The 1,124,422-nt window shown below is 39.3% G+C and overlaps 15 protein-coding genes, 2 long non-coding RNA genes and 1 other non-coding gene across 43 annotated transcripts in view; 11 read left to right on the plus strand and 7 right to left on the minus strand.

The window, feature by feature from the left end:
* Positions 1 to 37,149, plus strand: part of SIPA1L1 (signal induced proliferation associated 1 like 1) — a 155,391-nt gene extending 118,242 nt beyond the window's left edge. For 3 of the 5 annotated variants that reach the window (XM_087721734.1, XM_087721744.1, XM_087721736.1), the window contains 12 exons: positions 1,129 to 1,410; positions 10,848 to 10,997; positions 12,605 to 12,723; positions 14,928 to 15,046; positions 16,287 to 16,732; positions 19,813 to 20,049; positions 22,593 to 22,758; positions 29,332 to 29,554; positions 30,692 to 30,838; positions 31,960 to 32,074; positions 33,175 to 33,253; positions 35,107 to 37,149. In XM_087721734.1, the coding sequence (XP_087577860.1) occupies positions 1,129 to 1,410; positions 10,848 to 10,997; positions 12,605 to 12,723; positions 14,928 to 15,046; positions 16,287 to 16,732; positions 19,813 to 20,049; positions 22,593 to 22,758; positions 29,332 to 29,554; positions 30,692 to 30,838; positions 31,960 to 32,074; positions 33,175 to 33,253; positions 35,107 to 35,250 (2,227 nt within the window). In that variant the 3' untranslated portion in view covers positions 35,251 to 37,149. The remainder of the gene's footprint in view (positions 1 to 1,128; positions 1,411 to 10,847; positions 10,998 to 12,604; positions 12,724 to 14,927; positions 15,047 to 16,286; positions 16,733 to 19,812; positions 20,050 to 22,592; positions 22,759 to 29,331; positions 29,555 to 30,691; positions 30,839 to 31,959; positions 32,075 to 33,174; positions 33,254 to 35,106) is intronic. The other 2 variants (XM_087721751.1, XM_087721762.1) reach the window with 2 other exon arrangements.
* A 58,651-nt stretch (positions 37,150 to 95,800) lies between these two features.
* On the minus strand, positions 95,801 to 100,825 carry LOC106548431 (uncharacterized). 2 transcript variants are annotated; one of them, XR_001313518.2, is made up of 2 exons: positions 100,713 to 100,825; positions 95,801 to 96,276 (listed from the first exon to the last, which is right to left on the minus strand). It is a non-coding gene; the product is annotated as an uncharacterized LOC106548431 (long non-coding RNA). The 2 variants fall into 2 exon arrangements; XR_015697548.1 differs by lacking the exon at positions 100,713 to 100,825 and adding an exon at positions 100,054 to 100,252.
* RGS6 (regulator of G protein signaling 6) lies at positions 100,169 to 379,350 on the plus strand. Of its 5 annotated transcripts, XM_087721793.1 has the most exons (19): positions 100,282 to 100,305; positions 114,201 to 114,301; positions 121,042 to 121,071; positions 232,244 to 232,343; positions 270,335 to 270,385; positions 272,343 to 272,449; positions 276,157 to 276,208; positions 281,105 to 281,169; positions 286,860 to 286,936; positions 289,658 to 289,739; positions 292,201 to 292,275; positions 292,738 to 292,836; positions 293,298 to 293,359; positions 295,490 to 295,600; positions 296,437 to 296,562; positions 309,952 to 310,138; positions 323,243 to 323,332; positions 330,867 to 330,920; positions 340,701 to 342,620. In XM_087721793.1, exons 4-19 carry the CDS (start codon positions 232,265 to 232,267, stop codon positions 340,749 to 340,751), a joined length of 1,368 nt encoding a protein of 455 aa, XP_087577919.1. In that variant the 5' UTR covers positions 100,282 to 100,305; positions 114,201 to 114,301; positions 121,042 to 121,071; positions 232,244 to 232,264; the 3' UTR covers positions 340,752 to 342,620. The 5 variants fall into 5 exon arrangements, 4 of the variants coding, with proteins under 4 accessions (XP_087577901.1, XP_087577910.1, XP_087577919.1 ...); XR_015697540.1 differs by lacking the exons at positions 121,042 to 121,071; positions 330,867 to 330,920; positions 340,701 to 342,620 and adding exons at positions 377,907 to 378,061; positions 378,595 to 379,350 and having other exon boundaries at positions 100,169 to 100,305; XM_087721775.1 differs by lacking the exon at positions 121,042 to 121,071 and having other exon boundaries at positions 100,169 to 100,305.
* Positions 379,351 to 381,342: 1,992 nt separating this feature from the next.
* Positions 381,343 to 589,938, minus strand: DPF3 (double PHD fingers 3). Of its 7 annotated transcripts, none has more exons than XR_015697543.1 (13): positions 589,887 to 589,938; positions 490,531 to 490,691; positions 472,019 to 472,126; positions 443,637 to 443,764; positions 440,320 to 440,415; positions 436,231 to 436,309; positions 433,558 to 433,695; positions 413,504 to 413,632; positions 408,893 to 410,162; positions 401,016 to 402,143; positions 393,217 to 393,307; positions 387,233 to 387,345; positions 384,606 to 384,622 (listed from the first exon to the last, which is right to left on the minus strand). XR_015697543.1 is itself a non-coding variant. In XM_087721813.1 (11 exons), the coding sequence occupies exons 1-11, from the start codon at positions 589,916 to 589,918 to the stop codon at positions 381,759 to 381,761; spliced, it is 1,137 nt and encodes a 378-aa protein (XP_087577939.1). In that variant the 5' UTR covers positions 589,919 to 589,938; the 3' UTR covers positions 381,343 to 381,758. The 7 variants fall into 7 exon arrangements, 3 of the variants coding, with proteins under 3 accessions (XP_087577939.1, XP_087577958.1, XP_087577963.1); XR_015697541.1 differs by having other exon boundaries at positions 393,217 to 393,336; XR_015697547.1 differs by lacking the exon at positions 408,893 to 410,162 and having other exon boundaries at positions 384,607 to 384,622; positions 393,217 to 393,336.
* Positions 589,939 to 646,293: 56,355 nt separating this feature from the next.
* Positions 646,294 to 658,150, plus strand: DCAF4 (DDB1 and CUL4 associated factor 4). 3 transcript variants are annotated; one of them, XM_014075951.2, is made up of 14 exons: positions 646,295 to 646,561; positions 648,756 to 648,867; positions 650,253 to 650,353; positions 651,091 to 651,248; positions 651,537 to 651,619; positions 652,320 to 652,428; positions 652,833 to 652,976; positions 654,275 to 654,324; positions 655,048 to 655,127; positions 656,034 to 656,129; positions 656,203 to 656,300; positions 656,832 to 657,008; positions 657,103 to 657,217; positions 657,778 to 658,150. In XM_014075951.2, exons 2-14 carry the CDS (start codon positions 648,758 to 648,760, stop codon positions 658,029 to 658,031), a joined length of 1,575 nt encoding a protein of 524 aa, XP_013931426.2. In that variant the 5' UTR covers positions 646,295 to 646,561; positions 648,756 to 648,757; the 3' UTR covers positions 658,032 to 658,150. The 3 variants fall into 3 exon arrangements, with proteins under 3 accessions (XP_087577989.1, XP_013931426.2, XP_087577985.1); XM_087721859.1 differs by lacking the exon at positions 646,295 to 646,561 and adding an exon at positions 647,574 to 647,661; XM_087721863.1 differs by lacking the exon at positions 657,103 to 657,217 and having other exon boundaries at positions 646,294 to 646,561.
* A 1,214-nt stretch (positions 658,151 to 659,364) lies between these two features.
* On the minus strand, positions 659,365 to 679,444 carry ZFYVE1 (zinc finger FYVE-type containing 1). The gene is made up of 12 exons (XM_087721877.1): positions 679,127 to 679,444; positions 677,406 to 678,233; positions 673,903 to 674,407; positions 672,159 to 672,373; positions 669,768 to 669,874; positions 668,405 to 668,513; positions 666,389 to 666,486; positions 666,171 to 666,288; positions 665,420 to 665,590; positions 663,733 to 663,913; positions 661,889 to 662,002; positions 659,365 to 660,983 (listed from the first exon to the last, which is right to left on the minus strand). The coding sequence occupies exons 2-12, from the start codon at positions 677,901 to 677,903 to the stop codon at positions 660,751 to 660,753; spliced, it is 2,349 nt and encodes a 782-aa protein (XP_087578003.1). The 5' UTR covers positions 677,904 to 678,233; positions 679,127 to 679,444; the 3' UTR covers positions 659,365 to 660,750.
* A 2,775-nt stretch (positions 679,445 to 682,219) lies between these two features.
* On the plus strand, positions 682,220 to 726,381 carry RBM25 (RNA binding motif protein 25). Of its 3 annotated transcripts, XM_087721887.1 has the most exons (20): positions 682,220 to 682,348; positions 683,354 to 683,431; positions 688,770 to 688,887; positions 689,096 to 689,145; positions 690,531 to 690,701; positions 692,559 to 692,616; positions 693,762 to 693,922; positions 696,617 to 696,799; positions 698,587 to 698,640; positions 698,902 to 698,985; positions 702,714 to 702,988; positions 704,589 to 704,787; positions 705,187 to 705,276; positions 707,651 to 707,724; positions 718,455 to 718,605; positions 719,884 to 720,208; positions 720,454 to 720,728; positions 721,577 to 721,675; positions 724,868 to 724,915; positions 725,055 to 726,381. In XM_087721887.1, exons 2-20 carry the CDS (start codon positions 683,393 to 683,395, stop codon positions 725,145 to 725,147), a joined length of 2,547 nt encoding a protein of 848 aa, XP_087578013.1. In that variant the 5' UTR covers positions 682,220 to 682,348; positions 683,354 to 683,392; the 3' UTR covers positions 725,148 to 726,381. The 3 variants fall into 3 exon arrangements, with proteins under 3 accessions (XP_087578013.1, XP_087578027.1, XP_087578019.1); XM_087721901.1 differs by lacking the exon at positions 698,587 to 698,640; XM_087721893.1 differs by lacking the exon at positions 683,354 to 683,431.
* Positions 712,019 to 719,889, minus strand: LOC148049678 (uncharacterized). Its single transcript, XR_015697554.1, has 4 exons — positions 719,440 to 719,889; positions 717,538 to 718,039; positions 716,723 to 716,806; positions 712,019 to 713,794 (listed from the first exon to the last, which is right to left on the minus strand). It is a non-coding gene; the product is annotated as an uncharacterized LOC148049678 (long non-coding RNA).
* A 3,433-nt stretch (positions 726,382 to 729,814) lies between the features above and the next one.
* PSEN1 (presenilin 1) lies at positions 729,815 to 769,345 on the plus strand. 4 transcript variants are annotated; one of them, XM_087721914.1, is made up of 11 exons: positions 729,815 to 729,976; positions 740,171 to 740,281; positions 745,365 to 745,618; positions 748,000 to 748,141; positions 749,776 to 749,843; positions 751,509 to 751,729; positions 756,226 to 756,324; positions 757,785 to 757,871; positions 758,813 to 758,986; positions 763,652 to 763,770; positions 765,958 to 769,345. In XM_087721914.1, the coding sequence occupies exons 2-11, from the start codon at positions 740,198 to 740,200 to the stop codon at positions 766,111 to 766,113; spliced, it is 1,404 nt and encodes a 467-aa protein (XP_087578040.1). In that variant the 5' UTR covers positions 729,815 to 729,976; positions 740,171 to 740,197; the 3' UTR covers positions 766,114 to 769,345. The 4 variants fall into 4 exon arrangements, with proteins under 4 accessions (XP_087578040.1, XP_087578046.1, XP_087578051.1 ...); XM_087721920.1 differs by lacking the exon at positions 729,815 to 729,976 and having other exon boundaries at positions 739,950 to 740,281; XM_087721925.1 differs by lacking the exons at positions 729,815 to 729,976; positions 740,171 to 740,281 and adding an exon at positions 744,122 to 744,257.
* A 5,810-nt stretch (positions 769,346 to 775,155) lies between these two features.
* On the minus strand, positions 775,156 to 855,047 carry LOC106556905 (uncharacterized). The gene is made up of 3 exons (XR_015697559.1): positions 854,962 to 855,047; positions 778,089 to 778,841; positions 775,156 to 776,136 (listed from the first exon to the last, which is right to left on the minus strand). It is a non-coding gene; the product is annotated as an uncharacterized LOC106556905 (transcript).
* On the plus strand, positions 798,545 to 883,121 carry PAPLN (papilin, proteoglycan like sulfated glycoprotein). Its single transcript, XM_087721945.1, has 28 exons — positions 798,545 to 798,688; positions 809,416 to 809,478; positions 822,392 to 822,507; positions 830,738 to 830,798; positions 833,067 to 833,169; positions 838,181 to 838,311; positions 842,391 to 842,514; positions 843,317 to 843,397; positions 845,499 to 845,671; positions 847,407 to 847,530; positions 851,891 to 852,017; positions 854,952 to 855,017; positions 859,026 to 859,233; positions 860,223 to 860,399; positions 861,051 to 861,207; positions 863,022 to 863,108; positions 866,638 to 866,902; positions 866,993 to 867,107; positions 867,602 to 867,731; positions 868,697 to 869,330; positions 869,459 to 869,596; positions 870,383 to 870,507; positions 870,848 to 870,986; positions 873,636 to 873,773; positions 877,358 to 877,485; positions 878,677 to 878,785; positions 879,070 to 879,245; positions 881,141 to 883,121. Exons 2-28 carry the CDS (start codon positions 809,422 to 809,424, stop codon positions 881,287 to 881,289), a joined length of 4,038 nt encoding a protein of 1,345 aa, XP_087578071.1. The 5' UTR covers positions 798,545 to 798,688; positions 809,416 to 809,421; the 3' UTR covers positions 881,290 to 883,121.
* A 5,250-nt stretch (positions 883,122 to 888,371) lies between these two features.
* Positions 888,372 to 959,254, minus strand: NUMB (NUMB endocytic adaptor protein). 3 transcript variants are annotated; one of them, XM_087721978.1, is made up of 11 exons: positions 959,143 to 959,254; positions 921,078 to 921,220; positions 908,689 to 908,763; positions 904,705 to 904,737; positions 901,933 to 902,007; positions 897,976 to 898,116; positions 897,135 to 897,336; positions 894,535 to 894,834; positions 893,364 to 893,513; positions 891,889 to 892,044; positions 888,372 to 890,850 (listed from the first exon to the last, which is right to left on the minus strand). In XM_087721978.1, the coding sequence occupies exons 2-11, from the start codon at positions 921,201 to 921,203 to the stop codon at positions 890,135 to 890,137; spliced, it is 1,974 nt and encodes a 657-aa protein (XP_087578104.1). In that variant the 5' UTR covers positions 921,204 to 921,220; positions 959,143 to 959,254; the 3' UTR covers positions 888,372 to 890,134. The 3 variants fall into 3 exon arrangements, with proteins under 3 accessions (XP_087578104.1, XP_087578112.1, XP_087578095.1); XM_087721986.1 differs by lacking the exon at positions 959,143 to 959,254 and adding an exon at positions 958,958 to 959,081; XM_087721969.1 differs by lacking the exon at positions 959,143 to 959,254 and adding an exon at positions 921,363 to 921,515.
* A 14,365-nt stretch (positions 959,255 to 973,619) lies between these two features.
* On the minus strand, positions 973,620 to 1,010,862 carry HEATR4 (HEAT repeat containing 4). Of its 2 annotated transcripts, XM_087721997.1 has the most exons (17): positions 1,009,364 to 1,010,857; positions 1,006,555 to 1,006,742; positions 1,005,624 to 1,005,761; positions 1,002,747 to 1,002,947; positions 1,000,481 to 1,000,627; positions 995,628 to 995,816; positions 993,577 to 993,737; positions 991,492 to 991,596; positions 990,965 to 991,083; positions 989,975 to 990,155; positions 989,317 to 989,386; positions 986,294 to 986,483; positions 984,706 to 984,784; positions 982,990 to 983,161; positions 982,329 to 982,390; positions 976,973 to 977,177; positions 973,620 to 973,865 (listed from the first exon to the last, which is right to left on the minus strand). In XM_087721997.1, the coding sequence occupies exons 1-16, from the start codon at positions 1,010,281 to 1,010,283 to the stop codon at positions 976,998 to 977,000; spliced, it is 3,102 nt and encodes a 1,033-aa protein (XP_087578123.1). In that variant the 5' UTR covers positions 1,010,284 to 1,010,857; the 3' UTR covers positions 973,620 to 973,865; positions 976,973 to 976,997. The 2 variants fall into 2 exon arrangements, with proteins under 2 accessions (XP_087578123.1, XP_087578126.1); XM_087722000.1 differs by lacking the exons at positions 973,620 to 973,865; positions 976,973 to 977,177; positions 982,329 to 982,390; positions 984,706 to 984,784 and having other exon boundaries at positions 983,017 to 983,161; positions 1,009,364 to 1,010,862.
* Positions 980,417 to 982,312, plus strand: RIOX1 (ribosomal oxygenase 1). The gene has a single exon (XM_014055052.2). The coding sequence runs from the start codon at positions 980,467 to 980,469 to the stop codon at positions 982,303 to 982,305; it is 1,839 nt and encodes a 612-aa protein (XP_013910527.2). The 5' UTR covers positions 980,417 to 980,466; the 3' UTR covers positions 982,306 to 982,312.
* Positions 1,010,863 to 1,020,432: 9,570 nt separating the features above from the next.
* LOC148049679 (acyl-coenzyme A thioesterase 1-like) lies at positions 1,020,433 to 1,024,766 on the plus strand. The gene is made up of 3 exons (XM_087722005.1): positions 1,020,433 to 1,020,969; positions 1,021,897 to 1,022,099; positions 1,023,977 to 1,024,766. The coding sequence occupies exons 1-3, from the start codon at positions 1,020,507 to 1,020,509 to the stop codon at positions 1,024,577 to 1,024,579; spliced, it is 1,269 nt and encodes a 422-aa protein (XP_087578131.1). The 5' UTR covers positions 1,020,433 to 1,020,506; the 3' UTR covers positions 1,024,580 to 1,024,766.
* Positions 1,024,767 to 1,051,616: 26,850 nt separating this feature from the next.
* Positions 1,051,617 to 1,055,752, plus strand: LOC148049680 (acyl-coenzyme A thioesterase 1-like). Its single transcript, XM_087723695.1, has 3 exons — positions 1,051,617 to 1,052,175; positions 1,053,103 to 1,053,305; positions 1,054,799 to 1,055,752. Exons 1-3 carry the CDS (start codon positions 1,051,617 to 1,051,619, stop codon positions 1,055,390 to 1,055,392), a joined length of 1,356 nt encoding a protein of 451 aa, XP_087579821.1. The 3' UTR covers positions 1,055,393 to 1,055,752.
* A 15,983-nt stretch (positions 1,055,753 to 1,071,735) lies between these two features.
* On the plus strand, positions 1,071,736 to 1,077,156 carry LOC148049681 (acyl-coenzyme A thioesterase 1-like). Its single transcript, XM_087723782.1, has 3 exons — positions 1,071,736 to 1,072,355; positions 1,074,577 to 1,074,779; positions 1,076,229 to 1,077,156. The coding sequence occupies exons 1-3, from the start codon at positions 1,071,746 to 1,071,748 to the stop codon at positions 1,076,829 to 1,076,831; spliced, it is 1,416 nt and encodes a 471-aa protein (XP_087579908.1). The 5' UTR covers positions 1,071,736 to 1,071,745; the 3' UTR covers positions 1,076,832 to 1,077,156.
* A 26,889-nt stretch (positions 1,077,157 to 1,104,045) lies between these two features.
* On the plus strand, positions 1,104,046 to 1,109,251 carry LOC148049682 (acyl-coenzyme A thioesterase 1-like). The gene is made up of 3 exons (XM_087722013.1): positions 1,104,046 to 1,104,738; positions 1,105,662 to 1,105,864; positions 1,107,622 to 1,109,251. The coding sequence occupies exons 1-3, from the start codon at positions 1,104,174 to 1,104,176 to the stop codon at positions 1,108,216 to 1,108,218; spliced, it is 1,365 nt and encodes a 454-aa protein (XP_087578139.1). The 5' UTR covers positions 1,104,046 to 1,104,173; the 3' UTR covers positions 1,108,219 to 1,109,251.
* The last annotated feature ends 15,171 nt before the right edge of the window (positions 1,109,252 to 1,124,422 follow it).

Below are 1,124,422 nucleotides of genomic sequence, written 5' to 3' on the forward strand. Positions count from 1 at the left end.
TAGACATATACATTTACACACCTTTCATAAGAGACAATAAAAAGCACAAAGGAAAATAAAAAAAGACCAGAACACATCCTCCAGAACCCAATGTCCAGATAAACGGATTAACATGAGACAGATAAGCAGAAAACAATACTTCTATTAAGGAACTTCCCCAAAGAAAATCAAACCACCACCAAGACTGATAGGGCAAGTACTATGTATAAAAGGGAACTAAACTCCACAATCACCAGCACTGATGATGTCACCTAGATAGGTAATGAAACAACTGCGAACAAGCTTAGAGAGCCTCAAGGACTTCACAATTCAAACCTGAGTTACATATATTTTCTTCTGTTGGAAACAGTGTATGTTATTTTAGAATTCAGTGTTACAAGGTTCAAGTGTCACTTTTTCACTGAATTTTGAATGTTTGGTGTTAATTCTTTATTCAGTTTCTTGAGACTTACTTTTGGATATAGATTAAAATGTGTGCCTTCTTCAATAAGCAGGGGAGATGTTTCACTTCCTAGAAGCTGATGGTTTTCACTTCCTAGAAAATCATTAGATTAAACTGAGAAATTGGAAGTGATGCCGGGTTTTCCCAAAAATATGACAGGGTCTTATTTTCTTTTGACCCCTTAAATAAGCACTTGGCCTTATCTTCAGGGAAGTCTTATTATTTTTGAGGTGCAGGAGGCGGCGAGCATGGTCACTTCATGGCTGCTGCTGTGTTGCAGTATTTTCAGGGAGGGCTTAGGGGAGGGCTTATTTTTGGGGAAACGGTAGTAGTTTTTAATGATGCCATCTTCCTATATGCATCTTCATAGGATGGGGCAGGAGGAGAAATGTTTAAACATATGTTGTGATTCAAACTCTGTCCCTTTTGCATTTGCACTGTGATACTGCGTACAAGGGATAAGGCTTGCATTGTGATGACCAACATATATTTTGTCATTCTGGAAAAAAACGTGGTTTGCTCCAGACATCCCAAAAATACAAGCTACAAGTATTACGCTTGAAGCTAATTTGCAGCAATCTATGAGTTTCATACATGTACTTATACTGTTTTATAACAAAACAATGCACTGCACATGTTTCTCCCGTATTTTACACTTGGTTTAACCTTACTTTTCAATCTTTCAGAAGTTTTTCAGAAATTCATCGCATGCCAGTAATGGAATACAAAATGAATGATGGCGGAGTTCCATACGAGCTCAAATTCCCATTCAGAAATAATAACAAGTGGCAGAGAAATGCTAACAAGGGACAAGCATCTCATGTTCAGCAAATGCCATCACAGATGCAAAGTCCAATTACCACTAGAGTTGCTTCAGGGAAAGGTGAAGGAAAAATGCCTCCTCCAGATCGGGCCGCCAACATTCCACGTAGTATTTCTAGTGATGGCCGTCCGCTGGAGAGTAGAAGGTATGATTCTAACTTAAGAGTGTTCTTTTCAAGTGCAAAATTTTTAAATCCAAAATACAGGTAGTCCTCAAACGGCCACAATTGAGACCACATTTTCCACTGCTAAGGTTGTAAAGTGAGTTGCATCCAATTTTACAACTTTTTTTGTCATGGTTGTTAAACAAATCACTCAAGTTCTTAAGTTAATTATGCTGTCATTAAGCAATGGCTTCCCCCCATTGACTTTGCTTGTTGGAAGCTGGCTGGGAAGGAGTTCACATAAGACGATGCAGCCTTCATAAATACATGCTGGTTGCTAAGTGCCTGAATTTTGATAAGTGGCTGTGGTGATTCTTCAATGGTTGTAAGTACAAGGATGATTGTAGATTTTTTTTCACTTCAAACAGTCACTAAATGGTTTTAAGTCAAGGACTACTTGTATAAAGGGAGTGTTAAATAGATAGTTCTTAAAAGAAAATAGTCACAAAGCTATCCTTTCATTTTTAATCAGACCAATATTTGGAATCTTTTAAAAAGGCATTGAATTAACTGAATGATTATATTTGTATTCTTTAAATAATTCTTGTTCTGATTATGACTTATTCTCAATTACCTTTTGAAGAAAATGTAATTGTTAACTTACTGTTTGCCTCTGATCTTCCTAAGATCTTACCTATCCAGGCCCACAATCTTCAGCTTCAGGTGTGGCATGTCCGTTTGCCCAATCTCTGAGAATAAAACTAGGTTATCTACTTGAGCACCCATAAAGCACCCATTTTGGACCTTATTTTAGAATTCACTTTTTCAATTGAAGAAAATTTATAAAATCTCTGGAGCGTGTGTTCCTTCATTTCTTCTATTCACAGTTAGATTAACATGTAAAAAAAATGAACGTGGTTTATTCATTCCATATCTTTCTAAAATTGACATAACATAAAGGAAGTATAATTTGAAATTTGTTAGTATTTCTTCAGTCCTCCAGATGTAAAAATAAATAAAGGGGAAAAGTCAAGCCAATATAGTGAGTTAGTTTTTATATTTGTTTATAATAATTTAGTGTTTGGTGTTCATTTTTCATATGTATTATGAACTGAACCTTTAGAAAGGTGATCTAAACATATGAGTGTTAATTCCAATTCTTAGACTGATACACAATCATATATTTTGGTTGTCATATGTTCTGTCAAAATTCAGCAAAATTGAGTTTACCGTTTTGATATGACAGATTGTCTCTCCAACCGCTATTCTTACTTTTTAAAAGAATAAACCTTAGAGTTGAAAATAACTTTTTTTAAAAAAAAGATCTATGTCAAATGATATAACAGCAAATACATTTCATGGTAATTTCTTCTTCTGAAGGCTAGTAGATTATGGTTCACTTATTGCTCCATTGACGGTTTACTTGTTTTTCATGTGTACTAGAAATGTTGTCAGTTTATAGTTAGTTATAATTTGGTTGGTTGACCGATTTAATTTATGATAACAAAGTGATTAAGTGGGAATGATGTCCGCTACAGTGGTAGTTAGGAATAGACTGTATTGAAGGAAAAAAATGAAATCAATAATGCTTTGTACTAGTGGAAAATACTTAGGTTTGCCAAGGTATGCATTTGTTTTTGTCAGTGTACTACACTACAAATCTTGGGGGAACAGAGGCTAATGAGACATAAAATAAGAGAGTTGAAGAATGTCCAATCACCAAGAAAGAGTAACAACAGATAACTAGACTGTAGTGATACTGTTAAGGAACAAGCACAGAAGATGCTACGTAATCAGCAAATGACAGCTCAGAAAGCACCAAGGGCTCCGAAGTAAAAGCTTAAGTAAGCTTAGGTTAGTTTATTAAAGGAAAACCCAAATAAAATAATCAGTATATCTGCTGTTCATTGTAAATGGTAAAATGTTAGCAGGGAAAAAACAGACTAACTCAACTCAGAATTTCAGAACAGAATAGAGCTGGAAGGGACATTGGAAATTTTCTAGTCCAACCCTCTGCTCAAGCAGGAGACTGTATACTATTTCAGAAAGGTGACTGTACAGTCTTTTCTTAACCCAACTCGCCAACCCCTCCAGGACAAAAAGGGAAACAGAACCTTGAATAAATTGCAGTCAGCAGTGACTAAAAATTGGCAAATTAGGAGCATGTGGGCTGATCGGATTAGGGTTCTTAGCTTCAGTTGTAGACTGCATATCCATCTTCCTATCCTATGAATCCATCATCCTTCCTTTCTGTACCTTTACTTAATATCTAACAATGTCCTTTGTTCCAATGGTAGCATAAGGAGTCATAGTAAAGGAAAGGCTCCAGGAAGATTGGGTAGCAGGCCAACACACAGGTCACATGAAGTACAGTGAGTCAGAGGACTAAGGACTCAAGTCTTGCCCTATTCACCCAGTAAGACTTCTGGATTTATTCTTGACTGAAATTAGGAACAACCAAAATGTTCAATTCTTGCCAAATTATAGTTCATCCTGAACTGTTTGGCAGAATTTCTGAGCTGCAATTTGGTGGTACTTAAAAGTTTGCGAACTGTTTTGAATTTTTAATATTTCTGAATAAACATGATCTAAAAGATCTGTTTTCCAGATATGAATCATTTTCCTCGATAATTACATGAACAAGAATTATGTTTTTGATTAATTGGTTTAATTGAGTTCTCTTTATCTAGTGTCAGAATCTATGTGGAGAACAGACTATGCTTTAAATCGTATTTATGCAGAAATAATAATTCAAAAGGGTTCACAAAGTGGGAAACCACTTTTAGGCATCACTATGTGTTTTGGGTTTCTGAAACAAAACAACATTTTTGCAAAAGGGACACCGTGTTGCACACTAAGCAATCTAACCTCAATGCTGGGGAACATTCTACAATAAGAGTGTGAAACTCATGACACAGTGGTGTCACATGATGTATTAGGACTTTTTTCCGCTAAACCAGGCATGGGCATGGATAGCACGAGATGCATCCAGCCCATGGGCCGGGAGTTTGACAGCCCTATTCCTCAGGATCAAAAAGTTGATCTGTAGGCATATTGAAAGCAATGAAGCAAATACCAATAGACAGTATGTATTTGTCAAGAACGAATCTTGCCGAGATTAATCTTATTTCATTTTCTGATCAGGTAACTTCCTTAAGAAATCAGAGTTTACTGAATGAATGAACAGGAAAAGCAAACAGAAGTTTGGCAGGGGAATAAGATGAGCAGAGGAAAGAGGCAGAAAAGAGAACAAGAATCAAGAAGATGGAAAGTCTAATTTAGATTTAGATTTTAGATTTATTTATTTATAGGCCGCCCTTTTCCCTGAGGGGACTCAGGACGGCTTACAATCAAAAAAGGAAGGGGAGTGTAGGACAATACCAAAAAGAAATGTGCACAAAGTAAATTAGACAGTAAAACTCAACATTCACTCAGCATTCGGGAGGGGCGAAAATAAGATTATCCCCAGGCCTGACGGGCTAGCCAGTTCTTGAGGGCTGTGCGGAAGGCCTGGACGGTGGTGAGGGTACGAATCTCCACGGGGAGATTGTTCCATAGTGTCGGAGCCGCAACAGAGAAGGCTCTCCTCTCTTGCCCATCAAGCTTATCAAGAAAGATGAGAGTTACTTGAATTAGAAAGAGGAAGCTTTTGGAGGTAGAGTGGGAGCAAGGAACCTCCAGAAGATAAGAAAAAGTCATGTGGAGGAATGTGAGAGAAAGGCCCAAGTCTGTAAGGAAGAGCTTTTATACTGGTTGTGATTTCTGAAAAAAATCATGAAACTGGATCTCTGAAAAATCATGAAAGAGGATTGGAGAAAAGGCAAAGTTATTCTTATTTTCAGAAAGGGGGATAAAGAGGACCCAGAGAACTGCAGGCCAATTATCTTAATGTCAATAATAAGCCAAATTTTAGAATGTTTTATTAAGCAGTTTGTGAGCTTTTCCAAAACAATGTATTGCTTTGCAGGAGCCAACATGGGTTTATCGAGAATAATTCTCGCCCAAACAATATGATCTCTCTTTTAAATAGAATGATAGTCTGGTTGACCACAGAAATGTGGTGGATAAAGGGCACCTTGATTTTAAAGTATTAATTAGCATTGCTCCCTACACCACTCCGGAATTTTAGCAAAGATGGGAAAATGACTAAATTATGCTACCACTAGATGGATAGAGGCGGTTTAAACAATAATATCTAATCCATATATATCTGTGGCTCTATGTCAAAATAGGAGAAAGTATGAGTCTCATGTTTTTTCATATTTGTAGATTACACAAAAATGTAGGATATTAATCAAATTTCAGGAGGACATTAAGCTGTAACAATAAGCGTAAATCAGCACGATGAATTTCAACAAGGACAGATGCAGAGCCCTACACTCAAATGGGGGGGGGATCAAAACTGAACATAGAATATAGGGGTGGTGAAGAACATTAATGGCAGCAATATGCAGAAAGGATCACAAACTGCAAATCTGCAAGAAAAACAAATATGCTGCATTAGGAGATGGTGAATTCTATCGTGCTGTAAATGTTTAAAGGGGTGGGATGGCCAACTTTTGAGGATGCTATAATAGCAGATTCCTGCAGTTACCCATGGATTCCAACCCCTTACATTCTGTAATTATTTATGTTTCGTTATACTCTACAAGTAAAACATGACCCTTGTGGCTTCCAGCTAAACATGCCATAAAAGCACTAAATTGATAGTCTACTCCTTTGGAAACATTGCTTGATACTTCATTAACTCACTTCTGTACATATGTTATCCAGCTAATTTTGTAATTTAATTCAACAACCATAGAGATTTTTGGGAAATCAGAAAAATTATACTGTGGAGGCAAAGGCAGAGAACAAAAGCATTCTGCCAACGCAGAAGCAACAACAGATGTAAACATTTTAAGAAATCCAAGCAGAGGATTTGCAAGAAATATATAAAACCTCAGCATGAAGTGCAGAATAATTTTTTTTATATAAGTATATTTGTCCTACTTTTAAAAACTTTTTTTAAAAATGCAAAAGCCCAGAGCCTGGTTTCACTTAATATATAGACGCCAAGCTGGAAAAATGATCTAAGCTTACTCGTTTCCATTTATTGAATCTCACAATTGCTGAAATTGTAACCTTGCCTCAACACACAGTCAAAATTCATTCCTTTGCAGCTAATATTGTAAGGAAAATATTTGGGACTAAATCTCCAGTGACTTATCCATGGCTTAAGTACCGATTTGAACAAAATTACTCAATACATCAGGAGATACCAGTTGCATTTGGTCTATTTATTTATTTGTTGTGCTTAAGGTAGCATTTAAACATTTTTTTAAAGTTAAGTTTTCCTATCTGTATTAGCTGATTTAATAGCGGCTATTTGCTTTCTGAAACCACCCAGTATTGTATCAGGGCTCACTTCCATATTGGTATTTACACAAAATCATTAAGAGAATTTGCCAGAAGAAAATAAAATGAACCATTTTAAATAACTTTAACCAACCCTAATTAAAAGGATGTTGTTGCTTGGATTATCTTTACAAATTGTTGATGTTATACCATTTTGGTCATAGGGATTACATACCCTAATTTAAGTCTTTTAGTCAAACAGTATCTGCCATACAATCTTTTTCTAATACACTGTATTTGATTTAAACAAATAGCATTAGTGATATAATTTATCCTGTAGATGATTGGACTGGTTTGTATGAAGGCGAACCTGAACACAACTTCCAGAGGGCACCTATTGTAAGTGCAGTAGTCCCGGATATTTTTTGACAACAAGGACCAGTTTCATGGAATACAGTTTTTCCACAGACTAGGTGTGGAGGGGGGAATGGTTTCGGTTTCACTAGCTCATCTGCTGCTTACTTCCAGTTGTGTGGCCTGGTTTCTAACAAGCCACAGGCCTCTACCAGTCCATGGCCCGGGGTTGGAGACCCTGGTAAGTATATGGGTTGGTTGTACATTTTAACAGTAACACTATAAAGCTATAAAATACTTTTTTAAACTACAAGGCATTATATTTTCTAATGCCTTTGAATACCGTTGCAATCAAGTATTCACCATATTTCTGTTTGTATGGGTGCAAGAGACAATTTTTGTTGATGTATACAGTATCTACACTAATTGGTTAGGATAGGTATCATAATGTTGCTACTACTGGGGCCAGAATGTTAGGCAAATTCTGCTATTGATCTAGTTTTACAATTGGGATGTGTTGCTTATCCTAGCTATCCTAGATTATTGTTAACACACACACACGCTTTCTCTCTATCTGCTATATTATGCTGGTATGGAAAATGATATTTCTTATTTTAATGTGCATGAAGATTTCTTACGGATTAAGAATCCTTAAGGATCCTTCTCAGACAAAGAAATACTTAACATTAAAAGCATGATACTATATAGACCAAGGATATGGAGTAGAACTTCAATAACAGGAGGAAAGAAAAATCACAAAATGCCAATAGTGTACATGAGAAATATCACAATTTATTTCAGCACCTACTAAAGTGTTATCACTTATGTTGGGCGTCCTTGAATGATTTGTAATCTTTTGTTTTCCTACCACTAGTTTTTAAATATTTTTTACATAGTGTAGTTTCTTTTTATCATTATATGGTAATAATTTTTGTATTAATAAGTGGTACAGAAATATATTTAATAAATAAAAGGATGATTGTATGATCATGAGCCATCAAGTAAGTGTCAACTCTTAGAACCATGTAGATATATTTTTTTTCATGAGGATTCTATCACCAAACAAAATTATACAAAATTATTATTACTCTGTTAGTTTGCATTTACACTGAAAGCTTCTGCACCAGAGACATATTCCTTTTGTGTCTAATCATATTTGGCCAAATAAAGTTTTCTATTCTGTTTGGCCAAATAAAGTTTTCTATTCTGTTCTGTTCCATTCTATCTTCTCTCTCAAGTCTGTCAAAGACATACCTTTCATCACTGTAACTGAATCCATCCACCTTGCAACTAACAGCCCTTTTCTTTCATTCTACTTTTCCCAGAACTATAAACTTCTCCAGAAAGCTAGATGTTTGCATATCATGTTTCCAGAGTGTAATTTGGCAGGGTCATTTGAGTCTTGAGTAGGAGTTCTGGATTGACTTATTTGAGATCCATTTGTTTAAATTCCTGCCATAGTATTCTCAGGAGTCTTCTCCAACACCAAAGTTCAAAAGGAACCAAGTTCCTCCTATGCTGCTTTTTCACAGTTCAACTTTCTCTTCCATAGATTATCATGGGGAAAACCATGACTTGTAGCACTCTGATCTTTTCTGATTAAGACATATCTAAGAATCTAAATATCTTTTCCAATACCACATTTGTTATCCTAACAAGTGCTACTCTAGTGTATTACTTGACTACTGGTTCTTTTCCTGTTGAGAGTCAATTCTAAAAAGCAGAAGGTACCTATCACTTCAGTATCATTATGGCCAGTTTTAAGCCTGGTTGCTGTTGTCATTAGTTTGATCTTTATATTTAAACTTAGTTACATTTTTTCACTGCTCCTTGATTTTCATTATTAGAGCTTCCAGAACATGTGCATTCTCAACTATCAGAATAGTATAGAAAGCATAGATAATTGTTGTTTCTTCCTCCAGTATTAAAACCACATTCATCATCTTCTAATCTACCTTCCCTCAGCACTTATTCAATATATACTTTGAATAAATATGGGGATAGTGTGCAGCCTTTCCTCACTTTTTTGCTGATCAGAAGACTGTTTCACCATGTTCTATCCATGTTCTAAATTTTGACTTTCTGACTTTTATATAAGTTTTGCATGAGGAGATGTTTTGGCATTCTCATATTTTAAGCACATTCTGCTACCTGATATGATCAACACAATCAAAGGCCTTCCTATAATCAACGAAGTACATATATGATATTTTTTGGCTTTTTCAATTATTTAATGTGCATCAGAAATAATTTCTCAAATTCCATGGCTTTTTCTAAAATCAGCTTCAACATTTGGAACGTTGCTTTCCAAGCTGGACTCTAATCTGTCTCGTGCGGTTGTAGGCATAATTTTCCTAGCTTATGAAATAACATAATGTACCCAAAGAACAGAAACTCTGCCCTTGTGGTGAAGGTAGCATTGACATTTGGGTAATGTATTACTCTGCTGCCTCTTTCATGGAACTCTCCAAAATGTACATCCTCTTTTTACTGATTTGAGTTAAAATATTCACAGATTCTCAACCATGCAAATTTAGGAGCTGCAGTTTTTTTCTGGATATTTATTGAATGTGGAGAAAGATGGTTTAGATTATAGATGTAGCCATAGATTTTGCTTGCTTGTCAGACTTCTTCAGGGTTGCAAAATTTTCAAGGATTTTTTTGTTTTTGTTTGCTTGCTTTGCTTTGATCACTTTTATAAATAAAAACATTGAATGTGCAAATCAAAAATAGAAGTGGGGTTTATTTAAGGGGATAATAGTTCAGGAATGCTCAGAGTATAAATAAGTCTATTGATTATGCTGCATTGCATGCATTTTTAACAAATGCTTTGAATACAATGGCTAAGGCACAAGGATAGAAACCAAGAGGCTGTTAGTTTTAATTCTGCCTTAGGCATAAAATCTGGCTGGGTGACTTTGGGACAGTTAATGTCCACTCAATTCTTCTCACAGGGTGGTTGTTCTAGGGATAAGAGGAAGAAGGAGTATTACGTATGTTCACTGCCTTGAGTTGCTTTAAAAATATAACAACCAGATGTTAAATATATTAAGGTAATGATTTAATAGCTGACCAACTGCAGTAAGGCTATAAACTGAGATGATGCAATGAGAATGAATTAGCAGGGTTATCACTTTAAGAGGCTGTCTATATAAGAGAGGCCCTGTGAGGACAGTTTCTCTTCCAGTGCGTGCTTGTGTTATTGTTGAAGATTGATTGATTACCTGGTTTTACCTAGTGTGTGTGTGTCTGTGTGTATATTTATAGATAAACCACTGTTTCAAAGACAAAACCTCTGCGTACTCTATTTTGCTACTGAGTTGTCTCACAAAAGTAGTCACACTCTGCATACTCTGACAAAATTAATAAATAATCTAGTAATTATTAAGTCATTTCTTAGCTTTATAATAAAGTAAACTTTGAAATGCCAATATTGTATGTTCTTTTATCAAATACCTCAATTAAAACACATTTTTTTTAAAAAGTGTTATAAATCCCTTGTTTATTTGAAACCTGGTTAAAACAGGTTCTATTTTCATATTCTTGCATGCAAAAAGCAATTCAGCAAGTTTATTTTTGCAATCCTTGGAAGCATTTTTCCCCTGTGTTCCTGCAGCCTACTTCATAGGGAATAGATTTATAAAAGAAAGTGGATAGTGTTCTACAGCTGGTTTTACTTTATATTGTTGTGATGAATTCATGCTGCTGATGTGGCAGTTCACATAAAATGTTACCTTTTTGATGTTCGTTTAATAATGCAAAATTTGGAATTGTCTGTATTGGAACAGATTATCTCCTGGTTCTGATGTCTACGTCACGGTGTCCTCCATGGCATTAGCAAGATCACAACAGTGTCGTAACTCTCCAAGCAATTTATCATCCTCAAGTGAAACTGGCTCTGGTGGAGGGACCTACAGGCAAAAATCTATGCCTGAAGGGTAGGTCTCATATTGCTTTATGCTTAGATCTTATTCTTCTTTTAATTTGCTCTTCAGTTGTTTTCATTTGAGAATCTGAAGAGAAAAAAAAATAAGGATACTTGGTCCTATAACAAGTGCTGCTCAGGTCTTGGCCTCTCTGTTCCTCAAACACAAAAAATAGTTAAATTAAAGGCTAGTATTCTGGTGCCTTGATTTCATAGTTTCTTGTATTGCCACATCTGAGGTAGCATCTTGAAAAACTATAATATCAGTTCTTTGCTAAAAAGTTAAACATTCCACATTAAAACTTGCTTAAGAATGTTTCTCTGCTTGTGCTGAATGTATTCACACTGACACAAAAAAAGATATGTTCAGGACAATCGTTTGCCCAAATCTCAACTTGTCTAGTTATTTTGCTATAACATAATCATTCATCTTCTTGTCATCTCCCTCTTCAGATATTGCAGATGTAACTGGCAGTGTTACATATCTTCATTCTTGGCTTCTGTCATACTCTTGATTAAGCTCAGAGAATGCAACTGAATATAAGAAACCAGTTTAAACCAAAAGCAGTTGTTCCCATATTGTGTTACTGGGCAGATTAGAAGTGTTATTGGTAACAAAATGTTGTATTAATTGTGAATGGCAGCCTCTTAAAAAATAGGAAAGTGAGCATATACAACAGCTACTGTGACTGAAAAAAAGTCATAATGTTCTTGACTTATGCAGTTAAATTCCTACCTATATAATTATTCAGAAGCAACAGGTTTCTAACAACCTATCACCATGTACAAGTATATGGTATCCTTGTACTTGAATATTATATTCAGTGTCTTAAAATCTTGTTATCCTTTAAAAGGCTAACAAAAATAATTAAGAATCTGAAATAATTTCTTCATAAGAAAAGGTTACAATCCTGGGGCTTTTTTATTAGGAGAAATGGTTAGTACAATAAGGACAAGATAGCATTGTGCGGAAGAACTGGTTAAAGAAGTTTTTTCCCTCTCACATCATTAGCGTCTAAAGCTAAATGATAACAAAATAAGAGAGATAAGATTGCTATCTTATACTACACTACCTCCTCCCACCAAAAAACCCTTGTTTGCATTAAAAAATAAATTTCAACTTAGCAATTTATGTTCTTATGGACAGACAAATTGAGGATAAGATTGAATAGCTACTAGTCATAATAGTTGCATGTTGCCTCCAGATCCAAGGCACTGTGAGCTGGAATAATGGTTGTTGTTACTGAATGGTAGGAAGGGCCTATGACTCTCATGACCATTGTTGAGTTGAGTAGCATTCTTCTTTTCCTAAGTCTGTTCAAGTAACCAAGTCATTGATACCACCTTGTTTAATCCCTGCCATCTGACCAACAAATTCTTTACTGTTAGCTCTGTCTTTAGTCTACTTCTTCATCTAACTTTTGTCCTCTGTCTAGTGGCTAATAACTCTTGCTGAAGGTATGAACCTTAGGGTAGCATATGATTTTTGCAAATCAATGATACAATTGACTGTAACTAACCATTTTGGGATGGTTGAACTGATTATAATCCAATACTTACAAAACATCTTTGAATGATATCCCATATGCAGAGTGGAATAATTGAGATTCCTTTACACAGATTTGGAATGAGTAGAAGATCTCCTGCCTCCATTGATAGACAGAACACAGATACCAGTGGCAGTGGCAAATCCACCCCAAGTTGGCAGAGAAGTGAGGATAGTATTGTTGATCAGATGGGTGAGTATTTCTTTCTTGCATATATTCTGTTTCTGGTACCCCAAGGTGACATTGGCAATCCATTCATATGCAATAAACATTTATCTTTTTTGTTTGTATTAATCAGAATGAATTATCATAACATGTATGCAACATTGGATGGCACTTATTTATTAGAACTAAAATGTTTGTAGGGAATAGATACATCATAATAGTCCAGTCCCTGGAGTGCTTTCACGGATAGTTGTACTATAGACATACTTGGCTTTATTCATGCTTATTTGTTTTAGCCCATGTACTTTGTTCCAAATATAGCATCTGGTTCATCAGCTTATTTTAATTTTCATTGTGCTCCTTTCTGACAGAAAGGGGTGTTCAGATAATTGTTTGATATGCTGACAATAATGTAAAAATGCAGTGAAATTTGTATTTAGTCAAGATATTTTCTCCTACTAATGAGTATGTAATTAGTTAAGATTTTAACTGAAAGAAATGTTCTCAGCCATGCAAATCCTCAGCATTCAACTGATATTTATTGTTGAGTCTTTGTATGGAGTTTTCAGCATCCAGGCCTGGTTCTATAATTTTTGTGCTTGAATCTATTACATTACATACCACTAAGATTTTTGAAATGATAGCAATTTAATATCCTTCTATTACATCCGTAGTGCATTGTGACAATGCTTTAGCAAAGAAGCCAACTAAGCCAAGCTAAGAGCATGGCTCCTTGGTGGGCTGTATAATGGAAGAAAGCAATATTTCTAGAAGAGTTTTGTATCATCATTTAATCTTAATTGTTGGGGACAATATGCTGATGCTATAAACCGTTTAGAGAGGACTAAAGCACTATGAAGTGGTATACAATTCTAAGTGCTATTGCTATATTGGATACTTGAGTAAAAAACACCAAAGAAATTTGGAAACAGATTTGCGGAGTAGAAATTGGCACAGGTCAAGCTCAGTTTCTTTAACTATTTAGAAGACCAAATGATGGGAAAATAAACATTCTGATAACAATTTTACCTTGAAAAGCAAACCTTTTATGAAATGCTACATTGAAAAGCAAAAAGATATTAAAGTATAGTTTTCTCAGGTAAACAAACATTTTTTCTGTCCTATCCTGTTTGACAATAATCTTGAAAGTAATCCTTTGTCCTGGACAAACTGAGTGATAGAAAATGGCATAATGAAAGAAACTGAAACTGCTCTAATTATGTTTATACTTATAGTAGATAGCTACTATGTTTTTGAGGAGAATTTAGGATGTAGTTAAATATTTAGTTATCACTTAGGGGCTGGGAAGAATTTTGAAATTAAAATACAGTATTGAGTTTCAAAATGTATACTTTGTTCTATTCATATTAAATCCATCTAGTTATTCCTCATCTCCCTCCGTGATCTACTTAGTAAGGAAAAAAAACCTGTGGATTATACATATCTGTAGTTTCCATTTGAAGAAACTATTTCAAGCACATTTGCTTTTTCATTTTTTATTGTGGTGATGATAAATGTGTGATTTTGCAGTTCATATATTATATGTTGTAGTTTTCAACATTAACTACCATAAAGTTCTGTTATAAAAGTACAACTTTCAAATATTTTTAATTAAAAAATAAAGGAGATAAGCAATTTGGTGAAAAAAGGACTGAGTACAATATTACCTCTAATATTACCTCTAAGGATAATATTACCAATATTAGCCTCTCTTACAATGGGGTTTTTTGTTATTAGACAAGTATCATTTTATACAAACCTAAATAACTGTATTCTTATAATTGTGAGTTATATTCAGCTGACATAATCAGGCAATCTTGCTAACAGAAGCATATTTTATTGAATAATAGATTCAGACAAGACTCCATTTTGGGCAACTTTCCTGTCCCCTCTTGATTTCTTATTCTGCCTCTTTTATTAAAATGTATAAAGTGGAAAGTAAAAAGGTTGCCAAAAAAAAATGCTGAAAATCCCCTACCTTGCTATTCCATTAAAACAAGCTTCTGATAGGGACAAATGATCCACAAGTGGAAAAATACTAAATAGATACAGCCTGATAATAGCAAAGATGTTATTCTTCAGCTTTAAGTCAGCAACGGTAGAAAACAGATGTTGTATTCTGCTTCTGGTTCTTATAGACTGGCAACAGATTCCCATTTTTAAAAAATTCCAGGCAATAGATTTTGTAAGTCTCCTGAATGAAAACACCCTTATTGTATGCTATATTACAGAAGCAACATGCCATCTGCCTGCAATGTCCAAAGTGCTGCCATCCTTCAGAGAAAGTCCAACAGGAAGACTGATGAGACAAGATCCAGTAGTTCACCTATCTCCAAATAAGCAGGGCCATGTAAGTTCATCTTCCATTTTTATTCAAGATGTCTTAATTAAAGTTATTGAAAGATAAAACGTCTCTTGAAAATTTGTGCTTTGCCCAAATTATGGTTGCTTCTCAGAGAACAAATACGCAGCCAATTTATAATAATCTCATACACTAATGAAAATACTTCCCTGCCAACTTAGGCAGAGTTTAGCTTCAAACTGTAATATGACATGTACTATGATCTGCAAATTTTCTTTTCAGAAAAATAAATAAATTTGTAGGATCTATCAACATTTTTACAGGAAAATAATTCTTATATCGATCCTTAGTTCTCTATTAATATAACTAATCCTTTGCTTGATGACCCTAATTGTGATTGGTAATACCTTTGCTAAGCAAGACAGTCATAATTCGAGAAACATCAAGAAGGCTGCTTAGAGTTATAATATTGCAACTCTTTAAGCTATGGGGAGATAGTTTGACCTCTATGCAGATTTGTAAGAGGTCAGAGTAAATTCGAGATTTATACATTGGGATTACAGGTAGTCCTCAATTTACGATCACAATTGAACCCAAAATTTCTGTTACTCAAGTCAGACAATTATTACATGAATTTTGCCTCATTTTACAATCTTTCTCACCACAGCTATTAAGTGAATCACTGTGGTTGTTAAATTAGTAACACCATTGTTAAGTGAATCTGGTTTCCATTGATTCTGCTTATCAGAAGGTTGCAGAAGGTGAGCCCAAGACACTACAACTGTCACAGATATGAGTAGTTGCCAAGTGTCTGAATTTTGATCACATGACCATGGAGATGCAATGGTCGTAAGTGTGTAAAACAATCAAAAGTCACTTTTTTCAGTGTCGTTGTAACTTCAAACTCTCACTGAATGAACTGTTGTAAGTTGAGGACTACCTGTATATAAAATATTCATGAAATCTTTTTTTCTAATATTTAACCATTTTGTACTTTTTAAGCATGTTATGAAAAGTAACACATTTAAAGAATATATTAAATTTGCATGGTGATAAATTTAAATTAAACACTTTAGAGATCTTTCATTGTTGTCTTTTAAGGGATGTTACAGGTTGATACTTCTCTAGTGGTATGTAGAAGGGAACGTTTCTCATTTTATGTTTGTAGATGGTTTTGTGTATTTTCCTTTACTATATAATTTCAATAATGAGCAGGTCATCCCACTTTATATGATTTCATTCCAAAATGTTGAATTTAATTCAAAATTTTGTGTGTGTCTATATATAGTCCGACAGCCACTATTCCAGCCACTCGAGCAGTAATACACTGTCCAGCAATGCTTCCAGTGTTCATAGTGATGAGAAGTGGTATGACAGTGGAGATAGGACTGAATCAGAGCTGAATAGTTACAACTACCTTCAAGGCACTTCTGCTGATAGTGGCATCGATACCACTTCATACGGTCCCAGCCACAGTAATTCAGCCTCTCTGGGAAACTCAGCAACATCGCCCCGATCAGGACTTATAAAAGAAAAAGTGGCATCACTTTGGCACAGTTCCAGTGAAGTGGTCTCCATTGCAGATCGGACTTTAGAGAAAGACAGCCACATGATGGACAGAAAAACAGAATCTTCACTGAGCTTGGATATCCATAACAAAAGTCAACCATCCTCCAATCCTTTAACAAGAGAAAACAGTGCTTTTAGCCTCAGTGATGCTGGTTCCCATGCAAGGTAATCTTTTAAAAAAATTATACATCTGAAGGCTCTTTCTATATATTTCTAGCTGCTTTTAGAAAATAACTATAGACATTACTTAGCAGCTTGAGCAGTTTGAAGAGATGCTGTGCAGAGAGTTTGAAAATGCAAGTATGTTTGCTCTTTCTTTTAGTGGATTGAGAATCACTCCATCTATCATAGGAGTTCTTAAACAGAAGTGTCTACATCATTGTATGAAATTTATATATTCTGCTTTTGGAATGGATGGCTATAATAAATCTCCATAATAATATTAATAATACATGCATATGCTAAATAATATATTTATGTGGTAACATTGTATAATAATAAATCTTCCTTTGAAGTATAAATTTTATGGATGGGTCTTGGCATTAATATGAAAGTGGTTCAACATTGCTGCCTTCTCAAATATTTTTAATTTTTCAATCTAGCCTACATTTCTGGGATTTTTGGTGACCTTCCACCTGGGAAGAAGTGCTTAGGGGTTTTTTAGATTAATTAGATGCTACATAATTAGTGTGTAATAATAATGTTATATTTGGAATATTGCACAACAGGCAGTCACAATTTATTTTTCAGATTATTTGTGAATTATTGATAGGCTATCTAGGAACTCCTATGGAAAATGATTGAACAGAATGGCTTGAACGTACAGGAATTCAACTGTTAACTTGGAATTGTAGAAGACATTAGTAATAGTTAATGTTTACACTAACTGACAGCACATGATATCATGAATAAAGACTTGAGTCTAAACTGTTCGGAATAATTGTGTTACTGATTTAAAATTAAAATTAATTAATTTCAGATTAAAGCTTTTCTAGAGTACTTTAGAATAAAAGTATTCCTTGGTCTTCGTAAAAGTCCTTTGTTTTGTTTTGGATCACAAGTGGAAAGAACTAGTAGTGTTAATTGTATACTTACCAAACTGAGTAGTCTCTATGTCAAATTTGGTTTATGGCTATGCCTATCTCCTTTAAAAATTTGTACTTGCAAAACTGTGATGGCATTGCAAAAACTTTATTTGCTGAACTTTGCTTCTCAAATTCTTGTGACAAATTTACAATTTCTGACTTTGCAACTTTTCCTAACACTTGGAGAACTTTGCTAATGTCATTCATTTTATGTTAAAATCAGTATTCTAAATGAATGTATGTGCTGATAATGGCAATGAATGATGATTTTAAATTATAAAATGTGCTAGCTGCACGAAATTTCAAAATCTTATTCTTCCTCTGGTCAAACTATAGCATCTCTATCCCACTATTAAGTTAAAATGAGATGTTCAGTAAGTGATAGGCATGTCAGCAGCCAAAATTGTCTCAACTGGGTCAGCCTGAAAGTTCTAATTCCCTGCTAGACTATAACATTGCCAACTTATCTAGGGTTGTATCATGTTGAAGCCAGAAGCTAAAATGAATTTATTTATTTATTTTTTATTTATTTATTTATTTATTTATTTATTTATTTATTTATTTATTTATTTATTTATTTATTTATTTACCAAATAACTTGTTTTGATTGCCAAATTGAAAAGACCCCCTGAAGAGTTACATTAAAAACTCAATAAAATAATCAAGATATAAAATGTAGAAGTATGCAACTTCTTAAGAAGGTTCTAATGCATTATGTTCTGCTTGTGAGGACTCCATGGACCATAGTTTGTCCCTTGTGGAAACAAAATATTAGATTTGATAGTTTCTAAATTCATGACATGAAAAGAAGTAATTTATTGTGAGTAATGTACAATGTTAGCTAAGTCATCCACTGGTATTTATCTTTAGAAAATATTTGAAATCTGCATGTTAGATGATATATCTTTTATTAACGCAAACCATGCTGGTTTGTAGGGAAGCAGACGATATGGCATATTTCTACAATTAGTTGAGTCCTGGAATTTATGAAGGATTAATACATTTTACTAAACATGAATAGGTGTTTTTTTTAAAAAAAATCTTGTTATAATTTTTTGACATGTTAGGAGTTTCTTGCCTGTTAAATTCAGCGTGTAGAGCTAAACAATATGATAAAATGGGCATACAAAATCTCTTAGCGTTGATCCTTGCTTTGTTGGAACCCTATTGTATTATAAAAAGAAATGAAGAACTTTTATAGATTTTGGAAGAAGCTTCAGTAATTCAACAATTGGACCCAACTTCTCTCCTAGAAGTTATCTACTCCAAAGAAAAATGTCTCATCTGCTTTATCACTGCCAATAATATAATTAGTGTTTCTCTTAAAATATTGTCTTTTATCCAAAGAAAGGATGAAATATGTCTTTTCATAAAACATCTACCATAAGTGAAAGTGAGCGATTCTCTTCCCTTTTAACTTTTTCATCTTCCCTCAAAATCTGCTTTGGAAAATTTTTTAATTTTGCAAGGTGCACAGCAACAGCAAGCTAGAAAAGCAAGTAGAAAGTTCTGTGGTAAGTTTAGGACTTCTTCTCATGTGAAATTGACATCCTTCTTAAATTAGAAGTAGTCCTTATGTAGTGACTTCAATTGAGACCAGTAACTCAGTTGTTAAGTGAAGCAGTCGCTAAGTGAAATTGCAACCATGATTGTGATCTTTCAACTTTCCTTTGCTTTACAAACCTGTGAAGGTCATAAATCAAAGGACTGGTTGCATGGTTATTTTTTCATCACAGTTGTAAATGTGATGAAGAACTATCTGTATCATTCTTTTGCCAACCAATGACACTGTTGTCTGTTTACATATAATTAGAATTGCCCTTCAGGGGAAAAAAAAACATTTTCTATATTTGTGTGTGTAAAAATTATTTCATAATTTGTCAATCTTGCACATAAGTAATTTCCACCTAGTGCTGTTAGATAGTCATAATTTGCTTTCCTCATTAAGATTGGCTCTAAGAATAGATTAGGAGTAGGTGTGTTTGTAGTAGTGAAGGCCAGGTTTTATTCTTCAGTTTAAATAGGTTTGAATCCTTTATTCTAATATCGTGAAAGGAAAGCATATAACAATTGTATTCTGTGTTACAGAGGGCAATTTTGAAATGAATTGCGTACAATGAAAAATTATACAGTTTTGTCTTTCTTATGCTTCTTTCCCAGTACCATGGGTTCCCGACATTCTGCCAGCTCCATTGTTTTCACCAGTGCCAGAAGTTCACCTAAAGAAGAGCTTCATTCTGCCACTTCCCCACAGTTAGCACCTTCTTTCTCCTCTTCTTCCTCCTCTTCTGGTCCTAGAACTTTCTACCCACGTCAGGGTGCTACTAGCAAGTACCTGATTGGATGGAAAAAACCTGAAGGGACAATAAACTCTGTGGGGTTTATGGATTCGAGAAAGTAAGATCATTTTGGTTCTATTTTAATGGGTGTTTAATGGGTGAAAAGGCCTCTTTGTATTTTTCTCATGGAAAACTTTTAAGAGGGTTAAAAGGAGTGGCAATTTAAGCCAATTGAAGGGCTTTTAAAAGAAAACCTCCCAAGAGATTTATTGTCTGCTTTTCATTGAAGTACAACTCAAATCATTGAATTAAAACTGTTTAATTAATTCAATGTACTTAGAAAATGTTCCTTCTCTTTAGTCACTCATTTCCTTATGGCAAGCATTTTTTTAATTATCTCAAAATACTAAAACACCACAGTCAATGTATATTATTCTTCTCCCATGCCCACCCCCTCCAATTTTAAAATCATAAAGCATGCAAAAGCTTTAAAAGGTAAGATCTCAGATTATCTCAAGAGGAATACTTTTCCCCAGGATCCCCCCCCCCCTAAACTAAGTGAAATTAGAAGCGTTTTAAAACGTTATTAGTTGGGCTCTACAAATCCTGATTTGGATTGCCAGGAAGGAAAGGTATGTAGGCACCATTCATTATTTCTATTCAGAGACCTTGGAACAGATTTAGAAATCATCTAATTTGTTCTAGGTTGTGTATAAATTAATTAAAAGGGGGGGGGGGAGATGCAACTGCTTTTTCCTCCAAACCACAACACAATTGGAACTACAGGGAGAGAATCTTATACCTGGCCCATATCAGAAATAGCGAATGGGATATGTAAAGCCCTTTTGTTAACATGAAGTAGAACTACCCTACTTAATGCTAATAACCCTTTGATTAAATACAAAGAGTAAGACAAGCAAAGAAAATCAAAGCATTGATGTCTGACAAGTAACTTTAAAAATATTCAAATGAGTTACATGTGTTACAATAACATTTTCCCACTTACCCCTTTAGTTTTTATACAGAGCACTTGTCTTATGTCACAATAACGCAGTTGTGTTTAGAGCCAATTAGTTACTGAAGAACTTACATACATTTAATCACACAGATAAAAAGTTAATCATAGATCATTATTAAAAAACATAGTAAGATGAAAGGAATAGATCTGATCTAGGTGTGCATGAAAATCCTTTGATTTTGAAACGAGGGAGAAAATCACTGTGTTCTGGTGGTTCTGCCAGAATGTTTCAGATCACTGTTTGGCAAAACTGAGATCCATCTAGTTTAACAGCTTCTGATTTTTGGAGAAAACAAAATCTGCAGATAAATAGAGTACGGATGGTGCATATCATCCCCTCTATCCTTTCCTCTTCACAATGTAAATTGTGTTGCATTCCAGCAAAACCTTCTCTACAATTTTCCTGGCATTTTCCCTCCTCCACTCAGGCACTACCCCTGTTACTATCTGTATTGCAGCCAAGCATATCCCACTGACCTACCTTTCAGCCCTCCCAGAAAACACAACTAGGTGAACTAATTCTACTTTATTATAAGCCTATATTAACAGAATCTTTCAAGTCTGAAACTACAAACTTCCTGCTGTCACTTTTCATTGCTTGATACATTAGGGCGAGTCCTTCTTAAGTTTCTTTCTCTGGCCACTAGGAGCTGGGAGCTCCAGCCTCTCTTGTCTGATTGTTTCCTAGGTATTATCTCTTTTCCTCATTCCTCAAGGTCATCTACACATTCCATTACACTACCTGTCTCCTGCAATTTCTGTCCAGCATCTTCCTTTCTCTGCTTCCTCTCAGCTGCTGATGCCTTTGGCTCCCCCAACCTTCAAAAATCACTTCTGTTTGGATCAAACAGTCTTGTTTTATCTGCACATTTCATTTGGTGCACAGACCAGAACTCCCAAAATATGTCCAATTATGTGTGAGCATGAGCCACTTCAAACCACTTCTTCCCTACTTGGAGGAATATGCACACAGAGCAATTTTGCACAATGCTTAGTTTTAGGTAGCCACAGTAAGACAGATGGTGTCTAAGCCATGATTTCCAGGAATAATTACTTAAACTAGGACCAGACACATGATGAAAGTAGTCTTTTGTATGTGTGCGTATATCATACATTTTCACTCTAGCATTGGAAAGACAAAGATTGCAGGGTGAAAGGGACCATATACAGATAAGGATGTGTTTTGAGGAAAATTGAGATCTCTTCCCCTCTCTTTTCTATGATATGCCCTTTAAGGACTATTTCAATGCTCCCCACCTTAAAATGGCAGGAAACTGTCCATTGTTCTTCACAGTTGTGGGTACAAGGATTCCCAAAAGCCACAGAAAGGGGACTTTGAGAACCACAGGAAGTCTTGTAGCCATGATACATTTCAGTGTCCTTAAGCACTGAAGGTATTGTGAAAGCCTTCTGATGGTGATGTGGCTAGGGTTGCTGTTGTTGTCATGCGCTTATTTGTTGTAACATTCATCCTTTTTATTTATTAATACTAAATTATTAATGATAGTTATTAATACTCAATAAAACTCAGTTTTTCCAGCTATCTAAATAGTCACTTTCTATTTAAACTTTCTCTTAAAAAAAACAGACATGATAGAAGCATTTTTGTTTGTTTTGTAAAGATGCATTTCTTTTCTTTTAAGGCGACATCAGAGTGATGGTAATGAAATGGCACATCCTCGGTTGCGTGCATCAGCCAGAGATCTTCGAGCCTCACCAAAGCGAGCATCTAAATCAAATATAGAAGAAGAGTTGAAGAAGCTAATAGATCTGGATAGCCCAACACCCGAATCTCAGAAAAACTTTAAGGTATGACTTTCAGAATTATCAAATGGAATTGTGCTGAGAAATACATTCAGAGATAAGCTAGTAGTTCTGTATTTCATTTGTAGTTAAAATCATAGATAAATTCACATACTCAACAATATGAAATGGAATCCTTGTATCAATTAATGGGTCTGTTTTTAATTTAAAAGTATGATATACGGTATTTAATAAATTCAGCTGATGTTTTTTGTAATTAATATTGCTTATTTCCGAAAATGCTGACTATATCTTGCCGTAGATTAAACATTTAACCTTATGGAGGTATTATACTTACTTCCTTTTTTTCCCCAGGACTCAATGCACAATACTGAATTTTATATTGAACTCTGCAGAAAAGTCAGTTTCTCTACTTAAGGCTGATTATGCTTAATTTGTTAAATTAAGATAGAAACTTCCTAGAAACCTAATCTATAGAGGCAAGCACAAGGCATTAATACATCTAACAATGTTTGCACTCACCTCATGAGTAGTAATTTCATTAGTAGTCCCATTTTTTATCTTTGACCTTTTTGTTTTTCCCCACAATTTTTCTTAGAAAAAATGTAACTTTACCATGTTCGCAGCTACTTCCAAGAGCTATTCGTGCTAATTGAATGTTAATTTCCACATTTCATTTAATTGATCAGCTCCTTATTTTTTCTGATCAGAGCACTTAGTAATGATGGACTGAATAGTTAGGACTTTTCTACTGCATCTGCATTTATAATTTTATAAATGGTTTCCCAAATTTTGAGGTGGTTACATATATTAAATCTGCTCAAAACACTTCTTGGATTCTATAGAAGTACTTACAAAGGTTGTAATGAATAGCATTGAAGAAAATGCCCAGATTTCCGAGATCTCCGCACTGAAAACCACTGAGTTAACCCTTCATGCCTGTCAGACTAAATGGTTTCCACAGCAACCATGCAAAGGAGGGCACAAGAAACTTCTTTCTTTGCTTGTCAAAATCCCAAACGGCTTATTAAAACTTCTACTGCGTACAGATTATTTTTCATTGTGTTGTCTTTAAGGCTGATGTTTTTTTTTGGGGGGGGGGAATTACTGTAAGCAAGGATTCCACCATCCCTCCCATGTTTTTTTTTTACTGGCTTTATGATGGAAATGATGAGTATTCCTTTCATGATTTATCAAACAAGTTGTTATCTCTTCCATAAAATCCCTATTAAGTTAAATGATTGATTATTGCAGTTGGTGGCTGGTAAAATGTCTGTTGTGAAAATGTTTATAATCAATATAATCTTCTCTATTTAGATGATAGATGGTTGCCATTCCATTAAACAAATGCTCTGCCAAATGTATGACACAATTGCTATTGTAAGCCTTTCTTTAAATATGCTTCCTCTTAATGAATAAGGATATGTCCTTGGAAAAGATTAGCTGTCCTCTGCAGAGTGTATTGTTTCCCCCCCTCCCCCTTTGATTTCCTTTTCTCCCTTTACCGTAATTTAGCTTCTCCTCTTTCCCAAAAAGAAAAATAGGGAGATAGTGGTCATGTTTTTTTTAAAAAAAAAACTAGGAAAGTTTAAATGAGGCAATGGAAGTGTTTTCTCATCTTCCATTGGCAGATTGTCTATAAAAGGAGGAGGAAGAAAAATGACCAAGGAAGAAATATTTTTGCAGCTGACAAAAAAAATTATGACGTTCCTTTACTGCACCTATTTTTATTTTTTAACCCAGTCCTCTTTTAGTGGGTAGGAACTCTTATGACGTGTTATTCTACAGTGTGTACAAAATGATGATCTGATTGTCTATCAGATTTGGATATTTGCCCATTTTATTTTTGCTGAACACTTATAGTGGAAACAGGAGTCTCAGTCCTTATTTTTATACAATGTGAAGGAAGGAAGGAAGGAAGGAAGGAAGGAAGGATAGATAGATAGATAGATAGATAGATAGATAGATAGATAGATAGATGATAGATAGATAGATAGTTTTCCATTCTTTAAATATCTCTTCTTTCTTAGAAAATCATGTTTGTATATTCCATCATATTTCAGTGCTTTCAAAACATCTGGAGATTATAAATAGATAACAGTTAAAAAGAGAAGCATATACTTTTGAACACATTTTCTAGTGGCAAATTATTTAGTAAGTATCTGATTTTGAGGTTAATTCTTTTTTCCCCCTAGAAAGTTTTTTATTTTCCATTTTCATAGCATATAATCACATATATACTATTAAATAGTCAATATCATGTTGTATTATTAAGTAATTACATCAATTCATCTTACCATCAATTACCAAAGGGGAAAAAAAGAAAAACCCAGTTATTGGCTCTTCTGCTCTCCATACACCATATTTATACCTTATCCGACACTTTCTTCCCCCTCTCTCCTCCCCCTTTCTACATCCTGTCTTCCCTCCATCATTTTCTACTCTACTTCCCCTGCCTTTCTCCTTCTCCTCTCCCCCCTTACCACTCCTCCTTATACACCTCATCTTCTCCCTTCACCCTCTCTCCTATCCCTCTCTCCTATCCCTCTCTTCCTATCTTTCTTCTCTCCTCTGCTTCCCACTCTTCCTCTAATTCACTTGGTGCTTTTCAGCTTCTGAGCAAACTCCCTTTTGTGTTGATGGTATTTATAATTCCATTTCAATATACATAAAAAAGAAAAAATAGCAGTATACATGTACAATCATAATACCTTAAAATCCAACACCCCTCCTCCAACTTAGTAAACTCCACTCCCTGCCACCCTCCCCCCCAAACCCCCCCAACCTTCCCTCACCCTGACTTCCCAAACAGTTTAAAATATACTTAAAGAGAAAGTAGAAAGTTAATTACGTCTTTGAATTGAGCTTAGCTCCTCCTTGCTAGGCTAACTATAAACAATTTGTATCATTTCTGATCTTAATCATAAGCTATCTGAAATTTCCTAGACCCATATTTATTTTGAATATAGTCAATCCATTTTTCCCAGTCTCGTTTATATCTCTCGTTTGAATTATCCTTGAGATATGCAAATATTTAGCCATCTCTGCTAAGTTTGTGATTTTCAATGTCCATTCTTGGATAGTAGACAAATCTTCCTTCTTCCAGTATAGTATTTTTGTCCAGAATACCTTAACCTTTTTGTAAGTCTACCATGTCATTTAATTTATATTGATGTTTTTTCCCAACCTGCAATAAACACTCTTTAGAATATGACTTTTAAAATTCTTATCCACCTTTTTATTATATAACAAATAAGCAACCACTATATCTCTTGGTAAATGCTCTCTTGCCTGCCAAGAATTAACACAGTTAATCACTAGTCCTAGGTTAATTCTTATTACAAACTCAGTCAGTGGATGTCTAGGTGAACATACTTCCTAGTTATGTAACAATATTTGGTACCGATGATTGAGAAACTTTGGTGATATACTCAGAGATATAAATATTCACATCATTATGTAACATGCAAGGGCTAATGTTATGCTATTGAAAAAAGTTTCTGCCATAGCAAATAGCAACCTTTTAGTATATTTCCAGATCATGATATTTTGCATCATGTATCAATAATGATCTCTGTATTCTGGTGGGATTTCAGTATCCAGGCCTCACTGAAAACATTTGAGTCATAATAATAAAAACAAATATTTTGAAGTCTATTTATGTATTTTTCCTATTGTAAAGAAATAACTGATAAAGTGTAGAATATTCAAAATCTCATTGAACTGAAAATGACATTTTAATATACATTCAGATTGTACATTTCTTTGAATTCATTTCTAAATAATGATGTGAAATGTGGATACATGATACTACCTTTCTTAGCTTGTTAAAGCAGCCACATTCCCCCCCCCCCTTGAATTGAATAGCTACCATGTGGTCCTTGCAAAAGAAAGATGTGTTTTTAGAAGTCATAGATACTATGTCTGCACCCTCATGTAATTTTAGTAAGAATTCTCATTATAATCACAAAACCTAATACAAACTAAACTTAGAGGAGAAGAGAAAGAAAGGATAAAAATGCAAGGAAAAAGAAAATGAAAAGAAAAAAGTAAAATCGTGAAAAAGAAGCAGAAAAATATCTAAAGAAGTGACTTCCAATCTTCATCACAACAGGTATAAAGAAATTTAGTGACTCTTTACTCCCTTCTAAGCTTACAAATAGTTTCCTCTCCATCCTATAGCCCATCCTTTAACTATAGACAATTCTATATAGAATTGTCTTTTCAGTCCTGTTGTTAGCAAAAAGTGCAAAAAGTCCATAAAGCATTGCCAGGAATAACAACAACAATTATTTTAACCTTGTTCAAATAAATTTACTTTATGTCCCTTCTTTTTACTTCTAACAGTTTTAATCATTCAAATATTGTCAAAGGATTTGATTTCCCTTCATTTCTTCCTTGTTCCATCACCCCTCTTTAACTAACCTCTTTTGTAAATCCAATATAAAAACAAATGCCCAGGTCCCTCTCTTGGTTTACCATTTGCATTTTCCTTTTGAATTTTAGGACATCAACCAATTTCTTTTGTAAATCAGAGAAATTTTCTTTTCCAAGTCATTTTCTTGGCCTGTCAGTTGTAAATCTAACTTTGATACCATCTCTACATAATTTATTCAGTAATATCTTTTTGACATAAAACAATCCATAGAAGCAGATATCATTACTTACATTGTTGATGTGGCTATTCTTCAAAAGTCTCTTTCAGTATTTTCATTATTATAATGGTTATTTTTAATAGCCTTGCTTTTTTCCTCTACTTAAATCTTTACCATCTAGGGTGCAGTTTTTAAATCCTGAAATTGCTTATCTCTATATTTATTTATTTATTTATTTATTTATTTATTTATTTATTTATTTATTTATTTATTTATTTATTTATTTAATTGGTTTGTATGCCACCCACTCTTGAGAGACTCAGGGCGGCTTACAGGTAAAAAAGGAAGGGGGGGGGGGACATACAAAAAATAAAAAACAACATTAAAAATTCCACAACATTCATAACTTAGGATGGGACTGGATTAAATCAACAGCCCCAGGCCTGCCGGAACAGCCGGTCTTGGTCGCTTTGCGGAAGGCCGGAAGGGTAGTAAGGGTCCGGATCTCAACGGGGAGATCGTTCCATAGGGCGATGCATTTCTTTTTTTAAAAAAAATAGCACAACTATTTCTTACAAAAAGCTGTTTTTTATAATTAAATCCAAAGTCTTATTGTAAATTTCAGTATTCCAAATTTATCTGTACTCTTAACCTGTATGTAATTTTCTAAGATCAAAATTTTGTTTAGTTTCCTCTGTTTATTTCAAATTCTTTTAAGTTCTTAAGCTAATAATTTTTTGCTTGTTCAGAGTTGAAAACAAACTCATCCAATAAAGTTTTTCAAACCTGTCATTCTGAGGTCCATAACAGTTTCAAAATGGTTAATAGACAATTTCTAAAAATGATCAGAAAAATGATTTGGGAACCTAATATCCTTTAAAAGTCTATGCTACAGTTACATGCAAAATGACCAATTCCTTCTTCTCCTGGTGTTCAGATTTGAGGAAAACCCCTGTCCTGCAGTCTCCTCTCAAGGAACAGCCTTCTGGCACACATATGGGTTGTATATCTGTGCTCTCCTTATCTGGAGAGGTCCAAGGAATCAAACTATTCACTGGTTCCTTGATCTTTGTTGTGGTTGTTGGCTCCGCTTTCATTGAGCGATGTTCAGTTCATCATATCTCCTCTAGAAGTGATTTTTATCACTAACGTCTAATAAAAAGTTAATGATAAAAAATCAAGTCAAATAAATAATACTATAATCCCAAGGAAGCCGAATAAGAAAAGTATCTCAAAACTTACGTGTAACTAAACATATCTATAGCTTAGACTGAAAGACTTAACACAGCATAGCCAAATCATTGGAGTTAAATGAAAAAGATAGCTCAACTCATTAATTTTATTGTGTGGTCACAATATAATTGAAGTTAATTTTGAAACTAAAGGTCCAGCTTTTGCTGCACTATCATATAATGCTACCTTTTTAAAATAAAAAATGAGATAATTACCAGAATAAATTATTACTATCTCACAGTATACTCTCATGGACAGAACGTTGGTGGGTAAAGGAAGTGGAAACTGCAACAGCATTTAGGTGCAGAAATAACAAATTAATTGGTTGTTTGTTTTTTAATGTCAGACTTATCCAACAGGTACAGGTACATAAGCATAAACCTGTTTCCACTAAGGGAGTGTCCTATCATTTGTGGATTCCAAGACTTCTAAAATGCTTCTAGTTTGGGAAATGCCATACAACAATAAAGCGATCTCTTTTTATTTATTATGCAGTCCCAGTTACCCTTCAGGAGATTAGGATATACTATATTGTTATCAGCATGAGAATATTACTAAAAAACTGCATTTTTACACTTTTCCAATATGTTAATAGGGACTTTTCTAGTACGTTTTTCTACAGCACAGGATAAACAGGAATTCTCACAGCAAGCATTTAATTTTGATGCAGATTAACTGCACCTCTAGAAACTGCATCTCTGAACCCCACCCACGATACAAAACCTATTATGAATGGCTCATTTTTAAAGGGAGTGTTACACATTCTTGACTTGTGTTATTCTTCTTTCAGTCTCCCTTCCCCACCACTCCTATTTCAAGGCGGGCCTTGCAGCGAACTCTGTCAGACGAGAGTATTTATAGCAGTCAAAGAGAACATTTCTTCCCCTCCCGAGCTTCCCTTCTGGACCAAGCTCTTCCAAACGATGTTCTTTTCACCAGTACATACCCGTCTCTCCCCAAGTCATTACCACTAAGAAGGCCATCATACACATTGGGAATGAAATCCTTACATGGTAAGTGAAATGCTACATCTAGATTTACTATACATGTTTTGTTTGATATACATAATTATTGTTATTACTATATGCTGCCCTTTATTAGTAATACTCAAGGTGCTTCTGCATCCTATTTTCCCACAGCAACTCTATAAGATGGATTGAACTGAAAGAAAGTGACTAGCCTAAAGTCATCCAATTGGCTTTCATGCCTAAGGTTAAACCAATATTTGTAACCTGCATTTATATTTATGGCAATCAATTGGCATTTATGAATTATTCATTGCTTCTATACCTTTGGAATTTAGAATACTGTAGTCTGTTGAATTTCTTTTAATTGTTAACATTTTAGCTAATTTGGAATGTTGAATACTCTTTTTCAAAGGAATGCTGCTTGATATATTATTGTTATTATTACTCTGGGATAGTTGTGCTCTTTATTTTTAGACTCCTAGCCCACCAAAAAAAATTGATCCAGCAATTGGAAAACAATGTTTTATCTGAAAATGCTAAATATATACAGTAACTTTCAAATAGTCTTGCTTGATTATCAAACACCATACATTGATTTACCAATTGTTATTAATCTTTTTAATAATAAATGAGATGCATTATAGTAAGATTGTGTGGTAACATTTCTGGGAAACAAAACAAACAAGCATATAATTTTAACCAATCTTTGAGGAAAAAAATGCTGGGGAGAAAGCGTGGGGGAAAGTGACCCTTTTGAACTCACAGCTAAGGTAAACTGCATATATTCTGAAAACAATTCATATGTTTGATGACTACAGCAAGCAGAAGTCAAAAGAACCAATTGTGTATCATGGCCAGTTATTCTCACAGGGTTGTTGTGGAATAAATAGGAGGAGAAAAGATGTCCACTTGAGTTATTTATAAAAATAATAAAGGCAGGATAAAAAAAAATCAAATAAATAAACAAAACTTATTTTAAAAAATGCTGATGCTTTTCTGATTGGCAGAGTTGGGGAACATATCAGTAGCAAGCAAGGCCAACTTGAAAAATTGTCTCATCTAAAAAAGGATGATTCCATTCAGTCTTGGTTCTGTCTCCTAATAAGAGTTATTTGTTTTTAATATCTACCCTAAGTGCTTCTTTCTTCCTTCCTTCTTCTTTTTCTATCCCTTGTGGTTTAGGAGAGTTCTCTGCCTCTGATAGCTCCCTCACAGATGGCCAGGAGCAAAGAACGCAACCGATGCCAGATCCAGGGCTCATGCCCTTGCCTGATTCAGCTTCAGATTTAGATTGGTCAAATTTGGTAGATGCTGCCAAGGCCTTTGAAGGTAAGAGTTAATTATTTCTGATGTTCTCACACCAACTTACAGGTCCTTGTTTATTGTTTATATCACTGCTTTGTACCCCCAGCTCTTGAGACCCATATTCAACTTCGTTGATGACCGATTGCTGAAATACTGTCTGCTTTCTTTTGTTTATATGCTTCAATTATTATTGGTGTTACTGGATTCAAACTCTGTGGTTTCACTACAAATTCTACATTTGCATCTATAGAAATTGCAAAACATAACTTTTTACACCAGGTCAGAAGGAGTAAAAGGAACACAGAATTTTAAGTGATATTTTGATCACAGCTGAAATGGAATACAGGTAGCCCTTGATTTACAAACATTCATTTAGTGACCATTCAGAGTTGCAATGGCACTGAAAATAGTGACTTGTGACTTCTTTTCACACTTATGGCCATTTCAGCATCTCCATGATCACATAATCAAACTTTGAAAACTTGGTAACGGGCATGCATTTATGACAGTTGCAATGTCTTGGAGTCATGTGATCACCTTTTGGATCTTTTGAAAATCAAAATCAATGGGGAAGCCAGATTCGCTTAACAACCATGTTATTAATTTGTACAAGGGAGAATACACAGCAAACTCAGCAAAGATACATTGCTTTTGATGTGTATTCCCCATTGTGTCCCTGCTTAGTCTCTTGAAATCCCTTCCTGTCCAATTAATGTAAATGTAAACATTAATCCCTTCTTGCTAATTAACTCTCTCTGTGTGTGTGTGTGTGTGTGTGTGTGCATGCGCGCACGTGCATTCCAAAATGCAGGGGGATTGGAAAAAGGAATGCACATTCATGGTTATGTGATTTCCCACTTAGCAACTGCTTCACTTAACAACAGAGATGCCAATCCTAATTGTGGTAACTAAAGGAGAACTACATATATGTTCATTAGATTCTAGGAATTACCTGCTCTTAACTGAGGAGGACAGATTATATAACTCAAAGGCAAAAGTGTCAGAAAGGAATTAAAAAGTTACCATAATTACCCGAGGGGTAAATCTTCAACTCCTCTTACCAATTTTAATTTTACTATAATATGCTTTTACTGTAATACTAATGGAAAGGAAATTAGCATATGTGTTTGTCTTTTTCTTTCCAGTCCAGCGAGCATCCTTTTTTGCAAGTAGTGATGAAAACCATAGGCCCATCAGTGGTGCCTCCAGTAATGATCAGGCTGAAGATCAGCTTTCTGCACAGATGAAGCCTTACACTGAGTAAGTGACCCACTAAACCATCATGCCTCTTATAAGAAATCTGGGGAAATTATTGTGCAGTGGAATCTATAAATCTTAGAAATTTAGAATATATGCACTCTGACCTATGGAAAACTGAACATGTGATTTCAGCATCAGGAAGTTTCTGAATATTATTTGAGGTGATAACGTTATCTAAGAATCTGAAGTTCATTTCATTTAGTGATTGTGTAATTAGTAGAAAAGAGATATGTTCTAGACAAATGGGATTTTACTGTAATATTTACAACAAAGAACACACACTGTTTTTAAGTCTTTTTAAAGGTATATAGTATCATCAACTCTATAAAGACAGGGCTGAAAATTATGAGATATCTGAAAGTACTTCAGAAGTACTGAAGTTATTGTCTTCATATAGCACTTAGACTTATATACCGCTTTACAGTGCTTTAAAGCCCTCTCTAAGCGGTTTACACAGTCAGCATATTGCCCCCCAAAATTTGTGTCCTCATATGCCAAGTATATTTTAAAAATTCCTACCATTAATTCTGTAAAAAAGAATATGAAATAGATAATTGCTTCCACGGGGTTAATGCTAATTCTTGTTATCTGAAACATTGATTAAAGATGAAGTAAATTTACCATTGAACTAAATTCTGCATTCATGCCATAAAAGGCCTGGAAAATTAGAAGACTGCTGACATTCTTTAACCAGAATTTGCTGAATGAAAATGTAACATAATTATCCCTAATATAGCAGGTTGAAGCCACTCATTTCTATAGCATATGATGATGAATATATAAATTTTTTTTTTTTAAAAAAAGTGAAAAAAATGAAATTGTTGTTAAATTAGTTGTGTGTGTATGTATATTCTTACAACTACTGAAAAAACAACTACTGAAAAAAGCTTGGAAATTTCTCAGAAAACAATAGACTATATTAAAATTAGAACAATGAAGAATTAGACTCTTTTTAATTCAGCAGAGTTTTTTTTGTTCCCTGCTAATCATAATGCAACTTCAAATTATAATTAAAAAATAAATGTACTGCATAAAGTAATTAAGAAATAAATATTAAGAAAATGTTGCAACTCCATTTTTGTTTTTGTTTTTTCCTGCAGTAAAGAATCACCTCCTCTTGCTTCTAAAGTGAACCAGCTGGAGAGTATGCTAAGAATATTGCAGGAAGATTTAAAGAAGGTAATTATATTTGTTTCAGTATCAGCTTGTATTAAATATTCACTTTGGCTCAGTTTGGTTTTCTGTCAATTGATCACATGATAAATCTGCTTTTGGAATAATAGTCATTTTAGAATCACCATGAAGTCCTGAAGATATTACCGTAAACTATAGGTTGTTCCAAATACTGTAGTTATTTTGCAAAATAAGTGGTGTCCAGTCCAGTTACATTTGTAAATGATTTGATTAATCCTTTGTGTATTGCCTAAAAACCTCCAATAACAATCGGTATGATTTTTTCCTCCATAATCTTTCGACTTCAATTATAAATAACAGTCTTTTGTTATTTTCTCCAGTTTTTCATCAAGTCAGCTGTATTCAGGGATCAGTGAACCATCCATTCTTCTTTTCTCTAACAGTAATATTTGATATATTACATTATAAATGAATTCTGAAAAGTCACATTTCAGTTCTCCTCAGTTTTCAATACAAAGTTGCAAACTATAAAGCCAAATGATTACATAAATTCCAGTGGTCAATTTTTCCACCCTGTAGTGGAAGTATTTATAGTTTGCTTGAATGATTTTCCTGTGCTACTAATGAAATTGTATATAATTTCATCTCTAATTTTACATAATTAGCATTATTGAAAATATACTCAGTTTTGGCTTTAATTATATTAATTTGCAGCACTTGTTCTGGAGCTGCCATGATAGTCCCATCAGTTTCTTTTTAACTGTTCCAGATTTCTGTTTTTTTTTGTTGTTCTTGTTCTTATTGTCAAAATATGTGAAATTCAGTGATTATTACAGTGATGGGCAACCTTTTTGGCGTGGTGTGTCAAAAATCGGCAAAAAATCGAGCATAACTCGCGTTGTGTGTCACTTCGACAAAAACATAATTTTGCGCAATTTATAGTTTAAACTACAAAAATGTATAATTGCAATATATAATTGTATTTAATAAACCAAAAACAAATTATTTAACATACCTGCTTAGTAACTTCTTTGTTCATCAGTCGATTTCGTCTGTTGCCCTTGATATTATTGAACTTGTTTGGGGTGCCGTGAACCAGGGCTGTGGAGTCGGCTGCTTCCAGCTCCACGTCCTCATCAACATGCCGCTCCAGCCCGCCCCTGCTATGAATATTCCTAGTGACGCAAGGGCAAAGAATATGAATATTCATAGCGGGGGCGGGCCGGAGCGGCATGTTGATGAGGACGTGGAGCTGGAAGCAGCAGACTCCACAGCCCTGCCGTGAACTGAGATAAGTGTGGTGCGGTCGTAACCGACAGTCCCAGGAGTAGACTCTCTGTGCCGGCCTGACTGGAGAGAGGCGCGCACTGTTCCCGCGCTCCTCTCCTGCGGGTCCTCCCTCGCTGTGCTGATGACGTGTGTGCGCACGGCACGCACGCCTTACCAGCAGCCCCTGCGCTCAGAAAGGGGCGGCGGTGATACAGTAAGTGAGTGTGGGCGGGGGAGATCACACAGATTCTTTCATCCTCGGCGGCCGTGCAGGAGCCGAGGATGAATCGCATGAAATCCTGTGCGTGTCACCCCAAATGGCTACGCGTGTCAGCACTGACACGCGTGTCATAGGTTCGCCATCACTGGATTATTAAAATAGGGATTCTTCAGTCTTGCTTTTTAAAAAAAAAGATATGTTAGTAGATCTCCAAAGTATATGTTAGAGTGGAATAAAAGTACTATGTTTTTTAGAAAAACTGACAAAATATATTTGTCATCAATTTAAGAGGAAAAAGTCATGACCAGTTTGGAAAATCTTTGTAAGAAACATCTGAGCTTATATTGCCAGTAATATTTATGATGTAAAACCCACTGGTGATATCTGGTGTTTTTTATTCTTCTCTCAGGAAAAAGAAGACAAAGCCAATCTTCAGGCTGAAGTACAACATTTACGGGAGGATAACTTACGATTACAAGAGGAATCGCACAATGCCTCTGAAAAATTGAAGAAATTCACTGAATGGGTTTTCAACACAATCGATATGAGTTAATAGCACATATGAAACAAACGCATTGGCAAAAAATATCTCTGGAGTGGGACTCAGCTTTAACACCATCTTAAATTATATAAACCCAGTCAGAGCACTTTCATATGTTTCATATTAGGGGTACCTTTTTTGTTGTTTTGTTTTCCTTTGTTTCATTTTAACATATCTGCAAGCACCCAGAATAATTGCAGATCAACTATCAGTGAATGCCTTTTATAGAAAAAGAAAAAAATAATTTTAAAGGAAATAAAAAATTAACTACTAAAATGTGAATGTCTTTAGATTTTTTGCACATTCTCTTTACCTGTCCTGTGTAAAATTACTTGGAAAGTGGACTAGAATAACTGTCCATTTGCCTCTAATTCATTACTTTGTATAAGTTTCAGATTAATCTGCTTCATTCTTGCTGCTTTGGTAAATATTTCAACAAGACTTTTTTCCCCAATGCTTCCTTTCCATTGTTTTGAATATACTACAGGCAAGAGAGGTTGTTAACTGTCTTGCGTGTCTCTTAAGAATGCTATCTCCACACTTGTATAGAATCATTGTCCAAAGAATATCAGAATGTGCACACACATCCATGTGTGTATAAAGTGTAGCTAGCACAAAGCTATGGATATGTCAAACTATCCACTTATTTTTTGCACATCTATATAAATTTGATGCTCCCAAATGAAACCGCTTGAGATAAACATTGCAAAGTAGATATATTAAATGCATATTTCTTCTCTGGAAAAGAGAAAAAATGCTACTATTGTAAGAATTATTCTGTCTTATACCAGCCAGGAATATTTCTTTCAGTGGTCCCTTCTAATGATTGAATTAATTTTTCATAAATACTTAATTCCTGCTGTCTGAGAAATTATTGATAGCTTTCAGTGGCTGCTAGAATTCTTTCTTAGCACCTTTACTTATATAGAGATTTTTTTTATATATGTGCACACACAGATTAAGAAGTTAAAAATGCAAATCTATATCTTTTACTCTGGCATAAATATGGCATAAACTAATTTTCAGTAGTTTTCCAGTTAATGCCTCAAATAAAATAATAATTGGACAACTGTTATTAAAACAAGCAAAGTTCCTTCCTTCCCCCCTCCTTTACAAATTTATTTTGATTATCATATTATGGATTTTTCAATAAAACTGGCTATTGTTAAGTATGTGTGGTGGGAGGCTAACTTACCATAGAATGTCACACCTGCAGGACTCTTTAATATTAGGGTGGGGAGGGAAAAGTGTGTATACAGCAGCCTGCTAAACATTGTTTGAAGTGACATATGGTGAATTTTAGTTTGTGATCTCCACTGCATGCAACTGTGATAATGCTCTTTGCACATTTCCACACTTGGTAAGAACAGCCCATTTCTCTCAGCTTCATAAATTCTTTTTTCCTTTGTTCCGGCTACCATTCTTTGCTGGAAATATTCTTAACCGCTACCATTGAGTCTTCCTATCCTTTTTTGATATGCATTTTCATAATTCTTAATAATTATACAAATCCACATGGTTTGCTTTGACCTAAAGCTTCATGTGTGGTGATCATCCCATTGGGATGTATTGTTCTGATTATATCTGGGCCATCAAAGAGGATTGATTTGAAAGTATTTCTGGAGTGCTTCTGCTAGAATATATTTTAGTTGGGTTCTTCCCCTCCCCCCCCTCCTCCAAGTAACTTGTATGAAGGAGATCTATATAATGCCTGAGGAAATTTGTAAATGGGAAATATTGCTAACAACTCTAAGCATCCTGATTTTTTTTTGTTCTCTAGTTTTTGGTTTTTTTAAATATTGGGACTTGGGGCAGACTATTTATTAGAGTTTTGCAACAGAGTTCTTGTATGAAGCCTCTAAACGGCTACTTGTAAAAAAAATTCTGACAATAAAATTCATTTTAAAAGCTCTTCTAGAAATAATGTTTTGTTTGTTTTTATTCTTCAAATTCTGATTCTTACCATGTCATTAACATTGAAATCCACAAATGTGAAAATTAAAACCACTGAGAGGTTTTCCGATTTTTGCACAGAATCAAGTTGGGTGTGGGACCATTTACCCCACTGTACATTACTAAAATCTGGATTAAAATACCTTAGCAAATCTATCTCTAGATAATTGCTCCCCCTATCAAGCTCTCTTTTAGTTAAGAATTTGTTAGAAAAGTATTCTTAACTACCATAAAATTGGGTTTTTTCCATTCTGTGATACACATTCTAGAACGTTGAACTCCTGCTTTTGACCTATTTGACATTCTTTTAGCTATTTGAAGAGTAACATGTGTTCCCTCTTGGTCATCTCAAGGCTAACAATGCTTAGCTACTTTGACTTTTCTTCATATAACTTAATTCCTTGTCTCAGATTTTCTTCATTGCCTTTCTTTAAATCTGTTCCACTTAGTCTGAATCTTTCTATTGTGTGTGGGAGGGTGTTCAAAAATAGACACAATACGATGGGGAGTCAGTTAATAGTGAGGTGGAATTTTTCTGATTTGGAATTATACTTTTATTGGTACAGCCTAAAATTTTCCTTTTTTTTTACAGTTACAGAATTTTTCACCACTAGAAAGTGTTACTTCTGTTTTCTGGAGACTTATGAGTAATGACATTAAACTTACTAAAGAAAGGGACAATATTCTATCCCGAGAAAATCTGCAGATAAATAGAATTGTCATGGTGGAGCATAGTGCACTTTAGATAAGGTGGTCATAAAGCAAAAGGAATAAATTATTCATATGTTTTAGCAGGTATTTTAAAAGTCATTTCTGTTTATCACACAGATGAAAGACTTGGCTTCTTAAAAGCATTTAATATAAAAATAATAGACATGTTGCCCAATTTAGAGCACAATTACAATCAGTTAAAATTTTAAGTAATATAATTGTAGTTACTTTTCCTTGCTCTAGAACAGTGGGTCTCAACCTTCTTAATGCCGAGACCCTTTAATACAGTTCCTCATGTTGTGGTGACCCCAACCATAAAATTATTATATGTTTTTTTGGATTTTTTCAAAAATAATGTGCTTTCCGATGGTCTTAGGCGACCCCTGTGAAAGGGTTGTCTGACCCCCAAAGGAGTCCCGACACACAGGTTGAGAACCTCTGCTCTAGAGAAATCTCTTATTTCTCCAATCCTTTAGTTCTATCTCCCTCCCTTGGATGGAAAATTGAGGCTTCTCAGAAAATCAGGACCTGATTTTCACATATCCTATAAATGAGTTGCATGGATGGGGGAAAAACTGACAAAATCCAGAAATCTCACAAGATAGGAAAATAAAGGGTAAAAAAATAAAACCTGCATCTTATAATAAAATCTTCATCATGTGAACGATCATAGGCAAGCCTTGTTTAAAGAAGAGAATATTCTTAAATATTAGCAATTACTCAGTGGGGAGACGAGAAGTAAAACAGGACAGAGATAGAACAAACCAATACGCTTGAAGAGGCTTCATGACAACTCAAACTTAACTTGCAATATGGCTGCTAATGGGAGGTGTTTCTGAGATGCCCTGCTAATCTCTCTCTGATTCACTTCTATTTTTACTCGGGGAATTACATTTTTAGAAGGCTGTGAATAGCATGTTTATGTGTATGTCAGCTTGCAATGGCATAGCTTAGCAATGTTAAAAATGTGGGTAGAGAAAATATTGCAAACATGTTAACCTCAAGTACATTAGCTATCAAATCTATGTAAACAAGCTTGATGAGCCTCTGGCTCTCTAAATGCTGCTAAACTATAATTCTCAGCATCGCATGCTTTTGGTAGCGTAATTGGGGCTACTAGGAGGTCTATCTCAGTGTCTACATGACCACAGATTCTGCACACCTGACCTAAAGGGCCATTTATTTACAGCATGCTATTAAAAATTTGGCTTCATCATTTGGGTTTTCAGTCTTTGATTCTAATCTTATATTGCCCTTGAGAAAAGTTCTGTTTTATATGCTACTGTATAAAAGTGGCAGGAATCATTCCCAGCCCAACAGTCTAAAAGTACAATCAACCAACATATAAAGAAATTAATAAGCTGTTGGCTTCTGAAATATTTCCAATCAGAAGGAAGTAACACGTGGCTGAGAAGCTATAGATAGCTATCCCTATATATGGTTGTATTAGTTTGGCATTTTAAAGGTAAAACAGGCTTATCTCTTAAGCCAAGCATGCATGTCTAATAATAGCAGCAATTATATTCCTGTACTGCAACATAAGAGATCAGAGGTGCAGAAAGAAAGCAGGAAAAAATTAATGAATCCAACTATTTCCTAACATTATGCAACATTTGAAAGAAGTGAACTGTTAATAGAACTGAGTTCATATTGTATCTTTTGAAAAATATGTAGTTTGTCCTCACAATATCACTACAAATCACATTTGTTGCAAATAAAATCCCTCTGGATTACAATTGTATGATTGCTTTCTAGCAAAAACCTGATTTTCTTAGGGTTGGTCAAGACATAACTGGCCTATTGAAGATTTGTTCATTTTGCTTTTGTTGACTCTGAATTCATTCTGTAGTCATTTTAACCACCCAGCCAGCAACTAAGGAGTTGAATTAAAAGTGCTGAGGAGGTCTATCCTATTAAAAACTCAGGATGGTTAACCTTTTCCAGACCGAGTGTCCAAAGCGTGCGAATGCGTGTACAGCAGAACCCCAAAATGCAATGTGTGCCTGCCCCCACATATGCATGCATCACCCCCAAACCCCGTGCATGTGCCCTGCCCTCTGTGCATGTGCACATGGCCCTGTTCATGCACCCCACCTCCAGGCATGCATAGCAGAGACCTGAAGACCAGCAGGCCAGAGGAAGGTGCGCACACATGCGCAGCAGAGCTGAACTGGGGTGACGGCTTGCATGCCATCAGAGAGGGTGCTGTGTGCCACTTATGGCACACATAGCATAGGTTCACCATCACGGGAATAGTCAATTCCAAAGTGACCTCACTTGGTGAAATACCCCTCAGAAGGTCTCACAGTGGCCCAATATTAGCAACGCAATGTCAAAAAGGCTTTAGTGGCCAAAGCTGTTTCCCATGAGGGTGGAGAGGCTCCTGTGTCAATCTGCTGAATTATCATATGCCTTGACTAGCCTGCACACCTCTCTTGGTAATCCAACACTTCAGTGAAGGGAAGGGCAGCAAAGCATTTATCACTTCATTTATTATGGTCACTATTGTAGAAGTTCAGCAGCCTCAACATGGTTAACCAAACTCCCCGAGAGACATTTGGGGACTAAGAAATGTCACCATTCTGCTGATTTGGAATAATGGCAATTTTATTTTGTTCTTTGATTCTAATCTTATATTGCCCTTGAGAAAAGTTCTGTTTTATATGCTACTGTATAAAAGTGGCAGGAATCATTCCCAGCCCAACAGTCTAAAAGTACAATCAACCAACATATAAAGAAATTAATAATTGTTAAACGTTTATGAACTTTTAAAATAGGGAGTCAAAGTTTTGGCCAATATTTAAAGTTGCAAAAAGCCATATTCCATTGGTCTTTTGTTATTAACTTCTTTTTTAAAATAGAAATGTTTGTTTTGCAGTTGACATTCAACATGAGCATGAAAAAACAGTTGCTGGAAATTTATCTGCAGCCAATGTAGAGTCTCCTTGGAGGGACTGCTTTGAGCAGAAACACAACTGCTGCACTCTGTAATTTTTATTGTCCAAGTGCTGCTTCCAGAGAGAGATTTTTTGGGGGGTGGAGGGGTAAATCTTATGCACTTCGTTACCTCTCATTGGTTCTTGGCCAAAAGATGTAGGACACATTGAACAGACGGTACCGCTAATAATTTAAACAGGTTTCTTCCCTCATTGCTGCCATCCATCTTTGAGGACTGATATCTACCTAAGGTATAGCTTTATGCAGCATTTTAATGTCTGACTGCTCTGACAGTAGAAACTGGTAAATAATTTATGAAAATTATTAGCCCCTAGGAAAGGATTTCTTGCTGCAGTTGCAGATTGCATCCCTTTGTTTTTCCCATTGCTCTCGCAGTGAAAGAACTTATTCCTGCCAAATGTAAATAACATGTCAACTAGTAAATTAGAAATATTCAAGTCCAACTTCTTCTTCAGCTATGAATTATTCATGTTTAATTCCCATCTATTCCTAGCGTGAAATGTCGGACCTGGAAGCTAGAAAGTCTCTTGGCTACAGTGTCCAGTCTGTATTATAGGCAAGGATGCTTACTTGGCACCAACTCTTAAAATTTCAGCACCGGGCCAAGTCATAAGTTTTCACTTAACATTTATCACTAGAATTTCCAAAATAGTTTCCTTCAACCTGGTGTCTTCATAAAAGTGAGAGTGGAGAGTGCAGCACATCTGGAGGGCAACAGATTGGGATGGAAAAGATTTAACCACTGGGTTAGGCAGTTCTTAACTAAAAGACTAAGGTTCTCCTCGCACATATGTGCTAGTTGTTCCTGACTCTAGGGGGCGGTGCTCATCTCCATTTCAAAGTCGAAGAGCCAGCGCTGTCTGAAGACATTTCTATGGTCATATGGCCAGCATGACTAAACGCCGAAGGCACACGGAACGCTGTTACCTTCCCACCAAGGTGGTCCCTATTTTTCTACTTGCATTTTTGCATGCTTTCGAACTGCTAGGTTGGCAGAAGCTAGGACAAGTAACGGGAGCTCACTCTGTTATGCGACACTAGGCATTCGAACCACTGAACTGCCGAGCTTTCTGATTGACAAGCTCAGCATCTTAGCCACGGAGTCACTGCGTCCCCTGAACTACTTAACTACTATTATGATATTAATATATCATATACTACTACTATGATATTTTCCAACATTGATAGTTTTTAAAGGAATGCATTTCATGAGGGATAATGTTAATCAGAACAGCTTAATCATCTCAAAAGGATACCAGCAGATGAAAATATGAGAAAATAACTATCCCATTTAGATGTAAACCAATATGCATACAAATAATAAAATTCAATTCAATTCAATATTAGCCTTGATTTGTGCACAGTCTGTTTTACATTGGGGCCTTTATTTTTCATGCCCTTCTTAACTTGAATTTTGAATTTGTCTTTCTGCCCACATTTCTGCATTTCATCATGGTCTCTTTTCTTGGCAGTGAGTTTATCTAGATCTCCAGAATGCATACAGGTAGTCCTTGATTTACAGGAGTTCATTTAGTGGCCATTCAAAGTTACAGTGGCACTGAAAAAACGTGACTTATGACCTTTTTCACACATACAACCATTGCAGCATCCACAAGATCATGTGATGAAGATTTGAACCCTTGGCAACTGACTCATATTCATGACGGTTGCAGTGTCCTTTTGGCAAAATCAATGGGGAAGGCCAGATTCACTTAATGACCGTGATACTAACTTAACTGCAGTGATTCGCTTAACAACTGTGGCAAGCGAGATCTGTGATAAAATGGGGCAAAATTAACTTAACAACAGAAAGATTGGGCTCAATTGTGGTCCTATGTTGAGGGCTACCTGTACTTTTAAGCTAAATTACATTTGCTGAGAAGTTACTTAGCACTCGGACACATACCATACTAAAATCTTATTCCAAATTTATGTGGATTCTTAACCCATTTATGATTTTCAAAGATCATGGTCTTATCTTTTTGCTGTTTATTTCATTTTTTTTATTTTTAAGCTTATGATTAAAATGTTCTTTCATTAAGGATTGAAGGCAAACCCATCCAGCATCTTCAAACTTGTTAATCTGAAGGTCTCTGTTATCTTAAAATTAGTTAACGAACAACTTCTGAGTGTGATTGAAAAGGAAGTTTGCAAACGTAAGGTCTTTTAAAAGATGCTGACTGCAGCTGTGAGCTATTTTCCCCCTTTTAATATTTAATTGTTATTATTCTATAATTTTACATTTTTAAGCCTAATTTAATTTTTTTTTACATTGTTCTCTTTATTGATTATATTGTACACCATCCAGAGCCCCCGTTAGAGGGAGTGGGGAAGAAAGAAAGAAAGAAAGAAAGAAAGAAAGAAAGAAAGAAAGAAAGAAAGAAAGAAAGAAAGAAAGAAAGAAAGAAATTCACATGCTCAAAAGTGAGTATTCAAAACCCACCAGGACCAGTGTCTTGCAATCTCCTCATGAGTAGCAACTCTTCAGAATACATTAGACTTACTCTTAGAATAACTTTATTGTCACTTGAATGTACACTAATTGGCATACATTAAAATGAAATTTCATTGCATACAACTCTCAAAGGGTCACCACCTCCAATATACACGACATATACATGACAAAATAAATACTAAATTATGCACAGACCAGAGGTGGTATTCAGCCAGTTCCGACCAGTTCTGGAGAACCGGTAGTAGAAATTTTGAGTAGTTCGGAGAACCGGCAAATAGGCTGGCCCCGCCTCTGCTGTCTCCCAGCCTCCCTGCTGATCTTCTTTGGTTGCCCTGAACAGGAGAACGGAGCTGGAAAGCAGGTTAGCGGGGTGGGAAGGGAATACGGATTTTGCAGTATCCTTCCCCTGCCATGCCCACAAAGCCACGCCATGCCCACAAAGCCATGCCCACAGAACTGGTAGTAAAAAAATTTGAATCTCACCACTGGACAGACCCACATATATTATGTGACACAGAGAAACAACATAATCTAGTTTGGATGTACATGGCAAGAAAAACAAGTCTTACAAGTTTACCAGACGGATGGAAACAAAGCTGTTACAGAATCTGGTAGTCCTGCTAGAAATACTTCAAAAACATGTGAGCAATCTCCCATCCTCCATACAGGTCCATACAGGCTCCAAAGAGCTGGTGTTCTTGTCTATTTGAAAACACACCAGGACCATCATACCCGGGCTGCAAAACTGAAAGGCTACTGTCATGGCAACATGGAAGACCATTGTTATTTGGAGAAGATCAGTGACATATTTTTTTCATTGCTCCTTCATATTAAGAATCGTATTATTTTCATTTCGAGCTAACCTGCTTGGGTTTTCTGTTACTGAAGAAAAGAGAAGGGGAGATTTTCATATAGCTGCAAGACTTATCTGTGAAAGTCTTGGACTTTTGAGTTATGCGCCACCCAGTCGAAGATGGGTCTTGGAGTCTCGTGACCATAGAAGCAGGGCTCTGAAGTCATGATGCCAAGTTTTAATAAAAATCTTAATACTGACTTTTAAACTGAGGAGCTTCTGCCCAGAACCTAGCACTGGTTCTGTGAAAGTTGACAGCCGTTGGGGTATCTCTGCTGTTGTTATTGAGAAGCTCTCAACATTTTGTAAGGTAACTTCTTGCTTGGCATGTATGCTTTTGATATTATGCTTTTAAAACTGTTTGTTTGAGCTAATGATAAAGCTAAAAAATCTCTTATTCACTGGAGTGTTCATTCTGGATCCAGAAGAACCAATTGCCTGGGCACCCGATCACTGTCCTGACACGTAGCAAAACAGCTCCTGCAGGAGAGTAAACAGATGTTTTCTGGGTCTTTATGCTGGCATCTAGTGGCTGCCCAGTTTACTGCAACCCACATATGGTAACCCTCAAAAGACCCAATTTTATTTTATTTTTTAAAAAAAAAGCTCCCCTAGGAAAATCAACACAGACATACATTATACATGTTCACTTAGCTGTTGGAAGAAATATCCATCTGGTTCGGTTCCAAGCTGGGAGAAAGGCACTGTAGACAAAATGGAGGCTGATTGGAAAGAGCGTTTAATGATGAAGCAGAACCACATGGAGTTGAGAGTGGTGGGGTTATACCTGCTATTGGGTTTTGTATTTGAGAGTCCTGTTCCTGTGCAAGAATAAGTATTCTATTGGCTGTTGTCATATTCCTATGGGGTCATATAGGGGTCATGGAAATCCTAGGTGTTTGTGTGAGCTCCCTAGGTGTTTGTGTGAGCTCCTTCATGGAAATCCTAGGTGTTTGTGTGAGCTCGGTTGAAGTTTGAATTGCTGTGAAGGTAATGCAATGAATGGTAGTGGGTTAATCCTATTATGTCTTGAAGGATAATCCCATCATCTTGGAGCTGAAGGTCTTTTGTTTTGTAGATAGGCTGGCCCAGTCTTTCTTAATGGGCACAAAATACCTGCTTTGAGGGGGGCTATTAAGAGTGAGTCTGCTTCCTGCCTCTAAAAAAACATGTTTCTCCACTTCTCATTTAGGGAAATATAATATTCTGCCTTTTTAATACTCCTTGGAATATTTCATTCTTCAAGGAGGGGGACTTCCCACATACCCCTGTACCTTTTCACTGCCCAAGAAAGCTTTGAGATGGGATATTTTGAAACAAGAGAGAACATGAATGCCACCATTGTTCACCGCATTGGCCCTTAAAACAAATGGTAAAATGCCTCTTAGTTCCAAATAATTCTTCATTAATGGAATAATCACAGGTAGAGTAGGAAAACTTTGGGTAGCAGAACCTGTTGAGGATCTCACCTGCGAGGTGCCGGAGGGACTGAATCTTTTACCATTAAGTGTGCTTTTCCATGAAGTACAGTTTCCTTGATTTTTCAAGAGAAATGTTAACGTCAGTAGCTAGCAACATCTGCATTGGTATTCTGGGAAAATTCATTTCCTTATGGAAAATATGGAGGAGCGAGTAGAGTGAAAAAGGAACTTTGTTTCACCAGAAAAAGTCACTAGCACCATCTTGTGTTGACTTTTTGAGCAAACCTAGCAAACAAATACAATATTTGAATTAAGGACAGGCTTCTGCAGAGATTGAAAAGGGAGTTGCCTGCAGGCTTTTTACATTTCCAAGTAATCCCATAAGGCTTCTTCTCATCAATAAGCTCCAGTGACTGGGTTATGGAAATGGTATTAGCTGCAGGCCATTGTAAATTGTCTACTGTAAATTGCAGTGTTACAATATTCCGTGGTTAGATTTGATTTTGGAAATGGATTCAAAAAGACTATGACAGAGAGAATGGTGTGCTAGCTTGAGACCTTTCAGGTGCGAAAATGCTGGAACACAAATTGAGATGAAGTGGAGAAATGCAGAGCATAAGGACTAAATCAGTCTAAATTTTATTCAGCTTTTTCTTCAACCTAATTTCTAGCTGCGGCTGATGCTGTTATTGCATGATTATTATTATTCACAGTCAGCCAGATGTTCAGACTGGATTTTACATGTTTACCTAGCTAAGGACTTGAGATAAGCATATATGGATGTTTGATGGTGTTAAAGCTTTGCTGCAGGATGTAAGCAATTCTGCAAAAGTTGCCTTTTGCAATTGACTGCTGGTGATTCATCAGTGCTAATGATGTTCATGTGGTACTCCAGATGTTCTGGGATTGCATACAAGGCACCTAGTAGAAAACACTACTAACTGAATTGGATTTTCAGATAGCTAAAGGTACTGAGTGATGTTTAGGGTTAATGCACTCCATTGGAAGGTCACAAGAAAGTTGTAAACATTTTTGGGTGGATGATTACAAAGCCTCACCGTAGTAAGAAATATAGTTTAAGTCTCCCTTAAATAATCAGAATTTTGGGGGAGCAGCAACAGTGTTACCCTCTCCACCCAAGTATGGCTAACACAGAGACCATATATGGTAGGTGCAATATCCATGTCAAAATTTAATCTAAGCACAATTGGGGGGGGGGCTTCTATATTCTGAGGTTGCATTAATTCCATGCTATATCCATGATAGAGACACCTGTCAGTTAAGATGTGTCTGAGTGGTCAGTGTACAATATATATTAAGTAAGTTTTCACACCACACCCTAGGGTAAAACCACACATCCTTTGTGTTTGACACTCATCCAGCAAGCATGATCCTTCAAAAGAAAATATTCTGAAAGAATAGACATATTTTCTTTCTTCAAAAGAAAATATTCAGAAAAGGCAGTGATTTCCCCCTCCCCTAGTCATCCCTCCTTGAACAAAAATAAGTCCTCTGGCACTGTCCACGGCACAGCATTCCTTATTATTGCATCTATTGTCTAGGTTCATATCGTGGTTTGTGGCTAAGCAACTTCAGGCAACTTTGTGGCTAAACAATTTTGGGCTAGTTTGCCTCTCATCTCACCTAGCAGAGCACGGCTGGCTGGAAACTGTAGCTTCATCTCCCTCATGTCTTGCTCTTCTTCTTCTTATTTTAAGTAGTTCAGAAGACCTTTGCAGTTCCCACAATTAAATGACAAGCTATTCATCTGAGTAGCTGAAACTTAAATCTCATCAAATTCTTCTGAGATTGGAAAGAATTGACTCTTGATTTTCTTAGCAAGGTCGGTTGCCTCATCCTGTGCTATATTTTTGCCACTAGATGGAGGAACACACTGCACAATTCTCTCTTGAAATGGGTTCTCCCTTTTTCCAGGCACTAATGTGCAAATAGAAAATTCAGCAGGCTCCATCACCATTAGAGACTGATGTGTACTGAGATTATGATGCACAATTTAAGTAGCGTAGTCAAAATGAGTGAATTGGTCAAGGATGATTTGTGACACACCAATCCAAGGGCAAAAGGCTAATTCATATTTGGTTTTTCCATGACACTTGGTCTATATAATTTGCAGCATCTGCGGACTTACGTTTCTGTTTTCTTCAACCTAATAATTCTGGGCTGAAACCGCCATAACTCAGTTTCATATTTGACATTGTTGGTGAAAAGGTGAGCCATGGTGAAACATGTTTGCAATGAACTTTTATGCAAATTGTGGCTGTTATGAACGTCTCACAAAGTTCTTATTCAGATCTCAGTCCTGGCGGGAAATTATTTGATGAATTTGGATCCATGCTCCAAGTGACTCTCCTATGCTACAACAGTTGCAGACCAGTATTAGTTGTGTCAGCTCAATGGCATGGTTTCTTCCCATAATATTTTTGATCTTGCCTAATTATCACCAGTGGAATATAGGCCCTGGAAGACTAGTGTATCCATTTTGTTCATTCAATGTACGATTTTCTAAAAATGTACCCAAACTGGAGGAAAAATGGACAGAAGGAAAATTTATCATGCTACTCTGTAATGTAACGACCTATGTGCTGTGAAGATACCATTCAGGAGTCTTTGGAGCTCTTTGAGCTTGGCTATTTTCCTGCAGACATTTCATCACCAAAACTAGGTAATATCATCAGTGCTATCAATAATTAGCACTGATATTGCCTAGTTTTGGTAATGAAATGCGTGGAAGAAAGCAGCCAAGCTCAGTTAGCACCAAGGACTCCTCATTTCAACTTTGAGGTACAAATATTCTCCTTTATAGATACCATTCAAATATCGATTAAAACATTTCAAACATAAATTGTTCAGGCTTGTATAAGGCTAGATTTTGGGTATAAACAATCTCATAAGCATCCCAAACTTGCTACATGATGAGAAGAAGTTTTAGCCTTTCTAACAACAAACCAGGAATTTACTATTGTTACTTGATCTTTATTTGAAATGTTACTTAACACTGACAGATGAATTAATATTTTCATCAGTTACTTGGAGTTTGGAAGGTGGGAGGATGATTTATTTACCAATATACTGGTCTCTAAAAGAGATGTGGTGGGTCAATGGCTAAGATGCTGAGCTTGTTGATAGAAAAGTCGGCGGTTTGGATCCCTAGCACCATGTAACAGTTTACTTGTCCCAGCTTCTGCCAACCTAGCAGTGCAAGTAGAAAAATAGGGACCACCTTTGGGGGGAAGGTAACAAGTGTTCCATGTGCCTCTGGCATTTAGTCATACTGGCCACATGACCATGGAGACGTCTTCAGACAGTGCTGGCTCTTCGGCTTTGAAACAGAGGTGAGCACCACCCCCTAGAGTCAGAAATAACTAGCACATATGTGCAAGGGGAAACTTTTCTTTTACCTATTATACTGGTCTCTCTCTATAGCAGGACTGCCAAACTCCTGTCCGCAGGCCACATGCGGTTTATCGAAGGGGGGAAAAAAGTCCTGATACGTCATGTGATGCCGCCATGATGCTGTGAGTTTGACACCCCTGTTCTATAAAGTGGTTAAGAGATATCTGAAGTGCATCTGGGAAGAAACATGATTGAAGAAAAGCTTCTCTGGAACGGTGACTGAAAACTATAAAACTCAAGACAAGTCTGAAAATATTAGATGAGTTTCCTCCAATCCTTAGCAAAAGAAGTTTTAAATACAAGTTTTAGGATTTATTGTTTTCCCTTTGGAATAAACAGCAAAAGATTGGTTAGTACTTGGATTTTGGAAAGTTAGAAAGAGACTAAACGTTCTGATGAATTTGAAGTGATTTTGGAATTAACTATAAGAATCCTTATCATAAGAAAATGTTTTTGTTTTGAATTCTTTTTTTTTTAAGTATGAGATTTTGAAGGTTGTACACTAGAGGGAACTAGAAGGACTGCACACTAGGATTTTGTAAGCTGCCCAGATCCATTTGGGGGGGGGGGGTGTTAGACAGAATAAATTTTCGCTGTCATCCTCCTCCTCCAGTATAATAATTTATTCCCTTGCTTTGGATCCAGTTCCCCTAGGTTTTTCTTCTTCTCATTTTGGCCTGCCCCACACTTAGACAAATATCCTTATTTAAACTTAAGTGCCAACTTGTTTTTCATGGAAAGTGCTATACCATGTATTCACATCTTTTTGCCTCATTCCATCAATCAATAAACTTGTAAGGTTGTAAAGAAACAAAAAAGTCTGCAAGCAAGTAACTAATAAAGTAAGAAATAGCAACCAAACAAATTGCTCAAAAATTGTGTCCCTATATATAAAAGAGCAGGAGTTGTTACTGCAGAAAACTTTGTTTACATAGATGGAATTGCTAATGGAATGAAACAGCTTAAAGAAAATAGGAAAATAAAAAGGTTTAAATTGAACTTTACAAGTCAGTAAGCTGGGCGTGACATAGTACAGGTAGTCCTTGACATACAACAGTTCATTTAGTGACCATTCAAAATATTCCCCTAATCATATGATCAAAACTTGGATGCTTGGGAACTGACTCATATTTATAATAGCTGCAGCGCCCCAGGGTCTTGTGATCACCTTTTATGACCTTCTGGAGAAACTGGATTCATTTAGCAACTGTGTTACTAACTAAACGGCTGCAGTGATTCACTTAGCAACGGTGGCATGAAAGGTCGTAAAATGGGAGAAAAATTCACTTAACAAATATTTCACTTAGCCACAAAAATGTTGGGCTCAATTACGGTTGTAAGTTGAGGATTATCTATAGTATATTCACAGCTTGAACTCTATGCACATCCTAATTAGATTTGTACCTCCCTAGTTTCTGAAAGGACAGACTCAACAATTCCTGTAGAAGCAGAATATAAAAAGTCCAAACAGCTCCCATTCTAACTAGTTATACTAGCTGTCTATGGAGATTCTCAGTCATCCAGGTCCTGGTTATCCCAAAGGTGCTTTCTCAAGAGGCAACTGGACTTTCTTGTGTTTCTTTGAAGATGTTTCTCTTCTCATCCAAGAAACGCTCCAGAGCTGTAGAAGCTTCTTGGATGAGAAGCGAAATGTCTTCGAAGAAAAATCAGAAGGTCCAGTTGCCTCTTGAAAAAGCACCTTTGGGATAGTTATACTAGCTAACACCTGGTGTAACACCAACTGCTTTACCTCAATTAACAGAAGAGCACACATCTGGTGAATAACGAATGGATGCCAAAGAAGTATTTGTGCTGTGTTTGTTTCCACATGTAATCCTCAATGCATTTTACAGATCTTCACATGAGAATTTGTTCATCAGTTCTTCAGTCAAGCTTAACCTTTTCTTCTGACAAACATAAGAAAAGATATAGAGGAGATAACATGGAACAAATGCAGAGCAAGATCAAGCAAAGCAGTAATTTAAATAACGATAGTTCCCCCCCCCCCAACAACAACTTTGGCTTGGCTAGCCTATTGCATTCTTACTGTAGTAGAACATGGCCTGTAGAACTGTGGCCTGTAGAACTGTGGATCATAATTGGGCCTTTTAGCCCACCTTATTACTGTCTGGTGAACAACTTTTATTATGTGTCTATCTACCATCATTAGAAAAAGCTGCACACTGAGCACATATAGCTGTAAATTCTGGGAATTGCAGCCTCAACAAATCTGAAAATTGGTAAATAAAGAAGGCTGAGCTGGGTCTCTGTTGTGTGGTGGCAGGAGCCATGGTTGGTGGATTGTATTATGTTCCATGACTCACCAGTTGCTCCAGTCAGACTTAATGATGCAAATACCACTTTGACAAAGAAATCCAAAATAATTGCAGACTTAAATGGTTTGTGCTCCTATATTTCATTTATCTTACAGCACTTTTCTATGAAGCTGTAAATATAAAAAAACCCAAAGCAAATCAACGTGTTAAAAAAATATCACTATATAATTTCTTTCAATGAACCTGTCAGTAAAGAGCCCCTAATGAGAATGACCTTTAGAAGCCAATTAGTCTTAGTAGAACAGCATAATCACATTTAAATAATGTTTCCCCCTTTAACTAAAAGTCCAAAGGAAGCCCTTTGCCATTATGCACATTTAAAGAGCACATGCTACCTAACTGTTCTCCTCCTACATCATCTCTTACCCTCCTGGGCTGAGCCAGCCACTTGGTGGCCATCCAATAAAACTGAGCTGGAGATAACAGTGGTTGGTGCTCGTTGGAGTTCATATTTCTTCTACGACTCAAAATTCCTTTCTTTAAAGAAAGAATATGTATAGCTCAACAAACTAAGATTCACCAGAACCAGCAGCATTTGCAGAATCTCACGACTTTCATCAGGATGGCAAAAACACCATCGTTGTATTATAATAAGCCTCACCCTCTTGGGAGGGATGCAAGATATGACAACCATCGAAAGGAGTTAGACTTGCTTGCTTCATAAAGCTGCTTTGGTCAGTGTGACCTCCATTTTTCAGTTCTCAATGCCCCTGGCCAGAATAATTTGGGGGGAACTTTAGGATTGTGCATGCTTTGAGTTTAATCTCCAAAAGGTGCTTCAGAGCATGTGGGAACACAACGACAGTATCCCACCATTAAAGTGGCCATGGTGGTTTTTTTCTGAGATCCTGAGAAAAGTTGCTCTGTGAATGGATTCTTACAAACAGCAGAAGCTTGAAAAAGGACAAGTGAATCTGAATAACAGAATGGAAGGGACTTTGGAGATCTAGTCCAAGCCCCTGCTGAAAAATCAGTTCCGTTAAAGCTGAGTAGCTCTGAAAAATATTTTTATTTTATTTAGTTTATCAAACATGTACAAAATAACAGGTGTAAGTATACATAAGGACATGAACAAAGAAAATGAGTACAAATAAATGGGGAACAATAGGATAGGGAAGTTAGGCACACTGGTGCACTTATGCACACCTGCTTTAAGACCTCTTAGGAATGGCATGAGGTCCATGGTAGACAGTTTAAGGTTGAAGCTGTGATGGTTTGAGGACGTAACAACGGAGTCAGGTAGAGCATTCCAGGCATTGATCACTCTGTTGCTGAAGTCGTATTTTCTGCAATCGAGTTTGGAGCAGTTTATCTTGAGTTTGTATCTATTGTTTGCCCAAGTATTATTGCAGTTGAAGCTGATGTAGTCATTGACAGGTAGGACATTGTAGTAGACAATTTTGTGTACTATGCTTAGGTCAGACCATAAATGACGTAGTTTCAGGTTGTCCAACCCCAAAATTTATATATAATAAGAGATTCTATTGTGAGCAGAGGATTATTAATATAGATACAGATTAATATATATAATTGAGATATTAAGAGTTTAAAAATAATTTAAAATAATTATTAAGATATTAAGAGTTGTATAGCAACTTTTGGAAGACATGGCTATGATCCTGGGCATGGGCACTGGAGTGTTAGGGGCATAATGTGTTGATCGTTTCGTCTAGACTGGTTTGGCTTCTTGGCTATTGTGTGCATTGCTGATTTTTTTTGTTATATGTTGTCCTGTTTTTAAGGCAATGAACTACCCAGAACTGCTATTATAAGATTGCTGGTCAAATAAATTTAATAAATAAATAATTGCACACATATACGATCAAAAACTTGTTTTAGACTACCCAGGTGAACCGAGGTAGCATCCATCCACAATTCTTTAAAACAACCTCATCATTTCCCAGAGTTGCATGGCCAACTTCTGGAGTTGCAGAGTCGTTTTGGTTTAACAGGTCTGAGGTATTCCAGTGCTCCAAAGTCCTTCTCTGTTTTTGAATATTAACTGCTGTCCAGTTCTTTAAGCTATTACTATATTTAGAAATTAACTTCTAGATGTTTAATGCATCCAGAAAAATACTAGAGTTCAAGATTATCTAACCAGTAAATACATTTCATACAGGATGGGGAGAATCTCTCCTGTGTGTGTCAATCCTGTAACCTGCCCAGAGCCTAAAAATAAAAATCTAAAATGAGGAAAGAACAGTAAAAGGCGTAAGGAAGTATGGCAAACTAAATCTATCACCCTACCAATCACTCTTGAATAGCAAGCTAAGTGCTCATTAAAACAGGTTTATGGCAAAGGTCATCTTCTGGCAGATTTTTAAGTACTTCTGCAGAACCTGGGAACATTGTATGTTGTAGCAGTTAAGTGTCTGAAAGCAGCAGGGAGACCTAAAATTATCTTGTGCATCCTGGATATTCATTCAATAATGGTGATATGAGGATGGTGAACAGACACTGGAGAAGAACCTGTTCTGTTGTTCCTGTGTGTCCAGAGTCATTGGGGCATTGTCTGTGATGGCCGGAGGCAAGGCACAGAGGCAACACATTCAGCTGCCTTTTTATTGCTCCAACTTTCCCCCAAACACTCCCAGGTTATGGCAAGTCCTAGAGCAAAGTGATTACACAACCCCCTCCCCCTACACACACATACTCCTCCAGCAGCCTCTGGCTGCAAGTAATCCAGCAAACTACTGTGAACACAATGGCTGCAAAGTAAGAAATTCAGTAGGGCAAGGGAATAAGACAATGAGTCCAGTAAGCAAAGGAACACAGCAATGGTTTCAGGAACCAAAAGAACAAGTCAATTAATCTAGGAAGCAAGAAATAAAGCAAGAAGTCCAGGAAACTCCAAAGGTCGGCAATGGCCCACAAAACTCCATGAAATTCAGTGTTTGTTTCTGACAAATGCCCCTCCCCACAGGATCTCCTTAAGTCTCAATCCCCAGATGTGCCTTGTGAAGAGGGCGGGATGCTCTTCTCCCGAGCGTTGGTCTGGTTGGTCTGCACCGTTCCTGTCTCCTCTGTACTCTCCATGCTCGGGGATCAAGAGGGGGTGGTTCTTGCTCATCACCTGAACTCTTTTGCTCCTCATTTCTACTGCCTGCCCTCTTTTGGTCACCCTGGCCCTATTTCTCCCTGCTAGCAAGCCTTCCCACTCCTGAGGGGCCCTGGCCTGCCTCCTCCCCACATTCCTCTGAAGCCAATGAAGCCGCTCCTACGGTCTCCCTTGGCTCCAGCTCCAGCTCATCTTACTCTGCAGATTCAGGCTCCAATGGGGACATGACATTGTCTCTCTGGATAGGGGATCTTCCTGTATTGGGCTTCAAGTTTGTCTCAGGAGAAGACATGACATCGTGACAGAGTAAAGTCCTGTGGTGGATAGGTACTTCAAAAGATTAATTAAATATGCCTTAGGGCAGTGACCCCCAATCTTTTGGGCACCAGGGACCGGTTCTAGTGGAGACAGGATTTTTCATGGACTGGAAGTGGAAGGGTGTATCTTTGCATGCTGCCTGCATCCTGCAAATGAGGCTATACTTGTTTGCATGGCCTGGGTTCTGGCATGACATGGACCAGTGCTAGTCCATGAACTGGGGGTTTGGGACCCCTGTCTTAGGAAGAAACAGAGTACCTGTTACGTTACCTATTGGCAATAAAGATTTGGAATATAACTAAGTCCAATTTGTGGTCTGTGTCTGCTACATGCTGTTTAATGAGTGCTTTGACCTGATCGTATCCCATGCTGAGTAGACCTGGAGAGAAGCTTAAGATTTTAACACTCTTTTTTCCCATGTAGACTGAAAAACATCGCTTAGAGGGGCAGGGGAAAAAAGAATGTTTTGAGGCAGTAGTTCAATATGGTCACTCACATTCTAGCCTCCACTTTCATGAGGCCTGTCTCTTGGTATCACGGTGGCATTAGGCACTTATTTTGAGGCTTGAAGGGCTAATTTTAGAACTTTGAACGCGTTCTAATGGTGCAAAAAGAGCCTATTGGGGCTCCATAGAGAAGTTGTGCTTTGGTGTCAGGCCTGCAGCCATCTTTTCTTTTGGATCTTTGGCCTGCCACACTTTCTATTATTCTACTATGCATTTTCTATTGTGGGAAAATGGGAGGGGGGAATGTATGGAATTAGATGGTATGTAGCCATAACAAAATTCTTTCTAGAAAGTCAATGTTATCATTTGTCTTTGCACCTTTGCACCTGACCAGAACTAGATGGGTGGAACTGCCAGCATGACAGTGGGAGATTGGACCATGTGATGGACTTGTGGGTGTTGGGGCAAGGTCTTGAACTTTCAACTGGGTGGGGAAAACTGGGAAGCTTTTAGATTCGAGTTGTCCCAGATGTGCCAACATGGCTCTCTTAATAAATTGGACTCTGATTTAATTTTGGATGCTATTTTTTGCATCTTGGAGCGAAGGGAAAGGACGCGACAAGCGGGTATGCATCAGCAACCTTTATTGAGGTCAGAGTAACTACGATTCAACGTGGCGTGGTTCGCGCCAAACATTTATACCCCCGGGTTTGAACGAGGAGCCAATGGGGCGTCGAGTAGCTCGACCTATCAGGGCGAGGATTGAACCAGCTCCGCCCGGGAACCAATCAGAAAGGGAGTCCTTATTCCCGCGCTTGTATTTCCCGCGCTAGTATTCAACACCCCTCCCCCCCTAGTCAAAAGAGTTCCTTAGGAAGGGCAAACATAGTCTTTCAAGTAGGCGGGACGGTGACGTTCTCGTCCCGACCTTCGTGGCTCCCCGGCGGTTGTCGTCGGGGGGGAAACCGCCGGCGGAGGTGTGTCCGTGGTGGGGCGGTGAATCTGCGACGCGGTCCCAAGAGATGGCGCTGGCCCCGGGCCCGGTGTCCGATGTCCGTTTGACCGGGGTGGTGTCTCCGTGGCAACAGGAGCGTCCGACAGTGGCCCCGTGCAGTCTGGTTGGGGGGTAGGTTCAGAGTCTCGATAAGGGCTTCGAGGAAAGGAGTAGCCGGGTGAGGCGCGTCTGTCCGAAAAGTTCGTATCGGCTTGTCCCCTGTTCCCCGGGTGGAGGCGGTCCGTTGGGGGGAAGGTCCTCGAGGGTGGCTCATGCTGAGAGCGGGTGCCTGAGAGGGTCGGGCCGTCTGTATCCGCGGGGAGGCGTCGCCTTAACTGGTCCACGTGGCGCCTCCATTGTGTTCCGTCGGCCAGGTCGACCCTGAAGGAACAGGGGCCAGTCAGGGCTGTGATGGTTGCGGGAACCCACCGTGGATCCCCAGAAAAGGAGCGGGCCCATACAGGATCCCCTAGCTTAAATGTGTGGGAAGGAAGGGCCCCCAGGTTGCTCGGCAGATCCCCTGCGTAAAGTGGATGGAGCCTGTCTAGGGGGGTTTGCAATCTCCTACCCATCAAGAGCTCCGCGGGACTTTTATTAGTCGTTGGGCAGGGTATGGAGTGCTGGCTCAAGAGGTAAGCCGCCACTCTTTCTTGCCAGTCGCCCTGGTCCATGCGGCCCAAGGCTTCTTTGGCTGAGCGAACTGCGCGCTCCGCCCGGCCGTTGCTAGCTGGGTGATAAGGGGCTGTGGCTGCGTGTCTGATTCCTTGTTCGGCCAGGAATTCTTGGAACGTGGTGGAGGTAAACTGGGGCCCGTTGTCGGAGACTATCACATCCGGTAACCCATGTGTGGCGAACATCTTGCGAAGGGCCCTCACTGTACTCTCTGCTGTGGTGGAGGTCATGATTACCAGCTCCACCCACTTGGAGTAAGCATCGACTACTATCATGAAGTTTCGGCCGTGGAAAGGGCCGGCAAAGTCAATGTGTAAACGGGACCATGGGCCTCTAGGGATTTCCCACTCACGAGGGGCGGCTGTGGGGGGATTCGGCCTAGAGTTTTGGCAGATCCTGCATCGGCCTACGTAGTCTGCAATTTCCGAATCTAGCAAGGGCCACCACACATAGCTACGGGCTAAGGCTTTCATTCGCGCTATGCCTGGATGGTTTTTGTGGAGTGCGGGCAGGATTCATACCCGCAGGGCTGTGGGGATTACTACCCTATCCCCCCAGACAAGACAACCCCCGTGAAGGGCGAGTTCGGCTTGTCGTACTTTAAATGGTCGGAATTCTTCCGCTACCTTTTCCGCGGGCCAACCCCTCAAAACCCATGAAGCTACTTGGGATAGGACGGGGTCAGCCTTTGTGCAGGCTGCGACGTCCGCGGCAGAGACGGGGAGGTCGGATTCGGCGATGGACAGAATAGAGAGCGCGGGCACGTGGGCTGTGTCCGTCTCTGGCAGAGGGCAACGGCTCAGGGCGTCTGCGTGCCCTAGCTGTTTGCCCGGACGGTATAACAGTGTATACGAATACGCCGTTAGGAACTCCGTCCAGCGTGTCATGCGGGGAGACAAAATGGGGGGGGTTGGCTTGTCGCCTGCCAGTAGCCCCAGGAGGGGCTTGTGATCCGTGACAAGGGTGAAATTCCTACCATAGAGGTAGTCATGGAACCGCTTAATGCCGGACACTGCAGCCAGGGCTTCTTTATCGATTTGGCTGTAGTTCCGCTCCGTGGAGGAGAGTGTCCGGGAATAGAAAGCTATGGGGGCCTCTGAGCCGTTCGGGAGGACATGGCTCAGGACCGCCCCTATGCCATAGGGAGAGGCGTCGCAAGTCAGAACTAGGGGCATCCTATCGCTATATTGAATCAGGACCGCCGACGAGGTTAAAATGTCTTTTATAGCCGCGAACGCGTGCGCTTCACGGCTACCCCATTGCCAGGCCGCTGACCGGTCAAGTAGTCGGTGTAGCGGCTCAGCTAGCGACGCCTTGTGGGGGATAAAAGGGGCGTAGAAGTTTAAAAGCCCCAGGAACGCCTGCAATTCCGCCCTAGAGGTGGGTGCGGGTGCGTTTTTGATGGCGGCGACTTTGGAAGGAGTGGGGTGGATGCCTTGGGCATCAATGAGGAACCCCAAGAATTCTACTTTGGGAACAGCAATTTCGCATTTGCTGCGCTTTAGTTTCAGTCCTGCCTCCCTAAAACGTGTGAGAACCTCCCGCAGTGTTTTCAGGAGTTCCGAGTGGCTGGGGGCTGCGACCAGGACGTCGTCGAAGTAGGGAACGACGCCTGGGAGCCCGTGGAGCAACCGCTCCATGAGGCTCTGAAAAATCCCCGGGGCAACCGAAACGCCGAATTGGAGGCGGCGGCAACGGAAGGCCCCGCGGTGGGTGACGATGGTCTGGGCTGTAGCCGCATCGTCGTCTACGGGAAGCTGCTGGTAGGCCTGTGCCATATCTAGCTTGGCGAAAATGCGGCCCTGCCCTAAGGAGTGGAGTAGGTGTTGCACTACGGGAACCGGATATGGATTTGCCTGCAGGGCCAAATTGATGGTCGACTTATAGTCGGCACATATTCTCACCGATCCGTCGGGTTTGACCGGGAGGACTATGGGGGTTTCCCAACGGGCGTGATCTACGGGCTCGATTACCCCCTGCTCTATAAGCTTATCAAGTTCAGCGTCTACCTTTGCTCTCAATGCGAAGGGGACCCTGCGTGCCTTCAGCCTAATGGGAGCGACCTGGGGATCAAGGCAGTGGGAAATGGGGGTGCCCTTATAACAGCCCAATTTCCCATCGAACACATCTGCGAACTCATCTAGAACGCTATCTACGGTGAGGGGAACTACCCTGTGCACCCCTTCTATGGTGAGGCCCAAGGCGGGAAACCAATCCAACCCAAGGAGAGCGGGCAGATCGTTCCTGACGATTAGAACTGGGAGTTTCCCCTTAAAATCCCCGTATTCCACCTGGATGTGGAATATTCCAGCCGTGGGAATCCCATTTCCCTGGTAGTCTAGGAGGGAGACCCCGACGGGGCGCAATTTGCTCTGGGTAACCCCGGGACAAAGGCGGGAAAACAAGGCCCAAGATAGGAGGGAACGGGAAGACCCGGAGTCCACCTCCATTCGACAAAGCTGACCTTCGAGTCGGACGGCGGTGCTTATTTTGCGATTGCCGGCGGGAACGTGGGACGCCTGGTAGACCACGCAGTTGGCGCGGGAGGGCTGGTAGGTTGAGTGGCAGTCCTCAGCTCGCCTCGCAGGACGTGGCTGTTGGCGGCGTTGCGGTGCCTGGCGCTGGTCGCTGGGCTGCATAAATGATGGGGCTGGCACGAGAGCCCGGCAGACCCTGGCGAGGTGTCCTTCTCCTCGGCAGCGGCGGCAGACGGCAGAACGGAACGGGCAGGATGCGCGGCTGTGGCGGCCGCCGCATCCGCGGCAAGGTGCATTTGAGGCTGGCTGAGCGGGCGTCGGTGGTTGCTGGGGTGGCCTCCGCTTCGGCTGCGTCCTCATTTGTCCGACGGTTTCCTCCTCCTCCTCCTCGTCTTCAGCAGGAGAGAGGTCGTCGACGAGGTTCGTCTGGGTGGAAGGCCCCGCGGCGGTTTGCGCGGGGGTTTTCAGCTGGAGGCGTTCGATGTCGGCCGTGGATTGTTCGGAGAGCTCCGCTGCTCGCGCGGTCTCCACGGCTTGCATCAAGGTAATTTTGTGATTCCGGAGCATGCGGCTGCGCAAATGCACGTCGCGGACCCCGCATACAAACTGCTCCACGAGGTTCTCCTCCAGGTCTGCAAAATCGCACTGGGCGGCCACTGTGCGCAAAGCCTCTAGAAACTGGCTGATGGATTCGTTGGGCTTTTGCACTCGGCGGCGGAAGGTGAAGCGGCGCGCGATCAGAGAGGGTGAGGGAGCGTAGTGGTTCCTCAGCCTGGACATCAGCTCGTCCCACCCAAGTTTGTAGGCTGGCCTCGGGGCGGCCAGGGCTCTCGCAGAGGCGAACATGGAAGGCTCACAGCAGGACAAGAAGAAGCTGCATTTCTCCTCGTCGGTCTGTGCCTGGTTCTTCGAGGCGATTAAGTAGCACTCGAAACGCTCCATGAAGCCGTCCCATGATTCTCCGGCGGCTCCGAATGGCGCGAAAGGAGGAAGCGATGATGCCATCGTGGTGTGGAGCCAGAGAGAGAGAGGAAGAGGGCGGAGAAAATTTTGCGTTCGCTGCCGGAGTTCTCAGCTTGAGGATAGCGTTCGTGCTGGTTCAGACGCGGTGGCAGCTGGCTTGTTCTTCTCCGTGGTCGCGGGAATCGGAATCCCACCCTCGTCGCCAGTTTTGCATCTTGGAGCGAAGGGAAAGGACGCGACAAGCGGGTATGCATCAGCAACCTTTATTGAGGTCAGAGTAACTACGATTCAACGTGGCGTGGTTCGCGCCAAACATTTATACCCCCGGGTTTGAACGAGGAGCCAATGGGGCGTCGAGTAGCTCGACCTATCAGGGCGAGGATTGAACCGGCTCCGCCCGGGAACCAATCAGAAAGGGAGTCCTTATTCCCGCGCTTGTATTTCCCGCGCTAGTATTCAACACTATTTGGAATCCAGACATTGGTTTGGCTTCAAATAATTTGACTGGCATGTCCACTTCCAACAGTGGTGTCCAGATAGACTTCCTGAAACTATGCCTCCTGGGGAGATATGGCAGCCTACCATGGTTGGACTATTTCTTTCAGAGCTTGATGTGACATGCCAGAATGAGGCTGATTCGTTGGATTTGACTACCTGAATCAGTTGTGTGTCCAGTTGGTTTTCATGACCAGCAATTGCTTGTAGCATCTCTTCTGTCAAGGGAGGTCTTGTGCAGCTGATAGTGTGGTATTAAAGAAGCTTACGAGATTGAGATTGGGATGCTATACCCATCCTTTTGCAGATCCTGACATCTTCCTGCACATCCCTCTGGACTGTCCTATTCCCAGATTAGATTGTTGGAAAACAATGTTGTCAAGGATATGGTGTTGTTCTTCATCTTTTTCTGCCGTCTTAAATTGTGGCCGTGTAGTAGATAGATTTATGCCATACATGGATGAGGGCAACACATTTGAATATGGAGTATTAATACTTAATAAATGCATCATCTATAATAAATAGCAAGTATCCCCCCCACTAGGAACACCAACTGTTTATGAATACCAATGTGAAACAAACAGCCCTAAAAGGACTGATTTAATAAAGTCCTTTCAAGCTGAAAAGCTTAAAGGGACAACAAAAGATGGAGCTTCAAACCATCCGTGAAGTACATTGATCTTCATTATTCCTCTACTATGCCTTAAATTCAGTGGAAAGCAGGTCGGGCAGTGAGCAGATTTGTTTGCAAAATTCCAGAAAATGTGTCAGAAATATAGTACAGTAGTTTTAGGCTGGGTTAGCTAAAATTGTACTATTTGACAGATATGGTACACCAGCAACTAATTGGAGCTGCAACAAAAGAGCATGGAGGTGGGAGGGCAAACAAATAAAAAATTGTTGGAGTTAAGAACACACACAACATCGCAGGTCTGCCCACTGGTGAATGAAAAGAATTAGAGACACACCGGTTTATTGCCTACTCAGTCAGGGTGATTCTCAGTGGTGGGTTTCAAAAAAATTTGTAACCTCTTCTGTAGGTGTGGCCTGCTTTCCGGGTCCACTGGTGGAACCTCTTCTAACTGGTTCGGTAGATTTGATGAACCGGTTCTACCGAACTGATGCGAACCGGTAGGAACCCATCTCTGGTGATTCTTTCGTGCTACATGTATCCTTCTCACCATCTCATCCTTTCCAGCACCTGTTAATCCCCAAGTTTGTTCTCCCTTAAGTAAAGTCACTTTTGAGTTGGGCTTGAAATCTGTGTAAAACCTATGGATGTATTTACTGGTAGCTCTTGATTTATGACCACAACTGAGACCAACATTTTGGTTGCTAAGTGAGACATTTGTTAAGTGAGTTTTGCCCCATTTTGCCATTTTTCTTGCCACAGTTGTTAAGTGAATCATTGCAGTTGGTAAGTTAGTAACCTGGTTGTTAAGTGAATCTGGCTTCCCCATTGACTTTGCTTATCAGAAGGTCACAAAAGTTGGTCACGTGACCTTGGGACACAGCAAAGGTCATAAATATGAACCAGTTGCCAAGCATTTGAATTTGGATCACATGGGGATGCTGCAATGGTCGTAAGTGTGGGAAAATGGTTATAAGTCACTTTTTTAGTGCTATTTTAACTTTGAACAACAAACTGTTGCAAATCAAGGACTACCTGTATTTAAAGATTTTTATGCCACTTTTTATTTTAAAAAAATCTTGTAGCAGTTTACAATTAAATACAAATTGCTAAAACAGTAAATTAAAAACTTAATACAAGTATTGCCACAGAGAGGAGGAGATAAAACTATTTTCCAAAGCACCTGAAGGCCTAATAAGGAATAATGGATGGAAACTGATCAAGAAGAGATTCAACCTAGAAATAAGGAGAAAGTTTCTGACAGTGAGAAAAAAAAACAATGGAACAACTTGCCTTCTGAAGTTGTGGGAGCTTCATCACTGCAGGCTTTCAAGAAGAGACTGACTGACATCAGTCAGAAATGGTGTGATGTTTCCTGCTTGGGCGGGGGTGGAGGGGTGAGTGTTGGACTAGATGACCTAAAAGGTCCCTTCCAACTCTGTTAATCTGTTATTATTTTCTTTCCAGCAGCATGGAAGTGCTTGCCCTGACCACCTTCCATGATGTTTCTTGGACTTCACAATCTATAATTATGATTTTTTGGGGGGGGGTGCTTTCTCATCCAAGTACTGATCAGTCTTGACTTTGTCTAGCTTTTAAACCTCGATTTCTTGGTTTGCAAGCAAAAAGCTAAATTTATTTAGAAATAAGCTCAGGCTACTTAGCCTGAAAACATGCAAGGAAATTTGGCTTAATCAGATGACACTTTCAGATGAAAATTGGGTGCATATTCTGGCAGTCATAACTGTTGGATTATGAAGGAGGATTCAGACGAAACACCTCATTTTATTTTCACTTTTCCTATTGAAGGGGGTGGGAGTGTGTGTGCACGTGTGTGTGTGTGTGTATTTGTTTGTTTGTTTGTTTGTTTGTTGGAGTTATATGCCGCCCTTCTCCCAAAGGACTCAGGGTGGCATACAACATTAAAAAAACCTGTGTGTATATACTATCAATTCATTTCTATTGATGGTGGCATGTAATCAATTATTATATATAGAATTTGGAATATAGAATTTTATAATCAGAATATATAGAATGTATAAAGATATGCAAACACTTCGAACAAGTCACTGAACAGCTTCACTGGAATATCTATTTTTTATATTTAGGGGAAAATTACTATTAATCTCATGACATTTCAATGCAGAAAGGATCATTTACATATTCCTACCCCCAAAAAGAACAGGATAACTTACTTGCCACTAGATTTATACAGCCATGGAAACAAAATGTTCCTTGTTTGAAGTCATGTTGGGAAAGTGAGAACTTCCCAAATGTCTCTCAAGCTGGAAGCATTGATGACAACCCAGCTATTCCCTTTCCCATTTTAAAATTAGACTCAGGATTGAGTAGAAAAGCACTATATCCTGCCTTAGCATTCTTTCTGCATTGTCAGAGTCCAGAGACACACTTGCCTTTAGTAATAAGCAACCCCCACCCTTCCAAACTTCCTATGGAGGATCTAAGTCAATTGCCTAATTGAATTACAGATTCTCCAATGCAGTTTCATAGCAGAAAAAAGTAAATAATCTTTTAAAAATAACAATCCCCTTTATCCGTTTTAAGCTTTCTTAGGTCATCCTTTATTAAGCTTTTTGCCAAATATTTCTTATTCTTTAAATCTTCCTTTAATTTTATAATCCTCCAAAAAGAAACTCAGCAAGAGGTACTCTTATCTGCTGCAAAAGAAAATCTCTCACACTCTGTAGAAGAATAAATATGCCAAACGGGGTTATGAAATGAAGTTTGGTTGGCCTTAATGTTCATAAAACTTCCCTTCCTGGAGCTTAGTTATAGGGAGTGACTGTCCAGAGATCAATTGGCTTATTTCATAATTTTGTCTTCATCTCGAGAGATATAACTTCCTACGTTGGCCTTCTGGGCACTGAGCTCCAAAGCGATGCCATCTCCACTCTTCCAGAAGATTAGATTGCCATTAATCCTCACTGGAAGTCACAGGACATACTTTTATATAATTAATAACAATAACAAAAAATAAATAATACAATGAGGATGATAATGTTGGTGATGGTGATTATGATATTTGGCACTTTTCTAATGATGGTTTGAAGACATCAAATCTATAGCAATGTACTTCCTTGCCTACTGGACCAGTACAAAACCAGGAAAACTAGATATGCACTCAGTATCTTGGGAATCCTGGTTACAAACAAGAAATGGCTTTTACAAAACAGCAATATTAAACTCAGCCAGCAATCCGAACACAGAGATACTGTTCTTGTTATTTCAGAGTGAGGGCTTCCTCACAGAGATGTATATATGGAATTCCAGCTGAAATGTCTTGAAGGTGGATGTTCAAAATCCAGATAAACTTCCTTTTACTGGGGAACCCCACCTCACCCTCCACATCTATTTTAAGAATCTTTTGAGCATCTGGATTTTAGATCATCATTTTGTCCTAAGAAATAGATATTTGTATTTGTATTTTATTATTTGTATGCCGCCCTTCTCCGGGAGGACTCAGGGTGGCGAACAATTCAAGGGGGAAAAAGGGGAACATAAAAAGACAATAATAAAAGTAGACAACAGTCGCACAACCATACATGTCAAGAGGGGAGGGAACTCATCAACCCCAGGCCTGCCGGCAAAGCCAGGTTTTGACAGCTTTTCGGAAGGCCTGGAGAGAGGTGAGGGTCCGAATCCCTGCGGGGAGTTCATTCCAGAGGGCCGGAGCTGCCACAGAGAAGGCCCTCCCCCGGGTAATAGCCAGGTAGCATTGGCTGGTAGATGGCACCCGGAGGAGGCCAACCCTGTGAGATCTAATGGGTCTGTGGGAGGTAATTGGCAGCAGGCGGTCTCTCAAGTACCCAGAGCCAATAAGCACTAAATTGCACCCTGTCAAAAACAATGAAGCCACGTTTCTAATTTGCTGATCTCAGCATATGTAGTAAATATTCTGAATTGGATAATCCATATCTTTGGCAAGCGAAAATTAATGCCTGCTACTTAGAGGCCTATTGGCCCCCTCTACAGGTAGAAATCTTGATCTCAAATGATCACAAAGAACCTCATGGGACATACATCCAGCGGTGGGATTCAGCCAGTCCGCACCTATTCGGGAGAACCGGTTGTTAACTTTCTAAGTAGTTCAGAGAACCAGTCAACATCAACAATAAAAGGATAAGTCGTTTCTTTTTGAGCCTGAGAAAATGCATGCCACATGTAACCCACCCTAGAAATGCACATAGTGCTAATCCTTAATCTGTTGTACTTGGTTTGAGTTTAGTGTGTCTTGAATCAGCTATTTTTGTATGCCATAATGTCTACTTTATTACAAAATGTGAAGTCGTTCTATTTTGACTTAACCAACAAGCCAAGGTTAAACAGAAATGTTGTTTATAAACTAAGCTTTTTCTCTTTACAGTAATCAGATAGGATTTGCAAATATAATTGGCTTCGATTCCCTCCATTCTGTTTTTAAACTCCTCCTTTGACATCCCCCATCCCCACCCTATTTGAGCTAACCACAAGGTGCCCAGTTAAAGCTGAATGCTGTTTGTGTCATTAGTTTTTCACTTCTGGAATGACTTTGTGTCTAGTAAAAATCCTAACTATCTTTTGCTCTAAGGCCGTGATGGCAAATTTATGGCACACGTGGAAGCCTGCTAGGCCCAAAACGAGGTGCGGGGATGTCATGCGTGCATGGGGGGGGCAAGGGTTTCGCATGTGCATGTGCAGGGATGGGGCGCATGGGGATGGGTGAGGTTGCACATGCATTGCATTATGGGTATGGGCACAGGTGCATGCTGTCACGTGCACACACACGGTTTTGGCACATGATGACAAAAAGGTTAGCTATCACTGCGCGAAGGTGTACTTTATAGTTTGATTACTCATTTCTCTTATTTCTCATTTCTCTATAAAATACCCTTTTATAGCATGCGGCACCTCTTACATAAGATCGCCTCTGCAAAACAACATAGTTGTTTATACACATCAATATGAAACACATGATTGACAACCTATCACAACATATCACTGCCCTATTTTATGCGGCGGTTACTGTTAGGGATGTAACCCTAGTCTTGGCTTGGCAATGTATATGTATAAGCATAAGCCATGATTGTAACAAATGTATCTGTCACTTTAAATGCTAGAGAGATATAATTGGATGCTATTGCTTTAAGCAGCCATAAAAGGAGGAAGGAACTATTACAGTTTTTCCTGATGCTCCTGATTCTCGTGATTGTTACTGATTGTTACTGACTGTTGCTGTATGAGCTTAGTATTTGGAGAGAAGACCGTGCATTTGATGGTGGCTAGTCTGTATAGTAACTGTAACGTCAACATATTGTAAATAGACTGTGTATATACTTCAAGACTGCTTATAGTCTGTTTGGAGACTATTTATCCTACTTTTGTTACGCAAGTAAAGCTATTCTTTGTTTTACTTTCAGTGGCTATGAGTGACTATTCAGCGGCTTATTCGTTACTAACTTCTGCTGCAGAACTCTAGTCTCCTAACGGGGATAGACTTAACAGTTACTATTACCCAGTGACGTGCGGTGAGGTTGATACCTGGTGAGGCTCAGCAGGGCAGCGGTTGGCCTCGGCGGGGGGGGGGATTTGCATCGCAGGAGCAACCAAGCGCCTGGGTCTGCAGCAAAGGCGCTTGGTGGCTCCCGCGATGCAAAGTGCCCCTCTGCCCCCCCCGCTGTCCCGGCTTGCATCCGCTGCTTCTCCAAGCTCCGCCGCTGGAAGTCCCAGATCGCCTCTGGGGGAAGGCTGAGTGAAAAATGGAGCGAAGCTTCTCTGCGGCCTCCCGGCGCTGCCCAGAGGCTCTTGCAGGAGCACGTGTCAGCGGCCGGCGGCCTGGAGCGGCCCCGGCTGTGAGACAAGGGAGCACTTAAAGCAGCCGCTGCCGCCGCCGCCACCGCCTCTCCTTCGCCCGGCGGAGAGCCTCTGGGCAGCGCCGGGAGGCTGCAGAGAAGCTTCGATCCGCTTCTCACCCAGCCTTCCCCCAGAGGCGATCCGGGACTTCCAGCAGCGGAGCCTGGAGAAGCAGGCTGGGGCAGCGGACGGCAGCATCACGGGAGCCGCCAAGTGCCCAGGTCTGCAGCAAAGAGGCAGCCTCCTCCTTCTCACCCACTCCTCTCTCCTCTGAAGCACACCCCGCCCAACGTAAGCATGCTCAAGAAGACACGATTGGCTGCTTCCAAATCAGGAGGCGGGAGAATTAGTGCCTCTTTTCCATCTGAACTTCTTTGCCTTTTAATTCTTTATTAACTTTTAGAAGGTGAAAAATTCCTTATGGAAAAGAAGCCCCGAGTTCTCTCGCCTCCTGCTTTGGTTAACACTAAGCAGACACCAAGCCACTGTGAGCTGGAATCTGGTAGCAACTATCTTGGCTTTAATTATTTTAAAAAATATATTTAAATTTCTTTCTTTTTCCTGAGGAGACTGGTGAGGCTCCGCCTCCCTTGCCTCTAGTGACTGCACGTCCCTGCTATTACCCACAGAATACAGGTAGTCCTTGGCTTACGACCACAATTGAGCCTAAAATTTATGTTGACAAGTGAGAAATTTATTGTGAGCTTTGCCCTATTTGATGACTTTTGTCGCCATATTGGTTAAGTGAATCGCTGCGGTAATTTAATTTATAACACCGTTGTTGAAATGAATCTGGTTTCTCCATTGACTTTGCTTGTCAGAAGGTTGTAAAAGGGAATCACATGACCATGGGACACTATCATGAGTGTAAGTCAGTTGCCAATCATCCATATTTTGATCATGTGACCATGGGGATGCTGCAACGGTCATAAGTGTGAAAAACGGTCATTGTAAGTGATTTTTTTTCAGTGAAGTTGTAACTTTGAATAGTCACTAAAAGAACTGTTGTAGGTTGAGGACTACCAGTAGAAATTGAATGCATATCTATTGAGCAGTATAAGGTATAGAAAAGGACAAACAGAATGAAGTGACTACCGTATTTTTCAGAGTATAAGACGCACCTTTCTCCCTCAAAAAAGAGGCTGAAAATCTGGGTGCGTCTTATACACTGAATACAGCATTTTTTGCCTCCCGAAACCCCACCCCCTTCACCAAAATGGCTGTGCAGAGCCCGTAGAAGGCTTTCAGAGAGCTCCTCAGGGCTCGGGAAGGCAGAAATGAGTGAAAAGTAGGCCGTGTTTTGCTCAATTTTGCCCCCCCCCCAGCCCCCAGGAGTACTCTATAAGCCTCCTAAAGGTTATGCATGCATTTTTTTTTTTACAAAAAACAGGCCCTTTTTTGTGAAAAATTGATCATTTTTGCTCATTTGGGGGGGCACCCCCCAGGAGCACTCTGCAAGCCCCTAAAGGCTATTTGTGCCTTTTGGGGGGGGGGGAAACAGGCTCGTTTTCATGAAAAATGGGCCCATTTTCATGAAAAATGGGTCATTTTGGGGAGGTTTGCAGAGTGCAAAAACTTTTTTTTAAAATTTGCCTCTTCAAAACCTTGGTGCGTCTTATAGTCCGGTGCTTCTTATACTCCAAAAATACAGTAGTTGCCAGTTTTATCTTCCAGATAAACCAGACAGGAAACAGGACTAGATGAATTCATTCTATTCTTTTTGTTATTTAAGGCCACATTAACAGAATCCTCCAAGTGTGAAAGTACAAACTTCTCGCCATCACTTTTAATCATCTGAACAATTAGGGCGAGTCCCTCCTAATCTTCTTCCTTTGACCGTTAATCCACTAGGAGTTTCTGCCTCTCCTCTCTCATTGTTTCCTCACCTCTTATGCCAAGGTCATCCACACATTCCTTCACACTACTCTGAAACCATCCTGGCATTTGTATTTGTTCAGTATAGATTTTAAAATAATAATAGATGTTGCACCTAAAAAGTCAGCATATCAGTGGGAATGTAGTCTTTCTCTGCTTGGTAACCATCTTGGGATGAACGGATGAGTGAGTTCTACTGTCTACACAATAATTAATTCCCAGTGCCTCCTATTCTTTCTGCCTGCCCCACCAAATCTAGGAGAGAAAGTAACATGTTCTGGATCCCTTCTATTAAACTAGTGTTTTTTGAACTTGACAATTTAAAGGTATGTGAACTTCAACTCCCAGAATTCCCCAGCCATTACCTGCCCTGTGGAACATTATCTCCCCAAAGATTCACATGCCTCCAGCCTAGTGGTGGGATTCAAATTTTTTTACTACTGGTTCTGTGGGCGTGGCTTGGTGGGCGTGGCATGGCTTAGTGGGCGTGGCAGGGGAAGGATACTGTAAAATCTCCATCCCCTCCCCACTCCAGGGGAAGGTTACTGCAAAATCCCCCTTTCCTCCCAATCAGCTGGGATGTGGGAGACAGAGAAGAGATGAGGACAGGAACAGTCAGAGGTGGTATTTACCGGTTCTCTGAACTACTCAAAATTTCCACTACTAGTTCTCCAGAACTGGTCAGAACCTGCTGAATACCACCTCTGATCCAGCCCTGATAGCCAATGGCAAAGCATTGAATATCTTTGATGTTCCCCTAGATATTTGGGTCAGACTGAAAATATGCTCTGCTACTACAAATGGTTCATAGCTGATGGTGTACTATCCTGGGATGCCAGGGGGATAGGTTTGATTTTAATATGGTAAGCAGCCCATGTGTGAGAACGGTGGCTATATAAGTGATATAAATAATAAATGAAAATAAATATATAAATTGCCCATGGTATTTTACAGGGACTGAATTCTCTACCATAGCAGATCTCCTCATTATCTCAGAGATTGTTTTCTCCAAGATTACAAAGGCATAAACAGCTATTTAATCTCTATTCACCATGCACTAAAGATCTGTCAAAATAGTTCGCTGGTAAGAATACAGGGAGATTTTGCTGGGAAAGCATCTATGTGACTGGGAATGCATTTTTCTGATCTCTGAAACTAAATGAGAGTCACTGATCTCAGGAGTCTTAACACATATCTCAGATGATTACAAAGTGCAGTCTTTATTCTTCCTGCAAACCTTCATATTCCTATTGTCCTTCCTGAACAACTGCTCTCATTTACATGCACTCTGAACCCACCAATTTCAACTCTGTGTGTGTATGTGTGTCTGAGTCTGTGTCTCTGTGCCTCTCTGCATTGTAGTTCTATTTAAGGAAAAATAGCATACAGGAGTAGTTAAAAAGAAGCCTTTTCATGAATATTTAACCTTATACACTGCTCCACAATGCTTTACAGCATTCTCTGAAAGATTTTCAGAGTCGGCCTATTGCCCCCGCCCCCCACATTCTGAATCCTCATTTTACCAATCTCAGAAGGATGGAAGGCTGAGTCAACCTTGAACCGGTGGGGATCAAACTCCTGGCAATCGGCAGAACTAGCCTGAAATATTGCATTCTAACCACTGTGCTACCATGGCAAATATAGCCAATTATAAATAGCTAAAGTTAGCAACTTTATTGTCCATTACTATTAGAGGTGGGTTGCTCCCAGTTCGGTCCGGATCGGGCAAACTGGTAGTGGCAGCAGCGGGAGGCTCCACCCACCCAATCCCCCTTCTGCACATGAGCACGAGCGAACCGGTAGCGCTGGGATTTGAAACCCACCTCTGATTACTATGTTACAATAATCTTACCAGACTGCTTCGTTTCCCATGGGAACAACCAGATAAGGCTTCACGGATCCTGGGTAAAATCAAGCTTATGTCATCTGTGGCTGTGCAACGACTCCAAGCTAGGCCCTCACTTGACCTCCTCCTTCCAGCTCATCTGGCAGTTTCCCAACATCAATGATTAGTTTTAGTTGCAGAACCTTTAAATGCTTTTAAAATAGAAATACAGAACTTTTTTTTTTAAGAACAAAAACATCAGCTTTTCTTTAAGAATTCAAGTTATCACATAGAGTATTCCTCCTTCAGCTGTATTCCCACAACAAGAACAACCAGCTGAAGAAACCCAGGCTGAGAATTAATGACTGCTCCCAAATTATGCCATGTTCTTCAGCAGTTGGAGGTGGGCTTGAACCGGAACAAGCCTTCCACAGGGTGCCAAAAAAGTCAGGATGGCAACTAAGCTGTTCCTTATTAATATGCATCACATGTAAATTTAACAAAAAAAGAACAGAGCTTTGATCAGGTGGTAATGGTAATGGTGATAATGCTCATCTTCAGATTTTTGATGACACGTGGATCACCCAGAATTTGGAGTTGTTCCATCTTAGTCTAAACCTCCCAACTACTAATCCAAATAATTGCAGGTATGGAGGGTTAAATCAGGTTGGGTGGGAATTTCAACCCCTTCACATCTTGTAATGTATATCAGAATGTAATTGGGGAGTGGCGATCTCTCAAAAAATCCAGTCCCATGCCATGAAGGATTTTAAAATCAGCACCTTGAATTGGATTCGGAAGCAAACTGGCAAAGCAAGTCACTGGGCAGAGGTATAATATGTGCCATTCTAGAGACATGCATAACTGCACATACCACCACATGTTTGCATCCTCTGAAGCTTCTGAGTACTCTTTAAGGACAGCCCCATGTAGAGCCCAGGGCATGGATGATCACGAGCAGAGCCTGCAGTGAAGGGAGGCTAAGAATGAAGCAGTGATCTGAGACAGTCCAGAAGTGGTATTCAGCCAGTTTTCTCCGGTTTGGGCGAACTGGTAGCGGTGGCTGCGGGAGGCTCCGCCCACCCACTCTGACATAATGCGGAAGCACTGCACATGTATAGAAGTTGGTGTGCATGTGCAGACATGGGGCACACACTCACATTTAGGAACCGATAGGGAAGGTAAGTGAATCCCACCGCTGAGACAGTCATTGGGTCTATGTCTAAATTTCACTGTACATGCAGGTGAAATGCAGGCATAAAGTCTTATTATCCCCATTAGGGAAGGGCCAAGTTTGAGTCTAAGAGTCTTTCTAAGTCCTGTTTTGATGCCCTGGCTTCCCTTTTGGCCATTTCTTTTGGCCCTTGCAGAGACAGTATTCTGCTCCTACAAAAGTGATGCTACAACAATACCTTCTTTCCCATCAGACTAGCAAGCTGCTTCAGCAGTAGCCGTAATTCCAAATCCATTCACAGGCAGACCATTGGGACAGAACTGCCCTACCAGCTACTTATTCTCTCCGTTTTCTCAGAATGATGAGCCTTGATTATGTTCTCAATACTCCTCTACCATCATCAAAAACCAACTTTGCTCATTCCAAATGCATTCATCTCTGGGCCGTGCCTTTTGTGCCTTGACTTTTTCTTCTAACATCCTCCCCTGCTGCTGAAAGATGTCTCGGCGTTTCATCATCCTGCTTTCCATGATGGCATGCGCGCTCCATCCCAGAGCATCTCTATGTTGTCAGCAGGGGTGGTGAAGTCCACTGTGCAGTGATTTGCTTCAGCTCATTTTTAAGGGAATCCTCCTACTGACAGTAACAAAGTTGCTTCGCAACATAATGCACAAAGCAACATGCGGTAAATGCCTCTTTAGAATTTCTAGAAACCCAGGAGACAGCGCCATTGGAATCCCTGGAGGGGTGGGGCACTTGAAATATATTAATTTTTGACAGAGTGGTCCTGCAATTAACTTACACCATGACATTATTTAACGCTGTGAGAACTTCTAAGCTTGCTTCTCATGGGAAAACGCCAAGGCTGATGCACTTAATGCAAAAGTGGGTTTCTGTGCCTTAAACCCTGCGTTGTAATTTTAGGTGATGTCCAAGTAACAAAAGTTTCTGCCTGAGTTGTCTCTCTTTCTGCTACTGCTGCTTTCAGACTTCAGGGACTCTGGTGGGAGCTGAACAGAGTTCTCAGCTCACAGACAAGTCAATCTCCTTTTCTCCCTGATTTTTCCTTGCTGCTGATTTTCCATGCTGGCATATGACAGAGGCTTCTCACAACTGTTAGTGGTGCAATTCTAGGTGGAATTTTTTTCAATGTGGTCTGTATGAGGACACTGGGGTAGTATAAACTGATGCAAAAATTGGAGGAGGGCATTTGTCCCTGAGCGATGCAATCAGAAACTAAAACCAATATTTTGGAAAAAGACCAGGAAAAGTTTTTAGTGACCACCTGAAAGCCTAACAGATTTATGATGGCATAAACTTCCATGCATGGGATCCTTATTGCCATGAAGTGTTCGTATGGGTTCCGAGTAATGCACCCATTGAAACCAGACCTCCAAGGCAGGTAGATTCCTCTAAGAACATGGTTATTGGATCATCATATCAGCACAGCTGGTGAAAACTAACTCCTCTCCTCCCTCACCAGCTATCTGTTATGATGACCTTGGTTCCCACAGGAAAACTTTTTATTTTGACTGAAAGCTGGCCTAACTACTCCCCCCCCCCACTTCTCCTTCTTTCTCAGGCTTTGTGGCAACTGTGAGGCAGGATAAGATGGCTTCAGCCAGGTCCACTTCCGAGTTGACAGCATCATTTTTCTGAAGTGGTTTGCCCGTGCCTTCTTCCTAGGGCTGAGAGAAAGCGATAGGGCCAAAGTCACCCAGCTGGTTTCATGCCCAATAGCAATAGCAATAGCAATAGCAGTTAGACTTATATACTGCTTCATAGGGCTTTCAGCCCTCTCTAAGTGGTTTACAGAGTCAGCATATTGCCCCCACAGTCTGGGTCCTCATTTCACCCACCTCGGAAGGATGGAAGGCTGAGTCAACCTTGAGCCGGTGAGATTTGAACCGCCGAACTGCAGCTAGCAGTCAGCTGAAGTGGCTTGCAGTACTGCACTCTAACCACTGCGCCACCTCGGCTCTCTATAAGGTAGGACTACAACTCAAAGTCACCCAATATGCTGTGACTTTAATTGTTACACCAAACTGATTCTCAGCAATGAAAGGTGGGGGGAGGATGTTAAAAAATGGTTCAGTCCAGGAGTCCAATGCGCTATTTCATTTAGGACTTCCATCATAGGATGCTTCTCCTGGTCAGACAAGGCTTGTATTTCTACTTCAGGGGTGTCAAACTCAAAGCCCAGGGTCTGGAATTCTCTGGCAGAGCGTGCCACCACAGGCACCCCCAACACGAGCAACGGTGAGCTGGCCATGCCCATCCTAACCAAGCCCACCCTGCCCACTCGTGGTCAAACACAACCCTGATGCGTCCCTCAATGAAACTGAGTTTGACTCCCCTCTTTTACGTAGTCAGTTTGTGGTGAGGGAGCGTAGAGGCAGCTGAGCATTCTTCAGCAGGCTGAGAGCTACGTGCACTATTCTTCCAATGAGCCATCACGTTCTCTTATAGCAAATAGGGTGAGATCACACTGCAAACAGAGGGAAGAACAAATTGTGTAAATAAGGAACAGATAAATATGTACACAATTGCTTTCCTTACTTTAATTAACTGCGAGATATGAACCCCCGCATACGCCTACTTAGAGTAATTTGACTCTCTTCACAGCTCATCTTATTCCATAGCTTTAAATAGGAAGATGACAAGACAGGCAGTGAAGATTTGCTAGTGGGGAGAAGGGAGAGAAGTGGGTGAGGTGTGTGTGGGGGGGGTGGGGATGTTGGGAAAGAGAGGGATGAGACAGAGAAGCAACAGCTCCAGGCAGTGGTGGGTTCTAACCTGTTTACTATCGGTTTGCTGAGAGGGCTTTTTGCCTGTGTGCTGATTGCTTCGCTCACACGCACACTGCACATTGTGCGTATGCGCAGTTGACTGAAAACTGTTCTGTGCATGCAGAGAAACATGCCGGCAATGGCAGAGGAGACCAGGAACCGATTTGGGGGCATGTCAGGCCTGGGTTGCTGTGGTTCCAGCGACTCAGGCCGCCCTACCACTACCGGTTCGGGCAGACTGGTCCAAACTAGTAGGAACCCACCACTGGCTCCTGGTCTAAGAAGCCAAGTAGTAAAAGAGAGTCAGTGCTGCCAAATTCTAAGGAAGAATCCAAGGCTAATGAATGATGTACTTGGCCCCCCAGTGGGAGACATGTAATTTTTAGGATATGAGTTGCAGACCTGTGATTGAAAAAGGTTAGGATCTGCTCATGCCGAACAATGCAAGTAGTCCTCAACAGTTCATCTTGTGACTGTTCAAAACTATATAACAGCACTGAAAAAAGTAACTTATGACCATTTTTCACACAACCGTTGTAGCATCTCCATGATGATGTGAACAAAATTCAGATGTTTGGTCACTGACTCATGTTTATGACGGTTGCAGTGTCCTGGGGTCATATGATCACCTTTTGCAACTTTCTTACAAGCAAAGTCATTGGGGAAGCCAAATTCACTGAATGACCCTGTTACTATTGGTAAATCTCGAACCTGAGTCAATAAAGACGACGTGATGGCTGAACAAGTAACCGTTTATTAACTATGCAAACACAACAGTAACCAGACAAAGACGCCTCAGGAGCCCGTCTGACAGCTATTTATACCGTAGCTGTCAGACGGGTAGCCAATCAGATGGTGGTGTTTTTCCCGCCTGCTGGCAGGCACACCCCAACCAATAGAAAAGACTTCTGCTGTTCTTGAGATGCGCCGGCCATAGGTCCGAGGGCATAACAACTACCTTAATAACTACAATGGTTCACTTAACAACAGTGGCAAGAAAGATCGTAAACTGGGACAAAATTCACTTAACTAATATTTCAATTAGCAACAGAACTTTTCAGTTCAATTGTGGTCGTAAGTCGAGGACTATCTGTATTCACATGAATGCCTGCAAGCAAATTCAACTTCAGACAACTACGTGGACGAGTGAGTCCATGCAGTTTTAGCACAGAAGAGGCTTAATGTCACATTCTTCTGGTATTTTTGTTCTCTTCTTAGTCTATTTTATAAGCCTGGCATTTCCTGGTGGGATCCCATCCAAGTACTGACTTGGCTGCCTGACTCTACTTAGACTTAGATTAGAAAAAAGACAGTCAGATGCTGCCACCTGCTGAGAAAACTGCCTTGGATCTAATCCATTGAAATGTATATACTAGAATTAAGTTGAGGCAAGTACATGGGATATGTTCCCAAAAATCAAGATGACAGCAGTGGCTATTGTTAATGTGCATCACATGCAACACACATAAAAAACAGGGGGCGCTTGTTTTGTACCATCTTTGGCATCATCTTGACTTTTCCACCATACTGTGCAGACACCCGTCTCCTTGATTAGTTTTTAGATTGTGTTTTCTTATCTTATATTACAAAGTAGTATGGTCAAAATCTTTAGCACTTTTTCTTCTCTCTTTCTTCTCAAGCTTCATGGTAAAGCTTGCACATTTATCTATGACTGTTGATTGAAGTAATAATGTACTTTGAATTTATACTTCAAGGTCAAGCAAAATATTAGACCAAGAAGACCAATAGATTTAGCAATAAATGAGCTACCATGAAACTACAGTGGCTTAAACTACACCGTATGGCTTATTGTCAAATGATCTGATTTCTGAAAATACTTCACATGCATTTTCATAGACAGTCCTGAGAAGTCTCAATATAAGAGGCTTTTTGGATATAATTTTAGAAATTATATTCTACCCAAAAAATTAGATATTTTGCTAATTTGTCCATCCATGCATTTAGAATCATGTTAAATTTCCTCCTGCACTTCTGCATTTGATTTTTCTTGGATAGAGTTGGAGTTTAGGCTAATTGTTCCGTAGTAGAAGTAAATTCTCAATTTAGCTTGGTTTTCTTGGGTGAATTGTATTCTGGAAGGTCTGGGCCTGATCTTGCCCTATTTATAGATTTATATCTCAACTTTCTTCCAAGAGTTCTGACTGCTGGCATTTTCCCCCTTCCCTTCCTGTATGATTTATCATCTTGCTTGAAGAGGAATTTTACAGAACCTTAACACTTGCATATCATTTGAGACTGTATCTATGAAATCATAAGCACCAAACGCAACAAATGAGACATAATCATAGAAGGGATGGAAGAAACCTTGGAGATCACTAATCCAAAATTCAAACATTGTTTTTTTTCTTACTAAAGATTAGTTTCACTAGCTATCTAATCAAAGCCATACCCATTCCAAAAGTCCATTGAAGATCCTTGGAGTCCTGTAGTTCTCTGCTCCACAAATGTTCCCTGTTTCCGGTGTCCACTGACCAAGTAAAAAGTGGTGGAAATGGATGTATTTATTTATTAAATTTATATGCCATCCATCTCACCGATAGGACAACTCTAAGTTGGATCCCAAGTGCAAAAACTAGGATTTGGGTAAAAGTGACAACATCTCAGAGGAGGTAGGCCCATTCAAGGAAGAGACCAAGTGAAGACCAAGATCAGTTTGGAGAGTAGTTGCTAGATTAGAACCTGGGAGGTGTGAATTCTAAGCTTCCTTTAGGAGTAAAAACTGGCCAGGTGAGTTTGGGGTCTGTCATTCTCTCTAAGCCCATCTCCCAGGTATGTTTTGGGAAAAATAGGAGGCAGGGAGATTATGTGCATCATCTTCAAACAGAGGGATAGAATCAAGATCACGTGAAGTGTTAATATCACTTTAGACTGCATTGGTAAGGCCACACTTGAAATACTGCATTCAGTTTTGGTCACCACGATGTAGAAAAGATGTGGAGACTCTAGAAAGAGTGCAGAGAACAGCAACAAAGAGGATTAAGGGACTGGAGGAAACGTATGAAGAATGGTTGCAGGAACTGGGTATGTCTAGTTTAATGAAAAGAAGGACTAGGGGAGACATGGTAGCAGTGTTCTAATATCTCAGGGGCTGCCACAAAGAAGAGGGAGTCAAACAGTTCTCCAAAGCACCTGAGGGCAGAACAAGCAGCAATGGGTGTAAACTAATCAAGGAAAAAAGCAACCTAGAACTAAGGAAGAAATTTCCTGACAGAACAATTAATCAGCGGAACAACTTGCCTCCAGAAGTTGTGAATGCTCCAATAAATGCTGGAAGTTTTTAAGAAGATGTTGGATAGCCATTTGTTTGAAGTGGTGTAGGTTTTCCTGCCTAAGCAGGGGGTTGGACTAGAAGACTTCCAAGGTCCCTTCCAACTCTGTTAGTCTATTTTATGACTAACAGAAATTAAAGGTTGGATGAATTCTAAGAAATAAAATGCTTTATTTAGTGGAACCTCTATCAGCTAGCATTATCATTTGCATGGTCTTCTTCAGGGTTTTGGAGATGATGGAAAAAAGATGCACCGTTCTTAAACAAGACACTAAATATATCTATTGTTAAAAGTTTGCATGCACAATACAGAATGAGACATAAATAAGCCTATTCTTCTTCATGGGTTTCATGAGAAATGTATGTCTCTCATTCATTCTCTTCCCCCTTTCTGCTAATAGATGTGCTTTCTGGAAAATTGTTTCTGCTTCAGAAGAGTCTAGTTGTCTGCACAGATTCTGCTCTCCTTTTTCCAATCTCCTCCAAGGTAATTGGGTTATTGAACTGGAAGCGTATTTGGCATTGAAAGACTGAAAAGTTAATAGTCAGGCACAACACAAGAAGGTTTTTTCTTTAGGAAAAAAAATTGCCAGAGAAAATATATTGAAATGTTACAGTAGATTTATTTTCTTTTTTTTTTAAAAAGTGACAAATTCCATAATTGATGGAAAGAAGAAACATTCTGTAAATGCAGTGAGCTTTTTTATGTTCTGTTAAATATATAATAGCCCTGTAATGAGAACTGAAAATTCAAACTGTTTGTATTTGAAAAGGTGCAGTGCAGATCTATTATCTACTTTTCTTTTTAGAACAAGAAATTGACTTCAACTTTCCTATTTAAGTGTGATAAAATACTTCTCTTACAGTTATTGCAAACACGACAGTCTTGTCAGGTAGGTCATGAATGCTAAATTTATATAAGCCAACTGTCCCTGCTTCCTTCAGGCAGAAAATACCCTAGTTATATGCTTGTCCTTCAGAAAGCAAACAGCATTATCTTGTATGTCACTGCCCATGATGTAAAAGACAGCCGTCGGAAGTCAGTGCAAAGTTTTCTGGAAGACAAATAAAAGCTTCAGAAATGAGGGAGTTGAAAATATTCCATAAATCAGGAGTTTGACGAAGTGAGGGGAAATAGAATGATTAGGCAGATGTAGATTACATGTGAGATAGATTACAGATACTTTATCAAATAACCATTGTAATATATTAAAAACCCATTGTATTTGCTGGGCCTTCTAAGATGACCTGAAACCTTCTGAGGAATCTCCATAATCGTCTTGTCTTCCCCTCCCTTCCCTCCTCTGTTATTCCAATTTAAACCCAACATAAGTTTAACTTCTCCATTCATCTGAGAAGGGAGTTGTAGTTCACAAAAACACATCCATTTTAATAGAATAATGTCTTGGTCTAAAATGCCACCAAACGTCTTCTGATTCTGGACTACCACTGACTAACAGAGCTCTCTTCCTACGAAGAAAACATTCAGGATTACCTATATTGGTTCTTCAGTGGGTGGATTGGCTAGTCCAGTTTGTGAGGAAGTAATGCTACACCAGGGGTGGTTTGCTGCTGGCATTATTGCTGGTTCGGTGTGCGTGCAATTTTGTGTGCATGTGCGCATTTGTCCATAAATGCAAAAAAAATATTGCTCTGCACTTGCGCAGAAGCAAAAAAAAAATGGCAGTGCCTACAGTGGCGCTGGGAGAACCAGTTTGGGAGGCGTGGCAGACCTGGGTTGCTGCTGGTTCCAGCGACCCAGGCTGCCAAAGTACTACCGGTTTGGCCGAACTGGTCCAATGTGCTACACAGTAGGTCAACTGAAGAAGTGCCATTCTTAGAACTTTTCTTGAGTTAACCTTTTAGGCAAATTATGGAATATTAACAAGGCAACTACAAAGTATCAAGTCATAAGGTTTATGTACTCACTTTCTTTTATTTAGGAAATATTTATTTCTATAGCAGTCCACGTCATTTAAGTGATTCTGTACATTTCTAACATGTTCCTTGGTTAATTGATGAAATAGTAAAATATTAGCACAATTTTCAAGTTGTTGCACTTCTACAAGCTAACTATAGTGAACTTAACCATAGTTGGCAGCTTTAACCCAATATTATGGGTTCATACAACACATTGTTCTATAAATTAACTATGTATGCTGGATTTACAACACATGCTAGGTGAAAATGTGGCTGGCACTGGTCTTTGAGGCAGTGCTTATGTGAGCATAGCCATAGAATAGGTCAAAAAAAATAAATCAGGAAAGTTAGGAGAATTAAATCTAATGGTGTAGATTTTAACCAGCTAGTGTAGCTTGGAGTCAATTTGAAGACTTATAAAATGGCCCACTTCTTGTCTGGATATGCTGCTTACATCTTTAATGCACCAGAGAATAGGATATCATGAGCTATCTAAACTTAAAAGGACAGCTTTTCAGTGTGTTTGGTTTCCTATCAGAAGTGATTGGCTGCCCTACCTCCGAAGGCTGATTTGGCTCTGGCAATTTACTTCTGTCAGGCTTCAACTGACAGGAAGGCAGGACTGGAACCAATGAGATAAGTTCACAAGAATCTGCAAACCTCCGCTGAGCAATTTTTTATATTTTTTTTTACTAAAAAGAAATTAGGAAGGTCTAAGAATCCCAGCACCTGCAAAGTGCTGAGAGCAAAACCTATTTATTGATTCAGCTTTCAAACACTTCTGCACCCTTTTTTTTTCTGTTGCTCACTGCCCCTTCCTGTCTGCTCTTCAGTCCCATGTTTTGGGCAAGCTATGCTGTCCATAATTTTGTTAATGGCTAGAAGAAATATCAGGCCGAATTTATTCCCAGAACTCAAGTCTGAACAAATTAGCTCACACTAATACAATTCACAAAACATGCTAAGTGCTCTGCTAAACAAATCACCTTATGGCTTAGCAGAATGCATGACCTCAACCTCAAAAGACTGTTTGCTTTCTATATTGCTCTCTTTTCTTTTTCTCACTAGATTCAGCATTTGCCTTTTGAACTTAGTTGTAGAGCTGTGGAAAGGCAAGCTTGGAAGGGATCTTGCAAATCATGCAGTCCACTTCTCAAGAACTAGAAAGGCAAGAATTCTTTAGAGATAACTATCCAGATTCTGTTTAAACATATCCAACATTGGAGAGTCCACTCCAACTATCACTGCAATCTACCTCATGGCTGAATATTTTGCCCTCTTAGGATTTTTTTCTCCTGATGGTGAACCAAACCTGCAATTAGTACCACTGTTTCTTATCCTACCTTCTAGAATAATTCTGAAGTATTTTGTCCTATCTTCTATCTTGTAGTATGTTACTCCTGTCAGCTATCTTAGCCAGTTGGGGTCAGCAAACTACTGGAAAGCATTTTTTTGTTAAGGTAATGAAGATTTAATAGCTGACCCACTGCTGTAAGGCTGTAAACCAAGATGATGAAATGAGAAATAGTCAGCAGGGTCACTGCCACTTTAAGAAGCTGTCTATATAAGGGAGGCCATGTGAGGGCGGCCCTTCCTGTGTATCTCTCTCCTCGTGTTCTATCTCCATTGTAGTTCTCCGTGTAGAGTTGAAGATTGCTTGGTATTTGCCTAACACGTGTATGCATGTAGATATAAGTCTTGTATATAAACAGCTGTTTGAAAGAAAAAATCTCTGTGTACTGTATTTTGCTCCTGGGTTGCCTCAAAATAGTAGTCATGCTGTGCACACTCTGACATTTTTGCTTGCACTGTGCCATGCGCTTCCATCGGCCATCCTGTATGGCAAGTATAAAAAGATATCATTGACTGAAAGACTCTGTTCCTGTGGCTTAGGAGAGGTGGAGACCATTGGTCACATACTCCTTCGAGGTTCTTTTCACAGAGAGATGAAAACAAAACATATTTTTCCAATAATTGCTAGGTATCCTGGCCATTTCAACACTGCTTATCTCCAGTGGCTGTTTAAGGACGAACAGTCCATAACTACAGCGCAGGTGGCCAGATTCTGCGCAAAAACACTGGGGATTTGCTGAAAACATGTGTCTAATTCACCATAGCCATTTTATACAACAAATGTGACAACCCATTGCACTGCGTATTCCTTTCCCTTTTAGTATTAAACTGACTACAGGACACACAGTTTATGGATTGTAATTTTAGTATAATTAGACCATGTATAATTGATAGACTGGATTTTATCATAGGTTTTAGATGCAATTTATTATTTTATACTAGCATTTTTAATTGTATATTTACTGTTTGTTTGTTCTGGTCTATGACTGTAATAAATCGAATATCTTGTAGTATGTTGCACACTAAACACACTCAGCATTTCCAATATTTTGCATTAGTTCCAGGCCCTGTATCATCTGGGTGGTCCTTCTTTGGACATTTTCCAGTTTGTCAATGTCTTTATTAAAGCCATTGCCTAGAACTGGACAGCTGCAGACTAGAGAGGAGTGCCTCTGTGTAAACTTTGAACAGATGCTATGTGGTCAATATATCAAGTAACAAAGTCATAATGTCTACTCAGAAGTAAATTCTCTTGAGCAAGATTCAGTCCCAGATTATTCATCTTCCTGGCAGCAATTTCATCACATGCAATTTCCTCCTGATTTGATTGGATATTTATTGGTTTTTATTGATTCACATAGTGCTAAACCTTAGAGGCAAAAAGTGAGTTTCGTGACATCTGAAAAACAAACACATTCATGACTGCATAAGCTTTAATGACTAGAGCCCATTTCATCACAGGCATGGAAGCATCAAATGGCAGGTGTACTCTCTTTGTCCCTCTCTTATCCACGGATTTGGGTATTGGCCAAACTGTACTAAAATACAAAGTAGAATTTGTTGCATTCTTAAGCAGTCCTCTTATCATTGTAACGAGGAGGGTGGGGAAAGAAACTGGGGTAGATAATCAGCAATATCGAAAGCTTTGCTCACGTTGTGTTACAGTGAAAACAAAAATGGCATATCTCTATCCCAGCCAGTTTTGGAGATTTCCCTTTCTCTGCAGGCATACACAGAGGTTTGGAAGAGGTCCCTCCTGCTAAATGCTGGAATGTATAATAATGGATGGTGTTAAGAAGGGAAAGAGAATGAGAAATGTTTGGAGCCTGCAGATCAGTGGCTTCCAGAGGTGGTATTCAGTCACTTATGGAGAACTGGTAATGGAAATTTTGAGTAGTTCGGAGAACCGGCAAATTGGCTGCCCCTGTCCTTGATGCCTCCCAGCTGATCTTCCTTTGTTGCCCTGAACAGGAGAACGGAGCTGGAAAGCAGGTTAGTGGGATGGGAGGGAATGGGGATTTTGCAATATCATTTCCCTGCCACGCCCACAAAGCCACGCCCACAGAACCAGTAGTAATTTTTTTTGAATCCGACCACTGGTGGCTTCCTAAGTTATGCATATAAAATTTCCTTTAGGACAGTGTTTTCCTCAACCTTGGCAACTTGAAGATGTATGGATTTCTACTTCCAGACATTTCCAGCCAGAAGGAATACTGGGAGATGAAGTTCACATATCTTCAGATTGCCAAAGTTGAGAAACATTGCCTGAGGAGAGCAGTCACAGAGATTGCTCCAGAGGACTTTCAAAGTCAAAAATGGCAAAGCCTTTTAGGCTGTTTTAATCAAAAGTGGTGATCACCTTAGAAGTCTGGCCTGTGGAAGATAATGTCCCTTGATTTGTTTCTGCCACAATGATTCAGCTTCCCTTCCTTTCCATATGAAGGTAATGACAGCAACCTAATTCTCAAAACATTTATAAGGGACCACGAAGGATTTCTGAGGAGCTTTAAATCAAAACTGTAGTTCACTGCTGTCAAGATAAGTGTATTCAACCCTTTTTGTGACTCCAATAACTTGTCTTTGTTACCATCCCATTATGCTCATCTAAGATCAGTTTTTCTGCTCTACTCTGATCGGCTAAAGCTGCTATTAACAAAAACACAGAAAAAGATATAGGCAGTTTGTGTGTTCAGCCCATGGTTGAGTATAGGCATAGTTCATCATCTTAATTATGATTGAATGTGCAATGTGGACTCAGGAAATAAAATTGATATAGTAAACCATGGCAAAGAAAACCAAACTTTTATCAATGAGTCTTTGTAATGTGTATGTATGTGTGATTGAATGATGGATGATGATGGTTTATTGCACAGTCAGCAAGATGTTTAGAGTGGGTTTGGCATTTTTATCCACTTATCGAGTTTTTCACAAGGACCTGGGATAGGCAATGTTGTTATTTAATAATCTTAAAGGTATTATCACCGTAGGTAAGTTGTTCCACATAAAGCTGCTTTTTGCAGTTGACTGATGGTGTTTTCCATGCTGATCATGTTTGAATGGTGCTCCAGATGTTTTGGCATAGCATCCAAGGCATCTATTACTATTGGTACTAACTTTGCTTTCTTTTGTCACAGTTGTTCTAGTTCTATTAGCAAGACTCTGATTTTGTGATTTTCTACAGTTCTTTCTCTTCTATTCTGCTGTTTCCAGATAGTGTCACATTTACTATTCAGAGGGTTTTGTCTTTCTTAGTGACAATTATTAAGTGTTTTCTGGCAGGTGTTTTATCTGTTTGAATTCTAAAGTTCCAAAGCACTTTAGCTTGCTCATTTTCTATTATTTTGCCTAGTTCTTGCTGGCAGGCAACTGGTTTTTCTTGCAGATCTTCCAATGCACCATTGTTGCTAGTTTATCATGCTATTGCTTGTAGTCAACATACAGAATCTCCTTAAAGCAGCTAACTGGGTAGCCCACTGTTCCTTCACCTTCTTTGCAGAGGTAACATTTGATGTCTGTTGATGTCTTCTCAATTATTATATATGTTAGTGTCAATTGTGTAAAATTAGGCATTTTATAGAAGGTCCAGAAAATCTATAGAATGTCAAAAATGGGACGTCAACGTATGAAACATTTAATATTTCATGCATTTCCTAGGCCAAAAAGGCAAGCCAGTAAGATACATATGCTCTCAAAGTCAATGTGGATCATTTTAACCTTTATCCTCAGAAGGATCATTTGTTATAAACCTCATTTCAAAACTTTATAAAAAAAATCAGAAACCTTATATGTACAGTTTCATGATTTTACTGTTTCTTATCCACCAGTAGCTTTTATTTGTTTTTCTCTCTGTGTGTTTGGTAATATCTTAAGCTATACCTTTGGAGGGAAACTTTACTAAAAAGATAGTGACTGAAAGAAGAATAAACTTTGCCATAATCTCTTCTGGGATGAAATTTCTTTCCTAGATTTATCTTTAGAGAGATGCATAATTTTTTAGAAAGCTGACTCGCTGGAATATGAGAGCACTCTCAACAATTATTCTAAGTCTGCTTTTCTACACGCTGTGCATTTTTTTTTGCAGTCGAGCAGTTAAAAGTCCTTTTTTTAATTAAACAAGTTTGATGATTTTTAATTATTTACTTCAAACTGGATTGATAGGAGGACCAAAGCTAAGATGACTTCAAAGCTTCTACAAGAAAGTGAAAATCCTGAGTTGACGCAACAAATGAAGTAAATAATAGGGACATGAAGGATGTTGAGACATGAAGATTGAGTTCAGATTGATTTTGTTGTGCTTGGTTTCCTAACAAGAAATAAATAACTTTGGCAAAAATCAGACTGAAAGCTCTAGGAAGTTCAGAATTGCTGTTAAAAGAGCCCAGTTTAGCTAAATATCTTAAATAAAATAATTGCTTTAATTTTGGAAGAACCATCCCCTCCAAACCAGTGATGTTAGACCAAGCATATTTTGATGTGTGATGTGAAAAAAAGCCAATAATATGGTTTTTCCACCCCCATGGATTCAATGATACAGGGCCAAAGTTAGTAAAACCTCAGCTCTTCAAGATTTTACTGTTAACTTTCATCAGTCAATCACTAAAAATTGATGTCATTGCTTACTGGTGGTTTCTGCTCCAAGCAAAAGAAAGAAGGTACTTTTAAGAATTAACATATGTCAATCCCTCCCTGTCTCAGATCCTGGAAACCAGAAGAATTGCTCTTGCTTGCTTGTGGGTTGTTCCGGCCATACCTCATGAAATGCTTTCTTGACTACCAAAATAACACCTAAAAATGGGGATCTTTGACTGCAGAAATAGTGCCTGTTGATGTTCAAGTTCATATGCATCTCCACAGTTGAGCAGATCTGCAGGCATTATTTTCTTTTTAATCTAATAGCTAAATTAGATCAAGGTAACATGCTGTTAGATGTGTGCTATGATGTTGCTTTTGACATTACTGTGATAATTTTAGATTATGTTCATGTTTCAGTTGTTAAGGTTTTAATGTTTTTATGAATGTAAACCACTATGAATTATATGAGTGTTACAGTATCTGTAAGAAACAAATAAATGTGGGTGTATGGGGAAGAGAAATTAACCTTTCCCTCCAAACATTGTTCTTAATTTCTATGATAGCTTTTGCTTGTACCTTTCATGAAAAGTGAACATTGTAAGCCAACCCCCCCCCCCCCCCAAGTCTCTGCACCTGATAAGAGAAAGGTCTTGCTCTTGTTTTTACAATCAGGATTAAAAATAGGGGACTTCATAATATGCATTTATACATAACCTATCATTTTATTTTTATGATGATCCTCTTGTGAACTATGCTCTCTAACCAGACATTATGCATCACTGCCGCGACAGATATTAATATCTCGAATCACCTAAACTTTTGAAAGTGGATCATGGGGAATGAAGAGAGTTGAACCCAAAATTTCTGAGCATTCCAGCATTATGTCAAACTGCCAGTTGGAGAAAGATATCCCTTATGCTTGGGCAGGCGGCAGAGGTTGACATTTCTAATTTGGCCGAGGCTTTTATAGGTTTTGCAAGTCTCCAGCTAATTGCAGGCTTGGCTGGTGTCCCAGCGCTGACATTACTATGCTGGGTTATGTGGCAGTGACTGTCTCTCGCAGCTCTAGAGATCACTTCTCCCTATTTTGCCCCTTTGTTATCAGTGCTAGAGAATGTCAGTTGTCTGGGTTAAGTGTTTTCCTCTTCTTTACTTTACAGACACCTACGGCCTCTAAATTCTGTACTGTAAAGAATCCAAACCCTTCACACGAAGCCCATCGAGCTTTCTTTGCTCAGACTTTCTCAAAAACTTATTTTCTGGTCTACGGATTATATACATTGTTAAGGTTAGATATTCCCCCTGCTGACAGACTGCAAGAGGTTTCCACCAAGGTCCTCTGTTCCGATGGGAGCAGAGGTTGAATCTCATTGGCTGGGAGGTCTGACAGATCCCTTTAAAAGGGGATGCTGTCCGACCATTCCTCAGCCGGATGTTTACTTGACTTGCAATAAAGAGCTGTTGTTACGAGCCTTTGTGTGCCCCCTTTACCCGATCTAACAGTTAGTGATAATGTTTGATTGAAACAAAGAGCATTGCAGATAATTTTGAAAACCCTCACAAGTGAGGAAAACAAAGTTTATGTTAGACAGCTTGAGGCCAGAGGAGAAGACAAAAAGGGCACAAAATAAATATGAATAAATGAAAAGAAATATATGCTGAAGTAGAAGTAATTCATCAAAATTTTAGGTGAAGAAATGCTGATTGTATGCTCATGATGAGGTTTCTTTTAACTGGAAAGCAATATTTTATTTCTAATAGGAGTGTTGACCTCACTTTGAAGCAATATATATACCTCTATCAATTGATTTTAACCAGATGGAGCTATTCATTGTCTAAACAAATCTTTTCAAATCAGCTTGTGCTACAGACTTGGAAGAACAGATTTCAACATGTAAAGTCCAAGTAAAATGGTAGGAGAAGAACTGTAATGTCTACTGTTTAGTGACCATCAGCCACAATACAAATCTTTCACTATTTACATATTATTTTAAGACAATCAGCACTATATTTATAACCCACGACATGAATACAAAAGTATACATCTCTGAACTTCTCCAAGAACATCAATCCTGAAAAGGCAGCCCTCAGCTTTTGCTTGAGACAGGTTTACAATAGAGGGGAAGTTATGAAACTTTTCACATCATTTCAACTTGTTTTCCAAGTTAAGTGGAGGAACATCTGGATGGTGTATCATGTCATCCTGAATGTCGGAATATACAACAGAGAAAACTGTCTGAGATACAGGGAAGTTGGTATGTGTGTACCTGAAAGCCATTTGGAAAGGAAAAAAAAGGTTTGTTAGTGGCAGAATAGATTGTGTTCATGAATATAAAGATAGACATTATAATACAGATAGGCATCAGTGATGTAAAATACTTTATTTCAATCAATTACATAAATGGTTAATTACCGGTTAACCTCAATCTGGTTACCTAAAAGGATATTCTATCCTGTTTGATCAGAGTAGAACCAGAATATGCAATGGTTATTTTAAAAACAATTCACAATCTGAATTTAATTGCTCATTGGTGATTGTAGTCCTAATCTGAATGAGGAGCAATTATAATCAAAAGTAGAGTTATGTATCTAAAAGGAAGTGTTCTAAATCAGTTTTCATTAGCAGATTCTAGTAGATTGGATTAATGGAGAAGAAATTTAAGAAGATTAAGACTGGGTTCATTAATCCATCAAAACTTTGCTCACAACTCTTAAAGCTTCAAATTCCTTTTCACCAAAATTTAAAAGGCTGCTGTTTATTAAATGGGTGCAGATAAACCAAAATCAGACAGAAGAGTTGTGCCAATTCAATATAGCCAGAAACCATTCAAAATATACAAGAGAGAAGCAGAGGAAGAAGGATTGGCAATGACACATACATTATGTCACATAACAAGCTGTCCTTGCTATTGTGATGTTAGTTGCACAAGCAAAAGGATACTTTTAGGTTTTCTGTTTGTTGCACAGTGACGATCCCATCTCTGAACTGCCGGAAACATTGAGACATTTTAAATGCAAAGATGTACACTTTGCAATTGAAGGAAATATTATTTTTGAACATTTGCAAAGGCACCTGATGCCTTGTTTGCCATCAGGTGCCTGAGCAGTTGCAAAATATGGATCTAAATGCACTGCTTCATATTTTGCATTGAGTTGGCAAATGATATCCATATCATGGCCTTTCCCAAATCATAGACACCTCTCTATTGGCTGGGATTGTCTGCAGTAAAACAGAACAGTTTGGTAGCAGTGTAGCCAGTTTCCTGAAGATGTTGCAATGGTTTGTTTTTAATAATTATATTTCAAAAGATTGCGATAAAGGACATCCTTTGATTAGTCCTATCAAGAGAAAGTAACTGAATTCTAGCAGCCCCTGCTGTACATACAAATTGCACAGAACATGCACAATACAGTACAGAGTTGATCCTTCCCTAATTTGACAACCTCCAGATAAGTTGTGACTGCAATTCTCTATCAACCATTCTGGCTGGAAATATTAAGAATTGAAGCCCTAACCTATTTGAAGGGAGCTATGTTGAAGAATGCTGTATTGGCATATTAATCTATGTAAAAGGAGAAGACTCCTCTATAGTGATTAATATTTAAAACTCATGGAGCATTTAGGTGCTGAAGTACTGTTTTATTTTGCTTTTTGCTAGTCCCTAAGGATGGGATTGAGTAGGCCACTGAGACATCAGGACATTCCCATGACCTCTAAGAACCAAAATAGCATTTTTCTCTGCAGAAGGCTAATTCAAGTCCCGAACAAACATTCCCCTACATACATGGAATTTCATTTGGAACTAATTTGAATGTGGGTGTTTTTCCATTGCCCATAACCTCCTATAATATTTTGCTTTCTTGCCAAATGGTACATCTGCTTCAAAAGAAAGAAAGAAACTTGTGTTTATTCAGTTTTTTTTTGCATCTGTAAATTATCAGATAAAAGAACATACTCATTGCGGATAATAGACGGTTAACTCTACAGATATCAGCTGATTTAACTCTAATTCCATCTCCCCAGAGGCACTTTGGAAATGATTCCACAGGAACATTTTTTTAATTAGCTACAGCCATGATCTTTGGACAGAGTTTATAATGGGCAAAACCTATTTCTGCATATTTATTATATAAATAGGAACTGTAGTAGCCTATGCACATTTCTTTCCACCTTTCCCAGCATTAGAGCCTTCTCCAGAGAGTCAGGTCTATTCATTATACGTCCAAAGTAGGATAATTTGAGCCTGGTCATTTGTGGATCAGATGTTGATTTGTTTGATGTTCCATTGGTTTATTTTCTTGGCATTCTCAGCAATTTTCTCCAACACCAAAGTTCAAAAACATCAACACTCTTCTTATATTGCTGAAAGTCTAACTTTCAGTTCCATAGAATGTGAAGGGGAATACCGTTGCTTACACAATTCTGATCATTTTAGGTACAGGCAGGTAATGTGATGACTCAATGGTTAAGATGCTGGGCTAGAAACGTGACAGCCTGAATTTGAAAACAAACATTGGGCAATGGGGTGAGCGTCCATCTTCACTAGCTCTGCCCACCTACCACTTTGAAAGCATGCAAATGCAAGTAGATAAATATGTACCACTTTGGTAGGGAGGAAACAGAGATGGTATTCAGCAGGTTCTGACCAGTTCTGGAGAACCGGTAGTGGAAATTTTGAGCAGTCCGGAGAACCAGTAAATACCACCTCTGAATGGCCCCGCCTCCATCTATTCTCTGCCTCCTGAGTCCCAGCTGATTGAGAGGGAATGGAGATTTTGCAATATCCTTCCCCTGGAGTGGGGTAGGAATGGAGATTTCATAGTATCCTTCCCCTGCCATGCCCACCAAGCCATGCCCACAGAACCAGCAGTAAAAAAATTTGAATCCCACCACTGGAAGGAAACAATGTTCCGCAATGTCATGCTGGCCATATGACCACATGGTCACATATCTTCAGCTAGCAGTGGCTCACAGCCTTGAAAGGGAGATGAACGTGCCCGCCACCCCCTATAGTCAGCAATGACTAGGGGACTAACATCCACAGGGATTCCTTTCCTTTCCTTCCTTAGGAATAGTCATATCATGGCATTTGCATACCATTTCCAAGGCCTTTTACAGGCTGCTCCACCAAGTGCAGCATATTTCTTGACTGCGTGTTCCTTTATTCTTGATGGTTGAGCCTAAATTCAGATGTTATCTACCACTTCAGTATCTTCATTGCCAATTGTAAGGCTGGTTGTTCTACCTGATGTCATTAGATTACCGGTACTCTTCTTTATATTTAGTTCTTTATTTCAGTGGCACAGATGGAATGGTTTTCTCCTTTTTAAAATCTTCATACATATGCAGGTAGATGCAGAGTGTTTTATCTACATCTTGGTGAATTTGCATGCTTCAGTTGAGGCCATAATGTCTGCTTCATGACTTTTACAGCTCAAAAGATATCTTCACATTCCTTAAGGAGGAACTCCTTTGCTTGCATATTGCTGTTTTCCTGTGAAGGAATATTTTTTTCCCCATTTTGTACACATGAAGATTAGCAGCATCTAAAACCTCCACCAGAATTGCACATGTGTTAGCCTTACATTGACTGAATTTTGGTTCATATTAACATGATCTGCTATCAATTTACAATTTGGAACAAATCAAATATTGCATCATTTGAACACGTACAAATCCTGACTTAAGTGTAAATATATACAGACATTATAGGTTAAATATAACCATACATTTAAATGCCCATGTTTAATTTGGCCCAAGGTTTGGTAGAGTTATTCTACCATATCTATATGTTTAAATCTTTTTCTATCGCTGCTATGAATGGGTTAAAAAAAAAAGTATGAACCATATGTTTGAGTACAACATATGTTTGAATATAGCATATGGTACCAGAGAATAGGGAGTCCTCGACTTACAACCCTTTGTTTAGTGACTGTTTGAAGTTTCAATGGCACTGAAAAATAACTTACAATCGGCCATTGAACTTACAATTGTTGCCGCACCTCCATGATCCTGTGGTCAAAATGTTAGCACTTTGGCAACCACCTGAATTTACTTCACAACCCCATGATTCACTCAACAGCTGCAATGATTTGCTTAACAACTATGGTAAAAAAAAGGTCCTAAAATCAAGTCGTGACTCGCTTAGTAGCCACCTTGCTAAGAATTCTGGTCCCAATTGTCAAGGGCTACATGTATCATAAAATTTCATGATTTTTTTTTAATATGCTAAAACCTAAGCAGAAAAAGAGAACAAAATGGTATAGAAAACATTGTCAGTATTTTTCCGAATGGCATTTGACTCTGCATTGTGTAAGAACAATCTTTATTCTGCTTGTAAAGTTTTCATCCTTACTAATCAATTCATTGCCTAAGTAGAGGTATTAAATATTTACAAAATAAGCAGACCTTCAGCAAAGAGGTTGAGGCATTTAGGGTTCTAAATTTATAGCACAATAGCAAGTCCTGTGTTATCTGAACTGACATTTAAATGCAATTGACAATGTTATATAAAATGCTTTAAAAAAATTCTCTACTTACTGTAAATACAAAAGATGATATGGTAGCTGATCATTAAATGCTCTAAATATACTTGATGGAATTAAATATATATATATTTAATTAGATTTTTACAACCCCTGGTAAGCCCCAATTATGGGAGGAAGCTAACTGCTTCCATCATCTGTCAATCGGCTCGTCACAAGAGTCCATCAAATTCCAGTAAGGGTATGGCTAGCTGATGAGAGCTAAATAGCTTGAAATAGATCTATACTAGTCTCCCTTTATTTATTTATCAGCACAAATTAAAAAAAACACACACATATATATATATGGCTGGCTTCAGCTGATAAGGAGGAGACCTGGCTTCAGCTGATAAGGAGGAGACCTGTGGCATAATGGCTAAGACGTTTGCCTAAGATGCAATACAGCACAGGTTCGAATCCCAGTAAGGGTATGGCTAGCTGATAAGAGCTAAATAGCTTGAAATAGATCTATACTAGTCTCCCTTTATTTATCAGCACAAATAAAACACACACACACACACACACACACACACACACACACAAATCTGTAACCTTATATCTATCACTTTTAACAGCATCTTTTCCTCGGCCAATGAAATGTAGTTTTAGTCACAGGAAACAAATAGAATAGGATAGAATTCTTTATTGGCCAAATGTGATTGGGCACACAAGGAATTTGTCTTGGTGCATATGCTCTCAGTCAGGCATGAAATCCTCTTATTTTCACTACCAGTTTAAAAGCAGAAGTGTGTGCACATCTGGGCATGTGCAGAATCTTCTGCATATGTGCAGGTCTGTCAGGGTGGGTAGGCAGAGCCTCACACCTCCGCCACTACCAGTTAACCTGAACTGGTATGAACCAGCAGAATACCACCTCTGCTCTCAGTGAACACAAAAGAAAAGATGCATTTGTCACAAATCATAAGGTACAACACTTAATGATAGTCATGGAGTACAAATAAGCAATCAAATCCTACTTGGAAATAATCAGTATAATATTCAATCAATCAATATAGCTATCAATATAACAACAATCCATATATAATATTTAGAATGCTAAATGCGAGGGATTATTTTTAAGCAAGGAACCAAGTGAATAAGCAAGCAATTATAAATAAACAAGTTTATATTTCCATAAGCATCCTAAAATTCCAAAATTATAGTTTGGATCAGCAACAAATCATCATCCAACTTGTCAAACAGTCCTATTCATGCAAAATTTTTTTTGATATGGACACTGAATACTATAAAATGATTTAATGCAAAATAAAGGCAATAAGTATGAAAGGCTTTGCATGTACAGATAGTCCTTGAGTTATGATGGTAACGAAGATTGGAATCTCTATCACTAAGTGATATGGTTGTAAAGTATGACGACATAAGATTACATTGTTTAGGGACAACAATATTGGCACTGTCAGTTGCTGTCATTAACCAAATCCCCCAGTTGTTAAGAGAGGATCCCTGGCTTGGCCTGCCTATCCCCTACCAACTGGCTGGTCCTGCTGGCTTTAATAGGACAAATTAATTCAGGCCCTGTCAGAAAACGGTAGGACAAATTAATTCATGCCCTTCTTTCAACAAATTTATTTCAATCTTTGCATTTTATAGCCTTTTCTCCTTTGCAGTCCTTCTCTTAAATCTCCAGGATATGTGCAGAAAAGCAGGAAATAAAATTGGACGCATGACTGCAAGGCTCAGAAACACGTGATGATAAATGTGTTTTGAGCCTGTAGAGGCTGCTTTAGAAAGAAGATATTACCTCCTTTCGCAGGTAATTTACCGATTTTTCTTTTTAAAAAAATCATGTACAGTATATGACATTAAATTTTCCAAGAAAAATAAATCAAACTGGAATATTGCCAGAACTAATATGACACATTATCTTGCTGTATGATGGAAAGGTGAGGGTTGGGTTTTTTTTGTTTGTTAACTATTATAGCTGAGCACTAAAGCCACTGAAGCTTGAAAGAATATGACAATTCTGCTGGGTTTTAATACAGGATGGCTTTATTATGTACTATTATTTTGAGATTCCCATACAGCTCACTCCTCTTTCTGTATTAGCCTAGACTGAGATATCTGATATTGATGTGACTTTCCCTCTATTGCAAAGGGACTTAATAAATTAAGAGTCTTTTAAAAATCAGATTAAAATATGTCTCAGGAAATGGGTTTCTAAAGCTCTTTCCTGGGAACTTAATGGTACTTTAGGGGTCAGGTGGAGAATTATACGGAATAAGGCTAGCAATTAGCCACACGTAAGAAGTCGTTTTTGTCTTGGGGTAGATGCAGTCTGAAGCTGGGGACCATTAAAGTCTTTCCTTTATTATAGTCAGGGCAATTTATGACACCTGTGGAACAGCCCTCTACTAAAGCATGGGGCATAGATCTATTTGACGACTGAACCACTGCATGAGTCCAATACAGCCTTTTGATTTTCAGAAGTTACCTGGTTAATTTCTCAAGATCCAAAGAAATTTGTCGCTTCCTGGAATTTAGGAGTGACTGGGGTCTTAAGCAGCATTGTGATGAAGTGATTCTTTCTTATTCATCAATTCAGGGAGTTCTCCAGCTCTGTGTATATGTATCCTTTCCTTTTATTCAAACAGAATGAATATCTATATATATACATGGCTGTGGGGTGTGTGTGTTGTGTGTGTGTGTGTGTGTGTGTGTGTGTGTGTGTGTGTTCCAGTATAACACTGGAATGCCTCGAGCACTTTCAACCATCTATGATACACAGATGACTTGCTCCCTGGAAACAAATACTGTGGGAGTAAGACACCCCTAACACCCCCCAGGGTGGTGTTCTGTTAAGATACAGCCTGTTGTGCCTTAAAATGGCTTCTACTCTACTTCCGTAAAATGGATTCTACTGAACAGCACAGTGGAGTTGCCATGGTAATGGCTTCACAGTACTCCACAAGGGGGCTCGCTCTGGTAAGGGGGGAAATCCAACATTAGAAATTACATTTGGTCCAGGATTATTTTTGAGGACAAATGTGTGGCTTAGGATAAATAAATAGCCGGGCAACGCCAGGTTATCAGCTAGTTGAAAAAGCAAAACAACAATATAGATATTTATTTGTTACATTTATTTGCTGCCCAGCTCCCTGTGTGGTCCACACTCTGTGGCTTCCCGTATAGGCTTCCCATATAAGTATGACATGTCAACAATACTGTTGAGGCTCTGACTAATCAACCCAAGCAAATCAGAACTCTGAGACTTGGCTTCTTCTCAAAGGTCTTTTTTAATGAGTACATCATATCAGCACAGCTTGAATGAAAAACCAAATCTCAATCTTTCCCGCAGTTTCAGTATAATTAAACTAGGAAATAACCCCATCTCCAAGTGTTACAGGTCACGTTGGCCAATTGGGTACTTCAGCTACTCCTTTCCCAACCTTAACTGTTGCCAGTAGAGATGACCTTGGTTCTCATGAGAAACTTCTTTGTTGTGTCTTATGGATTCCAACCTCCTTCCCCAATTCCTCCTGTGTGGCAACCGAGGAACAGAAAAATGGCTGCAGCCAGATTCAGTTTGAAGTTGACAAATGTTTTGTACAACTTTTGAAATGACCATATCTTGTCCATACCTAATGTATATCTGTAGGGAACATCTTCATCCTCACCAGTAACACCAGATCTTCACACAATTGAATAACTGGTCCATAAATTTTTTTTCACAACATTGAAGGACCATGTCTCCTAGAAGAAAGAAGGATATGGAGAATTTATGTTGCCCAGCAGTAAATTTCCATGTAATAGGTATGTAGGATGAGTGTTCATATACATTAAACCCTGTATTAAAATTAGTTCATGGTTGAACTATGGGTCCTTCCTGCTCTCTGGGCTTGGTTGCAAGAAAACAATTGAGCCCAGAGAGCACCAAGAATCCATAGTATTATTCTCATTGTATCTCATTGTATCACACAATTTACCCAATGGTTCAAAATGTTTTTGTTGGCTAAGCTGAAATCTAAGATCTATGGAAATGTTTGATATAGATGTTTAAGACAATTTTCCATTGCATAGAAAAATGGATCTCTAAATCCTTGTTCTGCTTCATTTTTAAATTATTTATGTCAATCTGGTTTAATAATTACAAATATTTATAAAGATTAATTGTTGTGGGTTTTTTATCTATTCGATACAGTGATCACCTCTAATAACATATGTATCTTTGGTGCTCAAAATGTCACTAATACAGATTGATATGTGACTAGATGTAAATTCCCAGTGGATAGCAATAGACAGATGTTATCTATCCTGAGTTGTGGTGGTGCAGTGGTTAGAATGCAATAATGCAGGCAAACTTTGCCAACTGCCAGCAGTTCAATCCTGACTGGTTCAAGGTTGACTGAGCCTTCCATCCTTCCAAGGTTGATAAAATGAGGACTCAGAGTAACTCTGACTCTATAAACTGTGTAGAGAGGGTTGTAAAGCACTAGGAAGCAGTATATAAGTCTAAGTGCTATTGTTATTGCTGTCCTTTAACATGGAAAATGATTTTAAAAATCATTATCATCCAATAATTCCTTACAATGTTAATGTTCCTTGCAATGTATTATGGTTTTATGTCATCTTGTTGCCCAGAGCTATGTACTTAAAATGAGCAGGGATATAAATTTTCTAAATAAATAAATAATAGATTTAAAGTAAATATTTATATCCTCAGATTGCTGTCTCATGCCCCTTTACAGTATTTCTATTCTGTTGGGAAAGCCTAGGTTGGAAGAATATTTGATGGGATGATGTAAAGGCTTTATCATTTTAGTCTGCCTTGGTCACTTTCCCTTCAATATTGTGTCCAGTTCTGATGAACATAAGATGTTAACAAACTGGATCATGTTCAGAGGAGGTCTATCCACATTTTGAAGGGATTGGAAACCAAGTCCTATAAGAAAGTTACAACATTTAGGTATGTTCAGCATATAGAAGACTGGGGAAAGGTATACTATCAGTTTTTAGATATATAAAATAGTATCACAGATAAGTAAGAGTAACGTTATTCTCCGTAATCTTGGGGGAACAAGATGAGAATAAATGGGTCAAAAGTGCAGTTTTCAGATTAGATAAATTACTACTAATTGTAATTTTCATGGTTAACCCGTGGGAAAGGATGTTTATGCAATAGTAAGTTCTCCATTAGAGCTCATCAAAAAGAGGTTGAATAATCCCCGTCGAAGGTATTTTAGCAAATCCATTCCAAATTTATGAATCTAACTCAAATGTAAAACATATATTTGCTCAAGTTCGTTAATAATGAATATAGGATAGTAAGAATGCATACTTTTGTCCAATAGACTTCAGTATCTTTGCAATGAAGAACTGCATGGAACATTTTGGGTGTGTTTATTTCTGGGGAGCCCATCTGAAAAAACAGGTTTCAGTACAGGTTGCAAAACGGAGTTTAAAGCCACTGCAAGGTCTGTGTTTCTCCCCTGAAATCACACAGGTAGTCCTCTACTTACAACTATTTGTTACGGACCATTCAAAGGTACAACAGCATTGAAAAAAGTGGCCTACAAGTCCCTTCAATCGCTACACAATCGTCCACATGATCATGGGGTCAAAATCTAGCTGCTTGGCAACCAGCAGACATTTACAATGGTTGCAGCATCCCAGAGTCATGTGATTACCATTTGCAACGACCAAAATCAATGGGAGAAGTCAGATTCACTTAACAACCGCAATGGTTCGCTTAACAACTGTTGGTTGTAACATTGGGTATAACTCACTTAACAACCACCTTGCTTAGCAATGGTTCCAACTGAGGTCAAAAAAGGAGGATTACCTGTAATTTGTTCCTGGCTTTTAGATTGTGAAGAATTTCTTTAAGCTACCTGATAACTTTAGCATCTACCAAGAAGAACCTTAACGTCCTTCTAAAATATCTCTCTTCACTTCCCAGACTGTGTGTTTTTCTTCCTCAGATAGTCTTTTCTGCCCTAAAAGACAAATCCACTGTTCAATCACCTTGAATCTGCTTCTCTAAAACAAAGATGACTGTCAATCTTCAAGACAGTCTGTTCATGATACCAGTGAAACAAACTGCCAGCTTTGCCTGCAGGATTTCTTCAAGGAAATTTATTTCTTCTGAAAATTCTTTCAAGTAGAGGACATTAAATTGCCCTCGAGTAAGGAAAGCAAAAGCAGTGCTTTTACCACCAATACTCTTCTTAGCACAATTCAAAAGCAATTCCATCTTTTCCCCTTAACAGACTTGCTTAATCATGAAAAGCCCACATTTGGCTTCATTAAGATCAGTGGATTGATACATCCTGGCCTACGGAGCCAGTGTGCTCTAGTAGTTAAGGCACCAGGATAGAAACCAGGATATGGAAAGTGCTAGTTCTACCTTAGGCATGAAAGCCAGTTTGGTGACTTTGAGCTAGTCACTCTCTCTCTCTTTCAATCCAACGTACCTCACAGGCTTGTTGTTGAGGTAAATATAAAGGTAAAGGTTCCCCTCGTACATATGTGCTAGTCATTCCTGACTCTAGGGGTCGGTGCTCATCTCTGTTTCAAAGCTGAAGAGCCAGCACTGTCTGAAGACATTCTCCGTGGTCATGTGGCCGGCAGGACTAAAGGCGCACAGAACACTTTTACCTTCCCACCAAAGGTGGTTCCTATTTTTTCTACTTGCATTTTTTAACATGCTTTCGAACTGCTAGGTTGGCCGAAGCTGGGACAAGTCATGGGAGCTCACTCAATTATGCAGCTCTAGGGATTCGAACCCGCGAGCTTTCTGATCAACAAGCTTAGTGTCTTAGCCACTGAGCCATCACGTCCCTCTGAGGTAAATATAGGAGGATTAAAAGTTGAGCTTTCCACACTGATTAGTAAACCTGGCTTGCTGAGATGGAAGTTCAAAGGCTGCCATCTTTGCACCTTCTCCAACTTCAACCCCCTCCAAGCAACTTAGACGAGGGTCCCATAACTCAAGTTGCCAGACCTGTATGTAGTGCAGCTACTGGTGAGAGCTTCAGCTTCCTCCCAGTCATTTGCAGAATGCGAGACCATCGGTTTCTTCCCTACATACAAGCAAGCTGCGGAAATCGAAATCAACCAAGGACGCGGCTACGGAGGAATCGCTGGCTAGGCGGTTCCTTATAAGGCCAAAGCGCTCGCCCGCTCAGCCGCTCGCCCCGTCCGTCTCCAGGTGGGAGCAAACAGCGGCGCAATCCCCCCCGCGGCCTGCAGAGGGAGCTGCTGCTACTGCAGTCAAGCTGCTTCGCCAGGGAGAAATCTCGGACTTCGCTTCGCCTTCGGTGTCCGCCTCTCAGTCCGCCCGAAGCCCCGAGTGCTTCCTGGCGGCTCCCCGAAGCGACGGGAGAGTTATGGGCAACGGGTCGGAGTGAATGGGGAGAGACGGCGGGCAGCGGAAAGCCGTGACCCTCCGGAGCATGTTCTTCTGGCTTACTCCAATCCTTCAGGGTCCACCTTGGAGAGACGGAGCCCCCCGCCGCATCCCTGACTTACCTCGTTTGTCCGCCGGTAGGCGCGTCCAGGCAGACCGAGCGTGTCTTGAAGAGGCGGCGCGGGTGGTGGGAGCGACAGAGAGCCCCGCAGAAGCTACGAGGAGGCTCTTTGCATTCCGCCCGCTTTCTCCGCGCTGCTTCGCCCCAACCCCGCCCCACCCGAGCCCTCCCGGCCATGCGCCAGGCTGGACTCTGCCGCCCAACCGAAATCTAAAAGCAGAAGGGGACCCATCGCCGAGCCTCGGTTGCTAAGGTAATCGCAGTTGCCCTGCAACGGTATTGCATGGTCTCCCTCTCCCTCTCTCTCATTCTCCCTCCCTCTCTCTTTCCCCCCTCTCTTTCTCTCTCTCCCTCCCTCTTCCCCCCTTTCTCTCTCTCCCTCCCTCTCTCCCTCCCTCCCTCTCTTTTCCCCTCTGTCTTTTGCGCTTTCGTTCCCCCTTTCTGGAGACCCGATGAGACGGTTTGGCCTGCCTTCTGAGCCCACCGTCGTTCCCGGGGGTGCAAATTCCTTTCGGGAAAGGTGGGGAAGAAGAAGTCGCTCCGATAAAATAAAATATATATATTTAAAAAAATGGGTAGTCCGCCGTGGGCCCCTGCGCCGCCTTCCCGTTTTGTCCGATTCATAGAAATCCTAAGGAGGGAAGGCAAAAAAGTGCTTACCTGGCTTCATGAGCTCGGCTGAGGGGGGCGGCAGCAGCCCTGCATGCCTGCATGCCTGCTTTCCGGGGGTGGGGGGTGGGGGTGGCTGCAGCCGAAAGAGCGGAGAGTTTGTTTGAAACGCCTTCGGGGCTCGCCGGGAAAACCGGGCGCTTGCGAGGCGAGGGTGGCGGCGAGCTCCGTAGGACAATCGCTAAGCAACCGGTCGGGCGAAGGGCGAGAGCAACGTTGCCGGGTGGCGGGGTTGTGATCCTCCCTCGTTGCCGTGCCAGTCGTGCGGTTGGATAAAAAGAGTTAGATCGGTCGAAACTGACGGTCGACGGTCGTTCGAATGGAGGACGTTACTGCGGGGTTTAGTCCACGGTTGTTAATCGAAAGCGGGGTGGGCAGTGCAAGAAACCAGGTCACTTTTGCGTAGAGCGGAGAACTGGCTTGATTTTAAACTAGCTTCGCAGCCAGAAAGAGAACACAACGAAAAGCAACGGGGAACTGGCTCAGTGGCACATTGGGATCTTCTGTAGCCCAGGGCAGGGTCAATCATCAAATAGCATTTTAGGCAACCGGTTGCTTGATGGGGCCAGGAAACAAAGGAAAATAGATACAAGCTGATCAACTCTCTTCCTGCACTAAGAAACACACTTCCAACCATGTCCCTCTAAAACCAACAGAACACTTCTGCTATAATATTTCACAGTAATAACTTTCACAAGGGTCTTCTAAGAAGATCTTGGCAATGAATAGCTTATGTTGTGCAGAGTTTCAACAAGCAATCCAAAAAGGAGGAAAAAAAGTGTGCATAAAAATAGGATCCATATTTGCTTAAATGCAAGCCATGCGGGCTGTGGGTTAAGTTGCCTCTTATTTAGCTGCACTGTATGTGCTCACACTGGAGCCCCTGAGTTAGGAAAGAAGCTTGAATGTAAAGGTTTTGTTCGTTTCCTTGTGTGTATATCTACAACTAGATGTGAAGAAAGTGTTCTTTCTTGTAGTAATGTGTGATTAGCTCATGAAAGCTTCTGTCAGTTCATAAAAGCAGGTTCAGAGCAATTTCAGATACCTCACATCTCTGAACTGTGGGAGGTACAAGTGTTAAAACAGTAGCAACTGGGATTGGAAAGGGAAGAACAAGTTGTTTTCATTGTTGCTTTAGACCAGTCGTTACCAACCAGTGGTCCGTGAGAAAATTTTGGTGGTCCGCAGAAAAATTATTTAAGTTATAAATATTGCACTAAATAATATTTTTTTAAAAAAAATCATATTAGTGGTCCACTGGATTTAAAATTATGAATTTAGTGGTCCCTGAGGTCCGAAAGGTTGGTGACCCCTGCTTTAACAGGTCCGTGGCCGGAATTTTGTTACAGCCCTTCTGAGATGCTCGCTTTTGATAATAGCTTACATTGATTCTTCCTAAACTCATTTATTCAGAAGAAGCCTTTGTCACTTATCAAGGTGACACCAAGCCCTGGCTGTGATTGACGGCTGGAGTTGTTTATGCTTCTTGAATAAAATGCCAAAGGGGGGGAAGGGTTGTTACAGGTTTATTGATGAACCACAAATACATGGTTGCTGTATAGACCCTCTTCAGTTTGGTGAATGCCATCTGAAAGTAAACAAGGGTAATTGAAATCTCTGTTTCCAATATATTTATCACACAAGGATTGTTTGGATTGCAACTTCCTTGTTTTCTTTGCATATTTTCACCTCCACTCTAGAAGGAATAGAAGTATATGAATCAAACCTTGCTTGCCAGGTTTTGCTTGGGGTTTGTTTTGATATGTATTGTTTTTATGGTTGTTTTTAATTTTAATTTACCACTCAGAGTCACTGTAAGTTGGGCAGCTATATAGGTTGAAGGAATAAAAAAAAGTAATCATACTTAATGTCAAGGAGTTACGACCTTCTCTCTGTTGAATGTCTCTCAGAATTCCGGGAACTGGGGAAATGATTGATCTAATTTACAGGGAATTGATGGGTGAGATGGAGCAGAATAGTTGAGAACAGTCTCTGCTTCTTAATAGCCTTGTTACAAAGACTGGGAAATGCTGGGTTCAGTGTATGAGAGATGGGAAGAGCTGAAAGAGAAAGTTGGGAGGGGACCATAGGAACCCGAGAGCCTCTCTTCAGTGTTTCTATTCACCTGCTTTCCTTTACCTGTTGAACTCAGTAGGTCAGCATGATATTTGAAATGACACTGAAAACACCCCCAGCAATAGAATATTCAGTTAATTTTTTTTTTGAGTTAAATGGTATTTTCATTCAAATCAACTTTTCTTTTTTTAACACCCCCCCACTTTTCTTCCACGTGAAAAAATAACGAGAGTGCAGCGGTAATGCGAACATAGAAAAAGAAAAGCATTCAGGATTCTCCCCTGCAAGGGCTACCACTGACCCACTTGTCTTTTGTCTCTTATGGAACAACCCTACTAAGTGTTGGATCTCTCTGCTGATTGCAATGCAAAAACCTGATCTCTAGCTGAACTCTTTGGAAGTGTTGTGGTCCACCGGCAGCCTGTGGAGCTGGCAGCAGAGCTGGACAGTGAGGAGGTTGGGGAAGAACATGGGCCAGTCCTGGAGTCTGAGGAAGGCTCGGACGAGAGCTCTGCGTCGGAGGCAGAGAGGGGACCAGGGCCATCTGGGAGTTATGTGCTACCTCCGGAGCCTTCAGAGTCGGACATCAGTGAGGCAGAGGAACAGGGGGAGTCTTATCCCGAAAGACTGTGGCAGAGACTTCTGTCGGGCTCTTTACAAACTGTTTGTGATTATGGGCAGTGAATGAACATAATTCACAGCTGTTGAAATAAAAACAGGGTTTTTCGGACGAAGCGTGTGTCTCAGGAAGCCTAGGTCAGAACAGGATGGATGAGATTGATTATTTATTTATTTATTTATTTATTTATTTGTTTATTTATTTTTCATGGCTTTGATGTGGAAAGCTTTTTATATAAGTGCAAGCAATTTCATGCTGGGTACCTCTGTTTTGGTTTTTCTGTAGTGTGGCAGACTGATTTTTGCCAACCATGCATTTTTCCTTTTACAAACTCTTCTGGGAGCAGCATCCTTGATGGAGTAGATGATACATTATTCTAATTTGATGGGTATGTTAAAGTAACTCTTGGCCCATTATTATGCTGCGGCTGAGAATAAAATCACTAACACAAGATGTACATGCACAGCAAGGAATATAGGTGTCCAGTACTATACCATAGAGACACTTAGGCTTACAAACATTTAACTCTGATTTATTTATTTAGCCTATGGCAAAAATGTTGGCAGACACACCACAATTACATTTTCAATGAGAAAATATGCAACAATTTAACCCTTTATTTAAAATAAATACAATTGTTGTCTGTTTTATTTAGATCTAGGCTTTCTTCTAGAAGCTCAAGACAGATAGAATTTCCCCCTCAATTTTATCTTCACAACCCTCCTGTGAGACAGACTTGATGAAGAAATTGTTTGAAATGTAGTATTTATTTATTAAATTTATATCCCATCAATCTCAGTCTGTGAGTGACTCTATAACAGTCCAAAAGCAGTAGAGTTCCATGGTTAGATGGGAAATTGAAACACTGTATTCCAGATCTTACTTTGACATCTAATCATTACATGCCCAGAATGGAATAGGGGCACTGTCACCAGACAGAAAACCAGGAAGAATAAGTAAGAATTGGAGCATAATAGTCTTGATTAGAGAAGACCACCATTCTCTTCATCTTCACAAGTAGTAGAGGTTAATGTACAATAATACCTGGATGGTTACATCTTACCCATCCTTGATTGAAACATTTTGTACTTCACAAGCTTTCCAAATGAGGCCTCAGATTTGGAAACCTGGTCAATATTGAAATAAAGCTTCCAACAAATCACATTTTTGAAAACATTGCCTGTTCCTAAGAGGTGCAATTTGCAACAGTACAGTCACACTTTGGTACTTGATTGCTTTGAAACTCATCAAATTTGGTACTTGATGCATTTTGACGAGAAAACTTTGTCCCGGTACTAATCCTTTGTTTGGTACTCAATGCACAAGGTAGGACTTGTTGGTGTCAGTGACTTTTTATCCTTCCCAGCTGTAACGAAGGATCACGTGTTAGACATGCAATAGCTCTTGCCCTGGGCACATCCCCTTGCAGTTTTGCCTGAGCTTCTGTGGCCATTTTATGTATTTTTGCGCTTTCCCCCCTTATCAATACAGGGAAGTCTCCTGAAGTCTCCAGGGGGCGAAAAAATTCCCTTACAAGTAAAGTGAAAGTCCATTCCTGAACTTCCGGGTTGCCCGTAGGGCCATTTTTTCCCTAAGGCAATATTCCTGGGTTTCCTATAGGGGTGTTTTTCCTGAAGCCTCTGGAAGGTCTCCAGGGGCGGGCGTGGGAGGCTGTGTTCGCCTTCCCCAGGCTTCTAAAAAGCCTCTGGAGCCTGGGGAAGGTGAAAAACGGGCCCATTGTGTGCCAAAAGTCTGGGGGGGATGGGGGGAATCACACATAGAATATGGCTGTGGGCACGACTGCTTATGACCCCCCTGTGCTCCCCTCCTTTTGGCACGCGATGGGGAAAAGGTTAGCCATCACTGGTGTAGTGTTTTGTTTTTATGGAAAATGTGGGTGAGCTTTAGATATTTATCAGTTTGCCAGAAAGTTGCCTTTAAATAATATCATCTAAAGCAAGGCCAAAATTTCAGGTGCATAATTGCTTTATTTTGGAAAATAAAATAAAGTTGTTTTAATTGGACTAGACCAGAGGTCTTCAAACCAGCCCTTTTCTTTTCGCTATGTTGTGTTCCAAAGTTTCACGCAGCACACCTAGTCCACGGAGCCTAGTCTTACGGGTGAAGGCATTCAGGCTTTCAAAGTGACCCAATGTGCGTGGATTTTGAAATAAGGCTGAGAAGAGCATGAAGGGGATGGTGAGGTGAATTTCTGAGAGCTTGCAGATGGGTGGGCTGTTAAAAAGGCAGCCAGCAGAGTCATGAATGTTGCGTCTGGTTATAAAATTCTCATTTATTAGAAGCAAATTGATGGAAGTCCGAACAGGTAGAAACATTAATGAGCAAAGCTCTGGGCTGCAACCTTCCATCATTTTTTTTTATGTCTTAAGAGGCTACATCAATATGTTTGAGGCTGACTCTTTCTTTGCAGCATACCAATTTCTCCCAATATTTTTAGGAAGAACAACAACAAATGAGGCTGCTTATTTCTGGATTAAGAATAGAGATCCTCAGGTTTATGATATTCAATAGGTGATGTTGCATTAATAAGCTAAACTACCCCACATGATTTCTCTGAGGATACAATGACAACAAGGAAGACAGGATAGAGCCGTATATGCTGCCTTAAACTCCCTGGGGGAAAGGCAGGAGAATGTAAACAAGTCGCTCTGCTTGGAACTGAGAAAGGGCTTTTCCACAACCCTAGAGATTAGTTAGCTTCAAGCCTCCTTGTGTTATCTAGTGCTGGTACTAAAGAATCAGATATTGGATGAGTAGCGGTAGGAAAAGGAGAAGTCATAACTGGGTTGGTTGTGGAAAGTGTTGGAGAAAGATCGATGACATGCGGACAGCTACTTTCTCAGTAACATTTCAAAACTGGAAAATACAGGTTACATTTCAGCTCAGATTCACCAGATTCATCTGGAAGCTAATTTGAGGGAGGAGAAAAGGGCCTGACAATCAGGTCAACTGCTTTAAAATAATTAAATGCTGGTCTCAGGAAGATAAGTTCAGATTTTGATGTTTGCGTTGTAAAGCTGTAGTTTTGTATAGGCTGTTTGCCTCTGATATTGCTAGAACCTCCAGAGTTCTACCAACAATTTTACCTCCTGTCAAAGGTATACTGAATTCTTGTCTCCAAATTCTATCTGGACATGCATAGCAAAATCCATGCTGATGTTTCTTTCTTGACTCTCCCAACAACCAAGAATAGCAAAGGTAATAAGTATTGGGTAAATATCTGGTGTGTCTGGACTACAAAAAAAAAACATATTCTCTTTCTCTTTGATCATACCAGTTTTATAAATACATGAAGGGTTAAAGAGAGGAGATGGAGATATTTTTTTTCTCCTTATTAATACTAGACCTGAAAGATTAATGAAAATGATAGCAAGCATTTTCAAGTGAAGGTGATTTTGTTCCTTTATAGAATAGCTTCAGGTTAGCTGAAGATACTTTGATGTGGTGGCAAAACATTTCACAAAAGTAATTTGCTTTCCGTCCAAAGGAAAAAAAAAATTCAAGGATCAATAAAATTGCTGATATATGTACTGCTCTGTCATGAGTATTAACCAAGTTCTTTGTGTAGTGTCACTTTATTATGGTTAGGGCATTAAAATTATAGGTCATTTAATGGATTTATCTCTACTAAATGCATTAAATGAAAGCATTGTATGAAGAAGACACTGACTTTATATTTCGAAATATTTTGCATCTCAACTTTGAGATTCCTTTATATATTCTAAATATTAACCTGTTCTCCATGAATTTGGATTTGATTTTAGTTTTGTGGAACACTGCCCCACCAAATCGCAGTTTTTACATATCAGGTCAAGATTGGGTTGATTTCAGATTTCAGATTGTTTGTTTATTCATGTCAGATGCATCACAATTAAAATAAGGCATACTATAACAGCCTTATTAGTGTACCTTATTTGAAATGGTGGAGAAAAGGCTACCACAATTTACCAACAGCATATCTCTATTGATAAATCAGTTCATTTTCTGAAGCAGGAGTGATTCCTCAAGGGAAGATGATTTCACACAAGAAATAAGCAACTGCAATTTTATTAGGCTACAAACTGATACTGAAAATCTGGATAGAGTACAGGAAAGCTAATATTCTCAGTCCTGTTTTCTTACAAATGTCAGACTCACAACATCAGCGAACCTTCAAGTCCTATTTTGAAATGACAAGTTGTCATGTCAAATAAAATCTGTAGTCAGGCTTGGGAGTTAGGTATGTTCCTTTCCAACTGAATATTTTATTTTATTCAGTTAAGAATAAACATTCTAGCAGTTGGTTTTGTAAGTGATGATCAAGCTTAGTTCTGGGAAACAACTTTGCTTCTGACTACTGTATATGTATATACTGTGTGTTAGATAATTTTGAAGCATACAGATAATAGTGAATACACAAAAGGTAGGCATTTCTCTTGTTACCCAATGCTCTGCGTAAACATCACCTTAGCAACAGTATTTGAAGTCATAAATAGAAGATTAATGAATAAGATGACAATTAAACCATAGGTTTAATGCAGAATTGACTAGAGATGAAGCAATATAGTGACATAACAATTCTTTAGTTGTAAGAGAGAGAGGGGGGGAGGGAGGGAGGGAGAGAAAAAGAGAGAGAGGTTTCTTTTCTGGTAGAGAATGAAACTGCTTAATTTAAATCAGGTTATTTGTTAGATTTCACAAAGTTCTAGCATAAAATTAGAATATTCAAACTTAAAATACATATTAATTTGGATAAATGGAACTGAAAAGTATTAAAAATAGATTTGGTTGAAAAATTAACACACTAACAAAGAAGCCTTTCATGAAGTACTGTTTTACTTATGTTTGGTCTCCAGTTTTAGATATGTTAATAAAATAATTCCTGATGGAATAAATGAATATGACCATTTGGATACAAATATTAAAGATGGGCACTTGAAATCTCACCTGTTTCCTAAAGTTTACAAATTAGTGTTTATATGCTCACAGATTAGGTTATACTTGCTCTTGTATAATTTTGCGGTTTTTGCTCTTCTATTTATTTTGAGGTCTTTTTATTAGTCTTTAATTTTTTTAGCATTCTATTGAAGCACAGTTGGTTTAAATAACTATTTTAATAATTCAGGTAAAGGCAGAGAAAGATCCCAATTGAAGCCCTAAAGAGTTTATCTTAAGCAGGACTAGGGTAGATAGATGGACCAATGCTCTGACTTGGAGATAAAACATGGGAAGACACAATAGCTGAAGAAAAAACAAGTAGGTAAAATCAATCCCATAGAGTCCCATTGGACTCAATTATACATCCTAGTTAATATCACCTGACCAGCCATTCTTTCTGAAATATATCCCTTATAAATAATTGTCATTTCCCTCCTGTCCTTCAGAGATGGCTTAAAGTGTTATTCACACAAATTGGAATAATCATTCCCCAAGGATTAACTTCCCTGTTAGAATCCTTGGTAGTTGGACCTTCCTAAGATCGATCGGAAGCATTCTAATCTCTCTTGCTTAGGTTCTGCAGGTAAATTGTGTAGAACTATAAATCCAGTCATCCTAAACTGTATTGATAAATTCATTTGAGATCATTAGTGATAAAAGGGGTTTCACTGTTGTTGATTTTTGTTTTTAGACCTGATGAGGATTAAAGTAGGGTATGCACTGCCATTTCAAACGGGGCCATTGGGATATATCTTGAATTGTTGATAATATCCTTTAGGATTATATTTTTAGTGCCCAAAGCATGTCATTCATCCAAGGAATAAACTTGAAGTTTCTGGCTGGAAGAAAATATCCAACAGGATGTAGTTCAGTGATGAGAAAAGCGAGGACCTACATTTATGGAAGGAAAAATCAGATGCACGGGTACTGGATAAGCAGTACTTAGTTCAAAATTGTGAGATGGTTGTAGGAGTTCTGGTGGATACTGCTTAAGTATGAGTCAGCAGTGTGCTGCAGCTGCCAAAAAAGCCAACATAGTCCTAGGCTGCATCAACAGAGGGATAACATCAGGATCATGGGAAGTGATAGCACTGTTCTATATTTCACTGGTGAGGCCACATTTTGAGTACCACATCCAGTTCTCATACAAGAAGACCTCCAATGTCCCTTCCAGATGTATGATTCTATGATACCTACCATGGCAAGTAAAGAAAATTTTCTCATAAAATATTGCTTTTAATAGTAGTCCTTTGAATGTGAAGGCGAACTCTTCAAACATGAAAGGTTAAAGCAATCCCTCCCAATCTGTTCGGCACAAATGTGTATATTCATTTATTCAGTTGTATTGCCAATGGCTATGCAACACTGCTGAGTAATATCCAGTTAATACAGCAACAAATAACCAACAAAAATTAAACATATATGCCTGGGACAGCACATATATTAGAGCTGACCACACCTATTGGCCTATACCCAGGAGGAAAACCAAGTCTCCAGTCGCTTATGGAAAACTAGCAGGGTTTTTGTATCTCAGGATGGTTGCTCTTCTACAGGACCAGCACAGTTTTCCTCATTCTCGAGGCTTGCCAGGTGAAGATGACAAGAATTGTCATCCAAACATACAGAAATAGTAGCTTGGAGGGAAACAACATTTGAAGCAGCTTTTATCCATGTATTGTTTTATGATGGGTTGTGGTAATTCCAGTCTGCTTCCACAAAACAAAATGGTAGAGAAATTTGAGCTGGAATAATCATTTATTTGTTCTGCCGTTTCTGATCTATAATAACACTTATTTCATTTACACAGGTTTGAATAATCTTCATATTATAGAAAGGGTCCATATAGAATGTTAATAATAGAAATGGAACTTTAGCCCCAGTTTCCAACACCTGTTGCTCAAGCGGGAAATCTCTTTGGGAGGAAAATATTTTATCAAATTGCCCCAACTCTCATGTCAACTTAGCATGTGTTTTGAGCATATTCCAAGCCACTCTATTTTTTTTCTATTTTTTGTTTTGAGCATATTCCAAGCCACTCTATTTTTTTCACCTTAGTCCATATTTCCATGGATAGAAGCAATTTACCTGACTGAATCATAATAAGTGCAATCCACTTATATTCTGTCAGATGTGCATCTTTCTGCATAATTCCATTCCAGTTCTTAATGCAATTTGTTATGAGTTGCTATAGTTAGGGCAGTTGAATTTGAAGAGAAGTTTATATAATCATTTGCAAGCACATTTTTACGTCCTGTTTTTAATTAAATTGCTTCATAGGGATCTGGATTTGAAGGACATAATGAGATTTGGAACATGTCTGGGTGAACATATAGTGCCTGTTGGTTACACCTTAAGACAAATGCATATTTTCTTTTTGCAGGACTGCCTACCACTTGCAAAACCCTAGATGAGGACAGACTGCTTTAACCTCTTTCCAACAGTGAATGTATGACCAATGTCAACTTCAAATCTCTTTTTGCCTTTTGAATCTAAATCACTGCCCAGTGATAGATTTCTGGGTATTAAAAATAACCAAGTACAATTCTATGTCTACTCAAAATGAAGTCTTACCGAGTTCATTAATTAGATATCCTAAGCTATGAGAAAGTCCCATTGAACACAGTGAAACTGTCTCATAAATATTCATGTATAAGATTGCATGAAAAAATACTCTGATTTATTTAAACATCCTTATCTTCAGGCATAAAATAATAGAGCTCATTTTTTTGCATCTTCTAGATAAATGATGCAACAATTATTGGTTACGGACTGATATCTTTTTCCAGGGTTTTGCTTTTTAGCAAAAATATTAAATGTTCCCTTTTACCTTCCCCCATTCCTCTAATTAGGCATGCATGCAGTCATGACAGAGTTTAATACATGTTGTATTCTGATATTCTGGAGTAGAAGTAATTTGTTGGTTTTATATTGCATGGGAATTAACATCTATTGTTAAATATTTAATTGGGCATTTTTGTTTTGTGCTTCTTCTCGATATAATTCAAAGAGGACCTATTTCTGCCTAAGCAGTAATATAATGGAAATGGCTCACTGGGAGCATGGCTAGTAGAGTCACTTTTGCAAGATTTTTCCTTGAAAAGAAAAAACTGCTTTCCATCTTTTTCAGCAGTGACCAATATATTCAAGCATTTTGTACTGTCACTATGATATTTGGTTAAATCCAGGGCATATGGCAGTACTTTCCAATCTTTTTCCTTGGTTACCCCAAATCATTTTTGTAGTTCAGCAAACAGTAACGTTTTGTTACAAAGGCAAGAGTGAAAAATCCTACCGTATATACTCGAGTATAGGCCGACCTGAATATAAGCCGAGGCACCTAATTTTACCACAAAAAACTGGAAAAGTTATTGACTCGAGTATAAGCCTAGGGTGGGAAATGCAGCAGCTACCGGTAAATTTCAAAAATAAAAATAGATACCAATAATGTTTTTGAATATTTATTTCAAAGAAAAACAGTAAACTAGCGGTGTATTCAATGAAATACTTCACTCACCTCATGATGCTGATGTCCCGCTGTGATGATGATGTCCCGTGCAGCCACGGGAGCGATGTCCCGCCTCCTATGACACACGGCACAGTGATTCCTATCATTGGATCACTGTACCAGAGGAGGTGGGACATCGCTATGTGGCTGCTTGCCATAACAAGGAGGAGGTGGGACATCGTTGCAGAGCGGCAGGAGGGGGAGGAAGGGGAATCGTAAGACAGCCCTGCATTACATTAGAACGTGAGGAGAGGGGATGGTGCGGTGCGCGCTGCGCGGCAAACTGACACAGAGGGAGGGGAAACTCACAGGGGCACTGGGCCATTCACGAGTGTCACCCAGCGGCATGGCCCCGCCCCTTTTTCTCCTCCATTTCGGGCAAATTTTTCACTGACTCGAGTATAAGCCGAGGCGGCTTTTTTCAGCCCAAAAAGTGGGCTGAAAAACTAGGCTTATACTCGAGTATATACAGTACTTCACACACTGCAGGAACTTTGAAACAGCAATAATTGCATCATGGCCTCCCCAGCTACTACAGGACATTCATTGTAAAATGTTAACAGTAAATACGCCAAATATTCTTTTCTTCAAATAACGTTCTGCATTGACCTAAGCTCAGTCATTTGCTCTGCAAAACCATTAATTGGGTATGTTGTTACCCAACGAGAAATCACTTTTACCCAATTTTGGATAATTTAGCCAGACCTGGGAAACGCTGGCACACTGCAGCCTCCACAATGCCTCTTTCTGAAATGTCTTCCCCCCCATTTTATTGCCTGACTGCATGAAATAATTGTGAGTTCAGTGTGCTAAGAGATGAAGTATAGATTCACTGTTAAGATATTAGAGCTTTTATTGATTGGAGTAGTAGAGGCTACATTTCTTCATTATTGAATGGTACACTGTCTTATATGCTTGATTACAACTGAGATAGTATCTTTATCTCAATTATCTACAATACACATTAAAAGTATCACGTTTTAATTTTCTGGATCTCTTTTAAAAGATTGGTGTCTCATTGGTTATGAAGGAAGATGCAGATTGTTATTAACTTTCTTAATTTCCCATCAGTACTTTATCTTTCTAAAATTTTATTTGTTCCACATAAATGTAATCACCTGGCATATTTAAATATTTTTTATTATTGGACTCATCACTATTAGCAATGCAGCCTGGGAGAAAAAAATATTTTTGGTGTCTCATTGTTTCATTGTAAGTTTAATACAGTTTAGTGCTCCTACATTCATGTCCTCTTTTTCTGGAAAAAAACTTCTGTTTTCTGAAGGATGTCTTCATTTTTGGATTCTGCTTGTCAGTCTCTGGATGGCCTTTTGGACTTGGCGATCCTTTTTGTGAACTATGGTATAAAATTGAAAAATCAGTCATAAAACTTGAGCTGGTGACATGGCATCCCCCACCCTTGATATTGTGTCACCATTCTCCCACCTCTGTTTTTCTTGGAAGATTAGCGAGGGAAACCGTAGACTTGTGGCCAAAATGGTTAAATATTTGTGAGGTACAAGAAAAAAGCAGGCTGCCTATAAGGAAAAGAGAAGTTCCTGGGTTCTTTCCGCTTACTGGAGAGTTCCTTCTGCTTTGATTTTATCTTGGAGACTAAAATAAATGCTAAAAAGAGAGTTCAGGTTAAGTGTCTTCTCCTTCCAAAAAGTTGACATTCATAAAGCCCCCACTGTGACCACTTCTTTGCCATCCTTGCACTTTCTGTTCTTTCTATTGCTTTACTTTGTAGTTGACTGTGGGATACAAAGATGTGGTAAGGCTGTGACTACTTTCTCAACTTCTGCTGTTGATCAAATCAGCTTGCTTTGTCTGCCATTATGGGTGTTTGCTCACCTCCAGAGCAAGATAATATCCTAGAAGTTGCCACTGAGTAATTTTTTTTCTTTTTGCTTCTTCCACCAAGTTGTCCATTAATCTTCACAGATATCTGGTAGCGTCCACAATAGCAGAATTCTTATGAAAAATCCCAGGAAACAGAGTGTGGATGTGGACTTGATTTTCTTGTCACTAAAAGATGACCAAGAGTTTTTTTTTAAAAGCAAAAGAAAAGAACTCTATACTGTAACAGAGTCCACAAACTTATTATTGCTTGGTAGCATATAACAAAATGATTTCAATTGGGTTGTTAATCAAAGCAATCAAATCCTTTCAGGCAGCATATAATAGAATATGTTGACAGGGCACATTTATTTCAGGAATAAAGCAGGTGAGCACATTTTATTTTGAAAAGCCTGTTATATCTGTGTATTTGGTTTTGAGATTCGTTCTATAGGCTGCTTTTCTTATATTTTACTATTGTATACTATTCTTGTCTTTGCAGCCTGGTTGAGAAGAGTTGCATTCATCATGGCCCAAGGATCCAGTGACATGGATACTGCAGAACAAGAGGACAGTTCTCCAAATATGATTGTTTACCGAAAGGTAAGAAATTCAAATGTCATTTGTAACTTCTATGCTAGCTTCTGAACTAGATGATTAAGGAACCATTAACTCTTTTAAAACCTGCCTGTTAATATACGTAGCCCTCAAATTATGACAACAATTGAGTCTGAGATTTCTGTTGCAAAGTGGTGCAGTCATAAAGTGTGATGCAATGGTAGTCAAGATAATTCCAGTTGTTGTTGTAACCCCAAGACACATGTGTCATTAAGCAGAAAGTGGAGGATGTCCCAGGGGGTAGAGGGGTGGGGAAAGTCCTGTGAGGCCGTGTACAGGCTGAGCATGAGTTGGGGGGTGCATGTGCTACAGTGAGGCACATAGGCAAGGAGGCTGGGAAAGGAGGGTCCTGGTGTCTCTGTGTGCATGAGTGTGAGTGCAGGAAGGACTAGTGAAGGACAGTGCTGGTGAGTTCCTGCTAGTATGTTAGCCCATGGAGGCTGGGGAAGGAAGACACTGGTGGGTCTATGCATGTGAATGAGGAAATGCCATGGGGAGACTTACCCAAGCATCTAGTGACCTACCCTATTAGTGTCCCCATTGACTCTAATTGTGGGAAGCTGATGGAGAAGATCAGCAATCACATGATTCAGGGGTTCTTACATTGGTGAGAAATTGACGAACTGGTTTTGTTGAGTGTCATCATAATTTTAAGCAGTCGCTGAATGAATGGCTGTAACTGGAGTGCATGTGTATTTTGCTTTGGTTTATTGACCAATCTTTATTTAGTCAGCTAAAGGATTTGTTGGAAAGTTAAAGTAGACCATCAACATTTAATCCATTGTTATACAAAAATTCTTTAGCAACAACAGTCCCTTGCTATGTTTTCAAGTGGGTAGTGAGTAAGAAAGGAAGTATGTAAATCCTTTCTCCATAAAAGCTTCATACTGCAGCTTCAGCAAAGATGACATTTCCCAGATTCCCAGCAAACAAACAAAATGGAGACCACTGTCTTACAGTCTTCTCACAGGGAGCCACTGTATGGAGCACTTGAGGGCAGTCCTGGCTCTTTCCTGTAGAGGAATTCCAAAGCAACAATCCATTCACCAGTTCCTCATTCTACTAAGGTTATCTCCAGTCCATCATTGGTTCCCTGGAAGCCAGTACACTGATCTCTTCAACAATGTTGTACAGTTATGAAAAATGGAATTTGGGAATAGGGAATGAAGAGAGCCAGTCTGGTATAGTGGTTAAGAGGCTGGGCTAGAAAGCAGGTGACTGTGAGTTCTAGTCCTGCCTTAGGCATGAAAGCCAGCTGGGTGACTTCATGTCAGTCACTCTTTCTTAGCTCAACTCATTGTACAGGGTTGTAGTTGTGTGGAAAATAAGAGGAGGAAGGAGTATTATATTTGTTTGATGCTTTGCCTTACTTATAAACCAATAAAACTGGAATTAAAATTAAAAGAATTAAAAATAAGCAAGCCAGTAGAACAAATTGTGCTTTTTCAGTGCATGCTCATCCAAATGGTTGCAAATGGAAATTGTACTTGAATCCGATCAGTATTCAGTCCTATTTTCTGGAGGAATTTTGCAGGATTAGCCAGGATTGGGTATTGTGATGTCCAATTGGCCTCGAGACAGAGTTAATTTGAAGCCACGCCTCTGTGCTCCTTGCTTCTGGTTCTGTCTGGCCGAAGAAAGAAAGGTTGCTTTTGGTTCCTGATTCTTCCAAAAACAATCCAGTGCCATCCTGCAAATTCCTTCTCCCTGCCTTCTTCCCCTTGCCTCCATCTGATACTTGGAAGCCTCCCCTTGGTGTGCCTCACTCCGGCCGCCGGTAAAGGATTTAAAAGTTGCTTCTTGGGGCTTTAGAGGCAGGACGCCATTACCGTGGCCATTTTGGGGCCTCAATTCCTACAGGCTGCATGGGCTGGGACAGAGGCTACTATGAAGCCTCATTTTCATCCCTGCCTTCCTGGGTGGCCATCCTTTCTACAGCGGCGGCAGTGGCAAGGCCCTGCAGGCCCAGATTGACACCAGGAGGCCTGGAGCTGCATGGCTTGCAAAAGGGGCAGGAAAGGTCTACCAGAGGCTGATTTCGTCACGTGGAGGCCGTGAGTGATTGGGGAAAGCTGTTTTTGGTCGCTGCTGTTTCTGGTAGGCTGAGTCTGGTGGGGCCCTGACCTGCTGCCATGGCAGAGGCAGAGGAGAGGCCGGATTCCCCCCCCCATGGTCCCCTGGGGAGGGAACCTCCAGTGCGGCCCGAGTGAGGCCCACAGCCTCTGTGAGACTGCGAAAAACTGCAGCAGCTGGAAAATCCTCCAAGGCCTTGCAGAAGGATGAGGAAAGGAGGTACAGGGCCCTGGAAAAGCAGGTGTCCAGGGCTGAACAGAGGGGTAGGCCTAGTTCTCCCTTAAGGTGTAGATCGCCCATTAGATCCAGGTCTAGGTCTCCTCACAGGGAGGATTCCCTAGTGTATCTCAGGGATATTTCACCTTCCCCCACCACCACCACTCTCCATGGTGGAATAGGGCCCCTATCTAAGGGATCCTTTTCAGTGCAGGGGGGGCAGGGGGGATAGTCCCATCAGGCCATCATTGGCTCCACAGTCTGAAGGCTGTTCACAAGAGGAGGAGGAGGAGAATTCCTTCGTTAGAGACATGGAGCAGCTTCCAACAAGCATTCAGAAGTTTATCTCCTCTGCAATTTCACATGGAATTTCTGCTGGGTTACAGAAAGGGTCTGTGCGACCTGCAATGGTGACAAAGGTCCCTGGGGGGGTGCCACTGCTCAGGCCTGGCCGAGACCTTCCCCCTTGGAGGTGTGCCGGCCTGTTTCTCCTTCTCTGGTTAGTGAGGGTTCCATGGCGGGGGATCAGGTTCAGAGAGAGGTAGATATGTCTGATGGTGAGGATCCCTCAAAATCTGAGGCACCAGCGTTCTTTGGTTTTTTCCCTCCAGATTTATTCAAGTCACTGTTGCGCAAGGCCAGGGCCACAGCGCAACTGGATGATATGGAGGGTGCCAAGTCAGGTGCCAAGGAGGGTGGTCCAGAGAAAAAGCCAGAGGATTGAGTTTACTTAGAGCCTCCTCCAGCAAAGGAAGACATCCCTGCCCCTAAGTTGTTCCTAGAGGTAGTTAAAAAGCAGTGGGAAAAGCCAGGAACATTTCCCAACCCCAGCAGCAATGATAGGAGGTTCTTTAACATGGAATCTAGTTTCTCTGAGGCGTTGCGGGTGCCCACAGTGGACCCTCCAGTGGTGGCATTGGCGTCCACGTCAACGGTGGTGTCCAGTGATGTGGCTGATTACTTGAAGGCCGAGGACAAGAAGGCGGAGCTGACCCTTCGTAAAACATTCCAGTCTTCTGCGTGGGCCATCAAGGCAGGTGCCTCTGTGTCGTTCTTCAGCCGCACGGCTATCCTTTGGCTACAACAGATGCAGGAAAGGATTCCGCCTGAGGAGGTGCGTACTCATCAAGATTTTAACAAGCTGCTTGCTGTTGCTCAATTCTCTGTGGATGCCACTCTGCATGCCATGAAGTATGCCTCACGGGCAGTGGTGGCCTCGGTGACCTCCCGACATCTCCTGTGGCTGAGGGGGTGGCAAGCGGACAACAAGGCAAAGTGGCACCTGACATCATCACCTTATTCCGGGGATCCCTTTTTGGTACCCCGTTGAACCCAATCCTCATTGAGGACAAGAATAAAAAGAAGGTCATGCCTACGCCCGCAAAGAAGTCAGAGCAAAAATCTGAACCTTACTTTTGGAGGTCAGATCAGGAGGCGCAGCACAGCAGGTATTTTCCGAGATTGGATAGGCAGTCGGATAGGCACTATACCAGAGATAGGCCTAGGTTCCAACCCCTGGGGAAGAGGCTCTTTTGGGGAGGAGGTGGCCATCCCTACTGCTGGGGCAGATAGGTCAATAGCGATCACACCCATAGGCGGAAGACTGCTTCTGTTTGCTGACACCTGGGCTGAGATTACCACTGGCGCCTGGGTTCTGAATACCATCAGATTTGGTCTGCGCCTAGAGTTTCTCTTCATTCCGCTGAACCACTTTCGGACGTTTTCGGTCACCAAGAGTAAAGATAAACGCTCTCTCATGAGACAGGCAATCCGACACCTCCTAGAGATTAGGGCGGTGGAACCGGTTCCACCCGACCAAGTGGGGTCAGGTTTCTATTTCAACCTTTTTGTCGTTCCGAAGAGTTCGGGGGGGATGGAAGGCGATTCTGGATCTCAAACTGCTAAATTTTCACTTAGTCTATAAAAGATTCAAGATGGCATCACTTAAATCCATCTTGGCGGGGGTCAGGCGTGATGACTTCATGGCCTCCATCGATCTGACAGAGGCTTACCTCCATATCCCCATCTTCCCTGGCCATCGTAAGTATCTCAGGTTCTCCTATTTAGGTAGCCACTACCAGTATAGGGCCTTACTGTTTGGCTTGGCCTCGGTGCCTTGAACCTTCACTAAGGTCCTAGCCGCAGTGGCGGCTTACCTCCGTGAGCGTTCTATCAGGGTCCAATGCTATCTCAATGACATCTTAGTTTAAGCAGCATCATTTGAGCGGGCAAGGGAGGATCTTTCGTTGGTGGTATTCACACTACAGCAATTAGGTTTTTTGGTTAACCTAGATAAGAGTTCCCTCGTTCCCACCTCCAGGATTCCTCACCTGAGGACCATCATAGACTCTAAGCTGGGGAAGGTGTTCCTGTCCCATGACTGTAAAGTTAGTTTGTTAGCCTTAATTAGACAAGTTAGAAGTCAACGTTTTGTTCATGTAGTAGTGCTCTCCAGCTTGCTGGGGAAATTCATTTCTTACATAGACGTGGTGCCTTGGGCTCGTCTACACGCATCTCCTGCTGCATCAGAGGTCAAACTCCAGCAATTCCAAGGAAAAGGTTCCAGTGACACCACAGGTGCAGCTGTGATGGAGGTGGTGGCTCTCCCCAGTGCTACACGAGGACTGCGAGTTCAGGAAGCTGGAGCACCTCATCCTGACAATGGACGCCAGCTTGTAAGGGTGGGGAGCTCTCTTGGAGTCCCGGATGGCACAGGGGCGTTGGACCTGGTTGGACCTCCAGCACAATGTAAATTGGCTGGAACTATGAGCGATTCACTTGGCATTGCGGCACTTCAAGGACCATGTTCGGGATCAAGACGTCTTGGTGCTGATCAACAATGTGGCTGCAAAAGCCCAGGTCAACCAACAGGGCAGCACACACTCCAGGGCTTTTCGAATCGAGGTGATGGCACTCAGTGCCTGGGTGGAGAGGCATCTTCGATCACTCAGGGCAGAGCACATCACAGGAGTGAACAACCATCAAGCTGACTGGCTCAGTCAGGCCACAGTTGACCACGGGGAGTGGAGCCTTTCTCCAAAACTGCTCCAGGCCATCTGCTCCAGGTTTGGCCATCTGAAGATGGAGCTGCTTGGCACACCGCAGAACGCTCAGGTGGATCAGTGCTTCTCTTGGTTCCTGGCTCAGGGGACGGAGGGAGTTGATGCGCTTCGGATTCTGTGGCCAGAGGGCCTGCACTACGCATTCCCTCCCCTTCCCCCTTCTCCCTGGGGTAGCTCGGAAAGTGATATCCGAGAAGGCGGAGCTGATCTTAGTGTTACCCTACTGGCTGCGCCGGGTGTGGTTTGCGGACCTAATGTGCCTGTCAGTGTCAGGGAGGGATGTGGACCTCAGACAGGGGAACCTGGTGCATCCCGAGCCACAGTGGCTGCAGCTAGCCATGTGGAGATTGAGCGGGAGTGCCTAAGGACCGTCCAGCTTTCACAGAGGGTGATCTCCACAATTGAGGCTTCACGCAAGGGTTCCACATTTTTTTTTGTATAAAAAAATGCACCAGGAGCAGTTAGACAATTTCTTTATTCCTTTTTCTTCTTTATCTGCCCCACATTTTCCCTCCCTGTAGAGATGAATGTCTTGGTCAACTTTTCAAGGTCTTCACTTTGCATTCCCAAAATGACTCCTAGAGAGCCTGTTTAGTATTTGTTAGATCCTATGCTCTAGCATTTAAAATCCTTGCTTACATAAGAATATCTGTGCTTCACAGTTGTTTTTAGAAAATAAAAAATGATTAATGGCTCATATCACAGGTTTTATATGGTCACCTACCTAAGAAAAGTTGTAGATAAACTGGGTGGGTAAGTATTGCCAAAGGCTGTCATAGTTGCTAGGCACAACAACATATTGTACATTTACTTTCTCCTTACACACCCATAGTAATCATTTTGGGAACAGTAAGTAAACATTTCAGAAGTGCTGGCCATCTGTGAAAGACCAACTTCATAAATTCCAGAAAATATGGAATGCCATGCTGGATTTCATCAATGATTTGAATTGAAATCTACTACATCTGGAAGAGAAAAGTTAGAAGAAGGTTGATCTAGTCAGTCAAGATATTTCACTGATAGGACACTAGATAAACAGATTTATTGTACATAATTAATATCAGGAACCTCAAAAGCTGAACATTTCAGTTATATTCATATATTTAACTTTGGGTCTACCTCTAGAATTATAATTCTACAAAGTCCTTGAATTGTTGTCAGACAATATATTAGTAAATTTTAAGAATAATAAATTATGCATTGTGCTTGGGTATTTATTCTGCTCTAATTGTGTGCTTTTCTCTCTCAAGACATATGCTGTTTTAGAGTAAACTTTAACTTGTCCTTAGCAGAAGGAGGATGATTAGAGTATGTTGTTCTGAAGGCAATATATAATTACTTTGCTTTATTTTCTTATTTCCTATTTTTTAAAAGGGCCTTTAAAGCTGAATCCTGTAAAGTAAGGTAATATACATAAAATCACTAACCTCAATATTATTAAAACATTAATTTCTAACAGGAGTAAAAACAACAGCACAGAGCTTACTACAGCACTACAAACACTATCATATCACATTTGATTATGATCTTAGCTTCACTAGGTAGACTAGAGCAGAAAATCAATTCCATAAAAAGGCTAAAACTATTTTTTATTGAGACTGGCTACAATAACAGAAGTTTGTTGCACGTTTGGTTAAACTATACCTCCCCCTAAGCTGACTGGAATAAAAACATCCAAATTGTTCATTTACAGTCTATCAATGGAGTTACTATTGTAATTTCTGTTCAAGGAATTATAAAGGTGCATGTTCAACTGAAAGGACTTACTCTCCGGTACCCACATCACCTTCACAAATTGGTTATTGACTAGCCTATGAGCACCACGCTGAAAAAAAAGTTTGACCTAGGTAAAGTAGATTGCAAAAAATGGGAATAGAAAATGTTAGGATGACCACAGTGAGATCTTTGAAATAACAGGTTAAGGAATCAGTCAGTTACGCAGTAAGGTGCAATAACTTGGCCTTAGCACAGTCAAAATTCTAGCAAGAAATTAATCCTAGGTATCAGCTGGGTGAGAATTTGTTCTTTTTATGAGTCAGAATATGGTCTTAGTTCCAGGGACACTGAGTTGCCTTGGGTGAGTAGTAGCTGTTCCTTTTCTGGGAGTTCTAAAAACAGACATGCGGAGTAAAAGCCACTGACCTGTAAAATAAGCTTAAATTGAGATGCATTAGTTTGATGAGTGTCCCCAAGGGATTTCAAGCAGGAGTGTTTTCTGACTGGAAAATGATGGAAGTACAGAAAATGATCCTCCCCCACCCATTACTTATTCCATTTTAAATCCTTCCCCCTGCCCCACAACATTCACTGAATACTTTATAAGGCAGGCAAGCAATACTCCTTTAAGTATCTATAGATTTGTCCATATGATTTGAAATGAACACCAAGAAGCAAAAATAACGGAAATGGCATTATTATAAAGGCTGTAAGTGGAGATACTGGTATAACTAGATTTTTGCATTTGACTTCTTGCCTGAAATATTGGAAGAGAACAGGATATTACTATGGATCCAATGTGAAGGTCCACCTATAAATAGATCTAATTGAATGCAACAGAAAACAGGTAGTCTTTATTAAAGAGCTATAGGAAATCAGATAGCACAGTGCACCTTCCTTAAAATTCATGAGATACTTACAGTTGCATCTTTTGGGCTACTCCTGAAATTTTCCCCGAGATTTCTCTGGATAAACTGGATGAATGATTCTGTTGCATTCTTCTTCCCTCCATCTTCCCTCCCATGTTTAAAACAAACGTAATTTCCATTGTTTTAATTTTAATTTTGTTCTTTTAAATACTTTTATTGTAAAGCACATCCCTGTGCAACTGAGTAGGAAACATAAGATTGTATTAAGGAAATAATTATTTACAACTACGTATGTATGTTTTGGCTTGTGCTACCCAACAATTATTGTTGGGAATAGGCAGCTGAAGGGGAATTAGAGTAAGTGCTCAGGGAGAAGCAATGAAAAAAAAATTCTTGACTTTTCCCCCTGAAGCTATTAGTTTTGTTTTTTTTAAAAAAATGGGAAAATGAAAAAGAGAAGGAGAATGGAAACTTTAATTATTTTCTTTTAGAATAAAGAATGACACAGGGTGCTAATATATCCAATATATTTTCTTTATATACCTTTCGTTCTTGTTGTTAGTTCCCACCCTTTGCGACCTCATGGACAATGTTTCTCCATGCCTTCCTGTCCTCTACCATCCTCTGGAGTCCATTTAAACTCACACCTACTGCTTCGGTGACTTCATCCAGCCACCTCATTCTCTGTCGTCCTTTCTTCTTTTGCCCTCAAACTTTCCCAGCATTAGGCTCTTTTCCAGTGAGTCCTTCTTTCTCATTAGGTGGCCAAAGTATTTGAGTTTCATCTTCAGGAACTGGCCTTCTAAAGAGCAGTCAGGGTTGATCACCTGTAGGACTGACCGGTTTTGTCGCCTTGCAGTCCTAAGGACTCTCAGGAGTCTTCTCCAGCACCATAGTTCAAAGGCCTCAATTCTTTGGCACTCAGTCTTCCTTATGGTTCAACTTTCACAGCCATATATTGCAACTGGGAAAACCATAGCCTTGACTATACACACTTTTGTTGGCAGGATGGTGTCTCTGCTTTTTCATATGCTGTCTAGATTTGCCATAGCTTTCCTCCCCAGGAGCAAGCCTCTTTTAATTTCTTGGCTGCAGTTCTCATCTGCGGTGATCTTGGAGCCCAGGAAAATAAAATCTGGCACCGCCTCCATTTCTTCCCTATCTATTTGCCAGGAATTGAGAGAGCTGGATACCTTCCATACTTAGGACTATTCAGTGTAAGAATAGGAAAGCTTATCTTAATTTGAGGAAACAATTTTCACAATCCAAAGCCTATCAATGAGATGAACATGAAGTTTCAGCGGCAGAATTTGTTGATAGAGGCATTAATTTTCTTTTTTTTTAAAGTCCTAAAAGTTTGTAATTGAAGTCAAAACATACTGTACCTGTAATAAATATTGTCCCCGCTCTTTTTTTGTTAATTCTTAAAAACAAAAAAACTACCTTGGAAGACCATAACACATAACTCTGTATTTATGGGAAAAAATCAGAAGTACTGTTACCATCTGTGGGAAACAATATATTAAAATATTTTTAAAATTGACTTATTTAGTAAAGAAAATTATCTGAATAAATTATACTTGAACATTTAATAAAGGTAACAGCCATCATAACCTATTAGTAGTGGTGGGTTGCAGATTTTGTTCCAACTGGTATGGTTGGAACAGGCTTGCTGGCGTCCACGTGGATGCGTGCAGCACGTGCATGTGTCATGATGCTTCTGAGAGCCTCTGCAATGCTCCAGCTGCTCAGTGGAGCATCGCGCAGGCGCTGTATGCGCTGTGCACGTGCGCAGAAGCGCTGAAGATGTAAAAGGACAATAAGAAGGGAGGGTGGGCGGGTGGGCCCTCCGAAGCACCATACCGGAACGGTATCTGGTGCTCTGGGCTGGCTCCGGTACACCTGTACCAGGGCATACCGCCTGCAACCCACCACTGCCTATTAGTAAATTAAGTATAAACATTAGAATTTGTGTTCTTCAAGTAGAAAAGTCAACTTAGATCAAAGAAGAATGCAAAATAAATGTTATACTATTTTAGTTTCCCTCTATTTGTTTAGAAAAAAATGATATGGCCTTAAAATTTCTAGAATTTTTACAACTTTAGGGGGTAAGGAGCTGCAAATTATAGCAGATGTTCTGCTCCTGTTGAACTCTGGCTGAATTGAAAAAGCTGGCTAAGATTTGTATTCTCGGGACTATGGCTAGGCGGGGAAATGAAGGGAGAAAAATTCTGAGAGCAAGGCAATAGCAAAGTATTTCTGTATTGCTAAGTGTGTTTAGAGAGTGACTTTCCTTTGTTTTTTTTAATGAATTAAAAATACAGTACTGTATCAGAGCTTTGGAAAGTTCATCACTTCATTTATAATCCTTCTGATAGATAATATAATGAAAAGGGAATTTGAATTATATGATAATTGGATGATACTGCTTAAAGCAATCTAGCCTTCAGGATTTCTAGCCAGCTTGATTCGAAATTTTCAGAATGTTGATTAAAGATATCTGAAGAACACCAAGGAGAAGGTCAAATTCAGCAGTACATTGAATGCATTATTTTTATGCTTGCACCAAACTCTCAATATGACATTGTTCTGAATTATATCCTGGCCCATTTTTATTTCAAAATATTTTTAGTCTGCTGATTAATGGAGCTATAAGAGCAGGACACAAAAAGAATTAAAGTTCATTTGGAATTATAGAAAAAACACAACAGCATAAAAAATTCAGCATGCTGCAGCAAAATAAATTATATCATCATACAGTCAATTCAGCTATTCCATAATAAACAACACGAGTGAATGATCATGTCTTCAGCTGTTAGCAGAATGAAATCAAAGTTGACAGCCTTCTCTGTGCAGGATAGGAAAAATGTCATGATGGAAGAAGACATCTGTCTGGTCATTTCCACAAAGTCTTCAAAAACACTTTGGGTATATCAAGATGGAATATGAGCTAGGAAAATGGCACAGACTTTGAAATGATGCATAACTATGAAAATATGTGGAAATCATTTCTCATTATGAAATTATATGATCATGTTCATAAATAGTCATCTTTAAATTAACTTTATGTTAATTTATACTAAAAAGCAAAAAAAATCAAAAACACTTTGAAAATCAACCAATTTCAGATTTGTTCAGTTTTAGCCAGAAGGAAAAATATCAGAAATATATGATTAGGATACAATCTTTTCATATTGATCTGGTCTCATTTAGAAGTTGATCATGCTGACTTGGATAAGTTTACACTGCACTGCAGACATTGAGCATGAATTAGATCTTCCAACTTGCATAATAGTAGCAAGTCTTTCAGAGAAAGTTGTCTTGTGTTCAATACACTGCTGATATTTTTGAATAGGTTTAAGATTTCAAGGTTTAAGATTTCCTGGACACAAGTTTTATGACTTTGGGCTAATAATTCCTAAATAGCTGTGGGGAGAGGAGATTAAGCAGTGAGCTTTGCTGTGGAAGCCAAGGATGAATGACTAAGGCCATTTGATTAACCTATGCTTTGAAACATCTTTTTCCTAGGAATAGCTCATTTCTCTCTCATTACATATTCTAATTAATCCTGGGATGCAGTCCAAAGCAGTGCTTTTTAGTTTAGCTCAGCATTCTGTATATAAATCTCAAATTACTGCTGACAAAACTGATGTTAAATAGAAATCAATGAGCATTTTGTTCTTGTGTTTTCCAGGGTGAACTCTTTAAAAGAAAACTAAGATACTTGATATGAAGAGGCTCAAATTAATGGTTTGCCTAATGGTTTAAATGAGCAAATTGCCTCCAAGGGCAACTCACTTGAGGAGGGCATCTATTGATATTTCCCTCCTTTTCAGATCCTTCCCAGAACCTCACCTGTATTGAAAGATCCATACTTTAGCTCAAACCAATTCATTCTGTACCTGCCTTCACATGGAGAAAGAATCTCTTCTCACTTATTGTCTTTTCCTAGCATGAGATCAATGCCTTTAAGGAATGAGACTTCAAGAAGGTCAGGATTTTGAAAGAGCCTCTACCTAAATCTTGGTGAGGTGGAAAAAACCCTCATATCTCAAATAAGGGGAGAACTGTGCAATAAATGCACCATTTTAAGTCCTTTATTTGGATTAGCCAAACCAGTTATATGACAAGTCTCTACTTTCCTGAATAACACTGCACCATCCTCTAAAATATTGCTGAGAGCCCTGAATGAATTAAAATCCAAATTTTAAAAAATCCTCTGTTGTATTGTTTAATGTAGTAATGACGGCGGTGTTAGCTAGTTTTTACCAGTTATACCAGTACAGTGCATAAAAATGATGTTAGATTCAGCTTATACATAATTTTCTGATTTATTGACATATCAGCAATAGAGTATTTTGCTTGATTACCAAAGCAGAAGTCAGTCTTCCCAAAGATGCTAACTTACAGCCTGGAACTTTCTATGGAACCAAGGGTGCCAGTTAACAAGAAAGGAAGATAAATAAAAGGAAGCAGCAACAGCAATGAAAACCTGGCTAACAGCAACCAAGTGTTCACATTATCTTGTTCCAATGGGTGCAAAAAATCATGAGCCGTTCAAGTGAGTAATACGTAACTAAATAAGCTAGGGTGACTGACCGTACTAAGTTTATTTGCGAAGTTCTGCCTTCCTTTCTTTTATTTCTTGAATTTTCCTCCCCAAAAATTCTTTCTATGTCTAGAGATTTGATTTTAAAAAGGGAATTCCTTATTAAAGTCTTCCCCGCATGCAAGACCTCATTCTGGTCCTGGATTTCTGCTTCATAATGCAGTTTGTTAAGTTGTGGACTTTAGGCAGGGAGATGCAAAGAGTTGCATTTGTTTCATAGAGCTGGAGCTTCTCTATATTTCATAGAGCTGGAGAACTTTAATAGAAAATCTAAACGCATCAGCTACACAGATGCATCAGGAGGTTGAAGCAAACTAGTGATAATCTATGGTAAGAAAGCCATAAAAACAATCCCCCCAAAAGAGTCATTATGAGCTTTATTGAATTATAGAAAGGCCTTTGATTGTGTCAGTCACATCAAGACCTAGATCCCTGGAGAAGGTTGGGAATAGTAGAAGAAAAGAATAGAAGAGGATGACCAACAGCAAGGTGGAGCAGTGATGAGCCCACCATTGTAAGACCAGGTTAGGAACGAATCATCATGGAGAAACTTTACATGTTCACTAAGAGTCAAGAGCAAAGTGATGACATATAATAATTCAATTCAATTACAGTGTGAGAATATAAATAAATATCTCATCTAATTACTATATTCCTTGGGCTGGTTTCTATATGTAAAACAAGAATTAGTTGTTATACTATATTTGTTCTGATTTTTTTCGTCTATACACAATAATTCAAGGCTATTCAATATTCCAGATCATAAAATAGGGAATACATAGTACTTAAAACACAAAGTTTGCTCTTTTAATGAAATTCCTTGATCCTTTGGAGGTTCACTACTGAGTATTAACAATTTATCTTATTATTTTTTAGAAGACACAGTTGAGTATTGTAACTGTTGAAAATTGTTTTATTGTTTGGTGAATTTCTAAATAATGAAAAGTACGAGGAAAAGATTTAAGAGGAAGGAGTTGTTTTGACCTCTTCAAGTAACTGTGATTTTTATTTGCCCAATCCTTTGGGAATCATGGGAGTTGAAGTTCAGGAGATTTAGAAGAGTTCAGATTAAGCAGGAATTAAATGAAGAGCTCATACCTGATGAACTCACGGATTGTGCAACCTAGGTACAGTGTCCATTTAATACAAAGACTAAAGAGGACAATCTTATTAAATGCCAACTATAAAGTCTCTGAGAGAAAAAGATGAAATGACTAGAAATGGCTGGAATTAATTTTTTATTTAAAAGAAGAGGCTGGTTCCTTTACATGCTATGTTGTTACTTAAAATAACATTTTTTTAAAAATAAAGTTTCGCATTTCCCTTTCTTTTTTTAAATTTTGGAGCCAAGTAAAGGATAAAGCAGATTTTTGTTTTAGTACTGTACCAACTTTGTCAAAATAAAAACTACTTCTTGTTGGGAAAAAATTAATTATTGATGTTGCCATGCTTTATAAGATATTTATATATTCACTTGAGTTCTGTCTCTTTATTTATCTGGAGAGCAGCTGAAGTGAGAGAACCAGTGGTTAGCCTCTCCACTGAAGAATATCAAGCACAATTCCTAAAACTGAGCAAGAGATGAACCATAGCAAATGGATTCATATTAAATTAGACCAGTTAGTTTGATGAAACTAACCGGTCTAATTTAATATTGGTACGATGACCTGGATTTGCATATAAGGTCCTTTCTCAGCCTCCTATCTGTTCTCAATTTGTTTGTAGGAATTTATAGTGTTTCTTAATACATATTATCCAGGTGATATATTACAAAATTATTTTAAAAAACTGAAGTCATTAAAACAATTGTAAAAAACTCTGATAACTAATTATCATCTAGATCCAAGACCCCTTATTTTCTGGAACACCATTTGCTTATGCAGTGACATAAAAAAAATAGTTTGAACATGCCTTTTTCTACTTTGGGGGATAGTTGGGGATGGAAATGAGATAAGGCAATAAATACAATTTTCAGTCGTAACTGCTGAAACTAATGAAAGGGCCTGAAGACAACCTGGTTTTTGTTATGTCCGTAGCAGTGTCAGTGTGTGGGAGCTGAAGTAGATTAAATACTCCCAATGAATCTGAAATTTGTAATCTGATTTGACCAGTGCCAGAGAGTATAGCTTCTGGTTTAAAAAAAGCTTTGCAAGAGAACATGTAGGAATTGGGGAAAAAATCAGTTTAACTCAGGCTATTTTGTGCCATCAAGACAACCCATTGCTGTGACTCCACAGCTAACTTAATCTCTCCTAATATTATAACAATACTTTGCTGCCTAACCTTTGAATGTTGCTGCAGATGCTGTATTCCACTAAATTACAAATCCTCTCTCTTAGTGACTCTTAGGTGAAAGTAAAGGTTCCCCTTGCACATATGTGCTACTCGTTCCCGACTCTAGGGCGCGGTGCTCATCTCCATTTCAAAGCTGAAGAGTCAGAACTGTCCAAAGACATCTCCATGGTTATGTGGCCGGCATGACTAAATGCCGAAGGCACCCGGAACACTGTTACCCTCCCACCAAAGTGGTCCCTATTTTTTCTACTTGAATTTTTACATGCTTTTGAACTGCTAAGTTGGGAGAAGCTGGGACAAGTAATGGGAGCTCACTTCATTACCTGGCACTAGGGATTCAAATCACCGAACTGCCGACCTTTCTGATCGACAAGCTCAGTGTCTTAGCCACTGCGGTCCCATAGAGTGGCTCTTAGTGACTATAAATGGGTTACGCAGGAGTTTATCTCTTGTATTGCTATCTGAGATCTAGGTTGGGGGACTGATGTCTAGTGTCATCTTTATTTAGACAAATGGCTCTGTGATCAGTTAGGTTGCATCTTTAAGAGTTGAGAACCAGGGTATGAGCTCACAATGACTTTTAGATTGGAAAATGAAAATGGTATCTTGTATACCTAATAATGTTTTTTCACAATCATGCTTTCTAGGTGCGATGAAAACTACAATTTTCATTGGTCTCACTGGCTGGGAATATTGCTTTTGTGAGACCAGGTGGTCCCACAAAATAACATAATAAAATATTTATTACATGTATAAGACTGCCCATCCTGAGTGTGTAACCCTGGGAGTCTAACAATTAAAAAGGGAATTAAAAACAGTAAACAAAATTATAAACAACATAAATAGCACCCAAGAAACCAATTTTCAACCACCTCGATAATCATCTCAGCTTAAGCAAGAAACAGGCTCACTGATACCATCAAGTCCAAACTTAGTGGGAAAACTGAGTAAAATAAAAAATATATATAATGGTGCTAGGAAAAAGATTTCATAATTTAGTCTTATTCCTCTAGTAGCCAAAGCTTTCGTTCTTAAATTGAATGGAGAGTTCAGGTGTACATTTAAACCTTAAACAGGTTTACGCCTAACAAAGGATAAAATAATTACTACTTATTGTAGCATTAGCAATGTAAGTTTAAGATTCAAAAACATCAGTAACAAACTACTGTTACCTCAGTTAACACTGAAGCACATTGAAATAATGGGATTCCTACTATATTTGTAATTCAGGAAACGGGCACTGTTGAAATCAGCCAAAATCAATTCTAGCATGTAATGGTTTTTATTATGATGGTTTGTTTGGAAAAAGGATTCCTAGTTTTCCAGCCTTGAAAATACCCTAGTAAGTCCCACAATTTTACTATATTTTTGGTCTTACAAATCCCTATCATGTTTTTATTTCCCATTACTGATGCAACTGGATTTGCTTTATGATATGAAAGTGTATTGAATGAACATAAGGTTTTGCAAAATTTCTGTAAATTGATTAATCGAATGACTGGTAAAATTTAGAACTGCATAAGTAAGGACAGCCACCACTACCTAACGTATGGATAGACAAACGTTTATCTTCAGTTGTTCTTTGTCTGCCACATTAGTCTGTCCTCAAAAAGGTTTCAGCCGAAAAAGTGCAAATGGAAATAAGGAAAAAAATAACATTTGGTTAATTTTCTTCCTTAATATTCAATAATTTCTGAAAGCCTTTCAATAAAGTTTAGGTGTCAAATGAAGATGAACAACTGAGGACTTGGGAGTGGGCCTAGATGTTTCAGGACCATATTTCTACTCTTTCTGTGCCATTGTTATCCCCCTTTCTTTTTGCTTTCTTCTCTCTTTAAAAGATTGATTCTGTTTTAATGTTTTTTTTAAAGTATGACCTGCAGGCCTTTCTAATTCTGATTATTTATAAGTGTATAAGTAGAGAAGAAAAGTCTATTATGTTTATACTGCAGAAGGCGTGCATGAATTATGGAAACATCGACTAAGGAGATTGCAGGGTTTAAGTAGAAATAGTTGAGATTAATGGTGTGTATCTGGGGTATTGTTACCAGCCATTTGAGTGAACTCAGTAATTCTTAAATCACTGTTATTTGTATGTCATTCTACATTAGTTGTACTTCACTTTTTATTTCTTTTTAACAGTTTCAGTGCATTCCTTTGCAGCTGGACTCTTCCAGAACAGTCAAATTGTTTGATTGCAGTTATCAAAAATCTTACTCAGAATAGATATTGGCTTTTTTGTTGCAACTGTAATTAATATGGAGTTTATCAAATGGCTAAAAAAAGTAACATACTGTTATTTTTATTATCAAAATCTAGTTGAATGTTCAATGTTCTCTATCATTTATTCATCAGTTCTATCCAAAAAGAGTGGATAGTATATTTGGGTATCTGTGTGTATGAGAACATTTCTATCCAAAAACAGTATCGTGGTGTATTTGGGCATTCCCGCCCCCCAAGTGTGTGTGTGTGTGTAAGGGGGGGGAGGGATGGGAAAGAAGGCTTGGGAAATATTAGACATTAGATATATTTAGTGTTTTCAATCCATATATTAAAAGGATCATTAATGTGTGCAAGTTAAAATGAGTTAGGGAAAGACTCATAAATGTTTTAAACAAATATGAAGGCAGTTTGTCAAAATGTATCTTTTAATTTAGAATGTAACTGTACCTTGAAAATCAATGAATATATCTGATAAACAATTTGAATAACCGACTTCCATTTGGTGCATTTAATATTATTGTTCTAAGCAGAGATGAAGAAAGCATCTATTACAACATTGTGCAAATGCTTCTTGAAATGTTAAATACTGTAGTTCCTCCATTCCAATCACAGCAAAGAAGAAAACTTGGCAAAAAGATATTAATGGATACATTCGTTAATTATGTACATAACATATACGTGTGCTTTAAGAAATGGTGCCCTGAAACCTGTACTAGCAAGATACAACATAGTTGAGTGAGAATATTGTTCCAATTTCAGAGCACTTTTGAAATGTCCAGAACAGCCTATTTCATATGGCTGATTTGAATGGCTGATTTTGTATCTGAAATTGAATAGTTTAAATTCAAAATATTTTACGCATCAGTATTTGATACCATTTTAATCCTTTGTTGATTTGTTGTTGTAGTCTGACAGTATTCTGCTCAGAAATTTAGGTCCTAGAATTGCCCATCCTTCTAACACTAGCTCTGCCCCCCCTCCCACAAATTATGAAAGCCATACGTTGGCAAAGGAGATCCCTTCGCCATCTGTGTCCAGTCTTCATGTAGTCAAAGGACCTGTCCGTGTTCCACAAAATTTTCCAGAGTAAAGAGTAAATGAGAAGGATTGTGATTGTCCCCAGCATTTAACTTCTGTATCTTAATTACTTGAGGTTCCTGAGGGTTTATTAATGCAGATCTTTAAACTGAAGGAGAGACGGAATTAATACAGTATGTAACCAACAGAATGTACTTTATTTTCCATTATGCCTTCAAATGAGTAAATCTCTGGCATTGCCTCAGTAGAATCAATAAAAGTAAATGGTCTTTGTGCCAGTAAGTTTTTTTGTTTGTTTGCTAAATGGTTGCAGTTTTAATTTGGAGACTTTTTAAGGATGCATATGGCATGCAATTTTCTTGGTTTTCTACTACTCTGCTGTATGGGCATGTAATGAAAGACAGTGATTAAGGAAACTGCACCAAAACCTATTGAAAAATACAATTTGAACTTTTCTTTTCTTTATGGCTTTCCATATATAAAATTGTTCTCCTATCTGCTGCTTGCAAGAGTTAACAATAGAAACATAGACCTTTAACTTACTTTTAACTGTTTGGTAAATGAAAGGAGCTTGCATCAAACATGCCTCGGTATTATATAAAAGATGGTACTGGATAGCATGACAGAGGAATAGGTGGCACAGAAACTTGGGGGAATAGTTTTTATAATTTTCTGGGTCATCACACTCATTTTACTGATAAAGTTTCTCTCATACAGTGGCACCATTGCTGATTTAATAGACAACAGTTTAGCCGTGTTGAGTGCTCTGAACGTCTTGTAGACATTTCATTACTAGACTAGATATCAAAGGCATGACTTTGCAACTTACAATAACAAAGTATAGACCTCCAAAGTCTCTTCCAATTCTGGTATTGTATTGTATTGTATTGTATTGTATTGTATTGTATTGTATTGTATTGTATTGTATTGTATTGTATTGTATTTTATTGTAGGGTTTATTGCTTAGGCAAGGGGTTGGACTAGAAGACCTCCAAGGTCCCTTCCAACTCTGCTATTGTATTGTATATATTTCAAAGGCCACTGAAAAATATTCTCCTGGTTCAGGGGTGGGTTTTGGCTGCTGCTACTGCTGGCACGTGCTGTGCATGTGCTTGATGCGTGCAATGCGCGCATGCACAGTACTAAAAATGCATAGAAGCAAGTGCACATGCACAGAAGCAAGAAAACAAGATGGTGGCACCTATGGCACAGCCGAGAGAACCAGTTTGGGGGTATGGCAGGCTGAGTTACTACCTACTCGTCTGAACTGGTCCAAATTGTAGGAACTCATCTCTGTCCTGGTGTGGCACCAAATGGAAAATTATATACTTTTTGTTTCAGAGAATTCTGAATTCAGAACTCAGAGAATAATAAATATGTGGGACAGTGGTGGGTTGTATGTGGTACACCCCCGGTACGGGTGTACCGGTGCCTGCCAGGAGCACCGGGTATCATTCCAGTACAGTGCTCCAGAGGGCCCACCCGCCCACCCTGGGAATGCCTATCTAGTGCCATAGCGGCCAGAAATTTTTGCCTTCTATGATTTTCTGAATGATCTATTATTCTGAACAAGATGTCAGGAGAAAATGAAGTAAAGTTTTTAAACAGGCTGCAGCTCAATGATTAAACATGTTTTCCACACTTGAAAGGCTCCTAAAACACGATTTCATATTTCACTAAGGTGATTGGTTTGTTCTATTCAAGGCTACCAAGCAGGAGCCGTAGAGCAGCCTTTGGAATAAATTAGCAGCAAAATCCAAGAGTTTGGAGTAAGGATAGAATATTTTATTTCTTCATGCAATTATATCTCAATTTCGGGAAGTTATTTACCCGGCCATAACGAAGCTATAGCTGCATCTATTAAAATGCTTTATTAAACCATCTATCATATTTGAGAAGAAACATGATACACTGCTCAGATTACTAAGAAAGATTTCCAGAAGCTAGATGAAGACTTTTTATCTGTTTTCCTATAGTGGAAACTCATTAAAAAGTTGGATTTTGATGGATCATCTGTAATTATTAAGTTCTGTGTCAAAGCAAGACTTTTCAGGAATATTTCACTTTAAATGAAGTTAATGTTCTGGTTTATGAATTCAATACTTGGTGCAGCAGTTATATTTAATCCTGCACAACACTGTTTTTCAACCTTGGCAGTTTAAAGTTGTGTGGACTCCCAATTCTCAGAATTTCCCAACCATTCTACAGGCTAGGGAATGCTGGGAGTTGAAGATCGCACATCTTCAAGTTTCTAAAGTTGAGAAACACCACTGTAGTGGAATTAATCCCAGGTACTGATAGAGGAGAGACTTTTTCTGGAACAATTACTTGGTATATTATGGATCAGACAAAGTGTAGTCTTCATGCGGTAGCTGCCATGTGCCTTGAGAATATGAGGGTGGATCAATTTGGGCTCAGCTGTTCAAACTGCAAGATTCTGCTATGAGACAATTATAGCTTCCATTTCCCCCCTCATTTTAAGAATAAGTATAATCTTTATTGTCATTGTACTTAAATACAATGAAATTGGTTTTAACCTCACTGGTGCAAAATTATAACAGAAACGAAAAAAGAAAGAAAAAGAAAAAAAATAGCGTGTGCATGGAGTGATTGTGGTTGTATTTAAAAGTCTCACAGCCCAAGGATAGAAACTATCTTTAAACCTGTTTGTTCGGCTGGCTGTTCTTTGATGTCTTCTGCCTGATGGTAGAAGTGCAAAGAGACACTGACCAGGGTGTGAATCATCTCTGAGTATCTTCCTTACTCTGCTAAAGCAGCAAAATCTTGCGATGTCATCCAATGGTGTCAGAGGGCAACCAATGGTTTCTTGTGCTGAATTGATCACTCTCTGTAGTGCCTTCCTATCCGAAGCTGTTAAACCAGCATACCATACTGTAATAAAGTATGTGAGGATACTTTCTATGGTGGACCGATAGAAAGAGGTCATCAGACGTTGTTCCACCTGATTTTTTCGCAGGACTCTATGGAAATGAAGTCTCTGTTGGGCCTTTCCAATCACCAGAGACGTGTTGTTTTTCCAGGTGAGAGCTTGACTAATAAGCACTCCCAAGAATTTAAAAGAGAAAACCCTCTCCACACAGCCCCCCTCGATATACAGTGGGGCAGGTTCCTCTCTGTGCTTCCGGAAATCTAGCATCATCGCCTGTGTCATTGAACCCTCAATGGTGTTTTCTGAAAGATATTTTCAGTACGGTTAGATTTATAGAATTATAACTATGGCAGGTTAGGAGTTCTTTATGAAAGTCAGAAGCACACACAACAGTGTGACACACACATAGCACAGAAATTTGAGAAACCTTCTGTACAGGTAGTCCTCGACTTACCATCACAACTGGGGCCAAAATTTATGTTGTTAAGTGAGACATTTGTCAAGAGACTTTTGCCCCATTTTATGACCTTTCTTGCCACAGTTGTTAAGTGAATCACTGCAGTTGATAAGTTTAGTAACACGGTTGTTAAGTGAATCTGGCTTCCCCATTGACTCTGATTGTCAGGATGTTGCAAAAGGAATCACATAACCTTGGGACAGGGATGGGTTCCTGCCAGTTCTAACCTCTTCTATAGAAGAGGTTCCACAAATCTACAGTGCCATTTAGAACCGGTTCCAGGTCCCACCCACCCCCGCCCATCCGCACATCATCAAGATGAAGAGCGAGAGGATGAATTCTGGGAGTTGAAGTCCACAAGTCTTAAAGCTGTCAAGTTTGAACACCCCTGGGTTTTTTTTTCTAAAGGGTTAGGGGTACAAAGGTATTATAACTTGACAGCATTAAGACTTGCGTGCTTCAAATGCCAGAGTTTCTGAGCCAACATTTTGCTAAGCAAGAGCGTTGTTAAGTGCGTTTCACCATATTTTACAAGTTGGCCACTCCCACCAGGTCACATGGCTGGCAAGCCATTCCCACCTGGTCACATGGCTGGTAAGCCACTCTCACAAAGCAGGCCACACCTACAGAAGAGGTTCTAAATTTTTTTGAAACCCACCACTGCCTTGGAACCACTCACTGCAACCGTCATAAGTATGAATCAGTTGCCAAGCATCTAAATTTTGATCACATGATCATAGGGCTGCTACAAAGATCATGTGGAAAAAATGGCCACAAGTAACTTTTTTCAGTGCCATTATATCTTTGAACAATCACTAAATGAACTATTGCAAGTCGAAGACGACCTGTATTTCATAATGATATCCAAAATCAATATATTTAAAATATACAAATATTGTCTATTGAACAGTTCCCAAGCATTGATCTAATCCCTAAAGCAAAACACAATACAAGTGGAAACTGCAGCCCTCATTTTCAGGCCTCATTCATTATTTAGATATGTTACCGTACTTAGTTTGAATTTGGGAAAATATTGTTCCCACAGTGCTAAAAATTGCTTTAGCTATATGACTAATATCTTTCTTTGTTGAATAGGCTAAGAGCAACATGCACACATACACGAAGAAAATTGTGCAACACACAATTATTTTTGATCCTGACATGTCAGCAGGATTTTATTATAAGCTAAGCATGTGGTTTTACTTTTCCTATTGCTAAATATTGAAGGTAAACTTTATTGTACAGTTTTGAGAATGCTTCAAATGGAAGTTTAAAACGATCCAGTTTAGCTTCCCATTGTGTTGTTCTCCACAGCCTTGAGGACAGGATGATTGCTGTGTCTTCTTTAGTTCTGTTTTGATTTTCTTCTGGTAGGTTTATAATTTACAGCTTTACTCTTCTGGTTGTGTTCTGATCTTTTATATGTGGCTTTGTAAAAAAATTGAAAGCAATCCAGAATCATCTAGGAGCCAGGTTGCCTCAAAATATGACAAATAAATAAAATAAACAAATATTTTTATGTTGAATGTTTCCTGGGATAATTAAAACTTGTGGGTCTTTTCTTTTATTCCTTTGGCAGTTGTATAGAGTGTGCCTGTTCAATTACTTCAGAAGGGGTGCCTACAATTGCATTTATTCAAGTACAGCATTTTTTATATCGATTTTGCCCATCAGTAGATTTTCTGTTCACCTCTGTTGAAAAGTGAAATTAAACATATGCTAAAAAGCACCAGAATGAAAATAAAACCCATAAAAAGGTGTTCTCATAGATTAAAAAGTAGCATGATATTCATTTTTAAATGGAAACATAAAATAAAAGTATGATTTTTGGCAGGGAAAAGACTCAAAATACAATAGATGCCAAAGAAATGGGAGAAAGTGGCAAGAAGGTGACAAGCAACAGGGAGAAAGCAGAACTATTTAACTCATGTTTTGCATCTGTCTTTACACAAAGGGATAAAACAGTCCAATTTATCAAAAACAGCACCACAGAAAATCAGATTAGGAACACAAGTTGAAATAGGGAAGAAAATGGTAAGTGAGCACCTGTCTACCCTAGATGAGTTCAAATCACCAGGACCTGGCAGATGAGATCTCAGAACCACTGAACTATATCTTTCAGAGATCCTGGAGCACTGGGGAACTATTTATTTATTTATTTATTTAGTTAGTTAGTTAGTTAGTTAGTTAGTTAGTTAGTTAGTTAGTTAGTTAGTTAGTTAGTTAGTTAGTTAGTTTGTATGTCGCCCACTCTCGAGAGACTCGGGGCGGCTTACAGGTAAAAAAGGAAGAGGGGGGAGCATACCAAAAAAAAACATTAAAAATTCCACAACATTCATAACTTAAAATGGGGCTGGATAAATCAACTATGAGAGAAAAGAGCTGATGTGGTTTCCATCTTCAAAAAAGGGAAAAAAAAATAGATCCAGGAAACTATAGACCTATCAGCCGGATCTCAATATCAGGAAAGATTCTGGAAAAGATAATCAAGCAATGAATTAGCGAACACCTAGAAGTAAACAAAGTAATAGCCAAAAGCCGACATGAGTTTGTCAAAAACAGATCATATCAGACTAATCTTATTCCATTCTTCGACAACGTGACAAAATTAATGGACCAGAGGAATGCCGTTGGTATAATTTACTTGGACTTCAGTAAGGCATTTGATAAGGTAGAACATAACCTACTACTAGATAAAGTAGAAGAATGTGGGTTAGACAGCATCACCACCAGATGGATTTGTAACTGGCTGACCAACTACACTCAACATGTAGTCCTCAATGGAATTGCATCTTCATGGAGGGAAGTATGCAGTGGAGTACCCCAAGGCTCTGTTTTAGGCCCAGTACTCCTCAACATCTTCATCAATGATTTAGATAAGGGAATAAATGGGGAACTCATCAAATTTGCAGATGACACCAAGCTGGCAGGAATAGCCAACACTCCAGAAGATAGGCTAAAGATACAGAAGGATCTTGACAAACTTGAACATTGGGCACAATCTAATAAAATGAAATTCAATGGTGAAAAGAGTAAGGTTCTACATTTAGGCAACAAAAACTAAATGCACAGGTACAATATACCTTGCTCAACAGTAGTAACTGTGAAAGGGATCTTGGAGTCCTAATGGACAACCATTTAAATATGAGCCAGCAGTGTGCAGGAGCTGCCAAAAAAGCCAACACAGTTCTAGGCTGCATAAACAGAGGGATAGAATCAAGATCACGTGATGTAATTTGTAATGTCTTGGTAAGGCTACACTTGGAATACTGCATTCAGTTTTGGTCGCCACGATGTAGAAAAGATGTGGAGACTCTAGAAAGAGTGCAGAGAAGAGCAACAAAGATGATTAGGGGACTGGAGACTAAAACATGAAGAACGGTTGCAGGAACTGGGTATGTCTAGTTTAATAGAAAGAAGGACTAGGGGAGACATGGTAGCAGTGTTCCAATATCTCAGGGGTTGCCACAAAGAAGAGGGAGTCAAACTATTTTCCAAGGCACCTGAGGGTAGAACAAGAAGCAATGGGTGGAAACTAATCAAGGAGAGAAGCAACTTAGAACTGAGGAGAAATTTCCTGGCAGTTAGAACAATTAATCAGTGGAACAGCTTGCCTCCAGCAGTTGTGAATGCCCCAATACTGGAAGTCTTTAAGAAGATGTTGGATAGCCATTTGTCTGAAACGGTATAGGGTTTCCTGCCTAGGCACGGGGTTGGACTAGAAGACCTCCAAGGTCCCTTCCAACTCTGCTATTGTATTGTATTGGAATGCCCAGAAAGGTCATTTCACAGCTGGCGTACCCTCCTCATTGAGCCATGGTGGCGCAGTGATTAGAATGCAGTATTGTAGGCTAATTTTGCCGACTCCCAGCAGTTCTATTCTGACCGGCTCAAGGTTGAATCAGCCTTCCGAGGTCAGTAAAATGAGGACCCAGACTGTTAGGGGCAATCTGCTGACTCTCTAAACTGATTAGAGAGGGCTATAAAGCACTGCGAAGCAGTATATAAGTCTAAGTGATATTGCTAAGTGCTATTTGGCCCCTACATTTGAGTTTGATTGACTAATTGATTGCTGCTCTTAGTTTTAATTTTAAAAGGTGAAATCAATGTATTCTTACAATGCATTCTTCCAAGCAAAGCAGCTTAGTAAAACTAATCGGATTGCCCTTGGCAATCTGATCAATAGTATGATGCATCCTAGTCTTTCCATTTGCCATTTTATAAAATTGCCTTATAGATGTCCAGGCTATGCAGACAAAATACACTCAGAATAGATTGTAATAAATCACAGACGTCCTGTAAAATCAGACCTCATTCTTTGAATTGAAGTTTCTCTTAATGTCTGTCCTTCTTCAGTAAAATATTGGATATTTCCATATTGAAATTTGATTTGTCCTCTTTAACAATAAAAGAGTGGTGAAGCATTGCAAATTGTGGTGCCCCCATTCAATAGATGAGAGTACTCTTGGTATGTTCACAAGAGTACAACAGTCTGTTTCAGTTCCAGGAGAAGAACCAGAGTTGTATGAAAGAGCTGAGAGATGTATTTAATTTTAAAGTGAATGTGGTGTGTGTGAACAGGGAGGGGAAGGTAATTACAGTTTCCAGAACTGAGTTGACTTTGAGATTTGGTTATCTTGATGTAATTACACATGAAAGGTTATAAGCATCCACTGTTGGTAATGTTTCAGAGATTTGATTAAGGCCATGTAATTAAAGAACTTGTGGTGGAAGCACAGACTGAATATGAAAAATGTGAAAATTAATCACTTGAATTTATTGGGATGTGGGTCTTCTGCTTTGTATTGCTTGAAAGGCATCTTGAAGATAACTCCAGAATATTGGCATCATCAATACTTGGGTTTATTCCGCTACTTGATCCTGAGCTCCCCATTTACATCATGTCTTGAGAGACACTGAAGCAGTCTATTAAAGACAAAACTAGATAAAACATAAGTGGCATGTCATCTTGCTTTAGGTTTTGATGTTATTTAATTTTAAAAAGCATATAATCAAGACCAGGGGTGTCAAACTCATGGCATCTGATTGTCTTCACATGATGTACCGTGACTTTTTTCTCCTTTGCTAAATCTGGAATGGGCGTGGCCAGTGCATGATGCATCCAGCCCACGGGCCGTAATTTGACACCCCTAGTCAAGGCTAATCTTGATTAGAACTACATGAAATAATGGGAGGAGCTTTATTTCTTTTCCATAATCAAAGTATAAATCCATTTTTATAGTCCTAGGGCAGGGTTGTCAAACTGATGGCCCGCGAGCTGGATGAGTCATGTGCAGGCCATGGCCACCCCAGCTCCGTGAAGGGGAAAAACATTGTGAGACATCATGTGACAGCAACTTGATGGCGTGAGTTTGACACCCATGTCCTAGGAAGTACATGTGTGTAAAAGTATAATCAGTAGAGTCTCCACACACACACCAAAATCCCATGTACACTGAAGGCAGAGGAAAAAGATTCTCCTTTTACTTTGCTGTCCTCAGTCTCAGAAACTGAACTAGAAAGGTTTCATTGACTGTAAGTGCTTATGAATTATATATTTTCTGCTCTTGAAGATCTACTTTTCCATACCTCTGTATTTCTGAAGAAAATTACGTTCTTTAGTAGTATGTACAGTGAAGATTAAAGATAAGTATACGTGTCTTAATTCCCTTGTTGCTTTAGAATTTTGATTGATTGCCTCCTGAAGCTCAGTCATTTTGAGTACTTTTGCCCATATGCAATATAATTTATTAAGCAAGTAGATTTCTTTTTTAAGCTAAAATTTTTTGTTGTGGATACTAAACATAAGTAGAGGCTTCATGCTGGCTTTTGATTTAAACTGAGATTAGACTACACCATGATATTATACTATTCATTCCTTATTTGCTCGGAATATGAATAGTAGTAGCACTTCAAATGCTCTCAAAATAGAATCAAGATATAAAGCTGATATATTATGCTGTAGGTTGGTATCAGTGGTGGGTTCCGGATCCCGTTGCAACCGGTACGGTTGCAACAGGGCCCTGCATCCTCCACATGACTGTGGGCATCGCGCATGCATACACACGCAGCGTGCGCGTGCATCATACCTTCCAGTGACGCTGCCGCAAGCCTTCGCAACACTCCAGCTGTTTGGCATCGCATCGCGCAGGTGCTGTACACAACATGCATTGCACGGAAGCGCCGAAGGCTTTAAAGGACAGGTAAGGAGCTCGGGTGGGCGGGCGGGGGGGGGGCCTCCAGAGCACCGTACCAGAACGGTACACCGTACCGGAACTGTACCAACCTGCAACCCACCACTGGTTGGTATACTAGTGCTTTACTACTCTCACATGACTGCAGTGTCCTGAATCTGGAATTCAGATTTTTTTTTTCATTTTATTATATGATAATAAATTAATTAAACCATATGTATAAAATGTTGCATGGATGTATACTGGAAAATAAAAACAATGTTGTTATGTCATTGTTATGTCATAAGCCAACTTGTAAATATTTTATTTATTGTTAAAGCCACTCAACTTCCAAAAGCCCGAGTGGCGTACAAAATTAAAATACAGTTAAAATCTGATATAAGCAAAGTATCCGTCCAAGCAAGACAATGACAAGAAAATTAATAATTTAACAGGGGCTCCACAAGTACCCCTTACCCAGGCCTGGGAGGAGGCCAGGATATTGGGGTATATCCAGAACCATTGGAGAATGGGAACTGTATATATCTCCAGAGGATGTTATTCCAGAGCAGGAAAAGAAAGCATATTTCTCTAGTTCCTCAAAATAGTAACATTTATTAGAGGTGAATAAATTTTGCTTGAAGGGGTGGGGGTGGGGAGGAACAACTGGAGGTTGGCATTACCACAGAAAACTGGATCCTATGCCATGGCTTTATAGATGACAACAGTTGAATAGTACCTGGAATGTTTCTTTATCTTTGCCATTAAATATAACAGCAAAGATGTAAGTTTTGATGCAATAAATACATAGGAGAAGGTGTTGTTTGTTTTATAAACAGAAACATATATCATAATTATGCGAGTACATTAAAAAACAGTGCTGCTGTGGGTTACCTGTCCAATATATAATCTCACAAATATTGTTTCCCTTGATCACAGTGGGAGACTTACCACATATTATGTGAATCTATTTTGCTGGAGTCAAAAATAAAAACGGAAGATATAACACTACATACATTCTGTCTTGTAGAAATCAAACACTGCATTAAGAACGGTATGCTGGCTGTCAGGCATGGAGTCATGAGTGTCACAGTTGGGAGATGCTTTGCTAATTGAAATAAGCACGAATTCGGTTCTGTGTCAGAGAATTCTACAGGAGAATATCAAGTTTTTCACATCTGAAGCCTGAATAGCAGGGATATCCAGCAAGATAACCACAAACATAAAAGCAAGTCGACAAGAAACTGAACAAAGAGGAACAACTTAGTGTTTTAAAATGGCCAGCCCAAGGTTCAAATGATGTGGCAGGAGCTGTTCACCTTGTGATAGATAAAAGTTGAAGAAATTTGCATAGAGGAATGGACCAGAATTCCTACACGGTGATATGGGAGACTGATCAAAAATTACAGAAGGACGCTCTTTGCTACTAAAAGTTGTGCAACCAGTTACTGCATCTAAAGGGGTAGCAGTTACTTATTCACATTAATTTGTTGATGTTTATGGAATAAATGAAACAAGCAACATTCAGACTTCAGTATTATTTGTTTACTCAGATTTTGTTTATGCATTAGTACAACTTATATGAAGCACTGAAAACTTTCAGTGGCAAGGATGCATAAAAATCCATAAAAACTGAAAGGGGAAGAATCCTTCCCCCCCCCCCCCCCTACCAAGAGGTATTTATGGAAAGAACACAGCTGGAGAAAGATATTGCAATGCCTTAGGCGACCTCAACATTTCCATGCTAGCTCCTTCCATTTACATCAAGAAATAAAGTTCTCTTTTCTCAGAAAATTAGCTTCTTCGTTAGTCTATTAACCCTTGATATGAATGAATATTTGTATTGGCTTTTAATAAATCACTGTTTAAGTTTTGGTACCCAAAGTAACCGTAGATCCTTATTATGCTTTTTACAATACGTTCCTAGGAGCAATGGCTTATGAATGCTTAGATAACAAAAATCCAATGCTTGGGATAAGAAGAATCAGTGTTTCTAAAGGAACAGCCTGTACCTATTCAGTGAATTACAGATCAGTCCTGTCCTCTCTTTCCTTTGACATTATACCTGGGTTCATTTTCTGTGGATTCTTCTGTTGCTTAAAAATCAACTTTCTTTTATAAAAGACAAGCCTTGGTGGCAACACAGAAATAATTGACCAAAATTACAGAATATGTGACGGTGGAAAAATGAACTGCATACATTCACAGCAAAGGTCTAACTAAAATCAAGTAGGAATGACTCCCATATATATGTATCAGACAACAATGCAAGTTGAGACTTGGAATGTGATTTTTGGAAGGAAAAGAGAAACTTTTTATAAAGGACTAGAATTTTTAAATAGAAGAATTGCAAAAGGGTAAAAGCACAGTACAAAAATATCTATGGTAAATAGTAGTTAGTAGTTAGAGGTGGGAAATGAGGGGGGAAAGAACAAAAATGGGGTCTGAATGGGTTTTTTTTTGTTTTTTTTAACACAATTTGATTTTTTTTACTTTAAAATATCACATTATTAAATCTCATCTTTTGAATATTCACTTCAATTCTCACTTCACTATAAAGGTTATGCAACAGCAATATGCTTTTTACAAAAACGATACAGACCAGTCAGGGATTAAATTGCTAGGTATGTAATTATATGCATGCATTCTAAACTGGCATTTTTTAAACATTCATATAGTCTTCATTCCCACTTGTGTTGGGAGAGGGGCAATGGGAGATAGGCTAAAGCAAAGGCAGAGAAGGAGAGAAAAAGGCAGGCATGTGTCATAGGATGGAAGACAAAATGCAGACTTTTTGACTTAAGAGGTCTGTGGCAAGGTAGAGCAAATTCTACTGGACTTAGCAGCAGCAAGCCTGCCTACAGATGAGCCTAGACAGACAATCCAGATGTTGCTGCTTCTGTTTACATGAGCAAATCAAGCCAACTATCCCTTTTACTGTGGAATTAGTCAACAGAATAATTGGCCCAGCAGCTTCTGACATCACCTTTTTAAAATCCAAGTTGTATAATTTCCCAAGTTTTGCAATTTCTTATGAAAAATAATAGCAATTTCTCATCTCCCATTGCATCATTCAAATATATCTTCTGATACGAACAAGTCTGAAACAGATGTTAGGGATCATTGCCTGATTGCTTCAAAGAGAATGGCTTTTTAAAAATTTAATTACAGAGGGTTACCTGATTTTCATTATCTGCATAACCTGGGAGAATTTAAAAGTATAGCATCATAGCAACAGAATAAAGCCATGGAATTTTAGCATCCTGAAGTACAACATAATAATAAAATAATAAAAGCATATTAAATTCAGTAACAGGAAGGCACGAGACACAGCAACATAGATTTAATTAAAAGCTTGGGTAAACAGATGTCTTTTGAGCCGCTGCCAGCCACAGTTGCACAGAGAGGGAATTCCATAGCTGGGTTGCCTCTAAAAACATTTACATTTCATCCTTTGTGGCTTTCTTGTTTATAGAAATTCTAAATGTTGTATGTACTTGTTAATTCTTCATTCTTTTTTGAACTCATTCAATTTGTGGACAAAATTCTTGGAAGAATAATACCAATTCTACCGTGTTTTCCTGAAAATACAACCTGTCCTGAAACTAAAACCTTGCCACATTTTTTTCATGGGCAAAAATATAATCCCACCCCCGAAAATAACCCCCCTGGACAATCCCCCGCCTCCAGCCAGGCAGAGCACCACTCACCAACATAGCGATATCCTGAAGGCGCCAAGCCACAGGAGCTGGAGGGGGAGAAAGGCACTCACATTGCTTGCTGCCTTCGGGATACAGTTAGGTTGGGGAGTGGCATTCTGCCTGGCTGGACAGGGGAGTTGCCCAGCGGCTCAAAAGACATCTGTTTACCCAAGCTTTTAATTAAATCTATGTTGCTGTGTCTCATGCCTTCCTGTTACTGAATTTAATATGCTTTTATTATTTTATTATTATGTTGTACTTCAGCCGCAGCCACCACCACGCTCTGAGCATAACGTCTTCTCCGGTTCCAAACTCCCAAACTCGGCTGCCGAGTCTTCCAGCAGTGGGCGCTCTAGGAGTGCGCTCTATGGTTGTGGGCTGGCTGCTGGAAGACTCTGTAAGAGAATCTTCTGGACAGAGAGTCTTCCAGCAGCCAGCCCACAACCATAGAGCGCACTCCTAGAGCGGCCGCTGCTGGAAGACTTGGCAGCTGAGTTTGGGAGTTTGGAACCAGAGAAAATGTTATGCTCGGAGCGTGGTGGCGGCTGCGGCTGCAGAGAGAGCTGGGCAACTGTTGGCGCCTTAGGGATATCCCCTAGGTCAGTGAATGGTGCTCTGCCTGGCTGGAGAGGAGGTTTGCTGGGCGGTTGCTTGTGAGCGTGGTCATCTCATGACTGCTTCACCCCTGAGGCTGTGCCCGGCTCTTCGGAAGCCAGTTCGCAAGGGAGCAGCTGCCCGGCAACCCCAAAACAATAAGCCCTCCCCTATAATAAGCCCAAGGCCATATTTTGTAAGTAAAAAGAAAATAAAACCCTGTCGTATTTTCAGGGAAACACCGTATACATGCTTATAGCCTTACACTTATTAAGGCTACAAAGGGAGATCTGATAAGGGAATACACAGAATGATAAATGTTTCCCTTTATCCTATTGTAATACAACTGTTGTGAAATCTCTGGTAAAGAAAATTAAACCTACCATGTTGGATAATTACAGTTCAATTTCCAGTTTGCCTTTCTTGGGAATGATGTTTCAGGATATAGCCTAAATCTTAGTTTCAGGTGTTCTTAGACACAGCAAATAAACCCCATTCAGTTTAGTCATAGACCAGAGTTTAAGATTGAAATAGTTTTGGTTGCCCTGGTAGATTATCTATGTTGGGAGATAAAGAGAGGAAATATACCCAGTGTGTTATTCTGGACCTCTCAACAGTTTTGATTCTAATTAACATCCTTTTGATTTATTTGGCAGAAGTGGGCTTGGGAGATACCATTTCATATTTGTTTCAGTAATTCTTTGTCATGCATTATCTTCCATGACTCGTGTTCAGTCATATTCCCCATTTTATTTAAAAAGTGACATTGAATTTTGAATTAAATATATTTAATATGTGAAATTAGTTAATTGATTATGTGCCATTGAATTCTGACTCATTTCATTTCATTTTCATTTCATTTTATTATATTTATATGCTGCTCTTTTCCCCTGAAGGGGACTCAGGGTGGCTAACAAATCAAATCAGGGAAGGGGGGGTACAGACAAAAAATAAGCTCTTTAGCCCCAGGCCTGTCGGAACAGCCAGGTTTTAACGGCTTTGCGGAAGGCCTGGAGGGTGGTGAGGGTTCGAATCTCCACGGGGAGTTCATTCCAAAGGGTCGGAGCAGCCACAGAGAAGGCTCTCCTCTGGGTAGTCGCCAGTCGACACTGCCGGTGGATGGAATTCGGAGGAGGCCTAATCTGTGGGATCTAATCGGTCTAGTGGAGGTAATTGGCAGCAGGCGGTCTCTGAAGTACCCAGGTCCAATACCATGAAGGGCTTTATAAGTGACGACTAGCGCCTTGAAGCATATCTGGAGACCAATAGGCAGCCAGTGCAGCTCGCGGAGGATAGGTGTTACGTGGGTGAACCAAGGTGCACCCACGATCGCTCGCGCGGCTGCATTCTGGACAAGCTGAAGTCTCCGAATGCTCTTCAAGGGCTGTCCCATGTAGAGCACGTTGCAGTAGTCCAGTCTAGAGGTCACAAGGGCACGAGTGACTGTTGTGAGGGCCTCCCGGTTCAGGTAGGGACGCAACTGGTGCACCAGGCGAACCTGGGCAAATGCCCCCCTGGTCACAGCTGACAAGTGGTGTTCAAAAGTCAGCTGTGGGTCCAGGAGGACTCCCAAATTGCGAACCCTGTCTGAGGGGCGTACTATTTGACCCCCCAGCCAGAGATGGAAAACTTGGCCATTTAGTAGGAGGGAAACACACCAGCCACTCGGTCTTATCTGGATTGAGAACAAGCTTGTTAACCCCCATCTAGTCCCTAACAGCCTCGAGGCACTGGCACATCACGTCAACTGCTTCATTGAGTTGGCACGGGGCGGACAGATACAGCTGCGTATCATCCGCATACTGATGGTATTTTATCCCATGCCGTCGAATGATCTCACCCAGTGGTGGCTTCATGTAGATATTAAACAGGAGGGGGACAGGACCGAACCCTGCGGCACCCCATAATTCAGGGGCCTAGGGGTCGATCTCTGCCCTCCGACCAACACCGACTGCGACCTGTCCGAGAGGTAAGAGGAGAACCACCATAGGACAGTACCTCCCACCCCCACCTCCCGCAGTCGTCGCAGAAGGATACCATGGTCGATAGTATCGAAGGCCGCTGAGAGGTCAAGGAGCACTAGGATGGACACATAACCTCCATCCCTGGCTCTTCAGAGATCATCGATCAATGCGACTCCAAGCAACTACTCAGATATAGTCATTTTCTCCATGATGATATGTCCTTAACCTAGTCTTTCAGGTGAAACTAGTAGGGGAGATCATGAATTAGGTTTGTATTGTGTTATTGATGTGCAGAAGACAAGCAGGTGTTTCTTCTTTTCAGTCATTTTATATTTTCTACTCATATGGTTTTTTTGGTATAATATAGAAGTGGTTTGCCATTGCCTTTACTGTCTAGTAAATGCTAGACAGTAAAGGCAATGGCAAATAGTAAATGCTAGACACTGCATCCAGCTTTGTTTCATATCATTACTGTCTAATATAGATGCCTATTTTTTTTAATTGGCAGCTGCTACAGCATGCCTAATGTGACCCTGCTGGGACTATATAAATTTGGTGTACTCTCCAGGCAGTGGTGGGATTCAGCCAGTTCGCACCACTTTGGGAGAACCGGTTTTTAACTTTCTGAGCAGTTTGGTGAACTGGTTGTTGGAAGAAATCATTAGGGCAGAGAACCAGTCGTTAAATTATTTGAAACCCACCACTGTCTCCAGGTGTTCCATCCTCATCCCTACCGAGAACATCTCCTGTTACTCTTGAGGGACGAGGGAACATATCTAATTGTACTCAGTTTTGTTGATTGGAATGTATCCTGTTTAGAATTACCTTTAAAGTATTTTCAAAATATAGAACTAGCAAAGGATGCAAGTATAAGAAAGTTGATAGGGCTAGATTAAAATGACACTGCAAAGGTTCACAGTTTGAAGGGTTGGGGATGACACTTAAAGCTCTTAGATCCAGGACACCCCAGATAAAAATACTTTTATACAGTCGTCTTCCTTTGTTAAGATCTGATGGAATGTCACCTTTCTGTATCCCAGCTGAAGATGTGTTTCTCTGAAAAATAAAAATGGCCTTTCCATAAAACTCTTAAAATCCTCTGTATTGTTTGCCAGAAAATCTGAAACATTGAGCACACATCAGTGGTGGGTTGCAGGCGGTACGCCCCGGTACGGGCATACCAGTGCCTGCTCAGAGCACTGGGTACCGTTCTGATATGGTGCTCAGGAGACCCACCCACCTGCCTGATCACCTTAGGTGTATTTGAGCTCTTTGGTGCTTCCGTGCACATGCATGACGCCTGTGTGATGCTCTGCCGAGCAGCTGGAGCGTCGCAAAGGCTCGCGGAGGCATTGCAAGAGTAAGGACGCATGTGTGCGCTGCATGCATTCATGTAGTGGACATCGGGCCCTGTTGCACCGTACTGGTTGCAATGGGATCTGGAACCCACCACTGGCACACATCCCTAGAAAGATTTAAAAATGATGGCTTTGAAATGTACCACAAGAAAGACTACCCCATTGCCTTCAATAAATGGAGGTGTAATTATATTTTTTATAACTGGACAGACACTTAAAATTAAATAAGTGCAGTCAAAGGAACTTTAAGCATCAAGAAGATTTCTAGTTAATAAAAGAGGATGCTAATTAGTTCTGATTAGTATGTTCACTTTTGAAAGTGGACTTGACAGCCTGTACATCTCTTGCCATCTAAAACTATCCAGAGAAACTCGTTGTAAAAATCAACTCAAGGGTTGGCTATTTTATTTAAAGAATGAACATGTGGCCAAAGAATGTATCTACCTTGAAATTTTTTTCACACAGTTACAAAACATTTTGTTAAGAATATGAAGAGCAAATACATGTCCAATCTGACAAGTAATATAGAAAGTATTTGTAAAGCAAATCAAAAGGACTTCTGAGGATATAATGTACCTGCAAACTCTATGTTCTAAGAAAACATAAAAGAAAGAAAGAAATTGGCTGCAAAGTTAATAATCCAGTTAGCTTATAAAATGCCAATAATTGCATGAGCAGAGATGCAATAAATGCATTATAGATGTAAGAAGAAACTTGTACAGAGGGCAAGAAAGGGATCCATCTCATCTATATATCCCAAGATTTTCTGTTTTTTGCTTTGAGGTTGCCCATAGGATAGGGGGAAAAATCCATTCCTAATCCATGAAGGTCTGGGGGAAAGCACTTGCCCTCCTGCCTGATTGAAGAATCAATTTCGATAATATGAACTGACTGAAGAGAAACAATTTTTGTTTTAATTATGAAAGAATTGTAGTTCATTTATGGAACACATGCTTGCATTTTCTGGCTGTTCCAGTCAAGGGAAAAGCCTTTGCTTGAAACCCTGGAGAGCAGCTGGCAGAACAGACCAGAAAACCTGCACACAATTTCCCAAGAGATCTAGACTCCAACTGTGACATGAGCATCTGCAAAAAGATGTGGAGTTCCAGAATGGGGCATGATCTTACAGTAACTCTCCTCCTTATCTCTGAAAACCTAAGTATTCTGTAAAATCTTTTTCCAAGAGATTAGAAATACCATATTGAGAATTTGTAAGGCATCACCATACATTGCCCTCTCAAATGAAGGGTCAAATAGAGCTGCTGGTTTATTAAAATGATATGTTTATGCAAGTTGAGAGAAATATCCTATATTATTCCATCTTCTTGCCCTTATCGGATTCCAGCACACAATTGTTTTAAATAAACTGTGCTGCAACATCATACACTAACCTTATATACTTGTATCCCAAGTATAACCCTGATACACAAATCATGTTGCTTATTTTATATTTGCCTCTACTCCCTAGATCATTTTGTTAACCATTATTGAATTTGCACCCCAGCTTATGTAAACATGGCAGAAAGCCATGACAATCTTCTAACAAATTATTCACAATGTTTCATTGCTTGAAGGTACCAAAGAGTGTTAATAGCTAATCTTAAGGGAATCTCTGTAAGAAACAAAATCTTTTTGTGGTTATATAAGACTGATAATTGTCAACCTTCCCTTGGGCTTGAATGAAATATTCATCTCATTTAATAAAATGAGAAGTTTGGTCACCTGAATGAGTGCTACTATAAAGGGACTTCTGAATAATACTTTCCATTGTAAATCAAGATTTTCCTTTATCAACTACTCTGAATTACTTTAAAAAATAATTAAATGAACATAGAGGTCAATGAGGCTGATATGAGCACACTAATCGGATTGGATTACTCATCTTTATGTGGTTCACAAATCATCACTGAACTGCAAATATGATGTTGATGTTCATTAGTTTGTTACACTCTGTTCTTTGATGTTTTATTAGCGTAACAAAATCCTAAGGTACCTGCAAAGTGAGCCTTGGAACAGAGACATTTAGATATTGCAATCACCTGTGAGAATGAAGACAAAACATATTTATGGCAAAAGATGTATCTTGCTTACAGGTTGAATAGAGTGTAGCAGTTGCTGTTAACAAGGAAGGAAGGTACCAACTCTTCAAATAATGACACTGTGGAGGTATAAATTACCTCTACTGTGCTTACTGAACACTTGCCATCACTACTCTATAAGACTAGGATTGATTAGCTTTCTAGGTAACCTTCGTCCAATCATGAAGCAGTAGAAACTGCTTCAAAAATCTTGCCAAGAAAAGTGTAGTGGCTCATCCAAGCAATTATATTTGCTTTTTCTGTACTTTGCTTTTCCTAAAGGGGAATATCCTGATGATTATTTCTATGAGGATCTATAACTATCATTAGAGAATCAAATATCTTTTTCCCCTTCCCTTCTTCCTTATTTTCCAGTTTACTTTTCTATTACAGGGAGCTTGGGAATTTTAAACTGATGTCTATGAACTCTACTCCCCCCCCCCACCCCTGGAGTCTTTCAGGATAGTAGACTAGCTCTGGCTATTTCAGAGACGTTTTGCTTACTCTCAGACATTGACTGAACCATTAATGTCAAAGACAATCACGATGATTTTTCTGGGTCTGGACATTTATTAAATTCCTGAAATGTGTGCGGTTAAATTACTGAGAATAGATGAGGTTGGCTGAGTGTAAACTGTCATGAAGAAATGAAATAGCTCCAACAGGTTGCCTTGATGGCCATTCAGCAGCTGAGAACCAACTTTGGAACTTGTTCTGAGAGCATGCAATACAGTGGCACACTTCCTTGATCTGTGGTTCACCTTCTGCCACTGGCTTCTGATTTATCAAATGCTACTTTTGTAGTTTGACATGCTATGAAGCTATTTGGCAAGCTGAGTTGCTGAATCCTACTCAACTACTCGATAACACCAGCATTAGCTGCAGGGTACTCCGTGTTGGGCTGTTTGACAAAACATTTCCATAATTAGATGATTATTAATAATAATTTAAAAAATGAGCGAGGCAAAGGAACAGCTTTGGTTTTGGATCTGTGTACTGCAGATAGAAGTACTTTCCTTTCTTCCTTTTTGTTAAATCTCTGTGAGATAAATATGTCATAATTACATCAAGGAATATTATTGAAAATACTGCCTTGATAAGATGGTATTACAGCTTACTTCAGTTTGTTGTACTGTAGTTTTTGATGTAATCAGCTTGTTCTTAGAGCGATAAACACAGTAAAGCAAAGTTTGTCCCCATGGCTAACTTCATCTCTGGATATTGTTTTACTTGGAGGCTTAAGCAGAATGTATGTATCTGCAGTTCTGACCACTGGAAGTCAAATTTTATAGTGAAAATTACAGCGATTCACTCTTATCACTCTTTTTGTATAGGATGCTATCTCCCATTTGTTTTCCTGCAGTATTGGCCATCTTGAACTTTAATTTTGTGTCTGAGACGGGTTCTTTTGTGATACAAGCATGAAATGTGATACCCAATACAATTACAGCCATTCTTAATTTATACTGGTACCACATCATTTTCATAAATAAAAAATAATGCTGGTTTAAAATAAAGTATTAGAATAAAACCTCCTAGCTTCAATTAGTGCGTGTGTGTGTGTGTGTGTGTGTGTGTAAAACACACTGATCATCTGGCAGCAAGATACATCTGGTGTCTCCCCCCCACAGCTGGAACTCATCAGGTGTGCATAGCCACAGATCAAGGCCTCCACTGGGAATTGGACTCATAGACCATTCCATTTTAGTTGATTACATATAGTACTTTAGCTTGATACATTAGCAAAGTCCTGGTGCTCAGCAGTGTTTCAAGAAGGGATATGCAGAGGCTATCTTTAGAATGGCAAATGAGGGAATGACAAGATTCATACCTCTCTGCTTGATTGCTTAAGAAAAGGAAGGTGGGCTGTATATACTATTCTAAAGACAGCAGCATTCTTATTTTAGTATGTAAGGAAGAGTATAATCTTCTATCAGCTTCATCTTAGAACAGTCCCCTAGCTATTATCAGGATTATCAGAGTAATTGCAAATTGAGTCTAGCGATATTGATCTCAACAATCTTGTGAAAGATGTTTTATCTTGCTTAGTTTTCCCCCCAAAATATTTGCTCTTGAAACATATATATTTAATAGCTAAATAAATGGCCTCAATGTGTTAGAGTTGCATGTGTCTTTCTTAACTGGATATTTTGAACATTTCCTTTTTCTTTACCTGACATCTAAATAGGTATCATGTATAATAGCAATAGCAATAGCAGTAGACTTATATACCGCTTCATAGGCCTTTCAGGCCTCTCTAAGCGGTTTACAGAGAGTCAGCATATTGCCCCCAACAATCTGGGTCCTCATTTTACCCACCTCGGAAGGATGGAAGGCTGAGTCAACCCTGAGCCGGTGAGATTTGAACCGCTGACCTGCTGATCTAGCAGTAGCCTGCAGTGCTGCATTTAACCACTGCGCCACCTTGGGTTGCGTATGGGTTGGGTGATTGTGTGGAGATGCTTATTTTGGGATATGAGTTGATCAATCTTGTGTAAAGGCTGACTTAGTTGTGTTATCAAGCAGTTCAACTTAAATCATAATCACAAATAAGTGATTTTTGTACAAGTCTGTTGGTTTCCTTCAGCCACACATTTTGGGTCCTTTCTGGTGTTATCTCCTTTAATCCTATTAGTTAGTGCTGTTCTTTGTTGTTTAGAAGAAGTTAAAGGCAAAGCTGGAAAACACTCCTTTTTTCAGCTCCAGGCAGAGTTTCTACTGGCATAATCATGTTGCAGGTTGCTAGTCTATGGTATCATGATCAGCGTTCTGGATTATGTTTAAAATAGTTTAATCAGTGGTAGGATTTTAAAAATATTACTACTGGTTCTGTGGGCATGGGTTTGTGGGTGTGGCAGGGGAAGGATACTGCAAAATCCCCATTCCCTCCCCAACCCACTAACCTGCTTTCTAGCTCCGAGGGGGGCGGGGCCAGCCTATTTGTAGTTTGTAGTTCTCTGAACTACTCAAATTTTCCACTACCGGTTCTCCAAAACCTGTCAGAACTGGCTGAATACCACTTCCGATTTATTGAGTTCAGATTAGTTCAGTTAAACTTAAAGATCTGGAAAGGCTGAGACATGAAGTACCATGGACAAAATAAGAATTTCTATCAATTGTAAAAAATACAGTTGGTCTACCCATTTAAAAAAATAGAGATTTCCTCAAAAGAAACACCCTAGGTAAATATTTGGTGGTCACATCATGACAAAATACTGTAATTTGTTTTCAGTCATATTCTATCATACTTCAGAATTATTACATATGAGATATTTGTGGTCTCTGTTCCAAAAGTGCTTTGATATGTCACACAATCAGATTACTCCTCACTCTGTGGAGCTTCCCGGAGCTAATATGGAGAGGGATTAGTAAGTGGATGAGGAGGAAATGGAAACAAAAGGAAGCTAGTAATTGATTGGTAGACAGAGAGTTTCATACCTACTCCAAAACAGATCAGTGAATTCCATACTGCTACAAAATAATATAGAAACCCCCCCCCATTATACTTGTCAGGCATAAGCCCAAAGACAATAAAATAAGCTCCAATTAAGTCCAGTTCTCTATTTTTTCTTACATATAATAGACTTAATCTTTCCAGACTAGAGCTATTAACTTTCTAACAGAGGTGGGGTGCTCCCAGGTCGGCCGAACCAGTAGTGGAATTTAGGCCTGGATTGCAGAACAAGCAGTGACCCAGGTTGGCCACGCCTGTGAACCGGTTCCCTGGTTGCCGTTGCCATTGCTGGCATGTTGTTTAGTAGTGCGTCCGTGTGCACAGTTCACTGTAAATTGCTCTGCACATCTGCGAAGAACAATTTACATTGAACTGTGCACGCACACACAGCAAGCGTCTGGCGCATGTGCGAAGCAAACTGATAGTAAAACTGGCAGCAACCCCCCTCTGCTTTCTAATCTAAGAGATATAACCTGGGAGATTCCAGGGTGTGGCTACCCTGAACCTTTCTTCCCTCCATTGTCTGGTTCAGGACTGTGGAATCTCTTGTTTGAGCCCCTTTCTGGAATGTGATGCCTCTTCCCTAGGAAACCACAGAGGTATTGTTTACTTTCCTTCCACTTCTTCTTTAGCTGCACTTTCCTTCATAGATATTAAATTTCAACAGAACTGGCTGACTTTTTGAATCTGTTTTTCAAAGGTAGCCATAGCATATGGTTTTCTATATATTGCTTACATTTAAAAATACTAATTCACCATTAATGATGTGCTTTGGATTCAGGTCCTTCAGAGTGAGTATTGATCTGTTAGAAAGATTTTAATAGCAGCACAGTAAAAGTATTATTTATAGTTTTATTTATTTACTGATAGGTTTGCAGTCGTTTCATTTTGTCCATGACCCGTGCATAAGTATTAAGATAGAAAAGAAAGAGAGGAAAATAGTGACATCTGTCATCTCCATGGCAAAATCCACACCTGTCTGTATTAAATGTGAATAGACGCAGTTGTCTACAAAGGAGAAAGAATGAGCAAGCACGGTCTTTGTTAGCTTCTACCGGTGCCTTCTATCAGTGAGAAAAACAAACATGGATTTTAGTTTGGAACTTGACGTCTCTGATGCTGTTTCTGACTTGTATAAGCTTTACATCTTAGATACGAGCTATTTACTTCCCAGCATGCATTCACTTCAGCATGCACAGGGCAGGAGAAATTACGGTCCTCTTTACTGACTGAATATCAAACATAAGAAACTGCTGAATCTCAAAAAGATTTGCTTTGGACCAAATCTTACTACATTTCCATCCTGTAATGACTAGTAAAACATTTTTTGGGGGGAAATATTTGTCCATTGCATTCTTATACAAATCTAACAAAGTGGATTTTTTAAAACTCAGTTGTTCTCATGATTAGTAACTAGTTCATCTTTGCTGAAATTGATTTGGCTACCTTTTTTTCCCCCCTTGGACATTCTTTAGCTGCAATTTCTATAGCTTCACAATCATAGGATATCTTTCTCTCTACTGTTAAGATGCAAGCTAGATGCCGATTCTAATGCTTGGGCTCAAAGGAAGATTTGGTTTTCAGCCACCATTTAGAAAGCCTCTAGTGTAATGAATCAAAATAAACAATACTGTCAGCAGTTGCAAACGTAATTGTTTATCTGTTTGTCAGTGGAAATGCGTCAGTTGGATGTTCCTGGAGACATAAAGATATAGTAACTGCACTGGCTAATCAAACAAAGCTCTGGAACTGATTATCCTTACCTTTCAGAAATGTAAGCATTGCCTAGCACTTTGTGGAATATAATCTTTACCAGCACAAACTATTACATTCAGAAGCGTTTAAATTCTAACTGCTAAATGCAAAAGCGAGAGTGACTCACATATTATGAATGAAGCCTGCCTCATGTTATGTTCTGTACAAGTTGGTCTGCATAAATGAATTGTTCTTGCCAGTGATGGAGTTCTTTCATTACTGGATATCTTTTGAATAGCTAAATATCCAGTAAGATGACTTTGCTTTAGTGGGAATTCAATAACAGTTTCCTTCACATTCAGCAAAGTTCTCTTTGCAATATGTAATTTAATATATTAGCAATAGTGATAGCACTTAGATTTATATCCTGCTTCATGGTGCTTTTACATCCCTACAGCGGTTTACAGAGTCAGCATATTGTCCCCAACAATCCCGGTCCTCATTTTACCAACCTCAGAAGGATGGAAGGCTGAGTCAATTTTGACCCAGTCACAATCAAACTCCTGGCAACCAGCAATGAGTTAGCCTACAATACTTCATTCTAACCACTACGCCACCATATTAATATAGTATTCAGATGTATGCAAAGCTTAAATTTTTTTTACAGGTATTTTATATCTTTTCTTCTTTTGTTTTTAGGGACAACAGATTTACCCGATAAAATGCGTATACCTCTAGAGCAGTTTTTTTTTAACCTGATGCCTTCTAGAGATGTTGAACGCAACCATATGGGTTGGGGATGCTATAAATTGCAATTCCAACTTCTCTAAAAGGCAGCAGGCATGATTGCTCTATGGAGCATTTGATCAAAAAAGATTGGCTCTGGTTAAGATCTGCATTTTACATCATCCTAAAAAAAAATCAAGTCATACTTTTTATATGGGCCTTGTCTCTGTAGTTGCTTCCATATTGAGCTTAATGCACATGTAATGTTTATGGTTTTTCATTGGAAATCACAATAGCAATAGCAGATTTATATACCACTTCATAGTGCTTTTACAGCCCTCTCTAAGCAGTTTACTGAGTCTGCCTATTGCCCCAACAATATGGGTCCTCATTTTACCCACCTCGGAAGGATGGAAGGCTGAATCAACCTGGTGAGATTTGAACTGCCAAATTGCAGGCAGCCGGCAGTCATCAGAAGCAGCCTGCAGTACTGCGCTCTAACCACTGTGCCACCGAGGCTCAATGATGCATTAGCTAAATATCCTTTGGAAGAAGCAGGTGGCAGACATATTTGCACATGCTTAGCTTAAGGTGTGAACAATGTTAGATGCAAGCAGCAATCATACTTCCAGAAATAATGTTTCTTCATTCAAAATTGGAGAGGACATCATCATCCAGCAGCTATTTTTGAGCACATTCTAGAATACAGCTATTTTCATCTATTTTCATGGGAAAGAAGTATTTCTCAGGTTTTCATGTCACACTGTTCCATGAAGATAAGACTCTACTACTGGCTAGAAAAGCAACCAAATCATTTCACTATTTTAAGATGCTTTTTCAAAAGCTGCTTAGAATACCATTAATAACTCTACAGTGAGTTAAAGTTCAGAGTTCTTCTACTGTATACGTGATCTCAATCAGCCTTATATCAGTCCTGAAACACAGGTGTTAAGGTGCTTTGAATTGAGCTTGAGTCCTGGATGACTTTGTGGATACATCCTGCAATTTACTTGGCTACAGTACAGAAGTGGTTTCCTGGTGCCTTTCATAGGATGTTTTTCAATGTTAGGATTTCCTATTTAGATGTTAACCCAGCCTGACTCTGCTTGCTTGCAGGGCGAGAGCAAATGGACAACATGCTGCTTACTGTACAGTATGATTTATTCTTTATTCTGTAGTACTTGTGTACCACTCCAGTCTGAACAACTCAGGAGGGGAGGGGGCCATCCAAGCAGTGAATATCTATCCACATTAAAGCAATATAATACCTGATAATGATAGGAGATAAAGAATAACAACTGGTTTAAAAAGACATTTATTTTCATATTAGAGAGCTAGGATCCAGAGAATAGTTTAGTGATGATGTTCGAGGTAACAGGTGTTTCTGCATAATATGTGATTTATGTTACATCCATGCATTGAAGGATGCATATCCCACCTATATACAGTTGTTGTGTGAAGTCATGTCACCAATGGGAATATCTGTAGAAGCCATGGGCATCTGCACCATAAATTGGAAATCTTGTACAAATTAGATATCCTTCAATAAAGATTTTTTTTATGGGGGGCAGGAAAAGGATTTGACTGAGAGGACGTTTATGGTTTTTCATTTGGAAATAGCACTTAGATTTATATAGTGCTTTACAGTGCTTTACAGTCCTCTCTAAGTGGTAACAGAGTCAGCATATTGCCCCAAACAAATTGGGTCCTCATTTTACACATTTCAAAAGGATGGAAGGCTGAGTCAGCCTTGAGCCTGGTGAGATTCGAACTGCCAAATTGCAGTCAGCCGGCAGTCAGCAGAAGTAGCTTGGAGTACTGCACTCTAACCACTGCGCCGCCAGTATAGAAGCATGACAGCCTTTTTTTTCTGCAGTTGTCATTGCAGGTTGTTAAATAATTAAGTGATTGAATAGCACTAAAATATTTGATATTCTTCAACCTAGATAAAATTAATAATTTTTTGACGGGACAACTACTCATCCTTCTTATTCTGAGTTTTGTCTTTTGTTTTGTTTTCAAAACAGTTGAAAAATCAACTAGATATTATCTTAAAAGCCAAAAATGTAGGGGGCTTTTCAAGTTAAGACACTTGCTCTATTTTGCTATAGAACTGTTAAATCATTTCTTCTTTACTCTCTGCCAGAGTTGTGGTTTTCACCTCCTTTCTTGTCTGCAGTGGTTTTTCCAATTAAGCTGAGATTTGAACTATTCTTTATAGTTGGCGCTGGATAAAGAGATAGAAATCCAAAGCAAACTGTAGCCGGAAGGTGCCTTGAGAAGCTGTGGAAAAAGAAACAAAACAATTGATTACCATTTGGCAGTTATTAGTAATTAACCCATCCTGCCACTGTACTTTATCCTACCTGAAGTTTTGAGAAATTGAATATGCTTTATTCTGTTGGATGCAGAAAATCAGCTATTCCTGTCAGAAAGTCGCTCAGCATGTTGATAATCTAGCTTTTAGGAGACTGGAGGATAAAACATATGAAAAACGGTTGCAGAAACTGGATCTGTCTAGTTTAATGAAAAGAAGGACTAGGGGAGACATGATAGCAGTATTCCAATAACTCAGGGGTTGGCACAAAGAAGAGGGAGTCAAACTATTCTCCAAAGGATCTAAGGGTAGAACAAGAAGCAACGGATGGAAACTAATCAAGGAGAGAAGCAACTTAGAACTGAAGAGAAATTTCCTGACAGTTAGAACAATTAATCAGTGGAACAACTTGCCTCCAGAAGTTGTGAATGTTCCAACACTGGACGTTTTTAAGAAGATGTTGGATAACCATGTGTCTGAAGTGGTGTAGGGTTTCCTGTCTAGGCAGGGGGTTGGACTAGAAGACCTCCAAGGTCCCTTCCAACTCTGTTATTTTATTCTATTCTATTAATCAAGGAGAGAAGCAACTTAGATTATTGACTGTTCCATAATTTAAAGTCTAATGTAACATCTGTCATGATAGCTGCCAAAGGTACCCTAATGACTGATTATGCTAGTGGTCAGTTTACCACACAGATCAAATGAAAAAATAAACTTCTGTGAGTAGTAACATTACTTCCCATGCCCGTGTTTCTATCATCATTCTTACATTAGAGTGTGGTTGCCTTGTATGTGTGTATATGGGCATAAGGGGCATGTTCGTTAGCTTCCTCAGACTATGAGTCAAAGAGCCCTAGATTTTTCATTCCTATGCCTCATTAACTACATGTGCTCAAAATCATTAAAGCAGGCAGTTAACTTGAAACATACTGAAATTAATCCCCGCAGAGCAAGAAGAAATTTTTACCCTGAAGGGTAATTATATTACTTTCATTATGGAAGGAAACTTATTTTCTTTTCGGTGCACTGGCTGAGCTTTCTCCAGCTGATGCCTCTCAGATATGTGAAGGCTTTATTTTTAAAAAATCATCACTATTTGGCCATCCTGATAGGGAATTTAGATGTTGTAATACTGTACATCTGGAAGACTAAAATAGCTGTTATGCTCCAATCCCACACAGGTTCCCCAAAAATATAAAGAACAGCATGTTTAGTATGCCTTTTTCCTCACTTATAAAATTGCTGCCTTTTAGGGGAAAATCCATTACATGGACCTTTATATTTTGGGTAACTTGTTCTTAGTTGCCATCAGTATGGGAAAGGGATCCGTATTTTCCAATGTTGTTTATGAAACTGAAATTTGCTGACAGGTTTCTTGGAAAACCAAATGGCCTTGGTCTTTATTTCAAGGGTATACAGAGATTGTCTAAATAGGATTGTGGCCCAATCTGATCTGAGTCTATCCAAATTTGAGGTACAAGCAGTGGTGGGTTCCTACCAGTTTGAACCAGTTCAGCCAAACCGGTAGTGGTTTGGCGGACTGTCAGGGACCCAGGCCTGCCACACCCAAACCGGTTCTGCGGGCGGTGCCAAAGCCGCCACCATCTTGTTTTTCGCTTCTGCACATGCACAGAACAATTTTTATTGCACTGTGCATGCGCGTGCAGTGCGCATTAAGCACACACCCATGAGCGAACCAGCAGTAGTGCCTGTCGGAACCCACCCCTGGGTGCTAGATAGGGGAGCAGCTGCCACCGTACTGGAATGGTGTTTCCATTGGACCCACCCACCCGCCCTTGTTTCTTACCTCTTTTTAAGCTAGTGGGCCATTTGTGCCCATGCGCTCAGTGTATGGTGCCTGCGCAACGCTCCACTGAGCAGCCGGAGTGTTGCAGGCTGGTGAGTGCGCATGGGTGCGCAGCGTGCGTGCCTGTGGTGAATGCTCAGCCCTGTTGCAGCGTACCGGTTGTGACGGGATCCAGAACTCACCACTGTTGTACACACACAAATGCACATAGACAGAGACACAGTGTAAATGGTCAATTGCAACCAACCATATCAAACTGCATATTTCTAATTGAAGAGTTACGTATTGCGAACCCATCCTGCCAGTGGAATTGCTATTTATTTAAAGAAGGTTGGAAAATGAAGATAATCAGGATGCACCAGGGCCCTGGGCTAGCATTTCTTCTCCGTTCATTAAAATGCCAAGAACACTTAGGTTTTGTAATGGAAAGTTAGTAAATGCAACAAATCTCATGAATACCTGAGTAAAACATTCACAATATGATTGTATATCCTCTTTAGTTTGAATCTGATACAGAGAGCATCTGTATATATTATATATTGTTTTACTACTGTTGTTGTTCCTTGGAACAATCACACTTAATCTGGAGTTGGTTATCCTAAATTGTCACATACATTTTACAAGGCTTACTGCATTGTCTTATAAAAGGTTACACAATTATGTGCCAACATTCCAAATGTATTAATCAGATTCAGATGAATACTATTTCTGAAGTATTTTAATTCTTTCTTTTGAATCATTATTGTAAAGATGCAATTGACCTATGACTGTTAAACTTCCTTTGATTTGAACATTGTTATTTTGGAAACAAAAAAAAATAGGAATGCACATTTGCATCCGTATCTTTATGGAAATTCCTCAGTGAAATAAAGAGATTTATTATGGGTTTTGTAAAACAGAGGACGTGGGGTAAGCATATTTCATTTTAAGTCTCTTAAATCACCTGATGAATTATAGAGTTATCAGAAACAGGATTAGTCTCTGATGAATAATAAAGCTGAGGAATAATTCCATCTTAATCTAAGCTTCAAGATTACATTCCTGAATTTTTGGCAGAAAGGCATTTTAGTTTAATACCCATCGTTTGTGTGCGAACATGCATTTTGCTTTGTTGTGTATTTGCTCTTTCTGTTTGTTGATATATTGCCATTTTTAAAAGCCTGTGTAAAGAATCAGCTTGTGCATCAAACCATCTAGGTCTGTGATGGCAAAGCTATGGCATGCGTGCCACAGGTGGCAGATGGAGCCATCTCTGCAGACACATGAGCTGTTGCCCAGTTCAGCTCCACCGCGCGCACCTCCCACCAGCCAAATGATTCTCAGGTCTCTGCCGCGCATTTGAGAGATGCGCGCGCATGCACAGGTGGTGGGAGGACAGGGTGTGTGGTGCTCACCCAGTCTTTTGTCCCAGGAGGCTTCAGAGAGACCTGCTGGGCCCAAAATGGGTTACAGGGGGGGGGGTGCAGCATCTCTCCCTGCAGCCTGATTTTGGTGCCAGGAGGCTTCAGGGGGTTCACATGTCCTTGCGTGTAGGGGAGGGGGGTCACACGGGGGTGTCAGGCACACATTGCATTATGGGTGTGGGCATGCATGCATGCACACACACTTTCAGCACATGAGGACAAAAAGGTTTGCCATCACTGATCTAGGTAATGGTACACTGGAATTTTCTGTAATCTACCCAGCCTGCATACAGATAGACAGACAGACAGACATGGATGCTTGGGAAATCTTCATCTTCAAGAGTTTGGCAAAGAGTACACAGTTTGCCATTCTAAGAGCCCCTATAAGCTGCTTCTCAAGAGCAAATGCACTTCCATAAATATTCAGGCTAGCATGAAAGAATTATTGGTAAATGAGGGTACCCTTAGAAGGGTTTTCCTTTAATATTTAGCATCCAGGCATACTTTTCAGGAGCCAAGAATTTTCTTTGGTATCCTAGCTCTGTGACATTTAGGGTGCTGAAGCCAAAAGCCAGTACCTTGAATTAAACCTGGATTACAACTGGAAATCAATAAAGGCTTTATGTACAATGAAGCATGTGGCCCACAGCAGAAAAATAATGGACAAGGTATATTTAGTTGTTCCCAAATAGGTATTTTTAATCAACTATCTTCCATTCATATTGGACTAATCACTTTCCGACTAATCTATCTCAGCAGATTGAAGTTGTGAGATAAAATAAAGACAGATAGCCTTATGTAAAATCCCTGGAAATTCTGGAGAAAAGATGGTATATAAATCTAACAACATCAGCCTCAAAATGTTTTATCCCAAGATTTTAGAATGCAGTTGTAATTTGAAAGGGGAATAACATGTTGCCATTTGAAATCTGTTAAACTAGGAAACAAATTGTAGGAACATTTCCCATCCTCCTCCTTCTCCCTTCCTCCCATTACAGTTGTCATCTTAAAAACTATCCATGAATCCTTTAGAGGTTCTTTATGAACCATCTTTAAGGAGATGCTTTCTTAGGAAGCAGTCACCTTTCTCTCAAAAATGCCCACCACAATTTCCTCTATGACAGTTCTTGACAGCCTCTTTCTTCTTTGTACCATCTCCAGATTCATTTTCTGAAAATGGAATGTTTGGTGCCTAACAAATGAAATTTCACACAGTTCAGAAATAAGAGGTGCTTCACTTCATGAAAATGAAAGATAACAGAATAAGATTGACATGTACAGTATATAGGAGGGATGAAAAGAAAGGGTTTCTGAAGTCACAGTACATTTTCCCCAAAAATATTCTGTGAAAAAGATCAGAAGGGTTATTTGCAAAAATTGTTTTGAACATAGAGCTTGCCTTGTTAAACCATTAGCATTTCTTGTACCACATAATAAGTTCGGCCCTTCCAGATCCTGTTCATCCCATTTCATTCCAGCTCCAGGTAAAATTTCCAATAGTTAAGAATGATAGCATTTTTCACCAGTGATCAAAAATCCCTAATTCTTTTCATGTATAAGTATATGTGTAGATATAGGTATATGTGAGTCCCCCTATGGATTTTACTCCACTAGCATTGCCAACTATAAGGGACAGTGTCCATCTCTGTAAGTGGTATCTAGTTATCTACTCGCATTTGCATGCTTTGCAACTGCTAAGATTGTCAGGAGCTGGGGCTGAGAGCCAAGGGTGGGTTTCAGCCGGTACGCACCGGTTTGGGTGTACCGGTAGGTGAAATTTAGCGTGCCTCCTAGTACCTGTTCTTCCAGAAGCCCAGTATTGGAACGCACTGCTCTGGGCTCCTGAAAGCCTCCCTCTGTCCCCTTCCTCCTCTTTCACAAGCAGCTTGAAAATGGAGCTCTTCTCAAAGAGAAGGAAGAAAGGGAACTTATGACCACAGTTGAGCCCAAAATTTTGGTTGCTAAGCAAGAGCGTTGTTAAGTGAGTTTCACCACATTTTCCAAGTTGGCCACACCCACCCAGTCACATGACCGACAAGCCACTCCCACTCGGTCACATGACCACCAAGCCACTCCCACAAAAAAGCCACACCTACAGAATAGATTCTAAAAAAAATTGAAACCCATCACTGATGAGAGTTCACCCCATGACATGCCACTTAAGTCCCAAACCTGGACTGCTGTCTTTCCAGCCAAAGAGCTCACTGCCTTAACTACTGAGCTACATCAGAAGGAAAGTTTAGCTGTTCAGTGATAGCAACTGCTAGAGTGAATTTTTAATGGCCAAATTTATAGGTTAGAGTTTTATCAACAAAAAGACTAATATGGAAATTTTCCCCATTTGGTTCTGTTTTCAAGAGAATAGAGTTTGTTAACAATTGATCCTTCTATTGCTGATGTGGTTCCATCTTTCTTTCCAAACAGTATTTAAAGTGATTTATGAAAAACAGTGCGGTATCATGAATAAGGACTTGGACAAGGATTAGGTTCAAGTCCATTCCCAATCCTTGCCAGTCATTATTTTTGAGCCCAATTTCCTTCACAGGGTGTTGTAGGAGAGAAGTCTGTCCATCCATGACCTTGAATCACAAGAGGAAAAAGGAAGATATAATTGGTAACAATGAAATAAAAATGCAGATCATATTTACAGTTGAAAAACTTGTTAAAATTACAATGAGTTTCTCAACACCCATTTTTCACTTGCTTGAATTTTGAGTATCTCCCTACCAAAATGCAATACAAAAACGCTTCAATCATGCACTCCAACAAGCTCATTTTGCATAGATCGTGCATGGCGTATTTTGAAAAGTGCAACAGCAATCAGCAATCTGAACTGTGCCCATCTGTTCTTGATTGAAAGATCCTTCTGGCAATGCCAAGAAGTTTCCTGGCTTTTCCTTCTGTTTTCTTCTCATCTTTGCTAAGGCTTAACAAGATCTCTCTTCCACTTTTGCTTCTGTGGGCTTCTTTCCCCCTGTGGTTTGTTGCTGTTTCAGCTGACTGACAAGCAGTCCCAACTTGTTTATTCTCCTTCTCTAAGGGTCAGGTCCCAAGTTACATTTTCCGAGAAACAGCACTGTGCTTGCCTGCAAATGAGCTTATACAAATGTGGTGGAATAAAAGGGATATTCAGATCTACTGAGTTTCCTTTGATGGGAAAGCAGTTCTGGTTCAGAAAACAATTGTATAATTGTGAAGGCCATCTACTTGTTGGAAAATCACAATAGATCTCTGTGTTAATAATAAATAGAAGGTAGAAGGTGTAATATTCCTGAATTATTGTACCTATAATAAAGATGCCCAAATAGACGTATATGGCACCAGTGAAAGAGAAAGATCATTTAAATTTAACCCTGGGAAAGTATTTTGGATGTCTGAATTTTCTTAATAAGAACACTCCATTTCTTCCAGAGAATAAATATCAGAGATGTCTTTGAGAACAAAGCCATACGTTTGCAATATGGGAAATTGCTGCTAGATGATAGAATGATAGAGTTGAAGGGACCTTGGAGGTCTTCAAGTCCGACCCCCTGCTTAGGCAGGAAACCCTACACCACTTCAGACAAATGGTTATGCAACATCTTCTTAAAAACGTCCAATGTTGGCGCATTCACAACTTCTGGAGGCAAGTTGTTCAATTGATTAATTGTTCTAACTGTCAGTAAATTTCTGCTTAGTTCTAAGTTGCTTCTCTCCTTGATTAGTTTCCACCCATTCCTTCTTGTCCTACACTCAGGTGCTTTGGAGAATAGCTTGACTCCCTCTTTTTGTGGCAGCCCCTGAGATATCGGAACACTGTTATCATGTCATCCCTAGTCCTTATTTTCATCAAACTAGATATCCCCAATTCCTACTACATGTATTAGTCTATGCTGTCAATATATGAGCATTCTCTCCTCTTAACACAGAATAGATGAATATTCTTACTAGTTTGCTAGAAAGAAAAGCTCTTGGTAATGTAAATGTGCCCGTTGACAGAATTCCTAGAACTTTCAAGCAAAAAGTTTTGCATTCTAGTTCGCCATTAACTTATGCCACTTCTCTAGCATATAAAGTATCACAGTGCCAAGTGGCCATCTGCCCTGAATAACTAATAAGGAAATTGTCCACAAAAGTCTCACTGAGGCTATTAATGAGAAGGAAATAGAGTAATTTATTTAATTAACACTACATTAGATAGACCCGGCTAATAAGCAGAAATGCACCTCATAGATTGCTGGGTGTTCTGTACTCCCTAATTGCTTATATCAACTATATAATTGCTTATATCAACTATGAAAATACAGTGATAGGATCTTTACTTTGGAGTGGGGAGGTGGAAAATAAAATAGGTAAAATAATTAGTTCTCTCTCTATTTTCAGTTCATCATTGAATACAGAACTTGTTGTAATAGTTGATGAGATATTAGCATATTCTAAGATTTTTCCAACTTGTTACAGACTTTCGTTGTGTTTGGTTTCTCAAAGGAAAAACTGGAGCTAAGATAGTGAACCTGAGATGAGCAGATCCCATGGCCTAGTAGAGTTGCAAAATGATAGCCTAAAGGAGACTTTCATAAGTCTTAGTTCAGTATTGTTGAGGAGTCTTATTCCTTTTTAAAAAAGTACAATATAACTACATCGACCCAGCCTATTAGATTAGAGAGGCATGTATGTTATAGATTCCCTCTTTCAAGACAGTCCAGGTAGTGGAACCAAGAACAAGGTTCTTTTCTATAATGGCTCCCTCCCTATGAAACATCATCCTTCTGGAATAAAAATGCCCCCCACCTTGATGCTCTTCCAAAAGACCTTGAAGACATGGTTTTATCAATGGTCCTGAGGATTCCAGGTTGCTATGGAGCCCATTAAGGGATTTGGGTGAATGTTATCACCGGGTGGATGGGTAGTATTGAATTTTATACAGTATTTGTGGATTTTATTCCTGAAATGTTCCCAAAGTCACCATGAGTGAGTTGGGTAGACATGTACATTTCTTAAATAAATAAATAAAAACATGAAGAAAAGCAAAGGTCTACCATGTCACCCATGTCACATGTCATCTAGTAAAGTTTTGGTTCGTATTTTGCTTCAAATTTTTTAAGTAGGTAGCATTTAAAGAATAAAATTTGAGAGACCGCCTCCTGCCGATTACCTCCCTCAGACCGATTAGATCGCACAGATTGGGCCTCCTCCGAATTCCATCCGCCAGTCAATGCCGACTGGCGACTACACGGAGGAGAGCCTTTTCTGTAGCAGCTCCGACCCTGTGGAACGACCTCCCCGTCGAGATTCGCACCCTCACCACCGTACAGACCTTCCGCACAGCCCTCAAGATCTGGCTATCCCGTCAGGCCTGGGGATAAGTTCCTAATTCGCCCCACCCGAGTGTTGAATGCTGAATGCAAGTTGTGTTTTTATTGTCTTATTTTATTCACCTACTGTTTTTGTTTTTGTATTTGCACCCCCCCCCTTTTTTTGATTGTAAGCCGCCCTGAGTCCCCTCAGGGAAAAGGGCGGCCTATAAATTCCAATAAAATACTAAAAAAAAAAATACTAAAAAATATATATATAACTTAAGACATTTCCGAAGCAAGAAATATGTTTTGTCAAAATGGTCTAATTGGTTGTATCTATCAGCAATGTCTTCTCTGAGTTCTTTTAAAAACTCTTAAAATATGCCATGAATGCCAAGTGATTTGTTTGTTTCACTCTAGCAGATAGGTCAAAAACTTCATATTTTATAATTGCTCATAACGCTATCTTAAAATAGCAATTCAATTCAGATAGATGTCCTAGGTCCCCCTTAGATAGGAAAATATAAATAATTCATTTTGTTTCTTTGTAATTTCATTAAGTTTGTTTAACTCCTTTGCCACCCAATGGTTTACCTGCATCATTTGCTGGTTTCTTCATTGCATTTGCAATTGTTGATCCTCATGTTAAAAATGTTTCAAAATACTTTTGTATGCCTTTTATTGCTTCCTTTCAATTTTTGGTGCAAGTCTGTGCTTCTTTGTAGTCCCATTCAAAAAGACCTAAATTATTAGGGAAGATTTCTTTTTCCTAATAGCTTCTTTGACATTGCATATCGAATATATTTGACTTTGAGGTTTTTCCTGGACTATGCTATAAATCTCACCTTATATATAGAGTCGCCCCTAAACGCATCCCCACTGAAAACATCATATGCGGAGTTGAAGCTACCCTCACCAAAATCAACCCAGATGAAGCCAATAAAATCAGACTTGAAGTCACCAACATCCTCTGCTCCAGCAATCCACCCAGAAGCAACTTACAGAAAGAAGAACAAAAAGCACTCGCCAACATAAAGACAACATAATCATTCTCCCAGCAGACAAAGGCAATGCCACAGTGGTGATGAACACATCTGACTACCAAGCCAAACTATCCAACCTACTCCAAGACCTCGCTTACAAACATCTAAACACAAATCCCACCACCTACCTTGAAAAAAAACCACCAAATCCAAAATAAAAGCCTCTCCCATCAGTGAAGAGCTCCAGTAAAAAATCATCCCCAGAGAGAAATCATCCAGATGCCCCAACTTCTATGGCCTCCCCAAGATACAAAAAGAAGGAACACCACTCAGACCCATAGTCAGCTCCATAGGCTCACCTCTACAGAATCTTGCCAAATTCCTCGCCAAACAACTTCAACCCTACACAGAATCCATCACCTCACATGTACAAAACTCACTCCACTTCAAAGAAACAATAAAGAAACAAAACCTACAACCCAGTGACCTACTCATGAGCTTTGATATCATATCCCTCTTCACCCAAGTGCCTATAAAAGAAGCCTTGACAGCTATCCAGAACAAACACAAACCCCTAAACACATCCTGGACCTGACCAACCACTGCCTAACTAACACATACTTCATCCATAATGGACAAAGATACAAACAGATAGAAGGAGCACCCATGGGATCACCCCTCTCACCCGTCATCGCAAACTTATACATGGAACATTTTGAAACTAACGCCTTAGATAAATCTGAACACAAAGCCAAACTCTGGCTTAGGTATGTTGATGATACTTTTGTGATTTGGCCACACGGGAAAGAAAAACTGGGCAACTTCCTCACATATCTCAACAGCCTACACCCCAAAATACAATTCACTATGGAAATAGAAGCAAACAACCAACTTCCCTTTCTGGACATACGAATCTACCAAAAACCCAATGGCTCCCTAGGACACACCATCTACCGGGAAAAAACACACACCAACTGCACAATCCCATCACTACCCTGCACAGATCAACTTTGTAGCCAAGACCCTCATCTCCAGAACCAAATGCCTAGCCGACAAAGACCACCTGAAAACTGAATTCCACACTCTCACAAACGTATTAATCTCCAATGGATTCCAAAGAAAAACAATTACCAACCTAATCCAAAGGGAGACTCCCCCCAAGAACCGAGACACGGAACAGGACAACGGCATCCTCCTCCTCCCTTACATCAAAGGCACCACAGATGAAATCAGCAAAATTCTCCACAAGCACAACATCAAGACAGCCTTCAGCACTGACCACAATAGGCTATTGGGTTAGAAATTATCTCTATTTTTAAAAAAGGTTTAGTCAAAGGATTCCATTTTAAGAGATCTTTAAAGTCTGTGTTGGGAATTGGTCTCAGACACTATGTGTGAGTACATAACAGCCCCCTCTGATAAATAGCCTCTCTTTTCATTGCTCTGTTGTAGTTTGCTTAAGTGATACTGATTATATTCAGGGACCTTCATGATTCTTTCCCTTCCATCTTACAGTCAGTGTCCATTCCAGGACAATTCACTGAGCTTTCAGGTCACCAACTGTCTTCTCTGTACAGATATAAAGTCTTTACATGACATCTCTGGATGGCTTTGGGTGCTCTATGGTCTACACTTTAAAACAATCAGAGCACAACTGAAAGCCTCTCAAACTCAATTTAATTCTTGCTCCTCTTGGGTGCCTGAAAATATATGCTAGGAAATCAGTGATGCAGATGATCATACTTGTAGACTGCCTATTTAGCAAATGACATGTTTTGCTAAAGCATTAGCCTTTTCTTTAACCTGATTCTGCAAACAGAAAGCTGTAAGAGAAAGAAGCCTATTTGTTGGCAAATACTATCAGCATGGCATCTTGTACATTTCTGTTTGATACTGCCAGCCTCTCTAAAAGGCAGCTCCTTCAAAGCAAGTTTTAGAGTCAGCTCCCTTGTATTAAAGAGTACGTTAGACATTTTGTGATTTACAAATTCCATGCATGGGATATAGTACATTCTATGATTTAAAGGCTGAATAAATAACCATTATTAATAAAGAATGATGGAATCCATGCCACCTGCCGCACAAAAATACATCTTCCTGAAAACATCCGGAGCTTTGTAATTGTAGATTAGGGAAGAAAGTGCATTGCAAGGGACTCCACCTGAAACTGAACAGGGAGATGTTCTTTTGATGCATTGGCTCAGCAAAAAAGGAGAGGAGAGGAAAAGAGAGGAGAGGAGAGGAGAGGAAGAAAATTGATATGAGAAATCCTTTTAAGTTGCATTCTGATTAAAGCATCTGTAACTCACATTTGTTGATGTCAGCCTTTTTCTTTTATGACTGTTTCTCTATCCATGAAGCAGAGGTCTGCAGGAAAGGAACAGATAGTCCCTGTCTTGATGTCTTTCAGAGAACATTTGAAATTAAGCCATGGAACCACAATTTATTATTTCTGGTATTTCTGTTGCTGTAGTTTCAATAGTGCCCAATTTACTGTTCCTGTTATTTTAATATAAACTGTCTGGTGCCTAGTGCCTGTAAGGTTTGAGACAATGAATAAATTGCATAACTGCAATTGCAAATCGCATAAAATTAATCCAAGGGCTGGGTGTAGCCCAAGGAAGTCAAATTTCCCATCCCTTATGACAAGCACACTATTCTCTTCTAGTCCATATTTGTGTGAAGCATACCCATTGGTTTCTTTGTTAAGATGAGGCTGTAATTGAAACATACATTATAACTGCCTAAGCAACCAAAACAGCAGGGTTGTTGAAACAAATTTAAAATAGTTAATGATCTCAGAAGAATCATCTTTACATTTGGCAAACATTATAGCTGTGAATGCTTCTCAAGTGATTTAGAAGAAATGTTTTATTATTCACTGAGACAGGCTGACTTTTTTCACAGTTTTGTATGAGGCTGAAAAAAAAAATAGATCCATTTAAATGCACACACACATATTTAAATGAAAAAAAAATATTATATTTAAAAAAATATATTTAAATTTATATTTAAAGGCACACACTCATATTACTAAACACAGAGTTTGCATAATAACTGTTTACCCTGAAATCCTAATAAACGTGTGCAGATTTCCCACCACCACCACAAGAACCCTCTCTTTATAAGAATGATACCGGCTCCTTTGGATGTGTAGATGGGCCTCTCCCTTTTGAAATTCTGGAGCACAGAATATTGATGGAAACATGCTTGACACCTTTCTTTTTATATGAGAAGCCAAAAAATTGAAAGTCCTCCTTTTATAGATGCTTATGGAATTCTAGTTCAAAGCCTCAACAGAGATTCGGGGTGATGGCAGAGGTTATATAAAAACAGAGAAAGGAGAGGCAGAAGTGAATTGCTTCTATTGTAATATCTCAAGGAGGCTGTACTGTAGCAGCCTGCAGAATGAGGTGAGTGTGACCCTCCATCTTGCAATACTTCAAAAGCTATTCCCCCCCAATCTCTCTAGAGGAGTTCTATTCATTTCATTTATTCTCATGTTGCTTGAGAATTTTTCCCTCAATTTCTCTTGAGTGTTTCAAACTTTTTTTTTATGATAGTGTGGGGGGTGGGTGGGTGGGTGCTACGGATGCTGTTGTTTTAATTTTGCATATCATCCTGCCAGAGCCTCCCTGGCTGATCCATGCTTCCCAGTGAAAGGGATCCCCTTATAACATCTTCCTTTGGGATTTAATGGAAGTGTAATGGAAACTTCAAAGATGCAAATGGCTGGAGAATTTTTATGCATTAACAGCAGGCTACTAAACCCACTTTCCCCAAAGATATGGAGCCAGGTTGAAGACTCCTCGGTATCTTTAAAGCCTTTCTCCATTTTATAAGAAAAGAGAAGAATGTGTTAATCCAGTAAACTTCATGAAGTAGCTTAGAGGAGCGCACATTTACCTCACCCAAGTATTACAATAGGTAGTTCCTATTACCTATATAGTTCCTATATACATACATACATACATACATACATACATAAAAAATTCTCAATACATAAAAGGTATGAAGAGCATTCGGCGACTTCAGCTAGTCCAGAATGCAGCCGCGCGAGCGATTGTGGGTGCACCTCGCTTCACCCACGTTACACCTATCCTCCGCGAGCTGCACTGGCTGCCTGTCGATCTCCGGGTGCGCTTCAAGGTGCTACTTATCACCTATAAAGCCCTTCATGGTAGTGGGCCTGGGTATTTGAGAGACCGCCTACTGCCAATTACCTCCACTAGACCGATACGATCGCATCGATTAGGCCTCCTCCGAATTCCATCTACTAGCCAGTGCAAACTGGCAACTACCCAGAGGAGAGCCTTCTCGGTGGCTGCTCCGACCCTCTGGAACGACCTCCCCGTGGAGATTCGGACCCTCACCACCCTTCAATCCTTCCGCGCCGCTTTAAAGATCTGGCTGTCCCGGCTGGCCTGGGGTTAAGATTTCAACCCCACCCGAATTGTGTGACTGTTGTGTTCTCTTTTAATATGTTGTATTGTTTCCATATTGGAATACTGTTTGTCTTTTCCCCCCTCCCTTTTGAATTGTGAGCCGCCCTGAGTCCCCCCAGGGAAAAGGGTGGCATACAAATAAAGGAAATTCAAATTCAAATTCAAATTATTCACTTAATCTAAGCACCAAATATCCCAGTGGTGGGATTCAAATAATTTAACAACTAGTTCTCTCCCCTAATGACTTCTTCCAATAACCAGTTCTCCCAAAGTGGTGCGAACTGGCTGAATCCCACCACTTCAATGCCTCATCCTTAAAACAGGGCTATTTGAGCCTGGTTTAAATACCTGTAGAGTAGGCCTATCCATATTCCTAACAGAAGAGTTCCCTAAAATAGGGGTCACCACTAAGAAGGCCTGAAGGCCCATGCCCCTGGACTTTTCAGAGGGGAAACTAAAAAAAAACAAAAAACCTCTAAGTAACCAGACAGGCATATTTGATTTAACCCAAATTCTCCAGAAAATGCCATCTACATCTTTGCCAAGGTTCTCTGGATCTAGGTGATCTTATGAGCAAAAAGGCTCAAGGGTGTGAACATACCTACTATTCCTGTCTCCTACTTTCTCCACAACAACAACTCTGTGAGGTGACCTGGACTGGGAGCTGTCTGTTGCTGTGATATTGTCAGATGTGAAAATAGTGTCAACACTAGGACTGGAGAAAGGATGGATTTCAGAAAGGAGTCCCCTCAATTCAGAAACAATCAATATTACAGTATAACTATTACAAATCAAACCTCTGACTTTGTATCAGAACACACCTCAGTGTTTATTAACAAATCTTTCAGGTGGGCAGCTGTTCCCCGGTTATCCTTCACACATGTTTGAATCATCCTCTGCAACATTTGAACTTGTGTGGAAGGTAACATATGTGTAGCTGTTTGGTGCTTTCACGGACCATGCAGAGACCTACTGTGATACATTATCCCAATTACATCATCAGGGTTATGCCCAAGTGGTATCGTTTATGTGTGGAGTTAACTCTGTTCCCTAACTTCTCCATAATAACTTTCAAAGTAGCACCAGCAGAGTAACAACACAGTAGATTTCAGCAATTTCCTTCTAACTGGGGGCAGACTTTCATTCTTTAAAAGGACTCCAAGGAATCAGTAAGCAATATCATCACATCAAGGGAACATGCTGTGCAAAATGGTTGGCAAAATGATTGGATGATGATGGAATTTGTGGGTAGAAAATGGGTTTGGAGGTATTGTTATGGGGACCACATCAATTGCCGAGGGGTGCATAAGGCTCTCTGATTACCAATTCCTGCCCTATAGAATTGGCTTGTTAATTCATAAATATTCTGGATCATTAGCTGGTGACTCCCGTTTTTAGTGCAGGCTCTTAGCTAATTGCTTGTATTACCTTCTTATGCATTCCATTAAATTATCAAAAACAATGCAACTCCCACTTCTTTCCACTATCGTTTTTCATCACAGAAGATACTTCCTCACAGAAGCCAAGGAAAGACATCAAACAGATTAGATGAAATGAATGTAATATGAATGAACTAGAGAAATGGCCCAGTTGAGCTTTTCTCTGCAGTTGAGCGAGCTAATTGCAAGCTAGTTGAATACAAATCAAGAGATGAAGAATTGCAAGAGGCAGCAGACTGGTTATTCTTGGCTGCCAGCAAATCATTTAAGGGGCAATTGGAGAAAATCCAATTCTTGTTCCCTGTTTCACCTCTTCAAAAAAAAAAAAGATTGCCAATGTAATGGTAATAGAGATGAGGAAAAGACCTACAAAAGGAGGCTGGCGATTCTGAATTAAGTTAAATGTCTTTGAAGGATGTCTTAAGTAGTGGGAAAATTTCTCAGCCTTGTTAAGGATGACTGAAAAGATAGTTTTGTAGTCATATTTCTTGTAGATATTAAAAGCTGAAAAGGGAAGGAAGAACAAATTACACGGAATACGTATGACATTTGTCAAAACCTTTAAAATACAGTATTAAGAGATTTTTAAAATACGACTTATGTTTAAAGAACATTTTTCATTGGGATAATTGAACATTACTGTTGTATTTAATCTGAAGATCTTAAAATTTGTACTACAGTATATATATATTTACAGTTCTGGAGATTTCATGATGATGCGTGAGTGGTATACGCATCATCACGAAATCTCCAGAACTGTAAAGCCTACAAACTTGAAATTTGGCACGTATATTCCTCTTGGCTTCTAGGTGCTTGCTAAGAAAGGCTTTTTTGAAATGACCATCAGATCATCAGTATTCTTTATAAAGTATTATATTAACAAACGTCGATGCTAAGGAATGAGACTTTCTACTCCCCCTCCACACCTGAAAGGAAGCCTGTTCCAATTGCCAGTTGCCTTATATGGGCAACGTGACTCATCCGGCCTGTGGGCTGGCCCGAACACACGGTGTCGTAAGCGAAGCACAGGTATCCAGCTAGTATCTAATATTATCTGGTTCAGTCCTTGATAGAATTACACCACAACCATCTTGTGAAACTTGGTACTAACCAACTATCTAGAAAATGGCCACTAAAGAAGTTATACCAATGCAGGAATCATCTAATTTTACTTTCTTTACATGAACATTTTCTGAAACATTTTAAAAAGTAAGTGCTGAAGAATCTGCAACCCATGGGTTACTAGCTATTCGTGATTCATTCTACTTATTTTGAGGCATATGACTCTCATACGGCACTCTTATTGCTTTGAGTAACTGATCTTTCGCTTCATTCTATCACATTTCTGTAATTCAATCCTATTTAACAAGCACTTTCTCAGAGTCAGCCAAGATGAAAGAAACTGCAGGTAGTTCTTTCAACTTAAGATATGCTGTACACTGTGCTGGCAACTGGCCCACAACCATAGAGCGTACACCCAGAGCAACCACTGCTGGAAGACTCGGTTTGGAAACCGCAGAAAAAGCCAGGTGGCGGCAGCAGTGGCGGCAATGCCCTGGCTCTGCGGAGAGAGTTGGGCCAGGGCATCATGAGGCTGGCAGGCGCATGAGCGAGAGCGGAACAGCTCAACCCCCCTCCAGCTATGCAGAGCACCATTCACTGCCATTTCAAAGGCGCCAAGCCACAGGAGCTGGGCGATGGTGAACAGGCACTCACGTGACTTGGCGATACCCTTAGGTCAGTGAATGGCGCTGTGCCTGGCTGGAAAGGGGGTTTGTCCAGTGGCTGCTCATGAGTGTGGTCGCTTTATGGCTGCTGTGCTGCACTGCTGCGAAAGCGCAACACAGCCATTCGTCCATGAGGCTGTGCCCGGCTCTTTGGGAGCCCGCTCGCAAGAGAGCAGCTGCCCGGCAAACTCCCTCTTCAGCTGAGCACAAAGCTGCTCACCAATCTAGTGGTATCCCGAAGGCGCTAAGCAACACAATCACCTTTGCCTCCCCCCTGGTTCCCGCGGCTTGGCACCTTTGGGATACCGCTAGGTTGGTGAGCGGCGCTTTGCCTGGCTGGAGGTGGGGGGTTGTCCAGGGGGCTTTTTTGCAGGGAAGGGCTTATATTTTTGCCCACCAGAAAAATGTGGCATGGCCTTATTATCAGGACATGCCGTAATTTCGGGGAAACAGGGTAATTGTCAGGAAATTTCTCCTTAGTTCTAGGTTGGTTCTCTACTTGGTTAATTTCCATCCATTGCTTCTTGTTCTGTCTTCAGATGCTTTGGAGAATAAGTTGACGCCCTGTGGCAGCCCCTTAAATATTGGAATGCTGCTATTATGTCATCCCTAATCAATCCTTTTCATTAAACCAAACATACCCAATTTCTGCAAATGTTCTTCATATGTTTTAGCCTTTCCTAATCATCTTTGTTGCTCTTCTCTGCATTCTTTCTAGAATTTCAATATTTTTTTTATATTGTGGCGACCAAAACTGGATGCCATGTAATAACAGTGTTTCTCTAGTCACAAAGCATGTACATCAAATAAGCTGCATGGATACTCCATAAATGAATCTGTTTCCATCTTTCTCTACTTATACCACTGTACATGTTATTTTTCTATTCACCATTCCCACAATATTTATTATTCCCTTTTCATTCTTATTTCTTGCACACTTACATTCGTAACACCACTTTTCATTTCACTCTTTGACATATGACTGTCATTTCCACATAGGACTCCTTAAATATTCCTTCAAGCATTCCTTCCCTTTTGCTTCATGCCAAATCATTTCATATTTTTAATTCTTAATTCCAGTCACTCTGCTGGTAGATCCCCATTTAGAACTTTGCACACAGTTCCAAAATAATGTTTTTATTTCTATAACAATCATTCCGCATTTTCTTTGCCTTTTTAAAATCCAGCTGTTATTTGGCCTTTGACAACTTCCTTTGCACTTATCCTTTATTTCTGTGTGTATGTGTATACACATACATATATACAGTATCATTGTTGCAACAATCATTCTCCTACATACCAATTTTTTTTCTTTTCCCTTCATATTTGTACCAAGCAATTTTATTCATACCTATTTGCATAACTCTCTATAATTAAGTGGCACTTGATATTTTCACAATGTTCAGTGTAACACCTTCTTTCTTACATCTATGCTCTATTCATTATTTGGAGAGAGAAATCTAATAATAATTTTTCATACATAACAAAGGCGTTATTTTCCTTAATAATTACTCTTGGGTTTTTTTTCCTTTTTTCTTTTCCTTTCCTATTTCTTTTATGTCCTCATCTTTTCAAAATGGACTTTTGATATTAGCAGAAAATAGTCTGCTCTACATTCAGAACTGCTCCTCACGCTTATATCCTTCAAGTATTCTCTTAATGTTTCATGGGAAAAAAGGAAATCAATCATGCTTTGCAATTAAATGTCTTTTCAGTATATATGTTCAAGTAGATTTGTCCTAACTCCAATATTTGAAGCCTACATTTTTAAGCAGACTCTTTTTTTTAAAAAAAAATGTGTCAATTTCAGAAAAGGATAAAATGCAAAAAAGGAAGAAATGGAGCTGTTATGGAAAAGAAAGGTTATAGAAAAATCAGGAGTGCAAAGAGAAAGAAAAACAAGAAAAAATGGAAAAGATAAAAAAAGGAATAACTACCCTTTTCTTTAGTATAAATACAAATATAAAATAGACTGGCCTCTTACTATAAAAAATAATGATACACATTATTTATATAATCATAAACAGTTCAAATTGTCAAATTCCCAAATTTTCTTTTGTTTTCTAGCAAGAAATATTACAGTTGTTTCCAAGTTTTCTTTACTCAGAGTAGTCAATTTTGCTATGTCAGCCAATCCATTCTTTCATTATAGAAATGTGTAGGTCGCTCCATCTCTGCACACAAGAATCTCACTGGTGTGGTCAAGCATAGAAATAAAGTCCCCTATTTGTTTGGTGCCAATTCCTGCTTATCTAGATGTTGGCTGCTGGAGAGGATATGTTCTGGTCATTTAATTTCCTTCTTAGGTTTCTTATTCTCTTTTTCAAATGGCAAGTAAATGTGGTTCATTTTCTATTTATCTATTGATGGCTGATTTGTCTGAATGCCAAACTTACCTATTGTTTCTGGATTTAGCTTAGCTTTCCAATTCAAAATATGATATTTTTTCGGTCTTTACTGGGTTTGTTTGCTACAATGATACCATGTGGTTGTAATAAACTGTTATTGTCTCCGAGATGTTGATTGTATCTGAGATGTTTTCTATCTCTTTCTCATTATTTGCTGGCTCAACTGTGGTTTTCTATTTCACACTGTAGTTAGTATCTTTTATATAAAGTGAACTCTGCAAAACTCAGTCTTCAGAATCCAGAAATATTTTTATTTGGCTCTTGCCTGCTCTCAAAAGCATGAGACCGTGATGGCGAACCTATGGCACACGTGCCACAGGTGGCACATTGAGCCATATCTGCCGGCACATGAATTGTCAGCTGTAGCATGCATGCATGCACTGGCTACCTGATTTTCAACCTTCCTGAGGCCTGGGGGAGGCCATTTTTGTCCTCTCCAGGCTTCAGGAAAGCCTCAGGAGCAGGCTCCGGAGGCTTTCCTGGAGCCTAGGGAGGGCGAAAACAGCCTTCCCTGGCTCCCTGGAGGAAATACCAAGCTCAGCTTGGAGGCGAGCAGTGTGACGTGCATGAGAGGAGGAGCATGGGTGGATGTGTGCACATGTACATGTGGGGACATGCTTTGTATTATGGGTGCTGGTGTGCGTGTTTGTGTTCTCTCATTTTTCTCACCCAACCGCAAAATGGTTAGTCATCACTGGCATAAGATATTCCAATGAGCTATGTTTGACTGTTTTTTACAACCATGGAATATAGGAATATGAGGCTCAAGCCCTCATAGGAATATGAGGCTCAAGCCCTTTAATGGGGATCAGTCAATTGGTGTTTTGGAAAAGAAAATAAGTTTTCTCGTTAGAGAAACACATTATAAGGAAACAAATAAGGAAAGGGGAAAATCTAGGTGTAGAGTTTGAGAGTCTTATCAAAAATATTCATAGCAATTATATTATGCTGCCCTCCTGATGGCTGGATTAATGCTTGGTAACACAAGCATCTGAGATAGAAAGGAGGAAGAGGGAATGTTTCCCTTTAGTTCCTTTTGCTACTGAAATATCCTGGTGATTGAATGAACCACAAGCTATTTTTATAACAGTATTTTTTTTAGTGAACCATTAGGAATATCTAGCATTTTAGCAATGATATTCATGACTTGCTCAACACAAGTCCTCTAATGCAAGTGGTTTGCTTTAACTGTTTATCCATTTGCTCTTTGCTTTGCTATTTGGTTTAAAGCCAGTATCAAAAGATATGTAATCTCTGGTTGCTGAGTAAATAGAAAATACATCTTTCTCCTAATCCTGTTTGCTGTGTGGTTAGGTGTAAGTACAAGAAAGCTTTTATTCCCATCTATTGGGAAGCCTGTGATGTTTTCTTTCAGATTTGTATATGAAAATACATTAAGTCATCAGTATGTAGTGGAGGAAGTATAGCAGACACTTATTTTATAGCAGATACTTATTTAAACAGGAATTCATAAATTGTGTCTATGCTTCGTGATCAGAAATTGCTTCTATTAATCTAGAAAAAATATAATCAGATCTCTTTCCCTTTATTCCACTTCTGTAAGGGTAAGAGGAAAGCTAACCCTGCATGATTCAAAAAGCCTGTGCATCTAAAACCAGAGATCAAAAGTTAGAGAACAGACTTCCATCTTTTACAAATAAGTTAACATTATTATTTTTTCTTTGATTACAGCAGCTCCAATTTGAAGGCTGATGCAACCAACTCTTTTTGGAAATATATTGTTCAAGCAAACAGTCTAATACAGTATTGTTTTGCACAGTGAGATCTGCAAATAGTAAAAAGAAAACCCTCAAGGTGTCAGCTGTGTCCTTGTTAATAATGGCCACCATCCTACCTTTTTTTTTGACCACCTTCACAGATAGATACCCTTAGTGTTGCTTCATATTTTAACAGGGGTGGGTTCCTACCAGTTCTAACCTCTTCCATATAAGAGGTTCCACAAATCTACTGTGCCGTTTAGAACCGGTTCCAGCTCCCCCCCCTCTGCACCACATTTGCCCCGCCCGCCCCTAAGAGTCCTATCTAAACCTTAAAGTCTTAAAGCTGTCAAGTTTGAACGCCCCTGGTTTTTTTTTTCTAAACAGCTTTAAGACTTGCACACTTCAATTGCAGAGTTCCTGAGCCAACATGACTAGAGGAGGAATTCTGGGAGTTGAAGTCCACAAGTCTTAAAGCTGTCAAGTTTGAACACCTCTGGGTTTTTTTCTAAAGGGTTAGGGGTGCAAGGGTCTTGTAACTTGACAGCTTTAAGACTTGCGTGCTTCAAATGCCAGAGTTTCTGAGCCAACATTTTGGTTGCTAAGCAAGAGCGCTGTTAAGTGAGTTTCACCACATTTTACAGGTTGGCCACGCCCACCCTGTCACATGACTACCAAGCCACTCCTAATTCACATGGCTGGCAAGCCACTCCCACCCAGTCACATGGCTGGCAAGCCACTTCCACAAAGCAGAAGAGGTTCTAAACAGAAGAGCTTCTAAACATTTTTGAAACCCACCACTGTATTTTAATCATGCTACACAGAGCAAAGCAGATGATCACTAAAAATGAAATGACAGAAGCCCCTTTGCAATTGGAGGACGGAGAAAAGTTGAGAGAATTAAATGGAACGTCCATTTTGTCATCCATCTTCACATATTCTATTTTTAAAAGCAATCATTCTTCATTCTTTTTAGTGGATCTACGTATCTGCAGCTGATATTTAGTATACCAGAGACATGTCGATTTGTAAATATTTTGAAGGACTATGTGTGCAGCATGATGAATTTTATGATAAAGACTTTGCAATGCAAGCTTTACATTGTTTGCTTGAACAAATACAGTCCCAAAAAGAGCTGATTGCATCATTCACAAACCACCACGCTAAAAGATCAGGCTAGACTACGGGAGCCTGGATTCTATTAGGGATGTGATTTTGAAGATATTTTTGTGCACTGAATTTTACAATACAGTATTTTGTATTCTGACCCAGCCACTGGATGCGCAGATCATCAGATTTATCTGGCTTTATCTGGCTTTGTTCTTTCCTCTCCGTCTGCATGGAAAAAAACCAAGGCCACTGATAAATTTCCCCTCTCTGTCTGTGAGCAGTGCTCTTTGAGCAACCTGTAAAGTTTCATTACTTATGTGAACCCAAGAGTGTTCTTAAAAGTTAATTCAACTTGAGCATCCCTGAGAATATACATTATTCATAGGCGAATATTTATTTTGATTATATTGATTCCCCACCACCACCACTAAAAGTTAAAAGTCAAGTATTTTTATCTGCAGGCTTTATAATATGCTGATGTATGACTGCTTTTATACTGGTTTTTATTAGACTGGGGAAAATCAATATATCCTGAGCTTAATGGTTTTAGAATGGAGCCGAAATCTGCAAATAGCTTCTTCGACTACAGTTGTAATATACGAGAGTTTGAACATAGATAACTTTATTCTGCAATTTGAGATTTGATTAGTATGTTCAGATGCTGAGAATTTTAAAAACTAGATGTTTTCAAAATATGCAGATACACCTTCCCTTTTTATATATACTAGAAAGTTTTGTGATTGTTGCTGGTCTGATCTTTATATTAGAGGCCCCTAGACTGCCTTCCCTTGAGGGTGGGGGTTATATGGATTTAGATGTTATAATAGCTATTGATCAATAGGAGGCACTACACTACAGTAGTATGGAGTCCCAATAAGGATAAGTGCACTCCTCCTCCTCAGTAGTTAATGTAACATATTTTCAACAGGAATATCTGTCATAGCAAATAAACAATTCAGGTGTTCCTCAACTTACAACAATTTATTTAGGAACCATTCAAAGTTGCAACAGCGCCGAAAAAAATGACTTATTTTCCGTTATGAACTTTCCAACATCCCCATGAACATGTGATCAAAATTCAGATGCTTGACAACTGGTTCATACTTATGACCGTTGCTGTGTCCCAAGATCATGTGGTCACCATTTGTGACTTTCTGACAAGCAATGTCAATGGGGAAGCCAAGATTCACTTAACAACCAGGTTACCAACTTATCAACTGCAGGCAAGAAAGGTCATAAAATGAGACAAAATTAACTTAACAAATGTCTCATTTGACAACAGAAATTTTGGGCTCAATTTTGGTCGTAAGTTAAGGACTACCTCTATATGTCACCCTTATACAATGTAATGATCTTTAGGAAATTCTTACAAATTTTGGGACTTGTGCTCCCAACATTTCTTGAAGCCCAACTTGGGTACACACAGTTTACGTAATTTATGTAATAATGTTGTCACTGATAACAATCCAGACCACTCTACATATTGTTCAAGTGGTTTCATATGGTACCTTTCACTAATAGACAGACTGGTAATAAAATATATATAGAGGAAAGCAAGCAAACTCAGTGCACATTGAGGACCCAATGGAAATAGAAATAAAATGAAAGAACAAGTGCGAAGGAAAAGTGCAAGTGCTTTATTAAAATGCATAAGAATATAGATTAATATTGACAGAGTGAAATGGAAAGTTGATATAAGGTAATATGATGCAGAAGCTTCTTGGAACAGAATGAAAAGAAATATGCTGCTAAGCACCACCGTGCTAAAAGAAATTATGAGAAAGTTGGAATAATGTAATGATGAAATGAACAATGTTGTGGATGGAAATAAAGCATGCAAAATCATGATTGCTGCAAAAAAGCATCGCAGAAAGTTATAGTTGTGTATCTCCAAAAATATAGTGGCAGAGGATATTATCAAAAGGGGGGCGGGACAATTAATCTTCTTCAACAGAAAAAATTGATGGAAATTAAAAAAATAATAATTTTGCAATGGTTTCTGAGCTTGGTGGTTTTCTTGCAGATGTTTCATTACCAAATCATCATTACCATATCATCAGTACTTTTGCCTAGTTTGATAATGAAACAGTTGTAAGAAAACCACCAAGCTCAAAGAGCACCAAGAACTTCACAGTTCATCCCTGAGCTACAAATATTCCCTATTACTTTTGTAAGTGGCTAAGGACATAAGATAGATTATGGTCAGAAAATAAAAGATTAAAAAGGTCTGCCCAAAGAAGAATCTTCAAAAGTGTGTGTGTGTGTGTGTGTGTGTGTGTGTGTGTGTGTACACACACACAGACAGACAGACACACAGACACACCCTGTTTCCCTGAAAATAAGACCTCCCTGGATAATAAGGCCAACTGGGCTTTGGAGCTCATGCACTAAAATAAGCCCTCTCCCAAAAATAAGCCCTCCATGAAAATATTGCAACACAGCAGCAGCCATGAGATGACCATGTTCGCTGCCTCCTGCACCTCAAAGAAAAATAAGACTTCCCCGAAAATAAGGCCAAGCACTTATTTCGGGTTTCAAAAGAAAATAATTGTTACGGACATTTAAATTAATAATAGCCAAAGAGTTCCAAAAGACTCTTATAAAATTACTAATGATAGAGAATTCTTGGAAACATTTTTTAAATAAAATTCTAATGCTTCTTAGGACCTTGGAACATACATGGAAAAGAACATCCTGATCAGTTGAAGATAAGCCTCTTTTGTAAAAAGGATCAAAGAAGAGGTCAACCAGGAGAGTGAATGGAATTAAAAATAAAGCAATTTAATTATTTAAGATGACACTGATGCTGGAAGACATATTTTGGGAAAGAGTTATATTTCAAAAGAGGACTTAAAGTCGGTGCCATAAATGTTAGTGTCTAAGAGCAACTGATGAAAAGGAAGTGATAAAGATTGGGAGAATGTTGAAAAATGATAAGGCTGCAGATGATGCAAGTGGAGAAATGTTGAAATATGGATTTGGTTTGCTGAGAGAATAACTGAGCAGTATATATTTCAGATGTGTATGAAGATAGCATTTATTCTTGATGACTGGGAAAAATACCATTATTGTTCCTTTATGGAAAAGAAAAGGCTACAGAACTAAATGTAAAACTACAGGGGTTTTTCTATTTAACACAATTCTGATTGAAAGGGTATGAGACCCATCAATGAGTAAAATGAGCTTCATTTAATTTACATATATCAGCTTCCGATTCTCCCCTCCCCCCAATCGCTTTTGCAGGTTTTGTTAAATGTGAGCAAGAGTTAAAAAACTGATTTAGAAGATATTGTGCATGTGACTTGTGGAAGAAAACATTTAACATTTCAGTGGGAAAGTATTTATTTCTCATCTCCTTTCCTGGGAGGTAGATAATTTATGTGAAATTGCATACATAATAAAAGTGCCTCTTACAGAATCAATTTCCTGAAGGCCAGGCATAATATTGAAAGAGTTATAAGAGTGAAAAACAGAGGCCGTGGTTCTGTTTTGTATTAACTTAAAACCCAAGGAAGAAAAAGGTACTTCTGTTCTATCCCCCTAGAAAAATTCAGGCAGTAAGTGTGTTAGTAAGTGGTATGGTAAGATGGGCAGACAATAAATTTTACAAATAAACAAATTGGAACAAATGTCAAAAGAAGCAAAAATAGCTATATATAAAACGCCATCATTCCTTATCACAAAAAGAGATAGGATCAGAGCAGAGAGACTAGAGAGGAAGGGATTACAAGAGAGTAATCAGCTGGTGCCAGTGCATTGCTTTCAATGTGCATTGTGAGCCACCTTGCTCTCCTGAAATCCCTTCCTCTCCAATAAATGCAAATTCAAATATTAATCCCCTTCTTGTTAATTATCCTAATCCTGGAACGGCCGTTCCAAAAGGTGGGGGGAATGGGGAAAAGGAAAGAACAGTCATGATCACATGGCCACATTTCTCACTTAGTGATTGCTTCACTTAGCAACAGAGTTTCTGGTCTCAATTGTTGTAGCTAAATAAGAACTACCTACTGTATATCTGTTTTGAATGAAGATAGCTGGATGATTGTACTAATACATTGCATGTGGCTTTTTATTTCTTCACTCTTAATAGCAGTTTGAGGCTAACTTTTTATAAGCTTCTTATTAAAAAGTGGCAGGTTTTTTTTTAAACAAAAATACTTTAGCTCATTTGGAACTGGAAGTAATAGGTTGATAAATCTATTCAACACTGACAAAAAATGTTCTCAAAGGCTACTTCAGCTGACTGCAGTTCTGCAGTTCGGCTGTTCAAATCTCACCGGCTCAGGGTTGACTCAGCCTTCCATCCTTCCGAGGTGGGTAAAATGAGGACCCGGATTGTTGTTGGCGGCAATATGCTGACTCTGTAAACCGCTTAGAGAGGGCTGAAAGCCCTATGAAGCGGTATATAAGTCTAACTGCTATTACTATTGCTATTAATTAAAAACGGCACGCATGGTTTAAGGATTTTGATTCAGTGCTGTCTTATTTTGTTTTTTTAGTAAGGAAAAAATCTGCACGGTGAAGAACATCTTTGAATGTATAAATTGGCTACTGAAGATTTTGTAGCACAAATGTTAAGTGTAAAAATGTTTTAACAACTAACCGTAAGGCAGGACACACCATGAGAATGGAATCTTTTAAAACCGACTACTAATTAAAGCACAATGGAATTTCGAAATGGTGCTTGTTTTCTCAGCTTATTTGTTTCATGTTTACTAAAACATGCTAAATTAAAAACCAAGAAATACAGATATAAATAGAAACCCTCTACCCACATGCCCAAAAGCATGCCTTCGTGCATAGTCATAAGAAATAGTGAGATTTGCTATAAATAATAACCAGAGGTCCCTAGCCAGCATTTGGCTGGTACTTCTGAACTGAGAAAGCCTTCCTCTATCAATAAACTGTGGGGAAATCTCTCTTCTGTGTCTCTTCCTTTCCTGAAACTTGTGCAACTCAATGTCTCCATACTTCTCTCTGGAATTGGATTCTCCACTGACTGTATACTGCTCTCCAGTCTTGTCTTTTCTTTATGTGTTTTATTTTTGTCTCATGCTTCTTTAACACTGATTTCAGGGAGATCCATAGATCTAATGGAAGCACATATCCAAAGGCATAAGAGCCAACAGTCAATACTTAAAAAGTGCCATCAGAAGCAAGTTCAAAGCCTTAGTAAATAAAAACAGATTTTGTCAGAGGTCTCAAAGCTGGTATCCGGCAAATTGCCAGGCCTGATATTTGTTTATTTGTGTCAGAAGCATCACAATTAAAATCAGGCATACTATGCGACACAACATTTAAAATATAAAATACAAGATTAAAATATGTGCAAGTTAAGCAGACCTTTCCAGAAACTAACAACATTAATTGTGCTCTGACGCACTGCCATGAGGTCCTGACGTGTGGACAGATCAGGACCAGGGGTGAGCTGCTACAGGTTCCCACCCCTGACTGGCCCTGCTCACCCACCCCGCCCCTTCTAGGAGTCTCCACACGGCCTGTTTTGGATGCGAGGAAAGTGCAGGGCCCACACAGAGGCTCTGGGAGTGAAAAAAATGGGCCGCCGGATGGCCACCAGATCTGGGATAAGCAATTTTTGCCCTCCCAGAGGCCTGGGGAAGGTGAAAACACCCCACCCCCTGAAATGCTGAAATTTTTGAAGCCCATCCCTGATCAGGACTGAAAAGACAGGTATGCACATATATGTCATTGTCTGCCAGTTAGAACCATCACTAAAGGCAGAAGCCACCAGATACCCCCATTTGTCCAAATTTGTTATACCTGTGTGCAATCTGTTCAACAATTCCATGCTTCCCAGCTTTTGCCAGACCCATGTGCCAGTGATTCCACCCAGTGTTGGTTGCCAGACCTGATGGCATTCCAAAGTGACAAGGTCCTTTTTATATTGGCCACCTCAGATACCAAGAAGGTCATTGACAGATAATTTAAAAATACAGAAAATCTTGATATGGAAGTAACTGTTGTTTCTGGGGTATTGATCTTAATTGCCGGGATGCAGAACTAAATATATATGGAGTTGTTTTTTATTTAACTGGAAATTAAATGAAATCTAGGGGGGTTATTTTTCCTGCTGTACTTCCTGTTTATTTTATTTTTTTAATTTATTACTCCCTAACTACCTTAATACATGCATTTAAATACTAACATTATTTAAAACTGTTCACATTCAAGTACATATTCTAATTCAATGTACCAACTAAAGTTTTACATTGAAAGTACAGAGTAAGCAAGTCATACTCCGGACAATGGCTTATTAGCCATTCTGTGCCTGTAATCATGTACACTTGGAGTGATAGACTATAGCACCAAGACAATACTAAAAAGATCAGGAATGTATTTTATAGGCACAAACCTTGCATTAAGACAAAAACAATCAAAGTCAGATACAGTTATTAAATTTTAATGGCATCTCATAAGTTTCAAGGATTCCTGCTGTACTTCCTGATACCAGCTCCATCCTCTTTTGGAAGTACAGCATCAAGTTCAGAATGGGAAAAAGAGAGTGAACTCTTGTGCTTAAATAGTGATAAACGGCCCCCTTCCATTTTTGCCTTTCTCTTGTTATCTTTTCTTTTTGGTTCCCCTCCTTCCCAGCTTCCTTTTCTCTCTCCTTTTTTTGCTTATTGTTAGTGCTATGATTGTAAATTTCCAATTCCATCTCGGCGAAGTTGTTTTCATAAGGTTTGTCTCATTTGACTGCTATTCTTAGGAAATTTGAAATAGTTTCCAAATGTGAAATTTACCCAAATTCCTAAATCTAAATATGAATGTAAAAAGTAATTTTACAGAGAAAATCTTTTCATGGCTTCTATGAGAACATTATAGTTTTTAATAGAGAACAGCTTTTTACAAAGATTGCCTTTGAGAAAGCTGAGTCCACGAAGTAATCAGGCTAGGAAATGAATGTAAGATACAGACAATTGGCTACACTGATGAGGTTTTTTTAGAAAACAAGGAGACGTCCTTTATTATTTTCCCACCTGTTTTTTTGAGAAATTATAAGTGAAGTATTTGTCAATTACTGAGCTATTTATGCTGCTATTCAGTGTTTTATCATTGCCTCATGCATTTCAAAGGATGGATCCCCCCCACTCTATCTCTATCTATCTCTCTATATCTATCTATCTATCTATCTATCTATCTATCTATCTATCTATCTATCTATCTATCTATCTATCTACATACATACATACATACATACATACATCATACATACATACATACATACATACATACACATGCATACATATACATGCACATGCACATACATATATGCATACATACATACATCTACATCTACATACATACATACATACATACATACATACATACATACATACATAAAATATGCACTCACATGTATAGAAGCCATTATACACAACTTAGGGGAAGTAGTCAGTCAAATTTAACTCAATTCCTTGGATACGGAATTTCATTATTTGCATTTGTTCAGCATAAAATTCAGCAATTCATCATTGAAACTGTATAACTTTTCTGTTGTTTCTTTTCATCAAAATAAAGTGAAATTTTAAGCAAATAATTTTGCATTAGGAAATTCTGTTAAGGAGAGTAAAATCTACATTAAAGTTGAGTTACAGAATTAACAGAGTTGTATTTAACCAGATATGTACCTTGCTCAGCAAAGATTGCCTAAATACCAAAGTTGTCCATACTCCTGTTTTTTAGTATCTTATATTAGCAATCTAATATAAAACAATTTAATATGATTAGCAAAAGGACATATTTAGAAGATTCATTATTATATTAGAATCTAACTCTTGTTAAACTGAGACAAATGAATTTTTTGTTCATATAACAGTATAACAGAATTGGAAGGTATCTTGGAGGTCTTCCAGTCCAACCCCCAGGTCAGGCGGGAAATCCTATACCATTTCAGTCAAATGGTTGTCCAATCTCTTCTTAAAAACCTCCAGTGATTCAAGCAGGACCTTGGGAGGAATGACTGCTAAGTATCCAGTGTTCCTTTTACTGTAGTTTTTAACCATACAGGCTGTTATACCGATCCATTTCATTTCATTTGATTGTTGCTTTGTTCAGCAACTGTAACAGAGAACCATACTGAGAAGCCTCTTAAGGCTTAGTGCACCTATTTTTAGTAAAAAGTAATTTCCAATCCCCAAAGAGCGAAAACAAAGTTATCCTGCTTTCAGAAGCCACCATGCTATTGTCCTGTCCCCTGCAGCAATCAGAAGAAAAGAACTGGCCTGAGAAAATGTCAGCTGAAGAAAGTTCATTGTTGTCTTGTGTTCTCATTTATATAATATATATTCTAACTGTCAACTCTCGAAATGACTCTAGCTGAAGCCATACTTCACTTTGCTTCGTTTCTAAGTTGCCATGCATATAGGGGGCAGGGAGGGGGATTTGAAGAATGTAGAATGTTTTCCTCTACAGTACCAGACATAACAATGATAAGGCTCATGAGAACCAAGGTCAGCTCAACATGCTTGAGAAAAACAGGAGGGAGTGATGCAGTGGTGGGATACGACCAGTACGCATACTGGTGCCTGTTGGGAGCACCAGGTACCGTTCCGGTATGGTGCTCTGGAGGGACCAACAGTGGTGGGTTTCAAAAATTGTTCGAACCTACTCTGTGGGTGTGGCCTCCTTTGTGGGAATGGCTTGCTGCCCATGTGACTGGATGGGAGTGGCTTGCCGCCCATGTGACCGGATATGAAGATGCCAACGACACTTGTAAGAACCACCTTAAATTACCTCACACACAGCACTGGCATACATAAGAATATGATGTAAACTTGTTTTTTAAAAGGCATCTTTGGTTTACGTTAAAACAACTTCAACACACGCAATGTTCTGATTGCACCACAAATGCAGTAGTCATCCTTACCTTTCACAGAGGCACTGAGTTTTATAAATATGAGCATGATAGTATAGAATAATCATATCCAAGGACCAGTGGTGGGTTTCAAAAAAAATTGGAACCTCTTTTGTAGGTGTGGCTGCTTTCTGGGTCCACTGGTGGAACCTCTTCTAACCGATTCGGTAGATTTGACGAACCGGTTCTACTGAATAGGTGCGAACTGGTAGGAACCCACCTCTGGGGACCACCCACCCACCCGTCCTTCTTACTGGTATTTGAGCTGATCGGGGCTTCCATGCATGCGCATGGGGTGTACAGCGCCTGTATGACATGCTGCCGAGCAGCTGGAGTGTCACAAAGCCTCATGGGTGGTAAGTATGCATGTGCGTGCTGCACGCATGCTGCATGCGTGCATGTGGTGGAGGCCCAGCCCCGTTCACCGTACCAGTTGCAATGGGATCTGGAACCCACCACTGGAGTGATGAGAAGTTCATCACCTGCTTGGTTGGTTAATATGAGCTGTGACACAAGAGGGGAGGACAATATCTATTTTTTAATTGTACCAAAGCACGGGAATTATTCAGAGTTGGTTTCACATTTGAATGTGCAGATATGATAAACCCCAAAAATGGATCTTTGAGAAAAACCACATTCCTGAATTGATTGGGCCCATTACTCGGAACCATGACACAAACATTGAATAATTGGACATTTCCCTTCTAAAATTTCCTAAGCTTAAATCACTTTCTCTTCAGCAAAAGAACCATAGGATGTATTAAACCAGTCTTCCCTAATCTGGCATTTTCTAGTCATGCCAGGGATACAATTCCTAGAATTTCTTGACTACATAGCTTTCAGAGAGACTAATTATCATTCTCAGGAGAAATAATGCAATTTACCATAGTATGATTATTATTTTCAACATGTAGATAATGAGACAACTCATTCTTATTTTAATACCTGCTCCTTCAACTTCTGGAATATTGGAATAGAGCCACCAGCTACCCATTTGTTTTTATTGTTGTGATTTTTTTCTGATTTACTGCCTATCAAAAGAAAGTCCTGGTCTTCTTCACACAAGACCAGCCTTGGAAACCTGCCTGGTAGATCAGCTCTACTCTTGAATACTGTAGACAGATGAGAATTGTTGCTTTAGTGATGAGGAGAGCTAAAATACTTGGACCACATTAGCACATTGGCCTCATTCCAGGCTCTGTCTGAGAGTCCATATAGGGTAGCACCAGCAATACTTATTCCATGTAACTTAGAAGCACAGTTCTAAGGGAGGAAAGTTTCAGAAGAATATTGAGAGCACCACTGCTAGACTCCACTTAAGCAAAGAACAAGATCAACTAAGGTATCTGTAGACCAAGCTAGTTTGAATGATTAGCAACTTTTAGAATAACTTATTTTATTTTAGTCTAAATTTATGAAAAGCTTGAATAACTTTTTCTACTAAAAAGTGATGTACATGCACATTAAATATTAAATCAAAAATACAAACAGCCTCAATAAAGGAGCAATCGATAAAATCTGTATGAGAAGGATATAAATCAGATGAAAAGCTCCAGAGAATAAAAAGATTCCAGCGAGTGTTTAGATGTTAATAATATCAGCACTGCAGAATGGCACGATAACATTTTGTGCTTTGCCTCATGTAACATTATGTCTTGGAATTTATCTATAAAGGAAAAATCTGGGAAGAGATTTTCTAGATGAAAACAAAACAACCTCATTTTCATGCCAAAAATTACATTTGGAGTAATTTATAAGAAAGGTTTTCTTGCTCTTGGAGAAGAGTCAATTATTCTGCAGAAGCTTCCATGCTTCTGGCTTGTAAAATTAAAATCTTAGCCAACCAAACTCATCTCCACCAGTCATAGATTTAGGAGCATGGCTCCAGTGATGCTGAACCTAATCTGGATTAGTGAGCAACTTTCCTTGGACTAGAGGGCCACAATTTATTATTGTAGCCCAGCAAAGATTTGAACATGCTGTTCCTCCCAGAGAACTTCTATTCCTATTCCTCTTGTGGTAAAGAAAGAGAAAGAAATCGTATTATCAAAAATGAGTGACTTTGCTACTGAATTTTGATGGCATGCTTTCAGGTTGCTGTGGGTAACTGTGATACACAGATTGCCAACCCCTGATTTTCTGAAAGCTGAATCTCAAGAGCTTAATTTTCTGTAGAAGCTATTTTCGTCAGCTAAATTCATTGAGATTATTTTATTTTATTTTGCTCATGATGGTGAGGCAGTGCAGCTAGGAAGTTCTGAATTCTTGGAGATTGGAAAGAGTGAGAAGCTAGAAACATTAAATCTCATTATTGACACCATAGTGTTGCCTTTATGCAATGCCCATCTATGAATGAGATATTCTTAAGTAATCATTAAACTTAATTTTTCTTAAGGGTCATTAAACTTTATTGATACAAAAATGTAATCCCCCCTTTCCAATACTATACAACTATACCTTCATAATGTGTAAAATCTGATTAGCCTTTCAAACAAATTGCTGCAAATTGTTTTTGCTTCCTTTGAAAGAAAATCAGAGTCTGAGAGTCATGGGTATGCTTCCTGCCCTCTGCTCACTAACCAACCTCCACCAAAGCCAGTCCTCTTCTCCCTTTTTAGTTCTTTGTTTCTTGAGTTAGGAAAGACAATATGCTCCTCCATGTTTTACACTAATTTCTCTCCAAACTTCAAAAATGTAGAAAAGAGGAAAAGATATACCTTCATTAATTAATTTGGGGGTGAAGATGATACATTGCTCATGTAGTTAACATGAGATTTAGATTTAGGAATGTAACTTTAATTTAGCAGTCATTTTTCCATATTGCCTACATAAGAAGATGTTGCTTATTTGCTCAGTTCACTTGTGTATCTGACAGTTTTAAGCAAATGCATTTGCACTATGTTTGTGTGCACACACAAGTGTGTGCATGTGCATGCGTGCACATGCACGCACGTACATACTAACATAAATTTTGGGCTTAATTGTGGTCATAAGAACTGCTTGTACTTGAAAACCACTTTTGGATGCTTTGCTTTAAAAAAAGGAATTGAAAGAAATGAAAATTTAATTTGGATATTTGATGATTAGAACTGTTTATGTTTAAAGATACTATGTACTATTGTTAATATCAAAGTAGGAGGTTACTATGTTTTATATTTGTATCTGTACCAAAGAAAGTCAGAAGTTGTTTTTTACCTTATCTATATTCTTAACCTTGCTTTCCCCCCCAATTATTTAATACTTTCCCCTCTGTTTTCTTACATTTAATTCTTTGCTGAAATTTAATAAAGTTTATATAAAAAGATGAAATCTCAAGCTTCTACATGGAGATAGTATATAATAACATATTTTACTATGTGTAATTTTAGTTAATGATTTCTCTATTGGTATTATCTGATTATATTTAATTTTTACATTGGGTAATTATATTATAGTGGATATTTCACAGTAAGTAATGATCAGGAATTAAATTGCCAGGAATCTCTAAAAAATTCATTGGTTTGTCAAATTGTCAGCACTTTGTAATGGGTTTTGTCCAGACATAAGCACAACAGGAATTCTAGTACTAGGAAGACAGAATAAGAATGGTAAAAGCTTGTTCAAATGTCCCATCATAATAATAAACAAAATCAAAGCATGTTATCCTAAGTTTCTTTCTCTTACTTGCCCTTTTTCTCAGGACTGTGTAATCTTTGAGTCCCTCTTAATGGTTCAGCCGCTCCTTCCCTAAGGTGCTTTTTACGTTGCTTTATATAAACAAACATGCAAATAATTAAATGTGAAACCATTTATACACTATGCTGTGGTAGATAGATGCTCTCATAACTGGCTAGCAACACTAAAAGGGAATGCCAACAAAGTCAGAGGAGCAAACCTCTCATCTTACTTGTAGCAAATGACACACTCCCAGTTCAGGACACTATTTGTGGTGACTCACAACAGATGCAGTGGAAACAGGATGGGATTGGCATTGGAGATAACTAGTGCTATGCCTGCATTGTTTTATGGCAGCTCAAGGATGGATAGATAGCATCTTGAGCCAGTTATGGGTAAAAACCCACAGAATGAGGTTCCCAGTCTCTGTCCAGGGTACTGAAAAATGTGTATTTCTCCTGGTTAGCATTAAAACTGCTTTTCAGTTTCTTTTTCTTTTCTTTTACATTCTCTCCGCTGAACCTCAGATCACTGACTTCATTTCTTTCTCCCTGCCTTGCCTGTGAAACCCATTTCAGAAGAATCTGACAAATTTATAATTGATTGGATTGCTTTTGTTATGAATAACTGCAACTTGAAATTTAGCGAATTTACAACATTGATAAAACAGCATGCTAACTTTTATGTTTGTGCAGCTTTTTAGCAGGCATTTGTAAGATTGATTTTCTCAAAGACTGCTCATTAGATTGTTTTATTTGTTCCATTAAAAAGTCCTGAATGATTTCTGTCCTTCATTATACCTTTTTTTAAAAAAAAATGATCTTGAAAATATGAAATGAGATTATGTTTAGAGAATTGACTAAGAGAGCCGAGGTGGCGCAGTGGTTAAATGCAGCACTGCAGGCTACTTCAGCTGACCGCAGTTCTGCAGTTCAGCTGTTCAAATCTCACCGGCTCAGGGTTGACTCAGCCTTCCATCCTTCCGAGGTGGGTAAAATGAGGACCCAGACTGTGGGGGCGATATGCTGACTCTGTAAACCGCTTAGAGAGGGCTGAAAGCCCTATGAAGCGGTATATAAGTCTAACTGCTATTGCTATTGCTATTGCTAAATAACAGAATATGGGCTCATATTCAGGTTAAAATGGAGGTAAGAAATATTTGTTGAAAAAGAATTGCAGAATGAATTAATGAATCATAACTTTTATCCTAACCTATAATGTACACTAGAGGAAAGAGGCCCTAAAGGGATATTTTTTTGTTGTTGCAAGTCCAAGAGCTGAATAATTAGTGCTGCTGAATTTAAGAGAAAGCAAGTCAAAGAGCAACACCACTTTAAAAAAAAATGATGTGAAAGTGCTCTTTTAAAAAAACACTAAAAAGTGTGAGAGCGATCACAACTCTTAGTGACATTGCCCTAACTATGGCACACACTACAAATCTTCAGCTACTTCTTTTTCCCCAAACTGAGAATCTACCATTTATGGAGGGACAAAACTAATTTCCTCTCTAATTTCCAAGTATTCAAACCATTTTTATATGGCTATTGAACCTGATTTCTTTCCTGTTTGTATTTAGTTGAGACTTTTATTTTATCCCTCCCTTCTCATTCAGTCATATCTAATTCTCAGCGACTGCTTTGACATCCCTGAAGTTTTCTTGGCAAGGTTTTTCAGATGTTGGTATTCCATTGCTTTCTTCTTAGGATGGAGAGACAGTGACTAGACCAGGGTCAGATAGGTACCCTTGGTGCCTAAGGCAGAACTAGAACTCAGTCTCCTGGTTTCTAACCTGATACCTTAACAACTGCAACAAATTTATTTGGAGGTTAAATGACTATAAATGTGACCTCTACTTGATGTTTGTAGATGTTTGATATTATTAATGGATTATAGATAAAATTGAACAGAGGATCTAATCAAACAATGTAAAATTGGAGAAAAAGATGTATTGAAGGTTCAAAAGAAAGAAGTGATAAAGATAGAAGAAATAGTGAGATTAAAACTCTCTTCTTTAAGAAAGAGCTTAAAAAGCACCAAATTTATTCAAATGATCATATGCATAATTAGCCAAGTAGTATAATATGGTAGTTTTAGTCTGATACTCCTAAATTCTTATGTATATTGGAAATAGCTTTTACCTTTAACAGCATGATTTAGATGGCAAACAAAACTAATTTGTTTAGTGGCTTGAAAAGTTCACACCCATCCTCACCCATTTCCCCTACAAACACACACACACACACACACACACACACACACACACACACACACAGAGAGAGCAAACTAGGTTAATGAAAATGAGTATCTGGTAAAGAATCACTAAGAAGACTCAGAAGGTTAGGGAAATGTGAAACTAATTTTATATTATAGATTTCAGGGGATATATCTGTAATCATGTGATATGCCCATGCTCTTTTCTTTGTATATAATACAAGTATTGTAACAAAGGCTGTTGTAGGTCCCAGTGGCTCAGGTGGTAAATAGCAAGTAGACGCATCTCAGACTTCCTTCCAGTTGCATAAGCTTCAATGCTCTTCCTGGTATCCAGCTGGCTTCAACTTATTAGCTTCCTGCAAAGCCATTAAAACTTGGCCACTTCAGTGAGCCTTGTAGGCTGACTGAATAGTATTTTATGAATAGTATTTTGACAAAGGAGTGTTTTGGTGGTTCCTTGGTGTTAAGATGTTTTTGACTGCACTTTTATTACATTCTTGTTTTATGATGCTATGTTTTTAATCTTAAAATGTAATGTTGTTGCTCTTTGGAAATGTCTGTCAGATATCCAATATGTTGGGTATGATTAGAGCTATGCATATGTCCAGTTAAAGAAGCAAGTAAACAAACTATACATTTCTCTGCTGCTCTGCCAGCATATAAAGTTACAATAGACTGGAGTAAATTGGATAAATGTTGATTTTTCTCCTATACTTCATGGAGAAACTTGATACAAAGACTAAAATCACTATGTACGGTTGGCAAAATCTAACTGTTCTTGCCCTTTTGTTATTATTGAGGATCACCTGCAGCTTTTTTAAAATTATTTTTTAATTAAGCTTTCACTCAATAGAACTCTTAATTTTTTACAGTCATGCCTAATTTGAACTTTTCTTGGCAGCTTTATCTTCAGTCAAGTATAGGATTATTAAAATGCATGTCAAGGAAAGGCCTGGTGATCATACCTCCTAGGAAACTGTTGTATTACAAGTGGCACTGTCACTCAATTTGGGTCTGAATTGCATATTTATAGTCTTTGTAAATCTTTTTCTGTCCAATTAAGTAGGTAATTCGATATCCTCCAAAGCCTTTCCGTCAGTGTTCCAAATACATTATAATCTCATGTTCCAAGTATAATGAACTCAGAATTGTATTCCTTTCCCATCCCTTGACTTTTTAAGTCCCATAAATGGAAACATCTTATGTACAGCTTAATTCCTATTCACAGACTCTATTAGATTCATGGACTTTAGATTTCCAGGAAGATTGTCACAACAGTGACCTTTTCTCCAATGAGGAAGAACCTGTTACCTAATTGATATATGTATATTAATCCTGGTTTTACCTTTACCCCATAAGAGAAACAACAACAAAAGAAGAATGTTTTTTAGAGGATTTTTTAAAATTGGAAATGTTGGTAGCTCTAAATTCTGTCCCATTCTAAAGAAGGATGTTTCCCCCTTAATAATTGTTTTTAATCTGATTGCATTGATTAATAAGCTCCCCAGAACAAGGAGAGCAGAGTAAATATGTGTTTCATTTTTAATTTTCCTCTGGTCTCATTATTTACAATACCCCACATATATTGTATATTTCACCATGGTACATTGACTAATGAAATTCTATGTTGAGTCATTATGATACTACAAAACCTGGTTTTCCCAAAGACATCATTTTCACAGTATTGGCCTTTAGTGAGAAAATAGGTCTCTGTTCCATAGTCATGATGAGGATTTCTTGTTCAGTGCAAGAACCTGTAGACCAACCCAGATGGAAGGCTGTTCGGTCTCTGTTTCAACATGCTGAAAAAGTTCACTGCCTCCTTCAATAATTGGCTTCACTGGCAAATGCTTTTGTCATTAGAAAGCTTTTTCTAAAGTTCAGTTGTAACCTAACTTCCTGTAATTTAGGAAATATTGTTATTCTGTGGGATGGCAGGGAATAAGTCTTGTAACATCCCTTCAATCCCTGAAAAATATCAAATACCTGAAAAATACGATCATATCCTCCTCTGACATCTTTTTGTGAAACAAAATCTGCCCATTTGTAGAGGTATCAAACGATTTTGAATTATGAACACCCCAAATATATAACCATCCTTCTCTTAATCAAAAATAGCTATTTTGTATGGAACAGAACTGCTTTGATCATTTGGAAATATATTTGAAATCTGTCATTCAAGATGTTTTTTATACCACTGTCCAGAACCCTGAATCTAGTCTCCGTCCCTATTATTTTCCTTGCTCTCCATATCTCTTTTAGTTTATTTTTTCCCCTTAAAATTTCACTCCCAGAATTGGCCAGAATATAGTCTGACCAAGGCAGAATGAAGTGGAAATATAATTTCATGTTATTTGGCAATTATGCTTATGTTGATGCTGCCTAAAATTGCATTTGCCTTTTAAACAATCACATTTATATTCAGTTTGTGATTAACTACAAATCCAAAATCCTTTTCTCTTATGTTGTTGCTGTTATACATCCCCCATTTTATAGGTATTGATTATTTTTCCTAAGTAAATAACAGTGCATTGTTTATATTAAGTGTAATTCTGTTATCTCATCTAACCTCAGCTCTTTCAATATTTTTTCTGTATTCTACAAAATTAGACATCCTCAAATTAGATAAGAATTCTTTATGAATTCATTGAATTCATTAATCAGTATCTTTAAGAATTTATGCTCAAGACCATGCCTCACATATCGTGCTTGATATCTTGCTTGTTATCATCAAAAATGATAACAATATATCAATAACAATATGATATATTTACAATATATTTTTAAAAAGTGGATAATAGCATACATGTTCTCAAACTGTTCGGTTCACTCCCTGGTTTACATGGGTGAAAAGCCGATAAGTATGGGAGTAAATACAATGGTCCAGAAATTGTTAGAGATATGTCCAAATAGTTGGTACAAGATGACAATTATAATTCTGAAACCAATTTTTTTCTTGTGGGCATTGCAGCAACACAGAATTTTCCACTGCATACGTGGTAGCCGGGTTTGGGTCCTGGAGAAGAAAGCCTACATAAAAATTGTCTGCCCTCCCTGGCAATCTCTCTAATAAGGGAAGAATATATGCAGACCTATAAACTCTGTATAGCTCACAGTATAACAGAACATGTCAACTTCTCCTTTACCACATATACAAACCCATTCTGCTATTGATGTTTTCTTATGCCTGCCCTGGAGGAGTGCTGAAGGAAGAATGTTAAATCTCGCTCTGAAGAAAGCTATTCCTTGTTTTGGGAAGATCAGGTCATTTAGATATCTTGCTGATTCCCGCACACCCTGTTTGATTCTATCCCTACTGTGGAGAGGCAACCTATTTAGTTCTTCTTGGAACTTCATGTCCTTCATATTGATTACTACTTGTTTTGCTTGGTCAAAGCCTAGAGACATTAATAATACAGGTGAGAGCCCAAAAGAGCCCAGCTTGTGATCTATTGCCTGTTTCCAGGGGGAGGGGAAGTTGTCAGTCAACATTAATGGGGACAGTCCCTCTGGAAAGAAATGCATTTCAAGCTAATGAATGATCATCATCTTCTAGGCTCTTATCTTACCTGAATTTGAGGCATGCCTGTCTCAATTCTTAACTGGGTGTTTGGAGTTCCTTTGGGTGCAGCTAAGAGCGCTCACAGGAATTTGGTTTGTATGGTTTTTAGCAATTAAATTATTTAATTAAAATAGAATTAACTGTAAACATGCTCCTGAAAATCCAGACTGATTTCTAATAATTACTGCATTGTTTACAAGGTGTTAACTGATTGATGGACATTTCCCTAGTAAAAAAAGGTCTGTAGTTATTAGGAAAAAGTCCATCAAAGGTCTATAGTTCCTTGACCCTCTTTTCTTCTCTTTGAGGGAGGGGGAAAAAGATTCTCAGATAAAATATCCTACAAGTCATTTCAAAACTTTAAGAATCAGGAGTAGAAAAGTTATTTTAAACTTCTAGTGATGCCTTCAAGAAGCCTTGATTATCTCATAATAATCACAGCTCTAAAGTTCATCACATCAGTAGCCACACTACAGTTTTTAAATGTATGTCAGTGAAATATAAACAGGAGGAAATCTTTAGTATCATAATTGTGTTTGCCATGCTGAGATCTTGACAACAAAATTAAATTAAAATGGTTTTCTATTTTTAATTATACACAAATCAGGAAGTGGAGATTATCAGGAGACAAAAGCATAAGATCTCTTTAATGGCCCAGGCCACCATTCTTCATTCTGGGGCCCAAGTGTATTTAAACAACAACTGACAAAATTTCCAACAGCTATGGCTGTAACTAATTCTGAAAGTTGTATCCCACACATTGAAGAATTGCCAGGTTAGTATACTCATAACATTTTTGCTGCTCTAATACATGCTGTTAATTAACATAAATATTTAGCCGTATATGTGTGCAATTCTACGCATATTAAAATCAGAACTAGCAAAGTTTTCCTTCACTTTAGACAAAATCTAGATATACGTATATGGCTGTCTCCCCTCTGGCTGCCTTGTATGAAGCTATCTGGAATATTGTCCTTTATGGATGGGTTGGTAGGGGACAGTTGATACAGAATTTAGGATTTTCGAAGTAACAATTTAGCAACACGTTATGTTGAAGAAATGCCCATTGGATTTATCCTGAATATCATTACCACCATACCATCAGCATATCTTGATATCAAAATGAAATAAAAATAATATAAAAACCTTTGTTAAAATCAAGAAGTTTAAATTGTAGGTCAGATTATTAGCTTTTATTCAACAGTCTTCTACAATTAGGTCATCTTAAAATTAGGATGGGGTTTTTTTTTTGTTCTCCCTCTCATTGAATTTATTGAAATATACTTAACTTTAATACTGTATTTTTATTTTTATTTTATTTTGAAAGGAATAATAAAATATTTGGATGCATTTCTTTTTTATGTGTTCGAGTTTTTAACGTACAAATTTTAACATAATGTATAATATATATAATTGGTACTATAAATGAAAACATATTAAAATATCATCATGTACGTATATCTTATGACTGCAGTTGAAATCTTATGAGTCTATCGGGCCACTTTTCAAAATAGAAAAAAAAAAGTTAAACCACCTTAAATGACAGATTTAAAAAACCACAAGTTTTTATTTTTATTTATAAATTTTCCTCATACAAAACTTCTGAACTGGAGCAAAAGCTAGTTTTAAAGTCCTGCCTTCAAGCAAGCCAGCTTAATGTTTTCAGGGAGTTATTTTTAACATGCAGTCTGGAAATGGAGTAATCTAGTAGAAACCACAATTCACAATAACTCTGCTTGCTTGCTTGTTTGCTTTTGCTCTTTATTGGTTTCTTGTAAATAATTCATGAACTGTTAAGTCTTTTTTTCCTCCCATTCCATTCAAAGTTAATTCAAGCAGTCCCTGTGGTCACAATTAATTCAATGAGTTCCCCCCCACACACCATACCAGCATATCTCATGGGTTTTTTTTTTCTTTTGGGGGCAAAATAGGTAGAACACACACAAGTTATGTTGAGTCCCTGGGGATAAGTTAGACATAAAAATCAACCAATGAATCTTGTGTTGAGGGACTAAAGGATGATTGCATGATCTTTGTAGTCTCCTCTAACTCTTGGAGTAATGAAATATTACCAGGTAATCGTAATATTAATTTACTTTAGTTACTGTCAACCAGTGACATGCGGTGAGGTTTATGGCTGGTGAGGCAGCAATTTTTTTAGACTTGTGAACTTCAACTCCCAGAATTCCACAGCCAGGCATGCTCAGTTCCGATTTAAAGCGACAGCATTTGTTTTTCTCCTTTGCTAAATAAGTTTCCTTCTTTCTTTTTCTTCTCCCTTCCCTGCCTTTCTCCCTCTCTCCCTCCCTCCCCCCTCTCTCAAACACACACACAAACACACAAAGTTGCACCAAGAGGATGAAGTTTGAACTCCTCCCCCTCCCTCCGACCTATGCGTAGCTTTTCCAGCTGTTTCAGAGAGGATTTCAACTCTGCTCTTGCCTGCCAACATGAAAAGAAAAAAAAATGTAAAAGGAAAAGGGCAAGAGCTGAGGTCAGGCTGGGCTAGTTGCTGCCAGAGTCACCTCTGCTTAACTGTTTAAAAAAAGCCTCTAAAAAAGCACCCTCTACAGGAGGAGGCAGGAGAATGAAGTGCCTCATCTACGTCAGGGATTTTTCGGCTTTTAACCCTTGCTTAACTCTGCTTGAGTGATCATAAAAAGTCAGACTAGTTGAGGCACGTCATTCTCTGCTGCCTCCTGTAGAGGGCGCTTTTTAGAGGCTTTTTTAAACAGTTAAGCACTAAGCAGAGTCATCCATGGTGACTCTGGCAGCAACTAGCTCAGCCTGACCTCAGCTCTTGCCTTTTTCCTTTTACATTTTTTTTCTTTTCATGATGACAGTGGTGAGACTCTGCCCTGACTGCACGTCCCTGCTGTCAACCTATAATAAATTTAATTTAAATCTATTATAATTTAATAATATAAGCCAGATTTTTGTATGAAGAGAAGAGCCACCGTGTTAAACTAATAGGCTGAGCTGTTTTCTGTAAGCCTCAGAAAGTTCTACCTCTTATTCCTTGAAAATAGATAGAAAAATAAAGTGCCTGCTCTTAGTGCAACCTGAACGAAATCAGTTCTCAGGTGAAATCCAGTAATGCTCTTTTGAATATGAACTTCAAAGTTAGAAGAGGTTTCCCTCTTTCTCTTTTCCTTTGCATGATTGTTTTTTATTCCTTTTCACTCTTTCTTACTTTTTAAATTCTGTATTAGTTTGTATTAGTTTTTACGTTTTTTAAAGACTTTTAAATTTCTCTCCCCCCTCATCTATCCATCCATCTATCCATCATCTCTCTCTCTCTCTATCATCTATCTATCATTTACAGTGTCTGTCTGTCTGTCAATGATACAAGAAATCTCAAATATAAAATAACCCATTTTCTCCTTGCTTGCTTACCAGTTCGTGTGCCATTAAATCAATGTCAATTCTGTACGAGATGACCAGATTGAGCTTGAAAGGAGGGGTCAAGCGCATCATCAGTTCAGAGTCCCTTCATGCCCACAAGAGATCTAAGTCCAGCCCTCCTTGAATTCCATTGGCTCTTATCCATTGCCAATTCGTCTTGACTGTTAGTAGTTCAGATTCTTGTTTAAAGGTAGCATGGAATAAATGTCCTGGTTCCTGATTTCTTGCACCTGACAAATTCTTAACAATCACATTTTTCCCAGAGTTCCCTGCCTGGTCTTTCAGATCTTTCCATGGTACACCCAAGTCCATCCATCTTGCTATGATTGCGGTTAGCCTCATGTATGAGGTAAAGAATCTCTTTTTTCCATCACAAAGAATGTTATTTTTCCTCCACTTCTAGTTGACTTTTGCATAAGCAATAGCAGTTTCAATATTTAAGAAAAAGATATTAGTGGAGGCCTTCTGGGTGGAAACATGGCAGCCCTGGAGACACTGAAGAGCCAAAGACCTGCAGCTGAGGGGTGCACCTGAGGTAATAGAGCTTTTCTGGACAAGGAAAATCATAGGATTGCCCACTGGAGCTCTATTTTCCCCTTTGCTAAACTGGGGGTGGGCGTGGCCAGCACATGATGCATCTGGACTGCGGGCCATGAGTTTGACACCCCTGATGTAGAGTGTAAACTTTTGTTGAGATTTGAAACAGAAGAGGCAAGGTAAAGATTGCATGATACAATAGACTATGCATTTTGGTTCAATATACAGATGGATCAATGGGGGAGAATGCAGATAAAAGGGCTGGATACACATTGTGTAAGACTTTTAACTTTTTTAACATAAAATGGTGTATTATTAGTAAATGATACCACAGAAATTATCTAAGACGTATAAAGGTAATTCTAATCAAAGTGGGAAATGTAAAAAAAAAATGAAGGAACAAATTATCATGTATAGTAGGCTTGTCTCTTTTCTTTATATATTTCTGCGTTTGTCTTTTATCTAGGTGAAAATTCTCAATTACTATTTAAACAGAAAGAAAAAAGGATTAGTATTGATGCTAAAGTGATTTCCTCGAGATCAAATGATGTGGCTATACCTCATTCTTGATCTAATATTGTTCTTGATTGTCATCTCGTAAATTTAACAAGAAATTATTGTACCACTTTGATTTGAAATTAAGTTGGAACTTGTGGCCAGTTCTTCAAGATCAATAACTTTCTTAGGAACTCTGTGACCTGGAAGTAATGCAATTGTGTGGTAGCAAGGTTCAGATTTGCAGCATTACAGGTTGCTCATTACTCTGAGGCGTCTAATGGATAAAATGATATTGAGAAAATCCAGTCTTTCCTGGCTCATTTTCAGCTCAGAGAGAAACTGAGACTGAATTGGATTAACCTTGGCCATTGCTACACTGAAGACATTTCTGAAGAAAAATGTGCTAGGCATTATGGGTACAATATACCGCCAATTGCTCTAGCAACGCAGGAACTCTTTTCTTAGCTTGAAAACACCAGCTGACAGATTGGTCTGGCCCTTCATTATTAGAAGCTGAGTATTTGTTCTGAGGTGATTTTCATTGGGATTATGTAGAGCTTCTATTTACTTCAAGTAACTTCTGGCATATGAAAGGAGCTGTGTAAACAGATGTCATGGGCTTTGGATGAATATACACGTGATAAAGTCCTTTTTATTTTAATTACGGTTGGGAGTACAATCTCCTACTCAGCATTAAACTGGGTCAGCAGCAGCTTGAGAATGGTTACTAATGAATTCCAATAGTACCTAGAGAAAGAAGATAAATGTGTTGCCATTACTGCCTAGGCAGTGAATTTGTTGTAAGGTCCCCATTAGCAAAAATACTTGAGAGATTGTGTGGCTGTCAAACAATAACCACTAGCATCAAGATGTGAAACACAGGCTTCTTAATGTAGAAAGAAACACAATTTCACAGATCTACAATAAAGTGGATGATATGTACACTGGTGGTGTTAGCTCCCTTTCTGGTTCTCTTCCTCGCTTGATCAAGATCAAGGAGGGAAAATTAAACAGTCAAGATTCATGCTCAGATGAGCACACTGAGAATCAAATATGACCTATCAAATTGAGAGAATATGTGTAGCCCAGAGTTGAAACACGGTGTCAGGCCTGCAGCCATCTTTTCTTTTGGATATTTGGCCTGCCACACTTTCTATTATTCTACTATGCATTTTCTGTTGTGGGAAAATGGGAGAGGGGATTGTAAGGAGTGAGATGTAAGGAATAGCCATAACAAAATTCTTTTTAGAAAGCCAGGGTCATCCTTTGTCTTTGCACCTCTGCACCTGACCGGAACTGGATGGGTGGAACTTCCAGTATGGCAGTGGAAGATTGGACCATGTGATGGACTTGTGGTTGTGGGGGCAAGATCTTGAACTTTCAACTAGGTGGGGAAAACCGGGAAGCTTTCAAATTCAGGCTTTTCCAGATGTGCCCATATGGCTCTTTTAATAAGTTGAAACTTTGAGCAATACTTTGCCTTGGACCCTGATTAACTTTTTGGCTGCTATTTGGAATCCTGACACATGGAGTCCTTGGTGCTCTCTGAGTTTGGTTATTTTCAAACTCAGAGCACCTATATTTGAAACCAACCAAGTGCAAAGAGCACCAAGGACTCCACAGAATCAAATGCAAATACAGTGCTTTATGCACACTGTTGTTGGGGAGTTTGTTTTTGAATCCAATTCATAGGAGTTCATATTGATGTAACAGAAGGTCGAGTAGGAGAGTAGATCTGTTCCACTGCCATAATTCCACTGTTACCTATCTTGCTAGTCCCAACACTGCTTGGGAAGATAATAAAAATAAGTGTACCCAAGTAAGTAACTCTCCCCTGGGTATGCTTATCATGCCAGGAGGTTCAGGATGTGATGCAGTTTGGATTGAGTCTGAAAGAATGACAGAGCCAAAGTTATTCAATGAGCGTTCAATGAATGAAAACAGACTTCAATATGCATCTCTCCAATTCTAGTCTAACCACTAATGAATGGAAAGCCAGGAACAGGAATGCCAGGCCAATGGATGTAATCTTCTCCTTCTCTCCAAACCATGTTAGTTATGTAAGAATAAATATCTATTTACCTACTTATTTACTTTACTTATATTGTATGCTGCCACATTCTACTGCTGTCTGGCCATCTCCAAGATCTCACCCAAACATGACAGTTCCTAACTTCTAATCTTTGTGCTACACCCAACAGTCCTATGTTTCTCTGTCCTGTGAAGGGCTTGTCTGTCTGAAAAATTAATCATAATCTGATTTTGAATTCTTGATCAGTTTTCCCCAGGAAGTAAAGATTTCCCAGTTCTCATAAGCCGAGGTGGCGCAGTGGTTAAATGCAGCACTGCAGGCTACTTCAGCTGACTGCAGTTTTGCATTTCGGCTGTTCAAATCTCACCGGCTCAGGGTTGACTCAGCCTTCCATCCTTCTGAGGTGGGTAAAATGAGGACCTGGATTGTTGGGGGCAATATGCTGACTCTGTAAACCACTTAGAGAGGGCTGAAAGCCCTATGAAGCGGTATATAAGTCTAACTGCTATTGCTATTGCTAATTCCCAATGTTCTGTGTGAGATTATCAAGCATTCGTTTTAATATATGTCCTCTTCTGAGCTGAATTGTATGGCTTAAAAGCTGTTAAAATTTTTCAGTTGGCTATTGATACATGTGCAGAAGTCAAAAATGTTCTACATTGCAAGAAGGGAATCGGGTACATGTTCCTTAAAATACTCCACTGTATTTTATGTAGGCTAGATTTCCCCATCTATAGGAATGATTGTGACCTCTCATTTCACAATCAAGTAGAACCCCAGGTCTCTTGCATCTAGCCATAATTGGATCTATCTGATTTTAGGTCCCATGGTGCTGGACATGTATCAGCTTTCCTGGATTTCCACACATGTTAAAGAAGTACTTGTAGGGATTAGGTGTCTGTTCAAGTGAAGCCACATAATTTTTTAAATCACATCTTTCTTTATATTTCTTGCAATCTACCCACTATTTCATATCTCACTTTCAAGTCCAATTACCAGAGAAATAGAAGCTCTGCAAAACTGCAGTGGAATTGCACAATGATTGCTCTTTCATTGGATTTTTCTTTAAGTAAATGGGATTAAAAAAAACAAAGGAGAGAATTAAGTCGAAGTGCCTGATTTCCGATGTTAAAAAGAGATTTCAGGATTAAACAGTATGCATTTTTATGCGTACATTTGCATTCTGTATTCTGAATATTCTTCATTACAGGACAGGTGATTTCTCTTTTTAGGTACTTGAATAAGTGATACAAGGTATCTGGTGTGATAGTAACACTCATGTGCAATGCTAGGGTTGCTGCTGATGTTACTTTTGGTTTGCAACCCGTTCGCACCGTGCACCCACATATGCTGTTCAGTGTAAATTGTTCTGCGTGCATTCACAGAAAAATCGACAGTGAACTATGCATGCACAGTCACTAAAATTCAAAATGGCGACACCCAAGCGGCAGTGAGGGAACCAGTTTGGGGCCGTGTCAGGCCTGGGTGGCTGCCGGTTCTGCGACTCAGGCCTGAATTCCACTACCGGTTCAGCCGAACCCGGCTGAACCGGCAGCAATCCACCTCTGTTTGAAAGAAAGTTCCAGAAATGGCGTAGAAGCAATAGAAATAAACTGAGAATATAAGAGGCTTGCTATTTTTACACATATTCCAAAAACTATGAAAATTCAGCTCAGGTTAGGAAACTTAAATTTTATCTAAGTAACAAAACTATAAGGACTGCATTCAGATCCACATATGATGGCTTATCAGTCAGTTTCTATGTACCCCAATTTGCCTTGGTGTTCCGATCACGCAGGTGAAGAATGCTTCCAGACTGGCACTTATCAAGAGCAGCTTTCTCCCATCAATTCATAGAATTAGCCTGCATTGTGGTGAGGTATATGCTGCTTTTCCTGCTGTTCTTGTCTTGTGACAAAATTCTACTGCTCTGGTGATAAGAAATTCCAATTTGCTCTTCCTTCTCATCATTCTTGCCCTCGCTCCACTTCTTTTCTAGATGACTTCATTCCCCAGCAATAATTTGTAAAGGGAGTATGATTTTAATCAAAAAAATATAAGCCTTGTGAGATAATAATTCTGCAATATTGTCAGTCTCTTGTTAAATTTGAACAGTGATGAGGTCTGAAAACAAAAGTGGCCCATGTTGAGATAGCTGAAATGTAATTTTCCACCATCCTAGACTAAAATTTTCCATCCAAGCCGAGGTGGCGCAGTGATTAAATGCAGCACTGCAGGCTACTTCAGCTGACTGCAGTTCAGCAGCTCGGCTGTTCAAATCTTACCGGCTCAGGGTTGACTCAGTCTTCCATCCTTCCGAGGTGGGTAAAATGAGGACCCGGATTGTTGGGGGCAATATGCTGACTCTGTAAACCGCTTAGAGAGGGCTGAAAGCCCTATGAAGCGGTATATAAATCTAACTGCTAATGCTAACTGCTATTGCTATTCTTTATTAATTTTTGAAAAGTACCCTTTAGACTTCAATAAAATAAAATGCTGGCATCCTGATTTGAAGCTGTAATCCAAGAAAGGAGAGCAGTACACTGGGCTGGTACACAGAGTACAGATGTGGCATGCAGAACTGTCAATATGGTAGGGTTGTACATAGCAACTGTTTGGTTACCAAGGGACAAGCACTACATTACTACCTGACATTATAAAAACCATAATGTTAGAAATGCCAAGGGTCACACATTTAATTAACAGTTAAAACTAGTTTTCCACAATGAAATTAATCTGTACATTTTATAGAAATTATAGTCATCCAGTCTTGTTGAGCTGCAGCTGTGAACCTTAAGTTACAGCATAGAGATTGTACTTCTCATGGCCAACATCTTCTGAATGAACATGTTTCCAAGCTTCCAGTAATTGTTATCCTTTGTTCCATAAATCCTGCATCTTATAAGTGTGTTAAGAAACCTGGTAATTTTACTTGCTCTTAAATTGCTATATATTGGGAGTCAGTGAATCCTGCTCATGTTAAAAATTCCTGTTCCGGTCTACTTCAAGTCCAGCTAGCCAATGTAGCATTATTGAACCAGCATCGTTAATTTTGAAAACATGTACCTGCTATTTCCTGCAGTCAAACAATGAACAGAGAAGAGTAAGATCATGGCAGGAGACCACATTTCCTAATTTACATTTTTAGTCATATGCTGACCATTATGCAATTGATGGAATTGGAAAATAGACTGCTTACATAAGGACAACCACAAACAGATGCATTCGTACATGTCCGGAGGCTGTTTTCACATTCTATGTAACACTTCAATGCCTGAATCTTGCAATCTTACTTTGCATGGAAAGAACACAGCCACATTTCCCAGGAGAAATCTTTACACATTCGTATATGCTTGAAATGAGGAAAGTGACAAATAATAGAGCCTGAAATAGAAAGAACAGTAAGGTATGTTGCTGGGAGTGGGTTGAAAAGGAGACCAATGGAGCTGCATTTCCGTTCTGCTAGTTAAGCTGAATGGATCACCCCGCTGCTTACTCCACTCCAGTTTTCTCCATTTCTGGATTCCCTGAAATAAGATCATCCCCACCCCATGGAAAAGCAGAGTTTTAAAGAACAGGGCTTCCCCATAGAACTGACTCTCTGCAGTAAAATGGCTGCAGCATGTTGGGCATTCTTTATAATTATCCTGCTCATTGTTACTGATTCAAAGCTGAGCTGGCTACTCTTGGTTCTTAAAGCATCTCTATTAATTTGCAAATTTTGCTTCCCCATCAGGTTCCTCATAATTTGCATTAGACAGAAGGACATTTGTGATGTAGCATCAGGATCTCAGCAGAAATTTTCAGATATTCAGCAGTAGACACACCTCAGCTCAGGCGCTATGCTTGAATTCCGCTAGGGGCTTCAGCATGGTTAGAGAAGAATCTTTCCTGCATACTACAGTGAAGCCATATGAATAGTTGATTGCCATATTATATCATCTTACACTCTTGGCTGATGCCTTTCTTCCTGCTATACCTTCTTAGACTTTTTGTTCTGTGCTCTATGGCCTTGAAGCAGAATGGTGTTATTTTAAACTGGATTTCCTGCCTTGGAACTGGTGGTTGTTAGCTTAATACTCACATTCACCAACCTTATTTGGAAGTTGTATCTTGCATTCAGCAACATATGAGATTGTTGATAGTGGTATTATTTATCAGAGTAACAATGGATAACATGTTCGTCTTTGGTAGTTTGGTAATACAGCCCTGCTTTTTCCAACAAAGTACTTGACAGTGACAAGCAAAATTGTCTAATTATTTTTTGTCTTTATTTTACCCTATATTTTAAGATATGTAATTATGCTAAAATACAGTTATTTTTAAATTTACCATTTATATCTCACCTTCCTGCTTAAAAGGCAGCTAATCATTAAACAAATTAACACAATATCAGTGTTATGATTAATTTATTTAATTTATATCCCAACTTTCTTTTATATAGTGTGTGGTTTACAAAAATGTTTAATGCTTAATATAAAGTATGGTTGTAAAAAAATAAAGAAATGTAATTAAAGTACATTAAGTTTGGCTAATAAAATAATAAAAGAATAACTGTAATGCCTAAGGAGGCTGAATCTTTTTTTTTTTAGAAGCGGCTTATTCGGTGTACTTTCCTTGTTATATAATGAAGTAATTTATCCTTGGAGAAAAAAATATTTTTAGTTTCTATATTTAACTCTTTATATCTTATGTAACTGAAGTATCGTTACTGTGGACAGTGCAGCCATGTGAATCTGACTTTCCAGTTTCTGAATACTTGAACTATTATATCATATCCAAAAAAGTATTATTTATCACATTGGTTTTTCTCTCCCAATTCTTCCATAATTATCATCCACAACTGTATTTCTTTTTTCTTGGACAAAATTATCTAGGTAAATTGCCTATAATAGCTATGCATATTACTATAATCCATAATAACTAATAACTGTGTGTGTATGTATGTGTGTGTGTGCGCATGTTTGTATGTGTATATATATATTGTTGAACTATGCAGAAATGTTATTTGTCCAAAACTTTCAACGCTGAGTGAAGTTGCATTCTCTCCTGAAGAAGCAGATCCACTACTGGGATGTTGTCCTGGATTCACAACTTTTGTTTAGATGTGTAGGTGGTGGCTGTGGGAAAAGTTTGTGAAGTTTTGACTGGGGCACTGGTGTGGCCTTCTTGGAGCAAAAGGCCCAGGCAACAGTGTCTCATGCCTTTATTGCCTCTGTGGTAATACTAAATGTGCTTTACATGGCTCTGGCTTTCAAATCTGTGATTAGGAGCAGCTAAACAGCCTAGCAGCTGATGATTATTACAGCCATCTCAAAAGAAATACAGTTGCTTTTTCAAGAGGCAACTGGGCTTTCTTGCTTTTCTTTGAAGACATTTCACTTCTCATCCAAGAAGCTTCTTCAGCGTTGACCGGATAGTGGGGAATGGAAGGATTTATATTCCTTGCAGACAGCTTTCATTCTTTTAGAGAGTCATTTTTGGCCACCTGGAAGTTTATCTGTGTTATCAGGGTCTGCTGAGTAGTACAAATGGGTGTGTAGCCTTCTTGGAACTATTGAAAGGATTGTATTGTAGAGGGGAGATAGATGATGTCATATACCCCCCCTTGAGAGAAGTCTGTTCAATTTTGACATAGATGGCATCATAGATGATCTATTACAGCCATATAGTATCATTTCCACAGCATTGCACTAGCTACCAATATGTTTATGAGTACAATTCATGAACCTAATTTTAACACATAAAGTTTTATTAGTTTTAGACATCAAATATCTCAGGGCAATCACCTTCATATTGAACTTGATCATTGGGGGTAGGGTTGATTATGGTCCCCTCCATAATTGAGGGTGGTTGTCGCACAGGTTCCCAGTTTTTCTTCTTTGTTATTTGGTTGACAGAGATTTAAAAAGTAGTTTGATTATCAGACAAACTTATCAGAAAGCCAAGTATTTTCACTTTTGATGTTTTATTAGCTATTATCCAGTAGGAGATACTGAATGACCAGCTTCAATCTTATTAAAGCTCTTCAGGCATAGGTTTCCTCTATATCTAAAATGATAAGGGAAATAATTCATTTTCAAAAGACTTATTTTGTTATAAAAATATTTGAAACCATATGGGGACTAGACGTTTCTTTTTACTTTTTTTTATCATGTGAGCCTGTCTAGATTTCACAGAATTAAATGGTTCCAATCACTGTTCCCTCTAAGGTGCGCGCGTGCGCGGCCGCGCACATTGCAAGAAAATCCCGCGCAGCAGTTTTTATCTGCCGCGCAGAGATTTCTTAAGGAAACGTGTGGAAGTCCTTTGCAGGCGGCTGCAACTGAATCCGGCAGTGCTGTTGCCTGTTGGAGGAGGAGGAGGCAAACCAGCCTGCCACCATCGCCCACCGCCAGCCCCGCTGCTCTTCCCGCCCCTTCTCAGCCCCACAGTCCAGCGGTCGCAGCAGAAACTGCTCCGGGTTTCCGCTGCCGCTCCCCGCATTTTCTGGACAGGGTCTCGCAGGAAGGAATCCCCTCTCCAAGGGATCCCTGTCCAGAAAATGCGGGGAGTGGCAGCAGAGACCCGGGGCTGCTTCTGCTGCGATCGCTGGACTGTGGGGCTGGGAAGGGGGCGGGAAGAGCGGCGGGGCTGGCGGTGGCCGGCGGTGGCAGGCTGGTTCGCCTCCTCCTCCTCCAACAGCACTGCCGGATTTCCGCCCAACGCTGCGGGGGTGCCAGCGGGAGCTTCGGCGGCTTCACCTCAGCCGCAGTGCTGGGCAGCAAATGTGTTGGTGCTGTTGGAGGAGGAGGAGGAGGAGGTGGCAGCAATAGCACCTGCGGACAGGACAAGAAGCAATGGAAACTTGTCAGGAGACTCAAGATGGAAATAAGGAGAAATCTGACAGTAAGAACAATTAAAATCAATGGAATCTTAATTCATTTGCTGCAGGTTTTCCAAAGACTGGACAGCCATTTGTCTCAGATGATATAAAGACTCCTGCCTTCAACAAGGGGCTGGACTAGAAGACCTTCAGTATCCCCTCTGATTCTATGATTTTAAAAACCACAAGCTTTTTACAGCTCGCTTGCAACTTTACCAAATTTAATTCAGCCATTTCCTTTTGTTATTAAATGGGTATTGCTAGTTCAATGCACATGCGCTCCACTTTTAAGATGCTGAAAAAATCCCCATGACCTGCAACAAAATTCATTCTTCCACTCTTATCTTGCCCTAACTTCTGATAGGTTCCTGAAATATAGATCTACAAAATTTAGTGAAAATATTTCTATCTATTTTAATACAGACTCGTAAAACAGATTGGGACAAATGAAATTAGTGCTCTGGGATAATAGCAGGTTTACTCTATTTGGATTTTCAGATAAAAGGTATCTTTTGTGCTAAGTTCTAACAATGTAGTTCTCTAATGTAACTATGAAACAGTCCAAATATATAATTCCCCTCAGGGAGGAATTCTGGGAGTTGAAGTCCACAAGTCTTAAAGCTGTCACGTTTGAAGACTCCTGGGATTTTTTTCCCTAAAGGGTTAGGGGTGCAAAGGTCTTGTAACAACAGCTTTAAGACTTGCGTGCTTCAAATGCCAGACTGTCTGAGCCAACATTTTGGTTGCTAAGCAGGAGCGTTGTTAAGTGATACTGATATTATATAACACTTTTAATTAAGCGGGTACCTTGAATAAACATAACTTTGAGTTTCAAATAATACTGATTTTGTTGTTGTCTTAGGTGACATATGTGAAAAAAATTCAGGTGCTCAGGCATGAAAATGTGCCGCTCAAACACTATACTTTTCCGCTCACACTGAAAAAAAATTAGAGGGAACATTGGTTCCAATATTATCTGCAATAGTGTCTTGGTGGCCTAGTGGTGAAGACACACTTATCTCCCACTTGGACAGTTGAGAGTTTAATCCTAGGCAGATATGCAATATATATTGTGACTTTAAGTATATATATATATATATATATATATATATATATATATATATATATATATATATATATATATATATATATATATATATATATATATATATATATATATATATATATATATATATATATATATATATATATTTGCTGTGAACTCCATGTGGCATCAGGAAGGGCATCCGGCCAGTAAATCTCATCTCCATCCAGTTGCCCTGACTCTGTCCCAAATTAAGGGATTACAGGTTGTAAAAAGGGGGTATTATCTGCAATATTAAAGATCTAGATACAGATGAGTTTCAGAAATATTTTGAATGTTTAGTCTACTTAGGGGAGGGGGAAGTCTGCTCACCTAGTATCTCTACCTTAAAACTATAAAGGCTCACCTAGTATATCTACCTTAAAACTATAAAGGCAAATACAGATATCTAAAACTGAAAATTAAATTCTTCCTGAATCATTACATATCATGTAGTCTTTAACTGTAAATATTATACTATTTCAATTGTTTAAATGGAAAACATTGGATTTTTTTTTTTTACTTCCTGTTTCAAAGGAGTCTGTTTAATATGTTTTATGGGCATTCCACTTCAGAAGCATATAATGTAAAAACTTCCAGTTTTACTGACCTATAAACATTTCTAAGTATTAAAGTATGTTTTCTCACATACAAATGTGAAGTTTACTTCACATACTTTTCCAGGCTTCTGCAATATTTTTTTCCTGTTTCCAGGAAAAAAAGGTTTAAAAGCATCCCATATAGTTGTAAATCTTGTTCAGTGTGCATTTGGGGATACGGGAACCCTCCATTGCCTATATATTATTTTAGCTTACATGCTGCTGCATTTCCAAAGACTGAAAAAGCTTACAATTAATAACATAACTTTAAAACAGAAAAAAAATCAATTATGTAACCATAACAACAAAAAGGTCATTAAGTGTTGCCATTCAGGCAGCAAATTTTGAGCATACCTAAAAGCCTGTCTGTATGTTTTCATGACTCTTCAAAAACATAATAGGGGGAAATCTGAGAGTTAGCTCTTTCAAAGAGCCAGGGGTCATCACTGAGTAAAGTTAAGCATGGTTCCTTACAAAAAGCATTGTCTCAGATGTGAAGTCCTCAACAAGCCAGTTTTATTAAATCTCACTGGATGACAGATTCAACTCATGTTAGAAATATTCAGGCCCGACAGTGGTGTTTAAAAGTTTGTGAACCCTTTTTAATGTTCAATATTTCTGCATAAACAAGACCTAAAACCCAATCTGTTCTCCACACAAGTTCTAAAACTATGAAGCAAACCCAATTAAATGTGGGTCAAAAACATTATACTCGTTCAATTATTTATTGAGGAAAAATGATCCCAGCTATATATCTGTGTATTGGTACCCAGTTTCCTTGAAAATAAGACCTCCCTAGGTAATAAGCCCAATCAGGCTTTTGAGCTCATGTGCTAAAATAAACCCTCCACCCAAAAATAAGCCCTCCCCAAAATATTGCAACACAGCAGCAGCCATGAGGTAATCACGCTTGCCACCTCCTGCACATCCAAAATTATAAGACCTCCCTGAAAATAAGGCCAAGTGCTTGTTTCGGGGGGGCAAAAGAAAATAAGACCCTGTCTTATTTTTGGGGAAACATGGTAGTACATATCAAGTCTGCACTCTTGTCCATTACCAACCTTTTAACAAACATAGGCTTATTCTGTGTATATATAGTACTAGGTCAATGGCTCTAGGCCACGGGTGTCAAACTCGCCATTTCACATTGCTGTCATGTGATGTATCGCAATATTTATTTTCCTTCGTGGACCTGGAGTGGGCATGGCCTGTATGATGCCCAAGGACCACCAGTTTTAACAACCCCACTCTAGACCAAGAACACCCAGTTGATGTATTGGGCAGGTAATTGGATTGGAAGAGAAGATGAGTGCCACTAGCTTGTATCTTTTTTCTCTGGAAGAGTTTGATATATTCTTTTCACCATACGTTGCATATTCTGTCACTGTATTGATGCATTCACTTTCAGATGTTCCTTGTCCTTTGCTTGTCCTCTCTTCCAGATCAGCAACCTTTGCTCAGCACCACAGAATTTACAGTCATCTCTCTTCCTCTTTGCCATTCTCTGCAGTATGGATCTTGCTTGAGGGGCGGGGTCTGTCTTTTATTTAAATCTCAGCTCTTCTGTTATGGGAATAGCCTGAATAAAAATCCTAAAAAAAGAATATGGTGGTACAGTATTTTATTAATCTCCCAACCATCCTACCGCACAGCACATCTTGATGTTTTTTTATGTGCTGCCACATAATCCTTCATAGGATCTTTTTCCCTTTCCCCCCACCTTTTTCTATGGCGTGCCAAATACAGACAAGACGTCCTTCAAGAAAAATGGAAAGTGTTCCCTGCACCACATTGATTATTCAGCCTGACTTTGTATTGGCAAATAGATTGCGGTTTATTCAGTTCTTTTTACATCTGCATTTCCCCAATTTTCAGATACAATTTTGGCAAAGGGGGGGGGGATGAAAATGCATAGTGTTAAATGATGCATGAAATGACCTGTCACAGTGCATTACGTGGTACGGAAAAATATACAAAAGAAAAATAACAGGAAGATAGACAATAACAGTGCTATACCTGCAATTCGTTGAGGGAAAATATATTCATACAATACGGCTTTGTATAAATTTATCAACAGCAATATAAGAGGAAAGAATGGTGCCTCTTCCATTTTCTCACTTTTTCCTTATAATACTGCTGGCTAAGATGCTATTTTCAAAGGATCATTTGTTACAGACACGGTTCTGCCATACCTATCCTTCATGCTGGGGAAGGGGTGTGAATTAGTGCAATAAGTTTAATTAGAGTTTTCTCACAGTGAAAGTAACTCAGTAACTTATTAGATTTTGGAACTGCCCTTGTCCAAAGGTTTGGAATGAATAACCTCACAACACTGAAACCCTGACATTAGAAAACCACGATACTAGCTTGGCAGGTAGGACTGAAAAGATCAAAATTGGATTCAAAGAACCTGAGATCACACAGATCCATTATAGTAACAATGCCTGGAAGTCAATTACCCCTCCCAGAAAGTCATGCCTAGCTCTTAGTCCATTTGAATGCACAGATGGATAAGGGGTTTCAGATCTGAACCTGAAAATGGAGGAATGTAGAGACAGAGATGCTCTGCTTGAAGCATATAATTGGCACTTGCTGGATTTGGCTCTAATTACAGTTTCCCTAGTTAGTAACTGAGAGAAAACTATCCTAGCAAAGAGCTGTGTCCTTGAATCTCTGTCTTTAAGGTCATGTGCAGCCTGACATGAACGTTTTGCCCATGAAGTCATACTGGTAGATCCTATATGACTAGTGTTTCCAGAAAAGAAACATTGAATTGATCCAGGTTTATAAAACTGAAATAATGTAAAAATTCAACACACTTTTAAGTAAATGTTAAACTTAATGTTAAACTTCCCCCCAAAATAAACTCCCCTAAAATATTTAAACGCATGTGCAGCTGGTCTCTGCCAAGGGGGGGAACATGCCCCATGCACCACCACCCTGCACCTGCCTTCCACGTGGAACAGCCTTGCGGAGGCTGCTCTCGAAAACCCTAGGTATTTCGCCCCTTCTCTTAGTGGCAGCTGCAAAAAGAGTGGCAGGCCCAGGAACACTAGGGCTGGCAAGAGCGTGCCAGAAACAAAGACAGAACTTCTGGCTCTCTCTGGGTCAGGTGATCCATGGGCCATGGACCGAGGTCAAGGGGCCTCCTGCACCTCAAAAATAATAAGACCTCCCTGAAAATAAGGCCAAGCACTTATTTTGGGGGTCAAAAGAAAACAATGCCCTGTCTTTGGGAAAACACAGTAATATATTATTTTTGTGTAAGATAAAGTAAAGGACAGACATATGGTACTGAAAATCTTGGCTGGTCTCCTTCATCATGTGGTTTCTTTGTCTCAGAGTGTTATGTGAGCTGAACTAATGTGGCTTGCAGGTCCTGGTTTATAACTTAGCATGCTGTGTGAGCCCAGTTCATTGTAGCTTGTGATTGATTATACAGAGGTTTGGCTAATGTGCAAATTAGAACCTTGTGTGATTGGGCAACCAAAAGCATAGTTTACATATAGCAGTAGCAATAGCAATAGCAGTTAGACTTATATACCGCTTCAGAGGGCTTTCAGCCCTCTCTAAGCAGTTTACAGAGTCAGCATATCGCCCCCACAGTCTGAGTCCTCATTTCACCCACCTCGGAAGGATGGAAGGCTGAGTCAACCTTGAGCCAGTGAGATTAGAACCGCTGAACTGCAGACAACAGTCAGCTGAAGTGGCCTGCAGTACTGCACCCTAACCACTGCGCCACCTCGACTCATAATATCCAATTAAGAAGATGAAACTGTGGGCTAAAAGGGAAATGCATGCTTTATTTTAAAGCCATTGCAGAATGTCATGGCAGACCTCAACATCAGGTGCAAAACATTGGCTATTTCAGTTTTGTGTATCTTACCTTTCTTACAAGTATCATTTTTGGTCCTGATAATTTCTCCCCTCCTTTCCATGTTCCATGTTTCCGTTGAGCACCATGCTTTGGTCATTTCTTCTTATACACGTTATTTGGTCCCCATTTCCTCCAGTACCTCTGCTTGCTTTCAGATACCCTTGCTTCTTCCATCCTTGGTTCCATATACCTTCAGCCTGACTGGATCACACTAGCTCAATCTAGGGCTAGCACCATCTTCCCTATGCTTTATTTTTTCCCTATGAAACAATGGCAACCCAGATGCTCAGTGCCAGCGACTTATTCATTAGCACCATCCTTTTATCCCAGGGGTCAGCAACCTTAAACACTCAAAGAGCCACAAAGGTCCTAACCAGAAGCTCCCTGTTCAATTCTGGAGCCAACCAGAAGTCCAGTTTCCCCAACATAGAGTCTCCTCCCAGCGTGGCATCCTTTTTTCTTTGCTGACTAGAAATCCAGTTCCCCCACCATAGAGTATTCTCCTAGCGTGGCATCCTTTTTTCTCTATCTGTCCTAACCGAAAGCCCTATCAATTGTGGAACTGATTGGTGACAGGGAGCTGTAGCAGAGGGATGAAAGAGCCAAGGGTTGCTGATGCTTGTTCTATCCTTTAGTATATGAAATGAATAGATGAAAAAATGGATGTCAACAGTTTATTACTTACCTTCATTGTTTTTTGAGGCAAAGCTAATAGGGTTAGACATTCTTGAACAGAGATTTGGAATTCTGCACAGTGGAAATCTTCCTAGGATGCTATATGGCTCTTTGATGCCTTGTCTGCTTCATATAAAACTGAAATCTGTGAAGGCAGAACTAGTATAATAGCAATTACTCAGCAACTTGACAGTTAAACAATAAGTGGATTCTACTCTCTGTCATGGTTCCAATACAGAGTGAAAGAAGGCTAGAGGGAAACTTTGTTGTGAGGTAGTATTCGATAGTTATGTCCACTTTTTTAATAATTTTTTATTATGTTTAAACAAACATAAAACAAACAGACATAGACACACACACAATACATAAAAATCATCCTCCAGTTACATACAGTATGTCGATTGGTTACAAAACTTTGTGCTTTCTCACAATAGTCCCCTCTTGCAATTTACACAACTTATCATATCATCATTCATACATACATACATACATACATACATACATACATACATACATACATACATACATACACAATTATTATGATTATTAGACATTCATTTGACTATAACTGTTATTACAACCTTTTATATAAAATATTCTAAATATAAAGTAAATCTATATTATGGCATTTCATTACCTCCTCCTAAAATCATCCAATAATATTACATCTTTACATATTCTTTATAAAAAATGTTTATATTTAATAAGGCTTTTAAACATCCTCTCATAGTCCTCATTTACAATTTGTATAAAATTTCATATTATCAATCTGGTGTGTATGTATGTATGTATGTATGTATGTATGTATGTATGTATGTATATGTATGTATGTATGTATGTATGTATGTGTGTATATATATATATATATATATATATATATATATATATATATATATATATATATATATATATATATATATATATATATATATATATATATATATATATATATATATATATATATATATTTTCTGAGGTTTTCGCGGGTATTAGTATGTAGGTCTCTAGTTGTTCGGGTTTTCTCCCGCGTAGAATTGGAGATGTCTTGGCGACGTTTCGACGAAGTCACATTCGTCATCTTCAGGCTGCTGCTGACTACTTCAGGTTTGGTGTTTCCAGGAGTAGTGTGGGATCTTGGCTGTTTGTTCCTTATAACTGCTGGTAGGGGATTAAATTTTAACTGCCAGTAGGGGATTAAGTTTTAACTGCCAGTAGGGGATTAAAACTGATTGAATGGGGGCTTGGGTGTGTCTTGATTAGGTGGAAGTCTGTCATTATTTGGTGGAGGGGTGTTCTGTTCTGATTGTTTGGGGGATTGTGTTTCCTGTGAGGGTAGGAGGGGTTTTGAAGAGGCTGATTGTGCTTTAGCAGTCTGGCTTCTGGTTCTGGGTCGTGCCTCCTCATCAGTTTGTGTTTTTGGTTGTTTTCTTTGTGGATTTTTTTTGGTAGTATTCTGTGTGGCTATTGTGAGTGTGGGCCTGGTCTCATTCTTCATGTTTGGGATTCGTTTGTTAATGAGGGCGGGTTTCCAAAGGGCTGGCAGGCGGGAGGTGTCGTCTCGCCTGTTCATGCTATGTGGGTGTTTTTCTATTTCGATTGCTTCCCTGATTATACGGTTGTTGAAGTGTTCGGCCTTGGCGATGGTTCTTGTCTTATTGAAGTCAATTTTATGTCCTGTGGCTTTGAGGTGTTGGACCAGGGAAGAAGTTGGTTCTTCTTTTTTGATTGCATTTTTGTGTTCTTTAATGCGTGCACTTATTCTTCTGTTGGTCTGTCTGATGTATGTGGCGGGGCAAGTAGTGCATGGGATTTCATATACTCCTTGATTTTCTAATTCAATTTTGTCTTTGGGGTTTCTTAGGATGGTGGATATTTTCCGGTCTGTGCAGAATGCTGTCTTGATGTTGTGTTTGCGGAGGATTTTGCTGATTTTGTCTGTGGTGCCTTTTATGTATGGGAGGAGGGCTTTTCCATTTTCTTGTTCTCTGTCCTAGACTTTAGTGGGGGTTTCTTTTTGGATTAGGTTGGTGATCTTATTTCTTTGGAATCCATTGGATGTCAGTACGTTGGTGAGAGTGTGTAGTTCGGTTTTTAGGTGTTGTTCATCAGCTAGGCGTTTTGTTCTGGAGATGAGTGTCTTGGCTACGGAATTGATCTGGGCTGGGTGGTGGTGTGAGAGTGCGTGCAGATAGCGGTTAGTGTGTGTTTTCTTCTGGTAGATGGTGTGTCCCAGGGAGCCGTTAGATTTCCTGTAGACTAAGACGTCCAGGAAGGGGAGTTGGTTGTTTACTTCTGTTTCCATGGTGAACTGTATTTTGGGGTGTAGGCTGTTGAGGTGTGTAAGGAAGATGTCCAGTTGTTCTTTCCCATGTGGCCAGATTATGAAAGTGTCGTCTACATATCTGAGCCAGAGTTTAGGTTTGTGATCAGATTTTTCTAGAGCTTGGGTTTCAAAGTTTTCCATGTAGAGGTTGGCAATGACAGGTGAGAGGGGTGATCCCATGGGTGCTCCTTCCATCTGTTTGTATCTTTGTCCATTGTGAATAAAGTATGTGTTAGATAGGCAGTGGTTGGTTAGATCCAGGATGTGTTTGGGGGGGTTGTATTTGTTTTGGATAGCTGTTAAGGCTTCTTTGATTGGTACTTGGGTGAAGATTGATACGACATCAAAGCTCACGAGTAGGTCACTGGGCTGTAAGTTTTGTTTCTTTATGATTTCTATGAAGTGGAAAGAGTTTTTTACATGTGAGGTGATGGAATCTGCATAGGGCTGTAGTTGTTTGGCAAGAAATTTGGCTAGATTTTGTAAAGGTGAGCCTATGGAGCTGACTATTGGTCTAAGTGGAGTTCCTTCTTTGTGTATCTTGGGGAGACCATAGAGCTTGGGACATCTGGATGATTTTTCTCTGGGAATGATTCTTTGCTGGATCTCTTCACTGATGGGGGAGGCTTTTATTTTGGTTCTAGTGGTTTTTTCCAGGTAGGTGGTGGGGTCCGTGTTTAGGGGTTTGTATGTGGAGTCTTGGAGTAGGTTGGTTAATTTGGTTTGGTAGTCAGAAGTGTTCATAACCACCGTGGCATTGCCCTTGTCTGCTGGTAAGATTATTATGCTGGTGTCTTCTTTCAGATTATGTAGTGCTGTCTGTTCTTCTTTGGGTAAGTTGCTTTTGGGTGGCTTGCTGGTGCAGAGGATGTTGGTGATTTCGGATCTGATTCTGTTAGCGTCATCAGGGTTGATTTTGGTCAGGCTGGTTTCAACTCCGCATATAATGGTTTCAGTGGGGATGTATTTGGGGGCGACTGCAAAGTTGAATCCTTTTGAAAGGACATTGGTTTCGGCTTTGGTGAGGATCCTATCTGAGATGTTATGCACTGTTTGTTTCATGTGTGGTTGTGTGTGCGGGGGGGTTGGTTTCTGGCATTCTTTTAGTCTTCGGAGTTTGTTGGTGTGCGTTTCTGTCTTGAGAGTGGTCTTTGTTTCAGCTCTCCAGGTGGCGAGTTGTTTCGATTTGTCCCAGAGTGTGGGGTGGATCTGGTTGCTGAGTTCAAGGTGGAGAGTGAGGAGATCTTTGTTGATTTGGTCTAGGAGGAATCTTTTCCTGTGAAGTTCATTTCTGATTAGGGCCAATTCTGTTCTTTTCAGGATGCGTTTGGTGGCTGCAGAGTTGGAGTGGGATTTCAATTGGAATTGTGTGGGGATTAGGTTTTCATCCCGGCAGTTGCGTAGGAATGTGAGGTCACATAGAATGGAAGCTCTTTGGACTTCACGTTTTTCATAGGTCCTGGTCAGATGGTGGGTTTCCTCCCCGTAGAGGTTCGATATTTGTTTTCTGAGGTTTTCGCGGGTGTTAGTATGTAGGTCTCTAGTTGTTCGGGTTTTCTCCCGCGTAGAATTGGAGATGTCTTGGCGACGTTTCGACGAAGTCACATTCGTCATCTTCAGGCTGCTGCTGACTACTTCAGGTTTGGTGTTTCCAGGAGTAGTGTGGGATCTTGGCTGTCCAGGACAGAGAACAAGAAAATGGAAAAGCCCTCCTCCCATACATAAAAGGCACCACAGACAAAATCAGCAAAATCCTCCGCAAACACAACATCAAGACAGCATTCTGCACAGACCGGAAAATATCCACCATCCTAAGAAACCCCAAAGACAAAATTGAATTAGAAAATCAAGGAGTATATGAAATCCCATGCACTACTTGCCCCGCCACATACATCGGACAGACCAACAGAAGAATAAGTGCACGCATTGAAGAACACAAAAATGCAATCAAAAAAGAAGAACCAACTTCTTCCCTGGTCCAACACCTCAAAGCCACAGGACATAAAATTGACTTCAATAAGACAAGAACCATCGCCAAGGCCGAACACTTCAACAACTGTATAATCAGGGAAGCAATCGAAATAGAAAAACACCCACATAGCATGAACAGGCGAGACGACACCTCCCGCCTGCCAGCCCTTTGGAAACCCGCCCTCATTAACAAACGAATCCCAAACATGAAGAATGAGACCAGGCCCACACTCACAATAGCCACCCAGAATACTACCAAAAAACATCCACAAAGAAAACAACCAAAAACACAAACCGATGAGGAGGCACGACCCAGAACCAGAAGCCAGACTGCTAAAGCACAATCAGCCTCTTCAAAACCCCTCCTACCCTCACAGGAAACACAACCCCCCAAACAATCAGAACAGAACACCCCTCCACCAAATAATGACAGACTTCCACCTAATCAAGACACACCCAAGCCCCCATTCAATCAGTTTTAATCCCCTACTGGCAGTTAAAACTTAATCCCCTACTGGCAGTTAAAATTTAATCCCCTACTAGCAGTTATAAGGAACAAACAGCCAAGATCCCACACTACTCCTGGAAACACCAAACCTGAAGTAGTCAGCAGCAGCCTGAAGATGACGAATGTGACTTCGTCGAAACGTATATATATGCATTATTATCATTATTACTCATTTATTTGACTATAACTATTATCACTTCATTTTATACATAATACTCTAAATTTAACTAAATTTAACTTAATTTTTATTATGACCTTTCATTACATCATCCTGTGTCCTTCCAGTAGTAGTGCAATCTTATATCTCTTGCCATTTGTAGTATTAGTGTTCTGATTGCTTTCTTGGTAAGTCTTATATGGACTTCTCTTAGCAACTTGTTGCTCATTGCATATCTTGTAAAAACTTGAGACCCTCCATCTGTTCCTTCCATCAGCTTGTCTTTGGTTATCACTGATGCTTCTGCCAAAATTTCTCTCATTACTTCTGTCAAATTTTCTCCCTTTCCTTCTTCTATATTTTGAGGTCTGAGATAGAGTTCCAATTTGTCGATCTCCCCTTTCCATATTCCACTTTTACCATTTCCAACCACGCTCAGTTTATTGTCAATATCAACAATTTTCTTATCTCTTTGTTCATCTTTTTCTTCAATTTTTAGAACTCTGTCCTCAACTTTCATCATTGTTTGATAAGTATTCTCAATTTTTCCATCTATTTTTCCTGTTCTGTGTTCTATATTCTCCATTCTCTTCTGAATATTCTCTGTGGTTACTATTATTTTTAATACATATCTAGCATAATCATTTGCAATATTAATATTTCTTTTTCATGTTGCTCCATTCTTCCAACTTATAAACACTGCCACTATAACTTCCAAGGCTTTTTTGTGTTACTTCTTTTTCCTTTGCTTTTACATCCCTCTTTGTATTCCAAACATAAGGAGAAAAGTTCTAAAAAGAAAAACAATCCAATCAAGCATTGCAAAAAAAAATTCTTATCCATAAGTATAAAAAATAGCATGAAAGTACAAGAAAAATTAACCAATCCAATTTAAAAAGTAGGAAACATTTGTAAAGATTGCATTCGTAAAAAGAAAAAATTAAAAAAGATAACACACTAAGTTTAATTCTGGCTTAATCTCGCCGCTTACTCTCTTCTGTCTTCAATTTTAATTTAACTTTGGTTTTTTGGGGTGATCTCTTCTCTAAAAATAAAAGTTTTCTCACCAATTCAACACACTTTCTCTCCTGCTTTCCTTCCATTCTGGAGCTGTCCCAACTTCAGCAGCTTCAATGGCTGCATCTCTGTCGCCAGAAAAAAGAGCTTTTCCTGGATCAATCAGGGACTTTGCGATGTCCCTGAGATCAGTGGGATGTGCCCTTCTCTATCACCGTCTCTATGGGACAGTTTAGGTCCAAGAGGACCATCCAGTGGCAGAGATATCGACGGCAATCTTGGAGTTCCAAGATCACATGTCTTATCATTGTGACGTCAGCTCCACTCTCTTCCGTTATGTTATGTCCATTTTTAATGCATTTCTTAAATTCTTCCTCCAGAAGATAGAAGTCTGGTAGATTGAGTAGAGACTTCATGATCTTCATAGCAACTCTGGGCATCTCACCTTAATACTATCACTGCCTGCACATGTATGCATCCACACACATGCACACGCACTCAGACACAACATGCATACCAGAGGTGGGTTTTTACCTATTCGGTCTGGTTCTACCGAATAGGTAGTAACTCCCACAGACACATGACCGTATCAGTTTTATGATCGGTGATGACATCTTGATTTTCTCTTCTGCACATGCGCAGAACAATCTTCATCAAAAAATATAATTTTATCCATTTTTAATGTGTGCATGCTCAGATAGTTTTAAATGAAAATGCACACATGCGCGGATCACACAATTTCTTTTTACTACTGAACCGGTAGTAATGGAGGCCGGAACCCACCCCTGATGCACACGCACTTGCCTGCATAAATTTTTTTCTTCTCTTTTTCTCATGGTTCCTGTTATAAAACAGGAGTGAATTTCTCTTAGTCCTTTCTTCTCATTTCTTTACATCTCTCTCATCCACAATTTTACAGGTATATTTTTGCATTTCCTTTTCGGTGTCTATCTCTGTGATAGTTTATTGATTGCCTTTATCATTGTTTATTTGTATTTCAGTGAGAAAATGTTTTTAGGAATTTGTTAAATATGAATTAATAGAGCTATTGATTTAAAAAAAAAAACACTACCCAGAAGCTACAACTGATTAAAAATGTGTGTGCATTGATAGGTGCCCCTAAGTTTATCCATATGCTCCTCTATTGTATGAGCTGTATTGGCTCCCTGTTTCTTTCTTATTGCAATTCAAAGTGCTGGTTATTGCCATTTCAAACCATATATAGCACAGGGCCAAATTACCTGCTAGACTGCCTCTCTCTAAGGATATCTATCTATCCATTCTAATAAATCAGATAGGGTGGAGGTGCCCCCTTCCTTTAAACATTGCTATCTGGTGAGATCTAGAGAGTGTGTTTCTTCTATGGCAGTCCCTGCTCTGTGGAAGACCCAGCTAGCCAGGGGTGGTTCCTGCCAGTTCTAACCTCTTCTATAAAAGAGGTTCCACTAATCTACAGTGCCATTTAGAACTGGTTCCAGCTCCCTCCCCCGCACCCGTCCACACATCATCAAGATGAAGAGCGAGAGGAGGAATTCTGGGAGTTGATGTGCACAAGTCTTAAAGCTGCCAAGTTTGAACATCCCTGTGGGTTTTTTTCTAAAAGGTTAGGGGTGCAAGGGTCTTATAACTTGACAGATTTAAGACTTGCGTGCTTCAAATGCCAGAGTTTCTGAGCCAACATTTTGGTTGCTAAGCAAGAGCGTTGTTAAGTGAGTTTCACCACATTTTACAAGTTGGCTACTTCCACTGAGTCACATGGCTGGCAAGCCACTCCCACCCAGTCACATGGCTGGCAAGCCACCCCCACCCAGTCACATGGCCGGTAAGCCACTCCCACAAAGCAGGCCACACCTACAGAAGAGGTTCTAAAAAATTTTGAAACCCACCACTGCACCTAGCCCACCTACCCTTCCAAAAACCACTTAAGACCTGGTTCCATCCACCCTGGGATAGGCTGAGATGGATAAGAGGATTTAACAAGGGTATTGGAAGCTTAACTTTGGTGCCAACCTTTTAATGTTTATGGTTTTAATAGATATTATGCTGTTTTTTAATTGATGCTATTTTAACTGTTTAAAATTTGGACCCACCCAGATGGGTGGCTATATAAGATGGATGGCTATATAAATGTTTTAAATAAATCAATGAATAGAATTACTTAAGGGAATGGCCAGTGTGGTGCCCATCAGATTACCTTTCACACTTGATTTTTATATGTTATAAAGCAAAGCAGCATTCGCCTCTAGCAATATTTTAATTTTCAAGAATGCCTCCGGTTTCCATATAGACCTAGAGGCATTCTGAGAAAATTGAATGGGATGAGTATCTGCACTCCATTATTTGCTTGAAAAGTGTCATTTGGATCCTGATAAATGGATATTTTGTAACTGGGCATATTCACTAATGCACACATTACAACAGGCTAGAATTTCCGATGCCTGTCAAACTGTGACAGCATCTACAACACGCAGTTAAAATTCAAAATATTGCCTGTGGTTCAATCCTTTTCTTGCAAATTACTGAGACAGCATGCTAGCCAGTGAAGGAAGAATCTGTAGTATTATAAAAAAATATCAAATTTGGCATAAGGTTCCAGAAACTAGAGTATACTTTAAAATAAACATAAAGTATTATCCTCCATTGACAGGTTGCAAAAGTACCACCTGTGATAGTCCAATTACTGCTTAAATTTAAGCAAAATAAACACAGTGACCAACACACTAGTAACTGTTAATAATTCAGTAAATTTCCTTTTACTAACCAAATTAACACCTCCAGCAGAACAGATGGCCATTTCTCTTTTCCAAACAAACAAGAATGAAACTTACTAGTTCTCATTCCTTTATTTTAAACTGTGAAAGTGACATTCCAAAATAAATAAATGTAAAGGGATTTCTTTCGTTGGCTCAGTTCCTTTTCTCTTTGGTTGAGATGCTTCTGCCAAATAAGATTCATCTACTTAAATTATGCACTCTAAATCTCCAGCAATGTGTTCAGGAATACATCAATCTGCAACAAGTTGAGCTGTCAGCTTATCCTTGAAGCTCTATTTGACTGCTTCCAGACCACGGATTGTTGAGCAGGCAGGAACGCCCCCACTCCCAAGTTGCTGCTGTTGGTCCTCAGGCTCAGCTGTTTTGGTTTGCTTTGCATTTGCATATGAGATCAGCATTAAAATTTAATGTTGTTAGTTGCATAAGAGAAATGCAAATGCTCTTGAAAAAGAAACTCTTCTATTCCTTTGAACTCGAGGTCAGTTTTCTTCTTTCATTAAAGGCTATGCTTAGTTGAAGATGAAACATACATCCTTGTCTTCTTTAGATTAAGTGTTAGAAACTCAAGGTTGTGTACAGGAAGTCATGAAATTAGGAGTATGGGGTTTCTTTTATGAGCTCTATAGTAATCAAGAAGGAGCAGATGGCAAGGGCCTTTTATAGTTCTTTACCTGAAAGCATTTTTATTTCATAATGGCAAGTAGTAGAATTTTCAGATCCACATTTACTTGTTCCTCTGGTTTCCCGTCCTTCAGAACTTACACAGACAAACAGACAGACAGAATGAACTTGGGTAGCATTAGCCATCTCCAATCTGAACATTCAGCTTTTCCATTGATCCAACGATCACTATCAGGGATCGCTACGCAGTGATGTGTAACTACACATGTGAGATAGATGAAAATATTTCGTCTGAGGAGGGATAAAGTGTTAGGCATAAGAAGCGCACTTAGTATAAGGGATTAGTGGGACTGTCTAAAACAGGGGTGGCAAACTCAATTTCATTGACGACCACAATAGGGTTGTGTTTGACCTTGGGGGAGGGTGGGGGTGGCCAGGATGGGCGTGGTCAGCTCAACATCACTCAAGTCGGGGACGCTTCTTCCAGTGAAAACAGGCTCCCGAGCTCTATTTTTGGGTGTGACTGTCTCCTGCAACCTTCTGCCAATGAAAACAGAGCTCAGGAGGCCCTCGGGAGCTTTGTTTTCAGCCGTGACAGCCTCCTGCAATCCTCTGCCCGTGGCCCTCTTGAACTCTGTTTTCATTGGCAGAGGGTTACAGGAGCCGGCGCAGCCAAAAACAGAGCTCGGGAGCCTGTTTTCACTAGCAGTCCTTTGCTGTTTCCAGGGTGGCCCTAAGGGCCAGATCTAAGCACCCTGCAGGCTGAATCTGTCCTGCTGGTCTTGAGTTTGACATCCCTGGTCTAAAGGGACTGGATGACATTGGGTTCTTAAAATTCTGGGCACGTTAAAACACATCACAAGAATCCATAATCTGATCCCTGGCATCAGCCACTAAGAAGCTGTGATCCCTGCCTCCAAGGAATACATTTGTGGAAATAGAAAACCAATTGGTCACTATCTAATAGCTAGAGAAATTTCTGTTTTTTATTCAAATATTTTCCTCTTCCTCCCCATTCCTTCATATTGGGTTTATTGGTTGTGAGACTGGAAGTAGATTTTATCTTCTGCCGATAATAATATCCAATAATTATATTGGACATGATTATGTGTTATCATACATATCTATGATTATGTTTAGAAAGACACAATCATGGTTATGCCACAGTTACTGAAAGTAATAAAGCTTGCACATGCTGTACTGTAGAGCTGTGAAATAATGAGTCATCATCTCCCACATATCTCGAGAGAAAACATTTGGAGCAGAACTCAGTTATATGCTTACTAGAAGGCAGTGGTAAAATGTGATTATTGTGAGCTGAAATCATTACACAGAGACTGAGAAGTAATTGTGGAAACTCCCAGCAAAGTGCCAAATTAGGTTTATTTAGTGCTTTAGTGTCTTTGAGTACCTTGTATTCACTTTTGTGACTCTATGGAATTTCTATACCAACAACTATTTTTCTCTAGGTAGCTTTCAGTTCCCAACTCAAGCAGATGAAACCATTCAAACCAATCAGAATGACTAAATGACTTTAAAACAATTAATTGGATCAACTGTCTCTAATCATCTCTGCCCATCCTATCTGATCTAGCAGGAAGGGCATGCTCTGCGTACTGCTGTATTTATGCATTTTCCTGATTTACTAATCTAGCATCTCTGCCAAAGGAGATGATGCGCTTTAGTTAGTTGAACCTTAATCACCACTCAGCAGGACTATTGTAACATGCTATGTGTTGGTTTGTCCTTTGATACTGAGGAGCTACCACTTTCACAAAGCAAAGTGGTCAACATGTTGGTAGGTCAATCTCACCAGTGCAGAATAACATCTAACAATAATAGGATACAGGTGCTTTGGTACTCAGCTGCTTTGAATCTCATCAAATTTGTACTCAATGCATTTTGACATAACAATTTTGCCCCCGTACGCATCATTTGATATTTAATGCACAAGATAGAACTTGTTGGTGTTCAGTGCTTTGTGACTCACTGCATTATTCTTTATGGGAAAATGTGTTTGGTACTCATTGTTTTTGGTATTCATCACATCTCCTGGAGCCAATTAACAATGAGTACCAATGTACCACTGTATTTCTAGACCTGAATCAAACTGCTATTCGTTACCTATAAAAACCTACACAGCATAACACCGTTTCATCAAGACATGTCAGAATACAGTTTTTCCATTTGTGTTGGTTCTTGTAAGAAGGCCAGCACATCAGTGGTGGGTTCCTAACTGGTTTACTACCAGTTTTCTGAGAGAGGCCATTTTGTGTGTGCACAAAAAATTTACTGAAAACTGTTCTGTGAATATGCAGAAACATGCTGGTGGTGGGAGACGAGACCAGAGAACCTGTTTAGGGTGTGGCAGGCCTGGGTCGCTGCCGGTTCCAGGGACTCAGGCTGCCAAACCACTATCAGTTTGGCCAAACCGGTCTGAACTGGTAGGAACCCACCACTGCAGCACACTAACTTTTTAAGGTACATGGGATCTAGGCAAGGTGAGTAGCTGTTTTCCTTTTATGGAGATCAAACAGTCTCACTCCCTCATTCCCTTGGCTCAAACTAATTATGGTTGAATAAAAATGTGTTGTATTATTTGGGGAATTTCTTTATTTGGATTTTTCTATAATTTTCAAGTTTTGTTTTGCTGTCCTTCAGGATTAAGGCAAACTAGACATGTTATAAGATGGTAGATAAGTAAGACATAGAGCATAGACTGATAACAAATTAAACTGAGTGAATTTAATGTTATTTCAACCTTTAAATATATGGCTACTGAGGTTTTACCTTAGTAAAAGTCAGCCCCTTGATTTGCAAGACTAACATACTATTTGTGTTTTATTTGCTAGATAGAAGACATCATAACAAGAATGCAGGATGACAAAACAGGTGGAGTGCCCATTCGTACTGTCAAGAGCTTTCTGTCGAAAATCCCCAGTGTGGTCACAGGTATGAACATAATTGAAAGTTAACGTTGCTGTTTATCTGCATCCCTTATTAACATTGCAGCACTGTGAAGGAAACCTTTATCAATGATTCTCTCCAACATGTGGCTAATCATTCTATCCCCTCTATGTCCCCATGTAATTCTAGCTTTAATGCTCAAGGCCAGAAGTAAATGGTTCCACTCATCAAAATAAAGCAAGAGGATTAGGAAGCACAGGAGCCTAGTTTGACTCATTTTAAAAGAACTATTTTATGCACTGCTATTTAAAAAACTGTGACCCTATAGAAAGGTCAGTGAATATGACTAAAATACCCAACTTCGCTAATAAGCACATATCCTTTCAATTGCTGGGCTTTGAGCAAAACTTCAAGGAAACTGGCACAGGTAATTTCGGAGGTAGAAAACAGCTTCCAGGTAACTTTGAAGTAATGGACAAAATGTTTCAAATCAAAAATATTTTCAGCATAAAACAGCTTTTTTCCCACCTTCCCAGAAGTGTTAGAATGCTGTTCCAGAAAGATGTTGTTTTGATCTCAGAAAGTTTCTGAAATAGTCAGAACAGCATTGAAGTGCTTCTAGTGAAGTCAAGGCAGCTATTTCCTACTCAAAACAGTATGTTTCAAAGTCAAAACCTTTGTACCCCGTTGAAAAGGAGGGTTGGGAACCAGGGTGGCTGAGATAGTTTCCAAGGAGAATAGTTTTTGCCTCAGCAGTTATGGGCCTCCTGGCTGCTTCTTTGGACTTGATATTGAACAGCAGAATGCTATGTACATCAATCTTCTACATATGTATGACCATTGGCACAGCTTCCTCCAGCTTCACCAACGATCACAGTCACTTGTTTTGTGTCCCCTGCCCCTCCCCAGCAGTGAAGATTTGAGCTAATTATGCTGTCAATATTGTTTTAGAAGTGAAATGGAGAAAAAAAAAGGTTGAAGGCAGTGTGGGGAAATGGTGAGTGAGAAAAAGGTTAAGAATTTCCTCTCATTGGTTTCATTGGAAACCTTGCCCTCTCATTTCAATTTTTCGAAGTAAAATCAGTGAAAGACTGGAAGGTATGAAGATAGTAGAAATGGAAAATGTAGCTTTGTCCCAAATAGCTAACATTGGCTATCAAGTTTCAGAAAGTCAAGGAGCTGCCCCATCCTGTCCAGTGCTCTGTTTCAGCATCTGTCGTAGAAGTTGTTTTCTCTGTGTCAGGCCTGGAAGTCATCTTTTGCATTGGGCCTTCCGGCCTGCCACATTTACTGCTGTGGGAAAATGGGAGGGGGGAATTATATATGGAGTATGTGAGATATATAGTCCAAATAATATTCCTCTCTCAGAGAGTCAAGGACATCTTGCCCTGCACCTAGAGTGGTATCTCCAGTTGGGACGGGGCCTGATTGGACCATGTGATGGATTGGACCATGTGGGTGCTAAGCATGGACTTGAACTTTCACTTGGGTGGAGAAAACCTGGGAGCTTTCAGATTTGGGTTTTCTCAGATGTGCCAATATGACATCTCTAATAAAATGGAACTTTGAGGAAGTCTTGGAGTCTTCTTTCATTGGAGGGGGTCTTACTTGGAACCCTGACATTCTGATTTCATTGGGTGGCTTCCAGACATTAGGCAAGAGCTGATAAGAGAATGAAAAATCTCAAGGAGTTGCCCAAATTGCAGAACCATGTTGCTGTAGTATCACAGAAGGCAATCTCTGTCAGATCCATTCCGTTGAAAAAGGGATCTCAGGGCAAGAACACAAGTTGTGGTATGAAAAGGAAAGGAAGGCAAAATGCAGTCACCCATGAATCAAGGTAGAGTACAGAAGGTAGGAGAAGTTTTTGTATTTTACAAAAAATTATATTCCATGCGGAACACTGGATAGCTCTTTATCTACAGATACAGGAAAAAGAAGATCCAGTCTAAAAGGTAGGAAAAGATCAAACTAAATTGAGCCTGAACTCAGTTGGGTGCCCAGTTCTATCTTTGCTGACAGCAATTATTTTGGGGAGGAATAGGCTTTAATGGCTGTCCGAAGGTGGGAATGGATAAGAACAAGCCAGTTGGCATTTGTAGAGTTCTGTTTATTGCTGTACAAAGTATATTTAGAACAGTTTTAGTGTATGTGTGCACGTGCATGTGTATGCATGTGTATACTGTGTGCATGTGTGCAAACAAAAATTTCCTTCTCACCCCTAGGGGTGGTATGTGTCCTCCTCAGTCTTTGGGAGTTTGAGGTTCTGCATAGTATCAGAGCTGTTCCTACTACTGCATTCTTCTGGACAGAGACCTTTGATGTTCTCCTGGGATCTGTGTGAACCTTTTCCCCAGCTTAAGAGTCACAAGTGCTCCTATCACCACTGAAACTACTTTGGCTTTTGTTTTCCACATCTTCTCTAGTTTCTTCTTCAGACTCTGGTACTTCTTCAGTTTCTCATACTCCTTTTCCTGAAGTTGCTGTCACTTGGCATCACTACATCCATCATCACCATTGTCTTCTACTACCCCCATGACTGGTTGATTGGCCAGTACCTGCCTGCCTAGCCCATGTGCAGATTATTACAACACCAGCTATGTAGTTGTGCCAGTCAGTGTATACTCTTCCTGTCTCTATCTTGCACCCTACCACTATGTGTTGGGTTGTCTCTGAGGCCCATCTGCACAATCTGCAACTCTGGTCCTATATCATGTGGTAGATTCTTGTTCATATGGATCTGGTGTCATATGGATCTGTTCTTGTGCTGTTATGATCCTCAGTGCTGTCTTTTAGTTCAGTCCAGTCCAGGTGTGTCAAACCTGTGTTGTCATGAGACATATCATGACTTTTTCCCCCTTTGCTAAACTGGGCCCATCCTGTGATTCATCTGGCCCATGGGCTGCAAGTTTCACACCCCCGATCCAACCCTTTACAGCCACTGATAGGATTATGCAATGTCAGCCACCTCAGTTATCTGTCAATGATACATCCCATGAAGGGTCTTGTCATGGCACTTAGTCTACTTGAGCTTCCTCCTATGTCTGCTGCTACCTGAGGCATTCCCTCAGCAGCTCATCTTTAAGTGCCCTCTTACCGAGGTACTCCTAGATGCTCTGCCTTTCATTCAGGCAGTGGTTTTGACACTCACCAGATTGCACCCACCTTCTTTCCGGCTAGTGTATAATTTCTGGGGTTTGAAGGTGGGGTAGAAACCTGCATACAGCACAAGGAACATCCAAGTCATATCAGCAGCTTCTGCGTCCTCCTTTAGCCAGCTCACTGTACCAGCCAGCTGTACATGTTTATTTCTATACAAGCTTAATACAAAGTCTATGTTCAAGATCTTTTACTGAATTATTTGTGATGTTTGTGTGTGTGTGTGCGCGTGTGTGTGTGTGTGTGGGCATACAAGCACAAACCAAATGTAAATGCATACAATAATAAACCTAATTGTGACTTTAATTTTTACTACTTTTCTCTGTAAGTCCTATGTTTACAGCCCTGCTAATTTCTACCTCCTCCCAATACTCTTAAGCACAAATTTATGGATGCTATCAGCATCTCTCTTTAACAAACATTTGCCATTGATTTAGCCCCTGAATCCTTGGCATCTGCTCTCCACTATTTACATTTTCCATTTTGCTGGCTGTTTTGCAGATTCCTTCCTTGGCTTCAGCTGCCGCAGGTTCCCAGTTCTTGTCTCTGGTTGTAGATCCTCTTAGCTTCTGACTATCTCAGCCCTCCCTTCCCCTGTTCCACATTTCTTCTAATTGCCTCTCATTCCAGTAGCATCTCCTGGCATACATAGGAGAAAATCCCTCTTTTTTTGAAAAAATTACAGGCTAGTTTTCAAACCATTTAAAAGAGCTTAAACTCCTCCCTTTCTCTCTCTCCCTTTCTCTCTCTCTCTCTCTCTCTCTCTCTCTCTCTCTCTCTCTCTCTCTCTCTCTCTCTCTCTCTCTCCCTCTCCCTCTCCCTCCCCCTCCCCCTCCCCCTCCCCCTCCCCCTTCCCCTCCCCTCCCTCTCCCTCCCTCCCTCCCTCCCTCCCCCCCCTCTCTCTGCAACTGCCTACATGGCCAACATGTACCATTATTTTAAGTCAGTTCATCCTTCCACAGAGGCAAGAAGGGGTCATACTATATTGGGGCTTCTGTGTTCAAATGGACTACCTCAGTGGATGACACTGCCACTTGTTCAGATTGGAAAGCTGGTGAGATGAGCTGCCTTGAAACCAAATTCCTAGCAAAGCAGAATCCTGGTTTATACTGAGGGCAATTACATGTTCCACTCCACTGTGGGAGGAATTGATTCTGAGTTGTGCCATTTATTTTTTGAGGATTCCAAAACCCACAGACATTGTCAACAGAAGAAAATGCTGTAGTTAGTTGAAGTATCTGTTTTAATTTGTGGAACGCATTTAATAAAATCAGAAATGGCCCAAAGAACATTTACATTTGCAAAGTCATGTTATCTCTACATTCAAGTATCCAAAATCCTTAGACAAGCAGGAAATGCCTATGTGAAGATAACCTGTGCACAGATTGGTCATAATATCTGAGCTCTGTCTTTGATATTTTACGCAATATAATTTATCAAAGCAAAGTAGCACATGGAGTTATTACTTGTTAAAGTTGACAATGTACATAATTGGAATGAATTATGCAGATTATATATATTTGCTTAAATGTGGCACATTGTGGCATGTTTATTTGTGGGCCTCACTTATTCCCTTTGTGTTGGCAAATTAGGCTGTGCAGACAAATGTTTAAAGGACTCATTAAGTGCTTCCCAAAAGCTAAAATAACAGTGATACAATCTTTTTGCATTCACTGAAGCTGCAGCATTCATAACCTTGTTTTTTTTTTGTGGCCCAGCCATTCACACAAACACTTTAAAAAAAGCATGGAAGATTAGCTGTTGTGCTTATCAGTATCACTGTAACAATAAAGATTCCTAATTCTGTTATAGCTATAGTCCTTAAAAGTGAACAAAAATGTTGGTTGGCCTGTTCTAATTTAGTGTTCTTCAGATATGATATTAACATCACTCCTTGCTGTATGACCTAACCTGGAATGTTTTATGCTGGTGGTTGGGAATGATTGGAACTGTAGTCCAACTCCTTTGAAAGTCAGCTTGTTTGAAAAGGCACAAAGAGCACAATGAGGTAATTTCAGGCCTCTCAAGAAGTGATCTGAAAATGGGCAGGTCAAAATGAAACATTCTGCATTCTGAAAGGACATCTCAAGGTGACTATGTACATTTAGCCCCCCCACTCAAAAAAAGGCAGGGGGTGATATTCTTTCTTAACAGCTTAGTTATCGCAGTTTCCTGGGAGAAAATAAGAAAGACAATCGGGTGATGATAAGTCCTGAACTGATTGTCTTGTCTTTATAGAGAATTTAGTTGTCTGAAAACTGAGCTGTTGCAATTATCAAAATAGTAGTTGGAAAAAGACCTTTTTCTAGGCAATAATTACAGCATCTGAATTCTCTACAATGTAGATTGTTCCCCTGTTTATAAAAGGAGTTTACAAATTACTGAATTAATCATGCTGGCAGCCAACTCAACACAATGTGGTTAGTAACACATTTTCAAGGAGTAGCTATACAGTCATCTGCTGCAAACATCCTGCTTTTGGATTTATTGCATTGAGCTTAAAAAGCCTCTGCTTCTTTCAGCTGTGTATAATTTTCTAATCACCCCTTGGATAGTCACCTGTAGGGTAGTATTTCAAATAGACCTGTTGATGATACCACAAAACACTTCACTCATGAAAATGTCCCATTGAGTTCAAAGAGCTCCTTCCATTGGATTCCTGCCTTGATACAGATTGCGTCTCCTTGAGATAACGTGTGCAAAGAAAGTGTTGTGCCTCTGAGTCTAAACTTATCAGTGAATAGTTATATATAGCAACAGAAAGGAAATGAGAAAGCAGGCAGCAATACCTCATTCAAGATTAGATCAGCTGCAATAGTGAAGGAGTTTTGTGAAACCCTTAATGTAGCAGTATTTGTAATCTTTATAAAAAGGCAATAACCTGTCCATGTGTGCACAGACAGGTATGTGTGTAAATATATGTTTATGTGCATATAGATAGATTGTATTTAGGTTTGTATGTATGAAAATGAATGTATTAGTTTTTCATCTCCTGGCTCTGTGTCCCCAAATTTTATGCAAAATTGTTGTTATCTAGTTTATGAAGCCAGACATGCATGAGAAGTATAAGATGGAACAAACTGATAAACCATGGGTTGTTACTGTAGGATTATTCTCTCATAAATGGGTTGGTGGGGGCTTATAAATGTGGAGCTATGGTGAGATAGGCATCCGTGTGAAGGTTTCTATGACTGGGGACAGCAGCACAATGAAGATTGATGGGTATGCAACAGGTTTTGGTGAACAAATTCTCTCCTGGGAAGAAGAGATTGAGAGATTGCCCACCTGTGCTCCGGATGGCTACTCCCTGTGAGGAGACTTAGGGAATTGAATTTCTTGTAGTCAGTCATGGGTTGAATGACTTGGGAGCAGAGGGATTCCCAACACACTCAAAACCACTGCACAGCTTTTATAAACACTTCCCTAAACAAAAGCCTCACTTCCCTAAACTATTTCAGAGATAATTAATTGATACCACTTAACAGAGATTTTCTGATCAGCAGGAAATAATAAAGATACTTGGTGAGTCATCTTTTTGGAATTAAAAAGAGGGGAAAATATGCTGTTTTAGAAGTTTTTGCAATGTAATGGGGGAGAGTTACCTGGGGGGGGGGTGTTGTGGGGGAGAGTTGCTACCTAAAAAATGACCAGACAAGAGGGAAGAGAGCCCCCAATGGATTAATGATCAGAGGAAAAATTTTGTAAGGATCCACCCTTATGGATGAAACAGTTCAAAGTGATGGTGGGAAAAGTGTACTTTTCGACTTGCAAAATGGATGTCAGCCCTCACAGGTACCTCAGACATGAAACACAATTAGATGAACTAATTCCACTTCATTGTAAGGCCACATGAACAAAATCTAGCAAGTTTGAAAGTACAGTCTTCCCACTGCTACTATTAAGTGCTTCATCCATTAGGGCAGCCTGGATTATTTTCTCTTGATCACTAAGCTACTGTAGGGTCCTGACTCTCTTGACTGATGGTTTCCTAGGCAGCATCTTTTCCCCTCCTTCCCCAAAGTCATTCATTTCAGATTTTGACCTAAATGCAAAAAGTTTTAACAAGATTGTGATTTTAAAAAGTGTAAATGGATAAGGAGGCAGCAATTTTAGAAAACAGAAGAATGGGTGTGGGTGTGTGTTTTAAGAAAGTGCCTTTGAAAATATAAAATTAGCTAAACAAACAGATCGGATGTTCATAGGAATGTTAACTATTTATTATTTTAAAAAGTAGATAATTGTTAGATTTTACAAAACTATAAGATAAAAGGCATTATGAGCCAAGCTTCATGACAGTATATAAAGAGCTCATTGGACTAAAGTATTAAAGCAAAACATGAAAATAAAGGAAAGATTTATTATCATCCTGGTAGACTTTTACTTTGGGACCATAAATATTAGCATGGTAACCAGACAAAAGCAGCAGAAAAATAAAAGAAGATTCACTAGAACAATGTACAGAAAGGAGCATCCGGTCAGATTTACTGCAGGAAATGTTTAAGGAATTTGGCAAGAAGATAGCTAAAATATTTGCCAAAAGCTCGGATGCTTTTTAAAAAGGAAATGGAGGAAGTATTTGCAGGGTTAAAAAATGATATGAACGGTGTATTGAGAATCTGTGGGACCATTGGCTATGTACTGTATGTAAAACAAATTAGTGACAGTGACTTTTTGGAAAGTCAGAAGTTATAAGTAGATGGAGAGAAAAAATAGATTGGAATTGAGAGAAAAAGAATTTTGTTTAATACTAAAAGCAATTACAGAAGACCACGGGGAAAATTAAAAAAAGGAAAGATTGTGAAGTCCCTATCTAACTTTTTGGATTAGAGTGAAGATGACATAAAGGCAGAGATTGATAAAGTTACATGATTTGCAAATAAGAAATGTTCTAAGGGGTTTCCTTGTGCATATTGTAGGAAGACTAGAAATTAAGTTCTGCAGCAGCATTTTAATACTAAATTGAGGATTGATAATACAGATCTAATTGTACTTAAGGAATTTCTCAGGTATTCCTCAACTTATGACTATGCATTCAATGACTATTTCAAATTATGACAGCACTGAATGAAGGGACTTATGACTCATGCCCAAAGTTACAGCTGTTGCAGACTCCCTGCAGTCACATGGTTAAAATTTAGGTGCTTGGCAGCCTGCCCACACTTACAACCACAGAGGGAGATGCAACCTTCCCCCCCACCACACACACATATACACACTATCTCTCTTTCCCAACTACTCCTTTTTGGGTCTCATCACCAACCTTGGTGGGCATCATACAAATACAAAGCTTTAATCACGTGGCAGGAGAAGGAACAAAAGAGAGAAGCTGCCTTATTGGAGCAGGAAGCAGACTTACTTTTCAGCTCATTGCAACCAGGACAAGGAGAGACACCTGTGCTGATGGAAAGCAAGCAAAGGGAAATGAAGCAAGCAAGGAAAACAACAACAAACAGCCCACCAGCAGGGGAAGAGCCCAGCTAGATTAGGAGCCAGTGCAGTGTTCCAATGCTGAAGAGGCTTCCAAACAAGACTATGTATTTAGTGGTGAGACGCCCTGATGCCTTGAAACATTTGAAATGGATGCTTGGTGAGCCATCTGTTGGTGATGTTTTGCAAAAGAATTAAACGATGCTTGAGGGGTTGATCTCTGCCTAGGGGTGGGCTTCAAAAATTCTAGCAACGGGTTCGCTACCCTGTTGCTGGGTGGGCGTGGCCATGGTGGGCGTTGCCTAGTCGGTCTCCTGCACCACCGGGGAGGGGGCATTTTTCGCTCTCCCCAAGCTATGGACACTTTCCTCCAGCCTCTGGGAGGGCGAAAACTCCTCCCCCAGGCTCCGGAGGGCTCTGGAGGACATGCAGAGACTCCTGGGAGGGGCGGGATGGGTGGGGTGGGGAGAGCCAGCCAGGGGTGGCATTTGGGAGTTTGCTGAACTGGTCAGAATCCTAGCTAGAGGATCGCCTAAACCCGTGTGAATCCCCAGCAGCCCATCCCTCCTTCTGCCCCAAAGATCGGTAGATTACAGGCCCCTTTTAGTTCTTGCTAAGCTTTGGGGGGGGGGACCCCTGCATGAAAAGGTGTCAAATCCAGGATGAGGTTTCCAAACAATTTCCTTTGCTTAGCCTCCTCTCCTTCCCACAAACCAACCTTTTTTAAATAAAGGAAGCTGGGGGAAAAAAGGCAGGGAGCTTAGATTTATTGATCTTTCTTTCCCTCCCCCCATATTAGGTGTTGAAGCTAATCTCTCCATCTTTGCCCTCCAATCCCCTTTCAAAAAAAATTTAACTTTCTAAATTTACTGCACGGTGCAAATGACAAATTAGTAAATTATCTTGATGAGTGACTGGCAGGCTGATGAGTAGAGGAAAAGAGGTTGAATTTAACAGAAGAAGGAAATAAGACAATCCATCTCTCGGGATTATTTGTGTGGATAGCTGAAGGAAATCTTTGCAAAAGGAACTAAGCTCATGCAGCAAATTGAGAATGTGGAATAGATATAAACCCAAGCTGTGCCTGAAAACACCTCTAATCTATGGCTCTCAGCCCAAAAAGCATTTTTATGGAGGAGAAACAACAGGCAAAGACAAAAGGTTAACGTAGCAGGAATGATTAGAGGATCTTCAAGGGCAGAGGTGGGTTGCATCCAGTTCGGCCCAGAGCAGGCAAACCAGTAGTGGAAGTGGTGAGAGGCATGCGCAGAAGAGTCACACATGCAAGCACATGCACAAGCACAAGTGAACCGGGATTTGCAACCCACCTCTGATGAAGGGGAATATAAAGTTAAATCAAGAGAACAAATCATGGCAGAAGAATATAGTTGTCAATGGTCTTCCCATTTACAATTATCAGCAAAATAATTTAAAATGGATAAAAAAAGACTTAACTATGGAGCAATATAAGACAGAATTTGAAGTGCAATTGTGCAGGAATCATATTGCAATTGCTAAAATGTAAAAACTTTATTGAGATTTGAAATGGAAAGTAAAAGAATGTATGATAAAGTGGGCTAAGCACTCTGGTTATAATATACAGATGGATTAATGGGAAAATAGGTGGTCAAAGGTGGAACTTTACATTATGTTATGATCTTAAAGAGAATTTTTATAAAATGACATACTGTGGGTATATGGTACAGAGAAATTATCTTGAATGTATATTGGCATTCCAAATATATTTTGGAAATCTAATCAACATGAAGAAACATTTTGCCATTTTAGTAACATTTTTTTTAATGATTCAAATATGAACATTGAATACAGAAGATTTTAAAGATTAATATTCAATTGAAGCCAGAACTTTTTACTTTTAGGACTAATGGATACAGTTAAAAAAAGCCAAAAAAATGTCATGGAAGATTATTTCAAAAGATGATTACTGCAGCAAGATATGCAAAGATGGAAAGATTCAGCACTATCTACCATGAAATTGACAGAACTAGCTGAGATGGCCAAACAGATGCTTTTAATTAGAGAAAGGTTGTTATTGGCATTCATCAATAACTAGAAGCCTCTTATTGACTTTTTGAAAAAAGAAGGAAGGAAGGAAGGAAGGAAGGAAGGAAGGAAGGAAGGAAGGAAGGAAGGAAGGAAGGAAGGAAGATGATTTTGTGACATGGTTTTGATGATTAGAAAAAATACCTTATAAAAAGAAGATAATTATGATGTAACCTAAAATAGAGAGGTTTCATTAGAAATACACACACACACACACACACACACACACATGCTAAAAGGAAGATCAGAATTCATTTTTTAATATTTCATTAATGTTTTTATTCTTTTCCTTTTTTCTATTATATTTCATTTTTCCTTTTTTTCTAATTTTCTTTATTTTTTTCCTGTTTCACATTTACTATATCTTTTTATTTTAATGTATTTCTTATTATAATTGAAATCTTTTAATATACAGTGTGTATGTGTGTGTGTTCGTAGATTTTTACGGGTGTAGGTATGCTGGTCTTGTTGTATTCGGGTCTTTTCCCATGTAAGACCCATAGTCAGCTCCATAGGCTCACCTCTAAAGAATCTTGCCAAATTCCTCGCCAAACAACTCCAACCCTACGCAGAATCCATCACCTCACATGTACAAAACTCACTCCACTTCATAGAAACAATAAAGAAACAAAACCTACAACCCAGAGACCTACTCATGAGCTTCAATGTCATATCCCTCTTCACCCAAGTGTCTATAAAAGAAGCCTTGACAGCTATCCAGAACAAACACAAACCCCCTAAACACATCCAGGACCTGACCAACCACTGCCTAACCAACACATACTTCATCCATAATGGACAAAGATACAAACAGATAGAAGGAACACCCATGGGATCACCCCTTTCACCAGTCATCGCAAAGTTATACATGGAACATTTTGAAACTAACGCCTTAGATAAATCTGAACATAAACCCAAACTCTGGCTTAGATATGTTGATGACACTTTTATGATTTGGCCACATGGGAAAGAAAAAACTGGACAACTTCCTCACACATCTCAACAGCCTACACCCCAAAAATACAATTCACTATGGAAATAGAAGCAAACAACCAATTTCCCTTTATGGATGTCCTAATCTACAAAAAACACAATGGCTCCCTAGGACATACCATCTACCAGAAAAAACACACACACCAACCGCTACTTAAATGCACAATCCCTTCACCACTCTGCACAGATCAACTCTGTAGCCAAGACCCTCATCTCCAGAAACAAACGCCTAGCTGACAAAGACCACCTGAAAACTGAATTACACACTCTCACAAACGTATTAATCTCCAATGGATTCCAAAGAAAAACAATTACCAACCTAATCCAAAGGGAGACTCGCCCCAAAAACTGAGACACAGACTAAGACAACTGCATCGCCCTCCTCCCTTACATCAAAGGCACCACAGATAAAATCAGCAAAATTCTCCACAAACACAATATCAAGACATCCTTCAACACTGACCAAAAATAGCCAACATCTCAAGAAACCCCAAAGACAAAATCCAGCTAGAAAACCAAGAAGTCTACGAAATATCATGCAAAATCTGCCCCACAACATACATAGAACAAATGAACAGGAGAATAAATGCACGCATCAGAGAACACAAGAACACAGTAAGAAAAAAAGAAAAAAACTTCCTCCCTTTTCCAGCACCTTAAAGCTTCGGGACATGAGATTAATTTTGAAGGAACCAGGTTAATCTCCAAAACTGAACACTTCAACAAGAGAATAATTATGGAAGCTATTGAAATAGAGAAACATCCCCACAACATGAATAAACGTGATGATACCTCCCACCTACCAGACATCTGGAAACCAGCCCTAGTCAACAAACAAGCCCCACCCACCACCCAGGCCATTACAACACGAAACAACAACTGACACACAGCCAGCACCAATCAGCACCAATCTACCAATCTACCAATCATGATACAACCACACAACCAATAATTCCTCTTACTGAAACAAAGCCCACACTCCACATACACACACACACACACAAACCAAGATTTATAGAAAGACAGTAGCTCCGACCATGCTTTAAGCCCAAAACCCAGCCTGAAGATGGTGAGTGAGACCTCACCGAAACATTGCCAAGACAATCTCAATCTTACATGGGAAAGGACCCGAATACAACAAGACCAGCATATACATATACATATACACACACACACACACACACACACACACACACACACACACACACACACACACACACACACACACACACACACACACACACACACACACACACACATATATATATATATATATATATATATATATATATATATATATATATATATATATATAATAGAAATGAGTTAATGGATTCATGACCTGAAATTTGAGTTAAGACTTCTTGCTTGGTACTCTTTACTAAAGTACTTGATCTGAAATAAAAGTAAGCTTCAATTTTTAGCTGCCTACCACAGCTCATTAAATTTATAGAATGAGTTCTTTAGGCAGGAAGTTTCTATCAGCGAAGTAAATTGGTTTTTAATTAAAAGCTCTATATTCCCTTTTCTCATTCTTAATTGAGTAATGTTGATGGTTACTGTAATATTCATTAATATTGGTCCCTAACATTTACCCAATGAATGATTGTCCTTCTTTTTACCTTCTTTATATGTTTTTCTTTATATTCATGTAAAATTTAATGTGACATCTAGAAGAGCTCTACAGTTGAGATATTAAACATACTGTATTATTACAGTTCTTAAACAGTGATAGATTTACAAAATGTACGTATTTGTTTAGATAAATAGGAATAGCTGTATAATCTAATAATAAAACACAGAATTTGCAAAGCAGTTGATAATCCTGTGACGAATTCATTTCTCTCTGACATCCATTACAATTTACACAATGCTTCAGTCACATTATGTTGGATGACTTTCTTTCATTATCAGTAATAGCTATGGATCAGAAGCAGGAAAATACAGCATGATGGCATCCATCAATTGGGTCAATTTTTCAATGTTTTTGCTTTGCTAGGAAGTCAAATTCAATAAGAGGCTGCCACTTTCAAGGCAGCCTCTGTTTTGTGTTTTTTTTTTAATACACAGAAAGTCTTTCCAAATTTCTTTTTCTAAAACATATGTCAGTTTTTAATTCTTACTGGGATCAGAGGGTTTTTTTCTGTTCGGTAATTGACATATTTGGGAATATTCACTGACTCCTGAATGATGAACAGCCTCGCATACTTGGTTTAACAGACTATTTTATTTGAAATAGATAGATATAATTTCCCTGTAGGAAATTATAAAGTATGATGAGTTTATTCCTTTTTACAATTCTACCTGAAAACTGATTGTAGCTGAGTCAAATAAAATGCTTTTGCTGACCTTGAAGAAAATTATTTCCATATTTCTGAAAATAAAGTTTATGAAATATGTGATGGGATCATGCAAACACAGTAGATTTCTATCACCTAGCAAAATGCTGAATCAGGTCAGATCTGGTTAGTCTTTCCCTTTTCCTATGGCCATGCAAATATCTGTTTTGAAGAAATGTGTTTCTTCTTTCATAATATATGTATTTAATAGTCATGTATGTGAGTAGCAAGTTCCTTCAGTTCCAATTGTGTATCCAATGTTAATTCCTCAAGCACAAGGGTATGTGGCAGCAGAAGCAATTGAATGGATTTAATACTAGTTATTAAAATAATAGCTCTTTAACTTGGATCAGAAATAAAATATGCCCAAGGGGCAAAAATGTCTTAAATGAATATGGATGAAAAATATTCTAGCATATATTTTCTTTATTTCAAAACAACTTCCAAAAGCTTGGCATTTTAGCTGAAATGAAGCTCCTTATTTATTGGAATCATTTCACTGATATGCAGCATTTAGAATACAAGATATGGGATTAGGCTCTTTAGTACAGGGTACTACATAATATGAAGCAGTGCCTGGAACAGTGAAGTTAAATTATAACTCCAACCCACAAACTTTGAGAATCTTTGAGAGTTTGAAAATAAATAATTGAAATACTGTATCCTATTTGAAGAGCAATGTAGTGGCCTAGTTGTGAAGAACTCTCCTCTCACTCAGAAGGTTGAGAGTTCAATCCTAGGTAGCAGCAGATGTTTCTCTCTTAGGGTGCAAAGAAAAATGATCTGCTGTGAACGCTGAGTAGGTGTCAGGAAGGGCATCTAGTTAGTAAATGCTCAGCTTCATCCAGTCATCTTGACTCTACCCTGAATAGGGATTGCAGAGACATAAAAAGGGAGGTTAACCTTCCTAATTCAATGCCATCAACATGCTTTATAATTTTTGTCCTTGTGGATGGCAGCCAATCTCATGTCAATACTTTTTTTCAGAAGTCCCACCTTCAGAAGTGGATGATAGCCAATCTCACTACAGTCTTATTTTAAGCTCCATATATCCCAGTTCAAACTACAGTATAGTAAAAAGAAGATATAAAGAAGTATGCAATCTGTGAGACTCCAGAAATTTCTATTCATTGTTCATGATACTGATAACATTCTATTTATATTTCAGCTTTTTATCAAGTTCCCATGGAATCTTAAATTATTTTTGTAATATATACATATATTCAGCAGAGTGAAGATTAATATACAACTGCTAAATCTACAAAATAATAGAGTAATGGAAAACCAGAAATCTGTTAAGTAAACACATTTTTAAACAGAAGACAAAACAGAGGGAGTTTTCAATTTTTAACAGAAGCTGCCCGCCAGGAGCGTAACAACATTTTTTTTCATATTTTGTATTAAATTAATAAATTTTTAAACAAGATAAGATGAAACCGATTAGATACTAATATTTAATATAAAGGAAAGAAGGAAAGAACAAAGCAAAAGTGCAGAAGAAAGAAAGGGACGGAGGGAGTGGAGGGAGGGAATGACTTCCAATTTTCTTTTTCAATAGTTAACAGGTATTAATTTAAATTAAGCTCTGGTTCTAGCTTTCCATTGCTTTCCATACCTGCAAATGTCATAAACACAAGGATCCATTGTAAAATTACTTTTTCACCACTGTCACTACTTCAAATGATTGCTAAACAAAGAAGTTGCCAACTGAAGATTATTTGTACATGAGATGAAGTTGCAGTGAGAGGTATGTTAACAGAAGAATATTTGGAATTTGGGGATCTTTAGGGAAAAAGTATAAAATAAAAGTTTTTGTTTATGGAATTGCACCTATTAACCCACTGAGAAGTAATGCTTTTTTAAGAGAAATGAATAGGTATGGGAAAAGCAGTTTGAGATGGATAAGTCAAATGGCATCCAAATATATAATATCATTATATACTTCTTCATTTGGCCAGGATATTTAGGATTATTATTATTTTTTGCAACAAAACATTATCAAAAATGTGCTACTCTGCTCACTAGCCCACCCTGGAAATGCTGGAAAAGAAACAAAAAGAGTTTCATGTCTCATCTATGCTTTTTCTATTTATTTGGATAAAGGCTGCATTTCTTTAGTCTTTATGTATTTGTTTGAGTAGCATCAACTTACCATAAGCTAATGGAGGGGGGGGGGCAAGTGCATCCAGAATGCAAGCAGGAGTTTTAAGCGTCTGTTTAAGCACCAGAGCATTTAAAATGCACTCATTTTACAGATAAAGACTAGTACTGAAAGATTACCCTTGGGAATAACAGCACAGTGACATTGTGTGAACTTTGCTGTTGTTAGGTGGAATGGGGAAAGAGAGTTCTTGCCAGTAAGAAACAATATTACATCTCCTTTGTGCCCCAGCTGTACTAATAATTGATGTTCATCGGGACTCTAATATATCACTGTAAGAAGGTTAAGTCCATAAATAAGCCATAGAGGGGCAGGGGGAAACCAAGTATGCTTTGATTAAGAATCTCCAGTGTGTGATCTGGTGAAGGGAGACTATCTTTTGAGTTTTATCAGACATTTGATGTTGAGACTCTAGAAAGAGTGCAGAGAAGAGCAACAAAGATGATGAGGGGACTGGAGACTAGAACATATGAAGAACGGTTGCAGGAACTGGGTATCGCTAGTTTAATGAAAAGAAGGACTAGGGAAGACATGATAGCAGTGTTTCAATATCTCAGGGGCTGAGAAAGAAGAGGGAGTCAAGATATACTCCAAAGCACCTGAGGGTAGGACAAGAAGCAATGGGTGGAAACTATAAAGGAGAAAAGCAACTTAGAACTGAGGAGAAATTTCCTGACAGTTAGAACAATTAATCAGTGGAACAACTTGCCTCCAGAGGTTGTGAATGCTCCAACACTGGAGGTTTTTAAGAAGATGTTGGATAATCATTTTTGTGAAATGTATTAGGTTTTCTGCCTAAGCAGGGGCTTGGATTAGAAGACCTCCAAGGTCCCTTCCAACTCTGTTATTCTGTTCTATTCTATTCACTCTCTCTCTCTCTGAGCGAAATCCTTTAAAAAACAAAGGAAGGAGGATGAGATTTTTGCTCTTTGATCTTCCTCCAATTGTGAAGCTTTATGGTTACTTTTTCTCAAGTAAGATAAAGCAGAAATGGGTCAGTTCATTTCTTGTCCAGAAATGCATGGAAAACAATGTGATCACTTAATGATATCCCCAGGGAATCTCAAGGCATTTTGCATAGTTGCCAAAGAAGGATGTCTCTCACATTTCCCCTTCCAGGACATTTTCCAAGTACTTATACGTAGCATATTCTGCAGCTCTGAGGAACTTAAAGGAGGTTTTCCCACAAATGTTTGGTAAATAGCAGAAATCTTTTAAAATGTTTGGGTGCTTGAGTATATACCCTGCTTCCCTGAAAATAAGACCTCCCTGGATAATAAACCCAATCGGGCTTTTGAGCGCATGTGCTAAAATAAACCCTCCCTCAAAATTAAGCCCTCCCCGAAAATATTGCAACACAGCCGCAGCCATGAGGTGATGACGCTCACCGCCTCCTGCACCTCAAAAATAATAAGACCTCCCTGAAAATAAGGCCAAGTGCTTATTTTGGGGGTCAAAAGAAAATAAGACCCTGTCTTATTTTCAGGGAACCACAGTGTACATTACAAAAATAGAGATAGTATGCCCAGGCTCATATTAATTGTAAAAGGTTTTGTCAGCACAGTTTGATGTGTTGATTGATGTGTTGCTAAACTGTCAGATTTGTGTATCAACACAAAGGAATATTGCCAAAATCTTCTTACTGTGCTGTCATGTCTTTCAATAACATACATGGAGAGCATAAATCAGCAGAGTGTTTTGAGAATATGTGGTGAAACACTTCTGTATTCCATGCAGGGGTGGGGGGAGGGAGGAGATTCAAGGACTTGATCTGTAGCTGCTCAACATAAGCATGGATCTTATTCCCAATAATCCAAGATATGTAGAACTCAAGTTGGAGCCTATCAGAAAAAAAGAAATGCATTTTGCAAGTGGTTTGAAGAAAATGAGTGCATATCACAGACTGATGAGTTATAATCAAGGCTGATTTTGATGGTTCTGTCCCAAGCATTCTAATACCAGATTTTTTTTTAAAAAAAATAGATACTTTATGACTTAGAGTTTAGACATTGGTACTCATAAATAAAGAAAAAGAGAACGAAAATATCAATTTTAAAACAATGGGCGCATAGGCAAATAATAGGTAGGTATTTACTTTATTTGATGTAGTTTGTCAAACATGTAAAAGATAACAGGTGTAAGTATTAACACAAGTAAGAACACAGTAAATGGGTACAAATAAATGGAGACAGTAGGACAGGGATGGTAGGGATGCTGGTGCGCTTATGCACGCCCCTTACAGACCTCTTAGGAATGGGGTGAGGTCCATGGTAGGCAGTTTAAGGTTAAAGTTATGGGGGTTTGAGGATGTAACAACAGAGTCAGGTAGTGCATTCCAGATATTGACCACTCTGTTGCTGAAGTCGTATTCTGCAATCTAGTTTGGAGCGGTTTACCTTGAGTTTGTATCTATTGTTTGCTCGTGCATTGTTGTGGTTGAAGCTAGAAGTAGTCATTGACAGGTAGGACATTGTAGTGGATAATTTTGTAAACTACCTTTAGGTCAGACCGTAGGCGGTGCAGCTCTAGGTTTTCCAAGCCCAAAATTTCAAGCCTGGTGACATAGGGTATTCTGTTGTGATGATCATCTATCAACATTTCTTAATGCCATATCTTTATTCATAATAAATGCTGCCATTTTTTCTGCAGAGAGAGGCATCTAATCCATTTTCCTGGCCTTCTACAAGTGACAGCAAAACAACTTTTTGAGTATTCTTATGGCTTAGTAGTAATCACTCATCTATGGTACATATTCTAATTTCCCATGAATAAGTGTGTAAAGTTATTTAGTGAAAAATACACAGTTAGTTCTTTTCATTTCAAAATAGTTGCACTTATGATGTGAATCCAAAATCTTCTGTTTCATTTCCTTTGCAAATAAAAATAATGGGGGGAAATGTTATTTAAGGACTATTGCTCTGAAAAGCACTGCACAAATGTTAAATACTTCTATTATTTTAAATATTGAGTAACAGGAACAGGAAAGAGAAAAAAATATATTGAGTCATCCATTTGCCCCGTATTTATCATTGTGTCACATGTGATTCATTGTACTTATGCATTAATTTATTTATTCACTTTGTGAACATAATTAATGAATTAATCAATCAGTCAACTGTGTAGAAATATAAAGAAGTCAGACATAAAAATATTTAAAATATTAGATTCAACTTGCCACATATCTTTTTTTACATTCTCATACTCTGAATTAGATTATATTTATGCATATTATATTCTTAGTCTATGAATTATAATAATCAGAACATTTGGTTATTGCCACAAATATCCATTGATCTTGCCCATTCAGACAGACGTCTCATAGCAGACTTCTGGGAATAAAAATCATATCAATTTCAGATCAACTGTTTTCAGTCTAAAAGGTTAAGCAGCATTCTCAAGTGTTTAATGACTGCTAATCAACAAATCAATGTACCCGTGGAAGCTGGAAGCCTGCCTTGCCAAAATATAATATACTTTTTAAAAATGTTATAACTGAAGCTTTAAGAACAAATAGCTATTTGGTTTTGGGATTTCTGTACAAGAGTACCATCTGCTGGTCAAGAGCTTGGATGTTCAAAAAACACCTTTTTCTCCAATACATAACATGCTAACTTTGCATAATAATAATTTGTAGCTGAACCCCATTGGAATGGATTATTGCATTATGCTGGTCCATAAAGAACTGTACACAAATCCCTCTGGTGGTATCGACACAAGGTATTTGTCCAAATTTCAAGAGGCTCATAAGGTGAAGAAGCTTCCTGGATGAGAAGCGAAACATCTTCAAAGAAAAAACAGAAAGTCCAGTTGCCTCTTGAAAAGGCACCTTTGGGACAACCTTGACCTGGATGACTGAGAATCTCCGTAGGTATTTCTCCAAATTGGTTTAAAATATTGTGAACTGACAATACGTCAGTTGGGCATGTAATCCCAGTTTTCCCCCAAATCTTCCCTGGACCCTAGTCTTCTTTTCATGCACCCCCTAACCACTTTCTTTTCAATTATGAGAAAACTGCTTCTCTCCCCCACCCCAAATCTGAAGAAGTCCAGAGGTTCTTGTGCCAAATCTACATCCAAATGTAGACAAGTGATAGAGAACATCAGAGATATAAAAAAGACATGAAATCTGTCTCGTGAGAAACCCACTTTTGCTCAAAGTGGAAAAAAATTCTGGATCTCAGATGGTCCCAGAGCCTAACTTAATCCAAAGCACGAGCTTTGGGGAAAAAAAATAATTCTGATACATGTTAGTCATGTTTAACTCACATTTAACTGAATTTAATTAATTAAATTGAATTTTAACCTGTGTACATTTAATCACACTAAATTAGGTTTCCCCTTTCATCTCAACCAAGCTTTTCTTGTGACCCCAAGTGGGTTTTGTTTTTTTTGTGCAGTGATCCTGACATACCACTCTCAGGCCAAACAGAGCCTCTGGCTAGAAAAGAACTTCACACTTCAGAGTTTAAAAGAAGATTGCTGCTATTGGAATTCATTGTCAATCAGAGACTGTCAGCAAGAAAAATATTCTTGTAAATTAAAATCCCCCAAAGCACAAGAGATCTCTTTTCTTTTTTTTTCTTCAATAGTTGATTGCTTCCACCAGAATACTCTATACAGCAGGTGTGCAACATAATAAGGACTCCTAGCTAACTTCAAAGGTGTCTCAGCAGAGAGGAAACAAAGCAGGGAGCAAGAGTGAAGAGAAAAACAAGGGAAAGGAAGTTCGTGGGGTGGGCAGAAAAGACTGGATGAATAGAACAAAGGGCAGTGCAGCTTATGTTTTGTGCCCTATGAGGGTGGTTTCCTAAGGTTCATATTTCTGCCAGAGCAACTTATGGAACAGCAGTGTGTTAGATTTGGAGCAAGGAATTAGGGTGGTAGATGTATCTAGAACGCATAGATATGCACAAAACAGAAATAAGAATTTCTGAACACTTCCATCTGTCCACCAATGTTCATGGTGGGATGCACAGATTAAGTTGGCTAATTCAGTACAACACATCTCTTTAACTGAGATTAACACACAATGTGTTTGTACTCAATAGTGTTCACACCAGTGGTGGGTTCCTACCAGTCCAGACAAGTTTGGACCTGGAACAGTAGCAACCCAGACCTGCCATGCCCCTGAACTGGTTCTCCTACACGGTGCCATGATCTTGATTTTCAGTTCTGCGCATGCACAGAACAATTTTTATTGCACAAATTTCATTTTTATCATTTTTAAATGTTTTGCGCATGCACAGACCTACTATGAACAAATGCTCATAATTTTTTTGCGCGCGCACCAAACCGGCAGTAATGCCGGGAGCAACCAACCCCTAGTTCACACCCTGTTTGACAAAAACAATTTAAGGATGGCAGAGTGGTGGCAGGATAGCATTCAACTCATATTCGGACATATTTCATACATATTTCTATTCTAGGGCAGGACACAAAGAGAATCTGATGCAATTGATGATGATTAAGTATTGATCCAGGATTGTGATCACAATATTTTTGCATAGAGATGCTTGAGTGGGAAAATCATCCAGCCAATGTACCTGCCTCTGTTCAAAGGCAAAGTGGCCCAGATTGGAAAAATGAAGTTATCCTTCCTGAAGTTATTGCTGCAGCACTTCAGTGATCAAACATCAATAAGTAAATGGCAAGTGAAAAGTTCATGACTATTATGAGGAAATTGACGCAATACATTCTTCCCACTTGGTCACGGTAAGAAGCCAGGTTCAAATGAAGCAGCTCAAGGAATTATGAAAAAGCAGCCAGCAAACAAAAATATGAAAAGGCAGCAGTGCAAACATCTTATACAAACCCTTTGGATGCCTTCTTAACATCAGTATTGTTATTAAAGATTCTGAACTCTAAGCTAGGAAGACGCAATGGGAGTTGGGCAGCATTCAGGTTTGACAGAAATAAATACAAGTGGCCCTCAGATTATGATTGCTTCTTAAGCAACTTATGATGGTGCAGAACAAGGGGGACTTAAAATGGAAGTACCACCCATTCCAGCATCCCCAGTCACATGATTGGTGTTTAGCTCCTGATAAAGAGGTCGCAGTGAGCTCCGGTCATGTGATCATGATTTCCCGCATTCTCTGCTGGTGTTCCGCAAAGTCAATGGGGAAGTCAGAAGCCAGTCCCACTCCTGTTGCTTTTTCACCCGGCTGCATTCCATAGCACTGCCTATGGCACCTGTACACCTATACTTGCTCCCTAGAGCCATCCACAGCATGAACACCTGTTCATAATCCAGAGAAGCTGAGCACCCACCAATGCTCTGGACTATCTGTCCATAGCATCTTCCTATCCACCCCCATTTCTCAGTTGCAGTTTTCAGCCCTGGGACTCTTGCCTCTTTCTACTTTACAGCCCACACAGTCCTGGAGTAACAATCACAACCAGAGTTGCCATTGCTAAGTTGCCATTGCTAAGCTATGCAGACAGCTGACATTGCACTTTATACAGCATTATTTAGCAAAAGGGATTCTTGCCATTAGCAATAGCAATAGCAGTTAGACTTATATAACGCTTCATAGGGCTTTCAGTCCTCTCTAAGCGGTTTACAGAGTCAGCATATCGCCCCCACAGTCTGGGTCCTCATTTCACTCAGCTCGGAAGGATGGAAGGCCATTGTAACTCAAGAACTATATGCAGTGTTTCCACTAATAAAAACCATCCCTAAAATGATTTTTAAAAACATTTGCAGTGTTCCTGCCTTACATAAAAAAACAACCTTGAAACCACCAGGGAATGTGTATATATACCTTGAAAAGGCCTTGTGTTTGCCAACCAACCGAAACTTAGGACGATGCAGTGAGTGGGCATATCTTGGCATATTTGTATAGTTTCATACTTAAATAATCCGGTCCCAAATTGTTGATGATTTTTATTTGTTTAGTAACCAGAATCTGTCATCCAATATAGTATCATATCACTAGAATTAGCTGTCTCTGCTAAATCTATTGTTGACATTTTTTATTGACATTTTGAGCCTGGCAGAAAAGGCATTTCTTCAAATAAAAGACACTGGCGTGGGAGTAGGTTTTTCTGCCACATGAAACTTCTGAAAACCAATTCCAATGAGAGTGCAAGAATTGCAACATATCAAGCAACACTACTAGATCATATAATACTTAATATGTCAATAATAAAAATAAGCAAGTACACTACGAAGCATAATGACCTCACTGGAAAAAAATATTTGTGCGATGCAAATTTTAAAAGAGCTATACTTATTTTGAATCTTGCCCATCCGTAGGTTTGTTTTTTAAATTGGCTGATCTGATTCATTCTGCCAGGGAGACTGACTGACTGGTCTCTTTGTTTCTTCTCCTATAAGAAGTGTTAAGAAACAAAGGTTCAGGGTGGGTCATTTTGCATTCTGCTGTTGGTTGGGCTGCCTTGGAGATTAATAATCAGCCCACAATGCTTTCACTACAGTAAGTAGCTAAAATGCTCCCACTTACATATAAAGTTCTATATAGCTTGAGAGCCAGATCTTTGATGGAGCCCCTCATCTCTCATGTACCGTATCTGTCCAACAATTACCACAGAGGTGAGATGCCCATCTGAAACTGCTACATTGGTAATAACTTGCTATGTACAGCCCAAAGAGAGAGAGCATTCTCAATACAGGACTTTGGCCATAAACTTCTCTCTTTGCTCAGGGATTGATATCTGTGTGCCCAATCTCTGAATCCCTACAATTATTTTGCTCAGTGTATCACTGCAGCTGCTATTATGTTCTATTGCATAGATTTACCTATTCTTATTTTGCATGCTTTCCTTGGTTAGTTTTCCCAATATTGGGAAATCTCTCAATATGGGGCTAATACAATCCAGTATCAGATTACTTCTGTGAAAAATTGGAGTGGGTTTTTTTTTTTGTCCTTTCTACAACAGTTCAAGATTTTCAAGACAGATGTTAACAAATATTCCATCAAGCAACAGATCAAGCAAAAGTCCTCTGTTCTTGGGGGGATGTGCTACAATTACATTTCACTGTGGGAGAAACAGCACGGCTACTAATAAATAGATCGATGCTTGTGTTTTATCTGAAAAGTCATTTTATTAAAAGGAGATAAAAATGAATTGGTTTTTAATCTTAGAAAGTGATTTAAACCATAGAAGAGTGTTGCTTACTTTTTGTTGTTGATATGTACTAGAAAGCATCTCTTCAGAATTGCATCCCCTCCTGCTGCATCTAGAAGGAAAATGCATTGTATTTGTGGGCTCTATATTGCATGTACTGTATGTATTTGATTTGACACTCTCATTTTATGGCAGGAATTGATGATTTCCCCCTAATATCCCTGCTTTGATCCATATATTGTTACTGTTGTATTTATGAAGGGAAGGAAGAAGGGGATATCCTGAATCATAAAGGAGTCACAGAAAATGTAACAAGCGCAACATCAGCAACCAAACAAACAACAAGTACAAATAAACATGGTACAAAGTATGTTTCATGGCATACGTATCTGATAAATCTGTTTGGAGGAAAGTCCTATTGAGCTAGGTGGGCTTACTCAAAGATTAGTGGGTTCTTTTCACAAGAGAAGGAAAACTATGCTAGAGTAGGTACTATATATTGAATGAATTTGTTAGATGCTGAAAGTTCCCTGTTAGATTTGGAAAAGAAATTCAAAGGTTCAGAGGAATTAATAATTCATACATACTTACAACTTTTACAGTATCAAAACAACAAACCATATCTTCAAATTAGCAATATAGCCATCTCCATTGAATGGCTTTATTTATTTATTTATTTATTTAGTTGTTGTTGTTACAAAGCCGTGTCCAACCCACTGCGATCCCATGGACAACATTCCTCCAGGCCTTCCTGTCTTCTACCATCCTCTGGAGTCCATTTAAGCTCACGCCTACTGCTTCAGTGACTCCATCCAGCCACCTCACTCTCTTTCACCCCGTTCTTCTTTTGCCCTCAATCATTCCCAGCATTAGGCTCTTCTCCAGTGAGAAGTTAGTTGACTAGTAATTAATTAGTTAGTATGCCAGCTGACTCCCGTTAACTCTAGTCATCTCAAAAATATTAAAAACGAGAGCGGGAAAACCAGAAATAGACCAAATTAAAAGAGTAAAAGACAGCAAGAATGACAAAAACCAGATGGGAAGTAAAAGAACCAAAGCCGCAGAGTCCAAAGGGGGTTTCGCCCTCCCTTGTCAAAAGCCTGGGCAAAGAGCCAGGTCTTCAAGCCCTTCAAAATACCACCAGCATGGGGGCTATTCAGACCTTGGGTGGGTTATGATGACCCCATTCCAGAGGGCATACTAATGGTAGCACTAGAAAGCCACAATGCCTCTTTTGTCAGGGTTCCCATTTTATCTTCACACGTCTGTTGAACGGCAGGCATGAATGGCAGTTGCAAGTGTTCTCTTTTGCAGTTTCTTCTTTAACAAGCTTTCTTTGTGGTCTCTCTGAAATAGACCCTTAAAGGGTTTTACATCTTAATCAGTCATGTAAAATACATCCCAAAAATATCAAACCGGCTTTCCTTATGCTGTGAATTTGGACTCTCGGGTGTAAAGGAAGCCTTTACTGGACTTAAAGAAAATTGTTCATCCACTGGATGGGAAGAATAAGATTTTTGCCCAGTTTTACATACTGCATTTAATAAGAACTTTCCCCCTGGATACAGGTACCTTTTGAAGACATGGCAACAAGACCATGTTTAAACAAAGGGATAAGCTTCCTTCGATCATTTTTAAAAAAATTCAGATTATTTAAAAATTATTGGATAAAACAGATCTTGGAGGACTTCTGAAAGATAACTCCAATTTCCAATCCCAATTTTTCCAGTCACCAAACTAATGCTAGCAATCAATAGAGTTGCTAGAGAATTAAGTTCCTGAACAATCTTGAGCACAGTGAGGAGAACAAAGTAGAATCTGTGACTTAATTTTTTTTTAATAGATTGATATCGATAGGAAGAAGGAGCATTAAGTATGCTTGCTGTCTTTAGTTATGTAATACAGTTGGGAAACAAAATAAAACTATTAAGATTTATGATTACAACAATAAAATTAATACAAACTGAACAAAACTAAAACCGTAGAAAAAAGCAGAAGAGGGAAAAATACAAAAATAGAAAAAATATAATAAATAGAAAAAATATATAAAGAAATGACTTTGCACCTTCATCACAACAAGTATAAACAATTAATCCCTTCCAATAATGTTGTAGAATTTTAAATCTTTTCATTTTTCCTTTATCCCTTGTCACAAAATTCTTCAACACTTTAACAAGCCTCTTTTGTAAAATTGATATAGGAAAATTATTCAGATCATTTTCTTGGTTTGTTTGTTTGTATATCCTTTTTTAATTATTAAAACATCAGTCAGTGTGTCCGGTGCAACATCTTTTTCCATGTCAGCCTGTCATTTTTAAATCTAGCTTCAATTTAGTCTCAATCTTATCAGGCAGAACTTCAAAAAATCATTTTATTTAAAACCACACAATTTAAGGTGACAATTATACCAAAGCTCTTTTCTCCACCTGAACTCTGTGAGGTAAGTTGGTCTGAAAATTTAAGCAGGATGGGTATTTCCTTGTCTCCCACAGCTCTAAACTAATCAGAGACCACTGTTTCATGGACTCCCCACAGGGAGCAACTGTTTGGAGCACTTGTGGGCAATCTCAAGTCCTATCTTGGTCTGAAGAAGAATTACGAAGCGTTGGTCTGCTTCCCAGCTCTTCATTCCGCTATGTCATTAGCTTCAGCCCAGAGGTGGGTTGTCAATTTTTCTACTACCGGTTTGGGCACATGCGCAGAAGCATCCAGGCAGGTGGGCTGAGCCTCCCGCTGCCGTTACTACCAGTTTGCCCGATCCAGGCCAAACCGGCAACAACCCACCTCTGCTTCAGCCTATCATTTTTTCCTTGGAAATCAGAATCTGTGACTTAAATGTGAGATTTTGGATGCTGGTAAAATACTTCATTATCAACTTTTTAGCAGGTGCTCCCTTTATCTTGTTATAATGTTATTGTCAGAGTTTTGGCAGCACGACTATTATTATGAGATAAACCCAAGAGCAGCACACAGCACACAGAGCCTTTAGACAATTAATAGTGGTTTATATATCTCTATATAAACCAGTATTTATATACAGATATATCTGAGAGAGAGTATGTCTGTGTATGTATATATAGAGAGAGAGAGAGAGGGAGGGAGGGAGGGAGGGAGGGAGGGAGGGAGGGAGGGAGGGAGGGAGGGAGAGAGAGAGAGAGAGAGAGAGAGAGAGAGAGAGAGAGAGAGAGAGAGAGAGAGAGAGAGAGAGAGAGAGAGAGAGAGAGAGAGAGAGAGATGCCCTCTAATGGCCACCTATATATATAGAAACCTCATTGAATCAGTTGCCAGTTTACATCAGCTGGCAGCTATTAAATCCTCAGTACCTGACAGTTCTTTTGGGAGGTTGAAGAACTGGTAAAAACTAGCCAGAAGGACTATGACACCACAATCTGCAGATATGAACTGAGTTCAAAATGCATATTTCAGTTGTTTCAAGTTGTACATTATACAGAAGACTGATGGCAAAGTGGTTAGAATGCAGTATTGCAGGCTATCTCTGCCAATTGCCAGCAGTTCAATTCTGACCGGCAAGTTTAAACCTCCTAGAGAGGACTGTAATGCACTGTGATGCAGTATATAAGTCTAAGTGCTATTACTATTGGTATGTTCTGTATTGTTGAATTCTTTATAGAACTTACAGCACCTTAAAATTCCAAATGCTGATGCTGTGACAACTAAAAATGTACCAAATTCCTGTTGGTATTATACAGATAGAGCTGGTACAAGCTGCCCAAGAGGGATCTACGTAACATAAAAATTGTACTCTCATTGCTCACAAGCAATATTTACGTCTTAATGCATCTTGTTGGCAACAAATGGAGCAATTACCTCATGCTGGTAACAAGGCTAAAGCATTTACTGTACTTTCAAATAGAATTTTTGATGCCGACATGAAAAAGTTATTTACATATGAATTATAGGGAAAGTGTACAAAATTGATTTCAGGTGTTGTGGCTCAGCATAGTGTTACATGAAATTTCCTTCCTGCTGAAACTCTTAAATAACTAGGGTCCTTACTGGGTCCTTACCTTTTGACATGCTGTTGCACACCAAATGCGGATTTTATATTTCACTTTTATGTTTTCTATGTTGTTTTATTTTGCTTAAGAGTAGTGATGTTGTATTTTGATTCTACCATATTTATAACCATGGGACACATGGTCCCAAGCATATTGACAGAGATGAAAGAAGTAATCAGGACAGATTTTGCTTTGAGGTCAGGAAAAGGGGGACCTAGTTTAAGTAAGAAGATAGAATGGACTCTTCTCTAATGTCTTCTCTGCCTAATTGTCTGTCTGATTGTTTGTCTAGCAAATTTATGATTGTCTGTTTATCTAGCCAATTTATATGACTGTCCATCTCATAAAAAGTGACACTGGACACCATATGATAAAACATATTATCAAAACTTACTACAAGAAATCAGAATATTGTTGATTTGGGGGTGATACGTTTAACCTAAGCTTTAAAGACAGCTTGCAAGCTGCGGTTACTGAAGAAATCTTGTTATTGGAACAGAATCCAAACAATACTGACTGTGGAAAAACTGCAATGATTCCCAGAATAGGTTTAAGGTATTGATGATAAGCTTGAGAGCTTAATATTTGAGGCAGTTTCCCCCCCCAATTATACACTTCTCCAGATGACAATTCTTAGCTATGGCATCTCAGCATGAAATACCTCTACAAGAAGGCTTGTGCCATTGTTGATATTTTGAAGGGCAACAAACGAAGACATATTAATTCAAATTTTCAAGTTTATTGATGGTGGTTTATTTCGTGTTTCTTCCTTTACCAAGGGTATTATTTCCATATTTGATAATTGCTGCTGAATTGTCATAAGATTTATGGTTTCATGTTTAATTTGTTTGCATTAATTGCATTCTACCTGAAATTTGTTGGCATCCGTCAAGGTAGATATATTTAAATGAGAAAATAAATAATTGGCAAATAAAAGCTAGGCAGCTAGCTTAAGGGAGAGACTGACAATGATAATTTGCCTGCTCTCTCAACAATATTTTAATTCAGGGGAAAGTATGTTTTTTTTAAATGAACACCATGAGGTGTTCATTCAAGCAAAACCCTCATCATTTTAAAAAAATGGGAGTTAATGATGTCTTATAAAAGACACAATTTATCTTTTCCCAATACTTCTTCTGTGCATTTCTAATCTACTCTGATATATAATACACACATCTATCTATCTATCTATCTATCTATCTATCTATCTATCTATCTATCTATCTATCTATCTATCTATCTATCTATCTACCTACCTACCTACCTACCTACCTACCTACCTACCTACCTACCTACCTACCTACCTATCTATCCATATGCCTCTGACTTGGTGCTGACTCCTGGTGCTACCTGGACTAGTTCTCTTGCATATGTAAGAATAAATACCACTGCTTATGTTCTGAATGAAAGAATGGGTTGCATGGATGGAGTGCCATCTAATGGCCACTTGCTGATGGTTGCATAAATGGAAAAGGATTTTTGTGAGGAATTAGATGAGAGGCACATTAGTTTCTTCACATGTCTTAGATACTTAATTGTCACAAGCATTTTAAAATAAATTTTATTTCTCATCTATTTTTACATGACAACTGTTTAGCCATCTGGACAAACAGTACACTGAATAAATGTAGTATTATTTTGTTGGCTTTTGTTATTTTAAAAATGTATCTGTAAACAGTTTGTTTTATTAGACTCCCTCAAATAATAAAATAGTTAAAACGTGAGTTAAATATCCACACTAAATGCCACAGAATTTTGAAAGCTTCATTAAAATTGCTTTTGTAAAGATTGAGCTTTTCTTGGCTTTCGCGATGAAATTCTCTGAACAAAGATGTTTCTAACCAGGATTCTTTCACCACCATAGTTTCTCTAAAACTAATCAGCATTGAGGTCCTACATTATTTCCTTTAATGACAACACCATTATATTATATTGTATTGTATTGTATTGTATTGTATTGTATTGTATTGTATTGTATTGTATTGTATTGTATTGCATTGTATTGTATTATATCATATCATATCATACCATATCATATTAATATATTATAATATAATATATTAAACAAGAAATGGCACTCAAGGTGGGTTCCGGCTGCCATTACTATTGATTCAGTAGTAAAAAAAAAATCACACGTGAGCATTTTCATTTAAAGTTATCGGTGCATGCGCACAACATTTAAAAATGAATAAAAATGACATTATCAAAATGGCGATTGTTCTGTGCATGTGCAGAACAGAAAATCAAGATGGTGCCCCCGATCATAGAACTGGTATAGTCACGCGTGCGCTGGAATTACTCCCTATTCAGACAAACCGGACAAAATGGATATGAACCCACCTCTGATTCAAGGTCAATACTTGTATTTTGAACCAGACTCAGAATGACTATGACCATCGGAAGGATGGAAAGCTGAGTCAATCTTGAGCCAGTCAGGATAGAACTACTGACTGTTGGCAGAATTAACTTGCAATACTGCATTCTAACTACTGCACTACCAACGCTCAGAATCAGTGTTTTTACTCTTTTCTCCTAAACATGATCTTCAATATATTAATTTAGATAACAACATTCCTTTACCGAGCAGGAAAATATTAGACAGCAATGCAGTAGATTTTATTTTTTACATTTCCCAATAAAGGTCAGGGGAATGAACTATTCAATTACATTATACTTCAGGAATAATGAGATACGAAACAGAGAAATAAATGTGGGATAAATACAATGGAAATAAGTAAACATTTGGTTTCAAAATAGAGCCTTTTTAACATTCTGTTCCCATGTTTATTGGCCATCCATCCTGGGTTTTTTATTTCAATGCCGATCACATGAGCCAAGTCCCTTAATTTTGATCTCATGACCTTAGGGATTCTGCAACCATCATAAGCTGGTAGGAGGAAAGATTCAAAAGAACTAACCTGCTGATTGTCTGAAACCAAAGGATGTCAAGGGGCAGCAAATGCCAAAAGCAAACTCATACTATTCCAGTGCCAGTTCCACCTTTTTGTATGTGTGTCGTGATGTTGCATGCTTGTACAAAAACATGATGGTTCCATCATGTTGCTGGTTTCATTATTTAAACAAAATTGACCGATGCCTTGTGGGAATTCCCAACTCTTGCAAGATCTGATACATTTTTTTTACGCACTCACCCAAAAGCAACAGCTTGCATGTCTCTGCACTAAAAGCATGGGAGAAAAAAGCTTAGGTATTAACTGCTTCACACACACACACACACACACACACACACACACACCACCACATCACATCACATAACATCACATGTTAAAGAGCATATATGTATTTGTCAACCCATTCTTAACCAGTGTAGTGGGTTGCGGTCCATTATTTTCAATGAGGAGGTCTTCATCCTGCAGTGGATTGATATAACACACTGAGAGAGAGAGATACCACTGATTCCTCTCTTTGAAAACAGTATGACTGCTGTTTTCAATACTTTGAAAAGGTATTGCTGCTGTTTCCACAGTGTTTTCTAAATAAATTTAATCAATTAGAGTTCAGAAAGTTTATTTTCTTGAATTTCTATTTCTACTTTTGGTTTGTTACAACAGACAAAGATAAAGGAAAGAGGAAATAGAAAGAAAAGAGCAGAAAGGGGGGGAAGAAGTTTTTTTCTTTTCATCAAAGCTCTCCATAGTTCTATCACCTGGAAGATTTCATAAAGGCAAGATGGCAACTGATTGTGCAAAATGGAAGCTGCATAGGTTGTAACAGCCATCTTGATTTTTTTAACCTTCTCTGTAGACATCCCAGGCTTTTCATGTGACATTTGTTGCAAGTTCCATTTGAATGAACCTAGTTATTCGTTTAAAAACTCTATTCTGTAGTAGGTACAGTTTTTAAAACAACTTCAGAACTTACCCTAAACTACTAATTACTATAGCACTGTGATGGTGAACCTATGGCACGTGTGCCAGAAGTGGCATGCACAGCTCTCTCTGTGGGCATGCGCACCGTCGCCAGCTGCTTTTCTGGTTTCTGGCACACGTATGCGCACTGCCAGTTGGTCTTTGTGCGTGCCTGGAAACCCGAAAGCCAGGTTTACGGGCGTGCAAAGACCAGTTGGCCAGCATGCATGTGCACAGTGGGAATCCAGAGACCAGGTGGCCAGCTCATGCATGCGCAGCTGGTCTTTGAATTTCGGGTGCACACATGCACACACACATTCCGGGTTTTGGCACTCAGTGTCAAAAAGATTCAACATCACTGCTATAGCACATTCCTGAAATCTACCAATGCATACCTAAATGAAGATAACAGAGCCCAGGTGACTAATAAAAGACACTTTTAACATAGGACTGATTAGTTTTGAGCCCCATGTTCAACTTTATTCTAAAGTGTGCCTCAGCCTTTGGGAACATCACGGAAGAAATTGCTGAGAGCCTCAGAGGGAGTCAGAGAAAATTGATCCTCTTTCTAGCATGTTCATTTCTACTACCTGAGGTTTCAATCTATAATTCATTCGGTTTCTCAGATTTGAACACAAAATTTTATCGCCTGTTTCCTTGACTGCCTTGCTATTTGTCACTGTGACAGGTGCTCGGCTTCTGAAAATGTTTGGTATCATTTATATGGGTTTGTGATCCGAAATATAAGAGGAAACAGTTGAGAATGAAGAGCAATTGTCATGCCTCTACAGTATTTTGCTGGATGAATGGGCAGCTTTACCATTTATGATCAGATTCATAGCTTTGTCAATGACGTATGACAATGTAACTTCACTTTGTCCTACTGGAATGAACAAATTGTTGACAAACTGATTCAATGAAAAGGAGGGGGGGAGGCCTTTACTGCTGTTTCCTTATGTAGTAACCCATAGAAATAGATCCGTACAATAAATAAGAATTGCTCACACATATGTGCTAGTCGTTCCTGATTCTAGGAGGCTGTGCTCATCTCAGTTTCAAAGCTGAAGAGCCAGCACTGTCTGAAGACATCTCCGTGGTCATGTGACCGGCATGACTCAATGCCGAAAGTGCACAGGACGCTACTACCTTCCCAGCAAAGGTGGTTCCTATTTTTCTACTTGCATTTGTATGTGCTTTCGAACTGCTAGGTTGGCAGAAGCTGGGACAAGTAACGGGAGCTCACTCCGTTTTGCAGCACTAGGGATTTGAACCACCGAACTGCTGACCTTTCTATCAACAAGCTCAGCGTCTAGCCACTGAGTCACTGCATCCCTTAAGAATTGCTTGGATCAATTTATATAGAGCAGCATACTATACAAACAACATAGGTTAAAGTATTCTACTGTGATGGAATAGTTTTCATGATAAAATGAAGTCTTACATTTGTGTCTCTGTTATATTGAAAATGCATGCTACCTCACTTTCCTTTCTTTCTTTGAATACTACTATTATAAAAAAAAACAAAGCACATGTCTTTAGTCAGATTAAATGCAAAACAAAGACACGTGTATATGATAATTTGGAATCCACTTTATTGCAATATTGTTCCCACTAATAGAATATTCTACATTATTCCATTCACTTTCCTAACTGGTGTTATTTTTTTCACCCTCTATTGTTTAATCGCACCGCATCCTCATTCAGCTGTTCAGTATACAGGGAGTCCTTGACTTACAACCATTCATTTACTGACTGTTCAAAATTACAAGGCATTGTAAAAAGTGACTTATGACCATTTTTCACATGATGGTTGCAGAATCCCTAAGGTCATGTGATCAAAATTCAGGCACTTGGCAACTGGCATATTGTCCCAGGGTCATGTGATCAGCACTGAAATAAAAAACCCAGGATGGATGGCCAATAAACATGGGAACAGAATGTTAAAAAGGCTCTTATTTTGAAACCAAATGTTTACTTATTTCCATTGTGTTTATCCCTCATTTATTTCTCTGTGCCTTATCTCATTATTCCTGAAGTATAATATAATTGAATAGTTCATTCCGCTGACCTTTATTGGGAAATGTATAAAATAAAATCTACTGCACTGCTGTTTCATATTTTCCTGCTCAGTAAAGAACAGCATCTAAATTAATATATTGAAGATCATGTTTAGGAGAAAAGAGTAAAAATACTGATTCTGAGCATTGGTAGTGCAATAGTTAGAATGCAGCATTGCAAGTTAATTCTGCCAACAGTCAGTAGTTCTATCCTGACTGGCTCAAGATTGACTCAGCTTTCCATCCTTCCGAGGTTGGTAAAATGAGGACCCAGATTATTGGGGTCAATAAAGCACTTATAGAGGGTTGTAAAGCACTATGAAGCAGTGTCTGTGTGTGTGTGTGTCTCTCTCTCTCTCTCTGTGTATAGATAGATGATAGATAGATAGATAGATAGATAGATAGATAGATGATATATATATAGATAGATAGATAGATAGATAGATAGATAGATAGATAGATAGATAGATAGATAGATAGATAGACAGACAGACAGACAGACAGACAGACAGACAGACAGATAGATAGATAGATGATAGACAGACAGACAGACAGACAGACATGCTATTACTATTGCTGGAAGAGATAATCATGAATAGGGGTGGGTGTGTATCCTATTTCTCTTTATAAAATACATTCTTTGAAGGACTTCCTTTTAAAAAAATGTTTATAAAGTCTTTTTCTTTGTAAAATTCTTGGTTGAATTACTGACTGTCTGAGATAAGAAAGACAAGCAGGGAATGAGCAGATAAGTCTATCTGTCATCTTGATGAATGCTGATCAGACTGTTAGCAAGGACAGTAATTAACAGGGGAGGAAAAGCTTGTCATTATCCTAAGGGTGAGTAATTATTTTTGACAGGTGATAATTAATGGTCTGGCAAAGTCAGCAAAAAATAATCCTTCAGTGTTGACTAAACTGGGATGCTACTGGAAACATTTTCTATGTTCTTTTCTTAAACATCCTTTAGGCTTTTAAGGCGCATGAAGAAATGATATTGGTGTATATGTGTACCTTGGAGGTTATTTCTATCAAAACTTTGCACATCTTTAATTTGTCAACTTCTTTGGGAAAAGAAAGAAGGCACTTGTATTTCATGCTTAACAATTTCTATCATTTGGTTGCTGCCAGTGATAGATGGAAAAAATGTAAAACACCTCTATAAGATGGGTAGCATGAGGTTTAATAAATAAATAAAATAAGAAACACAGAGATATCACCACAGCAAGCCTTTGGAGCAAGGAACCAAGTCAGCACTTAGCATAATAGCAATAGCAATAGCAATAGCAGTAGACTTATATACCGCTTCATAGGCCTTTCAGGCCTCTCTAAGCGGTTTACAGAGAGTCAGCATATTGCCCCCAACAATCTGGGTCCTCATTTTACCCACCTCGGAAGGATGGAAGGCTGAGTCAACCCTGAGCCGGTGAGATTTGAACCGCTGACCTGCTGATCTAGCAGTAGCCTGCAGTGCTGCATTTAACCACTGCGCCACCTTGGCTCTTAATGAATGGAAGGGCCCACGGACTGCAACTCAGGCAGAGGGAGAATAGAAGTGCCCCCAAATTTGGAAATCCTATTTGAGAAGATCATGAAAACAGTCTTGTTGAATTAGCCCGGCCTCATACACCATTATGGCTGTTTATTGGTATGGCATGTAGATGACAGCTCTTTTTCTATTGCCTCCAGATACTCTTGTCCTCAGTAGGATGTTGCCTGGTGACCATGCATTTTCCCTTTTGCAAACTCTCAATAAATAATTCTTGATACATCTATTTAATGGTGTTTTTTGCTGTTAGCAAATCTTGCATCAGGGCGTTATAATTAAGTACACTGAACTAGTGTGAGAGCTTCATTGTTGGAATAATGTTAAGTTTTGTTTTTTTCTTTCCTAAGCAATGATATATGGGTTTTGTGTTCAAAGATTAGATTCCATCTGGGTTCCTATAACATGCTAAGCAGCAAAAACAAATTAGCAAACACAACTGCTGTGTTCATTCATTCATTCATTTACCACATTCACCCATCTCACCTAAGTGACCTTCTTCACAGAACATGTGGAAATAGATGACTGAGATATAAGTGCATGTGTGTGTATGACTGAGACCCACTTTGGTGTAGAGATTAAAGTGCTAGATTATAAACTGAGAGACTATTGAGTTCTAGCATGAAAGTTGGATGGGTGACTTTGGGCAAGTCACTCAGCCCAACTGACCTCACAGGAAAAACAAAAAGTAGAATGCAAGATATATGTATTTCCCCCTCAAGTTTTACTAAATAAAGATGGAGTCTAACAACCATTACCACTAAAACAATAATATCGCTAAGCCCAAATAAATTTAGTGGCCAGAATCACATAATATGTTAAAACAAGTTCCACAAATCGAGTAGTATAATCACTCTCTACTGTGTGATGTAAACCCTCCCTCTGAGTCAAATGGCTTTGAAGAATCCCTTGGTGGATTTGGCTACATATATTCACTTGAATTGAAACAGGGATATCATTTAAGAATCATTTAATTCCAATGATGAAACTGAGATGGAACTAGTGGAAGGCATTTTATGGATATTGACTACAGGAGATATGACAACAACAGCTTCACTAGAAGAATCAGCTTTTTCCTGAAAATTATTTATCACTTATTTTTTGTAAATGTGTTTTTATTTTCCATTTTCATTTCGTACAGTCACATATATACTGTGCATAACCGGGGCCATATAACATTAAACAATAAACACAGCCATTCCTCTTGTCAACAATACCCCCCAAAATAGAAACCCAATGTACCTTTTCGACCCTCCATACACCCTTTCTTTTGCCCCCCTCCAACTTTCCATCTTCCCTCCAACATTCCCCTCTACCCTACTTCCCCTCCCCCTCTACCACTCCTCTCTCCCAGTACACTCCCTCCTTCCTTCTCACCCTCCCTCCCATCCTCTCTCCCACCCTCTCTACCCCTCTTTCTTCTATCCCTCTACTCCTCCCTTCGGTGTATTTCTACTATCTATTAATATATTCAGCTTGTCCTATTTTTACAGTGAAATTAAAGAGCAACAGTATACAAGTGCAGTCGCGTTACTTTAAAATATAACACATACTATATATCCCCCCTCCCCCCCTCCCCCCTAACACCCCACCTCCCTTCCCCCCCCCGACTTCCCAGAGCTTATACACGGTATAGGTTTTTAACAAATACAGTCTAAAATATATTAAGACAAAGGAAATAAAAAAAAGAAGTTAATAACATCTCTGCATTAAACTCAGCTTCTTCCTGTTGCACTAACTTTAAGCAGTTTAGATTATTCCTAATCTTAAACATAGGCTATCTGTAATTTCTTAGTCCCGTATTTGTTTTGTATATAGTCAATCCATTTTTTCCAGTCTCGTTTATATCTCTCATTTGAATGGTCTTTAAGATATGCCAATATTTTAGCCATCTTGGCTAGGTTTGTAACTTTCAATGTCCATTCTTGAGTTGTAGGCAAGTCTTCCTTCTTCCAGTATTGTGCCACCAACAGTCTTGCTGCCGTTATTAAGTGCAGAACCAAATTAGTCTCTACCGCTGTAAATTCAGTACATATACCTAGTAAAAATAACTGAGTAAACTTTATCCTTCTTTTAAAAATATTTTGCATAATCCACCACATTTTTATCCAAAATGCCTTAACCTTTTGACAAGTCCACCATATATGAAAATATGTAGCATCGAGAGAACCACATCTCCAACATTTAGGCTGTACATTCGGGTACATAGAAGACAGCTTTTTAGGATCTAAAAAATTATTTATCACTTATGTATGGTTTATGTTATGCTTTTCAACTCTCTCTCACACTCTCTGTCTATCTTCCTTTTCAGGAGCTGACATAGTACAGTGGCTTATGAAGAATCTCAGTATTGAAGATCTAGGTAATATATTCATTAAATTCTAAGGAAGCATTATCTTGAGGCTCATCATTATAAAATGCAATGGTAAATGAGATGTAAAGCTGAAAAATCAAATATTTATTTAGAAGTTTTGATTGGGAAAGTGATTCCAAGCCAAAATTGATCTTGAAATGCTAAGTTAGATACCAGAATTTACTCTTCTTTATCTGGACAAGTAAGCTAAGTGAAAAAAGAAAGTATCAATCACATTGATACTTTCAATGTGCAGTACATTCTTAATAATTTTGGAACATTATTATTTCAAAATGTGAACTTCCTTTTAAAGACTTGGGGCAGAAGTTTCATTGTTTTCCAAGGTGTTATTTATTTTTCTTTTATGGTTTCTTTTGCTTTGAGCAGGTAATTATTGTAGCCTATTCCAGTCAGTCAGTCAGGAAAGATATGTTGCAGACCTGTCAGTATATCCTGTCAGTTAAAGAATTCTGATTGGTGGACTTGGAGAAGGAGGAGACCTTTTCTGCCATCGCCCTATCCTGTGAAATTCCCCTCCCCACCCTAAGGTGAAGTAGGCCCAGACCCTCCTGGCCTTCCATAAAGAAGTGAAAATATGACCCTTGCATAGGGAGCCCATTAGGAGTATGCAGGTTAGCTGGTTAGAACCCTGAAAGCCCTCCCTTCACCATTTAATATTTATTTAAATTATTAAAATATTAATATTTATCCCTCCATTCACCCATTCAACTTATATGTTGCCAATCTCACCTGGAGGCAATTCTAATAGTGTTTTAATCATCCTTGTATCTTTTTAAAATTTTTATCGTTTATATACTGTTTTCATATTTTAATATGTTTTATTGCATAGCACCCATACGTTCTGAATATATCCATTTATACTACTGCCATGAGAAGAGAAGTCTCTCACCTTGTAATCCAGAATGATAAAGCTGTAGGTGAAATCTCAGTTGGATTGCAGAATTAAGGGCCTGACTGCCTGGACTCTATTAAGTTTCCAGATGGGCCAGATTGTGCTCTGTCTCATTCACTTGCAACAAATGGAGTCATTTGGCTTTTCTAAGTAGTCTCTTGTGTGTCCAGCCATGTGAACATTTATTGCATCCACTGGACAGAAATTGTTATTTGCCCTTTCAAAGATAGCCAAATGTTACCTTTTTAACTGCACCATTGAGGGGTGGTTTCCTGCCAGTTCTATAGAAGAGGTTCCACAAATCTACAGTGCTGTTTAGAACCGGTTCCAGCTCCCTTCCCCCGCCCGTCCACACACCATTAAGATGAAGAGCGAGAGGAGGAATTCGGGGAGTTGAAGTCCACAAGTCTTAAAGCTGCCAAGTTTGAACACCCCTGGCGTTTTTTTTCTAAAGGGTTAGGGGTGCAAGGGTCTTGTAATTTGACAGCTTTAAGGCTTGCACACTTCAGTGCCAGAGTTTCTGAGCCAACATTTTGATTGCTAAGCAAGAGCATTGTTAATGAATTTCACCACATTTTACAAGTTGGCCATGCCCACCCAGTCACACCACTGCCAAGCCACTCCCACTCAGTCACAGGGTTGGCAAGCCACTCCCACAAAGCAGGCCACACCTACAGAAGAGGTTCTAAAAAAATTTGAAACCCACCACTGGCATCATTGCTCCACTTTTTTTCATTTCTGGCATAAAAGTCTGTCTATTAGAAATGTATCACCAAGATATTTGTTTGACAGCCTGTTAAGGGTGGCCCATATGTTATTTAAGTAAGTAAATAATTAATATATTGCAGTTGTGATGATCAACTGTTAATCCACCCGCCAACACTGGGCTCAAAGCTGAATAAAGAGATTGCACTTCCATTTTATTGACTTCACGATTGATATAATATCTGGTCACAAAATTCCTGCCACCCAAATTTTGCAAGCTGACTACTATAAAGCATAATTTCCTGACAGAGCTTGTGTATGTTTTTTGTTTGTTTGTTTGTTTTGCAGCTGAATCAATACATCTGGGAAGTCTCGTTGCAGCACAAGGATATATTTTTCCAATATCTGATCACGTACTGACTTTAAAGGATGATGGGACTTTTTATCGGTTTCAGGTAAGAAATCTGTTTTCTTTACTTGAATTACTGACTGGAGAGGTATTTCTTTCCTTGCTGAAGTCCTCCAATTTCCCTATTTTGTGAAGGAACAAACCTAGAATAAAGGACACTCTTGTGTTCCTACCTTATCCTGACTCTTGGCTGAATTCTTCCAGTTGTTCAACATCACCAAAGAACTGATTGCCTTTTAATGTAACTGAATTATCTTGCTCCAGGTAGTAAGCTTTGTATATGTTGTTAACATTTGGGATTTTATCATGATAGTCCTGTTAAGATATTCTTTTATCCATATATGTGTGTGTGTGTGTGTGTGTGTGTGTGTGTGTGTGTGTGTGTGTGTGTGTGTGTAGTATTTGTGCTGATAAATAAATAAAGGGAGACTTTATATATATATATATAAAGTCTCCCTTTATTTATTTATCAGCACAAATACTACACACACACGTGTGTGTGTGTGTGTGTGTGTTGTATTTGTGCTGATAAATAAATAAAGGGAGACTAGTATAGATCTATTTCAAGCTATTTAGCTCTCATCAGCTAGCCATACCCTTACTGGGATTCGAACCTGTGCTGTATTGTATCTTAGGCAGATGTGTGTGTGTGTGTGTGTGTGTGTGTGTGTGTGTATGTATGTATGTATGTATGTATGTATGTATGTATGTATGTGAGAGCTAAATAGCTTGAAATAGATCTATACTAGTCTCCCTTTATTTATTTATCAGCACAAATATATATGAATTGAATTGAATTGAATTGAATTTATTAGATTTATAGGCTGCCCAATCCCGGAGGACTCCGGGCAGCTTACACAGAACAAGAAAGAAGACAAACAAAATAAAAATAATAAAAAAAATTAAAAATTCTCCAACATGCATACCTTCTGATTGGGGCTGAACCCTACATAATAAGGTCAACAGCCCCACGCCTGCCGGAACAGCCAGGTCTTAACAGCTTTTCTGAAGGCCATGAGGGTGGGTGAGGTCCATACCTCTGGGGGTAGCTGATTCCACAGGGTCGGAGCAGCCACAGAGAAGGCTCTCCTCCGAGGCCCCGCCAGCCGACACTGTCCAGCTGACGGCGTCGTAAAGAGGCCCACCCTGTGGGATCTTATCGGCCGTTGGGAGGAATGTGGCAGTAGGCAGTCTCACAAATATGCTGGTCCTGAGCCATGTAGGGCTTTAAAGGTAATGACCAACACCTTGAATTGTGTTCGGAGACCAATTGGCAGCCAATGCAGCTTGCGGAGGATAGGTGTAATATGTGTGTATCTCGGTACAACCAATATCGCTCGCGCGGCTGCATTCTGGACTAGCTGTAGTCTCCGAACGCTTTTCAGGGGTAGACCCATGTAGAGCGCATTGCAATAATCCAGCCTTGTGGTGGATTAAATATATAAAAAAATGGAGATGCTGAGAATTGAACCTCAGACTTTTTCGAAGACAAGAATGTTTTATTTAAGGCCACACTTGGCATCCAGTTTTGGTCGCCATGATATAAAAAAGATGTTGAGACTCTAAAAAGAGTGCAGAGAAGAGCAACAAAGATGATTAGGGGACTGGAGACTAAAACATATAAAGAACGGTTGCAGGAACTGGATATGTCTAGTTTAATGAAAAGAAAGAGTAGGGGAGACGTAATAGCAGTGATCCAATTTCTCAGGGGCTGCCACAAAAAAGAGGGAGTCAAACTATTCCCCAAAGCACCTGAGGGCAGGTCAAGAAGCAATGGGTGGAAACCAATTAATCATTGAAATTTCTGGTTGTCTTGTTCTCTTCTTAACCTAGATAATGTCATTTTTTTTTTCATTTACGACTGCATATCTTTTCCTCTCTTCCTAACATGGTTAAATATGCGACTAGTAAAAGTGATACAGTACCAAGAAATATTAATATTTCAGCATTCTTATATATCCAGAATATTTTTTCAGAAGAACCATGGCATTTTTTTTAAAAAAAACAACAACTATAAGATGGAAAGTAATATGATCTTATATACATTTTCTCTAGATCAGGTATTCACATAGCAGGTACAATGGATGAAAAGGTCATTTTGATGATTATTAATGAAATGATTGTTTTCATTAATATTTCTCTTTATTAGTATAAAGGAAGGAAAAGACTGGGAAATTCAATTTTAGGATCTTTTTCAGAGAAACCATGTTGATTTGATTTATTTTACTTTATTTTATTATTTATTTTTATTTTATTAAATTTACGTGCTGTCCATCTCATCCAGAGGCAACACTGGGTGACTTACAAACATTAAAACCAGTAGACATTAAAATGATAGAACAATAACAACAATAAAATAAAAACAGTTAAAAGGTGGGGAGAAAGAGAGGATGAAGTGCATAGGGAGAGGTGGAAGCTTTTCTTAATCAAATAGCCACCTCCAGAATGGTGCACCCCAACTGGCAGATCCAGGTCTTCAGGCTGTTATGGAAGATCAGTAGGGTACAGATATCAGTTGGAGAGGTGTGTGTGCCAAAGGGCAGGAGTTATGGCAGAGAAGACTCTTCTCCTGGACTGCAACAGCCAAAATTCCTCGACTGACAGGGTCTGCAGCATGTCCCTTCTGCTACCATGGGTGGGCAGGTCAATCCCATTAGGGTGAGACAGATCTTCAGATAATCCATGCCATGAAGGTGATGGTTCCACCACAAAACCGCGTTCGACTAAAGGGCGCTCAACGAAACCGCGTAGCTGATGTCATCACAGCGCGACAACAGCGCGGAGAAAAAAGCACGCTGTAAACGCTAAACCTAAAATTAACCCCTAAACCTAAACCTAACCCCCCTAAACCTAATCCTAAACCTAATCCTAAACCTAACCCTAAACCTAACCCTTAACCTAACCCTAAACCTAATCCTAACCCTTAACCTAACCCTAAACCTAACCCTTACCTTAACTTGAATCGGCTTGCTTTCAAAGCGCTATTTAAAGCACCCTTCTTTCTCCGCGCTCGCTGTTGTCGCCCTGTTGATAACGTCAGCGACGCGGTTTAATCGGGCGCGCTTTAGTCGAGCGCGGTTTTGTCGTGCCACGGAAGGTGATAGCCAACACCTTAAAGGTGATATAGCCAACACCTTGAATTGCACCTGGAAGCAAATCGGCAACCAATGCAGTTCGTGGAACAGTGGTATAACATGGGCCACACTAGAGGCCCCAAGAACTGAATTTATTTGCCCTTCTTGCTCTACGAAATGAATGAAGTAATTAAACCTTTTTTAAAGTGTTGTTGTTGCTTGTGAAAACACTATCACATAGGAAATCAGGAGATATGAAACGTAATCAAACAAAGGCTTATTACGTCTTTCCTGATGGGCTTCTTAATTCATCATAAAAGCTCAAATGGTAGCATTTCTTTTCAATTGCCTTTTTCTAATCTGCATTTCAGCTGGTAGCAAATCTGTTAAAATGTGTTGTGATTTGTAATTGGAATTATATGCATAGGGCTGCAATCATGCTGATCCTAACAAGGAGGATGTTTTGATATAATTCCCATGTTCTCTGGTATTGCATGTGTATGGGCAATAACACTTATACAAAATTATTTTGAGTTTCTTTATTTTAAAACATATGCATTAAAATAATTAAGAAGAGTTTGTTTATTTCATTGAAACTTAAGCTGCCCAAATATCTGAAGAAGAATATACACTTGAATACCTACATCTTTATAATAAAGTTTTATTTTCTGTTTTTCAGGCTCCATACTTCTGGCCTTCAAATTGTTGGGAACCAGAAAACACGGACTATGGTGAGACTTTTTAGTGCATCTTTTGAAATGCCACTTGTATAAAACCTTTGTCTCCAATAATCATTTTCCTCTAAAATAAATGATAGAATAATATAATTGTAGAATATTATGCTGACTGATAATCCAAGGAGTTATAATGCCAAGTACGTATTGGACAATGCTACTATATTTGGTTTCAGGATGTGAAAGTCGATAGTTGCCAGCATTTGCACAGATGGTGAGCAGGAATAATGCAAGCAGAATACGTTAATAGAACATATAACATTATTTTCTTTGAAGCTGCAATCCACTCTCTGTCCTTCCATTTTTTAAATGACAGCCTGCTTGACTTGAAGAAGAGAAGGCCTTGTTATATGCTGGACTTGAGTTGTCTGATAGCTGTGCTCTGGGAGTATTTGCCACCCACTGGCTGATGGCTGAGAGGGCTACTCTTAAGGGTTTTCACTCTTTTGGGGGAATTGTAAAGACCAGGGATTTGGCTTCTAGAAGAATGGATGAAGACTGAAAATCATCAAGTGTGACTATGAGCTTAAGTTGCCCATGACTGGTGAGAGCTGAATTAAAGAACAGTGGACTAAGGTGTGAGATGAACTTCTGTCTTTAAAACATTGAAACATTTTCCAGGGAAGAAAAAAGAAAGAAAAAAAAAGAACACAGGTATATATTATAAAAAAAGTATATCAGCTGGTTACAACATGTTTTGGTGCATCTCTTCCATTAATTCATATTAATTCAAATATCTTAACTCAAATGTTTACCATATTGACATCATTATACCTCCACTTTTAGTTGACTACAGTTATTTAAACATCCTTCATCCTTAACTATGCCAAAGATTTTTTTTCTTTTCTTTTCTTTTTTTCTTCCCTGCCTTGTCTTTTGTTCTTTTTGTCTTTTTTTTTCCCCCACTGGTGTGGGCATGTATTGTTTAAGATTATTATTATTATTATTATTATTATTATTATTATTATTATTATTATTATTATTATTTAATAATAATTATAGTCAAATGAAAATGGATATATGATGATGGTGATATGTATGAATATTTGAGTTAAAATGCTTGAGTTAACATGAATTATGTTTGTTGACTGTGGAAGAAATGCACAAAGTTTATTTGTAACCAACTGATACACTTTCTATAGCATGTAAAGAAAGATGTTGTATTTGTTTTAAATTAAAAATTAAAAAAAATAATAAAAAAACATTGAAACATTTTCCATCATTTTGGTTTATGAGCTGGATTAGTGATTTTCACAGCTCCCTGTGGAATTTTAGTTATATTCCACTGCCCCTCACAGTCTTAAAATATCGGTAGAAAGTGAGGGATGTCCATAAATTGGAGACGCAGAGGAGACAGAGAGAAGACATTGGGGATAAAATCTAGATGGCTGCAAGCAATGACCCTCTCAGTTTTCATGTTCCCATTTAAAATGCCTGGTTGCCTTGAGGCAAGCATCCTTACCTGTGGATCTTAATGCAAATGATGGCTCAATTCACCCTAGATGGAAAAGTAACCTGCAGATTTGCAAAGTCCTTCAAGGAAAAAAATGACAACTTGATGCTGATATGAATGATGCTTTTGATAAAATATTTATCAATCAAATTCATATAACCACACATCTCACCAAAGGTGACTCTGGACAGTGAATGAGAATCAATACATAAAAACAATAAATCAAAGCAAAAAATGTACAATATAAAAGCTTTATTAGTAAGTGAAAATACAGTCCACAGGAGGGGGAGGATAAAAATAGCCACCTCAACCATGGCACCATCTGAGTAATTCCCTGTCACCTGGGAACCCAAGGCAGTCAACATAGCTAAGACTTGAGAGCTATATTAAGACTCGAAGATACAAACTGCACCACAACCTAATTGTATAAAAGGACTTTCAATTTATGAGACCTAAGAAAAAGAACAAGACATTTATCACTGTTTAGTCTATATGTGCTCTCTGGTCTTCTATCCCCTTGGCTTACTCAAGCAAGCAAAGGGGGAATGGTTTGGAGATTTCCAAAGATCAGTAAACATATTTTTTCCTTGATGGAATAGTATCTTTGGATTTTAAGGAAGTGGTCTGTCCATCTCTGAAGAAATCCTCCCTGCATTCAGAGATTTTCTTTACTACCATCCTGCCCAAAGCACCTCTTTTGCAGTCAAGGTGCATCTTATATTATTGTGGAAACAACAGTATTGATTGCCAATTAGCTACTGAACTTGCTCATTTGACTCTTGATATAATGCTGTAAACAAATGGAGGCCAGAATACCTGACAGATGCTCATTAGCTAAACCGGGCTAATTATTGCCTCAGGATGTTTAGTTTTATAAATTGTATTCTGGGGTTGAGGTGGGGTTTAAACTCTCTGTGCGCTATCTAGAATCATTTGTTGGCAAAATTGCCTGAGGAATTTCTTCTTTGTGCAAATTAAAAAACCCAGAATACCATTTTGTCAATATTTGCTAAGAGGCCTTCTTAATGGTGGCACCTTCATTCTGAAAAGCTGCCCTTTTTGAAAACCACAAACAGCTTTCAAAATAGCTTGCATGGAAAACCCACCATTTAACCCAGACCTTCACAAATATATTAAATAAGATTTGGTATCATACCTTCTGTTTTCAGCTAGTAGTATATTATTTCATTTAAAGTATTTGAGTTGCATTGTCTTTTTATACAATGTTTCTGCTTGGACAGTATGGCGAAAAGTTTCATAAGTATTGTCTCTTATTTCTCTCTCCATGCATTCATCAGAGCTCAGGACAGAACCTTATAAGCATATAACTATATATATATATATATATATATATATATATATATATATATATATATATATATATATATATATATATATATATATATATATATATATATATATATATATATATATATATATTATGCTGTTGTGGAACCTGAAGTATCTTTATTCACATGGATCACATTATGGATAATTCTTGCTTAGTCTGCCTTGTTTAGTGACTTGTTTGCAGTTGCAGTGGTGATGAAAATGTAACTTTGTGATCAGTCCTCACAACTACAACCTTCGCAGGTTTGTAAAGCAAAGGAAAACTGAAGTAAGATCCTAAGAACAGTCACATAGTGACCACTCCACTTAACAACTTAGTTGCCGGTCCCAAATGTGGTCGCTAAACAAGGACTACCTATGTAGAGAAGCATGCTGAACATTTCAGTTAGAGTGGGCATATGAAACAGAGTGAGTGGAGACCTGCAGGGTTGCATGTGGTCATTAAATTAATTCATTTGTGTTCCTTGGAGTCCTTTTTGGATCATCATCATTTTATTGGGGTGCATATCTTCTAAAAAAAATTATAATTGCTACTCCTGGCCAACAACAGTTTACTCATACCTGGTCTAAGGGCCAGGTTTTCCACCCCTGATTTTTTTACTGCATGGAAAGAACTTAAGTAAAGAGCTTAATCATTTGTTGCTGCTCCATTACAATTATTCAAGTAGTGCAGCACTGCCTAGGACAGTTATGCACATGTGATGTTTCATGTAAGACAGTTGGCCTGAATGCTGTCCCTCGTTATAGACAAGGACTACATTATTCAATAGAGGAAACACTGTCCAAGATTATTGCTGTATAACAACATTAATCTTATTTCTAAGGAAAAGTTCGGTTTAGTTCCATGGATGAATTTAGCTTGTTTTAAAATATATGGTAATATATATGTGGCTGATCAATAAACTATTATGTGACCCAAACTAGTAATCTTTATAATAGTAGTAAATAAAAATGATGCTTCCCTGAGACAGAAGGAGGGAGAAGGTGAACAGGTAGAACAGGGGATAGGAATTTTTTTTTTTTTTTGTAGAGGCTGAACTCTGACACTGAGAAAAAAATAATCTTAGTTTATGAGCTAATAAACCACAGATTTTGTATTAAATGGCTGAACGACTTAGTAGTAAAGCATAAAGGGAATGTGTCAGCACAGTTATCTTTAGCTGTCTTTGTGCATTATTAGTGTCTCTTCTACAGCTCTCCCCTCACACAGAAATGATAAAATCATTTCTTTTTCAGTCAGCCTGGTCCTTGGCAAAGGAGGAGAGAGAGAGAGAGACAGACAGACAGACAGACAGACAGAGAGACAGAGAGACAGAGAGACAGAGAAAGAGAAAGAGAGAGAAAGATTTTTTAATATAGAGATGGGACGCATTATGCAAAAACTTAGAGGATGACCAGCAGCAAGATGGATGCACCTGATTACAGCAGTGAGGAGTATATTTTATCACTGTTGGAAGGTTTGAAAGATCTGGTTGAAGAGAAATTATCCTGGAGAAAGTCTGTCTATGTCTATGCCCTGCCATGTTGGCTGGGGAATTCTGAGAGATGGTCCATACATCTTAAAAGTTGCCAAGTGGTCTGGAAGGCAATTCACACATGGTCATTTATGGAACCACGGCTGGCTGTATGTCTGGGACTTTCAATTTCCTTCTGTCTTCCCCATTGATTTTGCTTGTTGGAAGGCAGCAGGAAGTTGTGAACTTAATAAACACCCGTTCTCACTTAATGACAGCAATTGGGATTGCTGTCGCTAAATGATGCAGTTATCTGATATTGCGCTTTACAATCATATAATTTAGATAATTGGAACTAGAATTTCCATTCCTTAGTTAACTGCCATGTATCAAATTGATTGAAACCTAAAGAAGCCTCTTCAATTACAGAAATGTGCAGTTTTCTCAATGTTGCCTCTTCATGTATGAGAATACCATTGTCTTAGTAGAAACAGTTATTTCAGAAAGAGTCTGTTTCCATCTCTCTCTTCCCTTTTCCCTTCCTCTCTCTCCCTCCTCCTCTTCCTCTTCTTCCTCCTCCTCCTCCTTCACATATCTTTAATGGTATATTTTGCTGTCGTTTGTTTTTCTCTATAGCCATCTATCTTTGCAAGAGGACCATGCAGAATAAAGCTAGACTGGAACTGGCAGATTATGAAGCAGTGGGTATATTGATTTTATAGTTCCAAAGTGTGATATTCTCAAAACTGAATGTCATCTAATGTTACATGGGCAGCATCATTGTCTAAAAGGACTGCTATTAGATTATATTTATCCAGAAATTATACAGACGTAGGGGTGATATCAGAGAGAAACATGTTTTCCTTTTGACTTAGATTCGAAAGGGGAAGGCATATGTTTTATTTATATTATGCCAGGATCTTAAGGAAGTTTACATGGAAGTCTACCCCTAATTTTATTCCTCCACAACAATCCTTATAGAAGATGGGGAGGGGAGGGGAAGTGGGAAAAAACCCAGTCAATTCTGTGGTTGAATGTAGACTTAAACTTGAGTACTTTGCTATAAGCAAGTGCCATGGCTTTTTACAACCCTCAATATTTTTTTAAGAGTCAATTTTTTTGTGTGGAATTTGACCTTCCTTAATTTCCATTCATTCATTCCTCTTTACAAATGGGACCATTCAAGGGGGGGGGGGTCACTGTTATTTCCCTATAAGCTAGTCTCAATGAACAGTTTTTTAAGGTACTCAGGATGTTTCCACATAGATAACTCCGGTTCTTTCACTGATTTCCACAAGATCTGGGGAAAATAATGTGTACTAAATGAATTTAAGTTTTCTTTATTGGAGTGAGTAGTTCTGTAATACTGCTTCAAAGGACTAAAGCATTAGAATATAACGCTATATTATTAATGCTACTTAAAATAAAAATAAAAAACTATTCAGTTGCTGCTTGCTAAAATGCTAGGAACTCTAAGAGTCCATTCTGCCCATTTTGCATTACATGAAAATGTATATGTATGATGTTTTCATGGAGCATAATTATACTATTCATCATTGATTCAAGTGTATAAGATGACTGTAGATCACATTGACTGTTGGCATCACCTTCTACCAAGGCAAAATTTTGGAAATATTTGAAAAGAGGAGAAGTCTTAGTGGTCCCTTTGTTTTGGTGCACTAGATCAGTGCCTACCTGGCCTTAGTCAAAGCCAATCATTATTAGATTAATTATATTATATATACATCTATACACCATTGTAATCTATAAGCCTACTCAGCACATAAAAGTTATTAGGTAGATTCAAAACATGGTTATTAATTTCACTGACACTTCTTTTAAGGTAGTCGTTCATACTTCAAATATTTCTATATATCTGCAGCATAGGGTGTATTATTTCTACAGTGCAGTGATTGTAAAGGTTGGAGACAGCACCATTCTTGGTGACTGCAACTATTATGTGGTTTGTCATGGCAAAAGGTTGTGGTTCAAGTTGGTGCTTTCCAGATGAGTTAGGCCATAAATCTCTCTAGATGAGAAGGATGGTTGTTGTAGAACACCAGTTTGGGGAAGGCTCGGATAGTCTTGCTCTATTCCCAAACAGTGACTGCTGAATCAGATTCAGTGTCTCTAAGCTGGGAGTGATGTTAGGAGCTCTGTTTTGAGTCAACACTATCACTCCTCCAATCCAATCCCTGACCTCAATACTTGTTTGCTTCCAAGCAATCTGTACCTAAACCAATCTGAACAGCCTTCTAAATGTAAACAGATTAAAATGGAGAACAACCAATAACACAGATGGCAATATCCATTCATCCTCAAACACCCTACAGAAAAGCTAATATAGTTAACTAATTTCCAGAAGAATGTCTCAAAGGAATATTTTTTGCAAAGTACAGAAGTCATTATCAAGAAATGCTCCAGGCTCAACTCCATAACCTCAAGAAAATCGGCCACCGCTCACAGTTTCTCTTGGGATAACCTTTATGGATGAGTTCGCTATATTCTGGTTGGTGAAGTCAGTCCTGCATCTATCTCTGTTTGCCAGCAATAAACTTTATAGGTTGAAACCTGCACTTCAAACCTACTAGTAGTTAAACCTTGTAAAAATGCTTATGCTGATGTGCACCAACCAGTAAGTGGGCTCCAGATCCCAGTCCTCACAGAAGAATACTATGGTTGAAGGTATAAGCTATGGTGGCACAGTGGTTAGAATGCAGTACTGCAGGCTACTTCTACTAACTGCCAGCTGCCTGCAATTTGGCAGTTCAAATCTCACCAGGCTCAAGGTTGACTCAGCCTTCCACCCTTCCGAGGTGTGTAAAATGAGCACCCAAATTGTTGGTGGTAATATGCTGACTCTGTAAAACCCCTTAGAGAAAGTTATAAAGCACTGTGAAGCAGTGTATAAGTCTAAATGCTATTGCTATGCTATTGCTATGACAGCCAGGCAAAAGGATCAAGAGGGGTATCCTATCCCAACCATATCCTAACAAAAGTAATCAACCAATGCTACCTTAAATCCCATGTCCAGCCCTAAACCCTGGCTGAAAGAGACACGTCAATCTGTTTCTTCTAGGGGACTCTAAAGCTACATTCCAACCAAACTTGAAAACTTTCAGTTGACTTTTAAAAATGGGGAGGTTGGATAGTGAGTTAATTGTTGTCAAAAACAATTGATTCCACGGAGTAGCTTTTAAGGAGGGACTATATTACAGATCCTTCAAAACTACAGATACTAACTTTTTCTGAAGCAAGGCATTCTCAGCTTCATGAATTCAGCCTGACATGCACCCTCCAGTCCCAATCAGAAGAGGTGTGGTTCTAATCAGTGGTGGGTTGCCAATTTTTTTTCTACCAATTTGGGCATGCTTGTGCATGCGTGTGACACTTCTGCATGTGATGATCTGGGCTGAACTGGGAGCAACCTACCTCTGGTCTGGTTATAATCCATAGGTGGCAGGGGTCATGCCAGAGAGTAGCCAGGGGTGGGATTCAAATAATTTAACAACCAGTTCTCTGCCCTAATGAACAGCTGGATAGGCATGGCTTGGTGGTCATGTGACCATGTGGGCCAACTCAACGTCACTCAGGTCGATGGGCGCTTGGCCTTTGCTGTTACAATGTAATCAGGATTAACCGGAGAGGCAGTTTCTGTAAGCAGGACAATAAAGATTAGGCTAGAAACAACACCAGAATGTTTCCTTCCTGCCTTCCTTACAGGATTGGCCCTGTAAAGTGGAAAGAAACAAAAGGAAATTTCTTCCAACAACTGGTTCTCCGAACTGCTCAGAAAGTTAACAACCAGTTCTCCCAAGTAGGTGTGAACTGGCTGAATCCCACCACTGAGAGTAGCCTACCCATTTCATCAGGGTCAAAAGACCAAATGGAGCCTCAGATAACATTGCCAGACATTGGAATCACTACATCAGACACCAATGTGGAATTTTCAAGTGAATCTGAGCAATTTTGATAACAAAATAATTATAGTGGTCAGGCAATCCTCATGCCATGTGTATTAGTCATAGGCTTTCCAACAATTGGCCCAAAGATCTCAGTGTAGTCTCTTTTCATCATTTCCAAATTATCTGGGGTCTTCTAAGCAGTATTTCAACATTTAGAATCAAAATTTTCAAGATTCTTTTGTTTTCCTATGCCTACAATTTAAGAGCCTAAAAATAAAGGAAGACCACACTAAACATTAATATTCTTTACCTGTTTTCTCCTCTTGGGGTTGTGACAGCTTATCTTCATCTGGATTTTGGAAATTTATAACAACAGAAAATAACTCCTCGGCTGCTGAAAGATCTGTAGCTTTTTAACTCACTTAGTGCCTGTTAAATGCAGTGGTGGCTGATGCTTGCACAGCTTGACATGTATAGAGGTTTAAATTTACATTCTTTCCCACAACCTGGGCAGAATTGCCAGTTGTTTTGAAATCAGCCAACCATTGTATATGGACAGTTTTGCACACCACATTGTAATTTTCTGAGTGTTTTTATTCTTGCACTTGTCTACCATCGTTATTTCCACACCATCAGCTAGTGAATTATGCAACTATAATCATGAACATTCTCGACAAATCGACAAAAGCCTTATTCAGCATCTACAGCCACATTATGGTATATCCACAAAGGGGGCATAGCACTAAATTCAATTCTCTTGCAAGTATTAAGAGTCGGATTCATTAATTAACACCAGCGAATTAGATCTTTTCCCCACCTCTACCCCAAACGCATTACTCACCTAATGAAGAACCATTGCTGTACTGATCTGTGTAAGGGCAGAGAAGAATGCTGCATCCGTTTCACTATGTTTTGTTTTCAGAACACAAAACGTTACTTTTAAAAACAATCATTCTTATTGCTGTAATGCAACTGGTTTTGCTTCTTTTCGGTGCCACACCCTTCCTCTCTCACACTTTTACTTATCATTTGTACGTAAATTCATTGTATCTCTGTGTAAGTCATTGCAAAAGCATTATGTAGTAGAGCAGTGTTGGCGAAACCTTTCAGCACTGAGTGCTGAAAAGGGAGCATGTGTGCATGTGCACACACATACCAGAAACGGGGAGAGCAGCTGCCCGGTGCACATGTGCGTGCCGGGAAGGTGATCTTCCAGTTTCTGGCACACACATGCACACCAGCCAGTTGGTCTTCGCAAGTGCATGTGGACCAAAAACCGGAAAACCAGGTGGCCTCTACATATGCACGATCCAAAAACCGGAAGATCATCTTTCCAGCGTGTGCATGCACACTAGGCGACTGCTCTTCTGGTTTCCCCCGCACTTGAAGAACCAGCTGGCTGGTGCGCAGGAACCCGGAAGAGCAATAGGTGATGGCTTGCATGCACGGAGAGATGGCTCTGTGTGCCACTTCTGGCACATGTGCTATAGGTTCACCATCATGGCAGTAGAGAGTGGATTTCACATTTCAATACTTACAGTCCTCGCTTCAGGTTGTTGATCATCTGGATTCTTGTGGATAATTGCACTAGCCTAAAATCTTCCTGCCAACAATCCAAAGCATTCAGTTTACACACTTTACACATAATGGATTTGTATCTTGAAAGCAAAATTCAATATTTCGCTATCCCACTGTGATGCCTGAATCAGTTATTCTGACTCACCCCAGTCAACATATCACATTAGATAAAGAGATTTCTGTTAAATGATGGTGGTTTATCCGTATTGCCATGGCTTAGATCAGTGATGGCGAATCTTTTGTGGCTCGTGTGCCAAAAGCAGGGGGGAACGCAGGGGGGTCATGCGTGGGGGTGCCGCACCCATAATGCTATGTGCATGACCCCAGCATGCATGCGCACATGATCAGCGTGTCCCTGGAGAGGGTGAAAACAGCCTCCCTACCCCCCCCCCCCCCGAGGCCCTCTGGAGGCTTCAGAAGCTTCCCTGAAGCCTCCGGAGCATGAAAAACAATGAGAAAATAGAAGTACGAGATTCCGTTTTCATTATATATAATAATGCATGGGGATCACCCTAAGGATCATAGGAGTTATCTCTGGGGGTGGGGGGCTAGAAGAATAAAACTAGTTCAAGGTTCAAAAAATAAAGTAATGTATATACGTACGTACGTACATACATACATACATACATACATACATACATACATACATACATACATACATACAAATGTACTAACACAATGTGTGTACACACACACACACACACACACACACACATACCATTCTTTTATTCTCTTGCATTCAGTGCAAATTCTCTTCTTGGCATTTCCCTCATTACTTTAATTTTCAGGTTAGTATGGTCTAGATAATAACCAGATTTCCTAATGGTGAATCTTTTGATTGTATGCTCTCCTTACTTTTGTGCTGTTGTCCTTGTTTTGTTGTTGTTGTTATTTTCCTGCCCTCTTAGGAGAACTTAGCAAGACTTCAGAGAGCTTTTGCCAGAAAGTGGGAATTCATCTTTATGCAAGCTGAAGCACAAGTCAAGTAGGTATTTGTAGTAAAACAAGTCAAATGATTGAAAATTGTGGTGATACTGAATACATGGTAATGATGAAATACACTATTTCAAGCTTATACTTTAAGGTTAAATTGTCCTCCCACAACTGAATGTATTTCTATACTTTACACTCCACTTGGTATTAGAAAGGTTTTTTTAATCTCTTTGCCACCCAGGCAACCTCATTCATCACCCTCACTTCCTCCAATCCTTTATGGTGAGAAATCATTGAGAAAACACAGGCCCACCTTGACTGGCATATCAGAGAGGAAAGAATTCTGAACTCGAGACCTGAACACAGCATGGCTTCATCGTACTGATGGCTGCACAATAGAATACATTAAATTTTACTTGACATTGTTGACAAGAAGTTAGGCATGGATTAAGCATAGAATATAGGTAGTCCTTGATTTATGACCGCAATTGGAAATGGAAAATTTGTTATTAAGTGATGCCATCATTAAGAGAAGCATCACATGACTGTACCTGATTTTACAATATTTTTTCCCATGGCCATTAAGCAAGATATCATAAGACCAAAACTTGAGACCTGCTGGCTTCCCCACTGACTTTGCTTGTTCAAAACTAGCTGGGAAGATTGCAAATGGCAATCAGGTGACTCTAGGATGCAGCAACCATCATGATTACTTGCCAGTTGCCAAGCACCCACATTGCAATCAGGTAACCATAGCGATGCTACAGTGGTCATAAGTGCATGGACTATAAAATATTACCCAGGTTATCCCCCCCCCCCCCAAAAGGGAAATTCTATTGAAATACTGAAAGGCATATAGGACATTATATCAACGCATTCTCTGCCCGAAAAATATGCATTTGGGCTTTGAATATCATTTTGCCAATTAAAACTGGAATCTTCTGTCTAGTTCACTAAACTTTAGTGGCTTAATCCACTGATTCAGCCATGCAGGGCACTAATCACAAGTAAGTGATGTTACTACAGATCATTTTATTAACATAAACATTAAAAAAGAATTAAATTTAATTTGAGTCTTGCTGTCCTCAGCACAGTTTATTTTTAGAAATAAATATAATTTTTTATAAAGCAATGACATGGGAACACTGCGTGCCCATGGGCACACACACACACACACACACACACAAACGTGGCATGTTTCCTATGTTCATAATTCATTCAGTGGCCTTTCTGCTCTGACAGGTTTTCTCACTACTATCCGCTGGCCATCCCTAAAGCCTCAGGCAACATTAAATGAGCTGTATTAATCAATGTCAGCCACACGGATAAGAGTGGATGCTGATTGTTAAACTCTTTCTGCCAAAGCTATTCGATTTATGGACCTAATTTTAAGTTAGTTTAACTGTTGAGGCTATCACATAGACTGCAATTCCTTTCTAGAAGTTGCCAATATCTTGGGGGGAAGGGTTGAGAAAAATTTGTAGTTCATATCCACCTTTGATTGCTATAACAGGTATAATATAGACCCAGTAAAACTATATGGTCACTTGGTTGAATTGGGTGTGTACAGAAATTGAATAAATAAATACAATAAATAAAATTTAGCCCTAGTTTAACTGCCATGATTCCCCATGTTATTCCAAACAGAGGTTGAATTTAGTCTGAATGTATTTTTATTTACCACTAAAACTAATTTGAGACTTTAGTTTAAAACTTTTAGCTGTATATGCAAAGAATTGACTCTTAGATGCCTTTGGATGGATGCAGTGGTGGGTTTCAATTTTTTTTAGAACCTCTTCTGTAGGTGTGTCCTGCTTTGTGGGAGTGGCTTGCTGGCCATGTGACTGGGTGGGAGTGGCTTGCCATCCATGTGACTGAGTGGGAGTGGCTTGGCAGTCATGTGACTGGGTGGGCATGGCCAACTTGTAAAATTTGGTGAAACTCACTTAACAACGCTCTTGCTTAGGAACCAAAATATTGGCTCAGAAACTCTGGCATTTGAAGCATGTAAGTCTTAAAGCTGTAAAGTTACAAGACCCTTGCACCCCTAACCCTTTAGGGAAAAAAAACCCAGGGGTGTTCAAACCTGACAGCTTTAAGACTTGTGGACTTCAACTCCCAGAATTCCTCCTCCAGTCATTTGGCTCAGGAACTCTGGCATTGAAGTGTGCAAGTCTTAAAGCTGTCAAGTTACAAGACCCTTGAACCCCTAACCCTTTAGGAAAAAAAACCCAGGGATGTTCAAACTTGACAGCTTTAAGACTTGTGGACTTCAACTCCCAGAATTCCTCAACTAGCATGGCTGGTTGGGAAATTCTTGGAGTTGAAGTCTGTACATCTTAAAGTTGCCAAGCTTGAGAAACACTGCTCTAGAGATAACCACTTTAACTGTGAATGTTTGGAGATGGGAGGGATTAGGAGGGAGCACAGTCACAGTTTCATTTAGTGTCCAATTTGCTTAGTGACCAAGTTGCAAGTCCCATTTGTGGAACAAGGACTATCTGTATTCACGTTACACATTGAGCCAAATTAACTAACCACAGTTTAGCCTAGGATTCTGGGCCATCCTGCACAGTAATGCAATTAATTGCAAACTGGACTAATTGCGTGTGCAAATACAATATGATGGAGAGAGGGACCTAGTTTGGATTGTATGGCAGAATGTCTGTATGCATGTTTTTATTAACTGAAAAATCATAATGAATATTAATACCAATTCTCATACAAATCAGGCCAAAACTGCTTTTGATTCTATTTTATTTGTACTTTTTAGAATTGATAGAAAAAAGGATAAGACAGAAAGGAAGATTCTCGATAGTCAAGAAAGAGCCTTCTGGGATGTTCATAGGCCGGTGGTAAGATTCACAGGCTTGTTATTCTTTTATAATCAGCTAATTATAAAATATCTGGAGGCACAATGGTGATGTGTCTATATTGTGTGCAATCTTTTCTATCTAATGGCCACCAAGTGCCATAGATGTAAGTCAGAATTAGCTGGGGATTCCTCTTCAGCACAATCTAGCAAGCCTCCAATTTTATTTATTTATTGGAATTTGTCAAACAAAAATGAGAACAAGAATAAGAGAATAAAAATACAATGACAGGGACGATAGGCATGTTAGTGCACTTATGTGCACCTCCTCTATTGACCACTTAAGTGTGAAGTAAGGTCCATGGAAGTCAAATTGTGACTGAAACTGTGAAAATTTGTAGCTGAGACAACTGAATCAGGTAGAGCATTCCAGACTTTGACAACTCTATTACAGAAATCATATTTTTTACAGTCAAGTTTAGAGCGATTTACATTGAGTTTAAAGCAGTTATTGGCACGTGTATCATTGCAATTAAACCAGAAAAAGTCATTTACAGGTAAAGCATTACTATCTATAATTTTGTATGCAATACCTAGGTCTGACCACAAGCAACACAGTTATAAGTAACAAACCGAGAATTTCGAGCCCAGTAGTGTAAGGAATTCTATTGTGTACAGAAGAGTGCAAGAGTGCAATTCAGGGGTCCCAACTCCCGGGCCGTGGCCCACTACCTCTATAGGTTAATTGAATAATTGCTTTACAATTATTTAGGTAAGGAAGTAAAGAATGTCATATTTGGAAGTGAGACCAAAAGTTTATTATCTTTATGCAAGTTCATCAGCATGATACACATTTTAAAGCTTCCTTTAGAAAAAGGGGGAATGTTTTATAGTAAGGAGTTTTGCAAGTGTTATGAAGATTGCAATTTGATCTTGTTTATCTTGATCTTGTATAAAGCAAGAAGAATACTGTATTGCAAAGCAAATAGTTTCATGTAGGATTGCCCGTTGCCAGAGCCTTCTATGCAGTTCACCAAGTATATTTGGTATATTCTTTAATATTACTGCATACCATCCTTTTGCTGGGCACTTTGCAATATGCTTTTAAAACTAGATGGCAAAAGGAAAGAATATCTAATTTTGATAAAACGCCAAATCTCAATATATATTCAGTACTTTTTATAAATGTTGGATTTGGCTTAAAATGGCAGTTGCAGGATGAGAAAAGCAAATGTGGACTAAGTTATCTGATGCTGGAAATAGACAAATTAAAGATATTTGATGCTGAAAATAGTCTAATTAAAATATTCTTCCACTATTAATTCTCCTTTATATGAGTACATAACATTTGACTATCTTGTCCTTTGTTATTGGAGTGTTTATCCAGATCATGCAGTTTGATTGTTTCTTTGATAGAGCAATAAGGACATAAATCAATAAAATGTGAACTGAAACTGCAACTGTTGGTTACCATCAAATTGAGCAATACTGTGCAAGCTGGAAATAAATCTGTTTATTCTCAAGGAATCAATTATATTTTGGGCATATTTGCATCAGAGGGAAGATAGAAACTATGAGTGAATATCTAAGATGTTATTTACTGAACTATGATTTATGTAATGGTAAAGGTTCCCCTCGCACATGTGTGCTAGTCATTTGTGACTCTAGGGGGCAGTGCTCATCTCCGTTTCAAAGCCGAAGAGCTAGCGCTGTCTGAAGACATCTCTGTGGTCATGTGGCCAGCATGACTAAATGGCAAAGGCACACAGAACGCTGTTACCTTCCCATCAAAGGTGGTTCCTATTTTTCTACTTGCATTTTTATATGCTTTCGAACTGCTAGGTTGGCAGAAGCTTGGACCAGTAATGGGAGCCCACTCCATTACGCGGTGCTAGGGATTTGAACCGCTGAAACTGCCGACCTTTCTGATCAACAAGCTTAGCATCTTAGCCACTGAGCCACCACGCCCCTAAATGACTTATGTAGACTACCATATTTTAGCTGCCCAATTCTGGATGATCTTTAGATGACAGCAAAAAGACTAGCAATTGTCTGAATTTTGCAAACTAGCTATGGCAGCCCTAATAAGCCCCAATTTGTTCAGAAAGCAAAAAAATAAATGATGAAGGCTTAGCACAGTATATGAATCTAGCTATTATATAAAAGTGGAGTTCAAATGAATACTTTATCTCCAAAAATTGAGTGGAGAGGTCAAATGATTATGATCTCTATAGACCTGATTTTTTAGCAAAGTGCACCCAATGACAATATGTGTCCTGCAAGTAGAAAATAGATGAACCCACTCTTCCATTGAACTGAGCCTCACTGAAAGCTAATTTGTGCTGAATTAGCCTGCTGTGATTTCTAAATGAACTTCCAAATGTTAGATTAAAAATGCGATTCTAATTGCACCGTAAGTCAGAGTTTGAAATCATTGGTCTGTAGAAAATGAAAGGCAGTATAAACATTAAACAAAATTGATATTTTTGCATGTTTTTTCCTAGCCGGGCTGTGTGAATACAACAGAGATGGACATCAGAAAGTGTCGGCGAATGAAGAATCCACAGAGGGTCAAAAAGGCAAGGCTCTTTTTCTCTTCTCCAAAGAACCTATAAAACATGTTAGATGAGATTTTTATGGGATACATTTAGTGCTGATCTATATTAAGACATTGACATCAACCTAAGTAAAAAATAACTCTCAGTTTGTGCAAAAATTTCTGTATAGTTTGTTTATATATCTTAATGGAATGACCTGAAATTACTATTATTTTGACATTACAAAAGCCTTTAAGATAAACCTAATGTCTTTTTTTCCTCGATTACATCTAGAAAAAAAAAGAATAATTATATTCAGTTCAAATATTACATACATCCATTTCAAACCTCCATTTTTAACATTCATGGCCACTCTTTCATTAGAGAAAACATGGTTCATCTTCTTTTTGAATGAATGTGATCGTTAACCATTGAAGGCTGTGCAATTTCTCTCTACTGAGGATTATGCTTAGGTGGCAAATTATTTTCAACTTTTTATTACAGTCAGTTTATGGAGTTACAGAAGATAATCAGTCCCAAAGTCCCGCACATATCCCTTCCCAACCAATTCGCAAAACAACAAAAGATGACGTCCGAAAGCAAGTAAGCTAAATGGCTTTGAAACTGTTTCTTTTGCATTTGAGAGATGGATTGTTTTTTTTAAAAAATTCTGTAGACGTAATCTTCAGTAAATAAGATGTTAAAAATTTGTTCCTTCAGATAATTACAGTTATTTTTGGGGGGGGGGGTGTTTAGCTAGTAAATCAGCTGAATTCTACCCTTCATCCTCCTTTGGTTTACATGAGAATAACAAAGTTGAAAGGGTGTTGGATGCCTAGGATACCTGCAACATAGAAAAGAGAACAACAAATTTACTTAAAGTTGACGGGGAAAATGCCTTCCAGATATAGAGCAGAATACATGGATACATTGGATTAGAGTCCATATTTTCCAATGTATTATGTTGCCAATCTTGTAAACCATAAAATAAAATCACTGCCATAACAGCACATCTATGCAGCTGCATTTAGTTGTTTCTTCAAGAGCTGTTTTTTTTTCTTCAGATATCATTTCTGAACGTTCAGATAGACAGGCATTGTTTAAAAATGTCTAAAGTAGCAGAAAGGTAAGCACTCCAATTCATATTATTATCACTGTTGTTGCTATTTCCCCCGCCAATATTTGCAAAAGCATGTTTTCAGACCTCAGGAATTAGTTGCCGATGTATGCATGTTTTCTCTCACTAATATGTGCTGACTTAATAGATTATTTCAAAAGCTTGATCCTGATTTGCAAACATATTTTAGAGCAGGGGTGTCAAACTTGCATCATCACGGCATCATCACATGATGTATCATGACATTTTCCCCCCTTCAATAACCCAGTTGTGACACATCTGGCCCTCGGGATGTGAGTTTCACAGCCCTGTTTTACAGAGTTTGATCAAACCAGAACTTTCTATAGAACTTCATGCCCAGTATATTCTATTACAGGACTGTCTATATTGTTGTTTCAAAACAACCACATAAGTCACGGCAGCTGAGTTCTTATGTTCTCAAACAAAATTACCAGTTTCCCTTATTGCCTTCTTGATATATAAGATCAATGAAAAGCTTCTACAAATAATAAAAATGCAATTTAGAATGACAATCTAAGGTTGTTTTCACATGCACAACCCACACAATTCAACAGACTTTTCCATCATCTTGAAATAATCAGCCCATTACAACTAAGCTTTGATGAGAGAGAGAAAAAACATAAGATAAAATGAAAGCCAGCAGTGCTTGAGACAAAATAAAGATGGATGGAATACCAAACAATTGTTTACTGTCATGTGTATAAGTGTCAGACTGGTTGTTTCCTTCCTTTTCCACACTTTCTCTTGTGGATACAAAAAGATTTGACAGAAGTATCCACTTGGAGCTCTGGTTCTTCTAAGCAAAGCTTTTTAAAAACCTGGAGTATTTGTCCTTGTTTATTTGTCTTCCAATCACATAAACGTATCCTAATACTCTATCTATCTATCTATCTATCTATCTATCTATCTATCTATCTATCTATCTATCTATCTACCTACCTACCTACCTACCTACCTACCTACCTACCTACCTACCTACCTACCTACCCACCTATCTATCATCTATCTATTGCATCACTTGAAATGTTAAGAAGATATATGTATAGATAGCTTGAACTGGAACAACCTCTAGTGACTGGCATGGAAAATGCCATGTTAAACTGCTTTGAATTCATTTAGTTAAGCTGTAAATATTGTTAACCTACATTTCAGCATGTCAATATTGATATAACATGGGTATGGTTTCCTATGGTGTACTTTATTAATTCTTATTAACAGAGGATCAATATAAACTAATTATTTCTGTGAACCAGCAGTTGGAGCTCTGCAAAATGAGCTAGGGATTTCAAGAGTGCAAGTTTCTATATTTATTCACTTACAACTATTGGATATGCACAATTAAGAAAACAAACATGATTGCTGGCCTTTTGCCACAGTAAGAATCCATTCATTCAAACAGTACATGTGAAAATGTGACAGAAAAACAAAGGAAATCATACACAAGCAAAAGCAAATGACACTACCCCACAACCAAATGAATTAATAAAGCCAGCAAGAAGGAAACTTTAATGTGGTGAAGCTAAATCAACACAAATCTTTAAACAGACTTTAAAGAGTCTTCAAACATCTGGTGGATTCAAAATGTTCTCACCTGACACTGGAAAAAACCACAAATGATTGAAATAAACCATTTGCATTGAAATATCATTTGCATTGTTCTTAATTTCCCGTGGCACTTACCATTGCATTAGGAAACATCCATTCACAGTGACATTGTTTGTGCTACTCCAATCGTCTTTGCAGATGACGGTGCCTTCATTCCTTTTTCTTTCTCCTTTTTTTCCCCATTGCTTCATTTCCTGCATGCTGTATATCCCAAAGTGAAAGCTTTTCCCTCTTCCGTAGTGGTTGTGAAATGCAGTTAATAAAATGAGATCAGACAGTAGTGGCCAAAAGACCCTGAAGCTGAATTGCTAGAACTTCTGTTAGTTATGAAACATTGTGATTCTGATGCCTGGTGATATAACATCATCCTTTCCATGACAGATTCAAGAAAAAACAACTTCTCACTAGCAGCCAGTTTTTTATTATTATTATTTTCAAATGTATAGAGATACAGTACATTTAAAGCATTTAAAAACTTTCCCAGTGTGCTTGTTTTTTCTTTTTATGTTACAGTTTAATTGCATATTCAGAGCAGTACACGGATTATGATCCCTTTATAACTCCTGCGGAACCCTCCAATCCCTGGATAAATGATGACGCTGTGTTTTGGGACTTAGAAACAAGGTAACACCCCCCCACACACACACACTTTTTAAACAATACTTCATTCTGTTCTATATTAAGAAGCAAAGACTACCGGATGTGTGTGACAAAAACTCAGATGCGTACTACAGGGCTTTTAGAAGTTGAAACGTTCTATAGGACTTTATTGCTTCCAGCAAGACAATAACTGGTAAACCTACACCAGATCTCTTATGGCATAACAATGGCAAGTTATATTAGAAGAGTTGGCATGACCAAACCAAATGGCATTTAATCCCATCCTTGCGCTCCCTCCCACCCTCCCCCCTCTCTCTCTTTCACACACACATACACACACACACACACACCATTTTATCATGCACTTATAACATTTGCTGTCATTTTATTCCAAACTTTTCAAAGGATGGTAATTCATTTTGCACAAAATTCTTTTTAAAAAGAAAAAAGAAAATAAGCCCCATTTATGGCATGGCATGTCTTATAAACTGTGATTATAAAGCAGTGCTTTAAAAACAAACTGTAACCTTGGTTTATCATGCATTAGGTAATTTAGGTCTCTTCTAAATTAATGGCTAGTTTATGCTTAAACAACTATTAGTCCTTTAGGTAAAGAGTGCAGGGAAGAAAAGTATCTGCTGTTGCTCCTATAGAGCAGGGGTGCATATCACCCGTTTTCATACGCACAGATTCCTTTCCTCTCATAAATCAAACAGGTTTTCACAAGCATTTCCTCCAGTTTCATTCACTTATTGCTGCAAGCAGTTTTCAGTTGAGCTACTCTAAATGATGATTTGAAGATTTGACATGTTAAAATATGCTGATGGTCGCAATAGTCTCCTCTCTGTCCTTTTACTTAGCAAAGAGCCTTCCCAGCATCGGGTCAAGAGATGGGGCTTCTCTATAGATGAGGTGTTGAAAGATCCTGTGGGGCGTGACCAGTTTTTTCGATTTTTGGAATCAGAATTCAGTTCTGAAAACCTCAGGTAAGAAGCTAGAGATACAGCACTCTGGTGGATGCAGGGCTTCACACTAGGGAAGCATTCACTGGCCTCAAAAATAAGGACTGAATTCCACCATGGTCTATAGATTATTTAATTAACTTCATTTATACCCCACCTTTATATTCATCTTTAAATCAGTTGAATGAGTGTCATCAAGTCAGACTTGACTTCATATAACCTCATGGATGATTCATGGCTTCCCATTTTGGGTGTCTCTCCAATAACACCCTACAGCAGTTCCAAGGGCAGTTTGGAGATTCACAGAGTCCAAAATGGCATTTGCAACCATCCTTATTCAAAGATATTTTGGTGGGATTTAGATAGAAAGAAAAGAGCTTCCCAACAATGAAGAAATTTCTAATAGCTTTAAGTTAACTACGGTAATAGGCAATTTCTTAAAATGATGAGAAAATGATCTTTGTGAACTTAGTGGCCTTTAAAAGGGTTCACCGTGATGGTGAGCAAGATGGCAAATACCTTTGTCTCCCAGCTGTCAGACTCATAGAAAGGGGCATCCTGTGGTCTCCTCATGAAGAGCAGCTGTCCAGAGAACATGTGGTCAATCTTCCGTCCTCTCCTTATCTGGAAAGATTCCAAGGAATCAGTTTATTCACCAGTTTCTTGGTCTTTGCTATGCTATGCTTTTGCAGAAGTATCTTCAGTTTGCCATATCGCCCTCCAGAGATCCCCAGCCACTAGAGGATTTCTGTAGACATTCAGAAGATGCACTGTTCTATGTAAAAATCTGATTTTTTTCCCACAGTCTCAATCATTTTTCCATTATGTGTTAGCATTCAATGGTAAAAAGTACTTTCTCCGATAAGCTGGGTAGCACATTAAATCACTTGAATCCTCTCTGTGATAGCCATTGCCAGTGAAAGAATTAGATGGTGCCATCATCTTCCAGGTATCAGGAAACATGGTCAAAAGAATTTAGAAGGCTAACATCTGATAGTGCCTTTTCAGCAAATAATTTGCAGAAGGAATATTGACTCCTTGCCCTCACAATTGACATCTGTAACAGACATCTTAAAATTGGAATTCCATCGGAGGTTTTCTTTAAGTCTCATTGAAATGCATGCAGCTTGTGCATGTAGATCTAATCTGTATTGTGACCATAGGAAGAAGCAGTGGAATTTTGTATACAGGTAGTACAAATTATAGCCCTCAACTTAGGACCACAACTGAGCCCAAAATGTATGTTGTTAAGTGAAAAATTTGTTAAGTGAGTTTTTTCCCCATTTTATGACTTCACTGCAGTTGTTAAATTAATAACATGGTTGCTAAGTGAATCTGGTTTCCCCATTAGCTTTCTTTTGTCAGAAGGTCACAAAAGGCAATTACATGACTCCTGCACACTGCAACTATCATAAATGTGAGTCAGTTGTTAAGCATGCAAATGTAAATCACCAAGGGGATGCTACAACAGTTGTAAGTGAAAAATGTTTATAAGTCACTTTTTTCTGTGATGTTACATCTTGGAACAGTCACTTAATGAACTGCTTTAAGTCGAGAACTACCTGTACTCACTAGCTGTGTATATACACAACATGTTAACCAAGTCAGTTACAACCCCAGTGGCTGCATTTATACAACATGCTTAACTTTAGCATTTGTTAGATCTTTGGGGACACCGTGGCTCAGTGGCTAAGACACTGAGATTGTCAATCAGAAAAGTCAGCAGTTCAGCAATTCAAATCCCTAGTGCTACGTAATGAAATGAGCTCCCATTACTTGTCCCAGCTTCTGCCAATCTAGCAGTTCGAAAGAACATAAAAACGCAAGTAGAAAAATAGGGACCACTTTGGTGGGAAGGTAACAGTGTTCCATGCGCCTTCGGCCTTTAGTCATACCAGCCACATGACTACAGAGATGTCTTCAGGTAGCGCTGGCTTTCTGGCTTTGAAATGGAGATGAGCACTCCCCCTAGAGTCAGGAACGACTAGCACATATGTGCAAGAGGAACCTTTACCTTTAGATCTTTGGTAGCTTGGTGTGCTATATGAATGGAGGATATTCCGTGAGTTTATAGTTTGGGGCGTAGATCAGAAAACGGGACGTTTCAGTAACCATATTAATTTGTGCAAACACAGGCTCTGAATCGAATTCTAATTCACAGATATGACACAGGCCCTTCCTCTATTGTTTTCTTTGCAGGACTTGCTTTATTATTGTCAGCCTTAGGCCACAAGAGATTGACAACCCAGCTTTCTTATTTTAGCCAAGGCAGATGTTCTGAAGGTATCTGCACAAGCAGAATGTAACCTGTGGATCTTCCAAACTTGTGTTAGGGATGCAGGAAGCTTAGTACAATTGACCATGAATCCATTTAGCACAAATTTGCCACCACTGGCTGGCAGCAGCTCAGCAAGAGCCTCACCTGGAGATGTTGGCAATTGAACTGGGATTGTTTCCATGCAAGGGATGTGCTTGATCACTGAGCCATAGCACAGCAGGCCATCTGGGTATGATATACAGGTAGTCCTTGACTTATGACCACAATTGAACCCAGAGTTTCTGTTGCTGAGTGAGACATTTGCTAAGTGAGTTTTGCCCCATTTTAGGACCTTTCTTGCCACAGTGGTTAAGTGAATCACTGCAGTTGTTAAGTTAGGAATCACACCGTTGTTGAGTGAATCTGGCTTCCCTCATTGACCTTGCTTGTCAGGTTTGCAAAAGGTGATCACATGACCCTGGGACATTGCAACCATTATAAATATGAATCAGTTGCCAAGTGTCTGAATTGTGTCTGAATTGTGTGATGCTGCAATGGTCATAAGTGTGAAAAATGGTCATAAGTCACTTTTTCAGTGCCATTGTAATTTTGAATGGTCACTAAATAAACTATTGTAAGTCAAGGACTGCATGTAATTGGGACAACACAAATGTCATTTTCTTAAGTTATTTCTGTAGCTCCCTCATCTTGCTATCTTATTTACCCATTTAGTTTAATTTTGGCTTTTAGCAACGGCGATTAAGAGGAGTGATTTTTAAAGGCCTCCTATCTACGTATGTAGTGACAGTGTGGATACAATTTTCTAAATAAAGAAACTGAGGACTGAAGTAAGATTAGTTTTCCTCCCTTCAGTGCAGAATGGACCCATTTATACCTTCAACTTCTGTATCCAATGTTTTGCATCCACTAGAATAGTCTTTCTCAAAATATGTTGCAAGAACACTTGGGGATCCCCCAAGACCTGCCTCCCCACCCCACCCTCACCCCCTGGTCTGCAAATTCAACATTTTTGCTAGCTTTTCTTGAAAACAAATATAAATCCCATCAAACACTCATGAGAAGTGATAGTGACAGTGAATGTGCCAATTTTAACTTTGCATTGTGTATTAATTCATTAACTTATGAAACGGCTTGCCTTCAGAAGTTGTGGATGCTCCATCGCTGGAGGCTTTTAAGAAGAGGCTGGACAGCCACTTGTCTGGAATGGGGTAGGGTCTCCTGCTTGAGCAGGGGATTGGACTAGAATGTCCCTTCCAACTCTGTTACTCTGTTATCTGCCGTTACATATTGATAAATATAACCCCATACAAACAAAAGCTATTTTGATATCCTTCTAAAATTTTAAAAGTTGCTATGGATTTTAAAAGAGAAAAAAAAACTTTTAAGAAGTACTGCACTAGAGCAAATAAACACAGATATGAGACTACACAATGTATATTTTATGTAGGATGAAGTTTAGTGTGGTGGTTAAAATGTTAAACGGTGCTACGCTTCAATGGTTAGTTGCCTAGACATTGAATATAGGTCTTTTTAACATTTAGATTTTATTATATTTTACTAATATAGATGAACTGTTAGCTAGTTTATATACCATATGCCATACGCTAAATAAATAAATATCAGTTCAAGTGCCACTCTTTCTAAGCTGGACTGATTCCATCCATCCAATCCGGTAAATTTCAACTATCATGATCACAGATAATTCTCAAAAATACTTTTCTTCTTGTGGCCTTTGTTCTGCGTTATTACCATTTCTTAAATTCACTCAGGCTAAGAGAAAATTTAGAGAACATCTCCTGCACATTATCTCAATGAAAGATGTCTTCTTCCAAAATCTATCTCAGAATGGTTTAATCATCCCAGGTGGAAACACGCTAATTATATCAATTCATTAATCTGCCCTTCACGAAGTTCTTTTTTTTAGGACTGGCTTCAGCAGCCTTCTTTCAGCACTTTAGTAGAACAGAGTTGGAAAGGGACCTTGGAGATCTTCTAGTCCAATTTCCTGCTAGAGCAGGAGACCTTATACGAGCTCAGATAAATTATTGTCCAGTCTCTTTTTAAAAGCTTCCAGTGATGGAGCACCCACCACATCTGAAGGCAAGTTGTACCATTTGTTGATGGCTCTCACTGTTAGGAAATTTCTCTTTAATTCCCTAGGTTGCTTCTCTCCTTGGTTGGTTTCTTTCCATTGTTTCTTGTCTTGTCTTTTTGTGCTTTGGAAAATAGTTTGACCTCCTCATCTTTGTAGGAGCCCCTCCAATATTGGAACATTTCTATCATGTCTCCCCTAGTCCTTCTTTTGACTAAATTAGGCATAACCAATTCATGTAACCATTATTTGCATGTTTTAGCTTTCAGTGTCCTAATCATTCTTGTTGCTGTTCCTCTGCACTCTTTGCAATGGGGGAGAAAAGGCATTAGAGATAGAAGGGAAAGGCGGCAGGTTGGCTATGGAGCTTCAGCTTACATGTAAGACAGATTACCAGTACCTTAACAATTAACAATTCTAATGTGTTAAGAAAAATCATTATGTTTTCTGAGATCTTCTAAGATGGCCTGCAATCTTTTGGTGTGAGTCCAACAACTTCTTGGTCAACAATAATGTTATAATTCAGTTTTCCAAAATAATCTTGTTCAGGTGTGTTACGCAGTATCCTGGGAGACTGTATTACTCTGATACAATTTTGTCTTTGTTTTGAGTACTAATGTCAAAATGGTGTCTCTTAATTATTTTGTACAACATTTGTCTTATTTGTCCTACATAGAATATTGAGAGACCCGAGGGGCCCTTGATGTTCTCTGAGCTTGGTTGTTTTCTTGCAGATGTTTCATTACCCAAAATAAGTAACATCATCAGTGCTAGTGCTAGAGAATGCTAGACAGACTTTGCTGACAGATAATGGCATGTATCACTTTAGAGAAATATCACCTCTAATCTTGTCTGTGAACTTGTTGCCATCTGTGATACTGCTGTTGGTGAGAATAGGAAAAATACCTGGGTTTGCTACAGGGACTGGTTCCCATTCTTCTGTTTTGTGGGGTTTTTTGTCTTTTATTTTGCTAGTGGGAATCCCTTTTAATTTGTCTAAGCTGCAGGCGACTACCAGTATAGTTGTGGGTTGGTTCCATTTCCATTTCTGTAGTGTGCCTTTTAATAGGTCTTTCTTGGGAATTGGCCTGGCTCTATTCATTTGTCTATTGATCTTGTTAGTTGCGTAGTTCTCTGCCCTGAATAGCTGGTTTAATTTCATCAGTTGAGCTTCTTTATCGTGTAGGTGAGAATAAATGCAGTTGTGGTGTCAAGCCTGGCTATAAATGATAGATCTGGTAGCTTGTTCTGGTTGAAGCTGGAGGGAACAGATGAAATGTAGGGATCTGTAGGTTTCCATATAATGTGATATTTATGTAACCATTGTATAGTTTTACGGTGATATCAAGGAAATGGACATTCTGTAGATAGGCTAAGATTAATGCTGGGTTGGAGGTTGTTAATTTCATGATCAAGTTTTGTGAAAGATTCATTTCCATGGATCCAGATGATTTTTAAAAAATGTCATAAATGAATATTAAGTAAAAGAGGCCTACAGGTTAAGTGTGGGTTTAAGTCAGTCATGAAGTTATTGGCATATGTTTGAAGATAGGAAATTTGATGAAATGTCCTCAAAACAAGTTTAAATTAATTATTTAACTCCTCCCCACTCCTAAGGGGGAGTCAACATCAACTGTCCCTTACCTTTTCCCAAAACAAAAGTTGTAAAAGAGTTGGAGAATTTTCAAGAAGATCTTTAATTTTACTCTTTAACCCTTCTCTCTGCTCCTTTTCAAAAGGACAAGAATATTGGGCCTCCCAGTCCAGAAATTCCCTGGAGAAATCAAAGTATAGTCTCAACCATAAGCAGTGCAGAATTTGCTACCCCTGAACTGGTAAATCAAAGAATCTTGGCATCAGTCGGTACACCTCAGCAGCATTTGGAGAATTAAAAGATATACTTTACCGAGTTAAGGGCAGATGGGTGAACAGCAGTAGCATTAGTGAACAAAGTCCAAAGCTTACTGAGACAATAAAGCAGTAAGCGCAAGAGGGGAGCAATTATGGAAGCAGAGTTTCAGGGCCTAAAGACGGCCTCATCAAAATTCTGCAGCCAGGAGAACCAAGTGAGCAGTCGGCTACGGGTTTTTGAACTTTCAGAATCCTGTGGGAAAAATAAGCTATTTCAGTATTTTGCCTATAGCAACAAAATGCTCAAGGTCAATCTTGAGGGGAACCTTCACCATCTGTCTCTGGACTTCTATCCTCTTTTGTATATCACAAAAATCCATAGGACGCCGCAATGATTAAAATTCTCCTTCCCTTTTCTTAATCTAGGAAGGAGCAATAATTTGACAACCTTGAAACTAAGCAGAGGGGCATTTGGGAATTTAAAAAAGGGAAAACTTTAAGGCCTAGCAATGAGAAAAGAGGTTCACTTAAATGGAGGACTCGAATATGAGGGGAGTTTTATTTCTTCAGGCAATTTTCCTTAACTTAAAACAGATTGCTTTTAATATTCTTTATTCTAACTGCTAACTACATATATTCTGAAAACATTATGAGGTTGTAAACATAATAAATGCAAAGCTATGAATATAGATATGCACAGATAATATAGGTTTTCATTACCATTAAATTCTTTCTGCTCACTCAGTGCTATTTACCATATTTTTCAGTGTTTAAGATGCACCTCCCTTCCAAAAGTGGGTGGAAATGTCTGTGCATCTTATACTGTGATTGTTGCCGAAGCCCCACCAGCCCCCACCCTTCGGCCTCTGGTTCCCAGCAATTTTCCTCCTTGCAGCAAACAGCAAACAGCCTGGTCAGCTTCAGTGCAGCCTGATTTAACACATGCAGCTCACTGGCGGTTGGATCAGCTTCCCAGAATACTTCCTATCAGGCTGTTAGGATGGCCACCACCCATCACCACCATCACCGCCCATCGCCACTGCCACCTATCACCACCCATTTTTGGCCTCTATCCCATTTTTGGCCTCTGTGCCAGAAGTGGGTTGCTGCTGGTTCGGCCTGGATTGGGTGAACTGGAGCTTTGATTGGACCATGTGACTGTTTGGGGAAGGGAAAAAACTTTTAATTAGATGAAAATGCCGGGAACATTTAGAGTTGGTTTTCGCCAGTCTGTGCCAATATGAGCCATGGTGGCGTAATCGTTAGAGTACAGTACTCTGGGCTACTTTTGCTGCCTGCCAGCTGTCTGCAATTTGGCAGTTCAAATCCCACCAAGCTCAAGGTTGACTCAGCCTTCCATCCTTCCAAGGTGGGTAAAATGAGGAGCCAAATCGTTGGAGGAAATATGCTGACTCTGAAAACTGCTTAGAGAGGTCTGTAAAGCACTATAAAGTGGTGTATAAATCTAGGTGCTATTGCTATTGCTTGTACAACCAATCAAACTAATCTTTTAGGAATCTACCTGCCTTGGAGTTCTGTTTGCTATGGGTGTATTACTTGGAACTCTGACAGTGTGGTTGTTTTGTCTCCTCAATTTCCACATTGAGGCAGAAGTAGATACAAGAAGTTTCAGAAATGATTAATTTGTTGGAAGTTACAACCCATAAGCTTGTTAATGTGGCTTGGGGGAAAGTACAGAAGTGAGTTGCTCCCAGTTTGGCCGAAATGGTAGTGATAATCTGGCCTGGGTTGCAGAACCACATAAACAGCCATTTTGTTTAAAACAATGGTTTACCTCCAAACCATTAAGACATTCAGAAAGTAATATGGAATATTCAAATAGATAAAATATGCCTAAAAAAATCTCTCTCTCCAGGAATACAATTTTAAGTAAGTGGCATAATCAGATATTATGCAGATTGGCCTCCCTCGATAGATTGTCCTCTAGATGTGTTGGAATACAGTCCCTATCATCCACAGTTATTGTGTGATGGGTAATGTATTCCAAATGAATGGGAAGAAACAGAAAAAGAAAGATTTCTCCAAGAATAAATAAATCAGACAAACATTGCTATCAGGCTCCTGCAGTCTGAAATCTTACATAAGATTTATGTGTATATGTGGAATATACACTTATTCGTATGTTTGCTAGTTTTCTAGTTATAAATTCATTGGCGGAAGAATCAGAGTTGGTAAAACATTCCAAACCCTTTGGGTTCTTCGCCACTAGAGGGAGCACGTGCTCCATGGGGACTTATGCCTGCCAAATAGCAGTGAAAACATACTAATTGATACAGACTTGATACCAGACAAAAACCAAGGATGGTGCTTGCAGAATTACCTGGGATGGGAAAATGTTGCATGACTGGCCTTAAGGCTAGGATGCAGCTCCAGACCAGGTGGTGCCCTCTAGGTTGGCTAAGGATTATACAATTGAAGCCCACCTAGGAGGGCACCTAAATAAGGGACAAACTCAAATAGGACGAAATGGCTGAATTTGCACATTGTGCTAAGTTTTACTGCTGAATTTCATATTGTTTTGGCTTTGCACAATATGCAAACTCAGCCAACCGTACCTTGGTTGGACACATCTTCATTTAAAAAAAACCATCCCTCATGTTTAACAGCTTCAAAGAAATACAGCCAGTAGCTTAGAATCCTAATATCTTTCTGTATATATTTTTCCCTTCTCACTGATAGCTAGATCATGCTTCAAATGGCACCTTCGTTTCTTTGCAATTTTTTGCAACTAAAAAGTTTTTTTTTGTCTCCAAGCATTTAATAAACATTAAAAAAAGATTACTTCTCTGCTTCCTGTGTTAATAGTATCCACAGTTTAAATATTCCAAGAAGTACAGTATTTCATTTGTGACATCAGAAAATGCATGTGCAGAAGTGGTCTATTCCCAGTGAATTGTAAGAAGGCCTAGTTTGGCTGCAAAAGGCCATCTGGGAGCCATATGTCAGCTGATCAGAGCTTCCCCAATCAAGTGTAATAAATAAATACATTTCCCTGGAATTTTATGATATATAGCCCAGCCAGGTCAGAGAAAGTGCAGTTTGTTAGGTTGCCCATTATTTCCCAAGACAGCATTGTTGGTAAAATAGTTTATGTCTCTCTCAACATAGTGTATCTGTATGTGAGTGTGTGTGTGTGAGAGAGAGAGAGAGAGAGAGTTTTAGTATATGTGTATACATACATATATGCACACACTTATGTACACAAGACATAAGGAATAAGCATTACTTGGTAGTCTGTTAAGTCAGTGTGAAACTAAGATGGCTAATAAGCATTTCTGTGTTCCTTAAATTCATCCATAATTCACCCATGGAAAACAATGGAACTTTTAAACAAGCTTACTTTGGCCTGAGGCCAGCCTGTTCTGTGTAGGTAGAAGGCATAGAATTTGATCCTTGGTGAACTTGTTACCCTCGAGAAGGCAGAAATAGAAACAAGTTCTCCGTTCTAAATATTTACATATTCCTTTCAAAAGGGTAGAAAATCATTCGAGGGAGAGATCAGCACAGCAGAAAATGCAGCTCCTTCTGTTCATTTGAAGAAGATTTCACAAATGCTTTGTTCTTTTTCTTCCCCTTCTTTGGTATCCCTGGCTGCAAACAAATATTAAAACGAGGACACTTCTAGGTGTACAAAGTTCCTTAGTATTCTTGTAAAATTGCCAGTTGGGGATTATTTCAGAGTAAAAAAAAAAACATTTTTCACACTTTCAAACCCGTTGAGGAGTGTTCTGATAAAGCAGTGCTTTTCTCAGCCATTCCATTTGGGTGGTGCATGTGAAGGAAATGTGCCACAGAGACCAATCAGTGGCTTCATATATATTAAAACAGATGGCATGTATGCTCTAGGTAATCCACCTCTCCTATTGTGAAAATCACTGTCAGGGACAGACAGTATGACAATCAACCACAAACAGTGAGTAAACTAATAATACCATCCATTGGCATCCTTCCGTCTCAAAAGACTATGGTATCATGCTCTGGAAAGAGGTCCTAATGCAGCATCTGTTGTGACTAAAAATGCCAATTCGGGAGTGGCAATCCCTTCCACATTGAGGCCACATTGAGTTCTGGGACTGCCTCTTTGCCTCAGCCTGCCAAACAAGTGTCTCTTCATATTGGAGAAGGCCATGCTGCGTCTTTAGCCTCCAAGCTGAACGATCAGAGGTCAAGGTTTCCCAGCTGTTTATGTCCATTCCCAAGGCCTTTAGATCCCTCTTGAAGATATCCTTATATCGCAGCTGTGGTCTCCCTCTGGGGCGCTTTCCCTGCACTAAATCTCCATACAGGAGATCTTTCGGAATCCGACCATCAGCCATTCTCACGACATGCCCTAGCCAGCGTATGTAATAAATGCTACAGATATTGTCATTTAACACTCATATTTTCTCCCCAGAACACGTGAAATGGCATTTATACTCTCCTTATTAGGTGGATCCGCTTTGTTTCGGTTCCAGTGATCCTCCAAGCCAGCAGAGTTTTGCTTCCTCAGGCTGATATTTCAGCCATTGTAATAACAGCACAGCTTTGTTCCAGGTACTAAGATTCCTTTCTTCAACCTGGTACCCTCAGTTGTATTTAACTACAATTCCCAGAATCCCTAGTCAGAATGGCTGCCTGGGGGGTGGGGAGAACCACAGTTAAGGCAGGCTATACTAAATACCTTATCTGATACCATACCCAGCTGTATCCATGTTCTCTGTATTTCACTCTCTGTATGATGCCAAGAAAAGGGCCTACATATACAGTAGTTTGTTCCAGAACCTTCCCCACATTTTACAAACGTTTGCCAATCGCATTCCTCTGTTGCAGCCTATGGAGGGATTCCTGCAAAGGTATATTTAAGGTGGTTAGTGGATGGGTTGTCCACTGGTTTCCAGTTTTTGTAAATAGACAATATAAAATATCTGGATATCTAAAGTGAGATGCATCGTCATTGACCACCACTTTTGATCTCTGCACTGTTTCTTAAGTTAAGTAGCCAGTTCTCTGGGCTCTTGCTTTCAGGTTGCCATGGCCATGAATGAGAAGGAGGAGAACTGGACAGTTAAACTGTAGGCTGTTTTTCAAAGGCTGTGGTATGCAGCCCCACCTAAACTTTCGACCAGTAGTTTTAATGCTGGTTTGGGCGATTGTTAAGAACAGGAAGTGGTAACATATAGACATTTTTCATGTTTTTTGTAGTAAAGGAAGCTTAGGCCAAGCTAGATCACTGGCTGACTGGGAAACATTTTTTTCTCACTGTTAACAACAATGAATGTGGTCCATAGTTAAATGGGGGAGCAAGAAATCTTTAATATTTTAAATATTAAAATATTTTATTGGAGGAATAAAGAAAGGATCACCTGATGAAATGAAGTGAGAAGACTTTTGGATAAGTATTGCCCTGGAGATGCATGCAAAGTAGAAATCTCCCCAGATTTTCCAAGTCCAATTGCTGGTTTAATATACATGGATATACATAATAACCTAAGGGCTGTTATTTGCAAGTGATCAATCTCGGATCTGATAGCATTTATCATATTCTTGTAATGCCTCTGACTGGGTTTATAATTTATATGACTCACAAATGTGGTTACTGAATGAATCTATTTTTATTTTTATACAAAACTAACCAAATGGACTGTCTTCACAAAATGCTGAGCTCTCCCACTCTTTCGTCCCCCCCCCCAAAAAAACTAATCAAACTTGAAACTAACCAAGCTTCCCATTGCATTGGGCTGGATGTTTGACTGACTTGCTTTCTGAATACATCCACTGTTTTATCATAGAGCATGTTTGTATCTAGTTTCCAGGAAAGGCGTAATAAGAATTCATAAATATCTAGAAAGACCCATGAAGAAATGGCAAGTTAGAAGTAAGAGATTAAAGATTAGGTGGATGTACTCATGCTTGGCGTGCCAAGGATATTCGGCCCCAACTCCTACTTATCCATGTAGATAATGCCAGTTCAGAAAGAAAAAAATGCAAGGTGCCATGAATGGGTCAAAAGAACCAGTTGCTGTGAACGTCCACTAGGTGGCAAGATGGCATTGTGCATGCTCCCGTTAAAACACTTCCTCAGGAACCAAATAAAGACATTGTATCTAATGTAAAACTTTTGTGAGTAATGTGTTCAACAAACAGTGAAAAACAACAATTCTGAAGGATAAAGGTAAAGGTTCCCCTCGCACATATGTGCTAGTCGTTCCCGATTCTAGGGAGCCATGCTCATCTCCATTTCAAAGCGGAAGAGATATCCGAAGACGTCTCCGTGGTCATGTGGCCAGCATGACTAGATAGCAAAGGTGCATTATGTAGAATAGTTATCTGCAAAAATCAACTTCTAGCAAACTCAGGGCAAAAATCTATATGGTTACTGAGTGTTGACAAGTTGGTGGTAGATAATCAATCAATCAATCAGAATCTCCTGGCTATGATATTGCTCTGTTGATGAAGAGTTTTCCTTTCAAACTTCCTTCGCTTAAGTAGTATAGCATAGGATAAAGCCAAGTGATCTTCAACATAAACAGGGTTAAAAATATTAGACTGAATTTGAGCCAGACCGACTTTTTATGCCTGAAACAATTCCTTCTCTTCATTGATTACTCTGGGATTTGACACAAGATACTTGTTGGAAGGAGGAGGTGGGGAGACTATATTTCAGTTTGTTCTTAGTAAGCATATCAAAAGCATATTGTCTTCAAAATAGCTCTATTTCCTGTTTCTAATTTCATAAGGTCTCTGTACATGATTCTAAAAAGTGATGGAGAGGTTGAAGTGCATTACCAATGCATGGAGAGGCTGTAAAATGTGATTTTTCTTTCAGAATCACTCAGAAATTACAACATGTTAATGGGTCTGGCAAAGGTTATTTGGATATCAGTTGTCCCAAAGATCCTTTTTCAAGAGGCAACTGGACTTTCTGTTTTTTCTTTGAAAATGTTCTTCTTCAGCTCTGACTGGATGGTGGGGTAAGGGAAGGATTTATACTCCTTGTGGAAAGTCCAGTTGCCCCTTGAAAAAGCACCTTTGGGACAACCATGACCTGGATGACTGAGAATCTCCATAGACATTTGGATATCAGTTGGATATTGGCTGTAAAAAGATTGGGCTAAAATTAACCTGAATCTTGGTGGTGCAGCTGACTCAAGTTTTCTGGGATACATTTTCTTTCTTTGTTGCCTCAATGCAGGTTTTGGTTGGCTGTCCAAGATCTCAAAAAACAACCATTTCAAGATGTAGCAACCAGAGTAGAAGATATCTGGCAAGAGTTCCTCGCTCCCGGGGCCCAGAGTGCCATCAACCTGGACTCTCACAGCTATGAAATCACAAGCCAAAACGTCAAAGACCCAGGGAGGTACACATATGAAGATGCACAGGTTCGGACTTGGATGGTCATTTCTAATAATGCACTAGAACAAAAGAGGGAAATGCAGCTTTTAAACTGCTAAACTGTCCCTGGAAAATGCATAACTTATTAATGTGTAAAGTGGAGATGCTTCAGTCTTAATCAGGAGCAGAAACATGAATTGAATAAGGAAATGGATTTTTTTTAAAAAATATGATAATGTTTGCTACTATCACCTGTAGTTCCTTAGAGCAGCATTCCCTAATCTTTCCAGGTGGGCGGCCCAGGGTCGGGGGGAGGAGAGGAAGAGGGCATGATTTTGTGTGAGGAGCATGCGTGCGCATAGCTCGGTGGGGCTGTGAACACTCACCACTCATGCAAATGGGTCTATGTGCTGGACCACCACTCACGTAGCTCAGATGTGAATAGGCCATGGGCCGGTAGTGGGCCACAGCCCACAGGTTGGGAACCGCTGCCTTAAATAATCTACAAGGTTATTATAAACATAAAAGGCTTTTATTGGCATGCACCCCATTGATAGCCTTATCTACACCTTGAGAGAGAGAGAGAGAGAGAGAGAGAGAGAGAGAGAGAGAGAGAGAGAGAGAGAGAGAGAGAGAGAGAGAGAGAGAGAGAGAGATGGAGATGTAAAGTTTTAGACGCTCATCAAGTCCACCCCTCCCCTCCCCACCCTGGCTAAGTACAGGAGTCCAAATTAAACATCTTTGACATGCTTGTTTAGCAATCCTTGGTTCCTTTCATGTACTGATTGTATTGTTAGGAAGTCTTTCACACTTTCAGGCAGACACTGCCTTTCTGTAACTTAAACAAATTATTCTGTGTCCTATACTTCAAAGCAGCAGAGAACAATTAGGAGCTTAGCTGAAACTACCAAATGTTGTATTTCCTGAATATGAACATTTACAATGAGAACAGATATCATGGGTAAAACCTAACATCCTCTGACTCAAATTGTGATCTGAGTTTACATGTATGGGCACGTACACATGCAATCCCACGTTCCTGTGGTATAAAGTGGGAAACATTACTAAAAGAAAGTATAGATACGCTAAGGAAGATAAGATTATCCAAGACTCTAAAGAGAGTAAGCCGTTTTCCAACTAGATACATTAAAAAAAATATTTAATTGTTCCTGGATGATTTTTTCAAGGTGGGCCTCTACTTAAGCCTTTGGCTCCCCCTCTTTTTCCAATCTTTCCTGCTGCATTGGTCAAAGTGAGGAAATCAGCAATCGAAGCAAGCAGGTAGCAATTGGAGTAGGCAGGTGAGCAATTACAGAGACTCTTTGCAATCACTTGCTCAGTTTTGCCTGCCAGGAGAAGAGAAAGGCTGAGTAATCATGAAAATGTGATGGAGCAATTGCTGCCTCTCTCACTTACCCCCACTTTTTTTTTTGGATGCATGGTGGAGGCCATTAGATTAATTGGATAGAATCACCATTACTGGAGGGAGATCTCAGATGAGCGAGTGGGAGGATGAAAGGGTTACGTCATCCAGTTCAACAGAACAAATGAATGGACACAGTTGCTCGCACACTCTCTTGGCAACATCTGCAGCCAGATTCACCGCAGTGCCCAGAGAGAATGGACTTGAGAAGAAATATTTGCAACTGCTGCCGCCACATTCTTCCCTGGTTAACTCCTTCTCCAGAAATAGCAATAGAACTTAGCCTTATACTGTATACTGGTTCATAGTGCTTTTCAGCCTCTTTAAGCAGTCAGCACATTGCCTCCAACAGTCTGGGTCCTCATTTTATCAACTCAGAAGGATGGAAGGCTGAGTCAATCTTGAGCCAGTCAGGTTCAAACTGCTGGCAATGGGCAGAGTTAGTCTATAATACTGCATTTGGCCCAGTGGCCAGCTGTATAGGCAGTGCTGGAGAAGTTTCCAGGCGGTATCTTCCCTGCTAGCTTTGAGTTTTCCTGCAAGGAACTGTTTCATCCTGCAGTTTCCTTCAAAAATGATATTATAAATTCTGATATGTATATAGATATGAGGTTAGGACCACAGTTACTGGAACTATCCTATATTTTTCAGAAATTAAATCAGGGAATTGATTTCTCAGGTGCATACATAGCAGGGGTGGGTTCCTGCCAGTTCTAACCTCTTCTATAGAAGAGGTTCCAAAAATCTACAGTGCTGTTTAGAACCGGTTCCAGCTCCCTCCCACCGCCCGTCCGCACATCATCAAGATGAAGAGCAAGAGGAGGAATTCTGGGAGTTGAAGTCCACAAGTCTTAAAGCTGTCAAGTTTGAACACTCCTGGGGGTTTTTTTCTAAAGGGTTAGGGGTGCAAGGGTCTTGTAACTTGACAGCTTTAAGACTCACATGCTTCAAATGCCAGAGTTTCTGAGCCAACATTTTGGTTGCTAAGCAAGAGCGTTGTTAAGTGAGCTTCACCACATTTTACAAGTTGGCCATGCCCACCCAGTCACATGACTGCTAAGCCACTCCCACTTGGTCACATGGCTGGCAAGTCATTCCCACAAAGCAGGCCACACCTATAGAAGAGGTTCTAAAAAATTTTGAAACCCACCACTGATACATAGGTTTGATGCAGAGCTCCTTCCAGCTCCTCCTTCTCCTCCTCCAAACTGGCTTCCGATGGGACCCTCACAAAGACAGTCCCTGTCAGTCCTACCATCATAGCAAGTGACAAGGTTGTTGGAAGGTGTACTGCTTCTAAAACCTGAATGGGGACACCAAGTTGTCTAATCCTGCAGGGGATCTACAACTTGAGGCAGTAAAAGGACCTTCCTATATCTCTCTTCCCACTTGCTAGTAATATAGTTATTCAGTCTCCAGCTTGTCAATTTCCTGGTCACCGCATAAAATTGACTGAGAGAAAGTTACCAATGCCAGCAAGAACAGTGAGTCACAATGAAGAACCACCTGCCCTCAGTGCTACACAGCCACAGCTCTGGGCAGTGGAGCAACAGGTTTGCCTCCCTTCTCCCGCCTCTTCTGCTGCCTATCCTAGACTTCTGTTCAGAGTTGCTGTTTCATTCCATATAATTGTAGATCCCGTGTTTCACCGTTGGCTAAGAGGAACGTGTTAAGATTTGGGTCAGGACAAAATAATGAGGCATAAGGGAAGGTGGGCTTTGATAGAAATCAAGGGCAGTGTAATGTCTCTGCTAGAAAACTGGTATTAAAGTGGTCAAAGGTCTCGGGTGTAAGAATAGCTACAGCACAGCATAATTTTTCAACCTTCACAACTTTTAGGATGTGTGGACTTCAGTTCCCAGAATTCCCACCCAGCACTGAATTACATGAGCCACGGTGACTGAGTGGTCAGACTGCAGTACTGCAGGCTACTTCTGCTGACTGCTAGCTGACTGCAATTTGGCAGTTCAAATCTCGCCAGGTTGACTCAGCCTTCCACCCTTCCAAGGTGGGTAAAATGAGGACCCTGATTGTTGGGGACAATATGCTGATTCTGTAAACCGCTTAGAGAGGGCTGTAAAGCACTGTAAAGCGGTATATAAGTCTAAGTGCTATTGCTATTGCTACAACATTTCAGATGCAGACTATTAACCAGCTCGCAGTCCTTTTTGGGGACTTCTGGAAGTCTGGACTCTTGGCAACAGATACTAAATAGCTTCTTCCCTTCTGCCTACAGTTCAGGTTTGAGAGCCGCGGAGTGTTTGCTGAAAACTAGTTCTGATGAAGTCTTGATGGCAAGTGATAGCAAATACTGGGTGTGTTACATCGAAGGCCACTGCTGAAAGAGGAAATCTGGGTTTTCTTTCTGAATGGGCTGCCGAAAGCCCAGGTGACTCTTATATGTAGGCCATAAAACAAGACTGCTCCCAAATGCAGAAATGCTCCATCCATCACATTGATTTGCGCAGTCACTCCCAAGATAGCTGCAGCACCCGGTGGCTTTATGGCATACCATCTCTTGACTTCACATCTTGAAGCAGCAGGCACAAATCTTTGTAAGTCATCCCCCACCCCCACCCCTGACAAGCACACGTATGTCAGGCTCAAATGCAGGCTTGTTTCTGAAAATAACTCTGCAACCAAACCCACAGTGAGGGCTGGCCCTGGTTTTCAAGGAATACAAAACCACATCTACGGTATTTTACTTCGCAAACGTTCTTTTTACTTAAAACTTCTGAAAGATGTGACCAAATGCATAGCATCGTGCTGACAGTTTCTGGAAGAAGCTGACAAGTTATGGCTGTAATGTAGAATGCTTGCAATTGTGAACAGCTTGAATAAAGCCACATCCTGTCCCTCTCTTGAATGGAAGGAAAAAAGGAACAAGAGCTGCAAAAAAAAGTTGCCATATTTCCACTGAACACTTTTTTTTTTTGCACAGGGATATATCAGCAAAGTAAGAGTCTTGGCTAGGGATAAGGTTAAAATTATGATTCAGATAGAAATGGAGGTACTGTATGAAATAGTTGGGAGGCCTTTTGTGAACTGTATTAATTATTTCTCAGCCTGGCTATATTTACTTAAGCTCTGCCCTCTGTTTCCTGCACATTTTTCTTTCTCACCATCCAATTTTTGGTGATCTATTTCTATTTCTCCTTCTCCTTCTCCTTCTCCCTCTCCTTCTCCCTCTCCCTCCCTCCCTCCCTCCCTCCCCCCCCCTCTCTCTCTCTCATTTTTTTGGCAATCTGTAAATGGCCTCTGTCAAAGAGCCATATGTAATGTTGAAGTATTTCTTCTTGTAACGAGTCTTGGCTTTTGCTTTATTCCTTACATCATTGACTCTATCCATGTCTCTGTGTGCATATTTTGATGAGCATGTAAGCTCTATAATGAGACTAAGGCTGATTATAAAATAAGCAATTTAGTAAATAACCTTACTCTTTGTGACAGTTTAAAATTAGCTGCTCATTCTTTCTGTCTTGCCAGAAAGTTTCAGGTTCTTGTTTGGAACCACAAAAAGATAACACAAAGAAAAAGAAAGTGGAAATTATCCTGGGAGCAGTTAGGCTAGTGCCTTCCGATCCATCATCTAAGGTTGAATGAGAATTCGCCTATCTATTATCTAAGAGGGGAAAGGAGGAGGAAAGCCCATACTTGCACACAAAAGAAAAATGAGGGATGCTTTTATTGTTGCTTTGCTAGGCTCCATTGACTACCCAATACAGCAGGCAGAGATAATGCTGTCTTATTTTAAAAGATCCAACTGTTTCCAGAATCCTTGTCTAGAATTTCCAAGATGCTGGACTGCTGGCTAAGTGCCCTTCTGTAACCTAGCCAGGGTCATCATTGTAGCTTGCTGTAGGAGAGAGAAACCGGATCTCTTCTTACACTGACATTGACTTGAAGTAGTTATCATTATAGGTTCTTTTTTCTTATTATCTCCCATATTCCTATTTAGGTCTTAGTGAAATTGATAGTGCAAACCTGTTCCAAGAATTTTGCCGAGTGCGTTTCTCATATTTTCTTTCTAAAGACGTGGCTTGTATTGTATGCAGAAGGTGTTATACAGTATCTTAAAGTAAGCTTGAACATACCACTTTTCTTATTGTTGCATTATCACCTTTCTTTTGCTCTCCAACAGCACTGCTTACAAATGAAGTCATTTTGTGATGCTAACCATACAGTCTGAAAAAAAAATAGCATAGATTCTGCAACTTATGAAACATCATTGTGCGAGGAGGCGAGCATAGAAAGCTAGTGCGCACAGTCATCTGTGGGCTAGAAATAGCATTTTTTTTCTAGCCTTCTAAATGATCAAGTTCACTAGCCTTTTTAGACTAGGAAGTATGGAAAGCTAAGGAGTTCAGTTGTTTGGAAATTAGGGTGCAGTTTGGAAAAGCACATGCCTGCAGAATGGCACAAGACATCCACTCTCAGTAGAAAGCTGTGCCGGGCATTGGTTGGGCATAACTGTCAGCAGTTATAGAAAAATGTGAGGGTAAGTAGAGCAATTTATGCTCACTATTGGTCTCTGTAATCAATGGAGACCTCCCAAGAATGGTGGGATGGAGAGACGCCCAGATCTATCACCTGCGGCAATTTCCATGCACTGGGTCGGCCCAATCTGTGGCAGATTTACACATGCTAGTGGGGTCCTGTTGCCTGTACCTGATGTCTCCCACTCCAATTGCACCCCACTATACTTAATGATCTGCATACTTATTTATCAACAGTAGCCAGATGAGCTGGAAGTGAAGTGGTCACATGACATCTCACTCAATTCCAGACCCCTTTATGGTGCTAAGCAGTGGTGGGATTCAACATTTTTTACTACCACTTACGCACGGTTTGGTGGGTGTGGCGTGGCTTGATGGACGTGGCAGGGGAAGGATACTGTAAAATCTCCATTCCCTCCCCACTCCAGGGGAAGGTTACTGCAAAATCCCCATTTCCTCCTGATCAGCTGGCACTCGGGAGGCAGAGAACAGATAGGGCAGGGCCAGTCAGAGGTGGTATTTACCGGTTTCCGAACTACTCAAAAGTTCTACCACCAGTTCTCCAGAACTAGTCAGAACTTGCTGAATACCACTGCTGGCGCTAAGTTGAGAACTATGAGGTCATATTTTTAAGCTATTTATGTAACTTAGTACAAGCCATTTTTACGCAAAACTGTGTTGCCCTCATTTCTTTTCAAAAATATATTTATTGAACTTTTCCACATAATAACAAATGGAAAAGCGAAGGGGAAAAAATTCAGAAAAGTCCAAGAGAAGAAGAATAAATCAAAGTTAAGAAATATAGATTACTCCTGACCTTCTTTTAACAGACAATTGTGTTGTTATTATCCTTCCTTCTTCTTAAATATTTGAAAAATCCTTTCACCCCTTCATTTAGTCCTCATATTTCTTAGTATTCAAATCCTTCTTTCAACAAAAGTCCATATAAAGCTTCCAATTTTTTTTAATTTTTTTGTATTTTTTCTGACCAGGTCACTTTTGCCATTTGAGCAAATTTGGACATTTTTGTAATCCATTCTTCTATTATGGGGATGTCCTCATTCTTCCATTGTGATGTATATAATAATCTTTCTGCAGTTACAATTCATAATATCAAGTTACCATAAATCTTTTCTAATTCATTAACCATAGGTTCCAATAAAAAAGTTCTGATTGTTTAGCAATATTCATCCTTCAAGTCCTTTTCATCATTATGTGAATTTAAATTCAAAATTTCTTAGCTTTCTCACTAGTTCGCCATCTATATAAAAAAAAAGTCCCCTTGTGCTTTTCACATTTTCATGCCTGGTTTGAAATACTTTTATACTTTTTTTTAATAATTTCCCAAGTGTCACATACCAATGATATATCATTCTATAGAAAATTTACTCTTACATGACACAAAATTACCCATATTCTCTCCAAATATTCCTTTCTATGATATATCCAAAATTAACAGCTCATTTTGTCATGCAGTCTTTAACCTCTTCTTCTGTTTCAAATCTTAAATGTATATATTTTTGCTATTGCATGCTCATCATTTGCACATAATTCCATTTCAACCTTTGTATTGTAATTTTTTTCAGTTCCATCTGTCCTTTTATCCATATTGAACCTTTCCTTCTTTTAAATGTGCAGATGAAAACCATTGAAAGCTATGTTCTTTTCCAATTGTTCTTTTGACTTCATCTTAATTTCTGATTCATATTGCATTTATAAAACTTCATAGAGTTTCTCTCTGTTGTCTGTCTTCTATAAAATGCTTGCCTGTGCTGAGGTCAATAAAAGCATCATGAGGCACAGCCTCTATTTGTACTTATTTCATATTCTCAATATGGCACTCCTTCACATAGTGATTTTCAAAATCCACATTAACTTATAGTCGTGCTATAAAACCACATGCCAGTTCATTGCCCTTCTTTCTGATGTTGCCTTGCCTAGACTTGGTGACCTTCTACAGAAGAGCTTTGGTGCACAAATGAAATCCAGACATTTTGTTTTCATCCTATAAGCTTCAGGTTAGTGGGGGGAGGGGAGATGCAGTAGAGGTTACAATTTTCATTGGAAAAAGATAGAATTTGGTAGCGCCTGATTTACAGGAAGGCTTGGCTAGATCAGAGTCAGAGGTGGTATTCAGCCGGTTCTCTCCAGTTCAGGCAAACCGGTAGCAGCAGCTACAGGAAGCTCCGCCCATCCACCCCAATGTAATGTGTGGCCTTCTCCGCATGCGCAGAAGTCGGTGCACATGCTCAAATGTGGCATGTGTGTTCACATTTGCGAACCAGTAGGGAAGGTAAATGAATCCCGCCGCTAATCAGAGTCCATGGGTGTTAAACTCACGTCATCACATTGCTGCCACATAACATTTCCTGATAATTTTTCCCTTCACGGAGCTGGGGTAGGTGTGGCCTACATGTAACGCATCTGGCCCGCAGGCTGTCAGTTTGACACCCCTGGATCAGATCCTTCCTCTGCTTTGGGAGAGTCTTTATGTAGTTCAGGACTCTGTGATGTCCAACAGAAGGGCATATCTGTAGTTCAGAGTTGAACTGTGGAGTCCTTGGTGCTCACTGAGAGAGGTTGTTTGCTTGCAAGCTTGTCAACAATCAAGCTCTGAGAACACCAAGGACTCCACTCTGCAATATGCCTATTGTAAAGCAAAAAGGGGAGGAAAAGAAAATCTCTTTTGTTTCATTCACATTCATATTCAAAGCTTAATTGTCTGTGGAACAGAGCAAAAGGCTGGAAGAGGAAGAAAGGGAAGGCATACTTTTTTTCCTGAAGTAATTAATATTTTTTAAACATCTGTCAGCATTTGATAGCTATATTTTAAATTCTGCTCTTTAGTTTTAAACATATTTTAATTGGATAAAAACATGCGCTTTTAGTGTGGATTCAACCTTTGGTTTTCTGCAGGTGTTTTAAAGCGTATTTGTATGTTAGTGGCTTTTTTAAAGGGTTGGGGGAAATATATAAATGACCCACAGAAGTTGAGTGGGAAAATGTTGGGAGGAGACCATGAAAATAGACCAGTTGCATTAAGCTCAGTTGAATTTTCCCGGAGGCATCTGCCTAGCCAGTACTGGATGTAGTTCTCAGTGGAGCCTTGGATGAACATAGGAAGAATTGCACATGTGTGACAAATTTGAAATATAGAAATATCTCAAGATGATAGACGGACAGATTGATCTATGTCTCCAAAACTAGAAAATCTTTGTAATTTGTGGGTTCTATATTTGCAATTACACGCAATATTTGCAAATACACGCTAAAATTTCTTTGTAACCCAAAAATCAATATTTGCAATGCCATTTTAGTTATTCATAGTCATGCCTAGTGGTGGGATTCAGCCAGTTCGCACCACTTCGGGAGAACCGGTTGTTACGTTTCTGAGCAGTTTGGTGAACTGGCTGTTGGAAGAAATCATTAGGGTAGAGAACTGGTTGTTAAATTATTTGAATCCCACCACTGGTCATGTCTGTCTTCTCTTAGTGATTTTACTGGTTAAAATGGCCATCAAAAATAAGGTCTTTTTAGGACTTTTTTCATAATATATTATTATAAAAAATGTATACATTAAATTATATGTCATTAAACATATTTTTTAAAAGGTTGTGTATTGAATAGTTGATAAAAATATTGTGACTAGAGCCCTATAAGAATCTAACCCTGCATAACCCTAGGAGCAATGGCTCAGTACTATCTTAGGTATAGTTAGATGGATGGATGCCTGGCTGGCTGGCTGGCTGGCTGGCTGGATAGATAGATATCATGTTCTGATCCCACCCCGACCGATTTTAGCAGGGGGGGGGAAGTCCCGATATATCATTATCACAATGCCGTGATAATGCAAGTTTGACATCCTTGCTCTAAATGATAAAATGATAGCCTATTACTTTGTGACTGTGTTAGAATTATTCTCATGAATTGTGAAATCATTGTGGAACATCTTTAAATTGATGTTCACCTGTTCCACAGGGAATCCTTTTTCAAAGCATTCGCTTATATCTCCTCATTTGTTTTCCATCTATTGTCAAATACTAATTGCTTCTTCTTCATATGGGCTGCAAGCTCCACATATTTTATCATATCCCATATCAGCAGATATAACCAGCTCCATAGGCCAATATAGTGAATTATCACAAGACAACATATTTGTAGCTACAGACTGAAGGCATAATATATGGAAGACTAAGCTATTACTGAAGTCGTCATTCAAATTGGAGCCATTGGAGACAGCAGATCCATCAGGTCCAGGAAAAGGAGCAGTGCTGAGCCAGGAACAGCTGGATGTCCTCCTCAGTGGGTTGCAAAGAAGACTGTAGCTACCCTCCTAAAATTGTATTCATGTGAAAACCATTACTTCCATATTTGTGTCAACATTTTGTCTAAAAAAGTGTCCCTGAAACTTTGCACTCTGTCTCCAACTCATTTGTTGATTTCCTTCTGGGCCTTTTCTTCATTAGTAAAGCTTAATAATTCCAAACTTAATAAAGTGGTAAGCAATTTAGAATAAATCCATTTTAAAATCTATTTAAGAGAGTTGCTGTTTACCAGTTCCCAGATGTACATATAATTAATGTAGGTCTGTGCATGATTCATCATATGGATCTGCATGCATGAACACACTAATGAACAAGGAGAGACATGTCAGACAACTTGTCCAAACAACAAATCTGAGTCCAGATTGGAACCCTGATTAGATTATAACCTTTCACTGGAACTAGGAAGACTGTGGTTAAAAGGGGATTCAGTTTTAGCTACATAGAACTTCCATGGCAACTGCCTGCCTGTTATCTCTTAGGCCTGGGATGGTGAGCCTGTGGCACGCCGAGCAATTTGTCAGGGCATGTGAGGTGTTGCCCTGTCAGCTGGCCAGTGCACATGTGTGAGCTGGCCAGCTGAGTTCAGCCTTTTTTAAAGCCATTTTTCGCCCTCCCCAGGCTCCAGAGGCTTTATAGGAGCCTGAGGAGGGTGAAAAGAGCCCCCCCCCAGAGGCCCTCCAGAGGCTTCAGGAGCTTCCCTGAAGCCTCCAGAGTGCAAAAGAAATAGCCCTATGGGGAAACAGGAAGTTCGGGAACGTATTTCTGGTTTGCTTGGAGGGTTGGTTTAAGCCCTCTGGAGGTTTCAGGGACCTTCAGGAGGCTTTCCTGAAGCCTCCGGAGGATTAAAAAGGACCCTATGAGCAAATCAGAAGTCCCGGTTTGCTCGTAAAGTCCTTTTTAGTCCTCCGGAGGCTTCAGGGAAGCCACCTGAAGGTCCCTGAAACCTCCGGAGGGCTTAAACCAACCCTCCGAGCAAACCGGAAGTGACTCCTGGTTTGCTCATATGGTCGTTTTTTTGTTCTTTGGAGGCTTCAGGGAAACCTCCTGAAGATCCCTGAAGTTTCTGGAGGGCCTCCGGGGGGAGGGGGAGATTGTTTTCGCCCTCCCCAGGTTCCTATAAATCTCTGGAGCCTGGGAAGGGCGAAAAAAGCATGGAAAATGGGGGGGCTCTCATGCGCGCATATGCACTGGGGGGGCGTGTTGCATTATGGGTGTGCCACACCCATGCATGCCCCTCCCCTGAGCTTATGGCACGCAAGCCAAAAAAGGTTTGCCATTGCTGTCTTAGGCCAATCTACTTATTAGATTATTTAAAGATTACTCCATGTATTGCTCTTTAGACAGAAGGCTGGTTATAAAATCAATAAATCTGGCATGGCTGGTAAGGCTGGAAAGGCTACAGCATCTTGTAAAGGTCTACAACAACTGATGTCTGTTCTGACTCTTCTTGAACAGCTGCATTTAACCATCCTTTCAATTTCTCTTAATGCATCTACATTCATGTCAAATTATAGCAGTAGGAAAAATCAAAAGGTTGGGAAAGATCCAGCATGGTTAGATTGATGGTGTGACATCAGACTAAATCCAGGAGAGTCTATCTTCAGACCAAAAAATGCCATCCAAAGTCACTTGCCTTTGAGCCTACTCAAAGCTAGAATGATATTTAACATAATAATATGCATAGAGCAATTTTTTAGCTATCACAACCTTCTCATCATGTTAGGTGGAACTCATATAAATTGTAATCTATAAGGCTAGATTAGAATACCAGATGGCTTGTCCTTGCGATATCATAGGAGATTGGTCAAACAGTTGTGCAAATTGTATTAAAGATATTATGATACCTATATTATGAGTATTGTTCTAGGACTTTGAATAGTAGCATGGTAGATCAATGCTAATTTAATCTCGAATGCTACATGGCTCATGATGATATCTCTTCAGCGCCATCCAACCATGACTCATTCAGTCTTCTCTTTCCTCTCAACCCATTTCCTTTTCATTCAAATGGCTTTGCAATTCAGTTCTCATTAATTCTGTCTATATAACTAAACCACTTCAACATATTTCTTTTACTCTGGACCCAAACTTTTGCATTCAGACCATAATCATCCAGTATCCATTTTCAGCTGTAGTCTTTGTAAATGCTCCATTCCAGTTCATTCAATCTCATTTCCAGGTAACAAAAATGGGCAAACCCACTTCCTTATAGACAGGCATTTTAACTTCTTTAAACAAATATTTATTCACTGTAATGTAATACTGTACTGAACCACATTCTCCACTCTATTTTTCTATCAGTATTTGCATGCCTTAACATTTCTTGCTCCATTTCCCCCTCTTTAGTAAACATAGTACACAGATCCACCTATTTGCTTTAGGGTTTTTTCCTTTTGCCATTTAGCTATAACTTGCAAAAAATATTTCATTTTCACTATCAAAACCAATTCCCTATTTCCTATATGCCTTAACTAAGCCCCACATGATTTTGTGCAGACTTCAGTATGCACATGTGTCACCTCCCCATGTGTGCACCTAATTTCTTTTATCAGACAACCTCTCAAATGGTCTAATTTGGTAACTAGGACACGTTTCTTGTATGAATACAGTTAGTGAAGAGCAAGAGGTCAGAATCCTACTATCTCACCTAAGATGATTCTAAGCAGAAGAAACCTTCAATTACCTAGATAATCATTCCTTGCTTCCTGGAACAAAGCCACGCCAAGGTTTCTTTTCACCTGGCTGATAGTCCATTGTGGAACATCTATCACCATGTTTTAGAAATTTGGGGGGAACTGTTCGCTTGTGCTTTGATATTTCACTTTTTTTTTCCTCATTAGGTGCCTGGAGATTGTTGAACAGTGTCCAATAGCAAATTTCACCCTGTCATTTCTTCCCTTTCCACAGGAACATATTTACAAGCTGATGAAGAGTGACAGCTATGCACGTTTCCTCCGTTCCAATGCTTACCAAGACTTGTTGCTGGCAAAGAAGAAGGTATCTATCGGGAAGGACATGCTTGCTTCTTCAAGTCCTTCTTGACTCCTGCCTGCTGCCGCTTGCTGCTGTGTGGACATGAATGTTCTGTTCTTTGTGAGGGGCAAGGTTTGTTCCCTTTCCTCCTTCTGGGGATTGAGAACATGTCTTTCCCTCTTCCCAAAGCTCCATGTTTGGCATCTGAATAAACCACTTCACTGTTCAATGGCCGTCCTCTGATAGGGAGAGGAAACTGAAGCAAAAAAAGCTCTAAGCTGGGTGACATGATTTGTTGAGAAGCCTTGTGAAAGTCTGCTCTTCTTAGCAGATGTCCGTAAATTTTCTCAACCTTGCTGTCCAGCATCTTTTAACTTAAGGGATCCAGGATTGACATGGCTGCCCTCTGTCACTGGCCTATGGCTCTTCCACCATCTTTTAACATGAAGTAGAAAAATGCCATTCAAGGTATTTGCAGGGCACAAATACCATCCAGTTTAATAACATTTAATCTTGTCATACAGCGTAGCAACTGTTGGGAAGAAGGGCAGCATCTCTTTCTGTTTAATCTCACGGTTGTTCTTGTGATGCCTCACCTGAAGCCTTCCTCTTGATTTTCTATCAGCTTTTGATTTTCTGTGAATGCCATTCCCTTCTACCACCACTCTCTGTATATGGACCTTTGTTATTATTTTTGATTTTAAACAAATACTAAATGCTACTCTGACTATTCCTCTATCCAGCCACATCTTATTATTTTATTTTCATGTCAGCATGCTGTGCTGTGCTCATTATTGTTTTCCCTTCTTACTATATAAAACAACAAAGGGCTTCTTGTATGGACTAGAATCCTAAATCAGGCATTTAGGAGTAAAGGGCAAGAGAGCTGATAATACTTTGGTTTTCATCTGTGGCTAGTTTTAAATAATATATACCCACCTGAAATGATTTCCCACTTCCCACATTCAATTTTATATATAGGCCTTTGTACAGAGATTGAGTCCTCTGCTTTTTCCATTTGGCTCTGCTTTCCTCTGCTAGTTGCTGCTTTCCCATGATCCCATAATTCAATCAACCTAATCAAATCTCTGTTGCAATTCCAATGGGATCAGAATTCTTAGAACCTCTTTCTAACAAGCTACTGGTTCCTTGTATGCACAGGAACTCTGAAGCACGAATGGTGATCATGAGTAAAGCTTTGATGCGGACTAGATAGAGCCACTCTCTCCTGGAGATGTGTGCATAGAGCTCTTTTTGGCAGTGAAATAGAGATGTACGCATGAGGCTATTTTTGGTAGAAGTTTTTGCAAGAAGTTTACCATCTGCATATTTCTATGGACTCATAAATAGAGAACTGCTAGGTTGGATAGAATGTGTGGAATACTTCAGTGACACCCACTGAACCCTTCAGCACTTCCTTTGCACCAAGAGTTTGCAAGTATTTCTCACAGTTATATTTTACATGCCAATTGCTCTTGTGAGAGCCATATAGAGGCTCTGAAACTGAAGAGACATCTAAGAAACGGACTTAAGGTGGCTTTCAACAGCAGATGTGTTATTAAGTCTAGAATGGAATGGGAAAACAGACTCCAATGCCATTAGGCCATTTTTACTTAATCTAGTTTGGTGGTTCCTCTTTATATTGATGTTAAACTCTTGTGTGGGCCTGCATAGCTGGTGGGCAGAACTCAGTGTTGTGGCTATGGTTAAGATAGGATTGCTTCAGTGGGTATCTTGAATGCTTAGTGATTGATCATAAGTCCTGTTGACTTTCTTTGTTATCATCCCATGGCAAAAAAAAAATCAGTTTTCATTCAATGAATTGAACATAGTAATTGGGTTGGATGTCAAAGTGTAGCACAAAATCCTGACTCTACACAATAAATATCTATAGATAAGTATTTATAACACGGTTGTCTTATGGAGGTTATGAGTATATTAGATTCACCAGCTACTGTCTTTTTCAAAGATGGGATTATACACACCACTTTTTATAGAGCAGCATAGTCTGAATTGAAAAAAGTCTTCATGAGAAGAGCAATTTATCAGTGGAGCACTCCTCCAGAGAAGACATGGCTCCCCTCTGGTGCAGATGTTCAAGCTAAGGTTGGAGGGCCATCTGTTAAGATGCCTTAACATCCTGCATGGAGGGGATTAGACTTTAGATGGTTCTCTTTCAACACTATGATTTTATGATTCTTAAAAAGGAGAAGGAGAAGGGATTGGAGAATGCTGCATTACATGGATTTAGATTTCCTGATGCTGCCTTTTCCTTTTATTTCCCAAATGGAGAAAGGTGTACATGAGCGTTACTACAGCAAAATAAGTTGTATTTAGCCTCTTTAAAATGTTCAAAAGACTCAGGTCAAAGAAGAAAACGAAACCAGTTCAAAAGACGTTCTGAGCTGGTGCCAGAAACCCAACCCCTGAATTCTGACTGGCAGGAAAAATGTTGACTTAGTTAAAATTGATGCCTCCCCATTGTTCTGAAAGCTGAGTGGGCAAAAAGGTGATCTGCAAGTATTTATCTTTCTTGACATAAGAGTCAAATAGGCCTCATCCAAGTTTGTCTCCTCTATCAGAATGTGGAATTGAAGAATCTAGCTGTGATGAAAGTGACTTCACATGTAACACGGCCCTGTGGATGTGATGGAAATTAAATCATTTGCATCATATATAAGATAACATCATTACACAAATAATGTAATGATGACAGTGACACAGTGGTGGGATTCAGCCAGTTTGCACCTATTTGGGAGAACCAATTGTAAACTTTCTAAGCAGTTCGGAGAACCAGTTGTTGGAAGAAATTTCATTTTGTTTTTTTTCCACTTTACAGGGCTAATCCTGTAAGGAAGGCAGGGAGGAAACATGTTGTTTCTAGCCTAATCTTTGTTGCCCTGCTTACAAAAACTGCCTCTCTGGTTAACCCTCATTACATTGTAACAACTAAGGCAAAGCTCCCATTGACCTGAGTGACATTGAGTTGGCCATGCCCACCCAGTCACATGACCACTGAGCCCCACCTACCCAGCTGGTCATTAGGGCAGAGAACTGGTTGTTAAATTATTTGAATCCCACCACTGCAGTGACATACCTGTATATGTGAGGGATGAACATTTATGAATAATAGTCAACTTCTCCAAGTTAGCTAATTAAAACAAAATTACACAGCATTTCAAACCATGTTATTTTAACATCATTTTTTTTTCTTCTTAGTGTAGCATTCCTTCATCATGATCTCTTTTTTTCGTATCTATACATGGCTTGTGATAGTGATTCCTTATATTAGTTCCAATTAATTGCATGGGGTTTTTTCATAGTGAAGTTTTATTGCTACTGCAAGCTCAATTTTAGCCCTAGGTAGTTTTAAATCCATGTATCTATTTCCCTTGCAAGAATGTCCATATGTGAGATAATGACTCTTTGACAATAGATGCTTTAAAGGACTCAGTGCTAGTAGATTGGAGCAAGAAGCAACAGAGAGCAGAGAAAAGAAAGGAAGAACAAAGAGCTAAAAAAGTAAACATATGGACATATTCTCATCTAGTTTCATTCTAACTAGAATGAAGGATTTCCTAATTATTTTAACTCTGTGTAACCATGCCCAATGATTGGTTGCAACAGTCTCTTTCCTTACATTTTAAGGAGAAGGGTATGTCTGAAAACTACATGAGCTAATCCTTGTCTATTTATGTGTGTGGATTCTATATTTACAGTAATTAAATATATTGCATCCAGGCTCCAATGGATAGAATTGTTCTGTTTGTAAACTTTAGGATCTACAGTCTTTAGGATTGGTATAGTGTTTAGGGCTGTAAGCTCAAAAGAACTATAGTAGGTTTTCAAGATTCATAAAATGTGATGTTCCTTCACTCTTCCAATCATCCATGGTAGGCCAATTCCAATTGTGTAAAATGGCCAAGAACACAGAGTGTTAGTGGGAAAGAAACAGTGGCAGCATTCCCTAATTTGACAACTCCTGATATGTTGCATATCCTAAAATTTCCAACCAGTGCTAGAAAATTGGGGAAGACTAAAACAGCATGCAATCATATGAACATAGTGTGGTTTCACATGGAGTTGACATTTAAACTGGCACCTTCTAATATCACAGTTGCTTCATTACATAAGTGTTTACAGAACATAGCACCTAAGCAGGTTTGGTCTCAAACACACCCAAACACATACAGCTCCAATCTATTTCAGGGGTACACAGGTTCCATTTCTCAAAAAGCAAAAACCTGTAATCCTTCAGATGAGAATTACATGTGCAAATGAAAGTTTCTCCTGCTTCCATATTTTTTAACTGTTGCAGATTTGGAACCCTTTCCCCCCCCCTTCCTTTCTACTTAAATGCTTTGCAAGAAGTGTTAGGAAACATGAGCACACTGGCTTCTGGAAAAGCTTTGCCACCAGCAACTGAATGTCCTTTTATAGATAAAATTATATAATGACAATATGACGGAAAAGTTCAAACATTAAATGATTTCATGTTCCTCGTAATATCATATCTGAAAGTCCATAATTACTGCTTTGCAGACCTCTTTTCTGGTTATGTCTATGCAGGATGAGTTCCACCGATTGGTTATGTCATTCTAGATATCAAAAAATATCCATAATCCAAACGTTTGGAGGTTTGATAAAACTGCCCTAGAATTATTTCCTTAAAAGCTGTTGTGATGAAGCTTCTTCCACCTCAGTCTTCCTCAATCTATGTCATACTACAATTCCCACATTTCACAGCCACCATGATAACTGACCATGCTAACAAGAAATTCAGGAAATTTTAATAGGTTACATCCAAGGTTCACTGGCTAGGACAAGATACCCATTTAAGGCAGATCAGAGAATCAATGTTCCATCTCCCTTTTCCACTCTTGTTCCATAAGAACCTAAATCAAAAGAAATGTATACATCTCAGTCATTATATATACAGTATATAGATCTTTATACTTCTGCAACCAGGACGAGTGCAAGAAAGACAATTTTCCAAAACACTTAACTTATACAGATAGTCCTTGGTTAATCATAAGAACCAGAATTTCCATGATCATAAAGCACAATGTTACATGACCATTTTGTAACAGAAATTCTGGCATTTCTAGTTGCCATCATTAAGTGAATGATCCCAAGTTGTTAAGCAAGGACATCACATTGGTGCCATTTTTGACTTCCTGCCAGCTTCCTTATTGACTTTGCTTACAGGGAGCCAGCAAATAAGCTCACAGATGGTCGTCAGATGACCACAGGGATAATGTGATGGTTCAAACAAGGAGGAGCAGTTGTAAGTGAGCACTATTGTTAGTTTAAACAGCTAAACGAGTATTCTCTCCACGAAGATCACCTCTACTTTTGTCCTCTGTATATTTTGTGAATCCATTTATTTCAAAAGTAAAGTTGTGTTTTCTTTTGCTTTTTTAATTAGCACACAAAGAGAAGCTTTTCAGTTACAGTCATGAGCACACTGGCTTCTTTTCCCTGCTGTAGTCTATAGATCTAGGGGTGGGCTTAAATTTTTTTAGCAAGGGGTTCTCTGCCTGGTTGCTGGATGGATGTGGCCATGGTGGGTGTGGCCTAGTTGGCATCCTGCATGACGGTGGGAGGGGCGGGTGTTTTTGTCCTTCCCGGGCTCCAGAGACTTTCTTTGAGCCTACAGGAGGGTGAAAACAGCCTCCCCAGGTTCCGGAGGCCCTCTGGAGCCCATTTCCATCCTTCCTGAACTTTCAGTAGGACCGTTTTTTGCCCACCCCAAGTCTCTGTGCGTGCCCTGCACTTATCTGCATCCAAAACTGGCCACAAGGGGACTCCTGGGAGGGAAGGCATAGTATGGGCAGGGCCAGCCAGGAGTGGGATTTGAGGGTTCTCCAAACTGCACAGAATCTTAGCTAGAGGTTTTCCCAAACCTTTGAGAACCTCCAGCAGCCCACCCCTGTAATATACCATTGCTTTTCCCACCTGAGGAGGTAGGGAAATGAGGGTTGTTTATCTTAAAGTCCTGGGAATCCAGCTTCAGTTTCACTCTCAACCATGAAAGCTGAGTATGACTTTAAACCACTAACTTTCTCCAAGTTTAATATAATCTATTTTGAGTTTGGGGGAAATTGGAGGGGGTAGTAAGGAAAATAACAAGTATGACATGATAATAACAAGTATGACATGAACAGAAATTAGGAACCAAAATTGAGTGCTTGTTTTTCTGTTCATAAAAAAACGTGTGTGCTGATTTAGTAATGATGTCAAGTGTATGCACAAATCCATCTCTCACCCCTGAAATTTGTGAATTGACTTAGGTCATCTCTTGATGGGTTTGCCCCTGAACATTACAATTCCTTTATTCAGCTAAATGGCTTGTTTGCTAGGAAATTACCCTTTCATTCATATTTAATAAGATTTGTTTTATGCCAGATGAGTTGAATCATGTTTCTCTGGAGGACAGTAGCACAGCTATAGCGTTGGTAAATTTCTTATTATAGTAAAATTCCCGCACTTTGTGGTTATAGCTTCCAAATAACAAAAATAACAAATAATAGTAATTTGATTGTTTTGTATGTAGCCTGGCAAAACCTTTATGCCAACAGCAGCCTTATGCATAATTTCTTGGGAGTAAGTCAAGCTGAGCACAGAATGGGATTCATTTGGAGTAGAAGACCACAGCACAGCAGTTCCAAAGGATCAAGTTAAGCAAAAAGCAGATAATCCGATTAGTTTTCATATAACATCCAACACATCATAAAAGAGTATCGTTTTATTTGTAAGCCTCCTAGATTTGATTTTGTCATTGAAAGGTAGATTAGAAATGTCCACATAAATAAATTTGGAAAGGGGGAATAGGACAAGGCTCATCATATCCTCTGTTATGTTGTTCTGTTCTACCTCGGGCTATTCTTGCGTCCATACAGAGACAGAGAGAGTGGATTAAGAGCCGTGGTGGTGCAGTGGTTAGAGTTCAGTACTGCAGGCTGCTTCTGCTGACTGCCGGCTGCCTGCAATTTGGCAGTCTCACCAGGCTCGAGGTTGACTCAGCCTTCCATCCTTCCATGATTGGTAAAATGAGGAACCCAGATGTTTGGGGGCAATACGCTGACTCTGTAAAACTGCTTAGAGAGGGCTGGTAAAGCACTGTGAAATGGTAAATAAGTCTAAGTGCTATTGCTATTCCATCATAAATCCAGACCACTACTTTCTGACTGAAAAAATGTTGGTTTTCTTCTGAAAGACTTACAGGCACGTGATCAATGCAGAAATCATCATTATATCCTATTTCCTTGGTATATGTAACTTTGGCTACATGTCCATAACTATATTTTTAAAAAGGAGGGCAGCATTTCCCAAAAGAAAAGCAGCTACTGAATAATTGCACAAAGTTCTTGCTTTGCTCTTGCAAACAGCACTTGCCCTATGTTTGAGATATTTAATATATATATATTTGTTTTCTTTTGCTAACACTTCTAAAGCCGAAGTAAGCTGAAGGGTTTTTTATTTTGTTTTGTTCTGATTTCTTTTTGGTTTTGGCATTTTTTTCCCCGCTTCTTAACTTTTGTTTCCCCTTCTAAAGCCCGAGAATGAGCAAGGTCGTAGAACTTCCCTAGAAAAGTTCACTCGCAGTATGGTAAGTTCATTTGTTTTTGGTTATTTTCGTTCCTCTTCCCTCTTCTGTTTAGCATTTACTTTTACTTTGGAAACTTTTATTTGTTTTTTTAGTTCCTCTGTAGTATCCTCCAGTCATTGCAATGCAATAAAAAGACAGAATTTCAAGATCTATGGTTAAATTAAACAGCCAGCTCTCTGATCTGCAATAGAAAGCTGCCCACAAAACAGGCTAGAACCGTGATGGCAAACCTATGGCACGCATGGGGGAAGTGGCATGGAGCCCCTTCTCTCCGGGTATGCAAGCCATTGCCCGTTGCTCTTCTGGGTTGCGGTACACTGGCCAGTTGTTTTTCATGTGTGTGGGAGTGCCGGAAACCGGAAGAGCAACTGCCTAATGCACATGCACATGCCGGGAAGATGACCTTCCAGTTTCCGGCACATGCATGCCCACCGGCCAGCTGGTCTTTGCACACACATGCATGTCAGAAACTCAGGAAGATCAGGTCACCAGTGTGCATGCGTGCGCTGGAAAGTGGAAGATCATCTTCCCTGTATGTGCATGCGCACTGTGCAGTTGCTCTTCTAGTTTCCAGCATCCATGCACACACTTGTGCCCATTTCAGCACTTGGTGCCAAAAATGCGGGCAAAAATGGGATAGAATCTGGTTTTCTCCCTCTTTCCCCTGCTCAGAGAGTCCCATTCCCATGACATTTTCCCCGCTTTTCAAGTTAACCTTGATGAGAGTAAGGAAGATGCGCACATAGCTTCTCTTCTCTGTACAATGTTGGTAACATGCCCAATGCTTCCTCATACCTTGCCCTTACAGAAAAAGAGGGTGGGATAGTTTGGTTCAGAAGAAGGTAGGTATCCTGCAAAGGATCAGATTTCTGTTTATTTCCATAGCATTGATAGATGATGGGTTGTAGATTCTTCTGCTTATCAAGTAAGTGCGTTCTGGATGTTAGTTTACACAGAACAATGATTTTAATGCATGGATTAGGATACACTCCTTTTTTGGTGTCTCATTTTCAATGTGTTTTATCAATGGTTAATGAATTCTTCCCAATCAGTCCCCCAATAATGGCCAACTAAACATTTTTATTTGGTATCAACACAGAGTACAATTGTGTCTCTGTCTATTAGAGTTCTGTGGACCAACATAGGTTTCTCAAATATTTTCCTAGAAGGGAATCCAAAGGACTAAAGCATCAATACTATGACCTATTGTGGGCAAAGAAAACAAATGAGCTTCCACACATTTAATTAAAAATACTTTTTTCTACTGCAGTCGCTTCAAGAGCCCTTTGGCAAATTGTTTCAGAAAATTAGGCGAAATTCCATGAAAACAGGAGATATGGGAAGCATATACCGAATTTTACTTATGCAGTATTTGTTTATCCTATTTCTGCAGCCACTCATCTCAATTCAGCTGACTCTGGGTGGCAAACCATACTGCAACAATTAACCATAAAAAAGTTATAAATAATACATGCAGGCAAATGAAAATTATCATAATAATTACATAAAAATTAACAGTGCAAGGAGGTAATGGATTCCCCTACAATTTCAGGTCTCCGGGGACATAGCTAGGACTTTAGAATCTTATGAAAGGCTAACCAAGTCAGGGCCATCCTGAAGAAAGAATATTCCACTGGGCAGGGACTACCGCTAAGAAGGCAACACATTTGGTTTCCATCAGCCAATGTTCCTTGGCTGACAGGGCTCATAACATCCCTGATCTGTTAGGCCAAATTGGACCAAATTATTGGGAAAGGATGGTCCCTTAGATAATCTGATCCTAAGCCATGTTACTTAGTTATTCGGTTTCTATTGGATAGACGGGAAAGGGGCAAACTATTGTGTTGTATTGGAGTAGTTAAATTTTTGTATGAATTCAGACAACCGTAAGAATTGGGCGAAACTACTGTATTTTTCGGAGCATAATACACACCTTCCCCTCCCCTAAAAGAGCGTGGAAATGTTGGTGCATCTTATACACCGAACACAGCCATTTTTGGCCACCTGAAGCCCCACCCCTGGATCCCATTTTTGCAAAAAAACAGAGTCTTTTTTGCCTGCTGAAACCTGCAGAGTGCTCCTGGGGGCTGGGTAGGACAAAAACATTTTTTTCTTACTTACCTCTTAGAAATCTTGGTGCATCTTATACACCGGTGTGTCTTATAGTCCGAAAAATATGGTATTCAATAAAATACTCTCTATTCATTAAAAGCACAGGAAACTTGCTGGACCAGGCCAAGTCAGAAATGCATGCCTCTGATTCTAGAGATAGTATATGGATCAGATTTTACCAGCTTTGTGATCTTGAAATATGCCAGACTTCAGTTCCCATCATTCCCCACCATTCTGAAGTGCTCTAAGGCAGTGGTCCCCAACCCCCAGTCCGCGGCCCGGTGCCGGGCCGTGGAGTACCTGGCACCGGGCCGCGCAGCCATGATCGCTGCAGCTGGGTGCCGTGGCTCTTCTGCTGCGCCAGCCGCTCCCCTTCCAGCCGCTCGCCCAGCGCGCAAAGCTCCCGGCAGCGGCGCCACAGCTCCTCGAGGCGCCGGCAGCTCTCCTGGTTCTGCGCGCGCAGCTTGCGCAGGTCCTGTTGGCCCAGGCGGCCCCCTTCCAGCTCCTGCAGCGCCCGCAACTCAGCCTCGTATTGCTCCAGGCTCTGCGTGCAGCTCCAGCTCAGCACCAGCGCGTAGTCGGAGGCCAGCTGCCGCTTCTTGGAGCGCCCGGCCCGGAGGACGCGCGGGGCAGACAGCAGCGCGGCCGGCCGCTGCTTGCGCACTTCCTGCAGCCCTTCGTGCTTGGCCAGGAGCTGCTCCAGCAGCGCCTCCAGAGCGGCGCAGTCGGCCCACAGCCCCTCCAGCTGCTGCTGCCGCCGGGCCAGCTCGGGCTCCAGGCGGCGGAGACGCAGCTCTCCAAGTTGCGCGCTCAGCCTCTCCAAGCTCTCCAACTCGTGGCGCAGCGCGTCCCGCTCCAGCTCGCCTTGAGGTGATCTCAAAAAATAAGCTAGGTTGGATATGACTGGGATAAGATTTCCAGATGTTGACTTGGCTCAAGTCACCGGTTCCTTTTTCTTGCTGAATGAAAACTCCTGCATCATGGTTGTATGTAGGATGTATTTAGAAAAATTCAAGATGGGAACCATCTTGGTTTTTATGTGATGCAAATAAAAGAATAAATAGGCTTTTAATTTCATAGTCATAGCTATTACCTTGACATTTTCGATGTCACTCTGACACCCCTGTCCCAGATAATTTGGTGAATGGACAGAGAGGCTACCAGCTAGTAGTAGGCTGGCTTGAATGCACTTACTAAGAAAGGATTCACAGTGAATTCAATGAATAACATTTTTGGGTGATCATCAATCTGATGGGAGCTATATATCTATTGCAGCATTTACCTGAAAATTTAAAGGAAGTCCAGAAAGCGATTGCAATCTATTTGGCATATATTTACAAATACATATTGAAAATAATGCAACATCTAACATTTTATGATATATAAATGAAATATATATGATATATAAACAATCAATGTGTCGTCGCGAACAACGCCCCCCTACCCCTGCGCGCGCTCAGCGGGCCACGGTAAAATTATCACAGGCTGACTGGTCCGCGGTGATAAAAAGGTTGGGGACCACTGCTCTAAGGGAAATAGACATAATAGAGGTTTATAATCCTCCTCCCCCTTTAAAGAAGAAGCCATCACTGACCTGTTGACAGTAAATATCATGACAAAGTAATATATTCTTTTTATCAACCCTGACTCTCCCTACATCTCCCAGAACAGGGATGGGAAAACTGTCTCTCCATTGGACTGCATTTCAATTTCCAACATTTCTTAATGTTAGCAATGTGCCCAGGTTTTGCTGAGTTATATTTCAACATCTCGCATGTCATATATTTTCCATCTATAGTTTGACAAAGTGATGTCTCCCACCACAACATTATCTATTTATCTTCATTCTTTTAATTCTTATAACAATTCATTCTGATTGTTCTGGATTACCAGTAGGTAATGACTTAGGACCAGTTTTATGTCTTAGCCCAACTTACCCCAGAGGCTATTGTTGTGGCATTAAAAAAAAAAACTGGAAAATGAAGGCAATTCATTCCCTACAAGTAATCCTTGATTTATGACTATTTCTGTTACTAAAGGAAACATTTGTTAAGTGAATTTTGCCCCATTTTACGACCTCTTTTGCCACAGTTGTTAAGTGAATTACTGCAGTTATTAAATTAGTACCGTGGTTGTTAAGGGAACCTGTCTTCTCCATTGACTTTGCTTGACAAAAGTTCGCAAAAGGTGATCACATGACCCTGGGATTCCGCAACCATCGTAAATATGAGTCGGTTGTCAAGTACGGGGAATTTTGATCATGTGACCATGGGGATGCTGCAATGGTTGTAAATGTGAAAACGGCCATCGGTCACTTCTTTTCAGTGCTGTTGTAACTTTGAACGGTTCCTAAATGAACTGTTGTAAGTTGAGGACTATCTGGTTTCTGTTTTAAAGTGCACCTACAAAACACTAATTCAGTATGAAATTACACCTCTGGTGCTGAAGATGTGATTGTTTAGAGGCCTTTTGAGATCCATGATACAATGGGGACATGGTAGTTTAATTTTTTCAAATACATCCATAGGTATTCTGTGCTGTGGAAATAACCCACGCACACGCATTCAAAATTTGCCAACAACATTACCTCCCAGGGAGCACATAAACAGATGATATTTTTTTTTACAATTATGTGGACATGTTTTACCACAGAATCAGCCCACTGACTAAAATAACCCCTATGAATCACATAAAATAAATTACAGTTTTTGTAAGTAGGCGACAACTCTATATACACAGTGGAGACTGCATGGAGACAAAATGTCTTGGATTCTGTCAGACACATTATACATGGCCGTACTTTAGAAACACCAAACCTCACTACAGGAGCCTTTAAGTGGCATTTCAAATGAAAGGGTTTGTTGGGCCACCCTGTTGCTGCCTTCTGAAGCAACCTAAACAACACCTGTATGGCTCTTGGATGAGCTGATAATTGGACTACTGCAGTTAGAGAAATAGACATTTTTTCTTTTAAAGTAATATATTCAGTAAACAAGCTTTCAGTGTATTTGTTTTGTGTGTGTGTGTGTGTGTGTGTGTGTGTGTGTGTATGTATATATATATAATTTTGTCTGTCTTCCATTGTCATCATTTCTTATTCTGTTTACACTAATTTAACACCTTTGATTTTTTTTATGTAAATGCATCTGTGCGGATTTTATGTTTTTTTTGCCATTATTGTTGTTGCTGTGATTTTGGTTTCTGCTTTAAAAAACTTCTGTTCGGCATTAAACTTCTTTCTCGGTTTGTATTGCTCTTCATGTGTCTTCAACGTGTATCTTTTCTTTCCTTTCCTTCTAATTCTAATAAAAGACCATTTTAAAAGGATGTGGCCCTTAGTTTTGTATTAAAATCATATGTTAAAAACAAATGGGGAATGTGGTCTGTTTCATTTCAATAGCATGTGTGCCATAGCGCATTTAGGTTTTGTGTTAGTAAAATTTCTAAGAAGCCCAGTGTAGTATATGGCTGAATTAAGGAATATAGTCCATAGGTTTTAACTCCAAGAAATATAATCTCTTGAAATACTTAAGATATCATATTTTATCCTGATGATCTCCTGAGTGGAAACATCTCTTCTGGGATCTCATCCTCAAAAGAATAAACTTTAAAAATAAGTATTAGATAGGGAGGCATGAGGCGACATATATTGTACTATTATTATTATTTTTTGCTTCAGATAGAGAATGGCAGTCATTGCATAGTATGAATTTGAGGAATGTCTCACCTGAAGAGACATTAAATAGACTTTCAAATCTGAATTGAGAGAATACATCAGAGAGAGGGTTTACAGCTGTTTCAGTATCTCTTTGGGACATATACAATGCAAGATTAGAAGCTGCACCTTCAAAAGATTCAGAATTTCTGGACTCCATTAGTAACAGCTGCTTCCTAAAAAAAACTTTAAAACGAAGGCTTTCCCTTTTCCTTCACAGACCATCATAGATTCACAGAGATCTTTAAGGATTTCAAAATTGGCTATACACGAATCGAAACTAACAAGACCATTTGGAAAACTTCCTTATTTGGGCCAATGGCAATCATAAAGTACATTGTCCAGTAATGCCACTGCAAGTAGTCCTTGACTTACAACCATTCATTTAGTTCAAACAGCCCTGAAAAAAGTGACTTGTGACTTGTCATCACACTTATGACCCTCGCAGCCTTCCCATGGTCACAATCAGTGGTGAGATTCAGCCAGTTCGCACTTATTCGGGAGAACCGGTTGTTAACTTTCTAAACAGTTCAGAGAACCGGTTGTTGGAAGAAATCTTATTTTGTTTTTTTCCCACTTTACAGGGCTAATCCTGTAAGGAAGGCAGGAAGGAAACATTCTGGTGCTGTTTCTAGCCTAATCTTTATTGCCCTGCTTACAGAAACTGCCTCTCTGATTAACCCTTATTACATTGTAACAGCTAAGGTGAAGCGCCCATCATCCTGAGTGACGTTGAGTTGGCCATACCACACCGTAACATGACCACCGAGCCACACCTACCCAGCTGATCATTATGGCAGAGAACCAGTTGTTAAATTATTTGAAGCCCACCATTGGGTCACACGATCAAAATATGAGTTCTTGGCAACTGGCATGTATTTATGATGATTGCAGCATCTCAGGATTATGCACTCATGATCTGTGACCTTTCCAGCTGGGTTCCGACAAATAAAGTCAATAGGGGAAGCCAGACTCACTTAACGACTGCATGATTAACTTAACAACTGCAGTGATGTGCTAAACAGAAATTGAGGGGGGAAAGGTGAGAAAATCATCTGTAACTCTCTTTAACAACTGCCCTGCTTAGCAATGGAGATTCTGATTGAATCAATTCTGAGTTCAATTCTGATTGAAAATCAAGGACTACCTATACTTAAGCTACCGAGAAATTAAAAAACATAGAGGAATAGGACTCCTGAGATTAATTATGGTGTAGCTACAAAAATGGTCATCTTTTAGCAAAATATAAAGACAATTACAAAAGTTCCGTTTGAATTGCAAAGTGAATTTCTCTGCACTTTTAACCTTAACCTCAGATTGGTACAGCACTAAACATCATTTGGGTCTACAGTACGCTGAAGAATGTAAACAAAGACATTTTTCTTCTAATGGAGTTCAGATTTTATTTGATTATCCAGGGATTAGGGGAAAAGCCATTCTATGCATAAAAATATCTAATTTTGGATGGTACATGCCCAAAATAAAATACATAGTTTGCACAGAATAGCTGTTTAATGCTAGACAGAAATGGAAGGAGTGAAAAAGCCAAGCCAAGTTTGGCAGCTAATGGAAGTTTGGGGAGGCTCTGAAAAGATTGGGTTGAAGCAGGGGGGTGGATATACTACTCTAGGAATAGAAAAAAGTTGCTGATAAATACCCACTTTGCCCTACTTACCTTGTTCAGTTCTGTATCCCATGTACTCAGCCATGTATATTAGAAAAATCATTTCCAAAATTATCACTATACCACAAGAAATGTTTTTTTTAAAAGCTACTGCAACCTAACTATATGTTGGTCTTCTGAATCTGCTTGTAAAGTAAGGAAGGAAGGATAAATTAATTACTTATTTTGTTCTTTCTCTGTTTCCTAAACCCATGACTAATCCATTCTGCTGGACAGTCAACAAATTCCTAGATACAAAGAATTCAAAATAAGAGAAGAAGGCATTCGGAAAAAACTCTGTTACACACAACCCCCATTCTTATTTTCCAAGAAGATTAGAGAAACAAAGGCCAAGCTGAGTCTCCAATTCTTGACTGAGTCCACTTGTAAGATGTAAGAAATTCAGAATGAGAGGATTTCTTTCTCTCTTTCATGTAGTCGCTAAGTGCTTATATCTGGCACGTACTTCTATTCTCTGGCTGGCTAGCAGATCTTTAACATTCAATTCGCAAGCTGAGCTAATGATTGGGATCCAATTAAGGAAAGAAGGATGTACACCGATTTGGAGGGAAGAAAGCATTATAAAGGATATATAATGTGACTTTCAGGCCTGTCTGAAGCTAAGGCAATAAATTCTCGTGTGCTGTTATTTTGCGAGCAGCACCAGTTGCATGAGCTAAAATAGAAATGCTGAAGGTGGAAAGAAATAGCCTTTATAGGCATTGTGACCTCAGAACAATTATTGGGGACAGAATGCCTTGAAATGTTCTGCTTGAGTTTTCTCAAATTGAATTGGAGAGAGGCTCATCTCCTAGCCCAGGTAGGAACCGTGGTAATTCTTGAAAGCAGAAGAAGGAGGAAGAAGTGCCAAAGAATGCAGATCTTGCTGCTCCAAAGCCTGGAGGCTTTTAAAAGCAGGGCTTATTACCTAGCTGATTTTAGCCCTTTCTGTAATGCCAGAACAAAGCTTATTATGCCCGTTTCATCCAGTTTTTCCCTTCTGCTTGTTTGTGTCTGCTGGAGGAGGGAGGTGAGTTCATGGGGGGAGGGGGGGTGTATGTAGTAATTTTGTTACTATGTTAATTTTGTAAATTTTACAGGCAATTTGTTTTACTTAACTTTTATTCATTCCTTACCCCTCCCCTCCTGTCTTTTTAAAAATGGGTTTTGGAAAGCATATACTCATATAAGTGTGCCAGATATGAAAGTACTGGAGACAAAGAATCTTCAAAATCGCCAATTGGCATCTTAGGTTGACAATATGAGGGAGTCAGCAGGATTGCACAGGATTTTCCACCCCCCCCCCTCTCATTGTTTAATTTTTTCTCCTCTAGTTTGCCTTTGGGGAGTTGATAGCTGAATGATGGGACTCATTCCTTTGTAATGACTGCAATGAAAATGGTAGAGTGGTAGATTCTGCAATAATGGTAGAATCTTTATCCTGCTATGTAACCAACCAAGCCCTTGCTATGGAAGTATTCACTGAAATATTTTTATAAATATATATTTACTGAATATGTAACATTTAGTTTTGTATGTCACCTGTAGTTCTAAAGTAACCATTCTTGAGAATTGTGGGTGTTTACAAATGCCCTCGAGACATTATGAATCCATCAATGGGTCTGAAAGAACTTGATGTACAAGTTCATCACTATTTCACTAATTCAATGAAGTAAATCTGAGCCAGACGGGTAACTCTGGATGTTGATTGCAGCAACTGGAAAGGAAGGTGGAATGCAAATGCAGTAGAGGCTCTCGGAAGGGAGGAATATGGTCATTGCATCAAGGAAGATCCCGAGGGATGTAGGCATTTGCAGATTGGGAGGAAGAGTGCCCTAAAGCCAATGTTCCCTATTAATGAATATAATGGAATATGCCTAAGGGGAGTGAATTTGTACAAGACTTCCAAGTTGTCATTTTGGGACATACAGTGCAAAGAGATAACTGGGTTTCCTTACATGTTTGGATAAAATCAAGGGCACTTTGATCATATTTGTAAAGGCCATAAAATTGATACAGAAAATAGTTCCACAGGGAAGGCATGACCTTGATTAGCTTTCTGAGGTCCCAAGTAATGTTTATCTAGAGGAAATATAGGCTATTCCTGCCTCTTTTATCCCCACATGTGTCATCGCAACTACCTTTTGTTCCATAATTGGTCCTTGCCCCCCAGCTTCCGAAACTCACCAAGCAATCTGGCCTGTGTTACCAACTAATCACAAGATGAATTCATATCCTCGGCTTCTCCTCCCCTCCCCTCTCCCATTTTCCCTTTTGTTTGTTCCTCCAGGGAAAGTCACTGGCAGGCAAGCGTCTCACAGGCTTGATGCAATCTTCTTGACAACGTCGTCTGGGCTAGCTGTTGCTGACATCTCCGAAAGACCGCTGCACCCTACCACCACCTCCTCGGCCAAGGAAAGACATTGGGGGGCATACGGGTCACTTCGAGGGGCAAGGGGGGTGTAGACAAGAGAGAGCAAAGGAGAGAGATAGAACATTCAGACAATGAAAGAAACATAGGGAGGGAAAAAGACGCCGGGATGGAGACTCTGATCCAATGGGGGGGGGGTCCTCTTTCTGTAGTTTACATCGACACTTTTCTTATATCACTTTGTAATGGCACTGAGGTCTCCAACGATAAGACTCTGTTTCTAATTTGATTCCAGAGGAACACCATTGCTGTCTAAAGGAAGCAGAGAAAGAAAGAGAGCGAGAAAGGGCTATCAGTGTTATTTTACGTTCGATCCTAAGAGAAATTTAAGGAAAGGGCAGCTGGCTCAGATCAGTCTTCATAACGCAGGCGCTTTCTCCCACTCTTTGCTGCTACTGCTGCATGTGCACAGTTGTCTCTATCAGCCTTTCACATATCTAGGTAGGACCAGCATTTCATTCTGCTGAGCAGTAGATTAATAGTAATCTCTAACTTCACACGAATGGCTCAGATTTGGCATCCTTCCCAAAGCCATAAGATTTCCCTTTGTCTGCAGGAAGTGTCATGTGATGAAGAAGGTTGCCACCCTAGATCTTAAATGAAGATTAAAAAAAACGTAATCTAAGTAATTGGAAGGATCCTTTCTCCACACCCACCTGCAAATTTACTACAGATACACAAGTCATTTGTCTTCTAACTGTCTAGGTCTAATGAAATAATCGCTAGAATCTGCTTAGACTTGCGAGAAAAACTTGCCTTTAGGAGAAAATATGCATAGGAGTTTGTTTGGGTTTTTCTGTTTGGCTTTGTTTTTTGCCCTCATTCTTTGAAACACCTTTTCAAAAGATGTTTGCAAAAAGTGGCTTTAGCTCTTCACTGATAACCTTAGCTGTTCCAAATATGTTTTGGGATACTGCCTGCATGCTATGGCCAATAGGATCAGACTCTGAGCTCCATATGAGCAATTGAATCCCACTAGAGTTGATTTGCATTTTATATATGTGAAAAGATCATGTCCAGCAATATGGTCCAAATGTTATGCCAGGCGCCTACGACTTACATGATCTAGCTGTGGTACTGCAGCTGGCCAGGAATGGCATCCCTTCTATTTATTTCATAACCCCAGGAAAGTGTTTCGTAACCCAAAGAAAGTTTTTTAACAGATTGATTGAATCTCTTGTTTGCAACATACCACAACTGGTGGTCAGCTGCTTGTAACTTGGTTTATGACAAGTTGCACAGGTCTGATTTATACATCCATGTTTTAAAAGGTGACATTTGATAGGAGTGGAATATTTACTGAATTTTGCCCTTTCTTTGTTTATTTTCCCACCAGGCTTAGCCCACAATATTAGTCATGTAGAGTAAACATATTTGATTGAATATATAATACATGTTTACTGCATTGAGCACAATAAGCTAGAATCAGTGGTCAATTAAGCTATTAAAATCTTAGCTCATTTAAAATGTAATTATCCAGGAATAAATCGAGGTTCAATTGCTTGAAGAAAGAACATATTCCGAGATATTTTTAAAAAAAGAAAAGTCCATGTAAACACTTCAAACTGGAAATTTCAGAGTCTTATGCTTTATAAGTATCAGATTTCTTTTTTCACAATATGGCAAATGGGTGAAAATCTTGTGGGAAACTCAACCAGGAATGGAAATTATCCAACTAATTGCTCAAAATTGTGTCCAGTGGTTAGATCTGAGAGAAGGAAATTGTTTAAACCATATATTATTTGTGTAACTCCCCTAAATAAACTAAAACACCGAAAACCAGTTGCAATGGAAAGTGGTCTGTAGGTTGTGTGGACAAATGTTGGCTAGAATGTATATGGGGTCATACGAGTGGCCTTAGCAGCCTTCTTTTGAATTAAAGTGAGAATTCCGATAAACATGCGGTATGCATTCTAAATACATCATCTCATTTGAATGGAAAAGTGTCAGCACAACTATTTTTATTTATTTATTAATCACATTTAGAAAGCTGTCCAGTCAAGATGGGCAGACATATAAATGTGATCAATAAATAAATAAAAATGTTGATATTTTTGATCAACTTATTTTCCAAAGCACCAACGTCAGGACAAGAAACAATGGATGGAAACCAATCAAGGAGAAGAGAAGCAATCTGGAATTAAGGAGAAACTTCCTAAGAGTGAGGACAATTAAGGAGTGGAACACTTTGCCTTTCAAAGTTGTGGGTGTTTCATCACAGGAGGCTTTTAAGAAGAGACTGGATAGCCACTTGTCTGAAATGGTAATAGGGGGGTTGGAATAGAAGACCTCCAAGGTCCCTTTCAACTCTATTCTTATTGATTCTGACATATTTAGAATGCATACAGTTAACCAGAATTCTCACTTAACTTTAAAAGAAAGCAACTTTTGAAAACTGTATTATGAGGTACATGTGCACAGTTCCAGCTACAGATTTTTTATTGTGGCATGGGGATTCTTATTTATGTTTTGTTTCTTTACTGCTGCCTTCATTATCTATAAAATTCTACTATGCTGCCATTTGCCCTGTAAAAAGGCATTGTGATTATGTTTTTTTTAAAATCATGTTAAGCTGTATTTCTCAACTACTTCCATTTAGGGTAAAATGGGATAACCTTCGTGCAGTTGGGGGCCACATTTTATGCAGTCCAAAAATCGGATTGCAAAGACCACCACATTGTTTCTCCACATAGTAATAAAAATGTCAGGCTTGTTGTTGATGGGGGGAAAGAATAACAGAAAATTGATATGCTAAATACAGTGGAGACTTGTACACTGATTTTTAGTCTTCAGAAAATCAGGTCCAAATATTAGTAGTACCATCTTCAGAAGCTCTGGGGCACTTTAAAATGGGGCCAGAGTGACCCAGATTCATCAAAGGGTGAATGATTTAGGGCAGTGCAATCAGAAATCAGTTATTTTTTGTCCAAAAAGACTTGTAGAATATTCACAAGGAAGCTATAAAAAAGGAAAATAGAATAGAAGCAAAAGTCAAAACAATGAATTGCATGAATTGCAAGTATGTGACCTGGTTCAACATGTTTAAGGTCAGTTTGAGAAAGGAAAGGTCTGAAGAGCTTAAACAAAGGACTTCATGAACAATTTAGATTTAAGGACAGACCTGAAGAAAGAGGATATTATTTAGATAATGAGATAATTATTCATTTATGGGCACATAAACCTTGATCCTTTTCAATTAAGAATTTCCCCGATAACATGAAAGTGTTCTACAAGTTCCCACTCTAAGCTGCCTGTCAATTAAGTACAAACGAAATTTGCCAGGCACAAGTTTACTGTTTGTCAGCCAGCTTTTTAATGGCCATTTATTTCACAATTTCTTTCTCTCTCTCTCTCTTGTCTACTCAACTAATTAAATATCTCTTTTTGTCCTGAAATGCCTACTCCTAAATTCTACTATAGCATTAGAGATGCCATGGATGATAACCAGAAACAGACGTCAAATGTGAAATTTAGATTTACAGTGAGATAACTAATAATTCTTAAGCAAGTGACCTGATCCACTGGAAATATTTCATCAGGCTCATATGCCCGCACACAACTGAATTGCCTTATGTAAGTCAAAACTAGTCAGGTAGGTACATACCCAGGGAAAGAGAAGGAACCTCAAAGAACAGGGAATGTTAGGCTCTAAAGATAAGGGACTTAATCCGCATTTGAACGGGTTAGAAAATGATCTGTTATTGTTGTTGTCAAAGATGTAGCAAAGGTCTCACTATACCGAGTAACCTAATCATGGTTCTTCTGTCCCACAACTTGTACTACACCCACACACATACACACACAGTTTCTCTCTAACCTTCCTATCCATAATGTTATATTATTCTACAATTAAAACAATATATGCTGCCTCAGTTGAGATTCTTTCCTCAATTATAATCTTTCCCCATTTCCCTCTTGTTGTATAGATTGTGTTCTATCAATGCCAACTCACAGACAGACTTCCATCAGGATCAGGACCAACCTGGTCCTTCCGATCAACAGTTTTCTGTAGAACTTACATAAAAGGAGTAAGAGCGGTGAGCCTTAAGGCACCCCATAAGTGAACGCCGTGGCTTGATCACTTTCCCTATGTCAATACTGACTGGAACTTGCTACCAAAAATGGAGGAGAACCTCTGCAGAATGGTATTTCCATTCCCATACTCCACAACTAGTCCAGAAGGACAATGTGGTCAGTGATATTGAAAGCCACTGAGGAAATCAAGAGGCACTAAGATAAATGCACTTCTCCCATAACTTGAAAAACAAAGTCCAGTGGACTTTAAAAAAAAAAACACTTTTGAGACACCCCCATAAATCCATACACACTTTGGCACTATGATAAGCTGCTTGCCATTTATAGAGTTATATTTTGACAATGGAGTTTCCATCTGAGATGGAAAACTACTGCCAAGGCCCAATCAAAGAGGGATGGAGGATAGGGATATTTCTTTACCAAAACCACCGCAAACCTTCTTCTAGGTGATCCTTCTAGAGCAGGGTGTCAAACTCGTGTCGTCACGTCATCACGTGACGTATCATTACTTTTTTCACCTTCGCTAAAACATGGGTGGGCATGGCCAGCACGTGACACATCTGGCCCATGGGCTGCAAGTTTGACACCCCTGTTCTAGAGAAATTGCATGGGAAGTTGGTAATTTTCAAGGGTCCAATTGGCCTATTGAGGCCCCATACTCCCATCCTGCCATAGGTCTTTTTCTTGGACAGTGGCCATTTTTCCTTTGGCTTACAGCACAAATAGAATTGATCAACCACCAATGTTTACCTTCTCTGTTCTGGTAGGAAGAGTGACTTTGAGTCATATATTCCACAAAGTCACTATTCCTACTGGGCGCCAGTGGCCAGTGGAGTTGGTGGCAGACTCAGACAGTGAGGAGGTTGGGGCCAGTCCTGGAGTCTGGGGAAGTGCTCTGCGTTGAAGGCAGAGATGGGGCAGGAACATCCAACAGTTATCAGCTGCCTTCGGAGTTGGATATCAGTGGGGCAGAAGAACAGTTGGAGTCGGTTCCCAATGAGTGCATGCGCAGAGCTGTCAGGAGAAGGAACAGTTAAGGAACAAGGGCCAACTCGGGAGCAAAGGCACAGCTGGATGGTGAATGGCCCCTCCCATAGGGAATAAAGAGGTGAGAAAGGGAAAGGGAGATTGCAGGAGACAATTAGTTCAATTCATTAGGGTGTATCTGACTTCTTGCCAAATAATTGCAGCTACAGCGTGGTGTTTGGAAGATATCGGCCTGGCAACTCTCCAAGCCTGATAAAGATCTGTAGTTGTGAAATCTCATGAAAGACTGTTTGCCGGGGCATTGCTGGAGAGGAATTCCCTTTAACCTAAATGAAAGAGGTTTTATCGGGACGAGGAGTCTACTTCGTGATCTTGGGAAGCCTAAGTCAGAACACTGGTAACCTCCCATACCACATGCAATTCATTCTTTTCTTCTCTGGCCACTCTGCTCAGTGGCAGCATCTGTACTGCTATTGTTGCTCCTTGCTTTCTGGAGGACTCCATAGCTACAGGGGGCCTTCAGCAGAGGATCTGCATTTCGTGAGTGGAAGAAAAGAGCAAGGAGAACTCCCTTCCCTTTCCCCTAACAGCTGCAACAGAAACTGTGCTGTTGCCACCCACCAACTCACTATGAGAACAACAACAACATTGTCAGTTTCATTTCTGAGGTGCCCTTGGGGAGGCAATGGTTTCTCACATGGCAAGCTTTCCTCCTGGGAGAGTCTAACAGGAACCAAGAAACATTTCCACAAATGAGTTTTTGTGACATGACAGAGAAGCAGTGAAATACAAGAGCAAAGTACCACCACGTTCTCTTATTTCTTCTAGGATCACAGCATTACAGGTAAATCCTAGCTGGGTGTAAAACTTGGGTTTCAGGCATTCTCAATTGTGGCAAGAACATGGTGAAGCCCTTTCTAGAACATTTACTTCTTGAAAACTATGAACTACCTCTGCAGTAACTTGATCAGGTTATATATACACACCAGGGCGATGGTGGTGTGTGAGAGAGAATGAATATATAAAAAATTCTGGGGCAGAGCATTATTAAAATTTTAATTATTAAAATTTTATCAGTTATTAATCTTGACATTTGCTTTTAACGCAGCTCTGTTTTTAAAAGGAAACTGGCTCAGTATGTAGAAAAACAGTACATAATGTCTTCAAGCAAGGAGTTGAATACTTAAGAGTTGACTCTTAATCCTAAGAGTTGACTCTTAATCCTAAGAGTCAATAAGCATACTGATGAAATTTTAAAGGAAGTTCTGTTTAAGAAAGCTGTCCACAGGGCAAACTGGTCCTGAGCCAGTACAATTCAATACAATACAATAGCAGAGTTGGAAGGGACCTTGGAGGTCTTCTAGTCCAACCCCCTGCCTAGGCAGGAAACACTATACCGTTCCAGACAAATGGCTATCCAACATCTTCTTAAAGACTTCCAGTGTTGGGGCATTCACAACTTCTGGAGGCAAGCTGTTCCACTGATTAATTGTTCTAACTGTCAGGAAATTTCCCCTCAGTTCTAAGTTGCTTCTCTCCTTGATTAGTTTCCACCCGTTGGTTCTTGTTCTATCCTCAGGTGCCTTGGAGAATAGTTTGACTCCCTCTTCTTTGTGGCAACCCCTGAGATATTGGAACACTGCTATCATGTCTCCCCTAGTCCTTCTTTTCATTAAACTAGACATACCTAGTTCCTGCAACCGTTCTTCATATGTTTTAGTCTCCAGTCCCCTAATCAGCCAGTTGTTAGCCAACAAATGTCTTGGTGAACCTGCATATCTTTTGTTGCTAAAGAAAGAAAAGAATAAGTATAGCCTAGGAGAGTTTTATCAGAGAGGTGCTTCCACTGAGAATACTTCTAGCCACAGTCTGGAAGTAAACCACTTGGTACAACCACAAGCAACACACACACACATACACACATACACACTATCATAGATGTACTGATTGGATGGTCTTGGGAAGTAATATAAATTCCTTAAATTGGGTCTTGGGGCTCATAGTCCGTGTGGCATTTCAACAACAGAGTTGCCAAAGCCCCACTTAGCAGTGTGAGAATTGGATAGCTACCCTTCTGCACAGAGATTCCTGAAGAATAACTCCAACCAGCAGCACATTTCATCCCCTCCTAAGTTTCTCCAGAGTGACAGAAATAGCATATGGCCCCAACTGCAATTCTTGGCGTATGAAGAGGACTTTTATAAAACAGTATCATTTCTCAGAATTTTGGATTTCAAATGCATGTTTAAACTAAATTATTTGACATGATTTATCAAACGGGCATTTAGAATGAAAGACTAATAAGAATGCCACTTCTAGTATTAGAGAATTTCAAATAGCATGTGTGTGTATGTATGTGTGTGTGTGTATATATATGCAGGTTTTGGTGTATTCAGGTCTTTTCCCATGTAAGATTGAAAGTATCTTGGCGACTTGGTATCCCACTTGTCATCTTCAGGCTGGTGTCTTCGGCCTCGTTTCTGTCCGATACACCAAAACCTGCATACACCAGTGAAAATCTACGAAAACACACACACACATATATATGTGTGTGTGTGTGTATGTATATACATGTATATACGTATATACCTATATATGTATATGTATGTATATGTATTCGCAGATTTTCACGGGTGTAAGTATGCTGTATTCAGGTCTTTTCCCGTGTAAGGTTGAGAGTATCTTGGTGACATTTCAACAAGGTCCCACTCACCATCTTCAGACTGGTGCCTTCAGCTTCGTGCTTGCCGTCTTTCTATAAAGAAAACACACACACACACACACACACACACACACACACACACACACACACACACACACATATATATATATATATATATATATATATATATATATATATATATATATCCAATATATCCTCACTCTACAGCAAATTAGCCACATCAAAGTTCCATTTACCAGCTCAATCTCACCCAGATCCTTCTGAGTATCTCTTCCCCTTTTCATGATCACTTGCAACTTTAGGAACAGTTAAACAAAAACTTTTGTATGTTACACGGTATTTACATGAAGGAATTGAATCATTATACTATTTAGCTCATGATATGGCATAAACCATAAGCCACTCGTGTCTGAGGATCTGATGGCTGATGACGACAATGACAACGACTTAAACTGTGCCCTAATTAGACTACATAAGATGATGTAACTTGTAACTTTTTTCACACACTGCAAAGCTCTAAGCAGAAATAGGAACCTGTAGGCCAGGATTTGTTAAACTGCAACTCCCATCATCATTGGTCCTGCTAGCTGCAGATGGTGGCCCCATAATATTTACGGAGTCAGAGATTCCTCACTTCCAAAAAGTCAACGGTTGGCCTTCAGCAATTAAATCTTTCTCATTGAGAAGAGGAAGCTCTCTCCTTAGGCAGTGTTTATCTTCCTTACGTTCAAGCTGTTTATTATACACATATTTTCCCTTATTTTTCCATTCAAGGTTATCTAGTTTTTCTCCAAATGCCTCTCCTTAATAGAAGGGCAAGTTGCCCAACAGAGACCTTGTCTAGCCTCTGAATCCTGCAGTAGAGCAAAGGCAGCTGCTGGCCAGTAAGCAATTTTGGTTATCAGCAGACAGAGACATGTATGGATGATTTACTCTTTGGCTCCTTTAGGTAGTGTATCCCCCAGGCCAGCTGGAATGCACCAATACACAGCTGTGCCTCCCACTCCAAGCAACTGGGTAGCAGACCGTCTGCTTTGGAGCTGCAGGAAGAATTGAATGTGTACAGCAACAACACAGATCAACCATCCGAGCATCTGTGGTTTCCACCTTCATTCTGCGGATAAATTAGCTCACTTCCCTGAAATCTGGGCATGTTGATGATAAAAAGCATATCATGTTGCAATAAAATAAAATAGAATAGTATAAGGCCTTGGACGTGTTCTTTTCAAGGAGCTAAACTTGTATGTGTTCCAATTTACTCCTTTTTCATCATCGGGGAGAGCTTCATTATCACGCTTCCTTTGCTCCCTGATTTTGTGCACATCCTTCAACACAAGCTGATGTTTCTGCTGCCAGCAAAAAAAAAAAATGCTTACCTGTCTTCTTAAGTTAGAAAGCAGCAAACTCGTAGAGCCTTGGAAGCTTTGAGATAAATCGAAATGGATCCAGAATTCTGAATGTACGTGACATTTCAGATGCCCATATTTTGCAGAGATCTAGGATTTGCTTTGTGCTTTCAAACAACCGTCTCTGAACTGGTATCCTTAGGATATAATGAAAATCCTCGCTGCTTTAGTGCCAGCGTGTTTAGAAGACATCGGACTGGAATAGATTGTTTTAAACTTAACCAACAAGCCAGGGCAAGTGATGATGTGCTCAGTGCCATGTTTTTCAAACATTCATCTACTCTTTCTACAATATGTCCTTGTCTTGGTGTGGGTTTTTAAAATAGATACAGGGGAGTCTTGGGAGCGTTCAGTCCTGCCTTGTTTTGTGTGCCTTTCTTCTTAATCCCATGCTTACTGAGTTTCCTTTAAAGGAAATGGAGGAGTACATTTTAGCACATCTGTCCCTAAATCAAGCAAAATCGTGCAAAAATGCACATGTGCCATATTCAGATGTGCCCCTGTGTCTTACAGGGAATAATTTTTCTGCTCCAGGCACTGAATCCTAACTCAGAACTGAAGTTGTTGACCCACTGTGTTCGATAACTTTCAGCTCCATTAATCAAAAAGTGTTCTATATAAATAGTAGCTCCATCTAAACAATATGGGAAATTTGAGTAATTTTTACAAAGGTTGGGTTATACTGTGCTTTCCGTGACTTGGTACATATTACGCAAACCCACATAAGGCAATTATGTTATGTTTGGGTTGTGAGAATCCAATCAACCAAGTAAATTCAATCAGCCAAGATTAAAAATGACCCACATTAGCATGTAGCACAATTGTGATGGCCAACTTGCTTCATCTTTCATTCTATCCAGGGAAATGTTTTCAAATTTCACTAAGCCCTTCAAAGATCATGATGATGATGGCCTTATCCATTTAGTTATGTCCAACGCTTGATGATTCTGGGGCCAGGTCTCTCCACATCTAATCTGGCATTGTTTATTTGAGGCATTTTTAATGCTCTGGTTGATATCAACTTTGATGGTGTCCAGCCATAGTGTTCAACAGCCTGTTTTCTTTTACTGCTACCTTCCAAACATAGATGCTTTCTCCAGTGAATGACGTGGTGAAAAGACACAGTTTTGTGATTTTTTTCCTTCGACTTACATGCCTGGTATTATGCACTCCAGTACTTGCTTGTTGGTCACCTTTGCTGTCCAAGGAATATCCATGAGTCTTCTGCAGCATCACAACTCAAATGAGTCCATTTTCTTCCTGCCTTGCTTTTTCAAAGTCCACCCTTTAGAAAATATCAATGTTTTAGTGACTGAAACATGCCTTATAATTGTAGAATTGTAAGCCAGCCAGACCCTTTGGTTGAGTTGTGCAGCTATAGACATTGAATAAATAGAGAAATAAATAAATAATGATTCCATTCTTGATATTTCCTTACTTCTTTGTGGCAAGGGTATAATGGAAACAATAGTCTCCCCAGGACACATTAAATCAACAGCCACAAGCTAGAATGTCCTAATTCCTTTGTTTGAAAGGCAGTAACTAGCTGGAAAGCTTGTTCTTTGATTGAAGCACTCCTGCAGCTTAGATTTTTCTCTTTACTTCTTCTTACTCCAAACATAAATATAAGAGTCTTTAACTTCAATTCACTTTTCTTCCCCTTTCATATTCTAAACAGCATCCCTTTGGAATAATTATCGCCCTCCTTTTTGGCATCCTTTAAAATATATATAAACATCAAATCTGCTATTACTTTAAAATCACCTTTCAGTTGGTTTTATGTAAGCATCTTCATCTTTGAACACTACCGAGGGCTATTTTCTGAGGTTAAATGGAGTATCCTTCTTCTTTCTGTCCCGCAAAACTGGATTTGTCTTTGATAGATATGGCAAAAAATTCTGTAGAGAGAACTTGGGGTGGGGGTGGTAGAGAATGAATGAAGTTATCAATTTTGTGTAATCAAGGGCCCACTTCCCTTTTATGTATACTAGTGCCCATAAGCAGCTGTTTTGTTGCCATGTTAGCTTTTTTTTAACCTCCTGCAGATAATCCTTGAACAAGAGTAAGAAAAAAGATGAAAACTGCAATATCATGTGAGAGGAGAAATCATATGTGAAAGATATTCCATTTACTATATAATCAAACATAACTTTATTCCTACCCTGCCTAGCAAAGCTTGATGGTTCTCTCTATGAATTGTGTGGATATCACTTGTCAGATTACTTTATCTATATTTAGTTTGCTCATAATATTTTTTCAATCACTTCAAACCTATCAAGTGGTTGGTTTTTTCAGCTAAATCTTCAAACTGGTCATCAGAAAATTGGCTACCTTGTCTAAATCTGTCCCATTCTAATTAATGTTTCAGTTGTTTTATCTGGGAATTCTATGGGTTAACCATATCAAAAATACAGATTATGGAGAAATATTGTTTGAACACATAGAGAGCTATGCAGTTTTTTAGTTTTCTTTTTCCAGTCTCCCAAAGTGGCAAATGACTCAGCCATTCAGGATGATGTTTAGTAGCTGATCTGAATCCCTCCTTTCAATCTGGAAATATATATGTAAGGCTTCCACATCCAGCCCCTGAGTATCTTTACTCTTATTTCCTAGAAACTGTCACAAATCTCCAAATGTCATTTCAATTGCCACCCATCAGTAACTCAGCAAAGATCCTACTAAAACCAGGGCAAACATTTTTTTTCCCCTTCTGGAATGAAAAAAATGTATAGCTAAAGTAATAAATAGAGATCAGTTGCCGTCCAGAACCACAAAATCATTGGGTCTTGTGAATGGTTCTCCCTCCCACTGGTTATCCACTAACTTGACTCTTGAAATCTTGATTTTATCACAATTAGATATTAAAAGCAAGCAAAACAACAATAGGCTGTTTTGCATTATGAAAGTAAATCAGAAATACATGATTGCGCAGTGCCTTTATTAGAACAAACCAAAAGAATGGCCAAGTTTCAGTATTCTTCTTCAGAACTTTATCAAGGAGATAGCAAAAGATGGGCAGGAGGAACGAAGACATTGTATGGTAGGCCAGGTGTTTTAGTTATGAGATTTCATGTTTAGTGTTTAGAAACTGCAGACAATGCAGTTACGTCCAATTATTGTTACAAAAACAGTGATAGCTGTGTTGCTCTAAAAAAAAAATCCAAAATGTCAGTAGGACAATAGGTTTGAAGAGCCAACTAAAATGGGAAAAAGGTCCTGGAATATCTGCAACCTCAGAGAACTAACTGCCCCAGAGAAGCTGATTGAGATCCAGAGTGCTAAGTAACCATCTACAATAAGAATTTGTGGGTGAAGTGGACAATTCGTCAGCACCTTCCCCTTCAATTTAGCAGTACAAAAGTTATGTTTTTATCATAGTCTTTGGGGAAACTTTCTTCTCTATGCAGGTTAGAGCAACCCTTGCCAGCTTGCTCATAATATTCCAGCCAATGTTTGTGTGCAAGTTACAAAAGAATTGGCTGCCAACAGTGTCCAAGGTTTGCTGTTTGAAAACAAAAGAGGCTATGTGAAGAGATACATCAATGGGAGAGACTGCTTATCTCGCATAATTAACAATGCAGTGCTTTGATATTCTGTACCAGAAATTATTGCTTGCGGGAATGCCAAACAAGCTTCTCCCATATCCACCTTTTGTTCTGCTACAGTGTCCATGTGCATCTTCTATTAATAAGGAAACATCTTGGTATTGGTAAGTCTCTCATTAGGAGGCCACCACTTAAAACACATTCTTGTTCCTTTAAAATCAAAGCAAACTAATGCAATGGCCTTACACTCCCTACCAAAGGAAGTACAGAGTAGCACTCCCATTTCTTCCCTTCCTTTCTTCATTTTCCAGAAAGGCAGCTGTGTTACTATATTAAGATAGTTTGCCATGGCTTTGTTACTAGGCAATCCTAAATCAAACTCTAAAGTCAAAGCAGAGCACAAGCCACTCCCTTAAGCCTTTCCTATGCTTTGGTCTGAAATTTAGCACTGGCAAACAGCCTTCTTCAAAAATCTCTCCAACTCCCCATATAATTCTGCCAGATCATTAGGCTAACAGCTGGCCATATCGCCCTTGCAGTCCTTCAAAACAGACAGCACAATATTTCTAGAAAATTGCTTTCACTCCAAGCCAACCTTTGGAGCCTAAAGTTTTCCATCAGTCTCTTCTCAAAAACCTAATATTTGACTTGGGGTCGCATAACAAACTCAACCCCAAACTCAACCCAGTAGCTGGGTTCTCATTACGTATGATGCTTGAATGAAACATATTCACAACCCAGATGCTAAGCATTCTCACAACAGACTGGACCATAAACCCATTTCAGCCTTTACATGAGCTTATAACTCTCTTCCACAACCCTTATTTTTTGCAAAATTATATCTAGAAATGATACAGAAAAAAGTCTCTTCTCATCCCATGGGTGGTAAGTATCTTCCTCAATGTCAGGTCCTCTACCAGACTTTGAGGGTTTTGCACTGTGTCTTAGGGGTTCCTAGCACTGCACTCTTCTGGACAGATAAATCTGATATAGTTCCTGGGATCTATTGGAACCATTTTCTCAGCTGGAGAGGAACAGCCCCAAGTCCTCCTACCACCACAGGGATCACTTTGATCTTTCCTTATTCTCTCCTCTTCTTCCTACAGATCCTGGTACTGCTCTAGCTTCTCATACTTTTTCCTCCTGATGCTGCTGTCACTCAAGATCACTACATCACCTCTGATGTCTTCTTGTCCTTGTGTACTACTACAGTGTCTGGTTGATTGGCCAGTACTTGTACCAATTCTTGGGACACACACACACACGTAAAGGTTCCCCTCACACATGTGTGCTAGTCATTCCTGGCTCTAGGGGCAGTGGTCATCTCCATTTCAAAGCCAAAGAGCCAGCGCTGTCCAAAAACATCACGGTGGTCATGTGGCCGGCATGACTAAATGCCAAAGGTGTATGGTGGTCCCTATTTTTCCACTTGTATTTTTATGTGCTTTCCACTGCTAGGTTGGCAGAAGCTGGGACAAGTAATGGGAGTTCACTCCAGTACGCGGATTTGAACTATCGAACTGCCGACCTGTTTCATTGATAAGCTCAGCATCTTAGCCACTGAGCCACTGCATCCCTATACATATACATATAGATATACATATAGATATACATATGCATATAGATATACATATACATATATGTTGTATTTGTGCTGTTGACTTTAAATATATATACATATATGTACGCATACTCATACACATATACTAGTAGCTTTGTGAAAGAAGGTTGGCTACTGCTTAAAACCAAGTTCCTCCTTAACAAATTTGCCAGAGACTTGAGGGAGGGGTTAAGGTAAGTGTCCCTTTCATCAAAAGCATGTTGATGGGAAAGTTTTTTTCCCCAGATATGAGGAAATGGGAGGATCTAGATGCTGGGATTTCTAGAACCTTATCAATCTATTTTGTAATTTTGGAAGCTAGCAAGGAAGACAGGAGGGAAACTCCAATGTCAGTGCATATTCTACACTGCCTTCCTTCAACTTTTGGAGATGTTTACCTTAACAGAATGGGAATTGCTACATACTGAGATGTGGCATTTCTCCATATTTTAGTATTGTATGACAAGTTTTATAAAGGTCTGATAATGAAATTTAGGACTTGAGATTTTATTCCCAAATTGGGTGGAGCAAATATAATTCTTATCTTCTGTTGCTTCTCAGAAACCCCTGCCAATGGAGAGAAATACAGCCTAAAATTCTAAATGTTCCTATTTTACCACCTTGTGGGATGTGAGAAGATATTTTAAGGACTCTTCTTAAAGAATCTTGTTCTATATTTTATAGATTTCCTTACAGAAACTTAGGATTCTAAAGAAGATTAATGATATAAGTAAGAGTGTGTGCCAAATTTTGTCCCCTTTCCCACTTTCTGTCCAGAATACAAACACATTTTTGGCAAGTGAAGTGAGAATCCTTGCAAGCAAAGCTGATGTTCCTGTTGAGGTCCAGATGGTGCATATTTGGAGGTTAGACATTCAGCTCAGTGATAAAAAACAGAAAGCTGCCAGCCAAGAAATGTAATAACTTCTCCCATCTCAGGATTGGAGACCAGCTGGGCTCTCTGCTAGTAGCACAGGTGGAAGAAAGATAGCCAGGAGAAGGTGACATTAAAATAATCGGAATTGGTCACAGCGATGTTTGGTGGAGAAAGGAGAGAAATCATTTTTACAGTTCTGTTCTAGTTGTTTTTAAAATGTCATTTGTTCTAAAGGGTCTTAGGGAAACATTGCCATGTCTTTTTTTTAAAAAAAAAAATTGTTTGCATTAGTTTTATTATCGACTCCAAGCTTCATTATGCACCATATCATTGAAAGAAAATTTGAAGTCATATCAAATCAGCTGCCAAGATTATGGTTTGTTATTAAGCTCCCATACAAGATCATGAAAAAGCCAACAACCCCAGAATCTTTGAAATTGATGGAGAAGACTCTCACATGGCAAAGGTCTCGCTTCTGAGCCACATACACATAGCTGTCCCATTCTATGAGATGGCCATGTACAAAGAAGGACTGGGAATATCTCCCTTTCTACTTTTCTCTCAGACTTTACAACAACCTGTAGTGCTGAGATCATCTTTCCTGCCCCTGTTTTCTCTCTGAAAGAATGCAGAAGGCAAGCCATATTGTCACTCATATGGTCCACCCTTGGCTTACAATTCCAATCAAAGCAGCTTTAACATAGCCGAAGTGGCGCAGTGGTTAAATGCAACACTGCAGGCTACTTCACCTGACTGCAGTTCTGCAGTTCAGCTGTTCAAATCTTACCGGCTCAGGGTTGACTCAGCCTTCTATCCTTCCGAGGTGGGTAAAATGAGGACCCGGATTGTTGGGGGCAATATGCTGACTCTGTAAACCGCTTAGAGAGGGCTGAAAGCCCTATGAAGCGGTATATAAGTCTAACTGCTAACTGCTACTGCTATTTTGATACCCTGTTTCCCTGAAAATAAGACCTTTCCAGATAATAAGACCAATCAGGTTTTGAGCACATGCACTAAAATAAGCCCTCCCCCGAAAATAAGCCCTCCTTGAAATTATTGCACCACAGCAGTAACCATGAGGTGACCATGCTCGCCGCCTCCTGCATCTCAAAAATAATAAGACCTTTCTGAAAATAAGGCCAAGTGCTTATTTCGGAGGAAACATATTAGAAAGTGTAGAATCTTTCTAAGGGAGATTGCCTTGGTGGTTTTCAATCTGCATAAAGAATATGGACTTTTCATCCTACCTATTTAGAATATTAATGACTGTTAATTAGACTGTTAGTAATTGGTTTGTTTGTAGCCAAAGACCAAAGAAAAGTAAAGAATTAAGGACATAATGCATACATTAACAGTATTCAATAAAAGCGCACACTGAAATAAAATAATTTAAAATATTGAATTGAAGGCCAAATTTAAACCCAGGGCTTCCTGATAATGATTTCCAAAGGCTAGACCAGAATTTAGCTCCTTTCATAGCAATGAGGATGGACTGATCCCCTGTTAGAAAATATACAACCTCCTTTTCAGGCTGACCTAAATAGTAAGGAGGGGAGTTCGTAGTTCAGAGCATCAGGTGCCATAAAAAGGACAGCTCAGCAATAAATGAACAAGTGTTTCAATAGCTTCATCTGGGCACGAACATTAATGATACACTATTACATCTTGCCTCCAGCAATATAAACAATGAGACATCAAGCCTCATTAGAATAAAGACTCTCATATGAGAAAAAAATTGAATATTAAAAAGTAGGTATAGTTAAAAGGTAATAACAGAGGGCTCTAATGTAATGATTAAAAGCCTTAAAACTGCTTGTTTGCAGATTGGAATCAACTACAGGTAATCCTCTATGTACGATCACAATTGAAACCAGAATTTATGTTGTTGCTAAGAGAGAATATATTGCTGTATATATTGCTGTATTCGTGTGTTTTAATTATTACGTGGGGACTGTTTGAGTGAACGAATGAGTGTGTCTGATTCGGAGGGCCTGATCGGGAATGCGGGAGCTGTAGGTGTGGTTGGGGGAACCACGGACACGGGAGTGGGTCGGAGCATTACGGTCATAACGGGGAGGGGCAGATATGGCGGGGACTTTAGGGCTGGCCATTACCGGGGAAGGAGGGTTCGCTATGTTACAGCGATCCCTCCTTCCGGCCCTATAGGTCCCACTCCGAGGCCAGATGGCGCGAGTAGTCAGGACCCTGGTCTCCGGCTGTTGTCGCTAAATGCCAGGTCTGTTGTTCACAAGGCTCCCCTCGTCCGGGACTTAATTTTAGACGAGGGGGCAGACCTGGCATGTATTACTGAAACCTGGCTGGGCCCGGAGGGAGGAGTCCCCCTCGTAGAGATGTGCCCAGAAGGATTTCAGGTGCTTCATCAGCCGAGAGCTCAGGGAAGGGGTGGGGGTGTGGCTATCGTTATTCGGGAGTCTTTGGTTCCTCGTAGGATCCCTGCTCCGGAGCTTGTCGGGTGTGAGTGCCTGCTGGTGAGGTTGGACCTCAAGGGTCAAGTGGGTCTGCTGCTAACGTACCTGCCTCCCAACAGCGTTGCAGCAGCCCTCCCCTCGCTCCTCGAGTTGGTAGCCGAGCTGGCAGTTGAGTTCCCCAGGCTTATGGTCCTGGGGGATTTCAATTTGCCTACGCTCGGTGAACACTCGGATGGGGCGCAGGAGTTCATGGCCTCCATGACAGCCATGGGCTTGACCCAGATAATTCGGGGCCCAACTCACTCTGCGGGTCACACGCTCGACCTCGTATTCCTCTCGGAGCAGTGGACTTGTGATCTTGGTCTGAGGGGTAATGAGATCATACCCCTGTCGTGGTCAGACCACTGCCTACTGAGGCTTGACTTCCGAAGACCAAACCCCCACTGTAGGGAGGAGGAACCGACCAAGTGGTTCCGCCCCAGGCGACTTATGGACCCTTTGAGGTTCCAGACGGAGCTTGGGGTTATTCCTGATACTCTCGCCCACAGTCCGGTAGAGACTCTGGCTGCCGCCTGGCATTCGGCAGCATCGGAGACCCTCGACCGGATTGCGCCACTACGGCCCCTCCGAGGCGGCGGATCCCGGAGACCTCCTTGGTTCACCGAGGAGCTCCGGGAGAGGAAGCGCCGGAGGAGACGCCTAGAGCACTTGTGGAGGTCCGATAAATCCGAACCGAACCGAGCACTCTTAACAACCTGCACCAAGGATTACATCAGGGCACTTAGGGCAGCAAAGAGATCTTATATTGCCACCTTGGTTGCGTCCGCCGAGTCTCGTCCAGCCGCCCTGTTTAGGATAACCCGCTCCCTCTTAAATAAGAGGGATACGGGGGACCCCTTGCAGGGTAGGGCTGAGGATTATGCCCAGTTCTTGGCGGACAAAGTTGCTCGGTTTCGGTCGGATTTGGACTCCACCTTTGCAGAGCCAGCCGAGGCACGAGAGGACGAGTTGGTTGACCATCGCTGGGTTGAGTTTCAGGATGTTACTTCTGGGGACGTGGACAAGGCCATGAGGGCTGTGAGTGCCTCCACCTGTGTACTGGACCCGTGTCCCTCCTGGCTGGTTGCTAACAGCGGGGAGGTGACACGGGGCTGGATCCAAGCGGTTATTACCGCCTCACTTCGGGAGGGGCACTTCCCCGCCGCACTTAAAATGGCGGTGGTGAGACCCCTCCTGAAGAAACCATCTTTGGATCCAGCCGTACTTAACAACTATCGTCCAGTCTCCAACCTCCCCTTCATTGGGAAGGTTGTTGAGAAGGTGGTGGCCTACCAGCTCCAGCGGTCCTTGGAGGAAGCCGATTACCTGGACCCCTTCCAGTCCGGCTTCAGACCTGGTTACAGCACAGAAACCGCTTTGGTCGCATTGACCGATGATCTCTGGAGAGCCAGGGATGGAGGCTATGCCTCCATCTTGGTTCTCCTCGACCTCTCAGCGGCTTTCGATACCATCGACCATGGTATCCTTCTGCGACGACTGCGGGAGGTGGGGGTGGGAGGCACCGTTTTACGGTGGTTCTCCTCCTACCTCTCGGACAGGTCGCAGTCGGTGTTGGTCGGGGGTCAGAGATCGACCACGAGGCCCCTATCATATGGGGTGCCGCAGGGGTCGGTCCTGTCCCCCGTACTATTTAACATCTACATGAAACCGCTGGGCGAGATCATTCGGAGGCACGGGATAAGATACCACCAATACGCGGACGATACGCAGCTGTATCTGTCCGCCCCGTGCCAACTCAATGAAGCGGTGGACGTGATGAGCCGGGGTCTTGAAGCCGTTAGGGACTGGATGCGGGCTAACAAGCTTGTACTCAACCCAGAAAAGACCGAGTGGCTGTTGTGTTTCCCTCCCAAAAATTTGGCTAGTGTTCCAACGATCAGGCTGGGGGGTCAAAATTTACACCCCTCAGACAGGGTTCGCAACTTGGGAGTCCTCCTGGATCCACAGCTGACTTTTGATCACCACCTGTCGGCTGTGACCAGGGGGGCATTTGCCCAGGTTCGCCTGGTGCGCCAGTTGCGACCCTACCTGAATCGGGAGGCTCTCACAACAGTCACTCGCGCCCTCGTGACCTCTAGGCTGGAATACTGCAATGTGCTCTACATGGGGCTGCCCTTGAAGAGCATTCGGCGGCTTCAGCTAGTCCAGAATGCGGCCGCGCGAGTGATCGTGGGTGCACCTCGGTTCGCCCACATAACACCTATCCTCCGCGAGCTGCACTGGCTACCTGTTGGCCTCCGTGTGCACTTCAAGGTGCTTCTTACTACCTATAAAGCCCTTCATGGTAGTGGATCTGCGTACTTGGGAGACCGCCTTCTGCCAATTACCTCCTCTCGACCCATAAGATCCCACAGATTAGGCCTCCTCCGAGTGCCATCTGCCAGCCAGTGTCGGCTGGCAACTACGCGGAGGAGAGCCTTTTCTGTAGCAGCTCCGACCCTCTGGAACGATCTCCCCGTGGAGATTCGTACCCTCACCACCCTTCAGACCTTCCGCACAGCCCTCAAGATCTGGCTATCCCGCCAGGCCTGGGGGTAAAGACCATAGTTTGCCCCCGCCCGAATATTGAATGAATGTTGTTTGATCTTAGTTATATATTGTATTTTTATGTTATTGTATGTCTTCCCCTCCCATAAGTTGTTAGCCGCCCTGAGTCCCCTCAGGGAAAAGGGCGGCCTATAAATAAACGCAACCAGAACCAGAACCAGAAATTTGTTAGTGAGTTTTGCCCCATTTTATGACTTTTCTTGCCATATTTGTTAAGCAAATCACTGCTGTTGTTAAATTATTAATACGATTGTTAAGTGAATCTGGCTTCCCCATTGATTTTGCTTGTCAGAAGGTCTTAAAATATGATCATGTGAGACCGGGATACTGCAACTGTCATAAATATAGTAAACAGTAACAGAGTCAGGAAGGGACCTTGGAGGTCACCTAGTCCAACCCCCTGCTCATGCAGGAGACCTGTACTAGGGATTCAAGCCGCCGAATTGCCAACCTGTCAGGGCTGCTTCCCTCAATAACCAAGAAAGAAACCACTCAACTCCATTTTTCAGAATTAAGAGTAGTTTTACTGGTTATGAGTAGATAGTAGCTAAACAAAGCAAGATCTGAGGCAAAAGCGCGTGTAATCATAGATATCACTATGTGGCCCAATCCCCTCCCCTTGGTAACCCCATCCCATAGTCCAATCCAAACACCCCACAGGTGTCATGTGGGAGACATCTTCAAAAATCATCATCAGGATGGTATGCCGGACAGTTGGCCTTGGCGGCAACTCCTCTCTTTATAGCATGCGCAGTAGATGGTGAGAACAACACCCTTATTACAGTCACTCCTGGACAGAATAATTCCCTCACCCAAATACCATGCCCCCCCTCCCCGTTTCAATGGCAGCCGAAAAGCAAGCAACAAAATAGAGGCTGACACAACCTTTCTGATCAACAAGCTCAGACAAGTGAAAACATGAGTTAGTTGTCAAGCCTCATGAGATCATGGGGTTTCTGCAATGGTCAGAAATGTGAAAAATTGTCACTTTTTTCAGGGCTGTTGTAACTTCCAATGGCCACTCAATGAACTGTTGTAAGTTGAGGATTGCCTGTAGTCTTCCCTTGGCCTTTATAATGGTGTTTTCAGAGCCAAGCATGTTTCTGGATTCAGTTGAAAGACGTGTGTGTGTGTGTGTGTGTGTGTGTAACCTTGAATGTAAGAATCTATCAATAAAGATAGTCTGAAGGAAAGCCCACTCCAAAAGATTAGTGTACCTAATGTTTTAAATGGCAGTTTCTCACACAAAACCAATAGAGGCAAAAACAAATTCCAAGCAGAGAAATGCATTAGGCACACGGAGGGGACCTTGAGAAGATTCTTAAAACGTTGACTGTCTTGATTTCAGCCTGCTCAAACAGACACAGAGACATGTTTCAAGCAATAGAAGGCTCAGCATTGCTCTAAACAGTTCGGCAGCAGATGGAACACAATTATTACTGTTGCGTTGGCGAAATTCAGTACCTCGTTCGAAGTCTCCTTGGTACTGATTGAGAAAAGGACATAACCTTTGTACCTCTATACCAGTGATGGCTAATCTTTTTCTAAAGGTGTGCCAAAACTGAGTGTGTGCATGCTGTCATGCGCATGCATGTGCCCACCCAACTGTGCATGCATGAGCGACCTCCCGCACATGCGTGAGCAACCCCCTGCAAATGCGCAAGCAAACCCCAGGCATGCACAAGTGACTCCCCTGCACCAAAATTTATATTAGGTATCTCTACAGGCTTTCTCTGGACAATCAAGAACCTCTTTGGGGAAAGGTTCTATGCCCATGATGGCAAATCTATGGCACGGGTGCCACAGGTGGCAGGTGGAGCCATATTTGCTGGCAGAGTAGCCCTCAACAGCCCTCAGCTCTGGTGTGCAACTGAGGTTCTACTTCGGCAATTTGTATGATTTTGGAATAGTTGGTACATCGCTACAACAGAACATTGCAAGGACTCAAAGGCATCACTAAAGGCTGTTCTAGGTTTATTACTGCATCATCGGAATATAGTAAGGTGAAAACAGGGTTGTGATTCCTAGGTCTGTGGGATGAGACTCACTCATGGTTTTTTATGATGGAGTCAGTATAAAATGTAAATAGGACAAGAATTCTCCCTTGCTTAACACCCTTAAGGATGGGAATTGGAGCAAAGAGCTCTTGAAGTGTGAAGAAAATCGATGCTCCTCATGCAGCATCCTATTTAACCTTCTGTAAATTATGTAAATGTTAATATCCTCCATAAGAGGTGGTCAGATTCCTTCACATCATCACCCCAGAGATTGATTCAAAAGCTACTTTGGAATCAATAATGGCAGCATAAAGTGCTCCTCCTGGGCAGCTGGAATATTTTTCCACCAAATGCGGCCATGTGATCAATTGTTGACTCTCCAACTGAGAAGCCAGCTGGTTTCTCAGTCAGCACCCTTCTCTGATGTTGACTAATCAAGGTTACATAAGAAGAAAGGTATTATAGAGCTGCCAGCCATACTCAGTGGACTGAGTCACCAGTAAGTAATAATGTTAAACTTGTCACCTTTCTTAAAACTGGAATGTTATTGGTTTGACTGGTTTTTAGGCATTTGCAAAAGTGTGGGTAAATAAGGAGGAAGCCCAACAATCTATTCTGAATTTCAAGACTTCTTCTAGCATCAGATCCCCACCAAAACCTTTACTATTTTTAATTGTGCTATAGGCCTGGAGACCTTTGAGATAGTAACAAGAGTCCAATCAGGAAAGAAGAGAAGCTGTCAAGAAGAAGCTCAGTGGTGGGTGTTACCATAGCCTTTTCCAACCAGGTGCTCTCAAGACATCTCTTAGGGTTCCAGTGTAAGTAGTTGAGTAACCAGACTTTCAATTTGCTGTCTGGCAATACTAAAGTTATTTTGTATATGCTTAATATGTGTGGAATTGTCTGGTGCCCAAAGGCTTTAGTATTTAGGGCATATATATCATGTTATTGGGTTGTATGTATCTGATTATGGCAAAGTATTGCTATTTTAAAGCAGCTCCATTGAAGCAGTTGCTGGTAGAATGGCAATTATTTCTCAGCCACACCCAGAGAATTTATAAGACGCACAAAAGAAGGCATATGGCAGAAAACCAAATAAACTTATTGGGAGCTCTTAGCTTTCCGAATGATAATTCTGAGAGGGAATTCACACAACACACACGCTAAACAAGAATATTGTAGGCTGGGTGTACTGTGCAAACCCTCCCAATGTGGTTAACTATAGAACCCAGAGAATTTTGTAAATCATATTTAAATTAATATGGGTTAGTATAGCCTTCTTTAATTTTGACAATCTACACATAGTTGGATATCTCAACAATGGCCATGCTGACCAGGGAATTCATAGATTCTAATTTAACATATATGAAAAGTGTTCAGTTTGGAGAAAGTTAGGTTAGTATCATAAGCATCCATTCCTAACCACAATGGTACTAAAATGATGACATGGGCACGGTGATGCAATGCTGTCTTTGTACTTGCATTATATTGTTACACACAAGTATGAATGAGGTAGAGTTTGCATCACAATGCAGGTTTCATCATTGCCGCTCTCCCTTCTCTGTTATTGTCTATGGTTGGTGTGTATATATATATATATATATATATATATATATATATATATATATATATATATATATATATATATATATATATATATATATATATATATATATATATATATATATATATATATATATATATATATATATATATATATATATATATATATATATATATACACACATACATATCTCAACACAGTCTTACCATTTTATGGAACTTCTAGAGGTGCAGAGCAACCTTCATCAATTTGATGCCTTCCAGAAGAGTTGACTACAATTCTCATTATCCCAAATCAGGCATTATGAGAAATACAATCCTAGACATCTGGACGTACCAGATTGGAAGAAATTGCCATAATACAGTCACATCTCTCCTAAGAAAGTGAAAGAAGAATAAGCAGGGATCTTTCCACTGGATAGATCAATATCTCTCAATGTCAGTAACTTTAAGTTGTGTGGACTTCAACTCTCAGAATTCCCCAGACAGCCATGGTTGAACATTGGGAGTTCTTTGAGTTGATGTTAATAGATCTTTAAGATGCTAATGTTGAGCTATACTAGGATAGATGGTATTAAGCAAAGGCAGGAACATTTTTTCCTAATTAAATATAAGATAAATGACAAGAGTAACACAATTCTTACAGTAGCTCGATATTATCTAGTGGCCCTTTGCAATGACAAAAGTCATTGTAAATTGTCTACTCACAAACTTTCAGTCTGATAATGTGAAAAAAATATTATTCAGCCTCTTTCCTGTTGTTTAAAGCAACAGGATAAGAATTAATAATTTGTATATAAATAACTAGAAATAAGTATCATTTCTCAAGGTCAAGATTATTTTAGAATATTTACTGACAAACAAATCTGCTCAATGTCACTTTGTCGTTGAAAAAGTTGATTTTCATTTCACAGTTCCCTTTGCTAAAGTGTACTATTCCACCATTAAACCAAGTTAAGTATACAAAATAATATTTTGCATATGCTTGTTGATATGTAAAATTCACTTTTATCAGTTACATAATTATTACTTAATACAAAACAGCTCCTATTTAAAATTGTCCAGATGGCCTGAAATTGTGGGCAATACTAATGCTTCTGTTTTTCCTTTTGGTGGTTCTTTTTTAGTAGTAATTTTATTAAAATACAACTACCATGATAAAAAACCAATACAAAAAAAGAAGAAAAAATAAAGATAGAAAAAAAGAAAATTGCAAACAATAGAAAAGAAAGAAAAAATAAGAATGCAGTAAAAAAAATACTTTGCAAGTATAAACAAAGTTGGTGACTTATCATTGTCTTAAAATAAACAAAAGATGTCTTCTTCCCAGATCCCATTTCTTATCGATAAACCATTCTTTTAAAAAACTTGTCCCCAAATTGCTTTTTCAAGAGGCAACTGGACTTTCTGGTTTTTATTTGAAGACATTTTACTTCCCATCCAAGAAGCTTCTTCAGGTCTTGAATGAGAAGTGAAACATCTTCAAAGAAAAACCAAAAAGTCCAGTTGCCTTTGGGACAACCATGACCCAAATGACTGAGAATCTATATCTATCTATCTAGTTTAAAAACGTCCTATCTCCCTCACATGATTCCCTTTCATGATAAGCAGCTTAAGCTAAATAGAGCACAGGGTAACGTTTCATAAGCTAAAACTGCTTTGAATAAATAATTCACCCCATGCAGTTATATCAGCATGGCCCATTAGATCTGGCAGAAAGAGATCAGCTAGAGATTGGCATTTGGGGTGTCCTAGGAGGTGTGCCTTCTCTCGGGTGGTATCCTCTTATGGAACATTCTTCTCCCTGAAATTAAATTCATCCCCTCAATTTTGACTTAGGGAAGGAAGGTCCTCGAGAGCTGGTGATGTCATCAGGCTGGGCTGTGGAGGTGGCCACTATTGTGATGAAATGATTACAATTTGCCCAAAGAATACAAGAGTTCAAAGAAACTATAGAAACATCTGTAAATACACATCAAAAATTAGCTAAATCACATAAGTATTGGAGACTTAGTAACAGATATGTTTCAAAATCAGGTGATAGAAAAAGACATTCACCAAACTGTATGATAAATATCTGTGGCAAGAAGATTTGACATTGGATAAAAATGTTTTCATTGGCAGATTATATGAAAGGGCTCAAGAAGAAACATTTCTATTCACCAGAAAAGGTGTTGAAAAGGCCAGTATAATAAAATCAAAAGGTGTCTGGGGATACGGTACTCTAGCGCTCAAGTCAGTCACAGGCAGAAATGCTTTGTTATCACTATGGATGCAGTGCATCAAATAATTACCTGTTTCTATCACAGAAAAAAAATGACATTTCACTTGAGTTGGAACAAGAAAACCAGAGCAGTTTTTACAACCATAGGCAAGGAGCAAGTCTGATAGAAGTATTAAGACAAAAGAAAATGAGGAGGTTGGTGATTTTGTAGATTTTGAAGAAAAATAAAAATATGATTTGTTTGTGAGAAGCAGCTAGAGATGGTGAACTTATTTGCAGCAATTGTGTCATGAAATAATTGCAACCCAAGGGTTGAATGTGTCAACAAAAAAGGAGGAGGTGCCTATGACCAGCCTCACCCTCTTACTTTACAGCTTTGGACAATAAGTTTGTTGAAAATTTTGTATAAATCCCCATTTATCCTTCATATTCTTCAGAAAGAAGACTCTATCATGTTTCTCAATTTTAGCAATCTTCTCAATGTTAAGATGCCTGGACTTCAACTCCCTTGATTGCTGGGGAATTCTGGGAGTTGAAATCCAAGCATCTTAAAGTTGCCAAAGTTTGGAAACACTACTTTAAAGCATATTGCAACTGCTGCTCCTCATTCTCAGAGTGAACCGGATCAACTGGTAGAACAACATAATGTTTTGTTTCAAGGACTTGGACAAGTTACTGAATGTTCTCAGTAGATAAATCCATTGTGCCTATTCCACCAAAACATAGATGTTTATTGTATTCTATGGAAGAAGATGGGAATACTGAATTGGACAAAATGTTGGAGAATAATATTATAAAAAGGGTATATGAAGATGCAAAGTGGGTAATCAATATAATAATTTATCCATCTAAGAACAGAAAACAAAGCAGTGGTTTGGGAGTGCTATACCGTATCAACAAATACAATATTATTTGTATGTTATACAAGATAAACTGAGTTTTGCTAAATTAGATGCCACAAGTTTTTTTGAAAAATTTGTCAAAATTTGAATCTTACTATTTAATACTCTCAAATGGTACAGAACTAAATAAGTTTCTTGGATGAGAACCTAAATGTTTTCATGGGGGAAAAAAATCAAGAAAGTCATGTGTGGCTTATTTGTGAATTACCAAATATTTTTATTTGTGGGAGTGTCCATTTGTGCTCATACATCACTCATGCTTATTTCAACCTCATAAAAAACCCACAGTATTCTCATAGTTTTTCACTTCAGCCGGTCATTTGGCGATTGCAATCTTGCTGCTTTGTTGCTTGACAAATTTCTGGGAAAATGTTGTTTCCTTTTCACACTTTCTAATATTAACTCAAGATTAAACTCACCGGTGAAAGAATACATTGATTTACCTATGCTGAATATTGAGGCTTTGTCATTAAAGCTGTTTCAACTTCTTAGTAAAATGATTTATTACAGGATTTTGTTCACTCCACAAATAGCCACAAATATTCCCTGCTTCACTGTGACCATTTCAGCACATTACTCCAAAATTTTAGTTCTGTTATGATATTTTATTGAGAAGTGAACAGATTGCTATACGTGAAGTGTGTACATATTGTTAAAGTTACTTCTTGCTATGTGGCAAAGCATGGTGCAAAACCAGAGACTGGGGATTGTGTTTTACTGTCCTAAAAGAAACACAGGTGTGGAACATTTTATCAAATATTGTCCTTTTTCTGTGCAAATTCACCTCTCACATGATGATCAGATGCTATGCTCTTTTCCATTAATATCACATCTTTGGATGAAATTGGACATTGATGTTGCTGAACCTATTTTGTATGTGCTCATCTAGGAATATCATATTCAGCTTTGCTGAAGAAAATGGGGTATACCAGGAACCTAGATTCACAATTCAGTCAGTGGTGATAGTTGGGCAGCACCATGAATTTCAAATCAGATCAGGTCATTCTTCAGCTGCCACTCTTAAACAGCTTGAATAATAAAAATATACAATATAATAAATTCATTTAAAATATGGGGAGGGGAAGTAATACACATTTGCATTTTGCAGTCAGTTCTTGAAATGGCAAGTCTGTGTCCAAAATCTGATAAGATTTGTCTTGTAGAAGTTAACTGTTTAACCATGTTAATGAAGACATCTGAGTTCATTTTTTAAATCTGGCCTACGAAATGTGACAGATTAAGGCTAATGAAAGTATTTAACTAGGAATAAAAGCAAGGATTGCTATAGGATCTGAGCATCTTACCTTTCTCGCAGTGGTGCTCTAAAGAACTAGAGTTACTTCTTCCCTGGCTTCTAGATAGCTTATATGTTTATTTGTTCAATTATTTATGGACTGCAAACATCCAAAAGGAATCAAGCTGGTATACAGTGAAAAGCAATAATTAAAACTCTCCACAGTCTGTGTCAGCACAATCTGAAAGATGTTGGAGATAGCTCAGAAAGGAATGGAAGGGCTCCATTCCAAAGTTTTACCTCATAAATTGCCATTCAACCTAGGTGGGAAGACAAATTTAGGAAGAAGCATCTCAAAGTTTTCAAAGAGACTTAATTAAAAATCTTATAAGTGAGACTAGAAGAGGCCTATTGAAGTTTTAAGATTCTGTATTTAATTAATTAATTAAATTTATATACCACCAATCTCACTGTCAAGTGACTCTGGGTGGCTTACAAACATAAAAACAAAAATACTTTAAAACATTTAAGTATTACAATGAACAGAGATTAAATTAGTTAAGTGTTATCTGAAGGTTTTACCCCAGAGAAACATAACAGATGCCTGAATGAAACCTATGAAGTTTTTGCTTCCTGGGTTTTGCCCTGTTGTATAGTATAGCATGCAGCTATACTTTTAGTATTAGAAGCTGAAGTTCTCCACAGCTCTCATTTCGAAATGCACATCACCAGAAATGGGGTTTGCTCCAAATGTTAGGATACCCAGAACAGAGATCACTTTCATAGGCCCTTTCCTGCATTTCAAGGTGGCGCAGTGGTTAAATGCAGCACTGCAGGCTACTGCTAGATCAGCAGGTCAGCGGTTCAAATCTCACCGGCTCAGGGTTGACTCAGCCTTCCATCCTTCCGAGGTGGGTAAAATGAGGACCCAGATTGTTGGGGGCAATATGCTGACTCTCTGTAAACCGCTTAGAGAGGCCTGAAAGGCCTATGAAGCGGTATATAAGTCTACTGCTATTGCTATATTCAAAGTCCAGAAGTTCTACTGGTTTGCTGGTATCTACTGATCAGAATTTTGCAACCAGATATAGTAATCCTAATAAGAGCACATGCACCACATTCTGCAAATTGGGTCTGAAGAAGTTAGTGCTTTCGGTCTTTGAAATCCAGAGTGCCTCAGCAACATGGGAGGAGCAACTGTTAATACTATCAGGTTCGGAGGTACTATGAAAGGAGATGCTGAGGATTGCAGCCAAATCATAGAAGATTGGCCTACAAGCAACCCAAGAATATTGGTGGCACATCTGTGATTCAGAAGTGAGAGTTAATGGGTATGGTTCATATACCACTCGCAATTCTGCTTCCTTTGCAAAGGGCTTTGGAAAGTTTGGAAACCTCAAACAAGGACATTCTTTGTCACCACAGTTTTCTTACCAAAAACTGTTTATATACAGTAACTTGTCCTGCCAGTGTTGGACTTAACTAGGTTGCACCCAGAAAACCAGGGATTAACACAGGCAAACAATCAAGCAGAAAATAACATCCTAGTCAAGGAACTACCAAGGAGAAAACCACACCCCCACCAACACTGGCAGGGTAAGCACTGATGGTGTTACCTAGTCGGGTAATAAAATGTCTATAAGCAAACAAGCAAGCTCAAAGAGCATCAAACACTCCACAATCATCAAAACAACCATTTCCAAAGTATTTCCTCACAGAGATGGAATGTATCTGTTGGAGATTTAATTCCTGAAAATCTGAGCAATGACTATCTCAAATCTCTCTTCAGTTAATGAATCAAGGGGCTTGTTAATTCAAAAAGCACAAGGATCAGCAAGTGATAGAAAATGATGCAGTCAGACAAGGATTAAAATTCAAAGAGATCCACAAGTTTATTGTAGCTACACAAACACACATGGAAAGCCATAACTTACATTGCAGGGAAAAAAATATTAGTTAGCATGCCTACCCTAGTATGTAGGTTGGCACACTTATTATAAGTATACTGACTTAAAAATAGAAAAGACAGAAAGGGGGAAAATAGTGTATCCCAAATATGGAGTGGAAAGAGGCACTAGAGAAAATGGCAAATAGCTGTTACATCAATCAAAGGAAACTTAGTTGCTGGTGAAAATAGGGAGCTGCAGAGACAAAACTGACAAAGAAAACAGGACAAAAACAGTTTATAATTACCAGGTTTAGAGATGGGGGAACACAAGTATACACACTTCTGAGTTATTCACAAAGAATTGAGGAGAAGCTGTCTACGCTCTAGCATCTCTTAAGTTGCATCCAAACCAAAATAAGGAGAAAGGCCTTGATTCGTAACAGTGAAGAGCCCAGCACATGACTATTCTTAACTATATTGAAATTTTAATAGCGGTGATCAGAATACCAAGCGGGCAAAGCTGTTGAAATGCATTTCAGCTCCAACTAGCGTGCTAAATTAGCCAATACTCAAAATGTACTTGATGTTTCAAATAACATTTCTTGCTTGGCCACCAAGGTCATTGATCTCAAGATTCCAAGGTATGATTTTTTTTCTCCTGGCAGCATATGTAGCATTAAGTGGATGTCTTGTTGATTGATACAAAGCTCGAAAAACAAATGGTTTTGTTTGACTTGATCAACCAATTGTTCTGGTCCCACATTACATTAGCATTAGCTCTGTTCTGGTTCCTAAGGCTCATGAGCGGACTTAGTGTATTCAAGTGTATTAAAACACGTGACCCAACAAATGCGCGCATGACAAAAGCGGCAAGAACACCACGACATCATAAACACGCCCACAAAAGCGTGATTTAAGTTAAGGTAAGGGTTAGGGTTAGGTTCAGGGTTAGGTTTAGGTTTAGGTTTAGGTTTAGGGTTAGGGTTAGGGTTAGGATTAGGATTAAGGTTAGGATTAGGGTTAGGGTTAGGGTTAGGGTTAGGGTTAGGGTTATTAGGTTGTTATTAGTTGTTTGTTGAAGGCACGCTTTTGTTGGCGCACTGTTGTCAGCGCGCTTCTCTGTGCATTCGTCAGCGCGATTTCGACCTCGCGGTTTTCTTGCTGCGGTTTCATCGGTGCGCTTTTGTTGAGAATGCATTTGTCAGTGAACCATTAAAACACTTATAAGAGAGCCAGTTCTGTGTAGTGATTAAGGCATCAGACTAGAAACTGGGCAATGGTAAGTTCTAATCCTGTCTTAGGCACTAACCAGCTGGTGATCTTGAGCCGATCACTTTTATCTCAGCCCTAGGGAGAAGGCAAGGGCAAACCACTTCTGAAAAACCTTGCTAGGCTGCAGGGACAGTCACCAGGAGTGAAAAAAAAACCTGAGTCAAAGGTCCTCCCACCCGCTCCAAAAAAAGGCCCAAGTTAAGCCAGAAGAAGAGAGCACAGCATTAACACAGCTGCCCTGGCTGACAGATAGTTGTGAGCAAAAGCAATAAAGACTTATACCTCCACATCCATGCCTAGGATGAGTCAGAAGAAAAGGAAAAATGAAGGCTTCTGCTGCAGTCAAAAAAGGCTGATTTGATTACTTGTTGCTGTTTGCTTAAAAGACAAAAAGTCCTAGGAACAGAAGGCGTCATTGGAGGCAATAAGGGCTCTGAAAAGTGACTCTTGTGAGCTTATACGTGTATATACAGGTAGTCCTCGACTTACAACAGTTCATTTAGTGACTGTTCAAAGCTATAATGGCACTTAAAAAGTGACTCATGACCATTTTTCACCCTTAAGGCCGTTGCCGCATCCCTATGGTCTCATGAACAAAATTTTGATGCTTCGTGATGGTTGCAGTATCCCAGGGTCATGTGATCACTTTTTTGCGACCTCCTGACAAGCAAAGTCAATAGGGAAGCCAGAGTCACTTAACAACCATGTTCCTAACTTAACAAGTGCCATGATTCACTTCACCAATGTGGCAATTTGCAAAATTCACTTAACAAATGTTTCACTTAGCAACAGAAATTCTGGGATCAATTGTGGTTGTAAATCGAAGACTACTGTATAGCTAGATTCTAGATTAAAAGATTTCATTTAATCGAATCAGTGGAGGAAGCACACAGGAAATGATAATCTAAAAACTATTCCTAGGCCTGTTCCCTGCAGACTTGAAATTTTGTTCTGTTTTGATATCTTTTGACACAGAAGCTGAGAGTCAAGCTTTTTGGCTAATAATGTCTGAAGCAAAGCACCAGGCAGAGGAAGTATATGAACAGAGAGTAAGTCCATCCAATTTTCTTCTAACCTGGTCCATAGTCACATGCGTAATAATCCGAACATAACACTTCTACTTTTCCCTTCAATGTATGGGATTGGGGTGAAGCTGACTTTCAGACTTTAGATTGCCCTCAAGTGCTGTTGTGTGATACCATAAGGGGATTTTGCACCAAAATGAATCCTCACGGAAGCCTACCAAACCTCCGTGCAGTATATGAGGAACTTCTTTCTAATGAGGATGCAATACCTTTTCTTGGAATAGGTTTTCAGATGGTTGCCATGCTACCTCAGTCTCTCCTGGATACGGTTACTGGGAAACATTTCAATCAATCACCAAAAAGCCAAGAGAAAGATAAGGGTCTACAGCCTTGCTACGTCTCCCAGAACCTTGAGATGCTTTCAGCAGCATCGATCATGGTGTCCTTCTGAACAAGCGGCCTGGAATGAGAACAGTGGGTCCTTCATGTTGCAGTTCAGGGATAAAACCCATGGCTGTCATGAAGAAATTTCCCAGTTCAATTTCTGGCACCTCCAGAATAGGACTTTTGTCTCACAAGTGACGGATCTGATTCTTACTGCATTACTATTACTGTGCTAATGATCTGCTTTGTATAAAGCAATGCTCTGTATGTTGATGTCCATTGAAGTACCCTGGCTTCTAGATGGCTGGGCACAATATAAGTGCCCAAAGAACTGTCACCAGGCACCAACAGTTATGACATAAAGTAGTTCATTATTGTGCCATCCCCTTAATGACACAGGTGATTCAAGATGAAAAAGGTGCTATAGGGTCTTTGACTTAAGAATTTTGTCCTGGATCAATTAAAAAGAAATATTTTCTACCTAAGAACCCAAGGACAGGAGGTTTGATCTCCTACAAAGTATCTTTTTCCTTGAATAGCTTTGTATTGAATTTGTGAGATCCCGATTACAGAAATACAAATTTTAAAGAATTTATCCACTTCTTCCCAGTTTATTAGGCACCTGTTATTCCACAAGGTGCCATTCCAGACACAGTGCCACTGGTCAGTCAGGGGATAAAATATGTATATTTTGCATGCTTTGCTATTCAAGGTATTTAAGCACATGCACCTGCCATTATATCAGGTGGCCTTTTTTTTAATAGGAAAGAAAGTTGGTACCTTAATCTCTGCCTTCTTCCACTCCCCCTCACTCTGGAGAATATTTTAATGAGACTTAGGCAGCTGTAATATCTCAGAGTAAACATTAACAATGCTAATTGCTTAAAGTTTAGTCTTTGATTTCTCTGCCAGGCACACCTCTGAGACTCGCTTGCTTTTTCGGGGGCTTGGATCAGCTACCCAAATTTTGAAATGCAAGACCTGAAATCCCGGGCATGTTAGCACAGGAAGTGAGCCATTTCCTCTGAAAGAAAGTATTCTGACTTTTGTCTGAGCTGCTACCTCTGGAGAAAAAAAAGGGAAAAAAGGTTGCGCGTTGCCCAAATCCGTGGAGGAAATTGCGTTGCCAGGCACCTTCACACTTCGGCTTAAGAAGGCCTGAATGAAACAAGCAGGAGGGAAGCGAAGACTCGGAAGGAATTAATTCTGCCAGAGAACTGCAGCTGTTAAGTCCTAAGCTTCGGAATCAGCTGGGAGATGCAAAGAAACAACATGGGCATGCAGGCACACGTACATGCATGCGTACACACCACCTATCTGCCTTGCTGGATTAATTCCAGGGCCTCTTTCTTATGCACCATAAGCGCATCCATTCTGTAACTGAAAGTCACTACAGAATGGGAAATTGAACGGCTTTGCTGCCTGAGCTGGTCAGAGCCAAGAAAGCTCCCATCGCAGGTGCTTTGTCTTGGAAATAGAAAACAGCCTGCTGCAGAAGTCAGCTTGCAGCATGGTTTGTGGCTGAGATATTCTATTTCTCTTCCTGGGCATTTTCTCCACATTGTCTATCGTCATTACAAGATCCAGTATGAAAAGAGAACTCTATAACCTGTCTTTCATCTGGCAGGGGTTATTTTCATCCATTAAAAAGGAACGTCTTATTATACAGGCCCCCTTTTTTTTTTCTAGCAAGCTGGGCCGCTGCGTCCCTTTGCTGTGATCACTGGCAAAACGAGATTTCATACGGTGTGTTTAAATTACTTATTCACCAAAGGGGATTTTGACATTTTCTCTTGTTGTTGGAAGAGAAAAATCGAGATGAAAATGACCCTGCCGGTTGCCAATCTCTCCCCTTCTCCCTGGCACAAACAACACACATTGAAGGTATTAAATCAAAGACCTTTTCTAAATAATAAATTCTGTGAATATCACCGTGATTGCATCTTGCATCTCTCTGGGATGCCATCGTTTCCCCAGTTGCTCCTTTTTCATATGAGGATGTAATTTTGCAATGACTTCCCTTAGAAGCAACGGTTTTACTAATTTGAACCTTGGTTATTTCACTGATAACTATAGGAGGAGCATCTTAAACATGCATTTGAACTATACTTGTATCCTGGATCAGTTTGTCTGGAAGAACCTGGGTGGTTGTGTGCATGCACATGGATGGGGGCATTCTGTGCCACCATTATTGCACGTTCACAATTTTAGGTCGGCGTCTGTCCTGAAAAATAATTTGATGATTGGCTTTGAGGTCATTATTAGTAACTAATTTGCTAAATAAAGCAGATAGAAGATCTTAAATTCAATTTATAATCCTGCTTTCACCCAGAACAAAGAAAAAAAAGCAACCCCCATCAATTTGATTAGATTGACCTATAGGATTTGCTTCCCTTGAAAAAGCATTGAATGTTTATCATGAAATATCTAAAACTGCACCTCCCTTAAGATACCTTACATCTAAGAAACCAATTCTCACAAGTTTTTTCACGTTTAGAAGCAGCGGTTTAAATGCAACTCCAGCAAGGCTGGTTAAACAAATGCAAACATTTTAATCCCAAAATCTGTGCTTGTTTGTGAAAGGCTTTCTCTCAGGACTTAGAATGCTAATGCAAAAAAATGAGAAGACATTCAGTTCTGCAGATGGCTTTGACCTTGTATGACCAGCTTACACAAGACCATTGTGATATATTGGCAATGCACGCTAGTATTGTAATTTTGAAATGCTGGTCTAAGAGCCAATAACATTGTTCATAGTCTAAGCCCTTCATATTCTAGCTTGAATTGACTGCAGTCCTATTAAAATCAATGGAGCTCACACATGAATGTATATGGAGTATCACAACCCTAATTTTGGCAAGCTAACTGTGCTTGGGCTTTTAATAGATAATAATAATTTATGTGTTCTGCTTGCTGGTGCTTTCACTAAAGAGTCAAGCAGCTTTCAGAGACAGAGTATGTATAACACATGCTCTTATCATCCAACACTAGTCATAATTTTGAAATAATTGTATCATTTTATAAACATACTCAGAATAAAACTGCAAAATGTACACTTTCCCTGGGAACATTTACAACTGAATTCAAACTAATATAAAGATGTTTAACCTTAGATGGAATGTATCTTCATTTCTGAAGTGGGGAAATTATTGCACTTTCAAAATTTATTTTATGTTGTATATTATAGGCTGGAGTTGCTATCAATACATTCTGCTTTAACTAGCCACTCTTTTTTATGATTTCAGTTTCAGCCTGACTCAACACCTTGTTAACCTACATTTGTGTATCATATACTGTTGAATGATTTTCTTATTCATCTACTGTAAAATCTTTGTTTATAGCCTTGGGGTTGGAACCATTATGGACAGGGTCAGGTGTACTCCCTCTCCCCTCCCCTTTATCCACCATGCAACCACGGAAAATGAAAACCAAAATAGTCATAGAGACAGTGGTGGGTTGCTAACCGGTTTACTACCGGTTTGTTCATGCTCTTGCATGCGCTCCAAAACACAACACTTTTGTGCATGCACAGAAGTGTTCATGTGGGTGGGCAGAGCCTCCCGCCGCCACCCCTACCAGTTCGGCCGAACCGGGCCGAACCAGGAGCAACCTACCTCTGATAGAGGGCTCTCTTCCTCAATCACATACATCACAAGGTCCATGTCAACCTCAAGTAAATAGTTTATGCAGCCCTGGCGGAGAGGGGTGAGGGAGAGTTAATTTAGTTCCAAATTTGCTACAATTTGTTGAACAAACCACTATGACATGGCACATTCTCACTTAACACTGAGCCATGATAATTTTGTATATCGCATTATATCAAGCCAAAACCAAACCAACCACTTTATGGTATTGTGTGTGTATCAGAGTGGGTATGATTAAGTGCTTCAGCAGTATAACAAGTCACAAAATATAGCTGTAGGGACAGAAAATCCCATTCATTGAAGCCAATCTGCTGCATGCCAATTATGAACATTTTATATTGCACCTTAAAATCTCATGTTAAGCCTAAACAACAGAGCTGGGGGTGGACTGCAACAACTGAAGAGCACTGCAGCTGAACCATTGTTCATCCCTAGCTTATAAAAGTAGCAATTTGCCCAATATAGTCTCTGGTTCTTTGTACTAGAAGTCCTGATGCTTGGTGTAACAATCTGAGATTTAATATTTGGCATTCCATATAGATCTGTAAAAAATTGTATTGAATCCTCAAAAATTGCCAGTCAGGGCAGGTAAGACTATTACATGATCTAACTCAATATGACTCAATCTGTAAAGTAATTATATTACACAGGATACACAGGATGTGTTACACAGGATGTGTTCAGTGCATCCCATGTTCTCCTTTCACGTATTAGCAACAGGCTTGAAGCAGATCTTAGGGCCAAAATATTGTGCTTTGTCTAGATTCCATCTAAAGCATGGGTGATGTCAACAGTCTCTGTGGTTTCCAATCAGATCTTCAAAGCATCCTCCTACATACATTTTTAACATCCAAGAGGCATCAATGCTATTAGAGGTCAGCTGGAGATAAAAACTCTGAAGACATGGACCAAAGGAAGGTAAATCACAGACAAGATTTTACATTCACTATTGCAATGCTCTTTCTATTGTTAACAATTTATACACTTTTTTCCTAAATGATTTCCCCTTCCCGCCGCCAAACGATTCCTACATTTAATGACATTGTCACATTCACTTTGAACCTGAAATCCAAACATATTGAGCACTGTATTGTTTATGAGCAACTCTCCCAAGGAATGTATAATTAGAAAGAATTTGACTTTATGCAGTATGCAAGGCAATAATCTGATTGGTTTGGTTTTAGCTTGGTTAACCCAGCCATCATGATTCATTCAGTAATCCATGATTTAGCAAACTATCATTTAGCATGTTTGAATCCAATCATAATTTTGGCACCCTCAAATGACCAGGTCTTGGTTGCATAGCATGCTCATCTGAAAGGATGGGAAGATCAAGATTTCAGGAAAATGGCTGACTGAAGACAGTGCTGCAGACAGGTAGAGCTGATGATTGCAGCCTTGTACAAAGTAGCCGAAGCAGATCAACTACCTTTGATTTTCTCTGAATCAAGGTGAATGACATGAGATTGCCCAAGCTGTTTTTCCTTATGGTCCTTCTGAAGAGACAGCAATCTTGGAGGTGGGGCAGGACCAGAAGATGGGGGAATTCATCATTTTGCTTCAAGTGCAAACTGGAGCCTTTTAAGGACACTAAGTTCATGTATTTCCCTTTCTAATGATCTTTGGAAATTGTCTATTAATGGATTTAAGGAAATTATACACCTTATGAATAACAACAGGAAGCACCAGGTGAGTGGATGCTGTTAATCCTCAATATAAGAATATGAAGATTTGATTTTATAATTTTTAAGAATTTAATGTTAAGAAATTTAGATCACGTTTTGGCTACAGGAAGTTCTAAGGGTTCAAAATATTCAGAGTTTGGAGCTTTCAATATTAATACTTTGAAACTATTTTTGAAAACAATACATGTATAATTGGAAAAGAAAGAATGTTTTTGAGTTTTTGAGGTGTAAGACAAGCAATTTATAATGGTATTTAGAGACATATTTGAAGAACTGTGTAGGGATCTGTACCAAGAAATGAAAACTATGTTGTGTCTTCACATTGTGAAGAACATTGTGTTATCACAGAACAATTTGTCCAACAAAATGTACTTGAAGAGAATGTGAACACTTTGAAGTAAAATCTTCAAAATACACTGGATGAGGCATTAAAAATAAAAATAAAAAAGAAATAAAAATGAGAATACCAGGAAATAATGCAATAATTTCCCTTTGTTGGATTTATAAGAAAAACTGTTTAAGGCACTAAAGAAATTTGGATAAGGATCAACAACCGCCTGGATGGATTGCAGAGAAACACTTTCTTATGTAAAAGAAAATTAAAAAATTATAAAGTTGGCTTATTCTAGCAGAGATAAATAGGTTACATTGTTATACAGGATGATTCTTTCTGAATTAATGCTGTTGTACTGGATTTGCCTAAAGTAGATATTATGTATACGCTTCTTCTCAAAGAGTTATTTTATGTAATTATGATTTTTAATATTGGTTTTATATTTAATTGTTTTTCTTTAGTTAAAGTAAGGAAGTTTGGAGAATTTTTTTTAAATAAGAAGAAATTAATTATTTTTGCTCTATCTAAAGGGGATTTTTTTTTGGCTCTATTAGGATATTGGGGTTATTATATAGTTGTGAAATGTGGATGCACCTACAGGGTAGAGATGAGGAAAATGTAAGATGTTATTTAGAATATTTTGCATTGGGACTTTTTGTTTCTAAAGGGGATTTTTTCCCCGTAATTTTTAAATTTGGTGTTTTGAAAATGTTGTTTGTTGAGAATATTGAGACCATTTCATGGATTAAATTAAATGGAGTTTTCTTCTAGTTAAGAAATAAGTTGTGGAATGTTGAGTTTTATATGTGTTAATTAATGTTAAAATCTTAGAGGCCTGTATGGATCTTTTACTATTAACTGGATTGAAGAAGATGTCATTTGATTTGAAAAGGGTTATGAGGATGAAGAGTTTACAGTTGTTAGCTAAGAGGAAGTGAAGAGATTAGGGAATTGTTTACACCTGCTATGAAGGGGATGGAGTTCTTTTCTTCTCTTTATACATTTATTTTTCTTGTAATTCTTTTCTTTCTTTTCCTTAGTCTCCATTATCTTTTATTGTTTTATTCAAACCTTTAATAGGGATTATTTGAGGGGGAAATGAAAGGAAGGAGAGATCAGAATACGCTGCAAACTAAAAATAAAACAGGAGCTGCTGCATTTAGAGATGATTAGTTGAAACCCAAGTCAGACCTGGATTTCTTTTTGATTAAACTAATGACCCCAAGTCAGCTATGTCACCCAAAAATGGAAATGAGGGCCGACATAGCTGCCAATCTTCTGTTGCCAGAGACAAGGGCCTTGAATGACCCTGCACAAAACAAGCTTCTTGATTGTATCTGTGTAGGGAAGGAGAAGGTGAAGAGACAATATTTTGTCTGCTGGCACTCTAATCCCAATTATAACACCAGGAGTTTTTCTTTAAAGTTTTCACCCTTTAAGAAAGAGAAGACAGCCATTGTAAAGAAAGATATAATGTTCCCAAATGAATTTTGGATAGCTTTCCTTTTTTACTTGAGAGTCCGGCACTCCTTCACTGGAGTGTCATTTACTTAGGAAGAGCAATAGACTGGATGTGGAATATGTCAGGGAATCTAGATTAGCTGTGGGATACATTAATGCAAGGGTGAAATTCAGCAGGTTCTGACAGGTTCTGGAGAACTGGTAGCGGAAATTTTGAGTAGTTCGGAGAACTGGCAAATACCACCCCTGGCTGGCCCTAGAGTGGGGTGGGAATGGAAATTTTTTCAGTAACCTTCCTCTGCCACGCCCGTCAAGCCACACCCACAGAACCAGTACTAAAAAAATTGAATGTCACCACTGCATTAAAGTAACAAAGTCATATCACCATTTTATCTCTGTATTATTAGGACATTGGAGAAGTTTCAAGGTAGATATTGTGGATACGCTTCCTTATGAAGGGTTATTTTAGTTTTATTATAGAACTGTAAACAGCCAGATACTATTATGTGACATATTTACTTGTAAACAGCAATTTCCTATTAGAACCTTTTCTGATAAGTAAGGTTTAATATCCCACTACAGCCCTAGATCACAAACAATCACCAAGCACTCTAATACTAATCTAAATGTTCTCCGGATATGTTGGGAATCTAACTCACATTGTTTTCAGCTGTTGCCCATGTTAATTAGGAATTAGGGGGACATGACTGTTTGAGGAATGGCGAATACTGATTTATCTGAAGGAAAGAGAAGACAAATCAAACCAGAATCACAATCCACACAATTTAAATGCCTAAACACCAACAGTTACAACAGCTCTCCTTTATGCTATAATCATAACACAGATGAATCTATTACAACAGACCTGCAATCATGCACTGCAGGGGAAAATGATCCATTTGGAACATAGAATCCTCCCCCTTGCCTCAAAGATGTGCTCCTTCTAGTAGAACCCAGGAGGTCAATTCTTGGTGAAGTGTAACCCTGGAGAAGCAAGTGCTATGGATGCTTTTTTGAGTGTTCATCCTTTCATGAGGGCAAGAGCGTGTTTATGGTTACACATAGCCTATGTGATGGATGATCATGGTGTGCTGGTGCTACAGATTCAAGAATAAGCCCAATCCTTTATTCTCATCTAGGGCTGATAGCAGAAAGCTGATGCTCTCTCTTGGAGTAGTTCTTGACACAAGTGACAACTCCAGCTTCCTATAAATAAAGATATAGAAAAGTTTAGATGTTGAAAAGACATTCTAAATCAGGGGGTGTCAAACTCAAGGCCCAGGGGCTGGATCCGGCCCACGGAATACTGAGATCTGGCCCACGGGGCTGCTCTGAAAACAGCAAAGGATCGGCCTGCGGTGCTTCTGCCAGCAAAAATGGGCTTCCGAGCTCTGTTTTGGGCTGCCACGGCCTCCTGCAACCCTATGCCAGTGAAAATGGAGCTCTTTTTACTGACAGAGGATTGCAGGAGGCTGTGGCAGCCAAAAACAGAGCTCAGGAACCTGTTTTCGCTAGAAGAGCACTCGGGCCACCACAGGTGCCCCTGACATGAGTCGAGCTGGCCACGCTCACCTGCCCACCCGAGGTCTAATACAACCCTCATGTGCCCCTCAATGAAATAGAGTTTGACACCCTTGTTCTAAATGATATCCAAGTCTGCAGATAAACATGACTGGTTCAATTTGTGTGCACTTTGAACAATAGCAGTAGCTTTGTTTCTTATTTTATTTTCCAACCATGTACTAGCCACACTTGACTCTGTTAGCTTTTAGCGATCAGCCAAGGTTAGTTCCTCTTGCCCCCTGCTTTAGGCAACTTCTGTTAGAAGAGAAGTTATTTTTGTATATATGTTTTATTTATAATTTTCCTTTAACATCCATACATATTTTCTGGACAGTGTATTGACTGGGTCAATATACTTTTTAAACAATGCTAACAATAATAATACAATTAAATATACATAATCATAGTCTTCCAACTTCTAACCTTAATATGCACATTGTAATTATAATAAATTATAATAAATTATATTATATATCAGTGTGTGTACTACTATTTTCCCAATTTGTACTCATCTCTCTGCCCCGCCCCCATTTGTTGGGGTATTGTTTAAAGACAAAGATGTGAATGTAGAAAAGAGGAGTTATTTTGAAGGGCATCAGAAGCCGCCCAAGTATTTGGGGGGAGGTTTCTCTAGACGTTTTTCATATGTCCTATAGCAGTGATGGCAAACCTATGGCACACGTGCCTGGAGTGGCATACGGAATTATGTTGCCTGGCATCCATGGCGTCACCCGTTCCTCTTCTGGGTTTCTGGCACACATCCATGTGCTACGATCACTTGGCCTTCGTGTGTGCAGCAGTGATAGAAACTGGAAGAGCTGATCTTCCATTTTCGAGCATGAGCATGCACACACTGGCCAGCTGATTGTTGTGCCCACATGTGCACCAGTAACCAGAAGACTAGCTGGCTGGCGTGCATGCACGCACCATTTTCCAGCACATGCATGCCTCCTGGGCAGTTCTTCTTCTGGGTTGTGGCCCAGACGAGCATGCTGAAAAGATTCACCATCACTGTCCTATAGTATGTCTTTCTGTTTTCATTAACTGCAGTGACTTCACAGAAGTATAATAACTTGTGAGCTAGAATACCTTCACTGCCCTTACATTAGCAGCAATTTATTTCAGAGGCGGTCATGGTGGTTTAAATCCATATCCATTTCAGTTTTAAAAGAGACTCATAATCTTCATCAACCAAATTCTCCTTTCCTCTACAAGCAGAATGGAACCAACCAAGAATACAAAAATGCCTACTAAAAGAGGATTCATGAAATGAAGGGACATGCTAAGGGAGGGACATGACTTCAGTTCTCACCTGTCTTATGAGTAATTTCTCACTTGTCTTGAGAGAAATTTTCTTAAGTTTCATTGCTGCTTTGGTTTAAACAAAGGGACTTGTTTTTACAAGTTTTAGTGTTATTGGCTGTCATAGGAAAAATACTTACCTCATTCCCAAAGTCTTACCAAAAGGTTTATTTTTAAAATGTATATGACTACACAATTTGGATCATGGAAAAAGAGTCACAATTCTGTCCATGTGCAGAACAACAATTGAAGGAATACTATAGATCACTGCATTGAGGGCTCAATGAATAATCACACCACTCCAAGGAAAGGATCCACTGGAATTACCCACTCAAACCAGTAAAGGCTGTTAGAAAGAGTAAAATATTTCATAGAATTGGCAGGCAGCCTCCATTCACTATGGGTGGAGACATTGGAGCCATAGGAGAATTGCATGATTTAATCAACTGATTTCCCCAAGGTATGCTTATGAGCCTCATCACACGCTTCAGAGAATTATTGCCCTAACTTCTACTGAAGACGCCTATAAACTATTAGATTTTTTTCTCTAATCAAATTAACCTTTCTAATCAATAATAATTATTAGTGAGGAAGAGAAGGAAGTGTTTCCAGTGAGACTGGATTTCCATTAGCTTTATTGTTTTGTTCACTGATGGTATTTTCAGTATTAACATTGATCATTCAATATTGATCATTTCAATATCTGGATGGACACTATAGCTAAATGTGACCTAAGGAAATCCTTAGATTTGTTGCTATGAAATGAACAAGATAGAACTATTGGAAAAAATCAGGAAACTGCTTTAAGCAGCTTTTTTTGCCATGATTTGCATTGTTTAAGTTATTTTGACTATAATTTCACATGGGAAGTATGATATAGCAAGACATACCCCACATGGGACAATCTCCCTATTCCTTTCCTCTGGCTTTCAAAAATCTGCTTCAGCAATATGGGAAAAGAACGATGCCGCCAAAACACGTATATGAATATTTAAATGATATTGATTGGGCTCTTGTGAAATGATTGGTATAGATATTCCAAGCAACTGTACCTTCTGGGGGTTCAGAGACTGGTGGGTTTAAGCAATACATATGGTAACCACGGTCACAGTCATCACAGAAGAGCAACTGGTCCTGATCCAGAATTGTTGAGGAAAAAAAGAAAAAATATATACATTATTCAATCTAGCTAAAAACATGTAACCCTGCCCATTGTTGTACTGAAAAGTTAAAGTGTAGTGATAAGGAACCAAAGAGCACACCAGTAACTATGGATAAAGAGACTACTTCCTACAAACACTCATTTTGTGCTGCATTGTCATGTTCCTGCAATCTAACTAACTTGCACATTGCAACATGCATTCAAAATAGAGAAAAAAAATCTCATTTAGAGAGATTAATCTGAATCTGAGTAGCCAACAACAATGCAAGAAGGAATTGGAGGGGGGGGATGTTACAGAACTGCTGATAACATTCAACCTAATGTTCCTGTGCATATGGATGTTGTGATTTTCCTTCTCCTTCTCAAATGCCTTCCAGAAGTGATACATTTTCCGAACAAGTCTGAATAAGAAGTGGGTGGGCCAAATATCCAAGGGGAGGCTATTCCAAAGGAGGAATACTCTAGACCTGTGATGGTGAACTTATGGCATGCGTGCCACAGGTGGCTTGTGGAGCCATTTGTCAAGGCACGTGAGGCATTGCTCTGTCAGTTGGCCAGCGGGCATGCACGCACTGTCCAACTAACTTTGCCGTTCTTTTGAAGCCATTTTTCGCCCTCCAGAAGCTTCGCTGAAGCCTCCAAAGTGAGCAAAACCAGCCCTATGGGCAAACCGGAAGTTCATAAATGGACTTTCAATTTGCTGGTAGGGCCGTTTTTCATCCTCCAGAGCCTTCGGGGAAGCCTCCTGAAGGCTCCGGATGTCAAAAAGCAGCCCTACAGACAAACCAGAAGTCACTATTCCTGAACTTTTGGGTTCCCTGTAGGTCCATTTTTTCCCCTCTGGAGGCTTCAGGGAAGCTCCCGAGGCCTCCAGAAAGCATAGAAGGGGGGGGGGGCTGGGAGGCTGCACCCTCCCCAGGCTCCTAGACAGCCTCTGGAGCCTGGGGAAGGCAGAAAAACAGGGCAAAAGCGGGGGGTGTCACTGATTGCTGGGGAGCACACATGCAAAGCATTATGGGTGTGGCATACCGGCACATGCCCCCCCCCCCCGTGCTTTCCCCCGCTTTTGGTATAGCAGCCAAAAAAAGATTTGCCATCACTGCTCTAGACCACCCAGAAGAGGTCATGGCAGATGACATTCCCTTGGAGTCTTCCTGGTCTGATCTCACCAGTTGGGCAGATTCAACTCAAGTCTTGAATCACACAGTGTTTTACAAGTGACAACTATTACCTTGAATTGCACCTCAATTAATTGGCAACTAATAAAAGCATCCTTAGTCGTATTTTTCTATGAGAAAATTTGGGTTTGCACAGACTGTAACTGCAAAGTCTTCCTGCTCAACCCAAGGTAAAGATATACAACTGGATACCACTGGCATATTGATGGTATCTCATCCCATGCTGAGAGATTATTTCTCCCACTCTCTGCATGTATATATTGCTCAGAGCACCACTTAGGATAGAACTACATATGCATGCCAATTAGAAAAGGTTTCTTTTAGATAATGCATCAAAAATGCATAGTGTCTTTAAAGGTCATCCCAAAGATGCTTTTCTTCTCCAAGAGGCAACTGGACTTTCTGGTTTTTTCTTTGAAGACATTTGTTTCTCATCCAGGAAGCTTCTTCAGTTCTGACTGGATGGTGGGGAGTGGATGAATTTATATTCCTTGCATACATTTGCATTGGTCATTTGCATTCTTTTAGCGGGTCATTAAGGTCCCCTGGAGATTTATCTGTGTCATCAGGGTCACCTGAGTGGTGCAAATGGCTATGGAGCCTTCTTGGAACTGTTGAAAGGACTGTGTTGCAGATTGGAGATAGAGGATGTTGTATCCCTCCCCCCTTTCTGTTGAGTGAGGGCTGTTCAATTTTGACATGGATGGCGCCCTAAAGGTCCTTCTTTTACTTGAGACTCTATGGGTCATCACTGTTCAAATCCAATACGCTCTGTAGCAAAACCATCATTTTATAAGAGCCTACCATCGAGTGGCATCCATCACAGCCCTGAGCTCCAGAACTGACTGGATGCAGTTGCCATTAGATAGGCATTTGCAATAATTTGAAAAGAGACAACCTCTGAATAGGATTGAGACTTTTGCTCTTCATATATTGTTAGAAAAAGCACCTCTTCAAATTTGTTCAACTTGCTGCAAGCTCTGTAGTAAAAATGACATGACTGGGGCAAATAATGTCCAATAAAGGCCTTTGAGTCATATCATTTGAACCGGCACACAATCCTTTTGGGGAAGGAAGTATTGCTCTTAAAAGATGAATTGTTTTCCTAGCTGCTAAGATTCAATCTACTTGGATCAGACTCTGTATTGCCACAAAACAGACAGGTTTGGTCCTTTAAGTAGTCCCAAGTGAGAACCAAGGAAGCAATTTTGAAGGGGACAAAAAGGAAAAAGGATGAGCAAGTATACTGTAACTGAGTGGGTATGTAGAATTTACAAAAAGAATTCCCTTCTGCTGCTTGACTGTCTTGAGCTCGATGAATAAACCCTGGACATCATGTACATTAGTTTGCAACTCATTATTACAAATGGCTAATTTAGGTACGGATAACAAAGATAAGCTTACGTCATTCTCAGAAGTTCCACAGAGGCTACAGGATTTGCATTCGATGCATTGCCACTGATAGGTTTTGACAGCCTCTGTCATATTTGCTGTGAACTGCAGGCACGTTGGGTGACCTGGAGGAATGGGAAACACCTCAGCTGAGTAGGTGGCACTTTGAATGGTTTCTTTGAATTAAAGTCATACAGTTCAGGAACAAAACAGACATGGACATGGACCAATCACAACATGGGTTCCAAACTAATGGATATCAAAGAGGAAAGCAAGCATTAACCCTTTTGCTGCCGGGCACAAGAAAAATAAGTCATTCCTTCCCACTGCCCCATTGGCAAAGCAATTTTATTCAGAGCTCTTAAAAACTTTGTGGTTGTTATTTTCCTTTTAATTAAAAAAAAAAGGCAAGACAACTGAGTCGAAGGAAGGAAGAATAGGCTTTTCCTCTTCCTTTATAAATGAAGGATTTGGAGGGAACTTTTTTTTTTCATTGAAGATTTATTTGAACTGATTGAAACGTAACTACAATGCAAATTCATACGTCAGAAGGACAATTGGGCCAACTTATATTTTTAAGAGCTCTGCACTACTAAGGTTAGCCTGCATAGAAGAAATCAAACTGCACAACTAAGCTTTCAGGATCAACCAAAAAAAAATCCCCCCAACCAATACAAAACAATTTATAAAAGGAAGAGAAGTAGGAGAGCTAGCAACAGGGGAAGGACAACTACTGCTGAGACTCTAGACCTTCCCTACATGCGTGTGGATGGTTTTGCCAAACAGCAGGACTACTATAGCAGGATCAGCAATGGGGAGTTCTGGAAGAGGGGTGATACAAACAAACAAACATAAGGTAGGTTCAACGTTCTTTCTTTATAACAATATAAACAATAAGGAAACAGCCCGTTTTGTTTCTCCCCCATCCTCTGCCCTATCGTCTGTGTTTCTGCCGTTAGTAAATGGCATCATTTTTTTAAAAAAAATCTTTTTCATCCAATGTTCCCCCCCTCCCCCCAAATTTTAACATGTAGCAAAATATCCATGTGCAGAAGCAGAGAAGGATACAAGACCCGTGTGTACCTCTGTACTAAACGAGGCATTTTATATTTGTGGTATTCAACAAGCCTTGGTGGAAAGTCATTAGCAAAGGATCTTTGTTCACAACAAAGACAGTGATAAGGAACAGCAGCTAAAAATGTCTGATGAAAATTCCCAGATAACTTATTCTCCCTCTGTTATTTCTTTTCCTCATAAATGTAGGTAGGCAATGTTCACCTTTCTTTCTTCTAGTCTATAAAAGAATTCCTACAACCAACAAAGAAATAATGTCTCAGCTCTGAAACCTTTCCGTCTCAAACTATATGTTGGCTTTAATGGATATATAAGGGCGGAGAAAATAGATAGTAGGAAAGAGATTAACTCAGCCTTCCTATCAACCATTTCTCCATTTCGACTAACAATTGTCACAGTCTTCTACATTTGACACCCAGGCCTAGCCTAGAAAGAGGAGTTTCATTCCTACATGAAACAGCAAAGAAACACTATTCTTAGTATTCTTGGAAGCAAGAGGCTACAACTCAAGATAGACCTATGCGAAAGAAACGAGGTCTTCACCTCTATCAGGCTGTCAGACTAAATCCTTTGCTCTCTTTGCTTTCCTTGGATATGGCTTGCAAAATTGCAGGCAAATTTAAAAAAAATCTTTCCTACTTATACCATGAGGAAAAAAAGAGATTTTTTTTAAATAGACAAACTATTCTTAAGCCTTTAAGTCATTCTACATGTTTTGAGAAACTTTTGGGGAATCAGGATATGACAAATGTTTTAAATTATTTTAATTATTAAATTTGAGGTTGGGAGTATACAGGTACCAATGATGGGAAACTAGCTTACTCCTCCCATTCCTCTCTTGTACCAAGTTTAATGTGGTTTACTGGCTACTTTTTATTCTTCACTTCCCCAGGTAGAAATTACTTCTCAATCGCCTTTCTATTCAAAGATCTCAACTGTTCGTTTCAATGTATTCTTTACACACTAACATATTGCTTCAATTTCCACTTGTAAATATCTTTCTTTTGTTCATTTCCTGTCTCCGGACCATTTCATCTTCTCATACACTCTACGCTACACATTGCTTTCAGTGGTTCTCTTTTAATTGTGCTACTCTGCAATTTTAGTAGGAACTCCTGGATTTCTTAGGATGCCCAGCTTTTCTTCTTCCGTGGAGATTATGATGCCATGACAGTAGTCCACACTTTGGCCTCTTTCTTTTAGTAGCGGGGAGTGGTTTTGCACTTCCTGTATACAAGCTGCTTCTGTATTTTAATCAATGCAGAAAGAGATGCAGGACTATATTCAGGTAAGGAATGAGACACAGATAAGCTGCCAGTTTTTGCATCATTATTTTGGTCAGCTGAAAGGACTGCTGTTCAATGGACAAGTTGTAGCATTGTAAGAAAGTAGCAGTGAGGACAATTGCAGGATGCTTTGAACTGGTTTGTGAGAGTTTGGGGAGTGAAAACAGAGAGCCCTATGACCATTTCAATGATACTGAATTGTCTTCATTCCCGTTAGGTCTTGTGTATCCTCTGTTACATGTGCACATCTGTTTCCTTCTCTTGAATCTGGGCAGATTGATTTATTTGTATATTTTACATCTTTCATATAGCAGTTCTTCTGATCACATAACTTAAGAGAAAGGAATTTTAGAAAAGCAGATCTTCAGGCCAGAAATAACCTTAAGTAGAAAAATCCACAGTTTATATTTTCTGCTATTTGTTTTTCTTCTAAAAACAATTGCAAAAGGGAAAACAGGCATCTGAGCAGTAGCCTCAGCCTAGAGGACATGCCTCTCCATACAGTAGTCCTGCTCCAAATAGCCAATTCCCCCAAACTGCTGTTAGTCAAAATTGTTTCCCATACAATTGATAAGTTTTGTTGAACACTTTTTTCACCCATACCTTGACTCATACCCCTATCAGAAAATTACACAGGGATATCCAATAATGGCCAGTATTTCTACATTTCATGCCCTATTATCTTGTAGCTCTTGCCACACCATACTGCCTTCCGCATTTTCCTTTTGTAATGAATTTTATGCAGTATAAGCATCATATAGATTTTTTTCGCAAAAGCAAGGAAGATCCCAGAGTACCACAAGTAAACATGCAATGAATTGTAGGAAGTTCCCCTGATGGAGCACTGCATTTTTGCCAGTCAAAAATAGACAACACACTGCGCTAAAAATCTACACCTGGTATTTAATATTTAGAACAGTCTAAGGAGTGGGAGAAAGAAGGAGCTTCAAGAATTCAAACAAATTCTTAAAACAATATGCAGTGAAGAGTGACAGTGATCATGTGAGCTTGGCAATGTATTTTTTCCTGATTACATATTATGAGCCAATTAATGATTAAAGTGCTAGAATAAGACTGGAGAAACATTTCTTTGCTCTTTCTGAGCCCAACCTACTTCAGAAGGTGGTGGTTGTAGAAATAAATGGGAAAGGAGAAAACTAACAATACCATCCTTCTGCTCCTGGCAGAAAGATGAGATAGTAATCTAATAAATATGTCATGTTAGGGATTATGAGATCATGGAATGTGGATTGATGTAATTAAAGTGACATGACTAAAAATTATACAGTTTTGAACTTTAGCTGCAAAAGGATATTTGGTAATTCAAAGAAACCCTTTCTGGGCTATAATTCTCTGCTCAGAGTCCAGTTACCTGGCTAGCAACCAGCTACTAACCTTTCTAATCTAAGAAATGAAACACAAATCTGAACCAAATTGGAACATGGTGAAGTGATTTAGTGTTTGGGAATAATGAGGCTCTAGTTGTCTGGTGTTGGAAGCCACAGAGATGATCGTGGAGAAATTATTCTGAGATAATAGCTTTAGTCATCTTGGGAGTCTGTTTCCTGATTTGCTAAATCTCAACTGACTGACATTTTGTAACCCCAGAAACTCTCTGAGTGACTTTGGGCCAATCATAATCTCTTAGACCACCAAGATTATCTACAAATTTGTTTCTTGGGGAAAAGAAATCCCCTTTGCTTTAAAGCTGCCTTTATGTGAAAAGTCAATAGTTTCTCTCAGCTGTAAATAGCTAACACACTTAGCTATGTTTAATTTAACTTTGATTTAATCAATTAACCCAATTTCCACAGTACAAGGAAATCTAAACTGATCAGATAGCATTCACAACGCTATAAACATAGTTTATTAGTGAATATAGACACAGTCCTTTTAAAGTGTGTTTTCAGTATAAAGCACATATAAACCCTGTTACTAGCCAGGATTGGATAAAAGGCAATGCCTAGAACCACTTGCCACCAAAATATTATTCTCTTTTGCCATATGCTCCCTATTTCCATTTCCAGTTGCAAATATCCTATAACAATAAGGCAACATAAGAACAAGAATTCCACTCTGCAGTTCTTATCAACTCCTATAATTCCCAGCCAATATAACAACAGTGGTATACAGTAGATAGATCCAGGGTATCAATTCTCCTCTAACTAACTAAAAATGGAAATAGTAATTTCCTTATAGTTAAGGTGGCATCAGGAACATGTTTCTACCTATACCTATTTTGGAAAGCAGTAAGGACGTAGTGTGCTACTTTATCACTAGTGTATCTTTTAACTTTAACAATAAAAGATTGTTCTTACCTATGGAATGTTTGTTCTTACCTATGGAAAGAACAAGCATTTTGGGTGGGAAAGCTATTGAATATATTATGCTATTCAGAGGCATTTGTGGAATTATTTTACTGTTTTGTATGAATGTCATTATCCTAATAAATGTCCATACATTCCTAATAAATTCAGAATAGTTTTGACTTCTGCTTACTCTTGCTATACTGATGCCTTAGACCAGGTCTATCAAACTTGCAGCCTGTGGGCTGGATGCGTCACACACTGGCCACACCCACACCCGGTTTAGTGAAGGGGGAAAGTCGTGATACACCATGTGATGATGCCATGATGACACAAGTTTGACACCCCTGCCTTAGACTGACCAGTTACATGAATTTAATTTTTTGACCCTTGATAGTCCAGCTCTTGTTTTTAGGATTATGATTTACAAAACAGCAATTCTCCTTAAGAATTTTTCAAGCAATGGGTTTAGATATGATAGTTTCCATTGATATATGAAGCTTACTATTTTATTTTTAAAAAATCGGGCTAAAAATTACATTCTTATTCAATAAGTGACTGGCATTAACCAGTTCACAGATCACTAGATGTACCATCTCAAAAACATTTTTTTTAATATAACTGAGTTATATGTTCATGAGAAGCTCACTGTTTTCTCTTTCTTTCTTTCTTTCTTTCTTTCTTTCTTTCTCTTTCTTTCTTTTGTTCTTTCTTTCCTTCCTTCCTTCCTTCCTTCTTTCTTTCTTTCTTTCTTTTCAGTTTTCCTTTAAAAAATTGCAGGTTCATCTGATACTATTGCTGCGTCTGAAAGATTAGACTTTAGGGAGGATTATGGAAATTATATGGGACTATCATGTTGCATTATTGATATAATCCACCATAAATGAACAGAAGACATTACCTTGGTTATTCAATTGTCACCTACAATTAGAAGATGCTCCTTATGCCAATGGAGAATCTCCATTGCAGAAAGAGGGAGGTCATTTCCATCAACCCCATCCTTTGTACTGAAGCTCTGCTCAAACAATTCCAAGTCCAGAATGTCTCCCAAAGATTTTCAGGTAGAGCAGAAAGAAGAATTGAGCAAAGCTCTTTCCTTAAGCCCAATTCCTGCTGATTTGAGCATTCTATGTGCAAAATGCTACTTCTAAGAGGCCTACAATAGCAGCCAGGAACTCAGCACTGTAGCTATTGATTACTTTACAAGAAGATGAATCCTCATCATTATCACAGTAGCAGAGAAAAAGCAGAGCTATTGCAATACTAGAAGCTCCTGGTTATATTAGGAAGATCAATAGACAGTTTTGGACCTGTTCCTGCCAGCACTCACCACCAGCTTGATCCTGTGAGGACTGCTCACAACCAGTCTTTGTAAAATACCTATCCCATGGTGTAGCATTTAAATCCCATCTGCTGGCTCACTATGAAGAGGGGAAAGGATATTACATATCTGAAGGAAAAAAAGAACAGACTTTTCAAAGGCTTGTTAGCATCTAAGTTTAAGCTAATCCATTTATATTAAATAAGAAAGTAAGTTGTTTCATATGTATCTAGTTATGTACAATTCTACCACAAAACTTAGAAATCAAATACTTACCTCACTACAGACTTCACCCTACTTCATTACAATTTTTCTTCAATATTGCCACAGTTCTACCTTCTTCGCTACTCTGAACATCAATATAATCTGATCGAATATCAAGAGGGCATGTCATTTGGTATCTGAAGGGATCCTACAAAAACTAATTGTTTTTCTAGAGGTTTTTAGAGGACAAAGTACTGTTAGATGGCATTAGTCTCTATTTCAAGTTTTAACTCTAGTTTGTCTTTGAGAATTGTGGATTGGCCTGAATAATTAAAAACAATTTACAGATCTAAAAATGCTAAACAATATCTTAAAATGGAGGAATGAATGGCCATTCTGCTGAATTTCCTGGCATTACAGATATGTTTCATTTCTAGTCCAGCAAAGTCAAGCCACCTTCACGTCAAGCTGAACTTCTGGTGACTGCAGACACATCCATAGGCTCATCTTGACAAAAGCATGGAAGTCATTTGTACTTGTCTTCTTCCAGGACATTTTGCTTAGTCTTCCTAGTCTAGCCTAGGTTTCCTATTCACATACTTTTTGATGCTGATCCCGCTTAGTTTTCAAATCAGCCAAGCTCTGGGAGCTTGTTAATGGCCATAAAGGAAAGATCCAGGGACAAAAAAATGTAGTGTGGAAAGGCAGAGCACATCTCACCAGAGATGTACACTGGAGCAAAGATAGAACAGCTCGCTTTGAGAGCTGTCTCTTAGCTCACCACACCAGTAGGCCCTGCTCAAAAGATTCTTCAGGATCAGCAATTTAGAAAACACCTTTCTTCACCCACACAACCCTATGGCAGAAAGCTTAAAGGTTTCAATAGGGGTCTCAGATTTGTATCCCCATTCAGTGAGCTAATTCTGGGTCATTCTTTGTGAAAAGGATGCCACATAAGCAGTTCCAATTCCAAATCTGATATGCATGCTATCATTAGTTCCAATAGTGCACGTAGAACTGAATCTAGGTCAAGTTCTGAATTACATACTCCATAAAATAAAAGCTTGGGGTGGGGTGGGGGGCTGGAAATGGTTGGGATTGGTCAGTCACCTCGTGGCTCAGAAGGATTTCTTTTTTTAAAAAAAAGTCTTGCACAAGCTGCAATAGTATGTGATGCATTTACGGTTATGATCATTTTCTCAGGGTTGCATGGAAACATTTTCTTTCTGAGGGAGAAATACCTAGTCCTTACCCCCATCACAATCTTTTCTGGCAGTGAAATATTTTTATGACAAATTGTAACATTTTGGTACATGGTTCATATAATACTAGTACATGGTACTAGTACATGGTTTATATAACACTAGTTTGTAGAGGACCCTTCTAGGTGAAGAGCTCTTGTTCTCAATTTCAGAGAGTTGGCTGTACTCTTCTCTAGATTATTTCATTCCACTCATCCCCACCTCCCTTTTTCTTTTCTTTCCTAATGACACCCTGAATATTTTGTGGCTAATAAATGTTAATGCTGTGCAATGTTTGGATTTGATCTCCAGGATAGACTTCAGACGTTAGAGGGGTGTGAACAAGCCAAGAATATGCCAAGTCTGCTTTTGTTTTAAAACAGTTCCTCAACCTCAGCATCTTTAAGACATGTGGACTTCAGTTCTCAGAATTCCCCAACCAGCATGCTGGATAAGGAATTCTGGGAGCTTGTGTCCAGACACCTCAAAGTTACCGAGGTTGAGAAATACTGCTTTAAAACATTGATCCAGGGTATAGACTAGAGACAGCTGCTTTGAATTGTAGACAGGCACAATGTTTTCACTCCCATATACTCCAAAATGTGTTTTAGAGATCACAACCAACCCTACACAATCCTTGCAGCTGAAAGGTGTATATATATTTAAATCTTAAGTAACGCTAAGGACACCAAATGAAAGAACTATGTTCAAAGGAGGATTCTTTCTGTAAAACAAGGTGTACGTGGCAGAATAGTGAAGCAGCAAACTAGTTATGCACTGTTTGTCTATCTGAGGTGCATTGGGTGGGCAGTTCAGGAAAATTCCCAGAGTAAAAAAATGGGGGGGGTGTGTTTCTGCCAGGTACCAGGACAACAGAGGTAAACAAATGAATGAAGAAGAAAAAAGGTGAATGTACAAATAATTAAAAAAAAAACCTTGCATACCATGTCCTGATAAAAACTTCCATAACCTAGGACAGTGGTTCCCAAACTTGGCAACTTTAAGACTTGTGGACTTCAACTCCCAGAATTCTCTTTTGCCATAGAGCAGAGCTGGCTGGAAAATTATGGGAGTTGAAGTCCACAAGTCTTAAAGTTGCCAAGTTTGGGAACCACTGACCTAGGATGTATCATCAGGCAGCACACAGATTCATTGCCTAGTCAGCTTAAGGACTGAGGCATCCCTTCCTCCATCAACCAACATTTGAGCTCCTGACAAGGAAGCACCTTTATCAATGTAAATGAGAGGCTCTGAGCTTTCCATTAAAAAGGATCATCTTTGATCCCTCCCCCACTTAGATCGAGGCAGTATTATAGACAAAAGTCTTAACCTGAAAACTACCAGGGGGCTACTTACAGTCTCCTCGTTAGGATAAATAGCTAATTCTGTGCTTCACCTTGTTGGCCCTTAAACTACTAGCTGCTAGGCAAACTACTTGCTCTTTGTTCATGAAATCTTCTGAGAAAGAATTGTATTCATGCATCAGCCTGGCACCATATGGGAACAAAGTAGGTCACTGCAACCTCCAGAGAAGCACACCATTATGTCTCATAAACAAACACTATGGATTATAAAGACCCATTGCCAAAAGTAGCTAACAGAAAGGAAATCTGTCTTTGCATATTCTACCAATTTGCAATACAGGGAAATTAAGGGTAGGGATATTTATCTGAACAGCTGGAATCTAAAGTAATAGTGTGAAGTGCTCCTAAAAAACATAATATCTTCAATTTGATAATAGCAATGGAAAATGCAAAGATTTTACCTATTTATGGTAAAAGCTTTCATTAGATATTATACCTCTACATAGGGCCATTTCAATGTTTACTTCTCAAATGAAAAAAATTAATAGAATGCATTTGAAATTGAAAATCGAATGACTAGGCAGAATAACTGGCTATAACACAGATACTGTATTTTCACCCATTTTTGTCTTCATGACATCTTCAACCAAGTTTGTCCTAGAAGAAAATTTCTTCAGGGCTCAGAAATTTATGATTGGTTTGCCACAGGCTTCCCACCCAGACAGGTTCACGTGCCACAAAGCATTCCGTTAATTGACAAGCTCACTAACCTTTTGAAAATGTGCAACCAAGCAAAAAAAAAGAAAAAGAGACAAGGATATAGATGCAAAAATGCAGAATGTCTGACTGGATAAAAAAAAAACACCTTAACATTTTCCATAAACACACAGGTACCTTTAAAGTGCTAATATAATGCCCTTTTGACCTTCTTTCTCTTAACACAAATAGTATTGTGATTGCATGACTTGTGAAACTGCTTAGGATATAAAACAGTGTAAATTCATACTTAAAATAAATGAATCTATGCCTCTGTGTCATCTCTTACTGGGAAATGGAAAAAGTTTCAAATGTACGTATCTTTTATGACAATGTTTATCAACCTCAGCAATTTTCGGATGTATGGACTTTGACTCTCAGAATTCTGGGAATTGAAGAGCACAGCTCTTAAAAGTTCTTGAGGTTGAGAAACACTGCTTTGTGATGACAATCTCACCTGTACCTACCTACCCCAGTAACTTTTTGAAACTGAAAGATTATCCAAACACTTAATGATTCCTCTTTTGAAAAAGCTTTATGATGTTGCATATAATACATCCTCTCCAATCTTTCTGAAACAGATTATACTGGTATATTTGAGGTAAAATATGTGAATAGCTTTCAGAATCGAGAAATTACAGTCTGAGAAATCTAATGCAGGCTTTGTATAACACAGCATGGAATGTAGTGTTGCATCCTGATTCAATCGGTTCAGTCAGACTTAAGCATGGTTGGCTGAATAAGCTACATCATTGTTCAGTTACAATGCTAAGCCATAAACCTATAAATATGTAGACCCAAATTTCCACAAATTTCAGCAACATGAACACTAGCAGAATAATTCTCAGAATTGGAATTCAAATATCTAATTTGGAAAGCATCCAAATTAGGAAAAACTGCCATAAAGTAGGGTTTACAAACCATAATGACTAGTCTGACAGAACAGGCTATGGTGCATTAATAGGAACAGCATTTATTGTTGGCTCCGGCTATAGAGCTGGCCAAGACTTATATACTGTTTCATAATGCTTTACAGCACAGTCTGAGCAAATGTCAGCATATTGTCCCCAATAAACCAGATCCTCATTTTACCAACCTCGGAAAGATGGAAGGCTGAGTCAACTCATGGCTGTAGGCAGAGTTAGCATGCAGTACTGACTTCTAACCACTATGCCACTAGGGCTCTAATTGTGGTTTGTTTGGTTTCAGCATTCAACAGAAAGCATTATCCTCTTGAGCAAACTTGCAGTGTCACGTGATGTTTCTTGACATTTTTCCCCTTCACAGAGCTGGGGTGAGCATGGTCTGCGTGTGACGCATCCAGCCCACAGGCCACTAATTTGACACCCCTATTCTTGAGGAACAGAAATATACTATATATTCCCTTTATATAATATATATAAATAAATATGTAGTATAGCAGTGAATTAATATCTCTGGTCCTGTGATCATATTTCCTTTAGAAGGCATGCACCAGAAGTTAATTTCTAGCTTGTGTAGACTAAGTTTGCCTAACTTATTATAGACATATTTGTAACCATGCTACTTAAAGTCTTGATCCAAACACCTCCAGTATCAAAACACTATTGAATTGGCATGCACACATTATCTTTTCTGCAGATTTCCCCAATGTAATGTGCTCCAAATTTTATATTTCTCTGGGTCCACAAGCTATTGTAATTATCCTGTATAGTGTCAAAACTATATAAATTTTATAGTTAAATAAATAAGACTTAAGCTACACATTATGTAAACTACATTTAAAAAACAAGTTTACAAAATCTACTTTTAGTTTTCTTCTAAAATTCAGTGCTATCCAATGTGAGTCTGAGATAACTCATTTTTGCTTCTATGGCTAATTTCCATTTGACCAAATGACTCTTTAGCAGCTGTAGTTTTTCCATAGAAGATCATTGTGTCTTCTGAATTATATCAGGGTTTAATCCAGGTCAGGGTTCCAGACAGCTATTTTTCTTCAACATAAAAAAGCCAATTTAAAAAGTCCTTAAGTCTTCTTTTATACATCCTATACTTTGTAGAAACAATTTCAGTCTCCCTGAAAGTTGGGTTCGATAATATTAGGATTGCAACTTTCAAAAATTCAGATAACATGACCTTCCTAGAACTGGAAGTAGCAGAATTGGGAAATGCTTTGGGTTATGCAAGGCCAGGGATGTGAAACTTCTTATTCTCCTGTTGATGTTGGACTCCAACTCAATCAGACCCAGCCAATGATAAGTATAATTCCCAGAGAAGATGGATGATAGATTAGGCAGTGGAATCAAGTTGAAAGAGATTAAAAAGTAAAGGTTCCCCTCGCACATATGTGCTAGTTGTTCCCCACTCTAGGGGATGGTGCTCATCTCCATTTCAAAGCCGAAGAGCCAATGGTGTCTGAAGACATCTCCATGGTCATGTGGCCAGCATGATTAAACACCAAAGGCACACAGAACACTGTTACCTTCCCACCAAAGGTAGTTACTATTTTTTCTACTTGCATTTTACATGCTTTCGAACTGCTAGATTGGCAGAAGCTGGGACAAGTAACAGGAGCTCATTCCATTACGTAGTGCTAGGGATTTGAACTGCCAAATTGCCGACCTTTCAATCGATAAGCTTAGTGTCTTAGCCTCTGAGCCACTGTGTCCAAGGAGAGAGGCAACTTAGAACTGAGGAGAAAATTCCTGACAGTTAGAACAATTAATCAGTGGAACAGCTTTCCTCCAGAAGTTGTGAATGCTCCAACACTGGAAGTCTTTAAGAAGATGTTGGATAGCCATTTGTCTGAAACGGTATAGGGTTTCCTGCCTAGGCAGGGGGTTGGACTAGAAGACCTTCAAGGTCCCTTCCAACTCTGCTATTGTATTGTATTGTTCCTTATTGAAATAGATTATTTAGACCAATAAGATCGATTTGCTGCTCAAAGACCAAAGGAATGGGTAACATGAGCAAAAGTCTGCTTTCAATCAGCTGTTTTTATATGTCCTGTTCTTTTTTGCTACAAAGTGAAAGCAATAGGGAAATTTTAAAAAATACTTTCATAAAAAGCATTTAAGCAACCAAGTAAGTAATAATTTATCAATTGGAAAAAAAACCAAAAATAATTAGAGAAGGAAGTTTTATTTGCAGACTGGAGGACAGCATTGTAAACAATGAGGACCTTCAAAAATTATATACAGCAATTGCAATTTCACAAATTTTTCTTTTTAAAAAAGGTGGACAAATAAATATTTACAGAAAAAGTGTACAGGATATGCCTTGGAAGTCAATTGTACGCCAACACAAAAGCTCTTCAATATGGATGTACATTTTTTTTAACCTAATGGAACATTTATATAAAATGGCAGAATAAATTGTAATTTATGGGTTGTAATTGATGTAATTTTAAGGAATCTTTTTCCTCTCCTATTAATCCTAACAGGAATTTCATTATTTTTAGTGTGCAATATCCTGGGACATTAACTTCTCATATTGTATTCCATGACTAGAATGTATATAGTGCTTCTTCTGGGCTAGTTTCTGCATTGCCCTAATATCCAGCATCCCTGAGAGACAACAGGATATGCAAAATTTATAGCACCACTGCCATGCAACTTTAATTTACTTAACTATGGATTCACATTCTTGGACTCTTGAAAAAGTCTTAAAAGAATTATACAGTGAGTGTGCAGCAGTGAACTAGGGATTGCTCCCAGAAATTCAGAGAATAGATGTCACATTTACACCCTAAAAGAATATATGACATTAAGTTTTTAATTTAATAGTCTAATGTGAGGAATGAGGGTCTATTATACCTGAATGTCTGTTATTGGCTAATAGGATTTGATGCATATATAAAAAGGAGTTGTGCATGCATAAAGTGATGACTGAGGTTTTAGAAATGCATATCATGTTTTTTTTTACCTGTATTTTATGGCAAACAGATTTTATCCAAGGATTACTGTATTTAACTACACACCAGATTAAACACTTCTATGCACACTTATTAAGGAATAAGTCACACTAAAACTCTGCAAAATCTGCTTCCAGGCAAGCACGCATACAATTCCTTTGCACCATCCAGTTCCAAGGTATTGCTGGTCCACGCACACAATGGATTATTTTACATCATCTGGCATAATTAATTTAGAGGGAAACTTTATCCAGATAATTCCTTCCAGGATCATTTATTGCTACATTATTTACATGCACCTCCAAGCAAAATGATTAGAATAATCCTATTCTCGTGTTACTTTTTAATAGGAAGTCTCCTGCAGAATTTCTGACACATACTTTATAAGCACCAATTGTCCATGGATCATACCTTGGTTCTAAAAAAACCTTTAGTAGAGAACAGCTATGGTCTGTGACTGCATCCAATTTTATAATTTCTAGAAAAAGAAAATTAATATTCTAAATGTCCCCAAATGTTCTTTCAAATGCTTCATATAATACTATTAGAGGTATAGGCTTTTCTCCAAATATACTATTCCAGTAATTAAATGTTGAGTTGTTCACATTTTGTTGATTTATTTCACAAGAAGCTGTTAGCATAAGGTGAAAATGTTACAGAAAACAGCATTTCTTTTCCTTAAAAACATCTAGCTTCAGTAGCATAATTGCTAATGTCTACGTTTTTTTTATTCTATGATTTAAACACCTGCCCAGAAGTCAGCATTTGCTTTTCAAAATATTTTGTTTAGACTAGGGTTTTTGTCTAATTTAGTATAGCTAAGTAGAAAACATTAGCAGACATTCAAAAAATAATCCAGAATAATTTAAACTTACCACATCCACTTTGAAAAATGAAAACCCCAGCATGGTCTATGAATGGCATATTTAAAGTATAAGAGAGAGCAAAGTTTATCTTTATTTTCATAACTTTAAAAAATTATCCTGCAACTAAACAGCCTTTATCTTGCATTGAGCACTTTGCAAAAGCCCCACCTTCACAAAAAAAGCCTTTCAATGCTGAAGTAAAATCCATTTTAAACAAAAATACTGTGCAATGCCAGCACTACTTTTCTCTCTTAAATATTGAAATAAATAAAATAACTTGTTCTAGTTTATGTCAAGTTTTTTCCCCATTAGTTTGTTGTTTTCAGTCATTTCTGCTGCTGAACAGTTCCAGTTTGACCTGGACTTGGATATACACGCATACACACGCATACACACACAAACTCGCACAACACTTTAAAGATATTTTTCTTTTTTTAAAAAAAAATGTAAGTTTTTTTTTGTATTGCACAAGCTTAGGGAACCCCCAAAACTTCTCTGAGCAAGTGCCAGCAGGCATTCCACAGTCCAAACTCCCGTGTGGGAACAAGACACAGGTGAGACAGGATCAGGCAATGTGAGAAAGATCAGAGCATTTTGAACACTCTTAGTTGGTTGGTTTCTTCCATAGATTCAAATGAAGGATTCAGATTCCAAGTAAGCACAGGGGTGTTATCTGTAGAAGAAAAGCAAAGAAAGAAAGAGAAAAACTCAAAGATATTTCAAACAGCAAACAGACTTTCTTTTTTTTTTAAAAAAAAAGCAATATCTGGTATAACAAGAAATCCCATCTTCAAGTTTGGATGAACCAAAAACACACTAAGTCTTGCTTTGGAAACATGCTTTGTGCCACTGCATCACTTCCCAGCTCTGGAATAATCGAGACAAAGTATATTCAGAATATAAACCTGTCATTACTGAGTAGGAGCTAGCTTCCAGAGGAAAACTATTTTTTTAAAAACGCTCAACCATCTTTTCCCTATGCTTTTAACTTTTGATCACTATTCTTCCAGACAAGTGGCTCCATTTATGTTATATGATTAAAAACCTATGATTTAGTAACTGCATTTACTTCAAACGTACAGGGGTGGGCTGCTTCGGGTTCATTCAGGTTCAGGAGAACCTGTAGTTAACGTTATGGCCGGTTCGGAGAACCTCCAAATCCTACCCCTGGCTGGCCCTGCCCACTACACCATGCCCCCCCACTATGCCCCTCCCATGAGTCTCCACCCAACCTGTTTTGGATGCGAGGTAAGTGCAGGGCCTGTGCGGAGGCTCAGTGAGGGGGGAAAACGAGCTTCCTGGAAGGCCACCAGTGCCCAAGGGAGGTAGTTTTTGCCCTCCCATAGGCTCAAGGAAAGCCTCCAGAGCCTGGGGAAGGCAGGAGGTGCAGGAGGCTGACCCCTACCATGGCCATGCCCACCCATTAACCGAGGAGAGAACCCATTGCTGAAATTTTTGAAGCCCAGCCCTGCTTGCAAAGCAATAATAGTCAGGGGCCATGTCATTTTAGATTTTCAGTGCAAATACATTGAGCCTACATTAATAAGAGCACAATCATGGCAATATCATCTACGCATTGGTCCAGCCCTCAGTTGCAGAATCCCTCCCCAGTGTGTTATTTAATGTGCCCCTATTACTCTAAACTAGTTGTACAGATACATGAATTTAGCTAGTACATGTGTCACCATAACACTCAGGGTGAAGAAAGTCTGCTGGAATGCTGGCTTCTGCCAAACTTTTAAAAAGATATAAGTTCTCTCTACTATATATAACATCTCATCACCCTTCTAGAAGTATGGATGAAATCCAGGACCATACACTTCACTACAACAAGAGCTGACACTGTAAATTCATGATACAGTAGTTGAAAGCTAAGTAGAATTATGTGACAAGTCTAAGAATAGTAGACCATATAAGGGAATGATAGCTGCCTGCTTTTAATGCTGGAACTAAATGAAAAAGTTTCCGTTTATTCTTCACCTAAACTATCTGCTACGGGATTAAGTTGACATACCAATCCTTCAGCTTCTGAGCTGCTAAAAATAGCGACAGTGATAACTCTTTCAAACGTCCACCACTATAATCACCAAAATCTTTAGGGCTTGATAAATTTTGTGAAGGATTTATTACACAAATGTTCAATACTATGCCTGAATCAAATTCAGAAGTTTTACAAATTAACTCACATTTCTGCTAAAAATCAGGCCAAACAACCTATAGTAGCAAAAGTAGTACTTAGACTTATATACCGCTTCACAGTGCTTTACAGCCCTCTCTAAGCGGTTTACAGAGTCAGCATATTGCCCCCAACAATCTGGGTTCTCATTTTACCCACCTCAGAAGGATGGAAGGCTGAGTCAACCTTGAGCCTGGTGAGATTCAATCTGCCAAATTGCAGGCAGCCAGCAGTCAGCAGAAGTAGCCTGCACTTTAACCACTGCGCCACCTCCGCATACAAAGTTGCTTATTAGGAGTGCATTTGGTTTGTGCAGTTTATTACTCGGTTTCTGATTTAATTTTTTTAAAGATGCATGGTGATAAGAAATCTGTGATTAAGTGATGAATCAGTAGTGCCTGTCAATAAAATATATAATATAGCTACATTTGATTCCATTATCTAACCATTCCATTCTTACTCCACTCTCTGGCAGCCAGCTTTTTATGCCATTTAAACATGTTCAGTTCTTAACGGTCTGTTGTGATTCTGTGTTGACTATATATAGACAATGAGACCATTCACTAATCACTGAGTTTTTGTATATTCTTATATATAAGCACTGTTAACGGTGTATTCTGCTCCTATCCTATGAGATATTCAGCTCTTCGGTTTGATTAATATTTTTCTTTTTCTATTAAGTACATACTTCCTTTTATTAAGGCCAGTACCATCATACTATTATCTTGGGAAAAGATCCTCCAAGTGTTCATATCATCCAGAGTCTGATTAAGACAAAATGGTGTTCTGCAATCAGATCATATTATTCAGATCTGTCAGTATGTGGCAGCTTTAAAATTAAGGGCCAGCTCTTTGAAGGCCATAGATATTGATTGAAAAGAAGAGTCCCTTGCTTAACATAATGAATATACCATAATAATTTAGTGAAGATGAATTTCATTGTTGCATATGGGAATAACCTTGGGAGCGGGTACCAAATGCTGCTTGGGGAAGCCCAGAGCTGCATAAGGGACAGAGAAAGAACTGAGAAAGGAGTCTCCCTAACTTCTCAGGCTGTAAAAAAGATGGCAGGAGATATGCACTACAATATAAAATCTTGCAAGATTCTGTTAATATAGCCCTATGGTAAAATAAAATTAGCTCATCTGGTCTGGTCTATTGGGAAGGCTGACAATTGTTTTGTATTTTATGTAGAGGATTGCAACCAAACTGAAGGGTTATCATACAAATATGCCCCCTTTTTTCCCTGGCCATAATCCATACAGATGAAAGGAAAAAATATCCCAAATTATGCAGATATTTTTGGAAGAGGTAGTGGAGGATTGAAGCAAATAATGATGAAAACTGGGGAGTAGTTGGTGCAGCATTCAAGAAGAACATAAAGATAATTCTTCTTAGCTATAATTTCTGGGAAGGAGTTGCTTATGTAAAAATCAATCAACATAGAAATAGTGTTCTGCAAGAGAAAAATCCAAAGCCAGAATTTGACTTGGGGCATATGTGAGAGTGCGCATGGCACCTGTCAAGAATATATCAAAAGCAAAGGCATCTTTTGTTTATGCTTTACCACTTCAATTATAGGTCTATATGTACTAGCTAGTACTGAATTCACTGGGCATAAATACACCAAGCTACTTGTGGCCATAAGAAAATCTTTTCAAATATACCTGTACAATCATTAGAATTTGAAAAATCTACTGAAGAACAGCTATATTTTTGGGAAATGTATATGTCAATTACAAATTAACATACTGTGCAAAGGTCCAGGAATGTTTAATTATACAAACTGTTTTAAGTTTTAAGCCTAAAATTGGGGGGCTATAAATCTAAAGAAATGAAGTGATATTGAAATTCTAACGTTAAAAAAATAGAATTTTTACCTTCCTTCTGTACAATTCATAATGCGCTGTAGAGAATTCTCTAAAACTTGTTAACCTGCGTTCCTTCACGTAAATCTTTATTTAAAAAGAGAGCTTTCATTTTAAACCTGATTTTGGTATTTTCATGACCAATGACAACATTAGACACAGAACAGAATGGTGTTTATCATACAGTTTACTGTATAATAGAACAGCCAGACTGTGGATGTTATAGAAACAAACCAAATTATACTTGGGACTAATTCAAATTTTGGACAACAAATTTTGTTTTTGTTTCCGACCACGACAATAATAAAAATAATTTTCCAGATTATAATTTGACAGCAGGCACAGAAGGCATTTATCACAGATGGTGTCCCTTGCACAGGCTTTGCGTATTAGCTATCTGATCTGCTTCAGGCATTATCAGGGATAATTTGCTCCATTTTTGAAACGGTAGCCATAAATTGAAAAAATATCAAATTTGAGGAACTACTAACAGTGAACAATACTTACGGGTATTTACTGAGGGACGGAAGATTAAGAACGAAATAAATCAATATGCTACTATGTGTTTATCCTGCATAGAAGCTAGAGAGCATTATTTTTAGATATTTTGGGATTACAGTAGGTAACATGAGATGATTTCAGATATTAGTTTTTATCAAATCTAGTTTGTAAACTTTATTAGGCAACATGATGCTCAAATTAGTATCTATCTGCTATTAGAGCTTGTGGTATATTAAAAGGTGTTCCTCGAAAAACTCATTGTTTTCAAACAACTACTCATTTCCTTATACTGGCCCTAAAACAGAGATTATATGGGAAAAGGACAAATTATTATATCACCAACTTTGCTATCCTCCTGGGCAACTGTTCTGAAAGTCTGACAGTGGGAGAACAATTGCTTTTACTTAATATTTACTGGATTGCCTATCATTTCAGAGGCTACTGCAACATTGTATTTTGCTTTCTTTGTAATTGTGGGGAATGGCACTAAAAACAGAGTATGTCTAATAATGGGTAGTGCCTAGATAGGCCAAGCCCATATTTCCAATACTTAACACCAAGCTCCTAAATTCCAACTTCTTCACTCCCAGTAGTAGTACTTTCAACTGATGGTAAAATCTATCCAAAAGGAGACAAGAGGACCTTGTTTTGCTCTGAAGATGAATAATAATTATATATTCCCATTGTTTCTTTTAAATAAAATTAGGTTACCTACCCATGGAAAGACAAATATGGTTAATTAACAAGGAAATAAGGAATTAAATTTATTATAGAAGTTCATTATTGAAAACTATGTGCCCCAAAAAACAATTTATGTTTCCTGTTGCTGTTAGCCTCCTCTTCTGGAACTACTGTTATCTGTAGCCAAGTAATTCTTGCAAAATGTTTTGACTATTTGACAAAAATTCAGAAAACAAGAATGTTATCTTCTCTTTGGACTAACATATTAGTTGCTTTGCTGTTGAGATCTTGTGCATTTGGGCAGATCTGCTTTTTATAATTATAGGTCTAAATAAATTTATTTTCTTCTATTTGCATCCTGAGTATGTTTTATATCAGCTACCTGTATTTTTCGGAGTATAGGACGCACCCTTTTCCCTCAAAAAAGAGGCTGAAAATCTGGGTGCGTCTTATACACTGAATACAGCATTTTTTTGCCTCCTGAAACCCCGCCCCTTCACCAAAATGGCCGTGCATAGCCTTTAGGAGGCTTTCAAAGTGCTCCTGGGGGCTGGGGAGGGCAGAAATGAATGAAAAACGGGCAATTTTTTTTTTGCTCAATTTTGCCCCCTCCACCCCCAGGAGCACTCTATAAGCCTCCTAAAGGCTATGCATGCCCTATTTTTGACAAAAAAATGGGCCTGTTTTTGCAAAAAAATCAAGCTGTTTTTGCCCCCCCCCCCAGGGCAGGAGCACTCTACAAGCCACCTTAAGACTATTCATGCCCTTTTTTTGAAGAAAAAAGAAAAGAAAAGAAAACCTGGGCCCTTTTTTGCGAAAAATGGGTGATTTTGGGGAGGTCTGCAGAATGCAAAAAAATATTTTTTTTAATTTGCCTCTTCAAAATCTTAGTGCGTCTTATACTCCAGTGTGCCTTATACTCTGAAAAATATGGTAAGTCTCACAGAATCTTTACAGAAAAAGCTTTTGACTATAAAATGGCCATTTATTTCATTCATTAAAAAGGAAAAAAGTACAAAGAAAAACATTGGCTTAGGTATAAGGAGATGCAGATTTAGGTTTATTTCTATTATATTATTAATTGTATATGGAGATGTAGTTCTGTGGGGAGACAGTACAATGCTAAGATATTTTTAAGTTAAAAAAGAATAGAAAATGTATTGAGCAAGAAGTTTTTCTACTAATAATAGAATTTAAATTAAGCCACTGAAACTAAATGTGACGAAATTCAGGACTAATAAACAGAATTCTGCATTATCAAATAAGTTATGACATCATTTAGATGAGTTTAAAAGGAACTGTGTATTCATAAAATTAACAAATATGAATTACTATTTCTGATAGCTCAATCAAAAGTACCTTATTTAAATATGAGGGCTATTATATTAATGTCCCATTTATGACATTCAGCATGTATCTGTTTGACTAATGTAAGACACAGAGACACTGTGTAATATAACATATATATTAAATATATAAATAAATAATTTAAATTAAATAAGATGTATAAATAAAATAAAGCAAGATACAGAATGCTGAATTCAATAGTATTCAGATTCCCCAGCTTTTCAAATGTATTTGTTATGTGATACGAGATGGAACAATTACTGATATCTCTACTTATACTTGCCTATCAAAACACATACACAAACGCATAAATGTATATATAGACACATAGAAAACAGGACATAATTCAGTCAACTAAATTGCATTTTAATTTTAAATGTGTATCTTAACCACAGTTACGTATGAAATATTAATTAATGTAAAATATGATGAATTGCTGAACTAATAAACTAAGATACTATGAACAATAATTTTGCTTATCCATATAGTCCTTTATTAATCTCTTTACAAAATTTACAAAGTGGGAAGTCTCACATTAACCACCATTCTGTCTGAACCCAGAAACTGATTTTCAATTTTGGAATCCAGGTACTTAAAATTAAACAATATCCTGGATTGTTCTGAAGTTGATGGCCACCATTTCCTTATTTAAAAGCAATGGATAATTAAAATTAATTAGACACTTGCTGATTTGATTGGTTGTATCACAAAGAGGTATCTCTTATCTCATTCATATCTTGGTTTATTTGTTTCTCTACCTTGAGTTTCACTAGCCACAGTGATTATTTGCAACAAATTCAAAGCACAAGCATTTCACGAAGAACAAAACATGCTTATTTTGCAACTTACCTTTTTAATCCTGCTGTTCAAGTTTATGTTGCTGGAATAGCAAATCAGTTTCGGTATTCTCTGCTGCCCTTTGAAAATTAGTGAGTATTGCTTTGGTTTATTTCAAGAAAAATATCAAAAATAAGACTAAATGGGTTTTTAATATTATTTTTAAAAAATAAAATAAGGAACATGAGGTATATTTTTCTTTTCTTTCCTTTCCTTTCAAGATTCACATTATTTATTTCATCCATAGAATTAATGGGTGTATTCCACAGATGTGCTCAGAAAGTCCTTTCTAAAATGGTGATGGAAAGAACAAGCAAAATAGATCCAAAAAGCAGTGCCTGGTAAAATGATGCTAAACTTGGAAAGATGAAGACATTAAAATGAAGATGGCAGGAAATTTGTGTTTGTGATTTTGTCAATCATCCTTGTGTTTGGTATATTCTTAATGGTGAACATAGCAGTAGTACAAAAGGGGAATAGGAAAAAAAATCCAGTGTGCTACAATAAATGCAATCTTTTTGCAGTGCAAAATTCACACTTGCAAACATTTGGATTTCCTTTTCATTTTGAACTATTCATACTATCACTGTTTTTCTTTTTTTTTTAACAATTAGATTATCGCATAGAATTCATGCTTTTTTTTTTTTGCCTTAATCTCAAGTCTTTCTTCTAATAATATATAGAATATAGAAATAAATATTTAAAACACTATTTGAGATAGGTACCTGCTGGTGTCCAACCCTTCCGATTTTGTGTTGTACCTGTGTATAATATATATGTATATATCTATACCTATATATATATATCTTAAAAGCTGATAAAATTAGCGCTCTTCTATTTAATTGTTTACTTATTACTTAAAAAAAGGATATCCACATTTCACATTTGCACTGTTAAGGAAATATTGAAAATAAATGTAAAAAAAAAAAGATTTCAGAGGTTTTCTTTTTAAAAAAATTAGTTTGTTGTGCTTTCAGTGTATTCGCCCCAAAGTGAAAACAGGTGGCTCTAAAAAAAATGCAGTAACAACAGTAAGAGTTTAAAAGTAGCAGAAAGGGCAGAAAAGTCATTCATAGAGTTTGTGTGCTTTAGTTATTTTAGCAACTGCCTTTTTTCTTTGCAGAGTGGGAGCTGCTGCTCCAGTTTGAGACAGGCTCTTCCGAATCATCCTCATCAAAACCATGAAAAGTTGAGGTGTCGCTTTCCGAGGTGGAACCGAACAAGTCCTCCGTGGGAAATGCTGCAGCCGCTTCTTCCTTCCTGCTTTCTCTTCCCAAATGAGCTGACATGTATGATGAATATATCAGCACATGGGTTAAGTAACAGGCATCATGATTTATTTCATTATTTAACATTACTTTAATCATTATTAGAAATTTCAGATAAAAGAGTTACCTCAGTCGTAAATATATATGTATATATGCCTGTGCATACATGCACACACACACATATATTCAGGACAATAATGGAAAGCAATAAAAAAACATGGATAGTAAGGAAATTATAAACAACAACTGATTTTTTTTAAAAAATAAAATAATATTTATACCACTCCAGATGCCCCATAATCTAAGGCAGCAAAAGGGTTAACCCTGCTTTCCTCTCCTTTGAAACACACAGAAAATATTTTTGTAATTATATGAGTAACTTTCTCTTGAGCCCAGAGTTTGTATTATGTATCCATTAAAAGTGCAGGGTACAATGATTGTCTTTCATTTGGTATCAACCACTTTATTTTAGGATAATAACCCATTTCATAAATTTCCCATTTTTTTAAAAAAAACACCTCATTGAGTTCTCTTTCTGCACCAGTTCTCCTAAGCGGTATGATTTCTTTGCAAATTAAAATAGAAAATATTTTAACAATAAATACATATTGCAATAAATGTCTTTGTAAAAATATCTTAAGTAAAAGTAAACATTTTAAAGCAGGAGGGAGAGAGAGCGTGGAAGACTTCTAATACAGTATATAATTTTTAATATATATCAGAAACATTATGTTACAGAATCCATTCCGTAAAGTGTGAAATATTTCCTTCCCCTATTCCTTGTTGATCAGTAGTTCTAATAAACATACAATATAACTTTATAGAGAGAAAATAAGTTTTGGTATAAGTGTGTGTATATACACACATACACACTCATATACATATATATGTTTATATATATATATATACACACACACACTAAACTCCAACATTAAAAAGCCATATATAAAATCAAACTGCTATGGCATATTTTGAAGATGGTTTACAAATAGGAGAACAAGAAGATAAGAAAAACTTTTTTAATATAAAAGTAAGTATGAAAAGTAAAGTATGTTGGAAATTCTGCCTCTGGCTGGTAGTTCACAGACAATGAATATGGTCAGAATTAATTATTGTCAATAAAAATATCCAGAGGGAAGCTATGCTTTCATGGTGTAGCAAATTAAAACACCTTGAGGTATTTTAAAGATAAAGTAACCCAAGCTTTCATGAACTTTCCTAAAATGAATGCATGTATCACACAGATATATGGATATAGATATAAAGAAACAGAGGGAGGAGCCCTCCAAATATTGGAGTTAACCATTTGCATCTGCTTGGCTATTATTGTGTGCTAGAGTGCTAGATTAGATGGATCTTTACCCACAACCAGGATGTCTCTTTGCCAGATTTTTATGCAGGTGTATCACAAATTGAGGAATTGTAGCTCCTGCAATATCATTCTGTAAATATATACATGGATAAAATTGATGGTTGGGTAGGCAAAGTCTCACATTTTTTGTCCTTAGGTTTCTGTGTCTGATAAGCAGCCTGTTTTTATATACCAATAGTTCTTTCAGATGAGGGAAATCCCACAATACTCAAGGACAGGCCTACTGTTCAAGGTCTAGGAGAACAAAGTAACATTGTTCAAGTAGGGCTTTACATAATTGATCATGTTTAAATGATGCTAATTGGAACAACTGATGTTTAGGCTTTTTTCTCCACTCTAGGATTAATTTGACATTATCTGTCTCCAATATTGTTGTGTTCTGTTAGTTTTTCCACCTGGGCTATGTGTAGTTTAAGGATGGCCCAATAGAAATCAGTAATTTGCTGAGAGTTTAATTAATTGCAGCAGGGTATAAATGCTGTTAAATAAGCAGATGAATAATATTGCAACCAAAATCCTGAAATCAGTGTAGCTAGAGAATGTATGATGTGATTTATTCTGGTGGAGAACAAGAAACATGTATATAAGGTGTATATATAAGGTCAGGGATAAAAGGTAAAGGTAAAAGTTTCCCCTGTCCAGTCATATTAGAGGCCATGGAACACATAGATAAATGCACTTTGTTGCATTTTGTGACTGAAAAATGCATTATGTAGCATGTTATAGTTATGGGTCCATATATGCATGTGTGACACATATACACAGTTTGCTTACCTACGATAAGTTTATTTATTGAATAATTTTATTCAATTTATTATGGTCACTCATCCCAAAAGACTGGGTGACTAAAGCTGCATTAATTTTAGGAAGATGATTCTTTAAAGTGCTACACAATTGTTTGTTGTCCCTTTAATAAGTATGAAGCTCCAGAAAAATAAAAAGCATTCCGCTGTTGTCAATATATATTTAGTGAAGCAAGGGAAATGAATGAAGAATTTCTGATTTTTCAGAAATCAAAATTTTTCAAAAAATGTTTTGGCATTGTTTTAACAATAGACTCAAGTTAACAATTTTTAGAAGGAGAAACAACAAACTGAATTTTATATTGTGTATATGCAGTGCATACACTTGGATATTATAATCCCCATCCATATACATATTTAAGACAAAAAATAGTTCCTATCATAAATAACATCTCTGGAAACTTAAAAAAGAAAATAGGAAATAAATACCTTGCCACAGAAGGGCTACATGTATACTTTAAAAATGGGTTTTAAATTTAAGTCTTAAAGTAGTTTTTTAAAAATGATTTTTAAAACATATACGGTACATCACAGTCAATGCTTTTACAAACTTTCTTTGTTAAAATAATATTCAACTTATTCATAAATTAATAAGTTGGGATAAATTCTAATAAATAAATAAAAATATCCAAACACAACTTCTACGAAATAAAAAATACTTATGATGGAGGAACTAATTTTTATAAAGCACACACTTATAAATACATACACAAGCATATATATTAAATGGAGAAAAAAACTCCCTAAAAGTTACATTCTAAAAAATAATATCAGTCAGTTGTCTTCAACCTTACCCCATAATATGAGGTGTGCTTGTTTGCATGCATGTATGAGAAAGAGATAGACAAAGAGAGGCAGAGACAGAAAGAATGATCCATTGTATGGATCATAATCCAGGCTGTAGAAAATGTGAGTGGCACATTGTTGAATACCAAATGTAACATGTGAAGAGAAAAACTCTCCTTTAATCTTGTCTTCATCTAAATGAGAACAAATGTCTTTCTACAAGACTTTTTACTTTTGTGTTTGTCCATTAGTTTTAAAATATGCATTCAATCGTATATTGTAAAACATAATCCACTCAACAATCCCTTAATCTTATCTCTATAAATATCAAGATATGAAAAGAGTGTTGTTGTTGCTTAATGCTCACAGATAGCTGCAATAACATATCACCTACCAGAACGCCCACAGTCCGAACATGAAACAAGCTCTTCTGGTCGTCCACTTTTTTTATTCATATTAGATCCTCCAAGGCAGAAATCACAGTAGTTATTGGAAATGATGGCCCCATCTGGTCCTTTTTGGGCTGTAGGTAGAAGTATATTATTTTAAATTGAGAGAAATTCCATGTGTATATTTTATTCTTATTAGCTTAGTTGTATTTGGACACCACATTTATGAACTGAAAATTTGAACTGGTCAAAGCCAACGGATCAAAATTGGGTTTTGATCCTTTGACTCTCTAAAAGAAATTAAAGCAGTTGGATCCCAGTTCAGTTTTAAAATGCAATACAACTCAAAAGCAGTAATAAATGTGACAAAAACTATTGTTATACAATAGTGAGCCATAATGTGTTTTATCTTTGGCTTAGTATGCTATATGAATTCATTTGCCATGGCTCATGAGCACCATTTCTTTCTTGTGATGGGTTCTAAGCTAGAAAAAATAAATAAATTACATTATTTAGCCTGAAAGTTTACCACACTTGAATCCAAAACAATCTGTTTTTCCCCAAAGCCTTGAAGACAGCATTGCTTCAAAAGATGTAATTTTTAATGTGACTGAGGAAGAAAATTATTAAATATCCACAGAATACATACAAATGGAATACATAACATCACATTAATGTTATTTAATGTTATTAAATAATTATTTAATAATATGTTAAATTACATCAAATTTCATCTTTGTCCTGGACTAATTCACTTCTTTTTCCTAAATCCATTCCATGGCCCTGAAAAGATCAGCATGGTTCTCAGCCTGCAAGCAATTGTAACTCTTACTTTAGTATTATTATATGAATGAAGAGTGACCTAAGTTCAACCAGCTTAGTAGGAATCCAATCCAATTTCTTTTTGGTCAGAAGTTAGGAATAGTAAACAGCCATCATTCTTTCCTCACCAGTATGGCCCTGTATCTTCACGGCAACATCTAGGAGGGAGATGGAAAGCATAGCAGCTCAATCCTCATTCTTTGCCACTATCACAAGTTTTCTGACCATCAACTATGTTGGATGCTATGGAGCCAAAGATTATTGGCTCTGGTAAACTGTATCACATTATTATTTTCACATATATTTTCAAAGATAAGGAACAAACTAATCTATATACCCCTAGCTCCTATGAATTGCTACTCAAAAATCAACTGTGGTTGTTTGTTTTATTCTTTTAATTTAAAAAGAAGCTTTGGACTACCAATCTCACTTTTTAAAAATGAGGCCTTCTAGAAATGTTCAGAATGAAAGGCAAGAGTTTCTTCTAAGTCCTCGTGCCTACGATCACGGGTGTCAATCAAGCAACATGCGAGTGTTTATTGGTTCCGATGCAGCTGCAGTTTGGTGGGAGCATAGCAGGCTTCCTATTGGTTACTGATCTGACAGCTCGCATATAAAAGAGCTGTCAGGCTACAAGTGTTCGTTTGTTGATCAGTTTGCATTAATAAAGGTTCTTGCATCCATTCCATTTCCGTGCCTTTCTCTCAGAGCATAGGCTTTAGCACTGGCGATGAAGGTGGGATCCTGAGAGGAAATCAATCAATTTCTCAAAGTAATAGCCACTGACAATGTTCTTCACAATGACGGCAATACATCCCTTCACCGCATTCATGCCGGAGAGGGAATCTTGGGAAGCGTTCATTCAGCGCTTCAAATGCTTCCTTATTGCCTATGATTTTACTGAGATATCCACAGAGAGGAAGAGAGGAAGAGAGTTTATGTGGGCTGGAGATGTTCTCCATGGCGGCTCCAGCATTAGTTCATGCTGGTTTTCACCTTGGGATATCCTGCTTGCCAAGTTAAAGGGGCATTATGCACTGGCTCCAACCCGTTTCACTTGCCATTTTGTTTTCTGCCAATGCATACAGAGGGAGACAGAAACTGATGATTCCAGTCATCCGGCAAGGGCAGAGTCTCCAGGAGGCCTAGACAAGCATATGCCATCAGCAGAGGAGGAGTCTGGACAACCTCCTTCCCTGGTAGCCAAACAAGAACTGAGGCACTCGGGGAGGAGCCACCGGAAGCCCGCCTACCTAAAGGACTACGTCTGCGCAATTCAGGGAAAGGAGTGCTAAGTCCTAGCACCCATGACCACGGGTGTCAATCAACCAAGGCGCAAGTGCTTATTGGTTCCGATGCGGCTGCAGTCTGGCGGGAGCGTAGCAGGCTTCCTATTTGATACTGATCTGATAGCTCGCATATAAAAGAGCTGTCAGGCTACAAGTGTTCATTTGTTGTTCAGTTAGCGTTAATAAAGGTTGTTACATCCATTCCGTCTCTGTGCCTTTCCCTCAGAGCATAGGCCTTAGCAGTTTCTTTTTTGGTTTGCCTTCTTCCTTCCCTTTCTGTTATCATCTTCATTACCAACACCAACTCCACTGTCACCACCACCACCATTTTAGCCATTTTCTATCTACTGCAAGATGAAGGCCTCTTCTGCATGTTTCCAACCAACACAGTCCTGAGCTTTCTTTTGCCAAAACTTGCTGATATATTGCAATCTTGTTTTTGGTCTCTTTCATGAACACTTTTTATCAAGTGGGATCCCTTCTATGACTGCCTTTCCCCACCTGCCATCAGTTCTTCTTCCTATGTGACCAGCCCATTTCCATTTCTATTCATTTACTCTCTTGATGGTATCGTATACTTTTGTCTCTTTTCCAATCCATTCTGTTTCCATGCCAGACAATAAATGTCAAACTGCTTCTGGGCTGTGCTAATTCCTGAAGATGTCCTCCACCTTTACCTTTACTTTAAAATAGATTTTCTTAAGGGTGGGTTTTGGGGTGGAGTAGCGCTACAGGAATACACACACACACACACACACACACACACACACAAAACAAACACACACACCCTCTAGCATTGAGCATCATAACTCTCTTTTGAATTTAATGCTCTGGGTATCATTTCACCAGAAAACCAGAAAAACTCCCATCAATGACATGAAGAAACTATATACTAGAACTTGCAAAATAAAGGCAGGGAAGCATTTTACACTCTAATGGCATCCGTAATGTGAAATCTGTTATCTGCTTCTGGTGCGACTCGTCTACCTGCCAGCAGAGCCTTTTCTGTTGGCACGAAGACCAAACGGCACACAACACAATGGGTAATAGGGTTGGGGTGTTTTCTTTGCAAAAAGGAAAACAAAAAGCTTTTGTTTGATGGCTTAAGCTGTGCAGAAACCCGGTTTTGAACGGTTCCAATCTGTGGGCAGGATTTGGCTTCCCCATTTTCATATCTTTCTAGCCTTCATCCCTCGGAGGGACGGCTGACATACAATCTGAACCTACAGGGTAAATGGCATTGAGTTTCCCCTCGTGTGCCTTTTTCCCCCCTACTGCTGACAGCGCTCATCTCTCCGCAGGCTGACATGTTTCCATGACAACCAAAATTCCAGGCTTTGGCTGCCTCTGATCTTGCCACCTGTTATTACTCCATTTCTCAAGTGTAAAGAACTGATTTGTGACCTTTTCCCCCCTCCTCCTCCTCCCTCTCTCCCCCCCTCTCTTTTCAAAAGGCATAGATGGGTTTGAGAAATTAAAACTACCACCATCGCCACATCAAATAAACAGGAAGAGGAGAACAACACCGGCAGCTGAGAGCAGGCACGTTCCTGGAAGCGCCATGTGCATAGAGAAGAAGCAATTGAATCCCTGTTGGAGATGAGTCCACTTCCGGCTGGCTTTCTCCCAACGTTTAATGAGAAATGAAGAAAGTCATTGGGGTGGGATTCAAAGAGAATGGCTCCCTGCACAGACTGCACATTGTTTTGCCCAGGACAGAGGTGGGGACGGAAGCAAAATACAGCAGGCAGCAGAAATCTCCCAGAGTGCTAAAGGACAAGCCAGATGGAGCTTACGTTAAAAAAACAAAAAACCAAGTTCAAACATTTCCTCTTTTATTCAAAAGGATTTTTGTACTGTCCTCTGCTCCCACTGTTGCATTTCTCTACTCCTGTTTCTTAGCCTTTTTGATAGCCTGACTTTGTATGTGATAGGAAAATGCTAATATCACTACCACCTCAACCAAGATGCCTTATCATTGCTCTAAAGCCAGGTATCTGTCTGTCACTACAGAGGAAAGCGTTTCTCTGCCGTGCTAATGCAGGAAAAAAATATATACTTTCCATTTATGGAACAAATTGGAAACTACACCGCTCTGGGTATTGTGAGGGGAAGGGGATACACAGTAACATGAATTGCAATTTGAACTGCAGGGAGAAGATAGTTGCAATGTTCCTTTCTTTCTAAAGAGAAAAAAGAATTCTATGCAAGTTAAAAAAAGCTGGAATATCAGGGGAAATATTCCAGATCAACTCACCATTCTGTTCAAAAGTTATTCAATGATTTGCATTTGTTTCTAAACAAGGGCTTCAAACCACAGGGTAGTGCAAATGTAGCACCTGTTTCTAACTCTTTGAAGCGGTTGTGTCATCACTATGCAACACTGAGAAAACATGAAGCTGGTTAGACAGTTGCTAAATTTTATTTATTTGTTTACTTACTCATCTCACTTATATACGACCTAATCAACTAAGGACCTATGGCATTTTACAAGAAAAATCAGCAATGGATAAATTAATTTGCAACCACTTGAGCATTCCCCCAAGCATCTTTCTGGAACCAGGTCTAAACCTTTATACATCCCGAAGTTCTTCTGTTTGTAGTGAATTTTAGTACATGCCTCATCAGTGCTGCCAATAGGTCAGCAGGGCTCAACCCTAGTAGAAGCATTGAGTGTAATCTTCAGAACCTGAACTATAGCCTGAATTTTAAATATGACAGAAGAGGGAATTTTCTAAGAATATGTAAACTATATTTATTTGTGTTAATGTGGACAATTTAAATGTAATTCAATGTAGTTTTTGTCCTGGCCCTACCTTCCTTTGGAATATTATTAAAGGCAGGAATGCTTGTCAGCTCTGTGCTGGATAATTATTTAAGAATATTAAGTACAACTTATAAAGATAAAAATTTAAAAACTAAAATAATAAATGAGCTCCTGCAATGAAATGCATGTGTTGTCAGCCAGCCATCTATATAATACCAAAGAAAACAAAGAAGGAAACAGTGCAGGCAGCTGTGAGGTACAATCTCAGTCTTTTAAAGCTCTGGCCACCCCCCATGCCATTCAAATATTGATCTTAGGCCTCTTTGCCACTAATTTGAGCACTTATTACTTTCTAGCTAGTATACTAGTTGTGGATAATTGGAGTAGCAGCCTAACTTTTGGATAGTACTAAGTTGAGAAATATTGCTGTTCATCTGACAACACTAAACTAAATTAAAATTGTTCTACAGGTTCTATTACAAAATCTCATCCTGTTCTGATAGTATTAGGAACATTTGGTTTAAAAAAGTATTAAAATGATATGAGATGATAGTTTCATATGTCATTAAGAGCTACTTTAATCTAAATTGTCTTAAGCACCAGGCTAGAAATCAAGACATGGTGAGTTCTAATCCCATTTTAAAACTTGAAAGCTAGGTGGGTGACTTTGGTCTGTCACTCTCTCTCACCCCAAAATGACAGTTCAAGGGACAAGGCTGATGGAGGAAGAGGAGGAGGAGGGGGGAGGAGGAGGAGGAGGAGACGACTAGTTGTTCCTGATAACAACAGAAAAATTTGTGAGGGGAAAGAAAAAGAAGAGAGCCAAACAGTGCAACAAATCAGGAAAAGAAAATACTTGTTGTGGGTTCAAAAATAGGGCAGTTCTACAATTCCAGGTGCATGAACTGAAAAAGATTATGTTCTCCCTGTAGACAAAATATTAGTATCTATTCTACCATATCAAAACTCTGTTATCTCATTCTTCTGTCTGTGCTTAAAATACATTATGAATCATTGGGAGGAAAGAGGTAGAAGATATTTGAAAAGGAGAAGATTTCAGAAGAGTGCATTCTTCTACTATGACCCAATAATATGGTAAAGATTATGAATTAAGGATTGCTGAAAATGCAAATGACTCGGAAATAATGAAAGTCAGGGAGCATAGTGAATATTAAGAAGACTAAACTAATGATAATAGATATGGTTGCTAGCTTGAAATTATTATAGTAATGGGTAGCTTCTGCCCTTTAGGATTGACTATAAGCAATCAAGAAACCGACAGTCAAGAAATATGCCACAGACATATTGGCTATACTTGGTAGAATAACCATTGAGGCCTTTTGTAGAGGCTGTGAGAATAACCTTGGGATACAAAAGACAACAATCAGGCAAAAGATATCTCAGCCCATAGAAGGAATGGAAGCGGGGGTGGGGGGGTGGGATTTGTCTCAGCAGAGACTTTCCCTAGTTCTCTTAAAGGCAAAGGAGGGGAGAAATTCTTTCAGGCTGGCAAGATTGATGCCAGCCCTTTGAGGTAGACTAGACAAGAAACCAAAACCACAAATACTAATACTACCTTAATTGTAAGATTGCAATAACAGAATCTTGTCCATTGAACAATTGGGCAGAAAAGTTGCTTATGTTCTCAAGTATCCTTATGAAAGACATTAATGCCAATGTGGAAAGTAACTGTGTGGTCTGAACTATCTGTGTGATTAAAATATGCATATGGACTGTAATTTTGCAACTATCCCGCAAAAATGATTTTCATATACAATGTAGACAACAGGAATCAGACATTAAAATATCTAATTTCTGATTTGGTTGTAAATCAATATTTATATTAAACTTTGCACCTTTAGAAGGATGAGTTTTGCAGATGAAGTATCAATATTTATATACAGAAACTGAGATTAAGGCAAGGTTTTACAATGCAACTAAGCACATTCATTAAAACTACAAGAGTGCTCTATGCTTATACAATTGTTTGGAATTTGAAAAGGATGTGCATAAGTAATGGTTGGAGTCTATAATACCTCACCTTCTATCTTCTAGAAGGAATTTGAACTTGGGCAAGAGGATTGCATTATTTCTGTTCACAAACATGCGCCAATAAAGAGACAATTGTATTTAATGATTGTTGTCATTATTAGAAAACACCATGCATTAGAATGTCTAGTACAGGGGTGTAAAACTGGTGGCCTGCGGGCTGGATGTGTCTCACGCCGGCCACGCCCACCCCAGCTCTGCAAATGGGAAAAACGTCATGAAACGTCACATGAAGGCAACGTGACATCATGTGTTTGACACCCATGGTATAGCAAATAAGATATTCACTCAAAAGCCATCTCTCAGGCTCACTGATCTAGCTCTATATAGCAATGCATAAAGACACACATTTAGTTCATGCAATTTCTGCAAGCACATTGCTAGTCTGTACATTTCCTCAGACACAAACACAAACACACACATATACAGTATGTATGGGTCTCTCTATGTATTTGTGTGTGTGAGAGAGTGTATGTGTGCATGTATGTACATACATGCACAAAACAGTGGTGGGTTCCAGATCCCGTTCCAACCGGTTCGGTTGGAACGAGTCCGGCGTCGTCCACATGGATGTGCGCAGCGCCTGAGTGAGCAACACACGCATGTATTTTACTGCTTCCACGAGCTTCCACAATGCTGCAGCTGCTCAGTGGAGCATCGCGCAGGTGCTGAAAGCACTATGCGCATGCATGGCAAAGACTTAAAAGACCGGTAAGGAGCTTGGGTGGGCGGGTGGGCCCTCTGGAGCACCGTACTGGAACGGTAGCCGGTGCTCCGGGAAGGCTCCGGTACGCCTATACCGGGGTGTACCGCCTGCAACCCACCACTGCAACCCACTACTGGCACAAATATATATTACATTACACTGCCTAACCTTACATTTCATTACATACAGTATTTTCTCCCTCATATTTGTCATTGTCATGCTGAGAACCTCCTTAAAAAGGAAAGAAAAAAGTACTTTATATTCAAATATACTTCATATGACTAACCAAGGGGGGAAAATAGTACTGAGAGGAAAAAAAGAAAAGAAAAGATAGAAGTTCCCAATGTAACATTCAAAAAACTGCTGCTCAGGGTAAGGACAGTTTCTTTCCATCAGAGAAGTTACTTTTATTTATTTCTCTATTCATAGACTTATGCTTAGGTGTACTTTTTAAAAATGTTTCGAAGAAGTTTTGCTTGGGAAATGAGGGGAATAGCTTGGAACCCATTAAAATAATGGCATCATTTTTTTCTTAATCTCTGGAAATGATAGATTAAATCAAGTTTCAGCTGCAAGATTTCCCTCAGATGATTTCCCCAGCAGAGTGGCAGTAAACCATAATGTTTGCCCATAGCTTGAAGGTTGAATTAACTCCACAATGTTAAGTAATTTAAAATATAGTTTCTGGTCAGCTTTCCAACTCTAGTGTACTGGGGTTAGACCTTTTCATTTCCTGATTCAAAAGTAAATGGAACACAATGTCCGACCCCATCTATCCTTCTTTATCTGCACTTCTGCATGATGAACCAGAAGACCTGCTTGCAAGACTAGATAAGAGAAAAGAACAAATGACAAGACTGTGAAAGAAACCAGGGAGAAGAACCATAAGTGTCTTGGATTTCAGGTCCAATGCCTGTGATAAAATGAATCAAGCCTGACTTCAGGGAAACCTTTATTTGGAACTTATTAAATGGCATTTTCTAGGGAGAATGTGTTTACTGTGCTTCATCACTAAGTTTCTCTATGTAAGTTTTCTATCTGACAAAATTGCACATTCAGATTTTTCTGCCTAATTAAATGCAGATGAATATTTGGTGATTCAGAAATATTCACAAACTGTATGTAAAAGGGTAGATCTGCAACCACAAAAGCAAAACGTAGCACTATTGAAGTACTTTTTATGACTATGCAATTGAAGTATTCATTATTGTTATTTTCTATACTTGCATTGTGCAAAAAAGATATGATTTCCAGTTTCAAAATATGAAGGTTCTAATGAAATATTGTATTACATTTGTTTATAAATTGTCCAGTTTATGATTTGTGAGTGAACTTCTGGTGCAATTAAATAGAGCAGAGCCCTATTTTTACTATTCCGTACTAGCCAATCACAGAATGGCTGCCTTGGTTATATAAATAGTCCTCATTTAGCAACTGCCTCATACAGCATCACTGTGATGAAATAGTAAATCTGTAACAAATCCTTGTACTTAGGACTTTCAGTTATGTAAAGCAAAGGAAAACTGAAGATCATAAGCACAGTTGCAATTTCACATAGTGATTCCTTTGCTTAACAACTGAGATGCTAATTGTGGTCACTAAACCAAGACTACCTGCAGTTGCTATGAAAAGAAAATTGCTTTCAAAAATATTTAAGAGGCAGTAAAACAAGTACAAGAAATCATGGATGAATACTGGTGGGGAAAAAATATATTAATGGGCTAAAATACGTAACAATGGTCAAAAAGGTCTGGCTAGTGTTTTAAAATTAGAAAAGTTTAGCTAGGAACTTAGTCAATTTTCTATAACTAGAGTTTACCATTTGGTCAGAGACTCTGGAAAGCTATTTTTTAAAAAATATAATAGATTCCACAGCCTGAAACAGTTTGAAAACTTCTGAAATAGGAAGCAAGAAGTAGTGGAGGCAAGGAGAAAATGAAATATGTGTTGGTCTGGGAAAGCAAAACTAAACTTCAATTAGATCAGGTGTGTTAAGCTCAAGGCCCACAGGTCACAAATGGCCTGCAGGGTGCTTTGATCTGGCCCGTGGGACTGGCCTGGAAATAGCAAAGGATTGGCCCATAGACTGGCCTCTACTAGCAAAAATGGGGTATGAGGGGGCCCTTGCAACTGGTTTTGGCTGCCAAAGTGCTGCAGGAGCCTTTCAGACCCAAAATGGGCCCCCTGGAGTGCTGCAGAAGGCTATCCTTGACTCAGAAGGTTATAAAAGGGAGGAAAGGTAAAATATTTTACCTTTCAGGCTTGCAGGATTCTGCTACTATAGCCTTTGTCAATAACTTATAGTTCTAGTCTTCCTATGGAGTCAGTTTCTTGATCTGATCTTTCTCTCATAAGGTGATCAAGTAGAGCAAGTAAGTATTAAAAAAACAAAATCACAGAAATGTACGCCTCTCTACTTTTATAAAACCATGTGTGTGGAGGTGCAGTCCCGTATCGTGCGTACCATGGCCACACCCAGCATCCACCTACACACCCAACCATCCGAGGTCAAACATCACCCTGATGCGGCCTTCAATGAAAATGAGTTTGACACCCCTGAATTAGATGGACACTTTTTGTCTTTTTAAAGTGAATTCTTCCCCCAAAAAATACAACGAAGATTGGAAAATACAAATATTCTCATGGATCATGTATGATTGCTTTATCATACTGACTCACTACAGATCAAATTCAGCTTCAATAATTTTTAGGATAATCTACTTGTGATCCATTCCAAATAGTTTAAAAGATGCAAGAAAAAGGAACAGGGCTGGAGATAATAAGAGGAACAAATGCTGTTAGCTGTTTAGCTGGCATCGGGCAGAAAATCAATATCTGTTTTTGACAGATTCAGCATCAGCAGGCCTCTTACTACAACAGATATTGCCTCAAGGTGAGGCTTGATTAGAAGAAATGGAAGAACACGAGGGGAAAGGAATATGTAAGAAAGCCAGTGCAGAAATAAAATGTCTGTTACCTTCTCACCCCAAATTATATTTCAATGTGGTTTTGTTTGCCTTCATTTAATTGGTTTGCTTAATTTGCTTTCCATGCCGCTAGGGGAATAAGCAGTGGATTACTATTTACAGTATTTCTGCCCTTTCTATCTGTTTCAGAAAGCTGAAGATTAGAATATGAATTTATACTCTCTGTAAAAGCTAGGAAGAGAGATTTCACAAAATCCAGACTTATGACATTGTAGGTTTGTCAAACCTGATTCACAAATGCTCCCAGAAGTAGATTGATCTGGCATTCTCTGCCTCATCCCTTGGCATAAAAGAACCAGTTAACAATTGTGTATCAAATATATGAACAGCACATTCACATTGAAGATAGATGACAGTATAAATGAAACCTTGGCATGTGAAAAAAGAGAGTGAGTGAATTGAACTCCAAGTTGTAAACATTATCCAAACAGAAGCAGAAGCAGAACTAACTCTCTCTCTCTCTGTGTCTTTCTCTCTGTCTCTCTCTCTCCCTCCCTCTCCCCAGGGTCAGATGAGTGCATTTGTCAGATCTAATTGATTGTATATAGCATAAAATGGAGATGCTGACTATGGGACTTCCGGTAAGGAATTATGACAGGCTGATGTTTCCAAAGAAACTAGGAGACACAACGGCTAAGAATGCCAACTGGAAGATGGGTGCTCACTGCAGTAATCTCCTTGTATCAAAAGGAGATCATGAGATAACTCTTGTGCGCTCTGAATAGTAGGTCTACAGGTAAACTACAGAAATGGAAGTTTTTGCCGTCAGCTCAGGAGTTGAAGTGCAGGGAGTCCCAGAATTCCATGTATGCTTACAATTGCAGCGTAGCTTACACAAACATCAACCCTTGTTAGTCTAATTTCTTAACCACTTTTGGAAATAATAATCTACAGATATGGAGCCATTTCCTTTGCTGCATAGATCAGATTCTTTTATCTTAAAACTTTTTTTTCAAGATTACAAAGTGAAAAGAGATTCTAAGGATTTAAAGACTTAAGAAAATTTTGTAGAAAGCTTAACAACGAGGTTTAAGAAAGTTTTAAAATGGATAAAAGGAACAGTTATTTTCCTATTTTTTATTATGTTTATTTTTAAGGAAAGTGCTTTGGCATAAACTTGAACTTAGCTACTTCAAGAAATCAGACCTTTGTGAGAACACTTATTGTTTATCATTAACATATGCATTTAACTGGGGGACTCTACATATCAAAAGATAAGGTGCTGAATTAGACAGTGATGTTTTGTTGCAATTGTGATGTGGTTGAAGTTAGGGGGATCTTCGGATCTTCTTTTTCCTCTTGCTTGCTTGAGATACTGTGCTTTCAGTTTTGGTTTTAATACACAATGACAACTATTGGAAAAATTGCAATAGAGGGAAGGAGGAGATTGCTAGAGCAGACTTGAGAGAAAAAAGTTACACAGATTTGCTTCAGAAGTTATTTGAAGAAAGAGATAGAAACTTATGAAAAATAATGACTTGTAGAGATAAAGAGGGACTTGAAAAAAATAATTTAAAAATTGGATAGTTCTATAAACCAAATATATGGAGAGGTAAAACAAATCAATGGTTAAGTGATTTTAGAGAGTAAGACAGAAGTGCTTGATAAAGACCTGGAAACCTTTTTAGATAATTTGGCTTTATTGGCTTTATTTAGTTGTCTATTCAAGAAGCTTATGATGAAAATATTAGATAAAAGTTTAAGTCTTCCCAATTTTGGGGGATTGGAAAGAGGAAAATATGAAGTGAGAAACTGCTAAACTTAAAAAAAAATCTAGATTGATAGAACAAAAAAAAAGGCCAAGGAATATTCTGGTGTATTTTGTTAGGAAGAAGACGACAAGCAATCAAGTTCTGCAATAACATTTTTGTACAAGATTGGAAATGAATAAGATATAATTGTTTTGAAAGACATTTCTATCAGAGAAATGAATACCTCTTTCAAAATAGTTTGAAATTTACATTAAATTCTAATTTTAAAGGAGTTTTTATAAAATGCTGTATTGTTGATATATGTCACCAGAGAAATTGTTTAAAATGGATAAAGATGGAAACATCAATAGCAATAGCAATAGCCCTTAGACTTAGATACCGCTTCATAGTGCTTTTACAGCCCTCTCTAACAGAGTCAGCATATTGCCCCCAACAATCTGGGTCTTCATTTTACCAACTTCAGAAGGATGGGAGGCTGAGTCAACCTTGAGCCTGGTAAGATTCAAACTGACAAATTGCAGGCAGCCATTTAATGCAGGGCATTAAATGACTACTTATATCACACTCTACAAGAGAAATTAACAATTTGAGAAGGTACAAAATACAGCTGCAGAAATGCTGGTAGGAATTGTTCTATGTGAACAAGAGCTGGTCTTGGGCACGTGTTACTCAGACTTTATACTAACGTCACTAGCAGTCACTCCACTGGTGAAACTGAAGATATTTCTAGTTCCTATTACCAGAAAAATTATTTGAGACAATTGCCTTAAAGGGACATTTCCATTAAATGATTAAGAGATGTTCTGTTCTCTCTTCCATCAGTTCACCTTGTATTCATGCTAATGAGAAGATTCTTCAAGTCCAGTCTTTAGCGATTTCCTCTTTAATGATTTATAGCATCTTACAACATCATCCAGTCATTGTTATCCAAGATAATAGTAATGAGGACACATTCTATATTGCCTCGACAGTGGCTGGGTGATACTAGATGATGCTATAAATAAATCACAAGTGAGGAAATGGCCTATGTAACAATGCAGCTCTGTCAAATCTAAATTCGACAGCCACCTACCCTAGCAAGACTTGAGGAACTGGCATTCTTTTCTTGCTTTATTCTGTGTACAAGGAAATCAACTAACTATGGAACAGCAATATTAACACTTACATGTACAGCAATATTACGTGTATCGCAGCAAACTTTCAATCTGACCAATGAAATGGAAATGACTGTGTTTGAAACCCCTCTCTCACCCTCAAGACAATAATAGTGTCAAAATAAATGAAGATATCTTTCACATCTATGAGAATGGCACACAAAGAATAAAAAGTAGAAGAAGAAAAACTAACCCATTCAGTTTAAAAAATAGGAAACATCTGCAAAAATTCCATCCATAAAAAGAAAAATTAAAAAAAGATAACACACTAAGTTTAATATGGCTTAATCTTGCCACTTACTCTCTTCTGTCTTCAATTTTAATTTGGCTTTGATTTTTTTGGGGGTAGTCTTTTTTCTAATAAAAAAATTTCCTCACCAATTCGACACACTTTCTCTTTCCACTTTCCTTCCATTCCGGAGCTGTCCCAACTTCAGCAGCTTCAAAGGCTGCATTTCTGTCATCGGAAAAAAGAGCTTTTCCTGGATCAATCGGGGACTTTGCGATGTCCCTGAGATCAGCAGGACGTACTCTTCTCTATTACCATCTCTACAGGATTGTCCAGCGGCAGAAATATTGACTGCGATCTCGGAGCTCCAACATTGCACATTGTGTCATCGTGATGTCAGCTTCTCCCTCTTTTTGTTGCCATTCCCAGTACACTTCTTATTGCCGTCCCCAGCACAAGGATTATTTCTTACATTTAGGTTCTCTTTATTTATCTGCCACCATTGGTTGGAGGCCACTATGTTTTAAGACATTTATATTTTGTTATAAATTTTTGTTTCCTTTGGAAAATTATTTATCTTCAAGCATATGTGTTTGTTTGTTTCCTTTCTACTCCGTTAAGCTAATCATAGAATGCGACATATTTTGTCAACTTCTTTGAGTACTCTGTTCAGAAGAAACTTTAAAACGTCTAAAATAAAATATACAAAATTATGCAGAAACCACTTGGACTTTCTTGTTTAGGTATTCAAATGCTCTAAGAAGCCTTATCATAGAATAACAGGTGGTCTCTTCCAATGTTTCTACTTTCAACCTGTTTTATATGACAGTTTAATAAAGTGAGTAGGGAAGAGCTGTTAGTTTAGCCATTCCATTAGCCTGAAAAAATACCTAAAGTCAGAAATGGGGAGCACCAAGCTTGTATTTAAAGTTTATTTCTAAATAGCCAGTCTCTGTGACTGTTTAAAGAACACAGAGAGAAATCTACCGTCTCCACTTTTGCTGTGATTGCCTCAGTAAAAGACAAATTTCTTAGTAACCCCAAACCAGGTGCATGATCCAAGTTCTACGGAATTGCGGACAAGAAACAGGAATGTGGATGGGATACACAACTTCATTTAAGCAAGTTCGTTTAAAAAGCAATTTGTGACTCTTATGATGGCAAAGACCTGCCTGAAAATGTTTGAGGAATAGCTACCAAAATCAAAGAAATAGCTGAATATTATTTCCAGTAGTTAGAATAATGTTATGATATGTAATATGCCATAAGCCTATAAAGATAAAAGTATTTGCAATATTATTTTCTTCCCTTTCAGATTTTAAAAATTAGGTGCTGGTGGGAGGTGGGGGAGGTGTCGGTAAATGGATGGAGAGACGAATGGAGAGATAGACAAAGCACTGTAGATACATACAGTGAGGGATTTCAAAGTAGGCATCTTGTCAGAACTAGCACAGTTTATGGCTAACAAAATCTTTTTGTCTTTTCACAAAGCTCTTTTCCTGATTTGGAAGGCCCTGACTGTAAATATCTGGTAAAATTACAAAGAAGAATATATGGAGAACAAATTTTCCTTTCTTTTAAAAAAATGTTTTTTATTTTAAAAAATTAACTACAATAATAAAAGATAATATAAAGAATGAGAATAAAGGTGCAAGAAATCAAAAAAGGAAAGAAAAATAGAGGAAAAGGGGAAAAAACAAGAACAACTTCCCACCCTCTGCACAAGTAGAAACAGTTTCATTGCCTCTCCACCTCTTCTTTATTAACCTTCTCCTTATTGACAGATATAAAATTCTTCACCCCATAAGTCAGTTCTTATCTATAGTCAATTCCAGTTAGCAATGTTTTCCCCCCACTCAATTCAGGTCTCGGGGACCGGTATTTTTATTTCCTTCTTTATTTTAAAAGCCTCATCTGATTTTTTTATTATTATTATTATTATTTTGTATATCCACTAACAAATTCTAGTTTATGTTGTTGTCTACAATCATGTCAGATAGGTTGTCAACTTTGAAACATATCTTAACAGCCAATTTTCTCCAGTTCTCAGCTTGACACACTTTGGGGGTGGGTGGGTGGGAAGGAGCTTTGGAATGTCAGACCAGACATCAACAACTTCTTATCTTGTGTGAACCAAGGTCATCTCGACAGGTGCTGGCCAGAAGCTGGAAGAGGTTACCAAGGAGACACCAGAACACCTAATTGGACAATGTGACCTGTGACAAGGAGGAAGGGAGCTGTCTAATCTTGCGGGAAATAACCAGAGCTGGTTTTAAGATCATCCATGTCGAAATGGTGCACTCAATAAAGCAGTTATTTGAGGAAACTGAAAGTCTCGGAGTGCTGACTCATTTGGGTTTGCCAGTCAGAACCTTAACATAGGTTTTATTCAGAATTTTTTTCTGCCACAGTTTCTTCTAGGAGTGGATTGTTCATAATAATGTACAATAAAGCAGGCATTGTTGATTCAAAGTCTTTGTGCAATATCTCAAAATTGTCTCTGAACAAGATACTGTACTTATTATGTCTCCAAAATCAAAAATAATTTTGCTTGTCATTAATTTCAAAGTCTTACTATGCAAAACCCAATAGTCTAATGCTTTTTTAATTCATTTAAAATTTTCTAGAGGTAAAAACGTTTATTGTTTATTTCTTTATTAAATTCTTAAAGCTTATATAGTTTCATTTTCCTATATGAAGAATTGAAGGTGTTCACCTACTGTTTCCAGTCTTGTCATTTTGAAGAGGTCTAACTTCTTTAAAGTAGTTAATAGGCAATTTCTGAAAGGAGTTAGCAAAGGAAGTGGAAACTCAGTAATTTTTTTTAAGCTGTTGGAGCAAGAATGGCAAATTCCCTCATCTCCTGGATTCCCCAGCTTCTGGAAACTGCTGCTTTGCAGTCTCCTTTTGAGGAATAACCATATGGAGCACAACATGGGCAATATCTCCTCCTCTCTTTCTCCAGAGAGGGCGAAAGAAGATTGGTTCTTTGACTTATGCACAGTTATAGCTCTACTTGTCATGTGAAACAATCTGGGAACCACTGTGGTTGGCACAGAATATGTAATTCGGTCAAAAAGTCAAATAATGTGTTCTTAGACAATCAGATTACAGAAGTCTATGGAAATTCTCAATCATCTAGGTCAGTGATGGCTAACCTTTTCCGGATTGAGTGCCCAAAGCGCATGTGCATTTGCACGAATGCGTGCATCTCTGAATCCCCAAAATGCAATGTGCCCCAACCCCTGAGCATGCATGTCCCCTGTGCACATGCCCCACCCCCCCATGCATGTGTGCACGGCTCCCGCACATGCCCCGCTCATCCCCCACATGCATGGCAGAGAACCGAAGACCAGCTGGCCAGTGGGAGGCACGCGCGCATGCACAGCAGAGCTGTACAAGATCAATGACTCACGTGCCATCAGAGAGGATGCTGCCTGCCACCTCTCGCACACGTACTATAGTTCGCCATCACAGTTCTAGGTCATGGGTGTCTCAAAGGTGCTTTTCAATAGACAAATGAGCTGAAGAAGCTTCTTGGATGAGAAGTGAAACATTTTCAAGGAATGGGGGGGGGGGGACCAAGGAATCCCAGTTGCCTTTTGAAAAACATCTTTGGGACAATCCGATTACAGCATTCTACAATACCAAGAGGATAATGTGTGAATCCATTCATATACTGGGAGCATTACCACAAAAGGGAAAAGGGATTACATTGCAACAACTGGACTTTTTTATTCACCCTATAGATACCACTGGCTGACAAGCTAGGGGAACATACAGAATGCAAAAGCATTATGTGAGAAATCTGACAACTCTAATCCACCACCCTGCTGACTCATCCCAGCTGTAATAATTTACCATTAGCCATAAGAATTCTTGCAAAATTGTAATCATTCAGAACAAAAGGATTTCAAGGGCTAGAACTACTGGACTCACCTGATCAGAGAAGGGACAATAAACTTAGGAGTTAACAGACACGATGATATAGTAGCAAAATGAATGTTTTTTGGCTACAACATCTGTTGATGATGTTTGATGTTTATTATACTTGTATGCCGCCCTATTCCTGAGGGACTCAGGGCGGCTAACAAACAAGTGGGGAAAGGGGAAATACAAAAAACAAACAAGACAAAAACAAGATACACAAAACAGATTAAAAAACAACACAACAGTCACAGCAATTCAAGTGGGGCTGGGAACTCATCAGCCCAGGCTTGCCGGAATAGCCAGGTCTTGATGGCTTTGCGGAAAGCCAGAAGGGTGATGAGGGTCCGAATCTCCATGGGGAGATCGTTCCAGAGGCCCGGAGCAGCCACAGAGAAGGCCCTCCCCCGAGGGGTTGACAGTCGACATTGGCTAGCTGATGGTATTTGGAGGAGGCCTAATCTGTGGGATCTAATTGGTCGTAGGGAGGTAATTGGCAGGAGACGGTCTCTCAAGTACTGTTTACTTAATTCAATGCATTTACATTTTAAGAGACTTTATCACGTCAGGCAATCCATTTAAATGTATTTTGACTGTTTCTCCAATACTGAAAACATTTGATTCCCATGCTTTCCAAACTTTGCATCCTCTGCCGTGAAACAGATCTGGTTGAAAGGGAGGTCCTATCAGTGGCATCACATTTGCCAGAAACACGAAAGTGGATTTAATTTGAAACTTTCTCTGTCCTGAATTATGGTTGGTTGATAACTGGAGATTGAGTAATTAACAAGATATTTGATGACTTGGGTCTGTTTATTTATTCATGTAATTATTTTATTAGAAATAATTTTACAACAGCCATTTTAATCTGACCCTTGGCAGTAACATATAAAACAATATAAATAAACACAATGAATATAGCTGGCTGCCCACTGCTTCTTTTATTTGTTGTTATTGGTAATCTTGTGGGGTGATCATTCTAAAAACATGAAATTATATTCTGGATTTAAAAAAAACAAGGAAAATTGACAATATATTTTATGAAATATGTAAAATAATTCATAGAAAATTATTGTTAGCCATTGCATTGGCATTAATAAATTATCTAATTGAATCACTGAATCATTTAGAATATTTTTTCTTGCTTTTATTTGCAGTTTTATTTTTTTAATAACTAGATACCTATACTGTATCTCTCATATTTTAAAAGAAATAGCATATATGCTCCACGCTATCAAAAAATTTTCTTAATTCAATGAGATTTAATATTTTCATAAGTTTACATTTTATCTCAATTGCATACAAGTTGACTTCTAGACAAAAGAAATAGATTTACAATGAGAAAGTTATCTATAAGCCTCCAACTATTCTGTGGTTTACAAAATTGGTTAATATAGAAAACCATGGATGGCTGTAATGAATCATGGCTTCAAGATATTGATATGTATTGTTATACATTATTTTTTACAACTTTTCTCTCTTCTTTTATAATACTTGTATTTAGTTATTAGAAAGAAAAAAAATAAAAGAAGCACTTTATATTATGCCACCAAATGTAACGAAATAACACTTTATACTAATTTAGAATTATACTTCTAAAATGTGACTAAAAGCCAGTTTTTAGCTATACTTTCATGTGATAAAAAGCTATTATTATTTAGGCTGCTTTGACAGGAATGCGACTCAACATTTCCCCATTTATTCTTATCAATAAAGAGTTACATCTTAGCATCAATTTTATTTTACTTTCAATACCACATTCGTATTATAAAATACATTCTAGGGAAGCACCATGTTCCTGCAGCCATTTCCTCTCTTAGCTGCAATGCTTTATAAAAATTTATAAAGTGTTCACTTTTCAAACTAACATCCAACCTTCTGTCATTAAAAAAATGAGGCAAATAGAGCCTCAATACATTTTTGATAATGTCCAAAAGTTTCAGGAGCAAAAAAAAAATTGTTGGACCTACAGCCAATGGTAATTTTTTTTTCTTTAACCAAGACCTTTTTCTCTTATTTGATTGCTTAATAGAGAACTTTACGAAGCTTGGGAATTTTGTCCAAGAAAAAAAGACAGAAACAAAAAGTGAGTTTGTATGTTGTTCTCAAAATGAACCACTAGAAAACTGCTTGACTTGTCTCTTCTCCACATGTTCATCCCCAAGGAACAGTGATGGAAAGTGACCTGCTGCTGAGTTAATGGGAGATCTGATACCAATTTTGGATTAGCTGAGCTCAGCATCTGGAAAAGCTGCCGCTGATTAGCTCCATTAAAAAGCTTGGTCCTAACCATTCACAGAGGAGCAAAGTAAGCGCAGCCAGAACTGTAATGCAAAGATGGATGCAGCAGTGGGAGGGTAAAATAAGGAGTGGAGCTTTACATTATAAAATATAAGGGGCACATAGATCCTACTCACGTTTATGATTTTCATTTCTGTGGACAGGTGGTGAACGTGTCTCCTGTTCCCGAGCATCATCCCCTTCCTCGCTAGCAAGGTGAGTGTGAGCATAGTGGTAGCTCAGGCCTGGTCGATTCTTATAGCGCTTGCCACAAACTGCAAACACAGAAGGTGCAGAGAGCAACAAACAGGATCAGCAAATGATACATCAGGAATACAGAACTCATCTTGCATACTTCTACACAAGTTGTCTGCCTATGTCAGTCAATAAAAGTTCTGTTTCTATTTCTTGACATAAAGTTTTGCATCCCAAAGAAATGTCATACTCCAAGAAGTTGTGCATGCTTCAAAAATTGTGCAGAAGAATTGCTTGGAACCATATACAAGTGTGAGTACAGAGCATATGTGACATTCATTAAAGCCACTTTATGTTTTTCAGGCTTCTGAGTAGTCTGAAAGACCAGCAGCTCTGCTGGTCAGCACCTGCTTGGAGTTAGATAAAGGTCAACCAAATTCAAGGCGGGGGGTGGGGGGTGGACTTAGTCCTTTTGTGGCTATGTAGAGATTCTAGGCTGATCCCTCTTTTAACTCTGCCTCTTGCCTCTACCAGTTCTTCTCCTACAAATATGATTGTCTCCTACAAATATGAAGTATGGCTGTATAACACATTAAAAAAAAGTCAGTGCTTCAATTGTGCATGTGAGCCTGATGGTGTAGTAGTTAGAATGCAATACTGCAGGCGAAGAGCACACTCAGCGAACCGGTTGTTACACCAGTTGAATCCCACCATTGATGTAGACTTATATACCGCTTCACATATCCTTAGACTTATATACCGCTTCACAGTGCTTTACAGCCCCCTCGGTTTATAGAGTCAGTATAATGAATAAATATTAATTTCTTATCAACACATGGACATAATTATGATATGATATAGATACATTCTGCACCGACAAGCGTGCAATGAATAACCCATTTTTAAACTGAACATATTTTATGCATCCCATCTCTATGTAAGACAGAAACCAAGCTAATGTAAACAATTCAGAATATTACTTCCACTGTTAGCTATCACATTCAAATTGAAATGAGTTCATGGAAGAAAAATGTCTAAAAGAAACAGAAGTTAGGGGTACACAAGGCAACTGCCTTGAAACATGGGAAGAAAAAACCCACACTAATTTGTATTAGTCACCAGGAACAAAACAATGTTTCTTACGCAACATAGGCATTTCAACACTGTTATTAACCAAGAACATTAATTAAAAGGCAAAAGGCAAGAATGGCACGGTCATTGCTGAGCAGACTTTAAGATTATACTCAATGCCTTTTCATCTAAAAAAAGTAGATGTAAATTCTAAGTCATAGGATTCTAAATCATTCTAAAGAAGTAGACTTCCAAGGAAGAAATTATTGACTGAAGATGGCTCCATGAAAAACAAAGGCAACAACTTTGGCAAAATGAAGAACTAGGGGGTAGACCAGCTCTTTAATAGTTCCTTTGTAGACAAAGGGAGGATTTGTTATCTCTCATAAGCACTCCAGACTGTTGCTCTTTGAAAGGACACTTCAAGACAGTGCTTCCAAAGGGCTCTGGGAGACAAGCCATGCAGCTAAAACAATGGTTTGTGCCTTTGAAAGGATACTAGACTTACGTATTTTGTTTTCTAGTTACTTTCAGCTTGTTAGTGGCTTTTCAGTTATTAAGAACCTTTAAATTGACAAGTTTTAAAGCACCAGATGACTTTTCTTCAATCCTTTATTAAAAATACAAGTTTAAGGACCTAAAAAATAAGGGAAGGCAAAAGAGGGATTTTTATTTTTATTTTAGAATGTTGCAAATAAGCTAAATATCCAGAGAAATTTGATACAAGATTTTTAAATACTTTTTTAATTATAAAGAATCTTTCCCATGGGATCCAGAAGTTAATTTTATTGGTAGAGGGTGTTTAAAAATGTTGTGAAGGAGGAACAGGATTTACCTGAAAAGATGGTGTCTGTTCTGAAAATGGATTTACAAATGACAGGCTACAAGAATGGTATGGAAAAAGATGCTACACTGGATATACAATAGAAGATGGTGGATGTCTTAATTATTAAAAGGGATATACAAACAACAAGTTTAGAGAATGACTTGGAGAATCTTCCTACATTGGATTTACAAAAGAGACTTGTTAAAACTGTAGAGAATTTTGTGAGAAGAGACAAAGAAAAAATGAAAACAAATCAAGTTCTAGGACATTATTTAAAGGGATCAAAGGATCAGAAGCAAGATTGTTAGAAGCAAGGAATATAAGATTAGTTTATTTGATTAAGGTTAAAATAGAGCATTTTAGGTAACCCTTAATGGACTTTTGCTGAAATCAGGATTGAAATGATGGGTCTTAACAGATTTCTTTATTGATAAGAGATGGGATATGGGAAGAGGCAGCCTGTATATAAAGAGAAGTTGAAGAGTTACTGAATTTACTTCTACTGGTTGTAATAAAGGTTGGAGTTCACTTCTTTATATTTCTTTTTCTTACTTGATTTCTTTTTCTGCACTTTTTATTGTTTTTCTATTCTCTTCTTTTTCTCTAATTGTAGAGAAACAATACAATTGTAGATTGTATTGGTATTTTACTACTGTAATCAAATTCTCAGTAAAAATTACATTTGAAAAAGCTGAATGAAAGTCTGGGAGTTACTTACTGTCACAAACATAAGGTTTATCATGGTCATCCATAGTAGAAACATCATTCCTTCGCCTACCACCACCAGAGCCTCGGGCCTAGAATGAAACCAAGGTATTAATGTAAAAACTACACTTTATAGTTATCCCAAAACATTAAACTCAAAATAATTTCACATATCATACAGTGAACTTTCTGCTTTGTCATCATTATTATTACACTTTCATGAGAAAAGCTGCCCTTGAGCAGATTAACAAATTAACACTAGCTTCGAAAATGTGAAGTTACGTCTGATATTGAGTTGAAGAGCTGCTTGTAGAGTCTGCAGCAGAAGAAGAATACATCTGTTCTAGTCACTGGTCAAATGTAGCAATTGGGTCCAGATAGGTTGGTAGAACAATATGCTCGGGTACTGCTAGGGTCCTTAAATAACATTAGCACTACTGTGGTACTCTTCTCCTTATCTAAGTTGCAGCTGCTGGAAATTGGAAAGTTCCCATGTCATTGTTCCACATTGCCTTGGACCATGTGGGAATTGCAACATAGCAACAAGTTCACTCTTTCATATCCTATATGAATTCTCAAAAGAACTACAAAGAATTAGTTAAATGAGGCTTATTAAAAATTAAATTAAAATATGTGTTGCTAGAATTAAGAGAAGCAAAAAAAATAAAATACCTAGTCCCATGTTTGTACCTTGATTTCTAAATGTCTCCCTTTTTCAAAGTCGTGGTTGATGGGGTGTGTACGTTACATTACCACTGAGTAATTTTACTATTAGTGTTATGCATACTGTTTTGCATAATAATTTGCAACTGCATCAAATCTTCATTGAAGTGTATAAAATATGAAGTATACAAAATAAGCATGAAAACATCCATGTTATCTGTATAATCCAGTGATGGCAAACCTTTTTGGCACCGAGTGCTGAAAAGGGAGCGTACATGCTCATTTGGGCTGTGACCAAGAAGAGGAGCTGCCCGGGGGGCATGTGCGGAATGGAAAATGAACTTCTGGTATCAGGCACAAACGCACGCAAATGCACGTGTGACAATCAGCTGGCCAGCATGCAGGCTCACTCTGGAAAATGGAAGATCAGCTTTTCCAGTTTATGGCACTGCCGCACATGCGAAGGCCAGCTGATCATTGTGTGTGCAGGCAGAAACCCAGAAGAGGAACAGGTGATGCTGCGCCAGGGTTGGGTTCCTGCCAGTTCTAACCTCTTCTATAGAAGAGGTTCCACAAATCTACAGTGCCGTTTAGAACTGGTTCCGGCTCCCTCCTCCTGGCCATCCACACATCATCAAGATGAAGAGCAAGAGGAGGAATTCTGGGAGTTGAAGTCCACAAGTCTTAAAGCTGTCAAGTTTGAACACCCCTGGGGATTTTTTTCTAAAGGGTTAGGGGTGCAAGGGTCTTGTAACTTGACAGCTTTAAGACTTGCACACTTCAGTGCCAGAGTTTCTGAGCCAACATGACTGGGGGAGGAATTCTGGGAGTTGAAGTCCACAAGTCTTAAAGCTGTCAAGTGTGAACACTCCTGGGGGGGGGTTCTAAAGGGTTAGGGGTGCAAGGGTCTTGTAACTTGTCAGCTTTAAGACTTGTGTGCTTCAAATGCCAGAGTTTCTGAGCCAACATTTTGGTTGCTAAACAAGAGCGTTGTTAAGTGAGTTTCACCACATTTTACAAATTGGCCACACCCACCCAGTCACATGACTGCCAAGCCACTCCCACTTGGTCACATGGCTGGCAAGCCACTCCCACTTGGTCACATGGCTGGCAAGCCACTCCTACCTAGTCACATGGCTGGCAAGCCACTCCCACAAAACAGGCCATACCTACAGAAGAGGTTCTAAAAAAAATTGAAACCCACCACTGTGCTGCGCATGCCAGGTGGCATGGCTCCGCATGTCACTTCGGGCACGCATGCCATAGGCTCGCCATCATGGGTATAATCTGTGCTTTAGAGTCTCAGATTTTAGTGTTTCACCACTTTATAAACACAAATTGCTTAAATTGCTTTCTGTGGATTCACATGTCTTTGGCCTTCCAATCTCTTTATCAACATTTCCAATAATTTTATACCTGGCCTCAGGGGGTTGGCAAAAAGAGAACCACCCTTGAAGTACAAACTGAGAGCTTCATGTGTGTTCTCATTGCTTCAATCTGTGGCATTTAGTCATCTACAGCTGCCTTCAGCTTCTGCCACCGAATAGCAAGAATGGATGTATACAGCTGAAAAGCTTCAGCAGAGCAGCCTTGGAGCACTCAAATGCAGCCAAATGGGAAGGCTTGCCAGGAGGACAGATGAAGGCACCCAGGATTAAAAATGAAATCATGCTGTGGAAAGAAAGGGACCTTCACGAATTTGGAATATTCATTCCTCTGTGTTATTTCTGCCTTGAATCCTTTCTTTTTAGTTCTCTGAAACAATTAATTAGGAATCTATATTCTAGATATAATTTAGAGGACCCAGATTGCTTCAGAAAATCTATTGCAAATGGCAGCTTAGTGCAGAGAAGGAGAATGTCCCATTTATTTTAGAAAAAAAAAATCCGGTGTACATAAGTCAGTCACATGTGCTGGAAGTATTCCAAGGAGAGGGAATGTTTGAAGCAAATTATAGTACAGCTTGGGAATGGATGTGAAAGAATTAGAATACATTAGAGCAAGAGTGGGCAAGTTGATAAGATTTACTTTATGCTTTACTTTTTATAAGCTACAAAAGATAAAGATAAAGGTTTCCCTGCGCAGTCATGTCCAACTTTAGGGCACAGTACTCATCTCCGTTTCATGGTCAAGGGAGCCAGCATTTTCTGAAGACATTTTCCAGGGTCATGTGGCCAGCATAGCTCTATGGCAAAGGTGCCGAGAACACTCTTACCTTGCCACCAAAATGGTACCTATTAATCTATTCACATTTGCATGCTTTCGAACAGCTAGGTGGGCAGGAGCTGGGGCAAGTAATGGGAGCTCACCCCATTGCATAGCACTCGGATCTCAAACCTGGGCTGTCAGCTTCCCAGGGACAAGCTCAGTGTCTTTAACCATTGAGCCATTGTACCCTCTTTTAGAGCTCCCAGGTCCATCAATTAAGGCCAAGAGCAAAACAGTGTCTCAAGAATGCAATGTCCTTCATTCTATAATAGTCCTTGATTTACAACCATTCATACTCCCAAAAGCCTCAGAATTAGTGCTATATGGCCAGTAAAGCACTTCCAGGCATTATAAAATATTGTACTGGCCTGCCCAACTCACATGACTGTATTTCAGGAACTTGGCATTTACGCCCTGCAATCATGTGATCACCATTTGCAATCATTACTGCAGGCTTCAGCAGAAAGTCAGTCGTGGAGGCCATGTGGAGTGGATATTGCATTTGAGGTCTATTCTCCCATGCACTGAGGATTTCCCTTCCCTTCCATGCAGGGAGGGCAAATTCTCCTGTGTGCTGAAGGAACATATTTTCCGCAAATGGAATTACATTAGAAAGTGGAGATGTGGCAGTCTGCACTGTTTTAATTGTTATCTGATTAAAATGATGAAGGACTAAATAGGTCCTGGTGAATATAATAGAGTTCTCTGCTGGAAAGCTACTCCTGGGACTTGGTAGGGCTGCGCTTCACTCAGTTCGGAGAGCCTGCAAGAGTTCACCCCAGTGGGCTGAGACAGCCAAGCAGCAGGCAGGAAGAGAAGGAGGTGAGGTGAGCTGCCTGCCTACTGCGTGGGTTTCTTGCCAGGGGACCTGATTAGTGAGAGCCTGCAGCTGGAGCATCATGTGGAGAAGACTGATCAATAGCCAGCTCGTCCCTGCCCTGAAACTACCAAGGGAAATACACACACACACACACACACACACACACACACACACACACACACACACTTTCAGTTGATCTACAGAGAGAAAACAGGCAGCAAATAGTACACGTTATGTGCCGTAACTATATATGGGTGCTTTCTACATCATTTCACTTCGTGATGGCTTTATATTAAAGATTGGAGTGTGAAAAACAAAAACACCAGTAAAGGTGTAAAAATGGGAATTAGGATTACTCTGGCCACCTCCTCCTCCTCCTCCTCCTTCCCTCAAAAGGTTAAAGCAGCTTACCCGTCCTCGGGGTCTGTTTTTTCGTTTTGGAATATCTTCTTCTATCTCTTCCTCTTCGTTCACTTCATCTGCATTCTCATCGTTTTCCAAAACCCGCTGGAGTTGAAATAATAAACAATAATTAAAAACAAATCCCAGTGCAACAGAAGACCTTTTTTTTTAAGCAGAATTGCAAAGAAAATATACCACAGTAAGAGAGAGCTGGGAGAAGCCACTTAGGTCATCAAGTCCAACCTTCCGTTCTGCAGGGATCCAAATTAAATCACCCCATACCTGGTGAGGGGGATCTTGCCACTTTTCTAGGAAATTGGTTAGACTCTCAAATTGCTTTTACTGTTCTAGAAGCCATTTTGACATTCAGCTGAAATCTGCCTATTATCTGTATCTATGAAATTTAACTTAAATCCATCCTCTTTTTGTACTTCGTCTTTTTAAGTTTTGAAGAGTGCTGTCATACATCCCCTTTTGTCAAGGATAAACATTATCTGCCCCTTTAACCTCTCTAGAAAAGATTTAATTTCTGGTACCCTGATCAAGCTTAATTGCTTTTCCAAAACCTGATTCAGTTTGTCTGACTCCTTCTTAAAGTGGAAACCAAAGGTGATACTTTGGGGCCAGGCTCAAACATTTTATATCTGGCATTTCTAGAGGAATCTAAAGCCATGATGGCAAACCTATAGCACACATGCGAGAGGTGGTGGGCAGAGCCCTCTCGGTGGGCACAAGCGCCATCACCAACTGCTCTTTCAGGGTCCATCCTGCACATGCGTGTGATGGAACCTGGAAGATCAGCTGACCACCATGTGCATGCACACCAGCCAGCTGCTCTCTTCCGGGTTCTGGTGCTCCGGCGTGTGCATGCGTTCCAGTTTTGGCACTTGTTGCCGAAAAAGTTAACCATCACTGATCTAAAGGATTCTTTTTACATGAACCTCTCTGAATCAGAGTTTCAAGTAGGCGATAGAGTAGCCTAGACTTAATTGTTTTGTTGGACAATTTATACTAGACACTGGATGCAGGAGGGAAAATTTAGGGACATTATAGCTCTGTTCATTCATTTGGACTTTTAGTTAGTTTTTGATAATATTAACCTACATTACTTCTCTCTCTCTCTCTCTCTCTCTCTCTCTCTCTCTCTCTCTCTCTCTCTCTCTCTCTCTCTCTCTCTCTCTCTCTCTCTCTCTCTCTCTCTCTCTCTCTCTCTTCCTCCCTCCCTCCCTCCTCCCTCCTGGTCTTCCCACCTCTCTCTCTCTGTAAATAGTTTCAGCCTTTGCTGCCAGGCTACCTCCAGAAGGTAGCGTTGGGAAACTATTATTCAAAGCACAAGCCACTGATTTTTTTCATACTCAGATGCTATATGTCAACAAGTACATAAAACTCATAGGGATATCAGCCAGAGCATTAAAGTAGATACCATTGTATTTATAATATAGTTAGGATAGATTAGCGAAGGTAAGAGAATAAGAAATCATATCAAATTATATTACTCAAATATACCATCCCAAGGAAACAAACTGAGAAATGAAAGAGACACCTACAATAATAGAAAAGAAAGAGAGCGAGGAAGAGAGAATGAAAGGAAAATGGGGGAAAGAAGAAAGAGGTGAGGAGAGGAGGATGGAAGGGAGAGGAAGAGAAGGAGAGACGATAGGAAAGGGAAGAGGAAGAGTAGGAGTGGGAGAAAGGTAGGGGAAGAAGGAAGGGGAAGGCGAGGAGGAAGGAAGGAAGTAGGGAAGGGAGGGAGAAAAGAAAGGGAAAATAAGGTGGTGTTACAACAGAAGGAAGGGATGGTAAATAAAGCAACCCAAACTGTATATTATAACCTATTAAATGAAGTAATAAATGTATAAGAATGATAAATGTAAAGAAGAATAACAATTATGTGAATGTATACTTAAAATACTATGAAAGAGAACAAAAAATTAAAAAAATTCTGGGGGGAAAAGTAGATACCATTGGTATGGTGAGAACACATTGTGATATTATTCATTATCATCCAAGTCCTCCAAAATGTTTACTAGCTGGAATGCCTAATTTCAAGAGGATGAGTAAGAGTACAAGATTAACTTTGGGCAAAGATAGAGGTATTGTTGGTTAATAGGTAAACTGCCATAGAGATCACAGTTCAGATTGTTTTAGATAAGATTATTAGCCTTTTAAAAAAATCAGGTCCACAACATAGGATGCTATTTTATCCTTAGATGACATTGGATTCTCAGGAAGTTGAGTTACACAACTACATTTAGAATACTAGTGATTAACAATTCTAATGGGATAGGAGCAACTCATCTTCATTACTGCATTTTACTTAGGGCTGATCTTAGAAACTCTTTTAAGGCCCTCATTGTATGCCTTTATAAAATCTGGAAAAAAATATCTTTAGCCAATCTTTTAACGTGCAATGATATTACTAGGTATTTTCATTTCCTTATTTTAATTATTTAATTTTGTAAAAAAAAATTGTTTGTGTTTTAAATGATAAATGATAAACAACCTTAAATATTCCATTTGACTGAGAAGAAAAATATAAATTAAGTGCATTTACTTAAGAATTTTTCCAAGAAATACGGATATTATTTTATTACCAATATGATTTGATTATATCAAGGATGCACGCTTTTTCCTGATCATTAAGTAGAATGCAAACATTTGTGCTCTAAAAAGTATTTGGGGAGAAGGATTCGGAAAGATTCATGTAAAAATAAATTGGTAAATTCTTTGAAGGATAATTACAGCCAATTAATATAATTACTCCTCATGCATTAAATCATTTTTCTTTGCTGCATTTTTCATTCTAGATGATATAGCAAAATAGATCAATGAATGGTGAATAAAATTTGTTGGCAATTTTTGTAGTGCCACCTGCAGCTGTGTTCAATGCCTCTGAGGACCTCATGCAGTCTTAGGACCTCAAATTGTGAGCTTTTTTGGTCCCAGATGGAAGAAGGATGCTTTAGAAAAGCTAATTTGAAAATAAAAAGACATCAGAGCAACAGCTAAATAAGGTGGTAAAGAAGCTGTAAGCTGACAATAGAAGCCTCCCTGTTCTAAAGATATTTCTTCCACCTCCCAGCTAGATGGAATCTGTTTTACAAGTGCTTATTGCTAACACGAATATTTATCTCCAAAATGACACTTTCAGTTCCTATCACTTTTTATGCAACAATTTTACAAAATTCTAAACTATTTATTTATTCAATCCATCTGGATGCCAGACAAGCTTCTTACAGGCAATACGTACAATCTGGAAATAATGATTAATTAGCCTATTTATCCATGCACACACAGCTAATGAACTGAAAATGTGAGGCTATTACCTGGATTTCTTGTAGCGTATCCTCCTCTTTAGTATCTATCTTCTTTTCAAGCCCTTCTCCACGCAACAAGGCTTCCAGTGTGGTCCCTTCTGATGTGAAGCCATCCTTCTTCAGAGGCAGGTCAACTTCTGACAAATCAAACAAAAATAGCTACTGTTATTTCCTTAGAGTAAGTAACCAGAAGGATGGATAGAATAGTCATACAGTTTTCAGTTTATTCACAAGAAAGAGCAAATGTCTTTAAACATTGAGCGATATAATTATTATTTTGACATGTTGATATATACAAAAGTCGAATTTGAACTCCATGAACTAGCCTTGCTAGTAAAATATAGCCAACTCTTACCAATACTGATTTTTTTTCAGAGAAGCATTAATGTAAATATTTGTCTAGTTGATAATTTGAAGAGAGCTTTTATGTGGAAAGCTCTTAGCTGGTGTGACATCAGGTCATCTTGTCTAGTCTACAAATGAAACAGCTCAATCTGGTTAGTAGTTGGAGGTGAAAGCTCCAGAAATACTAAGAGATGTACACTATATTCAAGAGTTGAAAAAGATTCTGGGAAATGGAAATGGCAAACCACTTTGGATATTGTTGAAAAGAAGAGTGGCCATGGCCATGAAGTCACAAGAAATTGAGCTCTTCACAAAGAGATTCTATTTTTTTTATATTGTCAAACAGTGATAAATATAGCATCCCCTTTGACATGCAGCCTAGATAATCAGAAGATCCCATCACTTTTCTTTTACAGACCACCTCTTGCGATTTCTCTGCGGGTCGCCCATGAGGCCAATGATGAAGGAAGACACGGACACAAGTTTCCTCGGGATGAGATGACCCAGAGCAAAGTCCGGGGCCTCTTTTATTGAGTGTACACAAAGAAAGGTGCAGTTGCAAGGTCTATGTAGGCCAATCATGGTTATACAAGTCTATGGTATAGTAAATCATCTATTGCCACACAAACCTTTAACCCTACATAATGCTCAAAGTCAGCAAGTTGTATTAATGACCTTATATGGAAATAATAGTTACTGCTGTTGTGGTCCTGCATATGTGTTCCAGCATGCCTATGCATGCCTGCACCTATGCTACAACAACCTCTTACCCAAATAATACCCCAATGCAGCACCTAATCAGCCTTATCCTTGAGACCTTTGGTGCAGCACACCAAATAAATACTACACTGGGAATCAATATTAAACATATCCGTGAGTTGAATGGCTCTCTTTGGCAAACATGTATGTGCAGCTTCAAGAACTGAATAAGGCCATCCAGTGTACACACACACACACACACACACACACACACACACACACACACACGTCTGGTCCCTACAGTCTTCTGGGGAAGATTTCAGAAGTGATTTGCCACTTATTGTTTTCCAAGGTTGAGAAAGAATGACTTGGGGTCACCAACTGGCTTCATGTCTAAGGCAGGACTAGAATACACAGTCTCCTGATTTCAAGGTTAATGCCTTAAATGCTACATCCAACTGCTCCGCAAAGAAGTGCTTTACACAATGCGCATATAAATAATTTGTCACTTGGATTCCTTGGACCAGTTTATTTTCATAAACTCTACACTGTAGCTGATTCTGATAGATACCATTTAACATGGCAGACCTCTTAACAATTTTTTAAAAATTGAAATGCATGAAATGCCTGGCACATCAGAGATCTACTGCTGGGTGAATGTAACCACACAGCTCATTAACAAAACAAGGCAGAAAGTGCCTTAAAGGGCAACTGAGTGGCTCAATGAGCAATTACATCTCATGTCAGTTCCAAATTAGAATCTATCAACATCACAAGAGTATGAAATACCAGCTCCATTACTGCTTCCCATTCTTCCCATTTTTATTTTATGGAAAGTATTTATGGCATTTATTCAAAACAACTAAAGTCAGAAAGACAATCATGAGGTATGCCAGGGGAAGGGGAAAAAACAGATTAAGCTTACTCTGCTGGGAAATACAGTGAGAGAGAGAGATTGTCTGCTAGCTGTCGAGTTTGCAAGATACCATCTTCTGGGATGGTGCTCTCTGCCAGCATCTGGAAGGCCCCAAGGGAAACAGTGGTAGAGAATCCAGGCAAGCTGCATCCATCCATCATATTGCTCATTTCCACATCTCCAAGGCATAAATGCAACATTAGAATGCAAAGGCAGGGATAGAGTTTTAGAGACAGGGAATTTGGGGGGGGGGGGAGAGAGAAGGTAGTATAAACATTCTTCCTCGAGTAGTTGATAGTTTAGATAAATGATGATGTCATATCAATATAATATTTTGAAGTCTTTTTCTTTTAGCACTATGCAAACCCCAAATAGAGAGGGATTTTTATTGACTTTTATTAGCTTCAGAAGCCCCTAAAATCAAACTAACAGCCTCCACACTGTCTTGTAACATTCATTCAATGCATTTGTCTCCCAATGTTAACCAAGCTTGACTTCATCCAAACTCGCCACTCTAGATTTCTGCAAGTTATTATTGGGACCAGTTCGCACTGGTTCGGGGGAACCGGTAGTGGTGGCGGTGCAAGGCTCCACCCACCCACCCACCCTGCTGTATGAGCGAAGCTAGCACATGGGCACGGGCACTCCCACTACCAAACCGGTAATGAAGAAAATAGAATAACATCTCTGCTTGGGACATACATGTCCTACCAGTCTCCTGCCAATAATATTGTCCTCTGCTTATCCTATGTGAGCAGCAATGTTTTTGCTTTCATCAAGGAGAGTCTTCTCTTAATCAAAGTCTAAAGATACATTATGCTCATTTTTTAATATTCCAGAAAATGAGGGACCTGGGGAAGAGTGGCTCGTAAAAAAAGCCAGATAGTGTCATAAGATGAAAGAAAGAAAGCAGATGGACTTTAATCTTCTAACTAATTCTATGTTTGATCTAAAGAAATGCTATTTCTCACATTATTTTCCTGCCTCATTGTCACCTTCATTTTCCAAGTTTCATTCTCCAATTTGTAAAGACTCTGGTTCTCCTTAAAGGGCCTCTTTCCAAAGGTTTGTAAAAAAAAAAAAGTCTGGAAGTTTTATCATATTCTTAAGAGAAAAATGGTAGATCTTTTATAAAATGAATAATACTCAAGGATAGTTGAAAGCAAGCTAAAATTTGCCCTCCTTATAGATAATTTTACTATACAACAATTATTCAAATAAGCAGTTGTAGCAATTTTGGATATTATTGAAATAAATAAGACTTAGGAATGACAAGAATCTATACAAGGAAGGATCTGAAATTCTACTTACCCATTGCATATTAGGGATGGGAGGAAAAAATCATACATGTTTCTGTCTTAGATACAATGAAGAGAGATCTCTTTGTGGTTTTGTATTCATTATAAGTTTCATAAATTCTACTTATGAAGAAAAAGACCGAGTAATGTATAAAACTACAAAACCACAAAACACACAAGGGAGAATCATCCAGACAAAGTAAATGGCAACCTCTAAGCAATATGAGATTAAAGTAACTTTGGTTTAAGGTCTCAATTTAGAAAAATGCTGTCTTTGAAAAGTGACAAACTGGCTATTTATAAGGAACTACGGCACACAAATCTAAGGAAGAGCAAATCTGCCACAAATCCCTATGGAAGATGTGTCCACTAACAGAAGATTGCCTCCATATGGCATGTGAACATGGCTTTAGATGTAAGGAAGTGTTTCAAGAGATATTACACCATATATTTATGTGAGCAATATTAAAGTTTCCAATCCTTTTATCAAGTTCCAAACCGCCATTAAAAATCACTGTCAAATCTTCTAATCACAGATTCCTGCATCTGAGTCCCTCCCTTCCTATTAAATGCTCTTAGGCTTAAAAATTAAAATGAAAGGAAATGACAAAAATCACCACTTCCCTAAATAGGAATATAAAAGTCCTTGCTTTTGTTTTATACCAAAAGACGTATAAGTTATAATACCCATTCATAATTAGGTAAGACACCATGAGAGATATTCTGGCTATCCAATCTATAATATTCAAGCACAAGCTAAAGAATCACTTTGGATAAATCTGTAAAAGATTTAAAAATCTCCATTCCTGTATTGCACATTTCAGCCTGACATGGAATAGAACAAATAACATAGAATAACAGAGTCGAAAGGGACCTTGGAAGTCTTCTAGCCCAAACTCTGTAGCCAACAGGCCTAATATCATAATCACTCCAGGGGTGGGTTCCTACTGGCTGAACAACCAGTTCGCTTCACGCATGTGTGTGTGAACGCTGTGCGCACATGCGCACTTTAGCAAAAACTGAACTTCTGCATTGCAAACAAGGAAAGGAGCAAGGAAACCAGCTGAGGGACGGCAATTCAATCTGCTGCCACTGATCAGCTGGGCTTTGGAAGCAGAAATAAAGGTCAGTATAACCCGGGGTTGGGCAGACCATCTTTCATGGAAACAGAGAACCGGTTTGCTCTCGGCTTGCAGTCAGTGCTAACAGTTCGGTCGAACCAGTCTGAACTGGTAGAAACCCACCACTGACTCACTCCTTACTCACTTTCGGAATGGATTTCTGCACCTCACTCTTTCTGAAGCTGCCCTTGAAGAGTAGTTAGAAACTTCAGCTGGCACAAAATATGGTAGTATGGGCAGCAGGGGTGGGTTTCAAAACTTTTACTACCTATTTTGTGGACGTGGCCGATTTTGTGGGCATGACTTGGCAGTTATGTGACTGGGTCGGCATGGCCAACTTGATGTCACTCACCAGGAGATGTCATGGTAAAGCTCACTTAACAATGCTCTTGCTTAGCAACCATTATTTTGGGCTCAATTGTAGTCATAAATCAAGGACTATCTTTGCCTTCCTCTGCATGGTAGTCTTGTCCTAGTAAACTCCTTCTCCTTTATGGCAATTTTCCTCTCTGTTAGAGGCACCAAAATAATCCAGACAATGTAAGGTTTCCTGCTGCAACAGGGGGGGGGGGTAGACTAGAGTAGCCTTCTAGCCCTAAATTGCTGTGCTGTCTTCCTTCCTTCCTTCCTTCCTTCCTTCCTTCCTTCCTTCCTTCCTTCCTTCCTTCCTTCCTTCCTTCCTTCCTTTCTTTCTCCTTTCCCTCTGTGGGAAGCACCCCCCCCACAATAACTGCTGAATGTCACTTTGCAAACCTGAGCAGCTTTTCAATTTAAAGCAGGACTCCAAAGTTTGCAGCTTTAAGCCTTGTGGACTTCAACTCCCAGAATTCCACAGCCAGGCATGCTCAGTTCTGATTTAAAGCAACAGCATTTGTTTTTCTCCTGTCCTGAATCTCCTGGCAGAAAAGTGAGGTTTCTTTCTTTCTTTCTTTCTTTCTTTCTTTCTTTCTTTCTTTCTCTCTCTCTCTCTCTCTCCCTTCTCTCCCTCCCTCCCTCCCTCCCTCCCTCTCTTACTTTTTAAAGCTTTTTTCCCTTTTGCCTGAACTTGCAGGGGGAAAACTTTTTTTAAAAAAAGCTTCTTCTGGGAGAACCTTCTGATGGGAGAACAGGTTCGGGGGCATGGCCAAGCCACCATTTTTATTATCGGTCCTATCCGGCATGCCAGATGTTTACTACCTCTTCCAGCATACCAGATTGTATAGGGAGGAACCCACCTCTGGTGGGCAGTTATATGTATCAGTCGTTTGATACTATTGTCTGCCAATATGCTTCTGGGTGCAATTCAAGGTGTTGCCATTACCTTTAAAGAATTCATGACTTGCGGCCAGATTACTTACAGGTTGTCTATCCTCAGTGGCATCTAGTCCAACAGGATAGCACGGACCAGGTCCCACGGCAGAGAGGGTGCAGGAAGAGGACCTTACTGCCATGAAAATTGGCCTCTGAAACATCATCTCCCTAGAAATTAGACATTGACCTGACCCTACTAGCTTTGAATGCACTAAAATCTTAGGTTTGCCATCCAATCTGGGGCCCTGATAACACAAGTAAACTCATGTCCTGGTTTGTTTGTGGGTGCATAATATTTCCCACCTTCTATTTTAATGTCATTTTTGGTTATTTTAAATTCTAGCTGTTTTTACTCTGTTTTAGTTGTGAGCTGCCCAGTGTCATATATATGAGATGGGTGGCCTATAAATTTATTAAATAAATACATTTTCAGTTCCCTATATCAAGCAGTTAGATCTGCCAGTTACCATTTTAATTTCCCCCAATGCCTGCAAAGATATCATGCTAGACTCTACAGGGCATTGCAGGAAATATTTTTTTTCTTATATTTGTATTCTACTATTATAGAATAATATATAACATGAAACCACGCACAATGGGAAATATTAAAATATTTACAAGATATGCTAAAACATGCATGTAAAAAAGATAGCAAAAACCATACCATGACTTCTACATTATTAAATAAATAATTAACCTAAGAAAATAATCCTACAATAATTACACGATACTTGATAAGGTTACCTAACCTAAGCAAGATGACAGTCAACCACTACACATCCCCTAGGATAGCTTTGATTTTACTGCTTCCCAAATGTCATTGTAGCAGCATCTTTTAGCCCTATTGAAGTGGAATGGGACAACTCACTGCAGCCAACTCACCCCAGTTGACTTGCCACAGGACAACTTGCCATGGGACAATTCAACGTGGAATAACTCAAGAAAAGAACAGGAAGAATCGCATCTCACTCCAGCCTCAAGGACTTCTAACTTGAGAAGATTCAAACCCTAAGCAAGGCAAGAATGGCTGCAAGTCACTTGTCCCTCTCTTGAGTTGCATTGCCTTGCATTGAATTTTCAAGTGGTGAGTTGGCCAGACGAGTCAGCCAGGGCAAGATGGCCAGGGCAAATCGACCACAGCAAGTCAGCTGGGGCAAGTTGTCTTAGACCCGTGATGGCGAACCTATGGCACACATGCCACAAGTGGCACACAGAGCCCTTTCTGTGGGCACACGAGCCATCGCCCCAGCTCAGCTCCACTGCGCATGCAAGTGCGCCTCCTGCCAGCAAGCTGATTTTCGGGTCTCTGCTGCACATGTGTGGGGGGCGGGGAGAAGGCCCCTAGGTCCTGTTTTCTCTCCCAGGAGGCTTACTAGGCCCAAAATGGGGTGGGGGCATGTGAAGAGGTGGGGGAGCGCAGGGAGTCACGCACACATGCATGGGAGTGGGGGAGTGCAACAGGACCATGTATGCATGGGCAGGGGTTGGGGCATGCGGGAGGGGTCACTTGTGCATTGCATTATGGGCGCAGGTGTGTGAGCACGTGCTGTTGCACGCACTTTCAGCATGCAACAACAAAAAGTTTAGCCCACTGTCCTAGACCCTTGTTGAAGTGTTACCTTGGCAAAAGACAGTCTTAAACTTGGAGTCAGCCTCATAAAGACATTAAAGAAATTTCTGCACAAATACTGTTGTTTGTTGTCTTCTAAGAGTGTCAACAGCAGACACTACAGTAGCAGTGGTGAGTTCCTACCAGTTCGGATCAGTCACTAGCAGTGACCCAGGTCTACCACATCTCCATACCATGGCGCAGAATTTCCCCCCATTTTTTAATGTTCTGCGCATGTGCAGACCTATTTATAGACAAAAATGTGCGTGCACTGAACCGGCAGTAATGCCAGCAGCAACCATCCTTGTACAGTAGTGAAGAAATCTTTATTGACTGAAGGATGACACCCAGACTGGCTTACGGTGGTAAAAACATCTGGAGTTTATGCAAGTTAAAAGGCAAAAGTCCTTGCAGCATAAGGGTTTTAAAAAGTGATGGATTTATTTTTGTATAGTAATAACAAAGACAAAAATTTAATTAGTTATTTAAAGATGTGGAAGATCCATCTGTATCTATAAGAAACTATTATCTATGTGGTCACGAATAATCAACATATACTTGGAAACACATAATTAATCTCCAAGAAAACTACAAATTAGTTATACATTTGTTCAAAAAGGGCTCTACCAGAATTCCTTTCACTAAGAATACAAGGATAGTTGTTTTTCAACACCTATGTAACAAACTTCTACCTTAACACGTTATATATGATTCCTTTATTTGTAGAACTTCATACTGTATATACAAAGGCATTAACAGGTGGAAATGTTTACCTTTCTCCCATCGAGAGAATGCCTGAAACTATTTTGATAACCATTAAGGATACTTTTCCATAAATCCTTGTCACACTTCAGAATGATACAATGAATTAAACTACAGAGATAATTATAGTTTTTAATCATTACATATTAAATCTTGTTTGGTAAAATATTCTAACTTCTGCATTAGCATTCTTTGATTATAACTAATTATTTTTCAGCAATTATTCAATTATTTTATGTTTTTATATTAAAGTTGAAGAACTCCGAAACAATAAAAGCAGCACAGAATACTGTTAATATACTTTTTAAAAGAGGGAAATGAACACACACACACACACACACACACTATCATTGTTAAAGTCTTTTTAATGAAAAGAAAAAAAATAACCCATTCATCTTTCCTAGTAACTTTTTTGATATTGTGTTTTTCCTTAACTGAATGCAGAAGTGGTCAAATAATAATCTACAGTAAATCTATGTAAATCTTCCATCTATGGATGCAGGTTTTTTTTTAAAGTCACAAAGATGTTAAAATCTGAACTCTTAAAAAATAATTTGGAAAAAACTATCCAGTATTTAAAAGCCTGCTTTTTTTAAACATTTCATCACTGTTAGAAATGTATTGGTAAGAAGATCATTTTGTTATACTATTAAAATAAAAATAGTTCATAAAAATAAACTATTTTAGACGTCTAATATTAACCAGAGAACGAAGGCATTCATTTTTAAAGAACGATAGCATAGTGCTTTCCATTTGTGCTTAGATATAAATGATAACATACTCATCAGGGCTTACATCCAATTACTAAGTATTGTAAGACTGCTGCTCTATGTATGGCAATTAATTTATGGAGCAAACATGGAGCACATAGCCAGACATGGTATTCTTACACTGTAGCCAACAGGATCCAAACCTTCTCTTAGCTATAAAAGGTACTTGGATGAGTCACTAATTCTGAGATAAAAGGAAATATATGACTGATACATAACTCCCTAATCCTGGAGAAAAACAAGGAAAGAAAATGTAATAAAGGGATAAACAATAAATGATGTTTATTTAATTATTGAGGGATGCGGTGACTCAGTGGCTATGATGCTGAGCTTGTCGATCAGAAAGGTTGGCAGTTCAACGGTTTGAATCCCTAGTGCTGCGTAACAGAGTGAGCTCCCATTACTTGTCCCAGCTTCTGCAACCTAGCAGTTCGAAAGCATGTAAAAATGCAAGTAGAAAAGGGACCACTTTTGGTAACACCATTCCGTGCGCCTTCGGCATTTAGTCATGCCGGCCACATGACCACAGAGATGTCTTTGGATAGCGCTGGCTCTTCAGCTTTGAAACAGAGATGGGCACCACTCCCTAGAGTTGGGAACGACTAACACATATGTGCGAGGGGAGTCTTTACCATATTTAATTATTAAATTTTAGAAGCAGAAAATAACAGATGACTTTTATTTCAATATTCTCCTTATAACCTTCTGAGTGACGAATGCTGGAGGCAGAGGACAGGGATAGGATGGGATTGGTCTGATTTTGGAAGGTAGCCAGGCAATTTTAGATAGAATGACCCTTAAGTGTAACTGTGCAGATTTGAAGTCCAAAATATTGGAATAATCACCCACCACTATTTATCCATGTGTTAGCGCCTGATGGCGAAGCTCTCTGTGGGCAATAGCAATAGCCGTTAGCAATAGCTGTTAGACTTATATACTGCTTCATAGGGCTTTCAGCCCTCTCTAAGCAGTTTACAGAGTCAGCATATTGCCCCCACAGTCTGGGTCCTCATTTTACCCACCTCAGAAGGGTGGAAGGCTGAGTCAACCCTGAGCCGGTGAGATTTGAACCGCCGAACTGCAGCTAACAGTCAGCTGAAGTGGCTGCAGTACTGCACTCTAACCACTGCACCACCTCGGCTCATAGTGCACACGAGGCATCGTCCCAGCCCAGCTCCACTGTGCATGCGTGCACGCCTCCCGCCTGATTTTAATGTCTCTGCCATGCACGTGCAGTGGTGAGGTGCATGCAAGAGACATACGTTCATGAGCAGTGTCACACATGCATGCGCGGGGGCAAGGGTGAGTGCGGGTGGGGGCAGTGCTCGCCCTGCAGCCCATTTTTGGTCTCAGGAGGCTGCAGCGAGGCCTGCTAGGTCCAAAACATGGTGCAGGGAGGGGGGAATCGCACAAGCATGCACAGGGGGGCAGGGTATGCAGGGGGTCATACATGCTTTGCATTATGGATGTGGGCACGCGCACATGTGCACACTTTCGGCACACAAGGACAAAAAGTCATCACTATGTTAGCACAAGCATTGGGAAATGGAACTAAATCAATCCACCTTCCTTTCCCAACCAAAAGTTCTAAAACTTAAGAAAGAAAAAGAAATCTCTCCATAAGAAAAAAAAAAAAACGAAGAGAGCAAATTTTAATGAAGAGGGTGAAATGCTAGTGACTTTGGATTTCCTTCATTTGATTAACAATGAGCCCAGAAGCTCTTGCTTTGGCTAAAAGATGGATGACTGCAGAGGGGTGCTGCATTGAGAAGATGAATGACTGTTCAACTGTCCTTGGCGTGTACAGAAATGTATTTTCTGAACAGCCAGGCCAAATACAGGCATGCCATGTCCCTGTTTCAAAGTCAGATAAACAAGAAGGCAGATGGAGATCCTTGGGTGCATAACCCTTTGGATTTGTTTAATTCTTTAGCTCAGAAGGCAGGAACACACAGGCAACCTTGGGCTCCCACACAAGGTCAGTGTGTCCATTCATTAACATCTGTCCCTGGGATTTGTTAAACAACTTTTCTTCTTCTGGACATTCATCAGTCTGCAGAACATAAGCAAGGCTTATGTTACTAGGTAAAAAAAAGACTGCAGACACTGAAAAGGTAATAAAGCCAATCAATCTGTGGATCTGTTTTGCTGCTGAGCATCCTTCAAGCTGCTCTTAGAGATATGTTGTGATGGTGATGGTGAAAGATGGAACAGCAGCAATAACAGAGTGAGCTGGAAGACATCTTAGCTCCACTAATGTGTTTCTCTCATGTATCAAAGCTGTAGGAGACCAATTAAAATTCAGGAAGGAAGAGCTGGCCAAAAGAGTTGGAAGGTTTGGCTCCAGCCATCTTAGTGATAGTTTAGATCTCCTTCAGGCATCATTTCTAACAGAAAACGGATTGATTTTTGCCTGTTAGGTTATGAAAAGTAGGAATCACCAGAGTATATAATTAGAGATATATGAGCCTATCCATTCCAAATAAAATGTCACTTTTAAAAAGTCTTAAATTTCCCCCAAAAAGCCTACAAGATTTACATTTAGAAGAATGTAGAAGGAGACTTACAAATTTCCTTACATTAAATCCAATGAGTATCTTTAAAATATAATTATGAAATTGTAGTTATTTAAAATTACTACTATAATTTTCATTAGCTCTATGCTCTGTAACTGTAAGAGAACAGGCATTTCACATAGACAGTGAGACATTTGTTGAGTTTTGCCTCATTTTATGACCTTTGTTGGCACAGTTGCTAAGTGAATCATTACAACTGATAAGTTAGTATTCCAGTTGTTAAATAAATCTTGCTTCTACATTGACTTTACTTGTGAAATCTTTGCAAAAGGTGATCACATGACCTTGGGACAGAGAAATAGTCATGTAGGAACCAGGTGCCAAGCATCTGGATTTTGATCACATAATCGTGGGGATGCTACAAAGGTTGTAACTGTGAAAAATGGCCCTATGTCACTTTTTCAGTGCCACTGTAACTTTGAACAGTCAATAAATGAACTGTTGTAAGTCAAGGACTACTTGCATAGGCTAAATATAAAACATGGATTAATGGATTAATGCTTCATATTTTTATTCCTATTGTTGTAGAACTCTATAGCACAAGTAGAAGTTAATGCAGAGTCTTCTGCCTCCGTTGGATTAAGCATCAAGTACTTAAAACCTCTGACTTGGTTCATCCCTTCCCTTGTAAGACTAATGGCAGCAGTCAACTCAAGCTTAATTTGCCCTTACAGCCTTCACTTGAACTAACCTCTGACTCAATGGTGGGTTTCAATTTTTTTTAGAACCTCTTTCTTCTGTAGGTGTGGTCTGCTTTGTGGGAGTGGCTTGCCGGCCATGAGACTGGGTGGGAGTGGCTTGCCAGCCATGTGACTGAGTGGGAGTGGCTTGGCAGTCATGTGACTGGGTGGGCGTGACCAACTTGTAACATATTGTGAAACTCACTTAACAACACTCCTGCTTAGCAACCAAAATGTTGGCTCAGAAACTCTGGCATTTGAAGCATGTGAGTCTTAAAGCTGTCAAGTTACAAGACCCTTGCACCCCTAACCCTTTAGAAAAAAAACCCCAGGGGTGTTCAAACGTGGCAGCTTTAAGACTTGTGGAATTCAACTCCCAGAATTCCTCCTCTCGTTCTTCATCTTGATGATTTGCAGACGGGCAGGGGGAGGGAGCTGGAACCGGTTCTAAACGGCACTGTAGATTTGTGGAACCTCTTCTATAGAAGAGGTTAGAACTGGCAGGAAACCACCTCTGCTCTCAGAGGTAGACCTAATTAAATGCTCTGCTTACACACTGTCAAACAATCAAGTTTGTGGTGTCTTTCCTGCTAAAATAGAGTGCTAAATGAGGCTTTCGATTTTTATTACTTTGAATGTTTTGAGGTGGATTTTCTGAATTACATAAAAAATATTAAATTCTTAGTTCACTGAATGCATTTTACAAATTTCACACTCTCTAAAAACCTTTGAGATGATTGGTTATTGATTTGTATATACCAGTTAGCTCCAAATAAATGTTCTAAAAATCAGATCATTCAATCAAAAATAGATGGCGAAGAACCGTAAGGCAGATGTAATTATACAAACCAAATATAATAATTAAAAATAACATAATAACAACAGTGATATTTTAGCAATATTGCATAAATAGCATCGATCACTGAAAAGCCAAGGATGTATATGAGTTCAGAAGAGTAAGGGAATAGATATCAAGTTTTCCCCAGGGTGGCTTTGGAAGAGGGAAACTTGGAAAATAATATTCATTTTGCTTTACGCTCATTCTATCCCCTTTCTTGATAGATGGGGACCCTCACTAGATATACTCAAATCATCTGAATTAGATGGGCAGAATCTATTTTCATAAAGTAACCTTGTAGATACCTAGACCCCAGAAGAGGCTTTCATAGGGAATAAAGAATAATCAGCACCATAAAATGGACTTGGAAACATGCTGGCTGGGGAGCTCTGGGAATTAAAGTCCACACATGTTAAAGTTGCTATTGCTATTGCTATTGCTATTGCTATTGCTATTGCTATTGCTAATATTGCCAAATTTGAGAAACACTCATCATTTCTGCAAGCTCCCCTTAACAGCTGGCCCATCCTTTCTCTATCCCCAAGGTCAACTCCAAATTTCTCCACAAGCAAGCACATCAACCAGCACTGGTTTCCACATGACTTCAAGGATGTCCCAGTGTAAAGCAAATTATGGCAATCCAGATGACAGAGGGTTAGCGGAAGGACAACCAAGGGACAAGTCACCTCTCCCTCGTGTAACTCTTCAAATTGTCTAGGCAAGTGTGACCACATTACATTCCTAACGGAGGAGGAAAGAGGCCCTCATTCCATCTCTGAGGACCTTCACCATCTATTTAGTGTCTTTAATAGGACAGCAATTACCAGGCTAAATGCTCAGGTGATTGGACCTATTCCAGCAGTCTCATTTCTGAGCCGCGGATCCAAGGGTTATATGGAGATCATTTAGGCAAGCAGTTCTTGCCTAAATGGTCTCCATATACCAAAGGCATTATGGTGTAGCTTACAACTGCAGGCACAGAAGCTCAAGTCATGCCCTGCACCATTAACATGATCATTATTTACTGACAGGTTTGCGATCCATAACAATTATCAGTTTTCTTGCAGCACTTGCACCCTGCAGAATGAAGGGCACTGAGTTACAGGGACAGGTGTACTTGTAGTTGAATACAGCATACTTTCTATCCCCAGTTAGTTTCAAGAATCTTTTACCACTTGGGCAGGTTTGTGGAATAGCATTTACATTTTGGCTTATGGAACCAAACTGTAAGAACTTGAGTTCCAATTTTTTTTTTGGCTTGCTTTTGTTTTTAATAACAGCAGATGTTGGATTGAAACTACCATGCTGTGATGCAACAGGAACTGCACAGGTTATCGTTGAGTTGTTTTTTAGTTCAATGTCATGGTAGGAGCATTGATCCCAAGTCATACCAAGTCATACAATCCTGAATGCACAGAAGCTGTGAGTTGAAGCCAAAAGTCCACCATAGGGCAGAGGATGTAATGCCTTGGGATCAAACTCACCACATCACATGATGTTTTTGACGTTTTTCCCATTCGCGGAGCTGGGGTGGGCAAGGCCTGTGCATGATGCATCTGGCCCGTGGGCTGCCAGTTTGACACCCCTGATGTAATGGAATGTGTGGGTGACCTTGGGGGATGAAGGAAAGAGATGCTGCCTAGGAAACTATCACATAAGAGAAGGATGAGCCTCCAATGCATTAATGGTCAGAGCAAGAAACTTAGGAAGGACTCACCCCAATAGATCAAGCAGTTTAAAAGTGGCAGTGGGAAGTTTGTGTCTTTAGATCTGCAAGATTCTGTTACTGTAGGCTTACAATAAAGTACAACAGTGTTTCTCAACCTTGGGAATTCTTGGGAGTTGAATCTTCAATTTGCCCAAACTGACAAACACTGACATAGAATTAGCTCATTTAGTTGCGTTTCCTATCTGGTTTGCCAGGGGGGGGGGGGCTGAAAGAGGATTACACTTTGGAAGGTACATAAAGACAAGGGAAATGCTAGACATCATTTAATTTGCATTTTAAATAATTACTTTGTTAATGATTAATAAGTAACACAAAGGCTTTGGGAAGCTGTACATCCAGGTGCCTGCATCTGACAGCCCTTGTGTGCTGATAGGAGCTAAACAAGGTTGGTCTGTGGCTGGACTATAAATTAGACAGGAAAATAAGAAAAACAACCTAGGAGAAGGTCATGGGTGCTACGTTGCTGCCAAGAACTTCAGGAACACGTTTATGAAGTTACCAGAATTCCAATTTGATTTCCAGACTTTAAAAAAAACAACATTTTATGCCTGGTTGTAGCACCGCAGGAGCGGAATTATTGTTTCCACTAGTAGCGGGCCTATATGTAAGAAACAGGGATGCAGAGGCTCAGTGGCTAAGACGCTGAGCTTGTTGATCAGAAAGGTCGGCAGTTCAGCAGTTCGAATCCCTAGCACCGCATAACAGAGTCAGCTCCCGTTACTTCTATTTAAGAAATTATCTTTTTTTCCAGGAGGAATTAAATCTAACTGAAGACAACTACATGTGAGCTAGATAGAAACAGACACAGAAATATCTACACCTTGGCTGTCACATAATTGTCTAAATGTTTGTGGGCCGTCTCCTAAACTGTCCTACTCCCATCCACTTGGAGCACAGCTTAATAAATAACTATTTTCTGATATTAACATGTCATGTTACCTAGAAGACAGGATATCTGTTCCAACAAGTCATACTATGTAGCTGTATCCTGCTTTAGTGAATATGGCATCACCTGTCCTCCTTTATCTGAATCTATAATATTGGCACAAACACATCTAATAATTGAATTCATCAGACATAGTATTTGGCAGGCCTATTATTTTAGCATAAAATGCTTAAATTTTATTAGGATATCAAGTCCAAATTGCAAGGAGGTATTAAAGTGAATTAGAAACCAGTAGAAAATTATTTACTATCCATCAAAAGTAAAATGATTATTACACTATAAAAAGTTACCCAGGAGAAGAATAAAGACAAGAGATTGAAAATACCCACTACAACAAATGAGGACAATGGAAAATCTACAGTCTTTCTCTGTACCATAAAAACTGGCTTAGAACATTCCAAACAAGACTTTAATACCATTTATTACTTATTCCTTCATGCTGTGCACTGGAATAAGAGGGGAGGGGACATTATTTAAATATTAGGTTACTTCAACCCCCTGAATAGTTCTATCCACAAGCCTACAGTGAAATTGAACAGAAAAAATATGACACTTTAATGAAGTGTTATTCCAGATTCCTGTAACATATAAAGTATATGAAACTTTATTCTACTTTCTATCACACTGATCACCATTTCAGCTGTATAGATTTAGTCAGTGATGGGATTCACTTACTTTCCTTACTGGTTTGCAAATGTGAGCACATGCGCATTACGTCAGGGCGGGTGGGCGGAGCCTCCTGCAGCCGCCGCTACCGATTCACCCGAACCGGAGAGAACCGGCTGAATATCACCACTGGATTTAGTGCTTAAACCAGTGGCCTCCAACCTTTCGGGAACCAGGGACTGTTTCAGTGGAGAGAAGTTTTTCCACAGACCCAGAAGGGGTTTAGTTTCATGCCCTGCTTTTATCCCACACATACGCAGATGGGGTTTTGCTTATTTATGCAGCCAGGTTTCTGCCATGCCACAGACCTTTGCCGGTCTGCAACCTGCTTTAAACAGGTATTAAATGGAATGTGTGATTCACAGACAAACACTTCAACTATTCAAATAGTTGGGTTTTCCTGGGCAATGATCAGAAATGCAGAACTTAAGAAATGTTGTGAAGTGGGGAGAGAACGGAACAAAGGAGGTAAGCTATACAAACATGCAATCTTGTACTTGATAAATATTTTGATAATAAGCTCCCTTTTAAGACAATATCTAACAAGTCCTAACAAGGTAGGGGGGGAAAGTTGATTTGACAGAAAAAAAGGGGAAAAAAGAAAGACAATAACCATTCAAATGAAATTCCAAATGAAATAATAAATCCAATGTAATTATTCTAGCAGCAATTTTGATCTGTGCTGCTAATTTCATGTGCGATGCATTTATAACTAACTGCAATTCCAGTATAGAAAAAAATGATGCAGTAATATATTTCACTCAGTCATAACATCATAACATAAGAAGTTTCTAAACTAAAAGTTCCACGACATGTAATGTAATTAACCTCTGGACATTTCAAAGTGACAGGTATTTATTTATGTGTTGATTTTAAAGCAACTTCACAGAGGCCAATGAAAAAGAAATCTACTTTTTCAAACTTTAAGCAATCTGATTCCAAGTGTAATCCTGGTGGAAGTCTAATTCCTGGTGAAGAAACTGGAGCCTGATGAGAAAAGGTTCATAGCAATGATGTGACTCTTCCAATGCATAGGGCTGTGATGGCGAACCTATGGCACATGTGTGCCACAGGTGGCACACGGAGCCAGTTCTGAGGGCACCCAAGGCATTGCTCTGGCAGCTCCAACGCGCATGTGCACACTGGTCAGCTGAAGCCTCCTGAAGCCTCTGGAGGGAGAAAAAAGGCCCAAAGGGCAACCCGAAAGTCCGTTCCCAAACTTCTGGTTTGTGTGTTGGGCCGTTTTTCACCCTCCCCAGGCTCCTAGAATGTCTCTGGAGCCTGGGGAGAGTGAAAAACGGACTTACTAGGACCACCGGAAGACAGGAAATGGGCTGTTTCCGGCCACCGGAGAGCCTCTGAGGGGGCGGGGGCAGCCATTTTCTCCCTCCCCGGGTTCCAAGAAAGCTGTGTGCATATGCATGCACAGGGGACAGGGCATGGGGAGACATTAAATTATGGGGGTGTGCATGTGCTTTTGGCAGCCGAGGCAAAAAAGGTTCACCATCACTGGCATAGGGGAATTAAATGATCCTTGGGTAATGATCAGGTCAACAGTATGGATCCATGAGCATCAGTAGCTCCTTTCAATAACTGGGTGTTCATAGGCAAGTATTCATGTGTCAATACTCTCAATTTGTACTGGTGTGTCTCTTATTATTCCCAATCCATGTACACCTGGTTAAGATCAAGAGATAGCAGCAAAAGAAGAAACAGTATACCAGACATCAGTCAAAGGGTGGAGCAAGTTCTCAGGTAACTCAGACATAAAGCTCTTCTAATAATCCATGTATGACACAACCAGGGCATTTTCTTCACCATCAATGCAACAATAGAGGTACATCCAGATAAAACATTTTAATAGTTCAATACGGCCCTAGTGCTTTAGTATCTTCTAAAATACCTAATATGTTATTAATATTATATTAATTCAGTTTCCAAACCTTTTTTTCTTCTGTCGTTTATTTTTATTTTCTGCTTGAAAATGGATTAATAAAAAAAAAGTTTGTTTGCTTACTTCAATTTAGGTGCCCAACTCCAGATTGATGCTAGGCAGCTCACAGCATAAGAATTTGAAAACAAATATACCATTAAACAGAAAAAAAAAACTTAAACATAAAGTGTAGAATCTCGCCAACAATAACAACCAGTAAGAATATTTTATTCATCTGGTAACAAAGAAGGAAGGGGAAGAATGAAAAGAGAAAAGGGAGATCAGAATGATTAGTAGGATAAGGAGTCTCAGTGATCCGATAAGCAAATAACAGTCAATAATTACAAATGAATATATTATTTACTTGAATGGGATTTGGGTTTAAGAGCATACCAGAATTAACTGCAAAATGGATTGTTTGAAATAGAGAGTATCCTGACTTTCTAATTAAATTTTATTAGCTGAGTGGCCCTTTTCTTCAATTGTTGTCTTTGAGAGAAATACTTTTACAGCTTTGTAGAAAGCAGAGATAAGGAAAAGCCAATCTCTATGGGGAGGCCAATTGTTTGTTTGCTTCCAATATCCCTATCCATTCTGATGTCAGACATCCAATTAGAAAACAGTACTGAGTACCTGGAACTACTCTGTTAATAACTTTAATAACCCCGCTCCTAAGGAGGTCCATCTAGTGGGATCAAGAAGGGCCTTCTCTGTGGTGGCTCCCTCCCAGTGGAACTTCATCCCCACAGAGATACCATTGAGCCCTATTTTGACACTCTTTTGCAAGGCCCTGAAGACTTGGTTATCAAGCCTCCGACTAATGAACCCAAGCAAATCAGAACTCTGAGACTTGGCTCCTTCTCAAAGGTTCTGTTTATTGAGTAGATCATATCACCATAGCTTCAATGGAAAACCAATTCTAAATCTTTCCTGTTTCAGTATACTTAAACTAGGAAATAACCCCATCCCCAAGTGTCACAGATCACATTGGCCAATTGGGTTCATTGGCGGGCTCCTTCCCCAGCATTATTGGTTGCCAGTAGAGATGACCTTGATTCTTACTAGAAAGCTCTTTGTTGTGACTAGTAATGCATTCCAACCTCCTTCCTCCCCCTTCTGTGTGGCAACTGAGAAACAGAAAGATGACTGTGGCCAGGTTCAGTTCAATGTTGACACTGGTTTTGCCAATAGGCCTGGGGACTTTAGAATAAAAAGGAGTCCATAAATGGCTCATTGACCTGGGGGGGTGGGGGTGGGTGAAGGTTTATTGCTTTTAATTGTTTTGTTTGGGATTTTTATCCTTGAAAACTGCTTGGAGTCTCTGAGCATGAGTTGGGTAGTCATATAAATTTTCTTAACTAAATAAATAAACTCTAGAGTTCAAGACAAAATAACTGGGCAGCTTTAGCTACATACAATATCATAGAATCATAGGGCTGGAAGGGACCTTGGTGGTCTTCTACTCCAACCGCCTGCCCAAGGCAGGAGTCTTTGTATCATCTTGGACAAATAGTTGTCTAATCTTTTCTTGAAAACCTCCAACGATAGAGCACCTACAAATCCAGGAGACAAGCTATTCCATTGATTTATGCTTGCATGATTCTATATTTAAAATCCATATGTTTAAATCGTACGTTCATAAACTTATGCTTATGAAACAAGGGCTTACTTACCACATGGCCAGATGAACCACACCAGTACATATCAGCAAACAGATCTGGAGGGCAAGCAAGACTTTTGTAAATCTGCCAGTTTCCCTGTGGCATACAGGATCAAAGTATGGGGCTATTGTCTTGCACTCTCTTTTTTTAGAGCCATGTTGTCAATTGTGCTCTGTCTTATTATCTCTTAATAGCTCTGCTAATGGTTCCTGCATTCCTTCACCAACTTTATCACTGTGTTCCTCTACAAGAATGCCTATGCATATTGCTTATTGGAGGTCTATCAGAGAAAACTTTCACACATAAAATGATTTGCACACTAGCTTCCATACGAGTAGGAACTCTGCTGCTTTTGGTTTCATGCTACTGTATTGTTCTTTAACTGGCTGATTACTTTTCTGTCTTCCGCTTCATTTGATTTCCTTGTCTCTGATTAGTTTTGTTCTTCTGTATTAGTCTGCTTTGCTGAGTCTAGCTTAAAAAGACAGCTTCCTTTCATAAATAAACTCCATGTTTGGTGCATTGCTTGTGTAATTTTGCCATGACATCATGTAAGGCAACAATTCAATCCCTGATCAGCCTGGCAGCTAGAAAATTCAGCATCCCAGATTGCATGCTGCATAGGATGCCTCTTATCATGTGAGTCCAAGGTTAAAGTAGACAGGTTTTCAGAGTGGGAAAGTCACATCACTTGTAAATCATTGTGTCAGACTTGGAAGTCATCATGGTATCAGGCCTCAAGCCTGCCACATTTCAAACAATGTCTACTATGGGAAACTGGGAGGGGGCATGGTATGGAGCTTGGAAGATATGCAGTCAAAATAACATTCCTTCTCAGAGAATCAAGGTCCTCTTGCCCCGGCACCTTGACTGATATGAATGGAAGGAATCTTCATGGCAGTGACTGATTGGACCATGTGATGGACTTGTGGGCTTGGGGGCAGGGTCTTGAACTTTCAACTGGGTAGGGAAAACCTGGAAGTTTTCAGATTTGGATTTTCCCAGATGTGCCAACATGGCTCTTCTAATAAATTGGTGTTTTCATTTCATTTTTTCATTTTTTTCATTTTATTAAGATTTATAGGCCGCCCTTTTCCCTGAGGGGACTCAGGGCGGCTTACAATCACAGGGAAGGGGGTGCAATATCAAAAGACAAACAAAGTGTGAACAAAAGAAAAATAATAAAACACAACTTTCATTCAACAGTCAACACTCGGGCGGGTAAATTGGGAACCTATCCCCAGGCCTGATGGGAGAGCCAGGTCTTGAGGGCTGCGCGGAAGGTCTGGATGGTGGTGAGGGTGCGGATCTCGACGGGGAGGTCGTTCCACAGGGTCGGAGCTGCAACAGAAAAGGCTCTCCTCCGTGTAGTCGCCAGTCGACATTGACTGGCGGATGGGATTCGGAGGAGGCCCAGTCTGTGCGATCTAATCAGTCGGAGGGAGGTAATCGGCAGAAGGCGGTCTCTCAAGTACCCAGATCCACTACCATGGAGTGCTTTAAAGGTGGTCATCAGTACCCTGAAGCGCACCCGGAGACCGACAGGTAGCCAGTGCAGCTCGCGGAGGATGGGTGTAACGTGGGCGAACCGCGGTGCGCCCACTATCACTCACGCGGCTGCATTCTGGACTAACTGCAGTCGCCGGATGCACTTCAAGGGCAACCCCATGTAGAGCCCATTGCAGTATTCCAGCCTAGAGATCACAAGGGCTCGAGTGACTGTTGCGAGAGCCTCCCGGTTTAGGTAGGGCCGCAACTGACAGACCAGGCGAACCTGGGCAAATGCCCCCCTGGTCACAGCTGACAACTGGTGGTCAAAAGTCAGCTGTGGATCCAGGAGGACTCCTAAGTTGCGGACCCTATCTGAGGGGTATAAAATTTGACCCCCCAGCCTAAGTGTTGGAACATTGGCCAAATTGTTGGGAGGGAAACACAACAGCCACTCGGTCTTGTCCGGGTTGAGTACCAGTTTGTTAGTGCTCATCCAGTTCTTAACGGCTGGATTGAGGAATCTCTTGCCTTGAATTCTTATTTTATTGAGGATGCTATTTGGAACCCTGACGTCAGTGGTGGGCTCCCGATCCCATTGCAACCGGTATGGTGCAACGGGGCTGGCGTCCACCACATGAACATGAGCAGAGCGCACATGTGTACTTACCGCTTGTGATGCTCCGCAACGCCTCCGTGACGCTCCAGGTGCTTGGCGGAGCATCGCACAGATGCCGTACGCTCCATGTGTGTGTGCGGAAGCCCCGAAGAGCTCAAATACCGGTAAGGAGTGCGAATGGGTCCTCTGGAGCACTGTACCAGAATGGTACCCGGTGCTCCCAACAGGCACCGGTACGCCCGGTCATAACCCACCACTTCCTGACATTAACCCCAATCTCTTCTAAACAACTCTATCAGCTCCCCGGATCCTGGTGTGCTCTCTGGGGTCCTGAGCCTCAGCTGCTCCCTGGCCAACCAGGGAGTACAAAGGCTCAGGGAAGGTGACACATTGGCCTATAGACATGTACTTGAAGATTAGCTGAAAAACTCTCCAAAAGTCCCAACCCCATGCATATTTATTTAGAAAATCCTAGAACAAAAATGCAACTTGAAAGTACTGCATACTATATACTATATCCCCATGTACCACCTTTCTGATATAAAAAGCTGCACTGGAGTCATACAAACATCTTAAAAGGTAAAGATTTCCCTGTCCGGATGTGGTCACGGTGTTAATCTCTGTTTCTAGGCTAAAAGAGCCAACGTTGCCAAAAAGATTTTCTGTGATCATGTGGCCAGCATGGCTACACACCATACCTGTAGATGAAAATTCAGAACTTGCAAGTACTTAACAGCTGCTAACGATGGAGCAGAATAGGCAAATTCCATTTTTTCATGCAGGTTTATTTAGCTGGTAGTCAGACCCTAATCAAAGCTTTCAAAACTGGGACTGCATTTTTTTCCCCTCAGAGAGTAAAAGGTTAAGTTTACAATATTATGTTTATTCCATGAATCACTTTATTTAAATATATAGCATTTGTAATGGAAGCAGAATCAAACCCCTTATACAAGTAGCCCTGTAATATTACTCCCTCTGCTGGTCCTCAGATAGTAGTTTTCCTGTATTGATTCAAAGAAATAAAAGCCTTTATGAATTACATATTGACAAAAGAGAGAGAGATTTTATGTTGCTATTTGTTAAAAGAAAATAAAATTGTACCTTTCTTAGAAAACTCTAAATCTCTGAATTCTGTGATGCATGAGGGTTTTTTTTTAAATAGACATTTGAAATAATAAAAACTGAAACAGTCAATATCAGACAGTTATGGGGCTTTTTAACTTGTCAATTGCCATTAGTTTTACTTTCATATTCCACTGAGTCCAGAGCAAAATGTCTGGGTTTCTAGGTGGAAAAAGTAAGTCATGAGAAACTGCTTCCTTTTTTTTTAATATGAGCAAAGCTGCAGTCAAGTTTAGATTATGTTTAAATTAAAATTTTAAAATTAAAAAAGCTACATTTGGTAGCTTTACCTGAAAAACTGGAAGGCATTGAGGCCTCAGATAATGAGGTCCCAAATTTTAGATGTTATACATTATTAACAAAACTCTTTTTTGCTTCCCAGTGTTCACTTCATTCAAACAAAAAGAGAGTTTGGGTGAAATTCTCTTTGGTGTTTTAACATCTGATTATGAAGTTTTGGTTAAGGTATTTCCTCTTTCCAACAGTCAGTACTGCAGCCTCCCTGAGTTTTCATTCTTCAGTTATGGTAAGTCCTATGGAAGGACACCATAAATAGCCTTTTTCTATGATGATTTTCCAAACGTTGTAGCCACCACCCTTTAAAAAATTCTGGAGAATTAATTTCACCCTTCTATGGAAAAATTGGGGAAATCATCCATCAAAGCTATTTTATCAAGAAGGTTAGTAGGTAATCATGCTCAAATCCAGGACAGGTATAAAATCTGTAGACGAATCAAATTCTACATTTTCAAAAATGGAGGCTCAGTATACACTGTTTTGATTTTTCTTCATCTAAGAAAATCAAAAGAAAGAAAATCCTAACAAGAACACTTTACTATTACACTTGAACTGGTTTAAACTCCCCATTCCTGACATTTTTCTTTGTGAGATTTGCTAACCATTTTATTCTATTTTTCCCTCTTATTCCGGGTGTATACCAACCAATGACTCCTAATGACTCTAAGCAGTATTGCAATAATATGAAAAACTATTAAGCAATGAAGCAATAAAGCAAAAGAACAAGAAGCAAAGATGGCAAACTGAGCAGCAATACTGATCAATCCTAGGCAAAGAAAGGCCTTAGCAAAGAGCCAGGTTTCCAAAGCCCTTTGAAAGACCAATAAGTAGGGTAGGGTCCCCGCAGATCTTAGGGAAAGCCTCGTTCCAGAGAGGCCTCAATAGATGAAATTGTCTAATTGGGATGACCCAGAGCGCTCTAACCCTATTGGATTGAAGTGGCTAAGCAGTTATTAGTGAAGACAATTGCATTTGAAAAAAAAACCAAGAAAGAAAAATCTAAATCAAAAGAAATAATGGGACATCCATTATCCACACAACAGTTTCTAGGATACAATGGAGTTATTCTATTTGAGCTAGTAAAAGGCATTTACACTGTTCCTGCATATGCCTTCATCTCTATCTAAGATTTGCGCTACACATGGACTAAAATGGAATGCCTGCTATGTAATTGCTGCCATGAACCAAAGGCCAGCTATTCAATTTCTATTCTGTTCCTTCAAGGTGAGAATCTTACATCAGTCTATTTCTTTTGGGTTGGCTCTTTAGAAGATAGATAAAAATATAAAAGTCCAAAGAAATCTCTTCATTGCATTCATAAGAAAATGTATCTGACCGTCATAGACTTACAAATAATATCTAACAGAACTAAAGGAATATAAGCAGAAGCAAGAACTCTCATGTATGCTGGTATTTTCTCTAAATCCTTACAAGGCCAGTTGAAATCCCACGGGACCTTTTACACCCAGTAATGTACACACACCTACAAATGCTTGATAAAATGGACAAGGTTGTTAACTTGGAGCAGTCATGTTTTACAAGTTGTCTCAATGATAACAAAAAACTTAGCAGCCTTTTTTTATTTTTGCTTTCAAAGACTCCTCCTAAGTCAACAAGCCGTCCAAAAGCACCTTTTGCTCACTAAAATAGATGTGATAACAGAAGCTGAGCTAAGCCTCAGAACGCAAACAAAGAACTGTGTGGAGGAAGACCACGGAAGTAATCCTCACATGCATTAATGCTAACCTAACTAGCAATTGAAAGAACAGAGAAAAGTCCGTTGTCTTCCCTGTCCCCATCATATGGTGTTGTGGTTCCAAGTGCTAGCTGTGGTTTGAAAGTAGCTGAGCACAATAACATGGTAGAAAAATGTTTCGGTTAAGCAGTTAGAAACCACACAAAAATATGTTGGTTCTTCGAATTAGACTCTCTCTCTCTCTCTCTCTCTCTTCTGAAGGCCACCTGCTATCTTTCAAGGATGAGCCAAGTCACAAGCAGTTCAAATTCCAGCAATGATACGTATATGAAGGCCTCAGAAGCATAGAGAAAAATAGATAAGCAGCTCCTCATTTTCACTTCTACACTGCTTATGGAGGAGGTACGTGATCTTTAGTTCTCCCTAGTTCTGGTTCTCCTTTAGCAGTTCAGATTTACACCCTCAAATTTCCACATTATAAATCAGGCATCAGACGCAGCAATTAGAAAATAAATTAAATATGACTTATTAGACATGCACTTTGGTTAAAATCAGGAAATCGTCATCACTTCTCACCTTACTAGTTTTATGATACTAGAAATAGTCATGCTTTTCATCTAAATAGCACAGGTAGTAGAGGAATAATGTTTTGCTAATTTTGATTTACATCTTAGCATATCTCAGTGAAGGACTTCATATAGTCTAGAATACAAGACCTCCCTTTGGAGATAGATTCCCTCTAGCTGTTGGAACTGCTTAAAATTGACAGATGAGCAATGTGGAAGTTGCTTCCCACCTACACCTTTCACATGTGCTCATTTGCAAATGCAGTACCAATTATGTTAGTATGGTAATAGAACTTTCATAGGGGATCTTTCTACCACTCCAAATTTAGGTCCAAAGATGTGCATTCTCACACCTTTAGAAGCTAAACCAATCAATTTCTATCGTAGCCAAATGAAACTCCACAAAACAAGTTATCTTTCTCTAAGCCACAGTAAAGCTCCATAGAACATCTGGGCTCCTTCATCACAGATAGTGTCTTCTGGCTTCATTTAACATAGCATTTTAATTCTGAGTCCTTCAAAGGGAAAAATGGTTTGACAGCTTCACAGGTTCCATTTCATACCAATTCCTTAAATTAGCGAATACAAACCACACTTCTGCTCCCACTCTAAGCAGAAGCCAGAACCGATCTCAGCTCTTTTGGTTCATCTCAGATCCTTTATGTCAGGGTGTCCCAAACCCCGTGGACCAACACCGGTCTGTGGCATGCATGAAACTGGGCCACACAAATAAGCAAAACCCCATTCATGGGACTCAGGCAGAATATGAAACCAGCCCCCTCCAGTCCATGGAAAAACCTCTCTCCACAGAACCAGCCTCTGGTGCCCAAAATGTTGGGGGGGGGGGGCTCTGCTTTATATGTTTCTGTCCTACGGTATCCCATGGGCCAGGTGCTGAAACTGATGTGAGGGTTGTCTCCTTTTCCCTTCTCGTTGGCAGGAGATCGGCTCACTACAAAACATTAGACTGCTGTCTGGCATCTTTTCAAGCAACTGTCTCATAAAGGAGAACTGTTGGTTTTGTGTTGGAGTGGGGAATAAAGGGGTTTTTGTTGCACCACTTACTGGTATCCCCAGCTCCCACAGCAACCTTCAGCATCCCATATCTCTCTGCTTAGAATGTACCTTCTCCCCCCCCCACCCCCAAGCCATTTCCTCTGCTTCAGCACTCTAGCAACTTGCATCCAAGGCAATGGCGAAATTCAAACATTTTTACTACCGGTTCTGTGGGCGTGGCTTGGTGGGTGTGGCAGGGGAAAGATACTGCAAAAACCCATTCTTCCCCCACTCTGGGGCCAGCCAGAGGTGGTAGTTGCCAGGTCTCCGAACTACTTAAAATTTCCACTACCGATTCTCCAGAACCTTTCAGAATTTCACTGCTGATCCAAGGTTAGAGCTATTGGAGAGATTGGATTGCCAAACTGCCTTCTAGCAAAAGGCTTTTGAAGTAACTGAGGAAAAAGAAGCCTAGAAGTTGCCTCTTGGAGAAAAATAACGATTGAATGGTCGATGAAGATTCTCAGTCATCCAGGCAAAATTGTCAGGAAGTTGAGTCATAGCAACCGATTTTCTTGTCAGTTTGAGATATTTTGCTGCCCATCCAAACAGCTTCTCAACATCTCAAACCAGCAAGAAAGCCACAGGCTTTGCAGAAGAAACCCTGAGGCTGGTGCAGGAATACCCCTAAAGAAAACATTAAGAGTTGGTACAGTGACTCTTTGCCTGTTCACATTCCCCTAACCAACTTGTTCAGAGTGAAGAAGCTGCTTGGATGGGCAGTAAAACATCTCAAACCAACAAGAAAATAAGTCCAGTTGCCATAACTCACTTCCTGATAATAACCACATGGTTTTCTTGCATGTTCCTCCTGATCAGAAGGAGGGAGGGAGGGAGGGAGGGGGAGAGGAGAGAGAGAGAGAGAGAGAGAGGGAGGGAGGGAGGGAGGGAGGGAGGGAGGGAGAGAGAGAGAGAGAGAGAGAGAGAGAGAGAGAGCTAATTGCCTTATGCTGTTCCCTTCCTGCTCTTTACCTTCTGAGGTCTGTAGGAGTGAAAGCAACTGCAAACATAACTTCAAAATGGTTTGGAGAATTGTGGAATGAAAAGAGCACCAAGTAGCAATGCCCTTAGAAGGAGTTATTAAACCTAAACACAGTAATGCCTTGCGTAATACCCAAGAAATTTACTTCCATTCCAAATGTTAGATTCTTAAAAGGTAGAAGAACACGAAGCCCTCACATACCTACTGTAGTTCCCACATCTGTACCTGAATTTGGAATAGACTTTTTAAATTCTATTGCACATTGGCAGTGTGACAAAAGATAGATAAAGCTGGAAGAGAAGCAGAAAATACACAGAAGTTTGCATTGTAGATTTTTCTTCAACGGCAATAGCCAGTGCTCTAGTTTACTTCAACAGTAACTTAAAGACACATAGGGCCTTTTTTCTCTTGCATTTTTCAAAGGAAAAGGAAGACTCCAAGGTTTCCCCCCCCCCATCTTGTCCATGAATGAAATCATGCTTAGCTGAAGCAACATTAAATTGCTATTTTCCTCCTTATTCCACCTGGTCCAAGGATACTGTCACCTTCTAACCCTGGAGGAAATTCATGTGACTTAAGAGAGGCAACAGAAGAGGTCAGTAAGGAGGACAGTCCATTTCATGCTCATATAGTTTTCTTCCAATTTAAGGATGAAGAGATAAGACTCACCAGATGGGCAAAGGCAAGCATGGGGAAGTAAAAGAAATGAATAGGAAGAGCACTTACCGGGTTTAATCTCCAGCAACTTCAGCCTGGAGTCTTCAGGGGGATGCAAACGTCTCTTCTTGCGCCAGCACCGAGCAGGATATGTATAGAGCTGCCCAGGAGCTAGTCCTGAGGGTCAAAAAGAAACAAAAACGAGAGAGTCACAAAGAATAGATGATAGATAGATAGATAGATAGATAGATAGATAGATAGATAGATAGACAGACAGACAGACAGACAGACAGACATAATCCTTTTGAAAAGAACAAAAATGCAGGTAGTCCTTGACCTACGACCCCAAGTAAACCCAAACTTTTTGTTGCTACAGTGAGACATTTGTTGAGATTTGCCCCATTTTGCTGACACAGATGGTAATCTAGTGTATATATGCCCCAATTTCCCTCATGGCTTCTTCAGATATAGAAAAAGAAATTAGTTCTTCAGACCACATGTAACTGATGAAGAAGGCTTCCCGTATCTGTCTTTCTTGCATTCAGAATGGGGTGCCCTATCTAATTTCATTCTCCTCCTATTAGTTTCAAAATGACTCATAGAGAATTCAAAATTCAAAAATGACTTTATTTAGAACAATTCTGCCTCAGTTAGTGTTAGATACTAGCAACTGTTATAATGGTTTCCACCAAGGTCCTCTTTTTCGTCGGGAACAGAGGTTTAATCTCATTGGTCAAAGTGTCTGACAGCTCCCTATAAAAGGGCTGCTGTCAACCTGAACCTTCGCTAGATTGTACATACTTGTCCTATTACAATAAAGAGCTGTTGTTGCCTAAGCCTGAGTGTGCCTTTCCATTACCTAATTCAGGGGTAGTCAACATTTTTATACCTACCTCCCACTTTTGTATCTCTGTTAGTAGTAAAATTTTCTAACCGCCCACCAGTTCCACAGTAATGGTGATTTATAAAGTAGGGAAGTCAATTAAATTTTAAAATGGAAAGTGCTTCAATATCGGACAAAACCCGTACTAGTGGGTGGTAGGGACCAGGTTGACTACCACTGACCTAATCTAACAGTCAGGGTCATAGCTGCATACTATATGCACAGGATATGTACAAGGCATAACGGTCACATTAAACCAATAGTACACTTGCAGCACAAATTCCTCTACATGATACCATATAGCATAATGTGCATTGAGAGCAGAGGTGGCATTCAGCAGGTTCTGACCAGTTCTGGAGAACCTGTAGCGGAGATTTTGAGTAGTTCGGAGAACCGCTAAATACCACCTCTGACTGGCCCCATCCCCATCTATTCTCTGTCTCCCAAGTCCCAGCTGATTGGGAGGGAATGGAGATTTTGCAGTATCCTTCCCCTGCCACGCTTACCAAGCCATGCCCCTCCATCAAGTCACACCCACAGAACCGGTAGTAAAACATTTTGAATCCCATCACTGATTGAGAGCATAATCCATCTCTCTCACTTGGCGAATATAGCAGTGCATGTGGCCTTGGGTACCCAAGACTGCTTGCAGTGTTATGAGAGAGATAAGATCAGTGGCTCAGTCATGGACACTGAAGCTTAAAAAAGAGCTCAGGTTTCGTACTCTTCTGAAAATAAGCTTCTTTTTTATTTGTTTATTTTCTCAGCATCTCTGGAAAAATCACAGTGTAATGTGACTCAGATTAAAGAAGAGATGAACAAGTGACCCAGAAAAATTCAATCTGGAATTTTTTGATCTTTCTGCCTGATAACCGCTGAACAAGCGACAAAGAGCCTAGCAGGGTGTTGACAATGAATCGGTTAATTGTGGCACAGACTTTAGGATGCAAAACACTATTTTCTTCTGCACTGTATTCACAAGAGTAAAAAAGTTATCCGCAAATAAGTATTTGGAAGGCAAAAGTAGACTAACAAGTACGATTTAAAGATTGGGAACTGTTCCCTGCAAACAAATAGTCCTGTTTGCAGGGATTTCTATTTACCAGAACATCAAAGAACAAACCACTATAACTGACACCGCATGGGGACAATCATTTTGCATAGCACTTCTTTAGTGCAAGAAATAAATAGTAGTAAAATTGATAATGAGCTCTACTCACGCACTATTCATTCTAATTCTTTAATTCTCACGCTAATGCTCTTAAATATCCAAAATATGAGGCCAGAGGCAGGGAATCTCAAAAGTGCTTCAGTGCTATGTTTCTATTTTTATATTCCAATTTATAAACTCCTTTAATTCCCTTACTTAGAACCTGACCTATTTGGCTCACCGAAATAACATATCCTTGCCTAGCAGGTAAAATGATCACTTATCTTGGTGGAAATTACATAGAATAGCATCTACTAAAAACAGCACTGAAAATAGGATTAGTTTAACCGATTAAAGCATTTTAAAGTGTAAGGGACAGTGTGCCTTCTTTCATGGAAAACAAAATACTGTATATCTCACCAGGGAGACAGTTCCACAGATGAGGGAAGCTGTAATCAAAAAGATATCTCTAGCACTTATTACTCACCTTATTTCTCATAGCACTCAGGGAAAAATCTTAGTATAACCATTTAGTGTACTAAATGGGAAGCAGATATTCCATTGAGTATCTAAGCCACCAATCTTGTAGGAACCCATAAATAGCAATAGCTCTTAGACTTATATACCAGCCCATAGTGCTTTACAGCACTGTCTGGGCAGTTTATGTCAGCATATTGCCCCCAACAATCTGGATTTCATGAGACTAGACGAAGACCAGAAGGCAGCAACAGTGATAGATATAGTGGTGCCATGTGTGTGTACATGTGCACATGTAAATACACATGTTACACACCAAAATACGCACCCTTAGCACTGCTCTATCTATCACACACAGAAACATGCATGTACAGTATAGGACCGTGATGCCGAACCTATGGCACATGTGCCGCAGGTGGCACGTGGAGCTATATTTGCTGGCACGGCAGCCCTTAGCTCAGGTGTGCATGTGCGTGACAGCCAGCTGATTTTTGGCCTTCCAGGGGCAGGAGGAGACCATTTTGGGGGGAGGCTGGGCTCCAGAGGCTTTCCGAGGAAGGTGAAAAACAGCCCAACGGGCAAATCGGAAGTTCATTCCTAAACTTCCGGTTGGGCTGTTGGGCCGTTTTTCACCCTCCCAAATTTTAGCAAAGCCTCCAGAGCCTAGAGAGGGCAAAAAACAGGCCCAATGGGTCAACCAGAAGTTCGTTTCCCATTGGGCCTATTTTTCGCCCTCCCCAGGCTCTGGGGGCTTTCTTGAAGCCTAGGGATGCAAAAACGCCCTCCCCTGGGCTTCAGGAATGCCTCCGGAGTATGGGGAGGGTGAAAATACCCCCCATGCAGGGGGTCTCTCATTCATGCACAGGTGGGGGAGTCAAGTGCGCATGCACAGGTGGGTGTGGCATACATGCATAATAGCACACACACACACACACACACACACACACACACACAATTTTGGTATTCCTTTAGAAAAAAGGTTAGCCATCACTGGTATATGATATCAGCCTGTGGATCCACGTGGCATTTTATCCTTTAAGAATAAAGTCTGCCTTACCTACAGAAAATGTGAAATAGGTTCCTCTGAAACTGTTTCCCCCACCCCAACCACCACCCCTCGACCTTTCTCCTTTTTCTTAATGCTTTTATTATAGTTCTTCAGGCAAGTGTGATGCCTATGTACTACCAAATACAGTCTGGGCTATCAATTTTACTGCTGGGGAAAGTGTACGTTCCTTATATAAACAAGGAAAATCAATCCAGGGAGTTTTCTGTCTGACTGCAAAACTGATTAAATCAGGTTCTCTAATAAGATCAGATTGAGAAATTGACTATAGAGAATGGAAGGCAGGGAGCATTTCCTATCTGTCCTTTCCCCCAGAGACTTGGCAGACAGGAAAAGATTAGTTTGATTTAAGGTATTTTTTAAAGCCACATCAAGCACACCTGGATGAAAAAAAAACACTCAACAGGTGAAGCAAGCTATTATATGAAAAAAAAATACTACAAACTTCTTTAGAAGTTATATATGCTGTGCTCAGATTTTAAATCCCCGGCACTTAAAACATGGGGTCATTGCACTATTCCAGAATCAGCTCCACAACTCTGTAATCATTGTCTGTGTTTGGAGTTACTTGATTTATTTCTGGCTCAGCACACTGAAATCCTGTCAAACTTCTGGGTAATCTGTTGTTGTTTTTCTCCCTGGGGCAGAACTCAGGCCTCACTCCACCTCCGATACACAAGCTTCAGCTGATGTCGCTATTTCTGGATGCTGTTTCTGGGTGTCACTGTTTCTAGGTGGCCCTCGGGATATCAGCACAACAATCAGGCTTGGAAGCCATCTTTTCCTTCGGTCCTCAAGCCTGCCACACGTTCTGCTGTGGGAAACTGGGAGGGGGGATTGTATGGAGCATGGGAAATATGTAGCCATAATAACATTCCTTCTCAGAGAGTCAAGGTCATCTTGCCCCAGCACCTGGACTGATGTGGATGGAAGGAATCTTCCTTCGTGGCAATAACTGACTGGACCATGTGATGACCTTGTGGGTGTTGGGGCAGGGTCTTGAACTTTCAACTGGGTGGGGGAAACCTGGAAGCTTTCAGATTGAAGTTTCCCAGATGTGCCAAAATGGGTCTTCCAATAAATTGGAATTTGAGGAATTTCTAGCCTCAGACTTTTATTTTATAGATGAAATTACCCTGACAGTAGCCACACTTCCCGACAAACTCTTTAATTTGTACTGCCTGTGAGCTTTGTCCAATAACATCGGTAATCATCTATACCCTATCATCTGCTGCTGCACTGAGCAAATTTGCACAATCTTTAGGATGGGATTGTTGCTCTTCTTAGCTCAGCCAAAGAGACAAGGAAGGACCCAAGCTGATAATAAAGTGAAAAAGAGTTTAAAGAAATGATAAATCAGGACTGGACAGAAGCATCAAAAATGTCTTTATTGTTTCTCTTTATGTATACAGAGTTCTAATCTAGGATCTCAAGTTCTATCATTACCTGGAATAAATGGATGATAGATAGATAGATAGATAGATAGATAGATAGATAGATAGATAGGTAGGTAGGTAGGTAGGTAGGTAGGTAGGTAGGTAGGTAGGTAGGTAGGTAGGTAGGTAGGTAGGCAGGCAGGCAGGCAGGCAGGCAGGCAGGCAGGCAGGCAGGCAGGCAGGCAGGCAGGCAGGCAGGCAGGCAGACAGATAGATATAAAGATATAAAGATATAAAGATATAAAGATATAAAGATATAATATAAAGACAGACATACAATGATGGATGGATAAATTATTCCTTTAGTTCAGCAGTTCCCAACCTTTCCTGCTTGGCGGACCAACAAGGGAGGTCGGGGGGTGAGAGAGGGGATTGCTCCAGATGAATGGTAGGCGCGCATGCGCACAGCTCCATTTGTGTGAGCAATAAGTGTGCATGCCTACCGCTCAACAAGTGGAGCTTTGTATACTCCCATGAGTACCTGCAATTCATGTAAGCACCTGTCACTCATGAAAGTGGAGCTGTACAAGGAAACACGCTCCCCTGTCACTCTCATGGCCCAGTTCCAAATGGGCCAAGGTGCAGTAGTGGGCCATAGTGCAGTAGTGGGCCATGGTGCAGTAATGAGCCATAGCCCTAGGGTTGGGGACCCATGCTTTAGTTGAAGTATTACTTTTAGGTAATACAAAACACTCATCTAAGAGTTTCTTTGAGAATATCATGGCTTTTCTTCAAAATATTCATTCAGAACTATATCATATGTTGATACAATTTCCAATCATACAAATAAGACCCAGTGCTGAATAGACTAAAATCCTTTATTTCCTGGGAAAGTAAAAGCTAAACAACATTGCTAAGCAGAAGCAGAGATTCCAACTTTCTCTCCTATGTAGAGATCTCTATGGGCAAATGTTTTCTCTATCAAGGTGCAGCAGACTGGAAATGGGAGATAAGACCACTATCTCCAAAGATCATTGCATCTAAGAGGCTGAAAAAAAACATAAAATATATACAATCCGAGGTGGAGATTACTTCAGTATGTTGCTGGCAGTGAGTCAAATTGTGACGACGCTTGGCTAGTAATGTTAAACTGCAGCATAAAGAAATGGCCAAGATCTTTGAGACAAGTTTTAAATAAAGCAGAACAGAAAAAGAATCACGTTATATTTCTTATATTTTCCAGCAAAAAAAAAAAAAGGTACTTAATATTGGGGGAAAGTATTTCACCTTCCCCTTTTCTTTAAAAAGAAAAAGAAAAAAACCCAAACAAACTGGATTGAATTTTGCAAATATAACTGCAGGGTTTTGCTTTGTTTTCATTGTGAATTATCCAGACTTGTTGGCAGTAAGTTTGAATGAAATTAGTCTGATCCACCCTTCCTCCTCTTGAGGCTAACAAATTATCGGATGATTCATAAATAAATTAGAAAATACAGACTCAGTGGAGTCAAATTTGTTAGACTAATATAAAAGCAAGAGATCCTTGAATTCCTCCTCTTTAGGACCAGGAAATGTTGGTTTTCTATAAGGTAAAGGTAAAGGTTCCCCCACATACTGTACTACTGTAATGCGCTCTACATGGGGCAGCCCTTGAAGAGCATTCGGAGACTTCAGCTTGTCCAGAATGCAGCCGCTCGAGCGATTGTGGGTGCACCTCGGTTCACCCACGTTACACCTATCCTCCGCGAGCTGCACTGGCTGCCTATTGGTCTCCGGACGCGCTTCAAGGTGCTAGTCGTTACTTATAAAGCCCTATATGGTATCGGACCTGGGTACTTGAGAGACCGCCTCCTGCCAATTACCTCCCAAAGACCTATTAGATCCCACAGACTAGGCCTCCTCCGAATTCCATCCGCCGGCCAATGTAGACTGTCAACTACTCGGAGGAGAGCCTTCTCTGTGGCTGCTCCGGCCCTCTGGAACGACCTCCCCGTGGAGATTCGGACCTTCACCACCCTTCAGGCTTTCTGCAAAGCCGTTAAGACCTGGCTGTTCCGGCAGGCCTGGGGCTGATGAGTTCCCAGCCCCATTCAAATTGTTGTGACTGTTGTGAGTTTTTTAAATCTGTTCTTTGTAATTTGTTTCTCGTCTTGTTTGTCCTTGTATTGTTCCCTTCCCCTTGGTTTGTTAGCTGCCCTGAGTCCCTCTGGGAATAGGGCGGCATACAAGTTTAATAAACCATAAACCAACCATAAACCACATATGCGTGCTAGTCATTTCCGTCTCTAAGGGCAGTACTCATCTCTGTTTCTCAGCTGAAGAGCCAGCACTGTCCAAAGATGTCTCCATGGTCTTATGGCCGGCATGACTAAACGCCAAAGATGCAAGGAGTGCTATTACCTTCCCACCAAGGTGGTCCCTATTTTTCTACTTGCACTTTTTACATGCTTTCAAACTGCTAGGCTGGCAGAAGCTGGGACAAGTAATGGGAGCTCACTCTGTTACGTGGCGCTAGGGTTTCGAACTGTCAACATTTCTGATCGACAATCTCAGCGTCTTAACCACTGAGCTACGATGTCCCTGGGTTTCTGTACCCTACTATAATCATTTCTTCATGTGTAGTATTCATCAATTTTGTCATTGCTTATTCTGCAGAAGCTTAAAAAGTATTATAGGAATTTAGTAAGAGCGGATGATAACTTGGACAATATCAGTAGATTGCATACTGGTTTCCGTTCACAGTTAGAAAAATAAGCAGCTTTTACATGTGTTTTTCACAGTCTAGAAATCAGAGTGAGGTGCAAAAGGTTTACCGCAGGAGAAATCTAAATACAAATAACCAAGTCTATAAATAAATAAAATTACCTGTAAGAATCTCTCTCGAATATCTAGTTTAATAAAAATATGTTTAAGGTTCAGAATAATTACAATATAATATTTTTGAGAAGGAGCACAAGATTAATCATTCTAGCACAGAAAGTACATATAGAAAATTGCAGTGCCCAGCTCAATACAAAACAGTTTCCATTCTCCCTTATGCTTGGAAGGGTTTTATCAGTAAATGTTGCTTACATTGTAATATTTCAATATTTTGATGAATTCACAGAGGTACTCTTTAGAGCAGCTTCACAAATAGAATCTTCTGGACTTTATAATTAGGTAAAGGTAAAGGTTCCCCTAGCACATATGTGCTAGTCCTTCCCAACTATAGGGGGTCGTGCTCATCTCCCTTTCAAAGCTGAAGAGCCAGCGCTGTCCGAAGACGTCTCCATGGTCATGTAGACAGCATGACTAAATGCCAAAGATGCACGGAATGCTGTTACCTTTCCACCAAGGTGGTCCCTATTTTTCTACTTGTATTTTTTACATGCTTTCAAATTGCTAGATTGGCAGAAGCTGGGACAAGTAACAGGAGCTCACTCCGTTATGCGTCACTAGTGATTCGAACCGCTGAACTGCTGACCTTTCTGAACGACAAGCTCAGTGTCTTAGCCACTGAGCCACCCCGTCCCATCACTTTTTAATTAGCGGCATACAAAAAACCCCCCAGTTTTTCCCCAATAACCATCTTCTAAGGTTTCCTTGCTAGATAATGTGAAGATCTGCTGATTTAAATATAAACTATCATGTCTTCTTGCAAACTATGATGTCTTCATTTTTCATTTCATTTTTTCATTTCATTTTAATTTATTTGTATGCCGCCCTTTTCCCTAAGGGGACTCAGGGCGGCTCACAACTCAAAGGGAGGGAAAAACAAACAAAGTTACAGAAAACATAAAACCATACATAGTTTAAAAAAAGCACAACAGTCATACCATTCGAAGTGGGGCAGCGAGTCTTTAGCCCCAGGCCTGTCAGAACAGCCAGGTTTTAAGGGCTGTGCGGAAGGCCTGGAGGGTGGTGAGGGTACGAATCTCCACGGGGAGTTCGTTCCAGAAGGTCGGAGCAGCCACAGAGAAGGCCCTCCTCCGGGTAGTCGCCAGTCGACACTGGCCGGCTGATGGAATTCGGAGGAGGCCTAGTCTGTGGGATCTAATTGGTCTAGTGGAGGTAATTGGCAGTAGTCTTATCCAAGCTTTCTATGCAAGGTGCTGCCAACACGCAATTATTATCAAAAATAGCTGAGATTTAGCCAAATCTCCACCTACACTTGTTTTCTGATTGTGTTAATACAAATAACATACAGGTAATCCTTACTTAATGACTTCCCTGTTTAGTAACTGTTCAAACTTAAAACAGCACTGGAAAGTAACTTTATGACTAGTTGTCACAGCTATGACCATCACAGCCCATGGTCACATTATTGCCATTTGTGTCCTTCCCAGTCAGCTTCTAACAAGCCAAGTCAATAGAAAAGATAGGAATAAGATTGAAATTGCAGTCACATGATGAACATGTTGAACAACAGTGGCACTTATTGATGGAGTTGCCATTCTCAGTTGTAGTTGTTAAGTAAGTATTACCTGAATATTATATACTTCTCTTGAAGTGACAGGTGGGAGGGAGGGAGGAAGATCAGAAGAATACTGTTCAATGTTAACTTATTAGAAAAGAAAAGGCCAATATCAGTATCCTGTTTTAAATAAAAGATTGTACATTTAAATACTTTGCAAAGTCCATAGGGCAGCTCTGGGGAATCACTGGCAGTAGACAGTATTGAGAAAGTAATATTTAGACTTTTTATGAACCAAGGTTTGAGGGGGAAGTATTTTTACAGCACTGTCCTCTGCCCCTTGCTTTATCATAGCAATTTCATGCATTGTAATTAATCCAGCTTCTATCTATCATATTTTATGGTGTCTGTACATCTGGGGGAAATGTTTTCCCTTTAGGACTTCAGCTGGTCAAAATTTAAAACTTATCATATATTTTCAGAAGCAAGGAAAATATAGTAAAATGGAAGCAATCAACCAGAGAACGTCTTTAAAATGTCATTCATTGCATAACCCCACCCAGAAATGTGGGGGAACATATTTCATTGTGTCTCAACTAGATTTTGGGGAACAAAAATATAAGATGCTATACTACTTTAATCCAAATCAGATTCTAGAACTTGGACTTTCAGATTAATTAGCAGGTGTTAAAATGCTGGTACCATCCTGACCTGCATATTTCTATAGTCAAGTCAAGTGAAGTAGGTTTTATTGTCATTTCGACAATATACAGTACAGTACACAGTGAGACGAAACAACGTTTCCCCAGGTCCAAGAATGATAAATTCTCATGCTTAATAAAGCAATATTTGATAGCCTTTGATGTCTGATTCACTCAAAGTGACATATAATAAAGTGGAACCCCAATGTGTGAATTGCAAGCCCAAAGTTATTGCTGCCTTCCACCTGTGAGATCAGGTGTTCAGATGTGCACACAGAGTTATGAGGGATAATTCTGTACAGTGCTATGAGGTGGCTAAAACCAGAAACAAGGAACAAGTCTGATGTATTGTAATATAATATAAGCATATTTCTATAGTCAAGTCAAGTAGGTTTTATTGTCATTTCAACAATATACAGTATAGTACACAGTGAGATGAAACAATGTTTCCCCAGGACCAATCAGCCTGATGCTACATCAGGCAACATAGATAAAAAGAAAAAGAGCAGAACACAGAACTACATATAGCTCTAAATCTAAGAATTTAGAGAGTGTTGAGGAGACTGATGGCTTGTGGAAAGAAACTGTTATACAGTCTGTTTGTGCGGGCCCGAATGCTTCTGTACTTTTTCCCAGATTGCAGGAGAGTAAAGAGCGTGTATGAAGGGTGTGTGTGGTCATCCACAATGTTTCTGGCTTTACAGCGTGTAGTGTATATGTCCATGACAGAGCAACCCCGATGATCTTCTCTGCTGTCCTCACTATTCGCTGTAGGGTCTTGTGATCTGAAACAGTGTAATTCCCAAACCAGGTGGTGATGCAGCTGCTCAGGGTGCTCTCGATGGTCCGTCTGTAGAAGGTTATGAGGATGTGTGGTGGAAGCTGTGCCTTCTCAGTTTCCTAAAAAAAGTAAATACGCTGCTGGGCCTTCCTTGTTATGGAACTGGTGTTGAGGGACAAGGTGAGGTTCTCTGCCAGGTGAACACTAAGGAATTTGGTGCTCTTTATGATCTCCACAGAGGAGCCATTGATCTTCAGCGCGGAGCAGTCATGTTGTGTCTATAGTACTTTCCCTGATGCAATGACCTTCCCAGAAGGTCAATTCAATCCTGCCTTTCCACTAGGAAAGTCCACCAATTTGCACCATCATGCACCATTGCAATCCACTTTTTTTCACTGGAAAGGGCTGCAGTGATACAATTTGAACAAAGAGTGTAAGATGTCCTACTTTTAAAATTATGTATTCATTTGTTCATTAATTTTAGTTGTCAAATTTCTAGGCAGCCCAACTCCAAAATGACAATGGGTGGTTTTACAACATTAAAAGACAACAGTATCCACACATAAAGCACATACATGGCATTATATAAAATAAAAATGAACATATGAAGGGAACAACAAAATGTGTCTTATCATCACTGTCATCTAAAAGGAACCTGCTCAAATAACCTAAGACCTGGGGAGGAATATGTTTTAAAAAACTACTTGAAGGCAGGCAAGGTGGGAACAGTATGTATCTCAAGGTGGGTGTTTTTAAAAACACACACACACACACAAATCCCCCCCTCCCCAAAATGGCCAAATCCTATTTGTCTTTAGACTCTGCAGTTTTCTAGGCAATCTTCTTAGAAATGGGTTTTAAGGACTAAGAAAGAGTGATTGGCCCAAGGTCACACAGTTGGCAGAATTATAACTCATTTTTCCCTGCTCCTGGTCCAATAATATAAGCAGCAAACTGGCCCATACATACCCTTAATCTTAAAAAATGTCTTCCAAATATTTGTGATTAAAAGGGCATTTAAACAGTTTTCAAAGAGATTTTATAAATTCTCATGCTAAATAAAGCAATATTTGATAGACTTTGATGTTCACTCAAAGTGACATATAATGAAGTGGAACCCCAATGTGTGAATTGCAAGCCCAAAGTTACTCCTGCCTTCCACCTGTGAGATCAGGTGTTCAGATGTGCACACAGAGTTATGAGGGATAATTCTGTACAGTGCTATGAGGTGGCTAAAACCAGAAACTAGGAACAAGTATGATGTATTGTAATATAATATGAGCAGGAAAAGTAAAAGATTAGTAAAAGACAGGATGTCTTCAAAGTATGTGACATTTGGCAGTCTGCTTCACATGTTGAAAGTACCATTTGTGCAACTTGCATCACAGAATCAGATTCAATTCAAAATAATCCATCTGTGACAAACTAGGTCACCCAAACTGAAAGAAGGTTGTTTTTTTTTAAGGTGGGGAAATGATCAGGTCAGTACAGCGGCTTCAATTTGTACTGTGGCTTGAAAACAACAAGTGAGAGGCATACAAACAAAACAAAATTCAAAGATCAAACTCAGGCAAAGCACATGGTAAAAGCAGGGTGCAAAGATACTTTCTTGCCTGGTAAGTATAACTAATAATTGTCCCAGTTAATTTAAATAGAAGGAGCTGCAGATGGCTGGAACTTTTGTGTGTGTTTTGTGTTTTGCATTTTTATTCCTGCAGAGCAATTGTACTTCCTAAGAAAAGAGGAAACAAATCTCTGCCACTCACTCTATTTTCCAAGTGACAAAAAAACTTCCAACTCAGAAAAAGAGCAGATAACCCCAAGAAGTCCAGATCAAAAGAGGCACAATAGGGCTGGAAACTATCCTACATTTTAAAAAATCTGGTTTTCCTTTACTAATTGACAAGGTTCTACGCTAACAAGCAAGAAGGGCAATTTCAGCCTAATTCTGGGATGGCAAACCTAAAGCATGCATGCCACAGGTGGCACTTGGAGTCATTTGTCAGAGCACGCGAGGCGTTGCTCTGTCACCTGGTCAGCATGCATGTGCGCGCTGGACAGCTGACTTCAGCCTTTTTTTAGGCCATTTTTCGTCCTCCCCAGGCTCCAGAGGCTTTATAGGAGCCTAGGGAGAGCGAAAACAGCCTCCCTCACCCCCCGGAGGTTTCAGTAGCTTCCCTGAAGCCTCCGGAGCACAAAAAACCAGCCCTACGGACAAACTGGAAGTTCAGGAACGGAGTTCCGATTTGCTTGTAGGATCGGTTTTAGCCCAAGGAAGCTCCTGAAGCCTCCGGAAGGCCTCGGGGGGGGGGGGCTGTTTTTGCCCTCCCCAGGCTCCTATAAAGCCTCTAGAGCCTGAGGAGCATGCAAAAAATGGGGGGAAGCATTGGTCATGTGCGCATGTGTACTGGGAGTCGCTCATTGCATTATGGGTGTGGCATGCCTGTGTGTGACCCCCTGTGCTCCCCCCCCTTTTGGCACGCATGCCAAAAAAGGTTCGCCATCACTGGCCTAATTCATCTGAGAAGAATTCTTCATATGACCATCAAACTTTAAAGTAGAAGCTATTCACTATATGGTGAGATGAAGTCCCTGCAAGGTAATTTCCTAGAAAAAACTCTTTTTCTCTTTCTTCTACTGTCTTTCTCTTTCCATCTTTCCCTCCTCCTCCTCCTCTTTTTCTCCTCTACCCAAAACACCACAAGCAAGACAAAAGTAGGGGAAAAATCAAGAGAGAGAGAGATGTTCCTGCCTATGCATACATCCAGGCAGGTCTGCCTGAATAGAAAAGATGATCATAGCTTGGTTTTGGTTTAGGCTCTATTTGGCTTTGGCTTCCCTTCTCCTGAACTGCCTTGCCTTTCAGTGTGTTTTACCAAAGGTTCTAACCATTTGATTATAGAGGAAATACCCTCATCCACAGTGAATTATGTTGCTTATCTCATTAGTGTGGAAGAGCCATAACTCAAAGCTAGTGAAAAAGCTACAGGGGGAGGAAGACAAAGAAAGAGAAGGACGTGCACTGCATTGTTTAAGATTAACCCTGAACTGATCACCATGAAATACAGCCTTTATTTGAGGAATCAGAATGGTGCAAAAGAGAAGTGATTTAAAAATAAAAGTTGGTTTTGCTTCTTACTAAAAGTAAGCAGCCGTGCCATAAATTTTACATAAAAGGGAAATGGAATTGGGGACAAATACATCAGTGTCAATTTATGTATTTATTTTTTATTAATTTGTTAACCCAGTCATAAGGTTGATCCATCATTATCCCAAGCCTAGATAAATAGGAAGGGTTTGAGAAAGCAATGGTGAACTAATTTTTTAAAAAAGGATCAAGAATTTCCTGATATGCAAGCTGGCTTTAGAAAGGAGTGTGGCACTCGAGATCACTTTGCCAATGGAGTATGGAAAAGACACAAATATCAAAAGGGTCTATATAAGTGTTTTATCTATTACAGAAAAACCTTTCACTATATAGAACATAATAAGCTATAGGTGGCTTTGTGCTATCTTGGTGTCCCAACTAAGGCAGGCAATAGTGAGAACACTCTATGGAGACAGAGATTGCTTCAGGACCAGTAAGTGAAGTCAGACAGGGATATATTTTATCACCATTTTTGTTCAATCTGTATCAGGGGTGGGTTCTGCCCGGCTTTACTGCTGGTTCGCTCGCATGCATGCTTTGCACACATGCACGCTGGATGTGCGCTGCACACGCATGCACAATTCAATTAAAATTGTTCTGTGCATGCACAGGACTAAAAAAAAATGGTGGCACCAATGGTGCCAATAGGAGAACCGGTTCCAGGGCATGGCATGTCTGGGTCGCTGCCAGTTTAAGCAACCCAGGCCGCCATACCACTACCAGTTCTGCTGAACCGGTCCGAACCAGTAGGAACCCACCACCGATCTGTATGCTGAAGTCCATGGAGGTTCTCTGTCATCTAAGTCATGGTTGTTCCAAAGGTGCTTTTTCAAGAGGCAACTGGACTTTGTGGTCAGAGTAAAAAGAAGCTTCTTGGATGAGAAGCTAAACGTCTTCAAAGAAAAACAAGAAAGTCCAGTTGCCTCTTGAAAAAGGGTGACCATTGGGACGTGTGTGCTATGGTGATTTTGCAGAAATTAGACCTAGAATTGCCTGATTTGGAAGTGAAGATTGGAGGAAGAACCATAAATAATCTGAGGTATGCGGATGATGCAACATGAAAATGAAGAAGACCTGAAAAAATGATCTGGAAAATCAAGCATGAAAGTGAAAAAGTAGGATCGAGTCTTAACTTCAGGAAAAGAAAGATAATGACAACAGCTGCGGATGGACATGAGAGGTTTAAAATCAAGAAAGAGGAAAATGAAATAGTTTGAGAATGTATCTTCCTTGGATCAAAAATTGTTCAAAATGGCAGTTTTACACCTGAAATCAAATGCACAATAATCTTAGACAACACTGCAATGGTTAACATGAATAAGATATGGAAAAGCAGAGATACTGATATAAATACAAAAAGGATGCTAGTTAGAGCAATAGTGTTCCCTATAATGATGTATGGGTGTGAGAGTTGTACACTAAGAACTGCTGATTGAAGAATAATTAACACCTTTGAACTGTGATGCTGGTGTAAATTATTGTATATACCATGGACAGCCAGAACAACCAAAAGAGGTGCTGAATCATATAAAACTAGAAATAGCACTAGAAGCCAAAATCACAAGACTACATCTGATTTACTTTGGCCAAGTCATGCATGCAAATTCATCGGAGAAGTCAATGATGCTAGGAATGGTTAGTGGATCAAGAAAAAGAGGCTAGCAAAGAACTCACTGGCTTGATACCATCGTATCTGATACAAAGATGGAATTCAATCACTAAAAGAAATTGTGCTTGACAGGCTAGCATGAAGAGCACTTACCTATAAAGTCATCAAGAGTTGGATACAATCCAACAATTAAAACTACTACTAACAATTTATTTAATTTTGCTTCAAGGCAACACTGGGAAGCTTATAACATCAAATTGTCAAGGATACTTATATATGTGTTTTTTAAAGAGCTACATCCAATCTATTTGACATATGCAGGTATGTAGAAGATGATCATCTGTAGTTAGAAAATGTTCAACAACCCAGGATAAAACTAGGTTAGAACCTAAGCCTTAGAGCCCTAAATCATGATGCTAAATATTTAATCATTCAGTGATTAAATATTTAGAGAATATCAGGGAAGTTGAATTTTTACAGGAATGGCCCATGTCTTTGAACACATACACCAACCCTTACATAAGAATTGTCAATAGGTCCTAGATATTGTTTTGTAAGAATAAATGGAAGGGATCCTCAAATGAAGTAGCAGAAGCAAAAGATTTCTGTACCTATCATTATTTTAGGGAGCTCCCAGAACTGATTTTTTAAAACTCTCCACATGCCAACATTTATCTGTAAAATTTATGAGAGCAATCACAGATTGAAAATCATTCCTTTATTTCCAGTAATTTACTGACTTATTCTTTAGTCCTGTCTCAAGGCCCTTCCTAGATTTCTTCAGATTGCAGTCCAAAGGCTCACTCTGACTCACAAAGATAGATTTGATGCCACTAGATTACTAGAATATATATTTTAGTCATAACTACAGAATTAAGCTTTCTAGGTTCAACAGACAAAACATAATGTTCAAGAGGAAAAAAACAAATACATGAATAAAAATATAAAAATATTCCAAAACCGTTTCTTTAAAAGATAACTCAGCAAATGAAGAAAAAAAAGAGGATAATAAATGCCTCATAATACTTGACTAAAGAATGGAGCTATTATTCCAACATAAGTACCTATATTCTGCTTTCTCATGTGCCCACACACAGAGTGTCAATTGTTCCTCATCAATTGGCCTGCTCAGCTGGGAAATGAGCCTTGGTAACCCAAGCTGTCCATGGTTACATCTCAACGGTAATGAGAAAAGGAACTCATGCTGTACCAAAAAAAAATGTAACAACTGATTTGATCCCACATTTATCATAATCTTGAGAATGAAGAGAAAAATCATGTGATGTTTCTTTCTGTATATATCAGTAACTAACTCTCAAGGTTTATCAGTTAGATATCATTTTTACATTCTGTATAAGATAATGGCGGAAATAGTGATTATTAATTTAATTTTGGAATTTTGTGCAACAAGAATCCAGGGGCCATTTTGACTCAACTAATTTTTACACATCCTGAAGTGACCACATTTAATCTTGAATCAGAGAAGGTAGAAGGTTTGGCATACAGTAATTGTTTTATCAATTGACCATAATAGTGTTGTGCATTTGACTAACTGACTGTTCTCTTTCTATATTGCTCTCCCTAATTCAATCCTATCTTGGGAGTACAATGGCAGAATTTTTCATCTAGAACAGGTATCTCCAACACATGACCTGCAGGCCATGTGTAGCCCTGGTCAGCCAGTAATGCGGCCCCACAAGATCATAATAAAAATATAAAATAAAGGGAGTTTTTATTTATATATATATGAAATATATTATACATTTTATATGTGGCTCAAGAAAAATCCTCTTCATTCAAATAAGCCAAAAGTTTGGACATGCCTGATCTAGAGTAAATCTGAACACTGATACAGAACACTACATTGAGCCTCTTAACAACTGAAATCTGTAATTTTCTTTGCAACTATCTTCTTCTTCTCTTCTCTGCATGTTTCTTAATTTTCTTATGCAGTGGAAGAAAGGGAAACACAAATGTAGACAAATATTGTTTAATTTCGTATTCTTCAATTCAGGTAACCAACTAAACCAAGACCTCTGTGTCTTCACTGGATGTTTTTTTCAGCAATTAAAAAGCTATGCAGAAAAGGCCATATTACAATTTCTTTTTAAAATAGAGGGGGCAGTTAAGGGTATCTATACCTCACTGTCTCCCAGTCAGAAACAGTTTACATTGCTTACACACATACACACACACACACACAAAGACACACACAACAGAAGGAGAAAATCACAGAATTCCATATAATACATCACTTTATTTTTACATTATAGTAGCAAGTCAAGCTCTTTCTCAAACTGAATGTCTTTCAAAATAGTTAGTGGATGTGTGGATTAGTGGATGTGGTGGTTACTTGTGGATTTTTCTTTTGGAAAATAATGTATATTATTCTCAGGTGACTCAAATGTCTTTTCCACAGTTAAACTTTGATTTAAAGAACTAAATGAGGAAGGGTGTCCATTATATCTGAATGTCTGTTAAATATGAAAATATCCCTTTCATCAATATATAATGTTGATGCAATGATGTCATTACACAAATCACATAAATTGTTGGTGTAATGACATCACTACACCAACAATATGAATTGCTCATTAAAATAAATGAAAATAAACTGAACTATTTCATCCAAACTACCTCTGAGGCAGCAAAATTGTATGTGATTTGGGGACGTTGATCAGAGTTAAAATGTGTCCATTGCATCCAAAGTCTGCTAAATATGGGTTTGTTCAGTAAACCTTTTACTGAATTGTCAATTCTCTTCAGTACTGTTTTTCCATTGCACAGAAATAAAGAAGCTGGAGCGATATAAGTTGAGGATGGGGCAAAATTTGTCTGTACACTGAGAATGCAGCTGGGAGAATAACCAAGACTTACTCATCTCCTGTGGCTACCAAGTCAGCCGTTTTAGGCTGGTTCTTCAAAAAGTGGCTGCTCAGAACTTTAACATTCCTAGTAAAGGAAGCCCACATGGCTTCCCACAAGTCATATTTGTACCTGGTCCTCGATGCCTCTTTTCCATCCATATGTAACAGTTATTCTGAGCAACACCAGTCTGTGAGTCCAGGAACGGAAGACGAACACTGCGCTCGGCACAGAGACGGGAATTGTAACTGCGGCAGTGCTCTATGGCTTCTTTGTAGAACTGGTCCCCAAGACTGCAGAGGAGAGAAAAAAGACAGAGAGCACTCATAAAGTAATTCCATCTACCCCAGAGGTGGACTGCTAATATTTTTACTACCGGTTCGACTACGCGCACGATGCTTTTGAGCATGCAGAAGGGTGGGTGGGTGGAGCCTCCTGCCGCTGCTACTACTGGTTTGGCCAATCTAGGCCAAACCAGCAGCAACCCACCTCTGATCTACCCCAAGAATGAAATAGCACAAATAGTGGAAGTGTTTGGAGCAACACGCAAGGGATAAAGATAAATGAAAATATATGTGCATAATGGATTGTTGATTTACAAAGGTGGGGTTTATTTTTCAACTTAGGACCAACCCAAAACTTGACATGAGTAATATTGCCAGACTAGCCTACAAAGAACCTGTCCTATTTATTTAATACTCCAAATTTTGCAGGTCACTTGCAAAAGTCTATATGCTAAATATAAGAAGAAGAAAAAAGAGAGAGAGAGAGATTCACTCCTATGATAAGTCCGCTACCTCCATCACTTCTTGCCTGAAGATTCTTTATACTTATCAGATGACAGACGGTATTGCAGAGATTTTAAAATCACCAAATTCTCCTTCAATATAATCTACCGGATTCTGTCACTTGGGCAATCTGCATCACTCCTCCCTTCTTAGCTGTCTCTATTTGAACAAATAAACTAAGTGTAAACAAAATAATCTGCCTTCTATCTCTTCTTTCTACCTCATCCTCATCCCTACCCCAAAAAGATACTGCACCCTCTTTATCCAGAAGCCTGTTTCATTTCTCTATCTTAGATTTTGTACCTCTTCTCCAAAACCTCTGAAAATCTTGTTTCCTGGAAAGTTTGGAAATTTGCCAGCTTAGGATCAGTCAAAGTCTAAGACAGCAGGATGGATGGATGGATGGATGGATGGAAGGAAGGAAGGAAGGAAGGAAGGAAGGAAGGAAGAACCCTCTGTTATCTCCCTATTTTTCTTGTCTGCTTGATGGCTAAACTTCTAGAGAGGCAAGGTGTAAATCCAATAAATAAACCAATTGGGTTGGGGTTGACTTTGACATGAGAAGTCTAAAGTATTGTACATATATCGTCTATCATATAACCACAGTGAACCATTAAGATAACTTATGATTTAGCACAAGAACCAGATCTGAGGATCAGTTTACATTTTTAGCAGCTTTCAAAACTGGACATTCTTGTACTAAGCGAAAATGCATCCCAAATCTCCCTGCTGTGTCACCGAGGATTTTGTGGTCCAGGTGGCATAGAAGGCAGCCATGCACAATGACGCACAAGAATGATGCACATGAAGGAAAAAACAGCAGTGGTCCAAACTGCCTCAATCCGGAGCTGGCACAAAAAAAGATGCTGCCTGAAATGATGGATTATATACCATCCTCTCCAGTTCCATATGCAAAGCTGACAGCACTTGTGGCTGAATTTTATTCCAAAGCAGATGACAGTATAGCCAAGATCTACCAGCTACTGGAAAGCTGTATGACACACATGAGACTCCCCCACCCCCACTTTTTTATATTTCTCCACCCCATCACCCCCATTGCTTCCAGCACATGCAATCTGATGCACCTCTTTAAGTACAGCTGTCCTTGAGTGGGCTCCAGCATGAATTACATCTAAAAAAAGGCCATGTTCAGAAGCCTTTTAGAGAAAAGAGGAGAAGAAAGAAAACTGGTTTTAAACATCAGTGCCCATTTCACCATTATCTCTTATTCCTTTAACAATTTCCACCTGACAGGCAATTATATAATTTAGCTGAAGACAAGTACACTTCTTTGTGGACAATTGTTTATGCTGACACAGGCATCAGTCAGCAAGCTGAAAGCTTGTCATTTGAACTAATGGCTATCTTATGCATTCCTTCAAAGGGTGCATTCCTCTCCAGAAGGAAGGGAGGGCGGAAGGGATGAAGAAGGGAGAGGGGAGGGGAGGAAGAGAAAGGAAAGGAAAGGGGAGGGGAGGGGAGGGGAGGGAAAAGAAGTCAAGGCAAGGCAAGGCAAGGCAAGGCAAGGAAAGTCTTTCTGAACAACCTGCTTCAAGTTGGGTTTATACTCAGTCTTTTCTGAAACTAGAATATTAACATAACAGCTCCAGACCCATTACATTTCAGGACTCACAATTTCCATTTGGTAAGTCTTTCCCACTAAATCTGTTAGGAATCAGAGGTGGACGTAAACTGCAAAATAATGTGGCTTGCATGGTTTTTAAAAAAAATATTGTCAAGTTTTACATAAGTTTCAAACTAGGTAGGCCTAGAATCCCTGCAATGTTTTGCTGCTTCTGCCCTCATTTTTGAAAATAATGAAAAGAGGAAGTATATGAGGCACTTGAATCATTAAAAAGCAAGGGATTCTAACATGGAGGGGGCACAAGTAAGATAAAGTTTCATCAGGGCTTGGGAACTGAATCAAGACTGAAGGTCATAGGGAGAGAAATCCACACCCAGATAGAAGACTGACCCCTAAACATCAATTATATTCTATTCTCCGTGGAGGAAAGAGGAAGTAATGTTTACTACCTTTCCTTCTGCAATGGTAACAAATCTCTCTGCATCCAAAAAGAAGAGTTGCAAGGGATCCTGCTGCCATCTTGTCTGAGCCAACTCTCTTCAATGGACGAAAGCCAGAAAGCCACCCGTGAAATGGAAAAACATGGCTGAGGGAGAACCTCTCAAGAGCCTTTCTTATCAAATTCAGACACATTTGCCATCTGTGCTTTCGCTGATGAATGTGAGAGATGGTTGAAACAGAGCCACATACGTTACACTCTATCTGGAATCCATGAGTACTGCAGTAGCCAACGTCTGCCGTGCCTTGCTTCCCTTTTCCAAAAAGAAAAGGTGAGGGTCTGATTTGATCCAGCTGGGGTACGGTAAGCTCTCAGCACTGTATAGTAGAAGAAGAAGAGTTCTGGGAAATCTTACAACCCTAACACCAACCCTGAAGTGGAATTAGGCTAAGTTACTACTCAGAATGAGATGGTAGCCAACAGATATCTCTACCCTGATGCCTTTAATAGTAGTGAAAAACCTCTTAATTGGATATAGTAATCCTTATGTAGGAATGAGCTATGTAAAAGTTATCTCAGCCCTCATAAGCAAAAGGAGAGCACAGGAAGCATCTCAGAATGGACCCTCCCTAGTTTTCTGAACAGTAAAAATACAGGACCAGAGGTGGGTTTCTACTGGTTTGGACCGATTTGGCCAAACTGGTAGTAACTTGGCGGCTTGGGTCACTGGAACCGGTAGCAACCCAGGCCTGCCCCGAATCAATTCTCTCAGCAGCACCGTAGGCGCCGCCATCTTGTTTTTGACTTCTGTGCGTGCAAAGAGCAATTTTTGTTGCACTGCGCGCGCACGGCGGCTCCCTGAGCAAACCAGCAGTAGCAGCAACTGGAACCCATCCCTGGAGGGGACATATGATTTCAGACATGCAAGGTTTCGTTACTACAATCTTATAATAAAGGTAGTGTGAGTATTCATGGTTAGTGCTTCTTGTCTAGGCTACTTTAAAAGGCTGACAGACACCTGGCTCTCTTGTCTCATTATGTTTACCAGTGAGAAGCTCAGAGAAGGAAACTATGCAGAGATATAATTTACACACATCTGTCTCATTGTCAAGAAAACTGTTGGACTGGGCAACCCAACCATGCCTTGGAGGAAGGAGAAAATGGAGTTTCATGCAGCCCCTTGGAGGACAGACTGGATAGAATTCTAACAAATGAGAGGAAAAGGTGAAACTGAAAGAGAAAGGGGGTTGTATGGGGAAAGAAGATTTGACTGTGGAAAGCAGTGATGAAAAGATGCACTAGGACCATGATGGCAAACCATGGCATGCAGAGCCATGTTACCTAGCACACGCAAGGTCACATGTTCCTCTTCTGGGTTTCTGGCGTGCATACGTGATCAGCTGGCCTTTGTGCATGCGGCAGTGCCGGAAACCGGAAGAGCTGACCTTTCATTTTCCTGTGTGAGCATGTGCACTGGCCAGCTGATCGGCGTGTACATGTGCGTGGCAGTAAGCGGAAGTCTTGCTGGCTGGTTGTGGCCCAGATGAGAGCATGTGTGCGTGCGAAGCAGGCACGTGCGCAGTGGTCCCTTTTTGGCAATTGGTGCCAAAAAGGTTCATCATCACTCCACTAGGAGAAAGCAAAAGATGAAGAACTACAATTTAGCCTTGCCTGCGAGATGCCATTGTCAGCATCAATAAGAAGTTCCCTTCCATGATCTCTAAACAGACAGGCTGTGTACAATGAAACAATGCAAAAAAAAAAATCCATACACTGTCAGGACACTCTAGAAAAGAAAAAAAAGTGACTAGTTAGCACTTTAACAGACTATATAGGGACAAAGAGCCTTTGTATGTGTGAAAATGTAAAGTTTAATCCATATAACGCAGAAGCACAAGTTAAACCAATAAGAAAGAGACTCATCTTTATAAGCACTGTAAGAATCCTAATGCTACATCTGTTCTTGGAGTACAGATCCAATTATCATTACACACTAAATATTTTTCTATTTACCTATGAACCGTGGTGGCACAGTGTAGTATTGCAGGCTAATTCAGCTCACTGCCAGGAGTTCGATCCAGACTGGGTTCAAAGTTGACTCAGCCTTCCATCCTTCAAGGTCGCTAAAATGAGAACCCAGATTGTTGGGGGCAATATGCTGACTGTGTAAACCATTTAGAGAATGCTGTAAAGCACTATGAAGTGGTATATAAGTCTATGTGTTACTGCTATTGCTATTTACTCATGAAGCACAGATTCGATTTCCAGCACAATGCAAGTTGGATGATCTGTACAAATAAGGTTGATCCTCCTTTTCCAAGTGAGAAACATAGCACCATATATATATATGAAAATCCAGATGCAATGCTAATCTTTTCAGCTGCTGGGAACTGAATTGCCAATTCTATTTTTTTTAAGACCACAGAGCAATCACAAATAAATACAACCTTGTTCTCCTTTTCTTTTCCCCCTTCCCGGCTTAAACTAAGACCCCATTTATGGCAGGTTCCCTCAAAAACTGCATGATAAACAAGGTACCTAACAACCAGGAGTTTACTGTTAACTAAAGCCAAGGGGCAGGGAAGATTAAAGATTAATACCTACTGTTGAATTTGTCTGTGGCATAAACAATGAAGCCACACAAAATGTCACCAGAAATTGTGGCAACAATTCTTGGGATTTTCCAGCAGTCAAAAAAGGGTACGGGAAAACTGGTCCCACAAAATGGGCTCGATTCCTAGTGGAACTACAAGCAAAGGAGCCCAGTTAGGATAGGATAGTGAAAGGGACAGCATGAAGGAATGCAAGCTGTGTAAGGCAATGCCAGCCTCCCAAGACAGTTCTCTGAACAGAACTTCCAGGGTGTCTCTTGAGGCCCCCTGTTTTCAATTAAAAACTTGTGGTGGGGAGTGGGAGAAAAGGAAAGCAATAAAACTCAAGCACGACTACAAAGCCATGACTCCGAATCAAAGCTGTAATTAAAGATGGAAAATATGTACATTTTAAATCTAACTCAGAAGGAAACCGAATGTTTTATTTCCCGCCTCCCCCTTCATACTACATTCCACTTATCAGTATTATCTCAAATTTCTTTCCCTGCTGAAATGAAGATGCACAATAAAACTCCAAAGAAAGCGTGCTGAATGAAAACAAAATAAACTCTCCTCTTTGCTTAAGCCCCCCTCCCCACCGCACCTCATGGAATGAAATATGAGCAGTGCCCGTCACTTTGTATTAACAGAACCAATGAAATGATAAACTACAGCACTCCCTTCAAGGGATTATTTTTAGTTGAATGCCTAAAAATAAAACTAAGTTTTTGAAACTAAATGTTTTCTTTAAATTGGCAGCATCGAGGATTGTTTAAAGTCCAGTTTTGCTCTAGGCAGAAAAACATGTTGCAGAAAAATTGAAGGGCCTGGCAGTTATCAACCGATGGCTGAAAAAGTTATTTGTAGGTCAGCAAATAATTTCAAGCAATTTTAAAATAATGCATTTGAAAAATCATCTGCTCAATTGTCCCCCTGTTAGAATGGTAAGGCAAACAAAGCCACAAAGCGCTGCATTTTAATACTTGTGCCCAACCTAACAGAACAATCAGAGAAGCACGCTATCAATGAATGTGCCATGCAGAAGTGCTTGTGTATGCACACTTGCACAAGCAAATGGAGAGGGCTGCTTGTGAAGCAGCTATGCAAGTCTCCCAAAGGATTGCCTGGTGTCTTCAGTGAAGCATCTCTCTCAAATGCCTTGCTCAGCCTTGGGGCGACCACGTTTTCAGTTCTGCTAATTGATAAATAGCTGGGGAATGTCAACAAATTAGGACAGTATTTCTCAATCTTGGCAAGTTTAAGCTGGATGGACTTCAACATAATTCTCCTTGCTGGCTGGGGGATTCCAGGAGTTGAAGTCCCCTCATCTTAAGGTTGCCAAGTTTGAGAAACATTGCTATAGGCAACATGAAGTGGTTGAACATGGCTGGCATTCTGTTGAAGCCAAACTGGGACCATTGTTATGGGTCCCAGTTTGTCTTACCTGTTTTCCGAAGTAATCAGAACTATTTTTGAAAATCCCCACAAAAATGTTTGCCCACATGATTATTTACTGACATCACAAAAGTATATTTACAGAGCAAACAGCAAAATAGATAATTGTGAAATAACTGATTTATTTGATAAGTGCTCAGGGTTTACAGGCTGCAAACAGCGAATATAATTTATTTAGGGTAATATGTAGCGTAGCTATTGCTTAAATGCTTGCTAGACTAATGGTTTTTTACTCAACCAGATTGAATAAACTAAATGAACTAAAGCTATTTAGTATATACTACAAAGACAGAAGTTAACATGAACTTAAGAGAGTTTGCTGTAATTACGGGACTTTTTGATAAATTCCATTCCTATAGCTGTTCTTACCCTTATTTTTTTTTCCTCTAGTCCTGATATTTATTATCATGGCAAAGTTTCAAGAACACTGTACAATAATATTAGCATCTTGGTGGGGCTGCCACGAAAGATAAGAGGCTCAAATCTTTCTCATGGACTTACTATCTGACCTTAAGCAAATGACAATATTTTAGCTTCAGATTTTGGTCAGCAAAGCAACAGGAACAATAATTAGAAGGATTGCCAGCAATCTGGTTTACCAGGGCAGGTCAAGATGGTGATTGCAACTGCACAGCCAAAGATCCATCTCTTTCTGTAATCATTGCATGCACAAAACTTGGGGTGGAGGCGGGGAAGAGAGTAAAGGTTCAATCATGCAGTCATAGCTGCCATCTTGACTTTTGGAAACCCTTTCTTATGGAGATTCCTGGCTGAAAATTTATCTGCAAATCCATTACCAGAGTCTCTCTCTCTCTGTCTCTCTCTGTCTCCCTCCCTCCCTCCCTCCCCCCCAATGCCCCCCTCTCTCCATTAATTTACAGGTAGGGGAAAATAACTTCAACTCCTTCATCAAATGATTCATTCCACTACTTCCAATCCATTGTAGAAATTTGTTGAGAGGGTGCAGAGAATGAACAGGCAAAGGCTTTAGTCTTTTTAAAATGTTCCTATAATATGAAAACTGTAACTATTCAATCAAATGGGTCAAGAATTCAGTCCCCCAGCCATTAACTGAGTTTCAAAATTCCTTCTTTAGCAGACAAATCAGATAAGGTTGGCAAGCTAACTCAAATGCAACATCATCTAGCTTTCCTCATACGTTTCATATCCAGAAGCAAGCAGCAGTGACACATTCGACAGAAGGAAAGCCAACCAAGCTACTGCTATGTGTTAACCGCCATGTAGTAGGGCCAAAGTAGAGAGATACTGCCAATATAGTCAATGCTAGAAAAATCGTAACACTTATTCCTTTCTTAGAAATACCAAGAGACTTTTTAAAAGCCGAGGTGGTGCAGTGGTAAGAATGCAGTACTGCAGGCTACTTCTGCTGCCTGCTGGCTGTCTACACTTTGGCAGTTCGATTCCCACCGGTTCAAGGTTGGCTCAGCTTTCCATCCTTCCAAGGTCAGTAAAATGAGGACCCAGATTGTTAATATGGATGTTTAAACATGATTATTCAACACCTTTGGAGGTAAACTCAAAAAATTAGAATATCGTGCAAAAGTTCATTTATTTCAGTAATGCAACTTAAAAGGGGAAACTAATATATGAGATAAGACTCATTACATGCAAAGCCGTGATTTGTCATAATTGTGATGATTATGGCTTACAGCTCATGAAAACCCCAAATCCACAATCTCAGAAAATTAGAATATTACATGCAATCAATAAAACAAAGATTGCACATAGAACAATATCGGACCTCTGAAAAATATAAGCATGCATATGTACTCAGGACCCCCTTATGGGCCCCTTTTGCAGCAATTACTGCTTCCATGCGGCCTGGTATGGAAGCTATCAGCCTGTGGCACTGATGAGGTGTTATGGAAGACCAGGAGGCTTCAATAGCGGCCTTCAGCTCTTCTGCATTGTTCAGTCTCATGTCTCTCATCTTTTTCTTGGCAATGTCCCATAGATTCTCTATGGGGTTCAAGTCAGGCAAGTTTGCTGGCCAATCAAGCACAGTAATCCCACGGTCATTGAACCAGGTTTTGGTGCTTTTGGCAGTGTGGGCAGATGCCAATTCCTGCTGGGAAATGAAGTCAGCATCCCCATAAAGGTTGTCTGCGGAAGGAAGCATGAAGTGCTCAAAATCTCCTGGTTGACGGTTGCGTTGACCCTGGACTTAATGAAGCACAGTGGACCAACACCAGCAGATGACATGGCTCCCCAAATCAACACAGACTGTGGAAACTTCACACTGGACTTCAAGCATCTTGCAGTGTGTGCCTCTCCATTCTTCCTTCATACTCTGGGTCCTTGGTTTCCAAATGAGATGCAAAAGTTGCTCTCATCAGAAAAGAAGTCTTTGAACCACTGAGTAACAGACCAGATTTGTTTTTCTTTAGCCCAGGAAAGACGCTTCTGACATTGTTTGTTTTCAGGAGCGACTTGACAAGAGGAATACGACATTTGAAGTCTATGTCCAGGATCCATCTGTGTGTGGTAGCTCTTGATGCACTGACTCCAGCCTCAATCCACTCCTTGTGAAAGTCCCCAACACTTTTGAATGGCCTTTTCCTGACAATCCTCTCCAGGCTGCGGTCGTCCCTGCTGCTTGTGCACCTTTTTCTTCTACACTTTTCCCTTCCACATAACTTTCTATTCATGTGCTTTGATACAGCACTTTGGGCACATTCAACTTATTTTGCAATTACCTTTTCAGGCTTTCCCTCCTTATGGAGGGTGTCAATGATGGTTTTCTGCACAACTGTCAGGTCAGCAGTCTTTCCCATCATTGTGATTCCTACTGAACCAAACTGAGAGACCATTTAAAGGCTCAGGAACCCTTTGCAGGTGTTATGGCTTAATTAGCTGATTAGAGCCTAGAATATTGCACTTTTTCACAATATTCCAATTTTCTGAGATTGTGGATTTGGAGTTTTCATGAGCTGTAAGCCATAATCATCACGATTATGACAAATCACAGCTTGAGCTATCTTGCTTTCCATGTAATGAGTCTATCTCATATATTAGTTTCACCTTTAAGTTGCATTACTGAAATAAATGAACTTTTGCACCATATTCTAATTTTTCAAGTTTCACCTGTATATATACACATACATATACACACAGCTTTATAATGGCCCCAGTGGCAAGTGAACCAAGGACATCAAAAGACAGTGTAATTGTCATGGTGGTACAATTAAATGGTGCAATTTAATTATGTTAAGTGATGTAAGGACATCATGATATCTAATGCAAGCACATAATTCATGCCATTTACATGCTGACATTATAATGCATATTTCATCATTTCCCCTTCCCCACTTGCTCAGCCCCATGGATGCCAATATATGGTAGACAATGTGCAAAATGGATTACAGTAATTCATTGCATTTATTTGGATTTGTCCAGCATACCTCAATTTAAGGCATAATCCAGTTCCATAATTGCATAATTTGTCTGTCACACTGCAAGTTTACAAAACTGAAAAGAAATTTGTTTAAATTATGTAATTCTGTCCTCAAATGTCTAATTTCATGCAGTGAAATAATTTTGGCTTTGCAATATGATTCTTGTAAGCTATAATTATATTTAACAACTCTATAATGAATTTACATTAATGTAATAATTAGATTTTATTTTGCTCCAGAGCCTGGACTTCAACAAACCAAATACAAAGATATATTTAAACATCTACCTCCTTTGAATAGATTTGCAGTAATAGAATTTGATAATGCATAAGAAATATAATCAGCATACATAATGAAAGGCTAAGACCAATTTTAGCAGTCTCATCCAATACATTATTGCCACTTTAAAAAAATAAACAAGACTGAAAATTAAACTTTCTGCTCTTTTAAGGAGATTCCCTTTAGCGAGAAAATGTTATTTTAAATTCACCTCTCTCTTTCATCTATTAAACTAACATCATTGAATTGCACTACACTAATAATAGCTACCCACAAATATAAGGCCATCTCAAATTCTATAACAATACAATAAAAAGATGCATCCAGGTTATTTCTATTCATTAGTCACATCTGTGTCTGTGAAAAGTGAACGCTGGGCTACCTATGGGAAAATTCCATGGAAAAGGACCAATATTTTCATCCAAGATATTAGCCTTATTTAGAACTGTCTACAAGGATGAGTGGGTTGCAAACTCCTTGGAAGGTAAGTGCATGGAATGCTGTGATTTTATCAAAGTTAATAGGTCAGGATTTCCATGAAAATTTGTATAGGTAGAACTAAATTTGAGGTACAGATTTATATGGAGTCTAACCCAAAGTATATGAACCTGATTTGGTATGTTTTTACTTCCATTTCTTGTTGAAGAAATTTGACAGATGTAAAAAAGGATTAAAGAGCCATATACTGTTCAGAAGCCATGGTTAATAACTCTACTATCTCTGCCAATGGTCTGAAATCAGGTTATCTCCAGAAACATTTATTTCTGAAACCATCCACCATAACAGAGGTGGTATTCAGCAGGTTCTGACCAGTAGTGGAAATTTTGAGTAGTTTGGAGAACCAGTAAATACCACCTCTGACTCACCCCACCCACATCTATTCTCTGATTCCCAAATCCCAGCTGATCGGGAGGAAATGGGGATTTTGCAGGAACCTTCCCCTGGAGTGGAGAGGGAATGGAGATTTTACAGTATCCTTCCCCGGCCACACCTACCAAGCCATGCCATGCCCACCAAGCCACCCTACAGAACTGATTGTAAAAAAAAATTGTATCCCACCACTGCACCATAAGCATAGATCAGCCTTAACCAGCCTAATGTCTTTAGTCTGTTAGCTGAGGAAAGCTGGTGACATTCTACTTTCACAGATATCTAAAAGTCAACTAGGTGACCAAAATATTCCCAATGGTGACATCAGAAGTAATATTCAGCCAGTTTGTACTGGTTTGTCCGAATCAGTAGCAGAAATCACAGGTGGGTTTGCCCACCTGCCCCAGCTCAATGCTATTCTATTTAGGCAGGTTTTGAGGGCGGGCACATGCATGGAAGGTGCTCACACAAGCAAAGCACATGCGAAGTGAATGGGCACGCACATGGTGAATCGGTGGTAATAAAATGTGAAACCCACCACTGGGTGGCATCTGTCCCCCCTTTACTCCCTCCCTCCATTGAGAAGTCTAATGGTGAGATGTAGACAAGAATATAAATATCCCATCAGGGTGGGTGTAGTGTTTTACACAACTTAAGTTTTAATTATTCATTAAAATTACTGTTGTTGTAGCATATTATTTTTGCTGCATTGTGGTATGCATCAGAAATGAAATGCATGCAGGTAGTCCTCAACTTACAACAGTTCATTTAGTGACCGTTCAAAGTTACAATGGCACTGAAAAAAGTGACTTATGACCATTTTTCACACTTATGATGGTTGCAATGTCCCCAATGTCATGTTAAAAATTTGTATTTCTACTACGCAAGGCTGTGGCATGACAAATTGTATTACAAGTTACAATGGCACTGTAAAAAGTGACATGACTGTTTTTCTCACTTACGACTGCTGCAACGTCACATGATCACATGGTCACATGATCGAAATTCAGACACTTGGCAATTGATTCATATTTATGACAGTTGCAGTATCCCGGGGCCATGCGATCCCCTTTTGTGGCCTTTTGACACAAAGCAATGTCAATGGGGATTCACTTAACAACTTACTAACTTAACAACTGCGGCAATTCATTTAACAACTGTGGCAAAGTGGTCATAAAGCAGGGCAAAATTCACCTAACAAATATCTCACTTAACAACAGAAATTTTGGGCTCAGTTGTGGTTGCAAGTTGAGGACTACCTGTACTAGAAACTAAATAATAATAATAATATACACTTTGACTCAGATGACTCAGTTGTATTTTTTATTTTATATTGGCTTATATGAGAAAAATCATGCAGTCCTATGTGGTTTGACAAGGAGACCCATATGGATGATAAGCCGGGCTCTTGAAATTATACACACCTAACCCTAGTATGCTGGCTAAGCAGAAAGGAAGATTAGATGATCAAAATCAGATGCAAGTATAACATTGCTGTTATTTCCAAATTAATACACAATCACTTGTCTGAGATTGTATAGGTTCCCCCTGCTTGAGCAGGGGGCTGGACTCCAAGGTCCCTTCCAGATTCTATTCTATTCTATTCTATTCTATTCTATTCTATTCACTTTAAGAATTTACAATGCAAATTTTATGCAACCTCATGGCACTTTTTGAAGTATGTGTCCTTTGTTTCTTTTTCTTTTTTGTTTGTTTGGCAACGTGCAATGATAACCTAGTGAACTAATTAGAATTACTTAATTTGACTATATATTAATAAACATGTATTGAAGTCCAAGCTTAAATGTATACTGAGATCTTGATTTAACTGAACACATAGGGGAAAGTTTGCCTGTTCTCCTGAATGTCTGTCAACCTGGAAATTACATATTTGTCAATTATTTATGCGACTTATGTAGCATCTGGACAGTGTCAAGCCTTGTACTACTGGGTACAAATCAAGAAAGTCAGAATCTCACAGACTTCAAAGAGGAGTTTTAATGAAAGAATTAAAGGTAGGGAAGTATAGAATCTTGAATACTGTAAAGGGAGCCTCAACCTTCTTTTAATTAGCGAGTTCATTAAGGTCAAGTCTCCTTGAATTAGGAGCTCTGAAAAACTAAAGTTTAGAAAACTCATTTGAAAGCTCCCAGATTTTCTTCTCACTCTATGGTAGACCAATATTTTTTTCTTCCTTTTTATTCACTGAAACCGACAAACCAGTAAACTTAGAATAGAGGAAGAAGTTAAAAAAAAAAGGTGAGATTGCATTATTGCGTGAATGGAGGACACATCATAACAGTAATCTTGTACAGTGGATTACACAGCATTTATGTCACTCCTTGATTGGCTCCATAATCATCTCTTCTCTAAGTGCGGGCAGTGGAACCCAATTTATTTCAATCTCAATTGCAGTTCAAAACGCAACCAGGTTAGAGCTTCTGGGACAGGAATTATGGGCAGGATGTGCATAATATCTTAGCTACAACAGGTTTGGCTAGGTTGTGAATCACACTGTTGTACAAACAGAGCCAATACATCAGGCAGGGGATGATATATCTCATGAATTGGCAGCTTTCACGTTTTCAGAACATGGGCATCCAGATGGCTAAGAAACAATCCCTAAAATTCTCTAACTTTATCTCACTTTCTAATAAATATGGTTTCTGAAGAAAGACTGTAGTTTCCACATACCTCCAGGCTGCCCTCTTGCTATGAACATCTGTCTATAGTCCATAGCAAGGCTGCCAAACTCCTGGCCCGCAGGCTGGATGCATCACATGCCCATGTCCAGTTTAGCAAAGGGGGGAGGGAGTCCTGATAGTTATGTCACGTGACACTGCCATGATAGCAATAGCACTTAGACTTATATACTGCTTTACAGTGCTTTAAAGCCCGCTCTAAGCAGTTTACAGAATTAGCACATTGCCCCCAACAATTTGGGTCCTCATTTTACCCACCTCGGAAGGATGGAAGGCTGAGTCAACCTTGAGCCTGGTGAGATTTGAACTGCCAAATTGCAGTCAGCAGAAGTAGCCTGCAGTAGCAATAGCAATAGCAGTAGACTTATATACCGCTTCATAGGCCTTTCAGGCCTCTCTAAGCGGTTTACAGAGAGTCAGCATATTGCCCCCAACAATCTGGGTCCTCATTTTACCCACCTCGGAAGGATGGAAGGCTGAGTCAACCCTGAGCCGGTGAGATTTGAACCGCTGACCTGCTGATCTAGCAGTAGCCTGCAGTGCTGCATTTAACCACTGCACCAGAGTATTGCACTCTTAACCACTGCACCACCATGGCCCAATGACGTGTGTTTTACACCCCTGGTCTATAGTCTTTGAATGCTGTCTCCTTTCTTAAGCCAGGATTAGAAACCCCAGCAATTCCAACAAAGCAGGAACATTTCTCCCCTTGGGTTGCTATGCTCAGTAGAAACTGCCATTGCAATCCTAGTCATCTGTATTATGAAAAACTTCAAATGGCCACTAAGTAACTGCTTGTAAGTCAAGGACTGCCTGTACTACAAATGTACTAGCTACTAGATGTGAAGGCATTGTTAACCCTATGTGCCTGGAAGTGCACACTGTACTTCACATGCTTTTGTGTCTCTTTCTCCTCTCCTCATGCAGCAGCAGGGAGGAAATGGAACACTGACCAAAATTCCCAGTAAAATTCAATTTAATTTAAGCTATTTTTATGAGGTACCCAAGATCACAATTACCGATTGATCCAGTTTCTTTGAACCATAGTTTCCTTTAAAGAGAATCCCCCTCAATGGAAATTCCTTTATTCATTTTTGTTTGTTTGTTTGTTTAAAAGCATATCTTTAGCTGTTACTTTCAAACTGAGTAACAACCAGACTATTTTTGGAAAAATAGTCTTTCCAAGCTCTCTCCAAACTCCTAAGTGTGGATTTTACTTGCTAAGACTATATGATTTTGCTTTCCAAATATAATAAGAATTTTTATTCTAACATATAAAATTAAATTACAAAAGAATGGGAAATTGTGAAATTCTATGCATCATTTCTGCTGTGTAAAATGGAACTTATTCTCATTATTCTCTTATTCTCTCTTAAAGGTTCTGTTCATTGGACACCACATATTTTAATAACTAGGAGATCATATCTGATTTTCTACTCCAAAACACATGTAAATCAAATATATTTGGATAATTCTGTCTTGCTATGCATGTGTGCTTAATGCAAAAATTGTGTTAAAAATACTGATTTCTATCGTGCAGGACAGTGGCATGACAAATTGTAGTACAAGTCTTTCAACTTTCGATAAACCAACAGCAACCCAGCTATCCCTGTAGAATAAAAAAAAATCACAATTTAACAGTGGATGTGAAGAAAGGAACCGTGAAGCCTATTTTAATTGTCAGCTATATAGAAATTTACTATATGTGGGAGGGAGGGAGAGGAAGCCCACTGGTACATGTTATCTGTTGACTTATTCCATTGCTTACATTTGTTGTAGACTAAGGTGACCAGATTTTCAGATTGGAAAAGAGGGACACCCTTGAGGGGGGGGGGGCTTGATTTTAAAAAAAATTTTTTGTCAAAAGGTCACCCCAGGACACTGAAACCAGCATAAATACGAATCTGTTGCCAAACAAAATTTGGATCACGTGACCATGAGGATGCTGCAACGGTCGCTAAGTGTGAAAAATGATCGCAACGGTCGCTAAGTGTGAAAAATGGTCTCAACGGTCGCTAAGTGTGAAAAATGGTCATCAGTCACTTTTTTCAATGCCATTGTAACTTTGGTCACTAAATGTTTTCCCCCTCCTCGAGACTCCTCACTTCTTCCTTCATTCCTCTTGCTTATCTACCTTCACCTTATCTGTCTTCTGCTCTTTCCCTCTCTTCCTTCCTTCCTCCCTCCTTCCATCCTCTTCTTTCCTCACTCACTCCCTTCCTCCTTTTTTCTCTTCCTTCCTCCTTCCATTCTTTATACGATATAAAATTCAATGAGGGTGAAACACACCAAATCTGGCAAAGCTGCCTTGCACCAACCTGGCCTGCCCATAGAATAGCAGCCACTTTGAGACACATAAACCTGGTCTGAACATATTGCATCACAAAGATTTGCAAAGATCACATTTGCAAAAAGGAACATTTCTTGTAGTAAATACATTTTATAAACAATTTAAAAGTAAAAATCCCCCCCCAAATAATAAAAAAGGTATTCTATAAATAAAAGAAATCCTTAAAAACCATTGTTAAGTATTACACCAGCAATAATTTATACTGTCACCATTTCAAACTATCATCAGAAATACGAATCTGTTGCCAAACATCAACATTTTGATCGCGTAACCATGAGGATGCCACAACGGCATACGATATAAAATTTAATGAGGGTGAAACACACCAAATCTGGCAAAGCTGCCTTGCACCAACCTGGCCTGCCCATAGAATAGCAGCCACTTTGAGACACATAAACCTGGTCTGAACATATTGCATCACAAAGATTTGCAAAGATCACATTTGCAAAAAGGAACATTTCTTGTAGTAAATACATTTTATAAACAATTTAAAAGTAAAAATCCCCCCCCAAATAATAAAAAAGGTATTCTATAAATAAAAGAAATCCTTAAAAACCATTGTTAAGTATTACACCAGCAATAATTTATACTGTCACCATTTCAAACTATCATCAGAAATACGAATCTGTTGCCAAACATCAACATTTTGATCGCGTAACCATGAGGATGCCACAACGGTCGCTAAGTGTGAAAATGGTCGCTAAGTGTGAAAAATGGTCATCAGTCACTTTTTTCAATGCCATTGTATCTTCCTGATTATTAAAAGTGCAAATTCACTCAGTGTCAATCATGACTCCTGAGTCCATTTCAAAGTATTGTGCATAGAAATTTTAAAAATGGCTTGTTTCAATTTATTTTGGATAGAATCTTTTTTTAAATAGTCTAAGACAATTTAAAAAAAGAATCAACACAGAATACCACTATTTTAAAAAATCATATGCACAATAAATAAAATATTATTTTAAAATACATTGAGCCTATACTCCTTACAGTAAATGACTCATCTGGAAACAAGCCAATAGCATTTTTTGTGCTTTCAAATTTACAGATGTTCCAAAATCAGCTTAAAGTCCAAATATTTAAAGACCACCCCCCTCAAAGCTATCTTACCAGAGCTTTAAATATCTTCTGGGGAGGCCCTGTAATCCCATTCATGACAAAGGTAGGGCTTTCTCAGGAGGAAGGTTTCAGTGCCCATCCTTTGGAAACCTCCTCCAGAGCAGGGAGCCCTAACCTGCTGTCCATTCAGGAAGGCTGTACAAATTATTCTGTCTTCTAGAGCCATTGGGATTTAATATGGTTTTATCACTGGATTTTCTTTTTATTGTTTTTGTGGAATTGTTACAATGATTTTATAATAATATAATTTTATTTGGCATTTTTGTTGCTGTAAACTGCTGAAAGCCCCTGATAGAATACAAATTATTTAATAATAAATTTAAAAAGCTGGGTGCAAGATATGAAAACACTGCAAACTATTGTTCAAGATAATTTGATACCTGTTGCTCTGGTCTTTAATGCAATTCTTGCTTAAGGCAAAGCCCTCCCCCGAAAAAATGCTTCTGCCGGGCTGCGAGAGCCACGTGGAAGTTGTCTGCACAGCTGAAAAAAGGACTGTTTGCTGGGCTGGGAGGAGGAGACAGCCCCCTGCCTTCTCCCCCTTTGGCTTTGCGGAGTTCACAGCCAGCACGGGCGGCAAGTCTGGATGGAAGTTCTCTGCACGACCGGCAGCCGCTTTTTACTCCCGAGTAAAATTTTTACTCGGGAGTAAATTTTACTCCCGAGTAAAATTTTTACTCAGGAGTAAGTAAAATTTACTCCCGAGTAAATTTTTTTACAAAACATGATTTATTTTACTCACCACCAGTAAGCGCAGCTGCAACCCCAACAAGAAAGACAAAATAAAATGGAGACTCCATGCGTGCTCAGCTAAGGAGTCCAGCCAATCAGTGAGCTGGTTGGCCAGCTCACTGATTGGCTGGAGTCCAGCCAATCAACTCAGTGAGCGGCAGGCTGGGCTGGCTTAAATATGTAGGTAGCATAGAACAGAACGATGAGCCAGCCCAGCAGCTGATGGGCGGGAGCTGCCAGCGCCAAAAAAAGCGTGCCTTTTAAAAAAGCGGGCGGGATGCGGGAAAATGCATCAAAAAGAGGGGGTGTCCCGCCAAAAGCGTTATGTCTGGTCACCTTATTGTAGACAGAACCTTGTGAGCAATTCACAATCACTTTTGTCCCCCTTGCATCCAAGGAGGACAATTTCATAGGCTCCTGATATCACATGACACCACAGCCCAAACTGGAATATATTTTCTTTGTCCCTTCTCCAATCTGACATCGTCCAGAAGTGTCAGGTCTGCAGTTCCTGGGCAAGCTGGGAATTCTGGGAACTGCAGACTTAACACAGCCAGTGAGGGGAGGGAGTGGGGAACAGATGGTGGAAGGCTGTCCTAGACTGAATGGATTAAGTTAACGGTAAGTTAACCTGACAAGATAAGGGCAAAGGTGGCTTGCGAAGATGCCAATACTATATCACTAAGTCCCTGTTAGAGTTGACAATGTCAAATTTTTATCATAGCAAGGGACAAACATTCTTTATCTGGGGGGATTGGAGTAGCTAGAAAATAACTGTAGAAATGAAAATGAAAAAGAGAAGCCTCCACGGACTGCGATTTATCTTGCAGAGACGGCACAGGTTTGAAATCTACTTGTTCATTTTGCACAGTCAGAAGAAAAATAATAACTAAATGGTTAGATGTATTGTGGGAGTCATTTCCAAGGCACCTGAGAGTGGAACAAGAAGCAATGGGTGGAAACTAATCAAGGAGAGAAGCAACTTAGAACTGAGGAGAAATTTCCTGACAGTTAGAACAATTAATCAGTGGAACAGCTTGTCTCCAGAAATTGTGAATGCCCCAACACTGGAAGTCTATAAGAAGATGTTGGATAGCCATTTGTCTGAAACGGTAGGCAGGGGGTTTGACTAGAAGACCTCCAAGGTCCCTTCCAACTCTGCTATTGTATTGTATTGTATTGTATTGTATTGTATTTGTATTTCTTTTCCTTGACTAGTTTACCTATCAAGGCATTTAGTTTCCAAAACTATGAAAAAAAGAAACAGACTGAGGTGATAGAAAATATTTATATACTATTAGTAATAGTCTTATAACAAATCTCTGTGTTTGCAATGCCAATGGCATAGGCAAAGGAAGTAAAAAATTAATGATTAAACTGTAGTGAATTGCTATCATTTCTCTAAAACAAGTCAGTGGGAAAAAAATATCGTAATAGCTGATATTCCAAATGTGGTGCCACCCTCTCTTTCTTCCTAGAAAGCTTTCATTCAGTACCTGCTGTATACAAACTCCTGAAAGCCTTGGATGGTATTCCAAATTGAATTGAATTGAATTGAATTTATTGCATTTATATGCCGCCCTTTTCCCCGAAGGGGACTCAGGGCGGTTCACAATCCAAGTCAGGGAAGGGGGTACAAATAAGGGATAAAAAAGACGAACAAAACAATACACAATTTAAAAACACACAACAACCATACTATTCGAGGGGGAGGGGGCAAAAGTTCTTTAGCCCCAGGCCTGTCGGAACAGCCAGGTTTTAAGGGCTTTGCGGAAGGCCTGGAGGGTGGTGAGGGTTCGAATCTCCACAGGGAGCTCGTTCCAGAGGGTCGGAGCAGCCACAGAGAAGGCTCTCCTCCGGGTAGTCGCCAGTCGGCATTGGCCGGCGGATGGAATTCGGAGGAGGCCTAATCTGTGGGATCTAATCGGTCTACTGGAGGTAATTGGCAAGATCAAAAACAGTTATCAACTTGCATATTTTAATATGGCAAGAAAGAATAAATAGTAAATGATATACAGATATAATGGTAGTTATATTTTGATGAAATGTAAATGAACTACGGTAATAACTATTTAGTTCTTGTCCTCTTGTCAGTCTTGGGGAGCCAGCCCTGCAATGCTGCTGACAAGCCCAGATAAGGTAGCCCTTAGCTTCTAAAGAAGTATCAACCGATTTATTTGCTGAAATACTACCACTAGTTACTTTAATTTAATTTTTAATTGTATTTATTTTGTCAAGCATGTATAAGATAACAGATATAAGTATAAACATGATTATGAATACAGGAAATGGATACAAATAAGTGGGGACAGTAGGCCAGGGATGGTAGGCACATTGGTGCGTTTATGCATGCCCCTTACAGACCTCTTAGGAATGGAGTGAAGTCAACAGTAGACAGTCTAAGGTTAAAGTTATAGGGATTTGGGGATGAAACCACAGAGTCAGGTAATGCATTCCAGGCATTGACCACTCTGTTGCTGAAGTCATATTTTCTGCAATTGAGATTGGAAGGGTTTACGCTAAATTTGTATCTATTGTGATGCAAACTTCTGGAGATTATCATTCAAAAAAACTACCATTGGATCTTCAATCTCAGCTAATTATCTGGAAATGGTTGCACAGTAATTCCATTCTTTAATGCCAGATCAGTTGTGACTGGGTCTTGACAAACTTTTATTTATTAGATTTTTTTTTAGCCACTCATCTCCGCTGCAAAAAAATCCTAATACCAAAAAGTAATTTAGAATCAAAGAACAATGTAAAGTGATGGCTAAGAAACAAGAGACTATAGCAACCATCATTCTTTACCATGTTGATGGAAAGAGAAAAGCTGAGAAGAACTCACGTTGTTGAATATCTGAATGGTAACAAATGGGAAGATCAAAGCTAAAACCTGAAGCATCCATATGTGGGAATGAAATACAGAAAAGAAAGTGTCAAGACAATAATAAACTGCAGTATGCAAAAACAAAGGGAAAATGTTCTGGAATTGTTCCATCTGAAACCATCCACTTTTGCCTGGAATGCATCTGTGAATGTCTGCTTTAGGTCATAGAGGGAAAAGGCTAGAACAATGAAAGGCAGGCTGCAAGTTTTTTGAAGGAATATAGCCATGTGCAAAGAAACCAGCACAAGTCTTTGACATGACTAATAAGTGCATGGGCGTGTATTAATTATCCAGAAACCAAATATTCAAAATTCCTTAGGAATTCCAAATAACTTTTCTCCTAAAAAGTTTACACCAATGAAATAACATTAGAGCTTTAATATTTATGGCATGTCTTGAAGCTTTTGCATCTGTTTCTTTTCTTTTATTTCCATTACACATCCAAAAATAATCTTTATGAGGAATAAAAGAAGACTTCTAAAGTTCTCCATTGCCAAGATGCATACGGTAGTTACTAAACAAGGTGCAAAATAAGATATTCCGCCCAGGGCCTTCATCTTGTATGACAAATTACCACACCATCAGTAATTAACAGGGATATCATATTTGTTATGAAAGTCAGTTTGGTGTATTGGCTAAGGCACAGGCTATAAACCGGGAGACTGTGAGTCCTAGCCCTGTTTTAGGCATGAAGTCAACTTGGGAAACTTTAAGCCAGTCACTCTCTCTTGACCCTAGGGAGGAGGCAATGACCAACCACTTCTCAAAATGTTGCCAAGAAAACTACAGGGATTTGTCTGAACAGTTGCCATGAGTCAGCCCTGACTTGAAGACAAAGTAAAAATAAATGTATTTGTCAGCTATCATAGAAAATAAGGCAGACAGATCTGGTTTTTATACCAAGTATAGGAAAAAATTGATTGCTTAATATACTATAAGTTAGATCATGATCATTAATTTTACATTCAGTTTCTAAGGTCATTCAGCTTCATGTATTTTCATCTGAACAGCAGATTGGTTCTACATATGAAACCAAAATGCAGAGCTAGAAAGGGATGAATAAGGAGGTGATGGAAAGGTACAGAGGTTGTGGGATACGATAAACTGGAGGTGTCCAACCTTGGCAATTTTGATTTGTTGACTTTAACTCCCAGAATTCCCCAGCTGGTTGAGGAATTCTGGGAAGTCCGCAGGTCTTAAGATGCCAAGGTTGAACACCCCTGTTATAGATTGTACCTGGACTCATGTCTCTGAATGAGTCTCTACATTAAAAAAAAAATCTACAATTTGGAAAATAGCAAAACAGTGGACACATTTGGTCTTATTCCGCGTGGACCTATTTTTTGGTTTGTTTGTTTTTATGCACACAATATCTAAATAAATGAACACTGTCTATCTAGTTCTGAAATACTTTAAAGAACATTTCCTTAGATTGGTTTTGGAGAGCTGGGAAAGAGAGCTTCTGGTACAACGAAAGCCACATACATATTTGTTACATTGGCATTTGATTCTCCTCCAAGACACTCCAAATAGAATTTTAGTGTTGTAATATCTTGGTGATGTAGGTCAAGCTGAGAGATTGCCATTTGTCAGAGGCAATTACTTCTATGTTTCAGCTTCAGAGATTTTGTCACAGAGGACATAGGAAAACTGACTATTTCTTTCCCAAAGCCATCTCACAGTTTCATTTGCTTAGAGCAGTTTTTTACAATTTCCAGCAACAGACATACAGGCCAAGGAATCCTGCAAGTTGCAATTCACACATTTGGAGGTCTTCCAGACTGGAGAAGGTGGCTAAGAAAGATCCAGTTGCCTTGCACTCTTGGAAAAGGAGTTTTAACTCTCTCTTAGAGCTGAGGTGCGCAGTGGTTAGAGTGCAGTACTACAGGCCACTTCAGCTGACTGCTATCTGCAGTTCGGCTGTTCAAATCTCACCGGCTCAAGGTTGACTCAGCCTTCCATCCTTCCGAGGTGAAATGAGGACCCAGATTGTGGGGGCAATATGCTGACTCTGTAAACTGCTTAGAGAGGGCTGAAAGCCCTATAAAGCGGTATATAAGTCTAACTGCTATTGCTATTGCTATTGTAGAAGCACCATTGTGTCCTAAATCTAATTCCATTGTCAAAGCTACCAAACTTTGGAGTATTTGTTGGAATGATGAGTATCGGCCAAAAACCAACTATGGTGACCAGAGCTTGTTTAGCAAGGACTATTTGAGGTAAAACCAAGCAAAACTTACTACTATTTTTAAATCAGTTATATCAAACTTATAAAAGCATTTGATTTATATCACATCAGGAACCATAATGTCATCTAAGCTTCAGTTCAATCTGTCATAACTTGTTGAACAGAGCTTCAATTTTAAGCCGGTCTTGTATAATATAACTTTCAGTCCTTTACCTTATTTAAATGAATAGGTTCAAAATAAAGTGGAAAACTATAGATTGCCTATCTTTATATTGTTTCTTTAAAATACATAGGACCAACACATAATCAGTCAGTTAAGAAATTAAATTGGTTTTGGTCACTTTACTCTGGCATATGTAATCATAATTATCAATTTTCACTATCAATTTTGGCCTATAACTTACTGTTTTTATTACCAGTGCTCAGGCTTACTGTGGTGAAGAGCAATCCACATCTTGCCATTTCTACAGCATTTCCTTTAACTTCTCATTTGGTCGATAATCATTTTTACTAATCTTCATTTTTTTCAACCTCCTTTAGGATGAGTAGAAAGATATCACTCGTGTTTCAGTGGGTCATTATAGAAGCATTTTTCCTTTTTTTGTGTGTGTGTACTATGCATGCCGGTTGCTTTTGTATGTCTTTTTGTACATATATTTTAAATGATTTTTTAAGCTAGCATTTTTTAAAATTTCAGTGATTGCTTTAAGTTAATTATTCCTCATTTTGAAGTGATTACCGTATTTTTGGAGTATAAGATTCACCAAGATTTTGAAGAGGCAAATTAAAAAAAAAGTTTTTGCACTCTACAGATCTCCCCAAAATGGCACGTTTTTTGCAAAAATGGGGCCGGTTTTCTTTTTTCAAAAAAGGGCATGAATAGTTTTTAGGAGGCTTGTAGAGTGCTCCTGGGAGGTGCCCCCCCCAAAAAACCCAGCAAAAAATGCCCCTGTTTTTTGTAAAAAAAAGGGGGGGCATGAATAGCCTTTAGGAGGCTTATAGAGTGCTCCTGGGAGCTGGGGAGGGCAAATTGAGCATAAGACATCCCATTTTTCACTTATTTCTGCCGTCCCCAGCCCCCAGGAGCATTCTGAAAGCCTCTTAAAGGCTATGCACGGCCATTTTGGTGAAGGGGCAGGGTTTCAGGAGGCAAAAAATGCTGTATTCAGTGTATAAGACGCACCCAGATTTTCAGCCTCTTTTTTGAGGGAAAAGGGTGCGTCTTATACTCCGAAAAATAAAGGTAGTTGTCTATTAGGAAAACATATTTGAATATAACAGTTGCTCGTTTCAGTTGATGGAACTCTTTGTAAGCCCACATGTACATATGAATGAAGGAATCCTTGCAAGAATTTTTAACTATATTAAAAGCCTTGACAACTTGCCATTATTTCTTTCCTATAGTTGTTATGAAAGTATATGCTGAATCAAAGTCATATAAGTTTGGCCAATACATTTTGAGTTCTCCTTCAGCCTAAGACAGCTTTCTCTCACAAACCGCTATTTGAATGGAAATTGCAGTACAGTATGGCCATCCTGGCTGAAGAAGATGGAAGTTGATCACCATCTGTTAGTAATTCAGACATTAATGAAGAAAATCCTCTTTCATTAAAGTGCTTGATACAAAGTGTGGGGGGGGATCAGATATTTTATAAAGAAATCATTGTTATGCTTAATCTTGAGAGGCTGAGTTCACGTAATATATTTAAACTCAGGTTAATAGGACCTACCTGCTATGTTCACCTCAGCTTCTGCAGCCAGAGAAATAATCTATAGTTAGCAAGATGATCTGGTTCCAAGAGCTCTCTAAAGCACAAAGCATTCAACTTTATTTGGTCCTGTTCAAATTGCAATCAATGTAACTCTTGTTTTGACTCTTCCTGCTCTTCTATGTCTGACCACTGTTGAAATGCTTTGGGGTTATTTTCAATATGATGAGCCCCCCTTGATCTCCCATTGGGAAAAAAAACCTAAGAGGTTGAATGCGTAACCCGACAATTGCGCGATAGACATATGTGCGCTGACAAAATAGCATCGATTAAAACGTGATTTCAAAATCTCGCTGACAAATTTGCGACGACAAAAGCGCGATGACAAGCACAATAAAATCGAAAAAATTTTCAGGGTTAGGGTTAGAATTAGGGTTATATCATACATATACGCGTCACACTATGTAGTTTGTTGATGACGCGATTTTGTCAGCGCGCATTTGTTGAAAATCAATTAGCGGTTTTGACGGTGCGCATTTGTTGGCGCGCTTTTGTAGAAAATCAATTAGCGGTTTTGACGGCGCGCATTTGTTGGTGCACTTTTGTAGAAAATCAATTAGCGGTTTTGACAGCGTGCATTTGTCCGTTGCGGTTTTGTCGACGTGCATTTGTCCATCGCGGTTTTGCCGGTGAACTGATTGAATGAATGCAGTTCCAAAAAGCAAGTCCAACTTCAGAACATCTGTGGGAGTACTGACAGCTATCCAAGAGCAGGATATTTGGAAACAAGATGCTCCTTCCTTGTGTGAACCTTCAATTGCCTTTGTAAGTTACAAAGACAACCACATCCTATACTCTGACTTACCTGTATATAGTGAGTGAATCAATGTGGTTCTAAGAACAGGTAGTGAAGAAGGCTGCCTGACACATCTGCAGTGGTAGCACACAAGAGCCAATAAGCAAGAATAAACAGACCAGGAAAAGGGTAGAATTTGGCCTCTGAAACAGGAAGCCCTAAGAAGGAAGAGGCAAAAGCAGCATGCTAATTAGCAGCACAGTGTGGCTGCAAAAGGCATAGAGAGATTCTCTCATCTCCCCACCACAGCCATCTAGATGACAGCAAGGCTTTGTGGAACAGAACAATAGGTACATTATACAAACCTATAATTATCTCAAGAAGAGTGATAGCTAATTCAAGGCTTTACACGAGGGCTGGAATATTGGATACAGTCCTTCAAGAAGCAAGCAACAAAGGTTGCGAAGGGGAGGGGCGGTCAGAGGGACAAAAGTCTTAAGGAAAGACAGAAAGCTGCCTGACACAAAACACAAGAGTTACTTCTAGTTAGATAGAGAAACTACATATGTTTGATAAATAAAATTAAATATCAAAGATGTTTCAGGTTTGTATCACATTTAGGTTGACTCAGCCTTCCATTCTTCTGAGATCAGTAAAATGAGGAGCCAGATTGCTGGGGGCAAAATGCTGAGAGGGCTGCAAAACACTGTGAAGCAGTATGTAAGTCTAAGTGCTATTGCTATTTGCTTGAATTCCTCTCCATAACCCCAAACCCTGCTAAAACATAATGATTTAAAATACAATTTCTTCTTTCATGAATTTCTTGGCCAGTGATGGAAGATCCCTTTTAAAAAAAATCGGGAAAGAAACCACAGTGTCAGGTAGTGCAGTCCAGGCATTACAATCCAGTTACTGAAGTCATATTTTCTGCAATCAAATTTGTAGTGGTTTACCATAAGTTTGTATCTATTGTGTGCTTGTGTGTTGTTGTGGTTGAAGCTGAAGTATTCGTTTACAGGTAGAACATTGTAGTAGATACTTTTATGTACTATGCTTAGGTCAGATTGAAGACGGCAAAGTTCTAAGTTGTCTAGGCCCAAAATTTCAAGTCTGGTGGCATAAGGTATTCTGTTGTGAGCAGAGGAGTGGAGGAGTCTTCTCGTGAAATATCTCTGGACCCATTCGATTGTATTAATGTCTGATATGCAGTGCAGGTTCCAGACAGATGAGCTGCATTCAAGAATTGTTCTAGCAAAAGTTTTGTATGCCCTAGTTCAATATTAGAGAAGAAGCTTCAGAAGATTAGGTTACAGAATAGGGGTTATCTATGAGGTTATATCCACCCAGCTTGTATTTTGTGTTCTGATTTTTTTTTTTTTGCTTGTTGGTTGAGATTTGGAGTTGCCAACTGTTTGACCATTCTGACACATAGGCAAGGTCTTTTTGTAGGGTAGCAGCATTGTCAGTGGTGTTGAATGGTTTTACATCATCAGCGAAGAGAACACAGTTTCTTATAATATGATCACAAAGGTCATTTATGTAAAGTATAAAGACTGTGGGTCCTAAAATGCGACCTTGGGGGACACCGCTATTAACAGATGCATGGTTTGATAGGGTGTTTCATATTTTGACTACTTGTTGCCTGTTTGATAGGAATGCAGTTATCCACTTAAGGGAACTGGAGATGCCATAATATTTTAGTTTTAAAAGTAGTTTGTCATGTACCACTGAATCAAAGGCTTTACAGAAGTCTATATAAATTGGGTCTATTGCTGAACCCTGGTCGAGTTATGAAGACCATATGCTTTAGCAGTGTAAGAGTTGCAGATTCGGAACAATTTCTTTCTGAAGCCAAACTGCTTGTTAGAAAGTAGTTGGATCTAAGTAGAGGATAATGGATTGATTCCATGACTTTGCAGCTGAGACAACATAATGAGATTGGTTGTAATTTTCAACTAGGCTGGGATCACCCTTTTTGAAGATAGGGATGCCCGTGGCTAGTGACCATAAGTTAGGCAAGGAGCTGGTTCTGAAGGATATTTCATATATTATGGTAGGAGGTTCTACTATGGTGGTTGAGAGCTTTTTTAAGAAGTAGGCACATAATCCATCAAGGCCAATAGATGGAGCTGATTTTAGGTTGCATAGTGCCTTTTCATTACAGAGCCATATATGATGAAAATCTCATAAAAATATCCTGATCTTTGTTTGACATTTGCAAAAAACTGCAGAAAACAAAAGGCAGGGGGACAGAAACACAAAGGATTTACAGGATCACATCAGATCCCCAAGAACAAATCTGGAAAAAACCTCTGAACCTTCTATCTCCTTTCACTCATATGGGACTATCTGCCACCAAATTCAGGGAGGAGAAGAAGAATTAAATAAGAATGGAATATCCGTGGTTATTCAAAACAAGACTTCTGCCCCTTAATATATTAATTAATTTGCAGAATAATTCATAATGAGGGCAAGAATGTTCTTTCAAACAGAGTTAGACAGATGGCTTATTCTCTTTATAGCAAATGCTTATTGCTTTATCATAATTTGCCACAAGAACTTGCCTTGATCTCTTTAGTAGCATTCTAATTAAGAACGATGAGAAATTGTCTCATTAGGCTTAATCAGATGGTTAATCTGTTCTGCTCAAGTCATTGATACCAGGGATAGACAATCTGTGGCCTTTTAGATGGTGACAATGGAAGTCAAAGAACACCTAGAATGCAAAAGATTGCCCTCCTGTGGTTTATACTACTGTTTCTCAACACTTGGCCATTTTAACTTTCATTAAGATTGAGAAACATTAGTCTACACACTGATTACACATTTCCATGATTTCAGTCAGTTGCAGGCATTTTTTTTTCTGGAGACAGCAAGGACTGAATCCCAAATTCTCTGCATGCAAAACATGGACTTTGTACTGCAATCCTTTCATAGTTAATGTCAGTTTTGTATGTACTAAGCAGAGAGAGCTAAATCCCATTGAAAGCAATGGGCCTTAAAAACCTGATTGCCCTTTTAAAAAATGGAACTGCCTTATCGATGTACTTTTTGCTGAGCTATACATACAACAGCTGAACCTGCACAACTCTTTACAATCTGATTAATCTGCTTTTCCACCATATGATCCTTATTACATGTAACCTTATCCAAATACCATTTCCATTTATCCAACTAACTGCATTTCTTGAAGGTCTTTCATGTGCCTCCTTGTACCCTCAGCCCAATTTGATTCATATGGATAAGTAAAATTGGGTTTCTGCATGAAATAAAACCCATGCAAAACTGGGGTAGAGGGGCACAGGAAAACTCACAGAACTAAAACAATTGATTCACAGCCAGTCACATATTGATGTAGGATCAGTTTTGTTTCTTCCATTCACTTATGTCCAATTCTCAGAGACAGCCTGACAACTCTCTGCAGTTTTTTGAAAAAGTTTTTCAGAAGTGTTTGTAACTCGCCCAAGATTACCTAGTTCGCTTTATGTCCAAGCAAGGAGTAGGACTCATGGTCTTCTGATTACTAGCCAATGTCTTGACCACTACACCAAACTGGCTCTCTAAGTCAATTCAGTGTCAATTATGAAAGTCTTTGTCCTGGGGTGTTTGTTACTGTGGTAATAGAACCTGATTACTTCCGGTAAGAATAGTACCATCTAATGGTAGCCTGCAGAGGTCTTGGGATTGCTGTTAATCCTGACTACGGTTCTCAGAGTTGCAATTTAACATGGGGCAGAAGGGATCAGGTTGAAGAATACTAATGTATTGTGTGTCAAGCCTGCAGCCAGTTCCTTTTGGTATCTTTGGCCTGCCACACTAATATTTCATTCTACTATGCTGTTTCATTAGTGGGGAATTGGGAGGGGGAATAGCAAAGAGTAGAATGTGATGTTGTCAAAATTACATTCCTTTGTAGAATCCAAGGTCATCCTTTGTCTCTACACCTCTGCATCTGACCGGAACTGGATGGGTGGAACTGCCAGCACGGCAGTGGAAGATTGGACCATGTGATGGACTTGTGGGTGTGGGGACAAGATCATGAACTCTCAACTGGGTGGGGAAAACCCAGGAAGCTCAGATTCGGGTTTCCCCAGATGTGCCAACATGGCTCTCTTAATAAATTGGAACTTTGAGCAATACTTTGCCTTGGACTATGATTTAATTTTGGATGTTATTTGGAACCCTGACATTGTGTTTCAGGTTGAAGAGACTGCTATCAGCCTTAAGACTAGAACTGATCAGGCTACAAACCTAATAATCATACAGAACAGATGCATTTTCTCCCTAAAGCTTTGTTTAAATCACCTAATGCTGTTATACTTGAGAGACCGCCTGCTGCCAATTACCTCCCAAAGGCCCATTAGATCCCACAGATTAGGCCTCCTCTGGGTTCCATCTACTGGCCAATGTCATCTGGGGAGGGCCTTCTCTGTGACTGCTCCGGCCCTTTGGAACGAGCTCCCCGCAGAGATTCGGACCCTCACCTCTCTCCAAGCTTTCCGAAAAGCCGTTAAAACCTGGCTGTGTCAGCAGGCCTGGGGTTGATGAGTTCCCTTCCCCTCTCGAATCGTGACTGTTGGTTGTCTTTTAAATTCCCCTGTACCTTTTCTGTTGTAGTTTCTTTGTGTTTACCTTCCCCCGCCCTTGGGTTTGTGAGCCGCCCTGAGTCCCTCAGGGAATAGGGCGGCATATAAATAAAATAAACCTTCAAACCTTCTTAGTGGAGAGTCTTCTCCCACTGCCTTAGGTATCAATAAATATTTCCATAATAAAACTTTTCCAGAAGAGAATACAAATGATTGCTGTTAGGTAGAATTTTTTTTTGGGGGGGGGGGCTATAGTTACTATGCAGAGCGTAGTAGATGCAGACACCTGGTCAAATTGTATATTTCAATGAATCCATAAGGAGACCGATGCAGTTACAACCTGAATATAGAATTATAATAAACATGAGATCTTTCTGTAAATTAAAATGTATGTTTATTATTTAAGTACAATTCTTCAAAGATTCAAAAAAAAGAAAAAAAAATCAAGAAAGTTATGAGTATGGTAAGTGCACACTTTCGGTCAGTACTCTGTGACATCTCATTTCCATAGCCCGCTAAGAGTCTGTCTGTTCTTGCTTTGGGAATGATTTCACCACTCTTCCCTGCAGAACTCATCTAGCTGAAAAATACTTTTAGGTCTCCTCAGGGGTGGCCTGCTGGGGGTTCGGAGGGGTTTCGGGAGAACCTCTAGCTAAGATTCTGTGCAGTTCGGAAACCCCCAAATCCCACTCCTGGCTTGCCCCACCCACCCCACCCCGCCTCTCCCAGGATCCCCACGCAGCCCATTTTGGATGCAGGTAAGTTCAGGGTACGCATGGAGGCTCGGGAAGGGCAAAAATGTGCCTACCAGAAGTTTGAGAAGGTGGGCATCCGGAGTTTGGGGAGGCCACTTTCACCCTCCCAGAGGTTCGAGGAAAGCCTCCGGAGCCCAGGGAGGGCAAAAACATCCCCCCTGCCATGATGCTGAGGGCCAACTAGGCCACACCCACCATGGCCACACCCACCCAGCAACTGGGCAGAGATCCCCTTGCTAAATTTTTTGAAGCCCACCCCTGGGTCTCCTGATACATGCTGCTTGCCTGAAAATTTCCCACAAATATTCAATAATGTTCAAATCTGAAAGCTCTGAAAGCCATCCCAAAATTTCATTTTTCATTTTTGAATATAGAGCATGATTTATTTGCAGGTATATTTCATATTGCTCTTTGCTGCAATAGCCAAATATTTCTGATATCCATGGGAGACCAGATCACAGAATCAGAGTGAGAAGCAATTACAATAATGTGGAGGACCACTTGGAGCATTATCCTGTGCATCTGGGGTGACAAGGCATAAATATTTCACATGAAGGCACAAAAAAGTACAGCTCAGCAGAAAAAAAAATGCTCATCTTCAAGCACATAGAAACCACAGTAATGACCTTTTTTTCTCTTTACTGAGCAGTAAACAGGGGAAACCTTAGCCAACCAGATCATATTTCCCTCACCCCCAACATAGTCAAACTGATCTTATAATCTTCTCTATGCTCCTACAGACTTAGGTCATCCCATCTTCCCCATGTAAGAGCGGCAGTAACTCATATTTCACCTGAAATGGATGCTTCCTGCATTTGTAATTCTGCCATTGCGTACATTTAAAAAAAAATAAACTACCATCTGGAAAGTATCCTAGAAAGAAATCTATCCCTTCTTCAGTCTTCAAAACCATGTAAGTGGACTGGGATAAGTAAACCTACTAATGTGCTAGACATTTCTAGCACAGTATGCTGTGTCAATAGTTTGGGAGCAGGTTACAGAAAACTATATCATTGTACCCCAGGTTTGTGAAATAAGATATTCCCTTGAAGATGTTCCCTGCTTCAAGGAAAACAGAAAAACAAGAAGAAACTTCTTGTCCTATAGTTGTGCAATATATTGTAGTTTCTGCATACGGTACCTTATTTTAGGCTTTGCCTTCTAAACATTTTCCCACCCAAGCTACAGCTGAACTACTACTCCCAGCATCCCTCATTGCTGATGAAGATGGCTTGGGTTGCCAAATATGCCCAGGGATTGCAGGAAGCCCATCCTCACAAAAACACTTGGAGATATGCCCAATCTGAAAACTGCTTCCTTTCCTTAACATGTATTTTGTTATGTCTTCGTTTCACTGTGGTTTATTTTCAAAAGTCAACATAACAAATATTTTATTTTAATCCCATATTGGTTATTGTTATTTTTTATAAATAACTCAAGGCAGTGAACATACTTTATGCTCATACCTCTTCCTATATTTACTTACAAATAACCTTGAGATGTGGGTTGAGCTGAGAGTGAATGACTGGCTCAAAAGTCAACCAGCCAGCATCTATGCCTAGGGCAAGACTAGAACTCATGGTCTCCTGCTTTCTAGCCTGGTGCTAGGCCAAACCGATCTATATATTAAGAAACTGAATCCAGCCAAAAACTGAGAAAGGAGGATTTTTTCTGTCTATTTCTTCTTTCTTTCTTTCTTTCTTTCTTTCTTTCTTTCTTTCTTTCTTTCTTTCTATCTATCTATCTATCTATCTATCTATCTATCATCTATCTATCTATCTATCTATCTATCTATCTATTTATCTATCTATCATCTATCAAATTTAGGTACTGTCTGTCTGGATGAAGAATGGATGGAAAAGCCTTGGGAAGGCAATAATAAGGCAATGATATTAATGCTGTTGGTGACCCTGTTAAATTAAATTATAGGTCAGTGATGGCGAACCTTTTCAGCATCGAACTGAAACGTGTGTGCGTGTGTGCATGCCAGAACACCGGAAATCTGAAGATCAGCTGGCTGGCACATATATGCCTCTCTTTTTTGGGCTGTTTTCAGGCCATTTTAGGGTTCTTAGGCTGTTTTTCGGACAGTTTTCAGCCCCAAAAAATGGCCCCAAAATGGCCTGAAAACAGCCCGGAAGATGGCCTGAAAATGGTCCATAAAATGGCCTGAAAACCAGTCTGTTTTGGGGGCATTTTTGGCCATTTTTCTGCACCCATGAAGACCAACTGCCGAAAACCAGAAGAGCAGCTGGCGAAGGCACGCGTGCCATAAGTTTGCCATCATGGCTGTGGTGAATGTTAACTCTGACATGTGCAGAAAGATCAACATTCAGTTGGCATTTCTATTTTAAACAAAGAATCAGGTCACACAAAAGTAGAAAGACCACAGCCAAAGATCATGGTAAGTCTGCAGCCTGAGACAGTAATCAGTGCTAAGATAACATGGACAAATAAGCCCATATGATATAATACGCTCTTTGAATGATCCTACTTGTTTGCCCTTGCAATTTTTCCACTGGGTACCATCCATGTTTATACTTTCAGGAAAAAAATCTAAGGAAATATCTGTCCCAATTTCACTACAACCAGTCTACATTCAAAGCCTAGAAACTAGGATCAATTGGAAGGTCACCTCCTCATCCTATTCAGCAATAAGACATGTTATTACTTGAAAGTTTGTTCAACTTCTGTCCTACTGATGTCATGCCAGCAATTTTTTACAATCTACCTATGACAAAGATTGTTTTAAATTGATACATCTTTTTTATCTTTAAATGTCAGCACTAGGGCTAGAGGAGAAAAAAATCAGCAACTAGGGTTTTTTACACCTGATTATTTATAAAGTACTTTTAAGCAGTCTCATAATATTGCACATATTGTTCTGCTAACATGATCAAGTGCAGAGTAATACCACAAAAGAAAATCCATCAGTCCCAAATTCCCAGGTGCTATAAATACAACCATTTAATAAGAATGATTTTGACATGGGTCTTGGATTTTGGTTTATCGGCAGCCTTTTTAACAAAGCAGAATGTCAAATCAGTGATTCCAAAAAACCTTAGCTCAACCATTTTTTCACCAACACAAAATATTTCAAAAATGTTAACATGGGGATGGCTAAATTGCTTTCCCCCCTTATTTTCATGAAAAGCCTCTAGCTTCTACATGGTACAAAACTGGATCTGGTCTAAAGAGATTGAAGACCAGATTCAAGAGGAGAATTAAACAGTAAACCATACTGTAAAGTAAAAAACATATCCACGCTGCACCCTTAAGCTTCATTTATCTTGTGCTTGGGTCAACTTGACTCTGAGCTATCTTCAGAAAATCTGTCTGGTCTTCGACACTTTGGCAACAAGCTGAAAAATATTCAGTCTGAATATCAGGCTACCACCTCCTCCTTCAGCTGCTGTGCTCTTCCAATTTCTGCCCCGGGAAAATGGTTGCCTCCTTTGGGTGGGTCTTAATGAACATGTATTTTTATATCTGTGTGTTTTATGCGCAAATACACACACACATACTTACATTGAATTTATATACCGAAGATTAAAGCATCCAAAAGTACATATGTGCAATCTCAAAAACCAGATTTCTTTCAGTCCTGTAATTTCTAACACATTCTAAAGCTATCTTAACCAGAAATGCTAGAACAGTTCAATGGTTACAGCTATTGCTGTGCAAATAGAAGATTGCTAATTCAAAACCTGCCAGGTTTCTAATTTCTATTTTGTTTTCCTTGGGCTAGCTATTTTTTTCTATGGCTTTTTTAGAGTAACAGGGTGATTAAGTCCAGTGGTACACCATTTCCTACTTACATTTTTTTCCCCACTAAAAGCTTTCTATATCAAATGACTGTGAAAATCCCTTGAAAAGCAATATGTTTCTGGCAGGTTTAAAATCACCAAATGTCTGCTTGCAAGGCAAGCATTTCAACTATTGTGCAATTGTAGTTTTACTGATAAAAGTAATGCAGGTGGTCCATTTAACAATTGTTTGAACGCCCTGTTTGAAGGGTGTTTTACAGTTCATAAAACACTTCTGGCCCTTGTAAATTGTCCGTCCCCCCACAAACCTGTGGTCACATGACCATGATCCAGAAGCTAGGTAACTGTTTTCACTTATGACCACTTGCTAAGCTCATTGCAGTCATGTGATTGCAATGTCTACCAGCTCCTACGAAAATCAAAGGATTTTCCCTCCCTTCAATGCACTGGGGACAGGGAGTCTTTGATTGGGCTGCAGGGATCTTGGGGATCTAAGCTATGTTTTCTGCAGCCCAACAAAGGAGTTCCCTTCTGTGCACAAGAAGAGGGGAAATCCTACAGCAGAGCACAGAAATAGAGCTCAGATCTTCAGGATATGAGCACTTTTTTCATGCATCCCCCCGCAGGAGTTTCCTTTTGCAGATGGAAGGACAGGAAATTCTTCCATCAGGCTGCAGAAAAAAGTTTGGATCCCTAAAATTTGAGATGTGCTCCTGCATCCTGCCAATGTCCACACACAGAGGGGATCTCCTTACCCTTCCTTGGCTCTTTCTCTCTCTCTCTCTCTCTCTCTTTCTTTCTTTCTTTCTTTCTTTCTTTCTCTCTCTCTCTTTCTCTCTCTCTTTCTTTCTTTCCGCTCTACATGGAGCTATTCTTGAAAAACGTTTGGAGACTGCAACTAGTCCAGAATGCAGCTGCACGAGCGATATTGGGTGTACCTAGGCACACCCATGTTACACCTATCCTCCGCGAGCTGCACTGGCTACCCATTGGTCTTCTGATGCAATTCAAGGTGTTGGTTATTACCTTTAAAGCCCTACATGGCTTAGGACCAGCATACCTGCGAGACTGCCTATTGCCACTTTCCTCCCAGCGGCCGGTAAGATCCCACAGGGTTGGCCTCCTTCGGATGCCGTCAGCCAGACAATGTCGGCTGGCGGCTCCCCGGAGGAGAGCCTTCTCTGTGGCTGCCCCGACCCTTTGGAACGAACTACCCCCAGAAATCCGGACCTCACCCACTCTCATGGCCTTCAGAAAAGCTGTCAAGACCTGGCTTTTCCGGCAGGCCTGGGGCTGTTGACCACATTGTTGAGGTCCAGCCCCGACTGAAATGAATGTATCTGTGTCATTTTAACTTGTATTATTTTATTTTTACTTTCTTTTACTTTCTTTCTCTTCCCTTCTGTAAGCCGCCTGGAGTCCTTCAGGATTGGGCAGCCTATAAATAAAATTAAACTTACAAACTTACAAACTTCCTCTCGGACTGGAAAGTAAGGCCTAATAAAACAATTGGGACCTACAGCCAGGTAAACATAGTTAGGATATATGGCACAAGATAAAAGGTGACCCCACAGAATGAACTACAATATCAAAAGCCAAAAGGAAAGAAATGAAAGTACTTTCATTCCAATTTCAGAATAAAAATATTTTAAAATTATTTTGACTGCCATGTTGCAATGCTTTTTAAAAATCAAATATAAATAGAATAGTGGAAGGCAATGTACAAAAAAGCTGTCCCCTAAGTGAAAAAAAATACTATAAAAGAACAGCAATGAACAAAGGTACAAATGCAGACAAAAGTGAAAAGTTACATTCCTTTTATAAGAAAGATCATCCTAAGTAGGATCTCTACTTTCTTAAACAGATGATAATAATGCTAAGCATTCTCTTCTCAAAAGGCAAAAGGGATTTTCTACAGGATGGGAATGACCCAGGTAAAGCGGCCTCAAATGCATCCCCCATCTCACAATGGGAATAATCACATCTGCTACACAACTGCAGGAAAATTGAGAGAGAAGGGGGAGGAGGAGAACACAGTAAATGCAGAATCCCAGATTCCAAAAAGGAATTGCTTTAGGGAGCTGAATAAACATTCTGAATAAAGCTCCAGAGTTTTCTGAACCAAAGAATTCTTCCACCTTTTTTTCTCCCTAGTCATTCAGGTGTAGAACTAGGTCAACTCAATATAGCATCGCCAGCTTTGAAGCCATTTCCTGTAGCTGTCCTTTCACAATAAATTGATAGTGACAAGACCTCCTGCAATAAATGTTAGACATCAACTCTCTATTACAGTCACAAGATCCAGTCAGATCTTCTACCAAGTGACACTCTAATTGAAGGTGTAACAGTGCTGTAAGATTAGGAGCCACACATTCATATACGTACCTCTGCAACTAACTGGCACATAATTAGTGTGGGTGCGTACCAGGGGTGGGTTTCTCGCCCCGTTCCAACCGGTTCGGTTGGAACGGGGTTGGTGGCGTCCTCGTGCACGCACGCGGTGCAAGCATGCGTACTAGCGTCTGTGCGACGCTCCAGCTGCTCCTGGAGGATCGCGCAGGCGCTGTATGCGTCCTGCGCATGCGTGGAAGCGCAGAACTCATCAAAACCGGGTAAGGACCGCAGGCGGGCAGGCGAGCCCTTCGCCGTTCCTGGAAGTTACTTACTTCCAGGTTCGCCGACCAACCGGTTCACAGGGACCGCCACGAACCGGTTGAAACCCACCCCTGGTACGTACTATGAATGAGTTGCCATTCAAAGTCCAGGGAGATATTAAAGGCCACAGATTCCCATCATGACTAGCCAGGATCACAGCCACATGCCACTTTGAACAGGGGTGGGATCCTACTGGTTTAATAACGGGTTTGCTTCACACGCACTTCGCTTCAAAAGAGGAAATATAGGTGAGTATAGCGCAGGGGCGGGCGGGCCCAACTGAAAGTTGGAACAAACCGGTTCGTTCCCAGCTGATTGTTGGGGCTACCTGTTCGCTGAACCAGTCCAAACCGGTAGGATCACATCCCTGATTTTGAGGCTATATCATCAAGGAAAGAAGTGATAGAAGCAATTTTATGAGAGGGCCCAATCTTTATTTTCATAAAGCCCCTTTCTCTGAAAAGGTTGCCCACCTTTGCTTTGAGATGAAGTCTATGAGACTACAATAGATAAAGAATATCAACCAGCTTCTACCAATAATCAGAAAGGTACCACAGATAAGTTCTACTGAATTTTTCATAAATGATGCACTTGACTCAGATTAGATCTAAAGGTAAAGGTATCCCCTGTCCAGTTATTTCCAAATCTAGGGGACAGTGCTCATCTCTGCTTCCTAGCCAAGGGAGCCAGCATTGTCTGATAACAGTTCTGTGGTCACGTGGTCAGCATGACTATACGCTGAGGCACAAAGAACACTGTTACCTTCCCACTGAAGTGGTACCTATTTATCTACTCACATTTGCATGCTTTCGAACTGCTAGGTTTGCAGAAGCTGGTGCAAGTAACCAGAGCTCACCCTATCATGAGTCTTGAGTACTTGAGTCTCAAACTGCCAACATTTTGATTGACAGCCCAATGTCTTAACCATTCTAGAATAGATCTAGTGATATCCATATAGATGGAAAAAGATCACATTTACTGCCAGACTGTAAAATCATAGAAATCAAGAAATTGTGTCCTATTGCAGAATAAAACTTAGATAAAGAAAGAGACTAAATGACATTTCCTTACACAGACCTGTAAATTGAAACTGTTGGAAAACACAATTTCTTAGGAAAGATTAAAATGGAAAGCCAAAGGCGGTGATATCTATGGTAAATGCCAGCCTTTCTCAATCTGGGGCCTTCCAATGTAACCTGGGCATTTAAGAGTTACAATCCAACCCCTCAGACTATTTGTGGAAGGCTAATGTACATATGCGGGGGTGGGGGATCATGATGATTACTTCTCCCACTGTTGTCTGTGATCTCTGTTGTTTTGAACTCCACAAAATCTTGAGTAATAGCTCAGACAACAAGCTGAAATAACAACAAGGAGAATGGCCACCTTCAGATAACCTGTCTGACATACCACGATGGTCCTCGACAATTTAGGCATTAATAAAATAATCTCTCTCCCATTTCACACAGAACAAGAACAGTTTCAATACATTCAAATCACCGGCAATAGGTAATATTTAAAAAGTCTCTATGTACTGCATAAAAAGATTGGTGACCAAGGAATTGAACAGAAGATAGAACTCCAAAAAGGAGATACCTATTTTAACTGCGGACAACTTAACAATTGATTAATAAAGTAACAAATTGATTGAGAGATCTTTAAATATGAAATAAAATCAGTTTTAGTAAAAATAAAGATTGCCATTTTTCTCCAGCAAAAGTTTCTAAACTATTTGAAAATGCAGCTCTTTCTGCAAAAAGAAAACAATACCACTAATTGATGACATGGGGGTTGTTGTCTTGGGCTCTCTGGCCAACCATTAAAACAAATGTTCACTCCCAACTGAATAGTAGCGCAAAATCTATCTTTGTCTCCATCAAACTGAAAAGTAATTTGCCTGATTTCAGTGCAGTAAACAAAGTGAAACAGGATGTGGCCAAACGAGCTGAATAAATTTTATTCTGAATCTGAACTGTGCCCACACTCACATTCAAGACAGTGTGTTTCCTTTGCAGGTGCAAGAGGACCTTGGAGGACCTACCTACAACGCAGTGGTGGGTTTCAAATTTTTTTAGAACCTCTTCTGTAAGTGTGGCCTGCTTTGTGGGATTGGCTTGAGAGCCATGTGACCGAGTAGGAGTGGCTTGACAGCCATGTGACTGAGTGGGAGTGGCTTGGCAGTCATGTGATTGGGTGGGTGTGACCAACTTGTAAAATGTGGTGAAACTCACTTAACAATGCTCTTGCTTAGCAACCAAAATGTTGGCTCAGAAACTCTGGCATTTGAAGCACTCAAGTCTTAAAGCTGTCAAGTTACAAGACCCTTGAACCCCTAAACCCTTTAGGAAAAAAAGGGGTGTTCAAACTTGACAGCTTTAAGACTTGTGGACTTCAACTCCCAGAATTCCTCCTCTAGTCATGTTGGCTCAGGAACTCTAGCATTGAAGTATGCAAGTCTTAAAGCTGTCAAGTTACAAGACCCTTGCACCCCTAACCCTTTAGGAAAAAAAATCCCCAGGGGTGTTCAAACTTGACAGCTTTAAGACTTGTGGACCTCAACTCCCAGAATTCCTCCTCTTGCTCTTCATCTTGATGATGTGTGCATGGGCGGGGGGAAGGAGCTGGAACTGGTTCCAAACGGCACCGTAGATTTGTGGAACCTCTTCTATAGAAGAGGTTAGAACTGGCAGGAACCTACCCCTGTCATAGTCAATCCTAATCTGGTCAAACATAAACCACAGTTGCTTGACTTTGCACAAAGCAAAACCATGCAAATCTAACGATGGCTTAGGAATGTCCTAACTAGAGCAATTCCAGCATAATAAGAAGCTCTACCATGAATTCCATCCATCAAGTCCATGACTTTTGTTACTACCAAAGAAGTACAGTTAAACCTTGATATACAACCACAATTGAGCCCAATTTTTTTGTTACTAAGGGAAACATTTGTTAAGGGATCTTCCACGTTTTATGACCTTTCTTGCCCTAGTTTTTAAATGAATCATCACCGTTGTTAAGTCAGCAATATGGTTGCTAAGTGAATCTGGCTTCCCATTGACTTTGCTTGTCACAAAGTCGCAAAAGCTGGTCACATGACCCAAGGACACTGCAACCATCATAAATATGAACCAGTTGTCAAGTATCTGACTTTTAAAATGACCATGGGGATGCTACAATAGTCCTAAGTATGAAAAATGATCATGTCACTTTTTTCAGTGCCATTGTAACTTTGGATAATCACTAAATGAACTGTTGTAAGTCGAAGACTTACCTATATAACACTGCCATGGAAAAAGGAGAGTTATGGACTAAGAAATAGTAGGTGGAAATGGGGAAAGGGAACAATCTGATGACAGGAGAAGTAACATTTACTACAATTTGAGAATATTTTCACAGTATAGACGTGGCCTTAGTGAAATAGGAAGTTGCTGACTGAAGACTATTCCTGGTATCACAACAGAAGAAGCACCTATATGCAGCAAATAGCACCAGGAAATTTAACTTACAGTGATCTGAAAGAGAAATATCTCTCTTTCAGAATATCCTTGGCAAATGCTTACTTCCAAATATTACACTACAATAAACCTATTTTTAGAAAAGAATTGCCAAGGAAGTGCTACCTATCCAGTGGCCAGATAAGACATTTATATGAGCATGTCAGGACATCCTTAACTAACCTTGACAGCTGGTGCTATATAAAGTTTAATAAATGAGTATTCATTGGATGATAATTTTGACACTTTGTAACACTTTGATCCTAAATGGAAAGGAAGGTAAGAATAACCCTGAAGTTTGCCTGTCCAATGCAGGAGCTACTCTTTCTCTCCTCAACTATTGTATATATTGGTAAGGATAATCCAATAATTTTAATTGTTTCTAAGGATGTCTTTTGAATATTCAGATCTTAGAGGGATCCATTCTTCCATGTGTGAAGCATTGCAATGTTGGCTTCAAAATTTTTAGCAATGGGTTCTCTGTCCAGTTGCTGGGTGGGCATGGCCATGGTGGGCGTGGCCTAGTTGGCCTCCTGCACCATGGTGGGGGGAGCGTTTATGCCCTTCCTGGGCTCTGGAGACTTTCCTTGAGACTCCAGGAGGGCAAAAACGGCCCATTTCTGGACTTCCAGGAGGCCCATTTTTCACCCTCCCCAAGCCTCCATACGGGTCCTGTACTTACCTGACATCCCAAACGGCTATGTGGAGACTCCTGGGAGGGGCAGAGTGAGGTGGGAGGGGCGGGGTGCTATGGTGGGATTCAAATAATTTAACAATTGGTTCTCTGCCCTAATGATTTCTTCCAACAACCAGTTCACCACACTACTTAGACAGTTAACAACCGGTTCTCCCAAAGTGGTGTGAACTGGTTGAATCCCACCCCTGGCTGGCCCCGCCCTGCCCACTCTACCCTGCCTAACACAACACAAATACTTGAATCTTTAGAAAGTGAGCCTATGTCATATACCTCATAATGATGGAGTGGAAGGACCAAGAAAATGCTATAAAGACCTCCTCTTGACTGTAAGCTCCAGTTGCTGCTATGTTCATTTCTTTCTTGGTCCAGTTTTCTGCCTATGCACCATTTTGTTTATTCTTCTGCATTTAATGCAGGGTTGTCCTTTCTTGCCTACCAAGCTTGTGAGGATGAAATTAGAGGTGCTTCTTTTTCATTCTCATCCTCTGTGAGCTTCATTCATTCTCCTGTTAATAGTCAAACCAACTGCGGATTGTATCTAGTTATCTTCATTAGTCCGCCCTCCTCGCTTTCACAATAAGGAAACTCTAGAAAACTCTCACTTGATTTGTGGTACTTATTTACCTAAGTAACAAGTAGCACAGATAAGTGTTGGAGACACTTGCAATAGCAAGAATTTCATCATGAGTGATGGAATGTTTAGAGATTTCCCCTTTCATTTTCGCCACAGGCCAACCAGTTTAAATTTTCCCGGTTACTTCTTTAATGGGGAACTCAGAGCTGTTGAATAAGTGGCCAAGGAAATTTTTTTCTATCAGACTGAAGCAGGAAACAACCCTTAAAAGTGGCAAAGAAGAATAGAAAAGGTCTCTGATTGCAAATTAAAAAGGAGAAGTTGCTTAGAATAGTCAAATAACCCAACTGGTTTTCAAAGTGCTCAAAAATGAGACTACGGTAAATGTGCTTTGTACTGCTAAATTTTGTTTTTTTTTTCCCCATTGCCTTAATTGATTTACTTGTTTTACTAGAATGTGTTTGCTTTCTTGTCGTTGAGTATTCTACGAATAGGAAAGTAGAGTACATATGGAACCACTAAACAAATTAATAAATACAACCATTGAAATCCAGATTACTTTAAATTTATCTTAGTCTCATTGAAATTGGTCCCATAAATTAATTACCATTACACAACAATGTTCCTAACCTTGCTGGCATTTCATTAGACTTTAAAAACCTGTCTGTGTACTGACCCTGGGGCTCAGAATGTGCTACAGGCTCCACTTTGGGCTTTGCTGTTAATTATCTCAGCTGCTATATGTATTTATTTTGGATTTTTTTTTGTTTCTATAGACTTATAAAGCGCCCATGGTCATTGGTTGAGAAGGGTGGCTATAGAAAATGAATGAATGAATGAGAGAGATTAACAGTTTTTCCCAAAGCAGTGTTCTCCAGGTGTGTTAGGATTATAGTTTCCAGAATTCCAAGCAGCTTGATTAATGAATTCTAAGAACGGTACTCCCAACACATCTGGAGGCTACTGAAAGATGGATTAAAATGTGGCTTAGTCTGGATTTCGGCTGGTTTGTCTGATCTATATACGTACTTACCTAAAACATCTGTTTCTGATCTTTGTTCTGTTCAGGATGTTTCTGCATTACAGATGTGCTGATTTAATAACCATTCCCTTTCCCCTGGGAACTTTGGAGAATGGTAGATATACGAGCACAGGGATGTTCAGAAGTTACATTGGAAGAAGCCATGGCAATTGTTAAGCAGTACATCTGAGGATTAATCTCGATATATCCTTTAGCTTCCATACCATCTCACCGATTCATGGACCATTTGTTCAGTTGTATTTTCACAATGTGCTTAGAATTTGTGAACAATGGGATGGAAGAGAAAGGCCAAAGTTAGATGGCATAGACAAAAAAACAGTTTGCATAAGATGTTTACAGCAAAATCTTATGCATGTTTATTCAGAAATAATTCCAACTATAATACTTATTTTATTTATTTATTTATTTATTTATTTCATCAAGCATGAATTAGATAACAGATATAAATGTAAACATGATTATGAATACATGAAATGAATATGAATACAAGGGAATATTAGGACAGGGACAGTAGGCACGCTGGTGTGCTTATGCACGCCCTTTAAAGACCTCTTAGGAATGGGGTGAGGTGACAGTAGACAGTCTAAGATTAAAGTTTAAATTTTTTAAAAGTAATTTTTGATATATCAACGAGAATTATTTCCTAATATAGTCTTCAGCCAGTGAAATTTCTAAGTGACATTAAGACACTTGTGAACTTGAGAAAAATAAATTCATAGATCTGGGCAATTCTAGATTATGGAATAGAGGAGAATAGCCAGTGAAAGGGTTATAACAAAGTGAATATATTAGTTGGTCTCTCTAACCGTGTATAAATTTAGTCCAAGACAATTATAAATGTTACTGCTTATAGCATGCAAATTTTGTGTTAGTACAGTATATTAAGAGAGTAAAGGTTGGCACCAATTTCAAGCTAAGCATTTGTTGAGCATGCATTAAAAAAAAGAAAAGCAAAATAGTTATACCATGATTACTATTCAAATATACTACAGTTCAAGCTTATGTAATGACTTCCTGAAGTACAGTTTGGTACCTGCTGCTCCTATGATCAGGTTCATATAGTTTCCTTGGAAATACAATTGATAAATCAAGAGAATGACCCACATAATGACTTTTTATTGGCTTTACAGAAGAGATTTACTAACACTTCAAAGAAGGGGAAAGAAAAATTGAAAAGAAACTAAAAATCTTACTGACATCTGAATGAATTAAGGATCAAGATTTTAGATGTAACGGAAAAATACAAAGTTGGATTGTTTGATCAAGGTTAAAATATGCTTCTATAAAATTCTTGCAGTCCTTTATGGTCTTTTTGTTGACACCAGGTTTAAAAATCAATGAAGTATGGATTGTAATCTTCTAGGAGTGAAGAGTAGTTGTGATGAAGATCAGAAGTAATTTCTTTATATATATATTTTAATTTATCTTACCTTCTTTTTATTTTTTCCTTTCCTAGTACTCTATTTTTCTTTCTTTGAGTTTTATTTGTATTTGGTTTTACTATTGAAATCAAAATTTTCAATAAAATGTTTTTTAATTATGCATCTGCACCCTCCCAGACTTCTTTTAATATTATTCATTGTCATACAATGACAATCCAAGCATTTTAGTAATTATTCCTGAACAAAAGTAGGAGTTCTTCCAGTACCTTTCTCATTCAGTTTTGACAACAAAGAAGAGGATTATTATTTTAGCATTTTGCTCAAAAATTTATCAATTTTCTTTGCAACCCCTTAAAGATTCCTTAGATTTTTTTTTACTAGACAGTGTATTCAGGATTTTTGGTCCAAGCAACATTTCTCACTCTACATTTGTGGCCTGTCATTGGCTATCAGACCCTAAAACTGAGCAACAAGGAACTTGATTCTGAAACCACTACTATGTTTTCAATCCTGGATGCGAAAGATATGAAAATGGTAGCATAGAGGTAGGGAATCCTTTGCTCTTTTTGTTGATATTCAGCACACACAAATGGTTGGAATTTATTCTTTCAGTAGAAACATTTCACAGTGGGATTTCTCTAGTTCACCCCCCACCCCCCCACCCCTGAAAATGGATCAAAGGATATCTGGAGTCCTGCTCATGAAAGCCCTTGGCTGAAGAGCTAAGACATGAAATGATGGTATTGTACTATTCCTTCCAACATCCATCACACTGAAGAATTTAAAAACATAAACATGGTCTCCACATGGTAAACTGGCATCTCTAAATCCAGGCATGGTTGCATAGTAATTTTGTGAGTCATCTTTGACTATCTCTATAATACAAAGACAAAGCCACTTGTGACAAGAACATGGTGAGCCAAAAGTTTGTGGGTGTTACGATGAAAGAGGTCAGGTTGAATTATTACAAGAGTCTTCTATGCACTCTTTCATCAACTGAGCTGGAGCAATTTAAGAGTTTACTAAACCAGGAACTAAGATTGGTCTTCTTAGACACCAGCTAACGTTCATTCATTCAATGGTGGCTCAGTGGCTAAAACACTGAGCTTGCCGATCAGAAAGGTTGACAGTTCGAAACCCTAGTGTCACGTAACAGAGTGAGCTCCCATTACTTGCCCCAGCTTTTGCCAACCTAGCAGTTCGAAAGCATGTAAAAATGCAAGTAGAAAAAATAGGAACCACCTCTGGTGGGAAGATAACAGCGTTCCATGCACCTTCAGCATTTAATCATGCTGGCCACATGACCACAGAGACGTCTTCGGACACCGCTGGCTCTTTGGCTTTGAAATGGAGATGAGCACTGCCCCCTAGAGTCAGGAACGACTAGCACATCTGTGCGAGGGGAACCTTTACCTTTAACTTAACATTCATTCCCTCATAGGGGACCTATAACCTGCTTTATTGCTTCTCCCCCTCAACTAGGGATAGCATATTTGGGGTGCAGACCTCCAGAAATGGAGAGATACAGGGGTTTTCTATCCAGTATGTCTCTTTGCTGGCATTTAGCAATCACATGGAATATTCCAGCCCAGGTATCGGCCTACCTTCCCATTCAACTGATCTTCTAAGCAAGCAGGAAGAGAAGAATAGAGGGGAAATGCAGCGGAAACATGTTGTGCTTTCTCAGTTTTTTTCGGGTGTCAAATTGACCCAGAAGCAGAGCCAAGCAAAACAGCAGAGTCAAGGAAGAGGATTGCTTCAACATCCTGTCTAAACTCCCTCTAACCCCCTTTCTCCCGGGGGGGGGGGGGGAGGAGGCCTGAAAACCACAGTAATTAACAACAAAGAAACTCCCAACCAATCCACAAAGCTTTCTTTCCCTTAGCTAAACCCTATGTGCAGTGGTGTATTAACCATTAAGCAGACTAAGCACGTGCTTAGGGCACCAGGCCCAAAGGGGGCACTACAAAGTTGAGAAAGAAAAAAAAACCAATGAAGATTTGTACAGTATATACAAAGGAGAGGGGCACCAAGATTTGTCAGTGCTTAGGGCACCAGTGAGCCTTAATCCGCAACTGCCTATGTCTATTGTTTAAATTCATCAATTTTATTATAGGTGCCTTCTTGGGTATAGCCTCCAAAGCAGTGAGATGTGCCAGGTATCTTCTTTGTCTTTTCAACGCCAAGTTGGTTTTATTCTCCCAGTAGCGTGTTCATATTTTATGAACAGTAGCGTGTTCATATTTTACACAGCAACTTTTAAATATTTCTGCTGTCAGATTTTTACCAAATGCAAAGCATTTGTTTTTAGCAATTGTTTTAAATATTTATGCATACAGGTGGGTGTCTAGATCTGTGATTGTATGTGTACAAGATATGCTGTTCTGAGTTTTATGATCAAGTTTTGTTAAATTAATAAATAAAATATTATTAAATAAATAATAAGTAAAATACTAACTCATGTCTAAACCTTTTAAAGTACCCAAGCAAACTTTTATTGGTTAAAATCAATTTTGACATTAATTACACACACCCACACCCACACAATACATACACACACACATCATTTGCTTTTTCCTGGGAAAAACTTTAGATCGGCTACTGAAGATACAAGTTCACAACAGGTGTATCTACCTGTACCAGCAGTTTATAGAATTAATTCATCATTATGAAGTAAGATAGTGATGTACCTACCAAAGTTGTGCAGTCATATACTTTGCACAAACATGTTATGATTTTATTTCGGGTACACTTCAGAAAACAGTAGAATGAAGCTTAAGGGAGCGAATTCCTAAATAAGTGTATCTTGAATTTCTGGGTACCATCTTCAACAAAATTCAGATCCTTAAAGGAAACAATTTAATTGGGCTTCAGTTCATAATGGCTGGTGGATCAGCCAAGGCCCTAAATCTGTACAAAATCAGCCTTTTCAATAGAAGAGCCATGCAAATTATTTAGCAATGTCAGTTGTTGAGTAGATATTTGCATTTCCTTACTCATAGAATTATAGAATCATAGAGTTGGAAATCCTCTAGTCCAAGTCCCTGCTTGTTGCAGGATCCCTCTCTAAGAGATGACCATCAACTCTTCCTGCAGAAGAGAACTCTCACATCAATCTATTTCACTGGCTGACAGCGCATACAGTCAGGAAGTTCTTCCTGATGTTTATCCTGAATCTACTTCCTCTAAAATATTTTTTTCCAATATGGTGCTTTCCAGTGGAGTCAAAAGCCACTCTGAGAAAAATTTGTTTTTAAAAATGCAAGCATTTAAAAAAAAAAAAAATTATATAGTCAACCACCACTTCCCTGCTGCCTTTGGCTTCTGGGAGCTTTAGATGATGTGTATGGCAAGAACCTAGGTTGGGAGAATGTCTTAAATCATATAACTATAAGTTCTTCTAGAAGTTATTTATTGCTTGGCTTTAGTTTAAATAAACTACATCTACCCACAGGAATCTAACTTCCAGAAAACACATCCAAGAAATTTTAAAGTACATCTTAAAGATCCTTAACATTTTAATGGCTTGCCTTTTCTTTTCCTTCTCTTTTCCTTTTCCTTTTCTTTCCTTTTCCTTTTCCTTTTCTTTTCACCATTTTACAACTAAAATTGTCATTATGGTGAATCTTTTTTCCCCTCTGAGAAGCAGGAACAGCCCTGCAAAAGGGATCTTCTTACAGAGGTGCCAAGTGTCCACTGATAAACCAAAGGGATCATGTCATCCACCTTTCCTCTCTTAGGTGTCAGGTCAATGGATCAGATCCTTATTTAGTTTTAAAGCTTCGTCTTCCTCAGAAGGGTCTATAGTGAGCAGCTGCATAATGAGTGGCCACAGAATTTGGCAAAAGGGGGAAAGTCCAAAGAGAATGTGACCCTTTTCAAAATTTATAGTAGATCCTGACTGCTATGCGTTCAGCTGAACAACTATACTGTGCATCTATGGAGATTCTCAGTCATCCAGGTCATAGTTGTCTCACAGGTGCTTTTTCAAGAGGCCACTGGATTTTCTTGCTTTTTCTTTGAAGAGCTTTGTTTCTCATCCAAGAAGCTTCAGCTTCTTGGATGAGAAGCAAAAGAACTTCAAAGAAAAAACAAGAAAGTCCAATGGCCTCTTCAAAAAGTACCTGTGGGACAACTACACTGTGCATTTTTCACATCCTTTGATCCTAACTTCTGATCCTAACTTCTGATTCCATGAGCCGAGGTGGCCCAATGGTTAGGGTGCAGTACTGCAGGCCACTTCAGCTGACTGTTATCTGCAGTTCAGCGGTTCTAATCTCACCAGCTCAAGGTTGACTCAGCCTTCCATCCTTCTGAGGTGGGTGAAATGAGGACCCAGACTGTGGGGGCGATATGCTGACTCTGTAAACCGCTTAGAGAGGGCTGAAAGCCCTATGAAGCGGTATATAAGTCTAACTGCTATTGCTATCTTTCAGTTTATCTCTCCTGTCAAGTATATACTATTTCTGAAGACGTATCCACAGCTACACTTGTAAAGGGGAACACGTAGATGCAGTGTATTGTGATTGCTTCCATAGCTCCACTCCCCAAATGACCCTGCGCCAACATATGTACATTCTTAGGGCAGGCAAGGATTGCATTGCGAGTGTTGCATTCTAGTAGGTGTCAGCAGCATTCTTGGTTGCTGTGTTAACACAGCCTGAGTTTTAAAGACTCCAGGGTAGGTTGGAAAAGAGTGGGAAGAGATTTAATCCTGTTTTGATGGAATAGGGTTTATTCTGCCTTGCCAGGAAAATGGTTTTGCTTTGGGCAAGCTAACAAACACTTCAAAGTTCACCAGGTTGCAGGACTCCTGCACTTTTAATTTACTGTGCCAGACTCAGATCACAAGCAGAGAAAGCTGTCAGCCAGAAGACATTAGCTCCAATTTAATATATGCATTGCATTGTTCAGAAATAAGTTATCATATTTCATGATGGTAATATTCATAATGCAAGGATCAGCATCTTAGCACTCCTCAGATATTTGGACTTCCCAGCAACTTTTCTAGCATGGTTACTGGCTTAACCAAGAAAGATTTTCTCTACTCCTTTGTTTATCAGGCACATTAATTTGTCTTCCTTTTAATAATATGCGATGAAATTAAGAGCTACAAAGCATTTCCCCAATAAGGGAATTGAGAAGGAGTGCTATTAGGAGTACTGCTAATAATAGTAGTAGACTAGGAGGCAAAATTAAGAAAGAAAAATATTTCCCACAATATTTTATTATAGGGTTCATGATAGATGCTTGAATCCTCACTAATCACATCATGAAATTGCGTAGACGGCGGATAAAATGGTTTCAACTCCACTGTTTTCTCTGTCCGGCCTTTTATGCTGCCAATTAGGAGAAGAAGAACTCGGGATCTCTTTTTAACCAGAAAGGTAACATAACAACAAGACAAGCTTCTGATACCTTAATCAGATACTTTGACTTCCCATAAAATCACATACCATTGGTAGCAGCTGGCAGTCCAATTGGGGGAATGTTATTGCACCATATTGGTTAGTAAGATATGTAAAGATTGCTTGAAAACAATCTTGTCATGTAAAAAGGAGCACAGCCCCCCCCCCCTTCAAACCGCCACAAAGGCATTGGCATGCAGGCATCTTACAGCTATGTGCCAGTATAGCATCTATGCTAATAAATAAATAAAAATGACAAAACATACTACAAACTCAAATTGACCAAAAAGTGATGGGTCTAATGTAATAAACCAGCAGTGCTCTAGAGTGGAGGTTATCACAGTTTTGAGAGAGAGACAGTAAAACACACCACAAATAACAACAGAAAATGCCAATCAAGTTTGAAACAGAAGACCAGAAATACAAAAGGAGCAAGCTGACTCAAATCCAAATGAGCCCACAGATTTCAAGAAGGAAAAATTGAATCTGATGCAACTTAATCCACTAAGACAGAAAGGGGAATGTACCAACCCCGTATACCCTAACCCATATAGTACAGTCTAAGGGCTACAGTGGCCAGATGGAAAGTTAACCTGTTGAATACCTGGACCAAAAAGAGAGGTACTTGGATTGTGGATAGATTATATATATTTTTTAAAGCCATAATAATGTGTAATTAACCAAGAAAGAGCCATGATCATCTAGAACAGACTTTTGTTCCAGAGGGACTGGATCTGTAGCTCTAGCAGTCCAAAACATCAAGGCTTTTTAAGGCATCAGGAAATCATCATGGGGAAGACTGACTTCGGAATAGCTGAGAGGAGCTGGAAAAATATGACATATGAAATCTCAAATCTAACCCTTTCAAAATTCTGCCCATGATTTCAGCACAAGAACATATTCTGTAATGCCATTTTGCTGTCTCACAAAGGCGTCATCATAATTTTGCACAGATCTAAACAATCATTCTAGGCTCCTAAATCTGAAGCAGTAAAACATTATAATGAGGCTTGATAAGCTTTTCTGGCATAGTTTCATTGGGAGTACATTGCACTAATTTGGCAAAATTTTTGCCTAAGATGAGAACTTTGGAAGGGTTTTTCTAGGTCAATGTGATCAGAAAGCCAATAGGAATCATGTATCAGGTCTTCCTCCCACCATATAAATTGTAAAATCAAAAGTATACAGAAGCTCCTGTAAACAACAAGGGACAGAAAACTTGTGGGTGGAGGACAAAAACAGAGGAGGAGGAGGAGGAGGAGGAGGAGGAGGAGGAGGAGGAGGAGGAGGAGGAGGAGGAGGAGGAGGAGGAGGAGGAGGAGGAGGAGGACGACGACATCTAAGGCTGTCTTGGCAACAGAAGGTTAGCATTCACGCCTGTCTGGTCTGCACTTTTGTGCCTGAAATAGTAGCAAGAAAACCAGAATATTTCAAAATAACAGCTGTGAACAAAGATCCCCTGCTCACGTCTTAGGTTAATCACAAACAGTGCCCCCACATATCATGGAATTAGTATAAGACAGCACAAAAGTTAAAGAAATCATTTGAGAAAAGCAGTGATATTTGTTGTTATTTAATTACTTAAAAGGATCTGGATTTAAATAGCTTTAGATTGGGCACCCATGCTTAGCACAACATTTTCATCTGTTCTCTCACCCTTTAAAGGAAACAGTTAAATAGCCTTCCTCATAGGATGGATGAGAGATATTCTAAATAATATACTGTAATCCTATTTCAGTGCTTAAGAGATGTATTTACCAAAAGGATTATAGAAATACTTTGATTGTCCTGAATCTACTTCTAGTCAATTTCAGAAAATGGATACAAACAATGATATTATGTTTGAATACTATTATGTTTCCCCGAAAATAAGACAGGGTTTTATTTTCTTTTGACCCCTAGAATAAGCACTTGGCTTAATTTTCAGGGAGGTCTTATTATTTTTGAGGTGCAGGAAGCGGCAAGAGTGGCTGCTGCTGTGTTGCAATATTTTCAAGGAGGGTTTATTTTGGGGGGAGGTCTTATTTGGGGGAAACAGGGAAACAGGGTATTTAATAGGCTTATTAATCTACATCATATAAAAATAATTTTGTAAGCCTATATTTTATTCTACCATAAGCTATGATTTATCAAACATGTAATTTTTGCCTTTTTTAGATTAACAGTCTAAGCTACTGATAAAGTTAATGTCCAATTCGGTACCTTTGTTTTAACTCTATGAGGTCCTTTTGGAATGAGAGAATTCTATCCATTCACAGTTTCTCAGTTCTGGCGGCACTCTAGACATGCTCATAATAGCAGTTTTAGTTCCAGCCCTTTCCTTGTCATTGTGTGCTTATGAAATGCAAACTGTGCATTTCATGCAACAGAATGATTATAACTATCCTTTTGGGAGATAGCAAACATATGGTTGGCATGAGTACATAATACCAGTTTGCAAAGGGAAAAAAATACAAATTTAACCAAATCTGGAAGAATGGGAAACGGAATTAAGAATCAATTCTTTAATGAAGAAAACCCCTACAGAAAGAGAAGCACAGTTCCAGCAGAAATTTGAGAGTTTATGTTTGTCATAATATGACTTCCGTTCCTGGTGTAATCTACAAAACTTATCCTATATTAAGAACAAGTATTAAATGTTAGCATCTCTGAAAAAACAAGCTGCCTTTGTTCTTTTAAAATATAGTGTACAGCACTGTCTTAAGGCTTTATCTCTGAGTGTGCTTAATCATTCATCCCTTGGGTCTGTAGAAAGAACACAAAAAGAAATTTTTAAAGAACATATAGGGGAAAAGGAAAATATTGATTTTCATAACTGAGCAAGGTTAAAATGTGTGTTCACATGTATCTGGGCACTTTACGCTGGATTTATACCTGATGCAATATGAACCCTGATCAGAATGGTAAAACATTCAAGACACAGCCATAAATTAGAAAGATAACTTCCCTATTTTACCATTCTTGTGCTCCATCACATCGCTGTCTCAAAGTTCCTTCATACTATTACTATTGTAATTGAACAGATAATGTCTCAGAAATGGGGCTAAACGTGTAAAATTACTATGCATGACATAGGGGATCAAGTGCATTTCCTCTGTTTCATTGCACTTGCTAAACTCTATGTTTCCATCAACACTGCAGAACAAATGAGAGTATATTAGTATTTTGTTAGGTGAGCAAGGAACTGACAAATAATTCTACAACCGTAACCCTGAATCCATTTAGGCTGCATACTAATAATCTTTCCTGTACAATTTCAACATCCAGCTATTACAAATGGGTTAGTGAGCCTTTTCTTGCCCAAGGTGCTATGAGTGAGGGGCCCCAAAGGGAGAGGCAGAGGGTCCCTTCCTGTTAATAGCTTAGCTAAATTCTTGCTAGCAACAAATGCACAGAGACAGACACTGTTTTTTCCTCAAAATAGGACTACTACACATTTTTTTAATAATAGTTTTGCCTTCTGTAAAGTTGGCTTTGCTTCAGTGATAATATGAAGCCACATAATATGAAGTCTGCAACTAAGAATGGAATCCAGCAGAGTAAGAGAAAGTTTTCCTTGATTGTGTTTCAGGAGTGTCCACAGGGTGTGGTCAGAAAAAGCAAAATGGCAGCCGCAGCTGTGCCGCAAAGCTCATCCTGTTTGTGCACATATATCAAGCACATAAAGAGGCCAGCAAAATTAGAGAAAGAGCCACAAGACTTGAGACAAAGACATTACATTTCAGTGTTTCGTCTTTCCATTTGTACAGTGTTAACAGATATCCTGCAGCAATTATGTAATCTCTCATTTCCTTTCTTTTCCCAGTATAAAAAAATATAGCAGAATAAGAAAACGCTAACTAACTTTAGGATTTCAGAGTTAGATTATCAGTGACAGTTGGGTTAAATTGAACGTTGCCGAACTATTACATGCACAGAACACGATTCCTATCCATGTTTAGGGGCTATATTTATGTATCATGAATATATTGTATTCACAGTGAAATTAAGCAAAAAGAATAGGTTAAATTAAGAGATTTAACGTATTTAGTGGCAGGGGAGAGGAGAAGACCAAGACTTAAAAATCTTGCCAACATTTTGCTAGTATTGTCTCAATCTTAAAATTCTGTGTTCTGGCTATTCTACTGCATTATGTTCGTCCTTCATGTTGGTTTGTTTATTCTTCAGTAAACAATTTTTATTTTGTTTAGTATGAGGTTTTTAAAAAAATAGTAAAAAAAAACACATTAAGATATAAAGAAATAGTACAAGCAAGATGTAAACAGTGGTATACATACAACTCCATTCTACTGCTGGGAGAACTGCAGTGCCCTTTAATACAGGATGCCTGTAAAGTTACTCCATGGGCAAAGAGTTAGCAGCTGCATTAAGCAATGCCTGACTTCAATAAGCACATCTATTGAGCAGGGCATTGAAGCTAGAAACAATTTACTCATAAAGTATTATTTTGCTCTGTGTAGTCCTGAAACCATTTATAATCAAAGATGATTTGCAAAAGAGTGGAATAGGAGGTTGCCACTGAATTTTATGTTTTATGTGGAACAATGGGAAAATTATTACCTACACAGGAGATTAGATAGATGATAGATAGATAGATAGATAGATAGATAGATAGATAGATGATAGATAGATGATAGATAGATAGATAGATAGATAGATAGATAGATAGATAGATAGATAGATAATAGATAGATATAGAGACTGTAATTAATCTAACATGAATTTAAAGGTAAATCAAATCAAAGTTATCTACCCCACTCATTTGTCTGCCCCACCTTACTTAGTACAGGCTTGGCTTAAATTAAGTCAACTTGGATATTCAGCAACAGTGGCAACAGTCCTCCATTAAATATTCACCATTTCAATGAAAGATAGCATTATCTAAAATAATATAAACAAATGCTGTAATCATCCTCAACCTGGTGCCCACCAGATGCATTCGTCTTGATGGTTATGTGGGGATTCAAATAAAGTCTACCTCAGGGGCAACAGGTTGGGGAATATTGAACTGATCAGTCACTTGGAATGAACAAACTGTAGAGGAGAAGGTCACCTTGACCAAGGCCATTTCTCCCCGGACTTTCCTTGCTCAGTTTCATTTAATATATTCAATTTAGGTACCATCTAACTCCCAACTGACTTTGGGTAGTGTGTGATAAAACCACACAAAATGTAAAATATGAGGAAAACAACATAACAAAGGATAAGAAAGGGAATAAAGAGCAAGATGGGCAACTCCTGCTACCAGCACCAATCCCTCAAACATCCTTCAAACACTTCCCCACCCATCTAACTCCAAAAACCTGAATGTTCTCCAAGGTCTTGGAGAACATTCAGGTTTTTGGAGAATTTCAGAACACTATCAGCGTAGAAGCAGGTACTATTACAGAGAAGGCATGCTTCTCGGTTCCAACAGATGACACTGTTTAATTGTCACTGCCAACCCTGTCAGCTCATACCAGCTGAGTAAATAGTTCTTCAGATAATTAGGACCTATGCCATGTAGGTCATAATTTCACACTTTGTATCACATTCAGAAGCATACTAGTAACTGATGTAATTTGCAAAACAGAGGTGTTACATGAGCATATTGTGCCACTGCATTCTGGACCAGTTGAAGTTTCAGAGTGGTCTTCAAAGGCAGCTCCATGCAGAGCACATTGCAAAAGTCGAGTTCCAAGTTCATTAAGGCATGACGGATTACCTGAAAGGCATCCTGGCCCAGGAAAGGACACAAATGGCAAACCAAATGGAGGCATGCAAAATCCTTGCTGACCACAGTTGCCACTTGCTTCTTGAGGAGGATTTCCAGAATGCTCCCCATTCTTCAATTTGAAACTGCATCCCTGTATAAGGTTAGATATGTAATTTTCCCAATATCCATGTGATCCCCATAGCCACTTGGTCTTGGTAGGATTGAGTGGAAATCAGTTTCTCTCTATCCAGGCTCACCTAACCTCCAAGCACCAAAGCAAAACTTTATCGATCTCATTTGGTTGGCCTGGAGTCAACAGATATAATCAGATATTATCAGTATATTGATGATATGGCATCCAAAATCTGTGGATGACTTCACCCAGAGATTTCATGCAGTTGAACCAGAGAGAAAACAAGCCTGTCTGTTTATAGGTCTGGTCCCTTTATTCACCTTTATATTCCCTATTAAACTTTGTATTTCAAGATTCTAAAAAAGCTCCTTCTACATTTGATACCTATCCAGGAGAATTTCTACCAGAAATAATTTCCTCACAAAACCTGAATGTAATCTCCTGATCAATCCACTGCAACTTTTTTCTTTTACCAAAAGTTAAAAAAAACAAAACCCTCTCAGGAGCCTTCTGTCAAAAGTCTCCGTTTCAAAGACAAAGAGCCAGCGCTCTCCGAAGATGTCTCCGTGGTCATGACTAAACACCGAAGGCGGACAAAACACTGTTACCTTCCCACCAAAGCTGTTTCCTATTTTTCTACTTGCATTTTTTACATGCTTTCAAACTGCTAGGTTGGAAGAAGCTGGGACAAGTAATGGGAGCTCACTCTGTTACGCTAGGGATTTGAACTGCCAAACTGCTGACCTTTCTGATTGACAAGCTCAGCGTTTTAGCCGCTGAACCACCGCGTCCTTTTAAAAAAAGAATAGAATCATGAGAAAGGCATAAATGGAAACTTAAATTGATTACATTTAATTCAGAATTAATTTAATATTATTGCAATTGTTTAGCAACTATCCTGTTACATTACAATTTACAAACTGATGGATAGTAATACTTTAGAAGGCTTTGAAACACAATTAAAATTTGGAAGGCCTCTAGGTGACCCTAAAGCTGTAAGCTATGTGCCCAATATTACTTACGTGGGAATAAATCAGGTTGACTTCAGTAGAGTTTACATCTGCAGAGATATGCACAGACTTACAGTATGTTTAGTTTTTTCCTTTTATTTTCCCTCCTTTATTTTCACAAAACAAAAGAAAACCACAAGAAAAACTAGCAAAATTTTAAAATATAATTAATAAATGCAAATAACATTATCAACAGTTCATTAGAAGTATAGATGTATGCAGTCTTACCTGAATACATCTGATAAGAGGTATGTTTTAAATACATTTTTTGTCCAGAATACTATATGGGCTTCCTTTCAACAGAGATGCCTGTAACCTATCTTGGACAGGAAGGTATTGGAGGATTAAAATCACTTCTCCATGAGCAATCTGAGGTCTTCTGTGAACCACATTCTTTCTGATTGATTTAAAGGATGGAAACATCTGGGAAAAATCTGATTTGTTTGTTATGGGAATATTTCTCCAGGTGTCACTAGACCTGGAGAGAATTATTAGTTCTTGTATTTTCAGATGACTGGGGAGGGGGTATTTTAGAAGACGGAGTGGAAACAGAGCGTCATGTTCACATCTGTGGAAAAGAGCCCTTTTAAGCTTCAAAAGAACCACTGGAAAAGTCTGTTTGGGGGGTTAATCCTCCTGGTAATAATTAACAACTGCATTGTTATTGAATTGTATTCAGATACGGATATGCATTTGGGAAGTAGAGCAATGTCATTCAGATTTGCAAATTTTGTGTTGATAAAAAACTGGTTTTCCATAGAATCATGCTTCATGAAGGGCAAGTGATAGTGCTTGACTTACAATCACAATTGGGCCCAAAATTTCTGCTGCTAAACAAAGTGGTTGTTAAATGAGTTGGGCCCCATTTTATGACCCCTTTTGCCATGGTTGTTAAGTGTATCACTCACTGGTGGGATCCTACTGGTTTAGCAACAGGTTAGGTGATCGCACTCTTTGCTCGCACAAGCACCGGATGCAGTTTTGAGAAAAAGTACCTTCGGCATTACTGCGGGGGAAGAAAACAGCTGAGGCACAGCAATCCACTCTGCTGCACAACTCAGCTGAGAAGATATAGGTGAGCTAAGCGCAGATGGGCCCACTTCATCGTCAGAGCGAACCAGTTCATTCCCAGCTGATGGTCGGAGCTACCAGTTCGCCCAAACCGGTCTGAACCAATATAATCCCACCCCTGGAATTCAGGGATGAGTTCCTGCCGGCACTACTGCTGGTTTGCTTGTGCGCGTGCAACTGAAAAACAATGGTGCTGACCGAGGAACTGGTTTGGGGGCGTAGCAGGCCTCGGTCGCTGCCGGTTCCAGGGACCCAGGTCACCAAACCACTACTGGTTCAGCCGAACCTGTCCGAATCAGTAGAAACCCACCACTGCTGGAATCACTACAACTGTTAAGTAAAGCAAGAGGCCATTAAGCAAATCTGGCTTTCCCTGTTGCCTTTGCTTGTTGGAAGCACCCAGGGAAGGTTGCAAATGACAATCCCAGGACTTCTTGCTGGTTGCCAAGCACCCAAAGTGTGACCGTGGGGATGCTGCAACACTTATAGGTATGAGAACTGATCATCAGTCACTTTTTTCAATGCCGCTGTAACTTTGAACAGTCATTAAAGGAATGATTGTACATCGAGGACTACCTATAAATGATATTAGAGTTTCTTAGCAAGGGAAAGATGACTCTGAGCAGCTGAAACTGGATGTGAGGAAAGTCCTATGACGAAAAAACCATAACCAGTTTAGCTCACTGATTCCCTTTTTTCATGCACATTTAAAATGTCACAACACCACAAGGAAAATCCCTAAGGAAAAGAGCATCTGAAAAGGACACTAACAAAATCTTCCTTTCTTTGTTCTTTTTTCCCCAGCTGTCTTGGAGACAAGTAACGGAAACTTGAGATATTTACCAATGTTATTTGTTGGCATCGCTGGCATGGGGGGGGGGGAATAGTCCTTTTTGATGCTACTGTTTTGTTTTAGTATATCAATTGATACTTTATGACCTTTATTTATTTTATTCCAACTATTTCAATTTACCATTGAGAGCTGTAGAGCTCTAAACGTGTGAATCTCAAGGAGCCAATCAAATTTGTGCCATCAGAATCAACACAAGTGAAGAATCATAAAAGACCAACAGTAATAAAAGAGTGGAGGGATAAAGAAAGGCATTTACAGTGTATTACAACAGCATACACTAAAGAGAGAGAGACAGATAATTAAAATCATCCTACACTGTTATAGAATGGCTTCAGAGACAGACTTTTAAAGATGCAACAAGAGAATTATGTGCTAGTGAGCTGCATTTTTTCCAAGATAACACTAAAAAAATGAAAGTCACTGGGGGAAGGGGGACTAAGTGAAAGGGAAAGGGGGCTGCTCCAGATGTGGAAACAGGTTGTGCTTCCTCTCCTATCATTTCTATAGGAACCTGAAGCAATTTTGAGCATGTGCCTGCTGTGATAGCCCCTCATATATTACTCTCAATTTAATGTGGATCTAACATGCTTCTCTCTGGAGACATCTCCACAAAACATAACAGGCAATCAGTCTGTCTCCTGAGCCATTCAACTAAAAGCTTTCTTGAACTGTAGAAGGGTTAGATTCAGTTTACTGCACAATTAAAAAACATGTACATAGAAATCTTGCCGTAGCTCCAGAAATGACATCAAGCAAATTATGAAATGTGATCAGAAGCTGTTGGATTGCTCCTGTTAAGTTTTTCACTCATAGGAAAAAAAAATGAAACCAGGCTAAATATCTGTTTTAAGTTCAAGAGGGTATTACAACATCCATAAAGTTGAATTTTCAGAGTCCAATAGAATTGGGCAGCTAATACACTCAAATGAATAAATAAATAAAATTAAATCATTCCTACTAATAAGTAAGCAACTGAAAAATGGCTGACTGCATGTGGTTGCTGAAGAATTCAAAAAGAATTGGTGCTCTCTGAGCTTGGTTCTTTTCTTGCAGATATTTCATTACCCAAACTAGGTAACATCATCACATCCTAAACCCATTTATTGGGGACTCGGAGGAAGCTCCGCTGAGCACAGGATTCGTTCTGAGTAATCAAGCATAGTACTGGGCTGCATGACACAGCTTACTTATTGTGGCATAAATGAGATGTGGGGGACCACAGAGATAGATAAATCAAGATAAGATAGGGCAGTGGTTTCCAATCAGTGGCTCACGTATCACAGATGGGACTCAGTTAGACGGGACATCGTAAGTCAGTGAAACTTTAAATTGAGTCGATAAAGGATATTCTAAATAATGTAGAGTATAACATCTCTTTCTCAGAAATAGCGGACTTTACATTTGTATCATGCTAGGATCTACATTCTTTGATGGACTGGCTGTTGGAGCTTGAGAAATGAAAGAATAGAAAAACAGAGAGAAAGACAGAAGGAGCAGGCAAAAGCCAGTGGCCTTGTATACTTGTTAAGATAGGACTTTACAACGAGGAGGCTTGGTCAGGTTCACACAGCTTGATTATCATTACAATTTTCAGAGACGCTGTATATGTTGCCTGCTAAATGAGCTGCTTAAATCACTAAGAAGCCACTAATATCTTGTAAGTCAGCAACCACCACCACCCCAACCTTTTGAGCACTAGGGACCAGTTCCATGGAGAAAGGTTTTTCCACAGACTGGAGGGGATGTGGTTTTGTGTGCTGCCTGCATCCTGCGGATGGGGCTTCGCTTGTTTGTACAGCCCAGTTGTGGACTGGAGGTTGGGGACTCCTGCTATAAGTTATAGCCCTTCTCTGAAAGCTGCATACCTGTTAAACTCAACCGTGCATTGGGTGTGCAATGTGCATCTCTGAACTGCCCATCCTTTTGGTATCTCTCAAACTTTAAAGTGTGTTAAATGTCCACTTGTGTTTTCCTCTACCTAGCAGTTTCCCTCGTCTACCTCATGCATTCTCCAAATTCTCTGCCACACATTTGGATGAGTTCACAAAAGAAACTGCTGGGTGTAGGTTTTGCACATGGTTTTAAACATATTGCAGATAGGCAGATACATTCCATAAGCAGAAATCCCTGTGCATGCTAACGTTGGAGTACACTCTACTGAAACTCATCATTATTTCCCAAGAAAATAGGTATAGGATTGAATTGTTGGCCCAGTTCTTTGTTTTGGATGTTTCTATGCCGCTACCACTTCCACTCCCAATCCCTCCACAGCAGTTTGGAATTTACCCACAATAAGAATAACCTCCACATACTCTGAAGCAATAAGAACAAGAAACAAAAATGTCACACGTGTATACACAGTCTGGTACAAGTCTTTTGTATTTGCACTGATTTCCTGGGGGAAAGAAGTGGAAACTGACAATATATTGTCAATTTCATCCATGTCTAGGCTAGACTGAATTTACAGGGGTGTACATCAAATTCATCTAGTAGCACAAACAACTTTCTGTTTAAATGCCTTCCGATTAAGAAGTTTAAAAGTATTAGAGTTGTTCACAATCAAATGACAACATAATTTTTTTAAATGACCAAATTCAATCAATTTTTAAAAGAGGCAGTCTTTCCAGGTACATCTTGCACAAACGTATGCTTAGTCTAAGTCAGAAGCAGTGACAGCTGAGACCACAGCTAACTGAGATGGTGTAAAAATGATGACATCCACATGGTGACATCATGAAAAACTCTCTCCCCTTATGCCCTTATTTTCTGATGTTTGACATAAGTACTAAATTGTGGGTTTCTCATAATGGCACACATTACAAACAATGTATCACTTGCCCCTGCCTCAACCACTGAGGCTGAGATGCTTGCATGCACAAAGACAAGAAAAGAAAGAAAGAAATATTGTACTCTTCAAAAACAAAACCATCCTCAATTTCTGGAAAGGAACTAAGATTTATATCATTTAGTGGTGATCGCAAAAGTAAATCATTAAACTAACTCAGAGGCTAACCCAGTGAGTAGGTTTTGAGTAAAAAAAATGAATGGATAAATACCAAAATAACTCAGTATATTTTCTTCTCTATGTATTGATACAGGCATTAAATCTGCAGGGCGTTTTCCCCCAGATTTCCAGATACCCAAGATATTAACAAAAAACAAAACAAACCCCAGAAATGGTATCCCAATAACAGAAAGTTCTTTGTAAGCTGTTTGTATGGTGTTTAGATTAATATTTTTAGGCTATGCTGGACCCTTACTACCCTCCCAGCCTTCCGCAAAGCCACCAAAAGTCCTGGCTGTTCCAGCAGGCTGCGGGGAGCTGAGAAGCATCTACCTCCACGGAAATTGTGAATGTTGGTTTTGTTTTTAATATGTTGTTTTTGTCTCGTTCCCCCCTTTCCCTTGTCTTTTGTGAGCCGCCCGGAGTCCTCCGGGAGTGGGCGGCATACAAGACAAATAAATAAATAAATAATAAATAAATAAATATGCTCATCCACAATTAACAAATCCCAATGTCTATTTTCACATAATAATCTGCTTTTCAGCCCTTCAGCGATTACAGGAGTATATAATGTTTGGTGGGAAGGGCAAGAAACACATTTTGCCTTTTGATGGCAGGGCGTATCTGATGTTGCATCCTAACAAATAGGAAATTTGACCATGACAAAACACAACTTTGTTTCACATGTAATTAAAATTAAATGCAATTAACTGATTATTCTCTATAACTATATTCAATCATTTCTGTTATGGAGCTTAAATATAAAAATTGGGTAATCCTTTTAAGATTCCAGGGAGGCATCTCCAAAGGTCTGGATGTACACCAGTTGCACTCCTCTGTGTAAAGCTTCTTAACATATGCTGGGCACAATCCAGGGGACACAAAAATGCACCAATATGCTGGGCTGGCTGTCAAGGTAACAGCCCTAAATATTTCTATTGAGAAATAGGCTTCTTGTGTAAGTTTGTACAGGGCTGTAGTTGCCTAAGGCACCTGCATTCTAGTTTAAGTGATATTAAAAGAGGATTGAACCAAATCCTAGAGCCGTGATGGTGAACCTACGGCACACGTGCCACAGGTGGCAACCAGAGCCATTTGTCGGGGCATGTGAGGCATTGCCCTGTCAGCTGGCGAGGGCACATGCTAAGCCTCTGGAGCGTGAAAAACCGGCTGGCCCTACAGGCAAACCAGAAGTTTGGGAACGAATGTCCGGTTTGCTCGTAGGGCTGATTTTAGTGCTCCGGAGCGTTCAAGGGCCTTCAGGAGGCTTCCCTAAAGCTCCTGAAGCCTCCAGAGGGCCTCCAGGGGGGCGGGGGAGGCTGTTTTTACCCATCCCAGGCTGCTATAAAGAGCTGCTGGAGCCTGGGGAGAGCAAAAAAAGCATGCCAAAAATGGTACATGCACGCTGGGGTCGTGCGCACAGCATTATGGGTGTGGCATGCCCGTGCATGATCCCCCCTGCCCTCCCTCCACTTTTGGCACGCGAGCCAAAAAGGGTTCACCATCACTGTCCTAGAGAGAAAGTCTATCTGTGGCAACTAACCTTGATGCCTGGATGTTACTACCAAAAAGTGGTCGGTTTGCCTCTACATGTTAAATGCACAGGAGCAGCGACTGGAGAGAAGGGCTACCTTGATACAATTCAATTCAAACATTTATTGTCAGAGTACAACATGTGTACAATGAGATGGCTGAGCCTCCCTTCGTGCGCACACACCCAACACAATACAACTCACTGTGAATGGCAGATCTTTTACTTGTGCGCCTCTCATAGGAGACAGAGTATTGTCTAGACAGTCCCTAGACCTGATCCTACATGGATAGACCTATCGCTATCCATGTCTCCTCATAAATTTAGTTCCACTGAAAAAAACTGAACTCAGTGAAATTCAGCTACATAACCAGCAATCTAAAGCTATGCTTCCCTGTGACTATCCCATGACTCCTGTGTTCACTTTGTTTAAGAACAGACATGCACACGTTTGTTCTGTTTAGCCTAGATGAAAATTATCAGCTGCTGCCATTAATTGTTCTTTAAAGTATTTAAAGAACAGGACAATAAGCTGGTTAGCCCTAGACTACTACAGAGAATTGACCTCTGTTACCAAGTGAAAATAAAAAAAATAAACAGGAAATTCTGATTGAGTGTTATTTGTAATTTATGCTAAGTCTGTTCATTAATAACTCCTTGAAATGTTTCCAAGATATAGATATGGCAGCATTCATGCTCTCTTTAAGGTAAAAGTAAAGGTTCCCCTTGTACGTAAGTGCTAGCCGTTCCCGACTCTAGGGGGTGGTGCTCATCTCCATTTCAAAGCCAAAGAGCTAGTGCTGTCCGAAGATGTCTCTGTGGTCATGTGGCCAACATGACTAAATGCCAAAGGTGCATGGAATGCTCTTACCTTCGCACCAGTGGTCCCTATTTTTCTACTTGTATTTTTTATGTGCTTTCGAATTGCTAGGTTGGCAGAAACTGGAACAAGTCATGGGAGCTCACTCCGTTACGCAGCACTGGGGATTCAAACCGCTGACCTTCTGATCGACAAGTTCAGCATCTTAGCCACTGAGCCACTGCGTCCTACATGATCTGTTTACAAGCAGCTAAAACAGAGTTAGTTCCTTTGGACTTAACCAAAATTTCTACCACAGTACAAGATGTGAGAATAGTGCTGTCTCCTAATATAGGATATATATCTAAGGTATTGTTATTTTTTTTTTAAAAAAAAATCAGTCTGTTGGAAAGATTGCTGACAGTCAGTAGCTCTTGCTCAGTATGTATGTATGTGTATGTATGTGTGTATATATATCTATGTCTATGTGTGTGTGTGTGTGTGTGTGTGTGTGTGTATGCATGTATGGAGAGAGAGACAGAGATACAGAGATGGACAGAGAGAGAGAGATTTGTATACAGTATATATAAACTCTTCGTCCTTCCACAGTCAAACCATAAACCTGTCAATAATGTAAAAGATGCAAAAGATTTTGACCAGCTCAAAGTGTTCATTTATTTCTGTTCTGGGCAGGAATCCCAACCAAGCAGATACTTATGCATAGCCTGCCCTCATTTCGTCTAATTACAAGCTTCTCTTTCAGAGACGGAAAGGAAGAATGGGCAGAAAGGTTTGATCATCCAGTGAAAGGTCATTTAAGCAAGGAGTTTCTAAAAAATATTCATTGATCTGGTGTGCATTAAAAAAGTCACAAGGTTCCCAGGGTTTACTAGCAAAAAAAAAAAAAAAAAAAAGACCTTTCCATTACACAAGTTGTTAGAATCGGCCAATGATTAGAGCATTGGGAGTAGAACATGCGGTACAATAAATCAGCACAGGGTGTACAGGACTGTTTAAAGTACCAGAACATTAACCGGCTACCCTGCTTTATTTTTCCGAGGTCTGTGGCTAATATGGCTTTCTTGGAGAGGGAACATAAATAAGTGCTGCTTTCCTGACCTTTCTCTTTCATCCAAATCTGTTGTAGGGAAGACTGAATAATGGGAGTGTCAAAACATAGACAATGTTTTATTTTGGCCAAATGCAAAAGGACTCATTCAACCCACACAGAGTTTGCTCCATGCTACAAGTGGGCACACCACAAACAGCAAACACTGAACCCGGAGATACACAGCATAAGGCCAGAGCCAACTTTATTATGTCATCCCATTATGCGTGAACAGATTTTCTGTTCCTTCAAATTCTCCCATCACTTAACAAAGAATTGGGGGGGGGGATCAATCAATTTGGGCTTCTTTCCACAACTAGATTTAATTCGTACCCAAATCACCCCAATTCAGTACTGTATATGGTTAAATTCTATACACGCTTCTATAAATTTAGACTCTTTTACTTTCTCCCATAAAATCAAATGTTTGATCAAATGTTTGATTCTACATCAAATGTAGAAAATTAATGCAATTATGTTATAGAGTGGTACTAATTGAAAGCAAAGTACTACTACTACTACTATTACTACTATTACTACTATTTCTTCTTCTTCTTCTTCCTCTTCTTCTTCTTCTATATTATATAGGTAGTCCTCAACTTACAACCACCATTGAACCCAAAATTTAGGTTGCTAAGTGAGACATTTGTTAAGTGAGTTTTGCTCCATTTTACAAACTTTTTGCCACAGTTGTTAAGTGAATTGTTGCACTTAAATTACTAACACAGTTGTTAAGTGAATTTGGCTTCTCCATAGACTTGAGCGCAGGATACTGCAACCATCATAAATTGGTGTCAGTTGTCAAGCATCTGAACTTTGATCATGTGAACATGGGGATGCTGCAATGGTCGTACGGGTAAAAAATGGTCATAAGTCACTTTTTTCAGTTCCGTTGTAACTTTGAATGGTCACTAAACAAACTGCTCTAAGTCAAGGACTACCTGCACAGACTACACCTCACTGAAAAGCAGTCTCCCAAGACATGCCAATGCCCAACATATGGTTGCTCTTCTCACATAATAGAATATAGCATCCCTCAATTTATAAAACATAACCCTACTCAGAATGGTATGTGGAGGAAATCCAGAATATAGCAGCCAATTCCCAAAATTTCTGCCTCCTGAGGGCAAATGCTGAAGTTTTTCGAAGAAGAAAATTTAAAGAAATAAGGAAAATGAAGTAATGTATTTTTAAAAAATAAAGGAATGTTCACACACACACACACACACAGACACACACACAGACAGACACACAAACAAAAAAAAACATGTTATTGGGATCAGATTTATCCAAGTCTGGGGGAAGGAAGAGACCTTGCCTTGTCCAAGTAACTGGGCTGTCCATGTCTTCATGTTCTGTCCCTTTCTGTGGACAAGTAATGCTAAATTGTTTGCTGACTATGCCAGCCAATCATTGATTGTGTAGGAAGATATCACTCAGCCCTCTCCCAGAAAAATGAAATATCCTAGGAAATATTGAAAAGGCAGAATATTATGTTTCTCTGGATGTGAAAAGGAAGACGCATGTTTCAAAAAGACAAAGTAACTCTCCCTGCAGCTTCCTGCCCCCCCCTTTTTGTCAATGAGCCATTAAAGCCTGAGCTAGTCCACTTTACATAATAAAGAGTTCTCCCCTTCAGATCCAGGGAGATGGGATTAAGGCATGATAATATTGACCCTTTACCCAACTGACCACATGGCATCTGAGAATTCAACCAAACCTGGACTCAGCCTAGAGAGTTGCCCCTCAATGGCCCCATGTGAGTCTGACAACCAATCAGAATACATTTCTTGCACAGGAGCAGGAGGCAGTTAGCTGGGGCCGAACCGATAATAAAAAGCCCTGCAAGCCCCTTCTTCGACCTTTCTTCTTCTTTACCCAACACCTGGAAGCATGTGATCACCTTTTTCCTCAGGACCTCAAGCCATGCGGTCCTGTCCACCATTAAAACCATCTTTCTAAGCAGCCTCCATGTTTCCAGTGTTTTTCCCCCACTTGGAACTGAACCCAGAAGGACATTTCTTCCAACAATTGCAGCAGTTGAATCACAGACTTTCTTGCAGTCAACCCACAGGTCCTTCCCTATTTCATTTAAGTATGCATATGTCTCAGGACTTGGGTGGCAGGTATGAGGGAGAACAACACATAGTTACTCTCTCATCATAGAAAGAAATCCTTCCTATCTATCCATAATAAATAAATCTCATATGTCTTCTGACAATAGTCAGATATCACCTGTCCTCTGAAATCTCAAGTGAGGAGCTCTGAGGAAAGTCCAAGTGAGTGAACCCATCAAATGTGCCCACCACATCTTCTAAGAGCAAAGATTCATTTTTCTAAATCAGGAGAAAAATGGAAAACAAAAGAGAAACAAAAGGATGAGGCCTGTACTGAATGACATTGGTATCATCCAGATTACCAATAAATATTACATCACATATAAGATTTATATTATATAAATATAATACACATTTTATATAGAATATATTATAAGTAAAAAATAGTCACTTAACTTTATTGTATATCAGAACAGAAAAAAGAGGAGAAATGGATTTGTAGATAGAGTGAGCAAAGAGTAAAATAAATGTTTCTTGTTCTTCGGTTTTTGCTTTGGTATGTAATAATGCCAAGACTAAACTTGTGGTCTATTGGTTTTTTTTTTTAGATCCTGAGCATTACCTCTAAGCTATGGCTCCACCCTAATTAGCATTCTATAGAAGAATCAATAAAATCATGACCATTTTAACTGACAACATCGCAGTCCAATAAACGTAGCAGAAATTTCTTGTCCTCAGGGTTTCTGTATTCGAGAGAATGATTGATCCAGAAGCAATGGACTTATGAGTCCAACGCAAACATTTAAAGCAAGTAGAATACATGTGTACATAGGGGGAAGGGAGAAATATACTTGGCAGCAAGCCTCGCCCTTCACCTTCGTGCATTTGCTAGTTGGTGTGTATGATCTCTACGCAGATAAAAACTCCATGAGCAATTTCCCCTGAGAGGGGGAAAAAGTTTTCTTATCCCACATAAACAGACTGTACGGAAACTAGACACTGTTTAGAAGATCTGCATGGCTGAAAGATAAGGTCTCTCACTGTGATCCATATCCAAACCCTACCAATCTCTGTTACTCTTCTAACATCAGCATGGAGTTTAGTTGCTCTCTAAAAGAAGGAATCACAGCAGCAGCTCTGTTCTCCTCTACCGCACCTTGACAATCAGTACTTGACAAAATTAGCTCTTTTGGGAAGTAAAACCAGCAACAACAGCAACAACAACAAAATACCCAGAAGGCGGCAAGGGTAAGCCACTTCCATATTGCTGCCAAGAAAATGACATGGATGTGTCCAGTCAGTGGTGGGCTGCTGCCGGTTCACCCCGCATGCGTATGCACATGTGCAAAAGCGTCATGCAATAGTGCGAGTGCCTGCACGCGCATGAGCAAACTGGTAGTAAAATAAATTGCAACCCACTACTGTGTCCAGTATAAAATCACCAGGAGACATTTGAAGACTTTGCCTGTTACATCGAAAGAATGATTCTCCATCTGCTAAAACAACTTGCCAAATCAAACAGCAAACAGCGGTGATTGGATATAACCCTTCCCAATTTGGTAGTCTCCAACTATGGATATGGTTTTGAGTCTCAATAGATCAGAACCACACCCAGTTGGGATAGGTTTCTCTGGCACATCTGAACACCCCCATGCTATTTGCTTTTGAAAGTTTGATCTGGCAAGTTGCCTCATTAGAGCTTGGTTAGACTCTGGCTCAAGAACTAGATTGACTAACAGAACCCATTTATTTGAGTAACCACTGTGAATTGGAAAATGTGGACTAGGAAATGCGGGCACAGTCACCAACGCTGTATCTCCTGATCTCAGACCTCTGTGCCTAGAACTATATGCATGAAAGCCAGTTATTATGAATGTCAACAGTTCTGTTTTCACACTGTACATAGGTCTAATGAACAGGATTTTATAATTGCATTGTTCACTTACACATTTAAACACTAAGCTATCTGAAAACCAAAAATATGGTGCTGATGATGATAATGATGGTGGTGGTACCTTGGAACAAGCTCCCCGTGGAGATTCGAACCCTCACCACCCTCCAGGCCTTCCGCAAAGCCCTTAAAACCTGGCTGTTCCGACAGGCCTGGGGCTAATGAGCTTTTGTCCCCCCTCGAATGGTATGGTTGTTGAGTGTTTTAAATTGTGGCATTGTTTTGTTCGTGTTCTTTTTTTCCTTATTTGTACCCCACCCTGACTTGGGTTGTGAGCCGCCCTGAGTCCCCTTCGGGGAAAAGGGCGGCATAGAAATATAATAAATTCAATTCAATTCAATTTATTTCAAATAAATTTTAAGTGGCAAGTAATCCATGCAAATAACATGTGTAGAACCTCACTCGTACAACTATATACACACATAATGAAGATGATATCTCAGTCGTGGCACCTCTTGATTGACAAGAGGGTTTTGACTGTGAAAGTCTGCTGGGGGAGCTGCACCCCAAACCCTATAGCAGCTCCTTCTTTTCCAGAAGAGTCATGTGTGATTGCTGGACCGCTGGGAAAGTTTAGCAGGGGTGGAATTAATACAATGGGGCAAGATCTCAGGCGCACTATTCCATTCTCAAGGAAAAGAACCATTCTGGTGGAATTGAAATCCCTTCTCTCGCCAGAACCTTGTTAAAAGTCATAGCGATATGTGCTTCTCTTCTCCACCCTCCTCCTTTGCCCAGGACTGCTTCCCTTCCTCCCAACTCCAGTCACCCTTAACTTCATATCGGAGAGATAACCTGGGAAATGCATTGCACTTGGCTGACCAGCCTTGAACTTTGTGTGCTGGTTGCTTAGCAATGGCTAACCTTGAAGACAGACTGTGAGACAGAAGAGCCCAAAAGTGCTTTCAATGGATAAGGTTGCAAGGAAAACAAAAGCAGAAAGTAAATGTTCAGGAGAGAAAAACGGGTTGTCTCTTCAGATTCACACCCAGCCTGCACAAAAGCAAAACTCAATTAAAGATGCCATGCAAAGAGGCAAAAGGTGTTCTTCTTACAAATACTAATATGAATACGTATCAAGAGAAGTGTCTTCTAGATCAGTGTTTTTCAACCTTTTTTGTGCAAAGGCACACTTTTTTCATGAAAAAAATCATGAGGCACACCACCATTAGAAAATGTTTAAAAAATTTAACTCTGTGCCTATATTGACTATATATAAGGTGTTTTTCCCACGGCACACCTTACACTATGTCACGGCACACTAGTGTGCCACGGCACAGTGGTTGAAAAACACTGTTCTAGATTATTCAATAGACAAACGAATTAGCCCAGACTTCTAACAAAAGAATAGTCTAAAGAGAGAAGCAGGAAACCATTTCTAAAACCAGTTGACAGTGACTGATGGTCAATATTATAATATATATCAGAAGTCTGTGATTATGTCAGAAATGTTCATTCTTAACAAGAGATAACCCTTGTAATCATCAAAATGCATGTGCTCAAAGATAAATATAGACAGACAATAAACAAACATCAAGGCATAAGATACCATCTAGATCAGTGTTTCTCAACCTTGGCAACTTTAAGTCCTGTGGACTTCAACTCCCAGAATCCCCCAGCCAGCTCTCGCTGGCTGGGGAATTCTGGGAGTTGAAGTCCACAGGACTTAAAGTCACCAAGGTTGAGAAACACTGATCTAGATAAAACACCTCTGTTAAAAGGTATGTTGAAATTTATTTTTATTATATTTCACAAAGACTAGTAATGAAGTATTCCTGGCTTTGGTCAAAAGGGAATTTGGACCACGGCTTATAGCAAACATATGTAATCAAGGTTCTCTGAAATCAAGCTAGATGTGGGGAATATATGGCCAATAAAATTACACAGCAACTTTGCAGAACTGGCTTGCCACTGCTTTTTATTTTACTTATTATATTCCAGTCTAGCCAATTGCTCTGGGATTCCCAGCTGGTCTCATATACAAACCCTAACCAGATCTGGGCTTCCTTAGCTTCCAGGTCCAGGCAAAGTCTACTATTGAGATGTTTATAGAAATATATTCTATATCAAGGGTGTCAAACTCAAGGCCCGCGGGCTGGATCTGGCCCAAGGGGTGCTTAGATCTGGCCCACAGGGCCACCCTGGAAACAGCAAAGGAATGGCCCTAGGTGCCTCTGCCAACAAAAACAGAGCTCCATTTTTGCTGGCAGAGGGTTGCAGGAAGCCATCGCAGCCACAAACAGAGCTTGGGAGTCCATTTTCTCTGGCAGAGTGATCGGGCTACCACAGACACCCCTAACATGAGTGATGTTGACCTGGCCATGCCCACCCCAGCCTCCTGAGGTCAAACACAACCCTGATGCAGCCCACAATGAAATTGAGTTTAACCCCTGTTCTATATGAACGAAAGTTCTGCACCTTGATACACTATAGAGAAGTCTTGTACATTACAGAGGTAAAAGTTTATCTCTAATCCTAACTCTTATTTTAAATGGCGAGTCAAAGAGCTGTCAGCTCTTGAAATGTGATTAGTTCTAAGAATTTCTTCCCAAACCTACTGAGTGCTATTATTACCTCTTTTCTCTGGAGAAAAAAAATCTTTAAAAAGCAATCTGTACAATTGATCCATGGTAAGACAAATAAAATAATGATGGGTAATAGAGGTAATGACCATAGAATATAGAATATTACAACAGGGAAGGGAAGGGGAAAGGGGAAAGGGGAAAGATTCCTAGGGTCCCCTAGATATGATAAATCTGTAAAAAAGTTTAAAAGATAGTGATAGCTGCAACTTACATTCCAGTGAATGATGATGATGAAAGAATCAGAAATGAGTTTTTTTTTGGGGGGGGGAGAAATAACATCCTGAAAGAATGTAGTCCAGGGAGAGAAAAATATTGTGACATGAATGGATGGATGAAAATTTTAAAAAAGGAAGTAACCCCCCAAAAATAATTGGGTTCTTCTGAGACCCCAAATGATAACTATCAGCTTTTACTTAGAAAGAAATTTGCTCATTTCAAATGCATCAATTAAGCATATTTATTTATGCAAGTGCATGGCAAAAGAATTAATGAAAAAGCAAAGCTGAATTAATTAAAATAATTCATGAAGGATACAAAGGTTCTAAGATGTTCTGAATGTGGGATAGAGAGACTTTTAAATGGGAAATTTTGGCTATCGGGACAAAACAGAGATGGAAGAAAATAAAATAAAGGGAAGTAACAAGACTGCAGAAAAAAAAGGCACAGGTCCAGTTTGAAAAAGTATCAGGAAATAAATTAATTTCCCAACAGAAAGGAGTATTTCAAGCATTGTATGGGAACAATAATGGTTGAAGAGTTGAATTGAAACATATGATGTATATCAAGTGTCCAAGAAAAATAAGAATAAAAGGAAGTCATTGAAATGGTTAAGCTATGGATCTATATAGCGTAACAGGATAAATGTTAAAGTATGTTTTTGACAGTTATGTGCAATATGAACTATAAACACACACAGAGAATAGCACATTTTGTTCCTGTACACCAGGAGTGTCCAAACTTGGGAACTTTAAGACTTGTGGACTTCAACTCCCAGAATTCCCCAGCCAGCATGACATGACCCAGCATGGCTGGCTGGGGAATTCTGGGAGTTGAAGTCCACAAGTCTTAACGTTCCCAAGTTTGGACACCCTGCGTACACCAAGGAAAATGTAGCAAAAGCCATTTTGATTACCAAATTACAGGAGGATTCATTTTTGAGAATGCCTAGGAAAGTGTTTTGCTGAATTGTGATTTAAAGGACACAAGAAATAAAAATGAGCAAAGTTTGAAAAGCACTTTGTAGCTTTACACCAGGCAACGGTATGTAAATTAGCTACTCTTCAGTAGCTCACAGAGAAATGTATAGATGTGAAAAGATTTATGTTTGTTAGTTTAGAGAAAGCATATGATAAATGATAGACTTGAGTTATCAAATTGTTCCGAGTGGTCTCTATTACTTTTACATGATAAGGGCCAAATCAGCTAAGATACATTGCTTAAATAATTTTACCCTTTTCTTTTCCATTTGTTCCCCTCAAACTAGGAACTTCAGAGAGATGGCTTTGTTATTGTTGCTTTAAAGGTTTTAAAAGGTGAGGCAAGGGGTACTTTTCACATTTTCCTGAGTTTCTCGTAGTAACATAAATAGCACAAGAGGGGTAATAAAACCATTTAAGCCTGCAGGGAAGCATTGTAAAAGAGTCCTTGCACAGTTCATTGGCATATCCAAATACTGGTGATGTGACTAAAATAAAATCATTTACTCTCTAGCCACATAGGTTTTAAATCTGACTGATTGCTGACACCAGAATGCAAAAGTAGTTTTCCCTCTTGTGAAAGCTTAATTGTCCTAATTGCATTATTCTACTGCAGTATTTGTTTCTTAAGAGAGTTGCATTGCTTAGCTAAGGAGGGGGGGAAACCCCACTGTACAAACTCTTAGTTTTTTCCTCTTTAAAGCTCTTTTATGTGCAAGAATCAGCAGGTAAAGCTTTAGAATACAGGTAGACCTTCCCTACCAACTACCTTGTTTAGGAACCCTTTGAAGTTGCAACGGTGTTTAAAAGCAGTTTTATAGCCAATCTTCACATTTACGACTGTTGTAGCATCCCATGGCCAGAGAACTGCCATTCAAACACTTTGCAAACCAACACGCATTTATGACTGTCACACCATCCTGTGGTCATATGATTGCAACTTTGCAACTGGTTTGCAACAAGCAGAGTGAACAGAAAAGGCAAAGTAAAATCATGAAGTTGTGGTCATGTAGTGTTTTGCTTAATGACCACCGTGATTTGTTTAACAACTGAAGAGGAAGTAGGGCGCAAGCCTGCCACACTCACATGATTTGACTGCATCACTATTGATGGTGTTTCCAAGCCTAACTGTAGTTGCTAAGCAAGGACCAACTGTTATGTGAACACAAATCTTCTCAGTACATTAAATTGCTGCCAAAAACAGATGTTGGTTAAAAGGTAGGCAGTCTCTAAATCAGAGATGCATCATTGTCGTTGATTTCAAGGCTGCTCCAGACTTCACACAGCAGGTAGAAAGCTGCATGCCAAAAGTAGGCGGGGTCATAAGCCTTTTGGAGGGATCAGAGGTTGTTAAGGGATGAAATAGCTCCCTTAAGCCTTTACAAGGCTTACTGTATCCAATCTTCTCTTCAAGTAGCCCTATTTTTTAAAAAAAGGATCCAGACACTCTGAAAGATCTCTAGAGGCAGCAAACGGGATATGTAGTCCCACCTTTATATCCCTATGATGGTCTTTGTACTGACATCGAGGTGATGCCATTTGTATGAACGCTGAAAGCAACAGCCCTGCAGGAAAGAATCATACTCACAAAAGGCTCTATATTACTATTGTCGCCAGAGGTTCACAAAAAGAAATACTGTAGAAATACAGAAGGAATAAATAATCATTTTGTGTATTGCCCTGTGTGAAATAATAAGAACTTAAAAAGCAGGTCATCGTGATAGGAATCTATCAGCTCCTATTGTCTCACTTTGAAAAATGTCCTCATTGTGAGAAAAATCATAGATTCTGTTCAACGTGCCATTAACTTAAAAAATTCAGCCTGGATGTTCCTTTGTAAAGGATTACGTATTATTAAAGCCACCTGTTTTGTACTAATTAAATTTCTTCCCCTCCCCCAAACATTCCTTATTGAGATGGTATGATACAACAATTCTTGAGAATTAGAATTAGTTCCGTTCAATCCAGTTTACAAGAATGCCTTTTCAAGAGAAAAAAGCAAACTACTATGAACGCACATGGCTGGCTGGGGAATTCTGGGAGTTGAAGTCCATGCATCTTAAAATTGCTAAGGCTGAGAAACATTGCTCTAATGCAGTGGTTCTCAACCTGTGGGTCAAACGACCCTTTCACAGGGGTCACCTAAGACCATCGGAAAACACATATTTTTGAAAAAAATACAGAAAACATAAAATAAGTTTATGGTTGGGGGTCACCACAACATGAGCAACTGTATTAAAGGGTCGCGGCATTAGGAAAGTTGAGATCCACTGCTGTAATGGATGCTGCTTTGTGGAGGAGTTGGAAATGCAACTTTTTAAGAACCCTTCTAAGTCAATGATTCCATATTTCTTTCACTGAAGTAGGTGCCGTTTTTCTTGCCTTAAAATTTAAATGAGGAAAGGAACAGGCAGCAGGCACGTAGAAACTTGATCTGGCTTTGCTATGGGTCTCTTGAGACAAGGAAACTGGTAGCCTGTATCACAACATGATGGCAGCTAGGACATTATGCCTGGAATGGCAAACTGTTGCCCTCAATTTGGATAAGTGCATCTTTTGATTTATTTTTAAATTTTGCCCTTCTTTTGTTAGGGAAAAACAGAAAGGCCTGGTCCTTCTCAGTTTTATTCAGCCCTATGTTATAGTCCCAGAAAAAAAAAAGATTTTTCCACTCCTGCTATTTAGCCTAACTCTGAGGATATCGGCATATAGTCTATGGCCACTGATGTACTCATAGATACCATCTGTGGTTCCCTCATGGCTTCTTGTTCCATCTGCTATCCACATAATGCTGATGATAGGGATAAAATTCCCCAAGCTAATATTCAGGAATGCACTTAATTTCTGACTACTGACTCCAGTACCTGCTCTTTCCCAGCTTTCTCCCCTGTAGACAACACAGTGTGCTAGGAAATCTAGCAACAGATTAATGCTATTTAGCCTGGATTCTGGAATGCTTGAAGAAAACAACCAGTATGATTCAGTCTGTGATCCTTAGGCACTGGTTCTTTCCAGCCCAGTAATGGTTGGATTAGGTAACTATTTCAAATAAGGATTACAGAACTACTTGGATGATTTTATTAAGCCAACTGAAGTTTTATAATAACAACATGTTTGCAAATTTCCCAAACTTTTGGAACATGCTAATTTATTTCCAATACAAATTGGAGAAAGAAGACTATTTTAAAGGTATAGTTGGCATTAAAGCTAAATTGAGACTTCTGGTAAATTCAAAACAGCAATTAAAGTTCAATTGGTTTAATAAAGAAGTGACCTCTGTGGATCTGTTGTTTTGGTAGTTGGTTGCTTAATGAACAGATTTGTAATGGCTATTATTTTTATGTCCATTGATAGCATTAGCCAAAGTATATGCTATTTGGTTTCTAGGCTTCTCTCCAGGGATGGGATTCAGCCGGCTCAGACTGGTTCAGGGAAACCGGTAGCTCTGACGATCAGCTGAGAGCGAACCAGTTTGCTCTGATGATCAGGTTGGCCCGCCCACCTGGCCTTGTGCTTTATTTACCTATATCCTCTCAGCTGATTAGGGCAGCAGAGCAGATTGCCGCACCTCAGCTGTGTTACTCCCCAAGAAGTAATGTGGAAGATTAAGTTTTTGTAAAACTGCTCACGCGGGGGAAACACGCAATCACCGAACTGGTTGTTAAACTGGCAGGATCCCACCATTGCTTCTCTCATAAGGAAATGTGAATAGAACAAGTTAACCCCACTGCTATGGCTGGGCAAATAATATAGAAACAACAGTTTTAGTTCTTACAAGAGGTGAATTACACAACTTTGGGAAGCAAGATGTTAAGAAGATTATTTTACCTTAAGGAGAGAAAGCAAACTAAGAGTTGTTTTACATTGACAAAGCCTGGGCCCCACTGATTCAACCCATACCCACATCTTGTTCTGAGTTAGCTTGCTTTGAAAAACCAGAACCACACGATGGAGGAAAAAGAAAGAAAGACACTAAGACAAACAATCCCATCCCTTGGCAGAAAGGGCCAATTTAGACATGCTGTTAGAAAGTGACACTTTTTCATCCTCATACAGACATGAGGGAATCTTTCTTTCATCCTCATGAAAGCAATGACCTTCTACTACTATCTTTCAAAATTAGCTGGCCAGACCTAGTTAGCTTATAAAAACATTGCATTAGAAATATTTATAGATTTGGCTGCTTGCACATTGTCTCCAGTCAGTGCTACTTTCTAATTGATTAGATGAGATCAATAAGAAAGTTTCTATTTTGTTTTTACATCAACATCTTAGCTGGTATACTTCTCTCTTATATCTATTCTTCCAGATGTCCTATACAACAGTGGTCCCCAACCCCCGGTCCGCAGACCGGTGCCGGGCCGTGGAGTACCTGGCACCGGGCCGCACAGCGGCCAGGGGCCATGATCACTGCAGCGGCCGGGGGCCATGATCGCTGCAGCGGCCGGGGGACATGATCGCTGCAGCGCAAAGGCTCCTGGGCCGTGCGCAAAAGCTCCTGGGCCGTGCGCAAAGGCTCCAGGGAAGAGAGCCCCGCGCAGGTACGCAATCAATGTGTCGTCGCGAACAACGCCCTCCTACCCCTGCGCGCGCTCAGCGGGCCACGGTAAAATTATCAAAGGCTGACTGGTCCGCGGCGATAAAAAGGTTGGGGACCATTGCTATACAACATCATCAATCGCTTCCAGGAGTTTTTCACTTTTTCTGCCTTTTATTTTCCCCTGGAGCACTGTCCCTTTTTCTATCCTACTCTTTGGAAACAAATTAGTTTAGAAACACCGTTGCTGTATGGCAGGACAGTGAAATCTATCAGCAGTCTAGAAACACAGATATATACTGTATATATATATTCATTACTGATTGCTTTGAGCAAAAAAACCCTCCTCCCAAAAATATAACCGCTTACAGAAGAATTCTTCAGCTAATGTATAAATCTAACAGTGGTGGGTTTCAAAAAGTTTTCACTGCCTGTTCTGTGGCGTGGCTTGGTGGGCATAGCATGGCTTCATGGCATGGCTTGGTGGGTGTGGCAGGGGAAGGATATTGCAAAATCCCATTTCCTCCCGATCAGCTGGGACTTGGGAGGCAGAGAATAGATGAGGGCAGGGCCAGTCAGAGGTGGCATTTACCAGTTCCCCAAACTACTCAAAATTTCTGCTACCGGTTCTCCAGAACTGGTCAGAACCTGCTGAATACTACCTCTGAAGTCTAAGGTCAAATTGAATGAACTTAATGTAGCTGTAAAAGTAGCTGCCACTCTCTCTGATCTAAAAAAGATTTGTTTTTGTAAAGCAGAGCAAAGGAATAAAGGACTATAATAGGCTGATCCAGGAGTTAAATTCAGCAGATTCTGACAGGTTCTGGAGAACCAGTAGCGGAAATTTTGAGTAGTTCAGAGAATCAGTAATACCACCTCTGGCTGGGCCCAGAGTTTTACGTTTATGTTTACGTTTAATAAGATTTGTATGCCGCCCACTCCCTTGGGACTCTGGGCGGCTTACAGGCAAGGTAAAAAGAAACATTTTAAAAATTAAGACTAAAAAGATACAATTATTAAAATTCCACATCATGCATTCCGTCTAAGTGGGGCTGGGTATTAATCAACAGCCCCAGGCCTGCCGGAACAGCCAGGTCTTGATGGCTTTACGGAAGGCCGGGAGAGTGGTAAGGGTCCGGATCTCAACAGGTAGATCATTCCACAGGGCCGGTGCAACTACAAAGAAGGCCCTCCCCCGGGGAGTCGCCAGCCGGCATTGTCCGGTCGACGGCACCCAGAGGAGGCCCAACCTGTGCGATCTTGTTGGCCGTTGGGAGGTAAGTGGCAGGAGGCGGTCTCTCAGGTAGCCAGGTCCTAAATCATATAGGGCTTTAAAAGTAACGACTAGCACCTTGAAGCGCGTCCGGAGACCAATGGGTAGTCAGTGCAGTTCGTGGAGGATGGGTGTAACATGGGTGTATCTAGGTTAGGGTGACCAGACGTCCCGCATTTGGCGGGACAGCCACGCTTTTTCATGAATTTTCCTGCGTCCCGCACGGTTCCTTAAAAAACACGCTTTTTTTGGCGCTCGCAGCTCCCTCGCTCCCCCGCCCATCAGCTGCTAGCTCGCTGGGCTGGCTCATCGTTCCGTTCTATCCTACAAATTTAAGCCAGCCCAGCCTGCCACTCACTGATTGGATTGGCCTGGACTCCAGCCAATCAGTGAGCTGGCTGGGATGGGAAATTTTCAGCACGCCACGTGCTGAAAATTTTCCATCCCAACCAGCTCACTGATTGGCTGGACTCCGTTAGCTGAGCACGCCTGCGCGAGTCTCCATTTCATTTCAACTTTTGGGGTTGCAGCTGCGCTTACTCACTGGTGAGTAATCATGTTATGAATTGGTACGGGTGGGAATCGGGAGGTGCTGGGGGGAGGAGACAGCCCTCCTCTCCTCCTTCTCCCCCTTTGCGGAGTTCATTTCACCTCCTCGCGTCACAGCCAGCTCCTGTGCTGCTCTCCTGCCGCGGCTTCTGTTTCAGTCTGTGCCGCCCGGGAAGAGAGGGAAAAAGAGGAGGTGTGGGACAGATCGTGGGATCACTGGTTTCTGAGCTTGATGGGCAAGGATCCCCCACCCCACCACCTCTTAGGGAAAGAGGAGGTGTGGGACAGATCGTGGGATCGCTGTTTTCTGAGCTTGATGGGCAAAGATCCCCCACCCCACCACCTCTTAGGGAAAGAGGAGGTTTGGCAAGGATTCCCCACCCCACCACCTCTTAGGGAAAGAGGAGGTGTGGGACAGATCGTGGGATCGCTGTTTTCTGAGCTTGATGGGCAAGGATTCTCCACCCCACCACCTCTTAGGGAAAGAGGAGGTGTGGGACAGATTGTGGGATCGCTGTTTTCTGAGCTTGATGGGCAAGGATTCTCCACCCCACCACCTCTTAGGGAAAGAGGAGGTGTGGGACAGATCGTGGGATCGCTGTTTTCTGAGCTTGATGGGCAAGGATTCTCCACCCCACCACCTCTTAGGGAAAGAGGAGGTGTGGGACAGATCGTGGGATCGCTGTTTTCTGAGCTTGATGGGCAAGGATTCTCCACCCCACCACCTCTTAGGGAAAGAGGAGGTGTGGGACAGATCGTGGGATCGCTGTTTTCTGAGCTTGATGAGCAAGGATTCTCCACCCCACCACCTCTTAGGGAAAGAGGAGGTGTGGGACAGATCGTGGGATCGCTGGTTTCTGAGCTTGATGGGCAAGGATTCCCCACCCCACCACCTCTTAGGGAAAGAGGAGGTGTGGGACAGATCGTGGGATCGCTGGTTTCTGAGCTTGGCTGTCAAGGATCCCCCACCCCACCACCTCTTAGGGAAAGAGGTGTGGGACAGATCATGGGATCGCTGTTTTCTGAGCTTGGCTGTCAAGGATCCCCCACCCCACCACCTCTTAGGGAAAGAGGAGGTGTCAGGCAGATCGTGGGATCGCTGTTTTCTGAGCTTGGTGAGCAAGGATCCCACTATCTTACTATTTTATTTTTCTTTATGTACACTGAGAGCATATTCACCAAAGACAAATTCCTTGTGTGTCCAATCACACTTGGCTAATAAACTATTCTATTCTATTTTACTCTATTCGTTTCTATTTCAATTCTAACAAGGAGTTTAGCTTCTCTCTCTTGAAAATGTAAGCCAGCATAAGGCATTATAATGCAAGCTAGCCTTAACTTTCAAACAGTTCATTTAGTGACCAAAGTTACAATGGCATTGAAAAAAGTGTCTGATTACCATTTTCACACTTAGCGACCATTTTCACACTTAGTGACCGTTGCAGCATCCTCATGGTCACGTGATCAAAATTTTGATGTTTGCCAAGTTACAATTTATATTTGTAAATTGTAATGTTGAAATAAAAAAATATTACAATACTATTTTTGCGTTGTATGAAAATTTTTGTTGCTCCGTATAAATTTTTTAATCAAGCCCCCCCCCCCCGGTCAAGGGTGTCCCTCTTTACCAATCTGAAAATCTGGTCACCTTAATCTAGATACACCCAATATCGTTCGCGCGGCTGCATTCTGGACCAACTGGAGTCTTCGAACACTCTTCAAGGGCAGCCCCATGTAGAGTGTGTTACAGTAATCCAGAGTGGGGTAGGAATGGAGATTTTGCAATATCCTTCCCCTGCCACGCCCACCAAGCCACACCCACACAACTGATAGTAAAAAAAAATGAATTTCATCACTGGACTGACCCAACCTAAAGGCTATTTAAAAATCATTCCTGAAACTCTATGAAGCAATACATTCAAAAATAAATGGCAGGTGAAATAAAATTCTCAATGTATGTGAATAAACAAACAATATTCTTCCCAAATTATCAAATAATCCTAGCTAAGAAATAGAGGACATGCAGCCCATTAAGTCAAGCTTTGTTCTGCAAGCTGCAGTTGGCCTTGTGATCCCCACTGATTTCAATAGGAATACATGCAGGAAGTAATATTTGCAATATTTGGCAAATGGAGTTGGGAAAATGACATTCCCCCACCCGCTGAATGCAAGATAGGTTAACTATGTTTTTGCATCTCCATTTGCACAAAGTTTGCAAGCCTTGGAACTCAATTCTGTAGCACTGAAATATATTCCAGTGAGTTTCAGCTTTTATGTACGAATAATTGGGTAAACCGGCTTACATAAATATTGTTCTGAAGAATTGGCTCAAGCCTGGAGAATTCAGTGAATCAGGATTTTGCAGGAACATCCTGCTAATCACATTCTCTACCATTCCATGTGGAAATCCTCCTGCCATGATGCAAGAGTATTAGGCATTGCCATCAAACAATTCAGAGTGACTAGACCTGCCTATGGTTTAAATTTAAACAGTGCAGGGAGATAAAGTGTGGCCTTCAATATGTCTTTCTGAAATTATCTGCTGTTCACATATGGAAGGAAAGCGAGTTGTTTTGCTCCAGATGCACTAATTTTACATTCTTCCTTAAGGCTACTGAATTGGAATCCATGGCTTTAAAAGATTCATTTAGACCAAAAAAAAAGCACCTTTTCAAACAGTGTTGCTCCTGTGCTCTTTCAGAAATACATTTAAAATCTGAAATGTTTTCCCTCTGATAGTCTTTATTAGTTTTGCAATCAAGCAGAAAATCAAATCTTGCTTTGCAACACCCCATCCCTCTTCCCTCATGTTTGGCTCTGAAGGTTATCACATTATAGCTGATGTTGAAGCAAAGAAAACCAACTAGTGAGAAAGGGATTTAAGTTCTCACCATCAATGTGATTTGTACCACTGCTCATAGCTCAAGCAGACCAGTAAATCACAGGAGAGATGAGCATTCAATTTCCCACTATGTTTTTTATTGGTTGTTTCTGAAGAAAAAGTAAATCTAGATCTTACAATACATTGCTGAGTGGTATCCAATAAGTAGGCAATTGGGGGCTCCTTTTTGTTTAATGGTAACATTTACGGTAATAAAATGACTTTTTTCTCCTCTTTCTGAAATGAGAAAAGATGGATAGAAAGGAATGGAAAGTTGTAGAGCCATGATGGAGAACGTATGGCATGCATGCCACAGGTGAACATGGAGCCCTCTTTGCAGGCACGTGAGATGTCACCCCAGCTCAGCTCCACTATGCATGCATGCGTACCTCCCGCCGGTCAGCTGGTTTTCGAATATCTGCTGCAAATGTGGGGGGCGTGGGCATATGTGGGAGACACGTGTGCATGTGCAGGGGCCCCAGGGGGTTGCGCACACATGCACAGGGGAAGCGGGAGGGATGCCCCTCCACACCCCATTTTTGGTCCCTGTGGTTAGCAGGTTTCCCTGGGGCATGGGGGGGGGTCATGCGTGCATGCACGGAGAACGTGGGGGGGTACGTACGCATGCATGTGGGGCAGGAAGAGCGTGCATTGTATTATAGGTTTGGGCACATGTGTGCACGCTGTCATGCTTTTGACACGCGAGGACAAAAAGTTTAGCCATCACTGGTGTAGAGGAAGTACCCTTTCCAGAACTGGAGATTCATAGGAAATTCCTAGCCTCACAATTGTTACGTCTTTTATATTTTGCAATAGCACCAATGCTGGATGTCAATGTTTCACTTTTTCCTATAAATCTAAGCTATGTCTATTACAGGTAGTCCTTGGCTTACAATAGTTTGTTTAGGGACTGTTCAAAGTTACAACAGCACTGAAAAAAGGTGACTCGTGAACCATTTTTCACACTTACAGTACAACCATTGCAGCATCCCCATGGAGGCATGATCAGAATTCAGCTACTTGGCAACTGACTCATGTTTATGACAGTTGCAGTGCCCTGAGTTCCTGTGATCCCCTTTTGCGACCGTCTGACAAGCAAAGTCAATGGGGAAGCCAGATTCATTTAACATCTGTGTTCCTAACTTAACAACTGCAGTGATTCACTTAATAACTTTGGAAAGAACTGTCGAAAAATGGGACAAAACTCACTTAACAATTGTCCTGCTTAGCAACAGAAATTTGGGGCTCAGTTAAGGTCATACGTCAAGGACTACCTCTTCTGCTATAAGTCCCCATGACTATACATGATCATACAGCTCTCAAATTCTGACCTGTGAGCAGAATTTCCAGCTTTTGATCAAGCCTTCTATAATCATCCCTTCAACAAAGGTTTCATAGCATTTAGGTCTATGTCATGAAAAATCTCACCTTGTGATTTTACTACAGATCAAAAGTAATAGAAACAGAAACAGGAACAATCAAATTGTTTTGTTCTGTGCTTTTTTTCTTCTTCTAAAAGTTTGCAACCTTTAATTGCATCTCCATGTGCATAACATAATGAGTAGGGTGTGTAAAATCACGTCTATCTGTTTCGGCAGATGGTTACATCTAACTGGGCTTGGTTAATCTCAGAAACCCGGTCTGATCAGCCCTGATTACCCAAGCACTAATAGAAATGAAGTTAGCCACAAAAGACCAGTATTTCCCAGGCAACAGTGAAGAAGTCTGTCACCCAGTCCCCTTTCTGTGACCTTGATGAGAATGTCACACGTCCATTAACTTTTTTTAAAAAAGCCTAGAATATAAACCCTGTAGTATTGACATATATAAAAGATTGGGTTTTTATAAACTGCAACAGGCAAATTTTCTGTTGCAGTTGGTCCTTTTCTTGCCTGCAATGAAGTAATTTACTACTGTAATTGAGTCATGTTTGAGAATCCACCCACCAAGTAAACTAATTCCAGAATAAGGTGTGGGGAATCAGAAGAACCTAGATTTAGAGCTGTGACAAGCTGAACGGTGACAAGTATTTGGACGGAGGCCATCTGGAATTCCAGGGCTGCTGATTAAGACTGGAAATTGGGGGAAACAAAGCCATCCTGCAAGAATGCAATGGAAAACCATGACCATTCATAGCTATGAAAACAGACTTTGCTAATTGTATTAATTATATTTTATAAACAGTCTTGATTTTAGAGCCTCACTAACCTATTTCCTACCCACATGTCACAGAGTTCAATCAGCAGATTTAACTTTCCCATATGTTGAACCTGCATAATTCAAAAACATAAGAGCCACTCAGTTATCTGGGATAGCACCCCTGAAGGTGGAGAGAAATTCCAGAGAATGTCAACAAACGCGTGTTAGAAACTATGCTTACAATTGGCAAGCAGTGCAGTTTATAGGTGCTCTTCTAATTCTATTTGTCAATTTTATCTGACAATCTATTGATCAAGTTGTTATTCACGGCATAGAAACACCCTGGGCCGTTTTTATTTGTCAACTGGCAACTAACAAAGATTTTATGATTATGAAAGCAAAAGCCATATTAAACTTGCGGTACCTAAAAAAATCCACATAGAGTTTTCATAATTTTGGTTTCCAAGCTCTTAATATTTGGACCATGTATAAATGCAATTTACTTGATTTCTTCACACAGAAACTTGCAGTTACTTGCAGGTTAAATGTGTAGTTGATTAAAATATGAACTCGTGGTTCATTCACATTATATATATAAGCAGTCATCTCAAACTTGTTCCTATAATATGAACACGAATTAATTCTATGATATCTAAGCATCACAGGAAGGTAGGATAAGGAAAACAAAATTAGGGGATGGTAAAGACTAAGTCCAAAAACATCATCCCTTTTCTTACACCGTCATCATAATTGCCTGTATAATCTATTGAATATTGGTACTGTGTGGTTCATGCCAAAAGCATGCTTCTGGTCAGAACACAAAATCTAATTATCATTAGCTACTAGTGTGACATATGGTTTAAGAATGATTACAAAGTAATTGTGCTTCTTAAGTTACACATTACAGGTAGTCCTCGACTTACGACCACAATGGAGCCCAAAATTAATTTTGTTAAATGAAACATTTGTTAAGTGAGTTTTGCCCCCTTTTATTACTTTTCTTGCCATGGTTATTAAATGAATTACTGCAGTTGATAGGTTAGTAACCTGGTTGTTAAGCGAATATGACTTCCTGTCAAGCCAGCCTCCCTCAGCAACCAAGAAAGAAAGAAACTCCATTTCACAGAATTAAGAGTACTTTTACTGGTTATGAAAAGATAGCTGCTAAGCAAAGCAAGATCTGAGGCAAAAGCGCGCAAAATCATAGATATCAATATATGACCCAACCCGCTCCCCCTGGTAACCCCATCCCTAGTCCAATCTGCAAATCCCTCAGGTGTCATGTGAGTTCCATCTTCAAAAAGCATCATCAGGTTGGTATGCAGGACAGTTGGCCTTGGCGACTCCCACCACTATCTCCAACATGTGCAGTAGATGGTGAGAACAAAACTCCCTTTATACAATCTCTCCTGTAATTAAAACTTCCCTTCCCAAATACAAGGCCTCGCCCTCCCCGTTTCAATGGCAGCCGAAAGCAAGTGGCGAAACAGAGGCTGACACTTCCAGTTTTTGCTTCCGTTTTTGCCCTTCCGGAAGCTCGTGGAAAGCCTCCAGAGCCTGGGGAGGGCAAAAAATGTCCACCCCCACCCCGCCGTGGTGCAGGAGGCTGACTAGGCCATGCCCACCATCGCCACGCCCACCCAGCAATGGGGCAGCAAACCCATTGCTGCAATTTTTGAAGTCCACCCCTGGTCATAATTCACATTTTTCAGAGCCTCTGTAACAGTCACTAAATGAACTGTTGTAAATAGAGGACACTTTTTTACAGAAGGGTAAAAGAAAACCTCTTTTAACTGGTATAATTTTAGATCATCTCACCATTTTTCACTGGAACAGCACTACATACCATTGGAATTACAGACTAGAGTAATTAAGAATATACATTGCATCCATAGAAATCAGCCAGTCTAGTCAGATATTGCATTGAACTGCAAACATATGGAAGATTATAGACTTTAGTTCACATACTCTGGAATCATCCCACTGCAACTTTGGAACTATTTAGGAATAAGTTAATTAAGGAACAGAGCCAAAATGGAATAAACTACTGCTATGGGGCGAGTAAAGCCAGCCAGGTCCCATGTATGTTAATTCAATATACATTCAACAAGATTTTATGTTCTATTGGGATAAGGATTATTTCTTAAAGGAAAATAGAATGGTTAACAAAGACAGACTGAAATCATATATCATATTAAGCCATGGTTTGTTCAACAGTTTGCTGAGTTCACACAGCATGCTAAACTAAAATTATAGTAACAAACCACATTATGGTTTTATGCACTGTGTAAATCCAACCACAGAGACTTGCTGGGATGACTTTGGCTCAGCTGATTAATAACAGTCTTAGCAATATAATTTCTCAGGAGACCATTGCCATTCATCACCATGAACAAGTCTGCAATATGGGAAAAAAACCCACTTCACCTTCTAAATGTTGTACTTCCTTCCACTGAAATTGATAGAACAAGCTAGTTCAAGCTAATTTAACTCAGTATCAGGGGAAAATTCTTTGAGGATTTCTGCTTTTAAAAAAAAGACTAATACTAGAATCCATTAAACAGAGTCTGGTAAGCATTCTTCAAATTATGCCCCATTATTGTGAAATGGGTGCCTTGCTGTGAAATTTACAAATATAGCAATAGCAATAGCACTTAGACTTATATACCACTTCACAGTGCTTTACAGCCCTCTTTAGGTGGTTTACAGAGTCAGCCTATTGCCCCCAACAATCTGGGTCCTCATTTTACCCACCTCGGAAGGATGGAAAGCTGAGTCAACCTTGAGCCTAGTGAGATTCTAACTGCCAAACTGTAGGCAGCCGGTCATCAGCAGAAGTAGCCTGCAGTACTACACTCTAACCACTGCACCACTGCACCACTCTTTATACATAAAATGATTTGGTCATTCTTGTGTCCTTTGAACGTTATCCTCCTCCAATCCTATTAATTACTGGGAAAAGGGAAGGAATAAGTTCCAGAATTACAGAATATGTGAAACCCATTTTCTACCACTGTATGATATTTCATCCATCCATATAACTTCAGGAACAATGAAAGATCTGAATATGGAGAAAACAAATTTATAAAACATAGCAACCATTCATGCTGGTGTGCTTCATCCAATTCACTTGAGGCATGATAAACTGGAACCTCTGGTTTTCCAAGCTCGGCAACACGACAGTATTTCCCTAGAAATACTCTAGGGAATCACAGTCTAGAGAAATACTCTGGGGATCATACTAGATCACAGCATTCTCCTTCAGTTCATGTTCAATGTCCATCAGCCCTTCACATATGCAGCTATATTTATCCAATATTTCCCCAGAAGGTTAAACCTATAAGGAGCATAGACTTTCATTGATTATGAGAATTTGGGTTCTGAAGCAGATCATAACTACTGCAGGTCAATGCTATTTGATTTCTGCTCCAGTTAATGTAGCTTTGACAGTCTCGAACAGGTGGGCTGTTTAGTAACCAAATGCACTTTCCCCAAACACCCTCTCACATACATCTCTGCCATTTCATTTAAAAAACTCATGCTAGAATTACTAACCATGTAATTAGTCTAAGATATTGTTAGACTCTGAAAAAGAAGAGTATCGGTTTTCTACCGGAAAACCCACTGTGAGAGAAACTTAACCATCTATCCCCAAAGACAGCATAGTGAATTGGACAAGTTCAAAAGCCACAGAAGGCTAAAAATTAATTGGAGAACATCCTAGAAGATGCCTCGCTATCCAGAATACTGAGCATAGAATAACAGAATTGGATGGGACCTTGGAGGTCTTCTAGTCCAACCTCCTGCCAGAGCAGGAGACCCTGTACCATTTCAGACAAATGGTTGTCCAGTATCTTTTTGAAAGCCTCCAGTGATGGAGCACCCACAACATCTGATGGCAAGCTATTCCATTGGTGGATTGTTCTCACCATTAGGAAATTTCACCTTAGTTCTAGGTTGCTTCTCTTCTTGGTTAGTTTCCAACCATTGTTCCTTGTCCTGCCTATTAGTGCTTTGGAAAATTGGTTGACCCCCTCATCTTTGTAGGAGTTGCTCAAATATTGGAACCCTGCTATTCTGTCTCCCCTAGTCCGTCTTTTCATTAGACTAGAGAAGATTGTCGAAGAGTTTATTGCAGGGCACAGTTGTGAGTCTCATATTTTGCTTCAACTGCTGTACATGATGATTCAGCAGCTCCACCACAAGACATCTATCCATTGTGATACTAAGAGTCTGATGGCTGGCTATGTTACAGTATGGTCCCACCACTCATTGCAAAAAAGTATGCCGATGTCAATTACCAAGCCCTATACTAATGGAGTTAGCAATTAAGGCTGTCCTCGCTCTTTTACTGAAAGACAAATTAAGTAGAGCAGATTGGTGATTTCCCCCAGTTTTGTTACTCCTCCTACTGGGCTGGTTCTAAACATTTTGGCCCCATTTTGACACAGTGGCCAAAGTCATATTCTGGTGCTCCCTATGATTATATTGAACTCTCAAGCAGACATTCCGGTTACTGCTTTATTGGGCATAACTTTGATAAGCTATTAGTCAATCTCTCAGTACATTTTGTCTTGCTTCAGCAATATCTTCCGTTCCCTCAGGCCCACAGTTGTACTTTCTTTTTTTGTGACTTGCAAGGTCTGGCTACTATCACTCACCAACCTAGTGGGTATTTTTCAAAAAGCACCAGAAAAAAAATGCTCTAAAGCCACAAGGAGAGACGATCAATTCTTATACTCCTATTGTGTATTTTGGAAGTCTGTTCAAGGTTGGAGCCTCCTATACTTTGATACCCTAGGTGACCGCTTTGAGTTTCTAGAATCTTGAAGCAGCTGACTCCTGCCAAGCATCACCCTGCTGATTGGGCGGGAGGAACACCAATCATTTTTTCCTGATGTTGGGTGGGCAGGTATAGGGAGGTGCTTGGGAATGACCTGCTCATCATTTATTTATTTAATTTATGTGCCATCCATCCTGTCAAAGAGGACTCTGGGCAGCTTACAAGCATTAGAACTAGTATACATATTATTATTGTTTATAAATAACAACAACAATAAATTCTGTTTAGCCACCTATTGAGTTGCCCAACCAAATGGTTAAAGACTGGTCAGTCGGGCCACTTCTGAACTACCTCACTCACTCTTCTGAAAGACCAGAGACAGGTAGGGTGAAGTAGGAGGAAGCAATCATTAACAAGCGAGCTCCACCCTCAGCTGTGCCTTCAGGGGAATGGCCGTGATGGCTGCTAAACTTATTCAGTCCTTGTGGGCAGCAGCATCTGGAACTGGGTGGGCCACGGATGTCCCAAGTAGCTGGAGCGAGGTAGTCAAAAAGGCACTGCCCCACCACCAGCATCAAAGTAACAAAGCAGTAAAAAGAACAGTTGTGCAAAACCTGCTTTTGACAAAGCCGTGGAAAAGCTATTGTGCACTCAATGATGACAGATCATTGGCAATGGGCCGTTCTTTGCCAACTGAAGATTGGCCAGTCAGGCAGCACAGGACTAACTTTTTCTCTCCAGAGAGGATAATCCTGTATTTTTAAACCCAGACCTTGTGCTCTTTCAAAGGGTCACAAAACTCATGCCTAAATAACAAGTTTTATAAGAGACTCCGTGTTCCCAATAAGCCTCTCAAAGGGGACTCAGGGCAGGTGTCTTTTGTGGAGGTATGAAATGCTTTCCTGCAGCAGAAGTCAACATGGCCATGAAACATAGCCTCAATGACCAGAGGGAAGGAGTTAGGCCTGTCAAGCCTAAATCAACCAAGAAGAGCTAGACAGAATTCCCCCATCAGCAAATACAGAGCAAATACGACGATCAATAAATAAATAAGTAACTGCGAAGGGAGGAGAGGAAAATGATATTTTAAAACCTAGTGACAACTTTACCTTGCTTCAGGTGTGAGCTGGGAAGGGGGCAAAGGCAGCATCGTGAGAATATGGTATTTAAAAAAGGCACCACGCTATTTATGATGCAGTTAAAAGCATGCAAGGAGGGGTTCCAACGCTACCCATTATTCTGCCTCCAGTTCAAATATTTTCCTTTCATTAAAGCTGATCCTGCAAGCTCCTTGTTACAATGGCATAAAAAGGTCATGTTTGCAGGAGACAGCTGAATTGGTAATTTCTTCAACCAGCCAACTGCTTGTCCTCCATGTGGTAGCGGCAGACTCCACCCAGGGTGATCGCATCAGTCTTGTGTCAGCCATTTTCCAGTTCTTCTAGCCCTTTCACAAAAGGGAAACACCTTAAGATGAATCCGCTTTCTATTCCTTTTTCCCATCCACCCTCACTCTTACACCTATAGAATGGGAGAAGTAAGAGAGAGATAGAAGTAGAGTTCCCAAGAAAACTCTTATTTACTGGAGCCTCTTTAGATTTCATCTCTGTAAATGTTTCAGGAAGGGCAATTAACATTCGTGTGAATAATCCACACCATGGATTATTCCATGACCTGAAGATGTTAATTTATCCCTAAATAATTATCAGGATCACTGGTATGGATTAAGTGAGTTAGTGTGTGCTTGCACAACACATGTTGACCCCAGCATATCACACAAAGGTTACCAAGTGGTTTTTTATTAATTTCTTAAACTAGCATCCCATATAATGTACAAAATCTAAGATGTATTCATTATTTGAAGAGAATATATCCTATTTCATATACAGAAGATTCACGAGAGGATGAGGAATCTCAACAGAGCCTATCTTGGAATTTATAATGCATTATATAAATATGCTAATTGTGTCCAATTATTGATTCATATCCATTTCTGTGGACATTGTTTTACAATGCTGCAAAACAAAGAAGTCATTTGCAGGCTGGAAACTCCCATCTATATTTACTGAGACAAACTCAGGGCATCCTTAGCTTTGGGGGAAGATCAAGATGGCAGATCCGATCATATGAGCATTTGGGATGGGGATCCTATGCATGGGTGGGTATACAGAACAGGACGGGGCTTCAATTGCACAGCTATCTCTACCTTCTGTCCTTCGGACGTTCTTCCAGTTCTCTGGGATTGCCTACAGAGAATTGGCTACTGTACCTTCAGAAATTGCTTAACAGATACTAATGTAAGAACTGGACCTGTTCCCAGCGTGCAAACAAAATGATAGATCACATTTCTAACAGCTATTTTCCTATTTTAAAATATTAAAAATGGATAGCATCCCTTACTCTTTCCTCTGTCCATGCCTGTAACTGTCCTTCGCCCCATACCATTGCTTCAATTTTTGAGGTGCTACTTTTACCTGGATGGACTCTGGTCCTCCATATGCTGTGACATGATTGTGACAATGTATTGGTATCTCACACCAAATACCCAAAACAACTGCCTCCTTGTCTTAAGCCTGGAGAGTTGAATTTTTGTCTACCAAAGAGCTACTTGAATAGTGCCAGAGTTTTGAACCAGAGTTAAAAAGTTGTGAAGGATCCCATCTGGGTCAATCACTGGCTTTCACACTCATTGCTGGAGCCTACCCACACACACTCTACTAGAGAGAAGTTCCCTCCAGCACACGTCCAAAAATTCAGGAGATTAAACCTCTGGCCCCAGTGACCGATCCAGATTGGATCCTGCAACATTATCCTTGGACATGTATTTTTGCCTTCATTTGTATTTCAGCATACTTCAGATTTACATCAAGGCAATGTGGTGCATCAGGAATGCTTCAAGGGCTGTGGCAGGCCCTAAAGACTGATTCAAATATGCAGAGCCTTCCCAGTGCAAAGGTCCTGGTGCTTTCCAGACTCCCTCTACTCTGTGCTACTGTGTCTACCTTTAGTTGATATTCTTCGCTTTCAGGCTTATGGCAGCTTTTCCCCTTCCCTTTCCCTGTCCATGATTGCCCACTTTCACAAGTGCCTGAGGTGTATTTGCAGTTGTCAGGCAGATACCCACACAACCAGGTCAAGGTAGCTAAATGTCTATGGGTATTCTGTCATCCAGGTCATGGTTATCCCAAAGGTGCTTTTTCAAGAGGCAACTGGACTTTCCGGTTTGTCTTCGAAGACGTTTCATTTCTCATCCAAGAAGCTTCGGATAGTCAGAGCTGAAAAAGCTTCTTGGATGAGAAGTGAAACGTCTTCAAAGAAAAAACCAGAAAATCCAGTTGCCACTGTAAAAAAGCACCTTTGGGATAGGTAAAGGTAGGTTTGTAAGCTATATAATCCATCATAGACAGGTAGTCCTCAACCTGCAACAACTCATTTAATGACCATCCAAAGTTACAATGGCACTGAACAAAGTGACTCATGACCATGTTACATGTTTAGGACCATTGCAGCATCCCTGTGGTCATGTGATTTACGTTCAGATGATTGACAGCTGGTTCATATTTATGACGGTTGCAGTGTCCTGGGGTCACGCGATCCCCTTTTGCGACCTTCTGACAAGCAAAGTCAATGGGAAAGCCAGATTCACTTAGCAACCATGTTACTAACTTAACAACTGCAGTGGTTCACTTAACAAATGTAATGGGAAAATTCCTAGAATGGGGCAAAACAAATTTCCTACTCAGCAACATAAATTTAGGGCTCGATTATGGTCATACGTTGAGGACTAACTATACTGGGTTGACAGCTGAAGAAGTCAGAATGTGTTGGGGGACCAGGGAAGCAATTGGAGATAAAATAGGAGGAATTTCCTGGAAATACCAGCATTTTTCACTTCAACTCTTTGTTTCAGACTTCCTTTGTATAGGTGTTTATTTAATACACACACATATTGTGTTGGGGTGGGGGAGGGAAGTAACTGCCATCTCAATTCTTTGTTTGTTTGTTTGCCCTTATGCAACCAAAATGCAAGAAGGATGTTAAGTGGGGGCCTGGGGGCCTCCCAAGGTATGCAAAAGTACACAACTAACTTGAGAAACTTCTCTTGGAGGGGCTCCAAAAAACAGCTTCTGGAGGACTGAACATGTTTATTGGCCACAAGATAATGCTGGGAGGAAAAGTGGGGGGGGGGAGGGAGGTTGAAAGATGGGCTGCAAGTCCTGGATTCCTGAGTATTTCAAATAGAACAGAACAGAATTGAATTGAATTCTTTATTGGCCAAGTGTGGAATTTGTCTTTGGTGCATATGCTCTTAGTGTACATAAAAAAGAAATACATTCCTCACGAATCATAAGGTACAACACTTAATGATAGTCACAGGGTACAAATAAGCAATCAAATCATACTAGGAAACAATCAGTATACATGGTAAGGATACAAGCAACAAAGTTACAGTCTTGCAGTCATAAGTGGGAGGGGATGGTTAATAGGAACAATGAGAAGATAATAGTAATAGTAATGCAGCCTTAGTGAATGGTTTGAGGGAATTACTTGTTTAGCAGAGTGATGGCGGTTGGGGAGGGGGGGGGAGACTGAACCAGAGTAGAAGAACTGAGGCTGGGGGAGGTAGGGAGATGTCAGGGATGTCCACAAAATGTAGTCAGAATCCAGATGGTGTCCACAACAGTGCAATCAAAGCTCCGTGATGCACATAACAACACATGAAGCTCTGATCACACCTTTGTGGCCATGTTAATGACATTTTTAAACACACCTTGTAGATGCTAGGAATGCAAAACTAGAGAAGAAAGAAAACACAAGCTGGTTACAGGAGGATTATAGCATATTCCATGAAGTTCTGGGATTGAGGCAAGCCCACTGCGTGACCCGACAAAAGCGCGAATGTCATAAGCGCGCCGACAACACCACGGCGCTAAAACCGCGATGTCAAAAGCGCGCCGACAACAGCGCGATTTAATTTAAGGTAAGGTTTAGGGTTAGGGTTAGGGTTAGGTTTAGGGTTAGGGTTAGGGTTAGGTTTAGGGTTACGTTATAGCGCGCTTCTGTCGGCGCGCTTTTGTCGGCACGCTTTTGTCGGCGTGCTTTAGGGCTAATTCGTCGTTCATTCGTCGTGTGGTTTGTCACCGCGGTTTAGTCACCACGGTTTAGTCAGGCGCGCTTTTGTTGTGCGCGCATTTGTGGTGGAACCAGCCCACTGTACAGTACAAATAAATCGCTAGGAAGGTGCTTTAGTTGCTTCATATCATCACCAAGTTGCAGTAAGAAATGAAAACCTTTCCCAGAATTTTGTGGGTGTACATATTGTCCTCCACAGAATATTGTAGGACCCGATCAAAACCAATAACCAAGCACTTATAAAAAATCTCAAAATTCAAAACAATGGAGTGAGCCAAGATGACCCCCCCCCCAAGCCTTGCAGATCAGGATCCACATCAGGCAAGAAGAGGCATGGATGAGTAGGAACCAGTGCAGGAAGTGGACATAGCAGCACTTAAATATTTGTCCTGGAAGCTAATATTTAAAGTGGTCTTCACCAATGTAATCCTCATGGGATGTATTGGAGCAACTCCCAGAACTGCCAGTCAGGAGGCATGGAATGGATTTAAGGCAGGAATACATGTCAAAGGAAAGGATTTGGGAACACACTGGCATGCCTTGCAGGAGATAAGAGAGAAATAACTGGTTCCTTACAGGAGCAAAGCTCTCCCTTGTTTGTGGCTGCTTCAGATTGTTTTGGTACAAGTTTTGTCCTTTAATCACCAAACGCAACTGGGAGATGGGGAGTGGAGGGAAAGATGGGCAAAGAAAAGGGAAGATGTATATAAAGGGGGAGAGGAAGGGAGAGAAGGAGAGAGGGGGAGCGGGAAGGAGGGAGGGAAAGGAAGAGGAGGGAAGGGGAGAAGGAGAAGGAGGGAGGGAGAGGGAGAGAGAGGAAGGGAGAGAAGGAGGGAGAGGAAGGAGAGAGGGAAAGGGAGAGGGGGAGGGGAGGAGAGGGAGGGAAGGAGAGAATGAGAGAATGAGAGAGAGGAGGGAGGGGAAGAGGGAAGGAGGGAGGGCGGGGGAGAGAGTGGGAGAGGGAAGGAGGGAGTTAGAGGGGGAGGGGAGAGAGAGTGAAGGACCAAATACTATGCCATAGATTACAGTCTTCCCGCAACTAAAGAAGTAAGTTTGGAAAGCGCGTTCTATTCTGGGAGCGGGGCGTGCTAATTTTAAAGAAGCCTTTACTCCCTGGCCCCTCGGCGCCTAGTCTTATCGATTCAGAACCTCTCCTGCTTTTTTCCTTTAACACCTTGTGGGCAAGGAGGTGTTTCCACGGCAAAAATAAGACAATGCGCGCTCCTGTATCCCTGGCTGAATCCGAAAGGAAAAGAGAGACTCAACGAAGCGCTGCAGGGGAGACCCCCGGACGATCGTGCATGGCTGCTGTAACAAGGCGGCGAGGGGAAATTTAACAAAGGAGTCGTTGCCTCGGATCTGGCACTCCAAAGTATTTCTTCTGAATATTCCGGGAAGCTGTGCCCAAAGGGATTCGTCGCGGGAATTGAGGGGGCTCCTATCGCAAGCGCCGGAATTAAAAGGGGTCTTTGCGTAGTCAAAGGAAGCGGCCAAGACACAAAGAGTTTGGAGAGATCACCTGATTTAGCAGGTCTAGAAAGCGATGCCCATTTCGCTGATCTTCAAACCCGGCGGGGTGGGGGTGGGGGACCTTTGTGCCAGTTTCTGGAAAGTCTGGCGGGTTGGAGGGGGGAAGGCGGAGAGAGGAAGCGCAATCTTTTTAGATGATGCTTTGAAGAGGGAATAAAAATGCAGACGGAGCAAATGCAAATGTCATTCGCCCGGCTTTCATTGTCCAGAAGGACACACGGGGCTGAAACGCTGCACGCCATATCGCCCCCTCCTCTCCCTTTCCTTCAACCCTCCCCTCCCCACAATTATGTGCCTGGCCGATTTTGCTTATCATTGACTCTCGGGACGAATTTCCATTCTTCTTCCCGATCACCAACTTTCGAAAAGCAATGCTGTTTAAAATAAACCAACAACTTGCGAATTGACAGATGGCCAGCAACATTACTTTAAAAAAAAAGAAAAAAAAAGAGCGCATTTGCCATGCTTGATATCTATTGTTTCCTCTCCTCTCGGCCCAGTCCGGGGGGGGGGGGCGGACGAGGAGAGAGAGAGGGGGGGGGAGAGCTAATTATATTAAAAGCCTGCCTTGGATCATGAAAGATTTTAGGGGCGAGAACTCTGGGCCACAAGACGAATGAAGCTCCAGAGCCTCAGCCTGGCCGGGTGAAGAAGTCGGGAATGATTGATGCGGAACAGGCCTTGCTGGGACTAAATTTAATGATGTAGCGTTCAGAGGGCAGCGGCTTCCCTCCACACCTCGGCTCTTTTTGTCTGTCTCTACCCGCGCCACACTGGTTAAACCCTCGGCGGCTCCAATAGACACACGCTTCATTTGCACCTGTGATGTAAGCAAGAATCGATTCCGGATCCTCCCCCTCCCTCCCTCCTTCATCTCACTCCGAAAATATTGCCCTTCCTTGGAGGAAAACTCAAACGCAAGTGACTTTTCCCGAACAAACTCCATTCCGCCACTCATTTGTCTCGGCGAGGTATAGAGAAATCCCTGAAGTTATTTTCATCCCCAGCGCGTTCGTGTCCGGCAAGGTAGCGGGACTTTAGTGTGAAACACCCCCCCCCCCGATCGGGGCTGCCTGATCGGCCGTTGACTGCCAACCAACCTCCCCCGCCCCCAAACGCCTCCTTCCCCAAGTGCAGGAGACGGAAAGAAGCGGGAGGGGGCTGAGACCGAGCACTTCCCCACACCAGCAGCCCGCCACTGCTCGGGAAAAAGGAGGGCCGAGCAGGTCATCCCCAGGAAAGGAAAAGAGAGCTTTCTCCCCACCCACCCAGCTTCCCTCGGACATGCCAAACCCATGGGATACCCAAGGATTGGGCAATTCCCTCCAAAGCCCGGCCAAGTCCCCGGCGCCCTTTCCTTCAGGGCAATCGGGATTTGCATACATGTGTGCTTGTATCTAGTCAACGAGGTTGCCAGGCTTCGGGTTTCCCACGGAACTCCCCAGGTTGTTCCTCCAGCCTTTTGCTGTCCTCAGGTGCTTGGCGAGGATGCTCCGGATCCCGAAAGCCACGTGCGCCGCCCTGAGCTTCTCAGAGGAAGGGCGCGAGCTGAGCAATTGCAAGCTTTCAAACCGGGGGAGACCGCAGATTCCTTTTAACCAACCTTTGCTGCTCATTTGCCCGCCCGGCGCCGCCGCCACACCCCCACCCGTGCAACAAAAAAAAGAGTTGATGTCCTGAAGAATAAGCAAACGTCTCTTCCTAGACCACGGTTGGCATTTATCAGGGTTTCCCCCTCCTTATTTTGTCCCCAACCGAGGACAGGAGTGGCGGAGGTCCATTTCTTTAAATTCTCTGGGCCACTGCCTTGAACCCCCACCCCACCCCCCACACACACACCTCAGCCCCGCGCGTCGCCTTTCAACTGAAAAAAAAAGGCTCTTCTCTCTCCAGCCTTTGCCCACATCAAGAAGTATGCCTGGAACACCCTTCCCAAGTGTTTGCCAACTCCGGAGGGGAAGATTAAAACTGGCAGAAAACTGCAGTCGGAAGCACTCCAAGGAAAGAAATGTGGGCTTGTGTTGTTGAGCGAGAAAGCCGCAACAGCCAGATCCCCCGCTGCGCCAAGTGCCCGGCTCAAAACTCCCTTCGCTTGGCTTTCTGAGCCTCCACCCCCAGGAGCAAAACTCCTATGTCAAGGTAGTGGGGGCGGGAGAGAAGAAAGCGAGAGCGCGCCCGCGCGCGCCCGTCCGCAGGCAGCCGCCTCTGGACCCGTGTGCCAAACCCCACCTTCTGTAATGCTTTGGGGATTATTAGCCACCGATGCGTGCCTGCAGACCACCTGGGAAATCGGGTGGCTCGCTAAAGAAAGACTTTTAACTGCCCCTACCTTCGTTCCCGAAGGAAAGGCGACATTTCCCACTCCCGTCCCCTGGCTGCTTTGGGGAAACATCCCCCCTCCGCACTGGTCCACCTGCACCTGCGCTGGTTGGAGGATTTCTGGCCAGAAGCCAGAGTTTGCTTTCGGTCGCATGCATCCCCGCGAGGTCTATAGAGTCCATCGGATCTATTCTCCATCCCGGGACTTGCTCTCCTAACAGCCTGACGAGGGGTGGGATCGCCTACTTAGAAAAGCGAAAAAGCGAACGACATGCAAAACAGACCGCCGGACTTCCTGCGCTTTATTGGAAGCAACCATCCACGAACCGGAGTTATTTATCTCTCGGACCACAACTCTCGCTCTCTCGCTCTCGCTCTCTCTCTCCCTTTCCTGCCCAATAAATCCTCGATCCGGGCGGGCTGCAATCCACCCACCCCTGTTTTGCCAATATAGAAAAGGAACCAACAGAAGCCTGAGGGGGAAACCCCCCCCCTCCAAACTCCTTTCCTCTCGCGCGTCAAAGCCTTTCAAACTACTGGAGCGTTTTGCAAAAAGCAAAACTCTTTAAAACTGCAGTCCGACTGCATGCCAAGACAACCATTATGCACCCAGTTTCCACAATCGATCATTCTCTGCTGGACACCGTGCGGACGGCGCTGGAAGCCGAGCCGGACGCCACACACAGGACTCTGACAAGCACAATCGCCCACTCCGGAATCCGTAAAAAAAACCTGACCAATTCCAGCAGCCAAGAATCCGGGGAGGGGAGAAAAAAAAAACTGCAAGCGCTTATCCGTGCCTTCTTAAAGCCCCGAACTCTTTGTGAGGGTTTTTCCCCGTCCCCACCGATAAATAAAGTAGAGGGCAAATATATAGATTTCTTATTAATTTCCGAGCGAAAGATTTTTGTGTGTTGCACAAAATAATAATAATAATGAGGATATTGAAAAGAAAAGAAAGAGGGAGACGAGATCAGCTGGGAGTCTGGAGACGCACCAGCTTCAGTCTGGCAGCAAGCATCGGAAAGGCGCCCTTTTTCATATTTAAACCACGCGGAATATGTACATTTTTGATTCCTACTTACGCTTTCAGGGGGTTGTGAATGACAGTCGCCATTTTGCTACAATGTAACAGAATATTGTGTCTCAGAGTTCTAAAGGTTCGCTCAGGGGAAGCGGTTGGCCAATCGGGAAAGTGGATACCGGCCCGCTGTCCAATCAAAGAATACAGGAGGAGCCAGGGTTCTGCTAGTTATTAGGGGAGCTGTCAAAGCCCAGAGGTCACTCCCTTTCTGTGCAACTGTTCAGAGAGCAGGTCTTAAAGAGACAGCAACATAAGCAAAAGGGCAATCGTCACTAAATTTTAGGACAACTAAACACTTTCTATAGTCATCTCCGTCTTTGTTTTTTTGTTTTTTTTCCCCCACGCACAGAGACAGCTATAAAACAGACTTATTCATTCATGATCGGTTTGTATTTCCCCAGTGGAGTAGCATGCCTTCCCTTTTATCCCTATACAAGAAATGGGTTCATATCACTTCAGCAGGAAGGGAGGGGGGAAATCTCCTTCTGCATACTTAAAGCAAGCTGTTTAGGCAGCATACAGGAGTTTAATTATCCCCATTTGGTTCCTTTGATCTACAGCCACTTTCCCTTTAGGTTTCTTGGAACTGTTTGTAATCACCGAGTTTAGGGCAGCACCCTTCCCCCTCCATTCGGAATTTTTGACAGCCATCCAAGCTCTGCAGCCCATGCACTAGTTATATAATGCACAGTGGTCAAACCGACCGCCTGTTTGTTTCACTCAAAAGGAGTTTATGAAGTGATCATGTTGTTTAACATGTTGAGACTTGACCTCTCTGATCTTTTGACATGAGGCAAGGAAAAGGAAGGAGCATTAACTATACGTAGAGTTCTAAAAAAAATTAACTGCAACAAAAGAAATGGAAACATAACACCATTTCTGGGAAAATCATCAAAACTCCAAGGCGTCTGAGTTTACCTATTGCTAATTATACTAGTCTGTGAATTAATTATCCAGTAGAAGAAGAAGAAAAAAGATGTTTAATGCGCTAAGACTGCAAATTAAACTGATTTGAGACTAAACCTATTTAGGCTAGGATGCAATCCTATGCAAAGTGTCCGTGAGACATACCTTACTGATAGGAAACTTATTGCAATCATGTACTAAACTTATGAGGGGGATGATTAATATAATTTACAACTGAGTAAGCATTCCAACAATTACATCATTAAGAACTCACATAAATAAATCTGCTTCCCTCCCCACCACTCCTTGCACTAATGCTCCATTCTGAATATCCATGTATCACAGGAAGCTATATTGCAACAAGTCCGTTCATTGGTCCACTTAGCTCAGTGCTGAACGCTTTGGTTGGTAGTTGCTCCTCTATGTTGCAACCTATGACCAAGCATATTCCTTGCATACAAAGGTTTTTCCAGGCCAGTCTCCCTAGAGAAAACTGCTGCCTATCTCACCCTTCCATAAGCAAGTGGCTGAGTACTGGATTTGCAGACTAAAGGTCTCTGTGCTTCCGGAGAGCTTCAAGGCTTCAGATGAAGCATGGATTCTGTTGCTTACTCCCAGGGAGACAAAGCATATGTGTTGTAGAATATACCACCCCTTTATTTTGGACCACAGAAACCAAAGAGAGCCACTTAGCTGAAAGATAACCCATGACAAACTATGTGTACCTGGAACAAATAATGACTTGGCCAGAACTGCTGGAGGCCTATCATGAAAGACAGTGAATACTGAGGAGAGAGGGAGGTCATGATGGTTGCTCTCTAACCATCTGCTCCCTAGAGTCCTCCTCTGTGTGTTATGCACTCTGTTTAGTGCTCCCTAAACCTTGGAGTATGGAGGCAGAATGGAGGAAGAAGGATGTTGTTCCATCAGCAAGGATTGAACTAAGATCCCACCTACTGCATAATATGGTATGCATAATGGGGATGTTTTCTTTGTTTCAAGCAACAAAATGTCCTGGCTACTCCTGCCAACTTCTACAGTTTATTGGTCATAACTGGCAATGAAGCTGCTGCAGATCAAGTCTCCTTCAAGTCCTTGCTCAGGGCAGGAAGCCACTAAGCCATTCCATTAAAGCTTCCAGCTCTAATTTGAAAACATCTAGGCCAGGATGGATTGCTCTATCGATAAAGCAGTTCCTACTATCATGGAAATTCTGCATTATGTTCACCCTGAATTTTCTTTCTTTTAATTTCAACCAATCGTCCTTGTGCTGTTCTCGGTCTCAATAGAGAAGAGGTCTGTCCCTCTTGCAAATGACAGTCTTTGAGATATTTATAGACATCTATCACATCTCTCCCTAGTCCTCTCTTTTGCAAATTAAACATGCCCAGCAGCTTTAACCATTCCTCATGGGGCTTGGATTTTAAACCCCTTTATCATCCTGGCAGCTCTCTTTTGAATCCACTCCAATTTCCCCCATGTCATTTTAAAGTGCAGCACAAGTGTGGCCTAATTAGCACAATGGCACTTTTGCCTTCTATTACTTGTGTCTGTGATCGGTTAATGCATGGCTAGACTTTATTGGTCATCTGACTATTTGTTTATGTTTATGTTACAATTGGTAGCTACTAGTATTCTTAGTTCCTCTTCATCTGCCTCCAGTGCAGTATCTTACTCAGATGAAAGACTTTATACTTATCACAGCTGATCATCATCCTGAGTAACTTGGCCTAAGTTTGAAGTCTGTCAGGTTACCGTATTTTTCGGAGTATAAGATACACCTTTTTACCTCAAAAAACAGGGTGAAAATCTTGAGTGTGTCTTATACACTGAATACAGCATTTTTGGCCTCTCGAAACCCCGTCCTTTCTCCAAAATGGCTGTGCATAGCCTTTAGGAGGCTTCTAGAGTGCTCCTGTGGGCTGGGGAGGGCATGAATGAGTGAAAAATGGGCCATTTGTTGCTTATTTTTGCCCCCCCCCCAGTATGGTGCATTTTATACTCCACTGCATCTTATACTCTGCCGCATCTTATACTCCGAAAAATACAGTAATTTTTTATTGCGTTTTGCCCTTTAAATTAATCTACCCAGTTTGGTGTCATCTGCAGATCTGATAAGCAGTTCTTTCTTCCATCCTCTCTGGCAGAGGATGGACATTTTCAAAAATGGTGGAATCACTGGGCTGAGATCAGAAGCCAAGAAGCACCACATAAGTTTCCCTCCAGAACAATGCAGAATCATTTACTCTTTTGATATGGATGATTTGTTACACCAGACTTCTCTAGCATTTTACACTCAGATAAATGCTCAAGGAACAATATCCTATAGCATTTCTTTGGTCTCCAAACTAATAATTCTTTCATGATCTGTTCTTGATGGATACATGGGGGTGGGCGGTGGGGTGTTCCTGGTAATAGTAGCATTCTTTCTAGCAGTTCGCAGACAGCCTGTTCCAATCCTCTGTCCTTGTATCCATTTTCCATTTGTTCTGATGGGAATATATTTCCTAGTTCGGGTACTCCTTGACCACAATTGAGCCCAAAATTTATGTTGCTAAGCAAGACATTTGTTAAGTGAAGTTTTGCCCCATTTTACAACCTTTCTTGCCACATTTGTTAAGTGAATCGCTGCAGTTGTTAAATTAGTAGCACGGCTGTTAAGTGAGCCTGTTTCCCCATTGACTTTGATTGTCAGGAGGTCACAAAAGGGGACCACGTGACCCCGGGACAGTGTGACTATCATAAATGTGAGCATAAATGTGAGCAAGTTGTCAAGCATCCAAATGTAAATCACATTACCATGGGGATGCTGCAGTAGTCATAAGTGTGAAAAACAGTAATAACAACAGCATTTAGACCAGTGGTGGTTTCCTAACTGGTTTACTACTGGTTCACTAAGAGAGGGAGTTTTGCACGTGCACAAAAAGATTTACTTAAAACTATTATGCGCATGCGCAGAAACATGCCTATGATGGGAAAAAAGACCGCGGAACCAGTTCGGGGGCGTGGCAGGCCTGGGTCACTGCCAGTTCCAGCGATCCAGGCCACCAAACCACTACCGGTTCAGCCGAACTAGGCCGAACCGGTAGGAACCCATCACTGATTTAGATGTATATACCGCTTCATAGTGCTTTACAGCGCTCTGTAAGCTGTTTACAGAGTCAGCCTATTATCCCCAATAATCTGGGTCCTCATCTTACCTGCCTTAGAAGGTTGGAAGGCTGAGTCAACCTTGAGCCTGATGAGATTTGAACTGCCAAATTGCAGGCAGCCGGCAGTCAGCAGAAGTAGCCTGCAGTACCACAATCTAACCACTGCGCCCCTGGGGCTCTTGTCATAAGTAAGTCACTATTTTCATTGCTGTTGGACCTTCGAACAGTGAAATATTGTAAGCTGAGGACTATCTGTATTTTTTCATAGAAAACTCATATTTTCTGAAGTCATTGAACTTTAGTTTCTTTCACTTTCTTTTTCTTCCATTTTTTCTAAATTCCATTCTTGAAACTACCAAATAATATTATGTCCCATTCAGTACTCAGAACTTCATAATACTCTTGCATGCTTCTTTGATTCTCAGCCAGTTATCACAAATATTTAATTATACCTTGAGATGTATTCTTTTGCTATCTACTAACAAAGAGATGTTTAAACTACGTATCTGAGATGGGGGTTTTAACTGATATTCATCAGTCATTGTTCTCATTCAGTCTTCAAATGGCCCAGTCATTTTCTGTATTCGCTTGTCTCATTTTCACTCATCTATCCATCCATTCATGTAATTTAGAAGAAATGATTTTATTTATCTGTCAAACATGTCAAACCTATGATTCTTGATGAATGTATCTTGTCTTTTTATGTACACTGAGAGCATATGCACCAAAGACAAATTCCTTGTGTGCCCAATCACACTTGGCCAATAAAAAATTCAATTTTATTCTATTCTACATGTACAAGATAACAAGTATAGGTATGAACATAAACATGAAAGGGAAGTAAATACAGATAAATGGGGACAGTAAGACAGGGACAGTAGGCATGCTGGTCCGCCAATGCACACCCCCTTTACAGACATCTTAAGAATGGGGTGAGGTCCAGTGATGAGTTCCTACAAGCTTTACTACCGGTTTGCTGTGTGCGCATGCACAATTGAATGAAAATTACACAGAAAAAAAGGAAAACAACTGAGGAGCGGCTGCCCCGGATCAGCTGGGCTTCAGAAGCTGAAATAAAGATAAGTATAATCCAGGGGCAGGTGAGCAGGCCCACTTTCAAAGGAACAGAGAAATGTTTTGCTCTCAGTTTGAAGGCAGCACTACTTGTTTGGGAGAACCCATCCGAACTGGTAAGAACCCACTGATGAGGTCCACGATAGACAGTTTTAGATTGCGATTTTGTCCTGAATTGAATCCTTTCAGAAAGTTGTGCAATTTCTCCCCAAATCTGGCTGTTGGATTAACACCGCCCTCTGGAGCATTGCGTACTGTGGTAGCCAAAAACCCACCTTAAGAAACAAATCAACGTGATTGGAGAAATCCAAGCTGGCTAGAAAGTTGTGGGTATTTCAACGTGGGAAGTTTTAAAGAAGAGATTGGACAACCATTTGTCTGAAATAGTAGAAGGTCTCCTGCTTGGGCAGGGGGTTGGGCTAGAAGACCTCCAAGGTCCCTTCCAACTCTGTTATTCTGTATTCTGTTAAGTTACAGTGATGACTGGTCTCCTAACCCACAAAAGCTAAGAGCGCAGAGGCTGATCAGAACAGATTGTACATGAAGCTCACTGAGAATTGAAAGGGGTGCGAGCCTCGTTTGATCTTGTTATGGGAAAGAGTTTACAAATAATATGAAATGCTGGGAAATCTGGGCGTCCTCCAGTCTAGTACAGCAATATTCTGTAGCGCTAAGCACTTAGCTTAACAATAACACAGATGCCAGGTTCATTGCCATGTGTTGCTATTTTAACAGTTTGACCCTCAACCCACCTCAGGCGGAGAAGCTGTAAAGGCATTTCTTATCTGCATCCTTGAGGAGATTGCAGCTGTGGAGGCAGTTTCTAAATCAAAACCATATAGTGTATAATTCAAGGAGAACATGACAAAGGGAGCTGGCTTGAAAGGTAGAGAAAAAGCTACAACGGTTAAGGCTGTTGCAGCTGGCCTTTTATTAAGAGGAGCAGAGGACAGGAAATTTTAAAAATTCAGAGACTCAACCAATCAGGTTGAGTAATCTAATATTAACAAATGCATAGATACATATGATATGGACCAGCTTGCAAAATCACCTCCATAACGTAACTATTATCATGCTGTAGATTCCACCTTTCTTATATACTCATACTCTAAATGACATCACTTCAGTCTGTTCCAGCATACATTTTACACCCCCATCCATCTCCCACTCTTTTCACATATTCAGGATTATCATTCCATTATTCTACTCCCTTCAAAACTCAAATTAACTCAGTGAGACCTTAGTTTTAACATGAAAAGATCATAATGGCACCCTGTTTCCCCAAAAATAAGACCGCCCCGGATAATAAGATTAATCAGGCTTTTGAGCACATGTGCTAAAATAAATCCTTCTCCGAAAATAAGCCCTCCCTGAAAATATTGCAACACAGCAGCAGCTTTGAGGTGACCATGCTCCCCGCCTCCTGCACCTCAAAAATAATAAGACCTCCCCGAAAATAAGGCCAAGCACTTATTTTGAGGGTCAAAAGAAAATAGGACCCTCTCTTATTTTGGGGAAAACATGGTAGTAGCTTGGGAAATCTCTCTGGAAGGCTAAAGCAGGACTTGGATAGATTTATTCCTGCTCCCACCATAATGGTCTTTCCATTACTTGATGGAGGAATCAGAGCCAATTGGATACATTGTTTAGAGCAACAGATAAGTGTGTGTGTGTGTGTGTGTGTGTGTGTGTGTGTGTGTGTGTGTGTAAAATAAAACAAAGCTAGTATTGTTTTTATGGTAACCTTGCTAAGGCAACCAATCCACTTCATGTTTCAAACATCTCCTTCCACATATCTGATCCATTCAAAAGTCCCAGTGGAAGCTGCATAACATTCACAGGATAGCCAAGAACACAACATATCAACAAGAATCAGGGAACATGTCATCACCTGAGAATACCTTGTTGCTCAGGAAAGGTTGAGCTGCAACACAGAGCTCAGTGGAAGAAAGATCCACTGGCTATCCTGGGTGGCAGGAGCCAGTCCAAGCATAGCCACCTTTGACCATCGCATCCTCCAGAGAACTGGACTTCTATTGCTAGAATTTTCAGCAATAGTCAAATTGAGAAATTTTAGAAGTCTGAGTTGCCAGTTAGAAGTAGAGTCTGACCCTGAATCAGAATATAGGTTTGATTCTGGCACTGTGCCATGATAGCAAAGAAACATAAATCATCTTAGGAGAGGAAAGAGGGGCTGACGTCGCGACAACACGATGTGCGATCTTGAAGCTCCAAGATCTCAGTTAATATTTCTGCTGCTGGACAGTCCTTTTGGACCTAAACCATCCTGTAGAGATGGTAATAGAGAAGAGTACATCCTGCTGATCTAAGGGACAATGCAAAGTCCGATTGATCCAGAAAAAGCTCTTATTTCTGACGACAGAAACACAGCCATTGAAGCTGGTGAAGTTGGGACAGCTCCGGAATGGAAAGTGTGTCGAATTGGTGAGGACATTTTATTATTAGAAAAGAGACTACCCAAAAAAAATAAAGCTAAATTATTGAAGACAGAAGAGAGTAAGTGGCGAAATTAAAGTACATTAAACTTTGTGTGTTATCTTTTTTTTAATTTTTCTTTCTATGAGTGGATTTTTTGCAAATGTTCCCTATTTTTTAAACTGAATGGATTAGTTTTTCTTCTACTACTTTTTATACCTATGGATTAAATTTTTTCTTTTTTTTATAATGCTTGATTGGATTGTTTTCTCTCTCCATTTAAGATTTTTTTTCTTTAAGTTTGAAACATAAAGAAGATATAAAGAGAAATATAAAGAGGGCTGTAACAATAGAGGGAAAAGAAGTAACACTGCCACTTAGAGGCTGTAGGCTTGGAAACATTGTATTTTCTTTTCTCTCTTTGATCATTTGACACTTCAAGGCTTTTCAGCTTGTTTATTGAGAGTGATAGTAGGAACAGCATAGGTTGTTTACACAGGTGTTCTTTGGGAGTGCTATCAACAGCTGGATTGGAGGGAAGACAAAGCCTTGACTTGAAAGATTACAATGAACTTGCTTGAAATCTAACAAAAAGCCTTGAATGCTATAGTGGCAGTGTTTACAAGTTGGAAGAATGGCACAACAGGAAAAAGAAATTTTAAGATTGCAAATGATTATGTCTGAAATTCAAAAAATATTAGTAGTAACAGAGAAAATTGAGAAGAGATTGGAGAATATAAAACACAAAACAGAAAAATTTGATGGAAAAATCGAGGTTGTTTATCAAATTAAGAAAGTGGAGGACAGAGTTCTAAAAATTGAAGAAAAAAATGAGCAAAGAGATAAGAAAATTGTGGATACTGACAGAAAACTGAGTGTGGTTGGAAATGGCAAGAGCGGAATATGGAAAGGGGAGGTAGATGGACTGGAACTCTACCCCAGATTTCAAAGTATAGAAGAAGAAAAGAGAAAAAAAATTATGGAGGTAAGGTGAGAAATCTTAACAGAAATCTTAACAGAAGCACCAGTGATAACCAAAGACAAGCTGATGGAAGGAGCAGATTTCGAATTTTCGAAGAGAAGTCCATACAAGACTTACCAAGAAAGCAATCAGAATACTAATGCTACAAATGGCAAGAGACATAAGATTGCACTATTACTGGAAAGATACAGGTTGATGTAATGAATGCGTATAATAAAAATTAAGTTAAACTTAGTTAAATTTAGAGTATTATGTATAAAATGAAGTGATAATAGTTATAGTCAAATAAATGATTAATAACAATAATAATGCATATGTATATGTATGTATGTGTATGTATGTATATGTATGTATATGTATGTAGATGTATGTAGATGTATGTAGATAGATGTAGATAGATGTAGATGTAGATGTAGATGTAGATGTATATTAGTTTGATACTATGAAATTTTATATAAACTACAAATGGAGACTATGATAGGAGGCTTAAAAGCTTTATTATTAAATATAATCAATTTTTATTTAGAACATGTTATAAAGATGTAATGTTATTGGATAATTTTAGGAGGATTTAATGGAATGCCATTATATAGTTTACTTTAAATTTAGAATATTTCATATAAAAGGACGTAAAAACAATTATAGACAGAGGAGGAGCCAATGTCACAATGACATGGACATGCGGTCTCGATGCTCCAAGGCCGCAGCCAATACTTTTGCTGCTGGGTGGTCCAATCGGACCTAAACCATCCCAAAGAGATGATGAACAGCAAGAATACATTTTGCTGACCTCAGGGACATCGCAGTCCCTCATACAGGTAAGAGAAGCTCTTCAAACCGGCGACAAAAAATCCAGCCAAGGCTGACGAAAACAGGCCAGCTCCAAAATGGAAGGATACGGAAAAAGAAAGTGTTTCCAGCTGGTGAGGAACTTTTACTGTTTTAAAAAGAGACTGCCTATAAAAAACTTAAAATTAATTTAAATTGGAGAACAGAAGAATCAAGCGGCGGAATTAAATTTGGAATGGTTTTGAACTGTGGTTATCTTACTTTTCAAATGCTATCTTCATTGATGGAATTTATGCAAGCCTTTTGAAATGGGTAGATTAAGTTTTCTTCTTCTATTTTTTCTTTTATTGTTCTCTGTAACCTATGGACTAAAGTTTTCCTCTTTCATTGCTGTGGGTATTTTTCTAACTCATTTAAAGATTGGACTCTTTTTTCTAACTTGAAATACAAAAAAGATACAAAAGAAATAATATTTGCAACGGTATCACTGCTGCTCGGAGGCTGGGAGGGTTTGTGGATTGGAGTTTATGTATTGGAAATGGAACACTTTTTTTTCTCCACTGATTGTTTTGACTTGGCACTACAAGGTTTCACTGTTTGGCTACAGAGAGTGAAAAGAAGGGAAGCACACAGATGTCCCTTTGAAGTATATCTTTAATCAGAGAAAAGTGAAAATAAATGTTTCTGTGAATCTATGTTTTAATTTTATTAACCTTCCAAGCTAGAGCAGCTGTGTTTGCTGCTCTAGAGAATGGCACAATTTCAAAAGAAAACAGAAATCTCAAGCTTGCAAAAGATACTTTCAGAAATACAAAAATTATCAAATACATATGAAAGGATAGAGAAGAAACTGGAAGACATAGAGCATATAACATTGCAAAATATGATGAAGATATTGAGGATGTCTATCAAATGCAAAATGTGGTGGTTAAAAGTCAAAAAACGAAGTGGAAAATGAATATAAAGAGATTAAACCTGTTGATATTTATGGTGATTGGTTTGTCTCTGAAAATGGAAAGAATGGAATACTGAAAGAGGAATTAAATGGAGAGGAAATTTATTCCAGAGAGCAAGATACAGAAGAAGAAGAAACCAAAGAATCTATGGATTTAAAGAGAGAAATTCTATTAGCAAAAGCATTGATAACACTGCTGACAATCAAAGATAAGCTGAATAAGGAAACAGAAAGAGGGCATCAAGAGTATATGAGAGATCTTATAAGCAAGAAGTTGCTAAGAGGAGTCTATACAAAATTGATCAAGAAGATGATTAGAGGACTGGCACCACAAATGGCAGAAAATATGAGACTGTTTTGCTATTGGAAATATACAAGTTGACAGATGGAAGAATATAATTAAAAACTAGTTAAACTTAGTGAAATTTATTGACAATAGATATAGCTTAAATAAATAACTGATAATGTTACTAATGTATATAATGTGTAGTGTTATGATGAGTATAATTGGATATGAATATTTAATGGTAAGCAATCCCTTTGGATTATACATAAAGAATAATAATAATAATAATAATAATAATAATAATAATGATGATAATAATAATAATAATAATAATAATAATAATAATGTTTATATTGGATGATTCGAGGCACGAATCATCCAATATAAACAAAATCAGCAATTTCGATTAGACCAACGGCGTTTTTATCAAAGTCTTAATGTGAATGGTGACACCAAAAGTGAAAAACCAGAAAAGCAGGCCACAGTTGAATTCTGGAAATGCAAAGGACTACAATAAGGAAGCAAAGTGGATACATGACTTTGAGAAAAGCATTGGCAACAAACAAATGCAAGTATTAGAAATAACAACTGAGATGGTCAAAAATCGAGTAAAAAAGGTAAAGAATTGGACATCATCTGGAAAGGATCAATTACATGGTTTCTGGCTCAAATATCTGACCAGTTTACATGCAATATTGGCCAGGCAACTGAATGAAATTTTACAAAAAGGCCAAATTGATGAATGGTTGACAACTGGAAAAACATACTTGATTCAGAAAGATGCAACTAAAGGAACAACACCTGAAAACTACAGACCAATAACATGCTTGCCAACAACCTTCAAATTACTCACAGGCATTATTGCAGATAACATGATGGATTATTTGGAAACAAACAACATCTTGCCAGTAGAGCAAAAAGGCAACAAAAGAAGGTGCAGGGGCACAAAAGATCAGCTCCTAATTGATAAAATGATATTAGAAAATTGTAAGAACAGAAAAACGAACTTGAATATGGTCTGGATTGATTACAAAAAGGCATTTGACTCACTGCCACATAGTTGGATCATAAAATGCTTAGAAACAACTGGCATTAGCAAAAATATTACATCCTTTACTGAAAAGGCGACGAAACAATGGAGAACTGAGTTGGCAGTAGGGAATGAGATCTACGGAATGGTTAATATCAAGTGAGGAATTTTCCAGAGTGATTCACTTTCACCTCTTCTCTTCATCATCGCGATGATCCCACTATCAGTAATCTTAAAAAAAAAATGAAATTAGGCTACCAAACAGCCAAAGAAGCTGAAAAAATTTCACATTTACTATATATGGATGATTTGAAACTCTATGGAAAGTCAGAAATAGAAATCCAATCATTGACAAACACAGTCCGAGTATTCAGCACCGATATTTCAATGCAGTTTGGCATGGAAAAATGCGCCACTGTATCCATAAAAAGGGGCAAAATCACTGCATATGAGGGAATTGAAATGCCCAATGGGCAACTAATTAAATGCAACGAAAATGAAGCCTACAAATACTTAGGCATTCTGCAGTTGGATAACATCAAGCATGGAGAAGTAAAAACTATTGTCAGGCGAGAGTACACCAACAGAGTTAGGAAAATTTTGAAATCTAAATTGAATGGTAGAAATACAATCAAGGCCATAAATACCTGGGCAATACCAGTTATAAGATACACAGCTGGTATAGTTAACTGGACACAAGCTGATTTGGACATTTTGGACCGAAAAACCAGGAAACTAATGACAATGCACTACAGTTTACATCCACGTGGTGAAACTGATAGATTATACCTGCCCCGAAAATCAGGTGGCAGAGGATTATTACAAGTGAAGCAAACAGTTGAAGAAGAAAAACATGCACTGGCTGATTATTTAAAAGAAAGTCAAGAACATCTATTAATCGAAGTAAAGAACAAAAATCTACTGAAGGCCCAACAGACGAAACAAGAATACAGAAAAGATGTGATAAAATCAAGAATGGAGAGTTGGCAGAACAAAGCACTGCATGGCCAATTTCTGGAAAAAATAAAAGATAAAGTGGACAGTGAACAAACTTGGTTATGGTTAACAACAGGTACATTAAAGAAAGAAACAGAGTCACTAATCCTGGCTGCGCAAGAACAAGCTATCCGCACAAATGCCATTAAGGCCAAAATCGAAAAATCCTCTGATGATGCCAAATGCAGACTTTGCAAAGAAGCTGATGAAACTGTTGATCACATACTCAGCTGCTGTAAAAAAATCGCACAGACTGATTATAAATTGTGGCACAATTCAGTAGCACAAATGATCCATTGGAATTTGTGCAAAAATTATAATATTAAAACAGCAACAAACTGGTGGGAACATCAGCCTGAAAAAGTCACCGAAAATCAGATGGTCAAGATCTTGTGGGATTTCCGTATACAAACGGACAAAATACTGGCGCATAATACACCAGACATCACACTGGTTGAGAAAAATAAGGTCACAATCATAGACATCGCAATACCAGGTGATAGCAGGGTCTCCAAGAAGGAACATGAAAAAATCGCAAAATACCAGGACTTAAAAATCGAAATTCAATGACTATGGCACAAACCAGCAGTGGTAATTCCAGTGGTAATTGGCACACTGGGTGCTATTCCAAAAGCACTGGAATTACATTTAAAACAGCTAAAAATTGGCAAAATCACCATCAGTCAAATGCAAAAAGCCGCACTGCTTGGATCTGCACGCATATTACGAAAATACGTTACAACGTCCTAGGCCCCTGGGTGGGGACCGACTAGTAACCAATGCCAAATCCGGCGAAACAACTGGCCGCTGTGATACAATTGTATAATAATAATAATAATAGAATTAAGTTAGATACAGTTAAAGTTTTGATTATTAGGGGGAAAATGTTATGATATACGATATAGTCAAATAAAAGAGGGATAAGAATAACAATGTATATATAGATATGGGTATAACATAAGGAAACTGGATGTAAACTTTAGTGATTTTGAAAGGAGGATTACAAAACTTTGTTATTAAATATTATGGATGTTTAGCTAGAATAGGACATAAAGGTTTAGTGTTAGTGGAGGATTTTAGAAATAGTAATTGAAAGGCCAGTATGTAGTTATGTATTAAATTTTGGTATATTTTATGATGAAGGATGCTTAAACAATTATAGTCGAATGAAAATGGAGATATGATGATGGTGACATGTATGAATATTTGAGTTAAAATACTTAAGTTAATATGAATTATGTTTGTTGACTGTGGAAGAGATGCACGAAAGTCTTTTTGTAACCAACTGATACACTTTCTATAGCATGTGAAGAAGGATGTTGTATTTGTTTTAAATTAAAAATGTAAAAAAAATATTAAAAAAACAATTATAGTCAAATGAAGGTTGAGGTACAATAGCAGTAATATATAAATATATTTGATTTAAAAATATGATTTGATATGTAAGTATTGTAAGTGATGACTGTGGAAGGGATGCACAGAAATTATGTAACCAACTAACATACTTTCTATAATTTGTAATAGAAGATGGTTTTATGTTTTTTGTTCTGTTCATTTGTGTTTGTTTAAAAATAAAACAAATATTTATTTAAAAAATTGTCTTAGGAGACAGGTAAGTACAGAGTATTTATTTATTTAAGCCGTAGTAAGTATTAGCTACTAGCTGCTAATGAGAGAGTATATCTTGGATATAATTTTGAATTCCCTAGGTAATTCTATCAATGTAGATAGTGATTTGTATTGGGATCATTATTACTTTTAAAAAATTGTATATAATAAAATGGACTAAGATGTTTCCAGATAAGACCTTAACTTTATCTCATTCATAGAATTTATAAGAGTTTGGATGATTCATTTATAATCATTACATGTTTTTCCACTGCTAAGGTAATCTTTCTTTCAAATTACAAAATAAATAGAAAGGAAGAAGAGTGGAGTAAAAGTGCATTTAGCAAACAGAAAAATGTGAATGAGGATTGCTTAGTAGACAGAAAAATGTGATTGAGGATTGCTTGAAGTTGCTATCCCCAGGAAGATGAATGATAATTTTGATAAGCCTCTTCTTTATCACTTACTACATATCTTCAGTTGCAACCCTATTTTGTGTCCCCCCAAGGGATTCTTCCAGGCACATACTGTAAATTAGGAAGTAATTCCATTGAATTTAACCAGCAATGCTCCCTTCGTATATGTGTCCAATGGTAGAGCTGCAATCCTTTTTTACACTTCACTTTAGAAGAATTTTAATCACAATTTCACTGGCCTTATTTTAAATGATGGAATATAGGCCTGACCCTGGGAATGAGGGAGGAAAGAGCAAATCTTGACTGTTGACCTTGGCAAACTGCTGGGCACATCTGCAAGCAAGCGAGGAGGGACTGAAAACCTCCCTACTGTCTCATCAGAGAGGCATTGGTCCTTAACCTTGGCAACAGATATGCCAATCGATCCTCAAGGCACTAATCTATCTGTGGCAGTGACCTGCGGTGAGATTTATGGCTGGTGAGGCACTGACACAAATTTTTTTAGACTTGTAGACTTCAACTCCCAGAATTCCATAGCCAGGCATGCTCAGTTCCAATTTAAAGCAACATTTGTTTTTCTCCTTTGTAAAATAAGCTTTTTTCTTTCTTTTTCTTTTTCTTCTCCCTTCCCCTCCTTCCTCCCTCTCTCCCCCCCTCTCAAACACACACACACGGACACACACACAGAAGTTGGATTCGACTATCTCTCCTACCCCCTTCCCTCTCTCACTCAAACTCTCTCTCAAACAAGCACACACACACACAAACACACACACAGTTGGATTGGAGGGAGTCAGGGAGACCACAGGAGGAGGCAGGAAGCCAGTCAAAGAGCCATACTGGAGCACACACACTTTCCTCCAGCCCCCCTCCCTCTGACCCACACGTACCTTTTCCAGCTGTTTCAGAGAGGATTTCAACTCTGCTCTTGCCTGTCATCATGAAAAGAAAAAAATGTAAAAGGAAAAAGGCAAGAGCTGAGGTCAGGCTGAGTTAGTTGCTGCCAGAGTCACCGTGGATGACTCTGCTTAGTGCTTAACTGTTTAAAAAAGCCTCTAAAAGCACCTGCTACAGGAGGAAGCAGGAGAACGACATACCTCATCTAGTCTGACTTTAGGCATTTTATGATCACTCAAGAAGAGTTAAGCAAGGGTTAAAAGCCGAAAAATTCCTGACGTAGATGAGGCACATCGTTCTCCTGCCTCTCCTGTAGAGGGCGCTTTTTTAGAGGCTTTTTTAAACAGTTAAGCAGAATCATCCACAGTGACTCTGGCAGCAACTAGTTCAGCCTGACTTCAGCTCTTGCCTTTTTCCTTTTACATTTTTTTTCCTTTCATGATGACAGTGGTGAGGCTCTGCCTCCCCTGCCTCCCCTGACTGCACGTCACTGATCTGCGGAACAAGTAGGCAAGGGATTATGACAAGATCGACAGCACATGGACGCACAACTAACAAAGCTGCAGAATGCCATAATGCATCTAGTATTGTGATTGTGATGAGGGTTGCCTCAACCAGGAACAGCCCCATTAGTTGCTGCACAGCCAGTGTTGTTCTAATGTCCTAGAAGTCTATCAGAGAAATTTCGAGTAGCTCAAGACTAATTCCTGACTTTTACAAATCTATGTGAATTGTTTTAGGCCAGACCAAGATTGATTTTGTTCTTAGTCTGCTGAAAGAAAAGGCAATGATTGATGACAATGTGTCAGCTTCTGCTTTGCTGCCGCTTCAGCTGCCATGAAACGGGAAGGGGGGGGGTGTGTATGTGGGAGGGTTTTAAATGATGTGCTGGAGGACTGCTGGAGGAATGTTCTAGGATGTACCAGTCGTTGGGATTGCGCATGCGTACGTGTTTCCCGCCTGCATCAACGGCCTTCACATTCCATCTTGGCCTGTCTTTTTGAAGTTATCTCACACCTGACATTTGAAGGACTTATGATTGGACTGGAGCTTTGATCCTAAGGGGGGGGAACGGGCGTTGCTATATATCAATTGCTTTCGCGCCATATTATTCAGATTTTGCTTCACTGCTGCTCGCTTACCATTTGTAATTAGTAAAAGTACTTTGGATTTCCAACCCATGGAGTCTCTTGGTCTTCTTTCCTAATTATGGAATGGAGTGGGGCGTGACAAGAAGCAAAATCTGAAAATATCCCTTTCCAGGAGATTTTACGTCTACCGAGAAGGGAAATAATGTCTTCTCCGACCAGGGAGGAGGAAGGCGCCGTTGGAGGGACGGATTCCAGTGAACTGGGACCTCCCGACCTTTCTTTACACCAGCCCAGCCCGTCTGACCGACCTTTGCACGAAGATTTATTTCAACTGCAGATTTCCAGTCAGCCTGAACCTTCCCCCCTACCCCGTTGGTCAACTTCAGTGGGGCAAAGAGAAATAGAGACAAGCTGGAATGCTGGACTCACCCAAAGACCACCTCAACAAACTTCGCTGGAGCCAGGGGCCGTGAGAAAACCTCAGGCGGGTGAGTTCCATGAATATTGGAGCCAGAGGGGCGATGAAGGTGAATGGAGAAGTTATCAGCACCCGGGCCCTGGGAGACAACCCCAGCGGAGTGAATTACCTGATTATTGGGGTCAAACATTTTTGGAAGAGAGAAGGGGGGAGGAGGAAAGAGACTGGAGAAGTTGGCAACGTTACCCACGCCAGGATTCTCCCCCACCCCCCCCTCGGCCCGTGTCGCCCCCTGCGGCTAGAGGTTTTGCTGACCAAAGGGGACCTCCACCCCAGGCTCCCCCCCGAAGACATCGTATGGCTAAAATCCCTCCCTTGCCTGTGCGTTTTAATGGGGCTTCTGCTAGCCTCGCCTCCTTCCTTATGCAGGTTTTTAACTACATGGAGATTTATGGCCGGGACTTTGAATCTGACATTTTAAGGGTCAGAATGGTCCTTTTATCTTTGGATGGTGAGGCGGCTGCGTGGTCGACTGCTTTGCATATGTCTGGTTCTCCCCTCTTGGGGAATTTCAACCGTTTTATGGCAGCTTTCCGTCGACGTTTTGATGACCCGTTGACTGAGAAGCGAAACAAATTGAAGTTTTTAACTTTTGACCAAGACGACAGACCTGTCGCCGAATACATTCAGGAATTTCAATGTCTGTCTCAGTACATGAGGGGCTGGGGGGAGGATGCGATGCTGGACAGATTTGCTGAAGGCTTAAACCCTGACATTTATCAACAATGTGTTAATCGTAACCTGCCGAGACGCTTAATCACTTGGTTTGAGCATGCCGCTGATGCTGAGCTTGACTTAATTCGTCTGCGTTATGCCACTGAAGAAAAAAGGAAGCGGAAAGAAAGGGCTGCCAAGGCCCTCCCCCCTCCTGCTACTCAAGCGCTTTCCAAACGCCGAGGCGACGCAAGAGAGCCCCCTTCTGGCTCCTCCAGACCTTTAACATGTTTTCGCTGTGGCAAGCTTGGGCACACCGCCCCCCTCTGTCGGGCGAAATCACCCCTCTCCGCCCAACCCCCTGCCAGACGAGAGGAGAAGCCTGCAAGAGGCTCTGAGAAGAAAAAGAGGGAAACAGCTTTCGCTGGGGAAACCAACCCCCCTCCTCTTGCCCAACCATTGAAGGATGACGCGGATGCTAACTCCTCTTCTTCTGATGACTCAGATGACGACGCTTCACCTCGCTGGGTGAGTTCAAACAAGGGACATTTTGAAGTCCGGGACATTCTGGATTCCCGTCGCCACCGTAATCGCATCCAATACCTGGTGGCTTGGAAACATTTTCCCCCCTCCCACACGGAATGGGTTGATAAGTCCCACGTTCGTGCCCCCCGCTTACTGCGGAAATTTTATGCTTCTTATCCCGACAAGCCTTGACTTTTCTCCTTTCCCTCTCTTGTTTGTTTGTTATTTGTCTGTCTTGTTTGTTTGTTTGTTTGTTTGTTTTTTTTTTTTTTTTTCTCTTCCAGGCCTGACAGCCTTTTTCCGGGGGACGGCCGGATGTCAGCTTCTGCTTTGCTGCCGCTTCAGCTGCCATGAAACGGGAAGGGGGGTGTGTGTATGTGGGAGGGTTTTAAATGATGTGCTGGAGGACTGCTGGAGGAATGTTCTAGGATGTACCAGTCGTTGGGATTGCGCATGCGTACGTGTTTCCCGCCTGCATCAACGGCCTTCACATTCCATCTTGGCCTGTCTTTTTGAAGTTATCTCACACCTGACATTTGAAGGACTTATGATTGGACTGGAGCTTTGATCCTAAGGGGGGGGAACGGGCGTTGCTATATATCAATTGCTTTCGCGCCATATTATTCAGATTTTGCTTCACTGCTGCTCGCTTACCATTTGTAATTAGTAAAAGTACTTTGGATTTCCAACCCATGGAGTCTCTTGGTCTTCTTTCCTAATTATGGAATGGAGTGGGGCGTGACACAATGATTCATGCTTGGAGAATTATCAGAATTCCATGCAAAGTTTGCACTCATATATGATTACTCCAATCAACTTGATTGATTTATTGAATTTGATTTCTGTAGCCACCTATTTTAACAAGCAACTCTGACCAGAGTACATCAATGTCTTATGATGGCCCAAGAAATGGCATAGTTTTCAGCAAAGTACAGTTCTAGGGCCTGTTATAAATTACAATGCAGACTAAAATTCAAACTATTACCCTTCCATATACTGTTTTTCCATTTTGCATTTAAAAACAAATCTTACCTTGTTCAACCTTATATGTGCAGGACTAAATACAAAAGTTAGTTTAAAATTTTCATACCTGCTCTGGACAAAAAAATAGTAGATTCAGTACCATAATACTCTACAGATTTAAGCCTTTGGTAATAAACCAACATTGAGATTGTGGGGTAATCAGGGATTGCTCAGTGAAAACTTCAAGTAGGCAAGAGTTGTGGGGGGAAAGGACAAATATGTTTTGAATTATTTAAAGAATTAGAAATAATGTCTTTATATGAACCTATAGTATGGCCATACATGGGAATATTTTACTTAGTTCCAGCTGCATCTCAAAAACGTTAATATAGAGATGCAAAAAATGCCAAAGCAAAATGTATTGGAGATTTTAAATAATTCCTCTGTAAGAAAAGAAATATGATATGTAATAGTGATGATGTATTATAGATATTCCTCACTTAATGTCTATTTGTTCAACAATTATTCCAAGTTACAACAGTGATGAAAAAATAAGACTTGTAACTTGTCCTCAAACATATAATTTTTGCAACACCCCTGCAGTCACATGATTTGGACCTATCTGTATTTATGATCATTTCCCCCAATACCGCTCCTGCTGACCTTTTTCCTTCTCCTTGGCGTAATTAGTTTAGTTTAGTTTGCCTTTATTTGTATGCCGCCCTTTTCCCTAAGGGGACTCAGGGCGGCTCACACTTCAAAAGGGAGGGGGAAACAACAAACAGTAAACAATACAACATATTAAAAGAGAAAAAATGCAACAATCATACCATTCGAGTGGGGCTATAATCTTAGCCCCAGGCCAGCCGGGACAGCCAGATCTTTACAGCAGCGCGGAAGGATTGGAGGGTGGTGAGGGTCCGAATCTCCACGGGGAGTTCGTTCCAAAGGGACGGAGCAGCCACCGAGAAGGCCCTCCTCCGGGTAGTTGCCAGTTTGCACTGGCTAGACGATGGGATTCGGAGGAGGCCTAATCGATGCGATCGAATCGGTCTGGTGGAGGTAATTGGCAGTAGGCGGTCTCTCAAGTACCCAGGCCCACTACCATGAAGGGCTTTATAGGTGATAAGTAGCACCTTGAAGCGCACCCGGACCTTCCTCTTACTTCCTCTTACATCTCACTGGACCTTCCTCTTACTCTTCCTCAACTTCCCCTCTTCTAGGATCAGTGATATCTTAAGCACTATGGTAGAGGGACTCTGTTGGCAGTGTGCTTGCCCCCATCCCTCACTATCACCTCCTCCTCCACTGCCTGGGCCTCTAGTTCCTCATCATTGCCAGGAAGACCACAAGCAGGGGTGGGATTCTATCAATTTGGACCAGTTCTGGCAAACTGGTACCTCAGACGATCAGCTGGGCCTGCCTTCCTGCTCCTGCTCTATCCTGTCTAGCTTTCTAGCTCATCTCAATCACGTGGCATAGCTGATTTCCCCCCAGCTGTTTTACTTACCGATGCTGACTTGGAAGGTAAGCAGCTTCTAAATGCTCCATTTTCAGCGCATGCATGCCCGCAAAGCTCTTGCTCACTGAACTGGTTGTTAAATTGGCAGCATACCACCACAGGCCACAACTGAGAAAGTAGAGTGTGAGTGATGTAATTCTCAGCTCTTAGGGCTTTTCAGGCATCAAGGCTCCTCCTCCATGGTAGTGCTGTGGCTGACGTAGGATCTGGAGTGGGCTGAGATTGCTGAAGGCCCCAGGCCTTCTCTCCCTCTCCCTCTCTCTCTCTCTCAATAGGGAGAGGAGTGAGCCCAGCATCAACAGAGCTCCTCACTGTGAAGTTTGAGGTATCAGAAAATCCAGCAAAGGGAGGATAAGGAATGGTTGGGGTAGAGAAAGATGAAGAAGGTTGACTGGGGGGTAGGGGGTGGTAGCACAAAGCCCTTCAATGATTAAACTTTTAGAAGATTAGAAAGAGTTTAAAAAACAGTTCTTACCTGATGTAGACTTAGGGAATTTGAAAGTATCAAAGACAATAAAATTGAGGTACCAAAATTGCAATATAAAAGACAAATCAAGAATAGAACACCTGTGACAAGAAATTCTGGATGATGCTTCTAGATGCGATTTACAAAGTAGGCTGTTGAAAGCTTTGAAAACTACTTTTAAATGCCAAAGATTAATGAAATATCAAATCTTGCCATGCTATTGGAATAATTCAAAGGTCAGGATTGTGAAGAAAAGAAAGAATATACAGTTGGACTATTTGATCAGGAATGAACTATTAGTTTGATATTTCTGGTAATTCCTAATGAATGTTTTGCTGACCAGGACTGAAAAGATGATGATTTGTGGATTGCATATAAATAAAAGTTAGGCTATGGGAAGAATATTTTTTATTTCTAATTTTAAATGAGAGAGTGAAAATTACATTAGTTTACACTCTGTGTGATTAAGTTTGGGAACCATTTCTTTAGTACTGTCTTGTTTCTTGTTTCTTTCCCTTCTACTTGCTTTCTTTTTTCTCTGCAATTTTGGAACTCTTCTTTAACTTTCCTTTTTGCTTCTAATTTAGTTTATATTAGTTTTTGCTAATATATGTTTACTAAAACTTTAATAAAATTATTTTTAAAAATAAATAAAGCGGACATTTTCCCCTCTAAATCTTCATCTTATTTAGTGAATCTAAATTTATGACAGTCAAGTAGAAAACATGAAACACTATATAACCAAAATTTTAAAAATCACTTCCAATAATCTGTAATGATAATCATTAAATTGAACAGCTATACAAGGGATTAAACAAAGAGGTGAAAAATAAGGTTTTCAGGAGTTCTTAGTAACAAGCAATAATATTAACTCCAGAAATATTCATATCTTTAAATATCATTTCCTGCTATTATCCTCATGTTTTGTGTAGACTACTAAATGGTTAAGTTTTACCTGTGAAGGATGCTAAATTAGACAGATTTTAGTTCTTATCCTGAATGGCTGATGTTCAGAGTAGCCTGCTGTTACTATTGAAAGTTCAGACATTTGGGTTTTGTGCTTATTATTTTGTGTTTTGTTTTATTGTTACTCTAAATTTCTGAAAAACTGGCTACAGGTAGCCCTTGACTTACAATAGTTCATTTAGTGACCATTCAAAATTACACTGAAATGGCACTGAAAAAAAGGACATGACCATTTTTCACATTTATGCCCATTGCAGCTTCCCCACAGTCATGTGGTTTATATTCGGATGCTCGACAACTGACTCACATTTATGACCATTGCAATGTCCCTGGGTTGTGTGTTCCCCTTTTGCAACCTCTGACAAGCAAAGTCAATGGGGAAACCAGATTCACCTAACAACTGTTTTACTAATATAACAACAGCAGTGATTCAGTTATCAAAATGGCAAGTCGTAAAATGGGGCAAAGCTCACTTAACAAATTTCTCATTTAACAACATAAGTTTTGGGCTCCATTGTGGTCATAAGTTGAGGAGTACCTGTATATAATTGATCAATGATTTGGATGAGGGAATAAATGGGGAACTCATCAAATCTGCAGATGACACCAAGCTGGCAGAAATAGCCAACACTCCAGAAGATAGGCTTAAGATATAGAAAAATCTTGACAAACTTGAACATTGTGCACTATCTAATAAAATGAAATTCGATGGTGAAAAGAGTAAGGTTATACATTTAGGCAAGAAAAACAAAATGCACAGGTACAGTATAGGTGATACCTTGCTCAATAGTAGTAACTGTGAGAGGGATCTTGGAGTCCTAGTGGACAACCATTTAAATATGAGCCAGCTGTGTGCAGCAGCTGCCAAAAAAGCCAACACAGTTCTAGGCTACATAAACAGAGGGATAGAATCAAGATCACGTGAAGTGTTAATACCACTTTATAATGCCTTGGTAAGGCCACACTTGGAATACTGCATTCAGTTTTGGTCGTCACGATGTAAAAAAGATGTAGAGACTCTAAAAAGAGTGCAGAGAAGAGCAGCAAAGATGAATAGGGGACTGGAGACTAAAACATATGAAGAACGGTTGCAGGAACTGGGTATGTCTAGTTTAATAGAAAGGACCAGGGGAGACATGATAGCAGTGTTCCAATATCTCAGTGGTTGCCACAAAGAAAAGGGAGTCAAACTATTCTCCCAAGCACCTGAGGGTAGAATAAGAAGCAATGGGTGGAAACTAATCAAGGAGAGAAGCAATTTAGAACTGAGGAGAAATTTCCTGACAGTTAGAACAATTAATTGGAATTGGAATTGGAATTGGAAAGTTTATTTATAGGCCGCCCTTTTCCCTGGGGGGACTCAGGGCGGCTTACAATTCATGGGGAGGGGAATACAAACAGTGAGACATAAAACAATACATATTCATCATTCGGGTGGAGACGGATTACAATCTAACCCCAGGCCTGATGGGATAGCCAGATCTTAAGGGCTGTGCGGAAGGTCTGGAGGGTGGTGAGGGTACGGATCTCCACGGGGAGATCGTTCCAAAGGGTCGGAGCTACTACCGAGAAGGCTCTCCTTCAGTGGAACAGCTTGCCTCCAGAAGTTGTGAATGCCCCAACACTGGAAGTCTTTAAGAAGAAGTTGAATAGCCATTTGTCTGAAACGGTATAGGGTTTCCTGCCTAGACAGGGGGTTGGACTAGAAGACCTCCAAGGTCCTTTCCAACTCTGCTATTGTATGGTATTGTATTCACTATTGAAATTCTTCCATATGGAAGTTCTGGAAAATGGGGTTGGATTACAAGTCATATGCAGCTTATCAGCCACAGAAGCTATTTTTCAAGGTATCTGACATGATAATTATGCTGTTTTTTTGCAGTCCTAGAGGAGTTTTATCAAAACCCTCACAGTGCCAGGCCTCAAGTTGTACAGGACTGATAATAAAGTATAAGTAGATAGTTTTTCACTTCATTACGCTGTGGCTTGAAATAAACTTTTGTTTAAAAATAAACACTTGATTTATGTCTTTAAAAAATGTGAACAACAGTGATATTTTTATTACACGTCTAACTAATTATCAGCACTAATAGACTTCGAGCAACTTTGTTTATCCTTTGTGACAGAATTTAGAAATTCAGTCAAGGTAAATGATTCTATGCAGCAAAGTGTAGAGTACTAAAAGACCTGCTTCATTATGAAAAAAGTAACAGCCAGGGATCAACCTGTATCTTAAGCTCAATATTAAATATCAACTCTCATAATACTGATGCATATAATAATGTCTGCTGTAAAGCTACCTCGTAATTAAAGGATTTATTTTTGGCTGCTGTAAAAAGTTCTTTGAGGACTTGTTTGTCAACTAATACAAAGGAGAATCTGGAACTGGCCCAGCTTTTTGTGGAACAGAGAGGCATCAGATGAAAAATATACACACAAAGGCTGCTATAAAGTCCAAAAATGCTGTTCTGAGAAAAGCAACTGTCACTTATCTTGTGTGTTGCTCTGGTATCCAGAAGTATAAGATGTTTTCTTACAATAATTGATATTTGTCAAAGTGGTTTACATTCCACATTCTCTCTTCAGATACACTAAGCTTTTCAAAGAAGTTGCAGTTCCCACGATTTATAGAGTTCAGTCACCTAGTAAAAGAGTTACCATGCCTTTAATTGGTTTATGGCTTGGCATCTTACAGGGGGTGTAAAGCTTCTTTGGCTTTTTTTAATCAATAGTGCCATGTGTTATTGATTAATGATATTTGAAACAATGCAGGAAATATAAATTAGATTACTTCCTATCAGTGGTCATGCGGGTGCAAATGTTTGTATCCTGCTCAGAGTCTTTTTTAAAAGGTTCATAATTAGCTGCAAATTACATTTAGCACTACTGTATAAGAAGTATCTTTTCATGAATCAAGGCGGCCCGGATCCAGCGTGCGGGATGCTTAGATCTGGTCCGTGGGGCCATCCTAGAAACAGAGAAGAACTGGCCTATGGTGCTTCTGCCAGGAAAAATGGACCTCAGGAGGGCTGTTTCACTGGCAGAGAGTTGCAGGATGCCCTCACAGTGAAAAACAGAGCTTGTGAGCCCATTTATTCCTGGCAGAGCACTCGGGCTGCCATAGGTACCCCTGACACTAGTTACGTCGAGCTGGCCACACCCATGCTGGCCACGCCCACCCCTAGCCCTCCAAGATCAAACACAACCCTGATGCAGCCCTCAATGAAGTCGAGTTTGATACTCCTGAATTAGAACAAATGTCCAGGAATCTCTTTCTTACAATAGCCTGCCTAATGTTTCTAGGTTTTTCAGTAGTGCAGCATGAAGACAACAGAAACTTAAATATCAGGAGTAATGGCTATTGATAAATCTATTCTACATGAAAATATTTCATCCATATAAACATATCTACAGGCAGTCTTCAACTTATAATATTTAGTGACCAGTGGTGGGTTGTTCTTACCGTCGCTACCGGTACGCTGCTCGTGGTCTGTTCATGCACGCGCCTGACGTGCGCTGTGCACGCATGTGCACTACACCATCCCTGTGACAACCAGCTGCTTGTTGGGGCTCGAGCAGGTGCCCCACACTGTTCACAGGTGTGCACTTTGCCATTTCCTATAAAAATAATTATAGAGCACAGGGTGGGCTAAATGAGCCACTATACTGGTACACTCTCAGCTGCTCCCGGCTACTACCAGTACAGCCGTACCGTAACATACCCACAGCAACCTACCACTTTTAGCGACTATTCAAAGTTAATGACAGACTTCCCCAAAGTTATTTATGAATTGGATATGGGGTTCCAATGGCTGGGATACCCTGCAATCACATGACTGCATTTTGGAAATCAGCAACTACTCCACATTTATAATTGTTTATAGTGTCCCATGGTCGCATGACTATAATTTACAACTTTTTTTATCAGAAACCAGAATTTATTTCCAGTTTCTGGCAAACCTCCCCCCCCCCCCCCCCCGGTGTACAATGAGTTTCCTTAACAATCTCCGCATTTCTTTAATGATTATGGTGGTTGACTTAACAACCACTACAGAAAAGGTTGTAAAATCAGGTGTGATTAAATTGTGACCTCCTTAATGACTGGTACAACTTATGACCATAATTCCAGCTTTAATTATGGTCACAGGTTGAGGCCACCTGCACAGTAATGGTGTGGTTGAGTTATTTTACATGTTGTCATGCATCATCTTATGGGATAAGAACTTGTTTGGATAATGATATGCAGTATTACATTTCTTACAAAATGTAGTAAGCCGGTCCATCTATATTTAGAGCCCTTGTGCTTGTTCTGATGAATAGAATTATGTTCTATCCTGACATCACCATCTTTGGAATTCTATAAACTTTTCAAATCATGTAACTACTGTAGAAATCAAGGCTTCATTTCATATAGTTTCTCTTACCTTCTTAAAGAAAGAGGAAAATTCAATTTCCTGCTGAGGAATCCATACAAATTAAGATGTTTTCCATCTAGAATCCTGTTTTCACATATGCAAATAGTCCTCGACTTACAACAGTTCATTCAATGACTGTTCAAAGGTACAACAGCACTGAAAAAAAGTGACTTATGACTGTTTTTCACACTTACAAGTGTTGGGGCATCCTCATGGTCCTGTGATCATGTCAGGAGAGGTAGTTGGTCTTATTCAGCCGAGACACCAGGAAACCTCCTCCCATTACGCCAACAGAGGTCATGCTGCCTGCTAACCATGATACAAACCACTTACTCTCGTGCAAGCTCACACTAGGCTCTCAAGTCACTCTGGCTCTCTCTCTGGACTGAGCCCATAACCTGTCAGAGTTTTAGCAGTGAGACTATTATTATGAGATAAACCCAGGAGTACAATACAGCACACAGAGCCTTTAGACAATTAATAGTGGTTTATATATATTTATATACAGACCTACACATGGTAAATAAATCCCTTACCACTCAGCTACAGACACAAGGAGAGAAATGAGATACACGATGAGAGAGAGAGAAACACCCTCTAATGACCATCTATATATAGACACCTCTATTGCTGAATCATCTTCATTGCATCAGCTTACAGTTTATAGTTTACAACCTTATATCAGCTGGTAGCTATTAAATCCTCTCACATTGATGATGATTACAATGTCGCAGAGTCATGTGATCACCTTTTGTGACCTTTCGACAAGCAAAGTCAATGGGGAAGCCAGATTCATTTAACACCAGGCAAGAAAGATCATAGAATGGGACAAAATTCACTTAACAACCATTTTGCTTAGCAACAGAAATGTTGGGCTCAATTGTAGTCGTAAATCAAGTGAGCCCCTAAGTTTAAATCCAGGGCCCCTTTTAGAATCAAAGAGATTGTAGCTGCTTGTTTCCTAGCCTTGAAGTTTTCCGCCATCTCTCTCTCTTTGTTTACAAACTGGATTTTACTGGTATGAAAAATCAGAGATCTATGCTTCACAAGCTGCAACTCTTACTCCTCTGCCTCGGTTTAACTTCCCTCTTTTACAAATGTGGAAGTGCCAAGAGCATCCCCCTCCCCCTCCTCCAATCAGAGGAGCCCCTAGAAAACCAGAGATGATGTCTAACACCTGTGTGGACTGAAATGTGATGCTTGGGCAAGCTGTGGTTCTGGAAACTCTGTTGAATGAATGAATAGGAATGAATAGGCAAGCCTGTTTCAAGAGTGGACAGGAGGTTACAGCAGGAAATTAAATGAGCCATCATAGGGGGAGGGAAGCAACTACCAAAGGAATGGCATCCAGATCCTTGAAATGTGATAAAGTATAAGACAAATAGTAAAGGTAATAAAATTCAAGGAAACTATATTTCAAGGCCCTGTGGGGGAGCAGTGGAGATAGGACAGTCCAATCCACTTGCTAATAAAAGTGCTAACATTGTGAGAGATATGGCAAGACTAAACATCGCCCTTGATATCAGCTCTAACGTGATGCCATCAAAAGTTACAGGGAAGAAGATAGAAGTTCATTTTCAATGCTCTGAAATATCCAACTAGTCAATTCTTGTGGCACAGCAGTGATGGGTTGCTAGCCGGTTTACTACCAGTTCGCTTATGCTCGTGTGTGCGCACAATGCTTCTGCATATGTACAGAAGCAACTGGGTAGGTGGGCAGAGCCTCCCACCACCACCACTACTAGTTCAGCCGAACCGGGACAAACCAGAAGCAACCCACCTCTGTTGCACAAGGCACTATTTTTTTCCTCAAGGAAAAAGAAGTTGTATGTCCAGTCATTGTGATGCAGTTCTCCCCATTCAAAAGAAAAAGGAAATGTGAAGGATGAGAAACTTGCTGAAGGTCATTCATCCATGTCCACACATATCTTACTGAATACAGATTCTGTCCATTACAGAACAAGTCTCTCTTGCACTCCAAGAAGGTCATAGGGGATCCAAAGGTTTCCAGCCACTTAACAGATACTGTATAAGGGGAAGGATAACAGACAAGGAATATTCTGGCTTATCACCATGCTTGGTCTATGAGATAGGAATACCATTTAAGAGATAGAAAAGTTAAAATGGAAAGAGAATTCTGCCCATCTACCTTGATGCTGTGCGAATCTCTTAGAGCAGTGATCCACAACTTTCCTGGCTCTGCAGACCAGTGGTGGCGGCATGTGGTGGCGGCAGCAGGAGGATGGTTTCACGCACACCTAATCCTATGTATGCACAAATGGAGCTTTGCACTCTACCACCCCACTTGCATGGCCTGGTTCCCAATGGGCCGTGGACCAGGGGTAGGTTCTGGCAGTAGTTCACTGAGCGTGCATGCACAGTGCAATAAAAACTGTATTGCGCCTACACAGAACTGAAAAACAAGATGGCCCGGAGAACCAGTTTGGGGGCATGGCAGGCCTGGGTCACTACCAGTTCCAGTGACCCAGGCCACCAAACCACTACCAGTTCGACTAGTAGGAACCCACAACTGCAGTGGACCAATACCAGGCTACGGACCAGAGGTTGAGGATCCCTGTGTTAGAGGTTTATAAGTGTTCCAAATTTCTCTGTCAGTTCTGACATTCACAGGGCATTCTATGATTTAAAGGAGATAATGCCAACACTGAAGAGTGTCTTTGGTGGCCAAAAGCTCCTTGTTAAAAAATATAACCATTTTATTCAGCTAGAAGCAGCTGTCTGAAAGAAAAAGATCACAAGAAGCTGTCATCCAACTCTGGAGTAGATTGAGTACGCATACTATATACACATCCAAATTAGAATTGTCAGTCTGAACCACAAAAGGGAATGTGGGGGCTAGATGATAAAGGCAAGGTTGAGGAAACGTATTCTTGTTAGTGATCTGTTTTCGACTTGTTAGAATTTCCGAATCTCACCTTAATGACAGTCAGTTAAAAACCAGATAAAGGGTTTTCCCCCCTTCTGTTTAATTGAGTCTCATGCTCAGAGACTGCCCAAACAAGTTCCTGTAGATTTTTTTGGCACAGTTTTTCAGAAGTCGTTTGCCATTTCCTCCTTCTTATAGCTGAGAGAAAGTGACTACTCCAAAGTCACCCAGCTGCTTTGTGCCTAAGGCAGGACTGGAACCCACAGCCTCCCAGTTTCTAGCCTGAGACATGTTCAGCTTTATGTAGATCCATAAATAGCAATAGCAATAGCAGTTAGACTTATATACCACTTCATAGGGCTTTCAGCCCTCTCTAAGCGGTTTACAGAGTCGGCATATTGGCCCCACAGTCTGGGTCCTCATTTTACCCACCTCGGAAGGATGGAAGGCTGAGTCAACCCTGAGCCGGTGAGATTTGAACCACCGAGCTGCAGATAGCAGTCAGCTGAAGTGGCTGCAGTACTGCACCCTAACTACTGCACCACCTCGGCCCTTAAAGTCCCTCTGAGGAAATGTATTGGCCCAAATAATTCACTACAGGCAGATCAAAGGTGCATTTTTCATCTTAGTGTAGTGTTGTAGGGATATCCATACTTCTTTCATTTTCAGAGTGAGATCCTCAGGTAAATTAGCAAATTATCTAAAATAAACAATAGGTCATGAAAAAAATACGATTCATGAATCTTTGGAAGACTGCTGAGATTGGATTTTAATTTTACATAATTAGAATACAAAACAGTTAAATATTTGAGTCCTTCTTTTATGAAAATTAAGTTGTAAACTACCCTGATACTTAATTTGATAAAGATGCAGCCTTTCTGTAAATATTCCAAAGGTTTGGACATTTATTTATTAAATTTATATGGTTGATTCTATCAAGTAGCTCTGGGTGGAAATGAGGAGGAAGATAGCAGTTCCTACAAATTATAGAATTTAGAAGCTAGTAATCCATCTCTTTTAAGAATAAAAAAGGTCTTATTGGGAAGAAAGAAGGAAAAATAAAGTCTTTCTGCAAATATTAATCAATAAAGATCTTTTAGAAGGTGAATTATACCTTTGAGATTCAGTGGTGGAATTTTGTGGGAATGAAGAATTTTAGGAACAAAAAAGAAAATAAGATAAGCAAAATATATAACTGCCAGGGACATACATCTTTAAGTTTTTTTATTCGGATTTATGTAGCAACCCTGAGAATTATCTGATGAAGATATAAATGTCTTTTAATCTAAAATTGATCTTCTGCAGTTGGATTCTTCACAACAACAATTAGTCTTCTGACCATGGAAAAGCTTTTAAAAAAATATATGATTTTTTTAATTATGAGTAATTAAAGCACCCGGACTGCATGGCTTTCCTGTGGAATGTTATAAAGCATTTATTGGTATTTTTGCTCCTAAACTGTATCAACTATCTAATGAGATCTTTGCGAAAGGAATTTTATATTTTTTATCAATGAAGTATATATTACAATCATATCGATGCATGATAAAACATCATATATCTGAGAGGAAGGTGGGCAGTACCTAAATTAGATAGATAGATAGATAGATAGATAGATAGATAGATAGATAGATAGATAGATAACTAATTATCAGTATATGCCATTCATTAATGTAAATATTAAAATTTTAGTTTAACAAATAGATTTTAATAAGCAATTCTTCAATAGTTAAGAACAAGCATGTTTTATCAAAACTAGACACAGGACAGATATTTAGCTGGCAATATATTTGACTCACTTGAATAAAAATAATAACTGCATTTTCATCAGTACATGGGGGGATCTTTGGTAAACTTTACAGACAACACACACACATACACACACACACATACACACACACGCACACACAAACACACACACACACATATAAAACATAAATCAAAAATGGATATTCTAAATATGATGCATAATAAGCATGCAGTCATAGGATGGAAGCAGTGCATTCAGCTGAAATTACATGATCAAACCTTAAGACCAAATAAGGGCTTTCTTCCTTGTTGCAATCCATTTGTGACAGCCTCATCCATGAGATGCAAACTTTTTACTAACAGAAAAATTAGACCCAAAAAAAAACCAACCCCTCTAGAAAAATTGTTTCATTTAATAATATATCAAAATCTCATGTCTAGGTGGTGAATAGAGAAGACTATTCAGAATTTTCCACAGAACAGAGCACTAATAAAGGTTCTGTTAACCTTATTATATGTGATATCACTACTTGTGAGTATATGTGATATTACTATTAACGTAATGTTACTATTATATAGATATATAATTTATTGATATTAAAACTATCTGTATTAAAGACTTTACAGTAACTGTTTCATTAAATGTGATTATTAGTTTCATGGGTTATAAAAAAGTGTCTGGTAGGAATTTTTATAAAAATATAATTTTAATTTTTGGCCATCAGCTAATAATCCATATTGGGCCTCAGCAGAATCTTATAATGTTAAATATTTCAGTTAGGAGGACAACTTCCTACCCATAGCTGTCTTCCATGATTACTTGGACCCATGGAGTTTATGTCAACGTCAATACTGGCACCTTGATCAATATACAGTATTACTCTAAAAAAACAGCAAGGAAGAAACTTATAAAGGAAGGAAGAAATTGGGGGACATTGTTTATTTCTTTAATCCCTCATCTCAGCCATTGCCTAATCTTATACAATTAAACAGGATGGTGGGATTGTCCAGAGAAAATATAAAACTGATCATTAACGAGTACCTAAATTTGGAAAACACATCCCCATGTGATTAATTACTACCTGTCCATTAGTATGCTTTAACATATAGGTTTGAGGATAGAAGGAGCCTTGGTGATGCAGTGGTTAAATTCAGTATTGCAAGCAAATTCTGCCCATAGCCTGGAGTTCAATCTTGATGGGACTCAAGGTTGACTCAGCCTTCCATTCTTCCAAGATCAGTAAAATGAAGACCCAAATTGTTGGGGGCAAGATGCTTACATTTGTAAATTGCCTAGAGTGTGCCCTAAAGCGCTATGGGGTGGTATATAAGTCTAAATACTATTGCTAGAACTTTCTCCTGATTTCAGAAATCTATTGAAAGGTGTTCAAAATGATTCCTAATGTTCCTCTTGAAAATGATGGGTATATGATCAAGACCATATTGTGGAAACTGCTTGGTTTCTTCTGCTGCTTTACTTTAACTTGGAATTTGCACTTGAGAAGCTTATGATCTGCTCCACAGCCAGCCCCTGCCCACATCTTTGCTGTTCTTACTGAGCTCTTCTACCTCCCTAGCATCTTTTACACTTCTGTCCCAAAAAGAATGCACCTCCCCACACACCAATGAGAGAGCACAGAGGATTTTTTTTTGGGTGGGGAGAGGTGAGATCTGCTTTTATCAAGATATTTAGATTTTTTTTTTATTAATATTTATAGGCCGCCCTTTTCGGGGACTCAAGAGCCAAACTTAAGAAGATTGATTGATTGATTAGATTTTTATCCTGCCTTATTACTTCATACGTAACTCAGGATGGCGAACATACCATATTTTTTGGAGTATAAGATGCACCAGAATATAACATAGAGCACCAAGATTTTGAAGAGGCAAATTTTTTTAAAAAGTTTTTACACTCTGCAGACCTCCCCAAAACCACCCATTTTTCACGAAAATGGGCCCTGTTTTTGTCAAAAAAAGGGCATGGATTGCCTTCAGGAGACTTATAGAGTACTCCAGGGAGCCTGGGGGGCAAAAACGAGCAAAAAAGGCCCATTTTTCGCAAAAATGGGCCCCGTTTTTTGTCAAAATGGGCATGCATAGCCTTTAGGAGGCTTGCAGAGTGCTCCTGGGGGCTGGGCAAAATTGAGCAAAAAATGGCCCATTTTTCACTTATTTCTGCCTCCCCAGTCCCCAGGAGCACTCTAGAAGCCTCCTAAAGGCTATGCATGGCCATTTTGGTGAAGGGGGCAGGGTTTCGGCAGGCCAAAAATGCTGTATTTAGTGTATAAGACTCACCCAGATTTTCACCCTCTTTTTTGAGGGAAAAGGTGTGCCTTATACTCCGAAAAATACGGTACATAATATTCTTTCCTCCTATTTTTCCTCACAACAACAACCCTGTGAGGTGGGTTGGACTGAGAGTGAATGCCCCAAAGTCACTCAGTTAGCTTTCATATCTAAGGTGGAACTAGAACTCACAGTCTCCTGGTTTTAGCCTGGTACCTTAACCACTAGACCAAACTGGCCATGTACTACTATATTTCCTGTGGTGAAAGTTCAAGACTTTATGCCACCTTGAGCAAAAACATCCACCAGGCAGAGAACACAGATTCCTGAGCTGTTTTTGACTTCAGTTGTACAAATCTAAAGAGGCGGTTTATTGGCAAACATGGCAAAATCAGCCATCCATAGAGTTCCTATCCCCAAATGGTAGATTGTCTGCTACGTGTACATGCTGTGGAAACATAATACCAAGTTTCAATTACTTATATGTTCTCAAACTTGGTAAGTAATGGAGCAAGGAGAGAAGAGATAGATCCTTGTTTCCTATAGCGTAGGATTAAAGCAAACAGATATTTTGGCATGCAGTCTCTTCTGCAGTATCCGTGTTCTGCTGAAATAGAGAGTCATTTGAGATTGTAACTTAGACTCTTCCAAGTGAGTGGTGTTTTCCCCATTCGACCTCTCTGCCTTAGTAAGGAAATATTGCAGATGGCTTGTCAAAAATTATTATGGACTACTCAGTGATGGATGCATCTGAAAGGACATATGCTAAAGTCTCAGGTGTTCCTTTTTGCTGCTGATCAGGAGGCAGCCCTGGCATTCATTTTGCAAGCTTTTGCCACAGAATCCATTGAAGGTGCATTATTCAAGAACTGAAGCATGTGAGTGACCCACTCACTCAATTTATGGTACACCACCAATTACTTTTACTTGAACTGCACTCTTGCTCATTTGCACTCCGGTGGATGAAAAGCAAAACAAATGCTAATTGCTCATTGTTCTGAAACCATTGTTAAGTTTAACTACTAAGGCCATTACAATATATAACATAAGCCTGAGCTAACCATATTTGTACCTACACTGATGCTGAGAAATACTCAAGTGACCCAATTTCAATGTAGGTTTTATTTTAAATATAAACATATTTTCCTAAAGAAACCCAGAAATTCAAATTGTGTTTATAAAGCCTTAGTAAGACCACACTTAAGAGTACTGCATCCAGTTTGGGTCACCATATTATAAAAAAGATACGGAGACTCTGGAAAGAGTGCAAAATAGAGCAACAAAGATTAATAGAGGGCTAGAGAGGGATGCGGTGGCTCAGTGGCTAAGATGCTGAACTGTCGATCAGGAAAGTCAGCAGTTCGGCAGTTCAAGTCCCTAGTGCGCATAACAGAGTGAGCTCCCATTACTTGTCCCAGCTTCTGCCAACCAGCAATTCAAAACCATGTAAAAATGCAAGTAGAAAAATAGGAACCACCTTTAGTGGGAGGGTAACAGCATTCTGTGCGCCTTTGGTGTTTAGTCATGCCGGCCACAGACCATGGAGATGTCTTTGGACAGTGCTGGCTCTTTGGCTTTGAAACAGAGATGAGCACCGCCCCCTAGAGTCAGGAATGACTAGCATATATATGCGAGAGGAACCTTTACCTTTTCCTTATAGGCTAAAACTTATGAAGAACAGTTGCAGGAACTAAGGTTTGTCTAGTCTAGTGAAAAGAATGACTAAGTGTGAGATCATAGCAGTGTTGCTACGTATTTTTGAGGGGCTGCCACAAAGAAGAAGGGGTCAACCTACTTTCCAAAGCACCAAAAAGCAAGACAAGAAACAATGGATGGAGACTAATCAAGGAAAGAAAGACATTTCCTAACAGTGAGAACAATTGACCGGTGAAATGGCTTGCCATCAGAAATTGTGCATGTTCCATCATTGAAGATTTTTTTAAAAGATAGTGGACAGCCACTTGTCTGGAATGGTATAAGTTCTCTTGTTTGAGCAGGGGTTGGACTAGGAGACCTCCAAGATCCCTTCCAGTTCAGTTATTCTATTATTCTGCTAAAATTTAAGTCCTATGAACTCAAAGACCTACTTCTTAAACAAAATACATGGGTGAATCAGACCATCTACATCAGGGGCAGCGAACTCAATTTTATTAAGGGCCGCATCAATGTTGTGTTTGACCTCAGGAGGTGGCATGGGGTTAGCCAGCTATACATCACTTGTGTCGGCGGTGCCTGTGGTGGCCCGAGAGCTCTACCAGTGAAAATGGGCTGTTTCCAGGGTGGCCCTGTGGGTCAGTTCTAAGCACCTCATGGGCCTTATCCTGCCCCCAGGCCTTGAGTTTGACACCTCTGATCTACATCATTAAGTATGCCACATAATGATAATGAACCATTTGCTGTACATAAAAAAGCCACCAATGTAACCTACAGAAAGGAATCAATACAGCTTAATGTTAGAAGGTCTCAAAGGGGAATCATATGGCCCCGAGACACTGTAACCATCATAAATATGAACCAGTTGCCAAGCACCCAAATTTTGATTATGTGACCATGGAGATGCTACAATGGTCATAAGTGTGAAAAATGGTCATAAGTTACTTTTTTCAACACTGGTGTAGCTTTGAATGGTCACTAAACAAACTGTTGTAAGTCAAAGACTGCGTGTATGAGACACCTCAGATATGCTGATGACACCACTTTGATGGCTGGAAGCAAAGAAACTGAGGAAACCCCTTGCTGAAGGTGAAAGAAGAAAGTGCCAAGGCCAGACTGCAGCTGACTACCAACTCCCCCTCCTCTCATGGGGTTACCATAACAGGCCAAGTCAACCCAAGGCAAACAGGCAAAGAAGTTGTTGATAATCTTGCAAGCCTTATCTTCTTACCCTCCCAAATTTACAGGGATCATGACGCAAGCTATGGAATAAAAGCTACTTGGGGAGAAAGATATGACACATCTCTAGACAAAATATAAACCAGCAGAGACATCACAGTGACAATAACAGGATCTAAGTCAAAGTCATGGTTCTCTAGGTTGTAAGATATAGATATGTTGAGCTGAGATAATGGACTATCAGAAAGGCTGAATGAAAAACAAAAAAAAAGATGCCTTTGAATTATACTGCTGGAGAAAATTCTTGATAATACCTTGGACTGCAAAAACAACATATCGTTCCATACTAGATGAAGTAAATTAATCTCTGGAAGCACTAATAATAAAACTGAAGTTTAGATATTCTGGGTGTTGAATACTAGCGCGGGAAATACAAGCGCGGGAAGAACTCCCTTTCTGATTGGTTCCCGGGCGGAGCCGGTTCAATCCTCGCCCTGATAGGTCGAGCTACTCGACGCCCCATTGGCTCCTCGTTCAAACCCGGGGGTATAAATGTTTGGCGCGAACCACGCCACGTTGAATCGTAGTTACTCTGTTCACAATAAAGGTTGCTGTTCCGCATACCCGCTTGTCGCGTCCTTCCCTTCGCTCCAAGATGCAAAACTGGCGACGAGGGTGGGATTCCGATTCCCGCGACCACGGAGAAGAACAAGCCAGCTGCCACCGCGTCTGAACCAGCACGAAAGCTATCCTCAGGCTGAGAACTCCGGCAGCGAACGCAAAATTTTCTCCGCCCTCTTCCTCCCTCTCTCTGGCTCCACACCACGATGGCATCATCGCTTCCTCCTTTCGCGCCATTCGGAGCCGCCGGAGAATCATGGGACGGCTTCATGGAGCGTTTCGAGTGCTACTTAATCGCCTCGAAGAACCAGGCACAGACCGACGAGGAGAAATGCAGCTTCTTCTTGTCCTGCTGTGAGCCTTCCATGTTCGCCTCTGCGAGAGCCCTGGCCGCCCCGAGGCCAGCCTACAAACTTGGGTGGGACGAGCTGATGTCCAGGCTGAGAAACCACTACGCTCCCTCACCCTCTCTGATCGCGCGCCGCTTCACCTTCCGCCGCCGAGTGCAAAAGCCCAACGAATCCATCAGCCAGTTTCTAGAGGCTTTACGCACAGTGGCCGCCCAGTGCGATTTTGCAGACCTGGAGGAGAACCTCGTGGAGCAGTTGGTATGCGGGGTCCGCGACGTGCATTTGCGCAGCCGCATGCTCCGGAATCACAAAATTACCTTGATGCAAGCCGTGGAGACCGCGCGAGCAGCGGAGCTCTCCGAACAATCCACGGCCGACATCGAACGCCTCCAGCTGAAAACCCCCGCGCAAACCGCCGCGGGGCCTTCCACCCAGACGAACCTCGTCGACGACCTCTCTCCTGCTGAAGACGAGGAGGAGGAAACCGTCGGACAAATGAGGACGCAGCCGAAGTGGAGGCCACACCAGCAACCACCGACGCCCGCTCAGCCAGCCTCAAACGCACCTTGCCGCGGATGCGGCGGCCGCCACAGCCGCGCATCCTGCCCGTTCCGTTCCGCCGTCTGCCGCCGCTGCCGAGGAGAAGGACACCTCGCCAGGGTCTGCCGGGCTCTCGTGCCAGCCCCATCGTTTATGCAGCCCAGCGACCAGCGCCAGGCACCGCAACGCCGCCAACAGCCACGTCCCGCGAGGCGAGCTGAGGACTGCCACTCAACCTACCAGCCCTCCAGCGCCGACTGCGTGGTCTACCAGGCGTCCCACGTTCCCGCCGGCGATCGCAAAATCAGCACCGCCGTCCGACTCGAAGGTCAGCTTTGTCGAATGGAGGTGGACTCCGGGTCTTCCCGTTCTCTCCTATCTTGGGCCTTGTTTTCCCGCCTTTGTCCCGGGGTTCCCCAGAGCAAATTGCGCCCCGTCGGGGTCTCCCTCCTAGACTACCAGGGAAATGGGATTCCCACAGCAGGAATATTCCACATCCGGGTGGAATACGGAGACTTTAAGGGGAAACTCCCAGTTCTAATCGTCAGGAACGATCTGCCCGCTCTCCTTGGGTTGGATTGGTTTCCCGCTTTGGGCCTCACCATAGAGGGGGTGCACAGGGTAGTTCCCCTCACCGTAGATAGCGTTCTCGATGAGTTCGCAGATGTGTTCGATGGGAAATTGGGTTGTTATAAGGGCACCCCCATTTCCCTCTGCCTCGATCCCCAGGTCGCTCCCATTAGGCTGAAGGCACGCAGGGTCCCCTTCGCATTGAGAGCAAAGGTAGACGCTGAACTGGATAAGCTTATAGAGCAGGGGGTAATCGAGCCCGTAGATCACGCCCGTTGGGAAACCCCCATAGTCCTCCCGGTCAAACCCGACGGATCGGTGAGAATATGCGCCGACTATAAGTCAACCATCAATTTGGCCCTGCAGGCAAACCCATATCCGGTTCCCGTAGTGCAACACCTACTCCACTCCTTAGGACAGGGCCGCATTTTCGCCAAGCTAGATATGGCACAGGCCTACCAGCAGCTTCCCGTAGACGACGATGCGGCTACAGCCCAGACCATCGTCACCCACCGCGGGGCCTTCCGTTGCCGCCGCCTCCAATTCGGCGTTTCGGTTGCCCCCGGGATCTTTCAGAGCCTCATGGAGCGGTTGCTCCACGGGCTCCCAGGAGTTGTTCCCTACTTCGACGACGTCCTGGTCGCAGCCCCCAGCCACTTGGAACTCCTGAAAACACTGCGGGAGGTCCTCACACGTTTTAGGGAGGCAGGACTAAAACTAAAACGCAGCAAATGCGAAATTGCTGTTCCCAAAGTAGAATTCTTGGGGTTCCTCATTGATGCCCAAGGCATCCACCCCACTCCTTCCAAAGTCGCCGCTATCAAAAACGCACCCGCACCCACCTCTAGGGCGGAATTGCAGGCGTTCCTGGGGCTTTTAAACTTCTACGCCCCTTTTATTCCCCACAAGGCGTCGCTAGCTGAGCCGCTACACCGACTGCTTGACCGGTCAGCGGCCTGGCAATGGGGTAGCCGTGAAGCGCACGCGTTCGCGGCTATAAAAGACATTTTGACCTCGTCGGCAGTCCTAATTCAATAGGATGCCCCTAGTTCTGACTTGCGACGCCTCTCCCTATGGTATAGGGGCGGTCCTGAGCCATGCCCTCCCGAACGGCTCAGAGGCCCCCATAGCCTTCTATTCCCGGACACTCTCCTCCACGGAGCGGAACTACAGCCAGATCGATAAAGAAGCCCTGGCTGCAGTGTCCGGCATTAAGCGGTTCCATGACTACCTTTACGGTAGGAATTTCACCCTTGTCACGGATCACAAGCCGCTCCTGGGGCTACTGGCAGGCGACAAGCCAACCCCCCCCATTTTGTCTCCCCGCATGACACGCTGGACGGAGTTCCTAACGGCGTATTCGTATACGCTGTTATACCGTCCGGGTAAGCAGCTAGGGCACGCAGACGCCCTGAGCCGTTGCCCCTTGCCAGAGACGGACACAGCCCACGTGCCCGCGCTCTCTATTTTGTCCATAGCCGAATCCGACCTCCCAGTCTCTGCCGCGGACGTCGCAGCTTGCACAAAGGCTGACCCCGTCCTATCCAAAGTAGCTTCATGGGTTTTGAGGGGTTGGCCCACGGAAAAGGTAGCGGAAGAATTCCGACCATTTAAAGCACGACAAGCCGAACTCGCCCTTCACGGGGGTTGTCTTGTCTGGGGGGATAGGGTAGTGATTCCCACAGCTCTGCGGGCACGAATCCTGCCCGCACTCCACAAAAACCACCCAGGCATAGCGCGAATGAAAGCCTTAGCCCGTAGCTATGTGTGGTGGCCCTTGCTAGATTCGGAAATTGCAGACTACGTAGGCCGATGCAGGATTTGCCAAAACTCCAGGCCGAATCCCCCCACAGCCGCCCCTCGTGAGTGGGAAATCCCTAGAGGCCCATGGTCCCGCTTACACATTGACTTTGCAGGCCCCTTCCACGGCCGAAACTTCATGATAGTAGTAGATGCTTACTCCAAGTGGGTGGAGCTGGTAATCATGACCTCCACCACAGCAGAGAGTACAGTGAGGGCCCTGCGTAAGATGTTCGCCACACATGGGTTACCGGATGTGATAGTCTCGGACAATGGGCCCCAGTTTACCTCCACCACGTTCCAAAAATTCCTGGCCGAACAAGGAATCAGACACGCAGCCACAGCCCCGTATCACCCAGCTAGCAACGGCCGGGCGGAGCGCGCAGTTCGCTCTGCCAAAGAAGCTTTGGGCCGCATGGACCAGGGCGACTGGCAAGAAAGAGTGGCGGCTTACCTCTTGAGCCAGCACTCCATTCCCTGCCCAACGACTAATAAAAGTCCCGCAGAGCTCTTGATGGGTAGGAGATTGCGAACCCCCCTAGACAGGCTCCATCCACTTTACGCTGGGGATCTGCCGAGCAACCTGGGGGCCCTCCCTTCCCACGCATTTAAGTTAGGGGATCCTGTATGGGCCCGCTCCTTTTCTGGGGATCCACGGTGGGTTCCCGCAACCATCACAGCCCTGACTGGCCCCTGTTCCTTCAGGGTCGGCCTGGCCGACGGAACACAATGGAGGCGCCACGTGGACCAGTTAAGGCGACGCCTCCCCGCGGAAACAGACGGCCCGAACCTCTCAGACACCCGCTCCCAGCATGAGCCACCCTCGATGACTTTCCCCCCAACGGACCGCCTCCACTTGGGGAACAGGGGACAAGCCGATACGAACTTTGCGGACAGACGCGCCTCACCCGGCTACTCCTTTCCTCGAAGCCCTTATCGAGACTCTGAACCTACACCCCAACCAGACTGCACGGGGCCACTGTCGGACGCTCCTGTTGCCACGGAGACGCCACCCCGGGCAAACGGACATCGGGCACCGGGCCCGGGGCCAGCGCCATCTCTTGGGACCGCGTCGCAGATTCACCGCCCCTCCACGGACACACCTCCGCCGGCGGTTTTCCCCCCGACGATAACCGCCGGGGAGCCACGAAGGTCGGGACGGGAACGTCACCGTCCCACCTACTTGAAAGACTATGTTTGCCCTTCCTAAGGAACTCTTTGACTAGGGGGGGAGGGGTGTTGAATACTAGCGCGGGAAATACAAGCGCGGGAAGAACTCCCTTTCTGATTGGTTCCCGGGCGGAGCCGGTTCAATCCTCGCCCTGATAGGTCGAGCTACTCGACGCCCCATTGGCTCCTCATTCAAACCCGGGGGTATAAATGTTTGGCGCGAACCACGCCACGTTGAATCGTAGTTACTCTGTTCACAATAAAGGTTGCTGTTCCGCATACCCGCTTGTCGCGTCCTTCCCTTCGCTCCAAGATGCAAAACTGGGTACATACATATGTTGCCTATATATGTGTATATGTATGTATGTGTATGTATCTGTGTACATACATGCAAATGTATGTACCCAGAATTTCTAAAGGCATATACATACATACATACATACATACATACATACATACATACATACATACATGGAAGAAGAGAGGGAGGGAGGGAGAGAATGAGAGAGAGAGAGAGAGAATGAGAGAATAAGAGAGAGAGAATGAGAGAGAGAGAATGAGAGAATGCTACCATTGGGCTAGGTCAAAGTGTGTTAGGACCAAGATCAAATAAACTCATAGTCCCTGAGGTAGAAATGAGTGCTTTCCCTCCCAGCTGTAATCCACAGTCATGCTAACTCGATCCCTTAAGAAATCAAAGCTTTTTCATGACATCTACAAGCAACTGATTTACTCCACCTCAGAGCAGAATCAGCTTTAGGACTCCATTTCACTCACTAGAGTTCTAAATGGAAATAGTTCTAAGGTAGCTTCGTCCAACTGGAAGTCCTCTACATGTGGAGAATTCCCAGCTGCTGTGGTCATTATCCCTCTGGAAGCCCCAAGATTAGTAAAGAGTGTCCCAGAATCATCTCCCATTCCTGACCTATATTTCACAGAGGTGGCATTCATTCATTTTACTCACTGCTACTTGAGGACCAGAATTTGAAACCAAATCCTGTGAGAATCACATAATCAACGTATCTAGATTATGGATTAACATATTTGTTAGTCCAAATCCTGGCTTTTTAAATCTATGATGGGAATGTGCCTCATCCTCCGCAAGTGAAAGGTACTTGCAAGTCACGTCTGCACTGAACATGCTGGAGACGCCTCACGCTATTTATACATTTGGAACAATTCAGCACCTAATGCTTCCCCTGGTAAATAAATGCCCACACTGCCTGAAATGGATGCCGCTTTTCCAGAGGACAGAGGTTACACACTAAGGGTCAGCTTGGAAAGCCTGATGCCAAAGCTACGCAGCTGTTTCTCTCACTCAATCACAGCCTGCATTTATGGAACATGGGAATTTCACTTGTACTCCAAATCCCGAAGTAAGCATATTATATTCAAAAGATCCCTGGCACTAGCCCAGTTGTCCTACATGGCCCAGCGGCATGGGTGCTAGAAAGAACATCTATCTTTTCCAAGCAGAACATGCCTAACCCTTCTTTTTCTAGTCATTTCCCCCAACACAACCTTCCCCTAGCTGTTTTTATTTGTGCAGCTCTAGAAACTGTTGGTCAGGTGAGTGCAGCTGGGAATACTTAACAGAGCAGAGGTGGGTTGCTCCCGGTTCAACCCAGATCGGGCGAACCAGTAGTAGCGGTGAGCGGAGGCTCTTCCCACCCGCTTGGACACTTCTGCAAATGCGCAGAAGCATTGCGCAAGCGTGTGTGTGAGCATGCCTGAACCGGTAGTAAAAAAATTGGCCACCATTGTTACAGGGGTACAATAGCTTTGAAGAGAAATGTTTCAGGGAAAAATTGAATGGAAGAACTCCATTACCCACCTATCCCTAATCTTTTCCCTCTTGAAAATTTGCAGAATAAGAGGAACCTAATCAGCTTGTTACATACAATTCCAGTGTGCATATATAAATTGTGGTCTGATACCTGATGTGAAGCTTTTGCTTGTTTGTCTGTGAAGAGGCATGTCTGATAGGAGGCCTGGCCACTGGTAAAGTACATTGCAAGAAGCCTACAAATTATATGATCTAAATCGGGGGTCCCCAACCCACGGGCTGTGGCTCACTACTGGGCCATGGCCCATTCAGAACAAAGCCACAGAAGCAGCAGGCAAGAGCACACACAGCTCCACAGCTGTGCACAAGCAGCTTCATTTGATCACATAGCAGGCAGATGAGTGCCTGCGTTCAACTCCATTTATGTGAACAGGGGGTACGTGTGCCCATCACATGTTTGTGCACATGGAACTGCATGCTCATGTGCTTGCTCAATGCTGCTCCTGCGGAACCATCCCCTCTACCCATCCTCCGCCTGCAAAGTTGGAAAGACTGGAGACCACTGATCTAAATAATGATCTCAGGGGTTTGAAACAGTGGTGAAATTCAAAAAATTTCCCTACCGGTTCTGTGTGTGTGGCTTGGTGGTGGTGGTGGCTCATTTGACTGGGTGGGCATGGCCAACTATTATTATTTTTTACTTTTTAAAGCATTTTTTAACTGCCAGTTCTCCCGAACCGGTAGTTAAAAATGCTAAAAAAAAAAAGTTTTAAAAAAGTTCCGACAATCAGCTGCGCAATCGGAACTTTTTTTTTTACTTTTTTTTTTTTTTAGCATTTTTAACTACTGGTTCAGGAGAACCAGTAGCATTTTTACTACCAGTTCGGGTGAACTGGCCCGAACTTGTAGTATTTCACCCGTGGGTTGAAAGTTGAGAGGAAGGACGGAGAAGACTTTTGAAAGAGAGGGGGAAAGAGTGGGGAGGGAAAGAGGGAGAGAGAGGGGAGGGGAGAAGGAGATCAGCAGGCTCAGGAGAATTGGCAATATGAAAAATATTAAGCCTATTTAAGAACCCAAAAGTGGTGAGGCATACACTCAAAACCAAGCAACCAACAGCTTATAACCAAGCGCACTCAATGACTTGCAGAAGATACAGAATGCCTGTATTTCATTTTCAACTCACTTTTTACTATTTCCCATCACCACGTTCTTGTGTACAAGTTAAATTAACATGTGGGTAATCCACAAAAACACATGCCACAATCGTTATGTTAATCCTTACAGAAGCCACAAGAATCCCTGACAGGATTAAAAGCTGGTTCACACATTAAGGCATGACCAAAATTTTACAACACAGTGGCTGATTTTATATATCACTCTTATCCAAACCTAAAGTCCCCATTGGATGCCTTGGTGTGATATATGAAAAGCATTTCCACTGCAACAAATTGGTATGGTGAATCCCTCAGAAGTAAGACTTAACAATAAATTGTGGCTAGGGGAAACATACAAAATAAAAAAAAACCTAAGGGAGGGTTGATTTTGTCTGATTCTTAGAGTTGGGAATTCATTCCAACTCATTCCAACTGATTCGTTATGGTTGGGAATTGTGGGTTTATAGTTCAGAATCTTTGCTATTTTGTCTTGGAAGAGAACGGTATTTTTATCATGAATAAAACCACTCTCGTTGGGATCTGTTGTATCTATGTATGACAATGATTGCAATACATTATTTTGATGTCAGTTCCTCTCATTTATTTAAGACCTTATTTATCAGTAAAAGTACTCAGCTTACAAAAATTGTGTGTTGAAATAAGAGACATTACAACAGTGATTATATCCATATTATCAACATTAAAAGTTGACAACAGGTATTTGGAGCCCAACTTTTAAATAGATCCGTTTCTAAGTGGCTGTGCAGAATGTTTCCACTTTCTTTTTAAAAATATTTATTATATTCACAGTAATTCATCCAATTCCCAGTAATTTCATTAAATCCATAAACCATCATCATTAGAAACACATCTCAATATGGATTTATTCAGTTTGTATCTACTAGAGCCATGGGACGATATCACCTGTGGAAGACAAGGTATAGAGTATCCAAAAATGGCACTTCCCTACAAATAAAAGATAGATGCAGTCATTCCTGGAGCTAGCTGGATTTTACTGGGAATTTGTGCCCAAGGAGAGCCAATTTGCAGCACTCATTAGTTCTAACTAGAAAGAATCAGAATCATAGTTCCAGCGCTCCAAAAGGACTTTAGTCTGAACCTCTTGTATTAACAAAACCCCAATATCCCTCCATCTCTGAGGCATCAGTGATTATACTTTTATATTCTTCTTCTTCTTCTTCTTCTTCTTCTTCTTCTTCTTCTTCTTCTTCTTCTTCTTCTTCTTCTACTACTACTACTACTACTACTACTACTACTACTACTACTACTACATGAAAATGGCTGTGTGTGTGTGTGTGTGTTCCAGCATAACTCTGAGACACCTTGAGCAATTCCAACAAACTTGGTACACAGATGACTTACTCTCTAGAGAAAAATACTATGGGGGTAAGATATCCCTAACACCTCTTGGGGTGTGTGTTCTGTGAAGATACAACCTGTTGTGCCATTCTGCCATACTGGATTCTACTGTACAATACAGTGGAGTTGCCCTGGTAACAGCTTCACAGTACTCCAAAGGGGGCTCCCTCTAGTAAGGGGGAAAATCCAGCATTAGAAAGTATGTTTGGTCCGAACAATTTCCCCTCTATAAATAAATACACGGGCAAGGCTATCAGCTAGTTTTAAATAAAGTTTGATTGTGTTAATGCTAGGTGAGATTAATCTACCACCCAAAGATGTATTATGTTCCAAAAAAGAGAGAACATATTGTGATTGCCCTATTTTTCACACATTGGAGATACCAAGTAGGAATCAGATGAGTTATTCCCTGGAAAACAGGTGGCAGCAGCAAAAACTAGCAGGTATCATATGCAACTTTTTGTCGATTTTGGTATATGCCTGAACAGCATCTGTAGCTTCCTTAAGAGGGACCCGGGAGACAAAATCTTACACAACAAATTATTGGAATTAAATTTAACTTTGACTTAGGTTTGAAATTTTTTTCCCTGTAATGGGAATGTTTTTTTCTGTCATGTTAGCCAGAGAAGCCCAAAATATTTCCACACCTTCTTATATGCTAAGATATCGATTGCAGACAGTGAAACAAAAGCTCCTGAGATGCATAGCCATTATCCTAGGTGGCATTTTGAAAACAGCTTTTGCACAAATGTGATGGGACAAATTTATATAAGGTACCAGTGGGATAGTTTGCACCCAAAGCGGAAAGACTATATATGAAAATGCCATTGCAAAATGGTATTTATTAAATGAAGATATTCTGGAATAATTACATCTAACACTTTGGTGTCATTTGAATTGATTGCTCAGTTATTTCTTAGTATCCATTTGCTCTATACTGTTAATATCTAATTTTACCACAACTGTACTATATGTCAGTGTTTTTCAACCACTGTGCCGCGGCACACTAGTGTGCCGTGACATAGTGTAAGGTGTGCCGTGGGAAAAACACCTTATATATAGTCAATATAGGCACAGAGTTAAATTTTTTTAACATTTTCTAATGGTGGTGTGCCTCGTGATTTTTTTCATGAAAAAAGTGTGCCTTTGCACAAAAAAGGTTGAAAAACACTGCTATATGTTATATAGAGCAAGTATATGCATGTGACATTAAAGAATGTACTGTATAGTGTACAGGACAATTCATTCTTTAACGTAACACATATATACTGTACTTAATTTCTTGTTCTTTTCTTGGGAATATTATCTTAAAATGATTACACTTGGCAAATACCGTACCACAAACATTTTCTAGATAAAATTAACTCGATCAAAATGAGAAAATGGAAAGTCTAGCAACTGAAAATGTGACCAAACAACAATAACAACCACCATTAAACCCCTTTCTCCCAGCTTTTACTGGCAACATTTTGGCCCTTGCTCACAGAGTTGTTAAATCCCATCCAGTGGTGTTTTAGGAAACTATGAAAACAGAAATAGCACTGTTACAATGAGGTTAAGAAATTAAGATTGGGCCCCTTCCCCTTTCTTCTGTGGTTAAATGCCTTATCTTGCACAATCTGTACCCAGTTGACAGAGGCTTTGTAGGTGTTCAAAAGGAAGGCAGTGGAAATTTGGAAGGGTAAACAAGTCTTGGCTAGCCCTTGGATCCTTAATTATTCACCGACAGTGATATCTAATGTACACTGCTTTGCCAGTGTCCGTTTTCCAGCTGTAGACATACATCATATTGCCATCATTTTTCATGTCAAATGTCCTTCTTTTGCAAGATAAATGGATGTTTGTTCAGCTATCTCATGTAGGCTGCCTTTAAAAGTGGTTTGGGGGACATCAGTGACTACTGCAGAGGATGGCATGATTTATTTATTTATATGCTAACCGTATTTTATGCTGCCATACTTATAAGGTGATTCTTAGCTAGAGCCAAATGATTTCATTTTGTCACAGCACAGGTGGATGACCTGGACACACAGCCCATTTCCCAAGATACCTAAGCGGGGACATACCCTCTATCCCACCTGACTTTTGAATGTAAATTAAATTTTGAAAGCAAATTAAATTAAATTAAATTGTAAGGTGCCCTGAATCACTGACTGAGATGAGCGACTGCAGAAATTGAATTAAAAAATAAACAGGAATCTAATACGCAGCAAAGCCGAGTGCTATCAATTAACATTCTCCTATCTCTATTTATAGCAAGGATATAAGGACCCAGAAAACTACTGGCATAGAGAGAGCCTTCTGGGAGTGACTAGTAGTCCGCCTTCTGTGTTTTATGATGATCCCTGTGAGGTAGACCAGCTGGCGAAACTAGCACAGCAGGGATACCAAGAATGCTATTTATTATTGTAGGGTACCATTGTAAGGTTATTAACAGGACTTGGAAACCTGTCCAACTTTCTCTCTGTCTCAACTTCTACTGAACAAAATCAAGGCAGGATAATGTTGACTTCAAGGGTGGTATTCAGTTACCTTCCCTAGCGGTTCAAAAATGTGAGTGCATGCGCAGCTTTCCGTACATGCACTTTTGGCAAAAAAAGGAGCCTAAATGGGATGCCCTAGAGCCAGGGCGGGTAGCTGGGTACGAACCGGTAGAATACCACCTCTGATTGAGTTTCTCTGTGACACTGTCTGATTTCTCATCAGGATTGAGCCATCTTTTCTCAAACTGACCCCGCCCATTGCAGATTCTTAATATTCCAAATGGATCCCGCTATCCTCCCCCACCAAAATGAATAGGTGTGATTGCAAAAAGTTAGTTACAACACACATCAGATTCCAGACCATTTTCAAGATCAGTAGAAAGCATGGGTGTAATGTTTAAAAAAAGATTTAAAGCCTTTATCTTTTCCAGAAGAGAAGCAAGTGACTATACAGTCACTTTGACTGATTGCATTCCATTTATAGAACATTCTCTTGTCCAATATACACTTTGAAGGGGTTTCTTGGGGGGAGGAAGATAATTTTCTCAGCTTTTAAAAATTAATTAAAAATAATTTATTGAAATTAATTTTATTTAAAAGTTTAAAATAAATTTAATAACTTGAAATTTACATATAAATACAAATAATTTTTAGATCTTCTAATAGCATAAAGGGTTTTTAGGGTTTTGTAGAACTTTAGAATTCTAGTGATTTTTGTGACCCGACAAATGCGCGCACAACAAAAGCGCACCGACAAAACCGTGGTGAGAAAGCCACGATGTCATTAGCGTGCCCGCAACACCGCGCCAACACCACACCCACAAAAACGCAATTAGGGTTAAGGTAAGGGTTAGGGTTAGGGTTATTACCTTGTTTTTGCATTGTTTGTTGATGGTGCGCTTTTGTCGGCGCGCTGTTGTCGGCGCGCTAATGACATCGCGGTTTTCTCGGCGCGCTTTTGTCGGCACGCTTTTGTCGTGCGCGCATTTGTCGGTGAACCAGTGATTTTTATTTTACATCTGTCCTTGGTATTTCTTTTATTCTTTTAAGCTGTTTAGTAAAGCTTGATCATATGCCAGCAAGTGTCCTAAATAAAATTGTTTCATTTTTCCACACCAATATATGAAAACAGCAAAATACAGTGGTTTGTTAATTAAGTACTGGCAATTTTTACAAGCAGCTTTTAACATTCTCACAAAGAAGTGTTGTTTCTCCCATCTTTTTGCTTTATGTGGGATAGACAACGAACAACAAATAATGGAAGCTACTGAAAGATATACAGGATAATATCTATCTCAGTTTGCGCTTGCCAAGAATCTCTCCTGCAACAAAATTCAAAAGAAGGCTGCCCCATTATATGCTACTGTTTATCATTTAAATGTTGAACTATATATTGTTAAGAATAATTCTACTGCAGATACAGTAATATCTCTGCTTGTAACTTTCTCCAGTCAATGAAGAAAGTGGTATGCTCAGTACTGTTAGATTTTCAGCCAATAGAATCATTTGATTTGATCATACTTAAAAAATAAAATATGATTGCTATGAATGATTCTGTTAGCTGAAAAACTTACCCAATGAAGAATCCATGGATAACTCAAGTATTTAGCTATTACTGGCTATGTTGTTACAATATTTTAATTAGGACTTCCAAAAAATAGACAGAAAAGCTCATTTGTGATTGCTGTACTAAGTTATTGAATTGCTTTTACTCACACATATTCAGTTTCTGCACATGAAATCCATATCTGATTTTTACAATAAGCAATAAGGCCATAAGATTTCTTGTAGAAAATAAAGCCAGCTCTTTCTTATTTTGTCTTTTTCTAACAGAGATCCGAAACAACTAACAACAAAGCCCTCTCTCCTGAATCTGAGGGTGAAAAAAAGAATGAATCCTTACATTCAGGTAATTCAGTACATGCCTGGGCAAGATATGATTAAATCACATATATATTCTTGAGGCCTTTGAAATACAAGCACAGCCCTTTGTCAGAAAATACAAAGCTTCAGGTCATTCACATTGCAAGCTGTACTCACAAAAATATTTTAGCACTCAGGAATTACAGAATAGGAAGGGATCCTTAAGAGATCTTTGATTCCAAACCACATCTCCAAATTTTACTATATGACACTTACTGTCATGTAGCTTAAAATACTTATTGTGGCTAAATATAGACTATAAAAGATCACAGTAAAAGACAAATCATGTAGATTTGTTATATAACAGCATCGCCTTACAAGGTGGGGACAGCACTGTGATTTTATATACTGTAACTTTGAAAACTTTCATTATTTGCTGTGAGTGTAGTGGTTAAGGCATCATCAGGTTAGAAACCAGGAGATCATAAGTTGTGGTCCCACCTTAGACAAAAAGGCAGCTGGGTGACACCCACACTCCCCACCATTCACTTTCTCTCAGCCCTAGAAATTGGACAATGGTTAACCACTTCTGAAAAACCTTGCCAAGAAAAAGTATAGGGACTTATCTAGGCAGTTGCCAGGAATGAAAAAAATGACTTAAAGAACCAAAAACAAAACAAAACACCTAGCTGAATTACTGAGGCAATACAATGTTTGTTTATGTTTCAACTATTTTGATATTTAATTCCATTTCAGTAATCAAGGCCCAAGTATAGATGAAGGTGTGTGGTTCTTGTGGAAAGGTAGCAGTCAACAACTGAATGGGTGTGTATGTGTATGAAATGTATGTGTCACATACAAGGTGAAAAGCACAGAAGAGGAAACAAAACACAAGAAATTATTACATGTAAAATCATTGATTGTACAGCAGTGTCTTCGTTAAAAACAAACCTACAATGTTCTCCTTTAGAAAATATTCTTGGTAAAAGAAGTTTTTTTTTACTGTAATGCTTAGTCATTCAAATGGCTTTTGTATTACTGAATATACAAAATATAAATGTTATAAAATATAAAAAGAGTTGCCCTGTGATAAGATAGGGTGCCAATAAACTTTCAAATAAAAATAAATAAAATTTACAGTTCTCTCTCTCTCTTTCTCTCTCTCTTTTCCCCCCTCCCTCTCTCAGTCTCTCCATGTGTGTGTGTATATATAAAAATAATGTGAGAAGGAAACTTTGTAAATGGCACAGCATTCAATGGAAAAAAGTGTGAATTACACAGAATGTGTGTTTAACAGAACAGAAATTAGAATACATTGTGCAGTATACGAATCCCCTAGTTGAGGATATTCCAAGATTAGGATCACTCCTAGTTGAAGATATTCCAAGATTGGGATCAAAGAAAAGTGATCATTGGATTTTATTTTACTCATTGATCTGCAAGGGTGGAGCCTTTAGAATAGATGATTTCAATGTTCCGTACACTGAAGGGGGATTGGATCTGATTGGTTAATCACAAAATGTAGCTGACCCCAAGCAAGTTTCTTGCTTACACTCACTGCTTATAAGATACAATTACTTATTGAACACAGAAATATTCTATGGTAGTCATACGTTGTTCTTATTGGAGATATAAATAATTTGCTTCCAGCCAACCTGAAACCAGCCATTTTTCCCACCCATCCACATCCTCCTCAGACTGACTTTTAGAATTTTTAACCCTAAATGACACAATCTATTTTTGTGTGGCAATATATTTTCCCTTCATACTACAAGTATATTTTGAGTTTTAATGTGCATTCCTTTTTTAAATCATGCATTATGTTTTAATGACAATTAAACTTAGGAAGAAGGAAGACAAAGCTATGGATGCAGTTAATTGTCCTTTCTTGTCGCATCAAACTTCATCCTCAAAAAAGGTGAAAATGTCTGTGTTTTAACCAATTTATGCTTCCTTATTCAGTGACAAAAGGCCAAAGATCTATAAACTGGAGATTTTGTCCTGTCAATTCAAATAGAAAGCTTATTATTATTGATGTCTTTAAACATGTGGAATGGGGAGACAATTGAGGATTTCTAGTAATTGGTTAAATGAAAGAAAAGGCTTAGGATAAACTGCTGTGTCATGGTGTAATACCAATACATTGAAGCCAAGATATAATGTAACTTAAACTGAATGCAAATCTCAAAACTCAGTAAAAAATACTACTTTGCTTTTGACAGCGTTTATTTATACTAGCCGAGTAGACTTTTTTCACAAATCCAAAATAATGAAAACTGCAGAGGTTGAATGGAACACATTCAGAATACATCCTGAGGGGGTTTCTTCTGAATGATTTATCACCACCCATAAAAACAGCATTAAGTTCGCCAGCATGTGTATCCAAAGGCTTTACTAGATATAGTTTAGCTGGCTTCCCCCCTCCCCCCCCCCCACTGTGGACTTACATGGGATTCCTCTTTTGGAAGGGAAACTCTCCAGAGAGGACATCTGCTTTGGAAGAATTGCATCCAGATGCAGACAAATGTACAGATGTAGATTCGAGCCAAATCTATTCTCTGGAGAAGTAGGATTTGGTAACCCGATCAGGCTGTCTGCTTATAGTTGTGGGGGAGAATATTCGCTACTGCCTCTTGAAATTGGCTCCAATCCTCAGAAAAGTTTACCTGAGCAAATACTTATTGGGGGAAATGAAAGATCTGACTAGAATTGGAGCAGCAAGGCTGGCAAGAGGCATTTGCTTTTTGATAACACAGATCACCTTAATTAAGGTACAGAAAATGTATTTCCTCAGTCAATATCCATCCTGTAGGTTAGGTTGAAAGTTGAAAGAAAATTGTATACCAAATTAATTGCAGGATGCTAAAAATTATCCTACATTGTTCATTTAAGGGTAAGGATTGTGCAAAATACTTTTTGGAATAATACAGACCACTCATGGAATAGTGACATTGGTGTGTTCCAGGAGAAAAAACATAACATTCTGGAAGAAAAACATAACGTTCCTTTCTAGACCATCCTGTGTTGCCATTCTGGATACAAAGAAAAAAGCAAACACTTTAGAGGCTGACAATATGGGCAGAAACTAGGGATTTATGAATTCTAGTTCTGACCTAGGCATAAAGTCAACTGGGTGACTTTGGGCCAGTCACTCTCTCCCAGATGCTAGGAAGAAAACAAGAGGAAACCATTAAAAAAATATTGCCAAGCAAGTTGCACAGACTTGCCCATGTAATCACCAGTAATCAAGTCAACCCCAAGGTCCATGCACACACTTATACAAAGAGCTGCTAGGAGTCCTTTTCTGACTGCAATCACAAATGCCACAAATACAACTGAATCTATTTTTCAAACATATCTTTGAATTGCCCGGCAGATTTTTGTTCCTATGCTTTAATTTGTAAAAGAATGTGTCCATTCATGCCACCTGTTAAAAAGAAGAGGGGGGGGGGGAGATATGGAGGGCACATTTGGCAATCTTTATGTTAATGCTGCTCTCTACTGGTCACAATGGGAAATGACAGATTTTATCAGAAAAGTCTTATAAGACTTATATATTGGATATTAAACATGATGCTGTTTATTATGGGTGTAAACATTTGACAATTTAGTTCCAATACTGAAAAATACCCAAAGTGGGAAAAACAGAGCTGCTACATCAATTGCCACATAATTTATTAGATCAAAGTCAACATTTTAATACAGCTGACAGCCTAGAATCATAAACTTTAACCCTTATAATTAGGTTGCATATTCATTTCAGATTAATATTATTCAAGTCATGATTCACCAGTGTAATCAAACTAGTCCACACTAAATATTTATTTAAAAACAGTACCAATTCCACAAATAAAGTCTACGGTATGATTTTTTAAAAGTTCAGATATATTCATAGAATGAGGACGGATGCTTCAAAAGAAGATAGAGCAGAAGTAAGTGAGCACAATAAGTAGAGTTATGTAACTCAAGATTTTGAAGGCAAGGCAAAGATATCCAAGGAGCACAAGTATTTTACCCAAACAACAAACAAAAAAAACACCCTCTTATAAACTCAGAATTACCTGCTTCAGAACAGACATCCATTGCAAAGTTGGGCAAAATGGAGGCAAGTCAAGTATAAGAATATGTACAAAGAAAGTATGGAGTTTTACGCACTGTAATATAAATAAACCTGTCTGAGCATACATAAGGTAAAAGGATAGGATAAGCATACCCATTGCTTATTTCTTGCCAAAGCTTCATTTGGTACTTGCTTCTGCTATTTGTGTCCACTTTGGACTCTGGACTTGACCTTTGTGTTACTTCTTAATATCAATATGCCAAACCAATTGAATTTTTAAATATATATCAGCTAAATGTATTGCATATGTGCATACAGAAGTGAATTACAATGCACAGAATCTTAATCCATATGAAAATAAATTTGGAATATCCATACATCTTAAAAATACTAATTCATCATTTGTTAGGAGACACAAGCAGAAATATAAACAAATACCTGAGACACTTCAATCTTCCTAGATGCTTGTCTTCAAAGAAGCAGCATAAAAATCATAGACATGGTTAGTAGTGTGTTAATTAACCTTGAGAGCCAAATTATGTAGCAGGTAAGGCGCCAGGGGAGAAACAGAGAAACAGTGAGTTCAAGTCTCACTTTAAGTTGAAGCCAGCTGGGTAACTTTGGGCCAATCACTCTCTCTCAGTCTAGACTGTTAGTAACTGTCTGATCTAGTCCCTGCAGTTTTCTTGGCAATATTTTTCAGAAATGGTTTTGCCCTTGCCTCCTTCCTAGACTGAGAGAGAATGATTGGCCCAAGCAAGTTTAAACTTTGATGAATTGAACATCAAAATTGCAAATCTTCATAAGTGATTTAGGTTAGGAGACAGAAGAAAAACTCATAAAATTTGCAGACAACACCAAACCACAGAGGGAATAGATATTTTCATTTTACAAGATAGGCACAAGATCTCAAAGGATCTTGACACACTTGAACATTGAGCCCTATCCAGCAAAATGCAATTCAGTGATGAGAAAAGGAAGATTTTACATTTAGGCAAGAAAAACCAAATGTACAAAGTATAGAATAAGCAGTACCTGGCTTAACAGCGGTAACTGTGAGAGGGATCTAGGAGTCCTGGTGGACAACCACTTAAATATGAGCCAGCAGTGTGCGGCAACTGGCAAAAAAGCCAATGCAGTCTTACGCTGAATCAACAGAGGGATAATATGAAAATTACATGAAGTGTTAGGTACTGCTGTATACTGCTTTGGTAAGACTACACTTGGAATATTATGTCCAGTTTTAATCACCACACCACCACAAAAAGATGATGAGACCTAGAAAGAGTGCAGAGAACAAGATCATTAGGAGGCTGGTGGCTAAAACATACGATAAATGGTTGCAGGAATTGGGCATGACTAGTCTAACGAAGATGAAAAACAGATTACTGGCTGCCCTTGAGGAGACAGTGGAATTAACACTGCTTTTTCTATTAGCCCAATTTATCTGGCTTGTTTCCAAGTGCTTTATAAGTAAACCTACATCACAGAAATAGCAAGGCTCTTCTATATTATTTCTTGCAAGGAAACAGACTTTATGAAAACTCTGCCACCTCATAAATCCAAAATGTTTGAGGTACCCAGCAATAAATACCGAATGCCAGAGTTGGAAGGGACCTTAGAGGCCTTCTAGTCCAACCCCCTGCTCAGGCAGGAAGCCCTATACATTTCAGACAAATGGTTGCCCAATCTCTTCTTTAAAAATCTCCACTTCTTCAAAGGAAAGCCAGTGAGAACTGGGTGACCATGGGTTCCTTCTGCAATTTCCCTTATTCACTTGGTAGGATTTTCATTCACGTCCTTAAAACAGAAGTCATGCACCAATAACGATAGCTCCCAAACTGGTCTTCTCAACTGATTTTTTTAAAAAAGAAAATGTATATTTCACCTCTACAATCCTGACAGGTTCGTCCCCTAACCCAGGGGTCTCCAACCTTGACAACTTTAAGACTTGTGGACTCAACTCCCAGAATTCCTGGGAGCAAAGTTGCTGAGGCTGAGGAACTCTGGGAGTTGAAGTCCACAAGTCTTAAAGTGATCAAGGTTGGAGACCCCCTGCTCTAACCCGTGTTTCTCAACCTTGGCAACTTGAAGAGGGGTGGACTTCAATTCCCAGAATTCCCTAACCCACTGCGACAGAAATCCACACCTCCTTAAGCTACCGAGACTGAGAAATGCCGTCATACTCTCTCTCTCTCTCTCTCTCTCTCTGCTCTCGGAGCCGCGTCCACACATTCTCCAATCAAAACCACTCTCTCTCCCCGAACGCCCCGCCTACTTCTGCATGTGTTTAGTAAGTCCCGCCCCCTTTTCAAAGCCGGACACCGGCGTGACCCCCGATTCTTCAACGGGCGAGGGAACGAGGCCCACGTGACATCGGAAGCGTCTGTTTCCGCGTTGTGGCAAGAACGCGCGACGGGATAGGACGCCCGCTGTTGGCCAATTAAAATCCCCTGGGGGCTGAGAGGTAAGCTGGAAGAGTCGGAGGACCAAAACGAAGTCTTCGTCGTCGGGTTAGGCAAGCGGTTGGTGGCAAAAGTGAGTTTCTCGGCTGCTTCACGACGGGAGAAAGAGGCAGAGCCTTCCTGGCGCCCAGGGGTGGCAGTTTAGATTGATGGGGAGAGCGGGAGGGCTCTTCTGCGATTAAACAACGAGGGAGGAGGGGGCAGGCATTTCAGACACCCAGGAACCGGATTGGGGCGAGGGGGGGGGGCTGTTTAGAGGTGGCTTGGCTGAAGCAGAGGGCAGCCCCCCCCCCTTTCTCTTGGGAGGCTTTGAATTGCGCCGAGCAGACGATCTACCTAAAGGGCGATCTGCATAATTGCATGATTGTGGGAGTCACCTCGTTGATCTTAGCTGGTTTCGGGGGAAACAAAGCAGGGTCGGGCTTGGATGGAAGGCTGCCCAAATGAAAGAAAAAAAAGTTTTTAAAAAATTCTGGACGAAGACAACAGCAAACTACCGATAGGAGATAATATTTGGCGCTCAGGGTTGAACTGTCCGCTGTGTGTATATGTATATATGTGTCTGTTATGTATGTGTTTGGGTAAGTATACACTTTCTCTTGAGAGCAGGCAATAATTTAATTTTTAATGTGGCGCATTAAAAAAATGACAAAGTTATCTTAAAAAGATAAAAGTTCTCCTTGCACATACGTGCTAGGTGTTCCCAACTCTAGGGGCCTAAAGAGCCAGCGCTGTCCGAAGATGTCTCCGTGGTCAAGTGGCCGGCATGACTAAATGCAAGGAACACTGTTACCTTCCCACCAAAAGTGGTTCCTATTTTTCTACTTGCATTTTTATATGCTTTCAAACTGCTAGGTTAGCAGAAGCTGGGACAAATAACGGGAGCTCACTCCGTTACGCGGTGCTGGGGATTTGAACTGCCAACCTTTCTGATTGACAAGCTCAGCATCTTAGCCACTGAGCCACCACGTCCCCATCTTTGGTGCTGGTAATGAGCCCTCTGGAAGAAAACCACCAAGCTCAGAGGGACACCAAGGACCCCACAATAGCAAAAAGAGCCGAGGTGGCGCAGTGGTTAGAGTGCAATATTGCAGCCACTTCAGCTGACTGCTAAGCTGCAGTTCGGCGGTTCAAATCTCACCGGCTCAAGGTTGACTCAGCCTTCCATCCGAGGTGGGTAAAATGAGGACCCAGACTGTGGGGGCAATATGCTGACTCTGTAAACTGCTTAGAGAGGGTGAAAGCCCTATGAAGCGATATATAAGTCTAACTGCTATTGCTATTGTTTAATGCTTAATGTTTTCCCAAGAGAAATAGATGGATGTGTCTGCAGGATTACCAAGCATTGAGCTTGTTATGTGAGCATCTTTGATTATGTTTTTTGTTAACCATCTTCCTTGAACTTTGAAGCACTTTGTGATAAGAAAGGCTAGATGTGGAGGAAACTCAGAATCAAAAAATCTTTAAGCCCTAAAGTCTGTGGATGATTGTATGGTAATCCCTTTCTGCATGAGCTAACTAAGCAGATTGTTTTAAAAAATAAAATGAAGACGGAGAAATCCTTGGAGGCAACAGACAATTGGGACAGAGTAGTAATGTGAAGAGAATAGCCGGAATCACTGCAGATAAAAACTGCCATGCTAAACAGCATCTTGATGTTTTACTTTAGCTTGATCAACAATCAGCTAGCATTTGCAGAAGTTCAAATTTAACAAATTCAAAAAAGTCAGATCACTACCTTTCAGTAACTTGTAGTCCTGGTATACAGTAGTTTTTGGATTGGGGGCAATAGGGTCATATCAAATTGTAGGCTAGACTGAGAAGTAAAAAACAATAGTCTATTTACTGTTGTGGAAAAAAAGGTGTATCTGTGTTCATATATAGTGACAATGACTTAAGTTTGACTTTTCTTCCTGTCTTTTTTCCTGTAAATAAATTTATTGAAAGTGAAATGTTTCTAAGATGGACTATTTGTGTATAATTCTTGAATATGGTGTAGACTTGGATTAAACTTGTACAAAGAAAGAATCAATTTGATGAACTTGTTTACGAACTGGTGGACAATTTGTGCCTAATTAAGACTTTTGTATGTAGTATGGAACAATTTATCCCGTCCATGTTAGATTTGCAGATCAGGGTGGTGACCACCAGTTATTTTTTTAAAATACTTAACTGCACATGCTTATTTATTTTTCTGATAGATTATTGAATTCCAATATTACTCAAAAAGTTTAAGTTATATTTTAAAGTATATTTATTCATTGCAGAGATGAAGAGAAATCGATGGCGAGGTAGACGAAATCATGTACAGCATAATCATAGACGGCTATGTAATGGGCAGCCTTACACGGTATTCCACCATCGGCATTCTACTGAAAGGCAAGTATTTATTTTTGGCTTTTTAAAAATGTATTTCAAAAAGAGTAGATTATTTAAAAGTTGGGTGCCAGAAGTTGATGAAAAGAAAATCATCTTGATTATACTGTATGGGTTGCTGTTTACTATAAATACTTCGCTACTTTTAAGTTTATAATAAATCATTTATCTTATAATAAATAAGGTTTTAATATATCACATCCTTTTACTATAGTACTTGGAACATTTTATGTATTGGTTTATTATTACCCATTGAGATAGTCCTTAAAAAATGCTGATACATTCAACTTGTGAACTTCAGCAATATATTAAGGTTACTTCCTTTCTTTTTCACTGTAGCACCTGAAAGAAATTGCTGTGCCATCATCATCCTTCTCTGATTTAAGAAGACATGTCAGAGAGAGGTTTTATGGGCACAGTGATAGAGAGGGAGAGAAATACAGTAGGTAGGGAGAGAGAGAGTGGGTAGGTAGGTAGGTAGGTAGATAGAGGGAGAAAGGGGGAGAAATACAGTAGGTAGGTAGGGAGAGAGAGTGGGTAGGTGGGTAGGGAGAGAGAGGGAGAGAGAAATACAGGTAGGTAGGGAGAGAGAGTAGGGAGGTAGACGGATAGAGAGAGAGAGAGAGAAATACAGTAGGTAGGGAGAGAGTAGGTAGGTAGGTAGATGTTTCCAGGTGTATTTATCCATGTGCTGGAGAAGAAAATAGCTGACAACCTGCAGCACCTAAAACTTGTTTCTGCTGGCACAGCACTTGAGCAATGTAATTCTCATCTATCACTCTAAAGAGCTTTCCAAAAGGAAAAAAGTGTTTGCACTCTGCAAATCTCCCTAAAACGGCCTGGTTTGTTTTTTTTCCCAAATAAAAGGCATGAATAGCCTTGGGGGGGGGGCTTGCAGAGTGCTTCCGGGGGAGGGGGGGGCAAAACGAACAAAAAAACCGGCCCATTTTTTGATTAAAAAATTGCATGCATAGCCTTATGGAGGCTTATAGAGTGCTGCTGGGGGCTGGGTGGGGCAAAAAATGACCTATTTTTTCCTCATTTCTGCCCTCTCCCGCCCCCAGGAGCTGTCTGAAAGCCTTCATAAGGGTATGCATGGCCATTTTGGTGAAGGGGCAGGGCTTCAGGAGGCAAAAATATGCTGTATTTGATATATAAAACGCACCCAGATTTTCAGCCTCTTTTTTGCAGAAAAAAGGTGCGTCTTACTCTCCAAAAAATGCGGTTGTTCAGATGAGATATCATGCTATATACAGTAATGGAATTTTTAACATCATTTTCTGCTTTTTGTAAACTTTTAGCCCTTTAATATTTTTGTGTTTGAGAGTTGCTTCGTTATTTAGCTTATCTACTATCTTCTTAATTCTTTCTTTTTCACATATTCATAGGCCTGAACAAAGAGAATTGCAAAGCTTGCAGAACTCGGGTAGAGGCCAAGCTGAATCATCATCTGCATCTTCCCATTCATGCCAAAGTTCTTCAGTTCCAGGTATTATTTCCATAGGTTTCAGCCAAAAAAAAGTCATTAAACTTTTCAAAACATGACTTTCCTTCATGGTTAAAAAATAAATTAATTTTCAAAATGACAAATTATATGCATAAATAGAAAATAACTGTTTTTAGTAACAATTTCCTTTTTTCCAAGTATTAAAATAGGAAGACAGTTTTTCACATAATTTACAGTTTATATTCTTTCCTCTTTTCTCAGACTGTAATTGTTAAGACAATTTTATAAAATAGCTCTGATGCAAATATTTTGCTAATTGCAGCAATTGTGCGTGCCTGACATAACTACCATAAATGGTTAGTTCTGGTGCTTCTGAATATTTTGAGAAAAATATACAGTATAAGCATGGAATAGTTGCTTTTTGGTGGGGAGTGTGTGTTAGCTAACTTTTACATAAAATTTATTATTTTTAAAAGTTTTAGAATGACCATTGCTGTTTAACTTGCTGAATTTTATTTTGAGTTATTTTAATCTTGCTAGTGTAAATGATTCATATCCTTTATCATGGTTTCTCACATAGTGATCCAGATGTTCAGACTGGATTTTTATTATTTTAGTAGACATGCTTATTTGTAGTATAGCAAACAAGAGCAACTTCTTTGTCTTGAACTGGAAGTATGAAGTTTCTTTTTCCAGATCCTAAAACCAGAATAATGTGTAAGTTATGAAGAAGTTGAAAGAGCTTTCTAATAATAGGATCTGTCATTCTCTTTTTTAAGAATTACCAGGATTTTATTATGATCCTGAAAAGAATCGCTATTTTCGCTTACTTCCTGGGCATAACAACTGCAATCCTCTCACCAAGGAGAGTATTCATCAGAAAGAGATGGAAAGGCAAAGGTTAAAACTTTTAAAAGAGGATGAGAAAATAATAAAGGTAAGGTTGAATTACAGTCACACACTGCTAACATTTAGTTAAAACCTTCCATCTCATTAAAATTAGTTTTGTGATGCATTGTGGCCTTGTCTTTATTTTCATCTGAATTTCATTATAAATCTTTGTGATAATAACTAATTAATCATTAATTATTGGTTTTACCATAGAAAAGGGATCTACCATTGTATAAAATCCATTCAATTTTTGGATATTAAAATGGTAGCCACACATGATTTAATCTGAACAAGAACAAGAAACATGATTTTGTTTTTTTATTGTTTTCAACAGAAAACACCCAGATCTGGGCTAAACTCTTCAATTATCTTACGCAAGAAACAATTGGGTTTCTATAGTTCTATCACTTATTGCAGGTAAGATATTTTAAAATGTGTTTATGTTGCAGAGTTTTTATACTGTAGTGTTGATCTTAATAGCCCCGTAGAAAGAGAATATATTTGCTAGACTAAAACCTAGTACCAGGGTGCCTATTTACTGGAGACATAGTATTTTTATTCTGATTTACGTATTTGATGGTTTTACTAAATTGTCCAATCTATATAGGCACTCAGCATTATACAATATTTTAAGTATAATACATTTTTTAAAAATCAATTGAAATAGTAATACTTATAAGAAGATCATCCAAACAAAAGTGTAAGTCAAAAGGACACTGTATCAGTACCCTTAACTTGCTTCCTGAGGTTAGAATGAATCGGGGCCGCATGTATAGACAGGCATAAAATGTTTGATGCAGTCAGGTCTACCATGCTCTTCCCTGAATGGATACATTACAGAAAGTGTAAAGCTATAGATATTTATCTTTGTAGTTATTAGGTTTTTCTTTACCTTTGATCAGTTAATGTTATTTTAAAACATCCCATATACCTCTAATACTCTTATATAAAAATTAACTTTAATCAAATAGTCTGGTTAAAACATACACAAGAATGAATAGGGTTACAGATTTTTGAGCATTTGAATACTGCCTTTTAGCTAAGTAATAGTGTCTATTGACATTCAATTTCAATTTTTTACTTACTTAACTTTTCCCTTTTTTGCCTTCTTATGTAGGCTGATTCATGAATTAAAGGTGAATTGCATGCAGAGAAGGAAATTAGAAATTGAGAACCTCAATTCTTCATTGTTGCTTTCTGGAAGCAACAATTTTAAACTAATTGTGGTATGTTGGCAAATTTGTTGATTTTAATTTTTATTATGTATTTATTTTAACTCAGATTACAAATTTATGGTATGGTATGCTGCTTAGAGTCAGTTGAGCAGAGCAACCTATAAGCCCAATAAACAATATTTATATTAAGGTTATAATATGATTTTATGTTAAGGATTTTTTTTCTTCCTCTTAAATATTTTTACAAATTCTTTTAAGAAACATTTGGAAGAATGCAACATCTAACTAGAATAGGACTGTGAGATAGGAAAAAAAATTGGCATGTGCTAAACTATGACATTTGGGTACATTAACTATTTAAAAGGAATACAATTCTCCATCAGTGAATATCAGTGGGTGTGCCTTCCAAGAAAAACTGGAGTACACCATTAAAGAACAATTCACATCTTTTGCAGGCAGACACTACCTCCGAGAGAATAATCGCTGTAAATGATACAGAACGAGAAGGATGTAAATATGGAATTGTCAACCTCCGTGGTTTGGGAAAGAATTCTCTTACCGTAGAGACGTATGATAACCCCTGCTTCACAAATCGCAAGGTATTCTTGTCCTGCAATCACTCATATCTTTTGATCACATAAATTATAATCTAGTTGATGGTTTTAGTTAAATAATATTTGGTTGATTTTACAAAATGAATGTTAAATGAGTTTTAAAAGGAAACAATGCAGAATAATTTAAGAGTTGAAAATGGTAAGTATAGCACCCAAAAGGAATTCATTTAACTTTTGTGATAGAAGTTTTTATAAAATTCAGTACAACTCCTGTGTTGGATGAATTCTTCGTAAAAAAAACAAACATATTTGGAAGTTCTCTTGGCTCATACCCCAGAATGTTTTCCACCACGTTGAGCTGATGCACCTCAGTTACCCTACTATAACGAATAGCCTAATCAGTCTTAGACTATTCATTTTATCTGGTTTGCTTCAGAATTTGTAGTTCAGAATATGTTGCTGTTGCTGTGTTCTAGATGTTGAGAACCCATTTCTTTCTAAGTAACGATAATAGTTCCTGATTGATTTTCCAGCCCCTGTCCAAATCCCAGGGGCTCATGGCTTCACCATGCAGAGCCAAGATATCTCATGATTTTCTTCTCTCCATTTGGCCCTACTGAGGTCAGTATAGATTCCCTAAATACCCCCACTAGATGTACATAAAGTGAAAGGGCTTTCCAAAGTACACTTCAGTAAGGGCATCGTTTTGGGATACAGTCGTTTTTACTGATGTTTTGTTGATATGTAAATATTCTGCTATTTTAGGCATTTATTATTATCTCCATTGATGTTTCTCTTTAGCGTTTTGAAAATTTTAATTATTTTATTATATTTATAACCCTGTAGTGTTTTTGAAAAACAGGATATAAATGTCTTTTTAAAAACACTGAGTAGTTTTCTAGTAAACAATTAAAATAAATATCAATGATTCATGCTTTGAACTAATATATTCTGAAATGCCATAGAATTGCTGCTAGATGTATAGCAGTTCCACCCCTGCCTGTAAAAATCAGACTTTTCCCTCAGGTAGGTTTTATGAGCCCATTTTGATATGTTTTTCTGGTTATCTGAATATTGCAATCTGTTTTAATATATTTTTTATTTTATTTTTGTTGGTTTGCTTTGTTTAGTTTGAAGTGTATAAAGATTTAAGAACATACAGTATTTACCGAGGCCTACATAGTCCTTAAACATGTATTCCTTTTTTTAATAGTTACTTTCATTCCAAAGTATTAATCTCCTATTAAATTATTGTGTCTTTCTAGTTTTTTAGTACTTGCTGCATTCTTCTCTAATTTTCCCTATTTTGCTCTAATAGGCGTATTTGTCTTTTATTTTCCAAGGTGAATTCTGTATGCTGGGCCTCTTTGAGACATCAGGATTCTCATGTTTTATATCCTTGTTATTAAATAAAGGTTGTCTAAGTTCAGGTTCATTACAAAACTATTGCACAGTGTAACTTGATTTCTTAAAAACTAAAAACCAATCCTGTAAGGTTTCTTGATTATACTAAATCTTTCTGGATTGAGGCTATTGCAAAAGGGAATGAGAAAATACTTGTTGAGAATCATATGCAGCTACTTATTCTTGATTTGAAAGTTAAAAAGTATTAAAGTTACTATTTGATGAGAAGGCTTGGAGCTGCAGACTAATTTGAAGTCAAGATCATATCTCCCACAAAGTGTAGCAGTTCTGTAAAATCCTACATTAAAAACAAAAACATATTTTTGCTCTTTTAGGGTTTGTAAACCAGATTAAGAAATGCTGATTTTAGCCTTTGTTGCCCTCACCCTCCTTTATGGATAAAAGAGAAAAAATATTTTTCCCCATTTTGTTAAAAAGAGAGGGATGAAATTTTAATTGTGTCAAAAACTGCCCAGAATCTTTAAGATGAACAGTGTAGTCATTGCAATAAATCTTTAAAACCACAGAATGGAAGCATTAGTTTCAGTGAATGAATATTTTACTGTATGGTTTAATATAGTCTAAACATGATTTTATCAGTGTTTTCATTGCAGAGGTTGATCTACTGTGCATCTTAGTCTGATGTTATGTTACTTACTTTGTTTTTGTGCACGCTCTTTGTATCTATAATATCCTTAACTGCATTTTTCAAGTTGTGCCTCATGGGTGCTGCAGAAAATCTAGGGTGTGCCAGTCTGCTTCCAGCTTCCTTCTTCAGCAGCTCTAACACAGGTATTTTATATTTGTTTGAGGACGGAACGAAAAGGAACAGTTTGTTATTCTATAGGCAGCTATAAAAATGTTTTAAATATATCAATACATGCTTATATATCTCTTAAGAGAATGTTGTTTCTGCTGCTGCTCCATTAATTCCTATCATATAGGTATATATTTTTGATCCATGAGAATATTAATAGGGAACTGAAATTTGAAAACATTTTTTTTTCTTATTTGTAGATCTTAAAAAATAGAGGTATTTACCATGGAAAATGTATTTGAACTACTTCTGATAATGTGTGTGAAATAGGATAAAATACAATAATATTGGTCGAGAAGGAAAATATGAACATTTTTTTGCTACACAATGCACACATATTGTAAGAGCTTGGATTTCTATCTCAGGTTACGGATATAGAAACTTGTGAAGCCCAACATTAGTAAAAATCATAAAAAATAAACACATTAAACAGACATGATTTAACCAAAATATTGGGGAAAAAATTACTCTTTAATGATACTGAAACATTACATTTAAAAAAGCTAATTATTAGTTTTTTCGCACAAAATGTTAACCATCATATGTGTAATATCTGAAGCGTTTTTAATGCGAGGCATTAGTACAAACACCTCTCCCTCTAAATAGAAAATTTGTCCAGATTCTAATTATCACTTGCATTCTTTACAACTTTATTTATTTATTAAATTTCTATGCTGCCCATTTCCCCTACAAGGTGACTCTGCATGGCTTACAAATTACAAACAATATAATTGCTTCATTTTAAAAACATATTGTTTCAAGTATTGCTGTATTTTCTGCTGAATTAATTATGTAATGTTCAGAAATGTCATGACATAGATTTGTATGGAGCATATTTCCAACTTCATAATGGCGTTTAATATCTTCCTATTCATTTTTAGCAGTTGAACGTGGAATGTCATGGAGGTTTAACATCTCCACAGCCTGGTCTTGTGCCTGGTGTCATAATCCTCAGGCTAATAACTGCTTTAGCACAGGTTAGTAATTCAAATTTCCACTATGGTGTCTTCTTATTATACACTTGTCACTTAATATTTTTGTTTGTCTTAGGTTTAAATCAACGAATCATTGTTACTAATGCAGTGACTGGGCATCATCAAACATTTAACACCAACAGTGATGTTCTAGCACAGCAATTTGCCACTCAGGTAGGAGAGGCTATCAGCTTGATATACATATATTCATCAGAACTTAATACTGTCAGGACATAATAAGGGCACGAGAGGACAGAAACAGATGAACTGCTAGAACATAATGGCTGTTTAAATTTGTTGGAATGGCATGCCAGGAAAAACAAACTGCAGCCTGTTATTCAGATAATCACATAACATAATGCCACTAATGCTGAATATTTGATCACTAGATAATATGCTGCTAAAGTAAATCACTTTTTGCTAGACAACCAATTTGGGACATGTAATAAAAATACATGATACAGCTGAATGTAAACCTTGCTCTCTTTCTTTAGCTGCTTGCATCATCACTACCTTGGCTGTCATTTGGAGAAAATAGAATTACTGAGCTCATTATTTATATTATGATTTACATATTATTAGAATTAACAACCCATTATGTGCTTCTGTAGCCTTAAAAAGAATCTGATATGATTAAAGACTGAAGGTTATTTTTGAGGGTGGATTTAATTGAAAATGTTTTCATTTCTTCCTTGGCTTTTCTAGTCTCCCGTTTTATATAATGGTTGTCGTTCAGGGGAGATTTTCAGTATTGATGTCCGTCAATGCAACCATAAAGGGCAAAAATGGAAAGCTGGCCAATTTTTCCATGACTCAGCAGTCACCTCTGTTAATCTCCTGAAAAATGAGCAGTATCTCATGGCTGCAGATATGTTAGGCCAGGTAGGATTTTTTTAAAAAAATAAAATTTTCCTGATAATAGTATCTTCTGCTTAAAATAGAATTATATTAGTTCTGTTACTTTGATCACTTGCAGATAAAGCTCTGGGACCTGAGGAAACTAAAATGTGTAAAAGAATATAGTGGTCATAAAAATGAGCATACTATTCTTCCTTTGCACATCAATGAGGAGGAAGGGCTTCTTTCAGCAGGTATGGTGTTGGTCATAGACTGTATTTATTGTTACATAATAAACAGGCAGGACGCATGTATATAAAATGAAGTTGGCCTGAGAACAAACCAAAGACTCTGGAAGCAGCATTTATTGCTTTCTAACTTTTAAGCATTAGACAAAATGAAAAGAGTACCTAACTGGCCTTAATAATATGCTTGAGAATGATCCAGATTTCAAGAAAACCACTATTCTCTAAAGAGGTTAGTTTTTCTCCTACAAACTTGCATATCTCTTTTCATATATATTGCTGGGTTGATTAGAATTGCTATTACCCAAATTTATCTATTAGCTCAATGGCAGAAGGCAAACCATTCTGTTCTCCATCTTGGGCAACATATATGATCTCCTCCCTCTAAGTTGTCAGTTCGTATGGCCATTTAATCTATTTTCATTGCCATCAGCCACCTTTACCAAAATCTATAGCAAGCATTCTAATTTGGGAAAGGCGGCGGATGAAGAACTTAGTTTCTTTGAAATGTCTGTAAATAGTCAAGTGTTACAATTTATGTTCATATTTTAATTGCTTTTATTTCTTAGTGGGTCAAGACTGTTATACGCGAATTTGGAGTCTCCAGGATGCTCATTTGCTACGAACTATCCCATCTCCATCCCCATCCTCCAGAGATTCTATTCCAAGTGTGGTGTTCTCCTCACAGCTTGGAGGTGCTCGAGGTGTTCCTGGCTTGCTTATGGCAGTCAGACAAGATCTCTATTATTTCTCCTATAAGACAGATGATCCATATTGCCTGGATATTAAAGACATGGAATGTTCCACCTTGCATAGTGACTGAAAATAAGAATGATGGGTATAGTTGTGCTGCATAGTTGTGCTGTACTTCTCATAGTTAACATTCAAGACTTTTATAATTATATTTTTCAGTGTTTAAAATAAAACAGATTATGAATAGTGCACATTTTCATTTTTCTTTTCATAGTAATTGTTTACAAACTGAAACTCAAATTGCTGGTATTTCTAGGACTTCGAATACAGTTGCTAAAGCTTACAACTAAAGTGAAAGCAGATGTTTCACCATTAAGATGGCAGAATATTTGAATGTTCCACAAATAGGTCTCAAAATCTTAAGTGTCCAGAGTAAGCTTTGCTACATTGATGCACATATTTTTCTGAGGTTTTCAAAGCCCATTATTATTTGAAAATTAAGTAAAGCAGATAATTATAGTCGAGCATATTATTTGTGTAATATTACCTTTAAAATGGTATTAACTGAGATGAGAAGCTTCTGGTTTTCAGTTAATGTAGGATAGCTTGAAAGAGATTTCCTCCAAAGCTTTCATTGTCTTGTGTTTTGCCACTGTTTTTTTTAACAACAGCTGTAAGCATATTTCTGTTTGCCTAAGCAGGTGGTTGGACTAGAAGACCCCCCAAGATCCCTTTCAACTGTTATTCTATTCTATTATATAATTTGTGATTACAGGTTTTTCTACTAAAATAAAATAGTTTTTATTTTAGTAGAAAACACTTTTTTTGGTATATTTGGCTCTATTCTAAAGATGACGTTTTAGGCCCACTTAGTGACATAATGAAGGCCATGCAACTTCAGTCCTTCGAGAGCATCAGTAGTATATTGAGTCTACCATGTCCTGCACTGTAGAATGCCTAGTCACTTGGAACAATGCAACTTGAAGTTAACATAGCTTAAAGATACCAAGATGGTGAAGACAGCATTGGCAAACATTGACTGAGCTTCTTAGAATGAAGTTTGGTTTTTTTTAAAACAAAAACAAAAACAACTACATAAAACAAGCTTGCAAGTGAATATTTTATATGAGGAACGTTCAGTATTTCTGTATGTGCAATAACATGGTGGAATAGCTACATGCATGAAGAACACACAGTGTACAAACAAATTGCATTTTTATGTTCCACCACAAGTCAAAACTAAAAATAATATTGGGGGGGAAATCCTCCACCTTGGAGGATAGAATTATATATGAGGACATAAAGACTATTCAGTTTCTAATAACAAAATACATATTAAATCATGTATAATTCAGAAATGTGTTACTATATAATCCAATTCTGTTTTGATATACAAAGTCAATACTATATTTTCTCTCTAGTGACAGCGTAAGACTAGGCAGGCATTCAGAAAAAAATCACACTTGTTCAGATGGGGTAAGTCCTTTATAGCACTTAATTTAATACAGTCCTACAACAGGATTTCAGGTGTCAAGATATACAAGAATATACTTAATAAATTGGAAAACAGTGTTAGATATCATGCCAAAGTCCAGCCATTATTAATGTAGATAGTCTCCACCACAGGAATGTGCCATTTGACTCAGAAGAGGCAAAAAGGGATTTTTTAAAATTAAGCTTCTGATGGTATCTTATCATTGTAACAAGATGCACAGAAAAGCCTAATCCTATGATTTTATTCAGTGATTAGATCAATGCCTCACAATGGTTCAGTACTGTTGTAAAAAAAATGCCATTGTCTCAATGCCATTGTCTCAATTGCTTGTACACCTGGAGGATTGCCCATTTTCAGTTTTGTTTGAGTGCTTTGAGGGTCCTTTCAGACATTTGCCAGCTTACAAAAAACTAAAGCTTGGGAAGCTAAACAAACACTACACTGCTAGGTATGGAAGTTTGCTTCGTACTTACCACTGCTTTCAGTCTGGAGATGTTTGATGAAGAAATGAGAATATATCACAAAGAAATCCACAACCTCACAAGTTTGTGGATAAGAAAAGTTAAGGATTCATTACCTCAGAATTAAATTGGAATGGCTTTAATAGATACGTTTTGGGTTTGTGGCACAAATTTAATTTCTCTCCAAACTTAAACTGTGTTTAATACAAGAGCTTCCAATCTTGCACATTAGACCACAAACAAAGTAATAAACAGCATTCCTCCTCTTTCCAGCTTTGACTGGGAAGACCCTACCAGCAGAAGGAAGCCAGAAAAGGATAAAATAAATAAGGGTGATAGAGTTGCAATGGCCAGACCAAAGGCCTGGTACTCTGTATCCAAAATCAAGGCTCATGAATGGTGATTATTTCAAGTGACCAACTTGTAGAATCACAATTATTGAAATTCATGATGCTGTAAGTAGCAGAATGCTTCAAACAAATGAATCCCAAGGCACTCAAGAGGTTGTGCTTGATCCATTACACTTAAAAAAATCCAATTTCTATTTATGTTTCAATGTTAACAGTAAATTATAACTGCTTCATCAGCCAACTGCATTTAACATACTACATTATAGGGATACAGAAATACATAACAGTTGACTGGTATATACTGGATTTGGGATTCCTCAATTTATTGCAAGCTTCTCCACATACTCCAATCCCCAACTTCCATGATCACAACTGGCAATCAAGCCTTCTCTGGGCTATTGATTATTCCACATTACTGAAATCTACACATGTAAAGAAGGCTAGACTTGAGGAGCATGCATTCTCCCTAGTGTTTCTTTTTCCTTTTTTATCTTAACCCTGAGAAGCTATGGTGTTACTGCGTGCCCAGAAGGAAAGTTGGGGTTAAAGATCACCAGGCTTTTTATTGCAATTAAAACAGACTCTAACTGGATGATCCCAACCACGGGAAGGGACAGCTCTGCGCTCATGGGAGCATTCATCACAGAAGCCCTGGCCGCAAGCACGACAATGATGCTTTGACAATTTGATGTTGAATTCCTTCCGGCAATTGTGGCAGTGTAAGATCTCGTGGTCGGGTACCCAGTAGGCAGGCCTTGCGGCATCCTTCACAAGACCTGTAAATGATCAGAAAAATCCCACAAAGCTAGTTTGTTATCAGTGAAGCAGGGCAAAAGTTATGAAGTCTGTTCTGTTTGCTTACAAAAAAATAAATTTAAAGTTTGTGTATGTTTATACCTTAATTATGTTAAGTTATGTCTGTTAGTCCCTCTGTATAGTGGCTCTGTCTATTGACACAGCCAGGAAAGAAAACACTACTCGGAAATGTCTCTGCCTCCCACTGAGATTTGAAAATACCTGGCCATAATCACAAAGGGAGGGTAACTCAAATTTACTTAATTTATAAACCCATCAATTAAGAAATACCATCTGCTGCAGAGGCAGATCTGTTCATTCCCCTGCATGTTCCCTCCAGCCTGTTTTTGTAATTATTGCGTTTCCCAGAAATAAGACTTATCCTGAAAATAAGCCCTCCCATGGTTTTTTTCTTGCGTGTGCTCCTAATATAAGCCCTATCCCCCAAACGAGCCCTACTTACATGCCTGTGCAGCCAACCACCCACTCATTCCGACCGGTTGCTTGTGGTGCTGTGGCCACGAGGCGAGGGGTAGAGCTGCCCCACGCGCCCCATACCAACTTACCTCTGGGTCCCGGCAGCCAGGTCATCCACACTCCAACATCTGCCTCACCTCACAGCAGCAGCTCCAGCAGCCTGTCCAGCAGGACCTCACTTGGCAGCCGGCCCACTTCTTCTGCGGCCTCTTGCCCCACCGCAAGCAAGCAGAAGAAGTGGGCCTCCCATGTATTCTTAAGGTACATGGGGAAAAAATAAGACATCTCCCAAAAATAAGTCCTAGCACTTAATTTTGGAGCTCAAAAGAAAATAAGACCGGTTTTTATTTTCGGGGAAACACAGTAGTAAGAAGCTCAGAACCTTTCTAAAGCCACTTGTAGCACTTACCCAGTGGGATGTCAATGGCAGTTACCACAGCCCCAAGTGTGTTCTGCACAGCTTCACCAACTTTCCTGGCAATCAGTGTCCCTCCTTCCTCATCTGTTGATGCTTCAGCCACTTCTGCAAAACAGATGTTAGGGCTCAAAACCAAAAGCACAACCCCAGAGGAATCCTCTAACTATTTTAAAAACATCACAAAGTAAGAATAATTGTCTTATGTTACCCAAAGCAGATTCTGATTGAATGTTAGGAAAAACTTCCTCACAAGACATATCTTATCAAGATGATAAACTTCCCATTGAAGGATATACTTGAACAGAGGTTGGTCAGGCATCTGTCAAGACTCTTTAATGTGGATTCAGTAGGCTAAATGGTTTCTTCTAATCATATGATTCTATGAAGCTCCCATAGATATCCTAGTCAGTCTTCAATGGAAGCCAAAATCCATTCAGAGTTAAATACCGGTTTTAAGAGCTTCAACCAAATTTGTGTAACTTTTCCAGATGAATGTGTTCATAGGTAAATTTGAGGACTATTTCTCATATTTCTGTTGGCCTTTGAAAAATCTTCATGACTTCCAGCTGCTATCAAATGAACAAGTGACACTTAGGAGTGACATCCTCACAGCAGCCTATAAAGCTAGCAGTTATTGTGTGTCCTATTGTGATTATCTCGTTTATCTCCAAATGTTTCTGCTTTCCCAGTACAATCCAGCAGAACAGATGTGCTCCAGGTCCCCTCCATTTAGCTTTGCCAGTCTGGAGCCTAAGAAGCATGACTTCTGTTCTGCACCTCTCACCCACTAGAACACTTTCCCCTCAGAGTTAAGGACATTGTTCTTTCTCCTGAGGTTCCTGAAAACTTCAAAAAACCTTCAGTCTGGGATTGGTTTTTATTATGTTTTAATGGCCCATGCTGTGTGTTGCTGTTGAAGCCTGTGGGATTCCAAGTTTTTAGCTTTTTTCTTTAGTTTTCCTAGGTATGTACACTGCAAAGAGTTCATTGGAGTTGGGCAGCCAATACATTCAAATAAATAAATAACTTAAAATGGTTTGCTTTTAAGCTGACAAAAGATGCAACTGGCAAGGACACCAACTAAATAAGATAAATTACTGAAAAAAATCCCTCATGCTTTAACAATTTATTATGAATATGATAGACTTGCAAGAACAGTAAACTGAACAATATGCAGGCTGCTTATGTGATTTCGTGTCCCGAGGTAATAATTTCTTATATTTTCTTCAATGCATTTTTTTTACATTTATATCTCAATTTTTCTAGGAATCTTAAGGTGGCATGAATTGGCATCACCCTTAATTTTATCTCCACAGCAATAACCTGTGGAGTGAGTAGCCTAAAATCATCTAATGAGCTCCACACATTAAGTGGGATTGAAACTCAGGGTTCCTTGGGTGAAGTCCAACATCTTAGTTAATGTACAGCATATAATAGCATTAGCTTCAACGGTGACTGAAATGAGCTGCATATAATGGAAAGAGATTCCAAAAGGTTCTGTCCAAGTCATATGTCAATTGAATTTATATAAAGTATTAACCTTACTATCAGTTGTATTTAGGCTGACCATGCTCAGTCATTTCTGCTTTATTCATTGAATTGCAGTTTAGCGAACCATTAACATATATCTTGTGCAAATTCAGCCTTGGAGAAGACCCAGTGAAATTAATGAGAGTATGTTAGTTACAAGTAGCTGATCACGGGTATTGTTTAGTTTGATTTCATTTTCATATATCACAAGATTTACATTTTCACAATACAGTATTAAAAAAATCCCACAATTGTTGATTCCATCATTTTGATTTTCACACATAGTATGATCAAGACAAGATTACCTAACTGAACGCCCCTGTTGTCATAACAGCTATCGCATACTCGCACAGGTGTGGGTCCCCAACCACGTTCCGGGACAGGGCGGGTCTTGGATGAACAACCATCACAAAAACCTTCTCCACAGGCCCGACAGTGGTGCTTGGTGTCATTATCTTTAAAAGATATACCACATTTCCTACAGTTCTGAACAAGAAAGGATGAACAAAGTCAAAACATTGCAAGATTTCCCCCTGCCTGTTCAACTAAAATGAAGGGGAAAAAGTAGACGTATTTAAGCCGCTCAATTGGCTTTGGCTAAGCTAGCTTTTCTCAACTCAATGTCCTTCAAAAATAATCAAATTCAACTCTCATTCTGATAGGAACAATGTTGTCTGTCAACTTGCATCATCTATTGATCTGTTTAGCTTAGCATTTGTGCTGACTGACTTATTTAGACGGGAGCTTTTCCAGTTCTATTTAGAAATACCTAGGCCCTTTCCAAGCAAAATATACGCTCTGTCATTGGACATGGTTCTTGGTGAAAATTGTAATTAAATATATTTGAATCACACCAAATCAGGGAAGAATAGATTAAACCAACATTGCTATATTCCTCGCTAATATGGATATCTTCACTAAGATGGCCTCCTGAGAGAATCTTGGCAGATGCATAGAGATTATTAGGCACAGTATTGGTGTCTTATTCAAGACGCTTGTGGGCTAGTTTTTAGCCCTGAAGACAGAGAAGGAGAAAGTCAAAATAACCAACAATTGGTTACTGTCAGGAATTCTGACTTTAAAGGAGAAAAAAAAAGATAGGCTTGGTCAATTAGCATATAATATATAGCCGTGATGGCAAATTTATGGCATGTATGCCACAGGTGAAGGCACCTATGAAGGCACGTGACCTATCGCCACCATACATGAGTGTGCCTCCCACAGGCCAGCTGCTTTTCAGGTCTCTGCTGCACATGTGCAGGGGTCAGGGTGCATGCGAGAGATACACACACATGTATGGAAGAGTGGGGACACATGCATATGCAGGGGTAGGGGCGTGCACCCCCCTGCACCCCATTTTTGGTCCTAGGAAGCTTCAGGGAGGTCTGCTAGACCCAAAATGGGGTGCGGGGCGTGCAGCGCTCCCCTCACAGCCCGTTTTTGATCCCAGGAGGCTTCAGAGGCCTGCTAGGCCCAAAATGGGGCACGGGGGATCGCACACATGTCCGCAGGACACGCAGGGGGGGGGGTCACATGCGCATTGCATTATGGGTGTGGTCCCACATATGTGTGCTCTCACACGCATGAGCATGCTTTCGGCATGCGACGACAAAAAGGTTAGCCATCTCTGGTATATAGAAGCAAATCTTGTTGGAATGAAAACTACACCCTGGAAATGAAATTTGTCCATTGTTCTTCTACATTTCAAGAACAGAGAAAACAGAAAACCCGGCTGATGTTTCAGACAGTCTGCCCATCACACCCCCTAGGCTTTAAAACAAAAAACACCTCCTAGGAACAATTTATACTCATTCCAGGGAGAGTAACTATTTGTAATTCTGCAAAGCAAAACAAAAAACCTTTAGTCTATAGATGTGTACATTGTAATAAACGCCTTTAAACAAATCATGAAGCATGACTTCAGCTCTTTGGAAAAAGCAAAATAAAGAAAAAGAAGAAACATTTGCAAATAATTATGGTGGTGTTGGGTACCAGAATCTGGGAATTGGGTTTCCAATAAGCCGGAGCAATTTGATCTGTCAACCACGAGGTTACGGCTTTGGTAGGTCCCAAGCTGAGTTCAGACATTGACTGTGCCATGAAATTCATCCCATCGATCAGGCGCTGAGCAGCATTGTTATTGTCCTTCAGGCTGCAATCAGTCTGAAATGAAACAGTGACGTGAACATCTTATTTTGTTTGACTGCTGCTGCTAAGCTAAGTGCAGCACATCAGAAGTAGCACAAGTTCCATGCCCTTGCCTTGGAATGTCACTTAGGAAGACCTTTAAACATCCAGTCATTGGAAATTATTTTCTAATGTCAATTCCAGGGAAGGAATTAGCAACCCTGAATGAAGAACACCTATTATCAATGACAGTCATATTGAGATTGGCTTAATTGAACTCAGTGGCCTAAATTGGGTGAGTTTAATAGCTTGGGTGTGCCTCCTTAGCACCTTAGCCAAAATCCTGAGAGAAGTGTTTAAGGGTGTGAATGGGAATGGCTTACCTCTGCTTTCATTATGCACCTTTGACATCCTTCCAAAATGTTAAAAAACAGACCACATCACTTTGTGGAGGCCTGAAACAGTGGACATCACTGGATACCCTCCTGTTACACACACACACACACACACACACATCCCTCAGCTCAAAGTCTGTCCATCCTTTATCTGTGGCCCTTTCCAAACCTTATGGTTCTAAAAAAAAAAGCTGGAAACCAATCAGTGCCAACCAACTTACACCTGGCCAGACGTGTACGATCTCCGTCCTCACCACAGTATCCACAGGATCTTGGTTCCCAAACCAATATTGTCGGCTACGGTACACAACTCCACAATTGGGGCACTCAATTACATATCTGCAAGTACGGAAGAAAAGAGCCGCTCACTCCAGCCTCTTGAAGTGATAAGACTAGGAGTCTTCCTCTGCTGAAAGGGAAGGGATGGACCTATACTTACCCTGACCAGGCGTACTTAGCAAGGCCCATCCAAGGGGAATCTGTCGAAGCAGATGTTTTAGGCACTACCCTAACCTCTTGACCATGTTCGTAACAACCCTGAAAAGCAGGACATCAGTTGAAAAGCTTTTCTCTTCAAATATGTTCAAATGTTCAGGCCTACTCTGCACATATTTTTTTTCTTTTTAGAAAAGTAGTAGTAAGAAATCTCATGAGATGGATATTTTTATGACAACATAAACATATATAAAATGTATCATGGTTTTAAGCAGAGAATAGAAACCACAAATAAATTAGGAACATCATCAACATTTCTAGCTGAAAACTACTATCTGGGAGCTACCAAAATGAAATCCCAGTTCCCAGTTCATGTCGTTTCTATTACTTAGGACTGCTAGAATTAGCTACATCAGTGGTCTCCAACCTTGACAACTTTAAGACTTGTGGACTTCAACTCCCAAGAGTTCTGAGAGTTGAAGTCCACAGGTCTTAAAGTTGCCAAGGTTGGAGACCACTGAGCTACATCATGTAATATGGACAGAGGGCTTGCAGGGACCTTCTTTATCTGTACCACCTTACTGCTATTCATAACATCCAAAAAGATTAAAATATTTTCAAAAGGTGAAAATACATTGCCAGAAATAACCCAGAGAGAGAGGTTTAAAAAAAATTTTTTTTAAAGAACTCTAATTTTACCTAGGAAATCCAAAAATCTGACTATTGTAAATTGGAATGTGGTTGAGAAAGAATTGTTGCAAATGCATCTGACAAGCAACCGGGATTCAAAAAGTAGCAGAAATTGAACTATGAAAGAAAAAAAGAAAAAAGCTTTGCTTTATTACAGATTTGCCTCCTTTTTCTGAGGTATTTCAAAGATTATACTAAGAACAATGGGAAATAATGCCTTGGTAAGGCCACACTTGGAATACTGCATTCAGTTTTGGTCACCACGATGTAGAAAAGATGTGGCGACTCTAGAAAGAGTGCAGAGAAGAGCAACAAAGATGATTAGGGGACTGGAGATTAAAACATATGAAGAACGGTTGCAGGAACTGGGTATGTCTAGTTTAAAGAAAAGAAGGACCAGGGGAGACATGATGGCAGTGTTCCAATATCTCAGCAGTTGCCACAAAGAAGAGGGAGTCAAACTATTCTCCAAGGCACCTGAGGGTAGAACAAGAAGCATTGGGTGGAAACTAATCAAGGAGAGAAGCAACTTAGAACTGAGGAGAAATTTCCTGACAGTTAGAATGGTTAATCAGTGGAACAGCTTGCCTCCAGAAGTTGTGAATGCCCCAACACTGGAAGTCTTTAAGAAGAAGTTGAATAGCCATTTGTCTGAAACGGTATAGGGCTTCCTGCCTAGACAGGGGGTTGAACTAGAAGACCTCCAAGGTCCCTTCCAACTCTGCTATTGTATTGTAAATGGCTAATTTTTAAAGCAGTCTTCCCCTGCCTGAAAAAAACATCCCTGACATGTTGAAGCACATATTTTATATCAAGAATCCACAGATAAGATAGCATCAGATGGATGCAGATTTCTCTAAAGTTTCATAATTTGGTGCTCCAAATAACTTTGCTCTTAATTCACCTGAAGAATAGTAGAGAATTAGAACTGGACTTCCAAATGGATTGTTTTAAAAGAATTGCTCCAAACAGCTTCACTTCTAATTCACCTGAAAAAATGCATTAGTAATAAATAAGGCCTAGACAAGGATTTTTTTTAAAAAAAATCCTTGAGAAATGGAGTAATGTACTTTTAGACGACAATCATCAATTACCTATCTTCCCAAGAAACCTGGCAAAAAGACCTTTTGACTGTGGAAATAATGAGGCAGTCTAATTAAGTTACCAACAGTTTAACAATACAAACCCATTTGCCCAATAGTAAAACAGTACACACCCATTTTCAATTGCAAGCTGCTAAACCACTGCATATGAACTGTGGTTCACCTTCAGCTTAGCAGCTCATGGTCTCCTCCAGTACCATAAATGCCACTTTCCTTGCTCCACTCACCTTGCAAGTGAATACTCGATTATCATACTGATGAGTGTATCTACAGCGATTCTTAGCTTCATGGGGCATTCCTTCTTTTGCATGGTTCATGCTGTTCCTACACCCACTTCTAAAATTGCAAAATAAAGCAAAAAAAGATCAGGGGTCAAACAGCTGGCATGACATATCTCAGAACAGTATAATAATTCAAGTTTACAAGCTTGTCCTAAGTAACATTAGAATCAAACTCTTTTTACATACTGTACTTCATCTCAGAAAAAATGAGTTTTCAAAAAAAAAATTGAATGGGGGAAGGAAGAACTGGAAAAAGAGACAAAACTAAGTTTTGTTCCTTCACCTAAAGGTAAAGGTCCCTATGTCGTTTCTATATTAGACTTATGATAGTGTAGTCTAACAACATAATTTGATAATATGACCTTACAATAATATCATTTCTAGCAGATCTTGACAGGAAAAAGTACCCCCATTGGAAGGGGGGAAATGTTATTGCAATAGTTATTCAAAGGTAATCAGCAAAAAGATGGAGACATTTACTTTATCTTTTTGCACTTTTGGCTATACTGACAATGGTTAAAATTGAATATTTGATGTATTTGGGGTCCTTATATTTATATACAGCTTGGTTTCCCCTGGTAATTTTATAACTATCAAAATCTAATGCTCACTTGATTACCTTGAAACAGCCATAAGAGTACACAGAGAAATTATTCAACTATACAACAACAAAATGAAAGAGAAATGAAAAGGACAACAAAAATTTCACATAAAGAAAAGACATATGTATCAATAGCGAACTGCTCTTACAATAATTAACTACAATTTTAGCACTAATCAGCATGATTAAAGGTGTAGATTTTAGCTGGTTTCTAGTTCCATTTCATAAGGTCAAATGTCTTTCTAATACCAGAGAACTATTTATTGAACTTAAACTGGAAATATGACATTGCAACAAATGGAACTTCCATTTCTAGATTAATCTACTGAGTGTTATCCAAAAGCAAATACAGTCACTTTAAATTTGTTACGTTTTTATGATACCCCAACTCCTATCTTCTTAAGGAGAAAGCTTAATTATTATCTAAAATAACACCAAGGCCATTTAAAATGAATGTGTCATGTCATATACAACCTCTCAACAAACAAAGCAAATAAAAAATCAAATTTGAAAGTCATCCAACGTTCATAAATGTATGAGCCACACCTCAATGGTTTAGCAGCAGACATGATCTGAAATATATATTGGAAGAAACTCTTCAACAAAATAAACGATGCCCTGCTACTCTTAGAATCACTCCAACATTACAACATACATTTTCTAGGACTAGATAAACTTTATTCAAATCTGAGCCTCATATATACTCACCCGCAGCTGAGACATACAGAGGAGCAGGTAAAATACTCATCTGGAAAGAAGGAGCTATGAGCCATCTGATCATCTGGAATTTCACCACAGAACCGATCACTTAATGCCTGGATAACAAGAAAGAAAAATCATTAATAAGCACAGAATGGTAAATATGTTAAATACACAACAATTTTGTGGAAAGTTATAGGTCAAGGGACCAACAGCCTGTGACCTTCAAAACTCTTCCCCTCCCTCATCAATGCCTCTGAATGCACAACTGAATTTTAGGTGTACAGTTGCTGAAAGAGGAGGGGGAGAAAGCAATTGGGAATTCAGGATTGGATTCAACCCTCCTATAAATCCCTGGTTGTTTAACAATGGCTTATGAATGAACCACAATTGGCTTGATTCAAACAACACATTATGCAAGTATCAAACAAAGTACTTTGTGCCTTAACGTAGAACCTATTAGTTTCTTCATTATTGTTTGTTATCTGTCTTTTAACATCAGAATAATCTATTACTCCTTTTCCATTATGATTTTTTTAGCCCAGAGCATTTTTTTAAATAGTCTAGGAAGCATCCCAATGGTTATGAATGAAGAAGTTAACCATCAACTGAGATATAAGCATAGAAAAGAGTAAAAAAAAAAACTTGTTCCCCAAAAGAAATGTATTAATAGCAAAATCAAAAGTTTAGGAAGTATGTGAACTTTGCAGAGGTCAGCCATATACAAGCATAAAGAAGCCACTAATCTCCTAACCCCCTGAGAATTCTTAGCCAGGCTGGAACTTTTTTAAGGAAACCTTATAGGAGAAAATTTTCCTGAGGGATTGTTATTTTTATTTATTTATCTATCTAGTGTCACTTTTTTTTATTCATTTTAATCAGGAAATAAATCCTAAACGAATACATCTTAAAACTAATGGCTGACTACAGCCATTATCCTAAATCATGGTCCATGTTGCAAAGGATTTGGGTAGTAAAATAATACTAATAGTTTAGTATTATTTTTTCATGGAATAAACAAATACGTTTCTTATTGAATCATGCATAGTCATCAAATAGCTATAGGGAAGGTAACAATAATCACTGACTATATCACCTACAATTCATTTCCTTTCTGTAGGAAAGAACAAATGAAAAATCCACTCCATGAGGAAAGGTAAAGACAAAGTTTTAGTGAAGAAATGTTTCAAGGAGTCTGCACTTCAAAAACTTCTCCACATGGTAAAGTACAAAAGGATTTGTACCGCTACATTTCCCTGCTGCTACTCAGCGTCTTACATTGCCCCCCGAAGAACCTTGGTTCTAGCTTGTTTGTTCTAGGTACCACATCTTTGGTATCTATCAATAAAAATCGAGTTTTTCACTTAAAGAAATTGAGGAAAGTCAAGGCAAACCAATGAGTTGTTGCCTAGAGACCATGTCCTGTCAGTTACCCTGGTAACAATATGGACCTTTCCATTGCACTACAATAGCTCAGTTCTGACTGCTTATGTATTTATAGTGCTCTGGCACCCAGCCTGAGACACTAAGTGTTTAGATTACAGATATTATGAAAACTAGTTCTGCCAAAGCAGACCCCCCCCCAAAAAAAGAATTGAATCTGCATGGGCTCTTCACTAGCTCCACATCGAAACCAAAGTTTCTTCTAGCTCAGTTTATTTTATATGTATGCATGTATGTATGTGTTTGTTTGTTTGTTTATTTTAATTTACTTATTTTTATTTTATATTTTATTTTATTTATAAAAATTATTTGCTACCCATCTTACCCTAGGGCAGTGATGGCTAACCTTTTTGTTGCTGTATGCCAAAAATGGGCGCACAACCCATAATGCAATGTGCATGCAACCACCACCACCACGCCCCCTTGCTCATGCACTGAGCTTGGACAATGGCTCGTGTGCCCAGAGAGGGCTCTGCATGCCACCTGTGGCATGCATGCCATAGGTTCACCATCATGGCTCTAGGGTAACTCTGGGTGTCTTAGTTACATCTAAGTTAAAACATAAAAAGTTACAATCAAACATTTATTTAACAGAAGAGGGAAAATAAGAGATCTGAACCAACTGTTGATTTTCCAAAGTTCTGGCACATTTTTCCAACTAGACAGATAGGGAAGATCTGATTCTTTTTCTCATATGGCTTGACTCACTTATTGTACCATTCTGGGCTTGCCAATTCTTGAGGTGCGATTGCTCTAGATTCCTTTTTAAATTCACAGGATGAGAAACTAGGCATATCATTTGCAAAAGAATGATATCAAATTATACCATGAATTAATATGGGACAAGTGTAAGTTTTGGAATGTAGGCTCCTTCCACAGGATATAAACTGGAAAACATTAGCATTGCTGTCTCAGTTATAAATCTGGACCTATTTCTATAGAGCAAATATTACTTACTTTGAGTGCTTTGTAGATAACTCCAGGAGGACGTGGAGAACGGGTGGTATTATTTTCTAGCTGCAGCTCCACAGAATGCCTGAGACTAGAAAAATCTGTTGGTGGGTTTTGTGTCCTTATCCCTTTGTAATGGATTGAGCTGAAGGATTCGGGAAAGAGACCAAGTTTGCGGAATCGATCCTGAATTAGTTTCTCAGGCACCTCAGAAGGATTATCTAAACGGATTTAACATGAAATTGTTAGTATGGTAGTGAACCACATAATTCTGAATATTTTTGACATATTGGAATATTTGGCATATCCCGAGTGTCATATATTTCTGAAGAGCAGGGTAAAATAACAACGATGGGATAGCCAAAATTATGCAACCAATGTTTTATATTAGACCTTTAAGGATTGTTCTATTTGTTGTTATATTTGTGGAAACACAAAAAAGAAAATATATGTGTAATGCATTTATGCCATGTCTAGATGGATGTCTGGTGTAATCACATTTCTGTTTAAAATCACATCTTCAAATAATCAGAAGCACTACAGATAGACGCATTTACCTAAACAGGGGCCATTATCAAATCATAAAAAAAATAGAGTGGGATAAAAATATTAAGCATCTAAGGGTTAAATCATCTTATTCTCACCTGGAAATAAGCTCCCTTAAGAGCATAAACAGTACTTGGCTACATTGGACCCCTGGCCCATGTAGTCCAGTAGTCTGTTCTCACAGCAGCCAACCCATTGTTCAAGGAAGCTCACTAGCCTCCCAGAAGAATTTGGGAGTCTTTGTGGATTCAGTGCTCCTGCTCAGAGAGCAGGCAGCAGCCATTGCTGGTGGGAAGGGCTCTGCACAGATTCATCTGCTGCACCAATTGCACCCTTTCCTGGACCAGGAGGCCTTGATCATGGTTGCCCATGCCTTGGTCCCCTCTCATTGGTGAACTCTACCTTGGACCACCCGAAAACTTCAACTGATTCAGAACATAGTTTTGGGATGTCCTAAGTTTGCCCATGTAACATCTCGGTTGTGCGAGATGCACTGACTTCCAGTGTTTTTACGGGTACAATTCAAGGTGCTATTCATCACCTTCAAAGCCCCGTGTGAGACTATCTATGAGACCCGCCTTTCCCTAAAGACATCTACCTGTCCTAACAGGTCAGATAGGTGGGCGAGCTATCTGGTTCCCTCCCCCAAATATTGTCATCTAATTTGAGTTAGGAAGCATGCCTTTTCCATGGCAGTTCCTGATCTATGGAACATTTTGCCCACTGAAGTTCAGCAGACCTCCACTCTTTTACACTTCCATAAAGTCTTAGAGATTTCCTTTTTTTCTCCCAAGCATTGGGAGATTAGATGATGATATGTTTGCATGGAGTTATATCAGTTTTTTTTCTTTGTATTGTTTGTATTGTTTTGTAGTTTATATTTTGAGCGTTTTTTTCAGTTTTTAAAATGATTTTATAGGGAACTGCTCAGAATTGCCTGAAAGATGGGCAGATATATGAATGTTTGGATGGATAGATGGATGGGCGGACGGGCGGACGGACAAACAGATAGAGCATTACAGTAATCAATTTCTACATCCATAGCAACACAAGAGATCAATTCAATCCAAGGGGGAACCATACTTTGATTCAGCACTTTGCTGAAAAAGAGTGCTTCACTTGAAGATATGCTAAATCAATGCATCCTGCCTAAGTTTCATGCAGTCCTAATGCACAACATTATTTCCACCAAAAGTCTACTCACCAGCACCCAATAACTGTGTATACACAGTTTCATGAAAGATAATGACTCCAGGCCCCAAAGTGGACAATGGGACATCCAACCCACAACGGGCTGTGGTTGCTTTCAGTTCTTTGGTGAAGTGTTTCAGATATGCTTCTGATGCATCTCCAAGAAATTTGAAGAGATCATTGTGGAGTCTGTCAGCATGTGTACGGTAGATGATGAGATCTGAAATAGCCAGGACCTTCAGAAGCAGCCGGGTCCTCTGACTTAGATTCTCCATGGCACCAAGAAGACCCTCTGTGTCAATCACTACCATTTTATGAACAGGGTCATAGGCAGCCCAAACACCTACTGTACAAGACTCCTGTGCTGGAGATGTTTTAAAGACTTCGCGGCCATAAAAGAAGGTGTGGTTAAGGGTATGAGATTTCCCATCCCCTGTATTCCCAAAAATAGACACCACCTTTACATGTTGGTCAGGCTTGCAGTTCAGTTTCCTGATAAATTCTTCTTCGTTCTCCACCTTTCAACACAAGGGGGAAAAAATTAAGATTTTATGAGAACATTATAGCTGCTGAACTCTGCTACTATATAAACGGAGGTTGTAATCAAGCTGCCAATCACCACGTTTAATCTGCAATGCTCAGAGTTGATCAGATTTGTATCAAAGAGATCCCATAATTTCATAACCTCTTCCAAGAATGCAACTATTTATGTATCTTCATACTACCAGATCCCAAATAGGTGGGGATATCTACCAATTTCAAAAGGCTAACCAGTTGAACTTGGTGTGCCATTCTAATCCTAAAAGAACTCTAAAAACCTTACAGACTCTCTTAGAAAAGGATTGTAAACATTCAAAGCAACATGACAAAGGTTAAATTACAAATACAAAAACCATGGCATTCAAAGACAGTTCAAACAAAACATACACTAAAATCTATAAAAGAGTGGTTCACGTCTCATAATAATTCTACAATACTTAATCTATCAGTTTAAAAGAGAACTAGGTCCAATGTGCAAACTTAAATCAGTCACCTCATATACTCAACTGGATTAAATTTATATTGTTGTTTTCAGGATAAAATTGGGGAAGAAATGAATGGAAAAATTGATACATCTTGAAAAGAAAATTCTTTTTTGTTCAACAAATAATTTTGGTTTTTTTAATGGGTATTTCTTTTTCTTACGCCTTCAAGTCAGTACTGACTCCTAGAGAGTATCTGTAAGTCTCCCTGCAAGTTTCTGGGCAAAGTTTTTTCAGCTTGCCATTGCCTTCCTACTGGAACTGAGAAAGAGTTAGTGGTTGGCTTTGTGCCTAAAGCTAGACTAGAAGTCACAGTCTCCCAGTTTCTAGCTTGGTGCCTTAATCACTAGATCAAACTGGCTCTTGGGATCTATCATTTTCTCTTGTGATACTTTCCAATTGAGCCATTCAGCACTTAAATAACAGGATCCTGGATTACCATACAACTATGGAATTTATTTTTGGGAGAACAAAAAGTGGGTGTTTTGTTCAACTCGTATTAAAGGATGCCTTTAAATTAAATAGACACATAAAGGATCGATTTTAGTTCTCGCCTCAAACCCTTAAATTTATATTTTTTATCATATTCATTTCTAAGCAAAATTTGCAATGCACAGAAAAGGGATACTAGGTCTACATGAGGAATGAAATGAAATAACAAAGTTCTACGGAGATAGAATAAAATGTATAACTTCATTCTGTGCATGACAGGGCCACTTTTAGTGTTCCTTCATATAAAACACTTGTGAAAAGTAAAAATGTTGTGCCAGAATAAATAGATACATCGAATTTTGAGAATACTAGCAGAAAATGGCTGCATGCAGAAGGTTAATTATTCCTCAAATGGTGGCCATGAAAAGTGACTAGTCAGAAAAGTAGAGAATGGACCATTTCAATGTATAGCTGCTTAAGAAGTTGCAGATTGGTACAGTTTGGTTGTACGCTAAAGCACTATTTTCCCTTTAACTTAAAATAGTGGTACAGCCCAATCAGAAATGAAATGACTAAAAAAAAAACAGGCAAACAATCGTGTTTTCTTAATTTAGGATCTTTTTCTAATTTAATCTTTTTTATGCAGTTTAAATGTTTTATAAAGGCATTAACAATAATAAACTTCAGCAGCATTAAAGTCGCATATTTGTTAAATGCTTACATAGTATTGTTCTACTTTGTTCATCATCTCAATTCAACAAATTTGCTACTATAGGTGAAAGATGAATAATATGATTAAGGATAATTTTTTGCCATGAACTTCACATGTCCAGAAAACAGCAATAATGTCTAATTGGGTTTACATTTTCTGCAACCTTTTCCCCTCTAGACATGTTGAAATTGTAGTCAATTGGCCATGGTGAGCAATTAAATTACAATTAATTGGATGTGGTGCTTCTTACCATCTTTTTAAGGAAGGCTACAAATTAAAGGCAGAAAAGCAAAATTATTGTTCTTATTGAAGATATTGGTCAAAGGTTTAAACCAAACATTCAATAAATAGCAGCTTATGCCACTGAAAAGTTTCACGATGACTCATTCAATTTGTACTCATTGGGTACAAATGATTACACAGTTCAGTTTTGCCAAAGTTGCTTATGGACTTTGGAATTAAAATGCTGGTTTCCCAGAAGTCAGGCCCAAACATTTTCTCCATAACCTCAAAAGAATAACAGCAATATAAATGGTGATGCCTCTGCCTCCTACAGCATCAGAACAAATCAACCATTTGGTTCCTATGTACAATTTATCCTGATCTTTTTATGTGTATGGAAACACTGCAGAAAAGCTCTGTTAAGGCAGATAGGATAGGAACCCATGAAGAAAAAAACATTTTGGTAAGTGTCCAAACATTCATGTAATTGATCAATTGTGCTAAACTATAATTTGATTACTTTAATTTTGGTTTAGCACATTGACAGGGTACTCACATTGTTTTATTATAAATGGTTGGCCCAATCAGTTTACTGAATAAGCCACAATTGTCTGGATATACATGCTGTACTAAGCCATAAATTATAAACAATATCACTTGAATTTTCATCAAGCTATATTAAAACCAAATCAATTATATTATGGCTTAGTGTGACGCCTGAAGACAGTAGGAAAAGATAGTCATCTTCGAAATAAAAGCAATCCATGCCAGTGGTAGGTTGCCAATTTCTTTACGCACTCCTACACATGCATGTGCAGCCTCTTGCTGCTGCTACTATGCCCGATCCAGGCTAGACCGGGAGTAACCCACCTCTGATCTATGCAGGCCAGACAGGGACAGCCAAAGGGCCAGATGTGACCCAATGGTCATAAAATGCCCAGGTCTGACTTATCATGTATCTTGTCAAATCCAAAGGAGAGTTTCACTTGAATATGAACTGATACAAATATGAAGGGAAACATTTGAGTGATAATTGAGTTTATTTTTTTCCAAAACAGCTTCATCCTGAACCAAATAAGACATTCTTATCAATCTATATTCACTTCTAAAGCACACAATAATTCTTACCTGAATCTCCTCTGTTTCATCCACCAGCAGGAAGCTTACCACATGTTCTGTCATCTTTTTCCTCTTGGCCTCCTCATCCATTCCTTCCTCCTCTTGCTGCCCATGATGTTTGCCACTATGGTATACGGTAATGGGGTGTTTCCTCTTGTTTCCACCAGCATGAGTTCTCTTCTGACACTCTAAACATAAGTTTATTTTGCATGCTTGGCACCTTACTGTTGCCCTTTGTCTAGAGCTTATGATATTGTTCTGCAGGATGCTGCCACTTGTAACTTTGCAGGTGTCACAATATGGGACATGGCCAGGTTTGATTCGAGTCCGTTCATGATTTCTAAGTCTTTCTTGTCTATGCAGTTCTTCTTCACAACGCTGGCACTGCAAGCTTCCACATTCATCACATTCAAAGATTGCTTCATCTGTGCCACTGCAAGCATAGCTTTCTTGACACAAAAGTGTGGTATTCAGTCCTTTATCTACAGATGGAGGTTGGGCACTCATCTTCCACAAATTATTACTTTATAAAACTGGGGTTTTTATCAGATACATACATTGATTTGCCAAAGGACTAAAATTAGTTCTTGTCTTAAGAGAGGAAACTATAAAAGCTGGGATATATGTATCAGTTTTGATTCTTCACTTCTATGATGCTTTCATAAAATGTATTTTAAAAATCCCACTTGGCCTAAGAATTGTAAATACAAATTTCCATAATGACTAAGGGGGGGGGCTGTAAAGTTCACACTTAAAGTCACAATAAACTTGGATACATGTAAGAAAAACAATCTGATATGCCTCCAAAATGTAAGCCAAGTCTTTTCTTCGTAATGTCTAAAACATAAGGGAAAACATTGATTTAATATATGTGTGTGTGTGTATATAGATCGATAGATCGATAGATACAGAGAGAGACAGAGACAGAGACAGACACATATTCATAAGCGCAATAAAAGTTTTGGATATTAAAAAGCCTGTTACTTTCTTTACATAATGTATTCCTCCTTCAAAGTGAAAAACAGTTATGGGTATGTTTAAAATATTTACATAACAAAAGATACATTTGATTAAAATAGTCATATACAAAATCTCCCTTTGAGCTTCAAATATGTTTAAAAACTACTTGGGATCTTCCTATCATGTTGATAAGGATGATCTTACCAAACAAGTATAGCACTGAACACCATTCAATTGAGAGGCCCATGTTTTTTGTTTTAAATAATTATAAATTACTTTCCATTCAAACTGCATGGCACCTAATCTTAAGTAAAAGTGTTTGGGACCGTACTCTTCCAAGCAATGATAGCATCTTTCATAAACACACACCGTAAACCACATCAAAGTTGGACATATTTTAAGCCCTACAAATAAAAAATATGTCGTATAATGATGAATTATTTACTTAAAGTAAAGCAATAAAAAAATAACTTTAAGCTGCTTTTAAACGGGCCAAGAATGGGGGGAGGGGGAAGAGTGGTTACAGAAAACACATTGGTTCGGTGTTTACTTGTGACTCACTCGCTACCATGGGAAGATCTTGATGTGACCCTGTCTGATAATCTAAAGAACAAAATATATAATTCACGGCTCGATTGAGTTACTTGAAAGCACCACATCCAGATAATCGTAAACTAAATATAATTTCTCGCGAGGTGCTAAATCTCCCCGTATAAACAAGAATAGCGAGAGGAAGCGGAGTAAAATAAGACGACAAAAACAAACCGTACAGAAGAACGCTGCAGCCCGATCTATTGTTTATAAAACAATAGGCATCTTCTTCCTCCTCCTTTTCCTCCCTGCAAGTCTCAGTGACTAAGTAATCAAATCGTTGTCTCCTCCCCCGGCTCCTCTTTTTAACTATTAAACCCGGGCGGTGGGCAGGGAGAGATCCCTTCCCACCCCGATAAAAGGATTTAACTCTCTGGATCCCAGCGTGTGAACCTGGTGCCCTGGTAGATATAAGGGCCAGTCCCAAAATCGCTTGTTTTCCCCCTTGTTGTCACTGTTGATCAGCTGATCTCAGGGAACTTCAGGGTTATTTTTTTTTAAGGCAGGAAGATAGGTGGTCAAATGGGAAGGAGAAAGGGCGGACGGATTGCATTGTGGGAAGTGCAGTATTTTTGCGTGCAGCTTTGCTGCTTTGGAAACGGAGAGAGCGCCTCAGAAGCAGTAAAACAGAATCGCACAGCATAGAGAAAAGTCCCAGGGCTTATAATTATGGGGAAACGGTGGTAGAAACAAGAAAGTGCTGCATGGGCCAAACAGAATATACACTGTGCAGGATATTTGAATAAACACGAGCCTTTAACATTTACAGCATATTACTCTTTACTGAAGATAAAAGTATTCAAACTGTTTTCAGAAAATGCTGAAGCATTAGACATTATACCTAATACACAATGGCATAACAGAGAAAGCCAACAAATACTTCCAAGTCAATTTGTGCTTCATTGAGTATAGAAAGGGACCATATTATACTAAGTCAGCCATGTCAAACAATGCAATCTCCTTAGGAAATAGGGAATCTCAGAATGTCTAATTTTCCTAATGTGAAATCCAATCACAGGAAGTCTGGACAGAACACGGTAACACAAAATTAGGTTCGGAATGGTGAAGGAATGAGGCAAGACTTATTTGTTTAACCTACAGACTGAATCTATACTGAGGGAGGCTAGATTGGAAGATAAACGTGGTTTTAAAATTGGAGAAAAAAATATCAACATCCTGCAGATGACACTCCTCCACTAGCTGAAAATGCTAACAATCTCGGTATCTAGGAATTAATGTCAAAGACCACAGGGAAAAATGGGATTGCAATTAAATATCAAGAATACCATTTGATTGTAACAGGAATAGCTACCAGAATCAACAATGTAGATATTAAAATAAAGATTAGCTTCTATCTTTTAGAATTGACTATCAACAATAAAGGAGCCAGCAGTCATGAAATATATAGCAGTTTAGCACTTACTATGGTAGCAATTAAGTGGACCTCAAGTTAGAACTCCACACTAATTACTCTTAAGGAATATTAGCAATAGCACTTAGACTTATATACCACTTCATAGTGCTTTTACATAGTGGTTTAGAGTCAGCCTATTGCCCCCAACAATCTGGGTCCTCATTTTACTGACCTCTGAAGGATGGAAAACTGAATCAACCTTGAGCTGGTGAGATTTGAACTGCCAAACTGCAGCTAGCAGTCAACTGAAATAGCCTGCAGTGCTGCACTCTAACCACTGTGCCACCTCGGCTCTTTGATGCCCCACAACAAATACAGGAGACAAAATCCTTGCACCTTTTTGCAGTCTCCAAATTTTATATAGTACAGGTAATCCTCGACTTTCAACCACAATTGAGCCCCAAAATTCTGTTACTGAGACATTTATTAAATGATTTTGCCCCATTTTATGATGCTTCTTGCCAGTTATTAAGTGAATCACTGCAATTGTTATGTTAGTAACACAGTTGTTACATGCATCTGGCTTCTCCATTGACTTTGCTTGTCAGAGGTCTCAAAAAAGCCCATGACCTGCAACCATCATAAATGTCAACCAGTCGCTAAGCATCTGAATTTTGATAAAATGATCATGGGGATGCTGGAAAGGTTGTAAACTGTGAAAAACTGTCATAAGTCACTTTTTTCATTGCCATTGTAACTTTGAACTGTCAGTAAATGAACTGTTGTAAGTCAAGAAGCTATGGCAAATTTTATTTTTAAAAAAGAAGCTATGGCAAATTTAGACAGCATACTAAAAAGCAGAGACATCACCCTGCCAACAAAAGTGCGTATAGTCAAGGCTATGGTTTTCCCAGTTGCAATGTATGGCTGTGAAAGTTGGACCATAAAGAAGGCTGAGCACCAAAGAATTGAGGCCTTTGAACTATGGTGCTAGAGAAGTCTCCTGCAAGCCCCTAGGACTGCAAGGCAATCAAACTGGTCAGTCCTAGAGAAGATTCATCTTGACTGTTCATTAGAAGGCCAGATCCTAAAGATGAAACTCAAATACTTTGCCCACCTAATGAGAAGGAAGGACTTATTGGAGAACGGCCTAATGCTGGGAACGATTGAGAGCAAAAGAAGGGGACAACAGAGAATGAGGTGGCTGGATGGAGTCACCTAAGCAGTAGGCAGTGAGCTCCAAAGGATGGTAGATGACAGGAAGGCCTGGAGGAACATTGTCCATGGGGTCACGATGGGTCTGACACAACTTCACAACTAACAACAACAAAGTCGAGGACTACCTGTACAATAGCACAGGAACACAGTTATTTTACTGTTCTTCAATCTTTTGCCATCATTTGTCCTAATCGTTTAAGGCAAAAATCCGATTCAAGGGTAGAACATAGAGGGAGAAAAAATAGCAACTGTGAGACAGTGAAAATGACAACTCTTTCCCTCTCGGCATTTAATGCTTCTAAAAATTAGGAGTGTAAGATCTAGTCTGGAAAAACCACCAACACCAGATCGTATTAAGAATTTTCTGTATCTCTTTGCCAGCATTTATTGCTGGTCCGGATTTTTTCCAATTCAGATGAGTTAACATTATAGATTCTTTTAAAGCTGAATCCGAGAGAAATGTTCTAAAGTCAAAAAGAAAGAAAAGCGTCTCCCCAAGACCGCTTCTTCCGATGACAATCACAGGAGCGTCTGGAGAGAGGACGGAAGTCGGCGAACAGTAGACCCAAAACAATTGCTAGAGGTGCCCGTTCCTCGAGATACCTCTAGGACTATTCATCTACTTCTCCATGATCAAAACGTAACGCGGCGCTGGGCGGTCTTTGGCGGAAAGCCGAGGCGGGGTGAGGGGGGGACGTTGTTCACGTGACCGTCCAGCGTAACGCGACGGCGCCTGTGGCTCTGAGTGGCGCGTTTGCGGCCTAGTTTCCTTTGCCGGGTCGAGAAGAGTGGAGGCTGTCGGGCCTGTTGTCTTCGGGCGCTGCTTTCGGTGAGAGAGCGGGGCAATGCCCGTGCAGCATTTTATCTTTATGGATTAAAGAGGCGGGACTGAGGGGGGGGGGCAACGGATTTGGGCGACTTGGGGCACCCGTGTCGGGGGCCCTTCAGGAATGGGGGAGGGCTGAAGGTGGCCCTTTTGGAGCTTTTCAGGGAAGGTTATGACGCTTTGTGGGGTGGTGGTGAAGGGACGAGATAAGGTTTGGATGCTTCCCCTTTTCTTTTAAAGCATCGTGCTCCATGGTGGGTGGGTGGGGAAAAGGGGGTGTAGAAGGCGATAGGGGCGATACCGAAGGCCACTCTGTCGAGGCCTGAAAGCCGGCCCGTTCGGAGTAGATCTCCCCCGAGCCCATCCATCTGGGTTGGCTTGCATGCAGTCACCTTGGCGCTTGACCAGCGCGGCATCGAGGGGTGAATTGGCGTGTGGGAGGGAATCATTGCGAAGCAACCCTCCGCCCGCAGGCAAAAAAAAAGATCGTTTAAAACACGAGGGTTGCTGTGTTGTTGGTTTTTTTTTGAAAACTAATAAACGGATTACGAGGTGTTTTTTTTTTAAAAAAAACTAATAATCTCAGAGACTCCAAAAGGATCCTTAGAGGAGCTTTTGCGGTCCGGCACTGTTTTTTTCAGAAAGCAGCTCATTTAGAAAACGGTATTAAAAGGGCTCGTTTTTATATCACCTTCAGCGTTTCTTGAAATGGAAGGTTTTGTAGAACCGTGCAAGTCTCAGAGTGTAAGGATCAATCACGATCGTTTTAAGTAGCGATTAATCATCCCTGAAAAGCACCACGGGGTTATGCGTTTATTTTTTATGGATCTGCCGTCTTCTGCGGACATTTTTAAATACATTTGTAATCTTATATTTGCTTATCTGAAATTTAAGACAAACTTGACTTTTTTTAAGGGGGATTGCCCTGTAAATGGTATTAAATATGTGCTCTAAGCCCCAAAATATTTACCTGAAATGAAATCTAAACGAATTAAATTTGTAATCCAGAAAAGAGAAGGTAATCTCAGAAAAACAGATGGTAAGGTAATGAGAAGATATGAGGAGATAATCTCAGAAAGACAGGTGGTAAGTTGACTTTAAGTGCATCTTTTGTGTTTAGCTTTGAAATGTGGTTATCCATAGCCTGTTAGACGCTTTATTGTATTTCAAGTTTTAGGTGCTGGATGTAGTTTCTTTCTCTTGCTTTTCTCTCCTTGCTTCAGTCAAGATGCCATCAATTAAAGAAGAGAAGGTGGCAGTTGTGGCTAGGAGGGCCTTTGCACAGTCTTGTGCACCACTTCCTAGATCAGGAGGCTCTGTCCACAGTCACTCATGCTTCCCCATTGGACTACTGTAGAGTAACACACTATACATGGGCCTCCCCTTGAAGAGTATCTGGAAGCTTCAAATACAGAATATGTGTTTCCAGAACATCATATGTTGTACCATATATTGCCACTTTGCTCTGGGTCCAGTTCAAGTCCTGGTATTATCCTTTAAAGCCCTTCCTGGTGTGTGACCAGGTTATCTGAGAGACTGCCTCCCCCTGTTACATCTGCCTGTCCTTCTGAGTAGTAGAGAACGCAGGCTGTGGGTTCTGTCTGTTAGGGATTTACACTTGATGGGTACCAGGAGGCAGGCATTCTCCCAGTCCCAAAGTGAGGTGAGGCTCCATCCCTGTTGATGTTCAGAAGGTCCCTCAAGACCTGGTTTTGTTACCACGCTTTTTCCCAGGGGACCACTGAAATCTTATAATGGGTTATAATGATTGCAGCTGATAATTATTTTGCCATACAGTGTTTCATTTTTAATAATGTCTGTTTTAAATTTTAAGAATGACTTTTTATGTATTTATTCTAATTTATTGTTGTACAACACCATATTGGTAAACTGTCTATATTTTTAATAGTTATTAGAAATTCAGGAACTCTTCTTTGGCAAATTCTTTATGTGCGCTTGATTTTTATTGAAGTTATAACATTTTTTTATAATGTTCTTTATTAACATTTTTCTTGAGTTATAAAGTAATGTAAAATACAAAATACAAAGTAAATAGGAAAGCAGTGGGGAGGAAAAGAGGAAGGAGACGTGAGGAAAGGTAAGAAAAAAGAAAAAGAAACATTGACTTCCAACTATGTTACAGTAAAATAAGGAATTAACATCAAATCACAACTTTTTGCTTTTTTATAATAACATGAATGATATAGAGATATATCAGTCTAATCAGTAAAACCCAAAGTCAGTTTCATTCTTCTCCACATCAAGCACGAAGTTCAGAAGCAGACTCCATGTGGAAACAAAAGTACTTATAATGTCCAGTCGTGTGATTCTTGAATATCTTTTTCTCTATTCTGTTTTATAGGGGAAAATGTGTGCTTTGTTAATTTTAGAATTTGCAGAAATACTCCATAGATTTTATCATTATACCAAAGTAACCAAACCAGAACAATTGATTATTAATAAAGTACTACTTGTTCTTGAAAATGCCACCTGACACTAACTTCTGTTATTTCCTCATATAGTTACAATAATTACTTGGGAAAAGTTCTGAGAGGAACAACTGATGAATTTAGCTGAATCAATTCAATTATTTCAGAAGTATTTTGCTCATTAGTAAGGCCATAATGATACATTAAATAATGTTCTATATTGTGTAATGTAGTTTTTGGATAACTATGTCATGGTCAATGTCTGGTTTCATCCAGTTGTTTGTATTTCTTTTTTCTTTTACTCAGTTGGAAGAAGGATTCCCTTCCTTAAAATTTTCCTTTTGTTTTCTGCTGTTTTTCTTTTTGCTGCATATGCTTCATTTTGCATATTTTCATTTGCAGAACTTCTGTTTATTTTCTAATTTTAGATTTTTTTAAATATTATTTAGTCAGCCTTTTATTCTTTACTTATGACCCCTTCTGTTTCTGAATTAAGCTGATTTCCTCATAGATTTCATGGATCAGAAATTGTTCTGTATCTCTTTGTTATTGATTAATCTTCATTTTATCAGTTATATTTTGCTTATTTAAATTATTCTTAATTTCTGAACATAAAACCAGTTAAATTTGCTTTTTGAAACTTTGCTTTGGAAATACCATAATTGGAAAAACCGCAACTGACACAATCACATATGCTTTCATTTTTCTATTGTTAAACTTTCAGAGTTTAATAATCTGCCTTCAGATGACTTTTTATGTGAAAATAAATTAAGTGAAAGATGCTTTCAAATAAATATAGAATTACAGCCTCATCTAATCTGCTTTTGAATATAAGAATGAAGAGATAAAGCACTTTTTGATTGAATATTTATTTTGTTTTATTTTGTAATTCTACAAAATCATTTAAAACAGATTACAAAAAGAATTTATATCTGAGCAAGCAATAAATAATTCTCATCAATGAGCAAAAAGGCTCTGTCTTGTATAAGGTTTTGCTAGCCTGCTTTTTTAACACCCTAATAAAAGTATTAATCTCTTCTTTATTAGCCCCTATTAGAAAGTAAAAGCATGTCAAAAATTCAGCAAATTTATAGAGTGTGCAATATTTCATCTACAGGACTATTTGTTTCACTAGTTCATGTAGAAGAATCTTTAGCACAACTAGCAGGGATGCACAGCAGGCCAACAACAGATTCCTTTCCACTTCTGGCAGCTGACTTTTTGTGCTGATTATATGAGAAAACTTTTCATTTTCAGTGTGTCCAATCTATATAGAATTATAGTAGACTAGCATCAATGGGTGGATGCTCTATGGCTTTGTTGTCAACTAGAATGGTGGATGTCAGTTTGTTTTGTCTCCAATCTATGTTTCCCTGTTAAATATGCAAAATTTAACTGTGTGCAATCAGTTCAGGAACCAATTGGAAATGCTGGAGGAAGGAGAGAATGATTTCCATTCTTCCTCCACCATTTCACTGCACTATGTACTTATTGGGAAGGTAGAAGGGCACCTTTGCCATAATATTTATAAGGCTAAGTAGGTTCTTTAGAAGTGGTGTGACCATAGTTCATTTATTTGCTCCTGACCTATACAGAACTCCTTGTAGTTCCATATGCACCATGGTTACAAGAAGAATGCTTAAATATAATTGCAGCAAATAATTAATAATCCAGAAAATAGCATAAATAAAAACTCCAGCTCTCTAAGTAGCAAAAATAAAATATCTCAACGTAGACATTTTTGGAGAAATATTGGAAGTTACTCTGAATCACCTCGCAGTGAGATGGACAACAAACAAATTAAATAAATAAACAGAACACATGTTATTAGCTTCAGAAAGTCATATGGGAACGGATACCAGGCATTTGAACACATTGAGCCTGTTTCACAAATGGAATGCTGCTACAGAAAAGACCTTTTAACCAATCATGTCCAAATCCTAGTTGGAAGAAGATTGCAGCATACAGATAGTCCTCGATTTATAACAGTTCATTTAGTGACCATTTGAAGTTACAATGGCACTGATAAAAGTGACTAAAAGTGGCCTTTTTCGCGTGACCATTGCAGCATCTTCTTGGCAATTGCTTCATATTTATGAAGGTTGCAGTATGCCAGGGTCATACGACCCCTGACAAAGTCAATGAGGAAGCCAGATTCACTTAACTTGACAACTGCAGTGATTCACTTAACAATTGTGGCAAGAAAGGTTGTACAATCAGGCAAAACTCAATGTCTCACTTAACAACAGAAATTGTCTCATTTGTGGTCGTAAGTCAAAGACTACCTGTATTGCAGAAGATTGTCTCCTGTGTCTTTAGACTACTGTAATTTGTTAACTGATAATATTTTAAACTGTAACAAGTGTTCTGGTGTTTTTCTAAGAGTTTTTGGAACACCTCTACTGAACTAGTAATTAACTTAATCAGCTTTTATGAGTACCGGGTTAAATACATTTCTAAAATGTGTGCTCTTCAATCAGAAATACAATTTTAATAAAAAGGATTTAAATCAATTTGACTGAATTTAATAGAAATGCTATTGCTACACAATGGTATATATGACTTCCTATTTAAACAATTGTAATGTCATCTGTGTAACAACTTGCAACTATTGTTTTAACCCAGTAATAGAATAATGTCATCCCAAAAGGGGAAGCAAGCTAAGGATCATAATGAAATTCTTTTTTTATTTGAGACCAACACAATTAGGTGTGATAGAATTAAACAAATGATTATTGGTTACTGGCCCTAAATAATTTATAATAAATCATTTTTACAGAAATTTTAGATTTTATAACAAGTAGACACATTTTCTAGTACAATCAAAAACTACATTAGTTGATAAAAATGCTTAAAGAGATATTATTTTTCAGTTGTGTAAAGATGTATCTGGTTTTGTCCAATGAGCCACTGCTGAATTAGACCCTAAAGAGAGAGCTGAAAATAACATTATGAACTTGTATCAAATGCATCTTCCACTAAGCTGTTGGAATTACTCTGGATATTTTATTATAATGATAAAGAACATTAGAAGAAGTTTTAGATGGCTGAAGCTTGGTAAATTTTAAATGAAATAAGTTTTATGTTGCTTTAATTTCCTTATGTTTTATATTTCCAAAGTACTTTGTTGTTCTGTTCAAGTGATCCCACTTTTATTTGGTATTTTTTTATATTTAATCTTTGGCACATTGGGAAGATTTTTAAGTACTTTGTTGTTCTGCTCAAGTGATCCCACTTTTATTTGGTATCTTTTTATATTTAATCTTTGGCACGTTGGGAAGATTTTTTTAAGGATACATTTCAGTTCTGTTCATTATTTTATTCTGTAATATACTAAACTCTCCCTTTATTGTGGAGTTTCAGATTAAATCAGATTCCTTTACTACCATCATGATTTGTTTGATAGGAGTCAGAAGTGAACATTAGAGCAAACATGTTTTTCCTTGATGTCAGTTTGAGGTAATTATGATGAGAAAGTCAGTATTCTGCAAGTCAGCCTCTGTCAGTACTCTCCAAGTGAGGTGACTCCATCTCTGCCTTACAGTACTACATTCAGTGAAGAAAAACTACTTTCCAGAAACTGGAGACTCAGCAGTCCTCATAGAAAGCATCTGTAGGTATAACTTGTGCTCCAGATGGCCCATCTACGCGCTGGAATATTACGAACTATTTGAAAGTATAAATATTTGAGGCAATGCATATCTTGATCCAAGCTACTATTTATATATATACATTTTATGAATGTTATTATTCATGTAAAATAGCAAAGCCCTGAATTTACTCTCTTAGGACTCTCTTACTTATTTTGTAGTGAATAGTCCAGAAGAGCTGTTATTTCTGTTTATCTTATGTAAATTAATATTTCTTCACACATTAGTATCCTCAAAGTAGAAAGTTAGAGATAACTTTCATAGGAAATTTTCTGTAAATGCTCAGTAATGGACATTTCAAAAGATTCATGGTTCTGAATCTGATTGTTCTCTGCTTTTTTTTAGGTTCTTTTTAAAATGTCTTTTCCACCTCACTTAAACCGTCCTCCGATGGGAATCCCAACCCTTCCACCTGGAATTCCACCTCCACAGTTCCCAGGTTTTCCTCCACCTGTACCTCCTGGTAAGTTACATCAGAAACTCATCAAATTAGCCTCATTTTCCCATCACTGATTAATAAATCTTTAAAATCGCAATTAACTAAATATACCTGGGTACGTTAATTAGGAAAATAATCTTTATAAATATAGTTTTGTTGCATTTCTGTTTAATAGGTATTTTAAAATTGTGGTTGATTCTTGATAAACTGTTAATACAATCTCACTTCACAGGGACTCCAATGATTCCTGTACCAATGGGTATTATGGCTCCTGCACCAACAGTAAGCATAATATAAAATACTACTTGTGTAAACTTTATGGAAATAATTGCAAGATTTGATTACTTTTATGTCATCTTTCAAAATATCATTAGTATCTAACTAATAATAGCAATTAATAGTAATCAATTACAAAAATATTGAACATGGCTAGCCAGCTGTGCAAAGCTAGATCACCCGCTGTAGTGTACCGTAGATAGTACGCATAAGTGAACAAAATGAACTAACAATCTTAGGCTGCCAGAACTACTCTGTGGTAAAAAGCATTGTAGACTTCCTTGACTGTGTACGGCCATACACCAAAAAAAAGATCATCATAGATTGATCAGTATAATAATAGTCGCCTATATTTTACAAACTTAGGGTCATATTCAAGAACACAGGACTCTCCTTTCTTTGAAAAACTGCTTCTACTCTTGGTCATGTTTTAAATTAGGTTAAAGCTAATTAAATCTAATAATACTTTGATTATTGTTTGCAAAATATCTTGAAATCATTGATAAATTTGAACAGTCATTACCATTACCCCAATAATCATGGTTGAAGCCAAGAAAGAACGGGTTTTACAATAAAGAGGAAGAAATTGAGTTTCTTAATTGGCATGCTCCAAAAATAAAAGAAAAATCACTTGTAAAGAATGAAAATTTTATTTGCGTTGATCTCCATTTCCAAAAGATCGTTCAGTTGTTTAAACACAGGGATGGGCAATTTTATGGCTGTTGGAATACTCCCCAATCCTGTGGCCAAATTTGGTGGCAAAACTTTGTATAAAAAAGTGCATAATAGATGCACTAACTTTAAAATACACTACTTGCTACTCTAAACATTTCAAACCTTCAAAATGGAGGGGAAAAGCAAATCCTGAACTTATTACATGATTGGGTGCAATCCAGGGAGCCAAAATAATAGCTTTTAACAAAGTCGCTGCCAAATTTCAAAAAATGACCATCTCTTTTAATTAATACTTCCAAATTTTATTCCTCTCAGGTGGCATTTTAAATATGAAGCAATGTATGTAGATTATTAAACATTTATAAATTTAAATAGAAATATTTTGAATTTCTATATAATTTCCCATTTGGATTATTTTTGCATGCAGGTTGATTCTTCCAGAATCAACCTGCATGCAAAATGTATGAAAAAAAATGTATGAAATCTCTGTTGTAGAGAAAACTATTCAGGCAAAATTAATTAATATTGATCTTCAAAGTAAATATGATTCAGGATTTATATAGCATTTGTTTTCAGTAGTGTATTGTTTAAGTTATTTGATCATTTTATTATGTTAAATAATATGGTTCTACAATTCTGGACTTTTTCTTCTAATGAAGATAGGATAAGGGTTTTTCCTCTCTGAAATTTAACAGTAGGAATCTCTTTATTTTCAGGTATTGGTTCCAGCTGCAGTGTCGATGGTTGGGAAACACATGGGTGTTAGAAAGGAACATCCAGGTCTAAAGAACAAAGAAAATGATGAAAACAGTGGTCCCACCACCACTGTCTTTGTAGGCAACATATCTGAAAAGGCATCAGATATGCTTATACGACAACTTCTTGCTGTAAGTAACATAACAGTATTAGAACTTTATTAAAATTTATTTATTTATTTATTTATTTTATTAAATATATTTATATGCTGCCCAATCCTGAAGGCTTACAAAAAATAAGAGGAAAAAAAACATAACGAGAAAAGAAACAGTTTAAAAACAGCAACACCCTCATACATTCATTCTAATCGGGGCTGGACCTCAACAGTGAGGTCAACAGCCCCAGGCCTGCCGGAACAGCCAAGTTTTTACAGCTTTCCTGAAGGCCATGAGAGTGGGTATGGTCCGGATCTCCGGGGGTAGCTGGTTCCAGAGAGTCGGAGCAGCCACAGAGAAGGCTCTCCTCCGAGGGCCCGCCAGCCGACACTGTCTGGCTGACGGCATCTGAAGGAGGCCCAATCTGTGGGATCTTAGTGGCCACTGGGAGGTATGTGGCAGCAGGCGGTCTCGAAGGTACTCTGGCCCTAAGCCATGTAGAACTTAGTCCTGCAGATCTTAATTTGGATATTTTGATATCTGTTTTGTTATACTTGTGTACTGATTTAAAATGCTCCATTGGGCAAGATTTAAACTTGCAACTTATGGCATTTCACTTCCATGCAGAATTTTTCATCTCAGCTTCATATGATAGTGAAAAGTTAGTCTCATTTTCTATACATTCACAAAGTATCATGTATATGGTGTGTGCGTGTCTTTGTCTGTCTGTCTGCAATGCCTTTTGAATATTTTGAATGTTATTTGTTGCACAGCCATTGATAAGTGACAGTAGTAATTATAGTAATTACAGTCCAAAATATATGGAATACCCAATATTATCTCTTGCTGCATTAGCCAAATAAATTTCCATTCCACTATTGCTGCCATCATGCCTGGCCATGGACCCAACAAAACATCCTTCAATGGGGTTAGAAATATTGCTCAGGCATGATCTATGAAATTAGAATTTGAATGATACAAGCAGTAATATTTTTGTGAAGAAAATACTTAATAGAGTGCATAATTGTTAAGTGTTGTCAAGACACTTGTTTTCTGGTGACCAGAAAATGGTCAGATGTAGCTATTTCAAGAATAGTCTTTGTCATCTTTCTACCTTGCCATTTATAGTCATTTTTCTTATGTCAGCCTGTGCACTATATTTCCAAAATATGTGTTTGCACCTGTGTTTGTTTTCCCAATTGCACAGTGGCAGATAGGACAGCACTCCAGAGGGTTAACATCATTGCCCAAAGGATCATTGGTTGCCCTCTCCCCTCTTTGGAAGAGCTTTATAGCTCCCTTTGCCTTAAGAAAGTTCAAAGATCCATCTCATCCGGGCACTCTTTTTGAACTATTACCATCTGGCAGACGGTTCAGAATAACAAAAAACAACAAATAGGCTAAAAAACAGCTTCTATCCCAGGACAGTAACTATATTGAATTCTATGGTATAGTGCAATATTAATGCAATATCGGGTTTTCAATTTCAATTACATAGCATGTGAAGGATGTGTGTGTTTTTATTTTTATAGTTATAATGTACACTGAAAATGGCATTTAATTTTGTTGTACGATGTGCAATGACAATAAAGTAAACTTAACTAAATATATGAGTTTTTGCTTTCTGGTCGTCTTGAAAGTGCAATAAGTCTTTATTTGGATCAGGATTGACTGATTTTTGCAGTTCATGGTAGTCTTAGTAACTGTCCAAATCAAAATTCAGGGACCTCTATCTTCTTTATATAATAATTAAATGTATTAATCGTTAACAGGAATTATTCTAGAAGGCATTCCTTAAAAATAAAACTACCTACGGAAGACTATTTTCTTCTTATGATGCATATTCAGCCATTGTTCACCAACATTTATGCCTTTTTAAACAATGTTTTTCAGAAATGTGGGTTGGTTTTGAGTTGGAAGAGAGTTCAAGGAGCATCTGGAAAACTCCAAGGTATGTGCATTTTCTTGTTTTTATATGTGTATACACAAATATGTGTATGTGTGTGTATTTATGTGTATATGTGTGTGTGTGTATGTATGTATGTAGATAGATAGATAGATAGATAGATAGATAGATAGATAGATAGATAGATAGATAGATAGATAGAAGTGTTATGTCAAAGCACCTGGTATGCCCAAATATGGGAGAGAGCACACTGCTTCCCTTTTGCCTTTCAGCTCCACCCTAGGAGCCTCCCAGGCAGAAAACCATTTTTGTGTTGCATTTGTGCTGATTAATAAATAAAGGGAGACTAGTATAGATCTATTTCAAGCTATTTAGCTCTCATCAGCTAGCCATACCCTTAGTGGGATTTGAGCTAAGGTAGGAGAGTTTGTGGCTTAGTGGCTAATACAACTGCCTAACATGTAAAAACAGCCCAGGTTCGAATACATACATACTTATACAGACATACAGACATACACACACACACACACACACACACATATATATTCATATATATGTACATACAAGGTTTGTTAATTTTCTCATATTCATTTATTTTATTGTCATATTTAAGTGCCCATCTTCCTCACAAAGGGACTCTGGGCAGTGTACAATAAAATATTAATAGCATAGAAAATAGTGTGTAAAATTTGAAAGAAGCAGGGAAGGTTAAAAATTGATTAAAAGGTGAAAGGGAGGGCTTTCAGTCCTCGCTGTCAATAGTAGTGAGAAAGAAACATGATGATACTTATTTGATAATTGCAATTGGCTTACTGAACTGTATTTGCATAATGCTGTTGTCTTCAGTGGTTTGCCTTAGTACCACCAAATATTGGTGACAATATTTCATCTGTTCCAGTTACTATCTTTATAATAAATCACTATGTGATTTTGAAATGTATTATTGCGCTTGATCAACTATTTTGGGCTTTTACTTAAGATACAGTAACAGAGAATAGATGCTCTTAACTTAAAACACTTGACTGTATAAGATTGAACAGACATTTTTTTCTGAATATTTAAAAATGTACTTTATAGAAGTCTTGATAACACAAAAAATAATTTGTATTGAAAAGCAGTCCTGTAATTGTCGATAGTCATTTGCCTGTATGACTTCTAAATTTATGTTCTAAATTCTCAATTATTTCTAGCTTTTGGCTTTTGTGAATATAAAGAGCCCGAATCCACACTACGTGCACTGAGATTACTACATGATCTCCAGATTGGAGAAAAGAAGCTACTTGTTAAAGTTGATGCCAAAACAAAGGCTCAGCTGGATGAATGGAAAGCAAAAAAGAGGGCATCCAATGGGGTATGTATACAAATTAAGAAATATATAAAATAGAAAATAATTGACAGACATACTTTCCCTATACTTCTTTTGTTGCTTTGTTTCTGTTCAGTCTGTTGCGTTGAGTTTATGGTTCTTTTGTAGATTAAGCTCCACAGTACTCCTTTGTTTTCCAGTTTTCATGATCAAGAGTTATAATAAATTCTGTAACATTTGCAAAATGTTATAGAATTTATTTTTTACTTTACAAACATGAATGTATGTTAGGGATTTGCATTTGGAAGCTGTAGGCCAAATCCCTTCCCATGTTCATGCCCTTTTGAATACAATTGTTGTCCACAGAATTAAAAATGACAGTGGTTTGACATAATTCTTTTAGTATTTAGGAAAAAGAGATCACATACATTCTTTGTTTAAGGAATTTAAGCCTTTTGTTTTTATGAGTTATAGCATAGTTATTTTGAAAAGAATTAATCAAATTAGTTCTGAATGGCACTTTCACTTTGCAAAATTATTTTATTATCACCTATCCAATTCCCTGTTAGTTCTTTTCAAGCTGTTCTTAATATGACAGCTTCTCTGTCAGCTCTAATCCCTTCCCTCCTCCTTTCCATGCTTCTTAGCTACTACTGCTTAGTGAGACTTTCCTTTTTCTGTTCTTTGTTTCTTCACCTGGCATTTGACTGGATAAACTGTCTTGGAATTTAAGGTGAGAGTCCCTTTGGTTTTCTCTCTAAAGAAAAGTTTTAGCAATAGTTTTTTTTAAGGTCACCAATCATTTGTTACTGTTTATTTTAAAGAATTTGAGATAGCATTTTAAGAGTATTGAATGGGGCACAATATTTCTTTATAATTAACGTATACATTAATAATTTATCTTCATAATCAGATTTTGTTTGCTGTTAGAATTGCAATCAGGGTTGCATTGTCATCTTTAGGAATATGAACATCTGGCTGTTTATAAGGAATTATTGAAAAAATTAAATTGTTTAATTCAGTTTTTTTATATTTGTAATTGTAAGCAATTTCATTCGAAATGTTAGAATGTATTAAATGTTTTAAAAACTAAATAATGTAAGTTGAAGGAAGAACAGGAAGACTTGTTTCAGGTGTTATAATATATAACTTTCTTCAAAATTATCTTTTAGCAATGTTTAGAGACAATTTACAATAGACTACAAATAAATTACATGTACATAACATCAAATTTATTAATATATGCTATGATTACACATTATTGGGAAATCAAGTTTTATAGATTTAAAATTAAAGCTCTAAGACATTTTATCATGCAAGGTTGTGACAAGGTTCATATGAAACCGTTTCTGTAATTTCTGCTTTATTAAAATAGTGTTGGACTATACAGATAGTCCTTAAGACCACAATTGAGCCCAGAATTTCTGTTGCTAATCAAGATAATTGTTAAGTGAGTTTTGCCCCGTTTTAAGATAGTTGTTAAGTGAATCACTGCATTTGTTAAGTTGGTTACATGGCTGTTAAGTGAATCTGCCTTCCCCATTGAAAGTTGCAAAAGGTGATCGCATGACCCTAGGGCACGATAACTCACAAATATGAGCCAGTTGCCCAGAGTCTAAATTTTGATCATGTGACCATGGTGATACTGCAGGAATCATAAGCGTGGAAAAATGAAGTTACAATGGCACTGAAAAACATGACTTATGAGTGTTTTTCACTAAATGAATTGTAGGTTGAGAACTACCTATATTAACTTGGATTATCACCATACAGAGAAGATTAAAATTATATTATTTGCCGCATGGAAAGATGCAAATGCACATCACTTAATCTTGTTTTCAGAGTGTATACTTTATAAGGCCCAACTTTAATTAAAAGAATTTTTGCAAAGTTTCCGTATGCGTGTTTTCTGTCAGCAGGGAAGATTAAAAAAAAGTTTTGATATTGTAAGGAATCTATGACTTGTTTTACAGCTGTGTGGCAAAGCAGCTAAAGGATGTTAGGTTTTCATGGCCACTTATGAACAACTCCTCCTTTGGCTTTTGCTCCTCACTCACCAAAGATCACTGAGGCTGTTTTTGGCAATGGCATCTAAGAGCATATGCCGTGTGACTTATTTACCTTTCCACAGGAAAACATTGTGATAGCAATATCCATATATATATATCAATAGCAATGTTTTCTATTCTAACCTTGTAGTATAGATATTGTTTCATTCATGTTCATTGCTTGATAGTTTTGATGCAATACAGGTAGTCCTCGAGTTACGACCAATTTTGAGCTCAAAATTTATGTTGGTAAGTGAAACATTTATTAAGTGAGTTTGCCCCATTTTAAAAATTTTCTTGTCACAGTTAAGTGAATCATTGCATTTGTTAAGTTAGTAACATGGTTGTTAAGTGAATCTGGATTCCAAATTGACTCTGCTTGTCAGAAGGTTACAAAAGCTGATCACCTCACCCCAGGACACTGCAGCAGTGGTAAATATAAACCAGTTGCCAAACATCTGAATTTTGATGATGAAACCATGGGGATGCTGCAATGATTGTGGGTGTGAAAAACAGTAATAAGTCACTTTTTTCAGTGTTGTAACTTTGGTCACAAATGAACTCTTGCAAGTCAAGGACTACTTGTAATGGTTATGTTGCCTTACCTATGTAGGGCAAGTAAGAGGATAAAAATATAAAAGATTGGTTTATTTGCCATTTCCATTATGACATTATTTATATTGTTTCTTAGAACTCCAGGCCAGAATCTGCAGCCGATGATGATGAAGCCCTGGATGAAGAAGCAAAGAGAAGAGACCAGCTAATTAAAGGGGCAATTGAAGTGTTAATTCGGGAATATTCCAGCGAGCTCAATGCTCCCTCTCAAGAGTCTGATTCTCATCCCAGGAAGAAGAAAAAGGAAAAGAAGGAGGACGTATGTGTTTTGATTTTGGACACAAACAGATTTACTTCATCTCTCCTTATAATAAGGGCCAAACTTTGTGCCATACATAAGCTCAAAGCATCTGATGAAACCACAAATCAACAAGCCTTGATGTTAGCAGCACTTACATGTTTCATACTGAAATTAAATCATTTCTAAATGCCAAACCCTGTGGATGATGTAGGTGTGTATACACAAGGGTTGAATGCCCAGACTTGGAGCTGCAGGTTTGATTCAGCCTTTCATCCCTTCAAAATTCATTTATTGAAATAATTGATGATTGTTCTTTATGATGGAGAGGTGTTTTGACATCTTAAACGTAAAAGTCCTGCCTATTAACATTTGTTATTTTAAAAGGCCAAAAAGCTCTGGGCCATAGGGGTTCACACTGATGTCATAATCACAAAGTACCTTCTTTGATGTCCTGTTTTGATTATGTTTGTGCACATAAGTGAGAAGCTGTTTGTTATTCTTGGGGGAAAGCTATGCTGTTATAAAATTGTTTGTTATTATTTGGCAATTAAGCCATTTGTCTTCCAGATTTTTTAAGTGTTAACATATGGCATGGAATGCCATATTCCACCTTCTGTGGAAAAACCTAGTCATAATTGGACTAAAAATAAAATTCACTCTGGGAGAAAATACTTTGCAAATATGTGCATGCTCGACTTTAACTGAGTCACAACTAGAGTTAACTGATGGGATTTGGCTTGAGTTTGCAGCCCTCCTGCTAAGTTTAATTTTCTTTTACCACTATTGGATTTGAAAATCAGTACCAAAAAACAATCAGAGTTGTTACACATTTCCTTTTGCTTTCCTCTTATGTTTAACCTCCAATTAATCTGAGTAAGCCTTGTGCTGAAGTTTTTGTTTATCTAAATTCCTTAAAGATGCTCATTCTCCTAAATTTCATCCATATGGTGGATTATCTTCTGAATATACAGCAACTCTTATAATGGTACTGAAAAAGATAAGTGTTAATAAAATCACTTCTTGTTATCCCACTTTACATTAATTGAATATTGAATTTCCTAATGTTTAGATTAGGATTATTTCAAATTGCACATTGCTTATGTAGTTGAACTTTAAGTGTGCTCTGTTCTTTTCACCTGTTGAGAAGATGGAAGTACATCCTTCTCCCTTAGCAAGTGGAACTGAAGCTCTGTATATGTTGGGGGAGAAAAGATTGAAGTGTGTGCCATGTAAAGTTGGGTTAGAGGCACTTTTGTCTCCTTTGTTGAATGCTTATGGTCAAATTTGGTTCCCTTGCCCGTTCTGTGGTTGAAAAGATGAGATGAGGGATAATGTGGGAGAAAAATGTGAGTGTGGGGAAACAAATGGCAAATCAAATCTGACTCTTGATTTCAGATGTGGGGAACCTCGCTAATTTGCAGTAACTTGGGAACCCCCTTGAGATCATTAAATTTTGCGAATTAGCGAGTAAAGTACAAAATCAAGTTTAAAATTTCAAAAGGCACTGGCCACTTGTAAACAAGCATAGTTTAGCTTGCAAGATTTCTTTAGTTTGAAAATACTAAAATTGTATCCTACAATTTTAAATGGAGAAGTACTGGGTGAGGTGGCACCCAATAAACCTTTGCTGAAAAGTAGTTCAGTAAAAGGAGAATTAGCGAGGTTCTTTGTAATTTTGCTGAGTCAGACCAAAATTCACAGCAATACAATATTGCTTGTTCTACCAACATACAGAACATTGTTTTTTTCCAGAGTAGTGTGCAATCTATTTTTTTAAAAAAAAATCTCCGTGGATTTTTCCGCAGATTTTCCGCAGATTTCCAGTGGCCCCACTGATACCTTATCCACTCATCACCAAGGTTCGTTTACATCGTAGGCTTTGACAATGACTTTATTTACTGCTAGTTACCAGATTTGTGACTCGTGTCCATCTAATTTTTTTTCATTCATTTAACATCAGACTGTGAGGTTTGGTACTGCAGAAGCCCTTTATTTATCTCTTACAAGACTGGTACAAAACATCTAACCTTCAGGTTTTCTTTTGGTTCTCCCATTCCTTTGTGCATGGGTTTTAATATTTTATTTCTTGTTCTGTCCCCCACCTCTTTTTTCCTTTACAGGAGGATATAAATGCTATAGAAATGGAAGAAGATAAAAGGGACCTGATATCACGAGAGATTAGTAAATTCAGAGATACACACAAGGTAATATACTTTTTTTGCAGTTTATGCAAAATTAGGTTATTGTAAAAACCAGTTTCGATTCCCTCACCCTTTAGAAAATTTGCAAGGACATTACATGTCATTTGTTCATCTTTATAGCAGGAATAATGTGTATCTAATCATTCTCACTGCAGTGGTCTAATATTTTAGTTAGTTTTCTCATATTACTTACTGCATTGCAATCTTCTCTCTTAATACAAATACATTTTTAAAAAAATTATCTTTCTACTCTGTTTTAAAATTAACCCAAAATGGCTAAAATAACACATAAGACCAAATAACTAAATTGGGCTGCCCTTGGAAACACATTTTGATTCCCATAATAGTCAGGTAATTGTAAAACATAATTCATACTCGCGTTATTACTAAGCCCTATTGCTTAGTTTAAATTTAAGATTAAATTTAGTAGCTGAATTGAGAATGGGGGTGAAATAAATTAGGTATTATTTATCAGACTTTACCAAAATTTAGATGCATGGAAGAACTGTAAATTCCCATAAAGCTAATCTATTCATTGACCCCCACCATTATGATAGAGATCATATGGTGACTAATGCAAGATGAAAAACACAGCTTGGAAAGTAACATGGAATAGGATGTAAGTATGAGCTTCTGTTTTTTTATTATTTATGGATGCCCCCTCAGAAAAATATGCAAAGGGGTAACTGGCTTGGAAATGTGTTTGCACAGCAAATTCTACCTCAGGATTCCCACCTACAGAAGTTTCTGATACTGTGAATTTATTAATGTGTTCTGGTTGAGGGTGGTGCAAGGGTGGAGAAGTGCAAGCTATGCATGCAGTGTATATCTTGATGTTTAGCTTTCATGGAATAATAACTGTGCATAAAGGCTGGATTACTCCATGCCAGCAAATATGTTCACTCCTGACATGAGAATTCTGTTTGCTAATAACATTGAACGGCGGTATTAAGGTACAAAACGGTAATGTACATTCTGGTAACAGGTCATGCTTATTTGCATTTCTAACTTTTAAGTACAAAATAGTTATATGTTGTTGGCAGTGCACAATATTCCAATATTACTTGGGAATGAGAACCTGAGGATAAATATTCCGAAGATGTGTGAAACTGGTCATAACGAAATATGGTTTTATTTCCAAGCCCCAACAAGTAACTAAAAGGCAATTAAATGATGTGGTTCAAAAACAAAAGCAAAATATGCTTCCTGTTTCAGAAGCAATTGGGCATATTTATTGCCTGTGATCTATCTTATTGGAAAATATTTTTAATTTATTTTTTAAAATAGATGAAATTAATTCTAATATAAAATGGCCATTTTATATATTGGGTGGGATGATTAAAAAGGGGCTGGCTAGCGAGCACAGTGAACCTTTGCATGTTTTTTGGTTAGAGTTTACAAAATAATAATCAGACTGTTAGGGTGTCAGCATTGCAGGGGGCGTCCATTTACAGCACAGATGAGTCTGAAGAGAACTTAAGGTAAGATTTTATTATTGTTCTGTCTATACTCTTTGCTCATTACTTCAGCATATCTTTAATTCTTTCTCCATTTCATTTTTACCTCTTTATTTATTTTTTGTTTACATGGAAGCAGCCTATTCAAATTTGTATGGAAATAACTCTTGATTTACTATTTGGCATCTTAAAGGCCAACATTTAAAATTGCTCTTTTTCTTAAGAGCATCTTAAGTTCAGATAAATTTTGATGATTATTTTTATTACAACCAGCAGCATAACCAATAGCATTTTATTGGAACAACTAAAATAATCTAAAATATTGGAACAGCTAAAAATAAAGTAAGTATTGCCCATTCCAGTATCTAAACTTTTCTGTAAAAGTATACAAAATTGGAGGTAAGTTCTGTGATACAGCATATATAAATATGCCCTAATTGATGAAATTATATGAGAGCACTTCATTTAGACATTAGATTGTAATGTTCCCACATGTTGTGCACTTTCATCTTTCCCTCCTTACAATGGCTGTTTTCTATCATTCTAAATATCCTTTCCTTTGTGAGTTCAATGTATCTAACACCATTGTGCCAGCATTTTATGTTTAATACTATTTAGCATCATGGTTAGATATATTGATCTCTTGTTTCTTAGTTATATTACTATGATCTTGTTTGGGTTCTCTGGTCCATGAGTGTGCCCCAGAACACTATCTGACAGGTAAGATTGTTTTTCAAATTGTTTTAAATTATTTGTTGAAAGAGAGAAATATGTGCACATTTTGTTGTCCTAATTTATATGGTATTTTGCTGATGGTAAAATTGATGCCAAAAGGAATGAATTTGCTCTTTCCATTATTTAAAATGCATCAGTTACACATAGGGTGTGATCCTTCCTTATACTAGTGCTGGGTCCTTGTACAGAGGGCTCTCCAGAAGAAATAGCAAAGTTCATCAATTACTCTGAATCAGGCCATTCCTCAGAATGGAAAATTTATATGTTCCTCTTACCTTCCCATCCATTTTCTTCAGTTATTCAGAGAATACAAATTGAATATTTCCTTTACCAAGTGTTGAAGGCAGGCTGGATGGAGATGTGAGAGGTATATGCAAGCCTTCCCTTCTGAAAATAGCTTGTACATTAAATGTGTGTACCAAGGAGAGAACAAGTGGGAAAATGATACTGTTATGTTCTATGGCACTGGTGTCAAACTCGCACTGTCACATTGCCATCATGTGGCTTTTCACGATGTTTCCCCCATTCATGGAGCTGGGGTGGGCATGGCCTGTGTGTAATGCATCATGCCCACAGGCCGCCAGTTTGACATCCCTGCTCTATGGCATCCCTCTAGGAACAACACGTGAACAAGGAAGAATCATTCCCATAAGGTTCTGGCATCCATCAGGCTGATAATTGGCTTATGCTTTTTTTTTTTTTTGGTTTACTTGTGAACCATGTACTTGCTCTTCCTCCCAGAAATATAGCTTGTAGGCAAGGTTAATCCAGTGTTGGCGGTCCATGTCCTAGCACAGCATCTGTAAGTTAACCCACACCAATTGCTTCCAAGGATGGATTTATCTATTAATGAGATTTAATTTTTCTGTTGTCTTCATGGGTGTTTTAGTAGCAGTGTTGACTTTTTCAATAAAGAAATGTACTTTTATAAAAATTCAGTAACATACAATCTTTTAATCTCGTTGTGATTTCCAACCTTTTCCTTCCTGCAGACCCTTTGAATGAGAATCATATCAGTGATTTTTTTAAACACAGTACAAGTATTGTGATTGTAAAGATGTTTGAAACCATACAGTCATATACTCCACTATGAAATTAGAAAATGCTTTATTCTCCAAGTTTAGAGAGAATAAACTTAATTTACCCAGGTGTGATATAATCAGATATTAAGCTTCCTTTAATATCACTAAATCATCTATGTGAATTGGATGAATTTTGCTACATAAAAATGTAATCATGTTTAGGGTCAAAGTATTTTTCATTCTCTGAACTATTATAGGCAATGCATTCATGTAATAATCAGTACGGAGGAGACAAGCATTGCTTTTCTATTCAAGGTTGGAGATTGCTGGCCTGCTAGGTAAATAACTTGCACGAAATCTATCTTATGAATGCAAAATTTTGTTTTCATCCATATGAATTGAAAGCAAACTATACAAGTGTTTGATCTTGATATTCTTGTTACCAGATTTTAGAATTGTGGGGTGGGGCTTCCGAATCTAGCTACAAACTAACTTGGAAAATCCTTTTGATTTCTAGAAATTGGAGGAGGAAAAAGGCAAAAAAGAGAAAGAAAGACAAGAAATTGAAAAAGAACGGCGTGAAAGAGAGAGGGAACGCGAACGTGAAAGAGAAAGAAGGGAGCGTGAAAGAGAGAGAGAGAGGGAACGTGAACGAGAAAAGGAGAAGGAACGGGAGCGGGAACGGGATAGAGATCGGGATCGCACTAAAGACAGAGACCGGGACAGGGAAAGAGATCGAGACAGAGACCGTGAAAGAAGCTCAGACCGGAATAAAGATCGGAGCAGATCTAGGTAAATTTTGTGATATAATAATGACTTAATAATTTGGTAATGTTTCTTTTTTAAGGCAAATATTCTAAATGTATACAGTAAATGGCATAATTTTACTGTTTTTAACACCATAACCTATCCAGAGTCATCCAGATTTCTATACACTTTTATTGTTCCAAGATTATTTTCCCAATGTCTACCTTTTTGTTGAAAATGGACAAGAAATAATGGAGATGCTGGTCAATCCCTGATTTCTTTAAAGGGGAGAATGGATGGGGAATCCTACCACTGTAGGGAAAGACCCTTGTCTGATCCTGACACAGGGGGGGGGGGGATCTGTTCTTTTAAAATAAATATTCTTTATCATGATTTATCATTCTTTGTACCTTGGGTATTGACATGGGAATGGGGCAGAATGTAAGAGTCAGAAAGATATATTTTGTTATCAAACAGAATGCAAATTAAAGGGTGAAATCACAACAGAAAACATTCACTTCAAAAGAAAGATATCAGGTATAGGGTTGCGATCTCTCATCATCTAAACTTTTCTTTCCAATGAAATGGAGGATCTGCTACTATCTCCCTTTCAAGGTTTTCCAGCTTTCCATAACATAATAGTCAAATATGAAGTGGATATGCAAGACAGAATCAAAGTAGCTGGAAATGTACAAATGTACAGATATGGACTAGATGTTCTTCCCAGCTCAATCTAGGGAACTAGGCATTCAAAGATATCCTATTTTCCAAAAATAGTGTGGGTGTACAAAACATAATTTGATTCAGTTAACTTACATTTTACACTTAATTAAAATATAGCTAATTGGGTTATTGTCTGTTATGTATTTAATACATTTCTACTCCTGTCATATTAAAAATTACTTTAACAGCTCTTTGTAGGCTTCAACTTAGAGCTTTAGGTTCTGTATCTTTGTTGTAAAGCATAGTTTACAAACTCTAGTAGTTGGGTTCACATAGTTCCACTCTGTAGCTTCTTTAGATTATAAATTAATTTATGGCTTTACTGTTCCAATCCGCATTGCTTCCCATGATCTGTTTATGTTGACAGTTCATAGCTATTTCCCCTTAAATTTCCTGAATTTTTCTTCTTCTAATTTTTCTGATGATCTGTTCCTAGTAGTCTAACATGTCTCTCATCTGTGTCCCCCTTTGATTCAATTTTCTTTCCAATTCACAGTTGATTGGTGACACAATTTGGGAACTTCCTCTTAATTGGCTTTTAGCCTGGCCACTTCATTCATCTCTAAGCCCATGCAGAGACAAATGTCCAATGTGCTGGTTGACTGGGATATTCAATGACTGAAGCCCCCAAACCTATACCTGAGAGAATGTAAAACTGTTCAGCTAGTATATATCTCCTCAACAGTTTTCTCACTTGAACCTCTGATTTAACCTAAATATTTCCATGCAAATACTAACTCTAAAAAGTGAAATTGTTACAGTTTGAGTGATCCTGTGGTATGTATGGGTTTAATAGATGTTTCTTATTGTTTACAGGACTCTCTAAGTCATTAAATATGACATTTAGTGTTACTTTGGTGGGGTTTGGGGTTAAACTATTTAATCAGGCCCAAATATTCTTTTGTTGCTGTGTTTTCTACAGAGAGAAAAGCAGAGACAGAGAGAGAGAACGGGAAAGAGAACGGGAGAGGGAACGGGAGAGAGAGCGGGAGAGGGAAAGAGAACGGGAGCGGGAACGAGAAAAGGACAAGAAAAGAGATAGAGAAGAAGATGAAGAAGATGCTTACGAACGGCGCAAACTGGAAAGGAAACTACGGGAAAAGGAAGCAGCTTATCAAGAGGTATTTAAAAGAGTTGCTGAAAGGTTCCTAATTCAAATGGGAGGAGGGGTTGCCTACTATACCATATCTCATGATGTTTTCCAGGGTAATGCTCCTTTTCAGTGAAGAAACTCCACTTATGAATGAGGTCTAAGATAAATATTGGATATTTATATTCAGACCTATATTTTAGATATCATCAAATATCATTTCCCTTGAATGAATCTCTGCATATGCTGTCAATATTCTTGTAACAATTTGTACATTCTTTTTCTGCTGGAATACAAAGCTGAGGCTGATATATAATTATTTGGTTTAAATTAATTATGGATGATTTTGCTGTTTCCAAAATGAAATATGGAGCTATTTTTTCAATTCCTGGGTGAACGGTGAAATAATGAAAAAGTTTTGTGATTTCAGCGTCTTAAAAACTGGGAAATCAGAGAACGGAAGAAAGCTAGAGAATATGAAAAAGAAGCTGAGAGGGAAGAAGAAAGAAGGCGGGAGATGGTAAGAGATTTATTACATTGCCAGTGTTCTTATTAGATATTAAAAGAGCCGAGGTGGCGCAGTGGTTAAATGCAGCACTGCAGGCTGACTGCTAGATCAGCAGCTCAGCGGTTCAAATCTCACCGGCTCAGGGTTGACTCAGCCTTCCATCCTTCCGAGGTGGATAAAATGAGGACCCAGATTGTTGTTGGGGGCAATATGCTGACTCTGTAAACCGCTTAGAGACGGCTGAAAGCCCTATGAAGCGGTATATAAGCCTAACTGCTATTGCTATTGCTATTGCTAAAACACAGAAATTCTTGTCTGGATATGAAAATATTATAGTGAATGTTTTATTTGTCTAAGGCAGCAATATAAATAAATTTGGAGTTTTCAGTATACATGGAATTGAAAGCTTTACTTGAGCATCAGTATGTGCATATATTTATCTAGGTTTTACGATATGAGCTTTGGAAAAGGCTCACAAATATTCTATTTAAAATTATGGTCAATTTTAGGACCTTTTATACATGTAGAGTATTTCCCATTGCTTCATAGGAAACAAACAAACAAATCTTCCCTAGTACACTTAAATTGACCCTTTCCAGGGAACAACTTTCTAGAGAACAAAAGAATGAGCATCATTTTAGTTTCCACCCGAATATTACTTTAATCTATCTTTTCCCAACATAATGCTCTCTAGATATGCTGGATAAAAGTTCCCATTAAATGTAGCCAGAATAATCATTGCCTATAGAGGCTGGTTATAATCCAGCTATTGTGTTACACAGATGAAGAATGCATGCAGGCTGAGGAAGGCAGTTAATCCCTTTGTCATCTTTTGCAGTGACTGCATATAATCTGATTATTCCAAGAAAGATTTTCTATATGATCAGTTTAAGATTGAAAGTATTACCTAAATAGCTTCCACTTGCATATTTTCCTCATGCTTGCTGTCCCTTATGGTTAATTTAAAACTTAAGGTGTTCTGTAGACTCCTTCTTACTATGTTGTATCTTTGACTTTATCCTAAGAAAAATGTATAGTGTTCCTCTTTATTTTTAGTAGGCATCTAAAATAATATTTCTTTCTAAATAACATGTTAAAGATGAAAGCATTAATTTTTTGGCCTATAGCCTACAAAAATAATTTATGTAACCATAAATCTGGTAACGTGAGACTATAGATGTAGACAGTGAATTTTTGTGGAATTTAACATTTTGATCGACAAAAAAGTATTTTTTTATTTTTAGAACCAATTTGGTTTAGTCATTAGGGCATCAGAGTGGCAACTGGGAGAGTGTGTTCAAGTTCCACGTTAGCCATGAAAACCAGCTGAGTGATCTTGGGCCAGTCACTCTCAGCCCAACTCATCTCTCGGTGTTTTTGTTATGAGGAAAATAGGAGGAGGAAGGTGTGTTGAATATATTTACACCTTGAGTTATTTGTAAAAATAATAAGGTCTGGATACAAATAAATAAATTCTAAGCACACTTAATAGAAAGAAAGTCACATTTGAATTATTTGATGTTTCTAAATAAGCATGCCTAGCATTGCACTTCAACATTTAAAAGCTTTCCTCTTAGCTGAACAGGTAATTAGTAGCATAACTACATTTATCTGCATATCATTACCATAATTTGCATCATCAAAATAAAGCAGATTGTTCAGTGGATTAAGAAAACTAATTTTCAGGCAAAATGGGGGGGGGACAAATTGTAGAAAGGAGATTCACATGATTATTAAGGATTAAAATGAACTTAAGCCTTTACTTAATCAAAATGGAAAAATGGAAGTTAAGATTATCAGATTGCAATTGCTCATATTAATCAGTTTGTTTTGTTATAGTTTCTCCCATAGTTTTGGAGAAAACTACTTACATACTTTTTATTTTAAAAAGGAAGTTCTTCAGGAAATACAGCTAGCCATCAAAATATTTTTGTCTTGATCTTTGAAGATTAAGATTTGGATGGTTAAAGAAATATGGAAGTAAACATAGGTGTGCTCCTAGATATTTTGTATAGCAGCAAATGTAGATTGCTTAAATGGCTTAAAGTATTTGGGATTATATTTAATATCCTTTTAGATTCTTTTCCCCAAAATGGGAAGGTTTTAAAAACAGAGGATTTTAAAAGTCAATGGTATGATGGAAACTTGATTTACCAGAATGTAATGCAAAGGACTTTTCCGTACAGTAAATTTATATCACATACATAATGATATTATCCAAATGTGTAAATCTCCACAATATCCTGCTTTCTAACTCAGTAGCCTTTCCTCTGATGGACCCTGCCTTTGAATTTGTCCATCAAAAGGTGAATTCATTGTGTGTGCATCAATAACTAGAAATAAACAGGCTCTAAGGAAATAATGTACCGGTATTTACTTTTCATAGGCAAAAGAAGCTAAACGTCTGAAAGAATTTCTAGAAGATTATGATGATGACCGGGATGATCCCAAATATTACAGGTAAGTTAATGAGGACTATCATTAATTTTTATTGGTAAATCAAGAGACCTAATGGTGAACTGTTCCTGAAATTCTGTAGGTTTTGCTGTTCCATTTGAAAATGGATATATCTATTATTTAATAATTACATTTATTGTAATTGTAATTGTAATTGTAATTGATTTTATTTGTAGGCCGCCCTTTTCCCTGAGGGGACTCAGGGCGGCTCACAGCAAACCAGGGAAGGGGGAATACAAGACTAAGACGACAACACATAATAAAATAGCAAACAACATGCATACAACATTCGGGCGGGGTAATTGTCCTTATCCCCAGGCCTGACGGGCGAGCCAGTTCTTCAAGGCTGTGCGGAAGGCCTGGACGGTGGAGAGGGTACGAATCTCTACGGGGAGCTCGTTCCAAAGGGTCGGGGCCGCTGCTGAGAAGGCCCTCCTCCTTGTAGTTGCCAGCCGACACTGGCTGGCCGATGGAATACGGAGGAGGCCTAACCTATGAGATCTTATAGGTCGTAGGGAGGTAATTGGCAGAAGGCGGTCTCTCAAGTATCCAGATCCACTGCCATGTAGGGCTTTATGGGTGATCAGTAGCACCTTGAAACGCATCCGGAGATCGACAGGTAGCCAGCGCAGCTCGCGGAGGATAGGTGTAATGCGGGTGAATCGGGGTGCACCCGCGATCACTCGCGCGGCTGCGTTCTGTACTAGCTGAAGTCGCCGGATGCACCTCAAGGGCAGCCCCATGTAGAGCACGTTGCAGTATTCCAGCCTAGAAATCACGAGGGCCCGAGTGACTGTTGTGAGGGCCTCCCGGTTCAGGTAGGGACGCAACTGGCGCACCAGGCGTACCTGGGCGAATGCCCCCCTGGTCACAGCCGCTATATGATGGTCGAATGACAGCTGTGGATCCAGGAGGACTCCCAAGTTGCGAACCCTCTCTGAGGGGTGTAAAATTTGACCCCCCAGCCTGAGTGTTGGATTAGTAGCCAAATTTTTGGGAGGGAAACACAACAGCCACTCGGTCTTTTCTGGGTTGAGCACAAGCTTGTTAATCCTCATCCAGTCCATGACGGCTTCAAGCCCCCGGTCCATTACGTCAACCGCTTCATTGATTTGGCACGGGGCGGACAGATACAATTGAGTATCGTCCGCGTATTGATGGTATCTAATCCCGTGCCTACGGATGATCTCTCCCAGCGGTTTCATGTAAATGTTAAATAGTAGGGGGGATAAGACCGAACCCTGCGGCACCCCATATTTCAGGGGCCTTGGGGACGATCTCTGCCCTCCCACTAACACCGACTGCGACCTGTCCGAGAGGTAGGAGGAGAACCACCGTAACACGGTGCCTCCCACTCCCACCTCCCGCAGTCTTCGCAGAAGGATACCATGGTCGATGGTATCGAAAGCCGCTGAGAGGTCAAGGAGGACCAGGATGGAGGGATGACCTTCATCTCTGGCTCTCCAAAGATCATCCATCAATGCGACCAAGGCGGTTTCAGTGCTGTAACCGGGTCTGAAGCCTGACTGGAAGGGGTCTAGGTAGTCTGCTTCCTCCAAGGACCGTTGGAGCTGGAAGGCCACCACCTTCTCAACAACCTTCCCCAGAAAGGGGAGGTTGGAGACCGGGCGGTAGTTGTTAAGGACAGCTGGATCTAGGGATGGCTTCTTCAGAAGGGGTCTCACCACCGCCGCTTTTAGTGCGGCGGGGAAGTTCCCCTCCCGAAGAGAGGCGGTTACAACCGCCTGGATCCAGCCTCGTGTCACCTCACTGCAGTTAGAAACCAGCCATGAGGGACACGGATCCAGAGCACAGGTGGAGGAACTCACAGCTCTCATGGCCTTGTCCACATCCCCGGGGGTAACCTCCTGAAACTCAACCCAGAGCTGTTGAACTTGATCCCCCTGAGTCTCGGCTGGAACTGCGGGTGTGGAGTCCAAGTCCGTCCGAAACCGAGCAATTTTGTCCGCTAAGAATTGGGCATATTCTTCAGCTCTGCCCTGCAAGGGTTCCCCCGCCTCCCTTTTGTTCAATAGGGAGCGGGTTATCCTAAACAGGGCGGCTGGGCGGGACTCAGCGGATGCGACCAGGGAGGCTATATGTGATCTTTTGGCTGCCCTAAGTGCCCTAGTATATTCCCTGGTGCAGGTGGTTACCATTGCTCGGTTCGCTGCGGACTTATCGGACCTCCAGCGGTGCTCTAGGCATCTCCTCCGGCGCTTCATCTCCCGGAGCTCCTCGGTGAACCAAGGAGGTCTCCGGGATCCGCCGCCTCGGAGGGGCCGCAGTGGCGCAATCCGGTCGAGGGCCTCTGACGCTGCCGAATGCCACGCAGCAGCCAGAGTCTCTACCGGACTGTGGGCGAAAGTATCAGGAATAACCCCAAGCTCTGTCTGGAACCTTACTGGCTCCATAAGACGCCTGGGGCGGAACCACCTGGTCGGTTCCTCCTCCCTACAGTGGGGGTTTGGCCTCCGGAAGTCGAGCCTCAGTAGGCAATGGTCTGACCACGACAGGGGTATGATGTCACTCCCCCTCAGACCAAGATCACACATCCACTGCTCCGAGAGAAATACGAGGTCAAGCATGTGTCCCGCTGAATGGGTTGGGCCTCGGATTACTTGAGTCAAGCCCATGGCTGTCATGGAAGCCATGAACTCCTGCGCCCCATCAGAGTTTTCACCGAGCGACGGCAAATTAAAGTCCCCCAGGACCATCAACCTAGGGAACTCAATCGCCAGCTCGGCTACTGACTCGAGGAGCGAGGGGAGGGCTGCTGCAACGCTGTTGGGAGGCAGGTACGTTAGCAGCAAACCCACTTGACCCTTGAGGTCCAACGTAATCTTTAAATGTGTTTGTTTCTCTTGCTGCTGTTTAGCCTTTTTTAAAAGGTACAATTGTTTAATTTGCTGTCACTGATTTTAGTGTAAGCAATTGAAGCTGGAATTTTAGTTGTAAATTGTTGTAGTTGTAAGTCAAGGACCATGGGACCAAATTTGATTTTATGATAGTTTTTACAATGGTCATCAAGTGACTCACTGCAGTCATTAATGTGATGGGGGGGGAATGCTTTTTTAAGTTCACTGTAACTTCAACTGGTCATAAGTCAAGGACTACCTGTAGAGAGAAATAATTCCTTCAAAATTACAGGTAAAGGTAGATCTTGACTTATTCAAAGATTCTTGAAAGTTATGATAGAGCTGAAATTCTGGTTATGATTAGTTCTTGGAGTTACACATCCCCATGGTCATTGTAATCTGGGCACTTGGCAACTGGCTCACACATCAGATTGGTTGCACACCCCACAGTCATGTGATTGCCATTTGCCACCTTCCCTGCTGGCTTGCCTATAAAGTCAAGGGGATGCCCAAAAGAAAGGTTGCAAGTTATTGAGGTAAGTTTCCGTCAACTGTACAGTCTCCCCCGGTTCATGCCACACTGGCCTCAGGCACCCTGTGCACCCTTGAGTCTCACACCTCTCTTGTGCACCATCCTTGGCCTTGGCTGTATCACCCCTACACTTCGTACCCAAGCCTTGCCACTCTCACATATCCCTCATACCTTTCCCAATTCACCATTGTCCACCCTAATGGACCCTTGACAGATAATCTTCATGCACTTCTTCATGTCTTCTCTCAAACAATAGTAGCTATTTACCTGCCTGCCAGCCTGCTTACAAGCCACATGAAATTTGCAACCTCCTGCTAGCTTCCCCACTGAGTAGACTAGGAAGCTGGCAGAAAGTTGCCAACTTTCTTATCCAACTTATGATTGAATTTAGTTAATAACAAAAACCAATCACATTGATTTGTGATGGAAGTTCCAATCCCAACTATTACTCTTAGTCTTCAAGTTATGAACATTTATTTAGCAACCATTTGAAGTTATGGTAGTACTAAACAAATGGAAACGCGCTTGTCTTTTTGGCTGATCCTGCTGCCCTGCCCTTGCTAGCCCTGCCACCCTCCACTCACTGACCCAATTGGCTTTGCTGACCCCAGTTAAGCTTCACAGTCATCTTTCGGTGACTGCTGCTATGGCGTACCCAGACTAGCCCTTTGCTAGCCAACAGCAGGGCCTTCTTCCTGAAACATATTTGTCCCTTGTCTTTTTGAAAGCCTTCTGCCTCAGCCACAGCAGGAAGAAAAGAGTGAAAGGCTCTTTTCACCACAGGGTGGTGAGGATGACAGGGCCAACGAGCACAAGGCAGCTATGCTGACAGAAACCATATAGCTTAGCAACAGAAATTCCAGTCCTGCTTTGTTGTGGTGATGAAGAAAAGACACACAGGCAGGAAGAAGGTTATGAAGGCACTCTCAATATCTTGTGAGAGCTCTCCTTTTATTGTCATAAAAACAGTTTACGTGACAGAAACTGGCAGAAGCTAATTGATCAAAGTTCACTTATGCTGATTGGATTAGCTAGACAAAAATCCAAGCTATGTTTGAGTAAGTTAATAGACAACCAGATGTTGTTGCGAGCGATGGAATGTGCCTATGTGCCAGATGTTGTCTCATCTTTGTTAAGGAAGGATCAGGTTAATGATAATTGTGCTGAGTTGCATTACTCAGGCTTTACACTAATTAAGGAAGGATTATTGTGTTGATATTTGCATTCTCAACGTGGTTTGCCAGCCATTGAGAAAGGCAATCATCTCCACATGTCCTCCTTTTTTATTTTATTCTTTATTTTTTAATAATTTGTATGCATACATAATTTCAGATCTGGAGGGCCCGAATTCTTGGACGAAACACCATCAACAAACTAGGCAAACATTACACGCAGCAGCAGCAGCAAATTAAAGCAATGATAACTAAAATAATAATGAGCACTATTTGTCGCACCCATCCAAAATCTGGGAGCCAAGACCATAACCACTCCCATGGGGATTGCGGGATATTGGAACCAATTGGATTATCCACAATCATGTTTTCCATGTGTTCAATGGTGGCTGAAATATTTGCTTTATAATCAGTAATATGTATACAACAATGTGAATGGATTAAAGCACATACACCACCCTTGGCTGCTAAAATAACATCTAAAACATAACGATTTTGGAAAACTACCTCTCTAATTTGTGACATTTCTTTATTTATCAATGTTAAGGATTTGATGGTAGCATTAAATAAAGCAGTAGTCTAATTTGCTAAAATATGTAAATCTCTATAATTCATCATAACTCCTAAAGGAGGAATAATACCCCCTGCTAGCATGGTATCAGTATCTGACCATTGATCTTATCAAATTACATAAAGAGAGACTTCCAGTGGCCACACTTGTCGGACACCCTCCACTCACAACCACTGGACACCCATTTAATTGGTATGTGCATGTATAAGAGGTAAAGTTATGAAGATGTTCCATTTTAGTGACATTCAGAAAGGAATTAGGTCTCTCAATAGTGGTGTTAAGAACAAATGTCGTGTTACAATAGGGATACTTTCCAACAACAGATGCCTTCCTAGATGAATTCCCAACAATATGCCGCTACTTCTTGAATCCTGCTACCAATAGTTAAAATAGAATAATCAACATTGTCTTTTTGTAGCATTCCAAGGATGTTGTTTCCATCCGGTTTCATTGAAAGGAATAGCATGTATTAAAGGTCCTCCTTTCGCTTGTGGGGGAACGTGCATGCAGATCCATCAATCTGTCCTGTTTAATAATCAAGAGATATTTTGCACATCCCATATATAACAATTTTGTTCCCAAAGTCCTTGCTCTGGAATTCCATCTTGGAAAGTCACTGTAGCCTTTCCAGGAGGAAAGATACACATAAAAAGAATACACATAATGATAGTTATAGAATTAGCATTTAAACAAGCAAATGCTGCTACTAAAAAGTTCTCTGGTGTCTGTGGCATGTCCTTATCCTGTAACAATTTTGTAGACTGTGCAGAGAGAGCCTTAATTTGTCCCTAGGTCACTTGATGTCTGTGACAAAGTGTTCGGTCCCGATCCTGCTGAGGGTTCTGCAGGCTGAGTGAGAAGTCCAGGATCAGGTTTTCAGTCCTTGGTGCCACGCCATCCTTCCACGGTTTCACACACCAAGCAGGGATCCGCACCAGACCTGTAGGAGCAAGCACAGCAGCATATCCTTGTCCCCATGTCAATAGAGGAACGGCTCCATGCCATTCGGGATTAGGCAATAATCTATACATGACCTGTGGCTGGGGATGACTCATTCTACTTCCAAAATGATTATCTACTGCAGTTGATAAATTTTTTATGATATTAAGATGATTCAAAATAAACAGAACTTTATTCAACCATTCCTGTTTACCAGGGTGGAAGACCTATGGGGATCCCTCCTGTTTGTTTATATTTATCCAAAGCGATTTTAATGTAAAATTTGCCCGCTCCACTATGGCCTGTCCTGTAGAATTATAAGTATGCCAAAAAGATGTTCAATTTGCCATTTGACACAAAAATCAGCAAAGGAGTGGCTACAATATGCAGGGCCATTGTCTGTTTTTAACGTAGAAGGTAGGCCCATGACAGCAAATGTTCAAATACAATGATTAACAACATGTTTAGTGGCTTCCCCTTTCTGAGGAGTAGCCCAAATAAAATAAGAAAAGGTATAAATGGTTACATGAAGATAAATGAAGTACTTTGGGTCCATGCTCTGAAATATATTTGGATCCAACTTTTGTGTCAGTTCTCTGCTTTTAGTAAAATGTGAGTTAAGTTCAGATTCCATTCAGATGGAAGCAAATCCTCATGAAGTAGGTTAAACAGTACAAATGCAAACAATATCTTTCAAAATCATTGCTTTTTATATAGGTTTACTTTAACATCTTAAACCTCAAAACTTTCTCAGAAATAACAAAATCAAAATTATATTCAGAGCAGAAAAGAAAATATAAGAAAACCAAAACAATGAAAGGCAAAGCAACATGAGCAGTTCACCCATTAGCCCCTCCTTTCTCAGACAGAAGGGTAAAAAGAGAAAGAAAATTGTTAAAGGGAGCAGAAAAGCCGCACTTCCCCTCCCTTTCCTGTTATTCGCTCTTTAAAGAAAAATAAATCCTTGAGTTAACAACCAGCTTAAAGTGGAGACTAGCTCAGGGTTTAATGATTCATTGACAAAGGGGTATGGTAGGAAGCTGCAGGCAGCTATTCTGTCTTTTGAAACATGTTTCTTTTCACATCCAGAGAAATATTCTGCCTTTTCAATATTTCCTAGGATAGTTCATTTTCTACCATGAAGGTCTAGCAACCAGAGCACAATTTCTGGAAAGAAATTTACAGTATCCAATTTTCCATGCCAATTAATATCAAATATCTCTTCTGTGAGCTTCCAGACAGGTTTCAAGCAAGCAGAAATCCCAAAATTCTTCACAGCCATGATTTCCCTTTAAATTACAGGCTGCCCATTTCGAAGGGATGGTTCTTGAACCTGCTCTAGCTCTTATTTTAGTGAGGCCAAATTGAATTTAGCTAATGTGCAATCCAGGCTTAGTTTTTTCTTTTTAAATTACACACAGTGAGGCCGGGACTCCAACTCATGAGACCACCAGTGCAACATAATTCTGAATGGGGTCTCTCTCTCTCTCTCTCTCTCTCAACAAAATAATTTTCTCCGTTTCTTTAAGCAAAAGGGAATCACAGTACATTCACACCAACTTTTACCATCAACATGCTCACATTGGCACTGCAATCAGACTGCTTGTGTAAATTAATTTCACACACAAAAATCCCATTTCATTCTTTCTTCATGCAAAGCAGTTATTACAATTATTTCAGGGTGCTGTACATAAGCCAATGAGCTCCATTTTATATTATTAAGGGATATCAACTTCCCTTCAAGTCTGGAAATGATTACACACACATATACATGCACACATACCATGGAACAACACTTTCAGGCCTGGGGGAGGTTCTGTCCCTTTAAATCTTCAAATTTCTTTCCTTGGAAAACATGTGGCTCATTCTCCAAGCAGTGGGGAAACTCAGAGAGCAGCTTAAATCCTAACTATGCTCCCGTTCCCCACAGCTTCAAGCCCAAGATGAGAAGCTTATTTATTCTGATAGCTGGTTAAACATATCACAATCAATTCAATGCCATTCAATTATTAATAATGAAGGCTTATGCTTGCTTCATTGTTGTATTTCCTGAGCTAATACCGCTATAGGTGGTTGGTTGGAATGGTAATCATTATCAAAGGAATATTTTCCTGGCATTTTTCCACCCAGACCAATTTCAATGTTTCATTCATTTTTGTGAAGACCGCTTTTTAAGTTTGGGTAAGTGTTATCAATTCAAATGAATCTTTTTTATTTTTTAATGCATCAAATAAAGGACTAAGCATGCTAGTAGGAAGGCCTACATACATATGGTCGCAACCAATTAATTGAACCCAAAAGTTGCTGTAATCGAACGTAGGAGACTTTATCCCCTATCTTCGATTGTGGAATTTGTGGGTGTGAATATGTCTGTAATAACTTGTGACCTAAATAAATAAATGATTCTTGTAGCAATCCAGCAACTAAAATATCATCCATATAATAATATACCAAAGCCAATGGATAACGCTTACAAAAATCTGAATCAAAAAAGAGTAAGTAAATGTATAAATCAACCAACGAAATAACTTTGGAGATTTTGATTTTAGCTTCGACCCTTGATGGAATTTGGAAGTAGCATTCTCCTTTGCTAATCTCATCAACAACTTCATCTGAGCCTCAGAATTATCTATTTGTTGTTTTAAAGCATCCTGCAATCTGTTAACAAAACCAAGATACGATTCAGTAACCTTTTGCCTGATATTACAGAAATACTGAGGCTTGCCATTAACCAGCACTGACTCTTCCTGAAGAGGAGTAGGGGGGAGGAAAGCAGCAGGCACAAAGAAAACAGACTTTTCCTGACTAGCAGTACAATCAAACTTTTCCTGCAAAGCGAGGCAAAGAAGGATAGAATAAAAGTAATCCTTTAAACCAATTACTTCATGATCTTGTGGAATCAATTTAGGTGGACAAACAAAAAACGTACCTTCTTTCTTCCCCTCCTCTTTTCCTAATTGTTCCTCCATGGGGAACCGTGGAGAAGCAGCAGAATTAACCTCTCTGTGAGGAGCTGAAAGTTCAATTAAAGATGATTTTAGGGGAAGAATTTTTACTTGATCATAATCAGGTGAAGGCTCAGTGGTCAACTGATGTCCTGCCAAAACTTTAGAGCCAAATTTTTCTTTTTTTAAGGCAGCTGCGATCGGTAAGGGATTCCACTGATAGTGAGCCTGCCCTTGTGGATTGACTGTGTGACAGGAAAAGCTTGGAGACCCTCTGCCAGTTCTATCCCAGTGAGAGTTCCTTTTTTCTGTTCTTCCTGAAATCCTGCTCTGACTGCACTAACTGACTCTTGTGAAAGAGTGATAGATAAGAGAGCAGTAGGGGAGCTAAGCTCCACTGGCTTTAGCATAGCTTCTGCCGGGAGAGTCAGCTGCATATATGGTGGAGGGGGAGCAGACCCCTCCTCAGGAAGCAAAGAGAGAAATGTTGAGGGTGCCTTGAATCTATGAGTCCTCAAAACCTAAATTGCTTCCTTATATTTTTGCCACAGCAACAAATGTTGTATTGTTGCTCATGGTGGAGAATACAAATCTATGCCAATTTTTATCCAGTCATGTAAATCTAAACTTCCTGTTTCTGGATACCATGGGCACTGACAACCTATTTCATTTACTAACTGCTCTAAATCACTTAAATTAATTCCTGCTGTTCCATTATTTATAAGTACTTTCTGTAGCTCTTGTGCATAAACTTTCTGCTGAGCTGACAGTTCACCCACCCACCCACCCCCATACTCACGAATTTTTGGGAGTGAAGTTCGCTGAGGTGCACCTGGGCTCGTCCGGCTGAATGAGTGCAATGGGTATCACGTCGGGGTCACCAGATGTTGTGGTGATGAAGAAAAGACACACAGGCAGGAAGCAGGTTATGAAGGCACTCTCAACATCTTGTGAGAGCTCTCCTTTTATTGTCATAAAAACAGTGACAGAAACTGGCAGAAGCTAATTGATCAAAATTCACTTATGCTGACTGGATTAGCTAGACAAAAATCCAAGCTATGTTTGAGTAAGTTAACAGACAACCAGATGTTGCAAGTGATGGAATGTGCCTACGTGCCAGATGTTGTCTCATCTTTGTTAAGGAAGGATCAGGTTAATAATTGTGCTGAGTTGCATTATTCAGGCTTTACACTAATTAAGGAAGGATTATTGTGTTGATATTTGCATTCTCAACGTGGTTTGCCAGCCATTGAGAAAGGCAATCATCTCCACACTGCTTGCCATCATAATTCGAGGACTACCTGTAGATATTAAAGATGAAAATTCATAATGAAAGATTCAGCATCAATGTCTTCACAGCTATACACTCCCTTCAAAATCTAAGATGGTTAAATAACTTGCTGTCTCCCCAAAGTTCCACTTGGGAAATTTTCTGCTTCATCACTATATGGCAGCCATCGGATTCATATTTTGCACTAAGCCAACATTTGACTACATTATGTGAAATAAAATGCAATTGATTGGTAAACTACCATAAACTATATAAACCAGGGCACAGAATGCTCAAAGAAGTAGACTTTTTGGCCTGATCAAACAGAGCAATCTTAATCCAGATTCTGAATAGAGTTGGATTCATTCTTTGTTTAACAAATATTAATGGAGAAGCTTGGGATTGGGTGAATTTGTAAATCAAAATGAATGTGCTGTTTATTTCAGGGGAAGTGCTCTGCAGAAGCGATTGCGAGACAGGGAAAAGGAAATGGAAGCAGATGAACGGGATCGAAAGAGAGAAAAGGAAGAATTAGAAGAAATCAGACAACGTCTTCTTGCAGAAGGACATCCAGATCCAGATGCAGAATTACAAAGGGTAAGAAAGTTTTTTGAATTAAGAATACATATTATGATTCCATATATTTGTAGACAATAGTATGTCAGTACACTGCATATATTCTTCATGCTTGTCGGGATGCAGAAAATGCTATGTTGGTTTTTAAAGTACTCTATAGTGCTCCATTCAAGCTGACCCTCCTCCCCATCCTCTCAGCAGAGCAGAGATATTGCCGGGGAAGAGATTTCAAGAGAGTAAGCCATTTGCTCTTGTACCCATCAATAGCAATGTGATTGCACTGGCAGCAGGAAAGGATCAAACAAACGAGAGATTGTCTGTAAAAATGAAATGTTTTGTTCTTCTTCCTCAAGGAAAAAACAATTGCCTTTTGAAAAAGCACCTTTGAGACAACTATGGTTTGGATGACTGAAAATCTCTGTAGACAGTTAACAGGCAAACAAAAGCTGAAAGAGTGAAACTGAGTAGTCTCTTTCCACCCATAACGCATAGTCACAGTCATGTGATCTTCCACTTAGCGACTTCTTAGCAGTAGAGTTGCCAGTCTCAACTAGGATTAAATGAGGGCTACCTGTCTCAACAATTCTGAGATCTTTCTGAACCTATTCTCTGTATATTTCTGCCAAGTCTGCATCCCTTTCCTGGTGTGGTTGGTGTGTGTGTGTGTGTGTGTGTGCACACGCGTGCGCCTTATCCTTCTCATTTAATTGTTGTAAGCTACTATTTTGCAATATTGTGTAATATAGTAATAGTAATATTACAGTACCTCTCTCTGAGGGATATGTGGTTTAGAAATAGGAAATATAAATAAAGAAAAACAAAACATTGCAATAATGTAACATTGAGATTTCTTACCATAACTTGATTAGCTTGATTTCTGTTTCATTTCATACATTGAGGCGCTACAACATTTCCAATCCTTGATTTTATTTCTAGATTTGCCCTTCAGTTTCCAGTAATTAATTTGACATTCTTTTTTGGTGGAGAAGTTGCCTTAGCAAAGGACTTGCAAGTGTGGTCCATGTCCTCTGCATCTGTGGTGGGAAGGAGCATATACTTGAATCACTGCTATACTGATTACCTGTCTTGGCTTGAGATAATTTTCTTTGAAGGGTGGCACTGACTTTCACCCTCTTGTTAATGATGATGATGATGGCGACTGAGAAGATAGAGAAATCATGGTGCTGATGTTAACAGATTTGCTTCTTCTTTTCCATTATAACTGGTAAATGAAAAGGCCTTTTCCACAGTCTTCCTGTTGCTTTTTTTAAATCATTCTCTTGCGTTTACCTTCTATAGATGGAACAAGAAGCTGAAAGACGTCGGCAGCCACAAACCAAACAGGAACCAGAATCTGAGGAGGAGGAGGAGGAAAAGCAAGAAAAGGAGGAGAAGCGGGAAGAACCTGAAGAAGAGGAGGAGGAGCCAGAACAAAAACCCTGCCTTAAGCCAACACTGCGACCCATCAGTTCAGCTCCATCTGTTTCATCAGCAAGTGGCAATGCAACTCCCAATACTCCTGGGGACGAATCTCCCTGTGGCATCATCATCCCACATGAAAACTCTCCTGATCAGCAGCAGCCAGAAGAATACCGGGCAAAAATAGCACTGAGTCTCAAATTGGGTAAGTTTTTTGGTTTTGCAGCTTGGCATCTTCCTAAAACTGGGAAGAAAACGGAAAAATATAAAGCTTCACTTAAGTGTTGTGGTAACTGGCTTCTTCACGAATTCTGCTTCTCTCCTTTGTAGAAAAAAAAATATCCATGTCCTTTTGTTTTTAATTATGCCATCTTTACCTTGATTCTGACAAAATCTTGAGTGGAATTTGTATTATGTGAGAGATAAATATTTTCCTTTATGTTACTATAGGTGCCTGCAACAGTCCCAACCAGCCTAATGCTGTGAAAAGAAAAAAACTCACCGTTGACAGTGTCTTCAATAAATTTGAAGATGAAGACAGTGATGACATGCCCCGAAAAAGGAAACTGGTGCCTCTAGATTATGGCGATGAAGACAAAGGTTCCTCCAAAGGCAGCGTAAACACTGAAGAGAAGCGCAAACACATTAAGAGTTTGATTGAGAAAATTCCTACAGCCAAACCAGAGCTATTTGCTTATCCTCTTGACTGGTCTATTGTGGATTCAGTGAGTATTTTGACCAACATCCCCCTCCCCATGAATATAATATTCAAAGAACTCATTACAACAGTTTATCTTCTCTCATGTGGGCCAGTATCCCTCAAACATCTGATGTCACCAAAGGAAAGCCATACTCTGTTTCCTGAGTACAGGGTATAAAATGAGGGGTCCTCTCTGAGCTTATCTGTTTTCTTGCAGACGTTTCATTACCCAAACTAGGTAATATCTTCAGTGCACATGATGTTACCTAGAAATGATATGAATCATAGTAAATATAATCTTAACGAATCTTGATCCGTTACACCAAGATGCAGTAAATCAGGGTTCCATAATATACAAACAGGGAAGCACAGTCAACAGTTGGATACCCCCTGATGACTTGATATTTGTGTGGATCTGTAAAATACATCTTTTTTTTTCTATGTGAGTCACTGACTCATTTTTAGTGGCATATAATACATTTAATAAATAAAATTTAAAAGTAGAACAGTATAAAAAAGAGAAAAATACTAAGTGGCCTGAAGATAGACATAAACAAACAAAAAAATCCATCCATCCAACAGGGCCTCCATCCTCAATCTTTCTCAAGCCTGGGAGAATGATTAGGTTTTAAGTAGTTTCCTGGATATTGCCAGAGTAAGAGTCATTCAGATCTCTGAGGGACCATTTCAGAGGGCAGACACCTTTGAGAGGGGAGGGGATACATTTTAATTTAAAGTTTAAAGTTGCATTCCTGTTTGAACATCTTATTCCATTTAAAAGTCTACAAGTGTATGTATGACTCTCAAAAAAGGATAAATTAATTTGTAGTGGTACAGAAAAATATATTTTTAAAACTTCTGTGTTTATTCCAGACATTAATGGAAAGGCGAATTAGACCATGGATCAACAAGAAAATAATAGAATATATTGGTGAAGAAGAAGCTACATTAGTTGATTTTGTTTGCTCAAAGGTAAGCTTACTTTTCTATACATGTAAAGTTGTTTGTTTCTGTATATGAGCCTTCTGTGTACAGAATGGCTGTTCTCAGTTAATCTGTGCCTGAACTAAAGCATGCCTGTTTTGGGTTGATCAAAATGGAGCTCTGCGGGCAGAAGAGGAAAGAGGGACAAAACCAAGAGCAATTGTGATGGCAGGAGTGGGAAGAGAGGAAAGGACAAGACTGGTACTGAGCACAGCCTCCCTTTAGCAGCTTCCAGGATAGTCTGTTTGGCCAGCTTACCTAGCACAGGGCGTGTTTCAGAATGTATTTTCCAATGTTGGCTGCACTATACATCTGAAAGCTGACATTTGAATGTAATCTCCAAATATTTATCAGTAATAATACTTAAAATAATGCAAATACCATAACAAATGGTAAAAAATAGCTTAACAAACAAACAAATTATCCAGAAGAGTTGTGAGTGTCCTTTTACTGAAGGAGGTCAGATAGATGCTGGACAGTCTATTGTGGATACTTTAATTTGGATTCCTGCATTGAGTGAAGGATGGACTCTTGTGATCTGAAAACCTATGTTTGCATTTACTGTTTGCAAAAAATTGGATCTTGGTAGCAATTGAAAAGTTCACTGCAAAAAAATAAGAAGAGTTCTGTAAATACAAGAAAGTATATCTTCTGCAGTGCACAAAAGATATTAGTATTCAAACATGTAAATGCTCAGCCTAGTTGTTTTAGGTATGGTAATGCATATTTAAAATTAACTGGTATTTGTATCAAATGCCACTGAGGCCACTAAGGTTCACGAGTACTAATAATAAATAGCTTAGCAAGAATTTAAATTATGGATCCATTGAGCCTGTTTGTTCCAATGTAGGAAGTAAAAGTCAAGAATATCTTGGGTCCATCATGGTGGTTTACCTTTATTGAGAATTGCTGTGCACTAAAAAATATTCTAAGAAGCTTTTTGTAGCAGTAGTTGTTAACTTGGAGCCTTATAGGTGTATTTAAGGTCAAATCTGAAAGTATGACTAGAGTGACTGGAGATGACGAGAGTTGTCATCCAATATATTTGGAAGGCATCAGATTGTGAGTGGCTGTTCTAGAGTAGGATTTCAGCTTGGTGTGTAAACCAAGTCTGCTGAGTTTTATTGTTTTGAAGTAAATGGAGAGTATATTCTGGAGTATGGCCAAAGGCTCTGGCAAGATCAGATTGGTGGTCCAGTGTTCTATGCTGCAGTAGCAACTTCTCAAAAGAGATGTGTGTGTATTGCACACTAATTTTACTCTATTCATCATGTTTGGATTTTGTTTACCTGAAAGCTGAAACACCACAAATGGTTCAGCAGAACATGTTCTGATTAGAAACAAAGCAGTATCTCTATTTTGTACACATCTCTGGTATGAACAGTGGTGTTTAAAAGTTCGTGAATCCATTTGAATTTTCAGTATTTCTAAAGAATGTAATCTAAACTGTGACCTGTTGTTCACATAAGTCTTAAAGGAGAACCCAATTAAATAAATGAGTAAAAAATGCAATATGTTCATTTATTTATTGAAGAAAATAATCCAAAGCTACATATTTATGTGTGGCAAAATTATGTGAATCTTTGGTTTCAGTAATTGGTGTGGCTTTTAGTTGCAATAACAGCAACTAAATAGTTTTGATAACCATTAATCTATCCTGTACTTCAATTTGAGGGAATTTTAGCTTATTTCTATTTACAGAACAGCTTCAATCCAAGGATATTGGTCAGCTTTTTTCCATGAACTGGCCATTTCAGATCTATCCACACAATTTATATAGGTTTACGGTCAGGCCTTTGACTTGGCCATTCAAAACCATTAACTGTCTTCTGAACACTTTTCATTGAAGCCAAATAGTTGTATTTTTATTTCATCCATCCATGGAACATTCTTCTAATAGCTTTCTGGCTTATCCATGTGGTCTTTTACAAACTGTAGACAAGCAGCAATGTTCCTTTAAGGAGTAATGGCTTTCTCCTTGCAATCCTGCCATAAACACTCAAATTCACCAAGGCAAGTGAGGCCTTTAGTTCTTTTGTTGTAATCCTGCAGTTCTTTGAGACCTCCTAAAGTATAACATGTCTTGCTCTTGGCAGGTGTAGCACTCATCCATTTTTACATGATTTGCTTGCAGTGGATTGATGGAATCCAAACGTTTTAGAAATAGTTTCGTAACCTTTTCCAACCTACTGAATGTCAACATATGTTCTTCAGAGATCCTCAGAAATCTCCTTTGCTTAAGCCATGGCACATTTTCACATACCTATGTTGTGAAGATCAGACTTTTGTAGCTAATACTCAGACTTCCCTTTTTCAAATAAGGCAGGACTTCCTATATTTATACTTTTTTATAAATATAATATTAATTATACCTTTTATTGAAATATTTGACTCTTAAGTATCCCTTCAAATGAATTTATCATCCTGATAATCCTAAAAGATTTATATACATTTGCCACGTCCAGATTGATAGCTTTGAATCAATTTCTTCAATAAATAAACCAAATAATGTTCTTGATTTATTCATTTAACCGGATTTTCTAATTTTAGAAGCTGTTTGGATAACTGATCACATTTTAGGTCATATTTATTCAGAAATTTTGAAAATTCAAATGGATTCACAAGCTTTTAAGAACTACCATATAATGGCTGATTTAATGTTTGGGTGCTCCATTTTTCACATCTCTACTATTCTGTGTTATAAAATTTATTGAAAGAAAACTTACTGGGAAAAACCAGTCAGTCACCTTTTGGTCTTTTAATTGGTGGCTGTAGAGCAGAAATCTGTTGATGGACCTGTATAGCACTTTTATATTGATCATGTGTTTTGAGAACTGTGGTATGCTCCTACTGAGATTGCTTATGACGTGTCTACTTTTAACATCTGTCCGATGTACTATAATGCCTTCTTAATAAACATTGAAATGCCTGTTAAAAATTACATTTAATAATTAGCATTTTGTCTGTCATATTCAGTGTGGAGACTTATAAGTGCCATATTTGCTAGAGTGCATCTGGAAAAGACATTTTATTTGAAATCAAAAGTGAGACTTGAAAAAGATTTTAGATAATTTGTTATCTTGAGTTTATCTGTTATACTGATAACATTTCCAAGTCTCCTGTGCTTCCATTTTTCAAACAGTTTAAAATGCTAAGACAATTTCTATGTATCTCTTTCAGGTTATGGCTCATAGTTCACCACAAAGCATCCTGGATGATGTTGCTATGGTGAGTAAAAGCAAGAATTTACCAATGTAAACTTGTAACACTTTATCAGAAAACAAAATTGCTGCTTTTACAAAATGAATATGGAATAATAATTGCAATGATTGTGCTCTAAATTGGAAATTTTCTGTTTCTCCTACAGGTGCTAGATGAAGAAGCAGAAGTTTTTATAGTCAAAATGTGGAGGTTATTAATATATGAAACAGAAGCCAAAAAGATTGGTCTGGTAAAATAAACTTATTTTATGGTTCCATTTCAATTTTTGTTTCACATCACTGAAGAACTTTGAAGTTTCTCTGTGCTCAGAGACATTTGTGAGACCTGTATTTTTTAAATGTAGAAAATGTGAATTTTTTTCATCCTCTGTTTCATTGAGGCCATCTTTGTTCCATTTCTCTGCTTCCTTGATTGTAATTCTCCAAATTCTACATTGGTGGTTTCCACGCACCAGATAAAGTAACAGGTATGATTTATAAACTGCAGTTGCTGTATACAGTCTCTGACCTTCATCTTCTAGACGGCTTCTTGTAAATATTGAAGACACTCATGTTTTAGGAAACATCTCCACTTACTACATATGGAAATAATTGAACTTTATGTAAATGCACCAGTCTTTCCCTCCATTTTTAAAATAGAATAAACTTAAAAATTCCAAAAATGGATGGGGAATCATTTTGCTGGAAGACAATTTTCACCTGCATGGATGTGAACTTGTTCACTTGTTGGGCTTTGTAATATTTTAGATGGCCTGTCCTGTAGAAAAAACAAATGGTGGACTTGCATAAACTCAGGACTTTCATTTTAACTATATCACAAGGTCTCACACTTAGTTTTCTTGTTGTCATTGTTTTAATTAGGACAAATACCACACAGTTATAATTACTTTTAGCCCTTCTAATAGAAACATGACATCTTAATTTTTATTATTAAAACTGGAAATAGGCCAGTTTGGGATATTTGTGGAAAGCAATGGTATAAAGGTGTAATTTGAGCAGAACAATTTACAATGTTAGTTCATAATGTGTTCAAAGATGAAAAAACTGTTTTACCTAAGCCATCAAGTCAGCTGTGACTTCATTCTTTTTTGTATTGTAAAATGTCTGTCAGATTTGTAGAGGGCACCATTTCCTGCCATCTTACTCTATGGGTTTTATACATATGCTGATGTGGTATAAATAACAATGTACTGTAAACTGCATTTTTAAAAATCTCACAAGTAAAAAAGACTGTATGCCATAGGCTTCTTGATTGCAGGACAAACACTTTCCAGGAAGCAACAATTTGTCTTTTAAAAAAACCATTCTTCTGATATCTCTTTACCCTGAAGAAATACAGATCACTTACTCAGAAGGTATAACTGTGATCCCATGTTACTGAATTCTTGCTTCTGAAAACTTGTTCTTAATGGGATCCTATAAAAGTTTCATGTAAATATTTCCAATATTAAAAATGTATATATTTGATCTGGATTTTGATTACTCAGGTTTTAAGATAATATTGATACTTCTATTTCAGTTATGGGAGGAAGGGAATATAAGTGATTAGTTGATGTGCTCATATTGCAGTATAGACTAATCTCAGATTTTGCCCATTTGTCAAACTCCAACATTGTATTGGATCGTGACTAAGCTACAAACTGATCCTACTAAGATTAGTTGTAATATTTTAAAAATCTATAATAAACTACTGGACACAGTCATGAGAGCACTCCAAAAGTAGTGATATCTGGAAAGGTGTTTTTTTTTTTACCTTTTCTCACTAGCTTATCCCTCTGTTATTTCATGGAGTTTTCTTATCTAAGATAACTGGCCCTGACCCCTAGTTAGCTGCTAAACTCAAATTCAGACGTGTACTTATATACTGGTATTCGAGAAGGTTTGTGAATTCTTTAGAATTAATCTTTAGAACACATTTTTGCAGTATCACATGCAATCTGATCAAAGTTTCATCTAAATCTGTAATAAACTTTGGATAAATAGTGGGTCTTTATTGAATCAACATCTTTGTTGGGAAAAATCTTTATGAGGCCTTAGGACAGGGCTGTCAAACTTGTAGGCCAGATACATCATGTGCTGGCCATGCCCGGTTTAGCAAAGGGGGAAATGTCCCACTGTCACATGACGCCCCTGCCTCAGGATATGAGCTTTCTTAAGATTGTGTTGAGTGAAATATTGGAATCAATTAGATGGCAGGATAGTTCAGGTTGGGGGCGGGTGTTTGTCCTCCAGAGTTTGTTTGTGGTATCTTGCCACCATCAGTGTCTTCTGTTCACAACACAACCTTTATGGAAGTGGATCATGCCCAAATGAGAATTTTCTGGATCTCAGAAAAAGTTGAGGTCTGGAAAGAGTTGTAGAATGGTTGCCAAATGTTTTGGCCTCCAGCGATCCACAGTAAATCAGTGTTACAGTGGAGAAGATGAAATGCCCTTGTTAGTCTTCCCAATACTGAAAGTCATAATTTTGACACAGGCCATTCTTGCATTATTTGACACCAATGTTCATGATCCCACCAGAAGGAAAATACTGCACAACAGGATAATTCATGCTTCAGAGAATAAGGAAAGAAACATGATTTTTGAAAAGTGCATTTCCATCCATGTGAAGCTATCAGAAGGATGTTTTGTAGACAACAAAACAACAGTGGACATTATTTGGCCTTGACAAGAAATGTTTTCATTTAAAAAAAAACCTTTCCAACAGAAGTACTTCATTCTATCTATGAAGCATGATGGGGAGAAAAATGATGTGCTGCTTTGCAGGTCAAGACTAAAGCAACTTGCAATCATTGAAAGAAAAAGGAATTTTGGCTTGTGCAACTGCTACAGGAAGTCAAAGTACCAGTTCATGAATGGAACCCAAAACAAATGTAGGATATGGAACATGATAACAAAATTTAATTCAATTGAAATATGGTACAACAATGAACTATCATTGAATTTAAGCAGATCTATAAACAACTAGATTAAAATGCCTCTAATCTGATGTGCAGAATTGATCTACAAATGTAAGAAACATTTGAAGTGACACAGCTAAATTATTCCATTACTATATCTAAAGTTTTAAAAAAAATCTAACGGACTGAATGTTGGCTCACTGTTTCAATAAAGAGACACTACACTTTCTAAAATAATAGGGTAAAAACAAAGCTCAGACAGTTATAATTCTACAGGATTACAGTTTATTCTAAATGGTTCATCAACATCACTCCTGATAAGATTCAATTTATGACAAATTAAATATATTGTATAAACAAACTTCTGAGGAGGCATTTGCATATAGTGATTAATTGTCTTCATTGTTAGGAAGTTTTTCCTTCATTCCAGGTTGCTTCTCTCCTTGGTTAGTTTCCATCCATTGTTTTTTGTCCTGCCCTCAGGTGCTATGGAAAATAAACATACCCCCTCCTCTTTGTGGCAGCCTCTCAAATACTGGAATACTGCTATCATGTCGTCTCCCCAGGCCTAGCCAAACTCAAATCTGGCAATTGTTTTTCATGTTTTAGTCTCCAGGCCTTTAATCGTCTTAATTGCTCTTTGCACTTTTTCCAGTCTCAACATCTTTTTTGTAATGTGGTGACCAAAACTGGGTACAGTATTGCAGGGTGTGGCCTTACCAAGGCTTTATAAAGTGACAATACTATGATTTTGATTCTGCACCTGTTTATACAGCCAAGGATTGTATTACCTTTTTTGACTGCTGCCAAAAAGTGCTACTGCACAGGGAATACAATTAAAGCTGTAGTTTTGAGACTGTTGAAGATTAAAAGCATATTCCTGGACAGTTATGATGCCAATATATTACATTCAAAACTGGTATTATCTGAAGTGTTTTTGTGGTGACTAAAACTGCAACACTCAGAGTGAATTATGCATAAAACTACTGGCTATCGTGGGATTTTGTAAATAGAAATTTACTCATGGCATGCTTGTTTTTGATTTAATGCAATATGTGAAAATGACGTGTATAAATAATAATTGCAGACTGAGCAGGAATCTGGCCTTTTATAATTTAAACCAAACTGACTGTTTAGGGCAACATGCAAACCCAGCCATTGGCAGCCTGGCAAAGTAATGTCCTAAATTAGATTTAAGTGATTCGTTACTATTTCCTTCATTTCCTCCAAATGATATTATTTGTATAATATTTTAACTATAGCAAAACTTGTCTGAGATGTCATGGTTTCAGAACGGAGCTTATTGCAAAACCTGGATTATGGTAACACTCACAAAACTATTAAGTGTAATTCCTGAGAGGGAGGAGCTGCTGTTACTACAGTCTAAATCCACTGCATGGTTTTACACCCTACATTAAAGCAACCATACAAACTAGCAAATGACGATTCAGATCTAAACCCACCTCGGTTAAGTAGAGCATGTATTCATTTCTTCTCAAATGATGGCACGCTTGATGGCTAGCACTACTTCAGCTGCTAAGCCATCTTAAAATAGTTCGAACCTCAATAAAAGCGTGAAGCAACCGGTCAATGATCACCCTCGAGATATAGCCATAATTTTTTTTAAAAAAATTCTGCACCAAGCTACCGTATGCAAACGTCAAATACAAGGGCATACAGTACACAAAACAAATCGCATAAAGTTTACCCTGGCGTGCATATCCATCCGATACTTTCATTCCCTGGGAAGCCATTGTTTGGCAAAAAAACCCACCAATAACAAAACCCTCACATTTTCTCAACCAAATAGGGTTCAACGACCTCGACTCCGTCAAATAAAAATTAACCTCCGGCTTCCTCGACACGCCTGACGCCTTTCCAACAGCCAAAGCCGATGCAACTCCTCCGACACATGCGCGCTAACTCCTTTTCTTCTTCGGCTGCAGCTGGCTATAAATCCGCCGCCGAAGGTGCGAGGCGGTTCCTTTGACGGACAAGTGCGATTTGCCAAAGAAAACAAGGAGCGGGAGACGGCCCCGCCTACGGGAGTCCAGAGGAGGCGGGGCGAGGCCTGGGCCGGAAGCGTCGGGCGAAAAGGGAGGAGAGGGGTTTTTTTTTGCCGTGGTTCGGCCCGAAAGAAAGACAATTTGGGCGCCGAGTCGGTGAAAGGTAAGCGGCGGCTTTCGCGGGAGGAAGATCGTGTGTCCCTCGGGGCTCTTTCCCTTCGGTCTCTCCCTACCCGCCCCCTTACTACAAAGGAGCAGAATAATAGCTTCGGTCCATCAAAACTTCCTTCCTTCCTTCCAGCGGCCGTGGCCTCCCTTTGCACCCCTTTGTAAATCCGGAGTAGCGATTCCCTTCCCGGGTCTTGATAGGGATCGGAGTGCCTGGAGTTTAACGTCGGAGTTGCTCGAGCTTTGATCGGGCTGTGCCGGGAGGGAAAGCGAAGCTTGGACCGAAATTGCCTCCTTGATCTTAACCGAAATCCTTTTTAACTGCATTAAAAGCGGAAGCCCTTTGGCTGGATCCGATCTCATGGGGGAGTCCTGCAGCCGGTGGAGGAGCTTTGTCTGTGGAAAGGCTGGTTCCCACGACGTGGAGCTGAAAAGGATACATTTCCTTTGGCTTCGGGCCAAGATCCGAGGCCCATTCATAAGGATCTTGGCTCCATTTCTCCCTTAACTTAGATTGGAGTTCTCGTCCTTTTTTTTAAACCGGGGGGCGGGAGGGGTGTTCCTAAACTTTTTGCCGCCTCATCTCGCGTTGGTGTAATCTTAATGGGTGTACCTCATCCCTAAAGACTGACACAAATTAACAATGAAACCGATAGAGAATATCTGTACGGTATGGAAAAGTGAAAACAATACAGTGAAATTTGGTGGATTTAATGCAACAATAATAGAATAGAATAGAATAGAATTCTTTATTGGTCAAGTGTGATTGGACACACCAGGAATTTGTCTTTGGTGCATATGCTCTCTGTACATAAAAAGACAAGATACATTGGTCAAGAATCATAAGATGCAACACTAATGATAGTCATAGGGTACAAATAAGCAATCAGGAAACAATATCAATATAACTCATAAGGATACAGCAAAAGGGTCTTTGTTTCTGAGGCAGGTATACCTCATGCTTTGGGGGAACCCGTTTTAAAGGGCATTATCCTGTACTGTTTGGCTTCTCAAACAGGAAAATAGTTGTATGTTTTAAGGCATCTTTAAAAAGAGACACTCTTTTGTGGATCAGAACCCAATTCAAGAGTGAGAAATGCTTGGTGTTGGTAAAGAGGCTTATTTAATCAAAGAAAAAAGAACAAAATACAAAATGAAATACAAAATATATAAAGTAACCATGGTGATATTCAAAAATTGTAGTTGCTAAATAGCTTATCAATGCTAAGTTATTGGGTTGTAAACTTGACTTAACTATTGTGCTAACTATGGTTTGATTTATCTGAAGTATTATAATTGGGTTGACATATATATCAGGCTAAGCAATATGAAGCATTATTTATAAAATGTACTGCTTGGATTAACACACATGCTAAATTACAAAAAACATGTTATGGCATTCAAAAGCATGTAAAAATGCAAGTAGAAAAATAGGATCCATCTTTGGTGGGAAGTCAATAGCTTTCCTTGCGCCTTCTGTGTTTAGTCATGCCAGCCACATGACCACAGAGACGACTTTGGACAGCGCTGGCTCTTCAGCCCCCTAGAGTCAGAAACAACTAGTATATATGTGTGAGGGGAACCTTTACCTTATTGTGGGTTTGATAAATATTTTGGCAGCAGTAAATTAATAACTTGCATATATGTTTTCATATAGTATAATGCCAATGTTTCTTGCATTCTATTTTCCCCTGCCTTTGCTGTACAGTAACATTTTTTTCTTCTTCCCAGGACTGCAAATGTCCCAATTTAGAATTACATTCCATACATGGGCCTTTGGCTTACAAAAAATTAGGGATTGCTGGTACAGAAGATCAAAACTTAAAACAGTTGTCATTTTTATTTCTGACAAAGTAATACCAACTTCTGCTAGTATACATTGTTTGGGATGAAAGTAGAGATGTAATTTCCTGTAAAATACTACTGTATTTGCACTTAGATTGGGGGGGGGGGATTGGGAGAATGGAGTGGAATGAATGGCTGGGATGATGCTTTTGACTCAGTTTAAAATATACTTGCCTCAAATCACTTTTTTGGCTTTAAAGCAAATATTCATAAAGAATAAAAATCAACTTGTATGGAATATATGGAATAGGCATATTTGAAGGCAAATGGAATGCTACTTTGTTGCGATAATGGTATCTCTTATAAAGTTATTTCTTTGTATTTTCAAATTTGCTACTGACTTATAGGTACTGCATTAAAGACACCCAAGGAAAGTTAGAAGAACAGATGTAATTGAGCACTGGTATTTTTTCCCATGCTTTTCAGGTTCTAATGCTTTTCTGTTTACTTGGAAAAAAGGAAATTTTGTTACTTTGTTGGGTGTAGAACAATTTCACATATAGTTGTCATGATTCTCAATTTCGTATCAAAAATTGATCACTAAATGGATTGTCTGTCATTTTGTTTTAATGATCTCTAAATCAAAGGATGCTTATTAATGTAATTGTATCTGATTGCAAGATACATTGACCTCAGCTAGCCAGTTGCATTTTAGTGTACAGTGCAAATCTTGGCAAGATATCCAGAATATATTTTAGAGTATCATGCCAATCCAAAGCATGAGATTTATTGAGAAAATCATTATTCAGTTTCCTATGAGTAAGCCATGTGAACACAGCCCCTCTAAAGCAGTTGATTACAGTTTAGTCCTACAAAACAATTTGATGCTCAGTAAATAAAAAAAATACAGATTCTATGATCTAGAGCTGGATGGTAGACTATTATGCATGCATTAGAACTATGTTATCCTGTGTTGTAAAACTTTTTTGTTGTATATAAATTCTGCTTAAGAACAGTTTATGTATGAATGAGGTCATACTATTTTGTAGCCTACTATGGGCTTGATGTGAACTTTCAACTTGGGCCAATTTACTTCAGTCATTCTAGTTTATATCTTTTGTGGGTTAATTCTTATTTTTAGTTTCCTTTCTTTATAACATAGTATTGAGTAATAACAGTTTTAATAAATCCTCTTATGAGGTTACATGCAATTTCAGGTTGCTTTCCCATATTTTTCCAAAAGCTTATTGGAAATTACTGAAGAAGAATGTATCAGATGTACTTCTACAATATCCGTCCCACTAGTTTGGATTCAGTGTGTTCTGTGTAACCAGCTTATTATAGTTTACCAAATTTTTTCGGAGTTTAAGAGCACCCTTTTCCCCTCAAAAAGAGGGTGAAAATTTGGGTGCGTATTATACACCAAATGTAGCCCCACCCACCCCTACCAGAGGTCAAAATGGTTTACATTTTTGTAATGGAACAACTGATTGGAGTATTTTGGCAGTCCCACCCACCCACCAATCAGCTGTGCTGAATCAGGCTGCTGAATCAGGCTGCAATAAGTGCTAAAGCTGATCTGGCTGGTCAAAGTTTGCAGCAGCAATCACATTCAGAAAGTACACACAAGTAACTGATTCAGCACGATTCAAAATAATAGTAATATACAATACAATACCAAAAGCAGGTTTTCCAAGGTAGCAGTAAATACAAGCAAAACACAAGCAGTTTCACTTTCAGTTCTCTGCTAAGCCAGGCTCCTTCCCAGTGGTGGGTTCCGGATCCCATTGCAACTGGTATAGTGCAACAAGGCCGGGCGCTCATTATGTGCACACACACAGCATGCGTATGCATACCTACCACCTGTGACGCTCCAACTGCTCGGCGGAGCATTGTGCAGGCGCCATACGCTCTGTCCGTGTGCGCAAATGCCCCAATCAGCTAAAATATCAGGAGAGTGAGCGGGCAGGTGGGCCCTCCAGAACACTGTACCAGAACAGTACCTGGTGCTCCCAGGTACGTAACAGTCGTATCCCACCACTGCTCCTTCCTGTCTCCTGCTTGCTCACACAAGCAAATACTGTTTCAGAGTCGAAATAGCCCTCATTGGCTGATTTAGTTGCTTGGTCATTGGCTGACCAAGTCATGAACTTTCACACACTGACAAAAAGCTAGCCAGCGGAATACCATGGATGTTGGTAGGCAGAAGCAGATGTTTTTTTTCTTCTCATTTTCCTCCCTGAAAACTAAGGTGCATCTTTATACTCCGAAAAATATGGTATTTAGTAAACCATGGATAAGTATAATGTAGAGATGCAAGCAGTATAAGAATGTACACAATATGCTCACATAGCATGGCTAACCAATACCATATCCATGGTTAGATAAATTAATGGGTAGAACAGTGATGGTGAAACTTTTTGGCACCAAAGGCCTAAAAGATCATGCAGAAACATGTGTCCACACACTCAGCAGGGCCGTACTCTGGAAAAGCTGAACTTCTGAGTTCTAGCATGCATGCGCGCCCAACAATCACCTGGCTGGCGTATATGCGCAGGCTGGTTTTCGGCACTGCTGCATGCACAAAGAGATCGCTTTCCAGAAAAGCCAAACTTCCGGGTTCTGGCTGGAGCGCATGTGTGGACTGGTTTTCGGCACCAAGGACAGCTGATCATTGTGCACACATGCGCGCCAGAAACCCAGAAAACAAACAGGCAAGGCTGCGCATGCCAGGCAACATGACTTCACTTCATGTGGCACTTTGGGTACATGTGCCATAGGTTCGCCATCACGGGGATAGAATGATTACTAAGCAACCCAAAAAAACAGGCTAGCTTTATTTATATTGAATGCAGATTTCTTGTGATGAGCATTTCCTGCTTTTTTGGTGGAAAAAAGCTGATGATAGAAGCGTTAGAGCCACTGGGGACAGGGTACAGAAAAGTTTAGCCTTTTTCTTTTCCCATTTCATCCCTTGGCACAGATATGAAAAAGAAATAATGGAGCTGTGTGATGCTTTGGATCTGATTCCATGTAAAGATGCTTCAAGAATCCTCAGGGGTGCAAATGCAACAGCTGTTTGTATCTTTAAAGCAGAATGTCTCTTCCTACTTTATAAAGCAGAAAGATGCTGTCATTGCACTCTACGTGGTTGAAAGCATTGTGGGGAATCTAATGCAAAGAGTTTACTAACTGTAGAAAACAAACATATTATGGCTGAAAGATGCCTAGAAGGTAAGTTACTACAACTTGTCCATATTTTTACTCAAAATCTTTTTTTTTTTTAGTCCTCCGGAGACTTCAGGGAAGCCTCCTGAAGGTCCCTGAATCCTCCGGAGGGCCTCTGGGGGGTGCCTGGAGGCTGTTTTCGCTCTCCTCGGGCTCCTATAAAGTCTCTGGAGCCTGGGGAGGGCGAAAAAAGCATGCAAAAAATGGGGGGGAGCGCCTCTCACACGTGCATGTGTACTGGGGCAGTCGCGGGTTGCATTATGGGTGTGGCACACCTGCACACGACCCCCCCCCTTATGGCACGCAAGCCAAAAAAGGTTTGCCATCACTGGTATACAGACATCCCAAATACACTTTTTATCATTATCCTTTTATCACCATTGCTTTCTTATAGGTTTTCAATAAATTCTTCTTTGGACTTAATGGCTAAAATATGGAAACCTTAAAAGTAGAAAATGTTATACATTTTCATTTCTCTGATTTTTGTAACACTATGTCAATAAATATGAGTTATGCTGCACTTATGTTTATGTCATACAGAGTCAAAGGAAAACAGACTGTTGAAAATCTCAGCTGTTTTTACTGAAATGCAAAACATCGACCAACTTAATGAGTCCTGTACAATTTTTTATTGTAATCATTTTCGGTGTGGAGCTTGGCTCACTCTTTGGCTATACTGATCAAAGTAGTCATCAGATCAGAAACAAGCAACGGTCATTCTTGATTCTATCACTTTATTATTGAGCAATGGTGGGGCAGTGGTTACAATGCAGTATTGCAGGCTATTTCTGCTGACTGCTGGCAGTTTGGCAGTTGGAGTCTCATCGGTTCAAGGTTGTCTCAGCCTTCCGTCCTTCCAAAGTCGGTAAAATGAGGACCCAGATTGTTGGGGGCAATATGCCGACTCTTTAAACCGCTTAGAGAGGTCTGTAAAACATTGGAAAGCAGTATATAGGTGCTATTACTATTAAAACTTTGTGGTTTAAGGATAACAAAATATTTATGCCAGTGAGCAATAATTTATTTTTACTTATCCCTTTTATCATTTCAGTAACTGTTTAGAGTGATTCAAAAATCATGTTTTTGCACCACTCTATGTTATGTTATGAGCCAAGGTGGTGCAGTAGTTAGAGTGCAGTACTGCAGGCTACTTCAGGTGACTGCTAGCTGCATTTTGGCAGATCAAATCTAGCCAGGCTCAAGGTTGACTCAGTCTTCCATCCTTCCGAGGTGGGTAAAATGAGGACCCAGATTGTTGGAGGCAATGGGCTGACTCTGTAACCACTTAGAGAAGGCTGTAAATGCACTATGAAGTTGTATATAAGTCTAAGTGCTATTGCTATTATTAACTAGGGAGTCAGAAAATATTACTGAGATTACTGAGCAGGACATCCAGATCTACTTTCCACTCATCTTTGTCATGTCATTTTTGAAACCATATGTTGATAATAAATATATAGTACAGGTAGTCCTCGACTTACAACCACAATTGAGCCCAACAGTTCTGGTGTTAAGTGAGACATTTATTAGTTTGGCTCAGTTTTACAACCTTTCTTGCCACAGTTGCTAAGTGAATCACTGCAGTTGATAAAGTTAGTAAGCTAGTTGTTAAGTGAATCTGGCTTTGACCTTGGGACACAACAACAGTCATAAATATGAACCAGTTGCCAAGCATCTGAATTTTGATCACATGATCATGGGGATGCTGCAAAGGTTGTATCTGAAAACAGTGCTAAGTCATATTTTTCAAGGCCATTGTAACTTTGAATGGTCACTAAATGAACAGTTGTGAAGGTCGAGGATTACCTGTAAACTGTAATTGATAGGTAACCACTTATACCACTGGTATAACCACTGGTAACAATGTAGTCTTTAGTATCTTTTAGCACCAACTCAAGGAGGAAAAAATCGATTTTTCAACTTTACTTACCCCTATAATGTGTTTTTGGGCTTGCTCTATATAACCCCCGCATAGGGTGCAGATATTCACAGGTTGAAAATGATTGCCTGCACCTCTAGGCCTCAGATAATCTTTTCTTTTTAGTTCATTGTGTCACTTCATAATAACCTTCAAATTTAGTCTTCAAAACCAGAACTTTAGCTGTCTTCACCCAAGTTGGCTCATTATTTTCATCTTTTTTTGTTTTTAGATTATTCATTCATCAACTTCCAAATATTAGTTACAGTAATTCTTTGTATTCTCTTTATTTTCATCCCATCCCTCTTCAAAATTACTCCTAAACCTGCATTCTTCTTTCTGTACAGCAGAAAGTATACAGTGGGAGCAGTTACACTATTATACATGGATATTTATATTCTAAGGTGTATCAATCATATTTAATTGATGCCAGAATGTATGATTAGCCTGCCTGTGAAATTTTTTTATTCTGGTTGAAATGAGTGGAGGAAAAAAACCTTCAAAGTGTAGACAGCAATTTTTTTAAAATGCATATTCTGAGCTACAATGCTTTGTAAAACTCAGTTTTTTGCATCGTATTGATTTAGTGCATAACACTTTGCAGCCTAATTGTGATTTATAGTCAGAAATGTTTATTAACTTTAAATTCAACTCACATAAGTATCCTTCTATAGTTCTGCAGCTAGTTCTGATATATTGTAAGCGATGTTAAAATTCAAGGAGCTGATGTCATGACGACACAACGTGCGATCTCGGGGCTCTGAGATCACAGTCGATACTTTTGCCGCTGGACGGTCCATCTGGACATAAACCGCTCTGAAGAGACAGTGACAGGGAAGAGTACATCTTGTTGATCTCAGGGACATCGCAAAGTCCCTGATTGATCCAAGAGAATCTCTTCTAGCGGTGACAAAAAGCACAGCCTCAAGCTGCTGAAGTCGGGACAGCTCCACAACGGGAGGAAAAGCGGAAAGAGAAAGTGTGTCCATCTGGTGAGGAAATTTTATTTTTATAAAAGACTCCCCCAAAAAAGATTGACATTAAATCAAATTGGTAAAGAAAAGGAAATAAGCAGCAGAATTAGCAGAATTGGACAGTGTGTTATCTTTTTTTATTTTATTTTTTTCTATCGATGGAAGTTTTGCGAATATTTTTTACTTTTTAAAGTGAAAGTCTTGGATTTTCTCCTTCTATTTCTTTTTTTATCTATGGATTAAAGTTTTTCCTTTACTTCTACAATACTGGTTGGGATGAATTTTTTCTTTTTATTTGGTATCATTTAAGAACTTTATTTCTTCTAAGCCTGAAACATAAAGAAGATTTAAAAAGTATATAAAGAGGGTAGTAACTTTAGAGGGAAGAGAAGTTACACTGCCACTTGGAGGTTGATACCTGGAAACATTGCTTTTTCTTTTTCCCCTTTGATCATTTTGACCTTGCACTTCAAAGTGCCCTTTGGATGTTTGTTGCTAGCTGGAAAAAAGTGAAAGAAGTGAAAACGAAGATTTGTTTTTAAACCAGGGTGGCTGTGTTTATTAATTGGAAGGATAACACGAATTCAAAAAGAAACCATAACATTGCAACAGATTATGTCTGGAATTCAAAGATTATTAGAAACAACAGAGAGAATTGAGAAGAGATTGGAATATATTGAAAATATAATCTTTAATGTGGCAAAACCTGATGGGAAAATGGAAGATACTCAGCAAATAGAATATATTCAGCAAATGGAAAAAGTGGAGTCTGGAGCCCTAAAAATCCAGGGGGAAAATGAACAGAGGCAAGATAATCATGGATATTGGCAGTGAACTGTGTGGTTGGAGATGGAAAGAGTGGAACAAGGCAAGGGAAGATAGATGGAAAGGTGTTTTACTACAGATTTCAAGATATAGAAGAAGAAAAAAGAGAAGAATGGATGGATTTAAGGAGAGAAATTTTGATCAAAACATTACTGATAACCAAAGATAAACTGATTAAGGTAGCTGATGGAGAGTTTCGAGATTTTACAAGATATGTAATAAGCAACACGTTGCAAAGAGAAGTCCAAACAATTTTGATTAAGGAAATAACCAGAAGACCAATTACTAGATTTCTATTACTAGAAAGACACAGGTTGAGATATGAAAATTAATAATAAAACACTAGTTAAATTTAGTTAAAATTAGAGCTTTATGTTAAAAATGTAGTGATGATGACAAAGGTAGGTAAATAATTGATAATAATAACAATGTACACGTATATTGATTTGACAAGAAGAAATTTGGTATAAATTTTTAAAAGGGAAAAAGTAAGTTAAACATAATCAAACTATTGCTAAATAAATGACTGATAATGATAAAAATGTAATTTGTATTGATACGATAAAAGGGGAAATTGGATATAAATTGTATACAATGATTAAGAAAAGAGGTTTTAAATTTTTGTTAAAATTAGAGCATTATGTAAAAAATCTAGTGTTAATGGATAAAGTTAGATAAAGGATAGCAATGTATATACTGTATATGTATTGGTTTGATAAGAGGAAACTTGGTAAATATTTTAAATGGTGAAAAAAGGGGAAAAAGTAAGTTAAACTTAGTCAAACTATTGTTAAATAAATGACTGATGATGATAATATAATAATTTGTATTGACAGGATAAAAGGGAAATTGGATATAAATTGTAAAGAATGATTAAGAAAAGAGGTTTAAAATTATTTGTTATTAAATATAATTAATGTTTTATTTTGAATGCGTTATAAAGGTATAATGTTGTTAGATGATACTGAAAATAGATAAGAGAATGCCACCATGTGGTTTTGTTTTAAATTTTGGAATGTTTGTTATAAAGGGACGTTAAAACAACTATAGTCATATGAAGGATGAGGTATGATGATAACTATATATAAATATATGTGATGTAAAATATATGAATCAGAGGTGATGACACTGGAAGAGATGCACAAAAACTCTTTGTAACCAATTGACACACTTTCTACAATTTGTAATGGAAGATGATTTTGTTTGTTTTTTATACATTTTTTGGGGGTGGGATTTAAGTTTAAACGAACTTTGGTTTGGAACAGATTTGCCAATCACAAATCCATGGTAAGTGTGAAATCACTGAGCAATAGTTACTTAAGCATCATTAATCTCTGTACAAAACTGCTTTTTGTACCCACTGATTTAGAAAGAGCTGCTAAGATAGTTTTTCATTTGAGTTTGTTCAAATAAATTGTAGGTTTTCAGAACTTCTTTCTTTTTAAAAAATTTTTTACAGCTGCAGTAACTCAAGAAGAAAGTACCAATGGCAGAACTATCGGCGCATTTTTCACAGGTCCCGCGTGGGCAACCGAGAGAGACGGTTCCTGAAAATCAGCTGGCCAATACTGTACGTAAGAGATGATTTTATCACATGCCAAAATGTAAACTGAATGGACCATACATAGGAGACATGCAGGATCAGTGGCATATTAAGGATAGGGATGAGAGCAATCTGTTCCTGGTGCAGATAGTAATGGAGTGCATTGTATGGTGACTTGGGGGCAAAGAGGACACTATCCAGAGAGTTGGTAGCAGGTATAGAGCCAGGTCATTGCTATTGGCACCCCAGTCGGCTGTTGGTGGTCAGCATCACAGCAGCAAGAGGAAGAGGGTGTTTAAAAAATGTCCCTCTTTGGTATGCCACTGTGCAGGATGCCCCTTAGCTGGATTTCCTCCTTATTTGTATTTTTTGCTGTGTAAACTGTAACGAAGGTGGATTCCCTGTGGTCCTTCTGTGACATGGTTAGATTGTAGGGCTAGCATTGTTGAAGAGATCTAGGCTTAAATATCCACTCAACCATGAAGTTCACTGGGAGTTATTAAGACCAGTCACCATCTTTTAGCCTAACCCTTTTTACAGGATTATTGTGAGCATATGGTAGACAGTAGAAATAGAACAATAATAGTAATAATGGAAACGTATGTGAGAAACCAGGATTGTTTAATTTGTTCCTCACATTTTATTTCGTCACTTAACTCTCAAATGCCTATGGCAGCAGCTTCACAAACTAAAACAATATAATACAATACAAAAGGGACAATATATGACAAAGATATGGAGAAAAAACGTGAAAGGTACTTCAGACCTTCCTTCACTTCATTGCCTACTGAAAAGGACTTCCTAAATAATCTGGCCCCAACCTTCCAAAATAACTTTTGAAAAGGTTGTGTAAGGTTGAAGCTATGTAGACCTGGTAGGTAGGGGATTGACTGTTCCATAGGGCAGGTGCAGCAACCCATTAGATGGTATTTTTAATTGACAGAAGACAGAGTATAATAACCCCATCATAGAATGGGCAGCCCCTATAGCAGATAGCTAATCCCTGAAATATTTAAGCTCCATGCCTGGTAGGGCTTTATAGGTGCAATCCAGGATCTTGAAATACATCTGGAATCCAACTAACCACCAGTTCATCTCAATAGTAAGAGTACTACATGGGAATAATGAAGCGTGCTGAACTTCACTTTGGATCAGCTGTAATTATTTTTGATGGCCTTTCTGGCCAGCTCTACAATACAATACAATACAATACAATACAATGCAATAGCAGAGTTGGAAGGGACCTGGGAGGTCTTCTAGTTCAACCCCCTGCCTAGGTAGAAAACCCTATACTGTTTCAGACAAATGGCTATCCAACATCTTCTTAAAGACTTCCAGTGTTGGGGCTTTCACAACTTCTGGAGGCAAGCTGTTCCACTGATTAATTGTTCTAACTGCCAGAAATTTCTCCTCAGTTCTAAGTTGTTTTTTTCCTTTATTAGTTTCCATCCATTGCTTCTTGTTCTACCCTCAGGTGCTTTGGAGAATAGTTTGACGCCCTCTTCTTTGTGGCAACCCCTGAGATATTGGAACACTGCTATCATGTCTCTCCTAGTCCTTCTTTCTATTAAACTAGACATACCCAGTTCCTACAACCGTTCTTCATATGTTTTAGTCTCCAGTCCCCTAATCATCTTTGTTGCTCTTCTCTGCACTCTTTCTAGAGTCTCCACATTTTTTCTACATCGTAGCAACCAAAACTGAATGCAGTATTCCAAGTGTGGCCTTACCAAGGCATTATAAAGTGGTACTAACACTTCACGTGATCTTGATTCTATCCCTCTGTTTACGCAGCCTAGAACTGTGTTGGCTTTTTTTGGCAGCTGCTGCACACTGCTGGCTCATATCCAAATGGTTGTCCACTAGGACTCCAAGATCCCTTTCACAGTTACTACTATTGAGCAAGGTACCACCTATACTGTACCTGTGCAGCTATGCATACCACCTATACTGTACCTGTGCAGCTCTATGTAGAGCATGTTGCAGTAATCCATTTGTAACCTGAGTCAGGTTTGAGTGACCATAAGGAGGGCCATTCCAGGAATGGGTCCAACTGGTCCACTAGCTGAACCTACACAAAAACTTTCTAGTTCACAATCATTAACTTGCTCTTTAAGGAGGAGTACTAAATTCAGAAAGACCCTTTCAACTTGCACATGGAACTACTAGGACTAAGCACACAAAACCACCAAGCCTTACTAGGGTTTCACCCAGGGGTGGGGTTCAGATAGTTAAATCCAGTTCAGGCGAACCGGTAGCTCTGACAATCAGCTGACGAGCAAACCGGACGAACAGGTGGGCCCGCCCACCCCTGCGCTTTACTTTCCTATGTCCTCTCAGCTGATTCGCGTGGCAGAGCAGATTGCCGCACCTCTGCTGTGTTACTCCGCAGAAGTAACATGAAAGGTACGTTTTGTTAAAACTGCACCCGCGCAGAGCATGCGTCAGGCACACACAGGCGCGGAGCAAGCAATCCCTGAACCGATTGTTAAACCGGCAGGATCCCACCACTGATTTCATCTGAGCCTGTGTCTCCATATCCAGAGCCCATTCCTCCATATCCAACAGCTTTCAGGAAAACAAAATCTCAAAAGCATTGTTTGGTTGGCTAAAAGTTGAGATATACAGATTGAGTAAGTAAGTAAGTAAGTAAATCTTTATTACGGTCAAAGACCAGCAATCCACTTCTCTTTACCACATATACAAACCCGTTCTGCAATAGGTGTTCTCTTATATATACATTGATGGTATATTGATGATACCCAACCCTACAAAGGATCATCACTCCCAACCGTCTCATGTAGATGTTACGCAAGAGAGTTGAGAGTATTAAGCTTTAGGCACGCCACAGGAAGGTTTAGGACTCAACTTCTACCCCCTCGAACCCCAGATTTTAACGTTATCTTTTTAAAGTTATTTCCTGGGAAATCTTATTTTCCATGTGATGTAATTATTACCCAGATTCTGGATTTGTGATTCTTTTCATAAATAAAATCATGCTATATATCAAATCAGCATGAGTCTCTACAATCTGGCACTTGTTAGATGTGCTGCTATTACAGTTTCAAACTTAAGGGGCAGCAGGGAAAATTGTAGTCCTGGTATGTTCTGCACCATATTTTGTTATACGGCATGGTCTTGCTTGAGAGAGGTTCAGAGTAAGCAGACAATTTGTGTCATCCCAAAGCGTTGTACTTAAAAAATCTGCTTAGATAGTAGCTGCCTTCCTAACCTTGGATGTCTCTGTACAGGTGGTCCTCAACTTACAACAGTTCATTTAGTGACCGTTCAAAGTTACAAGGGCTATTAAAAAAGTGAGTTATGACCATTTTCCACCTGTTGCTTACAACTGTTGCAGCGTCCCTATGGTCATGTGATCAAAATTCATATACTTTGCAACTGGTTCATCTTTATGAGGGTTGCAGTGTCCCTGTGTCATGTGAACCAGCGTTTGCGACCTTCGGACAAGCAAAGTCAACGAGGAATCCAAATTCACTTAACAGCCGTGTTTCCCCCTTAACAAATGTAATGATTCACTTAATAACTGTAGCAAGAAAAGTTGTAAAATGGGGCAAAGCTCACTGAACAGATGTTTCACTTAGTAACATAGATTTTGAGCTCAATTGTCGTAACTCGAGGAGGATTACCTGTACAAATTTCTTGAGTGATTTAATAATATTAAAGTCAGTATATTAACATTTTGAAACCATATGCAATGCCTTGTAATGTTGATTGAAAATGTACAGAGACATTACATTTGAAGTACTACTTTCGATGTTCTACACCTTTAAAAGGATTGCTTTGGATTTCATATTAACTATAACTTTGATAATTGTCAAGGCTGCTGTTTATCTTTGGTATTACTCATTCACTTTGAAGATATATATATAGTGTGTTCTTGTACACAGAGAGTACAAATGGGATTAGTTCAAATCTTTTTCAAGGCTTTACTTCCTTAATGGCTAGTGAAGTTGAAGAATCTATTCCTTTGCTTCTGCTAAAGGTAAATTTTCTGAACTCTGTTCTATTTAATGCTAATCATGTAGGGACCTATATTTTCTATATACTAAAGCAAAGTAGAAAAGCTGTAACATGATTCCTTGGCGTTAAAAATGCACCTTTGCACAGACTTTACATTTTAGGCATCGGTGAGTAATCTTGTTTGAGCAGTTTCAAATTGTAGCTCAGAGCGTAATTTAACATATAAATGTTCTTATAATGTTTGACATAAATGTTCTTTTTTTTCCTATTTATTCTTCTTGCAACAGTATTCTATATTCTGAGCTATCAGTATGAAAATAATTTTACTTATTTATGAAAATTAATTCTGTTATAAAACAATCCCAAATGTTCATTGTAAATAACCTTTGGATCACAGAATTGTTGCATTTTTTATTAAATAAGTTTGATAAAGGTTTTCTTAAATTGCACATATTTTTCACCAGAGATGGAAATATAGAATCCCAGTTTTGACAAATTTTCTTGTTTGTCTGATCTGTGTTTGTTCTTAACCTATGATTTCACTTCTTGGGGAATAATAATATGAACATTTGGAAACTTGATTTTGATATACAAACCAGGACATCATATTTTGGGGACTCTTCAAAATGTCATAAACATATTGCCGCCTCTCTACTTAACCTCCTGTATGAAAGCGCCATATTGGTTTAAGCCATCTGCATGCTTGCCACTTGTAATGAAAATGCAAAGGGTAAAGTACAGGCAGAAGGTCGAAGAACAAGAGCCATAGAAGCACTGTGGGACTGGGAGGAGCAGATAGAATTAAATCTGTTTTTTATAGGATTAAAGAAATTGAGTTTCACCTCTGATTTATTTTCTTTGCATTTTAAAACACTTTATGCTGCTTAAGTTGTTACTGAAAGCCTGAATGCCATGCTGACAACTCCACAACAAAGAAACTGATTCACAGGAAAGTAAGTAGCCCACATCTCAAGGTTTTGATGGTCATTCCCCTTCTAGGCCATTTTCTGCATAGCTCCAGCAGTCTAGCAGCATTTGGTGCTCCCAGATCGTTGGCTTTTAGAATTTAAAACTCAAGGGACACATAAAACATGGAAATATTTACGGATGTAAATATTCTTAATTTCAGAATGTCAACAACGAAAGACGACAACAGGAGAGCGGTGACCGGGGAGCTAATAATCCTACTCCAGCAACTAATGGACAGCCACAGCAAAGGCCTCGACAAGTGGTGGAGCCAGACGAGGAGGAAGAGGAAGAGTTGACACTGAAATATGGGGCCAAGCACGTGATCATGCTCTTTGTGCCTGTCACATTATGTATGGTAGTTGTGGTTGCGACTATCAAGTCTGTCAGTTTCTATACGCGCAAGGATGGGCAGCTGTACGTAACTAACTTTTTCCATAATTGCTTTTTTCTTGCTGTGACAAACTTTATTTTTTTTCCTCCTCTGTATTTATTCTTTTAACCAATGTTTCAAAATACAGTTATTCTCAGTATATTTGCTGTTTTTGTTTTTGCTAGAAATCCCTTTTCCTCTAGTTCCTCAAAAGATGCAGTTTTAGAAAAGAAAATTTTCAACTTCCTTCCTTCTCATTTTTCCAATTTTAAATAACTCTTCTGCTTATTTATGTTTCTTTGAACAAATACATGTAATTATGAAATAGCATTGGATATTTTCATTCATAGATAGGATATTGGGTGAATCCTTCCTTCTAAATTTTCTTCTACTAGTGGGAAACTTACATCAATAGAAATCGGGAGTCACCTTCCTCTTGCAGTTTATATATCTACTCCAGAGGTCTCCCTTAATCCTTCCTAACAGATGGGGTTTTGTTAACCCAAATTTTACTGACAGAAGTCTCCTATCAATGGAAGCACAGTTCTTTGATTTCACCTGTTGTATTTTCATATAAAGCCAATTTACGTCTTTCCCCTTTAAGAATTAAATGTTTTAAAAAGTAAACAGTTCTTACCTTTATTGTTTATCTCTTTAATGTTGGAATATCATGGTGGTCCCCTGAACTAAATTAAAATACACTAAATTAAAATAAGTTGCATTCTTTTAGAGTTTAGGTAATGGCTAATGGATCTCAAAACAGCAATTGTGATTCAGTGTAAGTGTTGCCTAGTGTAGTGTTGCCTAGTGTATGGCACTACAAAATTTCTTTTTCGAGTGCATTAACGGAATGTGAACTGAAATATCAGATTGGGAAAGGGATCTTGGAGTCAGGATGTGTAGCTCAAGACAACCCATTGCATTCATATCGTAGAAACCACAGAAGTCGTGTTTTGGATTAATTAAAGAGGAAACTGAAAAGGGATGATCAAATAGGGGAAGTGCCATGTATCATTGATACATAGCTGAGTTGGCTGACATTGGGAAATCTTGAGAGTGCCTGGAAAGGGCTACATTAAAAAAAACAGCATTGATCAGGGCAACTGAAGAACAGGAACAAAGCACCAGATCCACCAGAGAGCCGAGGTGGCGCAGTGGTTAGAGTTCAGCTGACTGCAGTTCTGCAGTTTGGCTGTTCAAATCTCACCGGCTCAAGGTTGGTTCAGCCTTCCATCCTTCCGAGATGAGTAAAATGAGGACCTGGATTGTTGGGGGCAATATGCTGACTCTGTAAACCGCTTAGAGAGGGCTGAAAGCCCTATGAAGCGGTATATGTCTAACTGCTATTGCTATTGCTATCCATAGAAGCAGGAGTCTACTACAATAGATGGGGGCCCAGATGCAGACCATGCAGAGAGGCCTCAGAAACAGTCCAACAGATAGTGGCAGGTGTGAGAGGAAGGCAGGAACTGCATACACTGAAAGGCACAACTGAATAGCTGGCATTATCCACAGGAACTTCTGCACAGGGTATCGGCCTTCCAAATCCAGATGGGAGATTCTACAAAAGGTTGTGAAGACTAACAGGGTTAAAATCCTATAGGATTTTCAGATCCAGGTGGATAAAGCAGGTACTGGCCAGCCAATCAGACATTGTAGTAGATAAGGACCCGAGGACAGCAGTGGTGATTGATGTGGCAGTCTCAAGTGACAGCAACATCAGGAAGGAGTATGAGGAACTGCAGAAGTACCAGGACCTGAAGGAGGAGCTAAAGGGAATATGGAAAGTAAAGGTCAAAGTGTTACCGGTGGTAGCAGGAGCATTTGGAGCTGTTACACCTAAGCTGGGAGAGTGGCGCCAACAGATTCCAGGAAAAACACCAGCGCGCTCTAGCCAGAAGAGTGTATTACTAGGAACAGCCAAGATACTGTGCAGAACCCTCAAACTCCCAGGACTTTGGTAGAGGACATAGGAACGAGGAGGTATATTTGCATGTAAATAAACATTTGGATATATGTTTATGTCCATGTGCACATAGGTACAGTATATATACAATATGGAATGTAGACAGATGTATGACTTCTTTCATAATATGACATAAAATTATGTAGGGAATTTTATTATATTGGGTCAACTTTGTCTTGATCAACATGTCTTGTGTTTTATGTGACAAGGATGACAGGGATTATGGTACATATTCAGCAGCTTCATATTCTCCTGCTGTCTTTTGACTTGGTTGGCCGCTTAAAATGAAGTAGCTATATGCTTGTAATAATTCATTTCATAGCCACTAGATGGTGCATACAGGAAACTTTATAAAGTGCTCAATATTTGTTGACTTCTTTTCAGGTGGATTTAATTAGAAAATATATCCTGACCTAAAAGCATGTGACATATTTTATTTTGCTGTGCATTGCTTTGTAGAATCTATACTCCATTTACAGAAGATACAGAAACTGTTGGACAAAGAGCTCTGAATTCTGTACTCAATGCTGCCATCATGATTAGTGTCATTGTTGTCATGACTGTACTCCTGGTTGTGCTTTATAAGTATAGGTGCTATAAGGTGAGCTCAAAATTATTTATAATATTTTCATTCAAACTCCCATCTCCATTTATTTGTAATGCTATTCTAGAACTTAACTGCATTCCAGTTTGTAAAGGACCGAAACACTTGTTAAATCTATGCTTCATCTGAAGATTAACTATAAAACAGCAGAACGGGACAAAAAAAATTACATATTTTTGTACTTTTCAAAAGAAATTTGTAACACTGACCATCAGAAATTGGCAGTTAGCTATTTTAAATTTATTGAAAAATGATTTTGGAGAAGGAGGTGACCCTGAAATAAATTAAAATGACTATTAATCTGATATTCAAATGTATTCAAATAACCAAATGTTGGCCTATGTTGGGTGACTCCTTTAATTTCACCAGATTTTTGTTCCTCTTTGTTTTGTTAAAGAAAAACTTTATTCTTTTACATGATCCACAGATTGATGTAAGCAATCCAGGCTTTACTGACAAAACTAAATCATTCCGCAGTATAAATTTAGAAAGTTTTTAAATTAGATTTTAATGAGTGAATAGAATCCGGTGCAACAGATCAGTTAATGTCGACAAAATTGCCAAATGAAGCATGGCAAACCAAATTCTGCCTTTATGCACTATTAAACGATACTTTTTACTTTAAATTTAATTTTGAAATAATGAGTAGGTTGGTTGTGTTACAGAACAATTTAATTTATGGATGATGCAATATCTGTAAAACATTTATTATCTGTGTATATTTCTGCACTGAATTTATAGCCATAATTATCTTCATTTGCATATTGATCAAGTGTCAGTACTCTGATGGCAGCACTGGATAAAACCCCATATTGTGCACTCCAAAGAATACTGTAGGTTCAGGACTACACATTCTTTTCAGATCAGATGCATCTTTAATTCTAAGCGTGAAACTTAAATTAAACAGCAGGCAATAGTTGCCAGGATCTTAGATTTTCCAGCACGATCAGATAATAGATGAGTAGAGAGCCTTATATACCCATTCCAGATGTACACTGCAGGTCGTCCTCGACTTACAACAGTTCATTTAGTGACCAGTCAAAGTGACATCATCACTGAAAAAAGTGGCTTATGACCATTTTCACACTTGTGACCATTGCAGCATCCCCATGGTCACATGATCAAAATTCAGAAGCTTGGCAACTGGTTCATAGTTATGACCATTGCAGCATCCCCACAGTCAATTCAGACACCTGGCAACTGACTCATATTACAGTATCCCAGGGTCCCAGATACTTGTGACCTTCAGACAAGCAAAGTCAATGGGGAAATCAGATCCACTTAACAACCCTGCTATTAACTTTGCTTAACAAATGTGGCAAGCAGGATCATAACATAGGGCAAAACTCACTTAACAAATGTCTCGCTTAGCAACAGAAAAATTGGGCTCAATTGTGGTCGTACGTCAAGGAGTATCTGAATATAATTTCATCTCATAACCCTTTAAGAGGGGCTTTAGGATTTTAAAGGGCTTTAAAAAGGGGCTTAGGACAGAGAAAGAGATGGTTATAAATCCTTGTTATCTAGGTGGGACTTATGTGAAAATGTTCTAAAGTTTCAAATAGCCATTCTTGAAAGGGTCAATCTAACATCAAGTCTGAACATTAAAAACATTTTTGTTGGTGTTTCAGGTGATCCACGGCTGGCTCATTGTTTCTTCTCTCTTTTTGCTTTTCTTTTTCTCATTTATTTACTTAGGGTAAGTATAGAAATGTTTTGCTATTTAGATTTGTCAAAATGGGGGGAACAGGTTCAGTTTTTTTAATATTAAGTAACCTTTAATCCTAGCAACTACTGTATATTAAGGTTTATATATAAGGATTACATTTAACTATAACAAATGTTTATGATTCAGAGTTTTGTATCATTTTTAAAAATATGCGACCATTTGGATTTCAAACAAACCAAACCACATATAAATCTTCTATTCTGTGTTTATACGCGCACACACACACACACACACACACACACACACACGTACATACTTCTGTCAATGAATACAATGAAATTTCATTTCTTTAGGGACAGAGATGTCTATTATTTGTGGAAGTCATTTAAATGTAATGATTTGCATCATTTATGTAATGATTTCATTACACATATAATACAGGTTGATGCAAACAAAATAATTTTGTCATTTGTCCACTTAAATAATGACATGAGCAGAGCTATGTTTACAAAGTCCATTGTATCAGGATGTACTAAAATGAGGTTTCATTTGTACAATGAAAGCAAAATAAGGCTGTAATGATGGTTCTCACAGGCGGGTTTTCTTTCTGTGCTTTAATATTAGTACAGATGCTTGAGATAGAAAGATCAAGGTTTATGATGATATGATGATCTTTGGGAGGGAAAGAGAGAGAAAGAGGTCATATCCACAAGGAATACTTGTACACCATGCTAAGTTCTGCATAGTTCAAGGCTCATTCCTCAGATACAGTGCATAGCAACAAAATTTTCTCCCAACTTTTCAGTGCAAATGGGCAAGTGAAAGCATAGTACAAGTAAACAACCAGATTAGTTGTTGCCAAAATGATAAATGTGTAGAACATTCCTCCCTCCCCAAAGGGTATGGCTTTTAACCCGTTATAGGCAGCAACCAGAAAAGCAAGAGTTTGAATCTTGATAAAGACATGCATTTCACATAGATGCTAAAACTCTTTCATAAGGATTTCATTAACTGTGTTGCAGTACATCTATTTATTAGTTCTTTGAACTTCTTAAAAGTCTATTGTATTCTATTTCTTGACCAGCTGAGAGAACTAATACAGGTTACCACAACAATTGTAATGGCAAACTGCTCTGCCTATCGGCATTGTTGAAGAAGCTGGGATAAACTTTAAACTCTGTACACAAAAGATTGTTTTAAAATTGCTGTCTTAATAAATTGAAAAAAAAACCTACCTTCAGCAACTATCAGATTGTATATTAAATCTCTTAAATATGTTCATCTAATTTTGGCTACCATAATAATATTTATGTTTACATACTGTATGTCCCATATTGATTTCTTTTTCTACAATGCTGTGCAGTCGTTTTATTTTCTGTTGAATCATTTGTATTTCTGGATAACACTATTGATTTGGCATTGAAATAGTTGTTCACATCTTTTATTTATTTTTTATTTATTAAACTTCCGTGCTGCCCATCTGACCTACAGTCAGCCCTAGGCAGCTTACAACCAATAAAAGCAACAAAATAAAACATCAAAATGATAAAATAATAAAAAGTAACACTAAAATTGATTTAAAACTTAAGATGGCAAGGAAAGGAGCAAGGTGCTTTATTTGAATATCACAATTTTACACTATATACTATTGTCAAAATCGCAAGCTCCTCTTAGTATTTTGTCTTTGTCTTTTAGGGAAGTTTTTAAGACCTATAACGTTGCCATGGATTATATTACTGTGGCCCTCATGATTTGGAACTTTGGGGTGGTCGGAATGATCTGCGTTCACTGGAAAGGCCCCCTCCGTCTTCAACAAGCCTACCTCATTATGATAAGTGCTCTAATGGCCTTGGTGTTTATAAAGTATCTTCCTGAGTGGACTGCTTGGCTCATCTTGGCAGTAATCTCGGTGTATGGTAAGATTCCTCTATCCCCATTTTCAATAAAAGCCCTTGAAAACCCTTTCCAAAAATTAGCTGGTATTCTTTTTATGTTTGGGATGCCAGATTATTTTAATGATTGGGAAATTGCATTGTAAATCTGGATCACACTTTAAATAAGCTTTGTAGTTTGGGGGGGGGGGGGCTTTTGTAATATGGGTGCTTGGTTTCTCTCAATCTTGCATAAAAGCTTTTCCTGTAGGAGAGGGAGTCTATGTGAAAAAAAATGGGAATTAGGTAAAGGTTCCCTTCACACGTATGTGCTAGTCGTTCCCAACCTTAGAGGGTGGTGCTCATCTCCGTTTCAAAGCCAAAGAGCCAGTGCTCTCCGAAGACGTCTCTGAGGTCATGTGGCTGGCATGAATAAATGCCGAAGGTGCATGAAACATTGTTCCTTCGCACCAAAGGTGGTTCCTATTTTTTCTACTTGCATTTTTGCATGTTTTCAAACTGCTAGGTTGGCAGGAGCTGGGGCAAGTAACAGGAGCTCACTCAGTTACGTGGCGCTAGGAATTCGAACCGCCGAACTGCCTTATTTTAATTTTTAATTTTAATTCTTAATTTTAATTTTTAATTTTAATTTTTAATTTTAATTTTTAATTTTAATTTTAATTTTTAATTTTAATTTTAATTTTGATTTTGATTTTGATTTTGATTTTTAATAAAGAACACTCATTTGTTCTATGTAATATTAAAAGATGAGTGTTATCTAGTATCTCCCTCTTATATTTGGTTATTACCTGAAAATTTCTCTCTCCTTCCCTCTCACAACTTTCAGCCTCCCACCTTGGCACGCAGCTCCTTGCTCCTTTTCTCTCAGAGTATTCTCTACGGTCTTTTTCAGGAGAAAATGCTAACTCTCTGGGGAAGATTTTGTTTAATTGGTCTTTGCATTCTATCCAGGACATGTGATTCCCCTTCAAGCAAGTAGATTCCATGTTAGAGATGAATGAATGTTGATCTGGGCTGAGAGTTGATATAGTGATTCAGTGTGTATAGTTATAAAGCAGAATAGCTGCGCATCATCTTCAAATGTTACATACTGTTTGGGAGCTTTTGGGGTTCCCATATGCATTTGGCTGAACAGTGTGGGAAATTAGCTAGCTGTTAAATTGCTCTTATTCTGAAAAAAAAAGTCCTCTCAACTTCGATCTTGATAGAAATTGGGATGCTGCAATACTGAAGTGTAAATGGAAACATATTTAAAGCATCACAATACTCAAAAGCAAAATATAATGAGGTGCGCATTTAGAATTAAAGATTGCAACCCAATTTGTTAGATTAAACAAAAATCCTTCTAATGTGTATGTTCATTGTTTTCCTGTTTACCAGCATGATGGTATTTTTTAAAGGAAAATATTGCTTATACGCTTTTATATTTTACATTTTGTAAGTATCAAAGACTTTTCGCAGTGTAAAACAGCTCTACTTTTTGAAGTATTCTTTTTCTTTCATGCACACACACACACACACACAAACACACAGTTTGATTTTCAAGTGGGAACAAGCAATTTGGCAGCATTTTAAGATATGCAGACAAACAAGTTTGACATACTATATACTTTTTCCCAAGTTGTAAGGAATCCAAATGAACTTTGCAAAAGCATCCTTCTTCTGCATAAGTTCAGAAACAAAGGATAGCCACAAAAATACAGATCTCATGTGCCATCAAATTACAGTGATTTAAAATACTATATTGTCTTAAATTTCCTTAACATTATACAAGTGTAGTTCTTACATATTGTAAGTTTAGTAACTTTACTGACTGTTAACTTCTATAGTTAGAACAATTACCAACTGACTATGTAAACCTTAAAAAAAATGTGTTTGGCAAGAGAGGTGTTTTTCCAATCTAGGAAAACCCAGGAATTTAAAACTATTGCATTTTTCCTGAGTATGAAAATGAAGTAATGACATTTAATAGGTGTCTATGCCTCATAACGTGATGTGACTCTGTAGGTGGGTACTGTTTCTTTGAAATAAAATAAAATGCTGTTTTATTCACTGGTATTTGAGCTAAACCTAAGGCCTCTCCAAGTGTTCACATGAGATTTCAAGTCTGGGAAAAAACTGTTGCAGCATTGCAACATGACAACAATTAACATATAAGGTTACAAGCAAGTTGGTATGTTTATAATTTACATAGATGAGCTATAGATATTGAGCATGATTTCATTCAGATTAGAGTAGGTGGTCTGTTTCATAAAGTCATACCTCACGCATTCCAAAATATTACATGGCTGATCCAGAAGGCATATAGGTGGATGGTGTGTACAGGTAAAACTTGAAAAATTAGAATATCGTGCAAAAGTTCATTTATTTCAGTAATGAAACTTAAAAGGCGAAACTAATATATGAGATAGATTCATTACATGCAAAGCAAGATAGTTCAAGCCGTGATTTGTCATAATTGTGATTATTATTGCTTACAGCTCATGAAAACCCCAAATCCACAATCTCAGAAAATTAGAATATTACATGAAATCAATAAAAGAAGGATTGCACGTAGAACAATATTGGACCTCTGAAAAATATAAGCATGCATATGTACTCAGTACTTGGTTTGGGCCCCTTTTGCAGCAATTACTGCCTCAATGCAGCATGGCATGGAATCTATCAGCCTGTGGCACTGCTGAGGTGTTATGGAAGACCAGGATGCTTCAATAGCGGCCTTCAGCTCTTCTGCATTATTCGGTGTCATGTCTCTCATCTTTTCCTTGGCAAAGCCCCATAGATTCTCTATGAGGTTCAGGTGAGGTGAGTTTGCTGGCCAATAAAGCACAGTAATCCCATGGTCATTGAACCAGGTTTTGGTGCTTTTGGCAGTGTGGGCAGATGCCAATTCCTGTTGGATATTGAAGTCAGCATCCCCATAAAGCTCGTCTGCGGAAGGAAGCATGAAGTGCTCCAAAATCTCCTGGTAGATGGCTGTGTTGACCCTGGACTTAATGAAGCACAGTGGATCAACACCAGCAGATGACACGGCTCCCCAAATCAACACAGACTGTGGAAACTTTACACTGGACTTCAAGCATCTTGCAGTGTGTGCCTCTCTATTCTTCCTCCATTCTCTGGGTCCTTGGTTTCCAAATGAGAGGCAAAAGTTGCTCTCATCAGAAAAAAAGGTCTTTGGACCACTGAGCAACAGACCAGGTCTGTTTTTCTTTAGCCCAGGTAAGACGCTTCTGACATTGTTTGTTGTTCAGGAGCAGCTTGACAAGAGGAATACAACATTTGAAGCCCATGTCCAGGATCCATCTGGGTGTGGTGGCTCTTGATGCACTGACTCAAGCCTCAATTCACTCCTTGTGAAAGTCCCCAACACTTTTGAATGGCCTTTTCCTGACAATCCTCTCCAGACTGCGGTCATTCCTGCTGCTTATGCACCTTTTTCTTCTACACTTTTCCCTTCCACATAACTTTCTATTCATGTGCTTTGATACAGCACTTTGGGAACATCCATCTTCAGTTGCAATTACCGTTTGGGGCTTTCCCTCCTTATGGAGGGTGTCAATGATGGTTTTCTACACAACTGTCAGGTCAACAGTCTTTCCCATGATTGTGATTTCTATTGAACCAGACTGAGAGACCATTTAAAAGCTCAGGAACCCTTTGAAGATGTTATGGCTTAATTAGCTGATTAGAGTGGGACACTTTGAGACTAGAATATTGCACCTTTTCACAATATTCTAATTTTCTGAGATTGTGGATTTGGGGTTTTCATGAGCTGTAAGCCATAATCATCACAATTATGACAAATCATGGCTTGAACTATCTTGCTTTGCATGTAATGAGTCTATCTCATATATTAGTTTCACCTTTTAAGTTTCGTTACTGAAATAAATGAACTTTTGCATGATATTCTAATTTTTCGAGTTTCACCTGTAATCAGGAACTGCTTCCCTCTCAGTTTGATTGATAAGATGCCTCTGGTAGACTAAAAAAAAACTTACGTCAAGAGAAGGATATCTTTTAGATATAATGTTTTAATTATAAAAGTAAACAGGGAATTCAGACAGGCTGTTTTCTTCTATATCCTTTATTTTCTTCTCTGAATGTCACTGTGCTAAGTCTCCTTCCAATTTTTGAAATGTCTTGTTTCGGGGGGGTTCGGGGGGGGGTTCCTGCCACTGGTTTGGTTTTGATCCTTATCATGGCAGTAATGAATTCAGGATTAAGAGTAATAGTGACAGTGTTTCTGAATCAAAAGATTTATTGTAGCATGTATCTTCATGATTTTTTAATTGTTAACTATTGTAAAAATGTGGGGCATATCACAGGCTGGGCCATTAAATAGATTTGAACCAAGCAATGTTTTTCTGTTACAGCCTTTTTATCAGTACACAAAATATTGTAAGGAAGTCCCATGAAGCAGTCTAATTTATTACATTCATATTACTAAGTATTTCTTTCTGACCACGGAGGATCCATTTTTCCAGTTTTTTAAAATAATCTCAATATCTGTCTTTCAGATCTGATTGCAGTATTGTCTCCCAAAGGGCCTCTTCGTATGCTAGTAGAAACAGCTCAAGAAAGAAATGAAACTTTGTTCCCAGCACTCATTTACTCATGTAAGAACAGATTATCTGACGCCTGCTTTGAATGGAGGGAAAACAATTCATCTAATTTTCTATTAAGATATGAAATGTTAGATACTGTGAGTCACAGTTCCCTTTCATAAGAAAACAGGTCTTTGTTGTGTGCTCAAAAGTTTAAAACCTGGCCTGGATAAGATGTTCCAGTTAGTAGCTTTCCTTTGACTACAGAAGCAAAAATGAGATACAGCAAAAAAATCTAATGTTTTAAGTATAACAGACTAATGATATGTTTTCCTATTGTGGTAACTTTGCAATTAAGCAGAAGTTAAGCAACATACTGTATTTTTAAAGATTTGCTCTTAAAAAGAAAAAATCCTCCTACGTGATCCAAAATAGTTTGACTATTTCAGGGATTTTGATTGCTTTTATGGTACAACTAGCTGATAACCCGATGCTGCCCGGGTATTTATTTACCAGAGGGAGCCCCCTTGTGGAGTACTGTGAAGCCATTACCATGGCAACTCCACACCGCTGTATGGTAGAAGCTATTTTAAGGCAGTACAGTAGAAGCCATTTTAAGGCACAACAGACTGTATCTTAACAGAACACACACCCTGAGGGGTGTTAGGGGTGTCTTACCCACCACAGTATTTGTTTCAAGAGGGTAAATAACCTGTGTACCAAGTTTGGTTGAAATTGCTCAAAGGGTTCTAGAGTTATGCTGGAGCATACATAGACAGAGAGAGAGGGGGGGGGAGGGAGGGAGGATGTATCAACTGATCCTTCAGTACATTTTTGTACTGAAATGAGGCCATGATAGAACTATAAGATTAAAGAAGAGCACCTGTTTAGCTGGGTGCACATTTCAAAAAAGATCTTTTTTTAGGGTATAATATCTCTTGGGTCTGCTGTCATTTAATTACGCATTTATGCTAATAAAAAATTCTAAATACTGTTTTACAAAGGTATAACGCAATGCTTATTTTCCAGGTGGTATGTATTCATTTGTTACAGTGGTACTTCGGTACTCATCATTAATTGGTTCTGGGAGGCATGATTAGTACCTAAAACAATAAGTACCAAACAATTTTCCTCCCATAAGGAATAATGTAATGGGTAACAAGACAGCCAACACTGAGTTCTAGCTTGTGAATTGAGTATCAAACAAACAATAAGTGCTGGGACAAAAATTTTCACATCAAAATGCGTTGAGTACCAAATATGATGACTTTCAAGACAGCCGGGTACCAAGGTACCATCGTATTAAGATTTAATAACAATGGGCACAAAGCACAAATAGAAAAAAGAAACTTTGCAGTTGTCTTCCATTTTAACAACATCTTAGATGAATTCATTGCAAGGGTCCCTGCAGTTTTCTGTGGGTACAACACAACAGAACGTTGCTAAATGCTTGAAATGTACGTATATATAATCATTATGTGATTAAATAGCACAAAGCAACAATAAATTAGAGATCTTCTTTTTTCCATTAGCAACAATGATATGGCTAGTAAATATGGCTGAACAAGATCCTGAGGCCCAGAAGGGAGCGTCTAAAAATGCCACTTACAATCAGCAAGGTGAGGTGTTTGTTTTTTTAATCTTTGTGAAGTTGTGTGAGAAATGCAGAATAAGAATTGTCAAGCAGTTTCATGTTAACCTTATATTTACCGAAGGGTTTTACTATTTAAATACTGAATTCATGTCCATCAATGAAGCATAAACAGTGCACACTGATTTGAATCCCTCTGCCAGAAAAAATGTTTCCTTGTCATTTGTCCTGAGATAGTTTTATTTCCACTCACTGCCAGGAATCCTTGTAACAAGTGAGGGGAGAGAATTCTACAAGTATTGGCTTGGGTCTTTTTATTTTCCTAACAAGGATGCTGTTTTTAACAACACAGCTTCTACTTTTATGCCTCAACTCCTTTTTAAAAAGAAATCTACAGAGGCTTCCATTTAATAGCAATAGCACTTAGATTTATATACCGTTTCATAGTGCTTTTACAGCCCTCTTTAAGGGGTTTACAGAGTCAGCTTATTCCTCCCAACATTCTGGGTCCTCATTTTACCAACCTCAGAAGGATGAAAGTCTGAATCAACCTTGAGATGGTCAGAATCGAATAATAAATAAGTCATAAAAAATGAGCAAAATGTAGAAAAGTCATCTTTTACAAATCTTGAAGAATGGAGAGAAAATTCTACTTCTCTCCTCTACTACACATTGTGAAATATATTTAACAACCATGTTATTAAATTAACAAGTGAAGTGGTTCACTTAACAAGTGCCTCACTTAGCAGCAGAAATTTGGGGCTCCGTTGTGGTCATAAGTCAAGTTACCTGTATGTGCAAACATTAGGATTTGGGTACACACTAACTTATTTTTCATTTGTGTAGTACTCGTTTTTTGTTAGCTTGGTTTTTGGCAGCATTTTTTTTCACCAATCAACTATCACATAATCTAATGATGTATTTGGATGATTCGCACAAGAGTGTAGTAAACATGCCTGTGTCTTTCAGTTACAGTGAATCAAAACCAAAATGCAGGTCCTGAGGTAGATGATGGAGGTTTCAACCCAGAATGGGAGCAGCAACGAGACAACAGAATTGGGCCCCTGCAGTCAACCCGTGAAACACGAGCAGCAGTGCAGGCTCTTCCCACTAATTCCCTAGCAAGCGAGGATCCAGAAGAGAGTAAGTAACGTGTATAAATAAATATAAATCAGTTTTCCAGGCACACACAGAAATTTACAGTTGATTTAGAATGGGATGACAACCTTTTACTTGCTATAAAATATGTTACTCAATACCTTTGGGCATACATGGGCTGCAAAGGGGAAGGAAGCCATATCCCACATGTAGGCAGAGGTTGGGTGTTTTTAGGTAGTTTTGAAGAGATGGGTTTTTCTTTGAAAACGCCTGTCTTTGAACTTAAGCTATAATTTTCATGTTTCCCATCTCAGAATAGGGGTAAGCTGAATTCTCAGTAAGCACAGTGAGTGAGAGAGAGAGGGGGGGGGAGAGAGAGAGAGAGAGAGACTCAAGGGTTTTAGAGGGAAAACCTGGGCCACAAGTTACCTATCTCAACCTTAAAATGCAATTTCTGGCCAAATTCTGATAATTATACTTAACAACAGCAGCAGCTGTTATTTTCATCTTTGGCTATAGCACACTTGCTATGTTACGTTCCCCAAAGTCCTTATTTAAGTCACTCTTAAAATGAATTGAAAACTTCTCTTGATGAATGATAGGATAGCAAACATTCCTTGTGAGTTTGCTTTATGGAATTCAGCCAATTTACAGGAGTGAATTTCTTGGGAAGCTGTTTGAGCAGGTTTGTGTGGGTGCCTGAAGATTTCAGAGAGATTAGAAATTTAGATGTCTTGGGCTTTCTATTCTGCTTGGTGTAAAGAAACCAAGAAGTGCAGACCAAACTATTTCAATGTCCTGCTCAAGGAATGAGAATAAAGCAAAAATGCTTCATTTACTCGTAGAGCCACAAAAAGAGAGCACTCTTTAATCCCACATGTGAGTAATCCATCTGTATTAGTTTCTCCTGGAAATCATGTCAAACCTTGGAATAAATGTCGCTCTCCCCATTGATATAAAAACTGACCTCTGTAATGCTGTTTGTAACAATCTATAGTCTAATGCAGTGGTAGTCAACCTGGTCCCTACCGCCCACTAGTGGGCGTTCCAGCTTTCATACTGGGCAGTAGGGGTTTGTTGTAGCTCTGCTTTATAAATTTTATAAAGTAAAGTTACTTCCCTACTTTATAAATCACCATTACTGTGGAACTGGTGGGCAGTTAGAAAATTTTACTACTAACAGAGATACAAAAGTGGGCTGTAGGTATAAAAAGGTTGACTACCTCTGGTTTAATGCAGTGGTTCTCAATCTGTGGGTCGGGACCCCTTTGGGGGTCGAACAACCCTTTCATAGGGGTTGCCTAAGACCATTGGAAAACACATATTTTTGATGGTCTTAGGGACCGAGACACCAATTTTATGGTTGGGGGTCACCACAACATGAGGAACTGTATAAAAGGGTCGTGGTATTGCGAAGGTTGAGAACCACTGGTCTAATGGAAAGTGTGAGCTTACTTGTTAATCAAAAACTGTTGTGAATGCAGAATGATCTGTGTAATTATTTTCAGACTTGACAGAAAATATGTTAATTTTAATGATCCCTTGCAACTTTATAGCCAGAATTCCTCTTAATAATGAGTTATTTTGGTAGAAGTAACATAAGCTGCATTTTGACATGCCTGAACAGATCTCTGCCGTGGTGTTCCCAAGAGTAATGCTGTTGCTTTACCTCAGTTCCTTTTAATCACTGATGAAGCTATTTCGATTTTTTTTCTGTTCTTGTCATAGAGTTTATGCTAAGTTTTAATTTTATAAATTCATTGCTCTGGTATTTTTAAAAAGAACAGATTGCTAGTTCATATTTTCTGCATCATAATTATATCTATTTTTGGTTCATTTGTTCATATCTTTGTTCTGCCAAAGATCCTTATGACCTTGAAAAAGTTGTTGGGAAACGTGTTCCATGCAACCTTCAATTCCCCTTTTCAGATGGATGGTCTTTGTACAAAGGATGTGCAAGCTACTTTATGCACAAACCGTAATAAAAATCCAAGATTGAACACTTTCCTTTTCAGAATATAACGCAGATATAGGCGGTGGGTGGCAGGGAATATGGAGCAAAGGAAAGAAAGGCTTTAGGGAAATCCAAGTGCCAGACAAGGCTAGTAAGATATACTGCACTGGGATACCAGCAGTGGGAGGAGGGTTGGGTACATCTTGGGTAAGCGGGGTGATGAAATTTGCCATGCTGTGATCATGTCATTGATTAGACCTTTGGGGTGAAGGACAAGGGACATAAACCAGTACACGTGTCAATGGTAACAGATCAAGGGAGATTCAATACTGACTGTATTGAATCCCTGACCAGATGAAATCTTTTGTCAGTTTTAAAATGAGAGTTTCCTCTTTGCAAGACACTAAGTTCTAAAGCAAATTAGCTTTACATAGAACAGATGCTATCAATGTAGAAGACAGCTATCCTATTTTGGCTGACAGTGATCTTCCAAGCAATTGTCATCAGAGACCCTTGCTCCAGTATTCATTCTGGCATTAACTATTATATGCTACCAAGAAAATGGGCTGATAAACTGTTTCTGTGACATCTAGTCTCTAGAATGAGATTCTCAAACAGCTGTAGTATTCCTGTGTATAATTTGTTTTTGTTTTTTTGTTTTGTTTTATTAGAAATCTAAATCTTAATTTGAGCATTCTGGTGAGAGCTCAAGAAGATAGCTCATAGGAAACCTGTTCTGTACCAGTTGTCTTAAGGCCGTGATGGCGAATTTATGGCACGCGTGCCACAGGTGGCACGCAGAGTCTTCTCTGTGGGCGTGCGCACCATCGCCAGCTGCTCTTCTGAGTTCCCTTATGCGCATGCATGACAGTTGGTCCAGTGCACAATCAGCAGCCAGCTGCTCTCTTCTGGGTTCCTGTGCTCCGGTGTGCGTATGCGCATATGCGCACTCCAGTTTCGGCACTCGGTGCCAAAAAGGTTAACCATCACTGCCTTAAGGGCACTGACAACTTCTCAGTATGGAATATATTTAGTGAGTATCATTCTGAGAAGAGGTGGCTCAGTTGAGTTCTAGTTAATATCAGACACCTATCCTAGAATTGTAGTAGATCTGGTAGCTTTTTGTTGTCATGCATGGCTTCACTTTTCAAAATTAGTTGAGAAGATGATCCTTTTTTCCCATGTAAAGATACAGGTCTTGGTGCATATTGCCTAGTTTACTCAAGAGTTCATCTTTAAAACTGTAGTACTCCTTTTCTGTAATCTTCCTTGTATAGTTTAGTTCTATCAGAGGCCATGGCTTCAGTACTTTTGCTCTGGACAGTCTTTTCTGGTTCTGATTGCATAATTCCAATGACACCAGTGCACCCCTTGCTACCACAGGAGGGCCAGAGACCAATGATTGTTGTGATCATTGCACACTTGGGCTGATGGCTTTTCATTTCCACAATCATGTACAATTCCTCCTTCCACTTTGGAGGTGATTATTATGCATCAGTAAATGTTCATAATCAATCAAGGATGTACCTTAGAATTCCAAACATCATGATAGTGCTTAAGAATTTAGGATGGAAATCGATCCCTTTTGTTTTATGTTAATGGACTGTTTACTCTTAAGTGCTGCCAAGCTGTTCATTATCGTACAAATAAAGGCAATAGATCAGTTGATAACCTGTAAACATAGGTTTAATTATAAAAATGCACTGTCAGTAGACACATATATCTTAAAACATAATAAGAATTTTGTAGGAGACATTGAGGCAGGTATATGCTCTTACATGTGACAATATCATTTTGAGCACAAAGTGCAATTTACCCATGTTTTTTCTCTCTGCAGAAAAACAGAAGTTGTTTTTCACTATAAAGTTGTAATAAATGCCTTTTCATTGACTTTAACCTTTAACCTTAATTTCCTTGATAACAGCATCAAAAGGGCAAAAGGATTAAGAGGAATCTTGTAAGCAGTATCTAGAACCATATTAGGTGTTTTGTGTAATAAAGAGGAAAAGCAATAATAGCAGGATTTGTTCAATATAGTTGCATTCTCTGCTTCTGAGCAACAGCAGGGAGGAGATAGATTGCAGTCCCCGGACTGTTTTTCCATTTGGGTTCAACAATCATCAACAGTGTGCCAGAGCTAGCTCATAGCGGGTGGTGAAAACCAATTGTTAATTTTTCAGGAATTATGGGTGCTGGTTGAAGCAAAGCTGAGCTGTGATGCCTGTTGTGCAAATCAGCTGTTCTGTGACTAGGGATGTGGAGGTGGCACTGGAGTTGGCAGAGCCAGTTCTTAAACACTTGGCAAACAACTTGTTAGCACCGTATTTTAAAATGATTCCTAATCAGTTGTCCTTGACAGACAATTGAATCTCAATTTCTTAAGACAAAATATGAAAATAATCTTTTTTGCCAACAGTGTGCATTGCTTCTTCCTTCACACACTTTGCTGGAGACAGCAAAGAGGTTTCATAGCCAAAATGATTTATTTATATCTTAGTTTACTTTCCAGCTTATTTTTCTTCATTAATCCATTTGAAATGTGGTAGCTAAAAATATGTCCTGAAGTTTGTTCAGATACAAACATGTAGAGAACATCTCTAATTGAACTGATAGCAAAAAAATAATAATAATAAAGTACCACATTTTTAAATGTTCCATTTCTTCTTGGTCTTAATAAATGCACCGTGACTAAACATAAGTTGCTTCATACAATGGTTTTAATTTCTAACCAGCAGGGTTTTTTTCCCCTTTGGCAGGAGGAGTTAAGCTTGGCTTAGGAGATTTCATTTTCTACAGTGTTCTAGTTGGCAAAGCTTCAGCAACAGCCAGTGGAGACTGGAACACAACTTTAGCCTGTTTTGTAGCCATTTTAATTGTGAGTATATTTCCCCTTCTCTTTCTTGTTTGATGCCGTAACTCAGAATACTTCAAACTTGGCAACTTTAAGACTTGTGGACTTCAACTTCACAAGTCTTAAAGTTGCCAAGTTTGGGGACCCTTGCCGTAACTAGTTAAAATATGTAATAATGCTCTTCCTTAGGAATTTTTTAAACGTATCAACTGGACAACTTCAGGATTTTTTTTCTTGCAGGTTTTTCTTTCTGTTTTTTTTTTAAAATAAATTATACAGTATTTCCAGCATGGATATCTGATAATTCCTCTCATCCCTCTGAAACTTGATAGATGGATGATAGTTTCTGAATTTTATCCCCACTTTCACAAGAAAAAGGAAAGTAAAAATCCTTGTCAGTTCTGACTAGAAAAATACCATTCGCTAATAAGATGTTGTAGAAAAAGTTCAGCCTCTCCGAGAAGCCTCCATCTAGAGAAATTGCTAGTTGCTGGATTGGAATGATGCCCAGACTTGAAAGTGAAAATCGGAACTCTACCTCAAAGAAGGAGGGGCGAGAGAAAGAACATTTTCCTCTCTTACTCTTTTAAAAAGTGAAGTCACCGGAACAGACCTATTTGCAATCCCTTCAGGGTGATCACCATACAAGACCTGCCAGTGACACAGAATTGTAGAACCTGGAACAATGACCCTGATGCTCAGAGTTGGTCATTATTTTTTTTAATATTGTCAGGTGTCTCTGTCAGGAATTTCTTGACAGAAGGCAATAATAAGTTTTGGACAGATTTGTGTGTGTGTCTTTCTTACTATTTTGATTTGAGATAATGGTGTTTTCCTAATGAAGCCATTAAAAAAAAAACCTAGACACATCAGTGGTGTAGGACATGTAGGTTCCAAGGGAAAGGCATTACAAACACCATTTGGTTAAGAGGACAGACACCGGTAGCTAAATCCTGTGTATTTGGAATTACCAAATTATGTTCAATAAAAATTGAATTTCATAGGTAACGGTAAAGGTTCCCCTCGCACATATGTGCTAGTCGTTCCCAACTCTGTGGGGGGGGGAGTGTGCTCATCTCCTTTTCAAAGCCAGAGAGCTGTCACTGTGCACAGATATCTCTGTGGTCATGTTGCCGGCATGACTAAACACCAAAGGCGCACAGAACGCTGCTACAGAGCTCACTCTTTCACGCAGCACTAGGGATTCGAACCGCCGAACTTTCTGATTATCAAGCTCAGCGTCTTAGCCACTGAGCCCCAGTACTGTCCAAAATTACTAAAACTCTTGCTTCCATGATAGACTATTCAACTCTTAATGAAAATGTGGTTACTAGTTGTCTGCTTATAGCAGAAATGTCTACATATGGGGTGGTAAAAGAAGCCACAATACTAGGTATGATTTAAACCTTCTGTCTTTTCAACATGAATTGTATGCATCACACCCACAGCTGTGCCTGCCATCTTGACATACATGCAGATAACCCCTGACTTATAGTATGATAGAAATTAATCATCCAGTTTTATAAAATGCTTGGTGGGTTGCTTCTGATGTTTAGAAGAGAGTCTTTTTCCCCATTATCATAGAATTTCTTACCGTGAATTTAGGCATGTCTGTCTTATTGGTTGAAGAAAAAAAGTTTTCTACCCACTAAAGACTCCTGTCTCTCTTCAGATTCCTTGTAAACAGTTCTCTGCTATTCAGCACAGTGACAGAGGTGACAAAATGGAAATGTGGTTAAAAAAATCTGCCTCACTGCAATTTACATGGCAATTTCTCCATTTTGATTTTCTCACCTCGTTTATGAACAATCCTTGTTGGCAGTTTATCTCTGAAGGACATCCAGGATAGATTGTTGTCTCTGGAAGCAGGCAACTATCTACCCTGTTTCCCTGAAAATAAGACCTCCCCAGATAATAAGCCCAATTGGGCTTTTGAGCACATGCTCTAAAATAAGCCCTCCCCTGAAAATAAACCCTCCCTGAAAATATTGCAATCCAGCAGCAGCCATGAGGTGACTATGCTTGCTGTCTCCTGCACCTCAAAAATAATAAGACCTCCCTGAAAATAAGGCCAGGTGCTTATTTCGGGGGTCAAAAGAAAATAAGATCCTGTCTTATTTTTGGGGAAACACGGTAATATTTCGACATAAGAGCTCTTCCATACTGTGTAACTTATGTGTATGTGTTTTCTCTCTCTCTTTTTATTCCTAGGGCCTGTGCCTTACCCTGTTGCTACTTGCCATTTTTAAAAAGGCCTTACCAGCTCTTCCAATTTCTATCACATTTGGGCTAGTTTTCTATTTTGCCACGGATAACTTGGTGCAGCCTTTTATGGACGAATTAGCTTTCCATCAATTTTATATCTAGCACCTTTTCAGCTCACCACCTGCGGACATTTTGTTGAATTTAGCAAATAAAGGAGGGCGAAACTATCTTCCCCTCATTTCCTAAAACAGCTGCTATGCTGGGCATTACTGGATTCTTCTTTGTAAAAATGGTCTCTTCACCTGTGGGTTTTCTGCCATTTGACTGCAGTCAGTTGCATCTCCTTCAAAGAACAGACTGCAGAAAAAATGCCGTTGTCCTCACCAGCAGCACGGATTGCTCAGCCTGGGGTTCCCCCTTGCACCAACCAAGGATGCTCAGGATTCATCCACTGTTAAGCGGTATGATGATAAATCAAACTGAACTGCCTGAGAAGTGAGGGTGAAGCCATGACAGCTCTTGTTAGCCTGAGGCCACTCTGAGAAGAGCAATTGGGAGGAAAGAATGTGATATTGTTTAAAGGGAAGGGGGGGGGGGGAAATCAAGCAAATAATGTCTTGCACTTTGTGTTAGGGTTTTTTTGTATCTTTCTTTCCAATTCTAATTCTCATACTTGCAGAATAGCCTATATGCTCCTTGCCAGATCAGCACAGAACACACCCACACTTTCTTCTGCTGAAATTTTTTTGGGGGGAATTTGTGGTACAGTAGGCATATCCTGGGATCTTTTGTGTAAAAAACAAAATCTCGTTTCTCGATATCTCCCCTTCCTTAAAGTATGCTGAATATCCTTTCAGCTTTTAGGTGAGTCTTATCATTTATACCAACGAAGAGGTAAGAAACTAAAAACTATCAAACAGCAGAACATTGCAATGAAATCTTGGTTATTAACAACAAAAACAAAAACTCCTGACTTCATTTTTTTGTTGTTTTGAAACTTTTTAATAAATCCTTGGGACCATTTTATTAAAAAAATGTATATATGCATGCAGGTTGCAATATAAAATTTAAAAAGATACATACTATTTAACTGTCTCCCAGGCCACAGTGAAGCCATCTTGTGGGAACGAAAAGTACATCTCAATTCAACATACCTATGGAATTGTCCAATAGGTTCTATAATGATTATAATGTAGTTTAGCCTTGCTCATAAAATCATTCAGAAAAAAATGTGGGGTGGGGAAGGCGGCAAAGGAAGAGTAACTTAATTTTACTGTACAATATATGTGTTCCTTGTTCAAAATATCATTCCAGAAATTTCCTAATGGATTTCTGTTGATGTCCCCCCTTCACTCAAACACCAAAAAAAAAAAAAATCAGTAATTGGGTGCTTTCCTTGAAACCCAATAGCATATATTGCCTTTCCTTATTCAACACATCTTGAGAATGTCATCTTTTAGGCCTCAGAGGAAATTGGAGCATTTCTACATATCTGCCTAGCTTCTCCTAAAGCACTGAATAGCCTCCAGCTACCTATTACATTCAGTCAATAAAATTTGAGATTTATCTATTCATGTATACCCCACACACATTGTTACGTTACTATTTTGCTCGTACTGATACTTGAGCGTCTTTCTTTGGTTTGTGAAGCTGGGATTGTAAATAGAAGACTACCAAAGGAGAATGCCAAAGTCTGGTACTACTGCTAAGCTCATCCGAGCACTCTTATTGATATTGCACATCTGCAGTGCAACTGCTGAGAATTTTATTGCAGAGATCATTTGAGCCTGATCATCCTACAGGTTGCTTGTTATCCACCCATCGAACTCTACAGTCAGCCAATACATAAGTCCGTATAAGCTTTCCACGTGAATTTCAAAGAGCTTTTGAAAACATATTTATTAAAAAAAGTAGGAATCTCCGCTGGCTTATTGAGCCATTTTTAAGTTTTAATTCTGAAGGTGTGAAACTGGCCATTTCCCCAACATAATGTCGTCTTTGTATTTTGAGATTTCTAGAATGTTGCCTCAAAAGTTTTACTATTTCCAACACTTTTGGAAGGTAGTTTCGGGCATGTGTGGATTTCAACAACAACATAGACTGCAAACACAGCTCCTGTGATATAATACTTCTTTGTGCAAACTGTTCTTTATATTTAGCAAAGTAATAATTTAGAGCAGAATTGCCTCTCCATTTCAGTGAAGGACCTGCCATACAGGTCCACACATGTCATCTCAAATTTTGCAGATGTGAACTCCCTTATCTCTTTGAGAACTGAATCGTTGTCATACAGAACCTTAAATATGAGCATGTGTCTGCTTTACCCAAAATTACAAGGGCCAGTGGATCTTAACAAACATAATCAACCCTAATATTAAATAACACCAAGTATTCCCTGTGGGTTTTGAGTATGCATCTAAGAAATGTAAACAGGTTCACACACAAAAAAAAGGCTTGTTGCAAGATTTTAAACTAGACTCAAAAGCAACCCCTTTGGACATTTAGCAAGTATCAACTTGGTTACAAATAATTATGACTCAATCCCAAGCTTCCTGGAAATCAGTTTGGAAACATTAGACATCAATACCTTCTGAAAAGCCACTCTGTATGTAGATAACTGTGTTGATCAGGCCCATAAGAGTTGCCTTAAGAATCCCTTATAACAGGATAACGTCTGTTACCATCACATTGTTTCTGATGGTTATGGGACTATTTAACAGAAGCTTGCAAGTCAAAAAGTTTAAAAAATTATAATATGAAAGTGAGATTCTTGTACTTTTTTCCCCATTGGGCTTTAGAGAGAGTGTAAATGAAAGCTGTTACTATCTATAGCAGGATTTGAAATGTCCTAATTTTCACTAATGTTTGATATACGATCAGTGTGGTGTATTCAAATGCTAGTAATTACCTAACTTCTAAGGGCTGTAGGAAGCTGAAAAAGCGGAATATTTTAGTATAAAGCATAATTTGGATGTCTTCAAAGGGATGTTCCAGCTGAGATTCTACTGTATTGTACATGTTGCTGATGCAGCAAGAGAAACAGTAGAATACATTAGGGAAAGATTTTTAGGAAAGATACATGAAGACAGATCACTTTTATTAATAAATTACTTTTGCAGTAATGCATAAAGACCATCTACGAGAAATCCATAGCACACAAACCTGTACAGAGGTGTGATTTTTGTCTAGTATTATATGTTTACAAGTAAAAATAGTGAAAATGCAATAGAATTGGATTTTTAGTCCTTTTTGTTTTGTTTTTCAGGCACTGGTTTGTTGATTATACAAAATGAATGTGAATAAGCTTTTTAAAAACATATTTTCAAGATTTAATTTTGACAGGTTGCTATTTTCCTTGTATTTATCAATTATTAATAAATAACGCATGAATCCAGTGGTTCATTTATTCATTGTGCTGCCCTGTTTCCCTGAAAATAAGAACTCTCTGGATAATAAGCCCAATCAGGCTTTTGAGTGCATGCGCTAAAATAAGCCCTCCCAAAAAATATTGCACCACAGCAGCAGCCATGAGGTGACCACTCTCGGCGTCTCCTGCACCTCAAAAATAATAAGACCTCCCCAAAAATAAGACCAAGCACTTATTTTGGAGGTCAAAAGAAAATAAGATCCTATCTTATTTTCGGGGGAAACACGGTAGTAGAAATTTTCTGTTTCAGAGGGTTAATGTTAATTATAAACATCTTGTCCATATAAAAACACCCCACTTCATATGTATGTCTGTGTGTGTATATATGTGTGTGTGTGTGTGTGTGTGTGTGTGTGTGTGTGTGTGTGTGTGTAGAGAGAGATAAACATGCTCAATTTCTTCCCTGTCCTCTTCCTGGTAAGGAATAAATACATTTTTTTAAACTGAGGATATTCTATTCATGGAGATATTTGTTTCAATTCAAGTATATTAAAGTCATTAAACATTGCTAAATTACCAGCTGCAGTGATTCACTTAACAACTGTGGCAAGAAAAGTCATAATACTGGCCAAAACTCATTTAACAACAATTTTGAGCTCAGTTATGGTACTGTCCAAAGCCAAGACTTGGAAGTTCTTTATTAAACTGTTTGGCATGTTAGCCCCACCTGCACTGTAATTATTGTGATTATGTAAGTAAACAAGCATAAGAATAAATTGAAAGTTTGAAATCCTAATCATAACATCAATCACTCTAGAACTGAATTTAAGACAGCACATATGTAGGATCTGATTTTAAAATTTGCAGCTAAGAATCCAAATACAGATGTGTTTATTATAACTTATCCCAAAGGAATTGTTTTCAACACATTTTACAAAATCCATGTATGAAAGCTGCTGCTTTAGAGACCCTGATTTAACCCATTATTTTGAAACCACAGGAGACATAATTAAGACTGAAAAACTATTTGCATTCAACAACAAAAATAGATTTATTAGGACAAAACATATAGGTCATGATAAGAAATGCTTAATATAGACTATTAAATATCAAAAACTTTCTATTTTTCCCTCCTAATATATAAACATAGTGCCAATAAAGGTAATTTCATTATTTATATATAATACGGAATGGTTTCAGGCTAGGGCAAATTTATCCTATATTCAATACCGCAAGAGGATAGAATCCAAACAACTTCAGGACACAATACAATACAATAGCAAAGTTGGAAGGGACCTTGGAGGTCTTCTAGAACAACCCCCTGCATAGGTAGGAAACCCTAAACCGTTTCAGACAAATGGCTATCCAACATCTTAAAGACTTCCAGTGTTCGGGCATTCACAACTTCTGGAGGCAAACTGTTCCACTGATTAACCGTTCTAACTGTCAGGAAATTTCTCCTCAGTTCTAAGTTGCTTCTCTCCTTGATTAGTTTCCACCCATTGCTTCTTGTTCTACCCTCAGGTGCCTTGGAAAATAGTTTGACTCCCTCTTTGTGGCAACCCCTGAGATATTGGAACACTGCTATCATGTCTCCCCTATTCCTTCTTTCTATTAAACTAGACATACCCAGTTTCTGCAACCGTTCTTCATATGTTTTAGTCTCCAGTCCCCTAATCATCTCTGTTGCTCTTCTCTGCACTCTTTCTAGAGTCTCCACATCTTTTCTACATCGTGGCGACCAAAACTGAATGCAGTATTCCAAGTGTGGCCTTACCAAGGCATTATAAAGTGGTATTAACACTTCACATGATCTTGATTCTATCCCTCTGTTTATGCAGCCTAGAACTGTGCTGGCTTTTTTTGCAGTTGCTTCACATTGCTGGCTCATATTTAAATGGTTGTCCACTAGGACTCCACGATCCCTCTCACAGTTACTACTATTGAGCAAGGTACCACCTATACTGTACCTGTGCATTTCGTTTTTGTTGCCTAAATGTCAAACCTTATTCTTTTCACCACTGAATTTCATTTATTAGATAGTGCCCAATGTTCAAGTTTGTCAAGATCCTTCTATATCTTAAGCCTATCTTCTGGAGTATTGGCTATTCCTGCCAGCTTGGTGTCATCTGCAAATTTGATGAGTACCCCATTTATTCCCTCATCCAAATCATTGATGAAGATGTTGAAGAATACTGGGCATAAAACAGCCTTGGGGTACTCCACTGCATACTTCCCTCCATGTAGATGCAGTTCCATTGAGGACTACACGTTGAGTGCGGTTGGTCAGCCAGTTACAAATCCATCTGGTGGTGATGCTGTCTAACCCACATTCTTCTACTGTATCTAGTGGTAGGTTATGGTCTACCTTATCAAATGCCTTACTGAAGTCCAAGTAAACTATATTGACAGCATTCCTCTGGTCCAATAATTTTGTCACATTGTCAAAGAATGCAATAAGATTACTCTGGCATGATCTGTTTTTGATAAACCCATGTTGGCTTTTGGCTATTACTTTGTTTGCTTCTAGGTGTTCACTAATTTGTTGCTTGATTATGTTTCCAGAATCTTTCCTGGTATTGAGGTCAGGCTGATAGGTCTGTAGTTTTCTGGATTTATTTTTTCCATTTTTTGAAGATGGGAACCACATCAGCTCTTTTCCAATCCTCCGGTAGTTCCCCGGTGCTCCAGGATCTCTGAAAGATATAATTCAGTGGTTCTGAGATCTCGTCTGCCAGTTCCTTCAGAATCTTCCCCATTGAACCAAAGAAAATCACTTCTAAGGAACGAATGGAATTAACACTGTTCAGCAATGCAACCCTATCCATATTGACCCAAAAATAGACCTTTTGAAGTTCTGTGCAACTTACATAAGTGTGTAGTAGCACAAAGCAAGCTTTTTGTTGTAGGGAGAATTGTATGTACCACTGATTCCCACAAAATTGTTTATGACCTATACAGGAAAATTATAGTCAAATATTATTTATTCAGTATACAATTGGAACTCATCCTGCAAGGTAAAATGTTACAGCTCTTCCAGGGTATTAGGACAGGATATTGTATGTCTTCTCTACCAATAATAAGTTTGAACATCCACCCAAGATCTTTTGGAGCTACATTATACCCTGATGTTTCACGATATTGATGAAGTACAATACAATACTGTCCAAAATTGTCAGTAAAGTATATACTTGACATCATAAATTTGGGAAGTCTTTTGCTAATTTGGTTTCTTTGGTTAATTTGGTTTTTCGTATCCAACACAGTTGGATACCATACTGAACATAGAACACAGAATATTAGAGTTGGGAGAGACCTTGAAGATTTTCTCAGTCAATCCCCTGCTTTAAGCAGGAGACCATATACAATTGCAGGCAAATAGGCTCTTTTTGAAAGCCTCCAGTGATGGAGTACCCATAATTTCTGAAGGCACGTTATTCCATTAGGTTGATTGCTCTAACGGTTAGAGTCTAACCATTAGGAATTTTCTTCCTAGTTCTAAGTTGCGCCTCTCCTTGGTTAGTTTCCATCCATTAGTTCTTTTCTTGCCTTCTGCTGGTTTGGAAAATAGTTTGAGCCTCTCAAATATTGGAACACTGCTATCATCCTCTAAGCCAGGGGTCTCCTATCTTAGTAAATTTAAGACTTGTGGACTTCAACCCCCAGAATTCTGCAGCCAGCATGGCTGACTGGGAGATTCTGGGAGTTGAAGTCCACAGGTTTTTAAGTGACCAAGATTGGGCACTCCTAAGCCTTCTTTTCATTAGACTAGATATAATTCCTGTAACCATCCCTCGTATGTTTTAGCCTCCAGTCCCCTAATCATTCTTGTTGCTGTTCTCTGCAATCTGTCCAAAGTCTCAACATCTTTTTTATAGTGTGGTGACTAGAACTGGATATAGTATTCCAAGTGTGGCCTTACTGAGGCTTTGTAAAGTGGTACTGGAAACATACTGTACATTGGTTAGCTGACTAAAGTAACTTTTCTGTTGTGATATTTCAGTTCATGCTACCAAAGAATATACATAAATTGATTGAAATTGTATCTTTTGTGATGATAAATATTATTTCTATGTGTCCGATTCTGCTTGGACAAGACAGATGAATTTTTTTAGCATTTTCTTCTTATATAGTAATGTTTTGTAGCTCTAAGTTTAGCATTTTCAAATTATACTGTTTTTAAGATGACGTGTGTGTTTGTGTATAAAAATTTCAATTGATATTTTTCTGCATATTATTCCAGGCGTCTGATAGGTAGACAATACAATTTACATATTTAATTAATAAACCAGATCAGAAGTTGTAAGCTGTATTTTCATTTGCAAAAATAATGCTATGACTTCATCAATACATCATCTTACTATGTAGTAATTCTTGGCAAGAAAAACCAATAATTCACTTTTACATGATCTAAATTATGCTTAACTATAAGCTTATCTTCCTCCATATAAATATCCTCTTTAGGGAGAAGACACTCCCTAAACACACTTTTAGCTAGTTTTCACCTTCTACTTAAGAAGCAGCTGGAAATGGTTGCTTACTAAGTAAAATGCATCAAGTGAGCAAATCAGGAATCTTACCCTGACAGAATCATAGAATTGGAAGTACCGTTAGGTCATCACACACATGCTTTTTCTGCTGTTCTACACTATGCTAAGCATTGCACATTCAACTTACCTATTTTTAATGTTAATTGAGGCAATTTAAATTCCTTCTTATCCTGCAAGGGAACATTCATAGAGCTAACAATCTCTGTAAAACACTATTCAGTAATCAAATGAACCAATCGCTAGTTAGAAAATCCCAGGAAATATTAAAACATATGCTGTCTGCTGTCCTAGTGTATTTATTTCTGCATTTCTTTCTGAACCTAAGGTAATCATGGACTAAAAAAAATCACAAGGAACATCAAATAAAAACCAGTGGAGAATAGATGATGCCTTGTTTGACATGAGCTACAAAGCTGTAATTCTCAGGTACTGAATTCTCAGATCTCAGATCCTATGAGCTACATAAACGTACAGTCACCATCTTATCTAAACTATGTTAAGAGCAAAACTGGACTGTTGTCATAGCAACAGCCAATCCTTTTCATCCCACTTCTTGGATCTTGGATAACACACTTTAGAGTCATGTCAGCACTGACAGGCTGGGTGAAAGGCAAGTCAACCTTATCGCTTCACCTAATAGAAGAATAGTAATATTATATATTAAGTAATATAATAGTAATATATTAAGAATAGAAATAGGCATTCTGCTTAAGCAAATGCAGAGGTGGGCAGGAAGATCAGGGACCCCTAATAAAATGATATATACATTCCAGGCCAGGAAGGACTTTTCACTCTCAGAGGTTTAACCATAGAAACATCTGAAAGGTTTCCTTCATCTCTCCCTGACAGCTAAAATGGAGAGAGATTGGGAGGAAAACCACTGGGGAATATATCTTCTTTATGTGCACTTGGAGGAGTGCAAGTTTAATCATTCTGGCATATGACTCACAGGGTGTTGTACATAATTGGCTTGGTCCCTGGAGCCATATTTTTGCTTCTGCCTTCATTATTCTCTGCAAGCGACTGCTTTACACCCAACTCTGCTTGGGAAGTCCCTGAGTCTCAGCAAAGCAAAACCAGAGCGGAACTAAAATGACTTTTTGTTAGAACATTGCTGAGATGTTTATTTTCTCACTGTCCTAAAAAAATAAAATGCAATTATAATCATATTTGGTCGATGAGGGAAATGTCTTGAGTGTTATTTGAATTCTTGGAAGCTGGTGGACAGGTGAAAAGGACAGTGTTCTGTAGGGAGAACGAGGCAGACAGGAACTGAGGCAAGGCAGGTTGAAGCTAACAAAACCTTTATTTACAGTAACATACAGCTCAATGTAAGGCAAACCCCGAACCAGCAAACAGTAAAGCATAGGACAGCTGACAGCCCTTTTATACTAGAACTGTCAGACGCTTAACCAATAGGGTAGCTGGATTATCCCGCCAGCTGGCTGCTCACGTCTTAGCCAATCAGGAACTAGCAATGCAAGTCAATGGTGTTGTAGCCTCCAGGACTTAACACCCCTCTCCTCCCAGTTGGCATATGCATAGTTGGCCAAGTATGCTGGCCAACATCGGCTCCGCCCAGATCGTCTTGGTTCAGGGGCGTCCGCCAAAGGAGGAGCCGCTGCTGGAGAGTGCTGTGGAACCTCAGGAGATTGTGTGGCCGAGTCAGTGGGAAATATGACCGCCATGGGACTGATCGGACTACCAGGTAGGGCAGGCAACAAGAATGCATCAGGGAAGGCTGCTGGAGCGGCTTCGGATGGTGTTCGTTCCCCAGGGCAGGATTGGGCCTGTCCTGGGTGTTGGTCTGCTGTACTGGTGGCTCGCTGACGGAGCTGGTTGATGTGCCGGTGCCACTCTTGCCCATTGTCAAACTGGACCCTATAAGAGTAGGGTCCAGTTAGTTGCATAATTTGTCCAGGAAGCCACCTTGGTTTAGCCCCATAGTTTTGGGCGTAGACAAGGTCTCCCACATTAAAGGCTCGTGTTGTGTTGCCTGCAATGGGGCTTTTTTCTGCTGCATAGCCAGGGTGCAGCCGGTCCAGAGTTGTCCAGAGCTGCCGGCCCATAAGTCGTTCTGCAGGACTTTGGTTGGTAACCAGGCACGGGGTTGTATGCTGCGCCAGGAGATATTGGGACAGTTTGTTGTGCCAATTTTCTGGCCCCAGGTGGCCAATGCCTCCTTAGCCGACTGGACGGTTTGTTCTGCTAGGCCGTTTCCGGTCGGGTGGAACAGAGCTGTGGGTTCGTGTCGTATGCCATGCTGTCCTAAAAACATTTGGAAAGGTGCTGATGTGAACTGGGGCCCGTTGTCCATCACCACCACATCAGGCAGCCCATGGATTTCAAAAAGTCTCCATAATACTCTAATGATGGCCTCCAAAGTGATGGAAGGCATGAGTGCCAGTTCCACCAACTTCGTGTAGGCATTGACTATGACTAAGAAGTTCTGCCCTAAGAACAGGCCAGCGAAGTCGAAATGGACGTGCCCATGGAGCCCGGGGCATGTCCCACTCTCTGATGGGCACTGATGGAGGAGCCGGTCTAGACTGCTGGCACTGTTGACAGGCGGCTACCCAGTGTTCTATTTCTTGGTCAATTTTGGGCCACCACATGTAGCTCCAGCCCAACGCCTTCATGCGCATGATGCCCGGGTGAGCAGTGTGCAGACAATTTAAAATTGGCGCCCTAAGCTTGTGGGGAGGTACTACCCGGTTGCCCCACATCAGGAACCTATTGAGAACAGACAGCTCATGCTGCCGTATGTAAAAAGGTTGAAACTCCAGACCTACTGGCCCTTGCGGCCACCCCCTGTGCACCCAGTCCAGCACTTTGGACAGGACAGGGTCCATTGCAGATAGCCTGGCAATATCTCAGGTGGATACTGGCATGGCTAACTCCTCAATCAGGAGAACCGAGGCTGCAAGGGCAGGGTCCAAAACAGGCGCTGGCAGAGGGCAGCAACTGAGGGCATCCGCATGCCCCAAGTTCTTTCCTGGCCTATACAGCAGCTGGTAATTATATGCCGCCAGAAAAATGGTCCATCTGGACATCCTAGGGAACAAAATTTGAGGGGTCTGGTGGTCGCCAGAAGACCCAAGAGGGGCTTGTGGTCGGTAACTAGCTGAAAAAAATGACCATAAATGTAGTCGTCAAAACCCTTTACCCCTGCCACAGCAGCTAGGGCCTCCTTATCTTGCTGACTGTAGTTTCTCTCAGCTGCTGAGAGTGTGCGGGAATAATAGGCAATTGGGGCTTCAGAGCCATTAGGCAGGACGTAGCTCAGAACAGCCCCAATGCCATAAGGCGATGCATCGCACGCCAAAACCAAGGGGAGGCGATCGCTGTATTGAACCAGCAATGACCTGGATGTGAGGACATGTTTAACTGCCTGAAAAGCATGGGCTTCCTTAGGACCCCAATGCCAGGGCGTCTGAGTCCAGGAGCCTATTCAGAGGCTCGGCCAAAGACGCCTTATGGGGCAAAAAAAATGTGTAAAAATTAAGCAGCCTGAGAAAGGCTTGCAGTTCAGCCTTAGACGAGGGCGTGAGGGCTTTCTTGATCACTTCTATCTTGGATGGAGTAGGGTGGAAGCCTTTGGCATCCACGAGATACCCCAAAAATTCCACACTGGGGACACCTATCCTGCATTTCTCCCATTTGAGTTTTAGCCCTGCTTGGTGAAAATGGGTCAGGACTGCCCTTAATTTGTCGACGAGTTTGGCTTGATACAAAGCAGATACATGCACATCGTCGAAATAGGGTACCACCCCTGGCAGCCCCTGGAGTATCCGCTCCATTAGGCTTTGAAAAATGCCCAGGGCTACGTTGATCCCAAACTGCAAACGTTTGCACTTAAAAGCTCCCTGGTGCATTACGATGGTCTGAGCCATGGCTGTGGCTTCGTCCACCGGGAGCTGTTGGTAGGTGAAACAGGTGTTGTACCACTGGCACAGGATAAGGGTTGGCTTGCAACCCCTTATTCATGGTGCATTTAAAATCCTCGCAAATCCTAATGCTCCCATCTTGCTTGATTGGTATTACAATGGGGATTTCCCAGGGAGAGTGGTCCATTGTTTCTAGCACCCCCTGCCCAATCAACTTATCCAGCTCTAGGTCGACTTTGGGCCAAAGGGCAAAAGGCACTCTCCTAGGCTTAAGGCGTATTGGTGCCACCTGGGGGTCCAAATTAAAGGAATTGGGTGTCTCCATATATTTACCAAGTTTGTTGTCAAATACGTCCACGAACTTGCTGGCCAGCATGGCGAAGGAGTCTGGAACAACGGCGGGGACGCCAGATATGCTGAGCCCCAATGCGGAGAACCGGTCCAGCCCCAGAAGGCTGGGCAAATGGCCATCCATGATGATGAGGGGAAGTGGCCCCTGGAAATTACGGCTGGCGATATTGAATGTGTCGCAACCCACAATGGGAATTGGCTGCCCTTGATAGTCTCTGAGGCGAATTGGGCACTGCCTGAGTTTAGCCTTAGTAAGGCTGGGCACTATTCGCTTGATAGTAGCCCACGAGACAAGGGATTTGGAAGAGCCAGTGTCCACTTCCATCTTGCAGGGCTCTCCCTCTATGCGAACAGTCAGGTAGATTTTGTGGGCAGCTTTTGTTGGGGACGCATGGCTGATGACCCACTCAGAGTGCTATTGGTCACCCGTGATGGCAAAACAATCTTCGCGGTGTTTTGGAAGCCATTTTGTGAATTGTCTGGGCAAGGCACGCTCCAGTGGCTGGTCAGCGATTGGCATAGCTGCCCTGCATACCTTGGCCAAATGTCCCTTCCTGTCACATCGCTGGCAGATGGCGGCTTTGAATGCCGGTAGGTTAGCCATCCTTAGAAGAACAGAATGTGAGGAATTAGCCTTGGAGCGATGTCTTGTCGCCAGTGACTTAAGGCAGCTCTAGTAGTGACTTCGCTCCTTTCCTTTACCTCAGACCTGATCCCACCTTCGTCGCCAGTGTTCTGTAGGGAGAACGAGGCAGACAGGAACTGAGGCAAGGCAGCTTGAAGCTAACACAACCTTTATTTACAGTAACGTACAGCTCAATGTAAGGCAAACCTCGAACCGGTAAACAGCAAAGCATAGGACAGCTGACATCCCTTTTATACTAGAACTGTCAGACGCTTAATCAATAGGGTAGCTGGATTCTCCTTCCAGCTGGCTGCTTGTGTCTTAGCTAATCAGGAGCTAGCAATGAAAGTCAATGGCGTTGTAGCCTCCAGAACTTAACAGTCCCTGGAGCCATATTTTTGCTTCTGCCTTCATTATTCTCTGCAAGCGACTGCTTTACACCCAACTCTGCTTGGGAAGTCTCTGGGTCTCAGCAAAGCAAAACCAGAGCGGAACTAAAATGACTTTTTGTTACAACATTGCTGAGATGTTTATTTTCTCACTGTCCTAGAAAAATAAAATGCAATTATAATCATATTTGGTCGATGAGGGAAATGTCTTGAGTGTTATTTGAATTAGAATCAATCAAAATGGCACATAAAGTATTCAGGTTCCGCAAGACTCTTATCAGGCATGGCATTATATAAAATGGGATTTGGAAGATTTTTTTTTAAATGCTCAAATTAGTCCGGATAACTAAATTACCAGAAATGCAATTCAAAAAAATCTAGGAATTAATGGATTGAATGCAGGGTTCATTTCAGGAGGAGGCAGTTTCAGATTCAGAGATACTGGAAATGTTTCTCTCAGTCTTCAAAGCAGGACATTTTGATCCCATTCTACCTCTTGCCATACACACAAAATAAATGGCTGTTGGGCTGCCAATCCATAAAAACCAAATTTTACAAAAAAGGAAAGAAAGCTTTGTCAGAGTTTGTTGCAGAAATGAAATCCAGAAAGCACCCACAAGTAACTGATTCAGCAGGATTCATTAACTTCTCTTTACATATAATATAACACATGAGACATATATACAATACCAAGAGTGGTTCTTCCAACGTAGTAGAGAGGAGAGTTCAGTTTTCACTTCAGAGCTGACTAGTTCTTAGCTTTTGCACAGACTCAGAGCTACAGAGCTAAGAAGTGTTTTAGCTCCCATTGGCTGACCTTGTTACCATGCCCTATTCCAGTTCATGAATATACTCTGACAAGCTTCTCTATTGCTAGTAATAAGGAAGAAGCTCATTCCTGACTACCTCTTGTAACCATGTTTCCTGTCTCTGAAGAAATTCAATAAAAATCCACCAATCCTTTACCCACAATCCATTTTGGGGAACTAACCAGGAGGTAGGTCTTTTCACAGGTATTGGATGAGCTTCCAAGCACCTGTTTAGCTCCTGGATCCTTATCAGCCTTATAATCTTCCCTTACATCTGCTCTGGGACCCCTGCATTTTTGCCTGTTGAATTTGGCCAAATGTTTTATCTGGTGTCTTGCTGGGAACTGCCTCTGAATTTGTAAATTAACTCAAACATGATAAGGGAAAACAAACTTGGATGACTCCTCCATCTCTCCAATTTCTTACTGCTCAGAGAAACTGGACAAATTGAATAAGAGAGATTCTGATTTCGCATGTGTTCAGGCTACATCTAGATGTTGTGCCATGTGATCAGCAACTTTGCACATTTAGGAAGGTGTGCAGCAATCGGAGACTGCTTGTAGCAGAATATGAAGATCAACTATGTGCAATGTTTCCTTTTATTATTTCTCTTTTTGCATCATAACAAAAATGTTTGATATAGTTATTTTCTGGCTGTATTCATGCAACATGTTTACGTGAACCATAATTTCCTTAACCCAATGTTCTATGCTGATAATCATAACCCCGATTATAAACTTAATCTATAACATAACTTAAACCTAACATTAACCTAAGGTGTGATTGATTAATTTGTGATTCATAAACATAGCTCTTGAAGAGTGATTTTTATGCTAAACAACATACTTGTAAAGCCAACTACACAGAACTAGGTTACAATTCTGGTGATTAGTATTTTAAATGAATCTGGCAGTTTTAGTAAAAATGTATTAAGATGTAACTGCTCGCTCTGAGTTGCAAGTGATTTCAGTACTTTAAGCCCTGAATATGTGAAGCTGAAGAATTCCTGATGGAAGGCTGGCCAAAGTATCTTCTAGAGACATCATCAAACTTCCTATATGCAGCTTCCTTGCATGCCTAAAAATTGGACCAAACACAGCTGGCTGGGGAATTCTGGGAGTTGAAGTCCACAGGACTTAAAGTCACCAGTAGAGAAACACTGCTCTAAGGGATAGAAAGAAACTGTATAATAAAAGCTGAAGGAAATTAAGAGTCTTTTTATTATGAAAAACCTGAAGTTCCCCCTAGGGACCAAAGATGTTCAAATCAGAGCCATTATGAATGATCACTGGTCAGTGTCAGATTAAGGATGGAGTTAATGAAGATCAAATCCCTCACTTTCTGATCAAGATCACTGGGTGACTTTGGGACACTTCATTTTTTCACAACATGAAGAATAAAATGGATTGGAGGAGAGGGGAAATAATGTTGACCTAAACTTCTTGAAGAATAGGTGAAAATATAGCAAACAACAAGAAGTTGTAAGACCTGAACCTGTTGGTAATATCTGTAGGAGAGGCGGGGTAGGCCTTAGAGAAGGTACAGTATGGTGTAGTACTGCTGATTGGCCATTCCTTCCAGTGAGATTGTTGGTTAAAATCTTTTTGGAGTTTTTAGTAGAAACATGTTATCATGCAAATCCTTCAGTTGTTTAGAAAAAAAATGACTCAAAGGGAGAAATGCAGTAATAACTGAGTTGCTATATCATATTAAGCAACAATAAGACTTGTTTACTTTTGGTTAGCATGTTATGGGGACCCGACAACATGGACTCAGGACAATATGTGAACCTAGGCAACCTAAGAAAAGACATGTTAGGAGAGGAAGGCAGAGGGTGAGTGCTACAAACTAAGGCTGAAAACATCTTGATTGGTGATGCAGGTCTGTTTTTTTTTAATAAATTTTGCTCAGTGTCTTAGCTACTGAGCCACCATATCCCTCCATAAATAATAATAGTCAAGAATAATGAGAGATATTGAGGCTATGGATTCCAGACCAGTTGTACAGCTGTGTCTTTCTTAATTTTAACAATTACCATATACATTAGTATACAAGTAGTCCTCGACTTAAGATCACAACTGAGCACAAAATTTACATTGCTGCTATGCTAATTGAATGACGGTTATTTGTCCTTGTTTATCCATCCTATCCCTCTTCAAGCGGAGCTTAATAGCATGGTTCAGATTTCTGCCAGAGCTCTCCATTACATAGCCAGGTGCATTTGAGCAAAGCTGGGCAACCAGTCTCTACCCTTCCATTATAGCTGGGTGCTTTTGACAAAAGTGCGTTAGCATAGGTAACCTTGACATTTCTGGCCGGGTCATGTTGCATGGCTATAAAAGCAAAAGATCTTTGGAGCTGGTTTATTATTACATAATTTTCCAGAGGACAGTCCTGAAGTCCCTCCTTCCATTCTTACTAAAGAACGATTTCATTTTATGATTCGATTGTGAGAACTGGCTATGTGCTAAATGCTCTGTGATGCATGTACATTAATCCTGACTAGTTCTACATATTTTGAAACCTCAAATGAATGAGAGATAATCTGGATAATCTCAGAAGCTCTTTGTTTTTCTTTTTTGTTCTCCGCTATCATTGGATGGCATTGACAATTATTTCACCACCATTGACATGTCAAACTTCCCTCTCTTTAACCAATAGCCTCCTTTCCATATCTGAAGTACTTAATCTGGCAAAAGTAGGGGGTGGGGAATAAACCCTCTTCAGCATATGGTCCAAATCAAATACTGAAGCATCTGGAAAGAAATAGAAATTTTAAAAGCATTACACCAAACTGAAATATCTAATCAAACCCCTTTTAGGCCAATCCTCTCTTTATGCAATATTTTAGCATCCTGCTTCAATTTTGAGAATATAATTTAGAATGTATTGGTTGGTTGATTAATTGATTAATTGATTGAATGAATGGATGATTGGTTAATAAACAGTGGCAGCTGATATTGTTTCCCAAAAGAGGAAGCATCTCTAGCTGCCCAGCTTGGTCCTATCCTAGGTTACTTCTGACTTAGATGGAAGTATAATTTACTTAGAGAAGAAATTAATTACAAATATCCAAACTGCACACTTTAAAAAAATAACTATTTTGATTACATTATTATTATGGTTGATCACACAGCCAGATGCTTAGGTTGGATATGACATTATTTATCCCTGGTTTACAGTATTATATATCTGTGCAAGGCAAAAATAATAAATGGCTAGCTATCAGCACAGGAGACAAATGGGTGATGTCTATAACATTTATCTTGCTTTAATGTCAAATGCAAAGTTCTTCTCTCCTGTTTTGAGGGAAATGGCATGGATATACCTCTGAGGTCACTAAGATTCAAGCTTTCCTCAAAAGTTCACTCTTATTTAGAGGAGTGACGAAAGCATTATAGTTTTATTCAGTGGAAATTTATTCTCACACATTTGTCAATTGTATGGTTCACAAATTATATTAAACCCTAGGAAGCTCAATAGCAATGTGTTAATTTAGGCATCCATTGCAGAGGTGGATTTCTGCTGGTTTACCCCGGATCGGGTGAACTGGTAGTGGTAGAGGCGGGAGGCTCTGCCCACTTGCCCAGGTGCTTATGCGCATGCACAGAAGCATCACGGGAGTGTGTGAGTGCACGAGCGCATACAAGCGAACCAGTAGTAAAATAAATTGAAACCCACCAGTGATCCATTACAATATTTTTATTAGGTTTTCTAGTTTAATTACTTTATAACCCCAGTGGTGTAATTAGTAAATGGTAGTTCATAGTTTAGCATGTTGAGTGACTCCAGCCAATTATGGTTAACTATATTCTTAACAAATCATGGTATATGTTAATTCAGACAATACTAAATTTGTTCTCTCTTTGACGAAAATGTGGTCTTGGCTTATATAAAACCTTTGCTGAAAGTAATTTCCTATCATGTTACTTTTTCCATAACAACTAAAAGCAACGGGTTATTTTCAACATTTATAAGGCAGCTCAATGTGACTTTGGGGGATGAATAGCAGAAAAAACAAACAATAAACAAACATAAACATTCCTGTATAACATTATACACAGACAATATATAAATGCAAAATATAAAAGGCAACCAAGCATTATGTTCATTAACAAACCAAAGAAAATCAAATTCACATAGATAGTTTAATGAGTTTGCACTTAAACTGAAAGTTCTTGGATGCTTTCCAAACAGATCGTGTTAGCTAGATTTTATGGATAAACATTTTTAGTATTAATGCCACCTATAAGTCGCCAACAAATGACAGTACTGATATCATTTGCTAGAAACTCTGCCATGCTCTTTGGAATCTATTCTTTCACTTCACTTGGCAGAAGGTTGCTATCGGAAAAAGTTGTGTCACCATTGTTTGGGAAATGGAAATCTGCTGAGAGTAGTCATTAGTGCACTTTAAGCAGCATTCTGCAATTGAATTTTTGACTGCTGAAGGAGAGCCTCAAAGTGAAATTCACCACTAAATTCAGGTTGCGTTTGGTAGAGACTGTACTAATGTATTATGTGTCACTAATCCAGAAAATATTAAGAAGATAACTGGGAAGAGCTGATTTGTGTGATGAAGAAAGAAGCAGACTCCCTGTGACAACAGCTGATGAGTTTCCCATGAGATGAATTGAGGAACAGATGAAGGACAATTGGCAGATCACTCAAAGGGGAAATTGTCATCAGGCCAGGCATTCCACAGAAACCTGTGGGCCACATTGTTGATGTACGTCAATATTGGAAGGTCTGTGTAAAATTTGGTCTTCACATACTGACAGCAGGGATCAAAGGTTCAAGAGTTGAAATTTGACAGCAATTGTCATGGTATAAAAATGAAAATTCTTTCACAGCATCATGACAGCTGGCAAAGTATGGGGATCATTTTATTTTCCAGAGACACAGTGGTCCATAGAATATCATCACAAAGATTCAACTTTAAAAAAAAAAAATCAAAATCCAGGCTTCAGCATACTTCATGCACATAGAGTTATTCACATGAATTTTCTAGAACCACTATCAACTCAAAGACTGTGTTGGGATACCGGCTTTGAAACAACTAAGCAAACCTCTGAAGCACAAGAAGGAAGGTTTTCTACAAGACAACATTATTAGGTCTCATGCCTCACAAGCAAGAGCCAATTGTGTAGTTGGCTATTACCCTGTTTCCCTGAAAATAAGCCCTCCCCCGAAAATAAGCTTTCCCTGAATATATCACAACACAGCAGCAGCCATGAGGTGACCACACTCACCGCCTCCTGCACCTCAAAAATAATAAGACTGCCCTGAAAATAAAGTCAAGTGCTTATTTCAGGGGTCAAAAGAAAATAAGACACTGTCTTATTTTGGGGGGAAATACGGTAGCATACTACTACAATTGCCACAGAGTCCAGACTTGATGCTAACTTACATACCTACATGGCAGCTCCGTGCTGGATCCCGGGAATCAGGGAATTTCTCTCTAATACATCTGCTAGAGAGAAATTCCCTGAATCTTAGGGCATGTTAAATTTTTCAACTTTCAATTTCCAAATATTAGGGTGCTCAAAAGTTGTGACATGCCTTGGGGATTGTAAAGATATTTTGGTTATTTTAATATAATTTAGATGTGCTTGGTTAGTAGCTACAGAAACATCATAACTTTTTAACATTTTGGTTGTTTCATTTGGGCTCCATCATGAGTTTGAAAGTATGGAATACAAAACCTCTTGTCCCGGAGATCAACCCAGATCACATCCTGCAAGATTATCCTGGGAATGTATATTTGCCTTCATTCATGAGACATGGAGTGAATGGTGGCGATTAGGAAGAAAAGTAAATACAGATAGTCCTCGACTTACAGCCACAACTGAGCCCAAAATTTATGTTGCTAAGTGAGAAACAAGTGAGACAGTTGTTAAGCAAATCATCGCAGTTGTCCAGTTAGTAATATGTTTATTAAGTGGATCTGGCTTTCCCATTGGTTTTGCTTGACAGAAGGTCGCAAAAGGCGATCAGATGACCCCGGGACACTGCAACTCTCATAAATATGAACTGAATTTTTGATCACATGACCTTGGTGCTGCACTGGTCATAAGTGTGAAAAATTGTCATAAGTCACTTTTTTGTTATAACTTTGAACAGTCACTAAATGAACTGTTGTAAGTCTTGGGATACCTGTAAACGTAACAAAAGAGCTCATTTCAAGGATTATTTTCTTGCTTTGTTTATTAAAATATTCCTATTTAAACTAAAGTTATGGAAGTGGAGGCATTGCTTTCATTCAACCCTTATTGTGCGAATCTCAGTCATTTTTTTTAATGTGTGGCTTTAGAGGAGTTGTGAACTGTTCTTTAAACATGATGCTAGTTAGCATAGTAAATGTCAGACTGTGTAAAATGTTGGGTTTTTAATTGCATTCTTCTCCCAATAAGATGCAAGAGGGAAATATTTTCTCTACAAACTGTTGCAAAAGTTTGGTTTATGACATGATGACTCAGAACTTACTGGACATCGGTTGTTTATCCTCCGTGAAAGAGTAAAGAAGGAAAGCCAGAAGTACATGTGAAAAGAAATTAGAAGATAGAAGATACCCAAGTGTTTAAAGAGTTTCCACTGTTCTCGAGATTACCATATTTTTCAGAGTATAAGATGCACCAAGATTTTGAAGAGGCAAATTAAAAAAAAAATTTTTGCACTCTCCAGACCTCCCAAAAACGGTTTTTCACGAAAACGGGCCCATTTTTTACCCCCCCCAAAGGGCATGCATAGCCTTTAAGAGGCTTGTAGAGTGCTTGTGGGGGGGTGGGGGGACAAAAACGAGCCAAAAAAATCCTGCTTTTTTCTCATTTTTGCCCTCCCCAGCCCCAGGAGCACTATGGAAGCCTCCTAAAGGCTATGCATGGCCATTTTTGCAAAGGGAGCAGAGTTTTGAGAGGCAAAAAAGTGCTGTATTCAGTGTATAAGATGCACCTAGATTTTCACCATCTTTTTTGAGGGAAAAAGGTGTGTCTTATATTCTGAAAAATACAGTAGTTTTGTTAGCCTTTCACACTTTGCTTCCTTGCACCTACCCAGCCCATGGCACCTACCCTGGCACCACATGTTTTTCTCTGCCACATCCCCTCACTGCCGCTTTTATCTTGACTCCAGCTCAGGAATGAGACAGAATTGGCTGTCCTTAGCTGTACCCGTATTAAAATAGCATTCCCCCTTCCCTTTTCCAATACTGTCCAAAAGCAACTGCCCTCAAGGTGTGTCAATCTGATAGGGAATGGCTCGACTGGCCATGACTGGCAACTGTTTCAAGTTTTTTTTAATGGGAAGTATTATACAAATATTTAAATAGATCAAAGAATAAACAGGCAGGCACAGCTGAGGCAGGATGGGGATCAGCATTGGGGGGGGGGCAGCAATCTTTTTTTTCTGCTGACTCAAGAATGGGTGGCGAGTATTGAAAATTCAGCAGTGCAGGAAAGCCCTTTGTCTCGGAAAGCAATGGGGGAGCTGGTTTATTCGGGGCTACCTGCACTTCATGTGTGTCAGGGCTGGGCCAAGCTAGTCTGAAGCTTGCCTGGAAGCAGCTGCTATGCAGAGTTAAGCTACTTGTCATGATCAAAACACAGAGGAGGGATTGAGGAGTGAGCCAAAATTCAGGACAATTGAGAAATACAAAATGTGCCAGCAGCCTGAAGGGCCTTGTTCCACAAGAGATGCTTCGTTATCACGGGAGGTTCCGTTATGGTTTAGGAGGACTGTTTACAAGATGGAAAATGGTTTGTTGTTTCATCCCATTTTTTAGCCCCTCCCCCCACTCCAAAAATGATTCTGGGCAGCTTTACCAAATTAAAAATAGATGCATTATAAATAATTTATGCCCATTTAAACAGCTGAAATATGCAATTCAATAAGTCAGCAGGGAGGGCAGAGACCCAGGCCTTATGAACAAGATCCACTAGGCCAGGGGTCAGCAACCCGCAGTTCTGGAGCCACATGTGGTTCTTTCATCCCTCTGCTGTGGCTCCCTGTTGCCCATTGGCTCCACAATTGATAGGGCTTTCAGTTAGGACAGGTAGGGGGAAAAGGACGCCATGCTAGGAGGAGACTCTGTGGTGGGGGAACCGGACTTCCAGTCAGCTCCAGAATTGAACGGAGGGCTTCCGGTTAGGACCTTTGTGGCTCTTTGAGTATTTAAGGTTGCCGACCCCTGCACTAGACCAGTTGGAAGCCACTAAATAGTTGGGGTCTATTTTGGCTGTTACCCAAACATCATGCCTTCTTTTGTCCTTTGTATATCTGGATTGAAGAAGGAAAGTATTGCATTGCAATGATTCACTGCCAGAAATGCTGGAGAAGTTCCTTTTTTGAAAACTGGATTTTTTCTGATGGCGATCAAAATCAAGTGAAAAAAAGAAGCTGACAGACTTTAGTTTGAATTATACTTGAAACCTGAGTAAAGTTTTAGCAACGCAATTCTAATTTTTAAAATCCTTATAATGCAGAAACCATGGGCTGTGTGTTATAAGACTCATAATCTATTTAACCCAAAGTTCATTTCTTACATCTTTTTCACCCAGTGTACTAGATAATGGACTGAAAGCCACTCATTTCTCTACAAGAGAAGCTGTGTGCAATGTTATTTTAACAAATTGATTTGGTCATGAGTCCATTCCAGCCTTCACAGAAACCAAAACATTTTTGAGAAAAGGCAGAGTATAGAAAGAATTGACCAAGTTCTACTTGCAGAACAATAACATAGAACAATAACATAGTTAAATTATGTTCTTTACATGTGTATGCAAGCACCACCAAACCTCACAATTTGCAATTGTTTTTGCCATGGAGATTCTGTCTGTGTTTCCGTGTTTTGAAGTCATTTCAGCAGTTGACAGCATCTTTGTCAACCTTGCCTGGAAGTTAGATGGTGTGAGGTCTGGTTAGTATTTGCATGGGAATCCAGCAGAGGACTATAACTTAGACTGGAAAGTTGAAAAACATCCTGAAAGAAGCCATGGCAAACCACTTCCATATTGCTGCAAAGACAACAGCATGCATTTGTTCATGAAACCATTAGAATCAATTCAATCAATTCAAGGCCATTTGTACCTCCATCATTTAAAATACCAGCTTGCAATATTTGAATATCTTTATTGTTGAGCTGAAAATGACATCCAGAAAGGGCATCTTATTAGCCCAATATCTATCCACTTACTTTAGTTCATTCACTGCTAAATTGATGTTAAATGAGGGAGAACAATAACATTAGAGCCATGCAACCATAAATCCAAGGACCAAGCAAATAAATCATTTGAGAGGTGGGGGACATCACAGAGAAGGTGTCATGGAAGATGTATATTGAAATAAATAACAAAACTTGTACCTACTTACAGCATTGTACAGGGTTGCATGTATAGTACATTCATTTCAGATCCAATTAATAAGAGATAAATTGAGGTCACCAAGAACTATAAAGGGGTGCAGGCAGGAGGCTGCCCACATTAGTAATACAGTTAGCTTGTTTATATGACCAAGGTTGTAATCAGGGGCTCTGTAACATACTTAAAAGCGAATTGTGGTATTTAGGGACAGTTTGCAGACAATGGTCTCAGGAAGAGCAAGCTCAGATCTAGGGACTTTTTATAGAAAATAGCAATACCACCCTCTCTATGGTTTTCACTGTCAGACCGATAAACATGATAGTCACTTACTGTGGTAATGGAGTCTGGAAATGATACATTCAACCACGTCTCACAGAAAAAACAAGCTTGAATAGGGCTGTATTTAGTAGCAGGAGGAATTCAGACATTTTGTTTGCAAGGCTTCTTGCGTTAAGTAGCTTGCATTTAAGGTCTGTAGTGGTGGACCTGGAGGAAGTTGGGGGTGTGCATGCCTAGTTTTGGTTGTTGTTGTTGGTGGTTGGGACACAGGACGCTGGTCTTGCGTTTGATACAGTCAGCGTGGTAGTCAATGTTATAGGTTGGTCTCTCTTTAGCTCTGGTGTATTTCGAGCTCTGAGTGGAGCCCACGGACACATTGCAGTATGGACAGGCCAGGCTGTAAATGAAGTTTCTTATGGTTAGTGCAACTTTTGGTGAGTGAGTTTACAGTGTTGTGCGGATTAGTTGTTTAGCAGAGTGATGGCATTCGGGGAAAAACTGTCCTTGTGTCTAGTTGTTCTGGTGTGCAGTGCCCTATAGCGTTGTTTTGAAGGTAAAAGTTGAAATAATTTATGTCCAGAATGTGAGGGGTCTGTAGATATTTTCACAGTCCTCTTTTTGACTCGTGCAGTATACAGGTCCTCGATGGAAGGCAGGTTGGTGGCAATTGTTTTTTCTGCAGTTCTAATTATCAATTGAAGTCTGTGTCTGTCTTCTTTGGTTGCAGAGCCTGTTTATAAAAGTGTAAATGATAACAAGGAAAGGAGAGTCTGAAATGAATAAAGAAAACTTGGTGCTTTTAAATGGTGTTTCTTATAAATAGAGCAAAATCTTGATTGTATAAGCAGTTTGACAAAGGGCTGTCTACTTAAATGGAATGCCGCTTAAAACTGGATTTACATAATGTGGTAATGTAATTTACATGAAATATATAAAAGTATGAAAATGTATGAATTTACATAACATTAAATAAAACATTACCCAGGCAGATTTGCAAACAAAATGTCCTATGTCTGGCCAAATTTGGATGTCTGTTGTATCTGAAGTCTGCTAAACAATGAGCTTGGCTCATTGGCTGGATTCAGAGAACCAGAAACATGGTGGCTAGTTTGGGATCCAATATGTTGTAGGAATAAAACCTAATTTGCATACAGCAGTGTATTGCAATAAAACACATGGCTTATAAACCACATGATATAAGAACTAAGATGGCATTAGTTACTCATATATAATAGAAAACAACAGTTGGAATATAGACAATCTTTGTTACCTATGACCCAAAACATATCAATATACATAAATATTCTTATTAAAAATTGTAATTTTGCTGAATTTACTATTTTTTAAAAAAAACAGTTAACAATGCACCATCTGATCTATTTTTTGCTTTCACTTGAAGTTCCACCCAAGCTTAGATCAATGGAATAAGTGCTGCAAAAGATTTATTACTGCCTTTACTTGGGGTTTAAAAAAGAAAGGAAGGTCCAACATTTTAACCACACAAGGATGGATTTATTTAACTTTTAAAAGGTCCAGCAATAAATGAATAGATCAGAGAAAGAAAAATAAAATAATAATTGTATAAAAGGGATGTTTTTCCCCAAGATTCAAGCCAGAGACCTTTATAATGTGAAGCAAACAGGTAACTATAGTGGTGCAGCATTAATATAGCAGTAGCTTCAGCCAAGATTATGAAGCAAAAGGTGTGTCATTGAAAGGTCCGAAGTTGTATTTTAAACCTGGTTCCTGTGTATGCATTTTCATCCTTTTAATCTGTGAATTGCACTACATTTGAGAGAGAGGGTGGGGTGGGGGTTGGGGGGTGAAGGGCTATTATATTTGGCAATATGTTACTACAAACGTAAATGAGCTGTATTTATGATACACACTGTAAGTAAACGGGTTAGTTGGAGATCTAGTCTAGTGAATTATGTGAATTTGTCCCCTTTGGGGAAGTCAATGGTTCAGTAGTTTAGTGGAAAAGTTCCAACAGAGTGGAACATTCGGTTTAGCAATCCAAGAAAAAAAATGTTAAAGAAGGCAACGACTCTAATGGAGGGGTTTTTTTCTCCATAGGAATTTGGATGAAGTGTAGGGACTTCCCTAGTAGGAAGTACAGCACAGAAGGCAAATCAGAAAGCAACAATTGAATTGGTGCAAGCCAGACCCAAATTTTGATGAGGAGTAGGAAAACACATGTGAAAACCTGTGTTTACAGATGGATTGGAATGAGTTGAAGACAGAATCTTCTGTTTCTACCTTCCAGAAATGGTGGGTGGCTGGTATTCATGATGGAGCAATCTGGCAGTGCAGCTATGCCCTTATCTACTCAGCAATGTATAGCTTGCTCCATCTGTTTCCTGTTGTAATCCCTGTCTTGCTTTTATTTCTGCTCAACAGATTTTAAAAAGTTGTTTATCACTGCTTTTTCCTTAGCCACAATAATATCCCTGTTACAATTCACCTTCAGTTCTACAATATAGAAGTGAACACATAATAGACAGAAGAAAAATAATATGATGTTGAAAGGGCAAATGCTTTGACAGAGAAGATAAGAAGATGTGATAGGAAATATCTGGGATGGTAAGGGGGATGAGTACGAAACATGTTAATATACACTCTACATCTTTACCGTGCCCAGTATGGCAGCAAATTCTGTATTGATATTTGTTGCAGCATCCAATCTGGGTCAGTCACCAGAACCAGAAGTTCTGTTTTCTGAGCTTTCAAATTCCTGCTGGAGCCCATCTTCAGGGAATTTCTCTCTAGCAGAGAAATGGGCTCCAGCACGTCCAAAAGCTCAAAAGGCAAAACTCTGTTTCTGATGACTGACACAGATTGGATCCTGCAGCATTAACCAGTATATTCACCTTCATTCCTGCTAGATAATTGTCTTCAAAATTTGTAACATTCATTCAGAGTGATAACAATATGTTTTATATCAAACTGCATCCATCAGTTTGTTGAGAAAGTGGTGGCCTCTCAACTCCGACGGTCCTTGGGTGAAGCCGATTATCTGGACTCCTTTCAGTCTGGATTCAGGCCTGGCTACAGCACGGAAACCGCTTTGGTCGCACTGACCGATGATCTCTGGAGAGCCAGTGCTCTCCAGTGCTAGTGCTCCTTGACCTCTCAGCGGCCTTCGATACCATCGACCATGGTATCCTTCTGCGACGGTTGCGAGAGGTGGGGGTGGGAGGCACCGTTTTTCGGTGGTTCTCCTCCTACCTCTCGGACAGGTTGCAGTCGGTGTTGGTCGGGGGCAGAAGTCGACCCCTAGGCCCCTGAAATATGGGGTTCCTCAGGGTTCGGTCCTGTCCCCCCTCCTGTTTAACATCTACATGAAACCACTGGGTGAGATCATTCGACGGCACGGGATAAAATACCATCAATACGCGGACGATACTCAGTTGTATCTGTCCGCCCCATGCCAACTCAGTGAAGCGGTCGACGTGATGTGCCAGTGCCTGGAGGCTGTCAGGGTCTGGATGGGGGTTAACAAGCTTGTGCTCAATCCAGACAAGACCGAGTGGCTGTTGTGTTTCCCTCCCAAAAATCTGGTTAGTATTCCACCACTCAAACATCATACCAAGATCATACTTCTGCAAATGAGAGGGCTGCAATTGAGACGTTCTGCTTTTTTCATGAAATCCTGTACCATACCATATTTGGTGTAAATTCTTTGTATTTCTGAATGTCCTTCTCTTGTTTCTTAATTGTCTACAATGTCCAGAAATAGGATTACAACTACGAGAAGAAAAAAGATATGATTTGACCCCTGGATTTGCCCTTTCATTGGCAGGGATCTACAGAATAAGCATTGTGCAATGTGGTGCTAAATTAAGTTGAAAATGATGGATAGGGGATTTTTATTTTCCATTTTCAAAGGCCTCGGATGATATGAGAAACTTGCAACAGACTTGTGTGTTTAACATAGCAGGTTTAGAACAGTTTGTAATCAATTGAGAGAGGAAAGAATGAGCAATAGTGCCTTATATCTACATCAGAGATGGTGCCCATGGAGGGGGGAGTTGGTTTGATGGACTATAGTGAAAATACAGTTTCCCAGGAAGAAGGGACCACATTCCAGACAGTATGTGGGGGGCTGGGGAGAGGAGAATGAAGAGACAGCGCAGCCTAGAGCCAGATAGGAGATAGAAGAGGGGAGGGAAGATAGCCACTCCCTAGAATCTCACAGTATATATCAGTTAGGGTACGAATAGTAAGGGTTTGATCTGGCAAGATTATGTCTATTTGTGTACAAGCAAACAAAGAACTTGACTCTGGCAGAAATGTTCTCTCTTGTTCTTGGACTTAGCCTGACAATCTGGGTCTCTAAACAAGGTCCTATCAGGATACTCACTGCAACCCATGCAGTTAATATAATATTTGTTTCACTTTTATTCAACCCACCTTTCCATTCAAATGCAAACACAAGGCAACTATTGATAATAATAAATTAGACAAAACCAGGATGGTTTCTAACTTATTTAACCCATATATGATTAAACCAAATACTAAAATGAAAGAATAGTTGAAAGCCTGGGGAACTTTTACACTCCTTCTAACAAGAGAGAGTAGAAGCCAAAGACAGCTCAGGAGGGAGCACATTTTACAGTCTGGGAAAGCTGTCTCTTACATAATAGATAAGCAAGTCTCTGGCAGTGGAATTTTGAGATATTATACTGTTCTCTGCTTCTGCCTGTCAATTATTTCTGCATTAACCACACCTACATCCATTTCGACCCATCAGTTCTTGACTATGACATTTAGCCTGACACCTAAGCTGAAGGGCCACCTTCAAAAAAAAGGTTGCCTAGCCCATCTTAGTGAAGCCAAAATCTGTGTTGCAAATTTTCTCTGGTTTCCTTATCCATAAACCTCCAAAATTTCAACCAATGTTTGTCATGAAATAAGATGGGAATTTAGAAAGCTGTAGATTCCAGTACCTGCCCACTCTGCCAGTTTCTGAATGTACATCAATGGCAAATCCAAGTTGACTGTCATGAAATATACAGCATGCCATCACTCTTTACTATATGCCATCATCCCTTCTCTCAACACTGCCAGCTATACAATATTACATGAAAATCTGTTTTGAAACCAAGAAAGTCCTTGATTTGAATTTTTATATTTCCCTTCTCCTCTAAGCTTGTTGAACTAAGAATGCCTCCACTGTCTCAGCCTCTCCTTCCCCCTCATACACAACAACCTTTATGGGTTGTTAATTCATAGCCGCCTGGAAGACATTAAAGATATTCTGTATGGACACCATATTTACAACTTAATTTAAACCTGAGAATTTATGGACAAACAGTATTCATTTAGTATAATTTAGTACAACTGATACATTGTACTACAATTTAGTACAATTCTAGAATTATAGCTTGGGGACAAAGGGATCCTGTGGTATTAAAATCTAAGAAATTGATTTTTTTAAAAATATTATTTTTAACTCTTACGATTACACTTTGAAGAGGAACTCCATATTATTTGTTTGCTTATTTTATCTCTAACCTTGCAGTCGATTATCTTTTAGGCTCCTACTGAACTTGTTCCTGACACTGAGCCAAAACTAGACCAAAGTCCCAGAACTGATCAGTTTCCCTATCGGGGCATACCATCTGGTAACAAAACCTTTGATAAAATATATAGAAGTTCAAAGCTTCAGATCTGGCCCATTCTTTTGTTGTCACTTCTTATTAGTACTTTCCAACTGAAGATGTCCCCTGATGGCTTTTGGTAGTGCCTAATACAGAAGGAGTGCAAATATTGTTTGATTATGTGCTAGAGTTCAGCATTAATGTTCATATTCTTCTAACTTCCTAAATCACCTAGTATTTCTAAACAAAATGCAGGGAAAGATGCAGTGCTCCTGAACAGATATAAATCAAAGATTAGGGATGATGGAGAAATAGCTTTGATGTGGGTTGAAACATGAACTTAATTCACACTTTTAAAATTAGGTGAACCAAAATGAAGTTATGGATTCCACAAAACAGTATACAAATAAAATAAAAGTGTGTGTGTATGTGTGTGTGTGTGAAGGAATTACAACTCCCCGTGATTAGAGACAGTCTCTGCTATAATTCTTCTGCAAAATTCCTAAATGTGTCATTAAAATTTGAATAGTTAATCAACTAATCGAAGGCATAGTAAATGTTTTCTTTAAGAATTCTTTGTGTGTTATTTATTCTTACTTGGATATGAAAGCATAATTCACAGATATCTGCAAAGCACCTAATACACGTCAAGATAGCTATCACTGATTCCTTAAAATTAGCTGGAGAATGAGAAATATACAAAAAGATTCAAGACATCCACATTCTTTTCCTTAGTTCTGGGACTTTCTCTTCTCCCAACCCATGCTCTTCAGGAATATTTTTCAAGTGACATCAACTAGACAGAGACACTTCTATAAGTCCAAATAGAGCTTTTAATCCCCCAAAACAATGCTGAATTGTATTAATAAATTGGGGGAGGGGTTTCTACAACATATTGAACCACAAGCTTAACCAGCCATTGATTTATTTATTTTAACATAGAATATTGTGCAATCTGGTCAAACTAATTGCTAGTTTATTTAGTGTGAGGGGTCCTTAATGCTCTCTGAGCTTGGTTGTTTTCTTGCAGAAGTTTCATTACCCAAACTTGGTAGCATCATCAGTGCCCAGACAGTGTTAGCTAGTTTGTATTATGAAATGTCTGCAAGAAAACAGCCAGGTTCAGAGACAATCAGGGCCCTCTCATTTCAACCCTTAGCTACAAATAGTCTCCTTTATTGTGTTCGGCAAACCAAAATTAATTAAGATAGTAATAAAGCTAATAATAGATAAGGATATTGTGCAGATACATTTGTCTAGTATATTGTCCTAATTCAACTTTCCTTATACGATCCTCACAAACATTTAGTAGGAGGTAGATTAAGCTAAGGTACCATAACTACATAATGCAATGTCATTAGGACCACCAAATATATACTAGAAAAGTATGTAAAAGTCTTAAAGTCTGAGCATCACTTTAATAAATTATAAATAGCATGCAGAATCCTAGTTTGGATCTGGACCACTTAGCAAGTAAGGTTTAAATTGTCTTTTCCATCTGCAGGATGGGTTAGTAGAGCACACTAGACTATAATTTGGCTGGCTTCTTTATTGTTTGGTTGTTAAACCCAGACACAGAGAAATTTGGATAATAAGAAAATAAGTAGCACAGTGCTTGACTCCACACACCCTGTGTTTTCTGAATGGCTGCAGACTCAAGGCTTGTGTAACATATTCATGCACAAATTAGCCATCCACTTTATAGTCTAGTGCAGGTAGTCCTCAACTTATGACCACAACTGAGCCCAGAATTTATGTTGCTAAATGAAAAAATTGTTAAGTGAGATATGCTCCATTTTACGACTTTTCTTGCCACATTCAGGAAGTGAATCACTGTAGTTGTTAAATGAGTAACATGATTGTTGAGTGAATCTGGCTTCCCCATTGACTTTGCTTGTTGGAAAGTCTCAAAAGATGATCACATGAGCCCAGGACACTGCAACCATCATAAATATGAACCATTTGTCAAGCATCTGGTTGTAAATCATGTGATCATCGGGATGCTGTGTGTGAAAAATAGTCATAAATCAATTTTTTCAGTGCCATTTGAACAGTCACTAAACAAACTTCTGTAAATCAAGGACTACCTGTATGTTGTATTATCCCTATCCACTTAATTTATAATTCGGGGTGTTGTCTGAATACAAATCCTGGCCTTAATTGTATGCTTAGTGCAAAAGGTAGGATCAAATGCTTTCATTCTTACAATTCAAATTTGCCTCTGTATATTCTCCAGGGGGGGATGCGATGGCTCATTGTCTAAGAGGCCGAGCTTGTTGATCAGGAAGGTCAGCAATTTGAACCCCGAGTGCCGCGTAATGGAGTGAGCTCCCGTTACTTGTCCCAACTTCTGCCAACTTAGCAGTTCAAAAGCATGTAAAAATTCAAGTAGAAAAATAGGAACTACTTTTTGTGGGAAGGTAACAATGTTCCGCGCGCCTTCGGCATTTAGTCATGCCAGCCTCATGACCACAGAGACATCTTCGGACAGTGCTGGCTCTTCAGCTTTGAAATGGAGATGAGCATCGCCCCCTGGAGTCAGGAACGACTAGCACATATGTGTGAGGCAGGGGTGGGTTTCTCGCCCCGTTCCAACCGGTTCGGTTGGAACGAGGCCAGCGGCGTCCTCGCGCATGCACGCAGCGCGCACATGCATACTAGCGTCTGCGCAATGCTCCAGCTGCTCCTGGAGGATCGCGCAGGCGCTGTATGCGTTCTGCGCATGCGTGGAAGCGCAGAATTCGTAAAAAACGGGTAAGGAGCAGGCGCGAGTGTGCGGCTTCGCCGTTCCCGGAAGTTACTTACTTCCGGGTTCGGCGACCAACCGGATCGCAGGGACCGGTGCGAACCGGTTGAAACCCACCCCTGGTGTGAGGGGAACCTTTACCTTTACCTTACATTCTTCAGACTTCTGTCCCAAGAAGTAACTTACCACATTGTATAGATGGAGACAGTCCTGGACAAGAATTGGAATTCTTTAGATATAAATTCCAGAGTATGCCTGTTTTCTAGCTGGAATATTATTTAAATTTCTCATTGCTTACACATGGAGCTTTAATAGATGAAGAAACTATGGCTCCAGTTAGAGATTCTTTCGTGCCTCTGCCTTGTCTTTTGATGATTTCTTAGCCTCTGGCTAAAATAAAATTTAATTCAGAGAGGCCCCACCTTGGCAGTAACTTCTGTAACAACGCTCTTTTTGAATAAAACAATGTTTAGCTGAAAGAGAAGCAAATCATCCCGAACTGAGTTCTCTCACGTCTCTGGAGTTGCAACTCCAGCTTTTAAACACACGATAACCATGGGAGAGCTTTTGCGGCAGAAAGGGTTAAATGAAATCCAACTCTCCTTTTCCTGTGCTGTAAAGAACTAGTAATCAAACAGAAGCTGAAGGCAAGACAGAGTGTCAGAGCCATTGACGGAGCTCCAATCCGAGAGGAGCCGTGGACTTGGTCTTCTCACCCTCCAGAAGTGGCATCAGTGAGTACTTTGCCCTCACTGACACGCAGATCCAGCATCAGGTAAGGAGGGTGGGTTATGGATTACAGATTAAATCTTGGTGCCTCTCGCTGTCCACTGCTGGTTTAATCAGTTTGATCAAGTTTTAAAAGTTAGACACGAAAGAGTGTCATGCAAAAGGGAGAACATTTGGTGATAAAATATCCTGATTTTTGGCAGGCAAAGAAGAAGGGATGTTTACATGTGAAATTAACTTAATAGTTAACTCGTTCGGAGCCCTGTTACTTCTAACATAGTCCAAAGCTATGATACTTCAATGAGGAACAGGTAGCTTTGCTTGTTTCATATGAGATGTGTCCTCCTTCCAACCTTGAACAGAGAAAGCCTCTTGGTACATTCAGTTCATACATTTAGTAGAGTTTGCATGTCCAAGGTAAGATTTGAGAGCGCTTGTTTGTAAGTGGGTTATTTGCTTTTCCTCCCCCTGCACCTGCTTTGTCTCCATTCTATGTATTTTGGAAAAGGGAAGCAGCCACAGGAATAACCAGACATCCCTGTGAATGCCAGAAGCCAAGCCAACTCGGTTTACTGCAAAGCAAGCAGCTGTGGGTGACACAAATTGTGGTGTGGTTGCCATCAGCTGATGAAAGAGTCGTGTTGCTACAGGCTCATGCAGTTGTGGGAACAATTCCATGGATTATCTGGAGTGGAGCTGTGTACGTGTGTGCTTGGTCCTGTAAACAGATTTGGAATTTTGTTTTTGTTTTTTCTCTCTCTTTCTCATTTATTTATTTATTGGAATGGGAGAAGAAAATTAAAAGTGCTGGCAGGCTTTGCAAGATCAGGATTTGCATCCTTGAGGTTTTTTTTTTATATACAGGTACTCCTCAAGTTCATTTAGTGATGTTTGAAGTTACAACGGCACTGAAAAAAGTGACTTATGGCCGTTTTTCACACTTACGACTGTTGCAGCATCCCCATGGTCACATGATCAAAATTCAGATGCTTGGCAACTGGCATGTATTTATGATGGTTGCAGTGTCCCAAGGTCATGGGATCACCTTTTGAGACCTCCTGACACACAAACTCTATGGGGAAGTCAGATTCGTTTCACATCTGTGTTACTCATACAACAACTGCAGTGATTCACTTAACAACTGTGGCAAGAAAGGTCATAAAATGGGCAGAATTCACTCAACAAGTGTCTTGCTTAGCAGCAGAACTTTTGGCTTAATTGTGGTCGTAAGTCGAGGACTACTGGTATAGCAAAGCAGGGAAAGAGGCATATGTTAATTCCTATCTCAAGGACCTGGAGAAGATTTCTGGTCAATAGAGAGCAGTCTTTTTTAGATGGACCTTAACTTTCACAATTTTCATGCTACGAGGCTGTGATAGGGGTTCAAACCTGGCATCTAAACAGCACTTAAAGCTGATTCACAAATGGGACTTATCAGGCCCTGCTTCTAACAGTTCCATGAAATGTCAAGCATTCCAGTTACATTCATTAAAGTTCTATTGTCAAGTTGCCTGTTCAGCCAAACGCTGCCATGGGTATGATAAGCTAGCTAGACCAAACATTGCAAAAATAATATAATCAAAAATATAGGGAAGAGAAGAAGCTTGACATTTAAAGCTGCAGCAAGTTGATGCAACCATCTTCAGCCTGCGGGTGGGTGTCGGACAGACCTGGAAGTCATAGGAAATCTTTTCCACTCTCCTTAGCAAAGCAGCAGCCTGCAATGGATCGCTCAGAGAAATAAGGTCCCCCTGTTGCTTTATCCTTCTTTCCTGAACCAAAGATTGTGAGAAATAAGGGCACAAAATAGCAACATAACTCAGGATCTGTTAAGCAGTATGAGTTATCATGAATGGGAGTGTATATGTTACCAACCAAGATGTTGATCAGCACAATTCCTAGAGGTATGTTTTGATGGTGTGAACATTGTCCTTCAAAGCCATGTTGATTTGGACCACAAAAGAGTCTGGTTCTTTCTAAGTGGGTACTCAAACTTTTTCCGTGGCCCGACAAAACCACGCTCGTCAAAATAGCGGCGATAAAACCGCATCGCTAAAGCCGCGACGTCATCACCGCGACGTCATCAGCGCGTCAACAGCGCGGCGACAACAGCGCGGCGACAGAAGGGCTCTTTAAAACAGCGCGGCGGCAGAAAGCCGATTTAAATTAAGGTGTCTGATATGATTGTCAGTTATAAAAGTGGCTTAATAGCACAGCATGATTTCATGAATCCAATCAGGATAAGAATAGTGTCAGTCACATCTTCCATGATGTCTGTATGCTGTGTTGAAAATCATGGTTACCTAGACATTTGCTTGCTTGAATGTACACAGTTCCCAACTCAGTACTATCAATATATTACAACATGTACAAATGTAAAAATGTATAGAAACACACACACATTGTGACAATCAGTGACGTGCAGTAAGGTTTATGGCTGGTGAGGCACTGACACAAATTTTTTTAGACTTGTGGACTTCAACTCCCAGAATTCCACAGCCAGGCATGCTCAGTTCCAATTTAAAGCGACAGCATTTGTTTTTCTCCTTTGTGAAATAAGTTTCCTTCTTTCTTTTTCTTTTTCTTCTCCCTTCCCCTCCTCCCTCCCTCTCTCCCTCCCTCCCCCCTCTCAAACACACACACACACACACACACACACAAAGTTGGATTGGAGGGAGTCAGGGAGACCACAGGAGGAGGCAGGAAGCCAGTCAAAGAGCCATACTGGAGCACACACACTTTCCCCCAGCCCCGGGAGGCAGGAGAAGGACGTGCCTCATCTACATCAGGAATTTTTAGGCTTTTAACCCTTGCTTAACTCTGCTCGAGTGATCATAAAATGCCAGACTAGATGAGGCACGTCGTTCTCTTGCCTTCCCCTGTAGAGGGAGCTTTTTTAGAGGCTTTTTAAAACAGTTAAGCACTAAGCAGAGTCATCCACTGTGACTCTGTCAGCAACTAGCTCAGCCTGACCTCAGCTCTTGCCTTTTTCCTTTCACATTTTTTTTCTTTTCATGATGACAGTGGTGAGGCTCTGCTCCCCTGACTGCACGTCACTAGTGACAGTGATGCCTACATGGGGTAGGTTGCTACATAGATGGCTTCTCAATTAACTTGATATAAACCAGCTCACCATCCTCTTTGTATGGAAATCTGTGTCACTAGAGGCAAGATTTCTTCTGTAGAGGCATAACAGCAGGAAAAATGTGCGTTTTTCATGGAAATTATAAAGTTCCTGATTCAACCCCAAGTATCCTACCTGCAGGGTGGTAGCCTGCTGGTTGCCTTCACAAATGGATTAGCTGTCTGGCTGAGTACAAGTCAACTTCCTCTATTCAGCATAAAATAATGAAGTTCAATTACACCCCACGTTATAATGTACTGAACATTATAGTTAATGTATGTTATAATGAACTGAATATTATAGTTAAACTGATTGCTAATCTAGATTTTTTATGAGTGTAGGGATGTGTTTACATTATTCTATGTAATGGCTATCAAAGCTCATAGTTCCCATATATTGTTATAACTTTCAACAACCTTAGAATTTTTTTCATATCCCTTTGTACTTTATCACCAAAATACCTTTGGCTTATTAGTTCACATGAAAACCATCTATTATTCTAAAAACCATCTTAAATGAGGATAAACATATCTAGTATACATATCTGGTTACACAGGTATGCATGTTTAACATATTTCAATAGTTGACTCTTTTCTATCAGGATTCTATAATGCTACCAAATATATTTCTCAAGTATTTACTTGATGAAGCCTATCCTATCATCTCCAGCCTATATCATAGCACTTAATCATTAGAATGCCCTCCAGATAAGTTGGATCATAAATTTCATTATTCCCAGCTGGCAATGGATAATGGGAATAGTATTCCAATGTACCTCAAAGGCATCAGGTTGAGAAAGTTGTATAGTATTTAATTGCTTAATTCTACCCTGTTTGTAGTTCGTTATTTAATGAGTTAATTTTAAGGGAAGAGCAATGCTTTAGTTTGGAAGGGAAAAAGAAACTTGTGACTTAATACAATAATGACTCTAAAAGTCAGAAATGGAATTATGCCATGCTATATTATAGAATCAGGATTGTTGAGAGAGAGAGAGAGAGAAACTTTAGAAAACCAAACAATAAGACAAACAACAAATACTGCAAAACTAGTTCTGTGCTATGCCAGTGCACATATTTTTATATAAAAATGTAAACTTTTCATTTAACTTTATAAACAACACCATCACAATATATGCTTGGCAACCCTGTGCAGAATCATTTTCCTCCCATTCAAATTTGCATTATCCTGCATGGAAAAATGTTGCCATACCGCTGATTGTTTATTTCTGCACGTCTTCTTAAAATAGTTTAATCCTGTTTTGAATGTTTTGTGATGATTCTTCATAGAACAACCAGGCTTTATTTCTTATAGCAGAGTTAGATTTTGTCAGTCAGTCAACCCGTCTCTCACATAGCTCTGTGTTTGCACCAGATTCCAGAGCCAAAAAATAAGCAAATGCACACTCCACAGATTGTATGCATTAGCATCTAAGGAGCAATGTTTAAACTTGCAGCTTTCTTTGGGCTCCTCCAATGAAATGATTACATTTTAATTTTTTTATGATTTGTTAAATATAGATCAATTTTCAGATTAGACCTGCGTTTCTCCACCTTGCCAATATTAAGATTAGTGAATTTCAGCTCCCAGAATTTCCCAGCCAACATTTTGGCTGGGGAATTCTGGGAGTTGAATTCCATATGGATTACCAAAATATCTCATGGGATTAGAGAGAAACTATGGCTTTCCTTTATCTTGACTTGTTATTCATAAATTACCATTATACTGATGATAGTTATTATCAGTTATTGCATTATTCTATTTTAATATTGAATTAAGTTTAAAATTGAGAGGAGATTCTAATACGTAGAACTGAACCAATCTTAATTTTCTTTAGGATTATCAATCTTAATTTTCTTTAGGATTATCATTCCCTTAGTGAAGAAAGAACTATTTTGCTAACCCTTTCTTTGTTCTATTTTAAAGTCTGATATATCAAAATGGGGGAATGTTTGCTAAATTCTTCTTTGGGATAGATTTTACATTCGTCCCTTGTGCTGAACCAGATGTTAAAGGATAAAGTTTAGAAAGGAGGTGAAATTAATTACGATTGGCTGGAGTAAAAACTCAATGTGAAGGAATGAAAAGTGAATATTTACTGTGAATCTTTTAGACTAAAAATTTGGCAGAAAGTAGAGAAGGTTTAAAGCATTTTTAAACATATGAAAATAAATGTCAACAAAATACTTCTGCAGTAATTCAGACATAAAGCACCATGCAGTCATTTGCAGATTATAAAATCCTATGCAAGTTATGATCTATAGTGTGCACCATCAGTATACAAGTAGAAATCAGAATATTTTCCCTATTCGGCATAAATCCTCCCCAGATGCAAGCAATGGCTTAATACCAAATAACTAGGGACATATCGCAACAGCTGTACAATCCAGACTTAGAGAAAGATTGGCACTATCCCAAAGACAGATTCTGGACTAGAGAATCCTAGTTTACAGTTCCCCCTTCAGTTTACTATGCGGCTTGATAATTGTTCATAGACATCCCTTTCCAATACAGTATAATAATTATTTTAGCCAACCAGTGAAACTGATCTCTTGTTAATTTTCAAATACTTGAGATTTTCAGATATTAGTCAAAAAACAAACTATACATTTTAACATACACTATGCAATGTTAATTTGGTAACAAATTAACAAATTTGGTAACTACCATATAATGTGGTAGTACTTGAATACTGCAAATTCCTGGTTTTTATCTTTAGCCACAAGACTATTGCAACCAAGCTTTATTGGTTCCCTAAGGCATCCAATATTTGAAAACACTTTTTATGTTACATCCCAAATAAATATCCATGGTCCTGAAGAGATATTCTGAGTTCTGGGTTTGTCCAGATGACCCATTATCCCATGCCAAAACCTTTCTGATTTCAATACAAAGTTCATTCCATGTTATTCTAGAGATAATTCAGATCTTACAGATAAGGATGTATAGATAAGACTGCTGGGGAAGGAAATAACTTTTTGGGTCTTTTATCCCACTCTTGAAGAGAGAGAGAGCAGACACATTCTCCTTTTCCTTTCCCCTTTTGTTTGAGAAAACAAAAAGAAGTAAGATTTATCTCAGAACTTCCTTAATAATCTTTATTAGTCCTTTTGGAATATAAGCATGTGTCTTGAGATACACTTAATGGACTTGGCTCTATTCATACAAATATCCTGTACTAAATATGGATACTGATGAATGACTTAGAAAATTCCTTTCAGGGTTACCTCAATATTTTCCCTACAAGGAAAAGTATGTGAAGATTCTATAACCAATCAATCAATCAACACCACTCCTTTTTACCCAATAATAAAATACAAAGAATTTCAAGCCAATCATTGTTTGGCTTACAGCTACTTATTAACAGCACTCTTTGTTACTCAGGACTGATTTATCAATTAGGTATTATAGATAAAGAGCCGAGGTGGCACAGTGGTTAGGGTGCAGTACTGCAGGCCACTTCAGCTGACTGTTATCTGCAGTTCAGCGGTTCTAATCTCACCGGCTCAAGGTTGACTCAGCCTTCCATCCTTCCAAGGTAGGTGAAATGAGGACCCAGACTGTGGGGGTGATATGCTGACTCTGTAAACCGCTTAGAGAGGGCTGAAAGCCCTATGAAGCGGTATATAAGTCTAACTGCTATTGCTATTGCTATAAAGTACCTAAGGCCCATGCAAATGTTTGTTTATATGCTGCCCATCTCACTGTCCAAAGTAATTTTCTAAAATTTTAATGAGATGGAATAAAAAAGAAAAAGTAATTTATTTTATGTGTTTTAATACATGTTCATCTATTTTCACTCCAATTAAAAAAAAACACATGAGAAATGCACAAAATGTGAACATTTAGCCAATAATCTTATTTGTAACCTAGAGGCATAGGGCGGCTACTGAAATTTAGTTAACTTTGATGATGATTATTATATGATATACTACAGGTGAAACTTGAAAAATTAGAATATCGTGCAAAAGTTCATTTATTTCAATAATGCAACTTAAAAGGTGAAACTAATATATGAGATAAGACTCATTACATGCAAAGCAAGATAGTTCAAGCCGTGATTTGTCATAATTGTGATTATTATGGCTTACAGCTCATGAAAACCCCAAATCAACAATCTCAGAAAATTAGAATATTACATGCAATCAATAAAACAAGGATTGCACATAGAACAATATCGGACCTCTGAAAAGTATAAGCATGCATATGTACACAGTACTTGGTTTGGGCCCCTTTTGCAGCAATTACTGCCTCAGTGCGGCGTGGCATGGAAGCCATCAGCCTGTGGCACTGCTGAGATGTTATGGAAGACCAGGATGCTTCAATAGCGGCCTTCAGCTCTTCTGCATTGTTCGGTCTCATGTCTCTCATCTTTCTCTTGGCAATGCCCCATAGATTCTCTATGGGGTTCAGGTCAGGCAAGTTTGCTGGCCAATCAAGCACAGTAATCCCATGGTCATTGAACCAGATTTTGGTGCTTTTGGCAGTGTGGGCAGGTGCCAAGTCCTGCTGGAAAATGTAGTCAGCATCACCATAAAGCTCGTCTGTGGAAGGAAGCATGAAGTGTTCCAAAATCTCCTGGTAGATGGCTGCATTGACCCTGGACTTAATAAAGCACAGTGGACCAACACCAGCAAATGACATGGCTCCCCAAATCAACACAGACTGTGAAAACTTCACACTGGACTTCAAGCATCTTGCAGTGTGTGCCTCGCTATTCTTCCTCCATTCTCTGGGTCCTTAGTTTCCAAATGAGATGAAAAAGTTGTTCTCATCAGAAAAGAAGTCTTTGAACCACTGAGTAACAGACCAGAACAGAGTTTTCTTTAGCCCAGGAAAGACACTTCTGACGTTTGTTGTTCAGGAGCGGCTTGACAAGAGGAATATGACATTTGAAGCCTATGTCCAGGGTCTGTCTGTGTGTGGTGGCTTTTGATGCACTGACTCCAGCCTCAATCCACTCCTTGTGAAAGTCCCCAGCACTTTTGAATGGCCTTTTCCTGACAATCCTCTCCAGGCTGCGGTCGTCCCTGCTGCTTGTGCACCTTTTTCTTCCACACTTTCCCCTTCCATATAACTTTCTATTAATGTGCTTTGATATAGCAATTTGGGAACATCCAACTTCTTATGCAATTACCATTTGGGGCTTTCCCTGTTATAGAGGGTGTCAATGATGGTTTTCTGCACAACTGTCAGGTCAACAGTCTTTCCCAGGATTGTGATTCCTACTGAACCAGACTGAGAGACCATTTAAAGGCTCAGGAACCCTTTGCAGGTGTTATGGCTTAATTAGCTGATTAGAGTGGGACGCTTTGAGCCTAGAATATTGCACCTTTTCACAATATTCTAATTTTCTGAGATTGTGGATTTGGGGTTTTCAGCTGAGCTGTAAGCCATAATCATCACAATTATGACAAATCATAGCTTGGACTACCTTGCTTTGCATGTAATGAGTCTATCTCATATATTAGTTTCACCTTTTAAGTTGCATTACTGGAATAAATGAACTTTTGCACAATATTCTAATTTTTCGAGTTTCACCTGTATTTCCTATCTCTGTAAAATTCAAAGAAAATATTGAAAATTATGTGGTATACTTTTTAATACTATTTTTATAGAGGGAGGGACCTATGAAAGGAAAATTAGGGCCTACAGAAATGATTCTGGTCCCAGCCTCCCCAGATCTGCATCAGGAATATTTTTTTAAAACTAGCTTTGAAGAAATAAAAGCAAAATAAGTAAGCTGGTATCATTTCCTGTGGTTGCACCTGTGCCCCCCCCCCAAGCCCTTGATGCTGCCATGTGAAGATGGCTGCACCTGGCTCTTTTGCCCAATAAAACCAATGTACGTCTAAGGCAGAGAAACCAGAGCTGGAAAGCTTGTTTCCTGGAGCTCCCTTAATGAAAGCACATGTGCCCTATTTAGTGCAACAAAGGGAAACTAATTAATTGAAAGCCGTCTCCTGACAGACAGAAACATGGGAATCAGATCTGGGATTACTCAATGAAAATTTCCTTTACTTTCAACCTGTGGCTGTACATTACTTGGCAACTCTTTCAAAGGAACAGAAGATAGTTATTCAAGATCCAGCAGTGGATCTTGGAAGCAGGAAACAATGCAAAATAATGATGGAAGCAGGGAACAATGTAAAATAAATGTAACAAATCATCCTCTCCTGAATGGTGAAGTAAGTGTTATATACATTATATGTAAAAGGAAATAACAGAGTTCATTTCCATGCTAGTGATTTATAGCATCTTGCAGTGTCATCTACCTATTTTTGTACCAATATATAGTTTGTCTTCATTGACACACAGTGCAACCACTACAGGTAGTCCTTGATTGACACTAGCCAGTTAACCACCATGTGAAGTTATACTGGACTAACAAAAGGTGACTTATGATCCATGCTCAATGTTAGACTGCTGCACCATGCAGTCATGTGATCACATGTCAGATGCATGGCCCACTGGCTTGCATTTGTGACTGGTTGCAGCATTCCATGGCTATATGATCATTTTCTGGCAAAAATACACCCCCACCCATTGGATAAACTGAATTCAAATTTATAATCATGTGATTTGCTTAACACTCAAGTATTCCGCTTAATAGTCATGGTGATGATTCAGTTAATGACTGTCATGAAATGGTGATCAAATTGAATCGGGACACATGGTGAATTACAGTGATTTACAACCAATATTCTGAGCTCAGTTGAGGTTGTAAGTCAAGAATTACCTGTAGTGTGAAGATAACAGTTTTCAAATGAAAAATTCCTTTGGACAGAAAGAGTGATCAGGGTTGAAGGAGGGATAAAGGGCTGTTTAAACTTCAAACCAGCAGCCACTTTACTACTCCAATTCACTTATGAAAAGATATTGTAATTTAATTTGCCAGGATTTATTGTAGTTCATAATTTCATTCTGTGGTTTGTACTGTACTGATCATGGTTCCTGATATTTATGTTTTGTATGGAACTTAATAGTGATTCACAGTCAAGTAATGACCTTCTGGAAAATTATAATCTCCATGACATCTATAAAACTATTGCTTATTCATTTCTATTTTACTCTTTAATCCTTTTAATGAGATATATATCTCATAAAATATATTCTTTCTAAAAATACAAGATAGATTGTTTGTAAATAATCCTTGCTACTATGGCTGAATTCAGAAGCAGCACTTGTTAGAGGATATGGTCTTGAACCATAACCTCCAACAGAGTGTCAAAAAATATGGAATAATTTACAGAATGTCCCACTACATGGCAATTATTAGCAATTATTCATAACATCTTATTATTATAAATAATGAATTACTTATAATGTGAAATTATTAGAATGCAGAGTATTGACAATCCAACTACCAATGAATGTTAGCAGACATTCATTCTCTCTGAAGTAAAGCTAAACCTAGTAATACATGAAGATTGTTATTACTAAAGATCATTATTCAAAATTACTCTTAAGTAAAGTACATCTTGAAGAGGGGAAAGCAGATGACAGAGAGAGACAGAGAAACAGAAACAGAGAAAGAAGTCAACTGACCTGTCAACCCAGCCATGACAGAGAGATGAAAGAGGGAAGCTTTCGTTTTTTTAAAAAACAAACAGTTTCTCATTTTAAGATTATTTTCTTCTTATCATCTGCAGGACATAATGGTATTATTAATCCTACTGGTTGCACTGGCAGCGATGTCTCCATCTACATTGGCGGTAAGTATTAAGGCTCAACTTTAAGAACTAGAATCAAATATAAAAATATAGGCCAGATGTTTGCAAAGGATGTGGAGTACTGAAAGAAAGCTACATGTAGCTTTAGATGTTTAGATGAAGATGGTTTAGGTAGGGAAAATCTGGGAGTCATTGCCTCCTACTTTGTCCTATATGGTTGGTTTTAATTATCCTGCATTTCATGTGGAGTTTCTTCTAAGTCTAAGACAGGGCTCTTAGGAGATCCCCTCATGTTGCCTGGCATCATTCACTATTAGAATTAGAGAAAGTGTATGCCAGCCAAAGCAGAATCATGCAAAATAGAAAGCCACGTGCCAAGAGAAGCAGTGATAGCAGTGTCTTTGGCCATCTGGAGAAAGCAGCTCTCACTGCAGGAGAAGAATCAAAGAGTTAGGAAAGGATGAAATTCTGGGAAAGGAACTTTGCTGCAAACTCCATGGGCTTGACTCAGAGGCCCAAGTTTTCCCATACTGCCTATCAAGACAAGAAGTAGCACATATCTGAATATGAAAACTCATCTCTTCCTTGCATCTTTTTCAAAGGTACAGTATATCTTTTGGGCCAGTGTGGGAAATGAGATGTCCCCTAAATAGATCTTGGTATGGGCTAGCAGGACTGTTCTTTTACTTTTAAGAATGAACTTTTTTCACAACATAATACTTTTGTGCAGGGAATGGAGTTTCAGGCTAGGAAATGGGGATAAACACCACAAAGTCTGCCAGTTTATGTGGCCTCTCAATGACTTTTAAAAAGAGCTTTTGGTATCAGTTTTGGTTCACAGCAAATTCCCTTGTTTGATTTCCCACTTGGCTTGTGCTTAGAATTAGAGTTTGATTGATTGCATTGTAAAAACTTATGGTAATTATTGATAAGATCTAAAACTACGATCCGCTGTAAATTTGTATGAATATTAAATGATGTTGATCGGTGGCTAAATTATGGGACTGAAGGAAGAATACTCTGCATGTAGAAATATGCAGAGTATTCTTCCAATGACACATGCCCGTGTCATTGGAATGTGAATTTGCTACAGTATTTGCCTATGCTCCTTGAGCTGATATATTCAAAGTGACACTTTAATTTCCAAGTTAGGAGCAGTCTGACTTGAAAATTATAAAGCATGTAATTGTAATGTAATATTAGAAATAAAAAATGGGTGTGCCTTATGCACCAGCATGTTTAAACATGCTTGCATGCTCATTAAAAATATGCATTTGGTTGATGTTTGTATCTACCATCCTTCAGCAATCTGTGGAGGTCTACTTGTTCTGTTTCCAGGCTACTTTCTAAATCAGCAAATGATAGATTGTATTAGTTTTGGCAGTGGTGTGATTTTTTAAATATACATTTTATAATTATAAGAAAGAAGAAGTTGGTTTTATAATGTACATATCTTTTATAAAGTATGGATTTTTATCATTTTTCAGGAAGCTGTAGACATGAACTTTCTCAAGTTTTACCTGTCCATTTAAAATTTTAATTTAAATGCTGAAGTACTTAGCTTGGTCTAGAACCATGATGGCACACCTATGGCATGTATGCCCAAAGTGGCACATGGAGCCATGTTGCCTGGCATGCACAACATTGCCCATTCCTCTTCCAGGTTTCTGGCGCGCATGTGCACACGATGAACAGCTGGCCTTTGTGTGTGTGGCAGTGCTGGAAAATGGAAGAGCTGGTTCTCCATTTTCCTGAATGAGCATGCATGCCAGCCAGTTGATCAGCATGTGTGAATGCATGGCAGTAACTGGAAGACTTGCTGGCCAGCATATATGCACACAGTGAAAAACAGAAGTTCATTTCCCAGTGCATGCATGGCCCCTGGGCAGCTCCTCTTCTTGATCGTGGCCCAGATGAGTGTGAACAAAGAGCTCCCTTTTCAGCACTTGGTGCTGCCTACGCACGCTCCCTTTTTGGCACTTGGTGCAGAAAAAGTTCTCTATCACTAGTCTAGAATATGACCAGTGGGACCAATTATCAAATACAGGTCCTTTCCAGCAAGGTGCCTTATATATGGGTTTAATCCCTGTCCATTCTGGGGTTATTTGATGTTATAGTTCAATGCTTCTAGAAGATGTGAAGTTGGGGAAGATGTTTCTGAACAATCCTTGGATTGTACATGCTTTTTTAAAAACATGGGTGGTAAAAGAGTGGCAGTACAGGCAAGGAAGGGCCATACCTACCAGCACCTTATGGTTTAGATAGCAACATTAAAAAGTGTGACCATGGAAAATCACTTCTTGGCAGGAGCAGTAGAAACCCCATAATCCTCATAGGTGACAGAACCAATAATGCACTGCTGGCTGTATTTTCCAAGTTGAAACTAATCCTCCATGAATCCCAGGACTAGTGCTCTCTGAAGGGAACATTAGTGCTGTTGTTAAGATATGGATATACTGTTCTTTTAAAGGAATATAAATCCAAGCTTAAAAACCAAGTCTTGTGCTATTTCAAAAGACCACACATGGTTATGTGGGAAGAAAAACCAGGTCCATTTCCAAACAAAATAGAAGCTGCTTAAGAAAGAAGGTTTATTGGTGAGCAGAACCAAGAACAGCATGCAGTTCGGGGACAGCTAACAAAATTGGATTGGGATAGGGAGGCTTTTATACATTTTTTTGGGGGGGGGTGTATTGAGATATTCCAGGAGGTTATGCAATGTAGTGAACTTTGTGTCTTTTTCTATTCTAATGGTGGTGGGTAAATCTTATTATGTCCTAAAGCTCATGTCCTGTCCTTGGGGGAATGTAAATTCTTAATCCCACCAACTCTGGGGGAACTGGTTTGAAGGTCTTTTGTTTATGAATAAACTGGCCTGGATTTCTTAATAGCCACAACATATCCATCTCTAAAGACTTGAGGCTTCTGCTTGAGGCTATGGGGCTGTTTTTTGCCTTTGTTAAGATTTTTCTCCATTTCTCCTTTGGGAAAATATAATATTCTGCCTCTTTTAATAGTCCCCAAAATATTTCATTCTCTGGGGGTGGGGGATTCCCACAGTTATATCAGAGGTGGGTTCCTACTAGTTTCAACCATTTTGGCAGAACCGAGAATAACTTGGTGGCCTGGGTTTCTGGAACTGGCACCCCACCCCACCCCGAACTGGTTCTCTCGGTGGCACCTACAGCACCTTGTTTTTGCCTTCTGCGCACGCACGGGGCAATTTTTGTTGCACTGGGCATATGAGCATGGCGCATCCCTGAGCAAACCGGCAGTAGCAGCAGCTGGAACCCATCCCTGAGTTACAGTACATCATGTAAAACCTGACAAGAACTTTGGACAGATTCCTTTGTGGAGGTTAGTTATTGGTTTCTCATAGAAAATCTGGTCACTCATCCATTTAAGGAATATCAATTCCATATTTGTACCAAATTCTTGAGGTATATGGCTATTGAGGGCTATAATTCAGTTAGCAATATGTAATATAAATAAAATGAGGTTCTTCACATATGGATAGATAAGACTCATTAAATCTAATCTTTTGGGGAAGGATGAATGTACAATACTCAAAATGTGTATTATTCCCAATTTAATTTGAATATTATTCCCAGTTTAATTTATATTCTGAGAGGAATTCCTCTCAGAATATAAATTAATAAATTATTTGTTTAGAAATTGTTTCATGGAGTTCTTCAATTCCAAGAATATCTTAACAGAAAATGCAGTTACTAGTTAATGAGGGAAGATTCAGTTTTCTGAATATCAAGTGTGAGAGGACAGGCTGGCTGCAAAATGGTGCCCTGCTGGTGTCCTGTTCCTTTAAGAACTCCCCTAGCCAATCCTGCAGCTGGTGGCTGTAAAAGCTGAGCAGACTGGCAATTGGTTGGTGGTGGTTCTGTTGAGTGAGAGAGAAGGTAGTTTGTGTTTTTTGGAGGAACTAAACTGACCTGAAGTAGCCCAAGGCAAATAAAAGAGTTATTGTTTTCCAGAAGTAGGACTCACAAAAAGAAATGGTGGAGGAACAGGAGTGATAGAAGAATTGAGAAGAGTGATATAGTAAATAGGATGTACTAGTTCTGAGTCCTTGTGGATATTGCCTAGAGGCCAGGTGGGGTTGTTTTGGTACTCTGAAGTTTTGGAGCTCACTGACCTGGGTATGTATAAAACAGTGGTTCCCAAACTTGGCAACTTTAAGACTTGTGGACTTCAACTCCCAGAATTCTCCAGCCAGCTGGCTGGAGAATTCTGGGAGTTGAAGTCCACAAGTCTTAAAGTTGCCAAGTTTGGGAACCACTGGTATAAAAGAACCTGTGACATGGAGCTAAACTTACATATTGCCAACTATTGAATATGGAAAGCCAACAATTTTCTGATTTGTAACTTTGTAATATACATATATGGCACTTTTGGTTAGATGGACTAATAGAACTATAATATGTTTGAAAACAAATATTGGTTAGAAAGCTGTGGAATATAATGACTAATAAAAACATTTCTCATCTGCATTACTATGCTAAACTGACTTTATGGGGAAATCTAATATTTAAAAAAATGAGAAAATAATATGGATAAATTGAATGAAAGCTGTGACATTGACTTTAGACCAATTAATAGATGATGAATGTGAATTTTTAACATATGCTGGGCTGAGAGACAGACCTCTATCAAATGTAACTCAGTGGCAATGTTTACAGCTACAACACTTGTAAATATTGTCAGCAGTTTCAGCAGAGATATTAGAGCAACTGATTAAATGTTTCAAAATTAAAAAAACCTATTTCTTTTTATAGATATTTGTTATTAATAAATCATGTAATGGTGGAAGAAAGAATAAAGAATTAGATATTCCTATTTTATCTAGACAGTGGGAAAGTAGTCTTCTGTAACAAGAGCATCAATTGATCTTAATTTACATGTTATACAAGAAAAAATAATATATAGATTTTAGGAAATTTCCCTTTATAGGAAATAATTGCCTCATTGTTAATTAGTACTAGGAGGTGTGATGAGTATTAGGAGGTGTGATGAGTACCAAATAATTTTTCCCATAAGGAATAATGTAGTGAGTTACAAAGCATCAGACATTGACAAGTTCTAACTTAAGCACTGAATACCAAACAAATGAATCCCAGGACAAAATTTTCATGTCAGGATGCCTTGAGAACCAAATTCAATGAGTTTCAAAGCAGTTAAGTACCAAGGTACCACTGTATCTGGTTTGTCCTGCAGCCACGTCAAAATGCCCATAGAAGACAGTAATCAGGTAGGGGGCACATGTCCACAGCAACCTGATGTAGCTGATATGACCTGGGCCTGTCCAACCCCTGAGTATTTCATCAAGCAAATCATCAATGGAGCATCTTAAACCAAACCCATGGTAAAATCTGCGTTGAGGGAACAGAGAAAGCTGTGTTTTTTTAAATCTCAAATAGTTGAGGCTGACTTTAAGTTACTTCCCCTTGTGGACCTTGTAAGTTATGAAGGCAAACTCATATCAGCTTGTGGAGCATGTTTGTACAATCATATTGGAAAGGCAAAAGGATAAGGCCTTAAGCTTTCCTATCAATGAGCTATGAATGAGATGGAGACTACGTTGTGTAAAGAATGGGTGAAATTATTGTTTTTAAGAAAGAGTGATGGAATAGCTAAGTGCAAGTGGGCATTCACTCTCAGTGAAAGTGGCATAATTAGCAGACACGTTTTTGTTGTAAAACTACAGGTAAATTAAAAAGTGTTAGGAATAGATGACTCATTCTTATTTTATTCTCCAGACAGAAGGAGAAGACAAGGTAGATATCAATGAAAAACAACAAAAGTGCTTCTCTAAGACACAGACTTTTGCTTTCTAGTAAGATAAACCTAGGATTACTCACCCCATTACGCCATAGTGCTTTGCTTGGTTTTAGCTTAGCACAGTGTATGAATCCAACTACTGGGAGTTACAGACTATTGTCTATGACTTAGTGTTTTGTCTGAACCCATTCATTGTTCCATTCTTTATGGATTAAATAAGCAATGATTTAGCATAGTTATGAATCAGTCTGTCTCACTCTTCTTAAGATTTTGTTTGAGACTATTTGTTTGGAATGGTTAGGAATTGTGTGTCTTCAGTTGTTCTTAACTGCCTTTAAAAACAAAAAGCAGGAATTACAAAATGGCATAACATGTCTTTCTGAAGTAAATCATGCTTTGCTGCATCCTTGACAGAATCAAGCCAAATATTGAATATGCAAGCAATTGCTTCTTAGTACATATTTATTTACCATATTAGTCTTAAATAAGGGATACCTCTACATGGAGCTGAACTGGAAAATGTCCACAAAGCATTTCCCTTTCCACAAAGGGCTTTGCACTGGTCCAAAACCACTCTAGATCTGCATCATTCACATGATGCTGGCTGGTTTGGCAATTTGGCTCTGCTGCAATTTTAATTTATTAAAAACTGATTGGATCTGTCTGGCTCAACAAAAAAAACAAGCCAAGAGTGAACTCTACAGGAAAGCTATGGCTATCTTTATTGAGATTGGTATAATAACAGACTCTTACAACTCTGATTGTGCTGTGCGACCTTCTTTCCTAATTTATTATACCCATGTGAATTAGGCATCCATCTGAGCTGTTTTCACCTTTTATTATTATTATTTTGAAATTTAGCCTTATTTTTCTCATCACCTTGGTAACAGATCTAGCCTAGTCAAGGTCATTTTCCTTATGCTCTGCAGGACAAAAGCTTATTGTCTGGTTGCCGGGACCGTTTTATTTTGATGAGAATATTGTGATTCTTTGGAGGAGTGGTGTGGTGGCCTAGAGGTGGAGTTCTCACCTCACAATCAGGAGGCTGTAAATTCAATCCTAGGTAGAGGCATATATTTCTCTCTCTGGGCACACTGAGACTGTGCTGAACAAATGCACTGCTGAACAAAACTCCATATTGGTGACAGGAAGGACATCCGGCCATTAAAACATTCTGCTAGCTCCATTCAGTTGCCAGACTCCACCCCACAAGGAATTATGGGGTTGCTAAATGAAGATGATTGTGATTGTGTTTCTTTGGAATTTGTGGGTAGTCTGTCTTTCTCCACAGGTAAAATACTTCACTCATCTCCAAGTCCTGGATTGCTTATCGCTCCAATTACCTTAGAGCCGTGATGGCGAACCTATGGCACACATGCCACAGGTGGCATGCGGAGCCATTTATTAGGGCACGCAAGGCGTTGCCCTGTCAGCTCCAGGGTGCATGCGTGTGCTGGCCAGCTGGCTTCGGCCTTCATTTTCGGCTGTTTTTCGCCCTCCGGAGGCTCCTAGAAAGCCTCTAAAGCCTGGGGAGTATGAAAAATGGGTCCATCACGGGCCAAAGGTGAGGGGAAGAGCGGAGGTTGCATGTGCATGTGGGGGGGGGTCGCACACATAGAATTATGGGTGTGGGCATGCCCGCACATGACCCCTCTGTGTTCCTCCCGCTTTTGGCACATGATGGGGAAAAGGTTAGCCATCACTGCCTTAGAGGATGTGTTACTTTCTTTCCAATGCAGCACACATGTGTGAAACAGACAGTATCCTATCAATTGCTCATCACAACTCACAGGATAAATTTACATGTAACATGTAGCAGATTGGATTGTTTTGCTCACACACATACAACATTGGAAGAACTATTGATCATGCTGATCTCTCCATGTTCTCTGTGTTTTGAAGTTAAGCAGAAGTTAGGACAATAGCAGAACAGCTTCCTTGAAAGTTTGGAGTAACTGAAAGTGGAAACAGTAATGATAGAACAATTCTGGCAGGAATAAGATCACATTGTTTTAATGTTCCTCCACTTTTAGAAAACGTTTTTCTCCCAACAAAATAGGTTCTTCCCAATTTCAACTTTCTTTTTCCTTTATTCAAGCAGAATAATGCATCAACTTTATCTTGGCATTAGCTTATAAAAAAATTCAGTTATGAGAATGGGTGGATTGTCCCTGAAGACAATCAGTGACCTCAACTAAACTTCCTGGCTTCTCTATAGGGCTCTGTGTGTAGGGCAGGCAGAAATAGTTAAGAGAATTTGCTGCATGCAGTCCTGGGATTGATTGACTACTTTGAATTATTGTAACTTTCTAGGCACTAACTAGTCTACACTTGACCTATGAAAATTAATGCATCGTTATGTAGTATGCTGCTCTTTTCCTGCCCCATCATCTGTTTCATCCTCACTTTCATCATTTTATTGACCTTTCCTTGCCCAGCAGATTCCTGTTTTGTGCAAGTATCTTTCCAGAACCATTTGATAACTCATGGAGTTATTATGCATTTTACATATGCTTACTGTCTTTCATCTTGAAAGCTTTTAACAAACCAGCTGCCGTCAGTGAACCAGTAGTTACAGAATCTATGCACATTTATTGACTCCATTTTAAGCATTTTCTGTTTCATCCTTCACTTTCATCATTTTATTGACCTTCCCTTGGCCAACAGATTCCTGTTTTGTGCAAGTTCATTTCCATAAGCACTTGATAACTCATGGAGTTATTATGCATTTTACATATGTCTTTCATCTTGAAAGCTTTTAACAAACCAGCTGCTGTCAGTGAATCAGTAGTTACAGAAATGATGGATTTCTTTACAATTGAAATGCTTTGAGCATTGTCTATACACATTTATTGACTCCATTTTAAGCTCAAGGCAAATGAGTTTCATAACTTTATATAAAGACTAGATATGGTGTTTTACTGGGTACCTAATCAACCTCTTGTACATAAACTCCCATATCTCTTCGTGGCAAAACTTTTATGGCCTTAGCCCAAATCATAGTCTAGATGCAATCTAGGTCTGTTCGGCACCTGAAGAAACCTTTTACAAAATTCAAATTTCTGGGTTTTTTTTTTCTCAGCTAATGAAATATACTTGACATTTTACACCCCAAAATTCGACCATGGATGTCCATATTTGGAAAATAAAGCTCTTTCCAGTGCTGCCTATAATATAATGGTAGCTGCAAGTTAAAATGGGAGCCGAGGTGGCGCAGTGGTTAAATGCAGCACTGCAGGCTACTGCTAGATCAGCAGTTCAGCGGTTCAAATCTCTCCGGCTCAGGGTTGACTCAGCCTTCCATTCTTCCGAGGTGGGTAAAATGAGGACCCAGATTGTTGGGGGCAATATGCTGACTCTCTGTAAACCGCTTAGAGAGGGCTGAAAGCCCTATGAAGCGGTATATAAGTCTACTGCTATTGCTATTGCTATTACTGCTATATAAAAAGAAATAAATGGAAGATTGCCCCATTAGCCATACTTGCTAAATAGAAATTCAATTTACACTCAGAAATCAGTATCTCTAAATACCAAAAAAAAAAAAAAAAGATATCAAATAGTAAAAGTAGGCTATTACATTTGTATCCTATTTATAGGAGTTTAACAGCATCTTCTTACCACTGTTGGCAATTGGCTATACTGTATGTAGCCCTTCTGTTGTTAACTTCCCATGTTCTCAAGAATGAATATTTTCCAGTGAGTTTAAACCTACTCAAGGGTGGAGTAGAAAAAATATTTATTATCATTTTATCCAGGTCTGACATGCTAAAAATAATCACCAATCGAGGTGTTGGCCATTAGCACATACTTCTATTATTTTCCATGTAGCAGCCATGAGTGAACAGATTCGGGGCCTTGAGAAAGTTTAGCTTTTTCTTTCTCTGCCAAAGTTTCAACAACAACAACAGAATGCCTCTTGAAATATGGCATTTGTATTTCAAGGGAAGGTCACTTTGGTGCCAGTGAGGGATTTCTTTGAACTTTATAATTTTTTTGTGTTGGAGCCCCTGCTGTCTGGAACAATCTTTCCCCAAATCCCCATATTCATTTGTTAGACTTTAGGAAAGCTTTAAAAACATGGTTTCTCCCTTCCTCTGCATTGGGTCAGGATGCTGGATGATGTCATCTTTGCTATTGTTGGCTTTAAGGTTAAATTTGGCTCCTACTTGTGAATTGAACTAAAACGTCTAAAACTGTAGGATTAGAATACCCGCCAGTCAAGCCAAGGGGAATTACATTGTATTGAAATCTACAGCCTCTTGGCATTTTTTAGGATCCTGCACCTGGGCCTGCAGATTAAGATTCAAGCCAGGCTTCATAATATTTTACCAGCTGTTCAGCTTGTACCAGAACAAAATACGCTTGTTTGGTCACTGCAGAACTGCTCGTCCTTTTGACCCAATGTTACAAAAGCTTGAATGAAATCATGATTAACAGTCCAGTAAATGGTGCCTTTCCTATACAACATAGAATATCACCCTCCACAAAATTTACCTCATATGGGTTTATAGTGAGAACAAAAAAGGAACTAGTTCTTTATAGAAATAACTTTTTTTAAAGGATTAAAAGAAAGCATACGCATCAGTGGTGGGATTCAAATAATTTAACAACCGGTTCTGTGCCATAATAACCAGATAGGTAGGTGTGTCTAAGTGATCATGTGTCCGGGTGGGCATTGCCAACTCAACGTCACTCATGTCAATGGGCGCTTTGCCTTAGCTGTTACGATGTAATAAGGGTTAACCAGAGAGGCAGTTTCTATAAGCAGGGCAATAAAGATTAGGCTAGAGACAACACAGAATGTTTCCTTCCTGCCTTCCTTACAGGATTAGCCCTGTAAAGTGAGGGGGAAAAAACAAAAAGAGATTTCTTCCAACAACCAGTTCTCTGAACTGCTTAGAAAGTTAACAACCAGTTCTCCTGAACAGGTGCGGACCGGCTGAATCCCACCATTGATGCACATATACCCATTATCACAATATTCCCTTCCAGGGTAAGATACATTATGGAAGACTTAGGAAAGGAATAGTAAGCTGACCAAAAAATAAAATTTGGTAAAGGAAAAATGGAAATCTGGACACATTTAGTTTATATCAACATCTTTCCCTACTCTTCTCAATACTTTTCTTTCCTTGCAGCCTCTTCCTGCTTCCACTTTCATTCATTTCTCAGTGATCTCTTGAAGAACAAACATTCTATTCTGCATCCAGCTATCCTTGCTAAATGTTTTTCTGTGATTTCTCAAAATAAAGAGGAAACATGGGTCATTATTATTATTATTATTATTATTATTATTATTATTATTATTAGTAGTAGTAGTAGTAGTAGTAGTAGTAGTAGTAGTAGTATTACAGTTATTATAAATGTAAAGATAAAGATTTCTCATGTCAAATTGTGTCCAACTCTAGGGGGCAGGATGATGCTCATCTCTGTTTTTTAGCAGAGGGAACCAGTGTTGTCCATTGCTGTGGTCAGCATGACTATACGCCGAGACACACAGAGCACTGTTATATTCCCATCGAAGTGGTACCTATTTATCTACTCCCATTTGCATGGTTTTGAACTGCTAAGTTAGCAGGAACTGGGGCATGTAACGGGGACTCACCTTGTTGCGTGGTGCTCAGTTTTCGAATCTGGGCTATAAACTTTCCAGCTGACAAGCTCAGCATCTTTAACCTCTCAGCCATCACCTCCCCTTACAGTTATTATATTAACCATGAATTGAAGTGCTCTTTGTATAGGAATGTACTCAATCAACCATCCATTATTACTCTCCTTGCCTTGAGTATCCTTGGACATGTCAAGAGAGAAAATGTCCACTGTACACTTCATAAAACGAAGAGAACAGAATTTGCTTATGAATGCTAGAGGCATAAACCAGATTTTTTTTTAAAATGGCTGGACTTTAGATGTAATTTTCAATCTTCTTTAAGTTGCCACATAAATAGTTTGTAAATGTAACGAGCAGCAGAAATAACCTTAAGGAACAGGAGGAAAAATTGCAACCAAGACAAGGATCAGATTAAAAAACCGGAATCCACGCCAGAAATGTAATTTGAGAAAATGTCTCAGACATGTCCCTCTCTTGTTCTCATGAAGAAAAAGGGGGAAATAGAGGGAAGCACATTCAGCCTTGCAAGATTCTGTTGCTATAAGCTTGTGCTAAAAGTAGTATCAGCTTGCACATCTTTGGTTTCCAAGCTTGTTTACCTTGGAAGGCTGACAATAAGAATGTTAAAAAGAACTTTAGTAGATAATCTGGTATAGACACTAGAGCTCACTATTTTAATTGTTTTTCAGATTCCCAGAAAGGCCCATACATCTTGCAAAAGTAATCAAGAATAGATGATTCTCTGAATTCTATGCCTTTCTTCAACTATCCCTTGGTAGATAGATGACACTTTTTTGAACTGAAACATGATAAATCTTTTCCCTTCTCCCTGTCCTATGTGTACTGTATGTGTGCATGTGGAAAAGTCTACAGGACAAATGGACTCTCACTTGTAAGAGGGATAGATTGTGAGTTGCTGCACATTATTTCCTGAGCATGGCTTAGATCCGTGATGGCAAACCTATGGCATGCGTGCCACAGTTGGCACACAGAGCCCTCTCTCTGGGTACGCAAGCTGTCGCCCCAACGTAGCTTCAATGCGCATGTGCCTCCTGCCAGCCAGCTGATTTTCTGGTCTTTGCTGCGCATGCGGGGGATGAGGTGCATGTGGGAGACACACATGCATGCGTGGACAGCGGGAGCGTGGGTAAGGTGCAGCACCATGGCCTGTTTTTGGTCCCAAGAGTCTGCAGGGAGGCCTGCTAGGCCAAAAACAGGGCACAGCGGGATTGCATGCACATGTGGGGGGGAGTGCAAGGGTGTCGCGCACGCATGCGCAGGGGTGGGGGGCCACTCGGGGTATCACACCTGCATTACATTATGGATGCGGGCACGCGACGACAAAAAGATTAGCCATCACTGGCTTAGATGACCCATCTCAAGTGCACAGAAATGCCATTGTCACAAGAAGCTGCCATACCACTGAGAGACAAAAATAGGGATGAGACAAATGGTGTTGTTATTGTCCTTCAACCATATTTCATTGTTGGAAAGTATCTTTAAGATTCCAAAATGTTGACCCTCTTGCTGTCTAATGAATTGTTCTTACAGGCTCGAAAAGCAAAGAGGCAAAATGACTTCTGGGGCAGTTGGGGAGAATGGGGTGAATGCAGCCGGAGTTGTGGTGGAGGCATCAGTCTTCGGCAAAGGCACTGCTACTCACGCAGGTAATAACTGTTTCTTTACCATTCAGTTTTCTACACCTTAAGCTGTATCATTTACAAGAAAGGATAGAACAGATCTTGTATGGAAAATTAAGAAGAGTCTTATGAAACATTAGGCAGATTTCTGAGACCAAATGTTGCCTATCTATTTAATGGGAGGTGTCTTTGTCTTGTTTAGTTCCTAATGGTGCTTGTTTGGATTATATTTAGATATATTGGGGATCTGGGTGATTGCAAGAAGTGACATGGGAATGAAATACATGAACTGGAGGATCATATCTGAACTTAGTATTAAAAACAATAATATCTTGGTATTAATAAGGTCAGTAATGACCATCACATAGCATACTGATTATGTTTTCTTGATCAATAACATTGATAAATTGATTAATTCGTAACTTTATTTAGCCTCTGCTTCAAGCTGTTAGACACCTTTAGGTAAAGCTGTCACCTTTCTCCACCCATCAGTAAGTTTGAAAAGGAACAAGGTATTAACATCAATATTGGTTTTGTTGAAAAGATTACAATTACAATTCTCTGAACAATTGACATTACACAAATACTCAAAGGTAATAGCAGCAAAACTTATAATAGGATGCAATCTTTTATTTTAATTCTGGTCACAAGGGCAGAAATGAACTTGCGATAAACTACCGTATTTTTTGGAGTATAAGATGCGCTGGAGAATAAGACACCACAATGTTTTGAAGAGGAAAATTTTTAGAAAAAAGTTTTTGCACTCCGCAAACTTCCCAAAAATGGCCCGTTTTTCATGAAAACAGGCCCTTTTTAAAAAGGCATAAACAGTCCTTAGGAGCTTGTAGAGTGTTCCTGGAGGATGGGGGGCAAAAACAAGCAACAAATGCCATTTTTTGTCAAAAAAAATGCATGGATAGCCTTTAGGAAGCTTATAGAGTGCTGCTGGGGGCTGGGAAGCAAAAAACAGGCCGTTTTCACTCATTTCTGACCTCCCCAGCCTCCAGGAGCTCTCTGAAAGCCTTCTAAAAGCTATGCACAGCCATTTTTGGTGAAGGCAGCAGGGTTTCGGGAGGCAAAAAAATGCCATATTCAGTGTATAAGACGCACCAGATTTTCATTCTCCTTTTTTAGGGAAAAAGGTGTGTCTTATACTCTGAAAAATACGGTATATTTCCACAGTTTTCGGTTGGAAAGTCCCTCTGAATTTTGCTCAAGATTGGCAATTTTGAATTCAGCAATATCCTGGAAGCATCAAAGGTTTTGTGCAGATGTTACCTTTCTGTTAAAAGAAGAAAGGTAGAGAGATAGAGGAGGAAAACTGATTATTTGGGAAGATAGCAAAAAAACATTTTTTCCCTCAGCAATTTGGATTTGATGACTTCCCGAGTCAGTGCCCTTGTGAGGTTTGAAATAGCTTCCCACTCATCATGATGCTAGACTTTTTCATGTTTTCCTTCCTTGATTTATTCCACACCAAAATTTCCAAGAATGACATGATTGTGATCATTGCCTAAGAATTCTAATTTAAATAATCAAAGTTTATTTTTAAATTGTTTATTCCATTGTAATTATACATTTGTAATTTGCCTTGTAGTTTCGTGGTAGAAAATTAATTTGGGAATTGTTTATGGCTCTTCCAGGTATAAATACCTTTACGATGGCAGATCTAAATCCTGAAAGAGTCTCCCGACCGTTACCAAACTGAAATTCTGGGTTAATGCTGCTTTGTTTGTAGACAGAGCAGAGACATTGTAAGCATGGCATTTTGCAGACACTAACAAAAGCCTAGATGTTACATCTAGGTAGCAATAAAAATGCCTGAGCCTTGCATGCTAAGGCAGGCAAAGCTGCACCCATTAGTGGCAATGTTCTGGAGGATATGTACTTGTCTTGTATAAACAAGGCCAGACATTAAAAGTGTTGAATGCTAACATAACAAATGTTGGTTTTTTTTTTTAAAGTCAGTTTCTCCTAAGGTATTGCGAAATTACTAGATATGCCTTCTAGATGAAGGTCTCTGCCATCAACTCTCTCTCTCTCTCTCTCTCTTTTAACCTTTAAATTTGCACACACAGAGAATTTAAAACTAAGTCCTTCAATAATAGCATGTCTGAGGATCTCATGGTTTTATTTTTGTAAACGTTGCTAGAAAGATCTGGTTTGGGGGAGGGTGGTTGCTTTTTAAAAAAAACTAGGGTGTGTCCCCTTCTTTTCATTTACTTGAAATCAGGGAGAAGTATGTTTGCTTACCTATGGAAAGAAAAGTTTAAATTGCTTCCACTGCAAGCATAGAATCATAGGTTTGGAAGGGACCTTAGAGGTCTTCTAGTCCAATCCCTGGCCCAAGGCAGGAGTTCTTATTCCATCCAGGACAAATTGTTGTCCAATCTGTTGTTAAAAACCACTGGCAATGGACCACCCACAATTCTGGGAGGCAAGATGTTTCACTGACTAATTGTTCTCGGTGTCAGAAAGTTTCTCTTTAACTTCCAGATTGGATCTTTCTCTACCCAGCTTCCACCCAGGGCTTCTTATCCTGCCTTCAGATGCTTCAGCTCCCTCTTTCCTATGACAGTCCTTCAAATATTTGAAGGTGCCTATCATGCAGTGGTGGGTTCCGGATCCCGTTCCAATCGGTACGATTGGAATAGGCCCGGCGGCGTCTACATCGACGCATGCAGTGTCTTAGCAGTTTGTAAAACAGACAATTTGTAGGAGTCCTCGACCACTCTCTGCTCTTGGTAGATATAATAGGTCAACATCACTTTTAGGGTGCAAAGCATGATTCATTGTCATAAGCTTCCGTGTTTTTCTGTCCAAATTGTCCAACTCCATCTGGGCCCAGTCAATTATTCCTGCAGAGTATCAAATCATAGGTATAGCTCAGATATTTATGGCTTTTATGATGTTTCCTCCACTCAATTTGGACTTTTAATATCTTGCGAATTCGTTGAATGTACTTGGCTGAGGTTAATTCCTTGACTTTATTGTACATTAAGTCAGAGGCTTCTAAAATTCCCAAGTACTTGTAGCTTTCTTCTGGTTTTACTGCCTTTATCATTTCTTCATTCTCAAGTTCTATTCCATCATCTTCTACGACCTTGCCTGCCTTGGTTGCCATTGTTGCACATTTGTCAATTCCAAACTGCATACCAATGTCTTGGCTAAATTCTTTTGAGCTTTCAATTAATAAATTCAGTTCAGCTTTTGTATTATTATACAATTGTATCACAGCAGCCAGTTGTTTCGCCAGATTTGGCATTGGTTACTAGTCAGGCCCCACCCAGGGGCCTAGGACGTCGTAACGTATTTTCGTAATATGCGTGCAGATCCAAGCAGTGCGGCTTTTTGCATTTGACTGATGGTGATTTTGTCAATTTTTAACTGCTTTAAATGTAATTCCAGTGCTTTTGGAATAGCACCCAGTGTGCCAATTACCACTGGAATTACCACTGCTGGTTTGTGCCATAGTCGTTGAATTTCGATTTTTAAGTCCTGGTATTTTGTGATTTTTTTCATGTTCCTTCTCGGCGATCCTGCTATCACCTGGTATTGCGATGTCTATGATTGTGACCTTATTTTTCTCAACCAGTGTGATGTTTGGTGTATTATGCGCCAGTATTTTGTCCGTTTGTATACGGAAATCCCACAAGATCTTGACCATCTGATTTTTGGTGACTTTTTCAGGCTGATGTTCCCACCAGTTTGTTGCTGTTTTAATATTATAATTTTTGCACAAATTCCAATGGATCATTTGTGCTACTGAATTGTGCTGCAATTTATAATCAGTCTGCATAATTTTTTTACAGCAGCTGAGTATGTGATCAACAGTTTCATCAGCTTCTTTGCAAAGTCTGCATTTGGCATCATCAGAGGAATTTTCGATTTTGGCCTTAATGGCATTTGTGCAGATAGCTTGTTCTTGAGCAGCCAGGATTAGTGACTCTGTTTCTTTCTTTAATGTACCTGTTGTTAACCATAACCAAGTTTGTTCACTGTCCACTTTATCTTTTATTTTTTCCAGAAATTGGCCATGCAGTGCTTTGTTCTGCCAACTCTCCATTCTTGATTTTATCACATGTTTTCTGTATTCTTGTTTCGTCTGTTGGGCCTTCAGTAGATTTTTGTTCTTTACTTCGATTAATAGATGTTCTTGACTTTCTTTTAAATAATCAGCCAGTGCATGTTTTTCTTCTTCACCTGTTTGCTTCACTTGTAATAATCCTCTGCCACCTGATTTTCGGGGCAGGTATATTCTATCAGTATCACCACGTGGATGTAAACTGTAGTGCATTGTCATTAGTTTCCTGGTTTTTCAGTCCAAAATGTCCAAATCAGCTTGTGTCCAGTTAACTATACCAGCTGTGTATCTTATAACTGGTATTGCCCAGGTATTTATGGCCTTGATTGTATTTCCACCATTCAATTTAGATTTCAAAATTTTCCTAACTCTGTTGGTGTACTCTCGCCTGATAGTTTTTACTTCTCCATGCTTGATGTTATCCAACTGCAGAATGCCTAAGTATTTGCAGGCTTCATTTTTGTTGCATTTAATTAGTTGGCCATTGGGCATTTTAATTCCCTCACATGTAGTGATTTTGCCCTTTTTTATGGATATAGTGGCACATTTTTCCATGCCAAACTGCATTGAAATATCGGTGCTGAATACTCGGACTGTGTTTGTCAATGATTGGATTTCTATTTCTGACTTTCCATAGAGTTGCAAATCATCCATATATAGTAAATGCGAAATTTTTTCAGCTTCTTTGGCTGTTTGGTAGCCTAATTTCATTTTTTTAAAGATTACTGATAGTGGGATCATTGCGATGATGAAGAGAAGAGGTGAAAGTGAATCACCCTGGAAAATTCCTCGCATGATATTAACCATTCCGTAGATCTCATTCCCTACTGCCAACTCAGTTCTCCATTGTTTCATCGCCTTTTCAGTAAAGGATGTAATATTTTTGCTAATGCCAGTTGTTTCTAAGCATTTTATGATCCAACTATGTGGCAGTGAGTCAAATGCCTTTTTGTAATCAATCCAGACCATATTCAAGTTCGTTTTTCTGTTCTTACAATTTTCTAATATCATTTTACCAATTAGGAGCTAATCTTTTGTGCCCCTGCTCCTTCTTTTGTTGCCTTTTTGCTCTACTGGCAAGATGTTATTTGTTTCCAAATAATCCATCATGTTATCTGCAATAATGCCTGTGAGTAATTTGAAGGTTGTTGGCAAGCATGTTATTGGTCTGTAGTTTTCAGGTGTTGTTCCTTTAGTTGCATCTTTCTGAATCAAGTATGTTTTTCCAGTTGTCAACCATTCATCAATTTGGCCCTTTTGTAAAATTTCATTCAGTTGCCTGGCCAATATTGCATGTAAACTGGTCAGATATTTGAGCCAGAAACATGTAATTGGTCCTTTCCAGGTGATGTCCAATTCTTTACCTTTTTTACTCGATTTTTGACCATCTCAGTTGTTATTTCTAATACTTGCATTTGTTTGTTACCAATGCTTTTCTCAAAGTCATGTAACCACTTTGCTTCCTTGTTGTAGTCCTTTGCATTTCCCCACAATTTTTTCCAGAATTCAACTGTGGCCTGCTTTTCTGGTTTTTCACTTTTGGTGTCACCATTCACATTAAGACTTTGATTTAAAAAAAGCCGTTGGTCTGATCGAAATTGCTGATTTTGTTTATATTGGCTGATTCGTGCCTCATATCTTTCAATTTTTCTAGCTGCTGCTGTTATCTGCTGTTTTACAATCTCTACAGCTTCATTGATGTTTCTTGTATCCAATCTATATTTTCTGATTAGCCGATCTATGGTTTTGTTGTTTTTAAGCTGTTGCTCATGCATGTTCTTTAAGTTACTAGCATCTGCCCTTAATTTTTTGACTTTTTGTTCTGATCGGTTTTTCCACTTTGGCTTTGATGCTTTTTCTGTTGTGTGACTAGGTACTTTATACCAATATTTGAATGATGCCATTATATCCACCAATACTGTAGGAAATCTGTCAAAAAAATCCATTTTTCCATAGCAGAAGTGATGCCTTCAGGAAACTCTTTGGATCCTGTCCAATAAGTAACCACTATGACCTTATTATGATAAAACATGGATCAGCCTTCCCCAGACTGGGGAAATGATTACAAATACATCGGAACAGCAAATCCAGAACTCTCAGTTGTGTGGCCAAAGAAAGAAAGGCTCATGGTATCAAGAAAAGTCCATAGATTTGAGAGAGTATTTCCCAAAGGTGTGGCTCTAAATTCTCTTTTCTTGCCATAAGTGTCACTGACTTCAGTAAGATTTGCACATGCAGGAATCATACAAACCTGAATTCTTTCCAATGTGTTCACCTGCCTTTTCAGCCAAAATTGGCATCAGTGGAAATTACATCATCCCTTCCCTGAAGCGAACAATGTACTTCCCACTGCAGTGAATTTACGTGATGGCACATACATTTAGTTCACTTTGCACAACATGCTTTTATGCAGCAGGATTCTATTATGGTCCATATCCTATTGTGCCTAGTGGTTTGTTCCCTAATAAATTTTGTCAGGAAAAAAATAGGAACTTTACCCCAGTCTGCCACGTATGGAGATTTACAGTCCTGATATTTTTTAAGCTTCTGTCATGAGTCAAGGTACTTGCAGATGAAAAACCTTACTTGGCAGCATCTTCTGCTTAAAGTTGAATAGGAGTGCAATTTCACAAGCCATTCCCAAATGGCTGGGCTGGAGATTAAATTGCTCAAATCTTATGGGTGGGAATGAATTATGCAGCATTTCTTTATGGTTAATATATTAGTGAGATCACTTTGCCACTCGTCTGGGTTATTTAAATGTTACCCAAGGCTTCCAGAATGAAGTTCTTGTATGACTAAGGTCACAATGTAAAAGTTGGACAATTAAATCACACCTTATCTGTCAATTTGGTGCACAGAGAAAGAGGGACTACTCCTCCCAAAAAACAGAAATAAGGGGTCCTTGATGTTCTCTGAGTTTGCTTGTTTTCTTGCATTACCCTAACTAGGTAACATCATCAGTCTAGAACAGTGATGGGGAACCTTTTTGTCCTCACGTGCTGAAATTGTGTGTGCGCTCACCCACTTCCACAGTGCAATGTGCCCCACCCATCTGCGCATGCATGCATGATCCCCCCCCTTGCAGGGTTTTTTTTCTTTCCAAAGGCTCCGGAGGCTTTCCTCAACCTCCAGGAAGGCAAAAACGGCCTCACCCAGACTCCAGAGGCCAGCCGTCGCCCGTTGCTCTTCCAGTTTCCAACGTGTGCATGCACACGAGCCAACTGGTCTTCGTGCGTGCATGCACATCATAAACCAGAAGCTCAGCTTCCCAGCACGCATATGCATGCTGGGCAACTGCTTTTCCAGTTTCCAGTGCTCCAGCACGTGTGCCCTGGGGAGCTGGTCTTCCGGTTTCCAGTGCTCCCCCCCATGCATACGCACACTCCGGTTTCGGCACTCGGTGCCAAAAAGATTTGCCACCACTGATATAGAGTATCTTGACAGATATCAGTTATTGGAGTTGAGAGACAGCATCAACTATCCAAGAGTTTCACGCTTCTCCTGGTTCAAGCCTGCATTACAAATTGATAAACAGTGCTCCAATTAGAATTGTCAGTTCAGAAAACATAGACAATTATTTTAATGAAGGAAGAATTTGAATTCAGTTGAATTTTTTAAGTGAATATTCAAGAAAAGAAAGAAGGATATTTCATCACTTCTTTCAACTGTAACAAACCACAGTATATTTGAAGCCTGGGAACATTACCTTTGAACCAGGATCCATTCCTTCATTTTACAGGATTACTGATTTAACTTTTTAAAAGGTAACCCTAACTCCTATCACTTGTAGAAATGGGGAGCAGAAGAAACTACAACATAGTCCTTTCAACAGTTCCAAGAAGGCTCCACACCCATTTGTACCACTCAGGTAACCCTGATGACCTTAACGGCTCGCTAAAAGAATGCAAATGGCCAAAGAGCTGAAGAAGCTTCTTGGATGAGAAGCAAAATGTCTTCAAAGAAAAACCAGAAAGTGCAATTGTTTCTTGAAAAAAGCATACTTGGGACAACTATGACCTGGATGACTGAGAGTCTCCATCCACATGGAGCAGAAGAACGTTTCTTGGCAACTACTTCCTTGTTAGAAATATTAAAAATGATCTGGCAAAGTATGATTTAGGCATCACCAATCATTTACAAGCTTTTGCTGATTGTTATTGTGTATTTCAGGACAGATGGTGGATCCAGTTGCATAGGACCAGCCCAAAGTTATCGCTCATGCAACATTCAGGTAATATATTGGTTTGTTTCTTAAGATATTTATAAGTGTCTATTTATCATAAGCAAGTAAGAATGTGAGTTGAAAATCTGAATAATTTCAGTTATTTTCTGGAACTAAATGATTGGGCCAAAGTCATCCAGAAAGCTTAATAATGGAAAATAAATATGAACCCAACTATCTTTGATCCAAAAATGCATTCACTACTCCCTACTAGTGGCATGCTGGTAATATTCTGTTTTTTTTTATTATTTGTTTGTTAAACTTGTATGCTGCTTGACTCACAACAACAGCTCATAACGAGCAATTTATTTATCAAACTTGTATGGCTGCCTGTTCTGACCCCCTCCTCCGTCCAGTAACGAATGCCGAGACAAGCTTAACTGGAATTTCACAGCACTTTATTAGCAGGAAACATAAACCTCGGTGGCTGAAAGGCCAAATATAACAAACAGATAAGAACCTTGGCAGCAACTCAGACTTCGACAGACAGATAACAGCTTCTCCAGCGTTAAGAATGAAGTTGAATCCTGCAAATCAGACTCCTCCCCGAGTCCCTCCTTAAATACAATCTTGAGAGGAGCCTAATTACAACCAGCTGGGTCCAATTATCTTTTGTAACCGCGTAGCTGTTTTCTCCGCATCCAGGACCACCTTCCTTGTCTCCACATCACTAACCCAAGGCCTGATGTCATGAGCACCCTCCCTTCGGCTCTCACCGCTGCTCCATGCCTCAGGCACCTCCTGTGGCCAACCAGCCTCTCTGCACACTGCTTGGAGTCAGAACCCTGTCCAGGATCCTCCACCTGTTCCAGAGCCGACTCATAAGGCTCCTCGCTATCGGAATCTGTTTGCAGCTCCAACGGCTCCTGCTGGGCCACAACAGTTAAAATAAACAGTTGGAAACAATTCCAGAACAACCATTAAAAATCATTAAATAAATATAAATAAGACAGTGAGAGAATGGACCAGTGTAATCGGTTTGCAGCTCCCCATTTCTATGGGATACCCAAGCCTGCTTAAAAAACAATGATTTAAGAGCTAGCAAATAGCATCAAGCTAATGTCAGACCTGAAAGCCGTCTTTACCTTTGGGACTTCAGGCCCGCCACTGTTCTGACCTAGGCTTCCTGAGAAAGCATAAATCACATTCTTAGTCCCCCAAACCCTCTTTTATTTAAACAACTGTGAATTATGGTCATTCACAGCCCGTAATGATTCACGAACAGTCTGTGAAGAGTCCAACAGATGTCTGCTCAAGTTGCCACTCTTTCAGGGTAATGTTGATAAGCACCCACCTTTATCTCCCTTGAAACACTGCCAGAGATCTAATTGTCAATTAGTTTTGCAAGGCCAAACGTAGCATGGAGCTTTTCAGAGTTTGAACCAACCAGAATGAACTAATTGCTTCCTGCAAAGGCTCATGTCCATTTGCTGCTCTTTTATGTCTTATGGGAGGGGCCAATCATCTCCAAGTCTTACTCCCAAATCGCCCCTTTTTTCTTAATTGTTCTTGCTTTCTGGCAGCTCTGTGCATGTGCGCACTGGGAACAGGCTCTCCCTGTTCCTCTGTCTCACTGATGTCAGGCTCCGGAGGCAGCACATAACTACCAGATGGCCCTGGCCCCCTCTCTGCCTCTGACGCAGAGCTCTCGTCCGAGCCTTCCTCAGACTCCAGGAGTGGCCCATGTTCCTCCCCAACCTCCTCACTATCTGATTCTGCTGCCAGCTCTGCAGGCTGCCGGCAGACCACAACAGCCACATTTTCCACTATGGAAAAATGGGAGGGAGGGATTATGCAGAGTGTGGGTGATATAAAGTCGAAATTACATTCTTTCTCAGAAAGTCAAGGCATCTTGCCTTGCAGCTGCAATGAGGTGACTGGGAGGCATCTCCAGTTTTGGATGATGCCTAATTGGATCCTGTGATGGACTTGTGGGTGCTTGGTAGGGACTTGAACTTTTTTGGGGTGGGGAAAACCTGGAAACTTTCAGATTCAGGTTCCCAGATGTGCCAATATGGCATCTCTAATAAAATGGAACTTTGAGGAAGCTCAATCCTTTGAGTCTTCTTTCGTTGGGGGTGTTACTTGGGACCCTGACAGTTAAATTACAATAAATCAATAAAACATTTTTAAAAAGATAAGACAAGGTAGCATATAAGCAGCAGATCCTCACTTGGAGGAAAATACAGTAACTAAACTCTGGATTATTCTTCGAAATCAGTTGCTTTTTTGCTCCAACATGTCCTTTATTCTAGATTTTTCTCTTCTTTTCTATAGGTCTGTCCTGAGGGCTCCAGAGATTTTCGAGCAGAACAGTGTGCCGAGTTTGATGGGACAGAATTTCAAGGGAAGAAGTACAAGTGGCTCCCTTACTATGGAGGTAATTTATTGATTCCTACTGCTGACTCTTCATAGAAGGTGACAGAAAATCTGAGGGAAAGGGAGGGAAATATTTGCTGAGATTTCTTGTCTGGGAACATTTATTTAAATTATTATTTAACCTGTCCTTCAGTTTAATAAGGAGAAGCAACATATTTTTACAAATATTAGTAATTTAATGTTTCCAAATATCGATTTAATTTTTTACAAATTAAAAGTTAAATTGGAAAAATGTAATTTTTGTTTTAAAAAAATTCTGCTGTTAGAATGAAAGATACATTCACAGAAAGGGGGAACAGAGTAGAGAAATGACAAAGGGGAAAGCATGATTGTATTCTAATTGTTAAACTGATCAGTGAAGACATTTGGGGAAATAAAGGAATCACCCAATTTGATTTCGCTCTTTTGGAATACAACTAGGTTTCAATTAGGGCAATTAATGAATCCACAAAATAGTTGCATTATTAAAATTTTCACTATTGCAGGTAAGTAAGATAGAACCTAGAATAACAAGGTTGCAAAGAACCTTGGTGGTCTTCTATTCCAACCCCCAGCTCAAACAGGAGAATTTATACCTTATTATTATTCTAGGATCATATTACATATATATTATTGCATATTTATTGTATTTTATTATATATACTATAGAGATCCAGGTAAGTGGTTCCAGCTTTATGGAAATATGCAATGAAAATATTTAATCATGTTTTTATTTGTTTATTGATGCATATTACATTACATATTACACATTACATTCTTTTCCTCTCTTAAATTTAAAGCTGTTTGCTCTCCTTAGAGGAATGTTGCTTTTGATTGCAATCCTCAGTCTTTATAGATGTTCTGTTTCTATCATTGAAACACTTCTACTCCCTGTAGCTGTTTACAAACCACACAAAAAATGATGCAACTTTACATTTTTATTTCCCTTACATACCATTGATTCAGGCATTCCAAAATCTCATCCTATTTTAGAGTTGCTGTGACTATGTTCAGTTGTACCCAGTTTTTGCTGTAATGTAATAATGACTTTTTTGAGCTTGTAGTGTTTTCATTGAAGTGAATCTTTCTTTTTTCCATTTCGTGCACCAAAGATAAACAAGTAGAGTGTCTAAATTCCAGCAACATGGTCCTTCAATATTCCTTTATCGTGTTGCAGAAAAATGGGTTAAAGTTGTGGGTTGGCTTGAAAATCTTCATGGCCATCCTGCCACTAAGCACTATATACTATTTTCCACTATATATCCCATTCCATTGATTTTATATCCCCCTGCACATTCCAAACCAATAAACTTGCAAGGGAGTTTCCATAATTGAGATCCTACCCTGCACAGAATATCATGAGCCTGTTAGAGATTGGCCTGGACTTGAGACCATACAGATCACAATGTCTTAAAACTGACTGCTTATGTCCTTACCATTGCTAAGGCATGCTGCAATTTGCATAGATTGCCAACCTGGTCTATACCTTAAAAATCATCAATCATGATGTTATATCCAAATAAAACAACATGAAAAGTACTACATATTCATTCATTCATTCATTCATTCATTCATTCATTCATTCATTCATTCATTCATTCATTCATTCATTCAGTATATGGCATATCGTATGTGGATGAGTAATATATATTACTATTTCACCTAGACTAGTAAAATACAATAAAATATGATTGTTAAAAAGATATATGTTCAAATATCAATGTCTAGGTCTGTGATGGTGAACCTATGGCACACGGAGCCATATTTGGTGGCACGCCAGCCGATAGCTCCAGCGCGCATGCGTGGGATAAAAAACAGCCCCAACAGCCCAATTGGAAGTATGGAACTGATCTGTTTCCGGCTTCTGGAGGGCCTCTGGTGCCTGGGGGAGGCCGTTTTCACCCTCTCCAGACTTCAGGAAAGCCTCAGGAGCCTGGGAGGGGTTGCACGCACTTGCGTGGAGAGTTGTGTCTACATGCACAGATGGGCCGGGAGATTGAGTGGGCATGCGCATGCACATGATAGCATGGGTGCAATTTTGGCATGCCGTAAGAAAAAGGTTTGCCATCACTGATCTAGACCATTTAACCACTGAAGTGCAGCATCATTTATATATTTAAAAAATCAGATACTGGATCGGTATATGCCCTCAGCTTACAGCCAGGTGTGATCTACAGCTGGACGTGGGACCCTGCAGTCAAAATGAGGAAAGGATACTATGTCCCATTTATACAGAGAGACCCGCTAGACACCGTGTGAGGTGTGAATCCTATTCAGGATTGTTCATTTGCTGAGGTGGGAGTTCAAAGCCTGGCACTTTTTTTTGTGGCATCATCAGAGGTGGTATTCAGCCAGCTGGGACCTGTTCACCCAAACCAGTAGTAAAAATCGCTGGTGGGCCTGCCAGCTAAGAATCTATGCCATCCTATTTAGGCAAATTTTCAAGCCATGTGCATGCTGCAAGCCACGCACACGATCAAAGCACACACATTGAAGGCTGAGCACATGTGTGGACGTGCAAGCTTACATTTGAGAACTGGTAGGGAAAGTAAGTTAATAGCAGCCCTGGGCATCATTTATATTTCTTCCTATGCCTGGGCATTCAGAGACCCACTTGGCTTTCCATTGGGAATTGGTGTTAGTTATTGAGCAGGTGCCAGTGGGGGTTTCCTGGATTTGAGTCTTCTGGCTGATAAATGAGGAAGGTTGGCATGCATCAGTAGTCTTACATTAAAAAATCCTACATTGAAGCCTCAGCTACCCAAAGCCATGATGAGTGGCAGGGATCAATATGCATGGGCCTGTTATATTGATAACTATAATAATAAATGAAATGAAATGAAATGGAAATTTGCAACCTAGAATGGAAGAGGAATAAATGATAAAGAGCAGATATCAACAAATGGAAAGAAAGGAAAATAGATTTTTTTGTAAGCTTGGGAAAGACTATGAAAGATTTAAGTAGAAATGATGTGATCTTGTGGAGTAGCGTTCATTAATACATGCAGGAAAGTGAACGGGGAGTTTTAATTATGAATGAAAGGGCTAAATGTATGCCAGAAAATATGAATTGGTCTCATTTTTATTCTTGTGGATGTCTACACAAAAAGGAGATACTTTGCTGATAATTGCATGTTACGCTCTAGTGAATGGTGATAATGAAAGAACCAGAGATGCATTGGGGTGGGGGTGGGGGAATGTGCCACGCTTGGAATGAATGCAATCCAAAAGAAAGATTTGTTCTGCTTGCAGACATAAATGGCTGGGTGGGATAAGACATGTGAGTGCAGAAAAGTGATTGGGCTTTTCAAAGACTCAAGAATGAACGGGAATGATGATTGATTGGTTAATTTCTGCTTAGAAAAAAGTCTGTTTCAGTGTGCACTTTAATGATATGTCTATTCATGGAAGAGGAATGCACTCCAAAGGATGATTGATATGTTCATTTATCAGGACCGCCACTGATCTGTAAGACACCTTTGCACAAAATGTATTTTGCCACCCCTTCCGCATAATCATTTTACTTGCTATTCTTGAGAAACAGGATAGTAGTTAAGACTAGACAGGAAGTTTGTGATAAGCTTCAACAGTGGAGGGGTGTCGTTTTGTTGCTGCCTAGAAGAAGACTTGCCACAGCTCATATTTGTTAGGCTGAGCTTTCCAGAACTGTAACAATATGTGCATTGAAAGATGTTCTGGGCACTCATAGTTTCAGATTGTGCAATACATATGATTTCTCTGAACTGATATATAGCATTTGTTTTGGAAGAAGTGAAATCTGATGTGAGTTAGCTGATGCAGTTGGAATGGAGAATAGATTTTGAACACTTAATTTGGTGCCATTCCCCACCCCATCATGGTGCCTTTGTGCAATCTGATTGCAATGGCCCTTCCATTTACGATGAAGAATGAGAAAACAGTAAAGGATACAATGATGACAGATTCTGAATATGGCACAGACCGTTGACAGTGTCAAGAATGGATCCTGGGTAGATAGGCACAGAAGAAAGGAAAGTAATGAAAGAAACTAGAATGGAAGAATGGCTGCATGAAGAGAAAGTTCAAATCCTTATTTTAAAAAAAGTGAAGACAGATTAATCTCCCAACAGAATTGATAAAAGTGACCATAAGAAAAGACAATAGTGAAAGTGCTTGGAATAGACTGAAATAAATGATGTATGAATGATGCCACAGAACCATGTTGACTTTGTTTATGCAAAGCATTAAAATTGATGCTAAGTGGAGTTTATGAGAATCATAACAGTAAATAAAGCAAGCCTGTCAATATTTAGAGAGACTAAATGAACTGAAAAATGTATGAATGAAGAATGAATGTATCAGGAAGAAAGGGGGCACTGAAAAAGTTGTGGCTAAAATGAGATTCCCCCAAAAAGGAGAAAATGAGCTTAAAAAAAATAAAAGGCAGTTTGTGAATTGATCTATAGGCCGGGTGGTTCTATAAGATAATATAGTGAATGAGGTTGATGTACCTTATCCTAATTTAACTGTATTTATCTTTCTTTTTCTTACCTTATCTTAATTCTTTAATTGCTATATCTTGCTTGTTTTATCTTACTTTTTTTCTTAGCTTAGTCCAAAAAATAACAGTATGATGGGTAAGTCTATTATCTGATTAACCATCAACTAAATGAACTATGTCCATCTTGTCACTATTTGCTGAATCCTGTTTATTGAATAAAACACAATTGGCTGCATTTGCACAATACACCATACCAAAATCAAACCAAAAGTATTATGGCTTAGAGTGTGAATGCAATGAACCCCACTGACGTTTTGAGCAATTCTTGTTTCGGTCCATTTCCAAATTAAAGATAGGTCTGATTCAAGCCTCAATTAACTGTGATCCACCCTTTAACCTCTTATTCCAGGATTAGCATTCTTAAACCCTGGCCTGTTAAAGCCCAGGACAAGAATCTTAATAAAGTTCTGGTTTTCTCCATTTGTAGAAGAATCGAAGTAAACAAACACTCAAAACAGCAAAATAACGTGTTGCTTTTTAATTTTGCTCACAGCTCCCAATAAATGTGAATTAAACTGCATCCCAAAAGGAGAAAATTTCTACTATAGGCAGAAAGAAGCCGTCATTGATGGAACTACTTGTGAACCAGGGACGAACGATGTTTGCGTGCAAGGGACCTGCCACGTATGTATTTTGTCTTCACTCGCTTTCAGAAAGAATTCCACCTTTCCTGCCTTTTTTGACTCATAGATGAACTCTGAACTTCCCCAGACCATTTATGGAATAATTTCATTTTGTCCTACCGCAGATTTATTCAGTAAACTAAGCTGAGAGCTTCAAATTCACATACCACGACTAGCTTTTTGTTTTGTTTGAACAATAGTTTTGTTGACCAAGCCATAATTGATGGCATTCGCTCCACCTGCTTAGCATTAAAACGCATTCTATAAATCATGTTGTCTGAGTCCACATCATATCTAAAGCCAGACAAAACCAAGGGTGAGGAGGGCTTTGTTGGCCAAGAACTGCCTTTATCTTGGGGGAGGGGTGTAGGCTGCTTTTAAGCAGGTGGGGCATCACACATTAAAGGAGGTATTGCAAGATTTGGCAAGCTTCAACATTTGCCTTCCCTAGAGCTAAAGCTAATAGTTAACCTTCTGTTGGGGTTTTTTTTGGGTGGTGGTGGTGGTGGTTTACTGAATATCAACATATTGGCCACGCAATTCAATTCTATTCTGTCTTTTATTGCAAAGATGCCTTCTATATTTCTTTTGGCCAATTCAGTCTTTCCTCATTCCCCTGCTCATTTCTTCCAGCACTTTGTTGACTATAATCAGGTAGTCCTTTAGACTATCCAGAATGTTTTTTTACAGTCACTGTATAATTTGGGGTGAGGGCCTGACCTCCCAGAATAATTAAGAGATAGTCAGAAACCTGGGGAAGATTAAAAAGAAATAGCCTTCTGGGAGAAATTCAGACCTAACAGATTAGATCAGAGGACCCAAGAGACCAAGGATTGCTGTGTATTTTTCTTTGCTGAGTTGTGTGCATCTAAAATCCTCATTATGGCACTGGGAGATAACAGAGAGGGGAAGGGAGAGGATTGTAGTTCAGATGCTGTAAGATAAAGAAGTCGCTGAGGATTTTATTCTGCTAGTCATTGCTAACTTTAACGGATGGTACTCATCTCTGCTTCAAGACCATTGAGCCAGCACTGTCCGAAGACATTTCTGTGGTCATGTGGGCAGCATGATGTCATGGAGTGCTGTTACCAGATGCTGATACCAGATGCTGTAGGACAGTGTTTTTCAAACTTGTTAGCTTTAAGATATGTGGATTTCAACTCCCAGCTAGCATGAAATTGATGTCTGGGCCCTTCGCATATTAAAAGGCCTTTTTGGAAACAGTTCATGTCAGTGGATCTCCATCTTATAAACAACAAAGCCAAAGGAGAAATGAAGAATATACTCTTTTTTTGCTTGGGAGAAGGCTCAGATGCACCTTGATTTTAAACTCTTTTAGCTCCTGAACTTCCACCCTTGCCCACCAGAGGGTTTCCAAGGACCAGAAAAACCATCAACGGACCAAGAACTTGACTGTTGGGGGAAAGCATCCCTGAGTTAGCTGATATTTTAACAACATGAATTTTGCTACCCCCCTTTGCTAACCCTTCTTTTGCTTTCTCTGCCAAATGGTGTCTCAATTATCTGTGCGCAGGCTTGATGGCAAAGCTACTGGTTCAGCTTTTGGGTTCTTCTTCCTTTCCATTTAAGCCTGAAACCAACCAGAAGGGGAAACATTTCCTAATCAAGGTACTGTGACAGGAAGGGTGTAACACAGGATCCCACTATTGCTCAGCTTCTTCCTCTCCAATCCATTTGGTTGTAACCAGCACTGAATGAAGTTTTTTTAAAAAACAAAATGAAACAATACATTGATGTCACAAAGGGTGCCTTTTCAGGATATCTCTCTCTTCCTTCTTATGGGTAACAAATGCCAATTTACGCAGTCCTCTATATTTTGTTTGGGACGCAGTGACAAAGAGCAGATCCTACTGGTCCCCTGAAATGTTATTTCAGCCTTGCACAAAATGAGTGGAAAAACACAACAGAGTAGCATTTCATAACACTGTTAGAGCAGTCTGGCACTGTTTGCGTCATCCTGAATGATCACCATTTCAGTTCACCAGCCACCATTTCCCCCCACTCTCCTGTAAAGCAAGGAAAATGGTAGCATCCTCACGTTGTGGAGATAGATGCTGGTTGTGGCAGGAAACACTTCACGAAATGCAAAAAGAAACCAGTGCTTAAAATGTACAACTCTACTGCATTCCTGTCTTCTTCAATAAACAAAATGATTACACAAAGGGAGAGGGGAGGAGGGAGGGAGAGATAGAGGGAGAGGGAGGGAGGGAGACTAAAACCCTCTTGCCAAGCACTGTTCCTGTCTAACTCTTTAGCAATAGTACTGAGACTTACTGTATATAGTATACTAGTCCATAGTGCTTTATAGCCTTCTCTAGGCAGTTTACAGAGTCAGCATATTGCCCCTCAAAATCTGGCCCTTCATTTTACTGGCCTTGGAAGGATGAACCCATAAAGATAAGACACCTGGCTGTGGGCAGAGTTTGTCTGCAATAGACTCTTTAGACAAGGCTGAGCTGGAAGAGGAAGGGGCAAGCCCTCATCCACTTAAATAAGTATTTCTCTGTTCTTATCTATTTTATTATTTTTCATTCATTCATCAAATCTGTATAGCCGCCCATCAGGTCAAACACAACTCTAGGCAGCCTAGTCTCCAAACTTCCCTTCTGACCTAATGACTGGGCAAGCATAATGTCTGTTGCGGATCTTGTGTTGCGCACTTTGCAGATTTGAGGAAGGAAAGGGTGCTTTGATGTTAGCACAGAGAAGGATGACTTAAGCCTGTCACGTTCAAGGGCTAGAGTTGAGAAAAAGGCAACATCTTGGGGACACAATGAAAAAGGATGCTGCCAGCCACGTTTCTGCCGTGGTTAGGTAAAAGTGGAGATAAAACTGTTGAGTAGCCACAAAGACTGGGAACCAGTATGATGCATTAGTTAAAACCACAATGGCTGGATTCATACGTTCTACTATGCCTAAACTAAGAAAAAAACAAAACAATAGTTTGGTTCCTATGTGGAAACCCTGCCAGCTGCCCCTCTTTAACTAGAGGGATTGAAGTGACTTATTGTCCAGCTTGAAAATACCTTTCGTGATGCTTTATGTTCATTTTCTCTCCCAAATGGGGAAATCTGCTCTTATATTTTCTTGTAAAAGCTGCTTTCATGGACATACTGCAACCATTGTAAATGTGAGCCAGTTACTAAATGCCCCAATTATGATCATGTCACCATGGGGGTATGCAATGATTGTAATTTTGAAGACTGGTTGCAAGTCCTTTTTTTTTTTAAGCTGTCACAATTTTGAATTGTTGTTAAATAAATGGTCATAAGCCAAGGACTACTTGAAGTGGTCCTTCTGAATTCCCCTCCCTCTTTTCTGCTATCCAGGTATCGGTTGGATTCTCTGTAAGAACATGTTTATGTAGGAAGAAGCTATTTACTTGGGCAGCTGGTGTGGGAGGAGGACTCTGGAAGTACCAAATTACAGAGAGTAATAGGCAGTTTCATTAAAGCAACCACATCAATAGTTAGCTAAAAAAAAACAGACAGTATTTTAATTTTTATTAGCCAGTCAATAGTGGTTGCAGAAACATTAGCTGAATTAAATCTCTAATGTTATATCCCCATGGGGTTGACTTTCCTACAATTATTATATCACAGGGTTTTTGAAAGCAACCTCCTTTGAAATATCAGTGCTGGAAATGTCTCTGGTATTTTTGTAGATTTTGGGCAAACTTGCTTAAAAGTCTAAATATACACATTCACTGCCAGATATCTGAAAAGTATGGATGCTGAACTCCCACAGGCCTGGTGGGTACCAAGGCTGTTTTAGAAAGATGTTCTGAGAAAAGTTATGAAACATATGGCTGCTGATGTCCTGGCCTTGACATCCCCAGAGATGTTCTGAGTGGGAAAATCAGTATACACTAAAATAAAAAAAGATTTGAAAGAAGAATCACTATTTATATAACAGCTCATCTGTTATTTTAAATCAGTTTGTCATCAACCTTACAGTGAAATGTCATCAACCTTACTGTGAAGTGTCTTGTCTTTCTATTTTCTGATAGCTGGATTGTTCATCTCACCTGTGGATGGTTTGAACTTTGCTATTTTACAGGCTGTTGGCTGTGATAAAATGCTGGATTCTTCCCAAAAGGAAGACAAATGCCTGCAGTGCGGTGGGAATGGAAGAGCTTGTTTTGAAGTCAAGGGACTCTTTGATGTGCCCAACCTCCCTAAAGGTACTGCAGGGTTGTTTTGGTACCATAGATTAATAAGGTAGTCCTCGACTTACGACCACAATTGAGCCCAAAATTTCTGTTGTTAAGCGAGGCATTTGTTAAAGTGAGTTTTGCCCCATTTTATGATCTTCCTTGCCATAGTTGTTAAGTGAATCACTGCAGTTGATCAGTTAGTAACATGGTTGCTAAGTGAATCTGGTTTCCCCAGTGACTTTGCTTGTCAGAAGATCGCAAAAGGGGATCACATGACTTTGGGACACAGCAACGGTCCTAAGTATGAACCAATTGCCAAGCGTATGAATTGTGATCACATGATCGTGGAGATGCTTCCAAAGTTGCAATTGTGAAAACAGTCCTAAGTCACTTTTTTTTTCAGTACTGGTGTAACTTTGAACGGTCATTAAATGAACCGATGTAAGTCGAGGACTACCTGTGTGTTAGACTTTAGACTGAGGCTGGGGTAGAGATGTGACTGATTGTTCTTATTAATCTCTTTATATCTTTAAAGCTAAAGTCAATAACTGTAACTCAGGAAAGTTTCTACTGTAGCATGTCTGCAGTGTGATGCATTGAAGTCCCTGCCTTGTGCCATATTACATCAATTACATGCAAGGGTAGCTTTATGGGTAATATGAATACGGATGGAGACAGTTCAAAATCAGTGGAGTAGTTACAGCAAAATTTATATCTTTTCCCATGTAGCTTCTCTGCACGAAAGAGTGACTTTACCCTGGCTTCCTTCTCTATTATATTCTCTCTCAGAAAATGAATTTATTCTGGCTGATTTATTCTGCTCCTATAGGCTACAATCAAATCTTTGTCATTCCGATGGGAGCCACCAGTATCCGAATCAAGGAAGCAACCCCTACCAGGAACTTCCTGGGTAAGAAATTACTACTCTTGGTATAGGACTTCCATCACCTCCTTTAGTTATAACTTAATACAAGATAATATGGATCTGCATCTTCAGAAATATTACGTGGTGGCCATCATCTGGGTATTACATCACTAAGAACAGAGATGGCAGACTGTTTACTAATAGAATGAAATTGGTGTATGCTATGAAACAAGGCTCTATCTGCAACAATATACACCTGCAATAGTACGTGTATTTTACATGAAGCAAGAGTCTTTATGACTTCTCCGTCAAAGAACCCTGCATGCCATCCACCTTTGTTTATTTACTTATTTTATTACATTGTTAATCCCGCCTTTATTATTTTTATAAATCAGTCAAGGCCGATGAACATACTTAATACTCCTTCCTCCTATTTTTTTTTCTACAACAACCACCCTGTGAGGTGAGTTGGACTGAGAGAGAGTGCCTGGCCCCAGTTCACCCAGCCGGCTTTCATGCCTAAAGTGGGACTACAACTCCCAGTCTCCTGGGTTGGAGGGATCCTCTTGAACAAATGACAAAGCTTCAAGGGGTCCATAAAGGACAAGGCAAAAGGAGCTGCCCCTTATCAGCAAAAACATAAAAATGAGTCATGTTCATACCTCAGCATGGGCACAATCAACATAAATCTTCCAGGACACGATGATTAATAAGTCATCTCAAGCTTCCTTACAATGCTTTGGTTTAACGATATGGGTTGAATGTTACTCGCTGCTCTGTAGAAAAATGGCCAAGGTTCTTTCATGTCACACTAGCGTCCTAGTAACTGTTTACACATCTGAGTGGTTTTTGTGGCAGTCACATGGAAAGGTACATGCCTTCTTCCATGATATTTTGTTTCCCAAGGCAGTCCCCAGTTTAGGGATTTCCTTATAACCTGCCATCTGAATATAGATAGCCCTCCACTTATGGCTACAATTGAGCCCAAAATTTCTGTTGCTAGGTGAGACAGTTGTTAAGTGAATTTTGCCACATTTTACGACCAGTGGTGGGTTGCTCCCGGGATGGCCCGGGTCAGCTGAACTGGTAGTAGCGGCGGTGAGAAACCCTGCCCAGTTTCCCGGATGCTTCTGTGCATGCAAGCGCAGGAGTACGCCCGAACCAAAAGTAAAAATATTTTCAACCCCTCACTGTTTACAACCTTTCTTGCCACTGTTGTTAAGTGAATCACTGCAGTTGTTCACTTAGCCACCTGGTTTTTAACCCCGTGGATTTTGCTTGTCAGAAGGTTGCAAAAAGTGATCACATGGCCCTGGGACACTGCAACAGTCATAAATATGAGCCAGTTGCCAAGCACCGGAATTTTGATCATGTGACCATGTGCTGCAACAGTCCTAAGTGTAAAAAACGGTCATGTGACTTTTTTTTCAGTGCCATTATAGCTTTGAACGGTCTCTAAATGAAATGTTGTAAGTCAAGGACTACTGTACCTTTATTTACTAAATCTCTGGGGTTTTTGGTGGGAGGAATCAGTCATGGTTGGCTAAATGCAATTACCACTTGTAGATTTTCAGCAAAACATCATACCTCTACTCCCCGCCAAATGTATATGTATATGTATATGTATATGTATATGTATATGTATATGTATATGTATATGTATATGTATATGTATATGTATATGTATATGTATATGTATATGTATATGTATATGTATATGCATATGTATATGTATATGTTTTCGTAGATTTTCACGGGTACAGATATGCAGGTTTTGGTGTATTCGGGTCTTTTCCCATGTAAGATTTAGAGTATCTTGGCGACGTTTCGACGAGGTCCCACTCATCATCTTCAGGCTGGTGTCTTCAGCCTCGTGCCTGTGCGAGCAAAAAAAAAAAAAAGGTACAGGCATGAGGCCGAAGAACCTAGCCTGAAGATGACGAGTGGGACCTCGTCGAAACGTCACCAAGATACTCTCAATCTTACACGGGAAAAGACCCGAATACACCAAAACCTGTACTAAATTTTGTTTAGTACACAATAGCCACTTCATATCTGGGCAATGTTTTGCAACATCAAAGTCTCAGAATTCTACATCACTGTCTTTACATTTTTTCCCATTCCCCCTTTCCCCCCCTAATCTCAGCCATCAAGAACGTACAAGGAACATATTATCTGAATGGGCAGTGGACAATTGAGTACAGCCGGGCCTTGCCTATTGCCAGCACAGTGGTGCATTACGACAGAGGTTCAGAGGGAGATCTGGCTCCAGAGCTTCTATATGCCCGGGGTCCCATCAGCGAGCCTTTGATAATTGAGGCAAGTAGCTGCAACTCCTTTCCTGTTTTCTTAGAGCAGGGGTGTCCAAACTTGGGAACTTTAAGACTTGTGGACTTCAACTCCCAGAATTCCCCAGCCGGCTGAGAGTTGAAGTCCACAAGTCTTAAAGTTCCCAAGTTTGGACACCCCTGTCCTAGAGGTCTAATTCCTGAGTTGTGCATAGGTGTTCTGGATAATTCTCCAGAATAATACAGACCGAGGGATTCCACAGGTTCATTAATAAATAAAATAGATTGATGTGGAAACTTCCATTTTTTGACTGAACAACTATTAGAAAAAGAGTAGAGGAGAACTGGCCTTGAGGCTATCTCTGTTTCAGGCAGAGGTCAAACAGTAAATGGCTAATTTATTTGTCATGGCATTAAGATCACTTTAGTTCCTCATTCCTTAACCCCAACAGCGTGCTTAGATGAAATGAGTTTTGTCACATTTGCAGGGTACAAGGTTACGAAGACTACAGTAGTTTAACAATTGTTTCTTGATGAAGAGGAAATATAATCTTTCTTCATTCTAGCAAGAAACCACTTTATCCTTTGTATTGTAGGCAATGTATTCAAATGTTGATCTATCAGAGGCAGAAAAGACATACAGCAGGAGATGAATAGCAGGCAGAAAAGGAATAACCTTGGCAAGGATCTGAGTGATGGATGTTTGTATGTGCGTAAGACTTCAAGTCTGTTTGTGACTCTAAGCAACTGTCTGAACAAGGCCCTGCATTTTCTTGGCAAGATTTTTGAGAAGTAGTCTGCCATTGGTTGCTTTCTAGGGATGAGTCAGAGTGATTGGCCCAAGGCAGGGGTGTCACACTCGATTTGATTGAGGGCCACATCAGGGTTGTGTTTGACCTCGGGGGCTGGGGGGCATGGCCAGCTTGACATCACTAATTGAGGCTCTGTTTTCAGCCGTCTGCCAGTGAAAACAGAGCCCGGGGGGCAGTGTGCAGCCTCCCTGAGCTCCGTTTTCCCTGGCAGAGGGCTGCAGGAGGCCATCATGGCTGAAAATGGAGCCAAGGCAGGCCACATACGGCCTCCCCAAGCTCCATTTTTGCTGGCAGAGGGCTGCAGGAGACCATCATGGCCAAAAACAGAGCCTCGATGAATCATGTTTAGCTGGCCACACCCTCCCAGGCCTGCATGTAGTCCTCACCACTCTCCGTTTTCACTGGTGAGGCACCACGGGCTGGTCCTTCATTGTTTCCAGGGCGGCCCCATGGACCAGATCTAAGCACCCGGATGTGGCCTTGAGTTTGACACCACTGGTCTAAGGTGACTCAACTGGCCTGTGCCCAAGCAAAGACTAGAACTCATGATCTCCTAGTTTCTAGACTTATGGCTTAACCAAATTGGTTCTGAGTGATAAGACAGTTTTCACAAATAGCAGACAATGTTTGTTTATTTATGAAATTTCAAAACCACCCATCTCCCTGACAAAGGGATGTTGGAACTTGGATTGTAACAAACAGATGAGTAATTGTGTTTTTAATTAATTAAGTAATTAGCACATCAGGGAAAAGAAACTAAGCTGACCTTAGTTTTCAACAGGTAGACCAGATTATTATTTTTTGTTTGAAAAAGGGATATTCCTGTCATCTAAACATTTACGTGCAAAGGTCCAGACATGGCCACTATATGAATTGGACCAATAAATAATACCTTGTTACAAGAGTAGCAAAAAGTGTGTTTCCTGACAACTGCTTATCTTCTTTATTTTTCAGCTTATAAGCCAGGAACGAAACCAAGGAGTACATTATGAATACTATTTGCCATTCCAAAGGCAAACATCAATATACAGCTGGGGTTATGGCTCTTGGAGTGACTGTAGTGCTGAATGTGGTGGAGGTATATGCCAGACCTTACATTTAATATTATTGATTTGCTTAAGTAATGGTTCCCAATCTGTGTGTACAGATCACATATTGATCTGTGAGGATATTCTAGACAGTTTGTGGTCTCGGTGTATATAGCAATAGCACTTGGACTTATATACCACTTCATACCGTGCTTTTACAGCCCTCTCTAAGCTGTTTATAGAGTCAGCATCTTGCCCTCAACAATCTGGGTCATCATTTTACCCACCTCGGAAGGATGGAAGGCTGAGTTAACCTTGAGCCTGGTGGGATTTCAACTGCCAAATTGCACTCAGCAGAAGTAACCTGCAATACTGCATCTAACCACTGTGCCACCTCGGCTCTTTGTATATGCTACAAACCCAGACCTGTAGCATATGGGGAAGCTGAATGGGTGATATGTGAGCACTAGTTGCCAAGGTTGACTGTTTATTTAATTGGTCAAAATCTCAGATAATTAGCAAATCACACAAAATGTTGGCAAATTCATTCACAATCTCAGAAATTTTTAGACAGGAATATTAGTTACATATGAGAATTGGTAGACATGCTAGATTTCAATCATTAACTGCTACACTGAACTATTGTAGTGATGATTGTTTAATGACCTCTGTCTTATACCTTTTGCCTCTTAAAGCATTTAAAGGCATTTTTAAATAGAATAAATGTATTATCAAGATGATCCTAAGCAGAAATCTGCTGGTTTAGGAAAATCACAGCATAGAATGGGTGAAAGCAATCTTCTTCTGCCTCAGAGACCATTTCAACTTTGCAGGCTCCTATCTGAGTTGGTCACCGGTACCTGAGATTTACTCTTAAACATTGTGCCTTGCCTAAGGACTGCAAAAGATAGGATGGATAATAATGTGGACAGGTCCGAGGGATTTGGCTTGCTTTGAGTAAAGGATTATAAGAAATGAAATAAATGATTTAAGCCAGAAAAGTATTATGATCTTGCTTTTCAGGGCTTGCCAAATAAATAAATTGCCCTAATACAGGAGAGAATCGCTAGGTTTTAAACAGGGTTGGGATTCAGCAGATTCGGACTGATTCAGGCGAACCGGATGCTAATTTTGCATCTAGTTCGCCAAACCAGTAGTTGGAAGGAGTCGTTGGCCCCACCCACCCAATCACCTTGCTCCTCCCAGGAGTCTCCACGTGGCCCATTCATCATGCCAGTTAAGTGCATGGCCCATGCGGAGGCTCTGGGAGGATGAAAAACAGGGCTCCTGGAAGTTCTAAAAGTCCGGAAACAGTCCTGTTTCCAGCCTCCAGAGGGCATCTGGAGCCTTCCCAGAGGCTTGAGGAAAGCCTCCAGAGCCTGGGGAGGGCAAAAATGCCCCCCCAGCTGTGGTGCAGGAGGCCGAGTAGGCCATGCCCTCCATGGCCACACCACAACCAGGCAGAGAACCGGTTGCTAAAAAATTTCAATCCCACCCCTGGTTTTAAACCACCCATTTTTGTTAAAGTCTTAGGAGTAATATTCCCCTTCAATTCGCCTACACAAAATACACAAAAATGTCCTGAACATTTGGCTGTGATTATGGGAGCTGCAAAAAGGATGCTTGTAGAGGCATTGGCCTGTGTCAGAAGGTCAAGGGGAGCAAATGACAAAGCAATGTTGGGTCATCATGATGCAAGCCTCCTCCCTTTTGTTATGATCTCACACACCCATACAAAGGAGAAGGCCATGTATCAAAGCACCATGATGCTGATTTGGTCATTTGCACAAAGGCATTTGCATTCTGTGAACATCTGTGAGTTTTGGGAAGCTACATGGGTCTCAGCCAGTGAACATCTGTTAAGCATGAGAATTGTAGCAATATTACTTCTGCAATTCCTTATGTCCCCACATTGGCACCTTACTAGTTTTTAGAGCTGATATCATAATGATTGTAGCTCCTGCTTTCCCCAAGTGACTTTCCGTTCTTGTTGCCATTTTTTTAGTGTGCTATTTTTATGTAATGGTAAAAACAGGTTTGAAGGGTAGAACAGAGAGACAGATGATTAGATATATTAGATTACATTAGATATAAGAGGCGTGCTGGGAGAGTGGTTAGAATGCAGTATTGCAGGCTAATTCTGCCCACTGTCAACAATTTGGCAGTTCAGTTCTCACTGGTTCAGCCTTCCATCTTTCTGAGGTTGGTAAAATGGGGACCCAGATTATTGGGGGCAATATGTTGACTCTTTAAACTGCTTAGAGAGGGCTGTAAAGCACTTTGAAGTGGTATATAAGTCTAAATGCTATTATTACTGTTTTTCACACTTATGACCACTGCAGCATCCCCATGGTCATGTGATTTACATTTGGATGCTTGACAACTGACTCACATTCATAGCAGTTGCACTGTCCCAGGGTCATGTGATCCATTGTTCCTCTTAGACCGTCATCAGGTTATCAATGAATCCTGGAGCCAGAAGGAATCTCATAAAATATACTAACCTAAATACTCAGCCTTCCTGTTCTTACATACAGAAAAATAACAGGGCATATTCTAATATTGCCTAGAAGGCTGTAAGAAAAGGCATAAACTGAAAGTAAACTCTGATTGAGTTGCAGCAGGATTATTATATCATGAACAAAATAATGTTTGTTTTTTTATAAAGCTTGTTTTGAGAATTTGACCTATATCTATATTTATATCTGTCTATCTCTATCTCTAGCTAACTATCTATCTCTTTCTATCTATCTATCTATCTATCTATCTATCTATCTATCTATCTATCTATCTATCTATCTATCTATCATCTATCTATCTATCTATCTATCTATCTATCTATCTATCTATCTATCTATCTATCATCTATCTATCTATCATCTATCTATATAAAAGCTTGCAATGGTCTGTGCAGAAATCACCTTGTAATCTTTGCTTATGGGATTATAAAGAGATCCACTATTAGCCATTCTAGGAGATACAATTTTGTACTGAGTGGCAGACATATTTTGATTCGTTCAGCGTTAAAGCCTGTCCATCTGCTTATTCTTCTTCAAAGCAAATGTGACCAACAACCTTAGTTACTGATTGCACTGCATATATGCCAGTGAGATTGTATATGGTATGGTAAAGTACAAATAGCAAGGGGGGGGGAGGGTGTTTAATTTCTTCATTAAGCCTCTATACTGTTGCAAATGACATGAAAGGCAGTTTGATGTAGTAGTTAAGGCACCAGGCTAGAAACCAACTGAATTCTAATCCTGCCTTAGGCCTGAAAGCCTTTTGGGAGATTTTGAGCCAGTCACTCTCTCTCATCCTGCAACATCCGGCTTGGGTGACAAGATGGTTAGTCAAATCCTGTCACAACCAATGGATCCGCAACCGGTTGTTCAAGAAAAAGCAGACCGCGCACTTGAGGGGAAAAAATGCTAGGAAGAAAAAATCTTGCAAACATAACAATCCAGTACAGACCATTCAAAAATAAAACAGCACTCAGAAAAGGGACACGATCAGTTTTCAGATTTACAACTATTGTAGCATCCCCATGGTCACATGATCAAAATTCAGATGCTTGGCAACTGACTCATATTTATGATTGTTGCAGTGTCCTGGAGTCATGTGATCATCTTTTGCGACCTTCTGGCAACGGGGAAGCCAAATTCACTTTACAACTGTGTTACTAACAATTTCAATGATTCGCGGAACAACTGTGGCAAGAAAGGTCGTAAAATGGGGCAAAACTCACTTAAGGAATGTCTCGCTTAACAACAGAAATTTTGTGGTCGTAAATCGAGCACTATCTGCACTACACAGCATAATTACAAACATAAAACATCCTCAGTGGAATAAATCATGCACCTGTAGTAAAGATTCAATCAGCAAATTTCTTTCTTTCTTTTCATTATCAAAAGGAGGAGAAGAAATGTATAACAATCTATCTAACGTGAAAAGACCCCGGGGGGGGAGGGATGTCTCCATCTCAACCAGCTTCTGCAAGGTAATCAATGTCAGAGCAAGTCTGACCTCTGAGGGAGAGCTGGCCAAAAGCCCAGGGCTGTGGTAGGAAAATATCACCTCCCACCCCTAAAAATTAATGAAACTGAAGGATTTTCAGCATTCTTTTCTGGGGATGCGCATATTGAACCCATTATTACATTCAATTAATTATGTAACTTAATGAATTCCCCACCCCCGCTCCCGCCTTCAGATTAGTGCTAGCCCTGTTACCTTGATTTCAATCACAACATTTGTGTGGGAATATGAAAAGGCAACTCATTGGATGCTGGCCTCTGCTTAATTCTTATCGGTTAGATGATAATACTTGGTTGCTTTAGGGATATTATGCAACCAGTCGCCTTGGCAATTATCCGTTACCTTTTGCCATCCTGTTGTGTTTTCTCTGCTCCGCAGGTTATCAGTCTCGTCTGGTCTTTTGCACCATTGATAATGAAGCCTATCCGGATTATATGTGCAGAGATAAACCATGGCCAGGAAATAACCGCACCTGCGGCCTCCAGCCTTGTCCCCAGACAAAACGGTGAGCTTTGGTTTGGTTTCTCTCTTCTCTGAAATCTACCTTGAAATCCAAGAATCAAAGTCAGAAATAACTTGGTAGTCTCTGTTCGGGGCCCTTGTTGCTCTCTTATGAAATGCGTGCAGAGAAACCTGCGCTCCCCCCAAAAGCACAGGTAGCCCTCGACTTACAACCATTCATTTAGTGACCTTTTCGAAGTTAGGGTGGCACTGAAGAAACTGACTTATGATCGGTTTTCACACTTACAACCGTTGTAGCATTCCCATGGTCATGTGATCTAATTTGGGGAGCTTGAAAGCTAGAATGTATTTATGACAGATGCGCTTTTCCGAGTTCACCTGATCACCGTTTTTAATATTCCCCGCCAGCTTCCAACAAGCAAAGTCATTGAGGGAAGCCAGATTTACTTAATGACCATGCAATTCACTTAACAACTGCATGGATTTGCTTAATAATTATGGCAAAAGAAGGTCATTAAACGGGGTAAAACTCACTTAAGAGTTGCCTTACTTAGCAACAGAAATTTTGGGCCCAGTTGTGATTGTAAGTCGAGGCCCACCTATCATACAAGCTAGAGCAAAATGTTATCTGAGGGGAAAAAATGTTACAATTGGCAAGCTAATTGGGTAGGAATAGGCAGTCTCTTTTCTTTGGGACTTGCCTATTTAAAAAATGTTTTCCAGGTTGGGTGTAGCTAATGACACAACGTGTAATTTTTTAAATTGATTTATTATGTATGTTGTTATCTTTCTTTTATTTTTTATTGGCAAATTGTTGCTCTCCAAGATGTGCGCCATTTTTCTAGACACGTTAACCCATGAACAAAGAAAAAAATAGTTATGAAATCTACTGTTTTTCTTTTCTAAGCAAGTCAATGCAATCTGTGTGAGGTCCAGGGAAACTTCTGAAAATGAAAAGGATGCTAAAAGCTGGTGCTTTGCTTTCCCACTTACCATCAACCCAGTGTTCTGACCTAGGCTTCCCAAGAGCATGAAGCAAACTCATTGTCCAGACAAAAAACCCTTTTATTAATTTACTGTGAATTCTGCTCATTCACATCCAGCAAAGACTTTCAAGGGATGATTTACAGTCACAGACCTTATCTGGTTTGGAGAGTTGACAAGCCGATATCTGCAAAACTTGGCAAGGAGTCTCGGAGAGTCACGAACTAATTAAGCAAATTGTCTTCTGCAAACTTCACTCCCCTTTTGTTCCTCTTTTATTTTCTCTGGGAGGGGCCATACATCATCCACCTGTGGCCTTACTCCCAAGTTGACCCATGCTCTTTAGCTGTTCCCTTTGTCTAGCAACTCTGCACATGGGCACATTGGGAACAGGCTCCAGCTGTTCGTCTGCCTCACTGATGTCTGACTCTGAAGGCAGCTGATAACTGGCATACGGCTCTGGCCCTCTCTCTGCCTCTGACACAGAGCCCTCATCAGAGCCTTCCCCAGACTCCAGGACTGGCCCGTGTTCCTCCTCAACCTCCTCACTGTCTGAATCTGCTGCCAGCTTGGCAGTCAGGCCACAACACCCAGTTAGTTAAATTAAAAACACTTGACTCCTCTCTTAGGAGAAGGGATCAATATTGCTAAACAAACTAGGAAGGGTGGATAAAAGCTTTCTGTTAGAAGATCATGGCATATTTCCTGATTAGTGGGAAACCATATTGGAGAGTCCCTCCTTGCGTGAAATGCAGGTGGTGAGTGGCGGGAATTCCTTTTCATTTTATCAAAAGACATTATTTAGAAAGGATGCAGATTACCAGCTGTCTGCAAGGAATATAAATCCTTCCATTCCCCACTATCCTATCAGAGCTGAAGAAGCTTCTTGGCTGAGAAGCAAAACGTCTTCAAAAAGAAAAAAAACAAGAAAGCCCAGTTGCCTCCTGAAAAAAAGCATTTTTGAGATAACTATGGCCTGGATGACTGAGAATCTCTACAGACTATTATTTAGAAAGTTTTAGAAATATGAAGTTGTTTCCTCTGTTTTAGCACTAGAACTTTTCCAAGCATAATTAGGTTTCTGCTTGTAACATGAACAGACTACAAATAGAAAGAAAGTGTCCACCTTCAGCTCTCCAAAAGATGTGTCACACTTTGAACTTTCACAGAGTTAGACCACAATCCGCCCTTCCTTCCCCTGTTTACTATAATGAACCCCTGCTAATGTCCAAGTAGTTAGTTGGTTCTTGTGGCTACGATGAATTTTAATGGGGAAATTCAAATGAAGAGATTAAACCATGAAAGCAATTTTTTTTTGTTATGTGCAACTTTTGGAGGGAATGGTTTGAAGACATGATGAAGGACAGGGGAAACCGAATTCTTCCCACCACCCACATATTTGGCCTCGATTTGAATTGGCTCTTCTTCTTATGGATAATAAAGTGCCTGCATGTTTTCTGAATAATAATAGCTATGATGGGTGGTCTATTTTGGTGCAGGAAGTTGGCATAGTTGCAAAGAGAGGGGAGGCTATTACCTGCCCATGACCCCATCCCAACATCCTTTGGTAGTGTTTTCAACCTTAGCAACTTGAAGATGTATGGACTTCAATTCCCAGAATTCCCAGCCAGCCATGCTAGCCGAGGAAGGGCCATGCTGGCTTGGCAATCCTGAGAATTGAAGTCCAAGTATCTTCAAATTGCCAAGGTTGAGAAACATTGTCCTAAGGCAGGGGTCCCCAAACTTGGCAACTTTAAGACTTGTGGACATAGCTTGCTGGAGAATTCTGGAAGTTGAAATCCACAAGTCTTAAAGTTGCCAAATATGAAGACCTCTGTCCTAAGGCTTTAAAAAATGGCAACAGAGGTTTCCGATCCGTCATCAAAATCCCTTTTAGTTTGGCTCTAAAAGGATAGAAATCATACTGTAAAAGACAGACCCAGATGTCTATATATTTATTATGGGCTTTAAAATCTTTATTCTATATACAAAGGGTCTCTTACCTCTATCTGCCGGGAGCATGGAGCCGCAACAGAGCATGGAACTTGCAAACAAAGAGGTAACTAGGAGAAAGTGGTTCAGCTCTTTTCTTCCTTCGCCTCACCTCCAATAGTGGTTTTTCAAGCTTCCTAACCTGAGTAAACAGCTTGTATTTCCCCTCCCCTCGCATTGTTAGCTGCTCATTGAGCAGGAATTTGCTAAAAAACAAACAAACCACAAATTCCTGAGAAACGCTTGTTGAAAGCCACAGACCTAGATTCATACAAAAAAGAAAGAGGCTTTAGAGAGCCTCTATGCCTGGTGAGACATATACAGGTAGTCCTTGACTTACAACTGAGCCCCCAAATTTATGTTGGTAAATGAAACATTTGTCAAGTGAATTTTGCCCCATTTTACAACCTTTCTTGACACATTTGTTAAGTGAATCACTGCAGTTATTAAGTTGGTAACATGATTGTTAAGTGAATCTGGCTTCCCCATTGACTTGTCAGAAGGTCACTAAAGGTGATCACGTGACCTCAGGACACTGCAACCGTCATAAATATGAGTCAGTTGCCAAGTATCCAAATTTTAATCATGGTACCATGGGGATGCTGTAATGGCTTTATGGTCATGCGTCACATTTTTCCATGCTGCTCTAACTGTGAAAGGTCACTAAGTGAATTGTTGTAAGTCAAGGACTATCTGTACTAATATAGCAGTTTCAGGTTCATCCTGTTCATCCAAGCAATGTGACTTCATAGCCTCTCTCCAAATTGCTGCTGAAAAGTTGTAATTTGCAGTGTGACAGGAGGAATTATTAAATTCGTAGCAAGCAATCACACTGAGTATGTTCAAACATTTTCATTTACACTCAATTAAGGTTAAATGTAATTTAGATAAAAAGATACTTTTGTCTTGGCTCTACATCCTGGCTGGAGTGTGGCTCCCAGCACGCTACTCAAAGGCTGGTGAGGCTCTAAATCTTCCAAAAGGTGAACATCTCTGGTTCCACGAACCTTGGAAGGCTTTTCTTCTAGGTGATGGACTTTGTTCTTAAAGCTTTGGCTTTTCTCCCTAAACAATGGTGTTGGGCAGTCAGTGCTTTTGGCCTTCTTATTCTATGTGAAGAAGGGTGAAGGAAGATAGTTCCTTATTTTTCTTTGTAGCCCAAGAGTTTAGATATCATATCCCCAGTAGCTTCTGCGGAGAAGTTTAGTAAATTAAAAATGAATATTGCTGGAGATTGCTGCATTATTTTATCTTAACCTTACTTTTCTATTTTTCTATATTTTTCCCATACCCATTAATCTGGATGATAATTTTACATATTCAGTTGTATACCGTCAGGATTTACCAGAGGTCCTTCCATAATGATGAATTACCAACCACTAGTACATAATAAAATTCACCACTGATGATGCCATTTGCTTTGATAACTTCAGCATTGGACTGGATATATAAAAGCAAAATAGTCCCTCAATGGTTACTTACTGTGCTGGATACATGGCTTTAGGAATGGTATCCCTTTCATATAAGCGAATCAAGTTTAGCTTGTTGATTTCTTGGTGATTTCTATTAATTGATTAATAAGCAGAATGCTATAGTGAAGGATCTTTGAGTTGGATTCACATAACATTGTGAACCATGGTTTGTTTTCATTGTGGCTTGCTGAACATGACATAATCAGGTCTAACTTTAAACCAAAACCACAATAGATGGTTCATACATCAAGCTAAACCAAATCAAACGACCCATAAGAGGGTTAGGGAATTAGAATAATTACAAATACTGTTTGGGGAAGTGAGAATATGACTTTGTTATGTCTTAACCTAATGGGACACCCAGTCCGATCCAGTAGAGCTCCTAACTCCTACAGAAGAAGATACCAAAAAAGGGGTTTTGAGCTTTCAAGTTGAACATCTGCATGATTGTTATAGTTCCCTAATCTTTAATATACTTTATAATTCAAAATCAAACAAAAAAGAATCTCCCATGTAAGGTCATACATCTCCCCACAATATTCATGATAGAATATGGAATATGTGGCTAAATTAGCAGAGAAGTAAAGGTAGCTACAATGCTATATAGCTTTCAGTCATCAATCCTGAAACAAATATATTTTGCTGTGTTCTTTAACTCTAACTCAGGGGTCCCCAACCCCCGAGCCGCAGCCCATTACCACTCTGTGGCCTGTTCGAAAGATCGGTTATCGCTGCTGTAACTGTTCCCACGGCATGCTAAATCAGGATGTGTTTAACCATGGTGTATTGATTAAATCATAATTGTGTGGGTTCACATAATACATTAAATCTTAACCATGATTGATGAGCTAAACTAAAACAACATATTACACCACAATCTAACCGGCTTCTTTTTGATTTAGTCATTATATGAATTCAGCTAACACTGAAAGTCTACAGGATAGAGGTCCCATTGCCATTTGAAACATTTCTTGCAATTTGATTTTATTACTGAATATTGTTCCATGGCAACCTAAAGTAATATTTAACTATAAAGGAAGTAAGTGGTAAAATTCCGCTTGGAATATAAGGCTGAAATTATTTTTAGGCACTGATCCTTATTCACAGTCTGTTTTCTTCTCTATTCCTATTGAAGGAGCTGCGTAGATTCACCTCCTGCCAGCTAAGTTATTTTTAGAATAGGACTTCCTCTAAGATGTCATGCTCCAATCCTACAGTCACTCTCCACTGAGCCTCCTATTGGTCTGTAGGCTGTGCCAAGATAGTTGAGGTTATTTGTGCAGTTTCTGTTGGAAACGACAGCTTGAGTTGGCTGTTTGACTGCCTGGAATTTTGATTAAAGCCCAGCCTTCCAACTGTGGTCCTTGCTACTCCTATTTGCAGCATTGGGCTTCTCCCAAATTTAGAAAAATCAAATTAAAAGAAGAGTTTTATGTCAAGGCATATAGAAAGAGAAGCATTTTTCAAGAGTATCAAGTATGTCGAGATCTGATTAATTTATATTTTATTCAAAGTGTAGCCCCAGGCTATCAGGGACGCGGTGGCTCAGTGGCTAAGATGCTGAGCTTGTCAATCAGAAAGTCAGCAGTTCGGCAGTTCGAATCCATAGCACTGCGTAACGGAGTCAGGTCCCGTTACTTGTCCCAGCTTCTGCCAACCTAGCAGTTCGAAAGCAGGTAAAAATGCAAGTAGAAAAATAGGAACCACCTTTGGTAGGAAGGTAACAGTGTTCCGTACGCCTTCGGCGTTTAGTCATGCCGGCCACATGACCATGGAGATGTCTTCGGACAGCGCTGGCTCTTTGGCTTTGAAGTGGAGATGAGCACCGCCCTCTAGAGTCGGGAACGACTAGCACATATGTGCAAGGGGAACATTTACCTTTAGTCCCAGGCTAGATCCTGGAGATCTCCCAAAGATCAGCCCTCCATCCCAAATGCCCTGGACCACATTGATAGCAAGTAGTGCTAGCTATAAACGTGCACATTTTTTTTTCCACAGGCACATTTTTACCTGAAAATAAAAATTTCTCCAGCTACTTTTAGATATTGTGGGAAAGATATTTGGACCCTCCAGCTGCAAAAGCCATCTAATATATTTATTTTAAATATGCATAGCATCTGCATGATATAGATAGATCATAAGATAATCATATTCCTCATGCAGACTCGGGGGTTTGTGTTAATTTAGCTCTTGGTGCTGCAGCCCCTTAAAAATAGTAACATTCTACTACTGTCTCCCAGAGAAAGATTCCCTCCCTTTCTAAATCTTTTCTGAGGCCTCTATTAATACTTCATCTCAAATTGTCTTTTTGATTCCTTTCATTCACTTCCTTTCCATAATTTGGCACCCTTGTTATTTTTAATGCTGTTAGGAATTTCCATTGTGCCCCTGACTGGAATTCTTGGCTTTTAATATGACCATGTTAATTCCTGTATTTCAGGCATCTTTTTCCTAACCCTTGCTTACTAGTTGTATAAAGCCTGTGATCAAAAAAGCTCATCCCAGAAACTAATCACGAGAAATGTTTGTTCCGGGAAGCTCTCTTGTCACCCTAGTGACTTCTTGGTTCCTTGAGAGTTATTTTTTTGAACATTTGTTTTTAGCTGGAAAACTGGTGACTGGAGCCAGTGCTCTGCCACCTGCGGAGGGGGCTTTCAAAGCCGTTCAGTTTACTGTGCTTCGTACAATGGACATCACTTTCAGGATGCCGTGGATGATACCGAATGCGCTTCCTTGACAGAGAAGCCACGCAGCGCACAGCCTTGCAAACTGCAGCGGTGTGCAACATGGGTCGCAGGTCCTTGGTCTGAGGTGAGTTTTTCCTTCTATGTGCAATATCTGTACTGAGGCAGGATTGGCCCAGTTTCTTCTGCACCTTGGGGAAAAGAAGATAATATATCCCCTTGGGGCATCCTGATCTGCCTTGCATGATTTTAGTACTGAGTAAAGCATTGGAAGTACAGGTAGTCCTCATTTGGTGGACATTTGGGACTGGCAGCTCAGACATTAAATGAAGAGGTCACAGAGTGAAATGGCAACAATGTTAGCGATCTTACTTCCTTCGCTTTATAGATTTGCAAAAGATATAAAAGCAATGATTGGCCATAAAGTTACTTTTTCATCACTTTTGTCACTGTGAGCATTTGCTAAACAAGAACAACCTGTAACACAATAGAACTCTGTAATATTTGGGCTTATTCTAATTCTGTGTGCGCCTGTACTACAAGTACAGAGTAAGATTAAATTACAAGATGTAAAGTGGGAGTTCATCTAGGACCATGGGGGAGGGGAGTAAGTTTGAATCTACCATAGATATGGAAGCTCAGTGTAATCTTAAGGCAGGCCACTTCCTCTCAGCCCAATTTAACATGTTGACTGGTTATAACTTTAATACATGTATTTAAAATTAGAAAAATTACAAAATATACACACAAAAATAGAAAAATTATTTTAAAAAGATGAAAAGAAGGGGAAAAAACCAAATCAAATTCTAAAAAAAAAAACCAAGGATGTATCTTAAAGTTTATAAAATAAAATAACAAGCCACAATTGCTCTTCTCCTCCAAAAGAAATCAAACTCCATGACAAAATCTCTGGAACTGCCCATATGCCTGAATGTTCTTCTGATGCCCTAGCTGCATTTCAATGAAATGTTGGAAACCTGTACAGAAAAAGAGAACTTTATTCAGACTGTAGACTATGTAGAACAAATTAACATCAGAAATAGAGACGTTTTTCATGCAATGCAGATCTATTCTATTCTACTCTACTCTACCCTACTCTACCCTACTCTATTACAGTGTTCAGTAAGCTGTGGTGAAGGTATTCAAACCAGGACTGTAAGATGCCAGGTTGAACAGGGCCCTCAGATTCTAGATATTGCTTGCTTGAGAGAACCAAAACCTCAGCACACCCAGCCCTGTATCGGGGAGAATTGTATACAGGAGATTGGCTGGCATATCGGAGACTGGGGATTGGTGAGTATGACATATATTTCCCTAGTCCAATTTTTGTCCCTTCGCTGCTCCCTCTTTCACATTCTTACAAAGACCCATTTGTAGCCATACAATATTTGTTGATCTCCTGGGAGAATGAAAATAAACACAAGAAGGAGGTCACCAACCTGAATAGCCCATAGGACAAAGTTAGAGCATGGTCACAGCAGAGATATTTTAATCGATGGCTTTTGGGGGCAGGATGGGGATATTCACATGATCCTATCTTCTGGAAATGAAACTATAAAGTGTCTTAGTTGTAACTGCCTGTAAGGACAATTGCATGCAGAACCTTTAGGCTATTCCTGGGCCTTGTGAATCAGTCCTACTACAGTAACTGACCTGGAAATAACTAATCCTACCAGGTCTTTCTTCTTTATCAGTTTCTTTCCCTGATGCGCTACAATTCTGATGTTTTGGGATGTTGATTTTCAGAATTCTGAGTTAGATTGGCTGCAGGAAGACCGGAGGGTTCCATATTGGAAAACCTCCAAGTAGTATTTGCAGCCTTGTCCCTTGACACTTCACCCACAAGGTCTCTGGCCCCTTGGTGGTTCTTTGCTCCTCATCTGATGATTCTTTGCCTCTCATCTGATTGTCCATTGTTTTAATCCCTACCATCTTTTCATCAAGTGCTCAAAAAGCTGCAGTTCTGGTATCCGAACCCGCCAAGTCATCTGTGCTGATGGGGATTCCAAATTCTACGGCCATGAGATTTGCCAAGAGATACAGCCACAGATACCAACCATGCTTGGGAGCTGCAATACACAACCTTGTCACCTGCCCCAGCGTAAGTGCAAAGTAGCATTTACTTCCAAGACATCAGGGAAGTTAGAATAGATAGGAATGCCACCGTCATATTGTTTAACTGGTAGGCCTTTCTATTTTATACATGTTAAATTATACCTCCATGAAACATCCTGTACAGAAATGTTGAGTTGATGACCCAGAAGTCTTTGTCTCCTGTGTTTGATTACTGGTTTATTTAAAAAATGGGATGATGTGATACATGTTGGAATAAATGAGGTTAGCAAAAAAAAGAATGAACTTCTGCCTTAGTAGGTTGGACCTTATCAGTCAAATACTGAAGTCAGTAAATTAATTTCAGGAGTTCAGTAAGAGAAAAATATTTTTTATGATTTGTGTTTTGTAGGGATTAAACGCAGGAGGCTCATTCAGATCATTTAGGTGACTTGATTTATATTCTGTTCTTCCAAATAAAAATCCTCAACTTAAACCTTAAGACTTTTTAATGTACAATTTTTAAAAAATCAATCAAACTAGAAAACAGAGGTCATGGGCCATTGTCATCTTCCTAGGGCTGGGAAAGAGGGACTGGCTCCCTATCATCAAGCTGGCTTTGTGCCTAAGATAGAATTAACATTCATGGTCTCCCAGTTTATAGCCTGGTGTCTTAACCACTGCAACAAATTAAGTAATTTTCTCATCAAGAGTTAGAAGTGGAATGTTACGGACGGACGGACGTTGTCAAATTTACATGTTTTCTCATGCTCACCGGGATTGGTTGCCAAAACCCTGGGAAGTTTAAGCAACTGTCATTGGCCAGTTGCTCTGCCGGGGTTTCTTAAAAGGCGAGCTCCAGCAGCCCAGCCGGCAGAGTGCAGTCACTTACTCTTGCAATAAAAAGTGCTGAAACTCACTCACACCTCTCGCCTGCTGCTTTTCGCCGATCTAACATGGAAAATCTCTGAAAACGTAGGGTCCTTGAATCCATAGCTACCGGATCTTTCTAAAGTTGAGCTTAAACTTGTAGTTCCCCATCCTGATCCTAATAACCAGAGGAAAACCTCAACAATATCACTTGATTGGCCAGGGTAGAGATACTCAATTGAGTAACATCCACATACTGGTGATATCTGACCCCATGCCATTGGATAACTTCACCCAGCTACTTCATGTAGATATTAACTAAAGATAATTCCCCAGTGTCAAACCCTGGGAACTATGCAGAGCAGGGATCTTGTTTTGCCAGTATTCCTGGTCAACAATCTTAGGCTGAATTCTCCACCCCACTAATGCTACTTGGAGCTTACTCAAGGGAAAGGAGAGTCAGTACTACTGCCTCCTACTCCCAACCCTTGGAAATGTTCCCCAAAGATACCACAATCAATAGTATAAAAAGCCATTGAAATCAAGTAAGACCAGGAAAGTCTAGAAAAATTAAGGAACTCATTTCACCCTTTCCATTTCCCCCAACATGATTAAAAAACAAGGAAAACAAAGGATCCTAAGTTTTTGGCTCCACACACTTTGGGAGTTTTGGAGGAGATATTATTAGGGTACTGGAGAGCCAAATGGGAATTCCTTGCACATTTGTATTACATTTTAATTTATGGTACTCTTTTTTTTCTTGAAATTTTGCCTCTTTCTTAAGGAATATTAATATTTTCTACTGTATACTCTGGGTATTAAAGTCTGTAGAACATTTTCCCTTGTCTTTTTTAATGGAGTTTTCTTTCCATCTATTTTGAAGTGCCATTTTAACACTACAAGTATTCTGTAGGCTCCCTTTAACTGATGATAGTGGGAGTAGAGGTGGGTCTTTTTACACAGAATAATATGATATTATTTGTATTCCTGCAGAGGTTCCCAGTATGCAAGACATCACAGGGTTCAATATCAGTCGTCGGACGTTACTGACCCGCTACCATCCTGATCAAGGCACTGAAGGTTTGGAAATGCCAAGTTGGCCTTCCTTCATCTAGTAGTCTAGTAGTTTTGTAAGGAAAAAGCTTTAGACCCACTAGCCTGCCTTCCTTTTCCTGCTTTTCTCAGTGACAGTGCCAGAAAGCAAAGGTGACATGAATATGAAGATGGAGATAAATTGATATCTGCTTCCGCCCCTAGTCACTAATGTAGTGGGAACCAGTTTGCACATTTGGAAATTGTAGAGATGTTATAGCTGTGTGAGAGAAAGGAGCTCCTATACAAAAATAGTTGTCATGTTGACCTGCCAATCAGATATATAGGACAAATCACCTGGAGCCTAGAACATGCTCAGGGAGAGATTGCTGCTTATGGATAATGCATTGGTAGTCCCAGTTCTAATACCTCACTGGAGATCCACCTTGCAATTTACAATAATACAATAGCAGAGTTGGAAGGGACCTTGGAGGTCTTCTAGTCCAACCCCCTGCCTAGGTAGGAAACGCTATACCATTTCAGACAAATGGCTATCCAACATCTTTTTAAAGGCTTCCAGTGTTGGGGCATTCACAACTTCTGGAGGCAAGCTGTTCCACTGATTAATTGTTCTAACTGTCAGGAAACTGTCAGGAAAGACTTGCCTGAAGTCTTCAATGAACTTGAATGATAAATTTAAAAGGCTTTGTTAACTGTATGTCACAACTAGTGTTTTCAGAGTAGATCCTAAAAAAAATCATTTACAGTTTTGCAGAAGGCATAGGGCAAGCCTTGCCTTTCAGTATTTCCAATTTCTAACTTAAAGATACAATAATTTTCTCAGGCAATTCTACCCTACTTGTACTTGGTACTTAAATCATGTGTCTTCTGATACTTTACATGTTTCCCGAAAAGTAGGAAATCATGTTGTTCTTTGACTGAATGTGTCAATTTTACTTAAAAATAATATTGAGCTAGCCTTGACTCCTAGGGCAATAGAAACTGATGGATTCTTGACTAAATTGCTTTCTTGTAAGTGAATCGGCTTCTTCTGGTATACTATTAGTATATCTTGGGCTAGACTACACTTCTGGATACCTTGGTGATTGGCTATATTGACTAAATGCAATCCCTGTTTAGCTTTGAGGAGAGAGGGATCAGCCAAGATGACCAAGATGTTTTTCCCTTGATTTTTCACCCAAGCTCACACTTTTTGCTTCCTTTTCATGCTTCATGTTTCCTCATTAGTGATATTCAATAAGAAACTATAAATAAGAGGCAAAGGGAATACAACATTTTGAAACCTGATCGTGCTCAGTCTTCTTGAGTCTTAAATGAGTATAAAATAAAAAAAGAAATGGTATTCATTCTATATCCTGTGCATACTGCATTCAAATGAAAACTGTCCACAATATGTTATTGTATGCCATTTAGTCCCAGTGTAAATGGAGTCTATGATAACTCACCACAGCCAAGTTGTTACAGTCAACTTGCCGCGGGACAAGAGTTACACTAATATCAAAGAAATAGTGGTATAGAATCATTAAAGAAAGGATGCCAAAAGAGGGGCAAAATGAAATGTGAATGACAAACATTAACAATTGTTAAAATCATTTTAAATAATTGAATTGTTCAATTGTCCCGCAGCAAGTTGTCCTATGATGAATTGGACATGGCAAGTTGTCCTGATTTGAGTTGGCTGTAGTTGGCTGTGGTGAATTGAACATGGTTTGTAAGTTTAATTTGGCACAGCCAACATGATGAGTGGCAAATTGGCTGCAATGAGTTGTCCCGTTACAGTATAAATGGTTTTTTCAAGAGCTCAGTCAGCTGGACTTGCAATATTCTTTGGCAAAATTCTGTGTTGCTGCAATGAGAAAAAAATTGCTTACAGAATTGTAGCTGTCAACTTGTACCAATTTTTTGGAGATATCTTTAACAATTTTTGGAACAGTATATTTATTCACATACTTATCGGCTTTTCACTCATGTAAAGTAGGGATTGACCCTAACAGTTTGAGAACATGAATTTTCTTAACATGGATGTTATTATCCACTATTAATCAGTAATAGTCATTATTATTATTATTTTAATATATTGTAATATGATGTCTATTGCTTGTCTATGACCGTAATAAAGATATATTCTATTCTATTCTTTCTGATTTCTGGAAAAAGAAGGAGGACAAATTTCAGGTTAAAAAAGAAGAAGAAGAAGAAGAAAACTTTTCTTTCTCCTCTCACAATATTCCTTAATGTGTTCAGGTTTCATATCTGTATGCCAGACCTTACTATGCAGTAATGTGAAGTGGAACTAAACCTCTATTGTTTTCCCATACCTATTAAGTTTTCCATCCATATTATGGGCAGGAAAGTATGCAAGTATAAAAAATTAATAGCACACTTCTTTATTCTCTTGATCCTAATCTTCGCATCAAGCTCCTGTTTCCTCCCACTCCCTTTTTATTATTACCCCTCTGTCTGATAACTATAGCTACAGCTGCAAAGTAATCTTCCTGGGCTCCTAGAAAGTTAACCTAGAGAAAGTACCTGCTTCCCAGCAACCAGTCCATCCATCAAATGCTTTGAGTGTTTATTCCCATTTTTGCTCCACAAAGATTTGATCTCTGTGAAAGGAAAAATAATGAGAAAACATAAGAGGTTACCACTGGAAAGTATTGTCTTTTGTCCATTCCATAGTTCTGTGAATGAAGCAAGGAGTTAGCTCAATATTAATAACTTGCCTTGGTAGCTGCTACCTAAGTCTTTGGACCATTTTTATTTCCCTGACTTTTTTTCAGGTTATATGCATGTACAATTAAGGAGTCTCAGCTATGATCCTAATGATATTGTAAAACAACCAAACAAACAAACAAAAACCACTATTTTAAGTAGGGTAGTTTTATTTTGTTGTCAAATTAATAGACTCCATTTTGCAATTGATATTGTAGGAGAGCCATGTTGGTAACCAAAAATCAGGAATAGTCTGGTAGCACCTTATCAGACTAACAAATTGAAAAAGACTGACTAACTCATTTTATTAGAGGCATGGAGTGGCCACCAAAATGTATGCCTTTTAATAACATTTGATAGCCTAATAATGTGCTATCGGACTCCTCATTTCTAACAATTGATAATAGAGGTCATTACTCTAATTTGGGAATGTAATGTAGTCAATTACTTATTTTAAGACTTTCTGCATTATGATTGAGTGCTACACCAAGTGATAAGCCTTGTACTGTAAGTACAGGTGATCTATCTCAGGTAAGCAAGAATGTGATGGATGGAGGGAAGGCGCAGGGATATTGGGGTAAAAGAAAATAAGATTACAATTACAATTACTATATATACATATATATATAGCTAGCTTGTAATCTTATTTCATTGGGGCAGATTCTTAACTAGAGGTGTGTAGTGGTGAGATCTACACACAGGTTTCTCTTATTTTCTTTTACCCCAATATCCCTGCGCCTTCCCTCCATCCATCACATTCTTGCTTACCTGAGATAGATCACCTGTACTTACAGTACAAGGTTTTTTTAAAGGTACAAAGGACTTTATCTCTTATATTTTTCAGTTTCTAGACATGAAAGAATAAGCCAAGCTGGCTCTACTCATCGCCAGGTCCAGCTAAATGAAAGTCCTCGCTCCAATTTCTTACCTCTTGGATGGGATTCTTACTCGGACTCTTCTGTGTCCCGTCGGTCCCATTCTTATCCAAACAGTGGTAGTAATGATCAAGACTGCAACCATACTCCTCATGGATGTTGTTCAGATGGTCGCACTACTGCAGCAGGTCCCTTTGGCCAAGGTTGCCCACTTGATTCTTGCCATCTGAGCAGGTAGGACTAGCTCACTGAATGAGCAATTTGCAGGCAAAGCTGATTTATTGGATTGCTTTCAACATGTTACTGGTTTCCCACCCACCCCAGATATGGATGCTGCCCCGATGGAGTATCACATTCCCAGGGACCTAACCAAGAAGGGTGCACACAATACTACAGTGATGTTGACATAAGCAGAAATCCTGTTACTCCCACTCCAACAGTAAGTGAGGCAAACTTCTACATGTTCTAGAAGACATGTTGGAATATAGTTACTTCCCCATATACAACGGCTGCATTTATCCAAACTCAAGGCTGTTTCCCTGTGTCCTCTTGATATATCTGATGCTCCCATAAACATCTGCAAATTGAATTAGGTTCAAAAGTTCATCAGTTCCTCTGCCCCTCCAAATGAAAAGCTAGAGAAGGTTCCTTCCATCTCCACAATTCTGTGCTTTTTCTATTTCTACAGACAATTCCTCCAAGTTCTCGCTAAGATACAGCAAAATATTATAAAGTGTTTTGCTGTCTTTCACAGGGTATAATGGGCTGTTTCCATTCATCACATTAAAGTTAGCAATGTAGCTTTGGGATATTTTGTTCTGTAGTAAAAATGTAACTGAATTATGAATTGTTTCTGGGATTGATTCAGTTGAATGTGCTACTTCATAAACACTTTTGAATGTATAATCAGAGTAACATCTGGTTTTCTTTCAGACAAGCCAAGTTCTTGCCCAGCAGCTACCAACAGAGGAATGCCGAGGTTCTATGTATGGTTGTTGCTATGACAACATTGCCTCTGCTTTAGGGCCTCAAGGGGAAGGATGTCCCACAAGATTCAGTCAATGTAAGTGACATTTGGTTTTGAAATGTAGCTTCACATTTAGTATTTTCCAGAAAAATAGCAGCAACCAATGGAATCATTTTGGTGGTATTTTATATGTACAGGTAGTCTTGCTTAATGATGGTAATTGTGGCCTTCGGCTCTGTCATTAAACAACACATTCGCAAAGCACATGACATGACTCTGTTGACTTGTGATGGCAGTTGCAGCAGTTCCAGTTGCCATCGTCAGGCAAATCTTGTGTGGTCACAGCATACTCTAGTCATGTGATCACCATGTGCAACTTCCTGCTAACCTCTCTGTTGAATTTGCTTGCCAAAAGATGGCAAAGAATGTTAATCACATAAGCGCTGCAACAGCCACAACCATGAGGAACAGTGGTAAGTCCCCTCATTCAGGGCCATCCTAACTTTGAATAGTTTGCTGAAAACGTGGTCACTGAATGTGGACTATTTGCGTACTACATAATCAAAAATCTGATTTAAAAAGTTCAACTTGAAATATATAAATACCTTTATATCTGAATTCTATTGTTTATATTCCTTGCATAGAAAAATTCTTTGTGTTTTGTGGTTAGGTTTTGATGAATTTATACATTCTATGCTCTTCATAAGAAAGACTCACCAACACATTTCTGTTTTGAAGTAAAACTAGTTCAGGCTCCCGGATGAAATCATTTATATTCATACATATTACATAATTCTTTGTGTAGTGTTTCCCAACCTTGGCAACTTCCCAGTGTGAGAACATTAACTCCTAGAATTCTCATAAATGGTGATGCTAGCTATGGAATTCAGGGATTTGAAGTCCACAAATCTGGGGATTGTGAAGTTAGGAATTACTGCTTTAGGCCGGAAGGAGATTCATGCAGGCATGGGAAAAGTACAATATAGGAAGCCAAAGTACTTGATAGCATGATAAATAAAAAAGCATACGAATATCATTTCTCTCCTGGCTTTTGTTGCTAGCTTATCCTGTCCAGTGTATGTTACCCAGTGCCCATGGTTCCTGCACAGATTGGACCATACGTTGGTATTTTGTAAGCGATGTTGGAAAATGCAATCGTTTTTGGTATGGAAGTTGCCATGGGAATAAGAACAACTTTGCTACTGAAGAAGAATGCATGAACACCTGCCATGGATCAATGGGAAGAAGCCATGTGAGCCTTCACCACCATGTGGCAAGTCCTAACATCCCCTCTAGTTCTCAACTGCAAGAAGGGAAAACAGAGGTAAATCCACAACAATTTGGAAGAACTATAACTCATAGAACAGGAAATGAAGGTCATAGTGATAGAACTTCCTCCAATCAAGATGCCTTACCTGAATCTGAGCAAGGAACTAGCTTGCTAGAAAACCAGTCAGAAAATTCTCATCGCTCAAGAACTCTTGATGAAATAAAAAGGGACACCGTAGACCATTTGCATGGTTTGAGTGAGACTGTGATTTCCAGACACTCAGAGAAGCAGCTGACTGTGAATGGCCAGACCACTCAACATGAGGCTGACGAGTGGAGGAGGGAATCTGGAGCAGATGCATTAACACGGAGAAGATTTGGGTATCAAACCCCACCAGAATCCACTTTTCAATATTCTTTGAACAGGTACATTTTTGCATTAGCACAGAAATATTGAAGATGTCTTGCTAATATTTTAGAATCATGCTTCATACAAGTTCGTATCTAATCCTCTATGCATGTCCATTTTGGGGAAACCGTTGCATATCTTTCAGGATCTTCTTGGATGGACCAGAATCTTCTGCAGTGGAAGCAGGCCTAGGACAAAGCATCCGTCTTCTCTGTAAGACAGACAATTCCCACTTCTCTAGAGTTGAATGGCAGAAAGACGGACAGCCAATCTCCTCTGATAGGTAGGACTGACCCCTGGATTCACCCCCATATCCCCTATGAATGGAACTTTGAGGTCATAGGTTTCACATTTGAAATTTGTCAGTATCTAAACCTACAACCTCTGATCATGTGATGAACTTGAGTGAGGTTTACATGCATGTTTCCATTGCTGCTTTGCAGATAGTCCTTAACTCACAACAGTTTGTTTAGTAACTGTTTGACATCATAATAGCACTGAAAAAAGTGACTTATGACCATTTTTCACAATTACGACCATTGCAGCACCTCCATGGTCACAAAATTAAGATCCTTGGCAACTGGTTGTAGTGTCCCATGGTCATGTGATCCCCTTTTGTGACCTTCTGACAAGCAAAGTCAATGGGGGAGCCCAGATTCATTTAACAATCATGTCACTAACTTAACAATTGCAGTGATTCACTTAAGAGCGGTGGCAAGAAAGATCATAAAATGAGGCAAAACTCACTAAACAAATGTCTTGCTTTAGCAACAGAAATTTTGGGCTTAACTGTGGTCCTAAGTTGAGATCTAACTGTACTTCACTGTCTTCACATAACCAGTACGAAACCTGCCAGCGATTCATCTTTAGCATCACTTTCTTGCTCTTATTCCCATAACCAACCAGAGTAATTGCTATCAATTTGACACTGTTAACTGACACTGTCAGTTTGACACTGTCAACTGAATATGTCATTCTATGTTAACTGATTCTGTCAGTGACTGCCACTGAGTTGGTGCAATTTCCAGTTTACCACATTTGACAACCCTTTAATCTTTTCTCCCCATAGGCATACCTACCAATCTGACAACTCCCTGGTGGTTAGCCATCTCAGGACCGAGGATGCTGGCATCTACACGTGCACAATTTCAAATGGGAGGGTGGAACGCAGGCAGATTGAGTTGCTGATCAAAGGTTATTTTATTCTTTGTTACTCATAACAGCCATAAAGCAAGAAACTGCTTGTCCTGATATAGCCAGCAGGTTGTTCTACAATTCTTTTTTCATCAATGGAAAATGATATCCTTTCCAAATTTCATCAGAGTACAAAACCAATGCTGTCTTTATCCAGGGAACTCCTTTCTTGCTCTGCCATCCCAATGCTTGGAAAGCTCTCCTCCATCTTATGGGAAACTTAGTACAAGGAAAATCTCCTGGGCAAACAAACCCTGGAAAGAACCATCCCTTTGTCAGCCCCCAAAGATTTCTTAAAAGTCAAATCCTGATGGCTTCTTTGTTCTGTTTCTTTGTGTAGAAATCCCTCAATCTACCTTCACCCAGGGAAGAAGGCATCAACTTACTCATGATCAGAATCACCAGCACAGAGTCTTTGGCACAGGAACTAATGACAGGTGGTCACATGTTTCTTCTCTGCATCCTCAAATAACATACAGGTATAGCTTTCAACTTCCCAAAGCAGCTCATGTTCCACATATTGTGCTGTGCGCTCTTTAGAGATGCATTTGGAAGCTGATCAAACAACAGCAGGCTATTTAATCATAGTGCCATTGTATCTAATCTAAATGCTTAGAAATCAGCCCTGCATTTTCTTTACGGCTACAATACAGAATGTGGAGCAATTCTAACCTAGGGTTTTTTTAAGATTTTTTTTTCCTTTTCTTTCTTACTGGTTGGACCTGATCAGGCAACTGAAAGAACCTAAGGAACTTAATTTAAGCAACCGTTGATATCAAAGTGTTTTAATGAAATCATTTTATGCCTTAGGCAGTTTTCTGTGTTTTGCTCGGCTCCTCGAGGAACCTACTGTTAGAAGGAAGCAATCATTAAGAAATTAATTACTGGGCTTAATAAATATTCATTGTTGAAATAAAACTTATATCTGCAGGAAAGAGATTCTAGCAAAACAAGGTCTCTTTTGCAGACAAGCAATTATTTAAATAGCTCATTTTTACTGATCACTGGGCAGTTTTGTAATAAAAGTCAGTGGCCTGCTTGCAGCCAAGGTTCACAAGCATCATCAGCTCAAAATTGCTTCTTTTGCATAGGTGGGTATCCTCTCATTAAGAACCGTGAGTCACATTCTAGAATGTCGCTACTAAAAAGAACTAAGAAAGGCTGTAGTGAGAGAGAGAGATGATGAAATTTAAGAGCTTATTTTTAGCAACTTGTCTCTTTTTAAAAAATAGCTTAGTATGGCAGTGGGGTTGAGTGCATCATTTCAGTGACAAGGGTAACTATCAGGCCACCTTCTGCAAAAAAAGCTGTCCAGGAGAAAGAGTAAAAATGGAGTAGGTAATCTGCCATTCCCAGTTCTATTCATTGATTTCTGAGGCGTCCATCTGTAGCAACTGTCACTAGCTTCAATAATTGGAAATAATCCTCCTCTCAAAAGCTAAAGTGCATGCATGGAACATTATCAAAGGGAGTGGGAGTCATTTGTTTTGCAATCATGTGTCAATTCAGTTGCTTTATTCTTTATTCTTGCTCACAGGATAGGAGTAAACCTCCTAACCTACTATATCTGGATTAACAGGCTGGCGTAGGTTCCCAGACAGCTGCATGATTTTGTTGAAATTCTTGCTGAAAGCATCACACATGGCCAGATAAATTATAAGGAGAACATTCTGTTACATGGGATTCTGGTGGCTATCAGCATTATCTGGGCCTGTAGCCAAGGGAACTGTTAAAAGGGATGTAATTATACAAACCTACATTTTGTAAAATTGTTGAGAGAGCGCCGTATACTTGTTGAAGAAGACTCTCTGTAATGGTCCATTTATGTTCAAATCATGACGAAAAGAGAGAAGGGCTAAAGTTCAATTATGTAATGCAGATACATTTATCGAATTCATATACCATTTTTAGCTTCTTCTGAAAGGAGATAATGTCACGGTTAATCTAACCTCCAATAAAAGGAAAAGCAACACTTCCATCTTTGCCCTCTCTCCCCCAAGCTTCCTGAAAATGGGAAACAACCAGTTCCTTCTCCTCATAATTGAATTGGTCTGGCCAACTCCAGTGGAGAATGCAGATCTATAAGTAACTTGGAGCCAAATCATAAATGACTCTCTAGGTTAAAATCAGTACTTTAAATTGCAGTTAAAGGTTAATGCGAAGCCAATGTAGAGCCCGGAATAAGATGTAATATATTCCCATCTACAACTGCATTCTGGCTGCTGCATTTTATGCAGTTGAAAATTCTGGATAGCTTTTAATAGCCATATAGAGCCTGGTACAGTACTCTAGATGTATGATGACGGGGCATGAATCACCTCAGTAAAGCTAGCTTGATCACTCAACAGTGAGACACTGGTGAAGTGGGTACAGCAGCACCTGCATTTTCTGTGTCACATGAGGAAAGTACATCTTCCTCTCCCTGTCCTTACCACTTTCTATAGAGGGACAATAGAGAACATCCTGTTATACGGCATTAAAATCTGATTTGGAAGCATTACTGCTTCAGACAGGAAGGCGGTGCAGAGAGTGGTGAGGACGGCAGAAAAGATTATTGGTAGTTCACTTCCTTCTATCCAGGACACGGCATATAAAAGTGATGCTTGAATAGGATCCGCAGTATGTATGTGTATAGATATATACTTTCTTTAGAGAGCAGGCAACAGAATTTTATTTTTATTGTGTGGCAGTATAATCACAGTAAAAATGACAATAAAGATTATCTTATCTTAAAGTCCTCATGTCTTCAGATAAGGTTGTAACTAGTGCAACAGCCCAAGATGGGCAAAGGCTTATGTAGCCATGGTTGCCAACTGCTGAGCTAGTAGGAATCACAAATCCTTGGAGATATACTCAGCAGATTCACTCTTTGCCGTTCACCACTTGTGTTCTAGGCCTAACTTCTACCACTTTATCCCCCAGCTATTTTCTCAAAAACCAGGAAGCCACCTAGAGACAGAGAGCAACTGCTCTGGAATTATTTTGCCTTGGGCTGAGATATCATCTTTTGCCAATGGCAAACCTTTCCATTGACAAGGAACTTTTCAACACTTGCTGAAAAGAGTGATTAAAATGAAAGAAGGAATTCTGATCCTTTTAAAAAAACATTTAATGCATCTACTTTGCAGGTTAAAAATGTATAAGAATGAGCCTTCGGTAGTTGATGCTAGCATTGGCGAACAAGTCAGGCTGCCTTGTCGTGTAGAGGCTTCCCCCTCTTTGACCATTGAATGGCAGAAAGATAGCCGTCCTATTTCATCTGCCAGGTAAGTGGTATTCTTGACAATATTACGCTCTCATTTTGTTGTCTTTGTACTAAGTGTGCAAAAGCCCAATGACTCCAATGAAATAAGTAAATTAAGTGTCTGTAAGTCTATAGCAGGGGTGTCAAACTCAATTTCATCAGTGTTGTGTTTGACCTCCGGAGATAGGGTGGGGATGGCCAGCTATATGACACTTGGGGCAGGGGTGTCTCTGGTGGCCCAAGAGTTCTGCCAGCAAAAATGGGCTGTTTCTAGGGTGGCCCCGCAGGTCAGATCTAAGCACTCCGCAAGCTGCACCTGGCCCGGGGCCTTGAATTTGATACCCGTGGTCTATAGTGATTCTCAATCATGCAGGTTATGGTTGTCCCAAAGGTGCTTTTTCAGAGGGCAACTGGACTTTTGTTTTTTGTTTGTTTGTTTTTCTTTGAAGACTACTATGTTATGTTATGTTGTTATGTTATGTTATGTTATGTTTATGTTATGTTATGATGTTATGTTATGATGTTATGTTATGATGTTATGTTATGATGTTATGTTATGATGTTATGTTATGTTATGTTATGTTATGATGTTATGTTATGTTATGTTATGTTATGCTATGTTATGCTATGTTATGTTTATTAGTCTTGTATGCCGCCCACTCCCGGAGGACTCCGGGCGGCTTACAATAAAAAGGGGAAAGGGAATAAATAAGACAAACAACAATTTAAAATACAACAACATTCATAGTTACCGTGGGGCTGGATACTTCAACAGCCCCCGGTCTGCCAGAGCAGCCAGGACTTAGTGGCTTTACGGAAGGCCTGGAGGGTCGTAAGGGTCCAGATCTCCATGGGGAGCTTGTTCCAGAGGGCCGGAGCTGCAACAGAGAAGGCTCTCCCCCAGGGGGTCACCAGCCGACATTGGCTGGCAGATGGGATCCGGAGAAGGCCTAGTCTGTGCGATCGAATCGGTCTTTGGGAGGTAATTGGCAGGAGGCGGTCTCTCAGGTACCCAGGTCCGATGCCATGAAGGGCTTTATAAGTAACGACTAGCACCTTGAAGCGTGTCCGGAGACCAATGGGCAGCCAGTGCAGCTCGCGGAGGATAGGTGTAATGTGGGTGTAGCTAGGTGCACCCACGATCGCTCGCGTGATTGTACTATCCTGTCAGAGCTGAAGAAACCTCTTGAATGAGAAGTGAAATGTCTTTAAAAAAAGAAAACCCAGTTGCCTCCTGAGAAAGTACCTTTGGGACAACCATGACCTGGATGGCTGAGATGCTCTACAGACTTTTAGCTATGCAATTTGGGATGAACACCCTTTCAATGGTGTGGGAGGAGGAATGGATTTTCAGAGGAGGGGGGATTGCAGATTATAGGAACCAGGAGCACCACTCAGGTGACCCTGAGGACACAGATAAACCTCCAAGGGCTTCAACAACCCTCTAAAAGGATGCAAATGACCAGCTGTCTGCAAGGAATATAAATCCTTCCATTCCCCACCATCCAGTCAGAGCTGAAAAAGCTTCTTGGATGAGAAGTGAAACATCTTCAAAGAAAAAACAAGAAAATCCAGTTGCCTCCTGAAAAAGCACCTTTGGGATAACTGTCTGTAAATTTTCCTTTTCTGTTTTTTCCCTTAGGACACTTTCTTCTCTGTATTAATCTACAGCTATACTTTAATATTTTAGTAGGCCTTTTTAAAGCATTTCCTATTCACATTTTCCTGCATTTCTTTCTCCTACTTCCTTACATTTTTCTGGTCATCATTTCCATATAAATTTCTGTATAACCTTTTGTGGTAACTGGTTTTTTTTTTCTTGAGCTAGAAGTCTTTGTAACTGTTTAATGTACAGCAGCTGAGTTCATATAACATGCTTAACAAAAGCATACTCACATCGTTAACCTTAGCCTTGGCTTGTTTTTGTTACTGAATGAGTTGGGCAAATAGAGCCCATTTTGTGACAGGTAGCCCTTGGGTTACCACAAGAAATTCTGGGACCAGAATTTCTATAGTTAAGCAATGTGGACATAAAGTGCCATGTCATGTGAGAACATTGTTTAGTGATGGCAATCCTTGTAGTCCCAGTGTTCATTGTAGCCCTAGGACCATGGGGGTCATTAAGTGGGAAGTGAGAAGAGGCAGAAGTCCTACACAATCAAGCTGGTGTTTTCTGCCACAAGTTGGGGGGGACATGCATGATGCATGTGGAGCGTAGGGCAGGGTGGTATAGGAGGGTCAGGATGGGTGCTGTTGGCCAGTGCCATAGGAGGTGCCATGGATGAATTCTACCAAGCATAGGTAGATGTGCAGGTGCCCCAGAAGAATGCCACAGGCAGCTGCTAAGCATCACAGGTAGGCAAAAAAGCAGCAAAAATAATTTCCAACTTCCTGCCAGCTTCCCTAGTGCTTTACTTGTGGAAAGTGGGCCAGGAATGTTGGAAATTGTGACCACAAGTCACTGTGACATTGTAATTGCAAATTGGGCACCACCGAGCTCCAACATGACCACATGGGGATGCTATGGGAGTTGAAACTCCCTCTTGTTCTGCATTACCATACAGTATGTTTGAACAATCACCGAACAAGTATTTATAACCCAATCAATCACCCCTTTTTCATACCCTTTACTGCCCTAGGTTTAGTAGAACATATTCACACAGATGAAGTAGCTCCAGCTAAAGAAGGCTGAGTAAGATGGCCTGAAATGCACCATGTTTACAAAATGAATCTGGGAAAACCTGAACAGACAGCTTGTCCCTCCTTTATTTTCAATGAGCTTTCCCAAGCATGATTAGGATGGATGGAACACAGCATAATGTGATGATCAGCATCTAGGACTAGGCAGTTTCAAATCTTCTCTCAATCACAGCATTCTGAATTGACTTTGGGCCAGCCACTAATCCTTAGTTCATCCTCTCTCATTAAGTTCTTACTGTGCGGATAAAATAGGGAGACCCCCCTCCCATGTACATCAGTTAGAAGAACCGGAAGGCAGGCTATCAAAGGGATGTCCTAATTCTCCCAGAGGCTTTCTCTCTATAATACATTCCTGCTTCATCCTATCTACGTAGAAACTCATTCATTTTAATGATTCAATATTTGTGGCCTGAGGTGATCTGGCAAAGACCGTCATTTGACAACCTGGATATTGGTTGTTCTTAAACTGCTTACAGCCTGGATGGGTACCTTGCAATGTAATTATACTCAGCCCAATGCTTTTTGTATTTTTGACTCCTGCATATTTTAAGTGAAACCACCAACATATTACCAGCTGCTCAAAAAGATTAACTCTACGAGTGGACCGATTTACACAGGATGAAAAACCAAATACCTTTACAGCTTGTATTTCCTTAAGAACCCAGCCAACTGTGGTTTCCTCAGCAAACCATGGCTTAGTGCAATGTAACCCAGCTACTCTTAATTAGCTTGCAGCAATTAAGCAGGACTGATGACACCTGATCCCATTGAACCTTAGGAGCTCATAGCTTATATTCAGAATACTATACATTTTGAGCCATTAGTTTCTCACAAAAAGGAGAATACTCTGTGAATAAATGTATTTCTTCTTCTTCTTCTAAAATTCATGGCAATTTTAATTTCTAGGCATAGGCAGCAACCTGATGGTGCCCTGCTAATCAGTCATCTGGCAGCAGAAGATGCTGGCTTCTTTACCTGCATTGCTTCTAATGGCCGGGACCAAGATCAGAAAAAAGTTCAAATTAGACCTAGAGGTAGTGGTTATTGGGGGGAGGGGAAGTTTTACTTCAATGTTACCCAAATATAAGTAATGAAATTGCTGCTGGAGAAAAATGTGGTCTTTTTTTTTTTTTTTTTTTTTTGCTACTGTTGTTAAATTAAGCTTTAGTTGCTGATTAATATATCCAGTCTGGAGAGTGAACTTTCTCAGCATATTTCCAGCAATTAAAACCTGATGGCAAGATTTTTTTTTAGTAAAAGTTGAATGTTGTGCTTAAGAACTATCTCTACACCAGGGGTGTCAAACTCGATTTCACTGAGGGCCGCCTCAGGGTCGTGTTTGACCTCAGGGGGCTGGGGGAACATGGCCAGGGCAGGCGTGGTCAGCTTGGCATCATTCGTGTCAGGGGCACCCATGGTGGCCCGAGTGCTCTGCCAGTGAAAATGGGCTCCCAAACTCCTTTTTCAGCTGCAACAGTTTTCTGCAACCCTCTGCCAGCATAAAGGGAGCTTGGGAGGGCTGCCCGCAGCCCTCATGAGCTCCTTTTTCATTGGTAGAGGTACCACAGGCCAGGCCTTTGCTGTTTCCAGAGTGGTCCAGTGGGCCAGATCTAAGCAACCTGTGGGCCGGATCTGGTCCCTGGGCCTTGAGGTTGACACCCCTGCTCTATACTGTGGCTTCACAACTCCCTTTAGGTATGAGATCAGTTTACTTTCATCAATGATACCATCAAATAATCCGAGGGAGATATTTAGGGTTTCACATAAATTTTGCCAGGTTCAAGAAAGATAGAAAATTATTCAATACATTTTTTTACATTGGTGGTGCCGGTTAAGATAATTCAAATTGGTTTAGGATCCTAGTGGAAATATTGTTCTAGAAATAAGAAAGGGGTGCTGCAGTGACTTTTTTGTGTGCGAGAGAGAATAAATGTAGGAGGGAGGTATAGTTACTGCTATGAAAACAGTTCCTACTTTTATCAGTGTAGGACAGCCATAGAGAAGAACTTAAGTGTAGCTGATTGGTTACACAGTGTTTCTCTGTGTTGAATTCTATTGTGCGTATCATGTCGAGATTTTTCTCCCACGTAGATAGTCTTTCAGCTAGAAAGACGAACTGCACATGATGAGCAGGGCTGTTTAATCAAGAGCTGCATTTTCAGAATATAATTTGATGACCTCGGGCAATATCTTCCTGGAATTGATGACACTCTTTTCATGCTTAGGAGACTTGAGAATTATTGACCTGCTGCCCAGGCTTTCCGTGTCTGAAGGGGAGAATGCTCATCTTCATTGTGATGTGATGGGAAACAATGTAAACATAAGATGGTCAAGGTAAGAAAAAAATCAACTGCATTTGCTTATCTCTCTAGCACTACTAAAACATGAAAGAAATTATCAAGCTATAATCAATTCCAAGTAGATGGAATTATCATCTTCCATCTACTTGGAAGATGAATTCGGATTTAGTTTTTCAAACTCATTTGAAATAACCCTGTTTATTTGTGTGTTCCTTGGAAGACTCTCTGAATACTAACCCTCCCTTTATTTCCTTGTAAGTGGGAGTTGGGGACAGAGTACAGCAACTGCAACACCGCTAATTATTTACTTCTGCATAGAAATGGGGTTCCAGTAAGATCAGATGGTCATCGTATCCGTGTGTCTCAAGATGGAAGCTTGTTTCTAAACAATGTTCAGCTTGGTGATGAGGGCTCCTATACATGCAATGCCTACAGTGGCAATCATTCAGTCAGTGCCAGTACAGATGTTAAAGTCATCAAAAGGCGGCCAGAAGGTGGGTGTGCACAGTTGTTTTTAAATTTTCTTCTAATCTCCAGTATTGGATTTCACAGCAGCTGCAACCTTAAATATGTGGCATGTGCTTAGCTTCCTTCGAGGACTGGAAATGTTTTGTGTTGTAGACCTTCTGTAGAAACACACCTGGCTGATCCTGTACATGAAGCATACTTCTGAGCCTTTTTTAAAAAAATTTTAGAACCACATAGTATATCTGATATCTTTAATGAAAGCATATGTATATGGAAGGCAGAGTTGAAAGAGAAGTATTTGCATCTGGAAGTGGTCACTGTCTCTGTGTGAAGGCGAGATGGCACCTGCCTTCAAAGAAGCTGTAGTGTATGCTCTCCTGAAGAGATCATATTTCAATACATCCATATTGGACAACTTCTGTCTTGTCCCCAACCTTCCCTTTTTAGGGAATATGTTTGAAAAGATGATGGGGGGATCAGCTACAGCAGGAGTGTCAAAACTCAAGGCCCGGTGGCTGGATCTGGCCCACGGGGTACTTAGATCTGGCTCACGTGGCTGCCCTAGAAAGAAGCAAAGGCCTGCAGTGCTTCTGCCAGCAAAAATGGGCTCCTAAGCTCTGTTTCGGCTGCCAAGGCCCCCTGCAACCCTCTGCCAGCGAAAACAAAGTTCGCATGTGCCCCCCCCCTCCATCTCTGTTTTCATTGCCAGAGGGTTGCAGGCCATGGCAACCAAAAACAGAGCTTGAGAGTCCATTTTTGTTGGCAGAATGCTCGGGCCACCACAGGCACCCTCAACAGGAATGATGTCAAACTGGCCATACCACCCTGACCATGCTCCCACCCCCGGGCCCACCAAGGTCAAACACAACCCTGAAGAGGCCCTCATTGAAATCGAGTTTGGCATCCCTGAGCTACAGAGCCAAAGAAGCAGATTTTCTAGGTATCTTTCAGTCACTATCCATGCCTCATCATATGAAGGAAAAAAAACTGTGATGGTTGCTTCCAGATGCTATTAATTTCTTGATGGGCATCAATCCCATCAACCATGGCATCTTTATGGATTGCCTGCAATGGTTGGGGACGCAGCTGTGCAGTGGCCCCATTTCCACTTGAGCCATTAGTACCAGCTAGTAATTGTTAGGGGAAAGCAGTTGAACCTGTAATTACTCCAAATTGCAGGGTTTGGTCCTTTCCTGTGGTCATCTATATGAAATCGGTTAAATTATTCATCAATGTGGGGTCTCTGAGTTATATATGGCAAACGCAGCAAAGGCTGGAGATGCTATGAGAGTCTGGAATTGAGAGTCACTGGATGTTGGGCAGTATATAAATATAATAAATTATTATTAATTGGTGCCTAAAACCTGACACTTCAATTGCCACTGCTGGTAAGGCAGCTGAAATCCAGCAGCTTGCCTCTGCATGCTTTCCTCCAAAGCGGTATTTTTGCATGTAATCAGAAACTTGAAATCATTGAGGCAATCCAGTCCTTGTTATTTACAAATACATTCTATTACATTCAGATTACTTGGAAGACAATTTTAAGGTCAAAGGCTTTTAAACTATGCCAGTTTAACTTCAGGAATTGCTAAACTGTAACTGCTGTTATAGTGCAGAGCATTTATTTTCAGCCTGAAACAGCTGTTTGCCATTTAGAGAATATCTCAGCAGAAACCAATCAATTTTCTCTCAAAATGCGTTAATGCTGATGTTGCCATTTTCTACTTTGAATGTTTGCCAAGATGTAGATTCCATTCACAGTATTTTTTGCTGGAGCTGCAGCAGATAGAGAATATTTTCCACTGCATGCAGTTAAATAGCCATAATGTAAATAACAAAAAGTGAACTCTCAACTGATTATGAAAAAACACCTTGTTTGGTTCTTTCTGACTTTCTTTCCTTCCTTCCTTAACTCTTCTAGTGCCAGCATCCCACCCTGTGGACGCAAGCAGGGAATGTGTTGATCAGCCACACCTTGCTAACTGTGATCTGATTCTACAGGCTCAGCTCTGCAACAATGAGTATTATTCCAGCTTCTGCTGTGCCAGCTGTTCTCGCCGCTATGGCTGAGTCACAGGCTTGCTACCCCTCTTGCAATCCTGCTCAGGAAGAAAAGCACTCATCTCCAATCTCTTTATCAAGCATACACACGGGTAGTCAATACAGCTAATGTGAGAACAGAGAGAACAGTTGGCAGAAGTGGTATCTCCACCTTCCTAAGCTGTATTTTGTTTTGCAAGAGAAACACCAAATCCTCTAACAGCTGGCTGACCTTTTCATTTAAGGAAACGGAGAGTTGTTCCACTAGCAAAGCTTAACAATACAGACAAGAATCAAAAGTAAGTGGGAAAGTTGCTTCAAGATAAATCAAGGCTAGCAGACACATTTTAAATCAAACATAAAAGCTAAATTACTGCCAGAACCTACCAAGAAAATCTGCTGACCACATTTTTTTGTGGAAATTTAGCATACTGACCTAGAAACTTGTTTCCTGCAGTTATTTTAAATGTACCTGCAGTTCAAATTTAAACAGTCATAAGCAGACAATGGTTGTTTTTTCAGCAGATACAGAAAACATTGCTGAGTTAACTACCAGCAGCACATATCACTTAATATTTGTTGGAAATGCATAGAACTCGGAAGCATCTGAAGAGGAAAATGCATGGCAACGTGGCAGGGTGTTGTACTTCAAATATTCTTAAAACAGCGAGGCTGTATTTCTTGAAATAAGTTCATTAAACAGTGATCCTCTCTTACAATTAAACATGTATTCAATTGCATTAAGGCCTTTGAAAAAGGAAACAAAGTCTGTTGTATCACTTCTGCATAAACAAATACCAGAGGGCTGTGCAATTTGAGAAGTGGTGTTTGTTTCTAGAATCTCACGACTGCAGTCACGCAATCCCCAAAGAGATACCACTGCATTAATGAGTCATAGACAAGTACTGAATTTGCACTCGTGTATGTTCCAAAGCACTACGCAGCCTGCCCCACTAGTGTACACAGCATCACGACAGAATTAATTGGTGATGTCTCAGAATTGCGGAAGGGTATGCTTTACTGCTTTCATTATCCCATCCCATGTGCTAGATTACCTAATACAAGGATGACCATTGGCACTGTAGAAGTTCAAACTGCAGTATCTATGCATTCTCAATGGCCGACTATAAACACATTCTACAGAGCAAGACTAGAGACATCCCAAACCTCTTTGTGTTAACTAATTATTCACAACCTTTAAGTGTCTCAATGTCTGTGAATACTGTAAGGTATTATAATTTCCTTTAAGTGTAAAAGACAGGAAAAACCAACACTGCTGGCACATCTGCAGTTTTTTCCTCACATGATTCCTGCTACAGCTTTCGATCCACTATTATGGACTCAATTAACCTGAAACCTTCCCAGATTTTAGGTAGCTCAAGATCTCATTTCTTTTAGAAACAAAGTACATCTGTAATACAATACCACTTTTTTAGTTTGCTTGCTGGAAAAACAAATATGAGAATCTGCCATATCTATGAGGTTTATACTAAGATACATCAATCAGAATAATGAATGTTCTGATATCTGAGGGCAAATATGATTTTATAGTTGGGCTACTCCATTACAGGTTTCAGATACATGAATAGCTATAACCAGATAATGAAAAACAAATCCCCCCCAAGCAAATCTATTTTTTTAATTATCTGACTGTACAATGGGACTATCCTCACTGAAAATGAGAAACATACTGTATCAATTGCGCCTGTAAAAAATGAACAAACCAGTATTTACAGCATATTATGCAGAATGTTTAGTAATGGGAACAAGGCAATCTTCTGCATATTACCTGCTGCTGAGAACTGTGGAGTACCATATAAACTAGGTAACAAGTTTTTCAGCTTCTTCAATAAAGATGCAAATTAATTCAGTGTTAATATAATTTAACTGTAGCATGCAGACATATAGACAAACACAGAGAACAAAACACATTTGTATTTTCTTACATTCAGAATTGATTTTTCATGGAAGGTACATCTTATAAAAAAACAGAGAAAAAGCATATGGTATTCCCCCAACCATAAATAATTCCCCCAACTGTCATTTATAATCATAAGCATAAGTTTTCGTGAAGGAGTGCATTCATCAAAAACATTAACCCACTGACTCTATCTCCCCTTTAATGGATTGAAAAGGTAACCTTGCAACCGGCAACCAACTTAAAATCAAGGAGAGAAGCAACCTAGAACTAAGGAGAAATTTCCTGAGGGAACAATTGATCAGTGGAACAGCTTGCATCCAGAAGTTGTGAATGCTCCAACACTGGAAGTTTTTAAGAAGAGATTGGACAACCATTTGTCTGAAATGGTATAGGGCTTCCTACCTGAGCAAGGGGCTCAACTAGACGACCTCCAAGGTCCCTTCCAATTCTGTTATTCTGTTAAAAAGGCACTTGACCATCTTGTGGGCTAGTTTTTCAGAATAGAAAATTTGAGAAGCAAAGCAAGTATGTTTTGGTGCTTTTAATGTTGATATCTAAGAAAGTTAAATGGTGAAACTTGGTATGATGGTGAGTAGGATATTTGATTAGAACCAGGAAATACAGGTCCATGTTCACCCTTAGCCATGGAAATTCATTAGATAAATTGGGCCTCGTCTAATTTCCCTGTTGCTTCTAAGAGAACGGGCTTGAAGGCATACTGCATATTTATGAGCAAGGTCATGTACAGATAATATCAATAACTAAAAGTCTTATCTTCCATGAACAGGTCAACCCCCTTTTAAACCATTCTATTGACTTTTACCTCAGCTGCTGACAATAAAATCCAGTTTAACTACCCAGTGTGCACAATTACTAGGCCAAGTTGTATTTGGGAGGATTGATTTTATTATTGGAAAAACTATCATGCTCTCAGTCAATCCAAAATGTTAATAAATCTCAAACCTGAATATTTAAGAAAGTAAAAGTGAGGCTTTGGCTTTCCTGGGAGACTATGTGCACAATTATTGGGCAACTATTAGTATGCAGAATTATTATATGAATAAACAGAAAATGAAAATTTGCCCACCTCACTCATGCCAACCGCATCTGCTCAAGTGAGAATAGTAAACAACTCAAAATTTACACATAACATTTGAAATGACATTTCAAAACAAAAAAAATCAGTGACCAATATAGCCACCCTTATTTTCAATAACAGTCATAAGCCTTCCATTCATAGAATCTGTCAGTTTCTTGATCCGATGACGGCCAACTTTTTGTGCAACCACAGACTCCCAAACACTGTTCAGAGGTGAACTGTTTTCCTTCACTGTAAATCTCCCATTTAAGAAGGGCCCACAAGTTCTCAATAGGGTTTAGGTCAGGTGAAGAAGGGGGCTATGTCATTATTCTTTCATCTTTAAGGCCTTTACTGGCAGTGGAGTATTTTGATGCATGCAATGGAGCTATGTCCTGCATAAAATCATGGTCTTGAAATATGCAGACTTTTTCCTGTACCACTACTTGGAAGAAAGTGTCTCCTAAAAACTTGCAGTAGGTTTGGGAATTGATTTTGAGTCCATCTTTAACCCAAAAAGGTCCAAGTAGCTCATCTTTAATAATGCCAGCCCATACCAATATCCCACCTCTACCTTGCTGGCGTATGAGACAGAGCAAGTAGAACTCTGTGCCTGTTGCTGATCCAACCACAGGCCTATCCATCTGGTCCACCAAGGGTTACTCTCATCTCATCAGTCCATAAAACCTTTGAAAAATCTGTCTTCAGATATTTCTTGGCCCAGTCTTGCTGTTTCAAGATGGTCGGGTTTCAGCCTTCCTTACCTTGACCATGTCACTGAGCACTGAAGAGCTTATATTTTTGGGCACTCCAGGTAAGTTGCATTTCTGGAAAATGACAGCACTGAAGGACAATGGGTTCCTGGTAGCTTCACGTTTGATTCCTCTCAAATCTTTGGCAGTTAATCTTCTTTTTTTCTCAGCACGTTTCTTGTGACCCTGTTGACTATTTGCAACAAAACTTTTGATGGTTATGTAATCTCACCCCAATATCTTAGCAATTTCAAGAGAGCTGCAACCCTCTGAAAGACTTTTTACAATTTTTGACTTTTCAGAGTCAGTTAAATCTCTTTTTTGGCCCATTTCGCCTGAGGAAAAGAAGCTCCCTAGTAATTATGCACACCTTGATATAGGGTGCTGATCTCCTTAGGCCAGTGGTCTAAGCCAGCTGAGGAATTCTGGGAGTTGAAGTCCACAAGTCTTAAAGTGGCCAAGGTTGGAGACCACTGCCTTAGCCCACCATCTGCCTCATCATGCAAATACGCATCACCTGATATGCTTATATCTAGTAAGCACTCAAGTTTATACAGCTTGGAGGTAGAAAATATGCATTAAAATGATATGATCAAAATACTCACTTACCTAATAATTGCGCACAGTGTATGTGCTGTGTGAAAAAGTTCTGAGTCTCCCTATATTTTATATGAATGGAATGATCTGAAGCAAGGGAAAACGTTTCTCTACATTATCCACACCATGAATTACATTATATATCTTTACTAAATCTTGCTTTCATTCAAGCAAAACAGCCACAATTATTGTGGTCTTTCTGTGTTTTTCTGTATGTTTTTAAATTATACGATATCATGCTTCTAGTATAGTGACCAGAACAGCACACAACGTTCTTGTCTCACAACAAGTACATGTAATTAACACTCCAGATCAGTTAAAAAGAATCGGTCACAAGATGATTCCTAAGGATCCCACTATATACCTCTCTCAGCAGTGTGAAAATTACCAGTTTATTTTTCCTTCAATCTTTCTCCAGTTGCAAATCCAACTAAAAAAACTCCATGGCAGCTGCATGGGCAATCTCATCAAAAAAAATTGTGAGGCAAGATTGCTTTTGCAGAAGCCATGCTGATTAGTTTACAGCAAGGTCCATTCCTCTATGCATTTAAATGGTATTTTCAATTATTTTTCTTGGAGCAGAAGTTAAAGGAAATTAAAGATCAGGTGCAGTGACTATAAAAAGTCTGCACATCCCTGTTAAAATGCCAGATATCTGATATGTAAAAGAGGTCAGACCAAGATAAATCACTTCAGATTTTTTTCCCCATCTTTAATATAACATATAAGTCATACAATTCAATGGAAAAACCAAGCTGAAATCTTTTAGGGTGAAAAATAATAAGCCTCTTATAAGTAGGGCTGTGCCCATATTCAGAATTAACCAATCACATTCAGACTAATGGTAAATTGTAGTTAATAAACACCTCCCATCAATTAAAGTGTCTCTGATTAAGCCCATATAAAGTTCAGCTGTTCTAATAGGATTTTTCTGACATTTACTCAGTTGCCTCTTAATAGCAAAAGCCATGGATTGCAAAGAGCTTACAAAGCATCAAGGGGATCTCATTGTTGAAAGATATCAGGAGAAGGGTGCAAAAAAATTTCCAAGGTGTGTGGATATACCATGGAACACAGTGAAGACTATCATCAACAACTGGAGAAAATATGGCACAACAATGATGTTACCAAGGGCTGGCTGTCCTTCTAAAACTGATGAAAAAGCAAGAAAAAAACTAGTCTGAGAGGCTGCTAAGCAACAGCCTCCAGCAACAGTAAAGAAGCTGCAGGAATTTCTGGCTAAAACTGGTTGTATATTACATGTAACAACAATCTCCTGTATTCTTCATGTCTGGGGCATGGGGTAAGGTGGCAAGATGGATGCCTTTTCTTAGAAAGGAAAACATCCAAGCCCGGCTACATTTTGCAAAAGCTTACATCAAATGTGACAAAGGCACGTAGGAAATTGTGTTAATGGTCTGATGAGACCAAGACTGGAAATTTTGGCCACAAGCCAAAAAGATATGTTTGGTGGAAAAACAACAATGTGCATCATCAAATATACACCATACAGTGAAGCATAGTGGTGGCAGTATTATGCTTTGGGATGGCTTTTCTTCACAGGAACTGAGACTTTAGTCAAGGTGGAGGGAATTATGATCAATTCCAAGTATCAGTCAATTTTGGCACAAACCCTGCAGGCCTCTGCTAAAATGCTGAAGAGGAATTTCACCTTTCAGTATGGAAATGACCCAAAGCATATCTCCATAACAACATAAAAATAGCTTAATCAGAAGACGATCAAAGTTTTGGAACAGCCCAGCCATAGCCCGGACCTGTATCCAATTGAAGACCTGAGGGGTGGCCTGAAGAGGGCTGTGTACAGGAAATGGCCTCACAATCTGTCCCAATCCCAATCTGAAAGATTGGGAACACTTTGCAAGGAAGAGTGGGCAAAGATTGCCAACGCAAGATGTGCTATGCCAATGGGCTCCTGTCCCAAAACACTGAATGCTGTCAAAAGTCAAAAGGTGCTTCAAGTATTAAGGGGTTTACACATTTATGCAACCAAGTTATTGTATTTTTATTGTTATTTTCCCCCTCTAAAAGATTTCAGTTTGTCTTTATATTGAATTGTACAGGTCATATGCTAAATTAAAGGTGGAAAAAATTCTGAAGTGGTTTATCTTATTTTTTATATCTCAAAAGATGGGCATTTTAACAGAATTTTTTATATCTACTGCAGTTCATCACTTCCCAAACCATTTTTCAAAATCTGGATCACATTGGTATCTTTTCCCATGACGGGAAATATTGTTATTTAATAATATTAAAGAGAAATGGTAAAATAGCAAAGCAGCTTTTACTGTACTTGTTATTGCTGCTAGATTAATGTTGAATGCATATATGAGAGAAGCACTTTTGATGTCTGTTGATAAAATTGGATAGAATTATGCCTTCTTTAATAACAAATTGAACAAACCATTGATCATTATTTGTTCATTCCACACAACAACCCCACAAGGAATGCATATTCCAAGAAGCCATTTTCCCTAGACCCAAAATAAACCCTGGTTTTATAAAAGTTTTTCTACAACAGAAGGCCTTAGAAGTATTTGGACCTGTATGTAGTAAGTTAGTAACTGTCCATTCACTGTACAAAAATTACTGGGTTATGGAAATTCTTGCCTCTGATCCCAATAGGAATTTATTTAGGCTCTACACAAATGTTTCATTGACAATATTCAATTATTGTCTACGTGGCAGCTTTATGAGAATTCCATGCATTTACATTTGCAAAAAGTATGAATAGACCAAGGACAAAAAGAGTGAAAGGGATTTTTACTCAAGTGCAGTATGGCATAGTCCAAATTCATACATCCACCATACATGCACTTACATTTGAGGTAGCTTTGTTTTAGAGTAAGCATGCTTTGTACTGAAACAAACCACTTAAGTACTGTAACTTTAAACAGCAATAACCATTAAGTTCCATTATGTACTAAGACACACTAAAACTGAGCAAAACCAGTTTATGTCTCTAGATAATGAACAATGCTCTAGAACAAATACAAAGTTCTTCAGGGCTATTTCTGAATAATACACTGATAATCCCTTAATGGGAAATGTGGCAATTTGTAGGAACCACATTCTTCTGGGGAAATAGGAAATATAATACAAATTTCAAAATAAAAGCAAGCTGAAATTCCAGAAGTTGCAATTCCTGCTTTAAGCAATAGATACAAATGGGAGTATATATCTTGCCCTGTTATTAGTAGACCAAACATTTAAAATTTGGTGATTTATACACCAAATGAAATGGAGATCAAACTGGTTGCAGGAAAACAACAAGGAAACCTGTTGAGAAAGACACATAATCTACTACCAACATTTATTTCTGTTAAAGCAGATTATAAATCATCAGTACAAATATATAACTTACATTTGCTTGTAAGGCCAAGTTTTAAGAGTAAAATTAAAAATGAGATGGACTTCATGATTTGCCAGAGGAAAGAAATGGAATAGCTGCAGTCTAGTTATAAGCTTTCATATATAACAATGGGAAAAGCATTTTTTAAAAAAATCTAAACTCTATTTAATGCACCTAAAATGGGTTCATAAGTAGACCTGATTGTAAATATAATTACAGTTGTCACAGTAGTGTTAAAAGAGATGTAAGACAAATAAACTGCAGCAGTACATGAAAGAACCTATATGAACTTTAATATCTAGTTTGATTGCTTAAAAAAAAGATAAAATTTACCAATTGTTCTCAAACCAAGACAATATTGTTCTTACACTACTCTACAATGATTTTTTTTTAAAAAAATTGGTCATGATTCATGATTGTAGTTGCAATATGCTACTTACAATGATACAGAGAGGGACAAGCTGGGAACTCCGCTCCCTACCCTATTCCCATATTACTGACTGTAAGAATCAGTGATAAATCAATCTTATGTACAATTTTACATCCAACCCCCTTTTATAACTTTGGCAAGATTACTTACAACTCATTCAACTTTTAATAACTAGAACTATTTAAAATAATCTAAAATGCATAAAAATAAAGATTTTGGCTTTATTCTATATATATAATTACTTGAAATGGAAGCTCATTCTTTTCCCACTGATAACATATTCTGAGCAGCTTGCAGGCTTTCTCCACCAGCCCATTTCTTACTATGCCACAATTCCCTAACCTCTGTTTTCGCCCCAAGGGAATGGGCCATTCACAGGAAGGTAGACACATTCTTAAGATAGTGGTGAGTCATTTGCTTTCCAGCTTGTGAGGTTTCCTGAAGTTTCTGTGGAAAAAAGGCTTCAGGTTCAACTCCCTTCTTCAGCCCTTTTCAGATTCCTTTTGCCGTTCAAATTCCCGAACAGGTGGCAAGGGGTATATTTCCTGGATTATACCCCCAAAGGCTGGGTTTAGGAGCCTCTTTCCATGAGTGTCCCCTCTCTCTATCCCCAACCTAATTCCAAAGAGAGGGACATGAGCGATTAAAAAATGCTGCCCCCGGTATACTCTTACATCCAATGCCAACACACACATACACAGAGATGAAGTACAAGCCACAGGACTGCTTAAAGTTCTATTTCAAATGTCTTCTGTAATTCGCTGGAGAAAGGGTTAGTCGGAGAGGGATTAGTACGTTGTTTCGATTTACTTTCCAGGGCTGCCCACTGTGCTTCAAATGGATCCACCTGCTGGCCAGCTCCGGGAGGAAGCACATGCTTGTCCTCTGTGGGCCACTTGGCTGGGTCCGCACCATTGAAAGCAGCAGAGCCATTGAGCTGCTGGGCCGGGGGTTTAAAGAAAGGGCTGGCAGTAGCGCTATTAGTTTCATACTGAGGAAATGTCTGCTGCTTTATAAGACTAGGTGACTGATGAGCGTGGGACACTTGGCTGTGACCTGCAGTGCCGAAGACATTGGCTACCATCTGGGATGGGGTGATTCCAATCATGGTCACACTGGGAGCTGAATAGGGCATTCCATTTGCGACTGCGTAGGGCTGAGCCTGGATAAACGTAGGCTGCATGGGCTGCACCACCCCAATAGGCACTGGTGGAGGTGCAATGAAGGTGCTGACTGGAAAAGCTGGTGCTGCCTGAGAAACCACCGCTGGAGGCTGGAGGAGCGGCTGGGGAGCTGGAGGCTGGGGCTGCACCTGAGGCTGCTGTGACCGGACAGTTTTAGATACTTCTTCCAACCAACGGTCTGCCTCTGAGGGAGTGCGCCTGTGGCTTGCCTGAAACAGATTCGGTGAGGCCTCTCCCGAGTCGGCACTCCAGTCACCACCTGCGAAAAGAAATTAAAAACAGGATATAACCTCAGCAAGATACTGTCTTCCCCTTCTTCAGAACAATTTGATGAGGAATCAAAGTAGCTTTTAACCACCATCAGGGTGTAGAATAGCTGCTTTCCTATTGCCAGTCAGTAGTAAAGCATCCATAACAATGATTAACATACTTTAACTAGTGTATGTATGGAGTTCCAGTTATGTTGACAAAGATTTTGAAACTGAGACTAGAACTGGGCATTTAATTAAACAAGTTATGGGCTTGCTCCTATCTTTTCAATTTTAATGTCCAGCTTCTCATTCTAATGTTCTAAAGGAGGACTGTTAGCCAAGTCAACTGATCTACAATGACAGATAAACTATACCCTCAGTCAGAAATTCTAGCACTCAGAAATATGCATAATTGTTTGGATACAAGGCCTCAAGTGAAAAGACAGAAATTATGAGATCAATATGCAGGGACTGGATCATTAATTAAATTCTGTGGGAATTTGATAAATATGTAGTGTTATGTACTTTTTGCTTAAATGAATAAAAATACATGAAATATACTACTCTTCCAGGAAACTGTACGGCTTTTAGAAACATATATCACTTTAATTTACACCTTAGAAATCTACTTTAGAGTTGGATTCTCAAATAGTTTTCTAAATTACTAGAAATCTTATATATTTATATTAGAATGTTAATTACTCCAAGTACTATTTTATAACACTAAATCACTGATTTTGTGTTAGAGCCATTTTTTTTACATTAAAGTTACTGGTTATTGAAACAGCCTTTTCTTCTAGTAAGCTTTAACATGTTGTTTGTTTGTTTGTTCTATTTTCCCATCCACCTACTAATTTTACTTCCACATTAAAAAAATTACTACATCTAAATGTCCATTTCTTCTACTTTCCCTTAACTGTACTTACGGACATTAAGGAAAAATCCTTAAGAGCCATTTTGTTAGATCAGATCAAAGTCTTTCAAATCCAGCATCACAAATGTTAAGCTTCTAAAAGCAACATGCCAAGATCAGTGCCCAGTCTTACCAGAAGGAGAAGCTCCAGCTCCAATTTTAGCAACAGCTGGAGCAGCAGGGGACTGAGCCCAGGGATTGGATTCACGAAGTGGTATTGCTGTAGATGCTATAGTAGTTTGAGCTGGTTTATCAGCAAACACATGGAAGGCAGAGGCAATGCCATTGACTAAAATTGGAGCAGACAACATCAATGCTGTTAATTCATGCAAGACATGCACATGACTGGAATGTTGAAAATAACACATGGTTTTGCCAGCATGCAACATACATCAAGCACTTAGTCATGCTTGTCCACTATTATTCTACAAGCATTTTTTTTAATTCGACACATTTTTGCTACCATATTTTTCAGACTATAACACACACATGAGTATAAGACGCACCATGATTTTGAAGAGGTAAATTTTTTTTAAAAGGTTTTTGCACTCTGCAGGCCTCCCAAACCCTCTGCAGCCCTCATTTTTTGCAAAAATAAATGGGGGGCATGCAGAGGTTTGGGAGGCTCTTAAAGTGCTCCTGGGGACTGGGAGGGCAAAAATGAACAAAACACCCCCCCCCCCGTTTTTTGTTTGTTTTTGCCCTCCTCAGCCCTCAGGAGTACTTTGCAAGTCTCCCAAACCCTCTGCATGCCCATTTTTGCAAAAGGGTGGGGTTTCGGTAGGCCAATATATGCTGTATTCAGTGTATAAGATGCACCCAGTTTTTTTGTGGGAAAAAGATACATCTTATACTCAAAAATATGGCAATTCATTTGGAAGATAGCTTGGATATTTACTAATATTTTAAAGGATGTTATGTGGATTTTTCTAAGTTCTGACTTTATTCCTTGCTCTCAGAGCAAGTTTAGAAGGGCAAAGTGGTGGGTTGAAACATTCTGCCTTATCAGTATTCTGGCAAAAGAAAATTACTTCCACTATCAGCTGTTGCCTTTCATTATTTAAAACAAGCAGTGAGATAGTTACTGCCTCAAAGATTTGACTGCAAGTTGCATCCCATTTATAAGATATCAAAGCAAGACATAAAGATTGTTACCTAACATCAAAGCTGGGAACATCACTTCAACTTTAGAGCCTTTGCGTTCTTTAAAATAAGCAACAGGTAGCAAATTTACTGGGTGTACATTTATTTTACATTTATCCATCTGGGTTTTTTTAAGATCCAGGAGACTGGAAAATGGGTAATTGCATATAATTTCTTACATAGTAACGTTTTTCTGTAACATCTGAAAGATGTGGCCTTCTCTTTTAATTTTTTTTGTGCTATTATTAGCATGTAACTGACTGTTCTCAATATGTCCTTGACTTTCTAGGAATTTCACAGACAAGTAGCTTACAAGCAAATAATAGTTAAAACAGAATGATTCCAGATGCAAACAAAAAAGCTGCAAGATGGTTTTAAGACATTACATTGCCAGCACACAAAAAGGAAAACAACATTTGCACATATAAAGAGTATCACATGCATCCAAGTTTAGAGGCCACACACCTTGAAAAGCTGGCGACTGTGGCGCAACCACGGTTACTGGCTTTGGCATTGGGGCAGAGGAGAAAGGATCCTCAGTCGGCATGCTAAAGGTGTTTGTAATCTGGGAGCACAATGAGCTAATGCTATCGACTTCTCCTTCAGACTCAGGAACTGAAAGCAGAAAAAAGAAGTTTGCACAGATATGGCCCAGCATAATACAAAGATACCTTCCTGCTTTTACACAATGTCGTCCTTTGATCTTTTCCCCCTGCATGATTAGGAAAAACTACATATGTCCTCTGAAAACCCTAAGAGGAAAAGTTAAGAACAAAGAAAATTTTGGGGAATGAACATGAAGGTTACAATTATTCTGATTTTATGTCAGTTTCTCAGAGTATTTACATCCATATTAAATATCAGAATAATTATCAAAGTTGCACAACTTTCACTTGCAAAAGCTGGTCCTTTAATTCATCAAGCACTGCAAATATATATTAATCAAGATATGCTGACCAAAGTCAAAATGTTTTTGACTAAGTGGACTCCTTATAGTTCAAAGGTAATTAACAGCAGTCAATAAACTTTGAATAGAGTTATCAAACCCATATTTGGTAATATGTGATGTTATCTAGAAATTCTGATTATATTTAGAAGAAACCTATCAGTTTCTAATATAATATTACAACTTGGAGGTCATAAAACCAGCAACAAAGTGGCATCTTGTAGTGACATATCAAATGATAAAAATAGAAGTTCTGAAGAGAATCAGAACAGAATAACAGAGTTGGAAGAGACCTTGGAGGTCTTCTAGTCCAACCCCCTGCTTAGGCAGGAAACCCTACACCACTTCAGACAAATGATTATCCAACATCTTCTTAAATGCTTCCAGTGTTGGAGCATTCACAACTTCTTGAGGCAAGTTGGTCCACCGATTAATTGTTCTGCCAGGAAATTTCTCCTTAGTTCTAAGCTGCTTCTCTCTGTGATTAGTTTCCACCCATTGATTATTGTCCTGCCCTCAGGTGCCTTGGAAAATAGCTCGACTCCTTCTTTGTGGCAACCCCTGAGATATTGGAACACTGCTATCGTGTCTCCCCTAGTCCTTCTTTTCATTATCAAACCAACATTTATTCTCTCTCAAATGCAGACATAATCAAAACAGATTTTTGGGGGGGAGGGGGGATTATCCTACCTGAGTTCTTTATAGGGAAGTCAGTCTTTCTTTGCACTGTGGAGGGCAACTCATTGATTCGTAGAGAAAGCTGGCGTTTAAATGGAGACATCTTCTGGCTAAGAGCAGGGAAACCTCGGAAAGACCCCTGCCTGGCAAGCTGTTCAATAGGAGCATGTCGTCGAGGGATAGCATGAGGATTGCTGGATTCCTTTTCAGCAGAAGTTGCAACTTCAGCAGTAGGAGAAGTGGGCGAACCTGGAGATGGAGCCCTATTGCCAGGTACAACACTTGAAGCAGTTGTTTTCACATCTGTTTCAACTGTAATGAAATATTTTAAAAATGAAGAACATGAGGGCTAATCTTTTTTTTTAAAAAATCATTTAGTTCATGAAAAAGTACATTCTTGATGCAAAATATAGCTTCTGGCTTATTTAGTCTTTACATCTTTAACATAAGGCAAATACAATTCAACAATTTAATTTATTACCTAATTAACTTTTTGACTATCAATTAAACTGTCTTATCTCAAGGGGCAAACAAGCATACATAGGATTTGAATAGAACAGAACAGAACAGAATTCTTTATTGGCCAAGTGTGATTGGCCTTGGAATTTGTCTTTGGTGCATATGCTCTCAGTGTACATAAAAGAAAAGATACATTCATCACAAATCATAAGGTACAACACTTAATAATAGTCATAGGGTACAAATAAGCAATCAAATCATACTAGGAAACAATATTTATTGAAGAGTTGCCATGTGTTACTAAGTGTTTATGTTTGCATCCCCAAACTGAAAGGAGTATATACAGCTGAATAGGTGCTCTTAGTCCTTCAGTTATAAAACTGAGATAAAAATCAGATTTGGATATGTAACAGTTCTAGAAACCTGAGGTCAGACCTCTTTCTCTAAATCTCAAGAGGGAGAGTTTGTCATTATCAGCAACAATGATTTCCAGGCCTAAACATTTAGAGAATTGGTTTCAAATTGACCTTTCTCATCTTGTGGACTAATGTCCGAGATGCACTGGAACCTGTTCAATGTGTTTTCATCTATAACTTGAGGCTTGCAATGTATTTCTTTTCAATTTGCTGCCGCCATTTATTTTAAGATCAGAAAACAGCAAATTCCTTTATCCTGAGGTACATATTAAAACTGGTCCTTTAGACTTCTATTTAGACACTTCCTATAGTTACTATATTTTGAGCCATGATACATCATATCACAGAGCCATTGAATTTTTTGCACACGAATAAGAAAATGTTGCCCTCAGCTTTATATACTGTATTTTCATGGGACAACAATGTCTAGCCTTTTTTTTCCTGTCAATGAAGCTACATTTTTCATATTGCTTTGCAATCATACATATTATTTATTTTAAAATAATAATGTATTATATACCTTCCACAGTATATGGAGATCATCAATAGGTACATAACTGTAACCTGCCATGTTTTTCTACTTAATTTATAAAGCTTACACTTAGAGGTTGATATCAGAAGGTTAAATGAGGATTGTAAAATACCAAGCTCCAATGTCAACTTGAACTCTGCCTTTCCTGCCTGGGCATGCACTGGAAATATCATGATGAAAGAGGAATCAGCTAACTAGATTGCACTGTTTTGTAGTGAGAACCATGAGAGCCACTCAAATTTTATTCGGCTTGATCTTTACAAAACAGGTTGGTCATGATTATTTTTTCCAAGATCATCAGGTCACAAATACTGGAAACCATTAATGCAGGTGCTTCTCCTTCATTATTCAATAACATGGGATTAGGCACACAGAATTATGTTCAGAACTATGTAAAAAAAGTCAAAAACATTTTCCCCTCTCTAATGTATACTCAAAAGGCAAACTCTAATTATTCTATTTCTTTGTGACAAATAGCAAACGCCGATTTATTTACAAAATATATAAAATATATTTATGTTTTATTCTTGAGGTCAATTTAATAATTATCATTAACCTATTGATCTTTTGGCTATGATTCATTTTCTCAAAATTAGTTGAAAAAGAAACTAGTGTTAGTTTGTGGAAAATCCTCCTAGGATGCTATTTTTAGCAGAATCAATGCATAACAATGAACAAGCTTTTGAATTCTACATAACCCTTTTTCAGACTACATGGTATGATAAAAAAATGCTTTATGAAGACATGACATCCAAAATCTATCCTAGGACCATGGCTGGATTACACAGTTAGATTATGTAGGTATCAGGTTATATTCAAGATTTTTCAGTAAAACAGTAGTAGCTTACTTCTAGTTGGCAAAAACTACACCCACGTTTTACCAAGATAGAGATATCTCTCCGTATCTGGGTGAGACATAGGAGTTTCCAGAAAGACGAAGAGCAGAAATGATGAAAACATCAACCATATAAACACAATGAAAACATACAAAAATAATGAAATTTGCTATATCTTCAAGAACACGAGGAAATGCTTGTTAAATACTTTATGACTGTTATACCCGGCACTATAATTGAACATCTCATTGATGGCACTATAATTGAACATCTCATTGATACTTTATATGGCCTACAAATACCTATAACATTTGAAAGAATTCAACAATACAACCTATACTTCAAATGGCCAGGTTTGTATTCTATTACCTTTGATGTCTTGTATTTGTCTCATGACTTCCTCTCTTTCTGCTTGTTCAGTTGCCGTGGTAACCCTGAAAGACCCCTCCCTTGTGAAAGTGGTTCTACTGGCATCAAAGGTGGCTGTCACCCCACATTCTTTCTCTCTCTTTTGCTTTCGCTCCAAACATGCTGCAAATGCACAGCCAACTGCATGACTCAACCTCTCTCCCTGAAAAAGATCTCACATTAATTAGAAACGAACCCAGAAACCACCCCACTACTGCCAAATGATAGCTGGCACTCCATATAATCAACCTTTTTGTGTAAAATCCAACCAAAAAGATTCAGAGCAACAAATGAAACTAGTTTTAAAATCACATGATTTTTAACCATTTGGAGAAAAGAAGACTGAATACTTTTATTTACTTGGGATATTAAACTATGTTGGCCAAATACCTACTAAAATACTGTTATAAAAATCAAAAATTAAGTCTACACATTTTAAATAATTTCTACATTGCAAGTACATGAAGTCCATCATTCAGATCAACATTTGCACTGGACTGTTACAATCTTTAGAAATTTAACATATTTAGATTCAAATCCATAAGATTTATGAATGGGCTTTCTTTATTTACTGCATTTATAAATTGCCACAATAAATTAGGATTCTGGGTGGTGAACACACAATTGACATACCACATAAGGCCATAAATACAAGCTTCCAGCAAATAAAAATCATGCATTTTTAATTTTTATATACTATTTTTATTTATATACTAAAGTTGAATTAAAATCCTGAAAACATTCCCCACCCAGTATTGATTTGTACATGACATACTACTCTTTGTTAAGTGAAAAGACCTACCGTGTCTTTTACAGCCATAAAGCAATGACATATCCAACGTCTTGTAGTACCATCTCGACATATGTAAGAAAACGCTCGGTCAAAATTCCTATCCGGAGCACAGAAGGAGACCTTCTCTATTGTCTGATCAACTATAAGATCCTTTAAAAAAAGGGGGACAATATATTTCAAGTCATTCCAGGAATTTGGAATACCACAGCAATATGTTTTTCAACTTGTCTTTCAAAAGAAAAATGTTTTTCTAATACAGGCAAATGTTTTTATCAGTACAGATTTTTGGCATAGGATACGTTGCATCTCTCAAGGAACCAGTAACATTTTATTTAGCTGAAGTATGGCAAGCTTGATCAAGATTTTAAAATGAGTTCTGTGGGAAATGGAGATAGTAAGATCTTCAGATGGGTTGTAAATCTACAGATCTACAAATGTATTTTAGAAGAAGCTGGCAAGGTTGCTAGAAAGTAACCTAGCAAGCAACAATTAAAAAAAAAAACATTGGTTTACAACCTCAACATCCCTGTACTATTTCTCAGCATAGAAGAAATATGTACAATAAAACTTATTTTCCAATACAAATAAGTTTTCATAGAAATAACGGGGACCTGCATGGATGACTTATATAATGGGAGTACAGTAATTGAAGAACATAATTGCTTCAAAATGAATAGAAGCATTATTACAAAAGGAGGTGCACTGTGAATTAGAAATATCACACTTGCTAAGAAATCTATATGAGCAAAGCTAGCAACACCGTAAACACAAATTTAATTAAATTCAAAATAAACAGAGGAACAAATAAAAGTTGCAGTTAATGTCTCCTACTGCCTCCCAGCCAAGGAGAAAATGTAGCCGATATTCTCCAAGTGCAAACGGAAGTTCTTTGAAAGAGGCATATAATAGTAGCAATGGGGGACAGAGTTATCAGCTGAGATTGGTGTTGCCAAGAAAAACAAAAAGAGCTTCTTCGGATATTAAAAAGAAAAAGAGATCAGCATGCCATCTGCTCACTGAAGGCAGCAAAATGGGAATAAGGTAACAAAGAAAAGGCTGAGCTACTTGAATCCTATTCTGACTCATTCTTCTCTAACAGGAAAGTATGTGTTCTACAAGACAATTGTGAAAAGAATCATTTAATTTTGGGACCAATACAAAATGGTCAGGGAATACCTATTTATTTTGAATGTTTAAATCTCCATTACATCCAAATGAACTGAAGTAATGTGTTTATAGTCTGGTCAAACCTTTCTGTATTATAACTGAGAAATCATGGAAGAAAAGAGAAGGGCTGGATGACTGCAGGGGGCAAATCTCCTTTTTTTCAAAAGAAAAAAAATGAAAATCTAAGAAATTATAGATTGGTTATTTTAAACAACCACATCCAGGAATATTCTAGAGGGGATTATAGGGATATCAATCTGTAAGCAGCCTGAAAACTACAGGAAACTACTAAGAACCTCAGGTAGTCCTCGATTTACGACCACAATTGAGAGCAAAATTTATGTTGCTAAGTGAAACATTTGTTAACCGAGTTACCCCATTTTATGAGTTTCACTTAACAATTGTTAAGTGAATCATTGCATTTGTTAAATCAGTAACTTGGTTCTTTAAGTGAATCTGGATTCCCCGTAGACTTTGCTTGTCAGAAGGTGGCAAAAGCAGATCACATGACCCCAAGATACTGCAGCCATCATAAATATGAACTGGTTGCCAAGCATCTGAATTTTGATCATGTGACCATAGGGATGCTGCAACAGTAGTAAGTGTGAAAAACGGTTGTATGTCACTTTTTTTCAGAGCCGTTATAACTTTGCACAGTCACTAAATGAACTGTTGTAAGTCAAGGACTACCTGTACTCATAGTCAACATCGATTTTCCAAGAATAAGTCTTGCCAATCTAAGTTTCTGATTTTTGGCTGGGTATTTTAAGAGCTACTACAGCTATAAAATATCTTGGTTTTCGCAAACTGTCTCATGACGTTCTGCTTAACAAGCTAATGAAGTAGGGGCTGGATGGTTAAGTGGATATATATTTAGTCTGAATATTGTATACAAAGTGTGCTAACAGCAGGTCCTTCAGAAACTAGGGTGAAGAATTAACTGAGGTACCTCAAGATCTTAGCACAAGCACTGTCATTTCTGCATCATGATTTATGTATTAGCAGATTGTTAATTCAGCCAATTGTGGGATTTTGTAGGATTTTTTTCCTACCATATCCAGTAAACCAAGTGTTTAACTGTTCAATATTTCTTTAATATCAGGATTTTTTACCCTCTTGCTTTTATGAATTCAGACATACACACTTATTCACTGAGGACATCAAAAGACAAAATGAAATTTTGTATTGACTTACAGTACTGTGCAGAAGTTTTAGGCAGGTGTGAAAAAATGCTGTAAACAAAGAATGCTTTCAGACATATAAATAATGATTGTTTATTTTTGTCAATTTTCAAAATGTAAAGTGAGCGAACAAAAGAAAAATCTAAATCAAATCAATATTTGGTGTGATCATCCTTTGCCTTCAAACCAGCATCAATTCTCATAGGTACACTTGCACAAAGTCAGGGATTTTGCAGGATTATAGTCAGGTGTATGATCAACCAATTACACCAAACAGATGCTAATGATCATCAATGTCACACGTAGGTTGAAACCCATTCATGAACTGAAACAGAAACAGCTGTCTAGGAGGCTTAAAACTGGGTGAGGAACAGCCAAACTCTGCTATCAAGGTGAGGTTATGAAAAACAGTTTCACGTCATGGCAAGATTGCACACAGCAACAAGACACAAGGTAGTTATATTGCATCAACAAGGTCTCTCCCAGACAAAGATTTCAAAGCAGACTGGGGTTTCAAAATGTGCTGTTCAAGCTCTTTTGAAGAAGCACAAAGAAATGGGCAACATTGAGGATCGTAGATGCAGTGGTCGGCCAAGGAAACTTATGCAGCAGATGAAAGACACATCAAGCTTATTACCCTTCAAAATCAGAAGATGTCCAGCAGTGCCATCAGCTCAGAACTGGCAGAAACCAGTTGGATCCAGGTATACCCATCTACTATCTGGAGAAGTCTGGCCAGAAGTGGTCTTCATGGAAGTTGCAGCCAAAAAGCCATACCTCTGACATGGGAAAAAGGCCAAGCGACTAAAGTATGCATGAAAACATAGGAACTTTTGGACTGATGAGTCAAAATGTGAAATATTTGGCTGTAGCAGAAGGCAGTTTGTTTGTCGAAGGGCTGGAGAGCGGTACAATAATGAGTGTCTGCAGGCAACAGTGAAGCATGGTGGAGGTTGCTTGAACATTTGGGGCTGCCTTTCTGCAAATGGAGTTGGAGATTTGGTCAGGATTAATGGTGGGCTCAATGCTGAGAAATACAGGCAGATACTTATCCATCATGCAATACCATCGGGGAGGCGTATGATTGGTCCCAAATTTATTCTGCAGCAGGACAACGACCCCAAGCATATGGCTAAAGTCATTAAGAACTATCTTCAGCGTAAAGAAGAACAAGAAATACTGGAAGTGAAGGCATGGCCCCCAGGGAGCCCTAATCTCAACCTCATCAAGTGTGTCTGGGATTATATGAAAAGACAGAAGGATGTGAGAAAGCCTACATCCACAGAAGATCTGTGGTTAGTTCTCCAAGATGTTTGGAACAACCTACCAGCCGAGTTCCTTCAAAAACTGTGTGCAAGTGTACCTAGAAGAATTACTGCTGTTTTGAAGGCAAAGGGTGATCACACCAAATATTGATTTGATTTAGATTTTTCTTTTGTTTGCTCACTTTGCATTTTGAAAATTGACACAAATAAACAATCATTATTTATATTTCTGAAAGCATTCTTTGTTTACAGCATTTTTTCACTGGCTACAACTTTTGCACAGTACTGTATATGAAAGGATCAGACAACATTTTGTTTAATTAACGCTGACTCAAAACCAAACAGCAGCTAACCTTTGTTTTCTCATCCACAACTCTGAGTCCATCTGCTGAAACCCACAGGACTGCTTTAACTGCCTTCTTTCCACTCTTGCGAGGAAGGAAAAAGAGAAAAAAAGGATTATTGCTAGGCTGTTAAACAAACTGAATTCTGATTTCCTCTTTCCAAGAAGCACAAAAGTCATAGAGACGATATCCAACTCCAGCAGGAATGCCCAAAGCCAGATATTCAGATCAAACAGCAAGAGCTCCAGAGAACCAAGCTGAAGCCAGTTTTTTTTAAAAAAAACACAATGCAAAAGGAAGGGGAAAGAACAGGATGAGTCAAGTGGGTTAAAAAAATTCATATAAAGGCAAAGAATTCAAACTCAAATTCTTTACCTATTTAAAACCAAATAAACCATCAGTTAACTCTGATGCTTAAGGAGTTACATCACAAGTAGCTTTCCCCCTTCCAACTTTTAGCAGTCAACTTTCTCTTTTTTCCATTATCTCAATATTCCACCCAAGTTCCTCTCAAAGGAATTATGCATAACACTGCCATTAATTTTAACATTTTCATAATTTAGCCTACTCTTTCCCCAAGAGCTCGTGTTAGGTATAAGCACTTCTACTGCCTTACTTTTGGTTTAAGCTAACTGGTAATAGAAGGTAATCCTTGTAGATATATGGATATTTCTATAAATATGGAAACTAAAATCCTGCCTTTCCCCCTCCCCCCACCTTTTATGAACTTACTTAAAATATCTAAACCATCCTTCCAGAAATACCAATGATCTTTTCAGATTATGTACATTTTTATCCTGCCTTTCCTTAAAGTGCACAAGGAAGTACATAGTCCCTCCATCACATTTACTGACTGGAAGCTTTCTGTGAGTGATGTAACACATTGGTGAATTGTTTTTATGCTGTCATCTATTGTTTTAGTTGTTGTAAACTCTCCAAAATCATATAAATGAGGTGGGCAGCTACAGAAATTGAAATAAATATATAAATCCAATACAAGACTGGCCTTTTAGAAATCTTCACAAATACAAATTATAATAAGGAACATACCAGAAATGATAGTGGGAAGCACAGCTCCAAAAGAAAAGAACAGTTTGATTATCTGCATTTGTAGAGAAATATATTTCTCACAGATAATATGCTTAGTGATTGTGGCAGTTTTCACCTTCTGTCCTGTATTGTATAACCTAATTTGCTTACGTAACAATACATTAAATACAGCTAAGGTTATTTCAGCCATATTTTTATATGGTATGCTTTGCTAAGTTCTCAGCTTATATAACTTGGCAGATCAGTGACTAAAATATTGTTAATTTGGTACTTTTTCACTGCAGTAAAAAAGAATATTCAATAGTTGTTTCATTTGCTTTTTCACCCAGTGTACATCTTTAGAGCTACTGTGAACCTATTTACAGCTTTAAAATTTAGCCTAAGACTAAACATGTATGGTAAAAGATTGTCATATACATCATAGCATACAGATTTATCAAAAAGATTTAATTTTTGCATTTATATTCTGCCTTTTTGGCCATAATTGTACTATGATTTTTCATCTAATTATGTAGTAAAGTGTCTTCATCATGAATCATGCCAAAGCTTAAGCTTCAAATATTGGATTGCTTTGATTTTTGTAGTTATAAAAATACTAAACTGGGAATCATGCTATCTTCCCTTCAAACTTCACTTCTGTCATAATTTAATTAAAGTAGCATTAAGCAAGCAATCATAGCTTCTATCTGCAAAATAAGGATAAAATTGGACTTTCATATAGAGAGGGTTATTAAGGATTACAAAATAATTATGTGAAGTCAGTTGAATATCTAAAAGTGTCCTACTGCTAAGGTAAAATTTCCCATTCCAAGAAGGGATTACAACTTTATAGTAGAGTATAGTAGTCACAACAGATGTTAAGAAATGTTACTTAACCAATAAGGCGCAATGAAAGAAAGGAAACACTTTTAGTCATAGAAGGGCATCAGGTTTATTTCAGAGACTCTATTTGAATTTATGTATGGAAAAGCAAACTTTTTAAAACTTCGATTTCTTATTTTCAAAAGCTAAAGAGTTCCATGCAAAATCCATGCAAAAAAATAATCAATCTTTGGCCCAATACTTTTTCCTTGCAATTTCAATGAACTGGTTTCAACCCTGTCTTCTGAACTTTTCTGCTTATTTTGAACTGAGCATCAGAGTTCATCTTTTGATGTCTGTCACTCTATGGTTTTGTCTGGTTTAGCCACTGAATCAAGAGTTTTGTGACTATATCTCATTCTCTTTGTGGTATTACACCCCTAAATGTGATGCGATGTAGAACTAATATCACCATTCTTTGTTACTGTTAATTTTGCTGCACTGTGTCTGACATTCCTTTTTTTTCTTTGTTTCAATACTTATTTTTTCTAAAATTATAATAATGCATTTAAATTACCCTGATGGCCACCTTATGAAAAGACAGGATGGAAAATGTAAATGCATACACTCAGAAGAGCTGGAAACATCAGCACTCTTGAACAGTAAGTGAATCATTCATTAATTCTAAAATTACTTTTTACTGAATGTAAGTTATAAATATAACCCTAAATTATGTAGCCCAAAAGATTCTAGCTTGACCAGAATCTATGATAATGTGAGACCTTTGAGGGAGGGGTGAGTGGAGAACCTTGTACAAGATCCCAAGTCAGGCTTTATTGCCATCCATTTTGTAGGATGTCATACATATCACAATGCTATACTATGGATGTAACTCCTTACAGCACAAAGACAATGAATCATTAAACTTACTTTTCCAAAGAAGCCTTTGAAGAACTTCCTTTCCTGGAGGAACAGGGGGGACAAGTCGAATGCTATTACTGTAGGTAGCTAAAGTGTCCCAAGGTTTCAAACCAACATATACATATAAAAATGGGGATTGAAGGAAAATAGGGAATGCTTAAGAGTTATCCATAGTGGATGTGACAGGCAGATGTGAAAAGTCCCATGAAAATGCATATAAAAGGCTTTACATGGACTTTTATTAGGACAGGCTATAGCTCTGAAATCAGTGGAAAGAGGGGGGGGGAAGAATAATCAGATCCAATTTCATGCAAAATGTTTGCTTCGTTTTTGTTTGTTCCCTTAGCTTTTAGTAGGGTTACAAGCCAAACTTGGCAGCAGACAAGGACTCGTTTCAAACTGGGTGATGATGATTTGGAACACACAGATTAATGTATGACATTTTGAAAACTGGAAATATTAACAGAGATCAAACAGCATGAATATTGCTAAGGTGGGGGGGGGAGAATTGCTCTTTAAAAGTGTTCAAGCCTATATACTCATCTGGTTATTCTCAATTCATATTTCTAAAGCTGATCTGGCAAAAATGTAGAGCATCTTTATGCCAAGGCTTGCTCAGTAGAATCTAAATGTTTTTCTCTAAAAAGGCTTCACACTAAATGCCTGTTAACATCACACAAATTATTCTTTCTGTAAATTTTCTTTCAGAAACTGTCAAGGAAAATGAGTAATCTACTAAAAACTGGAATAGCAACTTTTGCAACTTTAAGTTGTGTGGAGTTCAACTCCCAGAATTCTGTAACCAGAGCAGCTGGGAGTTGAAGTCCACATAGCTTAAAGTGGGAAGATTGAAAAGCACTGTTCCAGATGTTCTGAATGACAACCTTCATTTCTTTTTGCCAGTACTGGCTAGAAAGCTGAAACCCAACATCACCATTTACACAGCACAATTTATCTCCTCTTTACTATATTTATTATTCAATATTATCCAAATTCCAGTTTGCAGACGTAACATGCAATGTGTATTTAACATGCCCAGTTAAATAAATGGATGTTACAATTTGATATGCAATTAAATTTGGTAGACTTAGTATACATTTTACATGAAGCTTATTTTAGAGCTATTTACCTGTTTTAATCACAAATAAAAGCCTCAATGTATTTTTCTTAAAATCATTAATAAGGTATGGAAGAAACAAGAATTTAACATGCTCGTGTAATAATCATTGGTATGGCATATGAAATATTTTTATTCGTACGATCATAGCCTTCCAAATTCATAGGTTCATGATAGTTAGGAAAAAACCTCTCCATCAATATGATGTGCTATTGCAATTGAGTATTTTTCCCCATCTTAGAAATCTGCAAGTTGTCATTTTTTTCTCTAAATGTTCCCATATCTGTCACATGCCTATGGATTTCTCTGATGTTTATAGTTTAGGCCCTTGTACAATCAACAATGGATTTCTTTCAATCATCATAGTTATTTTCTTGCTGACACAGACAGAACACATAATGGAAAAAATATATAACAGATACCATGCTTCAGTGATCAAAGTAGCTTATTATTGCAGTACAACCTTACAGGATTCCCAAATAATTGTTGAGAATAATAAGAACATAAAGCTACATAGTTTTTAAAAATGACTGTCACACTGCCAAGTTAAGCATTAAATATCAATATAATCATCTTTCAGAGGGTACACCAGAAGCTATCTTGTGTGGGAGACTATAATTAGTTTCATTTTTAGAAAATGTTAACATAGAAAAAATTGAGATGATCCAGAGACAGTATTGGTGGAGAGCATGCAAAGTGGATTTAGAATAGCTATGGAAGTTAATATTCAGAAACACCACTAATATTTTAAATACAATAAAACTATGTTTCTCGTACCTGCTAAAACAAGAACATATATTAACAAATGTATCATACTTACAAACAAAAGCCTGACATGTTAGAACATCAACACTAAAGACAACTTTAGCTAAATTAAAAAGTATGAAGGAACTATAAAGATGTGTTGGGAATTTTGGAAGCTGCGGTCACGAACAGATTGGGAGAGACCAAGTCGAAAAAAGATTCCCACTTAGCAGCTAAACAGCATCTAATATCACAGCCCTCCCTACTGTCAGAATCAATCATTCTACAGTTTCTCTCCTATATGTTAGGTTGTCTATTAACAATGGTTATTACTTGCAAGACCATGCCATCATGTCCTTTCAAAATTTATTCACTGTTTTGACAAACTGTCTGACATGTTTTTCGTGCCAACAGAATTCAATGTAGACCAACATTTAAGCAGTTAGCACAATACAGTGTTAAAAATGATTTAATTGTATTTCCAAGCAAGCATTCCATTTAACTGTAACTTTACAATGCTGAATACCAATGCATGCAATTCAAAATACAATTGAAAATAGAAGTAATGAAATGCCTCATAACGGAATAGGTAATAACAAAAAGATTCCCATTCTCTGTAGTTTAACTGAGCTTGGATATGTTTTTCCCCTATGTAAAAGGAAAAGCAGGAATGAGTATCCCTAGAAAAAGAAAACAGAGTATATCTTTTGGAGTGGTGAAAATGTTCCATGTAATTTTTTGTTGTACACTAATTATCAAAATCCAGTGAATGCACCAACTGAAAGCAAGAAACAGGCATTAAAATGTCTAAAACAGTACAGAAAAAAGGGTGCGGCTATTCACAGTTCGGTGTGTTGTGTCAATATAACATGGCTACATTTAAAAAGAAAATCTAGACTCAACCACCTCTAAATGGCTTAAAGAGTGTTTTAAGAAAATTAGGCTCTACTGCTGCCTTCCCCAACATGGAATATTTCAGAACTTTAGAAAGCCTAAGGAAATACATCAGGTTAAAATGGGAGTTCACTCTATGAAACTGCATTTCAGATATGTTTTTAACAAACTAATCTATGTGACAAAAGCAATGTACTACTGGATGCCCATTTAACATTAGAAGCCTCTTTCAATAATTAGTAAAATATGGTTTGAGAAAAAAGGACTTCAAGGGTGGAAAATCGTTAAAATTAGCATTACGGATCAATGTTTTTTAAAAGCTGCATGGGCTCAATTTCGTACAAGTGCTTAGAAAATATTTAGCAGTTAAAAAAATATCTTTCTACTCTGAGATATTGCTAATATTAGGTGAAAATATATTAAGAGTAGTAATGGCATCTTGTAACTTAGTCAAGAGAAACACAACTGAAAAATTCAGATGACATTAACTTCTACAACTGGGTTTTATTCAGAAAGTCTGAATTTGAGGTCACCCAACAAATGTGTCTTTCTAAAATTATTGTATTTTAAATTGTCCTGCATGTAGTTTCTATAAACAAATTTTCTGTGCTGCTTAGTTTTAGAATCTAGGCTGCTGTTCCAGAAGAATGTAATAGTAAACAGCAAAAGCTAACAACACCAGTTGGAAGACCATTATGGCATATGCTGTTTTTATTAGTGAGGAATCTGGACTTCAATCTTCATCCCATCCTTTCCCCCTCAATTTCTTCATACATAAGTGAAAACAGATGTTGCGAATGAAAACTGCTCTATGAACCAAATGTCAGCTGTTTAACTGAAAACCTCTAAAACCTCTGAAAACCTCTGTGTGTGTGTGTGTGTGTGTGTGTGTGTGTGTGTGTGTGTACTATATGTGTAATGTTGGTGTATGCTTAGATACATAATTATTCCAAATAGCTAAGATGCTTTTACTATAAAGATAATGAGCTCAAGGACAATAGATACATCATACTTCAACATTTCAACATTGAAAATCAAAGTTTCTCAGTATTAGTTAAGGTGTCAGATAGCTATTACAATCCAGGACCATTGTTTCAACAATCTTCCTAAGCTATACTGCAATTCCTCAGTAATAATATGCAATACTTTTATTATTTTAATAAATAATGATCTGCTTTTGGAAAAAAAGGCATGGCAATCTGAAGCTGGAAACATATAAAATAGATTAGTATACATACAGATTTTAGTCTTTTCACAGCATCTTCACATATATGCATTCCTCTGGATTCATCCACTTCTACGTGTCCCAGATACTGATAATGAAAGGGAAGAAAAAGATATTATATTAAAAGATCTTGTACAGACCAATTGACCTGTATCTAGTTATCCAGATTCAACAATTCAAAATTTCAAAGTAAACTTACATAATACTGCAAAACATCAAGAAACAGTGAGGCCTGTAAGCAAAAACAGAACCCTTCCTCCTTACAGAATAGCTTTAACTCAGGGATGTTGGAGGCCTTCCTCACATGAAGTGACCAAAAGATTAAGGGCAAGACTTTGACTTGCCCATTTCAAAACATTGATTTTCTTTGGCTTTAACCATTCTTTGGTCTCGCTTGTGTGCTTGTTTTCTTACTGTGTGTCCCAGTTCCTTTTGAGCTTCAGTTCAAGTACATATATCCTGACATTTTTCTGTAGAATTGCCGTAACAATTCAGAATGCATAGTTCCATCCATGTTGGCAATCTGTCCTGATCCAGAAGCAGCAAAAAAGCCCAAACCATAACATTACCAAGGTTATATTTCACAGATAAGAGTTTTATGCTGGAATGCATATTTTGTAAAATGCAAGGTCCTCCTATTTCGAGTCATGACACACTTCCACATACCTATGTTGTGAAGATCAGACCAGAATTCTGTTCTTTAAATAAGGCAGGATCTCACACACTCGCATCTAATTATCATCTCATTGACCTCAACACCTGGTTCTAATTTCCCCTTAGAAAGAAGTGATAATCCTAGAAAAATCCATACTTTTGCCCCACAACAATATATCGCTTTGGATCATTTTCTTGAATATATCAACGAACAGGTATAATGTTTTTGATTCATTTGTTTAATTAGGTTACCTTTATCTAGTTTTAATATTTTTTGTGGGAAACAGATCATATTTACGTTACATTTATGTAGAGATATTGAAAATTCAAAAGGATTCTATGAATATTTCATTTTGTTTTATACTGCTCAGATTTCACTTTAAACACTGCCTATTTCTCAGGCAGAACACATTAAACATAATAGAATGACAAGAGTTGGAAGGTACCTTGAAGGTTTCTAGGCCAACCTCCACCCAGGAAAAAAGTATTCAGAGAAATAGGACAGGTTCGAAGAAAGGCTGGAGATGAGCCGATATCTCTTTTGAATTGTACTGGAAGAATTGGACTATACAGATAGTCCTTGATTTATTGTCATTAGTTTAGTGACCCTCTGAAATTACAATAGCACTGAAAAAAAGTTACCCATTTTTACACTTACAACCATTGCAGCATTTCTGTGGTCATGTGATCAAAATTCAGCTGCTTGGCAACTAACTGATATTTATGACGTTTGCAGTGTACCTGGGTCATGTGATCTTCTGACAAGCAAAGTCAATGAGGAAGTCAGATTTACTTAACAACTGTTTTACTAACTTAACAACTGCAGTGATTTTCTTAATTAACTGTGGCAAGAAAACCTAACAACTGTAGCTTAAAATGGAGCAAAATACACTTAACAACAGTCTTGCTTAGCAACAGAAACTGTGATCATAGGTAGAGTATTCAATTTTAAGAAGAGAAGAAAATAATGATAATACATTTCCAACAGTTGAAACAACACCAAACAAATCATCAAGATCTGTTTTCCACCTTTCAAGATTGAAATATATGTAAGCTAGGTATAATGTAAAGACAGCTTTTGAGTGAATGTTAGAAGAAAATTCTAGCTATAGTAGTATTTTTGGCAACAGAATCAATTAACTGGAAGATGGTGGGTTCCACTTCACTGGATGTGTTCAGTCAGCAACCTATCAGAGATGCTTTCATTTAAATTCCTGAAGAGAACAAGAGATTGGAGTCAACAGTCTATGCAACCCTTTCCAGTTTCAATTCCACATCCTTAATATGTGCTTGGAAAATTTAGTTTCAATGCAATCTGCTAGAATCACCTTGAGTGCTTATTGTCTGACATGTTATCTGATATCAATGCAAACTTACAAGAAATTCCTTTTTATACGATTGAAAAAAAATAATCTTCAGAGTAGTTCACAGTTAGCTATTCTGAAGGCTTAGACTAAGAATACATCATTCTGTATGGTTCAACCACTCGCATTGCCAAGAATCAAGACTGATTTTATGTCATAATCAGTTAGTCAATCAATCAATCAATCAATCACATACTATAAACAGTTTTCTAACGTTGTCACCATAACAACTATCATTGCCTAGCTGGCACGTCAAAATTACTATGCACCATGAACATATATAATTTCATCATTGGCCACAGCTGTGTCACCTGGCTGTGCTCTTATTACCACTTTTATAAAAAAAATCTAGAAAACAGGGATCATTACATAAGTCATAACCAATTAATTTCAATTAGCAGCTATGGATATCTGGGTCTAGATCTGGGAATGTTCCATCTTTGGCCTTCAATGTTGTACTTCCCCTTTCAATGTTGGTACCTGATCTGTGTGTCTTCTTGACTCACAGCTCTTGCTTGAAAAACTGTTGGCAGCTGTTGCCAGGAAAGCCTTTACCCAACTCCGACAAGTGTACCCTTTCTTAGGTTGAGGATCCTTCAGTCAGTCAGTCAGTCAATCATGCTTTAGTCACCTCATGCAATGTGATCTAGAGGGAGCTGCCCTTGAAGATCACTTGGAAGTGTTAACTGTACCTGAATGCAGTGGCGCAAGTCATGTAAAAACTCTGCTTTCTGAGCTGTATTGGTTGCTAATTTTCTTCCAGGTGCAATTCAAGGTGCTGGTTGTTACCTATAAATATGGTCTGATTACTTGAGGGCATAGACTGGGGTACTTGAAGGACTACTTGAGAGACACTTGTCTCCCGTAGCATCTGCCTGGCCATTTATGATTCTCGAGGATTGGCTTGGCACATTTTGGGTTTCTTCAATTTAATAATATAATCTATCGTGACCCTGGAAGTGCAACTTTTCCATAGCAGCACCTGTCCTTTCGGATACGGTTCCTCCCAAGATCCAAATAGATCATATCCTGCTTTTGTTTAGAAGAACTATGAAGAATTAAGTTCTTCACCTGGGCCTTTAGTGAGGGAGAGTGACACCCTGGCTTCAGGGTGTCACTCAGTCTGATCTGTCACACTTACCATCTTTTATCATATTTTATGTTTTTGTGATTTTATTGTAATTTCTTTGATTGTTATGAGCCACCCAAATTCATTGACAGCCAGTCAGCATACAACTTTAATAAATTATTACAATGGTTCATCACACATTCGATGAGAAGTAAAGCATCTTCAAGCAAAACAAAGAAAGTCCGGTTGCCTTTTGAAAAAGCACCTTTGGGACAACCATGACCTGGATGACTGAGAATTTCCATAGACAATGCCACAGAACAGCATACATAGTATTATCTCCTTTGTAAATCATGTAACGTAGATTGAGTTGAGAGCATCTGACAGCTTAGGGTCACCAAGTAGACTTCAATGGCTGAGGGGGAACTAGAGCCCAGGTCTCCTTGAGGCTAGTCCCACACTGGCTATCACACTGGTTGAAAAATTCATGTTTTAAAACAAAAAAATCCAGAACTAAACACCTGCAATGCTGTATGCTTATTCAAAATCATTCTTTTGAACAGAGATAAAACTCCAGCTATGTCGCTTAGATTAAAGGCAGCTAAAATATTATTGTTGCACTATAAGAATAGCTAAAATAACTTGCCAAGGGAAAGAATGCACTTTCCCTGGAAGTAAATTCTTTATGCATATTCAAGTCCTTCCAGAAAAATGCTACTTACCCTGAAAAAGTTGCAAAATTATGAGGTCTCCATGTACAGTTGACATTTTAATAGTTTTAAACAGCTTCCTGACTAGCAATCGGTATTTGTTACAAAAGGAAAGTCAAACAGAATACAGGGTTTAAGAACGTTTTATAATCTTCCCTGACTTTTGATCTTTCTTGGCTACCGCCTTCTGACAGGCTGTTTCTCAGGCTCATTGCAAATATTCCACTGCAAATACTCCTTGCCTTTTTTTGCTTTAATGAACTCTTGGACAGACAACTCTCGACTGTGAAAAAAAAAGGCAGCACAGTACACAAATACTAGGTGTTTCTACCAGGAAATAGAAAAATACGGACGTCAGGGTTGTCTTGACTTGGCTTATTAATCGATATTCAGTAGTTACACAAGAACTAAATAGAGCTGTTAGAAAAAATTATTACCGAGGGATTATAGTACTGCAAGACATTGACGCTAATGTCAGAAAATTAAAGGAGCATACTTTTTTTAAACTTGAGCAAATAGAACTCCTCCTGCATATTCCTTACCCAAGAAAAATGGAAAAGACAGTTGGATATACAGATCCAACTTATATACTTGTAAGTAATTTAAATTTATACCCAATCAATTCAGGAAATTGAGTATTTTCCAATCAAGTCAACCATAATCAGTAGTGTTTACATTTCACCAGTTTGCTTGAAGAACAATTGGCAAGCATAACACTTCAAAACTAAAGCTCAGCAAACTGGTGTAGGAACAAGAGAAGAACACAGTTTTAGTGGTTGAATTCGTCCATCAGTCACTTTAAAAACATGCCCAGCAAAATTGAGTTGCATATTGAACGCTGCAGCGGACTCTATACTATTCCACAAATTCAAAGAAAGGAACTTAAAATCTTTTCTTTCCAGAATTTCAAGTATTTCATTTGCATCTTACTAATGAATAGAACTGCTGCCTTAAACCAATTTTCTGTTTTAATATGTTTTAAAAACACCATTATAATCATTCTTTCCCTGTCTTTCTTAAAATCCTTCTTGGCCAGTCTCGTGATTTATGTAGTTTTTATTTTCTTCAGTTCAACCAGACTCTTATGTTTATTTATTATAAGACTTCTTCCTGCTATTTAAACACTGCAAACTAACTTTCATACTTTATTTGAGGCCACGTGGGTTTGTGATTCTAATTATTGTTACACTTTTAAAGTCTCTAGAACAGAGTTCATTGCAACACTCCTTAAAAGCTTATTTACATAAATCTTTTTTATGAACCAATGAAGCTTCTCAAAAATGCTAAATAAAACACAATGGTAGAAGAGAGGGGGAAATGAGACTTCCGCCACAAATGAAAACCTCAGTATCAGTTCTTAATCTTTTTTATCACGTTCTCCCTACAATGCTACTGAGTCAACTTAAGTCAACTCTCAAGTTACACGAAATCAGGTATGAAACATAAAGTGAGCATAAATTTCTGTTGCAAAGTGAGACAGTTGTTATGTGAATTTTGCCCCATTTTACGACTTTTCTTGCCACAGTTCCTTAAGTGAATGCCTGCAGGTGTTTATTTAGTAACACAGTTGTAAAATGAATCTGGCTTCCCCATTGACTTTGCTTGTCAGAAGGACGCAAAAGGTGATCATATGACCCTGAGAAACAGCAATCATCATAAATGTTGTGAAGAGTCCAAATTTGATTTGATGAAGTAAAACTATTAAAAGGAAAATGAAGATAAATATCACTTTGGGAACACAAAGAATTCTAGTAATTGTTTAAAAAGCTGACAAAACTAGCTTTTTAAGAATATTCTTTATCAAGCATTCAAACCACAATAGTTCGGGTTCACATTAATCTACATTAATCTAAGATTTGTTTTAGCAATTTTTGTTGAATCAATGAAACCTGCAAGTTCTTAAACCATGATTTGTACAAATCTTAGTGACAATACAAAACTAATGACTTATAATATGGTTTTAAGGCAATGTATGAACTAAGGATCGGCTACACTTTACAATCAAAGCCAAAAAGGTGCTTTGAAGGGGTCTTGATTGTGCATGCTACATCTATGGGTCCCCCCCCCCCTTAAAGAAACTGCATATTTTTCTGGTTCCCATAGTAGCAACACAATCCCAGGAAAATATGCCTTTGAAGAAACCAACATAGAAATGGCCAAGGGCATGCTGTCAGCCTCTCCTTAACTCAAACACAACTTTTCATTGCACCATGCCGTTACTGTGAAAGGCTGGGAAAAGACATTATTTCTTTACAGAAGCACTGATAGGTGGGGCATGTGCACCTATGCTGACTCTAAAGTACCCTTTTGGCTTCATATTCAAAGTGCTTTATATCTCTAAAGTGTATCAAGGCAAAGAATAAGCAGGTGATATTTAACAAGAAAGCATCGGAGTTGGGACTACAAAATTAATCTCTAGATACAGTTGTCTATGTGGATTAAAATTACCATTAGACATTTTAGAATTTTCAGCCTTACTCAAAGCTGTTTTATAACACTCTTGTACAAAGACTTACTACAGGGCAAAATATAGATACAAATGTGAAAGCATTTTTACTTGCAAAAGGAAAATAAACACAAGTACTTTGTTCAACTATGTCTGTCTTTTCTCATGCCTCTTCAAAACCTACAAATAATCTAAATTCATCTTCATAAAATGCTTTGTGGTTTCACAAAAGAAACCATTCCAAACATTGGGAGAATATATATATTTATTTACAACATTTAGTTTATACCTTAATCAGATTTGTATCAAATGGTGAGCTGGTAATTTCATTTTAATGTGATCTGTCTCAGATGAAGTATCATAGTTTCTCTGAGAAAATGCCCCAATGTTAAACCATGGCTTATACATCCTAGTTTTAACCATGCATTGCTGTATTTCAGTGCAGGAACCTGAATTACGATTGTCTCTGCCCTTGCCTGTCTATAGTCATGTAATCCAATAGCAGCCAAAAGAGAACTCTTTTTAAGCTGCACTTTCTTATCCCCAAATATTAAAACCCATATTTGCCTTATTCATTTCACAGAAATGAAAAAAAAGCACTTAGGAAAGTACAAATATATAATACTCTTACAAAAGGAGATGCAGATAGGTGAATGAATCTGTCATTAAAAGAAACCCACAAACACAAATACTGGAAAGTAATTTATAATCAAACAGGACCACCATGTTGTACCAACTTGGATGGCTCACAATCAAGAGATAAGAGATATCCATGTACAATAAAAATATTAAAACCAAAAACATGGCACCATAGCTAAACTTTCCCATGAAGCCCACAACAGGTAATTTCACGAAGCTCACATTAACCCAGTGCTTGAGGAAAAAGTCAAGCCTTAAATGCTTTTCAGAATGTTAAAAGTGTGGGTGGGGGGAGGCTGACGAATTTCAGGGAGATGGGGCTGCCACAGAAAAGGCAAGCTTCCTAGGTCCCATAAAATGGCAACATTCAAAGGAAGGATCTAGGAAAGTGCCCGCCCTATCCAATCTCATATGATAGGCAGATGTTTTTAGGAAGAGCAAGTCCTATGCCATAAAAGGCTTTAAAGGTTAAACCAACTCGCACAACAGAGGTGCTACCTAGATTACAATAAAAGCAACAGTGGAAATTTAGCAGGAATTAGAAAACAATCCATGACTATTTTGTCTGCCTGCAAGACTGACTCTTGCTTGTTCCTGTTGTGGTCCGTTGGCGGCCTGTGGAACTGGCAGTAAAGTCAGACAATGAGGAGGTTGGGGAGGAACATGGGCCAGTCCTGGAGTCTGGGGAAGGCTCGGTTGAGGGCTCTGCATTAGGGGCAGAGAGGGGGTCAGGCCATCTGGGAATTATGTGCTGCCTCCGGAGCCTCCAGAGTTGCACATCAGCGAGGCAGAGAAACAGGGGGCACCTGTTCCCAGTGCACGCATGCAGAGCTGCCAGAAGGCAAGACCAGTTAAAACAAAAGGGGCAACTCGGGAGTAAGGCTTGGAGATGATTGGCCCCTCCCATAAGACATAAAGGAGGAGTAAAGGTATATGAGCCTTTTCAGGAAGCAACTTTGTTCGTTCTGGTCAGTTTAACCTTTGAAGTTCCATTTTGACTCTGGGCTCCGTTTGGCCTTACAAAGCTAATTGGCAAGTAGGTTTTTGGCAGCATTTCAAGGGAGATAAAGGTGGGTGCTTATCAGCCTTATCTCGAAAGACTGTAGCAGACTTCTGTCGGACTCTTTACAAACTATTTGTGACTCATTAAGGGCTGTGAATGAACATAAATCACAGCCGTTGAAATAAAACAAGGGTTTTGGGGACTCAGCATGTCATTTTTACTGTCTCAGGAAGCCTAGGTCGGAACAGTTCCAGAAACCACAGTTACAAGAAAGCCTGGTTTGGCGTTATGTGCAAATGCAGAGTATATATATATATATATTTTATATATATATATATATATAAAATATATATATATATACTCTGCATTTGCACATAACGCCAAACCAGGCTTTCTTGTAACTGTGGTTTCTGGAACTGTTCCGACCTAGGCTTCCTGAGACAGTAAAAATGACATGCTGAGTCCCCAAAACCCTTGTTTTATTTCAACGGCTGTGATTTATGTTCATTCACAGCCCTTAATGAGTCACAAATAGTTTGTAAAGAGTCCGACAGAAGTCTGCTACAGTCTTTCGAGATAAGGCTGATAAGCACCCACCTTTATCTCCCTTGAAATGCTGCCAAAAACCTACTTGCCAATTAGCTTTGTAAGGCCTTTACTGGATTTATGATATATATATATATATATATATATATATATATATATATATATATATATATATATATATATATATATATATATATATATATATATATATATATATATATATATATATATATATATATATATATATATATATACTGGATTTATGATATATATATATATATATATATATATATATATATACATATATATATATATATATACATATATATATATATATATATATATATATATATATATATATATATACTGGATTTATGATATATATATATATATATATATATATATATATATATATATATATATATATATATATATATATATATATATATATACATATATATATATATATATATATATATATATATATATATATATATATATATATATATATATATATATATACTGGATTTATGATATATATATATATATATATATATATATATATATATATATATATATATATATGTATGTATATATATATATATATATATATATATATATATATATATATATATATATATATATATATATATATATATATATATATATATATATATATATATATATATATATATATATATATATATATCTCATAAATCCAGTAAAAGATATGAAGTATTTTTAAAACTCCTGCGCTTTTGCTTAATTTAGGATCAGAGTATTACTAAAATGTCCCCTAGCACAGAGTTCACCAAGAGTTCCAGCTTTGTAGCCTGGTGAGGGGGGGGGGGAGTGGATGGTTACATGTGAGTGGCCAGCAAGCATACACACATGAGCGCAGCTCCATGTGCATGAGCACACACTCACCCTGTGCTTGTGCAAGTGGAGATGTGCACATGCACGCCACAGACCAGTAGTGGGCTATGGGAAGGAGGTTGGTGACTATAAAACCTGGTTTCTATCAGCCCAGCTTGTTTTAGGTTGTTATGAAATGTAGTCTCCCTTCGCATCCTTTTAAAATTGCTTCCTTTCATGCAACCATTTGTTCCTTCCTCCCATCTGAAGAAATCAAAATGCCACAGAAACCAAAAACAAAACAGGGTTAGAAACATAATGTAAAGCTTACTTCTGTTTATCAGAAATTATTTCAAGACACTAGGCATATGAAGAGTTTACTCACAGAGAAGATGGACTCCCTGTGGAAAACAGAATAAGTATATATATTTTTGTCACTCTTTAGTGTGAATCACACTTTCTGCCTTTGTTAGCAATTTTCTATAATTAACTTTTTATGTAAAACTATATATTTCTGACTAACATGAAAGAAATGCAGAAGCTTTTATAATCCTAGCAATCTGGAGAACATTTATTTAATAGATAGGAACATTTTTATTAAAGTACCCTCTGAACATGGCAGAAGGTTAACAGTGTTTCAATTAATAGGCTTACAAAATAAGCTTTCCAGTATGATAATTCATTCTGGATCCAGAATGCTTCTTTGGAAGACGGAACAGTGGCACCTGCTTTGAAGGAGACAGTGTTCTGTCTCCTTCTCTACAGCTCATCACTGGACACAGCAGTGCTGGACAATTTTCATCCTGTGTCCAATTTTCTCTTCTTGAAGAATATTGTTGAGAAGGTGGTAGGCTACAGTTTCTTCAAATTGATAATTTGGATTCACTGGTCAGGCTTCAGATTGGGACACAATATCAAGGTGGCATTAATCACGGTTGTGGATGAGCTTTTACAGGCCCAGGATGAGAGTGGTACACTTCCATCTTGGCCCTATTTGATCCATCAGCAGGTTTTAATACCATTAATCATGGTAGCCAGCTGATGGAACTTGGAGTGGAAGGAAATTTTTCAATGGTTCTTCATCCAAGGCCATTCCAGTCAGTGTTGGTAGGTAGGGGAGAGATCTAGTGTAGACCCCTGCTTTATGGGATGAATCAGGGCTCAACTTTCTTCTCACATCTAATAAAAATGTTGGATGTGATGATTCATTTGCACAGGGTAAAGTACCATCTGTATATTGATAATACTTGGCTGTATATCTCTGCCCCAGGGTGCCCAAGTGATGTCACTGAGGTGCTTTCCTAGTGCCTGAAGGCTACATTGGTCTAGATTCAATAACTTGGCTTCAGCTCAACCCTGACAAATCTGAGAGGCTGTGAGTTTTAGGATCTCCCATATCTAGTGACCTCCATCTGATTAGACTGATAATTCATCAATCAGCTGGTACACAATCTAGAGGTTCTATTCTACTCATGGCTCAGCTCTAAAAGCAGGTAGCATCCATGGTCAGGAAAGCTTTTACACAAATACATTTTGTGCACAAGTTGAGCCTTTTCCTAGTTTGAGGTGCACTGTTCAAAGCTACTCATTCCTAAGTTACCTTCCAATAGGACTATTGTAATGCATTCTACACAGGGCTGCCCTTGAAGATCATTTGAAATCCACAGCTAGTCCAGAATGCAGCAGTAGAGTTAGCAGTGGAGACCTCTTGATATGCCCATGTAATACCACTGCCGTGTGAGAGCTGCACCAGCTTCCGAGCAGCTTTCTGGGTACAATTCAAAATGTCAGATGTCACCTTTAAAGCCCTACATAGCATGTGGCATGTTACCTTCAATATTCATACTGAATATGGCAGACTGGGCATGCTCTCCAGGTCCTCTCAGTAAAACAATATCACCTGGTGGGGTCTTGGAAGCATGTTTTCTTTATCATAGTAGCTTCCGCAGATGCTCTATTCCCTGCCTGTTTTTCAACCCTTCCAACTACCAAAGTTTGGAATCACCAATTTTACACTTTGGCTAAATCCACAAAACATGCCAACTCTCATCCAGATGATTTCTTGTCAGAAGATTCCAGTCAGAGTGTTAATTTTCTTCCAAGGCAAATGGCAACCAGATTGTACTTCTCCTTTTCCTCAGCTATGTATCACATAAGACACTGATTCCCTTCTTCCTGCCATAACCAGGAATCATAGTTCTGAAAGTGCTGCAGCTTCCTTCACAGCTTCCACCCAGCTTTCAACCTTTCCAGGTACCCAGGAATCCATGATCCACCTTATATTTACTGGGAGAGGGTCATGACTTACAGTCTAAGAACTCCTGCTTTAAGCTATAATTTGATTTGTGTTTTCCTTAAACATGTTATGGGAAGCAACCATCATGATTTTTAAATTGTGGTTTACACCATGGAATTGTGCAAACCTAGGCAGCTGTGCTTTACATCCAATAAACCATGATTAATTAAATTGGGGCTTAATACAATGTATAAACCTCATCTATCTATCTATCTATCTATCTATCTATCTATCTATCTATCTATCTATCTATTCACTTCCAACATAGCAACTCAGGGCCAGAACATTCCCAGTGCCTGGCAAGTCCTCAATCTTCCTATTCTTTATTTTAAAAAAGGAACATAAATGATTTTTGAAAAGCAGCACAATCTCTAGAGCTAAGTATGAATCCAAAACATTCTTAGAAATGAAAGAAGGAGGCAGAGGTATGTCTTTAAACAGTCACATAAACACGAAATTCTCCTTCTTGGTCCCCCTATTCTCACACCCACTTATTTACTTCTTACGTATTGTTCGTATATATTCACACTTACTCTTGCACACATAAATACAGACACCTTCACAAATTTGTTCCTCATTTGTCTCCTCTCTTTAGCCCTCAGTTTACTTTCTGCTGTTTTTTCAATTCATAAAAGAAAAAGCAACAGCTGCTCTAGGAAACTGGGGGTGACAGCAGACATCAAACAAGATGGAAGGAAAAAAACAAATATGGGAAAGGGGTTTCATGTTTGCGTATGTTTCTATATATTTCCATGCGGACATTTTCTCAAAAATCCAAATGTGCTTACTAGCCCAAAAAGAATGGAGAACCTTAATTTACCTTAACTGGGAAGCTGCATTTCCCAGTTCGAACCCCTTCTTCATCCGTCTGCCATTGATGTGGTCTACTGGCTTCAGGAACGTAGACATCTTTCTTTCTCCTGAAGCTCTGTCGTAATTTATTCATTGCTCAATTTTTGTGCCCTACAAGAAAGAAAGAAAAAGAACATTTAAGTTTACCATATGTTTCTCCATTATTTTTGAACAAAAAGTTAAAGGTATCATAATTTACAAATAAACATCTGATACAGACTAGTCCAAAGAATAAGCTTACTTTTATACTTACAATAATAAGCACGAAAATAGGGGAACCTAACAGGAATTTACTTATCCATCAGGTGAGTCCGTAATAATTTTTCTTTTTAAGTCAGGAATATAGCTGGCTAATGTAACAGAAAGAGAAAGGAAAGGAAAGAAACACAAATCTTCCCATTTGTGGTGCTCTAAAAAGACAAAGTGAGGACCAATTAACATAATGTACAATTATGAACTGCATTACTTGTAGCATGTTTTTCTTCCTTTCTAAAAACAATCCCAGGTATACTTTCAGCAAATGTGAGCTTGCAAGTGCTTGTGGGCGGGGGGAGTCCAGCAGAGAGCAACCAGATTTGATGAGAAAGGCAAAGATTTGTCAGTTCAAGGAAAAAAGGCTCAACAAGAGAAATGGACAGTGAAAGCAATTTCTCAACCAGAGAAATGGACTGTGAAAGCAATTCTCTAGAAGGAAGACACAGAGGAGCCAATGCAGCGGGTAAGAGTTATGGACTAGAAGCTAGAAATATAAAAGATATTCTGCACAGCAAGATTTTAAGAAGTTTTCAGAGCCCTACAGATGAAACTGGCTCTGTAAATAACAACTATAAACATATTATCACAGATATGTAAAATCTTGGAAGAAAGCTGAAACTCTGGGGGTTTAGATGGTATTATCACCAGTTACTATTCCAGAGGAAGGAAGGGAGGGAGGGAGGGAGGGAGGGAGGGAGGGAGGGAGGGAGGGAGGGAGGGAGGAAGGAAGGAAGGAAGGAAGGAAGGAAGGAAGGAAGGATGCATGCAAATTAAAGACTATCGTGTTTTCCCAAAAATAAGATAGGGTCTTATTTTTTTTGACCCCCGAAATAAGCGCTTGGCCCTATTTTCGAGGAGATCTTATTATTTTTGAGGTGCAGGAGGCAGCAAGCATGGTCACCTCATGGCTGCTGCTGTGTTGCAATATTTTCGAGGAGGGCTTCTTTTGGAGAGAGGGCTTATTTTAGCGCATGAGCTAAAAAGCCCGATTGGGTTTATTATCCGAGGAGGTCTTATTTTCAGGGAAACAGGGTAGTTATGCAAAATGTGGCAGCTGGAGAGATTTGGATCCTAGAACCATTGCCTGAGGAACAAAATGATAGTTTGCTCATATACAATGGGCTTCACCTCACAAAGAATAGCCAACATGTACTTTAGACAAAGCAAAACTAATTAGGAGGGTTTTTATTGAATCCTGTTGAGATAGAACAAAAACTCTGAATTTAGGACCTTAGAATTATGCACTACAGAAAATGGAAATGTTGCTAAATGGAGCCTATTAAACCACTCAAGAGCAATCAGAAAGAATGCTGGCTCATAAAATACATAAACTTCACTGTCCAAACAGCAATGTTCAAAATATGGGAAGCAAGAAAACAAGCTGAGCTTCATCTCTCAGTGCAAATGTTTTAATGGAAATCTGGTGGGATGACTCCCATGAAAGGAATACAGTAATTAAAGGATAACATCTGTCCAAAAGGACCAATGGAAAAGAACCTAACATTGCACTATGTGTTAAAAGTACACATTCTTTCTCAGAAACCAAAATGAAGAAACAAATTGAAAGTAATAGCAACATCTTTACAGCAACTATTGCAAAGTTCTTTACTTTAGAAATATAAATTAAATATACAAGTATCAGATGAGGGACAACAGGTTTGATACTCGTAGTTTTGAAAAACATATTAGAATCTTAAACTACTGCAAACTTACAACCCAGCAGTGTGTTATCTCTGCAAAGGAGGCAAATGTGTAATAAACTCGTACAACCTTTAAAAACATATATACCATACCATTTTATCTACTTGTTGAAGAATTTTTATGATGGCAAAGAATAGTTAAAATGGACTATAGAGCAATGAAGTGGTTCAAAACAGGGAAAGGAATGAGCCAAGATTGTACATTGTCACAATTATTCAGGAAAAAAAAACCTTGGTAAAATGTTATCCATTGAGTCATAGAGTTGAAACCAGGCAAATAACTGAATAGCAACAATGAAAGGAGAGAGGAAAATGCTGCAAAATTTCAGGAATTTAAGTGAAAGATCAAATCCATTTTAGTCAAATAAATGTAGCTTCTATAGACATCTGCTTCACACATTCATATTTCTACTGTTAAGTCTTCTTACTGGGGTTTATCTGCAAATGTGTGAAGCTGAAAGAACTCCTGGACAACGATTTAAAAATTTAGTTTGTGAACTCATCCACATACTGTAATTACATGCCTCTGGGCTTGCTAATTTATACGTAGAATTAATAAACCTGCTGGAAAATTGTGGACTTTTTACAATACTCATTTCAAGCCTCCTTTGGAAGAAGAGGAAAAATTTAATCGGTTCAGAAGACCAGTATCAAATTGGCTAGAGAGCACACATAGAGTAGCTGCACCCCATTGGTTTCTTTGAAAATATAATAATAAAAAAAATATAAAGCTACACAGAAATAGTACATAAAGTATCAGGAAGTTAGAGTGAATGGTAGGACATACCATAGTAGATATTTTTGTAGTAATGCTTAACATATTTTTAATATTCCTAATGTTCCATCAGTCCCCAAAATGTCAGGAGTCTAAATTTAGAAGCTTAATAATATGTTGGTTTCATCATGAGAACTCTTTTCCATCTTCATTTAAGATTGTTATCATTTTAGAGATGTAGCTAAAATCCAGAAAGATTCAACAGCTTGATATATGGAAGCTATTCATTTCCACATACGGTACCAAATAGCCTTTGTCAATTATAACCCAAGATCTATACATATTTTGATATATATATTCAGAAATATAATCTTTTTTAATTTGAAATTATAACATAAAATGTGACCAAATAGAAAAATGTTTACATGATTTTAAATACTGGATCGCCATGATCCCAGTATTTTAATTTTGGTACTATTCAAATGCTCAGTCACATTTATTACAAATATAGTTACAAACTGTACAGTTTGCTTTCTTGGCATGACTAAAAGGCAAATCCCACAGCTTTTCAAATGCTTAATTTTAGCAGGCAATATACAATGTATATTCATGAAATTATTTTACTTTTCCTAAACTTTGGCAAGAATATATTCAATTTAAAATTTGTGATTAAATCAAACTACCACTAAAGTTTATCAGAAATTTCATTTTGCCTCTGATGTGCACTTCTTTTCTACATCTGCTATTTAATGGTAAATATGGGACGTATAGCTTATAACACAACCCACATAATTCTGAATTTTTACAGTTCAACAGAAAATACGAACAGGAAAAGCAAACAGAATATACTTAAAATTTACAGCATTTACATCTAGCATGAGAAAACATTTATACTTGGATAATAGTGTCTAGCAGCTTTTTATTTTCCAACTTTAAAAAAAATACAATTCAGCCTACAGAACAAACATTTAAATGGTCTACTTTTGTGAAACCAGTCAACAAATCCCTACCAAAACTGGAATAGCCCTGGGACTGTTTATACAAAGTGTGTTGGTCATGCTAAAAGAACAGTGTTTGCCAACTGTTCTGGAAAATATTATCAACAATGTTGTTTGTTTTACCTGATGTATTTTTCATAGTGTTACTAGTGAACATCTAAGTTTTGGGAGGGCAGGAATACCATTCAGAAGCAACTCTTATAATTTCATGATCTAAGTTGATCTATGTTGGCTCCTTCAGAAGCCTAGAATTCTTCTCATGATAAAGTAACAGAAAGCAAACTAAATACTTAATCACTAATTAGAAATGGAAACAACATCCAGCTCCAGAGATATAATATTACTACTGACGTTGGCAAATCAAAATATAGACATAAGGAATTCCGTATCCTTAGTTCCTTATACATTGCAGTAATATATTTTATTTTGTTTAGCATTTTGTGTGAAGCTACTTGCTAGTTTCTAAACCACATCTTATATCTTTTTATTTTATTATCAAAATTTCTATACATTCCCAAATCTAAGGATTCTTAAACACTAGGTGATTTTGAAAAGCAACCAATAGTGGTTTAATAAGCCATAATTAAATTATTCATTATACTGAATCTAGTCTGTGTCATTATTCGAGACTATCACTTGAGAAAATATTGGACAGAAAGCATGTTTGTATTGAAACAAGAGCTATACACAGCTCTACTTCTTTTCTAAAATAAACATTCTAGCATAAATCATGAATTTATGATAACATGTGAATCTGACAAAAAAACAATTCTGCAATATAGTATACCATTATTATTAACACTACTTGCTGTTCATTTCTAAACAGTTCTCATCTGGAAAATCTTACATGAACTGATAACAGGAAGTTTACAACACAGGAAGGATGCAATACTGGTAAATATTTATATCACAATCTTCACACTGAAAGCTGTCTATACTCTAAAAGTGATAATATAATCGTAACGTAAGAAGAAACACTCCCCAAATCTCATATTTTTGCAGATGCTTAACATGTTGCAAGCAAATAATTTCTCTTCTGCAATCAGGTTTATTTTCAGGGTGAACAGATTTACCGTATCACTCCACATAACAGCAATTCTCAGAACTGAAGGAAGAGTCAATAAAGGTTCTAACCAAACTATGTCAGCAAATCTGGACAACTACAGTGGCGGAGGTCCGTCTACATTTCCATAACCAAAGAAGAGAGACTTAACAGAGTGTGCAAACTATCATACAATATCCTTAATTTCACAAGCTAGCAAAATAATATTTAGGATCATCCAATGCAGATTAAAAATCTATATGGAAAAAAAAATCAGATGTTTAAGATGGCTTTCTTTATAAAGGGTCATAAATCAAGATACATGATTGCTGATGTGTAATGGATAATTGCGAAATTCAAGGATATAAAAAAAAACCCCAGTCATGTGGTTCATTCATTACAGAAAGGCCTTGCAGTGTGTTGACCATAAGCTATGAGATATACAGCGACTATAATTGAGCCTAAACTTTCAGTTGCTAAGTGAAACATTTGTGAGGTTTGCCTTATTTTACGACTTTTCTTCCCACAGTTGTTAAGTGAATCACTGCAGTTGTTGATATAATTGTTAAGTGAATTGGGTTTTCCCGCATTGACTCTGCTTGTCAGAATGTTGCAAAAGGCGATGACATGACCCTGGGACCCTGCAATTGTCATAAATATAATTTATATAATCAATTAAATATAATTTAATCAATTGCCAAGCATCTGAATTTTGATCAGGTGACTATGGGGATGCCACAACAGTTGTAAGTGTGAAAAATGGTAATAAGTCACTTTTTCAGTGCCATTGTAATGAGGACTACCTGTACTTAAAAAAATGGGAAGCCTGGAAAATCTCATGTAAAACCTATATAAGGTTCAGGGAATCCCAATCTGAATGTAATATGGCAAAGTAGTTTAGCTCTAGGTTGGCAAAAGTTTGTATACTGTATACCAGCGGTCCCGCAATCCCTGATCCATGGACTGGCACCAGTCTGCAGCATGCCAAAAACTGGGCCGCGCAAACAAGAGAAGCCCCATCCGTGGGATGCAGGCAGCACACGAAACCACACACCCTGTGCTCCACAAAAATAATCTCTGTCCACAAAGGTTGGGGGCCGCTGCTGAATACAATATATACTGTATACTTTACCCTATATGCAGAATATAGAGTATATGGAGAGATTGTGGATTAGAAGGAGATGAGTGTGGTTTTAAAATCGGAGGAAGAACTATCAATAGCCTGCAATATGCTAAGAGGGAAATATTTGATGTAAAGATAGTCCCAAGAAGCAATTTCAATGTCTATAATTATTTGATTTACCATTGCCACATACAATGGGAAAGCATTTAGAACTTAATAATGCTTACCATATTTTTGGAGTATAAAACACATCTTTTTCCCCCTAAAAGAGAATGGAAATGTTGGTGTGTCTTATACACCAAATAAAGCCATCTTTGGCCTCCCGAAGCCCTGCTTCCGCATCCCATTTTTGTGAAAAATGAGCTGTGTTTCACAAAAATGGAAGCGTTTTTGCCTTCCCCCAGCCCTGCTGAAGCCTGCAAAGTACTCCTGGGGCCCAGGGAGGACAAAAACTTTTTTTTCTTACTTACCTCTTCGAAATCTTGGTGCGTCTTATACACCAGTGTGTCTTATAGTCCAAAAAACACGGTGTACTGAAAATTTATAATAATTGTTTAATTTTTATATTTATAAAATAATGTTTAGCATGTATTTTACAGTTGAAAATGGTAAATAGTGCTAACATCAATATAAATAGTTTAGAGCTCTGGGATTTCTCAAGATGATATAATTATTTTAATCAATGAAATAATGTATTCTCACTTTTATGACAATAGTAAATTATATTTATTTACTAATATTTTATTTTCCATACATGAGTTTTCTCATTTTTTAAATTTTTGTATTATTTTATTCTTCAAATGCTTTAAATAAATATATATTTAAAAAAGAAAACAAATTATGTTGAAACTATAATCATAACTATACACTGCAACAGAAATCACATATGATGGATTTCAGACAAGTTTTCATCTTTTCATAAAATAGTGTTCTAAGCAATATTTTATGAAAAGCAGTAAAAAGCATTTTAAAATTTTATTTATATACTTATTTGCAGGACTTCTAGATGACTCCAATCATAGTAGATTCTAACCAATTACTAGATACATAACCAATATGATAATCAGATTAAAAATAAAGATATGATCCAAAATATACATGCACTTTTAGCCACATTTAACACATAATTTTCTTCTGCACAAAAGAGCAAGATGACATATAAAGTCCCAAAGTTACACCAAAAGAGCCAGGTCTATTGAATAGCTTTTTGAAAGTTCATGTAACACCAAATAGGGTCTTTGGGGAAATGTTGCTCCAGAGAGGGGAAATAACAGAGAAAGCTCTATTTGCTGGACACTGCTGATATGGCTCCTTTATAGAAGGAATCTAAAGAGAGTTATCTCTTCCTGATAGGCAGAACCCACTGGGAAACGGACATTTAAGAGTACTAAGATCCACGAAAGCCTTTAAAAGTAACAACCACTACCTTGTATTACAAGCAACATGATCACCAGTCCAGCTCTAAAAGTAGTGGTATTTACACAGGCAAATCAATAACAGCCATAATATCTGAGTGGCCTTCAAGGGCAAACCCATGTAGAGAATATTGCAGCAATTCAGACAACAGATGATCAAGGCATGACCTATGATGAACTCTCAAATAGGAGGAGCCCAGGTTACACCCAAAATTAAATATAACACCTTATCCAACCTTTAACCCTTGCTGTCCTGTAAGATTCTAAGGACGTTAGTATCATATGCTGCTGAAAGATGAAACAGGAACAAGAGGGTTGAATCTCTTCCTACAGTGGTCCTGTCAGAAGTCATCCACAGATGTAGATTCAATCCTTTTTAACTTTCAAGTTATTAGGAAGAGAAGTGGGTAACTAAAGCTAGCCAAAGTTGCATTCTCCTTCATAATTTCAGAAACAAGTATTGAATCTTCTGATTAATTTTGATATGTTCACATTTTAAACAATTAGAATATTTTAAGGAGTTATTTCAGAATAATAGGCTTGCCACAAAGTCCAGCTTTTATATTTTAAAAACTTATATTTAACTCTATCAAAGTCTTTAGCTCTACACTGGCTTTTTCAAAAAAAAAGTCCCTACTTTGCCAAAATGTACTGCACATAATTCAAAAGGCAACAGTTTTATTAGTTTAATAATAAAATATTATTATTTATCAGTTTGATATAAACTATTATGTTTATATTCTAATTTAAATAGATTTCTAAAGGAGGAGTATAAAAGTACTAAAAGTTAAAACTGTTTTAGAATGTCATCCTGATATTTAATACTTAGAAAAACTAAACAGTGACTACGTACCTATTCTGAATTATTTCTGAATAGTTTCCTAATAAAGGGTGTAATTCAAACAGGTTGTACAGGGGTTGTAGGTATCTTCAAGGAATATTTTTTCTGCTCTATATACAAAATCATTTTCTATCTGCTACATTCCAATTCTTCTTGTAAAACTTTCATCCATCAAGATAGCTAAATGGAAAAAGTAGAAACAATTATTCTCCAACATTTCTTATGGAATTAATGATACCTCTGTTTCATACATTTCACTGTAATCAAGCTCAACATTTATACTTAAAACTTCTCACATTTCAACCCTATGATTCTAAGTCTGAACTTAATATGTTTCAGTTCAATACCTACTGCTTCTAGCTTCCCAAAAGGTTTGTAGTGGCATAAAGTTAATAATTCATAGTAGCATACAAGTGCCATAAACAGAACTAAATATATTCCAAGACGCACTTACTGCATCTTTGTGAGGTCTCAGAATTCTGGACCTTTTCCCATCCAAAAATGTCTGCAAATAACTGGACCTGACAGACTGAAGGCCTGGCTACGAAGCTGCTAATACTGGAACTGGCAGCTTCCAGAATGTTACATAAATGTTGAGCAAATTTCTAATTTCAAAACTGAACAGAACAACCAAATTTCCAATAACTCAAAAAGGGTTGAGGAAAAAAAAAATCTAGAATTTAAATTCTGGAACAGTATGGATTTCTGCAGTTAGTAGATTTTCTTTATGTATATGGGTGGATATAAGAGAGGGAGCACACTTCATTGTTTTTTGCAATAAACTAACCTACTTACATCATGTCTGTGGTTTCTGCACTAAGCAAGTTCCTGAATACCAGGTTTAGTATTTGGACAATGGCAGATTAAGGCTCACTGATGTGCTAAGCGGTGACAAATCTTGGTGCCCCTCCTTTGTACATACTATAAAAATCTTCATTGGTTTTTTCTTTCTCAACTTTGTGGTGCCCCCTTTGGGCTGTGCCTTAAGCACATGTTTAGTCTGCTTAATGGTTAATACACCACTATATTTGGGGAATCAAAGTTTATTGCTAAACCTGATTAGAAGTCTGACATAGATCAGGGAAATAAGAAAGGTTGCTACAAAAAAAGATAGGCCTGTCCTTTAATCATAATTTTACTAAAAGAAAGTCTCTGCAGTCACAAATATTTAAAATAGATCTCGCTGCCACAAGTGTTTTAGGAATTCACAAATGAGTGCTGCTTCCATTGGAAGCAAGAGTATCACTTAGCAAAGTTTGAGAACAAAGGATCCTCAAAGTTTGATGACTGAGTTTTCAAAGAAATGAATCCAAAATGAAAAATTGTACATTAAAAAATTGTACATTCATTATTCTTGATTCAATAGAAATTACAAGATTAGATAGTATTTTATGTGATTATAAAACAAACATCTATACAGAGGTCTTAGCTATATACAAAGTATAAAGAATTACCACACTTGTTCTGGAAAAAAAGAAAATAAAGCACTGTGGTTGGTGAGAACTTTGATCTGCTCTTTCAATTATGTTATCCACCTGATAGCTGCAAGCAAATTGGCAGAAAATAGCAGTTGGTCTTACCTGAATTGCTATTTTCGGGGTTCCGACAGGAGGCTCCGGTGGATGGTATTGACACGCCCATTTGGCCACGAGACTGGGATGAAGCTAAAGACACGCCTCTGTGCTCCCGATCGCATAAAAACCCCCAGGGATCAGGAGAAGTTAAAAATATGTCTCGTCTTTAGCCGGACTGAGATGAAGTGAAGAAGGAAGGGTGGAGCACAGAGGCGTGTCTTCAGCTTCATCCCAGTCTCGTGGCCAAATGGGCGTGTCAATACCATCCACTGGAGCCTCCTGTTCCTCCCTCCGGAAAAGTACAAAAATTTTATGGGCTATTAAAAGTTGGCAGTCAACCAACTCATCAATACTTAACTTCTCACAGTGCAGCTGAAATATACCACTGAAATCATGATTATTTTCTCTCAACAAAACAGAAAATTCTAAACCACATATTTCAATATATAAATCTCTATCTAGGTAGTCTCTTCTTTCACAATTATAATAATCTGCCTTTATTTGAAAACTTTTGACTGCCAAAGCTAATAGTTTAGCTAACAGAACACATCTATTCTGAGTTCCTAGTTTTGGTATGAGTAAAAGTAGGTCCATATATAGTATGATAGTGGGGAGGGGGTGTTTCTGTCGAATGCCCCATTCCTTTTAGTGTATGATGAGAACATCCATTCTTATTCCAACTCTATTACTTTTTCTCTGAACCTCTCTCTTTCAGCAAATTGTAGGTGAGAGTTCTTATTAAATACTGTACTTGAACTGACTTGTTGCCTTGTGCTTTCGAAATTCTTAAGTTGTCCTCCGTTGTAGTACCAGATGAAATGGGAGCAGCACTGCATTGTTTGATTTCTTTTGGTACAGGAAAGATCCAAATTAAGTTAAAATATCTCCAAGTATTTGTCTATCATGAGTTTAGAGCCAACATCTTTTATTTGTTCATGCTAGCAGTATTTTATGTCCTGCTGCTGGTGGAGGATACTTATTTAATAAGTCTCCAGTCCCTCAATTATAACAGCAAAATAGTACTGCTTAGATAGTTCCTGCAACACACATCATGTGGCAACAGAATAGTTCTAAATATGAGGAAGAGTAAGACAGGCACCACAGAATACAATTAACATTCACCTATTTGATATTAGGAATCAAAGGTTTGTTTCAACTACTCCACTCACTGCCAAGTAGATTTGTTGTTTTGACTGATTTAAGTGATCTTGGACCTCATATTTAAATCAGCCAGATTGAATGTGAGAGATTCAATGCAATACACTTATCAGTGTGTGGCTTTGTTCTTTAGTCTGCTTATATTAAAACTCCTCAGCTTGTTCACAATACATCAGAGGTGGGTTGCTACCGGTTCGCATCGGTTCGGATGAACCGATAGTGGAAATTGCGACTGGGACACCGAACCAGTAGGGATGGCAGGCTCACCACACCCCTGAACCAATTTCCCGGGCACCACGGCATGGTTTTTTTTTTTTTGACATTTTTAATGTTCTGCGTATGCGCAAACCTATTTACAGGCAACTGTGCACATGTGCAGAGCTCACACAAATTGCGCGTGCACCGAACCGGCAGCAACGCCAGCAGAAACCCACTCCTGCAATACATCATATATTGATTTGAACCAATTTGGAAAATTTCTATCTGAAGATTATGAGAGGAGGCTGTTGATTTCAGACACAGCTGTCTTAGATATTATGAATAATCAAATATTGTTGAATCATATGCAAAGTACAACTGCGAATCACTGGTTCCTTAGCCTTAATTTATTTGATTGAACATTTCTGAAATGGAAATAGACGAAGACACCAACCACCTTGGAGCAAATTATCAAGGTGCTCCATAAAAGTAGTCGAGGAACATTTCATTAAATATATACAGGCTTTACTAGATGAATTGTATATAATTTTGTTGTGGAGTGCCAATGCCTCAGAGATAATAGATTTAGCAACAGTGATTTCAGCTCAAAGGCTATATAACTTGATAGTTGTGTCCAACTAAAATTAAATCTAGATAATAAACATTCATACATTTCAGCAAGAATTTTGAATTTTTCTTTGCTATCAAAGCAAAAAAAAAAGTGGTGGCTCAGGGACTAAGACATTGAGTTTGTCGATCAGAAAGATCGGCAGTTAGGTGGTTTGAATCTGTAGTGGTACGTAACAGAGTAAGCTCCCATTGCTTGTCACAGCTTCTGCCAATCTAGCAGTTTGAAAGCATGTAAAAATGCAAGTAGAAAAATAGGAACCACCTTTGGTGGGAAGGTAACAGCATTCTGTGTGCCTTCGGTGTTCATGCCAGCCACATGACCATGGAGACATCTTCGGACAGCACTGGCTCTTCGGCTTTGAAACGGAGATGAGCAGCGTCCCCTAGAGTTGGAAACTACTAGCACATATGTACGAAGAGAACCTTTACCTTTACGAAGAGAACCTTTATCATAAGATGCCTATATAAGAACATCAATTTCACATAAAATATTATAGTGATTGTACTATTGCTCGTATTTTATATCATTCCAAATATTGGCTTTAGCTTTGACTTTTGAAACCAAATTCACTTCTGAAGACATTATTCTGTTTATAATAATCACCTGAAATGACACACTGCCCCACTTCCCAAAGAAAATTAGGATGGGAAAATATTTCTTCCCGTCTTGTACTATAATTACATATTTAGATAACCGATGATGACCTCCTGTTTTAAAGATAAATTGTTGGAGGGAAAACTAGTCTTTCTTTTAACTAAATACAATATGTTCTTCTACTCCTTGAAATCTTGCACTTCAGGAACTAAAAGGTTCATTAAACTGCAATATATGAGGTTCAAAGAAGCATTTAATACATTTCTGGAGAAAGATTTATTAGCAGCCATAAACTGCCCACAAACTATTAAAGCATATCCATTCTAACATACTTAAATTATGTGATGGAAGGTTCTTAAACTTTTGCTTCAGAGATAAAAAGAAACATTTGGGTGAAGATTTATTCTGAATAGGATCATCAAAAGTCATATGAATATTTAGGTAAACAAATTAAATGAATACCTAATCTAAATGCTATTTAAAACAAAAAATATTTCATTCTTGGAGAGGTAACAAACCTAAAAAAGTAGAAGGTTAAAGAAAAACACGAAAAGGAATTAATTCTGATTACAATAAGCTGCTTTACTGTGACTACAAAGTTAATTTATCCTTGGTTTCCTTCGGACGGGGATTATTGGCATTAGCCACATCCCAAAGCAATTTTAAGGATGAGACAAGTGTTCATTCAAACACAGCTTGAACTGCAAATCTAAGAAGGCTCAATTTGGTTAGTCTTAATGTGAAGTAAACATACAATTCTAGAATTCTTTGGATTAGAATCCAAAGCAGAGGCAAATCCAGACTTTCACTTATCCATTCTCCATTTCCAATCCTCACACCTACTTTTTCCCTTCTGAATCTGCTTATATAGCAAAAGTGCATAATTGTGCACAATATTTCCCCTCTCAAAAGGCTGGCATGCTGCTGAAAAAACATTTCATTTTTAGCAGTTCTTTTTTTTTGCAGAAAATTATACCATGGGACAGTGACTGAATTAAACAACTATTTGAAAAAATTGGTACGATCATACCATTTCATTCTGTTACTCTGGTTATAGTTGTGGAGGAAGCTATTCCATCCCTTGTTATGAATCTATTACAGAAAACAAAATTTGCTCACTTGTCAGATTTCTTTAAAAAAATGTTTGTATATTTTTGCCAGTAATTACCAGAACTACACATGGCTTCTGATGATAAAAAAGAGCCCTTGAGAATAAATAATACCAATGTTTGATGTGTGTTTCATTTTTGTTCATAATCAAGTCATTCAATATGTGATATGCCGAGAGAAGTACCCAGAGTTGATGGGAGTCAGGTAGCATATAAATTTAATGAATGCCACAAGGGCATTCTTACCAGAATGTTAGTTTTAAGAGTGTTTCGTATTATATCTCCAACTGAAAATAAGATCTAGCAAGCTTCCAAAGTCAAACCAGTTATTTTCAGATGTGACATTTATCAGCTAATTATAGAAGATGCATTTATGAATCAAAATTTGAGCTTGCCGATCTTCAAAAACAATCCTACACACATTCTTCCTTTTTCATGCAGTTTGACTATTTTAATTGTTATTATATCTCAAAATACAATAAATTTTCATTAGAGTATGACTAACTCATAAAATGTAAAATTCTAAAATATAAAAAAGAATAGGATGAACACTTTCAAAGTTATACTTGCAATTATAAAAATCTTGATTAAAAAGGCGTAGATGGCTTTATCATGATAGCCTTTGTCCAATTCTATCTGTTTAAACACTAAAGTCCTCATGGGAGGTTCTCCTCCTGATATTTAGAATTAGGGCAGATTAATATCTGGAAAGGGAACAGGAAGTCCGGTTAAAAATCTCCCCACATCAATCTAATATATACTCTTCAGTATTTAGAATACCGAGCTGTGGTTCTAAAATGTACATTGCAAACGTATTTCTCAGATTCAGCACAATTACCATTCCTAATCTTTCACATTTCAAGAAACAAAGCCTTTTACACCTACAGAAAGAACTAGTCAAGCAATTAACAAATTACAGTTCATCATGGCAGTCCAAACCAAATTTCCCAGCAAGCAGTAGTTTAGCATTCAAAATTATGCTACTCTCCTTTAAATAGTAACAGACTGCTAATTACTTCAGAGAATCAGGCTACTCAACAAGTTATTTAGGCTTCAATACAACCACCCAAGAATTCACCACAATTAGAGGTTACCAGAGAGATAGGATAGAGGAAGAAAAATGATGCAAATCAATTTTTTCAATGAGTTGACGCCTAAGATGTATCGTTTGTTATTTATTTATTCATATCATAGCTCTCCCACCATCCTCCATTTCATTCCAGGCAACCCACAATAAAGAGGTGGAACTTCATAAGTTCAGTTATTATAACTCTAAATGGTCTTTTCAAGACCATTCTTTTAATATCTAAATTTGACTATTAATTTTTTTTATCACCTTGGTAAAGCTTGAATGTCAATAACCAGCTGTGTTCAGCAACTTCATTACTGGATGTCATTTATTTTATTATTGGATATTTGGTGTGGTTTTAATTTATCTATATACCATCCGGATAAGTCTCCAGTGATTGGTAAATTAAAATGCAAAAAAAAATGAACAAAATAAACCACCTAGGGAGTTAAACAGTATTTTTTTCCTCATATTATATTTATTGCTGTCCCAAACATTTAATTTCATGAGTGCCACAATTTCCTTTTGTGACTGAAATGGGAAAGGTCCTCTTAAGTGAATTATAGTACGTAGTATTCCATTCTAGTTTGTAAGTAGCCTTTACAGATTGCAAGAAATATTAAGTTTCTCACAAAATCTGATGTAATATAGGATAAACAAAACAAGAAAATACATTGTACAAACACTCAAGATTCTTTGTTACATCAAAACAGATTCAACATTTTTATTAGATATATATACAAAACTTTCTCCTGTTTTAAATATCAAGAATGATTTACACATCTAGTTCTGTTTCTTAAAGCCAAAAAGATGAATTTTAAAAGCATTCCAAAATTGGTGGAAAGAATAACAACTTTCCACCAAAAATACATATCCTGATGCAAAGGAGCATTCCCATACAAATTTATTATAAGTTATATCTAGAGTAGGGCAGGGTATTTGAAGCACAATATAAGAGGGCTGAATATCAAGCAACTAAACGGGAAAGGTTGTAACTACCTTAGAACTTCCACATGAAATGTTTCATTCCCATATTCATATTTTATATACAAACACATGCAAGCACAACAAACACATTTAATAGTACAGAGTACTATTTCTTTCTTTACAGAGTAAAGGGTAACAGTACTTACTGCTGGACTTCAAAATCGATTAATCAAAACCCAAGATATGCTTCCTCCAATGAATACCTTTTAATATTGTACTAGAAATTATGAGATCTACATTCTCTATGACACGTTCCATAATGATTATGTCAATGTATTCAATCACTAATATAACTCATCTTTGCAAATAAAATTGAGTAGCACATAATCTCCTTTACAAATCATCCAATTTATGGCCCTAACCTCTTGTGCCATTCCCAATACATCCACATTTGTAGAAGATAAGAGGGTTTGCTATCAGTAACTATGCTAGACAAGCCTGTATTTGAATAATACTTTGCCTCAGGCTGCCATCATGCTTTGCTTCATCTCAGTCCCCAAGAATGTAGCTGTAAGCATGGACGAGAAACAGAGTTCTCCTGATGTATCTCTAGAAAAATTGCCTTCCCTCTTTTTTAAACTGCCTTTTGAAGGAGGAGCAGCACAAAGTTGCTGTTCTCAGGAACTCAGAAAACAAATCTACTTTATTACTTGCAAGACTATCTTAAATTCTTATTTTGAAGAGTAACTTTTCCCTTGTATCAGAGAAGAAATGCATTTACAAGAAAGCCAAAAAAATTATGAATTGTTTCTGTTCAGTTAAGTATTTCATTATTTATTTGTATCCCGCCTTTATTACTTTTATAAATAACCGATGGTTATCTAACACAACTACTTCCTCCTCCTATTTCCCAACAATACTGTGAGGTGAGCTGGACTGCCCCAAGTTTGTCTGGATGACTTTCATGACTAAGGAGAAACTAGAACTCAGAGTCTCCTGGTTTCTAGCCTGGGGCCTTAATGATTAATTTTGTTAAAAAAATATTAATCTGTCCCTTTCTCTTTTTTATTCACATGAGAGATGAACTTTTAGGTATTACTGGATTGAAATTCTCAGCTGCCCATGCCCATACTGGTCAAGATGGATAGGGCTGCCATCACTTGACCTCTGGTGACTCATAGGTCAATCATCTCTGCTTTATAGGATGTAGTAATATGATGATATCCATATATTAAATTATTAAATGTTGGTTGAAGGCCCATTATCAATTGTGTACTTTGCCTGAAACAGAAAATAACGTTTATACATGAATATTTATTCTGATTAATTCTTATTACATACTCATATATATTTAAGGTGTTTAGAGAGTTACGTTTTGGCCTAATTAAAGGAAGAGCTACAGTTTCCCTCAGGTTCAGCTCCCCTCTTGGCAACTTTTTTATGGACATATGTTAACTTTCTTGGCAGTAACACACAAGCAGCTTGTCACCACTTTCTTCCCAGGTTCTTTTCACTTCCCCTGTCAGGCTATGAACTTGGTACTTTGTTGGTCCTGAATTACTGAATTAATTGAAGAATTTATTTTCCCTTTTTTTTTGTTGCTCTGCCAGGAATTTTGGTTTTAAGAGGATTATTGGAATAGAAATAAAACTTTAAAAAGCAAAATTTGGAGTCCACTGCTGAAGTCAGAATATTCCACCCATAAATTCTTCCAAGGTAGTCCTTGACTTACAGCAGTTCAAAGTTACAACGGCATGACCTTTATAGCAGCCCCATGATCATGTGATTAAAGTTCAGGCACTTGGCAACTGGTTCATACTTATGACAGTTACTATGTCCCAAAGTCATGTGATCCCTTTTTGTGACCTTCTGACAGCAAAGCCAATGGGGAAACCAGATTCACTTAACAACCGTGGTATTAACTTATCAACTGCAGTGATTCACTTAACAACTGTGGCAAAACATGTCATAAAATGGGGCAGAACTCACTTAACAAATGTCTTAGTTAACAACGGAGTTTTGAGCTCAATTGTGGTTGTAAGCTGAATACTACTTGTAATTATCAGTAGGAGTTAAATGTTGTATTTGACAGAAAAGGATGAAGAAAGTTCCTTGCAGCCGCTCTATTGGCTGATCTAAAGAATCAGATTGCCCTTCTTGCTGTGAGGTTGACTTTTTTTCCTTTTCAGGCCACGTCATTAAGCAGTTTCTTTCTGAAATTCACAGAAGATACTACAGCTTTGATAAGAAGAGTTTCATGGCAAGTTTTACCTCTAAGAATTTAGATGGCTCCAGCCTTTATTCTAATTCACCTCCTTCCCCATCTTTTTATTAGCAAGAGAAAAAAGGCTTACACCTTGTACAGTCATATGTAACATAAAAAATGGAAAAACTGATTATTGCTTTTATCTGACGGCCAGCCTCTCTTTTTCGTCAAATTGGAATTTTGAAGAACTTTGGAAATTTTTTCTACAGCTTTCAGCATAGAGTACAGTTCTGAGTTCATGGTTGTCCCAAAGGTGCTTTTCAAAAAGCAATTGAACTTTCTTGGGTTTTCCTTGAAAATGAAGGTCTGTTCCACATGTTTGTAACCAATATGGTCCTGAGCTTTTGCCAATTGGGCCTGCAATACTCACTAATGTCGTAGATCCATCTTGTTTTAGATCTCTTTCATGGATGCTTTTTGTCAAGTGGGATCCATTCTATGTCAGCCTTGGACCACCTGCCATCAGTTCTTCTTGCTATATGAACAGCCCTTTTCCATTTCTATTCTGTTACTCTCTTGATGGTATCTTATACTTTTGTTTTCCTCTACTCCAGGCAGGGGTGAAATACACCTACCTTTGTTACTGGTTTGGTAGCAATGTGTGTGCACATTCATGCACGTGCACGCTTTGCTCACACGCGTCACCTCTGCACATGCCAACCTCCCATGCATGCGCAGTGTCAAAACCGGACATGATGATGTCTGGGTGCATGGGCGGAGCCTGCTACCGAACACCTACAAAGGTAATCGAACAGCGAAGGGGGGAAATCTGCTGTGCCGCATGATTTTGATAGCTAGAAAGCAGGAAATCCTGCATCACCACTGATTATCAGAAAAACTGGTACGCCCAAACCAGTTTCATTTTTTTTAGAACCAGTTCGAGCGAACCAGTAGCATTTTTACTACTCGCTTTAGTACCAGTTCGGGCGAACCAGTTTGAACCGGTAGCATTTCACCCTTGACTCCAGGTCTTTCTATCTTGTCTTGTAATGCTGAGCATGTATCTTTCTATGGCTCTTTGTGCCACTCTTACCTTTTGTATTAATTGTGAAACTAGTGTCCATATTTCACAGGCATGTGTTAGAACAGGTAGCACACACTGATCAAAAACTTTTCTTTTCAGGCATATGGGAAGGTTCTTCTTGAAAATTACTTGCAAAATTTTGTTTAAAAAAAACCTTGAATTCATTTTCAATTCTTATTTATGTAGGGGAAATGTGTTTACACTGTTGTGGGGAAAGAAAAATATGCACAGCATATTGTTTGGATGAACCAAAAAATAGTCCTTGAGTTAGGGAATAGGAAGCCAGAAATCTGGCCTTTTACAAGGAATTTCAGCAAGCAGGAATGTTGCTTCGTATCGCACCAGAAGTAAATCTAAAATAACAAAATTCACAAGCGTGCTTGCTTCTAAGGGAAATGTATTTTTTTTTCAAAACAATGGTTTTAGATATGTTGTATGTATTACCTATTACAAGTATTCTTTAGGAACGCGTTAATAGTTACCATACCATTTCTCTCATCACCACCCAATCCTTTCAGGTTAAATGAACTTTGGAAACCAAGAATAAGTCAAACAAAAATTAACTATGTAAAAGATAAAAGGTCCAAAGGACAAAGTCCCAGATTTTCTATGAACTGCTATCAACAAAATTGTATAACTAATCTCCGCCAGGAAAAAGCTAACCTACTTCAAGTTAAGATACCATAATACTGTAACAATTTAGAAATCCGTATTTTATTACTATTGTAGAGACTAGTAAGGAAAAGGGCCTGTTATTTTCCACAGATCACTTTCCACCTTCTCATTCAGATAGTGATATAATCATATTTTAATTAAAGAAATTCGATTTAGAAGCGTTTTTCATTCTTTACTTTGATGAGAATACATTTTACCAATTCTAAAAGAATTTACTTTGCAAACAAACAAAACTATGGGAATATACATGACAACTAAGATAAAAGAATGAAAACTTTCCAAAATGAAAAACTGAATATCAAAATTATCAGTGAAAGAAATACATTTAAATAACTTTCTGCAAACAGTTTTCTCCTTAGAAATAAATATTTTCATGGTAATATCTGACTTCCCCTTAAAATATGAGCTTGTGCAACTGATGCTTCTTGCATACTTACGCAAGTGTCACAGATATGTTCATTCTTATTGCAAAATATCGGTTGGTTCTGACAAATGACAGAATACAAATTTAATTTCTCCTAATATATGCATCACACCCAAAAGTGTCCAATATTTCACTACATTCTAATCATATTTTCAAGACTAAAGTTTTATGATGCTAAATCCTATGTCTATTATTATAGCATGCATTAAATATTCTTTGTACAGATATGAAAGCATGTAGAGCATTTGCATTGCAGCAAGCAGATGGAAATGGCCTAATTAAGAAATAGTGTAGCAAGCTGTCCTCCCATTTATGGTTATAAATTAATATGGTTTATAATATAAAGAAGTATATAAGAAGCATTTATCACTTGAGTTAAATAGCTTTGGACAGTTAACAATAAAAACATAGGATATCCATTATAATAATAATGAATAATAATATCATGGGGTTTGTTTATATTATGAATAAAAACTAAGTGCAAAGCAGAAATAAAGGGATATCGGTTAGTTAAAATAAACAAAATTGCAAAGTGGACATATTTTAAACAGGCAATTTTAACTCTAAAATATATCTCTATAGCAAAAAGAGGCTTGCAATTAAAAAAGGAGACAAACTAGACCATATTAAATGTTCACACAATATTTAACAAATTAAATCAAATAAAATTAAACAATATACAACATAAAAGCCAGAGAACATGAATTGACATAGCAAAAAAGGAAGTGGGTAACTCTCTCAATAAGCTTTTGTAGTAATGTAGAGGTGACACAACCATAGTATGAGTGAGAATGAGTACATACATAGTATGTATTTATGTGGTAGTGTCAAGAATTGGCAAATATGTGAAATGTTACATGAAGGAAAATGTCAATCCCTAACATTAGTTTCAGGGTTATACTGTTATACTGTTATACTGTCTCTCTATGCATGCAAATTCCTGGCAACTGGAATGTGGGCAATCTCATATCCCTTGAGACAAACAGAAAAATCAGAAAGTGGAGTAAAGATGATTAGAACAAAACACTACAATTTGTTTTCCCCCATGTTGCATTTAAGACAATGGGTAAATAATTCATGGTGAAATTTCTTGTAAAAACCACTGTGAAATCCTATGTCTTAAACTTGGGAAAAGATACATGACACTGGGTTATCATGGGGATTGGTTCAGAAAATTGAGAGTCGTGATCTAACCATCCAAAGGAGAGCCAAAAAAAGGAGGATCCAGGAATGAACCCTGGGGAATACCTATAGTAAGGGGAAATCTACAATGGAGCAGAATTGTTAATGGAAACAAAAAAACAAACAAACCTAAAAGACAAAATGATTGAAACAAGGAGAAAGCTGTGCCAGTGACACTCAGAGACTACAGCCAGAACAAAAATATCTGAAGGTTTATGAGTGTCAGCATGGGTATTAAGAACACCAGCACTAATAACAGGAGCTATGCTTTGGCTATTAGAATATTATTTATCACTTAAGGCAGAGCTGTCTCAGTGGAATGACCAGATGAAAATCCTAATTGACGGTGATCACAGATGTCATGACCTCTGTGATTCATTAGTTGAGAGATAACAACTCTCTAGAAAAAAAGGAAGGAGGGGCATAAATGGCTACAACAGTTAGAAGGCTCAAGAGAATTTTTTTTCCTTAAAGAAAAACATAAAAGAAAACATTAAAAAGTAGAAGATGTTTCATGCTTAATGTAGATGTTTTACTTATTTTTTTTAATATAATGGAAGCAGACAACAGCACCAGGATTGCAGGAGGATATAAATGTGTTTAAGTAAATAAAACGGTCAGAAAACCTGGCAATAGTAACGAACAGTTCACAAAGGCTGCTTAAAATAAAAAAGAATAGAACAAAGGAAAAATAAATATAGGAAGGAGGAAAAGAAATCTAATAGGTAGGTAGTACAGGACTAAGATTTAATAGCATAACTTTATTGTTAAATTTTTTTTTGTGCGTTCAAATACTCAATTTTTCTGGAGTTTTGTTTAGTTTATAAAGAGAACTTAAATTTATGTTTTTACTGAGTTTTGCACCAAGATCAACTTTTTCTTCATAAATAGGAAAGTCATTATAAGCTTCCATTTTGAGAGTTAACAGAACTTTTTTTTAAAAAAATGAATACAAGTAGTCCTTGACTTACAACAGTTCATTCAGTGACTTTTCAAAGTTACAACAGCACTGGAAAAAATGACTTAGGACTGTTTTTTACACGACCACTGCAACATCCCCAGTGTCATGTGATCAAAATTCAGCTTGGCAACTGACTCATATTTATGGCCGTCGCATTCATATGATCACCTTTTGTAACCTTCTGACAAGCAAAATAAATGGGGAAGCCAGATTCACTTAACAACCATGTTACTAAGTTAACAACTGTGGCAAGAAAGGTTGTAAAATGGAGTAAAAGTCACTTAACTGTCTCATTTAGCAATAGAAATTTTGGACTGAATTGTGATCATAAGTCAATGACTACCTATGGTTCTAGTAAGCATTCATGTATAAACCTTGGCTATTCCTTAACAAGAATGTTAAGTCTATTACAGTAACACTAGTTTTGGACTATTTTTTTATGGCAAATAAGTTAAGGCTTGTTAAGATGCAGAAGTATTCCAAATATATGTTAATACACAACAACACGTACCTTCTAGTTGGTGAGATACAGACAACAATGTATTGGCTTGCAAGGGAATCTCTAGATTAGAGATCCTAGCTTACACAGAATAGCTTGGGATAAAATGGTGGGTTTTGATTGCACTTTTGCCTAATGGCCAAAATGTTCCAAACTGATTGGCACTGTTTTAATCTTTGGCAGATAAGGCTGCATATGGCTACAAGATGTCTTCTCTAATTTATTAAAAGGTTATTACAAGGAAGTCTCACTTGATCAAAGCTATGATTGATGATAGAGATCACCATTTTGGGCCTTCATAGTGATGACAGTGACATATGGCAGAATTGGAATGAGAGAAGTAAATGGTAAACAGGATGATTTATGAATGAAATTAATAAAGCAAAATAGAGATGTTTATCTGAAACCAAAGAAATGGGAACGATGTACTGTATCTGAATGAAGGCAGTTAGAACCAATGGCTTGAATTTAATACTGGGTTTTTCCGAAAATAAGACAGGGTCTTATTTTACTTTGACCCCTGAAATAAGCACTTGGTCTTATTTTCAGGGGGGGTCTTATTATTTTTGAGATGCAGGAAGCAGTGAGCATGATCACCTTATGGCTACTGCTGTGTTGCAATATTTTCGGGGAGGGCTTATTTTCAGGGGAGGGCTTACTTTAGTGTATGCGCTCAAAAGCCCAATTGGGCTTATTATCTGGGGAGGTGTTATTTCTGGGGAAACAGGATAAATACAGGCAGGGAAATGAAAGTGGAAGTTCAATTATGAAGGGAAGGTATACCAAAGTATAACTGATACCATTTAGATTGTTGTGAGCATATACAGTATAAGATCAGGAATCCATCAGTTGGTAATAGTTATATGTTATATGCTACAGTAAATGGTAAATGAAAGAACCAGCTATGAGTATTAAGAAAAAATGGTCCACATCATGATTGTGATCTGGAGAAAATAATCTGCTAAATAACATAAAAGAGAACACCACCACCATATATGCACATTTTCACAGAGCAAGCCACAGAAATGTATGGGGTTAACACTAATAGGAATTTATGATTTATATAGCTATTCACATCATTAATAAGACTGTAGGTGGCTAACAAAAGTTCAAAATATAAATTATATATATTTTCATTCAACATGGGCTCAATTATTCTCCCAATTCTATATCCAGGTAAGCCAGCAAGTCTCCAAGGCTTTCAAAATGATAATCAAAGCTGAGGCCAATCTACCCTCAAGCGTTATGGTATTTCAGAGCTACGGAAAAGGCATTTTTTTTTCATGGGTCCCACATAATGACAATCCCTAATTGTCAGGCCTTGGAGCATCAATACTGGCACAGAAAATCCAATTTGAAAGAACAAAAGCTGGTGTAGAAATGGGTGAAAAGGTTAAAGAAGAAGTACTAATGTAATAATGCAGATAGAAAGATAATATGTAATATACATGTGTAGTTTGGTATAGTGGTTAAGGCACCAGTACATAAACGAAGGGACTATGAGTTCTTAGGAACAAAACCAACTGGGTGGCCTTTGGCCATTATTTTCTCTCAGCACTAGGAAGAAGGTAATGGTATACTATTACCAAAAACGTTGCCAAGAAAACTGCAGGGACTTGTCCTGGCAGCCTTCAGGAGTCAAGAGTGACTTGAAATCACAAAGCTATAGCTGTAACATACAGTATGGGACGATGTTGCAAGAAATTAACGTTTGTCAAACAAAATGCAAATGAATATAACTAACAGCAAGCTTTTGCCACTTTCCAATATGGAACTGTGAAATATATGCATAAGGAAAAACATAAAAGTTGTATGAACTAGGAATGGGGTAGTTAAGAAGTAAGCAGTAAAGCATGAACATGTAGGTAAAAATGAATGGGTAATGAATGAATATGGATTGAATTAAAAAAGTGTGTGTGTGCAGTACAAAAGAAGAATACTGATGCGGTTTGTCACAGAAGGAATAGCTGGATCTCACAAGAAATATATGAAGAAAAAGGCAATAGGTCAAAAGGAAGAAAAAGGCAGATAAACTTTTGATTGGAAGGAGTCAATGAAACCCTAAAAAGCAGGCAGGCAACACGTGAAGCAAAATATACCGTAGATATGAAGGATAGAACATTTTTCATATAGGGATGTTGCTATAAACTAGATTCAGCAGGATTTCCTTTTATTTTATATCTTAATTTCTTTGGCTTACTGTTTCTTACTCCTTTTCTGTACTTCAAATAATGCCTTTTACCCTGAAAGAATTAACATGATGGTTTTATACGCATGAGTGTGTATATGTGTTACTTCTTAAGAGACAACATAATTTATAAAAATACTAAAATTTTCAGTGCTAATGTTTTTCCTAAAATTTTAACAACGCATTGGAAGTGCATGCTATTCAGTTACCAAGTTTTTACAATAATTTCCAAGTAGAGATTTATATAAATGTAATAAATACAATACATTAATTCAATATAATGGATTCCTCATAAATATTTCAGTTCAGCTATTTTTGGTTCCCAGAAATTTTTGAATATTTATACAATACAGAAAACTAAATAAAACATGAACTATATATTAATGCATCCCATATCAAAAAGCAAGTCTGAAAAAAAATACTATTGTTCCTTCCTATTCCATCAAGCATTTTATTATTTCAGAGATGAAACAAAAAAATTGCTAGACAGATTAAAAATCAAAGTTCTATACACATGGGAAATTATTTTATTGTATTTCATTAAGCAACTCCTTAATGCCACATCAACTAAGGTTGTATTCCTACAGATGCATTTTTGGTAGTTTAGCCTTATTAAACTCAGTGGAATTTACATCTGAACAAATATGCACAGGATCATTTTACAAGCCTATCTGTTCCTCAGAAGCCATATATATCAATTGTCACTATGAAGCATCTAGTAACGTATTGCCAGGCAAAAGTCCTATCAAAAATATAAAATAGTAAGCATGCAATTGTTCCACCAGGAAAAGTTTCCTCACAGAATTTTACAAAGCTAAAGGCTCAGGGCAACAAAGTAAGGCTAAACTATTTGAAGATAAAGGACAGAATTAATTGTTCTGGGAATTTGGCAGTCTGCAAAGACAGAATTACCAGAAAGACAGTACTAGACTAAAGCATACCAAACATATTTGCAGAAAGAAAATGACCAAATGATTTTTACAGAACTTTGTTTAACTCTTTCCAAGAAAACACATAAAACAAGAACCTCAGTAAGTTCTTGGCCTGCAAAGTTTAGGTTCAACATATTTGCTAAAGTCATAAAAAGTATAAAGAATTTTTTATTCATCCATAATGCACAGAAAACGTTTGATCCATCCAAACAATAAAAATGATGTCCCAACAGGAAAGCAGAGATCCTGTCTAGGACTTCTTTTTGCCATAAAGTACAAATTTTATTCATTTGTAGTCTTAACTAAATGGGAATTAAAAGCATATTACTAAAGTCTTAGATCACTTTCTTCTTGCTGAATAGGACTCACAGTCTCCTCATTCACTTAGCAAGATCCTCTTTTCCAAAATCCAAATTACCAACCACCCCTGTTCCTAGCTTTAACTGAGTCCCTGCAAATTCACCATATTCTCCATAGTGAGGGGAGAAGTATCCAGGATGGGTTGACCTTGTCCTCTCTTGATTGGACTGAGTCGGATAAGCTCTTTTAGCCATGCCTGGGTCACCAGGATCCACCCAGTTATCGACTCAGTCCATCAACGGAGGGCTGTGTTCATCCTGAGATCCTGAGGAAACTTAAAGGAAAAATTTTAAATTGCTGTAAAAGCGATCAAAATTGCCTCCACACTGCCTGATCAATCACTAGAGGCTGAGGAAACCCCCAGCGGGGGGTAGAAAGTCTGTGCAGCAACCGCTAAGGTGGCATGCAGCCCAGGTGACAGAGCGAGACCCAGAGCGCTAAGTGAGGACTCTCACCAAAGACAGGCAAGCGAAGCTCTGCAGAGGCCCCTGTAGCATGAGCAACACCCAAGGAGGCTCTAAGGGCACCAGAGTGCTCCCCTGCTCTCCTCAGGGATTGAGCGATGAACCACGGTGTTTTAAAACGCCCTGGAGTGCCTGCGCTGGCAGCAATCACCAGAGAACAAGGTGAGAGCCGGAGAGGCTCAGAAAGAGCTGCCGGATGCAGGGGGAGGTGAGAGAGAGAGCCCCCAGAGGCAGCAGAAGCCGCACGGCAGCCTGCAAAGGCACAAGCCACTTCCATGTGCTCCAGCAAACAGGAGCGTTTTGAATTTGGAGCTGGGGGCCATTTTTGAAACCACATGGTTCAAGATGGTGGCCCCCAGCAGCTCAGAGGAAGCTGGCAGGAGCTGAGCTCTCAGCCCTGCAGCAGCAACCACCGGAGGCACTGAGGAGCCCTTAAAAAGGTTAGAAACCATATCAGAGGCATCAGCCAAGGGCGGGGAAGGCAAGCAAAGGCCAAAAGGAGGCATATATCCATCAAGGGGGCTAAAGAGGCAGGCTGTGGTTCAATTCCCCCCCCCCCAGCCTAGCTCCAAGTATGAAAGGCAGAGGCATCTGCCACAAGGCCAGCAGCAGAAAGAATACCACCCCCCACCTTGGAACCTGAGGAAAGATTACCAGGTTTCTCTTCACCTGGCGGGGCTGCAGAAGGGAACCTCTCCCTCCAGGTGAGGATTCCCTTCGGCTTTGTCATCCTGTGTTCCAGCAACCTTGCTATCACGATTTATGCAAGCCCTATTCAATCCTTTTCTGCCTGACTAGCCGGAGAAGCCCATACAGGGCAACGAGGCTCAGCTGAGGCTTCCCTTTAAAGAAGGTCTCCCTTTAAGGAAAAACTTCCCCTTTAAGGAAGAGAAAGGAAAGCAGCTCTTGGCGAGAGTTAACTGTTAACAGCAGGAGGCCACAGGTGAGAGCACAGAAGCTCTTAGTAGTACAAGCCATTTTTTCAAAGCCCTGGTGGGCAGGGCTGTTGTATTTGCCCCGCAGAGCCATTTGAAAAGATGGGGGAGGAGAGGCCCCACGTGGCCCAAGATGGCGGCCTCCTGCAGCTTGGAGGACACAGGCAGGTATCAAGTCCTCACTTCTAAAGCCGGCAGCCCCACTGGAGGGGCAGAAGAGCCTCCAATCAGGTTAGAGATTACCCCTGAAGGTCCATCCAAGGGTGGGGGGGGCGACTAGGCAAAGAGCAAAATACAATACAATACAATAAAGTAGCAGAGTTGGAAGGGACCTTGGAGGTCTTCTAGTCTTCTAGGCAGGAAAACCTATACCGTTCCAGACAAATGGCTATCCAACATCTTCTTAAAGACTTCCAGTGTTGGGGCATTCACAACTTCTGGAGGCAAGCTGTTCCACTGATTAATTGTTCTAACTGTCAGGAAATTTCTCCTCAGTTCTAAGTTGCTTCTCTCCTTTATTAGTTTCCACCCATTGCTTCTTGTTCTACCCTCAGGTGCCTTGGAGAATAGTTTGACTCCCTCTTCTTTGTGGCAACCCCTGAGATATTGGAACACTGCTATCATGTCTCCCCGAGTGCTTCTTTCCTTAAACTAGACATACCCAGTTCCTACAACCTTTCTTCATATGTTTTAGTCTCCAGTCCCCTAATCATCTTTGTTGCTCTTCTCTGCCCTCTTTCTAGAGTCTCTACATCTTTTCTACATCGTGGTGACTAAAACTGAATGCAGTATTCCAAGTGTGGCCTTACCAAGGCATTATAAAGTGGTATTAACACTTCACGTGATCTTGATTCTATCCCTCTGTTTATGCAGCCTAGAACTGTGTTGGCTTTTTTTGCAGCTGCTGCACACTGCTGGCTCATATTTAACTGGTTGTCCACTAGGACTCCTCATTGATGAAGATGTTGAAGAGTACTGGGCCCAAAACAGAGCCTTGGGGTATTCCACTGCATACTTCCCTCCATGAAGATGCAGTTCCATTGAGGACTACACTTTGAGTGCCGTTGGTCAGCCAGTTACAAATCCATCTGGTGGTGATGCTGTCTAATCCACATTCTTCTACTTTATCTAGTAGTAGGTTATGGTCTATCTTATCAAAGGCCTTACTGAAGTCCAAGTAAACTATATCAACGGCATTCCTCTGGTCCACTAATTTTGTCACTTCGTCAAAGAATGCAATAAGATTAGTCTGGCATGATCTGTTTTTGACAAACTCATGTTGGCTTCTAGGTGTTCGCTAATTCGTTGCTTGATTATGTTTTCCAGAAACTTTCCTGGTATTGAGGTCAGACTGATAGGTCTATAGTTTCCTGGATCTGTTTTTCTCACTTTTTTGAAGATGGGAACCACATCAGCTCTTTTCCAGTCCTCTGGCAGTTCCCCAGGATCTCTGAAAGATATAGTTCAGTGGTTCTAAGATCTTGTCTGCCAGTTCCTTCAGAACCCTGGGGTGTAATCCATCCGGTTCTGGTGATTGGAACTCATCTAAGGTAGACAGGTGCTCACTTAACATTTTCTTCCCTATTTGAACTTGTGTTCCTAATCTGATTTTTGTGGTGCTGTTTTTGATAGGTTGGACTGTTTCACCCCTTTGTATAAAGACAGATGCAAAATATAAGTTAAATAGTTCTGCTTTCTCCCTGTTGCTTGTCACTTTCTTGCCACCTTCTCCCAACAATGAACCAATTGTTTCCTTAACTTTTTTCTTGTTTTCAACATGTTGGAAGAACCTTTTTTTGTTAATTTTTACTTTTGTGGCAAGCCTTTCTTCATTGTGAGCCTTAGCTTTCCTCACTTCATCTTTACATGCACTCTAGTGGCTGACACGTGAACTGTGCCTGCATCTACAAAGTCTGGCAATGCACCCTAGAGGCCAACAAGTGAATTGAACTCAAAGAATTCATAATACATTCAAGAAACATTTTGAGCCAATCCTAGTCATAGAATCATAGCACCTTTCTAGCCATGGCAAAAGGGTCAGACAGGCCGGTCCCCATGCCAGAACCCACTACAAACTCAGAATTGGATGTCCGACTATGAGAAATTGCAGAAGCACCTCAGATAGCCTATGACCTTAGACAGGATTCGCTGAAGGCAGAACATATAGCAGGGGTGGAGAACATCAGAGCCGACTAGCTCAGCCGGACCAAGGTGGACAATTCAGAGTGGAAGCTGCAGCCAGCAATCTTCGAGGAGCTGGCAGAGCACTTCGGACACCCGGAGGTCGATCTATTTGCCACCCCGCTCAACGCCCAGCTCCCAAGGTTTTACTCCAGGTACCGGACACGGGGGGTGGAAGGGGTAGATGCTCTCCAATGCCCTTGGCCCCGGGGGCTTCTCTATGCCTATGCACCCTTACCCCGATCCCCAGGGTCATACAAAAAATCTTGCAGGAGGGGGCAGAGGTGGTACTGATTGCCCCACACTGGTCCCAAAGGCCTTGGTTTGCCGATCTCCAATTCCTCTCGGTGGACAAGCCCCGGAGAACCCCCCAGGAGAGGATCTCCCTCAGTCAGGGGTTGCTGGAACACCCGGACCCTCAGTGGCTCCAGTTGACCGCTTGGCGCTTGGGCAGAGCACCCTGAGGAAAGTTCTCTCCTCCCCCATGGTTATACAGACTATCCAAGCAGCTCACAGACTTTCCATGTAGCGCATTTATGGCGCTACATAGCAGGCCTTTTCAACATGGTGCATCTCTAAGGGCCTCGATCCAGTCCCAGCAAGTGTTGCACAAGTTCTGGACTTCCTTCAGGAGGGGCTGGACAGAGGGTTGGCTCCCAACACGATTAGGAGACAGGTCTCGGCCATTTCATCAGTACTCCTGGGCGGTAGATCTCAGACACTGACTCACTATCCAATGGTCAGGCGGTTCCTCAAGGGGGCCTCCAATCTTAAACTGCACACGGTGCACAGGTACCCTTCCTGGGACTTACACAAGATGTTGGACGTTCTGACAGGCCCTCCGTTTGATCCATTATGTACTGTCTCTCTGAAGTTCTTGACACTTAAGATGGCCTTTTTGGAGGCCATCACCTCTGCCAGAAGGATATCCAAACTGCAGGCACTGTCTACCAGGGAAGATCTCTGCGTGTTCCACCAGGACAGGGTAATGCTAAGGTTGGACCCTCCTTCATACCCAAGGTGTGCTCTTGTTTCCATCGCTCGCAGGAGCTAATATTGCCCATTTCTGCCCAGATCCTTCTCACCCATTAGAGAGGAAGTGGCACACCTTGGACGCAAGGAGGGCTCTGAGGATTTACCTCAGAAGAACCAGGCTGAACAGGAAGTTGGAAGCCCCATTTGTTTCCTTCCAGCTGGGGTCCATGGGGAACAAGGTGACCTCCACCATGATAGGCAGGTGGTTAAGAACCTGTATGGCTTCTGCTGATCAGGCACAGGGTCTGCAAACACCGAATTCTATCACAGCGCGTTCTACACACAACGCGGCCACTTTGGCGGCCTGGGTCACACAGGCCTCACTATCTGAGATCGGTAGGGCAGCCACGGGGTCTTCCCTCTCACCTTTTGTAAGGCATTACAAGTTGGATGCCTTTGCTTCTGCGGAAGCCTTCATTCGGACATAGGGCGTTGCAGGCTATTCACAAGGTGGGGAAGAGGTCTCACTAGGCATAAGTTGAATAGATACTCAAATGTGTAACTCTCCCTAGGGATGTGTAGGCTTTGGTACGTCCCATCCTGGATACTCCTCCCTTCATTATGGAGAAAGGGCGTTGGTACTTACCTGATACGCCTCTTCTCAAAGTGAGGGAGGAGTATCCAGCCCCTTCCAGATATGGGTATGTTAACAACATAACAATTGTTATGTTGTTTGTTGAACTTTTCTGTTGAAGTAATAAATAAAGGTTTGAAACTAAAAGTTTAGGGTGGATGACACAGCGAGTCGGATAGAGTTCTTCGCCGATAACTGGGTGGAGCCTGGTGACCAAGGCATGGCTAAAAGAGCTTATCTGACTCAGTCCAATCAAGAGAGGACAAGGTCAACTCATCCTGGATACTCCTCCCCCACTATGAGAAGAGGCGTATCAGGTAAGTTCCAACGCCCTATTCCTAAAGAAAGTGAGAACCTCTTCTCTCCAGTCAGCAGCTAATAAAAAGTAAGATCTTCTCTCATATTCAAGGATTTAAAAGTACTTCCACCAACTGTTTTAAAAACATACTGTGTATGGTACCACTTTTTCACTGAGAGGGGGAAAAAGCATTAAAAAGATAAAGATTCCCCTCACATATATGTGCTAGTCATTCCCGACTCTAGGGGCGGTGCTCATTTCCGCTTCAAAGCCGAAGAACCAGTGTTGTACAAAGCCATCTCCGTGGTCATGTGGCCAGCATGACTAAACGCCAAAGGCGCACAGAACGCTGTTACCTTCCCACCAAAAGCGGTCCCTATTTTTCTGCTTGCATTTTTACATGCTTTCAAACTGCTAAATTGGCAAAAGCTGGGACCAGTAACGGGCGCTCACTCCGTTATGTGGCACTAGGGATTCAAACTGCCGAACTGCTGACCTTTCTGATTGACAAACTCAGCGTCTTAGTCACTGAGGCATTACAGAGGAGGGAAAAAAACCAATTGAGCAGAAACATGTATGCTTATGGGAAATATATGCACATACATGAAAAAGGGGAAAGTTTTTATGAGATGCATGTTCACTATCATGCCTTCTTGAGTTTAGGATCTGGCCATGCTTGCTATATGATATTTCCCACCCCATCTGGGTATTTGTTTAGAGTCAATTCAGTCCTTAAACTAAAATAGGATTGATGTTCCTAGAACAACAGAACTTTCCCTATTTTAGGCATATTTTCTGACTTTGTTATTCAATCTAGATTCACCAAGGACTTTGCAGATCCCCAAACTTTAAAGTACCACGGGCATGACCATAAAATGATTGTTAATGTTTACTGGTTTGCATGAAATTTTGAAGCGTCTTCCCTTCCCATTCCAAGAAATACCTTTTGTATGTTTAGCCAGCAGGACATGTATGCAAATAACATCTCCATTAATTTGCATAGAGGAGACAAAAAAGCTGCCCTCCAAAAAAATTATTAGGGAAAGCCAATATCCAAGGAACAATGTCCTTAAAATGGTGAACACTTCCATAGCAGCCAAATGAAACCGCTCTTTACTTATTTTTAAAGTGAACAAAAAAAGCAATAGCAATTGTGTAAATGATGTAATGTTGCCTCATGAGTGCACTGATGCTCAAAAGTGCTACAGTATGTATGCCAGCATTTTCACACAGAGAATCTTTATTCTTAAATGAGTTTGATTTAAATATAATTTTATTAAAGAACTTTAACAAGATAAAATAATGCCAATGTTAGAAAATAAATTAAAGATTCACGAATAAGGTTGGATAGTCCTAATTTCTTCCTTGCTTTTTGACAAAAGCCCACAAGTAATATGATTTCAGTGAGTTTCACAAATGCTTCTTAAAAAGGAAGCTTACAGGCCAAAGATCACTAAAACTTTTTCTGATTTAATACTAGTGATATGTTATTTAAGTAGCCACACCACACACTTATTTCAAAACTATAAACCAGGGCTTCCTAATTGTTTTCCTTCATTACTCAAAACTGCTTATTAGAAACTCCTTTTCACCCAATATAGGTAAAACAGTTTAAGTCAATTTAGATGTCCCTGTTGTGATTGAGTAATGGGTTCAGCTGTCATGCTCAGAGGAAAACCAATTTTACCAATTTGAAGTAATTTACTCAGGTTTAGGAAACATTGCTGTAAACTGTTACTGAGCTATTGTAGCCATCTGATTCCACAATTACATCAACATTACAATCATCTCTGACATTTACTCATCTTGCAATACTTTGGCCTCTCTTGTGCTTTATGTCATCTCTTCTCAGTTGGGGGAAATGAAACAAGACAGAATAGTTTAGCACTGAAAATGTTTCAACATATTAGTGTCAACAAAGGCAACAATTTTTCTCTCTAATGGTGTCTTGATATCAATACATGTACCACTATTTCTGAACTTGGGTTCTTGTTTAACAAAATATATTAGAGTTTCAGATTGTCGGGATTATATATCATATTGTATTATGACAACATTTTACCTTTTCCTATAGCCTCAAGGCAGCTGACATAGCCTCCCTTTATTCCATAATCTCTCTCTAAAATAAATTGTAAGAATGACTTGTCTAAGTCATCCATTCAAACCATGGTGAGATGAAGATTCAAGATGAGCTACTTCAATTCCAGTGTAATATATCAACCACTGTACCATTTCTTCACTATTATATTCTGTTTATGGTTTGGGGGGATATGGGTTTTTTCCTTCCATAATACATTGTTGAAATGTTCTAAATTAAAGATGGATTATCATTAGAACAAACATCAAATCATAACAGGATCCATAAAGATGTATGCCTGAGACCCATTCTTCTGCACCATGGCTGAACTGAAAAGAATTAGATCTTTTAGCTTAGTCTATAGAAATACAAATGATTTACAATTTGATCGTGATGGGGATTTAAAGTGGTTCTTGTGTGATCACATTTTTCAAACAGACCAGATCCAAGATTTAGCAAATATTTATAGTTCACATAAGACAACTATAGCTGTTCTACTCATTGAGTCACTTACTGCACCCTCTTCTTTTACCTTTATCCTACTTGTCCATCAGTTTATGCTTTAAATATCTCTCTTCTAGCCCTTATGGTTTGCTGCTCCCCAAACATGCTTCTTTGCTGCATGGAGACTACTGTTTGTCCATAGGCAATCTGGAAAGCCCTTCAATAAAGACTGCTAAAAGAAAGGATTTACTGGACATCTCTCAGAGTCTTTCTAAAAGGACCCATGAAGATGCACTATATTACTTTAAATTTGGTGGCCACTTAACACTGAAGATGCTGAAGTCACAGATAGCTTCTCTCTTTTAGGATCGGCTGTTAACAGTAAAGAAACAATTATACAAGAAATGCACTACAGATTAGCACTTAGTAGAGAAGCCATGAAGGTATTGGAATACACATCTAGATGCTGTGAAGTGTCTATACCTATGAAGTTCAGAATAGTGAAAGCAATGATATTCCTTGTATCTCTTTGTGGAAGTAAAAGTTGGACTTTGAAGAAGTAGGATAGGAAAAGTACTGGCACTTTTGAGCAGTGGTATTTGAAAAGGCTCTTGAGAAGAAAACAAACAAATCATGGAACAAATCCAGAGTTCTTACTTGAGGTACAAACGGACAGGCTCAAATTATAATAATTTGGTCATACTATGAAAGGATTTAGCTCTCCTGAGAAATACATAATGCTGCCAGAATGGAAGGGAAGATAACCAACAAGGTGATAGACTCAGTTTCAGTGGCAATGGATGCATAGTTGGAAGACCTCAAGGACCAAGATTAGGGACAGAAGAGAGGTGGGTTGCTGCTGGTTCAGCCCAGATTGGCTGAACCGATAGTAGCGGCGGCAGGAGGCTCCAGCCACCTGCCCAGAATCTTCTGCACATGCACAGAAGAATCGCACACAAGCACACCCAAACCGGTAATAAAGAAATTAACAACCCACCTCTGAGACAAAATGTAAGTGGTCTCTAAGAGTCCACTTGATGGCCCAAAATCTATCTACCTGCCTACCACTGCATGTAGCATGCAAGGTTAGAAATGTACCCATCCAACTACTCTTTACACTATTTCTCTCAGCCAAAATAAGATAACAAAAATATGTTCTCATCATGACAGAGGTGATGCAATGACCTGCTCTTGCTGCCATCTGCATTTCAGATGACCATTTTCTTTGGCTCAAATAATTGGAAGTGAGAAAAAAAGATGTTAGCAATGTGGCTTTTTATACTATACTTTTACAATACTAAGCAATTAAGAAAAGAATTTAAAAGGAAAGGGAAACAAAGGTAAGTAAGGAATGTATAGATTTTCTTGCCACTGTTCTTTTCCTTATTTCCAGTACTTTTGACCCTCCAATTCTAACGTACACATTGGGGATTGCATCCAGAGGTAAGAGGATGAAAAATAACCATGTTCATTATAGTCCCATATCCAGTGTTTTCCTTTATACCAGGCAAGAAAAAGATTTTGAAGTAGAGGTAAGCAAAGATAGCAATGGAGGCAAACACAGCCCTTCTACACAGGATGCAGCACCCACTTTTTATTTCTTATGTAAATCCAATATTATTTTTATGAATAAACATTTGGATTGCTCAGAGATACTTTTACTAGTCCAGAATTGGCAATTGCCTATTCAAAACTAATCTAGAGCCAAGAACATTTTCCAAGTTGCTCTGGATTTAATTAAAATATTTTCAGTACTTCCAATCTTAGAGCTCCTAAATACAAAGTTGAGCAATTCCATGTAAAACTTTAGACACAACACTTTTGACAGATTGATATATGTACCAGCAATTTAGCGAAATGTCTAGTTTCTTCAACCATGTTTCTTTAGTTTACATGAAACACAGCACTGTGAAATAAGTTATACCATCTAACAGCTCTCAAGTCTTAGATGTATTAATTGGTGTACCATAATTCATCTATCTAGGCTAATCACTTGTATGATAATCTGTGATGGCTAAGAACCACGAACTAGAAGAAAAAATGCTGCTTTGTAATATTTCAAACTTAATTTGAAATCTTATTTAACGGTGTGTTTGGCTTTTGGCACTAATGTTCCAGACAGCAATATTTGAGCGTAACATAGAACGTAAGGATCCTAAGGATGAGTTAATCCAGTAAATAAACATGTAGGAAGATGCAAGGCATCACAGTAAGATTTATTTTCCTTATCACTGTGTACTTTTCACCAAAGAGTATAATAAATACTTGATTGAAAACAGCTCTTTTAATGTAAAAAGGTTCATTATCCTACATGTTAAAACTCTACTGTAGGTTTTTTTTTCATATTGTAAGAACAATGATTTAACTCTTCCTGCATATGTATACAGAAAGTTTAGTAAGAAACAAATATTACAAACTGAAAGAATGAACAATTTTATGTTTATAATTGGTTGATCATGATGTCATTTGGTATTTCCTTAAGGTCTGGCCAAGTGAAAGAATAAGAGTTCAACAATCCAGTTGAAAAATGATAACCATCATTGCTGTTTTTCTGTGTCAGGCATAAAGTAGCAGATATCATGATAGGTATTGTTAGGCTTCTGACAAGAATTAAGAGAAGGAAAAATTATGCTTCTTCATTATCTTTTGTGGCAGATAGTAAGTACAAACAAATGCCACTGTTGTACATCTGTATAAACACTGCTTCCTCTCCTGGGCTCAAGACTACATACGCACAGTGTGGGAACTTCAAAATGTTTAAGATATTTTCCAATGCACTGAAACAAGGCAGCCAGTCACTGCAAATGCATTACACTGAAAAACTGAATGGAGAAGCAAGGAAGAGAGAGGGGCTCAGAAAGCACAACAATCCACACACAAAGCAGAACATATTCTACTTTTTTTTACAGATTTATAAAACATTAATGTACAGGTTACATAAATCTTTTGGATTAAGGAGGTCTGGATGAAAGCTGATGTTCACAAAGTGAACATCCTCCAAAATATTAAAATGTAAATTCATTTAATCCCTTTGAGGGGAAAAAATGAACTTTCACTTTTTTCTATTCTTGTGGCTAACCAAAGTGACAAGGATTTGTTATTGCCACTATGTGAGAAAATGGGCAACATTGCACATAAAGTCCAGTACCTATTAGTGAGATTGCATTAATTTTGTAGGGTTTTTCCCTCCAATCCTTCATCCAGAAAATGTGCAATTTTTTCCTTAAAGGCCAGAGTGATCCCATGGTTGAAATCAACACCTGTTTCCCAGATGTTTCAAAGTTTAACCTCACTGTCTTGACCCCACAACACGCCAAATCTGTTTTTTTTAAAAACCCAGGAGGAGTAAGAAGAAGAAATTAGGGGCAATTAGCTTATCAGCGCTTTCCTTCCTGGACTCCAGTCCCACCGCCTCCTTTGGCCCCCGAAGTGAGGGTTCAACCAAAGGATCCCCACAAACAAGAAATACAGCGCAACCCGGAGAGGAAGCCAACCGGCAGCATTCCTCCCGAAACCCAACCAGCCCAAGCCGAGGCCTAAGCCGAGAAGGCAGGGCAGCCACGGGCGCTCCCACAACCCCCACAACCTCCGAGAGGGGGTGACAACTCCTGGCCCCGAGGTCGGCCTTGCCGCCCGGCTCCGAGGGATGCTGCGGCGCTTTCCCCTCGGCGCGACCCTTTCCCTTCCACTTCCTTGCCCAGGACGCCACGCCGCCCGCTTCCCTGGACTGCTCTGCCGCCGCATCGTCAGCCCGCCGCCTCACCCTTTTGCCTTCCTCCGGGGGAGAAAAGCTTCTGCGTCCCGAGCCCCCGGCGCCCCACCCCCCCTGTCCCTCCGGCGCTCCAGCCTGGCTCAAGGGGGCCTTCCCCCCCCTCGCCTCCCCCCCGCCCGGAGAAATTCCTCGCTCGCTCCTTCCTCTTTTTCCTGCCCGCCCGCCCGGCTCTCGCTCTCCCCGCCGCTCCTTCCCTCCGGAGACTCACCACGGCGCTTCGGGGGCAAAAAGCCCAAAGCCAAGCCCACCCCGCAGCTCCACACCCCGGGCCTTTCGGCGCAGGTCTCCCGCTCTCTCCGCCGAGGGGACGAACCTCGAGCCGGGTCTTCGGAAGCCCCTTCCCACCGCCGAGCCCCACCCAGCCAGTTTCCCGGCCCGGCCGCTCAGTCTCACCTGCTGCTGCCGCCGCCGCCGCCTCCTCCTCCTCCCTTCAGCTTCTGCTAAGCCGCCAAGCCGCGCTGTCTCCCTCTCCCTAACAACAGCTCCCACCTCCTCAACTACTCTCTTCTTTCCACCCCCAGTTCGAGCTTCCCCGACGCATTCGCTGACTCCGGCAAGAACTGCTCGAAATAATTGGCGAACATTTACGCCTGTCAAAACCTCGCTCCACCTTTTCGTTTCCTAAGCACTGGGGTTTCCACTATGGTTTTGCTGCCCCCACTTCTTCGCCTACACCTTTGTTTTATTGGTTCAGACTATTGGAAGTGGCGGCTACAATAGGTCAGAGAAGGTGCCATCATGGGTGATATCTCCGCCTCCCAGTTCCGGAACCACTATAAGTGCCTCGCTCTGGTTGTTTGGTTGCACAGTACGGAGGGGATGTGGTCGGCGTCGTTCTGATACCTGCTCTTAGAATTCCTTCCACCCCACCCCGCTTATCCAGGAAGGAAAGGAGAAATTCCTCTTTATCCATAAGCACAAAACCACGCGTTGGAAACGAAAGCAACGCAGAGCATTTCTAGTAGCCAGTTGACGCTTTGCTATTGGTAGGCAGGGGGGGAAAATCACTGCTTCTCCCCCTCGTATTTTCCTTAAAATCGGTCCTTGAAAACCTATCCAAAGGCTCTCTTCCTCTATTCTGCTTCTCCGTTCACATAAACCTACAGGAGTCATAATCTTACACGTTTTTCTCTGATGACTGGATTTTGAGCTACATTCTCCCCCCCCCCCCACCTTCCCCGTGAAATGAATGTCCCTCTTCTATTTTATTCACTGATAACTTTATATTGGTGGAAATGACAATGTGTTTAAAAGATTAGGCAATTAGTTTTAATTTATTAAAATTCATAAAAAAAGGAAAGGTGAAGAATTAGGTTCTCACCTTGTTTGTAATTTTGGTTCTCTGGCGCTCCCCCTCTAAGATTTTGATCATTTGGTATTGCAAATTCGTTTGGTGCTGTAAAAAAATATCTGCTTTTCAATGCTTATTTATAATCATTGTTTTATTAATATTCCCCTAATTCGGTTTATTTAGAGCAAACTACAATGCTTCCATGGACCCATAAACCTTGGTGCTAAAAATTATGTACAATGTTCTATATGTCTACATCAGACATGTATTTAAAACTCTGACCAAAAACACCAAGAATTCCAGAGCTTTTGTATTTTAGAAGGAGCTGTGACTACATTTTGTATGCATTGCCTTTGTTTGTTCACATAATGGCAAACCTTATTTGGTTTGCCAAACCCCAAACCTTATTTAGCTACTTATTTCCCACTTACTTTGGAAATCCCTCTGGAGAACTGGCTGAAGAATGTGGTGAAAAGATTACACTTTGATTAGATTTACAGTTGCCTGAAGGTAACAATCACTTCTGATATTGTAACTAATTGTAACCAGTTTCAGCACTATTTGTTGAAAACCTCTTGGTGTGGAATGCTTAATAAGACTAAGCATTAAATGTTCAAAATGATTCTGTCATACAGTATATAATTTTTGTGCACATGTTAGAGTGTCTAAATATAATGCAAATCTTTGCTTTCCAAAATGTTCTTGCCTTTAAAAAAAATAGAAAATTAATGTAGAAAGAGCAATTAATAAGGTAAACAAAGAGAAGGGCAAAAAGACACTCATAGTTTTCACCACTAGGACTATAAACACAATATTATCTTTCAAATACTAAAAATGGAAAGCAGTCTAGCTTTAGTTTTGTTTTTACAAGTAACTCAGTTTTCTTGTTGAGTTGGACTCCAACTGGTTTGGTCCAATCATGGTGATGGAGGTGCAGTCATGCTTGGTTAGGAGTCTGGGAGAATTTAACCCTGTAATTCCTGAAGAATTGCTAACTCAGCCACTTCTTTGTTACATTCTTATCCCTTCTGACTTGTAAAGGCTGTTTGGGCTGTTTGACATGCAATTGGTCAGTTTGGGGTCTGTAAGCACCAGTACCAGACAAGAAGCAACCCCAGAAATACTACTACTAAATATTTCTAAGGTTACATTAACAGTACGTTCCATGTCAGAAAGTATATACAGTATATTCCTCCTACCTTTCCTTTACAGGCCAAAAAAATAGGGAGCATCCCATGTACTTCTGTGGGTTCAGGTGTCACTTTTTTCTGACCATTCTCTACCCTGTGGTTCTTCAACTATTACAATATTACTCGGTTTACATCTTGATGCTTGGCCAACGAAGCAATGCTGTCAAGATCTTCCCCATACCTGGAAGCAATTGGGATCTGGAAGGTGAGAAATAGCTCAGGATCAGCTCTAACAAGACTGACTGGCCTTGGATAGTTGATCATCCTGGTATTGAGAACTTCCATCTTTGATCTTGAACAGCGTGGCATTTACCTCACTCAAAACTGGTGCATAATCAGGAGTCTTCCTGGACTTTCAGCTCATAATCAGAGAGCAGCTGGCATCAGTGGCCAAGAAGACCTTTGTACAGATGCAGTTTGTGTGCCAAGTGAATATTCCTGGATCAGGAGACCCTCTCGTTATTTTGCATGCCTTGATTTCCTTATGGATGGTTTATTGCAATGTGCTGTACATGGGGCTACCTTGGAAATCATGCAGAAGCTACAGCAGAATACAGAATGCAGCAGCATAGGGAGTGTTGTCGAGTACTGCTCTGCCAATATGTGTCTGTCTGTGTCTGTCTGTCTGTCTGTCTGTCTCTCTCTCTCTCTCTCTCTCTCACTATCTATCTATCTATCTCTGTCTGTCTAATCTATCTAATCTATCCATCTATCTATTTATTAAACTTGTACACCAGCCATCTCTCTGGTTTAGTACTATGCTCTCCTATGCAAGCTGCCTGATTATCAGTTAGCTGTCAAGTGCAATTCAATTTGTTGATTATTCCCCATAAAGCCTATGTAGCATAAGACCTAGCTATCCTGCCCTCTTATTTGTACTCATTTGAATTAGGCAGTTCAAGTGAGCCTTCAGTTTTGAATGTACAGTGCTTGATCTTAATGATGGTAGCAAGGAAATAATGCCTCTATGACTAGTATATTAAATTAGAGTTCTTTGGTGCTACTGGTTTTTCGGCACTTCCAGTCCTCAAATACATATAAATTTAATTCTGCAATATGAAAGTCTTCTACTGATTTAGACTCATGCATCTGCTGTGAGTCTAACTCATCCCTCCCCTTTTGATGCTCTCCAGTGGGATAGGATTATAATTCCCAGGTTTCCCAGTCTGCACAATTATACTGCCTAGGAATCATGGGAATTAGGAGCAAAAAGTATTCTGAAGGGCACCATGAGGCGGAAAGTAGAAATTATCTGGCTTCAGAGATCATATTCTTCTGATTTCCATATCAAAGAATTGTTTAAAGTTTCTCTCGGAAGATTTTTGAAAACTGCAAATATTACCTGTGACATTATGAACTGGAACTCAGCAATAAATGATCACCTCCATTTTGCTAAAATTGGCTTCCAAATTAATTCAGTTTAAGCTGCTATAAGAACAGAGTGCTGAACAAGGCAGGCTGTTGCTCTATCTCCTTATAAGGTCTCTCAGTATGGAAAAGTAGCTTGTATTCTTTAGAGATCAAAGTATATTGGAAGAAGAGATTATATAATGAGTAGAGAAATTATATCTGCTGACTTACTTTCTGTATAACAAAGTTATTTAGAAGCACAGAAACACCCCACTGGACCTTTTCTTCTGGCAATAAAATTACTTCGTACATTCTGTTGTCATGAACTTTGCTCTCAATATAGGATAAGTGCAAGCAAGCAGTTTAACTGTGTGCATCATCTCTGCATACAGCCTTTCTTAGTGCCGTAATTTTTTTCAGTTTCTATCCTTGTTCATACTTCCCTTCACATCACTCCCTTTAAAAGTAAGACACTTGGAGTCTTGAAGTCTAAAGCTTTGTGTTTTAGTCATTGGCTGTTGAGAAATCACAAGCAGGGTCCCCCCCCACATTATTACCAACTGAACAATTCTTAGATGTCATGTTTTGTGAATATCAAGTGAGCCTTAATCAATCTAACTCTTCCAAAGGAAGAAGAAAAGAAGACATGAAGTATGCCACAAATAAAATGGGTCGTGGTTAGACAGTTCATGCACTCTTGCACACGGGTGTGTATGTATATATGTATTGTCCATTTAATTATAAATGTGGATGTTATCATAGCTTTACATTTCTCAGCAAGAAAACAACTGAGACTTTTCCACATATCTTTATCTTTCCATTTAAATATATCTCATAGTGACTAATTGTATTTTTTAAATGTACTTTCGTTATTAAGCTATTTGAGTTAGACTAGCCAAATTTAGATGAAGCTCATTTTCTCAGTGGAACTCTGTGTGCAAGATAATTAGGATTAAGGATCACAAAGAAACAGAATGGGAGAATCCTGGAGAGAGAGGGAACATGAGCTGCCATTGGAGGTAAGCCAAAATCTTAGATAAGAGAGGCTTCATTAAGTGAACTAGTGCATTCAGAGTGTTAAGAGGAAGGGAGGGTGAAGGGTAGCAGAAAGCTCTTGAGAAACAGTCTTTTGAACAAGCACTCAGTCTTGCTATCTAGCCATGGATGTCATAGTAATCACAATGGGGCACAGATTTTACAGTTCTGTCCAGTGCCTTTACTATGTTGATCTATTTGGATGCCACTGAGCTGAATGGAGAGGTTTGTCAAAGCCTTCTTTTTTGGAAATGTACAAGAACATGCTTGGAAATGTTCTTCTCCCATAATAGGCTGTTGCTTTTGGCAGCTCAGCAAAAGTGACAAGATAAATCCAAGCTGCTAATAAAGTGGGGGAAAACAAGGCTTAAAAGAAGTGATAAATCAGGATTACATCGGGTCAGCTCTAAACAAGCAGGAATGTCTGTCCTATAGGTGCATAAATGTCATTATTAACAACATACAAGAAAATGAAGAGCAAGAAGCAAAGATATCAATGGAAGCTTTATTCGTTTTATTAAAGGAACTTATAGATCCTTTAGGATCTTATCTATGAGATACTTTAATTAATACAAAGGGACTTTCTAGTCAACAATGTTAACCTCAGACTGTCTACTATTGACCTCACCCCATTCCTGAGAGGTCTGTAAGGGGCATGCATAAACGCACCAACGTCCCTACCGTCCCTGTCCTAACAACCCCATTTATTTGTATCCATTTCATGTACTCATGATCTTGTATATACTTATATCTATTAGCCTATACACACTTGACAAAACAAATAAATTAAATTAAAATAAAATAAACTTTTCTCCCATGCTATTCAGGAAAGTTACACTTTCTGAGATAGGTTTTGAAAGTACCTGAAGGATTTCAAAAGCAAAATTCCTCTCCCTATTTTTCTGACCCCCAAAAAATCCATATATAAGCAATTTCTGATAGAATTACGGCTTGCTTGCTGCTTTCTTTCATGAACACACTCACTCTCACTTTGAATAAGTTGCTTTTAGAGCTCTAAATCACTACAACTCTAGTCACCTGAAAGAATATCTTCTTATTCATTTGAAGTTTTTTTTTATGGACTCTTTTGTTATTTGAATCATGGCAGCCAATAGACATTTAGCAATCACCCCAAGAAATGAAAATGAATTAAAAATAAAGTTAATTATAATAATCTTTACTTTTAACCTTATAATTATAATATACATGCTGTCTATGTGTATGCTAATGTATATATTTATAAATAATTGATACACTTCAAGTAGAGATATAATGCCTCACCTGGTGGTTAAGAAAATTGTGATCAGGTGAAACTTTTTGCCTGTTCATTTTCTTGACCAAGTGCTATTGGTGAACAGTTTCATGGCTTTGGTTCCTCCTACTTCTGACTTTTATCTTTAAGGTGGACTTTGACTGGACAGCTCTTCAAACAAAGGAATAGCCTTTTGAATAGAGGGCATCCATCTGTATAGTAAGATGTGACCCCATTAATAACAAGTGTTTTTCTATTATGAAACTAGTGCTCAAAAATACTATGGGGAAGTCTACTCAGCTATTTTCATTTTGAGATATTTTTTTCCTGCTTCTTTATTTTTGAGTCTGTTCTGCTCCCATTTTAATAATTAATTTTCACCTTTGCTGGTTATCTGTTTTATCTTCTGTGGAAGAGTTTTGCTTTTAATTAATATTATTATATTTGCATTGTTCAAATGTGACATTGTAATGTATTTCTCCTTAAGAACAGTTCATAGTTTGTTCTATAATAAGTAATATAGTATTGTAGTGAAGTATATATGGAAGCCATTGTAATTTTCCTCAGTTCTGGGCTTATTATGTATATCTATTTTACAAGCTATGAAGTACAGATTGTGAACTTAATATGAGATAGCTGAAGAGGCAGAAGTTTTAAAATACATTTTTACTGTGTTACGGTAGTTCAACCTCACCCTTTGAGATGGGGAACTAAAAAATACACCAAAAACATAAACTAGTTTCTGAAACATTATTTATCTGTCATTTGAAAAATTATTTCCTTCCTTCCTAAAATGTGCCATACAGGATGATAAGACCCAAATAACATTATTTCCAACTTTAATTAAAATTTGATTGGTTGGTTAGTAGTTGATTATGTGCAATTGATTTTTATCAACTCTTGGTGACCATTTAGATTTTCTCCATGAGGAGCTATCCCTAACTTGGTTTTTTTCAGGTCTTCCAATGTTGCAGTTGTAACTACTGTAACAGAGTCTATCTACCTTATTGCCGGTCATCTTCTCCTTCTTTTTCCTTCTATGTTTCCCCTGCATTCTGGCCTTTTCCAGAGTGTCAGAGGTTTGCATAATTTGTCCAAAGCAAGATAATTTGAGCCTGGTTGTTCATGGTTTGAATATTTACCCAGTAATCACCATTTTTCCCCTCAAAGTTCTCTGTAAGCATTTGGCTTTCTAAGCAGAATCTCTTCATAAGTAGCTAGGGAGAATTTTTAAAAAATCAATAAGGTATTTTAATTCTTGCAGATTCTGTAACAATGTTAAATTTCTACCCAGAGTTCCTAACACTTAATGTAAGTTCAATCCAATGCCAGCCCAATGCATTTCTGTACATTAATATCAATGTAATCTCTATAAATGTCATACACAACTAGTATAACTGTATTCAGTGATGCTTAAAGGTAAGGGAGTGCACGTTGAGAAGTACGTTGGACTTGACGTCTTTTAAGAGTCTGAGGGTCACAGGTGGGAAAATGATATAAACTTAAGAAAGCTGTCTTTTTCCTCACATTTTGTATGGAATTCCTCTGTCTTTAAACTATGGGAAATCTATTATATAATTGCACTGTAATTTTCTGCTGCTTCCTACCTCAAAGTTATGAACAATGGTGCCACCAATTTGGGCCAGGGGTGGTTCTGGCAGTCACAATGAAGGTACCATAGAGGTGGTATAAGAGATTACCTACCTCAATTCTCTTAATTGTTTGCAGGACATAATTGATTCCCCAATCTGTACTTCTTCACCATAGTTACCTTCAGAGTCACTGCTCTTAGCCTTGCCAAGAAAGATATTGTACAAACTCCATCTGTTCTCCTTAATTTAAACATTATGATTTTTTTTTAATGGAAGTAATGATAGAGTGAAGTGAAGATTGCAAAGATTAAAACAGCATTTGAAACCCTATTTAACCCTGGAAACAAAGCAAGGCAATTGCATAATCAACCTTTCCTTTGAAAGGAGTCTATAGCTTCTTGTTGTAATCTGTTTTAAGAGAAGATGGAAATCCATCTCTGTATCACTTTGGGAGTTTTTAGGCAGTCTATACTGGGCTTGGTCAGATATTACCTTTAAGTTCTGGTTTATTGAAAAACCTTAATGGCATAATTTATAACAATGTTGACCTACAAAGAGGCTTACAAAATACAATGTGGCTTAATACTTAAGCCTCAGCCAAACCAACCAAACAACATTCGTGTGATATGTGATTGTAACTGCCCTAGAATCTATATACATTAGCTAGAAAACAAATCCCATTTAAGTAGAAGAGCTTTTCTAGAACCTTACTCTAACAAATTTCCAGAAGTATCAAGTGACAAATTCTAATTAGAAAAAAACTAGAACGCAGGACTGGATATCAGGTACTCATCAGGAATCATAGAAGACAAAGTTATTTTGATATCTTTGGAATAGAGATACTCTTGGATGGACACAAAAACTCTGCTCCATAAAGTTTTTCATTATTAAGATCCAGTATAGAAATACAAATACAACGAATTCCTGAAACTACTCTTCTGGAATTAAAAATATGTCTGAATAGGTCCCAGTTCAGACAAGGATGAACACCTTTTGACTCTTACATTGTGGAAGCATATACTGTAAATATAGAGATATTGGCATTAAAAGGGGGCTTGAATAATAGGTTAAGCTCTAAAACAAAACAACATAGCTGCTGATATAATAAGAGGACAAGCAAATAAGAGGACAAACATTAAAGGCTTAATGTTTTGTTATATTTTTATTGCCAAGGATAGGAAAGATGTTTGTGGATTTTCTGCTTTATATACCACAATAATTTCTAGCTTCACCTGACTTAAAGGTAAAGCTAAGGTAAAGGTTCCCTTCGCACATATGTGCTAGTCATTCCCAACTCTAGAGGCAATGCTCATCTCCGTTTCAAAGCCGAAGAGCCAGCACTATCTGAAGAAATCTCCATGCTCATGTGGCTGGAATGACTAAACGCCAAAGGCGCATGGGATGCTGTTACCTTCCCATCAAAGGTGGTTCCTATTTTTCTCCTTGCATTTTTACATGCTTTCAGCTAGATTGGCAGAATCTGAGACAAGTAACGGGATCTCACTCCATTACCCAGCACCAGGGATTTGAATGACCAAACTGCCAACCTTTCTGATTGACAGGCTCAGGTCTTAGCCACTGAGCTACCACGTCCCCTTCAACTGACTTAGCAAATGGCTAATCTTGAGTACCGAAATTGTCTTCTGTTTCTCTGAGCCATCTAGTGTATGTACAAAACACGCTAAGCAATCATTTAACCCTGAATAAATAAATCACAGTGTTTGTGTTTATATTAATGCACAAACCATTATTTTCATATCACCTCATATTGCAGATACACAGCATTCTGAACTGCAACAAGCCACAACTTGGCTTAGATTGTTCGGTGGATACCATCTGTATCTTAACTGACATTCTTCTTCTGTATGTTCTTAATTGAATTAGCCACAAATGGGGAATTTTTGGAATTCAGCTTTGACAAGAATTGCTGAGATTAATGGGGACTGTTATTATAGTTTTTAATTTTGTTTGTGGGTGTTTGTTTTGTAAGAGGCATCAGGAAATATTTTTCATGAAAACATAAAAGTTGGTATTTTTATTAATAAGATTATATTAATTAGATTTATTTAAATTATTGCCTGTGAAAATAACATTGAGTTCTTTACCCTGAACTATTCCATCACAGAATGTGGCCCCAATGATTATTTTAGACATCATAAATAAATGTTTGAAAGAAGCTAAGTGTGCCTTGGGACAAGCTGTGGGATGGATCAGGTAACAAACTGTGTTTGTGAATTATTAAAGACTTATCTTCTTGCTCCCACCATACTTTGAAGAGTTTCATCTTCTGGAGATATCCTAGCTAGACCAAGGCCTGAGAACCTCCAAACTGCAGAAATATTTTTTCTCTGATAGCTGAATTCCCTGAAAATAAAAGGAAAAGACTCCCTAACCTTATGACAATTAGTTTCACATATAAGAACACCTCAAGGGCTAACAAAGTAGGAGTCCATATTTTTCAGATGAAGAGTCTTTGGGCTAACACCCATTTGAAGTAAATATAACCCGGCAACATCTTTTCAAGGCCTCATGAAGTTACCTTCATCTCATCACCATGAATCACTCTTAAGCCATGGGTAGCTGTGCTGGTATTTCTCTCACCCTGTCCAATGGCAGTCACAAGCCATTTAACCAAGTGGTGGGATTCAAATAATTTAACAACCAGTTCACCCAGGGTCAGGGTGACTGTTGTGGGAGACGTGGCACATCCCCGTCCTCCAGCTTCACTGTACATGCAGGACAAGCCTCCCGCGACAATCAACCTGACCCTGGGCAAGCTGGATTGACCATTCCCCAAACACCCCCGCTGTTGAAGTGGATCCAGGATATTGTACTGTAATGAAGAAACAGGAAATTGAGTGGCCAGCATGAAGGACTTTTCCTCTTTCTTCTCCCTGCTCCTCTTCCTTCCCTTGTGCCAGCAACTCCGTTTCCTGTTTCTCCATTGCAGTGCCATAGCCTGAATCTTGTCTCACCCGCCACCACCCAGATGCCCTCGCTTCCCTTCTTCGTGAGATCTTTTTTTTTTACACAAAAGTTGGAATTGATTGACTGAACTTTTTTTCAGTCCCACTAACTTTTGTTTCCTTACACGCGATAGAGAAACACAACAGAGCTGGAAATCAGGTTAGCAAAGAAATGCTTGGGGGAAGTAAGGGCATTTGGGCGCCAAGTGCTGAAACAGGCCCATCTCTCTTCAGCAGCTACCCAGGCCCACCAACAGGAAGGCTGCCATCTACTGACACTTAAAGGCAGTAGCATTCCAGCTCTGGCTGGGAAGGGGCAACCGGCATAGGTGCTGTAGGCAGGATGCCCGCTCGATTCATCAACCTCCCTGACCCTCTGGTGGTCCACCGGAACTTTGGCCCTAGGCTGCCATCTTATGTGCAAGCCCCACCCTACCCCTGACTTTTGGGGAGGGTTTTTTTTCTCCCTGTGGAAGGAAGTTGAATGAATTTCTGGAACACGTCTAACCGGATCGCCAAACTCAACAAAAAATTAGGTACGGTTATGCCGAACTGGCTAAATCCCACCACTGCATGTAACCCATTACCATGGGAGGAAGTCAGAGGAATGGCAATTATTTTTTAAATACATAGAGACAAGCAATGGTTTTACAAAAGAGGTAGCAAAGTACATACTGATATAGTTTCCTGCTGACTCAAGGATGGGTGTAAACTACTTCAATTCAGCTGTGGGGAAAAACTCTTCCCCTAGACAAGGATCTCATTTGGGAATAGCACTGAGATACCACCTAGATGAACCTAGATGAAAACCTGTTTTATATTTCCTTTTCCTGTTAGCAAGTTGAAGCTGGTATCCACAAAAAGAGAAAATCCACCTTTTCTGACACTGCTGGGTATGTCATAAGGGCCATGCAGGATTTCAACACTGCAACATGGTCTTGCTAAATTTAATTCCCTTGGTGTCTGGTTGAAGTTTGTAAGAGTAATGATGCTCTTCTCCCATCAAACTGAGAAACTATTTGACAAGGAGAGTTCTACCAGGAAGTAGAACATAATAATTGTGCCTGTGCCTCCTGCAATGTGAGAATGGCTGCCAGAGTACACAGGTATCCTGCCAAATACAGATGGGGCAAGGATAACAGGACTAATCCCAAAGTCTCCACCCAAATTAATAACTGGTCCTTGTGCTGAAATAAAGAAGCAAGTATACATAAGCTGAAGAATGCAGATGATGATGTAGTCACTGACAACACTATACAAACAGTAAATACAATCTACTGTAGATCCTAATCTGCTGCACCCATTTACGTAAACTTATCAGTTTTCAAAGAACATATTTACTCTAAACCAGAAGATTGTTGTGTTATTTTCTGCTGTGAAAATGGAGGTACCAATGCATTGATGATTACATAAAATGTGCATCTTCTCTGTAGTTCTGCTTAACGGTATTCCTTGTTTGGCTATCTAATTTGCTTATTGGGCTGGTTTGCTATTTTCCTACTTGGCTATAAAATTTATATTAACTTACTGAAAAGCTTTCCTCTAGCTAGAAGTGACACATGTCCTTCAGAGGCTGAATCTTACATTGTCATATATTGAAAATATGACTTAAAACATTTGCAGTAACTTTCCATTGTACCTTTGCCTCCTTTAGGACATACTGTATATGGGATTCATCAGCTTTGTAACCACCATGCTAATAGAGTGCTTACATTTATCAGATAAATTGTATTCTTTTCATCAACAGATTTTTTTTTATTTCATGGGTGCAGATAAAATATTTAATTCTCTATTAATTATAGTATTGCCGCTTTTGAGAAATTAAAGCAATGTTACATTTTTGTATGTAATACTACCACCTAGTGGAGAGCTATTTCTATGTAGTGAAGTCTTTTATAGTGTTATATAGTACTGAGCAAGGAAATGGCTTAGCCACCTAGTCCCTCACTGCTTATATTTTACAACTCTTTTATACCACAGACTGTGCATAGAATTTCTGGATTAGTTTAGTTATTTCCAGATAGCAGTATGACAATAATGACTCCAAGAAATTAATATAAGCTTGAGTACTTAAAGTTCATCTAAGCCACGAGGAAATTGGAGCAGTGGTGGGATTCAATTTTTTTTTACTACCAGTTCTGTGGGTATGGCTTGGTGAGTGTGGCATGGCTTGGTGGGTGTGGCTTGATGGGCGTGGCAGGGGAAGGATACTGTAAAATCTCCATTCCCTCCCCACTCCAGGGGAAGGTTACCGGAAAATCTCCATTTCCTCCCAATCAGCTGGGACTTAGGAAGCAGAGAATAGATGGGGACAGGGCAATCAAAGATAGTATTTACCAGTTTTCTGAACTACTCAAAATTTCCGCTACCGGTTCTCCAGAACTGGTCAGAACCTGCTGAATACCACCTCTTGACTGGAAGTTAATGCAACATCAAGCACTCCTATATTATTGCCAAGAAAACTACATCACATATCTATGAAATAACCAAGAGTTCATCAAACCATTATTTTGCAGCATATAAGAGTTGGAAGCTGATTAAAATAGCAATAGCAATAGCAGTTAGACTTATATACCGCTTCATAGGGCTTTCAGCCCTCTCTAAGCAATAGCAATAGCAGTTAGACTTATATACCGCTTCATAGGGCTTTCAGCCCTCTCTAAGCAGTTTACAGAGTCAGCATATTTCCCCCAACAACAATCCGGGTCCTCATATTACCCACCGCGGAAGGATGGAAGGCTGAGTCAACCCTGAGCCAGTGAGATTTGAACAGCCGAACTGCAGAACTGCAGTCAGCTGAAGTAGCCTGCAGTGCTGCATTTAACCACTGCGCCACCTTGGCTCTAAGCGGTTTACAGAGTCAGCATATCGCCCCCACAGTCTGGGTCCTCATTTCACCCACCTCGGAAGGATGGAAGGCTGAGTCAACCTTGAGCCGGTGAGATTTGAATCGCTGAACTGCAGATAGCAGTCAGCTGAAGTGGCCTGCAGTACTGTACCCTAACCACTGCGCCACCTCGGCTCAGAGGTTCAGGCACTCCTAGATCTGCATGAGATTGAATTGTGTGTCTTGAATTGATTTAAAGTCAAACATTTTTCCCTATATAGTTTGCGAAAAGGAATTATACTATGGAAGCTTCTTGATCTGAAGAAATTACATTTTGGCAAAACACTACCTGACTAGATGACATAATCATGGGTGGGCTGCTGGAGGTTCGCAGAGGTTCAGGAGAACCTCTAGCTAAGATTCTGTGCAGTTCGGAGAACCCCCCAAATGTCATTCCTGGCTGGCCCCACCTCACTCACCCCACCCCTCCCAGGAATCCCCACATGGCCAGTTTTGGATGCAGGTAAGTGCAGGGCTCGAGAGGAGGTTCAGGGAGGGTGAAAGATGGGCCTACCAGATGTTTGGGAATGCCGGAAACGGGACTGTTTCTGGCCTCCAGAGCTCCTCTGGAGCCTTGGGAGGCCATTTTCGCCCTTCTGGAGGCTCCAGAAAAGCCTCCGGAGCCTGGGGAGGGTAAAAGTGCCCCCCCTGTGATGCAGGAGGCCGACTAGGCCATGGCCGCACCCACCCAGCAACCAGGCAGAGAACTTCTTGCTAAAAAATTTGAAATTGAAGCCCACCCCTGACGAAGGGTCTGTAAACAAATAGCCAAGCTCAGAGAGCACCAAGGATTCCACATTTCACATTATTCTCTTTTTATCAGATTATTATACTATTCCTATGAAATCTTCTGATTAATTAATGATGTGAAGCACAATTATTTACACAGGATGAGTTGTATATTTATTTTTATCCCATCTTTATTATTTTTACAAATAATTCAGGGTGAGGTGTGTTATACCCAACACATCTTCCTCCTCCTATTTTCCCCACAAAAATAATCCTGTGAAGTGGGTTGGACTTGAGAGACAGTAACTAGCCCAAAATTACCCGCCAGTTTTCATCGCTAAAGCAGGAGTTGAACTCACAATCTCCTGCTTTCTAGCCTGGTGCCTTAACCACTAGACCAAATTGGCATATGAAATATAAGTTATGTAAAAAGTTGATTTAAAAAAGAAATCACTTAACTGAACTACTCTGTACACCTTAGGAAAATGGTCTCATTATGTTAAATATTTTAATAGAAAGTGAAGGAATTGCATAATTACACCAAGATACACAAGGATAGAAATGCAAGATTCTTTGTTATGTTTTTAATCTTTTCCTCTTGGTTTTATTGAAATTGTACAGGAAGATAACTTTAGTGAATGGGTACAAATATAAAATTAAGAACAAATCTGCATTTACAAATACAGAACACAACTGCTCTAAACCCATCTAACATTCTCCAGCACTTATAACACTTTTGCAAACTGTAAGAAACTGAGCTTGCAGAATTCCATCAGATTGAATTTTTCAGCATAGCGAAGTCCCATCACTGTATTCTGCTGCATCTGCAAGCAAAATAAAAACAGTGACAATTTTATCACACCGTGAACAAAGTTGTAAACATTTTCAGGAGTCCTTTAATACTTGGACCAAAGATGCTTGATGGCACTAAATAATTGCAAACCAATAGCCTCCTAATCAAGGCAGCAGTGACAGCTGTACTTCTTAAGCAATGCCAACAGCAGATCACTCCTGATGCTCTCTTATATTCAGTTTACTATCAGTTAGAAATTGATTTGAAAATGTCAGTATTAGTTCCATGCTAAACGTTTTCAGGCATGTTTATTTCATTGGGCAATCTTTGCAAACCAAACCACAAATAATCAAACAAAAAAGTTTATTGCAAGGAAAGATAGTTCTGCAGATTCTAGCCACATTAGCTTTTCAGATTTCTTTGCCATCTTTCTGAACTATATTCATGGTTCAACAAGTAGTCCTTAACTTACAACAGTTCATTTAGGGACCATTTAAAGTTACAATGGCACTGAAAAAAGTGAGTTATGACTCTTTTTTTACACTTAAGATGGTTGCAGCATCCAAATTTGGCAACTGTCTTATATTTATGATGGTTGCCATATCCCAGGGTCACGTGATCTCCTTTTGCAACCTTCCAACAAGCAAAATCAATGGGGAAGCCAGATTCACTTAAAAACCATGTTACTAACTTAACTACTCAGTGATTCACGTAACTGTGGCAAGAAAAGTTGTGAAATAGGGCAAAACTCACTTAACATATGTCTCACTTAGCAACATAAATTTTGGGCTCAGCTGTTGTCGTATGCCTATGTTTTAGAAATGAGATGATACAAATGAAACATTATTCGGATTGCAAGTCCAGTCATTCCATTTTTCATAGTTTTTCAAGCTAAAATAATTTACCAGGTGCAGTAGTGATATAAAATCTACTTTAGAAAATATTGTTCTGATGGCTTCACTGAAACATTTTGAAACTGCGAGTCTAGGAAGATTAGTTAGAAGATTGTATTAGTGGGCAGGCATACAGAAAGAAAGAAATATAAACATATTTTATGCATATATAAGCATTCCACTACAAAAAAGGTGAAATTAAAACTAATAGCATGTATGTAACTATGCAAATGGAGAAGAAAAAGAAACTAATCATGGTCATGTAGGACTCCTCTGAGTCTAGCAGCAAATCAATACAAACAGAAAATATGCAATAGTTACTGATCATATTTGAAAGAAGAGAAAGAAAACATAGAAAGCCTAATGTAGAATAGTGTCATCTGTGAACCGTTGTTATGTCCAGGTCATGCCACAATGAATCACTGTCTATAGAAACAAAATATTCATTTAGCATATTGTGAACCCATGAACTTTCCCATGTCTGGGTGACTATATTTGTTTTAAAACATCAAACTGAAAGGATATTTAACGATGATTAATTGCTATAGGACTTTATACAGAGATAGCATTTTATAAGGCTGAGCACCAAAGAATTGAGGCCTTTGAACTATGGTGCTGGAGAAGACTCCTGCGAGTCCCTAGGACTGCAAGGCGATCAAACTGGTCTGTCCTAGAGCATATCAACCCTGACTGCTCTTTAGAAGGCCAGATCCTGAAGATGAAACTCAAATACTTTGGCCACCTAATGAGAAGGAAGGACTCACTAGAGAAGAGCCTAATGCTGGGAACGATTGAAGACAAAAGAAGAACGGGACGACAGAGAATGACTGAAGCAGTTGGCGTGAGCTTAAATGGTCTCCAGGGGATGGTAGAGAACAGGAAGGCCTGGAGGAACGTTGTCCATGGGGTCACGATGGGTCATACACAACCGCAACTAACAACAACAACAAATCTATGTTTATAATGGAAGCCTCAGTGAAATTGTTTTCTTAGCATTTGTAATTAAATCTGTATTCATGTGCTGTATTACTCCATAATGTGGACTGTTTGGTATTTGCTAAATCCATGGTATGTAAACATATCTATGGTTTAACTGGGGTTTATTGAACAAAAAAAGTAAGGGCTAAATAGAAAGCGATTTGGGAGGAAGCCAATTTGGTAATTTGAAGGTTAGAGGATTTTTGGAGAATTTAAAGGAAAATTAGCAAGGAGAGATAGGGAGACACAGCTAATCGAAGGATCGACTGAGTCTATTTCTGGGGAAGAGCTTCGTGGGTGTGGCTTTAATACTTGTAGACCCAGTCCGATCCTGACGGAGTCATACCCATGCCTGGATGATGTCTCCACCTACTGGAGAATCCATTGTGAAGAAATTATGACTAAGCATGACATATGAATCAAGTCATAGGCTCAATAACTCTGATTCAGCAGGAAGCTTTGCTTGTATGGAACCATGAATTACTTCCAACAAAATGAAATAAAACATTGTTTCTGACCTCTATCCAGTAATATAATATACGTAAATGTGGCATACTTGCAGAAGTGTCCCTAGCAATTTTGCAATAGTCGTTGTACTGTAATATTCTGCACATAATTTGAAAGATATTGGATATAGTTCTAAATGCAGGTTACCTGAGAAAGTGTCTCACTGTCAAGAGTGGGATTGGCCTACTCTACCCGCACCAGCAGAAGGGGCGTGCTGCAAACCCTGTTTGTCAAGGAATTCAGGCTGGCAGTGTCCAGGAGAAGAGCCTTTTTTGCTGTGACTCCTGTCCTGTGGAACATCGTGCCCCCACCAGGCGTGAATCACACCCACCTTTTGACCTTCTTGAAAGGGCCTAAACATCTGATTCTCACAACTGACCTAGGGCTCCCAAGGGGTGTATGTCATTCTGGAGATGGTTAATGAATTAAGAGAAGATCCTACCTCCTCCTCATGTGCATCTTGCTTCCTTCCTTCCAATCTTTGCCAATTTTAAACCAATTTTAGTCTTATTATTTATTGTTTTAATGTTTCATATCAAAATTGCCTCTGTGTGAGATGGGCAACATATAGGACAAACAAACATGTTCCCAGGATATATTTTGAAACTCAGTAATTCAAATTCCAATGCAATCTAATGGTGGATTCAAAAATTAGCTACTGTAAGGGCAACGAATAATTGCATTTAGTTAACATTCTTTCTTCAAACTGAGAGGCTATAATCTCTACATAACCACAGAAGCCCAGCCAGAATATTTGTACCTTTTGCAGTGAAAGGGTCAACCTGTTATGTCTCAAAATGGACAGATGGTTTTCCTTTGCGCTTTTTGATATCCTTGGATTCTTTAGGCTTTTCTGTAGTTGTTTTTAGTTTCTTGAAATGTTTTTCCCTTTCTTTCTTATGTCTTTTTAGTGCCTCATAAAAGGCTCTTCGTGTCCAGGGATTTGGAGGGATTCCTAACCAAGGCTAAAATACAAGTAGTAAAGCAAAATATCAACAGACAAGAAGTGAAAACACATAGACCCATATACAGTATCCTCCCATATAGATATTTGCTTAACATTAACATTGCAAATCATTTAAGCTTGTATGCTGTTTGTGAATATGTCTCTTAACTATTATCTAACTACTATAATCAAACTGCATATTACTTCACAGACATCATCCAGATTCTTCAACTGAAATCATATGGAAAGCTTTCCCTAAAGTAAATTCTTCTGCATGGAGCCTTTTCAGATGACTTGCACTACAATGGCCATCAGTTTCAAAAGGCATATTGGCTAGCTAATAACTAGGTGTTATAGTCAGAAGATCAAAAATGGAGATCACGGGACTGTGGGGCACTGAACCATTGTGATTGCAAGATGGCTGCCACGTCCCTGAATCATAACATGAAATGGCTGCAACTATAAAGATTAGTCATATGTCTCCTTGTTAAGGACTATTGTGACTTTGAACAGTTGCCAAACAAGCATCATCTGTAGTGATCTTGCTGCAACTTGTCTGATATGCCTTTATAGAAAAACAAATGCCTTGACTTCCACGTCCTTTTAGAATAAAAGTATGGGTCTTCTACTTTCTCCATGGCAATGTTGGTGCTGCTACTCCAATGCTACATCAGGCCAATTGCATCAGCCAAATGACCTTGGAGGGAAGTTGCAAATAACTGAAGAGAACAGATTGCACCCAAGATTGTGGTTGCCACTAAAGAAACACAAAACACATATATGGGAAGACTAGTATCAGGAAAAATTAGAAAATGCTATTTCCATATCAGATCAGGAAAGAATGGAGTTAATTAACTTGGTTATAAGCTAGGAATGTGAGGAGGACTATGTTGTGTGAAAATGAGTTTGGATTTGCTCTATTTGCAAATTCTTGGGTTCAATTGACAGATTGGGAAAATCATATAAAAAGTACCAGTCTGAAATCTGTCAGAATTAACTATGTGAGATATTAGCTTTAATACCTTGAAATGGGAGGAAAGAAGAAAGCATTTGATTATCCACCCCCTTTGCTTTTAATTTTTGTATCAATGGACAAGGTAGAAAAACTCACAAAACCAGAAAATCAAATGACTGATAGGCCTGTGGCATAACTGCATAACTTTTAAATGCAGATGATAAAGCCATTATTTCAGTTTCAACCTTAATGACAAAAGCATTAATATAAGCTGTGTCCTATTGTATGGATGATTATTTGGTTGTTAATTACAAAATGAAATAAAATAGCATAAAATTATGATCTTTTCCGAAGGACCATATACTGTACATAAATGCACACACACACTGAGTAAAATGGTGGGAATATTATTTATTTATTTATTTAGTCATCCAATTCAGAAGAGGATTCTAGGTGACTTGGAATTTGATGAAACATGAAAAGCAAGTCATTATAAAGATATGATTGGTGCAATAGTGGAACATAAAAAAACAAGACTAACAGAAATAGCAGTTTGTGGAGTAGTATTATATGATGCGCATTGAGTACAGAATGTCCTGGAGTTAGGACCAATTGTTTAGCAACACTTCTGTATATTTTTTTAATCTGTTCTGTCATTTTCTTTTTTCTATTTCCTTTTTTCTTTTTCACATTTACTATTTTTTTTGTATTTCTTGTTATATGTGCAAAATATTTTAATAAAACTACTTTTGAAAAAGAGGCATCCTACAGGTTATAGTCTATATTCGGATTATTAGGAAATTTCTAATTACTAGGAAAAAACTTAACAGCAAGAATAGTTGACAGTGGTGAGGATTACTTAGTGATTTGGTTTCACTTTCACCCCATGGTTTCAAGTGAATGTTAGACAGTCATCTTTAGGCAATCCTTTAATTAGGAGTTTTGCATTAAACGTAATTCACAAGCATTAATATTAAACTTTAAGTTGGCAAGACAACATGCAGTCTTTCCAATTTAATGTTCTAAGATATCATTTGTCTTACACCCCTTTCCCCCTTCCAACAATCTACCATTGAGAGTGTCCTGTGGACACAATCAGAGTCTCCATGGATGTACAGAAAGCAAATGTTTTGCTCATTTTGTTAGAAGTAAACTTCAGGGAATGCAGTATCCATTCTACTCTACTAAATTATTTAGGCTACAAGAGAGCCACAAGAATCATAGAACCATAGGGTTGGAAGGACCCTTGGAGGTCTTCAGCACAACCTTTTGCCCAAGGCAAAAGACTTTATCCAGGTAGTCTTCAACTTACCACCATAAATTGAACCCAAAATTTCTGTTCCTGAGACATTTGCTAAGTGAGTTTTGCCCCATTTTACAACTTTTCTTGCCTCAGTTCTTAGGTGAATCACTGCAGCTGTTAAGTTAATCACATGATTGTTAAGTGAATCCAGTTTCCTTGATGATTTTGTTGGTCAGAAGGTCACAAATGGTATTTGCATGATCCTAGGACACTTCAACAGTCCTAAATATGAGTCAGTTGCCAAGCATCTGAATTTTGCGCATGGTGACCGTGAGGATGCTGCAATGGTCCTTAAGTGCAAAAAACAGTCCTGAGTCACCAATGCTGTTGTAACTTTGGACCATCACTAAATTAACTGTTGTGGAGGGGATGTTTTGGAGGGGATAAGGATACAATTGGAATATATTGTACATCTTTTACTTGTTATAGAGGAAGAAATATAAGGGGGGGGGAGGTCTCGGGTGTGTGCATGTGTGACGGTGCACTGTAATATTTGTTTATTTCGCCTTTGTTTCTTTTGTCTTTCTTTTTTTGTATTTACTATGTTTGCATTATTTATATTTTAAAAAATTATTTTAAAAAAACCTAAATTAACTGTTGTAAATTGAGGACTACCCTCCCAGACAAATGATTGTCCAACCTTTTAGATGTCGTAAGATTGCAGACTCGGCACCGCGGCAGGTTTCTATCGTAGTTAGGGGGGAAGGGCGGGAACGGAATTTTATATTATACTAGAGGTCTTCAAACTTGGCAATTTTAAGAATTGTGGACTTCAACTCCCAGAATTCTCCAGCCTGCTGGGAGTTGAAGTCCAACAAGTCTTAAAATTGCCAAGTTTGGGGACGCCTGTAAACTAGGCTAAGGACTCCAGGAATAACGAAGAGAAGCTCGCATTGGCTGCACTCCACGCTCGACCCCACCCTTCTTCTTTGACGTCAGAGTGGAAGGGCGGAGCTAAGGCCTGAACAGGAAGAGCAGAAGGGGAAAAGCGCGCCTTGGCCGGAAACCCTTCGTCGCGTTATTCCCCGAGGCGGCCTGTCCTTGTCCGGCATGGCGCTGCTGAGCCCACGTGTATCTGCCCGGGCCGCCTATCATTCTTTCTTCCCGCTCGGCGAACGGGACCAGGCGAAACAAAACCCCGGCCCACCTCGTGGCGTTTCGCTCTCCCTGAAGCGCCGAGGGGTCAAGAAGCGGAAGCAGCTGAAGGGCTCGGCAGGCAGGGATTGCTCTGTTGCATCCGAAGCGGCCGGCGAGGAGCAGCCTAGAGATGCGTTCCGGCTTTCGGGCGCCCAGGAGAAGCGAAAACCGAAACGGAACAATAGGTCGACTTGCAAATACGTGGCTGCCTTGCAGAGCCGGCACAAAGCGTTGCGGAGGAAGGCGGAGCGCCGACGGGGAGACCAAAAGGCTCCAGAACCACCCGCAGCATCTGCTTCCCTGCCCCAGGGAGAAGGGGGACCCTTTTACTCCCGGGAATTGTCTTCAAGCTGCTCTCTTCTGCCTCTCCTCCAAGACCTGGAAAAGGTACGGGATAGCCGGGAGCGAGCTGCCCAACTGTTCCAGTGGCTCATCGCTCCTGTTTCCTCGCAGGAATTCTTTCATCGGTACTGGGAGAAGTCACCGCTTCTGATCCACAGGCACAATCCAAGTTATTATCAGGATCTCTTCTCCACTGCTGAGTTTGATAACATACTGCGTAACCACAGTGTGCAGTTTGGTGTCAACTTGGATGTGACCAGTTATGAGGATGGGAAGAGGGAGACCCATAATCCCGTGGGCAGGGCAGTGCCAGCCGTGGTCTGGGATTTCTACAGGAACGGCTGCTCCCTCAGGATGCTGAACCCTCAGGCCTTTTCGGTTACCCTCTGGCACGTCCTGTCTATCCTACAGGAGCAGTTCAGCACTATGGTTGGTGCCAACACTTACCTGACTCCTGCTGGAGCTCAGGGCTTTGCCCCACATTATGACGACATTGAGGCGTTTGTGATCCAGCTGGAAGGAAAGAAGCACTGGCGGGTTTATGCCCCCAGGCAGCCAGATGAGATGTTGCCTCGCTTTTCAAGTAGCAATTTTAGCCAGATGGAGATTGGTGAACCGATTCTGGAGACTGTCTTAGAAGCTGGAGACCTGCTCTACTTCCCTCGTGGGTTTATACATCAAGGGGATTGCCTCCCAGAGGCTCATTCTCTCCACATAACAGTTTCCTCCTATCAGCAAAACTCCTGGGGAGACTTGCTGGAAAAACTTCTCCCTGCAGCATTGCAGATGGCCATTGAAGAGGACATTGAATATCGTCAAGGCCTTCCTGCAGACTATCTGGAATACATGGGTGTCATAAACACCGATGCTGAAGATCCACGCCGAACCGTTTTTCTGCAGAAGATCAGGACTTTAGTCACAAAACTAATGGATTATGCACCAGTTGATGCTGCAGTGGATCAGAAAGCCAAGTCTTTTTTTCATGACTGTCTTCCTCCAGTGCTGACTGAGACTGAAAAAGCATTGAGTGTTCTCAGGCATCCAGCAAGGTGGGAGAATGGAAATGTGCAAAATGTTGACATCCAGCTTGAGAAAACTACACAAATACGTCTACTTCGATATGGCATTGTCAGGTTGTGCAATGAAGGAGATGCTACTTTGCTGTATTATACCACAGAAAATTCAAGAGTGTACCACAAGGAGGAGCCTAAGTATTGTGAAATAGAGTCTGAATACATAGATGGAATTGAATTTTTGGTCTCCTCTTACCCAAATTACATCTGTGTGAGTGCCCTTCCTTGTGGTTCTTTGAATGATAAGATTGCCTTGGCAACTTTTTTGTTTGAGAAGGGGTTGCTGATTACTAAAAAACCTCTTTCATCTTGCAACATAAAAATAAATGAATTGTAAGAAGTTATTTTTCTTGTACTTACTAATATATTTAAGATAGTAATCCAAAGTTTTGATAACTCCCTGTTTGGAGTTTCTGTTTGATCTGCAGAAATAAAGAAATACATATATATATAGCAAAATAATTTGATGTAATTTGAGATACATTTTAAAATGTTTATAACATAGTATTTATTCTTAACTTTGAAAATCAGTTTTTATTTTTTGAATTGTGGGCAGATTAAACAAAAATTATTCCAGTAAAAGATTGCAATAAACTTAAATGGTAGACTTAAAGCTTTTTCACTAGAAAAAATGTAAGTATTGTTTGTTTAAGTCCACTGGGTTATGTGATTAGAAATAAAAACAAGCACCAGATCTATATGTAATATAGTTCATTAGCCGCAGAGCAGAGAAAGCCAATCCAGCACTATTTCGGGTATGTAGTGGATCTGTTATTACCTTGAGCAACTCTTTACATTGATCCTATAGACTTTACAAACCAAGCAAAACATATTTGGCAGGATTCCTTTATGCTCACAAATAAAAACACTATTTCAGAGGCTCTTTCTATTTCAGAGGTTCTTTGTGCATTATGTGAAAGAGTAATAGCTTTCAAGCTATCTAGAAAGGATGCTAGGGAGAAAAAAATGTGTAAAAAATAACTAGTGCCCCATCAAACCTTTTCACTACATTCTACATTACCAGTGAAAGCAGTTTTGACAACATCAAGGAAGATGTCACGAATATCTCTATATGCAAAGATGTCTCCTTTTTCCCGATAAATGCAGTGGGCTTCATGCCACATCTTCTCTATTACTTCTTGAAGTTTTATTACTTTTTCTATCACTAGGGGTTTGTGGCTTAATCTGGAAATCTGAAACACAAATTGTTCATTTTTTGCACCATTTACCAATGTAATTTTACTCCATTCACAATTCTTGCATCATAATACTAAAGAGTTTTGCTCTTGGAATATGGAAGTAGAATAGGGGAAATATGGTTAAAAAGTGAGCTGCTAAACTAAAACAGTTAATAGCTTTTAATTTATATGAAAAAGTAAGTGTAAGATTGTGCTGCTAGTTTTTTTCAGATACTTGTTAAGCTACTTAAAGCTTTGCCCATTTGTCATGTTAATGTAATTAGGTGAAAAATCAGGGGTTATATGAGTTGAAATAGCATGGACAATTTAAGTTATGATTTTTTTAACCACTGTGGAGCTTTGCACACAGCAAATGTTAGTTTTTCACTAAGATTCCTGTTTTTTTAGTTCTCCAAGTGTAGTGTGACATAAAGGATACTGGCAACTAGTAGGTCTTATTCCATAACTACAGATCTGAGTTTTGGATGCTGAGCAGTCTATACCTCATACCTTGTGACATATTTTGTCACTTTCCAAATGCATATATATCTTTTTTTAGTAAACTTTTATGAACACAAAATACATCTTGTTTGAAATGATAGTCAATTCCCTGATTATTAGCTTCTTACATCTGGAGGCATATTGACGAGGTGATGCATGCAGCAGGGATTATCTTCATTGTGGTATAGTATCTTTTGGAGAATCTGCATACTTAAACTTCTATATCCGCGATGGCGAACCGGTGGCACGTGGAGCCATTTCTTAGGGCACGCAAGGCGTTGCCCTGTCAGCTCCAGCGCGCATGTGCGCCCATGGCCAGCTGGCTTTGGCCTTCATTTTCGGCCATTTTTTGCCCTTCAGAGGCTTCCCTGAAGCTTCTGGAGGGTGAAGAATGGCCCTACGGGCAACCTGGAAGTTCAGAAATTGACTTCCGGGTTGTCCATAGGGCCATTTTTCACCCTCCGGAAGGCCTCAGGGGGAGAGGTCATTTCACCCTCCCCATGCTCCTAGAAAGCCTCTGGAGCCTGGGGAGGGCAAAAAACGGGTCCATCGTACGCAAAAAGGGGAGGGAGGGAGGGAGGCGGTCACGCGCATGCACTGTGGGTGTCACGCGCATAGAATTATAGGTGTGGGCACTCCCACACACGACCCCCCTGCGCTCCCCTCACTTTTGGCACGTGATGGCAAAAAGGTTAGCCATCACTGTTCTATATGAATGCAATTAAGATATGCAGAAGTCTCTTGCTTATCATTACCTTGTGGTCTCCTATAGTCTATCTCTGCATATAAGCCAACAGTTGCTTCAAAACTTTGGAATATGGCCATGTGAAATTCATGCTGACTATCTGATTGCTCCTGTATGATTCCAAAGCCCAATATATAGCAATTAGCACACTTTTATGTATTACAATTTCATATTGCTTCAAATTTTCAGAAGTTACCAGTCTTTAGAAATGTGAATGGGGAAAGGAGAAGTTTCTTGAAGTGTGGAAAGAGCTATGTAATGTTGGCTTCTAAAAAAAGTAAAGCACCAGAACTTTTTAGATTGTCATTTTTACCTCATTCTTGATTTTTTGGATCATTTCTTGCTCTTCCTCTTGTTCAAAATTGAAATTTGTCACAGCACGACTCACTTCTCTGTTCAAAGAAACAGTCATCTACATTTTCATTTTATTTATTTAGAACATATGTTTATGTCATCCCTCCTCTCTTAGGAGCATTTATTTTTATCTTAGCTGAACACAGCATCTGATACACTTTTTCTGTAAATCTGAGGCTAGTGCAATATTACAGAAACGTCTTGCTACATTTGCAATTAAATGTTCAATCCTTCCCCAAATTTAGAAAAAGATTAATCCCAGAGAAAGCTATTCCATTATTAGGCCCACACACCTTTCAGGTGTGGGGCTAAGCTTCCATCCCTCCAAGTTAATAGAGCCTATTATCACTGAAAACCCTTGGACATCAGAAAAATCCCAATTTTTTTTTTTTAAAGATATCTCTGTAAACCTAGATGAGATAATTCTTGCTAGTCACATCTTCTAGAGATCTTCTGGAATCGCCACATAGCTTAGCTAAGTGCTACAATCCTGTGCACAAGTTAGTTGGCAATACATTTCATTGGCTCCAATAACAGAGGACATTGACAGGACTGCACAGTGCATATATTGGAAGTATTTTAATTAATAATGCCTATCATGACTTGACTAAAGTCTATGAATAATATTCACTGAAGATCTATTACTGTTGAAAAGGAGCCTGTATGATAGTCCTTGACTTAACAACCTTAATGGAGCCTGGTCCATCATGGTCATAAGTTGTAACAACTGTAAAATGAGTCACCCACACAACCAATACGATGTTATGACCTTTTTTGTGGTGATTGTTAAGTGAATGCTGCATTCATAAAATGACCAGTATGGTGGTTAAGCAAATACCAAGGTTGTTAATCCCACCAGTGTTTTGCTATGATCTAGTTTTGTAGTAACCAGATGTAAATGCATGATCCTGTGACTACAGGAAGCTGCAAGTGGCCATACATGCGAGCAACCAACATGGACTCCTCGGGGTGAGTGAGCAACTGTGGGAAATTTGGAACTAATTCGGAACTGAGTCCCCTTCGGGGGAAAAGGGCGGCATATAAATATAATAAATAATAATAATAAATAATAATAAGTTCCAGGGAGGTCCATCATAACTTCAAACAATCCCTAGGCAACCAATCATAAATAGAAGACTAACTATAATTGACTAAACTGCTCTCAAATAATTAATAAAATGTCACGGGCAGGATTCAAACATTTCATCAAGTCTTGTCTTGCTTTATAAACTATAATTACTGGATTTGTGAGTCACAAACCATGGTTTAAAAATCACAGTTAGCAATACAGGGCATTATTGTCCCATCTTCACTTCCCATTACTATAGGAATAAATCAGTGCAGTGGCAAGGAACACTTACATTTGAAGAATAGGGGGATATTTTTTTCAAAGGTGTAATAAAACATGCTGGTCGAGGAACGCTAGAAGTTGAAAATGCCACGTAACTTACAATTGCCAAGATGAAGAAACACAGCCCCATAGAATGTTCTCAGAGAAGGAACTTCTAAGCACATGAATCGTCTATTTTTTTTAAAAAGTAACTTACTCTTTTACTTTCTCATTTGGTTCCAGTATCATTCTCATCAGTAAAGTAGCCCGAACAGTTTCATCCTGCATTTTGAGAGTGATGATACTCCGGCAGGCTTCCCTCCGTACTCCAGGATCTTCTTCAAAATTAAGGGCCCAGAGAAGAAGGTCTTTTAGGTAGGGACTTGCCTCACCTATCTGACCCAAAGCTGTCAGAAAAGAAAATGATATAGTTGCTTTGACGTTTTATGTCAAGAAGACGAGCTTTTGGTCTCTGATCCAGTATTTGCCAGTTATCTGAATAGACCTACGTATATACAGGTAGTCCTCAACTTATGACCACAATTGAGCCCAAAATTTATGCTGCTAAGTGAGAAATTTGTTGAGTAAATTTTGCCCTGTTTTATGGTTTTTCTTTCCATGGTTAAGTCATCAACTGCAGTTGTTAAGTTAGTAACATGGTTGTTAAGTAAATCTGGCTTCCCCATTGACTTTGCTTGTCAGAAAGTTGCAAAAGGGGATCACATGACCCCAGGAAACTGCAACCATCATAAATATGAACCAGTTTTCAAGCATCTGAATGTAAAATCACATGATCATGAGAATGCTGCAATGATTAAGTGTGAAAAATGGTCATAAATCACTTTTTGCAGTGCCGTTGTAACTTCAAATAGTCACTAAACGAACTGTTGTAAGTTGAGGATTACATGTATTCTGAAATGAAACACTACTCTTAACAGAAGCCAAAGAATGTTACTGAAGGGAACCTTCACTGGAAATAAAGAAGTGATAATATATTGTGTTGATCAGAGGTGGGTTGCTCCCCTGGCCAGCCTGGATTGCTGCCGGTTCTGTGGCCCAGGCCAAAATACCACTACCAGTTCAGCTGAACTGGGCCGAACTGGGAGCAACCCACTTCTGACTCCACTGAAATCAAATGTTTTGTAAACTACCTTTTAAGCCAGCCATTTCAAATAATATAGTTCATACCTATATGCAGGTGGTCCATTTTAATTACCTCATGAGAATTCAATTTACTGCCCAGTATGGATCACTTGCTGTATCTCTATATTCTTGTGATCACAAGTTGGGAGCTATAAGGATACAGTTGTTTGATTAGGCTTGGTAATTACAACACATTTAAATCCCATTATTCCAAGTGGGCCTAGGCCAAGCATGGTTACCCTGAGTCCATGCCACTCACTCGTGTACATACAGTTGCAAGAAAAAGTATGTGAACCCCTTGGGATTATGTGGAGTTTTGCATGAATTGGTCATAAAATGTGCTCAGAACTTCATCTAAGTCACAACAATAGAAAAACACAGTCTGCTGAAAATAATACTACACAAACATTAGATGTTGACATGGTTTAATTGCACATAACATGAAAACATTTACAGTGCAGGGAGGAAAAAGTATGTGAACCCCTGGACTTAATAACTGGTTGACCCTCCTTTGGCAGCAATAACCTCAACCAAAGATTTCTTGTAGTTGCAGATCAGACCTGCACAACGATCTGGAGTAATTTTGGACCACTCCTCTTCACAAAACTGTTTCAGTGTAGCAATATTCTTGGGATGTCTGGTGTGAATCGCTCTCTTAAGGTCATGCCACAGCATTTCAATTGGGTTGAGGTCAGGACTCTGACTGGGCCACTCCAGAGGGTGTGTTCTGTGCTGTTGAAGCCATTTTTGTGTTGACTTACTTGTATGCTTTCAGTCATTGTCCTGTTGCATCAGCCATCCTCTGTGGAGCTTCAGTTGGCGGACAGATGGTCATACGTTTTCCTTGATAAACTCTGGAATTCATTTTCCCATCAATGACAACAATCCGTCTAGTCCCTAAGGTAGCAAAGCAGCTCCAAACCATGATGCTCCCTCCGCCATGTTTTACAGTGGGGATGAGGTTTTGATGTTGGTGTGCTGTGCCTTTTTTTCTCCACACATAGTGTTGTGTGTTTTTCCCAAACAACTCAATTTTGGTTTCATCTGTCCACAGTATATTTTGCCAGTAGTGCTGTGGAACATCCAGGTGCTCTTTTGCAAACTTCAAACGTGCTGCAATATTTTTTTGGACAGCAATGGCTTCCTCCGTGGTATCCTCCCATGTACTCCATTCTTGTTTAATGTTTTCCTTATTGTAGATGTGTCAACAAAAATGTTAGCATGTGCCAGAGATTTCTGTAGGTCTTTAGCTGACACTCTAGGATTCTTCTTTACCTCATGAAGCATTCTGCGCTGTGCTCTTGAAGTCATTTTTACAGGACAACCACACCTAGGGAGAGTAGCAAGAGTGCTAAACTTTCTCCATTTGTAGACAGTCTGTCTCACTGTGGACACATGAACATCAAGGCTTTTGGAGATACTTTTGTAACCTTTTCCAGCTTCATGCAAGTCAACAATTCTTGATCGTAGGTCTTCTGAGAGCTCTTTTCTGTGAGGCATGGTTCACATCAGACAGTGCTTCTTGAAACCAGTAAACCCACAACAAGTGTATGTATTTTAAAGGGCAGAACAGCTGTCAGTAACACATCCAATATCATCACACTGATTGGAGTCAAGATTGGCTCATTCCTGGTTCCAATTAGCTCTTGGAGACATCATTAGGCTAGGGGCTCACATACTTTTTCCTCCCTGCACTGTAAATGTTTACATGTTATGTGCAATTAAACCATGTCAACATCTAATGTTTGTGTAGTATTATTTTCAGCAGACTGTATTTGTCTATTGTTGTGACTTAGATGAAGTTCTGAGCACATTTTATGACCAATTCATGCAAAACTCCACGTAATCCCAAGGGGTTCACATACTTTTTCTTGCAACTGTACACACACACACACATTCCATGGATTCAATGCAATACATACTTCCTAAAAGTTAAGTCTTATACAGGATATTAGAAGATCAGCTTCCTGTTCTTTTACTGACAGACTAGATAAGATTCTGACAAATAAGATAACGTCCAAAATTACAGTTGCAAAAACAATTTACAGATAGGTTCAACCCGTAATAAGAATTCTCAACAGTTTAATAGTACAATACCTCTGATAGCAAGAGCTTTGATTTTCCATAAAGGATCAGTTTGCATGATCTTAAAAAGGCATCTTAGTACCTGTTCAACAACAACAACAAAATCTGTTGACTGATACAGAGTCTTATTGATAGATCTTTAAAAAAAAAAAAGATAGGGTTATTCATATTAAGTAACATACATAATTTATCCCAAATTAAAAGCAGGAGCTAGAGAACCAAGACTACAATATCAATTACAGGCATACACAATAAAAGCTTATGAAGGTAAACACAAATAAACAATTATGTATTATGACTTGCTAGATACTGATAAATCCCTGACTTGCCTCCAGATGTTGCAAATGCTACAATATTGGAAGTTTTTAAAAAGAGATTAGACAAGCATTTGTCTGAAATGGTATAGGGTTTCCTGCCTAGGCAGGGGTTTGGACTAGAAGACCTCCAAGGTTCCTTCCAAATCTGTTATTCTATTCTATTATATGCAGAAGACTGGTTCTGCTCGCATATTTTCTTTACTAAACTAGAATATTTCTTCATTCACAAGCAAGTTTGATTGTTCTATTCTTAGACCAGAGTAGTGTAACTCTGAGAATCTTGCATTCAAGAATGGAATGTATTTATACCTTTGCATACAAATCCTTTATCAATCATTTTAGTGAACACTCACTGTCTCTTCTTTAATCTGAAGTGCTCCGGCTGCCCAGCACGCTTCTTTTCGGACAGCTACAAAGTCATCAGAGAAACATTGAAGAAAGCCAGGGAGCAACCTGGCTGTCATGAATTTCAGCCAGCCAATCAAGGAAAGAGCTTCGACTTTCTTCCGGCAGTCTCCCCTTTTCAGATTCTCTCTAAGAGGATAAGGATGCTATTATGATAAGCTTACTTGATTTATGCATCCAGGACAAAATAAAAGAAAATATATTACTTAGCTTTGAAAGCTAAGTAATAATACACAACAACTTCAAGGCAAGTTGAATCAGTAAACGTATTTGTCTTCATGCTATTAGTTGCTAAATTTTAGGGATCCTAAAATGTTTTAGAAATCCTTTTAAAGAACATTGGAAGACATATATGCAAGCAAAGAGTAGGGGGCTTCCATATCTGACATATATGACAATTATTTTTTGTTGTCACATTTTCTTTCTGCCATCTATTGTTCTCTTCTAGAGTATTTCTCAATTTTGGGGAAACATTTTCATGAGGTACAAGGCTACAGGAATGCAAGAAAGCTATCTTTCCTTGCAGGTAACAGAAATTCAGGCCTTTGTGCATGAAAAACCTTTGCACAAAACATGAATATCTTTTTATTTTTATTATCACAAAGAATAGGCCGTATCCAGTGGTGGGATTCAAATAATTTAACAACTGGCTCTCTACCCTAATGATTTCTTCCAACAACCAGTTCACCAACTGCTCAGAAAGTTAACAACTGGTTCTCCCAAAGTGGTGCGAACTGGCTGAATCCCACCACTGGCCATATCATGATATCAATGGTAGTTTGCATAAAAATACAGTATATCAATGTAAGATATCATTTCTCGTGTTAGGATATTATGGACTCCATAATATGGAAGCAGTTTGTATCCAATGTGATACCATACCACATTTATTTTGCTAGGTAAAAGTACAGATACCACAGGTGATGTTTGATGCTTACCTCAGCTGGTCATGGACTTGTTTTCCAAGTTTCAAATGTCCCAAAACCTTGGCAGCTGCCTGGCGGACCTCAATTTTCCAATCTGTCCACATCAGTTGGACAATTTTGTTCTTAAGGTCCTATTTAGAAGACTTTATATAAGTCATAAAGTGACTTCATATAACACACATAACAGTTTTTTAAACCCACCTTTTTTTAAAAGAATAATGTGTCATTTCTGATTTTAATAGCTCTCTGGGAAACACTTTCAGAGATAACCATATATAAAGGCAGAGTGCTTCACTCAAACAGAAAATGTAAGAAGTCTTTTTGTCTTTATATAGGAAATAAGAGAAGGAAATGTTTTTGATAAGCCTCTTGCCAATATCTACCAACAATAATAGTTCAGTTTATAAGCCTTGTGTGAATTATTATTTTTATGAGAGGTATTTTCCTTTTGTTCAGGTAAAATGGAATCTGCAATAAGCTATCAGAAAAATAGCATCAGCAATATTTTTTGCATTTCTAGTTCAAAAAATGAAACATACCTGGGTGACGCTCCCCGGAATACGAGACAATGTTTTACATGCCAAAACCCGATGTATCCATTGATAGCTGTTCAGTTCTGATGCCAGTAAACAATGAACCAAACCCTGAAAGCAGTCAATTAATAAGAAACCTAAAAATACTCCATAATGTGTTTATATGACATTCTATACCAGTGATGGTGAAACGTTTTGGCACAGAGTGCCCAAACCAGAATGTGTGTGCATGCATCGGCGCATGCCAGAGTGCCAGAAACCCCAAAACCGACATACATGCACCGGCCAGCTGGTCTTCCGGTTTCTGGCACATGCATGCACGCTGGCCAGCTGGTCTTTGCGCATACCAGAGGACCAGAAACCTGAAGATCAGCTGGCCAGTGCAGCATGCCAGGTTTTTTTGCCCGTTTTCTGGGCCATTTGTGGGCTGTTTTCAGGCCCTTTTTTTGGGCTGTTTTCAGGCGATTTTTGGGCCATTTTTCACCCATTTTTGGGAGCAAAAAAATATTAAAAAACAGCCCGAAAATAGCCCCAAAATGGCTCAGAAAACAGCCTCAAAAGCAGCCTGGAAAACGGCGCCCAGGAAGACCAGCTGGCTGGCATTCATATGCATGCTGGAAACCAGAAGAGAAGCTGGTGACGGTGCATGATCTGACAAAACCGTGGCGATAAACCGCGACATCGATAGCGCGCCCACAAAGGTGCGCCCACAAAAGAGCGCCGACAGAAGCGCAATTACGGTTAAGTTAAGGGTTGGTGAACCAGTTAAGTTAAGGGTAAGGGTTAGGGTAAGGGTTAGGTTTAGGGTTAGGTTTAGAGCGCGCTTCTGTCGGTGCGCTGTTGTCGGCACACTTCTGTGTTCATTCTTCGGCGCAATTTCGAACTCGCGCTCTTGTCCCCGCGGTTTTGTTGGCACGCTTTTGTCAACACGCTTTTGTCAAGCACGCATTTGTCGGTGAACCGTGATGGTGCACGTGCCCACAGAGAGGCCTCTGAGTGCCACCTCTGGTACGTGTGCCATAGGTTTGCCATCACGGTTCTATACATAGACAGGAAGAAGGGGGGGGGATTTATAATTCATTGCTCAAAAGGGTATAAAGGGTATTTTTAAATTAACATATCTTTTAAAAAAGCACTTTTATGATTTTTACAGTATATTGGTATCAAACAGTATATTTATAACATTTATGTACATTTAATGTGCAAGTTTAGTTTTGCTGTTGAAGATTAACTTGCTAATAATGTGCATTAATACCACAGTTATTTATGCTGACTCTTCACATTAGTTGAGCAATGAAAAAAGGAAAAGAAAAATAGCAAAGCATTTAGTATGTGTGTGTGTGTGTATATTCTTATGTAAACTCAAAATTACTTTTTTTTCTCACACATAAGGAAAATTCACGATTTCCCCAAATGACAGGTTTATTGTAAAATAATAATACAACAACTGTATGATGACATTCCACAATTTTTTGGAGCTTCCTGATTGGTGAGGTCCCAAAGGTAGGCTTTCTAGATGACAACCAGGGGTGGGCTGCTGGGGGTTCGCAGGGGTTTGGGAAAACCTCTAGCTAAGATTCTGTGCAGTTCGGAGAACCCCCAAATCCCACTCCTAGTCCCCACCTGGTCTGTTTTGGAAGCAGGTAAGTGCAGGGCACGCACGGAGGCTTGGGGAGGGCAAAAAACAGGCCTACCAAGGGCCCTAAGGAGCCTGGGGCAGCTGTTTTCACCCTCCATGGCCACGCCCACCCAGCAACTGGGCAGAGGACTCTTTTTGAAGCCCACCCCTGATGACAACCATTTTTTAACCTTTTGAAGAAATTGGCCATAGTGATCTTTCTGCAACAAGCATGTGCCAAGAGCCTAAACATTGGTAAAATCTTGAAGCTGATATTCCCTGGTGGCCTCCCACACAGGCCAATTCTATTTTGCTTGTGAGCTCAACAAGAAAGATGAGGTACTGCCCCGGCAGAGGCACTAGTGCACAATATGTGCATCCAATAATGATGGGCAAATTGATTCAGAAATCCTCAGTGGCCATACCGATCCTGTGCTTCCACCACATTCTTCTTCCTGAGTGTTGATACTAACCGTGTGTTTGCTGAGCCGAGCTAACAAAAGGCATGCCTGTTCTTCTGAAGTATCATCGGTTTGATCAAAAATCTGAGACAGAATCCTTTTCACTACCTCGAAACTGGTAATGCCTTCCAGTGCTAGAGCTTGAGCTGCTGCCCAGCTGTCTGCAGAATTACCTAACAAGAAAATAGATAGATAGATAGATAGATAGATAGATAGATAGATAGATAGATAGATAGATAGATAGATAGATAGACAGACAGACAGACAGACAGACAGACAGACAGACAGACAGACAGACAGACAGACAGACAGGTTAAAAATACAGTAGTCACCACCACAATTGAGCACAAAATTTCTGTTGCTAAGCGAGACAGTTGTTAAGTGAATTTTGCCCCCTTTTATGACCTTAACCGTTGTCAATTGAATTTTAAATTAGCAACACTAATTATTAAGTGAATCTGCCTTCCCCATTAACTTTGCTTGTCAGAAAGTCGCAAAAGGTGATCACATGACCCCAGGACACTGCAACTATCATAAATGAGAGTCAAATTGCCAAGTATCTGGAATTTCATCATGTGACCTTGGGGACACTGCAATGTGAAAAACTGTCATAAGTCACTTTTTTCAGTGCCATTGTAATTTCAAATGGTCACTAAATGTACTGTTGTAAGTTGAGGACTACCTGTGCGTCATTTGATCTACTTCTAAAGAAAGCAATGTAATTAACCAATCCTGTTGCTTTTGAATGGAGCTTAATGATGTCCAGGAAAGGCACAGGGTGTTTCGAGGTGATTCATGCCCCCCATTTCTGCTTTAGCTGGATGAGGGCCCTAGTCTATAGAGCAGTCATGACTAACCTTTTTCCCATCGCATGCCAAAAGCGGGGGGAGCACAGGGGGGTATGTGCATGATCTCCCCGCACATGTGTACACGACCCTCACTCTCCCCTAGCTTTTGGCACATGATGGATTCTTTTTTCGCCCTCCCCAGGCTCCAGAGGCTTTCTAGGAGCCTGGGGAGGGTGAAAACGGCCTCCCTCCCACCCCCGGAGGCCCTCCAGAGGCTAAACGGCGCAACACGCAAACCAGAAGTCCTTTCCTGAACTTCTGTTTTGCACGTTGGGTTGTTTTTCGCCCTCCAGAGGCTTCAGGAAAGCCTCTGAAGGGTGAAAAATGGCAGAAAATGAAAACCAAAGTCAGCTGGCCAGCGCGCATATGCACACTGGAGCTAACAGGGCAACGCCTTGCATGCTCTAACAAATGGCTTCGCGTGCCACCTGTGTTTGCCATCATGGCTATAGAGCGTAAAGCAGATGCCCTTATTAGACGGATGCAGGAACCATTAGTTAAGCAAAAGGGATCAAGGTTTTTTTAAAATCCAGAACAGTGAGATAACATTCAGAAGCAGCTTGGGCAGACTCTTCTCCGATTCATTGGTGTATAAGAAGGGGAAGAAAGTACACTCAAAGTCAAAATTGTAAGATTCAGGTATCATAGCTAATCTCAGTAAAAATTGTGTTAGCTTTCCCACGGAATTTATTTCCTGGTCTGGTCTGCCCAGTAGGCCTGACATCAATCTTGCAAATTAGATTGAGCAATACTTCCTTCTCTTTCTTATACGTCAGTGAGGCATATACATGAGTTGCACCTAACTGTAATCTCTTTGTTTGGGACTTAAGAAATAGGTAATGGTTCCTGCCTATCTCTGTTGGGATCACTTTCTTGATACTCTTCCTAGCTTAGCATACTGTATATCCAAATGTTGTTTGCTGGGGAAACAAATTAGCATGGCCAATAAAGGAGAATATTTGTAGTTCAGGCTTGACATGAGGGGTCCTTGGTCTCTCTGAGCTTGGTTATTTTTTTGCAGATGTTTCATTACCCAAACTAGGTAACATCATCAGTGCTAGTCCCGAACTTCATCAGACTAATGATATTATCAAGTTTGGTTAATGAAACGTCTGCAAGAAAACAACCAAGTTCAGAGAGCACCAAGGACCCCCCAATTATCATGGCTTTATGGATTAGTGACATTCATACAGGGGGGAAAAGATGTATACTAACCATGTATCAGAGCTTTCTTCATGATAGACTGCGCCTCTGGATTTGGTTTCCACATGGCATAGAAGCATACTGCAGCTGCCATTCGTACATGTGCATCCGTATCAAACAGAGTTTTTCGCAGTAAGGGCTTTATTTGTTTTGGTATATCCTTAATTTCTATGTCCTTTGTGAAAGCATCTAGTCCTTTTGCTGTGGAAATCAGCACAAATGCATGATGAAACAATGCCGGATTCTAAAAATATATTTACGGTATGTTAAAAATTAATAATTAGCATTATAAATATATTGCTGCAAACGTTTTGTAGCTTTTAAAAGATTTTTGCCTCCTAAAGGTTTCAGAAAGGTTTTGAAATGTGCATTACAAAGGGCATGATTCTCTTCAGAGATAATGGAGAGAATTAAAAAATAAAATGAAGTTAGTCATGGTGCGTTAAAGATCATTAGAGTATTTCTTAGCTAAGCTTTGGAATGTGTATCCCAAATTAGAGTAGAGTAGAGTAGAGTAGAGTAAAATAGAGTAGAGTAGAGTAGAGTAGAGTAGAGTAGAGTAGAGTAGAGTAGAGTAGAGTAGAGTAGAGTAGAGTAGAGTGTTGGAGGATTCATAACTTCTGGAGGCTCCTACTTTGGAGAATACTTGATCCTCTCTTCTTTGTGCCAACCCCTGAGATATTAAAACACAGCTTTCATGTCACCCCGAGTCCTTCTTTTCATTAGATCTACCCATTCCAGCAACTGTTCTTTATATGTTTTAGCCTCCAGTCTCCTAATCATCTTTGTTGCTCTTCTCTGCTCTCTTTCTAGAGTCTCAACATCTTTTTTATATTGTAGAGTCCAAAACTCGATGCAGTATTCCAACTGTGGCCTTACCAAGGCATTATTGTGCATTAATTGCAGTGGGGCAAGAGGATAGCATCATTATTTATTTATTTATCAAATGTAAGTAGGGCCCACATCACTATCTAAGAGATACTGAGTAGTTTACAAATAAAACCCATAAAATCCATGCAAAGACAAAGTTAAAAAGACAAGTTAAAAAGGTGGATGGAGCGCCCCCTAGCAACCAACCACTTCAATTGTTGCATACCACTATTGAATCCCCATGCTAATTGACAGAGCCAGGTCATCATTATTATTATTTATTAAATTCTCTGATGCCCATTTTCTCTAGAAGCTGACTCTCGTAGTTCAATAATAAAATAAATATTTAAAATGTTAGAAATACAAAATCAGTTGCTAGCATATTTATTTTAAATCCCAAATTTTATATACTGGAACTTCTGGAGCCAGACAATCCATTGATGTGACTTAACGATTGTACTTGCATATAACAATAATTCAAGATTTTTAAACTACAATCAGCAAGGTATAACAGGCTGTTTCACATTCACAAAAACAATTAAGTACATTATAGCTCGATATAAAATTCATTGTTCTTTATATTTTGGAAATATAAGTTCCGATGATATTACATCATTTTGGAAGACTATAAATCTCTCCTAACATTTCATAAAATCTAAAGCAAAAAAATATTTTTATAAGAACTCACATAACATTTTGGCATTCTTACATAACAATTTGTAAAATGTTGTTGTTTTTATTCAAAATCTCATAATATCATTTGGGAGATATTTCTTACAGGAACTTGCTGAAATTTTGCAAAGTTTGGTAGTTTTGCAAGATTTTAAAACAGGTTAATTTTGATTTAATTTACTGATTCATCTCAGGGTTAAGATTAAATATGAACTGCGGCGATAAAAGGCATTTCCTTTCATTATCCTGATGTAAAAGTACAGTTAGTCCTTGACTTATGGCCACAATTGAGCCCAACATTTCTGCTGTTAAGCAAAACAGTTGTTAAGTGAGTTGTGCCTCATTTTTCAACCTTTCTTGCCACAGCTGTTAAGTGAATCACTGCAATTGTTAGGTTAGTAACATAACTGTTAAGTGAATCTGACTTCTCCATTGCCAGAAGGTTGCAAAAGGGAATCATGTGAACCCGGGACACTGCAACCGTCGTAAATATGAGGTGCTAAGTGTCTGGATTTTGATCATCTGACTATGGGGATGCTACAATGGTTGTAAGTGTGAAAAACTTTTTAAAGTCACTTTTTTGCCATTCAGTGCCATTGTAACTTTCAATGGTCACTAAACAAATTGTTATAAGGTGAGGACTACCTGTAGTATCAAAGCCCCTCTCCCAACTGGCCCTTCCTCCCTCTGAAGGCGAGGGACTCGGCTGCCCTGCTGCCTCTGGCTTCCCTCTGAGAGTCTCCGCTCTCCGGAGCTGTAATTGTGCAGGCTGTGCGCGCACCCCTATGTTTTCCATGGGGGGTCGTGGAAGGACTCCGGAGTCACTCCACGCCTTGAAAAACATAGGCACGTGCACACAGCCTGCACAATTACAGTCCTGGAGAGCGAAGACTCTCAGATGGAAACCAGAGGCAGCGGGGCAGCCGGTCCCTCGCAGAGGAGGCTGGAGCGGAAGGTTAAATAAACAAATTTGGCTTCACTTCCTTGCACGGTAAGAGAGAAAGTTGCCTGAGACACCCTGGGAGAATGTTCCCTTCGGGTTGCCGGAACAGCAAGTTTCAAGGCAAAACGCAGCTGCATCTCAGGCAACTTTCTCTCTTGCCATGCAAAGAAGCTGCATTTTGCCTTGAAACTTGCTGTCCCGGCAACCCGAAGGGGACATTTGAAGCCAAATTTGCTTATTTAACCTTCTGCTCCAGCCTCCCCTGCCCTACTACATTAAGATCACCGTGCTTCCCATTCCCACTGGAAGCAAGCAGGCCATACGAGCAAGCAGGCGCACGAGGCCCCCTGATCATCTGAGGAGAAGGCGCCAAACTGTACCCAGCTGTCCTCATCCCCTCTGGGCTAAGGGTGGGAGCGCCTGAGACACTGCTGGGAGAATATCCCCTTCGGGTTGCCGGGATGGCAAATTTCAGGGCAAAATGCAGCTGCTGCAACTTAATGCTCTTCGAGAAGCCTGCATTACCAGGAGCAGCAGAAACAGCAGCAGTGGACACCACTGCCACCCTCGGTGTCCAGCATCCTCCTCGGGAGCCTTGAGTGGTGGCCATTTGCACATCTCTCCCGAGCTTCTCTCAGGAGGCGAAATGGGAGGCACCCCACCAGCAGAGCCTCCGGGTGGAAGGCGAGTGAAGGGCGCAGTGATGGGAGAGGTTCTCGAGGAAAGAGGCAGAGATGAGGCCCGGGGCTCGCTTCCCTACTGGGCTATGGGGGGGCTTTCTCACACACCTTTGGAGAAAGAAACAAGGCTTGTGAGAAAGCCCCACACAAACACACACTGCCTCTCAGAGGCGGGGCGATTGGTGAGCCAGCCAATTAGTGAGCAGCAGGTGGGGAAATCATGGTGCGGATGAGTGGGGTGAGAGAGCGAGTGAGTGGTGACCGGACGGGTGGGGGGGAGCAAGAGGAGGGGCAGGCAGGAGGTTACTGTTCATCCAATACTGTGCCACCAGATGAACGGTTTCCAAAAGGTATGCTAAATTTCACAAATGTGTTCTAGCATACCAGTGCAAACCGGCTGAAACCCACCCCTGCAATAGATTCAGTTAACACTTCTCTTATGTATAAATGGATGGAACCAGGGACGTGCAGTCACTAGAGGCAAGGGAGGCGGAGCCTCACCAGTCTCCTCAGGAAAAAGAAAGAAATTTAAATATTTTTTAAAAAATAATTAAAGCCAAGATAGTTGCTACCAGATTCCAGGTCACAGTGGCTTGGTGTCTGCTTAGTGTTAACCAAAGCAGGAGGCGAGAGAACTCGGGGCCTCCTTTCCATAAGGAATTTTTCACCCTCTAAAAGTTAAGAAAGAGTTAAAAGGCAAAAAAGTTCAGATGCAAAAGAGGCACTAATTCTTCCACCTCCTGATCTGGAAGCAGTGAATCATGTCTTCTTGAGCACACTTACGTTGGGCAGGGTGTGCTTCAGAGGAGAGAGGAGTGGAGAGAAGGAAGAGGCTGGCTCTTTGCTGTAGACCTGGGCGCTTGGCATCTCCCGCGATACAAAGTGCCCCACCGTCCCCGATGCTGCCGCCCGCCCGCTGCCCCGGCCTGCTTCTCCAGGCTCCGCCGTGGAAGTCCCGGATCGCCTCTGGGGGAAGGCTGGGTGAGAAGCGGAGCGAAGCTTCTCTGCGGCCTCCCGGCGCTGCGCAGAGGCTCTCGCAGGAGCGCATGTCTGCGGCTGGCGGCCTGGAGCGGCCCCGGGTGCGAGACAAGGGAGCGCTTAAAGCAGCCGCTGCCACCGCCACCGCCCCTCCTTCGCCCGGCGGGGCAGTGGCGGCGGCAGTGGCAGCGGCTGCTTTAAGCGCTGCCTTGTCTCACAGCCGAGGCCGCTCTGGGCCACTGGCTGCTGGCACGCGCTCCTGTGAGAGCCTCTGCGTAGTGCCGGGAGGCCGCGGAGAAGCTTCGCTCCATTTCTCACTCAGCCTTCCCCCAGAGGTGATCTGGGACTTCCAGCAGCGGAGCTTGGAGAAGCAGCGGACGCAGGCTGGGGCAGCGGGGGGTGGCGGGGCACTTTGCATTGCGGGAGCCACCAAGCGCCTTTGCTGCAGACCCGGACGCTTAGTTGCTCCCGCGATGCAAATTCCCCCCCCCCCACCGAGGCCGACCGCTGCCCTGCTGAGCTGCTTCACAAAAGGATGCCCAGCTGAGCCTCACCAGGTATAAACCTCACCGCACGTCACTGGATGGAACTGCAAGCTAACTCACCTAGGAAGACATCAGACTCCTTGAATCAGGTACTGTTTATATCCCAGCAGCTGTAGCATCTACTAATTCTCAAGAAATATAAGTGAAATGATAGAAATTTGAGCCCGACCCATGTACCTGATGCCTGATTTGCAGTTTGGACTTTACCGGGGCGCTCAAGCACAGCAGAGGCACAGACAAGTAGACCATTGATCCGATTTTGAACATGCACATCAGTAAGGTCTACAAGTATCCCTTCTATTGTTGCTGTCTGCCAATGAGGATCTGAAAGTTGTACAAAAATACCATAAGAAGAACATTGGAGAGAATTATTATATACGTTATTCATTAAACATGAAACCCAGTCAACTGAACATTTTAAAATGTATCACAAATATCACTGACTGGCACTGATGGTTGATATGAGTTGCTGCCAGCTTCCTAAGTATCACACAAGTATCTTGTTAAAATGTATGTTGTTCCGAATAGCACAGTGATGATGCTGATTGCCTCTTTGGTTCTTTTGTATTTTCAAACCCAATTCTTTGATGGTTATGAAGGCTGCTGCATACATCAGCTCATTTGTTTCAGCTAATGTAGTGGTTTGAATGGTTTGCACAGCCTCGTTGACCTTTTTTAGTACCTTTCTCAATTCTTTCCGGTTCACTTGGTTCAGCTTTGGCAAACGTGTTCTTTCAGCATCTTCCATTTGATGCTTTATTTTCTCAGCTAATTGAGAAATATCTGTTGGTGTTTGTTCTTCAGTGCTTCCTTGTTCTTTATCTTCATCCATTTCAGCAGCCTTTTCCTCCCTTTCTTCCTCAGTTTGCTTTGGAGTCTGCAAATCATTCTTGATGTTACTCTTCTTTGTTGGTATACTCAGACCATTAGTTGCTTTCTCTTCAATTCCTATTAATTCTGCTGTAGTGAAAAAATTGTGGCTTAGAATTACACGTCGTTCGTCCATTAGCCTTTATTCACTGATATCACAGTCCAGGTATTTATGGCTTTTATGATGTTTCCTCCACTCAGTTTGGACTTTAATATCTTGTGAATTCATCGAATGTACTTGATTTGAAAAAAAATGGAACTTTGTTGTTATTTATGTTGATGGCAGTGAGAATTGCTCTATGTGCAAAAATTGAAAGATACATTAATTTCCATATTGGAAGAATGTCTGGATAAACTGGTAGAACTAGCAGAAATGACCAAATCAACTACTTTATTGAAGCAGTTTAATCTTTTGTTAAGAAAAAAAGAATACATCCAATTTATTTTCTACTTGGAAATAGACAGACAAAAATGTAACTTTGACTTTGAGATTTGCTGGTTAGCTGAGTTTATTATTATAGAAATGACTAGTATGTATTAAATATGCAAAAGTAAAATGTTGAGGCTGTATTATTATTATTACTGGTTAATCTTTGGTGAATTTCACAGTCTTTGAGGCTGGTTGCTAGCTCAACAGCTCGAGTCCTAACCAAGGACCTAGGAACTGTTAAGGTGGTTGTTATTGTTGTTGTTGTTGTTGTTGTTGTTGTTGTTGTTATTATTATTATTATTATTATTATTATTATTATTATTATTATTATTATTATTATTATACAATTGTATCACAGCGGCCAGTTGTTTCGTCGGATTTGGCATTGGTTACTAGTCGGGCCCCACCCAGGGGCCTAAGACGTCATAACGTATTTTCGTAATATGCGTGCAGATCCAAGCAGTGCAGCTTTTTGCATTTGACTGATGGTGATTTTGTCAATTTTTAACTGTTTTAAATGTAATTCCAGTGCTTTTGGAATAGCGCCCAGTGTGCCAATTACCACTGGAATTACCACTGCTGGTTTGTGCCATAGTCGTTGAATTTCGATTTTTAAGTCCTGGTATCTTGCGATTTTTTCATGTTCCTTCTCGGCGACCCTGCTATCACCTGGTATTGCGATGTCTATGATTGTGACCTTATTTTTCTCAACCAGTGTGATGTCTGGTGTATTCTGCGCCAGTATTTTGTCGGTTTGTAAACGGAAATCCCACAAGATCTTGACCATCTGATTTTCGGTGACTTTTTCAGGCTGATGATATTATATAATATTATATAAGTTTGTTGCTGTTTTAATATTATAATTTTTGCACAAATTCCAATGGATTATTTGTGCTACTGAATTGTGCCACAATTTATAATCAGTCTGCGCGATTTTTTTACAGCAGCTGAGTATTATTATTATTATTATTATTATTATTATTATTATTATTATTATTATTATTATTTCAAGTGACCTGCCCATAACAGGTGAGAGAGGATTTGACAATTATTAATGGTAGCAGTCAAAACAGAAAAATAGCCTTTAACTTAAATGGGCTATAACAAATTAAAGCCAGAACTAGAAGAAGAGTATGTATTTACCAAATTTCCAGGCAGCTTTCCATTGTTCCAACATTGTCTTACGGATACGAACATTTTCAGATACGCTTTCTTTCTGTTTAGTGCACAGATCTTTTTCTTTTCCAGTTGGGTCAGGTGACTGTATTTCTTCCACTTGGGAAAAATCTTCAATGAGAGTGGGAAGTGATTTCCAGTGGATCATCCCCTTCTGTACTTTTTTACCTGATCCAGAAGAATTTTAATGAAAGCTAGTTAGTAATTCATTCATATTAGTTCTTATTTGCAAAAGTGATGAACAAAAACAAAGGTTAATGTCTAAATAGCAAATTTAACTATCCCTGGCTTGCTTTATATAGTGAATGATTACGGCAAAATTTTAAATTATAACAATGGCTTTTGTATTATTCAGAACAAATAGGTAATATCTGGATAGAAATGTTATTTACACATTGGAATGCTGTGAATATAGGTAGTCAAGTCATATGGAACACAAAGCAATCTGTTTTAGCTTTGAATGCTGGAGCAGACTCATTAAAGAGAGAAGGAAAAATGGAGAGTTACTTTAAAAATGTGTCAGTGTTCAAATGATGAAACTGAATTACATAATAATAAATAATAAAACTAATACATCAAATCAGGCAAACAGATGGAGTAACACAGAAAAATCATTTTGAAAATCCAGGAGAGAGTTTACATAATTAAATTATTATTTAATTTATTATTAATTCAATTATTTACATAATGAAATAGCAGTTTTTCTTCTTTCCCATCCTGACTTATGGAATGGGCAAAAAAAAACCATTCAGTTTTTGTGAAAAACTAGCTTTTCCACATGCAAAACAAATCCCTGTTGGTGACAGGGCAGGCTACGTCGCAATTTGTGGGCTGAAGATTTTTATCCATTAGCATGATCCAGAACGTGAGGCAAGCAGCATTGCACCTAGAGGAAATCCTGTGATCAGAGCCCCACCCTGTCTGTAAGACCACATGGCACCAGTAAAAAAAGGGGTAGGGCTTCAATGGAATAGTTGCGCCATCTTGGCTTTTTTGATCCCGCTTTCTCCTATGGGGAACAGTTAATCTGTATCAGGATATTTTCTTTGATTAAAGGAGAACAGCTATACCTACATCTTTCCCTGGATATAGATAGACTTACGACTGTATCTGAGCCCATGCTTTCAGTCGTAAGTCATGACAGTTGTAAAGAGGGTCATCCCAGGATTACACCTGATTTAATAGAAGATTAGATGGGCTTCTGTTTTAGGACTCCTTTGTGCCAGTCATTAAGAAAACACCATAGTTGTTAAGTGAATGCCGCAGTCATTAGAATATAGAAAAACAGGATTGGAAGAGACCTTGGTAGTCTTCTAATCCAATCACTGCTTGAGCAGGAGACCTTATTGTCAGACCTGGAAGCCATCTTTTACCTTTTGGATTTCAGGCCTGACCCATTTTCTACTGTGGGAAAATGAGACGGGGGATTATACAGAGTATAGGTGATATGTAGCCATAATAACATTCCTTCTCAGAAAGTCAAGGTCTCCTTGCCCCTGCATCTGAACAGATGTGGAGGAATCTTCCTTCATGGCAATGACTGATTGGACCATGTGATAGACTTGTGGGAAAACCTGGAAGCTTCAGATTTGGGTTTTCCCAGATGTGCCAATATGACATCTCTAAAAAAATGGAACTTTGAGGAAACTCAACCACAGAGTGTTCGTTGGGGGGTGTTACTTAGAACCCTGACACTTATACAGTTAAAGGAACCCATTATTCAGGACTATTTGTTTGCCCATTTGTTTTTTGGGAGAAAAAACCTCATAGTTTGTAGCTATTTGACCATGGGGTGCTGTAAACAACCATAAATGCAGACCAATTACCAAGTGCCCTGAGAGAAATGAGAATTATTCCTATAAAACTAAGCAAGCAAAACTAAGCAAGGGGACAGCCATATTTTTGAACTCTGTATGAGATATTAGATTGTTTAACCTAAGACAAGATTGTTTAACCTAAGGGAGTTTATGGTAATAACAAAGCTATACATTGATTAACATTCCAGGTCAGGTCAGGCTAACATTGGCAGGGAAGCAGCTGTCATGCTAAAATTGAGTATTGTTATGATAAAGATGGTGCAAATGTCTGGGAAAATAACTGCTATATAAACCATTGTATAAAACTTATATAATGTGACCAATTACCAGTGACCAATGAAAATAAGGGGCGTGGCAGGAGAATTATCTTCTTTGGAATTGTATTTAAATTTGATATTCATATGTATTCTTTTTTCTCCTCTGTGGCTCAACATGAACCCAGGAGGGAAGCCTTTTGCAAAAGTTCAGTAAAGTTTTTTTTATTGTTCATTGTCTCCTGATGATTCAACTGAGATGTTTTAAATCTCAGACGCCCAACGGGGGCATAGACATCAGAACTTTGAATACAGGTCATTAACAGAATATTACTTATTATTTCAAGAAGTATGTTAAAATATGATTAGGAAATTGTGTGAAAGAGAAATAATAGAACTTAGACTGATGCAACAATCCTAAAAAACCAAATTTAAATAAAAATGTTTTAAATTTAAGGACACAAGTGATTAAAAACATTACAAACCTACATAGTTCCAGTTAAGGGATCTTTTTCATGTAGGATTTACAGTGAAGTAGGTATTTCTTCACTTTCCTGATTTCTATGAGAAATCATATTAGAAACAAGAGTAGTCCTCCACACAAAAAATGTGAAAGTATGAAAATCTATCCTCTTAATTTCATTTTTTTAAAGTGATAATAATTTCCATCAAATTATTATATATTAAGATAATTTTGAAAGCAATTTTTCTCCCTCAAATGAGAATGGTGAATAAAATATGGGGGGGAAATCAGCATAGTGCTCCACTCTTACTTGTCCCTTTTGGTGATTTGAAGCTCCAGATTTCTGGAGGTCTTGGGTAGCATTGTTCTAGATGTTTGTTATATTCATCATGATTATTCAGAATGATACGATCCTTCTTGGTTTTTTGATGGATAATCTTGGCAGACCCTAAAAGTATACAGAGGAAGAAAACCATTGGAACTTAGCAACATTATTTCTATATGCTGAACGCTTTTTTGTGTCCCATAAGCATGGTACAGTAGCTTGTAGTGTTTGGACAAGATCCTTTCTGCAAATCAAAGCTTAGGCACTAATTTTATTGGTTGAACATCTCTAAGTCTATAACATTTCTGGAGTCCTTTGAGGGAAATGAGAATCTGGCAATCTACAAATGAATGAGGCCAAAGGTTAATCTGGTCTAGCATTTTATATCATTCAATGGCCAACCAGATGCATTGGAGAAACTCACAAATATGGCTTAGGAAAATAGCAATAGCACTTAGACTTATATACCACTCCATGGTGCTTTACAGCACTCTCTGTATGGTTTTAAATGTTAGCATCTTGCTCCCAAAAATCTGCTCCTCATTTTACCGACCTCAGAAAGATAGAAGGCTAAATCAACATTGAGCCCTGCTAGGATTGAACTCCTGGCTGTGGGCAGAGTTAGCCTGCAGTACTGTATTCTAACCACTGCACCACCAGGGCTCCTCAGTCTTCTTTCACCACTGCTACCTGCAATATTAAAAAGTTCCAGATAGGACAGACTGTTACACAATTCTCAAAATAAAAATATCATTGTTTTAACATCTATTCTTCTAGTAATATTTGTCATGTCTTTCGGTACACAAGATTTGATTTGACAGAATAGAATTTTCTGCAAGCTTATAGTGGAACCAATTTTGGAAGCAGACTTTCATTCCATAAAGTTAAAGCTCTTTAGTCATTCCCTGATTCTTACCAAAATAAAGCTCTTGTTCAAAGGCATTCTGAGTCACATATGTATGTTTCCCAGTCCTGGGGTGCAGCCGTTCACGACGTTTAACAGGAGTTGCTGGTTTGAGATGTTTCATTGATATTTTTTCTGCTGTTTCATTTTGAAAGAGTTGATCATCCTCACCTATCACTGTTTTATGAAAAGATGGTAACCTGGAAGTTTTCAGTGAACATGATTTTTATGGGAAGAAAGTTAACATGATTTATATGGGAATAAATCAATAAGCATAAACAGTTGGCCAAGCTGGTTAGCTGGATAGAAATTGCCATGTTGGAGAAAATAATGCAATTTGTGTTTTATCCAAACAAATAGAACCCATCAATCCTAAATGGAGTTTATTTACTATAGTAGGGTTTTATGCTCATGGAATACTCTAATTTTATTATGCTTTCAATCCTCTTCATACAGTGCCTTGAATCACTCATGATTAAGCAGATTTATTAATAAAATAAAGTAATAAATCAAAACATTTGAATAGTTCTTATAGTTCAGATTAGAACTGGAACGGAAGCCAGAAAAAACTTCGTCTGTGCAAGAATTTATATTAAAACTTCTACAATAGCTAGACTAGATTAGAATCTCAGTTCATTCAGTGGTTTCTGTCTTCAGATCTACACACCTGCAGAGATGTTCTGACAGATGCTATCATAACAACAGGTGAGGTGGTGGGAAGACCAGCAGTGAAAAGAACTGACTGAGGAAAAACAGCTACTAAGAAAAAAAAATTGGAAAACGCAGTGTCAGAAGGAAAGAGAGAGGCAGCAACCGTTTAAACAGTCATTAATTTAGTGGTAGCCAAATTCATACAAAAAAAATCCTACTTAAGAAGAACTATAGATTACAGGTAGAACTGGATATTTTTGGTGGTTTTTCCATGGTTTGTAGGTACATGTAGTTCTGTTTTCCTGTTTGTTTCATTGTGTTAATTGATCTGATAAATTGGTTAAAATTTAATTGTATCATAGAACATGAAGATATAGACCTAGATAAAGATAGTTATTTTTGCTCTGTACATGGGAGATATTTACTTTTGAGAGATTTCCCCCTTGTTTTTCCTTCCCATGTTCTCCTCCACTGTCACCAAGACAACTTTTACCTATAGTCCCTTGCTCCATTGCAAAAGGATCTTTTTCCTATCTCTGCAACACAAGCTGGGGCACACAAATAACAATTATTTCTGGGGTAAGCATAAAGGTAGGGGCCTGTCCTGCTCTGATTCTGTTGGCTATCTAAGACCATTGTTTGTACATTCTCCCCATAAATCCCCAGCTGCTGGTTTTCAAGGCCACTTGTCTATTAGCAGTGGAAGACTCAAGCTTTCCATTGCCAAAAATCTTTCCCACTTTCCTTGCCAACCCATAAGTGGTAAAAGACGCAGGGTGGGAGAAGAGGATGGGGGGAAGTGAGCTTTTACTGTGTCCGTTCTCTAGGCATTTCCCAGAGATAGGAGAAGGAGCCTCCTCCTGTCAATTCTCCAGTCTGATGTGGGTGGAAGGAGTAGTGGGGCAGATAAAAGGATCAGTTCAGTCATGGGGAGGGGTGTGTGATTGGGGAGGTGATATTTTATTGTTTGATAAAGTTTAATAAAAGTTCCCGGACTTGTTCTTTTCAAAATCTTTGGACCTGGTTTATGTTTTGCTACAGATTCACCATCTTACTAGTGTTGTCCCTTCATTTTTCAAATCTAAAGAATGGGCCAGAGAAACAACCCATTTAATAATAAAAGCAGTGTAGGCAATCCTCGATTTACAACAGGTCATTTAGTGACCATTCAACGTTATAACAGCACTGAAAAAAGTGACATTACCATTTTTCACACTTACGACCATTGCGTTGCAGTGCCCCCATGTTCACGTGATCAAAAAAAGGTGCTGGGTAAGTGGTTCATATTTATGATGGTTGCAGTGTCCTGGGATTATGTGATCAGCTTTGCGATCCTCTGACTAGCAAAGTCAAGGGAGAATCCAGATTCATTTAACAACCATGTTACTAACATAATGAATGCAATGACTCACTTAACAACTGTGGCAAGAAAATTTGTAAAATGGGGCAAACTCACTTAACAATTTTTTCACTTGGCAACATAAATTTTGGGCTCACCCAAGGATTACCAGTATAGTATATTCCATGCATCCTTAATTGGAAGTAAATTATATAAAACTTGCTGAGATTCACACCTTATTGAAAGATTTATATCGGGAGGAATTGTAATAATATCCATGCAGTCTTTGGTGCCCTCTGAGCTTGGTTGTTTGTTGGCAGATGTTTCATTACCCAACTAGGTAACATCATCAGTGCTAGTGAGTGTTGGATTTGCTCCCTGTTTATATACGACAGCTTGGCCAAACTGAGTTGGTACCTGCCGGAGTTGGTGAAGGTATGGTTTATCTCATTGGAAGTTCCTTGGTTAAGTTTTTCTTTTCTTTTTTATTGTTTGTTTGGTATCATGCTTATCTGGGTATTGGTTATCTGGGACTTAACTTTTTATTGTCTCTTTTGAATGGTATGTCAATGTGGTTTATCTCCATGTGTCTATTGATGACTGATCGAGGAACCGCCAAGGAGAAAACCACACCCCACCAAGACAGGCAAGGCAAACAACTGCATATTAACAGGGAGCAAACTCCACATTCACTAACACTGATGATGGTATATAGTTGGTTAATGAAGCATCTGTAAGCAAACAACCAAACTTAGAGAGCACCAAGGACTCCAAAACTCAATCCCAAGTTACATATTTTCTTCTATTGTAATAATAACTATTGTGTCCTACCTATAGTAGGCAGAGAGAGGGGTCTCTAGCTTCTTTTGTTCATCTCTGTGAATAGGACCTCCTTCCCCTGTTTCCTCAGTTAGAATTCCATCCAGTAATTCCACATCATTTTCACAAGGGAGTACATATCTGATGCTGTTCCAGTCGTACTTTTGTTTCTTGAAATGCTTTAGTTTACCCTGAACCCAACCTCCCCAAGAGGTTTGATTGTTCACAATCCATTGAGCTGTTGTTTTGCTTATCTTGGTTAACAGCCTTTCTTCCCACCCCAGATTTTCTTGTTCGGGTTCATCCTCGATTGTGAATTTGGGCTGTCTTTTCTTACTTGAGTCTTCTACCTTTTCAAGGGGTTTGGTTAGGAATGACTGGATATTTGGAAGGTCAGAAGGAGGAGGAGAAGGAGGAGGAGGAATGGGTACCAGCAAAGTGGACTCCGCTTGAGTACTCTCTACTTTGGCTTCCCAGATAAAGTCTTCTAAGAACAGAGGGAGATTACCAGTGGTTTCTTTGACATGAGCCATTTCTGCTTCCTTCAAATGAGGTAATCTTCTCAAGTAATTCATTTTTCTTGGTTTCCTTAGCTTTTTAGGCATAATATTTTCATCTCTACATTGACCAATAATAGTGGAAAAATCATATAGCCCTTTAGGGTCATAATCTTTATAAGCTAAAGCTGATGGCTTAATGGTTTCTTTGGAAAAATGAATGCTCTTGGATACATTCTTAAGACATTGTTTCTGATAATGCGCATAATGGCCCTCATCATGGCTAAAATGTTGCTGATACATAAAAGGCATTTTGGCCTTCATCGCAGACAACATAGCTTGGTATGACGGCAAGTTCTTACTGTCAACTTTGACTTTTAAAGTGGATTCAGAAGGAAAGACATTTTGGCTGTTGAAAAGATTAGATGCCTCCATTTTATCAAGACTGGTAAGATTTTTGACTAGTGTCAAGGTAGTTTTTTTAAAGCAAACATTTCAAAAAAAAAAAAACAAATTGCCCCATTCCACTCTTCTGCTGAGACAGTTCAGATTTCCCTGTGCCACAAAAGGAAGATAAATATGCCTTAATGTTAACAATAACACATTTCAGATAACACATTTCACATTTCAGAGCCGAGGTGGCGCTGTGGTTAGGGTGCAGTATTGCAGGCCACTTCAGCTGACTGTTATCTGCAGTTCTAATCTCACCGGCTCAAGGTTGACTCAGCCTTCCATTCTTCCGAGGTGGGTGAAATGAGGACCCAGACTGTGGGGGCGATATGCTGACTCTGTAAACCGCTTAGAGAGGGCTGAAAGCCCTATGAAGCGGTATATAAGTCTAACTGCTATTGCTATTGCTATAACAAACAAGGTAAGCAAAACCCAGATAAATTGGAGGTCAGTCCAACTTCCTGTTGCCATCACGGAATACTTATGTTATCTGGTAATAAAAACCTGTTTCAGGTGGGATGGAGAGTTGGAATCCACATGGTAATCTATTCATCTATAGCCAATCTATATGGAATAGAACATGGCCAAATAAAATGTCAGGATTTACAGTGGGACATAAAAGTATTTAGTCAGCCACAATTGTGCAAGTTCTCCCACTTAAAAAAATGAGAGAGGCCTGTAATTGACATCATAGGTAGACTTCAACTATGAGAGACAAAATTAGAAAACAAATCCAGACAATCACATTGTCTGATTTGGAAAGAATTTTTTTGCAAATTATGGTGCAAAATCAGTATTTGGTCACCTACAAACAAGCAAGATTTCTGGCTCTCACAGACCTGTAATTTCTTCTTTAAGACGCTCCTCTGTCCTCCACTCATTACCTGTATTAATGGCACCTGTTTGAACTTGTTAGCAGTATAAAAGACACCTGTCCACAACCTCAAAACAGTCACACTCCAAACTCCTCTGTGGTGAAGACCAAAGAGCTGTCAAAGGACACCAGAGACAAAATTGTAGACCTGCACCAGGCTGGGAAGACTGAATCTGCAATAGGCAAGCAGCTTGGTGTGAAGAAATCAACTGTGGGAGCAATAATGAGAAAATGGAAGACATACAAGACCACTGATAATCTCCCTTGATTTGGGGCTCCACGCAAGATCTCACCCCATGGGGTCAAAATGATCACAAGAACGGTGAGCAAAAATTCCAGAACCACACGGGGGGACCTAGTGAATGACCGGCAGAGAGCTGGGACCAACGTAACAAAGGCTACCATCCGTAACACACTACGCCGCCAGGGACTCAGATCCTGAAGTGCCAGACGTGTCCCCCTGCTTAAGCCAGTACATGTCCGGGCCCATCTGACATTTGCTAGAGAGCATTTGGATGACCCAGAAGAGGATTGGGAGAATGTCATATGGTCAGATGAAACCAAAGTAGAACAGTTTGGTAGAAACACAACTCGTTGTGTTTGGAGGAGAGAGAATGCTGAGTTGCATCCAAAGAACACCATACCTACTGTGAAGCACGGGGGGGTGGCAACATCATGCTTTGGGGCTGTTTCTCTGCAAAGGGACCAGGACGACTGATCCGTGTACAGGAAAGAATGAATGGGGCCATGTATCGTGAGATTTTGAGTGCAAACCTCCTTCCATCAGTCCTTGGAAGAAGGGCGGCATATAAATCGAATAAACCTCAACCTCAAACCATCAGCAAGGGCATTGAAGATGAAACGTGGCTGCGTCTTTCAGCATGACAATGATCCCAAACACATTGCCCAGGCAACGAAGGAGTGGCTTCGTAAGAAGCATTTCAAGGTCCTGGAGTGGCCTAGCCAGTCTCCAGATCTCAACCCCATAGAAAACCTTTGGAGGGAGTTGAAAGTCCGTGTTGCCCAGCAAATGCCCCAAAACATCACTGCTCTAGAGGAGATCTGCATGGAGGAATCGGCCAACATACCAGCAACAGTCTGTGCCAACCTTGTGAAGACTTACAGAAAATGTTTGATCTCTGTCATTGCCAACAAAGGATATATAACAAAGTATTGAGATGAACTTTTGATATTGACCAAATATTTATTTTCCACCATAACTTGCAAAAAAATTCTTTCCAAATCAGACAATGTGATTGTCTGGATTTGTTTTCTCATTTTGTCTCTCATAGTTGAGGTCTACCTATGATGTCAATTAAAGATTTTCATCTTTTTAAGTGGGAGGACTTGCACAATTGGTGGCTGACTAAATACTTTTTTGCCCCACTGTATGGGTGGTGCTTAACTATTGTATTTTGCCTCTGGATATTCATCAAAGAAAAACAGCACTGAGAAACCATAATTGATGAGAGCGTCCAGTTTCTTTGCCATTGCTTTCTTACACAATGTTTCTCTGTTGTAAAAGTTACTTAGCCTGAGTTAGGAACATTAATCTTCTGAATTTGCAATTTTACCACATGCTTACCAGGTTGAGGGTGGAAGAAAGATGGTTGTAATCAGGGGTGGACTTCAAAAATTTCAGCAGTGGGTTCTCTGCCCCATTGCTGGATGGGCGTGGCCATGGTAGGCGTGGCCTAGTCAGCCCCTTGCACCAAGGCCGGGGGGCATTTTCGCCTTCTGCAGGCTCTGGAGGCTTTCCTCGAGACTCCGGGAGGATGAAAACGGCCTCCCCCAGGCTCCAGAGGCCCTCTGGAAGCTGGAAATGGGCCCATCTCTAGGCTTCCAGAACTTATGGAAGGCCTGTTTTTCCACCTTCCTGAGCCTCCATTTGGGCCCTGCAGTTACCTCGCATACAAAATGGGGCAAATGGAGACTCCTGGGAGGGGAGGGGTGGTGGAGGGTGGAGGGGCCAGCTAGGGGTGGGATTTGGAGGTTCTCCGAACCAGCCATAATATTAGCTACGGGTTCTCCTGAACCCGGGCTAACCCATAGCAGCCCACCCCTGGTTGTAATCCTTATAATTAACTCCTCCTAAAAGCCTTTTTTATTCTATCTGCATTTTAGTTTACTATTTATTTTCATATCCTTTTCCCCCTTAGCCCCATCTTGTATTCTTAGTGTCTTTTTATTATTGCATTTATTAGGTCAATTGTTTTTGTAGAAAGAACATTTGCACTACTGTCATGTGGAAAAAGAAGAAGAAACAGCAGCTAGCAATAGCACTTACTGCTTCACAGTGCTTTACAGCCCTCTCTAAGCGGTTTACATTGCCCCCAGCAATTCATCCTTATTTTACCAACCTTGGAAGGATGGAAGGCTGAGTCAACCTTGAGCCCGTGAGATTCAAACTGCCAAATTGCTGGCAACTGGCAGTCAGCAGAAGTAGCCTGCAATACTGCATTTTAACCACTGCCCCATCACAGCTCAGATAAACAGACTTCATCAATACCTCTGAAACAACAAAAAGTTATAGGTACCACAGAAGCAAACAAGCCTCTCCTGTAAGTAACATTATCTCACTTCATTTATCCAATAAGTATGAACCTCTTGAGATGGACTTATGGGCTGAAACCAGTAAATAGATTAAATTTTATAGCTAGGCATAGTCTACTGAAGCACAAACCATTCTTTCAATCCTTGACTTGGCAACCACAATTAAAAACAAAGCAAATTCTCTAAAAGAATATTTTGCAAAATTTACTGAGAGTCAATCAAACAAAACTGTCCAGCTTGCCAAAGAAACTGATCCGCATCTCTATATTGTTCCACACAAATAGCTGGCAGCTGGAAGAAGTCCCCGGACCCAGCGGTGCAACGCAGCTCCATCAGCAGCAGTGCTTGGGATTGGGCCTGCTGCGGGGCCCTCGGATGAAATACCCACCGCCCCATCCCCACCGGATTGAGTGGTTGGCTAGCTTTTGCACAGCAGCATGAAGAGCTGCTGGACCTTGATGGGCCAAGTTCCCATTGACAAATGTCATATAGTCTTATATTTTCACATTTTACTTAAATTTTAGATACCACCACACTTTTGTAATTTTAGAGGTTATCACATTTTATATAATGTTATAGATTGTGTTATAACCTAGCTATAGGTTGCCCCTTTTGATTCTCACTCACAAATTCTACTCCAGTTATTTCAAAAATCCATTTTAACTTTCTCTTAAATTTTATTAGGATTCCCTCAGTCGCACTTAATATTATCTTTGTGGTATCAACAACACAGTATATTCTTCATTTACACTATTTTTTCCTTCTCGTTTCCTGTTTAGAATGTACACAATGATATTTTAAATAGGATACTCTTTTCATTACCACAATGGATATTTGCTAGTCCCTATATTAAATTAATACGGGTCACTCTGTTTATGTTTTGATGAGAATCAGAAAAGAAACTGTTTCTAGGTGCTACACCCAAATTCAACAAATTCAGAATATCCACTCTATTAAAATAGTCATTTAGATAATTCCACCTAATTACTGTATAGGTAGCAAAGCTTTGTATTTACCTTCAGATTAATTATTTCAAAACTCCAATTTGCAGAGCCATCACAAGTTTTCAAAAGACTTTGGATCTGATTGTTTACAGTGGTTGCCTAGCTACAAAGATGCATTTGCATACTGACCATTTTGATTTGTTGATTTTAAATATAGCTCTCTCGAGTTCTGGCCATTTGGTATCAAATATTTCATTAGACAATTTCTCTTAAAAGTTAAAAATACTCAGCAAAACCCTGACTGGTTTCTTGGCTAGCAAGGAAAGACACTGGAGAATATATTTCCAGGGATACAAAATTTCAACTAAGGAGTTTTATTATGATCATTAGAAAAGAATTCCAGTCACTGCTGTGTATCAAAGGTAAACTGCACTTAAAATAATTTTCAAATGTTTTGAGTCTCTTTCTTTCATACACTTACAGAAAGATTTTGCTTAAAGTTCCTTTGCAATATTTTGTAAAAGGCTTGGTATAATACCAGGTTGTTTAAAGGTAAAGGTTCCCCTCACACATGTGGTCGTTCCTGACTCTAGGGGGCAGTGCTCATCTCCGTTTCAAAGCCAAAGAATCAGCACTGTGTGAAGACATCTCCGTGGTTATGTGGCCGGCATGACTAAATGCCAAAGATGCACAGAACGCTGTTAGCTTCCCACCAAAGGTGGTCCCTATTTTTCTACATTTTTACATCTTTTCGAACTGCTAGATGGGCAGCTGGAACAAGTAATGGGAGCTGACTCTGTTATGTTCTGCTAAGGATTCGAACTGCCAAACTGCCGACCTTTTGATCGACAAGTTCAGCGTCTTAGCCACTGAGCCACCACGTCCCTACCAGATTGTTTACTTCTGTACAAATGAGAACTAGCTCTCACATCATTTTACTACAGATAAACAAGCCTCCAAAATTCAACTTAAATGATATTTCCCTGAAATTTAAACCTGAGTACATCAAGCATATGTATTAGATGTTATGTATTAAATATGCACACATCATGGCAAATATGGTATAAACATTTACAGTTTGGGCTTCCGAGGGGGCTTCAATCTTTATAAACATCATAAATTAGCAGAAGCATAGAAAGACATTAGAAACCAAACATTTTTCTTTTCCTTTTTTTTCTTTTGTTGTTGCTTATTTTCCTTTATCTGTTCTCTCTTTTTATCAACAAACACAAATAATAATAAGTAACAATAGAGTGGAGACACTATTAAATGTTCAGCTTAGGACAGAAAACTTTATTGTACAACAAACGTTTGATATAATTTGCAGTTGTTTATTAATGTTATATTCAGCTTTCCATGAGAAAAATCTAAATAATATTTATTAATTTCAGCATTTCAAACAATAGCTAACAATGACATAATGCCTCTAACCATTACAGTGTTAAGAACCTCTAGTCAATACTGCAGAAATACAACCCTATAGCAATAATATAAGCTATGACTTATAATAATAAAACCCTTTTGTTAGATCGGGTGAATGGATGAGACAGACTCAGGCTTCAGTGACAAACAACAGCTTTTATCAGACAACTGTTTACAAATCCAGCACCCGAACGTCTGACAGCTAGCCCTTTTATAGGGAGCTGTCAGATGGCTCGACCAATCGGCTTGGAGTATTTACCCGCGGGATTGAAGGACCTTGGTGGAGCCTGTCCGTATGTAATACCTTTTTGGGGAAAAAAACAGACCTTAAATATGTATCAGGTACAGTATGTGAATGTATATTAATATAGAATAAAAATCTTGGTCATCATTCATTGTTAATTTCTGGGAAATTTCTAGCCATTCAGAACCTGCTTCGAACATTATAATTTTCTGTCCAAAGGGCCGCTTATCTTTGGAGGAATGAAAAGGAACAAGAAAGGAAACCTCCCAAAGAAACACCAGATCTGGAAGAAGTCCACGATGGAATATTGCCTTTCACCTGTATTATTCCGGTTTCCAGTTTGCACCAATGAAGGCATTAAGAAATTGGGAGAATGCTTTATGCCAGTGTTTCTCAATCTAAACAATTTAAAGATGTGTGAATTTCCCAGCCAGTCAAACTGGCTGAGGATTTATAGGAGTTGAAATCCACACATCTATAAATTGCCTAGGTTGAGAAACACTGCTTTAATTTTCTTTTAGGCAGTAGCCCCAATTTTAATCAATCATCTACATTCTTATGTGGCAGTAACAACAGGAGTCAGCAGGAAAGGAGTCAAAAACAAGTCAAGCTAGCAGCCACAATCATGCAGCCAAATAGTCCTTTTAACAAGTGATGAAAGAAATGTCCTTCTGGGTTCAGCTCCAAGTGGGGAAAAAGACACTGGAGACATGGAGGCTGCTTGGAAAGATGGTTTATTGTTGGACAGGGCCACATGGCTTGAGCCCTGAACAGAAAAGGTGATCACATGCTTCAATGTTGGTGGAGAAGAAGTGAAGGGCTGAAGGAGGTGCTTGCTAGGCTTTTTATACCCTGTTTAGTCCCACCCCTCTGTTTCCTGTTCCTGTGTAAGAAATGTATTCTGATTGGTTATCAGACTCCCATGGGGCCATGCAGGGGCTACTTTCTAGGCTGTTTTGAATCCAGGTATAGATGAGTTCTCAGATGCCATGTGATCAGTTGAGTAAAGTTCCAACATTCCTTCCCCCTGCAGCTGCAGTGGAGAAGTCTTTATTATGTAAAAGGGACTAGTGGGCCTTCTCAATGGCCCAGTGGGGATGGGCAGGAAGCTACAGGCAACTATTCTGTCTTTTAAAACTGTTTCTTTTCACATCCAGGGAAATATTCTGCCTTTTCAATATTCCCTAGGATATTTCATTTTTCCAGGAGAGGATGATATCTTGGGGGGGGGGATCTTGACCTTTCCCTCTTTAGAAATCTCTGCTGTCTGCGAATTATAAAACATATTTTGGTTTGAGAATTCAGGACAGTCTGAATCTTTGTCTTTCCAGCCTTACAGAGCCCTTAAGCTTGGTTACATAAGTACCGTACCAGGGGTGGGTTTCAAAAATTGTTCGAACCTACTCTGTGGGCGTGGCCTCCTTTGTGGGAGTGGCTTGCTGCCCATGTGACCGGATGGGAGTGGCTTGCCACCCATGTGACCGGGTGGGAGTGGCCTGCCACCCATGTGACCTGGTGGGAGTGGCCAAGACGATGTTATTACTAGATATTACTAATTACTAGATATTATTAATATTACTAGATCATTATTAATGCATAGATAACTGTGGGACATTACACACCCACCCACACCCACAAACTATGACAGTGCTAGGAAAACACCCAAAAAATAAAAATCCCCCCCCCCCCCAAAAAAGACTGCCAATGAAACCAGGTTTTTTTCCCTAAGCCTAAGAACAGGAAAGACAAAGTCACTGGAATAAAAACCATCAAGGTAATGTGGAAAATTATAAAGGACAGGCACTCACAGAACCATCAACCACCTCAGAATTACCTAAACGAGGGTGAAACACACTGCCTTGCAACAAACCTGGCCTGCCCATAGAAAAGCAGCCACTTTGAGACACATAAACCTGGTCTAAACACTTAAAAGCAACATATTGCATCACAAATAAAACATTTGCAAAAAGGAATAACATTTCTTGTAAACAATAAACAATAAATAAATAAAAATTCCCTAAACTAATTAAAAACCACCACGTTCAGAGAACACCAAAGGACCCCACAGTCCTCTCCCTCCTTATCTTTTTCTTTTTTGTCCTAACTTTCTCCTCCTCCCCCCCCAACCCCACTCCCTTCTAGCACTGATGATGTTACCAAAGAGGAGCTCTCACAGGGCAAAGAGCTTCCCGCTACAGGCACAATCTATCTGCAGCAATAAATGACTGCAAGCAGCAGCTTCAGTCACCTGCTCGCATCTGACAGTTGCGTTTGGGAGCGGAGGTGGTGGCAGCAGAAGTGAGCACAGATGGGATGTCCCCGCTTGCTGAGTAGAACGAGGCGGCGGGGATGCATTGTTTCAGGGTGCCCCAAGCGCCGGCTCCTCTGAGTGTAGCCCATTCCCCCTCCCAAGAAGACCCTTTTCTTTTTAAAAACTCCTCTGCAGACGATCTTGAAAACCTGCGAGGGATTCCCCCCCCCCATTCCTGATTGCCTGTAGCCTTGGAAGCTTCCGAAACTTAACAGTAAAAGCAATTAAGAACTTCTCTCGCGCGTGAGATTTTCTTTATTATGCAAACGCTTGCTTTAAGGCTGCAGGCACCCAGGGAGGGGGGCAGGGGGAATCTGCCTATCTGTCCCCTTCCAAAGCAACCTTGCAGGATTTCAAGATCATCCGGAGAGGCTTTTTTTAAAAAGAAAATCCTGAAAAGCCACAAGATTTGGAGAGATGGGAAGCTGGTCTTTTGGGGGGGGAATACCAGAACCAGGAGCGCAGCCCATTCCCCCTCCCAAGAAGACCCTTTTCTTTTTAAAAATGCCTCTGCAGACGATCTTGAAAACCTGCGAGGGATTCCCCCCCCCCATTCCTGATTGCCTGTAGCCTTGGAAGCTTCCGAAACTTAACAGTAAAAGCAATTAAGAACTTCTCTCGCGCGTGAGATTTTCTTTATTGTGCAAACGCTTGCTTTAAGGCTGCAGGCACCCAGGGAGGGGGGCAGGGGGAATCTGCCTATCTGTCCCCTTCCAAAGCAACCTTGCAGGATTTCAAGATCATCCAGAGAGGCGTTTTTTAAAAAGAAAAACCCCGCAGGCACCCAGCGACAGGGGCTAGGAGCTAGGAAACCGGAAGTTAATTACTTCCGGGTTCACTGACGAACAGGTTCGCAAGAACCGGTGCGAACCGGGAGGAACCCACCCCTGTACCGTACTTTTCGGAGGATAAGATGCACCTTTTTACCCCATAAAAGAGGGTGAAAATCTGGCTGTGTCTTATACTCTGAATGTAACTCCACCCACCCGCTCCGCGCATCGCATTTTCGGGGGGTTCCATGCGGCGGGGATCCTCACTTTCACATGGCGCCTGATTTCTGAATCTGCCTGGGGAACTGCGATGAAAGCCTTTTCAATGGAAGCATTTTGGGGCTGCAGGCTCCCCTCCCCGATTCCAAAAAGGGCGCGTGCAGAGGCCAAACAAGTGCATCGTGTTTCAGGTGGCAGGCAGTTCCAGCACGCGTTGCCACCTGAAAATGCTTTCCTTCCCAGTTCCCCAGTGCACATCGCAAAGCCACGCGCCCTCCTCTTGCACAGGGGCAAATGGCACACGCGCCCTTCCATTTGCACAGGGGCAAATGGAAATGACTAAAATCAAGTAGAGATGGCAGCAGTGGCATCGAGCAACCAAGAAGTCCAGGTGACCGGCAGATCCAGAAACAGCTATGGGTTGTCATGGGAAGCAGAAATGGGTTAGAGCAGATGTTCAGTACTGCGAAGAGAACTGAGTATCTGAGAACAATACTATTGCATGTCTATATAGCAGCGAAGTCCAGGAAGTTCAGTGGAATTTAGCTGCAAATAAATTTAAATAACGGGACACCCATTTGTTCATTCTCTCTAAATTATCAACCCGAAAAACATAATAGGAGTCACTCTCACGCGGAACAACGAAAACCAGGCTCGTCACAAAAAGAGGATTGCGAAAACTAAATCGGCAGTTGCACCAATGCGACCTGCCTTGCGAATTAATTTAGCGTGGGAGTCGCGGTGCCGACAGGCGTGGCGTCGCTTACGAGCAAAATGTTACGGGTCTGCTTGAGTCACTGCTGACGTAGGACTTGTGAGCTTCGGTAGTTGGCGGAACCGGCGGGCGCGCTTTTCCGCCTCTGCTCGTGTCATGGAGCCTCGCCTCAGCTTTTCTCCCCCCGGCCACAGCCTCTTCGATCAACCGCTAGCCATCTCAGTGGAAGGGCTCCGGCCCGAGCAGGAGATCGGGCTCCGTGCGTCGCTGGAAGATGAGAAAGGGGAGCGCTTCGAGTCGCACGCCTTCTACCGAGCAGACGGCGAAGGGCGGCTGGATCTGCAGCGCTCGCCGGCGCTTGAAGGCGGGACCTTCTCGGGTTTGGAGCCGATGGGGCTGCTGTGGTCGCTGCAGCCGCTAAAACCCCTCAGGCGCCTGGTGAAGCGCGACGTCGAGCGCCCCTTTCTCCTGGAGCTGGAGGTGTTAGAAAGGCTGGGAGCGACTTTGCCTGGTCGCGTCCTGGCCAAGGGCTCCCACGAGCGGAGATTCCTGGCCGACGGGGTGAAGAGACTCCCGGTGCGGGAAGGGAGCATCCGGGCCACTCTTTTCCAGCCTCCCGGTAAACAGCGGGGGACCTTCCTACAGAAATTACTCTATTAATAATACACTCACGTCCCGGAGGATCAGCCGCTAAGAGCGATTTAATTAATCCACTGTTGGAGTCTCACGGTCACGCTGAATTGAGCTACGGTACTATAACTAATCAGACAGCTTGAGGCTGTTTCGATTCAGTGCGTTGTCAGAACTCAGTTTGGTTAGTTAACGTTTACATATTTTTACGCAACGTTTACCCAGCATTACAGGTTGAATGAACCTGTAATGTGACCATATTTTAGCCTAGTATGTTATATGAACTCAGGGAATAAGATTGAATAAGGCGTAATTCCTTTTTCGTGTGCTTTCAAACCAGTCTTGGCTCCAAGTGACTGCCTGGACTAATCCCTTCAGCTTTTTGGACACAGTTTCTGGAAATTTGGCTTCCTGGGTTTAAGAGAGAGTGACTGGCCCAAAGTCACCCAGTTGGCTGTGTACCCAAGAGAGGCTTAGAAAATAAGAGTCCCTCAGTACTCTGATGCCTTCAGCTTCCTACACCAGATTGGCTTTATAATTTCTGATATTAAAATCAATGGAATACAATACACCTTTACACTAGCTCTGGGATCTGCAATTTAGAATAGCCAACACATTGTGCATAGCCACATATTGTTCAATATGTTCACATATTGTATTAATGGGTGGTTTAATAGAGTAGTGGTTTTTGTAACATGCTAAACCATAAATTCTGATTTTCAAACCACAGTGGCTACTTTTACGTGACAGAACAAGCTAAACAATGAAACCATGCTATCGCTTGGCCAGTTGTTTGAATCAAGCCATGTGCCCTTTTGTGCTTTATATTTGATGCAGGACTTTGTTGAAAGTATGCTAAGTTCTTAAGAAATCTGTGGTAACTAAAAACAATTGCTCTACTTTATATTTCTTGCAGGTAAAGGCCCTTTTCCAGGTATCATTTGGATACCTGGAACTGGAGTAGGGATTCCAGAAAGTTCAGCATGTCTGTTGGCCAATCATGGCTTTGCCGTATTGGCTTTGCCCTATTATGGATATGAAGATCTTCCTAAGGACATAAGGGAATTGCATCTGGAGTACTTTGAAGAAGCTGTCAATTATATGCTAAAACATCCAGTGGTAGGTTGCTCTATTCCTGACCTTTTTAAGAGGTTTAGCTGAGATCTCGGGTTTTTTAGCCACAGAAATGTATTCAGTCAGTTGGGGTCAGACTCAGCTCAGTTTTCCAGACAAGATGATTGTCAAAGGGGAAATTGGGTAATGTGTATACTACTATGTTATCCTAGATCAGGGGTGGGCAATTAATTTTCTCAAGGGGCCACAATGAGAAATTGGGAGTGTTGTGGAAGACCACCACACGCACATCCCCCCCTCCCCCCCACCTGCCATCCTGCCTCTCCCTCCACTATCGCCAATTAGGACAGTAAAAGGATGGCCCCTGGGCTGTAAAAAGACCAGTAATTCAACCAGTAAATAAAGGCATTTATAAGAAGTCCTTGTTTAGAGACTGATACCTTTAGCAACCATTTGCAATTACTATAATGGAAAAGTAATTAATTCCTGGCATTTATGACCTTTGCAGTTCTATAAAGCAAAGGAAAACTGAAGTAAGATTATAAGACTACTGTGGTTTCATTTAGCAATCATTTTGCATCAAAACTATCCGTAATCAGTTGAAACGAAAAATCATGATTAGCAGCAAAATCTATCCCTACATTAGCTCAGCATGCTGCTTAACATGTAAGTTGCTTCAACTAGTGTTATCAGTTAAAGGTTTCCTATATTTTGTAAACCTAGAACTATAGTTATTCTGGGAAATTAACTAAATTCAAATGTTGCTGTATTGTTTGAGCTTGCTGAACATTTTGTGCTTTTTCAGGAACATTTGTTTCAGGAACATTTTATTCCTGAAATAGATCATGGAAAATTTAAGGATCTTAACAACTCATTTCTTTCCATTTGGGGCAGCAAAGGTATGCAAAAGTAACTGAAGCATGAAAGCTTTAGGCCAGGATTGTCAAACTCGATTTCATTGAGATTCGCATAAGGGTTGTGTTTTACCTCAGGAGGCTGAGGTGGGTGTGGCCAGTTTGACATCACTTGTGTCAGGGGGCGTGTGTGGTGGCCCAATCACTCTGCCAGTGAAAATGGACTCCTGACCTCCATTTTCATCTGGGACGGCTTTCTGCAACCCTCTGCCAGCTGGCAGAGGCACTGCAAGCTGGTCCTTCAGTGTTTCCAGGGCAGTCCCGTGGGCCAGATCTAAGCACCCTGTGGCCAGATTCGGTCTGCAGGTCTTGAGTTTGACACCCCTGCTTTAGGCAATTTCTGTAATAGAAAGTGAAATAGCATGGATAATTTTCTTACAGTTCCACCACAAAATCGCAGAGGACAAAATCGCGCTCGACGAAAGCGCGCATTTGACGTCATCACAGCGCAACGAAAACATCGCGCTGTGATCGAAAAATGTAAAAATAAAGCTAAAACCTTACCCTAACCCCCCCAAACCTAACCCTAAACCTAACCCTAAACCTAACCCTAAACCTAACCGTTAACGTAACGCTAAACCTAACGCTAACCCTTAACCTAACGCTAAACCTAACGCTAACGCTCTAAACCTAACCCTAACCCTTAACCTAACCCTAACCCTAACCCTTACCTTTATGTGAATCGGCTTGCTTTAATTTTAATTTTTTTCAATTTTTAATTTTTTCGTCGCGCTGTGATGATGTCACATGCGCGCTTTCGTCGAGCGCGATTTTGTCCTCCGCGCTTTTGACGGGTCACGCTCCTTATAGGCTGTGTCTGCATAACACATCCTCTGGTTTGCTTAAGGGATGGCTGACCGATTAAACCATAATATGCCATGCTTAACAAGATTCATCTGGTTATTCATTTAGGGTTGCTGTATGAACATAGCCGTAGGATCCCATGCAGTAGAAACATTGTTAGCAGTATGAATCTGATTTTCCTTTTCTTTCTTTCCGTCTGTTTAGGTTAAAGGTCCAGGAATTGGCGTGTTGGGACACTCCAAAGGGGGTGACATCTGTCTCTCCATGGCCTCATTTTTAAAAGGCATCACAGCAATAGTCACCGTTAATGGTTGTATAGCCAATGCAGGTGTAGCAGTACACTACAAGGATATCACCATTCCACCTGTCGGCCTTAATATAAATCGAGCCAAAATTGTTCAGAATGGGATCTATGACATGATTGATGTCCTGAACAACCCATTAGAGCGTGTTGACCGCCAGAGCTTAATTCCATTGGAAAAAGCTGAGGGACGCTTTCTTTTTATTGTGGGCATGGATGATCATAATTGGAAGAGTGAATTTTTTGCCAATGAAGCTGCCAAACATTTACAAGCTCATGGAAAAGACAAACCTGGAATAATTTGCTATCCTGAAGCAGGTCATTACATTGAACCTCCTTATACACCACTGTGCCCTGCTTCAATCCACTTTTTGGTGGGCAAAACAGTGGTCTGGGGTGGGCAACCCAGAGCACATGCAGCAGCGCAGGTGGATGCTTGGAAGCAGATTCAAAACTTCTTTCATCAAATCCTCAATGGCAGCAAAAACAAATTGTGCATGAATTAGTTATGAGCTGGGTTTCAGCATGTATGTTTGCTAAACTAAATACTGGAGATGTGAGAATAATGCTGGGAATGGATATGAAATGGCAAGAAGGAAACACATATGTGATGAATCCCATTTGAATACTCTTTATCTAGTTTTCAAATATTTCTGATTCTATATTAAAATCCTGAAGACTAAGATCTGCATCCAGGCGAGAGCACCAGATGGTGGCCCTACAGTGTGATCTTATTTATTGGTTTATTTAAATCTATAGGTTCAAAGTCCCAGCCTTGATTTTCCATAAAGGATCACTTTGCATGATCTTAAAAAGGCATCTTAGTACCTGTTCAGCAGCAACAACAACAACAAAATCTGTTGACTGATAGAGTCTTATTCATAGATCTTTTTTAAAAAAATAATAGGGTTATTAATATTAAATAACATACATAATTTATACCAAATTAAAAGCAGGAACTAGAGAACCAAGACTACAATATCAACTACAGGCATACACAATAAAAGCTTATGAAGGTAAACACAAATAAATAATTATGCATTATGACTTGCTAGATACTGATAAATCCCTGACTCATCCTTCTTGCTAAAAGAAAATTGCTTTTATACAAAGATAATGGATTCACTTAATGACCATCACATGCATTTAATGACCCCTGCAAAAAAAGATAATCAAATTAGCTTCAGTCATATGACCACCTTAACGACTGGCATGACTTATGATTGTAATTCCAGGATCAATTAGGGTCATAAATTGAGTACTATTTTTTTTTTACAAATTGTTTTTTTAAACATAAAAATAAAATAAAAAAAGAAAAAACAATATTAAAAAATGATCTCATCCATTACATACAGCATATCGTTTGGTTACAAGTGTTTTTGCATCCATATTCTCAATTACATTTACAATCACAGATTTTTCATCTAACATAACTAAATATCTCACTTTCATTGTACAATGTATATTCAATTACAATTAATATTATTTTTTTCCAATAAACCTAATTCCCTTACATTCTTAATTGTCTGTTTAATAACAATATACCTTTATATTATCACAGATCCCAATGTGAAAAAGATTTACCAACCATTTATATTTGTATATCACTGTTTTCAATTATGTATAATTCCACCAATCAACCATCGAGTATACTTATGTTCATTATTATCCTTGTATACCATACATTCAAACGAAGATGTTATTCCTTCATTTTTCAACAAGGTATTCTAAATAGTCACTTCATATATATACCAATTTTTAATTACTTCCTTATTAAAATTATTTATCAATAACAAGATATCTTTATAATATATTCTTAGGGTTATACATTATATCACCAATCCTCTATCAAGTATACATAAATTCATTGTTATCCTTATCCATTTTAAAACAAAAAGTTCTAAAGTATTCAATTCATATATGTATCAGTCTTTCATTGTATCATTATTAATCTATTTCACAGCATAATTGTATTATCACTTAGCTCCTTCAGTTAAAACAAGACATTTTTCATTTCCAGGTTTTTTCCCCCAGCCACTGATAAAACAAATCCCTTCTCTTATAAAATTGCTCGTCTTCTTGTTCTCTGATTTCAAATGTCAATGTACTCATTTCAACACACTCCATTATTTTTCAAATAACTTCTTCCTGTTTTGGTATTGTTTCATTTTTCCAGTTTTTAGCAAATACGATTCTTGCTGCAGTTAGCACGTTTACAATCAAATATTTTAAGTCTTTGTTATAGATTTCATTTTCACATTCATTTTCTCCAACCACATGTGAATTTTAGTCCAGTATCTTTTAGCTTCAATGTAAGTCCACCACGTGGTAATATGAGCCCGGTATCTGATGGCATTTCCAACACTTTTCTGATTTATTCTTGGACATTCTTGAAATTCTCGTTGGGGATAGATGTCACCTGTAAAACATCTTATACAAATTTTCTCTATATGCAGTAGACATTATCATTTTATAATTTTGAGACCACAATTTCTGCCATTTGTCTAAATCAATCCCATGCCTAAAGTTTCCCCCCCAAGCTATCATAGTTTCTTTAACTTGTTCCTCTTGTAATTTAACCTCCAATAAATATCTATATAGTTTTTAAATTATTTTTTCATCAGTACCTGTTAGGATTTTATCTAACTCAGTCATTTTATTGTAAAAATCTTTTGATTTTCTATCTTCATTATATCTAGATTTTATCTGTACATATGAGTACCAATTCATTTCTATCCCTTCTTGTTTCTTTTTTTTTTTAAGGGAAAACCATGACATTTTATTTGTAAGCATCTTTCGTTTTTTTGCTTCCCTGAAAATTTTGGGTGGAGAGTTGAAGGTTATCCATGGATAAAGTTGGGGGTGGGAAGTCTTTTTTTTTCATTTTTTTTAATTAAAAAGTTTTATTTCATTTTCATTTTATACAATCACATATATACTGTGTATGATTAAGGCCATATAACATTAAGCAATAAACACAACTCTTCTTATATTCCAAAATACAAAACCAACATAGCGCTTCAACCCTCCATACAACCTTTCTTTCTCCCCCCTCCAACTTTCTTTTCTCCCCTTCAACATTCCCCTCTTCTACTTCCCCTCCCCCTCTAATGTTCCTTTCTCCCCCTCCCATCTCACCCTCTTTCCATTCCCCTCTCATTCCCTCTCTACCCCTCTCTCTTCTTTCCCTCTACTCCTCACTTCGGTGTATTTCTACTATCCATTGATGAATTCGGCTTCTTATTTTATACTAAAATTAGAAAAAGGAAAAGAAAAAGGCAACAGTATACAAGTGCATTCTTGTTGTTCTAAAGATTAACATAAACTATATTACCCCCCCTCCCCCCTATAATCCCCCCTCCCTTCCCCCCTTCCGACTTCCCAGATCCCGTACCCGGTATAGCTTTTTATCAAACACAGTCTCGAGTATATTAAAACCAAGTTAAAAGTGAAAAGAAAAAGGAAAAGAATAGAAGAAAAAAGTACTAAAAAAAAAGAAAGAAAATCAATAAACTCTCTACATTGAGCTCAGCTTCTTATCATTAAAAAAAAAAAAACAAGCGGTTTACATCATTCCTAATATTAATTAATTAATTTCCTGCAGGATTTCAGCATATATTAAAACCAAGTAAGTTAACCAAGTAGAATTCTTCTCTAGCTAGGGGCCTTATCCCTTTATCTAAATATCTATTTCCAAACCCTTAATTTGTCCCTTTTATGCTTCCTTCCTCTCTGACACAATTTAAACACATCTCAAGTTCTTCTCTCGGTTTCCTCGTCCAGCTCTTCTCATCCCTGCCTCTATCTGTATCCATATACATCCATATACCCATATATATATATACACGCCCATATACATACACATACATATATTTTATATTCATCCGTACTCCTCTCATATATGCTCCGCCTTCCTGCAAACTCCCTGGATGTATCCTTCCAAGCAGTATATTCAGATTTTTTACAGTTCCATCTCAAAGTAAGCTCTCATTCAACCTCCACTACCCTCCCGTCTACACCACACCTCCCAACTCCATCCAAATTGGGCCGCGATCCAAGAGAACCACCACGATCTCCGCCCTCCACCCTGGAAAATAAGTCATCAGTAATTTATATAAAAAAGAATAATTCAAAATTATCCATTAAGTCTTTTTAGATCCCATACAATATATCTTCCAAAAAAGAAATCAACATCAGTTCGTTCAATCTTAATGTCTCTTCCTCGGTATACAACTATATCATTTTATGCAAAACAAAAGTCACAGAATGTTAACCAAGTTCAAAATTAAGCCAATATTTTGGATCAGTTAATTAAATATAATTTTCTTACAGAGGAATTATATCTTTTTTAAGCTGTTTGATATAGTAAAATATTTACTTTCTCTTTTGTAATGAGTTCATACATGTCTCCTTAATCAATAGTTGATGATCATAGATGTTGCTGCAATCCACCTTATTTTCCCATTCGTCTGGGAGCACGACTGGGTCCTTGTTCTCTGGTCTCCTGCTCTTCCGGAAGGGGAAAACGATACTTCCTGTTTTGTAATTGTGTATTACGTTGTTTCTCTTGTCCTTCTCTTTGTCTTTCTCCAAGTCCAGGTGATTCAGGATGTTCTGCCTTTAAGATCTTATGGTAAAAATCTCGGGTTTCCCATACAGAGTTAAGACGATATTTTTGCTCACCGAATGTAATTATAATACCAAATGGCAGATCCCATCTATACTGTATCTGACGATTTCTGAGTTCTTTAACTAGAAAAGCATAGTCTCTCCTGGCTCTTAACATTTGAGGTGGTATTTCCTTGAAAACAATCAAGTCCTGTCCATCAATTTGCAGCCTGGTATTATAAAACTCTTGTAGCATCGCGTTTCTGGATTCTCTTGTAGCAAAATATATAATTACATCTCTCGGAAGCTGTCTCTGTTTTGCCACCCACGAATTATGACGGTAAATTTTCTGGATCTGCCAATCAAATTTGAATCCCGGACTTCCCACCAAACGACTGAAAGCCTCTGAAAAAATCTGTTTCAAGTTCTCCTGGTCGTTTTCACGCAATCCCCTAACTCTTAATGCAAGCTCCGTCTTTTTATAATTTGTCATAACAAGTTGTTTTTCTGCGTTTTCAACTTTCTGTTGCAGCACTTCAATTTTGGATGTCAGGTTGGCGTTGGCTTCCTCCAGAAGCTCCAGCTGATCTTCCATTCCACCAACATAGTCTGTCAATACTGTTACAAATCCAATCATATCATCCTTTGTTTGAGCAATCCTGGCATCAAGCTTATCACATAAATCTGAAATAAGTTGTTTCATCTCCTCTCTGAATTCTTTAAGAGTCCCAAAAAGAAATTCTTTCATTAACAAATCTCCAGTAGGGGGCGTAGAAGGTAAGGACTGCGGCTTTGTAACACATGCTTGAGATATATTGCTAAAAGAACGTCTCCCCGACTTTGATTTCAGTGCCATTATAGAAAGAAAGCAAACAAAGTTTTCAAGTCTGGTCTCTGCTCGCGTTGATTTCAGATAAAATAATTTCAGTAAACTTTTAGAAGTTGATAAGAAAAGATCTTCGAGGGAGTGAAGCTAATTAATTTATATGAGGTTATTCCTTTGATTCTGTGCCAGGAAGTTGGAGATATAATTCTGTGCCAAGAAGTTGGAGATATATCATTATAACAAATGCGGAAGCTATAAAATCGCCATTTTGAAGACCATTAAACAAAGGAGTTTTTTATAACATTGAAGCTGGTATTTTTGATAAGGAAAACAAATAAAGTTCTCAGGTTAGGTCTCTGCTCGTGTTAATTTTCAATAGCCTAGTTTCAAAAGATTGTCCTGAGGGGGGAGGGGTCACTTGCCTTGAGCTGTGAAATACAGCTGAGAAGTTCGGGTCGGAGTTAAATGACTCAGTCTTGGCTGATCCTCCCCCTCCGTTCACAGCCCAAAAAAAAAAAAAAGCTGCAAACTTCAAAGAAGGTTCTTGCCGACTGAGACCCTCTCTGCTTTTTTCTAGCCTGAAAAAAGAGATATCTATAGTTATTAAATAGATAACGAACCAGAACTCTGGAGGCAGCTCAGTTAAGCTGCCGGCGACGACAAGCCCCTCCCTGGAAGCCTATCCCTTCTTGTTTCAACTCTTGAATAGATTTGAGTTCACCCTCTGCATTCAATATTTCAACATATCTATTTGTTCCTTTATATATTATTGGATATGAAAATGCTTCAATCGTTGATATCCATACTGGAATTTTTAAGTAGTGTAATCTTTTAACCTTTTCCCAGTTTAATAACAAGGCCTCCCTTATATAATGTCTTCTAAAATAGCCATGTGCTTTAGTTCTTTTATACCATAAAAAAGCATGCCATCCCAACAGTAAATCATGACCTTCTACATTCAATAGTCTAGAGTTTTTTAGTGTTATCCATTCCTTAATCCACATCAAATTTGTTGCTTGGTAATATAACTCCCAATCAGGTAAGCCCAGTCCTCCTCTAGTTCTAGCATCTTGTAGCAATTTGAGTTTAATTCTTGCTTTTTTCCCTTGCCAGATAAACTTCAAAACTATTTTATTTAGATCTTGAAAAAAATCCTTACCCAGTCTGATTGGGATTGTCTGGAACGGGTATAAAATTCTAGGTAAGATATTCATTTTGATTGTAGAAATTCTTCCCATCATTGATAGTTGTAGATTTTCCCATTTCATCAAGTCAGTTGCAATTTGTTGTTTTAGTCTAGTATAGTTGTCCTCCTTAAGAGTACTAATTTTAGGTGATAAATATATCCCCAAATATTTAACCTTGCTTGTGATTTGAATCTGCAAAGCTTCTGACAACTCTTCCTTTTGTCTTGCTGGTATGTTCTTTGTCATAATCTTTGTTTTGTCTTTGTTTATTTTCAAACCTGCTACTTTTCCATATTCCTCTATTCTTTCTAACAATTTAGGTGCTGTTTCTAGTGGATCTTCAAGAATAAAAACCAAATCATCTGCAAATGCTTGTAGCTTATATTTTGGAAGCAGTTTTCTATTTAACTTTTTGTGTGTTTTGTGTGTTTTGAAATTCATGTTCTGGTTCACAATGCCATTGAAATCTCCCATCATACAAATATCAACATAGTCCAACTCCAAGATTCTTTTATGTAATTTTTTATAAAATTCATCTTGTTTTTCACTAGGAGCATAGATTCCAATTAAAAGTGTTTTTTGATATCCATAATTTCCACCATCAAAATTCTTCCCTCTTCATCTACATAGATTAATTTTGCTGGAATATTATCTTTAATATAGAAGATCACTCCTCTTTTCTTGCAATTCGCCAGTGTTGTAAACATTTTCCCAAGCTTTGATTGTGTTAGTAGCTGTTCATGTCTCTTTTGAATATGTACTTCTTTTTTTATATATATATATATAAATTTTATTAACCATTTCCATAACATATAATCACATATAAATTATTACATAGACAATATCATGTTATAAGAGAGGACAATATACATGTGCAATCATATTGCTTTAAAATCAAGCCTAATATACTTCCCCCCACCCTCCCCCCGAGCCCCCACAACCTACCCCCCCCCCCCCCGACTTCCCAGAACCCGTACACGGCATAGATATTTAACAAACACAGTCTAAGATATATTGATAAAAAATAAAAGTAAGAAGTTAATAACATCTTTGCGTTGAACTTAGCTCCTCCTTGCTAAACTAACTTTAGACAATTTAACTCATTCCTAATCTTAAGCATAGGCTATCTGGAATTTCTTAGTCCCATATTTATTTTGAATATAATTGATCCATTTTTTCCAGTCTCGTTTATATCTCTCATTTGAATGGTCTTTAACATATGCAGATATTTTAGCCATCTCAGCTAAATTTGTGACTTTCAATGTCCATTCTTGGGTTGTAGGCAAATCTTCCTTCTTCCACTATTGCGCCACCAACATTCTTGCTGCCGTTATTAAATGCAAAATCAGGTTAACCTCTACCGCTGTACAGTCAGTAATTATACCTAACAAGAATAACTGAGGAGTAAACTTTATCCTTTTTTAAAGACTATTTTGTATAATCCACCATATTTTTATCCAAAATGTCTTAACCTTTTGGCAAGTCCGCCATATATGGAAGTATGTAGCATCAAGAGAACCACATCTCCAACATTTGGGTTGTAAATTCGAATACATAGAAGCCAATTTTTAAGGATCTAAATGCCATCTATAGAACATCTTGTAAAAATTTTCTCTCAGGTTTTGGGCTTGTGTAAATTTCACATTTCTTATCCAAATTCTTTCCCACGTATCCAGCATTATTGGTTCTTCAATATTTTGAGCCCACTTTATCATGCAATCTTTAACTAGTTCTGTTTCGGAATCCATCTGTACTAATACATTGTATATCCTCTTTATATGCATTAAGCTTTCGTCTCTTATTTGTTTAAATAGATTATCCTCAACTTGGATAAAACCAATTTTTTGATCTATTTTCCACCTGGCCTGTAATTGCCCATACTGGAACCATGTTTGAATTACCTTCTCCTCTTTTAGTACCTCTAAGGATTTTAGTTGTAATACCCCCCTTTCCAGGGTAAGAAGCTGTCTGTAAGTAATTCTATCCTGTTTTTGTGCTATATTCATATTTTCTATTGCATGTCTAGGAATTGCCCACATGCGTATCTTGTCATTTAATTTGTGTTGATATTTTTTCCAAACCCGCAATAAAGCATTTCTTAAAATATGACTTTTAAAATTTTTGTCCACTTTTTTGTTAAATAACAGGTAAGCATGCCAGCCATATACCAAGTCATGTCCCTCAATATTCAGTATCCTATCATTGGTTAAATTGATCCAATCACTGATTAAGGATAATACTACTGCGTCATAATTTTAGATTGGGTAATTTTACAGCTTACACCCCCCACCACACCTTCTTCTTTCTCAATTCCACCTACAACTCCTGCTTTTTCAATCTCGGTTGTAGGTTCCTCCAGTAGTTGTGCCACTAAATCATCTTTTCCAGTTTTCTCAGCCGTTTCTCTGAAATATTCTGCATAGAAAGCTTCTGCCTTATCAATTGTATCTATCCTATATCTTTGTCCTTGCCATGTAAATAGTAGACCTTCCAGTATGAGACATCTGTAATTAACACCTTTTTAAATCAGAATTTTAGTCAAGAATTGATATTCTCTTCTCCTCTCTCTCACCTCTCTCGGAATTTGTTTGAGAACTACAATCTCCTTGCCTTTATATTCTAATTTTCTATCTCTCATTTTCTGTAGAATTTGTAGTTTAATTGTTTTCTTGGTAAATCTTACATGGACTTCCCTTGGAAGAGCATTTCTCATTGCATATCTTGTATGTACTCGGAACGTTTCATCTATGCCATCCATCATCTTCTCTAGGAATATGTCTAATACGTTTGTCAATATCTCAGCTATTATCTGTGCTAAGATAAAATTCTTTGCAAGGTCATTCTTAGCTTCCCATAGTGCTTTTATTTAGTCTAAAGTAGGTTTCCAGATACTGAAAGACTCCAGCTGAGTAAACAAGCCTGCTCTTTCAGTCTTTTTTTTAAAAAAATAGTTTTTATTAAACATTATTACCTTTAAAAACAGAAAGAAAAATACAGCAACATAAGAAAAGACAAAACATACATAACAATATAAAGTAAATATACAGCCTTTTGTATCGGCATTCATTAGTTATACATTTTTTAAAGCGTAAAACATACAGATACAAATACAATTTTAAACATACAACCCCCCCCCCCCCCACGGTGACAGTAATTCACAGCCCAACTTTTTTCTTTCCTTCCTCATTGTTAGGTCTCTAAGCCACATCTTCTCATTACAAAGTTCAGGGATCTATTACAATACCCATGTTCACTTTTAACTTTCCCCAATTTTAAGTCCCTGCTGTTCTCCTTGTCGCCCACATATACCATAAGTTCCAGCTAAGATAATGTTCTGTTTCTCCTTTGTCCCTCAGCCAACCCGTCATTCTGTCCATTTCTGCACATTCATAGATCTTTTTAATTATAGCATCTTCCGACGGTATGGTAGTGGATTTCCAAAATTGTGCATAAGTTATTCTTGCGGCTACGATTATATGTAGGCTCAAATGCCATATTGAACTGCTTATGTTTTTTGGTTTAATGCTTAGTAGAAGGTTCTCAGGTCTCCATTCCATGTTTACCCCGGTAACCTCTTTTAGCCATTTTTTAATCCTTTTCCAATATTTCGTGGCCTCAGTACAGGACCACCAAATATGGTAGAATGTGCCATCCTTTCTTCCACATTTCCAACACAATGGAGATAACCCAGGGAACATCTTGGCTAACCTCGTTGGGGGGAAGTGCCACCTATAAACCATCTTGTATATGTTTTCTTTGAATGCTGTAGATATTGTAAGTTTAATGGTCTTACTCCATAGATCCCACCATTTGCCCATTTCAATTTCATATCCAAAGTTTCTCTCCCATGCTATTAGAAGGCTTTTGTCCATCTCTTCATTAGCATCTTGGCAGGTCAAAAATTGGTAAATCTTCGATAACATTTTCTTGTCTCCACCAAACAAAATCTTATCTAGCCCCTGAGGGTTTGGGTAGATCCCAAAACGTACCTTATCACTTTTAAACCTGTTTCTAACCTGTAAATATTCCCACCATTCCAGATTCCTGCCCTGCTGCTCTAATTCCATCTTTGTTTTCATGTTGCCATCTTCTGTCATGATGTCTTTATATGTTATGTTTCTTGTCCAATTAAATACACTGGGATGCGTTAAGGCCTCTAATGGTGCCAACCAACACGGAACCCTAAGATAGTATTTTTTCCTCATCTTTTCCCAGACCCCCATCAAAATCTTCCGAATATAATGTCCCATGAAGTACCTATGGGGGGTGTCTCTTTCTTGCCAGAGGGAGGCATGCCATCCCTGAGGGAGGTCATGTCCCTCTATAGCCAATAGGCGCCTTCTACTCAACATCACCCAATCTTTCACCCATGTCATAATTGCTGCATTATAGTATGCTTCCCAGTTGGGTACTCTGAAGCCTCCCAGTTCTCTACGTTTTTACAATATTTGGGCTTTAATTCGTGCTTTCTTGCCTTGCCATATAAATCGAGTCACTATTGTCTCCAAAGATTTAAAAAAAATTTTGTCCAATTTAGTTGGTGCCGTTTGAAACAGAAACAAAAATTTTGGTAATACATATGTCTTGACTGTTGCAATCCTGCCCATCAGAGACAGTTGTTTGCCACTCCAATTAGTCATATCTTTAGATACCTGCTGTAGCAATTTCATATAGTTATCTACCTTGATAGAGGAACATCTCTCCGTGAGCCAAATTCCCAAGTATTGTATTTTGTGGGCCATGTTAATCCCTAACAGGCTTTGTACTTCCCTTTTTTGGTTCAGAGTCATATTCTTAATTAACAGTTTTGTCTTCTCTTTGTTTATACGTAGCCCCGCTATCCTACCGTACTCCTCTATTTTACGTAAAAGTTGTATCCCAGAAGCCATAGGATCCTCCAGGATAAAAGCAAGGTCATCGGCGAAAGCCTGGACCTTAAATTCCTGAGCTTTAGCTCGTAACCCTTTAATTTGTGTGTCACTTCTCACTATTCTAAGAAGGGGTTCTAATGTGAGGATAAACAATAGGGGGGATAACGGGCATCCTTGTCTTGTGCCTTTACCAATCTCAATATCACCCGCCTCTTCTCCGTTTACCAATAATGTCGCGCTTTGTCGTACATAAATTGCCCGAATTGCATTTAAGAAGTTTTCTCCAAACTTCATATTTTCTAGTTGTGACAACATAAAGTTCCAATTTACCCGATCAAAAGCCTTTTGTGCGTCAAGAAACATAAAGGCCACTTGTTTATCTGGCCGAGCTTCATAATATTCTAAGGCATCCAAAATAATTCTAACATTATCTTTCAAATGCCTTGACGGCAGGAAGCCGTTCTGATCAGGGTGTATAAATTTGTTAAGGAAGAATTTAAGTCTATCTGCCAGTATAACTGCAAAGATTTTATAATCCACATTCAAAAGTGAAATGGGCCTTTATTTTTTAATTTGGGTGCGGTCAGCTCCAGCTTTAGGCAAAAGGGTTATATAAGCCTCAGCCCATGATTTTGGTGCGATAGAATCCATCAAGACAGCATTAATTATTACTATCATCTCTTGTCCTAAGATTTCCAAAAAAGATTTATAGATTTCAACTGGCAAACCATCCATGCCAGGAGTTTTGTAGATATAGAATTGCATATCCTGTTATATAATCCGACAAGTAATATATCAGGGACTATCCACAAAGAAGAGGTAGTTAAGCTATTCTCCAAAGCACCTGAGTGCAGGGCAAGAAGCTAATGGATAGAAACTAATCAAGGAGAGAGGCAATCTAGATCTAAGGATAAATTTCCTGACAGAACAATTAATCAGTGGAATAACTTGCCTCCAGAAGTTGCAAATGCTACAATATTGGAAGTTTTTAAGAAGAGATTGGACAAGCATTTGTCTGAAATGGTATAGGGTTTCCTGTCTAGGCAGGCGTTTGGACTAGAAGACCTCCAAGGTACCTTCCAACTCTGTTATTCTATTCTATTATATGCAGAAGACTGGTTCTGCTCGCATATTTCTTTACTAAACTAGAATATTTCTTCATTCACAAGCAAGTTTGATTATTCTATTCTTAGACCAGAGTAATGTAACTCCTAGAATCTTGCATTCAAGAATGGAATGCATTTATACCTTTGCATACAAATCCTTTATCAATCATTTTAGTGAACACTCACTGTCTCTTCTTTAATCTGAAGTGCTCCGGCTGCCCAGCACGCTTCTTTTCGGACAGCTACAAAGTCATCAGAGAAACATTGAAGAAAGCCAGGGAGCAGCCTGGCTGTCATGAATTTCAGCCAGCCAATCAACGAAAGAGCTTCCACTTTCTTCCGGCAGTCTCCCCTTTTTAGATTCTCTCTCAGAGGATAAGGATGCTATTATAATAAGTTCACTTGATTTATGCATCCAGGACAAAATAAAAGAAAATATATTACTTAGCTTTGAAAGCTAAGTAATAATACAAAACAACTTCAATGCAAGTTGAATCAGTAAACGTATTTGTCCTCATGCTATTAGTTGCTAAATTTTAGGGATCCTAAAATGTTTTAGGAATCATTTTAAAGAACATTGGAAGACATATATACAAGCAAAGGGTAGGGGCCTTCCATATCTGACATATATGACAATTATTTTTTGTGGTCACATTTTCTTTCTGCCATCTATAGTTCTCTTCTATGTATTTCTCAATTTTGGAGAAACATTTTCATGAGGTACAAAGCTATAGGAATGCAAAAAAGCTATCTTTCCTTGCAGGTAACAGAAATTCAGGCCTTTGGGCATGAAAAACCTTTGCACAAAACATGAATATCTTTTTCTTCAAATAATTTAACAACCGGTTCTCTTCCCTAACAATTTCTTCCAACAACCAGTTCACCAACTGCTTAGAAAGTTAACAACCGGTTCTCCCGAAGTGGTGCGAACTGGCTGAATCTCACCACTGGCCATATCATGATATCGATGGCACTTTGCATAAAAATACAGTACATCAATGTAAGATATCATTTCTCGTGTTAGGATATTATGGACTCCATAATATGGAAGCGGTTTGTATCCAATGTGATACCATACCACATCTATTTTGCTAGGTAAAAGTACAGATACCACAGGTGAAGTTTGATGCTCACCTCAGCTGGTCGTGGACTTGTTTTCCAAGTTTCAAATGTCCCAAAACCTTGGCAGCTGCCTGGTGGACCTCAATTTTGCAATCTGTCCACATCAGTTGGACAATTTTGTTCTTAAGGTCCTATTTAGAAGACTTTATATAAGTCATAAAATGATTTCATATAACACACATAACAGTTTTTTAAACCCACCTTTTTTAGAAGAATAATGTATCATTTCTGATTTTAGTAGCTCTGTAGGAAACACTTTCAGAGATAACCATATATAAAGGCGGAGTGCTTCCCTCAAACAGAAAATGTAAGAAGTCTTTTTGTCTTTATATAGGAAATAAGAGAAGGAAATGTTTTTGATAAGCCTCTTGCCAATATCTACCAACAATAATAGTTCAGTTTATAAGCCTTGTGTGAATTATTATTTTTATGAGAGGTATTTTCCTTTTGTTCAGGTAAAATGGAATCTGCAATAAGCTATCAGAAAAATAGCATCGGCAATATTTTTTACATTTCCAGTTCACGGAATGAAACATACCTGGGTGACGCTCCCCGGAATACGAGACAATGTTTTATATGCCAAAGCCACAGAGTCTTTGTCCATTGGGGGGTGTTACTTGGAACCTTGACACTTATACAATTATAGGAACGCATTATTCAGGACCATTTTTTTGCCCAAATCAGAAGTAAACACTGGTTTCTGGGACAAAAAAACCCTCATATTTTGTAGCCATTTCACCACGGGGTGCTGTAAAGAACCATAAATGCAGACTAATTACCAAGTGCCTTGAGAGAAATGAGAATCATTCCTGTAAAACTAAGCAGGCAAAGCTAAGCAAGAGGACAGCCATATTTTTGAACTCTGTATGAGATATTAGATTGTTTAACCTAAGACACCATCTGTAAGACATTAGTTGTGTAAGAAGGGAGTTTATGGGAATAACAAAGCTATACATTGATTAACATTCCAGGTCAGATCAGGCTAACATTGGCAGGGAAGCAGCTGTCATGCTAAAATTGAGTATTGTTATGATAAAGATGTTGCAAATGTCCGGGAAAACAACTGCTACATAAACCATTGTATAAAACTTATATAATGTGACCAATTACCAGCGACCAATGAAAATAAGGGGCGTGGCAGGAGAATTGTCTTCTTTGGAATTGTATTTAAATTTGATATTCATATGTATTGTTTTTTCTCCTCTGTGGCTCAACATGAGCACAGGAGGGAAGCCCTTTTGCAAAAGTTCATTAAAGTTTTTTTTATTGTTCATTGTGTCCTGATGGTTCAACTGAGATGTTTTAAATCTCACATGCCCAAAATAGTTTATATGACCACGGGGGCATAGACATCAGAACTTTGAATTCAGGTCATTAACCGAAGATTACTTATTATTTCAAGAAGTTATGTTAGAATATGATTAGGAAATTGTATGAAAGAGAAATAATAGAACTTAGACTGATACAACAATCCTAAAAAACCAAATTTAAATAAAAATGTTTTAAATAGCTCTGTTATCCCGTTTGTTTCATTGGGTTAATTGATCTGATATATTGGTTAAAATTTAATTGTATCATAGAACATGAAGATATAGACCTAGATAAAGATAGTTATTTTTGCTCTGTACATGGGAGATATTTATTTTTGAGAGATTTGTTTTTCCTTCCCATGTTCTCCTCCACTGTCACCAAGACAACCTTTACCTATAGTCCCTTGCTCCATTGCAAAAGGGTCTTTTTCCTATCTCTGCAACACAAGCTGGGGCACACAAGTAACCATTATTTCTGGGGTAAGCATAAAGGTAGGGGCCTGTCCTGCTCTGCTTCTGTTGGCTATCTAAAACCATTGTTTGTACATTCTCCCCACAAATCCCCAGCTGCTGGTTTTCAAGGCCACTTGTCTATTAGCAGTGGAAGACTCAAGCTTTCCATTGCCAAAAATCTTTCCCACTTTTCTTGCCAACCCATAAGTGGTAAAAGACGCAGGGTGGGAGAAGAGGATGGGGGGAAGTGAGCTTTTACTGTGTCCGTTCTCTAGGCATTTCCCAGAGATAGGAGAAGGAGCCTCCTCCTGTCAATTCTCCAGTCTGATGTGGGTGGAAGGAGTAGTGGGGCAGATAAAAGGATCAGTTCAGTCATGGGGAGGGGTGTGTGTGTGGGGAGGTGATATTTTGATGGTTTGATAAAGTTTAATAAAAGTTCCCGGACTTGTTCTTTTCAAAATCTTTTGCCCGGTTTTTGTTTTGCTACAGATTCACCATTTTACTAGTGTTGGCTTTGCCTTTTTACTACCCCGATTATTTTTCATAAAATTGCCTTAATGTTGTCTCTTCATTTTTCAAATCTAAAGAATGGGCCAGAGAAACAACCCATTTAATCATAAAAGCAGTGTAGGCAATCCTCGATTTACAACAGGTCATTTAGTGACCATTCAAAGTTATAACAGCACTGAAAAAAGTGACATTACCATTTTTCACACTTACGACCGTTGCGTTGCAGTGCCCCCATGTTCACATGATCCAAAAAGGTGCTTGGTAAGTGGTTCATATTTATAATGGTTGCAGTGTCCTGGGATTATGTGATCAGCTTTGCGATCCTCTGACTAGCAAAGTCAAGAGAGAATCCAGATTCATTTAACAACCATGTTACTAACATAATGAATGCAATGACTCACTTAAAACATGTGGCAAGAAAATTTGTAAAATGGGGATTTTTTTTTTTGCAAATTATGGTGGAAAATAAGTATTTGGTCACCTACAAACAAGCAAGATTTCTGGCTCTCACAGACCTGTAATTTCTTCTTTAAGACGCTCCTCTGTCCTCCACTCATTACCTGTATTAATGGCACCTGTTTGAACTTGTTAGCAGTATAAAAGACACCTGTCCACAACCTCAAACAGTCACACTCCAAACTCCACTGTGGTGAAGACCAACGAGCTGTCGAAGGACACCAGAAACAAAATTGTATACCTGCAACAGGCTGGGAAGACTGAATCTGCAATAGGCAAGCAGCTTGATGTGAAGAAATCAACTGTGGGAGCTATAATGAGAAAATGGAAGACAAGACCACTGATAAACTCCCTTGATTTGGGGCTCCATGCAAGGTCTCACCCTGTGGGGTCAAAATGATCAAAAGAACGGTCAGCAAAAATCCCAGAACCACACGGGGGGACCTAGTGAATGACCTGCAGAGAGCTGGGACCAACGTAACAAAGGCTACCATCAGTAACACACTACACCGCCAGGGACTCAGATCCTGAAGTGCCAGACGTGTCCCCCTGCTTAAGCCAGTACATGTCCGGGCCCGTCTGACATTTGCTAGAGAGCATTCGGATGACCCAGAAGAGGATTGGGAGAATGTCATATGGTCAGATGAAACCAAAGTACAACTGTTTGGTAGAAACACAACTTCTTGTGTTTGAAGGAGAGAGAATGCTGAGTTGCATCCAAAGAACACCATACCTACTGTGAAGCACCGGGGGTGGCAACATCATGCTTTGGGGCTGTTTCTCTGCAAAGGGACCAGGACGACTGATCCGTGTACAGGAAAGAATGAATGGGGCCATGTATCGTGAGATTTTGAGTGCAAACCTCCTTCCATCAGTCCTTGGAAGAAGGGCGGCATATAAATCGAATAAACCTCAACCTCAAACCATCAGCAACGGCATTGAAGATGAAACATGGCTGGGTTTTTCAGCATGACAATGATCCCAAACACACTGCCTGGGCAACGAAGGAGTAGCTTCGTAAGAAGCATTTCAAGGTCCTGGAGTGGCCTAGCCAGTCTCCAGATCTCAACCCCATAGAAAACCTTTGGAGGGAGTTGAAAGTCCGTGTTGTCCAGCGACAGCCCCAAAACATCACTGCTCTAGAGGAGATCTGCAGAGAGGAATGGACCAACATACCAGCAACAGTGTGTGCCAACCTTGTGAAGACTTACAGAAAATGTTTGATCTCTGTCATTGCCAACAAAGGATATATAACAAAGTATTGAGATGAACTTTTGATATTGACCAAATGCTTATTTTCCACCATAACTTCAGATCTTTTTCCCCCTTAGTCCCATCTTGTACTCTAAGTGTCTTTATTATTGCAATTATTAGGTCAATTGTTTTTGTAGAAAGAACATTTGCACTACTGTCATGTGGAAAAAGAAGAAGAAACAGCAGGTAGCAATAGCACTTACTGCTTCACAGTGCTTTACAGCCCTCTCTAAGCGGTTTACAGAGTCAGCCTATTGCCCCCAACAATTCATCCTCATTTTACCAAACTTGGAAGGATGGAAGGCTGAGTCAACCTTGAGCCCGTGAGATTCAAACTGCCAAATTGCTGGCAACTGGCAGTCAGCAGAGGTAGCCTGCAATACTGCATTTTAACCACTGCCCCATCACAGCTCAGATAAACAGACTTCATCAATACCTCTGAAACAACAAAAAGTTATAGGTACCACAGAAGCAAACAAGCCTCTCCTGTGGGTAACATTATTTCACTTCATTTATCCAATAAGTATGAACCTCTTGAGATGGACTTATGGGCTGAAACCAGTAAATAGATTAAATTTTATAGCTAGGCATAGTCTACTGAAGCACAAACCATTCTTTCAATCCTTGACTTGGCAACCACAATTAAAAACAAAGCAAATTCTCTAAAAGAATATTTTGCAAAATTTACTGAGAGTCAATCAAACAAAACTGTCCAGCTTGCCAAAGAAACTGATCTGCATCTCTATATTGTTCCACACAAATAGCTGGCAGCTGGAAGAAGTCCCCGGACCCAGCGGTGCAACGCAGTTCCATCAGCAGCAGTGCTTGGGATTTTGCCTGCTGCGGGAGCTGACTCCGTTACGTGCCGCTAAGGATTCGAACTGCCAAACTGCTGACCTTTTGATCGACAAGCTCAGCGTCTTAGCCACTGAGCCACCGCGTCCCTACCAGATTGTTTACTTCTGTACAAATGAGAACTAGCTCTCACATCACTTTACTACAGATTATCAAGCCTCCAAAATTCAAATTAAATGATATTTCCCTGAAATTTAAACCTGAGTACATCAAGTATATGTATTAGATGTTATGTATTAAATATGCACACATCATGGCAAATATGGTATAAACATTTACAGTTTGGGCTTCCGAGGGGGCCTAAACATTTATAAACATCATAAATTAGCAGAAGCATAGAAAGACGTTAGAAACCAAACATTTTTCTTTTCCTTTTTTCTCTTTTGTTGTTGCCTATTTTCCTTTATCTGTTGTCTCTTTTTATCAACAAACACAAATAATAATAAGTAACAATAGAGTGGAGGCACTATTAAATGTTCAGCTTGGGACAGAAAACTTTATTGTACAACAATGTTTGATATAATTTGCAGTTGTTTATTAATGTTATATTCAGTTTTGCATGAGAAAAATCTAAATAATATTTATTAATTTCAGCATTTCAAACAATAGCTAACAATGACACAATGCCTCTAACCATTACAGTGTTAAGAACCTCTAGTCAATACTGCAGAAATACAACCCTATAGCAATAATATAAGCTATGACTTATAATAACAAAACCCTTTTGTTAGATCAGGTGAATGGATGAGACAGACTCAGGCTTCAGTGACAAACAACAGCTTTTATCAGACAACTAGAGCGGCTTCAGACCAGCTGTAGAGCGGCTCTCTGAGTGGAATTGGGAGGACGGAGGGATGGAGCCCCTGGAAATTCAGAGGAAGAAGTTCCCCCCTTGGAGGTGACTGAGCTGGCTGTCCAGGGGTGTGTTTTTTTTGACTGGAGGGGGTGTGTGTAAATGCTCCCCAGGCACCGAATCTTTCCATCTTATGCTGGCTTATAACAAAGACGGCGTTGAAGATCAGCGATAGACCAGCTTTAGACCAGCTGCAGGGCGGCTTTTTGCACTCGGCAACGGCGGCAGACTCCTGACTGTTAATCTTCGGAGGGAAGAGTGAGGGATTGGGGGAGCGCTGTAAGGGGGACTGCTTCAGCGGCCCCTGGACATTTTGAACGCTCCAGAGATCTCCCCACCCCTCAGGCCAGCTACGAAAATGGCGGTGGCGCTTTGAATATGGCGCGTTTCTAAACTAATCTCTGGTGGCAGCGACGACGTTGGGACAGTGAGATTCCAGCTTCTGGCTTTGAGGGGGAGGAACCCTCCCCCCTGTGACTAGCTGCGGCTGTCGCGCTTTGGTCTCAGCGGACCGAAAGTCTGTCCGGGGGGGGGGCTGATCCGGCTATTACTGCCCTGACTGCTACAACTGTTACCGTGCTGTTGCTGGAGGGGGCTAGGGTCAGGGTCAGGGTGAGGGTTAAGGCTAGAGTTAGGGTTAGGTTAGGGTTAGGCTTAGGGTTAGGATCTGGGTTAGGGTTAGTGGTAGGGCTAGGGTTAGGGCTAGGGTTAGGACTTGGCTAGGGTTAGGGATAGGGTTAGGGATAGGGGTAGGGTTGGGGTTGCTAGCCTGATGGACTGCTGGCTCGCTGATGCCACCTTGTGAACACTGCGGCTTGGCTGCCTGGAGGGGTGTCCTTCCCCCTCTTCTTCCCCCCCTTCCATCAGGGGCACAGCCTTTTTCAGCTGGATCCAGATTGCTGGGGGAGCTGTGCTTTGGCTGCTACAACCCCTGGCCCTTCAATCATGACCAGCCTTTCGGTTTTCGCTGCTGTACCTAAGACTAACCATGGCCTTTCTGCCTCCCGGTCATCCTCGCCCTCACTTTTGTTCTCCGGACCATCACCTTGGAGCAAGCTGGGTCTTTTGAATCCATCCCCGACCTCACTGAGACTCCCACTTGAGCAGTGGATGAAGAGAACGTGGGCAGGGAGCTTGCTCCGCACCATCCCCAAACTGACATTAGCTTCCCTATCGCTCCAGATTTTTTGGACTCTGCCCTCTCTATGGGACTTTGCAGAGGAGAAGCCCAGGAATACTAGGACTCCCTCTTCCATTTAGCATAAGCCTATACGAACTCCTTGCCCTGCTGTGCAATTTTTTAACTTATATGGGGAGTGCATGTGATATGGGTGTTATTGTATGATTGCATGAATGAGCCCACTTTTTATTAATCCATTATTGTTGTATTTTTGTGTTTTTAACTGCTACGTGGGGATTGCTTGGCTGTATGGATGTGTTGTATGTCTGAATAGGCTGGGACCACAACCGGGTACCCTCTGCACTGAGTGTACTGCAGAAATGTCAGAGGGGCCAAGGATCAATCCCAGCCTAGGATGTTTGATTCAAAGGGCCTGCCGAAGAATGCGGTTGCCAGATGGAACGACGGGGGGACCATGGACCCGGGAGTGGGCCGGAACATTACAGTCATAACAGGGAGAGGCAGATATGGCGGGAACTTTAGGGCTAGCCATTACCGGGGAAGGAGGGTTCGCTACGTCTCAGAGATCCCTCCTTCCGGCCCTACTAGTTCCACTCCAAGGCCAGATGGCATGGGTAATCAGGGCCCTGGTCTCAGGCTGCTGTTGCTAAATGCCAGGTCTGTGGTTCACAAGGCTCCCCTCGTCCGGGACCTAATTTTAGACGAGGGGGCAGACCTGGCATGTATTACTGAAACCTGGCTGGGCCCAGAGGGAGGTGTCCCCCTCACTGAGATGTGCCCAGAGGGTTTTCAGGTGCTTCATCAGCCGCGACCCCAAAGAAGGGGTGGGGGAGTGGCCATTGTTATGCGAAAGTCTCTAGTTCCTCGCAGGATCTCTGCTCCGGAGCTTGTCGGGTGTGAGTCCTTACTGGTGAAGTTGGACCTTGAGGGTCAAGTGGGCTTGTTGTTAACGTACCTGCCTCCCAACAGCATTGTAGCAGCCCTCCCCTCGCTCCGCGAGTCAGTAGCCGAGCTGGCAGTTGTGTTCCCCAGGCTTATGGTGCTGGGGGACTTCAATTTGCCTTCGCTCGGCGAACACTCTGATGGAGCGCAGGAGTTCATGGCTTCCATGACAGCCATGGGCTTGACCCAAGTAATTCGGGGCTCGACTCACTCAGCGGGTCACACGCTCGACCTCGTATTTCTCTCGGAGCAGTGGAGTTGTGATCTTGGTTTGAGGGGTATTGAGATCTTGCCCCTGTCATGGTCAGACCACTTCCTGCTGAGGCTTGACTTTTGGAGACCAATCCCCCACTGTAGGGAGGAGGAACCATTTAGGTGGTTCCACCCCAGGCGCCTTATGGACCCTCTGGGTTTTCAGACGGCGCTTGGTGTTATACCTGATACTCTCGTCCACAGTCAAGGCCTTGGTCGCTGCTTGGAACTCAGCGGCGTCGGAGGCTATCAACCGGATTGTGCCTTTACGGCCTCTCCGAGGTAGCGGATCCAGGAGGGCTCCTTGGTTTACTGAGGAACTCTGGGAGATGAAACGCCAAAAGAGACACCTAGAGCGCCACTGGAGGGCCAGTAAGTCCGAGTCAGACCGAGCACTGTTAAAAGTCTGCATCAGAGCCTACCTTCTGGCAATTCGGACAACAAAAAATACATACTTTGCCGCTCTGATTGCTTCTGCTGAGTCGCACCCAGCCGCCTTGTTCAGAATAACCCACTCCCTCTTGAAAGGGAGGGATGCGGGCAACCTTTACACGGTAGAGCTGAGGAATTTGTTCAATTTCTCGCGGATAAAGTTGCTCAGCTTCGGGCAGACCTGGACTCCAATTGCTCAGAGCCAGCCAAGGTACCGGGGGAGGGTCTTGAGCGGAATTTATGGATTGACTTTCAACTTGTCACACCTGAGGAAGTGGACAAGGCCATGGGAGCTGTGAGCGCCTCCATTTGCGTGCTGGACCCGTGCCCCTCTTGGCTGGTTGCTAACAGCAGAGAGGTGACACGGGGCTGGATCCAGATGATAGTCACCGCCTCTCTTCAGGAGGTGACCCTCCCGTCCCTCTTAAAGGCGGCGGTGGTGAGACCCCTCTTTGGATCCAGCCATTCTAAGTAACTACCATCCAGTCTCCAACCTCCCCTTTGTTGGGAAGATTGTTGAGAAAGTGATGGCCTCTCAGCTCCGCCGATCCTTGGATGAAACCGATTATCTAGACCCCTTTCAGTCTGGATTCAGGCCTGGCTACAGCACGGAAACTGCTTTGGTCGCACTGATCAATGATATTTGGAGAGCCAGGGACAGTGGTTATGCCTCTGTCCTAGTGCTCCTTGACCTCTCAGCAGCCTTCAATACCATCAACCATGGTATCCTTCTGCGGCGGTTGCAGGAGGTGGGAGTGGGAGGCACCGTCCTTTGGTGGTTCTCCTCCTACCTCTCGGACAGGTCGCAGTCGGTGTTGATTGGAGGGCAGAGATCAACCCCTAGACCCCTTAAGTATGGGGTGCCGCAGGGTTCGGTCCTGTCCCCCCTCCTGTTTAACATCTACATGAAGCCACTGGGTGAGATCATTCGGCGGCATGGGATAAAATACCACCAAAATGCGGACGATACATAGTTGTATCTGCCTGCCCCGTGCCAACTCAGTGAAGCGGTAGACGTGATGTGTCAGTGCCTGGAGGCTGTTAGAGTCTGGATGGGTGTGAACAAGCTTGCATTCAATCCCGACAAGACTGAGTGGCTGCTGTTTCCCCCCCCCCAATAATTGGCCTTGTATTCCAACTCTCAGGCTGGGGGGTGAAATTATACGCCCCTCAGACAGGGTTCGCAATTTGGGAATCCTCCTGGACCCACAGCTGACTTTAGAGCATCATTTGTCAGCTGTGACCAGGGGGACATTTGCCCAGGTTCGCCTGTTGCACCAATTGCATCCCTACCTGAACTGGGAGGCACTCAGAACAGTCACTCATGCCCTTGTGACCTCAAGATTGGACTATTGCAATGCGCTCTATATGGGGCAGCCCTTGAAGAGCATTCAGAGACTGCAGCTTGACCAGAATGCAGCCGCGCGAGCGATTATGGGTGCACCTCGGTACACCCACGTCACACCTATCCTCCGCGAGCTGTACTGGCTGCCTATTGGACTCCAGATGCGCTTCAAGGTGCTAGTCATTACTTTTAAAGCTCTACATGGTATCGGACCTGGGTACTTGAGAGACCGCCTTCTGCCAATTACCTCCTCACGACCGATTAGATCCCACTGATTAGGCCTCCTCTGGATTCCATCAACTAGCCAGTGTCGTTTGTCGACCCCCTGGGGGAGGGCCTTCTCTGTAGCTGCTCCGGCCCTCTGGAACGATCTCCCCGTGGAGATCCGTACTCTCGCCACCCTTCAGGCTTTCCGCAAAGCCGTTAAAACCTGGCTGTTCCAGCAGGCCTGGGGCTGATGAGTTCCCAGCCCCACTCGAATGGTTGCGGCTGTTGATGAGTTTTTAATCTGTTTGTATTTGTCTGTCTTTTCATTTTTTGTATTTCCCCTTTCCCCTATTTAGTTTGTTAGCCGCCCTGAGTCCCCTTGGGGAATAGGGCGGCATACAAGTTCAATAAAACTACAACTAAAACAACTAAAACTGTTTACAAATCCAGCACCCGAATGTCTGACAGCTAGCCCTTTTATAGGGAGCTGTCAGATGGCTCGACCAATCGGCTTGGAGTATTTTCCCGTGGGATTGAAGGACCTTGGTGGAGCCTACCATTTGGCTGTCAGTATGTAACACCTTTTTGGGGGGGAAAAAACAGACCTTAAATATGTATCCGGTACAGTATGTGAATGTATATTGATATAGTATAAAAATCTTTGTCATCATTCATTTTTAATTTCTGGGAAATTTCTAGCCATTCAGAATCTGCTTCGAACATTATAATTTTCTGTCCAAAGGGCCACTTATCTTTGGAGCTCCTGAGGAATGAAAACGAACAAGAAAGGAAACCTCGCAAAGAAACACCAGATCTGGAAGAAGTCCACGATGGAATATTGCCTTTCACCTGTATCATTCCAGTTCCAGTTTGCACCAATGAAGGCATTAAGAAATTGGGAGAATGCTTTATGCCAGTGTTTCTCAATCTAAACAACTTAAAGATGTGTGGTCTTCAATTCTCAGAATTTCCCAGCCAGTCAAACTGGCTGAGGATTTGTAGGAGTTGAAATCCACACATCTATAAATTGCCCAGGTTGAGAAACACTGCTTTAAGCTTTCTCTTTTAGGCGGTAGCCCCAATTTTAATCAATCATCTACATTCTTATGTGGTAGTAACAACAGGAGTCAGCAGGAAAGGAGTCAAAAACAAGTCAAGCTAGCAGCCACAATCATGTAGCCAAATAGTCCTTTTTAACAAGTGATGAAAGAAATGTCCTTCTGGGTTCAGCTCCAAGTGGGGAAAAAGACACTGGAGACATGGAGGCTGCTTGGAAAGATGGTTTATTGTTGGACAGGGCCACATGGCTTGAGCCCTGAACAGAAAAGGTGATCACATGCTTCAATATTGGTGGAGAAGAAGAGAAGGGCTGAAGGAGGGGCTTGCTGGGCTTTTTATACCCTGTTTAGTTCCACCTCTCTGTTTCCTGTTCCTGTGTAAGAAATGTATTCTGATTGGTTGTCAGACTCCCATGGGGCCATGCAGGGGCTACTCTCTAGGCTGTTTTGAATCCAGGTATAGATGAGTTTTCAGATGCCGTGTGATCAGTTGAGTAAAGTTCCAACATTCCTTCCCCCTGCAGCTGCAGTGGAGAAGTCTTTATTATGTAAAAGGGACTAGCAGGCCTTCTCAATGGCCCAGTGGGGATGGGCAGGAAGCTACAGGCAACTATTCTGTCTTTTAAAACTGTTTCTTTCTTTTCACATCCAGGGAAATATTCTGCCTTTTCAATATTTCCTAGGATATTTCATTTTTCTGGGAAAAGATGATATCTGGGAGGTGGGGAGAATGAAGCTTCAATCATGCAGCTGGGGCTGCCATCTTGACCTTTTCCTCTTTAGAAATCTCTGCTGTCTGCGAATTATAAAACATATTTTGGCTTGAGAATTCAGGAGAGTCTGAATCTTTGTCTTTCCAGCCTTGCAGAGCCCTTAAGCTTGGTTACATAAGTACCGTATTTTTCGGACTATAAGATGCACCTTTTTACCCCCCAAAAGAGGGTGAAAATCTGGGTGTGTCTTATACTCTGAATGTAACTCCACCCATCCACTCCGCGCATCGCCTTTTCGGGGGGTTCCATGCGGCGGGGATTCTCACTTTCACATGGCGCCTGATTCCTGAAGCTGCCTGGGGAACTGCGATGAAAGTCTTTTCAATGAAAGCATTTTGGGGCTGCAGGCTCCCTTCCCCGATCCCAAAAAGGGCGCGTGCAGAGGCCAAACAAGTGCATCGTGTTTCAGGTGGCAGGCAGTTCCAGCACGCGCTGCCACCTGCAAATGCTTTCCTTCCCAGTTCCCCAGTGCACATCGCAAAGCCACGCGCCCTCCTCTTCCTCTACAGACTCACCGCCTGTTTTCTCCTGGCCAGCACTGTCAGCTGGGGGAGGCAGGGAGAAAAGCCAGAGGGCAGCACAGTGAGGCAGAGGGGCAGGAGCCGGGCGTGGACACAGGGCAGCAAGATTAGAGGCAGCCGGCCGATGGTGGCTTGGTTGCTTGATTGCTTGGCTGCTGGCCGCCTGGGTTTCGCAGGCAGCAAAGAAAACCCACGTCGTGGATCTATTACAGTGTTTTTCAACCTTTTTTGTGCAAAGGCACACTTTTTTCATGAAAAAAATCACAAGGCACACCACCATTAGAAAATGTTAAAAAAATTTAACTCTGTGCCTATATTCAATATAGATGGGTGTTTTTCCCACAGCACATCTTACACTATGTCACGGCACACTAGTGTGCCGCGGCACAGTGGTTGAAAAACACTGATCTATTAAGAGGCACATTTCCAGTGGAGTACAATTTAGGGTGGCAGGTGGGGCAGAGAATGGGGTGCCCTGGCAGCCACTTCTTAGAACCCACGACGTTAAGTGTCGCTGCCAGCGACCATGGTTTCACACCCAATCTCCCGGATAACAATCGACAGGAGAGGCAGTGCGCCGGGCAGTTTCACCGCCACCCGCCCCAACGAGCAAGGGGAGGGAAGAGTCCAGCAGCGCCCAGGGCACTTCTTCGCCACTGGCAGGGATGCTGGGTACCCCATTCGTGGTGGGGCACAATTTTGGGGTGGCAGGTGGGGCAGGGGATGCGGCGCCCGGTCTTATCAGAAGTCCTTGGATTTTTGTGCGCCTATTTAATTATTTCCAGGCCAACTCAGATTTAACAAATAAGGATTATTTATTTCTTTATTATTTAAGGATTATTATTTCTTTGTATTTTTAGCCTGCTAGGTTTGCTTAAGGGGTGGCTGACTGATTAAACCATAATATGCCGTGCTTAACAAGATTCATCTGGTTATCCATTTAGGGTTGCTGTATTTTAGAACAACGGTCAAGTGCTCTTTCAAAAAAGGGTCAAACAGACGCTCAATAATAGCCCAGTTGACAAGTTAAAAATATGGAGGGTGGCACAGGGTCAAATGGGAGCAGACCCAGAAACAGCTATGGGTTGTCATGGGAAGCGGCAATGGCTTAGAGCAGATGTTCAGTACTGCGAACAGTACTGAGTATCTGAGAACAATACTATTGCATGTCTATATAGCAGCGAAGTCCAGGAAGTTCAGTGGAATTTAGCTGCAAATAAATTTAAATAACGAGACACCCATTTGTTCATTCTGACTAAATTATCAACCCGAAAAACATAATAGGAGGAGTCACTCTCACGCGGAACAACGAAGACCAGGCTCGTCGCAAAAAGAGGATTGCGAACACTAAATCGGCAGTTCCACCAGTGCGACCTGCCTTGCTCCAAAAAGTGCCAAGACGCGAATTAATTTAGCGTGGGAGTCGCGGTCCCAAGAGGCGTGGCGTCGTTTACGAACAAAATGTTACGGGGCTGCTTGAGTCACTGCTGGCGAAGGACTGTGAGCTTCGGTGGTTTGCGGAAGCGGCGGGCGCGCTTTTCCGTCTCTCCTCGTATCATGGAGCCTCGCCTCAACTTTTCTCCCGCCGACCACAGCCTCTTCGATCAGCCGCTGGCCATCTCGGTGGAAGGGCTCCGGCCCGAGCAGGAGATCGGGCTCCGTGCGTCTCTGGAAGATGAGAAAGGGGAGCGCTTCGAGTCGCACGCCTTCTACCGAGCAGACGGCGAAGGGCGGCTGGATCTGCAGCGCTCGCCGGCGATTGAAGGCGGGAGCTTCTCGGGTTTGGAGCCGATGGGGCTGCTGTGGTCGCTGCAGCCGCTAAAACCCCTCAGGCGCCTGGTGAAGCGCGACGTCGAGCGCCCCTTTCTCCTGGAGCTGGAGGTGTTAGAAAGGCTGGGAGCGACTTTGCCTGGTCGCGTCCTGGCCAAGGGCTCCCACGAGCGGAGATTCCTGGCCGACGGGGTGAAGAGACTCCCGGTGCGGGAAGGGAGCATCCGGGCCACTCTTTTCCAGCCTCCCGGTAAACAGCGGGGGATCTTCTTACAGAAATTACTCTATTAATAATACACTCATGTCCCGGAGGATCAGCCGCTAAGAGCGATTTAATTAATCCACTTTTTGGATTCTCACGGTCACGCTGAATTGAGCTACGGTACTATAACTAATCAGACAGATTGAGGCTGTTTCGATTCAGTGCGTTGTTAGAACTCAGTTTGGTTAGTTGACGTTTAGATATTTTTACCCAACGTTTACCCAGCATTACAGGTTGAATCAACCTGTAATGCGACCATATTTTAGCCTAGTATGTTATATGAACTCGGGAATAAGATTGAATAAGGCGTAATTCCTTTTTCGTGTGCTTTCAAACCAGTCTTGGCTCCAAGTGACTGCCTGGACTAATCCCTTCAGCTTTTTGGACACAGTTTCTGGAAATTTGGCTTCCTGGGGTTAAGAGAGAGTGACTGGCCCAAAGTCACCCAGTTGGCTGTGTACCCAAGAGAGGCTTAGAAAATAAGAGTCCCCCAATACTCTGGTGCCTTCAGCTTCCTACACCAGATTGGCTTTATAATTTCTGATATTAAAATCAATGGAATACAATACACCTTTACACTAGCTCTGGGATCTGCAATTTAGAATAGCCAACACATTGTGCATAGCCACATATTGTTCAATATGTTCACATATTGTATTAATGGGTGGTTTAATAGAGTAGTGGTTTTTGTAATACGCTAAACCATAAATTCTGATTTTCAAACCACAGTGGCTACCTTTATGTGACAGAACAAGCTAAACAATGAAACCATGCTATCGCTTGGCCAGTTGTTTGAATCAAGCCATGTGCCCTTTTGTCCTTTATCTTTGATGCAGGACTTTGTTTAAAGTATGCTAAGTTCTTAAGAAATATGTGGTAACTAAAAACAATTGCTCTACTTTATATTTCTTGCAGGTAAAGGCCCTTTTCCAGGTATCATTCGGATACCTGGAACTGGAGTAGGGATTCCAGAAAGTTCAGCATGTCTGTTGGCCAATCATGGCTTTGCCGTATTGGCTTTGCCCTATTATGGATATGAAGATCTTCCTAAGGACATGACGGAATTGCATCTGGAGTACTTTGAAGAAGCTGTCAATTATATGCTAAAACATCCAGTGGTAGGTTGCTCTATTCCTGGCCTTTTTAAGAGGTTTAGCTGAGATCTCGGGTTTTTTAGCCACAAAAATGTATTCAGTCAGTTGGGGTCAGACTCAGCTCAGTTTTCCAGACAAGATGATTGTCAAAGGGGAAATTGGAGGGGGCAGTAATGTGTATACTACTATGTTATCCTAGTTCAGGGGTGGGCAATTAATTTTCTCAAGGGGCCACAATGAGAAATTGGGAGTGTTGTGGAAGACCACCACACGCACATCCCCCCCTCCCCCCCGCCTGCCATCCTGCCCCTCCCTCCACTATCGCCAATTAGGAAAGTAAAAGGATGGCCCCTGGGCTGTAAAAAGACCAGGTCTGTCCTAGATAATTCAGTAAATAAAGGCATTTACAAGACGTCCTTGTTTAGAGACTGATACCTTTAGCGACCATTTGCAATTACTATAATGGAAAAGTAATTAATTCCTGGCATTTATGACCTTTGCAGTTCTATAAAGCAAAGGAAAACTGAAGTAAGATCATAAGACAACTGTGGTTTCACTTAGCAATCATTTTGCATCAAAACTATCCGTAATCAGTTGAAAAGAAAAATCATGATTAGCAGCAAAATCTATCCCTACATTAGCTCAGCATGCTGCTTAACATGTAAGTTGCTTCAACTAGTGTTATCAGTTAAAGGTTTCCTATATTTTGTAAACCTAGAACTATAGTTATTCTGGGAAATTAATTAAATTCAAATGTTGCTGTATTGTTTGAGCTTGCTGAACATTTTGTAGTTTTTCAGGAACATTTGTTTCAGGAACATTTTATTCCTGAAATAGATCATGGAAAATTTAAGGATCTTAACAACTCATTTCTTTCCATTTGGGGCAGCCAAAGGTATGCAAGAGTAACTGAAGCGTGAAAGCTTTAGGCCAGGGTTGTCAAACTCGATTTCATTGAGATTCGCATAAGGGTTGTCTTTTACCTCAGGAGGCTGAGGTGGGTGTGGCTAGCTTGACATCACTTGTGTGATGGTCCCTATATGGTGTCCCAATCACTCTGCCAGTGAAAATGGACTCCTGTTCTCCATTTTCAAATAGGACAGCCTTCTGCAACCCTCTGCCAGGGGGGAAAAAAACCTCTGTTTTCGCTGGCAGAGGCACTACAGGCTGGTCCTTCAGTGTTTCCAGGGCAGTCCCGTGGGCCAGATCTAAGCACCCTGCGGCCAGATTCGGCCCGCAGGCCTTGAGTTTGACACCCCTGCTTTAGGCAATTACTGTAACAGAAAGTGAAATAGCATGGATAATTTTCTTACAAGCTGTGTGTGCATAACACATCCTCTGGTTTGCTTAAGGGGTGGCTGACCGATTAAACCATAATATGCCATGCTTAACAAGATTCATCTGGTTATTCATTTAGGGTTGCTGTATGAACATAGCCGTAGGATCCCATGCAGTAGAAACATTGTTAGCAGTATGAATCTGATTTTCCTTTTCTTTCTTTCTTTCCGTCTGTTTAGGTTAAAGGTCCAGGAATTGGCGTGTTGGGACACTCCAAAGGGGGTGACATCTGTCTCTCCATGGCCTCATTTTTAAAAGGCATCACGGCAATAGTCACCGTTAATGGTTGTATAGCCAATACAGGTGTAGCAGTACACTACAAGGATATCACCATTCCACCTGTCGGCTTTAATATAAATCGAGCCAAAATTGTTCAGAATGGGATCTATGACATTATTGATGTCCTGAACAACCCACTTGAGGGCGATGACCACCAAAGCTTAATTCCATTGGAGAAAGCTGAGGGACGCTTTCTTTTTATTGTGGGCATGGATGATCATAATTGGAAGAGTGAATTTTTTGCCAATGAAGCTGCCAAACATTTACAAGCTCATGGAAAAGACAAACCTGGAATAATTTGCTATCCTGAAGCAGGTCATTACATTGAACCTCCTTATACACCACTGTGTCCTGCTTCAATCCACCTTTTTGTAGGCAAAACAGTGGTCTGGGGAGGGCAACGCAGAGCACATGCAGCAGCGCAGGTGGATGCTTGGAAGCAGATTCAAAACTTCTTTCATCAAATCCTCAATGGCAGCAAAAACAAATTGTGAATGAATTAGTTATGAGCTGGGTTTCAGCATGTATGTTTGCTAAGCTAAATACTGGATATGTGAGAATAATGCTGGGAATGGATATGAAATGGGAAGAAGGAAACTCATATGTGATGAATCCCATTTGAACACTCTTTATCTAGTTTTCAAATATTTCTGCATTCCATATTAAAATCCTGAAGACTAGGATCTGCATCCAGGCGGTGGCCCTACAGTGTGATCTTATTTATTGGTTTATTTAAATCTATAGGTTCAAAGTCCCAACCACCTTCTCATTCCAAATGACAACTAAGTTCTTAAGCAAATTGCACCAGATCTTCAGGAATAACCGGGAATAAACTCCCTTTGGAGTCCAACTGGGCTTGAATGAGGAATAGCATCAAGGACTGAGCCCTCATTCTCTGAGAGTGACCTGCCCTTGGACTCTCTGCCTGCCTGCACTTGTCAATGCATTACAGGTAGTCCTCAACCTATGAACACAATTGAGACCAAAATTCCTGTTGCAAGACCGTTGTTAAGTGAGTAAACCCCATGTTATAACTTTACATGCCACAATTAAGTGAATTACTGCAGTGAATAACATGCTTGATAAGTAAATCTGGCTTCTCCATTGACTTTGCTTGTCAGAAAGTTGCAAAAGGGGATCACAAGACCCCAGGAAACTGCAACCATCATAAATATGAACCAGTTTTCAAGCATCTGAATGTAAATCACATGATCATGAGAATGCTGCAACGATGAAGTGTGAAAAATGGTCATAAATCACTTTTGCAGTGCCGTTGTAACTTCAAATAATCACTAAACGAACTGTTGTAAGTTGAGGATTACATGTATTCTGAAATGAAACACTACTCTTAACAGAAGCCAAAGAATGTTACTGAAGGGAACCTTCACTGGAAATAAAGAAGTGATAATATATTGTGTTGATCAGAGGTGGGTTGCTCCCCTGGCCAGCCTGGATTGCTGCCGGTTCTGTGACCCAGGCCAAAATATCACTACCAGTTCAACTGAACTGGGCCGAACCGGGAGCAACCCACCTCTGACTCCACTGAAATCAAATGTTTTGTAAACTACCTTCTAAGCCAGCCATTTCAAATAATATAGTTCATACCTACATGCAGGTGGTCCATTTTAATTACCTCATGATAATTCAATTTACTGCCCAGTATGGATCACTTGTTGTATCTCTATAGATCAGTGGTCCCCAACCTTTTTATCGCCGTGGACCAGTCAGCCTTTGATAATTTTACCGTGGCCCGCTGAGCACGCGCAGGGGTGGGGGGGCGTTGTTCGCGATGACACATTGATTGTTTATATATCACGTGCGTACCAGCGCGGGGCTCTCTTCCCTGGAGCCTTTGCGCACGGCCCAGGAGCTTTTGCGCACGGCCCAGGAAATTAATTAAATTCAAATGTTGCTGTCGCACGGCCTTTGCGCTCCAACGATCATGGCCCCCAGCCGCTGCAGCGATCATGGCCCCCGGCCGCTGCAGCGATCATGGCCCCCGGCCGCTGCAGCGATCATGGCCCCCGGCCGCTGCGCGGCCCAGTGCCAGGTACTCCATGGACCGGGGGTTGGGGACCACTGCTATAGATCACAAGTTGGGAGCTATAAGGATACAGTTGTTTGATTAGACTTGGTAATCACAACACATTTAATATCCCATTATTCCAAGTGGGCCTAGGCCAAGCATGGTTATCCTGAGTCCATGCCACTCACTCGTGTACACACACACACACATTCCATGGATTCAATGCAATACATACTTCCTAAAAGTTAAGTCTTATACAGGATATAAGAAGATCAGCTTCCTGTCCTTTTACTGAAAGACTAGATAAGATTTTGACAAATAAGATAACGTCCAAAATTACAGTTGCAAAAACAATTTACAGATAGGTTCAATCCGTAATAAGAATTCTCAACAGTTTAATAGTACAATACCTCTGATAGCAAGAGCTTTGATTTTCCATAAAGGATCCGTTTGCATGATCTTAAAAAGGCATCTTAGTACCTGTTCAGCAACAACAACAACAACAACAACAAAATATGTTAACTGATACAGAGTCTTATTCATAGATCTTTTTTAAAAAAAATAGGGTTATTAATATTAAACAACATACATAATTTATACCAAATTAAAAGCAGGAACTAGAGAACCAAGACTACAATATCAACTACAGGCATACACAATAAAAGCTTATGAAGGTAAACACAAATAAATAATTATGTATTATGACTTGCTAGATACTGATAAATCCCTGACTCATCCTTCTTGCTAAAAGAAAATTGCTTTTATACAAAGATAATGGATTCACTTAATGACCATCACATGCATTTAATGACCCCTGCAAAAAAAGATAATCAAATTAGCTTCAGTCATATGACCACCTTAACGACTGGCATGACTTATGATTGTAATTCCAGGATCAATTATGGTCATAAATTGAGTACTATCTTTTTTTTTACAAATTGTTTTTTTAAACATAAAAATAAAATAAAAAAATGTATTTAAAAATGAACTCATCTATTACATACAGCATGTCGTTTGGTTACAAGTGTTTTTGCATCCATATTCTCAATTACATTTACAATCACAGATTTTTCATCTAACATAACTAAATATCTCACTTTCATTGTACAATGTATATTCAATTACAATTAATATTATTATTATTATTTCCAATAAACCTAATTCCCTTACATTCTTAATTGTCTGTTTAATAACAATATACCTTTATATTATCACAGATCCCAATGTGAAAGAGATTTACCAACCATTTATATTTGTATATCACTGTTTTTAATTATGTATAATTCCACCAATCAACCATCGAGTATACTTATGTTCATTATTATCCTTGTATACCATACATTCAAACGAAGATGTTATTCCTTCATTTTTCAACAAGGTATTCTAAATAGTCACTTCATATATATACCAATTTTTAATTACTTCCTTATTAAAATTATTTATCAATAACAAGATATCTTTATAATATATTCTTAGGGTTATACATTATATCACCAATCCTCTATCAAGTATACATAAATTCATTGTTATCCTTATCTATTTTAAAACAAAAAGTTCTAAAGTATTCAATTCATATATGTATCAGTCTTTCATTGTATCATTATTAATCTATTTCACAGCATAATTGTATTATCACTTAGCTCCTTCAGTTAAAACATGAGTAAGACATTTTTCATTTCCAGGTTTTTTCCCCCAGCCACTGATAAAACAAATCCCTTCTCTTATAAAATTGCTCGTCTTCTTGTTCTCTGATTTCAAATGTCAATGTACTCATTTCAACACACTCCATTATTTTTCAAATAACTTCTTCCTGTTTTGGTATTGTTTCATTTTTCCAGTTTTTAGCAAATACGATTCTGGCTGCAGTTAGCACGTTTACAATCAAATATTTTAAGTCTTTGTTATAGATTTTTGGTATAATTCCCAATAAAAAGATCTCTGGTTTAAGATCTATATGTTTGTGTATCATTTTCTCCAACCACATGTGAATTTTAGTCCAGTATCTTTTAGCTTCAATGCAAGTCCACCACATGTGGTAATATGAGCCCGGTATCTGATGGCATTTCCAACACATTTCTGATTTATTCTTGGACATTCTTGCAATTCTCGTTGGGGATAGATGCCACCTGTAAAACATCGTATACAAATTTTCTCTATATGCAGTAGACATTATCATTTTATAATTTTGAGACCACAATTTCTGCCATTTCTCTAAATCAATCCCATGCCTAAAGTTTTCACCCCAAGCTATCATAGTTTCTTTAACTTGTTCCTCTTGTAATTTAACCTCCAATAAATATCCATATAGTTTTTAAATTACTTTTTCATCAGTACCTGTTAGGATTTTATCTAACTCAGTCATTTTATTGCAAAAACCTTTTGATTTTCTATCTTCATTATATCTAGATTGTATATGTACATATGAGTACCAATTCATTTCTATCCCTTCTTGTTTCAACTCTTGAATAGATTTGAGTTCACCCTCTGCATTCAATATTTCAACATATCTGTTTGTTCCTTTTTATATATTATTGGATATGAAAATGCTTCAATCGTTGATATCCAGACTAGAATTTTTAAGTAATGTAATCTTTTAACCTTTTTTCAGTTTAATAACAAGGCCTCCCTTATATAATGTCTTCTAAAATAGCCACGTGCTTTAGTTCTTTTATACCATAAAAAAGCATGCCATCCCAACAGTAAATCATGACCTTCTACATTCAATAGTCTAGAGTTTTTTAGTGTTATCCATTCCTTAATCCACATCAAATTTGTTGCTTGGTAATATAACTCCCAATCAGGTAAACCCAGTCCTCCTCTAGTTCTAGCATCTTGTAGCAATTTGAGTTTAATTCTTGCTTTTTTTCCCTTGCCAGATAAACTTCAAAACTATTTTATTTAGATCTTGAAAAAAATCCTTACCCAGTCTGATTGGGATTGTCTGGAACGGGTATAAAATTCTAGGTAAGATATTCATTTTGATTGTAGAAATTCTTCCCATCATTGATAGTTGTAGATTTTCCCATTTCATCAAGTCAGTTGCAATTTGTTGTTTTAGTCTAGTATAGTTGTCCTCCTTAAGAGTACTAATTTTAGGTGATAAATATATCCCCAAATATTTAACCTTGCTTGTGATTTGAATCTGCAAAGCTTCTGACAACTCTTCCTTTTGTCTTGCTGGTATGTTCTTTGTCATAATCTTTGTTTTGTCTTTGTTTATTTTCAAACCTGCTACTTTTCCATATTCCTCTATTCTTTCTAACAATTTAGGTGCTGTTTCTAGTGGATCTTCAAGAATAAAAACCAAATCATCTGCAAACGCTTGTAGCTTATATTTCAGAAGCAGTTTTCTATTTAGCTTTGTTGTTTTGTGTGTTTTGTAATCCATGTTCTGGTTCACAATGCCATTGAAATCTCCCACCATACAAATATCAACATAGTCCAACTCCAAGATTCTTTTATGCAATTTTTTATAAAATTCATCTTGTTTTTCATTAGGAGCATAGATTCCAATTAAAAGTGTTTTTTTGATATCCATAATTTCCACCATCAAAATTTTTCCCTCTTCATCTGCATAGATTAATTTTGCTGGAATATTATCTTTAATATAGAAGATCACTCCTCTTTTCTTGCAATTCGCCAGTGTTGTAAACATTTTCCCAAGCTTTGGTTGTGTTAGTAGCTGTTCATGTCTCTTTTGAATATGTACTTCTTTTTTATATATATATATAAAAAATTTTATTAACCATTTCCATAACATATAATCACATGTAAATTATTACATAGACAATATCATGTTATAAGAGAGGACAATATACATGTGCAATCATATTGCTTTAAAATCAAGCCTAATATACTTCCCCCCACCCTCCCCCCGAGCCCCCACAACCTACCCCCCCCCGACTTCCCAGAACCCGTACACGGCATAGATATTTAACAACCACAGTCTAAGATATATTGATAAAAAATAAAAGTAAGAAGTTAATAACATATTTGCGTTGAACTTAGCTCCTCCTCGCTAAACTAACTTTAGACAATTTAACTCATTCCTAATCTTAAGCATAGGCTATCTGGAATTTCTTAGTCCCATATTTATTTTGAATATAATCGATCCATTTTTTCCAGTCTCGTTTATATCTCTCATTTGAATGGTCTTTAGGATATGCAGATATTTTAGCCATCTCAGCTAAATTTGTGACTTTCAATGTCCATTCTTGGGTTGTAGGCAAATCTTCCTTCTTCCACTATTGCGCCACCAACAGTCTTGCTGCCGTTATTAAATGCAAAATCAGGTTAACCTCTACCGCTGTACAGTCAGTAATTATACCTAACAAGAATAACTGAGGAGTAAACTTTATCCTTTTTTTAAGAATATTTTGTATAATCCACCATATTTTTATCCAAAATGCCTTAACCTTTTGGCAAGTCCACCATATACGGAAGTATGTAGCATCAAGAGAACCACATCTCCAACATTTGGGTTGTAAATTCGAATACATAGAAGCCAATTTTTTAGGATCTAAATGCCATCTATAGAACATCTTGTAAAAATTTTCTCTCAGGTTTTGGGCTTGTGTAAATTTCACATTTCTTACCCAAATTCTTTCCCACGTATCCAGCATTATTGGTTCTTCAATATTTTGAGCCCACTTTATCATGCAATCTTTAACTAGTTCTGTTTCGGAATCCATCTGTACTAATACATTGTATATCCTCTTTATATGCATTAAGCTTTCATCTCTTATTTGTTTAAATAGATTATCCTCAACTTGGATAAAACCAATTTTTTGATCTATTTTCCACCTGGCCTGTAATTGCCCATACTGGAACTATGTTTGAATTACCTCCTCCTCTTTTAGTACCTCTAAGGATTTTAGTTGTAATACCCCCCTTTCCAGGGTAAGAAGCCGTCTGTAAGTAATTCTATCCTGTTTTTGTGCTATATTCATATTTTCTATTGCATGTCTAGGAATTGCCCACATGGGTATCTTGTCATTTAATTTGTGTTGATATTTTTTCCAAACCCGCAATAAAGCATTTCTTAAAATATGACTTTTAAAATTTTTGTCCACTTTTTTGTTAAATAACAGGTAAGCATGCCAGCCATATACCAAGTCATGCCCCTCAATATTCAGTATCCTATCATTGGTTAAATCGATCCAATCACTGATTACGGATAATACTACTGCGTCATAATATAATTTTAGATTGGGTAATTTTACAGCTTACACCCCCCACCACACCTTCTTTCTCAATTCCACCTACAACTCCTTCTACTTTTTCAATCTCGGTTGTAGGTGCCTCCAGTAGTTGTGCCACTAAATCATCTTTTCCAGTTTTCTCAGCCATTTCTCTGAAATATTCTGCATAGAAAGCTTCTGCCTTATCAATTGTATCTATCCTGTATCTTTGTCCTTAGGAAATTTATCCACAAAGAAGAGGTAGTTAAGCTATTCTCCAAAGCACCTGAGTGCAGGGCAAGAAGCTAATGGATAGAAACTAATCAAGGAGAGAAGCAATCTAGATCTAAGGATACATTTCCTGACAGAACAATTAATCAGTGGAATAACTTGCCTCCAGAAGTTGCAAATGCTACAATATTGGAAGTTTTTAAGAAGAGATTGGACAAGCATTTGTCTGAAATGGTATAGGGTTTCCTGCCTAGGCAGAGGTTTGGACTAGAAGACCTCCAAGGTTCCTTCCAAATCTGTTATTCTATTCTATTATATGCAGAAGACTGGTTCTGCTCGCATATTTTCTTCACTAAACTAGAATATTTCTTCATTCACAAGCAAGTTTGATTGTTCTATTCTTAGACCAGAGTAATGTAACTCTGAGAATCTTGCATTCAAGAATGGAATGTATTTATACCATTGCATACAAATCCTTTATCAATCATTTTAGGGAACACTCATTGTCTCTTCTTTAATCTGAAGTGCTCCAGCTGCCCAGCACGCTTCTTTTCGGACAGCTATTATAATAAGTTCACTTGATTTATGCATCTAGGACAAAATAAAAGAAAATATATTACTTAGCTTTGAAAGCTAAGTAATAATACACAACAACTTCAAGGCAAGTTGAATCAGTAAACGTATTTGTCCTCATGCTATTAGTTGCTAAATTGTAGGGATCCTAAAATGTTTTAGGAATTATTTTAAAGAACATTAGAAGACATATATACAAGCAAAGTGTAGGGGCCTTCCATATCTGACATATATGACAATTATTTTTTGTTGTCACATTTTCTTTCTGCCATCTATTGTTCTCTTCTATGTATTTCTCAACTTTGGAGAAACATTTTCACGAGGTACAAAGCTACAGGAATGCAAGAAAGCTATCTTTCCTTGCAGGTAACAGAAATTCAGGCCTTTGTGCATGAAAAACCTTTGCACAAAACATGAATATCTTTTTCTTCAAATAATTTAACAACCGGCTCTCTTCCCTAACGATTTCTTCCAACAACCAGTTCACCAACTGCTCAGAAAGTTAACAACCGGTTCTCCCGAAGTGGTGCGAACTGGCTGAATCCCACCACTGGCCATATCATGATATCGATGGCAGTTTGCATAAAAATACAGTACATCAATGTAAGATATCATTTCTCGTGTTAGGATATTATGGACTCCATAATATGGAAGTGGTTTGTATCCAATGTGATACCATACCACATCTATTTTGCTAGGTAAAAGTACAGATACCACAGGTGATGTTTGATGCTCACCTCAGCTGGTCGTGGACTTGTTTTCCAAGTTTCAAATGTCCCAAAACCTTGGCAGCTGCCTGGTGGACCTCAATTTTGCAATCTGTCCACATCAGTTGGACAATTTTGTTCTTAAGGTCCTATTTAGAAGACTTTATATAAGTCTTAAAGTGACTTCATATAACACACATAACAGTTTTTTAAACCCACCTTTTTTAGAAGAATAATGTATCATTTCTGATGTATTAGCTCTGTAGAAAACACTTTCAAAGATAACCATATATAAAGGCGGAGTGCTTCCCTCAAACAGAAAATGTAAGAAGTCCAAAGAGACTGCTCTTTGTCTTTGCATAGGAAATAAGAGAAGGAAATGTTTTTGATAAGCCTCTTGCCAATATCTACCAACAATAATAGTTCAGTTTATAAGCCTTGTGTGAATTATTATTTTTATGAGAGGTATTTTCCTTTTGTTCAGGTAAAATGGAATCTGCAATAAGCTATCAGAAAAATAGCATCGGCAATATTTTTTGCATTTCCAGTTCACGGAATGAAACATACCTGGGTGACGCTCCCCGGAATATGAGACAATGGTTTACATGCCAAAGCCACAGAGTCTTTGTCCATTGGGGGGGTGTTACTTGGAACCTTGACACTTATACAATTATAGGAACCCATTATTCAGGACCATTTTTTAGCCCAAATCGGAAGTAAACACTGGTTTCTGGGAGAAAAAACCTCATAGTTTGTAGCCATTTGACCATGGGGTGCTGTAAAGAACCATGAATGCAGACTAATTACCAAGTGCCTTGAGAGAAATGAGAATTATTCCTGTAAAACTAAGCAAGCAAAGGTAAGCAAGAGGACAGCCATATTTTTGAACTCTGTGTGAGATATTAGATTGTTTAACCTAAGACACCATCTGTAAGACATTAGTTGTGTAAGAAGGGAGTTTATGGGAATAACAAAGCTATACATTGATTAACATTCCAGGTCAGATCAGGCTAACATTGGCAGGGAAGCAGTTGTCATGAACATCATTCGATATTCATATGTATTGTTTCTTCTCCTCTGTGGCTCAACATGAGCACAGGAGGGAAGCCCTTTTGCAAAAGTTCATTAAAGTTTTTTTTATTGTTCATTGTCTCCTGATGGTTCAACTGCCCAAAATAGTTTATATGACCATGGGGGCATAGACATCAGAACTTTGAATGCAGGTCATTAACCAAAGATTACTTATTATTTCAAGAAGTTATGTTAGAATATGATTAGGAAATTGTGTGAAAGAGAAATAATAGAACTTAGACTGATACAACAATCCTAAAAAACCAAATTTAAATAAAAATGTTTTAAATAGCTCTGTTTTCCTGTTTGTTTCATTGGATTAATTGACCTGATATATTGGTTAAAATTTAATTGTATCATAGGACATGAAGATATAGACCTAGATAAAGATAGTTATTTTTGCTCTGTACATGGGAGATATTTACTTTTGAGAGATTTCCCCCTTGTTTTTCCTTCCCATCTTCTCCTCCACTGTCACCAAGACAACCTTTACCTATAGTCCCTTGCTCCATTGCAAAAGGATATTTTTCCTATCTCTGCAACACAAGCTGTGGCACACAAGTAACCATTATTTCTGGGGTAAGCATAAAGGTAGGGGCCTGTCCTGCTCTGCTTCTGTTGGCTATCTAAAACCATTGTTTGTACATTCTCCCCACAAATCCCCAGCTGCTGCTTTTCAAGGCCACTTGTCTATTAGCAATGGAAGACTCAAGCTTTCCATTGCCAAAAATCTTACCCACTTTTCTTGCCAACCCATAAGTGGTAAAAGACGCAGGGTGGGAGAAGAGGATGGGGGGAAGTGAGCTTTTACTGTGTCCGTTCTCTAGGCATTTCCCAGAGATAGGAGAAGGAGCCTCCTCCTGTCAATTCTCCAGTCTGATGTGGGTGGAAGGAGTAGTGGGGCAGATAAAAGGATCAGTTCAGTCATGAGGAGGGGTGTGTGATTGGGGAGGTGATATTTGATTGTTTGATAAAGTTTAATAAAAGTTCCCGGACTTGTTCTTTTCAAAATCTTTTGCCCGGTTTTTGTTTTGCTACAGATTCACCATCTTACTAGTGTTGCCTTTGCCTTTTTTACTACTTCGATAATTTTTCATAAAACTGCCTTAATGTTGTCTCTTCATTTTTCAAATATAAAGAATGGGGCAGAGAAACAAACCATTTAATCATAAAAGCAGTGTAGGCAATCCTCGATTTACAACAGGTCATTTAGTGACCATTCAACGTTATAACAGCACTGAAAAAAATGACATGACCATTTTTCACACTTACGACGTTGCAGTGCCCCCATGTTCACATGATCAAAAAAAGGTGCTTGGTAAGTGGTTCATATTTATGATGGATGCAGTGTCCTTGGATTATGTGATCAGCTTTGCGATCCTCTGACTAGCAAAGTCAAGGGAGAATCCAGATTCATTTAACAACCATGTTACTAACATAATGAATGCAATGACTCACTTAACAACTGTGGCAAGAAAATTTGTAAAATGGGGCAAACTCACTTAACACATTTTTCACTTGGCAACATAAATTTTGGGCTCACCCGAGGATTACCAGTATAGTATATTCCATGCATCCTTAATTGGAACTAAATTCTATAGAACTTGCTGAGATTCACACCTTATTGAAAGATTTATATCTGGAGGAAATGTAATAATATCCATGGAGTCTTTGGTGCCCTCTGAGCTTGGTTGTTTGTTGGCAGATGTTTCATTACCCAACTAGGTAACATAATTCGTGCTAGTGAATGTTGGATTTGCTCCCTGTTTATATACCCACAGCTTGGCCAGACTGAGTTGGTACCTGCCGGAGTTGGTGAAGGTATGGTTTATCTCCTTGGAAGTTCCTTGGTTAAGTTTTTCTTTTCTTTTTTATTGTTTGTTTGGTATCATGCTTATCTGGGTATTGGTTATCTGGGACTTAACTTTTTATTGTCTCTTTTGAATGGTGTGTCAATATGGTTTATCTCCATGTGTCTATTGATGACTGATCAAGGAACTGCCAAGGAGAAAACCACAGCCCACCAAGACAGGCAAGGCAAACAACTGCATATTAACAGGGAGCAAACTCCACATTCACTAACACTGATGATGGTATACAGTTGGTTAATGAAGCATCTGTAAGCAAACAACCAAACTTAGAGAGCACCAAGGACTCCAAAACTCAATCCCAAGTTACATATTTTCTTCTATTGTAATAATAACTATTGTGTCCTACCTATAGTAAGCAGAGAGAGGGGTCTCTAGCTTCTTTTGTTCATCTCTGTGAATAGGACCTCCTTCCCCTGTTTCCTCAGTTAGAATTCCATCCAGTAATTCCACATCATTTTCACAAGGGAGTATATATCTGATGCTGTTCCAGTCGTACTTTTGTTTCTTGAAATGCTTTGCCCCATTCCACTCTTCTTAGGTTTTCCTGTGCCACAAAATGAAGATAATAGCAATAGCAATAGCAGTAGACTTATATACCGCTTCATAGGGCTTTCAGCCCTCTCTAAGCGGTTTACAGAGAGTCAGCATATTGCCCCCAACAATCTGGGTCCTCATTTTACCCACCTCGGAAGGATGGAAGGCTGAGTCAACCCTGAGCCGGTGAGATTTGAACCGCTGACCTGCTGATCTAGCAGTAGCCTGCAGTGCTGCATTTAACCACTGCGCCACCTTGGCTCTTCTAAACATGCCTTAATGTTAACGATAACACATTTCAGATAACAAACAGCGTAAGCAAAACCCAGATAAATTTGAGGTCAGTCCAACTTCCTGTTGCCATCACAGAATATTTGTATTATCTGGTAATAAAAACCTGTTTCAGGTGGAATGGAGAGTTGGAATCCACATGGTGATCTATTCATCTATAGCTAATCTATATGGAATAGGACATGGCCAAATAAAATGTCAGGATTTACAGTGGGGCATAAAAATATTTAGTCAGCCACCAATTGTGCAAGTTCTCCCACTTAAAAAGATGAGAGAGGCCTGTAATTGACATCATAGGTAGACCTCAACTATGAGAGACAAAATGAGAAAACAAATCCAGACAATCACACTGTCTGATTTGGAAAGAATTTTTTTACAAATTATGGTGCAAAATCAGTATTTGGTCACCTACAAACAAGCAAGATTTCTGGCTCTCACAGACCTGTAACTTCTTCTTTAAGAGGCTCCTCTGTCCTCCACTCATTACCTGTATTAATGGCACCTGTTTGAACTTGTTAGCAGTATAAAAGACACCTGTCCACAACCTCAAACAGTCACACTCCAAACTCCACTGTGGTGAAGACCAAAGAGCTGTCGAAGGACACCAGAAACAAAATTGTAGACCTGCACCCGCTGGGAAGACTGAATGTGCAATAGGCAAGCAGCTTGATGTGAAGAAATCAACTGTGGGAGCAATAATTAGAAAATGGAAGACATAAAAGACCACTGATAATCTCCCTTGATGTGGGGCTCCACGCAAGATCTCACCCCATGGGGTCAAAATAATCACAAGAACGGTGAGCAAAAATCCCAGAATCACATGGGGGGACCTAGTGAATGACATGCAGAGAGCTGGGACCAATGTAACAAAGGCTACCATCAGTAACACACTACACCGCCAGGGACTCAGATCCTGAAGTGCCAGACGTGTCCCCCTGCTTAAGCCAGTACATGTCCGGGCCCATCTGACATTTGCTAGACAGCATTTGGATAACCCAGAAGAGGATTGGGAGAATGTCATATGGTCAGATGAAACCAAAGTAGAACTGTTTGGTAGAAACACAACTCGTCGTGTTTGGAGGAGAGAGAATGCTGAGTTGCATCCAAAGAACACCATAACTACTGTGAAGCACGGGGGGGTGGCAACATCATGCTTTGGGGCTGTTTCTCTGCAAAGGGACCAGGACGACTGATCCGTGTACAGGAACGAATGAATGGGGCCATGTATCGTGAGATTTTGAGTGCAAACCTCCTTCCATCAGCAAGGGCATTGAAGAGGAAACGTGGCTGCGTCTTTCAGCATGACAATGATCCCAAACACACTGCCTGGGCAACGAAGGAGTGGCTTCGTAAAAAGCATTTCAAGGTCCTGGAGTGACCTAGCCAGTCTCCAGATCTCAACCCCATAGAAAACCTTTGGAGGGATTTGAAAGTCCGTGTTGTCCAGCGACAGCCCCAAAACATCACTGCTCTAGAGGAGATCTGCATGGAGGAATGGGCCGATATACCAGCAACAGTGTGTGCCAACCTTGTGAAGACTTACAGAAAATGTTTCATCTCTGTCATTGCCAACAAAGGATATATAACAAAGTATTGAGATGAACTTTTGATATTGACCTAATACTTATTTTCCACCATAACTTGCAAAAAGATTCTTTCCAAATCAGACAATGTGATTGTCTGCATTTGTTTTCTCATTTTGTCTCTCATAGTAGAGGTCTACCTATGATTACAGGCCTCTCTCATCTTTTTAAGTGGGAGAACTTACACAATTGGTGGCTGACGAAATACTTTTTTGCCCCACTGTATGAGTGGTGCTTAACTATTGTATTTTGCCTCTGGATATTCATCAAAGAAAAACAGCACTGAGAAACCATAATTGATGAGAGCGTCCAATTTCTGTGCCATTGCTTTCTTACACAATGTTTCTCTGTTGTAAAAGTTACTTAGCCTGAGTTAGGAACATTAATCTTCTGAATTTGCAATTTTACCACATGCTTACCAGGGTGAGGGTGGAAGAAAGATGGTTGTAATCAGGGGTGGGCTTCAAAAATTTCAGCAATGGGTTCTCTGTCCAATTGCTGGATGGACGTGGCCATGGTAGGCGTGGCCTAGTCAGCCTCTTGCACCAAGGCCGGGGGGGGCATTTTCACCTTCTGCAGGCTCTGGAGACTTTCCTCGAGACTCCGGGAGGGCGAAAGATGCCTCCCCCAGGCTCCGGAGGCCCTCTGGAGGCTGGAAATGGGCCCGTCTCTAGGCTTCCGGAACTTATGGAAGGCCTGTTTTTCCCCCTTCCTGAGCCTCCATTTGGGCCCTGCAGTTACCTCGCATCCAAAATGGGGCACATGGAGATTCCTGGGAGGGGAGGGGTGGTGGAGGGTGGAGGAGCCAGCTAGGGGTGGGATTTGGCAGTTCTCCGAACCAGCCATAATATTAGCTAACCATTACAGTGTTAAGAACCTCTAGTCAATACTGCAGAAATACAACCCTATAGCAATAATATAAGCTATGTCTTACAATAACAAAACCCTTTTGTTAGATCGGGTGAATGGATGAGACAGACTCAGGCTTCAGTGACAAACAACAGCTTTTATCAGACAACTGTTTACAAATCCAGCACCCGGTCTGTCTGACAGCTAGCCCTTTTATAGGGAGCTGTCAGATGGCTCGACCAATCGGCTTGGAGTATTTTCCCACGGGATTGAAGGACCTTGGTGGAGCCTGTCAGTATGTAACACCTTTTTGGGGGAAAAAAACAGACCTTAAATATGTATCAGGTACAGTATGTGAATGTATATTAATATAGAATAAAAATCTTCATCATCATTCATTGTTAATTTCTGGGCAATTTCTACCATTCAGAACCTGCTTCGAACATTATAATTTTCTATCCAAATGGCCACTTATCTTTGGAGCTCCTGAGGAATGAAAAGGAACAAGAAAGGAAACCTCCCAAAGAAACACCAGATCTGGAAGAAGTCCACGATGGAATATTGCCTTTCACCTGTATTATTCCGGTTTCCAGTTTGCACCAATGAAGGCATTAAGAAATTGGGAGACTGCTTTATGCCAGTGTTTCTCAATCTAAACAATTTAAAGATTTGTGGTCTTCAATTCTCAGAATTTCCCAGCCAGTCAAACTGGCTGAGGATTTATAGAAGTTGAAATCCACACATCTATAAATTGCCTAGGTTGAGAAACACTGCTTTAAGTTTTCTCTTTTAGGCGGTAGCCCCAATTTTAATCAATCATCTACATTCTTATGTGGCAGTAACAACAGGAGTCAGCAGGAAAGGAGTCAAAAACAAGTCAAGCTAGGAGCCACAATCATGCAGGCAAATAGTCCTTTTTAACAAGGGTGATGTCGGGAAAAACAAGAATGAACCTTCAATCATGCAGCTGGGGCTGCCATCTTGAACTTTCCTCTTTAGAAATCTCTGCTGTCTGCGAATTATAAAACATATTTTGGTTTGAGAATTCAGGACAGTCTGAATCTTTGTCTTTCCAGCCTTACAGAGCCCTTAAGCTTGGTTACATAAGTACCGTATTTTTCGGAGTATAAGATGCACCTTTTTACCCCATAAAAGAGGGTGAAAATCTGGCTGTGTCTTATACTCTGAATGTAACTCCACCCACCCGCTCCGCGCATCGCATTTTCGGGGGGTTCCATGCGGCGGGGATCCTCACATGGCGCCTGATTCCTGAAGCTGCCTGGGGAACTGCGATGAAAACCTTTTCAATGGAAGCATTTTGGGGCTGCAGGCTCCCCTCCCCAATTCCAAAAAGGGCGCGTGCAGAGGCCAAACAAGTGCATCGTGTTTCAGGTGGCAGGCAGTTCCAGGACACGCTGCCACCTGAAAATGCTTTCCTTCCCAGTTCCCCAGTGCACATCGCAAAGCCACGCGCCCTCCTCTTCCTCTACAGACTCACCGCCTGTGGCACAGGGTCAAATTGGAGTGACTAAAATCAAATAGAGATGGCAGCAGTGGCATCGAGCAACCAAGAAGTCCAGGTGACCGGCAGATCCAGAAACAGCTATGGGTTGTCATGGGAAGCAGCAATGGCTTAGAGCAGATGTTCAGTACTGCGAACAAGAGTATCTGAGAACAATACTATTGCATGTCTATGTAGCAGCGAAGTCCAGGAAGTTCAGTGGAATTTAGCTGCAAATACATTTAAATAACGCGACACCCATTTGTTCATTCTGACTAAATTATCAACCCGAAAAACATAATAGGAGTCACTCTCACGCGGAACAACGAAGACCTGGCTCGTCGCAAGAGGATTGCGAACACTAAATCGGCAGTTCCACCAGTGCGACCTGCCTTGCTCCAAGAAGTGCTAATACGCGAATTAATTTAGCATGGGAGTCGCGGTGCCAACAGGCGTGACGTCGTTTACGAGCAAAATGTTACGGGGCTGCTTGAGTCACTGCTGGCGAAGGACTTCCATTGTGACCTTCGGTGGTTGGCGGAACCGGCGGGCGCGCTTTTCCACCTCTGCTCGTGTCATGGAGCCTCGCCTCAGCTTTTCTCCCGCCGACCACAGCCTCTTCGATCAGCCGCTGGCCATCTCGGTGGAAGGGCTCCGGCCCGAGCAGGAGATCGGGCTCCGTGCGTCGCTGGAAGATGAGAAAAGGGAGCGCTTCGAGTCTCACGCCTTCTACCGAGCAGACGGCGAAGGGCGGCTGGATCTGCAGCGCTCGCCGGCGCTTGAAGGCGGGACCTTCTCGGGTTTGGAGCCGATGGGGCTGCTGTGGTCGCTGCAGCCGCTAAAACCCCCCAGGCGCCTGGTGAAGCGCGACGTCGAGCTCCCCTTTCTCCTGGAGCTGGAGGTGTTAGAAAGGCTGGGAGCGACTTTGCCTGGTCGCGTCCTGGCCAAGGGCTCCCACGAGCGGAGATTCCTGGCCGACGGAGTGAAGAGACTCCCGGTGCGGGAAGGGAGCATCCGGGCCACTCTTTTCCATCCTCCGGGTAAACAGCGGGGGATCTTCTTACAGAAATTACTCTATTAATAATACACTCATGTCCCGGAGGATCAGCCGCTAAGAGCGATTTAATTAATCCACTTTTTGGATTCTCACGGTCACGCTGAATTCAGCTACGGTACTATAACTAACCAGACAGGTTGAGGCTGTTTCGATTCAGTGCGTTGTTAGAACTCAGTTTGGTTAGTTGACGTTTACATATTTTTACCCAACGTTTACCCAGCACTACAGGTTGAATCAACCTGTAATGCGACCATATTTTAGCCTAGTATGTTATATGAACTCATGGAATAAGATTGAATAAGGTGTAATTTCTTTTTCGTGTGCTTTCAAACCAGTCTTGGCTCCAAGTGACTGCCTGGACTAATCCCTTCAGCTTTTTGGACACACTTTCTGGAAATTTGGCTTCCTGGGTTTAAGAGAGAGTGACTGGCCCGAAGCCACCCAGGTGGCTGTGTACCCAAGAGATGTGGGCAATTCCTAGACATGCAATAGAAAATATGAATATAGCACAAAAACAGGATAGAATTACTTACAGACAGCTTCTTACCCTGGAAAGGGGGGTATTACAACTAAAATCCTTAGAGGTACTAAAAGAGGAGAAGGTAATTCAAACATGGTTCCAGTATGGGCAATTACAGGCCAGGTGGAAAATAGATCAAAAAATTGATTTTATCCAAGTTGAGGATAATCTATTTAAACAAATAAGAGACGAAAGCTTAATGCATATAAAGAGGATATACAATGTATTAGTACAGATGGATTCCGAAACAGAACTAGTTAAAGATTGCATGATAAAGTGGGCTCAAAATATTGAAGAACCAATAATGCTGGATACGTGGGAAAGAATCTGGGTAAGAAATGTGAAATTTACACAAGCTCAAAATCTGAGAGAAAATTTTTACAAGATGTTCTATAGATGGCATTTAGATCCTAAAAAGTTGGCTTCTATGTATCCGAATGTACAGCCTAAATGTTGGAGATGTGGTTCTCTCGATGCTACATATTATCATATATGGTGGACCTGCCAAAAGGTTAAAGCATTTTGGATAAAAATATGGTGGGTCATGCAAAATGTTTTTAAAAGAAGGATAAAGTTTAGTCCTCAGCTATTTTTACTAGGTATATGTACTGACTTTACAGTGGTAGAGACCAACTTGACTCTTCACCTGATAACTGCAGCAAGACTGTTGGTGGCGCAATATTGGAAGAAGGAAGACTTGCCTACAATTCAAGAATGGACATTGAAAGTAACAAACTTAGCTGAAATGGCTAAAATATCGGCATATCTCAAAGATCATTCAAATGAGAGATATAAACGAGACTGGAAAAAATGGATTGACTATATACAAAATAAATACGGGACTAAGAAATTCCAGTTAGCCTATGCTTAAGATCAGGAATGATTTAAATTGTTTAAAGTTAGTTCAGTAAGAAGAAGCTAAGGTCAATCTAGAATGTCATTAATTTCTTTATTTCTTTTTTCTCAATAGATTTTAGACTGTGTTAGTTAAAATTCTATACCGTGTACGGGTTCTGGGAAGTCGGGGGGGGGGAAGGAGGAGGGGGGGTGGGGGGGTGGAGGGAGGGAGGGGTACACACAAAAAAAAATTGTACTTCAATGTTTTAATGATTGACAAATGATGACATATTTGTGTTTTTTTTAAAGAAAAAAAATAAAAAAGTTCTGTTAAGAAAAGCTTTTTGGACACACTTTCTGGAAATTTGGCTTCCTGGGTTTAAGAGAGAGTGACTGGCCCGAAGCCACCCAGGTGGCTGTGTACCCAAGAGAGGCTTAGAAAATAAGAGTCCCTCCGTACTCTGGTGCCTTCAGCCTCTACACCAAATTGGCTTTATAATTTCTGATATTAAAATCAATGGAATACAATACACCTTTACACTAGTTTTGGGATCTGCAATTTAGAATAGCCAACGCATTGTGCATTGTATTAATGGGTGGTTTAATAGAGTAGTGGTTTTTGTAACAGGCTAAACCATAAATTCTGATTTTCAAACCACAGTGGCTACCTTTATGTGACAGAACAAGCTAAACAATGAAACCATGCTATTGCTTGGCCAGTTGTTTGAATCAAGCCATGTGCCCTTTTGTCCTTTATCTTTGATGCAGGACTTTGTTTAAAGTATGCTAAATTCTTAAGAAATCTGTGGTAACTAAAAACAATTGCTCTACTTTATATTTCTTGCAGGTAAAGGCCCTTTTCCAGGTATCATTCGGATACCTGGAACTGGAGTAGGGATTCCAGAAAGTTCAGCATGTCTGTTGGCCAATCATGGCTTTGCCGTATTAGCTTTGCCCTATTATGGATATGAAGATCTTCCTAAGGACATAAGGGAATTGCATCTGGAGTACTTTGAAGAAGCTGTCAATTATATGCTAAAACATCCAGTGGTAGGTTGCTCTATTTGTGACCTTTGTAAAGAGGTTTAGCTGAGATCTCAGGTTTTTTAGCCACAGAAATGTATTCAGTCAGTTGGGGTCAGACTCAGCTCAGTTTTCCAGACAAAATGATTGTCAAAGGGGAAATTGGGTAATGTGTATACTACTATGTTATCCTAGATCAGGGGTGGGCAATTAATTTTCTCAAGGGGCCACAATGAGAAATTGGGAGTGTTGTGGAAGACCACCACACGCACATCCCCCCCTCCCCCCCACCTGCCATCCTGCCTCTCCCTCCACTATCGCCAATTAGGACAGTAAAAGGATGGCCCCTGGGCTGTAAAAAGACCAGTAATTCAACCAGTAAATAAAGGCATTTATAAGAAGTCCTTGTTTAGAGACTGATACCTTTAGCAACCATTTGCAATTACTATAATGGAAAAGTAATTAATTCCTGGCATTTATGACCTTTGCAGTTCTATAAAGCAAAGGAAAACTGAAGTAAGATCATAAGACAACTGTGGTTTCACTTAGCAATCATTTTACATCAAAACTATCCGTAATCAGTTGAAAAGAAAAATCAGGATTAGCAGCAAAATCTATCCCTACATTAGCTCAGCATGTTGCTTAACATGTAAGTTGCTTCAACTACTGTTATCAGTTAAAGGTTTCCTATATTTTGTAAACCTAGAACTATAGTTATTCTGGGAAATTAACTAAATTCAAATGTTGCTGTATTGTTTGAGCGTGCTGAACATTTTGTGCTTTTTCAGGAACATTTGTTTCAGGAATATTTTATTCCTGAAATAGATCATGGAAAGTTTAAGGATCTTAACAACTCATTTCTTTCCATTTGGGGCAGCCAAAGGTATGCAAGAGTAACTGAAGCATGAAAGCTTTAGGCCAGGGTTGCCAAACTCGATTTCATTGAGATTCGCATAAGGGTTGTGTTTGACCTCAGGAGGCTGAGGTGGGTGTGGCCAGCTTGACATCACGTGTGTCAGGGGGCGTGTGTGGTGGCCCAATCACTCTGCCAGTGAAAATGGATTCCTGTTCTCCATTTTCAGCTGGGACAGCCTTCCCAGCTCTGTTTTCGCGGGCAGAGGCACTACAGGCTGGTCCTTCAGTGTTTCCAGGGCAGTCCCGCGGGCCAGATCTAAGCACCCTGCGGCCAGATTCGGTCCGCAGGTCTTGAGTTTGACACCCCTGCTTTAGGCAATTACTGTAACAGAAAGTGAAATAGCATGGATAATTTTCTTACAGGCTGTGTCTGCATAACACATCCTCTGGTTTGCTTAAGGGGTGGCTGACCGATTAAACCATAAAATGCCGTGCTTAACAAGATTCATCTGGTTATTCATTTAGGGTTGCTGTATGAACATAGCCGTAGGATCCCATGCAGTAGAAACATTGTTAGCAGTGTGAATCTGATTTTCCTTTTCTTTCTTTCCGTCTGTTTAGGTTAAAGGTCCAGGAATTGGCGTGTTGGGACACTCCAAAGGGGGTGACATCTGTCTCTCCATGGCCTCATTTTTAAAAGGCATCACGGCAATAGTCACTGTTAATGGTTGTATAGCCAATGCAGGTGTAGCAGTACGATACAAGGATATCACCATTCCACCTGTCGGCTTTAATATAAATCGAATCAAAATTGATCAGAATGGGTTCTATGACATTATTGATGTTCTGAACAACCCACTTAAGGGCGATGACCGCCAAAGCTTAATTCCATTGGAGAAAGCTGAGGGACGCTTTCTGTTTATTGTGGGCATGGATGATCATATTTGGAAGAGTGAATTTTTTGCCAATGAAGCTGCCAATCGTTTACAAGCTCATGGAAAAGACAAACCTGGAATAATTTGCTATCCTGAAGCAGGTCATTACATTGAACCTCCTTATACACCACTGTGCCCTGCTTCAGTCCACCTTTTTGTGGGCAAAAGAGTGGTCTGGGGAGGGCAACCCAGAGCACATACAGCAGCACAAGTGGATGCTTGGAAGCAGATTCAAAACTTCTTTCATCAAATCCTCAATGGCAGCAAAAACAAATTGTCAATGAATTAGTTATGAGCTGGGTTTCAGCATGTATGTTTCCTAAGCTAAATACTGGAGATGTGAGAATAATGCTGGGAATGGATATGAAATGGCAAGAAGGAAACTCATATGTGATGAATCCCATTTGAACACTCTTTATCTAGTTTTCAAATATTTCTGCATTCCATATTAAAATCCTGAAGACTAGGATCTGCATCCAGGCGGTGGCCCTACAGTGTGATCTTATTTATTGGTTTATTTAAATCTATAGGTTCAAAGTCCCAGCCACCTTCTCATTCCAAATGACAACTAAGTTCTTAAGCAAATTGCACCAGGCCTTCAGGAATAACCGGGAATAAACTCCCTTTGGAGTCCAACTGGGCTTGAATGAGGAATAGCATCAAGCACTGAGCCCTCATTCTCTGAGAGTGACCTACCCTTGGACTCCGTGCCTGCCTGCACTTGTCAATGCGTTACAGGTAGTCCTCAATTGATGACCACAATTGAGACCAAAATTCCTGTTGCAAGACCGTTGTTAAGTGAGTTTGCCCCATTTTATAACTTTACATGCCACAATTAAGTGAATTACTGCAGTGAATAACATGCTTGATAAGTAAATCTGGCTTCTCCATGGACTTTGCTTGTCAGAAAGTTGCAAAAGGGGATCACACGACCCCAGGAAATTGCAACCATCATAAATATGAACCAGTTTTCAAGCATCTGAATGTAAAATCACATGATCATGAGAATGCTGCAACGATGAAGTGTGAAGAATGGTCACAAATCACTTTTGCAGTGCCGTTGTAACTTCAAACAGTCACTAAACGAACTGTTGTAAATTGAGGATTACATGTATTCTGAAATGAAACACTACTCTTAACAGAAGCCAAAGAATGTTACTGAAGAGAACCTTCACTGGAAATAAAGAAGTGATAATATATTGTGTTGATCAGAGGTGGGTTGCTCCCCTGGCCAGCCTGGATCGCTGCCGGTTCTGTGACCCAGGCCAAAATATCACTACCAGTTCAGCTGACATGGGCTGAACTGGGAGAAACCCACCTCTGATTCCACTGAAATCAAATGTTTTGTAAACTACCTTCTAAGCCAGCCATTTCAAATAATATAGTTCATACCTACATGCAGGTGGTCCATTTTAATTACCTCATGAGAATTCAATTTACTGCCCAGTATGGATCACTTGCTGTATCTCTATAGATCACAAGTTGGGAGCTATAAGGATACAGTTGTTTGATTAGACTTGGTAATCACAACACATTTAATATCCCATTATTCCAAGTGGGCCTAGGCCAAGCATGGTTATCCTGAGTCCATGCCACTCACTCGTGTACACACACACACATTCCATGGATTCAATGCAATACATACTTCCTAAAAGTTAAGTCTTATACAGGATATAAGAAGATCAGCTTCCTGTTCTTTTACTGAAAGACTAGATAAGATTTTGACAAATAAGATAACGTCCAAAATTACAGTTGCAAAAACAATTTACAGATCGGTTCAATCCGTAATAAGAATTCTCAACAGTTTAATAGTACAATATCTCTGATAGCAAGAGCTTTGATTTTCCATAAAGGATCCGTTTGCATGATCTTAAAAAGGCATCTTAGTACCTGTTCAGCAACAACAACAACAACAACAACAACAACAAAATATGTTAACTGATACAGAGTCTTATTCATAGATTTTTTTAAAAAAATAGGGTTATTAATATTAAATAACATACATAATTTATACCAAATTAAAAGCAGGAACTAGAGAACCAAGACTACAATATCAACTACAGACATACACAATAAAAGCTTATGAAGGTAAACACAAATAAATAATTATGCATTATGACTTGCTAGATACTGATAAATCCCTGACTCATCCTTCTTGCTAAAAGAAAATTGCTTTTATACAAAGAGAATGGATTCACTTAATGACCATCACATGCATTTAATGACCCCTGCAAAAAAAGATAATCAAATTAGCTTCAGTCATATGACCACCTTAACAACTGGCATGACTTATGATTGTAATTCCAGGATCAATTATGGTCATAAATTGAGTACTATCTTTTTTTTTTACAAATTGTTTTTTTTTAAATAAAAATAAAATAAAAAAATAAAAAATATTAAAAAATGAACTCATCCATTACATACAGCATGTCGTTTGGTTACAAGTGTTTTTGCATCCATATTCTCAATTACATTTACAATCACAGATTTTTCATCTAACATAACTAAATATCTCACTTTCATTGTACAATGTATATTCAATTACAATTAATATTATTATTATTTTTTCCAATAAACCTAATTCCCTTACATTCTTAATTGTCTGTTTAATAACAATATACCTTTATATTATCACAGATCCCAATGTGAAAGAGATTTACCAACCATTTATATTTGTATATCACTGTTTTCAATTATGTATAATTTCACCAATCAACCATCGAGTATACTTATGTTCATTATTATCCTTGTATACCATACATTCAAACAAAGATGTTATTCCTTCATTTTTCAACAAGGTATTCTAAATAGTCACTTCATATATATACAAATTATTAGTCTTTGTTATATATTTCTGGTATAATTCCCAATAAAAAGACCTCTGGTTTAAGATCTATATGTTTGTCTATCATTTTCTCCAACATTCACAACCACATGTGAATTTTAGTCCAGTATCTGTTAGCTTCAATGCAAGTCCACCACATGTGGTAATATGAGCCCGGTATCTGATGGCATTTCCAACACTTTTCTGATTTATTCTTGGACATTCTTGCAATTCTCGTTGGGGATAGATGCCACCTGTAAAACATCTTATACAAATTTTCTCTATATGCAGTAGACATCATCATTTTATAATTTTGAGACCACAATTTCTGCCATTTCTCTAAACCAATCCCATGCCTAAAGTTTCCCCCCCCAAGTTAGTTTCTTTAATTTGTTCCTCTTGTAATTTAACCTCCAATAAATATCCATATAGTTTTTAAATTACTTTTTCATCAGTACCTGTTAGGATTTTATCTAACTCAGTCATTTTATTGTAAAAACCTTTTGATTTTCTATCTTCATTATATCTAGATTGTATCTGTACATATGAGTACCAATTCATTTCTATCCCTTCTTGTTTCAACTCTTGAATAGATTTGAGTTCACCCTCTGCATTCAATATTTCAACGTATCTGTTTGTTCCTTTTTATATATTAGTGGATATGAAAATGCTTAAATCGTTGATATCCAGACTGGAATTTTTAAGTACTGTAATCTTTTAATCTTTTCCCAGTTTAATAACAACGCCTCCCTTATATAATGTCTTCTAAAATAGCCACGTGCTTTAGTTCTTTTATACCATTAAAAAAAATGCCATCCCAACAGTAAATCATGACCTTCTACATTCAATAGTCTAGAGTTTTTTTTAGTGTTATCCATTCCTTAATCCACATCAAATTTGTTGCTTGATAATATAACTCCCAATCAGGTAAGCCCAGTCCTCCTCTAGTTCTAGCATCTTGTAGCAATTTGAGTTTAATTCTTGCTTTTTTCCCTTGCCAGATAAACTTCAAAACTATTTTATTTAGACCTTGAAAAAAATCCTTACCCAGTCTGATTGGGATTGTCTGGAACGGGTATAAAATTCTAGGTAAGATATTCATTTTGATTGTAGAAATTCTTCCCATCATTGATAGTTGTAGATTTTCCCATTTCATCAAGTCAGTTGCAATTTGTTGTTTTAGTCTAGTATAGTTGTCCTCCTTAAGAGTACTACATCTAGGTGATAAATATGTCCCCAAATATTTAACCTTGCTTGTGATTTGAATCTGCAAAGCTTCTGACAACTCTTCCTTTTGTCTTGCTGGTATGTTCTTTGTCATAATCTTTGTTTTGTCTTTGTTTATTTTCAAACCTGCTACTTTTCCATATTCCTCTATTCTTTCTAACAATTTAGGTGCTGTTTCTAGTGGATCTTCAAGAATAAAAACCAAATCATCTGCAAACACTTGTAGCTTATATTTCGGAAGAAGTTTTCCATTTAGCTTTGTTGTTTTGTGTGTTTTGTAATCCATGTTCTGGTTTACAATGCCATTGAAATTTCCCATCATACAAATATCAACATACTCCAACTCCAAGATTCTTTTATGCAATTTTTTATAAAATTCATCTTGTTTTTCATTAGGAGCATGGATTCCAATTAAAAGTGTTTTTTGATATCCATAATTTCCACCATCAAAATTCTTCCCTCTTCATCTGCATAGATTAATTTTGCTGGAATATTATCTTTAATATAGAAGATCATTCCTCTTTTCTTGCAATTCGCCAGTGTTGTAAACATTTTCCCAAGCTTTGATTGTATTAGTACAATCATGTCTCTTTTGAACATGTACTTCTTGTAGACAGATTACGTCAAGTTTAATTTGTGAAATGTTTCTTTCTTTTAATTGCTGAGTTAAGTCCATTAATATTGATTGTAATCATTTTACTTTCCTCCATATTTATACTTTATATACAGAGTTTATAGCTCTAGTAGATCTGAGTTCTCGTTGTTCTCTGTAGCTTACACCCTCCACCGCACCTTCTTCTTTCTCAATTCCACCTACAACTCCTTCTACTTTTTCAATCTCGGTTGTAGGTGCCTCCAGTAGTTGTGCCACTAAATCATCTTTTCCAGTTTTCTCAGCCGTTTCTCTGAAATATTCTGCATAGAAAGCTTCTGCCTTATCAATTGTATCTATCCTGTATCTTTGTCCTTGCCATGTAAATAGTAGACCTTCCAGTATGAGCCATCTGTAATTAACACCTCTTTAAATCAGAATTTTAGACAAGAATTGATATTCTCTTCTCCTCTCTCTCACCTCTCTCGGAATTTGTTTGAGAACTACAATCTCCTTGCCTTTATATTCTAATTTTCTATCTCTCATTTTCTGTAGAATTTGTAGTTTAATTGTTTTCTTGGTAAATCTTACATGGACTTCCCTTGGAAGAGCATTTCTCAATGCATATCTTGTATGTACTTGGAACGCTTCATCTATGCCATCCATCATCTTCTCCAGGGATATGTCTAAGGTCACATTTTCTTTCTGCCATCTATTGTTCTCTTCTATGTATTTCTCAATTTTGGAGAAACATTTTCACGAGGTACAAAGCTACAGGAATGCAAGAAAGCTGTCTTTCCTTGCAGGTAACAGAAATTCAGGCCTTTGTGCATGAAAAACCTTTGTACAAAACATGAATATCTTTTTCTTCAAATAATTTAACAACCGGCTCTCTTCCCTAATGATTTCGTCCAACAACCAGTTCCCCAACTGCTCAGAAAGTTAACAACCGGTTCTCCCGAAGTGGTGCGAACTGGCTGAATCCCACCACTGGCCATATCATGATATCGATGGCAGTTTGCATAAAAATACAGTACATCAATGTAAGATATCATTTCTCGTGTTAGGATATTATGGACTCCATAATATGGAAGCGGTTTGTATCCAATGTGATACCATACCACATCTATTTTGCTAGGTAAAAGTACAGATACCACAGGTGTGGGAATCTACCCCATAATTGGCCAGGTAGATCAGCTGTGATCAAGAGAATAATAACTATTTGAATTGATCCCAGTGAACATTTGCCAAGAGCCATATGGAAAAAACAGTCCTGGGAAAGCTTTTAGATAAGGAAGCCGAATTCATTTCGAGTGTCTATGTGAATAGCAATACACAGATACACCAGAGATGAGAGGCCTCTATTATCTGAGATATAAGCAACACAGAGATGAATTAGCCTTGCAAAGTTTAAACATCCTTTTGCCTGATAATTAAAAGCCGCCTCATGTAACAAGACTCCATATGCCTAGGCTGAAATGTAGCACTCTATGTGATTTACAATTCCATACCTCCTCATTTCCCCTTATCAAAGAGTACCTTTTGTCCCTTCTCCCTGCCCTTTCTGCCAGGATGTGTAATCAAGAAGTGATTTGTAACATACTGTGAGATCCTTTGTTTGTATTAAACTGCTGACTAGCTTTCTTTGAACTTTCCTAATAAAAAGTGTTCTGGTTTAGCCAGAAACCACCATTTTCACCCAGTCTGCAGTGTGTGTGTGTCTCATTGCCAAAGCAGCCTAGGAATTAGAAATTCGTGAAGTGGTCCATCGGATTGTGAGAATGCTTGTATCATCAATGCAAGCTCATTCTTACAAGTGGTGACCTCTGACGTGATCCATTTTACAACGCCAGGAGTCAGTCGAGGTGCGACGCAGGGAGGCCCGGACAGGTCGGACGGACTTTCAGCGTGCCCAATATCCCCATCTCTTACCCAGCGCGCTTTCCGTAAGTATGGGGGCAGATTTGTCTAAGGGGCGGGAGGCCCACCTTAAGGGAACAGGACCCCTGTCCAGAGAGCAGAAGGCTCACCTTAAGGAAATTGGACAGATAATTGGAGCTCACAAAATTATATTAAAGGATAAAAGTGAACTTCCTACAAAAAAAGAGATTAGAGAATTAATGAGATACATTTGGCAATACTGCCCGTGTTACCCAGCATTCGGATCTCTTAATATAGACACATGGGCGAAAATAGGCTCCTATTTACATGAGGAGCCCAGAGCACCAACACCCATATTAATCAGCTGGAAGGCTGTTTTAACCGCTCTCTGTCTTCATCACGGAGACACATTCACGCTTTCCAAAAAGCAGGCAGATGAATTAGCATCTCTAAACCCCACTGCCCCTCCCAAGTATGAGGAAATAACAACAAAGGCTATAGGGGGAGAGAAAAGGGAAAGCAAAGAGGAGATTTTAAAGCAAACTCCTCAAGAAGAAAAATCTAACACCCCAGAAAAATCTGATATCCCTCCTAAATATGAAGAAGTAACAACAGAGATTGTAGAAAAGGTAAAAGAGGAAATCACATCAGAGATTGTAGAAAAGATAAAAGAAGAGATCAAACAACAGGCTCCTCAGGAAGAAAAATCTAATATTTATCCAGTTTTAAAAAGTACTGAGTACTCACTCGGTCCCCTCACTGCAGGAATGCAAAAAAAGAGAAGTGGGGACGATGTGAAGTTGGACGACTTGAAAATGTTAGCCACCTTTCCTGTTGATTTTACAGGACAAAACCCTGTGTTCACTCCCTTGCCATCTAGTGTTTTAAAAGATTTAAAATCAGCCATAACAACTTATGGATTATTGTCTCCATATGTGCAAGGTTTATTGCAGAGTTTGTCTGAAAATTATGTTTTATTGCCAAATGAATGGTACTCAGCAGCAAAAATACTTTCCACTTGGCAGATCGTCACGGAATGTTTAAAAACTCATGAACAAGCCGTGATGGGGGGAACAGACACCCCCCTGCTATATTTGAAAACCTCTTTGCTAAATTCACACTCTCACTCTGAATCCAAGGCTTTCTTTTCCCTTGTATGTATGCCTTTGAAGCTTCTCAACATTACGCTTCTGCCTGTTTCACAGTCGGGAGATTAATTTTGGGGCATTCGGCTAGCCCCACACAAAAGGCTGTCTTTTATTTTCCTTCTCATTTCAATCTCTTGGCAAGTGAATCTGCCTGTCTTTTCCTATTTTCTTCCGGTGATCCCGGCTACCTTTCTTCCATTACCCCCCACGATGTCCCTCTTACAATGTCTCTCCTAGTCTTTCCTCATCTGATTTCTTGTCTCAAGGAGTTCTTGTTACTCCTTTCTTACTGACTCATCTAATTTTTCTTCTGATTGCTTTGAGCACATTCTTCTGCCTGAGCACCTGAAAACTTTTTCACAGACGTTTCATTTCTCAGAAACCTGCACTCTTTGCAGCTCTAATTACAAAAGCCCGTGTCAGATCTGAATTGGAATGAAGAAAAAATGTTTTTGTGCATGCATGAATGTGTGCCTAAGTTTTTGTGCGCCCTCAAGGTAATTGTAGATAAGATATTTTCAATCCAAAAGACAGGGATTTTAAAGTGTTCAATTTTGTAACAAATTTGCTGACTTTCTGGCCACCATCAGATGAAAATTGTTGCAGCTGTAATAGTTGTCTTTTAAAAGAAAAGTAGAGCTCGAGCCCCACCCAGATGCAAATGATGTGCTTAAGGAGATAGAATGGGCATAACTTTGAGCAAAAGTAAGAAATTTAGTAAGTAATGAGGTAAAGCCTGACTGAATGGGAAGACCTAGGTAATTGGACTTGATTACTTTGATGTAATGTCTGTTAAAAAAATTCTTAGGTGTCTATCCCAGGTTCTGTGATTAAGGCACGTATCCGACCAGTTGTTTTAAAATTGCATGTTAATTTGTGGGGGAGAGATTTGTTGTCTCAGTTTGGGGCAACCTTAACTTTGGAATAAGGTAGAGAAAGAGTGAAAAAAGAGTAAGAGAGAGGTAGAGAGAAAAAGAAAGTGAATAGAGGTAAAGAGAAAGAGGAGAATTGAATTAAATTGATGTTTGAAGTTTGTAAATGGGCTTTGGCTTGAAGCCGTGAGGGTGAGAAGAGTAGTTAGGATTTAAACTGCTCTCTGAAATTCCTCGCTGTTTGAAGAATGCATGACAAAGGATTTTGCATGTGAAGTTAATTTACACAAGCAGTTTGATTGCAGTGTTAATATATGTTAAATGGTAAAAGTTGGTATGCACGTACTTTGATTTCTTTTATATAAAGAAACAGTAAGTTGCAAAGTTGTTTAATGGTATGTGTGTATGCTTGTGTGTTATCATTTCCAAGCTTGTTAAGAGAAGGCAGAGTGAGAACAAAGGAGAGATTGTGAGAGGTTAGCACCCAGCCATCCCCCCCCTTCCTTTCCCCCTGAATCTTTCCTTGGAAGGAAACAGGAGAAGGGGGGAGAAAGAAGTGTGTGTGTGTAACTGCTTTCAGACCTAGAGGGACAGAGACAGTAAGAAAATAGAGCTCATTGGCTTACGTATAGCTTTTTGAACTGATGGTAATGAATGTTTTGTATTAAGAATAAATGAAATGGACCCTTTAATGAAGCTTACATTAAAAAACAATAATCCAATTTGGATTGATCAGTGGCCCCTCCCTATTGTTAAATTAGAAGCCTTAAAAGAAATTGTACAACAGTTGTTATTAGATAAAAAAATAGAATTGTCAAATAGCCCTTATAATACTCCTGTATTTTTAATTAAGAAAAAATCAGGGAAGTGGAGAATGCTTCAAGATTTAAGAAAGATAAATGAAGTGATTCGTCCCATGGGACCCTTGCAATGTGGGTTACCCAACCCTAACATAATTCCTCAAAATTATGCTTTAACAGTTATTGATTTAAAAGATGCCTTCTTCTCAATACCTTTACATAAAAAGGACAGAAGATTATTTGCATTTACAATTCCTGTACTAAATTATAGTGAGCCAACAGTAAGGTATCAGTGGAAAGTTTTACCCCAGGGAATGCTAAATAGCCCAACGCTTTGTCAATATTACATTAATAATATTTTAAAACATTTTAGAGCCAAGTATAGAGGTATCCTATTTTACCACTACATGGATGATATCTTGCTAGCAATAGAAAAGAATGCACAGGATGCACATTCACAAGTTATAAAAGAGATCATACAAGATTTAATTATAAAGGATTTAAAATTGCTTCAGAAAAAATTCAAACCATGCCACCATATTTATATTTGGGGCATAAAATCATGACATCTCATGCCTCACCAGTAATTCCAAAACTACCTGAAATGGATAAATGTAGTTTGGTGCAGTTACAACAATATTTGGGTTCAATTAACTGGGCACGCCCTTACATGGGATTAACTACGAGTCAATTACAACCTTTATTTGCATTACTGGCAGGAGGAAAGGAGCCTGCTGCTATACTAACCATAGGGGACAAAGAAAAACTGTGTATTCAGGTCATTGAGGCAGCCCTAACAAAGACCTGGGTAAATAGGATGATTTCACACGTTCCTATCTCAGCTGCTATTTTCAATACCAAAAACTTGCCCACAGGGTGTTTGTTGCAAACACAACAGAACAAAGTGTTAGTGATTGAATGGATACACTTAGCAAACAGCCCGGGGAGAACAGTTTCAACAAAACCTCTATTGTTATCCCAGATAATTATAAAGTTAAGAGAGAGAGCTCAAGCTGTACTGGGAACGGATCCAGAAACTATTTACGTTCCATATCCACTACCTTGGTGGGAAAAATATTTTCAAATATCAGATGCACTTCAATTGGCCTTAAGTGACTATTTAGGGACAATTAAATACCACTATCCCACAGATTATAGGTTTTTGTTACTGAATCTACAACATTTACAATTGACTTCCTTACAAAGTAAACTGCCAATTAAAAATGCAGTTACAGTTTTCGCGGACGGAACTAAGAACAGGGGTGCATGTGTGTATCAAATCTCAGGACAGTGGGTGACTTACCACACACACCCTCAGAGTTCAGCTCAGCGTTCTGAGTTGGCTGCCTCCATATTAGCATTTGAGAAATTAAAAGACCAAACATTTAATTTAATTGTGGATTCATTGTATGTTTACCAAGTGATTAATAACTTGTTTGATGCCTATCTTTCACCAGCCCTAGATAAGCAATTGTTAGATATGTTTTTACAGTTACAGCAATTAATTGTGGATAGAAAATTTCAATATTTTGTGGCTCATATTAGGAGTCACCAGTCACTTCCTGGTATGCTAACAGAGGGAAATGATTATGCAGACAAAGCCGCTAGGGAAAGTTTTATTGGATTTGCAACTCCATGGGAAAGCCATGAGTATTTTCACCAAAATGCAAAAGCCTTAATGAAGATGTTTGGAATTTCAAAAACGGAGGCTGTAGCGATTATCCAGCAGTGCTCAACCTGTAGCAGGCAAGGTAACGCAATTCCTATGGGAGTTAACCCCTGAGGAATTAAGTGTTGTGAGATATGGCAAATGGATGTCACTCAATATTCTTCTTTTGCACCCTGGAAATATATTCATGTCACAGTGGATACCTTTTCAGGTTTTATTTTTGCAAGCCCACAGCGGGGGGAGACAACCAAACAAGTGATCAACCATTGTATGCGCTCTTTTTCAGTTTTAGGAAGCCCCCTGGAGATTAAAACAGATAATGGACCCGCATACAATAGCGCTGCATTCGCTACCTTTTGTAATCAATGGAAAATTGTCCATAAATTTGGCATCCCATACAATTCCCAAGGACAAGGAATTGTAGAAAGAGCAAATTTAACACTAAAAATGATGCTTGATAAGCAGCAAGGCCCCTTTAAGATAGGGCTGCCTGAAATCCAAAACCGTTTAAGTAAAGCCTTATACACACAGAATTTTTTTAATCTTACAGGCTCACCCATAGCTTCCACAGCTGGGGAAAGACATTTTCAGCATAGCGTAGTTTCTCCCCGCCCTCTTGTTTATTACAGACAATTGCCAGACCCTCAGTGGAAGGGCCCAGTGGAGCTCATTACCTGGGGACGTGGATACGCTGCCGTGCAACTCCCGGACAGAGTGTTGTGGGTTCCTGGAAGATGCATACGACCGTTTCATGAGAGACCAGTGAAGACAGATGATAAAAAGGATCCCGAAGCAAGCCTATCCCTTTTGTTTCAAACAACAGACGACTAGAATTGCTGCTGCTCCCACTGTTATTCCTGTGAGCTGTGCGTTGACTGCAGGATCCCGTGTGACATTGTGATAATTGAACAGTATCTTGAGGAAAATTTTTCCTATACCAATCCTTCTCACACTGAACTCCGTATCACACCAACAGTACAACAAACTATTGACAATCCTTTTTATAACCATTATCACCAAGAATCTCTTGACCCCTCTTTTGATATCTAGTACTCAAGATGAAAATCCGTCCGGAACAGGTCGTTGGCCGGTCATATGTTCCCAGAGTACGTCAGCCCCGATGCCCATTTTTTAGAGGACCGTCGCCTGGACAGGAAATGGGATTTTGGGATTTTTGGGCTCCTCCGATGTCTTGTAAGAATTTTCTGTTGCACCTTTTGCTAATGATGTTGGGGATGGGAATTGTGCTTTTAATTGTATGGGGGGCATGTGAATATGAACGCAAAAATAAGAAGGGAATAGTGGAGGATATTCAAGAAATTCCTTTCACACACAACCGCTCAAAAAGAGCGATCATTCCATACTCCAATGGGGAAAACTGCAATTCTCAAGGGATATGCATCTACCCTCACAATACATATGGAGAAGCCAATACACAAGTTACCTTAACTTGTTATTTGAAAAATCCAGCTGCAGCGTGTTTAATTACATGGCAATTTTTGCCTGCAAAATTCAAAAAGGCAATCCAAAATGTGAGAGGTATTTCACACCTGAAAGAGAACGGCTGTTTATCACACATTAAAGTAAAAATTACAGAGAATTCTATAGGTTGGTATCAATGCATACAATACCAAAAAGGGTTACCTAATAAAATGATAAAAGCAGAAGTAGCTTCAAGAGCAAGCATAAAATTTCCCCCAGTTAGTGAGTGGTTCTTAACATTATTGAGTTATCAACAAGAGATGGGAGGAGGCAGCTCTCGCCACCTAACAAAAAGAGAGATAAAAGAGGACATTTGCACAGCCTGTTTACAAAAAACCAAACAAGGCACAAAAATTTCTATGACCTTAATATATTATACTATGAAACCTGAATGCAATGGAACTTTAATACCACCATGCACACATAATAATACACAATACAATCAATGCTATACACCAAATGGGATACAATGTTATGAACCAAAAGCGGTAGGGCCTATAACAAGTAGCATCTATGTTTATGGCTATAAAGGAGGATCTAGTTTAAAACATCAATTTCTTACAGCACAAAGATTATCAGGGTACATAGCCCATAATGTTTCAAAGGGAATGGCACCTGTCATTGTTTGTTTTGATACATGTTTAGCAATTGATATAGGGCAAGGAACAGGATCCACGGGGGTAACCTGTGGAGGACAGTCGTGGGAACAATCATATATCCAAAACCATAGATATTTATGGTTTATTCACTCGCTCGACACTTTCAGCACATCATTGTAAAGACTGAAGCAACAAAATTGACAAATCAACCTGTAAAGTTTTTTTGGAGTTATGAGCAGGAGATTGCTAAACTTAACGATCTACCTACACCTCCAAAAGCAAAAAATATGTTTATTAATTTGGCTCAAGAAGTTGCTACAGAACTTATGTGAAAAAATTGTTTTGTATGTGGAGGAACCACTATGGGAGATCGCTGGCCATGGCATGTACAAGAAGCAAACTATACTGAAATAGCACAATGGAAAGGGAACTTCACCTTTAATAACAACTTCAATGAAACCTGGCAAGTTACCTCTCATATAATAGGTCACATATGTTATACCAGAAATAAAAATAATCAGACTAAAAGAAATAAACCTATGGGATTTTTAAAATGTTCTAATGAGTGGGAAAATAACACTTGGGTTTCACAAACTAATATGACCCAACCTGAAAACTCATTGCTGGAAGTAACTAAGTTACGAGGACTTTCAGACCCTGAAAATGATACTATTGTGTGGAATTCACCTGATGGGTTATATTGGATATGTGGTAATTTTGCCTATAATATGTTACCCGCAGGGTGGTATGGGTCATGCATCTTGGGGGCGATTCAACCATCATTCTTCCTAATGCCTATAGAGAAAAAACAGAAATTGGGAGTCCCTGTATATGATACTCTTGAAAGACGTAAACGTACAATAGATCTTTCCAAAGGGATAAAAATAGGTAACTGGAAGGATGATGAGTGGCCCCCTGAGAGAATTATTGCATATTATGATCCTGCGACGTGGGCACAAGACGGGTCGTGGGGATATAGAACGCCTATATACATGATAAATCGCATTATTAGATTACAAGCTGTATTAGAAATAATTACAAATGAAACTGCATTGGCATTAACTAAGCTTGCAAAAGAAAGTGTATTGTCAAGAACTTATATTATGCAAAATCGTTTAGCCTTAGACTATTTGCTCGCTGCCGAAGGCGGAGTGTGTGGTAAATTTAATCTTAGTAATTGTTGTATACAAATTGATGATTCTGGAATTGTGATAGAAAAAATAACTCGAACTATGATACAAACTGCACATGTTCCTGTACAAACTTGGAAAGGCATATTGGACACTGATGGTTGGCTTGGAGGTATTTTTAACAATTGGAAGCAAGGTTTATTTTTTATCGGAATGATATTTTTGGGATTAACTATGTTGCCATGCATAATACCATTATTGAGATCCACTATGCAAAGTATTGCGGACGCTGCTATCCAGAAGCATCACGCTTTATTAATAAGTGTCAACACGTCAGAATTAATAATCCCTGGATATCCAATGGAAGGGGGATTTGTGAGAAAGAAACAACCCATGGCAATTGCCTCCATTTAAAAAAAAATAAAAAAGGAGGAGATGTGGGAACCTACCCCATAATTGGCCAGGTAGATCAGCTGTGATCAAGAGAATAATAACTATTTGAATTGATCCCAGTGAACATTTGCCAAGAGCCATATGGAAAAAACAGTCCTGGGAAAGCTTTTAGATAAGGAAGCCGAATTCATTTCGAGTGTCTATGTGAATAGCAATACACAGATACACCAGAGATGAGAGGCCTCTATTATCTGAGATATAAGCAACACAGAGATGAATTAGCCTTGCAAAGTTTAAACATCCTTTTGCCTGATAATTAAAAGCCGCCTCATGTAACAAGACTCCATATGCCTAGGCTGAAATGTAGCACTCTATGTGATTTACAATTCCATACCTCCTCATTTCCCCTTATCAAAGAGTACCTTTTGTCCCTCCTCCCTGCCCTTTCTGCCAGGATGTGTAATCAAGAAGTGATTTGTAACATACTGTGAGATCCTTTGTTTGTATTAAACTGCTGACTAGCTTTCTTTGAACTTTCCTAATAAAAAGTGTTCTGGTTTAGCCAGAAACCACCATTTTCACCCAGTCTGCAGTGTGTGTGTGTCTCATTGCCAAAGCAGCCTAGGAATTAGAAATTCGTGAAGTGGTCCATCGGATTGTGAGAATGCTTGTATCATCAATGCAAGCTCATTCTTACACACAGGTGATGTTTGATGCTCACCTCAGCTGGTCGTGGACTTGTTTTCCAAGTTTCAAATGTCCAAAACCTTGGCAGCTGCCTGGCGGACCTCAATTTTCCAATCTGTCCACATCAGTTGGACAATTTTGTTCTTAAGGTCCTATTTAGAAGACTTTATATAAGTCTTAAAGTGACTTCATATAACACACATAACAGTTTTTTAAACCCACGTTTTTTAGAAGAATAATGTATCATTTCTGATTTATTAGCTCTGTAGAAAACACTTTCAAAGATAACCATATATAAAGGCGGAGTGCTTCCCTCAAACAGAAAATGTAAGAAGTCCAAAGAGACTGCTCTTTGTCTTTGCATAGGAAATAAGAGAAGGAAATGTTTTTGATAAGCCTCTTGCCAATATCTACCAACAATAATAGTTCAGTTTATAAGCCTTGTGTGAATTATTTTTTTTATGAGAGGTATTTTCCTTTTGTTCAGGTAAAAGGGAATCTGCAATAAGCTATCAGAAAAATAGCATCGGCAATATTTTTTGCATTTCCAGTTCACGGAATGAAACATACCTGGGTGACGCTCCCCGGAATACGAGACAATGTTTTACATGCCAAAGCCACAGAGTCTTTGTCCATTGGGGGGGGGGGGGTGTTACTTGGAACCTTGACACTTATACAATTATAGGAACCCATTATTCAGGACCATTTTTTAGCCCAAATTGGAAGTAAACACTGGTTTCTGGGACAAAAAAACCTCATATTTTGTAGCCATTTGACCATGGGGTGCTGTAAAGAACCATAAATGCAGACTAATTACCAGGTGCCTTGAGAGAAATGAGAATCATTCCTGTAAAACTAAGCAGGCAAAGCTAAGCAAGAGGACAGCCATATTTTTGAACTCTGTGTGAGATATTAGATTGTTTAACCTAAGACACCATCTGTAAGACATTAGTTGTGTAAGAAGGGAGTTTATGGGAATAACAAAGCTATACATTGATTAACATTCCAGGTCAGATCAGGATAACATTGGCAGGGAAGCAGCTGTCATGCTAAAATTGAGTATTGTTATGATAAAGATGTTGCAAATGTCCGGGAAAACAACTGCTATATAAACCATTGTATAAAACTTATATAATGTGACCAATTACCAGTGACCAATGAAAATAAGGGGCCTGGCAGGAGAATTGTCCTCTTTGGAATTGTATTTAAATTTGATATTCATATGTATTGTTTTTTCTCCTCTGTGGCTCAACATGAGCACAGGAGGGAAGCCCTTTTGCAAAAGTTCATTAAAGTTTTTTTTATTGTTCATTGTGTCCTGATGGTTCAACTGAGATGTTTTAAATCTCACATGCCCAAAATAGTTTATATGACCACAGGGGCATAGACATCAGAACTTTGAATCCAGGTCATTAACCGAAGATTACTTATTATTTCAAGAAGCTATGTTAGAATATGATTAAGAAATTGTGTGAAAGAGAAATAATAGAACTTAGACTGATACAACAATCCTAAAAAACCAAATTTAAATAAAAATGTTTTAAATAGCTCTGTTTTCCTGTTTGTTTCATTTTGTTAATTGATCTGATATATTGGTTAAAATTTAATTGTATCATAGGACATGAAGCTATAGACCTAGATAAAGATAGTTATTTTTGCTCTGTACATGGGAAATATTTACTTTTGAGAGATTTCCCCCTTGTTTTTCCTTCCCATCTTCTCCTCCACTGTCACCAAGACAACCTTTACCTATAGTCCCTTGCTCCATTGCAAAAGGATATTTTTCCTATCTCTGCAACACAAGCTGTGGCACACAAGTAACCATTATTTCTGGGGTAAGCATAAAGGTAGGGGCCTGTCCTGCTCTGCTTCTGTTGGCTATCTAAAACCGTTGTGTGTACATTCTCCCCATAAATCCCCAGCTGCTGGTTTTCAAGGCCACTTGTCTGTTAGCAGTGGAAGACTCAAGCTTTCCATTGCCAAAAATCTTTCCCACTTTTCTTGCCAACCCATAAATGGTAAAAGACGCAGGGTGGGAGAAGAGGATGGGGGGAAGTGAGCTTTTACTGTGTCCGTTCTCTAGGCCAGTGTTTTTCAACCACTGTGCCGCGGCACACTAGTGTGCCGTGACATAGTGTAAGGTGTGCCGTGGGAAAATTACTTTATATATAGTCAATATAGGCACAGAGTTAAAAATTTTTAACATTTTCTAATAGTGGTGTGCCTCGTGATTTTTTTCATGAAAAAAGTGTGCCTTTGCACAAAAAAGGTTGAAAAACACTGCTCTAGGCATTTCCCAGAGATAGGAGAAGGAGCCTCCTCCTGTCAATTCTCCAGTCTGATGTGGGTGGAAGGAGTAGTGGGGCAGATAAAAGGATCAGTTCAGTCATGAGGAGGGGTTGGTAACAACCATGTTACTAACATAATGAATGCAATGACTCACTTAACACTTAATGACTCACTTAACAACTGTGGCAAGAAAATTTGTAAAATGGGGGAAATTTTTTTTGCAAATTATGTTGGAAAATAAGTATTTGGTCACCTACAAACAAGCAAGATTTCTGGCTCTCACAGACCTGTAATTTCTTCTTTAAGACGCTCCTCTGTCCTCCACTCATTACCTGTATTAATGGCACCTGTTTGAACTTGTTAGCAGTATAAAAGACACCTGTCCACAACCTCAAACAGTCACACTCCAAACTCCACTGTGGTGAAGACCAAAGAGCTGTCGAAGGACACCAGAAACAAAATTGTAGACCTGCACCCGGCTGGGAAGACTGAATCTGCAATAGGCAAGCAGACCTAGTGAATGAAGTGCAGAGAGCTGGGACCAACGTAACAAAGGCTACCATCAGTAACACACTACGCCGCCAGGGACTCAGATCCTGAAGTGCCAGACGTGTCCCCCTGCTTAAGCCAATACATGTCCGGGCCCATCTGACATTTGCTAGAGAGCATTTGGATGACCCAGAAGAGGATTGGGAGAATGAGGATTGATTTTAAATAGCTTAGTTTTGTCCTGGGGGGGGGGGGGGGCAACCTGCCTTGAGCTGAAAAAAAACAGCTGAGAAGATCTGGCTGGAGAATGAAAAAAAAACTCAGCTTTTGTTGAACCTCTTCTCCATTCACAGCGAAAAACAAAAGGCGCTGAACTACAAAGAGGATTCTAACGACTGAGTTCCTCCCTGCTCCTTTCTTGCCTGAAAGGAGAGATATCTATAGATCTTTTAGATATACAGACCAGAACTCTGAGGGCAGCTCCGTTGAGCCACCGACGACGGCAGGTCCCTCCCCCGGAAGTTGGGAAGACTGAATCTGCAATAGGCAAGCAGCTTGATGTGAAGAAATCAACTGTGGGAGCAATAATTAGAAAATGGAAGACATAAAAGACCACTGATAATCTCCCTTGATCTGGGGCTCCACGCAAGATCTCACCCCATGGGATCAAAATGATCATAAGAACGGTGAGCAAAAATCCAGAATCACATGGGGGGACCTAGTGAATGACATGCAGAGAGCTGGGACCAATGTAACAAAGGCTACCATCAGTAACACACTACGCCGCCAGGGACTCAGATCCTGAAGTGCCAGACATGTCCCCCTGCTTAAGCCAGTACATGTCCGGGCCCATCTGACATTTGCTAGACAGCATTTGGATGATCCAGAAGAGGAATGGGAGAATGTCATAAGGTCAGATGAAACCAAAGTAGAACTGTTTGGTAGAAACACAACTCGTTGTGTTTGGAGGAGAGAGAATGCTGAGTTGCATCCAAAGAACACCATACCTACTGTGAAGCACGGGGGGTGGCAACATCATGCTTTGGGGCTGTTTCTCTGCAAAGGGACCTGGATGACTGATCCGTGTACAGGAAAGAATGAATGGGGCCATGTATCGTGAGATTTTGAGTGCAAACCTCCTTCCATCAGTCCTTGGAAGAAGGGCGGCATATAAATCGAATAAACCTCAACCTCAAACCATCAGCAAGGGCATTGAAGATGAAACGTGGCTGCGTCTTTCAGCATGACAATGATCCCAAACACATTGCCCAGGCAACGAAGGAGTGGCTTCGTAAGAAGCATTTCAAGGTCCTGGAGTGGCCTAGCCAGTCTCCAGATCTCAATCCCATAGAAAACCTTTGGAGGGAGTTGAAAGTCCGTGTTGTCCAGCAACAGCCTCAAAACATCACTGCTCTAGAGAAGATCTGCATGGGGGAATGGGCCAATATACCAGCAACAGTGTGTGTCAACCTTGGGAAGACTTACAGAAAATGTTTGATCTCTGTCATTGCCAACAAAGGATATATAACAAAGTATTGAGATGAACTTTTGATATTGACCAAATACTTATTTTCCACCATAACTTCAGATCCCCCTTAGCCCCATCTTGTACTCTAAGTGTGTTTTTATTATTGCAATTATTAGGTCAATTGTTTTTGTAGAAAGAACATTTGCACTACTCTCATATGGAAAAAGAAGAAGAAACAGCATATAGCAATAACACTTACTGCTTCACAGTGCTTTACAGCCCTCTCTAAGCGGTTTACAGAGTCAGCCTATTGTCCCCAACAATTCATCCTCATTTTACCAACCTTGGAAGGATGGAAGGCTGAGTCAACCTTGAGCCTGTGAGATTGAAACTGCCAAATTGCTGGCAACTGGCAGTCAGCAGAAGTAGCCTGCAATACTGCATTTTAACCACCGCCCCATCACAGCTCAGATAAACAGACTTCATCAATACCTCTGAAACAACAAAAAGTTATAGGTACCACAGAAGCAAACAAGCCTCTCCTGTAAGTAACGTTATCTCACTTCATTTATCCAATAAGTATGAACCTCTTGAGATGGACTTATGGGCTGAAACCAGTAAATAGATTAAATTTTATAGCTAGGCATAGTCTACTGAAGCACAAACCATTCTTTCAATCCTTGACTTGGCAACCACAATTAAAAACAAAGCAAATTCTCTAAAAGAATATTTTGCAAAATTTACTGAGAATCAATCAAACAAAACTGTCCAGCTTGCCAAAGAAACTGATCTGCATCTCTATATTGTTCCACACAAATAGCTGGCAGCTGGAAGAAGTCCCCGGACCCAGCGGTGCAACGCAGCTCCATCAGCAGCAGTGCTTGCGATTGGGCCTGCTGTGGGGCCCTCGGATGAAATACCGCCCCATCCCCACCGGATTGAGTGACTGGCTAGCTTTTGCACAGCAGCACGAAGAGCTGCTGGACCTTGATGGGCCACGTTCCCATTGACAAATGTCATATAGTCTTATATTTTCACATTTTACTTAAATTTTAGGTACCACCACACTTTTGTAATTTTAGATGTTATCACATTTTATATAATGTTATAGACTGTGTTATAACCTAGCTATAGGTTGCCCCTTTTGATTCTCACTCACAAATTCTATTCCAGTTATTTCAAAAATCCATTTTAACTTTCTCTTAAATTTTATTAGATTCCCTCAGTCGCACTTAATATTATCTTTGTGGTATCAACAACACTGTATATTCTTCATTTACACTATTTTTTCCTTCTTGTTTCCTGTTTAGAATGTACACAATGATATTTTAAATAGGATACTCTTTTCATTACCACAATGTATATTTGCTAGTCCCTATATTAAATTAATACAGGTCACTCTGTTTATGTTTTGATGAGAATCAGAAAAGAAACTGTTTCTAGGTGCTACACCCAAATTCAACAAATTCAGAATATCCACTCTATTAAAATAGTCATTTAGATAATTCCACCTAATTACTGTATAGGTAGCAAAGCTTTGTATTTACCTTCAGATTAATTATTTCAAAACTCCAATTTGCAGAGCCATCACAAGTTTTCAAAAGACTTTGGATCTGACTGTTTACAGTGGTTGCCTAGCTACAAAGATGCATTTGCATACTGACCATTTTGATTTGTTGATTTTAAATATAGCTCTCTCCAGTTCTGGCCATTTGGTATCAAATATTTCATTAGACAATTTCTCTTAAAAGTTAAAAATACTCAGCAAAACCCTGACTGGCTTTCTTGGCTAGCAAGGAAAGACACTGGAGAATATATTTCCAGGGATACAAAATTTCAGCTAAGGAGTTTTATTATGATCATTAGAAAAGAATTCCAGTCACTGCTGTGTATCAAAGGTAAACTGCACTTAAAATAAATAGTTTTCAAATGTCTTGAGTCTCTTTCTTTCATACACTTACAGAAAGATTTTGCTCTCCTGGGGATTAAAGTTCCTTTGCAATATTTTGTAAAAGGCTTGGTATAATACCAGGTTGTTTAAAGGTAAAGGTTCCCCTCACACATATGTGGTCGTTCCTGACTCTAGGGGGCAGTGCTCATCTCCGTTTCAAAGTCAAAGAGCCAGCACTGTGTGAAGACATCTCCGTGGTTATGTGGCCGGCATGACTAAATGCCAAAGGTGCACGGAACGCTGTTAGCTTCCCACCAAAGGTGGTCCCTATTTTTCTACATTTTTACATGCTTTTGAACTGCTAGATGGGCAGAAGCTGGGACAAGTAACGGGAGCTGACTCCGTTACGTGCCGCTAAGGATTCGAACTGCCAAACTGCTGACCTTTTGATCGACAAGCTCAGCGTCTTAGCCACCGAGCCACCGCGTCCCTACCAGATTGTTTACTTCTGTACAAATGAGAACTAGCTCTCACATCACTTTACTACAGATAAACAAGCCTCCAAAATTCAACTTAAATGATATTTCCCTGAAATTTAAACCTGAGTACATCAAGCATATGTATTAGATGTTATGTATTAAATATGCACACATCATGGCAAATATGGTATAAACATTTACAGTTTGGGCTTCCGAGGGGGCCTAAATCTTTATAAACATCATAAATTAGCAGAAGCATAGAAAGACGTTAGAAACCAAACATTTTTCTTTTCCTTTTTTCTCTTTTGTTGTTGCCCATTTTCCTTTATCTGTTGTCTCTATTTATCAACAAACACAAATAATAATAAGTAACAATAGAGTGGAGACACTATTAAATGTTCATCTTAGGACAGAAAACTTTATTGTACAACAAACGTTTGATATAATTTGCAGTTTATTAATGTTATATTCAGCTTTGCATGAGAAAAATCTAAATAATATTAATTACTATTAGCATTTCAAACAATAGCTAACAATGACATAATGCCTCTAACCATTACAGTGTTAAGAACCTCTAGTCAATACTGCAGAAATACAACCCTATAGCACCGACGTGGTGCAGTGGTTAGGGTGCAGTACTACAGGCCACTTCAGCTGACTGCTAGCTACAGTTCAGCAGTTCAAATCTCACCGGCTCAAGGTTGACTCAGCCTTCCATCCTTCCGAGGTGGGTGAAATGAGGACCCGGATTGTTGTTGGGGGCAATATGCTGACTCTGTAAACTGCTTAGAGAGGGCTGAAAGGCCTATGAAGCGGTATATAAGTCTAACTGCTATTGCTATTGCTATATAAGCTATGACTTATAATAATAAAACCCTTTTGTTAGATCGGGTGAACGGATGAGACAGACTCAGGCTTCAGTGACAAACAACAGTTTTTATCAGACAACTGTTTACAAATCCAGCACCCGAATGTCTGACAGCTAGCCCTTTTATAGGGAGCTGTCAGATGGCTCGACCAATCAGCTTGGAGTATTTTCCCATGGAATTGAAGGACCTTGATGGAGCCTACCATTTGGCTGTCAGTATGTAACACCTTTTTGGGGGGAAAACAGACCTTAAATATGTATCAGGTACAGTATGTGAATGTATATTAATATAGAATAAAAATCTTGGTCATCATTCATTGTTAATTTCTGGGAAATTTCTAGCCATTCAGAACCTGCTTCGAGCATTATAATTTTCTGTCCAAATGGCCACTTATCTTTGGAGCTCCTGAGGAATGAAAAGGAACAAGAAAGGAAACCTCCCAAAGAAACACCAGATCTGGAAGAAGTCCACGATGGAATATTGCCTTTCACCTGTATTATTCTGGTTTCCAGTTTGCACCAATGAAGGCATTAAGAAATTGGGAGAATGCTTTATGCCAGTGTTTCTCAATCTAAACAACTTAAAGATGTGGGGTCTTCAATTCTCAGAATTTCCCAGCCAGTCAAACTGGCTGAGGATTTATAGGAGTTGAAATCCACACATCTATAAATTGCCTAGGTTGAGAAACACTGCTTTAAGCTTTCTCTTTTAGGCGGTAGCCCCAATTTTAATCAATCATCTACATTCTTATGTGGTAGTAACAACAGGAGTCAGCAGGAAAGGAGGCAAAAACAAGTCAAGCTAGCAGCCACGATCATGCAGCCAAATAGTCCTTTTTAACAAGTGATGAAAGAAATGTCCTTCTGGGTTGAGCTCCAAGTGGGGAAAAAGACACTGGAGACCAATGTTCCCTCTAATTTTTTTTCAGTGTGGGCGGAAAAGTATAGTGTTTGAGCGGCACATTTTCATGCCTGAGTCCCAACCATTCTAGTTTAAACTTCCAGCTGCACTTTTTCTTCCTAACAACATTTACTCCAGCTTTACATTTTGACATCAGCACTGACTGATGATGTACCTATAGGGTTAGGGTTTATCAATTATTACAATTATCTTTTCAAATTCATTTTGGATTAAATTAAAAAGAGCCTTGAAATGAATATATAAATGGCACTTAATACCACTAATATTAAAATAGTAAATCTTTGATATACTTCATTTTAATGAATTTCACTTGATATACTTCATTTTAATGAGTTAACATTCAATTGCAAAAGTTGTCTATACACTGTATGCTTCTGTGAATGTATTATATGCAATTTGCTATTTTAAATGAGTAAAATTATTAAAATCACCATAATTAAAGTCTCATTCACATCTAAGAGTTTTCTTCCATCATTAATTTGTAAACTCAAGGATTTATTGCCTGCATGTTCAACAATGCTTGCTGATTGTTTAAAAATTTGTGGGAATTTGCTCCTCTCTGTACAGAGGGTTTCAGTAACCTACTACTACTGCAAAACTAATTTCTAAACTGCATACTACTTGCAAATATAAATAAATTGTTAAAATGGCTCTACCATAACCAAATAAGAGAAAAAAACACCTTCCTTTTGTTTATAAAGTAGTGATTTTAGTTTAGTTTAGTTTTAGTATGGAAGTCACTATTTTAAACTGACAGATAGGAAGTTTAATTAGATTAAAAGCAAAAATATTCTCAATGACTTTGAAAATCCCAATGAGTTATCAAATATAGGTACTCCTTCGTTACAACGTGGGACTGGAATTTTTATTACTCAGCAATGTGGTCACAAAGCTGATGTCGTGTCATGACTCATGTGACCGGGCTCTCTCGCCTCTTTCCAACTCCGAGGGCATCAATCATGTTAGCCAAGGGATCTGCAAAGCTGGCTCTTTTAAGACTGGTGGACTTCAACTTCCAGAATTTTGAGAGTTGAAGTCCACCAGTCTTAAAACAGCCAACTTTGCAGACCCCTGTGTTAGCCCAAAGCCTGGCGCTGGGATTTGCTCCCCCATTGGTGGAGCCCCGAGAAGCGAGGAGGGAGAAAAAGAGCTCAAAAGAGCTACATTGTTGCTAAATGTAACCGGGGAGAGCCAGCCCAGGCAATAGCAAATTAGCCGATCTTGCAGCAGGTCTGAAGGGGGGGGGGGGGAGGAAAACTCCAGGCCGGGCTCTCTGACTGTTCTAATTCCCAGTGAAAACTGTTGCCTCTGGAGCATTTGCTCCAGTGTTTTAAATCTTTAAGATCCCCTTTCCCTTTTTTTAATCAACCTACACTGATTAGAGAATCCTGAAGTCGGGCGGCAAAGTACTGCAGTAGAAAAGGTTTAGCTGGAGGAAGTTTTGATTGCGATCGCTCTGTAGTTCGTGTCCAGATACCTGCCCCACGTGCCTCTGCGCGGCAATTAGAAACTACTGTGCGGGGTATTGCAGCCATGTGAGCAGCCGCGCAGGCGTGCACCTTAGAGGGAACAGTGCTGGAGACATGGAGGCTGCTTGGAAAGATGGTTTATTGTTGGCTTGAGCCCTGAACAGAAAAGATCCTTCAATGTTGGTGGAGAAGAAGAGAAGGGCTGAAGGAGGTGCTTGCTAGGCTTTTTATACCCTGTTGAGTCCCACCTCTCTGTTTCCTGTTCCTGTGTAAGAAATGTATTCTAATTGGTTGTCAGACTCCCATTGGGACATGCAGGGGCTACTCTCTAGGCTGTTTTGAATCCAGGTATAGATGAGTTCTCAGATGCCGTGTGATCAGTTGAGTAAAGTTCCAACATTCCTTCCCCCTGCAGCTGCAGTGGAGAAGTCTTTATTATGTAAAAGGGACTAGCCGGCCTTCTCAATGGCCCAGTGCGGATGGGCAGGAAGCTACAGGCAACTATTCTGTCTTTTAAAACTGTTTCTTTCTTTTCACATCCAGGGAAATATTCTGCCTTTTCAATATTTCCTAGGATATTTCATTTTTCCGGGAGAGGATGATATCTGGGGGGGGGGGGGAATGAAGCTTCAATCATGCAGCTGGGGCTGCCATCTTGACCTTTTCCTCTTTAGAAATCTCTGCTGTCTGCGAATTATAAAACATATTTTGGCTTGAGAATTCAGGACAGTCTGAATCTTTGTCTTTCCAGCCTTGCAGAGCCCTTAAGCTTTGTTACATAAGTACCCTATTTTTCGGACTATAAGATGCACCTTTTTACCCCAAAAAAGAGGGTGAAAATCTGGGTGTGTCTTATACTCTGAATGTAACTCCACCCATCCGCTCCGCGCATCGCATTTTCGGGGGGTTCCATGTGGTGGGGATTCTCACTTTCACATGGCGCCTGATTCCTGAAGCTGCCTGGGGAACTGCGATGAAAGCCTTTTCAATGGAAGCATTTTGGGGCTGCAGGATCCCCTCCCCGATTCCAAAAAGGGCGCGTGCAGAGGCCAAACAAGTGCATCGTGTTTCAGGTGGCAGGCAGTTCCAGCACGCGCTGCCACCTGAAAATGCTTTCCTTCCCAGTTCCCCAGTGCACCTCGCAAAGCCACGCGCCCTCCTCTTCCTCTACAGACTCACCGCCTGTTTCCTCCTGGCCAGCACTGTCAGCTGGGGGAGGCAGGGAGAAAAGCGAGAGGGCAGCACAGTGAGGCAAAGGGGCAGGAGCCGGGCGTGGACACAAGGCAGGAAGATTAGAGGCAGCCGGCCGATGGTGGCTTGGTGGCTTGGCTGCTGGCCGCCTGGGTTTCGCAGGCAGCAAAGAAAACCCACGTCGTGGCTCTATTAAGAGGCACATTTCACAGTGGAGTACAATTTGGGGTGGCAGGTGGGGCAGAGAATGGGGTGCCCTGGCAGCCACTTCTTAGAGCCCACGCCCTTAAGTGTCGCTGCCAGCGACCATGGTTTCACACCCCCTCTCCCGGATAACAATCGACAGGAGAGGAGAGGCAGCGCGCCGGGCAGTTTCACCGCCACCCGCCCCAACGAGCAAGGGGAGGGGAGAGTCCAGCAGCGCCCAGGGCACTTCTTCGCCACTGGCAGGGATGCTGGGCACCCCATTCGTGGTGGGGCACAATTTTGGGGTGGCAGGTGGGGCAGGAGATGCGGTGCCCGGACTTATCAGAAGTCCTTGGATTTTTGTGCGCCTATTTAATTATTTCCAGGCCAACTCAGATTTAACAAATAAGGAGCTTTTCCAGTGCTCCTACTCAACACAATTATTTCTTTGTATTTTTAGCCTGCTAGGTTTGCTTAAGGGTGGCTGACTGATTAAACCATAATATGCCGTGCTTAACAAGATTCATCTGGTTATCCATTTAGGGTTGCTGTATTTTAGAACAACGGTCAAGTGCTCTTTCAAAAAAGGGTCAAACAGACGCTCAATAATAGCCCAGTTGACAAGTTAAAAATATGGAGGGTGGCACAGGGTCAAATGGGAGCAGACCCAGAAACAGCTATGGGTTGTCATGGGAAGCGGCAATGGCTTAGAGCAGATGTTCAGTACTGCGAACAGTACTGAGTATCTGAGAACAATACTATTGCATGTCTATATAGCAGCGAAGTCCAGGAAGTTCAGTGGAATTTAGCTACAACTAAATTTATTTAAGGCCAAAAGAAATAACGCGACACCCATTTGTTCATTCTGACTAAATTATCAACCCGAAAAACATAATAGGAGGAGTCACTCCCACGCAGAAGAACGAAGACCAGGCTCCTCCCAAAAAGAGCATTGCGAACACTAAATCGGCAGTTCCACCAGTGCGACCTGCCTTGCTCCAAGAAGTGCCGAGGCGCGAATTAATTTTTCTTGGGAGTCGCGGTCCCAACAGGTGTGGGGTCGTTTACGAGCAAAATGTTACGGGTCTGCTTGAGTCACTGCTGGAGAAGGACTTCCATTGTGACCTTCGGTGGTTGGCGGAGCCGGCGGGCGCGCTTTTCCGCCTCTGCTCGTGTCATGGAGCCTCGCCTCAGCTTTTCTCCCGCCGACCACAGCCTCTTCGATCAGCCGCTAGCCATCTCGGTGGAAGGGCTCCGGCCCGAGCAGGAGATCGGGCTCCGTGCGTCGCTGGAAGATGAGAAAGGGGAGCGCTTCGAGTCTCACGCCTTCTACCGAGCAGACGGCGAAGGGCGCCTGGATCTGCAGCGCTCGCCGGCGCTTGAAGGCGGGACCTTCTCGGGTTTGGAGCCGATGGGGCTGCTGTGGTCGCTGCAGCCGCTAAAACCCCTCAGGCGCCTGGTGAAGCGCGACGTCGAGCGCCCCTTTCTCCTGGAGCTGGAGGTGTTAGAAAGGCTGGGAGCGACTTTGCCTGGTCGCGTCCTGGCCAAGGGCTCCCACGAGCGGAGATTCCTGGCCGACGGAGTGAAGAGACTCCCGGTGCGGGAAGGGAGCATCCGGGCCACTCTTTTCCAGCCTCCCGGTAAACAGCGGGGGATCTTCCTACAGAAATTACTCTATTAATAATACACTCATGTCCCGGAGGATCAGCCGCTAAGAGCGATTTAATTAATCCACTTTTTGGATTCTCACGGTCACGCTGAATTGAGCTACGGTACTATAACTACTTAGACAGATTGAGGCTGTTTCGATTCAGTGCGTTGTTAGAACTCAGTTTGGTTAGTTGACGTTTACATATTTTTACGCAACGTTTACCCAGCATTACAGGTTGAATAACCTGTAATGTGACCATATTTTAGCCTAGTATGTTATATGAACTCAGGGAATAAGATTGAATAAGGCGTAATTCCTTTTTCGTGTGCTTTCAAACCAGTCTTGGCTCCAAGTGACTGCCTGGACTAATCCCTTCAGCTTTTTGGACACAGTTTTTGGAAATTTGGCTTCCTGGGGTTAAGAGAGAGTGACTGGCCCAAAGTCACCCAGTTGGCTGTGCACCCAAGAGAGGCTTAGAAAATAAGAGTCCCTCAGTACTCTGGTGCCTTCAGCCTCTACACCAAATTGGCTTTATAATTTCTGATATTAAAATCAATGGAATACAATACACCTTTACACTAGTTTTGGGATCTGCAATTTAGAATAGCCAACACATTGTGCATAGCCACATATTGTTCAATATGTTCACATATTGTATTAATGGATGGTTTAATATAGTGGTTTTTGTAACAGGCTAAACCATAAATTTTTATTTTCAAACCACAGTGGCTACCTTTATGTGACAGAACAAGCTAAACAATGAAACCATGCTATCGCTTGGCCAGTTGTTTGAATCAAGCCATGTGCCCTTTTGTCCTTTATCTTTGATGCAGGACTTTGTTTAAAGTATGCTAAGTTCTTAAGAAATCTGTGGTAACTAAAAACAATTGCTCTACTTTATATTTCTTGCAGGTAAAGGCCCTTTTCCAGGTATCATTCAAATACCTGGAACTGGAGTAGGGATTCCAGAAAGTTCAGCATGTCTGTTGGCCAATCATGGCTTTGCCGTGTTAGCTTTGCCCTATTATGGATATGAAGATCTTCCTAAGGACATAAGGGAATTGCATCTGGAGTACTTTGAAGAAGCTGCCAATTATATGCTAAAACATCCAGTGGTAGGTTGCTCTATTCGTGGCCTTTTAAAGAGGTTTAGCTGAGATCTCGGGTTTTTTAGCCACAGAAATGTATTCAGTCAGTTGGGGTCAGACTCAGCTCAGTTTTCCAGACAAGATGATTGTCAAAGGGGAAATTGGAGGGGGCAGTAATGTGTATACTACTATGTTATCCTAGATCAGGGGTGGGCAATTAATTTTCTCAAGGGGCCACAATGAGAAATTGGGAGTGTTGTGGAAGACCACCACACGCACATCCTCACCCTCCCCCCCACCTGCCATCCTGCCCCTCCCCCCACTATCGCCAATTAGGAAAGTAAAAGGATGGGCCCCTGGGCTGTAAAAAGACCAGGTCTGTCCTAGATAATTCAGTAAATAAAGGCATTTACAAGAAGTCCTTGTTTAGAGACTGATACCTTTAGCGACCATTTGCAATTACTATAATGGAAAAGTAATTAATTCCTGGCATTTATGACCTTTGCAGTTCTATAAAGCAAAGGAAAACTGAAGTAAGATCATAAGACAACTGTGGTTTCACTTAGCAATCATTTTGCATCAAAACTATCCGTAATGAGTTGAAAAGAAAAATCATGATTAGCAGCAAAATCTATCCCTACATTAGCTCAGCATGCTGCTTAACATGTAAGTTGCTTCAACTAGTGTTATCAGTTAAAGGTTTCCTATATTTTGTAAACCTAGAACTATAGTTATTCTGGGAAATTAACTAAATTCAAATGTTGCTGTATTGTTTGAGCGTGCTGAATATTTTGTGCTTTTCCAGGAACATTTGTTTCAGGAACATTTTATTCCTGAAATAGATCATGGAAAGTTTAAGGATCATAACAACTCATTTCTTTCCATTTGGGGCAGCCAAAGGTATGCAAAAGTAACTGAAACATGAAAGCTTTAGGCCAGGATTGTCAAACTCGATTTCATTGAGATTCGCATAAGAGTTGTCTTTTACCTCAGGAGGTTGAGGTGGGTGTGGCTAGCTTGACATCACTTGTGTCAGAATGCGTGTGTGGTGGCCCAATCACTCTGCCAGTGAAAATGGATTCCTGACCTCCATTTTCAGCTGGGACGCCCTTCTGCAACCTTCTACCAGCAAAAACAGAGCTCTGTTTTTGCTGGTAGAGGCGCTGCAAGCTGGTCCTTCAGTGTTTCCAGGGCAGTCCCGTGGGCCAGATCTAAGCACCCTGCGGCCAGATTCGGTCCGCAGGTCTTGAGATTGACACCCCTGCTTTAGGCAATTACTGTAACAGAAAGTGAAATAGCATGGATAATTTTCTTACAGGCTGTGTCTGCATAACACATCCTCTGGTTTGCTTAAGGGGTGGCTGACCGATTAAACCATAATATGCCGTGCTTGAGTGTTTTGAGTGTTTATTATAATTTATAGGCCGCCCTTTTCCCTGAGGGGACTCAGGGCGGCTTACAAAACACGGGGAGGGGGGTACAAAGACAAAAAAACATAAGACAATACATAATATTAAAAATAGAGCACAACATTCATTCATCATTCGGGAGGGGACAAACTAAGATTTTTATCCCCAGGCCTGACGGGATAGCCAGATCTTAAGGGCCGTGCGGAAGGCCTGGGCGGTGGTGAGGGTGCGGATCTCCACGGGGAGTGCTTAACAAGATTCATCTGGTTATTCATTTAGGGTTGCTGTATGAACATAGCCGTAGGATCCCATGCAGTAGAAACATTGTTAGCAGTGTGAATCTGATTTTCCTTTTCTTTCTTTCCGTCTGTTTAGGTTAAAGGTCCAGGAATTGGCGTGTTGGGACACTCCAAAGGGGGTGACATCTGTCTCTCCATGGCCTCATTTTTAAAAGGCATCACGGCAATAGTCACCGTTAATGGTTGTATAGCCAATGCAGGTGTAGCAGTACGATACAAGGATATCACCATTCCACCTGTCGGCCTTAATATAAATCGAGCCAAAATTGTTCAGAATGGGATCTATGACATTATTGATGTTCTGAACAACCCATTAGAGGGCGCTGACCGCCAAAGTTTAATTCCATTGGAGAAAGCTGAGGGACGCTTTCTTTTTATTGTGGGCATGGATGATCATAATTGGAAGAGTGAATTTTTTGCCAATGAAGCTGCCAATCGTTTACAAGCTCATGGAAAAGACAAACCTGGAATAATTTGCTATCCTGAAGCAGGTCATTACATTGAACCTCCTTATACACCACTGTGCCCTGCTTCAATCAACCTTTTTGTGGGCAAAACAGTGGTCTGGGGAGGGCAACCCAGATCACATGCAGCAGCGCAGGTGGATGCTTGGAAGCAGATTCAAAACTTCTTTCATCAAATCCTCAATGGCAGCAAAACAAATTGTGAATGAATTAGTTATGACCTGGGTTTCAGCATGTATGTTTGCTAAGCTAAATACTGGGGATGTGAGAATAATGCTGGGAATGGATATGAAATGGCAAGAAGGAAGCGCATATGTGATGAATCCCATTTGAACACTCTTTATCTAGTTTTCAAATATTTCTGCATTCCATATTAAAATCCTGAAGACTAGGATCTGCATCCAGGTGAGAGCACCAGATGGTGGCCCTACAGTGTGATCTTATTTATTGGTTTATTTAAATCTATAGGTTCAAAGTCCCAGCCACCTTCTCATTCCAAATGACAACTAAGTTCTTAAGCAAATTGCACCAGACCTTCAGGAATAACCGGGAATAAACTCCCTTTGGAGTCCAACTGGGCTTGAATGAGGAACAGCATCAAGCACTGAGCCCTCATTCTCTGAGAGTGACCTGCCCTTGGACTCCGTGCCTGCCTGCACTTGTCAATGCGTTACAGGTAGTCCTCAATTTATGACCACAATTAAGACCAAAATTCCTGTTGCAAGACCGTTGTTAAGTGAGTTTGCCCCATTTTATAACTTTACATGCCACAATTAAGTGAATTACTGCAGTGAATAACATGCTTGATAAGTAAATGTGGCTTCTCCATGGACTTTGCTTATCAGAAAGTTGCAAAAAGGGATCACATGACCCCAGGAAACTGCAACCATCATAAATATGAACCAGTTTTCAAGCATCTGAATGTAAATCACATGATCATGAGAATGCTGCAACGATGAAGTGTGAAAAATGGTCATAAATCACTTTTGCAGTGCCTTTGTAACTTTAAATAGTCACTAAACGAACGGTTGTAAGTTGAGGATTACATGTATTCTGAAATGAAGCACTACTCTTTTTTAAAAAAAAAAAATATTTATTCTGCTTTTCTAGTTTAAGAAGCCCTAAAATCATGTCAGTCTTATTCACACCACATAACAACTCAGACAGGAAAGTAACAGCCTTCAGGTTTACGTACTCTACATCACAAAAGCACCAACTAAGATTACAATATTAGCAAGCGTTTCTAAGATCCCTGTTCAAAGTATCATAAAATTGTTATTCATTTTTGAAATGTTAATGTTGTACAATGGTACTAATGTTTCCATTTTATCTATGGCAAATGGATGGATGGATAAATAATAAAATAAAACAATAATTCCCTTCTCATCTTTATTGGTGGTATGCATTTTCCTCTGTCTTGAGTCCTCAACTGTAGGGCTACATTTGGAAGATCCTGCCCAGGATTTTAGCTTTTCCTAGCATGCACTCTTCTGGACAGAGAACTTCTTTTTTTATATTGAATATTTTGGGGGGAAAAACACAAACTTTTACAAATGTTCAGTTTCCACCCCCCCTCCCCCCTCAGCCCCCCTCAACCTTCCCCCTCCCCCCCGACTTCCCAAAACCAATACAGGGTATAAATCTTTAACAAAGAGAATCTAAGATACAGTTAAAAAACCAAAAAAGATAGTTAACAACGTATTTCCATTGAACTCTAGCTCCTCCTTGCTGGACTAACTCTAGATAATTTATAATTCCTGATCTCTAATTATAAACTATCTGGAATTTCTTAGTCCCATATTTGTTTTGAGTATAGTCAATCCATCTTTTCCACTCCAGTTTATATCTCTTGTTTGAATGGTCCTTAAGATATGCAGATATTTTGGCCATCTCGGCTAGGTTTGTTACTTTCAATGTCCATTCTTGAATAGTAGGCAAATCTTCCTTCTTCCAGTATTGCGCCACCAACAATCTAGCTGCAGTTATTAAATGCAATATCAGATTAGTCTCTACAACTGAACAATCAGTAATTATGCCCCTTATAACTGAGGGGTAAACTTGATCCTTTTTTAAAGAACATTTTGCATAATCCACCATGTTTTTATCCAAAATGCTTTAACCTTTTTGCAAGTCCACCATATATGAAAATATGTAGCGTCCATACAATCACATCTCCAGCATTTAGGTTGTAAGTTCAGATACATAGAAGTCATTTTTTTAAGGATCTAAATGCCATCTATAAAACATCTTATAACAATTTTCTCTCAAATTTTCGGCCTGTGTAAATTTTACATTTCTCACCTAAATCTTTTCCCATGTATCCAACATTATTGGTTCTTCAACATTTTGAGCCCATTTAATCATACAATCTTTAACTAGTTCTGTTTCCGAATCAATTTCTATTAATACATTATATAATCTCTTTATATGCATTGGACTTTGATCTCTAATTTGTTTAAGTAAATTATCCTCGACTTGCATAAAGCCTAGCCTGTAACTGCCCATACTGAAACCATGTTTGAATTACCTTTTCCTTTTTTAGTACATCCAAGGGTTTCATTTGTAGCACACCTCTTTCTGCAGTAAGAAGCTGTCTGTAAGTAATTACATCCTGTTTTTGTACTATGTTTATATTTTCTATTGCATGTCTGGGAATAGCCCTCATAGATATCTTATCCTTTGTATTGATGTTTTTTCCAAACCCGCAGTAGAGCATTCCTTAAAATATGACTTTTAAAATTCTTGTCCACCTTTTTGTTATATAGCAGATAAGCATGCCAACCATATACCAAATCATACCCTTCAATATTAAGTATTCTATCATCTGTTAAGTTAATCCAGTCACTAATTATAAATATAACTACTCATAATATAGTTTTAAATTGGGTAATTTCAAGCCTCCTCTTTCACACACATCTTGCATTATTTTTAGTTTTACTCTTGGCTTCTTCCCTGCCCATACAAATTTATTAATACCCTTCTGCCATTCTAGCAGGCTTGCATCTTTTTAAAGTATTGGTAACGTTTGAAAAAGAAATAAAAATTTAGGTAGAATATTCATTTTTGCTGCTGCTATTCTTCCCAGCAAAGATAACTAATTTCTCCCATTTTTTCATTTCTGTCTGTATACTATGCCATAGTGGTTCATAATTATACTTATATAACTTCTTGTTTGAGGTTGAGATATAAACTCCTAAATATTTGACCTTTGGCTTCTGACCTTCCCTTGCCAGATAAACTTCAAAACTATTTTATTTAGATCTTGAAAAAAGTCCTTATCCAGTCTGATTGGGATAAAATTCTAGGTAAAATATTCATTTTGATTGTAGAAATTCTTCCCTTCATTGATAGTTGTAGATTTTCCCATTTCATCAAGCCAGTTGCAATTTGTTGTTTTAGTCTAGTATAGTTGTCCTCCTTAAGAGTACTAGGTGGCGCAGTGGTTAAATGCAGCACTGCAGGCTACTGCTAGATCAGCAGGTCAGCGGTTCAAATCTCACCGGCTCAGGGTTGACTCAGCCTTCCATCCTTCCGAGGTGGGTAAAATGAGGACCCAGATTGTTGGGGGCAATATGCTGACTCTCTGTAAACCGCTTAGAGAGGCCTGAAAGGCCTATGAAGCGGTATATAAGTCTACTGCTACTGCTATTACATCTAGGTGATAAATATATCCCCAAATATTTAACCTTGCTTGGGATTTGAATCTGCAAAGCCTCTGACAACTCTTCCTTTTGTCTTGCTGGTATGTTTTTTGTCATAATCTTTGTTTTGTCTTTGTTTATTTTCAAACCGGCTACTTTTCCATATTCTTCTATTCTTTCTAACAATTCAGGTGCTGTTTATAGTGGAACTTCAAGAATAAAAACCAAATCATCTGCAAACGCTTGTAGTTTATATTTCGGAAGCAGTTTTCTATTTAGCTTTGTTGTTTTGTGTGTTTTGTAATCCATGTTCTGGTTCACAATGCCATTGAAATCTCCCATCATACAAATATCAACATAGTCCAACTCCAAGATTCTTTTATGCAATTTTTTATAAAATTCATCTTGTTTTTCATTAGGAGCATAGATTCCAATTAAAAGTGTTTTTTTTGATATCCATAATTTCCACCATCAAAATTTTCCCTCTTCATCTGCATAAATTAATTTTGCTGGAATATTATCTTTAATATAGAAGATCACTCCTCTTTTCTTGCAATTCGCCAGTGTTGTAAACATTTTCCCAAGCTTTGGTTGTGTTAGTAGGTGTTCATGTCTCTTGAATATGTACTTCTTGTAGATAGATTATGTCAAGTTTTAATTTTTCTAATTTGTGAAATGTTTTTTTCTTTTAATTGCTGAGAAGTCCATTAATATTGATTGTAATCATTTTTCTTTCCTCCATATTTATACTTTATATGCAGGGTTTATAGCTGTAGTAGATATAGGTTCTCGTTGTTCTCTGTAGCTTACACCCCCCACCGCACCTTCTTCTTTCTCAATTCCACCTACAACTCCTTCTACTTTTTCAATCTCGGTTGTAGGTGCCTCCAGTAGTTGTGCCACTAAATCATCTTTTCCAGTTTTCTCAGCTGTTTCTCTGAAATATTCTGCATAGAAAGCTTCTGCCTTATCAATTGTATCTATCCTGTATCTTTGTCCTTGCCATGTAAATAGTAGACCTTCCAGTATGAGCCATCTGTAATTAACACCTTTTTTAATCAGAATTTTAGTCAAGAATTGATATTCTCTTCTCTCTCTCACCCCTCTCGGAATTTGTTTGAAAACTACAATCTCCTTGCCTTTATATTCTAACTTTCTATCTCTCATTTTTTGTAGAATTTGTAGTTTAATTGTTTTCTTGGTAAATCTTACACGGACTTCCCTTGGAAGAGCATTTCTCATTGCATATCTTGTATGTACTCGGAATGCTTCATCTATGCCATCCATCATCTTCTCTAGGGATATCTCTAATACGTTTGTCAATATCTCAGCTATTATCTGTGCTAGGTTCTCTCCTCTTTCTTCTTCTATGTTTTGGAATCTTAAGAAAAATTCAGACCTATCCATCTCCCATCTTAATATTCCACTGCTCTCCCTTTCCACATCACTCAGTCTACTGTCTAACTTCTCAGCTCTCCTTCTTGAATTTTTTCTTCAATTTTTTGAATTCTGTCTTCATATTTCATCATCCAGTTGTGCATATTTTCAATTTTTCCTTCCATTTTGTCAACTTTTTGTACTATGCTTTGATTTTGTTGTTCTATTGTCTCCATTCTTTTTTCTATACTCTCAGACTTCTTTACAATGGTGTCTAGCTTATCATCCTTGCTATCAACTCCTGCTTGCAATTTCGGTATCGCTTGCATGATTGCCTCTAAGTTTACTCCTTTCTCCTTTTCTTGCTAAAGCATTGACTGTATTGACCTCTGACCTAGCGCAGGTGAGGAGGTAGGGATTGTCATTGTAGAATCAACAGGAGTTACTTTTCTACTCATGTTCTAAGCTTTTTCCCCCCTTTATATTCTAGTGAAGTTAATATCACAGAAGTTTAGACATCAATTTATGAAGATGAGAGGTTATAAATAGCAATATAGCAATATAGCAATAGCAGTAGACTTATATACCGCTTCATAGGCCTTTCAGGCCTCTCTAAGCGGTTTACAGAGAGTCAGCATATTGCCCCCAACAATCAAAACAAAAATAAAGTGAGACAGGGGAGAAAGAAAAGGAGGGGGGAGGAAAGAGTAAGAATCTCACTTAAAATAAAAGTAAAGAAGCAAAAAAGAGAAGAGAGAGGGAGAGGGGGAAAAAGAAAAAAAACTCTTGTCCAATTTGCTCAAATTTTAGGACAAGCCATCCATTGATGTCCAAATATCTTCGAAAGGAAAAAAGTGCAAAAAAAGATAAAGTACAAAGCAAAAAAACAAGGATACTTCAAGCCACTAAAAAAAAGGAACGAGGAGTCAAAAATCCAAAGGAAGGTCCAAAATTAAGAGTATCAGAGAGAGAAAAAAACACAGAAAGCCAAGCCACATTACAATAAAAGTCTATCCCGGCTTCCGGAAATAAAAAGGGAAAGGAAAAAAAGCTTCAATTGGCAAACTTATATCCGCTGCTTTTCTCTCTAGTCAGCCTTATTTTAAATTAGGTTTCCAAATTTAGAGTGTTCTCTTTCCAATAGAAAAAAGGTTTAAAAACTCTCACCAACACGACATGCTTCTCTCCAGCACTTGTATTCAGAGGCTGTCATCAGCTTCAGCAGCCTTTGGCTGATTCGGGATCGCTGGCAAAGGGGGCTTTTCCCGGGCCACCAGAGACTTTGCAGATGTCTCTGGAACCACTGGATCTCCCCCTACCTTTCACTGTCTCTTCGGGATAGCTAAGGTCCAAAAAGAACCATCCAGATGATCTGGATTAGATGGACATTCAGGAACAGCCTGAAAGTCCATCTTCATGCTGCGACGTCCCCCTGCAGTACTATCTTTAATGCATTTAGGCCTTCAGCAAATAAATGATATGGTTTAAAAGATAAGGTGCCCCCACTTAGTAATTTGCCCTTTCTTGTACGTGTAAATAAAGTTGCATCTACTAGATAATATCAGCTTTATTCAGACATTGGCAGAGCACTATGTACATAATTAGTGCTGACTAGATGGCGATACATCAAAAGGCACATTCATTCTAAATAAATATCCAGTGTAGATATAGAATTGCATATCCTGTTATATAATCCGACAAGTGATATATCAGGGACTATCCACAAAGAAGAGGTAGTTAAGCTATTCTCCAAAGCACCTGAGTGCAGGGCAAGAAGCTAATGGATAGAAACTAATCAAGGAGAGAAACAATCTAGAACTAAGGATAAATTTCCTGACAATTAATCAGTGGAATAACTTGCCTCCAGAAGTTGCAAATGCTACAATATTGGAAGTTTTTAAGAAGAGATTGGACAAACATTTGTCTGAAATGGTATAGGGTTTCCTGCCTAGGCACGTGTTTGGACTAGAAGACCTCCAAGGTTCCTTCCAACTCTGTTATTCTATTCTATTATCTTATATGCAGAAGACTGTTTCTGCTCGCATATTTTCTTCACTAAACTAGAATATTTCTTCATTCACAAGCAAGTTTGATTGTTCTATTCTTAGACCAGAGTAATGTAACTCTGAGAATCTTGCATTCAAGAATGGAATGTATTTATACCTTTGCATACAAATCCTTTATCAATCATTTTAGTGAACACTCACTGTCTCTTCTTTAATCTGAAGTGCTCCGGCTGCCCAGCAAGCTTCTTTTCGAACAGCTACAAAGTCAGCAGAGAATAGCAGTTAGCAATAGCAGTTAGACTTATATACCGCTTCATAGGGCTTTCAGCCCTCTCTAAGCGGTTTACAGAGTCAGCATATCGCCCCCAACAACAATCTGGGTCCTCATTTCACCCACCTCGGAAGGATGGAAGGCTGAGTCAACCTTGAGCCGGTGAGATTAGAACCGCTGAACTGCAGATAACAGTCAGCTGAAGTGGCCTGCAGTACTGCACCCTAACCACTGCGCCACCTCGGCTCATTGAAGAAAGCCAGGGAGCAGCCTGGCTGTCATGAATTTCAGCCAGCCAATCAACGAAAGAGCTTCCACTTTCTTCCGGCAGTCTCCCCTTTTTAGATTCTCTCTGAGAGGATAAGGATGTTATTATAAGTTCACTTGATTTATGTATCCAGGACAAAATAAAAGAAAATATATTACTTAGTTTTGAAAGCTAAGTAATAATACACAACAACTTCAAGGCAAGTTGAATCAGTAAACGTATTTGTCCTTATCTATTAGTTGCTGAATTTTAGGGATCCTAAAATGTTTTAGGAATCCTTTTAAAGAACTTTGGAAGACATATATGCAAGCAAAGGGTAGGGGCCTTCCATATCTGACATATATGACAATTATTTTTTGTTGTCACATTTTCTTTCTGCCATCTATTGTTCTCTTCTAGAGTATTTCTCAATTTTGGAGAAACATTTTCATGAGGTACAAGGCTACAGGAATGCAAGAAAGCTATCTTTCCTTGCAGGTAACAGAAATTCAGGCCTTTGTGCATGAACAACCTTTGTACAAAACATGAATATCTTTTTCTTCAAATAATTTAACAACCAGCTCTCTTCCCTAATGATTTCGTCCAACAACCAGTTCACCAACTGCTCAGAAAGTTAACAACCGGTTCTCCTGAAGTGGTGCAAACTGGCTGAATCCCACCACTGGCCATATCATGATATCAATAGCAGTTTGCATAAAAATACAGTATATCAAAGTAAAATATCATTTCTCATGTTAGGATATTATGGACACCATAATATGGAAGCGGTTTGTATCTAATGTGATACCATACCACATCTATTTTGCTAGGTAAAAGTACAGATACCACAGGTGATGTTTGATGCTCACCTCAGCTGGTCGTGGACTTGTTTTCCAAGTTTCAAATGTCCCAAAATCTTGCCAGATACCTGGTGGACCTCAATTTTGCAATCTGTCCACATCAGTTGGACAATTTTGTTCTTAAGGTCCTATTTAGAAGACTTTATATAAAGTGACTTCATATAACACACATAACTTTTTTTTAAACCCAACTTTAAAAAAAAAGAATAATGTGTCATTTCTGATTTTAGTAGCTCTGTGGGAAATACTTTCAGAGATAACCATATATAAAGGCCGAGTGCTTCCCTCAAATGGAAAATGTAAGAAGTCCAAAGAGACTGCTTTTTGTCTTTGCGTGGGAAATAAGTGAAGGAAATGTTTTTGATAAGCCTCTTGCCAATATCTATAAATAATAGTTCAGTTTATAAGCCTTGTGTGAATTATTTTTTTATGAGAGGTATTTTTCTTTTGTTCAGGTAAAATGGAATCTGCAATAAGCTATCAGAAAAATAGCATCGGCAATATTTTTTGCATTTCCAAAAAATGCAAAAAAAAATTTGGAACTTTGAGAAAACTCAAGCCACAGAGTCTTTGTCCGTTGAGGGAGGGTGTTACTTGGAACCCTGACACATATACAATTACAGGAACCCATTATTCAGGACCAATCGGAAGTAAACACTGGTTTCTGGGAGAAAAAAACCTCATAGTTTGTAGCTATTTGACCATGGGGTGCTGTAAACAACCATAAATGCAGACTAATTACCACGTGCCTTGAGAGAAATGAGAATTATTCCTGTAAAACTAAGCAGGCAAAGCTAAATTGAAATTGAAATTGAAATTTAATAGATTTGTATGCCGCCCAATCCCTTAGGACTCTGGGCGGCTTACAGAGACAAGATAAAAAAGTTAAAAATCAAGAATAAAAAGATACAGTTTTTAAAAATAACACACCATCCATTCTGTCTAGATGGGGTTGGACATTGTTCAACAGCCCCAGGCCTGCCGGAACAGCCATGTTTTAGTGGCTTTTCAGAAGGCCGAGAGAGTGGAAAGGGTCCGGATCTCTACGGGTAGATCGTTCCACAGGGCCGGAGCAGCTACAGGGAAGGCCCTCCCCCGAGGGGCCGCCAGCGGGCATTGTCCAGCCGACGGCACCCGGAGGAGGCCCAACCTGTGAGATCTTATTGGTCGTTGGGAGGTATGTGGCAGGAGGCAGTCTCTCAGACAGCCAGGTCCTAAGCCATGTAGGGCTTTAAAAGTAATGACTAGCACCTTGAAGCGCAATCGGAGACCAATAGGGAGCCAGTGCAGCTCACAGAGGATGCGTGTAACATGGGTGTATCTAGGTACACCCGATATCGCTCACGCGGCTGCATTCTGGACCAACTGTAGTCTCCGAACACTCTTCAGGGGCAGCCCCATGTAGAGCGCATTACAGTAATCAAGCCTTGAGGTGACGAGGGCATGAGTGACCATTCGAAGTGCCTCCCGGTCCAGGTAGGGCCGCAGCTAGTGCACTAGGCGAACCTGGGCAAAAGCCCCTCTGGTCACAGCCGACAGGTGGTGTTCTAATGTCAGCAATGAATCCAGGAGGACACTCAGGTTGCGAACCCCCTCTGAGGGGTGTAAGATTTCACCCCCCAGGCTAAGAGATGGAATGTCTGGACTATCCTTGGGAGGCAACATCAATAGCCACTCGGTCTTGTCTGGATTGAGTGCAAGAGGACAGCCATATTTTTGAATTCTGTATGAGATATTAGATTGTTTAACCTAAGACACCATCTGTAAGACATTAGTTGTGTAAGAAGGGAGTTTATGGTAATAACAAAGCTATACATTGATTAACATTCCAGGTCAGGTCAGGCTAACATTGGCAGGGAAGCAGCTGTCATGCTAAAATTGAGTATTGTTATGATAAAGATGTTGCAAATGTCCGGGAAAATAACTGCTATATAAACCATTGTATAAAACTTATATAATGTGACCAATTACCAGTGACCAATGAAAATAAGGGGAGTGGCAGGAGAATTGTCTTCTTTGGAATTGTATTTAAATTCGATATTCATATGTATTCTTTTTTGTCCTCTGTGGCTCAACATGAGCACAGGAGGGAAGCCCTTTTGCAAAAGTTCATTAAAGTTTTGTTTTTTTTGTTCATTGTCTCCTGATGGTTCAACTGCCCAAAATAATTTATATGACCACGGGGGCCTAGACATCAGAACTTTGAGTCCAGGTCATTAACCGAAGATTACTTATTATTTCAAGAAGTTATGTTAGAATATGATTAGGAAATTGTGTGAAAGAGAAATAATAGAACTTAGACTGATACAACAATCCTAAAAAACCAAATTTAAATAAAAAGGTTTTAAATAGCTCTGTTATCCTGTTTGTTTCATTGGGTTAATTGATCTGATATATTGGTTAAAATTTAATTGTATCATAGGACATGAAGATATAGACCTAGATAAAGATAGTTATTTTTGCTCTGTACATGGGAGATAACTTTTACCTATAGTCCCTTGCTCCATTGCAAAAGGATCTTTTTCCTATTTCTGCAACACAAGCTGGGGCACACAAGTAACCATTATTTCTGGAGTAAGGATAAAGGTAGGGGCCTGTCTTACTCTGCTTCTGTTGGCTATCTAAAACTGTTGTGTGTACATTCTCCCCACAAATCCCCAGCTGCTGCTTTTCAAGGCCACTTGTCTATTAGCAGTGGAAGACTCAAGCTTTCCATTGCCAAAAATCTTTCCCACTTTTCTTGCCAACCCATAAGTGATAAAAGACGCAGGGTGGAAGAAGAGGATGGGGGGAAGTGAGCTTTTACTGTGTCAGTTCTCTAGGCATTTCCCAGAGATAGGAGAAGGAGCCTCCTCCTGTCAATTCTCCAGTCTGATGTGGGTGGAAGGAGTAGTGGGGCAGATAAAAGGATCAGTTCAGTCATGGGGAGGGGTGTGTGGGGGGGGAGGTGATATTTTGATTGTTTGATAAAGTTTAATAAAAGTTCCTGGACTTGTTCTTTTCAAAATCTTTTGCCCGGTTTTTGTTTTGCTACAGATTCACCATCTTACTAGTGTTGCCTTTGCCTTTTTTTACTACCCCGATTATTTTTTAAAAAACTGCCTTAATGTTGTCTCTTCATTTTTCAAATATAAAGAATGGGGCAGAGAAACAAACCATTTAATCATAAAAGCAGTGTAGGCAATCCTCGATTTACAACAGGTCACCATTCAACGTTATAACAGCACTGAAAAAAGTGACATTACCATTTTTCACACTTATGACTGTTGTGTTGCAGTGCCCCCATGTTCACATGATCAAAAAAGGTTCTTGGTAAGTGATTCATATTTATGATGGTTGCAGTGTCCTGGGATTATGTGATCAGCTTTGCGATCCTCTGACTAGCAAAGTCAAGGGAGAATCCAGATTCAGATTCATTTAACAACCATGTTACTAACATAATGAATGCAATGACTCACTTAACAACTGTGGCAAGAAAATTTGTAAAATGGGGCAAACTCACTTAACACATTTTTCACTTGGCAACATAAATTTTGGGCTCACCCGAGGATTACCAGTATAGTATATTCCATGCATCCTTAATTGGAACGAAATTCTATAGAACTTGCTGAGATTCACACCTTATTGAAAGATTTATATCAGGAGGAAATGTAATAATATCCATGGAGTCTTTGGTGCCCTCTGAGCTTGGTTGTTTGTTGGCAGATGTTTCATTACCCAACTAGGTAACATCATCAGTGCTAGTGAGTGTTGGATTTGCTCCCTGTTTATATACCACAGCTTGGCCAAACTGAGTTGGTACATGCCAGAGTTGGTGAAGGTATGGTTTATCTCCTTGGAAGTTCCTTTGTTAAGTTTTTCTTTTCTTTTTTATTGTTGGTTTGGTATCATGCTTATCTGGGTATTGGTTATCTGGGACTTAACTTTTTATTGTCTCTTTTGAATGGTGTGTCAATGTGGTTTATCTCCATGTGTCTATTGATGACTGATCAAGGAACTGCCAAGGAGTAAACCACACCCCACCAAGACAGGCAAGGCAAATAACTGCATATTAACAGGGAGCAAACTCCACACTCACTAACACTGATGATGGTATATAGTTGGTTAATGAAGCATCTGTAAGCAAACAACCAAACTTAGAGAGCACCAAGGACTCCAAAACTCAATCCCAAGTTACATATTTTCTTCTATTGTAATAATAACTATTGTGTCCTACCTATAGTAAGCAGAGAGAGGGGTCTCTAGCTTCTTTTGTTCATCTCTGTGACTAGGACCTCCTTCCCCTGTTTCCTCAGTTAGAATTCCATCCAGTAATTCCACATCATTTTCACAAGGGAGTACATATCTGATGCTGTTCCAGTTGTACTTTTGTTTCTTGAAATGCTTTAGCTTTAGCTTACCCTGAACCCAACCTCCCCAAGAGGTTTGATTGTTCACAATCCATTGGGCTGTTGTTTTACTTATCTTGGTTAACAGCCTTTCTTCCCACCCTAGTTTTTCTTGTTCGGGTTCATCCCCGATTGTGAATTTGGGCTGTCTTTTCTTACTTGAGTCTTCTACCTTCCCAAGGGGTTTGGTTAGGAATGATTGGATATTTGGAAGGTCAGAAGGAGGAGGAGAAGGAGGAGGAGGAGGAATGGGTACCAGCAAGGTGGACTCCGCTTGAGTACTCTCTACTTTGGCTTCCCAGATAAAGTCTTCTAAGAACAGAGGGAGATTACCAGTGGTTTCTTTGACATGAGCCATTTCTGCTTCCTTCAAACGAGGTAATCTTCTCAAGTAATTCATTTTTCTTGGTTTCCTTAGCTTTTTAGGCATAATATTTTCATCTCTACATTGACCAATAATAGTGGAAAAATCATATAGACCTTTAGGGTCGTAATCATTATAAACTAAAGCTGATGGCTTAATGGTTTCTTTGGAAAAATGAATGCTCTTGGATACATTCTTAAGACATTGTTTCTGATAATGCGCATAATGGCCCTCATCATGGCTAAAATGTTGCTGATACATAAAAGGCATTTTGGCCTTCATCGCAGACAACATAGCTTGGTATGACGGCAAGTTCTTACTGTCGACTTTGACTTTTAAAGTGGACTCAGAAGGAAAGACATTTTGGCTGTTGAAAAGATTAGATTCCTCCATTTTATTAAGACTGGTAAGATTTTTGACTAGTGTTGAGGTAGTTTTTTTAAAGCAAACATTTAAAAAAAAATCAAATTGCCCCATTCCACTGTTCTTAGGTTTTCCTGTGCCACAAAAGGAAGATAAATATGCCTTAATGTTAACTATAACACACTTCAGATAACAAACAGGGTAAGCAAAACCCAGATAAATTTGAGGTCAGTCCAACTTCCTGTTGCCATCACAGAATATTTGTATTATCTGGTAATAAAAACTTGTTTCAGGTGGGATGGAGAGTTGGAATCCACATGGTGATCTATCTATCGCCAATCTATATGGAACAGGACATGGCCAAATAAAATGTCAGGATATACAGTGGGACAAAAAAGTATTTAGTCAGCCACCAATTGAGAGAGGCCTGTAATTGACATCATAGGTAGACCTCAACTATGAGAGACAAAATGAGAAAACAAATCCAGACAATCACATTGTCTGATTTGGAAAGAATTTTTTTTGCAAATTATGGTGCAAAATAAGTATTTGGTCACCTACAAACAAGAAAGATTTCTGGCTCTCACAGACCTGAAATTTCTTCAAGACGCTCCTCTGTCCTCCACTCATTACCTGTATTAATGGCACCTTTTGAACTTGTTAGCAGTATAAAAGACACCTGTCCACAACCTCAAACAATCACACTCCAAACTCCACTGTGGTGAAGACCAAAGAGCTGTCGAAGGACACCAGAAACAAAATTGTAGACCTGCACCCGGCTGGGAAGACTGAATCTGCAATAGGCAAGCAGCTTGATGTGAAGAAATCAACCGTGGGAGCAATAATGAGAAAATGGAAGACATACAAGACCACTGATAATCTCCCTTGATCTGGGGCTCCACGCAAGATCTCACCCCATGGGGTCAAAATAATCACAAGAATGGTGAGCAAAAATCCCAGAACCACACAGGGGGACCTAGTGAATGACCTGCAGAGAGCTGGGACCAATGTAACAAAGGTTACCATCAGTAACACACTACGCCGCCAGAGACTCAGATCCTGCAGTACCAGACCTGTCCCCTTGCTTAAGCCAGTACATGTCCGAGCCCGTCTAACATTTGCTAGAGAGCATTTGGATGATCCAGAATGGGAGAATGTCATAAGGTCAGATGAAACCAAAGTAGAACTGTTTGGTAGAAACACAACTCGTCGTGTTTGGAGGAGAGAGAATGCTGAGTTGCATCCAAAGAACACCATACCTACTGTGAAGCACGGGGGTGGCAACATCATGCTTTGGGGCTGTTTCTGTGCAAAGGGACCAGGACAACTGATCCGTGTACAGGAAAGAATGAATGGGGCCATGTATCGTGAGATTTTGAGTGCAAACCTCCTTCCATCAGCAAGGGCATTGAAGATGAAATGTGGCTTGGTCTTTCAGCATGACAATGATCCCAAACACACCACCGGGCAACGAAGGAATGGCTTCGTAAGAAGCATTTCAAAGTCCTGGAGTGACCTAGCCAGTCTCCAGATCTCAATCCCATAGAAAACCTTTGGAGGGAGTTGAAAGTCAGTGTTGCCCAGCGACAGCCCCAAAACATCACTGCTCTAGAGGAGATCTGCATGGAGGAATGGGCCAACATACTAGCAACAGTGTGTGCCAACCTTGGGAAGACTTACAGAAAATGTTTGATCTCTGTCATTGCCAACAAAGCATATATAACAAAGTATTGAGATGAACTTTTGATATTGACCAAATACTTATTTTCCACCATAACTTGCAAAAAAATTCTTTCCAAATCAGACAATGTGATTGTCTGGATTTGTTTTCTCATTATATCTCTCATAGTTGAGGTCTACCTATGATGTCAATTAAAGATTCTCATCTTTTTAAGTGGGAGAACTTGCACAATTGGTGGCTGACTAAATACTTTTTTGCCCCACTGTATGGGTGGTGCTTAACTATTGTATTTTGCCTCTGGATATTGATCAAAGAAAAACAGCACTGAGAAACCATAATTGATGAGGGCATTCAGTTTCTTTGCCATTTGTATTTTTAGCCTGCTAGCTAGGATATTTTTGAACAACGGTCACGTGCTCTTTCAAAAAAGGGTCAAACAGACGCTCAATAATAGCCCAGTTGACAAGTTAAAAAATATGGAGGGTGGCAAAGGGTCAAATGGGAGTGACTAAAATCAAGTAGAGATGGCAGCAGTGGCATCAAGCAACCAAGAAGTCCAGGTGACCAGCAGACCCAGAAACAGCTATGGGTTGTCATGGGAAGTGGCAATGAGTTAGAGCAGATGTTCAGTACTGCACAATTGTTGGAATGAAGGTTAAAATGGCACAATTCCCCAAGGCATAAGTAACTATAATTCAGTGCATGAACAGCTATTGCAGCTGTATAATTAGGGTTCCAGTCATGTTGACCAGACAGAGGAAGTTGTACCTCTTGTACTCAAATCCACAGAATAAACGTAGTAAAAAGAAAGGAAAATGCATCAAATGTCCGGTGGAGTTTAATCACAACATGATTATGTGTGTGTCATCATTTTGATGAAGTCTTGATTTGTGGCAGACAAATATGCCATGAGGATGTGCCTTAAAAAAACAATAATGAAGAAATCTTTCTACCATGGTTAAGAGTCAAATGAGGAACATCCTAGAGAAGGCTTTTTTAAAAAAATATTTGTTTTTAAAATAACAGGAAAAAAAATCCCAAAAGCAACAAGAAACATAAGTACATGTTTTAAAGAAAAAAATCCATAACAAGTGCTTAAAACTTAGTGAAAATTTATTCACCTATTTTCGAGCCTTAGAGAATGCTTAAGACAGTAACTCATTGTCCAGAATGCAATTTATTCTTTGCCAATATATCTGCTTCATTTAATATCAA

Source organism: Thamnophis sirtalis, unplaced genomic scaffold, assembly GCF_051295495.1.
Source record: "Thamnophis sirtalis isolate CommonGarterSnake01/CBP01778 unplaced genomic scaffold, rThaSir2_p1.2 scaffold_1, whole genome shotgun sequence".
Lineage (NCBI taxonomy): Eukaryota > Metazoa > Chordata > Lepidosauria > Squamata > Natricidae > Thamnophis > Thamnophis sirtalis.

Bases quoted from the DNA above. Each gene is read 5' to 3' on its own strand.
- RGS6 (XM_087721775.1), top strand. From the start codon at position 114,227: ATGGCCCAAGGATCCAGTGACATGGATACTGCAGAACAAGAGGACAGT. The intron at 114,302-232,243 runs GTAAGAAATTCA...TTTATTTGCTAG, and splicing joins ATATGATTGTTTACCGAAAG to ATAGAAGACATCATAACAAG. The intron at 310,139-323,242 runs GTTCGGACTTGG...CCCTTTCCACAG, and splicing joins ACACATATGAAGATGCACAG to GAACATATTTACAAGCTGAT.
- DPF3 (XM_087721813.1), bottom strand. From the start codon at position 589,918: ATGGCGACTGTCATTCACAACCCCCTGAAAGC. The intron at 472,127-490,530 runs GTACAAATATGA...TTTGACCCTCAG, and splicing joins AAAGAGGCATCGAGGACCAG to GACTAGCTCCTGGGCAGCTC. The intron at 381,830-384,540 runs GTACAGTTGCTT...CTTTATTTATAG, and splicing joins AGTCTCTGAACCCCCAGAAG to GAAGCTGGAGTTGTCACTTG.
- DCAF4 (XM_014075951.2), top strand. From the start codon at position 648,758: ATGAAGAGAAATCGATGGCGAGGTAGACGAAATCATGTACAGCATAAT. The intron at 652,429-652,832 runs GTATGTTGGCAA...CATCTTTTGCAG, and splicing joins ACAATTTTAAACTAATTGTG to GCAGACACTACCTCCGAGAG. The intron at 656,130-656,202 runs GTTAGTAATTCA...TGTTTGTCTTAG, and splicing joins TAATAACTGCTTTAGCACAG to GTTTAAATCAACGAATCATT.
- ZFYVE1 (XM_087721877.1), bottom strand. From the start codon at position 677,903: ATGAGTGCCCAACCTCCATCTGTAGATAAAGGACTGAATACCACACTT. The intron at 672,374-673,902 runs GTGAGTAGACTT...AAATCCGTTTAG, and splicing joins TACACAGTTATTGGGTGCTG to ATAATCCTTCTGAGGTGCCT. The intron at 660,984-661,888 runs GTAAGTGCTACA...GATCATTTACAG, and splicing joins TGCCATTGACATCCCACTGG to GTCTTGTGAAGGATGCCGCA.
- RBM25 (XM_087721887.1), top strand. From the start codon at position 683,393: ATGAGAAGATATGAGGAGATAATCTCAGAAAGACAGGTG. The intron at 692,617-693,761 runs GTATGTGCATTT...AATTATTTCTAG, and splicing joins AGCATCTGGAAAACTCCAAG to CTTTTGGCTTTTGTGAATAT. The intron at 724,916-725,054 runs GTGAGTAAAAGC...TTTCTCCTACAG, and splicing joins TCCTGGATGATGTTGCTATG to GTGCTAGATGAAGAAGCAGA.
- PSEN1 (XM_087721914.1), top strand. From the start codon at position 740,198: ATGGCAGAACTATCGGCGCATTTTTCACAGGTCCCGCGTGGGCAACCG. The intron at 751,730-756,225 runs GTAAGATTCCTC...TCTGTCTTTCAG, and splicing joins GGCAGTAATCTCGGTGTATG to ATCTGATTGCAGTATTGTCT. The intron at 763,771-765,957 runs GTGAGTATATTT...TTTTATTCCTAG, and splicing joins GTTTTGTAGCCATTTTAATT to GGCCTGTGCCTTACCCTGTT.
- PAPLN (XM_087721945.1), top strand. From the start codon at position 809,422: ATGGTATTATTAATCCTACTGGTTGCACTGGCAGCGATGTCTCCATCT. The intron at 830,799-833,066 runs GTAATATATTGG...TCTTTTCTATAG, and splicing joins ATCGCTCATGCAACATTCAG to GTCTGTCCTGAGGGCTCCAG. The intron at 838,312-842,390 runs GTATGTATTTTG...GCTATTTTACAG, and splicing joins GCGTGCAAGGGACCTGCCAC to GCTGTTGGCTGTGATAAAAT.
- NUMB (XM_087721978.1), bottom strand. From the start codon at position 921,203: ATGAATAAATTACGACAGAGCTTCAGGAGAAAGAAAGATGTCTACGTT. The intron at 908,764-921,077 runs GTAAATTAAGGT...TTTCATTATCAG, and splicing joins AATGCAGCTTCCCAGTTAAG to TATCTGGGACACGTAGAAGT. The intron at 894,835-897,134 runs GTAATAGAATAC...ATTTCATTACAG, and splicing joins ACAAATACAAGACATCAAAG to TTGAAACAGATGTGAAAACA.
- RIOX1 (XM_014055052.2), top strand. From the start codon at position 980,467: ATGGCGCTGCTGAGCCCACGTGTATCTGCCCGGGCCGCCTATCATTCT.
- HEATR4 (XM_087721997.1), bottom strand. From the start codon at position 1,010,283: ATGGAGGCATCTAATCTTTTCAACAGCCAAAATGTCTTTCCTTCTGAA. The intron at 991,597-993,576 runs GTTAGTATCAAC...GACTGCTTTCAG, and splicing joins CTCGGCTCAGCAAACACACG to GGTTTGGTTCATTGTTTACT. The intron at 983,162-984,705 runs GTAAAAATGACA...TTTGTGTTTCAG, and splicing joins TCCAAAAAATCAAGAATGAG to ATTTCCAGATTAAGCCACAA.
- LOC148049679 (XM_087722005.1), top strand. From the start codon at position 1,020,507: ATGGAGCCTCGCCTCAGCTTTTCTCCCCCCGGCCACAGCCTCTTCGAT. The intron at 1,020,970-1,021,896 runs GTAAACAGCGGG...TATTTCTTGCAG, and splicing joins CACTCTTTTCCAGCCTCCCG to GTAAAGGCCCTTTTCCAGGT. The intron at 1,022,100-1,023,976 runs GTAGGTTGCTCT...CCGTCTGTTTAG, and splicing joins ATATGCTAAAACATCCAGTG to GTTAAAGGTCCAGGAATTGG.
- LOC148049680 (XM_087723695.1), top strand. From the start codon at position 1,051,617: ATGTTACGGGGCTGCTTGAGTCACTGCTGGCGAAGGACTGTGAGCTTC. The intron at 1,052,176-1,053,102 runs GTAAACAGCGGG...TATTTCTTGCAG, and splicing joins CACTCTTTTCCAGCCTCCCG to GTAAAGGCCCTTTTCCAGGT. The intron at 1,053,306-1,054,798 runs GTAGGTTGCTCT...CCGTCTGTTTAG, and splicing joins ATATGCTAAAACATCCAGTG to GTTAAAGGTCCAGGAATTGG.
- LOC148049681 (XM_087723782.1), top strand. From the start codon at position 1,071,746: ATGGGAGTCGCGGTGCCAACAGGCGTGACGTCGTTTACGAGCAAAATG. The intron at 1,072,356-1,074,576 runs GTAAACAGCGGG...TATTTCTTGCAG, and splicing joins CACTCTTTTCCATCCTCCGG to GTAAAGGCCCTTTTCCAGGT. The intron at 1,074,780-1,076,228 runs GTAGGTTGCTCT...CCGTCTGTTTAG, and splicing joins ATATGCTAAAACATCCAGTG to GTTAAAGGTCCAGGAATTGG.
- LOC148049682 (XM_087722013.1), top strand. From the start codon at position 1,104,174: ATGTTACGGGTCTGCTTGAGTCACTGCTGGAGAAGGACTTCCATTGTG. The intron at 1,104,739-1,105,661 runs GTAAACAGCGGG...TATTTCTTGCAG, and splicing joins CACTCTTTTCCAGCCTCCCG to GTAAAGGCCCTTTTCCAGGT. The intron at 1,105,865-1,107,621 runs GTAGGTTGCTCT...CCGTCTGTTTAG, and splicing joins ATATGCTAAAACATCCAGTG to GTTAAAGGTCCAGGAATTGG.